The sequence below is a fragment of the Triturus cristatus genome, chromosome 1_2 (assembly GCF_964204655.1).
Source record: "Triturus cristatus chromosome 1_2, aTriCri1.1, whole genome shotgun sequence".
In the NCBI taxonomy this organism is placed as follows: domain Eukaryota; kingdom Metazoa; phylum Chordata; class Amphibia; order Caudata; family Salamandridae; genus Triturus; species Triturus cristatus.
In genome coordinates, this window is record NC_140580.1 from 339194764 (window position 1) to 340348196 (window position 1153433).

Here is a 1153433-nt window from a genome sequence, read left to right on the forward strand (position 1 = left end):
TTAGGCTGTGCCAATGAGTGTTTTGTTTTGTCTTTTCCAATTTTTTTTGCAAAACTTAGTTTTTGAGGAAGCTGCTGGGTCCTCGTTAAACAAGAAAAAAAGGAAAAAAAACATTTGCTAAAAGCAAATATATTTTTGGCATCAAATAGCACTCTTTACATACCTGCCAACTTGCAGAACAATCTCACTGAGTGAGGAGGGGGCGGGGCCTTGAAAAGGGCGTGGCCTCCTGCTGAGACGTACCTAAGATGCACTTTTGAACCCCACCCCACCCCAACCTCCCTCCTCTCCCAAAAAACAAAAACAAAAGCTTGCTGAGGCTGGTGCCAATGTCTTGGGGTGTTTTCAGACCGCTTCATGGACGTTGGCTGTTCAAAGCCTCGGAAAATGAGCTGGAAAAGGGTTTTCAGCTCTGTGTCCCAGCCACCGTGTGATATCGGTTCCTCACCCGGAGACCGTGTGATGGGAGCCGATATCGGGTGTCACACGGTGGCACCATGTGAGTTGGCAGGGATGTCTTTTCCGTTCTAGTCCCTGGCACTGAAGGGGTCTCCTTTGTGTGTGGATGCGCTCCTCTAGAACAAGGCAGAATGCTATTACTCACAGCGAAGTTAGCCAATGAGTAAGTGGGAAGAACCATTGCCCCGTGCTATACGCTATAGTGGGCAGAAGAAAAATGTGAATGACACAATAATAGACCAATTTATGAAGACGGCTGGCTGTCAGACCCTATAAGTATATCATACACTTCATTTTAGTAAAATCAAAGGTCTTGGTTAACGCCAGACCTAAAACAAATAAGTAAAACAGAGAACTGTTAGCCCTATGCATATCAAATTTCAATCTTCATTCGGTGGCCTCTAAGTCTGCAAACAAGGGGAAAACAGAGTGTGGACTAATCGCAGTAAAGATGTCTTTGCAGAAGATATTCCAGTTTAACAGTTAAAATTATTTTTGTGGATTCATTTGAGGCATATGGCCTTGTGGACGTTGGACTGTTTTAGTCCATTTGAGAAACACAAAGAAACTTCTAGTGATTCGCAAAAAATGATACTGTTCGTTATCCACAATGGTTTATGATGCCGCTGACGTTCTCCAAAGCAGTTCAGTAAATGTCCCCAATTCCATTTTGGACCCACTTGAGAATGTTTGTGACTGGTCAATTAGGATATATTTAGCAGGGCCGCTTCACATATTTGATATGGGGCTGCATCTTTATCCCTTCATGTTCAGGTGTATTTAAGATGAACATCACCCAGGGCCATATTTAGAGTGGACAGACTGAGAGGGCTCGGCCACTGGCATAGCTAATGTGCCATGGGACTTGTGCAAGTAAAGGTGAAGGGCCCCTGTCACTCACATGATAGTAAAATAAAGCAATAATCAATGTCCAGGGGGGCCCTCGGGCCACTGGGCCAGTGTCACTGTGTCTGCTGCACCTCTGATAGTGACACCCTAGGTTCACCCAGTCAGTGTTTAGACGTCACTCTTAAAGGACCCTGGAATTAGGACAGCGAAGACTGCACTTTTATTGCACGGGGTAGCACATGGTGATACAGCATTTGACTCTGAATTAGGACAATGTGGTGGCTAAGGTGCATTGCATATGAAACAATTCCAGAACAGCCAAGAAGTAGTAAAATGTTCTCTGCATTGTTACCTGCAAGCTGTATTTATGGGTTTATTCAGGGAGGGAAAAAATTAAGTGGTTGGTAGACAGATCCTGCTTGTGTATCTCGGATAATTCTGCCTCTCAAATCCTTCCATAGATTCCAGCTGGCAACGTTATCCTTTGAAGGTAGATCAAGGAAGAGGGCATCCTATATACACATCGTTCTGCTTAAAAACAGAACTGCAATTCCCAGAATCCACAGTGTTGTTTGTTTGTAAGCTACTACCGGCTGAAGGGGACCTTCATGACAAGGGGTCCACATGGCACTCATGTCCATCTTCTGTCTGAGTCTCGGCGAGAAGGCCATCTCTCCTACACACTTTTTACTTACAACTGCAGGCATAATATTCTATATTTGCATTGAGGGAGATATATCTCTAGCAATGAAATGTATCACTAGACTGATTATGTACATTCAGAGGTTGCTTTATGTTGTAAGGGAACTTAATTCAAACCCATCTGTTCTCTGAGACTTCAAGGGTTAGATCAGTGGCATAACAAAATGTGAGTGGGTCCCCTGCAAGATATGCTGAAGGGGCCCCTCACAATCACATCAGTAGGGGCTTTGGTGCCCCCCTCCAGTATGGGTAAGCCTGCCCCCACACCATTGGGATTGCGGGTGCCTTAATTACGCTCATGGGTTAAATGTGTATATGACTTTCAGGTCACTGTGAGGTGTTTCTTTGAAATCCAAGGTCACACAGAGAATAAAGCTTCCTCGCCCGAAACTCAAAGGTAGTGAGTTCCTCCTGATATTAAACTGTATAACTGGGTATCTATTTGTGTATATATTCAAGCTTGGTGTGCACATGAAAATGCGGTTCCTTGGACTATGATCCTATAAGGTCTTTTTCATTCCGTTCTAGAATTGACAGGCATATGTCCAAATTGTGTGTACCTAAATTCTTTAACAGGGTGTACTTCAAAACTGTATTGGGTTTTTAAAGGATGGCATGCTATCCAAAGATAAATTGATATTCCAGTAGTACACTCACTTACTAATGTATGAGTTAATAAAAGGGGGAAGTTCCCTGGTGTCAAGGAGCAAACAATTCAGGATCTTTTGTTTAATGTTGCAATAGCATCAATATGTCTTAATTCCCTTGAAGACCTTATGTATTCATTTCCAGAGTGTTTCCCGTGTTGGGAATGAAACTGAAGGTTTAGACGAGAAATACTTAATAGCCTTCATGGCCACCGAAAAGGCCTTTGAATCTGTCAGACATCGGCGCTAACTGAAGCGCTTGCCGGGATTCCGCCGCTCCAAGCGTCGCTCGGGAGGTTATGGGTATGAAAACTACAATACACATAACCCCTAGCGCACGCGCGGAGGCACTTCCTGAGGCGGTTACATAAGCCTCGTTCACGGAAGGCCAGGGGCTTGTCAATCAAGTCCTGCCTGGCGTTCGGCGAGGTAACGGACCTCGCGCTGACCGCATCCCGGCATTGTCCAGTCCAGAGAGCAGTTTGGAGACTCGGCGACGATCGAGCCCGCGACGACGTGACCTGCGCTCGAAGGCGCGTCTTCGGGGACCTAGTGACCTTACACGCATCACCTGGACGGAGGAAAGCGCCTGGAGACTCACCCAGCGCCTCCTTCCGGTTACCAGAATCCAAGCACCGAATCACCGCGTAGGTGATCATTGTAACGCGGATACCACGCGCAGCGTTACCACAAGCGCCCTCCTTGCAACTCCCCTGGAGGGACTGGTGGTTCCTCACACCCCACAGCTGCCGGACACCCTTCCCTGCGCTTGGAGCCGCTTGAAAGGCTCTTAGAGCGACACCGTAGACGACGGCTCGACTACCTCTGCGGTCAAAGGACTCCGGCACCATCACCCATGCCAGATAAGTGCCCGCGTAGGAGGTGTCGTGAGTACCTGCCTTCCAGTGCTAACTAATTGTTTGAGGCTGTACTAAGAGAGATGGATGCTGCATTATAGTGAGTGTTCTGAGCATTAACCCTATGTGCCTGTCTTTGCTTCTACGTCACGTGTCTCTCTAAAGGGAAAACTACAGCACAGCATGTTCTTTCTCTTTCTACAGTGACCCAGGAGTAGGCTTCCTGAGTAAAGGTGCCACCCGTGGGGGGAGTCGTGCAGTCGCCTCTTCCCTTTCCTTCTCCCTGTTTTCTATTTCCCCTGGTTTTTTCCCCGGTGGTGGTGATGCTTGTGGAGTGGTACATAAATACTCTTAAGTAATACCGTCGCGGCGGAGAGAGCAACTGGCTCCAAGGATCGCTCCTGCTGTATCCAGCTTCTCAGGTTAGTGAGCAACCTGTCTGCATCCTGACAGATTGACAAGCCCACGGATAATTACAGCCTGAGCGATGGATACCGATACAGTCCTTGCCACTGTGTTAGAAACTTTAACTGCATTAAGAGCCGAGGTGGATGCCTTCAGGGGGGAGAACCTGGAGCTTAAGAATGAGATGGGCACCTTGAGAAGAGAGGTGGCTTGCCTGTCCCGTCAGACCCCGGCAGGGACAAAGGGGGGCTCCTATATTAAAGAATGGACCCTACCTCCTCCCTTGAAATCACAGACACCCGTAGTAGGGTGGGGAACCCAGGCTTCTAGAGGGAGTCCACCAAGCACCGGGGTCTTCCCGCATTCCTCTTCCTCTACGCCCTGCCACTCCAGCCCTACACCGATTCAGGTCATCCAGCCCATGCAGTTACCCCTTGCCCCTCCTGAATGGTTCGTCGGGGATCCATAGAAGTATGGCATCTTTATGGGACAATGTAGACTCCATTTCCTGTGCAAACCAACTGTGTTCCCTAACGATCAAGCCAAAACGGCCTTTGTGATGTCGTACTTGGGAGGTATGCTGCTTGCTGGTCCTTCCCCTTGATCGAACGAGACGACCCTGTTCTGTATAACTTCCCAGCCTTCTGTGTTGAAATGAGCAGGCTGTTCGATCGCAAGGCGCATCAGTTGTCCCTGGATAAGGAACTTCTTTCTCTAAAACAAGAGTCACAGGACCTGCTTACCTACATTACCTCTTTTAACAGGCTCCTGGTGGAAACTGACTGGCTGATGGAGAAAAGAACATCACTGTTCTACCAGGGGTTGAGAAACGAACTCAAGGATGTGCTAGCCCAGGTGGTACAAATGCCGGCTACTTGTGATGAGTTGATCGACCTAACAGTGCAGTTGGACCGTCGGCTTCAAAAGCGAAAAGGGGACATGAACCGAAGCGACACTAGGTTCCTTCCTCTGTGTTCACGACTGGCACAAGATGAGCGGCCATCCCCCAACGATGGGACCGAGCCCATGCAAATTGGCGGAATCAGAGGGCCCCTTAGTCAAGCCGAAAGGGAAAAAAGGAGAAGTCAGAAACTCTGTTTGTATTGTGGGAAACCGGGCCACTTTATCAAAGAATGCAGAAGCAGACCGAAGAATGCGAATTCTGGAAGCCCTGGGTTCAAGACTCTGTCCGTGGTAGATCATACGACCGAGGGCCAGGGAAACTGACGAGCCCAAATAAGACGGAGACCGCTTGTTTGAGGCCTAGAGGTAACGAGGTCTTCCCGGCTGCGGCCAACACAATACAGCCCTCAGTAGCCCACATGAATGTGTGCGTCTTGTTGGACTTACCTAACGTTATATCCGTGGTGGTCCACGCCCTACTGGATTCCGGAGCCACAGGTAACTTTATAGATCAGCAGTATGCTAAGGAGCTTGGCATCCCTTGTGATCAAAAGGAGACCCCAGAGACGGTGAAGGCAGTAGACGGCACGGCTCTGATATCGGGCCTGGTGCGTTACCACACAAGGCCCATATTGATGCAAGTTGGGATCAACCACTTCGAATACATACGATTTGATCTGATCGACGCCCCCCACTTCAAGCTCATACTAGGAATGTCTTGGCTAATGCTCCACGACCCCTTGGTGCGGTGGGCAGCATGCACCGTGTCGATGAACTCGTCCTTCTGCCAAGAGCACTGCATCGCTGAGAAGGTCAGAACTTCACCCCCTAGGGATAGTTCGACTGGCCAACTCGCTAGCGCCTGCAGTATGCAGTTCGTGTGTTCTGCTTCGGAGTTACCGATCGTTTATGAACAATTCAGGGCTGTTGTCGATACACAAGAAGCGAGAAGACTACCCCCACATAGGGACTATGACTGCATAATCGCCCTGGAAGCAGGAGCCAGCATACCCTGCAGCAGGATATATGCCCTCACGGAGTCCGAAACTACCTACCTCCAGCGGCCCTTGAAGAAATGCTTTCCTCCGGGTTCATACGCACCTTCCTCTTCCCCTGCCTCCTCTCCGATCTTCTTCATACCGAAGAAAGAGGGCGGCTTAAGGGCCTGCATAGACTACAGGGCGATCAATAAAGTCACAATAAAGAACAGATATCCCCTGCCTTTGATCCCTGTTCTTTTGGACCAATTGAAAACAGCTAAAGTGTTCACCAAATTGGACCTTTGGGCGCCTATCACTTGGTGCGGGTACGATGAGGAGACGAGTGGAAGACCGCCTTCAGGACCAAGTTCGGGTTGTTCGAATATAGGGTTATGCCCTTTGGCCTTTGCAACGCCCCCACCGCGTTCCAATTCTTCATGGATGAAGTACTGAGGGGTCTCTTGGATGTATCATGCATTGTGTACATCGACGATATATTGGTGTACTCCACATCCATGGAAGAACATGTGAAACACATTTCTGCGGTGCTGGAGCGCCTACAGAAGTATGCACTCTACGCCAAACTAGAGAAGTGCCTGTTCCACGTCTCGGAGGTGGAGTTTTTTGGATACGTTATAGGTCCAGACGGGTTGTGTATGGATGACAAGAAAACACGAGCTATTACCCAGTGGGAATCGCCTACCAGTGTAAAGACTCTGCAAAGCTTCCTGGGCTTTGCGAACTTTTATCGCCGCTTCATAAAGAACTTTTCCGGCATCATACAACCTTTAACGCTCCTCCTTCGGAAGGGAGCACCTTTTCACTGGACCGCCTCAGCGGAAAAGGCCTTCCAAACTTTAAAATCCTGCTTCACAACGGCCCCCGTGCTAAGACACCCCCGACGCCACTCATCCGTTTGTGGTAGAAACTGACGCATCTCATTACGCAATAGGGGGGAATTTTATCACAGCGACATCCGGAGACAGGGCAACTGCATCCCATTGCCTTCTTTTCCAAAAAACTGTCTCCCTGTGAGGTGAACTACAGCATAATGGATAAGGAGCTTCTAGCCATACAAAGAGGGTGTGAAGAGTGGAGACATCACCTACTAGGAGCAAGACATACCGTGGAGATTTACACAGACCATCGGAACCTATTGTTCTTGAAGACCGCCAGAGCCCTAACCCTCAGACAGCTACGCTGGTCGTTGTTCTTCTCTGATTACGACTTCGTAATCAAGTATCGCCCCGGGCCACAAAACGGAAAGGCCGATGCTCTGTCCCGGCCGCAGCTCACCCTCGATACGTGCCCCGCGCCCGTCGCAGACAGCCCTCTCATTCTGGAGTCCACCTCGTTCCCGGATGGGCATACGGCGGCCGCAACAACGCACGACTTCTTGGAAGACGTGAGAAACCAAACCTCGGTAACAGAGGAGCTAGCCTGGGTAGCTGAAGACCCGCAGCGCCGGTCATCCATGCAGCGTCTTTTGTATCAGGACAAATGTTTGTATCTGCCGACCACTTCCCTACAACACCAAGCCTTGCGGTGGATACACGACTCCACATTGGGAGGTCATCTGGGAGTGCACAAAACCACCCTGGCGATGAATCGCCATTTTTGGTGGGCCACGTTACCTGCAGACACCGTGGCCTATGTAGCGGAGTGCGCCATGTGCACTCAAGGAAAGGCTCAGCAAAAACGACCAAGCGGACTGCTCCAACTTATTCCAATCCCTCCGGCTCTGTGGCATACCCTGTCTATGGATTTTATAGTAGACATGCCCCCCAGCTTGGGAATGAATACCATTTTGGTTGTTATAGACCACCTGACGAAGATGGGCCACTTCATTGCCATGGAGAAACTCCCTTCTGCTGCAGGCCTGGCCCAAACGTTCCTACCACATGTGGTACGTAGTCATGGAATCCCAGCGGTCATCATCACTGATAGGGGGACGCAATTTACATCGCGTTTCTGGAGAGCTCTGTTTAACGTGATGAGGGTGGAAGCCCGTCTCTCCACTAGCTACCACCCACAAACGGACGGCAAGACGGAAAGGTTGAACCAGACGTTGGAGCAATACCTCAGGTGTTTCACATTGCTCCATGCGGAGGAGTGGAGTACGCTTCTATGGATGGCAGAATTTGCCTACAATAATGCCGAACACTCCTCGCTGGGATGTTCCCCCTTCTTTTGTTTAACAGGATACCATCCAAACATGTTACCTTTTGAGTGGCCTGTGCAAACCAAACACCCTACTATCCAAGAACACCATTCGCACTTGAGGAGGGTATTACAGGCAGCAAAAAGACAACTGAAAATAGCACAAGAAAGAGACAAACACTACGTGGACAAAAGACGATCCCCTGAGCATTCCTACAGTGTAGGAGATAGAGTTTGGTTGGATACAAAACACCTAAGAATAAAGGGAAACATGCGCCTGAAGCCAAAATACGTGGGTCCCTATCCCATTGTGAAAGTGGTGAACCCAGTAGCCATGAAACTATCACTCCCTTCCTCATGGCACATACACCCTGTGTTCCACGTCTTTAAGTCTCTCTGTTACGACCATGCCTCCCTTTTACTAGATTCCCCCCAAAACCTCAGCCCCTGGTTATGGATGGCGGACGACCATGTCTCCCTTTTACTAGACTCCCCCCAAAACCTCAACCCCTGGTTATGGATGGCGGGGAGGAGTATGAAGTCAGAGGGGTGCTCGATTCTAAATGTATTAAGGGTAGGCTACACTATCTGATCGACTGGAAAGGGTATGGTCCCGAAGAGAGGTCATGGGAGCCCGTGGCCAATCTGCATTGTCCTCTTTTGCTCCGCCGCTTCCACGCGGCTCATCCGAAGAAACCCGGAGGCCCGTCGAGGCGCCGGCCCTTACCGGGGGGTTCTGTCAGACATCGGCGCTAACTGAAGCGCTTGCCGGGATTCCGCCGCTCCAAGCGTCGCTCGGGTGGTTATGGGTATGAAAACTACAATACCCATAACCCCTAGCGCACGCGCGGAGGCACTTCCTGAGGCGGTTACAAAAGCCTCGTTCACGGAAGGCCAGGGGCTTGTCAATCAAGTCCTGCCTGGCGTTCGCCGAGGTAACGGACCTCGCGCTGACCGCATCCCGGCATTATCCAGTCCAGAGAGCAGTTTGGAGACTCGGCGACGATCGAGCCCGCGACGACGTGACCTGCGCTCGAAGGCGCGTCTTCGGGGACCTAGTGACCTTACATGCATCACCTGGACGGAGGAAAGCGCCTGGAGACTCACCCACCGCCTCCTTCCGGTTACCAGGATCCAAGCACCGAATCACCGCGTAGGTGATCATTGTAACGCGGATACCACGCGCAGCGCTACCACAAGCGCCCTCCTTGCAACTCCCCTGGAGGGACTGGTGGTTCCTCACACCCCCCTGCTGCCAGACACCCTTCCCTGCGCTTGGAGACGCTTGAAAGGCTCGGAGAGCGCCCCCGTGAAGGAGAAACAGTACTGTCCACTCTCTCGTCCAGTACCTGCACTTGGAGCCGCTTGAAAGGCTCGGAGAGCGACACCCTAGACGACGGCTCGACTACCTCTGTGGTCAAAGGACTCCGGCACCATCACCCACGCCAGATAAGTGCCCGCGTAGGAGGTGTCGTGAGTACCTGCCTTCCAGTGCTAACTAATTGTTTGAGGCTGTACTAAGAGAGATGGATGCTGCATTATAGTGAGTGTTCTGAGCATTAACCCTATGTGCCTGTCTTTGCTTCTACGTCACTTGTCTCTCTAAAGGGAAAACTACAGCACAGCATGTTCTTTCTCTTTCTACAGTGACCCAGGAGTAGGCTTCCTGAGTGAAGGTGGCACCCGTGGGGGGAGTCGTGCAGGCGCCTCTTCCCTTTCCTTCTCCCTGTTTTCTTTTTCCCCTTGTTTTTCCCCGGTGGTGGTGTTGCTTGTGGAGTGGTACATAAATACTCTTAAGTAATACCGTCGCGGGGGAGAGGGCAACTGGCTCCAAGGATTGCTCCTGCTGTATCCGGCTTCTCAGGTTAGTGAGCAACCTGTCTGCATCCTGACAGAATCCCTGGCCTGGAAGTCCAACCTCCAGGAGCTGCAGTGGAGGAACATTGAACTCAAACTGGTTGATTGAATTAGGCTGCTATACAGCTAGCTGACTGGAAGAACAATAGTTTGAAGAATGGGGGTAGCTGTGCAGTGAGCAACCAGACATGCTTGTGATCAAACTCCTTGTTTAGGAAAAAAAGAAGTACTTATAGGCAAGAAGGCATCTTTCATGGTAACAACACTGAGATGGTCCCTAATATGGCATCCCATTCATTATATGTGTCAGAACCTACTGAGTCACTGCTTCTTGTATTTGAGGAGATTGAACATTTAGGACTCATCTCTAGTGTATGAATTCACTGGGCAAAATCTTGACTATTTAATAGAGGTGGACTGAACAGAAGGGACTGAAGAGATTCCCTGAGCTTTCGGCCATCATAAGACATAAGTACATTTTGATATCTTGGTTTACATATATGCTATGCTGACTTCTGGGGAAACCACTTTGGGAGAGTCGCCCAAGGACACTGATAGTTCTGCCAAGATTCCTTGAAACTAAAGCAACCGAGACAGTAGATTACAATCTGATCACCAATGAGCTGTGGAAATGGCAGAATACCCATTCTTAACTCATACCAATCATCACCAGAAAGCTAATGGGCTATACTGAGAGGGTAATGGGAAGTGGATATAGGAGAAAATATCAGAAACAAATTGTAGGGTAAAAAAGATAAACCATCAGGGTCGCTAGAAATGTCTGTTTAATTGGCCACATTTTATGTACTAACCAAGTATTAAATAAGGTGAACCCGAACCAATGCAAGTGTTTTCCACTACAATGCTGAATTCATACAGGTAGTATGAAAATGTGCTGTAATGTATGGGCTCTGGCACCATGTGTTAGATAAATTATAGGAAATTACAGGACCAACTGGAATGGGTATAAAATGTGCATAACTACCAGCCCTATGCCACAAGAGAAAGAAAGTAAAACAGCAACACAAAATTACAGACTCAACAAAGATATTGAGCCAAATAGCTACATGAGTGGCCTTGAAATTTCCAGCTGACCACAATCCCAGAAGTGATTGTTTGCAAAGACAAATGGACAGTGGCAGAAATTAAATATTTGGAAGTGACCAGACAAGATCAGAGTGGCATCTGACTGTGGTGGACGCCTTCCGGCATCCCCTTGATGCAATTTAAGAAAGTTGTAAAATGTTGTTAGGCGGTGCTGCACTAAAGTAATCTATAAAACTAATATAATGACATGATTTTAAAACACAGCAGATTACAACTAACACTTAAGTTTTTGAACAGAATGATAACCAGTTCAATTCATAGTACTTATTTCAAAAATGAAAATAATGTTCCTTGATTTTTATTCTGTTAATTGTACCTGAATATAGTGTTTGCCTTTAATTTAATAAAATAATTAAAATGCAAATTCTGGAGCAAGGGGATGTGTAGCCATGGATTTTCTGTTTATTGGAGATTAACAAATGCACTGGACAGTTAGCAGTGCCTTGGAATACCTGACCTTATTTAATTGACCACTTTATGGAAAGTTTTAATTACACACAGCAGTCAAAAGTGACTCTGAAGTTATGCATAAGTTGCTCATTACATGGAAATTGTCTCTTTTGGTTTGCTTATAACGTTGGCACTATTTGACAAATCTGCTTGAAATTTTGCAAAGAATTACCAAGTGCAGCATAATTCACTATGCAAAATGTTGTTCAGATCTGTCATTGGAAGGTAAAATAAACGGGGGGAAAGAAGAAGGGAATTTCATTCTAACTTTCAAAGAAACTGTTGACTTGAATTACACCAAACTTGGGGTAATGATTAAACTTTACTGAAAATGGCCATTTTGTGTGTGGATTTGCTCAATAAGGCTTGAAATATTTACGTTTTGAAAAGAAGTTAGTCAAGATTCAAAGGGTTAATTGTTAAGGATGTATTAATGTTTTATCATTGAATTATCATCAGTTAGGAAGATAATTTTAGGATAAAGAAGGTAAAAAGGAATTAAGCCCGATTCGATGATGGAGCTTTTTCTCCTGTCACCTATTGCAGAATCTGCAGACCTTCATTATTACCACCGAAACATTTCTGATTTGCAGATTCAACTGACCTCATAGGCTGTCACCGGAGGAACACTTTGTATCGGAAGTTATTTTAATCATGCAAGGGCTCACAATTTTATCCAGGAGCCATCTTTGTCAGGATAAAAATAGCCTCCTGGGGGCTTAGGTGCGCAACCTCACCCTTAGGGCTGGTCAGCCAACACCACAAAAAGGTGGAAAATATCCATGAAAAATAGCAAATAAACATTTTCATTGCAAGAACCTCAGAACACTTAGGACCTCATTACGAGGTGACTCGGCGGTCGGAGACTTTCTGAATCACATCGTATTTTTCACTTCTGACCACCGCATTAACAATGCAGGTGGTCAAAAGTGAAGCAAGCCGGTCATTTCGGCTGGATTCTGACGGGCTCAAGGAGCCCGTCAGCCAGTCATAGGCCTCACCATAATCCCTATGGATGGCATTTCCGCCATCCGGATTAAGATGTTGGTTTCCGACAGGCTTTCCATGTCTGGCTTTCCGACATGGAAAGCCTGTCCGAAAGTGAGTTTGGGGGCTCCTAGCAGGGCTCCCTTCTCCATGCGGCATCCGGTCCGGGTCCGATGGGGCACCTATGTTACCCTACTGTTAATAAATATCACAAAATAGAAGAGACAAGGGGTTGAGTCTTCTCTGACTCCCTTACCAATATTTGAAACTCACACAACAGAGAAAAACTACCAAAAAGGGGTTGTTCTGTTCCCCAAACTGGGGAGCAGGAAGAAACACAAATCTCTACCTACCCTCAATGGGGTAGTGTGTCTCACATACAACCCTACAATACACTAGAACTGGGAAGACAAAAATTGTCTGAGTACTGCCCTCACACACTTAACAGTGTCATGCTTCATCATTGGGCCGCATCATACATCCAGGTGCAGACCAACACACTGGATGGGGCGCATATTTTTTGTAAATATATGAAGAATAGTGGTGAGGGTAAAGTAAAATAAAAAAAAGACACAACGAAACACAAAAGTGTAACACAAATCAAAGGGAAAACAAATCTTCCCCTTAGAGAATGGACCAAGAGAGGTACAGATACTGTTAATCCCTGCACCGTGTGGCAGGCACCATGAGGTGCCTGCCACACGGTGCAGGGATTAACAGAAACTCCCATTTCTCTATAGGAGCTTGTGCTACGGCCGGTTTAAGACGGCAGCACAAGCTCCCATAGAGAAATGGATGTATGCGACCTCACCATGTGTGGTCGCATTGTAATAGCGGGGTCTGGCCGGCGGTCCTGAGACCGCAAACCGACATCGTAATAATTTAATAAAATTCTTCTGATTATATCCTGAAAATAAAATAGAATAAAATGTTACGTTTATCCGGCCATTTAACATAGGGGGATGGGCATCTGCATTCGCTCATAAGTCAACGACCAAAAGGCCAAGAAAATAAAAAAATACCCGGGGATTTTAAAAAGATGAGTGACAGCAGCCTGGGCAAAGTGGCTGTATTCCCGTAACAACCAAGTCACAATATAGTGACCCGGGAATTTTCCTCCCAAAAAGGATACTGCCATCCTTACCCAAGTCTTCCATGGAACAGGGGTAGGGTTGGGGGTTAGAAAATGCTATTAGACTTCTACAAGAGCCAGAGCTCATTTTCAGATGCTTGTTGCCACACCCACTGGTGGATAATTTTCCATGGCCAAATTCTGTGTCCATGGAAGAAAGCATGGAGGATATGTGTTCCTTTTGCAGCCCTCAGACTGCCTTGTAGACAAACGGCCCTGCTGGAAACATCCCTCAGCAATTTTTTTAGGGCTATCATGTAGCATATAGATCACCTACCTTACCGAAATCTTTTTGAATTACAGGGTTGTAGTTCAAGGTTTGTGATAAGGTGGTATGGTAAAGTGGGCAACCCTTAATTGTACCCTAATTCTTAAAAGCTGTGGGGCAGCACAATGTACTTGGCCATATGAACTACGACGGTCGATCTCAAATCTGAGGAACCGGGTTCGAGTCTAGGCAATGACGCTCAACATTCTGTAATTCTGGGCAAATCACTAATTCTCCCATTGCCTAACATAAAGGAAAGTGTCCTTGTGTAACGCAACTGGTGCTCATGTAAAGCGCTCTGATACCTTCGGGTCAAGTTCACGCTATATAAAACTCCGAAAGAAGAAAAAACCCTCTCAAAGAGTTTGCCAATGACTGTATTGGCCACAAATATTGTCTGCCTTCAGCCAGTGAAAGAATATGAAAGGTAGTAAGTAAGAAGAATCTGAGGCAAATGTATATCGTCGCTTAAACAAAGCAGTATACCTCATGCAATAACTGTGTCAAAGGAAACTATTGACCATATTGGAATATGAATACATAATCTGAGAATTTAATTGTTAACATGTACATAGTACACTCCTCACACAAACCCTCCGTTCTCAGAGCCCAAGTTAAGTGTTGCTGAAGACGTTCGCAAGCTTTAAAATGACGTGACAGATTGAATTTTGGGTCTCTTTACTGTAAGACAAACAGGAACTACTACAAAAGTAGGTATGTCAAGGACTGGAAACTCTTACCCCATTCGTTAGCGAGGGGCCAGGATTCACCCCCACACAATAGCTGGTGCTAGGCATTAATGTGACACCGCCAGCCACCCACTTCAGAACACTCTGGACCTGCAGAAAATCAGAAGAGCACTGGACGTACTGCCTGTGACCTCAGAGGATCCCTGAAGGACTGGACCTGCTCCCTCTTGCACTCAGGGCACGGAAGTGGACTCCAAATGTTCTGTTGGCTGACCTCCTTTGTAGCTATAGGGAGACAACAAGCTCCAAGAGGCCTTTTCTTGGAAGTAACCAGCTGACCAGTAGCAAATTAACCTGGACTGGACCTGTTGTCCTCAGCCTAACACCCTTGGAGTCTCTATGTGCCTCCCACGAGGTCCAGGGGGCTTTAGAAGTGTACTCCTGTGGTGCATTGGGAATTAAAATACCTAGGGTGTTATTTAATTGTGGGTGGACGGCCCATTGTTCCGCCAGGGGGACGGAGTAAATTACTCCATCCCCCTGGAGGAGGGACTGCCCACCACATTTATAAATTACCACCAAGCAGGCTGTCATTTTAATGCAATGGCAGGAACCGCCATTACAGCGGTTCCTGTCAATGCATTCTGCTGTTTAGTGCAGGGCTGCGTCATGCTCACGCAACCCTGCATTAAGCAATTTTCTTTTTTTTTTATTAAAAAAGAAAAGGCATCACAAACAGGATTTTCTTGATGAAAATTTAAAAAGTGATAGTTCTCCTCAACATGGGAGCATTATTACCATTTTACTGTCCCTCACTGCTGAAGTTTGCCTAGCAGTGATTAACAGTAAAAAAATGGCTATATGTATGTCGATCTTAAATGGGTGGGCAGACCGACAGCCATTTCTCTGACGGCCCTTACGCTGTTGGGCAGTTGGAGAGGTTTTGCTCTGGTGGTGGCAGAGGAGTCATAGCCATAGCTAAACGTATGGGCACCCACATTTAAAACGATAGAGCGGACCATTATGTTGACGGTATGTATACTCAGTCACAGTTGCGATGGAGTATACACACTGCTAGCATATAAATTAGGTCCCGAGTTAGAAGGTAAAACCTTTAACCAAGATGAAACTGATTGGTGTATCTGACCACTGCTCCATCACTGTCAGCTTTAAATTGCTTCTAATTCCAGGTCTACTATTACCGTAGACTAATATTGGTGCTTTCTGCTATTTGACTCAATATCCCCTTAAATTTGTAGAACTCATATCTCTGGGTTGCCAGATTGCTTTTTTGTCATTTTGGTGTTGTTTTGTTTACTAAATTGTATTGTATTTTTCTTACTCTTTTTCCGATTTTCATTTGTTCGCATTTTGACTTTATTACTGTTTTGGTAGCTCATAAATACTCTATACATTGCCCTAAGCTAAACCTGTCTACTCCATGCCACAACTACCTGGAGGTTAAGCTCAGGTCAATTTAGGGACATTGAGGACTTTGACAAGGGTTGTAATTATTCCTTGAGGTGTGTAATCACCCACTGCAAACAACCCAATTTCTTACAGTTTGCTTTTTATGATTAGAAACACCTGCACCCCGTTTCTTCTCCTTTCGTTTCTCGTCTTGTCAGTGGGTGGAACCCCAAGCCTCTCTCCTCTTTACTCTTCTCCTACCTTCATCCTTATTCCCATACCTGAGTCAGTCTCCCGTAGCTGTTTATTTTATTGCCCCACCCTCTCCACCTATTTACTTCTAGTATTTCTCTCTACCTATACACTAGTAACGCAACCATTGCCAATATCCCTATGACCTCTGCCAATGGTAATACCTCTGCCGTCCATAACTTTACCCAGTGCTTAATTTGTAATTAAATAAGTGCCATGACCCTTGCCAGGAGGCCACTGCTGCTTGTGCCACCCATTGCCCTAACCAGTGCTGCCTTTGTCAGTACCAACACAACAACTAACCATCATACATCTACAAGTGCGACATTTTAGACTATTCCAGGCCCCCAAAGCTATAAGAGTGGCTTGGGCTGCACGTATAAGTCCTTTTTAATGTATATTGAACTAGTAAACAACTGATATTGTGCTGGTCTTTAAATTAGACAAATAGTGCCACTATGTGGCAGCCTGTCATAAGTGCCAGTATCGACAATTAAGTTCCGGTGCCGAGCACCAGAAACCACCTGCTCAAATTAAACACTGACCCCAACCTGTAGCACCTCAAACATTAACACTGCCCGCTTGTATCTACTCCTATCTATACCCTACTTCCTCTACAGAGAAAAAGGTCTCAGTGCTACATTTTGGAGTCACAATGAACCCAATAAACACTGGCATGGTGAAATCTGTGTTCGGCAATGGGGTTGTAGAATGGTAACCCAAGCACAGACATTACTGGTGAGTTGGAGCAGGAGCAATTTTAAGCAACTAAGTAAAGAGGGAGTGGAGGAAGACACAAAGGGGCTAGACCAACATACGCTAATGGGGTAAATGTAGTACTACATTAGGGTCTTTCAACTCTGAGGTCCTGATTATGAGTGGGTCGCTGTTTTCTGGCCCTGAGCAAACCCCATTTTGCGTAACCATCAAAATTATGAGCTAGGTGTATTTTAACAGACCCAGTAATCACTGGGTGCTTTAAATACTTCACCCTTTGTTAAATTTCGACTTGTCAAGCCTGTTGAAATTCAACAAGGGAAAGGTGTGCAGTATTTACTGTGCCGTGTGGATTTTGTTGTGTTAAGCACCAAAAATCAGCGTATTATTTCCCAAAAATTCAGAACAGGCACTATGTATTGCATCTTATAAATAACTTACCCTGGGGTATCTTTATTTATGAGGTGCAATAAATAGCAGCTTAATTCAGAGGAACTAGGAATCAGGGCCTTATTATATAGTGTTGGCAGGGCTTTAAGTGGGCCGGGTCCTGCCGGTGCAGTTTTTAGGTCGAGCCTAGCCGTGTGAGGCTTCTTGTAACTGCTCTGTGTGGGTCTGACTCCTCCCACGCATTGGGTTGGCTTTTGAGTGTGTCTTTCAATAATGAAAGCACGCAAATGGCTAAAGGCAGGTGGGAAACAACCTTTACAATGCAACCATTACATCACACTACATTTACAACGCAGTCATTACATCGCAACATCCTTTACAACGCATGTCACTGCAACGCATCCATTACATTGCATGTCACTACAACGCATGACACTATATCACATGTCACTACAATGCAGGCATTACATCGCATGTCATTACAACACATACCATTACAACGCATAATACCCCTACACTATCCAACACTTACCCTACTGTTGCACTCCCTGGAGTTAGAATAGTAATTTTTACCCCTACACTATCCAACACTTACCCTACTGTTACACCCCCTGGAGTTAGAATAGTAATTTTTACCCCTACACTATCCAACACCTACCCTACTGTTGCACCCCCTGGAGTTAGAATAGTAATTTTTACCCCTACACTATCCAACATTTACCTTGAATGCAAAGCAATGGTATGCGTTGTAAATGTATAATGCAATGTATTGGAATGCGTTGTAAGTGTAGTTTTAAAAAATGTGTCGTAATGGTATGCAATGTAAATGTATGCGTTGTAAAGGATTTTGCGATGTAAAAACTGTGTTGTTAAGGCATGTGTTGTAAATGTATGCGTTGTAACGTCATAAATTCAAGGCAGGTGCATGTCCCACCTCTTTTGTAATGTTCACTCCCACTGCGTTTTGCCTGTGGGAGCGAGCAGCGGCTGGCAGAGTGGCAACTGCATTCCTCGTGGGTCAGGTTACTATCTACTTGGTTTTTTTTTAGGGATGGGAGAAAACAATTGCTCATAAGCAAACGCAATTTTCCCCATGCCATCCCCTCCGCCGTCGCCCCGCCCCACTTCTGATCCAATTACTCACTTTCAGTGCAGCACGGCATCCGCTTCCTGCTTCCATTTGTATTCCCCTATATACCTCCGACTGGTACAAAGTTTTGAAGGGGTCAGTGAATAAGGATATCACAAAATCTGCACATCTTCATAAGGCTATGCTGAGAATGAATTCATTTTGCCTTTCTGCATGGCGGGCATATGGTATGTGCCGTTTGTGAGGCATTAGCTAAACTGTGCCACACAGCAGAATATGTGTGAACTTTTAAAGTATTGTTCATTGTAAAAACAAGCATTGGCAACCCCAATAGGTCTTGCCTGTATAATTTGGGTGCCTTTTTTATTGGTTTGACCAATTCTTGTTTGCTAAGCATGAATACTGTAGGAAAACAAGCATTTTTAGGTATCACAGAATTGCATATTGAATTTAATATTTACAACTTTTATAAAAGGCATAGTTTATTTTTCAAATATTTTTCTCCCAGAAAATGGTGGAGCTTTTTGTTACTGCTGAGATTCATTTGAAGAAATAAAAACCTTTTAAGGGGTTCACTGATACACCTGGTCCTTTAAACCAACAAAGAAGAGATTGGCACGGAAGCTGTAATATCAAAGGAACATATTTAATAACCTCACATGAGGGAGACTGCATCATACAGTACCCTCAGGCCACTGTAGGAGACAGTCTAAGGAGTACAGAGAACAGGGGCCTTTTATACCCACACAGGGGCTCAAAAGGAGGCGGTACAAGTACACATCAGAAGGGTTACACACATAGATGGTCATACAGAAAATGCACAGTCAACAAGTAGGAGTAGTAATGAGTTGCTGACATCAGTTAGAACAGCCTGACAGTCACACACTAGGAGCAGGTGCATTCTGGCAGCTACAGGTCTTTCTGAGCATGTGCAAGACTCTGGATGAAGGAGAAAGCACATGGTGAGCACATGGCTAACTAAAATGGCTGCCAGGAACAAAATGGCTTTTAGTTCATGCTAACAGCAAATCCTGCAATCTTTAACAGACGGTCCTTTTAGCATGAGCTAAAGACATCCCTGTAATCTAGAAGGAACATAGAAAATATTTTGCACATTTATTCTCATAAATTCATCAATATTCTAATCCATTGCTAGGTGGGCATTAAATATTAAGTGAGCCTATATAAAGTATAAGCAGGAGAACAAAGGGAACAGAGCATTGGGTCATAATTAACACACAGGTATCAGGAGAACACATATCTAAAAATCATTTTCAATAGACTTTTCCAATGTTCTTTTTATGAGGGCTAGAGTATCAATTAATTTACTCAAGGAAAGGGCAAAGTAACATTTGTCAACTGTTCAGAAGAACGTTTCTCTTGCAGAATAAACATTATTCCTAATGCAAATATTAAAGCAGTCAGACATATTATTACAAAAACAATCCTGGCTGCAGGGGACCAGGAGGACCACACAGGGCCATAGGAATTAGGACGAGGAGCCGCAAAGGGCTGCTCCTCCTCAAAAATGGGACGACCAAAAGGGTACATTGCTAACAAAAAGAAGTCCTTGGGAAATTGAAGCCGCTGTACAACCAGCCAGAGGGGAGTCTTCTCCCTGTGTCCGTTTGAGCCTCACAGGCAGGCTCCTATTGGTCATCCAACGGTGGATCTGCACAACTCGCAACTCAGGAAATATGATCACGGCCCAGTTTCAAGGGAAAAGTTTCTTCTTTCAGGATAGGGCAATCACCCCCCCCCCCCTCCCCAGGGCAAAGGCCCTCAGCGATCCTGTCCAGTGTCTCAGGCAGTGCACCAGTTTTCTTCACTTTAATCTAACAGGCACCAAAGGCACAGCACCTGTACCCGAAACTCAAGTCCTTCCCTAACTCCTGTATTGCTCCGCTGGCGCACTGCTCTTTTGTTGGGGCCACAGATTATTTTTTGTATTCAGTGTGCCCAGGTATCTCTTGATCAACAAACAAAGGTGCAAACTTTACGGCCTGGATTCAGGGGCGTGATACTGAAGTACCTGAAGCAACCCTTATTTCAAAGGGGGTCACCTCAAGCAAAAGCCTCCTTGCCGTTCTGGTCGGTCTGTGACTCTCAGCTGGGCATCAAAAACTGGATCCACAACTTCTCCTTTCTGATTTGTGACCCCGTCTTTCGCCCAAGACAGTGGCAGGTGTACACACTTCCCATACCAGTGCTTCCGGCCTTCTACCTTCACTGGGGTCCTAGTTGCCAGCAACCTTCACCTTGGCTTCAAACTGGACTGGTGCTGACTCCTCAGGCTGGATCTGATGTCCGGGCCCCTCTGGCAATGGCGGTAAGGCAGCAAATATCTATTGGTGGACAGAACAAAAGGTCTTTAGACAAGGCATACAAATAATCTATTAACAGAGAGGATAGTCTCAGAATACCTGATGGAATGCACTCCCCTCCTTTTGCCGGTTCTCCATTTGAAACAGGCGCTTTTATCTATTTGTTTTTAGGGATATTATGCCCTCCAACCCATGACCTGCGGCAATTCCGATTTTCAGGTCGTTTAACTTCCCCTTTTCTCTTTTCCTTCTTTTTCTTTTATGTTGAAAATATCACTAGCCATCACCCCCCAATTGCAGCGATACCGAGCCAGAAGCGTCCTTAGTTACCCACGCGCTCCCTGCACTCGGGCGCTTTTTCAGCAACCGCATTGGTTCATTCCAGGACCCGCCCCCAGCTTCCCTTCCATGACCATCACGCCTCTCCTGAGGCGAGCGTCATAGTTTCCCCTGGTTACTCCAATCCGAGATTCTCGCGTTTACGCGGCCACGCCCCCTCACATCACCAACCCGGATACACTTAGGATTTATCTTTACACCGGCAATGCCTCTATGTTAAACGGGACTCCGATGCGGGTCATGGTTTAGGCACAACAGCCGAGTCTGTTTCACACGCAGTAAGTTTACAGACTCGATGTGGGTGGGCACCGCGAAGTCTGTCCGTTTTCCCAACACACCCCTTTTAACTCCCCGACCCTACTGCTTTCTCCCGTAGATCATGGTAGGAACAAGCTCCCTGACCCCGGCACCCTTGAGGCACGCGAATTTAGCGCCGCTAGTAAGGCTCGTACTTACAGCTTTGTCTTTTCATCTTTCTGTCCATTTCTCGCTTGTGTACCACACTATACCATCGAGCATGCCCTTTTATGTTGATTTTATAGACTCACGAAGTTGAGTGAGTACGCAGACACCCACGTAAAAGTGAATTATTAACAGTCAGTGTGTATTTGTTGAATGACGAGTGTGACTCGTGCTAGACACTAGACCACTCGCCACCTAAAGTGTGCACCCCAGTATTTCCTGTGAGAGTGCACAAAAACACACATCTGTTTGAGTGGGTTGTATTTATGGATCACGGGTGAATTTCAGCCCTGCTGATTATACAAGTTTGGACTTATAATCGAGCACCCTTGTACCACTGATTTTAGGTGGCACTATTAGCATGACTGAAATATTAGTCACTGGCAACGTCTTACAAACATTGGATCTTGAATGAGAGGAGCCTGATACTAATGTTGTATACAGAACTGATTATGTTTTGCGTACATTGTCCTTGTTTTGTCTTCACAGGCACTTTCCCTTTCTAGAAATTCAAGGAAGGATGTTTCCCCACTGTGAGTACATGAGGGGATTTTAATTTAACCAAGGGTAGGGTACACCTTAGCGTGTGTAGACCGCCCTGGTTATCAACACCGGTCCTGACGAAAACCTGGAGATTCTTCCACTAGGTTGAAACATGTAGACCACTTTTATTTTTTCACTTTACTTCACTTTTAAGATACCTTAGGTCAATCTAACCCCACACGGTATCTCCTGATTTTTTAACATTGTCCAGTTGCTCCAGAATAAAAGATTCTTTATCCATAGAGAGTTAAACCTGGCCAATTTTTAAATCACTTTTTCACTGGCACACACCAAAAGAAAATACCAGCTCCACTGTAATCAGGTGTCGCAGCACACCCGGATGGCATTCGGCTATCCGGGTGGGACCCCGATGATGAAGCATGTCACCAACTAGGTTGGTGAGTGAGGGGTCTTCTAAATAAGGACGATTCTGTCCTTTCGGTGCACCTCTCCCCAGTTCGGAGGCACTTAGGTACCTCCTAGGGTGTACTCCTTATAGTGTTTATGTATGCTTCATTCCCCACCTGCACCCTTCATGTTGCTTCTCCCCACGTGAGTCTTCTGTGTTACTTCCACCTAAAAAAATGCTTTTATGAGACATTTTTTAATTTTCCAATCCAACTCGGATCGGTAAATAATAATAATTTTGAATAAAATCAAAGCAATTGAGAGACCTATTGGCTTTGCCAATGCTTGTTTAAAGGGGCCTCGAAACGGGTCTCTATCGGGCTCTGTTTTGTGCCCTGGCACAGGCGGTCCGTTTTTTTCTGGACTGCAGTGACAGCAGGCACATCCATGTGCGTATGCTCACACTGCTCAATTCTCACTAGTGGAGAAGTTACGGCATGATGTCATACCAGGTGAGCGTCATAGGGGAAGGGAAATCCTTAAGAGAGTCATTTTCTCTCTGGATTTCCCTTCTCTTTGTGAAAAGCAGGAGCAGCAACATCATCGGTGGTGTCACCAGGGCTTTAAGTAGAAGCTTTTTCAATATTATATACGACAAGCCATAATTGCTGCTTATTTATCTAATGCAACTAACAACCATTGACAAAGCCAATAGTTCTGACTTGTAGGTATGATGTCACTTGTATCATATATCTGGATGCAATGACAGAAACAGCAAAATACAAGTCGGGAGTCACACTTTGCTAAGCGCAGATTTTTAGCTTACATGTTTTAAGCCACGCCCCCTAATTACATCGGCCCCGCCCCTTTGAGAGACCACCCCCAGTTTTATCACCCCTCTTAAAGCCCTGAGTATTGGTTATTTATATAACGTGTTCCATATCCCTTGCTAGTCCTACAGCTTTTATAGTGTACAGACTGTTGGCAGATAATGTCCAGATGTATGCAAAATAACTTGGAGTGGCAATAATGATCTTACCAAATGGTTCTGGAAGTAAGAAACTTTTGACTAAAAGTCAACTCCTACAGACCTTGAGAAAGGAAAAATGTGGGGTAATAGTTTAGATGGTTAACTGTATTTCGAATACAAAATATTTTCACATTTGTTTCTTTTTATAAACAAAGAAGTATCTAATGCTGATATCTGACATGTCTAAAAGACAACTCTTACAAACCCTGAGAAAGGAAAAATGTGGGGTAATAGCTTTGATGGTTAACTGTATTTCGAATACAAAATATTTTCACATTTGTTTCTTTTTATAAACAAAGAAGTATCTAATGCTGATATCTGACATGTCTAAAAGTCAACTCCTACAGACCTTGAGAAAGGAACAATGTGGGGTAATAGCTTTGATGGTTAACTGTATTTCGAATACAAAATATTTTCACATTTGTTTTTTTTTATAAACAAAGTGTCTAATGATGATATCTGACATGTCAGCGTGAAATTAAGACCGTGAGACCACAAAAGAGACAAAATGGGATTTTGGGGAGTGTCTGCATCACCTGTGTCTGTAACTGTAATATTCAGCCTCTCATGTGGAGCGCGAATCCAGATTTTACATAATTTTCATAATTCATATAATTAATATTGCCAATAATACAGTCTAATGTTTGCACTAACACGCTCTGATATTTGCACAAAGGTAACATTCCAAGCACCATTTACAGTCCTGCAGGGAATCTGACTAATAGTAGACCCAGATGCTATTTTTCTCATTAAATTTGCAGCCGAACATTACCATATAATTATGCAGCCATTATTTCTGCCTGTTGTTTAGAAATATGTTATCCCGTAGATGTAATCCACGAGAAGTCAATATTAAATCATCCCCGGCATGCACAGCTTCGAAGGCGATTTTTCCACGTAGGTTGGCTGTGAGGGATCCCTGCTGCACACGCAATATTAATATTTGTTTGAATGGACAATTGCACCGTGCGATGCAATAATCCAGTTTACTATTAAATGTCCCTTCCCTTAAGTAAATTGGACGTCGGCGCTTCTCCTCTCGTATTATTCTAGGGGACATCAGGAAGTGAATTGCTTAATATGAAAGAGGAGCCTTTCTCCCCACCCCCTCCTAATCCCCCTGCGTTGCTATGGGAAATGGTAGAGGCCCATAGCACCACTGACCTGCCAAGACTGTTTCACTACAGAAAGGGGGAGGCGTGTCCGAGCCCACCCAGCCAAGGCTCGGATTGGTGGCTGCTGCCATGTGATCCACACTGGAATGCAAATGAATTATGGCATTTTCTTCCCCTCTCGCGCTCTGTTCCCCTCCCCCTCCCCGGCTCTCCCCCCTGGTATGCTGTCTGAGGGACGGTGGCCAGATACAGTATGCTGCAGGAGGACAGCGGGGAGCCCGGAAGGAGGACGCGGAAGGCAGCAGAGGTGTGAGAAGCTAAAGGTACAGCATGGCACGAGCCGCCGTGAGTCTCGCGCCGTCTCAGTGCAGTGGGGTGTCGTTAGGTGCGCGCACTTGTAGGAGGTGTTTTGCGTGATTCTAGCTAGCTACTCAGACAGGCACCTCTGGTTTAACCCTTGCAGTGGGGCGCTGCTTCTGTCTCTGAAAGGGGCATAGACCTACTTCTGTATTTGAATTCAGCAGAGACTAGTGGGCTTACCTGTTCCACGTGTGTGTGCATGTACGCATGATCATTTTTTAAATATATTAATCCTTTTTAATTGCGCGTGCAACTTTTAGATCTTGTTGCAGTTTACGGATTAGACAAAGGGGGGCAGGGTTTGGCAGTTGACAGGAGTCTTTGAGGAGCTCCTCAGCTGGAGTGAGGTGAGAATTGCTGCTGAAGCCGTCAGCACTGTCCTGAATTCTGCAGCAATGCTCTCCAAATTGTAAAACGTCAGGTGTGGGACAGGCCATCCGTTATGCGTCATTAGCCCCTGGTTTTCAAAAGGGGACGCTCATAAGCAACCATAACCAACGGGATGTAATGGAATCAAACATTTAGGTGCACTGCTTTCTGAGGAAACTTATTTCGTGTCCCGAATAGTTTCTACACCTGCGAAATAGTTTAGCTTTTTTGTTGTTGGTTGTGTGGTATTTTTGTAATTTTCTTAAATTTGAAATATTGGTAATGGGTCTTTCAAATAGGTGTATATGTCCTGAATCGAATCTTCAACTATAGGGTCACAGCAAAATATGTTGTCGCATGTCAGGTATGAGTGGTAAATCGAACTCTTTTTTTGCATTCTGGCAGTGTGTAGTGTTCCTTTTTCCATTTTGGATGCTAATTCCAGAAGGGATTCTAAAAACTGCAGATCTGCATTACACATGGAAACGTCTAATGTAAATACATTTTGAGACATTTAAAATGTAATTCAGTTCTGATCTCAGCATGCTTGGCAAAGTACCGGCCAGGGACGGCCTGTCCTTGGTATTTATTGTCCCATGAGAAAGGTTAAGGTACTCCCTGTAGTCTAGATACTTTGGAACAGTAGCATTTTAGCTTGTTTATACCCATTGCCTTACCGATGCGTTGCACAGTAAATAATGCTCTCTACTTCTTCCCAACTACATTCTTAAACCCCGGAAGGATGAAAGGCAGAGCTGACCCATTTGACAATGGAACATATGAATAGCGGACTGGACGGAGATTATCGCCATAACCCCAGTTTAGCCATTTTCAAACGAATCGTTCTAGAACAATGAAACCAGCAGAACCTATGGTTGTGTAACTGTATTTTCATTGACCGAAGTTGACCCTTTTCTTTCAGTTATTTCAGCTCGAAATAAAAGGTAATATTAATTTAAAAGCGGTATATAGTGGTCTTGCGCCAACCGTATTTGGGCGCTATACATTGAGCTGCTCAAGATATCACAGTCTGATAAAGGAGAGCATGAAACAAAGCAGACCATACCCAATAGCTTTAAACAAAGAGAGGGGAGTGCGGCATAGAATACAACTTAATGTAAAGTCATACATTAATAGCAGTTTTTTTGAAGGTGGCTTTGTCCATTATGTCCGCGTCGAGCTCATTGGTAACGGCTTGTCACCCCCACGTCCTCAGAGGTGGTCTCCACCGATGAGAGACGCTAGACTTGTGCTGCCGCTGCCGGAATGGCGTCCGGTGTACTTGACATTAAAGGCGCCATCTAGTGAAAGATGCTACAGTCGGTCATAAAGCTCACAGTTTTATTATCTGGCAAATTCTGGAAGGGGTGGGTGGTGCTGCTGTTGCGAGACTGCACAAAATCACAACTTTAAAGTACTCTCCGAAGAAATTTAGTTTTTTTCAATTGCATTTATTGTCCATACCACAAAATTAAAGTATTTCTATGCCTAACTATATATTACCATGAGAAAGGGCTGGAGGTACTCGTTTTACAGTGACCACCTCATTCCAAGTCATTACTGCCACTGCCCCCACTGCTAAGCTTTTCACCAACAAATCATTGTTTTCAGGTGTCAGTCAGTCAGTCAATTTAACTTTATTTAGTTTGTTACAACCATAAAAGTATATACATTGCATCTATTCCATCCGTTAAAATACACATATAAAACCTGATGCATATTCAACAATCCTATATTAATCCATATCCTTTAAAAAAAAATTATTTAAAAAAAAAATCTAAAATTAATAAGACCGGGTGATTTATACGTTTTTAACTTTACATCCAATGTTTCTGATAGATCAAATACAGTACTGATTCTCTTAGTTGCGCTATCTCTTAACGACGTTGCCATACACATACTAAAGTTACTCTGTGCCCTTAAGAATCACTTTAACCTTACACATACATTTCCCCATGGCGCAAGCTATATCTAAGTTCTTCATTTCCATTAAAAGTTCAACAGCTTGCATCCTACTCATTATTCTGTATTTTATAAATATTGGGCGTAGAATCGCCTTTCGTATATCTAAAAATTTCATATAATCAAATAAAATATGTACAAATCGCAGGGGGTCCCCAAAAGTGCAAGTGCATTTCCCGCTATGATCTATCATGAGATTTTTCACCCCATTATTCATATAGCAGCAACTTTAAAGTACACTCCGAAGAAATTTAGTTTTTTTTCAATTGCATTTATTGTCCATACCACACAATTAAAGTATTTCTATGCCTAACTATATATTACCATGAGAAAGGGCTGGAGGTACTCGTTTTACAGTGACCACCTCATTCCAAGTCATTACTGCCACTGCCCCCACTGCTAAGCTTTTCACCAACAAATCATTGTTTTAAGGTGTGTTGGTCTAATTAGTGGAGGGGTCTCCAACCTTTTCTAAGGTGAGGCACTTTTGTTCAGTGAAAAGTATCATGAACTACTATTATAAGTGTTGTAATAGTTACCACATCCAACAAGATTACCTTAGTGGCCACCCTATGCAAGATTACCAGCAGTGCTCATCACAGTGCATCAGGAGGGTTGCCAACAGTAATGTAAAAAAATTAAAAGATTTGCCAAGTTGTAATGCCTTTACATGGGTAATAAGTTACCGCTATTGCTGCAATGACCCGAGCATCAAGGTAATACTGATAGTAGTAAGCCTCCCCATAACCACATGGTTTATCACTCAAAAATCATCTTTAAATATTTGGTGTTAATGCAACCATTTATTTGCCAAACATCTTATGAGCTCTGAATATAGACTAATATTCCCAATACACAGTTTTTAATTTTTGGTGCACATATATTAATTTAACCAAACAAAAGCTTCAAATTTAGTACGCAGGCTGCACGCAGGAGAGCTACTTGCACATAGCTGTAGAGCTACCAGTAGCTCGTGAGCAACTCGGAGGAGCCTGAATTAGTGCAATGAAAGAAAAACAAGCCTACAACACCCAGAATGCATAAGGCTGCTATACAAAAGTCAAGGGTTGGAAACTGTGCGAAAGGGAGACATCAGAGATGAATAAAAGAGCCTGCAAGAGGGAGGCAAAGAGCCAGGAAGTTGGCTTAGAAGAAAAGCTCCGGGTCCCTGGACTTATTTTGCTTTAGAACCTAAGAACTGCTTTTGCAGAAGGTAATTCAACCAGTTATTCACTAGATTGTTGTAGGATTTACTACTGTTCCTGTTCATGTATAGTGGAAAGAGTGATTATAAATGCTGTGATCATTCATGCCTATTTCAGGTGTTTTGTGAAGCTCTGCATTATTGTTGCCGTCACTTCAGAGCGCTAGCCCAGTAAATATACAATGCACAGGTATGGTTCTAATGGAGATGCAAAGTGTTCTCAAATTGGTCGTGGTGCTGTTTAAAAGCTCCAATCTATGCCAAATAAGAGCACTTAAAAGAAGTCTTAGCTGTCACTACGAAGCATTTCTATACTTTCTTGAGGCACAAATAATCAGTGTAGGGCCTATTACATCCGCGTTCTTTCTCTTTCAGAGAGTTCTGCTAGGCCCAGCAGTCAAAACAGCTAAAAGTTCGTCACCCAAACTTCCAGTAAATGTAAATGTAAATTGATACTTGTATAGCGCACTACTCACCCGCAAGGGTCTCAAGGCGCTTGTACGAATACCGCTGTGGAACCCATCCTGGCTTTCCCTGTGTGGCGTCCACTCCTGGGCACCCCCAAGGTGGAGGCCAGGCATCCTTAGCGTTGTGGGGGCTGTTGTGGAGATTAAGCAAGCTATTGCCCAGAGTTGCAGAGTGGGACTCCATGATTGGAATGGCACCGAGGCGAGAATTATCAGGTCCGTGGAATTTTTTTAGCCCAAGACCCGCCAAGGCGGGGAATTGAACCCTGGTCCCGGGCTGCCGCTCTAATCATTGAGCCACACTTCTCCAAGTGAAAACGAGTTGGGCTGGGGCACCGGCTGTGTCCAGAAAGCTAACCCCTAATAAATTGTCGGTTTCAGAAGCCCATAACCGCCTAGCTTCTTTTGGAGGACAGATCCAGAGGGTCCTTGGAAGTGGGCGTGATCCATGCCAGACTTCAGCTTAATAACTTTATATCTAAATATGTTCAATTTACAGTTATTGTATGCTAATTTATATTATATGGATAGCCTGAAAGTCTGGCATGTAATCAGACCTCCTGGACATGTGTTGGACACTTTTGACTTATCTGCACGGGCCTGCAGGGCTGTCTCAAGTGATGGCTGTCTCATATGAATGTGAGGCCTTGAGTCTGATTGCTATAGATTCTTGCGGGAAGATTATGAGAATCCCTAAAGGCCAATTGGCGCCAAAGACTCTCATAAGTTGATTCCCAGCTTCTTTTGGGATTGGTTTGTTGACCATCCCTTCACTACGCAGAGGCTACCATCTTGGGCTCAAATGTGGCGCATAGTGTTCATGATTACCCTCTTTCTAAACAGCTCCAATCAGAGCAGAAAATGAAAAATCACGCACTGGCTCATAAAGGAATATTTCCTGAATCACACACATTTTTCACTCTGGGATTCAAACTCTGGTCCTATGGTTGATTGGTTGATAGTTTGTCCAGTGTGCCACATTTTGTCCTCCTACAGTACAAGGATGCATAGACAGCCGCTTAATCTGTGCGAATGGAAAATGGAATATCTTTGTTAAATGTAACTTTTAAAATATATTTTAGGTAGTAATAATTATTCCATCTGACAAATTCCGAATACTTCAATGCTTGATTTTATTGAGTACAGTAATTATTTCATCCAACAGGGACCACACATAGTCAGACCCTTTGTGTGACAAATGCTTATGTATTGTGTAGATTTACAACTGACACACAGATTTACAATGCAATCATTTGAGGGAAGTAAGTGTATTTAGTTCAAAATAATACCTGGCTTGTGCCTTTATTAAAAAAAATCCTATGCAGCAGTGCTTAATTTGTAACCGGGTAAGGGCCTAATCCCAATACGTTTTGCTTACAAGCCCGCAGCTAGCACTATAGGATGTCGAGTGTGCCAAATACCAAAACTGTTTAGTCTTGATTTCACCTCATTTCTCGTTCGTCCTCAACAGAGCCATTTGTAGGTTGTTTTTCGTCCCTACTTTCACCATTTGTCACAGTTTTTCTGTTTTTTTCTTACTCGTTCTTTCCCCTTTTGTGTTTTCGTCTCTGTTGCTCTGGGTCAGTCTTATGGTGAAAATAAGTTCTGGTTCCCAAAAATGAGTGCTGGTGGCCCACCCTGCAACCACTAGCTCAAATTAAGCACTGCTGCACAGTTCTTCTGAGGTTTTGCATGCATATTATTGGGAAGTTATAAAAATACAAATTATTTAGAATTTTTTGTCCTTTCTTAGCAATTATTTTTCATTAAGTTTTTCCTTCTTTTTTTTTAAAGATGTTTTTATTGATTTTCACATTAATAGAAATCACATACATATTCAAATTCTTTCCTTCTTAATCCCTTTGTGAAATTGTGGAACATTGGTGCACCTTGCCCAACCTTACATACCATTCCCCATTCCAATTTATGCTTGAAAGGGCATAGAAATGCAAAAAAGGCACTACACGCATTTGTGAATAGTTATGACTGTGTGCGCCTGATTGGTATTGCATTTCACTGACCACTCCTCTCGCGTTCCCCTAGGAAGGCCCAATTCTCAGTATTAGGTGTCACTTGCGATTGAGAAAATTATCCCTACATTATGTATATCCTGCATACTTAGGCACCTCAGCGTGTGCAGAATAGATATGTCTGGCTTTGTGAAACACATTTGAGTGAGTCATGTGTGGCTTACAGGTTTTTACAGGAACAAATCACTCATACGCAGCCCTTGAAATGGAACAAGTAAGTGAAAGCACGCACTACCTTAGAACAGCTGTTTGCGGCTGCTGCAGGTGCCTTGCACAGACATTCATGTTTGGGGACTGATAGTAATTTTCATCATCAGACATGACTAAGAGAAGGAGACAGAAAGGCAGAAAAATGAGAAAAAAGGAGGGGAAAATAGGAAAAGTGTGGCTAAGAGTGAAGTCAGCAATGAACAAGCAATGGCACAGCAATTAGGTTCTGTCTTTCCAAGCCTGAGATTTTTTTTCAAATTCTTTTTTTGCACACATTTGCAATAAGCATTGACAGTGTAAATGTAAAGAGCGACTGTCTAAAGGTTTAGTGTATATGCTTGTAAGAAAATATAAAAATATCTATCAGAAGAACATACAATAAAAATAAAAAAACTAAATCTGAGATAAGGCTACTAACCCTCGCACTGAACTGGGCTAAGTTTTAGGCGTATGTTCACAAGTAAAATGCAGTCACTCACAGTAAAGAGAGCCAATGGCTGAAGTGGTCTGACCCTTTGCTCCATTCTGTGTGTATTGGACAGACACATAATGTGAATGAGGTGAACAGACCAGCAGATGAAGAGAGTAAACTATAGCCCTTATATGTATATATGTATGTATATATGTTGTATTTGTATTATCATTTTTTTTGTAACCGTGATGCCAGTGTGAGAACTAGAGCTACCACTAGGCCAGACCTACAAAGAAGAGTGCGATAAAGATGCATTAAGAGTAGGGTGTGAAGGAAGGAGGCATGAGGTGGAGTCTAGGCTACGCAGCCTTGGCATTTACAACCGTGCAATTTAGCAGCAGTCGCAGGGGCTACGAAGAAAAACATTGGGACTAAGCATTTTTGTATTTTTTCAAATGGATTATTGATATGAAGCTGCAGCCCATGATAAAATAAAAAGGTCCAGTAGTTATCGCCGCATAACTATCCAAATCCCTATCAAACAGATGTCTCCTCTACACATTTAGTAGGAGACAGGAGCTTCCCCCTTTCATGCTCATTGAACATATAATTTAATGATTTGTTTGATGCATGGACTGACGAATGAGCTGAACTATAACATTCGTCCAGCCTGTGATATATTGGTGTGCAGAAGAAAGATTTAGTGTTGAATACAGAACATCTTCTTTTGTCGGTGGAAAAGAGAGATGTTCCTTGATCATCTGTATGCCACGTCCATCCTTTCCCTCGGCCCTTTATTGTGGCAGTTAAAACCAGAATCATTACACACAAAAGCTGTGGGGATGCAGGTTTCCTTTGAAGGGATCATCAGCCAAACACTGACATCTAGCAAGGATGTTCTACAATCATGGGCAGCAGCCACAGGTAAAGCACAATAATAAGCTTCCCCTTCTGACACTTTGCACCACTTTGCCATGCTGAGCCACATAAGAGCTGCAGTGTGGGCTCACATTCAGTAGATGTGATTAAACATATTCTTAATGCTCATCATGCTGTTCATTAAATTAGTGCCAACTACATTTCCAGCTTTTATGGAAGTTGTTAGGCAAACCATTCCAGAAAGGAACTGTCTTTATATAAATTAGGCGTAGCCGTGCCCTAGTCATCACACAGATTTCTAGACAATGCAGGCTCTTCAGTTGGTCACAAGCAACCCTCAGGCAATTCCTACTTTATTGGGACTGTGATGCAGTTGAGACTGTGTCCCTAGACACACAGATCTTGTGATCTACCTCTGGCTTAACCCTGCTACTGGAAAAAATAAATGAGTGACGGACAGAAGTAGGCACATGCTCTGTGGTCCTTATGACAGGGACTTTACACACTCACTCACTCACTCACTCACTCACTCACTCACTCACTCACTCTTTCTCCCCCTCCTCCTCTCCCCTTCTCTCAGACCTTAAGTTATTTTGTATAAATCGATGCCCCCTTCATATGATGGAGGAGACCATACCTGGGCTACAAGATCCCAGCCAACATTTTTCTGAGTGAAAATTTTCACGGTAAAAAGATAATTCCCAGGTACTGATTATGTATGATACATGGAGTGAGATTTAGACCCCTGAGTGCATGTGGAAACTTCCAGTATCGAGTGCAGGCTTTAAATACATAAGTGGTTCTGATAAAACGTAAGAGTACTGCTAAATTCCTTAAAATATCAATCCCCGCCCCTCAAGAAACACAAGTGACCGAAGGACAAGGTGAATGTTTAAACCAGAACTGCGATGATTTCTGTGACTGTGGGTGGAGCACACTACACACCTTATTTTTACTCATTTTATTCCATTATTTACTTTTGTGTACTATAAACCTTTCTGATGGCTCTAACAACAAGCTCATAACACACTTAATCATTCAATAAACGCAGCCAATTCTATAAAACTGAAACAAAATTAAAACAGAAGCTGTTCAAACAGAAAGGCCTTCACTTAATTTCTAAAAGTTAGAAAGGTGGGTGTGAGTCTGAATGTTGGTGGAAGAGAGTTCCAATGCCCGGGGGCATCTCTATAGAAAGCCAGATTGAAGGTGCATACCCTACCTAAATAAGGCGATGCTAAGATAAATGATGCATTCATTGCGAGACCTGCAAAGATGCCCCAGACGTCTATAATTTGGAAGCACGGTTTGTTGGTGAATGTAAATCTTGTACCGAAGCCAAGCCAGCTTGTACTGGATACATGCATCCATATGCAGTCAGATCTGACGGCAGGCAGGATACGATTAGATTTCCTAATTCTAGTGATAAGTCTAGTGACTGAGTGCAGGATAGCTCTCAGCAGGAGAGCGCATCTTGGAAGTCCGGTCACCTGTGCATTTCCACTATCAACATTGGATGGTGCAGGTGCAGGAAGGTGAGGGTTTAATCACCCGAGGAAGGAGAGCTGAAATTGGGCAGTCTAGGCCTTTTTGGCAATGTATGTCAGCATAGTTAATTTAGAGTCTAGAAAGAACCCCCAAAGATGGAGTAGAATCGACTTGTAAATGATGATGATGCCAATCCAAGTAATGTACAGAAAGCAAAGATTGAACGTGGAATTTACCCTGACCTGTAGAGAAGAGAAACTCAGACTTATTGGTATTGAAATCCAGACAGGCTTTAACCAACCATGCCCCAATAGTGGACAGGCAGTGCTGCTTAAGGATGACATCAACTAGTGATGACACAGTATGGTGGAGCTGAGAGTAGTCCATCTTGTATGTTGACCTCACTAAGTGACTCTTGGCAAATCCAGTTTCATCAGTTGACAACATATTTCCCTCAGTGCTGAGGTGTATCTAATGTCAGTTTGCACCAGTTTTTAGGGTGCTATTCGCCCTTCAAGCTCACTGAGGGCCATGGTCACAAAGATCCAAGGTGTCTTTGTGTCTCTTCAGTGTGTGATGTCCACCGCCCTCAGTTGATCACTGATATACTAGGCTTGTGGGAAACTCTTCCCCAGCAGGCCTCTTTGTTCAATGTTTAGTTATTATCAGTACACAATCTTAAGTTATTAGTGTTTTCACTGCCTCCCCGCCTTTTTACGAGGGGGTAGTCGTTGAATGTCCAAATTATAATTAGCTTGTTATGTAATCATGAACATTGTTCACTATAACAGTAAGTTCCTGCCTTTGTAGTAAATTTACATTTGCTTTTGTCATTCTCAGCCCCAAAATTGGAGCTAAAATCCAACCATCTTCCTATGCTCCCCTAGACCTTTCCATGTGCCGGAGAGCAACTAGCTCTAGTCGCACCTCGATATCTGCTTTAGTCCAATGTGATTCTAAGAAGCTGGCCAAGTACCTGGTTTCCGTTATTGGTGTTTGCCTTTCGGTTAATTCCTTGAACACTTTAAATCAAAAGCACTTCATACAAATTCTCCCAAAGCCCCTTTCTACTGTTTTGGCCCAACTAAGAGCCATAGAAACTTGGATGCATGTTTTATATGTTAACCTTCGGTAGAATCTGTGGGTGTCTTGTTGCATTAGAAAAGAGCAAAGGGTAGGTTTTCTCTTCCGTTGGGTTCTCCAGGTAAAGAGGACCATTCACAAGAAGATATCAATCTCCTAATTTGTGCTTTTGCCTAGAAAGTTTAACAGTGGATCAGGTCTTCAACGTTCTCAGATTCTGGAAAGCTAATGTGGAAGGGAGTGTGTGAATGAGGATTCATGGAAACAAAGGTACATTCCTCAAACCATTTATGTTTTTTCATTTTGGGAAGCCGGCTTTGGAGGTCTGGTTGATCAGGAACATTCAGATGAGGTTAGATCCAGGGGTCCATTTAAGGCTTAGCATGTTAGATAGAGTATCTTGGTATCAGCGTCAAATATCAGCGTCAGCGGATTCTGTTGGTGGAGGTAGAGAGTTTGTATTTTTCCCAACCATGTAGGAGGCGTGCTCGTATCCTGCTTCGACATGTAGGAATTGCCCTGTGGCAACCCAGTTGGCTCGCAAGTTAAAAAGGAGGAAGAGAATCGGAGTACACTTTTGCTGTGTTTGTATAATTGGATGTTTGCTTTCCGGAGACATTCGAGTTTATTGCCAATTATTCTTCCTCTGTGAGTATGGTCCACTGCTACGTTTATTTTGAAATTACGAAATAGAAGAGAATCAGACATTGTTATGAAACGTTGTCGCCCACCCTTCCGTGCCGACCTACTACTTCCTTTTTAATTATCATAAGATGTTGTGCCCTCTGGACACCATAACAGGACACAGCAGGTAAGTCTTAGACTTTTATTCGTGGGAACAACGAGCTACCGCTCCTCTCTTAACAGGCGAGAGGCACCAACTGACATTAATAGAATACATTAGACCAGAGTGCTATGGCAACACATGAAGGTTCTAGGTAGAACCTGAAACTAGCCCATCTAAGCACAATATACACTGTATTTGAAATGCCCACATTTTCTACTGTGGTCAGAGCAGCAGTATGGTGAAAAAAACAAATAGATAGACATACCACAAAACAACAGAAACTACCATCCAGTTGTTCCTCCATTGTGATTGATGTCCTTCCCAGATACACATGAAAGAGCATGAAGATAGTGAATGAGTTACAATGCCATAACAGTGGTGGTTCCTACCAGTGCAGGAAATGAAGGGGGTCCAGACAGATTGCAGATCTGGCAGTTAGTTTTGAGCCAGACCCGGGACCCAGACTGGCACCAGTGAATTATGCTGAACCTTTCCATGTATTATTGCAAACAAGGGCACACTCTCAGAAGCAGCCACATTTTGTCTGCTTTCTGTTTGGATCAGCATCTTGCAGGTGGTGGTTGGGCTTTCCTATTTTCAATTCCAGCTAGACCCAAAACAAAGGCCTCATTTAAAGGGCTGCCAGCCCTTCTTTTGTTTTAGTATCATAGGGGCTGGGAGCTATTTGGAGCCTACCACCTAGATTCCAATGCATTATAGGGAAACAAAGAGACACGACTTCACAATACTTAAAAGAAACTATGATTTGGAGTCAGTTTATAGACTTTGTTCAACCCCTGTATGTACAATATATGCATAGACTGTAAGACTGTCAAATGCACAATGATTAATTGTACAAATGCTGACTTGAATAGCACTTAGTAATTTATTTTAATATTAATCTTTTATAGTGTCACTAGCCAACATAGGGTGTCCTATTACTTTACAACACACACACACACACACCCACCACACACCCACCACCCACCACCCACCACCCACCACCCACCACCACCACCACCACCACCACCATACAGAGACAATAAATCATACAAGTAAATCAATGTACAAGAAAGGCAACATAAGACAAAATAGGTTACAAGATGTAGGAGTCACATATTCTCCATGTCGAGAGAAACACAAAGTCAGGGTTTTAAAGGTAACGCAGTGGTTAGGGTTGTCTGTATTAATAAGATGCTATTACTACCCAAAGGAACCCTTTATAGCTACCTTAGAATAGCAACAGGCTGAGAAAATAACATTAAGGTTCTAAACCTGTACCTTGCTGTTTACATGATGTCTATACTTAGCATGATGTACTATTTTTAGAGGATTGCAACTGCAAGTAATAAAAGGATCTCTGTGTCCAAATAAGTTACCCATTGCCTATCTACATAAAATACATATAGGTGATTTGCATATTATACGATGTGCTCTGCAGCTGGCCCATTAGCCCTCCATTCAGCTTTAGGAATCAAAATTGTGTCCAAATAAAAAACAGATCTTTCCAGGAAGTGCATTAACCACTAGAGTTATCTTACCTTTAATATCATCCCCTGAAAATTGCTGGACACGCAAAGGTATCTGAGCAAGTACCTTAAGCTTGTAGAATGCTGCCTCTTTGTGACAAATTAAGTAAGCCAGAACAGATTTACAGTCACATTTGTCCTTAGTGTCATTATCTTTGCAGCAGAGTTAAAAAGAATGTAAAGGTATAAGTGGACTGCCAGGCTCCACACATAATATAGATGAGTTATAAATGCTGGTACATATATTTCACATTGTTACACACACACACACGCATGCACGCACACACACATCCCCCTGTTGAATTTTTTGTATTCTTTTAAACCGTTTTTATTAATTTTTTTTAACACAAAGAACAGTACTGCATTGCACTCAGGAGAGTCTGTTAACATAATGCCATGCATACAAGAAGTTTTGGTACAGTTCCTCCAGGACAATTGATTTTTCCAATTAGTAACCAGCAACCCACCACCAACCTATTGCATGGCTGCATTTTATTCTGTAATTCCCTCTGGGGTCCAGTGTGGAGGTCCACTACGTGTTGATCCTATCTCTTCTCCCCCAAGTCCATAACGGTTTCTTTTTTGGCCCCAGAATTTCCCGGGACAGCCCCATCCCGCTTATGTTACCCGCTGTGCCTCCGTACGGAATTATTTTATTCTTAGCCATGCAGTTCAGAGGTCTGCAGCCAACACATGTTTTGCAGCTATGGGGCTAAGGGGGGAGGTCGCTATGTATTACCAGTTGTCGTTGTATTTGAATAACTCACTCAAATTATGGATGTGGTTGTTTTAATGTTCTAGAGCAGAACATTTCCCTTTTGATACATGCGTTCCCGTTAAATTTGATTGCCAAGTCTCAATGCAGTCTTGAGACTCCACTCCTTTCCGCTGCCTCACTTTGACCCCCAATTTATGTTTTTTTCCCCCCATTTCCATTGCTGGCAGCAATTGGAAGTGCCTAGCCGGTAGGCAATTTGGCGAGAGAACCTGTGTTGTAGGTTCCCTATATGTCGCTCCCTTTGCCATGCATCTTGGCGATGGCATATTGTAAGGAGAGAGGTCAAGGTGTATGGCACACTGAAACAAGTGCAGGCTGTGGGCCACTTGTTGAGAGAACTTGAGGTCTTATTTGCCCCAGTGCTTCTACCCTAGTTGGATAGCTATGCCATCTGTTGAGTCAAGACCATTCATGCATGTCAATTTCTACAGTTTTGTGCATGACTCCCATTCCTGTTTTAAGCTGGATCAAGGTAATCGGTAGCTTGAAGAAACCTTTTCAACTATCTCCTGCAATTGACCAATAGTTGTTTCACAACAGCTTGAGGGTGAACCCTGCCAAGGAGCTATACGCTTACTATTGTTTGGACCTCAGGATCCTATATGCTTGCTGTGATCTCACTCTGGCACCTAAGGTTCCTGTTGTGATTAAGCCTGGTTCATGTCATCTAAAAAAATATATCAAGAGACTATTTTAGCTAGACAGTTTCCTTCTTAAACCTCCATTTGGAATGTATCTGGTGTTCAAGCAAATTGAATTATGCAGATTGAGAATAAGGTGATCCCTAAAATATCTTTTTAATAATCTGCAAGTAGCTATGAAAACGGAAAAATATTGATTATGCATCTCCATCACAGAAGCCATGTGTCCCCAGTCTTTCAGGCACTACACTGGCTGCTAATGCTCAGAAGAATTGAATTTAAAGAACTCAACATATTACACCGGACAGCATGGAGAAGCGGAGCGGAACTTCAACTGGATCCAACCCTGTATAACCAGTCACAAATTAGTGGTAAAGCTGTTCAAGAAGACCTTAACAGATGTCAGAGTTTGGACAGATGGCCACATCCTGTAACCTACTCCGCAAAGAAATAGGACAAATCATTTATAAGCATCTCACCTTAAATGCTCTCTTGAAACCAGCTGTGAACTGTATAAACCAGAGACGCCTCTGCTGTTGTAGCATCTTCAATGTTGCTTTTCGGTAAGGAGATTGCAACGCTAGTGCGTACTTTTCACTATATAAAATAATTTAAAACAAAAGTGTTCATCATTGGTCAGGAGGGTTGGTGCCATGCTAGATCAGTGCTACGTAAATTTGCATATTATGTCGATATCCTCAAAATTTGATCTTGATCCTGCCCTTGTCAAAGATGGGTACTCCAAATTATAAAATAGAATAGCCTGTGCCTTTACACAACAGTTATTAATGAATGCTTCCGGGCTACCAAACTTTAGCAAAAAACTTAAACTGGTGTTGCAGAAAAATATAGACAGAAAGATGAAGAATAATGAGTCAAACTTAAGCTATTTTTTAGTGACGTGGCACAGGATTGCACTGGGCATTGCCTGCATACCCAATGGAGTGAAGGGTGGTACAAATCTCGTCAGGAATCACACTGTTGATGAATGTTGAAGCTAAGGAAGTCCTTCATACAGTGGACCGGGTATATGGGACATTACATGACTGCGGGACATTAGTTCAGTCTTTGATATGGTGGACCACAAGGCCGTCACTCATTCCATTTACATTTGGGTTATGGAATTTATTGCCAACAAATCTCAGAGATTTAAACTAGAACATTTTTGTTCCATTGTGTAGTACTGTCTTGCATCGACGCTCTTGGTTCTCCTAGCCTTATGTCTTGCTCATCCTCTGGGCAAGCCATCTTTACTGCCTAGCAGTGCAGTTAAATGAGGGCGTTGAGTCCTGTGCTATGACGCCACATTCCTGTTGCGATTATTAATAATTCTTGTTTCCTCATCCTCCTAAAACAGTACTTTTTTATCTGCTATTTAATGCACAGCAACATTCATCACCTAAAGAACACATAGATTGAGGTAAATATCTTACACTGCAATGGTAAACGGTCTCCACAGGAAACTTGTCCTCCTCTGCTCTTTAACTTACAGTTTCCAACAAAGGCAAAAACCGTAGGGTGGTCTTAGATACCAGCATGGGTACTCAGAAACATTTGCCCCGGGGCCACAAAGTAGGGTCTGAGGTGTGGCTGACGGCCGCACCGATGCCAGCAGGGTGGCCGTAGGGGGTCCGGGTGGGACAGGGATTGTGTAGGGTGGTTGCAGGGGAGGCGAAGCATGTACATCTAGTGGTTGAATTGCACAATGTGAAACCAAAAAAACCTGGAATCAATCCCGGCTTTCCACTTGACCAAATTGCGTGAGCCTAGGCAATTTGTTTTTGCACTTTGCCTCCATTTTCTTCATGATGAAATATAAGAGGGGGCGGCAAGGGCGTGGGTGGCTTTAGTAGACTTACTGAAACAACCGACTGACGACAACGATGTACAACCTGACGATGCTGTCCCTGCTGTAGAGGACTGAGCACTTGATTCACGGGGCGACACTGACTGCTGGCCACAGACTCAAGCTGCCCAGTGGAGGACCTGATCAGCATAACCCCACTATGGAGGTGCGTTACCTGGAATTGAATGTACAGTGCAATATCGGACTGGCCAACATTAACATAGAGGGACTCTGATGCGTTAGCGACATGCCTGGGGGGTGGGAAGGGTGGACGTTTGGAGGGGGAGGGGGAGATTTTTGTTGGGTGTTACTTGTGGAGCAGAACCCTGCGGGGGTACATACATAAAAGTGTGCTTTACCAAGTACTACAGGACCAAAGTGCTGAGGGCTGTCTTAGAAGAAGGATGAACCATCATTTCCCTGCGCAGGAGCAAGACTAGGGACTATTTGCGGTGAGACAGCCTGAGACTATTATGTGTAACTATATTAAGATGTGCATTGGAACTAGACTGTAGTCACAGTCTGATATATGGGATGCCCTTACTTGTTTCATTACAAATTAATAAAAATCCGTTTACAAAAAAATGAAATATAAGAGGGCCTCGGAATACATGAGTTCAGAATGTGAGCTGTGCAAAACCTTCTCTTGTGTTTGATTATAATGCTGTCCATGTATATTAGCAACTTAAGCCATCCAGAGGGTGCACATGACAACTGACTTGCCTCTTAGTTCACTATTGGCATTGTTGTCAGGGTGGGATGGGGAAGCATGAATATTTCTAAATTAATGTTGAAAACAATCACTTAAAAAAATACCTCTCAATGCAGTGGTATGGTAAAACGCTTCTGCATGTTAATGAAATACAATTTTTTTAATTTTGGAGGAACATAATCCTATTTTTGCACATTTGTTGCAAGATGTCTTTAAAAGTAAAGATGTTCCTAAAGTTAAATGGTGCATGACACCACCTTAGTTACTTTGTAATGTCAGTTAATCTGCAAATAAATATTTGCTGTTTATTTAACATTTCTTTCAGAATACTTGTGGTGAGTAAGTAAACAGCAACCCGTGCTGCTGTTCATCAGGGTGCTGCATGTAAAGATCAAGAGGGCCACAATCACTGCTATGATGTCACTGGCTCCACAGTTGAGCGCTCTACTAAATATTTGCTTTTTCAACTAAGAAACCTGAGAAAGGTTTTGCAAATCTACTGCCGTTTAAGGTTCTTTGCTAAAATTCCTTTACTTTTTTAAACCCCATGCCTATCAACCTTCACAGCTATTGGCCTGGCAGTCATGATTGACAGTATTTTGAATCACTCAAAAACAACCACATTTTCATTTTCATCCAAATTTAAAAATAAATATAGACAGGAAAATTAATGGGTTTCTGTTTCTATTTATATGTAAAAATCAGGAAAAACAGGGAGCCTTAATTATAGGTAAGCCGCGGCCATTTCATAGGTCAGCTGCCATTGGGCAATTGGACTTTACAAATGGGAACACATTTCTGCGGCACGTCAAGCCTTACATTGGCTACCTGGCAAAAAACTGATCCGGTTCAAAGTTGCCTGCTTACTCTACAGGTGTTAGCATAGACCATCACTTTTCTATGTTTCCAATAGTCTTTTTCCTTATATCCCAACCTATGCTCTAAGAAACATCCATCAGTTGCTTCTAGCTGGGCCACAGGTGATGCTGAAATACCGTGATAATAGGCATTCTTCAGCCCGGTCTACTGAGGCATTGGATTCTCCGACGTAATCCTCCACGATCCCTCATCTTTGATCTGCTCTAAAAAATCTTTGGAATTTCTCAGAAAAAAATATTTTTATCTCAGACCACTCCAGATTTGAGACTGTTTAATATGTTTTGGAATGTAAATAATGTAGACACAAATTCAACTGTTATACACACAAGCGCTACACACCTTGGGGATCATTATGATGGCGGGCGGATCGCCATTAAAAGGTGATTTACCCCCCGCCATATTATTATGGCGGGGGGTATCGCAGCGGACGGAAAGTCCGTCCGCCGCTTTTGCGCCGGTCGGCAATCGTTACGATTGCCGGCCGGGCGGAGTTGGGGCATGATATGGAGGCGGTGCCTAGAAGGCACCGCCATCCATATAATGATTGTGGGTTTCACAGGCCTTTCCATGCGGATTCGCAGCCATGGAAAGGCTGGCAGGGAATTGCTTTGGGCAAGCACTGTGCGGTGCCTGCCACGTTGTGCATGGCAATGCACAACATGCCTCTTTGGCATTACGGCGGGTGCTGCTTACAGCAGCACCCGCTGCAATGTCAAAGATGCGGAATGCGACCACCAGGGTGGCAGTCGCATCCTAATTGGTGGTGCGGGACTGCTGGCGGCCGGTCCCAGAACCGCTAGGGTGGTGGGCGGACTTAAGTCCGTCCGCCATCCTAATGGGCCCCCTTGTAGGGTGAATTTAAAAGCCACCCTAGCCAAGTTAATTCAGAGGTGGGGTATATCTTCTGAGACTTTTTACCACTAACATTAAAACAAATTACCATTAAAAGTAGTTAGAAACATGGGACTTTCAGAGTTATGGCATGAAAAGGTGGGCATTAGGAGCACAAGTGCGTTAACCTTTTTTTTTTATCTTCTTGACAACTTTTGCATTACTCTATATTTATAGAAAGTCATCTTTCGAGCTATATATTTGTATATTTGTAATGTGCACAGTGTATTTAGAATGTTCCTATGTGCAAAATCATACATACATTTACACATTCTAATACATTTTAATGAAACGAGAATTCTAATTTGGAAATTCAGTGCAATTCCTCATTAGCATTATTACAAATAACTTTTGTGCACTTGCTTTAACACATGCACAAAATTGTTTACTTGTGAGCACCTTTCAGTAATATTGTAAAAGGTTTTTATGGTTTGTAAACTTTGCCCTAGAAATGGCCTAGATGCAATCTTTATTGTCAGCTCTACAGTGGATAGAGGGGCTAAGGTTGAGCATATTTTAGCTTGGGCATCGATTCACCAGAATGCCAGGGGTAGCGGAAGTGATATCACATACCCTTTGACCTTAGTGACATCACAGGAAGTGACTTCATATGACCCTTGACCCTGAGTTTTTCCAGGAAGGAATGTCACAAACCCTAACATCACAGTTACTCATTCTTATTGATTCTCAATCGTTCCCATGCGCTCACTCTTAATCTCTCTCATACTCACTCATGCCTACTGACACTCAGGCCTAGGTTTACTAACGCTTTGCAATGTGCTTGCATCACCTTTGTGACGCAAATCCGGCGCAAAGTGCTAGGGTGTGATTTAATATCCAATGTAAATCCTGATTTGCATTGGATAGTTTCCCAAAGTAAGGCAAAATTGACCTATGAGCTGCTTTGCATTATTTTGACTCGTGGGGCGTTCCATGGGAGGTGCTTGGGCGTTTCCATGAAACCTCCCATGGGTTTTGATGCAACTCTCTCTATACAAACATTGGTAGTCAGGAATTAGTGCCAAAATCTTAAGGCTCCTCGAGCTAGGCGTAACTAGGATAAATGTTTTAATTTCTCCTTGTTTTTCTAACTTTACAGGTGTTTTGCGTTGTACAGCGCACAAGAAGTGTGCAAAACCTTAAAGCATAGTTTTTATACGGGAAGGGACCTTTTAAACGTAACACTGGTGCAGAGAATTTCTGCTAATGTAACACTTACAGTCTTTGCAACAGGAAACATTGGCTCAACCATAATTCCCTTGGGATTTATTGGGATGCTGAAATAATAGGTAGGTTTTGTTGATGTGGTTGTGATTTGGGCAAGAAATGAAAGTTTCTGGAATAAACGTTTTTTGATGTTTTCATTACCATTAGGTCTTTCAATATATATGAAGTCTTCCTTGGCTGCAGCTGGGGTGTTCTTGTGCGCATCTTGCCATCAGGGTTTGGGGACACCATAGGGGACTCTGGGCCCTTATTTTAAAATCCACTGAACATGGTCACGATTTGCTGTTTTCCTGCATATGGTTTGTCTCTCACTCACCTCGTGGGGAGGCAATGTGTAAAGGCATGTTTCTTAGCTTTAGCTGTTATATAATTTGTTTATTGGGCTAGAAGCTACCCTATGTATCCATGGCTACTCTGCTAGGGTCAGGAGACTGCAGGTTGCAAGGGATCTCGAATTTCAGCTGGGGTCAGCCAAAAGTGGTAGATTTCCTCCCTAGCACTCACAAACCTGGTGGGTACTGACAGACCATTGTTCAACGCTAGTCCCGGCGGAGATATGTATGGCTGGAAGAGGAATTGAGACCAACTGCGATGCAGGGTTATTGGTACAGGGTGCGTAGTACCACCAGGCAGTCACGGTCTCAGTCTGCTCACCTGCACATTTCTTCTATTCACTGGGCGCTGTATATCCCATTTCATCAAACAGCTCTTTAGTCCCATGAGGGTTCACAGGCTGATCCTGGAATGAGGCTAAATCTCTACTTTCACTGAATTTGCTTTTGTCCACTTACACACACTTCAGGCATACAGACACTTTGTTTCTGGCCCAACAGCGGAACTTCATTGGAGTCTGGCTCTAGCTGGAGGTAGCAGGCATCCCTCATCCAAGAAGTCCTCCTTAGTTCCATCAGGACGTTCCGAGAGTCTCTCTTCAAAACTGTAGCCACAGAGTCATGACTTATTCAGTGCGGGAAGGTGGGGGTGGGGGGGTTTGGACCACAAACTGAAAGTAGCTTTGTTTTATTTTAGTGTGAAAGCTGCAGTGGAAAGGGGGCATTTCAGCTGGCACATATTGGGAAGACTGGTTTATATTGAGTTGCCAAAAATGTATATATACTTTGGACTTATTGTCTGTTTGGCCTTGCATGGCATGGCTTTGCCATAAGGCCTTGCTTATGGCCAGGCCATGCTTCTAGCCCCCCGCTTGCAGCCAACCCCTCGCTGAGAGGTGACCAACCCACCCGAAAGCAGCCAACGCCATCGCAGATTGCCAATCCCACGCCATGCACAGCATTTGGTGATGCGGCATAGAGTTAACCATTGGCCCTCAGAGTCCCCATCACCTGGTGCCAAATTCAACAACAAAGGGGAGGGGCGCACAGCCCCCCCACCCGAGCCTTATCAGGCCCCGGAGACCCCATCCCCTGGGGCCGAATTGCAGAAAAAAGGGGAGGGGGGACGTGCACTCCCCCAGCTTTATCAGGCCGTAGGGAACCATCCACGGGGCTGTATTTTAAGAAAAATCAGAGGGTGACAATAGATTCATACTTGCATGATAAGGGAGAGTGCCTGCACTTTTTTCGTGAATCCAGGAGAAGTAAAGGCTGTAAGAGAGAGAGAGAGAGAGAGCGAGAGAGAGAGGTTGTGTGTGTGTGTGTGTGTGTGCGTGTGTGTGTGTGTGTGTGTGTGTGTGTGTGTGTGTGTGTGTGTCACCGGAAAACAAACATTACAATGCAGTCATTACAAAGCACTACCTTTTCAACGTGGGTGTTACAACGCAACTGCATTTACATCGCATGCCATTACAACGCAGGCATTACAACGCATGTCACTACAATGCATACCAAAATAATGTATACCATTACAATGCATTACATTACAACACATTATAAGGTAAGTAATGGCTTTATTTTAGTTTTAGGGTGGGTATGGGTTTGGGAGTACATGGGAATAGTAATTTTACCCCTACACCATCCAACACTTACCCTACTGTTGCACTCACTGGAGTGGGAATAGTCATTTTTACCCCTACACTATCCAACACGTACCCTACTGTTGCACTCACTGGAGTGGGAATAGTAATTTTACCCCTACACTATCCAAAACTTAGCCCACTGTTACCCTAAAAGTATTTTGCATTGTAATGGTATGCGTTGTAATGGTATGCGTTGTAATGGAATGCGTAGTAAATGTAGTTTCTAAAAATGCGTTGTGATGGCATGCGTTGTATAATTATGCGTTGTAATGGATGTTGCAATGTAAAAATCGCATTATAAAAGCATGCGTTGTAAATGTTTGCGTTGTAACGTCATATATTCGTATCACCTATGTTGATTGATTGATTTTTTTGGTTTGCTAATAACTGGCGCCGTTTGACAAAATCTCAAGAAACTTTCCAAAAAAAAGAGATCATCCTCCTCAGCTCCTTCCTGGAAAGTATTGAGGTGATCCATCAAATAGGGGTCAAGAATAAGTGGGTGTTCCAAAACACTTTTCTGCCATGCAGATTCCCATAGGAACTTTAGACACTGCTACAACTAAAACAGCTGAACTAAATTACACCAAGTTTGTCAGAAAGCTCAATCTTTACCCAAAATAGGTGTTTTTTTGTAGTTTGGTGTAAATCTGTTCAGTATTTTTTGCCAAACTAAGGTTCAAAATGTATAGATATCTAGAGATGCAGGAGTACCTAGGGCCAGCAGATCAAAAGATGAGATCCGATTTGCTGCTGCCTCACATCAGCAAAGAATTTTGACACCCATTGTGTCACGGCAGGTCCGAGTGTCAGAGGGAGTATGTACACAACCCACTAACCTGAGCCAGCCAGCAGGAACGAGGATATATCGTTGCGAGTCCCTTCCTTCCCTCTTCAGCTCCCGCCCACTGCGACGATTAGGCCCACGCAGTGCACGGGAACCAACGGGGGAAAACAGGGGGAAAAGGAAGAGGAAGTGGAGACGGAGGGAGGATTGACAGGGAGGGCACTCACAGTCCTACACGGGTGTCCCAGGAAGAGCCCTAGGAAGGAGAAAGGGAAAGGTGTTAAGAGGTGAGAGTCTCAGCCTAACCTCCTCCTGCCCCAACCCTCTGCCCATGGACTCACTGTGATTCCTCAAAGATCGTGCGGCTTCCGTTTCTGCCAATTTCGGGTTCCCCAGGGCGTGGAAGTTGCGCGGCTCCAGTGCCCTTTGATGGGGTATGGCTCTGAGGTGTAGATGAGGAGCGAGAACAAGGGAGGGTTCTTTAACCCCCTACAATCCAGCGTCTTGTCTCGCACCTCTGAGAAGTAGAATAAGTGAGTCCAGAGGAGCGGAATGAAACACAGTTAAGCAAGCTGTTTCCGTCACAGCTCTACCGGGGTTGTAAAAGGGTGAACTCCGGTAAAACAAAAGGTAGCATCACGCCTCACACGGGAGGCGCGTTTCGCATCTCGACTGATGCGTATCGCTCGCCCGTTGTTTCTTCACAACGGGAACGGTAAAAGGAGCAAGGCTCTGCTCCGAGGTTATGCGCCTCTGCGCTGGTTGATACCTGGAGACAGGGGGAGGGAGAAGTCCGACGACTAGTCCGTTGCCTCTGCCTGCTTCTTTTCGTCGGGAAAGTATCCAAGAGGAAGGACGTCTTCCTGAAGAGTTCTCCTGGTGATTCTACACGGGAATACTACGGCGTCCGGGAAACGAGCTTCTTGGACGAAGCTCAGCAACACAAGGAAAAGATTGTCAAGCGCCTCCTAGTGGGCGAGGCGGCCTTTTCTACTTCCTGGTAGGACGCGGGTTCCTCCTTCTTGCCCCCGAGTGTTCTGGGTGTTGTAGTTTCTAGGCCCTCGTCGAGTAATCGCGACACATTGTACAACTTGGGACCCCCTATCCTGAAAAAACATAAACACATTGGAGGACAGGGATACCCTGACTAAGTAGGCCTTGTGGGGCAGAGAGCCCCCTTCCACTGGGCCAGGATAAAAAATAAAATTCATAACAGTTGTACTGTATTGCGGTAATACCGAGGGCCCTGTGGTAGATTTGAAAAAATAGCGGCCCGTGACTGTTTCTACTTGATTCTCCCAACCCCCAGGGTCGGCCATGACCTGTGTGTTTGGCTCATCCATATTTTGAGGGGAGGAAGACGTGAGCCCCCCCTACTTTCCAGAGCCATTTGATGGCGTGAAGACCCCATCCCTCAGGGCCTGAGGCATTTATTTTTTGTAAGGGGAGGGGGCATAACCCCCCCCCCCCCAACATTTTAAAAAGTGTAAGATTCCTGGGTCATTGAATGCATGACCCCCCCCCCCCCCCCCGAAAAGCTTATCTTCATTTTAAAAGCACTTTGAGCTGGAGCTCTAAGCTCTTCAGCTGGAGTGCAGGTGACACTTTATGGTTGATTATATGGCTGCATTTTTTGGCCTGAAGAGTGTTAAAAAAAAGGCTGAAACACACACATCTTTGTTTGGAATATAAATGCTTTCTTTTTGTGACAATTATTTTTATGCATTACTATGTGTGTATTCGTAAGAAATATTTTGCCTTATGGCTGGTGATACATTTTTGTGATGGCTTTTTGAGTAAGTCAAGGTCTTCTTTATATAGGTTGATGTGCTGACCCGTTGTTAAAGCCAATAGACCAGCCTTTTAAATTTGTATATCTTGATCTTTTGACAAAGATAGTAGGTCTTCCTTACTTAAAAATATACCTTTAAATAGCGTCACTATACATTAAAAACAAAACCCCTAGAAATTCCCTGAAAAAAAAAAACAAAGGTGAAAGTGACGTTATAGTTAGGTCCAGTAACTTGTGCCCTTGCCATGCACTGCTTATGACTACACTCACGAGGTGCTATGATATCATTGACAACATTACTGATGACAACTGAAATTATATCATTGATGATATCACAGTGCATGGTGAGGGTGCAAGTTATAGTTACTTGTTTTTTTCAAACGTTTTCATCTTTTTGTACAACTAATCTGACTTCTTCCCCTTTTTTTTTTGCATTAGTGTAAATTCCTTCCTGTACTTCTATAATTGCCATGGTTCAGGAGCAAAATTGCAATTTACCTTTTTTCGTTGCAGACTGTGGGTTTATGGGCACTCTTAGAAATATTGATGTGTTGTTTGTTGCCAAAGTGTTCACATCATCCCTGTTATTCAAGCACAGAGTTACGCGGGTACGGTTTACAATGGAGCAAAGTATGGCAGAGACCAACCATTTATCTCATGTAGCACATACATACATTCTGTTCTGCCTTCTATTTATCTACCTGGCCATACTCTTTCTGGTAGGTTTTTAATGTATTTACTACTGCAGATTAGTAATGCTCCTGGGTGCTGTGACAGCCTTTAAAGTATCTGATTATTGTTTCCAGAATGCTGTCTTAAATCTCTGCTTTTCTAATAAATATATATGGAAATTATGCTTAAAAGTGCAACGTTTGGTATGAAATTTTACAAAATGTCATGGCTCACTTAGTGACCTCTGTGATTTATGTGAAACTGAGCCACTGTCAGTCTGGTAGAAAAATTATGTTCACACTTATTGTTACCTCTAAAGGTCAGGAATTGTGTAAGTAAGCTTGACACTCACAGACAAAAATAAATTATATCTCTCAAGCATTAATCCAATAAGGTAAATAAACATCTTCTCAGGCCTTTTACTTGTTGTGTAGAGCTGCTCGGAGGTGGCACCTTAAGGTAATTGCTTACTCATGCTTATGGAAATTCTAGAAACTCTAACCCTTTTAAAGGTAGTGTTACCATCTTATAAGACACCTAAAACAGCAATTGATGCATATTACCAAATGGTTTTACATGCAACACAACATCCGCCTGGATGATGACAGATGCATATATTTCAATAGAAGGTTGACATCTCCCTTACAATGATGCTCTAGTGGTTCTTCATATATATGTGACATAATAAGCACGTAGATCCCTTTTTTTAAGCGCAAACATGAACCGAAGGTATTAGACGGCTATACATGAGCACCAGGTACATTACACAACATCACATTAATCTTTAGGCACGGGGAGATTAAGTGATTTCCCCATAATCCAAGGATATTGAGCTGACGCTGAGTCTCGAACCTGGTTTTCTACCATTGGTGGAGTCAAAGTCAGCTGTCGAAGTGAAAGTTGTTGAGTAAGGGCTTAGTGAACCCTACTCTGAATGGCTGGTTTCTGTTTTTCCTTTTGGTGGTTGTTGATTGTGCTGGTGATGAAGTTGTTGTAGTACTAACTGCTTATAAAAACCACTGTATATTTGCTCTTCCTCTACGCCTAGCTCGGCTACTCCTGAACTCACATCTGTTCCTGAATTGCATATGTCTTCCATTGCTGGCCAATCAGTACTGTCTGGGTGACATTGTCGACCATTGTCCAATGAGCACTGTCTGGGAGATATTGTCCAATGAGTACTGGCTGGGCGACTCAGATAGTTGGTACATCATAAATCGCTCAAAGCTGAGCTGCTTCCTAGGAAAAGAGCACAAGGCAAGGCAATGACGCTCCATCCAGTTGCACATACATAAGTCATACCGCCACCAGACTAGCCTTAGTTCTCCATACCTTAATAAATATTGAGCCGAGGAAAATCAGCAGCCGGGACTAACTTTCTGCGCTTTGATGCTGGAAACCATTGGCCTAGAGAGCTGCTGATGCTCCTTGCCTCTCATCTCAGATATGAGAGATTCAGGGAGGCTGGAAGCCGAATAACTGACAGGAAAACATTTGAGTACAGCGGTCAGGAACTTTGGGTCTGGATCCATTGCCCCAAAAAGGGCAAACAGAAGCACACAAACACACACTTGTCTGACTCACAATCCCCTGGCACTCTGCTCATTCATGTGCATTTGCGACTTGCACTTTTTCATCATCTGGTTTTAGTTGCACTGAACTGATGGGATAATGAGTGCAGATGAAGAGGTGAATTGCAGGTGGATGGACTCCGTCTGTAGGAACAAAACAAGGAGAAAGACCGGTGTGGCGAAAAAGTTCAGGCAGGCAAAGACGGTGTAGGGAGTGCCGCAGGAAGAAGATGGTGTAGTCGCCTTCAAGGTTAGATCAATTTCTCTCAGATTAGCAGCTGGGCAGTAGTGTATCATTGTACTTTCATGTAGGTGGTGGAGCGTCACTTGATGCATTTTCTAAAGTTTGGGTTGGGGAAGTGTGTGTTTAGCGGGTGGTGTGGCAGAGTGGCAGGATACAAGGTTTGAGGTTTTTATTTAATACTGGGATGGGTTGGGAGGGTGTATTGTATGTGATGGTGAAGGGTGACAAGATCAGGTAGAGTTAGTGCATTTAGGAGGAGGAGGGACTGAAGATGGAGGGGAGGACACCAGCTTCATATTATTTTTAAAGTATAGTTAGGGAAAGTGGTGAAGGTTGGACGTCATTTAGTGCAATGTGTACCCTTGACTTTTCTTCCCCTGCACATGTCATCCGAGGCATCCGCTGCTAAGGAGAAGTCTATACTGGGGGCAGAATCCCAACAGGCACAAGACAATAGCTGATTTCACTAGGGATGTATATTTTTAGTTTAAAAATAATTCTTAACCAATAATTTAAAAAAAAATACCCACCCTAACATTTTTTAAATGTATTTAATATTGAGTGCTTGGATAAACAATGTGTTTAATTGTTTTAAATAATTAACATTTTTAGAACAAACGTTTAATTTCTTTCTTTTTTTCTTACATCCATTATTCGCCCCCGTTAAACAAACGCAAATTCCGATTAGGTTTTAATCACCACAAAGCTGTAAATAAGAACACTGGAGAGGAATAAAGACTGCGCATCTGTTTTATTATCCGGCTTTTACGACAAGCAAAATGATGTGGCAAAAAGTGAAATGTTTTGTCAATAAAGATTCGGGAAGTTAGGATTTTCTCAAGGTTTTGTGCAGTTCTGCTACTTTCCCATGCAGTGACCTCAGCCGCATCCCACGGGTACAGATCCCATTGCCATAGGAGCCGAATCAGGACCGCGGAGAGCAGAGCAGCGACGGTCGTTTGGGACCGTGGGTTGTGGCCATGAACTCTTGAACCCTCTGATGCGGCCATTGCCCTGCACTTCACCCTTCACCGCCATTTGCACTTAACTGTTATCCATCGAATCGCCCTTTGTGTACCTGATAGAGAGGACAGGCTGAGTCAGCCATGCCAAAGATTTGAGCTTGTACTGCTCACTTGTAAGGATGTTCATCACACTCAGCCTTAGCCCCACCTCCGCTCGAAGCGTCCAATGAGCAATCGCTGGCTCTCTTTACATCACTAGCAGCATACTTGCTGGGAGACTTCAACCTTTTGTTTCATGCTACCACTTCGGTTCAGTGACATGGACTTGACGTTACATTTCAACCCCGAAAACTCCCATGCACACTGAACCTTCAAAGCACCCTTGTGCATTTCCCTTCACGGTGCAATATTAGTAATATGATTAGAAAAATGTATATTTATTTGTGTAGTTTTCTATAGTGCCAAAAGCTAGCCTCATGGCACATTCAGACCACCGGTGTTCAGTGCTTGTAATTGATAAAGAAAACTGTAGGAACTCACTATCTGATGGTATTTGCTTCAAAGTGAGAAGTGCTGGTACTCGCCCGATGATGCCAATTAATTCCTAACATGGAGTGCAGGTTCAATCTATCAAATAAAGTAAGTGCAGGAGCACAGAGTGGTTGATTGTCAACATCAGCTCAGCTTTACATGAAGTGTATGGTACAGGGCCAATGCTGCACATAAAAGATGCTTGCTTCTCCTACGGGGGCGGGGAGGGTTCTATGTGTGATAGCATAAATGATGCTTCTTATTATTCTGAGCTATTTTGTACTTACTTTTAGACATGTAATTCCATACTTCTAATGTGTCGAAAGAAGCTTGGATGATGCCATCGGTGATGTCATATGAGATGTCAACAGGGATGTCATAAATGATGTCATAAAACATGTCATGAATGATGTAATATATGTGGTCATAAGCAACGCATGGCGGGGGCACAAGTTATAGATTGCTCTACTAACTGGAACTGTTGAATTTCTGCTTTTTTGTTTGTTCAAAATATTATGTTGGGGCTGCATATGGATAACCTTCGGCCTGCAGGAACCATATTCCCTGCGGCATTATGTTGTTAAAGGGGGAGGGGGCACACCCTCAGCCTTATTAGGCCCTGGGTACCCCATGCTCAAGGACCAAAGTCCATAATTTAGGGGGCATGTGGCTCCCCCACCGAGACTTCTTGGGCCCCAGGGACCTCATCCCCAAGGGTCGAATTGGATAAAAAAGGGGATGGGAACCACACTGCACTCCCTTCCCCAGCCTTATTAGGCCTTGAGACCCCATACACCGGGGCCAAATATAATCAAGGGAGAGGGGCATGCAGCCATACCCAATCCCTCAGGCCTAAATCCAATGAAAAGGAGAGGGGCCACGTGGCCCCACTCCCCAAGCCTTTTGAGGCCCCATGGACTCTATCCCCCAGGGTCGAATTGGATAAAAAGGGGAGGGACTACGCTGCCTTATTAGGCCCTGGAACACCATTGTCCGGGACAGATTTCATAAAAAAATAGGAGGGGGACCACGCAGCCCCCCTCTGAAAGCCTTAATAGGCCCCGGAAACACCAACACCTGGGGCCAGATGCAATTAAACAGTGGAGAGGGCATGCAGCCCCCCTCCCCAAATTTTCTTCGGCCCTGGGGACCCTGTCCCCGGGGTCACATGTAATTAAAAAGGGGACTGGGGCCGTGCAGCCCACCTCCCTGAGCCTTATTGGGCCCTGGGGACCCCATCCCCGAGGGCCAAATCCAGTTAAACAGGGAAGGGAGGCATGCAGCCCCCTTCCAGGAGACTTCTTTGACCCCAGAGACCCCAGCCCCTCCCTGAGCCTTAGGGCCCCTGTGATTTATGTGTGTTCAGTGCAGAATGAGAAATGTGTGAGTATATAGGGTGAAAGATGTTACCCTGTACAAGGTAAGAGGTGTGCAAGTATAGGGTGGGTGTTTTGGGTTCAGGGTGAGAGGTGTGGGTGGAGGGTGAGAGAAATATGAGTGCTGGGTGAGAGGTATGTCAGTGGTGTGTGAGTGCAGAGTCAGCACTGTGTTAGTGGTGGATGGGCAGTATCTGAATGCCGGCGCAATGTCAGGGTGATTGTGCAGAGTAAATGGTGGGTGAGTGTGGAGGGTGAGCGGTGTCTGAGAGTAGGGGAAATGTATGTATGTGTTGTGCAAAGTTACAAAATGAGGCAAAGCTGTGCTCTGTCCTAATATGCCGGAAACAGCTGCCTGGACACCGCTCACCTCACCTCATGCAGCTCCTGGCGAGGTATGGCTTGTCTGTTCTACCACACATGACATCTGAGCAGTGACCGTCCGGTGAAGCTGACAACAAGTCTTGATCGCAAACAAGTTGGTATTATTTACTGCACATATCCGGGCTGCTGCAAAAACGGATGGCGCATGAGCACACAATATGCACAGCCTGTGGCTCAGGTACCAAAGGACTACGCATGCGCACACTTGTAGAAAAAGACTACGCATGTGCACATGAGACAAACTATGCGTGGCACAGGTCCCATTGGACTGTAGCTGCTGTGTCCGGTACTACGCATGTGCACACGGATGATACTACTCGTTGCAACGCAGCCCTCCACCCAGAAGCCAGTTTACAAACGCTACGAACCCTGTGCACTCAAGCACAGCCAATAATCACTCCTAGAGCAGTGTAGTCTCCCGATTTCTAACTGGCGCGACTGCTGCCTGACTCCAAGATGGCGGCAGTCTCACAAGGGTCGAGACGGGGATGTGTCAAGATGCTTGTCATTAAATTTAAGTGGTGCATGGGAGGAGGGAAAAGGGGAGAGAGCAACATGAGGGACGGAGAGAGCCATGCACTCTGCAAAAAGTAATAAACAAGCACAAAGCAGATAAAAATAGTACTTGGGACTCGGGACACTGATAAGAGAAAAACATGAGAGGAACAATAGGAAATAGTATGCTACAGCTGATAGAACAGAGGAAAAGTGGCAAGCACAGGAACCAATGAAAAGGAAGGGGGCGGGATATAAGCCCCTTTTAAGATTTATATTGAATACAATAGCTTTCACAAGCACAGCGCAAGAGCTGTGCAGGCTAAACCTAATACAGCGGTAAAAGAACAACAAGCATTGACGTAGCCAATAGGTCTCGCTTTTGGGACCTTATAAGTATTTAGTTATGCAGCACAATATCCTTGGTGCAACAACATTAACTGTTGCATGGTTAAACACTTATAAGGTCCCAAAGGCGAGACCTATTGGCTATGCCAATGCTGTGGTGCTTTTGTGCAAAAAAAATTATTTACCGATCCAAGTGGCATCTCCCATCTTGGATAGGTAATTAAATTGAAAGTAAAAGGTGCCCATGTCATTTTGCTGGAGTGAGCATGCATTCTGACACGTGCGCATCAGTGTGCAATAATGCAAAGGCCATTGCTTCTTTAAAAAAAAAAAAAAAGTTTTGAGTGTTGCACAGTGTCTTGACTTTACAGGACCATCAAAAGAAATTGGCAAAGCTAATGAGTCCCAAAGGTGAGACCTATTTGCTTTGCCATTGCTTGTATTAACCTTGATGTTTCTATTCTTTTGAGCTTTTTCTTTATGTGCAGGCTTGATGCCCATTGTCGCACCCCAAACTTTGATATTTTGTTGACACTATTCACTATCAGACCACCTGCCTTACGTTGAATGAATAGCGATGTTATATCTATGTTGTGTACGTTTTGCCACATTGACTTGTTACATTTTCTTTCATTACACCTGTTCTTAGGAAAGTCCATCCGCGAGTAGATTAACCCAGCAGTTTTAAAAATATTATTTTTATTGAACCTATAGTTAATAATTTTTTCCTGTGTCTCATTTTGCTGTTGGTTTGAAATCATTAAAATATGTTTGTGACATTAGCTCACACCAATCTAGCATGATTTGAATGCTTTTCTATAATAACGTTAACATTAAATTTGGAAACCACATTAATGCGCTCTGTAGAGTAATGCACAAAAATGAACGCTACTTGATACAAGAAAGGCAGTAACAGTGTCACTGAGTATTTTGTTTAACAAATCTACTTGTTCTCGTACATTTCCGTGTTTCCAGGATAAAATGTTTGCCTGTAGTGCTACTCAGAGTTAGTTTTTGAGCCAAAGTTGATTTTTTTAACAGATCTTATTCCAGACTAGATATCATTACAGTGCCTTAACTGCATCAATTGTCGGACTCATCCATGATGTGGTGGATTGTATTTCAACGATTTTTCTGTCTTGAGCTTATATCTGCCGAGACCCCTAAAACCCCTGTACTGAGCTCTCAGCTGTTGTCAGGGATCGCGCTGGGGGCGGGAGGGAGAGAGAGAAAAAGGGAAAGAGTGAGAAAGAGAGAGAGGGGGAGAGAGAGTGAGGGAGAGACAGAGAGAAAGAGAGAGAGAAAGAGAAAGCGAGAGAGCCCGGGAGTGCTGCGTGTGTGCGCAAGCGCAGTCTGCTCATTTTCAAGCACACACTCGTGCTTGTGGCGCACCCCTGCTCACTTCCGCAAGGTGGATGCCGCCACAAGCACGAGTGTGTGCCTGAAAATGATCAGAGCGACGGCTAAAGGTCCTCCTAAGCAGCGCATGTGCGCTGCGTAGGCGAGACCTAAAAAGGAACAAGAAAAATATAGACCTTGGAGAAAAAGTAGCGGAAGGGGAAAGACATAAGGGGAAGAGGGCAGCAATCATGTATCTTATTATAAAATGATGTGAAGGGGAGGACAGAGAAGAGATTAATTAAATGCTTGTCTCCTCTCCCTGCCCATAGCCCTGCCCCTGGCCCCACCTCCAGTCCACAGCCCAGGAAGGTGAGGACAGACACTTTTTTCTCCATTTAAAGCACAGGGTGTGGTGCAGTCGGCTGTTGATAAGCAGAGGTCCCTATTCATGACAAGCACAAGGGCTTCAGATCACAGATTCTGAACCAGGACGATTACATTGACAAGGTGATACAAAGGCAGTTAAACTATTTCAAAGTGTCCAGCGGCAGCACTAAGGCGGTCTTGCTATGTATTCTACAGTTCGAAGTTTGCAATCATTCAAGTGTCTGAAGCTGGTCATTGCCAGGTGTCTACGTGTTAGCTCGCACTTGAATCACAAAACTGTTCCGAGGGGGTCACCTGGAGTGACATTTCCAGAAGGTGCATTTCAGAAGCTATGCTCATAAATATTGCAGTCTAGCTTTGTTAAAAACCATAAAGGTCAATCAAGCGTTGCTTTCATAAAACTAAATAACAGGTGTCGCACCCAATGTACTAGTACTTTTTATGGATCATAGAAGAATGAAAGGCTACGTCGGCCAAGTCGATATTCACGCTTTTGTCTGCAGGCTACACAAATCTAAGCAGCTAATGCTTACTTAGTCGAGCAGTATTTCACTCTTTGATGATGTAGGCCTGTGTCTTAAAATAGACCATGCTCTTCGCGTGCTGTCCAATAAAACATGTTACCCATTCTTCATACGCATGCACGGAGCACTAGTAGCTTTTTAGGGCATTATCCACTTGCCCAACTAATGTCAGATGATACAATGGTGATGAGCATGAAGATTGCTACCCCCATCACGGCCTCATTGGTACATCCCATGGCGCTAGACTACAGCTCCTGAGAAGCTTGCGTTTACCACTCGTATGTGTATGAATCGTTGTGTATTGTGGTGGTATTTGTAGCATCTTCAGTTGCAGTGCATTATAATATAATAAGCACTACGGAATATGAGGAGAGTACAGAGAGGATGTCACACAGCGTGGGTAAGAATTATGATACATGATACGTATGATTTTGTGCAAACCTCATAATTGAGCAGCGAACAGAACCTTATTTTCACCTAGTGTTTAGTTACTAATAGGTAAGCCCAATTTGTTGTAAATCCTTCGGTCTGTATGTCTTCTGGACAAGGGGCCATATCCCGCCCTTAACCCCTTTCCTGCGGGGGTAATTCCCCCACAGTGCTGGGGTGGAGGGGTCCGCGGCGCCGCTGTGCTCGTTACGAGCTCAGCTCATCATGACTCGCAGTGGAGCTGTGCTCATGATGAGCTGAGTTCGTCACGACCCCGCCCACTGATTCATTCTCCCGCACAGGTGGGTAATTTATCGCGCGTGGCCGGGCCGCGGCCGTTATGACGAGCTCAGCTCGTCATGAGCACAGCCCCACTATGACTCATGACGAGCTGAGCTCTTCATGAGCATGGAAGGAGTTAAAGGTTCCCGAAGAAAGGTGCTGGCTGGATCGGTCCAACAGTGGTTCCATCATTTGAATTTTCACAGGTTTCCCCCGAGCGGTAAAAATTGGTTGCCTGAGAGGCAGCTAGGTCATCTGGGCAGTCAACAGGAGCAGCAGTACAGGTTAATAAGGACTAATTATGTTTAAATATACCTCGGGATACCACTCTGAGAAAGTAGCAGCCCTATTTAACATGCTAGGCTTCTCCATGCTAAACAGAAAAGGGGTTATGTTTCCACACCAGACAAGACAGAGCAGTTTCCATTCATCAACTGAGCATTGTCTTTACCTGTAACCAACACAATTGTGTTTTTATCTACAAAAGAGCCTTCCTTTAACGAGAAACTGTTGTTTTCTCCAGAGATAGTGGTGTAAAGAAAACAGGAAGGCAGGGAGGGGTGTCAAGTCTGTATTGGCATTTGTAGCACAACACAGCATTGATGAGGGAAATAAAAGTTATTTGCCTGAATTCTAAAGGAAGAAGGCTGAGAGAACTGCCCAGAGCCGTGCAGGCACTCTTATGTGCGTTCACACTGATATCACTGAACGAACCCACACTAAACCGTAACCTGCACGCTGTGTAGCAGAAGACTGAAAGACACTGCAAAGCCTCATTTTCAGTAGTGCCTGTATTTTACTCGGGCCGCTGCATGACAAACAAACAGCAATGCTGGGACTTCAAAGGAAGAAACAGGCCAAAAGCTGCACTAAAGACTCTGTGATAGAGTGGAGGCTTTGTGGAAGTATTGGGGGTCTCCCAGATCTTTATCGGGATTACCGGCTTCTATAGCCCTGGAAGTTGCTGAGACCTGCATTGAAGTTAGTTTAATAAAAAAGCGATGAGGTCACTAATGAAAGGCTAATGTTTATTGGAAACTGAAGTGGAAAAAAACCCTGAAAGTAATTGGGTTGTGTGAGATGCTTGGTTGAACAAATACCTTTGATATAGCTGCTGCAAGGTCTCTGCAAGCGCTGGCTTTAGCAGCAAAAGCGAGCACTAGCGTGGGTACCTGCTTCGGCCCCAGGGGGACTGGTGAGTGCACGTTGCCCTGCAGGAACTGGTGAGTGCCGTGCCAGAACTGGGATCTCGAGGTCTCTACTGAGACCAGCACATAGCACTGGACCCACAGCACTCGGGCAGCACTGTAACTTCAAAGCAAGGTGTAGATCTTATAGTGACAGCAGGGGTGCTGACACGCTTAAAAGAAGTTCCAGCAAAGTGGATTGAAACAGTACTTGAGCCTTGGGAGACTGATCAGAGCGAACACATGCGGAACAGGAAATAGTATGTGACAGCCAATAGAAATGGAGGAAAAGTTGGAGAAATGCCATTGACATGTACATGATAGCCAAGAAATCTACCTATGCCAGTAGGGGCTGCCCCTGGAAATTCCATAAACTCTGGATTCGTTTGATATCATATTAAGCCCTGGAAACCTTGGTGAATGATGGGGAGGGGGAACAAGAGGGCATTGGGTGAAAGACGTCATGTATCTTGCTAAATCTGTGAAAGCTCATTAGGTGATGAATTTTTATTTCTGTGTGACTCTGATGGCTGTGATCGTTTTTTAGGTCTCGCTGAGACAGCGAAAGCTGTCTCTTTGAGACATTTTGTAAGTGGGCTTTCAAAAGTGCTACCCACATGGTTTTGCTGGCCTAGGGCTTGAGTGCACGATGGCGTGCACGTGCACAGCTGCTCCTCTGCTCCTTGCATTCCCCCCTCCCTTCTCACCCAGCCCTTTGATGCTCTGCTCGATTACTTTCACTTTAGCCGCTTTGACCCTTGCATTCCCCTCTCCCTTCTCACCCAGCCCTTTGATGCTCTGCTCGATTACTTTCACTTTCGCCGCTTTGATGTTTGATCGCAAACGCGATCACTTCCGCTTGGAATAGCCTGTACTTGTTCTCTTTGTCCTCACATATGCTCTTACCTCTGTTTTTCTCTCTGGTCTCACATGTGCTATATCCTCTGTATTTTCACTCTGCCCTCACATGTGCTTTTCCCTCTCCATTTTTCTCTCTTTCCTCACACATGCTATTCCCTCTGTATTTGTCTCTCTTCCCTCACATGTACTCTTCCCTCTGCATTTTTTTCTCTATGCTCTCACATGTGCTCTTCGCTCTGTATTTTTTTCTCTGCCCTCGCATGTGTTCTTCTCTCTATATTTTTCTCTCTGCTCTCACATGCTCTCTTCCCTCTATGTTTTTATCTCCGGTCTAACATGCGCCCTACCCTCTGTATTTTTCGCTTTGCTCTCACATGAGCTCTTCCCTCTCTATTTTTCTCTCCTCCCTCACATGGACTCTTCCCTCTGTATTTTTCTCTCTGCCCTCGCGTGCTTTTCCCTCTGTATTTTTCTCTCTGCCCTCACATACTCTTCCCTGTATGTTTTCCTCTTTGCCCTCAAGTGCACTCTTCCCTCTGATCACATGCATACACAACTGTGCACACATACAAACACACACATGCATTTACACACACATATGAACATATACAAACACACACAGACATGCATAAACATATGCATATACATGCACACCAACACACCAACCCCACATACACATATAAACAAGCACGCACACCAACATACTCAAACACATATACATACACACAGACATGCATACACAGACATAGGTATACACACAAACATATGTGTACACATCCATGAAGACAAATGAACACAATGACACACCCATACTTGCACACCAACACACATATGCATACACAAACATATACACATACAAACACACACACATGCATACACACACAGATATATACATATAGACACACACACTATGCACACACACGCATCTCCCGTACTGTCTCAGGGGAAGAGTCGGTGTCAGCTGTCTCCTAGAGGGAGATCTCGCATGAGACAGTAAGACTCAGAGACATGTGGCGGTGGGGAGAGACAGACATGCCTCCCTTTAATTGTGTTGTTGCAAGATAGTGACTATCTTCTGCCACTGGTGCATTCAGATAAGCGGCAGGAAGTTCGTCGGACACATGCACTGGTTTCAATTTCGAGAAAGTGGGGTGAACGTTTCACAGATCGGGAGTGTGTGTCAACACGTGTTTCTCCTTCACGGCAAGGCCAATCAGTACGTTTTGTTTAACCGTGTGGTCATGAATCCTTTAATTGCATAAGTGAGCGGGTATGGATGTAAACAAAAATGTAACACTAATACCACATTTTCTGTCACTCTTGTGAACAGGTTTGCTGTGAATGTATGAATGAGAATGGCGTTTTAGAATACGTTGCATGGAAAAGGGTCAACATGGTGTATACGTGTTTTTTGGTGTTTTTTTAATTTATTTTTTATTGCATGGTTAACGTCATGATATACCGGACTCGGATGCTTCATTGCAAATCAGTTGTTTGGCCCGTGGTTATTTACGAGTTTGGAAAATACTTTTGTATTGTTTCGATTCTTTTTGTCTCTGCCCTATCTCTTGGCTGCGTCCTTACTCTCTCCCATCTTCTCTCTCCACCTCTTTGCTACATGTTCTCTCGTAATGTTTTCATTTTCCCCAACTCTCCTCTTTACTCTCTCTAATTCTTTTTTTGCTCCTTTTCTGTCTCTGTCCCTTCTCTCCTCTTTCTCTCCCCACCTGTCCCTTCTCTAACCCCACTCCTCTTCCTCTGCCCGCCCCCCATCCCTCTCTCTCGCAGTACTGCAGCATAGGCAGCACCAGGTCTCTGATGCCTTCTCAGTGTTGGCCCTGGGGGTGGAGGAGGTAAGTCAGCCCCCCAAGTGAATCCCATTATCAAACGATAGTGAACCTCTATTTACCAACCAGTACGGAGCGGTCTCGGGTGACGGCTGATGCGAACAGTGATCTGCTCTTGGCCCCGGCAGGGCCTGTGGGGTGGGGGCGTTACCTTACACTAGGAGAGGAAGTAAAAGTGATATCCTCCCCTCCCCCCCACTCCACCACTGTCTCTCCTCACCCTCCACCTCTCTCTCTCCTCCACTTCTGATTCCCTTCCAACTCGGTCTCTCCTTACCCTCCACCTCGGTCTCTCCTTACCCTTCACCTCGGTCTCTCCTTACCCTCCACTTCGGTCTCTCCTCACCCTCCACCTCGGTCTCTCCTCACTCTCCACCTCGGTCTCTCCTCATCCTCCACCTCCGTCTCTCCTCATCCTCCACCTTCGTCTCTCCTCATCCTCCACCTCGGTCTCTCCTCACCCTCCACCTCCGTCTCTCCTCACCCTCCACCTTCGTCTCTCCTCATCCTCCACCTCGGTCTCTCCTCACCCTCCACCTCGGTCTCTCCTCACTCTCCACCTCGGTCTCTCCTCACCCTCCACCTCCATCTCTCCTCAGCCTCACCCTCCACCTCCGTCTCTCCTCACCCTCCAACTCTGTTTCTCCTCACCCTCCACCTCACCCTCCACGTGTCTCTCCTCACCCTCCACCTCACCCTCCTCACTCTCCACGTGTCTCTCCTCACCCTCCACCTCACCCTCCTCACTCTCCACGTGTCTCCTCACCCTCCACACGTGTCTCTCCTCACCCTCCACGTGTCTCTCCTCACCCTCCTCACGTCTCTCCTCACCCTCCACACATCTCTCCTCACCCTCCACACGTGTCTCTCCTCACCCTCCACACGTGTCTCTGCTCACCCTCCACACGTGTCTCTGCTCACCCTCCACACGTCTCTCCTCACCCTCCACACGTCTCTCCTCACCCTCCACACGTCTCTCCTCACCCTCCACACGTCTCTCTCCTCACCCTCCACCTCACCCTCCACACGTGTCTCTCCTCACCCTCTGTGTCTCTCCTCACCCTCCACGTGTCTCTCCTCACCCTCCACGTGTCTCTCCTCACCCTCCACGTGTCTCTCCTCACCCTCCACGAGTCTCTCCTCACCCTCCACGAGTCTCTCCTCGCCCTCCACGAGTCTCTCCTCGCCCTCCACGAGTCTCTCCTCGCCCTCCACGTGTCTCTCCTCGCCCTCCACACGTGTCTCTCCTCACCCTCCACACGTGTCTCTCCTCACCCTCCACACGTGTCTCTCCTCACCCTCCACACGTGTCTCTCCTCACCCTCCACACGTGTCTCTCCTCACCCTTCACACGTGTCTCTCCTCACCCTCCACACGTGTCTCCTCACCCTCCGCCTCACCCTCCACAGGTGTCTCCTCCTCACCCTCCACAGGTGTCTCCTCCTCACCCTCCACAGGTGTCTCTCCTCACCCTCCACAGGTGTCTCTCCTCACCCTCCACAGGTGTCTCTCCTCACCCTCCACACGTGTCTCTCCTCACCCTACACGTGTCTCTCCTCACCCTCCACGTGTCTCTCCTCACCCTCACACTGCTGCACGCCTCACACTGCTGCATGCCTCACACTGCTGCATGCCTCACACTGCTGCACGCCTCACACTGCTGCACATCACACACTGCTGCATGCCGCTGCACACCACACACTGCTGCACGCCTCACACTGCTGCACGCCACACACTGCCGCACACTGTTGCACGCCGCACACTGTTGCACGCCGCACACTGCTGCACGCCGCACACTGCTGCACGCCACACACTGCTGCACGCCACACACTGCGGCACGCCACACACTGCTACACGAAACATTGCTGCACGCCACACACTGCTGCACGGCACACACTGCTGCAACCGGCACACTGCTGCACGCCACACACTGCTGCACACTGCTGCATTACTCACTGCTGCATGCTGCACAACACTGCTGCACGCCACTGCTGCACGCAGCACACTGCTGCACGCCGCACACTGCTGCACGCCGCTGCACGCCACAGTGCTGCATGCCTCACACTGCTACACGAAACACTGCTGTACGCAGCACGCTGCAGCACGCCCCACACTGCTGCACGCCGCTGCACGTCACAGTGCTGCATGCCTCACACTGCTACACGAAACACTGCTGCACGCCGCACACTGCTGCACGCCGCACACTGCTGCACGCCACACACTGCTGTGCGTTGCACACTGCTGCATGCCGCACACTGCTGCACGCCGCACACTGCTGCACTCCACACACTGCTTTTATGCGAGTTTATGCTACTGACATTGTAAATGACAATGCCTTTTATTTGTTCTAAAACCAAAACATAAATAAAAGGCATTGTAATTTTACAATGCCAATAGCTCAAACTCTTATAAATGTGAGACCTATTGCATTGCAAATGCTTGTTTGTGATGGAAGGAGGATAGTGATGGGGTTAGACAAGATGTTGCGTACTTTATACATACATATGTAATATCCTGTATAATTGGACATGCCTTTTGATATGTCATGTTTGAATTCTTTACAATAAAATAAAAATATAATTTAAAAAAAAAAGAAATGGAGGAAAAGAAAGTGGCAAGCACACAAATCAATGGAAAGTTAGGGTGAGATGTAATCCCCTTTTCAGATGTATATTAAACACAATAGATTTCACAAGCACTGTGCAGGAGAAAACTAAAAATGCTCCCACCAGGCAGGAGCAAACATATGTTTCCCTGTGCGCACTGATGCGGGCAGGGAAACTACTATGTCCCAGGGGTGAGCTCCCGGCACACAGTCAGTGAGCCGGCCCCAGGAAATGGGGTCTCTAGGGCCTTTAAAGGCTCAAGGAGGGGGCCACAGTTTTTTTAACCAATTGGCCCCAATGGATGGGATCCTATGGCCTTTAAAGGCTGGGAGGAGGGTCGCGCGGCCCCTCTCCCTTTTACAAAAAAATATTCAGTCAAGGGGTTAGGGTCCCTGGAGGCTTTAAGCAAAATTTTATTGTCAAAAGCCGTAACAGCCCTGGTATTTCCAGGGTTTTTAGAAATACAATATACATATTAGCAGTGCTGATGTTGATATTTGCAATATCAAAGTTGAACAGTTTAAGATCTGAGAATATCTGAACAATAACCCAAACAATAAACAGTAGTGCAATGTACCTGTTACATATTGTGATACATGCAGTTCCCGGCCCACCCAATCGAATGACTTTACAGTTATATCTCAATATAGCTCTCACCATCTTGTCGTCACAACAATTCCATACTTGTTGGTGTACGGGGAGTGGGCTCTAGATACAGTCCATGGTAGTCCGCCCACCTCTTCCAAATCCTGAGCTTCTTCTGGGGGTACCCCCTCACCTTGAATACTGGTATTTTTAGCCCCATACAAAAATCAAGTCCCCTCTTCCACACCTTAATTAATGGTGGAGGCGTAACTTTCCATGCCCTGGCGATATCACGTTTCGCCAGTGTGAGGCCCAGGAGTAGTAGATGGCGCTTGTACCTGTTAGCTTCTATCCCCTCAGTGATGTGTAATATGGCCATCGTAGTGAATATGGAATATCCCATCCCAGCACCTCCGAGAGACATGCAAACACCCCCACCAGAGATCGAGAGCACTGTACATTGCCACACTGTATGTATGAGAGTGCCTTCTGCACTTCTGCAGCGCAGACAAATAGGAGAGTCGACTAGTCCGGCCCTCCAAAGCCTGTGCCTAGTGTAGTAGACCCAGTGAAGGTATTTGAATTGTAGGAGTCGTCGACATTCCGCGATGGCAGCACCTTGCGGGTACTCCAGCCCCTCGGCCCAATCATCATCGTCTAGTGGGCCTAAGTCATTTTTCCAGGCGTCACGTGCTATGTCCAGTGTAGTGGGGCTATGAGCCACAAGTGTCCGTTATATCTTGGTGATTTTGTGGTCACTCAGCTCCCCCATAAAGAATTTAGCCTCTATAGGGTTGAATTTGAGTATGTCCTCTTGCTGTGCAATGTAAGGGGAGAATGCATGACAAAATTGGAGATATTTATAAAACATGTCATATTCTTTGTGGAGCTCCTGGAAGGACTTAAGCCTCTGACCGTGCATGACCTCCCCCACTGTAGATATGCCGATGGCTTCCCAACCCACAAAACCGGACAACATCGATAGCTGTCGTCGAAGACCATTATGCCACAGTGGGGTCTCTTTCGCCAGTCTACCCCACCACCCCATTCGACGTAGCGACTGCCTCCAAGTCACAAATACCGTCCTTGTTGCTGGCGGTAACATTTTAAGCGTTGGACCTGAGTATAAGATACTATGTGGTGCCATATTGCCCATTAACCAGCGTTCGTCTGTGTATGCTGGATCTCGTCTAGCTCCATACCACCAGTCATTAAGAATGAGGAGGTGTGAAGCTGCATGATATGCCTGGATTTCGAGGGTCGCCATACCGCTGCAGTATGTGGGCTGAATACAGGTTGTCAGGGCCACCCGTGCTGAACTTCCGCCCCAAAGGAAGCGGCCCAGAATTGCAATCATTTGTCTAAACCAGGTGGGTGGTGTTGCATGGGGGTGGTTTTGGAGTTGATAGAGAAAGCGAGGCAGGGAAACCATCTTAAATAGAGCAGATCTGCCAAAACAGGGATAATGGTGGGTGCGCATAGGAGCACACCTGCTCCTTGACTTTTACCCACAACGGGGCAAGATTTTTATCCCATGAGCTGGACTGGGAAGCTGACAAGAACACCCCAAGGTATTTGAATCCGTCCGGGACCACTGTCACTTCCCTTGACCATTCACCCATCTGGCATCCACCTCGTATTGGCCATAGGAATGACTTACGGACATTCATATAGAGACCAGAGGTCTTGCCAAAGACCTGCATGATCTGAAGCAACCTCTGGCCCGATAGATTGGGGTGTGAAAGAAAAAATAGTACATCATCTGCATATAGTGCCATGCGGTCCGAGACCTCCCGTGACCAGTCAAAGCCTCGGACCTGGGCGTCCATCCTAACCCAAGCTGCGAGCAGTTCCATAGCCAGTGCGAAGAGGTAAGGGGAAAGGGGGCATCCGTGACAGGTGCCCTGCCTGGTGGAAAAAGGTCTGTGAGGCAGAATCCGCCACTTGAACAGAGGAGGTATGGTTGGTGTATAGAAGTTGAATATAAGTGAGACCCCTCCCTTTTTTACAACAAAAAAAAAGCGTAGGGTTTCCGGGGCCTAGTAAGGCTCAGGGAGTGGGGCTGCACATTTTCTTTCAATGCAATTTAATCTTCCCAGAGCATGAATGTTTTGTTCACTTTACGCCCTCTTATCTGTCATATTCAGTGACCTTCTCAGCCTTACCAACAGTCACTTCCCATGATTCATGGAATGCACCCAAGTCAAGCCCTGCACACTCCTCACATATTTATTACTGACCTTCTCGTCTGGGCTTGAGTATTCGATAATATTTCTTGTCAATCATCCTGCACCCTAATACCTGGAGTCCCCCCACTTTCATTCCTCAGGAGGGTGAGCTAGATGCATCCCTCTAGTTCCCACTGCCTCCCAAGGCTGCCACTATGCTGCTTTACCCTTGCCATCTGCTTCATCTGTTGCTGAATTTCCACCCACACACCCCCTTTGGCAACTGGTTACAATCCGCCCCTATATCTTCCTTTCTCACATATATATATCAGCCCCATCATCCATGGTGCTCCTACCTTTGGAATGCCCTACACTGCCTACCTTTCCAGAACCTTTGTCACCATATTCAAACTATTTCTCAAGATGTGCCTGTTGTACACAGCATTAAAAGTCTTATGTACTCCAGTCCTTTTCTGTATTGGGTCAGCCTTTGGGCCACTTCAAACACACTAATACACAACAACTTGTACTGGACTGAAGAAGTAGATATTACGAGACATGGTGGAGGGATAAGTTCTGCTTAAAACATGAGGATAGTCTTGGCTCATTATACTGGAGAATGGTGGATAGGATGGGCGAGGCAGTAATGGAAGAAAGAAAGGCGCCTACTTAAGAGGATACTGGCTTACAGAGTCCATTCGATAGTTGTGATAGGCTATCCTTAGGCCTTACCTGGTCTCTGAGTTCCGTTTGGAAGGGGACCAATTTGCAAGAGTAAACCTTTGGTAAACGGGGTGAGGAGTGGCTTATGGATCACAAACAATTGTCTTCTTATTAGGCCAGGCTACCATAGTAATAGTTGTTTGCCAAAAAGCTGCAAAAATAGCTAGCATGTCTACTTTTCCCCTTGCACGTCTATTGGTCGGATGACTGTCTGACTTACTTTGTCTTAAAGAGTTTCCTAAATTTAAGGAGCTTGGGCTCGCCTCTTCGGGATGGTTGGAAGGCATTCCTGATTCAATCCAATTGTATTGGATTCCGTCCATGTCTCCAAATGACTGTTCTGAGTACTTCTGAAATTTGAATTTAGGTTGGGTTAATGTTTATCTGTAATTTTTCTACCTACTTTTGGACTTGGAAACTGTATGAGTCAGTCATCTGACTAATAGTCACAACCAGGCATTGATTAGTAGGGAAGCAATGATTGATCCCTGTGGGACACTGTTAGGGATCTTCGCACGGACAGACTCAGCTGAACCAATCTGGACTTGCTGCTTGCAGTTTTGAAGGAATCACTGAAACCTCTCCAGAGCCAACATTCCCATGCACTCTTTCATCCTGTTAAGCTATCAGGGTCTACTGTATGTGGCAAATTGATCTAGTAGCATCTGTGCTGCTTTGTGGACTGTGGTGTTTTTTTTTGTTGCTAAAATGTCTTTTATTTTATTCATTCATTCATATTATCTTTATTTCGACAATACATATGTCATAAAAGAGATGCATACAATTTAAAACAAATCATTATCAAATTCCAATATGAAAAATACATCTTTGAATAACAATATTTTATTAGCAAGTACTGTTTCAACTGATTGCACCTTGATCGGCCTATCTGTAATGGCGTAAACAGTTAGATTCAATGTACGCTTGAAGTTGTCAGGTGACCTTACTTGCCATGATTTTTCTTTGGAAAAGGCTTCAGCAAATTTGATGTACTCACCCATATAAAGGGCGTGCTTGCCATAAAGTTGACCACGTTTCCTCTCCTAATACTGGCAAGCAATGTTAAAAACTAGACAGGGATCCATGTTACAATCCACTGTTTTGCTTTTGCTCCAGGATTTGGAATTTTAAAAAATACGATAGCGAATAGCTTGGAACTTTAAATTATAAAGCTTTCTTTCCTTTGCATTCTGATACTTTTTTTTTAATGCATATTTATATAGCGCGAACTCGACCCGAAGGTATTGGAGCGCATTACATATTCAGGCACGGGGAAATTAAAGTGATTTGCCCAGAATCACAGGATGTGGACGCGACCTCGAGGCTCGAACGCTGGTTTTCTGCCCCAGAGGCGGCAGCGCAGCCGACGGACCACATCCTCTCCCCTTGTAGTCACTATTGGTTGTTGTCATAGTTGCAGGACTACAAGTTCCAGGATGCAAAGGTTAATTAAAAAAACGGAACTCGGTGACTAACAAACTACCTAATGTTGGACCACGCGAAAGTGTTACCGAAATAAAGAGGAGGTCTGGAGCAGGAAGTCGGGGGGCGGAGGGGGTGCAATACAAAGGGCGAAAGCATGAAAATAGAGTCAGACTGCACGAGGGAGTGCAGCAACGTCGGGTTTATTGAGGGGGCGGAGCCCGGGAGATAATATCCCATAATTGCTTCTGCCCTCGTTCCCGGCAGATTCTGCTCCGCGGGCCCCAGGGGGCTGACAGGAGTGACCCCCACCCCGCCGCCTGTGGGTAGCCGGTGCACGCAGTGCCTCTATGAAGCCCGCAGTATCAGCTGTGCCTCGCGCCGCCCTCTAATGGCTCATTTATATGCTAATTACCGAGCAGGGAATCGATGGGAGCCGGTAATCAATATGATATCAGAGCAGCAAGGGACTCGAGCTCCGCCGGTCTGGGGGGGACAATGCAAGGCTAGCAATTATGTGCACACTGGAGGGGCTGGGACGGGACCCGACTGCACGAGCCCAGCTGCTCTCTCTCTCTCTGAGGCACGCATTTCCGGGAGCCATCAATGTATACATAGTCTGCTAGGCTAGACTGTAAGAGGAGAGGCCATTATCACCAACTGTGCAGACGGCCATTGCTCCAACGTCTGCTCACCGCTTTTATGGCTTTGGAAAGGCTGCTTTTATTTACATCCAGGCTTGCTGACAATCCTGTATATGGTGGCCACTAATGTCATAGTTTCCTATGATTTTTATTGAACATAAGTAGCCATTATTGCACAAAAGGTTGGAGACCCATGGTTTATTTAATGCATAGTTACTTGGGGCGTGACTGTGCAAAGTTACAGCTACTTCTCAATACATGGAAACCTCTGTAGCATGATTTTCCAGATGCTGTCGTGGAATATCATGTAATAAGAAAGGTGTAAAAACTTGTTTGGTTACTCGTTTATTCATCTATACGTTACTCCCAGTGTTTTAAGGACCCACGCCAGATATTTCTGTAACCTATACAATACTCATGCCTTAACTGCGCAAATTCTGTAAGCGCTTGAAGCTTGCCCCGCTAAATGTGTTCTGTGCTGAATGGAATATTGCACTTGCTGCCTTCTGTGAGAGAGAGAAGCTTGCATCGCAGTTCCATGCTGCACCTGTTGTATGAGGAAGCAAAGCTTGCAGAGCTGCCGCCTGGTTTGTACATGTCCGGTGACGGTGAAAGTTTGTGCTGCCGCTGTCCTAGGTGTCCTGTCCTCTGAAGCAGGGAAGTTTGCACTCTGTCTGCCCAAGTTGTACCTGTTTTATGAAGATGGGGCCTTTCCACTGCTGTTGCCCCAGTTGATGAAAAAAACAAAGGATATATTAAATGAACGTGTACAATATACCCTATGAACCAGGTCTTGTTTCACAATATTTGATGTGTTAAACCAAGACCCATATTCCTGAGGAAGGCTCCTGACCCCATGGAGCAAATTTCGAGCGCCAAAACATTTAAATGGAAAAGAGAACCAGGGTCCAGTGCTCTAACTGCCTGTTTTTAATCTTGTGGTAGGGAAGCAGCAGTAACAATCGTTTTTAGTTCACCCACCCACAATTTTAATATAGGTCTGGCAGTTTAACCTAAATGTCAACATAAGTGACATTGCCTCACCAATATAGGGATCCACTTTTAGTCAAGGGAATAAGAGAGTGCCTCTGCAACAAGGCCCCGCCCCATTGAATGCCGAAGGCCTCTGGGGTCGCTGAAGTTAGAAGCGAGACCAGCAAAGGCGCAGAGGATCTTTGTGCAGTGGAAGCCTTTGAGGCGGCAGCCTTTTTAATTGTGGCTGCAGAAATGTAATTTCCGGAGAATGCTATCCGTCTCTCTCCCTTGTGGCAGCTATGGGTGCCCTGCCCACCTTTATAAGGTTTTTACCCTTGACTTTCCCAAGATAGTGATAGCAAGCATAAAAGGCTTACCCCAACCGTGCGGTAGAGGGATTGCGCCTCAGATGCAGCATAACAACAAAAGGCCCACGTCCACCGCGCTGGCATCAATACGGCCCTCGGGCACACCACACACCTTACTTTGTGGCCCCTGGGAAAATGTTTGTGAGTACCCATGTGTTAGAGTGAGCTGCACAGGCCGAAAAGCTCTTGTTATGCTGTTTTTTTTTGCCAGTGCCTGTTGCTGCACGACCTGATCTTCTAGAAGAAGGTAAACAGGGCTGTGTTGGGACACGTGATACTAGCTTGTTTTACTGGATGGTCATTAGGGAAGAGAGAGCTTGTAAAGGGGGACGCTGGCAAACCATGCATCCAGGTCTGTTTAAAATTAAAGGGAGCAATAATTCACAGGGCTGGGAGCAATTTTAACTGGGCCTTCTGGGTTCTTCTTCAAGAGATCCTGAGCATTTTTTTGTGCCAGCAGTGGTGTGTGTTTGCTCATCGGCAGTGGAGCTGGACAAGAGTGTTATTTTTGCGGCATTTCTTGCATTATACAGTGAAGGTTGTCTTTATTCAGCAGTATTGCTATTCTTTATTGCCTCATTTGCCTCTATTCTTGAATTTTTCTTCTTTGCTTGTCAGTTACTTATACCAATATATATCCTTGCTTGTAGCCTCTATTGATATTGTTCTAAAAGACCATGCCGCATAAAGCTGTGAGGAGGGCAGCAGGGAAGTCTAGCAGGGATGATGATATAGCGTGGGTAATGGGGATGCTGGACTCCATCGAGGAGTTGCTGTCTTTACTGCGCTCATCTATTAGAGGTGCTGCGCGGTGGGGGGGCTGCACCAGCTACTATGAAGGAGTGCGCTTTAAGATTAAGAGTCCCACGTAAGACCCCTTTGCTCCCTCTTCCCAAGAGGCATAAAAAGGCTGCGTCCAGTAGAGGGATCGGAGCAACCCAGTTTCCTGATAGTGGCAATGTACTGATTGTACAAGCAGCATTTCAACTCCCAGGTTTGTCTAATGCCCCCGCTCAATGAGGTGGACCCGCCACCCGTAGGTGGTGCTGTGGCCGTTGCGTCCTCTATTGCAATCAGAGGAACATTTCCTTTCTGAGACCGAGCGCCCTGCAGCCCATCAACGCCCCAGTGACTCCCAGTCGACGGGCTGTCGGGGGCTCCAGCGGCTGGACTGACAGCGGCTGCCCTTACAGTTGGTGCTCAGGCAGGTCCGCCACTACCTAAAGAGTATCCCTCTTGAACTCACTACATTTACTGTGATGATAAGTGATTGCCACACCTAGACACCACCCCAATAGGGATGGGAAAGGAAAAAAATACTTTTTTGCATGCAACTCTCACACACTCTAGTAGTGTCATGCTTTATCATCGGGGTCACCGTGACCCCTAAAGATCAGGTTGGGCTTTACTGTGATCCAGGGACCTCTTAGATGACAACTGAAGGATAAAAATCCCTCACCCGCTCCAAGGTATCCATATATTCGTGAAGCGGATGGGAACGATAAAATAAACATTTTGGAAAGGGATTGCAGGAAATCCTACCTGCCTGCAACCTAATTGAGCTGCTATTGCTGCAAAGTTTTATCAAAGTCATGGCCAGAGGTATTCTTCTGCTTTCTCTCTGTCTGAAATGCAATGAGTGCTGGTAATATGGCTGGGCCTGATTACAAGTGAACCAAATATGGCCCGGTGTCCCACCCCTGATCCCCACATGAATACTTGTAAGGTAAAAAAACAGAGAAGGTGGCGAAGGGTTTTTCATAGGAGGTCGCTGTTGTTACCCAATATGGGGTTTGCCGTATTCCAACGCTGCCTAGTCTTGATTCCAGCTCATGCCTCTTTCTTCAAGCGCCCTCTTGTTCCTGTCGCTTGTCTCACTCTTTCTGGATCTTTTTCAGCCTTACTTTCTCCCTTTGTTGCTGTTTTCCTTTCTTTCTCTTACCCCTTTGATCTCCCTTTTCTGTCTTTATACTGCTCTGGGTCAAACTCTGCTGACGAAAATATGTCCTGGGCCCAGTGCTTGAAATGGAAAAATATAAGTGCAGGTACTCTGTAGCAGAGTACCTGCTCGTTTCTGTGAAGTGCCGGTACTCTCCAGTTAAAAGTATTACGTCGCTCTTGAGAAGTGCCAGTACTCTCCCTCTCAAAATAAAAAAGTGCCGGTACTCCGTACCGGGCAGTACCGGTACTCCGTACCGGGCAGTACCGGTCCATTTAAAGCACTGCCTGGGTCGAAAAAAATAAGTTTCTTCGTACACCACCTACCACCACTGGCACACGTTTAAGCACTGGACATTGGTAATTTTGGGATTTGTGGGAACTACTGTGGAATTGTGAGTTTACGTTGAGTGTACCCTGAGAAATGAATGATTACTGGGGAAATGGGGGAAAACGCATGTGTAATCCCTCATTTTCAATTGGAGTTTAACCTGAACATATTTTCTGGTTTGTGGCAAAAGTGCAATCCTGACCCGCCTGGTAATTCCTGTTACTGGACCTATCGAGATTAGCAGCGAACTCTTAATCGACCCACATAACCGCTGAAATCCGCAGCGATCTGCAGGTCATGTTTACAAGACAGATTCTGCCTTCACCATAGGTAGTACTAACCTATTTACTAACAGCTACCAGAAAAGCATAACGGTGGTATGAAGCGCTCTATATAAATATGTCATTTTTAAATATGAAGGGAAGGTTGAAAATTTGCCTCTGACAATCATTATTCAGTGTTCCTTCCAGACAGATCAGCAGAATTTCCCAGAGGTGAGCTGCCATTAATGTAAAGCTGGTCTGGTGTCTAACCACTGCATTACTGTATCATTGACAGGCCTCACAAACCAGGGCTACTGGAATTATGAGGCATGGGCGGGCCAAAGGGGAAATGGGACAAGTCAACCTTTGCAAAGGACCTTCCAGTGTGCGGCAACACGTGCCACTTCACTGTTAGTAACTTTTGAGCCGTTTGAGCTAAACACAAATATTTTTGTTAAAATCCGCAGATTATGCAGCAGAAGATGGATTATGTGGCAAATGTGGCAAATCTATAACCGTGCGAAAATAACCGCTGCAGCACATTCGCATAATTCCAGTGCTGTCACAGACTTTCCATAAGGTCCCATTCTGCTTGAGCCAGTCTGTAATGAGGTTGAATGTGGGTTAGGGGGGGTCGGTGGAGACAGGCATAGCCCATGCTGTCCCCTTCATATTGTGTTTTTTTTGTCTCCGTTAATGTGTCCCAGGAGGGATGGGTGAATTGTTCGGGACTACCCTGCAATTTCTAGCAAGTATCTGCTTGAAATACTGCAAGTGAAAAAAAAAAGCGGCGCCCCCCCTGATTGGTCGTTGCCCGGTAACATCATAATCATCAGGAAATTAGGTTGTTCCTTTTTTTCTACTCAGGGCATGCGAATGATTGCAGCACGGAAGAGAAGGGAGAAGGGAAGCCGGTTCTCACGGAACAAAGAGATACACGGGGTGGTGCAACGCCCATGGATCCACACAGGCAGCCTCAGCCCACGGTAGGCCGCAATTTCCATGTCTGCCTTTGTCAGTGATTGATGGTAGCCCAACACAGTGCCCAGTCATTGTTCTTTTCTAGGTTATGGAGAACAGAACCCTAATGAAATTTAATGAAATTAGCCCAGGGTTCAGTTTGGGTTGTTTTTGTTGAAGTGCATACATTTGGCAGGGTTTTCTGCTCTATGACATAAACGTTAATGGTGGTTTTGTGTCTGTGTTCCTGTTTATTTTTTGCCAACTTATATGCATCTTTTTTATTAGGCTGAATGGCTTTGTTGATGTTTGTGTTTTTCCAGAGTGGGGTGTGCAAATCTGTGCTCATCTTCCGTGTGGATCTGTGTGGGCTCATCTCTTGGCACAAATGTGTGTGTCTGCTTTTGTGGGTGTGTGTGATTATGCACTTAAATGTTAAGATGTTGGTCAGTGTATATATGTATGAGTGGTTCTCCCTGTGATCTTATGTTAGCATACTGTCAGTATGTTTCATATCTGTACACATTGTTTGTATGGCTTCATTAAAGCCTGCTTGGTTCTTGGCCTTGTAAGTCCATCTCTTAGTGTTGGCTTGTTTGTATGTATGGTTATCCGTTTACCGCGGTTGGTTTGTTTTTGAGTGACTAGTGTTTCCCTAGACCCAACTTTGTGTCCAGGTCCTTGTGCAGAACTCAGCCTCTCTGTGTGCATTCCGTTGAGAGCATGTGTTTATTGTAATGCGTAGTTCTTGGTTTATTTGTGGTAGTTTAATTTACTCTGAGTGTATGTGCGTGATTTCAATCTGGGTTAGTGATCATGTACTTTTTTGTGGGGGGAGATGGAAGCTTTGGCTAATATCTTATCTCCATGCTTGGAAGACGCTTGCTTGCCTCTTTGTGTGGATTTATTTATTGTTTTATGCGTGTAAGGCCAATACAAGAGGATGGGTTTAGGGACAGATGGCTATTACGTTTCTGGTCAAACAACACAAGAAAGAACAATACCAAAATAATTTATAGGTATGACAAATCTGACAAGTATTGCCAAAGTAAGTACAAAGGGTACATTAATTGACAGATGAATAACAATTTGTATATTGCCTTTCCCTGCTGTGAAATATTCATGTTTTATCTCTTCAGGGGGCACACAGGGACTTCCTTTGCTCTTCTCTCTGCTGTTGTCATTATTTTCTGTGTTAATAAGGCAGAGTTTTTCTACTCGGTTGCCCTAACAGAGTTTTTATTGTCCAAGCAAATGTGGGAACATTTGAGTGCTGAATGTCTTTGTATGCAGGGTGGTGAAGGGGGAAGTTTACTTTTCCCAGGTTCTTGGTGGGTGTTTAGTTTGAGTGGCGCAGCCAGTGTCTATTAGTTCACCTTAGGTCAGTCAGCCTCTGCTTGATGCACATTTGCCTGTGGATTAATATTCGGAGCACACACCAATGCTGGGCTGGAAGTGTTATATTTTGAATGCTGAGCTTGAATACTTTCAGTAAGGCGCTTTGGAGGATGAAATATATGTCAGCGTCCCATTCCAAATAAAATGTGGGTCCTAGATTTTGTTTACTTTTTTTGTGGTCTTTTTAATTCCTCCATTGATTTGTTTATTGGTCTTTGCGGATCATAAATGATGTGTTTTTTTTTGTTTTGTTTATTTTACTGAACATGTGTGAGTTTCAGCAGGGCCTTGGTGATACAGGTTTTAGACGTGGTCAGACCAGACTTTTCTACAGCAAGTGACTCAATTGGTTTAGATTTTCTCATCGATGTTGCAAAATGATTTCTGCCAATCGCAGCTCCCATTCGTGTCAAATTTGTAATAATATATTTCTGTGTTTTTTTCTTCTTGATGTATGATTTTGTTTCAAATGATTCCTTTCAGAGATTTGGCGCTTAATCTCTAATTTGCTAGTTTTTTGGGTTTCAGCTTTGCTAAATGTCTAAATTCGCCTGTTAGTTTCTTAGCATTCTCTTCAGATAGCTGTTTGTGGAGAGTACATGCACCAGTGCTGCTGTGAATCTTATTTACAACCATGCCAGTTATGTAGTCGTTGTCAGCATTATAACCAAACAGCCATATACCATCATGAGCCTGAGGCTTTAATTGTGCTTCTGTAAACATCATAAATCAGTAACCAATGGGGAAGTAGTTTTGACAGTGCTTCCTCACATCACATGATGTGCCACTCGCTTGCTGCTTTGATTTGCCCTAGGGAACAAAAACTGTTTAAAGAACAAAAAAAAAAAAGGTTTTCTTATGTATGCTTTCCAACGCGTCACAAAGCTAATATTTCTTACACAATCCACTCATTTTGAGTGGCGCACACTTCGGTATGCTTCCCTCTTACAGCTATTTATTTACCCCAAATGAAGCGTAGTCGCCTGGCTTGGCTTTAAGGAAATTGGCAGATTTTACAACCGAGCTATGCCTCTGATAGGCCAGGAGGACTGGGGCAGGGTCAGTCACATTTTAGTCACATCACAGATTCCAAATATATTCTCATTTATTCTATTGCATTTTTTATGCTTTTACATCCATCATCTTTGGGGTGTAGGCCCATGCTTTCTTTTCTTGCCCTAAGGGAAGCATAATCTGTGAAACAGAAGAACACTTCTTTCCTGCCCATCACCAGCCTAGTGCAGATGCAGAAGGGCCACGCCTCCTGGAGGTAGAGGAACGTGCTCATTCTGTAGGGTCCACCTTTGGGTAAGATGGAGACTCAGGGGGGACAGCAGCAATTTCCATTGAGAGTGCGGTGCCTGCACCTACACTCCTTATGATTCGGCGGCTTCGCCCTGGAAAACCGCGCTTTCAGTCCCCGCTATGCTGACGAGAATGTTGTTGAATCGGCTGCAGGTGCTTATCCTGTCCCAGGGTGCCATGTAAACCATAGGCAGCAAAAGTGTACAAAGCAATCCACATGGCAGCAAAAGTCAATAGATGGCACCCATGTGTATGAGGAAACTCCCACCATGAGGAGCTTGGTGATGGTGCATTCCTTTTTATTCCTGAAGACAGACCCCTACTTTGGCTGTTTGTCGTTAGAAAACTAATAAATACTGACATGTCTGCTTGACAGTGCGTTCCTGCCCTTGCTGGTTTTAGGCCTTGCTTTTGCCTAGTGGACAGCACAAGCTGCCTGTTTGCGAAATAGCTATTATGACCTTAGAAAGGGCTTACAGCCCAACCATTGCTGACTGGTGATTGGCTTTATTGTCACTCTCATTTTTAGGTCTCGCCTGACCCAGCGCATGCGCTGGTCTGGCGAGAATTATTGAGAGGGCTCCAAAAAGTGCTACCAGGCCAGCCTAGAGCTACAGTGCATGTGTGCGGCGCGCGCGCCGCGCTTTACCCGATTACTTTCACTTTCGCGGCCGCTTTGATGTTTGATCGCGATCACTTTCCCTTTCGCGGCCGCTTTGCATGGCCAATAGGTCTCGCTTTTGGGACCTTATAAGTATTTAGTTATGCAACTGTTGCATGGCTAAACACTTATAAGGTCCCAAAGGCGAGACCTATTGGCTATGCCAATGCTTGTTATTCGATGGCTTCCCTTCCTCGTCTTGTGTTTGCTTCTCACCTGAAGTACAATTCTTTTGATAAGCTGACTCGTATCCTCTCACTGCTCAAATTTAGGGAACAATTGTTTTTATTTTAGTTTTGCTAGCTCTCTCCCATCGCTGTTGTTTCCTCCTTTTAAATACACAGCCACTGGCACAGTGTTGCTCCCCTATCCTCCCAGCTTGTCTGTAAAACAGAGCACCAGGGATATTTTTGGTGGGTTATATATGGCTAAAAAATATACTTCATGGGTTGTTTTTTCACCCCCTGAATTCCACATTTTCCACAAACGCACACGTTTTTGCATCGAAATACTTTTATAGTGCAGGGAAGGGCCACCTGCAGCACTCCGCTGGCATCTGAGGCAGAATGTGTACTTAGCATGACGCTTCTCCTTGAGGTGCAAAAATCTGCTCCCAGTGCTATGGCAGATTACCAATGGCTGAATCTTGTGGAACGTGATTTGGGCATTGCCAAGCCTTTCCATTCTGACAGTTCCTTCTTTTAAAATCCTGTTCACAGTTTTCTGAATGAAAAGTTTATGGAAAATAAATGATGCCAATTAGAAAGATTGATAACATTGATTTCTATGCACAGTTTTAGATACCATAATATACGTTTGCTTTTCCTCCAGCATTTTGAAACATTTTTTTCTTTTTCTTTTTCTTTTTTTAAACAATACTTCAACCACAAACATTGGCAAAGCCAACGGTTCGGCACTCAGATTATAAAAGCAAGACCTACAGCCTTTGCCAATGCGTTGTTTTTCTTTAAAATGGCTCTGGGCACAGTCAGGAGCTGTATCAGGGTAAACAAGACACTGCCATGGTAAATGGGCCAGCCATGAGTAGGATGACTGATTCATCACTGCCAGTCCACTTGGGACTAAAGGAGGCCATCGATTCCTACACATGCTTCTTTGTGCCACCTATGTGTCTCCATCTCTTCCAATAAGATTTCACTTGAAACAAATTGGAGGCCACTCGTCAAATTGCCAAAAAATGAGTGGATGAACACAACTGCAAAGAAATCCTGCATTGTCCTTCTCCACTCTTGCCATTTAGGCTGCTCTTTCAGGATCTCAGGCCCGCCTGAGTGTCAGATAGGGTTTGCTCTGTGCAAACTCTTCGAGAGCTGACATCATACTTACAGGACAGGACATCTCTGCTTGTGTAACCAATGGAACATCATAATAAAATGTAATATAATAATTCAACCTTCATTCCTGAAAGGGATTTACAGACTTGACACTATAAATGAGGAAATGGTATGAATCCCTTTCAAAGTGGAAGGATCCCAGACAGTGACCTATTTGTAGATGTTTGCGGAAGTGGAATTTGACTGCCATAGATCACCTGAAGTGATTTAACATGGCATTTATTGCTCCGTCCCAATAATGATACATTGTACTTTAAAAAACTTCATTGAAAACCTGAGGCTGCCGAAAGGGAAAACGAAGGCATCAATTAGAGGGGTGCACATACAACAACAGTGGCGGTCGGCATGGATCTGGGGGGATGCGGCGGGGGGAGGGTAGAAGGGGGTAAAAAAAGATGGGCAAAAAAAAGTACCTCCTCGCCGCGTCTCTCCTCTATCGTCGCCGCGTCTCTCGTCTGTCTTCTTGCCACATCTTTCCCAACCAGGAACAGGAAGCACATCCAGGCTCCCCAATGCAGTGTTGTGATTGGTCTGAGCGACGTGGTTTGGCACTCAGCCAGGGAATGGGAGCCTGGGCATGTTCTCCACCCAGACTATAGTGCAACCTGGGTGGAGAACATGCAAAGTACACAACTGTTTGACCAGCCCAAGAGTCTCCTGCTGTGTCTCCATTTTGTGTGTTATTCTTCTTCTAGCTCTCCTAATTCTTACCCCCTCACTTTCCCCCTACTGCTCTCATTTTTTCAACACACCAACAATTAAAGATGGAAAGTGGGCTTGGGTGCTACATTTGGTTCTTCCCAGGGTGCTATCTGCACGAATGCCAACCCTGAAGTCATGTTAATAGATGAGAGAACTAGACAATGAGTCATTAGAAATGGAGAAACATAAATCCTCCTGGTGTTCAAGCGAGTGAGAGAAACCTGAGCAAATAGGTAGCAAATGGTGAAGCTGGCATTGCATCCAGACTTCTATGTCCAAGTCAAGTCCCATAATCCAAGATATTCTCCAGAAAGGGTGCCCACAAACACAGAGGTCAAATGCATATGACGATGCTGCTAGCGAGCCTGTATTCGTAGCTTCTCAACCAGAGAAGCCCTGCGCTAGATGTGTTCACTGATCTCCTTGGCAAAGCAGCAAACCCTCTTGTCCCAGAAAGTGAGGCTCAACAACATGTCCATTATAGCAAAATCACCAAACACAGGACTGTGCAACTCCAACTCACCTAAAAGCAAATTGCTTCGTTCCCAATTGATGTGTACTCATCAGTTTTGGACCATACTGAAATGATTATCAGACACCTGCTGGAAGACAACAGAAAAGAAAGTGCACAGGGAAGAGCTTCATTGAATGAACTCGGGGAAGGCATAGGATTGTCTCCTCAGACAAAACCAAACTCTGCTACATTACCTGACATCGGGAGAAGCTAAGCGGTGGATATCAAGCCATACATTTTTACAACTTGCAATGAGAAACTTAGAAGAAAGCTACTGAATCATAGGTGCATCCGTAACCCCTGCCCAAAAATAGAAAAACAATTGTGGCCTCTGAGAGATATGAACCTAAAGGGGGAGTGAACAGAGGAAGCTGAGCTCGTTTGATGGAGAAAAAGGAAAACGGAACATTATTTTTATGAAGTGCCATTTAAAAAAGTTTGTCATATTTACTAACCCAACTAAAGTACCAAAAGTGTGAGCATCAAATTCCAAATTACCTCTTTGAGCCAACCTAGAGGTACGATGAAGAACAACTTGTACCTTGGCTAAAGCACAAGTTGTGATTAAGGCTCCCTGTTTTCAGTTTTTACTGATTCTTACAGATAAATACAGACAGAAAAACATTTATTTTCTTGTCTGTATTTATTTTTAAATGTGGATAAAAACAGAAATTGGGTGCTTTTTGAGTGATTCTAAATACACATTGTCATGACTGTCAGGCCAATAACTGTGTGGACTGATAGGTAAGGGTGTTAAAAATGAAAGTGCAAAAAAAGCTTAAACAGCAGGAGGTATGCACAAGGCTGATACTGAAATGTGCATATTTTCATATAAGTGCATTGATTTATCTTCTGCGGGTCTTCATATCACTAAAACCTGGCAGGCATTCAAGCATGACAGCATATTAATTGGGTAAATAAATGTGGAAATATACCAGTTTCAGCATTATTTGTTTCACAATACCCATAATAAATATGGATACATACAGATAAAGTTGGCAAAAAATAAATGTGGATAAATACAGATGGAATTGACAAAAAAAAAAATACCATAAAACCGAGAGACCTAGTTGTGATCAGCCACGGTTCGTGACTAATAATCTGAAATTCTTAAAAAATAATCTCCCAATCCTAGAATGATCACTGCAGAAGGATTGCATAATGGACTGAAAGGCAGAATTTGACCCTGCCTCTTCAGTCTACTAAATACTGTGAGATGCAAATTCTCACATCTTAAAATGTTCCTAGAACACATGCCTTACCAATTACAAGCCACAAAGCAACATAACTTTGTAGAGATAAGAAAATTCATCTGAGCTGAAGGTCAAATAGATATAAGGAAATAGCAAAATATTTGGCAAAATGTTAAGCAAACAGGACAAAAAAAGGAGGATAAAATGTACCTATACCACCAAGAAACTCCCAGCTATAGACATGGGTATAAGACGCAGTTGACCGATGTACTGTGGGCGGAACAGTACAATTCAAGGGGCTCTAAGAGACATCCTACCCAGAGCCTTTATGTAAGTTCGGATTGGCACTCCATGACCGCACAGAGCAGGCATATCCTCCTTTTTAGGTCTCGGCTAGCGAAGGCTGCGCTTGCGCAGTCTCGCTCGCGAGATTTAATGATTTCAGTACGGGGCTTGAACCCGCCCCTCTTCTCCATTGGCTGGCTTCCTAAACGGAGGCCAGCCATTGGAGGAGAGGGGCGTCTGTCCGTTTAAGCCCCGTCTTTTTCGGATTCGGGGGCGTGTTTTTTACTTTCTTTCTCTCCTCTGGAATGTAAACATTCCAGCCAATGGCAAGAGGAGAGAAAGAAAAACACGCCCCCGAATCCGAAAATGCCGCTGCGTTTCTCCGTCACTGGAGCCAGGCAGTGCATGAAATACAAATATCCTGCTTTTCTCTATCCCACAATTCCCGACTCTCATTGAGAAGTGTTGTGTAAAGGGTTTGCACCCCTTCTAAAACTGCTGTTGCTTTCTGTTTCGAGTTGAAGAACTGCTTGTACTCGGTGACGGGACTCCCAGGCGCTGTATGCAGTGCCAGTGCAGTATCCCAGGTCCCGCGAGCCCCGGGACCGGCAGTGATGCGTGCCTCTGGATCCCGAGACTGGGCCAGTCACATTGTGTGCCCCAGGGTCCTTCCGCGGTATCCGCTTCCCTGGCGATGAGGTCACCCTCCGCCAGCCCCTCCTGTGAGACTCCGTCCGGATGTGCATGCCTTGGTGACGTCACGGTGTTTACCTGCCAGGACCGCCCCTCTCGGGGTGGAGCCAGGGCTCCGAGAGTCCCGGTTTCAGGTGAGCGCTCACTTGGCTGCTGTGAAGTCCGGAGCCGGTGCTGTGCCTGGAGCTCCGGGGCCTCAGCAGGCATGTTCCAGCATGCACTGGGAGAAGCTGCTGCGGCGCCATAAGTGCACGGTAGGGTAATTCATTCATGAATGCATTCTCTTTGGGGATTCAGTTGTGCGTCTGCGCCGGCTCTTGTGGCTGCCCGTGCCTTTGGGGTTACTTTACTGTCGGTGTTTTCCGCCGCTAGCATCTGAGGTGTGGGGCCCGAGCAGCGACACAACCCTAGCTCGGCTCATGCCGAGGCTCGCTGCTCATTCTTTAAAATAAGCCCACTCCAGACTACTGGCTAGGGTGGCAAGGCGTCCCGGACTTCCCAGCAACGGGTTTCCAGCAACCGTCCCGGCAGCTTCATGCAAATTTGGCTCGTGTTCCAGTTTTCAGAGAGGGTGTACTGAAAACTGAGGGAGGCATGTTTTTGTGTTCCAATTCAGGAGGAGTTTGCAGCTTTTCTCAGAAAGCAATATAATTAACAGGTGTGATAGTGGGTTTAAAAATTGCACTTTATTTCCGTAGTGCCTCATCTGTGTTTCTAGGTCTATGTGCTTTGTCATTCTGCGCCCCTTCGCTAATGAAAACATTCTAGTCCTTCTTTTATTTTTTTAAATTAACCGTTTTTTGTTGTTGTCTTTTTTGTTTTTTTTAATCTGGTCACCCTACTGCTGGCTCCATTTAGCATTTAGGCCGGCTGACGGTAAGGAAAGGGACTACCCCCCCACCCCCCACCCCGCCCTCATAGAGCACACACTGACATCTTGAGGATTTTTGAGGGGTCTAGGCAACACACATTTTTGGGGGCCGGTTTGGAACAATTGTTTTTACCTATTCCGTGATCATTAAAGCCCCCACGGTGTCAAACATTTCTAAATAATATTTTAAACTTTAACAGGGTCTCACAGATCAGTTGAAATATGTCTTGCCCGGGACCACAAAAATTATTGAACTCACGCTTGGATTAGACGATTGAGGTGCTAGAAAGGGAGAGACTTTTAAATAGATCAGTAGAATAGATCGGGGTGGAATAGAGAGGAAATCCATTTTCACTGGTGATTTGCCCACGCCTTGAAGTGTATCTGCACACACTGCCACATAGTTGTCGATAGCACTTGCAGATACCCCTGCACTGTAAGGGCCATTTTAAGCTGTGTGTGTGTGTGTGGGTGGGTGGCTCTGTGTGTGTGTGGGTGGGTGGCTCTGTGTGGGTGCAAATGCAATAGGTCTCGCATTTGAGTGATTAAGCTATTGACATTGTAAATAACAATGCTGTTTCTTTAAATGTTTTAAATACAAAAACATAAACAAAAATAATGTCATGAGCAATGCCAATAGCTCTAACTTTAACAATGCCGAGACCATTGCATTGTAAATGCTTGTTATTTGTGTTTTTGTGTGTACCACGAAGTTGGTAAATTATTCACTTTCCTGTGTTATACTTGCCATTGCATTATTTATAAAAGAAAATTGTACTGCCTCAAGAGGCCTTTTTCCTGAAAGTATTTAGAGAAACATTTGAAAAACGTAAACCAGGAGGATTCCACCTGGCACCGTGCCCAGCTATTAACTATCGTTTATTTTGCCAAGGAATTCATTAATTCATTAATTTCCTCAGCTTTGTGCACAGAAATATTTGGACTTTCAAAAAAAAATTTATGACAGGAACTCCAAAACAGTTAACTGGAGAAGGATTTGCAAATTAATACATAGATGTTGGAAGCAGCAACAAGCTCTCTTCGGTCTCACAATTATAGTCCTTAATTAGCAATTGCCTAAGCAAGTCAGAAATATGTTACCAAACAAGCATTCAGTTTCTAACTACACAAGCACGGTACGATTTAGGAAAAGTTCATATTAATATATCCTGACGAGTGCTGCGTGGAAGCTGCATGAATGTGAGAACAAACGTGGTTCTTCGTGTTTTACTTGGGAACAACAAATAACCAAATACTTTTGTGTTTATTGTTTACTTATGTGGCAAAACAATTTCCCTTTCCTTAAGTGTATGGGGGAGAAAACAGAAACAAGCATTTGCAAAGGCAGTAGATTTGAAGTTTGCACTCAAGCTCAGAGAAAAGCAATACAAAACTGCTTTCTTCAGTGCAAAATTTGAGGGGAGAGTACATGAGGGAGACTGCTGGAAAACACATGCACTCTAGCCAAGTGCTTAAACAAAATAAAAAAAGAGTTGTTGAAGGTCACAAGTAATGCGTCCATGCACCAGGGAAGGAACAAACACTGGTGTAAAGCCTGCACGCAGAAATGAATGCGACGAGGAAGACAACTAATGGTAAGTAACAGGCAGGCTGTAATCTAAGAAAATATCTTGTAAGTGACTGTTCTGTCTCAGACGTGACCTAAAAACTCTGCCTTAGAAGTTTAATTTGAAAACTCTGTAGCTTTCTCCCAGCTTGGCAGCCTCCATAGGAAGGAAGTGTTTGGCTGATAGCCACTGGGAGTGCTACCTGTATCACTGCAGCCTCGTATAATATGGCTGGGTGTCAGAGACAATAGAAACAATGGCAGCTCAAGGTAGATGAGCCACTAAAAGCTTGAGCCAGATGCTCAGTTTTAGGGCCGGTTGGAACCTCGAGCTCAAAACAAGCAGAGCTTTGATGTGGATTGTACCTGTGTCTCATGTGCCAAGAATTAAAGACAAGCAATGACGTTTTGATGTAGAAAAAGGGCTAGAGAAAGAGACATCCATATATTGGCCGAACTTGCACAATGTGAATCCTGAAAATCTGGGGCCAATCCTGGCTTCCCCACTTGACCAAGCTGTGTGATCCTAGGGAAATACTTTATTTCACTGAGCTTCCTTTTTCTTCATTATCACATATGAAAGCACCTTCAAATATGTGAGTTCATGGTGTGCGATGTGCAAAAAGCTTTTGTGTTTGATTTAATAGGCTGTAATGTTGCTTAACCTAGAATAATAAACTAGGAAACATGTAGGGTACACATGACAACTCACTTGTATCTTAGTAGACTGCTGGAATTGTACTCAGGGCAGGGCCTGAACGTTTCTAAGTTTGAGTTTAAAAAGTGTCACTGTTAGTAAATACCCCCCTCCTGCATTGATATAAAGTGATGGGTAAAGGTAAAACGCTTCCATGTGTTAAACCAATAAACTTTGTTTAATTTTAAGGAGATTTTTTTTATATTTTTACCTGTTTTTTTGTTGCATGATGCTCTTAAAGCCAAGTTAGACCAATGGCTCAGCTGTGGTGGGCGGCTCTCCCAGTTATTTGCTGGCTCACCAGCCTCTAGTGGCGGCCCTCAACATATTGCACAGGTCCTCCAACACTGAGGCTGGGACTGCACTGCGTCTGTTGAGTACGCATTCGAAACGTTTTTAAAGAGTTTGGCACCTGTATGCCTGTCTAGTGCATAGTTACTCGACAGTGACTGAAGTGCTCCAAATAACAATGACCTGCTAGGTTACGGCTACTTCTCCATATGTTGAGAACCAAAGAATCAACTCAAACAGCATTTCCCTGGATTCACTCACTCATCGACCTTTATATGCTTTCAGTAAGTTAGGCACTAACTCCAGAAAGCTGTCTGTAGCCCTTTGTCCTCATAAACTAACCTCTCATGTTCTGTGAGGGATGGAACTTTGTACTACCCTGTCCTGCTGATTCTCTTCTGTGGAGAATCGAAGATCACATTTTCTGCCTTCTGTTAGAGAGAGAAGCTTGATTTTCTGTTGCTGTGCTGTTGCTGTTCTGTGAGGGAGCAAAGCTTCCACTACTGCAACCCACTTTGCATTTGTCTTTTGCGAAGCTTGCACTGTTCAACTCTAACTGTACCTGTCCTCTGGAGGAGAGAAGATTGCACTGTTTCTGCCCAAGGTGTACCTGTTCTACGGAGTAGGTGTGTTTCCACGGCTGTTGCCGCATCGGATATTAGATGCCTTTGAACCAGTATTCGCCAGTACCAGTTTCACAATATTTGAGATGAGATACGGAGACCTGTAGTGCTGAGAATTGCACTTTACTCGGACGGGACAATATAGGAGCGCCAAAATATGTTGACAAAAAAGAGAAGTAGGGTTTGTTGCTCGAACCTCCTGGTTTTCTAATCTTGTCGCAGGGTGAAACTAGTACAAAATATTTAGCTCGCTCTTGGGCAATTTTAACACACATTTGAAAGGTTAACAAAGGGAGAATATAAATGTCGACATAAGGGACATAACCTCAACCCAAACTAGGGACTCCTTAAGTAGGAGACCGTACAACCAGTGAACGGATGCGCTTGTATGCTTCCCAGTGCGAACTCTTGAAACCACTGATGAAAAATGGTACACTAGGTAGGAAAGGGGTTCAGTATCTTTGCGAGTTCATGAATGTATGGTAATTCCTTAAGCTGTTTGTCCGTTTCGTTCAGAAATGTTGTACTGTTTGTATGTATGTTTGTTTACTGGAAGTGTACAACAGTTCTTTAACTCCTCTAACTCTTTAGTGTGTTCTGTGTGTGCGAGAGAATCGTGTTATGTTCCTCCTGCTACTACCACATATCTTTTATGTATTCTTTTTGTGTTAGAAAAGGTTGTACTGCTGCTGCCCATGTTATACTATACTACCTCTATACCTAAATCACAAGGCAAAATATGTAAAGCATAACGAGTGTCACAAACTATTACGCTGCAAAAATCTCAATATTTCACCCTACTATATCCATTTTTGTCCCACAAAATGTGCTAGTCCATGCCGTAATATCCTTCTGGATGTTTGTGAAATCTTAGAGTTGGGGTACCCATCAGTCAATGCATACTTGCTCTCTGGCTATTTGTAAACTGTTTCACTTATGGGCTTTGGAGAACAATTGACATATCTTTTTCTTCCTTCAAAACCAGACAAACGTTTCTACTTGCAAGTTAGGAAACAGGCATCAAGATATCACAATTAGATGTAAAGCGTCTGTCACTGCAATACAATACATATTTTAATCTCTTCTTTACTGAGGTTTGTTCTGTTCATAAAAACCATCAGCCAACGCGTTTCATCCTTTTTAACATGGGACTTCTTCAGGGCAGTATGATTGTAAAACGTCAGACTCAATCACAAAAGTGCACCTTAGCTTAGGGCACTTTCCAATGCATATGCCAACTGCTGGCATCTGTTTAGCGCTTGAAAAAATGATCCATGCAGGAAAATAAGTCACGTGGACAATAGATAGATGTTGATAAAACACGTGGTGTAATACCCATGTATCAGCATCAAACGTGCAAGTCCAAATCAGACTGGCACTCCGTAGTGGGGATTATCCCAGTCTGATTTGGATTTTTCAAGTGACTTATTTTCCTGTGTACAGTCGTTTTACTCGTTATAAGGCTCATAGTCATTCTCAGAGTACCAAGCATTTATTTGTCAGCCTTTTCGAAAAGACATGTCTTTATGTACTTTAGTTTTTTTTTTTAAGATCCTAACCAATATCAAAAATGTTAATCTTTTTGCTTCCTTCCTTTGAAATGGGAAGCTCTGACGAGATATGAACTCTTTTCGTATAGCGAAGATTATCTCAACGTAAATTAAATTATCTTTCTGACCTCTATACTATTCCAGGGCTCTTATGTAGGGTTAGTAGACGATGCTGTCAGATGTAGAACTCTTTTTCAAGGATGTAGGAAAGCTGATGCCATTGGCATGATTCACTCTGACTGACAGATGTTTAGCTCTCTTGATGGGACAGGACAGAGTCCTTATCTTTGGTAGGCTTGCTGGAGCCAGTTAGAAGTTTGCCAGAGTATCAGGCTGATAGCAAGTCACCGAGGTGCCTTCAGTTGTCATAGGCACTTAGGCTTTTCATCAGTCGGTGTGAGGCAGCAGGGAAGCTTCTGGTATGTATTATAGTAAGTATAGCTCTTTAAGCCTGTTGAAATTTTCTGTGCGTGGGCCTGGGAAATTTGTTGTATTTGCCATATATGAGACTAGAAATGTGTCTCTCTTTGAGTTTGCATAGATATAAAATAATAATAATGATAAAAGTGGCCCTCTGGACTTGTCTAGTGTTATCAAAGGTTTAGTGGCCTGTATGCAAATTGAGAGAATTGTCAGAAAGTGGATACCTCACAACAAGCAGAGAGCAGCTCAAAGGATTTACTCTAGTATGTTGCCCTCACAAGCTTGGAGTTGAATTCCAACCTATGTGTTCCTTTTTAACCTTGAGGTCTACCTTCCTGCTTCTAGAGCATAGAAACTCACTGATTAAATATTAACTTGAGGATTATTTATTTTACTTCATAAATTGATTTTGCATGTACTTCAGTGAAGTGTAATTTATTTTGATGATGACAGAGATTTGGACAACAGTAAAGAAAACCTCAACCCCACAGAACCTATTGAAAACCTAAGCTCTGTAGAACCAATTGAAAACTTCGATCCTACAGATTCTATTGAAAGCCTCAAATACACGCATGCATAAATAAATAGAATAAACAGGATGTGGTCTTTGACTTCAGTCTTTCCATTTGTTTTAAGGTCGGGCTGCTATACATATGGTTATGCCCGTTCTTTAGGCTACAGCCAAGTGCAAAAAATGATTGATTATTCAAGTGGGTCACTAAATGATATCTTCAGGTATCCATTTAAGCCTCGTGGTGATGCTCACGTTTTCCATGTGGTGTGCTCAGATATGGCTTCCATATATAATATACCCCCTTGTGTAGTGAAATGATGGCAGTGGTGCACCTCATAGTGCCCCACATTCTACTCAGATATACCATGTGGCTCATCTCAATCCAATCACTTGTTCAAGCACTGATGCTGCTCAGTCATGACTAAGTGTACCTGATTTGCTGGGACAGTTCTTTTTATTCACCATTTGCCCCAGCAAATGTCAGTAAATTTACCATATGTCATGGGATTTAGAGAAGATCAACCAAAGACGACTTTTTGTGTAGAAGTGGGGTTCAAATATCCTTTAGTGCCTCGTTGTCCGTTTTTGCTTAATTGGTGAGTGTTAGAAATTGGGTTACTGGTTGAGTGGGGTGTGGGGTGTGGACCCTTGTCAAGCAGAAACCACAATCCTTTTCAGGGTGAGGCACAAGGAAACTCCAAATTAACCTGTTTTGGACGCCTTGGTAGTTTGGTACAGAGCAGTCAGGCTTAACTTGGAGGCAATGTATAATTTATTTGTGCAACACTTCAAACAGTAAAACAGTGGAAACACCACAGAAAAAGATCTCAGACCAATTTAGGAAAATAGAGCATAATTTAATAACTAAAATGAGGCCAAACAACAAAACTCCAATCAGTAGAACCAGAGTTATGAAATTTTAAAGAATTAAGTGCATATAGCACCAAAAAGCACAAAGCGCCAACTCTGGAGATCTGGTCGCACTGGACTGGGTCAGATTCAAAAGTGAAGGAGCGCAGGTCGTATACAGTCCCAGGTTAATCCCGCTGAAGGTTTACCTTCTGAAGTTTATGGCAAGAGTCCTGTTTGCATTGCAAAGGGCCGCAAGGATCAAGGAGAGCGTCACGGAATGCTGTTGGAGTAGCGCATAGAGCTGGCCAGTGTTGCAGGCGGGTATTGCTGGAGCTTCACTGTGGCAGACCCTGCGAGCGGTTAATGCTGCAGTACGAAGAGTTTGACTGATGGAGCTTGCACTGATTTGCGGTGCGAGCGGTGAGGTCTCAGTGGGAACGGAAAAGCTTGATTTCAGTGCCCATGAACCACACAGGGTCCAGGACTGAAGAGGCACCACTTGGGGGTCAAGAACTCGCTGCAGCTGGGTCCAGGGGCTGGTGCAGGATGTAGGGGCACCTTTTAGGGACGTGACCATACACCCGGTGGCGGTTTGAGGAAGGAGCGCGGACGGTTGCAGGCTCGAGAATTTATTGCTGTGCCCTTATCAAGGAGGCATTCACATTTACCCCAGACATGCCATATATTATGAAATTACATGGAAATACCACGTCAACGTTATAGGCTCCTTTTAGAGACGGACTCCCAACAATACAGATAGTGGACTCCCTGTGGGATTAAGAATTACTCTCAAGTTTGCCCTGACGAAGTTCAATTCTTTGAACGAAACGCGTTGGCTGAGACGTTCTTCATATTTTGGTTGGATAACTACAATAAAGACTATTTCTATGGAAAGAAAATTGACCACTTGGTGTGACTTCAATTGAACATTTGGTAGTGCACTGCTCCAATCATTTCACACCTTTTATATCCATGAGGATCAGATCAGGGGCCAGCAGACTAGCCTTGAAGTCACTCTGGGGTCCTGGATTCAAGATGAATTTGCAGGTCCAGTTCTCCTTCCACATGCAAGAGGGCAGCAGGCCAGCAGTTCCTTCTGAGTAGCAGTCCATCAGAGTGGTATTCCTTTCAGGAGCACAGCAGTCCTTCTTCCTGGCACTGTATCCACAGCTCAGGAAGTGGACTGAAGAGTTGGTGTCTGAGGTCCAATATTTATACACAGTTGTGCCTCTGAAGTTACGAGAAACGTCTAGAGGCATGCCTTCCAAGTGCACAGATGCCCTGCCTTCCTGACTCTGGCTCCAGACTAACTACAGGGGGTATGCAGCCCTTTGTGTGGAGACAGGTCACAGCCTATTCAAGTGTAAATGGGGCTGGGTCCAGTTCCTTCCACTAATCCTGCAGTGATGGCCCATCCAGTCACACCTAAGCTCCCCATTCTCTTTGACTGTCTAGGGGAAATACACAAAGCCCAACTGTCAGCTACACCCAGTCATGTGCCCCAGATTAGGTTACAGGCACTAAATGGCTAAGTCAGAAAAAAAATGCCAAAGTGGCATTTTCAGAATTTCATTTTAAAACTCGAATTCACCATAAGGTAGGATTTTAAATTGCGATTCCAGATACATCAAACATGAACTGGGCACCTATTCCCATTTGGAAATTATACTTATAAAATGTAATATGGTAACTCCAATGTTATCCACAGGAGAGATAGGCCTTGCCGTAGTGAAAAACCAGTTTAAGAGTGTTTCACTACCTAGACATGTAACACATAAAAGTACATGTCCTACATTTGAAATACATTGCACTGTGCCCTGTGGGCTGGCCAGGGCCCATCCTAGGGCTGACTTATATATATATTAAAAAAAGGAAGGTTTGGGCATGGCAAAAGGTTTATTTTGCCAGGTTGAAAGGGCAGCTTAAAACTGCATACACACAGGCCTGAGGCATGTTTAAAGGATTGAGGATCAGTGCTGCAGACCCACTATTGGCATTTAATTTACAGGCCCTGGGCACATAAAGTACCACATTGCTAGGGACATGTAAGTAAATTACATATGCCCCAATTAAGTAAAAGCCAATGTAACCATGTTTTAGGGAGAGAGCACAAGCAAGTCAGCACTGGTTGACAGTGGTTAAGTGCACATAGTCATAAGGCTAACACAGATGGATACAGCAAAAACAGTAGGAGGAAGGCAAAAAGTTTGGGGATGAACCAGCAAAAAAGGGCCAAGTCCAACTGTGAGCATTGTCAGGAACGCCATGCTGTGTTCCTTGGTCAACGCAGAATACTTCTGTGTTTGTGCAACGTCCTGGTATTTTGTTTATCAAAATATTGGTCACACTAGTCATTACCCTTGTTGCTACTCATATGTGCCATGTGATGCCTGTCAGTCACAGATGCTGCCAAGCTGTGCAGATTCTGCAGTTCAGTTATGGCCCTGGGGCTGCTAACTATGCTTCTGGTGCTGCTCAGGCGTACTTTTAATGCACCTTAATTATGACCACGGTGCTCTTCACTTACACTCCTGCTGCTTAATTATATGAAAATCACTCAGGTCTATGATGCTGCTTAATTATAGTCCAAGATGATTCTCAAATTAAGTTTATGATGTTGCTCAATTATGCACTCCATGTGCAATTCAGCCACCAGAGCAGCCCATTCCCTTCAACCATCTAGGCCTTCCAGGCCCACCTTTGCCCAGGTTCACTTCCAGCATTGGTGTGGCCCCTACAGTTTCAACTCTTACCTTGCCCTAGATCATAAAGTAATTTAGCAACGACTGTTGAAGGAGGCAGGGTATAGTGTGGCACAGACTAGTTGGGTACAAACTTAAATGTTTGTGAGCACTCAACTGAAGGCTGAAGGCTTGTGGGGCTGGGCCAGCAGCTCTTGCCCAAGGTTAGCACAATTGTAATTGTATTTATATAGCGCTTACTACCCCTGACGAGGCATTAAAGCGCTTTTCGGCGAGTAGAATGCTACTCTGAAACTCAATAAGGATTAGTGTTGAATTAGTATTGGGAAATATGAGTTACTTTGAGCTGTGGACATGCAAGTCTCTTAGTTGGATTGATAGGAAAATGGAGGGTTAGAAGAGGGAAGAGTCTAGTAAGTGTTAGTTGAGAAATCATAGTAGCAGGATGAGGTTTGGGATGAGTAAAAAGAGGCAAGTGGAGGAGGGAAGTGTCTCTAGAAGGGGATTAGGAAAATTATAGTATTAAAATGAGTTTTTGGATGAGTCAAAGGAGGGATACATGAGTATAAGAGGGAAGAATCTAGATATGGTTGTTTGGGAAATCGTAGTAAAATGAGGTTTGGGGTGAGCCAAGGAGGGATAGAGGAGAGAAGAGCCTAGAAAGGGTTATTTTGAAGATCACAGTAGTAGAATGAGGTTTGGGATGAGTCTGAGAGTGAAGGTAGAGGATATATTGAGAGAAGTATAGGGTAAGACAGAGTAGTGCATTGGAGAGAGTCAAAGGTATTTTTTCCTTCTTCTACTGTAGGAGTAAAGTAATAAAAATAAATAAATACATAATCAAATAGCGTATGAAAACTATGTAGTGATCTACAAACCATAGTGATACTTATTACAAAAAAATACACATACCTAGATACGTACATATACTCAAATTATAAGTGATTACAAACACAGGGATAAGCTGCACATTAGTGTTCGAGTATGGTGGTTATATAGGAAAGAGACAACTCTTGAGTAGGGTTCTGAAGATAAGATAGTTATCTGTGGATCTTATGTTTGCGGGTAAAGAATTCCATAGTTCGGCTGCTTGAACAGAGAAAGATGTACTGCCTATGTTGGTGCCAATCTTGAACAGAGGTTCCTTTGTTGAATTATATTTGGTGATTTTATTCCTGATGAAATGCGGTCCCGTAACATGTATTTCTTTGTGGGTGATACAAAGCAGCTTGAAGGTGGATCGATCCGTTGTGACCCTATCTAGCCATCTGTAATACAAGTAAATAATTACTCAGTTTAAAAATAGTTAAGGCTTGTAGCTACCCAGCCTCGGGGGACCCGTGGTCTACCAGGGACTCCCCAGTGAAATTGTGAACCAGTCCACCCTGCTCCTTTCGAATGTGAATAGTCACAGTGGCTGTGTTGATGTGCAAGACTCCTCAATAGAGACATGATGTTCACGCCTGCTCCTATTCTGTATTTGCATTCTGGACAAATGTGGGCCACAGGTTCACACAGTCCTTAGCTGCAGAATTAATCTGACTACAGAATGGTACACTGGTGGCTTTGCTAGAAGTGTCCATGTGGTGCTGTGCTAGTTATGTGAAGGGACACATCAATGCATGTGCCTCACACAAAGTTCATAATATAAAATTTTCAGGGACTAGTCTTTGTCTATCTCTCTACGATTCTATCAGATGTGGAATTTTGTCAGAGATTTAAGCCCTACGCCATGGGTAGCTATCAATAGCACAACAGGTACAGTGGCACCGGATCTCCGTAGTGTGTGGGGTTCACTGCTCTGTAATTATGATTGTATTTTATTCTTGTTGCTTCCAACGCAGTGGATGGAGTAGGGTTGTTATTTTTGTTTCCTCTGTAAGGACCCACAGCAAATTTGCTACGCCACAGACCTACACCCTAGTAAGATGTTTTGGCAGAGATCAGATGAATTTGCCCTCATGTCCCTAGCACTTACTCCCCCCGATGAGGCATTGAAGTTCTTAACCCCAGGCAGCACCCTGCTCTGGAACCCAAGCTTAGTGGTTAGTCCAGTGTTATGGGATTAGTCTTGGGTGCTCAAGCAAAAACCATTCCATGCGTTCACTCCCGTTTGTGGTAAAGTACATTAATAGGAGTTAGATGTGATCACTAGTGAGATATGGGATTTCATGCAGATGGTCATAAAAGTGGTGCAAGAGAAAACTGGGTATTGTTAGGTGGTGACTTTCAAAGAAGGGGAGATTGTGATTTTTAAGTCTTGCATGCCAGACAGCACAAGCTAATTGCAAAAGTGGGCTTAGAGCCCACCCATTGCTTACCATTGGTTGGCGTTATTGTCACACTGATTTGCTCATTTTTTATATGTAAGCTTGGGCTGGCTTTTCTTTATCTTCTTGTGTTTGTACCTCCCCTGGAGCATGACTTCGTTTTTTTTGTTCTTGCACTGCTTACTTTCCAGGCACTATTTATTTTTCTATTTTGGCTAAACACTCCATGAGAGTGCATGTTTTATTCAGCTGTCTCCCTTGTGTAGTTCTCCCCCTTCTCCTCCATGCTCTGTATTGCTCTGTCATCTGTTTTCAACCCCCCCCCCTGTGTTGCAGTCATCCTAGTGTGCTTCTCCCCCTACATTGTTTTCTCACCCGTGTGTTATTTCCTTATTCCATTGTTGCTCTCTCTCGTCGGTGTGCTTCTCAACCCTCCAGTGCTCATATTGCTCTCACCTGTATCTATTACTTTTCCTCACCCTCTTTGTCACTTTCCCACCCGCATTCTCTGTGTTGCTTCTGCCGTCCCGTCCTCTTTGTTGCTTAACCCTATCCGCATTTGAAAAAATAAATGCCTTTGTAACCAATCCAACTCAGATCTGTAAATAAAAATTAAAAAAATCCTCCATTATTTTATCGGCAGTGACCACAGTTTTTTCAGGTCTCGGCTAGACAGCACATGCGCTGTCTCGCACAGGCATTTTGTATATACTTTGTGAGCTTCAGCCAACCCATAGGCTTCCCATTTGTTGGCTCCATCGTCGCTCTCCTATTCTTTCTTCCCATTTGTCCATTGCATGCATTTGTCATGGCTCTTCCTAAGTTTACCCCTCCCCAAGAGCATGGACCAATTACAATATCCCTCCACTGCTCTCACTTTAGGATCTATTTCAGGAGCAACTTTTTTCTTTGTTGAAAAGCAATTCACACAATAGTTCCTGTTTTCACTCACTCTGAGCTGCTCCATTTCTGTAAACAGGCCTGTAAATCTTTTTCTTATCTCGTCAGATTTGCCGAGCAGTCAAAGACCAAGATCGAATGCCTGACACTGTTTTTAGAGGCTGCCTGTTCTGTGCCCCATCCCCTCCCTCATCCTTTGTTACTGCTGCTTGTTTTTTGTTTTTGTTTTTTTGCTCTACTCTTGTACGGCACTCTGATTAAGCCACACCCTTGTTTCAGGTCTGGCTCCGCACTACCTGTTAATTTGCTGGCTCGCCCCTCTAACAATTCATTCTAAATTCTCACGTAGTCTGATTCATCATCATATGACCGCCCCGCAGTCTTGCAGCAATTCTGAAGATGCTGGCCGCGGAATGGGTGGATGACTGTATCCGTCTTCATGAAAAACAGAATTGTGAGATTGATAATCACGTACCGTTGCGTGCTGTAAAAGAATATGGATTCAAGCTTGGGCCAACACTCCTTGAAGGTAGTTCGCTGGAGCTCGTCCCGGCCGCTTGAATTGAAAGATCTGCGTTTTATTCCTAATTACAGTCGTAAAGATTCTGGCAATCGTGACATTGTCAAGTGGCAAAGTTGGTGCCAGAATAAAGGCTACAGAAGCTCTTCTTCCAGGTCCTGTTCTTTAATTAATTCAGTATCAGGTCCATATCTGATTGTGTCAATTAATGAATCTAAGTTTTTTTATTGACCTGAATACAGTACTGTTTGGCAAACTTTCTCCCTGGGTTTGAGTTTCATCTTATATATATTATTGTTTTACTGGTGTATTTCTCTAACCTCTCCCTTGGATTTTTCTTCTGTTTTTCTTCTTTTCTTTTTTTGTTTGTTGGAATTTGAGCTTGCTCATATGTCTTAAATGGTGTAAATATGAATTGTAATGTAGTGTCACATTTGTGATTGTTTTATTTGTATTAGATTGTTGTATTGTTTTGTGGTCCAGAAAAATAATTTAGAATGTTCATGAAAATAATAATATGAACCCTTTATAAACTAGCCAAAAAAAGAAAATAAACATTTATTTGTTTTACAATCACTGTGAGTGCCACGTGTGATTGTGCCGAATAAAGTAAAAAGATAGAGGAAATGGGCGGGATGTTTTAATTATTAAAACATAATAATTTAATAAACCATTTACTTACTATGTTTTAAAAGACTCCCATATTTATTTTGTTAATGATTAAAATTTGCTTCTTTAAAAAACAACTTGAGTTTACTACTGATTGGATCAGAAGACTTTGTGTTTATGACGAGGTGTATCGCCCAAAAAGAAAGGCTCCAAGGTGGCTTGCAGATTCACAAGAAGCAGGCTCTATGGCACAGGATGCAATCACTGTTTCTTAAAGTAGTTTGCGCCTTGAGAGTACGTGGAAAGCAGAGGGAGGTACCTGTGAGCTCAGAGGAAACTGTAAAATGAGGTTTCTCGGCAGGAGGAATCAGTTTGAGACTGCAGATGACGGTGGAGAACCCCCAGACGGTGGTAGTTTAGGCCCAGTTGTACAGTTCGTAAGCATTGAACGATTGGTAGACAGGTTACTACTCTCTGTGGATAGGTAATCGCTGGTGTAATCCGACTCAGGAGGTGCTGTCTTGGTTATGATGTTGGTATTTTCATCAAGGGGTTGCAGTACGTCGTTGTACTATGACTGTCCAGTCTGAGAAAGCCCACGTAGTTGAGAAAATCGCATGCGCTGTACGCTATGCAGTCAGTAGTTGTATATTTGTGATGTGTTTCAATAAAGGGGATTAACAAAAAAACTGTTGGCGCCCTTGTTTCCTGGTGTGGATTCGGATGTCTTGGGGCAAATGAAGGTTCCGCAGCTGTTTGTATCTTCTGGAAGGTGCAGTCTTAGCATCGCCAGAAGGGCAGGGTCTAAAAGGGAGTTTTTCCTTCATGGATATGAGGTAATGGTTGCCAGTTTCTACACTGACAGGAAAGGGTTCTTACATTTTTTACTTCATTATCGCGCATGAAAGCGCTTCTAAATATGTAGGTTCAGAATAAAGCGCATTTGCTCTTGCCAAAATATTTTATTTCACGAAAATGTTATCTTCATTATCGCGCATTACTTTTTTCTTCATTATCGCACATGAAAGCGCTTTCAAATATGTGAGTTCAGAATACAGTGCAGGCTTGGTCATAGCGCTTTTATATATGACATTCAGCCATGCTGCTATTCAACATGGCTAAAAGACACTGACATTGGCAACACTAATAGCTCTTAGATTGCCAGATGCCATATAAATCCACTCCAAGCCATGCCACAGAATTCCACACAATTAATTGCCACACAATTCCACAACATAATTATACTCCATTTAATACCACTCAACACCACATAATGCAACTCCACATATTTACACTCTACTCAATACCACATAAATAAACCTCACGTAAATCCACTCTGTCACATAGCAACAATCCATATGAACACACTCCACATCATCCCACATAATCCAGGTCAACATTATTTCATTCAACCCCGCACAGTTCCTCACCAAACAATTCAACTCCACATATTTCCATTCCACACCACATATTTCCACACCAAACCACATAATCCCAAGCCACAACCAGATTCCACTACACATCATATACATCCAATACACACCACATAATTCAACATCATTAAACAAAATTCAACACCACATCACATAATTCTACTGCACTACATGCCACTCCACACCACACAATACCACTCTAAATAATTCAAGTACACTCGATACCACATAATTCCATGCCACAGAATTCCACAACAAACATGTCAAATCCACCCCACATAATTACACTGCACACCACATACATCCACTCCACTCGAGAACACATGGCTAAAAGACAATGGCATTGACAATGTCAATATCTATCAGATTGTCGAGACCAATCGACTTTGCCAATGCTTGTTTTGTTTTGTTTCCTTTTTACACTTAATATGCAGCACTGGTGATACTGTACAACTTTGCTAAAAATCATTGGCAAAACCAATAGGTCTGATAGCCAATGTATATTGGTTTTGCCAATGCTTGTCGAAACGACATACAGGCTGTTTGCAGAAATACATAAATAGAGATTCAGGCAAACATGCATGTGACTTAAAGAAGGTTGTTGTCAGAGGGAGAAGGCATGCAAAGGATGTAAGGAGGATCACTTGAGAGAAAAAAAGGAGAGACACCAGTCCAAAGGTTCAAGTGTAAAGGGAAATTTTCATCCCAGATTTTAGCAATATAAAGGATGCTTTTTGTGAAGGGTGCAATTTAAGGATGCAAGACTGGAAAGAAACATTATATGTATGTGACGACATTGGTATATTCGGTACTTTTGATAGGCACTAGAATCATGCAAACAGTCTGGACACTGATAGGCTACCCCTATACCACTGCTTAAGTAAATACAACTGATCAGCTCAGGGGCTACAAGTCTAAAGTGGAGCAAAGGCCCGTCCATGCAGGGGGTTTCAGGGGCTGTCAGGGGCTGTAGGGATAACATGGCCGATGGCCCAGCTACCCAGAGGATGCACACAGAGGTGTGCATCAAAGGCAAAATGGTGTTAGGAGCCACAACAACAAAAGGTGGATTGCCTGACTGGAAGTGGAAGTAGGAGGTGCCACGAAGCCCCTAAGTAAGGGTGCAAAGTTCAATCTTACCATGCAAATCTCAAACAATTATGATCGACCAATGGCTCATAACTAATCATGGTCATTGCACAGGGTAATTAAGGGAAGCTCACAGAGGAAGCAAACACATCAGTGGTGGGAGACTTTGATTCACCCACCAACGTCTGAGGGAAAGAAAGGAACCAAAAAAATAAAACATTGCAGAGAAGTGAGCGGTAATTCCACGACCAGGTGCATGATAATGTTGCCTACCCCACTGTTCGAAAAGGGCTGGATGTGAAGGGATGGTCAGCAACAGTGGTCCTTGGGATGCCAAACTGAAGGGCTGGCTAAAACTGGACAGAGATGGGTAACCCCAAAGCAGACACAGCACTCGCAACCCAAGCCCATCTGGTGCTGGCTACCAAGAACTAACAAAGGCAGCAAGTCAGGGCAATCACTGGGGTAATGTGGGTGCCCCAAAGAGAGATCTACTCAAAGAGAATGACTTCAGCTTCGCCTGATTATTAATGATCAGGCCATAAATGGACAGAAGGGGGATGGGAACACACTGCTTCAACTCTCAGCACAGTTCACCCCTTAGCATTATGGTAGATGCAGTTCACTTTAAATGCTTACTTGTAATTTTGCTGAAGTGTTTCACCAACGTTGGTGCATGTTAGTGCTGTGAATCTCTAGACACATGTTTCTGGATATTACCCTTCATCAGTGGAGATAAAAAACGAAATTCATCTTGGGTTGCTGAGAAAGCTGCCACAATCCTTCCAGGTTTCAGTACCTCTCACTGGCGCACAGGTGCATCTCCAAAAGCTCGTCAACTCAATGGCTCAAAGAAGCCTTTTTAAACAGAATAAATATTGAACTTGCTTTGTGTTTCTTAAATGTAAATAAACTGTGGCGATTTGACCTCAAACAGACAGTTTTCATGATTTCTCAGAGTGCAGGTTTGGGGTTTCTGTCTGAGTGGCCAGAGTATTTGGGCTAATGGATGGACATATATGTCAGAAAATATCAATAGCATTAGACTGTGCTCAAAAAAGCAGTAACGTCAAGATCATAGCAATGTGAGGAAATATGTGGGTAAATAATTCAAACACTGAAAAGAAGTTTCTGCAGATGCTGGAGTAGATCTCTTCTGATATTCATCCTCAAGTTTAGCTCCCAGTATTAAAAACAGAGCAAAGTGGGATCAATGTTGAATGTCTGTAGTTTGGCCTTGCAATGATGGCAAGGACAGCTTCCCCAGACAGTGGAAGTGTGTTGCCTGCGGTCCTTTGGCTGGAGGTGGAGATCCAGATACTGAAGCGAGGGGGATGATGACAGTACTCTGCTTAGATATTTAATTAATACATTTACTCCCATGCTGTGAGGAGAGCCACTACACAAAAACTGTGTCTGAAGAGCAGCCTGGAAAGAACATTTAAAATATGCTTTGTTTATTTTATGTCTCATTAAAGAAATGTTGGTTGTCCACTTTTAAATCCTATCAGGTCCAGCGGCGGCTGCTGCCAATCTGAACTGGGAGGGCAGTGCGGGGTAAAAATTAATAAACAAATACATTTACCTTTTGCTGCTGGCCGCAGTAATGTTGTGCTCTCGTGCCTCGCTGCTCCTCTGCCCCCGGCACTCCAATACCGAGGAGCACAGGCTCCCATACTCCTCACGCAATCCCAACGCTGCTCTCATGCTATTACTCCCAGCATAAGAGCAGCGTTGGGATTGGGCGGAACAGGCCAGTCTCACGCTCCAGCAGGGAGTGGGAGCCTAAGCCCTGGGGATATCTCCAAGGAACAGCCTGGAGATATCCAAGTGCGCATGTCGGTTTGGCCGGCGGTGGATGGGGGACTAAACTGACATGCGCAATTTAAGTGCCTAACCCCACTCCCCCCCCATGCTGCTGATGCAACAAGGCCTTGCCCCGCCCTAGACCTTCAGATTGGATGTCAAAAACAAAATGACAATCAAATCGTTTTGTGGTCATTTTATTTTTCTTCTGCCTGCTGCGTTTCAGCAGGGGGCCAATGCTCCTCCACCATAGCGGAGGAGCCGCCCCATATCCGCTCTTAGTATTAGTTCATGTATTATTTAAGTTGAAAGCCACTCACTAAAGTATTTTACATTGCCACCAGGTCTACCTTACAGCAGAAGTATGCTACACAGATCCTGATAAAGCCGCACATAATAAAATAACATACGGGCTACTATACTCTGCTTTTGTTTCACTCATCCTCCTCATTTTAGAAGAGGGATAAACTCTGAGTCAATCCACAGGAGAAATATAAAAATGGAAATACTGGAAAACCGTAATCAAAATATTTCAACTTTTGGGAATTCCATATAAGACAGTCTATGTATTAAGAAAACTTTGACTTTCTTTTTCTGGCTGACTTGGGCAGTCTCATCCTTGAAAAGACACATTGGACTCAGCCCATTCTGACACCACAAGCACCAGGCAGAGCCAGAACTCTTCAGTGAACATGATCCTGTGCCGAGGTCACAGCCGGTGGAATTCCCATAGGCTCTTGCGCGCTTTGCGCCTGCGGTGCCTTTTCGCAGCGCCCTGCCTGCTGAGCTCCTTCTTGCCACTAATAATTGGTACACTCTGCTTCTTCACTCTGTGTACTTTGCAGAAGAAGGAAAACAGTCATCAGTAGCGGCCCCGGAGGGAGTTTGGTGGGGCAGAGAGGCGGGGTGGGGGAGGGGAAGGTGGGGAAATGTAAACACCGGAATATGGATGAACGGAGGTAAGTACACATTTAAATAAATAAAACTAATTCCTTTGCGCGTGCTGCATGGCAAAATGCGATGCAGCGCGCGCAACGAAATTCATTTTATTTCATTTTATTTATTTGTATTTATTAATTTATTTAAATGTGTACTTACCTTCGTTCATCCATATTCCGGTGTTTACATTTCCCCACCCTTCCCCTACCCCGCCTCTCTGCCTCACTGAACTCCCTCCACGGACCGCTACTGACAGTCATGTTCTGCAGTGTCCAACTGTGTAATTATTACATTGCCACACGTGTTGCACTCGGTACAAAAATAAAGTTTAATCAAGGACTACAATTACAAGAATGTTAAAGAGCTGGAGTGGGAGAAATTGGGGATTTACATGACGACTCATGTCAATTAGTATTAAAATCCTATGTTTTCTATGCTTTGAAACTGCAAGTGCTAGTAAATGTCATCTTATTGCAGGAGGGATCTATGTGCTCACTATAAAAGTCAACCAGTGATATGTTCCACACATGACCAAAATGTGTTTTTCTGAGAAGATCAGTGTGTCCCCCACTGCCACCTCAGACCTCCTAGTCAACCTGAACCGCAGTATGGGGGTGTTGCATAAAGATGTGACATTCTCATTTGCATAGTCTGCAGTGGCACAAGAGATCTTTGCTCACACTAGTGCTCTGTAAATAACAGTGGGGGCTCCTCCACTAAGGCGGAGAAGCGTCTGCCCACTGCCAGAAGTAGAAAAGAAAGGAAAAATGTAAATGATAATAACGGAATTGTTATTATTATTCTATTTTTCCCTCCTGCTGCAACAGTGCGTGAGGGGGCGGAGCAGAGCTGCAGGGGAGCAGTGGTAGACCCTCCTGTGTGCATGCAAGGACTGTTTCATCGGCTTTCTCTGGCCACCCAAAACGGTCATGCGCACTTCCCTGTTCTCCATGCAGGCTGCATTACATCCTGCATGGAGAACAGGGGAGTGCATGGAGCCTGCATGGAGAACATACCTACCCCTACAGCCCTTGACTGAGCGCTGTGTCACGGTGCTCAGACCAATCACAATGCTCCATTGGAGTGTTGTGATTGGCTTAGGGGTGGGAGCCTGGCTACCTGCTTCCTGTTTCGACCTGGAGTCGGACACAGGCAAGCAGGAGAGAAGACGCTGGACCTGGCGGCGGCAAGGTACTGTTTGTTTTTTTAATTTATTTATTTATTTAAAGCAGCCTGCGAGCCCCCACCACCTGCAAGCTGTGCCGGCTGCTCCTGGTAAATAATACATTAAAGTTCCTGGGATGTGCTTTTCTGAGGTAATGCATAAAACGTCTCTCAAGCCTCTGCACACCAAAGCCGCCTCCTCAGACATGGGCCTTCACCTAATCTTCACCCAGGCTCGATCCACGACACTGTTGCTTTTCAGCATCAGGATACTGTTAGCGCTTTTCTTCTTGAAAATTTGAGGCTCACAAAGCGCTATTTGATTAATTGAAATCTACAACTGAGGCCAGGAGATGAATCAATACATTTGAATAATGTGAAGCAGATTAGGCTTCATAAGGAAGACAGTGTTTTTGAGGTTCAAACCAAAAAGATTTATTTACAGTTAAAAGGTTTACAGATAAAAAATCAAATTGGTCTCAATTATTACTACATGAATGCATTAGGAAAGGTGAAGTTCAAATCAATCAAAGTCATATAAGCCAGAGGATGAATTATCATAAAGACACCTCAAATAAAACGGTTAACTAATCCCCACTCTGGTCTAAGTTATGTCAAAAGTGGACAAAGCATGTCTGCAAAAAGTTTCTGAGCCATCTTGTACATTGCACTCGCTTAAATCAACAATTCTAACAATTGCTACACCTAATCGTGGTTCCCATGAAACACTGGAATCAGGTTAAAGCATAGACACAAAGGGGCAGATTTACAAGCCCCTTGCGACACTTTTACGCCACTGTTGCGTCACTTCTGTGACGCAGCAGCGGCGTAAACCATGCGCCACATTGTGCCTTATTTACAACGTGACGCATCTAGGGAGATGCGTCACGTTGTAAAGCCCTGCGCCACATGAAACCTGCATTAGGTTTCATGTGGGCGTTCCTGCGCAGGGTGGGCGTTCAGTCGCAGGAACGCCTCGTAAAAGTGACGCAGTTCACCGAGTCACTTTTGCGTCCATGCTGCCTCAAAACCCTGCACCTGCTTGAAGCAGGCGTAAGGAGTGACGCAGCATGTTAGGCATAGGGCGCCCCTGAGCATTGCTGGAGTTGCGTCGCGCTTGCGACACGACGCCAGTAATGTGCCGCCCTTGCGCCATCGGATGCGACACGCATCACTCTATCCTTGCGCCACTGTGCGCCGCACTGTAACTGCGACGCATTTGTGGTGGCGCAGGGAGGGGATTGCATGTCACATCTTTTCTGGCGCATCCTTGCTGATTTGCAGAGATGCGCCAGAACTCATAAATCTGCCCCAAAATTTTGATCTCCATAACCTCCAAGATACAACTTCTCTAAGCGTCCTTCAAACTTAGTTATCTGCAACAAAACAAGATTCATTATACCAGCCTGTACTCTGCAGGTGTACTGGTGCTACCAATTAGGTCATTCTACAGTTATCACATAAAAGAAAACAATTCACCGTGGAATGAAAACAATACACGTTGTGCTTGATAATTCGTACTTCAGCTTCTCCCAGAAATAAAATGCACACATTTATGTAACAAAATGGCAACTAGATGTTAGCCATTTTAAAATGCAGGTTGTATTAGCCATGGTGAATTTAAATATGAATAATACACAGTCAATACATTTGTGTGTTTACATATTAATGACGATAAAATCCAAAACTTTTAATATGAACAACAACAAAAAAACGTCCAATACCCTCCTGATTGAGTTGTGCGCGCTACAAATTCCCACAACATAATGTTGCCAACTTCCGCTCATTTCAGTTCCCCCCCTCTTTTAACTCAGATTTTCCACATTCTGGTTGTCCACTTCCAAATCCTGTCAGGTCTTTTCAGAAAAAGGATTAATTCTGCTTTCGTATATGGACACACATGTTGGGAACGATGAACCCATTCTGGAATTAGTAAATTATGGACATATGACGTTTACCCTTTTTATCGTGGACGCGGTCTATCCGATCTAGCGCCCTGGGGCTGTCTGTGTACACGAGGTGCTGTGCACACAGCAGGTCGGCTCCACAGAGTGCATTCAGCGCTGCGGCGGTGAGGTGAGCCAGGTGGCGCTCCAGAGAGTGCTAATTAGGTGCAATGTAGCACGAGGCGCAGCGCTGTCCTCGTGTTGGTATAATCAAGTGCTTGCACGAGCCCTCCCGCTCCCCTCCCCCATGCCTCTCCTCTCTTCCTATTTCTTCACCCCTCCAGGAAACCGCTTGTTTGAAGGGGCGGTCTTTGATGTGTGTTTTAGGGAGGCAGAAGGCCTCGTGCCCCCTTTGTCAGTGGGAGGGGCTTCGACAACTGCTCAACATGAAGGGGTTTGTTAGGGAGGTGTGAGGCTAGACCTGCTAGGGTTCTGGGGGAAGGAGGGGGGCGTACAGGCGCAGGAACTAGGAAGGTGGGAGATAGGCACAACACACTCAAGAGATCGGGGCAGCACAACACCCGTGGCCAGCTCCATTTAGCCGGTAAGTGAACGCGAAAAGTGGGTCTGGGGAGATGGATATATGAGTTATACACCCTGTTGCCAAAGTTGGAGGGTAAAGTGAGCCGTTGGGGAGGAGAAGGAAGACGTTTGTATTTTTTCCAGCTACAGAATGCAATACAATGGACGTTTATTGGTTTAACGCGCAGACGTATAGGATTTAATGCATTTAAAAGTGTTGCTAGTATACATGGTGCTGATGTGAAAGAAGGGGTCTTGCAGATTTTGATCGTTGTTCTTCTGTGTCCTAAATATAACACACAGTACTGTTGTGCACTTGATTCTTTAAGGTGCTCCTTTTGGGCAGCTGGCGAGATAGTTTATTGGGTTTGAGTGCCTGCCACAAAGACAGTATGTGTCCCTCGTGCCAGACTAGTTGATTCCCAGCCCGCTGCATATGTTATATCCTGGCTTAGAAACCGTGATGTCCAGACAAAAACAGAAAATCCACAAGCAGTTTACTAGGAAAGCTCTTACGCAACCCTCTATTTAGTTAGAATTTTAATAGAGTGCTGTGAGTCTCCTTTTTGTATTATTTTTTGCCCCACTGATTGCAAATGAAGGAAAAAGGGCCATTTCTAGGGTTCTCTTCAGTATGTCCACTATTAAAACCAAGTATCAGCAGGAATATCAGAAGGCACTTTAAAAATACAAGTTATATGGCCAGTAGGACTTGTGCCAAGCGAGTGTTCTTTTTTCCCTTCTTAAATTGTAGTACCTTCAAAATATCTTCCACCTTAAACCAATGGTTTCTATTCAGACTTCAGGGAAGACACTTCACTGGTTCCCATTAGGCATCCTAATTAAATTCAAGGTCCCGCCTTCCCAGTTCATACCCACTACCTCCTGTTAACCCTCTATTCGTTCAAGAAACAGTTACAGTGGTAAACTTGTCTCCCAATGAGGGCTCTTCTTATGAAAATTAATCTAATTCCCCGGTCAACGCCAATCTCCCCAGACAGAAAAATGTCAACACTGTAGAGGCTACAAGCGAATCTTTAATATATGATTTCTGATTGATACAGCTCTATGGCTCCCCATAATATATACTCTGTAAATTGCTATCATATGAATTTTAAAATGTTTTATTTAGTCGTAATAATATTGATAGTAAGTGAGTTAAAGACATGGATTGACCAAATGTTAATTATGTATCTGTGCTGAATGCACCGGCATTAATCCATTGAGAGTTTAAAGGGGAGTCAAGAATGCTCAAAACAAATTGTCTTCCAAGAATTTTTGACGGTAACCAAGCCATTGCTCAACAGATGTCTGTCTGTTTTAAGATGTTCTGTTGGGGGATAGTGTATGGTGTGTTTTAATGGACAGTGCTGTTGAAGGCACTTCAGTACCCATCTATAGGGCATGCTTGTGCTGTTTTGGATGTATATGTCATGTTCTGTGTACTGTTGGCAATTAAGCATTTGATCCATTATATGTAATTAGTGATGTGTGCTGTTTTAATAATCAACTACATGGTGTATCTGAGCTGTGTTGAATATGTGTGGTATGTTCTGTCTAAGGTGTCCTGCTGAGCTAAGTACAGACATTAAACCTTGCATTGCCATAGTGAGAGAGTTTAATATTTAGTTATAACTGAATTGAGGTTGAACCAGATAGTCGATTACAGGCCCTTACATATGAGGAAAGGGCAGTGAACGAGATCAGATTGTGCTGGTGTCCACCCATACCCCACTGTTACAGCTGCATTCCTGTTGCATCTACTGTTTGTACTTATGCTGGTCCGGGATTCACTGGCATGGTATCCCAATAATAGTTGGGCTTAAGGTGCAGTTACAGTATAAAGTGAGGTCAGTGTGATGGAAGGAATTCCTAGGGTAGTAATTGAAGGTAGTTGTAAGAGGTATACTTCTTGTGGGTTGTTGTAAATTAAAGCACTTAAGCTTATATCACTGGTTTAAAACAATTGTATGATTTAAGTAGTTCTCACCAGTTGGTTTTAGGTTGCACCTTAATAGTTTTTATAAAATCTCTAAAATAGTGCAGTCAAAATGTTTTTCTTAACCTCCATTCCCCTCCATCCTCCCACCTGACATCACAGATGTTAACAATAGCTTGTTTTTTTACATATTGCCTCTTGCAATTTTTCTACGATTTCTAAGCCGCACCGAAAAAGAACAAATGTTGAATGGAACGGTTCTCCATTTGTTGACCTTCCAGACGATGAAGAGTTGAATCATCCTTGCCAAGTTCCGAACTTGACCACCGACTTGTTAAAAAAACACTTTCAACTCGAGGTATTCCTCTGACTTTCAGATACAGACCCAGAAACTCAAAAAATAGTACACTTTCAAGAATGCCCTGTGGCATGCCAAGCGACTATGTCCACCTGGTTTTCATGGAACTTTGATTTTAAGTCCTTAAGCCAGAAGGATTGCTTGGCAGCTCTCCAGTTAACAAGTGAGTGGAACTACATCGATTCTTGCTGTATGAAGTGAGAAAAATCCTGTGTTTCGCCACCTTCTCACGAGGGAGAATCCATCCTCGCGTGGATGTCCAAAATCAAGGACAAAAGAAGTCCAAGATGAATCAGGTTTGTTCCTGTTCGGTCCCGGAACGTGCAACACAGCCACCACTTGGTGAGGCCTCAGTCTTCGCTTAAAGCATATTGAGATGAACAGCTTGACATTGGGCATGCTACAAATTACATTTAAATTCTGTTTGCCACGCTTCAGTCTTGTACTATTTGCTGCTGGCCAAGAATATGGGCTTGACTCCTGTGTGTTTCTGGCTACTTCTAGATTGACGTATACTTGCTGTCTCGTTTCCTGGTTTCGCAGGATCTATGACCTTCAAGGCTGTTGTGTCCTGTCTGAGAAGGTGTTGTAAAAGCTGAAAAATCTGAATAGAATCCCAGTTGTATACCACTAATGTGTTAAAATGAGCTGATGTGTAGATTAGGACAGGTCGGGCCTCACCGGAATTCACAACTGCAAATATAGTGAATCCATTGCACGTTATTAGTTATACCAGCACTGCTCAGGCAAGAGACACACTAGATAAAGTGAGGGACTCCAGTGGTGACATGCAAAGTTTTTAAAGGGATCGGGATATCTCTTACTTTATAATGTGCTTGATATAATGTCTTTGCCAATCTAAAATAATGTCAATGTCAAACGTACCTGGTAAACTAGTTCCCCAATCTGAAACTCCTGAATGCAAAACAAGCTGCATTTCCTACCCTTCCCCATTTTCAAGGTAGTCTACTTCCCTTCTCACACAAAAATATATGTAAAGTCAGATCTTAACCCCTTCAGTTCCCCGCCCTTTCCCCCTCCTGTGCCGGGCATTGTATTAGCGGGCGGGGTCCATGACGAGATAGTCTCGTCATGGGCACAGCGCAACCGCGCTCCATGACGAGACTATCTCGTCATGGGCATAGAAGAGGTTAAACTCCAAATCTCACAAGTTTGAACCTGCCTGTTGCCAACCATAAGTGTGTCAGCACCCCTGTCTGCTTTATCAGACTGGTCCATGGAAAAGGAACTGGAGCATTGGACGCCTGAAATCATGTTAAGAAAGAGGGAGGTGGTAAGGAAACAAGAACTGACTGGGATTAGACCCCTTCGCAGCGTGCTTAGACTGTATTCCTCCTTTCCCTCAGCCCCACCTATATGCAATTGGGCTTCGGGTTTCCCCCCCTCCTTCACTGCCCTGGGAAGATTGGTTGGCTGATCCACCCTACTGATGTTCCTATTTCTTCTTCCATCGCCGAGCATACAGATCTGATATCTAGGCAAAGGGGTTGAGAATTTAAATGTGCCTCCTGTTGTAGCTCCCCTGTTTGGTTCCACGCACTTGTATCCTTCTATGAAGGACAACTTGTAGATCCCCCATATCTTATTCAGTAACAAGACATGCATTCTTTCTACAGAAATCGAGTGCCACCCCATCTCTTCAGGTCCATAATGTCACACACTCAATGATTACACTATCACTCCACTTGAGTGATCCCCATGAACCTGTGTACTTGTGGTGCTGATCTGTCCTTGGGCATCCCCTCCACAACTTCTTAGTATCGTGTCTGATCAGATTTTTGGGTTGTTCCTCAGCCACTGAAGTCTGTACCTTTCAGAGCATAGCTTGCTATTATACTGACCATTTTTATGGGTTGCTCTAATCTGCTCATTGACAAAGTCCTCAGAGCATATATTACGGCTGGCAATAGAGTGACCATTCTTATAGGCTGCTCCCAGTGGTTAGTTTGTAAAAGAATGCGTTCCAGTGCCCAAAGATCTGCTCAGAAGCGAGTGTCGGGTGCAATTAACTGTTGATGCACCCAATACTTAGGCCATATAGTCTCTAATTGACCTTATGCCTCTTTATTCCACTGTCAGATACTCCTTAGCGCTTTATCTCACTCTTGCAGGATTCTGCTTTCTCCCATCATGACAGTTTTTCTGTCTTTTCCTCCGACTTTCCGCTTTGTTTGTTTTTCCGTCTCTTGCTCTTGGCAAATGTTTGGTGCAGAAAAAAAGTGCCAAAAATGTGCGGCGAACCCCACCGTAAACCACAGACCTCAGTTAGTCACTGGTTGCTCCATGCCACACCTGGGTGGATGCCTCAGGTATATACCATAGCAGGTTGTGGCATGTCCTTTCCTGTGGGTTATTACCTGCCGCACACGTGGGGTTGCCTCAGATGTGTCCTGTGGCTCGCTATGTTCCTTGCTACAACTGGGTAGAGTCCTCAAAGCGTTCAGCATGGGTTGGATTGAACTACTTTCTTGGGTCCGTGATCCTTGCTCAACTCATTGCAACACAGGCTAGGCCGCCCTAGGTTTTTCAGGGTGGGTGTCCTGTAAGACCCCAGTTTGTTAATGAAGTGTCAGATAAAGACAGACATGTATGATGCTTTTTTCAAGCTAAGGCAACAGTGGAGACCATTCCGTTTTTCCTCACGGTCCATCAAAAGGTCATGTCATGTTTGGTCCTTTAATAAATTCCAGAATGGACTAGTCAGATGACTGGTTTTCTCAGATAGAGCAGATGCTGGTGGTTAACACAGTGGCAAGTCTTGGATTGGAAATAAAAGAAAGACTTCTGTACGCAAGCAGAAGGCCTTGCACCGCCTCTCATTTGGAAGCAGATAGATTGTAAGATCAGGCTCTTGTCGGGCAAGTGCCTTAATTCTATGGCTCCCAAGTATTCGAAGAAGTAGATTGCCCCCTCTGCACTTTTACCTAATTCACACATTCCTGAGCTCAAAACATATTAGTGGAAGGACCCGAATTGCTAATTTCGGAGACCCAAATGATTGCCTATGTTTCAGTTTGACATAGGTGGCTTCCTGGTTTACACTACTTCAGTTCTGTGAGACTTTGCAGACATTATTGTTCAACTCGGTGGTTCTTTTGACCCCATGCAGTACCGTGACAAGCATCTCGGTGTTTGAGAAAATAGATGAAATAAAAATAAACTTCGAAAGATGTATGCTGTATTATTTATATAACTTGACACGCGCATCCTGCTTATTGAATGTTATCTTGTTACTTGCCATCAGCGATTTCTTAACTGACTCCCACATTACCCCCCCCCCCTTCATTCACATCCTCTGCACCCCAAAGTTTTCCTAGTTATTTTCAGATTCGAGAACTGTAGCTGATATTTTAAAGGTTCCATTGACTCGCTCTTCAATGTATAACAGCGCAAGATATAGATTACGTTTTTTACGGAATCATTTAGGAATGAAAACAACAGTGGACACTCAGTCCATCAAAAAGCCCAGCCACCCACTGTCGGCTCATAAGCCAACTCTTTGAAGTTTAAGTGACTGCCATGAGGCACATTTTTCCCGGGGGTCTTCGGTTTTGTTTTGACTGGGGCTAATTGGTGTGGGGCAGCTGCAGTGAGGGGGGCTGGCGGAAGCAGGCAGAGGGGGCACAGTTACAAGCGGATTTAAGTTCGCATTAAACATCGGTGCTGGAGACATGCTGGGGTCGGTCGTAGAAATCATGCGAGCTGTGACCAAACGATGCACTTTGAACTGAGCTTACCTGGACCCCCCTCCATGCCATTGGACCGTCCAAGCCTCTCTTAACATTGCACGCGCTGAAAAGATGAACCAGCAACGATTATTCTTTTGGGATTTGTATATAGTAATATTTTCTCAAGTTTGAGTATGACTCAGAAGTATACCACGTGCGTATACGCAATAGAAGCGTCTGCGTCACTCATGCACCGCATGAAACTGAAACACAAATGTTGAAGAAATAACACTTTTTTAAATGTTTAAATGCTCTAATAATATGCCTGTGGCAATTGCTGCGTGATTTACATGCCAAATCTTGTGATCTGGCTCGGTTCTCCCTCTCCATGGATTTGTAAGTCACTTTGGCAACAGCAGTTCACACACACCTTCACCAGTTAAAACATCCTCACAAGACAGATACAGGAAATGTCCCTGACAAATACAGCTACCCATTGTCTTTTTTTTCACACTTCCACCATGATATTTTTCACTTAATGTATAAGTGGGTTTTATTACATTCTTTGTACACACCTAGAGAGAAGGCTTCAATTCCCAGTGGCTTGCTTTGTGCTTGGGGTTTTTGGTGGTTGAAAAGAGCGGAAATTGGGGGGCGTGGCTTGGACGGCACGGGGAATGGCTGCCTGAGTACGCTGCTCTGTCGGATTGGGGGAGATGAGCACTGAACCCAAGTGATACACCAAACATATAAGGTGCTAAAGGCATCTTTGTGCATTGGAACGCTAGCTGCAGCTGTTGACACCAGCGCAGAGACACCCGCGCAGAGAAAAAGGTAGAAAAACCGCGAAGAGCCCAGCACTATGAGCACAGAGACAAGGGAGATGGCAGCCAAAACGAAAGTGAAATCTGGAATTCAGTAAGCACCACGGCCACCCCCAGCCACCCCGACAGTGCCGAGACGCCAGGGACTGGACCGGTACAGATTAGCTGTGAAGGTGCGGGAGAGAGGCCAGACTGCACAATGGAGGACCATGCATGAGGAGTCATAAAATACAAAAAAAGCGAGGGGCGAAAGCGGCCTCGACCATACGGTGAAGCACACCACCACCGGAGAACCCAGTGTGGTGGGAAGCAACGTGGGGAGTAGTGGCGGTTGCAATAAGTGTACCCCTGGGAGAGTCGCCAGAGGCAAGACAAAGAAAGCAGGAAAAGGAGGCGCCTACACGAGGTCCACAAAGACGCAAAGGAAAATGGCGGATTAAGGGGGAGCGGTAAGCTGAGCATCAGAGGACGTTAAACCCCAACCAGTCAGCGCCGTTAAGCATTGGTGCATCCGCTATCGCCGTTGCAGAGACACCCGGGTAAATCGGGAAGAGCCAACACGACGACCACAAGTCCCAAGAAAATGGTGGCCGAAAACCGAAACCGAGCTTTAGAGGATCTTCAGATGAAGTAAACATCGCCGCCACTATCCTCAGTAGGCCAAGAACAGAAGTCAAGGCGAGAGTGGAGGCGTATGTCACACCAAGGATCGAGTGCGAGGAGTCCATAAATAACACAGGTGAGGGCCGAAGCACGAGGAAAACAAGGAGCCACCACTTGCAGCCCAGCCAAATCGCAGTGCAGTGTACACAAAACGAAAGCATATGCCGATGGGTAAACCAAGTGCGACCTGCAGCAGTCACATTAGTGGGGGAAAAGGATACGGGAGTGGCCCGAGGCGGAACACCGGATCCCACACGCTGGGCCGGGCCTCTATGACCCCACAAGCTGGTCAATAGGATCTGGCACACCCGCTAAGAGAGGGGGGGGAGAAGCGGCGGACAGCAAAAAGGGCAAACCTGCGGCCTCACAGCAGTCTCACAGCAGCCCCTTGTAGAGAGTGATCTCCCCCCCCCAAAAAACGGGAGCACGGCCGTAATCGGTACCGCGGTGACAGCGCTACAAGCGGTCAACCCTCCTGGGGAAGGAGCAGCGGAATGTGAAGGGCACACATTCAACATCACCGTCCACCTCTGCTCGACCCGTAGCATAACGGACCTCCTGAATCCTGGGAGACCTCTCCGCCAAGTAAGAGAAGAGCGCCCATGATCACTGCACGATCACCATAACCACTGCTAGGGTACCTCCAGCAAACACACAGTAGGAGCATACAAAGTACTGATCCAGGCGGCGTCTTGGCGCTGGAAAGAACACTGCCAAAGCGAGTCACTCATAAATCCCCATAAGTGAAACCAGCACCTTCAGCACCATCAGCACCTTTCAGCACTACAAAAAAAAAGACCGGGATACAACATTCGCTCAAACATCTTCGGCAGGCCGACGAGGAGACTAGCAGGTAGCAGATGGATAAACGATAAAAGGAGTAAAAAGAATAAAGATAAGAGACCACCAAAGGGGCCAACACCGCACCATCCCAAAGAACATACAGTGGAGGAACGCAGCTGAGTAGGCTGCCAAAAAGGTAGGGACCCAAGCGCACCACAGGCAACACAAGCCACAACAGCCCAGGAACAGTGCAATTTGGGCAATACCAAGAAAACCAGTGACTCACAAACATGGCGGAGAGGGAATCAAGACTCCAGCAACAGTTTAAGAAGAACAAAGGAGAACCTGCGATAGCCGACTCACCGATCAAACAGAAACAAGACATCAACGGCACCCTAGAGATGATCCTAAAAAAGCTGACAGATGTCCATGACCTGGCAAAGACCACAAAGCAAACCATGGACGCGATACAGCTACAGATAGCAGCGGTCAGGGTCGACATGCACACAGTTAATAACAGACTCACTGCAGCAGAACAAAGAATCAGTGATATTGAAGACGCAGGTCTAGACTCAAATAAAGAGCTGAGGACTTTGACAAAAACAGCAGAACTGGAAGACCGAAACCGGCAGGGGAACATCCGAATACTAGGAGTCCCGGAGGGCGCTGAAGACACGGCGGGCTCATGCTTGGTCTTTCTTGAAGATATAGAGTCCCCACCTTCAAATCCACAACAAGGAGTGCGACCCGGCCAATAATCTGCAAACCTCTGAGATCGCAGCCCACGGAAGCCATCTTCAACTTTGCACGTAAAAACCATCAGATCTCATGGAATGGGCAGAAGATCATATTTACGCAGGACTACTCTAAAGGGGTTCCTTGCCTTATGAGATAAGCTGTGGAAGAAAAACATACAATTCTCTTTTATTGGCCCCGCCAGATTCAGGATAAGGCGACAGAGGTCGTTCCCACATTTTCGATGACCCTAAGGAACTGACCAAATACCTGGATGGCCTGACAGCCCAAGAAATGGAGACATCACAAGCCGGATCCAGCAAAATGAGAGCCTCGCCTGAGCTGGTGAGTGAGTGACTCAAAAGCCTGCACAAGAGACTCGCAGCCAGCAGCTACCTCAACAACATTATCTACCTCATTAGCTACCTCAATAAGATACCTCAATGCACACATGAAGTCTTGGCCATGGACCCGCGGATCAACGAACAATTGTCGTCGGCGATGGCGGCACCTTTACACTTTACACTCGATGCCAGCTCTCATCCTAAGAGACAATCCTGTACAGAAGCTGGGACAATCTTCATATCCTTTATCCTATATAGTTGCAGGGGCAAGTTTTAAGGGCGGGGGATCACAAACACTGAATTAATACAACAAAAAAATAATACGCAGCAAGATAATTCTAGGCTGTCTTGGGTACATAGAGACACAAAACTACAAGTCAGTTATCCCTTGAGAGACGGGACGGCGACCCTGTTGCCGCACGTCCAACATACGATGTTTTGGGGGAGGAGGGGCGGGAGAGGGGAGGGGGGGGTTGCTAAGCTCTTGGCTTTCTTTTTTCTCTATCTTCCTTTCCACTTTCACCTCTTTTTTTTCTCAACAAAATTGTTCTGGCAAGTACTGATAAGCTATATAAGTGAGAGACCTAGCATATCTGTCCACACAAAACCGGCACCCAGTCCACATGCAGTTCACAAGAGGCCTGTAGCCATACCGCACGGGGTGAGTTAGGGGGGGGCGAAAAGCACCACCCTCCAGCCCAGAGCACGGAGATAGCACAATCGCGAATTGGGTATGTAGAGTAGACTCACCAGACATGCCTCACTCTAGATAATGGCCCACAGTAATACTCTCAGCCTGGCTTCTGACCTAAATATAGTATCCCTCAATGTCAAAGGGCTCAACCACCCCATTAAACGCAGGAAGATCTTAGACTACTTAGCTAAGACTAAAGGAGATGTAATCCTATTACAAGAGACCAAACTATCCATAGAGGATGCCAGGCTAGTGAAAGGCAACTGGATCTCACAGATGGCTTGCTCACCTGCCGAAAGGAAGAAGCGAGGGGTCATTACAGTGTTATCCAAAAGATCCAACCTAACACTAGAATCGCAGTACCACGATGAAGAGGGTAGACTTTTGGTCACACATCTGAGAAGGGGAGAGGAGCTAATCCACATAGCCAATATATATACGGCCCAAACACGGACGACCTAACCTTTTGGGAGGGGGTTTCACACACGCTAAATAGTTTCCCCCAGAACGACCTCGTGGTGGTGGCGGGGGATTTTAATATTCCACAGGACCATATAATGGATAGACAGTCATCCTGCCAATACCAGCCGACAAACGCACACATCACACTCAAAAATGTCTGCTCTAAATTCAACCTTAAGGACCCATGGCGCTTCCAGCACCCGGACACTAGGGATTTTACATTCTACTCCAAACCACACAATTCGTACAGCAGGATAGACTACATACTAATTTCAGGGCCCCACACACATCTAATAGAACACTCTGAGATAGCGCCTAGATTAGTGTCAGACCATTCATGTATCCGTCTAAAGCTGAGCGGCTGTCACAATGAAGCCGTCCCCCACAGATGGCGGTTTAACAGCGATGTCCTAGCAGACCCCGCAAACAAAAAAAAGATTGAGGAGGCCATAACGGACTACCTCAAACACAATGACTTCCTAGAGCAGCTGAAACCTACCATGAAACAGGTCTTTAACCACTGTGCAGATAGGGGGACTGTGTCCCAATCCATGTCGGAAGCCAACATAATAGTCATTCCAAAGGAGGGTAAGGACCATTTGGCACCCAAAAACTACAGACCCATATTCCTTATTAATATGGACTGCAAAATGTACACAAAAACCTTAGCAACCAGACTCAACTCTGTCCTACCAAACCTAATAAGCAACTCCCAGGTTTTTTTCCTACGTACTCGGATGTCTAACGACAATACTCAACTTCTCTGCCACATACTGGAGCATACGGCCACAAAAGCAGAGCCAGCAGTAGCTATTACCCTTGATGCCGAGAAGGCCTTTTATAGAGTTTCCTGGACCTTCCTGGAGCGCTGCATGCAATCCTTCAACTTGGGGGAAGGGTATATACGGATGAAGATGGCCCTGTATGGGGACCCAAAAGCCTTTATTGTCATTAACGGGTCACTCTCTGAACTATTTACTACAACAAGGCACAAGACAGGGCTGCCCACTGTCCCCCGCGCTATTTTTGCTGGCACTGGAACCCCTGATCTGTGACATCAAGATAAACACGAAAATAAAAGGGGGTGATATTAATGGGGTTGAAATAAAACTTGCTGCAAATGCGGATGACATACTAATCGTAACGGAGCAACCGAAGACCTCAATTGAGGCCCTGATAGACACCATAGGAGAATACGCCGGGCACTCAGGATACAAGCTCAACAGGGATAAATCAGAATGCAAACCGCTAAACATCTACTGCACTAGGGATATTCTAGGAGGAGCAGGTCTAGTCTGGCAAACAGGATTTATCAAATATCTAGGGATAAACTTTGGGAGTGACCTAATGAGCACACTAGGCTACAACGAGAAACTATTGCAAGATAGGATAAAGAAACTCCTGGAGGCCTGGTCCCCAAAATTCATAACGTGGTGGGGCAGAATTGAAACGATCAAAATGATGATCAACCCAGTGATTAACTACCTGATCAGCATGCTCCCACTCCTACTCACAGATGACTTTCACCGTAAGGTAGACTTTCTGATCTCTAAATTCCTATTGCGAGGGAAGAAAGCATGGATAAGCATAAAAAAACTAAGATTAGAGAAAAAACCTGGGGGTAAACCTAGCAGACTTCAGAATATTCCAAATAGCATTTCTGGCAAAACAGGGGTCTTACTGGATATCACCCCCTAATGGATACACACCGGCCTGGCTAAAAGTAGAGAGGGCCATCCTGAACAACCTAACCTCCTGGTGCTGTTAACAGCAAATAGGCATAATCATGCCTCTAGGTCAATTTTTTAAAACACAAAAATTGCCTTACTAAAGATAGATAAGAAAATGGAGTGCAGCATCAAGGGCTCTAAGTTGGAGTCACTCTGGGCCAATAGTAAGATTCTATACAAGGGGAAATGCCTGGCCTTCGACACATGGACAGAGAAAGGTATTTACCACCTATACCAACTTGAGGATGTGGCATACCCCGCCAGGTTCGCAGAACTGAAGTCTAGACATAACCTAACAGACATTGATTTCTACAACTTTTTGAAAATCAAAACGGCCCTGTCCAAAATCAAACTATCGCCCACACAACCGTCAATCTCCCAGTACATGGCAAACATCAATAAACTAGGACACCAGGTCTCACACCTCTACAAACTCCTACGCCAAAAAAACACCAAACTTAACGATAAGACAATTAACTATTGGGTAAAACAAACCAAAAACACACTTAAGGAACAAGAACTGGCAACACTATGGGCCTCTGCCTCACGCAATAAAATCTCCCCGGTGCTCTCACAAACAAAATTCTGGTTACTCCATAAGGCTTTCTGGACCCCTGCACACATATGCTCACTAGGACTCAGGGACAATGCACAATGCTGGAACTGTAGCAAGGGAAAGGGGGACCTAGCACACCTTATCTACCAATGCCCAACACTCAAAACATTCTGGGAGAAAATCTTTGGTTTTATAAATAGGGTACTGGGCTGTACGCTAACAAATGAATTCTCCTCACTCGCCACCGCATTTATGACCGCAGAACTTAGATCGGAGCACGATAAAGACCTACTAGACCTGATGCTGACCGCGGCGGTGAAAATGGTCCTTGCCAATTGGAAAGACACATGTAAGACCTCATAAAAAGGCTGGTTCAAATGGGTTACGCACCTCAGAGGTGCGGACAGCATTTCACTACAGAACTCACCCTGGAGACCAGCAACCAGGGGGATGTGGAAATCACTCGACACGTACCTAGACTTTTACGAACCCCCATGAAACCAATTTGTCCTGGCGACACACCCCCTGACCCCCTCTATGTGCGGTAAAGTGTACGTAACTGAGCGCAACTAATATGGCCCTATGGGTCGGTAGGTGGACTAGCTTGTCTCCCAATCTCGCATCAAGCAAGCCAGTGGCGTAGCGGCTTTGTCAGGCGTTTATAAGTCTCATAACCACAGAGCCTTTCATGTGTCCTTCTTTCACCTGTTTCTCTCCTGCTTTTTTCTATCACCATTTTTAGGTCTCGCCTGACCCAGCGCATGCGCTGGTCTGGCGAGACTTATTGAGAGGGCTCCAAAAAGTGCTACCAGGCCAGCCTAGAGCTACAGTGAATGTGCGCGGGCGCCGCGCTTGACCGCGATTACTTTCACTTTCGGGGCCACACGGCCGCTTTGATTTTTGATCGCGATCACTTTCGCGGCCGCACGGCCGCTTGGCATAGCCAATAGGTCTCGCTTTTGGGACCTTATAAGTATTTAATTATGCAACTGTTGCATGGCTAAACACTTATAACGTCCCAAAGGCGAGACCTATTGGCTATGCCAATGCTTGTTCTTGTTCTCAGCAATTCACGTCATTCGGGGTTAGCTAAGCATATGTTTCGAAGTGCCTGTAAACACTGCTGTACAAACTACGAATTGGCTAAGCCTGTAACAGAAATGCTAATGCCTTTGCTTATAAAAATTATTAATGAAATACTTAGTGGATTGGGTGGCAGAAAGAGGTGTCTGACCACGTCTTCCTCTCCTCCACCTGAAGGCCCTTCATACACTTGCAGCGACATCTTCCTTCTTTTACAACTGAGTACAAGTACCAGTGTCAATAATTCTAGACCACTTGCTAATCCAGAAGGAGAGAGACCTACAGCTGGGGTGATGTGAACTGAGGCCAGCATCGTAGTTGCCAACTCTGCCGAGAGAGTTTTACTTTAGTAGCGATTAAAAAGGATGAACATGTTTCAGCTTTGGAAACCAACCCTTTGAAGATTGTGCTTCTGGATATTTTAAAAATGCAGACAGAGGTTTTACAGTCTTGCATTGCTCAGTGTTAGGAGGATTATGCTGACCTCCATAATCAAAGCTGTCTCACTTATGGCACAAAATTTATGTTTCATTATGTCATCTGGGCAGAATCCAATTGTTTTTTTCTCTCTGAGCTAGATCTGATTTCATGTCTGTTGGACCCGGCCTCGTAGAAAGGCCCTCCGTGCCCCCGCACCACCGAAACCTGGTGCCTGCAACCCAAGCACGCGGCCCAGCCGACCTTTCCCACCAGGACACCTGCACCAACCCCGGACATCCCCGTCCATGGCCTCCCTCCTTTCGGCCACCCCGGGCCCGCGTGCCCACTCCCTGCAACAAGATGGCCGCCCGGCCCCAGCGCGACCCGGGCCTCGAGGCGCCACTCCGGCTGGAGGACATCACGCTTCCAGGGGATGAGAGAGGGGAGCAGTTTCTATCGCACCTCTGAACTCCCCTGGGACGATGGGTTTCGATCGGCCCTCCGGCCTCCCTGAGGGCTGGCTCCGTGCCTGCTGGGTGTCTGGGACTCCTCCCGACCCGGCCCTGAAAGGATCAAAAGACAATAGCAGGAAACCCCGACAAGCGGCCCCCAGGTGACCAGACCCCTGCCTGCGCAGACTCCGGACATCAAAGCGGGGTCGACCTATAACAAGGGGTGCTCTGAGACTGTCCGGCAGATTCGACGCTGGAACAACGAGAGCCTGCTGACGTGGTCGCGGCTCCTGGAACTGGAACCTACCTGAGCCCTGCTGAGTGACTCGCGGCTCCCTGAAGATCGTAAGACCTCCGAACTTGTACCTGAGCCCTGCTGAGTGACTCGCGGCTCCCTGAAGGTCGTAAGGCCTCCGAACTTGTACCTGAGCCCTGCTGAGTGACTCGCGGCTCCCTGAAGATCGTAAGACCTCCGAACTTGTACCTGAGCCCTGCTGAGTGACTCGCGGCTCCCTGAAGATCGTAAGACCTCCGACCTTGTACCTGAGCCCTGCCGAGTGACTCGCGGCTCCCCCAGACTCTCACGGTCCCGCCGGACCCCGACTCCGACCACGTATCCCCCAGCTCGAGGATTGTGAGCTGTGCGCCGGATACGTCCCTGCTTTGAACCGTTACCAGAGACTGTCCCGCTACCCCCTACCTTTCCGAGACTCTTGAGCCCGTGCTCACCTTGTACATATTTGCAGTGATACCTACTTGATAAAGCTTGTTTCTGAGAATACCCAGTGTGGTCTCTCTGTGTCGTGTGGTGCCAGAAGTACGATCCTAGTTGCGAGATTCCTCCCCCTGGGGAATCTCTCGCCAGTGCCCGGCTACGATACAACACGGGTGAGACTCAGGGAAGTCAGGACCCCTTTCCGGGCTCCTCTGAGGTCACCGTCTAACATTGGTGGCAAGCGACGGGATTCGGGCCCATCACCTAGAGATCGTACAGTGAACAACGGACGCACGACCAACAGAGATGGCAGAAGGAAGCGCCATGAGCTCCGCAGAAACCAACGCCAACAGAGTGTTCCAGGTGGAGCATCTGGAAGAATACACACACAAAGAGCTAAAACAATTTTGCAAAGAACTTAAAATAGCTACCACTGGCCTCAACTCTAAGGAAGACTTGCAGAAAGCACTGAAAACTTGGGTGGAGACCGGGGCATCCCGCCCGGAAGGCACGGGGGAGCGCCCCGACGAAGCCGAACTCCCTCCAAGTGAAAGCAGCGACAATCAGGTGCAAGGCATTGTACCAGACGGGGGCCTATCCCCGGGAGAACTCGCGGACAGAGAGAGACGCCGCAGTCATGAACTCGAGTTAGCTAAACTCAAAATCGAGGGCGAATTGAAGTTAGCGGAGAAAAAGCTAGCGGTAGAGCAAATGCGCGTACAAGGCGAACTGGAAGAAAAGAAGCTCCAACGGGAGCACGAAGGAAGAAAGCTCCAACTAGAGCACGAACGCAGCTTAAAAGAACTCGAGCTCAAGGCCCGAAATGAGGACGGGAGGCCCTCGGGGAACCGAGAGACGGCCCCCCCAGCGGAACAGAAGGTCCACATCCCCAAGAATGTGGTCAAAGAATATTATAAAAACGATGACATTCAGCAATGGTTTCGGGCCTACGAGGTCGCCATGACCTCCCATCGGATTCCACAGAAGGACTGGGGGGCGGGGTTGTGGGGGCGGTTTCTGAGCGAAGGAAGGGACACCCTGCTCGACCTACCCCTCTCCCTGCAGACCTCTTACAGCCACATGAAAGAGGCTCTCCTCACAAGATACGGCCTCACCCCAGAAATGTACCGCCAACGGTTCCGGGACTGCCGGAAGATCCCGGGCACCACCTGGGTGGAGTATGTAAACTTTTTTAGTCGGGCCTTCGATGGGTGGGTCAAGGGCAGCAAGGTCACCACCCTTGCCGAACTCACTGACCTCATGTTATGGGAACATCTGGCTGCGAACTGCTTCATAGAGCTTCGTCAACATCTGCTGGATAGCAAGCTCACAGATCCCCGGAAGCTGGCTGTGGAGGCCGACCGCTGGACCAACACCCGGGTCTCCCGGGGCATGGTAGGAGAGTACCCCCGAACCAGTCAGGGACCACCCCGCCAGAGAGGGGGAGGGAACCAGGGAGGGCCGAGAGAGTCCCAGCCTAGCCCCCCGAAGACACCACCTCCACCTTTCCCGGCGCCCCCCCCACCAGTAACAGGGCCCCCTGGGAGACGAGGACACCGGGTGACCGTTACATGTTTTCGTTGCCAGAAACCCGGGCACTACGCCAATGACCCAGAGTGCCCCATGGCCACCCAAGTCACCCCTGCGAGACAGATAGCCAACGTAGCCCTGGGGGAGGAGGTTGAGGAAGCCGAGGAGTGGGAACCCGCCGCTATGGCCCTAGTATCCCTGGGAGATAGGGAAATGATCCCTGGTAGCCTCCTACCATCCAACACACAGAAATATGGGCAGCTCGTCAAGATCAATGGCCACCAGGTAGAGGCCCTGCGGGACACCGGGGCCAGTATCACCGGTGTCCTCAGGCACCTAGTCCCCGAGGAGCAGATCCTCCCCAATGTCTTTTGCCCCGTAATCTCTGCAGACAATAGGGAAAGTATGTGTCAGGTAGCCCTGGTGCCATTTGAGTGGGGAGGGGTGATAGGTAAACTCAAGGTGGCCGTAAGAACCTCCCAGCCGGTCGACTGCCTCTTAGGGAACGACCTGGAGAGTTCTCCCTGGAAGCACGTAGAGCGCAAGGCCCACCCAGGAATGATGGGACTCCCCGAGTGGGTGTGTGCCACCACCCGATCTATGACCGCCCGACTCACTCCCCGGAGAGAAGTCGAGAGCACCCCGGTCGAAGAAGCCCGTACCGTCCCCGCCGAGGGTCCTCCCGTTCCCCCATCAGAAGGGTCCGTCACCAGCGACGAACCCGCACCATCCGACCCCGCCCCGGTCCCCGAGTTGGGGGATCTACCCGAGTTGGCCCATTGGCGCCACGAGGGCGGGCCCACCCGGGAAGAATTTTGCCGGGAGCAAGCCACCTGTCCTTCCCTGGTCGGGCTGCGGCGCCAGGCCGAGGGCCAAGCCGCAGGTGACCAGACCGGAACGCACCGAATCTATTGGGAAAATAACATCCTGTATAGTGAGCAGAAATCAGTGAAGCTGGGATCCGGACGGGTACTGGTGGTACCCCTCCACTTCCGGGATTTCCTCCTGGGCTTAGCCCACGATGTCCCCCTCGCCGGTCACCTGGGTCAGGACAAGACCTACAGCCGTCTCGTGACCCATTTTTATTGGCCTAAGATGAAAGCAGCGGTAGAAGCCCACTGTAAGTCCTGCCCCACGTGCCAAGCCAGTGGGAAGAGTGGGGGGAAGCGCAAGGCTCCCCTCCAACCCTTCCCGGTCGTCAGTACCCCCTTCGAACGAGTCGGAATCGACATCGTGGGGCCACTGGACCCCCCCACCTCCCAAGGTCACCGTTTCATCTTGGTCCTAGTAGACCACGCCACCCGCTATCCAGAGGCTATTCCCCTGCGCACCATTACGGCCCCCGTGGTGGGCCGGGCCCTGATGGGGATCTTTTCCAGGGTGGGTTTCCCCCGCGAGGTCGTGAGCGATCGCGGCACTAATTTTATATCAAGGTATATGACGTCCCTGTGGCAACAATGTGGGGTGTCCTATAAGTTCACCACCCCGTACCATCCCCAAGGGAACGGCCTAGTAGAGAGGTTTAATAGGACTTTGAAAGGGATGATCGCTGGCCTAGAAGAGCCCCTCCGGCGTAAGTGGGACGTCCTGCTCCCCTGCCTCTTGTTCGCTTACCGGGAGGTCCCCCAGAAGTCCTTAGGGTTCAGCCCGTTTGAATTACTCTATGGGCACCCCGTCCGAGGTCCCCTCAGTTTGGTTAAGGAAGGGTGGGAGGCAGCACCCCAGACCACCCCCCGAGATGTGTTCCAATATGTCCTGGCCCTCCGGAACCAGACCAGGAGGTTCCGAGAACTGGCCGAAGCCAACCTGGAGGCGAGTCAAGAAGAAATGAAGCGCTGGTACGACCAGAATGCTACTCTGGTCGAGTTCCAGCCGGGCCAGCAGGTGTGGGTCATGGCCCCCGTGAAGCCTGGCGCCCTCCAGGACCGATGGACTGGGCCCTACAAAGTGGTTGAGAGGAAGAGCCAAGTCACCTACTTGGTGGACGTCCAGTCGCCTCGGGATCCCCTCCGGGTCCTGCACGTGAACCGCCTCAAGCCTCACTTCGTGCGGACAGAACTGAGCCTCCTGCTGGCCACCGATGACGGGGCCGAAGAGGAGTCGGATCCCCTCCCGGACCTCCTGTGTGTCAAGGAGCAGGATGGCTCCGTGGAGGGAGTGAACCTCTCCCCAGCCCTCACTGCCCAGCAACAAGCGGACTGCCGCCAACTCCTCAGACAATTTTCTGACCTCTTCTCCCTGACCCCCCGGGTCACCAACTGGTGTGTTCACGATGTGGACACCGGGGACAGCCCGCCGGTGAGACACCGAGCCTACCGGGTTCCTGACCGGGTCCGGTCCTGTATTCAAGCCGAAGTCTCGAAGATGTTGACCCTGGGGGTGATCGAGCCCTCTGACAGTCCCTGGGCCAGCCCCGTGGTCCTGGTTCCGAAGGCAGCAGCCCCCGGTGTCGCCCCCGAGCTCCGGTTCTGCGTGGATTACCGGGGGCTCAATGACGTTACCCGAGCCGATGCCCACCCCATTCCACGAGCCGACGAGCTCATTGACCGACTAGGGGCCGCCCGGTTCCTCAGCACTTTCGACCTCACCTGCGGCTACTGGCAGATTGCGCTCACCGAAGGGGCCATGGAGAGGTCTGCTTTCTCCACCCCCGATGGGCACTACCGCTTCCGCGTGATGCCCTTCGGGATGAAAAATGCCCCGGCCACTTTCCAGAGACTGGTAAATAGGGTCCTGGCCGGGCTAGAACAGTTCAGCGCGGCCTATCTGGACGACATCGCTGTCTTCAGTTCAGAGTGGAGTGAGCACCTCCAGCACCTCCGGAGAGTGCTAACCGCCCTGCGCCAGGCATGCCTCACCATAAAAGCCAGCAAGTGCCAGATCGGGCAAGGATCCGTAGTCTACCTGGGGCACCAAGTCGGGAGTGGCCAGGTCGCTCCTCTACAGCCGAAGATCGACGCCATCCTGGCCTGGGACCCACCCATCACCCAAACGGAAGTCCGAGCCTTTCTGGGACTCACGGGCTACTACCGCCGATTCATTCAGGGGTATGGCAGCCTGGTCGGCCCTCTCACGGAACTCACGTCTAAAAAACAGCCAAAGAAGGTGCAATGGACGGCTGCCTGCCAGGAAGCTTTCGATGCTCTAAAAAAGGCCATGTGCACGGCCCCCGTCCTCCAGGCCCCCGACTACACCAAGGAGTTCATAGTCCAGACCGATGCCTCCGAGCATGGCATTGGGGCCGTCCTGTCCCAAGTGAATGATCAAGGCCTAGACCAGCCCGTCGCCTTCCTCAGTCGGCGGCTGCTACCCCGAGAACAGAAGTGGAGCACCATAGAGCGCGAAGCCTTTGCCGTGGTCTGGGCACTCAAAAAACTACGACCCTACCTGTTCGGCACTCATTTCAGGGTCCAAACTGACCATCGGCCCTTGCGATGGCTCATGCAGATGCGAGGAGAAAACCCCAAGCTACTGCGGTGGTCAATCTCCCTCCAGGGAATGGACTTCACCGTAGAACACCGCCCTGGTACGGACCACGCCAACGCTGACGGCCTCTCCCGGTTCTTCCGCCTCAGCGAAGAGAACCCCCCAAGGTGATGGGCAGTTCTCTCCGGCTTTCAGCTGGGGGGGACGCGTGTTGGACCCGGCCTCGTAGAAAGGCCCTCCGTGCCCCCGCACCACCGAAACCTGGTGCCTGCAACCCAGGCACGCGGCCCAGCCGACCTTTCCCACCAGGACACCTGCACCAACCCCGGACATCCCCGTCCATGGCCTCCCTCCTTTCGGCCACCCCGGGCCCGCGTGCCCACTCCCTGCAACAAGATGGCCGCCCGGCCCCAGCGCGACCCGGGCCTCGAGGCGCCACTCCGGCTGGAGGACATCACGCTTCCAGGGGATGAGAGAGGGAGGAGCAGTTTCTATCGCACCTCTGAACTCCCCTGGGACGATGGGTTTCGATCGGCCCTCCGGCCTCCCTGAGGGCTGGCTCCGTGCCTGCTGGGTGTCTGGGACTCCTCCCGACCCGGCCCTGAAAGGATCAAAAGACAATAGCAGGAAACCCCGACAAGCGGCCCCCAGGTGACAAGACCCCTGCCTGCGCAGACTCCGGACATCAAAGCGGGGTCGACCTATAACAAGGGGTGCTCTGAGACTGTCCGGCAGATTCGACGCTGGAACAACGAGAGCCTGCTGACGTGGTCGCGGCTCCTGGAACTGGAACCTACCTGAGCCCTGCTGAGTGACTCGCGGCTCCCTGAAGATCGTAAGACCTCCGAACTTGTACCTGAGCCCTGCTGAGTGACTCGCGGCTCCCTGAAGATCGTAAGACCTCCGAACTTGTACCTGAGCCCTGCTGAGTGACTCGCGGCTCCCTGAAGATCGTAAGACCTCCGAACTTGTACCTGAGCCCTGCTGAGTGACTCGCGGCTCCCCCAGACTCTCACGGTCCCGCCGGACCCCGACTCCGACCACGTATCCCCCAGCTCGAGGATTGTGAGCTGTGCGCCGGATACGTCCCTGCTTTGAACCGTTACCAGAGACTGTCCCGCTACCCCCTACCTTTCCGAGACTCTTGAGCCCGTGCTCACCTTGTACATATTTGCAGTGATACCTACTTGATAAAGCTTGTTTCTGAGAATACCCAGTGTGGTCTCTCTGTGTCGTGTGGTGCCAGAAGTACGATCCTAGTTGCGAGATTCCTCCCCCTGGGGAATCTCTCGCCAGTGCCCGGCTACGATACAACACGGGTGAGACTCAGGGAAGTCAGGACCCCTTTCCGGGCTCCTCTGAGGTCACCGTCTAACAATGTCATGTGCTTTCCTCTGATATTGCTTGCACAATGGCCTTTTAACGTAATTTCTGGTGAATGCTAATTAGCCATTCTCATGTCTGAAAATTCTAGCATATTTTGGTCATTGAATGTTGGCAAGTATGCAGCTTTTTGGCTCCTGCTTCACGATCTCCTGTATAAAGAACCTGATGCATGAATAACGTTTGCTCTCAGGGCATACATGTTTCGGAGGGATACTTCTAACTGCAGATTCCTCACCTTTTGAATAGTTCCTAGGCACCATACTGAATCCAGATGTTTTAAACAGCAGTGCCTCCACACACCAGTAGGTGGTGTCAAGTCGCTCTGCATTGGCTTTGTTCTGTCTTGAAAGTGACCGAGTCGTACCAATATGCTCGCTGGCGTCTATTGCTTTCTTTCTGCACCTTCACTTGGTTCTCTAGCTTTGCTTTTAGTTTTCTTCATTGTTTTGACAAGCTTGTTGCCAAAGGTTTTCATTATTAAATAAATACTTCGGACCAGTGTGCAAGGAAAGTATCTCCCTTTTGACAACTACGGGATTTAACCTATGCAGGGACAGTTATGAACACAATACATGTGTCTTGTGTTTTACCTTGGGACATGGTTGCAAATAATTTGAGGAATGCGCTCTCATGAACCCGAAGACAATCCGGGAATGTGAAGCGAAGCTGCAAGTTACTGAGCATCTCAGTAAACCGCCCAAGTCCCGATTCTGTTTGGAGTCGAGAGCGCAGACCAGCTCCTGCTCCCTTTCCCGAGGTCCTTCCCCCAGCAGGTCCTCGTCATGGTCCAAGTCTTTGAAAAAACTGTTTTTTTTAAAGCAGGCTCACCATAGTGAGTCGTAGACCACCTCCAGATGACTGTGAACCTCCTGACTTCTTTAGGGTTCACTATCAACGTGCAAAAGTCACACCTCACACCTTCCCAGAGGCTACTTTTCAATGAAGCCATCTGGATACGGAGCAGTTTTGAGCCATCCCTCTGTCCCAATGAGTCCAGAGCACCCGTGCTATGATCCAGTGTTTGAGCCGTGGTTCTGGGTCTCAGTAATACTACTTGGCCTGTTGGCCTCCTGCATCCTGCACGTTGATGATGTTCGAGGATGCGGGCTCTACAGATGGATCTGAAGTCTCAGTTGGCCCAGCACCAAGAGAACCTGTCCGATTCAATCCAGGTTTCAGAGGAGACTGCAAAATAGCAGTGATGGCTCGTCGACTACATTTCCGTGGCAGACCCCTCCTCCTTCCCAACCTAGAGATGTCAGCAGTGACGGATGCATTACTGCTTGACTGGGGATGGGGAATCAGACGACTCGGGTCTTTGGCAGAAACTCTACTCCACATCAATCTGTTGGAGTTGTGGCCAACCACTTGGCATTGAAGGCCTTCCTATTGCTCATCAAATGGAGGCTGGTGCAGGTTCTCACTGACAGCACCACCAGAATGTGGTACGGCAACAAGTAGGTCAAAGTTGAGTCCCGAGTCTTGTGCCAAGATGCTTTCCCCTGTGGAGCTCACTGGACCATTGGGGCATTTCCCTGTTTTGTAACCCCCAGGCAGGATCTTTGAACGCAAAGGTAGACAAATAAAGCTGACAGCACATGGCGTATCATGAATGATAACTGCATCCTCAAGTGACACAGAGAATCTTCCAACAATGGGGAGAAACCCTATTCGATAATTTCCCCACTTTTGAGAACTGGAAGTGTCAACACTTTTGCGTGCTCAAGAAGGAGATGCATTTAGGCTAGAATGGAGCCCGGAACTCCTATATGCCTTTCCGCCACTTCCTCTCCTGCCTCGATGTTTGAAGAACAGGAACAACCTAGCCCAAGTCGCCCTAGTGGCTCTGGACTGGGCCAGGAGAGTGTGGTACCCGTAACTTCTAGGAATGAGCATCCTCCCCGATCAGGCTACCCCCTCAGGAGGACCTTTTGCTGCAGCAGCAGTGTAGGGTTCTGCACCCAGGCCAGTGCAGTCTACACATCCAGGCATGGAGATTGAGCATTGGCAGTTGCTTGCATCTAGTCCTCCTCCTGAGGTTGTGAAGATCATCCTTGCTGCGTAGCACACCTCTATAAAATCCGTTTTTGCAGGGCACTGGGACAACTCTGTAGCACGGACCCATTGCAGGTTAAACTTTCTGATGTTTTACTGTTTGTTTAATATTTGGCACAGTAAGGACGTGCAGTGGTTACAATTAAATGTTATCTGTCGGCACATTCAGTCATTTTGTATTTGCCAATCCATCTGTCCTTGTTTAGTCACCTGTTGTAATGAGATTTTTTAAAGGTTTGACACATGTTTCCTCTAAAACCCTTCGTGATGCCTCAGTGGGATTTTAATTTGGTCCTGACGTTCCTTATTCGCTCCCTTTTTTTCAAAAGTTACAGTGCCTTTTCCCCATTGGGTAATCCGGCACCCTCCCAACTTCCTTTGTTCCGCCTCACCTCAATTGACCATACCACTAAAGAGAATTACGCTTTTACATTGATCGCACCACAGACCATTGGGTGAACGATCATCTTTGTGGGAGTTCTCTGAGGAAAAGGAAGGTAACGTGGTGCAGGAAAGGACTTTATCCAAGGGGATAGTCCTCTGCGTTAAGATCCTCTGCATGTTGACCAAAGAAGCAGCCCCTAGATGGATTGAGAGCTCATTCCACTAGGGCTAAGGCTACTACCACTGCATTGGCACAAGGAGTACTTATTATGAACATTTGTCTGTCTGTGATGGGGGCATCGGTACACACGTTCATAAAGCACTACTGCCCATTACACAGACCCTCCACCTTTGAGAGGTGCTACTTTGGAATTTATTCTAAACGTGAGAAATCTGATGTGAGCAGTATCCATCAGAAGAACAAATTACTTACCTTCTGTAATGCTCTTTCTGGTGCATATACTGTTTAACCACTGATTCCTCACTGACCTCCCTGTTTTGGGGAATGGTCTCTTTACCCATCGAAAAAGGTACCAATCTACAGATCTTCAAATTGCTACCTCTAATTTGTGGGCTATGTGTACGAGTGCACAGACAGAGTCAAGAAAGAAACTGATGTCCATATGCAGGGGCGGTGCCCGTATTGGCTCTGGTCTGTCACGTCTGGGGTGCAACGAAGACAGTGCAGAGCCGCGTTACGCCACCTACTGGTGTGTGGGTGCGCTGCTATGGAAGGCATACGGCTCCAGTCTGGTGCCTGGGGAATTATTCTAAAGGTGAGGAATCTGCAGTTAGCAGACTATCCACAGGGAACACTGTTCCCAAAGGTAAGGAACCTACTGTTTGTAAGCAAAAATAAAATAAATTGCAAAGGAAAATGATGTGACTCATAAACCATTTGAGGGCCACAGGTACTTTGTGAGCATGACAAGCCCTGCAGGAATGTAGCTGGTGAATTTTAGGTCACGCAGCTTTGTGTGGGGGCATGTCGAGCAGCAGAAATGCTGTGCTACATTGTGGCATTTTGGATGGGCTGTGAGAAATCACAATGGCTTCTGGTGTCACCTGGGGAGATTCTCCCTTATTATGGATGATTGCCTGACAGGTAGGGTGACCAGACGTCCCCGTTTACCCAGGACGGTCCCCGTTTTTGGGAAAGTGTCCCCGTGTCCCGACACTTTTCTCCAAGTGACTCAAATGTCCCTGTTTTCAAACAGTGTCCCCGTTAAACACAGAAATGTCCCTGTTTTTCATTGTTCCGGTTGAGCATGCGTGCGCATGCTCTCTTTGCACTGTTTACAGCATGTGTCGTCACTGAGGTGAGCTCTGTAGCAAGAAGGGAAATCCTTTGAAGAGAGACATTTTACACGCAGCGCCACCTACGTCATCGTGCCAGCCAAAGTTTCCACTTTGGATAAAACAATATTTCTTCATCCTGTAGCTTGTATTCATAGTCATACAAACTTTTCAGTAGCCCTTATGCATACCGTGCAAGGATGAATGCATTGCTCATTGCATGTTTTATTCATAACCAATTGATGCATGTTTGTGTTCTCCATATCAAAGCTATGACTTGACCTTTTGACTGACCTTTCAGATCACGGCAAACTGTTTAGCTGGAAAGGACTTAAAGGAGCAGGGTTAATGCCTGTGGGAGAGGCGAGCGGCGCTGCTCGAGCTTTTTACTCAGGTCTTCACACTATTGTACTATGACATGATACCAATGGCTAGAGTGCACTATACATACCCCAGTAAGGTAACATGACATCCCAGCAGTGACCACGCAAATGTGGGAGGACTGTGGTCGGCCAGCCTTTGCCATCCTTAAGACCCTAAGGCAGTAATACCTGGAGAGAAGTTTTTTTTTTTTGTACATTGGTCCATGGCTGCCATTTGGCAATTTAGCATTCCGCAGTTTACCTCCCATGCTTTTCTGTCATGAGCAACTAAGCAACATTGGTGAGTTGTACTTTATGTGGTGCTGACGCGCAGCTATAGAAACGAGCATTGATAAAGCTAGTAAATCTGGCGTTTGCTAGCCTGTGATGTTTTATTGATTTTTGGCAAATATATGCTATAGTCCTTAAAAGTGTAAATGTAATAAAAAGTACTAATGCTGCTGTGTGAAGGAGAGGGTTGCCAATAAAAGACCGCGGATTTGTTCTCTGTAATGCTTCATCTCGGTCTGTGGAGGGAGCTGTATTTGTAGCCCTTTTTCTATGTCTATGACAGCTGTCAAATAGCCCTACTTTTAAGTCGATGGTTACTGCAAACCGTAGTCTTACTTCTATGTCTATGACCTTTCCCCGTTTTTTGTTTTGAGAATCTGGTCACCCTACTGACAGGTGGAGCATAACTTCTTCAGCCAAACAGGGATTTTGGACAACAACATTTTACAGTATGGGGTGGGGCGATGCACAGATGATTCACACAAGGGGTGTTCACCACAAAGGCTCATGGTGTGGACTGGTCCAGTCAGGCAGGAAATTGTGATGTTTAGGAGCAGAGGAGAGCTGAAAGAGGTGGCACCTGCCATGTTGGTACAGTCAGGATTATTCTCTGCAGTGAATTGCACCACAAATGTCACTGTGGTTGGGCATCCCATCGGCGGAGAGCTAGGTGTCTGTGGCCCTATGTTGGGGACTGTGTCTGGGCCTTCATGTGGGTGGTAAAGATCGGGCACAGCCTAGTTATACAAATGCCCTTGTTGGGGAGATTCTACCATGTGTCACCTTCACCATGATCTCACTGCCTCCGTTAATTATTCTGAGTGGCATATGTTATTCACGCAAACGTTTGCACACATAATTGGTTTCTCCCATTGGAAGGTACGAGACTTCATATCTTCCATTTGGTGCAGCCCAGGACATACTCGCTAAGATGGCGCCCGTCCTTTTGCTGGCGCTATTTCTTCAACAATGCCACGGTGAAGTGACCTGTCCGAAGGCGGCGTGCGTGACGCACTCAGCGGAGCACTATCTGTGGGATACCACCACACCTGAAGGGAGTATCCATGATGACTGTCCCCTGGGGCCTTCTCACGACTTAGTTTAAAGATGTATCAGAAGAGGCCCGTAGTTAAAGGGTTAATGACATTTTCCGAACCCTGTGTGGAAGGTAGAGACATGGGGGGGAGAGAAAGAGTGAACTTGTAAGTTGATTATGATAAAACAAAAATCAGCTTATGTTCCTTGAAGTACTACCCACCAGATCTTCACGTCCAAGCATTCTTTGAGTGAACTGAGCCCGGTGCAACGATTCACTAGTTCCTCCTGGGAAATGTTATAGAAGCCATCCCGACCCTTCGGTGGGGAGGGCTCGGTGGGGCCGGATGGGACAGCTGGAGTGGATTGAAGAAAGGAGAGGAAAGGGCCCCGGCCTGTGTGAATCTCTCCCTGTCCTTTGATCGTATTGTAACCTAAACTACTACCACTAACCGGACCTGTCAATGAAAGGGTCAGAGGTCATGTGCAAAGCCAATGATATGTCCTTATCCCATTCCACTCTCCTTTCCCCTTAGGGACAGCCCTCCATCCTGAATCCATGTTTCTTTTGTTGGTCGTTTGCTGACAGGCTCTTTTCCTCCGGCTGCGGGTCCGTGGTAGTTGTGTCTGGCGCCATGCACGCGCTTTGTTGTGAACCCTGCATCTCCCCAACGACTGATAGCGGCTTTGGCCAGGGTAAATGTGACGTCGAGGTTTAAGATTATAATGCAGTGGCTACCCCTATTCTCTGGACTGTCCTGTCTGTGAAGAGGTGATGTGCAATACCATCTGCTCTGCTGCGGCTGTGTTTATTTCCACAAATGCGGCATTAGCGGGTTGATCAGAAATGTACCTAAGGCCAAGAGAGGTACATGTAATGAAGGCAGATTGGATGATTAACACCATAAACCAAAGGAAGCGACTGAGGTATTTTGCAAAGGTGATGCTGTGTGTCAGATAAACAGTGAATACAAAACAATAAGGAAGCGACATAGTTTCATTTTATAATCCATGTCCTTAAGGTTTAAATCAAGTAACCCCCTCTTCTCAAATTCTCTCCAAGTGGTGTCTCGTACGCCCAGTTTTACCCAGGCTATGAGAAAGTGCCTTGATCTCAGTCCTTCCTGGCTGTCCCCACAGTCTCAGCAGTCCTATGCGCCGTGTCTATAGAGTCTTTAAAACAGTTATAACTGTGTGATACCAGAGCTGGGAGCCGTGCTGTGAAGCAGCTTTAGCATTGAAGTCCACGGAGAAGAACGAACTTGTCTTGTTGAAATATATTCTTGTCATAATCCTATTTCACCGTGCTGGAACTGCACAATCACTGTGTACAAATAGATACCATGTAGAATGCAGGATTTAATCAGGAAGTCCACATACTCTCTGGTTTTATCTTTTCTGACAACTTATAAGATATGTGCATCTCCAGCAGCAGTCAGAATGGCACCTCCTGAGGCTTGGCAGACACAACATGGACCCAGGCCCCCCTTCTCTTACTTGTCGAATATCAGAATGTCACAAGTCACACTACTGAAGGCAAATATCATTTTAAACGTAGTGTACGGACAAGGTACTCTGAAACTTGGCGGCAAAAAAGCACTAAGTGAAAGTCAATACGCGAGAATAGATCAAGTCTGAGAAATCATTTCAAGAAGGCCTTCAAGCGATGAGTACATTTCCACAGCGGATGTTTCATTCCCCCAATAAGGTATGTTATGTCCAATGTTCAACGCTATGTTTAAGGGAGAATATGTTCATTTGTCTCATTTCAAGTCATGGACCATGGTAGAGTAGTTTTGTTCCTTTTTCGGAACGACTTAACATTCCGAAAGTCACTTTAAGGCAATAGGAGAGGATCCAGGTAGGATAATGGCAAAATAATGCATTATTTACACACTTCTTTAGTCCAAAGCACTTTACACCAAATGCTTGTATGCCTATAGCAGCGTACTGTGTAATCAGAAATATTGCACATAACATCTGTGGTGGTACAGAGGTCAAGAAGTTTGAATTAATCACACGTATCTTAAATTTAACAGATTGGTCGTAATAAAAATAATGCGTGCCAATATCCAGATGTGAGTTGCAATGACAGCATGTAGTGCACGACACAAAAAAGTGCAAGGATGCAACTAGGTATTACTTTGCTGTATTTTATATATTCTATGGCGTTGTAACGGTTTAATAAAAACATTATGCACTGGAATCCGTACTCGTTCTTCCTGAACCGAGGGGAATGAAGGTCAAAGGAATATATATATATATATATATATATATATATATATATATATATTCAATCGATCAATCCTTTACTCAAAAAAGATTGCGCCGAGCCCCAATTTTGTTCATAACAGCGTTTTTTTATTCCATCAGGTTTGTGGCAAACAACTCCGGACGCGTTTCGAAACCCTCCGGTTTCTTGGTCACGGGTCGATACGATGTTGACACTCGTCACATGATATAGTACACAAAGTATAAATAAACAAAGGACTACATTGCTGCCAGGTTCACATAGCTAGCATGAGCGCCATCTTTAAATGATAAGATGATACTGAATTTCAGCACTTGGTCCACAGCATATCATTTTAAACACATTCCATTGGACATTTGATTGATTAGTATAATAAAATTTCCAAATAATAGTTACAAGTGTACATTCAGTCCAATGATTATATAACCTGTGTAATTTGCGATTACATCATCATAATTAAACTGGTCATGTCGTATAACCCTAGTGGGTGTACTGTGGTTTCTGTTGCATTTAACCGCCCCAGTGGGCAAACACTTATCAATTGAAATCCAATTCAAGAGTTCAGTTCATTTTTCAAAATTTCAACAGATGGCTAACGCTGCATATTTCACAACCTCTGGCAAAAGCTCCGTCTCCTATAAAAATAAATCCTAAATGTACATCAATAAAAACTTTTTAAAAGACCTTATAAACATCATATCACAGGAGGCAACGTGACTTCATCATAATTCTATTTACATAACAATTCATAATGTTCAGAAAAGCCAGAAAAAACTATTTCAACCAAGGTGGACTGACAGTTCCTCATCTTTATTAATGCCCACCGGATGCACAGTATCATATTTAATAATTAATCTGGATTCTAACCTGCGCAAATCCTGGATTCTATTCCCTCCCCGTTCGGAGAAAGGAATTCTATCAATGGCACAGTATTTCAATAAACTAGTGTCTTTGTTATGGCATTCCTTAAAATGCAGCGCAATTGGATACTGTTTGTCCTCATTTGTTATTGCTCGCATATGCTCTAAAATGCGTAATTTAACCTGGTTGATAGTGCTGCCAATATAAACCCGTTCACATGGACATATTAAGGCATAGACACAAAAATCAGACTTGCAACTAAGATGTTTAGAAATGACAAATGGTTTTAAAGATTTTGATAAAACTATCTGTTTGCAGTTCAAACTGTTCCTGCAAGCTTTGCAGGAAGCACATTTATAGAATCCCTGAATTTTAAAATAGGGATCTTTCTCATCAGTCAGCATACTTTTACATAAAAGATCTTTCAATGCTGGACATCGTCGGAATGTAATACTGGGATAGTTTTCCTAACTTTTTTCAAAAGTACTATCAACACTCAGTACATTCCAAAATTTCTTCAAACACTTTCTGACGTCATTCGCTTGGTTACTAAAGGTAGTGATAAACCTTATTGGTTCTGTGTCAGTTTCAGTTACTTCTTTTCTGACTAATAGATCTTCTCTTTTGATTTTTCTTACCTTTTCACATGCTTTTCTAATGACTTTCTGTGAGTAGCCTCTCTCCTCAAACCTAACCTTCATGACATTCATTTCTTCTGCAAAAGTCATCTCTGAGCTACAGTTTCGTCTGGCCCTTAATAGTTCTCCGTAAGGGATCCTATTAATCAGATTTGGCGGATGACAACTTGAAGCATGTAAAATGCTATTTCCCGCTGTAGCTTTACGGAATAGTTTGCTCTCCAAATGGTTCTCATTCACTTCAACTAGTATATCCAAAAATTCTATAGATTTTTCATCTATTGTGTAAGTGAATTTCAAATTCAGATTATTATCGTTCAGTGAATTCACAAACTCCATTGCCTCTGTTTCATCTCCTCTCCAAATGCAAAAGATGTCATCGATATATCGGGCCCAGAGGACGACCTGGTCATTAAAGGCACTGATGTTTTCCGCCACCTGCTCCTCCCACCACCCCAGGTACAAACCCGCATAACTGGGGGCGAAGCAGGTCCCCATTGCCGTCCCCTGGGCCTGACAATATATCACATGATCAAATATGAAAAAGTTGTTCTTAAGACATACTGACATCATATTTAGCAACATTTCGGTATGCATCAAAAAACAGACAGATCTATCTTTTAAGTAATGCCTGCAGGCCTCAAGGCCCAACTCATGCGGTATGCAGGTATACAAGCTGTTGACATCCAGTGTGAGTAACATCATGTCCTGTTCCCAACAGACATTTTCAATTAATTTCAAAAAATGTCCGCTATCTTTTACATAAGATGGTAATGCTTGCACATACGGTCTCAAAAAATGGTCAATATATTTCGAAGAATTTTCAAACATACTACACATTGAAGAAACAATGGGGCGACCAGGTGGGACTTCCTTATTTTTATGTATCTTGGGTAATAGATACATGGCTGCCAATTTGGGATATTTACAATACAGATATTTATATTCGTCATCTGTGATTAAATTTTCATTTCTCCACCCATCCAATTTTTCTTTGTACATATCATTACTTTTCTCATAGAGTTGTCTATTACTCTTAGTATAGTTTTCAACATCATTCAGTTGTCTCATGCCCTCCTCAATGTACATGTTCCGTGGCCATACCACCACGTTATCTCCTTTATCTGATTTTTTAATTACAATAGATTTGTTATCTTGTAATTCTTTAAATGCATTTTCTTGCTTTTTAGTTAAATTACTCTTAAACTGTGTTTTATGCTTTGCCAACTTTTTAAACTCATTTAAAACTCCTTTCTCGAAAATTGGGGCAGAAAAATAGATTTGGGTTTAAACCCACTATCACATGAGTTGGTAACCCTAATTTCCTCCTGTACTAGGGTAATTAGTGGATCATCTACCCAATCATCTGCTCCCAACTCTCTTAGTGTATGTAATGTCTCTATATCCCCAATCGATAATATTGGTTCTTTGGATACCGGAGTATATATCTCCTGTTGTATTTTGTTGGCATACCATTTTTTTAGTTTGAGTTTACGCGTGAAAAAGAATAAATCAATTCTACTTTCAGTATAATTAAAACTCCTAGTCGGGCAAAAAGTCAAACCTAAAGATAGTACATCAATTTGTTCATTAGTCAGAGGAAAACCAGAGAGGTTCAATACCGTATGTGTGTCCCTCATTTTGGTGCCGTTTTGCCCCTTGTAGTCATTCCCATGAAGCTTTGAATGTTTCCTTGCTGCTTTGCGCCCCGCTTGGCGCCTCTGCCTCCTCGACCTCGTGTTCCTTGGGGACTCAAAACTTCTTGCCTTCCTTTCGCAATGATGTCGTACTCCTTTAAAATGCTGGATTTTACTCCTTCAGGTGTTTTGTTCTGTTCATTTCCCCTGGATTCACTATCACATATTTGCGAGGTTGTTGCAGTCTCATTTGTAGTTTCACTCATGATCTCACATTCTGCAGCATTATCCGATGTAGTTTCTACCTCGACAGTGGGTTTTTCTCTTAAGTGGTCAAATTTCTTCCCAAAAGTGAGAATCTGCCCTTGCTTATAATCTAGCTCATCGCGGTGAAATTAACGTTGTTTTTCTTAGCTTGATTTCTTCCTCTGCTTTTTCCAGTTGGAAAACTATCCCAGTATTACATTCCGACGATGTCCAGCATTGAAAGATCTTTTATGTAAAAGTATGCTGACTGATGAGAAAGATCCCTATTTTAAAATTCAGGGATTCTATAAATGTGCTTCCTGCAAAGCTTGCAGGAACAGTTTGAACTGCAAACAGATAGTTTTATCAAAATCTTTAAAACCATTTGTCATTTCTAAACATCTTAGTTGCAAGTCTGATTTTTGTGTCTATGCCTTAATATGTCCATGTGAACGGGTTTATATTGGCAGCACTATCAACCAGGTTAAATTACGCATTTTAGAGCATATGCGAGCAATAACAAATGAGGACAAACAGTATCCAATTGCGCTGCATTTTAAGGAATGCCATAACAAAGACACTAGTTTATTGAAATACTGTGCCATTGATAGAATTCCTTTCTCCGAACGGGGAGGGAATAGAATCCAGGATTTGCGCAGGTTAGAATCCAGATTAATTATTAAATATGATACTGTGCATCCGGTGGGCATTAATAAAGATGAGGAACTGTCAGTCCACCTTGGTTGAAATAGTTTTTTCTGGCTTTTCTGAACATTATGAATTGTTATGTAAATAGAATTATGATGAAGTCACGTTGCCTCCTGTGAAATGATGTTTATAAGGTCTTTTAAAAAGTTTTTATTGATGTACATTTAGGATTTATTTTTATAGGAGACGGAGCTTTTGCCAGAGGTTGTGAAATATGCAGCGTTAGCCATCTGTTGAAATTTTGAAAAATGAACTGAACTCTTGAATTGGATTTCAATTGATAAGTGTTTGCCCACTGGGGCGGTTAAATGCAACAGAAACCACAGTACACCCACTAGGGTTATACGACATGACCAGTTTAATTATGATGATGTAATCGCAAATTACACAGGTTATATAATCATTGGACTGAATGTACACTTGTAACTATTATTTGGAAATTTTATTATACTAATCAATCAAATGTCCAATGGAATGTGTTTAAAATGATATGCTGTGGACCAAGTGCTGAAATTCAGTATCATCTTATCATTTAAAGATGGCGCTCATGCTAGCTATGTGAACCTGGCAGCAATGTAGTCCTTTGTTTATTTATACTTTGTGTACTATATCATGTGACGAGTGTCAACATCGTATCGACCCGTGACCAAGAAACCGGAGGGTTTCGAAACGCGTCCGGAGTTGTTTGCCACAAACCTGATGGAATAAAAAAACGCTGTTATGAACAAAATTGGGGCTCGGCGCAATCTTTTTTGAGTAAAGGATTGATCGATTGAATAATAAGGGTCGCGTCCTTGCCGGCAGCCCGCCATCCCGTTGAGGCAGAGGATATCGCGAAACATGTTTTGAATATATATATATATATATATATTCACAGAAAAAACCATAGGTTTCAGGGGTGTTATAGGCCATTTCACTCGTACAGAACCATAGAAATTCCTCCGTTATAGTTAGTTCTGCTAACTATAACTCGCTTGCCCGCAATGCACTGCTGATGATGTCACATATTTCATCCTTCATGACATGGTTAGTGACATCACTGATGCCATCTCAAATGACATCACTGATGACGTCATCCACGTGACAATCTGATACACCTCATCATACACTAGTATAACCTTTCATCACTCACTGTAAAATACATTGTACCATATTTGAAACCATTGACACACCAATACCAGTTACTATATACCGACTCACTGATTCCTAAGTCTACACACACAACTACCCATTCAACAACAGAATCATTTATACATGCAGTCACTAATTAATAGAACACTATCAAATGCACTTATACACATATATAGACATTGACACATCAGCAGCTATCTTAGTCGGTTATGCAGTCATCCTACTCACTCATGAAAAAAAATAATCACACTTACATTTACTCACTTACACATTTATCCAACAACACCTCATTTATTCAAACACATAGTAACTCATAGTTAATATGTTAAAAAATCACCATTACAATTATACACTCATTCCTATAGTTACTCTCACAATCACTGACTCTTACACATACTTATTTATATACACCAACTCTCATAAACAATGCCTTTTATTTTTTTTACTTTGTTGACGATGTACAACTAAAACATATATTCGCTCACCAACACACAAATAAATACACTCATTCACCCAAACAACTGTTTCCACATGCACTCTTAAACCTATACACCTAGTCAATCAACCATTCACACATCTATGCATAGAGTTACACACACACCATCCAACCACACACAAACTCAGTGTCCCATACAAATACTCACCCAACTAATCAATAACTAATATACACACTCATGTAGTTAGTGACCAACTGATGCAGCATGTTACAACAACAGAGACAGTGATGCACACATTCACATAGTTTAGTTACTAATCCATGTATTAAGTGAAACACTTTTAATTGCTCACTTAAACAGACAGTCAGACAGCTACTAAATCCTCCATCCATACAGTTATATATCCACTCAATCTTCAATACAGATTGGTATATATATAATACATATTTGAATTTCAAACTAAACCACATTCACAGGATGATGTCATCAGTGATGTCATCAGTGATGTCACTGACCATGTCATGAATGATGCAATATGTGACATCATCAGCAGTGCATTGCGGGTGCGCGAGTTATAGTTAGCAGAACTAACTATAACGGAGGAATTTCTAGGGTTGTGTACAAGTGAAATGGCCAGCTAACTATAACACCCCTGAAACCTATGTTTTTTTCTGTGAATTTCTAAGGTTTTTTAAATGCTAATTTCTAACTATAGCGTCTTTGAAACCTATGTTTTTTCAGTGAATATATATATATATATATACATACATATATATAATCTGCATATCTATATAAATGCATGCATATGCATGTTATGTACATGAAAGTTTGAAAAACACTAATAAAAGCAAAGCTAAAAAGCCACCTACTTACAAACAGAATTGCTTTAACTTAAACGAGTGCAAGACCTATTGCCTTTTCAATGCTTGTTTACTTTGGTTTCATCAAGAAGGCATTCAGATGTGTCACACATTTGCCATAAATTCTGAATGGTAGCACTCTAGTTGCTCATTAGATCACTGTAGTAAAGTTACTACTCACCAGGGAAGTCTGCTGCTGGTAATTAAAGTGCATGTTTCAGTCTGCATGTCCAGAATTTTTTTATGAAATAAAAGAGGATTTGAGAAGTCACTCAAAATGTGCCCTAATTTTTCTTTCTGCAGCACTAATCGTACTTTCTATGGCAAAATGAACCCCCTCATTTTGTTCCTTTTTAAATTAAATGTTTTAAGAGTTACCACTTAATTCCAATCAAGATGGCTTCAGGTGTGCTATACGTTTATCATAAGTAGGACTGTTAGCGCTCTAGTTGTTCTTTGGAACACTCTGGGAAGCTGCACTAGAACACAAAGGAATCAACTGACAGTCTCTGCCCTTGTTGGATGTACATGTTTTACTGAGAATGTCAGACTTCATTCTCACTGAGAAAGATAATGTGAATTTACAGAAAATATGCTCTCAGTTTAGCTTATAGATCACCTTCCAAACCTCTGTGGGAAAAGCATGAGAAAATAAGTTTTCTCTCAAACATGATTCATGATATCCCAGCAGAAGGCTTTTTCACATGGTAAAATCACCTTAGAACATACCACAGTTCCTAAAATGAGTATGGTACCATCAACAAATGATTTATATTGTAACTAAAGTCTTAAAACCTTCTATTAACTGCAATGCTTTTTAATGAGGTGCTATCATGTATGTTGGTCCCAAGATGGCTGCCAACACTTCTTGGATGAAGTGCTGACAGCCAATCAGATCTCACGATGAGATGTGTGGTTAGGCTCCGCCCAGATATATATGTGATTTTACTTTTGATTTTCTCAGGAACTACTGAACGGATTTACACCATTTAAGCAAAAGGCACGAGTCTGAACTGAGGACTACCTTTCTGCCAAATTTGGTGTAATTCTGTTCAGTAGTTCGGGCTGTAGCTGCGGCTAAAGGTCCTGTAGGAAATTGCATGGGGAAAACACGTTTTGGGACCCCCCTTTTTTCTCGCCCCCCCGGTACACGAATCATCCCGAGACTTTCAACATAGGAACAGACCAGAGCTGGCCAAAAGTTTTGAAAATTTCGCGAAGATTCGTCAATCGGCGCCAAAGTTATTGGGAATAGAATGTTGCGGATTTCCTATGGAAAATAGGTCCTAACTATAACTGCCTACTGGCGACTGCCAGGAGGTAATATATATATATATATATATATATATATATATATATATATATATCCAACGTCGATGGTCGCTTCAACTCGAGCCACTTAACGATGGCGGGCCGTGAAGGGATAGCGAAACCCAAATATTCCAAATCTGCATTGCTTAAGACATCCAACAGGAAAAACAACGCTTCACGGCACCCAGTGCTTTTAAGGCAGAGTTTATTTTAGCCACACAAACTCTACGCGTTTCGGGAACCTCGGTCCCTTGATCACGAGTAAACGGACATCATCAAACAACCACTAAGTAACAATGTATCACGTGACATGATTAGCGATTCAAAAACAGTGAAAACAGACTGCACCGCGGAGTAACGGCATCACCAGAGACTTTTAGTTTCAAAAATATAAACATTCCTCATTGCTAACACAAAAGTGCTAAAATTCAGCAATTTTTGAACGAGTGTATAGTGTGAACATAATGTGACCACATGAAATATTGCAATTAATTCTGCCGATCTGATTCCACAACTCAATTTTTTATATTGAGAACAACAAAGCTTTATCAACAGTCTATTAACACACTGTGGTTTGTACACCTACACGTGCTAAAGAAATACAGTTCAGTTAAGATTAATAACAAAATCTTCTGTTATTTAGACTGAATGTTTAGAGATTCACGACCCCATTGGGTTTAAAACATAATCAAAAAATCGCCCAAGTGGGCATTAGAAAAACCAGATCATCCTTGCTTCTAATGTTTTAAACGGAGACAAAAGATAAGAGACGAAAAGAACCGATACAAATAGCCACACAATCAGATCGGCAGAATTAATTGCAATATTTCATGTGGTCACATTATGTTCACACTATACACTCGTTCAAAAATTGCTGAATTTTAGCACTTTTGTGTTAGCAATGAGGAATGTTTATATTTTTGAAACTAAAAGTCTCTGGTGATGCCGTTACTCCGCGGTGCAGTCTGTTTTCACTGTTTTTGAATCGCTAATCATGTCACGTGATACATTGTTACTTAGTGGTTGTTTGATGATGTCCGTTTACTCGTGATCAAGGGACCGAGGTTCCCGAAACGCGTAGAGTTTGTGTGGCTAAAATAAACTCTGCCTTAAAAGCACTGGGTGCCGTGAAGCGTTGTTTTTCCTGTTGGATGTCTTAAGCAATGCAGATTTGGAATATTTGGGTTTCGCTATCCCTTCACGGCCCGCCATCGTTAAGTGGCTCGAGTTGAAGCGACCATCGACGTTGGATTGTTTTTTGAATCAACTCTTGCCCGCCCTGCTGTGTACGTGTTCCCGCACCCCGGAAGAAGTAGGCGTCTTGGAGTCATTCGGAAAGTCCGAAATTAATTGCTCCGCAGTACGACTCATTGAACCGGGTAAGCGCGAACATATATTTTCTTGGTTACATTGTTACAAGATTGACATTACAGCTAAGGGGCAGATGGAGTCTTTATGTTTGTCGTACAGTGACTCTCAGTAGAAGACCGTCTTTTTCGGCAGATACGCTTAAGGGCGTTTAAACTAACATCAAAACATGGCCACACTGAGGAATTCTAAGCGCAGCGAGGCTGCAGTTTTAATGTTTGAAACTGACAACATCACTGAAGACGGAGGAAGTGCCGAGGTTGAACCCCAAAGAATTGAAACACAAAGTAAGAAACAACTGTGGGACAGCTTATGGAAAGCTCTAAAATCAGAGCAAACCAAATGGTGGGAGGCAACCACTTTGCAAAAATACATTGACGTGGGCAGAGTCCCACGAGGTTTGAGGATCTTCATCACACCAACGTTCAGTAACCCTGACCCAGGACTAGTAGAGGAATGGTCTGACAACAGCCACAATTGCTCTACGATCATGCTTCGGCTATTGGTAAAATATGCCCGCAAAGATTGCGAAAGACTGGCCGTTGAAACCGACGAAATAATGAGTAAGTTAAAGAGTATGTGTACAGCAGATGAATTCCAATCCGACATGACGAAAATGCAAACCAAGTTGGACAAAATTGAGGAAGACATAAAAGCCAAAAAACAACGAAAATACCATAGAGACCAGGTCGATTACGAAAAAGGACAAATACTAACGTTTGCTCGAAAATATGACCACCTCCGCGCACAGACACCAGTCTCGATCTTGAAATCCAAGAAAAAAGTCCGGATTGCAACAACAAGTTCAGAAGAACTTGACAAAACCGGGGAACCTAGTGAAACGGGCGAAAGCGATAATTACGAGAGTGACACTTCGGCCATCTCGGAACCACAAACAGTAAAAAACAAAATTTTAAACGAATTTACGCTGATGGCCCAAGGAAGAAACAAAGTGTACTCCAAACAAAGTGCAAGCGGCTTCAGAGGACGTGGGCGCGGCGCGAGAGGAGGAGGAAACAACTCAAGAGCCCCAACAAGAGAAACCGACAGCCCAGTGGGAAAAAGAACGAGGGGCCAACAAAAATCAAAATGATTAATAGAAAAACAGTGGTCAATCTCTCAGGTCGGAACCTTACTCAAGCGGAAATAGATGTCCTTTCCCTTGGTCTCTCTTTCTGTCCTAGTACCAACTTTAACTTCACACAGAGTCGAATTGACCTTTTTCATTTTACCCGCAAATTGAAGTTGAAAAAATGGTATGCTACCAAAATAACCAATCACAATGAAAAACCCGTGCACATACCGAGCATTCTGAATTTGAACGACATTGAGACACTACATGATTTACATTTGTTACATAATGACCCAAATGTAATTGATGATCCCTATATTAACCTTATCAATGATGATATTGAGTTAGATATGGGTGGGGCCAGTGGTTTTAAACCCAAGTCCATCTTTCTCCCTCAATTAACAAATGAGGCGATCGATGTTTTTGAGAAAGGGGTGTTACGGGAATTTGAAAAAGTTCGCAAAAAAGAAAGGTACAAAAATAATTTCACAAGCTTTAACCTCAGTCAAGAACAATTTAACGCTATCAAAACACTTCAAAATGATGACAACATAGTGATTAAAAACTCTGACAAAGGGGGGAATGTGGTTATCTTATCCAAAGAGATGTATCTACAAGAGGGATCTCGCCAACTTAGTGATGTGAAAAATTATGAGGTAACCACCAAAGCAAAATACACACAAGCGAACAAAGAATACAAGGAATTGTTGGGGGAATGGAAAGAGAGGGGTCTACTTGAGCAGGAGGAATTTGATTTCCTCAACTGTAAATTTCCCAAACTCCCCGCTCTCTACCTCCTCCCGAAGCTGCACAAGAATCCACTCAACCCTCCTGGAAGACCTATAGTGTCCTCCAGGGGAAGTTGCCTGGAGAATACTTCACGCTATGTGGACTTTTATTTGCAGCCCCTGGTCCAAAAACTCCCATCTTTTATCAAGGACTCAAGTGACTTTTTGAGACTCATTGATCAAATAGTTTGGGATGATACATTCTTGCTGTTAACCTTGGATGTCACAAGTTTATATACTTGCATCCCACATGAGGCAGGGATCAAGGCTTGCCGCCATTTTCTCAAACATAGATCTGTCTCTCATCTTTTCCACACGGAGATGATTTTAGACATGATCCTCAAGTGTCTCACACAAAACTTTTTTGTTTTCGACAAAACCATTTATCGCCAAATACTCGGGACTGCGATGGGGACCTGCTTCGCTCCCAGCTTTGCAGGCCTATACCTCGGCTGGTGGGAGGAGCAGGTCGTCACCTCATTACCCCTTTACAGTGAGTGTGTCGTAGTATGGGCAAGGTACATCGACGACATTTTTGTGGTGTGGAAGGGGAGCAGTGAACAGGCTAATCTTTTTGTCGACACCATCAATCAGAATGACTGCAACCTTCAATTCACTAAAAGAATTGAAAAGGAGAGTATTGAATTTTTAGACCTCAAGATAACAGTCTCAGGACAACGCCTTGAAAGTCAACTCTACCGAAAAGAAACGGCTGGCAACAGCCTTTTGCACGCCGAGAGTTGCCATCCCAACAGTCTTATACGCAGTATCCCGTTGGGAGAACTACTGCGAGCCAAAAGGAATTGCAGTAATGAAGCAGGCTTTGCGGTTGAAAAGGAAATCATGATTAAACGCTTTGAGGAAAGGGGCTATAAACTGAAAGATATTACAAAAGCTTGTGATGAAGTCAATAAAAGAACCCGTGAAACTCTTCTCCGACCCAGATTAGAAACTTCGGGCACTGATCTTGAAGCAAATAAAATAAGGTTTGTCACGACCTACTCCAACCAAGCTTTTGAGGTTAGAGAATGCCTTCAAAAGTTTTGGGATGTCCTCAAAACTGACAAGGATCTGGAAACATCAGTCGAGTGTTACCCTCAGGTAACATTCCGCAAAGCTAGATCCTTAAAAGATACACTTTGTCAGAGCATTGTAAAATCGCCAAAAAACAGCAATCCTATCCAGGGCTTCTTTACCTGCCGTAAATGCAAAGCCTGCAAGTTTAGTAACAACTGTAAGGTGGTAACTCTGTCAGAAAATACCAAACCCTTTCGCATTACCAAGCACGTTTCATGCAATACCGATCATGCGGTGTATGCACTTAAATGCCCGTGCAACAAATATTACATAGGCAGTACCATTCACCCTGCCAAAAAGAGAGTACTTGAACACCTCAGAGCGATAACTAAAAATGACAAGCAATACCCCGTGGCGAGACATTTTAAAGCCGAACATAATCAAAACACTAGTTTACTCTCCTTTGTTGTTCTTGACACGGTGCCTTTACGTGAGAGGGGTGGAAACAGAGTCCTTGAGCTTAGACGACTGGAGTCCCGTATGATCATTCAATACCAAACAGTCAAACCTCGAGGCCATAACATTGACGAGGAATTAGCAGTCCACTTAGGCTAAAACTGAACCAAGGTAGTCAGAGGCCCGTTAGAACCAACATTAATGAAATGAATAAGAGTGAAACCTAACAGCCCCCCACCGTCCCTGTCGGGGTTCTTCCATGTTGCCTCTTTTCCCATCCCGTCCTTACCCCTATGTCCCCACCCTTTCCCCACCGCCTCCTTTCTCTTTTCACCCCCCCCCCTTGTTCCCTTCTTTTTTTCCTCCGGATATACTACTGGGTATGCCTAGTTGTGATGTTTTTTATGTTTCTTTAACCAGAATTTGTAACTGAAGTCGTGACACTGTTTTTATCTGGTGTGCATTTTTTTCAGATTGTTGCCCATTCATGATACAGAGAGATGTGAACTAATAACCCTGAAGAAAAGGAGCAGTTCTAACATTCATGCTTGTGACGAGAAGAATAGACTATAGTTTAGAATTATCTACTATGCAACCAATTGAAAGTTGGTAACAATCTGCCCACTTGGGCTATAGATTTGAAATGTGTGGCTATTTGTATCGGTTCTTTTCGTCTCTTATCTTTTGTCTCCGTTTAAAACATTAGAAGCAAGGATGATCTGGTTTTTCTAATGCCCACTTGGGCGATTTTTTGATTATGTTTTAAACCCAATGGGGTCGTGAATCTCTAAACATTCAGTCTAAATAACAGAAGATTTTGTTATTAATCTTAACTGAACTGTATTTCTTTAGCACGTGTAGGTGTACAAACCACAGTGTGTTAATAGACTGTTGATAAAGCTTTGTTGTTCTCAATATAAAAAATTGAGTTGTGGAATCAGATCGGCAGAATTAATTGCAATATTTCATGTGGTCACATTATGTTCACACTATACACTCGTTCAAAAATTGCTGAATTTTAGCACTTTTATGTTAGCAATGAGGAATGTTTATATTTTTGAAACTAAAAGTCTCTGGTGATGCCGTTACTCCGCGGTGCAGTCTGTTTTCACTGTTTTTGAATCGCTAATCATGTCACGTGATACATTGTTACTTAGTGGTTGTTTGATGATGTCCGTTTACTCGTGATCAAGGGACCGAGGTTCCCGAAACGCGTAGAGTTTGTGTGGCTAAAATAAACTCTGCCTTAAAAGCACTGGGTGCCGTGAAGCGTTGTTTTTCCTGTTGGATGTCTTAAGCAATGCAGATTTGGAATATATATATATATATATATATAGATATATCGATATATGCACTTCATCAAATTCCCACAGCTGCTGGCTGACAAGCGGGACACGGACACCAGTTAAGTGCAAAATGTTCTTCTTTATTTGCTGGCGCTTAGCATGGCTGCTAATATATATATATATATATATATATATATATACACACACACACACACACACACACACACACACACACACACACACACACACACACACACACACACACACACACACACACACACACACACACACACACACACACACACACACACACACACACACACACACACACACACACACACACACACACACACACACACACACACACACACACACACACACACACACACACACACACACACACACACACACACACACACACACACACACACACACACACACACACACACACACACACACACACACACACACACACACACACACACACACACACACACACACACACACACACACACACACACACACACACACACACACACACACACACACACACACACCAAGAAATAGTCCATAGAGTAGTTAGTTATCCAGTTTTTATTTGCTATTGTAATAGATGACCCACTCACCGTCATTTTGAAGTCTTGGAGTGCGTTAAGGCCTACCAACAGCTTGCTCGGCATCCCTAGCAGATAAAAGGCACGAAAATTGGAAGCGACGCATCGTGGTTTGGGTGTAGTCAAAAATGTTGTGATCATTGGATCGAAGGTTTCATAATTGAGAGAAGTACATAGGTATATCAGTTAGATTGCAGGGGCAAGGTTGTTTATTGGTTTGTATACCAGTATTAATAATTTATATAACATTCTGTTTCTGGTAGTTAGTGATAATACTGGGTGGTAGTAGGTGGAGGTGTGGGCGTTCCTGGGAAGATTAAATAAAGTTTGGGTTGCAATGCTGGGGACCTTGTCCAGGGGAGAATGGAAGTAATTGGGGAGGTGAACCCGAAGACTATTGCAGTAATCTAGACTTGCTAAAAATTAGTTAGAAGATGAGTGATTTGGCACTGTTGAACAGAATCAATGAGCGGATTTTATTTTCGTAAGCTTATTCAGGAAGTGCATTACAGTAAATGTGTTGGAAGGAAATAAGATTAAGAAAAAGACACACAATTGATGAGCGGAATGCAGAACAAATCAAAACATTCACCCCCAATCAATAGATCTGGGTTAAATCCATCATTCTTTTGCTCACCATGCCACCCCAGGTTAGACCTGGGTATATGCAAATCAGTCTTGACCCTGTGCCTCATGGGAACAGTCCAGCGCGAACTGCCAAGCCAGGTCCTCCCTGGACCGGAAACAAGCATCCTAGGACCGGTTTCGGGGTTTCACCCCTCTTCAGCCAGGATAGCTTGATTCCAGTGGCACAGTGAGCCCAGGACTCACGTCTGAGCATACCTGGCGCACTTAGGGCGATAAAGCAAAAGACACACAATTGATGGACGGAATGCAGAACAAATCAAAACATTCACCCCCAGTCATGAGATCTGGGTTAAATCCATCATTCTTTTGCTCACCATGCCACCCCAGTTTAGACCTGGCTATATGCAAATCAGTCTTGACCCTGTGCCTCATGGGAACAGTCCAGCCCGAACTGCCAAGGAAATAAGATTTAAGTCATTGCTTCTTGGAACTGAACTTGGAACATGCAGATCTCGAGCTGGCCACTGACAGATCAGAATGGTTGCGACTCGGGAGAGATTTGGCTGCTAGGATTACGTAGGTGGTAGAGACATTCGGACACTGGTCTAACTAAAGTTGGATCAGTAACTGAAAGGAAAATTAATCACGCGAAAACATTTTGTTTTAAGCAAATGTTGAGGTGAAGAGGTGTGGCGCACGGTTCGATCCCCGGTGCCGGCGGCAGATTAGCTCAGCACCATTTGACTCAGGACAATAGTTCGCTTAATCTTCCCGAGGGCCCCCAGCGCCATGACCCCTTCGGGTAATTGTTCGCGCTTTACAAATACTGGACATTTACATTTAAGAATAGAAAATAACGGGGCAGTGTGGATGCAATGCGGAAGCAGCGAAGGTAGGGGGACGCCAAAGCAACATGGGGGAGATGTGAAAGGACGGGAAGATGTGAAAGGACGGGAAAGCAACACAATTGGATGGCAGGAGGGACAGTGAGGCAGCACGGCTTGGGAGGAAGACACATATGGGGAGAGGGAAGATGCAAGTACTGAACACTATTGGCAATAGCTCCTTACATGTCCTAAACATAATGATTTGCTTATATAATATTTGCTCCAGGATTGATAGAAAAGTGCTATTAGAACTTTTAATTTAGCCTTTGGTTATTTGATTTATTATTCCTTCAGTTGATAATGTGGTACAATGCTTTTACAAATTATTATGGAACTCAAAAGTTAGTTTTTAAAATGTAGTTTTGCTATTTTCATTGTGACATTGAATTTAAGATTGGATTTGTTTATTTGGACCATGGCTAGTCTTAAATTGATTTTGAATGAATGAATCGTATTATATTGTAATTGCACTTATATGGCCCTTACTACCCCTGACGAGGCGTCAAAGGGCTTTTTCAATGAGTAGCATGCTTCTCCGGAACCAATAAAGGATTAGTGGTGAATTAGTATAGTGAAAATAGGAAAGTAATTTGAGTGGTGGATATGTTAGTCAGTTATTTGGATTCAGAAGGATAGTGGAGGGATAGAGAAGGGGAAAAGGGTTTGGATTTATATAGCGCCTGCTACCCCTGATGGGGGTTGAAGTGTTTTTTTTTTTTTTCGGTGAGTAGCACGCTACTCAGGAACCAGTACAGTGTTAGTGGTAAATTAGTAAAATGTAAATGTCCAGTATTTGTAAAGCGCGAACAATTACCCGAAGGTGTCAAGGTGCTGGGGGGCGTCGGGAAGATTAAGTGAGCTATTGCCCAGAGTCACATGGTGCTGGGCTGATCTGCTGCCGGCACCGGGGATCGAACCGTGAGCCCCCGGGTTTCGGAGTCAGTTGCCCTGGCTGCTGCTCCACACCTCTTCCACTATTTAATGAAATATGAAAGTAATTTGAGTGGTGGATATGTTAGTCAGTTATTTGGATTGATAAGGATAGCGAAAGGGTAGAAGAGGTAAAAAGGTTTGCATTTGTATAGCGCTTGCTATCCCTGATGAGGTGTTGAAGTGTTTTTCCGGAGAGTAGCACGCTACTCGAGAACCCATAAAGGATTAGTGGTGAATTAGTGTAGTGAAATATGAAATTAATTTATGTGGTGGACATGTTAGTCTGTTGTTTGGATTGAAAAGGATAGTGGAGGGATGGAAGGGAAGGATTTAGATTTTTTATTTTGGAGCTCATAGCAGTAGGAGGAGGCTTGGGATGAGTAAAAGAGAGGTGGAGGGGGATGAGTAAAAGGGAGGTGGAGGGGGATGAGTAAAATGAATGAGTCTGTCGATCTTGTTAGTCATATCTGTGAATACCGTCCACCTCCAAGGTATTTAAATTTTAACGCTCATAGAGGGTAGGAAACTGACCTCATCTTGTGTTAGTTTGAATATGTAATCTGATGGTGGCTACACCCAGATATTTGCAGAAACGACTGAACCCAGCCAACTATGTTAAAAAGAATCACAGTAATTGTGATAATTTCTGCAATTTTCCTTTTTCAAAACTGGAGAAATGTAGAAGCGGTAAAGGCAAATCTGTGTCCATTCAGGTAATAGGTCTAGAATCCCTTCCTGGGGTTTCAGATTGCTTAGTGACATGAAATACAACACTTGTTATTCAATGGTATTTACAGCACAACATTCACTAAGTCCTTGGCTTCTTGACTCGGCGGGGTCTGGTAGAGCAGATTACGATCTACAGATGTTGTTCTTCCCTATGTAGAGTGCCATCAAAGTAGTGTTGGGGTCGTACAACCTCCTGTTGGCTCTGAAAGTGTACTGTAAGGGTTTTCCCTTTGAAATGTTTTTTGGTTTATGGTGGAAGATCGTGCAACCTTCAACATAACCTAGGAGAATGTGACATATGTATAGTGGGTTTAAAACCAGTCGAAGCCCCTGGCAAAATGACTTTTTGCGTTTAAAACAGACCCTTTCCACTAGCGTTTAAAACAGACCCTTTCCACTAGCAACAAACCCATTTATAAGGCCATTGTCTCAATCTGGGGTCCTTATGCACCCATTTGTATTGGCAGTGTGAGGTAGCTGCCTGCAACGGGTTTAATGTAACATGGGTCTGTTTACCCTATGAGGGTCATGAAAGCAGATTCTGGTTGCACGACCCTCGACTAACCCATTTGAGTTATAGCTGTGTTATGTGCCTTTGTGGGTGACAAAGTACTATACCTCTGGTATAGTAACAACACTCCTGGTTAAGACACCCTTTATCATGGTACTGATTTCAGATACCTTCTTTGCCTTCTGTTTTAAGCATCCCCTCAAAATGATCAACTTAGAACTGGTACAATGTGAAAGTTGAAAAACTATCCTTGTTCAACAATTATGTAAAAGCTATTAGAAAGCAAGATTCCTTGCAGGTTTCTTGGTACTTTTGATGAAAATAACGTGATATGTATGTACATTTCAACGCAAGCCAGTTGCATCACACTCACCAGCTCCAAATATAACAAGCATTGGCATAGCCAATAGGTCTCGCCTTTGGGACCTTATAAGTGTTTAGTTATCCAGCACAAAATCCTTGGTGCAACAACATCAGCTGTTGCATGGCTAAACACTTATAAGGTCCCAAAGGCGAGACCTATTGGCTATGCCAATGCTTGTTTTAAGTTGACGTTTATAACCAATTATTGTTACAGAGTTAATAATAAAAACTCTATGATGTTTCAAAACAATATCAAGGATAGTGTATAGTTACACCACTAAAGAGGAGAGTACCAATATGTGTGATGTGAATATCGGAGTGAACATGATTATATGCTAGACTAGCCCATTACAGCGTGTGTAAACAGCACTCTGACGTAAGTGAACTAACAGGTTGTCTCATCTCACTGAGCTGACCACATCTCCACAGGACGCTGCGTTAACTTGTGAGCTATACGAAACTGAAAGGCTTCTCAGCCTTTCATCATTTTAAGGTCGGGCTCTGCGTATAACTTGTCAGTTTTACGGTGAGACTGAAGGGCTTCTCAGCCTTTCATCCTTTTTAGGTCGACGAAATGTGCACCCTACAGATGGGTGATAATATCTGCGCCCGTTATTTCCAGCGCCAAGAGACAGTTCATCTGGAGTGTGCGCTCTGTAAATGTGTGTGCAATAATATCATGCGTCGATGAGATCACACGTGTGCGGGAGACATGGTACATGACAATATGAGACAATTAAATTATCCCTCTATTGCTCCACCTTAAAGATAAACATAATTTGCATCACATTCTCTGGGTCATAACAGATTAGGATACACTGGTTTGCGACACAAATTCCCCAAAAACACACAGTGGAAACTACAGCTTGGCAGCTTCTGGCCGCTATAATGCAGCAGTGCACACTTCAGTTGTACAGCTCTAGGCAACCCCAGTTTGTGGCAAGAAGGAGACTGAAGGTAAAGTCGTTTGTCCAGGATCACACAATTAGTGGAAAACGAGATAAGGGCTCGTTTTTAGGTCTCACCTGACCCAGCGCATGCGCTGGTCTGGCGAGACTTGTTGAGAGGGCTCCAAAAAGTGCTACCAGGCCAGCCTAGAGCTACAGTGCATGTGTGCGGGCGCGCGCGCCGCGCTTTACCGCGATTACTTTCACTTTCGCGGCCACACGGCCGCTTGGCATAGCCAATAGGTCTCGCTTTTGGGACCTTATAAGTATTTAGTTATGCAACTGTTGCATGGCTAAACACTTATAAGGTCCCAAAGGCGAGACCTATTGGCTATGCCAATGCTTGTCTAATTCAGCAGCAGATTACGAAACCGCGAGATCCTCTTAACCATCTCTTCTCCACCTCTCCTCTTAACTCATCTGTCCTCATTGCAGGAGCATGTCTTCAATTCAATCTCATCAAATCCCAGTTACAACCAGCCTTGAGAGTGACGTAAAAAGACCCAACCCTCACTTCGTACAAATGGAAGTATTTTTATTTAAAAAGTCAATAGCACTTTGAAATATTTGCTTGTTTTCCATATTAGATTCTTTGCTAAATGAATCGCATAGAACGGATTACAGCCTCCACAGAATCAACTATATTATATCTATTTTATTTTACATATTGTGGTTGTTTCCGCCTTAAAAAGTAGGCTTGTACAACTAGCCATAAAACAAAACAGCACGTTGGAAAATAGCGCCTCTAAACTGTATTGCACAACAAAAAATAGAGCATTGAAAAGTAGCGCAAGTAAACTGCAATATACGCCAACATAGAGCACAGAAAAACTAGCTATAATTAAGAAAACTTTCATATCCCCATAGCACATAAAAAATAGCGCCAATGTACAGACTTGCATATTAAAATTGTACATTGAAAAATAGTCTTGTAAACTACTTCACCCGTCAATCTAGTGCCTTGAAAAAAAACTTTGTAAATTACAATGCACCTCAAAATAGCGAATTGAATGATAGCGTGAAGTCAGAGTACACACCAAAACAGCGCATTGAAAGCAGCGATAAATAAAAACATTATTTATCAAGATATTACATTGTAAAATAGATAAAATTAAGGCACACTTCTCACAATAGAAGACTGAAAACATTACTATGAAAACAGCATACGCAGAAAGATCTCGTGAGATTAGTACGTGCGGTGTTCCCAAATACATTTAGGACTAGAGTAGAGGGCAGTAAATAATCTTATTTTGAAAATGAAACGGGGATGGCCGCCATTACCTTTAAAGGCTACAGGCTGCACGCTCTATTTCTCAATGAACACTTTTTCAATGCACAATTTTAATATGCATTTATTTTGCACGCGCAATGTTGAATGCGCTATTTTGTTGTACGCCATCATCCGATATATGCACATTTTCAGCTTCCTGAAAAAATTAGTTTTGTCTTTTTCCATGTTCATTTTTTTCTTCTGTCCTACATAGTTCGCACCTCTAAAAACATGCAAGAATGCGTGCCCCCGAGCCTGGAAAGTTTCCTGCTACACGCGCGCAATTGCGCACAAGAGCGCGATCCCTTACCTGTCTCGGATACGTGCATGTCGGAGCCCGAAATTGCCTCCCTTGCTGTCTTCACCCTGTCGAGCACCTCTCTCAAAGTGCCCCTGTTGCTAAAGTGCTGTCCAGTCCTGAGCGCTGTCACCGCTAGGGGTCCTCTGCTGCAGATGTTTACAGATGTGCAGCGCTGCTGTCTGGTTCTGGGAACTGGCTGGAGTGGCTCTGTCATGCAGATGAGCGGGGGTTTCGGCAGGCATAGGGTGGAGCTCTGAGTGGGGGATCCGCCCCGCCTGCTCCACCCAGGCACACTCTATCCTTTGATATTTCTGGGATGACTGGCAGTGACATTCCCTGGAAACTTCAGGGTACTTTGAGCACTTTGTTAGGAATGCGCGGCACCCTTTAAAGGGAGGAGAACCCCCTGGGGCCCAGGAAAGTTGGTGCAAGTGGTCTCAGGTTGACAAGCTCTTTGTCAGCAGAGGAAAGGGGTGAGGAACAAGCAAACGGAGAATGCGCGACTCGGTCCTGCAACCAGCAGCAACCTCAGAGCAGAAACCGTACCTGGAAGGGCCTTGTATGGAGAGTACCGCCCTCCAAGAAGATAGAACTACCCAGAGAGAAACTACGAGTTTTCATCATGTCAACGTCATTTAGCTTGAAAATTGCAAGTTGTCGATATCCTATATTGCAGGGGAGCGTCCCACTCAATTTAGAATGTAAATTCATTTTCTTTTTGCAATTGTCAAAGTTTTCATAATAACTATAGCGGTATTTTACACTGATCAATTTTGTTATTACGAGGCATAATGTGTTTTTTTTTGTCACAAAGTAATTAATTTTGTCATAAACCGAATGGAGTTTTTTCACCAACCCCTTAGTTTTCTCCACATGTCGGCCAGTCCATATTTACCCATCTTGAGGGGGGAATCTCAAATGCGATGCTTTTGATGTACCCAACAACAAGCACGCGAGTTGTGTGCGAAAGTGAAAGTGATCGCGATGCACTTAATGATCCGTGACGGGAGGAAAGACAGATGGCAGCTGCGCACGCGCACATGCACGCAAGCTTGAGGCCACCAAAAGCCTGTGGTAGCACTGTGAAAACCCTCTTACAAAATGTTTCTCCGACAGCACATGCGCTGGCTCAGGTGAGACCTAAAAATGTGTCTCTGTGAGCCAGTAAAGTATATATAAAGGTCAATCTTTTAGTCACAAAGTAAATTTAGCAGCAGGGCTCTTCATTTATCAAAGCAGAATTCACTCAATATGTCTGGTCTAAAAATCTGCTCATCAACAAGTCATGCATCCTTCTCTTTAGACTGGAAAGAAATGTCTCTGTTTCTCATATATCCTTGCAGCAAGATGCAGAACTCCCCTTTTCCATGTATTTTCACTCCATGCTGTCTCTTCTAGAGCTTTCGTTTTCTATCAGTGGGTTTGGAGACCGTTGCTTGCTTACCATTGGTAGGCTTTATTGTCACTCTCATTTGCTTGCTTCCTATTGGTCAGTTGTCATATGCTTCCTTCTTCTTTGTGTGTTTGTCCCTCCCCTGGAGCATGGATGCATTACCTTGTGTGCTTCCATTGCTTATTTTTGTAGGTGCTATTTTTGTCTTTGTTTTTAATCACTCTACGAGAGTGCGTCTTTCTCAGCTGGCTTCCATGTAGTTCACTCCCTCTACTGTTTATCTTCTGGCCGCATCAAAGCAGTTTTTTAAGGTTGCACCAAGGCAGTGCACATGCGCTGTGCTGTATTCACTCTGTAGGATTACAGACCGCCCACAGCTTTTGATTGGCTTATGTTCATGTCTTTTAAAAAACTTTGCTTCTAATTAGGTAATGTTTCATGTTTGTCCTACCTTTTTCACAATTGTTAACTCCCACGGACAATCACCGCAAGACTTGTCCTCTTCCACTTGTGCTATTGTATTTTGTGTCTAGGGAACTTTTTTGTATATTTGAACAAACACTTCTTATAAGTGTTCGTGTTTTGTTTCCCTGGCTCCCTGGCTCAGTGCGACACCCACTTCTCATCTGCTGTGCTTTATCTTTTTTTTTTTTGTGTTCCTCATCCTTTAAGTTATAACGTTACTTGACAGCATAGTGCTGCACTGCAGACAAGTGTATGGTTCAGGAGTTGGAGGGTTTTTCTGTAGTACTCCCCATGCCGCCGACCACTGAGCACTGCATTTCTCCACGCCCTTGGGAGCTGGCTGGACATCTGCATGCAGCCAGTTCTTTGTGGGTCAGTGCACCCCTAGGAAGTAACCAGAGTAGAGTCCCTCCCCTTGATGGATCAGAGTCAAGGCAGCCTGCTCTCTTTGTGGCTGAGGCTGAAGCTGTGTGGGATGGCAGCAATGCTTACGAGAGGTTAGTGAGTAACATGCGCTGACCTGGTACCCTCTCCTCTGAATCACTTCAGTTATCACACTTTTAGATTCATTCTTTCTTGGGTTAACTTTAAATTGGAAACTTACTGGGTTTGTTTTTATGTTATTTTTAAGACCTGCCAAGTTACTCATAGAATGCAGATGTTGCCTGTTGGAAATGGCCCTTTTTGCAGTTTTATCCCCAAACCTTTTGCTTCTTTCTCCTATTTTTTCCTGACCTACTGTTGTTGGTTTTAGGACTCTGGGCACTTTACCACTGCTGATCAGTGCTAAAGTGCATATGCTCTCTGGGTAAATTGTGTTATGGATTGGTGTTTCCATGATTGGATATTTGATTTACTTGTTAGTCCCTAGCAAAGTGCACTGAGTGTGCCAGGGCCTGTAACTCAAATGCTACTAGTGGGCATGCAGCACGGATTGTGCCACCCACATGAGTAGCCTGGAAAAGTTACCTCAGACCTGCCATTGCAGAGTCTGCGCGCGGTTTGTAACTGTCATGTCGACTGAGCCCGTGCACACACTGGCCAGTCAGTAACCTTCCCTTTTCTTACATGTCAGGCACCCCTAAGGTAGGCCCAAAGTATCCCTGTGGGCAGGGTGCAGTGTATGTGAAAGGTAGGACATGCCCTGGTGTGTGTGACATGTCCTGATAGTGAATTACAGCACATTTCGTTTTTCACTATTGCAAGGCTACCTGTTCCCCATAGGACAGAATGGGGAGTTTGTTTATAACATCTTATAAACATAACTGGCCCTGGGAACTAGGTGGGAAAATACAATTTAGTATGCCTGAACTCAGAATCTAAAGATGCTTCTTTGAGTAAAGGTGATTTTTACATTCTGTGTTTGAAAATACCACTTTTAGGAAGTAGGTATTTTCTTGCAGTCATCCTGTGTGCCTCTGCTGGAATGTGGATTGCCTGTCTGGGTTTTGGGCGACAGATGGCTAGGAAGCAAGGATGGATCCCGAGTCTAGGTAGGTCAGGAAAGGGCTGGATAGACCTGGGATGCGATGGGGGAAGAGGGAGGAGATTTCCTTGCACCTCAGAGGCCCTGGTCTGCCTCTGACAATGCCGTCTCCACTCCCTGCCGGGAAATCACACCAGAGAAGGCAGAACTGGTTCTGGCTGGGCACAGACACCCTCTGCCTAGAGGATCTTTGGATACAAATACTGGGAAAAGACCCCTGAACTTTAGAACTCTTTTGGATCAAGAAGACTGACAAGAAGAAGAGCTGAAGAAGCTGTGAGGAGAACCTACCACTTGGCTGTGTGCTTTGCTGTGTTGACCTGCAATGGCTGCTTCTGTCTTGGGCAGTGAAAGGACTGGACTGGACTTTCTGCAATCTGCTTTGTGAGTTTCTCCAAGGGCTTGAGGTAGAGCTTGCTCCCTGTTTAAGAAGTCTCAGGAACAACAAAGACTTCAAGCTCTTCAACCCGCAGCACTGGGGACTGTGTGTTTTGTGCTGTAACAGCGGAAAAGCAACTCGACGACGTCTACGATGCCGCTGTCGACTCCGTGTCCTGACGGCACCGCAGAGGGCACTGCCGCAATGCCGCACCGCAACCCAGGTCTCACCGACGCCGCTTGCTGATGCTGCCACCGAGCCGCTGCTCGCACCGCGACCTGTGGGCACCGCACTCCGCACCGCCTCGCTTCACGACGCCGCCTTGGTATCCCCGACGACGCCACTCCCCGCTGGAATCGACCCCGCTGCTTGCACAGTGGTTCGAGGGCACCGTTCGTAAAGTTACATGACGCCCGCGCTCATCCCACACCGTAGCCTTGGCAACGACAGCACTTCAGCAACGACGACGCCGCTGCTTGCACCGTGACCTGCTAGCACCGTGACGAGCACGCCTTCATCTCGCACCGCGACCCTGGTCTCACCGACGACACCATCTGACGCCGCCACCGAGCCGCAGCTCGCACCGCGACCTGAGAGCACCGCACCACTGCACTTCGCACCGCAGCACCTGATGCCGCCCGACGCCAGCACTCCGGACTCCAACAGAGAGGAGATCGACCTGCAACGCATGTGACTTCGAGGGCCACGACGAATCCTGCATCGACCTCTGGAACTGATGCCTGCGGATGCTGTGTTTTTGGAAGCTCGACGAGAGGTCGCCGACGCCCTACATTTCTAAAAGGTACTGTTTGTGGGTCTTCCCGACACCGTAGCTGGCCTGCGATGCCACGGTCAGCCAGAACTGTTTAGATTTGTTTGCTCACGACGCCGTGATAGCCCCGGACGGAGCTATCGACTTCAAGGAACTGTTTTTAAAGCGTATTTTGATAACTGTGGATTTTTAAGTACTGTATTGTGGATCTTTATCGTTTTTGGTCTTGTCTTAAGTATATAAAAATATTGGATATTTTTCTAAACTGGTGTGGTGTCCTTTTGTAGTGCTTACACTGTTACTGTTGGTTATGTGCAAATGCTTTACACACTGCCTCTAAGATAAGCCTGACTGCTCATGCCAAGCTACCAAGGGGGTGAGCAGGGGTTATTTTAGGAGTGTAACTCCCTTATCCTGACTAGAGTGGTGGTTTCTGCCTGGCTTTGACACATGCCCTAGCCTGCCAAAAATCTCATTTCTAACCTTGCCCGACAAAGTGCAGTCCCGGAGTTACTGTAGCAGTGACAACCCTGCCACCTCTTATGTAGTAACATTGTACTAGTTTTGTTGCTAAACATGGGCCCCATCTCCCATGTTTACATGCAAACCCTTCTGGAGGAGATCCCAGGGCACGCGCTTGTCAAAATGTTATTGTTTGCCTGTCTCTAATGAACTTCTCAAGATTCACAGCCCTTGACCACTACAGAGGCCCAGTTCCATGAACTAAAGAGCTGGTGATCTCCCCTCTCCTCTATCACTGTGTTCACTTCTGGACTGCTTATGCATAACCGTAGGCTATTTAAGCCACTGCCACTTGGAAATCTGTGTTAACAATAAAACATTTTGGTTTTCAGAAGAAATAGTCCACCAAGCAACCAGTACAAGCACGCTTTACAGCTTGCCACTTACATAGTGGGTGTTTGTTAAACCACACTGTTCAGCAACACATTTGGGGAGCACAGAATACTGTAACTGCAACATGCACAGCTCACACACGCATACAATGCTTCTAGCACATGTTACTAGGCAAGTACACCTACATCTCACCTGATCCCACTTTAAACCACAACACGCTATTAGTTTGTCGAGTAGCCACAATTGTATATGAATTTCCCCAGTCTTCAAACTTCATTGATCATGCCTCCTGAAATCGCGCATGTAGAATGTATTTAGCATATTTCAAATTTGTTGAATATTTTACACATGCACAATGCTCTTCCAGTTCACCACAAAGTCAGTGGACATCGCTGCACAATACTTCCGTTGTTCACCCTGGTTTAGTCCATGGAGCTCAAACCCCACACCATTGAAAGTAAAGGCAGATCATATGTCCTTCCCCACCGCTTTAGGGTTAAAGATAGGTAACTAGGCTTAGGGCGAGCCAATGGAAATATCACGTAACTAAAAACATAGCGAAAAGTCACTGTGCCCATTCTGAGTGCCAATGTGTGGGTAATGGCTGTCTCTTATGACTACTAGTAGTGGGAACTGTGGCAGCTGGATGCTGGGCAAAGTGCACCTAAAGGCTCAACTTAAATAGAAAACGATCGGAGCATGCAGTATCTAAAAGCATAGCAGCATTCTGTTAATTCATACATTTGCTTTATGTAAATAAAGGCCCTTCGCACCGTGTGTACAAATGGATTTACTTTATTAGGGAGCGATGGTACCAGTGGTACCCACAGCAAACACCATTGCAGTAGACCAATTAGAACTTTGTGTATTGTAATGCACTCTTAAATTGTACAGGCAATGAATTCGTTTTTCTTGTTAACACGTGTATTAACATTTGCAGGCTCAAGAGAAACCTGACCTTTATACACTGTTTTGTCTACATTAATGAAATGAACAACATCAGCAGTATGGTCACAGTAGATGTTAGACCTGGCATCCTTGGCGTGGTAGTCCCTGACTTTTTGCCTCTACCCCCTATGTTTTTGATGTTATGCTGGATTTCGTTTTTGCTGGTTTAGATGCTTTGGGCACTTTGCCACTGCTGATCAGTGTCAAAGTGCAAGTGCTCCCTGGGTAAATTGTTATTGTGATTGATTATCCATGATTGGCATATTTGTCTTACCAGTAGGTCCCTAGTAAAGTTCACTGAGTGTGCCAGGGCTGGTAACTCAAATGCTAATTGTCTGATTGGGCTACCCACATGAGTAGCCCTAAAAGAAGTCTCAGGCCTGCCACCGTAGTGTCTGTGCGCAGTTGATAACTGCCATTTTGACCTGGCCAGTATACCCACTTGCCAGGCCTTACCCTTCCCTTTTCTTACACATAGGACACCCCTATGGTAGGCCCAAGGTACCCCTCTGGACAGGGTGCAGTTTAGGTGAAAGGTAGGACATGTACCGGTGTGTGTAACATGTCCTGATAGTGAAATACTTCCCATTTCGTTTTTCACTATTGAAAGGTTATCTTGCCCATAGGACAGAATGGGGAATGCTGTGTGACAGTTTTATAAGCATATCTTCCCATAGGCGTTAGATGAGAAATTAGAGTCTGGTATCCCTGAACTCAGAATTTAACAACGCATCTTTTAGGAAGGATGGTTTTTAAATTCTGTGTTTGAAAATAGCACTTTTAAAAAGTGGCTATTTTCTTTTCAACCTTTCTGTGTGCCTCTGCCTGTTTGTGGATTGACTGTCTGGCTTGAGAGTGACAGGGGCTGGGGTGGCTTCAGGAGTCTGGGTGAGTCAGCACTAGGCTGAATAGGCCGATCTGCATTTGGAGTGGTGGGAGGAGTAGCACCTGGGCCTGAATAGGGCTGTGCCTGCCTTCCACAATGCTGGCTCCACCCCCTGTGGTGTGTCTGATGGCCCTGGCCCACATTAACAAAGGAAGAAGTTGTGCACTGGCAGAGTGCACCCACAACTGGTTTGGACTGGGTCCAGGACCCCTTACACCTAGCAGAAGAAAGACTTTTGGGGCATAAATATGAGAGCTGAAACCCCTGAACTTTAGTTCATTCTGGAATTGGCTAGTTTTCAATCACTTTCAACTTGCCTCTCACCTTCCTGCCAAAGAAATACTTCCTGCACAAATCACCCCGTCAGTCAAAGTACAAGTTTTTACATGTGTTAAGGCTTTCGCTGTCTAGAAAGGGGCGCGAAGTCTCAAGCAATCAAGGGAAACAAATCTTGTAGGCTTGTTGGTGGGAGTGCACCTCTCAAGATGCAAATGGTGCTCCATATAAAGACATTTTGAATAATTGTCAAATAATGCATTTCTCGCAAAAAAGCCACCTGTTTTACACACATTTCGGGCGTGTAGTGCCTCAGATGAGTCAATCTTTCAAGACCGGCCACATTTCTCAATAGCATTATTCTTAAGCAGCCGGAAATTTGTATCCGTCAGGAAAGTACGTGTCTTGTAATAGGGCTGATGGAGGGCCAGTGTCCAGCGAGAGAACGTTGTAGGTTTTGCAGCACTTAACACCACACCTCTCCAATGTTAGCGCTATAAATAACACGTGTTAGTGTCTTCCATTTCGGTGGTACTTGGTTTAACGATCTGTGTAGGATGGTTGGCTGTGTCACCGTTCGAACTCACAGCAGAAGTAAGTGATGAGGGTTTAGCTTACCTAGCAGTCTGCTTCCTGTAGGGAAATATGACCATGACCATTGTACCAGGTAAAAAAACATCAGATTGCTTTGTAATATTTGTTTCAGGATGTAATGCACAATTACATACCTTTGCCAGTGCATGTCTGTCCAGAATCTGATAATTCTTGTGCCAGCAAATAACATGCTTTCCCAATTGCTACAAAAATATCCCACTGTGCTGGCATTAGATGTGAAGTTACTGCTGTGGTATGCCAGACAGTGTATTTCTGATGCTGCTCAGAGGCTCCAGGCAGCTGTGGTGCTGCTCAGTTATGCCACCGAAAGCTGCTGCTGCTCAGATATCCTGTGGTTTCATTCAATTATGCCCTCTAATGCAGCTCTGTTCAGTTGCTGTGCAAATCAATTTCCCCATGTGGTGCAGCTCAGCTACAGCTCTTTGACTGTTAAAATGTCGCAATTATACCATATGTTAATGGTCATTTATGCCCCTTTGGTGGCTCACTAACTCCTGTGCCACTGCTCCGTTATGCCGAATGCATTTACACCTGTTTGACTTCATTGTGCAGTTCAACTGTGAGCTTCAGCACAGGTCCTGTAGGCCTCTGTTCAGACTATGCCCTGTGGTATGGCAACGTATAACCTGGATGTATTTGCACTGGGAAAAGAGATGGATATTTGGAAAAGCGTGTACATTTCGGTAAAACTGCATCCGCGTGTTATTCTCCATTTGCAAACTCAAGTCATGCTCCATGATCAAGTCTCGTGTGTGGGCCTGTGTGACATTAGGCCTTTGGCTTTCAAGGGCTTTTTGGAGGGTTGTTGGAGATCATTGGTGCAGGATATTAAATTGGTGTCACAGGGCATATTTCAAAAATGTACCTGGAGTGGAAGAAGGAAATCTTCACTTCTCAATGAAATTCCAGACGGTCAGCTTAAAACTTGGTGCCAGATGTACGAATTAATTTTCTGGTCGCAAAATCTGTGATTCGAACAGTTGTTTTTTTGACTGCACTAAACCCATTTAGCGATTCAGTAAGAAGTTATCGAATCGCCAAATGGGTTCAGGAAACTGTTAAGAATCACTATTTGAACAGGTGTATATAGGGCTTCATTTACAAATAGCAATTTATTATGGTATGTATTAATGTTTGGGACTGTAATCCGGAAACAAAACATTAATATTTTACTGACTACTGAAAGGTAGTGATAACCCGTTCTCAAAATGGACGAGGTCCATTAAGAAATTGTATTATTAATTGGCATAGGTGACTACCTACTTCAAGGAATATTCACAACTCTTATAAGGTTAAACCTTCAAAGTAAGTTAATTAACCTAAGTTCAACCAACTGGTAGCATTGGCACAGAGCAGACAGGCTTAAATTAGGGCAATGTGTAAGGTATTTATGCATTATCACAACAGTAATAAAGTCAAAATGCAACACAATAAAAATCCCAAACCAAATTCGAGGAACAGAGTAAAATTTAATTAAACAACATAGAGATGACAAAAATACAATACGGGGAACTGTGCACATGAATTTTAAATGTTTTAATTAAGAATAGCGCAAAGAAGCATAAAGTGCCAATGAAAGTCAATGGCTGAAATATTCTGGACCTAGGTGCAATATGAGGCGGAACATGGAGTGTGGTCAGAAACACCAACCAGGTTTGTCCTGGTCAAAGATTTTACTTTCTGACTTTAGTCCTTTAAGTCTAAATCCACCACAAAATTATACTTCTAAAGTCCCGAGTACCTTAGGGAGGCACTTCAAGACTCGCAGGGTGTCAGACAGAGGCCAAACAGGCAGGGTCTAGTACAGTTCTAGTAGCAGTGGACAGCTGAGCAGTTGCAGGAAAAGGCCTCTTGTAGCTTGTTGTATCCCTTTAAATTTAACAGAAGGTCAGCCTTAAGCGCTTAGAGTCCACTTCTTTGTCCTGACAAAAAGAGGGGGGTTCAATTCCAGTCTTCTTGACTTTTCTTATTCTCAGAGAGCAACATACCCAAGTTCAGTACTCTTCTGATTTTGCACATGTCAAAGAGTGTTCTGAAGTGGGTGCCTGGAGGTGCCACAGTTATGTCTGACACGAGCTAGTGGGTGAGGATTACCCATTGGCATACCCTAACCAATCCAGTGAAAGATTTTGTGGCCAACCCTACTCAATCTAAGCATTTCCAAGATGATGAAAGTCTTCGGCTACACTAAACTTGGGCTGTGACGGCTGAGGGTGTGTGTAGAAAGTGTACTATGGTAATCACTTTCACATTTAACACTAAAATCCAGTTTTGGGCAGCCTCTGTACCCCCAATAAACCCGGACACAGAAGTCTGGTAGAATGAAGCGTGGATTTCCAGCAACCATACAGTGGATACACAAGAATTCCTTTGACATCCTATTCTTGACCTTTGTAGCGCACCCCCAGTGTTATATGTAAACCCCAGCAGACCTGTTAAGCAGGATTTGACACTGTAATATAAAAAAAGGCCCACTGTGATTGGAGCCTTCTTGGTTGGGGGGACAATGGACGGGCTCAGCCCAGGTGTCGGCTGACATTTGCCTGTGACAGGGGTGGCCTCTTTGAAGTGTTCCCTAAGTGTATATGTAAAACTCCAGCATACCTGTCAAGCAGGATTTGACATTCAAACACACTTTGATGCTGTAATGTCAAAAAGGATGCTTACAGCTCCACCCTGCATATTCTGTCAAGTTCTGAGCGGTCATCTCTTTCCATTCAGGTCAGCCTATTAATTGCTCAAGGGAGACATTTCACACTCATTTACACCTATTCAGATGCTAACTACTGACTGGCAAAAGTGGGAGAGCAAATGGAGATGAGTGTTCAGAGGCTTCTGACTGAGAAAAGGTACCTTTCTAAAGGCTACTTTTCCTTAATATTTATTAAAAATCTGACTTGAAAATAGTTCTTTAATTATTTTGTAGCTAGTCCCATTATTAAAGATACAGTTTTAGGATTTTAATCTGTACTCTGTTTTAGGATTTTAATCTGTTTCTATGTTGGACAGCTATGAATACCACAGTGATAAAAAGCTTTTGGGTGATAATACATCTAAGAACATGTTATCATTAAATTTCTACATGTCCTGCTTTTAAATAGCATGCACCCAACCTTTTGGGTGACCAGGCCCGCATAGGCATGTCTTATTCATATGTAAAAAGGGAGATTTTAAACTGTAAAAAGCAATTATTTAGACATTTCAAATTTGAGGTTTTACACTGCTGCAATCAGGCTACGCTGGTATGCCTGACGCCAAGTTTTACACTGTCACTGTAGCAGATGGCACAATAGGTGCTGCTGTCCACTAATGACATTTAACTTATAGGCCCTGGGTACACTGTGTACCATATACTAGGGACTTTTAGGTAAGTTGAATATACCAATTTGGTATGTGACAATTCAACCATGTTTAGAGGAGGAGTACTGACTCTTTCTCCTGGTTAAGGGGATTACGGTGTACAGAGTTCTAGAGCCAGCAAAAATATAGGGTCCAGCAAAAGATGATAAATACCAGGTCACCATGTAGAAAAGGTGAATTTCCTACAGGTCCCCAACATGCCTCGTCCCTTTACAAAATACTATAGGATTTGCCAATAGTCATTGCACAAATTGCGTCCACTTTTGTGAATCCTGTCTTATTACATCTGGCCCTTAGTTCTTTGGTTAATGTAAATAAGCTGTTATCCTAGGGGCCTATTGGGACTTGGGCCCACTGGAAATATCCTGAAAGGTCAATGGTCTAATCCAGGCTTTATAGCAACAATCTGTTACAGCTACAGAGGAAAATAATTGTGTGCAGTGCAGAGTAGACAGCTCAGAGATATGATAGAATCAAATTTGGATTGGTCCCAAGAGGCAAAGCAGGAGCTGGTGATTGCTTTGGACTTAACAAAGGCTTTTAAAAAAAATGCATACAAGGATCTGGACGGGTCACACACAACACAAGCAGAAGAAAAACAAGCATTGGCAATGCTGATTGGTATCTTCTTTGCGACTTCCTGGTTTTGCCAATAGTTTTAGCAATATGATACTGTATATTCACTGTGTATTTTACATAAGGAAAGACTTTGATTTTGATAACATTTGTTAACTCTCTTTACTTTAGTGTCATTTTGCATTGTAATTATAATTTACTAAATATGGGCAAAACAAAGGTGTCTGGTCCAAGCTAGGTTGAGCAACTGTGTTTTCCAATGCTTGTGTGGTACATGTGAGAGGAGTCGTATGTAGGTGTCCAGGTGAGTTCTGGTTGTGAGAGGGTGTTCATATTGGGGCATCCCTGGAGCTCTGGAGCTGAGGCTGAAGGAAGTGTGAGTCAGTGGGCTGTAACATTGTTCATATTACATGATCCCCCAATCCTTAGCCGCTCTATATTGCGCACATAGTGATGTTCACGTATGTCCCATTTATAATTACCATTTATAATTATTTACAACACAATCATGGTTGTTGCATCTTTATATCTAACAGTTAACAAGCACTCACTGAGCAAATAGGTTGGCCTTGTTTTAGGTGTATGTTTGTTGTTATGTGATATGTCTGTATTCAATAGCAGAAAATCATCAAGAGGCGCCTAAATACTGGTCAGGCAGCATGACGAGTAAAGAAAGCACAGGATTATAGTAACCATTCTTTAAGCCATGCTCTTAAATACTTGGACCACACCCCATTTAGAGACCCCTTCCCATCCCACCTTTTTCACATTACTTAAAGGATTGTGGGCCATAATAGGCTGCAGCCTAGGGACTGCTAAAAGTTAGGCGAGATCAAACAATTGTGATGTTGTAAAACTGTTGGATCCTTGAAGTCACATCTAAAACTTGTGGGGCAGAATGGAGCGACCATTTTGCAGTGTCTCTGAGAGGGCAGGAGCACAGCTGGGGCGAGTAGTTCACTTCAGTAAAAGAAAGGGGCCTGACCTCCTCCACTGCGACACCCCTGGCCCTGATTGTAGGTCGTAGGGGCCTCCCTGAGTGTCACTGTGCCCCTTTAGAAATGGTGCTGCTGTATTTTTAGGTCTCGTCTGAGCCAGCGCTTTAGCGCTGCTCTGGCGAGAGCTATAGAAAACGGGAATTTGGAAGTGCAAACAAGTGCTTTTCAGGCCCCCAACTACAGTATATGTGGGCCGGGCGCGCGCACCATTTGGCAGCCTGCATGTACATTTCGCGGGTGCTTTGATGTCCTCAGTGAGCCGTGCGGCCACTGCGAACATCAAAGCGCCCACGAAATGATTACTTTCACTTTAACGTTCGCACCTACTTGTTTGCTGCGAAGCCGATCCGCACCTTTTGCCTCGATCTCCGTGTTACCTTACTCTCCACTCTGTCCAGAGGTCTCTCTTGTTCTCTGCTACGCTTTCTTTTCCTTCATATAAAGCCCGATTTTCTTCCTTCATATGTTTCTTTATCTTTCTACATCCTGGCATTTATTTTTCTGCCTTCCATCATTTTACCTCTCTCTCCCTCTGTCCGTCTCACACACACCTTTCTCACTATAACCCTCCCTCCGCTGCTTTTCTAGTTCTCTTCTCCCCTTTGTCTCCGAATCCTGTCCCAGTCTATGAATTGTTCTCACTTCACCATTTCTCCTCGCTGCCTGTTTTTCACTCGCCTCTGCCCCTCCCCCATCTCTCTCTCTCGTTATTTCCCTCTCTTTCTCTTCCTTATTCCCATCCCTGTTATTTTTCTCCTCGCTTTCCAGTCTTGCATTTAATAGTTCGCAAATCTCGTTTGATGCTGTATATCTATAAGAATCGATCCTTGACTGCAGCCATCTCATTACGCGACACATTCTCAAACATTCCGCATTCGAAATGCTCGCTTTCAAAACGGTTCGAAATTCTGGGCAATCCCTGCTCCAGACATTAAGTTGGAATTAATTATTTGCTTGTAAAATAAAAAAAAACGGTTGGTCGAAATCGCCACCTAACCTTATTTTATAAACACACTCCTAAATTGTTTCCTTGCTGTTTCTGTCAGAAAGCCACCGCCACTGGAAAGGACGCAATGTGTGAAACCCAGGGCTGATTGCACGTGGACTGTTTGAAACGTGCATTCATCCTGGTGTTTCGTGCAGCGCCTTGACACGTGAATTAATCCTGGTGTTTCGTGCAGAGCCTTGACACATGCATTCATCATGGTGTTTCGTACAGCGCCTTGAAATGTGCATTCATCCTGGTGTTTCGTGCAGCGCCTTGACACATGCATTCATCATGGTGTATCGTGCACCGCCTTGACACGTGCATTCATCCTGGTGTTTCGTGCAGCGCCTTGAAACGTGCACTCATCCTGGTGTTTCGGGCAGCGCCTTGACACGTGCATTCATCCTGGTGTTTTGGGCAGCGCCAGCGTTTGCATAAGTACCCAGTGCAAAGCCATGGTTATGTTAACTAGAGGGTGATATGTGTTTGTGTTTACTAACCCGTCAGAGGCCGGCTATGCCAATATGTTAAACATCACAACACGTCAACACCGGAAACATTATTTTCGCTAGTATTGGCCTCAGTCATTTTCCGAATTTCTGCGCTGGCAGTTCGCCCTAAATGCCAGATTCACGGACATCGGAAAGGAGCGAGAAGCAAAAAAATATATACGTTACTGTGCCACTACTTTATATATATATATATATATTGCAGCTGGCTTCCGTCACCACAGAAACACGTTTAAGACGGTAAAAAAAGTCTTCGATACAACTCCACAAATTATGTCACCAAACATGTAAATGAACTTTGGTTCTCTTTACTGCCTCTTGGCACTGTGAAGGTCGGGCAGTCTCTTGGCGCTGTGGGAGGTCGGGCAGTCACGACCGCACGGCGCCCTCAGGCCAGCGCAGGCACCGAGGTGTACACCTGACTAGTAGTGAGGTCAGAATCTTCTTATATAGCGCCTACTACCTATTTACACTTGTTTCACAACACTACGCAGAAACAGCACAGTGAGTAGGAACATCTGCTTGCATGACATAGGATGTCAGGACGATGCGAGTCCTAAAGTCACAACCGGTTGGGTAATTAAAAAAAAAAGCATTTGCAATGCAATAGGTCTCACATTTGCGAGAGTTTAAAATATTGGCATTGTAAATGACAATGCCTTTTATTTGTTTTAAAAACCAACACATGAATAAAAGGCATTGCCATTTACAGTGCCAATAGCTCAAACTCTAACAACTGCGAGACCTATTGCATTGCAAATGCTTGTTTCCCCATTGTTGTTGATCCAAAAGTCGTGAAGTTTATTTACCCTCTGACAAAGCTGAACCAAATGTCCTCAGCTTCTTTGGGGTTCAAGCGTAAAGGGAGAAACACAGGTGAGCGATAGCAACGTGGAGCGTCGGGGGTACTGGGCAGAATACGACGAGCGGGCAGTTTAATCAAGGAGGAGAAGGGGTTTAGGAAGCGGCACTTTTACAACGGACAGCGTTATGTGCTGTCAAGTAGGCGAGAACTAATGAGATACATATGTGATTCGATCACTTTATTTAGACCAATTTAATTGTTCATTCGAATGATATCTGGCCAGGGTCTAACCTTTCCTAGAAAAGAGACAGAGACTTAACCATATATATTCTTCAAACCAGGTTTTTGCCTTCACTTGTATAACAGAAGTTGGGTACATTGTTAGTAACATTAGGGCTGAAAAGGAGAGTCGGGGATTTATTGTACAGTGCAACCCTATCGCAGCTACAACAGAATGTGGACTTCATGGTACTTGAAAGCTTGTCAGACGTACAGCAGCAAGGAGAATTTTATAGACCATAGTCCCTTTCAAGAGTTCAGAGAAAATGTATGGACAGCAGAAACACATGAAGACAGACTTCATTGAGGTCAAAACCTCTTCTCGCCTGTAACAAGTTGGAGTGTATGGTTTTTGATAATCTATTACGGCTTCTCCATCAGTGTATTTCATAGACCATAGCTACTCGTGAACAATCTAAAGGAGAGGTCTAATAACTCATAGACACCGGCACAGCAGCAAGCAGAGAATGGGCTGGGAAGTTTGTGGAGGGTGACCTATAAAATATCTATAATAGATTGGTGTGTGGACAGCAGTGAAATGTGAAGAATGGCTGGGCTGTGGAATGTATAGTTTATGACGCCCTGTCAATGCTACAGTCAAGGTGAAATGTGTGACTGGAGCATCTTGTCAAGGTTGAATTAGGAGGATGCTGTTTACAGACAAGGACCATTCTGAAGGCTATGAGGGCATGCTGGAAGTGAAAGAGAGCGACACCCCGCCAACGCTAGAGAAGTTCATGGATAGTGAGACATCTCACCAAACCTACTCTTGCTTGAAGCTAGCTCTGGTAAAGGAAGCGATCCAGCCAACAATGGGCGATGCTAGCTAGCGAGCTCGACTCCCTCTCTTCGCTCTCACTTGCTTAATTGAAAAGCACAAAACTTCAAGCCGCTTGCTGCTGATTGAGCGAACGTTGCTGTGACACCAACATAAATAAAATTGGAAATCCGTGTTTTCTGCTGCCTCTGATATTGCACTTTAAAAGAAAGGAAGAGAGAGAAAAGTAATAATATATGTAGGAAGAAGATGGCACAAGTTTCTCAAGCGGAAACGTTTAATAGCTCAACAACAGCAACACACTGGTCAGCCCTGAAGGAGGCTCCATGCCAAGGCGTAGAATGTATCTATGTAAAGCTACCCAGCATGCCACATTTCGTTTTTGTTTTCAAATATTTTTGTTGGAGAAAAATCATCAGCATACGCTAAAGTAATATTGGCACATATGGCGAGTTAGCTTCATCCAATCAGATATAGCAATTGGATATAAGTATATGAAGATATCAGTATATGTTAGGTCCCCTACAGCAGAGTAAGGAAGAGAGGGAGAAGCATGAAAGAGAAAGATAGAGAGTAGCAGCCACCACAGCAGGAACATGAACTCGGGAAAAGCATAAGCAGTACACGAACATTAAGACTCAACATTACTCACTATTTCATTTCTACACGGTGGTAGGGTGCACTCTCAAATAGATTTGTTTGTAAAGTCCAGGAAGGCCAGTGACCTCAACATTAGCTGCCATAGCTGCCAAGTTTCAGTTTGCTCAAGTGTATGTACTCAGTTGGCCTGTGTGTGACACTTCATTGCTTTATGCGTGACACTTTATCACAGGTATACCAACATACCTTCCAACCTGAAGAACAATCTCACCGTGTGAGGAGGGGGCGGAACCTTGAAAGGGGCGGGACCTCGTGACAAGCAGTACCTATTAGGCACTTTTGAACCCCACCCCGCCATCAAGCACCCTCCCCCCAACAAAAAAGCTTGCTGAAGCTGGTGCCTGTGTCCTGGGGTGTTTTCACCCCCTTAATGGACGTCTGCAGTTCCAAGCCTCAGAAATCGACCTGGAAAACCACTATTTACAGTGGTTTTCAGCTAATTTTTCCTGTCACCGTGTGATATCGGCTCCTCGGGAGACCGTGTGATGGGAGCCAATATCATGTGGCACCGTGTGATTTGGCAGATATGTATATCAAGGTAGTACGTCAACGTAACAAGGTAAATTTCACAAAATAACCCATCCTGTGCAATTTAATGTGGTAGAATAAGTCTTCAAACGTTGTGGTGCTTTTGAAGTATTCATGCTCAATCGGACTGGGAGGATGATCAGGTCTATTCTGTGGGAGGCACAGAAGTGTGACAGCCTGCTTCAGATCACAGAACAGCATGGTGGGAAGGATTCACCAGAGAGGACACACAGCACGGGCCGCCTCACAAAAGCATGTCCAGGATCTGATCTTCATCCACAGTCCCAGTATTTACCAAACAAACACAACCTTCTGTTGACTTTACCAGTATATCTACAGAGGGGACTAAGTCAACCACTCAGGAGCCAGCATTTCGCGTTTCCCTGTCTCGTTACCCCATCACACTGGTATGTGCACTGCATTTATTCCAAAAGGTTTATGTGCAAAATGGTGCGAAAATTATGTTATACTTTTTTGTTTGGTACGGAGTGCGGAGTCTGGAGGAAAGAATGTGTACTACATCTATTTTTAAGGACAAACTCATTGAGTTTTTGTTTAAAGTAAAATGTAATGTTGATGCTTGGGTGCAGCAAAAAATAAGCTTTAATGAAAAGCACATAAGCCATTTGCACTATCCATTGGCAGCAGGAACATCTCCGGGTCAACAGCGGAGGCCTGGCGAACAGCTGTTGTAAACCTATAGACGACCCGTCTGTATCCTTGATCTGTTCCTAAAATCATCCAGCCCCGTAAGAGACATTCTGTATGGTCCTGCTGCAAACAGTTCACAAATTTCCAATATAAGACAGTTTCATTCAGTACCACCTTTCTGGTCCGAGAGTAAACGATCTGTGTATCTGGAAGGATAGCTCCGAGGGTTTCATGCATCACCTTGAAAACCTGTGGGCATCTTGCACGTCACCAGCTGAAATCCCACCAGAGCCAGCTCAGACTCTCATCCTTTAATGGGTGATAAAGTTAATGTCAGTGAACTGAGTCACGGTAACTCCTGGTGATTCCAATGTAGGGGTGCAGCAAGAAGAGTTTAGCAAGTACCATATAAAATAAGCTCTGTCGGATGAGATGAAGGGAATCATTTTTTGGGTAAATCCATAAAGTGCTATGGAACAAATGACCCAGGTCACCACCTCATAGATTGCAATTTGAGTGATAATAATGCTTTTCTGTGTTCCTGGTACATAGTGCCATCAGAGGCCTGAGGGCCTCACCACTGCCTCTGTTCATAGTTTGTCAGCATTTCTGATGGATTCTGCTTGGGCCTTCCGCCTTCCCATGTCATAGCCTATCGATCACTGAGTAATCAGGGACTGGCTCTGCTTACTTCAAATTACTGTCTTTTTTCAAAAGACTCCTTGGCGGCCTGTGTGCCACTTAATTTGGGCAAATCTAGAAATAAAGATCCTGTTTGCGCTGCCCTTTGGGTCAAATTGGAAGTTGCAATTTGCGAGTCGCAAAGTGCTGTGGCCGTACATCTGGCCATACACATGAAGGGAGCTGTCCCATGAATGTCTTGAAATTTATATAAAACTATACAACTTATATACCTTATTACTTAACTAGGTGTGCAGTGGGTTCCTTGTTGTATGTTCATGCTCATAATGTAGTGTAAGTGTCCGGGGTATGGGGTCAGCGGGGGTAGGGTTAATAGGCCATTCTCTACAAGGTGCGCATGCTAGCCTTACTGTTGAAAAGCCGCTGCTGGTGTCTGATGATGCCAGGCGTCCATCTTGAATATTCAGGTGTGCTGTACCTGTGCGCGTGCGGTGTGGGAGTTGCAGCCTGGTTCCTGTGAGAGTCGCTCCTACTCTCTGGCTGCCACAGTCTCAAAGCTCCCACCATCTTGAACTCTGAACTCTTCGCTTGGCACGATGGGGCCCTCTAAAAACCTTTTACGTATGATATGTCTCCACCTTTTTGCCAACACCTAAGGAGGATGCCCAGTGGCTGAGCCAGGGTCAGAAAGCTTTAGTCCATTGTGGTCTACTCAAAATCGAAGTGCTCACTCAGAAAGCAGTGGCATTAATAAAAAAAAAAAATGTTAAACACACCCATTATTGGTATATGTACCAGGTCAGCCTGGCAAAGGGGCTTTGACTTTCTGCACGGAGCAATGAAAACTGTGCAGCACTTGCATCCAGTTAATCAGTGTCCGCTCGCTTGCGCAAGTATTCTTAAATCCTGCGGTGATGCACAGAATTTGAGAAAATGCGTTATTTTTACCTGTAATGTGTTACATTTGCAAGGTCTGCACTGCTCTGCTTTCTTTAGGTTTACATTGTTCTCAAGGGAACAATATGGATACAGTTTTGTAATACGCATAGTTTGCTGGAATAAAACCACTCTATTTAGAGTCCATGTCTTGTGTGATTCAGTCATACTCTTAACAAGGTCCAGTGTTCGCCTTTCAATATGATATATAGAAGCCATTTTCTTTCCTCACAAAACTAGATGCAGGAGGTGATAACACCTCAGAATGTGTAACCGGGACACCGCAAATTCCGGTTCCCCATTAGGCCAAATTTTGTGATCCAGGTTGAGCCACTTTACCTTATTGTGGCTCATTTCCTCAGACTACAAAAGTTTGGCTCCACTAAAGGCCTGATTTAGAATTTGGTAGGCAAGCACTCCATCACAAATGTAATGGATATCCAGTTTGCCTTATTACAAGTGACATATACTGCACTTGCAGTAAGGCGTATCTCATGTCCGTCACGTTTGAGATACTGTAACCCGTCAGCCACACTCTAAATCTGGCACTAAATCACTCAGCTCAGAATGAGTGCTAAAAAAGAAAAACACCTTCAGCTATGGTTTAATGTAATATAATACTGCGTCATTTATAAGTGCAATGGGCAGAAGTTGGCCTAACGGTTAGGGCGCTCGACCTCGGACCCGGGGTAACTGGGTTCGAGTCTCGGTAATGAGGCTAAACATCCTGTGATTCTGGGCAAATCACTTAATCTCCCCTTACCTAACAAAGAATGAATGTGTGTCCTCATGTAACGTAACTGGTGCTATGTAAAGTGCTCAGATACCTGATTGGATTTGGGTCAAGTTCGCACTATATAAAACTCTGCAAAAAAAATAAAATCATTAACTGAATCTTTAGGTCTGGCTACAGAAAGCTTTAATGTAGCTTTATTTAATATTTGTAGTTCTTGTTGTACTTTTTAAAGAACTACTAAGAGAGAGGGCATCAGATCACCTCCCTTCACCCATTATGTTTCTTATGATTTGCAATTGCTTCAGTAAGCTGTCCATCAAAGCCATGGCATTTGTAGGATGGTCACATTGTCCCAATTGTGTTTAAATAAGGTTTTGGTGATGATGCATCCAGTAGTTCTGCTGGGTTACAGATGCCACATGACCTTTCGTTTCTAACCTATGTTTGTTCTTCAATGTATTTATTTATGGATCTTTGGTTTATCAGAAAGTGGTGCTTTTTGGATGATTGAACCTTTTATAATTGTACAGAGCTATTCACCCGTGCGAATCAATTTGTATTATTTTACTGTAATGGTAACATGTTGGAATTGTAGCTTTTTTGTTTACACAGTAAAGACGTGTACACATATTGGGTTTCATACAATTGAAACAAAAATACTAGCCCTATACTTTGCTGTGTCTGCCTTTTAAGGTCAACATTCACAATGCAACGGTAATGTTTAACTAGTTTTGGCAATACTCTTCTGAGGTGCGGTTCAACTTTGCTAATGCAGTTTGTTCAGCAGCGGGATCCTATTTCCATATTGTTGGTGCATAAGATTTTACTTCATTATGGGATTATCTTTCTAGGACAGTTGGGGGCAACACATAAAATTGCCCAACTATTACCAAATGTTTCCCCTAACAAAACACCAGACCTATTGCCTTTGTTAATACTTATATTTTAAAACAGCTCAAAATTCACAAACACCTAGCTGTCTTTTTGTGGGTTTTTTTGTTGCTTTTTAGGTCGAACCTGGCAGCACATGCGCTGCTCTGCGAGGCATGCTGTATTCAGGTAGGGACATAAAGCTCCGCCCCCTCTCTGCCCATGCTTTTCATTACCTTGTGTCATTGTCCACTGTAAACTGTGGCTGTTCATCGGTCGATTGGCTTAGCAGTCCCTCCTCAGTACCGCCTTGTCTCATTTTGTAATTTCCCAAGGCAACAATCCCTGTTACGTGTGTTGTTGCTCTGTAGGCTTTAATTACAGACTCAGAGCACTATTTTCTCAAATAGTTTTCTCCTGCCTGCACGCTCTCTCCAAACGCTTTTTAAAAATTGTTATAGCACAAACGCATTTGCAATGCAATAGCTCTCGTATTTACAAGAGTTTAAGCTATTGGTATTGTAAATGACAATGACTTTTATCTGTTTTAAAAACAACGCATAAATAAAAGGCATTGTCATTTACAACGCCAATAGGTCAAACTATCTTGAATGCAAGACCTATTGCATTGTAAATGCTTGTTTTAGATCTACCTAAGTTCATGTTAAGAAAGTGTGGATTTCAACATGACATTAAGCAAATCAGTGTAGCCTAATGGATTAACTGAAATTTACATTAAAAAAAATAAATGAACATTTGTTAGAATTTTAAAAAGTCTTGCCAGATTCTGACATGGTTGCATGATTTATATGGTGGGTCTTTGATTGTCTTGGCTCCTTTTCCCCTTGAGTCCAAGCCAGACACAAGCTTGAGGCTTCCCTACAGGCACTTTGTGTTTTCCCCACCTCTTATTAAACTACCTTGGGAATTCCCACCTCGGCTCTTACCCATTGGATGCATTGTAAGAGCTCGCTCTTTTACTGATATCAGAATTGGAATGAGTGTTGCCCTTTGGGAAGCAAGTGTCCCTACAAACACTCAAGACGAAATTACCGTAACATTAAACCACCCTAATACAAATCCATCAGATATACCAAAAAACAACGTATTATCGAACGTCTCTGATTTCCATCCTAAATGCGTCTATTGAATTATGTAGGCTAAATTCTCACGCCTGTCCTCTATTTCTCTTTTAGGGCTTACACGCTTATCAAGAAGAGATGTAAATTATTTGTGATTTTAAACAAACTGAACATTGAGCCTTGTTGTTTGACTTGCTACTGTTCACTGTGTGGCAAGCTCTTCTGTGTCCACTGGAGGAGCACTTTTTGGAGGCAAATGAGTAGAACTTTGATCATGCTTCCTGGGTGTTAATGTCCTGTGGTAGGGAGAGACTTCCAGGAGGAATTATTGAAAAAGAAAATGTGCAAACCACGGCCGCTTTTACTGTGATGAATGATTACTATCATTGAACAGTATTTACAAGATTATTTACTGATCTCGCTAGATGAACTGTTTTGGTCTTGAATACCACTTACAGCCTAATACTTTGGGTAAGTGAGGGAGAGACACTCTCTCTTCAGGCCGTTCTTGAAGAAAATTGGTATTACTCTGTGTTGAGGCAGATTTTTAAAATGGAAAGAAACTTTCAAGGTCAGAAGATAGCGTGGAAATACCCATTGGCAAAGAGGAAAGGTTATGACACTGGAAATCCCAAATTCATGAAGAAACAAGGGTTGGCAAAGCCAATAGGTTTGATCTTGGCAGGCGATTGAGAGGATTATCATATTTATATTTTTATAGCAAGAACGCACTGCAAAGTAAAAAGAAACCTTCTGTCTAATTGTAGTGGCCGTATACTCCCATTTCATATAATTTTTAACACTATGAGTGCTTCCTACTAGGCAGATATACCTACAACAGGTATAGAAACTCTTTTCCGATTTAATGAAGTGCAAAGAAAATGGACAATAGGCTGCAAATTACTGTAACATGAATACATACTTTAAACGCACAAGAATGACTAAAAATAAACAAAGAATGAAAAGAAAAACCAGGCCTGGCACTAAAGCAAGCTTCTTTTTAGGATTATGTGCACATGTGATCGGGCAAAATGATCTCACTCGTAGTGAAAGAGCTAGTGGTTTAAGTGGGCGGGAAAATGTATTGCTCCATGCTGGGTTGGGTAAAAATCTGTATTTTTCTGGTTATATTGTCTTTAAACTTGTGCATCCGTGTTCTCTTTGGTTCAGAGGACTACTAGTAGAAGATTTGCATTTTCTCAAACATGCATTGGTAAAGTCAATTAGTCTTACTTTAAAGTGCTAAAGCCTGCAAACATAGCCCTTTATCAAATGCAGTTTACATGTCCTGCATACACAAATGCAGCTTAGCATGTTAAAGCCAAAAATAGATTGCTTTATTTAAAGAATGCATATAGAAGATAAAGAATTAAATGTGGCAAACTGATGCTTCAATCTACTATTTAGATGTAAAACTGTCCCTCATAAAGTCCATTTGAAGCTCTTCCTAGAGGAAAGAATGACACACCAGCCAATGGCATGAGGTGAGAGAGAAATACGTCTGTGAATGGAGCCAAAGCCCACTCTATGTATATTTTAAAGGTTGGTAAAGAAATGCATTGCACAGAGTTGTGCTTTCTAGTAGACCTTAAAATTGGCTACTTGCCTATTTTTATTGAAAAAAGTACCAAGGTTGGCACTTGTAGTCAGTGCTTTGCTTGATGAGGCAGATTGACCTACACGCACTTCAGTAGTGAGAAATCCCCTTTCTTTTGCCTCTGTATCCTTTTTTAATTTAGTGCGTGGGGCCTCATTTATTTGCTACAACTGTACGTTGTAAGTAATAAAAGTTTGAATTTATTCAAGTGTTCTAAAAAAAATATCTCAACTGTAGATGTATGTGTGTGTGTGAGAGAGAGTCAAAAAGAATTTTTTTTTTACTCTTTTTATTGAAAAAATAGCGTATTAAAAATCAGAGACACCGTATTTCACATGTAGACATTAGCACACAGTGTTATAGCATAGCAATGGCCCTTGCTCCTCTCTGCAGCATAGATGATATCAGGAAAAACACGTTAGTCTACATTAAAAGCCTCTTCCCCCGACCCTCTGGTGGTTCACATATCTACCCCCCGAATGTGTTCCAAGGCCCCCAAATTTGCGACCACTTTTTCGGGCAGCCCCTGGAGACATAAATAGGTATCTCAGTCACCAGGCACCAGTCCATGTCTTTGGCCCAGTCCACAATGTTCGGTGAGGTAGGAGCCCTCCACTTACGAGCAATATTCCGCTTTGCTACCATGAAGCCCAATGTGACCCATGTCCTCTCTTTGGCTGTAAGATCATTGGTTTCCTATATGTTCAACAAAATCAGTTTTATATTGCACTGTATCTGCCGCCCTATCACCTCCTCCATCATAAATACCACCTCCTCCCAGAATTTCTGAATTATATCGCATTCCCAAAGTGTATGAATGAAGGTGCCCTCTTGGCCGCACCGCCGTGCACACCCACTGTCTGGGGCGTATCCCATATGGACTAGTGAGGGTCCAGACAGATACATCCTGTGGAGGATTTTTAGTTGAAATAGTCGGAGTCTGGAGGAGATGGCCACTTCACGGGGGAAAGCCACCGCGTCTCGCCATTCCTCATCCTCCAAGCCGGCAACATCGTGATCCCATTTGACTCTGAGCCGTGTTAAGGGATCAATCATGTTGTTGATAACTTTCTTGTAAATTAGGGATATGGCCTTTTCCGGCAGATCCCCATCCAAAATCCTGTCTTTCAAAGGGGAGGAAGCAGTGTGGGCCGTACCCTTGGGGAGAGCCGATAGTAGTGCGTGCTGAATTTGAAAATACCAAAACTGCTCACAGCTGGCCATTTCGTACTCACGACTGAATTGTGAAAACGGTATAACGTTCCCGGACCTCCAGAGGTCTCCGATCCTGGAGATACTGATGGTATCCCATTTGTCAAACCCCAAGTAGCGCAACAGCTGACCCAGCTGGTCACAGTGCCAGAGTTGCGTGGCCTGGGTAAGCTTACCCTCCCAACCCAGGCTTTTTGTGGCTTCCTTCCAGATGTACACAGTGTGTTTTGTGGGTCCGGTCAAGATGTTTTCCCAAGATTTTGTATAGAGTGCACCCGCAAACTCACCCATCCGAAATGCCGGGTCGTCATGTCGCCTGTAGGTGCATTGGTTGATGGCAGCAAGGTGCGAGGCCCAGTAGTATCTTTCCATGTCTGGGAGTCCGATGCCGCCATCGAACCATCCCAGTGTGAGCTTGTGCGTGGCTGTGTGGGTTGGCTTACCCTCCCACAGCAAGTCTCGCACAGCGCCCTCCAATTCTTTAAAGTAGGAAGCCTCAACAGGAAGGGGTGTGTTTTGTAACGCGTACAAGAGATGGGGGAGGGACATCATCTTGAATAGGGCTGCTCGTCCGAGGAGGGTCAGAGGGAGCGATTTCCAGTGCAAAACGTTGGATTTGAGGCGCTCCAACGGTGGCCGGAGGTTAGTGTCATAAAATCGCGTCAGGTCCTTAGATACCCAGATCCCCAGATATTTGAAGCCATCAACGGCCTCCGTCAGCTGGCACCCCCGGGGAAGACGAGGTCTCTGCCCACTAGGAACATAGAGGACCGATTTCGACCAGTTAATCCTATAGCCGGAGAACCTGCCAAAGCTATGAAAGATATCCATCACCACGTTAAGGGACCTCGCCGGGGAAGCGAGATAGAGCAGAATATCATCTGCGTACAGTGATATACGGTTCTCCCATCCACTTGCCCAGTTGAGGCCTCGAATGGCGGTGTCCTGGCGGTTCCAGGTTGTGAGGGGCTCCAAGGCCAAAGCAACGAGGAGCGGGGACAGGGGGCAACCTTGCCTGGTGCCCTGACCGAGAGAGAAGACAGGGGACTTCCGATTATTTACAATCACTTGCGCCAACGGTTGACAATACAATAATCGCACCCAGTTAATAAATTCCGGACCAAATCCTAGCTTGCGCAGCACAGCGAACATGTATGGCCATTCTATGGTGTCAAAGGCCGAGGCAGCGTCTAAGGATGCCACAGCTGTATCTTCTCTGAACGTATCTACTCTACATAGCACTGCGTGCAGTCTGCGGAGATTGAGAGACGTATTCCTCGCGGGCATGAACCCGGATTGGTCCGGGTGAATCAAATTGGGGAGAACGGATAGCATGCGCGTGGCGAGGACTTTTGCAAGAATCTTAGCCTCGCAGTTAAGGAGCGAAATGGGTCTATATGAGGAACACTGGTCGGCGCGTTTACCCCCTTTATGGATAACGATATTGGCAAGTCTTTGATCTTCAGGACGAACTCCTAGCTCTTTACTTTCCTTGAACATGGCCGTGATCAAAGGGGCAGTCATGCCCGCCGTTATTTAAACAATTCCATAGAAATCCCGTTGGGGCCCGACGCCTCCCCTCCCCCCCCCCCCCCACAGATCGTGGATGGCCCTCTCCACTTCGCTCGCTGTAATGTCTTGATCTAAGTCTAATCTCTCCTTCTCTGTAACCACCGGCATGCGAATATCACGCAAGAGGGAAGCAGCCTCTTCCTCCGAATGGGTTGTAGTGGAAGAGTACAGGGTGTGGTAATAATTACCAAATGTATCCGCTATGTCCTGCGGAGCCGTAGTGCGGGAATGTGAATCGATGGCAATTTCAGCCACTACACGCCGTGCCCCGTCTCTCCGATCTAGCCAGGCCAGCAGTGTGCCTGCCTTGTCGCCTACATCGTAAATCCTGCTAAGGGTAGCCCGATACTGTGCCTTAGCCGCATCCGTGCTTAGGTCCAAGAGTCAAAAAGATTTTTTAAGGAATAAATAGGACCATCCTCGCTCCTAGGTTTGATAATATCTATTTGCAGCTTCTTACATTGATGTTTGCTGACTTGAATCACATTTCCTTATGGGCAGTCTTTGGAGAGAATGGGGGTGATGCCTCTCCTTCCAATCTGAGAGGATTGCCTCCATCCCTCCTTTTTGGCACAGGCCAATTTATGGCATCCTCCTCTCCTTTTGCATCCAACTAATACTTATAAAATTGCTAAAGAAATATCTTGAGTGTGGTCTGAATTATTTATAGATTTTTCTAACAGGGCGAGAATAGACAACAAAATTCTTTCCAGGCACTTGCAAGATTCTGAATGTTGTACCCCGGAAGATTACAAGATTACCTCACAAGTAATTCTAATGCAGGGGTGGCTGAGATTGCTGGATCAGTTGACAATATCCCCATTAGGGTGCTGCTGAAGAGCTTTACCGTTGCTTTTTGTATGTTAACCAACAGGGAGGCAGGAAGGGCTAACTTTTGTGCCGCTTTATTTATCAATTCAATATCAACAGCTGGTAATGTAAAGTCTCTGTTAAGAGGAATGGTTTCCTCACCATCCACTGGCAGCGCCGATCTTTCTTGCATCTGCGCAGGAGGGTGAGTCGAAGCAGACTTTGTGGGGCTCTTTACAATGAGCCAGCCCAGGTAAGACTCCTGCTTAATGAGCTGTGAGTTGTTACCACCAATTCCAGTATCCTACCTTTGAAAGAAAGCAAAGCTAGGGATAAGACCCATCACCGTGTATCAATGGTGGACTGTTCCTTAGAGAATTAGATTTGGTCTTTTTTTACAGGGCCTTATAGGGATAATTTCCCCAGAAACGGGGCTTCTTATTGTCATATCTCTCTCTCTCCTATGACTTCCTCGCACCAGAGTGTTGGAGTTAATCAAATGAGTGCAATGCCCATATATTATAAGGGATTAGTTGTCCAAAATCTTCTAAAGCAGTGGTAGAGCCCCTGTCCGTAGAGCTAGCTGCACAGGAACCTTGTATGTCCATTTCTGCACTGAACTCCTGCGGGCTCGACCCTCTGTCACCAGGTCTAATACTGGGACTCACTGCTACCTGGAAGCAGTCTTCAGGGTTCAACAGCACCACAAGGGCAAGGGCACAAATATGCATAGACACAAGGAGGGTTTGGGGGGCAGCCGACTATAGGAAGGTCTGCCCCTGGGTAACTTGGGGAAGTGGAGCAATCAGACGACTGCTCAGGGTTTTACTTAGTAGCACAAACGATACATATAGATATGGCCATTTAACGTACCAGTCAACATTTTGTATGGTGACATCGTGGCTGGTACCTAGTAGTTATCTTTGTTATCCCTTCCAGCCGACCCTGTCCTTAGAGTTTGGGTTTAGGTCTTCCTCTTGTTTCCCTTTAATTTTCAGGCAGGTGCGCTTTGTCTGAATACAGGTGTGGAGAGGGGCATGCTGTTAAGTTGTCGCTTGAAGCAGGTGCATATGCGGTTGGAAAAGTTGCCATGGTTTACCGAAGTTTATTGTTTTTGTCAGCGGAAGTTCAAGCTGAATGGGAACGGGTAGTCAAGTAGATGCCTGGATGTGCCAGGTAGTTTAAGGTTATGTAGGAAGTTCAATGGGTTAAGAGATGTAGGAAAGAGGAAAGGGATTTTAGAGGTCTCAGCTGCAAATGACCAGCCTTGGAGCATATACAATATTGATGTGCTAAGTTGTTATGGAGGGGGTGGGATATCTTGGGAGGGGGAGGGGGTAGCTTAACATAGGTGAGTAACTTTGTAGAGTGAGGTTGTAGTTTTGTAAGGCGAAGGCTAAGGTTGTTTTCTGTGATGTGCACCTGTTTCAATAAGCGGCATTTTTCACACACATCTGTCAGTGGTATGTGCTGGTCCCCTCTTTTCCAATGGACAAATTCGAAAATTAAAGAGACCGCACAACCTCCCTACTTCTATGGTCCTTATGCTCTTCACCCCAAATCTGGCAAAAATGCTGGTGCCTTTCTCCAGAGACGGACAAACTCCCACACAATAAGAAAGGAAGGCAGGGGCGAAGACCGTGAAAAACTGGAGATCCGTGGAGTCCTAGCTCACGCTGGCTCCCACCTCAAACTGCCGAAGACAGTTTGTAGCCTGTGACCTCAGGGCAGTTGAGAGCCAGAGGGCTAGTGCCTAATGGCCTGCTATGGCCTCGTGAGACCGCCTCGATCATCGCAATGTTCTCTGCGCTCCACTGCTCACTGCTCGGTGTCCTCGGCATCCACGGTGCTCCTCCATGCCAAAGGCCAAAAGATGGTGGAGAGTCTGAGTGCAAATGGCCTGGTGTGGAGCCCCATGGACTGCAACTTTCTTGGCGTCCTTGGTGCGCCTCTCTTGCAATGCTTGAGCCGCTCTGGGCTCGACTATCTTGGCCTGGCACCTGGACCAAGCACTTCTCTGAGCGGAGCTTTGTTAGGTCCCTCTCTTGATCGTGATTCACCAATTGCTTACTCTACATCTTTTTACATGGCTATAAGAACAAACTAGTCTGTAACTATGTTGTTGGCTCAAATATATTATGCACGCACCCCAAGTTAAAATTAAATTCAACCTAAACTCATCTGGTGCAAATACATTCTTCTGGTAGGAAAGTTCAGTTGGTTAATGCGATCATGTCGGATGTCTGAGTGTCTAACCGTAGGGCCACTGATTTGAATCTTGTGTGGTGCTCTGTGGAATAATGACATGGGTATTTATACTGCTACGATGTCCCAGCCTGTGATAGAAAGCACTGTGAATATGTAAGTCATTAGTTTGAAATCCAAATTACGCACTGTATAAGATAGACAGCTGAAGTTTAAAATAATATATTACACACGGCATAAGATAGGCTGCTGCAAAATGTACAGAAAGTTCCAGTATTTAAGTGCTTTTTAAAAGTGATATTTTTAGTACTAGCAATTCAACTGTATCTATTGCAAACCGTTTTTGTAGGTTTCCATTAAAAGGAGGCTTTCTGGGGGGCGGAGCTGGCTCGAGACGAAAAAGGGTGCCTGAGCCTCGAGCTCCTCCACTCCGACCAACAATCCTGAAATTATCCGAGCACCCTTCACCTAAAAACGAATTTTGGAATGACATTTGTAAGTCGGAATGCCGCCGCATCCTGGTGATGAGACTCTGATCTCCCTGGACCCCCCCTGTCTGAAGTTAGGGGGCTGGCGTGCGGGCGGGGCACTGGGCCGCGGCTCCCCGAGCTGGAGTGTGCGCTAGGTGGAGCTGCCTCGCCGTACGTGTAGGAGTGAGCAGTGAAGACGAGCCGGTCCCCTGCGCTTTGGGGACCAGACTCGCTCGGCCCTTTACGTGTCCCTGCGGGGGCACCGGCGAAGCTGCGGCCCGATCAGGGAGGGGTCTGAGACTGCCCCCACGGCACGAGCGAGAGAGCTGAAACATCGGGAGAAGAACACAGAGGGGAGCCTACATACCCCTCCCTCCCCCCGGCGTGAGTGAGGCGACTGGGACCACGATCAGTACCATGAGGCTGCCTGCAGCAGGGGAGAGGAGTTACGGAGGTGCCTACGAGTGAGAGGTTAGTGAGGGGAGAAGACGCCAACTCCCAACCCAGACTGCACAGGCAAAACCTGGAGGGCACTCAGCGCAGCCATTTTGCGGCCTACCAGGGGGAATGCGAGCGCCTGCCGCCGCGAGGGTACACACTGAAAGGGCCCCCTGTGGCACTACTGTGCGAAGTGAAGGCCGGCGCTAGGAGCGGTGAAATAAAGGACATTGCCCTGCGGGATGTAGTGTCGGTGACAGCCGGACTGCTGCAATAAGCGGATGAGCGGCGGAACTCTCAACGCAGCACAGCTGAGGCTGCATTTCCCCCGAGGAGGCTGACATTCAAGCGGCACGAGCAGAGAACAGCGGCCAAGAGGGGTTGCAGTGCTACGTCTAGATAGTAGAAACACGTGCTTCATCCAATACAAGGGCTTCTGCAAGAAACGGGCACTGCGGCCTTATGGAGAGTGGTGGGATTGACGCTGACTGCGATCACTGGTCAGACGCCCTGCTGGGAGTTGCGGCCCCTGGTGCAGCTGGCCATCCGTCACGGGGTCTGTCGGTGCAGGTCTGACCGGGATATGGTTGCTGCGGTGAGTGGATCTCTTGTGCAGGTGGCAATATAAATACCATCAACAGCACACCTAGGAGGCAGAACAGTGTAACCCCCTGACACCCAGGCAGAGTGGACTGGACTTTGCATGGTGCAGCCCAAGGGGAAAACCGTGATGCAGTTCTGGCTGCACTAGGAGGTACTCAGATGTGGCATTGCTTTGCTGGCTGGCCCCTGACGAAGTGAGATATGACTGGGAAAGAATTGATACCGGCAGCAACGGGTGTTGCCCCGCGTAACTGGAATACTGGATCACACGACTGATAGACACCGCGAGCCGGCTATTGGACTGAGACGATGCAATAGCTCCATGGGAGGGGATTGGCGGCATGGTCTTCGCTTGCTCGCTCCCAGAGCAGAAATTTGCAGCAGTCCTTGACCTACTCCCCTACACTAGGGAAGACAATGGGTAGAACAGACAAGACCCAACCCAAGCTATCCTTCGAACAAAAACGCTCCACGTTGCAGGACTCGACCTCACAAGCGACTAATCGGCCCCCAACACCTACGGATGAAGAGCCGGATCTCCGTAGCCTGCTGTTATCTATGGAAAAGGGACTGCAGAACGGCATCTCATTTCTGGGCATCGACGCCCTCTTCTATCGGATGGACAGAATGGGGGAAAGGCTGGATAAGCATGCGGAGAGACTAGATTTGTCTGAACGGCGACTAACTGAAGTTGAGGAGGCACAGACGACACTGGATGCAGACCACAAACAGCTCGAGAGGATTACATGGGTGCTGCAGGACAAAGCGGAAGACTTGGAGGCCCGCTCGAGACGCTGTAATTTGCAGATAACTGGCTTGCCGGAGATGACACAAACAGGCAACATGAAACGCTTCATGGAGAAGCTGCTGGCTGAACTTCTGGGTGTAGAGGTGTTTTCGAATATGTTTGTAGTGTAACGGGCACACAGCTCCTTGGGGCCCAGACCCCCACCGGGTGCCCCGCCCCGCCCAATCATAGCAAAATTGCTAAATTACCGGGACAGAGATGCGGCTCTGCGAACGGCGAGGGACAAACCGACACTGAATTAGGAAGGGTCAAATGTTTCGTTGTACCCGGACTTCACTGCTCGAGTGCAAGAGGCTCGCCGACAATTTGTCCCCATGAAGAAACAGTTACGGGAACTGGGTCTGGACTATGCAATGCTGTACCCAGCTAAGCTACGGGTGAACAGACCGGGGCGTTCACACATTTTCATGGAACCGAAAGCGATTAAAGACTGGAACAAGGAACAACGACAGAGTCCAGAACAGCAGCTCCTGAATGAAGCGGCTGGGGGATCGCTTGAGGAACAGGACTGAGTCCTGACTGCTTGTGAACTCTAAGTATCCTGAGGGGAGGGGGGCGTGGAGGGAGGAAGGGGAAAGTGACAGGATTGAACATATTGTGCTGAGACAGATGCCTATTGATTCATCAATGTACACCTGTGTAGAGGTTGCTCACTCCGGCTGGGCAAATAGACAGGCGTAGGGAATCTAGAGACTTTATGGCAGCCACAGCATCGGGCATGGGAGCTGTCCTGGGCAATGCACGTTTCTGGTTCGGTCGAGTGAGAGGGATGCGTTGTGGTACCAATGCCATGGCAAGTAAAGATACGACAAGCGGTTTGGTGAAGGGTGTATTGCTAGCTGTCGGCGGGGGGGGGGGGGGGTCGGGACAGATGTAAGCTGTCACCAGTGTTTTTTCATTAGTTGTACACGGAGCGACCTCTGCCCGCAAGTGACAAACACCACTACTGCTAACTCAGTTGGGGGAGGGAGGGGGGTGGTGTGGGAGGTCCCTACTAGGGATGATGCTCGACCGAGTTGTGGGTGGTCTGCTGTGGGTAGGGGATGGGGAGGGTAGGATTGGGACTCTGTTTTTGTTTTCAAAGTTGGGGAGGTCAGATATGTTGTTTCATGAGGTACATTACAAATATCAGCCACAGGTCTCAGGACGCTATGAGAAGCATGACAGACGGAATGATTACGTTTGGAGGGGCTACTGACCAGAGACCAATAGACTCCCTCAGAATGCTATTGTGAAATGTGAGGGGTCTGAATGACCACTGCAAGCTGCGCAAAGTGCTAAACTATCTAAACAGACATAATATAGATGTGGCCCTGCTACAGGAGACACATCTTTCCCGGCAGAGCCCAATGATGCGCTCCATGGGCCTTGAGGGTAATATCAACGCTGCAGGTTTCACATCTCACGCTAGAGGAGTAATGACATGGGTGAACACCAGATCTGAATACACATTGCGACTACAGAAGGCAGACGCAGGTGGCAGGTTCGTGATCTCCAGATGTCAGGGAAGAGGACTAGATCTCCTACTGGTTAACGTATACGGCCCTAACTACGACTGCCCGGAGTTCTTTGCTACATTGGCTAACACAGTGAACGGGTGTGGGGTGACACACATGCTCTGGGGTGGGGACTTCAACATTGTCAGGAACCCAAGCTTAGATAGATCAGGGGCCCAGCTAGGAGGCCGACGTTAGCAGGTGGAGCTATAGAAAGAGTACTGATCAGCGAGGACCTCACCGATGTATGGAGGGAACTCCACCCGCTGGATGGAGGTATCACACACTACTCTGCCTATTATAATCTTTACACTAGAATAGACTATTGGCTCGCATCAACATCACTTATCCCACAGATCCGTGCATGTCGGGTCCTACCACGCACCCTTTCGGACCACTCTCCACTCCTCCTGGTCCTGTCCACCCCCAAGAAGACAATCCCTCCATTTACATGGCGATTTCCCCCTAACTCACTGCTAGACCCTCTCTTCAGAGAAACGATAGCTAAAGCTATAGAAACATTTTTTGCTACTAATATTGGGTCAGTAAATAGTTTTCAGACGGTATGGGAGGCTTTCAAACGATATATTAGGGGGGGTGGCCATGGCTAAACTATCAGGGGTACTTCGCGACATTCGCCAGAGACTGTCGACCTTGGAGCACAAACTGGGTGAGTTGGAGACCCGTCAGGCGTCCGGGGAACGTGGAGAGTCCGCAGATGTAATGAAGCAATTATTGGAGGAGTATCAGGAGGCAGCGGACAGTGAAGTGAAACATCTGGGGAAATATGCTACAGCACACGTGTACGGAGAGGGGGATAGGCCGGGATCTGTCCTGGCTAACTTGCTGAAAGCCAAACGTGACAAGACCTTAATCACAGTAATCGGAAGAGGGCGACCTAATCACTGATGAAGTAGATATTGCTAATAGATTCAAACAATACTATTTGGGCCTATACGCCTCACGCCTATCGGATATGGATGGGGAAATATTAGATTACTTGGAACATATCAAGTTGCCCTTTCTATCTAACTCGGGCAGAGAGTTCCTTTCACTCCCCATTGAAAAAGATGAGATATTAGAAGCACTGTCGGGAATGAAGGCGAATAGCGCCCCAGGGACGGATGGTCTTACAGTGAACTTTTATAAGACCTTCATAGATTTATTACTCCCCCACCTTTCGGAATTATTTGATGACATGTGTGTTACGGGACAGATGCCGCAAATGATGAGGGAAGCTATTTTAGTCTCAATCCCCAAACCAGGTAAACCATGGGATGAATGTGGATCGTATAGACCGCTTTCTTTGTTGAATGTGGACGCTAAATTGTTCGCGAACATTTTAGCGACTCGACTGGCACTCCTAACTCCGGAACTTATTGCCACGGTACAGGCAGGATTTGTGCCTGATAGAAGCCTCACTTATAATCTACGTACGATCTTTGGCAAAGTACAACATATGCGACACGAAGGCTATCGCGGTCTTCTTAGATATGGAGAAGGCTTTCGACTCAGTCGAGTGGCCTTTTATGTGGCAAGTGCTGGCCAGAATGGGACTCGGCCCTGTTTTTTTACAACTAATACGGGTGTTATATAATGCCCCCATTGCGCGCATTAGGCTGGGGAACCTAGTCACTGACCCCATCGCCAGAGGTACCCAACAGGGTTGCCCCTTGTCACGTTGCTATACATACTGGTTGCTGAGCCCCTGGCATGCGCGTTTATGGAATACCAAAGCCATAGAGGGGTGAGTTTTCCTACCTACGAAATAGTGCTGTCAACGTACGCGGATGATACCCTTCTTTATGGGAGAGATCCCAAAAACAATCTCGCCCCGGTCTTGCGTGAGGTGGTGCACTATGGTGCACTCTCTGGGTTGAAGGTCAATTGGACCAAATCCATTGCCTTTCCGCTTACTCCGTCCACTTTGCAGTTTGAGATGGAGTACCCGCTGCGGTGGTCCGACGACTCGGTCATGTATCTTGGCATCAGATTGCACACCGATTCGGATATTGTTTTTCGAGAGAATTATGGGACTGCGGTGGCCAAGTTAGAGGACGACGTCGAAACATGGATTGGACTACCGCTCTCGTTGATCGGCAGGGTCTCCATCATTAAGATGGTAGTGCTCCCTAGATTCCTCTTTCTATTTACAAACATACAAATAGTACTACCGCGCTCCTCCTTTACCCAGCTAAACAAATCATTAGTGAGGCTTGCTTGGGCGGGCAAACCAGCACATGTCCAATGGCGGATACTCACTTTACCATACCACCTGGGGGACTGGGTACACCTGACCTAGAGCTGTATTACAGAGCGACACAGGGTGCGCAAGCACATAGCTGGATCCATGGCGCGGATAACATCCCATACCTTAGGCTTGAGAGGTTGTTTGCTGACCCACTCCCCCTCCCTGCCGTCATATTTGAACCGGCGGATCACAGAACGGGATTCTTGGACTCACTAAACTCGACCCGGCATGCCTGGCACAGCTTACTACAACAACAAGCAGGGGCACTGCTATATTCCCCGGAGATGTCAATAAACTGGGCGGTCTGGCTGTCCCCCTGCAGGGACGGGGGGGGGGGGGGTCATTAGAGCGCTGCAAGCGCTGGGTATTCACAAAGTGGGAGACATGTTTGTAGAAGGGGTTGCCAAAACATGGGGCGAAGTTATGAACTCTGCAGAAGCACCCACGTTACTCCAACGCTTTCAGTTTCACAGAGTGCACTGTGCACTCCGCCAACAATTGGGTGACGACTTAAATGAACCCCCTGAGGTGCAAGAACTATTGTACCTCATCAAAACTAAATCCCCCCACAAACCTGTCTCCAATATCTATAAATTGACAATGTCCCAGAGAGCTAACCAGTATACCAAGGCTAGACTGGCCTGGCAACGTGACTTGGACATAGCCATTGACAACGCCATGTGGGCCTACTGTTGCACTAACACGAAACGTTTATCTTTGCACGGAAAACACAGACTGATACATTTCAAATATATCAATAGAGTGTACTACACACCAGAGAGATTACACAGGTATGGCCTGAGAGAGGATGCAACCTGCGACAGATGCCGCTCCACTACAGCGGATTTCATACATGTAGCGTGGGGCTGCCCTGGCGTATTCCGATTCTGGGAAAACCTATTCCGTGAGATCAGTGCTATAGCTGAGTTGGAGATCCCCCCTGACCCGGCGCTGGCCCTGCTGGGCTATTCTAAAAAACTCCAGAAGGCAGCTCGTAGACTGGTGGATTTAGGCCTGCTGATGTCAAAACGCAGAGTAGCAATGTGCTGGTTAAGGGGACCCTTACCCACAGTGGTCACACGATGTCCTCTACTGCTGCACGCAGTCTGAGCGCTTCAGCGAACTGCTCCCACGAGGAGCAGGCCGAATAACTTCTGGGGACTATATACCACATACCTCAAAGGCAAGGGAGAGGGAGCAGCAGTAGCGGGAGTAGAAGTTGGACTCAATACCCCAGCTCCATAGAGGACAGGGCTAGGTTTTGGACTAGGTACACTCCACGTGCAAGGGAAAGCACTGATTTTAGATAGAGAGACTGGGTTGGAACAGTGGGCGGGAACTAGAGGGCAGACATGATGATGGTGGTGGGAGGGAGTCAGGTTGGACGAGTGACAAGTACAGAATTCCACCGTCGGGTAGTTGCGCAACAAATAAGAGTCCTGACAGCGATTGGCTGAACTGATACCTCTTTGTTTGGTTGTTATTTTTAAAAAATTGTATTATTTTTAATATACATCTAAGACGCTGAAGCACGGCAGTCTCGCCTAGTATTCCATCCAGTATTTTGACCCTTAAGAATTACGCTGCCCGGTCTCCGGGATGTGGGAAAAATAGCTGTGTGATGTGCCTTATATATAAATGCTGCCGGCCCCAGGGTTGTAGGCGATTGGCTGTGTATGTCAGTGACATTTCTCATAATAAAAAAAAATATAAAGGAGGCTTTCTAGAACCGGTAACACACTTACAGTGCCTCTCAAAGAATATCTTTGCCACCATAAATCTTAAAATGACACTGGCAGTTAGTCTATAATGGCTCCCAAGCAGACTTTGGATATTCTGATTAACCAGTTGCGCACATGTATATCTATCTCAAGTAGCAGGAACCCTGGAGGGATGGATTTTTTCTGCTTTAGCTGTCTGTCCCTTCTCTTCCTTCAAACTTCAGAAGTCCCCCTCCTAACTTTTCAACTAGAGACTCCTCAATGTTTCAATAACTATTCTAGAATGTCATTTTCAACAAAAAGTATGGCTTCAGTTTGGGAAAAATGAATAAAGCTTGGTAACGTAGTATCCAATAGATCCCACCGACTTCGACTTCTGATAATACATAGGCACTTAATATCAAGCCCTTGGCTTCAGATCACAAGTATACAGGATTACTCCAATCTGTCAGTGCAGTCCAAGGGGTCCATTCTCTATCTGTGGAACTACCCAGCGTTGACCTCCTCCATAGAAACGACAACATGCATTTTTATCATGTGAAGGTGCATATGTGCCCCCTGGTGGTGGTGTACTCTTAAGACCTGTTAAAAGGAGGTGCAGTGAGGACACCACAAAGAGCGCTGTTTCTGAGACTAATGGCAGCCGTTGATGCAGGCCATTTAGCACCTCTTCTAAATAACATCTTAAACGCCATTTTTTTCTCCAAATATCTTGAAAAAATCCCTAGTACGGTCCATTCTGAAAAGACCTTCCCAAGACCCCACTGCGATCAAAAATTACCGGCCAATTTCCTGTTTGCTGTTTCCTTCTAAAATCTTGGAAAAAGAGCTCAATGAAGATCTGTTGTACTTCCTGGAGTCAAATGACAAAATGGACCCTGAACAACATGGATTTGGACTTCTACACAGCACGGAGTCAGCCCTGATTGCAGCCACCGAGGAGATCCGCATCCAGCTAGATGGAGGAGGGAAGACAATACTTATCTTGCTACACCTCTCGGCCGCATTCGACATGGTAAACCATCAATTGCTCATTCGGTGATTATCTGAAATGGGGCTCACAGGTGCAGCCTCCAAGATACTAAGATCATTCCTAACAAACAGGGCATAAACCACATCCTTACGCCCTGTCATGTGGCGTGCCCCAGGGATCTTCTTTATCCCCAACCCTGTTCAATGTCTATGTTGCCCCACTGGCCAAACTAATCCGCTCCCGTGATTTCACTGCTATTTGTTATGCGGACGACACACAAATAGTGGAGACTCTATCATCAAGCCCTGATGACGTGGCAATACAATTCAACAACTGTATGGTCCACATTATCAGTTGGATGCGTGACAACTGTTTAAAGTTGAACACCAATGAAACCGGGGTACTACTTTTCGGGAAAAACCCTGCCCATTGGGACTTAGCTTGGTGGCCTGAAGGGGCAGGATCCTGCCCATCCCTCGTAAGGAAGGTAAAAAGTCTAGGTGCCCTTCTTAATGATCAATTATCCTTATCTGACCAGGTCAATTTTATTATATCTTTCTGTTATTACACCCTGAAGACCATAAGAAAAATCCTACCTTTCATCCCGATGGATCTAAGGAAAACAGTAATTGTGACCTTAGTGTTATCAAGGATTGACTACCGTAATGCCCTTTAATTAGGTGCAAATAAAGGGACCATACGCAAGCTTCAATCACTTCAAAATGCGGCAGCGCGGTTGCTACTTGAAATACCCAATTTAGGTCAGCGTCCAAAGGGATCCGAGAGCTGCACTGGTTGCCGGTCTAGGCGAGGGTTCAATTTAAGTCCTTGTGCATTGTCCACAAGATCCTTTATGGGACAGGACCTGCGTATTTCAATAACCGAATTAGATGGCACATCCCACAACGCAACCTCAGATCATCGACTGCCTCCATGTTGGTCATTCCCAGGGTGAAGGCTGTAAAATGGGGTGGAAGAAGTTTCTTTCATATGGCCCCTAAACTTTTGAATACTCTGCCTTTTACCTTGAGATGCCAAACGAACAGACAATTGTTCAGAAAGGTGCTGAAAACATGGCTGGGCGCGCCCAATTCTTAATCTCAGTTCACTTCCTCTGCTCAGGTTATTACAGCTCCAGCACTAAAACACCTCGGCATACACGCGCTTTATAAAACCTTTATTTAATTTCATTTCATGCACATAGTAATGTCATGGCAGCAGAAATACAGTGGCGTAGCAAAGGGGGGGGGGTGCGGAGTGGCATCTGCCCGGGGCAGTACAAGTTAGGAGGGCGGCAGCCACCCCCTGCTCTTACATGCGCCCGTTCTCGGGGCGGCAAACGCAGGGATCGGCAGAACCCTTCGCCTGCTTATACCTGTGGCCGTCGCGGGGCGACAAACCGAGGGACCACCACAGGTGACAAAAGGTGTAGCTATGCCACTGTAGAAATAGTACCTCTGCCTGAGCATTTTCAGACTTATCAGTTGTCTCCAATCGGTGAGCCTTGTACCGCTGACCAGATGTGAGAACATTTGACCACCACGTCCAGCGCATGGCAAGCCAAAAAGTTCTGACTTCCTTCCAGCCGCTTACCAGTGCACATGATTTGGTAGACATCACACATGCAGAGTATGTTGGGAAACAGTGATGAGTGGGAGACCGTGATATACTGTATGTCGGCACAATTAATTAGAACCATAGTATATAGAAGCCTTCCAATCCCTATATAAGGCCTGGCTGTACATTTCTTTTTATGGTCTAGTTGTGTCCTGACTAGTCCAATGGAATAAGAAAGTTACATAGCTGCTCAACTGTAATAGCTTACTATAGTTGAGATGTGATGTTACAATGCCAGCTGCCCGAGCCAGCAGAGGGTGTGAAAGGCAGGGCATTGGAGCAGAGTTACAACTGCTGTTTAAACAATGACAACGAAAACTAGCTTTTCAACTCGCCTGAACTATTTTCCATAAATGGTGAGTTATTAGTAATTTTAGAGGGAATTTTATTGAACTGCGTATAATATATCAAATACTTTTTACAACATATTTCTAGCTATATACTGGTGTGGTTAATTTCACACTGCAGACTCCAAATTTATTCTACCTATTTGCAACCATTCTAATTCATATAAAGGAGCAAGAGAACAAGGATTCAAACTTTCTGGCAGAACTATAATGCTGTGACAATGAACTATAGGAATACAATACCTCTGCCTGATTTTAAAAAGCTATTGCAAGTCGCCTTGGAGTCCCTGCCTTCTTTTTCATTCACAGTCGCGGCTGCTACCTGGAAGCAGCAGTGGGGCGGGGTGGGGTGGAAGGGGCGGGATCGGTTTAAAAAAAATAAAAAAATTACTTAACTCCCGCCCGGCTGGCTGGTCGCTGCCGCCTCTCCTGCGTCCTCCTCCTTGGGGGAAACAGGAAGCACCAGGGCTTCCACACTCCCTTCATCCAATCACAACACTGCAATGCAGCATTGTGATAGGTCTGAGCACCGTGACATGGCACTCAGCCAAGGACTGGAGGGGTGGGCATGTTCTCCACGCAGGCTGTAGTGCAGCCTGCATGGAGAACATGCTATATATGCGCATGACAGTTTTGGGCAGCCTGAGAGGGCCGGCCAATCACTCATGCTCCCATAGGGAGTGCAAACCACTCCTCCGCCTGCTTTGAGAGCTGCTCTGCCCCACAAAGAAGCCGCAACGGGAAAAAATAAAATGATAATAACCTCGAGTTATCATCATTTTAATATTTTTTACACTGCCTAAAGCAGAGCGGTGATGTTCCTCTGCCTTAGCGGAGGAGTCGCCACTGTTCGTTCCCTTATATGGTCATGGAAATCCTCGGTTGCGGTATACTTATAAAAGCAAACGGTACTTTATCCCTTGTATCATTTGTGGCACAGGGAAATATAAATTTGCTGTCATAACCTAGGATCTGGGGCACATTTTTATCCGTCTCCACCAAGCTGCAACTTGTTTGAAAATGCATCTTTTACTCCAGGATCTTTTCATAGGGTAACCAAATGGCTGCCATACCACCCTTGAGTGGTACCCACTGACTTTACTGCCCCAACTGTGTAAACTTCACCACAGCATATTGCTCCGCTCTGCTTTAAACCTCCACCATGATGCAGTGTTCATGTGTCTCCTTCCCTGTTTGTTTGCTGTCTATCTATATCTTTATATATAAAGTTGTGCTGTGGACAAACCTAGTATAACTAAAGGCCTAATTATGAGTTTGGCGGTCCTCCTGTAGAGCGCCACGCCAATGCGCTCCGCGGGAGGACCGCCAAACCTATAGTGAGACTGCCTGGCGGATTCCGACTGGAATCCAGGTTGGGCAGACAGCGCTGCAGCTGTCCCATGGTGGTGCTTTCTAAGGCTCAAAGGAGAGCCTTAGAAAGGCATCGCCGTGGGACCGCCGCAGAACGTTCCTGCACGGGAAGAAATGCACCATGTCTTGTGTTTCTTCCTGTGCAGGAACTTCGGATGCATCACCATGTACCCCCCGGGGTGCCGCAGTGTGGCGGTGGCGGTACCAACACCACAGGGCGGCCAAACTGAAAATCAGCTCCTAAGTTTAGTTTTTGATAAATAGAATTACTCAGTTTTCAGTCTCTACGATTGAATACTAAATTCTCTTTGAGGTACTATTTTTGTTTAACAAAATGTCTTTAAAAAATGTCAGTCAGTCACACAGCTTTATTCGATCTCTTTAAAACGGATCAAAAAAGCACAATTTATCTAAAAATTCCAACACAATATATACACATATATACACATTTAAAATAAGAATTAAACAGTTGCAGTGATCAGGGGTAAATTCATATAAAAAACGTCTATGAAAAAAGCTTTTCAGAATTTAAAATTAATTAATTAGTTGTTGCTACTTTAAACAAGCATTGGCATAGCCAATAGGTCTCGCCTTTGGGACCTTATAAGTGTTTAGCGATGCAGCAGTTGCATAACTAAATACTTATAAGGTCCCAAAAGCGAGACCTATTGGCTATGCAAAGCGGCCGTGCGGCCGCGAAAGTGATTGCGATCAAACATCAAAGCGGCAAAAATGAAAGTAATCGCGGTAAAGCGCGGCGCGCGCACCCGCACACATGCACTGTAGCTCTTGGCTGGCCTGGTAGAACTTTTTGGAGCCCTTTCAATAAGTCTCGCCAGACCAGCGCATGCGCTGGGTCAGGCGAGACCTAAAAATGTAATGGGCCTGTAGGTTGTGTGGGACCTTAAAAGGAGCAATTCGATTTATGCCGAAGTCGGTTAGGTATTTTGTGGTTTACATTAACCCCTTCGACGCTTATGACGGAACGGTTCCGTCATGCACGTCGGTTGGGCTGTGCTTATGACGGAACCGTTCCGTCATGGCCCCGCCCGCGCTCGGAACCTTCAGCACCGCGCGGAAATCCGCGCAGCGCTGAAGGGGTTAAACTGGGCTCAAAAACAAGGTGCAAATAACATTTGTGAGTTATTCTCTCTAGTTTTTGTGCAGAGTTGAGATACGAGCTATAAAAATAGGGGTACATCGGGCAAAAATCATGATGTGCCTATCTTATTTCGCACCCAGATATACTACTAGCTACTCACTGGTGATATAACGTGAATTGTTCTGTGTCGGTGAAATTTGCACCCGCCTTACAAGTAGCTCTGCATTGATACTGCATGTGTAAGGTTTTGTGCTTTATGTTCCCACTGCTTTATGGCTCACATGGCTTCCGAACTCTATAATGTAATTACATTTAGATTAAAATGGGCTAGTTGGTTTTAATCAAATAAAGCCCAAGGGGGGCTTATTTGCGGTCTGCCAATGAAGTGTTCCTGAACCTTTAACTGTACAATCCTAAAAATGACTTTTGCAGGGCTGCTTCTAGAGTTGGATTCTGGAAGTCTGACAGTTAATGACTTAACTATGTTCACGCTGCAGTGACATGGACGTGCTGTAGGTGAACTGGAGCATAGAGGGAGACAGTCTGCAGTGCAGGATCAAAGCTGTGTACAAGACACAATGTCTTGCAGTGAGAAATGCATGCTCTAGTCTGACAGATGCAGACAATGTCATATTGTCAGGGCCACGGGGGGGGGGGGGGGGGGGGAGAGTTATGTGGCAGGGTTGCTTCAAGCAAAGGCAAATTGTGGCCTAACGTGGCACATTTTGTTGCAGTGTAGCTTCACTATTTTTTCACTTTCACCCGTTTGGCAAAGGTCTCACCTCATTAGTAGCAATTTAAAAACTAAATACAGAAATCAGCAAGTGTATGTTGACTAACCATTGCTCAGCCGACAGCCTGCCACTGCATGGCATCAGATGTAGCAGTTGTTTTGTAACTTGATCCGTTCGATCTAGAATCAATATATTTTCTTAATTTGTATTGTATGCAGAAGATGAGGGATTATGTGGCAAGAATGGTAGATCTATAATTATTTGGAAAACGCAGCAGCAGCAGCAAAAATGCGTAATCCCAGTTTCCCAGGATATTGTATTTCAACGTAGACAATGTACCTTCTCACATATTGATCTGCATTACAGTCAAAATATTGATAGTATGGAGATCTTTAAATAATTATGATGAATGTGGTTTACAATGTAATGATTGATGCATTTGCACAACTAGGTCACGTGTGCAGGATAGAACTCTATCAAAGGGATCTTCTCACACACTATAAGAGCTAACCAGCATTGAAAATGCAATAGGTCTCACCTTTGATTAAGCTAAAGACATTTGCCTTGCTAATGACATTGTATAGCAAAGCAAATGGCTTGAACTTAATAAAAGGCAAGACCTATTGCATTTATAATGCTTGTTTTAATCTGCGAATAATAAAAAGTTTACAAGCTTGACACAAGAAAACAACAGACGTGGCTCTATATACCATTTCCACAATTTCGCCAAGTTTTATAAGTACACTCTGAGACATTAACTCCCATGTAGAAAAAATAAACATCAGAAAAACATTTATTCAATGTCACTTTGTGTTTCTGCTGCGCTAGTTGCTCATAGAGTGTTATTAGATGAATGGTTGTTTTCACCTAAACTGTGATTTTTGCGTTCAGCTGGCTTATGGCTGGTATGTTAGAGAGTTGTTTTCAGGTTTTTTGCTCATTGCTGCATTTTTAGAGGAATTCTCTAGTCATACCTTTAAGAAAGAAAATCTGTTGCTAAACGCTACAAATACACTAGATCGTGTACCGTTTTGTCATCTGTGCTGACTGAACTTACCTATTTCCACAGTTTAAACAAGCCATTGTTTTTAAGTAGTGTTTGTTGTTAAAATAGAGGTGAAGATACTTGCCCTACACAAGAGTCTTGCAACATTTTCAGATTGAGTGCCTTGGGAAAATAGGAATGGGTTTGGGGAAACAACGGAGACTTTCTATCGAGTGGCTGGATTAAAGTCTACATTGCAGATGGCTTGAAGACTTCTGGAGATAAGGATACCACAAGGGGAGAGTTACCTGATTGACTGCTATGCTCGGGTGCGGCATCTGCCGGAGAGTACTAACGGCTCAGTATTGTTTTCACTTAGTAGGGAAGCAGTGCAGAAGACTGTTTTGAGCTCTCGCTGTGTCGTGGCACCTAAGTCTGGCCCGGAGCACGGCATTCTGAAAGATTATACAGCCGTAAAACGGAGCAGTGTGGTGCTCTGGGTGAGGGGGATGGAAGAGTGCTGCGAGCTCTCACCATGCTGTGCCAGAAGTGTAGCGCAAAAGAGAAAGCATGCGTGAAGACACAAAAGCGAAGATGGGGGTGGAGGCATGCAAATGAAAATGTAAAATAAATACTGTCATTTGTAACAGGTGAACAGTAGTAACATCTGAGCGACAGAAGATAAAGCACTGCACTCGTGAATTGGGTGCCGCGCTGAGAGTTAAAGTATAGTTAGTCTTTTAATAAAATGGAGGCCGGTGAGTTGCCCAGTGCAGAACAAACTGCTCGGCCGCCACAATAAAAGATACACCATGTGAAATGTAAGCGGTTAAACAACATGGTCTTTTAATAAAATGGAGGCATGTGAGTTGCGCCGTGCAGAACAAACTGCTCGGCCGCCACGATAAAAGATACACCATGTAAAATGTAAGCAGGAACAACATGGTAACCTTAAAACGTTTACACTTAATATTTATAAATGACATGAGCATGAAGGGAGGGGGGACCGGAGAGTGACAACAGCTGAGCGTTTCTTTTCACTTAGCTGGGAGCAGTGTGGTGCGCCGGGTGAGGGGGCGGAAGACTGCTCTGAGCTCTCAACGTGCTGTGCCACGGAAGTCTTGCCAGAGCATGGCATGCTGAAAGATTAGACGACCGTAAAGCTTGCGCCATACGGTTGGAGTCTCTGCGTCATGATAAAGACTAAAAATGCCACTTCAATAACAAGCTGATTATAGTTGGTCAAGCAGTGTGGTGCAGAATAAAAGAAAGGCGCCACCATACTAAAAGATAAAGCGCGCCTTTGTTCATGCTGGAGCCGGCTGTTTTTTAATTAAGACAGCGCCCGCCATGCAGGCGTTTGTGCAGTGGGGGAGGGAATGGGGGAACGGAGCGTATGTGAAATGTAAGCCGGAACAACATGGTAACCTTAACACGTTTACACTTCTTATTTATAAATGACATGAGCATAAAGGGAGGGGGACCGGAGAGTGCCAATGGCCGACCGTTTCTTTTCACTTAGCTGGGGGCAGTGTGGTACGCCGAGTGAGGGGGCGAAATACTGCTCTGAGCTCTCAACGTGCTGTGCCACCGAAGTCTGGCCGGAGCATGGCATGCTGAAAGATCAGACGACCGTAAAGCTTGCACCATACGGTTGGAGTCTCTGCGTCATGATAAAAACTAACAAGCTGTCGCCATTGCCCTGACTGGAGCCGGGAGGAATAAAGCGGTAGAAGCGAAACATTAGCGAGAGGCGTCCCTGTGCAGTAGAAGCATGTGAACTTAAACAAGCTGGCGCCATTGGCCTAATGAGTGAAAAAAAGTGCGCACAGTCATTAAAACAATTTGTGTAACGCCGCTAGTAAAACATCCAGTCCTGGGGGGCGGGGCCAAAAGTGGACTGGATGGTAACCAGGAGGGGCTAAAAAGCCTCCCTTACAATCATCACACTCCGTTTACCATAACTTATGACGCAAACCAACCAAAATCACGGGCGGAGCCGAAAGCCCACTTCTGAATCTTCATTGATTCCAAGAGGCCCTCACAATGCGAGTGCAACGCATGCGCGCTGCTAACGCCAGGCGAGACCTACAAAGGGTTTGTTGAAAAAAGAACAATTGATCTATGTGAATCACATTTGGTCAGGGTGTCCCCTTAAAATGATTAGATAAGGTAGGATCCTTAGTAAGAGGCAAGACCCCAATTTATATGTTCTTTAGCATGAGTTTGTGGAAATGGCCCCATGAGCTTCACATATGGAATACAAGAAGGTGCTTGGCTGAGCTCAGGATGATGTGAGAAAAAGCAGTAGAAAAAAAAAGTGAAAACTTTTTGGCTGAGCGAGTTATTCAGTTATTTCCCACCCTGAGAGCCAAAATGCAAGTGGCTTAATACCCAGTGATGAATTATGTACCTCGCTGTAGGAGAATGCATGCCCAATTGGGCGTTGTGATACTGGCATGGAAAGTGTACTTAACTGGGACATTATGAACCTGGCATGGAGGGTGCACTTACCTAGGGCAATGTGGCGTGGCACTGTGTACCCAGCTGCTTTGTTTTATGACTCTCAGATGGCTACTTTAAAGTAAAACAAGCGCCCATGTCCTTGCATACCAATAGACTACCACGGGAATGTTACAGTAGCACACAGTAAACACCATTTCTGAATATCGCACAATGCCACACATCCTTCACACTATCACCACAATACGCAAAACCCCACCCCATCATGCAGTCACATCACACACCTTAACACACTCCGCGCACCATCATCCAAACATGAGTACAAAAACTGAATCGGTGAAGCTTGTCGCTTCTGCACGTACTGTATCTAATATACACCTGTGAGGACAGGCCTACTGCTGCTACTCTTAGGGTAACTGGTCTGTGTGTACTTTGAAAGTTTGAACTGCGGCTGCACATACAGTACCTGTTCCTTGTGTCCACTGGCATGTCTAGACGGGGGCTAGACCTGGCTCATGCCCCAGCTCTGTTTGTCCTGGACCCCCACGCCCCACCCAGTAGGCCCTTTCACCGTTGCGGTTGAATTTGCTGGGAGGTGACGAAGCGAAAAAAGAACAGTCAATACACTTTGCCACACACTATTTGTCCAACTAATGTTCACTGCAAAGCAGCGATTCTTGTTGGCAATATATGAACCCCCGTTTCCTTCAAATGTTTAAATTTGACATTTAATGTACAGGTGTATATCTATATATAAATACACACATGCATACACATATGCTAGTCAGATGTAAACATTTTGACCTAATCTGTATGTATAATACATATAGATACCTGTGTTTTTATATGTATGGAAATCTAAGGGATAAAATACCCCCTGCCCTACATTTTAAGGATATTGCAAGTCTCTGAGGAATTCCATAACCATATAGAGGAAGATCAAGTTACTTTGTAAGGTTTTAGAACGCCGAGGTGACTTGCAATATCCTTATCATGTACAGCAGGGTGTACTTTATCCCATATAATACCTGGTCACACCATCACCTTTCCCACAAGCCACTTAAAACCTTGGTGCACAGCTCTTTCATATGAAAGAGAGAGCATGTTTGCAAACATGAAGAATAAAAATAGAACCTCTAGTGCAAAATTAAACACATCAAAAACATGTTAGATATTTGTTGCAAAAAGATATTAAAAACAGTTCACTTAGAAGTCAGTATTAAAAAAAAAACTACATTAGTTCAGAATGTGTAGAAACATGCAAAGATTCAAACTTTTCTATCATTTTTTTAGAGAATGCCAAAAATAATCGTGTTCTTTCTGCTAGTCACTGTATGCTAGAAAAAAGAGCAGAAGAAAGAAAACCAACTTTTATTTTCGTCGCTTTATACAGCTGCTCCGTGACCTGACATTTTTTCACCTCAGGTGCTGGCAGCAGGCATTGTCACATCAGGTCTCACCTTATCAATACCTTATTACACTTGAGTTCTGATGTAATTTTTATGTAATCATGACTGAGTGCGATACTAGTCGCATAAGGTTTTGCAGAATCCCATGTTTTATGTATGTATATATGCGTATGTGAGTGTGTGTTTAGTGACTCGTGAAAATGACACTTCTCGTGTCGAAAAGCTTAGTGCGTGCTGCTCAATAAACCACTATCTGCAACTTACCTGCTGGGAGTGCACGCACCGTCTTTCCTACTCGGAAAACTTTGCTATATGTATGTATGTATATGTGTGTGTATATATATATATATATATATATATATATACTAGGCCACTGAAATTATGCGAAGGGGAGGACCAAATTACGTGCCAGGCATGACTAAATCATGCGGCAAATTACACAGCGTAATGCTGCACATTTTTGTGACCGTATTTATTATTTCAACCTAGCTAGTACCAATTAAACATTCAAATGCAGCAGTAAGCAACTGAAAGATGGCCAATTAACTTTTGTGACGGACTTTCCACTGTCTGGGAGCATGTCATGATGTTTTTAGTAGCTTTTGATCCTTGTGGACTAGAAACAATTTTTTGGTTAAAATCTATAGATAATGTAGCAGGTTATGTGGCAAATGTGGTGAATCCATAATGGTGCGGAAAACACTGCGGCTGCAGAATCACTTAATTACAGTGGTCAATTAAATATGTACACTCTCTGTTGTAAGTGGCCCTACTGGTTATCTGCTGTGCCCCAATTTGTACCCCCGTAAAATTCACTCCCAGAGAAACCATTGTGTGTGGGTACCTTCACTGCTGCCTCGTGTGCCTTATCTGTGGTGTGTTAGCGATGACTGGTAAAATCATTTTCACTATGTTAAATCCAAACTTTATGAAGAGGGGTAAGGGAAGGTATTTCTCTGTAGAGAAAATGTTTTCCACAAGGTGAGAAAAGAAACCCAAGAAAAAAAGGTGGATTCAGAGGTGGCTGCAACTTAGCGGGGGTGGGTACAGGTGGGGGGGTAAGCAATTTATAAAAGCACTTACCTGCAGGCAGGCTGCCGCTTCTCGGTCTGCTTCCAGGGGCAGGAATCAGGAACAGGAAACACCCAGTATTCCAGACTTCCTTAGCCAATCACGATGCTGCTTATAGCAGCGTTGTGATAGGTCTGCTCAGAGAGGGACTGGGGGCCTGGTAATGTTCTTCACCCAGCCTGGGTGAGGAACATGCAAAGTGCGCCTGACGGTTTGGCCGGCCTGAGAGGGAAGAACAAAAAGGCTTGCACACATGAGAGAGTGCCTACCACTCCTTCCCTGTTCCTGTTAGAGCCAGCCACACCCCACCCATAAGCAGCTGAGCCACAGAAAAATAAAATTTTATTTTTCATATTTCAACTGCTTACAGAGCAGTGGGGGGACGATCCTCCGCCTAAGCGGAGGAGCAGCCCATGGGTGCATTGTAGTGCTCGGTTCCCCACTGCTAACTTCGACTGTATGTGCAATTCTGCACTATGTGAATACACCAAATTCCCCAAAAATTCACACCGCACGGATATGCAGTTGCATGACATTTCCAGCAACATGCCAGCTGTGACAGGCACAGATATTTTGCGCACTACAATGTGTGTGAATGGCAAAATATAGTACATCTGCATCTGTTTGTCGAGTATTTGTTTCTACGATTACAGATTTGCGACTTTTGTGATTCAGGCCCTCAGAAATTACTGGAGACAAGCAAAGAGTGAAGGTTATACGCTAATACTGGTTGCTGAAACCTGGATTTATTACAGAAAGTTTCTGGTGCATGAGCAGCAAGTAGACCCAACAAATTCGGAGGGATACAGTAAACTCGAAATTCTTAAACTGTCAAGACCGCGCGGCCTTAGCATCTACCTCAGCCTGCTGGAATGCCGGCTGGCTGCCGGTCGTGGCACGTGGTGCGCCTAACACCTCAGCAGAGACGTTTCAAGGCATAGCCAGAGTGGTCTCTGGCACAGGGCCGCACATTTTATGCCCCCCACCGTTAAGTGACTGTGAAAGGCTTGCATTTCATTTAAATAATTTTTAACTTCGTGCTTATGTCATGTTTTGCTTGCCATGCAGCTCATCATCTCATGCCTCGCGTATCCCTGCAAACTGGTACAGCCTGGGTTACGATGACGTTGTGACAGTACCAGTTGTTTTGTGGTTAGGCATAGTGGTGCACTACTGTGGCAATGCCAAGTAGAGTCTCGTAACTGCCTTTGGGGACCGTGAAATGTCTGGCTCTTGTAGAAAACTGATCATTTAATTGACATCCTTTCGGTGTCTAGCATTTCTGGCATGATCCCATTAAAAAGTGAGCATTTCACAGGCTATTCTAGTAGTATGGCTCTACCGCCATTTGCAGAAACGGCTTGATTTCTCAGCATGCCAATACTTCTGAAAGGCCATAGGGCTGGGGCAGTCATTCCCATCAGTCTAATGTCATGTGAATGACCTTGCCCCAGACCTTGGCACTCTTTCAGCTGCACCAGTCTATTGAGAAAGTACCCAGTTTCTTCATGGGCAAGTCCAATATTGGTCGACGAGGCGAGAGACCCATCCTAGTTTTTTTCCGAATTACTAGCCATGTAAACGATTCACCTTTAGAATGAATGGGTATGCATCTGCTACATGAAGAGGTAGGGACATTTGGCTCCCGGCCCCATACCTCAAATTAGAGACCCCTGCAAGAAATACCAACATGTAAGACCCATAATACGTAATACAAAAACAATACTTTTTATTTCTTACCCTATAACACCACACATTTCACAACACACATCGAAATTTCTATAAAAGTGTACCTCCATAATTTATGATTAATTATCAAATAAACAATTGTTATTAATTAAAAATAAATTTAAAACATAAAAATATTAATTTACTCACCAAGCATTACCCCTATACATTCAAAATCCCCACACAAAATAAAAGTAAACATTTACCATAAACATTTATCAATTAATAAATCAATAATAATTAGGAGAATATTTATTAATTAATAAAACTTTAAATATTTTCCAACCTCTACCCCAACAAACACCACAACACACACATCAAAATAATTGCACAATTTCCATAACTAATTTAACATTATTAAATTATCAATTAACAACTTATTAATTAATTGAAATCAATTTACTTCCCACCTTTTACCACTATAAACCCCACAACTCACATCTCTAATTAATTACACAATTTCCATATTTGATTTTTAATTAATTACCATTAATCAACAATTCATTAATTAATTTTAAATAAATTACCTCACACCCTATTCCCCTATAAACACATAAACCTCTCCTACATAATCGCCACAATTAACATAATTACCAATTAATTAATAATCATCAAACAATAATTAATAATAAATGAATTACCACAAACACTATAAAATAGAAATAAAATAAATACAAATAAATAAAAAGAATTAATTACTTTATTAAAATTAAATTACTTCCCACCCTTTTCCGCTATAAACCCACTACCCGCTCCTAAAAAAAGAACACAATTTATATAATTATCAATTAATTAATAAAAATTCATAACCAATTAATAATTAATTAATAGAAAAATATGTATAAATAACAATTATTAATTACCTTATCATAATTAAATTACTTCCCACCCTATCCCCTTATAATCCCACAACCCACCCTTAACAAAATAACACAATTCACATCTTTATCAATTAGTTAACCCCTTCGATGCGAGTGACGGAGCGGTTCCGTCATGCACGTCGGTTGCGCTGTGCGCATGACGGAACCGCTCCGTCATGGTCCCGCCCGCGCATGGAACCTTCAGCACAGCGCGGTAATCCGCGCCGCGCTGAAGGGGTTAATAACCAGTTAATAATTAATTCTTAAAAAAATATTTATAAATACTAATACAAATTATTAATTACCTTATTATAATTAAATTACTTCATCACCCTATTCCCCGATAAACCCACAACCCACTACAGAACTAAAAAATGCAAAATGTAATTACTATAAAATTAATCACTTCTAAAAATGTAACACATACATTAAAAAACAGAGCAATAATTATACAAAGAAATAAGATCATATACTTCTAAAATACATACTAAAATACATCACCCTAATATAAAAATCGATATTATAAACAACGATATTTTTATAAACGAGATTACCACCTTCGATATAAAAAAAAAGATATTTCGTACCTTAATGTCGATATTCTGGACCACGATATTCTTGCAGTCGATATTCTTGTATCGCGATATTTCAACTTGATATTATGGTATTTCGATAATTACAACTCGATATTCTGTCTGTGCACCCTTTATGGGTCATGTTGACAGTGTGTGGGAACATTCAATGGGCAATCCCACCTGGGCCACTCTAGGAACCAAAGTCCATTTCAGACGGGCCTAGTTTCCAAGCCCTGCTTGTAAAAGACCGTAAATCTTCTACTTTCCCCGAACATTTAGATTAGATTTCCAACAATGTACTTCTACTTCCCATAATTACGTCTTGCCAATTCTCAATTAGAAGCTAATACTTGCTTAAGTAAATCTTGCAGGAATGTTCATTTGAATAGTTGACTTTTAAAATTTGTTTTTAGCCATGTGGAGAATATATTTCCTTTGGCAATGCCCCTACTGAATTAAATATGGTGAAGTTCTCTTCACATTCCTATCCTGGACAAACTTGCTGTTACCTTTAGAAAGAGTACATTTTATATGTTTTCCCACGGGAACAATCTAAATGTGAGTGAATTTCCACAAACCAGTGAGTTAGCACTTTCACCAGATGCCTCCCCTTCATTGAATGAATGCCCCTTTTCACAATTCTCTCTTCAACTCAATACAGTCTGAATATAGTTGCCAGTCAGTGAGCGGTCTGAGGCTTTTAATAAGTTGCTTGGCTTTCTTACCCTTTGCTCCCAACATTTGAGACCTTTATGCTGGAAGTTGTAGTTTGAATAATTGAAGATTCATACCTTTATCTATTTACACACACTGGCAATGTTATTCTTGATCAGGAAGTAGGTTGAAACATCATTATACTTTAAAGAAAGCATGCAAAAGTAGAAAATGCATTTGAGTGTGTCTAGTTGAATATATTTGTCTAAAGCAGAAGATGATTTTTTTTAATACTGAATGACTTGCAAGGGGAATGAGTTTTCATGAGAATCTGTAAACTTGTTCTAATGGTGTTCTGTTCTCCTGTTTCTCCGTAGCTTTAGTTTGGATACTCCGCATTCTTAAACCAGTGGTCCAGACGGATTTGTTCCATCCAACATCTTAACCGGTGCTGCCGTCATGGAGAATGAGCAGCAGGCCCCACCCCCATCCAGCAGTGCCGCCACCACCACAGCCAGTCGCCAGACAGCCCCTCAGATATCCGTGTATAGCGGAATGCCAGATCGGCAGACAGTCCAGGTAACACCTGACAAATCTGAAATATGAATGTCTATACACTGCTTGTATGAATATCACTTATTAAATGCCTACTTGTGAAGAAGTTATATTTTCTTTGTTGAGATGACATTCTCTCTTGACCAGTGTTACCTTGCACTCTGCCATTAGAGTGAAGTACGTGTAAACATGATCCAACGTAGAACTCCACTACCATCATACTCCCTATAATGTCATGTCTGTGATTACTTATACAAAGATGTACATTGGTTTTATTAACACATGTATGCCTCAAGAGCCACAGTATGTGATTCCTTTCTTGTTATATTGTACATAGGGATGTGAATTATCTATTACAAAACAAATTGGTCTGCATAGTAAAATTGTTCATAATTCATGCATGATGCAAAGGAGTAATTTAGGTACATTGTTATACTGTGCTAAGTAACATTTAACCATTATGTAGTATGTTGTCCTTACTGTGGAATGTGAACCTAGAGGTGTTTTTTTAAAAACAGGCATAGAAAATAAAAATCATAAAAAATATTGAACGTGACAAAGCACTTTAGGTGAGCTACTTTAGTCAGGCCAACCGCAATTTTTAGTTCCATTGAGAATGTGATCTGCTTGAACTGGCCGAGATGTTTACGTTTGGTGCGACAGTTGGAGACACGCTCAGGAGTGAGGGTCTGGGAAAGTCCCACAGAAGATAAACTATGTGAGTGATTCATCAGTGTCCAGAAACCTGTTAAAATAAAGATATGACGAGAAAGGCATTCACAGGGTGTCTATAGGGCACACTAATGCATCACACAAAGTAGTGACATTCTTCACTTAAGCCTCTTAAAATAAAGGCACAACAAATCCGCGGGTTCAGAAGCTCTTTGGGTCTCTGGTCTTAATACAAACACTACTGAGTTGCCTTAAAGTCAGTGTTTAAAAAAAAAAAACAGTAGCAACATTATTAAAAGTTGCTTTTGTCACTGACATTTTATATAGGGTCCTGTTGAACACGTGTATAGAATGTGATCTCTGACACCCCCCCCCCCCCTATTGTTGGTTAGGAATGATCTCTTCCAGCACTGTTGCAGTATCATATAGTTAATATGTCCCATACTGGAAAAATGTTGAGCCAGTGTGACTTTGTCTTGCACCGGATCTGATTTTCTGTATCTGTTGTGTGATTTCACTTATGGTACATTGTGTAAGTAAGAAATGACGTACATTACACTGCAATTCAATTCATATGTCTGGAATGTTTTCAAGATTGTTCGTCAAAGGTGAACTCCTACAAAAACGTGGTTTGCCAACAACACAATTTCCAAGTCTGACCCTTGATAAGGTTTAACGCCCAGCCCTCATTGAAAATATTTCTGGAGTGAGACTGAACTGGGAGCACCTTAGGACTTTGAATAATTAACAGTGGGGCTCATCACGATGGTGGGCGGACATGAGTCCGCCCGCCATCGTTGTGGTGGTTGGGACCACCCACCAGTAATGCGGCGGTCTCACCACACATATTCCGATGCGCCCGCTAGTATGGCGGGCGCATCCAGGGCCTTTAAAATTGCGGACGGTGCTGCTGGCTGCAGCACAGTTCGCAAAGTTAAAATGGCATGCACTGCATTTCCCTGCACTGCGTGGCAGGCACCACGCAGTGCCTGCCACGCAGTGCAGGGCAATGCAGGGTGGTACCATGGGTGCCCCCCCAGTGCAGCAACACCTCCCCCCAGAACAAGGTGGGCCCGCAACGGGCCCCCAAACCCCATTCCTGCCAGCCTTTCCGAAAGGCTTTTTCTCCACAACATCCTAATTTGGTGGACGGCCCCATTTTAGGCACCCTGCACCGTCCGCCAGGCAATCGGTACGATTGCCTTTGGCGGTGTAGTGGCGGACTGACTTGGCATCTGCCGCGGTACCCACCGCCATCTTAATTGGGCGGTGGGTAAATCGCTTAGTGATGGCGGGCCTTCCGCCATCCTAATCGGCCCCAGTGTTTTTCAAATCAGAATATTTCAATTGGAAATTTAATCAGTGTTGAAAGATCAGCTTTCTCAGTTCAGAGATCTTTGGTGCAAAGGTTGTTATGCACACCCTATGGTCATCTTCATTTTTTCATTTTGTCAAAAAACATTGTTGTATGATAATGCCCAAATCATTGCTATGCCTTGAAACGCCGCCCAAATGTTCTTTAAAGATTTGAAGTGCTGGCTACTGTACAGTAAGGGCAAGCTTTTCTTTCTGGGTTTGGAATGCAAGTTATTGAAGAATTTGCCATTCGTCTTTGAACATTTTCAAGTGAAGAAATGTATTTCAATATGTAGCAAATGGTAAATATTGTTAGGATAAGATTTAAATGGTATAAATTTTGCACTCTGCCATGAACACTTTTCGAGGCTGGAGGCTGGCTTCCCTGCATGACAAACTTTTGTATTTGAAGGTAATGCAACCTATGGAAAATAAGGACATTGTAGGAACTGCTACTTTTGAACAATTCAAGATACGTTTGGCACTATACAGGATGCTGGGGCTGGGCAAGCTATTGTGCTGTCACTGCGAAAGTCCCGTCTTGAGTAATGCTTCTGTGGGAGCCAAGTATGCATCCTAGATCCTCTTCTCTTTATTCTCTATAAAAATCGCCTGGAGTCAGTTTTATCTGAACACTGGCTGGATGTTCCGATGGTGGGTGGAAGATATCTGCCCGCCCTCTTATATGCAGATGATGCCATCCTGGTTGCACGCACGGCCAGGGGCCTTCAACGTTTATTAAATCTTATTACTGACTTAATGGACTGTCCCAATCTCTCAATCAATTTTAAGAAATCTCACATTATGGTGGTGGACCCGAAGAACACCAAAACATAAACATTTATGGTGAAAGGGCAACACGTAATCAGGATTGAAAATTATTCTTATCTTGGCATCTGACTTGACTCGAGTCTCAGTTGGTACCCACTGATAAAGAAAAATACAGCGATTTTTAAGAGGGCCATATTTAGTTTAGAGATTATGGCGACGGCTGGGATGCCTCATCAAAGGTGATGTTAGACATTTAGAAAGCTAAATGCATCCCCCTAGCAAGTGTTTGATGCGAAATCTGGGTCTATGTTTCCATTGCGTCTATACAGGTGGTGGGAAATATGTTCATGAGAGGTCTTTTAAGTGTACCACAAAAGCATCCCCTCTGAAATTATACTTGAAGAGTTGGGCTCAGGGTATATTTCAGATTTTATACGTCTTTGTCCCCTTTTACTTTGGTTCTCAGTCTGGTTGAAGGATGAGTTAAACTTAAATAAACCAATTCTCCGGGACTTTTTGGGCCTAGATTGTCCATTGCTACATATACCATTACCACATTATATCCTGTCCAATTTGAAAGAACTGGGGAGACCATTGCTCGTTTTTTAGGTCTCCCCTGAGCCAGGCATGCGCTGCTCTGCGAGACACTTAGTTAGTGGGTTTTGAAAGTGCTACCACAGGCTTTTGCTGGCCTCAAGCTTGCGGTTAAGAGCGTGTTCATGTGCGCAGCCGCCATCTGTCTTTCCTCTGTTACGGGTCATTAAGTGCATCGCGATCACTTTCGCGACCTCGTTACTTTCACGGCCGTACGGCCAATGCTTGTTTTGTGCTGTCATCTGATAAAGCACGATCCAGCTTGGCTTATTTCCATAAACCCTGCTTTTTAACCAAGATAAACAAGTCATCTACCCACACCAACCCAAAAGTTAAATGCAGTCTAATATTTTCCCAATAAAGCAAGCATTGCGTACTGTTGCGTATTGCAAGAAGCAAATCGCTTGCCACTTCCTGCAGGTACTTACTGGCAATTAAGCTACAAGGATCTTTCCCTTTCCTCAAACCAGCCGCTAATTTCAGTTCAAACTTGCATCCCTTTTGTCACTAACATCCACCGGAAGTGAATATCTTGCGAGATTTAACAGCGGAAACATACTGCTTTCCTACACAGTTGCCATCTTATGATCAGGCGCACGTCATTTTGCTTATCCTGCCTTATTTTCATCCTTTCAAAGTTTGTTTGAGGCGATGATGTCGCCGTTAAAGACCGGACGCTTTGCGAGAAACGTACATTTCATCGTTTTTATGATTTTATTGGCAAAGTACAGCTTCTGCCCGCGAGCCTCTTTCTTCTAGAGCCGACAACCTTTCCAGAAAACCCTAGGAGGAAACGAAGGGGAGAGGCAACAGAAAAGAGAATTTTAGAGATGAGTGTAACTTCATGTGGCTTTAACTTGAGAGGACTGATGATGGAATACAATTTCTGAGGTTAGGCCCCAGAAATAGGAAAAGCTTCCTACTCCCCACTGTCGGCCCATTTAAAGTGGGGGACCTTCAGTCGACCCACGGATGTCACAATGCTTGGCATCTCAGAATGTCTTCTCTTTAACAGAAACCCCTTCTTAAAATGGCTGCACATGTGCTCCCATATGTGTGCATGAGTCATCATGCATGCATGTAGGCTCATGGGTCATGACGCACTGGTGACCATGTAAGGAATTGCTTGTGCCAATGCAAATAAACATTGAAAAGACAATAGCTCAGCCATTTATGGGAAAAACCTACAGGCTTTTCCAATGTTTCTTTGTAGACTTTTATATATGGAGACACAGCAGCCTGTGACACAGTTTACCGAACAACATATGAGGGCTACAAACAGTTAAAACTACAGCAAGCGCCACTGAAAGTATGAGCAGGGAACAATTATCCCAAACATGAACATACCAACACCAGCTTAATGACAAGTGATGGATGCATGTTTTCATTACACAGCGGCAGGAATGAAGCACATAGTGTATTGTAGCCTTCTAGCTCACAATCTAAACAGCAATATCTCCTTTGACAATGAGACCAGAATAAAACAAGCATTGGCATAGCCAATAGGTCTCGCATTTGGGACCTTATAGTATTTAGTTATGCAGCACAATATCCTTGGTGCAACAACATCAACTGTTGCATGGCTAAACACTTATAAGGTCCCAAAGGCGAGACCTATTGGCTATGCCAATGCTTGTTTATTATGCCCCCCGGTATGGTAAATCTCTTTGCACATGTATTTGACACACCATTTTTTTATGGCATGTATCATGCTTTTTTAATAATATATCCCTATGAGAATGCACCTGTTATGCTGTATTCTTTTATGTGTTTTTTAATGATATGTTTTTAGATTCTGTTACAGGAGATGACTCTTTACACATGTATACAATGTATTCCACTCTTGAAGGATGTTTTCTTATGTCACGCTTTTATGTTCATGTGCTGATATGATTGTTTTTTTTTGCATGTTTATTTAAAAATTGCATAAAGTTTATTACTATTAATGCTTTTGTAAAGAGCTTCCACATCTAAACTAACTCAACGTTTCACAGAACGGGAACCACTCAGAAGTTTAATTATTGTAGGTGTGTTCATTCTAGAAGCCCGTGTGGTAACCATGAAAATGATTTGTCTATAGAGTGTGTTCTGAGAGACAAATGTAAGCAGGGTGCAAAGTAAAAATGAAATAGAAATATTTTTGATGAGCGAAATTACTCCAAAGCAAGACTTACTTAATGTCTTTCTAATTTTTGTCTCTATTATATGTCAGTTTTTCCAACCCTATGTAGAACACCTGGGCTGTGGTGGGCAGCCGACCGCAGGGAGGTGTGCACCCTGGATTTTTGGGATAATGGATCAGTCCAGGCTCCTTATGGACTATATTTGGACTACATGTAGTATATTTACAGCACAATATAAATACGGCCATTTAAAGTAATTGACACCATTTCGGGAAAGTGACACGGTGGCTGGATTGTAGAGGAATTATTTTCTCCTCCTCCCCTTCTCTGTTTCTTTTGGGTTTCTGGGGCTTGTTGTTGGTTTTTTACCTGTCATAGGCTGGCTTTTGTTGATCACAGCAGGGTTGGGGTTTCTATTATATAGTTGTTGTTTGTAGCAAGTGTGCAAGGCAATTGGTATTTAAATTAAGATTACGGTTATTTTGTGAACATTGGTGAATCAGGACAATGGGGGTACCAATAAAGTTACAACTAGATGAAACAAGAAATTGAAGTTAAGATTTAGGATACTTAGATAGTTAGATGTTAAAAGGTTAACGGGGTTAAAGGTCAGTAGTTCAGTAATAGAGTAGGAGTTACACATTTGCAACATAAAGATGTAAGGGGGGGCAGGAATCTTAAGGGAGAGGGTAAGTGACCGTAGGTGACTAATTGTGCTGTAAGGTTTAGTTTTGTAAGGCTAAGGGCCCAGGTTTATGCTGTTATTTGCACCAGTTTTCAATAAAGCAGCCCTTTTTCACACAATAAAGTGAGTATGTGGTCTGTGATGCTCACCTTTCGCCCAAAGAGAAATGACATGACTTATTAATACACATTTATGAAATACTGACATGAACATACTATATTTAATGGTACAAGATCCTGCATTCCTCTGAGTAAGCAGTTAAAATATTGAGCATGACAGTTTAACACAGCATAATAAATAATAAATAATAGTGAACTACAAGTTAGGGCCTTTTTAAGAGCTGGCAGATGGATACTCCATCACAAACATTAAGGATATCCTGTCAGCCTTATTCCAAGTGCCATAGAATATACTGCATTTGAAATAAGAGGGATTGGATATTTGTCACGTCTGTGATGGAGTATCCCATCTGCTAAACTCTAAATCAGGCTCTTTGTATCTAAAATTATTTCATGAAATATTATGCAAACAATTTGGTCTTGTGTCTCCGTTTTAGATCAAGCCTAGGCAGCGGGTGTGCTGCTCTGAGAGGTATGCTGTGTTTGGTATGTGGGCTTTAATTACGCCCCTCGCTGGAGATTTGTTCAAATATGGCGTTCGTAAAAGCTTGCTTTTGTTTGGTTTATGGCCTTTATTTGTCCCACATTTTCAGGTCTCGCTCCCCCCCCTGGAATATTGCCCTATTACGTGTATCCCTTCGTTAAAGATGTTTCACCTTTGAGTTTGCGCACTATTTTATTTTTGTGTACACCGCAAAATTTTGTCAAGAACGTTCCCTTTAGGTCTCTTTAGTTTTATAACACTATACTCAATGTGCGCAATGTATTGTACACTACGCCACTGTTTTGACTAACATAAAGCACTTTTTGAAGATAAAGTCCTTTTACCCACTTTATTTAAAACAACTTTCATGCACTACTTCAAAGCCTATTAGCCGATGACCAACATTATTTGCTAACTCTTCACATTTTGTAAAAGTGGCCACTGTTTGCGTAGTTTTTTTTTATTGCAGACTCCATTTTTGTTCTTGTAATATTCCTTTATTTTTGGGTTTGTTCAACACGTTTGCAATACCTTTATTCCAGACGCCAGATTTAACTAAGCTTAATTGGGAGTAGGGTAAATTTATATTTTTTACTTTGCGTTTGTGCACCCTTATTTATGTGCAGGCTTGGTGAATTTTGCACAGAACTCAGAATTAGCTCTGTTCTATATTCCTTCTGTATAATACTGTCACAAAAACATTGGTATTTGCGTCTATTGTGGTAGGGAATGGTCCCCTACATGGATCGGGACATTCTTAGTCCTGACCAAATCTTTTCTTTTTTTGCTTGGCATCCTCTACTCTGGTAAACTGTGTTTCCTGCTTGTTGACACAAAGTCTTGTTCATTCCTTCAGTCTTTGATTCTTGGAGGAACTGCACTTCCCCAGTGTCGAGCAATATTTATTTTAGTTACTCCTGCCGCCAGCATTAGCCATGTCTTGGTATGTATGGCCATTTGATTCCCCCATTCAATCCCAGTAGGTGCCACCATGCGTCCATTGGGACCTGTTGCCCCACCACCTCTGCCATAATCCAAGTCACCCCGCTCCAGTACCGCTCTATTGCAGGACAGTATGTGACAGAAGGATCCTATTTCTTTACATCCCCAGATGCAGTGATCCGAGTCGCTCTGGCCCAGCCGATACTGGAGTGTTCTAGGGGCATATGACCTATGCAGGATACAAAGCTGCACCAGCCGGAACCTTGTACTTATGGTGATCTCCTAGGACGTTAAATGGCGTCCCTCCAGTCCTTACCCTCCAGGAGTCTGAGATCTGACTCCAGCGCCTCCCTCAGAGGGACTAAGGGGTCCAGGGAGTTATTTATGATATTCCAGTAAGTGAGGGACACTGCTTCATCTACCATCGGGTCGAGCAATAACCTGTCCTCCAATGGGGAGTATTCCAGCAACATTTCCCCTTCTGCTATGTGTCTTCTCAGGACATGTCTGACCCGGACATAATGAAATCTCTCTGAATCCGCTAGCTGGTACTCCATCTGTAACTCTTCAAACTTAAGCATTGTTCCCATCTTCCATATGTCTCCCAGTCGCTCCACTCCTGTCAGGCTCCATTTTGGAAACCGCGCGACTGTCCCACTTCTCTTAGCATGTCACTTTCCCACAATGGGGTCTGTTCGGTCAATGTTGCTTCTCACCCTAGTCTTCTTGTGGCCTCCCACCAGGCTCCTCTCACCATCTGTGTGTGTGTGTGCGGTGGGTATAATTTCTGGGCTTTTTTACGATATAAGGCAGTTAGATTGACCCCGTTCCCCATAACCTGTCTATTTACACGGTACGCCAGCTCTTTCACAGGTGAGAAAGCCCAGTCATTGACGTTAACCAATTGAGACGCCAAATAGTAACTCCTAATGTTGGGTATTGCTAGCCCACCCTCATGAAATCCCTGTTGTAGTTTTTTTTAATGCAATGCATGGAATCCCCCTTTCCCACAGCAGGCTTCGGAGCTCTCCATCAATTGTCTTAAAAAGAGAATTGGGGATCTGGTACGGCACGTTTTGCAGCACATAATGTAGGTGGGGGAGAGCCATCATTTTAAATAGCACCGCCCGGCCCATTAATGAGACTGGGCAACATCCTCTCGTAGTCTCGCCAGCTGCGGGTGTAGATTCAGGGCCAGGAAGTCGTTTTCAGATTTGGTAATGTATATTCCCAGGTGTTTGAATTCTTCCCTCTGCTCCAATGCTGCACATGCAGACGTGAGGGGTGGCAGTGCCAGCGTCAGCAGGAACACCAGCGATTTATCCCAGTTTTTCTGGTATCCCGAGTAGCTGCCGAAAAGTTGGAATATATAGATAAGTCTGTGTATTGTCTGCCGCGGTTTGTGAGCGTAAAATAGCATATCATCTGCTTATAGAGATATGCATTCCTCCCTTCCACCTCCAGTGTCAATATCATATACCAAAGGGTTGTTACTTACCCACGCTGCTAGTGGCTCTACTGCCATTGCTCAGATCAGAGGGGAGGGTGGACACCCTTGGCGTGTTCCTCTGTGCATCTTAAAAGGTCTGGATACCACTCCTTTTACCCTCACTCGTGCTATTGGGTCATTGTACAGGAGAGCTATACATTTCTGAAATTGCGGCCGAAAACCCAGTCTGTTCAGTACCTCGAATAAATATGGCCATTCAATACAGTCGAATGCCATCCGCGCATCTAATGCCAGTACAGCCGCTGCCTCTCCCGGCGTTGACGCTGTTTCGTGCATAACTCTGAACAGTCTTCTGAGATTTAGCCTATGTGGTATAAATCCAGACTGGTCTGGGTACATTATTGCTGAGATTACTGGTTGTATCCGATTTGCCAGGGCCTCAAAACTGATCAGCAATATGGGTATGTATGAGCTACACTGCTCTGGCAGTTTCCCCTCCTTAGGTATTACTGCTATTGTAGCCAACCGGATATCTCCAGGCAATTTTCCGCCTTCCAGTGCTGAGTGAAACATATTTAACATTGGCTGCGCCACCCTATCTACGAGACGTTTGTACAGTTCTGCAGGTAGCCCATTTGGGCCAACCGCTTTCCTGGACTGCAAGTCTCATATAGCTCCTGTTATTTCTTCTACTGTCAGATCTCTGTCTGATCGTCCTTTTCCTCTGCTGTGAGTTCCGTCAGGCGGAGGTCTCTCATGAGCTCTGCACAGGCGCGCAACACCCATTGGACTCAAAGGGCTTCAGCACCCCCCCGTCGTGTGTGGCAGCCCGGGATGAGACAGCTTCCCGGGCACACACACAGCCGCACCCGAGCACTTCACAGGTCTTTAAAAGACCATTTGCATGTTAATGAGGCCTTGCTGTTGTTTCACCCCTTCTAAGAGCCCCTGCAGCTCCACTCTGCCTATTGCTTTAAGATTCAGCCCCCTCCCCGAAATGTTTTCTTCCCCCGCCCCCCCCCCAAAATTTGGCTCTAGTTGCGCCTCTGCACTCTGTCCTGCCCTTTGTCGTGACTATAGCGCCTCATAGTGAGTTGCGAAAACCTCAGCTATTTCACCATTTGACCTACTTGTTGAATCGTCTGGATTTTGTATTTCTAGGACCCAATTACGGTTTCTATCTCTCCTCTCTAACATTGCTATCAGTTTGCTTGTTTTGTCCCCTGCATCATATATATGCCTTTGTGTGGCTATTGTATGGGCTCTAGCTGCGCATTTTTCCTGGTCTTTGAGTTCTGAATGCCGTAACCGCAGTTTGTCCCCTAAGTGCCCTCTCGTCCAGTTTGTTCCTCTTGATCTGTTATCTCCTGTTCCAACTCCACACATCTGGCCCATCTTTTTTTCCTTTTGCCTCCAGCTAGTGTCTGTGCATGTCCCCTCACCACTGTCTTAATAGCTTCCCATAAAGTACCATAAGAGCTGACCGTCCCAGTGTTCTCTTCAAAATATTGGTCCGTTCCTTTCCTAAAGATGGCCGCAAACTCTTCATCCCTGAATAGCCAGGGTTGTATTATTGGGGGGAGGGTGCAGTCCCTCATCGGACCCTGGAGCACTGCTTATAGCGGTGAGTGGTCCGATATGCCTCTGGCTTTATGTCGCACTTCCTTAAATAAGCCCGCGTGTATACTTTGTGTATATATGAAATGTGTGTGTACTGCCTAGTGTTGGGGTTGTGATCTCTCCATAAATCTGTTAGCCCCATTGCTGCCACGAATGGACGTAACGGTCCCAGACCAGTGGCTCTTTCAGGTCTTGTGCTTCTATCCATCTTCGGTGACATTACTGCGTTCATGTCTCCTCCCAGTATGAAATCCATTGGGGCATATCAAGCAGTACTTTATTAAGTTCTGGGAAGGGTAATTCCTCATTCTTAGCCCTAAAGACAGTGCTGCAGCTGCTCCTCTGGTCCCAGTGGTAATTCTCATTCTAAGTCCTCTACACAGTGCTGCAGCTACTTCCCTGGCCCCAGTGGTAATTCCTCATTCTCAATCCTTTATGCAGTGCTGCTAGCTTCTTCTTTGGTGCGATCGGTAATTCCTCATTCTAAGTCCTCTAGACAGTGCTGCTAGCTGCTTCTCTGGTCCCGTCAGTAATTCTTCATTCCAAGTCCTCTCGGCAGTGCTGCTAGCAGCTTCTCTGGTCGCACCAGTAACTCCCCCTTTCTAAATCCTCTATGCAGTGCTGCACCTGTGTTTCTAATCACAGTGGTAATTCCTCATTCTTAGTTCTTTAGGCAGTGCTGCGGCTGCTTCTGCTGTCCAGTCAGTAGCTCCTCATTCTAAGTCCTATAGACAGTGATGCTACCTGTTTCTCTGGTCTCATATGTAATTCCTCATTCTAAGTCTTCTAAACAGTGCTGCAGCTGCTTCTGCAGTCCCAGTGGTAATTCCTCATTCTAAGTCCTCTAGGTAGTGCCGTGGTGGTGTCCCTTCCCAGTAGTAATTCCTCATTCTTAGTCCTCCCGACTCCTCTAGTAAAAAACAAAATCATTTACAACGAACTCGAGCAGCTCTAACTTTCACAAATGCGAGACGGATTGCATTGCAAATACTTGTTTTGTATTGCGGTCTGAAAAAGGTATTTTTAAATAATCATGGAACTCCTAAATATGATCATAATTAGATTGATTTAAAAGGCCTGGCTAGTCCGCTCCACTCGGTACGTTTTATTTCAGTTCTCTCACAATTAAAACAAGTCAGGAGGCCCTGATTATAGTGTGATTTAGAAATAAATTATTGCAATATTGGTAACATTTTATAGGGTGCACATCTGGGCAGTATCTGGGGGAAGAGCCTTTAAGGTTAAGGTACAGAATACATATAGAATAGCTTATTTGTTTTGTTTTCTCTAGTAAAACGTGCAGCGTCAAGTGGTTTCACTTCTGTTACCCTCTTAATATTTGTACAGTAGTGCTGACACCGTACAAACTCGGGGTACAATTAACCAAGCCGCCCACTCGCTAGTCTCTCGCTTTAATCAAAGACAGCCGGAGACATTTTGTTTATTTTACACCATTCCAACCCGTTCTTTTTACTTTTAATAACTCAAGCGCATTCATTTGTCGGTACAGAACGCTTTTACTTTTTTTTAAAATAAAAATTATCAGATTTTACTCAAATAAAAACGTTTTTTCATCCATAGACTGTAAAGTTGCATCACCAGAGACCTGAATGAGTCTGATGATAAATTGTACACTAAGGCCACCACGGCAGCAACAGAAATGTTCAGGTTATTATTTTTTTTAAATGCTCTCATACAAAAAATGACACACATAGTGCGTAAACTCCACGGTATACACCACTGCCTGTAATAACAAATGTTTCTGACGCCTCTGGCCCGCCATGCGCCCTCGGGCAGAGGCAGAGCATAGTTTTCTGTTTTAGTGGATTGAACCTCACCCAGCCTTGGTAGATCCCCTCAGAGCCCTTGTTCTACCATTTCTTAGATGTAAATACTCGCCCGTCCAAGCGTTACTGAGTAGAGACCCCTCCCCCTTCACGTCACTCCTGTCTGTGGCCCTCCCTATCAATCACCATCAAACCTCGGTTTGTCTTCCGGAAGAAGTGACCAGCCCAAGGGGTATTTGGGGGGGAGACTCTGTCCATCCTGTTTAGCAGGGCCCTCCTGGGCTGCAGGCCACGTGGTATAAATTAAACCTTAATTGAGACGCTAAAGAAGGAGCCGGTGCGTTACAGACGTGTCTGGCTTTTGTCCCTGTGAGTTGGGTTGCTGCCTTATTGTGCCTCGGGTCTGCGCAGTGGACAGAAGCTAAAATGACCTCCAGACACATCACGCTCCTGGCGAGACTCACTGACCCTTTGAAGAAGCCTCCCACACGAGAGCCGCCATTTGTCGAGCTGTAGTTTTATTTAAGAGCCTCAGAAGGCAGCCCTGATGAGCTGCGAGGAATTTGGTGCAGTGTAGCGTCCACTGCCACGAGATATACAAGACAGAAAGATGCCAGAGAAAATTATTTCACCCCAATACCTGTAATCAGAAACCACTAGAATTATGCAATTCTGTGGCTTATCCTTTATATTATGGAGTTGCCTCCTTTGCCATATAATCCTTCATGTTCTGCATAATTTGCAGATTTTAACAAAAAAAATGGTTTCTAGTTCAAACGGATCAACAGTTACTAAAAACACTACAACACAAATTGCTGTGCTTTCGGCATGCAAAGGCAGGTGATGTTTCAGTTGCCCATTGCTATATTTAGAAGTTACGCTGATATTAACGAGGTGAAACCAGTGGTCGAAGTGGGGGAAAAAAAGTAGGGGAACTGTGGGCGGAGAATCAGAGAGCGGGAATAACCTGCGGATTGGATCAGTGGGCCGAGTTAGAGGTGTGGCCAGGATGCGCAAAACATCCCAATCTTTAGTATTTGTTTGTCATTTCACTGACCAGTTACAGCTTATTTTGTTATTTAATTCAACCACTGGATACACATGATTATTTACCAATTAATATGAGTTATTGACATTAAAATAAATTCACAAAGTGGGATATGTTTCTAAACACAGAATGTCCCAAATATGCTTAAAAGTGGAAGCACAAGCCAGTTGTTTCTGAGCCACGGAGTTTCCGTCAGCAATATACACAGAGACAATCAATTTTATGTGTGTAAATCACTATATAGGAAATGTTACCTAAGACAAAGGACTACAAGGTGTATGAGTCACATGACAACCATATTAGTAGGCAGTATAGTTTAATAGTGATTGATCTGGAGAAACACAAACTCAGAATTTAAAACTTAATACCATGATTGGGGGTTCTCTTTAATAATCATAATCGATTTCTATCCAAATGAACACTTTTTGCAACATTAGGATGAACAAAGGTTTAGGGAAAAAAACATAACGCTCTAGTTTATACTTTTCAGTTTGTATGCAGCTCTTAGATGACAGTCAATAGCTCACTGTTCTTTGTTAGGATTTTAACTTATAAACTACAAGTAACAAAAGGATCTCACTGACAAAAGCAGTAACCCTCTGACTTATTATATTATGTGCACTTTGTGATGGGCATGGTACATGTTCTTAGCAGCAGGCACATTAACCCTCTGCGCTATCTTTCCATGAGTCAAAACTTCCACTAGACAAAACTCCGATCTCGCTCTAGGAAGAAGTTTATTCACCGGAGTTATCATGACATTTATATTATTGCCGAAAATTGCTGGAGGCCAGGAACACTGCAGCAGGTGCTTTTCAAACCATAAAATACGACGCCCCCACTCAAAGTCCGCGCCCACTGCAGTCACACCGGCCGCACTGCCCTAGAGCCAGCTCTTCCTAGGGGTCCTGTGACCTCAGTGTCAGAGTCACTGTTGCTCTAGGGTCTGCTACTTCGTAGGCCTGCCTGCAAGACTGGAGGTGAACTTCAGTATGGATTGTGGTGGGCAAGCCTTCAAGGTGAACCCACATTTGCCACTGCTAGGGTCCACCTGCTAGGGCTAAGACACCAGGGCTTCTCTGGTTTTGCGGGGCCTTCTAAGGTCTAGCATGGGAATGTGCTCCCTCAGGAGAATGGTCTTGGGGACTGGTCATGAAGGCTGAACCTGGTTCCCCCAGTTCTAAATTCGGCAGCTCTGACCACAGTGCTACATCCGCTCCCTCACTGAACACCATACTGCCCCACTGAGAGAAATTCACACTGCCTTCAACTACAATACAATTTGACCTGCTATAAACAACTGAATGCAACTCAATTCAAATTACGTACTAGGCAAGAGCAATATGCTGCCAAAAATAAAAAGTAACAACATCCTGGAAATAGAAAACACTCACAGGGTATGAAAGATTAAATAAAGCATGCGAAATGTAAGCAGGAACAACATGGTGAACTTAACGCTTTTACAGTCATTATTCAGAAATCAACGAGTATTTTTGCCTGAAAAGTTAAGGACATAACTACAGGGCCCAGAAAGAACCCATTTCAATGTCCACTGCTCATATGCTTACAAAACGTTAGCAGTATGGTTTAAAAAGACCAAGGGGCATATCAGCAATGAACGGCGATGAATAACGCAAAGCGCGCTTAGTGCTTTGTTATTCATCGCCATCTATCTCTGGAATTTATCGCCCTGGTAGCGTGTTATCAACAACGCGTTGCTCCGGGGCGATACAAATTCCAGAGATAGCGCGGGAAATCACCGTTTTGCAGGGAACATCGCTGGTGGCGATAACCTTGCTGATACGACCCTGTAGTCGTAGCAGCATAATCCACCCCCTATGTTACGGCTGGATAAATCAGGATTTTAGCAGACGTTAGATTTTGGAGAAAACTGCGTTTTCTCCCAAAACTAACGTCTGCTAAAATGCTAGGGCAGCTTTGTAAATATCGCGATGTGCACATTCAGCAATATTTGCAAGGCTGTACTGCCCATTGACGCCCACTTTGAATCTCATTAGAGATGCAAAGGGAGGCGTCGGGAAAAAGGGTGCTAACATGCAATTATGCATGTTAGCACCCTCTTGTAAATGGGGCGATAGATTTATCTCCTCTTTTTTGGCTTTTAAAGCCAAAACAGCGGGGATAAAGCCCTTGTTAATATGCCCCCAAATTAGTGAACACAAAGCCGCCGTATACATTTTGTTTTCCAATCCTCCCATCAACCAGGTATTGCAGTACCTTCAGGAATGGTGCACTTCCCCCACCCAGGGAAAACAATGCTGTTCAAAGAAAGACAAGAAAACAAAAGTAGCGCTTAACTGTCATACTCCTTTAAAGTGACGCTAATGTGTTTGGGTTTGAATACAACCAATCTGGCCACTTTAAGAACACTCTGTCTTTCTTTTAGTTATTTATTTTCATATTTTGAACCGTTTATTTCCGAGGCTGCACTTTGGAATAGAAAAATGTCAAAAACGGCATTTCCAGCAAAAGGGGAACAAATGAACGACAGGAAGAAAAAGAGGGTGAGAACCATATCTTGAGTCACGGTTTTCGTTAAGTGAGGAGAAGCTAGACGGAGAGAGAGGGAATAAGAGTAAGAGAGAGGGGGGTGGGGGCAGCTGCCAGAGGCAGAGCAGAAGAGGACACTGTCCTTGTCTTGTCTGGGCAGGAAGCAAGAGACCGAGCCCTTTTTCTTCTCTGCTCCCTGCCCGTCCCCGATCAGCCACTAATGTGAGCCCTCTCTGCAGGCCTTGGATATTTCTGACGTCCAGGGATGCATGTTCAAAAGAAAAAAGTAGGGGAAAGGCATGTATAGAATTAAAGAAGTAGGGGCACGTCGTGCCCTGCCGATCCTGCCCACTTAGACCACTGGGTGAAACCTGTGCTTATACACTGTGTATAAAAGTGTCAAAATGTCAAAATAGTGAAGTAATTCACCTTCAAAATGTGCTACATTATGGCGCATAATTTGGCTTTTCTTGCTGCATAATTTAGCCAACCTTGCCACACAATGTGGTACTCCCCTGTCGGATAATTCCATTGGGATTACCAATAATTCCTTATGAGAATGAGTATCCCTCTTTGGCATGCCTCATAATAACAGTTAAAGGCACGTAGCATGAATGAACTCGATCCCTGGTGGAGGCAGTTTGTCACCCAGTGAGATGAAACCAACATACACTGATGGTGCACTGTCGACGCTGGAGATGTTGCAAATTGCAACTACTGGTACTAATTCTATGATCGTGCTAAGCCGGGCATTTACACCAGAAGTGCACTCACCACAGATGAAGACACAATCCAGGTAGATCCTGCTAGATTTGTTATAGTCAAGCAAAAAGGTATTAACTACCAACCATTTCCAGGGCCTCTTATCTCCATCTGTCAAACCTTAGATTCCCAAACCCAGATACACTCAATGACTTCCTTAATATTCCTGTACATTAGATGGCATACCAATGTAAATGAACTAAGAGAAACGAGTATCAAAGTATACATCCAAGAAATAAGCTCTACCCATAAGGTACCACACAACGCTACCTCTGTGTTTCATCATGTATAGAATGTGTAATTTGCACTATGTCACTCTGTGTTTGGTGTTTCCAAGTCTGATGGCACTTCAGTGGCATACTCATCTAACGGTGTAGTGATACAAACACTCCCAGCTCATGCCGTAAACACAAATCTGTGGGCATCATATCCACCAACCTGTATGTCACAGTGGTTGTTTGTAGAGGCCTACATCGACTTCGTAAATCTCAGCACGAGGTTCATTATGTGTGCTACGCTTCCTAGATCATTTTTACATGGTTGAGAGAGTGCAAAAGGGAGTGTGCGAGGCTATTAAAAACCTTTAAAGAAGTGACTGGACACTTGGGGTAAAAAATTCACTATAGAGTCGACAGAGGGCCTGATGATGTGCCTGACTTTCTTAGGCATAGAACTGAACCCAATAGCCGTGGAGTTATGCCTCCCTGCAGATAAAATAGAGACTTTGCGGGGGTTGCTTCAGTTTGCATCGAGTAAGAATACATTTGAGTTGCAACTAATTCAACAGATATTGGGACATCTACATATACCTTGCAAAGTGGTGGCCCCGGGCAGTGCTTTTATCAGACACTTTGAGTTCACGATGAGAAGTGCCCCTAAGTCCCATCATTGTGTATAAATAACTGAACGAATTAGAGACAATTTTCGGATGTGGCCACAATTTCTGGTGTCATAAAATGGGGTGACAGTGTGCCAACACGATGACCAGTGCTCCAGCGGAAAGGGCACATTTACATATCCTCCCTGCGTCACAGACCTGTCATCGCACTAACTCATTCGCACACGCATCCATTGGTGGGGCCCATAACACCAACACTCCTACGTCTCACTCCAGATCTGCGCACAGGAGGAAAGAAGTGCTGGACATGAGGAGGTACCTTATTACCTATAGGAGGAAATTCTTTACATTATTTACACCATGTACATTTGCACTTATAGAATCCTATCTTTAAACATCCAGGCACTCCACCACTTGGTCGATGAACCAATTAGTTGGACTGGTTGATGGTGATTTAGAACCAGCTAAAACACATTTGAAGCTTCGGAACCTTTGATTAATCAATTACCTTACTAAAAGAATCACAAACTCATTCTTTTGTTAATCACTGTTTAGTTTATCTAATTAATTCTCTTTCGTTGGCATAATCAGCATTTAATCAAATCAGAGTTCGATTAATATTTGTCACAAATTTGCATAACAATTATATTTACCTAAATTTAAATACTGGTGACTATTTTCCGAAACCTGTCAGCCCTGCATAAATCTATCCCTTCTGGTGAAATCGTCCAATCGCAATGCAGGCAAAGACCCAATAAGTCCAGGAAAAGTTATTTCGCTCGGCACGACACAGTCCCAAAGGTATCACAGGACCAGGCAATCGTGCAAGCAAATCGATTCTCCGCACCAGCAATCACCAACGGCAACTCGGAACGCACTTCTGGAATGCACTAGTCTTTCGAACGCCCACATACACTATATTATACTCTTACTAAACATCTCCTTTTATACCCTTTTTCCCCTACTTCTAGACTCAATATGTAACAAGTTAAAAGCAGCAGTAACCTGATTGGCTAAATCCCCTCGAATTTGCAATATTGGACTCGGTTCCCAGGTTTTCTTGGTTCTTAGGGAATTGAATATGTCATCCTTTAGTTTGTACAGTTCTCATGCAAAAAGTTCTGAAGTATCAACATGTAGACCTCTGGATACAGGTCACTTATTGCCTTTTCTGTCATTTACAATCCTCCACGTTCCTATCCTTGACAAGGAACACAGTGGTCGCTTCGGAGGTCACCTGGAGATCTTCAGAGCCATCCGAGTCTGCGCAGTAGACATCGCGCTCAAATGATGGTGGCCACTTCCGAACTCCATTTTGAATATTGCTGCCTAGTAGGCCCGAATGCCAACTTAAGCAAAACAAACATAAGAAATAATTAATCTACGGAAATGAAGATTCTAATGTTTAAACCCACACTAATCCCAATGTATATTAGTATTTTCCTAGTTTATAGCAACATTTAAAGCAATAATACTCACCATTCCACTATACCAGGAGCACAAGCCATCACAAAAACATAAATCATGCAATTTTCTATACCAACACACTCTGCAGTTAATATGCGTACCGCAGTTAATCATTAACATTTTTAGCCATGCAATTAGCATTTAGTCCCGTGTATCTTGTGTTTATAGATTAGTAGTAACACTCCAAACAATTAAGACAAGTTAGTGATTAGAATGATTATGTAATTAGTATTTTCATGCAAAATAGAGAAGGTATACAAAATGTTGTTTTACCTGCTCCACCACCAGGTTGACTGGACAATGGAAATACCTTCTGGTGCATCTGGCAAGGGATGTGTTGGGTTGTATTGGAAAGGGAAATGGTGTGCTGAAGGATGGCTGAGGAGATGGAGGACACAGCACCACCTTTCGGGTATTTATTCTAGTATTGGTTGCAGTCAGACTAGGGGGCAAAGCTTCGTCAGATACAGAGATGCTTTTCTGGATAGAAAATGAGGCAATAGTAAAGGTCACTAACAGACAAATTATAAAGGACTGGCGGGTACCTTATTTGTTGAAAGAATTTGCCCCAATGAGCTTACTCTGTAGCATGCATTTTAGAGCAAAGCATATTCCATGGTTGGAAAAGCAGATAGCTGATGCTCCTTTTCGTTTACAGTGAGAGAGGTTGAGTGGTTCGGCCCTGGTAGTGGGTGCCAAGGCAGCAGCAGTGCTAGCTGAGATGTTGGAACTTGGGACGTCTGTTGGACTTATCTTTAGTGGAGTCAACCAGGAATTCATTTAGGGCGGCATGAAGTGAGTTTGTGCAATCAGGGATACAACGCAGAGATCAGATGAGCTTGAGACTTAGACAGTAGGATGCTATCCGTTATGTCATGGCATCGATAAAGAATTAGTGCTCCCTGTTCTCCATCGCTGAAAAGATGGCGGGAATAGTATTTTATGGAAAGTGCTTTTTGGGGATAGGTACCTGGGAAAGGCAAATTGGTAATGAGAATATTGGATGGTTGGGCTAGAGAGCATGGAAGAGAGAAAAATAAGAAATGGCCAGTCGCAAAAGATATTCTGGGGATACTGGTGGTTCAGGCGAGACATCCACTTAGGAATGATTCCGCTTTTGATCAGGTTTTATAATTATATTTTTTGGGCCATTCAGGGTCTCGGAGGTGGTGGGATCATTGACCTTCGGCGGAATTAGAATGTAGGACGTATGGCTACAAGAGCATGAGGTGTGAATGCTCATTTGGAGGAGGAAAACTGATCAGAGGGAAAGGCACATGGGTGTAGATCAGTGAAAGAAGAGGAGTTGTTGCATGTGGTTTGCGGGCATTTAAAAATGGCTGAAGGGGAGAGGACTATGAGATGGCCCATTATTAAAGCATGTGGACAGATGTTTGGTAATGACTTTTTCTGGGAGATTTACGACTTGGTTTACATTGTGGGGGTTTTAAGGAAAGGACTTTGAGACGCATTATTTTCTGATAAGGGTTGCTGTCGAAGGTTTTCAGAAAGATATGGACAAGATTGGGAAGGTGAGAGTAGTGATTTCATGTGGTGATATGTAAGATTGTATTACAAGTAGGGCTCCCGGTTTTATAGTATGTTTTATTAACATTTCCATCTGTATTTATCTATATTTACGTTTTGGCCATCTTATTGGTATTTATCCATATTTATTTTCTTTTTTGAGAAACAATGGAGCCGTAAAATGGTATATTTCCAAATGTATTTAACTCTTAAACGTGCACTCATACATGGATGCCTGTCACAATTTAGCAAATTAAGCAGCTACGTTTAACAAAACATTACACTCACAAGTACATATTAGCGTTATACTACAAATATATGTTCACATATGCCTATTTAAGGAAGTCTCATCCTGTGTTTAGGTCTCGCCTAGGCAGTGCTTGCGCTACCCTAGGAGATGAGCTTGTCAGCTCATTTTCAGCGCTCGTGCTTGTGCTGGCATCCACCTTGTGGGAGCGAGCAGCGGCGCGCGCACTAATTGAAAAGATGGCCCGCGCGTCTCTGCTTGCTCCCCCAAAGGGGCATGCTAGCACATGCTTTCCCACTCTGAACTGCTTGTTTTGCTTTTCGCTTTCTCTTTGTAACGTGTTGCAATTATACTTTTTTGGGCATGAGTGCTTAAAAACAGCGGTTTCAATTATTTTTCCCCACTCTGGACTGCTTGTTTTGCCGTAGCTTTCTTTTTGTAACGTGTTTAAATTAAACTTTTCTGAGACTTTTTGAATTTGTCAGCTTTTATTTTTTCCGTCGTTTTTTGTGTGCTCTATTTTTTGGTTTCCCTTCCTGCAGGTCCTGCATAAGCACACATTTGTGCGGGAAGCTCCATGCGCAAATCTTATTTATTTATTGCCCTGTCTCAGCTTCTCCATTCAACCCTGCTTGAATGTAAACGTGTAGGTCCTGCATATACATACATATGCGTGGAGAGATCCATGCGAAAATCTTATTTATCACCCTGTCTCAGCTTCTGCCACGGCGTCGGCTCACATTGTCCTTCCTGCAAACTACAATAAGCGTGGCCGTGCGCGCTTGATTACATTACTATAGTGTCTCTCCCCTGCCTAGGTCACCCTCGCTCTGCCTTTTCAAACCTCTCCTTATTAACAACTTTCTCTATTTTGCACTTTCGTTTCCTCCTATAAAACTTTCTCCTTTAACTGTGCTTTAATTTAAACGTGTCACTCCTGCTTACGCACACATTTGTGCAGAAAGCTCCATGCGTAAATATTATTTATCACCCTGTCTTACCTCCTGGCACGGTGTTTGCTCATATTCTTCTTACAGCCAAGTACAATACACGTTTCCATCGCGCTTGCTTACATTTTTTTTAATGTTTATCCCCGGCCCAGGTCACCCTCGCCCTGCCTTCTCAAACGTCTCCTCCTATACAAGGTAATCCATTTTGCACTCCCGTTTCCCCCTATGCAACTTTTCCCATTTTGCACAAAAATTTAATGGTGCGCAAAACCCGATTTATCGCTCTATCTCAGCTTTTTATTAACTTTACAAAACGACGAACTACTAAATGGTACTGATTTATAGTAAAACTCGACTTTTTCAAATTTTTTTTGTCAGAGATCGGGATAGTTCTGCCAAATGATGGGGTGTCTTATAATTTATAGGCGGTATCTTGCGTACAGTGTTCAGCCTGCCGCAGACTTCCCTCATTCCAGATGAACACATGATGCACTGCATACAGCATTAGGGGCACAGAATCCCTCTCTGCAACAGAACCGTATAAAAATAGAGCATATGCACACAACATGACTATAGGCAATATTCCTAGAGCGCAAGGATGTGGCGTAATGAGCATAGCTTGCGATCGGGAAGCTGGAGAACTAGGTTCCCCTTACACAACTTTCTCCATTTTGCACTCCCGTTTCTTCCTATCCAGCTTTGTCCATTTGTTCACTATTCCTTTCTTCCATGGCCCTACTCCAAAATGCTACATGGACGTGTTCTTTCTAGCAAATATAACATTTGCAGTCAGCCCTGCTTCAATTTAAAACTGTAGCTGCTACATACGCACACATTTCTGCGTAAAGCTCCATGCGCAAACTCCATTGATCACCCTGTCTCGCCTCCTGTCATGGCGTAGGCTCATATTGTCATTCAAGCCAAGTACAATACGCGTATCCGTGCACGCTTGATTATATTTTTGTTATGTTTCTCTCCAGCCTCGGTCACCCTCTCCTGCTTCTCAACCGTTCTCAACTATTTCACAACCTTCACCCTCCTGTTATTTAAGCCTTCCATAACCAAAAAAACAATAACAAGCAACCATTCAGACAGGCATATAAAAGTTGCACGCATTAAAAGGCCCCCCAAAAAATACACATTATTTATTGTGAATACTTTTTAAATATGGACGGTCAGTTGTTCATAATGCTTTCTTGATCTTATATATGGTAACAAAAATGCTTCTAACACTTCTTTATTATAACTTTTCAGCATGCTGCAAACTTCTATATAGCACAGAATAAACACATAGGCAAAGTCAATATCTCTAGCTAAACACTTATAAGGTCCCAAAGGCGAGACCTATTGGCTATGCCAATGCTTGTTTAACTCTCCATGCTGTCTATCTACTCAGCTGTTGCCTAGAATTCCTGAAAGGCGGCAGGAAAGGCTGTCACAATTTTCAGCATTTTTCCGCTTTTAAAAATAAATACAGTCAGGAAACACATTGTTTTCTGTCTGTATTTATCTGTAAAAATCAGTAAAAATGGAAAACCGGAAGCCTTAATTACAAGTAATAGATAAAGAAAATGTTCTCATAACATGACAAGGGAGCATCAGGTATGAAGTTGGGAGTAAGAAATATGGCTATTGGGACACTCCATGATAAAATAGCTGGAATGCAAGTGGAACATTTGCGGGAAAGAGTACAACGGGGAGCAGGCTGGGAAAAGGGAATAGTAAAATAGTTTGCAAAAAAGGGGATGAGGTTGGGTCGATGTCAGAGCTATTGAATATCAAATGGATTTGGAATCAGCCAGAAACTTTAATAATAAGTGCAGGGAAAATGATCTTATGCAGATCACAGGTTTGGAACTCTTAAAAATAATAACGAGATTTGGAGGCAGTGAGGGAGTGTGGGCCAGAAGCTCAGATATGGTATACCCAGTAATTGACAAAATTGTATGGCAACGGGTGATCAACCCAAGTGGTCTCAATAGAGCCAGGTGGGAGGTTAACAGGAAGGCTTCGGGGTTCTGCAAGGCAAATGGCGTTGAAGATTTGAAACACTAGAGAATAGTTTGACAGCCCAGAACTGTTTAGGGGTACACCTATTCCCTTTGGGTAACTCTTAGGAATGATGGGGTCTCTAGTTGGCAGAGGATTGCACACTGTCCAAGTAGGGACTACCACGCAACTCAGAGTAAGTCATATACACACTAAAAGATAAAAAAAACGGACGAATCACGTGTTGGCATGAAGCTGTTATATCTTGTTAAGAATTCTGCGCAAAGGAACTGCCCGATAGAATATGAAACATAATGTCTTAATAAAAGACATTGGAAATTTACTTACATTACGGACTTGAATTTGATTTTGGAGTGCTTGGAGTTTAAATGTACACACTAAAAGATAACCTCTGCTCACCATCTGGTAGCTTGGCACAGAACAATCTGGCTTATCTGAAGAGGCAATGTGCAACACACTCACACAGTAACACAATTAAAACACCACAAAGAGACTCCACAATGCTTTAGAAAAATAGACAGTAATTGTATAAATAAATCAAGACCAAAAGGAGAAAAATTAAATAAGTAGAAGTTGAGTTATGAATATTTAAAGGAAAAAAAAGAGTTCTTGTGCTTAAAAGCAATAAGCGCCTACGGGGATCATCAGGTTGCACTGGAGCGCAGGCCAGGACAAGAGCCACGCAGGCCAGTTGAACAGGGTACTTTGATCCTTGCTGCAACAGTGAGATGCAGGATGCAGATGAGCAATGCATCGATTTTGAGCCCTCAGTCAAGGTGATGCGACTTTCTTCACATAGTGGCGGCGATGCGTTGGGTCCTTTGAGCGAAGCGCTGTTTCCAAGTGTGGCGGTTCAGAAGATGATGTGCCGGGTTAAGCCGAACCGGAGGGGCTATGCCTTGGTCTTCTCAACGCAGTGGTGGCAATGCATTGGTTCCGAATTGGAGGTTCAGGATGCGATGTGGCAGTTCTGAGTGCGATGCGCAGATTATACTGTCGCAACAGAGTTGATGCACTAGCTCTGCTAAACGTAGACTGGAGATGCGTCAAATTCTCTGGTGCAAGTATCTGGGTTCACTTCCATTGAACCAGGCACAGGAGCAGAGGTAGAGACTTTTGATAGCCCTGAGTCTCAAGCAACAGAAGGCAAGCCAACAAGCCCTTGGAGATCACTTTGGTACAATGCAGAGTCCAACTCTCCTCAGCAAGCTCGGAGAGCAGCAGTCAGCAGGGCAGCTCAAGGGAAAAGCAGGCCTTCCAGGTCAACAGTGAATCAGAGTGTCAGTCAGTCCTTGATGCAGCACAGCAGTTATTTCGACAGAGTCCAGTTGTAGGTCCAGAAGTGTCTGATTAGGTTGGGTCAAAACCCCAGCACTTATACCCTGTTGTGCCTTTGAAGTGGGGCTGCTTTCAAAGAAGGGTCTTTGAAGTGCACAGAAGCACTTTCTTCCCAGCCCTGGCTCCAGACTATTCGGGTAATCAACCCTTTGTGTGGGGACAGGACACTACCTATTCAGTTGAAAGTGTCACCTCCTCCCTCCCAGGGGTGTAGAATTCCCATAGCCTGATGCCCAGGACATATTGTTTAGGGTCAAGGACAACAAGTTTTCATGTGTATTTTGTCCTTGGGACAAGTAGGCCCAACCCCCTGCAGCACAAACCCTTTGGCTGCCAGTTTACAGTACCACATTATGGATCAGGGAAGGGCATTTTCTGCAGTTAAGGTAATTTGTGTGTTCATATGTTAATTCTGTTCAAACTTGTATATATGGTTCATTAATGCAAAGCCTTTGTTATTAGGTTGAGAGTTCTAAGCAAATGATGTTAGCTCGGACTGCACTACTGACAGCGGTTCCAGTATAAAAATGTGTGCACACGTTTTCAAACTTTAGTTATATGAGGCAATGTATAATGCTCCCAGAATCATCTCTGATTAGATGTAAATATTTGCAGAGCCTTTAAGGCAAGATGGACGATTCTTTGCTTTGAAAATTAAATGTTCGCAAAAAAATGCAACCATACAAATTTCTTTTTGCTAAACTACTGTAAAATTGTAGGTAACATTTCTTTGCAGCAGCATTTATAAAATATGTTGATGCATGCTAGCATTTCCTCAAAATATTCCTAATGGAAAATCGGTGTAGGCAGTTTCAACAAAATTTTGGGAAACATAGAAATAAACAATCACTGGCAAAGTCAGTAGGTTTGAAATTGATGGTCAGCCTTTTGTTTTTGTCAATGCGTGTCTTGTTTTGGCATGGTTTTTGGAAAACCTTATTGACGTTAGAGCTGCCCTGGCCCTAGCCATTCTAACAAGCATTGGCAAATAGCGAAAAAAGCTTTTGTCTCGGAAAAGCACACATTGCCACATCAGTTCCTGACACTGAGCAAAACTACTTTGTGTTCCAATACACTCCTTTTGAAAAAGCAGAATGCGGTCACTCATAGTGAAGTCACGCGATCGAGAAAGGGAGAGAATTTGAATAAACACAAAAGTCCTTGGTTAAGGCTAGACCTAATTAGGGGCCCGATTAGTAAACAAATCTCAAAAGTACACCCATGGTATATGTCCTTGCATTAGGGCAGATTTAAAGCTTTCATGAATTCACAAAAGAATATACGAAGGTGGTCAAGAAATCGTAGTCCTAGAAAATATTTGTGAGCTGCATTTTAGCACGAGCAAGCATGCATGCGTAGATTAGCTCATGCGAAAATCTTTTGAGAGTTTGCAAGTTCACTTTCCTTCCAGCTATTTCTTCCCCAACCCTGGAAGAAGTTTTACGCCTGCCATTGTCAGGAGTAAATTTCCAACATTTCTCAGAATGGGAAAAGATTAGAGAAGAACTGGCAAAATCCCTTCAACCCTTAAAACACGCAAGTTAGTAGATTCAACCTGGACACCAACCTCGCCCTAAAGGTACACAATGCCATCAGTACAAAGAAGGCATTGCACCAATTCTCTTTTCTGAATGAATTGAAGCTGCTTCTTCCAGATAGCGACTTCAGAAGTGCTGTTCAAGCCCTCATACTCTAGATGGGGGTCATAGACTCCACAATGGCATCTTTTAGGGCCATCCTACTTGTCACAAAACATGCCATTCAGGGCATGGAGAAATATGATCTCATCACCCCCATCCTGATGGATTTCTATTTTTCCCCTTGCTGGCTTTCACCATCTTCCGAATCAGCTGCATCATTTACATTTACATCACTACCAGCAACTCCCCATAGCCAGCCTACAAGCTCACCATCTTTCAAGATTGTCGGCTCATCTGCAGCCTGGACATTGTCAAACTGCAGACTAAGAAGTATAGAAAAGGAAAAACAAGGCAGCAGGCCTTTTCCATTTATTCATCCATCATCTGGAGCAACATCCCTGTATCCATCAGGAACCCCCCAAATCTGCTCCAGCTTAGGAAATAGTTAAAGACACAACTCTTTAAAGAACACTACATCATAATGCATTCACTGTCCACAACCCAGCCACTTCTCCCATCACTCGTTGACTTCTTGCTTGTCTTTATGCTTTTCTCCTCTACCTTTTGGCTAGATTTGTGCTGTAGAAATACGATCTACATAGATACTGATCTCTCTCTGCGCGTAATTTTTGCCTGACAGCAAAATGGCTTTTACAATTTGTGGGTGTTGCGGTGCCACAAGGCCCAATTATTCATTCATCCCATTATCTCTATGCATTACCTTGGGTTGTTTTACTTGGTCCTTTGATGGATCTTGAATCGCGCAGAGAGGGGTCGGACATAGGGGATCTGTTGGAAACAGCCCACTCCCACTCCGCAGGGTGGTGGTGGACTCCCCGAACACACTGTGGTAGCTTGGCTCGAGTGGTCAGGAAACAGGCACAGTGCTAAGCATACAATATACCCATACAATAACCATGCGTGCATCCGTTCCAAAAACGAGTCTACACCGTAAAAATTATGAAAATATTCTTTCTTTATCTTTTTCTCTTAGTTGCTGATTGGAAAAATAAATAGGTCAATCACAATATACAAGTTTCAATTAGTGCAGGTCAAATAAATATTGGCTGATTGATGAAATAAATAGGGGTGATCATAAATAACAGGGCATAAATACAAGTGCAATATATACAGACAATTAAATACTTTGAGGCAATAAATACTGTATCAATAAATATTGTACACCAACAAGTCCTGTGGACCTATAAATATAGTGCAGCAATAAATAGGTAAAAACTCAATAAATACAGTATCCCCAATAAATAATTAAAAGTATACAGCACCCCTCATATAATCAGATGACACTTCACTTCTTAAGGGCTGATTTGGCCCAGGCACAGCTTGTAGGGTTGTGGAAGGCTTGAGGGGGGAGGCTACTCCCTGGCTGGGACAAGGCTGAGGCCTAAACTGAGGTAGATCAAAGGGGGGAATACCAATGCCCTGGCTTTCCTTCTCCACACAACCTCTCTAGGTTAGTCCCAGTTCACCCCAGGCACAGTCAGGTGGGTTTCAGCACCTCCCTAGCCCCTTAGAGCAGTCTCTCAGGTCTCCACAGGGCCTTAGGCGCCCTCTACTCCACTTACTGCCCTTTTTCTGTTGTTCCGACGCCGCTGGAGTCGTGTCGACGCCGTGAGGCGGTTCCGGTTCGGTCTCGGCGGCCTCGGCACAATGTCAGTTCTTTGTCGACGCCGGAAGGCGGTTCCGGTCCGATGTCGGCGGCCTCGGTTCGATCTCTACCTCCGATTTGACGGCGTCGGGCAGTCTCTTCACGATGTCGACTTCGGGCGGCTCCGGTCCGATGGCGCTCTCGACTCCGATGACGTCGGCCGGCCTGGCCTCGATGTCGACTTCCGGCGACTCCGGGGTGCGATCCTCACCCCCGACCTCCGGTGCTCCTCCTCACAGGTTCCGGGCGACTCCGGAGTGCGATCCTCACTCCCGACCTCCGGTGCTCCTCTACCTCGGTCTCCGACGACTCCGGAGGGCGGACTTCACTCCTCCGATGACGCCGCTCGCTCGACCTCGGTTCACTTCCTCCTCGACCTCTGGTATTCCTCTCGACCCCCGTCGGCGCCCTCTCACGACCTCAGGCGGCTCCGGGTACGACGTCTGCTACTTCAGTCAGCGCCGCTTCTCCACCTCGGGCTCCAGGTCTTCAGGCTACTCGACGCCGGACTCCAGGGAAACCAGTTCTCAGGTCAGAATCTTGCTGTTTTCTTGGTTCTAAGGCCTATTCCTGCTGTCCAGGTCCTTAGGATGGTTTTCTTCTGTCTTCTTCCCACACAGGGCTATAGGCTGGGATCCATCAGTAGGGACAAGTATCAAGGGTGGGTTTATGGACCCCACTCCAGGCACAAGTTTCCACCCCTGCTGCTTCACTCCTTCCTCCTTCACTGTTGTGCTCCTCTCTCTTCACCAGTCAGGTGCCAACTGCCAGCTCCAACTGCCAACTGCCTCTCTTATCCTCCCAACATTCTAAACCGCCTCCAACGGTCACAGGGTTCTGGAATCTCCTGGAATGTTCTGGAAGGTGCTGGTAGGTTCCAGTGGATGCTGGTGATGTCACAGGTGGCCACCATTTTGTGCTTCAGGCCCTCAGACAGAAGTTTCAGTGGTAGCTAAAATGGTTCCCTGAATCTGTAGCAACACGAAAAAGTCTGGTGGTTCCCAAAAAGGAAAAATTTCAAACAGGGTTTGAGGCAAAAGTGGGACAAAATAAATAATGATGAGGAGGGACCACCCAAAGGGCTGACAGGTCTAACACGCGTCCCCCCCAGCTGAAAGTGGGGAGAGCTACCCAACCCCTTGGGAGTTCTCATCACTAAGGCGGAAATACCTTGAGAGACCGTCTGCATTGGCGTGGTCCACTCCAGGCCGATGTTCCACCTGAAAGTCCATCCCCTGTAGGGAAATAGACCACCTCAACAACTTGGGATTCTCCCCCTTCATTTGCATCAGCCAACGAAGGGGTCTGTGGTCGGTCTGAACTAGGAAGTGCGATCCAAACAGGTATGGCCGCAACTTCTTCAGAGCCCATACCACTGCAAAGGCTTCACGCTCTATTGCACTCCACTTCTGTTCCCTGGGAAGTAGTCTCCGGGATAGGAAGACCACGGGTTGATCCAGACCCTCTTCGTTGAGTTGCGATAACACTGCCCCAATGCCATGTTCTGATGCATCTGTCTGGACAATGAACTCCTTGGAAAAGTCTGGGGCCCTTAAGACCGGGGCCTCGCACATGGCTTTCTTCAATCTCTCAAAGGCTTGCTGACAAGCCTCCGTCCAGACTACCCGTCGAGGTTGTTTCTTGGACGTGAGCTCCGTGAGAGGGGCTACGATGGTACCGTACCCCTTCACGAAGCGGCGATAGTATCCCGTGAGGCCCAAAAATGCTCGGACCTCAGTCTGTGTCTTGGGGGGTTCCCAGGCCATGATGGCCTCGATCTTCGCCTGGAGGGGTTGCACCGTTCCCCTACCCACCAAGTGTCCAAGGTACACTACCGACCCCTGCCCGATCTGGCACTTGCTGGCCTTGATCGTCAATCCAGCTTGTCTCAGGGCCTGGAGAACAGCTTGCAGGTGACGCAAGTGATCCTCCCAGCTGTTACTGAAGACGGCTATGTCATCCAGATAAGCAGCAGAGAAACTCTCCATTCCGGTGAGGATCTGGTTTACCAGGCGCTGAAACGTGGCAGGTGCGTTCTTGAGCCCAAAGGGCATCACACAGAACTGGTAGTGGCCATTGGGCGTGGAGAAGGCTGACCTTTCCCTTGCTCCATCAGTCAAAGAGATCTGCCAGTACCCTGAAGTAAGGTCAAAGGTACTTAGATATTGGGCAGCTCCCAGCCGGTCAATTAATTCATCCGCCCTAGGGATCGGATGTGCATCAGTCTTTGTCACTGAATTCAGTCCCCGGTAGTCCACACAGAACCTCAGTTCTGGTTGGGCACCCGGTGGTGCAGCTTTCGGTACTAACACCACCGGACTAGACCAGGGGCTGCTAGAAGGTTCAATCACTCCTAGCTCCAGCATCTTAGTGACTTCACTATGAATGCTGGCCTTCACCTTGTCTGACATCCGGTAGATCTTGGACTTCACAGGTGGGCTGTCCCCTGTGTCCACGTCATGGACGCACAGGTGAGTCCTACCCGGGACAAGGGAGAACAACGAAGAGTACTGCCCCTGGACCGGGCGACAATCCTCCTGCTGTTCAGGAGTTAGAGATGGGGAGAGAATCACTCCCTCCACCGACCCATCCTTTTCTTGAGACGCAAACAGATCAGGGAGAGGCTCGCTTTCCACGTCCTCTCCTCCGTCAGTCACCATCATCAAGATGACTTCGGGCCTCTCATGGTGGGGTTTGAGGCGGTTAGCATGCAGCACCCGCAGGGGCTGACGAGGGGTCTTCAGGTCCACCAAGTAGGTAGCCTTACCCTTCTTCTCCAACACCTCAAAGGGTCCTGACCAGCGATCCTGGAGGGCACTAAGCTCTCCCGGTTCGATCACCCACACCTTCTGGCCAGGCTCCAACTCCACCGGGTGAGCGTTGTGGTCATACCACGCCTTCATCACTGCTTGGCTGGCTTCCAAGTTGTCAGAAGCTTGCTTCCACAACTTAGCCATTTGGCTCCGGAAGGCCAGCATGTAGCTCACCACATCCTGGGGGAGCTTTCTGGGAGTTCTTTCCCATCCGTCTCTCACCAGGTTAAGAGGTCCGCGTACAGGGTGCCCATACAGAAGCTCGAAGGGGCTGAAGCCCACTCCCTTCTGTGGCACTTCCCTGTATGAAAAAAGTAAACAGGGTAGGAGGACGTCCCATTTCCTCCGCAGGCTTTCAGGCAGACTTCTGATCATGCCTTTCAAGGTTTTATTAAACCTCTCCACCAGACCATTGGTCTGGGGGTGGTAAGGAGTGGTGAACCGGTAGGTCACTCCACACTCCTTCCACATTGCCCGCATATATGCTGACATGAAGTTGGTCCCCCTGTCGGACACAACTTCCTTGGGAAAACCCACTCGGGTAAAGATTCCCATCAGGGCCCTAGCCACAACAGGTGCTGTTATGGTCCTCAGAGGTATTGCCTCTGGGTACCGTGTGGCATGATCCACCAGGACTAGGATAAACCTGTGACCAGCTGATGTTGGTGGATCTAACGGACCCACAATGTCGATGCCCACCCTTTCAAAGGGGGTGCTAACGACAGGAAGTGGTTCCAGGGGAGCTTTCAGCTTCACCCCTGTTTTCCCACTGGCTTGGCAAAACACACATGTCCGGCAGTAGGTATCGGACGACACTTTCATCTGAGGCCAATAAAAGTGTGGGACAAGACGGGCGAAGGTCTTGTCTTGCCCCAGGTGTCCTGCCAATGGTATCTCGTGAGCCAACTCCAGAAGGAAGGCTCGATAACGTTGAGGAACTACCAAGGCTCGTGACGATCCATGTAGGGGTGCCTTGGGTTCACTGTAGAGGAGGCCATCCTCCCAGTAAACACTGTAGTTCCCTTCAACGTTCCCTGCTGCCTGGGCTTCGGCCTGTCGCCTCAGCCCCTCAAGGGTAGGGCACTCCCTCTGGCCCTGGCAGAATTCCTCCCTGGACGGCCCTCCCTCCACGTGCCACTCGGCCGGGATGGGTAAGTCCTCCAGGTTGGTAACGTCCCCCTCCGCAGACTCCTGGCCCACCACCTCCGGTGGCCTATCCGTCCTACGGGGTGGAGACGCCGAGGCAGGCTCCTCCTGTCCTCGGTTCTTCCCTTGACTGGCAGCTGGCTGGGCCTTTGTTCCAGGCTCCAGCCGAAATGAACTCCCTCTTCGGGTAGTCGCGGACCTTGTGCTAACACAGGCCCAGTCAGGTGTACCCAGCATCTCGGTATGAGTCCGGTATTCCACCTCCTTCCAAGCGTTGTGCTCCATGTCATTGCCCAGCAGACAATCGACTGGCACGGCAGGGCTTACGGCAACTCGAAGTGAACCTGCAACCCCCCCCCATTCAAAGGGAACCTCGGCCACTGGATAGTGACCTGTTCTGCCGTCAGCCATCGCGGCTGGGTGGAGTACATCGGGAATTACCTGTTCTGGAGACACCAGCTGGCTACGCACCATAGTCATACTGGCTCCTGTGTCTCTCAGAGCCTCCCCTCTTTGGCCGTTGATGGTGATCCACTGCCCATACTTCGCGGTATTTGCGGGCACCTGGATCTTAGGAACCATCTCCCGTTCTCCCAGGGACACTAAAGTGACACCCGCCCACTCCCTTCCCTTAGTTAAGGGCATCTCCTCCCCGAGCACTACACTAGCTACTCCGGGGGGCTTTCCTCCAGTGGGAGGGGGTGATCGTTTCTGACACTTCGGATCTCCTTTATAGTGTCCAACGCCACCGCACTCGTAGCAATGGACAACCCTTGGCTGCTGACTCTGGCCAGGATTAGGGTTTCTGGGTGGGTTAGCCTTAGAGGTGAATCCTGTTCCCTTCCCTTGGAAGTTATTTTGGGGGCCTTTGGAGAACTCCTTTTTCTTTTCCCCTCCCTCTTTCTTCTGGGGGTCGCCCTGTCCGGCCTTTTGAGTATCCCCTCCAGTCCCCCTTGTGGACACCCGGGTACTGGCCCAAATGTCCGCCTCCTCAGCAAGCTTCCGGGGGCTGGTCAGCTTGCTATCCACCAGGTGTTGCCGCAGTTCAGGGAAACATTTCTCGAGTAGGTGTTCCTTCAGTACTAGGTCAAACAGCTCCTCGTAGTTCCTTACTTCACTGCCCTGAATCCAACCTTCCAGTGCCTTCTTTGCATAGTCCAGGAAGTCCACCCAATTCTGTGTGCCCAGTTTGTGACTACCCCTGAACTTCTGTCTGTACTTTTCAGGTGTTAGTCCAAACTTTCTGATGAGCGCCAGTTTCATGGTGGGGTAGTGGGTCTGCTCCTCCTCTTCGAGGGCCAATAAAGCATCCCTACCAGCTGGAGGCATGTACCTATACAATCCTCCTCCCCAATACTTCACTGGAACCCCATGGGCCCTCAACGAGACCTCATAGGCTGCTAGCCACTTGGCGATGTCGTCACCCGCCCCATAGCTAGCTACTATGTCCTTTGGCAGGTAAGGTTTGGATTCCCTGGTGGTTTCTTGGTCTTTGCTGCCACCATTAGGAACAGTTGGTGCCCCAATTCTTAGAATCTGAAGCTCTATCTCTTTCAGTCTTATCTCATGAGCCATCCTCTTCTTCTCCGTCTCATGAGCCAACCTCTGTTCCTCCTTCTCCTTCTCCAGCTTTGCTAAATCCCATGTGAGCTGTCTTTTCTCTCTCCGATCTGCTAACTCCACGCTGGATAAGCCCCCGCTAGAGACAGTGCTGCCCTTCCTAGAAAGTGTCCTGGGCCCTGCTGACAGGTTCCCCACCTCAGGTTGGTACATCTCAGCCCCCTCGGGGTCAGGCTCTCCATCCCTGTCTTCCTCCTCAGCCTTGCTTTCTCGGCGTGCCTCCCCCCAAGCCCTTAAGCTGGTTTGGAGTGCACCCTTCTTTGCTCCTGGGGGACAGTACACCCCCTCCCGCTGGCAAAACTCCCTGAGTTGGGCCACAGTGTACGTTTCTAGATTCTCTAGTACAAACTCCATCTTGCCCACTCAGGTTAGAGGACAGGTTTTGTGCAGTAACAATGCAGGGTGGTACCTTTAGTAATACCTCCTCCCACCACCAGAGTAAATTTGGAAAAAACAAAAACCCACAATTAGGAAGGCCGCTTTGAGAAAACTCCCGGTGTAGGCCTATGGACTACCCACAGTTATTGTTGAGTATATGTAGGCACAGCTCTATCCCACCACTGAACACCAATTTATGTTGGAAACAGCCCACTCCCACTCCGCAGGGTGGTGGTGGACTCCCCGAACACACTGTGGTAGCTTGGCTCGAGTGGTCAGGAAACAGGCACAGTGCTAAGCATACAATATACCCATACAATAACCATGCGTGCATCCGTTCCAAAAACGAGTCTACACCGTAAAAATTATGAAAATATTCTTTCTTTATCTTTTTCTCTTAGTTGCTGATTGGAAAAATAAATAGGTCAATCACAATATACAAGTTTCAATTAGTGCAGGTCAAATAAATATTGGCTGATTGATGAAATAAATAGGGGTGATCATAAATAACAGGGCATAAATACAAGTGCAATATATACAGACAATTAAATACTTTGAGGCAATAAATACTGTATCAATAAATATTGTACACCAACAAGTCCTGTGGACCTATAAATATAGTGCAGCAATAAATAGGTAAAAACTCAATAAATACAGTATCCCCAATAAATAATTAAAAGTATACAGCACCCCTCATATAATCAGATGACACTTCACTTCTTAAGGGCTGATTTGGCCCAGGCACAGCTTGTAGGGTTGTGGAAGGCTTGAGGGGGGAGGCTACTCCCTGGCTGGGACAAGGCTGAGGCCTAAACTGAGGTAGATCAAAGGGGGGAATACCAATGCCCTGGCTTTCCTTCTCCACACAACCTCTCTAGGTTAGTCCCAGTTCACCCCAGGCACAGTCAGGTGGGTTTCAGCACCTCCCTAGCCCCTTAGAGCAGTCTCTCAGGTCTCCACAGGGCCTTAGGCGCCCTCTACTCCACTTACTGCCCTTTTTCTGTTGTTCCGACGCCGCTGGAGTCGTGTCGACGCCGTGAGGCGGTTCCGGTTCGGTCTCGGCGGCCTCGGCACAATGTCAGTTCTTTGTCGACGCCGGAAGGCGGTTCCGGTCCGATGTCGGCGGCCTCGGTTCGATCTCTACCTCCGATTTGACGGCGTCGGGCAGTCTCTTCACGATGTCGACTTCGGGCGGCTCCGGTCCGATGGCGCTCTCGACTCCGATGACGTCGGCCGGCCTGGCCTCGATGTCGACTTCCGGCGACTCCGGGGTGCGATCCTCACCCCCGACCTCCGGTGCTCCTCCTCACAGGTTCCGGGCGACTCCGGAGTGCGATCCTCACTCCCGACCTCCGGTGCTCCTCTACCTCGGTCTCCGACGACTCCGGAGGGCGGACTTCACTCCTCCGATGACGCCGCTCGCTCGACCTCGGTTCACTTCCTCCTCGACCTCTGGTATTCCTCTCGACCCCCGTCGGCGCCCTCTCACGACCTCAGGCGGCTCCGGGTACGACGTCTGCTACTTCAGTCAGCGCCGCTTCTCCACCTCGGGCTCCAGGTCTTCAGGCTACTCGACGCCGGACTCCAGGGAAACCAATTCTCAGGTCAGAATCTTGCTGTTTTCTTGGTTCTAAGGCCTATTCCTGCTGTCCAGGTCCTTAGGATGGTTTTCTTCTGTCTTCTTCCCACACAGGGCTATAGGCTGGGATCCATCAGTAGGGACAAGTATCAAGGGTGGGTTTATGGACCCCACTCCAGGCACAAGTTTCCACCCCTGCTGCTTCACTCCTTCCTCCTTCACTGTTGTGCTCCTCTCTCTTCACCAGTCAGGTGCCAACTGCCAGCTCCAACTGCCAACTGCCTCTCTTATCCTCCCAACATTCTAAACCGCCTCCAACGGTCACAGGGTTCTGGAATCTCCTGGAATGTTCTGGAAGGTGCTGGTAGGTTCCAGTGGATGCTGGTGATGTCACAGGTGGCCACCATTTTGTGCTTCAGGCCCTCAGACAGAAGTTTCAGTGGTAGCTAAAATGGTTCCCTGAATCTGTAGCAACACGAAAAAGTCTGGTGGTTCCCAAAAAGGAAAAATTTCAAACAGGGTTTGAGGCAAAAGTGGGACAAAATAAATAATGATGAGGAGGGACCACCCAAAGGGCTGACAGGTCTAACAGGATCTAACTCCAGTAATCTAATGAGGACCAGGAATTGGGTAACTGACCTTCAAACACGTAATTAGATTGATATATTTAACTCTCAGAACTAAGCTATACAAGTAAAGTATTATCACTGCTAGACCAAATCTCCTGAAGAAATTAAAACTAAAATCAAGCAAAACAATAATTCAGTTCAAATTAAACAGAATAATATTAGTATCTGCAGTCCAGAGCTCTCTCTATTAGAATTTCCATCCTTCATTAATACCCAAATTGGAATGTACAATTATTTGAGACAAATTATGGAGAGACGGAAATAGGGTTTAGCTAAGGTTAGATTTCTATCAGAAATTATGAGTAGTAAATACATCAATATCAGGCATTTATTTTTAAGACTGCTGAATAATTGAATGAATCTCTTGATTGCCATTAATTACCAAAGCTCTGGAAAAGTTCAGTAAGGAACATGAACCATATCAGCTCAAAGTGCTCTCCCATGAGGAAAAGAAGACCGGGAATAGGGCACACCACATATGCGTCAGCCAAAGGAAAACCAATAGAGTCCGCAAAGAAGAAGCGAATTATGTGTCTCTCAATCCGTGAAAAAGAGCAGATGAAGAATGTGGAATGTCCTTCCGTCTCATCATTGTATAACATCTTCAGGTTCCGGGCTGATACTTCCTGGGTCACCTCATCTGGTCAGACTACTCAGTCCATTGGTAAGTTGGTATAGGGTGATTGTCATGCAGCATGGAAAAGACATATAGCAAAAAGGTGGTGATCATCACGTAAGCTATCGAACCATCCTGTGTATATAATTCCCAAACAGTAGCCTTTTTGCCACAACTCATGAGTAATTTCGAGAGGACAGTTTCTCACAGCAGATGTTCCCAAAGTAACACAATTGTTGTGAACAGGCTTAGTATGCGAATCGGAACTTTTCCAATGAGACATAGTTTCACTTCACATTGTAAGTTTGCGGAGTCTTTCATTGAGAAGAGTCAAGCAAAGTAAGGAAAATGCAGGCCTAATTTGAATTTGGTTAATAAAATACAGAATACTAAAACAATGGAAATATACATTTCATTCAAAATCTTCTAAGGCCTTCTATGTTTCTTTCAACATATTTGCACTCACAAAGCATTTTAGTTTTGTTGTGACGGTCCCACGCAACTATGACATAATACGGCATATTCAAAGTATTCACTTGTAAAATTATTTCAAAACTTAAATTATGAAAAAATGTTCTAGTAATTTACATTAGTACATGTATGGAGATTATAAGTCAAATGTTTCAGAGCATGTGGTTTCAGTATAAAAGTGCGGCACCCTTTTCTCCTTTCTCACTTGGTGCACAATCTCACATATACAAAAGATGGAGTTTCAGAATGAAACCTTTCAATATCACATGTAAATAGCTCTAAAATATGTTAGATTGTATTAATTCTTCATACACATCATTATTATGAACAAAATGGTTATAAATCTTATAACACCGAAATACATCATATTAGCAACTGAAACAGGTTAAACTATGAACCTATATTACTTAATGTATACGTTTCCATCTACCCTACAATGTATCTGCATGCTTTTACGATGCAGTAATTAAGTCTTTTCATAATTTGTTTCTCATGATTCTCCAACCTATAATTAGCCCAGTTTGGTGCACGTTTGTCATTTTTCTCTCAGATGTGTCATAATCAGTTTTGTGTGTCAGCCAAGGGATTAAGCCATGTAGGTGCTTCATCATGGATCTCTTGGTCTTGTTATTAGCTTCCATAGTCAGTATCTTTCTTGCAAAGTAGAATGTCTTTCCCCACATGTTACATGTACCTTTGTGCATGAAAAGATTACAAGATGTTCTAATAATATAAAACGAATAGAAAATGTGACCTGAATTGCACCTGAAATGATCATGGCTGTAGTGTTGCACTGCCCCTCCCCCTCATGGGTAATGAAAACAGCCTGCGATTCCCAAGATACAATAAGCAGGTCTTCCCTTCGAGCACTGGGGGTTTACAAAAACGTCTCGTCTAACCACTCATTGCTGGACTGCCAGCCTCCATGTCAGAGGTCATTCCTCGAGTTTCTCAGGAAGAAGGGAAGGGTCGACAGGGGGTGATTGAGTCAGAGGCATCTCTTGTCCGCACTGAAAGAAGCTTGGCCCACTGCGGCCTCAGTTCTCGGCAGCCACAGGCTCCCTGGCAGCCGATGGATGTGCGAAGCTGCCAAGGCCGTTGTGTGAGGGTGCTTGCATGAGGTAAGCTCGAAAGCTGGAAAGGGCCCCTTCGCTGGCTGAGCGGCCCCGGCTCCATACGCAAAGCCACACTGGACCAGGCTGGGTGACCCAGCACAGCTGCTCCGCATCTGGACACTGGGTCTATCCCCCGCCCCGAGTGCCTCGGTCCGTCAGCTGTTCCCGCCGTTTTTATGAAGGTAAGAACACAACACTTGCAGTTGGCGCTCACTGATGCTGCGTTCGCTTGGGATGTGGGGTGGAGGTAGAGGGGGTGGAATACTATAGCGCAGGGTACCAACAGCACTGCTTTGGGAACAGACAGAGGGGAATTTCTCCCGCGGAGGACGCGGAGGCTGCACTTCCAAATGAAACCCGACTGCTTACGGTCTTCTTTTTTGATATTCTAAAAAAGGCGGGACTTGGGACCTGAGTAAGAATTGGTACCCGTTCCTTTCAGTCCATGTTGTGCACACCTTCCACCTCTCTCTTTGCTGTAGTAGATTAAAGTCAGTTGTTTTCACAGCTCGAAATTACTCTACGGCGTTCCTCTTCACTGTCCTGAAGAAGGTTGTTTTTATTGAGCAAAACTTTGGCCAGTTTTTACAAAAAAAAAAAAAGTTTTGTCAGCAAATTATCATCCAGGCGGCAACAATGTGGGACTGGTTCTCCCAACCGTCGGGTTGTTCGTTCTGTGGGAGCCATTCAAAGCATACAGCAAAGAGGCCACACAATGAATGTTCTTTCACTGTATTTCTTAGGCTATTGGTTTCTGGTTTTAGCAAATGTCTTAGAGAGGCATTATTTTTTGTTTACCAGCCACACAGTACTGTGCTGAACAACATTCACACAGATAGATATTTACCCATATTGCAGGGAGACGTGTGGACGCTTACTAAGAGAGCAAGGCCAGCGGTTAAGAGCAAGGCCAGCGGTCAGGAGCAAGGCCAGCGGTTAGGAGCAAGGCCAGCGGTTAGGAGCAAGGCCAGCGGTCAGGAGCAAGGTACATTTGATCATTGTGGAAGAGTGACTGGGATAGGCTGATAATAACTAATCACGCAGTTGAGGTCACAGAGCGAGGTTGAGTTCCCACACATACCAGAAAAAAGAACCGGGGCACTTGTCACAAAGAGAGACAGTTGGCACACTTATCAAAGAGAAAACAAACAAGCACTGACAAAGCCAAAAGGCATTTGGTGCCATCCTGTTGGGGATGTCAACGCTTATTTTGTTATTTTAAAAAAAAATATTTTTGCTGGAGGAGCTTTTGAGCCCTCACCAAAATAAAAACAAATTGGCTGAAAGGAAAAACATTTTTGCACTCAAAAAGCTCACAGAGTCCCTGGCACTGAAGAGAAATGTTTAATGTTCAGATGTGGTCCTTGTGAAAGGGCAGAAATGCAGTCACTCACAGTGACGTCAGCCAATGGATAAAGTGGGCTGACCCAGTGCCCATGCTGGATGCTTTAGTAGTTGGAAGAAACGCGTGAATGACACAACAATTAATACAGAGGGTGGGATATAGGGCTCGAGTGGAAATAAGCACTTCTGCTTTGTAAATCCAGTTGTACATTGTATCTCAGTTTTCTTACTCGCACTTATAAAACGTGTAAAACATGAAGTACAGTAGAGGAAAGTTCTTTTAAACCAAACACCCAACAAATACCACATTTCTGAAAATCGCAACCTGTTCATATGTGAGTTTATAGTTGCAGAACCTTTCAGCAGAGATTTAGAGGGTGGACATTCTTCCATTCGCAGGGCCTTGCAGCGAGTCATTGTTCACTCATTGTTCATTCCTTTCTTGCCAGACCTCAATGATTAGATTGCAGGCCAGAGTCTCCTTGTGAGCTGTAGCTGACAGCGTGTAAATACAGTAGCATAGCCAGTGTGTCATGGGCCCTGTGCAAGGAAGGAAAGGGTCCCCCAGCTGCTGTCTGAATCATACAATGCACCTATAATCAGGGTTCAGTGGACCCATCAGGCCTCTGGGCGCCGGTGCCACTGCACCCTTTGCACCAGTGGAAGCAGGGCAGCCATCACATTCGGAAGGAAATGTGTTAAAATACTTCGAAAACTCTACCTGAATCAAGAGTTTCAAAGATTGTTATACACTGAAAATAATGCCACAATTTAAAGGTTTATGAAAATATTGTATTGTTTTAACGGGCCAGATATTAACAAGGCATAGGTTGAAGGTATGGTGTTGTACGCTTGAATATATAGTGGCCAGCTGCCCTCATTGGTATAAGCAGGACGGGATTCATCTGTCCTTTACTGTAATGAAGATCTATTCTCTGAAAATGGGAGGGGCCAGGGTGTCTGCCCCCCTGAACTGGAGAAGAATTCATGAAACATCAATTAATATCATCATCTGCCAGTATTGTGACAGCTTGTCTGTTATTTTAATGCGAAAGCTATTTAAACAATTGGAAAAAACAGCAAGTCGCGTATTTTTAGGTTTTCATGCACAGCGCTTGCGCTGTGCTTGTGAAATCTCTTGTATTTAATATATCTTAAAAGGGGGTTCTTATCAGTTCCCCTACCGAATTACTGTGTTCATTCATTTTTGTGTGAACTTTGTTTTTGTTAACATCCCCTGACTGCATGCATTTACATTACTTCTACTAAAGTTGTTGGAGCTGTTTAAGCTCCATTCACTGTCAAGATAAGATCTCTTACCACAAAAAAGGCAGACAACTTATAACAGTATGCTGGAATGCTTGCTTTTTATTACTTTGTTCTGTAAAGCAGATGTTTTTTGCCTTAAACCATTTGTGGCATTTCCTATTCACGCCTCAGTACTTTCTTTGCACTTTGTAGGCATTATTGGATTGATTTTTTCAACTTAATCTATCTGGTCAATATGATAAAATTCTAAATGTTGTAATACACATTGCATGTTAAAAATTGAGTTAATATACAAGAGCTATGCTATATTTTCTACTAAACAGGCAGCCACAAGTGCAGTTACCTTGCAGACAACAGGGTCATGATATGAATGGTGCAGCAGCACCGGGCCCAAAATTTGTTAGAACTCCTCCAAAAACATTGTATTGCTATATTTGACTACTAAACAGCAGTCACAATTGCATTTATCTTGCAGTTAAAAGGGACTTGGTTTGAATGGTGCAGCAGGTGCAATGACACCAGGACCAAAAGCTCTAGGGACCCCACTAAACACATATTATTGCAAAAATGTAAAACTAAACAGGCAGTCACAAGTGCAGTTACCTTTAAGACAACAGTGTTATGATTTCAATGGTATAGCAGGTGCAGTGAGCCCTGGACCAAAAGCTCTAGACACTCCACTAAACACCTACAATTGCTATATTTTACTACTAAACAGCCAGTCACAAGTGCAGTTACCTTGCAGACAAACAGGGTCATGATTTGAATGGTGCAACAGGTACAGTGGCACCAGGCCCTGAAGTTGTCAGAACTCCTCAAAACAACTAATATTGCTATATTTTGCTACTATACAGGCAGTCACAATTGCAGTTACCTGCCAGTTAAAAGGGGCTTGATTTAAATGGTGCAGCAGTTGCAGTGGCACCGGGGCCAAAATTTCATAAGTCCACTAAACACCAAATATTGCTATATTTTACTACTAAACAGGAAGTCACAAGTGCAGTTGTCTTGCAGGCACTAGGGTCATTATTTGAATGGTGCAGCAGGTGCAGTGGAACCGGGACCAAAAGCTCCAGGCACCCCACTAAACACCTAATATTGCTAGATTTTATTCCTAAACAGGCAACCACAAGTGCCGTTACCTTGCAGACAACAGGGTCATGATTTGAATGGTACAGCAGGTGCAGTGACACTAGGGCCCAAAGCTCTAGGAACCCCTCTAAACACCAAATATTGCAATAGTTTACTACTAAACAGGCAGCCACAAATGAAGTTATTTTGCAGGCACTAGGGGCATGATTTGAATGGTGCAGCAGGTGTAGTGGCATCGGGCACAAAAGTTGTCAGAACTCATCTAAACACATAATATGGCTATCACATCAATTAATTCCATTATTTCCCTCTTTCATTTCATTTTTCAAAAATTCGCTATTACTTACCCGCACTATACCACTAGTAACAGCACAATATATTGACTTTTTGGACGTAAACAAGTCATAACACGTTAACAGACTGTTTGTAACTTATATTGTACAACTACTCAGCAAGCTACAACTTACAGCAATGCGTATTATTTCTCACATAGGTGAAACCTAATGCATTTACCAATGTTTGTTTCACTTTGAAATGTGAACGGAAAATTACCAAAGGTAGATAGAACATTTGAAAAGTATTTTAGGGCAATCTAAACTATTTAAATTAATACCAAAGCAATTTGAGTCAGTTAAGGAATAGTAAAGAGAACTGTACACACAATCTGGAAACTGCAAGGCTTTATTTGGAGCTCTTCATGGAAAGAGGAGGTGCACTGGCTGCTGGCTCTGGATTGGCCCCTGCAATTAGCTAGTCTGATGACATCACAGAATTCTGTTGTAGTTGTGGAATGCGTTGTTTCCTTGGCAAGTGTATTATGATGTCGTGGGATTCCATGAGATCAGCTGCTGGGTCAGTTTCAGTGATTGCTGTGCTGGGAAGCAGCTTACCAGGGTTGTCTTTAGTTGCACTACAGGTTTACAGTCCTGCTCCCCCTGTTTGCTTCAGATTCTTCCAGGACAGAGAAAAAACAACTTGAGTCAGGGGGCCTTGCCTTTCTCAATATCATTTTCTCAGAAGGAAGGTGCTCAGGTAAGGTGCTCAAACATTCATTGGACTGTAAAGCCTGAATTTACTGGGATGGCCTGTCCCTGATGAGAATCATCCCTGGGGAGATGATGGTTTATGAAGACCCCCCCTGCCAAGGGTTCTGTCTTCTGCTGGTGCACTTGAAGTAATGACCCAAAGAAAGGTCCAGTTACTGTGTCTGTAGGGCCTGCCTAGGTCGCTTCATATTTGACATGTTGCCTGTGTGCCCCCAGGAAGATGGACATCTTGGGTAGGCACAATTGCACTGATGCTCCCGCAGTGCCTGAATACGAAGACCAGTTACTTCTCAATCTATATTGGGCCACCCGCACCCGATCCATCCCCGCTAGGCAGATTCCTGCTGCTATGACCTACTGGACAATTAAGGGAGGTCTTTTGTTCCTTTTAGGGGGACCCAGTGGGGATCTTCTTGCCCGCGGGAATTGGTTACACACCTGGTTCAGGCTGTGCCTCAATCCCCGAAATGTTGGCATTTCGTCATCTGGTGACCATTTCTGGAGATCTGTGATTCCAACATATACCGTGCTTTCACAGCCTGCCTGTTTATGCCCGTGATCTGCCTTGAACCTAGTTTTTCATCTACATCAACTCACTCCACTTTTGCTCCCCCACCCCCAAGCTTACTCCTCTTTCACATTCTTTGCTGGACTGGGGATCAGACTGCTCACTTTTCCCTCATACTCTTCTGTGGACCCAGACGCTGCTGTTTGCCCCAAACTTAACAAGCTACCACCAGTGCACCTTGTGACTTCTTTTTCTCAAGACACAACTTTTCACACCTCACATCTGAGGGACATCATATTCTTCTACAGTTTTCCCATTTTTGACCACCAATGTGCTTGAACCCTTGTGTTTCCACAGTGGTGAAGTAAGTTGGTTCCATAAATGCCCTCTACATTTTTTTTTCTGTATGCTATATTTTTTGTTCCGTGTGTGTCTGTTGATCCATCTGGCCCAGCTAGCCATTTCACTGCAGGAACAAAATCGTTGGTAGTGAGAGGTACTCTCCTTATATATCTAACACCAGACTGGTAACCCTGCAAAATCGAACTCTGGATGCACTATTATTTCAGTTAATGTTTTCATGACTCATTTATTTATTTAACTTTTACATGGCTCTAGTTTGTCAACAAAAGGCTACTTCGAAGCACTCAGAATCCATATCCATTCCAGGGCCCTTACAATCCCTTTCTGGGCCCTACTGTCTCCAGCAGGACTTCCAATTGCTCCTATATGCCCATAAACCTTCAAATCGTTGCTTTACACTCACGTGCAAACACATTCTGTGTCTATGAAATCTTGAAGCTCTGAGGTCTGTTACTTTCCACAGATGTTGGGATCTAGGTCTGCCCCACGGTAAATGTGATGTTTATTTTATGTGGCTGTTGTATTTTGCATTTACCTTTAAGGTTATTTAATATGTCATTATGGTCTTTTGTGTCTTGGGAGTCCACTGTTGTCCAGGGAGCCATTTGTTGTAAATGGAAGATACACAGGCCGGGTGTATAAACAGGCCTGTCTACCCTCAGCTGTTTTCTGAAGCCCTCAATTGCTCTTCCTTGCGCTACGAATAATTGCATCAATTTAGCTTGCTCACCCGTTATATGTCCTGATGATGATCTCGAACAGTTGAGATCGAAACGCCGTTGACCCTTTCCAACAAAACTCTTCCTATTCTATAAAGTTGCTTGAGGAGTTTTACACTATTGTTGTCAATGCGATGCCGTTATTTTAAACTTCACCATCACTCTGCACGTCACGCCTCTTTCACTTATTGTGTGAGCACCTGAATTCTATTGTTGTGGAAATAAATGTTTCACATGAACTGACTTATGTCCCTATGTACATTATACATTTTTTTGCTCCTTTAAAATAATTAATCTTCAACTCTCTAACCATAAGTGCTCTCCTTAGGATCACTGTATTATTGGACCTTTTGGCCACACCCGAACCATTGTTTTTTTACCGCATATTTCACCCCAGGTTCACGTATTGGGGTACTCTAGTTTTTCTTAAAATTCAGAAATAACATAAGCATGAAAAGAAACACTTCAAAGTGCCTATAACAATAGGTGTAATATATCATGAAAAATAGAAGAATAATTACTAGGAAGAATAACTAGGCATGCCCCATCCCCCTCCCTTGGGGAAGAACAAAATTGCGAGGGCATGACCTTGAGATACGCACTGTCCCCACAACCTTCCCGTGAAAGGGTACACTCTCATGCTAGAGAGAATGGCAGGGCGCTAACTGTCCCTATAACCTAAAGAAAAGGAACATTAACCTCCCCATTAAAGGGTACACTGTAGAGAATGCGTCACTCTAGAAAACTCAAATGGAGCATTAACTGACTCCACAAGTTCCCCAATGAAGGGTACACTGTAGGGTAAAACATCACCCCAGAAACCAAAATTGAAGCATCGACTGGCTCCGACAACCACCCCATGGATGGGTACATTCTATATTACAGAATATGACTGGGACGCTAACTGCCCCCATAACCTACATTTAACATAAAATAGGAGCACTAACCGCTCCTACAACCTCCCCAAAAACGGGTACACTCTTTGCTTGAAAATTAAACTGTAACTGGTATAGGTGTACATGGCAGGGTACACCATACTCAACCTCCCCATATAAGGGTACACCATAGGGTATTTATCACCCTAGGAAACTAAATTGGAGCATTGACTGGCCCTGCAACCTCCCCAAAATAGGCACACTCTACACTAAAAAAAAACTAGACTTGGGCACTTAGTGGTCTCACAACCTCCCCATACATGGGTACACTCTAAACATACAACCTTTCCATGACAGGGTACACAGCAGGGTAAGTGTCACCCTAAAAACAGAATTAAGCTACTGACTGCACCCACAACCTCACCATGACAAGGTACGCCACATCCATAACCGGTGTAAAAGTTGGTAAAAAGGGCACCATAGTCTGAATGGGAGGCAGCGACCACCCACTAAACCTCCTCAGGACAGGGTACACCACCTCCATGACCTCCCCAAAGATGGGTACACAGTGCAGTATAAACTGGAAGAGGGGCTGCCCTACAACTGATATGGACCCTATGCACAAACTACGACCTTAAGTGCACACACTAAACGAGACATGCATTATAATGGCCACCAATATAATGAAAAGAAAGTCTCGAGCTCCGGTGAGCGGTCTCTCACCCAAAAACCTCACCCATACCGAGTCATTGTCAAAGAGCTGCATGTTGCTGTCGCCACCCAAAATGCTGATGCAGAAAGTTTAAAGTCGAACGTTTCTCCAAAAGGGCACAGCGACGTCACCGGATACCTCCATACGCTTGATTAACGTTGCTGATGTACTTGCGATAAGACACACAAGCTATTCGCCTTGTACATTCTCGCGCCGGGCTTGCCGCATTGTACATAACTGGGAAAACATGTTTGGCAATGTACAGATTAAACACCAGCTTGGCAATAGCAGCTGCAGCCAAACACAAGATGGCTGCATGTAATGTACGCCGCGCTGGATGGCTCGCGGCATGTTTATGCTGCAGAGCGTCTCTCAGCAAGCCAGGGTGTAGTGAAGCTAGGACTGCCTTGTAGTGATCCACAAGTTCTTTATTTTAGTAAAATACACAGAAATAGGTGAGCGCCAGGATATACCTCCACTCCAATCCCAAGACTAACTGCTACTGCTAGAATCCGAATGTCACTCACCTAGCGACATTCCATGCACGCACACTCTCACCTTAAAGGTACATCCAACAAATGACACATCGACATTAAAGTAGGACACAACACATCCCCCCCCTTAAATAACAAAACAACAAAAACCAAAATACAAAAAAACCAAAACGAAATAAAAGCTTCCCCTCACATATGTGATAAAACAAAAACACAAAACAACAAAACTACACAATATACTCCTTGAGCCAACTCGGCAAAATCGTTTTCCTTTTCCCTATGCAACCTTCACCTGAAATGACACTTTCCTGTGGAGGTACCACGACACTTCCCTGTGGGGGTACCATGACTGACCGACGCATCACAGACCCTTCCCCCTCTTTAACTGAAGAAGTAACCTTGGCACCCCCATGAGGTAATGCATCCTGCTGAACCACCTCACAGTCCTCCGCAGCTAACTGCGACTGAAGATTACTATTCTCAAAATAATCCTCCACCCAGCCAAAATCTTCCCTTTGATCCTTCACAAGATCACCTCCATCCTGACTGCCAATCACAGCTATGTCTTTCAAATTCCACACCTTTCCATCATCTAGTCTTACAGAATTCCTCAAAACATCCATTACTTGCTTGGGTGCCTGAAAGGAAGAGGACAGGTACGTGTGGCAGAGCTTCTTTATTTCAGACCAGTCGTGCAGATCCCCCGGCAGCAAACTTGCTCTCTCCTTTAACAACTTTGAACGGTTTCCTGACTCGTACCCAATCACCAACTTCAATATCCACCTCCTTAGCACCATGCACCCTGTCATAATAAGCCTTTGCCTTTGAATGTACTTCTTCCAATCTTCCCCGTACATCGCTAGGAGACCAATGATGCACTTCGCTTTGTACTAACCAATTTGGGTTGTACTTACTTCTTGGCGTTCTACCCCTCATCATGACAAAAGGAGACAACCCAGCTTGAACTTGAGAAGTAATTCTGTATGACCACACAGCTTTTTGTACTTGTATCCTCCAATCCAGATTTTTGTTCATTGATGCCTGTATGACTCCTTTAATCACCCTATTAAAACGTTCCACCGTACCATTCCCACTTGGGTTGTACAGTGCAGTAGTTTTGTGTTTAATCCCACACCTTTTAAAATACTCCTTAGCCATATTTAAAAGAAACTGCACCCCATTGTCCGTAAGAATACAACCCGGTAAACCTTCCATCACAAAGATGTTATCTAAAAATCTTAAAACGGACTGAGTATCTGCCTTCTCTACAATTTCCACCACTGGCCACTTGGTAAACAAATCTATAGCCACCAACCCATACTCTTTCAATTCACCTACTGGTCCAAAAATGTCCACCGCAATGGTATCCCATGGCAAACTGGGAATCAATCATTCACTCATTGTAGGTCTTAACGTTTTTAGAGATTTGTCCGCCGAGCAACAAACTGGACAACTCTTCACAAAATTTTCAATCTCCTTGTCGACTTCAGGCCACCAGAACATCCCCTTCACAATCAACTTCGTCCTGACAATTCCAAAATGCCCCTCATGACACAATTGTAAAATCCTTCCACGCAACGTTGTTGGGGGAATTATTCTATCACCTCTCAACAATAAATCCCTGTCAAGAACCAATTCCATCCGTACCTCCCAATAAGATTGTAAACCTCCCGTGATACCCGCCTTCCTTGGCCATCCATTACAAACATACTCCAAAACTCTTCCCAACTCCTCATCCTTTAACTGCTCCTCCAACCATTCACCTTTACTAATAGCTGATGCACCAGAATCATGTACCAAAGCCACACTACAATTCCCCCACGGATCATCCACACATTCCTCCAACGGAGTGGGCAATCTTGATAGGCAATCCGCCACCCCATTTTCCTTGCCCGGAACATGAACCATCTTATATATGAACTCTTTCATCCTCATTGAAATTCTGGCTAATCTAGCCGAAGCAACTGCTGTGCCGTCACTAGATAAAATGCGAACCAAAGGTCGATGATCCGTACGAATCAACACCGGTTTCCCCCACACAAAAGCACGAAAATGTTCAAGTGCCCATGCACATGCCAATGCCTCTCTTTCTATGATCGGATATTTACTTTCCACTGGTGACAACGCTCTAGAAGCAAATAAGATTATTTCCTCTTTTCCATCTTTACCCCTTTGTGACAACACAGCACCAAGCCCCTTGTCACTAGCATCCGTGGTCAACAAACTCTCCAGATTCGGATCAAAACTGGCAAGAGCATTCACTGCTTGAAGGTCCACCTTGACTTCCATAAATTCTCTTTCACACTCCTTACTACAATCAAATTTGACATTTTTCTTTAAAAGCGATCGAATATTGTAAACCTTCGATGCAAAGTTCTTTATGAACTTTGCACAATACTCTGCCATACCCAGAAATGACCTTATTTCTTCCTTGGACACAGGAGCTGGTTACTTAATAATGTTCTCGACCAATGCAGGTTTTGGTCTCACCCCTTCCTCACTTATAATGTGCCCCAAATATGAGACACTTCTTTGTGCAAACTTGCATTTAGTCAACTCAACTGTTAATCCCACTAACTGTAAAGTTTCCAAAACCTGAATCAATTTGTTATCATGTTCCACTTTACCTTTTTCCGCTACCAAAATATCATCCTGAAAAAAACACACCCCCATCCACATCACCAAACAACCTGTGCATTAGTTTCTGAAAGACCGCTGCAGCGGATGCAAGCCCGAAAGGCATTCGTGTAAATTGATAGCACCCAAATGGGGTAATAAAAGCTGTAAGGCCCCTTGAATGTGGTTCCAATACTACCTGATGGTAGGCCGCGGATAAGTCGATGGTAGAGAACCACGTAGCCCCTCTTATTGACGCTACCATCTCATTGATTTTAGGTAAAGGAAACTTTTCAATCACAATATTATTGTTTAAATGGCGCAAGTCTATGCATAAACGGATTTTCCCGTTAGACTTGCGGGCAACCACAACCGGAGAAATCCACTCCGATGTCTCCACTTCTTCAATCACCCCCCTGCTTAGCAAATTCTGTATTTCATTTTTCACCTCATCCCTAATTAATATCGGAATGGGTCTTACTTTGTGAATTTTTGGTAGTGCATCCTTTTTCAGTACTATCTTGTGCTCAAACCCTCTGAGTTCCCCTAAGTCTTTCCCAAACACCTTAGGGAATCTATTGCTCAACACTTCACCCATTTTACTGCACTCATCCATTATCAACACTTTTTCCACACTATTAGGGTCTAGGATTATATGCAAATCCTTTTGATCGAACCACCCCAAAACTGACGGTCCCCTCTTAGCTATATACAATTTCCCTATTGTGGATCTTCCTTTAAATGGGAATGTTAACCATCTGAACCCTAACATGTCAATTTTTTCTCCTGTATAGCTCACGGGATTCACATCAGATTTGTTTAAATGATTTCCGATCTTCCCTACAAATTTTTCTTTCCAAATCCCTTCATTAATAATTGTGTACGGTGATCCTGAGTCCGCATACACCATTACCTTGACTCCACCTAAAGATAACTCACAAATAGGTTTCCCATCCATAGAGTTATCCTCTATGTTTAACATGAAGTTCCCTCTCACACTCTTCACACATTCTTCCTCACAATCGTCATCCTCCTCATCACCGTCCCATATATACTTTACGTTGCTGCGCCTACGACACATTTTGCTAAAATGTCCCAACAACCCACAAATACCACACTTTTTCTTCAAAGCAGGGCACATTTTGCTAAATGCTAAATGCTCTTTGCTATCGCAACGATAGCATCTTCTCTCCTCAGTCTTGAAGTCTCTCCCTTGGTTCCTCATGGGTTGGTTTGTCCATCTCCCTTGCGGACGTTGAAAGTTGGGTCTGGCTTTACTCTGTACTTTAAATACCCCCTCTGTCATTTTTTCCGGATCCTGCTCTGCTGCCTTAACCACCGTTGCACACCTTCCTGACATTTCCGATTTTCTCATTATGGCCAACACGTCCTCCAGTGGTGCATCACCATTAACCCATAAACGGTCCTGTAGAGGCGAGTTGTTGTTGTGCATGACCAAATGATCTCTAATCAAGTCATCGTGTAGGTCACCAAACTTGCAATCTATCGCCAATTTCTTCAAGTCATCCAACCAATCATCCACATTTTCATTTTTAGCTTGCTTCCTTTGAAAAAACCTGTGCCTAATTACTCCTATGCAAACCTTCGGGGCAAAATATTTGTCCATGTCCTTAATCGCATTCTCAAAAGTAATTAAATTTGCATCTAACACTTTGGACATCCTTAAATAAGTTTTCAGCCCCATAGGTCCTAAAGAATGTAAAAGTATTCTCTTTTTCTGTTCAGGTTTCATTTTTCCCGCTTCATCAACCGCTGAGATGTAATTAATAAAGTACTCCTTCCATTCTAACCATTTAAAACTTGGCTCCGCTCCTGTCGCCCAAAAGGTGTGTGGATTACTAATAGAATAATTTTGATGTGCTATCTCCACACTTGTGGGATCTCCTTCGTTATCCCCATCACCCATATTTCGACCTTTAAGCAACTTCTGGCTTAACTTCCTTGCTTTAGGTATTTCCCCCGGCAGTCTCACCTGTTTCCGCTGCTCAGAACCACTTCCTACGGCACCTCTCCTCAGCGCCCGTACCTTCCTGTTGCTATGATACTGACGCTGAAAATGAATCAAAGAAAAAAAACAAAAACAAAAATGGCCGCCACGCAGGGTCACGCAGCGTGACCTTGCGCGGTTACGTTGCATTCACCACTGCGCATGCTCCTGACGTGTCCGGACGCACCTCCTACGTCAGGAACTCCACACGCGAATGGCTTCTGGAATCTCCACTGCAATTCGTATCGCGCTACCAGCGCGGGCCTTCCAACTGTTCAAAATCCTTTCTGAGAGCACGTATGTAGCAAAACACTTCTTTCTTCTTTTCCCAGTTGGTCTACTGTCGCCGTCAGATAATCCAATCCAAGTAGGCTAATTTTTCCTTTTGAACGAGGATCCACAAAAAAAAAAAAAACAAATCCGCCTTCCACTGCTTTTTTTTGAAGTCCTTTGCACGCTGCCTCTCCGAATCCCGATCGTCGCCAATTGTAGTGAAGCTAGGACTGCCTTGTTGTGATCCACAAGTTCTTTATTTTAGTAAGATACACAGAAACAGGTGAGCGCCAGGATATACCTCCACTCCAATCCCAAGACTAACTGCTACTGCTAGAATCCGAATGTCACTCACCTAGCGACATTCCATGCACGCACACTCTCACCTTAAAGGTACATCCAACAAATGACACATCGACATTAAAGTAGGACACAACACAGGGCTTCCCAGAAACCACGTCACAGAGTCTCCTATGTAAGAACCGCAGGACTCCATCACGCAGGTAAGTGTGTACGTGACGTGGGCAACACACGCCTGAATTTCAAATTTCAAAGTTGCGAACAAACTGCCAATTGTCTAGGGGGCAGCCAAGGACAGTAATAATCCGGGCAAAAGTACTCACATTTACCAAATATTGCACCGCAAGCAGTCTCTTACTGGAGTGTATATGCGGTGCCGATTTTCCCTCAACATGTTGCTCCATTCCTCAGGGGTGCGGAGGAGTAAACAATTCAGTATCCACCGCAAGATGTAATTCCCCACACAAGTTGGTCGTGCCAAGTAATCCGGTATCCTCCACATCAGGTTGATTAGCTTCATACAACTCGCCAATCTGCCTACCAGCCTCTGCCCACTTTTTTTCAAGTGTAACGCCTCACAGGGGCGCCGGTTATCCCCAGCACACATCGCTGGTGCCAATTCCCAAGCACCAGTTGCTACTGCCAATCCAAATCAGTACCGTGTCTCAAATCAAAATCAAATCAGGTGTTTGTTAAGTGCGACTACTCACCCGTAAGGGTCTCAAGGCGCTTGGGGTGTGGGGGGGGGTTGCAGGGTCCAGTCCATTAAGGAGGGGGGGTCTGTCTCACAACTGTAGTAAGGCCCGCAGGGCAGGAGTAACACTTTCAAGGCAGCAGGATGGCAGTAATCACCACAGTAACTGTTTCCAGACCGGTGGTAGAAGGTGAAAGACACAGGCTCTAGGCTTTCCAGATGGTGAAGGACACTGGTGGGGCTGACCAGGGCGTTTCGTCAAGGTTTCAATGTCTTGGTTACCGTAACGTTTCCTTTTCCTTAAAGTTTCAGTCTCTTGGTTCCTTAGTTTCTTTGTACAGGGCCTTCCTTACTCAACGCGTAGGTTCTTCAAGAGCGTCGCCAAAATGTTGTAAATGGAAGATACACTGGCCGGGTGTATAAACAGGATATCTTTATTGTAGCTTAGTTCCAGGATAGATGAGCAGAAGGTAAAGAATAGATGAAGTATAGCCCCACCACTAGCAGCCTCCCTGCTGCTCAGCCTGCATTCACCAACTGATGCTCCACACACACACACAGTCACCCCAACATTCTATGAGGTCATCACACATTCCAGCTGAGCAGTAGGGAAGAGACAAGAACTAGTTTGACACAAGTCTTGCTTGGAATTCTCAATGAACACCAGTTGCTCATTGGGGCTCCTCATTTTACTCTCTTCATGGGCTAATTTACATCTTTGCCTGGATAGTTCAATACATATCTCTTTACAATTTTATTTTTGTCATTTGGCTTTTGTGGGTTACGTCATATTTTGGCAACGAAGACTAAAAGGATTGAGAATTTAAGCCAACAGAAGGATTTTAACACTCACCGTTGCCACATCGTGGATAAAACTGTCTCAGGAAACCTTGTTAGTGGTATGTTTTCAATGTACATCCATACTACGTTTCTGTAGAGACGAGGCGTAGAGCTTCTGAAGTTTGTATGTTCTTTATTCAATTATTACAGGCCCCAACCGCAAAGTAGTAAAGGAGCAACCTACTCCCTTCAGTCTCTTCTCCTCCAATTGTCCGCCCCACTTACCACATTCTAAACTACATCACAGTGCTTGCCTATCACTATGAATGCCTATAAGGGACAGTCCTGACTTGACATTACATCACTCCTGACTTGACATTACATCACAACAGTTTCGTTAGTTGAATTTGCCTCAACTCGCAATCAGTACATTGTTACCTGTTGAATGGGCTGCCATTCTGGAATATCCGGCTCTTGTTTCCCGTAATTCTCACTTCCGCCTCATTCAGTATTATATATATTACATGGAGCTTATTTCTCTCCGGACAAGATACACCGATAATACTCTCATACTGATACTGTTTGTCCTCGATGTACCCTGCCAGATCCTACTCTTATCCACTTTCTCTGGGCCTGCCAATCACTTCATTGGCTAGGCCTGACCACACACTTGTCGACTTGCACGGGGTTAACCCACACTACATACATGGGCGATGTGCCTCCTAGATCTGCATTACAAGATCAAAAACACATTCTTACAGATGCTGGGCACTCTCCAGTCACTCGCCCTCCAGCAAATGTATCAGACACTAGGCCCTGAACACCTCTCCACATATTACACCTCTCATTTTATTGGTCATTGCGCTGTAATTCTGCCTCTTTTTCTTTTTTTCTTTTCATGCTATGCAATGGCGCGTACTTGTTTTCATTATTACAGTTTGTTTTATTTTCAGCAATTGTTGAATCACGATTTAATTTTCCTGTAACTGTCTGACACCAACATCAAACGATTATATGAGTTATGTGCATGTTGATTCCAGGAAGCAGGACGGTAAGTAAACGAAGATTTATTTCAATTAACAAAGCATCCACAACAGGGCGCTCCCGCTGCGCACCAGGATCTCCGCCAACTATTTAACGTTGGTAGAATCCTGGCACGCATCGTTCAGCATCTGATTGTGGAACACTCTTCAAACAATATCATGCAACGCGAGAGACATCCTCGCGCCAGTGACAACGAGAGAATATCACCAATGCATACAACATACTACAACTTCTCTCTTCCCACAAAACAAAGGATAAGTAACAACAATGCAAAGCAAGAAAAACCTGTGACAAATTACAAGTTAATGCTATTAACAAAAATACACTAATGAGAAGAAAGGACATCTGGTCATTGTGAGAAGTTGGCCTGGCATATGCTGTCCACTAGTTATAGTGGGCACCTTGCACCAGTCCAAACAACCCTTATTGATGATAGGTTTAAAGACAACCTTTATTGAAAGCTATCCTAGTGGTAGCTATGGAGAGCAGCCTTCAGGCTAAGTCTTGAAGGAGTGTAAAGCAGCTTGGTTTACCCGATTATAACCTCCTAAATGAAAGGAGAACCACACAAGGTATATATAAAATATATGTATTTATTTCTAAACACTCACTACTAATCTCTTTACGAGATTAGAAACCAAGATACACAATAATACAGTTCTAAAACGACAGTAAATAGCACAATATACAATGGGCCCTAGGGGCGTACCAAACCATATATTAAGAGAGTGGTATAAGAACCACGACTTGACTAGACACAGTGCCTAGAGCACGTAGAATCGCTGGGACCCAAAGGAACCACCCAAGGTAGTGACACAGGAGACCCACGGGGGACGTGTGCAGTGTGAGAACACAGCCGCAAGCCCCTTACTATTCTATGGGAAAGTTGCGGTTGGAATTTTAGAAGTTAAGGACACTTAGGAGAGGACTTTGAGCAAACCCCTTTAGACTTAGGGAGTTCTAGGGCCAGCACCCATGGGAGCATCGGAGTACTCGTGTTACCTCACCCTGGGAAGCTGGGTGCATAGGTATCAAATGGTTTTTGCAGGGCCTCCAAAACATTCCTCAGGTGGACCAGGTGGAGCTAAAGACAGCAATATCTTCTAGATATGCTGCACTATAGGCTTCCAGGCCTGTAAGGACTTTATTCACCAACCTTTGGAAAGTGGCAGGTGCATTTTTCAAACCAAAGGGCATCACCACGAATTGGTAATGCCCACTAGGGGTAGAAAATGCTGTCTTTGGCTTTGCATCATCAGCTAGTCTGATCTGCCAGTAGCCAAATGTCAAGTCAAATGTGCTCAGAAACGTGGCTGAGGCCAAGGTATCTATATGGTCATCTGCCCTTGGAATTGGATGGGCATCAGTTCTAGTGACTGCATTGAGGCCCCTGTAGTCTACACAAAACCTAATCTCTCTCTTGCCATCTTTGGTGTGAGGTTTGGGCACTAAGACCACTGGACTAGCCCAAGGGCTATCTGAGGGTTCAATGACTCCCAATTCCAACATCTTCTGGACTTCAGCCCCGATACAGTCCCTGACATGATCAGGTTGCCTGTAAATCTTATTTTTAACAGGCAGACTGTCCCCAGTGTCCACTGCATGAGTTCACCAGGTAGTCTGACTTAGAGTCAGTGAGAACAAATGTCTAAACTGGCTGAGAACTTCTCTGCAGTGAGTTTGTTGCTGGACAGTGAGGCTGCCTGCCAAGGCTACACCATCTACTGATCCATCATCAGGGTTCTGAGAGAGCAGGTCAGGGAGTGGGTCACTCTCTTCCTCCTGTCCCTCATCAGTTGCCATGAGCAAGCCCATGTCAGCCCTGTCGACATATGGCTTGAGCCTGTTGACATGGAGCACCCTATGGGGGCTCCTGGGAGTTCCTAGGTCCACCAGGTAGGTAACCTCTCCCTTCTGCTCAAGTATTGTATGGGGGCCACTCCACTTGTCTTGGAGGGCTGCTGGGGCCACAGGCTCCAACACCAATACTTTCTGCCCTTGCTGGTAAACAGTCAGCACAGCCTTTTGGTCATGCCAGGCCTTTTGTAATTCCTGGCTAGCCTCAAGGTTTTTGGTTGCCTTCTTCATCTACTCAGCCACCCTGGAGCGGAGACCAAGTACATAGTCCACAATATCCTGATTAGGGGGTTTGAGAGATAACTCTCATCCCTCCTTCACCAGACCCAATTGACCCATAACTGGATGTCCAAACAGAAGCTCAAATGGGCTGTAACCAACCCCCTTCTGTGGAACTTCTCTGTAGGCAAATAGAAGGCAGGGCAAAAGTATGTCCCATCTAGGCCTAAGCTTTTCTGGGAGACCTTTAATCATGCCTTTTAGGGTTTTGTTGAACCTTTCAACTAACCCATTGCATTGTGGGTGATATGGGGTGGTACATTTGTAATTCACTCCACACCCCTTCCTTCCACATTGCTGTTAAGTAACTAGATATGAAGTTTGCATCCCTGTCTGATACTACCTCCTTAGGGAAACCCATTCTGGAAAAGATTCCAAGTAGGGCCCTTGCCACCACAGGAACTGTAGTTGTCCTAAGGGGAATGGCTTCTGGGTACCTAGTGGCATGATCCTCCACCACCAGTATAAATCTGTGCCCAGATGCTGTCTGAGGATCCATGGGACCAACTATGTCAATCCCTCTCAAAGGGAACCCCCACCACAGGTAGTGGTATCAGGGGGGCTTTTGTTGTACCACCTGCCTTACCACTGGCTTGACAGGTCACACAGGAGCGACAAAACTACTTGGTGTCTTCAGACATGTGGGGCCAAAGAAAGTGAGGGACAATTCTGTCCCGAAGTCTTGTTTTGGCCCAGGTGTTCTGCTAAGGGAATATCATGGGCTAGTGTCAATAGGAAGCCCCTGAACTTCAGAGGTATAACCAGCCTCCTGGAGGCACCAGGCTTGGGGTCTCTACTCTCTGAGTACAGGAGTCCATCATCCCAATATATCTAATGGGTTCCACTATCATTTCCAGCAGCCTCATCAGCAGCTTGCTTTCTGAGGGGTTCGAGAGAAGGGCCCCTCAGCTGCTCCTGGCTCCGATCTGCCCTGGAAGGGCCCCATGTCCCCAAGAACTCGACCTGGTCAGGTTCAAGCTCATCTGGGACTGTTCCTTCTTCAGGCTTGAGATCATCTCCCTCAAGAGACTGATCTGCTTCCTGAGCCAGGGGGAAGACACTGCCTTACCCCTGCTGCTCCTTTTCTTGGGAGGCACCTGGTCCATTCTTCCAGGATCCAGGGCCTGTTCAGCTTTTGACATTTGTGACTATGACCTGGTCACAGCAAACACATGTGCAGGTATTCCCAACATTTCTGCATGAGTCCTGAGCTCCACTTCAGCCCAAGCTGAAGTTTCCATATCATTGCCAAGCAAGCATTCAACAGGGAGGTCTGCACTTACCACAACTTTCTTAAGGCCAGTTACCCTCCCCAGGAGAAATTAACAACTGCCAAGGAATGCTCTGTCCTGGCATTGCTAGCATTGGTACATTTCACCAAGTATGATCTTCTCAGGAGCCACAAGATCTTTTGTCACCATTGTGACCCTTGCTCCTGTGTCCCTGAATGCCAAAGCCTCTTTTCCATTGATTAAAGGCTGCTGTCTGTATTTACCCAGATTACTGGGACTCACAAAGGAGTCCATATCCATGCCTCCATCACAGATCAGTACAGCCTGAGTTGGAACTCTGACTAGGCCAGAGTCCACCTCAGAACCCAGGGTTAACCCTACTACAGCCTTATTCTGAGTACCATCACTTGGAGCTGAACTAGGGGAACAGTTTGCTTAGGGGCAATCGTGGCGGGAGTTGAGTCTTTGGACTGTGTGAAATCACTTGTCCACTGGGATTTATGTTTACAGATTTTACACCATGGTTTCTTTTGGCCTTTTCCTTTATTAGATTGGGACTCCCCACCAGATGCAGATTTTTGGGGCCCTTGAGAAGACGTCTGGTCTTTACCATTGACCCCACCCTTTTCCAAGTTTTTGGAATCCTGCTTCTTGGAGTCACCACCTTTGTTCTAAACCTTCTGCCTCACCCTGGTTCTGACCCATTTGTCTGCCTTCTGACCCAATTCTTGGGGAGAGGTTAGATCAGAGTCCACCAGGTACTGATGCAACAGCTGATTTTGACAATTATTAAGGATCTGCTCCCTCATAATCAAATTGTATAATCCTTTAAAATCACACACTTTACTGCCAAGTAACCAGCCCTCCAGAGCCTTAGTAGCACAATAGACAAAGTCAACTCAGTCTGGAGTCTGTACCTCTTGGGTATCTCTGAACTTCAACCTGTACTGTTCAGTGGTTAGGCCAAACCCATCTATCAGTGCACTCTTCAAAACTGTGTAATTGTCAGCATCCTCTTCTCTAACAGTGAGGAGCTTGTCTCTACCTTTGTCTGCAAAGGAGAGCCACAAGATTGCTGCTCACTGCTCCTAAGGAACCCTCTGTACTTTACAGGCCCTTTCCAGTGCAGTTATCCATTTGTGGATGTCATCCCCACTCTGGTAGGGAGGGACAATCTTGTTCATGTTCCTATGGTCATGAGTATTATCTCTGCCTCTAGGGACACTGTTGCTGCCACCATGGGGCTCTAGCCCCCATCTATGTGAAGCTCTCTGGAGCTCCAGGGATTCCCTATCCAATGCTAACTGTTCTCTCTTGATCCTATGCTTAGCTTCCTCAAACTGGATCAGTCTGCATTTTCTCTCATAAGAGGACTTCCTCTGCTGAGGAAAAATGGTCCTATGAGAGACGGAGGTCCCTCCAGATGCACCAGAGTGATTAGACTCCTGTGAAGGAGATCTTGATCTTCTGGGCACACCACCAATCCTTCCAGGTGGGGTATAGAGGGGGCCACTGAGGCCTTCCTCGCCACCTTCAGGATGGATTGGACTTTCCAGGTTAGAATCATCTTAATCCTCCTGGTCAGCTTCAGATTCTAGGTCATAGGTGTTGTCACCTCTTGGTCTGTCAAGCAACAACTTTATGATATGTTGTGTGGTTGGGCTTTTGCCTGTCTTCAATTTCCTTGAGGCACACATAGTTCTCAATTCTTGGTATGTAACATTGTCATATTTAGTTGGGAGAGGCCCACTGGCTTCTGCCCTTGAAGACATAACTAGTTTGGTGTGGTGTATGCACCTACCTACTCTAGTGGGGCCTACTAAACTCTCTTGAGTTGTAGAAAGGGTGTGCTAAGCCCTTGACACACAACTCTAAGTTTAGTAGAACTTACTGTATTCTAAACTTGATTTATATGTACCTATAGTACCTATAGTGGTTTTCAGTTAGTCACTCAAAGAGATTATCTGGTAAAGCAATAGCTGAACACCAATGTGTGAAGTTGGCCTGGCATATGCTGTCCACTAGTTATGGTGGGCACCTTGCACCAGTCCAAACAACCCTTATTGATGATAGGTTTAAAGACAACCTTTATTGAAAACTATCCTAGTGGTAGCTATGGAGAGCAGCCTCCAGGCTAAGTCTTGAAGGAGTGTAAAGCAGCTTGGTTTACCAGATTATAACCTCCTGAATTACTAAATGAAAGGAGAACCACACAAGGTATATATAAAATATATGTATTTATTTCTAAACACTCACTACTAATCTCTTTGAGATTAGAATCCAAGATACACAATAATACAGTTCTAAAACAACAGTAAATACCACAATATACAATGGGCCCTAGGGGCCGACCAAACCATATATTAAGAAAGTGGTATAAGAACCACGACTTGACTAGACACAGTACCTAGAGCACGTAGAATCGCTGGGACCCCAAGGAACCACCCAAGGTAGTGACACAGGAGACCCACGGGGGACATGTGCAGTATGAGAACACAGCCGCAAGCCCCGTACTATTCTATGGGAAAGTCGCGGTTGGAATTTTAGAAGTTAAGGACACTTAGGAGAGGACTTTGAGCAACCCCCTTTAGACTTGGGGTGGTTCTAGGGCCAGCACCCACGGGAGCACCGGAGTACTCGTGTTACCTCACCCAGGGAACCCGGGTGCATACGTGTCAAATGGTGTCGGGAAACGTTGTTGATTTCAATGACTATCTGCTGCAAAGTGCTGCTGCCGGGAAGGAGAAAAGTGTCCGGTGTGTTCCAAGCCTGGATCAAAGATCAGAAGAACCTGAAAGCAGAGGGGATAGAGTCTGGGTCACTTGCCAGTGACCAGGGACACGATAGACGAATGCCCACCGATGTCTGGTGTTTCAGGTGCGAAGAGGTGAAGCTTCACTCTGCAGCCACGAGGACCAGGAGGAGTCGACGATGACCAGGAGCTGGATTTGAGCTGACCCACGAAGTATGTCGAGTGCTGCAGTGTCCGTGCCCGGATTGGACCCAACAATCCTTGGCAACAGCAACCCCCGCAGGAAGAGAAAAGATGCTTCCGTGCGAACCAGCAAGGTCCTGGGGACTCACCAAGCGATGGAGAGTCGTGGCACGTCTGGAGCAACCAGGTAAGCCCAATTAGAGTTAAAGTCGCCTTCACAGGGACCCACCAGTCGACGGACTAGGGATCGCAAAGGGACCTTCAGAGAAAATACAAAGGGCCAGCTTACGGAACACTCGTGGAGTGTAGGCGGGCAATCTTCGGTGCAAATGCTGCTCGGGGTCAGGGCTCCGAGTAACCCAAAGCTCAGCTGCAGGAGTCGCTGGAAAGCTGATGCTTCTGCAAATGGTCGCAGTGTCCAGGGGTTCGGGTTGCACGGTCTTCATACAGGCCTCAGAATTGCTGAGTGCATAGATCTACTTCAGAGACCATGGAAACCCGCCTCCTGTGTTGCAAAATTCTTCGCAGTCCGACAGGAGCTTTGGAGATGCAAACCGGACAGATGCGTCTTTGGTGCCTGCCTTGCAGGGGAGTAACTCCTATACTCCAAGGGAGATTCTTCAGTCATCTAATTCAATGTAGATCGTCGAAGTTCCAGGATTCAGTATCAGAGTTTCGTCCAGGTGTAATCTAAAGTCCTGTAGCCAGGGGTTCCTTTCTTATACCCAAGGAAGGGGTGGGACAAACTCTAGGGACCCACCTATGGGAGGGTCAGGAAAGAGGGGTGGCTACACCCATTTCCTTTGTCCAGTTTCGCGCCAGAGCAGGGGCTGGTAGCCCCTGCAACCGGTTTGAGCTGGACTATGCACAGGGACAGCAAATGTGCCCCCAGTGCTGACTTCAAAGCACTCTTGGAGTGCACCCACCCAGCCCCAGTACACTAAAGCCTGTCTGGGAGGTGGTGACACCTCCCTGTGACAGGAAACCTATTGTCCAGGTCTCCCGTGCTGGAGTTTTGTCCAGCAGCAGGAGGGCAGACTCGTGTCTGTGGCTGACAGCATCCATTTTGTGATGCCAGGGCTCTGTTAGCTGGTACCGGGTATACCGGTGCTGTCATGTCTCTCCCTCTAGAAGGGTGGGATCATACTCCCACACCAGTTACTGGTGTGGGGGTATGACACCAAACATGATATGTTTCCGTGCAGCCATCCCAAAGTTAGCATTTACCATATGGTTGTAATGCACTTAAGAGTATATCGTTTGGCTGCATCACAAACAACCCAGGAATAAAGGTTCCGAAGGCTGCAGAGGGGCTCTGCTCATGCATGGGCACCCTCTCACATAAAACCCAGCACCCTGCCTTCAGGATTAGTAAGGCCTGCCATAGGGGTGACTAATAGGTTTATATGTGCAGTGATATGGAGAGATATAGTGAACCTATATCTCAGTAAGGGGTGCATGCACCACCTTACCAAGGCTGCAGTAGCAGTCCTGTGGTGTCATTTAGGAAGGCTTCCCAGGGGTGGCATAATACATGCTGCAGCCCTGGTAGGCCTCTGGAGTACCTATGCCCTGGGTACATAGTATACCATATACTAGGGACTTATAAGCGTACCCCAGAATCCAATCTGGAGTGTACCTAAAGTACTGGTAATCAATTTAGAGAGGAAGCAACTAGGCTGGGGTCCTGGTTAGCAGGGCCCCAGCCAGACTAAAGTCGAAAAACAGTGAAACATCTGCAAAAAGTGGGGGTAACTATAAAAAGGAGATCCTACTCGCCTACAGTCATATTCTCTAGACAAAACATTATCATTTAACTTGGCAGGCAATCTCCTTTGACGGGTACCCAAATCGGCTGGTGAGGGAGGGGTAACACCAGTCATATCAAGAGGCCCAGTAGTTTGACCACGATGCAAACCAGTATGTGTGTTGGAACACTGAGCAACAGTGGCTTTCCCAGAATCCTCCTGAGACACAAACGGAGAAGTAACAGATGGAGGATCACGCAACCAGCTGGTCCAGTCAAAATGCTCCAACTCATGTTTGGATAACTTGAGTAAAGAACCAACTTGTGAGTCAGAAAGCCGCACAAGCGATCTTTTGTTCCACCATCCCCTACTGCCAAGTAGTGCTGAACCTTTTCTAACATCAGTGACCTGCACAGGAGATGAAAATTGAGGGAAGCCCTTTGACACCTTTTTGGGAATATTAATGAGAACCCAATCATTGAGTTTCAATTCAGTATTATTAAAACTTTTCCCTTTATCATGCACGGATTTCATGTAATCTTGCTTTTGCAAACTCGAGATGCAAGATCTTTATCAACAATTGTATCCTTCACATGTTTATTTTGTAACCAATTGGGACACAAACTGGTGTGAACATTCCTGCCTCTCAAAAGGGAAAAAGGAGGAAGACATGTAGTGCAATGGGGTGATATGTTATTGGACCATAATTTGGCCTCAACGCTATCTTGAACATCTTTGCCAGAGGCAAGAGCTGCTTGAATGGCATCCTTTACTAACCTGTTTGCCCTTTCGACCAAGCCATTTGATCAGAGCTTTCCAAACTGTGTGTCCCGACACAGTACTGTGTCACCTGCAAATGGTGGGTGTGTCGTGGGCACTTAGCACATAACTGCTGCTAATTAAGAGGCATTCCTAGACACTCTGCTCTATAGGGGTCGGGCGATTCACAACAAAGCCTCATTAACAAGTAAATGGTTGCTTAAAGACCTGTAAAATGCTCTGGGGGCGGCTGTGTGTGTGCCAGGGAAGCTGGGGTGAGGTGACAGAGGGTGACAGAGGGTGACAGAGGGAGACAGAGGGAGGGAGGGAGACAGAAGGAGGGAGACAGAGAGAGAGAGACAGAGGGAGGGAGACCGAGGGCGACAGACAGAAGGAGGAGGGCGAAAGAGGGAGGGAGACAGACAGAGGGAGGAGGGCGACAGAGGGAGGAGGGCGACAGAGGGAGACAGAGGGAGACAGAGGGAGGGAGAGAGGGAGGGAGGCAGACAGAGGGAGGCAGACAGAGGGAGGCAGACAGAGGGAGGCAGACAGAGGGAGGCAGATAGAGGGAGACAGATAGAGGGAGACAGATAGAGGGAGACAGATAGAGGGAGACAGATAGAGACAGACAAGCGGGAGACAGATGGAGACCGACAGAGGGAGAGAGACAGAGGGAGACAGAAAGAGAGGGAGACAGACGGAGTGAGTGAGACAGAGGGAGACAGAGAGAGAGAGAGGGAGACAGACAGAGTGAGTGAGACAGAGAGAGTCAGAGAGAGGGAGAGACAGAGAGAGGTAGAGACAGAGAGAGGGAGGGAGACAGAGAGAGGGAGGGAGACCGAGAGAGGGAGGGAGACAAAAACAGACCGAGATAGAGACAAAGACAGGGACAGATAGGGACAGGGGCAGACAGATGGAGGCAGAGACTTAGACAGAGGGAGACGGAGGGAGACAGAGGGAGACGGAGGGAGGGAGTCCGGGGAAGACAGAGGGAAGGAGAGGGAGGGAGACAGAGAGAGAGGGAGACAGAGAGAGAGGGAGACAGAGAGAGAGGGAAACAGAGGGAGGGCTACAGACAGAGGGCTACAGACAGAGGGCGACAGACAGAGGGCGACAGACAGAGGGCGACAGACAGGAGAGCGACAGACAGAGGGCGACAGACAGAGGGAGACAGACAGGAGGGGGACAGACAGGAGGGGGACAGACAGGAGGGGGACAGACAGGAGGGGGACAGAGAGGAGGGAGACAGATGGAGACAGACAGAGGGAGGGAGACAGTGGGAGGGAGACAGAGAGAGAGGGAAACAGAGGGAGGGAGACAGAGAGGGAGACAGACAGAGTGAATGAGACAGAGGGAGAGAGAGACAGATAGAGGGAGGGAGACAGAGAGAGACCGAGAGAGACCGGGAGGGAGACAGAGAGGGAGGGAGACAGAGACAGACAGAAATAGAGACAGACCGGGATAGGGGCAGACAGATAGAGGCAGAGACAGAGGGAGGGAGACAGGGACAGAAAGAGACAGGGACAGACAGACCGATAGAGGCAGATACAGGGACAGGGACCGACAGATAGAGGCAGAGACTGAGACAGACAGAGACCGAGAGGCAGAGAGGGAGAGGGAGAGGGAGACGGAGGGAGACAGAGGGAGGGAGAGAGAGAGAGAGAGAGAGAGAGGGAGGGAGACAGACAGAGGGAGGGAAGGAGAGGGAGACAGACCGAGGGAGGGTGACAGAGGGAGAGGGAGACAGAGAGGGGGAGACAGAGGGGAGACAGAGAGGGAGACAGGGAGAGAGACAGAGGGAGAGAGACAGAGGGAGAGAGACAGAGGGAGAGAGACAGAGAAGAGAGACAGAGGGAGACAGGCAGAGGGAGACAGGCAGAGGGAGACAGGCAGAGGGAGACAGGCAGAGGGAGACAGGCAGAGGGAGACAGGCAGAGGGAGACAGGCAGAGGGAGACAGGCAGAGGGAGACAGGCAGAGGGAGACAGGCAGAGGGAGGCAGACAGAGGGAGGCAGACAGAGGGAGGCAGACAGAGGGAGGCAGACAGAGGGATGCAGACAGAGGGAGGCAGACAGAGGGAGGCAGACAGAGGGAGGCAGACAGAGGGAGGCAGACAGAGGGAGGCAGACAGAGGGAGGCAGACAGAGGGAGGCAGACAGAGGGAGGCAGACAGACAGAGGAGGGCGACAGACAGAGGAGGGCGACAGACAGAGGAGGGCGACAGACAGAGGAGGGCGACAGAGGGAGGGCGACAGACAGAGGGGGAGGGTGACAGAGGGAGGGAGACAGACAGAGGGGGGAGGGTGACAGACAGGAGGGAGACAGACAGGAGGGAGACAGACAGGAGGGAGACAGACAGGAGGGAGACAGACAGGAGGGAGACAGACAGAGGGAGACAGACAGAGGGAGGCAGACAGAGGGAGGCAGACAGAGGGAGGCAGACAGAGGGAGGCAGACAGAGGGAGGCAGACAGAGGGAGGCAGACAGAGGGAGGCAGACAGAGGGAGGCAGACGGAGTGAGTGAGACAGAGAGAGGGAGGCAGACGGAGTGAGTGAGACAGAGAGAGGGAGGCAGACAGAGGGAGGCAGACAGAGGGAGGCAGACGGAGTGAGTGAGGCAGAGAGAGGGAGGCAGACGGAGTGAGTGAGGCAGAGAGACGGAGGCAGACAGAGGGAGGCAGACAGAGGGAGGCAGACAGAGGGAGGCAGACAGAGGGAGGCAGACAGAGGGAGGCAGACAGAGGGAGGCAGACAGAGGGAGACAGATAGAGGGAGACAGATAGAGGGAGACAGACGGAGTGAGTGAGACAGAGAGAGGGAGGGAGACAGAGAGAGGGAGGGAGACAGAGAGAGGGAGGGAGACAGAGAGAGGGAGGGAGACAGAGAGAGGGAGGGAGACAGAAACAGACAGAGATAGAGACCGAGACAGGGACAGATAGGGACAGGGGCAGACAGATGGAGGCAGAGACAGAGGGAGGGAGACAGGGACAGACAGACCGACAGACAGGGACAGACAGATAGAGGCAGAGACTGAGACAGAGGGAGGGAGACAGAGGGAGACAGATGGAGGGAGTCAGGGGGAGACAGAGGGAGACAGATGGAGGGAGTCAGGGGGAGACAGAGGGAAGGAGAGGGAGACAGACTGAGGGAGGGAGACCGAGAGAGAGGGAAACAGAGGGAGGGAGACAGAGGGAAGGAAACAGAGGGAACAAAACAGAGGGAGGGCGACAGACAGAGGGCGACAGACAGAGGGCGACAGACAGAGGGCGACAGACAGAGGAGGGCGACAAACAGAGGAGGGCGACAGACAGAGGGAGGAGGGTGACAGAGGGAGGGAGACAGACAGGAGGGGGACAGACAGGAGGGGGACAGAGGGAGGCAGATAGAGGGAGGCAGATAGAGGGAGGCAGATAGAGGGAGGCAGATAGAGGGAGGCAGATAGAGGGAGACAGATAGAGGGAGGCAGATAGAGGGAGACAGATAGAGGGAGACAGATAGAGGGAGACAGATAGAGGGAGACAGATAGAGGGAAACGGAGGGAGACCGACAGAGGGAGGGAGACAGAGGGAGAGAGACAGAGGGAGACAGAGAGAGAGGGAGACAGACGGAGTGAGTGAGACAGAGGGAGACAGAGAGAGAGGGAGACAGACGGAGTGAGTGAGACAGAGGGAGACAGAGCGAGAGGGAGACAGACGGAGTGAGTGAGACAGAGGGAGACAGAGAGAGAGGGAGACAGACGGAGTGAGTGAGACAGAGAGAGAGAGGGAGAGACAGACGGAGTGAGTGAGACAGAGAGAGACAGAGAGAGGGAGAGACAGAGAGAGGGAGGGAGACAGAGCGAGGGAGGGAGACAGAGAGAGGGAGGGAGACAGGGACAGATAGGGACAGGGGCAGACAGATGGAGTCAGAGACAGACAGAGACAGAGGGAGGGAGACAGGGACAGACAGGGACAGACAGATAGAGGCAGAGACTGAGACAGAGGGAGACGGAGGGAGACAGAGGGAGGGAGGGAGGCAGAGGGAGACGGAGAGAGTCAGGGGGAGACAGAGGGAAGGAGAGGGAGACAGACAGAGAGAGGGAGGCAGAGGGAGACAGAGGGAGACAGAGGGAGGGAGTCCGAGGGAGACAGAGGGAAGGAGAGGGAGACAGACAGAGGGAGGGAGACAGAGAGAGAGGGAGACAGAGGGAGGGAGACAGAGGGAAGGAAACAGAGGGAAGGAAACAGAGGGAAGGAAACAGAGGGAAGGAATCAGAGGGAGGACGACAGAGGGCGACAGACAGAGGGCGACAGACAGAGGGCGACAGACAGAGGGGGACAGACAGACAGAGGGAGGGGGACAGACAGACAGAGGGAGGGGGACAGACAGACAGAGGGAGGGGACAGACAGACAGACAGAGGGAGGGGGACAGACAGAGGCAGGGGGACAGACAGGAGGGGGACAGACAGGAGGGGGACAGACAGGAGGGAGACAGACTGAGACAGACAGAGGGAGGGAGATAGTGGGAGGGAGACAGAGAGAGAGGGAGGGAGACAGAGAGAGGGAGGGAGACAGAGAGAGACCGAGAGAGACAGGGAGGGAGACAGAGAGGGAGGGAGACCGAGACAGACAGAAATAGAGACAGAGACAGACTGGGACAGGGGCAGACAGATAGAGGCAGAGACTGAGACAGACAGAGACCGAGAGGCAGAGAGACAGAGAGGGAGAGGGAGACGAAGGGAGACAGAGGGAGAGAGAGAGACAGAGGGTGACAGAGGGAGGGAGACAGAGGGAGGGAAGGAGAGGGAGACAGACAGAGGGAGACAGACAGAGGGAGACAGACAGAGGGAGACAGAGAGAGAGGGAGACAGAGAGAGAGGGAGACAGAGAGAGAGGGAGACAGAGAGAGAGGGAGACAGAGGGAGGGAGAGGGAGACAGAGGGAGGGAGACGGAGAGAGAGGGAGACAGAGAGAGAGGGAGACGGAGAGAGAGAGGGAGACGGAGAGAGAGAGGGAGACGGAGAGAGGGAGACAGAGGGAGAGAGACAGAGGGAGACAGGCAGAGGGAGACAGGCAGAGGGAGGCAGGCAGAGGGAGGCAGGCAGAGGGAGGCAGGCAGAGGGAGGCAGGCAGAGGGAGGCAGGCAGAGGGAGGCAGACAGAGGGAGGCACACAGACAGAGGGAGGCAGACAGAGGGAGACGGAGGGAGACAGACAAGCGGGAGACAGATGGAGACCGACAGAGGGAGGGAGGGAGACAGATGGAGACCGACAGAGGGAGGGAGACAGAGGGAGAGAGAGAGAGAGAGGGCGAGACAGACGGAGTGAGTGAGACAGAGAGAGGGCGAGACAGACGGAGTGAGTGAGACAGAGAGAGGGCGAGACAGACGGAGTGAGTGAGACAGAGGGAGACAGAGAGAGAGGGAGAACGACGGAGTGAGTGAGACAGAGAGAGGGAGAGAGAGAGGGAGAACGACGGAGTTAGTGAGACAGAGAGAGGGAGAGACAGAGAGAGGGAGGGAGACAGAAACAGACAGAGATAGAGACCGAGACAGGGACAGATGGGGACAGGGGCAGACAGATGGAGGCAGAGACAGACAGAGACAGAGGGAGGGAGACAGGGACAGACAGACAGACAGATAGAGGCAGAGACTGAGACAGAGAGGGAGACGGAGGGAGACCGACAGAGGGAGGGAGACAGAGGGAGACAGATGGAGGGAGTCAGGGGGAGACAGAGGGAAGGCGAGGGAGACAGAGGGAGGGAGACAGAGAGAGAGGGAAACAGAGGGAGGGAGACAGAGGGAAGGAAACAGAGGGAACAAAACAGAGGGAGGGCGACAGAGGGCGACAGACCGAGGAGGGCGACAGACCGAGGAGGGCGACAGACCGAGGAGGGCGACAGACAGAGGGCGACAGACAGAGGGAGGAGGGTGACAGAGGGAGGGAGACAGACAGAGGGCGACAGACAGAGGGCGACAGACAGAGGAGGGCGACAGACAGAGGAGGGCGACAGACAGAGGAGGGCGACAGACAGAGGAGAGACAGAGGGCAACAGACAGAGGGAGGAGGGAGACAGAGGGACGGAGACAGAGAGAGAGGGAAACAGAGGGAGGGAGACAGAGGGAAGGAAACAGAGGGAACAAAACAGAGGGCTACAGACAGGGCTACAGACAGAGGGCGACAGACAGAGGAGGGCGACAGACAGAGGAGGGCGACAGACAGAGGAGGGCGACAGACAGACAGAGGGCGACAGACAGAGGGCGACAGACAGAGGGCGACAGACAGAGGGGGGAGGGTGACGGAGGGAGGGCGACAGAGGGAGGGCGACAGACAGGGGGGAGGGTGACAGAGGGAGGGAGACAGACAGAGGGGGGAGGGTGACAGGAGGAGGGAGACAGACAGGAGGGAGACAGACAGGAGGGAGACAGAGGGAGGGAGACAGAGGGAGGCAGACAGAGGGAGGCAGACAGAGGGAGGCAGACAGAGGGAGGCAGACAGAGGGAGGCAGACAGAGGGAGGCAGACAGAGGGAGGCAGACAGAGGGAGGCAGACAGAGGGAGGCAGACAGAGGGAGACGGACAGAGGGAGACGGACAGAGGGAGACGGAGGGAGACAGACAAGCGGGAGACGGAGGGAGACAGACAAGCGGGAGACAGATGGAGACCGACAGAGGGAGGGAGACAGATGGAGACCGACAGAGGGAGGGAGACAGAGGGAGAGAGAGAGAGGGAGAGAGAGAGAGAGAGGGCGAGACAGACGGAGTGAGTGAGACAGAGAGAGGGCGAGACAGACGGAGTGAGTGAGACAGAGGGAGACAGAGAGAGAGGGAGAACGACGGAGTGAGTGAGACAGAGAGAGGGAGAGACAGAGAGAGGGAGGGAGACAGAAACAGACAGAGATAGAGACCGAGACAGGGACAGATAGGGACAGGGGCAGACAGATGGAGGCAGAGACAGACAGCGACAGAGGGAGGGAGACCGGGACAGACAGACAGACAGGGACAGACAGATAGAGGCAGAGACTGAGACAGAGAGGGAGACGGAGGGAGACAGAGGGAGGGAGTCAGGGGGAGACAGAGGGAAGGAGAGGGAGACAGAGGGAGGGAGACAGAGGGAAGGAAACAGAGGGAACAAAACAGAGGGAGGGCGACAGAGGGCGACAGACAGGGGAGGGCGACAGACCGAGGAGGGCGACAGACCGAGGAGGGCCACAGACCGAGGAGGGCGACAGACCGAGGAGGGCGACAGACCGAGGAGGGCGACAGACCGAGGAGGGCGACAGACCGAGGAGGGCGACAGACAGAGGGAGGAGGGAGACAGAGGGACGGAGACAGAGAGAGAGGGAAACAGAGGGAGGCAGACCGAGGGAGGCAAACCGAGGGAGGCAGACCGAGGGAGGCAGACAGAGGGAGAGAGACAGAGGGAGAGAGACAGAGGGAGAGAGACAGAGGGAGAGAGACAGAGGGAGAGAGACAGAGGGAGAGAGACAGAGGGAGAGAGACAGAGGGAGAGAAACAGAGGGAGGGAGACAGATGGTGACAGAGGGAGGGAGACAGATGGTGACAGACAGAGGGAGACAGGCAGAGGGAGACAGAGAGAGAGGGAGACAGAGGGAGGGAGACAGACAGAGGGAGGAGGGCGACAGAGGGAGGGAGACAGAGGGAGCGAGACAGAGGGAGCGAGACAGATAGAGGGAGACAGAGGGAGCGAGACAGATAGAGGAAGGTAGACAGACAGGGAGACCGAGAGAGAGAGAGAGGGAGGGAGAGGGGGAGAGAGGGAGGGAGACAGAGAGGGAGACAGACAGAGTGAGTGAGACAGAGGGAGAGAGAGAGAGAGAGGGCACAGTTTTTTTTTTGCTCTAGCCCTGCCCCTTCCCCCACAAATGTGTGGCCTTTTTTGTAACTTTCGACGTATTGGTGCTTTTAGAAGGAATAATGTGAGAAGTTGGCCTGGCATATGCTGGTCACTAGTAAAAGTGGTCACCTTCACCAGTCCAATTCGACTTTTATGGTAGATAGGTTTAAGACAACCTTTTAAAGAAAGCTATCCTAGTGGTAGCTGTGGAGAGCAGCCTTCAGGCTAAGTCTCAGAGGAATGTAAAGCATCTTATTTTACTTTATAATCTCTTGAATTACCAAATGAAAGGACACCACAGAGGTATATATATAAAATATACATGTATTTATTTCTAGACACACTCTACTAATCTCTTTGAGATTAGAAGTCAGGAACATATGCAGAAATCAATGTTTCACAACAAATTAAGCACTTATATGGCTGGGGCCCTAGGGGCGTACCAAACCATATACTTAAAAAGAGGTTTAGGAATGTCGACTTGCAAGGGGACAAGGCCTAGGGCCTTCAGAATCGCTGGGACCTCACTAATCCACCCACGGCAGGTAAGCAAAGGACCCACGGGAGACGCGTGCAGTGTGATAACACAGCCGCGGGTTCCCTATTGATTTCAATGGAGCAAGTCGCGGTTGGATTTTTAAAGTTTTAGGGTACTTCGGGAGAGTCTACAAGCAAGCCACTTACAAGGTAAGTACTTCGAGGGCCAACACCCACAGGAGCACCTGAGTGCACGAGTTACCTCACCCAGGGAAGCCAGGTGCATAGGTGTCTTTTGGTGTTGGGTCGCGGCGTCGTTTTCAATGGAAGCCGAAGAAGATTTGCTGCTTGTGAAGACTGAAGAAGTGTCCGGTGGAATCCAAGGCTGGATTCAGAAGAAGGAAGACCTGAAAGCAGAAGGGACAGTGTTCACAGTCACTTGCCAGTGACCGGGGGCCAGGAAGATGGATGCCCACCGTAGTCGGGTGATTTCAGTTGATTCACGGGTGTCTTGACTCTTCAGCCACGAGGTCCAGGAGGCATCGACGACGACCAGGAGTGTCCCACGAAGTCTGCAGCTTACTGAGGTGTCGGCAACCGGATTGGAGCCAACAAGCCGTGGCAACAGCAAGTCTCGTGGAATGTGAAGAAAGTCAGCGGTGCAGACCAGCAAGGTCTGAGGGACTCACCCAGTAGGGTAAGTCAGGGCAGGCCTGGAGCAACCAGGGGAGCCCTTTGGTTCGATGAGAAAGTCTTCAGGGGACCCACAAGCCAGCCGGCAATGGATCGCGAAGATGCCTCATGAGGATTCGCTTCACAGGAGCCCACGGTCACTTGGGACGAGGTAGGCCTCTGATTTTCGAGTTAAACCCTGCTGGAGGCTTGGACCACACGTGGTCCAATGCACAAGTTCGTAGAACGTCGTGAAGGGGTTGCACTCGACAATAGTGCACGGTACCCGGGTATTGCTGTTCCTCGTCACTCGTGGGGTCCACTCGCCTCAGGTTTGCTGGGGACTTACAATGGGCGTCGAGAAGTCAGGAAATCCACTTCCGGGGCTGCAGGGACTTCGGACTCCGGCGGGAGCGGGAAAGTTTGCGACTGTTGATTCAAAGTTTTGGTGCCTGCCAAGCAGGGGAGTCACTCCTTGACTCCAAGGGAGATTCTTCAGTCTTTCAAAGGTAGTGGAACGTCGAAGTTCCAGGATTCTTCTTGTAGAGCGTCGTCCAGGGATATCTAGTTTGCAATGGCAAGGGTTCCCTAACTTATACTAAAGGAAAGGGAGGGACTAGCTCTACGACCACTCCTCTGGGAGGGTCAGGGGAGTGGATGGTAACACCCACTTCCCTTTGTCCAGTTTCGCGCCAGAGCAGGGGCAGGTAGCCCCTGAACCGGTTTGAGCTGGCATATGCACAGAGGAGCCTACTGCTCTCCCAGTGCAGGACTTCAAAGCACTCCGCACCCACCCACCGCAATACACTAAATTCTGTCTGGAAGGTGGTGACACATCCCTGTGACAGGATGCCTATTGTTGGGCCTCCTCCAGTGTGAGGTACATGTCTTCCCCTCTAGAAGGGTGGGATCATACTCCCACACCAGTTACTGGTGTGGGGGTATGATTCCAAGGCGTTTGACACCAAACACGACATGTTTTGATGCAGCCATCCCAAAGTTAGCATTTACCGCTAGGTTATAATGCACTTAAGAGTATATGGTTTAACCGCATCCACAAACAGCCACAGAGAATAGACTCTGAGAGCTGCAGAGGGGCCCTGCTCAGGCAGAGGCACCCCCTCACATGGAAAACGAAGCACCTTGCCCTCAGGATTGATAGGGCCTGCCTTAGGGGTGACTGATAGGTTTATATGTGTGTGTAAGGTGAGATATAGGGAACCTATACCTCAGTGAGGATTGCTAACACTGCCTCACCCAGGCTGCAGTAGCAGGCCTGTGGTGTCAGATTTAGTCTGCTTCCCAGGGGTGGCATAATACATGCTTCAGCCCCTGGTAGGCCTGTGAAGTACCTATGCCCTTGGTACCTAAGGTACCATATACTAGGGGCTCATAAGGTACCACAGTATCCAATCACTAGTGCATCTAATATGCACTCCAAGTTGTTTAGAGAGAACAGAGAGACTGGGGCCCTGATTAGCAGGAACCCAGCCAGACTATAGCCAGAAACCAGTGTAAACATCAGAAAAAAGTGGGGGTAACATAAGTGCAGATCCTCCTCTCCTACAAATAATGCTTAACATCTTGGGTTCAAAGAGTACTTTGCTTCTCCTGTAAGTGCATTACTAGCGTATGTTCATATTCTGAATGTTAATATCGTGGAAAGAGAGTAAGCACCAGGCTGAGTGCTATAATGGCTTAACAAAAAGCTGGGAAACTCCAGAAACACAAAAATGAATGGATACAAATATATAGAAAAAGTATAGATTTTTTTATATTCTTTTTGTTTTTTCTTTGGGAAATATATTGATTTTGTATACATAACAATTAATATTCATAAAGAATTAATTCTACTGTGAAAAACACATACACGTAATAATTTTTGACCAATCAAATTGAAACCATCTGATAATGAAGAATGACCATATAACCTGAAAAATTATTTTTATCAGAAATGCTGAAAAGACAATGAAGAAATGTCTGTAATGTTCTCAATTTCATAATCATGTATACTGTCCTTGTGGAGTGAAATGGGTGATCAAAAACCATATGAACTACTGATAATATGCGAAAATTGCAAATTGCACGTATGATCAAAACAAATTCAGATGACACTGGACATATTTACAAAATATCTACTGATAATATGCAAAAGTTGTAAATTGCACACATGATCAAAACAAATTCCGATGACACTGGATATATTCACGAAATATCAACGCGTTTCGGCAAAGCCTTCTTCAGGATATTCGTGTCAGTGGTTACTAAATATGTGGCAAGTATATCATGAATTATTCTAAACTAGGAATAGCTTAGGGATAACATGTGTTGATCCATTTATCTGATTGCTTGATCCCAAGGGATCTCCAGATGTAGGCCCTTAACTGCTGTTCCCAGAATAAAAATCCAGTAAATTTCTCTGAATTTTCTAATCTGTTCAGTGCTCGTACCTGTTTGCTGTATATACTCCCTTACTTGTTATATATGATCCATGATTTAGTTCTTTTTCTTTTTAGTAGCATATGTTTAAAATTGGGGCTTTCACGATGGGGCTCAAGGCAAGTTACCTCAGACATATTCAGTGCATGTTTCTTTTTAAATACAAATTGATTTTTGCCCGTTTGGGCTTTTCTAGACACTTTATTTGTTAAGAAAGCATTGAAACTCTAGATCACAATGATGTTTATATATAAAAAATCTTTTTCCATTTTTTAGTAACCACTGACACGAATATCCTGAAGAAGGCGTTGCCGAAACGCGTTGATATTTCGTGAATATATCCAGATATTTCGTGAATATATCCAGTGTCATCTGAATTTGTTTTGATCATGTGTGCAATTTACAACTTTTACATATTATCCGTAGATATTTTGTAAATATGTCCAGTGTCATCTGAATTTGTTTTGATCATACGTGCAATTTGCAATTTTCGCATATTATCAGTAGTTCATATGGTTTTTGATCACCCATTTCACTCCACAAGGACAGTATACATGATTATGAAATTGAGAACATTACAGACATTTTGTCATTGTCTTTTCAGCATTTCTGATAAAAATAATATTTCAGGGTATATTGTCATTCTTCATTATCAGATGCTTTCAATTTGATTGGTCAAAAATTATTATGTGTATGTGTTTTTCACAGTAGAATTAATTATTTATGAATATTTATTGTTATGTATACAAAATCAATATATTTTCCATAGAAAAAACAAAAAGAATATCAACAAAAATAAAAAAATCTATACTTTTTCTATATATTTGTATCCATTCATTTTTGTGTTTCTGGAGTTTCCCAGCTTTTTGTTAAGCCATTATAGCACTCAGCCTGGTGCTTACTCTCTTTCCAAAATATTGATATCCTTGCTAGGGCTTATCCTTTTTGCAGGGGGCCCCTTCTTTTCCATACATGTTCTGAATGTTGCCATCCGTTTTATTGCTTTCGCCCATAATATTTTTCAGAATGCATTTTATGCTATTTGCCTGCTTGGGTGATGTCAATCCTTTGGTGTTAAGCTGTGTAGCTGTGTAGCAAAGAAGCATTTTTAGGTCTCGCCTGACCGAGCGCTTGCGCTGGTCTGGTGAGACTTTAAGTAAGGGCTTCAAAAAATGCTACTGATGGCCACAGCTTGCAGTGCATGTGCGCGGGCGCGCGCTTGAGCAGAGGCACCATATGGCGTGATTACTGCTGCGCGTGCACCACTCGCGCACATGCACTGCAAGCTGTGGCCGGCGGTAGCATTTTTCCCCCACGATCACTTTCACTTTGGCCCCGCGGTTAACTGCCTTGTTTTTTTTCCAATTTAGAATGTGGACGTGAATCCTGCCTCGAATGTTGATTTGAAAGGAATGCTGACCTTCCGTCTTTCCAGTGAATATTCTCTGTTTAAGAAAAATAATGGCAATTCTTCAGTGTCCCCTCCCCCGCGCCACCCCTCTAATGAGGATTTAAGAAACATCTGCTTACAGTTTATGGGAGAACCCTTTTACCCCATGATGCTAACCTTAATCAAAGAGGTTAAGGAAAGACATCTCGTAGCCTATGCTTATTTTGCATTTTTCCATCTATATTAAACCGGTCGACAGTTCCCATTCGACATCCTGTAACATTTAGAGCGATTCGGCGTTCCCGCCTTTGCCTTCATGGTCAGTAAGTAGCCCCTCGACTCACTCTGTAGATTCTCTGTCGCTTTTCCGGAATTCAGGGCCACTGCTTGGGCGAAAGAGATCATGGACATCGTCACTGACAAAGCCAATAGGTAGAGTGTCATCGCTGCATGTTGTTCTTATCAGCACAACTGCTAGCATGTGCTTAGAGCAGTCAGACACAAAGGTAAGCATTGTGCTTTGGGTATCGTGTGCATTGTGTTATGTGAAGAACATGCATTGTGCTGCACGTGTAATGTGCATCGTCACTGTGCAGTGGGCACTGTTACGTGAAGAATGTGCATTGTCACAGTGCTGTGTGTGCATTGTGTATTGTGATTTGTGAAGAAAGTGCATTGTGCTGCGTGTGTAACGTGCATCGTAACTGCTGTGTGCGCAGTGTGCATTGCGATATGTGAAGAACGTGCATTGTGCTGCACGAGTAACGTGCATCGTCACTGTGCTGTGTGCATTGCGATATGTGAAGAACATGCATTGTGCAGCACGTGTAACGTGCATCGTCACTGTGCAGTGTGCACTGTTATGTGAAGAACGTGCATCGAAACAGTGCTGTGTGCGCAGTGTGCAGTGTGATAGGTGAAGAACGTGCATTGTGCTGCACATGTAATGTGCATCGTCACTGTACTGTGTGCATTGCGATAAGGGAAGAACATGCATTGTGCTGCATGTGTAACGTGCATCGTCACTGTGCATTGTGCACTGCTATGTGAAGAATGTGCATTGTAACAGTGCTGTGTGCGCAGTGTGCATTGTGATATGTGAAGAAAGTGCATTGTGTTATGTGTATAACCTGCTTCATGATATATGTAGAATAGTCATTATGCGCTGTGCATAGTCTGCATTGTGCTACGTGTGTAACATGCATCATCATTGCGCTCTGCGTATAATGTGCTATGTATGTACTGTACATTGCCTCTGTGCTAAGTGTATGTGCTATATGTATAACCTGATAGTACTATGTGCATAACTTGCATGTACTATGCGTAATGTGCGTTTTGTGCTAACACACAAAGAGACTGTAAACACCACACTGCTTACATCACTTCCTGGGTGAAGGCAGCTGAATACACAGACAGTAAGCATGCTTGTAGTGTGACCTAGGCCCTACCTGTGAGGTCCCTTCATATGATCATACTCTTAAGCAAGGCACCTTCTGGCCAGACTCCATTCTTTCACAACATAGGACTTCCTAAAGTGCGAGTCCGTTTAAGAGCAAGCCCAGGAACAACAAAACATTGGCAAAGCCAAAAGGTCTCACCTTTAAAAGACTCAGCTTTCGACTTTGCCAATGCTTGTTTCCCTTGACAGTACGAAAAAGAATAATTACAAAATGGCTTCCAGTGCATCACAAAGCATGCGTGTGCGCCATTTTGGCTGTTCTAAAAAAAATATATAATTTACCATCCAAGATGGCAAGCAGCCATTTTCGAATAGTAAATTTTAAAAAACAAGCATTGGCATAGCCAATAGGTCTTGCCTTTGGGACCTTATAAGTGTTTAGCCATGTAACAGTTGATGTTGTTGCACCAAGGAAATTGTGCTGGATAACTAAACACTTATAAGGTCCCAAAGGCGTGACCTATTGGCTATGCCAATGCTTGTTCCTCTTGGATTTGGATGAGGATGTCAGGGGTAGAGCTTGTGGGGCTGTCTTGTAATACCCCTCTGTTTGGTATCTATGTTTTCTGGAGTATTCTTAAGTGAAGGCTTCGGTTGACAGCCAGGTCACTAGGGTGAGTTTTTTTTGTTTGCGAGCATCGCCAGGGGATGGAATTCAGTTTTTATGATTTCAGATGTAATAGTTCATTGTGAGCCATTAATAGTTTAACATTGTTACTCCCATTTTAAAATAAGAAAACTTGAACAGACCTTTATGCAGGTTCAAGATGGTTGGAGCCTTTTCTGTCCCTGATAGTCTCAGCTTCTTCAGTGCCCAGACCACATCAAAGGCTTCCCTCTCAATAGCACGTCACATATGTTCCCTGGGAAGTAACCTTCTACTAATGACGGCTAAAGTTAGGTATAGGTCCAACTCGTTTAACTGTGTTAATACAGCCCACTGTGCCATACTCTGAAGCATCAGTCCATACTAAAAATTTGTAGGAGAAGTCAGGGGCCCTGAGTACAGGTGCTATACACATGGCCCCTTGAGTTTGTCAAAGGCTTTCTGGCAGGCCTCTATCCAGATCACATTCTTGGGCTGCTGCTTAGAAGTTAGTTCAGTTAAGGGGGACATCAGTGGTGCCATAGCCCCTAACAGACGTCCTGCAATATCCAATGAGGCCCAGGAAGACCCTCACTTCTGTTTAGAGCATGGTGACATTAGAAATCTCATAACAGGATCTGAGACTATTGACATGGAGAACCCTTAAGTGTTTTTTGGGGGTCTGGAGGTCCAACAAGTAGGTGATCTCACCTCCCTTTCCTTCAACTCAAAGACCAATGGTCTTGAAGGGCCCTGGGCTTCACAGACTTCATTACCCACACTTTCTGGTCAGGTTGAAATTTTACCAGAGTGGCCTTCTGGTCATACCAGAGCTTCATGACTTCCTGGCTTGCTTATAGATTTTCTGAAGCCTTTTCCCAGAGTTTGTGTCTGATTTCTGAGGGCCGGCATGTAGCTGAATATATCCTGGAGGGGTTTCATGGGAGCTTGCTCCCACCCCTTATTTTCCAGACTTAGAGGTCTCCTAATAGGCTGACCTTAGAGAAGCTTGAAGAGGTTAATCCCAACGCCTTTCTGTCTCACCTCCCTGTAGGCAAAGAGCCTGTATGGCAATAGGACATCCCACATCTGCCTCATGGGCTTAGGCAGGCCCATAATCATGCCCTTGAAGGTTTTGTTGAATCTTTCCACAAGCCCATTTGTTTGAGGGTGTTAGGATGTGGAGAAATTGTAGGTTACTCCACACTCATCCCACATGGACTTCATGTAGGCAGACATGAAGTTGGTGCCCCTGTCAGACACCACTTCCTCTGGGAACCCCACTCGGGTGAAAATCCCCATCAGGGCTCTAGGCACTCCAGGTGCAGTTACAGATCGCAGAGGTATGGCCACTGGGTATCTCATGGCATGGTCCACCAAAGTCAGCATGACCTGGTGGGCCAAAGTTATGACTGACTGCAATAGAGTGCCGTTTGGATACTCTACAGTGAATTAGGCCTGGTCTCCACTGACTGCGGCGGTGTCTGAGCAGGAGTCGTCATCGTCGGGGAGCTGCTGGACAAAGTCACTGTGACGATTTCCATGTTTGGACGAAGTCTTTTATGGAAGTCGAAGGTTTCTAGTGAGTCGAAGCTGCAGGATGTAGCCAACGCAAGGCCAGATACCCCTTATGCGAATTTCCTGCCTCTCTGCCCTGATCCCAGTCTGTGTGGTAGCACAGTAGACGAGTGTGAAGTTCTTTGTATGTGAGCTGAGGCAGGGTTTTTGAAGTGCAAGTAGGGCTGGGCACTGCTTCCCCCCTACATCCTGCTTAGGTGGCCCATCCTGCTGATACCCAGTCCCTCTGTTGTGTTGCTGTCTGTGAGGAATACACAAAGGCCAACTGCCAACTACACCTAGTACCAATACTATCATGTGAATTAGAGGGCATTTTTCAAAATGTCTTTTTTTCTACAAACTGTCTTACATATGGCAGGCAGAAATGCAGTGAAATTCAATTGGTAATAACCATTTTTCTACTATTCTATGCCCCCACATGTCTTCTGATAAATATGGTACCTCACTTGTGTGGGTAGACCTAGTTTCCGCGATCACAACATGGTTGCATCACATTTTGTCCTCTCAAACCTGAACCGTTTTTTGCAAAGTGGATAGCCGTGGATTTTGGGCCCTGGCTCAACCGGCACCTCGGGAAACCAAGCAGATTTGCACATTTTTGAAAAACAGTCACCTGGAGGAATCCAGGGTGGGGTGACTTTCGTGGCTCTCGCAGGTTTTTTACCCAGAATCCCTTGCAAACCTCAAGCTTTGGCTAAAAAAACATTTTCCTCACAATTCTGTGATGGAAAGTTCTGGAATCCGGGGGCAACCAAAAACTTCCTTCCAACCAGCATTCCCCTAAGTCTCCCGATAAAAATTAGTACCTCACTTGTATGGGTAAGCATAGTGTCTGCAACAGGAAGCATCCCAAAATGCCCCAAAGCGTCCCAAACATGTATACATCACATTCTCCCAATCATAACTGACCCATTTTTTTGCAAAGTGTGCAGATGGGAATTTTGGGCCCTAGCTCAGCTGGTACTTAAGGCAACTTAGCAAACCTGCACATCTTTGAAAACTAGACACCTGGGAGAATCCAGGGTAGGGTGACTTGTGTAACTCTCACCAGTTGTGTTGTACCCAGAATCCCATACAAACCTCAAACAGTGACTAAAAACAAATATTTTCCTCACATTTCTGTGATGGAAAGTTCTAGAATCTGCAGGGAACCACACACTTCTTTTTACCCAGCATTCCCCCAAGTCTTGAGATAAGAATGGTATCTCTCTTGTGTAGGTAGGCCTATTACCCACAACATGAAACAGCCAAGAGTACAACATGTATATATCACATTTTCCCACTCAAAACTGACCCTTTGTTTTTTGCAAAGTGGGTAGCCATGTATTTTGGACCTCAGCCCAGCTGGCCCCTAGGCAAACATGAACCTTTTAGAAAACTAGACGAGCAGAGGAATATCTACTGTGTCAGTTTCTGATCATGCCTCAGAGCTGTCCTCCATAATCCGAGTTGGGGCCTGGGCAGCAGTATTCCACTGAGACGCCATCCCTGCTACTGGCTAAAACTGTCCTTCTAAAACACCATTGTATGTAGAAGGCAGAAGTATTGTTCTAAATCAGTCGGTGGTTGTGTGCGTGTGAGATGTGTGCAACAGTAAATATACTTATCTTATCTAGTTTCCTTAATCTGCAGGTTCGCCAAAGACATTCCTGAAGGCAAAAGTCTACCTTTGTTGTCAAAAAGCGCACATTCACAGAGTAGCCTCTGCAACTTTGTGCGCAGGCGAGCTCCTTGTAAAAACTCACTGTACTATCACCAGGGTCACTGGAATTATATGGCCAGAAGAGCACAAAATTATGACAGTATTACTTATTTAGCGATTGGAAAACATAATACTACCTAGGCAAAGATTATGTGGCATTTTAAAAAAAATGTTTTTCCCCTTTGGAAAAAGAAAAATGCAACATAATCTATAATTTCTGCATAGTTTGCAGATTTCTATATAAAAAAATGTTAGCATATCAAATGGGCCAAAATTATTCCCTGTATTTTTTTTTGAGGTAATTTGTGGATTCCCATGTGGGCCACAATTGCCCCCTTCCTCCGGAGAAAACACTGAGAAAAATTAGGGCCCACAGGCAGTCGTCCATTTGACAGTAGGGCCGAACCACTAACAATTTCATTTTTTTTTTTTCCTTACCTCCGGGCACTCAATCGCATCCCCAAGAGAAAATTACTCTTTTTTTCTTTTTTAAATACGTGCCCCCAAAAAGGGAGAGGACTACGACTTCCCCCCCCCCTCCCCCCAAATATGATCCCTAGTGTCCTAGTGGTTTTCCACTGTGTGGACAACGGTCGCGTGAGATGGCCGTGCTAAGGGGGTCCATTAGGATGTAGGGCGAATCGCCACTGCCTGCATGGCAGTGGTGATCCGCCCTACATACTTCCCCACCCGCCACCCATTTCCCCCCGCCATATTAGTATGGCGGATGGGACGGCGTACGGGAAGACCGTCCGCCGGTTTTCCACCCGGTCGATGAGTTGACCGGGCGGAAAAGGGTTTAATATGGTGGCGGTGTCTTCTAGACATCGCCATCCATATCAGGACGCAGGCGGGGGGCAGCCTTTCCGTGGCGGTGTTGCCGCCACGGAAAGGCATGCGGATCTTGAAGTTGGGGGCCTGTTGCGGGCCCCCAGGATGTTGGGGGTGTGGGGGCACATGGGGGTACCTATGGTACCCCCCCTGCATGTGCATGCACAACATGGCAGGCACCGCAAGGTGCCTGCCACGTTGTGCATGCAAATGCACGACATGCATTTTTGGCAATGGGCCGGGTGATGCTGAAAGCACCGCCCGCTGCAATGTTAAAAATGCAGGATTTGCCTGCCAGTGTGGTGGGCGCATCCTAATCACCCCCACGGGACCGCCACACTTATGGCTGGCGGTCCCTTTTTACGTCAGGATGGCGGGCGGACAATGTCCACCTGCCATCCTAATGATGCCGTAAGTTTCAACTCTGTAACCTGCTTCAAATTCTGGCACATATTCTTGGAAGCAGGCACATTTACCAACCGAGATGTACTGTTTTCAGAATTCCGGTCATACCCAACGTTAGGCGTCAACCTGTAGCATGTGGTTTAGGAATATTATGTTCGGATGAAAGCAAACACCTAATTTGCTGGAAATAGAAATTATGACGAATTTGTGAGCTTCAAGAAGCCTGGCTACGTTTGTCGCAATATGGTATCCGATTGTTAATCTGTGTGGCCCGCTAATGGCCCGTGATTGCGTCAGCAACCCATTTCTTGGACGTCGACAGCTTCAATATTTATTTTGTTATTCCACGTTTGTTTCTAAACTGCTCAGCCCATGTGTTTGTGTGAATGCTGCGCATGCTGAAATCCTGGAAGGCCAATGTTTAGGGACGCGGCGGACTTTTGTGTCAGGACGTGATGGATTGCCCCGGCAGAGGAAGAGAACTGCCCGGCACTTTGATCGATGGCGGGTTGGGCTTCTTTTGACAGTGCCCAAACAGGGGTGGAGTGGGAGGTTTGAAGTCGTCTCAAAACAGGGAAGCATTAACTTTGTGGTACAAAGGCTGGGGGAGAAGGAGTCACAGCTCCGTGTCTCTTTTGACCCTTTTTAACCTTTTGTCATTTACTTTAATAAGTACAAGTTAATCTGTTCCAGCTGGGGTAAAGTGGCGCACCTGAAAGGAACAGACGTTCACGAGTGATTGCTGACGAGTGGCTAACAAATGAACGAGTCCACATGGCTCCCCCAGCTAGTTCTATTCCCAGAAAATGCTGAGATTTCTAAATGAGTATTCCTTGCCTATTCAAAGGTGAGCCGGTGATCTATGTGGTGGGAAGGTTTGCAAGCGTATTGTTTGTTTCCTTTCTTTCCACCCATGAATTCTAAAGATTTATCTCACGTCAGAAAACTAGAGCAGGGGGGAGAGCGCTGTCATGCTTAGGACCACCACTTTGGAATAAGCTTCCGTTGGAGTTTAAATCTATTTGCCCTTATATGTCTTTTCGGGGTCTCATAGGTTATTTGTCGTCTTAACTCCAAGATGCCTTTTGGGGTGAACGTTTGCGCTATATAAATGTTGAGTGAGGTCCCTTTCTGCTTGTTGGGGATATACCGCATTGGTATAACTAGACCTGAATGTAATTTAAATTAATCCTGCAAAAAATGATGCGGTTCTCCTAGGAACTGGGAATTTGTAATTTATTTGGTTCCAACGGGAAGGGAGTCCATATGCCAGAAGATGTGAAATATTAAAATAATAAAGTCGATTTATACATCAAAGTGGAATTCAAATGCAACTGATCAGGTTGTGTCCTCCGAACACACATTTATGGACCCAGGTATTAAGATGATGCTAAGTACTAAGCAAGATTGACTAAATGCACATTTCTGAGCCGGAACCTAGGGACAGTGGCTACCTGTATTGTAGTTTGTCTGAGGGCCTCTGGCATGTTTATTCTCTGTAATTAACTTAAGGTAAAGGGCATAAACATGGCTGGATAATGATTCTAGCCCCTTCACTTGAGATTCCTATTCTGGACCACAAATCCTTATTGAGAAGTGGGGGGTGGGTGAATGGTGGTGGAGGACTGGCTGTGATTGGAAGAGTGATCTAAGTATTCATCAGTAGGTCTCACCTTTTATGGGTCATTTACGAATATGGTTCTTAAAGGGCAACCAATCCAATGGAATCTATTATTTCTGTTGCAATTTATGGGCAATTTGGGGGGACCCCCATCAATTGAAACAGCTGTCTTGACCTATTCCTAATACTTACTTCTTTCAATTGGAATGTTTGTGGCACAGGACTGTTCAGGGAAAGGCCACAGAACACTGAGAAAATGGGAAATGTATGGAAGCTGTGAAGCATTTGCAGTCCGAACAATTAATTTTAGATGGACGCACCCTAGATTGGATTGTCACTCGGAAATATTAGTCCACATAATATAAAGTTTGTTCATTCCATTAGCAAGAACACACACCACTATATTTTCACTTGCCTTGGTGTTTCTATGAAATCAGATATCATATCTACACCGAAGCAGAGCATAGATTTTAAGCTCTGTCTTGACTAAGAATCCATGGGATTTAATTGAAGGGTCTAATAATATGCTTCTCTCTATTGTGAATGAAATAGTCCACATTATACTTTTCAAATTGTGAAAAATACTAATGCAAATCATAAACCCTTCTCTCCCAAGTTCAAGAGCTAACAAAGCTACTTAAGGAAGAGCCAGACAAGTGGTATGAATCACCAACTGACAAACATTTAGTGGAAGTAAAGCAAGATTGTATGAATGATAATGCTGTTCATGAGGTAAAAAAAAAAAAACTTTACAAACATAAGTAGAAGTGTAGAGCTTAGAAGAGGTATGGTTATGTACTCTGTTCTGAGAACTGCTTGGCAGGCGTGGAAGGTCTTACTGTGGTGCAGTGTTGTGAGTGGTGCGCACAGCAATAACACAATTGCAGGTGAACCATCAGGATCTACATTTAAGCAGCATTATCCAATTATATTTCTCCTGCGGTTGACTGACATAGCCCTCAGGTAAAATTGAGTAAGAAGCCAAGGTGGGTGGGTGTTTCTTCAGAGTCATTTGTATGTAGTACTTGAGAACAGGTAACAGTTCAGGCTGCACAGTACGCAACAATATTCAGATAAGTCCACACCCTCAGCAAGGGAACTCTTAAATCTGAGAATTAGAAACCACTGCAAAAGTCAAGACAAACTTACATGGCCGGGGCGAGAAGAGAAAACCAGGGCTATTCACAAAGGTAACTTACACTTGTGAGTAAGTTACACATGTGAGTTTACTCTTACACTTTTGAGTAAGTTTACTACTGTTGGCTTTTCACCATTTATGAGTGTAAAGTTAATCAACAGTGTAGACTTACATGACTCCACCCCCTGAAACAGGGGGTGGGGTCACATTAACAAGTGTAAGTTACTACTACCAAAAAAAGGCACAGTAGTAAATCTAGCACCACACATGACCAACCACTGATACTGCAACACCCTTCCATAGAAAATAATGAAGGCAGGGAATTAAAACAGAACCCCATGGGAAATAATGTTAAATTAAATTAATTTATTTAGACTTTTTAAATACACTTATATACAATGTTAATTTTAATCTTAAATATAATTAAAAATAATATTATGTTATGATAAAATATGTTAATAAACATGTTTTAAATTTAAAAACAAATGTAACTTTAGTTTCAAACTTACATTATTTTAAATTAATTCTACACATAGCATTTTGCAATTTTTAATACACAAATATAAACATTTTACTTTAGGTGAAATGTTTTTAATACATCTTTAAGAAATAGTGGTAATTTAATATATTTAAATTAAATATTTAATTCAAAGTGCGTTAATAGTGTTGTAGTGTTTTGTTGTACATTGAAAATCAAATCTACAAATAATTTACATTATTATTTAACCAAAACATATTATCACCATTTTTTTAGAATTTAATAAATGCTTTTCTTTTCCGGTTGACAAAATAAATCCAAATAAATACTGATTAAAAATCACATAATGAATATCGTTATGTCAGAGGTGTAGATCAATAGAAAATAAATACCATAACACTGGGAAGCTTAAATGTGGTAGAGACAAGATGATTCATTGATAGTGATTTACCACAACTGAATAATAGTGTTCCAGATGGTACCAGTATATCGCTTGTTGCTTTCAGCTACTCGATGTGAGGTGAATAGTAATGTCACTTGCTCTTGATAGGAACAAGAGTACCTCTGTCAAAAAATCTATTACATGTTTACATTAAAAAATCTTTCATGTGGACCTGTGTCGGGATCAGCAGCGCTCTGGGCTGAGCAGTCACAGCAGTCACCCGATTAAATACTTAATTTATAGATCCGCCCCCAGTGGGCCTCGTGTGAGTTTTAGGCATTATGGTCAAGGTAGTCCTGCTCCAATATTACCCAAGTGGGTTTGCTGCAAAAGTTCAGCTGATATTAAAAGTTCATTGCCCAGTCGGCTGACATATTGCAGAGTCCGCCGCAATTTAACTCGTCACACATTGAGGACCTCCTGTTCTGGTAGTGGCTAAATGTGGTAGAGAAAAGATGGTTCAATTGACAGTGATTTACCACAACTGAGTAAAGTCAGACAAAAGTATGTAGTGTGTATATGTATATATATATATATATATATATATATATATATATATATATATATATATATATATATATATATATATATATATATATATATATATATATATATATATATATATATATATATATTACCTACTGGCGGTCGCCAGTAGGTAGTTATAGTTAGGAACGTGTTTCCATAGGAAATCTCAAAATTCTATTTTGAATAACTTTGGCGTCGGTTGACGAATCCTCGCGAAATTTTCAAAACTAATGGGGCGCTCCGCTCAGCTCCTACCCTGAAGGTTTCGGGGGGATTCGTCAAGCGGGGGCTGAGAAAAAGGGGGGGTCCCAAAACGCGTTTTCCCCATGCATTTTTCCATAGGGACTTTAGTCGCAGCTACAGCCCGAACGGCTGAACAGAATTATGTGAAATTTGGCAGAGAGGTAGCCATAAGGTCCACGAAGTGCCTTTTGCAGGTTTGGTGTAAATCTGTTCAGTAATTCCTGAGAAATTAGCATTTAAATCAATATATATATCTGTACGCGCGTACCGTGCGCGCACTGAGCAAGTCCTGTGCGCGCACCTTGCCGTGCTCGAGCGCACTTCTGATTGGTTGTTAGATGTCAGTAAACATTCGAATCGGTGAAAATCAGGAAGCGGCGGCCGCCATTTTGTCTCTCGCATAAAGAGGGGGTGATAAACAAAGGGGGAGAACTTGAAAAGGGGGCAGAGTGGGGAGATATTGACCCACTAGGCATTGTAAGGGGGGTCACAGTAGGACCTTGTAGGGCAAAAAAAAAGATTTATATTTTGAAAAAAGAATATCGCCAAGTGCGCGCACCCAGCGCGCACCCGAAAAAAGTGTACACCATCTCCTCTATAAATGTCTTGCATGTTGTAACGCAAGTTGTTGTGGTATATAGAACCCATACCATAGTCTCTGAGGAAAGCAGAAATAGATTTGTTGACGTGCTTCCTTGCTTTGTCAATCTGCGGACAAAATTGGTTGGACCAGTTCCACTTTTGCCTTTGGCATATGTTAGAATATATATATATACAAACAAAGCATTTAGTTTGGAGTTAGAACAACACACTTGGGAGTTTGGAGGTGGAACAGTCGTACGCCAGCATACTGGGGCATCACCTGATGTTTGGAGTTTCTCATTACTGAATGAGGCACCACGATGGACTACAGTAACCACCATGCAGTTCACCCAACTCTCACAAGCAGAAGCAACACACCTGCATCAAGGAGGAGGAGTCGAGAGACCACTAAATAGGAAGCGGTCTCCGAGTCACACCCAAGACATTCTTTTGTGATCGGCACTGATGACGGCCAATGAGGCCAGAAACGCGTCTGCCTGAATGCTCATGCCATGCAAGGACTGTGCTGTGATTTCTGTGAATGCGCTCAATTAAAGTCTTTGTTTGTGCCCGGAGCTGTGTCCCGCTTGCTTGAAATCCTAAAGGTGAGCATTGGAGTGGATTTATAGTCGAGTATGCTGAAACCGACGGGGACACGCCCTCTCGGTCTGGAGCTCCGCGTTTATCAGCAACTGTTTGGTGTGGTACGAGAAGTACAAACGCGGCGCCCCCCCGAGCGAAGTCATCACCATATGGTGTTCATTTGCAGCGAGGGGAGAGAGGAGGCAGCACAAGCTGCCTGACAAGGACACAAACAAAGCATTTAGTTTGGAGTTAGAACAACACACTTGGGAGTTTGGAGGTGGAACAGTCGTACGCCAGCATACTGGGGCATCACCTGATGTTTGGAGTTTCTCATTACTGAATGAGGCACCACGATGGACTACAGTAACCACCATGCAGTTCACCCAACTCTCACAAGCAGAAGCAACACACCTGCATCAAGGAGGAGGAGTCGAGAGACCACTAAATAGGAAGCGGTCTCCGAGTCACACCCAAGACATTCTTTTGTGATCGGCACTGATGACGGCCAATGAGGCCAGAAACGCGTCTGCCTGAATGCTCATGCCATGCAAGGACTGTGCTGTGATTTCTGTGAATGCGCTCAATTAAAGTCTTTGTTTGTGCCCGGAGCTGTGTCCCGCTTGCTTGAAATCCTAAAGGTGAGCATTGGAGTGGATTTATAGTCGAGTATGCTGAAACCGACGGGGACACGCCCTCTCGGTCTGGAGCTCCGCGTTTATCAGCAACTGTTTGGTGTGGTACGAGAAGTACAAACGCGGCGCCCCCCCGAGCGAAGTCATCACCATATGGTGTTCATTTGCAGCGAGGGGAGAGAGGAGGCAGCACAAGCTGCCTGACAAGGACACAAACAAAGCATTTAGTTTGGAGTTAGAACAACACACTTGGGAGTTTGGAGGTGGAACAGTCGTACGCCAGCATACTGGGGCATCACCTGATGTTTGGAGTTTCTCATTACTGAATGAGGCACCACGATGGACTACAGTAACCACCATGCAGTTCACCCAACTCTCACAAGCAGAAGCAACACACCTGCATCAAGGAGGAGGAGTTGAGAGACCACTAAATAGGAAGCGGTCTCCGAGTCACACCCAAGACATTCTTTTGTGATCGGCACTGATGACGGCCAATGAGGCCAGAAACGCGTCTGCCTGAATGCTCATGCCATGCAAGGACTGTGCTGTGATTTCTGTGAATGCGCTCAATTAAAGTCTTTGTTTGTGCCCGGAGCTGTGTCCCGCTTGCTTGAAATCCTAAAGGTGAGCATTGGAGTGGATTTATAGTCGAGTATGCTGAAACCGACGGGGACACGCCCTCTCGGTCTGGAGCTCCGCGTTTATCAGCAACTGTTTGGTGTGGTACGAGAAGTACAAACGCGGCGCCCCCCCGAGCGAAGTCATCACCATATGGTGTTCATTTGCAGCGAGGGGAGAGAGGAGGCAGCACAAGCTGCCTGACAAGGACACAAACAAAGCATTTAGTTTGGAGTTAGAACAACACACTTGGGAGTTTGGAGGTGGAACAGTCGTACGCCAGCATACTGGGGCATCACCTGATGTTTGGAGTTTCTCATTACTGAATGAGGCACCACGATGGACTACAGTAACCACCATGCAGTTCACCCAACTCTCACAAGCAGAAGCAACACACCTGCATCAAGGAGGAGGAGTCGAGAGACCACTAAATAGGAAGCGGTCTCCGAGTCACACCCAAGACATTCTTTTGTGATCGGCACTGATGACGGCCAATGAGGCCAGAAACGCGTCTGCCTGAATGCTCATGCCATGCAAGGACTGTGCTGTGATTTCTGTGAATGCGCTCAATTAAAGTCTTTGTTTGTGCCCGGAGCTGTGTCCCGCTTGCTTGAAATCCTAAAGGTGAGCATTGGAGTGGATTTATAGTCGAGTATGCTGAAACCGACGGGGACACGCCCTCTCGGTCTGGAGCTCCGCGTTTATCAGCAACTGTTTGGTGTGGTACGAGAAGTACAAACGCGGCGCCCCCCCGAGCGAAGTCATCACCATATGGTGTTCATTTGCAGCGAGGGGAGAGAGGAGGCAGCACAAGCTGCCTGACAAGGACACAAACAAAGCATTTAGTTTGGAGTTAGAACAACACACTTGGGAGTTTGGAGGTGGAACAGTCGTACGCCAGCATACTGGGGCATCACCTGATGTTTGGAGTTTCTCATTACTGAATGAGGCACCACGATGGACTACAGTAACCACCATGCAGTTCACCCAACTCTCACAAGCAGAAGCAACACACCTGCATCAAGGAGGAGGAGTCGAGAGACCACTAAATAGGAAGCGGTCTCCGAGTCACACCCAAGACATTCTTTTGTGATCGGCACTGATGACGGCCAATGAGGCCAGAAACGCGTCTGCCTGAATGCTCATGCCATGCAAGGACTGTGCTGTGATTTCTGTGAATGCGCTCAATTAAAGTCTTTGTTTGTGCCCGGAGCTGTGTCCCGCTTGCTTGAAATCCTAAAGGTGAGCATTGGAGTGGATATATATATATATATATATATATATATATATATATATATATATATATATATATATATATATATATATATGGATATATATATATATATATATATATATATATATATATATATATATATATATATATCTACTGGCGGTCGCCAGTAGATAGTTATATTTACAACCGTGTTTCCATAGGAAATCTCAAAATTCTATTTTGAATAACTTTGGCGCCGGTTGACCAATCCTGGCAAAATTTTCAAAATAGTTGGGGCGCTCCGTTCAGCTCCTACCCTAAAAGTCTCGGGATAATTCGTCAAGCGGGGGCCGAGAAAAAGGGGGGTCCCAAAACGCGTTTTCCCCATGCATTTTTTCATAGGACCTTTAGTCGAAGGTACAGCCCGAACGGCTGAACAGAATTACTTGAAATTTGGCAGAGAGGTAGTCCTTAGTTCAAGGAAGTGCCTTTTGCAGGTCTCGTGTAAATCTGTTCAGTATTTCCTGAGAAAATAGCATTTAAATCAATATAAATATCTCTAAGCGCGCACCGTGCACGCACAGTGCAAGCAGAGTGCGTGTACCCTTGCGTGCGCGAGCGCAATTCTGATTGGTTCTTAGATGTCGGTAAACATTCGAATCGGTCGAAATCAGGAAGTGTCGTCTGCCATTTTGACTCTCGCAGTCTGAGGCAGGGAAAAACAAAGGTGGAGAACTTGAAAAGGGGGCAGGGTGGACAGTTCCTGACCCCCTAGCCTTTGTCAGGGGGTCCCCCAAGGGCCAAAAAATGATTTTTTTTTTTTTTCGAAAAATCGCGCAGTGCGCGCGCACGGTGTAACGGAAAAAGTTTGCGAAAAAATTTCGCGAAGTTCGCGAAATGTGCTTGCACCGTGCGCGCACTCTGAAAATCCCACCCAAAAAAAAAAAAATTTAGCATTTAAAAAACCTTTGAAATTCACTGAAAAAAACATAGGTTTCACACACGTTATAGTTACGAATTAGCATTTAAAAAACCTTGCAAATTCACTTAAAAACCCATAGGTTTCACACATGTTATAGTTAGCTGGACATTTCACTCGCAAAAAACCAATGAAATTCCCCCGTTATAGTTAGTGCAGGCAACTATAACTCACGCGACCGCAATCCTCTGCTGATGACGTCAGATATTACATCACTGATGACATATGTGTCTTTCTGTAAAATAAATATTTGTAATATATGTATAGATAAAGATTAATGGAAGAATACATGGGTAAATAAGTGTCTAAATACAGTGATGTAATATCTGACGTCATCAGCAGAGGATTGCGGTCGCGTGAGTTATAGTTGCCTGCACTAACTATAACGGGGGAATTTCATTGTTTTTTTGCGAGTGAAATGTCCAGCTAACTATAACATGTGTGAAACCTATGGTTTTTTAAGTGAATATATATATATCCATGAATGTTTGCCCTCTCGAAGGGAAACGCACTCACAGGTAGGTTTCAAAATCTTTAATGTGGACCTGTGGCGGGATCAGCAGCGTTCTGGGATCTTGTACAAACATTTACCGATAAGTGACTCTTAATTTTAAAGGAACATATATATATATACCTGGTGTTGGCTCTTCCACAAGAGGGAACTCTGTTGGTTTGGTGTTTAGCGGCCTCCTCGGTCGCGGAAGAGCCCAGCTGAGAACAAAGCGCTCCCAAGGTGATGTTCACTTGACATTTCCGCTGAGGCTGGTAGCTTTCGAGCATGAAGGAGTAAGAATGCCACATGATGATTTTAAGGTGATCGTCAATCCACTGTGATGTTTATGACTTGTAAACAAATATCGCAACACGGACTCACTTGAGAAAACCCAGTGCAACTACATTGACCAGAGAGCCTGCAGGCCACGCCCACTGTGGCGTATGGAGCATATAGGCTGCACAGGAATCAGTGCTTCGATATTTTGATGCCGACAACCATTGAAGAAGGGTCTTTTGACTTGAAACGCGTCTGGCTTGGGCATATGAATTTTGCATGATACCTTTTGTCCCGTGTGCGCAGCCTTCGTGCACAATAAAGATTGAAAGTAACCTACCTGGTGTTGGCTCTTCCACAAGAGGGAACTCTGTTGGTTTGGTGTTTAGCGGCCTCCTCGGTCGCGGAAGAGCCCAGCTGAGAACAAAGCGCTCCCAAGGTGATGTTCACTTGACATTTCCGCTGAGGCTGGTAGCTTTCGAGCATGAAGGAGTAAGAATGCCACATGATGATTTTAAGGTGATCGTCAATCCACTGTGATGTTTATGACTTTGAAACAAATATCGCAACACGGACTCACTTGAGAAAACCCAGTGCAACTACATTGACCAGAGAGCCTGCAGGCCACGCCCACTGTGGCGTATGGAGCATATAGGCTGCACAGGAATCAGTGCTTCGATATTTTGATGCCGACAACCATTGAAGAAGGGTCTTTTGACTTGAAACGCGTCTGGCTTGGGCATATGAATTTTGCATGATACCTTTTGTCCCGTGTGCGCAGCCTTCGTGCACAATAAAGATTGAAAGTAACCTACCTGGTGTTGGCTCTTCCACAAGAGGGAACTCTGTTGGTTTGGTGTTTAGCGGCCTCCTCGGTCGCGGAAGAGCCCAGCTGAGAACAAAGCGCTCCCAAGGTGATGTTCACTTGACATTTCCGCTGAGGCTGGTAGCTTTCGAGCATGAAGGAGTAAGAATGCCACATGATGATTTTAAGGTGATCGTCAATCCACTGTGATGTTTATGACTTTGAAACAAATATCGCAACACGGACTCACTTGAGAAAACCCAGTGCAACTACATTGACCAGAGAGCCTGCAGGCCACGCCCACTGTGGCGTATGGAGCATATAGGCTGCACAGGAATCAGTGCTTCGATATTTTGATGCTGACAACCATTGAAGAAGGGTCTTTTGACTTGAAACGCGTCTGGCTTGGGCATATGAATTTTGCATGATACCTTTTGTCCCGTGTGCGCAGCCTTCGTGCACAATAAAGATTGAAAGTAACCTACCTGGTGTTGGCTCTTCCACAAGAGGGAACTCTGTTGGTTTGGTGTTTAGCGGCCTCCTCGGTCGCGGAAGAGCCCAGCTGAGAACAAAGCGCTCCCAAGGTGATGTTCACTTGACATTTCCGCTGAGGCTGGTAGCTTTCGAGCATGAAGGAGTAAGAATGCCACATGATGATTTTAAGGTGATCGTCAATCCACTGTGATGTTTATGACTTTGAAACAAATATCGCAACACGGACTCACTTGAGAAAACCCAGTGCAACTACATTGACCAGAGAGCCTGCAGGCCACTCCCACTGTAGCGTATGGAGCATATAGGCTGCACAGGAATCAGTGCTTCGATATTTTGATGCCGACAACCATTGAAGAAGGGTCTTTTGACTTGAAACGCGTCTGGCTTGGGCATATGAATTTTGCATGATACCTTTTGTCCCGTGTGCGCAGCCTTCGTGCACAATAAAGATTGAAAGTAACCTACCTGGTGTTGGCTCTTCCACAAGAGGGAACTCTGTTGGTTTGGTGTTTAGCGGCCTCCTCGGTCGCGGAAGAGCCCAGCTGAGAACAAAGCGCTCCCAAGGTGATGTTCACTTGACATTTCCGCTGAGGCTGGTAGCTTTCGAGCATGAAGGAGTAAGAATGCCACATGATGATTTTAAGGTGATCGTCAATCCACTGTGATGTTTATGACTTTGAAACAAATATCGCAACACGGACTCACTTGAGAAAACCCAGTGCAACTACATTGACCAGAGAGCCTGCAGGCCACGCCCACTGTGGCGTATGGAGCATATAGGCTGCACAGGAATCAGTGCTTCGATATTTTGATGCCGACAACCATTGAAGAAGGGTCTTTTGACTTGAAACGCGTCTGGCTTGGGCATATGAATTTTGCATGATACCTTTTGTCCCGTGTGCGCAGCCTTCGTGCACAATAAAGATTGAAAGTAACCTACCTGGTGTTGGCTCTTCCACAAGAGGGAACTCTGTTGGTTTGGTGTTTAGCGGCCTCCTCGGTCGCGGAAGAGCCCAGCTGAGAACAAAGCGCTCCCAAGGTGATGTTCACTTGACATTTCCGCTGAGGCTGGTAGCTTTCGAGCATGAAGGAGTAAGAATGCCACATGATGATTTTAAGGTGATCGTCAATCCACTGTGATGTTTATGACTTTGAAACAAATATCGCAACACGGACTCACTTGAGAAAACCCAGTGCAACTACATTGACCAGAGAGCCTGCAGGCCACGCCCACTGTGGCGTATGGAGCATATAGGCTGCACAGGAATCAGTGCTTCGATATTTTGATGCCGACAACCATTGAAGAAGGGTCTTTTGACTTGAAACGCGTCTGGCTTGGGCATATGAATTTTGGAAGATACCTTTTGTCCCGTGTGCGCAGCCTTCGTGCACAATAAAGATTGAAAGTAACCTACCTGGTGTTGGCTCTTCCACAAGAGGGAACTCTGTTGGTTTGGTGTTTAGCGGCCTCCTCGGTCGCGGAAGAGCCCAGCTGAGAACAAAGCGCTCCCAAGGTGATGTTCACTTGACATTTCCGCTGAGGCTGGTAGCTTTCGAGCATGAAGGAGTAAGAATGCCACATGATGATTTTAAGGTGATCGTCAATCCACTGTGATGTTTATGACTTTGAAACAAATATCGCAACACGGACTCACTTGAGAAAACCCAGTGCAACTACATTGACCAGAGAGCCTGCAGGCCACGCCCACTGTGGCGTATGGAGCATATAGGCTGCACAGGAATCAGTGCTTCGATATTTTGATGCCGACAACCATTGAAGAAGGGTCTTTTGACTTGAAACGCGTCTGGCTTGGGCATATGAATTTTGCATGATACCTTTTGTCCCGTGTGCGCAGCCTTCGTGCACAATAAAGATTGAAAGTAACCTACCTGGTGTTGGCTCTTTCACAAGAGGGAACTCTGTTGGTTTGGTGTTTAGCGGCCTCCTCGGTCGCGGAAGAGCCCAGCTGAGAACAAAGCGCTCCCAAGGTGATGTTCACTTGACATTTCCGCTGAGGCTGGTAGCTTTCGAGCATGAAGGAGTAAGAATGCCACATGATGATTTTAAGGTGATCGTCAATCCACTGTGATGTTTATGACTTTGAAACAAATATCGCAACACGGACTCACTTGAGAAAACCCAGTGCAACTACATTGACCAGAGAGCCTGCAGGCCACGCCCACTGTGGCGTATGGAGCATATAGGCTGCACAGGAATCAGTGCTTCGATACTTTGATGCCGACAACCATTGAAGAAGGGTCTTTTGACTTGAAACGCGTCTGGCTTGGGCATATGAATTTTGCATGATACCTTTTGTCCCGTGTGCGCAGCCTTCGTGCACAATAAAGATTGAAAGTAACCTACCTGGTGTTGGCTCTTCCACAAGAGGGAACTCTGTTGGTTTGGTGTTTAGCGGCCTCCTCGGTCGCGGAAGAGCCCAGCTGAGAACAAAGCGCTCCCAAGGTGATGTTCACTTGACATTTCCGCTGAGGCTGGTAGCTTTCGAGCATGAAGGAGTAAGAATGCCACATGATGATTTTAAGGTGATCGTCAATCCACTGTGATGTTTATGACTTTGAAACAAATATCGCAACACGGACTCACTTGAGAAAACCCAGTGCAACTACATTGACCAGAGAGCCTGCAGGCCACGCCCACTGTGGCGTATGGAGCATATAGGCTGCACAGGAATCAGTGCTTCGATATTTTGATGCCGACAACCATTGAAGAAGGGTCTTTTGACTTGAAACGCGTCTGGCTTGGGCATATGAATTTTGCATGATACCTTTTGTCCCGTGTGCGCAGCCTTCGTGCACAATAAAGATTGAAAGTAACCTACCTGGTGTTGGCTCTTCCACAAGAGGGAACTCTGTTGGTTTGGTGTTTAGCGGCCTCCTCGGTCGCGGAAGAGCCCAGCTGAGAACAAAGCGCTCCCAAGGTGATGTTCACTTGACATTTCCGCTGAGGCTGGTAGCTTTCGAGCATGAAGGAGTAAGAATGCCACATGATGATTTTAAGGTGATCGTCAATCCACTGTGATGTTTATGACTTTGAAACAAATATCGCAACACGGACTCACTTGAGAAAACCCAGTGCAACTACATTGACCAGAGAGCCTGCAGGCCACGCCCACTGTGGCGTATGGAGCATATAGGCTGCACAGGAATCAGTGCTTCGATATTTTGATGCCGACAACCACTGAAGAAGGGTCTTTTGACTTGAAACGCGTCTGGCTTGGGCATATGAATTTTGCATGATACCTTTTGTCCCGTGTGCGCAGCCTTCGTGCACAATAAAGATTGAAAGTAACCTACCTGGTGTTGGCTCTTCCACAAGAGGGAACTCTGTTGGTTTGGTGTTTAGCGGCCTCCTCGGTCGCGGAAGAGCCCAGCTGAGAACAAAGCGCTCCCAAGGTGATGTTCACTTGACATTTCCGCTGAGGCTGGTAGCTTTCGAGCATGAAGGAGTAAGAATGCCACATGATGATTTTAAGGTGATCGTCAATCCACTGTGATGTTTATGACTTTGAAACAAATATCGCAACACGGACTCACTTGAGAAAACCCAGTGCAACTACATTGACCAGAGAGCCTGCAGGCCACGCCCACTGTGGCGTATGGAGCATATAGGCTGCACAGGAATCAGTGCTTCGATATTTTGATGCCGACAACCATTGAAGAAGGGTCTTTTGACTTGAAACGCGTCTGGCTTGGGCATATGAATTTTGCATGATACCTTTTGTCCCGTGTGCGCAGCCTTCGTGCAGAATAAAGATTGAAAGTAACCTACCTGGTGTTGGCTCTTCCACAAGAGGGAACTCTGTTGGTTTGGTGTTTAGCGGCCTCCTCGGTCGCGGAAGAGCCCAGCTGAGAACAAAGCGCTCCCAAGGTGATGTTCACTTGACATTTCCGCTGAGGCTGGTAGCTTTCGAGCATGAAGGAGTAAGAATGCCACATGATGATTTTAAGGTGATCGTCAATCCACTGTGATGTTTATGACTTTGAAACAAATATCGCAACACGGACTCACTTGAGAAAACCCAGTGCAACTACATTGACCAGAGAGCCTGCAGGCCACGCCCACTGTGGCGTATGGAGCATATAGGCTGCACAGGAATCAGTGCTTCGATATTTTGATGCCGACAACCATTGAAGAAGGGTCTTTTGACTTGAAACGCGTCTGGCTTGGGCATATGAATTTTGCATGATACCTTTTGTCCCGTGTGCGCAGCCTTCGTGCACAATAAAGATTGAAAGTAACCTACCTGGTGTTGGCTCTTCCACAAGAGGGAACTCTGTTGGTTTGGTGTTTAGCGGCCTCCTCGGTCGCGGAAGAGCCCAGCTGAGAACAAAGCGCTCCCAAGGTGATGTTCACTTGACATTTCCGCTGAGGCTGGTAGCTTTCGAGCATGAAGGAGTAAGAATGCCACATGATGATTTTAAGGTGATCGTCAATCCACTGTGATGTTTATGACTTTGAAACAAATATCGCAACACGGACTCACTTGAGAAAACCCAGTGCAACTACATTGACCAGAGAGCCTGCAGGCCACGCCCACTGTGGCGTATGGAGCATATAGGCTGCACAGGAATCAGTGCTTCGATATTTTGATGCCGACAACCATTGAAGAAGGGTCTTTTGACTTGAAACGCGTCTGGCTTGGGCATATGAATTTTGCATGATACCTTTTGTCCCGTGTGCGCAGCCTTCGTGCACAATAAAGATTGAAAGTAACCTACCTGGTGTTGGCTCTTCCACAAGAGGGAACTCTGTTGGTTTGATATATATATATATATATATATATATATATATATATATACTCCACCAATCCCGCTTTGCTTAAAAACGGGCTGACACATGCTCAGGTATGATTCTGGGAGGCTTTATTTTCATCATCTTGGCACATCATGCTTGATTAAAAAGTTCGCCACTGCTGTGACACCTGGCAGACGCGTTTCGGCTTGGTTGCCTTCCTCAATGCCAGCTATGTGTGACAGGGAAACGCCAACAGGGATTTTAAATATATATATGTGCATATTTTAGCTTGCAATAAGTAGTGTCCCCTTTTAAACAATTGAAAATGATGCCTCTGCCCACACTTATGCTGATAACTAAAAAGTGCTTAGAATGCAGAGTAGCCCAAATAGAATTCACAGCACTTTCCCACTTGTCATAAGTGTGCTTACAAAGCTGTTATGAACGTTAAAAGCTTGCAAAGAGGAAGGATACAAATATAAAAACATAAATTAAACCGTATGCAAATATTTGCCCAACTGTTTGTGTAATGTTAATTTTTTTTTCTGCACAACTTAGCTCATGGGTAAATGTTGTATTTACATTTGCCCTTGTTTCATTTATTGGACGTGGATGAGCTTTCTGTCCCAAAAATCCTTATTATGAATTTCTGGGTTTATACCTGAATGGTTGCAGGCCACAACTAAGTTAGCAAAATGACTGTACATTTAGGATGGGACCCAGGTGTATTAGAACACTGGTATATAAATATTAAGCCACTTGTGATGGTAATTTTTTGGGATCCTTTTTCTCACCTTTTCTTCTGTGATCATGGCAATGCTATTTGGCAGTATGGTCTCTGATAGGACGGGTGTACATTTGTGTTGAAAAGCAAATAGGGCCAAATCCACTTTCTCGCTCTCTTTTTTTTCTATTTATTTTTTAGTTTGTCTTTGAAGCCAAGTACAGAAAAGAAAAGAAACCACCAAAAGCTGCTCTTAGGGAGAACTAGGGAAAGGGGCAGATTACATGCCTCGACACACGAGAATCACTTATGTTCTGCCTGCTGGTGTGTCCCCAGCATACTAGTTAAACTGACCCACGACTATTCTGAATGGCTTTTAGCAGCCAACTGGAATGGGCAAACCACACACTAGCTTTAATTGCTTGTCAATCAGAAGTGGTCTATGGGATTGGGGCATTCCCTTTGGCAGCTTGAAGCTGTTCAGATTGGCTCTGTCCTGGTGTTCCAGTCCCACGGCAAACAGTCATTGACAGGATCAGTGCCGTCTTAACGCACGGGTACACTGGGCAGTTGCCCGGGGGCCCCACGAGCATAGTGGCCCCATGCAGATCAGAATTTAACACTAATTTTCCATTTAACATTTTTATTCCTGTGAGTGGTTGTGTAGTCAGGACCCAGTGCACTGCTTTACCCAGGGGTAGATATTGCTGTTAGGACGGCCCTCGGGAAGATGTGAGGGCCACCAGTCTCACAGCGGTTTGTGGGTCATTGCGAGATAAGTCTATGATTTTTTAGGTCTCGCTGAGCCCCAGCGCTTGCGGTGGCTCGGAGAAACATTTTGTATTTGGGGTTTTTAAAGTGCTGCCTGTGGCCTAAAGCTTGAGTGCACGCGAGCGTGTACGCGCGCAGCCGCCAATCACTGCTGCGCGCGCACCACTCGCGTGCACAGCGCGTCCCGTCCTAGCGATCGCGATCACTTTCGCTTTGATCGCGATCGCTATTACTTTCGCTTTCACGGCCGCGCAGCCGTTACTTTCACGGCCGCGCGGCCAATGCTTGTCTCTTTTCGTGTGTGTTAAGCAAATCCTGAAAGCAGTGCATTCGCTTGATGATTTGAGACTGTATAGCACAGACAGAAAAACAAAAAAGTGCCTTTCTCTTTCAACAATTTGTTCAGTGTAAAGGTGCCATTCTTTTGTTGTGTAATCCTTATTGTTGGCGATTCTTAGTGATGTAGGACTGATCAAAGAGAATTCGATTGGTTTACAGTATTACCCCTTTAGGTATAATTCTAGCTGAAGTAGCAAATTTGTATTTGTTACTTGTGGAAGTTGGGATTTCCCTTTCTCCTTCTTTCTCTACTTTTATCCAACTTCCTGTAGTTCCTGCCCTAAAACCATGACGGTGATGGCTTCTATTTTTTAATCATTGCAGGTTTTAAGTTTCTTATGCAGCAACGGCTTCAAGGGACAAAGTCACTAACAATATTGTAATCTAGCACAGCGTCCCTTCCGGGTTCCAACAAGGAATACCCGCTTTCAAGTTTCAGTCACTGTAAGCGAAAGTGTGTCAAGTGCATAAGATTTATGAGCGCTGGCTAAACCATGCCTGTGATTAATAAATATCTTTGAGAGTAATGTTATTGAGCAAAATTGACAATGACACTGATTTTAAGTCATGGCATCACTGAGATTTTCTTGGAATTTATTAAGCAAAAGACTTGGTGGTCCATGTTGGAAACTTGCCTATCTACGTTTACTGCATGTGCCTCGATTCAGGGGCAAGAGTATAGCTGCCAAGGTTTCAGGTTGCTTATGTGTGATATTTTTATGTGTGTGTGTTTTTATGTGTGACTTTCAGTGCCATATGTGCGACATTTTATTGCGAGCAGCTTACAGCAGTTTTGTCCATGTAATTAGATGTATCTGCAAATGATTCCTTTCTTTGCTATAGAATAGGTTTGGAAACAGCTGTATTGCATTCTAACAGCTCCTAGGAGCTACTTTTGCTGTTCTGTTTCTCACTCAGAATATCAACGGTGAAGTGTGTATCTGTGGGTAGGCCCAGGAAATACAAATCAGAATCGCATACTACACTAACACCAACAAATAGCATATGGTCCCCAATAGGGCTACTTTACATGGGGGAGCAAAATATAAACACAGTTCACCACACTGATATTCGATACCTCATTAGGAAAAATGCACACTTGGTTGGAGAAGCATCCCGGTGGCCAACCAGTCCTTAAACTGGGATATCTGTGTGACATGTCTCTGCAAAACTGACTTTTTAAGCCAACAGCGCGTGAAAATGCATTCTGGGACTTGCAGTTTTGCTTTTCTTGTGGGTTGTTGGGTAAAAAACTGCAAGTCACTGAATTTGGTCACTTGGTCCATTCTCTTTTAAAAAAAAAAAAAAAAAACCCAGAACTCCAATCTAAAGTAAGTAAGAAGCTTGGTGAGTCTGGGTTTGGTAGTTGTGGGGGGGGGGGGGGGGGGGGATTGGGGGATCTGGAGAATGTAGCAGAGTCAAAAATTAGCTAGCATTCGCGCCAAGAATTTTCAATTCTATTAAGGACACGGAGGCGAGGATTATGCTTCTCTTTCTATTTATTGCTACCCACAGCAGCCAATGAAAACTTTTGTTACATGAAAAAACAACACTTTTCTCATGATGCATATGTCACATCAGTTCCTGCAGGGCCCCATAAGAGCCAGCCATACCGGAACTAGTCCTCTTTCTTTGCTCCGAACAGAAGTCCAATAAGTATTAAAGTTCAAAAGTATTAAAGTTCAACAACAACAGCTTCCAACGTGGAAGAACACCAGACCAGCTGGGAAACAGGCCACTCCGTACAGCGGATCAATCCATCTTCTTGTCAGATCCTGAAAGAATAGAAATGAACAACCCGTAACTTCTGTCAAAACAGAGTATATACAACACGGGTGGGCAAAAATTACATTACAGTAATTTAACCGGGTGGGATAATCCTCGCCTCCGTGTCCTTAATAGAATTGAAAATTCTTGGCGCGAATGCTAGCTAATTTTTGATTCTATTACAGGACCGGAGGCTTCGTATTATGCTAGTTTAACGCTGATTAAAAACAACAGAGGATATATCACCCACCGGTTTATAATAAAATTGTTTAAACGTGGATTCAGACGACCAGTCTGCAGAACGCATGATATCTTGCACCGTAGAACCCAGCATGAAAGTCTTGGAGGCCATGGCGCCTCGAACAGAATGTGCACCAAACACTTGGGTATCTACCCCTGCCTCTTGCATAACACCTTTCAGCCATCTGGCTATGGTAGCCGCAGTAACAGGTTTATACGGTTTTTGCAGAGCAATTAACAGTTGTACCACACCATCAGGCCTGAGAGACCTGGTACATTCCTCGTAAGCCTTGAGACATTGAACCACACAAAGTTTAGCATTATCAGGAAAAGCATGATAATCCACACTACGTGACAAGGTTTTTGTTCTAGATGTAATATTAAACGAAACGCCCTCTGGAGTAAATACTCTACCTGTAATATCGAGCGCTTTGACATCCGAGGAGCGTCTGCAAGCCGCTAGGCAAAGTAACATGGCCAGTTTGGCCGACAACTGCTTCCTGGACAACCTATTGTTGTCCGGCCAACTATTGAAGAGGGACAGAACCAGCGAGACATCCCACAAAGAGGAATACTTTGGCTTGGGAGGATTGGCTACTCTAATGCCCTTTAGGAGTTTACATATGAGAGGATGCATCCCGACAGGCTTGCCCTCGATCTGAGAGTGGCCTGCCGAGATGGCGGAGCGGAAGTTATTAACCGAGCGGTAGGCTAAACCCTGCGACGCCTTCTCCGAAAGAAAATTTACAACATAGGGTAATCCTGCCCCCACGGGATCCACATGTTGTCCCACGCACCAACGAACCCAGCCTCCCCAGGCTGAAGAATATCGTTTCTTGGTAGAGGGGGCCCATGCCTGATTGATAAAGCTTGCAGCCTGGTCCGAAAATCCTGGCATTTGCCAACGCTGCCTGAAAGTCTCCAGGCCATCAGGGTCAGGTGCCCCGATAGCACCATCGGGTGTGTCTCCCCCTGAGGGCCCTGGAGCATGGCCGAGAACCAAGGGATCCGCCTGGGGAAGTCGCAACTCGCCTCCATCAGCAACGGGAACCAAGGCTGCGACTTCCACAGGGGAGTCACCAGTATCACCTCCGCTCTCTGACGCATCACTTGAGTGAACACTCGGGGAATCAGGATGAACGGTGGAAACGCGTAGTTCAACTGCTCAGTCCACTCCTGTGCCAAGGCATCTGTCGCCAGCGCCAGAGGGTCCGGCCTCCAGCTGAAAAACTGTGTCATTTGACGGTTCAGCCTGGAAGCAAATAGGTCGATCTCGCAGCGTCCCCAAATCACCTGTAACCAGTGAACCACTCGTGGGCAAAGTTGCCAGTCGCTGTAGTCCCTGAGGTGGCGAGAGTTCCAATCCGCCACCACGTTGGACTGACCCGGAATGTACTCCGCTACCACCGATATCTGGTTGGTTAGGCAGTAATGCCAAAAGGCTTTCGCTATCTCCACCAGCATCGAAGACCTCGTGCCCCCCAATTTGTTGATGTATCGGACTGCCGACACGTTGTCCATCCGAAGAAGGATGCAACATGAGATCTGCCGAGGGGCCAACGTCCGGATCGCAAAGGATCCTGCGAGGAGCTCCAGACAATTTATGTAAAGATTTAACTCGTCTAGGGACCACCGTCCCCCTGTGGAAATATTTCCGCAGCGCGCTCCCCAACCCCAACGGCTGGCGTCGGACTCTATGACCACCTCTGGCAACAAGCCGAAGATTGCTCTGCCGTTCCACGCCTCGACGTGGGCCAACCACCATTGCATCTCCTCCCTCACCTCCTGGGTGAGGGGGACTACGTCTGTGTAAGAAAGGCCCTTCTGTTAGTGCTGGATCTTTAGGCGTTGAAGGGCCCTGTAGTGCAGGGGGCCCGGGAATATAGCTTGAATGGATGACGCAAGGAGGCCCACTATGCGGGCAATCCCCCTGAGCGAGACCATTTGCTTGGATAGGAACGAGCGTAGCTCCTTCTTGATATCTCGTAACTTGGAGCTCGGGAGACAGAGCTGGGCCGTCTGAGAATTTATGACGAACCCCAGAAAGTCTATCGTCTGCGTGGGAGAGAGGACTGATTTTGGTTCGTTGATCACGAACCCCAGGTTCTGCAAAATATGAATGGTCATGCGCAGATGCCGAGCCACTAGCTCTGGAGATTGCGCCATAATGAGCATGTCGTCCAAATAGACAATCATGCGAACCCCTTGTTCTCTGAGGTAGGCCACGACCGGCTTCAGCACCTTGGTGAAGCACCACGGTGCTGAGGAAAGTCCAAAAGGAAGGACCAAATACTCGTACCACCGGTTCCGCCATTGAAACTGAAGAAACCTGCGGTGGGGACGATATATGGGAACGGACAGATAAGCGTCCTTCAGGTCCAGACGGACCAACCAATCCCCTTGTTTCAGTAAATCCGCCAACAGATAGATGCCCTCCATCTTGAAATGTTTGTAAGTCAAAGTGCTTGAAATCCTTCAAATTGAGTACCAACCTGTAACCGCCTCCTTTCTTCTGTACCAGAAAAATATTGCTGCAGAAACCGCGAGGGCCCTCTTTGCAAGGAGCTATCGCGTGTTTCTGCAGCAATGTGTCTATTTCGGAATCTATAAAATCGCACTCGAGTAGGGAAAAAGTAAGCTGCCTGAGGCGCTGTACCTGACGGGGCGTCTGAAAAAACTCTAGTTGGAACCCTTGAACAGTCTGTAGTACCCAAGCGTCTTGTGATATCTGAGCCCAATTGTGAAAGAAATACCGAGTACGCCCCCCCAAGGGAAGAGGAAGTAAATCTGGAGCGCTCACCTGAGGAATCGGCGGCTTGGAATCCTCCACGGTAGGAGCCTTTGTTGAAGCGCCGCTTGTTGAAGCGCTGTCTGGTGGGGTAGAAAGTGCCACCACGGGTGGAATCCCAGTCACCCCTGCCGCGTCCAAAATCTCCTCACTGGGGACCTTGAGAGTGCTGACGGCCAAACGAGCGTCCCCGCCCTCGTCCGGCCCTATTGAAAACACCGGCGTGAAACACGCGCTTGATTCCTGCTTGAGCCTTGTCCAAGGTAGTGAACGTGCCCACATACTTCGCAACATCTTTAACAAACCGGTCCCCAAAGAGGTTCCCGTCAGCCAACGGCCCAGGTTCCGACGCGGCCAGCTCAGTAAGGTTGGCGTCCATCAGCATTAATATCGATTTCCTGCGTTCTGTAGATATCGCGCAGTTGGCATTCCCTAACAAGCAGATAGCTCGTTGGGTCCAGCCTGCTAGCACGTGGGGGTCGATCGCACTCCCTGATTCCTGCGCCTCCAGGGCCATTTCCAAAATTTTTGCCAGGGGCCCGACCACGTCTAGGAGCTTGTCTTGGCAACCCCGCCAAGCGCGATCAATCCCTTTCTTGGGATCCTTGGCGAACTTTTTTAGAAACGTTAGCATGCTGGGGTCAATGTCCGGAGTCTCCGCCACTTTGTCCGAGAGGTCCGGTCTTGGGCATTCTGATTTTAGCCTACTGCGCACCTCCTTGTCAAATCCCTTTCGCAAGTTCTCGTGCAGGTACGCAGCCACCTCCGGAGCCGGTAACCAGTCCGATGATCGGGGATGCACAATATCTGCGGGATTGAAAGTAAAGGGTGTAGGAACCTCTGGAGGTTCCGCATACTTAGTCTTCCTGGACTTCTTTTTAGGAGGGGAGTCATCCGGGGTGTCCGAGGAAGTGGACGTAGACTCTGTGTCAGTGTCCTGAACCTTCTCACGCTCTCGATTTGGGCGCGGAAGCGCCTCGTAGGACTCTGAATGCGGCCAAGGCTGACCCCGGGAGTCCCCTGACGCCCCCTCTGTTTGTTTAGGGAAGCCATGCTTCTTTGCAAACCTCTCCAGTTGCTTAGTGATGGGCTTTAAGGCCGTCGCCAGAGCTTGTTGCACAGTTCCAGGAACTGCTTTTTCTAGGGCCTTGCTGACCGACTCCTGGACAGAAGCATCCAGGGCCTCAACAATATTGTCCTCAATAGCAGGTCCTCCTACCTCCTCTTCATACAGGGTATCGTCCTCCTCATAGTGCACCCACGTATCCATAGTGGAACCACACTTGTAACGGTAATTACTCATAAGGTAATATCAAGGAGGAAATCCAAGGGGGGAGCCAACCCACAGCACAGCAGCACCGGTACCTAGCTCCTCAGCTACAGCTGTAGAACAATTATTCCAGCCCACAGGGCGTAGTGGAGCCAAGAGCAAATATCAAATACAAGGAGGTGTGCTCCCTCCAGGCCCAGGTCATTATTACAGCCAGCCAGGCGTCAGCAGTGCTCTTCGAGTAAAACTACAGCTAAAATGCCTAAAAAACGAAACTAATCGGGTCGTTTCGATGTGCGTAGCCCAAATCCTACTAAACCTACCAGATTGGGCTACGCACGTGGAAACACAAACGAAACTACAACTATCCGGCTCCTGGCGTCAGCGGCGTACAAGGGAAGCCCAGCGCCCATAAATCAATGTTAAACCCACCGAAGGCGGTGCGGTACCTGGTGCTGACAACGGTAAAGCGCAACGCACTAACAGGGACATGCGAAGCGGCCGCGCGTAAGGCAGTTAAAATTGAAAGTATGCGCTTTCGCGCCTCGGCCCGCTCACCGGCAAACTATGCCGCCGATCCAACCGCGCTCCACCGCGGTGTCCACAAAGCGCCGCAGCGCGATTTAGACCCCCGGCAAACCAAAGGTTGCACACAAATCAGGGCGCGCGCGCCGGAACATAGACAGTATCATAGCATAAGCACTTAGTATCAACAATAGCTATCGCTAGCAAAAACCACATGTACATTAAAACAATCCCAATCGTAGCTCTCAACTTAACTGTCTGCGTGAGCAGCAAAGAAAGAGGACTAGTTCCGGTATGGCTGGCTCTTATGGGGCCCTGCAGGAAGTGATGTGACATATGCATCATGAGAAAAGTGTTGTTTTTTCATGTAACAAAAGTTTTCATTGGCTGCTGTGGGTAGCAATAAATAGAAAGAGAAGCATAATACGAAGCCTCCGGTCCTGTAATAGAATCCTAGGTTTCATGGGTGTAAGCTGCTGTGTTCTTATCACCCACAATCCCACAATTATCTAAAATGCCAAATGCTAGTCTTCTACAGGCACCAAAAAGTCCTCTATAAACTGCTGTGTGAGAAGCATAGGGGTTTAGCACTGCAGTGAGCATGTGTTTTTATTCTTCTTGACATCTTGCATATCTGACACTTCGTACTGAATCTAGTCCCATGTTACACTACCTACATGTTCTGTTTTTTGCTCCTGTCGCCAGGTTATCCAGCAAGCCCTGCACCGCCAGCCGAGCACCGCAGCGCAGTACCTCCAGCAGATGTACGCAGCACAGCAGCAGCACCTCATGCTGCAGACAGCAGCCCTGCAGCAGCAGCAACAGCAGCAACAGCAACACCTGAGCAGCGCCCAGCTGCAGAGTCTAGCAGCCGTGCAACAGGTACCTTGCTGATTCGGCAGTGCTGCGTGAATGGCCAGTGATGTGGCGATCCTGCTGCAAGAAACGGGCAGTGTGAACGTGCAATTGGATGGGAGGTTTAGAGGTGGGCAGTGACAGGTTCAAATGTTTATACTGGGACTGCGTTGACTCCTTCTGGGACAGTGGACAGACTTCAGTGATCCACACAGTTCACACTTGACAAACGTTGGAATCATAAACAACCTTCTTCCAGGGGTCAGCATAGGCTTTAGTGTCGCCAGACATTGTCTCATTGACTGGCCAGAGGATTAGTAGAGAGTGCCCCTTCACGCTGACCAGGCTGCTGACCAGGCTCTGGTCTGCTTCTTCCAAGCCCCCCCCCCCCCTTTCATGTACTATTGCTTTGTTTGGAAAAATTGTTCATTATCCTTTCTTCTTTAGGTCGGCATTGTTCGTAGAGAGATCTCACAGTTTTTTTAAAAAAAGAAAAAAAAAAGCTGTCACGCCAACTTCATCGAGTTACTAGTAGAAAATGCCCCCTACACCTGTCACACACCTCGGATACTAGCATCCCCTTCTCTGCCAAGACTTGCTTCCCCTTTCTTCCCCTTACCCCTACCCATGCCCATTAAAATAACTGTGTGTGCAGTGCAGTGCTGGCAATAGATGGCAGACGAGGGGACGCCATTGAACTAGGGGTTCAATTTCTGCCCAGGGCATGTGTGGGGCTCCCTGCTTACCCGCATGGAGAGGTTGCAAGGCGCATGCCTGACCCTGAAGAGAGCGGGGTGACACTGCTGCTGTCGGCGGGGAGCAGTGCTTCGTGTCTCATTGTGCGCTGTTGGCTCACTGGCAGCCCGAACAGGGCTATGGGTTATTCATACATTGATGCCAGAGCAGGACCTGTTCACTTCTCTCTACTGTTTTTCAGGCCAGCTTGGCTGCCAACAGGCAGGGGGCCTCGCCCAACAGCAATGCCTCACCACAGACCTCAACCCAGTCCTCAGCGGCGGTAAGTGGTCAAACAGTCTGAGGGGGGAATGCATAATGAAGCATTTCTTCCATATTATTTATTGATTTAAAGTATTGTATCAAACCCAGCAGAGTAAAATAGAGTGACAGGTGTGTGTTTTGTTTGTTGCAGAAATGTGATATCCCTGATATGGACAGCTTACAACATGGAGAAAATCATTCACTGGGTCTATAAAATGCAGTAGAAAACACACTCCTCTGTGTTACTTTGCACAGCACACAGCCTTCTGTGTCACCACGTCATTGACGTATGCAGGTGTTAAGCGGTGTGAATTGCCGACCTGCAGTTATGGCGCACGCTGAAAGAAAGTGGGTGTAAGGTCCCCATGGGCTTGGTGTAGGAACCCCTTTCTGGGGATGTGCAAGTCGCACAATAAGGGGTTTGTGAAATAAAATACTATTTGTGATGCGTCCTGTATTAATAGCATCATAAATTGTAATTCTGCCAAATTACCTACCTAATGAATATTAATTAGTAACATTGCAATTGTCAACCCCCTGTGATTGGCTGTGATCGCAGGGATGGAAGCAGGGTCGGCTCTAGGGCGGTGCGACTGGTGCCACCGCACCGGGGGCTGATTTCACGGTATAAATTAGAGCGTGTGGATTTTTTCCCCAGACTTTGATTATTGTAATGTTGCAAAAAGGTTTCATTTGGGTACAAATCAGTTCTTGTTATTAAAGAGAGCCCCAATCCATTGTGTTATATTTTAAATTCAGAGTTTGTGCTTCTCCAGACCAAGTTCTCTTCAACTATACTGCCTACCTGTATGGATGACATGTGAAGCCACCCCTTGTTGTCCTCTATCTTATGTAACATTTACTGTACACTGATTTACACACCTATGATTGATTGTCTCTGTGTAATACGTGTGTTATCTAAAGAGCTCTGACACCCTTCACTTTTATGAGTGACGCTATAATTAAATGCATCTGAGAGAGAGGTTATGGAGAGTGTTAAAGGGTGGTAGTGAGGGTATCATTCATTCTGAAACTTTATTCGATTGTTTAAAAACAGTCATAAAAGCACATGGCATCAATAATACAATACAATACATAAAATGATAAAATAGCAATACATTCAGTTAACAGTAAGAAAATGGGGCAGAAAGGGGGGGGTGAGCCAAATGGACAACATCTGCAAGTATCATTTCACATGTCATTTCAGTAGATCATACTTTTCCTGACGGACACAGATTGCAAAATAAAGGTCGCTGTAAAAAAGCATACATCCGGTTCGTCAAGTGCAAAAAGAAGGCTCATCGCAGATCTGACATTAAACACTGAATATTTTTTAACGAGGGGTTTAAGATAGGCAATTCGGAGATATAAATACAGGGGGCAAAGAAGCAGAAAGTGCTCAGTGCTCTGCTTCGATGTCCCATCACAAGGACAGGGCATTACCGTGTAATTATTAATCAACGGAAAGGCCACTAAAATGTGGGCAATACCTAGACGTAGTCTGGTAAGGACAAACTGATGAGATTGTTTGGTGACCACTTTTAGGTACTTGGCGAAACCTAAACTTGCCTTGTTAAGGGAATAATAAAATTGGTGAGTAGCCAACGTGCAAGTTATGTCTCTACGCACTTTGGATTTAATCCCCAAGTAAATAAGTTTTAGCTCCTTTTTTGAGGAATCTACAGCCCTGGCAGGGTCCACCAAAACATTCATATCGAATATATCTCTATAGGATAAGATCACGTAATTAAGCCATGGGATCTGGTTATATTTATCCAAACGGAGGCAATCTTGGATAATTTTCCTAGTGAAACCAGTTTCCTCCTTAGCCCAAATCGATCTCCAGGTCATTAGTGGGCCTAACCCCGTAAGGTCAGTCAGATATTCCAGCCCAACCTCAAGGTGGGACAGTCCAGTAGAGGCTGACGTTGGGAGACAAAGAAGCCTCTTTAAAAAGCTATTTTCCTCCACCTGGAGGTCTCCATGGCGACAATGACCCCAAACCCCTGATCCATAGAGGGCCACAGAAACACATCTAAGGCGGTAAATGTGCAACATATCACAAGGACGCCGGCTTCCTAATTTAGAGGCAAATTTAAAAACACCAGAAATGGCTTTGCCCATCTTGGCCTTAACGTTACGAATCTCCTGTGCCCACATGCCATTACTACTAAAAGTGATGCCTAAATAGCAAAATGTATCCACCACTTGTATCTTTTGGTCCACAAACTGGAAAGATCTCAGGTTTTTTATTTTCTTGCCACAAGCCATAATAAACGTCTTGGAGTTGTTGATTTTTAATTTCCTCCCCTGGATAAAACTGAAAAAACTATCCATTAGTCTCTGCAGACCCACTGGAGTTCTAGATAATAAAACAGTATCGTCTGCGTAGAGCAATACAGGAATGGCTTGGCCCTCGGCTTGAGGTGCATCAGCGGAGACCAATCTCAATTCTGAGTCCATGTCATTAATAAAAAGAGAAAAGAGCAGTGGGGCAAAGACGCAGCCTTGTCTGATACCAGATTTGACCTCGATATCATCAGTGCATTCACCCGCTTGGCCATAACGAATCCTGGCCGATAGTTTACTATATAATCTGGCCAGAAAATAAATAATTGCGGGTGGGGCGCTCATGTTTAATAACGTGGTCCACAGAAGGGCATGGTTCACCAAATCAAAAGCGCTGGACAAATCAGCAAAGCAGAGGAATAAGGAGCCCTGTTTGGCTCGGGTGCATTTACCAATAATAAGATCCAAATTAACACACTGCTCAACGGTACCAAGGCCCCTACGGAACCCAAATTGGCAGTCAGCCAGGATACCATTGACCTCTGCCCATTCCTCCAGACGCTGTAAAAGCACCCTACTCATTATTTTTAGGGAGGAGTCCAGAAGGGAGATAGGGCGGTAGTTCTTTGCCTCGCTCCTAACGCCCTTCTTGTAGATTGGTATAATGATTGATTCACCCCATGTAAGAGGGGTGCTTACCATAACTGCCGCGTTAAAAACTTTGGTCAAAAGGGGGCCCCACAAAAAAGTGTCAGCCTTGTAGAGGTCTATCGGCACCCCATCAGGCCCTGGGGCCTTTCCTCCCTTGCTGGTTTGGATGGCAGTAACTACCTCCTCAGTTGTAATATTTAGGGGAAGGTTTGGACCAAGGGCTGCTGCTCTATGACACAAACTAAATTCCCCCCCTGGATTAAAAATGCTATTGTAAAACACAACCCAGTTTTCTTCACTAACCTTGGCTGACAATACTGGGTAAGCCTCCTTCTGATGCAGAAAAGGACTATTCACAGTGCTCCAGAAGAGTTTGCTGTCCCGCAATTCTGCTGCTTTGGAGAAATTATTCCAGGCTTCCTCCCGTAATTCGTGCTTCCTACGGGACAACTGGTCCTTGTAGTTTGCTCTGAGGGATTTAACAACACACTTGTCCCTGGGGTGATTGCATAGGGCTTTCTTTAGTTCCTGCAAGGACTTTGTACAGGCCCTGTCAAACCATCCCACGTTAGCCCTGGGCCTGTTGGGGGCAGTAAGTATTTTTTTAGTTATGGCATTGATTTCCTCGAAGTCAACAATAATGTTTGCCGCACTTGTATTATCATCTAAACAGCGCTGCAGCTCAGGGAGACTTACAGCCACAATTTTTTACATCAATTTCTCAGAGTTGTCACTGCGCCATTTTATTCTACATCCATTAGGCCTATGAGGGATTAATTCAGCAACTGTCCTACGGGCAACTTGGACCTTCCTCCCCAAATCAAGGTGGTAAAAGTAATTCCGTTATGATCACTAAGGGATAGGTCTACAATTTGCAGGACAGAACAGAGAGAGCTGATGTTCTCCGAAACCAACAGGTGGTCAATAACAGAGGCTGAGTTCCTCCCTACGAAAGTTGGAATCGGGTTGCCCTCCCTATCATTAGCGGGCACATGGACGAGTAGGTCCAACCTTAACAATAAGGCGTTTAGTGACTCTCCGTAAGGTGTATGTACGAAATGTGCCCGGACGGCCCCTTGGTCCCCATCAAACCCGCAGGCATTAGAGAAAGGGAAAGTACATGTGGGAATATTAAAATCACCCCCCCAGATAATAACAAATGGAACCGGGTTAGCCCTACATAGATTATCAACTTCAGTTGCAAGTTCATTGACTACAAATGAGCTCGAGGAATCAAACATGTTGTTATAATAGTTAATCAGCAGGACATCACGGCCCCCACTTTGCTGCAACCAAAGGACCTGTGAATGGGATCCTACAATGGTGTGAGATTAAACTTGGACCGGGAAGCTTACAGACAAAAGGATCACAAGACCGCCTTTGGCCCTACCCATGGTTGATGCCTGCGCCGGGCAGTTAAAAGAGACAAAACCATCAAAGAAAATCTCTTCTATGGACCAGGTCTCTTGGAGGCAGAGTATATCCTGGCCATTAACAATCTCCCTCCACCCTAAGGCCTCCTCCTTTTTACGCCAGCCTGCAATATTCCAACTCAAGATTTTAAACCCTGCACCATAAACCACCGCATCAGATCCAAGGATATCCCCCACGGGACTACTGAGGGGTGTCAAATCCTTAGTGGCCGCCAAGCTACTAAGTTGGCTGGCGCACACAGAGGGAAATTGGGGCTGATTGTTTGGCCATAGCCGAGCACCAGCCGTTGGCAGATACTCCGCACGTGCCATTTCTGACTGATCGATACTTCCTATTAAAGCTTTTACACTCAGGGGAGTACTCCCCTCCCCAGGAGATGGCTGTGTTACCTGGGGTAGTCAGTCAACTGCATCAAGGCAGCTAAAACTGTTATAATCACAAAACGTGGCTCTGGGTGGCATAGGGCCTGAAACGCCATATCATCTCCTATTTCTGCCCCTATAGTTGACCCTAATCCACTCATTACTGCCACTCCCATAGGGCATCGGGATGGGGGGTAAAAGAAAGAAAGCGGCAGGGTCTGAATAGTGGAGTCAAAAGACCTATTAAAACCGGCATAAATACGGTGAACTGTTCTGGGGTCCCTAAAATTAATTGTTATACAGTCCCCGTTTATAGTTTTTGCCAGCTTTCCCACCCAATGTACCCTTCTTAGCATTATGATCTCGCTAGACAGCTGGGGTGGCAGGGGTCTGTTCCAATTAAGCCATTTGACAACCTTGCTTTTAAGTGAGGTAAATGATTCATCTTCCCCTTCTTCTAGGGCTGGGACACCCGCCAAGACCACCATAAAGCGGTTAGCTTCAGGGGGAAAGTCCGGGGATCGGGGTTTAACAGCCCTGGTATCTTTCACTGACGTTGGAGGTACACTATTACCCCTGTCTGTAACTGTAACCCCCGGGTTAACATTACCTCTGTCACCTGCCAGGGAACAGGCCGGCGACTGCCTAGGAGGTACCAAGGGAAGAGGGTTAGAGCCCGGTAGTCCAGGCAATCTACAGCTGGGGATAGGCAAACTACTAGCTGAGGGGGGGAGAGCACCCTCAGAAATAATTGTACTGGGAATATTGGCAGGAATAGGTCTTGCTACTAAAGTGGACGTTGCTCTCTCAATGTTAGACAATCTAGTTTCAATCTGTTCCAATTTGACCTCTAGGGGGTATAATCTAGATTTAAATAGCGCTCCCAGGTTTTCAAGGGTCAATGCAGTACCATGCTGGCCTGGGATATGGGTACCAGGAGGGGGCAAAGTCAGGTCTACCAATCCACTACCCAAGTCTTGTAGCCCTGCAGCAGGCCCGCCTGGTTTGATAGTACTACTATTATACCTGGCAACCTTCGCTAGACTTCCTCCTTTCTTGTTATAGACTATTTTCCTTTTTGGGATAGTCCCTTCTCTAGGCCCTAGATGCATAATATTATTGGGGGCAACCCCTGGGGTAATGGGTGAGTTCACATCGTTGTCGAGGATTAAATCAATTTCTGGCATTATTTCGTTAACCAAAAGGTCCAGATCCTGAGAGTTATTCTCTTTCCCTCCAGGGGTGCTATTTTGCTCGATTATACAAGGTACATTATCCGTCGTAGGCAAGTGTCTATCCGGCGTTATAGCATTAGCGATTGGTCCCAGTGAAGATCTTTTAGTTGCAGTAAGTTCTTGCGACATGCGTTTTTCCAGTACTAAGATTTCTTTGGACACTATTGAATTTGCTCTAATCAGGAATTTTTCCATGCCATCCACAATGGAGCCCCCAACAATCGAGGACTTACTTCTAAGTTCCCGGCTGGACATAGTTCAGATGAAATGAGAGGCCTGGAGTCCAGAGGCAAGGAGGGATAGCCCGGTCCGGTCTTGACCGGTCAGGGACGGGCCTGCCCTTGGCCCGGGCTTCACGCTTCTCCCGCGTGGGGTAATGGCTTGTTAAAGTAGGAAGGAAAATGGACGGGTGGGTGGGGCAAGCAGGGAGAGCGGCCCAGGTGGAACAGATTGGGCTCACAGGGACTCCTGGGAGATGTAGTCCCTGCTTCCACGCTCGCAGCCCAGCTTCCACACGACACACCCCAGGTCCTCCTACAGATCACAACCCCTGTATTCCGGCTCCCGCTGAAGGTAGTGTGCTTGGGGCCCTCGTGAGAAATGGGTCAGGAAGGCAGCAACAACAATCCAGTTCGGAGACTCTCCAGTTCAGAGAGTTTAAATATCAAAGGAGAGAAAGACTTAAGCCGATACTCCAAAGTAGCTTCTGGTTTTCTGCTGTTTTTTTTTTTTTTTTTTTTTTTCCATCAACCTCTCCACAGCCTTAAGAGTTAGTTAAAAAATACAAAAATACAAAATTGCCCTCCGGCCCGGTACCTGGCTGTGCACAATATCTGTCTGCCACTAATCCACTCCTGCAGCTCCGCTCTGCACTGCCGATCAACACGTTGTTTCCTTACGCAGGCAGCAATTATGGCCCTCCGCCGTCCGTCCGTACGCCGTAATTAATTGCAAAACTCAGGAGAGGCTGGGCGGGAGTCATGCAAAGCTGCAGCCAGGTTGAATCTCCGCCTGGCATCAGGGGCCTTGGTGTTCAGGGCGGTGTTCTACTCACAGCTGTTGCGGGGGCTGCCTGTCTCGGTGTTGGTCTGCAAGTCTCCAACCCGCTCCCGCTGGCCGGCCGCCACACTCTGTGTCCCGCTCTCGCCCCACCTGGGCTGTTTGTAAGCGGACGGCAGAGGGGGGAGATGCGCCGGTTAGCGGGACTTACCGCTGCTGGTGTACGCCCGCAGTAGCTTCTGTCGCCCTTCACAACGCTGCCTATCTCCCTGGATTAGAGTAGCCAAAATGCGGGGTAGGAGCAGTTCTCCAATGTTCCCTTCGCCTTCTTTTTGGATTTCACGAGCTCTGTCTTCAGCTCGCGCAGCGCCCTGCAGCCTCCACGTTGCCGAGAGCCAGTGAGGGTATCATTGACTGAGGTGGTCGTTGGGGGCGCCAAAAAACATTGTCGCACTGGGCGCCACCAGTGCTAAAGCCGGCCCTGTATGGCGGCCTGCCAGGGACAGCAGACCTCCACCCATGCGTTTGCATTCCCAAACGGAAACGTGTGTTTAACATCAGCCCTTGTCTAACAAAGAAACAGGCGCCCCTTTTCATAAAATGTTTCTGATTTAATAAGACAATGGGTGGCGGGCGAGCAAGTTGTGGTCATGTGCCCCACGCCCACTTCTGACTTCCTCTAAGTCCAACCACAGGGACCTCCACCTTCTACTTTGCAAACCTAACTACCCCCCCCCCCCCCCAGTTTCTGGGTCGCTATCGGATCAGTGATTTGCAACTGCAGTTGGGACACAAACATTTGATGCATACGTTTCCAAATCGCACATAAGAGGAGGATGCTAATTTTACACCCCCTCCTATTTACAATTAGGAAAGGATCACGGTGAGTGACCCCTTTTACAAGCCTGAAATACTTATCTGACTTGAAAAAAGGGCTTCAGCACATCGTGGAAAGACCTTTCGGTTCGCAGACATTGTGATTTTGCGAATCACAAGATTTGCAACCGCAAAAGGGCTTTCTACATCAGGCTGTCTAACTCTGATGCTAGCTAAAACTTCAGGTACGTTGTTTTCATTTTCTTTTGTTTTCAATAAAATAACTGAAACTGCAGCCAAAGGGTATTTTGAGGAGTAGCCAGATATTCTGTTATGTCACCACTGTCAAGATCACTTACTGTCCATTTACACGCAGCATCGATTTCACTTTAGTATAAGTTCTACTTCTTGAAATTAGATCAGAGTGATTTTCTTGGAGAGAAACACTAGGACTGGTGCAGCTCTGTCACCTAGTGGTTAGTTAGGGTAATGAGTGATCTCGATGGGGCATGAAGTCTGCCTCGTTTCTCTAGGAAGGGTGTTTGTTAGCAGACGCTGTTGTGAATTGTGTACAGCGATTTGTGTACAGTCCCCTTTTTAGCACCGACATTCTGCCTCATAATTGCGTTATAACCATTTGGAAGTAACTTAATCACCATCAAAATGGGTTTGAAGTGTTTTTGTCCTGTATTTGTTGCTTTAAGTTGATATTTCAAACAGGAAAAATACGGGATTTTAATGACTTGCCTGATTTGTAGGTCCTGCTTGACAGTGCAGCAGTCTGCCTGCATGACCAAGTGTTCCAAATTCTATAAAGTATGCACACAGTGGGCTTTGGCTTCTCACAGAGTATTTCCCCTCACCTCTTGCTGTTGGCTGTTTGGTGTATCATTCCACCTTTTCTAAATTACTGGCTGCATCAAGGACTATTGTACTTTCTAAAGTGCTTAATCTTATAGATGCTTTGTACACAGAAAGCTATTTTTGTTTTAATTTCCTCTGCAATAGTGTTTTTTTATGTTTTTAGTTGGGACTAAAACAGAAGGAAGACCTGTTGGCTTTGTCAATGCTTGTTTTACCTCTCTGGGCATGAAAATACCGGTGAGGCTGGTACAAGACCGGTCAGGTAGCACCCCTAGTTATAATGCCTTTTTTGTGCTTTATAGCAGATCAATCTATCAACTTCCCCAGCGGCTGCCCAGCTAATGAACCGGGCGCAGAACGTGAACTCCTCTTCCACCTCAGGTATTACCCAGCATGCAGTGCTGCTCGGAAACGCCAGCAGCCCTGCACTGACGGCCAGCCAAGCCCAGATGTACCTGCGTGCCCAGATGGTAAGCATGCCCACAGGGCTTTCCTCCTAAGAGCAACTGTGGCACAATAGCTGCATTTAAAGAGAGGCAGATCAGTGGTCAAGTGGATTATATATATACATATATACACACATATATATAATTTTGTTATAGAAGGCTGCAGAAATGGGGATCAATATATCAGAAAAAATATTTTTGCGAGATGTCCCCATGGCCGTGGTTTAAATGGCCATTTACAGTCAGGCTCAGAGTACCTACACTTTTTGATTTTAAGATTAGCAGCACTTCTTAGCAGGGGATGTGTTGCTATCAGTGGGAGAGTACCAGCACTCAATATAAAGCATGTCATCAAGGACACTGTGTGCCTGCACTTCTCGTCATCCATTACAAGCACTGATTACACATGTTTGTAGGAAAAAACAGTCACTGCCACCTTGTAGTATGTACCTATCACAACAATTCCATATTTTGTATGCTCACGGTGGTCATTGTGCCGCGTTGATGGCCTAGTGAGTGTGAGATTGGTGGAATAAAGCAGTATGTGCATTTCCTCTGTTCAATTTTCTGAAGACAATGTGGATTTTCTGTCTGGTCTGGAAGCTTTCGTATTACAGCAAATTAATGTTTCAAATACTCTGGGTCCCTCCTTGAGATTACTCGACGAGGTTAAGTATTCAGTTTCTACCCCTGTGATTTTTAAAGGGGCCATCCAGTGTAGAAAACATACAAGGAGCCATCCAGTTAGTCATACATACATAAATACTTACACAGATGCGCCCATAAATGCATGCATCAAGGAAAAACCAGTTCTCTTCAATCAGTCCTGCATCTCTTAAAAGTTACCATCACTAGGCATTCTACAGTGTTGCCTAGTTTGATGATGTCAGCTGGGGGAGGGGGAGGAGGGCTGAGATCTATTGTGAAATCATTCACTGAGTGGCTCCCTTAAGGTAACTTTTGAAAGTTTATTGGGGTGTGCCGTGTGAGCTCATTCAAACTTTAAAACGATGACACCTTCTGCCCGCGTCCTGAATACCAACTCAGCTCATTAGTGATCGGTGCATCAGTGTGGTGGCTTGCTTAAGAGCTTGAGGTAGTCATTCTTGAAGCGTCCTGGCAGGCATAATGTCCTCACCAAAGCCCTTTCATGGTGCATTTTTAAACCTCCCATGAATTAAATCGATGAAATAAGTATCTCTGGTAAACTATAAACTTTCCATGTGCCACCCCGTCACCAAGGACACAGAGATCTTGTACTCAATGTTATTTTATAATAGTACTTAAGTATAGTTGGCTTAAGTAATTGGAACTGATTTTAAAAATGCTACAACTTTCAGAATGCATTTGTTGAATAGAGTTGTCTATATCTGCGTAGTCTCTGATTTGAACCCTAGGTCGTTAACTGAGCCTGGCATTCTTCTGTTGACACTATAATGTGCACGAGCGAGTTTGATAACCGCTAGGCCACTCCATTTATGTGATTCTGCACAACCTCATTTTTTGTGCCTGAATCTTGAATTGCTGTACTTGCTATATAATCTACCATCTGTTACATAATTTATAGTTAAGACAAAAATATTATTTTAGATGAGATGGATCAACAGTTACCAAAAAGCTGCAGCTCTGATACACCATCCCGCTTTGCAAAGGGAAATTTATCACTTTTCAGCTGCAGATTGCTGTATTCAGAGATTAAACTCCTACACCTCTTTCAAGTGTTTGATCCCTTGAATCTTTAAGTGTCTTCCCCTAGACACAGAAATAATAAATAAGTAGCCTAAAATACCGCAAGAAAGGTCTGTTTCGTAATATAAAAAGGTGCTTCATGATGTAAAATAACATAAAGAGGTACTCTTTAAAGCAGACATAGGAGAAACACGAAATCTGTTGTAAAGTTAACTGGAATGCACTGAATAAACATAGCACACATTTTATTACAAGGAGTGTATACATTTAGGTGTGTCTTCTGCTGAGAGAAACTTTGTGCTTGTGGCAGGATGCTTATGGTCTCCTCATGGTGGGAGTCTTACATATTCTCTCCTCCTGGTGGAGGCAAGCTATTAGGCATTACCACAACAGAGGAACTTTTAGTTTAACTTGTCTGCGAAGGAGAGTGATGTCGGCTTAGGAGAGGATGTTGCTGTCATAAGAGTGGATGATGCTGGTTAGAGGGATCAGATGTGTCGAAGAGGTTCTTCCTCCAGGAGGATGCTTGAGGAACTCCGCAGATGAGGTTGCAGGTGTCTAAGGTGTACAGTGCCAGGCTGACTGGGTCCTTCCAATTAGAAGCAGCCGATGCACCGGACTGCGTGCCCTTGAATTCCAAGGTCATATAGGCGTTGGATGAGGATGGGGTGGGAGACTGTGTCAAATGCTACAGCAAAGTCTCAGTTTACCAGAGCCACTGACAGACTTGCAAGGGTTACACAGGGCCGGACTGGGAACAGCAACCAGCCCTGGCAGATTGCTGCTCGACCGGCGGGGGGTGGGAGGTGTGTGTTGGCATGGGCGGTTGGAGGGGTGCTAGCAAGAACCACCGCTCCCACTTTTGTTTTAGGGGCTGATATTACAGCACTGCTGCAAAACCGGCCCATGGACACAAAACCGGCCCACTGGGGAAATGCCCGGTGCCTGTACGGATAGTCTGGCTCCGGGGGGTAAGCATATGAGGAAGACAGCAACATGACAGTGATGGAGAAGCATACAAGGGGCACAGCAACACAGAGCACAGTGAGGAAGATGGAGAGCGAGCAGCCACAAGGAAGAGAGTAAACAGAGCACGCGGGGTGGATATTTGACATGGGGGGGGGGGTAGAGAAACAGAAGAGGAATAGAGCTGGAAAACACTTGCAATTTGATGGAGTTCTTAATCAAGAAGAAAAAAGTTGGTCCCTAAAGGTGAGCAGTGTCAGCCAGTCAAGAGGATGGTAGAAAGGCTAATATAAATGGGGAGGGACAAACACAAGATGGACAAGGAAATTAATTGAATAAGAAGCAAGCAAATGAGTGACAATAAAGCCAACCAGTAGTAAGCAGTGGGTTGGAATTAAGCTCCAAGTAAGTTCATGATAAGCCCACAATAGGTGTTTTGCAACCAGACAGTTAGTGATGTCTGGTCGGCTTGACCTAAAAAGTGTTGGAAAACGAAGACGATGGAGCCCTAATGTCAATAGGCATGAGCCGCCAATGCTTACCTCTGAAGACAAGTATGAGTGGAGTTAAAAACAGCGAATATAAAGTTATCATACAATGTAGTTGTCAGTTGATGTAGTGGATGCAATTTTAGTGTAGGTCGATATTGACCTCAATATAGTGCCTTACACCTCCAAGGAAGTGCTCCTAAAAGCAGTGTTAAAACGAGTTCTCAGTCATTGAATGCTTGGCTGCATTCTGCTTCCAAACGAGTAAGCATTAGACAATCACCTCCACTATTATGCTTTTCAAAACTCTAATTAAATGAACATTTGTCCTCCATTGCAAAATAGCTAGCAACTCTGGAATGGCATAAGCCGAAGCATTCAGCAGGCCCTTCTCCTGGAAAGCGTTTTACTAAAATGATGGTATTGCCGAAGAATTGTTGTCAAAGTGCACAGTGTTTATTATTATACAAAAACTATGCACTGAAGATGAACTTCATAAGCTGCCAGTACGAGAATTGTTGAGCAGGCTTCCGTCTAGAAAGAGGGGTATTCAGTTGATTGGCAGAGCTGGCGTTCCTTGGGTTGGGCCGGCAAGGCTGCGAGGAACAGACATCCTGTCTTCTGGGACACAGATAGGGTGACCAGAATTTTAAAGCCAAAAACCTGGACATTTCACTAAAATACAAGAAGGACTACAATTTTACTTCAAACGAGCACACAGAATGACAGTGTTCCTCAGCGGAGAATTGCAGAACAGGCAGTTAGAATATACATAAAATGCAATTTTCAAACCCAGTAGCTTGCCTGTTAATTAAATTGCTGTCTTGAAACAATTGCTAACTATCCCTGCTTTGTAAAACATTAAAAAGCACCTCCCGCCGTTTTCAGTCGACCCTCTCTAAAAACTGGGACATGAGCTAAATTTCCTGAAATCTGCTGGGACAGCTGGTCAAAAACCAGGACCGTCCTGGCAAATCCGGGACACCTGGTCACCCTAGACACAGACCCCCGTGGTCACAGCCTCTCAAGACTGCACGATGCCATGCCCTCCTTCTAGGCCTGCAGACTAAGCGCTCTGATGTACAGGCCGTGTGAAATGCTGCAGGAAGATTGATGAAACAGACCAAGAGAATGCAACCACATCAATACCCAAAGCAAGAATGGCCACTAGAACGTACAGCCATCCTCAAGCCCCATATCTAGGCCCATTCAAAGCAAACGTTTGGCCCAATGCACGACCAGAATGCATATCCTTAAGCATATCCGTAACCAAAGATCAGCTAAACTGTCTTATAGGAGATCCCAAGTGGAACTTCACCAGAGGGAAGAGCAGTTCTCGTGTGTGGAGCAAGCAAGGCCATGTAACCCATTCCTGCTCAATCACAAACCATTTGACGCTTGCCTAAGCTAACGCTTTAGAAAATGTAGAAGGCTTGGCTTTTCTAGCACGCTTTCTAACAGTCATAAATCGTCGCGTAAAAAGCTGCCCTGTAATTAATGGGCAGAGCAGTCACTCAGTGGCCTGAAAACAGCCAGTCTTCGCTATCCAGATGGGAGTGTTTTTAAATCGAGAAAATGTGCAATCCTTGTCATCTCGCCCCCTCTAGTGGTTGCTTTTGTGCACTGCGGTTTGGTAAAACGTTACCATAGACGCTCGGCCTGCTTGCTACCTGCAAAGTAAAGGAGTCTCGCAAAGAAATTATAAAAACTTTTTTTCAAGAGAGGTAATATTACAAGAAAGACTGAAAGATGGGTGGAAAAAATGCCTCGTACATTTTTTCACGAATTACAAGAACTACCTTTGTTAATTAGATGTTTACTGTCAGTGTTTTGGTTTGTTCTTACTGTAAATAGTGACTGTAAGCATTTACCCAACTAAGTGGTACTGCTATCATGATTTTACGTTTTGTACAGAAAGCTGTTTACAGCTATTTAACATTCCAACATTTATAATTAAAATATTCATTCTGGAATACGCAGTTAAAGGTGTACAATTCAGTGAAATGTCCGAGACAAACACGGAAACTTTTGCAGCCCTCCAGTTTGTTGAAACGCTTCCACTGGTCTCGTTTATTTTTCTGCATTTTCTAAATCACATTTAGATAGATTTATAACAACTTCAGTAAAATCGAACATGCCAACGTATTGGGCAATTGTGAGTGCTTAGTCAATCAGAATAGTGCTATCTTGGTTCCATTCTTCGTGGAAATGCAGCTATTTGGATTTGTGAGTCATCTGTGAATAATATAGCTGGTGTTATTTGGCAGAATGATGATGCATACGTTTTTGTGATCGGATGTTATTCTTGGGATAATTGTTGACCTCAAACATAAATAAAGCCCCAGCACACTGGTAGTCTGGGAAGTGTCAGACATAAGATCAGAGTTGAATTTGAAAGTTTCGTTAAATTCAAGTTATTGCAAATTCTTATCTAGGGGCCTGGCCAGTAGACTGGTAGGGGACTTTCCAAACAGGTGAAAGCCTCTGAAAGGTTGTTATAAAGATTTATACCGCGCATGGCTTCCTTCCACAGGGCTTCCCAGCGCCTGTAAAGAGATGGCAGAAGAAAGCAACACTTACAATGAGAACAGTCAGGTGTTAAGTTACATCCTGAAACTAAAATGACTAGACACTGTCCCTAAATGACTTGAGAGTTTATTCCAATGGGAAGGCACCAATATGCGGCAAGAACTTCTTCCCTGCCTTACGCTCTTAAAGCGTGGGATCATCACTAGGTTAAGTTCTGCCGAGAATTCTCAGGCAGTGATCAGATTTCCAAATTCGCCATTTCCTTCCAGGTTGGTCTGCCTCTGACTGGAACAACATCACAAGATAACGTGATTGACCAGTCTCTCTTTTGTAAGGTAAAGTGCATTTAGAAAGGAGCCTTTTCAAGCATTTTTCTTTTTTTGATGGGCTATCGTATGGTCTACACCACAAGGCCTGTTGTGTGATGTAATCAAGCATGGTTTTTGCTGTAAAGCCTTTGGTTAAAGGTGCGACAAATATGCAAACGAAAGAAGGGAATGCAACTCCTCTGAACCTCCAGCATTATTGTATATTTAATGTGAGGTGGTAGTAGTAGGAGATTGGGCTACTGATGAAAGAATAGAGCAAAATGTGTCGGCATGTTCCGGGTGCAAGTAATCCTGTAGAACGTAATCAACAGCCCACCAATCAGTCTCTCTTTAACAGCAGCTGTTTGCATGTATGTTCATTTGTGGCATTATCTGTTGAACTGTTTATCCCCGGGAGATGCAGTGTCCCTTTTATGTTCATGAGTAAGAGAAGGAGGTGTCACCGTGTGTACATACATAGGCTTTGCTTATACGTGCCTTTGAGAGACCGCAGTACCCGGCAGTCACATATAATGATTCATTTATTGTATGATTAATAAAAATCATCACAAAATAACACTTCACAGTACATTAAAAACGCATATAAAAAGAGGTATGCGGCTGTCACATATACTTCCATCTCCAAGCCAAAAGTGTTGTCTGTTTGCCTGGTCCTCCTCTCCCTGCTGGGTGTTTCATTCTGCACTAGTGTTGGCCCTCTTGGACCATTCAGGCAGGACATCCTTGCAGTCGCGTGGTAGCCATAACTCAGGCCCAGCGCGCCTTGTGGCGTGCCAGCTGCTGATAGTCTTATGAGAGATAGTCTTATGAGAGAACATGTCCAGTGCTATGTAAAGCAAGCCCTCTGTTCCCTACAAAGAGCAGAAAGCTGGAACGCGGGAAGTGGTCTGTGTCCGCAGAGCCATAATTAGCTTTTTACAAGCACTCGCCTCATAAACAAACCTGCCCACTTCTGCCATTTTGCATCCTTTAGAAAATCTGTACGGAATTGCCAGTTGTTACATAAATGTACAGGTATGAAAAAGGCACTGAATATCTACGTATATGGAATGGGTTTGCCACTCAATGGGGAAATGAAAACCCCTGTAGAGATGAGGTATCAATTCCAGTAGCCCTGCTGATGAACTCTTGTTGGAGTTGCAGGCGATTTTATGCAGACTGTGACAAAACATATCTTTTCTTTAAAACAAATGTAATGCCTCTATAAATTTCGGGCTTTTCTGAGTCCTCAGAGATGAACACAACCCAGCCTCTGCATTCAAGCAGATCGTAAGAAGGTTTGTCACCAAAAACCTGTGCTTTTTATGGCTCCAGCTCTTACTGTTGCTGGTAATTCAGTCTGCTGTGGAGTCTTTCAAATTTCCCTCACATGGCAGATAGGTTTATAGCATGCACTCTCCGACCTGCAGAAGACATAATGTCTGAGTCTGTGCAGTTGCATGCGCAGCCGCTTTCCCTGTGTCTCTGCCATTGTGAATAGGACTACACTTATTTTGTGTGGTAGAGCCAGTGTACTGATTTGCATATGGCCATGTCTGAACTGGGATGGCAGAGTGGGCTAAAGAACGGTGATGGACTAAACCCAGATCAGTTGACTGGGGGTGAGTGCTTGCAATGTTCAACACTCCCGTCTATCATTTCCTTTGGTTTTTCTTTGTTCGCCATAAGTTGGCAGGGTATGCTCAGACGTGAGTCCCTTGCTCACTTTGCCACTGGATTCAAGCAAGCCTGGCTGAAGACGGCTGAAATGCCAGAAACCAGTCCTAGGAAGCTTGTTTCCGGTCCAGGGAAGACATGGCTTGGCAGTTCGGGCTGGACTTTTCCCATGAGGCACATGGTCAGACTGATTTGCATATGGCCATGTCTGAACTGGGGTGGCAGAGTGGGCTAAAGAACGGTGATGGATTAAACCCAGATCAGTTGACTGGGGGTGAGTGCTTGCAATGTTCAACACTCCGTCCATCATTTCCTTTGGTTTTTGCGTAGACCCAATGTAGACATGGCTCTTGTTGGCCCAGTCTCTCACTTTAATAATGAGCCCCCTGGCCAGAAACATTAATCTCTTGGACTGCATATATCTGGTCTACTTGAAAATAACAATCAATTTAATAGTGCCACATCTTCATTTGGACTATAATAACCCTCAGAATGAAATTGTGTGGTTGAATTATTTAATTCTGGGCCTTTACCTGTTCACATTTCTGTTATCTAGTTGTTTGAGAGGTGATTGGTCGTATCCTCTTAATGTTGCTCTTGGTATGAAATCTGTTCATTTCAATCTCACTATGTCTAATGGCATGCTCTTTTGAGTGCACCAAGGCTCACATCTCAGGAATGCATCTTCTCACTTTATCTTGCTTTAAATTTGGCAACCTTCACATTTGCACGTATTTGTTCGTATTGCATTATATTTGCTTGCACTGTGCTGTATTTGTGTATATACTGTTTGCTTTGCCACGTTGCTGATCATGCCTGCTGACCATGTTGTTGTGTTCCGTGTTGCTGTGCCTTCACTGGTTGTGCAATGTTTTGTATATTTTGGGCCTTTGTTCAAACATGGCCTCCTTCAGTCAAATGCAGTCAAAAGTCTAAGGTGACATCTAGATTGACCACACCGTGGAAGCAAATTCTGTGCAGCAGAAAGGACAAACTAGGATTTCCCCTGATGTCAAACTGTGGTTTTGGGGGAAAAAGATGTAGAATGGCCACAAAACCAAATTAAATACCTGTTTATTACAATGGTTGGTCCCCACAGAGTCGCAGTGTATTCCGTTTCCTGGTCTGACCCGCTACGTTATCACTACAGACCCTTTTTGTTCCTATGTAACCTTTTTTGAACATTTATTTTCCTAACAGTCGTCTTGTTTGTCATTACGTATACCTGCGCATCCAAGGAACATGCAGTGTGGGGGAACAGGCGGACCGAGACCATCCCAAAGACTATTTGAGAGAGAACCCCTTCAAAGCATTGTTTTAGCTAAAGGAATTCACATAAATCCTTGTAATCCTGTTTTGTCAGTGCTAGATTTGAAATATATCCATGCTCCGCACACACCCTGTGGTCCCAACTCTCAAGAAGATTCTGAAAATGAAACAAACTTTTGTGCAAGTCCTTCCTAGATGGCCAGCTCTGCTCTTTGGTTAACTATCCAAGAGAAGTCCTGCTTCGGCCTCCTTGCGGAAGTCCAACTAGGTATGCAGGAGCGGGGAGGCCAGCTTGGACTGCAAACCTGTTGACAATCCCTCTGTCGCTGGAGTGGGCTTGACGCTGAGGGAAGGGGTGGCGGGACAGCCCCCCAATCCCTGCAGGGCTGTAGAAAAGTTGGTGAGGTGTAATAACACGTAGGGAAAGCGCACATTTTGGGAGGACTTACTAAGTCGGTGCACACTGGCATCATGACACTGCGCATGCTGACAGAAAAGTAAGGCAGTGTCTACCACATTACTTTTTCCACAAGAAAATGTACTAGAGGTTGGTGACTACAAATGTATTGTAGTCACCACACCAACCTCTAGTACACATCTGACAGTAAGTGCTGCATGGAGCCTAGAAAATACCTTGGCAGCTCATCAGAGTAAGATGTCATAATATTGTGTCCTGTTTTATTATATTGAAAAATAAGGTGGGTGGAGTCACAAACAAGTCGGCACCCAGACCATTCCCCATGACCACATATTAGCAGTTGACATATTCGCCATTGGCTTTTGTCATAGCTAAGAAACAAAGGAGCCAAGAAACCAAAGGTCTCAGGAATCAATTGGCCTCACCCCCCTGTGATAGGATGGTGCTGGGACAAAGAAAAGAGCCCTAAGAAGATGTTTGCTACATTTTGAAATAAATCTATAACATGCTTGCGAGAATCTGGATTTAATGTCTGGATCGACAGAATTAGGCAGTGTTTTTTAAAAATAACTCTTATATGCTCTAAGAAGTAGGGATGCTAGGGGTGTGGCCTGGATGGAGGGGTGGCGCTGGCCAGCCTGCGCAGAGTGCAGCTGCCGTGGAGCGGCCCTGTGTGATTTTGGACCTGCGACCTGTGTGGGCGGGGACACTCGTACCCCATGAGTAGCATCGCTGTCCGGGCCAGAGCTTCACGGCCCTCGGCAACTGCAGACGCCGGATCTCATAGAGGCGCAAGCTGCCCTGGATGATTGACATTATACTGCCAGGCTTGGCCGTCCTTGTGAGTAATACTGATACAGCATACTGTGAAATGCACCAAGCACAGGCCTACTGTGGAGTCCACACAAACTACGATTGCTGCCACTAGGGAACCGGCACTCGCTGGGAACCTAGAAAAGTGCGGTGGTGACTATAGGCCACTTGTTCTCAAGATTGATGCAAGTTCTGTGATGTAGAACAAACATTGGGATGGGTAAAGAAGACACCCGCCAGGGCTAGGTAGCATTTAAGCCTAAAATAATGCTCTTGCACCATGGATGCAGACACTGAGGTGGGTTATCATGGTCTCTGGTAGGTAGAAGGAGGGGTGAAGGCACTCCAAGAGACTATGAATAAAATCTTAGCTAAAATAGATTGATGTGCTGACCCGGAGACTAGATGCCATGTAGGAGAAGGTGGAAGAGCATGGGCAGCACTTAGATATGGTGGAACAGTGGATGGTGCCTTGATGGACGTGAACAAAACAAAAAAGGACATCTGGCTAAACTTGCGGAGGTGAAGAGGAAGAACACAACTTCGAAGTCAGATCCCGCAGAAGCAATATACGCATCATGGGGGTGCCAGAATTCACAGCAGTGGGTAGAATGGAAACATATGTGGAGAGGGTGATCATGGAACTCTTTGATGCGGCACAGCTGTTCTCTGTGTTTGTGGTGGAGAGAGTACACCACATGCTGGCCCCCCAACCTGTGCCAGGTGCCCCGCTGTGACCCATTTTGGGCAAACTACTGAACTATCAAGACCATGATGCTACCCTTGAAATGGCAAGAAAGCGAAAGGATATCTCCTATAAGGCATCTCGTAGCGTTCTATCCTGACTTCACACTGGGCGTGCCGAATGCCCGGCGGAAATTTGCACCGCTCAACAAATTATTGTGAGACATGGACATTGGCTATGCAATGCTGTAACCGACTAGGCTTCAACTCACCCTTGATTGCAAAGCCCATTTATTACGGATCACCAGGTGGCTGTGACATTCCTGAGAGAGCCCTGGTAAACCCCGATAATCTCAATACGGTAATACTAAAAGACCCTGAGAGACCCAGGAATGAAATTCATAACGTGAACTGTACAGTGTGGGCATGGCACAGACTAGCGGCTATGTGTGAGATCGAAAATATATATACCCCGCACGTTCCTCTTGTCAGGAACCCTCAGTTTGATATTATGTTTGAACCACTGTCCATTAAACGCATGGCGGCAAAGGTAATCCGTAAAATGGGAGACCTTTATAAGAAGAATACCTTCCTCCCTGGGGCCGAAAATTAGCATCTGACATAACTGATGAGCATTGGTCATTTTGCTCCATGCATACCAAAGAAGTATCCGTGATCCAGTTTAATTCACTAAAAGTTTTTACACAGGATATACTATATGCCTGTATCGCAGGAACAGTTCACTAGGAGCCAAGATGCCCAATGCTTATGGTACAGGGCCCCGAATGCGGATTTCCTGCATCTGGCATGGGTTCGACCCTGATAAGGGATTATTGGAATTAGGTGTTTTGGACACTAAAAGCAGTGACAGACCTGTCACTGGCCACGGACCCACTAATGATGCTGCTGGGCTATTGTTAGAAATGGGGTTTCTGGTTAGCTAGGGTATGTACCTAAGCCAACTGAACTCACCACTCTAGTTAGGGCATGTTAGTTACACACCAAAGATAACCCATGCCCACCCTCATCGTAGCTCAGCAAGAGCAGTCAGGCTTATCGCAGCGGCAATGTGTAAAGCATTTGGGCAACACACGCACACCAGTGATACAATAAATGCACAACAAAAGAGACTCCACACTATATTGCATGAAAATATAAGACAAATTATACATAAATCATAGACTAAAATAACATGAGGCAATAATTACTTTGCCAACTAGGCAATTGTCTAACATCACATTGAGTGCAATAAGAGAAAGGTTTCTATGTTGCGTATGTAACCAAAACACCATTACTTTGAAGTAATACTTGTTATCCTGACAGTGCAGGGCAAATTAATACATATCATACATTTAGGGAAGGTAATGCAGCATGTAACGGCTAGAACACATAAATCACCCATTATCACCCTACACACGTAGGTCACAGAGCAAATGCGCTTCTTTTATGTGTCCTGCAGCGACCAGAACCAGATGATGGGGCACAGAGGTGCCTGTGCGACTATTGCAATCAATACAGTAATAATTGCTGTTTCCCCGATGGCGGCACGATCCAGGTTCAATCTGGACCTCCTTGCAGCCTTGGCAACACTACACAGGTGTGTGAGCCGTGCTGGATTCTCTAGCGCCGGTCTTCCTGCAGGACCATGGCTTCACCGGGTCACAGTGCTCAACACTGGCTGACATAAGGGGTACCAGATGAGACAGAAGCAAAATGAAGATCTCACTCTGCAATTTTTCCCAGGGCAGATCCAAAGCCCAAATTGAATTCTCTATGAAGCACTGTCTATGGCTGGAGAGACAGGTTTAGGTGGCCAGGCTCCTCGTCCCACAGCCAGTTCGGGGCTACCACTGAAATCCTTTCAGACCACCCCAAGTGCAGGGAGGGGCAGCCACTAGTCCCTTGAGAACACTGGGTAGCACGAGACACAGGCAGGCAAATGACCAGCACACCAAGTTTCTTAGCAAAGTGGCAGAGTCCATAGCAGGCAAGCAGGTCAGCACAATAGAGAAAAAAAAATAGTTAAAGTGGTGATCTTTCTTGCAGCACAGCTATCCTTTGGTGCAGCATGTAGAGCCAGCAGCGTCTGGTTACAAGTCCCATGCAGTGTCTAAAAACATGGGGTCAGAGCCCCTATACTTATACTCAAAATGTATTTGATCTGGGGGAACTTCAAAGGAAACCTTAGAAGTGCACAACACCCTCTTTCAATCTTCTGCAGCACCAGCAAAGATGTTGCCCATCTGGAAAGAGCTGGAGGCCATCAGGTCATCTCTAGGTTTCCAAGCCGACCTGAAAGGTTCTACTCTGTAAGTTCACACCAGCAGTGTGGCACATAGGCATATGTCAGCGCATAGGGTGCCCCAAATTTTCTAGTTCTGGTGAAATTGGTTTCTTTCTGTTGCAGTAGGCAAAGAGTAACATGTGCTGTCATGCTCAATATTTTATGTCAGAGGAGTCCACCCTCATGATGTAGACTCTATTTCCCCCCATTAAGGAACCCTTGTTTTTCACAGATGTTCAAGGAAGTCTGAAAGCGGTTCCGCTGACTTGTGATGGATCTCTTTACAGCCAGATGCAACAGAGTATTTCTAAGGATGTGTCCCCACTCCCTGGATATAGTAGCATGGAAAACTGACTAGGTTTCATTTTACTAATTTGTTAGTCCCCCTTCCTTGTAACTTAAATGTGGTTACAAGTCTCATGAAGGATTTGAGAATAGTGCTAAAAGTCGCCTTTCCACTCGCAAGCACGCTTATGTTGCTGAATTTGATTTTCATGTAAGATTTCATAAGGAGCTGGGTGACTTGGAGCCTTACTTACTTACTCATATCCACAATTGCCACCAGTCCTTGGTTTCCCCTGAACTTATTGTTGTCCTTTCATTAAGCTCGGGAGTAGTGTTGCTGGCATTAAAGTCAGCTAGCCCACTTAGAATGGTAAATACTTGCATGGTCTGAATGTATGATTTGATTGTGGTGTTTGGGTGATGACTGCACTGTTTCACCACTAAGACGATCTATTTGTGGAGTTTGATGTACAGTGTAGGGTTTAAAATCTTGTAGCTGTGACATTAAGCAACAAGATATATCACATTACCACAAAGGCTTGTCAGTTGTCGGGCATCCTATTGCTAGCCATTACTGGGGCTGGACCACTTATTGAGTAGAGGCATTCTTAGACAGGGGCTTGAAGTATTCCAGTTTAGGACATTTGCTGAGGAGTCACATGATTTTCTCATGGAATTTCATTACACGTAGTCGCCTCTCCCTTGTCGTGTTCCTTATGCCCTGCCTTGGTAAAAGGCTGGCATAGAAGCCCTAAGTAAACTTATATAAGCTGGGGAGGGAGAGAAGGGACTGGTCAAAGGAATATCCATTAAATAAGAAGAAGCTAATTTTTCCTGGCAAATGGGAATATATATGGTCTGTTTGATGTGTGGACAACCAATATTTGTAAATAAGGTGAAAAGGGAGACGACTGTTTAATAATGAGTATTGTTTGTAATCTGATCATTCGGTCAACACAGTTGGATTGAAAGCTGACCTCAGGACGATTGGGTATTTTATTGTTGTTTGCGTCAAGGAATAATGCTCTCCCATATGTGATGCTGACGGGAGACATTTTTGTGGTGGTACTAAGGTTGGCTTCGTCTAGACGATATAACCAAATTCAGTGAGAGCTGTTGATGGATTATTTTAGATGCTTGATCCTGTGGATGGTGGCCTGCCGTGTTTTTCTTTAGGAAATGCTGGTGTTGGTGCTCCAGCTGTGGATATTATCATATGGCACTGAGTGTTTTGTCAGCTGCATGGGCTGTTTTTTTTCCCTCTTGGCTTGTGTTCCAACTTTAGCAAGACATCCATAGTGGACATGGGAATCGACACGTGGGTAGGCTTGGCCGTGAGTTTATAGCTGCACAAACATACCCAGTTTTTTTTTTAGATTTCTCATAGTATCCAGGCTAAAAGCTTGGTAGCACTCGGTCAGTCTCAAGCGTGGCATAGCCAGGCCGCCTGTAGACTTGGAGCACGGACTGTGGTCCGGTGATTTATGTGGAATTCGCAACTTGTTCGCTAGGTGGCGCTGTTTTTATTAAGTGCCCTGCAAAGGGTGCAGACTTTCACGTTTCTTGCAATGACTACACATTCCACTTGTTGTTTTAACAATGCACCCTCAAACCCCATACTCTTTGAGTTCTTTTCTTCCTCCTCCATTCACAGCCTTTTCCCTGCACTCCCCAGTCTCTCTCAATCACATCCCCAGCAGTCCTGCACAAGCTAACTCCCCTAGTGTTGTTCTGACGCCCCAGAACTTTCTCCCTCTCCCCCCACACCCCCGCACCAGACTCTCCAAAGCACAACAGCTACAGCCATGGCAAACCATTGCCTTTTGCAGCGCAATTCCTTCTATTAAAAACAAGCATTTACAATGCAATAGGTCTTACAATGACATTATTTTGAGCTATTGGCATTGTAAATGTCATTGTATTTTTCTTCCCCTTCGTGAAGCATTAATCAAATGGTGTAATGCAAAATGGCAATAGCTCACTTTGTTGTACCTGCAAAATCTATTGCATTGCATTTGTACTAGTGTGAGTTTTGTATTGTAAATGGTACTGGCTTTTATTAATGTGATGTTTAAAAAAAATCACATTAATCAAATGCATAAAAAATGTTAATACCCACTCATTTTGGAATAAGAACTCTGAGTGGATATTACATATACCCATGTATGGTTACTATGACTGCAGTTACACTGCAAAGCACCAGAAAAACTCACTTTCAAATAATGACCCTGACCCTTGAACCCATACATCCTGTCTAAAGACAAATGAAACACAAAAATCGTGTTAAATTAGAGGCCTGAAATTAGATTTTGGACGGAGCTGGAAAAGAAATCACACTAGATGTTAGTGCATTACTGAACACTCTTTTCCGATGTTGACAACATATTCCAGAGATGTTCGGAATCATTAAGCTATGCCTGGGATTGAAACGTTTGTGATTTAATCAGGTGTGTCGTTTTACAGCCATTAGCTCAGAGATAGGCTGCGAGATTCGATTGCTTATGTTACCGGCTGCAGCAGGAATTAAAATGCCTGGCGGTGAAGCAAACTCTGATGGTACAAAAATGCCTCATACAAATGCCTCGTAACCGGGCATTCCGACTTTTATCCTTTTATATTTATAAAGTGCCTGGTTACTCCAGGAAGTGTCCCTGCCCTAGAGAAATAGCACCATATCCATAGTCAGGTAGAGTCAGGGCCGTCACTGGGGCCTGACAGTTCTACTTTCTTTGCACGAAAAGCCATGTCTTGAGAGTTTAGCGAATTTCGCTTCTGAAGGCTCAAGTCTCAGGTCCCACGGCATTGAGTTCCAGTTTGGCTGCCAGAGGGGCTCATCAGGGAAGCTGCTTACATTCCTTCTCTTAAGCATCTGATCGTCTTTTTTGCCTTCCTGATCTCCACTTTTACTTCAATCCTTCTCCGCCCCATTTCCTACATGGAGTAGAATGCAGTCATGGGTTTTAAAAGAGCTCGCACACCAGCATTGCCGACTGTGTCAATTTGGCTGACCCATAAAGTAATGTACTTACCGAAGTGTCCTTGCCCTTGTTCTTAAAGCGGTTCAGGCGCACAGCGCTGGAGTTCTCGTTGGTAGACATGTTGGTAGGAGAGGGTGTCAAACCGAAACGGACATGGAATACAGAAGGCGAGTTAACAGTGGACATACACCCATGCCAGGTACTGCTAGTCTGATAGGAAACCTCAAACAACCGGCACTGGAGGACAACTTTTTAGTAACGATGGAATAATTTTTCATGATAATCCACAGAAAAGGGAGGTAATATGCAGTCAGTAATTAGCGATCCAAAACCATAGCCCATGAAAGCTTATTCCACAGCACACGTTGTTTCAGATAAGGACTTTGGTTTTAGAAATATGTACTCATTAAGTGAGGGGGTCACTGGAGCAGCTTCTCACAGCAAGAAGCACGGGCTCTCGTTGCTCCCCGCAGCGATTCGTCTGAAGTGCTGCTACTCACACGGGCTGAGCTACACTTTAAATTTTTTAATGGTCAAGACACGGCCAGCATATGACATATTCTGTCGTATCCAACTCCAGTACTTCAGTGTAATCGACAGTCACAAGAACAGACGAACTCTCACATACCCGCTTACACACAGTTACAGTCAGGAATAGGAGGCTGCTCTAAAACAAACTCCAAATCTCCCCCTCCGAACCCTTGCGCTATAGAGTGCGGCTTCAGTATGGAATTCAAGAGATACTATGAGCTAATACAACCGGCTTTACTATACACTTGGCAAGCATAAAAGAACCTCACAGAAACAAAATAGAACAAGCGCTCGCCATATCGGGAAGGCAGATGCTTGTTAATATTTGCATCGCGCTTTCACTTTCACTCTAAGTGAAAGCGCGTAGCAAAAATAAACACGGGGCTCAGTAAAAACAGATGGCCCCTATAAAGATAAGGAATTGCTTCGTCACAGCCGCAAAGCAGACGATCCTGTCTGGATGGGCCGGAGGAAAAGGGGAAAGGACGGCAACAAAAAAAACTCATTTTCAATCGCAGGCCGTGGTTTAGCATAAACGGTGACGCCAGCCAATGAAAGAGGGACGGGGCTTCAAGTCCCCTTCAGAAATCTCCTCCTCACTATAGGTTTCACCCAGTGAGCAGTGCATGCGCTGCAACGCTAGGCGAGACCTAATAAAGCACTACTAACCATCCAAACCCTTATTAGACAATGGGAGAGTGGGTGGGCCTAGCGAATGTTCCCAACTCGCTGCAGCCGCTCCCTAGATGTGCCTAATTACATCAAGCTGCTGCGTGATAGCTCGAGCCTGTTAGCCCCACCCCTCCCTACCCTCGACCTAACATCACCTGGCTCAGCCTGCCGGAAGTCACCCGGGGATAACAGCTGGCGCTTTGCTCACTCGGGTACCAACATTCGGATTCCCTCACTTGCTCCGTACACGAAACTGGACAAAAAAAAAAAGTATTTTGTCCCCTTGATAGCGCTTAATTCAGTGTCTTTGGTAGGTTGCAGCGAGTTCTAGGAGTTGTTTCCATTTCGTCAGCAGTGAAGTACTCAGCTGGTGTTGTGGGCAGTCCTAGATGGCGCTATGGACAGTATTACGCCGGCTATTTTACCAGGCTGCTCTGGCTAGGTTTGTTTTTTGTGAAAGGCAGGTTGATGATATGAAACCAGTAAATGGGGGTATCTTAGCAGAGAACATAATGTCACAAGCGTGCTTTGTGGTAAGGAAGAGCGACTCACTATTGACTTATACTCACTGTAAATATCACTTTCCTAATGATTTGGGGATTGTGGAAATACTTTGGAAAGACTTCGGGCCAGCTCGTTCCTGCTCTCACTGCACAGCACTATCACTCATAGCCCTGCAGCCTCTAAGCAGCACCACCACATGTTTGCTTTCATTGTTCTTTCAGCCGGAGAATCTGACAAGGATGAGACCAATACCGCTCATAAAGTCAACAGACCCAAAACAGGAAACCATATCTATATTTGTGCTTGAAGGCAGCCCGAGAAACGGGTAGACTGTCCCCCGCATCCCGTTTGCATCTATGAGACCAATGTTTCACAGGTAAATCCTGTGAGCAGAATTAGGAAGGCCAAAAAAAGCAGGTCAGGTGAGTAAATATATTAAAGAAGTGCAGTAAACCACCTCTAGAGTAACCCCTAAGACTTTTGACTGCAATCTGAAGGAGGCATGGATGAAAGGGGCTTCAGGGACCTACATCATCTCCTCAATCTGCATCGAGAAACGTTGTGACTGGGACCAATCACAAATAATGTGCTATGAAAGTTTATTGCTCTCACATCTTCACATGGCTGTCAACTGCTACCTGGTCACGGCGGTGATTTTCACCTAGTCCTGCTTTTTCAGCAAAAAGAAGTAAGCATGCTCGGACTCGTGAGAAAGGTGAAACTACAAGTCCCATCCTGCCTAGTGCTTTCGGCTGAAACCCAGGTTTTCTGTAAGTCCTCACACAGGAGCTACAGCCCTTGACAGCTTGGATCCCAGTTCCCCTGTTATGACGTTGTGTGCCACAGCTTTGCTGATTGTTTGGCATCATGGCACCTGAACATTGTGTTTTGGTTCAAACTAGTGCTCTCTGTGAGTTGTAGTTTTGGCGGGTCACTTCTCTTAAATCAGTGGACCACAGGAGCAGATTCTGCAGTTCTTAAAAGGAATACCCAGTACTGTAAACATTATATACGAGTGGCATCAGGCTCAGATTATCAGGGGGTCTTCTTACTTAGCAAACCGGAACGGGTCAAAATGGGTCTGATGTTATGCAGTTTTTGTCCTCCAGTAAAAATCATTCTGAACATGAAAAATGGTGCTTCAGAACTGTGCACACATTACAGAAAGTACACTTTGTTTCCGCATAAAAAGGATTAAAGTTTCCTATGTTTTAAAATGCATTTATTTTAGAAGATTTAAGTTGAGTGGACCAAACCATAACATACTCATGCAGCCTACAGGTTACAAACAGTTGATTGAGTTATACTACATTACCTCCTCGTAAGTCTTTCTCTGCACATGACTAACGTAGTGAGCTTCTGCTCCCAACAGAACCCTCCAAGCAATTTAGCGCTTTAGTTATGGCCGACCTCCTTCACCCTATACCTAGTACAAGAGGAGGCACGACCCACCCCACTTCCCGTTTTTATGGTTCTGCTCTGCAAACTCTCCGAGAGCAAGTTTCAGGTAAATGGGGACCTCTATTGGGTGGTCCAACAAATGGGGGTTTTGCTGAAGCTGTTCTTCACACTGGTTCTACCTGCAATTGATTACCGACCGCCTGTTGGGCGTTTGTTTGTTTTTCCTCTGTTTGGTGTTTGGATTAAACTTTGTTTTGCCTCGCACTTTGGTCTGTGGTTTTGTTTATGTTGACCATGAAGCTGCGTTGGCTCTGGTATATGCTTGCTACGTTAGTCATGTGGCGAGAAGGTAATGCCCCAGTTACTTACTGGTAATCTTCATTACTCCGTGTGTAGTCTTCCTCACCACATTAATTGCCATCCCTCCCTCCCTTCCTTGTTTAGCTATCGGCTTCATGTTGTTGGATGCTGAGGCTTGGTACTTGAACAGGAAGTGGGGTGGGTCGTGCCTTCTCTAGTACTAGGTCAGGGTTGAAGGAGGTTGGCCGTCTTAGGGAGGGATGGGACTAGAGCGCTAAATTGCTTGGAGGGTACTGTTGGGGGGCTGAAGCTCACTACGTTAGTCATGTGGCGAGGAAGACTAAAGTTGGAGTAATGAAGATTACCAGTAAGTGACTAGGGCAACACTGCTTATCCCCAACACAGTGAGGCTCGCATATACATAGCCCTTACTTTGTGGGGGGCATAGACATAACGGTGCATATGGGGCATGTATATACACAAGTGGGTTTCTCCTGAAGTTCTTATCAGCAAGGAGTTTCCGGCATTCACCCAGACCAACAAAGGCTCTCCAAATTACAGTGGCCTCTCCAGCACCTTCTCTTTGGGTAGTTAATGAATACAATTATTTTTACATTGAAGAGATTTGGTGACATTTCTTAGCGAGAAACAGAAATCTTTTGAGAGAAGTAAGCGGGTGTTCTTTTGATAAACCAGCTTAATTGCCCATGATCTGATTCGAAGAGAGACTCAACCTACTGTATAATTGGTAGATTTCCTGAAAGACCGGTGCAACTGAAAGGCCAGTAGGATTGGAATTGAGCAAGCCACCTGTCTGCCTGACTTCGCAGGTGACTGAGCGTGCGATTTCCTCTGCCCTAGAGATTTTTCAGAGGTGATGCTTTACGGTTCTATAACAATGTCGCGTAGACCTGCCTTCCTCTTTTAAGGATTCAATCAGAATCCCAGTACTTTAATCTCAGCCCTACTTTTCTCGATGCAGACAAGGTGATGTGGTCATGCCCTCTGGCATGGGCTGATTTTTAAGAGCAGGTTCAGACCATTAGCTTCCTAAAGATGACTGGAACCAGCTGGACCTCTTTTCATAAGCTGACTACAGGGACACTTTTATTGGCGCACATGCACAGGCCTAATAGTGTCCGTTCCAGGTTATATCATCTGTTTTTGGGCTTCTGTGCTTAAGGTAATTGGAACAACACCCAAACCATGCCCTTGTAGCTTCATAGACAAATCAGAACTCGCTATGCATGCAACAGTGCATTATGGGAAGGATTCAAATAGGCAGGTTGGGCTAATTTCACTCAATGGACTGGGGTTGAGTTCACCCCTGTGTACTCACTCCCTTCCTCATGCCTCCTCCCCTAGTATCCAGACCACCACAAACTCTCAGATGCATGACTGCCGCCGAAAAGATTAAAAGGGAAAAGTCAGCCGGATTGCCCAGAGTTTAAGTACAGTGGTAGTCAGGAGTTGACTGACCTCCACAGAAACCAGGAGATGTTATGCCAGGCCTAAACTGGTGGCAGGCCTTTAGTACTTGTTAAACCCCGACGCTGACTGCGTGCCTCCATCCTCCTGGCGTTCCAAAAGCACAGGGGCATCTCCGAGTATCCCTTTGTAGCAGACTGCACCATGACTGGTATCGTGTTTACCTTTCTTTGTTGTTTACTATAAACTGATTTCAGAAGCTCCAGCTGCTAACTAGATTGAATCCCTGAGAGAAAAATGTCTTTACTAAATCTCAGCAAGATGTAAGTACATGCTGGTGTACCACTTGGAGTATTTTAGGCAACTTTGGTCATATTTTTAATGCTAAGTAACTCTAAAAATGCAGAGCTTTCATAAGCCCTGCTTATGATCCCGCAAGAGCAGTCAGATTAAAAAGTCCAAAATCCCAACATCCTCAGCCTTGGAAACTTTACATGACATCTACAAGTTAAAAGGAACTGAGGTTCTGCTGCCTACAATGCAGAACATATTTATAACAGGCCCAAACTGTGAACTAAGGGTCACATACAAACAAATACTCAACTTGTAGATGCCAAATATAGAAGTATTGAGATAAATACTCACAGGTGCCAGTTTTAAACTTTGTTCCAACTACCTTAAAGCACAGCCTCCGAAGATCTAATGCTATGAATCTGCCAGAACAATTCAGCCCTAGCCTTTTCTTTCTACTCTTCTTTGCCTGTCCAGTGCTTGGAAGAGGCAAAACCGGCAACATGCATCTCATGTGATTTACAGGCCCAGCAAAGTAACCTTGTGCAAGTAGCTAGGAGCCTAGGACGTGCTGTTCCTTTATCCCCGCAGCTCATCTTCACGCCCACAGCCGCTGTCACCACCATGCAGTCCGACGTCAGCACTGCACCCACATCCCAGTCACCGTCCACCACGACATCTCAGGTAAGAGCATAAATGGGCTTCTGCTTCTGCTGCTTGTGTCAATCTGTTTGTCTGCCAGTCTGTCCATCTTTAATTCTACTGCTATTTTCAGTTTTCCAGATGAGGGAGCGCATGTTGGGATGCTGATGGGTTGACAGACACAAAGGTGGCTCTTGTACAGGCACAGGCCACTGTTTCATTCTTTTGTTGAGCAAGACCAACTAATGAGTGTGAAAAATCCCATCTGAGGGAGAAGTGGATGCAGGAGACTACTCTTTAACTCCTATATATACTACTATCTTGCGGTTAAATCTGAGGGTCTATTAAAAAAAATTAAAGGAACGCACTCATTTTAACTGGATGTTTTGTTTTTCGGCCTGGTTCTGCTGCAAGTTAATTAATTTTTGATCTAGATACTGTAATACTAAGCGAAAGGTGGTCCGAGGTCACACTGGACATAGCTACCTCACGGGTGCGTTAAGATTTTCCAAGGGCTAGTTTGTAAATGTTGTTTTTCTGTCCGACCGCAGTATCGACATTTGTTCAACGCCCCATAGCAGTCAGAGAGTTAGCTCTGCAATGCAATGTAAAATATAACAAATAGGCACAATGTCGTACATGTAATATTGTAATGTAAGGATGGTCGTCCTGCTTAAAATGTGAGTGACTGCTCCATCCCTACTGGACTTTGAACCCAGGACACCAGTTCTCGAGCACCTCCAAGGCCTTTTGATCTGACATAGAATCAACCTCATGATCCCTTACCTGACACACAAATGCTTGCCTGGTGTAGGCTCACTCTACTGTCAAAACTGGTTATGACTCCCCCAAACTCCTGATCCTAGCATCCCAGCAAGTAGGGAATTGATTCAGACCCATCGTCATCCAAGCCCTTAAGTTCTGGTAAACCTCACTGCATGCATACAGACTTGTCTGCACTTCTGTCCTTGGGGCTTTCCTTTTCATTCTTCAAAAGGCTTTTGCAGAGACCAGTGAAAAATGGCATAGAACATACCTTGAGAAGATTATGTTCATAATGCGTACGCTACAAGACACTTAAAAATGTAGTTGTGTGCATCTACCACCTCTACTGGAAAGCTATTCCCCCATCCACCATGTTTGTTGTTAGTTTACCATGCTCCCACTAGCTCTACTGAAAGGCTAATCTTCTGCGAGGCTGCTTTATTAATGCAGTCTGTGTTGAAATGTTGTTGCATGCTACCGCAACCTCTGTCTAGGCACTGTTCCAGATATCAACTAGAAAGGCATTGTTGGCATTTACCACTTCTTCAGGTAAGTCCATCAGCAGGTCCTTAATAAATTGCAGTCTGTTCAGAATGCTGCTGCTCGGGGGCGCTGTAAAAATTCCAAGACATCAGTCTGTTTTCCTACCATATGTCTAAACTCCATTGGCTCCCGGTCAAGCAGTGGATTACATTTAAGGCTTTGTGTGGTGTGTTTTAAGGCACTGCACAGGACAGGTCCTGACTTTCTAAGGAGGAGTTTCATTGGTTACTCTCCCAGTCGGTCCTAGCGCTCTGCTTCGGGCAATTCCCAGATTCCGATATGCAAATTGAGGGGGCTGTAAATTTGTGCTCGGTGCACCAAGGGCATGGAATGCTCTTCCATTACACATTAAAACCCTGACCAATCTTTTGGCCTTCAGGAAGGCGTTAAAACATTGTGCTTCTCATCCTGGTACACTGTCAATTTGTTTTTTTGTCTTTTCTCCAGCTTCCGTTTCCTTAGTTAGTGCTAAGACTCCCTTTTTGGGTATATGAGCGCTTTGCAAGGTTTATTCATTTGTTCACAGGCATGTGGTCACACATCACCTGTCCTTCTTGATTTTGGTTTTTACATCAGTGAGTGAATAATACTTGACAATGCACCAGTGTGAGACAATATTAGGCATCTCCTTTTGTGGGTAATGCTATTTGTCAGGTATTATGTAAGACCACAGCACTAGTGCACCTAAAATGGGATAGACAGGGGCTCTTTTGTGGCATTTCACTCTTATCAGGGTCGGGAGGATGAGCAATCAAGACTAATGCTTGAAGGTTGAGGGGGTTAAAAACTCAGAAAGCTGTGTAAAACTGTAGATACCACTCAATAAGTCCAGCGTCTAGTCAGTACTTAAACTTAAGAAAATAGGACTATACTAGCAGGAACGTTAATTTATCACACTCAGAAATTTGATACAAAAATTAAACCAGAAAAAGCAAGTGCCTTCAGGGCTAGGGGTCGAACACTAAATGTTTTATAGCTCCTTCCTGTTGGGCGCTAGAAATCTCCTTAACATTGAGCCTGTGGCAGTAGTAATCAATAAGGAATGTTCCACATGGAATCTGTAATGCTCGGAAGTGCTCTGGCCACCCTCTAAAAACTGTTTTTTGAATGAGTGGATACAGATAGGACTACTGCGTCCTAGGCACAACTTTGATCTAGCCACCTGTGGTACTCACAGATATTCCAGGATGTGTCCCTAAAAAGACTTCACACCTACAGCCTTTGAATAGGACCATCACATAAAACACCACTCAAACAACAGTATTTCCACCCTCTGGGATCCTTATCAACTTCCTTGAGGGAGCAGATGAGTAGATGGCTGCCAATGACCACGAGGGGTCACAGTCCAAGTCACCAAAGCCCTGGGAGTAGTCCACTGTTCAGGGACAGATTACAGAATAGTGGACTAGCTCCCAATAATTGTCCCATGGATTCCAATTCGCTGCAGGGGCCTCTCTCTCTAAATCTAACAGTTGCAGTAGAGTTTTTCCAGTGGTGCTGGCCCCACCAGTCCTGGGGCACTGAATTTATTGCAATTTACAGCAGTGCCAGTAGTCACTGGACTGGTAGAGGAAATCTTTCGAACCGTAGGTGTTAGAATGTATGTTTCAATTTTTTCTGGAGCCTCTGGTGGGGTCTCATTAAGGGGGTGAAGACATTCTGTCTCCAGGCCATACTGAAGTAATAGAGTAAACAGCTACAACTATCTCACGTGCACGGAGATGGTAAGAAACAATGCAGGCTCATTTGTCTTATCTTATGAAGGTGCTGGAACACCCCGCCAACTTAGAAGAATCTCTTACTTAGGGGCATCTGGACTCAGAGGACTTTGTAGGACCTGAGTGCCCCTTGTTTCTTGGGCTGTGCTTGTAATAAGACTGGACCTTGGGCTCCCTTCCTTTGGATCAAGTCACTCCTAGCAGCAATCCAGCTCCTCATGCAGACGGATATGTCTTTCTTTGCACCTAAGGTTATAGAGCTATGCATTTCTGCAGGCAGCAGCATGGAGGAATTATTGATTCCACACAGAGGTTCCACTCCTGGTTCTTGCAATCTTCTCTATACTGGTGCACAGCCCTCCTTGGTCTTACTATGTTGAATGAAGTAATGGCTAAGTGGGCCAGTCCTTTCACTCCTCTTATGGCTAAAAGTGGACTGCCTGGCTAATTGAATGGCTACAATATTTAAAAGTCTCAAAGTGCCTTAATTCTGGCGAAGCTTTTTCCATGTTGTTGCAAACCATATTTACAGGTTTCCTACCTCACTGTCCTGACTGACTCTAGTTAGAGTCTGGCCTAGGTGGGGATGTTTAGTGGCCTTTTCTGCTGATTCTTTGCTCGTGAAAATGGACACAACACCAGAAACAGGAGAGGGGTGGTTTCACCTGCACTAAACAGAGTTTCTGGGCTGCCACTCTTCTCCACGCCCCAGGTACATCAGCGATGTAGAGGGGATAGAGTTGTACTTGCAGGCTGAAATGTCTGAATTGGATATGGACACTTCAGAACACATTTGCCTTTACTATTCCTAGTGAATGATCCAGACACTAGTCTAGGTCTTTGCCCGTACAAAAACTAAAGCAATAAAATTAGGAAAAATGCCCGGGCAGTCCGCGTCTCGTTGCCCAGCACCAACCTAAAACACTGCAGATGTAACATTGCAAGTTATTCTAACGGGTTTCTAAGCTACTCTTGAATAAGTTTAGCCACGTGAGCCTTGAGTCAGCAGGCCTGAAAGCAGGGGTGAATGCTAATGGGAAGAATTATGATAGACCCAACATGGTCCTTCACCAAATCGGGGTTGAAATTATCATTGAGAAGGGAGACTAAGGTCACCCCAGCTTTACAAGTGAATGGTCACCCATGAATGTTTGCTCATCATAAGCATTGCCGTTATAATATGAACTCTCAGTTGTCTTTGGAAAAGAGAGTTTGGAAAAAAACTTACCCAATGTTCAGGTTGTCTTCCATTAAAGCTTCCAGGCGTGGGGGTCGCTTTGTGCCAATTTCAGACAGCTTTCATAGTAAGGGGTCACTTCTCTTTTCATAAGACCCAGTTTTGAGATTTGCCACATTTCTTGTGCAATTGATTTGACTTTAAAGGAGGTTTGACACCCATCATATTCATCTCCCTTCTTTTAAGCTCCAGTGAGGAGGTCTCACCATCAGTCAGTGAGGTACCTGCACTACTCATTATAAGGCTCATCTAGAGAAGGGTGGGCCGTATGCTCTAAGTGAGGGGGTATGTGAGAGGACAAGGTGTGCTTTAAAACCGCCTTCTCTTGTCAGAGGCCACAGTTTGCGGTCTTTAAAATTCGTTTGTGACCCCTCATCAAAATCAGAATTAGTCTGCATAGACAATCAGTAGCTGATGCCATTGTGGTCCACATTTGGTTACTATTCAGTCACATTCTCTAATTTCACTGTCCACGGTTTTCTTTTTTCTCTCAAAGAATGTTTTATAGTAGTATTATTATTTTATTGTTTAATGAAAAATTCAAATATATTTATCAGAAATATTCACTAATTTAGAAGGTCTCAAACATGGATGTCTCTAGCAGTAGTTTAGCAAGCACAGTACTACTCCAGGACAAAAGGGGCCCATTGCCTTTGCTTGCATTAGGACCTATGGCGTTTATACTACACCAAAGGCATCAAACCAGACCATGTTGTAAATTTGAAAGCCACGGACCTTGCTAGCGGTCATTAAGAAAACGTGTGAAAAAACGTGTTATCAGTTTGTGCTGTGCTTGTAAAAGGAGTGCTATCCTCTTAGAGTTTGCAATATATGTACCCAACCAAATATTACTCTCCATCCTCTCACATGAAGAGGCAGCCCTAATTGGAAGGTGTGACACTTCTCTCTGACCTCAAAATAGCCAGAGTCCTTGCAAGATTATCTAGGTACACGTGAAAAGTGCTGCGGATTGTATGCACGGGTCCTGCCATCTAAACATTCCCTGTCTTTTTGGCAATTCGAAAGAAAAGTGGTGGCGTGGGTACAAGGAAGATTCCCTTCCACACTTCTGCTGTGGCCTCTATTTTCAAAATGAAATTGATGCATTTGCAGTTGTGATGGAGGTTATGACTCCTCCAAAGTAATAAGAGACAAAAACATCAACTTACAGCATACAAGTCAACATAAACCAACTCCATCCCTAAAAAAGTTCCTCAATGACACTGGCCAGAACTAGTTGGCTAATAAATAAAATCCCACTATTACACAAAAGACTAACTTGCAACTTGCTTCCCTTCTTTGCCCTGCATATCTTCCCATCACCAATATCTTTGGATTAACACTTGCTCAGTTCTACACAACCACCCCATGGATCATGTCAACTTGTGAGATCAGGTACGGTTTAGGAGTGACAGGGTGTCTGAGTCCGAAGTTGTACATGGTAGGTGTGCATTTGGGTGTGCTTTTTCTACTTTAATGCCAATTCCCCTCTCTCCTGCAGACGCTTTGATGCTATGGTGGTAATTGTAATAACACTGGGGGGTTGCCTTATCCTCATTGGATTGCGGTGTATGCCAGTAGTTGGAGAATAGGATAATCCCCTGCCTTCGCCAAGACATGGGGTATTGACAAAGCTTTGTATTTTCTAGTTAGATCCCTCTTATATCAAGCATGCCCTTGAAATGTCCAGTATAAAATTCTAGGTTCCATTTCGTCTGACTTTACTTCTCTAATCAGATTTCAAAATGGCCTGAAGGGTGATCTAAGATTGAAAGCTATTAGCACTGGCACCAATCCAGCCTATCGCAGCAGAAAAAGCCCAGAGTGTCTGGCTGGTGGCTCTGCATAACGTTTGCAACCCTCGCTTTTGACTTTATTTGTACAATAGCCCTGTTTTTTTAATCTACATTGTGAAAGAAGGGGGAGCATTATTCTTACACAGCATTTGTCTTCCTTTCCTTACACTTGTCTTTCAAATTAATCTCCTAAATATTATCTAGCAAATATTAAAGGAGTATGGAACAAGAGCACTCCCATATTATAAGGAGCACATTAGCACATAGAGTAAATCTAGACTAATGCACACTGGCCTGATCATGTGGGGTTCACATTATAAAAAAAAATTATAGTTAGTTACATGAACCAAAACAGAACGAGATGCATTGAGATGAACAAATGCATAAAACTGTGTATTGTGTAACTTGTGCCCACACTAATTCAAGGGCTACTTCTATTTGCTAGGAAGGCAACATGAACATCTAATTGGAACCCAGCACCGAACCACCAATGCAGGGTCTCAGGCATTCGACTCTTCACCATCTCAAATCTTGGTTTCAGGTACAGAATTTGGCCCTCAGGTGCCAGCCGACCGCTTGTGTCAACTCTTCCCAGTCACAGCTCCCCAGTCTGGCTATGAAACCAGCTCAACCGGGTCCCAACTCTGCTCAGGGCAAGATGGCAGGCAACAGCCCAACACAGGGATCTAAAGGGGGCCAAGCTGATGGGCCCGACAACCTCAAAAAAGGAGATCCACAACACCATCCCAGCAACGGCAGCCTCAGCAGTGTAGAAAGCAGAGGGAATTCCACAAGCCGAACGCCAGTCCCTGTGACCACACACTCACTCATTGCACCCGGTAAGGAAACTCATGCCTATACGATGAGCATAAAATGCCACCTTTGAGTAACTGTGTTGATTTATGTGAGCTTTGTTTTTCTACTATGGGGAAAGAGTGGCCTCGCTATTTGTTGAATGTTTTGTTGTCTATTGTCACAATCTGTTTTCCACATTCAGGGCATCCTATTCCCACTCTCCACCTCCAATGGGTTTACTCTTTGTTGTCCTGCCTTTTGCTTTATACCTCCAACTACCTCTCTCCTTCCATACCCGATGCCTCTCTGCCCTAACTTGGCCCTCACACCAAGTATTGTATCCTACTTTCACTCATTCATTTCCATATTTCATTATCACTCTACCTCCTCCCACTCTGTCTCTCACTTTAATCCACCCTCTCCAGGTCTCTGTATTCTCTCTTTCTCAATTGTCTCACTTTACACCTGATTCACACTCCACATGCTCCAGTCTTTCTATTTTTCTACTTCCTCTTGCAGTCTATCATTTTCCTTTCCACATCCCATATATTAATCTTTTTTTTTTTTTACATCTTACCACTTGACTCTTACCTTCTCTGTCTCTCCTTTCATGTTAGCTCAACTTGTCTCTCACTTTGCTGACAGTCCTCATGACTACAATTTCACTTGTGTGTTTTGCTCAGATTCCTAGCTGAGAGACCCTCCAGAGAGAGGCCTACAGGTTATAGTTTTGTAAACTGGCATGGTTGCCTCAGTCTTCCATGGTTTCAACATTGCCTAATTGCTACTTGTTTGTCATGCTTCCCTAGTTATCACCTTGTCGTTCTCTGATCTGTCTGGATGATACTTAAGAAAATAGATATAGGATTTCTGGCAAACAGGAGTCTAATTAATGAAAATGTTGGCGCTCTTGTACACTGACTCTTGCGATTCTAGCATAACTGTCTCCCAGTTTTAAGCTTTTGTGTCCTAATGCCCCTAGTGTCTATCTGCAACTTGTGTCTCTACCTGTCTGTGGCTGTGTCTTCCTCAGTTCCTGTTTGTGTCTTATGTCACATTATACTCTTTGGTTAAGCATCTCATAGTACCTGTGTCTCCCAGGCCCTGTGTTTCCCTCACCGAGCCACAGTGCCCTCAACCCCCTAGTTTTGTTAGAGACTTCTAAACACAAATTCCTCAACTTAACATCCACCCCAGTTGTCAGAGTGAATATGGAAAACAGCTAACCAGGACCCCTACACGCCAGGAGTGGGATCCTGCGACTCTGTATTGCTGCAGTCCTCACCAGATGTGATGTGCTCAGGCCTATATAGGCACCAATCATGCACTTTGACATCAGTTCCTTTCTTTCTGTGCCTGCAGACGCAGATCCCGCGCTACCTCTGGTCTCTCAGGACCATTTTTAAAAATGTTTTTCCAATGTGCTCCGCTGATCGAAGTCTCTCCTCCTATTGATTTCGAAGCATCGTCTTCTCGATGTCAATCGGTGTCAGGTGTGGAGTCGGTAGAGCAAATTGGGGAGAATGTGGCATTTCCACTTCCTTCTCAGGGAGAGACTTCGGAGGGCCACCTTGTAACAGGTGATACAATGGGGTCTGGGCCCTTTCAGCCCATTTCTGAGATTATTCCATCTCGGGTGGAGGAGGTTGAATATCGGCTCTTGGTGAGGCTAGTGTGCTTTAGTTCTCCGCAGCCTCAGGGCTTCTTTTCCCTCCTAGTCTTGCTACTGATGCAAGTTCCTCCTTTGCAGATATGTTGAGGAGAGTGGCAGCAGTGTTGGAGTTGTCACTACCTACGGTGGAGGAGTCCAACAACCCTCTAATAGATCTCCTTTACCAAGGTCAGTCGGGGGAAGTACCTGTTCTCCCATACAGTGAAGCCCTGTTCGACATATTGTTAGGAACTTGGGACAAGCATGAGTCAGGGTATCTCAGTGGACCACCCTATATCTCGCAGGCATCTACCTGCTCCAGGAGATCCAGTTTGTTTCCTCAGACATCCTACCTCTTGTAGCCTGATAGTTCAGGCGGCTACAGCCTCTAAAGATATGGATTCTTCGCCTCAGACTCCATTAAACAGGGACTTTAGGAATCAAGATGTATGTGGTTTACACATCTTTGCTTCTGCTAGTTCTGTGTTACGGTCTACCAACCCGTCTTGTGTTCTGGGACATTTTTCCCATACTCTATGGGATACCTTGCAGACTATGTTGCCATCGCTTCCGTGTAGCCTTCTTCCTGATGTTGAAAACTTGTATAGAGGTGGCTAACGGGCAGCTACGCTAATAATCAGATGTGGCATGGATACTACTGATTAAGGAGGGCGAGCTGTGGCATCTTCGGTGGCGCTCCAGCATCGTGCATGGTTAATACCTTCAGGCTTTTCAGAGGCTGTGCAGGCGACTTTAGTCGATATGCCCTTTGACTGCGCCCATCTCTTTGGGGCTCAAGCCGATTCAACAATGAGATGCTTCTGTGATGGGAGAAGTGATACAGAGCCTTGTTAGGGCATTGACATGTCCGCCTTTTGGTTACACCAGATAGATATCCCTGCGTGGAGCAGATGTTATTGTTTCAAAACGGTCTTTAACAGTTTATGTGATACAAGTGTACCTGAGGTATGGTTTTTCCCTTTTTTCCTCTGAAAATGGGCTGCATGCTCAAGTGGTCATTTGCAGGTGTTGTCTTGTGGTTAGGAAGTTTACCTTTTAACATGCTTCTTCAGAGCAGTTTGGTATACTGGTAAGCATTGCTGTTGACTTGCAGTATTTTTTTTATAGAGACATGTACTTATGCCAATTATGAGACCTTGTATACAGAGTGTATACATGTTTTTTGTGAATACTCTAAATTTCCACTTCAGGGTATTTTTGGTTTCTGGTTTGTCCAACGCGGTGCTTTTCGCTACTCTAGTGGAGTGCACTTTTCATTGAATTCAAGTGGTATATGGATAGCTTTTGTGTTGGATAATTTTTAGGTTATGCTTCCTGGCAAGGGGGTCAGGTCAGCTTTATTATGTAGTGGGTTCCTTATCTGCACATAGCAATTTATTCCATGGAAGTGTGCTCCATTTGTCTGGAGACATTGTTTGGCAATTCAAGGTGTCTAATTGGTATTCTTCTGAATACTTGGAGTCTTGGTTTCCTCCATTTTTGGAGGTGATATTTATTCTAATGTTCAATTTTGGAACATAGTTGACCCGTGACCACTGCTTCCTAAGTTATCTGAGATGCAGTATCTGGATATTTACCCTGGGGTTGTACATGTTTGAAAATATTTCTGTTTTATCAGAAGAGAATGATCCTTCTTCACTTTAAGGACATACTGGATATTTCCATACTCTTCGGCACTATTGACAGTCCTACATTTCCAATCGGGAGTTTGGATGTTCTCTGTCTCCTTGGGGACATTTCTCTTTCTTTTGTAAGCATTTGTTATTTTCTGTACCTTACAGCTTTTTAAGGGATCATAGTGTGAACGTATGATCTGAGGCTTCGTGTGTTCTTACAGAACTAAATATGTATACTTGAGCCCTTTTCTTCCTCACGGTCAGATTGGATTTTGGCTCATTTTTATGTGGGTTTGCTTTAGGTAGTAACAGCTTGTTAAGATACTTTTGTCAGGCAGCATTATCTGAATGCTATGTCACCCAAGGTGTTTCACTGAGGGTGCGATATCACTCTTGATTTTATATTGTATGATATTTTGGGACAGGTTTTTCAGTTCCTTTTTCATCCATGTGTGTATACAGACTTCGCGTAGGTGTGTTGCATATTTGTTTACACATTCTGAGATATAGTTCTGTTATATGTGATAAAATGGATATTACATTGCATTGATAAAATGTTTTAAAGTTTTTATTTTGAGATGCGGTTGCTCCTCTCTTAGCTGTAAGCTTTGGTTCGGATCTATATGCAAGCGTGGAACACGGCTATATAGAGATGGGTATAATCAATATTTATAGCAGATTCCTATCTGTTTAATTGCCATCTTTCTGTCTCTACAGGCTCTATTCATTGTGAACCTTGGGGTGGTCATTTTAAAAAAAAATGTTTTTAAAGAAGATGTGTTCTTTACTTTAGGGACGGACTATGGCGTTCATCTGTCTAGATAATTGGATTGATCTTCCTGACCTTGGAAGGATTGGGTTATTCATCTTGATTTTAATGGAAAAAGGTTTTGGGAGCCCTTCTATTCTGGAGTTATCAGGACAGATTTCCTTAACATATTCCTTTACTGAAATGAGGATGCGGGTTAAGTGGTAATCGCTTGGGCGCTAATTCTTCTTGTCCAAGGGCTCACTTACACTTTGGGGGTTAAATACTATTGTCTGACTGTTTTCAGATGTTTTCTGACAGGGTATTATCCTGTTCCCCTTGAGGCTTTGGTTTTTTTGTGCCTTTGGGGTTGCTTCTTATTTACATTGTCTGTGGTCATTGCCACGGGTATTATGGAGAGCCATGCTCTTTTACGTTTAATTCCTAGGTACGTATGGTCTGTAGTCAATTTCGACCAGCTGGTTCTCTTTGAGAGCTTTGGTAGGATTATTTCCCAGACCCTCTCCCGGGTGAGTATAGCTACGGTATTTAATTCAAAAGTTAAGGAATCTGCAGCTAGATCTCTCTGTCAGATGAACAAGTTACTTACCTTCGGTAATGTATTATCTGGTAGAGACACAGTCTAGCCACAGATTCCTTAACGCCCTGCCCATCCTCCCTGCTCTGCAAACGTTATGTACTATAAGGGTTATACCCTTTTCAGTACTGGTTGTATGCACCAGAGATCGCTGTTTCACATCATTGTGTAACTCAACGGACCATTTGGTCGTACTTCTTAAATCTTGACTTGATATTGCCATACCTTTTATTTTCAATTGCTTCATCACAACATTGAGTCTTTCCTTATGGGCCTATTCTGGGTATTATCATACCTTTTATTTACATTTTCTAAATATGTTATAGAGATTCATTGATCTTTTTTGGCAAACTGTTTCCACAGCCAGTTTTTATGGTGGTTCCACATTTTGGCGAGGAAAGTTTCACAGAAGAAACTGACGTCCAGGCGCCAGAGTGGACTTATATGACTCCACTGACGTCACAACAGAAGTCGACGTCATCAGAGTCGTAAGGCGCCAACCCCAGGCGCACAGAGGGACTGCTGAAAAATTTCCGGTTCCAGTCTGACACCTAGGGAGAATTCAAAAGATAAAAGGAATCTGCGGCTAGACTGTGTCTCTACCAGATGATACTTTACCGATGTTAAGCAACTTGTTAATTAGTGAACTAAAAGGCAAATCAGGGGTCACTTGTACCCTATATGTCGGCTAGATTCTTATTATGCTAGGAGCAAACATTTAGTTTATTAAACCAAACCAAATTGGGTTTTTTTTGTACAGCAGGAATGCTGAACTCACATACTGGAATGTGTTCTCATATGTGATAACGAAGAAAAAGGGGGCACTGCAAAATAAAATATTTGCCTAGGATGACATTATGAGACCACTTTATGGGTCAAGTACATTACAGTTTAATTGAGTACATTTTTCAAATTACTAGACTGCAGGTCTAGTGACATTTTTATGATTTTTCGAGGCCTATGCAGCCACAGCAGTCTCAGCACCAGGTATCTCTCTGAGATTTTGGAGGAGACAGCGAAAAATCTACAGTTATGGCTACTGAACTGCTATTCGGTCAGTGGTATACCCCTCTCGCTTCCCCACCCAGAGTTGACAATAGTGCATCGCTTAGGGAGAGGGACAGACCAGAGGCATCTGGTAACTGGCGGAGGCCCGGCTCCACATTGGTCGCAGCTCCAACAGACCAATCAGTTTGGCATTGAAACCTTCCTGCCATAAATCAAAGGGAAACTGGTCCAGGTGTTCATGGACAACTATACTGTCATGTGGTATTGCAGCAAGCAGGGTCGGTTGGAGGCCATCTCCCAAACCTATTGCAAAATAATAAACAATCAACCAGACCCCACAGCAACCCTAAGGGAACGATGGCAAGCGGACGTTGGAGAGCTGGATGATACAGACTGGCAGGAGGCACTGGCATCTCTGCGAGAAGTTGCGATCTCCGAACTCAAATTAGTATAACTAAAAGTCCTCCATCGCATATATTACACCCGTATCACAATGCACTGACTAGGTCGAACACCGACACCCTTATGCTTGCTGCAATGTGGCTTGCCGGGTACGTTCTATCACATTCTGTGGGAATGTCCACGGATAGCACTCTACTGGGCGACGGTCATTAGCACGATCTCACGAGTAGGTGGAGCCACCGTCCCGCCAGAACCAAAAAGATGTCTCCTCAATATTTGGGAGCCTACAGATCTGAACTTGACGACACAGGACTGGGCTGCACTAGGGATGATAATTGCAAAACGTAACATAGCCCAGCACTGGGGTACGGGGCTGATTCCCACATACCGACAATGGAGCTGTGATATGGATAGCGCAATGGTGGCAGAAAGAGCAGTTTACATGCATAGAAGGTGCCCCAAGAAATGGTCGAGGGTGTGGGGTAAATGGAATGCATTTCGGGGCAATATATGCGAACCCCCGCGGGAAGAATCGATCTCTGATGTCAGCGATTAATGGGTGTGTAGCGAGACTGTGTACCTCATTGTAATTCTCTCTAATGTGCTGCAAATGACAAAAAGTTTTTATTAACGAATCAACTACAAAGGTTAACATTTCACCATGTAATGAGAGATGCTTACCCTTTAACGTGTACTATAATCATAAGTCATGTTGACTGCGAATTTTCAGTTTGTAAAAGATCAATAAAATATATATTTTTTTAAATTAAAAAAATGCAGGGTCGGCTGGGATCATAGACTCTGTGCCAAGAGACCCTGCATCTCTGGACTTTGCTGAAATGCCAGGAGAGTTTGCGGGGTGCAGCACCTGGCAGGATCTTTAAACATGAGGGCAGACGGACTCTGCTAACAACACCTTGCAAATCATGAATGGTGATTGCATCTGTAGGTGGTGCAAGGTCTCTTCCACAAATGGGAAGAACCTTGACTTTCCCTTTTCGCCACTGCCAAGATTTTGCAATGTCAGCTCTTCTGCATGTTGGCGTTTCCAAAGCGGCTCTTGCTCGGACACACTTTTTCTTAAAATTCGTTTTCTTAAAATGGAACTCAGAACTCCTGTACACCTTTGCACCAATACCTCTCTTGCTCTGAGTACTGAGGAAGTTCAGACCTGATGAGGCTGATGGCTCTAGATTGGGCACAGAGAGTGTGGTATCCAAAACTCTTGGGCTCGAGCATCTGTCCTCTGGTCAGGCTGCCGCCTCAGGTAGGACCTCCTGTCGCAGCAGCAGGGAAACATCCTCCACCCTAACCTGCTCATGATCAACCACCATGATTGGAGATTGAGCAGTGGCAGGTGAAATCCTTTGACCTCCCTCCTGAGGTCGTAGATGTCCTTCTTGCAGCCAGATATCCCTCAAACAAGTCCGTATACGCCTGCAGTTGGGACACGTTTGTGGCCTGGTGCCGCTACCAAGCAAGTGGAACCACTCCATATCTTGGTGTCCGAAGTTTTGTGTTGGCAGTGTCCCCAGCCCAACAAGGCCATGCTTTGGGCTGTGTTAAAGGGTAGCTTTCTGTTATTTCGGCCTTTTTACGTTTGAAGGACCAGACCTCTTTGTTCAAGCCATTTGTAATGAGGTTTCTTAAAGGGTTACTACATTTGTTTCCGCCTTCTACTTTTATCACACCCCAGCGGGACTTGAATTTAGCTTTGGCTTTTCTTTGTTGTTCTACATTTTAAACCTATGCACAGCTGCCCTCTGAGGTAACTGGCCCTTAAGACAGACTTACTGGTAGCTGTGATGTCGGCATGGAGGGCGAGTGAGCTGTCTCAGATAACTCCTGCCCCCTTACACTACTTTCTACCAAAACAGACTGGTTCTTCTGACTCGTGCCTCCTTTTTGCTGAACATGGTGACTCATCCTTACATTGGACAATCTATCACCTTTCAGATGTTTTTTACTTTGTTTCACCCCTATAAGGAGGAGGAGGAGAGACTACACCCATTGGATCCAAAAAAGGCTCACATCTTCTAAATCGATCATACCAGAGAACCAGGAGTGGGGATCAGCTGTTTGTTGGAAGATCTAAGAAAGGCACGGCAGTGCAGAAATGAACCAGCTGCTGCCACTGCATTGACTAAAGGAGTGCCTGTCCTAGGCATTTGTCAGGCGGCTGTGTGGGCACCTTTCCGTATGTTCACAAAGTACTATTGTCAGGACAACCAGGTCTGTCAAGATTGGCCTTTTGCCCGCTCTGTTCTGCAAAACTTCATTGAACCACTACCTAGGAGGCATTGTTTGGGTATCTATTTTAAGGTGAGAAATCTGTGGTTAAAAGTCTCTATCAAAAGGCCAGGTTACTTTCCTTTGGTGATGACATTTCTAGTAGAGACTCAATCTAACCGCAGATTCTTCCCGTCCTCCCCATTCTGTGAACTGGCTTCTTTCACCTAAAAAGATCCCAGTCTAGGAATCTGCACACTAGTCATGACCAATTAGATTTTTAGCTCCTCATCTGTGAGCAATCCAAAAAATGAACTGTCAATGTGCCTGGATAGGCCGTTCAAGTGACAACTGGCGCGGATGGTGTCAACACTAAGTCGCTGGTGCCACATCCCGGCACACAGGGGTACTGCTTCAAAGTTTTCTGGATCCATCATAACATCGGGGGGAGTATTCGAAAATGAGAAATCTGCAGTTAGATAGTCTCTACCAGAAAAGGTGTTACCGAAGGAAATTAACTTGATTCTACTGTGTGTTTAAGCCCTCTTCCATTGACTCCATCACCCATTATAATTGTCTTCCTATGTTAATGTTTGTCTCTCACTGTCCCATTTTCAGTGCTTCACTGTCCGTCTCATCATCCTGCTGTGTTCCGCTGGGTCTGTATTGCCTTGGCCCAATGTCTTTACCCCATTGCCCAATAGCCTGTGTTTCCATGCCCTGGTGTCTGTTTCCATTGCAAGGCACCTTTGGGCATATATTTTCCCTGCCCAAAAATACGTGTTTCTCTGCACCATTGTCCATGTTTACCTGTCATATGATCTGAATTGGAGGTACATTTGTACAAAAATTCCTCAGAGCCTGGCGCAGGAACTTTAAAGCTTCAGTATTTTTACTGAGATACCCCTTCTTAGAGCACACTGATGAATTAGTAGAATAGAACCAAGGAGAGAGAGAGACGGTAAAAGGGCAGAGAACAGAGAGAGAAGAGGCACTTTTTGCATATGGGCTTAGGGGGCTATTAAGAGTTTGGTGAATCGGGAACCTCACTCAAGTCTGCAGGGCATCTGGCCCACAACAAACTTATGACTACCCCAACTCATTCAGAGTCATGAAAACTGCCAGGTGAGGCTCGGTGCCTACAGGATCTAGCTGCAGGGGGTCTAGAGACTATTAATATTGCCCCCACACATATTGCTGGGCATACCCTGGACCTCATTCTCTCCAACTCCTTGGATATTAAATGTGGTGAAACGATACCGCTTACTTGGTCCGATCACTCTATGATATATTTTCAAGTGTTGGGGCCTATGGACCCTGTCCCGATGTCAAACAACTCTAATACACGCCATTACCGATCCTGGCATAAATTAACTGCCAACCATTTTTCCCTACTATTCTCAGAGTGGGACAGCACGTTAGAGGATGTGGATCAACAGCTCGATCTTTTTAATCTGAGAGTTAGTAATTTATTGAATAAAGTAATTCCTTTCAAACGCCTCAGATTTTCACCTAAAAGCTCTGCCTCTGGCTGGTATACGTCGGATTTGCGTGCTGAGAAAAGCGCCTGTAAAAAACTGGAGCGGTCATGGCGCCGCTCACACGACGAACATGCTAAAATCTTGTATAAAGCAGCTATGACAATTTACCATAAAAATGTTAAATTAGCCCGTAAATCCCATATTGCAGCAACTTTGGAGCAGGCGGGTAATAATGTAAGGCTACTTTTCCAAATTGTACATGATTTTATAAACCCCAAATCTTGCCAGACTAAGGACAGCTTCTCCCAGTCACTATGTGACAACATCTCCTCCTTTTTTGTGCAAAAGATTGAGAAGATTTATCATAATATTACCCCATCCAATACTTTTGCTTCTAGCGCTGCAGAAATTATGCCACAACTTACTACTGAGGGACCTCGTTTGACTACTTTCCCCCCTATCTCTGTCACCGAAGTGCAAATTCTTTTGGAATGCACTAGATCTGGATCCCCCACTGGATATTTTACCTGCTAAAATCTCTTCCCGTTTTGCGGCCCTGCTGGCACCCCCAGTTTGCTCGATAGTCAACGCTTCTTTAAAATCTGCGACTCTCCCTCTAAAATGGAAACATGCTCAGATCATTCCTATTCGCAAGAACTCTAACATCTCCCCGGAGGAAGTATCAAACTATCGTCCTATTTCGTTGCTCCCTCTACAGAGCAAGATAGCGGAGAAATACGTCAATAAACATCTATCTGCTTTTCTCGAGTCTTGCAAGGCTCTGGACGTCTCTCAGTCAGGCTAAACATAGCACTGAAACGGCTCTGGTGGAGGTTGTGGATAATATCAGAATGGCTCTGGACCAAGGTCAAGCGGCACTTCTGGTGCTGCTTGACCTATCAGCAGCTTTTGACACCATTTCCCATCAAATCCTCCTACAAAGACTCCAGGAGATTGGTGTGGAGGGATCTGCACTTAGTTGGCTGACTAATTTTCTGTCTAACCGTACTCAGGCAGTGGCAATGGAGCCCTTTACATCGACTCCCACACAGGTTACCAGAGGCGTCCCGCAGGGCTCATGTTTGAGCCCCACCTTATTTAACATCTATGTGACGCCTCTGGCCAAACTGATGAGAGACCTGGGGTTTAACCCCATTTCCTATGCAGACGATACCCAGCTCCTCCTCACCTTCGATAAAACGAGATCCGACACACATACCATCTTCTCTCAGGGCATGATGGCTATTGCCGCCTGGATGAAAACCAACTATCTCCAGTTAAACTCTGAGAAGTCTGAGATCCTATTATTCGGAGGTGCAGACATCTGTTGGACACCTAGATGGTGGCCTGAGGAGCTGGGTAAACCACCTGCTCCTAAAGAGGTAGTCAAAAACTTAGGCATTAAGCTTGATAAAAAACTCACGATGCAAACCCACGTTAACACCATTGTAGGGTCTTGCTATCACATCCTAAGTTTACTTAGAAGAGTTTTTCCATTGCTTCCTATTTCCACCAGGAAGACTTTAATTCAAGCATTACTCATGAGCAAGATAGATTATTGCAATGCTCTTCTTTTCTCTGCTCATGCCGCCTCTTTGGACAAACTGCAGGTTGTTCAGAACACGGCTGCTCGCCTAGTTACTGACTCACCAGCCAGGACTCCTTCACAGCCCCTTCTGCGGGAATTACATTGGCTATCAATTAGGAAAAGAGTGCATTTCAAAATTGGTTGCATGATTTTTAAGGCTATAAATGAACTTAGCCCTCACTATCTTGCTAAGAAATTGGTAATGTATCACCCTATATCCTCCCTCAGATCGGGTTCGCAGAAAGTGCTCTCTGTTCCTAGAGTTAAGAAAGCTCGTTCAGGTGGCAAGGCTTTCTCATATCTGGCTCCTATTTTCTGGAACAGTCTTCCCCTCTTCCTTCGTATGGAAATGCGTCTCTCCCGCTTTAGGAAACTTATGAAGACTCATCTTGTCTAGCTTCCTGACTAGTTCGCTGTTGCTAGCGCAGAGATACCCCCAGGGGTGATTCAGCGCGATATAAAATTATAAATCAAATCAAATCAAATCATTGGAAACCTGGCGGTGTACGTCTGAAAGCTCTGGTCAACCATGCAAGGCATACATAATTAAAAGCCTCAGCTACAGGGAACATACTGCCTACAAGCTAGGGCCAATGATTTTTTGTGTCTTAGAATCAATCCTTCCCCACAATTTGGGGGTTTGTTTCTGCGAAACATCAATTAAGCTGAAATGACACGATAGTGCATCAGACATCATATGTTCGAGGCATATGAACTGCAGATCACACACTTAGGATAATAGATCGCCATCTGGTGTTGGGCTTGGATGCTTGCAGGTTGTTGTTGTCTTCGAAAGAAGTCTTTGGTCACGAGATAGGTGACTCCTCCCTTGGACGACAGTGTGCATGGGCATCAACTCCTCTGTTAGATTGTTTTTTTTCCGCCATTGGGTTTGGATGCAACTTTTCCGTTCCGGTTGGAAATATCAATTCCAAGCTTTTCGAAGCGCAAAACTTCACACAAAACATCGAAGCACCTTCATTCTCGACATCGATTTCATCGGCTCGATTCCAGACGTCGGCGAGGGCCGCTGGGCCTATCCATGCCGTGAGGCCTACGGCTCATGGGAAGTACGCCTTTCAAAAAATGCCCCCAGTGTGGAGCAAAATGTCCGCACAGTGACCACCACAAAGTCTGCAACCTGTGCCTATCACCGGAACACGACGAGTCCAGCTGTCCAGCCTGCGCATCTTTTTGATCCAAAAAGACCATTCGAGATCGAAGGGCCCGACGACACATCATGGCACAGAGAACAGCTCCGGAACCAGAGTACATCTTTGATGAAGGCCCCGATGTCTCGGAAGAAGATTCCGAAGATCTACAAATTTCCGAAGCATACGACTCCGATGACCCCATCACTCCTGGGCAACGTGTGAGTACTACTGCCCCTGCCCCAACCCCACCAAAACCAAAGGCATTGGTCAAGACTTCGCCTGCTGGCCCCAGTCGAGACCGAAAACACCCTTCAGAAGCCCCGCCTCCCGGCTTGGCTCCGAAGAAACTTAAGCCTTCTGGTAGCTCGGGACCGAGTAAACTGCATATCATTGTCCTACCGGCACCCTCGGCACCGAAGACAAAATACCACTCAGCACCGAAATCGGCTCCAACACCTTCGGCCCCGAAAACACCAAGGCCAATAGACAAACCGGCACCAAAGGTTCCCAAGACTACAGATACACCTGCGGTTCCGAAACCGACATAGGCACCAAAAACATCATCGGTACCGAAACCACCGGCTAAGGACTCTCATACGCCTCCTAAAGCCAAACAATCCACCGATCAATCAAAACCTCGATCGGAACCGAAAAAAACGGTACCAAAGACTGTTCCTGAAGAACAAGAACTTTTTCATCCAGATCCCAGGCAGAAAAAGATTTATATAAACCCCAAGACTTGACATGTCACCGCAGTGCCATGTAAAAAACGGAAACTTGACACACCACCTGCCCCAGTTCCTGTAAACAGGAAGGACTCTGCAACATCCCCTATCCCTCCTTCCTCTCCTATACTGCCTTCTATCCCACCCCCTCTGCCTACACCACCCTTACCTACACCCTCTCCATCACATACACCACCTCCTCAGGATGATGATGACCTAGGGGGTGGGGATGACCCTCATAATCCATTCACGGATCCAGACACCTCACCATTGGATGATTGGGCATTCCCTTTACCAGACATGCCTGACCCTCAGCCATATCCCTCAAAACCATCGCCCCCTGACGATCACCTGGGGTTTGGCCAATTATTAAATAGAGTGGCACAATACCACGGCATCACAATGCACTCAGACACACCAGAGGAAGACTTCCTATTAGACACTTTCGAACAGTCTCAAAAGTCTGTCCAAATTCTGGCCATGATTAAAGGAGTCATAAAACACGCCCCCGAAGTCTTTAAAGACCCGTTCGTGCCAGGGTTCTCAACCCACGGATCGAAAAGAAATATAGGCCTGCCCCTGAATATCCTAATTACATCAAAGGGCAACTCTCTTTGGATTCTTTGGTCGTTTCCACTGCCCGGAAACGCGCCAACTCCCAAACCACAGGTGATACACCACCCCCAGACAAAGAATCCAAACTGTTAGAAGCCTCTGGCAAAAGAGTAGCAGCACAAGCCGCTAATCATTGGCGTATTGCCAACACCCAAGCCCTCCTAGCACGCTATGACAGGGCCCACTACGATCAATTAGAGACTCTCTTACAACATCTGCCAGACCAATATAAAACCCAGGCAAATGACCTTATTCAGGAGGGAAAACTTATTTCAAATGCAGCAATTAAATGTGCGATTGACGCCGCAGACACCGCCTCTAGAGCAATCAACACAAGTGTGCTCCTTCGACGACATGCCTGGCTACGCATTTCAGGCTTAAAGCCAGAGGTACAAACTACCATACTTAGTCAGCCGTTCAATCAGGAACAGCTCTGTGGGCAAGCAGTAGACACTGCCCTTGAAAAAATGAAGAAGGACACAGAGACGGCTAAGTCCATGTGAGCATTACAGTCTCCCCAACCACGTGGCTCCTTTCGGCGCTCCTTCTATAGAGGAGCCTCCAAAAATATGGGGACGGACACCTCCTCTACATTCAAAACCACTACACAAACATCCCCCAGTAGAGGATATTTTAGAGGCGGATACAGAGGAAACAACAACAAGGGGAGAGGTCGAGGTAATAACAACCCTCGCACCTCCCCTGCTACAAAACAGTGAGTTTCCTCCACTCCCCCCAGACCATTCCACTCCGGTCGGGGGAAGACTAAAACAGTTCCTACCTGTCTGGAACTCCATCACAACAGACAAGTGGGTACAACAAATTATCCAGTATGGTTACTGCCTGGAACTCACAACTACCCCACCCCACATACCGCCCAAACAGCGTTCCATGTCACCAGACCATTTTACACTTCTCAAACAAGAGGTTCTTTCATTGCTTCAATAACATGCAATAGAACCAGTTCCCTTAGAACATCAGGGTACAGGGGTATACTCACTCTACTTCCTAATCCCCAAAAAGGATGGGACTCTAAGACCAATACTCGACCTCAGACCCCTAAATCTGTATATCAACTCAGATCATTTCCACATGATCACTCTTCAACAAGTGCTCCCACTACTGCAACAAGGCGATTTCCTTGCCACACTAGATCTCAAGGATGCCTACTTCCACATTCCCATACATCCTGCCCACAGGAAGTATTTAAGGTTTGTGGTGGACGGACAACACTACCAGTTTAGAGTCCTTTCATGCGGAGTAACAACTGCACCCAGAGTATTCACAAAATGCCTACCAGTAGTAGCAGCACATCTCAGAAGGCAACAAATTCATGTATTCCCGTATCTAGATGACTGGCTAATAAAAGCCAAGTCATTCAACAAATGTGTTCTACACACTCACCAAACCATCCAAATCTTACACAACTTGGGATTCACAATAAACTACCCTCTCACATACATCACTATCTAGGGTCCACCATAAACACCTCCACAGCCCTAGCATATCCCAGCCCAGCCAGGATAGGCAATATTCAAGCTCTTATTGCAAAATTCCAAATCCAACACTCTCTTCCAACAAGAGTGTTCATGCAACTCATAGGCATGATGGTGTCATGCAAGACTTCAAATGCGTCCCTTGCAAGAATGTCTAGCACGTCAGTGGAACCAGGCTCACGGACAACTCGCGGATCTGGTGTTGGTGGACAGCCGCACACATCGCTCTCTCAAATGTTGGAATATAACAAACCTCTCCAAAGGGCGGCCATTCCTAGAGCCTCTTCCACAGATAGTGCTGACAACGGACGCATCGCTCATAGGATGGGGAGCCCATCTTCTCGGCCACACCACTCAAGGTAAATGGACCACTCAACAGAAAATGCTCCATATCAATTATCTGGAACTGCTAGCAGTGTTCCTAGCACTAAAATCATTCCAACTACATCTCCAGAACAAAACTGTCCTCATCCGGGCAGACAACATGACAGCCATGTATTACATACAGAAACAAGGAGGCACACATTCTCCCAGCTGTCCCAGCTCGCACAGAACATTTGGAGATGGGCCATTCCCCAGAAAATATATCTACTTGCAGAACACCTTCCAGGGGTTCACAATCAGATTGCTGATCTGTTAAGTCGACAAACTCAACAGATCTACGAATGGGAACTACATCCTCAAGTCCTACTGCCCTTTTTCCAACAATGGGGCCAACCAGACATAGATCTGTTCGCCACACACGAAAACGCAAAATGCCCAACCTTCGCCGCCAGGTTTCCCCACCCGGAGTCAAAGGGCAATGCGATATGGATGAACAGGTCAGGCAGATTTGCATACGCTTTTCCGCCTCTCCCACTCATTCCATTAGTGGTACGCAAGCTCAGGCAACAGTCTCAAACTGATCCTAGTAGCTCCCACATGGGCACGCCAGCTCTGGTTCCCAACACTACTGGAACTCTCGCTAGTTCCACACCAAGAACTGCATCTCTCCCCGTCCTTATTAACCCAGAACCATGGAGAAATCAGACACCCAGATCCAGGTCAACTAAATCTGGCGATCTGGCTCCTGGAGTCCTAGAGTTCGGTTACCTCAACCTACCACCAGACTGCATGAATGTTATAAGAGAGGCCAGAAGACTTACCACTAGAGCCTGCTATGCTGCAAAATGGAAAAGATTTGCCATTTACTGCACTAATAATCATATAAACCCACTGGATGCATCCATCCAGGACATCATTTGCTACTTACTACACTTGCACAGATGTAATTTGGCATACTCCTCCATATGTCTCCACCTAGCAGCATTAGCAGCCTACTTACAAAATAGACAACACTTGTCACTCTTCAGAGTGCGGGCGATCAAAGCCTTCATGGAAGGACTAAAAAGGATTATTCCTCCCAGATTACCACCCTCTCCAGTATGGAATCTAAACATTGTTCTTACAAGGGTCATGGGACCCCCATTTGAACCTCTGCATAAATGCGAACTGTAGTTCCTCACATGGAAAGTGGCTTTCCTTATCGCTATCCCATCCCTCAGAAGGGTAAGTGAGATCCAGGCTTTAACCATACAAGAACCATTCTTACAATTACACCGTAACAAAGTGGTTCTTAGAACAAATCCGAAATTCCTTCCAAAAGTCATAACTCCGTTCCGTCTTAACCAATCAGTAGAGTTACCGGTGTTCTTCCCAAATCCAGACTCGGTAGCTGAAAGAGCTCTTCATACCTTAGACGTTAAAAGAGCCCTTCTTTACTAAATTGACAGAACAAAATCATTCCGCAAAACAAAACAATTGTTTGTTGCTTTCTCTCCACCACATAAAGGCAACCCCATTTCCAAATCTGGGATAGCTAGGTGGATAGTTAAATGTATCCAAATATGCTACCAAAAGGCTAAACGCACACTAACGGTTCCCCCTAGAGCGCATTCCACATGCAAAATAGAGGCTTCCATAGCATTCTTAGGAAACATTCCCTTAGAAGATATTTGTAAGGCAGCCACATGGTCTACAACACACACCTTCACTAAACACTATTGTGTTGATGTACAAGCAAAGCAACAAGCTTCTGTGGGTCAGGCTGTCCTTAAAACTTTATTTCAAACTGACACAACCGATACAGGTGACCACGGCTAGGGGAGATACTGCTATATAGTCAATCCTAAGTGTGTGATCTGCAGCTCATATGCCTCGAACGGAATATGCTACTTACCAGTATGCATCTGTTCTTGGCATGTAGAGCTGCAGAGCCACACACGCCCACCCACCTCCCCGGGACCTGTATCTGTTCCAGCACTTGTCTTACTTAGACATCACACATGGACATCTCTCTCTTTTCTACAAACTCCATCATTTCCCATCATGGCGAAAAACAATCTAACGATGGAGTTGATGCCCATGCGCACTGTCGTCCAAGGGAGGAGTCACCTATCTCGTGACCAAAGACTTCTTCCGAAGACAACAACAACCTGCAAGCATCCAAGCCCAACACCAGATGGCTATCTACTATCCTAAGTGTGTGGCTCTGCAGCTCTACATGCCAAGAACAGATGCATACTGGTAAGTAGCATATTCCTTCTAATAAAAGTGTTCCCAGCTCCGTCAGTAGGAGCGCTGCCAGTTAAAAAATGTCTCAACCGATCAGCCTGGATCTTAAAATACGGTATTCTGCCACCTGTGAGGCAGGCAACGCAGTGGCTCTGTTGCTCTAGCAGAACACAATATCTAAAATGACCCAGTGCAAGTATAGCAGATGCTGCATAATTGAAGATAGTACTAAATTAAAATAACCAAAGTGAACTCCGAATACTGAAAAGCCGTGGTGCACTATCCCGGGTAATGAGGGGTGGAGAGTGGACATGCAACGTAGGGACTGCGCTTCAAACAATGAGATCCCAGTTGCATAATGACACTCTTTGTGATCTTAGAAATCCCTCTGGATTGATGCAAGTCATGTTAAAGGATCAGTATAACCCCCGAATTAGCTCTTTTGTCTGCGGCCTGACCCTAAAAGTTATGTCTGAGGACTGAGCTTCGAACGTTATAGAGTTGCTATCTCAGACCTGAACCTGTTCAATACAACCTAAGGGCTTGCTTTGCCACCTAAGACAAACATAACAAAGGTCTGTGTAACTTGTGTCAGGTCTGCTATATAAAGTCAAATCATATAAACCTTTGGCACATCTTTCCTACGCAAACCCTAAATCTGTAAGATCTTTGTTGCTTGAAGGATAACTCTGCTTTACGACACCTGCACCTGTATATTTTCATCTTCACAATGATAGCTCTGCTGTTTAAAGCCTGAGGAAATATTGCTGATGTTTAGTGCTTCTACGTTCTGTTGTCAAAGTTAATTGACAGATGTAAAATATTTTCATCGTCAAAAAAGATACAAACTTTAAAATCAATGTCTCATAAAACAACAGTTAGTTCATTGATTAATAATAGATCAAATCTATTGCTTAAATAATTAAAACGGTATATTGCACCTCGTGATCTTGCCCATATCTGTTTGCTGCACTTGTGCTAATAGGTTTTGCCTGAGAGACCATGCCACATGGAGGAATTTTGAGACTGCCACCACAACCACAGGGGAGGAGTCGCTGTTGCAGATCCTAAGGGCATTTATTTGATCTGTGAGAGATAAACTCCGGCATAGGGGAACAAGCCACCTGCACCTGGCGATACTATACTTGGGGCTAAAGAACATGAAATGTTCCTCAGTTTCATCAGTGGAGGGACAAAAGCTGGAACTTGGCAAACCTGTCTTAGAGGAATCCCATAGTGTGGTAAAAAAGCAGTTCTTGGCAGACTCCCATATAAACTGCAGAAACAAAATATGAGCATGCACTGGATGAATATAATCAAGAAATGTGTCTGCGGGGGGGCGTGGCCAACCGCTGACGGGAATGGCCGCGCAGTAGCCGAGCTCCGCTGCGCCACTCCTGAAAACTCCGTCAAATTTAATTTACGCCGGCCAATTCCTCTTCCTGAGGAGGCTAACGAAGCTAACAATTGATATCTGAGCGGTGGCTTAAGTTTGAACGAGATCGGAAGAGGCTGGACGTGGCTGTTAACGTTGCACGCTCTGCCCGCTGTGACCGCGCCCAAGGAGAGTGCAGCTCCACGGCAGGCGGCCTCTACGCAACGCCGCGGCTGCGGCCAGGGCCGTGGCCGGACCTAAAAGTGAAAGTTGGCGGAATTGGCGACGTACGCAGAGATCATCCAGCTGAGTGTCCCAGTCCACGGGAAGACGTCGGGTGGTGAGTGGATCCCCGGCGCTGATTGAGACCGACCCCCCTGCTCTGACACCATAGCCTACATCGCGACGGGGGCTCCTGAATCGTGGCTCACCTCGCCATGGCCATTTATTCAGTAGTGGTCCCTCCTCTGCCTGCCCCTCTGGTGTAACTGGCGGTCCTGAGGGCCGCTGTGATGACGGCTCCTCTACCTGCAGACGCGTGCTGCTCTCGGGGAGGTGAGTGGCGCCAACTGGTACGTGCTAGAGACGCCGCGGGGAACTGAGGCACCGAGGAAGCCACGGTGATCAGAGTGCGGCCCGGGCTGCTCTACCCGCCTCTGTGCATGCTGGTCCGTGGGACCCGGAGAAACTCTGGTCCTTTTTCACCTGTCGGGTGGGGTTGGCAGACGGCCCTGCTTGGCCTGCATGGTGTTCGGCCTGGGATCAGGCCTCAATAAAGACTTGCTTGGCCGCTGGGCCTCCTGCTGCTACCCCTCGATTTGCCGCCCCAGCTGATGACCGATCCGGGGACCGTACCATGCAGAGGCTCCCCCCGGATCTGACTAGGGGCGAGTCCATCTGGCTCTGGGCACAAAGCTCCACACAAAATCCCTGGCGACTGCGTGGAGGTGAGTGTTTTGGGCCCCTGAGGCCCCTGAAGAGCGCCTACGGGGACAGTGCGGACATGGGAGGTAGGGTGCCACCTGCCAAAACTGACAGGCCGGGTGGAGGATTTCACTGCAGGTGGCGGTGAGTAACGGGTGCATCCGGAGCCCTTCCTTGCTACCCCCTGCTGGCGAAGACATGGCGACGGGCCGCAGTGGACGAACAACAACGCAGGCCAAATTAGATACATTTGCATGGCAGAAACAGCATGAAGATGACCGGGGAGCGGCCGCGGTCCAAAGCGAGACAGCCGAACCAACGAACAAAGACCTCCTGGCAGCGATCACCTCAGTACGTACCTCACTCGAAACCCGAATCGATACAGTTGCCACAGAGGTGGCTCTAATTAGAGAGGACATGAGGAGGATAGCTGATCGTTTGAGTACGGTCGAGAACACTACCACAGGACTTGTAACTGACACCGCACTCCTTAAGAAACAAGTTACCGAACTGCGCACTTCCCGCGAAGCAATGGCTCAACAACTGGACGACTACAAAGGCAGGATGAGATGGAACAACGTTCAAATTCTTGGCGTTCCGGAGCAGGCGGAGGGGCAGGCGGCTGACCTGTTTGTTGAGGAGCTAATATTAAAACACCTCCAGCCGTGAGGCCTCTCTTAAGTGTTTTTCCATTGAACGTGCACATCGTGTACCCGGGCGGGGGGGGCGGCCGAAGCTGGGTGCTCCTCCCTGACCGCTCCTGGCCCGAGTATTTAACTTTCGTGATCGCGATGTGATCCTCCAGACTGCGCGAGCGGCTCCCCCGTTAATATTTGAAAACTGCCGGGTCACGTTCTTTCCAGATTTCACCTTAAATGTCCAGAAACAACGTCGTAGTTTCCTGTAAGTGAAGTGGGCCCTCAGAGACCAGGAGATCAAATACGCCATGTTGTTCCCAGCAAAACATAGGGTATAATCAGACGGCAAACTGTGGTTCTTCACAAGGCCGGAGGACGCCTTGGACTGGCTTGACGGCTGGCAAGAAACTGCTCAAATCTCCATCTGTGGCGGATGGCCACGGCGACTGGCGCCAACTGAAACGCTCCCCTCCACACTCTGATTCAGACTCAGAGGGTCCCACAGGGTGACTATGGAAACTGCTCTAAGAGACTCGGCATATTGGTAACTCTTTGATTTCTCATGTTCACCTGGGTATGACTGTGATTTCAGCTGCAGTATGTTTCACTTGTGCTTTGCTTCAAGGCTCTTGATGTTCTCGCGATTTTGATCTGTATGTATTGAAGTATACTTATGATTCCTGCTTTATATTTGATACGGGTGCCCCTACAACGTTGAATTATTATGCTGTGTCCTTTAAGCCTATTGGCTTTTTAGCCACTTATCCTTTGAATGTTGAATTTTGCTGATGTACTTTTCACCCTCAGGATCTTTGGGCAGGGACTAGCGAATTGACCTATTATTTACTGCCTTAGGGAGTGGGGTTGTACTGGTTCCTGAAGTTGTTGAGGGAGGGAGACAGGCACTCTGCAAGTTGGGGGTGGCGGGTGGTTCCATGCCCGTTCTGCAGGGAAGCAGGGTTGGGGGGGCGTCTTGTTGGGATGAGTGGGGGGGTTGTTTATTATGTTCTCTGTGTTTGGTACTGGTACACTTCAAAGTTGAACTCTCCAATTTCTTGATTGGTTTTGCAGTTAATAACACATGTGACATCCACCTAAGCCGCCTTCGGCCATGTGGGATCAACAGGCATTATTTGAGTCCCACTGATTTGACGTGATGACCCTAGGTTTAACACTCAAATTGTCAACGTGGAATGTTAATGGATTGGGGGACAAGATTAAGAGGGGCATCGTGTTACAATACATTAAGCTAAATGAGCTCGATTTGGTGTTGCTGCAGGAGACGCATTTGGTTGGGAATTCCTGTTGGGCCCTGAATAGGAAAGGCTATAGAATGGTGGTTCACTCCGGATTCACCTTGGGCTCCAGGGGGGGTGGGGATTCTGCTCTGGAAGGGTTGTCCCTATATCGTCCATAACACCTGGACCGACGCTCAGGGCAGATACTCCACAGTCACGGGCTCCTGGGAGGGACGTTTCATTAATTTGGTTTCTGTGTACGCCCCCCCCCCCCCCCTGGACTACAGCGACTGACACTACCTGACTTGGTTACCCAACTGTTGGAACTGCCATTGGGGGTGTTGGTGTTGGCAGGTGATTTTAACCTTACAATGGATGGTTCTCTGGACCGTATCCCACCCCAAGAGGACCCGCCGAGAGGCTCATATTTGTTTGAATTCACAAACGCCCTGGGGGTGGTGGACATCTGGAAGTGGTTTAATCCGCTGCACACACGCTTCACATTTCAATCAGGGGCCCATGGTAGCCAATCCAGGATAGATTACATGTTCACGCATGCCCAGGATGTTCATGCTTTCACGGAGTCCCGTTGCCTGGCCCGTGGGATCTCCGACCACTCCCCCGTCCTTGCGTCCTTGGGTTTTCAGCAGCCAGGAAGACCTGGCTCTATTACCATACAACCGTGGGCGTTAAAAATACCGCGTATTAAAAAGGCTTTCCGTAAGGAAACAGAATATTATTTTGCGGAAAATGTGGGCTCCGTTGACTCAGCAGTGACACTATGGGGTGCTTTTGGGGCAGTCATAAAGGGCAGGGCATTGTCATTAATGGTGGGACACAGGGCGGAACAATCTAAGAGGGTAGTCGAACTGGAGGCGGAGATATCGGATCTGGAGGAGTCAATGGCGCGGGACCCCAACCACATAACTCAGCATAGCCTCGCGATCAAGAGACAGGATTATAGACAGCTTCTCTTAGAGGACGCCATGGCGTGCTCTCTGTCTTCCCGACATAGGATCTATGAGCAGGGTGAGCGAACTGGCAAGCTTTTGGCATGGTTGGAACGAAGGGAACAGGCTGCTAGGTGGGTACATGCGATAGCCAACCCTGAGGGTGCACTCCTCACCGAACCTCAACGAGTAGCCGACACCTTTGCGACCCATTACAAGGAGGTTTACACTAGTTCGCCGACATCTCAAGCCGCGCTGTCGGCTGACCTCCTAGCTACTATCGCTGTGACTACCATTTCCCCACAAGACAGAGGCCCTGGAGGTAGACATTACTGTGACAGAGATTCAGAAGGCTATACATGATGTCCGATCCGGTAAGGTGATTGGGCCCAACGGGCTTCCCGTTGAGCTTTTTAAACCCATGACAACACTGCTGGCTCCTCATTTGTTGAATTTATATAATGAATGTTTCGAAGTCAGGTCTTCTCCCAGCAGATATCCGTACCGCAGCCATCATGGTCATTCATAAACCGCATAAGCCTGTTGAAGATTGTAAATCGTACAGCCCCATTTCCCTCTTGACGGTTGAGGCCAAGATCCTGGACAAACTTCTGGCTAATCGCCTCCTCCCTTATGTCATGGACTTGGTCCATCCTGATCAGTCAGGCTTTATGCCAGGGAGAAATACGGCCCGGAATTTGCGACGGGTACATGGGGTTCTTGGTGGGATTAATACTATCGAAGAGGGCGCGATCCTATTACCATTAGATGCCTCTATGGCGTTTGATACAATAGAGTGAGATTTTCTCTTCGCCGTTTTGGCCCGCATGGGGTTCGGACCCAAATTGCGACGCTGGATTAGACTACTTTATACTCAACCCACAGCACATGTTGTTGTCAATAATCGTCGTTCTGCCACTTTCGCACTTCGCTGGGGCACGAGACAGGGTTGTCCCTTGTCTCCATGACTCTTTGCCCTAGTTTTGGAGCCGCTTGCTGTATGGGTCCGGGGAGATCCGGGGATATGGGGGCTTAAATGGACGGCATCCCACGAGGACCGCATCTCGCTTTACGCGGATTATATCCTCTTATATCTGGCTTCCCCAGCGCGATCGCTGCCACGCATGCTCCATAAATTCCACATCTTCGGTGCCCACTCTGGATACCGTATAAACTGGTCCAAATTCCAGATGTACGCGCTGTGGGGTGCTCCCCCAGCTAGTCCTCGTGGCTACGAGATTTCGGTGGCTCGGTTTTAGTTATTTGCACATTTTTGTCACTCCAGACGTTGATCTATTCTTTGAACAAAACTAAACTTACACGGGCCTCTCCTGTGCTTCAAATCTGATCTCCTACATTGGCGTTCTCTCCCTCTCACTCTCCTGGGGCGCGCGTCCTTGTTCAAAATGCTCGCACTTCCGTGTTTTCTCTACGCACTACAGAATACCCCCAACCCAATCCCAGATTCTTACTTCTCCCAAATCGACAGTGTATTACGGGGCTTATTGTGGGAAGATCGACCCCTGCGGATAGCAATGAACAAGCTCACCATGGGATGGTATGACGGGGGCATTGGTTTACCCGATTTAAGACTTTATTATCAAGCGACCCAGTTGATCGCAGTCAACAGATGGGTGTTTGGCCCCCACGATGAGCCCAATTTCAGAACAGATCACTGGCTTCTGGGACGGGGTGGCTATAATAGAGCACCAATCCCCGCAAACTCAATTTAACCGGCCCTACGGCGCGTACGGTCGAGACCTGGCACGGTGTCCCCAGAAGGTTGGGCTGGCATAAGCGGCTGACAAAGGTGACTCTGTTATGGGAACCTGATATTCTGGACCAGCTCAGTAAATGCCCTGGGTTTGACAAATGGGACACAATCGGGATATCCACTGTTGGAGACATGTGGGTGAAGGGGAAGCTGGCCACATTCGCAGAACTTCAGGCAAAATGCCAACTTGCACAGTCCGAGGTTTTCAGGTATATGCAGATCAGTCATGCCATATCCTCTGCCCTGCCAAAGGGTGTCCTCCTCCCTGACTCTTCCCCCCCCTGGAGGACCGGTTGTTATTGGATCCCATGGACCGCAAGGCTATTTCACTCACGTACAAGAAACTGTTTAATAACTGTGCAGGTCTGATGCAAAAGTTGAGGGTGGGCTGGGAGACGGACCTGGGACTGACAGAGGACGACGAGTGGCTTGACACACTGGCTTCCCCCCGAGAAGTGGCAATTCACATGCACATGCGGCTCCTCCAGCTCAAGATCCTCCATCGAGTTTATTTTGATGCTAAACTCCTGTTCAAGTTAGGTAGATGCCCTGATCCGCTTTGTCTCCAACACTGTAACCAAGTAGGTACCTTCATTCACATATTATGAGAATGCCCACAAATCCAGGGTTATTGGGAAAAGATTGCCCGCCAACTCGAGAGGGCATGCGACAAGTTCCTAAAGTTGTCTCCTCACTTACGCCTGCTCAATATCTGGGGGGTGACTGACCTCTCTCAGGCTGAACAGGCTTGGGCCTCAATGGGCTTCAACATTGCTAAACGAAACATTGCACAAAAATGGGGGGTGGAGGCTATCCCGCTCTTGAGTGATTGGGCAAAGGATATGGACACCGCAATGATTGCCGAGAAGTCAGTGTTCAAGGGACGGGGGTGCCCTAAGAAATGGGATCAGAAATGGGGGAAATGAAATAAGTACAGAGGGGATATTTGCATCTCCCCGACGGTGGAGCTGCAGAAAGAAAGGCGTAAATTGATGGCCCAAATGACAGCAGAGGTGATGGCTTCTCCTCCTTAGGAGTAGTATCTCCGTGACCTCCAGGCCCCTGTCACCTGTTGAACTGATCTACTGCCCTTCGGATGGCACTGTATCTTATGGGTGATTAGACACTGTATGACCGTAGTGCTATGTAATAACCCTTGCTTCATTTATATGTGGATGTTAAAATGAAGATGTATGTATTGGAGGGAAAGCAAAAACAAAAAGAAAATTGTTTATGGTGAATTCACAATGTATGTGCATGTACCCGGTTGTTGTTGAAAATAAAATACAAATGTTTTTAAAAAAGAGAGTTCACTAGTGGTCCAGATGCGCACCCAATATAACAATGGTCTCTTGGCTACCAGTTCTGCAACAGAATCAATGCTAGGGGCAACAGAGTGTTCCCTTCCCTAACCCAGTGATAGTTCTAAAGAAGTTGTTCTCCTTGGTACCCAAGGTGCTCAGAGTACAGTAACCCCATAATTCCACCCTGTATAGTACCGCTCCTCGCGTCTGCATCTTATACATTTCTGTAGCGGGGACAGTAGGTAACCACTGTGCCTTTTTGGCCATCCTAATGATGGCCCCTACCCTATAGTTTACAGCATGAGTGCTTTTTGTGATCTGCGGTGACCAAGATTTCTAATTCGCCAATCTGACCCCTGAGTAGTCAAATTAATTTACCTCTCCAATAATTTGTTGAACATTTTAACTGTACCGTTCACCTGCTTCCCCTTCATATAAACCATCTACTTAGTTTTGACAGCATTAACCTCAAGACCACAGTCCTTGCAGAATGTACAAAAATTGTCAACAGAATTTGTAGGCCTCCTCTCATTTTTGCAAATAAGTGTATCATCAGTGTAAAAAAGGCTCAGTATTTTCAGCCCAGCATAAGTAGGAGAGTTGTTGGCACAGTTATTTAGATATTTTACGCAGTTGTTAACGTACAGAAGGAAAAGGGTAGGGGCCAAAATGTACCCCTGGAAAAGGCCCTTATTAACACAAAGTGGATTAGTCAGTTCCCTCTTGGCGAATCCTAGCATAGTTCCCCTCGTGGAGGCATTCAATAATCTTTAACAGGTCACACGCGACCCCCATACCCCGCAGGGTCACCCATTGGGACCAAATCAAATGCTGCATGAAGGTCGACAAACGCCACAAAGAAGTTACCGCCCCATATATCAACTGCTTTCCCCTTGACCTATAGAAAACTAAACACCTGATCAATAGAGCTGTGTTGTCATTGATTTTTTTTTCTTTTTTCTCGTGTTATTTTTGTTGTGTGGGTAGTGTAGGTAGGTTGGCAAGACCCCTGTAAAATGCAGACTCTCTGCAGTACTTTCAGAAATCTCAATTTAAGAGTGTGTTTTGCCTGAAGTGTGCCCATTAGTACAACTTGGGACATTCTTCTAGTGCCTTCAGGACGCCTCTTTTTCTCTCTTAAGAGTGACAACGTCTTCGTGGCCTATTCACAAAGGTAAATATGCATGCGTAGATTTACTCATGAGTAAACCTACTACTGCATGTGGTAGTAACCTGTTTTCCTGTTCACCTTTTGCGAGTGTAAATTTACCTATAGGGGCAGACTTGCGTGTCTCTAACCCCCCCCCCAACCCATTTATGTCCGTTTTGGCTGTAATAACTTTAGAAGTTCCGTTTGTGAATAGCAGTCGATTTATGTTTAGGATAGGTGGATGTTTGTATATGCATGTCTCGCTAAACCCTTTCTCACCACTCCCTAATACCCCTCCTTACTCCTTCATCTAGGAGTATTTCTCATTTTCCAGCTTCTATCCCTGAGTTCTTCCCATATTTCCTACTAAAACGAGGTCTCCATAGGTGTGAAATAGCATTTAGTTCTACTATTGTAGCACTACTAAATGTACTATAAAGTACAGTGTGTAAATAGGCCACATTGTCTCTCACACAGTGCATCACCAGTTTTACTACTGCAAGCCTGCCGTCTCTCCCAGTGTGGGTGGGAGACCCCTGTTTTTGAATCAAAACTTTGTTTTCTATAAAGATTACAAGATTTTTCACTTTTAGTCTGCTAAAAAAACACAGAATGTAATCGAGGTCAATGAGTGAAGTGAATTCTTTCACACGAGTCCAAGTGTTTGGAAATAATAAATGTTTTTTGGTCTACTCGTAAATTTATATGACCTGGAAACATCAGGGGCATAGCTTCAGTGGGGGTGTTTGGGGTGTTACCCCCTCCCGCTAATAAATATATTTAGTGATAAATAATTGGGTGCAGGTGCTTTCAGTCGGGTATGGTGAGGTGTATGTCGGATTTCCCTAGGAATTTTTACACACAGACAAAAACGCATTTACACCCTCTAGCTCTCTGTTTGGAAAGACTTCAAAAATGTTGGTTTTGCAGCGTGAATCTTTCTGGATTCACTATGCTGTGCATTATTCCGCGGTCTAGTGGTTGGGTCCGGAAAAGTAGTGTTTTTCTCTTTTTTTTTTTTCGTGGCCCAGGTGGGCGTCGACGTCCCACCATTTGGTGTCCTCCCGTGACGTCGGCGTGCTTCCTCTGGAAGCTCCCACCTTTGGGTGCCATCTTCAGATTCTTTTTTCCGCCGTTGGGTCTGGATCGTCTCCGAGGAGTTCCAGAGTTTTTGGGGAAAAAGGAGAAGAAATCAAGCAGAAAAACACCGAGAAGTTGGAGTTTCCATCTCAAAACCAGGAACACAGAGCCGGGACGACGAAGAAGGAGAGGAAGATAAAGAACTTCGACGTCCAACGGAGAATGTGCACACAGGGGGCTCCCTGAGCGCAGGAATGGACAAAACCCCGTTCAAATTTTGCTGTAACTGCCACCACAAATACGCGCAAAAGGACCAGCACCCGGTCTGCAACCTCTGCCTGCCAATCGACCACGAAAGCAAGGATTTAAACGCCTGCTCGGCATTTATCCCCAAGACCCTAAGAATAAGGGAAAGACAGAGGAGAGCAAACTACGCCATGCAAGGCCAAGGAGAACCTCCGTTGCTCCGGGACTTGGGCCTCTTCAGCGGGGAAGAGGACGACATCGCCGAGGGACCAGAGGACTGCACGGTCGTAGAGACCTATAAGAAGTCGACAAAGGAGGTAAGAGACATGTCGACCCCTAAAACCCCGACAGACTCTCGAAAAACCAGAGCCAAAGTCCTCGAAAGGAGCACTGGCGTCGAAGCAGTCGACAGCCACAGCTGCGTCCATGGACAAACAAAAATGTTGGTTAGTTCACAAACTCATGAGCTCACTTAGTACCCCTACCAATCCACATTATTCTCCCTTTCCGCTGCCCCTGTAGCCCCTCTAGTGCACCCTGCTTGTCCTATAATAAATTATAACAATATATGTCAGCGTGAATGTTGGGAAAATCTGAAGCTCCCCTCCGCCCCCCCTAAGTCTTACTGACCAAGCTACGCCCCTACGAAACATCCAGATGCAAAGTTGGCGCGCTGAAATTTCACATATGATCACTTCAGGTGCCAACTCTAAGTGAGGAACCTATTGGAACGGTATTTCATGTCCAGCCCACTTGAAGGCAAAATGCAGACTTGAAAAGTCAAAACAGGATTTGGAGGTTACATTTCTTGTTATCCCACGCCCAGTGTTTCTAATCTACATTCTCGTTGTCTTCTCTCCCTGAACCTCTGTGTGGTGTGAATGGCTAATGGCCAAAGGTGTTTTCCCTTCTGAATGTGCAAAGTTCAATTAGCCAGTTATGTGGCCAACAGGCATTGGCTGCATTATTACCCTCGTTAAAATTAAGGCGGGAAACACCCTTATTTGAAATATGGTGCAGTCTATAGACATGATTTAAAGTGAGCCAGCGTTTGCGCATGAGCCCTCAGCATTCATGTTGTTGTTTGTGTGTTCGCGAGCGCACTCACTTTTTTGAAAATGTGGCAGATGTTTAATTCAGATCTACCGTCGCCAATAATGGAGATACGTGTTTTACTTTTATCGTTCTCCTGCTTGTGCCAAAAATACTACCCAGTGTGCTTACTATGTCGGGTTTTTAAGCCATTTTTCACGAAGGTATAATTAGTTCTTTGAGTGAGGGAGATCATGGTGCAGGCACCTGAAATCTCACTCACTGTGGCTGTGACTCCTTAGAACTCAGTCGAATCTTGGCCACTCTCGGCAGCGCGTTGGATTTTATAGATTCTTCGGCCTAAAGCCGTAAAGTCGCACATCTGTTGATTGGTAGAGCTTGTTAAAACTTAAGATCCCCGTCACACAATTTCATAATTCATGTTTAAATTTAGAATGTCAATTTCTTAATTTTAAATTCAAAAGATTGTTCTAGTCCTTAACCCTGCGGAGTAAAACATGTTACTGCAAAAAGCATTTATTACCACTAGAGGGCAAACTTATAGTCTTGAATACTTATTTTCTCTGGAAAGCATTTTCGTGCTAGGCTCATGCACACCCAAGCCACATCGATATAATATAGGAGAAATTAAAACGCCTTAATCTGGTCTGGGCTTAATATCCAGTTATGTGGCATCTTGTACTATCTTTTAGATGTTTGCAACTGGAACCATGTGCCAGAATTCACTTTAACTCCAAAAATAATCCGTAAATAAATACAGTCGATGCTGTTACTGGTATAGTGATGTTTGATGTGCAACATCTGTCTGAGAAATGCAAGAAATTCCAAGAAGGCGGGCAACCTTGGAACTTGCTTTTGCGCACTATAAACGCAGACTCCATCCTGGCACTTAACGCCTAAGTTCTAATGTATTTATGCAAGAGAATCATAGCAAACTTTAGGCGCTTATACCATTGGCTGTTAGTTAATCAATGTAGTTTCCAGTTTCAGAAAAATCATATATGCCATATTCAGTCATGATAAAAGTTTTAAAACGCTCTTGACATTGTGAATTTGTAAAAAATTGAACATGTGGTGCCTTCGAAATATTGCGTTTACTCACAGTGGACACGAGAATGAAGTATAGTATGCAGCCTACAAGGTCTGCTGAGGCAAAGGACCCTGATTTCCTCCAAAAAAGTACATTGCAATATACCCCAATCGAAAGTCTGCACTACTCGACATCAAGCCTCATCACCTAGAGGGAGATTGCTCGGAGTCTTAGTCTGTGGAATGCCCTGAAGCTGAATGACGGTAGAACCCAACCACTTGCCTTTCTAGAAAGTCCTGAAAACTGAACTAGTCGGGAACACCCCTGATCTTGTCAAAATTGGAGGGAGGCAATTGAAGAACATTGGATCATGGCCCGCGTGTCGATAGGGCGCCACCCATCCCTCTCATTAACTCCAAAACTCTTGCTCACTTCTACCACTCTGAAGTATCGAAAGGGGACAGGCAGAACTTGATAACATTTTTCCCTGTAATTTACACCTGGCAGGTTGAAATGCATCTACTAATGCATATTACTTAAACATAAAAGCAGATAAATCTACAGTAGTAAACCTCGCTCAAGGGTGCGAAGTGAGTGAAACAAGGCATGCATTAGCCTCGTAATCTTGTAACGTGTAAGTTTGTGGGAATTCACAAACTAAAATCCAACCCAGATCCACTGCGGAAATTGTCTGAAACTCCCGGTCTAGGAGGGGAATGGATCACCCCGAGATGTGCTGGGTAAGAGCTTTCTGTCCGGGGAAAAACATTTTCCCTGCAGCGCAAAAGAAAAGGGAAAAAGCATGCATTTGCACAAGCGACTCCATTCCTCATGTGCAGAATTTAACACTATGTAGAAATCAGCAAAGCAGTAATAGGAGCCCATGGGAAAAGATGTAATACGTTCATAGTTTTAAGCAGAGAATCCTGCACGAGTGCACTTTTTGAGACTACAACTGGGAATGTTGGTGAATTGCAAAATAAATGTAAAAGTATGTTCAGGCGCAGACATACATCTCCACCTGTACTTCTGTGTTTTTTTATTTCAATAGTGCCAATTGAGTCATATTTACTGATCAATACTGTTAATGAGTTTCTAACCCTGTCATGCCCTAATATAATGCTTCACTGCTCAGAGGGTGCTTCCTAAGGCTGCATTTTGGGGCTCAATGGGCCTATGCACTTGCTTTTTGTACCCTCTGGGGATCTTTGGTATTTTAGAAGGGTCCGCAGGCACTTATGTGGCTCATTTGTAATTCACATTGCGCCATTGCAAAATTTGCAAATTAGTAAATTGAGGGCCTTGCTTGTGTACAGATGTAGGTGCAGAGACAAAAAACCGTCATGAAGGGCAATGACGGTTGGTCGCACATAGTTGGGGCTAAGTTAGTGCACCTATTCCCCCTCCAAAACTGCCCCTTTGGGAGAAGGGCACAAAGTCCCAGAGAATTACTCACTGCACCTGCTTGCAGGGGGATCTCTGCCTACTTTGAAATGCGGGCCAAGCTGCCACCTGCAGTGAATGGTGGGATGGGTACTTCAAATAACTGATCTGTCTTTCTCTGATGGGATGCTCCAAGGGGTGGTGTGAGAACAGTGCATTTGTTATGTTATGCTCTCTTGGTATAGTGCAAAAAATCATCCCTAAAGGAATATCTCAGTGATTCGCTGAAGACTATTACCAGCGAAAAAGTGACTAAAACAGATGGGTTTTTATGAGTTTTTTAAACTTACCCAGCTCTCTGCATCAGCAAATTGTTAGGGGAAGTTTATTCCAATACAAGGTGCCAAGTAGGAAAAAGGCCTCCCTCCAAATCTGGAGGTACGAATTTGTGGAATTTGAAGAAGGGCTTTGTCTGTAGATCTCAGCACTCTAGTCGAGTGATAACTGATTCTATTTTGTAGGTAGGTTGGAGCCTTACAGTTCAGGGTTTTATGGGTAAGACAGCACATCTTAAAGATGAGTCTTTTCCTTGTAGGAAGCCAGTGTAGAAAGTGGGTATTGTTTTACTTAACCATTCTGTGCCTCTGCCTGTTCCTAAAATACACATCTGGGTTGGATGACAGGCTTTGGGAATTCACTTTAGACAGTCACACACAAAGGGAGCTGAGATGTTCCCTGCAGGCTGATGGGTCTTCCTGAGTTAGTGTAGTGGAAGTCGTTGACACTTTCATCTGATTAGGGCTGTGCATGTCCCTTCACAAAGCAGTCTCTACCCCCCTGCTGTAGTGTGTTTGGAGCCAGGGCCAGGAAGGGCAGGGTGTGGTGCACTACAAAGATCTTTCTTTGAAGTTTGCCTACTTCAAAGGCTGAAATGAGTACAAGTACTGGACACCTGACACTATATTCTAGGAACATGTCTGGATTGTGGACATTCTGCCAGGAAGAAGAACTGTGTTGCTGTCAGGAGGGACTGCCACTTTGCGGTTTGCTTTGCTGTGCTGGCCTGCTGCTTCTGTCCTGGTAGTGAAAGGACTGGACTTTTCTTTCTACATCCTGCTTTCAAATTTTCTCCAAGGGCTTGGGTTGAGCTTTCCTCCTGTTGGAAGTCTCAGGGCTATCATAGACTTTACCTGCAGCATCTGGGCTTTTCTGTTGAGAGCCCTACTCTTCTTAGTGGTGTTAAAACCAGTGCCTTGGCCCTTGGAAGTAAGTGTGCTGTGTTCACAACAAGAAGAAACCAGCACATCGACTTCGAGTGTGACTTTGGAGCTGGTACCGTGCTTCGACACCCCACCGCTGCCTGCACCGGAGCTCAACACAATGACCGTGACTTGCAACGCAGACCCTGATGCCGCAGCAGTGCCTCCGAAGAACCGCCACAGAGGGAGTCCCAAGTATCGCATCGCCGAAGTCCCTGGCTCTCGACTCCACTGCCACACCGTTGGCCCCCTGGTGTGACATCAACACTGCGAAATCGTCGCCCCGTGGCTTTATTCTCGAGACTTAATCAACCCCCGCAAAACCAGCGGAACCGACACCTCTCCGCCAACACCGCACCGCCTCCCTGTGCCTTACAATGTCCCGAGCACTGACATGCCAACGACCTGTACCAACAATAAGCAAATGACGCCTAAACGGCCCCAGCGACATCTCACCTCCCCGGTGCCTTGCAATGTCTTTGTTTTGTCATTGTTTCCAAGGTACTGAACCGGGGTCTGTACGACTCAGTTGCCGACCTGCAATCCATAGCGTTCGACCATGAACTTTGAGATTCAACTCAGTCAAGCACGTTGCTATTGCCATAGTTGGCACTTGAGTGTTTCTAAGCACTGTAAGTGCATTTAATCTTTGAGAATTTGTATTTTGATTTGTGTATGTTGGATTTGTGTCGTTTTGGTCTTGTTTTATTCAGAAAAATATTTGCTATTTTTCTAAACTGGTTTGGAGTACTTTACTGGTGTTTTCCCTTTTACTGTTTGTGTGTGTACAAAGGCTCTACACATTTCCTCTGAAAATAAGTCTGACTGCTCTTGCCAAGCTATCACGAGGTAAGTACGGGTTATTCTGAGGGTGTAACTTACTTACTCTGACTAGGGTGAGGGTTCCTGCTTGGACAGTGTGGAAACCACTGTCAACCACAGACCCCATTTCTAACACTACGCCATTCCTCCATGTAAGAGTGGAGAGTAGAGTCTGTGATGAATGAGATCTGGTTATTTGCAGTTTCACTGTGACAATGTTTTAGCTGCTGTTGACCTAAAAATTGGGAGGCAACCTGGTTGAATTCTTCGCACAGAGCCTTGAAAGACTTCAAGACTGTGCATGTCCCTTCACAAAGCAGTCTCTACCCCCCTGCTGTAGAGAGGACATGACATACTACTACTATCTATTTTTGAATCCACAATGGCCAGCACAACGATTGGGTGCTCAGACAAGGCTGTGTTGTTCCATAGCGGAACTTGCATGTTTGTGAAGCTATTCTGTTTGAGAGACCTGTGAGCTACTTTCCAAACCTATCTGGATCCAGTGGAGTCAGTCTTTCCATCCATGAAGAGGTGATGTGGATGTAGCACTTGTGGTCTATGCGTACTATTTTCTAGTTGATTTTTGATAATCACCCAGTCATGCCATCGGCAAAATGATATGCCAGTTGTGATAATTTTGTGCCATATGTTAGTTTTCTATTTTCGGAAGTCTCAGTCTGCGTGAGGCAGTAGCAGTATATAGCTTGGGTCTGACCAATCTCTGTGTCTCATCGGGCCAAATGTATCATTTGATAGCCGCATTTATTGGCCAGAACTGCGATATGGGTACTGGCAAAGGTAGCATAATAAAGAGGTAATTGTATTTCAGAGTCACCGACATCTTTATAGTTGGGATACGACCCCATGATTATAACTGCAGGTTGCTCAATTTCGTAAACTCTGTACAACTTCTCGGTCACCATCAACATATTGTCCTTGATCATCACTTGTAAGTTGCCTCTAATTGATATTCCCAAATAGTTCATCTTGTGAGCCTCTAACAAAATGGATGCATATTGAAAGCGCTTATGTTGGTGTGAGCCATCATGGGTGAGGCTTTGTTCATAGTCCAGTTAATTTTGTAGCCAGAGGCCCCTGAGAAGGCAGAGGCATCGATTTCTGTGATGAGGCTATTGTAAGAAGTATGTAATTTGAATAAAAAATTATCTTGAGGTTGCCAGCTGAAATTTAAATGCCTTGTATGTTGTTAGAGCAACGTATTGCAATCTCGAGAGGTTCCAGGGCCAATATAAAGAGTAGTGGTGACAGTGGGCATCCTAGTCTCGTCCTGCGGCCGATGGCGATATTGTGTGACAAAAAACTATTGCAATTAACCACGGCTGCATCCCAAGTGCCCTGTATTGGCGCTTCAGGATCTTGAAACAGAGAAGATGTGTGTCGCAACTCAAACAAATTCCTGCTGCTGGATGTCCCATCCACGTTATAAGGGACATCTGTGAGTAGAAATGGTTGAATATTAACTACACCACTTGAGGCCAATGCAGTATGCTTCGTACTTTTGCATGATTTCCAAACAACCCTGACTTCACACAGCTATGGCCCTCATCTCAGAGGAGTGAGCAACAACCTGCAGCAAGCAAGTGTAGAGGTGAAGGCTAAGAACTGTGGTGCACCGGCAACACCAGCACTCGCCCTGAAATTATAAATGCCGCTTTGACAAAGTCAGAAGAACAATTGATGGACAGAATGCAGAACAATGTCATACATTCACCCCAGTACAGAGATCTGGGCCTAAATCCATCGTTTTTTTGCCCACAATGCCATTCCAGTTTGGACCTAGCCATATGCAAATCATTCTTGACCCTGCACCCAATGGGAACAGTCCAGGCCGAACTGCAAGGCCAGGTTTTCCCTGGACTGGAAACAAGCATCCTAGGACCGGTTTCTTGGTTTCACCCCTCATCAGCCAGTATAGCTTGATTCCAGTGGCATGGAGAGCACGGACCCTTGCCTGCGCATACCCGTCCCACTTGGGGTGACAAATGCTAAAACAACAATTGATGGACATAATGCAGAACAATGTCATACATTCATCCCGGTACAGAGATCTAGGCCTAAATCCATCGTTTTTTTGCTCACCATGCGATTCCAGTTTGACCCTGGCTTGGCAGTTCGGGCTGGACTATTCCCACAAGGAACAGGGTCAAGACTGATTTACATATGGCTGGGTCCAAACTGGGGTGGTGTGGTGTGCAAAAAGAATGATGGATTAAACCCAGATCCTTGTGACTGGGGGTGAATGCTTCCATCGTCCAGCATTCTGTCCATCAATTGTTTCTTTTGCTTTGACAAGGTAACATGAGAATTGAGCTTGCCACAACCAACATAGTTTTTTTCACTATTGCCTTCTCCACTTTAGAGTGATGTTAGCAGTCTGAGAGTCACAACAACATGCTTACCTGGCTCTTCGAGGCAATCCGAGCTGGACCTCCCTGCACGAAGCTGCCTGCATCTTTAAGAATGTGTATGGGCTGCATAATATGTGGTGATCAACTTATGAGCTCCCCAGTCACTCGTGGTGGTGCATTCTATGTCTACCTTTACATTTCACAGGCGTTTGCCTTCAGTAAGGCCTCATCGCATTATGGTAAATGTAGACCTTGCACCTTCCATTTCAATCTTGATTTAACTGTGAAACACTGACCAGTTTTCCATGATGTAATCTCCTTTCATTTGTACAGTTTAATTTCCACTAAAGCACTTTTTCTGGCATTTTGATGGTTCCTTTCTATTGAAGCTCTCCATGTGACCTTATTGTGTGGCGCTGACCTTGAATGCTGCAGAACAATTCAAATACCCGCATACAGCCCAGTGGCCGCATTTTTCAAAACCAAATTTAAGAGATTCTTAATACAGCGCTTGCTCGCTGAGGTCTCGCAGTGCTGCAACGAGAGTTCATCCGCTGTGGTCCCGATTACACATTTCTTGGTGCAGAGGTACCTAATTTACAGGGTCTGCAGTCACCAATTCCTGTTGGTAATTACGAGGCGATCTGCTCCCATTTTACACCCTCTCCGAGGAGACAAAGCAAAACCTGGGCTGGATGAGCCCTACCCACAGGAGCCTAAGGAACTAGAGAGTTCCGGCTGGGGGAGGGGAGGGGACTCTACATTCGAGGGGTCTTTGGGAGAGACCCAGCAGTTTGTCATGGTCAAGCATTGGTGTTTTTTAAGCAACAAACGCGGGATAACAGTAGCGGTTTATGGAAAGATGCGCTGCGTTGTTTCTGTGAGGTGCCGTCAAGGAGAGAGATATGTAATTACTTTTGAAGGCGAGAACTCGCACAATATTGTAGTCACTATTTCGCACCCTTCCGAGAACCGTGAAAAAACGAGACTAAGTGACATAACGATAGGTGCAAATGTCATCGCAGAGCACGAGCTATTTTCCACTTTGTAAATAAAAAGATCCTCTTGTTTATGCTTGAATTTTCTAAATCAGCTTTCCTTAATTGGAAGCTAATTACTTGTGTGGGGAAGCAGTTAGTGCCAATGATCTGCTCACAGCGCTGTTTAAAAATAATAAACAGGCCATGGAATTAAAAACACGTGGACGCGCATCCTTCCTTTAGGTGCCAGAGAAGCCGGCAGACCTTTGTGGGTAGAAGTTTCACTTGTGGGAGTTGGCAAAGAGGCGCACATCTGTCAGCCTTGGACGAGAAACCCCGAATTATAATGGCGGGTTCACCCTTTTCACTACATCTCGTGATCTTGATCAATGTGTATAGTTTATGTGTACCTTATTTCTGTTGTCTGCTCTGACGAGGAGTATCTACAACTTCAAGCATACTGAACCCTCCGTGTACCGAACTGAACATTTACACTGAAATCCTACTCCATTCTGAATTACACGTTGAACTAAAGAAGTTTGGCAGGCACGGCAGGAAATGGGTCTTTTAATTAAAAAATGTGTTAACAGGAAGGCCTGTCCACCTAGATCTAGATTCCTGTTTTTTAAAGATGCTAGACACCATGTCACTGGATGGCTGTTAAGATCCAGGGTGCCAACTTCAACATAACCAGGTATCCCCTTCTCATTTCAGGAGCGATGGTACAGCTCCCCGAATCCCCTCTGGAGGAGAGCGCAGGACAGGGCCATACCAGTTTGCTTCCTTGCTGGCATGTGGTTTTCTGCAGCCTGTGTTTGCCGGAGGCCGCAGAACCAGCACAGAGGGAAGCTTTGTGTTGTTTTATGCAAATACAATAAGCTTGTAACGCCAGCAGCCCCAGGAGGCAGCAGCATGCTTGAGTGGCAGAGGTGAAAGAGCAGGAGGAAGGGCCTCCCCTGCCCCCTTCGGTCCCGGGGGTTTTCTCTTAGTTGCCGTGAGATCAGGGGCAGGAATGCTCATTTGTCTCCGCTGTTCACCAGACAGCAGCAAGGAGAGCTGGAATGGGGGGACGAGAGCACGGATTCAAGAAGGGGTGAACTGTGCCAGGCCCGTGCTGGCCCTTTAAATGTCCCAGGAGCCGACAAGATATGTCTGCTGCAGGATGTGAGGTAATTCTGTCGGTTCTTGTTTTAAACTGCAAATGTGTATAGCAATGTTTTAATTAATTAGGAAAGGGATTACATGTGGGCTACTGGAACATGCAGGGAAATGCATACCTAGATCATGTGACTAATGTGGAGGAAAGTTCACAGGAAGAAGTGGGCTGGTCTGTGGAGAGATGTTCTGGCATGCTGGTGCGTGTGAACAGCCCGTGTGCCCAGTCACATAAGCGACTCTGCTCGTAACGCACTCATCCCCAGACCCACCTGCCGTTTAGAGGCGATGACCTTAAGAGAAAAAGTCCAGTTTCACTAAGCCACGCCGGCGTCTTCCCAGTGTCATGCTTTTAACATTAAACGACAAGACGGAAAAGTGACTCTACTTATCGACTGCTTTGAAAAGCTGCGATGTTTCGGAGGATCAAAACATTCCCCTGCTTGCTCACGTAGCACTCGCAAATTATTTCATTTTATGTAGAACAAGAATTCCCGTGGCTGCAGCTTGCCACGCTGTGCTTCGGCTTGTGTTACGCCACCCACCCATGGCTTACAGCATCTCCTGTGTGTCCGGCAGTGGCCGTGGGAGTCAGGATGTGTGTAGGCGGGCTGGTCTCTTGTGGACTCCACGCCCTCTCGATGCTGCCAGCCCCGGTCACGCGGGAGTACGCGGAGGCGCGTCACGCCGGGGTAGCTGTGGAGAGTCCAGTCATCTGTTTTCAAGTAAAGTCTGGTTTCAAGAAAACCATGGCCGGAAGCTCGGGCCTCTCTAAAAGCTAACTTGATTGGCCTTTGGTAGGGTTGTGATCTGAAACTTTACTATTCAATCCCCGGCCTCCAGTTCTCCCTCGCTCGTTACTTTTGAGATTTTTTGTGACCCCATCTCTTCATTCTGCGCATTTATTTTTATTTTTTGTGGCGAAACGAATGTTTACAATAACTAGAATGCAGAGGTAGCAGAGGGATGTTGCCTGACACACTGCGAGAAGCAGGAATTTTCACAAAAATTCGTAATAGGGGCCTAGCTATCATTGGTGCAACAGGCGCAGTTGCACCGGGCGTTGTTGTGTTACCGTGTGAGGCCCACTGTACCTCAATTATGTTATTTTTACTAACCTGGAATGGAATAACTTGCTTTGTTTGTATTACGGGCCATGGTAGTGGCACCCATTCTAAGCGTCTGAGGGGGGGGGGAGGGGGGACATTGCAGGATGTTAAGAAAATTGGGGACTTGTAAGGGTGCTGCATCACCGATCTATCTGTGATGGGTTGCATATGGAGAATTAACATCGAAGAGACCCTTTTTTTCATCAGTCCTGGAGTATTTACAGTGCCTGTAAAGTACAAACTGCCTCGTGGCAGTTATCTTCGTGTGAAAAACTTTGTATAATCCTTCTAAGGCGGAGAGCTGCGTCTATCTCAGGTTGCATGTTTCACGCGTTTGTAATTTGGACTAGTAACACTCATCGCTTGGGAACAGGTGGAGGAGAGGGCTGCAGTATACCAGAGGGTTTCCAATGCATGCATAAAGAGAGCTTGTTTTACAAAGTAAAGCACGGATATCACAAAATACATATCAGCAGCATGGGAAGTAGAATTGAAGGTACTCAAGTTGGGTATTGTCGATGACCCCCCCCCCTTGCCAAAAAATTGTTCCAGCAGCAGTTGGGTGTCCAGAAATCCAAACTGATACCGACTTAAGTACCTTCAGTTGTACGTCCCGTGTTGGTGCTGTCTATATACAAATGGTGGACACAAAGCGCGCTTGCAAGACTCCACTTTTGTGTATATAGCAGATTCATTTTGTAAACAAAAAACACTCAAATCCCCTCTAAAGCCTCTCTCGGGAGTTCAACACAATTGTGACTGATTGGGACGTCCACCCAGCCTTGAAGCGACTTTCAGACTTTATGAATGTTCCTCAGTGGGGCGTGATCGCGCCGGAGCCCTTTGCCCTCCTCCAGTATCTGTTGTTCCTTTCTCGTGCGAGTGTCTGTCTGATTCCCATTGTCGCTGAAGATGGTCGCGGGGTCTGCATTTTGCATAAAATAAGCAGTCCTTTGGCCCCGGCTGCCGCCCCCGTTCTCCAGGGATCTTTTGTGGGTTGTGAGAAGGACTGCAGTTGTTAGGGACGGGGGCGCCTTCACAAATAGCTTTGCTCATTTATACCCGCCAGGCGGCTCACACGTGTAGCCTATCGCAGGGCGATGGCCGCAGATAAGCGTTAGCGGGTGAGGCCTCTGTTCGGAAGAGGTTTTCGGCTTGGTCACGGATATAGCCGTGTTTGTTGTGAAGTCGCCGATACTTGTGCGCTTCGGCCAGTAGGATGCCATAGAAAATGACAGTGATAATTTAAAATGAACAACCTTCTGGCAGGGCTGATACATTATTCTGTCTACTGCATCCACGCCGCGAGACCTAATCGGGAATTACAAGCTCGCAGGAGGTAGACTTGGAACGTTCTAAATGATTTGCAATAGAGGGGTGTGTAGGGTGTAGTCTGCTCTTTTGGTGGGTGACCACATAGCAAACCTTTTTATTGAGAGGTGCTTGATTTCAGTTTTGTGACTGTCAGGAAAACCATCAGAAAAGAAGATGGAGGGGTTTCTTTAAGAGCAGTGACCACTGCCATCTATGCACCAAAGTCTGAAAGGGCACAGTGCCGACCCTTACTCCTACCACACACAGTTATTCAGGATATCTGTCATTGGTGTTGGTAGAAAAATCCCTAGCCTAGCCTGTTGTGCCTTTATTTTTAGATACTAATATGAGGTGGTAGGTACTTTCTTGCATGGCCACCCGCAAGAATACAACATGACCTTGTATCTTATCTTTAAGCATCATATCTCTCACCCCCTTGTTACCTTAGATTTACGCATAGGTAAAAACAAGATGAGAAGCACGCCGGTTCTCTTGTACGACATCAACACCACCCTTGCAGGCCACATGACAAGCTCACTCTCCCATCCTGCGCTCTTGCACGGAGCAGTCTGCTGCGCATCCGCAAAGCACGTCAACTCCTCATCAGGAGTTAAAACTGCTGTATAAATGTAGTTAAAATACAATGCAGTGTCTATTTGCTAACAGGCCCAGAAGCTATCCGGAATGAACCATCTGAGAAGAACATTGGAAAATAGGCCTACTTTTATTTCTATGTTTTAAATACAAAATGTGTTCTTGCAATCGCTTGGGACATTATTTGTATGTGTATTCTTTCGATGATGTAGTATGGAGCAGAACAAGTAGCCTTTGAGATATATGGAGGCGTGGAACTAAAGTTGCCTTAAAGGAGTGCCTCGTCATGTGTTCTTTGAGGAAATGGTTAGAGGGTACAAGTTTCGATTCTGGAAGAGGGTATTAGTGGAGGGAGGACAGTTCTTGCGTGGGTAGGAACCAAGGCTGATTTCACAAGCGGTCGTAATATGACAAAATGTTTGGTGATTCCCTGCGCTGGGTCCACAGAGCCTTATCACAGAAGGTCTTGTGCTGAATGCAAAGAAATATGAAATCGATACTGGATTTCACCAGATTGATCGGAAACTTTTTTAAGGCACATTTCTTGTGTGCCTATTTTTCCTGGCTAAGGCTGAGCCTTCCGGTCAGATTTAGCAGTTGTTTTGAGCAGCCGTGGGTTTTTCGGTGAAGCCTGTACTGTGGTACTTCAGGTCCAACAGAACCAGGCACCACAAACAGATCATTTATTATCTCTCATCGGTAACTAGTTAGTAGCACTCTCTTAACCTTAGGAATCGTTTACATTTGGAACTCTGAACCCTCAATCACCAAACGTATTTTGGGGTGAAGTGGCAATGTGAAGCTGGTAGCCTTGCACATTTTTAAATCCAGTTTTCTTATGTTTCCTTTTCCAATCGTAAAGGCTAACAACGGTAATGAGAAACATTCATATTCAGAAGTGTTGCTGTAACTTGCGTGTTGAGAATAATGTGCAGTAAAACAATAATATCTGTAAAAGATTGCAAAAGCATTAACAAAGCAAATCATTTTGGCTTTCTGTATACCAAAACGTAAATATCAACCTTTATCAAAACACACAGCATTCTTACAGCCTTGGCAACAGCAGTACAAGCAACCCAGCAGTACAAGCAACCCATGCGCCAAGTACAGCACAGGAAGTGCCAGCTTTTATCATACACAGTGAGCAAGTACGCTCAAGTAGGACAGTGAAAATGTCCTTTACACTTACACAGATAACCTTATTGGGTTCAACACAGACAGGTGAAATGCATGCTTCATTTCAGAAGCACAGGACAAGAACAGCACTGACGGAAGCAGTGCAATCTACTCTGAAACAGGCTGAAAGGGTACGGTAAATGTGCAGTAGACCCTTATTTGACACACACAAAACTGAAACTTGAATGTTCATAACATAATAAACCTATTGATGGATAGAAAATGTTTTTTTGGGTGGGTCGTCCATAGATCTACAACCGGTAGTACCACACACACAATATTTTCACCTACGTTTACGACCTTTTCCATATGCAATCAAAAAATTAATTTTTTTAGGTCTCACACAGTCTCTTTGAGACATATTGTTTACATTATATTGGGTTACAGCCCGCCCATAGTTCACCATTGGTTAGCTTTAGTGTGGCTCTCATTAGTTTCTTTTCTATTTGCCAGGGAATGCATGTGTCATGTTATCTCTTGAGTTTGGCCGTCCACTGGAGGAAGGACCAATTATTTGTTTCCATCCTCTGCTCTCCTTTTTGGAACAACATTTTTCTTTGTTTTCAAGCACTCCATTTGAGTGCTTAAGTTATCAGGCAGGCTCCCATATCCTGGTCCATGTGCTTCTCCCCCCCCCCCCCCCAAACCTATTACCCCCATCTGTTACTTCATCCCCTCACCCCTATTACAAGCCCCCCACCCATGCCTGTCCCTATTTTATCCCCCTTCATCTGACCTCATCTATGTTTCTTCTTCCCCATCTGCTTGTTCCCATTTGTTGTTTAGTCCTGCCTCTCTCCCCCCTCACACACACACATCCAGCATCTAACAGGCAGCAGCCGTATTGGAATAGCAGTGATCCTTCGCAGCGTAATGTAGATATGCAATATCGCATAAGTTTTGAAGCACATTAACCAGTGTATTCTAATTTGGCTACCACATTGTTAGTGAAATAAGTGTTTTCTGTGTATCAACCCTCTTTTTCACTTTGGTATCATTAAATTGACATTTATGTAGCTGCTGGGTTGTCCTAGCCACCAGACACCCAGTGGGGAAAAGGCAGCCTCTTTAGCGCCCACTGAACACAACATTTATGGCATACTGTGCCTAGAAGTGCCAGCCACTTGTGACGCTGTTATTACTGAAAGCCTCACAAAGCAGTTTCTACATAAACAGCAGTTGTATTTATATAGAGAGAATATTATCTCTGTTTCACTTGATGTGTGTTGTTTAACAAGAAGCACATTTCTCTATTTGCATTAACTCTTCGATTTCAGTGCCTTTCAAAACATACCATTTGGACAGTGGCTGCTTCACTTTGTTGTGAGGGGCAAGGGGGTGTGATGGCAGCAGTGAAAAGGTCCTGGTAAAAAGGTTTAATTTTTAACCCGTCCAAGTCCATTGCCATTTTCCAGTACTGTAAATTGTATCTCCGAATGATGTAAGAAAAATCATGCCTAGCAGTCCAAAATGTATCTTTCTGAGCAATTTACTTAAGTAATATGAGTAGGGTAAGAGAAGGGTGAGACCAACTAAAAGGGAAATAAAAGCGGAGGAAGAAAGCTGCAAACTGATGGTGCTTTCATTTTAGCTTTAATTCGTTTTCTTACTTCATATGGGGAAGCGGGAGATGACCCACCTAGTTGCATTCTTCCGAATTTATATCTACACATACCAAGATAACTATGTGTTTTGAACAGAAAGCAAAAGAAAAGAGACAAGGGAAACACTTAAAGACCCTACTGGGAAATCCAAAGATTTTGGTTTAGACACCTCACCCACTAAATAGTGGCATGCTTCATCGGTGCCTATCCACCAGTAATACCTTCAGGGCGGACTCAACCATGAATGGTAGTTCTTATATAAATATCTATGTGGAAAAATCAGAGATCCAGTTGAAGAAGAGAAAAAAAGAGTTTAAAATAACCTCAAGGTATACCCTTTCAGAACTACCTTTATTGGTAGGGTACCGTGGGTTAATTAAAAAACCAGTACAGGGTTTTGATTGAGAATTAATCTCTCAATCGCCCTATATTTATTGCTGACATGTTTCGGCCCTCACAAAGATCCAAATTGGGTCTGGGGCCTTCCCCAGGGCTAAGTATATATGTCCCTGCCTGTTTTATCATGCTTTCCATGCAATTTTAATGAGGCACAAGGCTTTCAACTGACAAGCAAGGGTCCTTCTGTATTTCTAGTTTATGTACAAAATGTGATTTGTCCATAAAAAGCCAGGCAGTAGGACAGTGTCCAACATAAATCTCTTGTGGGGCCTCGTGTATATAACTACTGTGACCCAGAATCCGCCAATAATTTTTCAGTTCTTTATCTAGTGGACAATGGCATCCCCCAGGGGCGTAACAAAGGCCCCGCGGTGCGGAGTGTGCCCCAGGCTTACCCATATTAGGGGGCCCACCTCAGCCCCTACTGAAGTGAGTTTGAGGGGCTCCTTCAACATAACTTGCAGGGGTGGCCCCTCACGTTTTGTTACGCCACAGGCATCTCCCTGGTTCCTTATAAACTTTGACGCTTCGTCGGGGGTAGTAAGCACTATATAAATGCAATTACAATAGAATCAAACATCTCTATTTTATAATTTACTGAATTACCACCATAATCTGTTCCAAATTCTCTATGTGAAGTATACTTTAAACACGTGTGATAGTCACCAAAATAAATGCATGCATGAGAAACATAAAAATCATTGTGACTTTTCACACTTATCTCTCTTACCCTGTCTTGTCCTATTTCAGGGGTCATGCTTGTCTGGCAGCGGGGGCCATCCTATTGTCACACAATCAAGAGAAAAAGAAAGAGAACATATATCTGTATTTTATTGTAAAGATTATGGCTCGATTCTTGGATGGTTAAACCTTCTATTTCAGAAGTGACTGCTATATTTTTGATATTCGGGGCCAGTGATACCCTCTCCTAATCAGTTGGCGATAAAAGTGCTTTTGATGGTCAAGCTAACCGGTAAGTTCTCTAAGCGGGTAAGCACCCATAGCCCTCCATAATCATTCAGGCAAGTGTCTCGCAATAGATGTCAGCCCGGTCTCTCGAAGTTCGATGTCATTCTGTAGAATGTGCTTTACTAACATTGTGTAATGAAAATCATTGTGGTCTAAGACCTAGGCAAATGCACTTTCTTGAACTAAGAGAGTGTCTCCCTCATGCACTCAGGAAATGAGTTTAATACAATAGTTAATCTTGTAATGAAAAGTTCTTCAAAGTCACTTTGATGCTACACTTTTTGTGTTTTTATTTGATACTGAGGTAAATCATCTCATAGTAACATGAATTGTATATACTTCAAATTTGTATTCATTCAAAGTAACAAGTTGCCCAATGCATTTCGGGCATGAAAGCCCTTCGTCAGGGGCTAATCTTCTGTAAATGCAAGGAAACAGGGTGTCAGCACAAACAAAATATAGTAGTGTGTGTATAACAATATTATGACTATACACAAAATCTGATAATGTTGCTCATGCGTTAGTAAAGGTGAATAGATGTAGATGTTGTGTTTATCAGAAATAAACCAATATCCTATGGTATACAACGAGGGTGCCAATCAGAAAATGAACGTGTGATCGTAAACAGAGAGGTGAGCGGTTGAGTGACAAACGGTTAATGGAGAGGTCAGCGTCGAAGTGACAAACGGTTAGCATGCGCCATCTTGTGTAGATGGCCAGTAAAGTACTTCAGTGACAAAGTGTTGATGAACCACGTATTACATGAATCCCTTATGATTAGGGTTGATGAAAGTGACATGCAACCGCACGAAATAAACATATTCTTAGAGATGGAGATACAGTGATAGACTGTACGACCCAAGTATTTAAAAAAAAAAGTGATGAAGTTAACACGCCACATACTTGCTGAAGTTCGCTAAGCAAATACGCGTACATATAACCGAATGCGCACGTGGTAAAAAATCTGTGAATCTAAGACCAAGGCACCCATAATGAAAGCTCCCGCCAAGGGTGCCTGTTGTGGTCTGTCTCTGTGAGTGTATCTCATACTTAGTAAACCATTGCATGTTTGTTTAAGCAATGGGTTTAGCATTCATCTTTTCCCATCAGCCTGCAAGCTCTTAGGCAGTTGTAGTGCATAGGAGTTAAGGCTCTATAAAGCTGCAGCTCCCATCTTGAGGTTCTGACTCCTGTTTGTCGAAGTGTATCCGGACCTTAATTACAAATAGCTTTGTGTGAGTTCTTTTAAATCGTTTTCTACTAACGTTAATTCATCCCAAAATGAACCTGGGTTTATAGCATCGGGTAGACGTTGTGGGATTTTTCTTGGATGATTTTTGAGGTTGTCAGACTCTGGGAGGCGGCTGGAGTGGCTCGCAGCACCGATGCAATCACATCTCAGATTTTCGTTAGGCAAAGAGATAAATAGCAGAACAGTCGTGCTACTATTTATTAGGCTACCATGGAAACCTCCGCAGGTACATGCAGTTTATCAGGTTATTGACAAATAGTGGAGATCCTTCACTAATTTATCAGGATGCCAGGACAATAAAACATTTTATTTTATTTTATCCAATGGATCGAGAGGTCTCCAGGTGGGACATAATGAGTTTCCAAACTGAAAACAAGCATTGGAAAAGCCAATTGGTCTTGCCTATGTGAGATCTATTAGCTTTGCCAATGTCTTTTTAGCCATGTTGTAAAGCAGCATGGCTAAGTTATAACAAGAAAAAAAGGTATGCACCTTTTTTTTTTTTAGCTTCTCTCATCATAGCAAGTTTTTATTTATAGAGACACACTGCTCTATAACATGGCTAAAAGACCATGGCAAAAGCCTATAGCTCGCACATAGGCGAAACTTGTTAGCTTTACCAGTGCTTGTTTTTAATTTCCTGCAGCATGACTTCCAGATAAAGGCCCATTCTGTGAGAGAGGTCAGCACTCAAGCCTTTATTACATCTAAAGCTTAAAGGTTTTTTTCCACTTATATCAGAGAACTATACATTTTGTGATGCATGAGGCCAAGGTAGTCTGTCGCAGTCAAAGAGTGCTATCTGTTTAAGTCTGGATTAGACTCACCTCGTTAGCCTGATGTAAGGTAAAAATTAAAACATCAAAAATTTAGATTTAGACATCTGGAGAGGAGCTTTGAGTAAACTATATTCCTTTCTTTGGTCTGTTCAGTTGGGGTTCGAAATTCGCTTCCACACACCGCAGCATAGAGTAGAAAGTCAATCCACTTCAGCCATTGGCTCTCTTGCACTGTGGGTGATGGTTATTTGCCTGCTCGTATGTACATATTCGTCTGGATAGAACTGCGCTGCAGGGCTGGTGGACCAATGCTTTCCAGGGCTTTTTTTATTTCCACGCTTCGCCTTTATTTTTTTAGTCATTCTTCAGTTTTTAAATTAAGTTTTCAGGTGACATTAATTCAAAGCCAATGGTACCTTTCGTTTGCACCAATAAGAATCTTATCTTCCTACAATGCACATTAAAAGTAAAAAGGGTTTCTATACCTGTTCCAAATATACCGGCCTTCTATGAAGGGCCCATATGTTCCAATAAAATTATATGCCATTTTTAACTTTTCTTTTATTAAATTTGAAACTTTTATTGAAAACACATGCCCACCATATTTAACAAGCATCCTTTTTCCTTTCTAATACAGATAAATACAACAAATGTGTAAGTTTGGCTGCAGGGAGCAAAAACACAATAGGTAATCTGTTATGCTAGATAGCAGACCCTTCATGCCCAAGACAGGTTTCCAGTTTTCATTGATGTCTCATGGCTTCTGTGAAGGACTGTGGTGAGTGGATGATGTGCTCACTCTGTCACCCCTCTCTGCTGTCAGGATGGAACATCTCTGAAAAGACCGCCTCCTGTTCCCCCAGAGCACCCCCTGTCTTCTTCTGGGACTTCCTAGCATTATACCTTTACCCGCTCTTTCAGACTCCGCCCTGTCCCCACTATAACTAGGGACAATACCATTTCCAATTGTTCCTCTCAATCCAAATCCCATATTTGTACTTTCATACAGTGAATTAAAGTCCAGCAAAAACGGGAAAGTCTGTTGATTAAAACCGACGGAAACTAATAGACATAATTAAACACAAATAAACATTTCAGCGATTCAACTGTAATTTTCATTACAGCAGTTTGTTATATGTTCAGAATGTCACTATACCATATGAGGCTGGTCAATTGGAATGCCTCAGCTGGAAAACACCTGCCTGTCTGGCCCCTGGTGACAACGCTGCTCAGATCCAACATTTTCACAAAAACTGTTCTTTAAAAGAGTAGAAGTAGGTGGATGAGTTGTTGTCTTGTCTGGGTACCAAAAGAGTAGTTGCCATTAAAAAATAAATTGTGATCCCTGCCTTCCAAATCCACAAGGCTCCATGGGTAGACAGGCCACTTATTCCACAGCCTGTAGTCCAGGGAGGATGGGGTTTGGGATGAAAACCACATCCTGTTCAGAGAGCCCAGGATACACACCAGAGAATATGGACACAGAGTTGACACATTAACAGACATGCGATACAGCGCAGACCCTGTGAGGAGCCAAATTCTGGATATTGCGAAAGCAATTATAAAGTTCAAGCCTGCACCCAGACAGAAAGACTACCACTAATGTTCACTAGACTGTGCTGCACCCTAGCTCTGCCACACAGTTTTTAGGTCTCGCCTGAGCAAGCACATACGCTGCTCTGAGAGACATTTAGTTAGTGGATTTTCAAAGTGCTACCAGAGGCTTTTCCTGGCCTCAAGCTTGCGTTCACGAGCGCGTGCTCGCGCGCAGCCGCCATCTGTCTTTCCTCCATCACGAGTGATCACTTTCGCTTCTTTCCTCCGTCACGGGTGATCACTTTCGCGAATGCTGTCCGAGTGCATAGCAATGATGGCCGCTTTTATATCCAGCCCGACGACGCACTGCCTCTTTAAAGCAGCGCTTTAGTGTGGCATCCACCCCTTCCTTTGGATTTTAAATATTAATTTTTTTACGCAGCCCAGCATCCGCGCTCCAGCATTGGTGGCCGCGTATGTTATATACAGCGCCAGGGACGTTGCGCTTGTTTTTATTTTCAGCGTGCCATGCACACATTTACAGTGGCGGGAATGCAGCTTTCTTTCTGCGTGGCTCGCTTTTTTCCGGTCCAGCCACAAGGAGCAGAGGGAGCGTCGGCTCCTTCATATGTGAGGAGGTACGCGGGGCGTAACGCAGCTCTTTTCGCTCCCTCATTTGCAATGCAAAAGGTTTTGTTTCCAAGATGGCGTCTTCCCAGCTCATCAGCACTGTTGCAGATAGCTTTCCTCGAGGTATCCAGTTGTCCTGGTAAGTGTGGGAATCTCCCGTCTGCTCAAGTGAATGGTGTCACTGCCTTCTGTTAAACTGGGTGTGCGAACCATGTCACCTCGATGTTAACTTTTTTCTTTTATGCCGTTCTCTCGTCATGTTCATTCAGACAGTCTCCTCATTTCCTCTTACCCAATATTTTTACTTGCTTGTACCAAGCTTCTGCCGATCCGAATTTTTGTAGATCATTTTACATTGATTTTTGCAAAAAGTTCAATCATAAAATCCAACAAACAAAAAAATAAATGACGTGGGTTTATGCCGGCCACGTTCCCGGGGAGGGTAACACGGATTACTTTCATTCTTTACGGCTTCCCCCAAGGGCACTATATAAAACCTTCCAACAGACTACAAATATATTTCGCATTCCTGCTCGCAAGAAGCTCCTCGCAGCCCAGGTATAAAGCACTAGCAAATGCCCCTGATAATTAACCCCTTCCCTCCTACCTCTCCAAACAAATGAAACAGGCATTGGCATAGCCAATAGGTCTCACCTTTGGGACCTTGTAAGTAAAAAAAAAACTGAAGTGTAAGACTTCACGTTTACATTTACTGCATCCTAAATACGAAGTAAATGTTAACGTAAAGTCTTATACTTACTTACAAGGTCCCAAAAGCAAGACCTATTGGCTATGCCAATGCTTGTTTTCTTTCAAAACCCAGGTTTGAATTGTGGTTCAGGCTTACTTTTCCTATCTTAACCCGAGTTGGGGAAATTGTCTGGTAGGGAAACGAAAGACAGTTGTACACAGAAAAGATAAACCGGAGAAGAGAGAGGTAATCTTTTATTCCCTCTGTGTTTTTTATTGACACAAATGTACAGTATTTTAAATGAATAAAAACTTTTGGGGAAGAGTAAAACTAAGTAAGCTGAAAGTTGCCTACACAGACCTGTGTAGGGAGGGATGATCAGCAAGGGGTTCTTCATACAATCCACTACAATACTGAAGTGAAAGAATGGGCGCATGGAACAATTTCTGGCTGCCTCCTCCTTTAAGTAACAGTTTGAATACAATGTTAAACCTGTCCTCCAACTCCTGGTCAGTTGCTGCATCACATGGGATCATGAGAAACAACCTACCAAAAACCGAGACAAAGAGGGATTACGAGCGTGGAGAATAGTTCGTCCCAAAAGCGCTAGACCAGGTGTTTACACACACAAAGGAATTTCCAGATTTTCGCCAGGTTTATACTTGTACAGTTTAATCTCAAACTACTGTTACTCAAAAGTAGAATACCAATCCATTGGCTGTGTCCGGAGGGCCGGGATGTAGATATTGGTTGTATAATGGTTGACCAATGAGAAGGCACACCTCAAACTGGTAAGAGGAGATGAAAATCTTTGGGAAGATCTAGTAGACTGCCACAGTGGTGTCCAAGGCCTCTTATACCACCCAGACCAACGTCTGCCCTGAATACAACAGTAGAATTATTCTATCATTTTTCTGGCCAAATTTCAAAACAGTGAGGACCAACACTGTGCCATACTGCCTCCTCACAATTGCAGTAGCCTCGTGGGGGGGTGTTGATGGGATATTGAGGGGTGCAGTATCACCAGAACAATGACACATCCTCCCATCAAGTGCTTTTTGCAAGTCTGGAAGTTCACTTTTGTAGTACCGGTGATAGCCAGTTGCACCTGTTGTATGTAGTTGCTTTGTTTATTTTTACTTTGTTCTTGGGTTCGGTGTTCAGCCATGTGTGGAAACAGTTCTGCGTATGGTGTAAACCCAATAGCCTTCAAAAGAAGAAAAAAGCATTCGCATAGCCAATAGGTCTCGCCTTTGGGACCTTATAAGTGTTTAGCCATGCAACAGTTGCGTAACTAAATACTTATAAGGTCCCAAAAGCGAGACCTATTGGCTATGCCAAGCATCACGATCAAACATCAGTGCGGCCGAAAGTGAAAGTAATCGCGGTAAAACGCGGCGCGCGTGCCCGTGCACATGCACTGTAGCTCTAGGCTGGCCTGGTAGCACTTTTTGGAGCCCTCTCAATAAGTCTCGCCAGACCAGCGCATGCGCTGGGTCAGGCGAGACCTAAAAACATTGGAAGGGAGAAGCCAGAAGAAAAAGATGTGAAATCATACGTCATGGTTTCACGCGTGGACGCAGGCAGAGCTTACTGGTGCCTCTGGATAGCTGGCTCAGATTAAGGAAGAGGGCACTTGACTTTAACAGGGATTTTTACGTGGTTGGTTCTCTTTAAGTTTGTGCCCTCAGTACAGTGTAAGTAGATGATAAAAAACGTGTTGATCCGTAGGAATTGTAAGTTCATGTTTGAAGAGAAACATGCAACTGTACTTGTTGAACAGAAACGATATAATATTTGAATATTTGTTCAGTGGAGAAAGATGTGCCACTGTTAAGATTATTCCTCTGACATTGTCTGAATGTCCTCTGTTCTTTTTATGTTTCTCTGCAGCCTACACCAACCTTCAGTCTCACCACCTCCTGCAGCAGCAGAAGCAAATCCAACACCAGTTTGTGATACAACAACAGATTCAGCCACGGCCGGCCACTCAGCTCCTGCAGAACAGCGCCCCACCGCAGCAGCCTTCACAGGCCCAGAGTCTGGTCATGCCATCAGTTACCCTGGCTACGTCCATCCAGTCCCATCATGCCCCTCTCTCCTCTACAGCCACGCTTCAGCATCCACCACCTCAGTTCCACCTCTGTAGTGCCCAGAAGCAGGGTACTAACCACCAAGTGCCACCTTCTCCTCATCCTGCAACAGGCCTTCAACCAATGGTACTGGCAGCGCCACAGGGGCACGAGACAGGGACTCTGAATGGGCATGCAGCATGCCTGAACCATGCTGCACAGCGAAAGTTTCCTCCGGCCTCAGCTGTTATCCTGCAAATCCAGCCCGCGCCTGCAGCGGTGAGTTCCTAACTCTGCATTTACGGTGCTGCAACCGTTACTTGCTTTATTGTAGCCACTATATTGGGATCCACCAGTGACATCCAAGTCCAATTGGCTACGCTTTGCATAGAACGGGTGGGTGAAAAAATGTGTGCAAGCCTTCATCTGCAAGCTGATCAAACGTGCCAGGATAAAATCTACTGCTGGCATATTCAGATTTACTCAGATAACCATTATTCTGCTAAGCAATTACTTAGCACATTCGTGAGTAACACATAGCTAATTGTCATTTCCTAGCATAAGTTGCCTGTTCATTCTTGGCATCAAACACATAAGGTATTTAATTACAATCTAACTTGTTTGATTTTGTTGTCGGTTGCATTTAACTAATGCGTACAAATGTATCCATGTTGGTTTTATCTGTACTGCTTCGATTTTGCTTTTTCAAAACATTTGGCTCTTCACGTGAAGAAGTTGGTTTAATGTGATCCAGAAGTGCATATAAATGACAATATCAGCCATCTCTAAGTGTAGACCTAGCCATTACCTACAACGAATTCTGATTTTAGCCTAACACTAACCCAATGCCAGCCTTGAAATGTGGTGCTGATCTGAAAACTAACCTTTCCTCTTTTAACAGATGCTAAACTGAACACTAACTCAGAGACATAAACCTAAATCAAATGTAAAACTTGTGCCTAGCCATAGACCATAGTTATGCCCCTAAACCAACTGTGGCTTTTCAAACCACAAGAAATAACCTTGCAAGTTACATATAGTAGTTCAAATACAGTTTGCAAAAGACCTGGATAATAGTGTCAGCATAAACATTCTATTTGCAAATGTTTTCAATTTCTGTGGAAAAGACCTGTCGTGTTTTAAACACAAATAAATCATGACAGTATACTGGTGGGAACGCCGTACAAGGGTGCTCCTTTGGTAGCTGCTATGAGTTACCCAGATTACTTAGAACCACAAATAAATCTGTTGGGATCCTGCATGACCAGTACCTCTGCGAGGTTTGTTGCATTTTTCCTTCAGGAGGTTTTAGATTTAATTATTGGATACAGCAAAATAACTTTTACCTGTAATGGACCCTAAATGACATGTTATTCTACATGTACAACCTGCTGATTGCCAGAGCAGCATGGACTAGTCAAAACACAAACTAACAAATGTATGAAAAGCTATGGACTAGGTAAGGCCTTTGTGAAATCATAAACAACCAGGAAGCCATGAAGGAACCGCCACACATGTAGAATCATAAACTAGCCCAGCAGCCATGCTCAGCAATGGGTCTTAATGCACACTGTAAGCCATGAGGTAGGACTTTGCCATGGTAAACATGCACAGTCAGAAACAGATAGCCAGTGCACAAAGTAGTGGAGCAGTCCAGACAAGGAACAGCAGAGCTGGAACTCCACTCGTGAGCAAGCTGTTGAGCAGTCAAGGTGCACTGGAAGCCACCGTGCAAATGGTGAACATGGCCATTTAGAGAGCACCTACCACTAGGTTTGTCAGAAGCTTTTTTTGGGCCTGGGTCACAAATGACTTGCAGAGAACCTATCTGGTTAATGGTAGCATAATTTTGGCAACAGTTCTGGCCTGCAGGAAAGGTCAAAAGATACTGGGGAACACTGCATCGTGCACAAGGGGACACCCATTTGGGGCAAACTGAACCTTCTCTTAGCAGGAGATGAACTCTTGAGCAAATTCACTTCCAGGGTATCAGAACAATTGACCATGTGCTAGAAGACGATCGACTAAAGACCTTTGCCGAGATGCAGGAGACTTAAAACCACCCCTTATCGCTGATCGGGGACTATTAGACTCTGCGACATTCCTTGGCAAGTTTCCATCTTCCCAATATATCGGTTTCTACAATCTTACAGTGCTTCTGCAAATAGGGATCGCTCAAAGGAGTAGTATCGGGTATTTTTGCAGCGTGAATCTTTCTGGATTCACTATGCTGTGCATTATTCCGCGGTCTGGTGGTTGGGTCCGGATTCGTAGTCTTTCTTTTGTCTTTTCTTTTTTTTGTAGCCCAGGTGGGCGTCGACGTCCCACCATTTGGTGCACCTCTCGTGACGTCGTCCTGCTTCCTGTGGAAGTCCCACCTCGGGGGCGCCATCTTCAGATTCTTTTTTCCGCCGTTGGGTCTGGATCGTCACCGTGAAGCTCCAGAATTTTTTGGCGAAGAAAGAAGAAAAAGCACGAGTTTCACCGAAGAAGAAGTTGAGGAAGACTACAGCAAGGAAGAGCAACAAGCCGGAACGACGAAGAAGGAGGAGAACCTCGAGATCTTTGACGTCCAACGGAGAATGCACACTCAGGGACACTGAGCGCAGGAATGGGCAAAACACCTTTTAAATTCTGCCGTAACTGCCACCACAAATACACGCAGAAGGACCAACATCCGGTCTGCAACCTTTGCCTGCCAGTTGACCACGAGAGCAAGGATTGCAACGCCTGTTCGGCCTTCACAACGAAGACGCTCCGGGTGAGAGAGAGACAGAGGAGAGCCAACTACAACATGGAGGGCAAGGGGAAGGCCCCAACACTGTACGAACTGGGCCTCTCCACCGACGACGAAGACAACGTCGCCGAAGGACCTGATGACTTCACGGTCGCAGAGACCGATAAGAAAACGCCTGACAAGGTAGGAGATCGTCTAGCATTAAATCCTCAACAGGGCCCCGAAAAACAGAGTCAGACTCTCGAAAAACAGGGTCAAAGTCCTCGAAAGGAACACCAGCGCCGAAAATTTCGACGACCGCGAGTGGATCCAAGGACGAAAGGACCGGCGGATCCTTCGAGAAGGACTCCCAGGTGCCGAAGACCGCCGAAAGGCAAAGGACGTCGAAGCAAGGCCAAGAAAGTGGGCGTTCGACTTCGAAAGATAAAGTCGCGTCGACACAAGCTCCGTCGAAAAGACCGGCGCTCGACGTCGAGCACGCCTCCGAAATGGAGAAGAAAAAGAGGAGGCTCGAAGCAGAGATGGAGAGCATCCTTCAAAGGAAAAGGGAGTTCGACGAGAAGATGAAAAAATTCACTATCCTAACGAAACCTCCGTCGATCATCGTCAAGGTCGAGGAACAGGAGGAGTTTGACGCAGAAGAACTGTTGAAGACTCCCGGAGAGGAAGAAGAAGACCTTTACTATGAGGGTGAAGAATTTGAGGAACAACAATCTAACTACGGCTCGGCGCCGTCGACGACGCAGGACCTGGAGTGGCAGGACCTCGACGCCGAAAATCCAGAAGAGCCTGTGGAGACTTACCCTTCGAGGCCTTCGCCGCCAGATGACATAGGGGCTTACAACACGGTAGTCAAAAGCGCGGCTGCAGCTTTTGGTGTTAAATTGGAGGAAGAAAAGCCTAAAGCAGACTTTTTACTGGAGACACTGCTCCCTATCCAAACTAGGAGCCAGTTCCTCCCCATGCTCCAGAGTGTCATGAACCAGGGTAACGAGGCGTTCAAGGACCCAGGAACATGCAGGTCCATCACACCTAGGACGGAGAAAAAATATAAACACTCCTCCCAGGACCCTCCATACATAAAAGGATCCGTCACAGCAGATTCAATCATTGTATCTACTGCCAGGAAGAGGGCAAATGTCCCAGCAACCTCTGGACCACCACCAGACAAGGAAAGCAGGAGGATGGACCTGACGGGGAGAAAAATAGAGAGAAACGCGGCAATGCACTGGCGCATGGCGAACTCCAATGCCCTACTGAATAGGCACCAGTACCAACACTGGGAAGAAATGGGGGAACTTATGAAGCACCTCCCCGAGTAATACCAACAAAGAGCTGCGCACCTAGTGGAGGAAGGAAAGAATATAGCAAATTCTTGCCCTAAAACAGCGTTGGATGGAGCAGAAACATCAAGCAGGCTGATGGCCATTGGAATAACAGAAAGAAGGCAAGCCTGGCTCAGGATTTCAGGCTTCAAACAAGAAGTTCAGAACAATATCCTGAACACACCTTTCAACGGAGAGACGCTGTTCAGGGCACCGGTGGATGGGAACTCACCCAGCTCAAAAAGGAGAACGAAACAGCAAGGTCCATGGGAGCCCTGCAATTCAGAGGAATGAGGAGAGGTACCCCGACACGGAGACCTTACGGAAGAGGAGGAAACCAGCCGGGAACGTCGCACCAAACATTCCAGCAGGCCCATCAGGGTGACAATCACGGGCAGCAGGCCCAGCAGAAACAACACTGGCAATAGCAGCCTTGGGGCCAGAACTTTCGGAGCAGGGGGAACGGACGATGCTAGAGATGCAGAGGGGGAGACCAACCCACCTCAAAGTGACTTCACACGGGAAAGAGTGCTCACCCACAAAAACCCTCCGAGGGTGGAGCACAAAAGATCAAAGACGAGAGGGTTACACAGACCAAACGCCAACGAACATGCAACACCAGTAGGCGGCACACTGAGACATTTCCTTCAAGAATGGAAAAAGATAACAACAGACAAATGGATACTGAACATCATACAGTTCGGATACAGTATAGAGTTGGAAAGGAAACCACCAAACAGAAAAGCAAAGAGGAGGGAGCACTCAGGACAGGAGCTAGTGCAACTCGTAGAAGAAGCACAAGAACTACTCCTAAAGGAGGCCATAGAGCCAGTACCTTTCAAAGAAAGGAACAAGGGAGTGTACTCAAACTACTTCCTCGTACCAAAGGTGGACGGAACACTAAGGCCCATCCTAGATCTACGGTTCCTAAACAAATACGTAATGACGCAAAAGTTCAAAATGACGTCCCTTCTAGAGGTACTCCCGCAAATGAGAGACGGAGACTTCATGTCCACCGTGGATCTCAAAGATGCCTACCTGCACATCCCAATGAAAAGGTAGCTCAAGGGTCTGTTAAGGTTCGCCATTGGCAAGGAACACTACCAGTTCACAACCTTAGCATTCGAGCTAAAGTCCGCACCAAGGGTTTTCACAAAATGCCTGGCGGCAGTGGCAGTGGCAGTGGCAGCGTACCTGCGGAGGGAAGGGATTCATGTATACCCTTACCTCGACGACTGGCTAATAAAAGCACGTTCACGCGAAAAGTGCGAGGAACACGCACAGCGGGTCACGAACACACTAACGAAGTTGGGATTCTCAATACACTGGGGGAAATCCTCTATGGAACCAGAACAGGTGAAGATCTTCCTAGGGGCAAAGATCAACACCTTACAGAGAACAGTGATGCCCAGCGACAAGAGAACACTGGCCCTGCTGAAGGAGACGCGCCTCTACCAGAGGGGTCAAGCTCTGACAGTGAGAACAGCGAGCAAGATCATGGGGATGATGGCGTCATGCATTCACCTAGTTCCCAATGTACGCCTACACATGAGGCCTTTGCAGGAATGGCTGCAACAGCAATGGTCACAGGCAAGCGGAAGTTGGGGAGATCTAGTGGTTGTAACGCACGCAGTGCAAGAAGAGATAGCATGGTGGAACAGGGAGAACATAACTATAGGGAAGCCCTTGACACCACCAAACCCAACGGTGACCATCACCACAGACGCATCCCAGATAGGATGGGGAGCACATATGGACAAGCTCAGAGTGAGGGGTCTGTGGACTCCAGCGGATGCGGTCAGACACATCAACTACCTGGAGTTGAAGACCGTATTCCTAGTCCTGAAAGCCTTCCAGAAAAAACTGTACAGACAGAAGGTGTTGATACAAACAGACAATACAACAACAATGTTCTACATCAACAAGCAGGGAGGAACACAGTCATTTCCCCTATCCAACCTGGCGCAGGAGATTTGGAGATGGGCCATCCCACTCAAAATAGACCTGCTGGCCATTCACCTACCGGGGAAGGACAATGTGGAAGCAGACTGGCTCAGCAGGCAGACTTCTGCGTCCCACGAGTGGGAACTCAATGGACATGAAATGCAAAGGCTATTCAGAAGGTGGGGTACACCGACAATAGACCTGTTTGCAACACACCAGAATGCAAAATGCCAAAGCTTCGCATCCAGACAACCAGAAAACCAATCCAAGGGGAATGCCCTATGTATAAGCTGGTCAAAAACATTTGCCTACGCTTTTCCACCAATACCACTGATACACCGGGCACTCAACAAGTGCAGGACCAGCAACATGACACTGATCCTAGTGGCACCACAGTGGGCAAGACAGTCCTGGTACTCGCAAATAGTGGAGATGGCACAGGGACCACCACACAAGTTAAACAAAAGAAAGGACTTACTCTCCATGCAGAACGGAGAGGTTCTACACCCAGAGCCAGAGAGCCTCGGCCTAGCGGCATGGCTCCTGAAGACATAGAGTTTGCACATCTTAGGCTACCTCAAAGCACTATGCGAGTGCTCCGGGAAGCAAGGAGACCAACGACACGGAAATGCTATGGGGAAAAATGGAAGAGGTACACACATTGGTGCAGGAGACATAAACTGCAAAATAAGATGAGAAGGGAATCAACGGTGCTAAGATACCTCACGCACCTACTAAAGGCTAAACTATGTTCATCCTCGCTAAGGGTACACCTCGCAGCGATTGTTGCCTACACACGAGGTGAGACTGGTGAAAGTTTCTTTACATCAAAGGTTGTAAAGAGGTTCCTGGAGGGGGCAAAAAGGATAGCACCACCAAAAAGGATGCCGCAGCTGGCGTGGAACCTCAACTTAGTCCTAACGGAACTTATGAAGGCGCCCTTTGAAACCATTCACAAGGCCTCCCTTCAAATGCTAACAATGAAGACAGCCTTTCTGGTGGCAATAACCTCGCTGCGAGTAAGCGAGCTGCAAGCGCTAACGCTGCAAGAGCCCTACATCCAGATACACAAGGACAGAGTCGTAATGAGAATGGACCCACACTTCATGCCGAAGGTGGTGTCGGCATTTCATATGAACCAGACAATACAAATACCAAGCTTCTTTCAGAACCCTACCACAGGCGCAGAAAGGGCACTGCACACTCTGGACGCTAGAAGGGCGGTGATGCACTACATTGAGAGAACCAAGGAGCACAGGAAAACTAAGCAGTTTTTTGTGTCCTTCGCAACCAGCTTCCTGGGTAGGCCAGTAACAAAGGGCAACTTCGCGCGATGGATCGCACTCACTATACAGTTCTGCCACAAACAGGCAGGGCAAGAACTACCAGAAAGGGCACGGGCCCACTCCACAAGAAAGAAAGGAGCAACAATTGCTTTTCTGGCAAACACACCCATTCAAGACATATGCCTGGCGGCAACATGGGCTTCAGTGCACACGTTCAATCGATGCACAGCATAGTAAATCCAGAAAGATTCACGCTAAAAAAACCGAATAGTTTCTTACCTGTCGGTGTAGTTTTGCAGCTTGAAGATCTTTCTGGATTCACTAGCGAACCCTCCCACCTCCGCCAGAAAGATGAGGATGGAGAAGAGGGGGGAAAGACAGAGAATGGAGAACAAACAAGTTTAGAGAAGAAATGTGAGAAAGAATAAAATTGAGAAGAAATACGGTAAATGGCCTAGGGTTCATAAAACAAAAAAATAACGCACAAAAAAGAATCTGAAGATGGCGCCCCCGAGGTGGGACTTCCGCAGGAAGCAGGACGACGTCACGAGAGGTGCACCAAATGGTGGGACGTCGACGCCCACCTGGGCTACAAAATAAAAAAAAAAAGACAAAAGAGAGACTACGAATCCGGACCCAACCACCAGACCGCGGAATAATGCACAGCATAGTGAATCCAAAAAGATCTTCAAGCTGCAATACTACACCGACAGGTAAGAAACTATTAGTTACAAACTGCTCAATGATCACTCTCACTCGACCCCACCTCCACAGCACTACGGTCCTGGTGGTCAACTCACTTGCGCTTAGACTACGAGGAAGACGATTGGTCCGACCTCTTGAGAGATCACCTTAAGACCCTTAGGGAGGTAGGCCTTAAACTGAGCTATTACAAGATCCTCTACAGATGGCACTGTACACCCCCCTTCCACCCACCCAAGATTAGCCGCAACCAGGATGCTGCTTGGTGCCTCATGCTTGAGGTGCAACAACCCGAGTAGTGATGTTGTCCATACCTTTGCGCACTACTGGAGATCTGCCTGGGACAAGACGGTCCTAGACATCACAGATCAATTAGGCAGCCAAGTGGGACTACTACATGAGCCTGGCATGTACCCCACCTCACACACCAGAAACTCTGATGGTTTTCCACAGTATTAGTGGTGGCCAAGATATGTATACTGCAACAATGGAGAACTGACCTTCGCCCCATGATACAGACAGGGACCCAAGAAATGTACAACACAGCAGAGTATGAATGGGGGATTTATATTTTAAATGATCAAACAAATGGAGAAATGTGATGCGAAGTGAGTCAGGTTTCCTGCAGAAACCACAAACTGAATGCTCATCCCTGTACGCCCCTAAGCCGATTCATGCACAGCCACTGACACTGGTCCGGTCCAACTGGGAGGTACGCGATTCTCTGGCAAGAGCGATACAATGGACTTGCTCGGGAGGGGCTGGAGAACCAATGGTACCTCCCAAGAACCACTATACGCTACAAACCGGCAGTACCGGCCTGGGATATGTACATCTTGCTTTTTGGGCATAAACCCATTCAGGGTACATAATTCAGGTTTAATACTTTCTAATGGTGGGACAACGAGAAACCTGCCTACACATTCTTGCACTACGGGCGGTGCTGCCCACAGTGGAGAGACACGTTAGTGAGTGCGGGGACCTATGGTGCACTTTACACCTACATTCTAGGGTACAACATAGTAGATATTAAAAACCACTATATATCGAAGGTTCATCATGTTTACATGTGCTATGTATTAAATGTTATGCAAAGGATAGTGTTAACGGCTCGGATGAACTCCAGAAATATTGAAATATGATCTGTATCTGTCACAGTTATTGGTTTGTATGTACAAGGATAAATCTTGAATAAAGAATTATTAACATTTTAAAAAAGGAACAAGGAAAAAAAACGAGAATGCATAGGAACCCTACTGTGGAATCCCAGGAAGGCTTCAATTTTGGGTCGCAGCCAGCCACCATACATCCTACCAGTGTTACCAACCATTGTTCCCTGAAGGAGCACTTCAATAACAGGAAGGTTAGAAGGATGGCACAAAAATAGAATATAAAGATAAGGAAGTAGGTTGAGGCTAGGTATTCTTGTAAAAACGTGATTAGGTTGAGATTTCACTGCTTGGAACTCACCAGCAACAGGGAGGTCCTAGAAATGAAAACTTCTGGAACTAAGCCAACGCAGATAGGGAATGCTAGAGCAGTCAATAGCCGGGGGAAATCATATAAAAGCTTGCAAATGAATTTGTGGATTAGTAACACACTGGGGATCATAGTCTTGCCACAAATCCTAAACACCGCAGAGAAGTGGACAAACATGTGAAAACAAGAACAACATTCACCTCACAGAAAGTTATGTTATATGAACACAAGTATGGGAAGATGGACAGATTTTTCACCAGATAAATCAAGAGTTGAAACCGAAATTCCATTGATGGATGTCAGGAGTCAATTGTAAATAAGGGAGGAGTTGTCATAAATTATATTAATTGAATACAATTATGCCCGACTTCGGTAAGGGCAATTTCTACCTCATTTGTTTCTCTTCTACGCAGCCACAATCCCACCTACAAGAGAACACAAGGAAGGATCCTACTTTGGGAGAAAAGAATCTAACTGAAAACCTATCTGCACAAAGTCTCTCATTGCATCCCCAGCAATCCACAGTACCAGCATCCTTACCCCCTGCAGAGTCTGAATTCACAGACTGCAACAGGCCTTCCATGCATGGTAAGGCAAATCAACATAATTATCTGTTCATTGAACTATTAGTTTGTGCTTCTCTGGCTTTTGTTAGAAAGGAATGGTCTACACAGAGTCCATGACAAGAGGGAGACCTCTGCCAGTTCTTATTTGTCCACAAGTGTGTGGTTAATGCGTAGATGTGCGTGCTTTGCAGAGCGGCTGAAATGTTCAGTGAGATATAAGTTCATGAAGTGGAATTTTAATTTATCTCAACTTTTTAAAGGCTTTTAGACCAGTAAAAATGCACTTGGAGAGGCACAGGATTAATGCTGCTTCGCTGCCGAAGATCATGCCTACACAGCTTTGACAAGAACCTGGTGGTCCAACATTATATATACATAATATTTCTCTGTGTCGTAATGTCATGACTTGAATGATTAAGTAACTCTGTTATAGAGCTCTTCACTTGAAAGGCAAGGATGGGCGGTGAGTTGTAGTCACAGGTCACTTGAGCTAACGACTGATCACTTCTTTGATCATTCTTTCCCCTAATATAAAGTCTCTCCAATTGTCTGGTGAGAGTAAGAATACTTGTAGCAAGCATCTAGAAGCACGTTTTGTGAGTTGGTGAATTTAACACCATCCTTGACATGGTCTTCAATGGTGATAGTACGCATACATTATTGATGAAGTCACAAAAACCATTTGCCAAGTGACGTTCAACCAAGATGTATTGTTGGCGACTGTTCAAGGATGGCAACAAGGCTTAATTATGTGCCAGTTCATAGGGGACATTCTGATACTTGGTCTTTTGTGACGCATAATGTTGATATAAATGGTTTTAGCACCGGCTTCTTTCCATATGCTGCCGCGATAGTTCAAACATGATTTCTTGATGGGTGGTGGCCTCAAGAATCAGATCCATGTACATGTGAATAATAACACAACTGTATATCCAAAGATCATGGGATGTTTCAGGCACTGCAGAAGACTCTGGGTAAATCCCCTACTCTTTTTCATACCATTTACTCCTCGGCTCACCTTGATCAATAAATCCCTGTTCTCCATCTAGGATGATGCTGGATTCAAAATTCCTCTATTGCCCTTTCACTTGCATCCTCAATTATTCCCTTATCTATCCAGATCACCTTTCCTAAACGGACGCCATTAATCTTGGCTGATTGCTTCTCTGCAGCTTCTAAGACGCTTCCCTAGTGACTTGCTCCTTATTTCCTTCAGTCTCCTGGGCCACACTGCTCTAGGGTACATTCTGATCTAACCTCCCTCACTGACATTTGTTGCTCTCCTGTATGCCTGGTCCACGGGCCCTTCTCATCCAGGTTTGTACCAAGTTTCTCGCCCTGACCCTGGCCCCTGTCTCCTTGCCTTTTAATCCAGACACTTCTGCTTCCTCCCCTCCCCATTGACCGCCCCCTGTGCTTGAATCAACATCTTAACCTTGGGGTACCCTGTACTCCTTTGCCATACATGTCAAGCCACTTTCCGGCCAGGTTCTAGTTAGCAGATGTTTTTCCCAGCTCGTCTACTTGTTGACCCTATACCTTACATGTACTAGCCAGGCTTACCATGGCTTTTGCGGTTTGGTTCCACTAACAACTCCTTGCAAACTGTTCCCTTTGTTGTGAACCGGGCCAGGGCTATCTCACTACCTTGCACGCTGTGACTTTGAAACCAAGATTGTCTGGTGTTGCCAATTTGCCCAATTTCATCTGCTCTCGCGGAGGATCCTTCTCCATGTGCCGCACGGATTGAAGTGGGCGAGGTCCTGTCGATGCCCAACAGCGGCAGTTCTAAAAAGCAGGTGCTGAGAAGGGTCCCTATCGGGCTCTCCATTTGGGCCCTTACCCTCATGGTGGGAAAAAAAGATCTTAATTCTGCAGCAGTTCACTGCTTTTGATGCAACTTTTATGTTTTTGCAGTTTTATATAGCGCCAACACGACCCAAAGGTATTGGAGTGCTTTACATGAGAACCATCTACATTACACAATGACATATATATATTTTTTTAATTGGTGTGTGAGATTAAGGGATTTGCCCGGAATCACATGATGTTGAGCTGACCCGAGACTCGAACCTGCTTCCCAATCTCCAAAGTCGGCAGCTCTAGCGTTACGTGCCTCCATCAAATGTATTCCCAATCTCGCCCCTTTTTCACCATCCTGCCTGCCGGAGACCTCCTTTAAGAAAGACAGCCTGTCATCACTTCCCTACGGCTGCGAGCAATTCTGCTTCTTCTGTCCCACTGTAGTGCTATTCAAGATAACAGCCATGTGCACCTATCTCGAATTTCTGTTTTTACTATGACGATTGAGTCAATCGATTGTTGGAAGGTTGAGTCTATCTTATCGTCGCCATGGCCTTCCTCTTCTCTGTGGCTGGTGAGCTACCAGGGCTATGATGTTTTTCCTGTGTTCAGTGTTCCTTAAAACCACCTGCAGTCTACTCGATGACTGCTTCTGTTTTTAAAAAATTTTTTATGGTGCTTACTCCTCATCCCTATTTTTAGGTCTCGCAGACCTAGCGCTGGAGCGCACATGCGCTCCTCACTCTGCGAGGCTTATTGTAATCAAAAGATTTCAGAAGGGAACTTGAAGCCCCGCCCAGCATTCCCATTGGCTGGCGTCATCATTTATGCTAAACCCTGGCCTCCGATTGAAAACAAGGCTTTTTTGTTACCGCCCTGTCTCCTTCTCGGACGGCCTATCCGGACGCACTATTTTTGTTCATTTGCTTAATGGTTGTTTTAAACTGTCCTTTGTTTTGTTATATTAGACTTCGCTGGGACTGCATTGGGTCTCTTGGAGGTGAAAGATGATGGTGCATAACGAAAGTTTGTTCTCACTAGAGCACTTTGAGTATTTTAAAGGAAGTCGCCTCGCTTTTTCCTGTATGGATCACGTTTCTGTGACGTTTTCGGTTTATGCTATTGCTCTTGTCTTGTGACCCTACTTTTGATTGGGACTGCTCGCTGTTCTTCGGAGCACTGGACCAGGCGCCTTTTTCTATCCACTTGTCAAGGTTGGGGTCCCACCTCAGCCGAGTATATTATTGGGGTCCTCACTCAGCCAAAATACTATCTGCGGTCCTCTGAGCGGGCATTTTAGGGGCTCTTGCCGTTGCTTGGGGGTGGGGTGTAATATCACATAGATCAGTGACCAGTATTACATTGAGTCTCAACCTCCAAGGATGTACGTTAGGTCCTGGGGGGTCGAAATAAGAACACCCTCAGTGCTCTCCTGCAGACGTGCTGGAGGTGGTAGCTACCCATCTGCGAGGTAGGCTGTGTCGTGTTTTAAGATGGCGCGGCGTGGGTGCAGGAGCGCAGCGTAGCTCCTTGAAGCAGCAAGGTGAACTAAGTAGAACATTATGAGGTCACTACTATAGGCCTCCGGGACCCTACTTAATTTTAACCGGGTGATCCCCTAAACGAAGAATAAACGTTTGTGGAGTTTTAATGTTGTGGTCAAGATATGCTGATATCTAGCGCTACAAGGCCATAACAGGGGTGAGCTATAAATAGAAAATAGTATCTAACAGGTTGGGCAGTACTGGGGTTGGGCAGCAGACTGCACGATTTGAGGGAGGGAGGGGGGGATTGGAGATCTAACGTAGTTTTGTCACTCTTTGGGGCACACACACACCAGAATCGTCTCTGTTTTAGGTGTGACATGGAGATGCACTTTTCTGAGGGTGGAGAGCGACTTTATACTAAATCCACGCACTTGTTCTGTGTACGGCGTGGTAGCAAGGCTGGGATTGATGCTGTCCCTGGTCCCCCTTTTGTTATTTAGGAGCCCGGAGAGCATAGGTTCGGGGTTAGGTGGACGGGAGAGGCATAATTATGAATGAACGTAAGGGGCGGTGAAGTATTAAATCCCGGGTTTGTATGCTGAGGGTGTGCCCCCTTCCAGCTGTAGGTTCTCATTTTTTGGGGTCCCTGACCAGGGTGCCCCCTGAACGCTGTTTTGCTGCTGCTCACGCAAGAGGTGATTTATGGCGCCGAGTGGTTCTACGTGACTGACCCGGCGCAGGCATCTGGTCGCACTGGTACTGCAGGTCTGGGGGAGCAGCATTCCTGCCCTGTGCTACAGTGGGGACTTATCTGGGGACCAGCTGCGGGTCTCCGTGGTGTGGGGGTCACATAACAAGGGAGGGGCGCAGGCCATGGGCCGGACTGGGAGCCCAAAGCAGCCGTGGCCCGTGGCACATTGTCAGGCCAGTCCCATACGGTGCACAGCGAGTGACCACTACAGGCCGGGTTCGGGGCGCTGTGCCCCCCCCAAATGGAGGGGAGGTGGTGGTGGCACAAAATTGTGCATTCCACAACACATACATTTAGTCTATTATACTGACTTTTACAGCATAGTAAATGATAACTTTACAGTGCACCAGGATACTGCATTCTTTATTAGGGCCCTGCAATGGTTCCTCGCAAACCAGTGGAGGGTGTAGGAGCATTTTACATCAAAACACTATAAAATGTATGTGAAATGGTGTATATGTTGCAAAAACACAGGGGACACTACAAGGTGTAGAATTCACATGTCATCCACTCACCCGTTAGGGTTGAGTTTAATAATAACAAGCATTTGCAATGCAATACGTCTCGCATTTACTCAAGTTTAAGCTATTGACATTGTAAATGACAATGCCTTTTATGTATGAAGAACCAAAACATAAATAAAAGACATTGTCATTTACAATACCAATAGGTCAAACTCGCATAAATGCGAGACCTATTGCATTTCAAATGCTTGTTTTCTTTCCTGTGCACTTATTCCGTTCGCCGTCCTTCTGTTTCCCTGTCTTACCAAAATTGTCATGTTTTTTGCTTTTCTGTGGCTGCTCCTGCTTGACACCTTCTCGCTCGCCTTCCGACGCATGAAGTAGTGGTGCACCATAATTTTCTCTTTACGTTTCACTTCTGTCTCCGTCCGCTCCTATCCAGGACAGAGGATTCCCCTCGTGCCCCAGGAGTGCGTCTCTTCTGAATAAATAATTGCAACGCCATAGATCATTGGCCAAATCAAAAGCGAAAACCCAGTTCTGTGAAATGATTGTAGTAGGCACGAGTAACCCTCTTTGATAAAATTGCAATAATGGTTTGGAAAATGTATAACCATGGAAATTTTTGTCGTTAAATTGGATGTACAGACGCACGGTGTATTCTCTGGGAAGTGCTTTCTGTGTACGTCCCTTTTCAAGTCCTGCCTAATAGACAGCGCAGGCCGTCTCATTGCAAAATACCTGTTAAGGCCTTACCGAGAATTTAAGTGGGCTTAGAGCCCCAATTGTGTACCTTTAGTTCGCTTTACTGTCACCGTCTCTCTCTCTTTCTTTCTTTTTTAGATTGATGATGGTACAGCAACTTTCCCAACAAAAAAAACGTTGTGCAAAAATTATGCCAAAACAAACTGACAAATCCAAAAGGCGGCCAACGCCAGACCAGCTGGCTTTGTCAACTCGTGTATCTTGTAGTAAACACTCGATGCAGATGGTACATGAGTTCCAGCTCTCTGCCTAGCCTGCCTCACCCCCCCCCCCCCCCCTCTCTGTGTTGTTCACTCCCTCGTGGACACCCCTCCGTGTTGCTTTCTCTCATCTGCTTTTTCTCTCCTAGCCTCATTTGACTTTTTTTTATTGCATGCCCCGACACCCACCCCCGATTTCTCGTTTGCGCTCTCTCCCACCGCCCACTACAGGGGCATGCTGCACAGCATGGTCAAAGGGCATTGACAAAGCCAATAGGCCAGAAAAGTGAGCCCCATTGGTTTTGCCAATACTTGTTTATTCCTGCATTGTTTCCCATTTTCTTGCTCAATTATTAGTACGATTTTGCCCCACTGTTATGTTTGTAATACATCCATGTAATGGTTTTCTAGACATCTTCAAGAACTCTGACCCCATTACTAATATTGACAGATAGCTCCGATGTACCACCTAACCTAGCCATTGCGTCATCCTATATGATGCTACCCAAGTAGCGCACATCATTTCTGCCCGATACCTCGCGTCCCTTGCTGTTGTGTGTGTAATTTGTGTGGTGTAAGAGGATTTCCTGGCTGTCAAAAGGATCACTGCTACAGAAGGAGGTGTGCTTTATTTATTAGGGATAGGTGAGTTGTGTAGGAGATGTGTAACCTGATCAATGCAGTGGCATGCTGCCACAGCTGTACACCTGTAAAGTGTGCAAGGGAAGCTCTTCGGGCTGCGGCGTAATCCTGTGAGACTTTTACTACCTATGCCTATGGCATAGCTTTGCTGCCTGAAATGTAAGGTTTTCTATAATCTGTTCCCACATGGGTAGCTTTATTGTTCTACTGTTGATTATTGTATTTTGAGGGATAGCACTGCTAGCAGAGAGCGACTGGCTTCTGTAACCAGAGACATAGATCTGTTATCCGACTGGTCGTCTTGGAAGAGTTGGGTAGCCAACGGGGTAGTACTACATTCACAGCCCGTGGGATGTGAATATCCTTAGAAATGGACTCCCTAGTGTGAAACAATAGAGTATTGTTACAGATGGCGGCTTTAGTTTTTCCTATTAATGCCAATTCTTTTCCCTAATGTGTAATTTCAGCCTTCTCTGTTTATTTTCAATCAGCCCCTGGTCACTCATCCGGTGTGTGTTTATTTTAAATATGAATGGCCCCTCTTTGGAACTCGTGGGGGGTGGGTTTAGATACTTCCCATGTGATGCTGCGTGTTTATCTGTCCTAGTCATCGGATCTGTTCTCAAGCTCTGAAGTCCATCTATATATGACCCTGCCAAGGTCCTTCCAGCCTCCACATCGATAGGAGCATTGATTGAGCCTGTCGTCACCGCTGCCCGCCCACCCTGCCCAGACCGCCTCCTCCTGATGTATATATACAGTGGGAGTCCACTGTGCAGGATGAGGGAAAGGTTCCAGCTGTGTGAATTGAGATTTAGCACACCGGTGTGCCTCTATCCGTATGAAAGAGTAGATGCTCCCAGTAGGAGAAGCGTGATTATTTCCTTGCCATTGCAAACTTGCATTTGTATCACTCAACCTTTTGGATGGAGGTTAGAGCCGGGGGTTAGGCCAGTGTCAGTCCTTGCCCAGTCCACATATTCATTTTTACATTATAGGTTGGTTGTTCTTCCATTAGTAAAATATGACTTGTTCCATAATTTGACAGCTGTTCGAATAATCTACATCATATACATATTTGTAAAATATTTATATGCTCTATATGTCTGTCTTCCTATGTCTCTTAAACCGTGCTTGCTTCTGGTGAGGAAACATCAAACTGTGAGCGCCAAAGACAAGTCTTTTTGACAAATTTGTTTATATAGATAAATGTATATCTCTCCCATGACAGTAGCGCTCTAGGACGTAATCAACTTGAATCGTGAAATCCTTAGGAAGGTTGCAAAATGCACATTTGAACGGAGACTTTTCCATAGTGCAATTGTTTTAGCGATGAAAGTTTGCTCTGATGCCAATGATTAAGCATCTGTGCATCGATAGTTTAAAAAAATATTTTTGTATTATGGTTTTTTTTCTACACATCACAGCAAACTAATGCATTCAATACTATGAACGCTGGCAGGCTTAACTGAGTGACAGGACAGCAGTAGTCTGTTAACATAATATAGGTGAGTGACATCAACATGCCCAACAAAAGAAATGCATCCCCAAAGAAAGGGCCTGAGAGCCTTCAGGAGTGAAATGTACATAATACAGAAGCTGTCAATCTATACTGCCCCCTCTGAGCACACCCATCATGCACAGTTCCCAGATCTCCCACCCACAACCGGGGGAACATTCAGAGCAATGAGGTAGAAAGAACTGTATGCCACTAAGGGGTGCCACTCGGGCATGGACTCAGTGCTCCAGTGTCAAAGGCGGCACAGAGCAGTCAGAAGGGGAACTAGCCACAAGCACTCGGCCCCTTCGATCCATGCGCTGGCAAGCTAACAAGATGGTATACCATGCGGGTAGCATCGAAACCTTCCTAGCCCCCACCACCTCCAGCCTCTTCCCTTAATATTGCCTCGCTTTCACAGTCTACCTATTTCATCAAATCCAACTACCATCGATATATATCAGGACCATGGACGGACTTCCAACTCTTAGTCAGTTGCCTGCGGGCAAGGATCAAGGCCAGATCTAAGAACCTATCTGTAGCTTTCCTAGCTGCTGATGGTTCATGGAGGCCTGGCAAGCATGGTTGAGGACCCAGAAGAAATTCTCTATCCATGGCCCCTCTAAAAACTTGGAGGGCCATTGTCTAGTATGGCACTAATAGCAGGCAAGACCAGACCATATGGAAAAAATCGGCTTCCTTGGTGGTGCTCTGAGTGCACTTCGAGGCTGCGAACATAGGATGTATGCATCTGGGAGTCTTGAGTTTAAAGCTGGCATTTCTGGATACCTTAGAACTGGATTCTAATACCTTCCTCATAGAGGAGTCGTAGATAAGAATCCCCAGGTCCTCCTCCCAACGTAACCGGAGGTTGTGAGAGCCGGTCACGCCCCCTCCAACAAAGCACTATAAAGTAACATGACCACTTTCGTCCGACCCTTAAGAAGGAAGAGAAATGATGCAGGCATTCGGGCTGCAGAGGTTCTGCAACGCTGGCACCCCACCATTACCTTATCTTGCGTGTGAGGGCTTCGTGAAGTAGGAAATGGCCCACTGGGATATTATAGGTCTCCTGGAGATCCGAAAACTGACACAATTCTTCCCCCCTCAAAAAGATCACCAGGACATCAGTTCCCGCCGCCGGCCACTCGCGGAGACCTGACCACCCCCCACATCGACTCCAACGCCAAATCACCAAAAGAGGAAGTTCTCAGGTATACGGTATCAGTGTCCAAGTCCACCAAAGGCTCGAGCCCACATATAACAACACATTCCTAAATCTTTGCATCCATACTTTACGGAAAGACTCTATTCTTTCTATTGTAATCTGGTTGATATGGCCAATGTACTGTTAACAAGTGACCCAGTGGTTTCCTCACCTTAATTTCTCTTTATTACAATAACCTCACTGACTAAACCTTTGGTCTTGTTTATGTTATTGATTCAGCTTGCCGCTTCAGATCTGTTGCAACAGATGAACTTCATGGAACTCTATTGGTTTCTTGGTGCTGTAAAGTGACCTGACTGTTCTTAATAACACAGCCTTCCTACTTGGCACACAGTTACACTGTGTCCCAAGGAAGTCAGGTTCTTAGGGGGACTGAAAGATAGTAGTTCAGTGTTACAGATCTGAATAATGTAACATACAATCATGTAGACCAGGCAATTACTAAGAGGCAGATCCAGTGTCAATAGATAGGAGGTCAAGTCTAAAAAAGACGTTGTTTGTAGGAAGCTGGCTCTGTATATACTATACTAAAGTAAGGTATAGTTTGCACACAGTCCAGAGGATCCCCAGAGGTATCTCAGAGACTAAAGTAGATAACACCTTACTTTCTTTTGTGGTAGTCTGGTTGAGCAGTCAGGCTTATCAGAGGGTAGTGTTAAGAATTTGTTGTACACACACAAGAAATGGTGTCACACACTAAAAGGCTGAATCCAGACTAATTGTTTGTATAAAAAGTTGTTACTTACTAATTTTTATTACTAGAACTAAGATTTACTCAGCAGCAGGTATGTGATACTCTTCATCCAATGTTACTTTTCATAATATAGTGTGCACTGGTTTTGTAGGAACATACAAATTACTTTTGCAGTCGAGAAAATGGGTTGTAAGCTCCACAGAACACTTGGAATTACTTTCAGATTACTTTTAGTTACTTTGTAGTTACTTTTCTAGTTTGGTATGAAACATACTACTAACACAGTTTAAGCAACACAGGACATCAGTAAACAGGTAAACTCTTTTAAAGGCACTAAGCTACTTTTGTTGCAGTACAAGAAAAGTCAACACTAAGAAGATTTTTCTGAGAAAACCCAACACACAATGCTATGGAGATACACAAAGTGCTAGATTTAGAGGTAAATAAACGTTTGAAGGAATAGATTTTTTGGGGGTAGAACCAAGGTTCAGATTGGCACTCAAGGGGTACCCCCGGGTGCAAAGTGCCAATGTTAGCCAGTAGGATTAGTGGGGTACCTTGGTTGGGGGCTGCTCACTGGCAGGCAACTTGATTTTGGGAGGTAAGCTCCTGGGGTTAAGGTGAGGGCAAAGGGGGTTCCAGGTTAGCACCAAGTCCACACCAGCTGCGACGCAGGGATTGCCGGGTGCAGGGTGCTGAGGAGGTGTCGGAGAGCAATGCTTTCCTATGGGGAGTGCCGGTAAGAGAAAAGGCAAGAAGACTGAACGAAGGGAGCCAATGGCTGGAGGATGAAATTGAAGAGTTGCTGGACCCCAGGATACCGTTGGTCAGGCACCTCATGACTCCGGGGCTGTGAGTGCTTGGGTGTCCTTTCGTGTCTGGTTCTCACCAGTTCTGGTCGGGGACCCTTCAGGATGCCGCTGCAGGCATCGAGGAGAAGGTCGGAGGAGGTTGTCCAGCGCTTGATCACAGGTCAGGATCGCCGGGGGGACCTTGCTGAGGTGTTGGGTCACTTGGACTTGGCTGTGGGCATTGGGTGCAGAGTGGTGAGAACTCGCAGTTCCCACTGGATCTGGAGTCCTGGCTTAGGTTGCTGTTGGACAAAGGTGTCCACTGGAGATCAGAGTCTTTTGGGAAGGCCGGGCATATCCCAGAGGTTCTTGGAGGCTGCTGGCTGCAGGACATGCCAGTTTCAGCTTGCAGGGGTTCCGAAGCAGGAGACAGGCCGGGAGGGCTGGGCCCAATGTAGTTGTCGTCGTCCTCTTCTGCAGCACGGCTCTTCGGTCCCTCTTTTTCTTGTCACTTCAAATCTGGTTTCTGGGTTCCGGGCTGCCCCCTAAATACGGTATTTAGAGAGCGTTTTAGGGGTCTGGAAGTAGTAGCCAATGGACTACACACGTAGGGCGCTCACCTCACTTGGGGGATGGGGTGGCCACCATCCCTATCCCTGATTGGAGAGTGGGCTTCACCTTGCCTCCCCCACCTGAGGGATGGGGTTGGCAGAGATGGGCACACCTTCTGGGCTGTTCCACTTTTACCTGCCTGACTTCCTGCCAAAAAAGGGGTGAAGCAGGAAAAAGGCCTGCACCTGATAGCAGGAGAGGCTGGGGGTCACTTTGTAAAGGCGGAAAGGGCTTTGAAGCTTCCCTGCCACAAATCGCTCTTCCTGACCCTTGGGGAGGTGTGAACACCTCCGCCCAGGAAAGGCGTTGTTTCTGTGCCCAGGGAGGGAAGGCTTCTATCCCAGGGGTCCAGAAAGTTTTCTTGTGGAGGCCGACTGGTGGTCACCAATCAAAAACCCACCAGAGGGTGGTTTGGTTCAGCTGTCTTCTCTAGAAGGGACCCTTGAATACAGGGAATAATAAATCAGACACTGGGATCAGTGCAGGTTTATTATTCTGAGATTATTTGATGCCAAACATCCCAGGATTCAGTAAAGCCATCATGGTGCTAGGAAACTAGTAATGACCAGTTTCCAGACCATATGCTCAGGATGGCTTTACTGAGCACTTACAAGTTCTAGGAATGGCCTTAGATATTATAGGGGCCTGTCTACTCATGCAGGTAGGCCCTCACATGAGACATAGTGCATGCTACCTTAAGGGTGACTTACCTAGGCCTCATGCAAAGCTGGGCAGGGATGGCACACAGGGATGTTTGCCATCTCGACTCTTCACTTTTAGCTGCACCCAAACACGCAGGCGGCAGTGGCAGTGGTACATGTTTGTGGTAAGAGGTCTCTGAGGGTGGCATTATACATGCTAGAGCCCTCAGAGGCCTGGCCATGACTAGCCTTCCCTTGGTTCCATAGGTAGCCCTTACAATGGACTTATAGGTAGGCCAGTGTTGTGCCAGTTGTGGAAAGAATGGTACCGTTTATGGAATGAACACAGGCCCTGGGAACCTGATTGGCAGGGACCCGGACCACACTTAGTCAAAATTGCATCAGGTATCTGGCAAAAAAGTTAGGGGCAACCATGCAGAAAAGGCACTTTCCTACATAGTTGCAGAGCAATTCCTGTTAATATGTCATTTTCTTAGTCTTAATCATAGTTGGGCATCAGTTCTAGAGCGATGTGGTGCTGCGGCAATTAGAATTTGTGGACGAATGAGAGAGGATTAACGATCTCAGGATGTGATGTCATTTCCGGAGCTCCAGCTGCTTTACCAATAGGTAAAGAGGAGATTAAAATAGATAACATATAGACCAGTAGCCACTGGTAACCCTATATGAGCTGATCATACTTACTTCGGATTCAGGATCATTAATTGGTTGCAGAAAATCACCCCCAGGAAGCCTGCTCCCATTACTCCGTTAGAGAGCAGAATTAGACATTTTCATCGAATTGTGGCAGTGTGTGAGTTTACTGTGTGATATACACTGACGATTTGACATTTACTTCTGATGTCCCATTGTCGAAAATTAGGTAACCAGGTTACTCTGTGTAAGCACTTGGCTCTCCAGGGCTAGTGAAGTCGCGCTACCATGCCTTACACTAGGAGGTAGGTAGTCAGGGTTAGAAACTTGGATACAACATGGCACAGTGAATGACGTTCAGTAAACTCAATGTCAAGCCCGTTCTATACTGTCAGAAAATAGACCATTTAATTAATTGTAAGAGAAGGGTGAGTTAACATCTGATACAAATCTAAAACGAAAATCTGTTATCAACTTCTGGGTCTGAAATACAACCCAAATATTTTCAGTGCATTTATGCATCAGACACTAGATTTTCTACAATGGTGAACCAATGTAAATGTCAGCCTATGGGGCTTTGCTCTGTTCAACTCTGGGAACGTTTATCAAAGTTAGTGGGGACCAGGGTGCCAGATAAAAATGATTCAGTGCAGCAACTTTCTGTTCTGTGTCCTTTACCTGGGTTCAACACTGGACAACTCACTAGGCTGAAGACCCAGCTGATGAGTTTCCAGTTTTAAAAATAGTACAGTTCCTGGCTCTCAAAAGGCCACCATCCAAAAGTCAAGGGTCTCACATAAGTATTGTATTGTATTGTAATTGCATTTATATAGCGCTAACTACCCCTCATGAGGCGTCAAAGAGCTTTTTCGGCGAGTAGCAAGCTACTCCCGGAACCCATAAAGGATTAGAGGTGAATTAGTATAGTGAAATATCAAAGTAATTTGAGTGGCGGATATATTAGTCAGCTATTTGGATTGAGAAGGATAGTGGAGGGATAGAAGAGGGAAAAAGGTTTGCATTTAAATATCGCATTGTACCCCCTGATGGCATGTTTAAGCGATTTTTCGGCAAGTAGCAAGTTACTCGGGAACCCATAAAGGATAAGTGGTCAATTAGTATAGTGAAATATGAAATTAATTTGAGTGGTGGACATGTTAGTCTGTTATTTCAATTGAAGAGGATAGTGGAGGGATAGAAGATGGAAGAATTTAGAAATCTTTTTTTTGTTTGTTTGTTTGTTTTGGAGCTCACATCAGTAGGAGAAGGCTTGGTTGAGTAAAAGGGAGGTGGAGGCGGAAGAGTCTGAGGCAAGGGTTTGGAAAGTCTAATTTTGGGGGATCGGAATATTAAAAGAGGAATGGGATGATGCAAGGAGGGGTAGAGTAGGGAAAAGTCTAGAAAGGGTTGTTTTGGGTCATAGTAGTGGTATGGGGTTTGGGATGAATGAGAGAGTGAAGGTAGATGATATATTAATAGAGGTATAGGGCGAGAAATAGGATAGTGTATTGGAAAGAGTAGTAGAAAGGTTTGAGATGAGTTAGAGAGTTAAGGTAGAGGCTATATTGAGAGAGGTATAGGGTGAGAAATAGGGTAGTGCATTGGATATGCTGAATTAGAAGAAAAATAATAAATATATAGATCCTTAAGTACATGGAAGGTATATAGATGCATAGAGGAAGGTAGTGTATGTAGATTAAAGATGCATTAAATAAACTCTGGGTTTCAAGTGTTGTTGTATTTAATACAGTTGCTTCACCATTGAATTACAAATATCTATCTATATATAGATATAGATATATATTATAGATATAGATATTTGTAATTCGATAGTGAAGCAATTGTATTTAAATAGTTATGATAAAAGATGTATTTGTTTATGCAGTAACTTATATACATGTTAATGTAACTATCATCAATATGTACATTTGTTAAGCAGAACTAATGAATAGCTATATTTTTTTTAAAAACATAATTATTCTACACGTTTATACAAAGCTAATGCACATATAGGGACATATCTATAGTACAAATATAACGCTTATTTACAGAGGGGTATGTTGTATATTGCTGTTTGCGTATGGTGGTTATGTGGGGAAGAGCCAATTCTTGAGTAGTTTTCTGAAGATAGTGATTATCCGAAGATCATATGTTAGGGGGAGGTAAAGAGTTCCATAGTTTGGCTGCTTGAACAGAGAAGGGTGCGCCACCCATGTTTTCTTTGCTGTATCTTGGGATTTGGAGGTGAGGTGCCACTCTGGAGCAGAGGTTTCTTTGTTGAATGTGTTTGGTGATTTTATTCCTGGTGAAGAGCAGTCCTGTTCCATGTATCGCTTTGTGGTGATACAAAGCAGCTTGAACGTGGAACTTTTGGCAACCGGTAACCAATGCAGGGCTTTCAAGGCAGGGGAGATGTGGTTTTGCTGTTTTAAATGTAAGAGTAGCCTGGCAGCTTAGTTCTGAATCTGTTGTAGTCTTTTCATGGTCATTAAATGTGATCCAAGGTAGAGGCTATTGGCGTAATCGAGTTTGGACAGAACAAGGGAGATGGTAGGTTGGACCTTGTATGGAAATCCCAAATGGGGATGATTCATTCCAGAGCTTTTATAGTAACAACGCTTGATCTTGCTAGTTTGTCCACTTGGGCAGTCATCGATAGCTTTGAGTCCATGGTCATTCTGTGGTTTGCACTTCCTTCGATACTTTAGGCAGTGTTCCCAGATCAGGCCAGGCAGCGAGTCATAATGTTTCCAATCACCACTCATGAGTATTTCTGTTTTGGATGCACTCAATTTGAGATGGATCCACGTCATCCATTGATCCCTGGCTCTGAGACAACTGAAAATTGGCGAGTTTCCAATGTCTTTGGGGCATTCCAGTTGAAGGAGTATTTGTGTGTCATCTGCATAGTTATAGCAAATGAGGTGAAATTGATTGATCAGTGCCGGTAATTACTTCATGTAGATGTTGAAAAGCATAGGCGTGATGATAGAGCCTTGAGGGACCCCTGCTTTTGTGAAGTACGGTTGGACGAGAAAGGTGGGGTATGGATGACATTAGTTCTGTTGCGAAGGTAGGATGCGATCCAGTCTAGAGTAGTCCTCTCTATATCTGCTTTGTGAAGTCTTTTTATCAGAGTGTCATGGTCAACCTTGTCAAAGGCAGCCGAGAGGTCCAAGGTAAGTAGCGCAACTGTGTTCTTCAGGTCATCCCAGATGGCAAGGAGGGCAGATTCTGTGCCTCTTCCCGGACGGAAACCTGTTTGGAATTCTGAAAGTATGGCATTATCTTCAATGAATTGTGACATCTGAGCGAATGCTGCTCTTTCTCTGTTTGCCCAGGAAAGATCCATTTGTAATCGGTATGTAGTTGTCAGGGTTCAGCATGTCCACGTTTGTTTTCTTCAGTAATGGGCATATGTATGACTGTGTGAGTTCTTCTGGAAATATTCCGTTAGTTAAGGCATTGTTTATGATTCTTCTTACTGGAGTGCCAGCAGAGTGTCTGCTTTAGCCGTGTAAATATTTACCAGTTTGTCTGTGAAATCTTGAGTAACGGGATGAGCTCCTTCTAGGCAATTTGGTTTACGAAATTAATTGAGAATTTGATAGAATTCTTTATTTGCACATTTAGCATTTTGAATTCTGTGTGAACAGTATCTTTTCTTCGCTTTTTTGATAGCTGACTTGTATAATCTGTTAATTGTAGGCAAAGTTTGTCTTGATTGGCGTTTGTTTTGAGCCAGGCATGTTACAGCTTTCTAATTTGTTGTTTTATCTCTTTCATCTCTGTATTTCTCCAAGGTGCTTGTTTTCTTTTGTTCTGTTGTGTGGTTTTTAGTGGTATCAGGATATCAAAAGCTTCCTGTGGTTTTTTAACATAATTCATTGTTTCTAGATCTGTACTGGATGTTAGTTGCGTTTCTAAGTGTTCCAAATTGAGTGTGTCCCACGGTCAATAGGAGGATGCATGTAAGGTGGTTTTAGGTGCGTTGATTTCTGTTTTTTATGTTGGAAAGAAAGCAAATGGTGGAGTCATTGTTTGAAAGGTCATTAGTTCTGTGTTTTCAAAAATTGCATCTAGGATGTGTCTAGCGATGTGTGTGTGTGTTTGTGGATTATTTGATGTCGGTTCAGTGGGTGTAGGACAGTGATGATTGCTTTTGAATGGGGCATATTGGGTTTGTCAAACCAAATTTTAAGGCCACCAAGAATGCATAGGTTGGAGTGTAGTGTTATCAGGCTTGAAACCGTGTCTGGGAATGTCGCATTGCTATGTGGAGGTCTGTAAAGGAACGGGAAGTCACAGGAGGAAGACTGTGGAGGATTGCATCTGGTGAAAAGGGCCTCACAGTCTTTTATGGAGACGTTGTCAACTTTAGTGATATGTAATGTTTCCCTGAACACAACAACTAGGCAACCTCCTTTTTTGCCTATACGATTTTGGGTGATCATTTGATAGCTTAGAGGAACGGCGTCATGCAACACTGGAGCCATATTATCACCCAACCATGATTCAGTTATGAAGTGTATGTCTGATTTTGCGTCAGTGAGGTGGTCGTAGATGTGATGTTTGTTTTTAGAGAGCAATGAAGCATTTATGATGCCTTTGGGTGACAGAATGGCAGAAGTTGTCTGTATGGATGTTGTAGACTTGCAACAGGTTGATGAATTTAATATGCCAGGAGGGCTGGAGCAGCCAGGTATGTCAGACTAAATAGCCCAATTGAAAAAACATTGATAGCAACACTAGCAGAGCACAAGTGCTTCCTGGTCTTAGCATGGCTCGCTAAGCAAGAAATCTGAGTGGAAATTGGGAGCATGCCACCAAAATGCGGTCTGCACAGTACCCTTACTGCAGAAGCAGTTAAGCAAATATCTGAAACAGATCTCAGATGCAGATCAAGACAGGCTGAATCGTCAGATTTTTAAGAAATTGACAAACGTACTTGCATACTATGAACCTCGATTAAACGTATTCATATACTAAGGGGTTTTCTGAAAATCTGGCATTGACCCGGCAACTCCTGGTAATACATAGGACAGCCTCCCTTAGAGGAATGCATGAATGAATAATTAACTGATAATGTTGTCTGTTCCCCTCTAGGGCGTCTTGTCTCTTACAGTGTGAATGGCCACACTGCTATTTGAGAAAATATGGTAGTCACTCTTTTCCGTTTTTGTTTAACATGATGCTTTTTAACACAATTTTGCAATGCCGCCCCGCTCAATACTCAAAAAGAGCCTTACTGACCTGTTCGTTGTAACCATTAATTTTTGCATTTGACTACGTAAAACGCAGCAAACATGTTAAAGTCTCACGTGCAAGGAACAGGGCTTCCCAATAAATCACGAGGACCCACACCCACCCCTCACCGAGTGTGCTTGGTTATGCAGCCGGTCCTACCATGACAAATATTCACTATCGACCATCTGACATGTGGCTGGGCCGCTTCACACAGCCACCCGCCCCTATTCGCGCACTTGGGGGATGGTTTAATGTTCGAAGAAATGCTGTGACCAGTTGGCTGTACAGCCCTGACCCGAGTGCGCTGGGGTGATGTGCGCTTCTCAAAGGAGCCATTCTCTGCAGCGCCTTAGGCGCATGTCAAATATTTCTCAAAGTAAACTTCAAGCTAATCTTTCACAGTCCCAAAAGTCTATGTGCCAAAGCTGGTGGCGACGAATGGTTGGGAAACTGGTGTCCAGGTGAGACCAGCTTCCTGTTATAGGACCCAGTTAAGGTCCCAGTTGGTCTCACAGTTTCTCAGCAGCCATAAAGATGTAGGAATGTGAGAGTGCACTAGTGGGATATTGGCATAGCAACCATTATAACGTCCCACAGAGGTACCTTCGGCTCTAAAACAGTCACATATAGATAATTTGGTGCCAGGGCACCAACAAGACTGGAGCTCTCAGAGGTTCCTGAGACTTCAGTGGATCCCACTGGGAACTGGACTTTAGGATTATGGAGCAATGCATTTTAAACTTATAATTTATGTGACGATGTTTCTGAGCTTTTCTGTATCGGAATAGCACCTAAGCAGATGCATAGAATGTAATATGCTATTTATTACCATTGGCGAGTGTGTGAAGGCACTGTGACTAAGGAGAGGTGACTCCATGAGTGGGTGATGATTGCCCTCCCATCCTGTAAACATGGTAATAACTACTCTATTACTCTGTGTGGATCTACATATATCGTTGATGCTGTGCTTTTTAATGTGCAAAAGTTATAAGCAAAATAGCACATGAGAAGACTCTTTGCAGGGACATAAAATCCCTTATATAGGCCTTATTACCATTGTCACAGGCGTACTATTCTGCACTATCTGGAAAATTATTCTTATGTTAGCTAGTACTGTGGGTAAGCACATCTAAACTGACATTTAGTCATAGGTACTGGAAGTAGTGTTGCTGGGTGGGTGAGGGAAATGGAGGGGCAGGTGCTGCTGAAGCACCCCCAAGATAATCATGCTGGAGTTCAGAATGTGAAAGAGCAACAAAGAGGCCATTACATTTTCTCTTGTCTTAGCGGTCAAATGTCAGGCTCTGTCTTTTCACAAATTGCTGCTTCTTTTAACATGGAGACTGGTTTTTACTTTTCTTGCTCTGACTTCAATGTGAGAGTATTTTTTAATGTGAAATATGTAACAGTCTAGGTAAGTGTGAAAGCAAAGACTGTAGGATGTTAATTTTTTCCTACCGCATATCAAAACTTGAACTGTATTAATATTTGAAAATATATTATCAGTTAAGTAAGTACAATTGAAGTACTTTATTTTGTAATTCTGTAGTGTGAAAAAACACACATTTTGATAGGATCAGAACAAATAAAGACACCGGTTGATGTGTAAATGATAAATATTTACTGAAACCTGATTTCCACATATGATCATTTGTGGGCTGCAGTGTCAGTAGTAAAACTACGTGTCTGTGCAACTGTAGTGGCCATTTTAATGGAAATGTGTTGTTTGTCAATAACAGTGTCCACCATGCTTCAGTAATATATTTACACAATAATGATAATGAGACTTGCTCAAAATAACATTCAATCGAACTCTATTTATTTTTCACTTACGTGGGAATGTGTTGTTTGTAAATGACGATTTGCACCACATCATGCTTTAGTAATATATTTACACAATAATGAAAATGAAACTTGCTCCAAATAACGTTCCATTGAACTATATTTATTTTTCACTGACGTGGGAGTTGTACACCTGCGCATGCAGCACTCTTCGCAGTTGCTCATTATCGGATGGCCCCACCAGGGTTTTCTTTGCTGTCTCTGTGCCCTGCACCTTAATGATAATTTCCAGAGATGAACACAAGTGCAGTGTAATTCATAAATTCAAACATGTTATGCACCACGCTCTTTTCTTAGAAACATTTAACATTTAAGAGTTTCTTAAAAAAAGAATATAGTGAGATATAAACTTTTTGCCCTAACTTATATATCTGTCTGTAAAACCAAAGATTAAAGTAATGCTATAATTATGTGACCTATTCAGTAACAACGTAATGTTTTAAACTCTAAAAACCACTGAAATTCACCAGTTATAGTTATCTCAAGTAACTATAACTCGTGCCCTAAGTTAACTATAACTCGCAACCCTGCCATGCACAGTCTTTTCATAAATACTTTCACTGCAAATGTTGCAGTGATATTATCAATTATGTCATAAAATATGTCATGAGTGATTAATATGTGGGGAAATTAGCAGTGCATGGCAAGGGTTTGAGTTATAGTTACCTTAGGGCATGAGTTATAGTTACTTGAGATAACTATAAATGTTGAATTTCAGTGTTTTTTGTTTAGAGTTTAAAACATTACGTTGTTACTGAACATTTCATCTAACTAAAATGGTTCTTTACTTTAGGTTTTTTTCTAATGAATTTCTAAGGTTTTTCAATAACATTTCTGTTAGAGATATAGTAATATTTAATTGCCATACGTAAACCCGCCGCGCAAGGCCTTCGGCCTGTGTCCAGTCCCCTGCATGCAGCCAACCCTACGTTGTGGGGGAGTTGGCCACAAGGCCAGGCCCTGTGGCCAACCCCCCATTAAGGCAGCCAACCCCACAATGGTGTACACAAAGGTATCCCCCGATTACTTTAAGACCTAAGAGGAGGGGGAAAAAAGTCAATACAAAGAGAACCTCTTAACTGGCCTATCTAATTTTCACATTGGTAATCACTCTGACTAGACATTACCCCTTAACATAAAATCTCGCTGCACATATTATTTTTCTTTTTTCTTTTATTTATTTATCAAAAATATTTTTTTCTTTTCTATATTGTCATATACTTTTTTGATATATAATTTATATAAGATTCACAAAAACATTTACAGATACGACAGAGTCATAATGTCATTTCAGTTTGCAAAAAGGCCATTAATGGCTTCTATTGATTTAGAGGCAAATTGTAGTATTCCCCCCCCCCAAAAAAAATAAAACAATTATAGAACACCATCAACCTTCCAATCTCACCTTTCATTCTACTCATGCATACCATCAATCATACCAGCACAAATAAAGGGTCACAATAAAAACACTTCTAAAAATGGAGTCCTGCTCGTAAGTCCTGTTTGGCACACTTGTCAAAGAGCACAATTTTGACATTTCACAAGTCTGTCAAATGTATTCTTAGTTAAGTATTCTTTTCACTTAGTTCTTGGGTAGGACTCCCAGAAGTGTGATGAATGGTCTACGCACGTTTCAGTGACAACCAATACATTTATATCACCTTCTTCAGGACCAAAAGAGAAGTAAGCTTTTCATCTGTATAGTGGTCTGGGGGTCTATCTGTAATAATACAATAATTTATATGAAAAAAGGGGAAATGTCTTATACTGCTAATTTGTAAAAAAAACAATTATTTTACCTAAAAGAAAAACTTGAGTATATTGATATTAACAGCACCTCATTACTCCTGAACCACCTTATTCCAAATGTGAATAGAAGAAATATGATCAGATTTAGTTTATAAAATTTAGAAATCACCAAAGTGTGATGCAAGGTTAACATACATCCTTTTAGTGAAAGTTGTGTGGCGTGACAAATAGAAATACCTACACCAAGATAAATAGATGAAGAGGTTTAAGAAGAAAAAAACCTACATGTATTTAAGAACATGGAAGTATCTCTGATTGGAACGTCTGGATCATAGTCAGCAGACATATATTACCTTGCAGAAACAAGTTCTACAAAAGGGGTCAAATGTGATGATGGTTAGTACTCAAAATTTTGTATCTTTGTTTCTAAGACAAAATAGGTGAGGCAGAGAGAGAACGGCTTACCCCTAATGTAATTTTGCTCTCAACCAGGGAGACAGGGTTAGTTACAATCCGATCTGTTATATTGCAGTCAGGGTATGTTCTCCATGTTATATTGGGTGTGATGGCTCCATCTATAACACAAGATATCAAAGTTACCTACAATTTAGCTAATGGATTTTGCATTATATGGCTCACTAGGGACAGATTCCTACAAGGCTTCTTACCTAATTTTAAAGGTGTCTGTCGATGTCTTAGGGTGATATTATATTTCTGGTCTCTCGTTCTAGCAGGGTTATATTTCCTAGATAGGTTGTTCCCAAGAATTCAGACTACAAAGGTAGAAATATATACTGATGGGTGATGTCTTGTACAGTTGGCACAGAGTATGAGCACAAATCAGTAAGTAATATAATGTTATCTAATAGTTCATAACAGAAAGGAAAAACTTTTGTTCCTATAAGTCATGAGTTATATGCGGCCTGAAGCAATAATTGTTTTCCTCTATACTTTATCTGTTGCTCATAGAATTGAAGCACAGAATGATAATATGCTCTTTTTATTAAAAGCATAAGAACCGTTTAGCTGTGTGGTATATTAACAATCATCTAGAATATTGACAATCCAAGATGGGGGGGTTGTGCTTTATTAGTTACTCCTAGAGTTCAGGTACCTGAGTTATATGCGGCCTGAAGCAATAATTTTTTTCCTCTATACTTTATCTGTTGCTCATAGAATTAAAGCACAGAATGATAATATGGTCTTTTTTTTAAAAGCATAAGAACCGTTTAGCTGTGTGGTATATTAACAATCATCTAGAATATTGACAATCAAAGATGGGGGGGTTGTGCTTTATTAGTTACTCCTAGAGTTCAGGTACCAAATTATAATCTCTCTTTAGAGTAAAGAGTTTATATGTAACACGACTCAGCCACCAGTAGGCTATGTGGGATGTTAACGGTAACCTAACAAGAGAAATTTCCAGATGTGTATGCCCTGGGTTATTCTCGCGTTTCTAGGCTCAAAATGAAAATAACATTTTAGATGGTGTCAAGTTTTCACTAGTTATCTGTGCCTCCTAGATGGTATAGCGGTACAAAAGGGGGTGGTGATGGATGGAGCATCAGAACCAATCAAACACTCACACCCAGTCAACAGATCTGGGTTTGATCCATCACCGTTCTTTAGCCCACTCTGCCACCCCAATTCAGACATGGCCATATGCAAATCAGTCTGACCCTGTGCCTCATGGGAACAGTCCAGCCCGAACTGCCAAGCCATGCCTTCTCTGGACCGGAAACAAGCTTCCTAGGACCGGTTTCTGGCATTTCAGCCGTCTTCAGCCAGGCTTGCTTGAATCCAGTGGCAAAGTGAACAAGGGACTCACGTCTGAGCATACCCTGCCAACTTATGGCGAACAAAGCGGTACAAAAGGGGGTGGTGATGGATGGAGCATCAGAACCAATCAAACACTCACACCCAGTCAACAGATCTGGGTTTGATCCATCACCGTTCTTTAGCCCACTCTGCCACCCCAGTTCAGACATGGCAATATGCAAATCAGTCTGACCCTGTGCCTCATGGGAACAGTCCAGCCCGAACTGCCAAGCCATGCCTTCTCTGGACCGGAAACAAGCTTCCTGGGACCGGTTTCTGGCATTTCAGCCGTCTTCACCGAGGCTTGCTTGAATCCAGTGGCAAAGTGAACAAGGGACTCACGTCTGAGCATACCCTGCCAACTTATGGCGAACAAAGCGGTACAAAAGGGGGTGGTGATGGATGGAGCATCAGAACCAATCAAACACTCACACCCAGTCAACAGATCTGGGTTTGATCCATCACCGTTCTTTAGCCCACTCTGCCACCCCAGTTCAGACATGGCCATATGCAAATCAGTCTGACCCTGTGCCTCATGGGAACAGTCCAGCCCGAACTGCCAAGCCATGGCTTCTCTGGACCGGAAACAAGCTTCCTAGGACCGGTTTCTGGCATTTCAGCCGTCTTCAGCCAGGCTTGCTTGAATCCAGTGGCAAAGTGAACAAGGGACTCACGTCTGAGCATACCCTGCCAACTTATGGCGAACAAAGCGGTACAAAAGGGGGTGGTGATGGATGGAGCATCAGAACCAATCAAACACTCACACCCAGTCAACAGATCTGGGTTTGATCCACCACCGTTCTTTACCCCACTCTGCCACCCCAGTTCAGACATGGCCATATGCAAATCAGTCTGACCCTTTGCCTCATGGGAACAGTCCAGCCCGAACTGCCAAGCCATGCCTTCTCTGGACCGGAAACAAGCTTCCTAGGACCGGTTTCTGGCATTTCAGCCGTCTTCAGCCAGGCTTGCTTGAATCCAGTGGCAAAGTGAACAAGGGACTCACGTCTGAGCATACCCTGCCAACTTATGGCGAACAAAGCGGTACAAAAGGGGGTGGTGATGAATGGAGCATCAGAACCAATCAAACACTCACACCCAGTCAACAGATCTGGGTTTGATCCATCACCGTTCTTTAGCCCACTCTGCCACCCCAGTTCAGACATGGCCATATGCAAATCAGCACAAAAATGGCATTAACTATTACTCGCTTGCCTAATCTGCTGGTTGGTGCAGAGCATGATGGTTAATATAGTTACACATAAAAGTGTTCAGCTTCATTGATGGCTACATGATGCAAAGCATGATGGTTTATGTAGTACACATATAAGTCAACGGTTTCAATGTTGATTACATTGTAAAATATGTCAGCAGAAAACCTGTTTTATATGCCAACCCAACAGGGATTTTGTAAGCATATAAATGCTGAGTATAAAGCTGGATTTTTACAGTCAAAAAATTCTTAAAAGGATGACAGTTTAAGAGCTGCATTGGAGAGTATTTTTTTGTAATATACTGTGGAAAGGACATCTAGCTAGCATGTGAGAAAAGTATATAAGCCACCTACAGCGTCTAACAATCTACATCTGGCATGGGCACAGGGGCGTGGTCAAAAACGTGAGGTATATGCATACTCCCCGTTAATGCTAAACAAAAGGTCTAGTGAGAGTTGAGACCGTCTGCGTGCACATGCCTTCGGTCGAGGATTTGGCCGCCTGCAGCCCACCCCACACTGTGCACGGTGGAGAGTTCGCAAAAAGCTTGGTCTGTGGCCAGGCTGTGGGGCCAGCCCACCGCCCTTTTTTTGAAGGGGTGGTTGGCTGCATGCCCTCCTCCCTAAATCTATTATGGCCCTGTGGATCCCATCCCCCAAGGCCTTATATATTTTAAAGGGGTGGAGACCACGTTCCCCCCCCCTCCCTGAGCCTTATTAGGTCCTCGGGACCTTATCCCCAAGGGCCATTTTTTTAAATGAAATGCCTCATTAGGCCCTTAGTGTCCCATCCCCAGAGCAGTTTATTTTAATAAAAGGGTAGGGGGCCGCATGCCCCTTCCCTGTGCCTTGTTAGACCTGGGGACCTCATCACCCAAGGCCATTACTAAAAATTAAGGGGAGTGGGGCTGCGTGGCCCCCTTCCCTGATCTGTTATTGGCCTCGAGGACCCTATCCCCAGGGCCCGCACTTCTTAAAGGTGGGTGCTTGAGTCCCCAGCCACTCATGGCACCCACCATGTACTCGTGGGGGGGAACCCTGCGATCCTAGCCGGCTCCTCGCATGCAGAAGGAGCTGGTATTCCTCCCACCTGGAGGGAGCAGCTACTAATGCTGCTCCCTCCGGGCGGGAGCAATATTTTGATTTGTTTCCCTGCCCGCTTCAGTGTAGGCAGGGAAACTGATCAAAAGTCTGCTACCAGTCGCCTGGAACATTTTCAAAGCTCCTGCTGCCTGGGAGCTGTTGCTCCTGTGTGACTAGAGTTTTGAAAATGCTTGCGCCCAGTGAGAGAGAGCACAGGTTTCCCCGCCCGCACCGGTGTAAGCAGGGAAACCCGTATGTACTATGGGTGGGCTCCCACCGGCCAGAGGGTGGAGTCCCCAGGAACATTACGGGCTCGGGGGGGGGCTCACAGCTCCCTGACGATACTTCCTCGACCCTGAGGGAGGCCGCCCCTGCCCTTAAAAAATACACTTGGGGATATGGATCCCCAGGACTGAAAACAGCCTGGGGGGGGCCGTGCGCCCCCCCCATCCCCCCTGAAATGGACATTGGACCCTGGTGGACGGGATTGGCTCGGGGAGGGGAGCTATGTGTCCCCCACTCCCTTAATAAGATGCTGGGCCCCAAAAGATGGGGTCACTGGGGCTGAAATTGGCCTGCGGAGGGGGGGCACATGCACCCCTCTCCCCCAAATATAAATCCCTCTTGCCCCTACAGGCCCTGGCCGCCCGGGGGGAGGTGTAAAAAGACAAGCACAGGAGCCCGCACAGTTTTTTTTTATGTTGCTGCGGATTCGCAGATCCTCCGCAATTTTGCAGCATTATAAAACAAATAGTTTTTGCCCCAGGAAAGGTCCCTTTTTTGGTTTTACGACTGAGTCTGAGTCCTAAGATGGCTGCAACCATTTCCTGGTTGAGGTGATGGCAGCCAATCAGAGCTCAGCTTGAGATCTGTCGAGATCAACAGAGGCTTTGCGTCCTTAGATATACAACGTTTTTGCACATTAATTGCTCAAAAATTAATGAACGGATTTACCCAAAAAGAAGCGCTCTTTCTGGACCAAAATCTAGATTTATGACAAATTTGGTGTAAATCCATTCAGCATTTTAGGCTGTAGCTGTGTCTAAAGTTCCTATGGTAAAATGAATGGGGAAAATGCTTTTTTTGACCACCCTTTTGTCCCCCATGGCGGATCTCCCGAAACTTTCCGTACGCAAACTAGTTAAAAAGTAGCACTTTTTGGGAAATGTTTGCAGAAATTCTTCAAACGGCTCCAAAATTATTAGCAACACAAAAAATGTATTACCTATGCAAATACCATCCTAACTATAACTACCTAGTGGCAACTGCCACTGAGTAATATTAATTCATTTTGCTATTCTGAAATCCACGAAAACAAGAGGGGCACAGCCAGCCATGTGCGTTAAGGCCACACTACAAACTGAGGATTAGACCCCCATGTGCTGTGTAAAAGCCTTGCAGCGAGCAGAACAAACAGACGCTTTTGTTTTTAAAGCATAACCATGAGCGCATGGCAGCTACACACTCCTCCACCCGCAGCTCCTTTATTCATCAGCCCGCTGAATTAAGCTGCAGGCTGCTTGCCTTTTAATCCAACTTTGTGTACACAAAGGCCCAGCTAAATCTCCTTTTAACTCCCTCATCCTCTCTTGCCAACACTGAGCCACCCCGTCACCTCACACCTGCTGCATGGTAGCTCTCAGCTGCAGAATTCTGAAAGCCTTTCTGCCACCGCCCTCAGCAAAACTTCTTTTCTTTAAGAGAGGTTGATGCAAAGGAAGTTAGCATTTGCAAATCCTAATCAAACTCATGACTCCAGCATCTCTGCTGTATTCCGCAGAGACGTGCATGAAAATTTAGGGCACACTGGTCAGGCAGCTCCTTTGCTTGAGCACCTGTTACCAAGATCTGTTAACAAACTGAAAGCCCAGTGTTCAAATGAAGCAGATGCAATTATCCTTTAGCCCTCTCGAGGTTAATAAATATGTCCTCGACTTAGTTGATGCAAACAGTGTTTTGTATAGAAAACGATGAAGCTGCAAACCCTTGCGTTAAGCATTTTTGTAAGTATTGAAACTCAGACTGCATTGTTCTGTAGTGATATAAAGTTTGTTGATAATCTTGGGAGGCGTGGCCAAGCCAGCCAAGATGCCGGACACATTTCCTTAGCGCTCTGTTCGGCAGCCCGCGACATCGATTATTATGTACGCCCTACCCTACTAAAAATCACTAAAAATGCCAACACAGCAACAACGTCCCTGAGGAGCGCCTAATGAGTCCTGGAGGGCGACTGAGGAGGCGCCCCCGACGCCACCAGGAGCTCCGGTGGGGTCCCAGCCGCGAACTCAAAATGGCGGCGCACCGCGAGCCCTGAGCGCTCCAGGCAGCAGAGGAGGGGGATCGGAGGCTGAACCAGAGATTCGCTGATCCCTGGACACGGACCTGATCCGAAATGACAGCCACGTAGCCTCCAGTCAGTTAAGTGTGGCCAGAAGGGACAGGTGAGAGCGCTGATGCGGTCGCTTACAAGCCCCGTGTAACAAGACTCCTGTGCGCGGGGGCCCGGCGGAGGGGACACCACACCAACGCCCAGCCACCACACATAACTCCCGCAAGGCGCCCAAGCAAGGCACCCTCCCCCGGCACGGCACCGGGCCTTGAGGTGCGCGGGGGGAGGCACAATCGGGAATAGAGCCTTGCGAGCGGACAGACACTGGGAGGCCCCTGTAGACCACTCCCTGGTGGGGGGAGCCAGAGCGACATCCAGGCTGCGCGGGACTGGACCCTCACGGATCGGACCCCCAATCCCACTAAATGCTGAGACCTGTGTCCCACAAGACACAGTGGAACGCAGGGGCGCATCGGTGACCCGGGCGGCTGGGGCGGGCACCCTACAAGCTCGTCGCTGAGGTCGACTGAAACCGACATAGGACGCACTGAGGCTGTCCCCAAGGAGCTCACTGTGGCTATCACTGAGGAGGGCTCACCGAGGGTGCCACTGGAGGAGCGCTTATTAGGCCTGTCAATGCTGTCATAGGAGAGACGCCCAAGGAGTCGGCTGCTGACTGTGGTCCCTGGAGGGGCATCCTGTGTGTCTGTCTCTACTGTTGCCGGAGGAGCGCTCACTGGGGCTGCCACTGGAGGAGCACCCATTGGATCTTGCGCTATTGACATAGGAGAGGCATCCAGGGAATCGGTCGCTGACTACGACCACCGGAGGGGCGTTCCCGGGTCCATCTCGGCTACTACTGGAGGGGCGCTCACCGGGGCTGTCATTGGAGAAGAACCCACTAAGTCCGTCACTGGAGGAGCATTCTCTGTCACTAGAGGTGCGCTCATTGGGACTGTGACCGCTATAATTGTAGAGACACCCAGGGAGTCGGTCACGGCTGTCACCAGAGGACCGGTTTTCTAGGTCTATCTATGCTGCCGCCGGAGGAGCGCTCCCCGAGGATGTCACAGTGGAAGAGGACACGCTGGCTGTCGCGGCTGTTCCCAGCGTAGCGCTATCGCTGCGTTCATCAGAGAGCTTATTCTGGGTCGGTCCAAGCTGTCACTGAAGGAGCACGTTCTGGGGTCGTCACCAGGGAAGAGCTCACTGGGGGCCGGCGCTGCTCTTCCCAGCGGAGCGGGCTCCCTGCGTTCACCAGAGGGGCACCCGGAGAATCGATCACTGGTGGCTGTCATTGGAGGAGCACTCTCTGAGTTGGCTGTCCCGGAGGAGCGTTCACTGAGACTGTCGGTGCTATCATGGAGGGACAATCCCTGAAACTGACACTGTTATCCCCAGAGACGCGAGGTCACTGTTCTCACCGGAAAAGCACCCAGGGAGTCCGGCACAGACCGCTGTCACTGGAGAAGCATTCTCTCTGTCACCGGAGGAGCGCTACCACCAGACCTCTATAAGGGGAACGCGACGCAGGAGTCCACCGGCAAACATAGGCGGAAGACACAACCAACATGGGGCGACTGCACGCAATTGGCACATCACAGGCCCCAGGACCCCTAAGAACAACCTCCCCGGTCCCCACCACCACACAATCGGAAGAGAAGCCCTCACACTCAAAGTCCATGTCGAACAAACTGGACAAAGTCCTTGCGGCAATTGAACACTCGAGAGTTACCATGGAAACCAAGTTCGTGGAGCTTGCCACAGACCTCAATCTGCTCTGAGATGACCACAGGAAGCTGGCAGACAAAGTTAAGCAAGGCGAGAAAACGTTGCACACCCTGGAACCGCAAATACAGCAACAACAAGACACCCTGAAAGACCTGCAATCATGGGTGAAGATCCTGGAGAATAAAACTGATGATTTAGAAGGACGAACCTGCAGGAGCAACATCCGCATTATTAATCTGCCAGAAGGAGTGGATGAGTCTAACCCTCTCAGATATATCAAAGAGTGGATCGCGACGTTCACACCGGCGGGGGATCTGACCCCCTTCTTTTCCATAGAAAGGGCACACCAGATACCGATCCGTAAACCACCACCAGGATCACTGCCCCGTCCATTTCTCTTAAAGCTGCTTCACTATCAGGACAGAGACACCATCCTATGAGCCGCAAGGCAACAGGGAACGCTCCGAGCAGAGGACAAACAAGTCATGTTATTCCCTGACTACTCACGAGCTGTACAACAGTAAAGGGCCACCTTCCTACCATCCAAACGCATCCTGCGCCAAAAGAACATCCAATATGCCCTGCTGTTCCCAGCCCATCTCAAAATCATCCATGACGGAAACACCCACTTTTTCTCAGACGCCGCGGAAGCTAGCAACTGGGTAGAGCAACTGGGTAGAACAACTGCTCTCACACATGGACAATCCCAGGAAGGCACAGACCTATTGGCGGTCAGGCCGCCAGAGAAGACAACAGAAAAAAGTCACTCTTACACAACTGAACCCGCGGTCAGACTCATCCAACAAGACCTCTCCAGATCTCGAACAAATCATAGCTGATTGCCGAAGGGCACTACAAGCTGCCACAGAGTTGGAACTAACAGGAGACAGTTCGGATGGAGAGAGAGGCCCACATATATTTACTTCGGAGGAAGAGGGCAGCGACACAAATACTCCCCACGATGGCTCGATAACACCACCAATAGTGACCCCCCAAATGGCACACACTGATCTGATACCTCCGACACAGAATGACGGAAATTGGTGAGGATGTCCTCCGTGACCGCATCACCCCCCTCAACCAAGAGATATTGCTCGACACCGGGGGGGGTTTGGGGGGTGACCCAGTGCCAGTCCCAATCTAGTCACGCTTGCAGATTGAATATAGAACTGATCTATGACGGATAGCGGAGGAAGGGACAGACACCCCTGGGCACCACAAAAACCTAGTCAACAGGTGGGCAGCCTCAATGGCAGCGGCTGGCGGAGATGGACGACCACTTCCCCCAAGCAACGAACTAAAGTTAGCACATGAAGTGCAGTTTGGACGCGTCGCCTCGAGCGATAGGTCCTCCGAGTTGGGACTGTTTCCCGTTGGTTCACCTTACTTTCCCCCCCACTTCACATCCCCCCCAGTGCCCCCAGGGGAGCATATACACGGATTGGAGAAATGTAGTACATGTACAAGTGGCAGTTATTCGGACAGGGGGGAGGCACGAGGGGATACTAAGCCAGGAGATGCACTGCCTAGACACCAGAGGACATGACAGGCAAGATCCCTAACACAGATTTAAAAGTCATTACATTAAATGTCAGGGGCATGCACACAGCAATCAAACGATATGCGATCTATGCCTACGTTAAATGATAACAAGCGCATATAGCTCACCTACAGGAGACGCACCTGACGGCGGCAGAGGTGGATCGCCTACGCAAAAAATGGAGGGGTTTTATATGTGCCACAACATATTCTGCATTCGCCAGGGGTACTCTGATTTGGATTAGACCTGGGATCCCATTCAGAGAGCAATCAAGAGTAGTAGACAAAGAAGGTCGATACTCCCTGATAACGGTACTACTAGAGGGTAGACCGATACTGATCGGAAGCATATATGCCCCCAATGTAGAACAGGAGCAATATTGGAACCACCTCACTGGAGTGCTAGCGCCATACACAACAATACCGTGGCTGTTGGGAGGAGATTATAACTGTACCCTGGACTTCAGCCTGGATAGATCTCATCCCCCTTCGGCGCAATCCCCCGCTCCGAAACAGACAGAGCAATTTCGGAATTGGGTGAACCACTGGACACTAGCAGACGCCTGGCGAGAAAAGAACCCAAACATTAAAATATATGTTATGTTAATAGGATTTATAGAGCGCAGCGGTTACCCTAAGCTGTCCTGGCGCTATGAGTTGCCTAGCCGGAGGAGGTGGAAAATCATTGAGTAAAAAGCCAAGTCTTCAAACCCTTCCTAAACAAGAGAAGACTAGGAGCATTTCTCAAGAAGAAAGGCAAATTATTCCAAGCCAAGGATGCACCAGCCGTAAAGCTCCTGCCACCCTCAAAAACAAAAAGACAAAAAGTCTTTAACGAAAGGCTTCAAGACTTTTTTCGCGCTAGAGGACCGAAGGGTTCTAGTAGGACATACCATCTAAATTTGTCCTGCAAATATTGTGGGCCAGACCCATTAAGGGCCTTAAACTGTACAGAGGGCCTTGAAGCATACTCTCTGCTTCACACTAAGCCAGTGTAGCCTAACTAGCTCTTTTTTTACCGATACAAATTTTGGGGTACCTGATAAAAGCCTCGCAGCAGCATTTTGAGCCATCTGCAGCCTGTTGACCAGATGTAGACGGCCATTCAAGAGAATGCAATTACAATAGTCCAGTCTTGACATGACAAGCACCGTGACCACCGTCCTGAAGTTCCCTTCCGAAAGGTAAGGTTTGATTTTCCTTAGAATTCGTAACCACATAAAACAGGCGGAAACCACGGTGCTTATGTGATCACTGAAGGTCAATTTACAGTCTACAGTTACGCCCAAGTTTTTTGCTTTCAACGAGGGGAGGGGGCAACTACCCAATTCTGCCGGCCAACAGTCAGGAGTCCAAACGTTGGGATTGTTTCCAAAAACAAAAATCTCAGTTTTGGACGAGTTAAGGTTTAGACAGTTTGAGGCCATCCATCCAGCTATCTCCTTCATACAATCATGAAAGCGCACTCCCGTTTCTTTTTCCTTGCCATCCTTAAATGATAACACTATTTGAGTAGTAAAATATACTCCTTTCACTCCGCGCCACATAATCTATGGGTGAGGCTAGATAGATTCCTCTGCTCCAAAGCACTACTCCCCCAAATACAACACACTGACTACCTGGGTAGAGTCCTGTCAGACCATGACGCACATACAGTAACCCTCAGGTGGCGACTACCCCACCCCCCCGTACCCACATGGACGTTTCCTTGGGAATGCCTTACTGATCAGGCGTTCTGTCACACGCATGGCGACCACACCCGAGAATACTTCGCATTAAATACAGGCACAGCCACATCTAGATTGATAGAATGGGAAGCGTTTAAGGTCGAAGCCAGGGGACACTGCATCCAACAGATAGTGGGAGTGCGAAAAACACTAGAGCAATCACTCCAAACTGCGGAAACAAGATTGGCGGGCCTAACAAAAAGCATGGATAAAGGGGAAGCTACCCCGGAGAAAGTAGTGGTGGCCAGAACAGTTTACGCGGAGACAATGAGAGACCTTCGCATATATAACTTCCGGGTCTATGCCGCACGGGTGCATAGGGAGGGAAATAGGGCAGGAACACTCCTAGCCTGGCTTGCGAAACAAGACACAGATATGAAACCGATCACCGAACTGGTGGACGCGGCGGGCACACCTAAACAGTCATAAGTGGATATGCTATGCATCTTTCATGACTATTACACGGGAGTCTATCAGGCTACGCCACCGTCGACACAGCAAGTGTTGTCCCAGTTCTTCCACTCACTGCCTCTACCCACCATTCCATCAGCGGATGGGAAGGCGTTAGAGACACAGATTAGACCGCCGGAAGTAGCCCACGCAATCCAAGCACTGGCACGACACACATGGATGGCTTTCTCCTCGAACACTATACCACCTTCTCAGTCCAGCTGACCCCACGGCTCTTTTCCATGTATGAGGATGCACTACAAAGAGGCGAACTCCCGAGCTCACTTAGGGAATCTACCCTGGTGACCTTCCTCAAACCACATAGAGACCCTACACTCCCGTCCTCATATCGACCAATAACCCTGCTCAATGCAGACTGTAAAATTTTAGGCAAAATGTTGGCAGATCGATATGTCCAAGTCATCCCTCAGTTGATCGACCCAAACCAAAGCGGGATTCTCCCCAGACGTAACGTTTCACAGAATATACGCAGACTATTCTATATACAGGATAGAGTGACAGATCGATTCCCCCGTGCTGCATGCCTAATTTTGGAACGTGAAAAGGCCTTTGATGCATTACTATGGCCATACCTATTCGCCGTCCTCCAGAAAATAAGTGTCGGACCGACCCTGATGGCATACACGCACCTCCTTTATAGGGGCCTCACAGCTAGGGTGAGAATCGGAAAATACATTTCAACCCCATTGCCGGTGGAGGCCCTGTCTCCCCTCCTATTTGCCCTGGCAGTGGAGCCCCTGGCTATCCGCTTACGTCAGGCAGGCGAGGCATGGGGCATTCCAATAGCAGACACAACACATTGCGTATCACTATACGGAGACGACCTTTTGATCTATGTGCGGGACATCACGAGCGACTTAACGCCAATATGGACGATATTACAAAGCTTTGCAGAGGCCTGTCGATTGGGACAAATCCAGGATTTGTCCACTCAGTCCCCACCTAGCTCCCTCGGAAGTATTGATAGGACCCCAGACACTCGGCTGGAATGCTGCGGCACCCAGGTATTTAGGAGTGAGACTGTATCATTCACCCGAGAACCTTTATGAGGGGAATCAGTGCAAGACTTTGGCAGGGCTACGTGCGGCGGTCACCTTCTGGAAGACCTTACCCTTGACCCCCATAGGGCGTGTAGCCCTAGCAAAGATGATTATGGTACCCAGACTGCTTTACTCCTTAACTAATCTCCCTGTAATACCACCTCGCTCCTTTTTCAAGAGCTGGACACATTACTCACAACATTAATATGGGGGGGGGGGGGGGGTGGCAGACACAGGGTGGCCTTACATACACTTTACTTACCCACAACGCAAGGGGGTCTGGGAGCTCCTTCCTTCGAGGCTTATTTCTTAGCAACTCAACTTCAGTGGTTATCTCATTGGACAGCCGAACACCACATGGAGGAGACGATCTCCAACGATGGCCGTGTACCTCTCCCTGCCCTCCTGAGAATTCTGATGCCGGGTATCAAACCTATACGTACCCACCCCCTACAGGTCTCAATAGCCCTCAAATGCATGATGCGTATCCACCGTCTGTCAAGAGATCAGCCCCTCTACTCCCCATTACTCCCATTGGTAGGATTCCCCCAACGGGAGAAATATTACACTTCCAGGGCCCTCCAGATATGGACCGATCACGAAGTGACAGAGGTCGAGTCCCTGTTCGAGGCCGGGCAGCTGAGAACATATGCCCAAATGAGGGAATGCTATGTCCTCCCACCAGGACAATTCCTGATACACAGAGAATTAGCAGATAGCGCCCGACACTGCTGGGATCTCAATGAGGGGGAACCACCGACGCACCCGGTACTACACACTATTCTACGCATGAGTACAGGGAGACATTTAGTCACCTGGCACTACAAAGCGATCCGGGAATTGATCACAGCCCCCTTGCATGATTTACGACAGAAATGGGAGGATGAGATGGGACGGGTGTTCCATGACAAAGAATGGGAAAAAGCATTGTAGTACCCTAAAAAGTTTCTAGGAATGCACGATTCAAGAATATTCAATTCAACATTTTACATTGTGCATACTTAACACCCCACCGACTCCACTGTTTTTACCCTGACACACATTTCGCATGCCCTAGATGCCAGACTCCTGAGGCGAACTTTAAACATATGTTCTGAGACTGTCCCACGATTCAACCGTATTGGGATAGGGTGCACCAAAAATTCCGGGCGACAGTCAATCTCATGCCCATATCTACATTGGAGGCATGTGCCCTGGGAATCTTACGCAGGCGTAAGACAGAAAAGGTACAATGTCGGTTTGCATCCCTAGCCATTCTCTTAGCGAAGCGTGGAATAGCCATGCATTGGAGGACCCAAACAGGACCCCCAGAAGCAGCCCGGATAGGTGCCATGATAAAATGGGGTGCGGCAGAGGAAGAAACACTAAGAGACGAGGAGGTGAATGGGATACGTAAGCATCCCATCTCTATAGAATGGGCACAACTACTATTTCAATTTATACAGGAAACTACACCAGAGGAATCACCCCCAGCCACACGATCTCAATCCCAAACTCCACCCGTGTCCCCCATGGCACAAACGCTGACCAACACGTGACAGCCGTGGGATGCCTAAACCAGACTGTACACTAGGGCGCCGCTAGCAAAATAACCCTGTCCTGAACAGACGACACGACCCCCTGACTCCTCTCCCCCACCCCGCTACAGACACCACGCCGTACTAACAGCGAACCAGAATCAGCCACATAATAGACCATTACCACGATACAATCCGACAGCATCAACATGTGTTAATAATGAAGAGTAACTATGTATCATGTAATGTAAAACTCCCAATAAAGAAATTTAAACAAAAAAACAAACAGTTTGTTGATAATCTTTTGCTTTGTATTTATGTTGGCTATGCCTCTGTGATACCCTCAGTGTCCCCCTGCTAACCTTCCATGCCAGTTTACCCAACTTATGTGGCAAATTCACAATATGTGCCCTGGCTGTACACTACTGGCTGGGACTAGTGAAGTAGTCTACTTTCCCTGTCTTTGGGGCTCCCCCATGGCTGCCTCACAGTGAAGTGGACTTCCTTGCCTTTGCCTGAATCGTGGATTGTCATTTGGTCCTTTTTAGGTCAAAGCCTACCAGACAACGCAGTTGTCTGGTTTGCTTACGACTTCTTGTGGGCATTCTGAAAGCATCCCTGAGAATGCATTTCACCCACGGCTTAGTGGTTTGTAACTCATTTGCTTGCTTTCTATTTTCTGGCTATTTGCTTTAGGCTGTCAATCTTGAGGTCGTCCCTCCCGTGGGCATCCCTTGTTTACCATATCCTTTCATGTACTCCATTTCTGTAAACAGCTCTTTAAATCTTTTTCTTGTCACATTTTCTGTGCATTCAATGACTGAAGTCAAATTTCAGGCTCAGTTTTCAGAGGGAGCTTGGTGTTTACTTTTCTTTCTCTAACTTCAAAGTTAGAGAATTATTGTGACAATGCTGCTGGGTACTCATGTGAAAAAAAAGGCGTAGGATGTTATTTTTTGTAGCACACAACAAAAATGAACTGTGATGAAGTTTCTGAATTTATTAGAAGTACAAATAAGGCTAATTTTTTGAGTAATTCTGAAGTGCAGTAGAAACAAATAAGTCAATATGATCAAAACACATCAATTCAATAGGTGATGACATTTCCACACATTTTTCGTTTGTGCGCAGTAGAACTGTAAGTCGTTGCAAATGTATTGCTCATTTCAATTGAAAGTGTGTTGTCTGTAATGGCAGTGCGTTACCACACCATGCATACTCCACTTTATTCCACTCCACTCTACAACACTCTATTCTACAACACTATATTCCACTCTATGCACTTCCACTCGCAGCCACTCCATTCTACCACATTCCACTCCACTCTATGCCCCTCCACTCTAAGACATCCTATTACACGCCACTCAACTCCACGACACTCACTCCATGACACAACACACCATTCCACTCTATGCCGCTCTACTCACCCCACTCCACTTCAGTCTACCCGAATATGCCCCACTACACTCCAGTCTCCCCCAATCCACTCCTCTCCAATCTACCCCACTAGTCTACTCCATCCCAATCTACCCTACTGACTCTAACCCACTCCAATTTACCCCAATCTACTTTACTCCAATCTACCCCATCCCATGCCAATCTATTCTATTCCAATCTACCCCACTCCACTCTTCTTAAATGTATCTCACTACACTCCAGTCTACCCCAATCCACTCCTCTCCAATAACCCATTCCAATTCACTACAGTCTACCCCAATCTACTCCACTCTATCCCACTCTAATCTAACCTAATCTACCTAAATCCACCCCAGTATAATCTACCCCACCCCATCCCACTATAATATACCCCACTCCAATCTATTCTACTCCAATCTACCCCACTTCAATCTGCCCCAATATACCCTACACGAATCCACCCCACTCCAATCTACCTCACTCCACTCTACCCAAATCCACCCCACTCTTCCCTCATCTACCCGACTCCACTTCAATCTACCCCACTCCATTTCACCCTGTCTACCCCAATCTACCCCACCCTACTCCAATTTACCCCACTCCAGTCTACCCAAATCCACCTCAATCTACCCCAATGTCGTACGCCAATCTACTATAACCCAGTCTACCACAATCCAATATACCCCACTCAACTCCAATCTACCCCACAACAATCTACCCCATTCAACCCCACTTTCCACTCCACCCACTCTATCCCAATCTACGCCTCTCAACCCAACTCCAATCTAGGCCACCCCACCTCGCCACTAACTTTTAGCCATGCTAAACAGCAGCCATACTGGTGTGCAACCTGGCTAAAACACATTGCCAAAGCCAATAGCTCCCGAATAGGCCCGACCTATTGGCTTTGCCAGTGCTTGTTAAATAGAACTACAGAGATACCTCTGAGCTGAATATGCCATGACCAGGCGTAAGCTAACAAGGGAATGTGCAGCTTATGGTAGTGTATTTTTTTAATGGAATAAATATTTATCTAAGAAAACAATGACCACTATAACCACATTTTATTAGGGGTGGTGGAGAGTGACACAAAGGCAGCTTCTGAACGACCCTTAAAAAGAAGGAAGCACTGAGACACAAAAAGAAAATGTGGTTGTAGTTTCTTGATAAGGGGGTAGTGGTAATGGCGTTTTTGGTGACAACATTCAAGAATATCACATCAATTCAGGGGCAGCGCCTTGTACTGGAATATGGAGCCCTTCATTATGTATCATTATGTATTACTGTAAAAACTGATGGGCCCAGGAATGGGCAGCTGTTTAGGGTAAAAAAAAATGTTATTTCTGGACAAATTGTGTTCTTTGATTAAAGTGGGAAGCTACTGATAGTGATTTTTTTTTTCTTCTTTTGAATTCTTCCTAGGCATTAGACTGAATCCAGACATGGAGTTGCGCCCTCGCCAAGCACTGCTAAATAACCCAGATATTACATCCGTACTAACATCTTCAATGATATCATTGATAATAACACTACAGCATTCAGAATAAAATTATTGATGAGAAACCTGTGCATAGTGGGGGCGCAAGTTATAGTTACCTTAGGGAACAAGTTATAGTTTATTGAGACAAGCATAACTATAACTGAAGAATTTCTATGGTTCTGTGCATGTAAAATCTAAACCGAACGATAAAGTCCCTGTAACCTTTGTTTTCTTTTTAGTGAATGTATATACATTTAGGCTAGGGACTTATCCCAACTAGAGTGTATTGCTCAAAATGGGATACACAATTCTGTACTTGCATGTTAGAGGCAAAGACTCAGTATTGCACTTTATGCTCCATTGTACTTAACAGTGGGTCCAAGACTGGATTGGCTCCTCACTCTATTCAAAATCAATGGAGTAAGACATTCTGATGCTCATTATCCAGCTACAAGGCTGATGATATTTTTATGGTTTGGTCAGTCGCTTATATGTGGTCTGCTTGGCTCATCTTGGGTAAAAAAAACTGAAATAAATTCCTTTTCTATGTTTCTAAGATCGGATGACAATGTATTTTACTTTTAATTTATTATACCGCTGGTCGAAATAGTACATTTATTTATGTGTACTTTCTAACAGAATTTCTTCATGGCTGCAAATTACAGAGTCTTTTATTTTTACCTAAATTTACATTTATACACGGGTATAATATAAGCATAATCTATCTCTTTACTTGGGATTGACTTGGGAGTGCTGTTCTTTATGCCGTAGCTGCTGCGTAAATTGATTGATACATATACACACACACAATATATTTTGAGTAAGCGCAATTAAAACGTACCTCGTAATAAAAAGAATGGTATGCAGGTAAAAGTACAAAATCCATCAAAAAATATTTTAATTTTACATCCATGAAGAGAACCATGACGTCTTCATGCACCTTGCAAGATGTATTCTTGCCCTAGTTAAGGGTGTAGTACATATATATAATCTGCTGACTTTTGTGTCTGGCATTCCCACCTAGGTAGCAAAACAAAAACTTTTAAGAGTAGACAGTCTTTGGGGACATTAAGGATCGTGGAACTTTATGCTTTTTTGACCATCAAACCATCGTTGTTTTTAACATAAGCATACAATTGAAAAGGAATACTGTTATGACTTTAAGTTATCCCTTTCATGTATGTTCTAATGTTGTGTCATTCAGAAGATTGCGTTGCATATATTCCAACTGTGCCAGTTGGTTTGTAGCTGGCAGGAGAGAAGGCACGTACCTGGCAGTCTGTCATTAAATGCAGTTTTTTTTTACCCTTTTGAATGTCTCCAGCCTCATTCACCACAATTTGGTGACATAGAACCCTTTGCACACCTCAGTCTTTCATCTGTTGAATTGAAAAGCATTAGTCTTTAAGGTTTAAAAGTAAGTACAGCTGTTGGCATCTGTGTACTTTAGAAAAGCATCGTTTTTCCAATATCCATTCTCATGGCAACCAGCTCCATATTAATGCAGGTGGTCTTCTTGGCTCATCAAGGGTCACCTCCTATACCATGGGAAGATTGGGTGGATATATTTGAAAACTATCTACTAGCCCTAGATGGCCACAGTTTTGGTGCAGGGAGAAAAGAAAAAGTGTTATTGTTAAGTGTGTTGGGGAGTGAGGGTCAACACATATTTAAGTACCTACCAGAAATTTTAGATGCCGTAAATCAGCCCGTTGAAGATGAGTGTAAGGAAACAAAGTCACGCCTGGAGCGTAGGTAAAGGAGACTAAGATAGCAATGTTGAAATATAAATTCTATACACACCCTCAGAAACCGGAAGAGTGCATAGATGACTTTGTTTCAAGATTACATGAATTATTCGTATAGTGCCAGTTTGGTCAAAGGAATGATGAATGAACTAATAAGGGACCAACCTATAATACTGTGTGGATGTAAAAGAAATTCCGGAAAGATTGCAGGCAGCGACGAATCCCTCGTTGACAGATGCTATATAGATTGCTGAAATAGTGCAAGAGTCAGATTTTTGTATGTGGGAAATGGGCAAAAGAGAAGTGGCTGAAGTAGCAGGTGTGTCACCATACATAAGGAAGAATGGCAACAGGAATGTGTTGGTGTGTTAAATTAGTATTGGAAAATTATCAAAGAAATTCAGTAGAAAGTTGTTGCCCAAAACAAGGTCAAAAGACCTCCTTTAGGTGTGGAAGCAATTCACACTTAGGTGATTCTAAATCCTGTTTTGCCACAAATAGTGTCTAATGTGTGGACGTTGCAGGCATTATACTTGTGTGAAAGGGAAGCGCTAAAGTGAGTGTAGCCGTAACCGAAATTGGAGAAGTTCTCATAGACAGTTGTGAAAATCCCATTTAAATAGTGGAGCACGTTGGTGATTGTGAGGGCAGAAGAGCCCGTCCTGTTTGCTTCTTGGTAAAGGGAAGGGAACTGGATTTGATGGTGGATTCGGGGTTCATGTTTACCATCATTCCCAGAACATTGTTTTTGGAAAAATGGTCAGATGTTGCCCAGTCCCCCAAAGATACCAATCCTGTGGAGGTATCCGGGATAGTTCATAGATATTTTAGGTTACTTTTCTATGCCTATCAAATTTGAGTCGTGTGAGGTAATGGGCAAGGTGTATATGGCAGAGAGTGGACCTCTAATATTGGGTTGGGAACACCAATTCAATATGCATACTATCCAAAATCTCACGGCACCTAACCAAGTGATGGTGGAGGGGGGAAACTAATCTTGAAAGTATATTTGAAGAAGTCAAGGATGTGTTCAGAGAAGAATTGGGCCAGTTGAAGGGTTATGTCCATGAGATTAAGCTCAGGAAAGGAGCCATACCAATGAAACATAAAGTGAGATGGGTGCTTGTTGTGATTAGGGGTGAGGTGAAACAATGTTGGATGACATGCTTGGGAGGGTGTAATTGTGCCAGTAGAAGCGTCTAGGTGTCTCAGGTGGTCATCACAAAAAAAAACAGATGGTTGGTTACGTTTCTGTGGGGACCTGATAAGTGTGAATCATGAGATAGTAACAGACAACTTCCCGTTGCCTAATATAAATGAGATGTTTTTATTGCTGAATGTGGGAAATGTTTTCTCTAACTTAGATCTTAAAAATGCATTCAATCAGATTTGCTTACATGAAAAATCGAAAAATTTAACAGCTTTTATTAACGATGCAGGGGACATCAGAATTGTAATGCCGTTTGGCCTTTCTTCTGCGGCCAGTGTTTGGAGCTTGCCTGCACATTGTAGTACCAGGGGCATCAGTGGGTATATGATGATGGAAGACAGTGACTTGATTGGTAACAGGAGGGAGATATGGGGTAATGTTAGTAATGGTCAGGGCCACTGGAAATATGCAATTGTTCAGCCGTGGTGATTTTTGCATAATTATAGATTTGCTGCTTGGGCCACATAATAAATCTGCCACATAATCTGCAGAGTTTTATAAAAATATTTTTTGTTGCAAGCTCAAATGTTTCAAACGTTACTAAAAATGCAGCGGCACGTGTGGCCGTGCAATGGAAGGCCCTTTCCAAAGCTGGACTGCTCACCTTTTTGTTGCTTATTGCTATATTTTGGTGGTAATCTGGCGTAGGGAAGTGCCCCTTTTTACATGGTTACCCCCCACTTTTTGCCTGATACATGATGCACTAGGGGTGCCCGGGGTCCCTGCCAATGAGGTTCCCAGGGCCTGTGTTCTTTACCAAAGCTGTACCTTTTTACCCACAATTGCCACATCTCCGGCCACAGGTAAGCCCTTGTAAAAGGTACCATGGGCACTGTGACCAGGGAAGGCCTCTAAGGACTACTTCACCTATTGTGCCACCCTTAGAGGCCCTGTGCCTTAACACTCATATACTGCTATTGCAGGCTGTGTGTTTTGGTGCAGAGAAAAGTGAAGTCGACATGACACACTTGCCTGCAACCCACTTCCTGGGGCCTAGGTAAGTCACCCCTCCAGCAGGGTGCACTAGCCCTCAGGTGAGGGTACAGTGGCATGAACCTGTACCCCTATAGTGTCTAAGTCCATACTTAGATGTTGTAAGTGTACTAAAGCCCTAAAGAGTATATGGTCTGGGGGTTGGTCATTATGAACTCCACAGCTCCATCATGACTTTACCAAAACCTGGGAAGTTTGGTAGCAAACATCTCAGCACATTAAACTCACACTGACGCCATTGTGGGAAATAATGTAAAATGCACTCAGAGGGCATCTTAGTGATGCCCCCTGGAAAACGACCAGCCTTGGTGTATTTCCTGAATGGCTGCCCGCCATTTAACACCACCACATAGGTCTCTGGACCCCTGTGTAGAGGTCCTCCGCTCTCTGGGTCCAGAAAGAAAACCCATCCTGGGCGTAGGTATCATGCCTCCTCCCCCAGGATGGCCTGGGTCCACAAACAGGAAGCTTCAAAGGCCTGCAGCCTTTGCAAGCTGTCCCTGCCTTTTGCTACCACCAGCAACTGTCTCCACCTGTTCTGACCCCCACTTTGAGTGGGAGAATCAGCAGGAAAACTAAGTTAGGAGGAGAGGTGTGCCCATGTGGGGGAGGAGAGGTGAAGCACACATCTCTGTCCCCTCCATCTTGAAGATAAGGGGACCCAGCCAATTAGGAAGAGGCTCATACCCCCCTCCAACTAAAGGGTGGTATAATAGGGGGTGTATCCACCCCAAGGAAGGGACCCATTTGCCCCGATCTGCACACCCCTTTAATGCCCCTAAATGTAGTATTATGGGGCAACCCTGAACCTTGTCTCCTCAGATTAGAGGAAGAAAGAAGAAGGACCAAAGAGTTGTGCTATCCCAGGAAGAAGAGGACACCTACCGGCCTGTCCCGACTCCGAACTGACTACAGCAGAAACCCCGGCGTGTCCAGCAGCCCCCCAGAGCCTGGAGGACAAGCCCTGCACTCAACTCAAAGACTCTGTCTCCCTTGAGCCGCGGATTTGCTCAACAAAGACTCCAAGACCAGAACGCAGATCCAGGCAGCTCCGCGGTTCTGCACCACTATGCACCCGACGCCACAGCCCGAGTGGCCCAACACCACGAGGAGGTCTCCCCAGCGATCCTGACCTGGGATCTGGTGATCCCTGACCTTCCTCAAGCTTGAAGTTGACACCTGCAGCCTCAACCTAAAGGGTCCCCCCGACCACGACCAGAGCTGATAAGATGAACCCGACGCCAAAAGACACCCCTGCACCTGACATCCTACGGCCTTGGGTGTCCCAACCGAGGGTGTCCATGCATCCCCCAAGAACCCAACTTACTTCTCCTGACTGTGATCGCCTTCAGGAAACCTCCCTGCCCAAGCCTGCAGCATTTTTTCTAAACTGGAGATCTCCATTGAAATCCACAGGGCCCCCTATGTCGCTTTGACACTCTGCACCTAGCCGTCTCTGTACCGCTGGTGGTGCAGCTCCTGTGCTGATTGGTGGCCCCTGTAGTGCTGATTCTAAACACATGAGCTTTTGCTCCCCCAGCCAAGTCGTCTGCTCATAAGCAGTCCTTGACCGAAGGCCCCCTTAGCCCAATTGGATAACCTTGGGCCCCTGCACTCTGCCTGCACCCAGCCGCCCCAGTGCCGCTGGTGGTGCAACATGAGTGCCCAACTGGACCGTGGGGAACTTTGGTCCTAACCCTCAAAACTCCAACTTGTAAGTTGTTTACTTACCTGAGAACCGTTAATCCTATTTGTCCCATATGAACCAATGTTACGAGTCTTGTTCCTAAAAATGTTGTCGAGCTGAACCTTTGTATGAAAGAAAAGTAATTATATTGCAAACCTGAAAAAGTCTTATTTACCTTGTATTGCAGGATTCACAGTATCTAGGTATACCACCCAAGTAGTCTATGCAATCCAAAAGTAATGCAAAAGTAATTTCTAATCTGTTTTTAAAGTATATACAAACCTGTAACGATTGCAAATCCATTTCCAATTCCATTACCTTGTAAAGTCTTACAATTGTAAGTACATTTTACCTACCTGTACCAAGTCCTGCTTAGTACCAGATATAAAACATATGTATACCTTTTTTATACTTACCCAATTGGTCTTGAGTCGGTCTTTGAGAGTGTGAAATCGGTCCTTGATTGAGTGAATACAATAAATGCTTAAAACACTCTCCTGATAAGTCGAATTGCTCGCCCACGCTACCACAAAGAGAGCTCTTACTACGTGTCTAGTTTAGCCTCTGCTATACCACTGGGGACTCCCTGCACACTCTACCTTACTTTGGTATCATATATGCAGAACCAGCTTCCTACAACTAGTACTATTGTGGGGCAGCCAATGCCCAGAAATAGTTACCAAGTTCAAAAATGATGAAACAATTGATTAATACTATTACGATATGTGCTGCATAATTTGGCCTTCTCCTGCCGCATAATTTGGTGCAGCTAATGCCCAGAAAGTGTTACCAAGTTCAAAAATGATGAAACATTGGAGTAATACTATTACGATATGTGCCGCATAATTTGGCCTTCTCCTGCCGCATTAATTCCAGTGGCCCTGGTAATGGTATTAGAGAGGAAGTTGGGGGCTTGTTGAGTAGGAGTCCGAGAGTTCGCAGACCACCTCTTTATTTGAAAGATTATGTTGAGAAATTATACCCATTTTATACTGGGGTGCAAAACGTGAATTGTATAACTGTTTAGAAACTTACATTGGTATTTGTGGTTAGATGATTTCTTTACAGCATCTTGTTAAGTTTCCTTTGCATTTTAATGCATTATATATTTTTTGTTTTTTCCGTAGCATCATTTTTATTATTATAAGGGAGGGGGATATGTTATGACTTTAAGTTATCCCTTTCATGTATATTCCACTGTAATGTCATTAATACGGTTGGGATGCGTGGATTCCATCTGTGCCAGTTGGTTTGCAGCTGGCAGGAGGGAAGCCACGTACCTGGAAGGCTCTTCTTAAATGCAGTTTATTTACACTATTGCGTGTCTCCGCCTCATTCACCACAAATACCTAATACTATTGTTTAAAAGCGCTGCTTCTGCAGAACGAGTAAATGCTCAGTGAATATTACTAACTAAAGCTTCCTTGTAAAACTCTAAATAATGTATTGTACTCTACAGTTTTATCTTGGTATTTTCAACGAACTCCTTCCTCCGTTAGATTTTTTTGTTGACTCTATTGATCATACTGTGAGAGGATTAGGGTCTGTTTTAGTGGAAATGTCTCCACTATGTGTTCTCAGAGAGGTGTGGATCTTGCTATTTCCTAGCGCAGTAAATAACCGGTGTTATTACCTGGATCCGTGGCACTCAGACATTCTCAAAGGAATGAAATGTTGAGGTAAACAGGACACATGGCCTGCAGGTTACACAAAGATCTCAGCGCTTTACTGCGGGTAGTCTGGAAGTGCCATTCCCCTGAGAGCTGAAAAACAGAGCACTGCTAAATCCAAAATGATTACTGATGCTTTAATACTGTCTACAAAAAGCAGTCCTGCGTCTTTCTTCTTCTTTGCCCGAGGATACTTGTACAAGGATTGATGGATGGCCCCAGGCGTGCCCAGGGCACCTCGCATGCTGGAAAGACAGCCTTCCTTTTAGGGAGTTGTTCATATATTTGGGGAGTGGCAAACGTGAGGGGAATTTCAGTTTGGAGAACTTCGCCGGAAGTTCTGTTGCCCATTTCTATGTGGCGCTAAGAGCCTTCAAGCCTGTTTTGTGCCGCAGGGATCTCTGTCAAGTGCAGTTAAGGCGGTATGCGCTTCCTCCCGTGCTGGCCAACATGGCAACAGGACAGCTGGGCCCTTCCCATGTGCAGCTGCCGGCTCTCCTCTGCCCTTCTGCTTCCCTCTCCCTACCTCCGCCTCTCTGTGAGCATCCCTGTCCGCATTTTCATTTCTTAAACTGGCGTTCATTGGCTTAGAGGGCAGACGGGGGAGCCAATGGGCAGCCGCGGCGCTTTCTCAATAGAGCCCGTACAAAGAGTCCAGTGCCCACGCCCTCCCTCCCTGGCTCTTACGCGTCCTCCTGAGAAGGCTGGGCAGAAGGCGCTGTAGGCTGCATTGTTTGTGCTGGACCTGCGCTGAGCCAGGCGCAAAATACAGGCAAACAAAAGCTGCCTGCTATTAGATGCCTGCTCACTCATTTTTGTATCTGCATGTTTGAGCTCGGTCTGGAAATTCAACTTTCAACTCCTGCGATTGAATGCAGCCTGCCCTTTTCATCCTGGCTGTCGAGCGAAGGCAGAACTCGAAGGGGTCGCCGGACGGGTACTGTGCTGCAGGTTTTTGGAGGGCAGCCTTTTGCGTTTTTCTTTATTCCCATCACAGAGTTCTGTCGTTGGACTGAGAAGTCAAACTTAAATGGGACGTTTGGCGGCCAAACTGGAAGTTTCAGGCGAAGAATCGGCTGCAGGAGTTGGCTTGGATGTTCGGAAGGAACAGGTGTTTTGGTCTGGCGGTTTTCTGCTTTGTGTTCATTCGTTACTGGGTTGTTGACTCAGACTTATTGTTTACCGAACCGTGGGCTTGTCAGCGGGCCATTGCCTCTTCCTTAATGAGTGGTAGACCATATGTACTAACTTGTGGTCCCATTCCAGTTATTCACAGTGGTCCTGTACGATTCCGTTATAATTGGGATTTCTCCGACAGGCTGTAATCTGCTAAACTCTTTCGCACCGCCGTGTTTTACTTTTCCCAGCGCCCCTTGGAGTTGGCGGCAGTATTTGTAATGTTGAGCCCTCTTAACCTGGCTGCGGTGTCAGGAGTAGGGGCGAGTTACTGCAAGTACTCTTTCTTCTGACTCTTATGGCATGGGATGCATTGAAGAACCTTTGGTCTAAAGGATCGTGGGCTGGTGACGAGGATCTGCTGCTCATCAGAGGCTGCCCTTAGCTGCCAGGTGAGTAAATGTAAAATGATCTGGCTTTTCCGTAGTGCAATGTCTGCCCTTAGCTCTGATGGTTGTCTTAGTTGGCACAGCCCTTTGGGTCGAACGTCACAGTGAGTGTCAGGTCTCACCACTTGCCTGCAATCTAGTGCGCTAAAGGCTGCTTTAATGAAAACATCCTGCACATTGTAAACACATTGCAGCACTTATCTCCACCCTCCTATTGACTAAATCCAATTAAAATACTAATATAATTAACTCTTGTCCCACATCCCTCAAAGTGGTCATCAAGGTTGGCTCCTATCCTGGACCCCCTAATATTTCCATTAATAATGTGTGCAAGAGACGGTACCCCAGGAGTTCTGTACGCCCCTCTACTTGTACCAACTAGTTCTTCATTATTTTTAATATCTATCGACCCATCATTTCTAAAGACGTCCCTTTAAACTACTTTGACTTCCCGATCACTCCTTTTGGACCCGCTGGCTAGCATGCTCTTAAACTCCACCACCCTTTAGCTGGGCTGTCCACAGAGTGCCCCCCAGACAATCCCTCATGCCCCCCACAACTCTGTCAACCATTTAATTGTCACGCCTGTGACAACCTAATCAATTCTAGATGCACCCTGAATTGTCCATGGCCCAATAGCTGCCCAATGGCACCAATACATCCTGGATCTTCGACAGAAAATGCCCAAAGGGAGACACTCTCATCATTGCTGCTTCATCAAGTGGTGCAGAATCCTGACTGTCTGTGAAACCTAAATGTGCGCGGACAGTCCTTGTCACCCTACTCCAGCTGTTGAATCTCTATAACTGTCCCAGTCCTACTTCCACTGTTAATGCATCAGTGTTTCCCCATCCCATAGTCAGTATTAATTTAGATTTAAATCTTAATCCCTAGTGCAACCAGTTTAAGCTTCATGATGTACGATGAGGAGAGAGGGCATGAGAGGCGACAACTGGAGGACCTGGAAGTCACTCAAGTCCAAAAGCGAGGCGACCCTTCTTTCATATGATTACAGAATATGGTGGTGTCTTCCCCCTGTCGGAGTGGCTACTGAGGAGATTTCCAGAGGAAGGAGATGTGTTTGTACAGAGACCTACACCCAGCTGCTTCTCCAGGCATAATGTTGTCACTAGGTGTGGAGGTGCCTGCAGTGGCTTTTTTTTTTAAATCTGTGTGGAGTTGTCAGAAGCCCATAAAGTTCCCACAGAGCTCTCACTCATAGCCCACAATATACCAAGTAGCTTGCTATCCTTCCACCGAATTCATAATGGGAGTTGGCAACTGGTCAGGGTTATATGATGCTCTATATTAATGTAGTTGAAAATCAGTGCTTTATGAGTTGGTGTTGGGCTACTGACTTTTGTATAGTATCGAAAGACTATATCAGTTAATCTACTGTACATGTCCAGTTTTTATATAGCACTTAATAAGAGCATTATCAGTAGTAATGAATTAGAACTTTGGAACAACCGCTAGTAGATTGCTAGGCAGTGAGTCTTTTAAAATATTGTTTATGGGAAGTTAGCATACAGAGTAGGGATGTGCGAAGTTGTCGGTAGTTTCTCCATAAAGTCATGACTTTTTTTTTATCGCACATTAAAGAAGTTTTCAAAATTTATATTACAATGTAAATATTAATCAGTTTATATAGATAGACGGCAAGAGAAAAGTTATGCTGTGGTTGTGTTTGTAGAAAGAAACCTAGAAAAAGCTGCCTTCTGCTGAAAAAAACCTCAATGGGTTTGTGACAAATTTCTCTTGCAAAACCTTTTTTTTATTTTTAAGGTAATCTCCTGAAAGTGAAGTTGGGTAAATCCCAAACGTTGTGGAATTTACTACCTTTTCACAACTTTGGGGGCGAAGTGTGAAACTGTGCCCACACCTAACGCAAATATCTTATAATACTTTTTGCTCTCCCATACAAAATTCATTGGATGATTCATGCATGTTTTATAGGCTTTGGCAAGACGACATACTGACTCTCCATTTTAGAGGGATTTAAACGTGTGACCTATAGATAGATCCCTATGTCAGGTGCTCGGTCCACTGAGCTAGCTTGATGCATCGACCCATTTATTTTTCAGCTTTATTCAAACCCATACCACTGATGAGAAATCCTAACCTGTCCCATGTTGTTATGCTTCCCCTTCTTAGTTTCTACCCCCACTTGCTTCTGTTGTTTCTCTCTTACCAAGGGGTTGACATTCTCTACAATGGCTAAAAGGTGGCACATAGAACGCCACATAAACAAATATGTAAACTTTGTCTAATTATGCAAGCTCATGGGGCACAGAGGTATCCAAGATGAAATTTGGACTTGAAATCCATGGAGTCTAGTCCCAGCTCATTCACTGAATCCTTGTGTAACCTGGTTGAAAATGATGAAAAAAATAAGCAAAGATTCAATGTCACATAAGTAACTTGTAACTTGCCACACTGTGTCGCACAAGAAACTTGCCATTGCACAAACAATGCATGCTAATTGTGTAGCACACGTCACAAAATGCGTAGTCCCTTGCTTATATGAGACATTTTTCACGAACATCTGAGAGGTAGTGCATTTGTAATCACCCGGCCTTTGACCGCTTTTGGATGGCTTTGCATGGAGTGCCTTCGCATGACCTTTAGCTGCATTGGATGGACAATGTTTGTACTTTAAAAAAAAAAAAACAACTTGGAATGTCAAGGATTAAGACGTTTATTTTAAAGATACTACTTAAAAAAACATAGAATTGAACAGTAAAGAAACGAACAAATACCATGTGTGATTATTCAGCTTAAAATAAAAAGGGAACATGTTAATGTGAGAACATCGCTGTTGGCCCGAATGTACAACCATTCAAACTAACCAAAGCTACAGGAATATTTCATGTTTAAAAATCAAGGATCAGATTGATTGCTGTTAACTAACACTCGTATAGCATACAATATGTCTTTAGTATCGCATCCTATTTTGGTTGTCTGGACGATGACTTTCCTTAACTTCTTCATCGCAGACCAGAGATTCTGTTTTGGGACAGAGCGTGGTGTGTAGGATGCGGATGTTGATGAGTTGTCCGTGACGTTTTTGGGTGGGTGAGGACACACGGCCCTACCAAAGTGCTTACGTATTTCCTCTGTGGGTGCTGGTGCCCTTTGCCCGGAAAATTTAATTGTGGCAAGTAGCTGATGCTAGCATCAATCACAGGTGTTGCAAGCATGCCTTACCCCCCAAATGACTCATATCCTTCGGTGCTTGTGTAACGAAAGTTATTACAAAACTCGGTGGGACTTAATCGTATTCACCACACCATATGCTGAGTAAATCGTACTTGAATTCCGACTTGAAGTTCACACAGATCTCTTCAGTTTGCTCTTACTAGCCAGCCATCTCAATAGCCTGTATTGATGGACCAGAACCCAGCCCCTCGATTATTAAAAGTAAACATTTCTGTAGGCCCAGTACTTGTACATTTTATTGCGCGCTATTAATCTGCATAATGGAGGCAGGTCGGCCTTCAGGGAAACGGAGAGGATTGATGGCCAGTGGGCAACTCCAAAAGGCGGGGCAGTTTAATTCTTCTATCTAGCATCCTGCCTTGCAGCTGACTCCGCAATAGCCCTACTTGCCTTCCAGAATCACTGCCAAGATTGTGGTCTGATTTCCACGTAGGGCAATCTGAATACCAACCCCTCCCGTGTTAATTTATTTATGGTGCAGAACAGCCGTTCTCCTGTGCCTCCCCGTCCTTTGTTTGCATTCGGTCGCTGGGAGTATACTCTTTCGCTTTGCTCTGTACGGCAGCACAATATGATATGTGTGCCTGCGCGCGTGGTACGTCCCTAGTGGGCAGCAGGATGCTGAGGTAATTGTGGTCCAGAGCAGCCACTATTCAGCCCAGGACAAGCACGTTGTTTTCACTTTGCTGTCTGCTTTGGAGGACTCGTTTCTTACTGCTGTTGTTGGGAAGTTGATGTAAAAGTGTGCTATGGGCGTGGATTTGTCAAAATGCCAGTGGTGGTATCACATGACCTTTGATCCCCAATTACATCACTGGGCTGACCATTTAAGCCTGTCAGCAGCCTCTTTTGTGGTGCTGAGGGGATAGAGGAAGAGCAAGGCGTAAGTAAGCAGGGTTCTTGGCCTTGTTTACTTTGTGTTCCTGCTACTGCCCCAGTGGCCCCTGAGGGGACTGGGGGTAGCAGTAGCACCAAAGTGCAAATCGGAGGTAACCGGCGCCCCCAAAGGACATCAGTGTGTGTCTATCATTTTCTGCAGGGGTGGCGGGGAGGGGGGGGTGGGGTATATTGATAGCATTTTGTAGCCACTAGCCACATTGTGCCATTGTACTGCACCTCTGAGTAACCGTAAGGTCAAAACCGGCCTGTTTTTGCTTGTTCCCTTTTAGAGGGAACAAGAGCTGGCAGTTCGGGGTGGACCATTCTTTTGGAGCAGGGTCAAGATTGATGGGTTCCTCTTAAGCAATATCACAAATGATTTAAAAAAAATTCTGTATACTGAGGTCACAATAGTTACGCTGGTACTCAACTTGGAAGCATGGTGCCCATGAGTTGTAACGCTATTGCTTTGTGTCATCCATGCTCTATACATGCAATTACTTTTGTTGTTATATAGTTAAGCGAGTTTTCTGTGTACAGCATTTAGGACTGTGGGGTTGGGAACAATGTGATAGCCACTGTTGATGGAGGGATGTAAATTAAAATCCAAAATGCTTCCCTACGTTCTTAGTTGCTGTACTTCAGAGTACTGAAGAAAGTAGTTTGTTAGATTGTCTTCATGCCGAAAAAGATGACGGGCATTAATGTGCGTATTCGTTGGGTAAGCTCTTAAGAAGGGCTTCTCAGCAATTCTGTTATCTCCTATGTCTGTCTTTGAGACTACTGTACGGTCTTTTAGAAAGCTTAAAAGGGTCCTTGAATTTAATTTCCCAAAAGCACTGAGTTTGAAACCTGAGGCATTGCTTTAAGTACTTTACGGGGTGTGGTCTGTCAATTCTTTTGATTGGTACCCCAGTGGGCCATCACTAGGCTTTGATGCTCTACCTAGATTACGATATCACGAGTCGTGACCCATTTGGTGATGCTGAAAATAATTGTGATGGTCCCAGGATAGTAAACTTAGGTAACAAAAGAAAAATGCAACTTTCTAGTAAAGCTCCACTAGTATTACAAATAGTCACTGGCAATGTAACCCACCATTCACGGCTGGGTCACACCTTTGGGGGGGGGGGAGGGGCAGGAATATTTATGTGACTGGGCACATCACCTACAATGTAGCCTAACGGCTGTTACTAACATCCTTTCTGAACCCCACTGACCGTGCCCACTTGTGTGCTCCATTGCTGCCCCCCTTTTGAACCTAGTAGTAGTGGTTCTCTGGACCTACCACATCCTAAAGCACTAATGCCAATAATTGGAAACATGGAAGGGAGGACATTTAGATACAAAATAGTAGGATACTATTAGTTTCCATTTACTTGCTTTGAATAGGAATATGTTTTTGGCTAAAAAAAAAAGAAACTTGGGAGACTTCTACAGAAATCTTCTGTACTCCTGTTCTACCAACTCCTCACTTTCCGATTCAACCCCTTCCTCTAACACCTGATCGGCCTGCCACGACCAGCTCTTTGCCATACGTGAATCTGAGCGAACAAACACATTTTGGTTTCGTTCCTTAGGCGCACACATTACACATGTTTAAGCAAGTACATTTAGTATAACTCAAGCCACTTGTCTTCAGATCTAATGGTGCTTCCTCGATAAGCACCACCCCTACTTCCCTTCAGCACACGTGTTACACATGTCTGGCTGTTCATGTAACCCACTGTTAGGACGCTGTAGTTCCAGACATACTGCTACAGTTTGGGTATTTTTATTCGTTTTTATGTAAATAAAATTCCTGGCGGCAAGGGCACAGAGGTAAAAATTATTGTAGTTGGCTTATTGTCCATGTTTTTTACGCCTCACCATTCCAAACACAACTTCAGTATTACCGGGCGACGCAATTTCTGCTTGGATTTGTTCTGGTAATACCAAACATGCCCTGTAATCCTCAGAGGCCTGTAAGAGCGTTTTGGTACCATAGAACAGCCGTGAGATTCCTGCAGCAACAGCGTTTTCCGCTTGTTATTTCTCGCATCTAAATATGACTGAAAGAACTTCAAGTAACTGTATTACCGGTTATGTCTTTTCCACTGTTTCCCACAAAGTTCATAATCTGTTCATATACCCGGAAGTCACGAGTTAAAGGCCAACTCCGCCGCGGGGAGAACGTGTCGGTCAGATAGATCGCTTTATTGTTCTTCCCTTAAGTATTGACATTTATATAGCTTTTTGTCCCCACTTTGTTGATTGTTGAGTAAGGACCTACTTCGTAGATCGAATTCATACAAGACATTGGTGCCTTCATGGGGGCACGGTGGTGCTCTGGTTTTTCATCAGCTTCCTAGTGCCGCTCGGTGCATGATTAAAAGCGTGTTGCTGAATGCGGGATGAAACTGCACTAACAAATGTGCTGTTCCGCTATGTGCATTAATACTTGATGCACTGAAATTGAAATGGTCTGTATGATGTGTTTTGTTTGCAAAAACAATAACATAGTGTTATCAGAAAAAAGTGCGTTGCTGTGGTGCGTCCAATTGGGCCATTGACTTAATCCACTGGGATATTTGATAGACATGATTCATTGGGGCAGCAAGGGTTCTTTTTGGCCATTACGCATGGAAGGCAAATGGGTGACATCCTCTTGGTGAGTGTTAAAGATACTACACTAATTGGGATGCGATTGGTCCCTCACAACTCTTTCTCCAGGCACCACCGCACCTGTTGCGCCTGTACTTGAAAAACCAAATAGCTTTTTGATGATTAATGGTATATTAAAATGAGAATAACAGTAATTAATATTCATCCAGTATTATTTTTCGAACTTGTGAAGTTAGTAGACGCTGCCTTGATTTCTTAGTACGTAGAAACTCTTTAGGTCTAGGTAAAATGTACTTTTAATTCCTTTTTTTGAACTTCATAGCGATTGCCCCATGCTCCACAATAGGCAGTTCTACATGCAGCAGCTAATTTAGTCTCTGGGTCCAAAAGGAATGACCATATCTCATTGGTACTTTTAACGCTTTGTTGGCTTCCCTTTGTGGCCAGAACTATATTCAACATGGCCTGCATCACTCAAAAGGCCTTAACATCTCCATTGCACTACACCTGGCTCCGGAACTAAAGAACTCTAGAGGGTGTAGACTTTATGTAATGCTGAAGCACTGCTTCTAGGACCCGTAACCTTTCAAAAGGAACAGTATATTAGTTTATCATTTTCAGAGTGCGGCCAGAGCCTGGAACTCTTACCTTCTGGGGCTTACACACTTCTACCTCACTGAAAATCTGTATATGCAAAACTGAAAGCTCCTGTGTTTGAAAGGCATTTAATGTAATAGATTTTTTTCCCTACCACCACTCAGACTTAAATTCTCAACTATCTCCCGAACCCCCACCCCCTGCCCATGCTGCAGAGGTCGACCTCGCCATAAGTCCTTTTGGGGCTGACAGCTGCAAGCAGTTAATGGTTAACACCCCACACTCTCATTCCTACAAGAAACAATAACCTGGTGTGAGCAAAGAAATCTGGGCTTTTGACTGGATTCTTTAGAACCACGCTTTAGCCGCTGCCCAAGTGAAGTTCGATTGGGCAGCAGAAGTTAGGGAATTGGTGGGTGTGATAAGTGAATACAGAGCCCTCATCAGCCCAACTAAAAAATGTGATATTTGAAGAAAGCATTGGCATTGTATAACAACAATTCACAATGATCACAGTAGACTTTGCTCTGAACAGGGCAAAGTCCGATTGCGCAGGGAAGTGAGATCTGCAACAGTTGCAGCCATTTGCAAGTGATTACAATTATTTAGCGCTGCATGCATACATTTCTCATGCATAGAACTGAATCCTGTCTTGCACAGACCCTGGATGTTGGGGTATGGTAAGCTCATAATATTTCATTCAATTTGACCTGACCCTTTTCTGTGCCTCAGTATGGCACATTCTTTCATCCCTTTCCTTTATAGAATTCAAACTCTTCTCATGGAATATTGTAAACTTTCTCTCCTTGTTGATCACAATCGGGCTCTCTAAGAACTCTGAGTATCTTTACTCTTAATCAAATGTGCATTACAAATGGCTGTTGCTACCCCAGTTACACATGTTTATGATAGAATATTTGATTCTTATCAACGATTTCCAATGATGTTGAATAAGAAGCAGCCTGTGAAACACTTGTGGGCCAATTCGTTATGATTCAAACACATGGAGATGATGGACGGAGCGCTGAAACTTTTCAGACACTCACCCCCAGTGACAGATCTGGGTTGAATCCATCATCGTTCTGTAGCTCACTTCGCCACCTCAGTTCAGACCCAGCTATATGCAAATCAGTCTCGACCCTGTGCCTCATGGGAACAGTCCAGCCCAAACTGCCAAGCCAGGTCTTCCCTGAACCGGAAACGAACATCCTGGGACTTGTTTCGATGTAACACCCCTCATCAGCCAGGCTAGCTTGAATCCAGTGGCAAAGTGAGCAAGGGACCCACGTCTGGGCATACCCTGCCAACTAAGGGCAAACACAAGGAGATGATGGACGGATCGCTGAAACTTTTCAGACACTCACCCCCAGTCACAGATCTGGGTTGAATCCATCATCGTTTTTTAGCTCACTTCGCCACCTCAGTTCAGACCCAGCTATATGCAAATCAGTCTTGACACTGTGCCTCATGGGAACAGTCCAGCCTAAATTGCCAAGCCAGGTCTTCCCTCAACCATAAACAAGCATCCTGGGACCGGTTTCGGGGTAGCACCCCTTTTCAGCCGTTCTGATGGCTGGCTTGTTACCCTAAAAAAGAATTTTGTCTGTGGTACACTACCCATTACTACCTTCATTTGGAAGATATTACCTCCTATATTTGTATTTGTTGTTTAGTGGAATGATTTTACTAGTCCTTAACTTGGAAGTACACAAAGGGAACTGCTCAAATTGATTTAAATATTGTGAACTTCGCATCTCTGGAATATTTAAAATGGGGCTTTATATGTTTCCTATTTATAAATGAGATTGTGTATGTAGAACTGTGACAATTGGGATTGATTCTAATCTTTTGATAAACTTCTCATAAAATTACATGTTGAAAATATGTTCTTAATCCGGATATCTCAGCATATATAGCTAGCCTCCAATTGCTGTGATAATCTTCTTTGCTTTCTTGCATCACCTTATATTATGGTTTTTTGAACTAACTGCTAAATTTGGGTACTGTTAGGAGTGGCATTAAGACTAAAAAGAGGGCCACTTTTGGGCTCTCTTTCTAACAGATTTCCCTGTAAATATTTTTGAATATTAATAAAGTCTTCTCTTCACTTAGGGATATACTTTTCAATATTGAGTACATAATTATAATAATGTAACATGTATTGCTACCAAGTAAATTGCAGTATACAATTCGTAGTTAACATATTTCTTGATAAATTTGAATTCGTTTTTAGGTCAGATTATGTGTCAGTTTGAATACACTTCTATATTGCCTGTGCTGCTAGTTTATTATTTAGTTCCTGCTAGTCCCAAGTGGCATGAGTTCTCCAGGCTCTGGCACAGTTTGTTATGCCTTTAGTGAAAACCACATCTGGTACAACCTGTAATGGTGAACAACTGAGGCTCTCTCTTGTTTGAAGAGTGGATTACAGTGTGCATTGTGTTATGTGATGGTACCTGGATCAGTCCATAGGGTAGAGCTTCCACATGGATTTTACACAGTTTGTGAACTGACTTCCCTGCGCCCATAGGAGGCACGGGATCTAGCTCATGTGTGCCAAGTTACTTTAATGAGAATTGTTAGAAATGGGGTCTCTAGTTGGCAGTGGTTTGTACCCTGCCCAAGTAGGGACCCTCACTCTAGTCAGGGTAAGGGAGTCACGCAGCTAAGATATCCCCTGCTCACCCCCTTGGTAGCTTGGCACGAGCAGCCAGGCGTATCTCAGTGGCGATTCGTCAAGCATTTGTACATGCACACAGTAACACAGTGAAAACACTGCAAAATAAATCCACACCTGGTTAGAAAAATAGCCAATGTTTATCTGAATAAAATATGACCAAAACGACAAAAATCCAACATGCACAAGTCGATATATCACTTTTAAAAGATTACTGTAAAAATATATAGCTCCTAGAAAACAGTAGCTCCAACCGGGGCTATCTCGATGTCATGACGAGTATTGATCCAGAAGTTCGGCGTCGACTGCGAGAAGCGTGGGCCGCCTACGGAGTCACATGTACCCCAAGTAACTGTACCTTGAAAACAATGAAAACAAATAACTTTGCCCTGCGTCGGAAGGTGATGCGTCGCTGGTTCCTTACTGCTGCCCTGTTTGGGTGATGCAGCTTTGGCAGCACAGTGTTGTATAGTTGCAACAGTTAGGTGTTGAATTTGGGAGGTCACCCCGTCAGTTATCTAGTCTTCGATGATGCGGTTGAGACGTTGGCGTCGACAGGCGTCAGGGCTGCAGTGTAAGTTGGGGCGGTGTGTCGTGCTCTCCATGAGCAGTGCTCTCGGCTCCAGTGCAGGCAGCGGTGTGCCCTCAGTGGGAAGCACTGTTGTCTGAAAGGTCGGGGCGGTGCGTCAGGCACTTAACGAGTGGTGCCCTAGCTGCGGTACAGGCAGCGGCATTGTTGACTGCCTCGATGTTGCTTTTTTTGGGTTGCAGCACCAACCATTTGATTCCAAGGGTCCAGAAACTGGATTTGGCCTCACTTGGCAATCGGGACACCCAGCATAGAGGTCCAGGTGCTGTTAGCAAGATGCAGGTGAAGTCTTTGATGGCCCTGAGACTTCCTAACAGGAGGTATGCACGCACAAGCCTCGGAAGCAGGATTCAGAAAGCAAAATCCAGTCCTTTCGCTCCCAGGACATAAGCAGCAGGACAGCACAGCATTGCACCCAGCAAAGTGGCTGTATCTCATGAAAGCAATCAAGCTCTTCTTCCTGGCAGAATCTCCTCAGTCCAGAAGTGTTCCGATTTGAGATTGTCAGAGGTCCAATACTTGTAGTCCTTTCTGCCTGTGAAGTAGGCAAACTTCAATGGAAAGTCTTTGTTGTGCACAAGACCCTGCCTTTCACTGACCTGGTTCCAGACACACTACAGGGAAATGGAGACAGCTCTGTGTGAGGACAGGCACAACCCTATTCAGGTGTCAGCGACAACTTGTCCCACCACTCTAGCTAAGGAAGGCCAATCTGCCTGGTGATGGCCCATCAGGATATGCAAGGCACACCTCCGTTCCCTTTGTGTGACTGTCTAGAGGGACCACACAAGAGCCAAACTGTCACCCTAACCCAGACATGGATTCTACAGACAGGCAGAGGCATAGAATGGTTAAACAAGAAAATACTCACAAGTGGCATTTTCAAACACTCAATTTAAAAATTAACTTCACCAAAATATATACTTTTATATTATGAGTTCAGAGACTCCAAACTTCACTGCTCTATCTGCTCCCAATGGGAAATTAAACTTAAAATATATTTCAAGTCAATCCCCATGTCACCCTATGGGAAGAATAGTCGTTGCAACAGTGAAAAACGAAATTAGAAGTATTTCACTATTAGGATATGTAGAACACACCAGTACATGTTCTACCTTTAATATACACTGCCCCTGCCCTTAGGGCTGCCTTTTGCCATCCTTAGGGATGACTTGCATGTAATAAAAGGGAAGGGTTGGGCCTGGCAAGTGGTTGCATTTGCCAGGTAGAATTGGCAGTTAAAAACTGCACACACAGACACTGCAGTGGCAGGTCTGAGACATGTTTACAGGGCTATTAGTTGGCAGTGGTAAAGTGCCCAGAGTCCTAAAACCAGCAAAAATAAAAAGCAGCTCAGTCAAAAACAGGAGGTCAGAAGCACAAAGACCGGGGAAATCATGCCAAAGGATTCCAGGTCTAACACGAATGTACAAGTATGGAGGCAGGTATGCATCCCAGTGTGGGTACAATCTACATACATTTAAGAGGATTAAGTTCATGCACGCCCTCCGGAAAAGTATGACACGCTCACGTGTATCACGCATGAAGATCAGTCAGTGAAGCCATAATGACCATTCACCGGGTGCTGTTTGACTGAGGTCTAACCGGCTAGGCTATTGGCTTTGTGTTATCCTGGGATGCCCAGGCTGTTCTATCATTGGTTGCAGTATCTTTTCTAGAGGGTTACCTTTCTCTGCCTTGTAAGGATCCAGATCCTGGGGAAACTTTGTGGGAGCCTGTGAGTCAACTACAAAAAGATTGCTTTCTCTCTCATCCTTAAATGGGGAGGCATCCTCAAGAGTTTGGGCTTCCAGCCCATGAAGGTGCTAAACTAGCCGACAACTGTTTCACATTGTGTCCATCCCTTCCCAGGTGCCCTGAGCCAACAATGGGGTTAGAAGCGCTATTACGCCACCATCAGATTTTGCTCGCTTACTCTTCTCTTCTGGCAACCGCTCAGCTCAGTTGGTCACGCATCAGCGCTTTGTGAAACCAATCACGCTGCAGCAACTCAACCAAATGTCTCTATCTTGAACTCTCATACTACACTTGACTGCTTTCCTGACAGCAGGGCTGCCCTTCATAGGTAGAATGCTCTAGGGGGAAAAGCACCCTTGGGGATGGCGATCGGCTGATTTTTTTAATTTTATTTTTATATATATTTTTTTGCAACCCCCCGCCAGACTAGCTTCCTGAAGCACTGGCACCCAAACATATTTTCTCACTAGCCAGACTCCGTTAAGACACAAAGCTGGCCGATCACACGCTCACCTTATTTGTAGTGGCTTTCAGGCCATTTTATGGAGTCTTTATCCGGTCACCCACGGGTGCAAGGGGAAATAACTTATCCCACCATCTCTACACTGGTCTGATTAAGATGGATATCTGTGATGTGCCCACAGCATGCACTCAGCTGTTCATTGCAATTTATTTACAGAATAATTCAAATTTTTCTGTAACATAAAAACTAAAAGTAAAATCAATATGTGAAAAACGGCACTAGCCTATATATGTCCTTCCATCCTCGCCAGAGGGTACTAGTCCAAGACAGTTAAGAACAAGGATGTAGAGGTTTAGTATCTTCCCAGACGATGCACACCCAAATGGGGACATCATTTATGAACACAGATGAAAAGAAAGAAATTGGGAATTTATGCAGGTGTCAACGTGGGTCTAAATGTTGCACTTCGTTCGGACTGGGGAGAGCCAAATGTATTATCCATTGTACTTCATCAGGGACTCCCGCCTTTGGTATACTAGCATTCTGTTTGCTTCAAGTCGTGCTTTATTTTTCCATTGCCAGGAGCTGCCGTAGTTGATGGAACCATCAAACAGTTCTAGGTAGTTCATTTTTACTCCGCAGTAAGGCAGTTAACATTTTAGTGATGGTCAGTAAATGTAGACACAACTTGGTCCTCATGACCCAATTTTTCAAAATGCCTGGATTTAAGCCCCAGTATGATGAGTATTGGCCCTTCTGGAATGGGAAACCCCAATATTCCCTTAACTGTTCTTGTATTTCCTTCCAGAACATTTGGGTAACTGAACATAACCACTACATGTGTATCATTGTACCCTCTCCTTGAGACACCCCTGAAAGATTTTGAAAACTGTAGAGAAGATATGATGTTTGTGCACCGGTCTTATGTACCATTGAGGTAAGTAAAGCCTTTTAAGATGTCTCATCATGAGGAATTCTTCTGTATAATTTAGGGCCAAAGCTCTGACCAGTCCTCCTCTGTTATATGTAGAAACAAAAGAAGAGGGGGCCCGAGGAGATTTAAAGACCAGCGAGGGCGAACTCCCAACTAACAATCACAAAATACACACATGCCCTCGGGTCTGTCAAGAGAAAGAGAAAAGGCAAAAAAGGCTGACTAAGAAGAGGGCGTCCCTTTAAAGGAATGTTTCCCTCACCGATCAGAGGTGGCATGCTTCATCATAGGGAATTCTCCTAGCACAATGAAGCCTAGTCATGGTGCGGGCAACATCCCCCTTGCTTCGAGGGCTGAGCTCAGGGATGTTTTGTTGCGTTAAAGGAGTGGGAGACCTAGTTAAAGCTCCTTTTCTAAAGCCTGGTAGCATAACTCAGCACTGTCTTCACTGCACTAAGTAAGTACGGGTTACATGAGTGATCTGACTTCTTGAACCAAGTTAGGTCCCATATGGGGTACCCCTCCACAGTTCAGTCCATGAACAACCACTCTCTGTTTTCCTGGCCATCCATTCCAAGGTGTATGAGCCGGGCAGCTTTATTGCATTTCAATATGTATGGACAGAAAATCCTCCTGTCCCTTGGTACCACTGGTATTTTCTTAGAAATTAGTGCCCTGTCTTGTATCATGCTAATTTTACCTCATTTATGCGACACAGCCAGGAATTATACGGATGTCTCCTGCCTGACCTGTTTGTTCTGTAGGCTCTTTCAGTTTCTACATTACAAGTTGAGTTCAAAACCAGTAGCTGATCGATTTTGAAGCCAATTTGAATTGTTTAATCAGCAGCAGTCTTTGTTGCAGTCTCTTGTGGGCAGTCAGTCTCAGAATTACTGATTCCAGGGCCACATATACAAAATGTAGGAATTGGGTTTCCAACCCATCTGACACTACAGTGGTTACACAAGACAGGAGCCTATTGCACCAAAATATGAATGCGTCCTGTATCCTTAAGCAAAAATTGGCAGCATGAACAAACTCTGATAACGACCTAATCTTATATTTTATTAACTAAAAGCAACATATGCATCTCACTCGGGAGTACCTCCCTTTATACTCCGGACAAGTATGTCCCACAGTAGGGCACCCTCAGCACTTACGTGGGAGAAGAGAGAGCACTTCTCCATAGAGGGGTTATTAATCTTGTTTTGTTTATAATGATATTGTAATATAATTTCCCTTAGCATCTAAAACCACCTCCCTTGTACCACTTATTTGTGCCTTAAAAGCCGCCCTCTCAGTCTCTACCATCTTTTTATTTCCACTAGCCATCTTTATAATTTTGGGCTCATCCCTCGCTTTCCACTTCGTGGCTGTTTTTCACTTCGATAATTGAAATGCAAACGCTTCAAATCTAATTCTAGCCTTTGACGAGATAGATATGAGATATATATATATATATATATATATATATATACACACATACATACATACATACATACATACATACCAGGAAGTCCCATTTTAAACGTTAGAAGCCAGTCACACCTCTGGCTAGAGTCAGTCGCTCCCTGTTATATTTTAGCCAGACTCCTCTTGGAAGGGTATGGTTAATGTGAGTAAGTGAATTGTGTAACTTTCAAACAGGCATTTCTGCAGACACTGTATTCTGTTGTCCTGGTCTATTCTATATCAGACAAATCTTTATTACATTTTTCTTCCCATTGTGCTTTTGCTTCACTCTTGTTAGGGGGGAAATGCTGTTAGCATGGCATTGTTAAGTACAGTTATTGCATGTCTTCCCTCTCCATGTGCTAGCAGTGCATGGAGTTCTTCCGAGCTTAAATGTTCATCTGGCTCTACCTGAGGTGTTACTCTTACCAGCCTTACCCATTCTTCATATGTCACAAACTGGCCCAGACCCATGCAATATATCTCTTGCATCGGGTCAGATGTACACCGGATATTACTATCAAAGAGTTGTGGTCATGTCCAACTCTGTCCATGTTTTTATCCGTTTTGCGACTTTATGGAACAACAGTGGGATGACTGGGTACTACACAGCAGTCTAGTGCAATCTCATTATTAGCCCTGCAAGCAGTATCTGGTTGTTGTGATCCTTTGGGCAGTGAGACTGTTATTTTAGTTAGTCCTAACAAGATTTCCAGTAATTTATATTTGGGGGGGGGGGGATGATTTAGCCTGCAGCTCTTCTGCCACAGGCTCCACATTCTCATGTACCCATCTAGTTGGCCATAGTAACTGCCGTGTATGATTATAAGGCTCAACGTTCTGTGTTCCCAGTTCTCCTTTGTCTAATGGTTTTTAGGGGCACTCTTGCTGACTTTTGCCTGTTAATCTGGAAAGCCGATACTCTTTCACACTTGTCAATCTCATCAAGTACAGCTTAGAGTGAGATTTCTCGATCCATCGAGGATAGAATTAAATTGTCTGCAAACATGCAGAGCTTATGATCTTTCCCCAGGAAAAGATTGATATCTGGTTTTTCTCTGATCTATAATGTAAGGGGCCTCTACTATCAGCACAAATAAAAGGATTGAGAGTGGAAAGAGAGAGCGAAGGACTTCCGGCCATTCACAATGATAACTGCTCTCGGGTTCTCATGTAACCCTTTATTTTTTCGCCCAAACCTATTTTGTTCAGAATTGCTTCTAGGAACTCCTGATCGGAGGCTTTCTCCGTAACAAGGGAAAACAGTAGAACTGATAGTTTCCTTCTAGCCACCTACTCTACCTGGTGGGCTATACGTCTCCCGCAACGGTGCTCTGTGCCCGATATTAATTAACAACACTTGATAGGGGTTAGCTCAGATTCTGTCCTGTTGGACAGGATTTCCCTAAAATCTTGGCATCCATATTTAGCAGGGCAATCAGCGTATATGTGCAGGGGTGTGGAATTTAATAAAATATCTACTTGTCCATGGGACTGGTAGCTTCATAAATCTACTTGCCCTGTAACAAAATCTACTTGCCCCTTTGGTGCCATGTAGTGCAGTGACAAATAATGGCAGCAATCTCATTTTATCAGATCTCTGATAATAGCCTCTCTGATTATACCAGGGTTGATACTATAAAAGGGTTTGAATACTAGCAATTTCCTTATATTGCCACCTTTCTGCAGATCTACATACTGGGGCTAGAGGTAGTGGTAAGCAATGATTCCAAGGTTAAAATGCCTTTTTGAGTCTGTGCAAACCTACTAACATGCATGTGTTAGTGGTTTTCACCAGCTCTTCTCTTCTCTAATCTTTTCCCACACTGACAAAGGTTAGAAATTTACTACTGACAATGGCAGAAGGAACATCTCTTCCTGGGCTGGGAAAAATGTGGCTGGAGGAGAAGTGAACTAGTAAACGCTCAACAGATTTTTGCAGGAGAAAAACTGTGCATTCATATTTGGTAGTGCTAAAATGCAGTTCACAAAGTAAGATTTCATGGCCTTCATGTGAATACATGAAAGCCATAAATCTGCACTAATGCAAGAAAATATACCATGGGTGCACTTTCATGACTTTCTTTAAGAATTGGGTCCTAATTAGGTCTGGTGTTAAGCAAGACCTTTTGCTTTTATGAAAATTCTATCCATCGACTGGCTTCACCGTGAGTGACGGCCTTCTGCTCTTTTATAAGCAGCATATCGGAAACACATAGTAGTTTTGTTCAGTGCTAGGAAATACTGTGGCAATGTGTGCTTTTAGACCAAAAACTGCTTTTCCAATAGTTGTTGTAATGGTTAGGACCCAGTAGCTCCAGCAACAAAAAAGTTTTACATAAACCATGTCAAAACAAGACACGCATTGACTAAACCAAAATGTTGACCACCAAGTCAGACCTATTGGCGTTGCCAGTGCTTGCTTATTTTCATGTTTCCCATAATCTTGTTGAAACTGGTTACACTGATTTTCTATTATGAATATTTTTGGGAAAAACTAGCATGCATCCACGCATTTTAATAAATTATGCTTCACATAAATGATACCTAAAATTTCACAGTAGCAAAACGTAGGGAAGGGTTTTAGAGGTGGCTTGAGCTGGTTACTGTCTTAATTAAGAAGGAGTGTTTCTACAGTGGGTACGTTTGTGAATTCTGCCGTAAAGAACATAGCATCAGTGCACTTTCACATTGTTTTACTATCTCTCCTGAGAAGTTTGCACTGTTAGCTGTTCCTGGCTTTAGTAGCTTCCAGCGGTACCTTCTCCATGTATTCACTTGCTCTGCATGTGATTTCTTTCCAGTAGAAAAAAACCTGTCTTACTGACTGACTTGTGGCAAAAGTCTCAGCAATGTGCTTTGATGTAACTAACGTTCAACCCAATTGCAAGGTGGTGTAGCTGTTGTAGAGAATTCGATGCTCCGGATGAGAAAACGAATATAACACAAAGGACAGACACATGGGGATCTGCAAACATTTGGACCCTGAAAACAATACATCCTATTGAAGTCAAGGAGCGGGAAGCTCCATCAATCTATCCATCCGAAACAGTAGGAGGAGGATTTCTTTAGACCAGTTTATCCTACGGTCTCAACATCTTTCGCTGTCCCGTGTCAATTGTTAAGGTGCCTATTTGTATACATTGCATGTACACACACGCACTGTCTACCCATAGTAGCTCCTCTAACTAGTCACCTCTGCCAGGACATTGTAGGTAACCATTCCATATTTTGCCTAGTACCAGCACACAATTCACCTAGCTCTTGAGGAAATGTGGCTCAAATATAATCGGCCAAACGAGGGCACTGAACCTCCAACCTTGACTCACTTTCAGTTACCTCATTGTGTGACCCGGAGCAAGTGTTTTATTTACTTGGTCCTACGTTTCTTAATCTACTAAAGTTGGTGGTACTTGGGTTAAGGTTAACCCATTACTAAACACTACCTAAAACAAGTGTATATTGCTAAACCGCACAGGAGCCCTGGGTTTAACCAAAACTTTAATAGTTTTTTCAGCGGTGATGAAGAGTTTTCAATGCTTAATTATTGCTGTTAATTAGATAAAGGTGCAGCATATTGGGAAACTCATGGTTGCTTAGTGGGTGAGTTTGACGTACGTTCTTATTCAATGAGAACTGAGCTGACCCTGCAATAGCCCCTTTGTAGGCCTCCAGTCACCTATCTTATTGCAGATATAGTCTTGTGCCCTGGCACTTGAAGAGATCACCCTCCATTTAGCTCTCCATGTTTCCTTAAAGTCATGCTTGGCAGTGCACAGAAAAGCATATAAATTCCCTCAGGTCAAAGACAAGGCTTTGGTAACATCAGGTGATTGAAGTTAAGATTTACATTGAGTGTCTTTCGTACACACATCACAGCACAAGTCGCGGTGGAAAAGGGTGGACTGAGTCCCCTCACTAATCAGAGGAGACACCGTTGTCTTTTGCCCAAGGCAGAAGGAAGCTCAAGTATGTCTCTTTTACAACTGTATGAACTCCCATGCACTTACCTAGCATTTTCATGACTGTTTCCACTGGCAATATGCCCTTGTGTTTACATAGAATGTGGCTCACTGTATTTTTGTGTCACTAGACAACATCTTCCTTCTCCTCTAGAGGAGCCCATGATGTCCACCACTGAGACATTCATTTCTTAACAATGTTGGGACTGTGGTGTTTTGCAGTTTTATGGTGTTACGAATTACAGCATGATCGAAACAGAGCACCTAACCATTTGCTCTGTACAAAATATACATGAAACACCTTCTATGTACTCACTAAAAACTGCACTTTTTGACTGTAACTTAGAAGGGTTTTTTAAAAATGTCACTTTGCGTACCCCTTTGTGGTTGGGAAGACAAATGATTTAAAAGAAGTAAAACGAATATAAAACCTAGTTCAGCATTTCACTGCATAATTATATTTGTTGTTTATGTAAAGCACTTATACAATCAGGGTACCATATCGGAGAGCTGACAGCCTAACAATATAAACATTTTTTGTGCAAAATTATACATTTTTAAAGCATCGCACAAGATTGTAACATTACTTGCTGTGACCTCACTTCATTTGATGTCTCTGTGCATCGCTTATGTTAATTAGTCCACCAGCGATTTTCTCTAGGATTTGTGCCCTGCATACCATCACAAACCTGTCTACAAAAGCACACTGGGGGGGGGGGGGGGCTTCTTTTCCCCTCTTCTCATTTCTAGTGCCTGTGAAGATACAAATGCAGAGCACCTGGCTGTCTAGGAAGAACGAGCTGGTAAGCAGCACCGCGCCCACCAAATAAACCTGAGGCATGAGGGGCCCAGTGAAAGGACAGAAGTGGGGGTAGGCCAGAGGCCTATATGAAAGCGAAAGTCCCATGGGTAAAGTAAGGAGCTTTAATGTAAGCCCTTGATAAGATAAGACATGAGAAGCCAAGGGAAGCGGGCCAGGGCTGTCTGAGAGGCCGTAAAAAGGGCAGGTACAGGCACCGGGTGAGACATAGGGTGCATGAATGAAGGGAGGGGCTCGAGCTGCATGGGAAGGGAAACCAGGGCACTTTACTGTAGGCCCAGGAGGCGAGGGTGACTAGGGATCTTGGGGCCATATGAGGCCCAAGGGTGGAACAAAGAATAAAAGACAGGAATGAAAGGGTTCAAGTCCGAGCAGGGGCCTAGAAGCAGATAAACCAGCCTCTTGCACATCAGTGCTGTAGGTGTTCTGGAGCTGCAGAAGCGCGATCTTCGCCTCATGCTCGAACTGAATGAAAGTAAGAAGGGAGGGCCCGAAAGCCGCACAAGAGCCTCGAGGAGAAAGTAAAATGCCTGTTACCTGGCAATGTTTTGGGTGTACCACACGGAGCTGCAACTACGAGCTCCATTCCAACATGTTGGTCTTCTGCTTCATGGAAATGAAAGCGCAGGCCCCAGCTTTTGCACAGGCCCTTTCACTGCTAATAACTTTCACTGCCAATAAACTGCTCAAAGCCCAGCCCTGACTAGGAGCCACTGACAGAAAGAAAAGGTGTACCAGTGGGTCGAGCTAAGCCCCCCTCTCATCCAAAGCCAGTCGTGGCTGTACTTCATGCCATCAGTGCAATCACAGGCCACTACACTTCAGCACGTAGTGGCATGTGCTTCATTCAGACTTATTGACTGGCCTTGACCAGCACTGTTTCTCCGCTGTGTATCGGATTAAAGTAAGTCTTTGTCTACTTGTCCTTGGGACAAAATAGACATTGCAACTTCTTGCCCTTGTGAGAAATCTAGATGTCTTGGGCGTCGGGAGATACAAATTCCCCACCCCTGATGTGGGACACTTCTCTGCTTTCTTCTCGCACTTCAGTATCAAGGATATATGTGCCTCCTCCATTGTAGTGGTCAAGCCCAATGAATTCGTAAAGGAGTTAAATATTGTTGTCAATGGTTTCTTAAGTTATGGGCAGAAGATCTCATAGAAAGAGCATCTATTTTAATGCTGCCTTTATTTCAGTTACAATGTTAGTTTTTCAAGATACAAAATAGATGTATACAATGGGCTTTGTGTCAGCCCCTTCTTGGATGGCTTTCTTGTCTGTCTTTTTCTCATTCAGTGGCTTTCCTCCCTATTCTTTGTTTGTGCGATCCCTGGAGCATTTCTTCTTTATCATGTTTTGGTTGGGTGGCAATAGTATGTCCACTGCTTATGTTCCCAGAACAACCTTTTTTTTCTTGTCTGTGAGCCCTCGACTCTTGCTCTCCTCTGTGTACTGCTTCCCCCTTCAGGACATCACCCTTCTCGTGCTCTGTGTTGGTGACCCACATCAGCTCCCGTTTCTAATAACACAATTTTGTGCATCGTTATCATTTTTTATAATTTAAACTGCCCAGAGCATCCACAGTCTTTGAATTGTAACTTTGGAGGGAAAAAATGGTTGCTCGATCATGATGTGTACTTGTGCACGTTTGGATGCATTTATGCTCATAGAACATGGTGACTGACGAGGAATGACTGCTGCAATTGAGTGTTTCAATGAAGTCATTGCCGCTTGCTTTCAGGTTGTCTACCCTCTCACCCATCAGGTTGCAGCCATCTTAAGAGCTCTGTGCTTGGAGGTTACCATCTTCATCACTCCTCTCAACAGTCCTCACTCAGTGGCTCTATCAATATATGCCACAGTGGCACCTCCAGCGGAGGTACACCGTCCTCCAGAGCATTGCATCTGTTCTCAGCAAATATTACTGTTCTTGGTATTCTCCAGCAATTTTGTTACACTAGCCATTTGTTTGGCAGCTTTATATCAGTGGGGTTGCCGGGGTTGTGTACTTGTTTTGTTACCATTTTGGTGATGAGCAAGCATTGTACTTGACTACATATAGCTGACGAGTTAGGGTGCTAGGTTACTGAGATTGTGTCTGTCATAGTCCTTTTAATATCTGATCTAGGTCTGCTCTTGATACCTAGTTGTTGCCACAATTTGTCAGACTCTCTGTCCCTGAATGTTTGGTCTGCTGTTTAGATGTGGAGCTATGGCTTCCAATGCTGTTGCCATGTCTTTTCAAACATTATTTACGAACTCTCATGGCCTTCTTAATAGACTATTTGTCATGTGATTGGTCATGACCAGTGAAGGTTCACCAGTATTGGGGTTCGGTTTGTTTTTTTGTGGTATCCGAATTCTTGTTATCTTCACCCAAGGGGAATGAGCAGTAGAACTCTAATTTTCAGGAAGATAACTTTGAACTGGCAATGTGAGAGAGTGTGCGTTTGTTAAATTCATTTAGAAACCAAAAATGTATTATCACAACCGCTTTTGCTATTACTATATGAACATAAAAGGACATATTTACACAAAACTCGAATAGTTAACCGATAGTGTTCCAATACGTGTATTGCAAAATTAACAAAATTGTGGACCGTTGTGTACAGCAACATAGTCCCGTATTTGGTGTAGAGCTCAGTGGTAATAAGTAACATTGGACACCACAGCTTGAACGTTATTAAAAATGTTTCTCCACTGCTCTGAAGCTTTGAGGGGCCTATTCACAAACCTTTTTTTGTGTGAGTAGGTGCAATTTGCTCCTAGAAAAATCTTTGTGAATCATTCCTATAGTCTGCTTTCTATTTGTGGCTCACATTTACTCGCTGTTTTTAAGCTCATCTTCTTTCAATCTAGGACATTATGTTTTTAGCTGGTACTCAGTCACTTGCTCTTTTTCTCACTAGCTGCTAAAGTAAAGTAGCTTGCAGGTAATGGGGAGCTCTCAACAGACCAGTGCCTCTGGAAGGCCCGCAGAGCTCTACCGGCCTTCCAGGAAATGTTGGTTTACCATTGAATGTTTAGGTCTCCTTTCGTGCTATCAAACTCTTACTACTCTGCTACATCTTGTACTCTTTCACTCTACTACTCTATTATCTTTCTGGCTATTGTAATACTTGTACTCTGTCATTCTTTTTTTTCTAGTTTGTACAGTAGTGCTACTCTCATGTGCTTTCCTGCTTACTTTGTTTTGTTTTTCCCTTGCAGTCATTTCCTTCCCAGTACTATGGTCCATCTTCTGCTTTCTCTTCATCAATGGAATGGCATTGTCTTTAGATTGCTTCTAATGTGGTTTGTCTTGTTTTGCACCTGACTCCTGTCTTATAGTCATTGCTCATGTCTTACATTTATTCTTCCTTACTACAGAGGTGGCCAGAGAAGTTGTTCATGCACATAACCTCAACAGCACCGGAATGACATCAGGAAACGGAAATTCCTCCTCGACCGTTGCTGGCACTACCCCCCAGAACGGTGAGAACAAACCACCCCAGGCCATTGTGAAACCCCAAATCCTGACGCATGTCATCGAAGGTTTTGTGATCCAAGAGGGTGCAGAGCCCTTTCCGGTAGGAAGTTTTTCATTTCTTATTTTCCATTTGTGTTTCATAAACCTATTTGTAACCCGTAAGAATATTTTTAGCTGTAAGTGAAAAAAGCAAGGTAGGCTGACTAAATTCTAAATAACTTTAACAGCACAGACAGTCTTTTTTTGTGAATGGCCCAAATAGGAAAGGTTTCATGAGCATCCAAACTTGTTTTTTGTGAACAGGATAGAAAACTCCTCTTAGTACTATCTATTTTTTGGCATACTGCGACTAATAGCTTTATCCAATCATACATGCTGTTATTTCAAGCTGTTCTCCTTTTCACTGCCATTGTGATGTGTTTCACACTTTCTTTATGCTATGGTTGATTTGTCCTCCTACTCCTATCATGCACAGAAAAGCATTGGTACAACTCTCAATTGCAATTAAAGAGAGCCATGCAGTTTTCTTTGCTAAATTGTAATTCTTTCTGCTCATCTAAGTTCTGTATTTTTTAGTAGGACGACGGTATCTTGTTGTGTTCAAATTTACTCAGTAGCCAAACTCTCTAGTTTTGTTCCGTTTGTATTGTAAGTATCTTATGTTCACACTTTCTTTTACATTGCTGTTGAATAAGTAAATCCAAAAATTGTGCCTTTAACAGTATATTTCTAGGCAAATGTGAAGACATAGCTCCTCATTTAGTCTGTGCAATGGACTGTTAAATCTGGATACATTAATGTCAATACCCCCCCCCCCCCTCCCCTTCGTAACCCCCACAGTTAAGCAACCAGTAGATTTATATAGAATTCTACAAAGCTAGCTTCAGGGTGCAACATGAGAAGTTTTATAAATGCTTTTTGCTAGTCTTGGACATATAGATGGTCTCAGGAGTGTGGTCTTGAATTGTAAGCTTTGCAAAAACATTTTAAACTGAGTACACAATTCTGACTTCTCTGCATGCATGCATGCATGCAGGCAGAATTGCTCATTTACATCTAGGGGAAAATAGCAGAGGATAGACTGTCACCTACTGCCTGACTTGCCCCTACTTCTTCTCACAGCTGTACATGGAGCACCTTAAGTAACCAGACTGCTCACTGCTGCCCACACTGTATACATTCCAGCATACCTCCCAGGGTCCTCTTGTTTCAGCTCTTCCCTTGCAGGCCTCCCCTCAAACTGTTTCCTTTGATACTTGTCTTCCTTTTCCAAATTGCTGCCGGCTCCGGATACTGATTTCTAACTACACATAGCTGCTGCAGTTTCCCCCCATCCTGTATCTGGTCTGTGTGACGACCTCGAGACAATGCACTAGATACTCCGCTTAGTCTCTACTGGGTCCTCTCCTTTCTACTTTAACAGCACGTCAGTTTTGCTTTGTTGTCCTGCTTTTTCTATGACTTTCCTGACCCATCTCAGTGAATCAACATTTTGATCACTGCGTGTGGCTGAGGGGAGTTTATCTATTTATTTTGCTTTCCTTCCTCTCCCTTTGGAAAGTTGACACCCCCCACACTACAAACATCGGTGGTATGAGCAATTAAAGCTTTAAACATAAGTGCTTGGTTACACATCGCGAGTCAATACAAAAAAGATAGTGTTAAATGTTGGAGGACCCTGACAAAGATCACAGCCATCCTCCAAAATGGAGATTAGGCCAAAATGGTGCTTACTGCCACATTCTTGTCCCAGAATATCTGCCTATATCTCCAGTTTGCAGCAGAGCGAGCCTTATTGCTGCCCTAAATACACCCCAGTGTTTTCACTCTACTGCTAGTTGTCATTAATTTAGGTTGCCAATAGGTGCATCTTTACTGCTGCTCAGGCAACTGACTGATTAAGTTATACACTCTCACCTCATCCCTTTACAGGCTGCACCTGCACGGCGGACTACGCTCACCATCGTTCTCTGAGATAATTCACAAACTGTGGTTTCAGTAATTAAAATGGACATAGGTCGTAGACATCATCCCACTCCTAGGAAACCTTTTACCCTCCAGGATGTTCAGCTAAATTTACATATCAGCCAGTCGAATGCTATGCGTCGTTTTGCGAGCAAGAGAGCTAACTGGAGCAATTTGTATTCCATCTGTTTCTGTTTGGGGTCTACGATGATGCCCAACAGGCAAGACTGAGGTAAGAAAGGCACTGTGATTGCCAGTGCTCTGCTCAGGCGCTCAGTGACTACATTCAAGTATTCTTTTCTAATCGGCGTCAGGTAGGTTTGATATAAAAAGTGTGAAGTGGGGCATCTTGAAACGAGCGTTCCCCAAGACTGTTCCAACTAGCTTGTAGTACATTGCACATTCTCTCTCCATCTATATAATTTTCCCATGCCTGTCTGGCTTTCAGTGTGGTCCTTCCTTATCCATCTTTAATGCTGTCTAGATTAGAGTGATCAGTATCCTACCGGAGCCAAATGAATGTCTCCCCCCGGTCCCCCCCCTCCTCCAGGGTGCAAGACATCAGAGGATCATTGTGGGAAACGTCAGATCTCCCTGGCTGTTGCAGAAAGTTTGGCATCCTAGAGAAACTGGCCAAGGCTGACCCCAAAGGACTCTGCCACGTCCTAGAACATTATAAAGGACTATAGAGGTCCCCCAGCAGCAAGCACCCCCCTCCTGCCAGTGCAACAGGGACATGTCAGGAATACATTGGAATGGCCTCAGATTCCAAATTGGGAAGTTTCTTACATAGGTTTCTTGGGGACCCAGGTAGCTATCCTCTCCTATACCCTTGCCGGCTGCCGGACTATATAGGAGACCCCGCTGTCCAGCCCGGCATCTCACATGAGCAACGGCTTAAAAGTGGCCGGACCCGAAGGACAAAGAGAGTATATAGGCAGCGCGGGAGGAGTACCATCTTAACGATAACAACCCAACCCTTGGCAAAGAGTGAAAGTGTGGTCCAGAAGGTTATGGATTTGCACAACTTGTTGAGGACTCTGCCTGTTTTGTATGTATATTGTTTCTCCTTTGTCAGGGCGACCATAACCCGGGTTAACTACCACCCACTAAATGCCCAAATCTGTCAGCCGGTGCACCAACAACCCCAGTGGGAAGAGCTTTGTCGTGCTTTTGTGTAGGTTTAGTCTTGCAACTTCCCCAAATAGATTAAGCCAATCTAGCAGGAGCAGCTTCGAGACGCGGGGAGACCGTTTTTTAAAGTTATAACGGCATCCAAGTTCACCTGCATACAGAGAAAGACCAGGCTAATGCACATAAAAGAGAGATGAACACATGTAAGAGGCATTACCAGACTGACTCTCAAAGAGAATTTCACCTCATGTTTTTGATAACTTTTGCACAAGAAGTCATTCTTGTGATTGTGTGAGGCAACTTTAAGACCAACTATAATGTGAAGGGCACACCTACTTACACATATTGATGTGCAAAGTACAAATACATGAAATAAGCTACAATTCACCGTAGGCTCACAAAGTGAGTGTTATGGCCATTCATTACAAAAGAGCATGACATACATGTCTCCTTAAATAGACGGCTGGCAGTCAGTAATAATAAGCATAGGCTGTATGGTGCAATTATTGCATAATCTCGTATTTACAGTTAATCTTGGTTATTGTATTGTATTGTATTGCATTTATATAGCACTTACTACCCCTGACGGGGCGCAGAATGCTTTTTTGGGAAGTAGCACGCTACTCCGGAACCCATAAAGGATTAGTGTTGAATTAGTATAGTGAAATATGAAAGTAATTTGAGTGGTGGATATGTTAGTCAGTTATTTGGATTGAAAAGGATAGCGGAGGGATAGAAGGGAAGGATTTCGAATTTTTCTTCTAAAGAAAAAAAGGCAATTCTGGGATTATTATAGACACTTAAAAGGTAGAGGTGTTTTCAAAACAGAAGAGGGTGACTTCCTTCCTCAAGAAAAATTTGCTGTATGAGCCATCAGCCTCTGACAATAGGAAACCACCTAGTTCCCAATGGCACATAACACACTATATATACCACTACAGGAAGACCTACTCTAGGAAAAAGACAGCTGTCTGTGGTGATCTACAAACACATGGCCATTTGTAACATCACAGCAAGGCATCCACTGAAACGTTGGGCAGTGCACATGTTAAGGCTAACAGCCATGCCAGATGGCTGAAACAGAAGTGCTGTTATATTTAAATGTGCTGTAACTGAGTCCAAGGAAGTATACAGCACTGGAATCCTTTCAGTCTGTCATACAGAAAAGGGTGTCAAAGACAATACCACAAAAATAACCAGTGCTTTTGAAAGAAGCACAAGCAACTTCGTCTTCAGCATCACAGTGAATGATCTATGTATCACAAGAATAGAAAACAAATGTCGAACTCATTTAGTTTGTAAGTCAACAAAATGAGGAAATAAAGAAAAATAATGTATCAGAAAAAGTTATATTATTGTGGAACACCAGACAGCATTGTTTGCAACAAGAGGACAAAAAGTGCCAAAACCTATGCACCCGGTAAACCAGAAAGTAGAACATTGAGGATTGGTGAACTACAGGAAATTTGCACACCCATTTAAATTGAAAGTGAAATTGATTCTGACCCCACCCTCAGTGCCCAACAGACAGGGTTTGCATTGTGAAACTTTTCTGAATTCACTTGCTGTTCATTATTTTGCCATCTAGTGGTTGGATCCGTAATTCTCCTAGAGCCACATGTACAAAGACTTTTTCTTGTCGCAAACTGGCCGATTCGGAGAATTGTCCCGTTTTGCGAACACAAAAAGGTTTTTTAACATGTACAAAGCCATATTTGCGATTCGATAACCTATTACTGAATCACAAATTGGGTTTGCCATTCGGTATTAGGAAGGGGCGTGTTTAGGGTGTCCCTTCGTAATACTGAATTGCAGTGGTATGTGTGAATGTTTTGCGAATTAAATGCGGTCGCCAAACATTCATATTTTACTGCCTACCTCAAAAAGGTAGTACTCCATTCACAAATGGGAAGGGCTCCCCAAAGGACCCTTTCCCCTTTGTGAATGTTTGTAAAAACATTTTTTCAGAGCGGGCAGTGGTCCCACGGACCATACCCTACTCTTAAAAAAAAATAAATGAAAAGAAAACTCATTTATTTATTGTTTTGAAATGTGGAAATAGTTTGCATTTCAATTTTTTTTTTATTTAATTTTTTTGATAAACAAATGTTATTGAATTTAATACTAAGAAACTGAAGAACGTTGTGACACACATTTGGATTATCAGAGAAAATTACATATTGCGATTGCAAGGCACTGGCATTCATTCGATACAACACATCATTACAAAGCAGCAGTGACAGTGGCATTCCCGCCCTTAAGCAGTACCATGGATTTATTGGCCCAACCACTTCCCCCCCCATTCTCTGCCGTGTTTAAGGGTGCAGCCCCTGGCCTCATAGACCGTTTTCTTCTGCTGCGCACACCAATCCACCGCCCGGCGTCATTGTGAGAGAGTGGGAGGGGAAGCGGAACTCCATCTGGCAGCAATCTCTCATTTAGCTACTATAACTGCCGTCCCTAGGAATGAACAGTCAGCCCTCGTCAACCCTGAGCCCTCAGGGACACCTAGTAAGAGAATTAGGGGAGAGAGGGGGACCTCCCAACACAGGACCTCGGTAAAGCCTCCCACCACTGCAGAACAGAACCTTTGAATTATAGGGCACAGCCAAACTACATGATAAAAATTGGCTGGAGCATCACCACACTGAAAGCAGGAGGGTTCGTGAAGTAGTCCAGCCCGGTGAATCCGAGCTGGAGAGAGATGGGCACCATATAAGTAGTATGTTTGAACCAGTAGTAGCTTGTGATCATTTTCTGTGCCATTAGTGCGTTGCGCCAATCTTCATCCTCAAGGGGCCCCAGCCAATTCTCCCATTGCCCCCGAAGGTGGTCTACAGTGTCTGGTGCATTAATTATCAAGGCTCGGTAAATTTTAGAGACTCCCCCTTTGCCCAAATTACCCATCAAAAGCTTATCCTCCAGTGGACTGAACTGTGGAAGTGAATCCGCTTGAGAGAGGTGTGGCTGAAGTGCATGCCTCAGTTTAAGGTATTTATACAACTGTGTATGGGTCAAGGCATATGTGGTTTGAAGTAGAGGTGGGCGGATCTCGCAGAGTTGGACTAAGTGGAATTCAGCGGAGTTCGCGAGCGGGCGGATTTGCTCCACTTGCCCACCCTAGAAGATAAATATCTGTCTGGTTAAACGTGGATTTTACCTCCTTTTTGTCGGTGAGTCGGCGTGTCATGAGAAAACAGCGCTGCATTCAGCTAGAGCCTTCAACGAGGCATGAGTCAGCAAGCAGCTTCTTAACTGGAACTCTTTGTGCGGTTCAAGCCTTGTTTTCAGTCTGCAAGAGAAATTGGCAAATTGCAGATCAGCTTCTGCTCCTGGACTAAAAACTAGGCTTGAACCGCACAATGTGTTCCAGTTAAGATGTGTTTTTTACCCTGCCCCTGCAGCTGCCGGACAGTAATGGAAGCTGGCCTGCGGGTCCTCCTGAGGAGAATCCATCTGTACTGGCCGACCGGGGGGGGGGCTGCGGGGTTACCATGGGTCTGCGCAGCCGCTCGGCCGGTTCAGTTGCAGCTGTCACTCTGGGCGTGAAATCTGCTGGGCCCTTCGAACTGTACGGCGGGCGGGTGACCGGGGAGCGGTCTGGACTCCTGGAGGACCTAGTGGGGGCTCGGGACGGGCTGCTTCATGCCCCGATGGTTTGGCACCCATAACGGTAAGTGCTCTTCTGCCTATTAGAACTGAGTAACCCGAGGGATAGTTCTTCTGTCTGAGCCTGAGAACTTAGATTGTTAGCAATGGGTAACCCCAGGGAGAGTTTTTCTAGCTGCACACAGACACCATCATAACAGGCATGCCTAGGCCCAGTAAGCGCTCTCATGCCTAGACCCTACAACCTGTCTAGTGTGGGTTCGGGGTCATGGTGTGTGGGTGTCCTATCCTGGACCAGGCTAGAGGTCTTCGTGGGTGTGTGTTGCCTGCACGGGGCCATGGTATGTTTGGGCTCCTCCGCCAGGCTGGGGAGTTGTAGGGCTGGTATATGACACGACCCCTATATCAGGGTGGGGATCTATGATTGTAGGTTTCTCCTCCACAGCAGAAGGGGGTCTGGTGACATTCAGACAAGCCAGGCGGTGGTTTAGAGCCTGCCACATATACAGGCCCAGGGCCACAGAGAGCCCTAACATGAGCAGGTGCAGTTCTCCGGGACAGGCCTTTATTATTGCATGTGCACTGTCTTCCACGCATACATTTAACTCGGACATGAGAGGCCACCCCTGCTCACCGTTTTCAAGCGGTGCAGTCTGCCGATGCTGCACTAACGGTGGGCGGTGGCCTGGGGGAAAACTCCGCTACGCGCGTAATCTGAGTTTTTTGATGTACTCCGCATTCTGAGCAGAGTGCGGAGTCACAAAAAATCTGCGAACTCTGTACGCGAAGCAGAGTTAACCGCCCACCGATAGTTTGAAGTTCCTGATATGAGTGCATATGTGTCCCCAACCAGACGTCTCCTAGCTGCGAGATGCCAATAAGGTCCCATCACCCAAAACCCTGCAAAGACGCTACCTCCCTCAACCAAGTACCATTCCAGAGAGGTGTTTCCTGTATGAGTTTGGTGTCCCAGTGGGTGTGCCTTAAAGCTGCCCTCCATGCTTGTAGGGCCAATTTGGTCACTAAGGGTGTGGAATTAGAGATGGGAGAACTGTACAGCATGGATAGAAGTTGGGGAACCCCATAAGGGTTAGCTCCAAACAATAGGTATGATCTAACCATTCCCCATTAAACCAATCATGGCTAGTCAGGGGGTGCGAAGCTAAGTGATACAGGTTAGGGTTGGCCAATCCCAAACCGCCTGTCATAGAGGCACCTGCTGGCAGTGGGTGAATTCAAAGTGAGCCCTAGAACCATGCCATGGAAAAGAGATCGCAATCCTATCCAGGGTCCAGAACTATTTCCGTGGTATGGGGGGTGGCAAGCTTTGAAATATGTAAAGAAAACATGGTTGAATCATCATTTTATATAGGGCGCAAAGTCCAATTGCCATTTAACTAAGTCGACTTTGGCTTTGTGGGAGAGGGGCTCTATCGTGAGAGACTTAGCTGATTCTGGGTGCAGTGCAACCCAGACGCCCAGGTATTTGAAGCTCAGACAGCAGATGGGTATTGCATCCTGCTAGTCAAAGTAAAAGTTGGAGACAGCGCCCCACTCCGTGAGGGGTTCACCATGTAAAGCAGGACTAGGTCCTTGTACAAGGCTTTGCGATCTTCATGATCATCGCTCCATTTCCATCTGTAGGTCTGCGCATCTACTCGGATGAGTTGTGACAGAGGTTCAATCGCGAGCTCGAAAAGGAGTGGGGAAAGGGGACATCCCTGCCTGGCTCTCCTGCCTATGGGGAACGCGTGGGATAGGATTCCGTTAATTTGAACCATCGCCATTGGATTAAAGTATAGTACTTGGACCATGCCACTAAAGCCGGGCCCAAACCCGGCTCATGCCAACACCAGCCTGAGGTAGTCCCAGTCCACTGTGTCAAACATCTTTTCAAAATCAATAAAAAGCAAACCCAAATTTGGGATAAGAGATGACTGTGGGCCAGGGCCATGTGCAGCTGCCTAAGGCAATGCAGCAGGTGGTATGAAACCAAACTGGTCGGGTTGTATCAGTGTGGGAAGGACCTGCTTGAGTCGGGCAGCCAGTAGGGTCGCAAAGATCTTAACTTCTCCATTGCATCTGCTTCTTCAACCTAGAAGGGTTAGTCTAGGGCCCTAGAGAGGCAAGGGAGGGCAACATTGGTGTGGATGAGCGGAGAAGGCTGTCTCTCTTCTGGATGGGGCATTGTATAAGTGATAGTAGTAATGGGCAAACACCTTGTAATCACAGGGAGAGATTGGAAGGAAATAGTGTTCATCGATTATCTCCCGCACAATCCTATTCAAGGGATGAGAGGCCAGCTAGTATAGCAGCTTCCTGTTTTATGCCCCCCCCCCCCCCCCCACCCACCTGTATATCCTGGCCATTGTGGCATGCCATAGATGTTTGGGTATTACTGTCAAACTCTGAGAAGGCTTTAGATCTCTTTGGCTTTAGCTGCAGGAGGGGTGTAAACACTGACCAGGTTGATTGTTTGGCCTTCAAGCGCCCCTGTGAGTGTGAGGAAGAGGCCCTGCGGATCACAGATATCCTGGGAGACCGTGAGAGGAAAGGAACGCAGAAGCAGGAGGCCACCTGTCGGGAACCACCGGAATATCCTACATTGAGTGTCAAAAACCTCAGTAATTTGTATACACTTGCATAAAGTATTTTATTATCTCATTATGTTTATCACATTTTTCGTGTTCGGTAATCATACTTTTTAAAACGTATATCACGTTTTTCATAGATTGACTCAATCCCAATGCATTTCGGGACACAGCCCTTCGTCAGGGTGCATTTTCCTATAAGTAAATGGAAAAGCATGTATTCAAAGATCCAAGATTGAAGTTTCAGAATAAAATGAAAAGTGAAGATCACACTGCCCAGAGTTCAAAAACTCAGAACGTGTGCATGTTGGATAATGGTAAATAACCGAGAACGACTGCGGAGTCTCTTACCATTCCATTACGATCCTACTGGATCAATGAGTCCCCGCAGTGGTATGCATGTCGATTGATTTCACAGCCGTATTAAGGACGTGATGGGAGAATGAAAAAGGAAGTGGAAGAGAAAATAGGACTAAAGGGGAAGCTCTAGTCTGATGTAGACAACCGTGCCTGTCATCTTAAAAGGTCAAAAAATAAAAGTACTAGATGTCATGTAGTCGCTTTTCATTTGTAATGCAACATGCTTGGACTATTAAAGTGTGATTAAATAAAATACTCTGTGGTGAAGTGGTATATACCTGGTGAAGAAATACAGAATGTAAATCATGCTCACATGTAAACGCCCATGTCAACCATCTTAAGAAGGCAAACTATGTTCTAAAAAATTAACTAATCAAATTAGTTTCTGGCTTCTTTCCGGTTCCGGGTTGTCGTGCGGAGAGAGGAGAGACTGCGGCAATGGCGGTGCATCGAGCAGTTTTCAGTTTGAGCCTTCAAAGGACGTCGGTAAAGGGGCGTTGGAGCGGAGCGAAGTCCCGGTCCCCCTTTTGCCGGTTCTCATTTGGTCCTCATTTGGTTAACGGTCAGCGGGCGCCACGGTCCATAGCGGCGGCGGCACTGGCGGTGTGGGAGGCAGTAGAAGGTAGCTCCTTGACCGCACCTGACACGGGCTGGAAATCTGCTCAGAAACTGCAAACGCGGTAAGTGCGGCCGCCTTCAACGGGGATCTACAGTGAGACCGCAGTGAGCCAAAACGGTTCTAGAGCACCGTTTCCACCTCTGCCGAACAGCAGCTAATTTGCCAAATTGACTGATACCTGATACTTGTTCTACAAAGGCAAGCATGGCCGCCATTGGAGGGCGGCTGTAGTGAATGATTGCCATTGGTTGGATCAGATCGGGCGCAGCCTGCATCCATGCCAAGTGTGCCCACTTGCCCCGCTCCCCTAACTTGTTAATTTCATCTGCTTTTACCTCCTGTCATCTGCCAATTGCCTCTTGCTATCCGTAACTACTATTGGGGGTGTGCCTCATACTACTCTGCATCATCTTACTACCACTCCTTAGCCTCCTTCGCCCCTAAATCTGCCACTAAAGTGACATATGAGGACCAGGCGTTGGCACTGCGTATTGGCGTTGGAAATCTGGTTAAAAGGCAAAATCCTTTGTCAACTGGGAGCCAGCCTTGGGCTCTCTGGAGGATCTCATTTCTGGTAGCAGCAGCAGCAAAGGGATTGTCCTATTACATTTCTGCTTAATTTATGATTCAATATTATTATTGGGACACGTCAAACCACGTTTTATTTTGTAAATTGTGCCTTAGGTGTGCCCCACAAGCTTGTTTTGTTAAGGAGGACGGGAAAGGAGCGGCCACCTTTGCCTCCCACTAATAGGAAGAAAAAAATACAACAATCAACAGACCTGAACAAACTAAAACTCAAACAAATAGGTGAAATCCAGTCCCCCAAATCATCTACGGTCAATATATTTAGGAAACCGGGCAAGTCTTCAACAAAATTTGATTTCATGAAAGATCCAACTGGAGCCATGCTAACGTTATTAAATAACTCATGCCAACTCCAAACCCCAATTAAGCCAATGGGTGTGTCAAGTATAACATCCCTTAACCAAGGAGTAAAGGAACTCGGTCAGAATGAGCTAGAGGTGGAGGAGGAGGCAGAGCTAAGGTCAAATTCAACAGAAGAATTAGGCAACCATTGGGGCCACATAATGTACCTAGAGCTGCTAACTATTCCCCTAACTGCACATACACAACAGGAAGTCCCAAACTACACGGGCAGTGGACTGGAGATATTCAATAACTACTAACAACAGGGCTGCTGATGCCAATTGAAGTGCAAGTAAACGTAAGAAAAGCTAATGGTGTAGAGGACCCAATTAATTTGGCTTAAACAAACCAAACAAATCAACTCCAGCAAGAATCTACAAAAGAAGGGGTTGACTGGGCTAAAAATACAAGCGATGATAAAATCCTCCCCAATTATCTGCAATCAGATCTTAATCTGACTACAACAAATATTGCTCAAAAGTTGGAACATGAGAATTCTAAACAAAATAATGGGTCTCAAAATAATATGAAACAAAAAAATATGGAGGAATATAATAGTAAACCAGAAATCTTGCAGCGTTGGAGTACCCCCTATCAAAAGGATGAACGGAGTAACAGGCTACAATTCACTAGCCTACGAGAAAAGGGGCACGATGAGCAAAGCGCCATAAATGAAGCCTATAAAGAACAGTCATTTCTAATTGAGAAAAACCAAAGCCAGGGGACACGAGACACAGGAAAATGGAGTTTGGGGTCAATTTGGGATCTATTTTTTAGAACCTCACAACTAACTCTGGAAGCTATGGCATCCTCTGTAGCGGGTATTGACCAGAAGATAGCAACACTAAACAATCTAATAATAAGGGCACAAACTCAACCAATATCTTCGTATACTGAGTGTACTTGTGCCCCATTAATTAACAAACTAGCCACTGTTCCTGATGTTTTAAAATCAATAATTGATTATGTGAAAGGAAAATTAGTGAACGTTGGAAATCAAGCCAGCAAGAGTGATTGCTTACCCAAAGATATGATTAACAATAATGATAAAATTGAAGTCAAAGAAAATTCAAAAGATTCAACAGCTGACAAAACGAATGATCAAGCAGTGGAAATTCCATGTTCACCACAATTAACAGCTTTAGAGGGATCACCAGAAGTTCAGTTATCCAAAAGACAGAGGAAAAAACAACGGAAAGCCAGAAAAAAATCTCTAAAGTAATAAAAAATGTAATTACCTTGGAAGTAGAGAGAACAAGTTACGGAAATAATCATGTACAAACATTAAACCAGGATCAAGATGTCAAAGAAACATTACCAGCAAAACTCTTCTATCCCTTATTCAATAAAAAACTGTTAGAAGTACATGCAGTCACAATAAACAAAGTCATTAATGAGCCAATAGATAACATAAAACAGGTAGATAAGGAACAAAATCAGCTTTTACTTACCTGTTTACAAGAAATGTCCCAGAGTAGTATCCAGGTATACTACTCTAAGGAAGAAAAGTAATCTCAAAAGTAACTTACCTGTAATTTTACTGAAAAGCCCATTCAAGTCTATTTACTGTATTTACAAAGTATTGCATTTGTCTGAAACCATACTGTATATCACCACAAAGTGCATATACTATTACAAATCCAAACTGTATTACAACTGTATATTTACTGCAAAGTACTTATCACTTACCTGTGCCAGGCTTGCTTGGTTCAAGAAAAGAAAATAACTAAAATAATATTTTTATACAAAAACAATTGGTCTGAAGTTTAGTCTGAGTGTGTGAATTCATTTGCTGACTGTGTGTACAACACATGCTTAACACTGTCCTCTGATACTGCCTTACTGCTCGACCACACTACCAAATGGAGAGTGAGGTGCTATCTAACTTTACCTCTGCCTACCTTTGGGGTTCCACTGGACTCTGTGCACACTATACCTCACTTTGGTATAGTATATACAGAGCCAGCTTCCTACAACTCCCTCCTCACTTCCACAACAGGAGCTGTCTGGGGGGCACCTCCGCAGGGCTCCTCATGCGGAGCGGCCTCCTCTCTGTTGCGTCGGTCTGTGGTCCGCGGCCAAGAGGGTGGCACTGCGAGGCGCCATGTCGTCTCGGGACACCTCAGCAGTTGTGTCCCTCCACAAGAGACACCTGAACTACAGGAGAGGTTTCAATGACAATTATTTATACATATTGAAAGGGGTCGATGCGAAGCTCAGTTAGTGAGCGTCCGCCATGTTGACTGTCCAAACCACGCCCCACAGATTGCTTTATTTAAAAGCAACCACAGTCAGGGTGGTTTGCTGACCTTATCCCTGTGATTTTAGAGATTCCCAATGGGTCGCAAACCAAGACCTACTTCATGAATATTCATGAAGTGGATCTATTTGCGGCCGTCTGGGAATTGCAAAATGTGTAAAACACACATTTGTACATTGCTTTCTCCTGCTGTGCAATAACCAATCTAAGATGAGTCTGTGCCGATGCGCATGCTCCACTAATGCGGGTGTTTTGTAATTACTAGGAGGAACTTGGTGTCTTATAATTTCGTTTTATCTCATCTGCGGCTTCCTTCCACTAGTCCATCGTTAACATCAACACATTTCACATTAAGTGGAATCTGTAGAAGTTGCAGAGTAGAGTGTGGCGCAGGTGTAGTTGTGAGTTGTCGGTAGGATCATTTGCACAGGCACACTTTTCATTTGAAGGATGGCAAAGTGCGACAATAACAAGTGTTTTGCAGCGTTAATGTTTTCTGAATTCACATACTGTGCCTTATTCTGCCATCTAGTGGTTAGGTCCAGTATTCTTTAATTGGATTTTTTTTATTATTAATGGGCAGCATCACCCATTTGATGTACTAGATCTTTCTTCTGCCATGTTGCACGCCTTCCCCAGAAGCCCGGTTGTTTCATCACTATCTTCAAAATCCGATTTCCACTATTAGGTCTGGCAACAATGCCGCCTACTGGCACGCAGGGGTACTGCTCACTAAACAATTTCCGGATCCAGTCTGACACCTCAGGATAATTCTTAGGTGAGGAATATGTTAGATAGTCTCTACCAGATAAGGCGCTACCTAAGGTAAGTAACTTGTTGTTCAGCATCAGTTTATTCTGTCTCTTCTCATGAGGCTATTACTTTTGAGGAAACTGATCCTTTGCCAGCTCCAAGATATATAATTCCAGCTGAGGATCTTGCTCCAGATTCACTAGACCCACTGTACCATCTTCCAAGGCCTACCATGTTTCCAGCCCCTCTGACGCCACTGTGTCCTGTACCACAAGTCCCTATTAAGGTACCAAAAGCTACATCCATATCACCTGAACCTTCTTGACCTGGTTATCACACCAGCTCCACAGGAATCACCTAGACATACTCTTGACAGGTGGATCTCTATCTTTCTCTCCTACAATTACTTGGTTTCATTCTACAGACTCCTTTACCTCTTACACACTGATGTCTCCTGCTGCAACACCAGTCAGAACATCTCCGGTGGATGGTATATTAACCTACCAGGACATTATAATAAGAGTGGCTACAAAACTCAACACACAAATGGGAGTTTTATCATGAAGATATTATAACCCAGAACCTCACCAAGACCATTTCTTGCTTCGGCCGAAAGCTTTGCAGAATTAGCTAGAGAAAGACATCTAGCAACAGCTATGGGGCATTCAACTATGACTAAACTTTTCAAAAAATATACACCATCGGATCATGACCCAATCTACCTCAAATAGGAACCCGAACTGGATTTGGTCATTGTATAAACCGTCAGAAAAACACATCAGTTCCAGCAGAAACCGAAAGTAAGAAGTTAGATATGATGGGCAGGAAGACCTGTAGTTCGGCAGCAGTAGCTTTCAAAACATCTTGTATCTCAGCGCTGCTAGGCAGGTACGATAGAGCTTCATGGAAGCATTACTTGCCTTCGTAAATGATCTTCCCAAGGAGAGAAAATTGGATTTTTAGGAAATTGTCCAGGAGGGTCAAACAGTTTCCAACCAGTCTTAGTGCCACCATAAATTCCTGCAGATTTAGCAGTAACTTCATGCTGCCATAGAATATTGCTTCGTCTAGCCTATTGGTTTAGGCTAACCACTTTAAAGCCAGAAGAACAATTGAAAATGATGAACTTATACTCCATAGGGTCTATGTTACGGGGCCGAGGCTGATGCGTATGGGCTATGCTGTGGACGGGTTGTGTAAGCGTGGGTGTGGTTCTTTGGGGACCTTTCTCCATATTCTGTGGGAATGCCCGGAGGTGGTGCGATTCTGGCGTGGTGTGCATGAGGTTTTGCAGGTAGTTACGCATGTGCCGCTGTTGCCTGAGGCGAGGAGATGTCTTTTGAATGTATGGGAGCCAACCGACTACTCAGTGCCGCAGACGTGGTGGGCGACTCTGGGATATATGGTGGCCAAACATGACATTGCGCAACTGTGGGGTTCCCAGAGGTCGCCGACTGTCTCGGCGTGGAAGGACAACATGGATTGGTGTATGTTTTCGGGAAAAGGTGGTGTATGTTGCGAGAGGTAAGCCTGGGACATGGGTGAAAGTATGGGGCCCCTGGAACGCTTACCGTGGGGGAATCTGTACCCCGCCGCTACTGCCTGATCCGTCACCGGCCCCGTCTCCTTAGCCTGTTTGTCTTCCCGGTTCTGGGCAATGAGTTTACTTAGTCCCCGTCCTGACCTATTCCCCCCCTCGATATTCCTATGAATCGGTGGGGTCCCCCCCCTAGGGGAGCACATGCTGTTGTTTCCGACTGTGGGTTGCCTTGTGGACTTGTTTTTTGTTGTTATTTATATAAAAATGAAACCGTCGTGTGGGGTCCGGATGGTGTGGCGCCAACGCCTCTTTCAACTCCTGTGAATTCCCTTTTGCCGCAGCGTGCGTTCTATTGTCTGTATTACATGCTCCTTCTGTTTGCTAGCGGCCGGCCTGAAGGTTGTAGGCCCATCTTTGTAAATTTTTGGATTCTGTAATAAACGGTTTAAAAAAAAAAAAAAAAGAAAATGATGAACTTACTGTTAACCAGTGCATTCCTATTTGGTCTTCACAAAGATGAGGAAATTAAACATATAAAGAAAGAATCATAAACCTTAAAAGTTGTTAGTTTGGGAAAAAGAGATATTTTTGATCTCAATTAAAAAAAAACCCGGAATACCAGATACCAACTGAGAGGTCAAGTCCCTCAGTGGTCCACTAACACTCAATCTTAGCCATCAATAACAATGGGTTCTTGGTGCTGGTGGAGATGGCACAAGGTAGAGTAATAAAACTGCGTCTTCAACAGGACCTGTTAACTATGAAAGGAGCTCAAATATAACCAGCATTGGCATAGCCAATAGGTCTCGCCTTTGGGACCTTGTAAGTGTTTAGCCATGCAACAGTTGTTGTTGCACCAAAGAAATTGTGCTGCATAAATAAATACTTATAAGGTCCCAAAAGCGAGACCTATTGGCTATGGCAATGCTTGTTCTTTGTAAAGAAATAGATGCTCGTTTCTATTTCTTTACTTTTGCTATAATCGCGGCACCGGCGCTTTATTTTTAACATTAAAAGTAAAGCGCCGGAGCCGCGATTATACCAAAGGTAAAGAAATAGAAACAAGCATCTATTTCTTTACTTTTGCTATAATCGCGGCACTGGGGCTTTATTTTTAACAGTAAAAGTAAAGCGCCGGAGCCGCGATTATACCAAAGGTAAAGAAATAGAAACAAGCATCTATTTCTTTACTTTCGCTATATTCGCGGCACCGGCGCTTTATTTTTAACACTAAAAGTAAAGCGGCGGTGCCCGATTATAGCAAAAACGCCTTCATGAAGTACAGTACCCGTGACGGAGACATATGGCGGTTGCGCGCAGACTTTAGGCCAGCGGCTGCAGCACTTTGAAAATCCCCTTACAAAAATTCAAGAAACAGCGCATGCGCTGTTCTAGGCTCGACCTAAAAACCAGCAACCCTGAACTTAGCAGCATGGTTCCTGAAGACTAGAGTATGGCCACCTACACCTACCACACTGGATTGTGGAGGTTCTCAATGAGGACAAAAGAGGAAGCACAAGAAGATTCTATACCACAAAACAAAACAGATTTACACTTTTGGGAAAGAAACATGGGGTCCAGAGGAGATCACAGTAGTCAATACCTCAAACGTCTCCTAGACAAAGGCCTATCATTCAACTCTCCAAAACAGCAACTCAAAGCCGTAGTCATCTACACTAGAGGAATCACAGGCACCAGTTTCTTAAAAGTACCAGTCCTCAAAGAGTCCCTGGAAGGGGCAAAGAGAATAGCCCTCCGAGAACAGTACCTGCACCGCTATGGAACCTAAACCTGAGTCTAACCCAACTCATGACTAGCTCATTCGAGTCCATGTCAATACTCAAAGAAGATGTCAAGCACTTAACCCTCAAGACAGCCTTCTTAATCGCTCTCATTATTGTTGCAAAGAGTTACTGAGTTGCAAGCACTAACAACATAGGAACCCTGCTTGCAAGTGCACAACAACAGGGTGGTTATGAGGACAAACACACTCTGTCAACCAAACATAGCAGTTGCCAGCCTTCTTCCAAGTCCCAAAGACACAAGCCGAAAAGGTCTTACTCACACTACTTACAAAAAACAAGGGACATCAGGAAAACAAGCCAGTTATTTATCTCATCTGCACCAACCAACAAGGGCGCACCAGTCACCAAGGGAACCTTCGCAGGGTGGATAGTAAAAACTATCCAGGCATGTTACAAGCCGGCTGGCGTACCATTATCACAGAGATCAAGAGCCCACTCCACGAGGGAAAGAAAAAAGGGCCACACTGGCATTTATATCCAGCGAATCCATTAAAGATAGATGGTGGGCACATAGTCTTCCATATATACAAAACATTACTGCATGGACATCCAAGCAAACAAGGAGGCACAGGTGTGACAGAAAGTACTAAAACAGATGTTCGCATCTTCACTCATTTCAGCCCAGCTTACTGAGAGAGGACAATACTGCTACGTAATCAATGCACAGCATGTAAATCCAAAAAAGATTAGCACTGCAAATTGAAATGGTTACATACCTGAAGTAGTAGTTTTGCAGCTTGAAGTATTTTCTGGATTCACATGCGACTCACCCACCTTCCCGGAAATGAGGAGGAATTGAAAACAAGAAGAGACAGGACAGGAGTAATGGAAAATACAGGGAAGCCACAAGGAAAGTGTTGGCGAGAAGCAAGAGAAAAAAGAATCTGAAGAGGGCAACCAAACAAACGGGTTTCAGGAGTAGGTGTCTGATATCACAAAAGAAAGGACTAGTACAGCAAAAGGTCAACACCACCCAGCAAAAAAATAGACTAACAAGAATTCCGGACCCAACTACTAGATGGCTGGATAATGCACAGCATGTGAATCCAGAAAAATTCTTCAAGCTGCAAAATTAATCCTACAGGTAAGGAAGCATTTTGTTTCAAGGCCAGATATATGCATTTGTATAATGTGGTGCTTCTAAAGTGTAAACATAACTGGGAAGCAGTGAGGACTCTGTTATACTGGGAGAGGCTCCACGGTTGTATAGAAGTGGGTAGAAGGCTTTTCACATAAATGCTATAGGACAAGTGAAGCTAGAAGGTTTGTGTGGACAGCGAGTGATCTTTTTTGTGAAGTTTCATAACCGAAGCATAACCAGTATGCATGTAAGTATTGTGTTTTTCTCCATCTCAGTGCCTCAAGCAGATGCATCACAAATGAAGGTACTTCCAGCTGATGCTGCTTCCTATGGGTGCATTTATGTTACAGTGATACTTTGTGATGTTCAAGGCTTTATAGCCCTCTCCTATTAATGTGTTTGTATGAGGCCCTCTAACTCCTAAAATAGTTTGTTTACATAATGATTTTTTGCATGTCTGTCACACTAGTGATTTGAGCTTTTGTGACTTGAAAATCCCTCTGTTCTGATGAAGTAACATCATACTACTCTTTCTTCAATAGACGCACAAGACATCAAAATCAGCTGTTGGGTCCGAAAAAAGGCACAAAAAAGGTGGTGACTCCTTAGTTGATGGGGTAAGCATTATGAAATATACTGAACCAAGCTAAATTGGAAATGAAACACATTTTAAACAATTCAAGTGATTTTAAAACTGACTCATGCTCTATGCTGTCTGCGAAAGCAGGTTCTAAATACTGGAATATGCGTGCCTCAGTTTAACAGAACTCAAACTCACTGCAGGTGTGCTGCCTGCAACAGCATCTTCAAGGTCATATATCTTATGTTTAATCTAGGAGGCGCTGCACTACACAAGGCATATAATAGAACACATGCAGAATAATTTTAGATCGGTCTCTGAAGAGAATCGGTTTTACAAACTGCCTCCGTGTATGTTCGAAATTTTTCATTGTATCAATTAACAAAAATTGTCACAAAAAGTTTCCTATAAAATATCCTCAATACTTGCTTACTACAGTTACCATTATTTACTGCTTTACAAATTTGATGTACTGCATCCGCTAAAACAAATCCTGGAATGCAGGTCATAAATAATAAAGACACTAAAACCCATAGATCAATTGTGAAAAGAGAAGAAAAGAGAAAGAAAAGAAAAGGTACGCACATTAAAAAAACCACAAAAAAAAAACCAGGGACTTTCCCCTGTGTGCAAACTTCACAAATCAGGCAAAGTCATTTAAAATTTCCAGATAAAAAGGCATTCAAGGCAGACCGATTTTGGAACAGAAGTTTCAATAAAAATGCAGAATACATAAATCAAGTGATAACATGCAAATCAGAGTGTAGACATACCCAATGAGCAGCACTGAAGTTCTAAAGTGCAATGTGCATTACTTAAACGTTGTTTAACTTTGTGTGCAAATTTGGCGAACCTAGCCAGTTCCATCGGAATCTCCAGGCTAAACAAAAGTTTCATAGCATTATTGCAAGTACTCGTCCCATATTTTAAAAGCAATGGTCTCAGTAAAGTGCGACGTGAATGTATCCAGCAATGGCATATGCAGACCAAGTGAACCATGGATTCCTCATGCTGATGACATAATCTGCAAGTGGTGATCGCCTCTAAGGATTTCCAGCGCATGTTAATATCTATTATCGGCAAGGCCATAAGCCTCACTGTTAACATTTGCTTTAAAATGATCTTATTTAACGCAGCATCGAGATATGGCTGCCTTAGCCGAACTTCATAAGAGCTTGCAAGTATCCCAATGTTGTCCTCTGTGTATTTTTTCTACAGTTTCAGAATGGCTGGGCAGTGCTAATTTCATCAAATATATTTATAACTACAGTTATATGTTTAACCGTTTATTTACGGATTCATATATATCAAGAACTACACCCAGAACATGAGTGTCGAGCTTCTCACACCTTGCTTAAAATTCAATGGACCAATGACCAGCTATATTGATAGTATTTTCTGGGCTGGTTATTCTGCTAGCACGTTGCTGTTGCTTGAGGCACGATTCTTCATTATGCTGGCTTGCTGCTGTGTGTCAGGTAGAGGCCAGTTTTGCTCTGGTAGTGAAAACTGCAGTTCTTTCTCGAGGCAGGATGGTTTTATTCCTTTGTAGAAATATCACGATAAGCAATGCATTGAGACTTTTCAGAAATCTAGGTATATCTGATTTCAGTCAGAATTGTTAAAATGGCATTGCTCAATATTGTTTGCACAAACTATTAATCCTTCATCTTGCCTTCATCATAAGGATAAGCTGTAGAGTCATGGTGGTGACTGTAGTTCTGTACTCCCGCCTTGCTTTCTTAAGTTTCTGGAGAAAGCAGGCAAGGGCACATTTGGAAATGGACTTTGTGGCTGATGAAGGGACTTTAAAGGATTAGTTGCCATCTAGTGTGATCCAATCTGGGATTTTTTGGAAGAGATTTGGATCGTAGAGTTTGTGTTCGGATGACTAACCTAATGGCAGCGTGTAGGATCTTTTAAAGGAGTTTAGTGTTGATTTTGCCAGCACTGCTAGAAGGGGTTTGCTGTAGTCAACAGCTGTCAATTCTGGAGCTTGGATAGTTAGTCAGTGTAGGTGGATGTTATAGATTTGAATGTGTAAATCTTCAAAAGGAGAACAAACATACAGTTTGAAGCTTTCACTGCTTCAGTTCATGATTAAAGCAGTGAATTATAGTTGTTTAGGTGAACCAGAAGGATGTGTCTTTGCCAAAAATGGCGACGTGGCTCCAGATATTAGACATTGGTGTTGCCAGTTATCACCCACTAAATTCCCAGTGTAATAGTCCGTGATTAATTATTCACTCTTTGATGGTTATTAGTTTAACAGACTTCTCAGTCATCCAGCTGATGGTGTAACTGAGGCACTTGTTAAATTAGTGGCCGGAGATGCTGTGACTCACCTAGCGCTCCCCCAATAGCTGCCTGAAGGTTGAAGGATGTCAGGGAGCTTTAATGGGCCAACTGAGTCATTCCCAAGTCGAGCCTGAGATTTCCATTCCTAGCGGCTGGCAATTGATGAGGAATGGGAGAAATTCATCATTCCGATCCTGGAGGTCAGGATCCTGTCTGTACCTCCCCGGAGTATAGCATCTTTACCATCCTTTAATTGGCTTATTTGCATAATTTTTTATTAAGTGTATCTGTTTTCCAGCTCTCTCCCTCATGTGATTTTTCCTATGTGGCTCCCTCCCTCATATGCTTCCCCCACTGGAAACACCGCCCCTCTTGTACTACCCCCATACAAATATACCAGCCCTCCACGTTGCTCTCATTTGTTTTTACCCATCAACGCCCATTGTGCTCCATACTTTTTTCTTTTTATTGTGCTTCACCGCCAAACGTCCCAGCTACTGTGCTTTGTTGCTCTCTTCCTCATGTGTTTTCCCCGCCAAACACCCCTGCTCTTGCACTATGCTCTGTGTTCTTTCTCTTGTGTACTTACCCCCGCAAAACGCTTGTCACCCGTGCTCTGTCGAGTGCTTCTCCCCACCCTCTTGCACCGTGTTGCTTTCGCTCCCCCATATCCTCGTATTACTTTCTCCCTCGTTTGCTTCTCCTCTACCCAAGCCCCCATGACCCTGCATGTGTTGCTCTCTCCCTCATGTGCTTCCTCCCTGCCAAACAGCCAAACATGCTCCCGCCCCTACTCCATCTTGGTAGCTTCCTCCTGTGCTTCCCCCTGCGAAGCACCCATGACCTCAATCTTGCTCTCTTGCTTGTGTTGCCCCTCACCCCCACAGCACCTCCTTCCCCCACACCTCAAAACATCTCCCTCGCCCTTTTGCGGATACATTACATTATTGGCAAGTGGCATCGGCAAAGCCAAAAAGGTGAGCTACCCTGTTTCAAAGGCAAGCCATATTGGCTTTTCCCATTGTGTTGACTAAGTTGCGCTCATATACGCCCAGCATATGAATCTAGAGGAGTGAGACTTCAACGCATAAAAATGTCAAGTTTATCGATGAATGATTTCTTTCAGATGTTTTAATGTTCTCAAAGTACTTTTTAGAGGAACCTTATTTGAAGCACATTACATTGTGGTGATTTTCTGCAAGCGCTTTTTCATGGTACAACGAATATTTCTGGTTGTTCAGTCTCTGGTTTCAGTTGAGTTGATAGCTCCACACTGTCTTAAGTATGATTGAGACACGTTTGTGAATTCATTGAGGCTTCTAATTGTGGTATTTATTGGCTAGAATATGTATGTTTCCAACTTCTTATTGGTGGTAGTCTGGTGCCTTCGAAACCCTGATTAGTTGTTTGAGCAACTGTCACTCCTATGGTTGAGTGGTCACTAGGTGAATTATTAGGAGAGGTTGATGTATGATTAACTAGAATGTTGTTGGACAAGGGCTGCTTTGGTGAGACGTGGATATGTTGCAATAATTACTTTGCATAGAGGATGTGCAGGGATTGCTTTAGCGCTGGTGGCGTTCGGTTCGACAATCTTTGTTGGCACCCATGATTGACCTATTTCTCCACGGATTCCCTCCTCTACCACCCTCCAATTGCCCCACTTGTCTCTCGATATCCCTTCTCGCATGCATTTAATTTTGTTTATTGAGCTACTCTCACCAATGTAGGGTGTCGGAGCACTTTACATCACACAGGAAGATTATACAGAGACAGTTACTCAAACAAGTACTGGAATTGTTACATAAAACAAGGAGGACTACACTTTGTAGGAGTCATGTCCTACTTGTAGGGGGTGTATTTTAACAGGGCTAGGTCTGGAGAAGCAAAATCTCTACATTTAAAACAAAACACAATGGTTAGAGTTGGCTTTACGAATAAGAATATATTTCTTACTAAAGTAACCCCTTTTAGCAACATTTAGATAATGAAAGGATGGGGTAAAAAGGTAACCTTTTTATGTATACTTTGCAATTGCATGCAGCTTTTTGATGACCGTTCATAGCTCAGTGTGCTATATTAGGATTATAGCTTACGAAATGTAGGTAACAAAAGGATCTCTGTGACAAAAGCGTAACCCACTGAACTATGTACATAAAAAACAATTATGTGATCTGCTGGCTACACGTTTTTTGCAATAGGCACATTAACTCTGCGCTGCTTTGTTATGATTCAAAACTGACCCTAGACAAAACTTGATCTCTATTCAGAAGGTACATTAATCACCAGAGTTATCTTGACATTTTGAATGGTGCCTTAAAATTGCTGGAGACACAAGGAACTCTAGAGTAAGTGCTTCAAAACCCATAAAAGATTTCAAAATGCAGTGCCCCTGAGCTCGGCGCCCAGTACAGTGGCACTGGTTGCACCGTCCTAGAGCCGGCCCTGATCATGTATTTAATGTAATGTGTACCATAGCAATGAAGTGTCGGAGCACGTTACAGAGTCAGATGTTTCATTTTCTGATAGACTTCGAACTGCAGATTCCTCACCTTTTGTATATTACCCAGGCGTCATACTGGACCTGCAACATTTTCAGCTGTAGCTCTGCGCACCGGTAGGTGGCGCCACGTTGCTCTGTACCGAAGCTGATCTAGTTGCATCTCCTGCTCTGTCAGTTCCTTTCTCTTAGGACACCAGATGTGTATCTGGAGCTTCCTCTCGCCTTTTCCAGAGGCATTTTTATCTCAAAATAAAATGTCATTCAGTGTACAAGGAACAGGTCATCCACCAAGACTACAGGGTTTAAACTTTGTAGGGACTTTCACAGGCAAATGTCTGTGACTGATCTCCATCAGGTTTGCCTATGGTACCTGGGGTCAAGCCACAGCTCTAAAGCCTGCGGTGACTGCATCGATGAACCTGAAGGCCATATAGGACTGCAAGGTAAAAATTGCACGTCACCAAGCATCATCAAGATCAGTCCTGGTCCAAAAATCGTTTTTAGTCCCATCCCACCACCACAAGGAATATCCCCTACATTACATTCCTTGTTTAGTGCTGATTATGACGCAGGTGATGAAAATCGGCCAACCTTACCATGAGGAGAATTGGTATGATATGATGACCTCTGAGAGGCCAGTGGCCTAGACACCTCCCTTAATTCTGGTTTTTTTATACCCCTAGGTCTTGCCACTCAAGAGTGCTTCCTTTGCAGTGGTCATGCGGAGGGTGTCTAAAGTTCTCGCATTTCACCTTAGAGGTCAAAGCTACTGTCCTGACCGAAAATTCTCCAACCGAGGCAAACCACCACTGAGCCCCTGCTCCCTTTTAATGAGGCACTCCCAGATACTCTGCAAGGGGCCTGGCCCAAACCTTGCTGTTGCCTCCCAATATATAGCCAAATTGCAAGACACCCACGTTTCCGAACACTCCCCCAGATTAGATAGGGAGTCTAAAAGAGTGGGGACCCTTAGGAAGAGGGTATTTTCTTCCACCAGTTTGGTCTTCAGTTACGTTAATGCCAGTTGCCTGCTGGGCTGCTATTCCCACGCTCTTTGCGATCTGGTGGCTCATTCCTTTCAGGTGTCCCAGAAGACCTCCAGCATGTCCTAACCCAATCTATAGAGGACGGCTGTTATGCAGCCAAGTTCACAATTTGTAGTGGCTTGGATATGGCAGGTTCCATCAGGCAAGTCATTGGCACCAGTGTCTCCATTCGCCACCATGCATGGCTGCAGTCAAAAGATTTTTCAGGTGATGTCTAGTTGTCTCTTATGGGTATGTCCTTTGACTGTACTCACCTCTATGGGCACAAGGATGATTCTACTCTGGAGAGGTTGAAGGAGAGCAGGGCCACAACACGCTCCCTAGGCTTATTTGCCCTGCCTCACCAGCCACATCAGCCCTACCATTCTTTCGCAGTTTCGCCAGAGGTACCCCGTACCTGCAGCTAATTCAGCCTCAGCAAGGTCTCTAGGGCAACGGATGGAGGACCATCTGTCCATCTTATGGCAGGAAGTGCAAGCCCTTGTGGCAAAAGGGGCTACAGAGAAGGTCCTTGGGTCAGAAATAGGTTGTGGTTGTTGCTCCTGTTGCCAAAGAAGAACAAAGGTCTTCATCCAAGTTTAGATCTGTGCCCACTGAACGCCTTCCTCCAGAAGGGCAAATTTGAAATGCTTACACTGGCCCAGGGCTTGTCTGCCTTCACCCCTGAAGACTGGATGGTGATGTTGGATCTGCAGGACACCTTTTTAAATATACCTGTCCTGCAGACCCATCGGAACTAACTGCAGTTTGCGGTGGGTTTTTTCAGTTCACTGTGCTCCCCTTTGGTCTCCAGTGTTCACGAAAGTGATGGCGGTTATAACAGCATACATTTGAAGTTCGGGTGTCCCAGTCCTCACCCGACTGGCTGTTGAAGGAGAGCTCATTCCAGGCAGTCATCAACCATCTTCAGACAACGACAAACTCTCTGTCATCTTTGAGGTTCACTGTCAACGTGCAGATTTTGTGCCTTTCGTCTGGAAAGTAGAGTAAAGGACATTCAGTCTATTATCTCGATGTATTGGCCTTAGTCCTAGATCTCACTGAGGTTGACTCTGAGGCTGCTGGGACCTATGGCCTCCTGCTTATACAGCACACCAGGTGGCATATGCGGATACTGCAGTGGGATCTTAAGTCTGTGTGGGCTCAGCAACAAGGGGACATCTTTAACCATGTCCAGATTTTGGAGTAGACTGCAAGAGATCTGCGGTGGTGGTGGTTACAGGACTACGATTGGGTCAACGGCAGACCTCTCTTCCTACATCTCCCAGAGCTGACAGTGGTGACCGATGCGTCCCTTCTGGGTTTGGGTAGCCACCTAGGAGAGGTGGAGCTCAGAGGCCTTAGGTCTCCAGCAGAGTTCTGGCTCCATATCAACCTTCTGAAACTGAGAGCAACCGCTTGGGGCTGGAAACCTTCCTGTATTCATCAAGGGCAGGCTGTTACAGGTGCTTACGGTCACCACCGTCACATTTTTTTCTGATGGTGAACCACCTGGGAGGTTCTTTGAATAGCAGGGCAGGTGGGCTGAGCTGTTACACTCGGAGGTGGAGCAAGGGCTCTTCTGCGATTGGGGAGAACCCTGGCTCGATCTATTCACCACTGCTGAGAAGCACAATGTCAGCAGTTCTGCTCATTGGAATTTCCAAGGCATCTCTCGTTAGAAGACGTCTGCCACCTAGAATGGAACTTGGGACTATTGTATGCCTTCCCGCGGATACCTCTCCTGCTGCAAGTTCTAAAGATCAAGAAAGACGGGGCCCAAATCATCCTAGTGACCCCGATTGGGCACAAAGAGTATGGTATCCAGAGCTCCTGCCCATGAGCATCTGTTCTCCGATCAAGCTGCCCCACTGGGAGGATCTGCTGTCGCAGCAACAGGGCAGGGTTCTGTACCCGGGACTTTACAATTTCCATCTTCATATTTGGAAATAAAGCAATGACGTCTCAACATTTCGACCTTCCTCCAGAGGTGTTTGATGTCAAATTGGCAGCCAGGCATTCAACGTCAAAGACCGTATACACCTGCCATTGGGACAAATTTGTGGCATGGTGCGACACAAATTGACCCCCTCCCTCCTGGGCAAAGTTATCTGATGTTTAGTTGTTTTTTTTGTTCCTCAATCAGTACGGCTTTTCTCTGAACATAGTTAAAGGCTAACTTTCAGCCTTTTTACAGTTGTGGGCTAGCCCTTTTTTAGGTCTCGCCTAGCTATTGCGTAGCAATCGCTATGCGAGACTATAGTAAGGGGCTCCCAAAAGTGCTCTCAAAAGCGGATTGCATGGCGAGCACGCGCACAATCACGTGCATCGTGCCGCCATGCAATCCACTTTTGGGGAAGCGCTTCAGCCCACTGGCGCGTGCACTGGCAACGGGCGTGCGGTTACGCGCACAATGACGAGCAGAGGCGCCATATGGCTTTCCTCTCTCGTCATGGTGCGCGCACATCGCACACCACTCGCCAGCCAGCCTGCTTTCACTTTTGCACCTCAGTCTTGTTCTAAGTGGTCAGCATGTTCTTTCACAAGAGTGTCCTTCCCTGCGTATTTTTGTCCCTGGGGCTACAGAATGCCAAACATCGGAGGTTTATAGCCCTTACTAGTCTCTCTTAACTCCTTCCCATACACTTCAGCCCTTCGTTCTGCCTAAGCCGCTCACAATTTTACCCTGACTCCCCCTCCGCCCATCACAACATACTTGCACGTCTGCCCCTTTCACCACTGTCAGCCATGCCCTACCGCTCCACCCTGGCTCTGTCTACTCACCCACACATCCTTCGACCATTGACCTGTTCCACTCCTTCCCCCACCCCTTAACACTTTCCAACCGCTCATTCCACCCCAAGTAGTCACTCGTACGCATTTCATCCCTCAGTTCGTGTACTCACCCATCGGCCCTCCGCTCCCTCCCGCGGTCCCCCATCCACCTATCGCTCTCACCTGCACCCGCCTCTCTCACTATTCTTACCTGCTTCTCCCAATCCGCTCGCCTCCTCTCTCTCCATTCTAGCCGTCAGTCCCCCCGACCGGGACTCTCGTCGGTCTATCCGTCAATCCCTCACCGATCCACCAATCCCTCACCCATCTACCCTTACAGTGCCTATTACTACCCCAACCATCTCTTCTCCACCGGCTTGTTTCTTTCTCACCCCATCCACCTCCGCACTGTCCCAATCTGCACTCCTAGCCCACTGCTCTTTATTTCTCTCACATCTCCAAACAGTTCCCATCTCTCACTCATCCGTCCGGTTCCTTTCCCTCTCACGGCACCTCACACTATTGTTACTTTCCTACCTCTGCACCCTCAATATAGCTGGTAATGTACATACGTTGCCTACTGTCTCTATTTCAGGCTTTTATGTGCTATCTGCAGGACAAAAGTTCAAATGCTGGCGGACTGTCTTGGCATTTCATCTTCCCAGTGTCGATAATATCTAGTCCTGACAGATTAGCAATCTCCGTTTACAACAAAACATAACAGCAGCATCACGGCATCAAGTTTCATTGACAAATAGTTGCACCTCAAATAAACATTGACTACAGTACTGCCGCGGTGCAAGGCTTCTATAAAACGATGTTATTATTTCCGCTTCCTGTCCACTGCATTTCATGGCGGTAAAACCGCATAAATCAGACATGCTGTCAATTCAACAAAGTAACACTTCTGTTTCTTGTTTATTCGAGGTGGCCATCCTTACCACAGCACGCATAATTTGTTAATGAAGCTAAAGCATTAAAACCCGCTATCAGAAGACGGGAGATAAATACACGGACAGTGCTTGTAGCTGCATGGTCTGTTTGCCTGCTCTCAGTGTCCTGTTAAGCAGTTCAGATCTCCTTATACAGTTACATGTAGATGAAACAGTAACCCTTGTCCCGCTCATAGCCAATAGGTCTCGCTTTTGGAACCTTATAAGTATTTAGTTATGCAACTGTTGCATGGCTAAACACTTATAAGGTTCCAAAAGCGAGACCTATTGGCTATGCCAATGCTTGTATTGACACTGTTGTAATGCAATTTTTAAAAGTTTCACAACACCTGTTTCCTCCCTTTCCCTTTGCCATGCTGCTGTGGGACCTTAACTTGGTCCTCACATATCTGATGTGCACTCCCTTTGAACCTCTTCACAGCTGTCCCTTGCGGTTTCTCACTCTCACAACAGTATTCCTCATCACCATAACATTGGCAAATAAGTGAGCTTCAAGCTCTCTGTGTCAACTCACCATACACCACTTTCTTTCCAGACAGACTGGTCTTGCAGACTTGAGCATCCTTCTTGCTGAAAATTGCGATGCCATTCCATGTCAGTCAGCATATCACCTTTCTGGCATTCTTTGCTCCACCTCCCTCCTCTTCTGAGTAGGAGAGACTCCACCGTTTCGACCCCAAAAGAACATTGGTCTTTTACATCGTTTTTTTTTGTGGTTTTTTTTAAAGCTTTATTTAGATTTGCAAAATCAAATGGTACACAAATGATAGCTGTGCGTTCACCAATGACAAAGTATGGAGGTACATCACAACACTTCCAGCTCCCTGTCAAGATGTGTAACTTATGGATGGCATCCGACATCAGAACCCCCTTGTTCAATCCCCCATCAATACCTGTCTAAATTGAAACAGATGAAACTGACATCAACAATCCACGCCCAGGGCCCATAGCCACCCCATCCCTCCACGCATACCCCGCTACCCATGTGAAGTCCATGCCATCTACCCCCCATCTTTTACATCGTTCATAGTAGAGAGTACTGGATGGACGATAAGCTCTTTGTGAGGTTCACTAGAGTAAAAAAAGGCCATGCAAAGAGGATCATCTCCCACTGGAGTGTGCTCTACATTAAGATCTGCCACGCATTGGCAAAAAAGCACGTCCAGATGGACCGCAAGCTCATTCTAGCAGGACCTAAGCTGCTACCTCTGTGTTGGTACCTTGAGTTATTGTCCTGGGCATCTGCCGGGTGGCTTCGTGGGCAACACTCCATACATTAATGAAGCACTTCTCTCTGACAGCCAGGTTCGCCGAAAGGAGCATTTTTCCTAATTCTCCTACAGGACTTTCTAGTTTGGGTCCAAGCACAGACCTGCCTCCCAATATATACTGTTTTGGTATTTCTTAAAGAGGTAAGAAATCAGCAGTTAGTAGTCTGTATCAGAAGAACACGTTACTTACCTAAAGTAACACTTTTTCTGGTAGAGAACCTTCAGTAACACCTTTTCTGGTAGAGACTTTAACCACAGATTCCTTTCCCATCCTCCACGCTCTGAATTATAGTCCATTAATAAGTTGCCAAGTTTATGAATCTGCAGATGGTCAAATTTGCTATTAGGACTTTGCGTCTGGAGGTGCAGACAGCCTAGAAAGCAACTGACGTCCGTGCACAGGAATTACTCCTATATAGGCTCTGCACGTCTTTTCCAGAGCGGAACGGTGTCAGTGCAGAGCCGTACAGCTCCACCTCCCAGCGTGCAGAGCAACTGCTGAAAACGTTTTCAGATCCAGTCTGACACCTGGGGCATATTCAGAAGGTAGAGAGTCTTTGGTTAGATAATCTCTACCAGAAAAGGCATTACTGAAGGTAGGTAACTTGTTTTTCACAGTGGTAGGTATTAAGCAGCATATGGCCTCGATAGCTTTAGACACGAAGTAAGAACATATAAACCAAATGGGACAAACCATAACAATGGTGAAGCATATGTGAACTTTCAGATTTATTAGTCAATTATATGGTCATCTGAGCGAGAGTTTTTTGTTTCACCAAGGGTGACATAGCTGGAATATGAGGCTCTTCAGCTCCCTTTTCAACAATTTAAGTTTTACTGGTGTAGACATAAACACTTCTCAGTATATTTTCACAAAAGTACAGATTGCATGGTATAGCATTAATCAATTATTTCTTGAATAGGTGTCCATCTGTGTTTGACTGGCTCTCGATAGATATGGGATTCAGGATCATTGCAGCACTCTCACTGTGAAGGATTGGGAGACAGTTTGTTGTTTTCATATAAGAGGTCTGGGAAGGGGAAGATGTCGCCATGAGGTTAAGTCCCAGCAAAGACATTGTGGTATTCATAGCATGAGCTCTATTGTTTTAAGAAGCTGTCGTAATACGGTTGCCTGTATATGTGTACAGTTTGGGTACAGTATTTACTTTGAAAGAAGTAATAGAAGATAATATGTAGGTTAGATTTTCAGATAACTAGTTGGTGTCTGGTCAAGTGTGTCCGGCATGGTAATGACAGAATTCCAGACGGTTCAAAACGTTGAGTAGGTTGATGGGACACTGTGGTGTGACACTTCTCTCATTGAGGGATACCACATGAGTTAAAAGCACTCACCCTCCTGCCTGGATTAGCTTGCTCTTATATATCTGGATATTCTGGTTTGGGGAGAAAACTGCATTGGTGAGATGTAAGCCTTTGGTCTGACCCAGACTCCAAATATCACTCAGTGGACATTGCATTTTGATACTGTTTCTACAGACACATAGGTTACTGCCATTGAAGCTTGGTTAACTATTGGTCCTCCAACTAGCTCCAGCAACACATACCTTTGTCTGTTTAGTGTGAAAATGCTACAGATAAGGACAGTTTTGCAGCATAAATCTTTTATGGATTCACATGCTATGCCATATTCTGCCATCTAGTGTTTGGGTACAGAACTCTCCAATATTATAGTAGTCCCTTTTCTATTCTTTATTTGGGAGGGGGGGCGTTGATTCCACCATTTGGTGTCCTATCCTGTCAAACGCCCTCCCCGGAAGTTCCCACTCGTGGTCGCCATCTTCAGATTCTTTTTTCCACCGTTGGGTCTGGATTCTTAGCTGAGGGCTCTCCAATTCAGGAAAAGGAAGAAAGTCAGATGAAGTTTGTCAAAGAAGTCGAAAAATACAGATCCCTGAATAAAGGTACCGGGGAAGATTTCTGTCGTCAGAGGAGTTTTTCCAAGTCATTTAAAGAATGCCAAGACAGGCAGTTCCTTGTTCTGTGATGGAGAAGACTCCATTTCAATTCTGCTCGAAATGCCATCATAAATGTGAGTAGAATGACCAACATCAGATGTGTAACCTCTGTCTACCACTCAACCATAGAGGCAACAGCTGTGAACCTTGTGTGGGGTTCAAGCAGAAGAAGTTGAAGGCAAGAGAGAAGCAAGGACAGAGGTGAACATCATCTTTAAAAGACCTGGGTCTATCGAGCGACAACCTCACAGAAGAGGCAGAGGGTGAAGCTTCAGATGCTGACCGAAGAATCATCTAAGTCTAAGTAGAATTTCTCAAAAGAAAAGAGATAGGTAACACATTCATTATCAGAGTCTCAAAGACCAGACTAAAGAAATGAAAAAGGGAGCCTCGACGTAAAAAAAAAAAACACTGAGCGAAGGCACACCAAAAGACAGAGTGTCCCTCGTATCTTTCCACAGAGACCCAACAAGAGGCGAGTCTCCAGAAAAGACTACTGCATCAAAAGATGTTAGAAATCGAGATTTTTTTGGCATCGAAAAAGAGTTTGGGAGGATTCGAAAACCTCAACAATTGACACATCGGCGAAAGATTCCTCGACGTTGAAAAGAAAGTAGAAGCTGACGCTCGACCCCGAAGAGCGATTGGCGGAAATTGGGAGGATAAAAATGCAACTCGAGGCAGAGATGGCAGCTTTAATTCAGAAGAAAGGGGATTTTGAAGCTACACTTAGGGAATTCCACAAAAAACGTTGACACCAAAAGAACAAGTCAATAAGGAGCTCGACGAATCTGATCCTCCCATGACACCAGAGCCTCTAGAAGAAGAGGAGGAATCCTTCTATGAGGAGGAGGGTCAAGAAGGTTTGGGAGTGTTTGAGGGATAAAAATCTGAACAAAAGTGTAAACATTCATCAAAAGATCCTCCATACATAAAGCAAACGATGCCTGCAGACTCAATAATTACGTCCACGGCAAGGAAGAAAGAAAGCCGATAGCCCAACAATGTCAGACAAGGAATCGATCTAATGGCCAGGAAGTTTGAGAGGAGCGCAGTCACTCAATGACAAATAGTAAACTCCAACAGCCTCCTTAACAGGTATGCGCACCAACATTGGGAGGAAATGGCGGAACTCATGAGGACCTACCTGACCAATAAGAGAAAAGAGCGGAAAGCCTGGCTGAAGAAGGTAAACAGATGGCTAATACATTACTCAAATCGGCATCAGACGTGACAGACATCGCAGGTCGCCAAATGATTACAGGAACAACCTTAAGATGCCACTCATAGCTGTGAATCTCAGGATTCAACCCTGAGGTACAGGCAAATATTATAAATACACCATTCAATGGCAAACAACTTTTTGGCAGCAAAGTGGATGAAACTCTGCAACACCTCAAGAAAGATAATGAGATGGTAAAATCAAGGCAACCAAAGATAAAGGTTCAATCAAACGAGGAAACGTCACATCTACTCAAGAAAGTAGAGATATTGCAAGAAAAGAGGGCAATAGAAAGTGTGCTCAGAGAAGAGATCAAGATTACTCAACATATTTTCTAATCCAAAAAGTACAGATCTCTGCCTTTTTCTAGACCCAATTTATAAACAAGTTTTATAAAGAGACAAAGTTTCAAAATTACAACATTACAGGAGGTCATACTACAGTTACAAAAAAGGGATTCCATAACAACTATAGAGCTAAACGACGCTTACTTGCACATCCCAATGAATCCAAAACACAAAAAATATTTGTGATTCCTAGTGAACGTGACTGTTCACGGTGCTGGCTATCAGGATAAAATCAGCTCCAAGAGTGTTTACAAAGTGGCTCACAGCAGTAGCGGCACACTTGAGAAGACAGGAGATACAGGTCTATCCCTACCTAGACAATTGGTTAGAGAGAACAAACTCCTTCAGTAAATGTAAGCCACACATACAAGACTTGATGTCGACTCTCGTCACACTGAAATTCTCTATAAATATAGAAATAATTGCCAAATCCAGAACAAGAATAACAGTTCCTAGGAGCATAAATCGATTCCTTAGTAGGGAAGGTATAATCCAGCAAAAAGAGGATAGTGTCACTACTTTAAGAAACTTGCCTTTACTAGATGGGGCAAGCTGTGATAGTGAGGACTGTGGGGAAAACGTTGGGGAAGATGGCCTAATGCATCCCTTTGACTACCTATGCGAGATTACATATGAGACCAATTCAGGAATGGCTTCAGAATCAATGGTCATAAGCTACAGGGAGTTGGGAAGATCTAGTGGTTGTCACACAGAAACTACAAGAGGAAATGGCGTGGTGGAACAGATGACAAATAATAGAAGTAAGGTAATTTGCACAGCCAACTCCCAACAGTAATCATAACTTCATATACCTCCCATATGGGTTGGGGAGATCATATGGACTCGCATCAAGGTGAGAGGTGTTTGGAAGGAACAAGGTGCGATCCAGCATATTAATGTCCTGGAACGAAAGACGGTGTTCCTAGCCTTAAAAGCCTTTCAGAAAGTGCTGTGGGGAAGAATAACCTTAGTTCAAACAGACAGTACCACTACAATGTTCTACATAAACATACAGGGAGGAGCTCAATCCTTTGCCCTATCAAAGGTATCCCAAGAAATTTGGAAGTGTGCTATTCAGACACAAATAGATCTAACAGGAGTTCATCTACCAGGGAAAAACAATGTATAAGCAGAAAAATTGAGCCGACAAGCATCAAGCTCCCACGAATGGGAACTCAATCAAGCAGTACTCAAACAGATATTCAGGAGATGGGGGAACTCCAAAAGTAGATCTATACGCAACTCCAAGTATGGCAAATTGTCAATACTTTGTGTCCAGACAGCCAGACCGTCAATCCCTGGGGAATGCTCTGTCGATAAACTGGACAAGGATATTTGTCATACGCTTTTTCTCCCAATACCACTGTTACAAAGTGATCAACAAATGCAAAAAGGCCAAAATCACACTAACACTGATAGCCCCTCTGGGCGCAGGGCAACATTCTGAGATTACCAAAACAACAAGACTTGCTGCCAATGGAAGGGAGGAGAGTTCTACAACCAGAGACTTTCAGTTTGGCAGCATGGCTCCTGAAGAGGTAAAATTCAGACATCCAAGTCTACCAGAAAACACAATGGCTAGTCTCGGAGAAGTAAGAAGGCAACATCAAGAAAGTGTTACATAGCCAAATGAAAGAGATACTCATTTTGTCGCAAGATTAAAAATCACTACAAACTCAATGCACAGCATGTGAATCCAGAAAAGATTCACGAAAATCTGAAGATGCCGATGATCGGGAACTTCCGCAGAGGGCATATAACATCAGTAGAGGCAGGATAGGAGACCAAATGGTGGAACCGTCGACACTCGAAAACAAGAAAGAAAATTGACAAAGGACTACTACTATATTGTTGAATTCTGGACCCAAACCACTAGCTGGCAAAATAATGCACATCATGTGAATCCAGAAAATTCTTCAAGCTGCAAAACTACTCCTACAGGTAAGAACCCGTTTTGTTTTCCCTGCCTTTCCCAAATTTACCAGTACCACTAGATATTATTTTGTCTTAAGTCCCAAAGGCACTGCTACAGCCCCCTTAAACTGCTGTGACACCGCTAAAACCATGTCTCCAGTCGAACATCTTCACAGTGGCATCCAACCTTGTGCTCTCCCCTTTTGTCTAGTGTTTCTAGATCAATGTGTCTGTGGCAGACATACTGTCTAAATGGTCCAAACACAGTATCTAGTTTGATACTGTTCTAAAGTGCTGTGAATGCATCTCCAAAACATTACAAAAACTTAAGTGACTCTCCTTCGACACCCATGTTAAATCATATATATATATTCAAGGACCTCTGCATCATCCTTGAAGACGTACATTTGAAAACTATTTACCTGCTACTCAAACATCCCGTTCTTCAAAGTCCACACCATGAGGGCCACTTTTATGACACTATCATTGTTGGCCTTTCTTTCGAAGTAATCTCTCCGGTCTCTGGAACTCGCATCTGGCTAATTTCGGGGCCAAAGCTGTTCCGGTAGCTGTGTTGCGCACTTCTGTTTACATAAACATTCCATTAGGTGATCACCAGTCACATAAATCTGACCTATCTAAAAAGTCACCCCAAAACCCTTTCAAGAACAACCGACGCATATTTTTCTGTATGGGAACTATTTCTTTGTGAAACACAATAACAATATCAATGTAGTCTGTAGTGTTCTGTGCAGTGCATTGTATTAAAATACAAATAAAAAGGACTTGGTAGATGAGACGAGATTGCCTTTCAAAGGATAGTGGTGCCTCCTGTGATAAGAACTGCATAGGAATAACTCTGCCTGTCATGCACCATTTAAACCAAGGAAACAAAACCTGTTTTCTCTCTCTTTCGCAGGTAGGACGTTCATCTCTGCCAGTCGAGAGCCTGAAGAAGAAATACCAGCAGGCCCTCTTGGTTGAGAAAAGCCCCCAACAGGACACTACAACTACCACCACCACTACCACCACAACAACGGACTCCGAGATGGAGGAACCTTTCCCTCAAGGTAAACTTAGTTGGCACCATATTCCTATTTAGCTAGGGTTTATATTTTTTCTTTTATTGTGTCCAATAAAGATTGCAAAAATAAGAAAAAGATTTGCATCTGTCCTGTCTATCAAAATATTACATTTACATTTTTTGTTTGACCTTTCAAAATCTCAGTGCATGTTTCCTTATGTTATGGACACGTGACTAGAAATTTGGATACAATTCTAACTTGCAAACTTTGGTATCAGAACTTGTGAAATTCTGCTACACTTTTGAAAATGCAGAGGTTAGCTGTATCATGTGTCTAGTAGTGTTAAATGGGTTATACATTGAGGTTTACTTATTTCTTCACCAGGTTTTACAGGCCACCCTTAACTGTGACTTACACTTTACCAAGCCCACTTTTGTGTACACTGCTGACAGTTTATTTTCAGTTTAAAAGATGTGCAGAGTTGTCACTGTTGATCAGCCCTTCTCATCAGGGTGGTAGCCATCTTAAATTGAGCCAATGCCCTGCTTGGGTATTTCAGTTGACTCCTTTTGGAATCATGGATCAGTACAGTCCTGCTCCTATGCTCTTACGATCTTGATCTGCTAAGACCTTTTTAGGTTGTTTCAATCTTTCAAACTGGGCCACCAGTGCGTTTTTCTCATCCTCAAAATTGGACCATGGAGCACTTTGCAAAGCCATCCTCCAGCTCTGACTAGTAAAAATGTGTCCAATCTGCTTTTACAGCTGTGCAAACATTACCACATTTGAACCATGCCTTGAATCTTATACTAACTTCCTTTCCCGAAAGGGTTCTCTTCAGATAATTTCTCTCAGCTATCAACCCAGACTGCTTCTTGTTTGGATACATTTCCAGTTTAAAACATCATGATCCAGGTTTCAAACTAGCTAGAGTCAGAGCATTTAGTTTTCCGGCAGCAAGACCCTGGAAAGCTCCGCTTCTCACGTTACTGAGAGAGATCGCATTGTCTTGAAGTACAGAAACATATAAAAAACGTTAGCTTTTATAGAACTCTTGACTGTTCTGTGAGACCCTACAATATACTTCAGTAGCACTCGGATGTTAATGAGCTTAACAGTTACTTATGGTAGCAAGTGTAGATGAGTACACTTTTATTAGATTTTAATCTGACGTTTTGTCGCTAGACAGAGTCGTAGATGGCAAGGGATATAGTATATATGAAAAAGGCAGAAGGAAGACGATAAGGCTGTACTAATAGTGAATGCACCAACTGACAAGGTTAAAAACAAGGTGGAAAACATTCTTCAGATGGGTTTGCAAAAGATGATCATGAAAAGTTGCAGAGAACCAGGAAGATTTCCGAGGTTCAAAAACAACTTTCCATATTTTGCCTTTACAACAAATGGGGATAGTGAAAGACCACGAATAATGTTCATATTAGCAATTTTGACAATGCAGACTCCAAACTAAATTATCTCTGTTCAAATGACAGGTTTTTGCTACTCAGATCAGGATTATGCTTAACGTAGGTGAAAGTGATTAGAATAAAGAGAAGGGTAAGAAGTCCAGTCATGGAAGAGAGGCCCTCTATGGAACTAGTAAGGTAGCAAGAGGAGTAAGAAAAGAAGCATACGTCCTCTAAAACTAATGGGGCTTAGAACAGTCCTGGCAGCACCATTGGTAAACAGGCCAATCTCTTGCTGGAGACAAATGGGTTCTAAAGGCAGTATAATGGCAGGTAAGGTGGTCCCTTTACAGAGTACTGTGCCGGAGAGGTAACTCTTGTACCTGTTTGGATGTTAGGCATTTATTAGAACAGGTGACTCAGAGGCGATATGTCGTCACAATGGCTAGGTTGTCGACTATAAATCCATAGAAAAGCATAACAATAGAAAACCACTTCCGAGGGAAAAAAAAAAAAGTCAAAATCTATTTAGTAGAAAAACAAATGAACAGAAATACAGTTTGATTAATAAAAAACAAGTAATGGAAATCAACTGAAGCACATTTAAAATTAATATTAACTTTACTAAAAACATGAAATGTAAAAAAAAATTAAAAAAGGAAACAAACATGTGCTGCATATCATTTCCTAGTGAGCGCTCAAATTGCTGGAGGGCTGGGGTTTCAAGTAGCCACGGGGAGGGGGATTTTAATAAATAGCTAAATGCTCCAGAGCATTAAAACAAGAATATTGAGACCAGTAATCAAATCAGTACCAGGAAACTAACATAGAAAATAATCCATCCAATCATGAGTAAAGACTGCACCAGAGGCCAGTGCTGTCTGTAAGTGAGACCTAAAAATGAGCCCAACCATTATAACATTTCAGAGGGACAATGTGTAGTTAAACAATGAACAGTAAAGAGTGACTTAGCAGAGTTCACTGATACGAAGAGGGGTCACAAAAATCAGTGCTGCTAATTGTTATGCTCATTGACTTAGCATATGGCTTTTGTGGGCAGACTTCTAGATTAGACCTCTTTGTTCTTTGATTATACTGTGTACAGTAACCAGGCTTGTGCGGTGTGAATCCAGAGAAGGGCTCTCAAAGTACCCTTTAAAAATGATCGGAAAATTAAAGGGAAACTTTGATAGGTATCTTCTTGGGGGTGTGCTCATATTTAGACCCCTTTTGATGCTGACCAGTACACACGAATTTCTGTTTAACGTATTCCTGTCACCATAGGAATTTTTCAGTTTTGAGAACATCTAGTTTGCTGTGGCTTCTGAGGGCTCTGAAGATAGTTTGAATGGGAGAAGTAGTAGTTGAGAAACACAGTTGATGAAAATGGGTTCTTGATAATATTTTGAACCTCAGGAGATCGTTCTCAAACGCAGTCTAAACATTTCTGGCATTTCAAAATCTTTTCAGTTCGAAATCATCATCAATGCAGATAACTCCTTATTAGTTATTCCCACAGTGCCATTGTAGATAAAGTAAACAGGCACAATGTGTGCAAACCCTTGGTTGCTTACAATATGATAAGGTAAACTTTGCTGAAGTAAAAAGGCTAGCCAGAAAAATTCCAGTGCCATAGAGACATCTGCCGAAGAGCCGCGGTGGCCCTAAGATTCCAAATGACTGATCTTCAGGGCGATGGGTGTGGTGAATTAAAGTTCATCATAGAGCATTGAGCAGATTTTCAACCTGCTGAAAACACGATTCTTTGAATTGACCCTAGAATATACAGAGTTGCCATACCTCCAAGGCTAAGACCAAGCCCATGTTTTAGATAGTTATCGTTGAAAAGGTTGCATCACAGAATGTGAAAAAAAAAGTACAACCTGGGACCTTAAGCTCAACACCAAGGTGTGACACCATCATTCTGTACATCGGTAAACTCTTTCACCTGTTGTTCAAACATGAACAGTCGTAGAGTCCTGGAAAATGGCACTTAAAGTCTTCAGATTCGTGTCGCTTGTAAAATGTACGTGGTTCCATATGCACCAGCAGCCACCCTGAGATACGCCTGATGACCGCTTTAAGGACAACACAGCCTTCATGTATTCCTACATTCAAAAATAAGATAATAAAGCAGTAAGGAAGGAAAGTACACAGTGCAGCCTCAGTTTTCATAGAGCTCCCAGAAGCAAGGCTGCCAGCAATGCAGATTAGGTAAAATTGCTTCTCTTTGAACAGCACTCGCTGCTGCCCTATGAACACCTTCATTCCCAGAAAAATAACTACAGTTGTTTCCACTAAGATAAAAAGATTTATGTTGTGACAAAAGTCCTCTGCAAGGCTTTGGGAGGAGGTGGCTCCCTGCCCCTGAACAAATTCGAGACACCTATTAACTCCAGAGTGCTAGACAGTCTGTCAGGTCACTGCACGCTCTCCCTTTATGTTTGGGTGGAGAGCTGGAGCCTGATGTCAAAGATCACCCATAGTTGAGAGAGCGGATACTGCTATCTCAACCTAGGCTATGTGAGACAGATCAGAACTTCACGATGAGCATAGAATTGCAGGTCTAAGGGTAGTTCCACTCATTCTCAAAGAACAAAGTAGGCCTTCCAAACAGATCGATCTGTCCGAAAGAGGAATTGGTGTAACTAGTATGGGGACAATTTAAAAAGGCATTCAGGAGTATTTGAAGAAGTACAACAGGAGTACTGTAGGAAGCTGGCTCTTTATATATCAAAATAAGATATATGGTGGAAAGAGTCCAGGGGTTCCCTTATAAGTGGACAGGGGGCTTGCTATGACAATTCCAAGGTGCTCTGTTAGGGGGCGGTGAGATCAAGCAGCCTTAGGCTTAACACAGAGGAAGACATCTGAAAATACACACAATGGTCAATAAATGAGACTCACTACTCAAAAAGGCGATCCACACCAATTTATAAAAATAGCAAGTATCTTTATATATGTTTAGGCATTAGAAGAAAATCGTTCAGGTGAGTACATTTTTAGATAAGAATATTTTTAAGTTCAACATTTTCAGTTCTGCAATGTTAACCTATGGGAGGAAAATTATATGCGGTTTATCGGTTTTTGTCAGCGACTTACAGGACCCTTCTCCAGGAGTTAAGGTGAGTGGTGGGCAAGGTCCAAGGCAGCACCAGCGGAACACCACCAGCGTCACAAGGGCGGACGGGTGCAGAGGTGCCAGTGTCAGGTGCCCAATGTTATCTTGTGGAGAACAGTCGTGGTAGAAAGCGGCTGCAGGAGGGGACTGTATGACTAGTCTGGTGAAACCAATTAGTGACTTCGATTCTTGCGATGTTTGGGGATGTGGGCACACCTTTGGTCCTCTTCTCCAGACGGGACGTCCAGGTGCAGAGGGTCATTGAGGTGTCAGGTTTCTCTGTCTGGCAACACTTGCTTTTGAGGAGGCCTGCAAACAGAGGCTGCAGGTGACGTTGGGGCGGCCATGAGGAGTCACTCCACAGTGGACTTGGTATCTTGAGGGCCACAGTGACACCGATGGCCCACTTTGACATGGGCTGGGGGGCTCAGTGCAGTTGTGCTTGGCTGCCTTTGGTTTTGGCAGGGCTGGAGTCCTCTTGGTCTTTCTTTGGCTGTCTGCAGGATGCAGGGGACAGTTCCACTGTCCCTCTGGAGGTCTTGGTTCCGGGGTGAAGGCTGTCGGGTCTACTGGGCTTTGGGGATCTCAGCAGCTGCAGTACTAGTCGACATCTGGTGCCAGGAGCTCCCCTAAATACTCAATTTAGGGGAGTACAGGGTGATAGTCAATGGGCTACTTACCCTTGGGATCACTACGCCCCTATATGACCACCTACTGTTGGAAGTGGGCATAACCCTGTCCCAGAATTCCTAAGTATGCGATCACAAAGATAGCTACTTGTGAAAAATTGTGTCCACCTCAGTTTAGCCCAGCTTAGGGGTGGTACTAGCCTGAGGGTGGAATGCCTACCTAACTAGCTAATTTTTGCTTCTGTCCTGGTGCCAAAGGGGGCTGTGGACAAGGGGGTTGGCTTCCTCTCCTGTGAGGGGGAGCCAGATTCGCATTTCAAGGGCAGAAGCTCTTTGGAGCTTGTCCGCCTAGGAAGGCTAATAAGCAGGTCATCCTTTGAGAGGGGGTGTAACACCCTCTTCCCGGACAGGCTTTTGTTCTGGGTCTCCTGAGAGCAAACACTCTCTCCCTAGGAGGTCAGAACAGAGTCTCGGGTAGCAGGCTAGCAGAAACCAGTCAGGGAGCACACCAGAGACTGGTAGGTTTTCAGGGGGCACCTTTAAGGTGCCCTCTGCGTGCATGTATTAAGTCCATCACTGGAATCAGTGTCGGCTTACCAATACGAGATGTTTTACACCAAACATCCATATCTTTAGTGAAGCCATTATGTAGCTGGGGGAAATGTGTTCTCCAGTGTCCAACACGTGGTCACATGTGCAGGCAGTAATCAGAATGAGCAGCACAGGGGCATATCTGCTTATGCAAGTATGCCCTCACATGTAATATTCAGCACCCTGACTTAGGGCTGTCGGGCCTGTTGTAGGGGTGACTTAAAAATATTACATGAAGTGTAGGGGACGTGGCACACAGGGATGTGTGACGTGATGTTTTCACTTTTGTCTGCACCACCACATGTAGCCTACTATGGCAGCCTTGCCTGTGCTTGGTGAGGGGTCCCTTAGGGTGGCATAATTCTTGCTGCTACCCTTAGGGATCCTCTTTAGTACCTTGGACCCTAGCTACCAGGGGTACCATTTACTAGGGACTCACAGAGGGTGCTAAAGGTTTTGCCAATTGGGGAAACAATTGTACAATTCTGGGAAAGAGCCCTGGCACTGGGGACCTGGTTAGTAGGAACCCAGTGCACTTCCAGTCGAAATCACTTCAGTTACCAGGCAAAAAGTTGGGGTGACCATGTCAAAAAGGGCTACTTTCCTACAATAACTACTTCACGTACTCCTAAATGCAAATTAATATTTTGGTTTTGATGGGTTTCTGTCATTAATGCTGAATTTTTAAGTCATAAAGGCTTCTATGAGATATGTATGTATATAAATATATGTGTGTATATACACACACACACACACTCTCCTTGGATTGTCGATTTTGCAGCAGGAATTCGTTCACATATTTTACATATACCAACTACCATCTAGCAAGTAGTCAGCCAAAGGCATCAGGTTAAAATAAAAGGAATTTTGTTGCGGGTGTGCACGCCAGGGAGTCTGTAAGAGGCATTTCTCTTGGGTTTCTGCATTGCTACCATCACAGAAAGCGAGGGTGGATTACCTTCACTTCAAGTTGGATATGAATGTCATGAATCAGATTTGTTTTAATCAGAAGTCCTTAATTGATACATTTGTATGATCTTTTTTTTTATTCTGGATATCATTGAAACTTATAATGGATGGATAAATGCCAAGCGTGTAACTGGTGCCTACTTCAGGGCAATTGTGAGGACGTGTGCAAAGGCTTTTGAAAATGTTGAAAAAAACCACGAACTTTGAAATAAGTGTTTAGCCCTTCCTGCAATGACCGCTGGTAAATTCTAGAATTCGGGCACTGCTGAAGAGATGGTTAAAGCTGAAATCTCTGAAGTGGTGAAGATAGCAGTTGAAGATAATGCACTTTCTGATCCAAAATAGCTTTAGGTTTAGAAAAAGAGGAAGGTCTTTCCAGTGCTGAAGCTAAAAAGCACTCCTGTTGCTTAAGATCATCATCCTTACACCAGCAATCACCTCAGATCTAAACAAAAGAGAAGGCATGGAATGCTCGAAACGCCAAACCAACAGATTTCAGGATGGCAAAGAATCTTACTCAAACTTGACCAGCAAATCCTAGACCTTGAAATAGGAAAAGAAGCAGTCTAGTGCAGAAATGCTTTTTGTATACACTGCAGGTACAAAGGGGAAATGCTAACGCAAAAAACGGAGTAAAAATAACTTTGCCTCTCCAATTCTAAGATTTAAAAAGATAGACATTTTGGCAACTAGAAAGAAAATCCATTCGGAAAGCATGACAAAGCAGAGACTGCATGGCTCATACATTTTGCAAGCCTGTAATTTGAGCATTTTACCCCACAGTAAGCACAATAGGAAGACACCAAAGACCTCTCCACTCTTGCAAAAATTGTTAGGCGCCAAAAATATTTCAGAGGGCAAAATAAATTTCGGAGGGCACACTTGAGATTTCAATACTAGGGCAGTGTCAACTATTTAAATGGCAGAAGAACTTAAAATGACTTTTGAGTACTCACTCAAATCTCCTTCCCAGGAGAGTGAGTGAGAAAATCCAGTGTCTGGGACCTCTAATGCAGGTCATAATCCCTCCAATATCTCAAATGGGTGTACCCACGGTAAAGGAGGATCCTGCTTCTATTAAAAAAAACTCAACCATATAATATGGAGTATATATGTAAAGACCTTATTGTAAAATCCCCAACAGAAATTAAGCAGGATAAAGATTGAGACACTGCACCAATAACAGATATCAGGCCATTGCTTACTGATTCTGAAAACAGTTGTAATAGAGTGGAGCTCTCGTTTCATGGTCGGGTGTAGTGAAATCAGTCACACCAAGAATTAAAAGGAAGTCAAAGTTTGTGTTTTAGGATCTGTTTTACAGATTTTGCTCACCTGAGGTTTTCTGTGTAATTGTCACAATATCTAGACAGCACGTACTCAGTCATGGAGCAATGGAAGGCCCTTCTAATGGGTAAAGTAAATAAGCATTAGTAGTGTCATTTTATTTGTCTTTTGTACTGCATGGACTCATCCATTACAAGCTTTACTAACAAAGAGGAGGAACCGGGACAGTGGCACCAAAGCGGTTCCCTAATGCAGGACAGGTAAAGCAGCGGCAGTGCAGGCTTTCCTCACATGTGAAGAGGAATAGCAGTAGAGGCTGGACTAAGATACCACTTACTCCATAGTGTTGTGGGCTTGGCCAGGCCCTGTGCTTGCAAAGAGTGACATGAACGAGACACCTGCAAGGGGCAGTGGAGAGGGACGCAGGCATTTAGCACCAACGGGGCAGAAGAGGACAGAATTGAGCAGGGCACAGATGGGGACCGAGGAGTGTATAAATCAACACATGCAAGCACCATTGATCGAAACATGACACAGATGATGAGAAAGGACACGTTGCTGAGCATTTCCTAGTTGTCCTTATGTGTAGGTGGTGAAACAAGGACCTTCACTTAAAACTAGTGTGCAGTAGATACCTACATTGAGAGCAAAACTCACATAGCTTGTGATAGGCCATAGATCTTCTGCTGATATGAAAACAGTTTGTGCAAGCACAATTTTGGCAACCAAGAACCAGGTAGGCACTTTAGTGTGGAGAACAAACTGCTGAAGTCTGCCTTAACGCCAGAAAGCCTAGGAAATTAGAAATGAATGGCAGCATATAGCTCATGGCTGCATCAAAGACTCCGGCGCTTACTGCGGCTTACTGTAATAGTATGAAAATGATTGTTTCTAAGCGTATCTGGGTATTGACGTAATGCACAATTAAATGTGCACAAAATGCTTTTTTTTTATGGCTCGTCCCTACTTGGGAAGCAAGCAGGTGAACCTTTAAAGAAAAGAAAAAAAACTGAAAAGTACTCTGTTCTGTGGCATTGAGAGAACTTCAAAGCATAGACAACCGTTACTTTTCAAGACCCCATTTACGTAAAGGGAAATTTTAAGGCCAAGGGTAAACTTAATAATGGCAGGCTACATCACAAAACGCAGATACCTCCTTAAAGTGGAGGCACATTGCAGGTATGTCCAGAGGGTGTAACAGAATAAGCACTGCCATACAAAAGTAATGATTCGCAAAAAGACACGGCATGCTTTGATAACATGTCCCCAGTCGTGGAGAGGCTGAAATATTTTCTACACAAATAAGTTGCCTAAGATAGATGGTTATGTGACAGTGTGCTGTAAGTATCGTATAGATTTTGCTGACAAAAACACCACTAAAACACACCCCAGTAAAAAAGGCATACTTCTAGAAGAAATATAAGTATGTTGACATGGAAGTTATAGACTACAGACCTACAGAGATAGCCAAATTAAAGGATTCCAGATCATGTTTTGGATCGCTTGCAAGGATGTTTCCTTTCATAGGCCTATAATCCCAAAACACAGTGCATAGGTACAGTTCAGGGTTTGTAAAATTACCTCTAGCATAAAATTCAGTATGTGCATGTATATAGTTGTTTAGGCTGTTGGCACGTCAGAGGAAAGTGTGTTCAGAAATGCTATAATTCCATATATGGCATTATGAAGTTATTGCAATGAGCCTAAAGAAATAACATTTAACACCAATAGAGTTAAATATCTTCCTGGAAGCCTGTGCATACATCCAAATGCCATTGCATTTCCTACGTGATAGCTTCCTTCCGGCAGAATACTGCCATCTAACAGATATCAGTCTAGGACAGCAAGGTAGGGGATATAATTACTGATGAAGATACCGTAATGTATCAACCTAGCCCCCCATGCCAGATTACTTATGAGACCAACACAAATTGTGTTACCAAAAGGGCACAGATAAAGGTGACATGGCAGATCTATGGTTGTTTCCCAGAAAGTGGTTAGTTCCCTAAAACTGCAGAACATAAGGTAATTTCTTGCAATAGAGCCATTCAGAAATTCTCAGCCACCATCGCAATAAATGAGTCCCTGATGGTTGAGGAGCACACATGTAGCGACTAAAGGCACAAGGGAAATGTACTGTGCATTATTACAGTTGCACAGTAAATGTTGTGGAACTGAAGACTAGCAGTGAAATTATTTCTGGCATTCATACAGAACAACATGATACCTGTCCGAATGTACAATACAACCAGGATGCACTACATTGGGAAATCAGTGGGAACACATGCATCCCGCTAATCACAGAGAGCACTGATATAACGGGATTGAACATTACAAAGAGGGATCAATATAATGGCACAGCATATCCTAGGTGTAGAAAACCATATGACAAAAACAATAAGGCACAACGTTAAAAAGAGCCACGAAAGGAAAATAAATCAGGGCACTTTAAAGAAGCTGTTTTTTTATTCAGGATTCTTGCACACTGACCTAATTGAAATAAAAGACACAAAATTCCCTACCAACAAAAGGGCGTTGTGGAACGTGAGATGATGAGCATGCCCAAAGTGTCTCCATGCCCCTTTAGCCTTAGCAGACTAGAAACTAGAACATGGAGCCAACGTACCATATCTAGTCCTATATGTTGCTTGAATACATTTGATCTTTAGGCACATTGAGAACCTACAGACCAATCAGTCTCTTGTAATTGTGATGTTAGTATACTCTCTTGTGTTATGAATTAAATGAATCTGGATCAGTATTCCTTCAAATGTCAAAGTCTTTGCAATAAAGGATGACTTTGAACCCAGAAGTGAATTTCTATCTTGCCTTCATGCAACATGAAAATACAGAAAAAGGGCCCATGGGGTGATATACTGGAGTGCACTGGTAGTGATACCAACCAGGATATTGGAAATATTCCTTGTTGTTACATTCACTTCACCCATTGCTGGCAACTGTTCCGTTCCTTTGCTTGTGAGTAATTGTTTTCATGACTGTTTTTTTCTCAGAATCCAAAGATGATGCAGACACCCCTAAACTGAAATGTGAACTGTGTGGTCGTGTGGATTTTGAGTACAAGTTCAAGCGGTCCAAACGTTTCTGCTCCATGGCTTGTGCAAAGAGGTAAGAAAGCACTGTCCCCACACCCCTCTCAGAAATAAACAGGTTGAATAAAACCAGCAGAATGTAGACTTCCACCATTTCATTATATCTACTTTTTTAATGTACTCTAGACATCCAATGGTGTTGGGGATTACTCTTGCGCTATTGTACTGTTTAGAGAATCTTTTAATGAACATTCAACTGTACAATCTACAGGGACATACTGCAAGGACTCTCCATAAATGATTACTCTCAAGTAGACACTGTAAAGACATTGGAAGTATGAATTCTGGTTCGAAGCCAGGTTTATCACTTGACTACATTGTGTATTTTTAAGTAAATTGCATCATGTTGAGGGTCTTTTAATTGAAAGTGCATAGTAATGGGCTAAATGGCCAAATTGTGCCCTGTGTAAATTACTGACCGTATACATACTGTAAAGGTTATGCAATAAATACCAGCTAAGAACATTTTTCAATTACATGCTACATGCACTTGCCATGTTGACAAGCTATTTCTTAAGGGCATTCTATAATATTGTCCCTTTTGATAAGGATGTACTCTAATCGCTTACTCCCCTTACATAACATTATGGTATACAGCTTCAGGAGGGCATGTGATATGTGCATGGTACTGTATAAGAAAATGCTTTAAGATGATGGTATACTAAAGGAGCTACTTTAAGACATGCTCTATCAAGTACTGGATTAGAAAAATTCCAAAATGTATTGAGTTGATTAATTAAAAAATAAACTTCATATATCAAGATTGCTATTTATGGATATCAACACCATCTGGTTAATACTTCTTCCTCTTTAAAGGCCAGATTATAGCAATCACCAGCTCAGAGGTGCTCCTAATAAAGGTCCTATATGTTCGAGGCATATGAGCTGCAGATTGTACACTTAGCATAGGTCGCCATCTGGTGTTGGGCCCGGATGTTTGCAGTTTGTTTTTCTTCTTGGACCGTCTTTGGAAGTCACGAGTTTGGTGACTCCTCCTTCGGTCCGTACTGCGCATGGGCTTCGGCTCCATCCTCAGATTGTTTTTTTCCGCCATCGGGCTCGGATGTGATACTTCGTGCTCCGGCTTCGAACTTCTACGGTTCCAGCCTCGACGGAAAATCCTCGATTCTTCGAGTTCCTTCATCATCTTCATCTCTCGAAGCGGCACTTTTTCCATCCCGTACATCGACACCGGCCTTCGGGCCCTCCGCGACTCCGGTCCCGGCCGATGGAAAGGACTCCGTTTAAAAAGTGCCCAGAATGTGGGTCTAAATTTCCCCACACCGACCTCCATCAGGTGTGTAACCTTTGCCTCTCTCCGGAACACGAGGCTCGAGACTGCCCCGCCTGCAAGTCTTTTCGATCGAAGAAAACGATCCGAGATCGAAGGGCTCGACGCACCATGGCGCACTCATCCTCGACAGCTCCACCGGACATCTTCGGAGACGACGCCGAAGCTTCGGGGCAGACACACACCGAACTGGCAGAAGACATCGTCAGCGCTTCCGAGGCCGACGACTCCGACCTGGAGGACGTAACACCAGGACAGCGGGCCGTGAGTACAATGCCCCCTCCCAGCCCCGCACCAAAAACCAAAGAGACTCCGGTTACTCCCTCGCCTGCCGGCCTGGGCAAAACCAAAACCAAAGCCTCGATCACCCCACCTTCGGGCCCGGTGTCGAAGCACTCAAAGTCTCACGGCAGCTCGGGATCGAGCCAGCCGACGCCCGGTGCCGATAAACACCACTCGGCACCGAAGCCTGCAAAATCCAGCTCGACTCCGAAACCACCGGTGCCGAAGCCTGGACACTCGGCGCCGACCAAACACAAACAGAAATCGGTCGGCACCGACGCTCCGGCGCCGAAACAGCATTCGACGCCGAAACACACGGAGACCTCCAAAAAGCAAGGCGTACACAGAACATCGAAACCTCCGGTTCCGAAATCGCCGGTGCCGACAGACGACTCGGCGCCATTGGCTCTGTTTACACCAGACCCTTTACAAAAGACTTTGTCCAGAGATCCAAAGACTGGCCTTTTGACTGTGATTACTAAGAAGCGTCGCCTTGAGGCTCCGGCTCCTCCTCCTCCACCCAAAAAGAGGGACTCAGCTACTTCTCCCCTTAGAGTACCCTCCCCACTGCCACCCCCCCTCCCACCACCACCCCCTCCACCTTTACCTCACTACGATCCGGCCCCATCCCCAGATCCGGATGACGGGGACCCGGACAATGACCCAGGGGACGCCCCAATGGATCCCACTCCACCAGGGACCCCAGATCCATGGGAGGATTATAATAACCCTGATGTACCCAATGTACCTCAAGACGACCTATACCCATCAAGGCCGTCTCCTCCAGAGGACTCTTTAGGGTTTCACCATTTAGTGCAGAGAGCAGCACACTACCATGGGGTGGACATGCACACGGAACCAGTGGAAGAAGACTTCCTACTGGATACATTTGATTTACAAGATCGTTCCACTGCTATTTTACCCATGCTTAAGGGTGTCACCAAGCACGCTACAGAGGTATTCAAAGACCCTGTCAGAGCCAGAGTACTAAACCCTAGAATAGAGAAGAAGTACAAGGCGGCACCCACAGACCCTGCATACATCAAGGGCCCTGCTCCTCTAGATTCCCTAGTTGTCTCCACAGCTAGAAAGCGGGCTAACTCCCAATCCTCAGGAGATGCCCCACCACCAGACAAGGAATCTAAACTTCTGGACGCGTCTGGTAAACGCACCGCCTACCAGGCTGCAAACATGTGGCGCATTGCAAATACACAAGCACTGCTTGCGCGATATGATAGAGCACACTATGATGAATTAGAGGCTCTTATGCAGCACCTTCCAGAGAAATACAAACGCCAAGCTCATGACCTGATACAGGAGGGCAAACTAATCACAAACACCTCCATTAAGTGTGCCCTCGATGCAGCAGACACTGCTTCTAGAGCCATAAACACCAGTGTCCTGCTTCGCCGCCATGCCTGGCTCAGGATATCAGGGTTCAAGCCTGAGGTCCAGACATCAATACTTAATCACACCTTTGACCAGCAAACACTCTTTGGCCCAAAGGTAGACGAAGCGCTCGAAAAAATGAAGAAAGATACAGACACAGCGAAGTCTATGGGAGCGCTCCAGACCCAAGCCTCTAAGCGTTCCTTTCGACGCTCGTCCTTTCGTGGCACAGGTAGAGGCTCCTCCACCGATAATGCCTCTACCTCCTACAAATCCCCTCCTCAAAATACCTTTTCAAAGGGCAACCAAAGAGGTGGTTACAGAGGCAACAACAATAAGGGCAGGGGCAAAACCAACAATACCCGTTCTGCCACCCCACCCGCACAATGACTCCCCTTCGCTCCCCCCAGACCATTACACTCCGGTCGGGGGCAGACTACAAGATTTTATCCACGTATGGGAGTCCATAACATCGGACAAATGGGTGACCCAAATCATTCGGTCAGGGTACTGCCTCGAGCTAACATCTACCCCACCCAATATCCCACCAAGGCACCGTCCAATGTCCCAAGAGCATTCCACACTGCTCAAACAAGAGGTACTCTCGCTCCTCCAGAAACACGCCATAGAGCAGGTACCCGACAATCAACGAAATCTAGGGGTCTACTCCCTATATTTCTTAATCCCAAAGAAAGACGAGACCCTCAGACCCATTCTGGATCTCCGGCCTCTAAATGCCTACATACATTCAGACCACTTTCACATGGTCACCTTACAACAAGTCCTCCCACTCCTCTGCCAGGGAGACTTTCTCACAACACTGGATCTGAAAGACGCGTACTTTCACATTCCAATACACCCCTCTCACAGAAAATACCTCAGGTTCGTGGTGGACGGGCAACATTACCAATTCAAGGTTCTCCCCTTCGGGGTCACCACTGCACCACGGGTGTTTACCAAATGCCTAGCAGTAGTAGCAGCACACCTCAGACGTCAACATGTTCACGTCTTCCCTTACTTAGACGACTGGCTCATAAAAGCCGCGTCCTACCACCAATGCGTGCAACATACAAACAGCACCATCCAACTGCTTCATCAGCTAGGCTTCACGGTGAACTACCAAAAGTCCCACCTCATACCATCTCACACAAAGCAATATCTCGGGGCCACCATAGACACCTCAAAAGGTATTGCCTATCCAAACTCAGCCAGAATCACAAGCATTCTAGCCTTACGCAAAATATTCCTTCCTCAACACTCTCTACCAGCAAGAGTGTTTATGAAGCTCATAGGGATGATGGCGTCTTGCATCTTCATAGTGCCCCATGCAAGACTCCACATGCGTCCACTTCAGGAGTGCCTAGCACAACAGTGGAACCAGGCCCAGGGTCAGCTGACGGATCTGGTGTTGGTGGACGGCCGCACACATCACTCTCTGCAGTGGTGGAACACCACAAACCTTTCCAAGGGACGGCCGTTCCTGGACCCGGTTCCCCAAGTGACTCTAACAGCGGACGCATCGCTCTCCGGCTGGGGAGCGCACCTCTTACACCTCACAATGCAAGGTCTATGGACGCCACAGCAAAAAACGCTCCACATCAACCATCTGGAGCTTTTGGCGATCTTTCTAGCCCTAAAATCTTTCCAAAAGCAGATTTCAGGCAAAGCAGTCCTCATTCGCACAGACAACATGACTGCGATGTATTATATACAGAAACAGGGGGGGACACACTCTCCCCAGCTCTCCCGCTTAGCCCAGAGCATATGGAGATGGGCAATTCCCCAAAACATTTTTCTCCTGGCACAACATGTTCCAGGCGTACAAAACACCATAGCAGATCTGCTCAGCAGACAGACTCAACAACTACACGAATGGGAACTGCATCCACAAGTTCTTCACCCATTCTTCCAACAGTGGGGGCATCCTCAAATAGACCTCTTCGCCACCCACGAAAACAAAAAATGCCCAAGCTTCGCCGCCAGATACCCACACCCATTGTCCAAGGGCAATGCGATATGGATGAACTGGTCAGGCAGATTTGCATACGCCTTTCCACCTCTCCCACTAATTCCATTAGTGGTCAGGAAACTACAACAGCACTCCCTCACACTCATTCTGGTAGCTCCGACGTGGGCCAGACAGCCGTGGTACACCACGCTACTACAACTATCAGTGGTACCACATCAAAAACTGCACCTTTCCCCATGCCTCCTAACCCAGAACCATGGAGAAATCAGGCACCCGGACCCAGCTCAGCTCAACCTGGCGATCTGGCTCCTGAAATCTTAGAATTCGGGTACCTTAACCTTCCCCCTGATTGCATGAACATCATCATGGAAGCCAGACGTCCTACCACTAGAGCATGCTATGCCGCAAAGTGGAAAAGATTTGTAATGTACTGCCGTAACAATACAATCAACCCTCTAGATGCATCCATACAACACATCATATGCTATCTGCTCCATCTTCACAGGTGTAACCTGGCGTATTCATCCATACGCCTACACCTAGCAGCGATCGCTGCCTATCTACAAAACAGACAGCATTTGTCACTCTTCAGAGTGCCCGCTATTAAAGCCTTCATGGAAGGCCTTAAACGAGTAATTCCTCCCAGGGCACCACCCTCCCCTGTATGGAATCTAAATTTGGTCCTTACACGACTAATGGGTCCGCCCTTCGAACCAATGCACAAATGTGAGCTACAATTTCTCACCTGGAAAACAGCTTTCCTTGTAGCTATCACTTCCCTTAGAAGGGTTGGTGAAATACAAGCGTTCACCATACAGGAACCTTACATACAAATGCATCACAGCAAGGTCATACTTCGAACTAATCCGAAGTTCCTGCCCAAAGTCATTACCCCCTTCCACCTCAATCAATCAGTGGAATTACCTGTCTTCTTTTCGCAACCCCAATCTGTTGCGGAAAGGGCCTTACACACACTAGATGTGAAAAGAGCGTTGCTATATTACATACAAAGAACGCAACCCTTCAGGAAGACCAAACAGTTGTTCGTTTCCTTTTCTCCACCACATAAAGGCAACCCCATCTCAAAATCAGGGATAGCTAGGTGGATTGTAAAATGCATACAAATTTGCTATCAGAAGGCAAAGAGAACATTATCTGTTCCCCCTAAAGCCCACTCTACAAGAAAGTTAGGGGCTTCTATGGCTTTTCTAGGGAATATACCCTTAGATGACATATGCAAGGCAGCCACATGGTCTACACCGCACACATTCACAAAACACTACTGTGTAGATGTGCATTCCCAGCAGCAAGCTAGGGTGGGCCAGGCTGTACTAAAAACACTCTTTCAAACAGCTGCAACGGATACCGGTGGTCGCCGCTAAGGTTGGGTACTGCTATATAATCTATGCTAAGTGTACAATCTGCAGCTCATATGCCTCGAACGGAATATGCTACTTACCAGTATGCATCTGTTCTTGGCATGTAGAGCTGCAGAGTTGTACACGCCCACCCGCCTCCCCGGCTACCTGTATCCGTTCCAGTCCATCTTATTTAGATACAACACACATGGGTTTCTCACTGTAATTACTACGCTCCATCATTTCCCTGTTGGCGAAAAACAATCTGAGGATGGAGCCGAAGCCCATGCGCAGTACGGACCGAAGGAGGAGTCACCAAACTCGTGACTTCCAAAGACGGTCCAAGAAGAAAAACAAACTGCAAACATCCGGGCCCAACACCAGATGGCGACCTATGCTAAGTGTACAACTCTGCAGCTCTACATGCCAAGAACAGATGCATACTGGTAAGTAGCATATTCCTTCTGGCACTGCATTGGTCTGTGTGTGGAACATTTTAGTGCCTTTTGATATGAGAGAACATGGAGGAAGTAATATGTTTTTGTTAAAATCTGGCAATCGTGCAGCAGTTGGAGGATTATATTGGAAAATGCAGCAAATATTTAATGAAGCCAAAAATGCTACAGCACAGTAATTGTGGGAATTCCAGTGGCCCTGACTTTAGTGTGATTTCCCATCGGTAATCCCGAATAGACCAAGGGAGGATCAATATAATATCAGGCATGTGCGAAGCACACTCCTCCAAACTGCTGCAGTGTACCCCTCACTGTGACTCTAAAACCGTTACCATGTAAATAAGAGGTATAATGCTTGCCCAGAATAATTGTAATACGTTAATCCACCTTGAAAAGGCAAAATGACCAGTGTATCCTGCCAGAATTTAAAGAAGGCTAGATACAGATCTTAGGAGGAGGAGGTTGAGCCACTGAGATATACAGTTGGTAAGTGTGACTTTAGCCAAACACACCTGATGACCACCAAACTGCAGTTTAAGAAACCTTGAGTGCTAAATCTTTGCTTTTCTCCTAAATGAAGCTGAGACATACTGGATGTCTTATTGACAGTGTCTTCTGTTTGCTTAAAAAAAGGTGGGTGGGGATGATATTTCACAAACCCATGGGAATTAAGGCACTTCATTTTCTTTCTGGCTTTTTATCTTCCAGGACATAATGCCCTCAAGGTTGGTAGGTTTTCTGACCATTTGTGCAGGAGACTTCCTTGTGATTTTAACTCATGTCCATTTCAACAGCTATTTGTGGAAATATGGCCCCAATTGCAAGTTCCAGACCAGCTCCTTACTTCATAAAAAAATGTGAAGTTATTAATTGTACAGCTTTCTAGATACTAGATGAGAAATGGGCCAGAGAGAAAGAGACTTAAGCGAAAGGAATTAAAAAAGGTTTCATAAGATTTGTCAGTAGTTTCTCCATAAATATTCCTGGTAGGCTGTTATAACCTTTTACATCCGACAATCACATAACATCAGACACACTGAAGTTCGTATTTTGAGAGTTTGGTTGCCACAAATCTTACAGTGCCTTATCCCTTTCTGCTTCTTATTTGACCTTAGCACAGCTGCTTGGCTTACTCCTCTAGCTGCCCTAGAGATTTCCTTCTAGCTGGCCACCTCGGCCAATAACTGGATAACTTGTTTAGCCTCAAAGCACATTTAAAGATTGTGTCATGGAACACACAATGTCACCTAAGAATTCTTCGTAACGTCAAACCGTACAGTTTTGTTTTGGAAACCAATGATCACATGCTACTCTCAAACTCTCTATACACATACTTGTGATTCTTGTTTTGATTATGATAATGCCTCACTTACCATTCCTCTCCAAAATTCGAGTCACCCTATTATAAACACCTTTCATGTGTCCGCTTAGCTCCTCTCAGGCTCCCACAAATCTAATAAGACTTTCTCTCGCAGTAGGGGAAACTCCCCATTGGAGTCACACACAGGGTTAAGCCACCATATGTAAAGTAAGAGACCTGGGTCTGGCATGTAGGTGTTCTGTGAGAATGGTGCGAGACCCAGTGCTAAGGATTCTCAACTCGCGGGACACTACTGATGGAGTATTACACCCCTGCCCAATGACCGTGCTGCTGTCCTAGCTTTCTGAGTTTTCTGTTTGACAGTGATCACCACTGCCAGAGTTGTTCCTGTTCATGCATCTGTAATTGCTTAGCTTAATGCACAGTTAATATATAAACCATCTTACAGCTAAACTAAATAGAAAGTGCAATGTGAGATGCTACCAGTCTCCATATTACCCAATCTAGGTTTCTGTATTCCAAATTATTAGATGTTAGCCTTATTGGTTCTTGGAAAAAACTGTTTCTATAATTGCCAGGACAAATGAAGGTCTCAGGGGAAAGCCCTTGGCTGTAGATCTAGACTCCTAATAACATGGAATGAGATCAGTACCATAAGAAAGATAGTGCTCCTCTTAAATTACTTTGTAAGTGCAATTTAATAGTTAGTCAATAGTTTGTGTGTATTCCATTATACAGCACCGTTCTGCATGCACATCAATGAACATGTGACTCAAGTCATAAATAGCTATCCTAACCAAAAAGTTTCTAGAAACTTTGTTTCGCTGTTTTGTATTTCAGAGATCACTTCTAGAAATGTAGCCAGCAAAAAAACTATGATTTGTAAACCTTTGGTGGAATAGGTCTTTCAAGGCTGCACTTTAACTGCAGATTCCCCACCTGATGAATAACCTCAGGTGTCAGACTGGATTCGGAAACTCAAAAAGCAGCGCTCCTACGGTGCCAGTAGGTGCCATTGTGTGGCTCTCCGCCAACTTCGTTCCGCGCAGAAAGTAACCGGAGACGGATGTAAGTGCCATCCAGTTGCAGTGACATCAGTTCCTCTCTTTGCACGCCTTCATTTGCAGATGTGGAGTACCGCTTCTTGTTCATCTCTTGAAGATATTTTTTTTCTCAGATCCAGCAAAGTGCAAGGGACCATGTTACTTCCTTAGACCACAGGGGTAAACCGTGTACGGACTGCCACAAACAGACGAGATGTGCATCTGTTGTTCGGGTTCAGCACACCACTCCAAAGCCTGCAACAGCTGCACCCAAATGAACCCGAAAAACATCGGGAAAGCTCTACATGACAACACTGTGAGACGCCACCTGGGTCCTGCTGCTGTTCAAGTGGGACTTGGCTCCTTCCTACTACTCTCAATCACTATAAAAGGCTCGAGGGTGTCTGCCCCCTCTCTAGCTTGCTCCCATTCCACTGAGGAGCCCATTTCAATCCTGTTCCCAATACATCCCTACTTTCTGGGTCTGTTGGCGACGTTGCAGAAGATCAAAGTATTTAGGGAGGCCAGGTTGCACTTCCTCTTCATTCTTCCTGCTCCCTCTGGCATGCCTTCGGATCCCAAGGGCCTCCAGTCGGGTTACCCCTAGCAGAGCTGTCCACTGCGCAGTCTGTGCCCCTCTAACCTACTTTGGGTTCTGCACCGGCATTGCTATAAAATCTGTGCCGATCCTTTGGACATCGCCACTGAATGATCCATAACCTATTGTGCCATATGACTGAGCTGATTCTAACGTGGTACAGTCAATATTCATTCCTTCTGACTCAGGCACAATACCATTACCACGCAGTTGCGCACAGATACCATACCAACTGTGACTCTGACCTCGACCAGAGTCCGCCATATGCAGACGAGAATGGTGCTGATGTGGACAAGTTTACCCCACCCTATGATGAGAGAAATATGATATGTGGGTCTGCAATATGCTGGAGGACTGGGTACCTCACCCAATACTGGGTTAGCTAACACCCTGCACCAGCAGCTTAGGAAAGCACATCTTTTGCCATGGTTATCTGGAGAGCTGCAGAATCTCTAAACCACTATGGAGGTACAAACTAAGGTCCTCACTGAGGTCCTTCAGCCTGGCCAAGCACCAACCAAACCTCCTTTGCCCTTCAGTGAGTCTCTTGGGCACTCTGGCTAAGCCATATTTTCTCCCTCTGGTCAATTGCCAATGTGCATGTCACCATAGACCAGCTCCATACGACAATGACTTTTTAAAAACTTAGAATTCAGTTTGGTGGTGTGGTTGCGCACTAGCAAAGTGAATCTGACGCTGGTGGTGCAGTTTTGGTACACCCTTGACCCTTGCTGACCTTTGGTCCCGAAGACTGGAACTGTAAGTTGAATACTTACCTGTATAACCCCATTATTATTTTCCTCCTTAGGATAACATTGAACTCTTTAAAATTGCACACAAGTGTTGACATTTGAAAGTGAAAAGTATTTTTCCTGAAAAACATACTTACCCTATTTTGAAGATCTTGGTCTTAAAATAAAACTCAAACAAAGCTTATTTTTATAAAATTGGCATGGATCTCCTTTTTGAGGCGTGTGTCCCTACTGGTCAATGTTATGCAGTAAATATCTTGTACTCCTACATTACGCCTGAGGCTGCTCGCCAACACTACCACTAATCGAGCACTTTGGGTTTTACATTGAGCCCTGTACACTTCTGGGAAATCCCTGGACTCTGTGCACCTAGTGGCATACCATATACAGAGCCAGCTTCCTACAAACGCCATCTGCCTCCTGGGGTGCTACACCCATGGACATGGTTTGTGAGATCTTACTAACAGTCCCAGAAAATGTACAGGCTTCCTTTGCACAAACCATTCAGGATGGCCGAGATACAGCCAATTTTGTTATCCAGTCAAAGCTGGACACCACTGATTGTGTAGGTGTCTGGGGGTGGGCAATTGGGACAATTGTGCTGCTTCAGAGCCGTACTTGGATGAGTTCCACAGGCTTCTCTGGGGATGTCCAGGCCTAATGTAGATGCCTCTTGACCGATCCTGCGTGTTCAGTGAAAAATCGGACTCTGTCCTGGAGAGTTTTACGGAGTACCAAGCCACAATGCGCTCCTTGGGACTCTTGGCACCTGTCCAGAGGCTTGGCATACCGGCAGCACCAGGATCTACTGCCAACACAACAGACCTCCCAGACGTTTTGAGTTCGGAGCCTTGGCCCCAGCAGACACCGTCCAGGCCATCAGGGACAACTTGCATCTCAGTTATATGCCCCTGTAAAAACAGCCTCAAAACCACTTTAATATGCCCTTAGTGGCACATCGTCACCCTGTGGGAGGCAGGATCCTCCACTTCCTTCTGTTGTGGCACAGCATCACACCCAACAAATTGGTCTTTCAAATCATTCAATGGGGTTACGTCGTGCCATTCGTTTTCAATCCTCTACACCTGCCACCTACATCAGAACATCTTTCAGAGGCCCACCTGTCTGTTTTAGAGCAAGAGGTGCAGGCTTTTTTGGCAGAAGGAACCATAGAGAGAGTACTGGACTCCGAAATAGAGGCTAAATGTTATTCCCGCTACTTCCTTGTGACTTAGAAGGACGGAGGCCTTCATCCTATTTTAGATTTTCACTCTCTCATTGCCTTCTTGCAGAAGGACAAAATCAAGATGCTCATGCTTGCATAGACATCTGCCCTGGATCAAGGATACTGGATGGTGGCTTTTGAACTGCATCTATTTCCATACCCCCATCCTGCAGGAACACATATGCTACCTGCATTTCAAGGTGGGCCAGGAGCATTTTCCATTTGATGTGCTCCCTATCGGCCTCACCAGTGCCCCATGTAATGGTAGTGCTCGCTGCCCTTGTTTGGAGGTCAGGGGTACCAGTCTCCCACTCCATCGATGACTGGCTGTTGAAGGCGGGCTTGCCACAATCAGACATGGACCACCTCCAGATGACTGTGAACCTCCTCACATCGCTGAGGTCCACAATCAACTTGTCCAAGTCGCACCTGGCTCCTGCGCAGAGGCTTGCTTTAATCAGAGCCATCTGGATATTGTGCGATTTTCAGGCCTTTCCTCTGGATCACCAAGCCTGGGAAATTCATTCTCTGATCCTGATATTTCAACCTGGCTCCTGGGTTTAAGGAATGATGGCTATGAGGTTTCTTGGTCTGCTGGTCTACTTGGTCGACTGGCCTCCTGCTTGTTGACCCTGCCAAATGGCATATGTGAGCTCTGCAGTCGGATCTGAATTCTAAGTGAGCCCAGCACCAATGGAATCCATTGTATTCCTTCCAGGTTTCAGAGAAGACTGTTAGAGATCTGCAGTTTTGACTGATCGACCACAGTTGGACCAGCAACCCCACCAGGTCTTCCTACCACATCCAGGTCTAATTGTAGTGACAGACGTGTCACTGCTGGGCTGAGGAGGTCATATGGGCATGTATGGTGGAGATCGGAGGACTCAGTCTCCGGCGGAGGCATGTTCTCACAGGCAACACCCCTGCCATGTGCTACTGCAACAAGTACGGCTGGTTTGAGTCCAGAGTTCCGTGCCAGGAGCGTCTGCAACTCAAGAACTGGCAGGGTCATTAGGGGCATCTCCCTGGTCGTGAACCACCTTATGGGATCTTTGAACACCAGGGCAGAATAAGTCAATCAGTGAGACCCAGCGGATCAAGAATGGCAGCTATATCCACAGGTGGGGCAAGGCATCTTCCAACAATGCAGAGAGCTGTGGCTCAATCTCTTCCTCATCTCAGAGAAAGAGCAATGCCAACACTTTCACGCATTCCCAAGAAGGATCTCCCTCGGAAACCCATTCCCTCTTGAGTGGAGCCCAGGACTCCTGTGTACCTTCCTGCCCAGAGTTCTGAAGATCAGGAATGACTGGTCCCAAGTCCTCTTGATAGCTCCAGATTGTGCTAGGAAAGTATGATGGTACCCAGAACTTCTGGGCTTGACCATCTGTCCTGCGACCAGGCTGATTCTTCTGGTGGATCTTTTGTTGCAGTAGCAGGGCTGGGTCTTGCACCCGGGTCAGCCCAATCTGCACCTCCATGCATGGAGCTTAAGCTTCTTCAGTTAATTCCCTTTAATGTTCCGTCTGAAGTTGAATATTTGATCTTGGCAGTCAGGCACCCTTCCACGAAATTGGCGTACCGCAAGCGCTGGGATAACTTTTGGCTTCTTGCGGCATTTGCCAGATGAACTCATTGCAGGCCAAACTGTCTTGTTTGTTCTAACTTTGGCCCAGCAAAAAACTGCAGTGAGTACTGTTAAAGGTTGCTTGTCGGCCCTTTCGGCCTTTTTCCGTTTGTCGGACCAGCTGCCCTTGGTCAAATCACTTGCTGTGTTCAGATCTCGTAAAGGTTTGCAATATTTGTTTCTCCCAAGACTCTTTGTGATACCACAGTGGGAATTACACTTGATTCTCACTTAATTAAAGTCGTCCATTACACCTCTTGACCTTGAAAACAGTTTATCTAGTCATGATAACATTAGCGTGTCGTATCAGTGAGATTCAGGTCCTCTCGGTCCAGCCACCTTATAGCAACTTTTGTCTGTAGAAACTGGTGTTGAGACCCCAGATGCATTCCTGCTGAAGGTAGTAATGCCTTTCCTTGTTAGACAAGCCATCACTCTCCTGACATTCTTTGCTCTGCCTCATCCCTCCGAGGAAGAAGAGAGGGTCCATCACTTCGAACCCAAAAGTGCTTTGAGCTTTTACATCAAACGTTTCAAGGACGATTGGGTGGGCGATGAGCTCCTGGAGTTCTCTGGAGCAATAAAAGTCAGAGTGGTGCGGAAACCATATCTCAGTGGATGGTCCTTTGTATTAAGATCTGCTACACATGGCTAAAAATCCTCCTTAAGTTCTGAGGGCTCATTCCTCCAGAGCCAGGGCTGCTAGCACTGCGTTTGCATGTGGAGTTTCTGTCCTGCATATCCTTGAGGTTGGTCTGTGAGCAACAGTGCAAACGTTCACATGGCACTATTGCCTCAACAGTCTGGTCCTTCAGACTGGGCATTTTGCCCAATCATTTGTGCAGGACTTTTTGATCTGAGCCATTCACCAGCCGCACCACATTGGGGGGTACTGCTTTTGAAATCTATTCACAAAGTGAGGAATCTGGGGTTACAAGTATCCATCAGAAGAACAAGTTACTTGAGTTCGGTAATGCTCTATCTGGTGGATGCTGCAGATTTCTCAATGCCATCCCACCTCTTTGTTCTGTAGAATGGTCTCTTTTACCATCTAAAAAAGGTCCAAATATAGAAATCTGCACACTGGTCCTTCCAGTTTACTGATCGCTCTTCAACTGAGGACGTGAACAGACCTGCGAATGGGTGGTGTGTACATTCGTCTCCAGTTGTCACTTCCAGAGTGGAGCAAAGTCCGCACAGAGCCCCACAATATCACCTGTCGGTCCGCCTGAGCTCTTCTTTTGTTACGTCTCTATGTCCAGTCTAGCACCTGGGGATTTTCACAAGGTGAAAAATCTGCTGTAAGGTAGAGTATCCATGAGAAAGAGCATTACCAAAGTTTTTAAGTAACTTGTTTTGGTGCCAATTGCTCTTATCCATTCATAGATTCTGGAAGAAGTGAATCTTACTAAGAAGCACCCTGCAGACAAAGAAAAAACAAATATTTGACTATTTTAGGGGGACTTGTTCGAAAAGGTTAATTAATATTGAAAGGATTACTCTTTCCCCAGGTGTCCTTCAGAGCTAAGAAACAAATCCTATTTATGTGGAATTGTGTACCGGTTGGTAGAGATGACAAGTATTGTTTGTGCATTTAATAAAACTTGGTAATCACATACCTAGCAAGATTATATTTCCTGCACTAAACGGTTAGTGGCATCCAATGAAAGAACATAATTGGTATTAGGATTGTTTCTCTGTGCTGGCGTGTTGATCACCTCACCTCCTGCTGTTCCTACTGTACACATCCCAAGCATGTTTAAAATTCATCCTTTACAAGTTTCAGAAAAATCTCAAAAGACTGACTTCAGAGTTATTCTAAATCGATCCTGGATGCTGGTTTATAAAGTTTCCTGTCTTTTGGACAAAGAGCTTGTTGATGTTAATCTATCCCCACTGCTTTATCTGCATGCAGGTACAATGTAGGGTGCACAAAGAGAGTTGGTCTCTTTCACCCCGACCGGAGTAAACTGCAGAAGACTGCAGGCACCAAGCATGACCGCAGGCGATCGCGGAAAGGCAGTGTACAGAACATCAACAAAGACACAAAGAAACAGGTAAGTAGAAGATATGAGAATATACAGACTCAGTTTCTTAAGCAGATTGTTTTAATTAGTATACATGTGCACTGCGAGTACGAGTAGGAACCTTGAGAAGGAGTTGCCACTGAGTACCTCACTTTACATTTACTTCATGTGTCTATAACTAAGCAATGTACTGAGGAAGTCTCGAGAATTATATAAATCTAGGGAAAAACAAATATTTTCCCTTACTCAACTGTAATATTTAATTCAGAGAAAAAGTGAAATTCTGCATTTCCTTACCCATATTAAACAAGCGTTTGTAAGTAACTCAAAATATTTTATATTGCTGGGTCTGAAATGCCAAAGTGTTACTCATTTAGATTTTGGCTTCCCATACACAACCACTTTTACAGGTATCACCAAGAGTTTTCCTAAGCAGTGTATAGTATAGGAAATGTTTGTTGGGTACTCTCAGTCCCTCATAAATATATGTCTAAAGCGGAGTGTGCTTTTCAATTCATGGTTATGTCTATATGAGGTAAAGGTTTACTAGGCCAGCCTACTTTCCTTAAAATTAAATCTTTTATCTGCGAGAAGTTGGCCTGGTATATGCTGTCCACTAGTTAAAGTGGGCACCTTGTACCAGTCCAAACAACCCTTATGGTGATTAGGTCAAAGATAACCTTTATTGACAGCTATCCTAGTGGTAGCTATGGAGAGCAATACACAAAAAAACTGACGGTCTAATGTTGTATATGACTCTAACACAACAAAAAAGTAGAACTAGAGATGTGATGGAGTCTAAACAGAAAAGTCTAAGTTCTCATCACCCACCAAGTTGGCTTGCTTCATCATCTGGGAACTATGGGAACTACCAGTAAACCACACACCTATATAGAAATGAAGGTAGTGGACAGTTGTCCCAGAAGTGAGTACCAGTATACTTCTTATTTTCAGAAGTGAGTACCAGTATACTTCTTATTTTATAAGAAGCATGGTGACTATTTGTAGGGTGAAGGTTGCAGTGCTAGTGATAATGTGTGAAAAAAGTGCTGTTAAAATTGACTACCAAGACACAAAAGTATTTATTTAGGCGCTGTCTTGGTGTTAATATAAAAACAGTGTATGTACAGCTTTAACAAATCACTGTAAGATGTCCAGGTCTACATGTTTCAGCTGGTGGATATTAGAATCCAAGCTTTCGTCAGGACCTTGAATTGTAGCTACTGCAAAGAAAACTGGTGCTGATGTGCAAGAACAATAAACAAAATAGAGGTTGGTAACGATACAACCTGAGTACTTCTGTGAATCCAAAGAGGACAATTACAGACAATGGTACTAACTGACGGATAGAGCGGTGCCTCATGTCCTGAGCGGATGCCAGGTGAGGCGAGGTGCGCACCCGCAGAAAGCCGGGTATCTCTTCGGTACCATTGTCTGTAATTGTCCTCTTTGGATTCACAGAAGTACTCGGGTTACCAACCTCTATTTTGTTTATTGTTCTTGCACATCAGCACCAGTTTTCTTTGCAGTAGCTACAATTCAAGGTCCTGACGAAAGCTTGGATTCTAATATCCACCAGCTGAAACATGTAGACCTGGACATCTTACAGTTATTTGTTAAAGCTGTACATACACTGTTTTTATATTGACACCAAGACAGCGCCTAAATAAATACTTTTGTGTCTTGGTAGTCAATTTTAACAGCACTTTTTTCACACATTAGCACTGCAACCATCACCCTACAAATTGTCACCATGCTTCTTATAAAATAAGAAGTCTACTGGTACTCACTTCTGGGACAACTGTGTAACCACTACCTTCATTTCTATAGAGGTGTGTGGTTTACTGGTAGTTCCCATAGTTCCCAGATGATGAAGCAAGCCACCTTGGTGGGTGATGGGAACTTAGACTTTTCTGTTTAGACTCCATCACATCTCTAGTTCTACTTTTTTGTTGTGTTCGGGTCATATACAACATTAGACCGACAGTTTTTTTGTGTATTGTATGTTGGTTTTGGAATTATAAACTGTCTAGGTCTTTAAATGTATCCCTAGGACCCCCCCTTTGTTTAAAGAGATTTAGTTAGCTATGGAGAGCAGCCTTCAGGCTAAGTCTTGAAGGAATGTTCAGCACCTCGTTTTACCAGAATGTAACCTTATAGTATTGGTTAAATGAAAGGGAAACCACACAGTAGTTATAAAAATATGTATTTATTATATATAACACTCTCAAGTATCCTCTGCACGAGGATAGAACACAAATCAAATAATACAGTTGCAAAGAATCAAACGTAAGTAGCACAATACACGGTGGGCTCCAGGGGGAGACCAAACCATATACTAAATAAGTGGTATAAGTACCACAACTCAGGACTAGACTTAGTCTAGGAGATGTAGAATTGCTGGGACCCCAAAGAACCCCCCAAGGTGAGTGAATCGGGACCCCACAGAGGACGGGTGCAGAGTGAGAACAGGACTCCGTGCTCTGTACAATTCAATGGGAAAGTTGTGGTTGGAAAATTAGAGATTAAGGACCCTTCCCAGCAAATTACGAAGACCACCTTTGGAACTTAAGAGTTTGAAGAGCCAACCCACCCGTGGATACCTTTATACCAGAGTTACCTATCCCAGAGGAGCCGGGTGCATAGGTACGAAGTGGCGTCGGAAACCCTTGTCGTTTTCTATGGAGGTCGACAAAGTAATGCTGCTGCTGGAAGTATGAAAAGTGTCCGGTGGAATCCAAACGTGGGTTCTAGGTGAGAAGAACCTGAAAGCAGAGGGGACAGAGTCTGGGTCACTTTGGAGTGACCAGGGGCTCGGTAGACGAATGCCCACCGAAGTCGAGTGCTTCAGGTGTGTGGACGGTAATCTTGACTCTTGAGCTGCGAGGACCCAGAGACTAGGACAACAAGGAGCCGGAGGCGAGCTGTCCCACGAAGGATGTCGAGTGCTGACGGGTCAGTGTCCGGCGGGAGCACCAACAAGCCTTGGCAGCGGCAAACCACATTGATGGTCAGATTCGGTGTCGATATGGCCCAGGAAGGACCAGGAGACTCACCACAGCAAGGGGAGTCGTGGCAGGCCTAGAGCAACCAGGGGAGCCCAAATAAAGCAAAGTTGACCCTCAAGTGAACCCACAGCCCGAAGGCACAGGAGTCGTGAGGGGACCTCAGGCGGTTTCACAGGATACCAGCTAGCAGGGCACAGAGTGCGAGGATGGCGGAGTCCTTTTCAGAAAAGATGCGCAGGGGTCAGGGCTACAAATGGCCCAATGCATGGAATTGTTGCACGACAACAAGCATGTCCAGCTGCAAATGAACCCGGTCCACAGGAGTACGGGTGTACAGTCCCCACAAGGGATATCCGCCTCACTCTCAGTGAGAGGGCAGCTCAACCTCGGAGACCATCAGAAACCCACCTCCTGTGTTGCTGGAGACTTCGGAGTCCGCAGGAGCTCTGGAGCAGCAAACCGGTCAGATGCTTTACGGTGCCTGCGTTTGCAGGGGAGTGATTCCTTCACCCCAAGGGAGATTCTTCTGTTGTCTTGGAGGTCCACAGAGTCCAGCACGGAGTCTCTATGGATCAGGGACAGAGATGAGACTGGGGACGGTAAGGGAAGACAAAGTCGAGCCCGAGGGAGGTACAGCAAAGTCCAGCGTGTGCAGACGGTCGAAGTGTAGTGGTATCTTCTTGCAGAATCTTGTCCACGTAAAATCTAATGTCCTGTAGCCAGGTAACCTATTTTATACCCACGGGAAAAGGTTGGACAGATTCTAGGGACCCTCCTAGGGAAAGGACAAGACAGGGGGGTGGCTACAACCATGTCCTTTGTCCAGTTTCGCGCCAGAGCAGGTGCAAATGGCTCCCAGAACTGGTTTGAGCTGGAATATGCACAGGGACAACAAATGTGCCCCTCGTGCAGACTGTCTGGCACGGAGACCGTGCACCCACCCAGCCCCAATACACTAAATCCTGTCTGGGAGGTGGTCACACTTCCCTGTGACAGGATACCTATTGTCTGACATTCCACTGCGCGAGCTTGGCTCAGCAGCAGGAGGGCAGACTCGTGTCTGTGGCTGGCAGTATCCATTTTGTGCTGTAAGGCTCGAGAAAGTTGGTACCGGTAGACTTGGGTACCCCCAGAACCTCGGTTCTGAGGGGAGGAATCATACCTTCCACACCAGTTACTGGTGTGAAGGTACGATTCCAAAGTGTTTGACAACAAACATGACATACTTCGTTGCAGTCGTTTTCGAGATAGCATTTACCGCGAGGTTATAATGCACCTCTATCTATATGTCTGGCAGTATCACGTACAGTCCGGGAGAATGGTCTCTGAAGACTGCAGAGGGGCCCTGCTCATGCAGGAGCACCCTCTCACGTAAAACCCAGCACCCTGCTATCAGGATTGTTAAGGCCTGCTATAGGGGTGACTTTATAAGGTTTTAAGTGTAGTGATATATATAGATATAGTGAACCTATATCTCTCGTAAGTGGTGCAAGCACCAGCTTACACAAGCTGCAGTAGTAGACCTGAGGTTCCATTTTGTATGGCCTCTCATGAGTGGCATAATTCATGCTTCAGCCCATGGGAGGCCTCAGGGATACCTATGCCCTGGGTACATGGGAACCATATACTCGGGACTGATACGGGCACCCCAGTATCCAATCTGGAGTTGTACCAAAGTACATACATATCAATTTAGAGGAGAAAGCAGATAGGCTGGGGTCCTGAATAGCAGGATCCCAGCCAGACACGTCAAAACAGTGGGAGCAAAAAGTGGGGGTAACCATAAGAAGCATATCCTACTTTCCTACAGTAACTTATCTTTTCAGCTCTAACACCAGGCCGTTGGTAGTTTGCAAATCCAATAAAAGCTCTACCGAGCTTGTCAGTCTGGCCATCAGTTAGCAATCTCATGTGCCCATATGTCTTGTCTGTCAATAAATCTCCTTATTACCATCAGGAGGTGACTTTTTTAATACTTCTGATAATGTTAAAAGTGTGTTTCAGGAGTTGTATCCACTCAATGTGCAAAGGTGCTACACAGAACATTACTAGTTCAAGAGCTTGATCATAAATTGGTGCTGAAAGAAATCCCACTTGGTGCATGAAGAAACCGAGCCTCATTGTTTTTCGAGGACAAACAACGAGTTTAATCTCTATGCTTCAGCACCAAGAACGACCTGATGATAATAGCTTGCATTTTATATAGCACAACATTCAGCACTGTTGCTGTTTGAGGCCTGTAAATAATAGATGTTACTGTTATCCTATTTTTTGGTACTTAATACACTGACTACAGAAGGATGGAAGTCTGTGTCAGCTTACTGGGATGTGAACACATATTGTAGCAGTGGCCAGTAGATTATTGTGTATTGCAGCAGTGAGCATTAAACTCACTGACAAAACAGGTCTTCGTCTAAATACATCCAAAAATAGCATTTGCTCTGCTGCAGACCTTCTCATGGTGCTACTTCCTAGACATATCTATAGTTTTTGTGAGCGAAATGGAGTCTATTGAAGTAACATTTTAAGTATGTAAGATCCATTAATATGCTATACCAGAATCCACTAAGAGTGATTTTCTTGTCAGTCTTCTATGCGTGTTTCTTATTTGAAGGCCTCCCTTCGCTTTGCTAGGTTTCACTTTCCTGAAGCATAGCTTTTTCACAATCCTTTCAATCGGGTAGCTTGTATCCTCTCACAGCTCACATTCAGGGAACTGTTGTTTTTTTTCTTTTCCTTCGGGTACTCCCCTGAAAGGGTGTTTTGTTTTCTATATTCCCAATCCCTTTTCCTACCACGCACCCTCAGTGCTGCTCCCCATCCTTCCCCGTTTGTTCATAAAAGCCCAGCAACATGCATGTTTTTCCTGGGTTTTGACTAAAAACAGACTTTATCAAGTTGTTATTTTAGCTCTCGCTTTTATCATGTTGCTTGAAATCCCAGACCTTGGCCCACAACAACAGCGTTAATGGTTCTGGGGTAAGGATGGGCTGCTGTAATCTGCTCTGGAGACTGCTGCAGAGCACCAAATGGCAGGATCATTTGTTTCAGTTCCAAGTCTTGTGGAAATTAAATTAAGCCTTGGCAAGATGTGAGAAAATGGGGTTCTGTTGCTGCCCCCCCCCCCCCCCCCACACACACACACACACACACACACACACACATACTGTTAGCCATGTATCTGGTGGAACCTCAACTGAAAGTGTGCTGGGTCCCTGCTACTCATGTCCCCAGCACCAGTGTTCTTTCCCTAAAACTGTTCCTTGTTTGGAACTGCTTCCGCTACCCCTGTAAGTCCCTAGTAAATGGTGCTCCTGGTACCTGGGCCTGAAGAGGGTACCATAGGGCTGCAGAACCAGTTGTGCCACCCTAGGGACCCTTCACCCAGGCCATGCAAACTGCCACAGCAGTCTGCATGCCTGGGTGAAGAGAAAAACTACAAAATTGACATGGCACACTGCCCTGTGTGCCATGCCAACAAGCACTGCCTAAAGTATAGGTAAGTCACCCCTCTAGCAGGCTTTACAGCTCTAAGGCAAGGTGCACTATATCACAGGTGTGGGCATATCTGCATGAGCAGATATGCCCCTACAATATTTAAGTCTATTCTTAGATTTTGTAAGTGCCAGGTAAGCCGTAGAGAGTACATGGGCTGGAAATTCGACAGCTTGAGTTCCCCAGCACCACGATGGCTTCTCTGAACCAGGAATGTTTGGTACCAAACAACACTTCTTAATAAACCAACACTGATGCCAGTGTTGGATTTATTAAACATTGTACTAAGAGGGCACCTCAGAGGTGCCCCCTGAAAACCTGCTAACCTTGGTGTGGTCTCAGACTGGCTTTACTCACCTCCACCGCCAGACATGTTTCTGGACCCCTGGGTGGGAAGCCTCTGCTCACTGTGGCCAGAAACAAAGCACATCCTGGGCGAAGGTGTCACACATCCTCCCCCGGGATGGGCACAGTGCTTTGTAATGAGACCCCCAGCCTCTGCTGCAGATGGCAGCCCCCAGTTGAAACCCCCACTTTTGGCGAGAGAACTAGTGGGAAAACTTAGTAAGAATAGGAGGTGTGCCCTCCGTCCCTAACTCCACCCCTCAGGTGGATGAGGGGAAGTAAAGCACACTTTTCAGTGCCCACAATCTTGAAGATGGTGGGATCTATCCAATCAGCGCCAGGGCTTTGCCCCTCCCACAGGAGGGTGGCGCCACCCCAGGTAAGGAACCCATTGGTCCCTACCTGCTACTGTGGCGCGCCTAAATCTAGTATTTTTATATGGCTCCCCCTGAACCTGAAACAAGTTCCTAGTATTTTCATGTGGCTCACCAGAAACCTGAAACAAGTTCCTGTCAACCTAAGAAGAAAGAGAACAAAGACGCCGTGCAAAGAAGACTGGAGACGCCCACTGACATGGCCCTAGCACTACCAGCCTGTCTGAGACCTCAAAAACCCCTGGGAGAACTACCTTCCTTTGAAATCGACCAGAACTCCTGAGGACAGCGGATCTGTCCCCAAGAAACCAAGACAAAGGACCTCCGAAACCACGATTCCTGACCACTCTGCACCCTATGCCTCCGCCCTGTGTCCAGGTGGCTCACCGATCCAGAGAAGGTTTCCCAGCTATTCTGTCCAAGTCCAGCGTTGGCTGACCCCTTCTGGATTCCACGACAACATCTGCAGTGTGAATCCAAAGACCGCCCACTGCGACCAGCTCCAGAAAGAAAAACCAGACGTCAAAGGACACTTTTGCACCCGAAGCCCCTGGACGTTGAGGAGCTCGACCAATGGTGTCCGTGCAACCCACAGCCTCCCGGTGGTGCAGAGTTGTGCTTACCTGAACCTTTCCCTCTGCTGACCCTACACCCTGAAGACTGGAACTGTAAGTTGTGTACTTGCATGCAAAACCACATTATTGTTTTCCTCCCATAGGTTAACATTGCAAAGACTGGAAATTGCACTAAGTGTTCATTTTTTAAACTGAAAAGTATTTTTATTTTGAAAAAATATTTGCTTCTATGAAAGTTTTGAGGTCTTAGTAAATACATTTACTAAAGTACTATTTTTATAAATTGGTCTTGGATTTATTCATTGAGTGTGTGTCTCGTTTATTGCCACTGTGTGTACAACAAATGTATTAACACAACCCTTTAACTGCTTGCTCACACTACCACAAAAAGGAGCACTAGTGTTCTCCTCTTAGCCTCTGTACAACCTCTGGAGAACCACTGGAATCACTAAACACTATACCCTTTTGTGGTATAGTATATGGTGAGCCCGCCTCTCACACAAGAGTTTTCCTTCAAATTCTGACACTTCTTTATTCTTTGTAAATTCTATTCACAGTCTCTAAAAAAAAATACAAATCCATTTATCAAGATTTAGAATATTGAAATCAGTGTACAGTTTTGTGATACCTTAAGATAGGTTTGCTTTTCCTACAGTGTTTCTTTCTTTTTGGTTTTTATACTGTTTTTTAAGAACATTTCCTTATGTGGATTACTGACCTTCAATGCTTAAAAAACATAACATAGATTACTGTGTCCTGACCGACCAATAAGGATACCACTGCTTTCCTCATTTGAGTGAATTGCTAATGGAATGACAATGAATGTAACATGCTTTCTTTCTGTGTACTTCTAGCCGCCTAGTAACCTTCCATCTATGAACTCTGTGGCAGTCGCCATGAAATTAAACCACAGTCAGGAAGACTCCAGCCGTGGATCTGACAACTCCAGCTACGAGGAGCCACTGTCCCCAATTTCAGCTAGCTCATCTGCTTCACACCATCGCCAGGAGGACCGTTGCCTGGAGCTGCCGGACATCCACATGAGAGACCTAATTGAAATGAGAGACAACTTCCTACCCAGCGATCCCATCAAGTGGAACGTGGAAGATGTGTATGAGTTCATACGCTCTTTACCAGGTGCGACAACATAAGTTAGCGGAGTACCTTATTGTGAAAAGCTAGTGAGCAAGCTATGTGCAAAGTAACAATAACCTGTAGAACCATGATCTTATTGGTTCACCAAGTCCAGGCTGGGAATGATGTCAACTTGTGGTATGTTGATCAGTTTTTGCAGCCTGGGTGAGTTTGGATAGACTTTTAATTGTGCATATTTGTAAACCATTTAGTCACATTGGAAAGGGCACATTCTCAATGGTAGATTCTGCAGGTAAGCTGATGTTTTGGTGCCAGCCCGTCAAAATATGTTAACTGGGCCAAATTGTGTTTTCATAATGTTGACATGGCTGTATTCATACTGTAACCTTGTTGTAACAAGTGAAACCTGCAGGCCTCTGTATTTGTTAAACAGAGTAGCACATGCTCCTAATTGGAGTTGTATTTTCCTAGCGGCATTGAACATTGGTCTTGCTGTCCTGGGGCTGAGCTCTTCTATTGTGTCTGAGCCCCTTCTGTTTCTAGTATTTAACACTTGCTATTTAAAATATGCATGCCCAGTTTTTACGTCCGTACATTGATGAAGTACTTCTAAAACTAAAGTTGCATCTTTGTATGACCTCTAAAAAGTTCTTCTCTCAAAATGCACAAAAGGAAGGAGTAATCCTCTTCTTTGAGAAGATAATCCTATTCATAGGACAGTTCGGAGTCTCAACACCATTCCTCAATGCCAGATTCTTCCTCTGAGAATATCCCGACTTTGAAGAAAATGAAGCTAGAGTTCTGACTCCATCGCTGACCCTGAGTAGGATCAGGGATAACCGCTAGCTTTTCTGAATTTGTTCAGGACGACTTCTGAACCCTCTAGGCCAGCCGTTCTTAACCTTTTGACTTCTGTGGACATCAACTTAATCAATACTGGAACCCAGGGACCCCCACTGAATCATTATTGGAATATGATTCCCCCCCCCCCCCCCCCCCCCTCTCCCACCTAATCATTAGTGGAAGCTGGGTACCCTGTCCTAAGCATTTTCGATCATTTGCTCCACAAAACAGCAACACAAAAAATACAGAAACAAGCATTCATCAAATAAATACACAAAGTATGAAATATTTTATTTAATTCACAAACAAATATAAAACAAATCTTAGTTTTATTTTAGTGGGAAGATTGGAGCTTTTCTAAATTCAATTGAGGCCACTCATCTATACTATAACTTGTTTAATGCACTTGCACTGCACACACGAATCAATCTGAGGATACTAACTTAATTTTTAACCTCCAGTCTTACATTTTGCTTCTTTATTTACAAAACTTTATAAATGTGTTAATATTTAATTTTCTAAGTAGGCGCAATCCCCCTGAGTAGGCTTCTCGCACCCACAGGGGTCCCTGTACCCCAGGTTAAAAACCACTGTTCTAGGCCAATTACAGAGGATGCATCCAATTCTACATGCTTGAGACTGCACCAGCTTCAACCCAAACAGATCCCAACTCTGCACCTCCATTGTCCACGAAAAAGACACAGCCTACCACTGTAACATCACCTTTTCGGTCAGCTCCATCTTTGAAGCCCAGAAGTTGGTTGAAATTATCCGAGTGGGGAAGGAAAACATTTATGCATGTTTAGATGATGAACCCATGGGAAAAAGCCTCTTTGTAGGACCCAGAGATTTTCCCAGATTGAAGAACTGTGTGGGTGACTTGGAGGCCCCGCCGTTCTTGATGAAAATAATGATCACACTGAAGATAGTGACTCCAAGGCTGATAAACTCGATACTGGCTTATATCCTAGTTTACAAAATGCAAGCGACTGGGCTACTTTGACTGAAGGGGGATATCCTCTTCCGCTCTGGCCCCCTTTAGAACAAGTATCTTCATTTGTTATACAGGTATGAAAAGGAGCTAAGCTTAGGAGCCGAAAAGTACAAAAGTTTACATTTTGACATAAATCTTTCAACCAACCTAGTCCATTGCAAAGCCTGCCTTTTCCTATAATGAGGCTCTTCCAGAACCAGTTCTGGCTGTTTGAGAGAAACCTTTTTCAGACCCCACAGTCCAAAGACAAATAGCCAGACACCATAGACCTCTTCTGAGTAACCCAAATATTTTGTCTGTATCCTTTGCCAGAAAAGCTAGTAGTACAAGCTTGCTCCTCAACAAGAAGTGACAAACCAGTAGGTCTCACTTATGAGTGCCTGGATACCCCTCCTTGGTGATTAGCTGCACTTTACAATTCCACTTATTGACTGATTGATGAAACCTATTGGCAATGATTTTTAGCTATGTCAAACAGCAGCACAGGTGAAAATAATGTATAAAAAAAAGAGCTCTATGATGCAGCCGTTGCATCATTTTGTTGGCACGCGCCATCACAGAGTCTCATGCCTACATAACTAGGCGAAAGACACACAGATGATGGACGGAATGCAGAGCAAATCAAACATTCACCCCCAGTCAGAGAACAACAAGGGCCTGACGGTGGAACCTTCTCTGACAAGCACCTAACCTAATGAAGTCTTCCTCTTAGTAGTAACCCATCTATTACCTATGGGGTTAGTGTGCACTCTGAAACGTACCCACCATCACAGTACTTATTCCCAAAAGGACCTTTAGAACAATTGAAACAAAGCACAGATGCACCACTCAATAAGAAATATTTAAATCCGTAAAAATGACGGGCAAATGTATATACATTCAAATTCTTTGAAGAACATTCCGACATTAGTATTTAGTGTTTCTTTATCTCTTTTATTATTTCATTTTTCTTTTTTCAATGAAGACATGCGATGTTTGGCACGTGAGACAGCCGACGCGTTTCGTCCCCTTATGGGACTTCTTCAGGGCAAATAGGGAGGATGTAGTTCAAAAAGTCTAAAGAAACGATCATTTGTAAAGAAATCACGATTTTCCAGTAAAAGATACTCCCCCATCCATTGGGATATATTGTCACGTCAAGTGCGTCTTACAGATTGCGACGACCACACACGGTATGGTAAATAGATGGTCCAATTCCAGTGAAATCACGATTATTGTATATATAAAAGTATCAAGTGTAATCTTGTCCCTCCACGGTCCTCAGGGACAAATGGTAAATCAAATGAACTCTTCTTTGAGAAAAACACGTAGACGTCCACTTATAATTCTAGTGGGCAAACCACCCCATTAAGGCGGGATAACAAACAACCCCGATAAGGCTGCGCAAGAGAACGTATGTAGGAATCTTCGTATGAAACGGCAATAGATCTGGGTTAAATCCATTGTTCTTTTGCTCACCATGCCACCTCAGTTTAGACCCAGCCATATGCAAATCAGTGCCTCATGGGAACAGTCCAGCCTGAACTGCCATGCCAGGTCCTCCCTGGACCGGAATCAAGCATCTTGGGACCGGTTTCAGGGCATCACCCCTTATCAGCCAGGCTAGCTTGAATCCAGTGACAGAGTAAGCCCGAGACCCAGGTCTTATGTTTCATGATCTCACTTAGAGCTTTACTTACAGCTTGCCAGTATGCATGGATTCACTGACTGTTGACACACATATGCCTGTCGTCAGCCCCTGACTCCTCTTACACCTCGGATCAACTTGTGTGAACTTGGCAGGTCTCTGGGGCGTCCAGCATATGGAATGGAAAGTGAAGAGTAAATTCCTCTTTAAGGCAGTAGGCTTCATTGTTGAATAAAGTAAGCTTAAAAATACTTGTCATAGTTTTTCCACTGTTAGCACTAGCAAGCCTGGACATCACTCTTGTTATGACTCGATCAGATGCTTGTCCTCAGCGTTGACGATCTCCCAGTACCAGAAAGTGACTTCTTTTTATAGCCTGGCTTTATTTATTAAGATATCATCATGTTCCCAACTGGCCTTATCTGTCCACTTTAAAGCTGACCACCATGAGTTGAGCTGGAGGTATTCAAATCTTGAAAAGTTTCCTTTTGTTGTTCTAAAAATGTCCTCGCAATCTACCAGCCTCGTTCCCTTTATGAGGCTGCCCCATCCTTTTGGAGTCGTTTTGCTGCTTCAAGAATTTTCTGGGTCTGCATGTGCCCCTCCTGCCTCCCCAGAGAGGTGTGAGTTGGAACTTAGGAGAAAGGAGTATATAGATTAGAAAAGGGAAGCCCAAAAATGGTACTCATCACCAAAACGGGAGAAAAAAAGAATCTGAGGATGGTAACCATGCATGTGGGCTTCTTGGGTGTACGTATGACGTCACAAAGGGATGGTCATATATACCACATGGAGGACGTTCTGAACCCCACCATTAGATGGTAGGATAATGCACAGCATGTGAATCTTAAAATTCTTCAAGATTCAAAACTACTCTTACTACAGGTAAGTAACCATTTATTTTCATCTCATAATCTTGTTCAGTAAAAATGAATAAACAATTTCTTTACAACATTAGGCCTATTTGGAATTAATATTACACCAAGATTGAGTGACCACATTGGGAGGGCCATGAGCTATGCCATCATTCTGTTAGACAGTAGCAGTGGATGTACGGCGCCACTTGAGTGCTTGAACTGAATTTCACTTCCAAAATAAACTCAGTCTTAATCTTTGCAGAACCAAAAGTATCCAGTTCTGTATCTGTAAATTAAACATAAATGGTTTATGAAGGCCAAAGAAACGATCTCTCAAACATCTTATCAATACATATTGGGTTAGGTTTTCTGCCACTTAGCAACTAATGATTACTTAGTTAAACTAAAAGCAAAGTCTGTTGTTTCTGCAAATGCCATGGCTAAACCTTTTAAAATTTGCCATGCTCCTCAACAACTCTAGTTTTAAAAGTAAGTAAAGCCAAATTTTAGTCTGAAATTCTTTATGGTCTGGCAACGTTTTGTGAGAGGCTCCATCGTTTTTGGGTTAATCCCTGGTTGGCGCTGTATCATGTTTAAACTGCTTAAGTCTATACCACAAATACACATCAGGTTTGAATGTGGCATAGAGAAGGTCTCTTTGCTAGCTGAAGTAGCTTATGCTACTGGCCACCCAAGGCCAGTTCTCCTGCCGACAATACTTCACCATCAACAGCCCTACCACGACCGCTGAACCCACACCGGACACCTGTACCACCGAAGCCCTGACGTGCATCCTGCTCAACGTGCACTTCCTACACAGACACACCATGGAGATCTGGGACCTGCTCGACACCCTCTCGCCAGATGTCGCCTTCTTCGTGGAAACATGGACCAACGCCACCTCCGCCCTGACATCGCCACCGCCATCCCCGACGGATACAAGATTCAGAGAAAGGACCGCCCAGGAGGAGGACTCTCCATCGCACACAAGAGCTCCCTCCGACTCTTCACCTCCAGCACAAGCGCCCCCCTCTCCAATACAGAGCACCTCCAGATCCAGACCAGAACCACGCTGCACGGGACCCTCACCTAAAGACCACCCCCCAGGCCTCGCGCCTCTTCCGCCACCACCATTGCCGACCTTGTTGCACCCCACGCCATCGCCTCCATGGACTACATTCTCATCGGAGAACTGAACTCCCACCTTGACAACCGCTGCAACCACCACCCTCCTGGACAACCTCGCCAACCTCGGACTAAAGTAGCTGGTCACCACCCCCACCCACATAGCCGGACACATATTCGACCCCACCTTCACAGGAGGAACAACATCCACTTCAGCCACACCCCGCAGCCGCTCTGGACAGACCACCACTGTGTACACTTCACCTTCAACACCACCACCACTCCCAAACCCGCCACGAAGGAACTGGAGTAAGATCACAGAGGAACACCTCAACACCACCCTCCTCCATGACCCCCCCCCCCACCACGACCGACGCCAACTCTGCAGCCAAAGAACTACACCGCTGGATAACCAGCTGCGCAGACAAGCTCGCACCCCTCCACCACCCTTTCAGACAACGCACCCCTGAAGGCCGCCTGGTTCACCACTAACCTCCAAGAAGCCAGGCGCTCCTGCAGACGCCTCGAGAAACTCTGAAGGACAGGAAAACCGCCGAAGACCAGAACACCTACAGGAACGCCATGACGGCATACCACCAGCGCATAAGAGCCACCAAGCGAACCTGTATCAAGAATAAAATCCACACTGGTAACGCAAAAGAACTCTCCAACATGATACAGCAGTTCACCAAACCCCCCAGCGAAGCCACGGATGTCACACCATTCAAGAATCTCTGCAACAAGCTCAGCTCCTACTTCCACCTGAAAATCAAGGCCCTCTACGACAACGTCTGCGAACAGACTCCAGACACCACCCCCCTCTCCACCACCAACAACCATCCCACCTGGAAACCGGCTACCACTGAAGACACCGCCACGACCATGAAGAACACCCACTCAGGAGCCCTCCACAGACCCATGCCCACCACACATCTCCACAGAGCCACCGCCGCCATAGCACCCGAACTAGGCCGGACCGTCAACGCCTCCTTCGAATCCCGCATCTTCCCCGACGACTGCAGAGCGGGCAGAGGTCAAGCCCCTCCTCAAGAAACCCTCGGCTGACCCGACGGACCTGAAAAACTACCGGCCCATCTCTCTCCTTCCCTTCACAGCCAAAGTCACCGAGAGGTTCGTCAACGCCCATCGAAGAGAACGCCATCCTCGATTCCTCCCAGTCCGGATTCAACCGCAACCTCAGCACCGAGGACGCACTCCTCGCCGCCACCCTACTAGGGCCACATTGCGGCCCTCATCCTCCTAGACTTCTCCGCAGCTTTCAAAACAGTCTCCCACCGCACTCTAGCAGCCAGTCTCTACGACGCCAGCATACGTGGAACCACCCTCAACTGGTTCCGCTCCTTTCTCACCGGTAGAACCCAAAGGATCAGACTCCCACCCTTCCTCTCTGAACCCACAGAGATCAACTGCGGAGTACCCCAAGGATCCTCGGTCAGCCCCACGCTCTTCAACATCTACATGGCCCCCCTCGCCGCCATCGTTAGACAGCATGGGCTCACCATAGTATCCTACGCCGACTACACCTAGCTCATCCTCTCCCTCACGAAGATCCCCGAATACACGAGACTCCGCTTCCAGGAAGGAATGAAAGACGTCGTTGCCTGGATGAACAACAGTTACCTTAAGCTCAACAAAGAGAAGACAGAGGTCCTCGTCCTTGGACCCTCCTCCACCGCCTGGGACAAAACCTGGTGGCCTTCCACCCTCGGAAACCCACCCACTCCATCAGACCATGCCTGAAAACTCGACATCATCCTAAACTCTTCCCTGACCATGACCCGCCAGATCAACTCCGTCGTCTCCACCTGCTTCAACTCCCTCTGCAAGACCTTCAAGTGGACCACCCCCGAATGCGTAATCGGCCGACTGGACTACGGTAACGCCCTCTACGCCTAAATTAACAAAACCCTGCTACACAAGCTCCAAACCATCCAGAACACCGCAGCCAGACTCTTCTTTGGAACCCCACAACACGAGCACATGACCCAGCACCTACGAGACCTCCACTGGCTCCCCATCGAAAAGAGTAACCCTCAAGCTACTCACCCACACCTACAAATCCCTCCACAACATCGAAACCAAATACTTCAACGAAAGAGTCTCCTTCCACATACCCAAAACGAACCTCTTCTCTGCCAACCTCGCCCTGGCAGAGACCCCACGCATCCGCAGAACCAGAGCAGGCGGAAGAATCTTCTACGTCTCAGCAAAGGCCTGGAACGAGCTCCCAGTCAACATCAGATGCTCCCCTACTCTGCACACCTTCAGGGAGAGCCTCCAGAGCTGGCTTTTAGACTGAACATTCCGTAAACACATTGAGGTCAGGCTAGTAAGACCACAGATAGAGAAGTAAAAAACCCTCCCCTATTGGCCCAGTGTACATCAAAGGTCATGTCCTGCCTGACGTCCTGGTTGTGCACGATGCCTGTAAGTTGGGTTCTGCTAAAGCGGCAAGTGACACCCGGCCATCTGATAAGGAAGTTGCACCTGGCAAAAGAGTGGCAGTGGAGGCGGTCAGCCTCTGGCAGATGGCCAACTCCACAGGACTCCTTTCCTGTTACAATAGGGCTCAGTGGGAAGAAATGCTGGAGTTGGTCAAAGACCTCCCAAAGAGTTTAAGAAGAGGGAGGAGGAGCTAGTATTGTAGGGCAAGACCATCTCCACCATCTGTTGCACCATCAGAGTCATCGACCTCACCTTGAACAACTTACTTGACCATTCTCCTCACCCTAATCACATATCACCTGTTTAGCGAGGGGGGGGGGCGACTAACTTCAGAAGCAGGGCAGCACCCACACTCCCCCCCTCCTCTCAGCAATAGTGCAAGAGATCTAGTGCTGGTCTGTAAACCACAGCATTCATCTTTTTGCGTAGTGCCTTCCAGGAGTGGACAGCGACTTGGCACACCTGCTCAGCAGGACTTGTTTACCACTCCTGAAAATGCAAAATGGCCGGTTACCACATTCCATGGTCAATGCACAGTTGATGAACTCGTCCAGGATCTTTGCCTATGCTTTTCTGCCTCTTCCAGTCCTTTCATACATGGTTCTGAAGATGCAGAAAACCTCTGTAAAACTTATTCTGGTCGCCCAGACAGTCCTGGTAGATGGCACTCCTCCAGATGTCCTTCAGACCACATAAGAAGCTCCCCAACAAGCTGGGCCTTCTCACTTGCAACCAATGCCAGATCAGAAATCCAAACATTAGACCTGCACAATCCTGCGATCTAGCAACACAGATCTACCTACGCTTTCAACAGGAATGGATAGACATTCTGTAGGAATTGTGTTGAACTACCATGTGGGCCTGCCATGGTGCAAAGTGGAAGAGGCTTGTCCACTATTGGCATTGCCAAACGCCTGGACCCTCTTAAATCCCATGTCCAGGACATCATATGCTGTCTTCTTCATCTGAAAAACTAAGGCTTTGCTTACACTTCTATATGACTGCATTTAGCTACTATGGCTGCCAGCATGCATAACGGGGAACATTCCTCCCTCTTTCGCATTCCAGTAATCAAGGCCTTCTTCATGGAGGACCTCAAGAGGGTCATCTATCACTAAGTCCCTGCTGCACTGATATGGAACCGTGTGGTCCTTACCAGACTCGTACTCTCATTCTGCCTCCTGCTCCCCCATCTCTTCTTTGAGCCCTTGGATTCTTGCCTTACGCAGTTTGTCTCCTGGAAAGTAGCTTTCCTTTCAGCCGTAACATCTCGCAGAAGCAGCAGTAAGTTGCAGGCTCTCACACTCCAAGAACCTTGCATTCATGTCCACAAGGGCAGGAGAGTTTTCTTAACCAATCCAATGTTCTTCCTCAAATTTCCCCTTTCCACCTTACCTAAACCATAACGCTGCAAGTTTGTTTTTCCTGGAACAGTCTTGGTAGCAGAAAGAGCCCTTCACACCCTAGATCTTAAGCATGCTTTAATGTATTACATTGACAGCACCAATCCTTTCTGCTGACCTGATCAGCTATTTGTACCCTTTGCGAAACCTCACAAGGCCAGCATGTTTCCAAGTCCGGCATTACCAGATGGATAGTCAAGTGCATCCAAACCTACCATAAAGCTTAAAGAGCTCTCCCTGCTTCCCCCACGGCACACTCTACATGCAAGGAGGCAGTATCCTTGGTCTACCTTAGTAAAACCTAGATAGCCGACATGTAATCCAGCCACTTGGTCAACCCCACACACTTTCATTAGGCACTATTGCGTGGGGATCATAGCCCACCCGCAGGCTTTGGTTAGCCTGACATTCTTTAATACTTTATTTCAGACATCTGCATCATCTACACGCTAGCCACCGCTTGTAGGGAGTACTACTTTACAATCTATGGAGTGTGTGTATCGACAGCAACATGTGCTACGAATGGAAAATATTTTCCTGTAAGCATTTGTTCGTAACATGTACTGCTGGAGAATCACATGCGCCCACCCTTCTCCCTGGAAGCGCAAGCAAATTTCCAAATCTTTTATTTTTGTAATTTTTTTTAATTCAACTTCTACAATACAAATGGTACACCATATTGCGTTCAGTCGCCACTCCATGCCTACTCTTACCCGCTGAATGGAATACACTCTAACATGGATTCAGTGCCCATGTGCATGCCTACTAAGGATGAAGTTACAGTGCATCCTGTAACTCAAAGGCCTTTCCTAAAGGAAAAAAAGTTGTAAACATTCAAACCCAAAACCAGATGGCAGGAGTACGCAGGGCATATGAATCTACAGCACTACATGCTACGAACAGATGCTTGCAGGGTAAGTAACATTTTTCTAAATTCTCTCTTTACTTGTCTTAGTTTTTTCAAGTTTTATAATGGTCTCCATTAACTGTTACAATAAAACTTGTTATAATGATTCTTAATTCATTTCATACAACCGCCCTTCTGTGTACCAGAAATCATTCATGAATTCATATGATATATTAGCCTGTTCCTTTTATACATAATGGATGACCCTAATCCTCCACAGAAAATGAAGAACAGCATTTTAACAACACTACAATGGGAATTGAACATTATGCATTGAGTTATATGGAAAACCATAATTGTAGAAGTTTTGGCATGTTAGTAATGTAGCGAAACGCAGCCAAGAGTATTTGTTCTATGAATATGTTCTACATTGAAAAGCTTTGTACAACCATGACATCAAATATCGGGCTGATCTGAATCTGGAATGGGTAATGAGAAGGGTAATGAGATGCACCACTACAGTAGAGGTAAGTAAGTTATTTTTGTCTTGTTGCTCTCTAGTTGCATTATGTCGTCACAAGGCTTTTGTTGTGCTGTGTCTTTATCTCAATATTTTCTTTGCGTTCCTACTCACACATCTATTTTATTCTGTTACCCAGGGTGCCAAGAGATCTCAGAAGAGTTTCGGGCTCAAGAGATCGATGGGCAGGCACTTTTGCTGCTGAAGGAGGATCACCTGATGAGTGCCATGAATATCAAGCTAGGGCCAGCACTGAAGATATATGCCAGGATAAGCTCGCTGAAGGACTCCTAACAAGCTGAGGAACTGCACTCGTGCAATGAAACCCTGTATTGCGCTGAGAGTAAAGTCGGCTCGCGTTGGCCACGCCTTGCATTGGTATGGCTGATCAGAGCCCGACTGCAGCTCTGCAAAGGAACTCCAGGGCTTCGCAGCTACAGATTATAAAAGCTAACTTTGTCAGAACCGACAGTGGGTACTGGTACATGTAGCCCTGGTCACCTGTGGACTGAGTGGTTTATGAGGAAGTGGAACCATCAGTCTTAAACCGCACTAATTTTGGGGGTATCTGCAGCTGTATGTACGTGTGGTCTGTCCACACAACTTACCTCAGTTGGTACTTTTCCCTCACCTAGCCTCAATTCTCTCAGATTTTAAGTTGTAGCAGTGGCCAACGGGTAACCCATGAGTATATTCCAGTGATTTAAATTATCTGAGTATTTTCAGTAAAAAGGTAGCAATGCACACAGCACTAGAAATGCTGCAATGCTGTCAGTGCCCGACTATTTTCAAAGGTAATTTGACCGGACTTGTGTACACAACTCAGGACTTGTAATAAAACAGTAGGAGCACTTCTCTGCAGGACTTATATTTAATAATACAGGGCTGACACATCTGTGCAACATCCAAAGTTGCAAAGTGCAAAGACTGCAGTGTCGCCATTCTCATGATGTGAAAATCACTCCAGGAATTGGACTGTTGACATAGAGTTGGAGGCCTTGATCACTACCCTGTGGCGCACATTGATATTGGGGTAAATTTTCTAAATGTTACACTTCTATAACTGGATAACAGAACATGACTTTCACTGTCATCAAATTATTTATTTTTCCTGAAGCTTTGCCACATAAAAAAGGAATTTGCTGTTGCACCACAGATTTTGTAAAAGTTGACATTTGGGATCTAAGAGCTAGACTATGAATTATCATTATAATGCGCTCAATGGTCAGAGATGTTTCTTTTTCTGGAGGATGTGGACACCCGAGCATATTCCTTCTCAATGATGAAACTAGCATTACACAAAGAGTAAATATGACATATATTTATTCAGAAGAATACCTTTCTTTTCCAAGATCTGGACACTGGTGGCTTTTTCCAAGAAAAGCAAATCTGAAAATAATATATGCTACCCCAAACCAAATACATACTTTCCTAGTTTTTGTCAATTCACGTCCAATTTTACTCTATTTCCTTTCTTGTGCAGATTTGCCTACTATTTAACGTACACTAGGATCTCCAGTCTTCCCCTTGCAATAGTTCCTTGATAAACGAACCCTACATGGTCCCGCACATAGCCATTTCTTGCTGTGCATTCTCATTCACGCGTGGCTCTCAACGTCTCAGGATATCTATGTTTGCATCTATTATTTCACTTCCACTCTCATCTATATTTGAACTCCGAGTGGCGTCATCCACCAAAATATTCGATTCAAGCGCTAAAATCTGGAGACTCCCAGCAGATGATTTATATAGCGGGATATGTTGATTTATGGTCTAAAGAACACTTTCTTTTTTAGAACAGCAGACATAGTAAAAAAACAGCATGTCGGATATCGAACACAAGACCTTTAAGCTCCAAAATAATGTGGAGACTTGTAAATGTCAAGCAATTTCCTCCATAACAAGCACTGTATTTGGCAGGCCAGATTATGTAAATAATTCAGTTTGGGAAAAAAATAATGTTTATAAGACTACAGGGTTAAAACAATAGACATTGAAAGCATGTTGGGAAGGTCTCATGGACTCGTTGCAGAGATTATAACCTTTGATGATGGGTCCTTACAGCACAGATCAGCAGCGTGTAAAAATATGACAGTAACGGCATATAGGCTTTAGGATGATTTGTTGTTCAAGTGCTCAGGTTGTTGAACGTTTACAACCACTTTGTAATTCGTTTTATGTAAATTGTGTGGGTCTAAGTTTCTTGACCTCCAGGACATTGGTGCTGCCTTATTCTTGTAGACGGTGCTAGCAATGCAAAATCCTCTCCCCCTGGCCTTGCCTCACACCTGGAATGAGTGGCATGAAAGATAGGTTAGTTTGCCAAACTTTAGTTTGCCAAACTCCTGACAAAGGAACCTGCCTTTCTTCCTAATCTCCTTTCTCTTATTTGCGGTGGCAGACAAAAGTAGTTTCTCACTAGAAAACTTAAGGGTGGAAATAATGCAACAGGTTCAAGGAATGCAGAACGATTCTAGTCAGGCCAGGAAACTACAGTTCAATGGAATTTTGAGTCCGCTAGTGCAGTGCAAGGTTATTTGGTGCTCCAGGCAAAATAAAAAGTTGCTGCAGGAGCACACCACCCCTTAATAACTAAGAAATGTTTGGGCTTTTTATTATCCGGTGCCAACGTAGAGTGATGACCTTAATCTATCGCCTTGCTTCACCTTCTGGAAGTGCCTGCTGTGTGTGCAAGGAACAAAAGGCCACAAAAATCACAGGCCTCGTGGTTTGTTGCTCAGTTTCAATAGGCCTGCTGGTCCTATTACATTGTCGCAAACAACAAAGGCATTGTTAATTCCTAAGAAGTATTATGGTCGCCCTTTGTTTGACACACAGATTTTAGGTTTTTATTTCAACATCCTTCATTTTTCTCTCTGGTTATTATTTGGAACAAGAACCTTATCTGCCAGTGACTCCACTCGTTGGTAGATCAGAGACTTCTCAGAAGTCTCAATTCTGCAGGACAGTCTTATATATGCGGAATTTGTTAGGAATGCCATAGGAAGAACCATATGAAATTAGGACTCATTCAAAGTATAGCCGAAGTAGAGCAAGAGTCGAAATGCGTGTTCTATTATATTAAATCAATTATGATAAAAAATGGGGGCATTTGGCATTTCAGCTTCAGGAGATTGTTTAATGTGCTCCACCAGGCATGCCAGACAATCAAGAGCCCAATATCTATTGTTCGGTACTTTTTTTATCCTCTTCTCTTTAAAGGTTGACTTGTTCCTGCATTTAGAAATGCAAAAGCAAAATGCTTGTTTTCTCCCAAAAACACAACAGCCAGTGCATGTTTAGATTCCGTGGTTTTATGTCCATTGGCAGCTGGTTCTGTCCTTTGGTACTTAGACACTTTTTGATCCCACAGAAAATATCTTTACCTATAACTTAGAAAGGGCTCCTGTGATTAGAATAGAAATAAATATTGGCAGCAAAGCTTGTAATACATTGGACCGCACCAGCAATGTATTGGGCATAACGCTGTGGGCATTTTTTTACTCTTGAAGATGACGCGTCATCTTTATTGGAAATATTTAAGTATGTGTATGTAAAGAATAAGAAAGGAGCCCTATGTTTATAGGGGCCCGATTTTCTTGCTCTTCGAGATAATTTAACTATGTCTGTGTAAGAAGGGACACCCAGCGGTTGGCTTTACATGCACAAGGGTTGCTTCCAGAGACTGACTCCATCTTCTTTTGAGTCTACATCTCTGTTTTGTTGTGATTTTTTTGTTTGTTTGAATGGCTGAATGTTAGTTAAATTCAAGTTTTGGTGGGCCACTACAAGTCAAAGCACCGGTTACCCATTCTGTTTTAGTGGAGGCTACAACTGAATGGCTCCTTGTTAGAAAGGGTTTGCAGGTGAAGGCAGAGGCCAGCAAGTCATCTGCACTTGTAATTCTTAATTTGTTAAGAGAGCTGATCATTGAAATGTACTGTTCCATCTGCAGGTGGGAACAGAGACATCATATTCCCTCTGAAAATGTTTAATAGAAGTTTTGTAATCTCGTAAAGGAAGTCAATTATAAGAGGTATGGGTGTTTGCCATGCTATCTAGTATTCTTGCATTTAATTTAAACGTGGGATATGTTAAAAATATTAAATGGACCATCATATGTGGCATACTTGGAAAGAATGTGCACACACCTCGTATCGCGTGCTGTTGCTGTCGTTCCATCTACTGAGGGGCTGGGTGCAATGTTTTACCATGACTGGTTTTACTAACTGTATTATAACATGGATTGTTACAGTTTATATGATGAGATTTTCATTTAGACACTTAATCTGAGGATTCTTATGAATTTTGCACTAAAATCCATTTGAAGATATATTTTTGGGTCTGAGGTGTAAAGGTGCTTGTGTCACTCTTGGTCAACATAACATACACTTAATCCAAGGGGTTCAGTCTTCCTGGCTTCTTTGGCTCTGGAACCTTCAGCCATTAGCCTGAGACCTTGTCAGTAACATCTGGGTTCAGCCCACAAGATTATTTTGTATGTACCCTTCAATTTATATTGAAATGCCTGAGGGATAGGGGAAGGCAAAAAGCAGTTTTTTTAAAAATCCACTGCATAAAAGTTTTGCATCCGCTTACAATTTCACAGTTTTGCCTCCTTCTGCCCAAAATTAAAAATGGTGAAATGCTGGCAGAATGCACAGCTGCACGAGAAATCATTGCTCTGCGCAGCGAGGAATCCATGAAACGAGGATTTCTTTTGGTGTTCCGCATTGTCAGGGACCAGACAACTAATTACCATAATTGTAAAGGCATTTAGGTTACTACATTGTCCCCTAACGTATCCGAGCATGTTCCCCAGGAGGACTGTGCAGTCAGGCACTGCGAACCGGCTTTCCTCTTGGGAGCATTACTTTCAAGAGTGCTATCAGGGCCCCGAGAATGTACATACCATAATGCAATTATCATTGAGGCAAATGCATCTATTAAACGCTTTACTTTGCCAATGCTGGCTGTGGCTTGCCACAATATTTGGGCCTGATATGTATGGCCAAATTTAAGGGCGGAGTTCAGTGGTATAGAAAGGGGAAATAAGTGATCACTACTGCAAGGGACTGGAAGGGCTATGTGAGGCATATCTTTTCTGCACTGCATCCTGTATTTATCATGTAGGTCAGGCCCGGCAAAAGAAAATTCAATTTCTCATATGAACATGCCTATATCTGTAGTAAAGCAGAAAAGAAAGTATTGATGGTGGATTTATTGTATAGACTGAGCCCAGTGCTGTTACTCGTATATTGTTACTTGTACATCATCTCAATATGGCTGTTGGTCCGAACAGAGAGTCTAGGAATTGGATTGGCATGGAAAAAAATGTCTCTCACGCATCTTGTAGATGTTTCACCTTAACATTAATGAGAAATATGCCTGGGGTAGAGTGCCACCCTCCACATAGCCCAACAAACCTAGTGGTTTCACATGGCTGGCATGCTCGACCTGGCACATTTCTATTTGTTCCCTGCTACCGGACATACATAAATGATGGATTATTTTTAAAGACTCTATCTTATTTAAGATGGGACTTTGAAAAAAAATAAAGTCAATCTGTTTATAAAGGAAACATTCCCTTTTATTGGTGGGCAAGTTAACATATCTTGAAACATGTTTTCTTTGCGAGAAAGCTTTCTGTATCTTTTAAAGCAACAATAATTTCTTCAATGTTGAGAGTCTGTTGTAGGTCCTGTTCACTACCTGGAAATGTCCTGGTATCAATAGTTTTGTCTTCTTACCAACATCAGTATTCTCCTTCAGTTGGTAATGCAATCACTGGACTGATTAGGTGTCCAGCGTCTGATCCTATGAACGTTTTTTTTTACCTATAAAGAGCTGGTAACTCCACTGGTGCTATCCTTTCTGGACTCATGTCAGGGTTCACATGAAAGTTCTTTATACATTTTTTCTAAATAAACAAGTAAAAAACCCTTGTTTGGTTGTTGTGCTTTTGGTCTTTTGTCGTGATGTGCGGCTGTGGTGACTGATGTTAATTTCACTGCAGGCAGTTTCTTTCGGACAATGACAAAGGAACATGCAAAAATCGTATACAAGCTGCAACATAACCTGTACCGCTTCTTAAGGGATAAACAATTATGTTCGAGGCATATGAGCTGCAGATTACACACTTTTGCATAGATCGCCATCTGGTGTTGGGCCCGGATGTTTGCAGATTGTTTTTCCTCTTAGAAAGTCTTTGGAAGTCACGAGGTCGGTGACTCCTCCTTTGGATCGTATTGCGCATGGGCTTCGGCTCCATCCTCCGATTGTTTTTTTCCGCCATTGGGCTCGGATGTAATCTTCGCGCTCCGGTTCCGAACAGCTTCCAGTTCGACGATCCAGGCGCAATCCTCACCCCAATCACTGTATTGTTTCGATCGCGATCTCTTCAATCAACGCGCCTTCTCATCGACACAAACCTTCCGTTCAAGTTGTCGACGGCGGCCTTCGGGCCTACCCAGGCTCCGGTCCCGGCTCATGGAAAGAACTCCATTTAAAAAGTGCCCTCGATGTGGGTCCAAATTTCCCCACACCGATCTTCATGAGGTATGCAACCTCTGCCTCTCCCCTGAACACGAGGCTCGAGACTGTCCGGCCTGTAAGTCTTTCCGATCCAAAAAGACTATTCGGGACCGAAGAGCCAGAAGGAACATGGCACACTCCTCGACGTCCATTCCAGTTGACATCTTCGGAGACGACATCGACGATCCGGAATATCATCGCACCGAAGAGTACCTCGTCAGCCCTTCTGAGGCCGACGAGTCAGATGTGGAGGACATCACTCAGGCGCAGAGGGTCGTGAGTACCAATCTTACACACCCCCCCCACCCCCCCCCCCCCCACAACCGCGCCGATACCCAAAAAGGCTTCGGTCACACCTTCGCCTCCGGGCCTTGGCAAGACCAGGGACACTGCTTCACACACCCCACCTTCGGGCCCGGTGAAGAAGCCAAGTAAGCCTTCCGGCGACTCGGGCTCGAGCCAGCCTACCAGCGGTGCCGAGAAACACACTTTGGCACCGAAAAAGAAACCTGCCTCCACCTCGACACCGAGCTCCGCACCAAAGCCCTCGGTGTCGAAACCCAGCTCTTTGGCACCGACGCCATCTTCGGTACCGACCAAACCACACAGGGCTACCGGCACCGACACTTCCAAGCCGAAGCACATCTCGGCGCCGACCAAGAGACCGGAGGGTCCCAAGCCGGGTTCTAAACATCAAACCGGCACGGAAAAACCTAAAAAGTCATTGGCCCCGACGCCTTCAGCGCCGACGGAACTAATTACCTCACCAGAGCTATTTACACCAGATCCCTTGCAAAAAACTCTCACCAAGGATCCAAAAACTGGACATTTGACACTCTCTACCAAAAAGAGACATTTGGAGAAGCCTGCTCCACCTCCAAAGAGGAAGGACTCTGCTACCTCTCCGTTCAGAATACCTTCCCCTCCCCCTCCACCTCCACCCTCTCCGCCCTCTCCACCCCCACCTCATCGTTCTCCTACCCCGTCTCCAGACGATGATGATCAGGGGGACCCATATGATGATACAGGGGATGTGCCACAGGACCCCACCCCTACAGGATCCCCAGATCCATGGGACGATTACAATATACCAGATATCCCCAACGTCCCACAAGATGATATTTACCCTTCTAGACCATCTCCACCAGAAGATTCATTAGGGTTCAACCATCTTCTGCAAAGTGCTGCACATTATCACTGGGTGGACTTGCATACTGACCCCGTGGAGGAAGATTTCCTCCTAGACACATTTGATACTTCACATAGGTCCACCTCCATACTGCCCATGCTCAAAGGGGTGGTAAAGCATGCGGCAGAAGTTTTTAAAGACCCAATTAGAGCCAGGGTCCTTAACCCACGTATTGAGAAGAAATACAAACCTGCTCCCTCAGATCCCTCTTACATCAGAGGACCAGCGCCGCTAGATTCCTTAGTAGTATCTACGGCACGTAAAAGGGCAAATTCACAAGTGTCAGGTGATGCACCACCACCTGACAAGGAATCAAAACTGCTAGATGCATCAGGCAAACGCACAGCATCCCAGGCCGCCAACATATGGCGTATAGCAAACACTCAGGCACTGCTGGCCAGATATGACAGGGCTCATTATGACGAATTGGAAAGCATAATGCACCATCTCCCTGAAAAATATAAAGGTAGGGCCAACGAGTTAATTCAAGAGGGTAAAACAATCACAAACACCTCCATACGTTGTGCCCTAGATGCAGCAGACACAGCCTCCAGGGCCATCAACACCAGCGTCCTTCTCCGTCGCCATGCTTGGGTAAGGGTATCTGGGTTTAAACCAGAAGTACAAGCCTCCATCCCTTTGACCAGGAACATCTATGCGGGCCAAAGGTGGATGAGGCCTTAGAAAAGATGAAAAAGGACACGGATACCGCAAAATCCATGGGGGCCTTACAGTCTCACCCGCCCAGACGCTCCTTTCGCCGCTCCTCCTTTCGGAGTACATCCAGAGGCTACTCCTCCGACACAGCGTCCACATCATACAAATCCCCTACTCAGACCACCTTTACAAAAGGTTACCAAAGAGGCGGCTACAGGGGTAACAACAACAAGGACAGAGGCAAAACAAACAACGCCCGTTCTGCCACACCTCCTACCCAATGACTTCCACCCGCTCCCCCCAGACCATTCCACTCCGGTCGGGGGCAGACTCCAAAATTTACTTCATGTCTGGGAGACCATCACCTCGGACAAATGGGTGACCCAAATAATTCGGTCAGGCTACTGCCTAGAACTAACATCTACCCCCCAAACATTCCACCCAGGCAACGCCCAATGTCACAAGAACATTCAACATTACTAAAGCAGGAGGTAATCTCCCTCCTACAAAAACAGGCAATAGAACGCGTTCCTGTCAATCAACAAAATATGGGGGTCTACTCCCTATATTTTCTAATACCAAAAAGGGACGAGACTCTACAACCTATTCTAGATCTTCAGCCCCTAAACACATACATACACTCAGACCATTTTCACATGGTAACGCTTCAGCAGGTACTTCCGCTCCTCTCCCAGAACGACTTCCTCACCACACTGGACTTGAAAGATGCATACTTCCACATTCCAGTACACCATGCTCACAGAAAGTACCTCAGATTTGTAGTGGACGGATAACACTACCAATTCAAAGTGCTCCCGTTCGGAGTCACAACAGCACCACGGGTATTCACCAAGTGCCTAGCGGTGGTGGCGGCACACCTGAGAAGACAGCACATTCACGTCCTCCCATACTTAGACGATTGGCTGATAAAAGCCACTTCATACAATCAGTGTGTACGCCACACCGCCACCACAATCGAACTACTTCACCAACTAGGCTTCACGGTGAACCACCAAAAGTCCCAGCTACAGCCATCCTACATAAAACAATACCTCGGTGCCACCATAGACACCTCAAAAGCAATAGCCTGCCCCAATCCGGCCAGGATTGCAAGCATTCAGGCTTTGCGACAAAAATTCATACCTCAACACTCCCTTCCAGCACGAGTGTTCATGCAACTAATAGGGATTTTGGCCTCTTGCATTTTCATAGTGCCCCACGCAAGACTCCAGATGCGTCCTCTCCAAGAGTGCTTAGCGCGCCAATGGAACCAGGCCCAAGGTCAACTGACAGATCTGATGTTGGTAGACGGTCGCACCCATCGCTCTCTGCATTGGTGGAACACCACAAACCTTTCCAAAGGTCGACCGTTCCTGGACCCGGTTCCCCAGATAATACTAACAACGGACGCATCGCTCTCCGGCTGGGGAGCTCACCTATTACATCTCACCGTGCAGGGCATATGGACACCTCAACAAAAGTTACTCCATATCAACCATCTGGAGTTACTAGCAATCTTTTTAGCCCTAAAATCTTTTCAAACACAGATTTCAGGCAAGGCAGTCCTCATTCGCACAGACAACATGACGGCCATGTATTATATACAAAAACAAGGCGGCACACACTCTCCACAGCTCTCTCAATTAGCACAGAGCATATGGAGATGGGCAATTCCCCACAAAATCTTTCTCCTAGCTCAACATGTCCCAGGAGTCCAGAACACCGTGGCAGCTCTGCTCAGCAGACAGACACAACAAATCCACGAGTGGGAACTTCACCCACAGGTTCTTCATCCGTTCTTTCAAATGTGGGGGCATCCGCAGATAGACCTCTTTGCCACCCACGAAAACACAAAATGCCCAAGCTTCGCCGCCAGATACCCACACCCATTGTCCAAAGGAAATGCGATATTGATGAACTCGTCAGGCAAATTTGCGTACGCTTTTCCGCCTCTCCCACTCATTCCATTAGTGGTGCGCAAACTACAACAGCACTCCCTCACACTAATCCTAGTAGCTCCAACGTGGGCCAGACAACCGTGGTACACCACGCTGCTGGAACTCTGTAGTACCACACCAAAAACTACACCTCTCACCATGCCGCCTAACCCTGAACCATGGAGAGATCAGACACCCGGACCCAGCTCAGCTCAACCTTGCAATCTGGCTCCTGAAATCCTAGAATTTGGGTACCTAAATCTTCCCCCTGACTGTATGAACGTCATCAGAGAAGCTAGACGACCTACCACTAGAGCGTGCTACGCTGCCAAGTGTAAACGATTTATTGTTTATTGCCATAACAACACCATCAATCCTCTGGACGTGTCCATCCAACACATCATAGGCTACTTACTCCACCTACAAAGGTGTAATCCAGCCTATACGTCCATTCGACTACACCTCGCAGCAATTGCAGCTTACTTACAAAACAGGCAACATCTATCACTCTTCAGAGTACCCGCCATTAAAGCCTTCATGGAAGGCCTGAAAAGAATAATTCCCCCCAGAGTACCACCCTCACCTGTGTGGAACTTAAATATCGTTCTCACAAGGCTAATGGGGCCTCCATTTGAACCTTTGCATAAATGCGAACTACAATTCCTAACATGGAAAACAGCTTTCCTTGTAGCCATCACTTCCCTTAGAAGGGTCAGTGAGATACAAGCACTTACCATACAAGAACCTTTTCTTCAAATGCACCATAACAAGGTTGTTCTCCGTACCAACCCAAAATTCCTACCTAAAGTCATTTCCCCTTTTACATAAACCCATCTGTAGAACTACCAGTATTTTTCTCGCTACCACAGACCGTTGCAGAAAGGGCTCTGCACATGCTAGATGTCAAACGAGCCTTACTCTACTACATCGAGAGAACACAACCTTTCCACAAGACCAAACAACTGTTTGTCTCTTTCTCTCCACCACACAAGGGCAACCCCATCTCAAAATCGGGGATAGCTAGGTGGATTGTAAAATGCATCCAGATTTGCTACCACAAAGCAAAACGAACGCTATCCGTTTCCCCTAAAGCCCATTCAACACGAAAGTTAGGGGCTTCCATGGCATTTCTAGGGAACATCCCATTAGATGATATCTGCAAAGCAGCTACATAGTCAACACCGCACACTTTCACCAAACACTATTGTGTAGATGTGCAAACTAAGCAACAAGCTAGTGTGGGCCAGGCTGTACTTATACACTATTTCAAACCACTGCAACAGATACCGGTGGTCGCCGCTAAGGTTGGGAACTGCTATATAGTCTATGCAAAAGTGTGTAATCTGCAGCTCATATGCCTCGAACGGAATATGCTACTTACCAGTATGCATCTGTTCTTGGCATGTAGAGCTGCAGATCTACACACGCCCATTCGCCTCCCCGGCTACCTGTATCTGTTCCAGTTTATCTTATTTAGATACACACATGGGTTTCTTCACTGTTATTACTACGCTCCATCTTTCCCTGCTGGCGAAAAACAATCTGAGGATGGAGCCGAAGCCCATGCGCCATACGATCCAAAGGAGGAGTCACCGACCTCGTGACTTCCAAAGACTTTCCAAGAGGAAAAACAAACTGCAAACACCCGGGCCCAACACCAGATGGCGATCTATGCAAAAGTGTGTAGATCTGCAGCTCTACATGCCAAGAACAGATGCATACTGGTAAGTAGCATATTCCTTTTCCCTGTGCCACTTGTCAGTCTTTTGAAATTACAGGTACCGATATGTTCAACTTTGGTACCATGTGCAGGTCACTTGAAGCTGAGATGGTTCAGATGATGGAAGAAGTGGAAATGTGTCAACTTTACTAGAATCATCAAGTTTATATCAATTAGTATTGCACAAGTTCAAATAATCATGGCACAAATACTAAAAATCACATTATTCATTAAAGGAACATCCTCTTCTGCTAACCTTCATAGTGGCTTTTGCATTAATGGGGTGGTTCTTATAACGTAGGGCTACGCAGACAACAGGGCTCGCAGTGTTCTGGCTAGATTGACAACAAATAAGATTTATTTTATAGAAAAAACTTGCACTCCACTAAAGGCATATATGGTACTGGTTCTGGATTTCTCTAATGACCAGCATAAAGGGTGGGTAAAGATAGGTTTGAGGCATATGAGCTGCAGATTGTACACTTTGCATAAATCGCCATCTGGTGTTGGGCTCGGATGTCTGTATGTTGTTTTTGTCGTAGAAGTCTTTGTAGTCACAAGGTTGGTGACTCCTCCTACAGACGACAGTGCGCATGGGCATCGACTCCATCCTTAGATGGTTTTTTCCGCCATCGGGTTTGGATGTGACATGCTGCGCTCCGGGTCGGTGTCATTATTGAACCCCCTTTCAACGCCCAATCACAGCTAACTGACAGTGTTGTCTCGATCGCATATCCTTCAACGCACCCTCGTCGAAAACCTTCGACATCTGCGAGCTTCGACGTGGGCCTTTGGGCCTACCCGCGCCGGTAGCGACGGACGTCGATGGAACGGACTCCATTTAAGAAATGTCCCTAGTGTGGTGCTAAATTCCCCACACTCGGACCTCCATTCCGTTTGTAATCTGGGCCTCTCTCCAGAACATAGAGAGGACGACTGTGAGGCTTGTCTTTCATTCAAATCCAAGAAGACTATCCGGGATCGTCTAGCTCGACGCCACGATATGTACCAAGGCACAGGTTCCATTCCGGACATCTTCCATCCAGGTCCCGACAGCCTTCCGGAACCAGAGGAAGAACAGGTCTCGGTCTCCGAAGCAGACTACTCTGACGCCGAAGATAACATCACTCCGGAGCAACGGGACGTGAGTACCGAGACCCCTGCCCCACCCAAGCCTATACCAAAGGCTCCGGTGACACCTTCGCCTCCAGGCTCAGGTCCACACCGAACAAAGACTTTGAGCGCCCCGCCTCCGGGCCCAGTTCCGAAGGACAGAGAAAAGCCTTCCGGCTCGAGCCAGCCACCCGGTTCCGAGAAACCATCTTCGGCACCGAAAGTTGTCACCCGAGAGGCCGTGCCCCCCTCCGCCGGCACCGGAAAAACATTCGGCCCCGAAACCGGCAAAAGACCCCTCGGCACCGAAGCAGCCTGATAAGACCTCGGCACCGAAACACACAGATAAGCCTTCGACATCTAAGACGAAAATATTAAAGGAGAAGCCTCCCATAACTAAGCCTCCCAAACAAACACCTCCAGAGGCGAAACAACTCACACCGAAGGTCTCGGAACCAGGGAAGGCTTCTATACCCGACACTGCCACTAAACACCCAAGACCAGTTTCCAAGGAGAAATCTTCCACAACGAAGAAAACTATCAATTCCAAAGAACTTTTTCTCCCCGATCCGAAGCAAACCACCATCTTAATTCATCCAAAAACTGGTCATATAGTTACCAAGCTACCTACAAAGAGGACACCAGAACATTTACCACATGCACCAGTTCCTCTCAAGAAGATACGCATAGCTACTAATACTACACCACCACCTTCACCCCCCACCAGTTAACCCTAATTTACTCATTTCTCCAGCACATTCTCCACAGCCAGAAGATAGTGATGATGCACGTGGGGATGGGCAAGAAGATGAAGATATAGTACCACTAGACACTGAAGATCCTGATGATCCACCACAGGATCCAGACCCATGGCATGATTATAATACTGATCCTGATCTTAATAATGATCAGGACTTCTACCCCTCAAAACCATCTCCACCAGACGACAATGTGGGTTTTGCCCAGTTAATTAATAGGGCCGCAACATACCATGGAGTCGAACTATACTCAGAACCTGTAGAAGAGGATTTTCTTTTAGAGACCTTTGACCAGCCACAAAAATCTGCTCATGTCTTACCAATGCTTAAAGGTCTTCTTAGACACGCTCCTGAGGTGTTCAAAGACCCAGTTAGAGCTAGGTTTCTTAACCCCAGAATAGATAAAAAATACAAGGCAGCTCCCACTGATCCCATCTATATCAAGGGTCAACTCCATTTAGATTCCCTAGTTGTAGCCAATACGCGCAAAAGAGCAAACTCTCAGGGGTCAGGTGACACACCACCTCCTGACAAGGAATCTAAGTTATTAGACGCATCAGGTAAACTTATGGCGTCTCAAGCTGCCAACTCCTGGAAAATAGCAAACACACATGCCCTTCTGGCAAGGTACGACAGGGCTCACTATGATGAGCTGGAAAAGCTCATTCAACACCTCCCTTAACAATATAAATACAAAGCCAATGACCTTATACAGGAAGGCAAACTAATCACTAATACATCCATAAAATGCACGCTCGACGCAGCAAACACTGCGTCCCGCTTTAACCCTGCAGTGGACACATCTTTAGAAAAGATAAAGAAGGACACGGAGACTGCCAAGACTATGGGAGCACCACAGTCACCCTCTACCAGAGGCTCCTTTCGGCGTTCCTTCTATAGAGCAGGCTCCAAAACAAATACACCAGAGCACCCATCCTCATCCTACAAAAGTCCCAACAAGGGCTCCTTTTCCAGAGGATACTCTAGAGGAGGTTACAGGGGAAACAACAACAGAGGCAGGGGCAATAACAACCGCAGCTCACCTAGTACCAAACAGTGACTTCCCTGCGCTTCCCCCCCGATCATCCAACTCCTGTCAGGGGAAGCCTCTCACAGTTCCTGCCTCTCTGGGATTCCATCACAACAGACAAGTGGGTAAGACAAATCATCCAGTATGGTTATTGCCTGGAACTCACTTCTACCCCTCCCAACATTCCTCCCAAACAGCGTCCAATGTCATCAGAACACCTGATGCTTCTCAAACAGGAGGTTCTTGCACTATTACAAAAACATGCAATAGAACCGGTTCCCCTGCCCCATCAGGGCACAGGGGTTTATTCCCTCTATTTTCTAATTCCAAAAAAGGACGGCTCTCTCAGGCCAATACTGGACCTCAGACCGCTAAACTTTTACATCCAATCAGACCACTTCCACATGGTCACTTTACAACAAGTGCTTCCACTACTCCAGCAAGGCGACTTTCCCTCCACCCTGGTTCTAAAGGACACCTACTTCCACATTCCCGTTCATCCTGCTCACAAGAAATATCTCAGGTTTGTGGTAGATGGCCATCACTACCAGTTCAAGGTTCTACCATTCGAAGTCACCACGGCACCCAGAGTTTTCACCAAGTGCCTCGCAGTAGTTGCAGCCCACTTGAGAAGACAGCACATTCATGTCTTCCCTTATCTGGACGACTGGCTCATAAAAGCCAAATCCCACAACAGCTGTGTTCAACACACACTCCGTACGATACAACTGCTTCACAGTCTGGGATTCACACTAAATCAAGGCAAATCCCATCTCCATCCGTCCAGAAGACAACATTATCTATGAGCTACAGTAAATACTTCCACAGCCCTAGCATATCCCAACCCAGTCAGGATAAGTGCTATACAGGCACTAATTCAAAGATTCAGCCACAACACTCACTACCAGCACGAGTGTTCATGCAACTAATAGGGATGATGGCTTCTAGCATTTTTCTCGTTCCTCATGCAAGACTACAAATGCGTCCATTACAAGAGTGCCTAGCACGTCAGTGGAACCAGGCTCAAGGTCAACTAACAGATCTGGTGTTGGTGGACGACCGCACCCATCTCTCGCTGCAATGGTGGAACACACAGAACCTTTCCAAAGGGTGGTCGTTCCTCGAGCCAGTCCCACAGATAGTGCTAACAGACACATCACTTACCAGCTGGGGAGCTCATCTTCAAACCCATACCATTCAAGGTATCTGGACCCCCCAACAAAAACTATTTCACATCAACTATGTGGAATTGTTAGCTATATTCCTAGCGTTGAAATCTTTTCGACAGCACCTTCCAGGGAAAGCTGTCCTAAGCCGCACAGACAACATGACAGCAATGTACTACATACAGAAGCAAGGGGGGACACTCCCTACAGCTATAACACTTAAAGCAAAGCATATGGAGATGGGCCATTCCGCAAAAGATATACCTCCTGGCAGAACATCTACCAAGGTTACACAATCAGATTGCGGATCTGCTCAGCCGTCGGGCACAACAGATCCCCGAATGGGAACTTCATTCTCAAGATCTTCGTCCATTCTTTCGAATGTGGGGACACCTAGAAATAGATCTGTTTTCCACACACCAAAACGCAAAATGCCCAAACTTCGCATCCAGGTATCCACACCCATTGCCCAAAGGCAATGCGCTATGGATGAATTGGTCGGGCAAATTTGCTTACGCTTTTCCACCTCTCCCACTCATTCCGTTAGTGGTGAGGAAACTCCAAACAACATTTCCTCATAATGATCCTAGTTGCTCCAACAGAGGCAAGACAACCATGGTTCACAACTCTACTGGAACTATCAGTAGTTCCACATCAAAAGCTACACCTCTCACCCAAACGTCTTACTCAGAACCATGGAGACATAAGACACCCAGATCCCAATAAACTCAACCTTGCGATCTGGCTCCTGAAGTCTTAGAGTTTACCTACCTTAATCTCTCGCCAGACTGTATGTACATTATCAAAGAGGCCAGACGCCCTACAACAAGGGCATGCTATGAGGCAAAATGGAAACGATTTGTAATTTATTGCACGCACAACATCATCAACCCACTAGATGCTTCCATTCAGAACATCATCTGTTACCTCTTGCATCTACAACATTGTAACCTAGTGTATACATCTTTTGGGCTACATATAGCCGCTATAGCGGCCTACCTACAAAACAGACAACATTTGTCTTTGTTTAAAGTTCTTGCTATCAAAGCTTTCATGGAAGGACTTAAAAGAGTAATTCCACCAAGAGCTCCACCCTCTCCGGTGTGGAACCTTAATGTGGTCCTTATCAGGCTAATGGGCCCTCCTTTTGAACCTCTCCACAAATGTGAACTACAGTTCCTCACTTGGAAAGTAGCCTTTTTGGTTGCTATCACATCTCTCAGAAGAGTGAGTGAACTCAAGGCATTAACCATAGAAGAACCATTTTTGCAAATCCATCATAACAAAGTGGTTCTTAGAACTAACCCAAAAACTTTACCCAAAGTAGTATCTGCCGTCCATCTAAACCAGTCTGTTGAACTCCCAGTATTTTTTCCTCCACCAGACTCGGTGGCAGAAAGAGCTCTACACACCCTAGATGTTAAAAGAGCAATACTAAACTACATTGAAATAACAAAATCCTTTAGGAGAACCAAACAACTCTTTGTGGCTTCCTCCTCACCTCATAAAGGTTATCCTATATCCAAAACAGGAATTGCAAGGTGGATTGTACAATGCATACAAATATGCTACATCAAAGCCAAACGCACATTAACCATTCCCCCTAGAGCTCACTCTACACGCAAGCTAGGCGCTTCTATGGCATTCTTAGGGAACATTCCCCTAGCTGACATATGCAAAGCAGCAACTTGGGCTACACCACACACCTTCACAAAACACTATTGTGTAGATGTGCAGGCAAAACAACAGGCTAGTGTGGGCCAGGCTGTATTAAAAAGACTATTTCAAACTGCTGCAACAGAGGTAGCCACCGCTAAGGAGGTAATTGCTGTATAGTCTGCAAAGTGTACAATCTGCAGCTCATATGCCTCAAACGGAAAATGCTACTTATCAGTATGCATCTGTTCTTGGCATGTAGAGCTGCAGAGTTGTACACGCCCACCCGCCTCCCAGGGTACCTCTATCTATTCCAGTATTATCTTAGATACATTATGCATGAACATCTTTCTACTTCACTCTACTCCATCTAACCCTGCGTGGCACAAATAATCTAAGGATGGAGTCAATGCCCATGCGCACTGTCGACCGAAGGAGGAGTCACTAACCTCGTGACTACAAAGACTTCTACGACAAAAACAACATGCAAACATCCGAGCCCAACACCAGATGGCGATCTATGCAAAGTGTACAACTCTGCAGCTCTACATGCCAAGAACAGATGCATACTGGTAAGTAGCATTTTCCTTACAACTTGTCTCATGTCCACACTCGGCTGCAGTGAAACTTGATAAACACGCAGCCAAGGCTTACTGTTAGAGATAGTAGGAGCTAGAAAGCCGGATAGAGTATGACACGTAAATAACACTCAATAAAAGCAGCCAAGGGTGTGGCCTGTATAGAAGGCCAGGTGGACGTAATCCACTGTGGCTCCTCTGCATACAACAGCAATGCTAGGGTAATGAACGCAGCAACACCCTCTACCCAGGCCCACCTGAGACAACTGCCTGAGGGCTGATCCTGGCATGCCACAGAGCAATTTTTGAGCCCAAGCTGTGACTGGTGGTGGCAGTTCTGACCAACACCGATGCAGCCTTGAGGACGGTGGGCCCAGTCCCAGTGGCAGCACGCTGTGTCGATCACCTCTGCGGACCTGTCGAGATCCATTAAGGCACCCGGTCTGAAATCGGTAGGGGCGACGATTCCCCATAACCGAAGAGAGCACCTATGAGTATGACAGTGCAAGTGCTGAGAACCTATATTCAGCTCCGCAATATGGCCTGAACCGTTAATGGCCAACCTGGGTTGAGGGAGGGTGCGACACTACCGGCAACGGAAACTTCAAAGATGGTGCTGGACTGACATCCGGCACAGGCATCTGCTGCTGAATTGGCTTAGTGATTCTGTGACACTGCCACCAGTGCTTGGAGACATGTGTCCACCGCTGGTGGGGGTGCAAGTTAATTAAGTTACTGGTGCACCCTTAGATCCGGTGATGAAGTCAATGATGAACAGAGGAGCAGTCACAATTGTCTAATAAGAATATGGTAGAAACCAGCGGCGACTGGTGGCTTTAGAAAGTGATGGGGTGTAAAGGTTGCTATACAAACCACATCAGCCCTAGAGTTATATGAGCTACTGAAGTCTGCAGCAAGATGCCGACTTTAGCTCAGCTTGAAACCCAAATGAGACAAATTTGCTGGTGGCTTCTGCCACGCACCTTGCCACACAACCTCATGTGCCAATCATTGAAGACCATACCACCAATTGTAACATCTGGCGTTGCCTATGTACTGCTGACGCATGGGTGACGGGGCCCTGTCAGCATCCTTGGCCAACCCATTTAATCTCCCCCACTGTGAACGAGACAAAGCATCCACAATGTCATTGTCAATCAATCTAACATTTGTAGAGCGCATTACTCACCCACGAGGGTTTCAAGGTGCTAGGAGGGGGTGGGAGCTGCTACTGCTCAAACAGCCAGGTCTTGAGAAGTCTCCTAAAGGTCAGCAGGTCCTGGGTCTGTCGCAGGTGGATGGGGAGGGTGTTCCATGTCTTGGCGGCGAGGTGGGAGAAGGATCTGCTGCCAGTGGTCGCTTGGTGTATGGGTGGAATGGTGGCAAGGGAGAAGTCAGCGGAGCGAAGCTGGTGGTTGGGAGTGTAGAAGGTGAGTCGTTTGTTGAGGTATGTAGGTCCGGCATCATGGAGTGCTTTGTGAGCGTGGGTGAGGAGCTTGAAGGTGATCCTCTTGTTGAGGGGGAGCCAGTGCAGGTCTCAGATGGGCAGTGATGTGGCTGTGGCGGGGGATGTCGAGGACAAAGCGTGCGGAAGCGTTCTGTATGCGTTGAAGTCTTTTTCAGAGTTTGGCTGTGGTTCCCGCGTAGAGGGTGTTGCCGTAGCCTAGCCTGCTGGTGACTAGGGCTTGGGTGACCGCCCTTCTGGTACCTGTGGGGATCTCGAAGCATGCAGAGGGTGTTGAAGCAGGAGGAGGAGACGGTGTTGACTTGCTGGGTCCTAGACTGTAATTAGTCCAGGATGAACCCCAGGTTGCGTGCGTGGTCGGTGGGTGTAGGCGCAGCTCCCAGCAAGGCCGCCCACCAGGAGTCGTCCCAGGCGGAGGGGGTGGGGCCGAGGATGAGGACCTCCGTCTTGTCCGAGTTCAGTTTCAGGCGACTGTTCTTCATCCATTCGGCAACGGCCTTCATTCCTTCGTGGAAGTTGGTTTTAGTGGTGGCGGGGTCCTTGGTGAGGGAGAGGATCAACTGGGTGTCATCGGCGTATGAGACGATGTTGAGGTCGTGCGATCAGACGATGTTGGCGAGCGGTGTCATGTAGACGTTGAGAGGGTCGGGTTGAGGGATGATCCTTGGGGTGCGCCGCAGGTGATTTTGGTGGCTTCGGAATGGAGGGAGGCGGACTCTCTGGGTTCTGTCAGCGAGAAAGGAGGTTATCCAGTCCAGGGCTTTGTCGCAGATCCCTGTGTTGTGGAGGGCGTGTGCATAGGGTGTGGTGGCAGACGGTGTCGAAGGCGGCCGAGAGGTCTAGGAGGATGAGGGCCGCGGTTTCGCCGTTGTCCAGCAGGGTCCTGATGTCAGTCGTCGGTGGCGGCGATGAGGGCGGTTTCAGTGCTGTGGTTGCTGCAGAATCCGGATTGGGACGAGTCCAGGGTGTTGTTCTCTTCGAGGAAGCGGGTCTGTTGACAATCTTCTCGATGACTTTCACCAGGAACAGGAGCAGGGAGATGGGACGGAAGTTCTTGAGGTCCTTTGAGTCTGCCTTGGGTTTCTTGAGTAGGGCGTTGATCTCGGCGTGTTTCCAGCTATCCGGGAAGTTGGCGGTCTCGAAGGAGCTGTTGAAGATCTTACGGAGTTGGGGTGCGATGATGGAGCTCGCTTTATTGAAGATGTGGTGAGGGCAGGGGGTCTGGCGTGAGCCGGAGTGGATGGTGTTCATGGTTTTGATGGTGTCTTCGTCGTTGACGTGGTTCCAGGTGAGTAGGAGGTCGGTGTGGCTGGGGGGCAGAGGGTCTGAGGTGTCAGCGCCGGTCGGGGGGATCTGAGTGTTGAAGCTGTTGTGGATGTCGCTGATCTTGCGGTGGAAGAAGGTGGCAAGAGAGTCGCGTAGGTCCTGCAACGGCGGGATGCCGTTAGAGCTAGAGCTGGGGTTGGCGAGTTCTTTCACAATGTTGAAGAGCTCTTTGCTGTTGTGTGCGTTGTTGTCCACTTCCAACACATGCAATGTCATAACGCAAGTATCCCAGCACAAATACTCATCCGTTTTAGGACCTGCACATCCCTGGCAGACTGACGATTAACTATCTACACTACAGCCATGTTATCCACCAGAAATATCACTCTGTTGTGGACCAACTCGTCTCCCCAAAGCGTCACTGCCACCACCAGGGGAAAAAGCCCCAGAAATGCTATGCTCCTGCTGCCGTTGAGCGATTGTTCCGGCTATGGTTCCGCGCACCACCTCCCTTGCCAATAGAATCCAAAACCTAGGCTACCCGCAGCATCTGAAAAGATGTGGACGTCCCCTCCGGATCACTTTGCTGCTTCAGCAGAACCCCACTGAAAGAGTGTAGAAACAAACCCCACATCTGCAAGTCTGCCGTGACCCCAGCTGATAGCAGGACGTAATGATGAGGCAAGTGTTTACTCAACAAAGCCCGGCCCAACCTCCTGCAGAAAGTCCTCTCTGCCCTGACTACCCTACAGGTGAAACAGAGGTACCCTAAAAGAAACTGTACCTCTTTGACCATGACTTTCTCTTGTGGCAGCATGTCCCCCAACAAGGCCAACATCTTGTCCCGAGGCAGCCGCACTTCCATTTTTACAGAACCAATTTTAATTCTCAGAAATGACAGCTCTGTGCTAGGGCCTATCGTTTTCTCTGGTGCCAATGGAACCCAGAGATCTCCCATTAGCTCTTGGAAACTTGCCAGCGCAACCTGGCAGCCCGCAGAGCCGGGTAGACCCACAAAAAAGAAATCATCCAAGTAATGTGTGACCAGCCGATGCCCTCAGCACCATGAAAATAGCCACTGCAAAAAAGGAGCTGAAACATACAAACAACGCGCAAGATATAGAGCAAGCCTTCAGCAGTGCTTTGTCCATATACCACTTTCTTTCGAAGTGGATGCCCAAGAGTTGAAAATCCTCTGTGTGGAGTGGAAGCAGCCTAAAAGCTGATTTCACATCTCACTTTGCTATCAGTGCCACTGTGCCCGTCGTCACTACCAGTGACATGGCTACATCAACCGAGGAGTATGACACCGTGGCCACTTCCTCTGTAATAAAATCATTCACTGATCCACCTCCCGTCCACAACAAGTGCTGGGTCAGTCTACATTGTTCCTCCTATTTCTTGGGAACCGCCCCAATCAGAGACACAATTAAATTCTCCATGGGAAAATCTGAAAAGGGGCCCGCCATCCTACCTTCCCTCACCTCCTTGTCCAGTTTGTCCTGCACTGCCTGCTTCTGTTCTTTTGGTGAGCGCAGATTATCCGCCCACCTCTAGACCTGAGGCCCCATGTAACCCAACCGAAACCCTTCCAATAATATTGTCTTACCACCCTTTGCTGCCCCATCGTGTATTGCCACAGGCCACGGTCTAGTTACCCCCATTTTGCCTCAGGGTTCCAAGCCAATCGTGCCCTGAATTCTTCATCGTACTGGGCCCACGCATATCCTCACCTGCTATTTGTGCCTTCTGGATGACGTGCATGAATTTAAACGTAGCGACGTAACGCTCTAGGTAATTTTTGCAATATACGCGTGCGTAAATTAGGAAGGCCGCTGTCCAATTTTCAATCGTCACAGGAACCTTCGGCCTCTTGGCCAGCTCATACTCTTCCTCCTTGGACCCTTCTTTGGACCTCACCTTGGGAATGCAACAATTTGAGCATCTTTACATATTCCCCTTTCCATATGCGCTCCTTTGTGGACAGCATAGGGTGCGCCTCTAAAGGTTTGGTCACCCCATATAAGGTAACTTCTTAAACTTTAACTCCATGCTCTCAGGGACCTCCTTCTTATACCCCTTATTAGCCTCCTCTCCTTTGTCCTTCTCTGTAACTGAACTACCTTCTTTTTTCTTATCTTCAGGCCCTCCACCTCGCTGGTGTCTACTCCCACGTACAACACTTATTTCCCCTTCTGTAAATCATCCCCCCCCACCATGCAGCTCCCTGGCATCTGCACCGATGGAAACCATGTCATGCTTCCCCGTCACGCACCTGGCCTTACCTGGCTCCAAGGAAGGTGCCCGTAGAGAGGCAGTCCACCTTGCCAGTTGCACTTGCCGGCCTCACCGCACACCCCTACAACACATTAGGAACAACATTTGAGCTCCCCATGTCCCCTTTGTCGTCATCCTCCCTTAGCTCGCCTTCTTCAAGCCTATCCTCATCAAAATCCAGCACCTCAGTTCTATGCACTGGGATACTTTTTGGTGACTACGCGCTCTATAAAAACCTAAAATAAATAAATAAATAATAAATGCAACTCCTCCGCCTGCGGCCAGCCCAGGCCTGTGTGTACACCTGGCGGCGGTGCCCCTTTGATCGCTACGCCCTTAACCCTACTCTTGAGAGGCTGACTGAATCCTTCTGTGCCGCTTCGGCACCGCTAACCACCGACAGTCCATCAATCTCTCTCTGGAGGTCGTGCAGGACCCGTCAGATGCTGGGGCCAGCCAGGACGTTCTGAGGATACTTGTGTTGGCCATGACAAGGCTCCTCGGCCGATATCGGGCGTGGCATTGAGGGTCCAGCACAAGTGAGACGCTCCCAGCTCTGACGAGTCAGCGTCCCTGCGCCGTTCGTCGCCCTGCAATAAAAATGGCTGAACTGGTGTGCTGGTTCCTGGCTTCATACCTGATCGATCTGCCATACTCTTCCTACCTCTCCCCATCTCCTCGCCTACCTACACCCACCTCAACTCCATCACCTGCTCTCCTACCTCCTCCACACTCCATACCAAAACAGCTGTGTTGACCGCAGACACAGGCCCCTGAACAATTGCTGCCGGCCCACTTACCTGCTTGCCCTGGCTTTGACCCAGGAAACCCCCTGCCTCCCCTCCGTCACTGGGCCCCCCTTGTCCCACTGAAGGGATCCCCCTTTTGCCAAATGGGCGTCCAGCTGGGTCACCCTTCCCCCCCCTAACCTCCTCCCCTCCTGACTTAAAGATATCAAGACCCTTTCACGCCCCGGGGTCCCAACCCAGATCCTGTTGCTCAGGTGCCTCATCCTCGTCCCCCCACTCTTGTCCTTCTACCTCGCCGTAGACCCCCCCCCTCATGCATCCTATACAACTCAGGGTCCACGTCCTCCTCAACCTCCTGTTCCAGCCCCCTGTCCTCCCCTTCTAGTACATTCTCATCCACGGTGCCGTCTGCCTCCCCAGGCAGCCCAAACACCACTCTCCCACTCAAGTCCTCCTCGACTCCCCCTCCCACCTTGTATTCCTCGAATCATAGCAGGTCAGCGTTCTAGCTGACGCCGCTCTGGACGAGCCCCGGCTCTCTCTGTGGGCCTGTAGACATGAACACCATGTGCTGTAGTAGCACTCATCTCCCTGCTGAGAAGCTGTGTGCAGCCTCACCCGCTGGAAGCAGGGCTTGACCACGGCCCCGCCTCGACACTCTGAGCCGGAGCTGCAGAACGCAAACCGACCCCCGCTCGCCTCATGCCCCGTGGGGCCGCTCTCCGTGCATATGAGCGGTGTCATACACTTACCCCAGCATCGTGGGCACCAGCCGCAACCCTCCTTTTTCTCGACAGGGAGCACGCTGCTATCGCCACGGCCACCCCCACCGACGCCTGATGCTCTTGGCGCGCCGACCCCGTGGCCTCCACCACCATGAGGGCCATGCAGCCATCTTCTTTCAAGTTGCGCATCACTTCAAGAACCCTGGCATCCTCCATCGTAACGGTAAGCCTCACTAATGCCTGCCTGAATTCCAAGAAATTGGAACTCGCTCCACTAATGCTAACCAACTACAAAATTCGAAACAACTAGTCCCTGCCGCCAGGTCACCAAACCTAAAATGGTGGTAGGGAGCTCAAACCAACAACATTAAATAGCCTCTGCTCCATATTGGGATATACAGATGCAGCCCAATCTAAACTCAAGATGGCAGTCCTCTGGACTGCACCACTCCCCCAATGTGCCCGAGGGGCATACCTGCGGCTGGCCGAGGCCCCCGCAGGGGGCCACTAGAGAGGTCAGCACTCTAGTGTCGCCTGGGCACCCCACACCCTCCGCCCCCTTCAGGGCCAGGGACTCTGGGTGGAGTTCCCCTAGCCTGGTTGCGGCGCGCGAGGGCCGTCACTTCCTGGGCGCCAGGACTTGGGGAGGGTATATATCCCTCCCCCACCATTTTGGTGCCCTCTTTTGCACGCCTGACACGCCGTCTGGTGAGGTCGTGCGAGTCCGTTCTGCGGTTGGGTCATCGTCCTGGCCTGCGACACGAAGGAGGTTAGTGGTAGTCACCCCCGCCCAATCACAAGGCCATGGCCAGGGGGTTGATCATCGATGCCCCTACCCCCACTGCGTGAGGTGTGTCGTGGCGGCTTCTGGGGGTGGAGGCACTCCACGGCCCGTTAGCCTGACCGCCGAACGATGGCACTGCGAGTTTATCCGGGCTATGTTGGCGCAAGAGTTACATTTGGCTGGTGGTTGCATCCGGGTTCAGTGGGACATAATGTGTCCCCGGCCACTGCCCCCTCCCCCCGGATAAATGCCCCGAACCGCGATCGTACAGCGTGTCCTGTCGGGACTGCTAGCTGCCTTGGGTCCGTGCGGTGCGTGCCCTGCTTCCCTCTGGTACCGCTGTGTAGCTGGCCAGCACGGGACTCCTGCTGGGCCTGGCTGTTGGTTTGGGTCGGGGTTGCGGGAGGGGCTGACACGCTGTCGCGACCTGTCGTCGTGCGCGTTTTGACCCCTGGGACTGGGTTGCTGGAGCACCGAAAGAGATTGCCGGTGAGTCACTGCCACCCCACCCCCCTTTCCGGGTGACACCAGGTATCACTGGCGCCCCAGGCGGCCTTGGAGGGGTGCGGGCTCTGGAACAGCTGGCAAGCTGCGGCCTGGCACTCCGGTTGGGGGTCGCGGGTTTTTACCATTAGGAGCCCTCGTCACGGCACTCCCCAGTCCCCTCGCTAGGTTTTGGGTTGCACGACTGACCTGGTGCTGTCTCTCGGTCCGTCCCAGAGCGACCCGGACGGATGTCCACTCGGGCAAGGAGGGCCTACTTTGCTTGGTCAACCGCAAGGGAACATGGAATGGCCCGGGTGAGTAGTGCCGTGGGAGGAGGCGCGGTCGTCGGGGCGTAGCGGGACCCAGAGGGGTATGTGCGGGGTGAGGTCCGCCGGTCAATCTGGTCACCATGTCCCCGGGGAGAGGGCGTAGGCATTGAGGAACCTGGCCAAGCCTCGGCGATCGCTACATGCTCTGTTGCTGGTTATCACTTTAATGATGGGTGTATTGGCCTTTGAGTTGCAGTTCAATAGGTGAAAGAGTAACTGTCCAATGAAAGTCCAGGTAATGCTCAGTGCGTGATTCTAGAACTCGACTGAGCTCCATTTCCACAATGCTCAAACCCTCCCCCCCCCCCCCCCCCTCCCCGTTTCACCACGCGGGTAATGTCCCATGTGGGACCCCGTCCCAGTGATTAATTCCCCGTACAAGGTTTTTTCAAGAAATCTGCTGTTGCGGTGCCTGGTGGGAATCGGGCAGATAAACTGGTACGGGGCAGGCAAAAGGGGGGTTTTCACCTTCCCGCTCTTCCGCCACACAGATTGGTCGTTAAGCGGCGAGCCAGGAGGTTGTTGGCCAGCTAGGCTGATGCATTCCCTGGATCTCCCATGCCGGTATTCTCCCCGGCAGGCCTTCTCTGTTCATCTGACTCTTGTTTTCAGACACTTCCCGGTGACAAGTCTTCCTGTATGCGGGCAGCTTGTGTCCTGCGCCCCTCTGACTATTGTTTTAAGGCGAGCGTGGGCTTTGCAGGGGCGAGGCTGTGGCTTCACGGTTTGGGGTGACAACTTGGGAGCAGGGGAACTGGGTTTTGGTAGTGGTGTGGGCGGAGTAACCTGTGATTCTGAGCAAAACACTTGATTTATGGCTGTGTTGTATGTAGCTGGTTCTGTAGTAGGGGATCTCTGTGTATAGTCATAATCTATGAATAGTCCCGCCCATGTGCGGGGACCCCGGAGCAATCAAAATATCTCTTAAGCTGTCCTGCATTTGCAAACCTGCAAAGACACTTAAGAGACAGACAAAATAATACAGCCTAATAACAATATGGCTGCACTGGCCAGCACTTCATCTGAAGTGAACACAAAAGCCAAAATAAAGTTTAAATCTCATTTTTATTCACATCTGACATGTTCCTTTATTGTATCACACTCCCTTCACCAAAATCCCTTTAAATAATAGAGAGGAAGGGGTGGACAGACAAGCCCTATAGGCTGTCATTATGTGTCTGCTAAAAAGATACCGTGCCTTTAAGGAACTCTCCAGAGACCCCCGGTATCCCAGGATGTACAGCCAAAGCAAGTTACTTTCAGTTCTTTTTTCCGGCTCCTGCTAGCAGGACCCGGGAGCATTGAGCTCTACCCTTTTGGGTGGATGTTTTGGACTAAAAATTGGTTTTTTGAAGATAAAAGTTTGTTCATTCGACGTCTAGAGCCTTTCTCTGCTGCATCCTGTAGTTTGGTGCAGTTTGACCCACTCTACTTTAATTAACATGGCTTTATTTGATAAATGCCCTGAGTGTGGGAGGAAAATGGCCAAGACGGGCCCACATGATGTCTGTATTCTCTGCTTATCATCTTCACATGTCCCTGCTACATGTGACATCTGCAAGACCTTCTCCAAGAGGACCCTGAGGGACAGAGAGAAGATTCGCCTTCAGGGACAGGAGAAGCAGAGAACAGATGGGACTTCTGGGCATGGAGGATCTCCTTCCCCATCCTCTGCCCATGCTTCAGCCACTGGAGGGACCTCCGGGCAGAAAAAGGAGCAGAAACGACACCTACCGGCCGGAAGATCCCGTTCGACGTCGAGGACGACGACGTCGACGGCGAGAGGTACAGCACCGGTGTGTTCGCCGTCGATCCAGGGCTCTGGATCTCGGCGTCCTCGACGTTCGACGTCGAGAGAGGGGCCGGCGAGACCTAGGACTAGGTCGCCGTCGAAGACTTCACAGTCGATGTCGACACACCATCGACGTCGTACTGCGCCCCGCAGACAGCGCCGCTCGCCGTCAAGGCGAGCCCGCTCGTCTCCTTCGCCGTCGACTCATAGATCGACGTCGACGACATCGACGCAGAGACACCGGCGAAGGCCGTCGAGACGAAGGAGATCGCCGTCGAGGCGAAGGAGATCGCCGTCGAGGCGACATCGCTCACCGTCGACGTCGAGAGGCTCGCCGTCGAGACGAAGGCGCTCGACGTCAAGGAAAGACAGGGGACGCCGTTCGACGTCGAGGGGACGCCGTTTGCGTTCGGCGAGGAGAAGCCGTACAAGGTCGACGCACAGTTCGGCATCGGGGACGAGATCTCCTGGTAACACTTCTTCAGTGATTACGATATCCAGTCGTGGATCTAGGAGAGGAGGACGCTCTCCCTCGTTCACTTCAGCCTCTTCACGGGGTAGACCCGCAAAGAAGAGAAGGGTGGACGGAAGTCCGGACAGAGCTAGTCCGGGTTCTTGCAAGGGGTGATGGACGGAGAGTGTCTCCAATGGACCCCCTGCCACTGCCTGACCCTCAGCCGCGGCCTCAGAAGCCTCCTCCTCCTCCTCCTCCTCCTCCTCCTCCTCCTGACCCCGGCCCCCAGTGGCGCCTCCTAAGCAACCTACGCCACCTCCGCTACCACCGCCTCCGGTGCCACAGCTCCCGCCTTCTCCTCGGCTACCAGTGGCTCCTAAGACCCCACGCAGACTGAGATCGCGCTCTAGATCTCGCCGGAGGTCACGGAGCAGACACAGATCGTCCACTCACACAAGGCATGGACGGCGGAGGTATAGATCTCGATCCAGAGGCACGAGGTATACGGACTCTTCTGGCACTGGACGGCTTTCCCCCACGTTATCGGAAACGCCGCCTACTAGAATCTCGCCAGTGGATGATATTGCCACTTTCCAAGATGTACTGATGAGAGGGGCGGCAAAATTGGGAATCTCAGTGACAGTACCAGTTCCCCCTACCTCTGTGATATTCGAGACATTACACAAGGCGCATCTATCACGCCCCCTCCTCCCTTTGGTTCCAGGTCTGGAGGAACCAGCCATGGAGGTCTTCTTGACACCAGCCGTGGTGAAGTCTGCTCCCTCAAGGTTGCAGAAGAAGTACAGGGCCCCTGATTCGGACCCGGCGTTCCTCAGGGTGGACCCTCCCCCGGACTCTGTCATTGTGGTTGCGGCTAGGAAACAACATTCCACGTCGCCATCTTCAACAGCTCCTAAGGAGAGTCGCAAGATGGACTCCTTGGGGAGGAGGATGTGCTCTACGTCGGCCACGACTATGAAGGCTGCTAGCGCCTCCGCTCTGCTGGGTCGCTATGACCGCTCATTATGGGACTCCCTGCAACAGTTTGCTGACTCCCTGCCTAGGGATAAACGGGAAGACTTCCAGGAGGTGTTGAATGAGGGCATGATGGTCTCCAACCAGATCATCAGTGCAGCAGGGGATGTGTCATTGCTGGCGGCCCATGGGTACTGTCATGGGGTACACATGAGGAGACATTCCTGGCTGAGACTGACCTCTCTAAAGCCTGAAGCGCAGCAAAAGATTGCTAACTTACCTTTCTCTGGCATGACGTTGTTCGGGTCTCATGCGGATGACGAAATGGCCCGCATGAAGGCCGAAGCAGAAACCCTGAAGGCCGTGGGGTTGGAAAAACCCAAGGATCAGAAGAGATCATTCCGTTCCTATGGCAGGCGTTATTCTAAACAACGCGGCCAAGGGCGTCAGTCTGGTCAACAACAACAGTTCCCGAGGCAGTCCTTTCAAAAGCGCCAGAGGGGCAGAGGACAGCATCAATCCTCGTCGGGGACCAAAGTCCCGGCCGGGTCGAAGCCCTGAAAGGTCACTTCCCCCTCATCCGTTACCCGCTCCGGTGGGGGGGAAGTATTCAATACTACCTGGCAGAGTGGAGAACAATAACTCAGGACAAGAGGGTGCTGAATATTGTTTGCAATGGGTACAGTCTTCATTTCACCAGCCCGCCTCCACAGATCCAACCAGTGCGCTCTCCCTACATGGTGCGAGAGCTCCAGTGGGAGGCGGACATTCTGTTAAAGAAGAAGGCGATAGAGACTGTTTGTAGGAGAGTAGGGTCTGCTATCCTATGGTCACCCCAAATTTTTGCTTTTTGCTTCACTGGTTTTTGACATATTGAGGCTGTGGGCCTGCTAATCAGACACCCAGCCTGCTGTTCTCTCTACTAAACTGACACTGTGCACCCTAGGTGCATAACCAATTGGAATTGGATCACCCTGTGAGCCCCTGTACCAGTGTACACTAGGTACCCAGGGCATTGGTGTATCTAAGGCCTACCAGGGGCTGAAGCATGTATTGTGCCACCCCTGGCCTGGCCTAGCAATTTGACACAACTGGCCGATCACTCAGCTGGGGTAAGTTGGTGTAACCACCTCTTACTTAGGTGTAGTATACCTATACCTAACCTTAAATGGGACACATGTTAACCTAAAGGTCACTCCTATGGCAGGCCTTGACAATCCTGAAGGCAGAGTGCTTGGTTCCGTGTGAGATGGTGCTCTGGCATGAGCTGAGCCTGTCTGCAGTGGTCGGAACCACTTCCTTCTACCGTTTCCAGATATCGTCATACCATATACTCTTAAGTGCATTATGAACCTCGCGGTTAAATGCTATCTTTGGTTTGGCTTTATCAAAACATGTCGAGTAAGGTGTCATACGAATTTGAATACTAACCCCTCGCCAATTCTGGCGACGGGGTTAGCATTCCACCCTTCTAGAGGGACACGACATGTACAGTACCTGAAACCCGGAATGGAATCAGACATGCCTGAGGCTCACAAGGAGTCTCGGTGCATATGCCAGTTCAAACCGGTCCTGGGGCACACCAGCCCCGGACCTGGGGCGAGCTGGACAAAGGATTGGGATTGTAACCACCCCCCTTCCTGGTCCCACCCTTAGGGAGGGACCTAGCAGGTAGTCCGGCCCCTAGAATCCGTTTAAAGGTAGGAGCTGTGTCCTAAGACTTCAGACATCCTGGAATCAACTTAACCACAAGAAGAAGACGGGAACTTCGATGCTCTGCTGCACAGAGGACAGAAGGAAATCTCCCCTATGGTCAGGGAGTGACCATCTTGCTAACGCAAGCACCAACCAGCTATTCGACGTCTGCTTTGCCACCGCCTCCCGCCGGAGCCCGAGCCCAGAGCCCGACAAGACCTGGACCTCCAGACCTCTCACAGCCCGATCCACAGTCCCTGCAAAGAAGGAACCCGTGGAGGCACCGAGGCACGTGGAGCCAGCCATCTTGAAAGACCCACGACAAGCTGCAAGCGCGACAACAGAGGCTCCCTCCAAGTTGTGCTTTGGGTCCTGAGAAGCCCAACACCCGAGCAGCATCTGCACCAAAGGTGAGCCCTCCAGCATCTCCACGATTTGCGTGGGGCCCCTCTGCACTTTGCATCTCGACGCGCCTGCCCGGTCCCTGGCCCGTTGGCTAGTGGCCATTTTGGCGACCTAACTTGAAATCAACGACGCTGGTCTGGTTGCTCCAGACTGGCCCCTGCTGCCCTCCAAAGGAGCAGCCCCTCTGACCTTGCTGGTCAGAGTAATCAGCTTTCTTCACTCTTCCCGACTTCTGCTTTTGCCAAGGCTTGTTTGCTTCCTTCGAGTCGCCGACACCGCCGACAGCGAGAGCCTGCGTGGGACAGCTCGTGAACTGACTCCTGGACGTCGTCGACCTTCAGGGACCACGTGGCTGCGGAGACAAGCTATCCCTCATCACCTGTTTGCACCCGACATCGCCTGGTACCTACCTGGTGCCACGCTGGTCACTGGCTAGTGACTGTGAACACTGTCCCCTCTGCTTTCAGGTCTTCTACAACTCCGATCCACTCTTGGATCCACCGCATCTCTTCTGGACCGACCGCCTGCAGCATCTTTGTCATCAGGCTCCATTGAACAGATAGACGAAACCCGACGCACTTCGAGACCTATGCACCCGCTTCCTGTGGGTGAGGTAAAGCTGGCACTCCGGTGCCCAAGTGTAGAGAAACATCTCTAGTGTCTGTGTTTTAAGTCTTAAGTTCGTAGTCCATCCACAAGACCCTTTCTGCAGTAACTTTCAAGCTTTTACGCACCCATTGAAAACCTATGGGAGCCCGCGTGTAACTTTCCTCACTGCACACGCGACCCGTGGACCTCCTGGTCACTAACTGAAGTTAGCTCCTTGTAGGCCCAGCGATTCTAGAGGCCCTAGGCCTTTTCCCTTTCCTGTTCGTGGTACTTATACCACTATTTTAGTATATGGTTTGAGTGGCCACCAGGGCCCATCCATATAAAGTGCAACTTCTGTATATTGTAATACTTTCTTGTTTAACGATTTGTGCTCCTGTGCTCATAAAGAGTCTAGGGGATACTTTGAGTAATAAATACATATATATTTTGAATATATATCTGTGTGGTGTCCTTTTATTGGTATAAAGGGGGGTTACATGTGGTAAAACAGCCTGCTTAACACGCTTTAACGAGTTTAGCCTCAAAGACTGCTTAGCCTACGCTACCACTAGGGCAGCTAGTCCGAAAAGGTTGACTTACAACCACACCATAAGGGTTGCTTGGCATGGTACAAGGTGGTCACTTTAACTAGTGAACATCACATACCAAGCCAACTTCTCACACTGTTCCTTTGAGGCAAAAAGGAAAAGGTCTTTACTCAAGGTTCTTTCTCGTCAGAAAAAAGGACAAGAACGAGTTCAGGCCTATTCTAGATCTGCGTCAAGCAAACAAGTGGATCCGCAGAGAAAAGTTCTGTATGTTGTCCCTGCATCAGATTTACCCTCAGTTGCATCGAGGAGACTGGCTGTGCGCCATAGATCTGCAGGAAGCTTACTTTCATGTGCCAATCGCACAAAAGCATCGCAAGTTCCTGAGGTTTCTGGTAGGCAACAACCATTACCAGTATACAGTACTCCCGTTTGGTCTGAAGTCTGCACCAAGGACGTTCTCCAAGTGCATGGCAGTGGTGGCAGCACACTTGCGGAAGAACAAAGTGTTTGTGTATCCATACCTGGACGATTGGCTGATCAAAGCTTCCACGTCCCAGGAAGCCCAGTGTCATTTCAACAGGACAGCTGCATTGCTTCATCGCCTGGGACTGCACATCAACATGACGAAGTCAGTGCCGATCCCGGTGCAGTGTCTCCAGTACTTGGGGGCCTCAGTCAATACTTTGAACGCAAGCGTGTGTCCTTCGGAGGAGAGACGCTTATCTATCCGTTGGGAGGCCCTGCACCTCCTCTCAGCCCACTCTCCTGCAGTGAGGACGGTGTCCTCTTTACTGTGGTCGATGGCTTCTTGCATCTTTCTCACCCCCAATGCACGTCTGCATATGAGGCCTCTGCAGGAATGTCTGGAGGATCAATGGGACCAGAGGCGGGGGCGTTGGGAGGACAAGATTCATCTGTCCCAACACGCACTACAGTCTCTGAAATGGTGGTGCTCCTCAGAGAATGTCTGCAAGGGGACTCCCTTTCACAAGGATATTCCGGTCCAGACCATAGTGATCGATGCGGACAATACTACTACCATGTATCACCTCAACAAGCAGGGGGGCTCCCGTTCACGCACGCTGTCTCGGGAGGCACAGACTGTCTGGAATTGGCTGGTGGCCAGGAACCTAACGATCACGGCAACCCATCTGCCGGGAGTGCAGAATGCCCAAGCAGATGCGCTCAGCAGGCTCGTTCAAGAAAATCACGAGTGGGTGCTAAACGACGACGTGCTAAGAGACGTCTTCGCAGAGTGGGGCACTCCGGATATCGATCTGTTCGCTACGGCAGAAACCAGCAAATGCCGCGACTTCGCGTCCAGGTACTACCAACCAGGGACGCTGGGGAATGCACTATGGATCAGCTGGTCGAACAGCTTTCTCTATGCCTTTCCACCCATTCCCCTGATTCCGGCGGTGCTGATCAAGCTGTCGCAGTCCAGAGCCAGGATGATCCTGATTGCTCCGGAGTGGCCGAGACAATGGTGGTTCACCGACCTTCTTCACCGGTCTGTTCTACCACACCGGCGCCTGCCGTGTCGGCCGGACCTTCTCACGAAATTCGGAGGACAGATGGTTCACCCCAATCTCTCGTCCTTGAGTTTGGCAGCATGGCTCCTGAGCTAGTACAGTATGAACACTTGAACCTACCTCAGGACTGTATGGAGATCTTGAAAGAGGCGAAGAGACCGTCTACGAGGACTTCTTACGCCTATAAGTGGAAGAGATTCTGCTTATGGTGCACGGCAAAGGACATTGACCCTACATCCTGTAAAGAAGATGTTATTCTGCCTTATCTGCCTTATCTGCTGCAGTTAGCTCAATCTGGGCTTAACTTTCAGTCTATTAAAGTTCATCTCGCAGCTTTGACTGCGTATAGAAAGGGCCCTTCCCAAACCTCATTTTTTCAAATCCCTGTGATTAAAGATTTTTTGGAGGGTTTGCGTAAGGTGTTTCCCCCTGTTAGACGACCTTCTCCACCATGGGAATTGAACGTGGTGTTGTCCAGATTAATGAGGGAGCCTTTTGAGCCTATTCATAAGGCTTCTTTGCAGCATTTGTCCTGGAAGGCTGCCTTCCTTGTGGCCATTACATCGGCCAGGAGAGTAAGTGAGATTCAGGCTCTGTGTTGTCAAGAGCCGTATACTGTATTCCATGCTTCTAAAGTGGTGATGCGTACTCATACTAAGTTTTTACCTAAAGTGATATCTGATTTCCATGTAAATCAAATGATAACTTTGCCTACATTTTTACAGCATCCTTCCTCTCCTGCGGAGAGGTCTCTGCATTCACTAGATGTGCGTAGAGTGTTGAAAATCTACCTAGATAAGACAAAAGACATCCGCAGGTCGGATCAACTGTTTGTAAATTATGGTTCGGTAAGAACTGGTCTAGCTACCTCGAAACAGTCCATCTCCAGATGGATTGTGTCCTGTATTCAGCTCTGTTATCAGAAAGCTAATAAGACGTTAGGGGGTAAGCCTACAGCGCATTCGACTAGGGGCAAAGCAGCGACTACAGCTTTGCTTAGGAATGTTCCAATCGCTGACATTTGTAAGGCTGCCACCTGGAAGTCGGTCCATACGTTTACAAAGCATTACTGCCTGGATTCTGATGCTAGGGCAGATGCGCAGGTTGGACAGGCTTCGCTGAGGAATTTGTTTGCACAGTAATTTGTTGGTGTTCGGTTTTTACTCCACCGCTGTTTGTTGGTTGGGATGGGCTTGCCATTCTATTCATAGATTATGACTATACACAGAGATCCCCTACTACAGAAGGAATAGTTTCTTACCTGTAACTCCAGTTCTGTAGTAGGGGTATCTCTGTTATAGTCATAAGCGACCCTCCCTCCTCCCCGGTGGAGTAAACTGACAGTATCAGGCCTGTTGTTATACACCTTCAAAAAGAACTGAAAGTAACTTGCTTTGGCTGTGCATCCTGGGATACCGGGGGTCTCTGGAGAGTTCCTTAAAGGCACGGTATCTTTTTAGCAGACACATAATGACAGCCTATAGGGCTTGTCTGTCCACCCCTTCCTCTCTATTGTTTAAAGGGATTTTGGTGAAGGGAGTGTGATACAATAAAGGAACATGTCAGATGTGAATAAAAATGACATTTAAACTTTATTTTGGCTTTTGTGTTCACTTCAGATGAAGTGCTGGCCAGTGCAGCCATATTGTTATTAGGCTGTATTATTTTGTCTGTCTCTTAAGTGTCTTTGCAGGTTTGCAAATGCAGGACAGCTTAAGAGATATTTTGATTGCTCCGGGGTCCCTGCACATGGGAGGGACTATTCATAGATTATGACTATAACAGAGATACCCCTACTACAGAACTGGAGTTACAGGTAAGAAACTACTCCTTCTCTGGGGGGACACTTTCCGTAGTGCCATTTCTTCAATGGGAGTTCCATCGGTTTCAGGGCATGTCTAAATGCATTTCCTGTGTTCCCCCCGCCCTGCCCATTGTTGCGCGTGTGGGGGAGTGCCGACCTGCTGGCGAGCCGCTCGTCGATGCCTCAGCGCAGTGTTTGGGACTCGATTCTGGGCCTGCGTGGGCCTGTTGCTGTTTAAATCGGCAGCGCGATCCCGCAGCAGACATGGCAGCGCCAGCTGGGGCAATGGTTGGTCGCCACGGACCCCGAGCGGGGATTGAGGGTTGTGGTGTCCAGGTATACCGCTGGCTCTGCGAGTCGCGGATGGTGGCGGTTGTTAAATGGTCTCTTTGTGTTGCAGGCACATGTCATGCAGCTCTTGATGCGGCGATCACTCTATCCTTCTGCGTTGGTCACGTCGGGGCACCGCCTCAGCAGCCCGGTAAGACGGCAGCAGCGTAAATGATCAATTGCTACATTATGTCACACCCGACACGGGTTGCACGCAGGGGCCGCAAGCGGGTTCTTATGAAGTGTAATTGGGATCTGTGCCACTGTGCAAGGGTGGTTTGGTATGCGATCCTGGTAGGTGTGAGATGATGGGTGCAGACATTTTATACAGGGTGCCTGAGCTAAACATCTCGGGCACAATTTGTTCTGCTACTTGCATCAGGGGTTGATATGATTGTTAGAGCAGTGCTTTGCCTCAACCTGCTTAGTAATATAAGAAAATACGATTTTAATTGCTCGTATTTTCCATGTGATTTACTTTGGCAAATTGTTGATGTTCACATGGTGGCTCTATGGTCACAGCAGCAGTTAGGCATCGGCAAACCATGAAGGGCGTGGTGATGTAGCTCAGTGGTAGGGCACATCCTTTGCATGTGTTGGGCCCTGTGTTGGCGGCTGTTCGCATGCTTCTGGTCACACCGCCTCTTGCCGCGGCGCATTCTTGTACCTGCTGGCAGCGTTGGTGTTCATACGGTGGAACAATTTCCCTGCCACTAGCTCTGCTCAGAAGCAGGTTTCCTTAGGCCAGTCACAGCAAAGGTTGGAACTGGCTAGCTAAAAAAATGCCAGGCATAGGATGGATGTCACTCACAGATGCACAGAAACTGTACAAATATCAGGTACAGCAATCTGAAACACTGGCAGTTATGGTTAGGGCTGGCTATCTTGGGTAAAGTGCGGCTGGTGCCCGGGCCCTTTCGGACAAACACGCCACCAGGCCGGGAGCCCGGAGGGCAGGGTGCTTGCTTCGGGTCCACCCCCCAGAAGCTGGCGGCGCATCCGGCTGCCATTAAGACTATGGGACCCTGGTGTTACCCGCCGGACACACGGTCGCCGGGTGCCGTTATGTTTTGGTGAGTTGGCGCTGTAGAACACATCTTTTCCCCTGTTGCAGGTTGCATCATTGCCACTAAGGGACTTTTGATGTCTAGTTATGATGTTGACTGGGCGCACATTGATTGATTAATACCTCCTCTCTGTTGGCAATGCACAGCCTTCTTCAGGATGCGTTGGGGGCTCTGGAGAGTTTAACACAGCATTTTGAAGGTTGAGGTGCAAGAGTGCATACTCGTGCACAACAACACATGCGGTAGTATTATCGGTTGCCCTTGGTAGAAACTTATTTAGGGGCCCCTGTTAGGAGCAGCTTTGAATTTGATGCAGTCCAGCTCTTTCATGCTCACTTTGGGAAGAGTTACTGACAGTGTACGGACATACTCTTCCCATTTCTGATTGTGTTTCCATACAATATGCTGGTATGGTGACGTGTTTGCAATACGGTAACACAGCAGCAGCTCACTAATAGTACTGAAAATAACAGGTGACTCTACCACCTAGAATATTGGAGGTTCTGTTTTGATCTAAAAAAAAAAAAAACCTTTTAGTGATGTGAGTGTGGAACACATGGCCCAAGCGGCGCATGGTGAAATTTTGCAGGGAGGCATACCGGGTTCGGTAAGCTGTGCGCTGTGGGTCGGTAGTGCTCTCACAGGTTGAGAAGAATAAAAAGAAACTTGTACTTGGTTGGCGCCAATTTGATAAGGGTCGGTGTTCTTCGCAAGCCCATGGAGTTGGCTAACCTGTGGGTGGCTAACAAAAAATCAAGGGACCATTAATAAATGTGGGCAATTCCAAAGGTGGTCAAAGCATCCTTATGCATCATAGGTTTTAAGCATTCAAGAAGGCTATTAAGGGATCCTTTTCAACATGTCCTGGCCCCCTAAAGGTGTGGATTGTTTGTGGACTGTCTCATGACTTCAGCTTTGCGAGGATAAACTCCTGTGGAGTTGCCTCGGTTCAGTGGTCTTCATTTAATTAGCCTTCATGGCTGCAGTTGCAGAGTTTTCATTTTCCGTTGTGTTCAGATATAGCGCGTCACCAATGTCACATGACTGCAGATTATGCGATTGGCAGGTAAAGAAAGCACCTTACTTGAGGTTCCCTCTTATAGCAAGCACCTTTGCACTGCGTGGAGCTGTCACAGTTGTTATGCCTCTTTTAAGTAATTTGGCATTCTGTTAATGATTATCGAGTTTCAGATAGAAGGGACAGGTTGTCTAGCATCTGATACGTCTCTACAATGCCTCAGATAAACTGCTTCTAATGGTTTCGTCCGGCTATGGCTGGTTTTACACACCTTTTACCTGTTTTGCAGGGGGGTATGGTTGATTTCAGTGAGTGGTGGTGTTGCTTAGTGTAATGGTCCCATCTGCGGGTGAGCTTGCTAGTCATTGAAGGGAGACATTTAAACAATGTTCAACACATAAAGGTGACAGCCCACCATTTCAGAATGGAAGCATTTTCAATACGCTACGCAGCGAAGCCAGAATTGTGGCTTCAGTTATCGTATACAACTAACAAGCATTGTTGAAGCCAATGGTACTGGCGTGTTGTAGGTGTAGTGTGGTTTTGTAGTGTATATCCGGAGGTGATGACAGAAGCCGCAAAATAACAGCCGGCGGCACGCCAAGCTTAGCACTAAATGCCAGCAGTCTGTACCCTCGTATTGGGGCTAATTCAGGGAAAGGGGCACATTAGGGCTTAGCCACCCTAGAATGACATGCACAGACTGGCACACGGTGCATCAGGGTTTGTGTCACCCAGAAGTGGGGGGTGTCTCATGGGGCACACTCACTGCCTGTGATAATGGTGCAGGATAATTATTGTTTTACTCTAGGGAACTGTGATCTTATGCCCAGGTTCTGTCTGCCGTTGCCACCAGTTACCAGCCCAATGGTGGGGACGTATAATTTACACGTACTCTGGAAACTACAATGCAAAGAGAGGCGTTGCGAAATGCTGAGACTGCATTGTGCAATTGGCTACGAGGGCCTTTATGAGGAACACCTGCTGGCACCATATAGAAACACGTTCCAGGTACACTGGGTGGGCATTCCTCTGCAACCAAGGGCAGGTTTCAGGTCGCTTCAGTTAAGACATATTCACCCGCGCTTTAGCCAGGGCAGCAGGCGAGGGGTGGTTGTCGTCATCTAACAAGTGTGCTGCAGTGCAAAAAAGTTTGGTAAACACTGCGTTAGAGCCAAATGGCAACAGAGTATCAGACCATGTGGCATTCCCCATATTCAGGAAAGGGCAGGTATTTGCACAGAATGTTCACCTCTGGTTCCCACAGACTTGTCTGCCCCCTGGGTTATCCTTCTATGGGCTAGAACCTGAGACTGGAAGGGGCATCTTCTGCGACCGGTGTCCCAATTACGTTGATAGTCGACGCTGGGGTAGATGTACCACGAAGGGCAGGATTACCACTTGGGTTGTCCCTAAGTTTTGGGGTCAAACTAGGTTGGGGCATTAGGTCTACAGTCCTTAGGAAGCATCCAGCATTCCTTCAATCCAAGTAAGGGCAGTTAGCGATAGATAAGTATCAGTGAGTGGGGAACATACACCGGCTATTCAGCGACATCGTTCCCCGGCGGCACGTGCACTTCACAAAAACAGAGCTGCAACCAGAAGGGTGCTAAGTCGCAAAAACCAGTAAATATGTTTAAGATGTGTGTCTCTGGCCTTACAGCTGTGTGAAGCCAGTCTCGTTTAGAGGCACGCCCAGGTGAAAATTGGGTTCCTGTTAAGGTTCTCAGGACCAATGCGGTTTGTGGTATCTCCCAACGGATCCACTGAAAGTGTACTGCAGCTAACATGAATCTGGGATTCCAACACTTTTGCGAGTTTAAGCATCCAGGGTCAGAGATGGTTACCAGGTACTGGCAGCTGTGATCCAACGGCAGTTAAGCAGGCGGGGTGCGCTGCGTAAGTTGCAATTGCACGAAAGGGGGAGGTGTCTCCAGTAGTGGATGCAAGACATATATTGTTTCAAACGAGCTTGGATACCATTAAGGTGTTCACCAGGGTAGCAAGCAAAGGGGTTTGTGCATCCGTCTGAGCATCGGGGCGAAATAAGTGCACCCCAGAACCAAGGGCAGGTGATATGATCCTGCAGTTAGGATGCAGGGCAAGTGCTGGAGGGTAGCCTTGCTCATGGTCTCATACGCCTAGTGATGGACATTCCTGTGCGCATTAATTTAGCAAGTAAAGGGACTGTGCCAAGGTTAAGTATAATCCTTCTCGCCCTAATAGCCTAAGTAGGCAAGCAGGGGTAGGAGCAGTCTCGTACAAGTGAGCTGCTGTCCCAGAGATGGGAGACACATGTGTCCAGACACACACGGGGCTAGAAGGGCGGCAGCTTGTGTGATCCACAAATAGGTGGGGCATTGTGAGCCAGGGTGTCTGAAACTGTCCCGCCCAGAGTTGGGGTGGGGCTGAGTCATGTGACGCAGTGGAACTTTCCCGCGTGGGGTGAATAGTGCTTGGCACAACTTCACAGGCCAAAAGGGCTTTTTGTTTCATCAGACACTAGCTGATCCAAGCTTACGTCAAGGGAGCACTGCTTAAATCAGACAGATTTTCTAAGCTGGTATGCCTAAGGAGTTCCACCACAGAGGGAACTGAACGGGCAAAATTCCCATAAAGAATAAGGGATACATGGCAAGGGCAGGAGGGCCCCTTGCCCATTTTCACACACTTCTAGTGATGAACACTCCTGTGCGTCATGATTTAGCAAGCAAAGGGACTGTTCAAAGGTTAAGTATAATCCTTCTCGCCATAATAGTCAAAGTAGGCAGGTGGGTAGGGAGTGGCCACCTAGCAAGTGGGCGGCTGTCCCATAGATGGGGCACGCAGGTGTTCAGGCGCACACGGTGCTAGAAGGACGGCAGCTAGGTGAGATCAGCAAATAGATGGGGCAATGTGAGCCATGGTGTCTGCATTCGTCCCGCCCAGAGTTCGCACGGGGCTGAGGCATGTGATGCAGTGGAACTTTCCCGCATTAGGGTGAATAGTTCTTGGCACAACTTCACAGGCCAAAAGGGCCTTTTGTTTCATCAGACACTAGCTGACCCAGGCTAACGTCAAGGGCTATTGGGATATAGATGGGGTCATCTATAACCAGTAGCGATGGTTCTCTTTCATCTAGATTTGCAGGAGGTTCTAGACAGGAGAGGTTGCGGGTAAGACTATAGCTGTTTTGGTGGGGGGCTCTGGCGGCAACAGTGGCCGCCTCCAGAGCTGTGGCGGAGTTACAGGGCGATCTGGAAGCAAATGGGTACAGAAGGATACCTCTGCGCGGCACCATAGGTGGTGCCAGAGCCAAGGCCCAGGAGCCTCAGGGGAGGTTCCTGGAGAACTGTGTCGGCGTCCCGTTAGTCCTTTGGGCGGTTGTGGGACTGAACAACCGGGGGTTTGCTATTCTATGCTCCGCCCTGAAAGGGGCGTGAGTAAGAAGGAACGGTACGTGATCCGGGAAGAGGATCACCACAAGTGGCAGCACAGATGGGGTTCGCCTCAGTGCTGCTTGGCTCATCAGGCGGGCAGGCGGCCCAATTGGTTGCCTGCCCTTGGATCGCCCGTGAGATAACCTACCATATTACATAACGGTGTATGTAATAAACCTGCAGCAACTTTACCCAAACAAAAAATTGCGTTGTGTGCTTATTTATTGGCATGTATGTTATGTTGGAGGGGTGGGAAAGGATGCAAATGACGATACTGTACCTCAAGTCGGCTGCCCCCCCCAAGCCCTGTTCGCTCACTCTCACCCTTAGCAGACACAAACAAACACGCACTCCTTCCTACAAGCACTCTGTCTCATGATACAGATACACACACATGGAGACTCGGACATACAGTTTTACACAAATACACACACAAACACGAAACAAACGTACACAGACATATCAGCGCTGCTTGTTCTCCCGTTACTCTGGTACAACCAGGATCTCAGATCCCAAAAGACTGCAGCACAGAGAGTGATATTAGGGATGACTGCTCTGCGACCACGGCAGCTCAGAGCAGAGCCATCTCTTGTACCGCACTCCATGCCGTAGTCATTTAGAAGCAAAGAGCCTGGTTCAGCACAGTAATGGATGGTTGACTGGCGCATACAAATGCCAAATGTAAACCGCACTGGAGTAGAAAAGACAGCAAGAATGAACACTCACCACCGTATATGAGTGACTCCAGCCTGGAACCAATAGTTCCAATCTGTACTGCCACAAATGTGAACCTTATCAGGTCGGAACCCTAGTCAGGCAGCAGCTCCTCACTACTTCGTTTACTTTAAAGCAAATGGAGGGAAACGGGAGGAGGGATGAAACACACCGCACATGCCCAGCCTGCAAGAGCCAACCTCTCCCACCTTGAGACTGCCAGCTCGCCATGCCCAAAGCTCTTCAAAGTAGATTGAGCTCTTGTGACCCAGCCTAGGGCCACAAAAAGAACGCTGGGAGGCACACAATAATAAAATGCCTAGAACGAGGCCGTGCCCCACACATGACAAAACTACAATGGTTTGCACCTGAAGGGCAAGAGAGACTGCTGCCGCCTGGCACACGCATAGTTAGAATCACACAAAAAGAGCCTATTTTAAAATGGAGCAGCCAGCCCTTATTTTGCAGTGGTGCTTGTATATGCACACCTCATTTCTCTTCCTGTGAATGCTGGTGCTCCGCCCCTCTCGCACATATACACCAGCCATGACTGGTACAAACATCACTCAACCAGTTTAGGACCCAACTGGTTGTGCTTTGAATTCCATGGGCCAGAAGTCGTAGTGTATGAGGCCAGAATACCTCCAATTTTAGAGGAATGTGTCTCTGGATCTATTTGTTGAGTACATGTTTTTCTGGTTGAGGAGGCACCAACTAGGACTGGATTTACCCAATTCCCACTGGTAACATGATTTTGTGGATAGGATTTGACTACATGTGTAAAAGTTCAAATCTGCTGAAGTAAACAAGCTAGAAGGATGGTTCAAATGGTTCCAGAATCATGACTGCCTCCTATAGTTCACAACTCAAGGATGATGTGATGGACTGACTAAAATTCCGCCTGGTATTCAGTGTGGGGAACCGGTACCCAAAAAGGTATGTCAGGAAGAAATAAAGAAACTTTTGAGAATGTACCCTTTTCCCTAAAGACAGCCTAAACAATTTCTGGGAACATATGACTGATGCCCAAATTATCAGCGGCTTTATGACTGAAAAACGAAAGTAGGAGAGTTTAACCGGGAGAATATTTGCTTGTTTTGCTACCATCAATGGAGTAAAAACGGTCACCTATTAAATAGTATTTTGCTATCATAGTAATGTGCAGTCTTACTTAACAAATTGGATGTACGCAATGATTTCTTACTAGACCTGGATCAGTTAATGGGATTACCAGTTATACTCTCCTTGAGGTGGAATTTCAAACTTAAAAAAATAAGGATCAAACTTCGGTATGTCTTGGAGACTTCAAACCCGAATCCCAGAGAAAAGACATTCAAAATGTATTACAAACCTATCCCTCCTTATTTTCTGACAAGCTCTGAGCTAAGGGGCACATGCATCATGCAAATCCTTAATAACAATTATTAAGGAATCACTATTAGGGAGTCGCAATTACTTATGCATGTAGGTTTCGCAATTGTGATCCCTACAGATTCCTTAATAGTGAATCGCTATTAAGGAAAGGCTTTCCATTCATTCCTATGGGCCTAGAGGCCCATAGGAATGAACAGGAAGGCATTTGCAATTTGTGAGTACCAAATATGTACTCGCAAATTGCGAATGCAATTTCAAAGGTGATAGGGGGCCAAAAGGCCACCCTGATGCGCCCCCAAAACAGGTAAGTGTGCACATGTGGCACACCTAAGGGCATGTGTGTGCACCACATGGCACTTAGAAAAATGCAAAAAAGTGGATTTTTCCAATGATTTGCAATTTACCACCAACTTGAAGTTGGTGGTAAATTGCGATTCCTTAATGCAGGGTTGAAATTTTTTCATGCTTCCTGCATTGCATTTAGGGAATCACAAATTGCGGTTCCCTATTTTGCGATTTGCTTTGGGCTTGATGCATCCCAAATGGCAAAATACCGGTCGTAAAGGAGCCGATTCTGTGAATCGGCCTGTTTGCGACTAGTATTTTACTTGATGTATGTGCCCCTAAACCCCTTAAGTGCCATCACATAGTTAGTTAACCAACCAAAATTATCCTACAGCCATATCGTATTCTTGAAGCATAGAGAAGGTGGAGCACTTGCCATGTTTCAACAACTAATGGACGGCTTGTTATAACACCAAGTGCACACCTGCATATTTGCACTATATCATATATAGCCCTAATTAAGAAATCCAGTGACCACATCTAATTCTGGTACTTAAATCTTTATTAACTTTTTCGGTGCTAAAATCAATCAAAACGCCATCCCAGAGGGCATGGAGCTCTCCAGAACGTGGCAATTTCGAAATCTGATCGAAACCCACATGTTTGCAGTGTTGATCTCTTCTTGAGTCACGTGCTGTACATTATTCCTCGATCTAATGGTTGGGTGCAGAAACTGTAAAGACATATGTTTTCCTTTGCAGGTATCAGCCACAGTCTAAAGTGATCCCAAGGGCTAAGATGTTTCTTGTAAGGCTACAATTTTCCAGCAAGTAGTCGCCATCTTCGGAGTCTTTTTTTCTTCTGATATTGGATTTGTGAATGAACAACACAATATTAGGCACCACCTTTGAGAAAGAGGAGGATCATCCAGAAAGGAATCTGGCAGGAGTTGATCTAAAATTCGAGGAAACCTGTACTTGATAATGAAGGACAAAAACGATGTTCAAACACTAGACATGGATGTGACCTTAAGATGTACCTTGTGGATGGCCACGTTCCGGACAGCACGGTCTCCCTTATTTACAAAAAATTGATTAATGACCGCTCGGGCCTGCTGACTGGCCTCCGCGAGGCTTGGGTTGCCGACGGGCTGGAGTTGGACGACGAAGACTGGATTTCCGCGGTGGCCTCTCCGAAGGAGGTAGCCATACCGGCTCGCCTTCGCTTCGTCCAGCTTAAGATACTCCACCGGGTTTACATGACGGGGCCAAGGCTTCTGCGTATGGGCTATGCTGAGGATGGGTTGTGTAAGCGTGGGTGTGGTGCTTTGGCGACTTTTTTGCATATTTTGTGGGAATGCCCGAAGGTGGAGCGATTCTGGCGTGGTGTGCATGAGGTCCTGCGAGTGGTTACGCATGTCGCGCTGCTGCCTGAAGTGAGGAGATGCCTGCTGAATGTGTGGGAACCAACTGACTACTCGGTTCCGCAGACGCGATGGGTGACTCTGGGATATATGATAGCTAAGCGTGACATTGCTCAACTGTGGGGATCCCAGAGGCCCCCGGCGGTGTCGGCCTGGAAAGAACACATGGATTGGTGCATGTTCCGAGAAAAGGTGGTGTATGTGGCGAGGGGTAAGCCTGGGGCATGGGTGAAGGTATGGGGCCCCTGGAACGCCTACTGCGGGGGTATCTGCGCGCCACCATTGCTGCCTGCGGCCTCACCAGCCCCGTCCCCTTAGTTGACTCCTTTCCTAGCCCCGAGCACGGAATTCCCCCAGTCCTCGATCTGTTCCCCTTCCCCTCTTTAGACTCCTGTGGATGGCTGGGGTCCCCCATTCGGGGAGCACGTGCTGTTACTGTCGATTGCAGGTTGCCTTGCGGGTGTGGTTTTTGTGTTGTTTGTGTAAAATGAAACCGTATTGTGGGGTCAGAGTGATGTGGCCCACGACGCTGATACCTCCTGATTTTGCTCCTCTGCAACGCCAAGTGTTTTTGTATGTATGTCATATGCTCCTGTCATTCTAGCGGCCGGCCGGAAGGTTGTAGGCCCATACCTGTATATTCTTGAGATTGCAATAAACGGTTTCAAAAAAAAAAAAAGATGTACCTTGAAAAATCCCTCATGACATCGAGGAAGACCCGAAGGAAACATGCTTTTCTTGGGTAACTGAGACCTAGGGTGTTGAGAATGTTTGTTAGAGGACAGTCTCATATCTCTGGGTCTCTTGCAAAATTTAACAGAGGAAATGATGAAACATTCACCGTTTACGTTTTGTCCTAGAAGCCACCACGAGTAACCAGAAAAGATTCACACGGGGGGGGGGGCAGATTTATGTTTCCTGGTGCATCCCTGCAAATCAGCAAGGATGCGCCAGGAAAGATGCGTCTCGCAAGTTTACCCTTGAGCCACCACAGATGCGCCGCATTTACAATGCAGCGCATCGTGGTGCAAGGATAAACAAATGCGTGACACATCTGATGGCGTAAGGGCGGCGCATTGCTGGAATCGTGTCGCAAGCACGACACAACTCCAGCAATGTTTAGGGGCTGCCCATACCTAACATGCTGCGTCATGCCTTACGCCTGCTTCAAGCAGGCGCAAGGTTTTGACGCAGCAGCGTCGGAAAAGTGCCTGAGTGAAATCTTGTAGATTTCACTGCGTCACTTTTCCGAGGAACGCCCACCCTGCATACATTAAACCTGATGCAGGTTTAATGTGGCGCAGGGCTTTACACCGTGACGCATCTCCATAGATGCGTCACGATGTAAATAGGGCGCAACGTGGCGCAGGGTTTACGCCGCTGCTGCGTCACAAAAGTGACGCAACGGCGGCGTAAAAGTGGCGCAAGTCTAACATAAATCTGCCCATTGGTGTGTAAATTACACGTATTTAAAGACCATACATTTGAAGGGTGTCTGGCTTGGGCAGCCTTTCACCTGAGACTTTAACAACTAGGAAAACAAAGGTGGGTGCTCTACACCATGGCAAAGGCTGTTTCCCTTTCAGGGTTTGGGCCTATTTTTCTGGGAGGAGACAATGATTTAGATGACAGAAGAAGCGCAGGGACATTGATTAGTCAGACCTCAAAATTTCAGTACTGAAGTAGATTGAGAACACCGAAACAGTACTGAAAGACTTTCATCGCTGAAATATCAAAGGCCTATAATGCCTTTCTGGGAAAGCCACTTTTAGAGTTGGCGTGATGGTCAGACTTTGGGGGGTTTGAAAGTACCATCGATGCTGAAAGAAAATCACTCAGCAGTCGAAAGAGCCGGAAAAAAAAGAATGGAAGCCTTTGGATCCAAAGACAGATTTCAGTGCAGACAGGCCTGCAGACTCTAAATTGTTGATCATGATAAGAGGAAAAGGAAGGAGAAAGATACTACTCCCCTATAGAAAAAAAAGTTTCTCCACTTATGACATCGAAGCAAAAGCAAGTGTGCTTGATAAGTGAAACGAAAGCAATGCCTCAAAGCAGAGGTATCAGCTTTAATACAGAAAAAGAAAGTTTGATGATATACTTAGCACTTAAAAGATGTCATAATTCAGGACAGAAAAAGGACTAGATGAAGAGTTTGAAGAATATGCATACCCTGAGTGACCAGAACAGGAAGTGGATTACATGTACTTTAAAGAAGACATTCAGGTATTGTATCAGGGTGGCACTGACATCGAAAAGAGTATATGGCAGAACATTCAGGCAGATTGCCTGCTAGAGGAAATTGACAACTATGCTTCAAAACCATCTCTGAAGGATCGCCCATCCACATATTATGCACTGATAAGGGGAGCAGAAGGAACATCTGAAGTCAAGTTAAGAGGAACATGCAGAGACGCCTTCTTTTAGTGACACTAAACCCAATACAAATAAAACAAACTCTACTTTCTAATGGTACTAGGGCAGATTTACAAGGACTTTCGCATCTCTGCATATTAGCAGGGATGCGCCAGTAAAGATGTGACATGCAAAAATACCCTTGTGCCACCACGGATGTGTCGCATTTACAATACAGCGCACCGTGGCGCAAGGATAGACAGATGTGTGTCGCATCTTTTGTCGTAAGGGCAGCGCATTGCTGGAGTCGTGTCCCAAGCGCGATGCAACTCTAGCAATGCTCCTGGGCGGCCTATACTTATTGTGCTGCATCACTGCATGAAGCATGCTTAAGGTTTTGCCGCAACGGCGTCATAAAAGTGACTCCGTGAAATCTTGTATATTTCACTGCATCACTTTTACGAGGCTTTTTTGTGACGGAACGCCCACCTTGCATGCATTATACCTGATGCAGGTATAATGTAGCGCAGTGCTTCACAACATGACACATCTCCCTAGATGCATCACGTTGTAAATATGTCGCAACATGGAGCATTGTTTATGACATCGCTAAGTCACAAAAGTGATGCAAAGGCGGCACAAATGTTTCACAACAGGCTTGTAAATCTTACCCTCAGTATTACCCAACAGGAGAGAGACGCATTCTAAGAACCAGTATCTCTAAAGCAGTAACGCCTAATGTAGAAAAAAACCACAAACCTTCTCTACGAAACCAACTGTATTTTAAAAAACAGTGTGCCTGCTGATTTTCTAGTAGTCGCCATGGCAAGAAAATCATCACAGGGCCCTTTACCAATAAAGACAATAAAAAGTTAGATGGGGCAGGGAGACAACTGAAAGATCAGCAGCCACACATTGGAGAACTGTGAACTCTTCGCACCCCTCAGAAAGTACGGCGCCCAATGTTGGAGCAAATAGGAGTTAATACAGTATCTCTCAGAGGAATGTATGAAAAGGACAAAAGTTGCAATTCAGGAGAGGAAAGCAGTATCTAGCAAATCTCCTTTGGATGCTGCTGACATGGCCAGCAGACAAATATGCATAGGTGCTATACTAAAGAAGCACGTGTGGTCAAGGAGCTCGGGATTCACACCAGACGTTCAAGCCAACATTATCAGTACATCTTTTATAGGGGACAGCCTGTTTATTGCTATTGGTGGTGAGTGCTGAAAAAATGAATGAAGACCATGATGGCGGCTAAGGCAAGCCTTGACAACGAAGGTACCCTTTATAATGGTAACTGCTTTAAGCAGGAGCGGGTCAGAGAAGATCCCCCTCTAGTCCACAACCATTTTCAAGAACTCAGTCTTCAATGATACAGCTAAGGCAGCAGAAGGCTTGACAATGAAGACACCCTTTAAAATGCCAACGGCTGTAAGCAGTAAAGGGTCAGAGAAGATCCCCTTTTCACCTACGACAGTTTACAAGAAAATTGGGGCTCATTTATGAGATTGTGATGCAGTGCAGCAAGTCACCTTGCTGCGCGACAGGGAAAATGCAGGAATGTGCCGTATTTAAGGCAATACTGCACCTTCCTGTCCTTTCCCTTGCGCTGGCATCCATTTGGCAGTCTTGTGCCAACGCAAGCTCCCTTTCACCATAGTGCAAGGGTGCCTGTGTTGCATACAGGATTGTGTTTGTGCACTGTTCTGCACGAAAACAATCCTGGGAGGCAGAATGCAGCACACATAGAAACAGGAAGAAACAAGGAGAAATAGAGATATTTCTCCTCGTTATGCCTCCCCTGGTAAGGTGTATGATTTTGGCACATTCCCAAGTTTACAAGTTCTTATAAATATGGGACTTCGAAAAAATCCATGGGAGTTGCATGGGAACACCCACATAACGCCCATGGAATGCATTCCCAAGGCAAAGTAATGCAACGCAGCAATTTTTGAAGCCGCTCAGAGCCAAGCAAAGTGACACTGTGTGGCTTCAAAAATCTGACTTAAAGGTTTGTGTCATGCATGTACCATGTTGCGTGGTGCAAACGTGACGCAAGCCTCATAAATATGCCCCCCAATCTTTAGGGTGCCAACAATTTACCTTTCCATAGCAACAGGTCTGGCCAGGGGAAAATCCCTTTCGAGGTTTGAAACTCAAACTATTATCTTAGCGTAACTGTACTACAGTAGCTATGTTTTCTTGTCTATGCTACCTGTACCAAAAGGAAGTATCTGTCTTGTATTTAAAGCCATATCTTGGCTGCTGAACAGATCTAACCCTTTTCTTTGTCACATTTGCATGCCCAAAGTTGTTACAAAGAAAAGATACAATTGCAAATTTTCAAACGTTTATAGAAATAATCAAATCCTTGTAAATAAGACATGAACTGTGATTATTAGACAGATGAAACCCATATATATATACAATTCAACCATGTTAATTGTTCCTAATATGGCTCCTATCTAATATTTTCGTCCTATATTAATGAGAGCGATTTGGAGGTACCCTTCTCTACCAGACCCTGTTGGATTGATCTAACCCCATACCTTAGTGTAGTGTCCCAGGAAGCCAGTCTTCGTGCATTAAGGAATGCACACCATTTAAGTGTGCAAACCTGCACACATTTCTGCTTGGGCAGCTATCTTCCTTCCTAGGATGAATGTCAGGAGCTGCGAAACTGAGTCTCATTCACAGCTCTCTGCAGCATTTATGATAACTCTGTTGTGAAGTGCTGATCACCAACTTCACCATGGAGACTGTTTAAAAAATAAAACACTGGCCTTATCGCATTCTGCTGGAGACGCCGAATAACAATCTTACTTAATCTGAAGGGATAGAGTTGTAGCCTATGAACACATAATAAGGCACGGACATTGTGTTCTGGTATGTGTCTCCCTGGAACTAACAGTGCAGACTAATAAACAACAACGTCTACAAATAATAAATGCGTACATGACATAAACAGTAATGTCTGCTAGAAATAAATGCATACCTGACATTTTCATGTGTTAATGATAAACGTGCAAATCATCATGTCAAAAAGATGCTAAGAAGAAATGGAGACCACATATAATCCCAGCACATTGGGAGTGCTACAATATAGACCCCCTCCCCTCGCACATACCCAGACTTAAAACACATTCCAGTCAGGGCCTCACCCTCCGATGAAACTATGGCATACCATAGTGTCATTCAGTGTGCCACTGCCTACCAGAAGGTAGATTTATAGACCACCCCAGAGGAAGAATATTTCTCCTTAGAGACCCTCTCTAAGGGGGGAGCGCTCCATTCAGTATTTCCCCATGCTTAAAGGAATGTTTAAATTGTCTCCTGATATTTTTAAAGATAAAGAGCATGTAAAATCTTGCGGAGTTGCACCATGTATTGGGAAGAAATATAACCCAGCACCTTCTGACCCACTCTACATCAGAGGCTATGTACCTCTGGATTCCCTAGTGGTCCCCACTGCTATGAACAAGTAGCAGACACAGGCTACTGGTGATGCTCCACCTCCTGATAAGGAGAGTAAGCACATAGATGGTGCAGGAAAACGAGAAGAGGTAGGTGCAGCTACACACTGATGCATCACAAAATTGGTAGGTCTCCTATCTAGTTATGACAGGGCCCGTTGGGAGGAAATGGAGAGGCTCTTGCAAACACCTCCATCATTTTGTGGACCCATTCCTGGCTCCAAGTATCCAGCTTCAAGCCTGGGGTGCAAAAGCACCTTGTAAACCTGCTGCTTGGTGAGGAGCACCTCTGTTGATCTTAGATGGACACAATGCTTGAGGAAATGAAAAGAACACAGAGACTGCTAAAGCAGTGGGTGCCTTGCATACCTCTTCAGGTAGAGGGTCCTTTTGATAGCTGCACTACAGAGGAGGTTCCAAAACCACCTCCAGAACCATCTCACTCATATCAAAGCCAGCAGTAGAGCTATCAATGGCAAGTCCAGTAGAGGGGTTTCAAAAGGCTTCTTAAGGGGTAATACCTCAAAGAGCTGAGGCAGAGGCACCCCCACAAAGGAGCCGTTGCTCCAGAATCTGACTTACCCAGCATGTCCCCAGATCATACAACACATGTCCTGGGAAGACTTCAATGATTCTTCCACGCTGGGAAGAGATCACCAAGGATAAGTGGGTACTCTGTTATAGAGCATGGCTACTGTATGTAGCTCATAGCCACTCCATCAAACATCTCCCTTCGCACCCACACCCTCAGCCCCAAACATATCATATCTCTACAGAAAGAAGTTGAGGCGCTTTTCTCCAAAGATGCTATGGAGCCCGTACCCCTGCAACACCAGGGCAAGGGCATTTATTCCTGTACTTACTGATCCCCAAGAAGGATGGCTCCCTCAGACAAATCCTTTGCCTCTATCCTCTCAACAGGTACATCCTTTTTGAGCACTTTCCCATGGTTACTCTACAGGATGTCATGGTCACACTCAAACTGAAAGATGCCTACTTTCACATCCTGATCCATCCAGCCCATTGCAGCTGCATTCTTTTGGTGGTAAGTGGTCAACACAATCTGTTCATGGTGCTACGCTTCAGAGTCAGTATGGCTCCAAAGGTCTTTACAAAGTGTCTAGGGTGATAGATGCTCAGCTAAGGAGGACAGGAATACATGTGTTTCCTTATCTCAACGACAGACTGATCAACAGTGCTAGCAAACATTAATGCCTGGACCACACCTAGGCCACAGTTTCCCTCCATCACACTCAGGAGTTCACAGTAAATGCCACAAAATTGATTGCACTTGGAGCCATTTCAGGTCCAGCCATTTCTAGGGTCAGTCCTCAACTCTGTAGAGGGAAAAGACTTCCTAGCCATCGAAGGGGACAGGCTTTCATACAGCGGCTGCCTCCTTTTCAGCCACTCAATCTCTTTCCTGTTCACACTGGTATACGCTTGCTAGGCATGATGGTATCTTGCATCGCTATAGAGCCCCACGCACTGCTTCTTATGTGTGCGCTTCAAAGTGTCTCTCCAATCAATGTCAACACAGCTTCCATATGAATCCGAAAGTAATCAAGTAGAAAGGTTAAAGAAAAAACTAGTTTGGACAGAGTTACATGCGAAATTCCTAACCGATTGTCTCAATGCTAACTAACATAATCCCTACGGGGTTAGGCATCAGAAATATTCCAATAATTTTCACTGAGGATGAGGATTTTAAAGTTGGGTTTAGTTATTCGGCGAATAAATGTTCACGTACGTGGATGGTGTTAAGCATTGAGACTGCATTGAAACACATTAAAATACTTACAAAAGAAATAGAGACTCTAGAGAAAAAGATCAATAAAGATTCAAGCATCACAAATAGTACATTTCTCCTTGATAAAGTTTCACAAATGATCAAGGAATTTGAAGAGTTCAATGCTCATAAAAAAACAGATAACCTACAAAAGGATATCAAAAGGTGTAGTAACGAAAGGACATATCCATATCTTAATAAATATTTTTATGTTCCTCCGGGACCTAACCAACCATCTCGTAAGAGTGCCACATTTTCAGACACTAACTCGGATACAGGCAGTGACCAGACTTCAGATATTCCATACCGCCTGCAATCCGAGCAACAGCTATCAACATCTTGTCAGGCTTTTTTAGGGCAGGAACAGAGGGGTTCGGGCCCCCCAAGAGACAAAGAGCAACAAAATGGGGATGGTAGTGCAACTAGTATACACCGGGGTTCAGACAGACGAGGAACCAATATTACGAATGGTAGCTCCAACCCAAACCATGCCCATTATTAATTTGTCGAAGCACACATTATCAAAGTCAGAAATCACTGTATTATCTGCTGGCCTTTCCTTTGTACCAACATGTAAAAATGACTTATTGACGGGGCGTGATCGGCATCTTAGCCTCCACATGCTGTGCGCTGCCAAACAGACGGTGGCACTATATTGGAAAAAAGCTGAGACGCCTTCCATAAACGTATGGTTTACTCGCTTGTGGCATGTGGTGGCGATGGAGTTGCTCACGGCCCGTCTTCAATTCCGAGATACTCAATTTAGGAGACTCTGGACGCCTCTGGTGGATCATCTAGGGCGGCTGGAGCATGTTCGAATGCAGCCGCCACGGCTTCGGGCCTTGAGGTTCTTTGATGATGTTGTATGCCCTGCAGATCCAGGAGGTCTCTGGGGGTTGACGGACGGTGGGCAGGGTGTGCCGGCTACTGCCCCCCACCTCAATGGAGAGGGGACCCCGACTCTGCAAAGCCGGAACCTGCGGCCCTCATCGTTTAGTGGTAGTGTAGCTGATGCTTCCCCCTCCCCCCCCCCCCCGCCTAGCTTGCCCCCCCCCCGGTACCCTTCCGATTCCCACACTTTTGTCTTGTTTTTCCCCTCAGTTGGTTGACTGCCTTGTGGACACTCTTGGTTTCAGGGACTGCTCCGGGGGGTTCGCGCACCACCCTATTACTGTCAAAATTGAAATGCCAAGTTGCCGGTTTTCATTTAGACACGACTAGCCCAATAGCGGTTACGCCACTCCATGTTTTATAGGTCCCTGGTGAATGATGCTGTATTTTCATGGACCAACGCCCCTGCCATTGCGTGCTGGCTGTGTGAACATGGGCTGCAGGACGCGATGTGGGCATGGTGGGGCACTCATCCGGGGACTGTCCACGAGGGTGGGCGCCGGTTGGGAGGATACGATGCCTGGTCTGCCTGGGCGCTGCTTCACTTAAGGTGGCATGGGCTTCGGCGCAACTAAAGTAACTGTACGCAAGGCTTAGAAGCCACGAGGGTGTTCCAGATCTAAGCATCCTACAGGGAACATGTCACTCATCGGGTGCGGTTGCCGTCCTTTGCGCCTGTTGTTGACCTGCGGCATCCCTGCGATTGTCCGTTCCCGCTGTTATGCTCTGTGGCTACCGCTGGGTATGGAGCTTCGGGGGCGGGGGACTTTGTACATGTTGGAACTGCATCTGAACCTGTACATGGGACATGGCATGACCCCTTGATCTTTTGGGCCTTCGCCCTTTGCTATTTGAATGTGGTGGCTGCCGGCCCCTGAGGTTGTAGGCGAATAAGCTGTGTACTGCTACAGGAGTGATCCCTCAAACTTAATAAAAAGTGGTTTATAAAAAAATTTTAAAAATGACTTATTCCAAACCAAACTTGAACTATACAGATTCTTTCGTTCAATCAGATTGAAAAACTTTTTCGCAGCCAATGTATCTATACTATCTAATGACACCACGGGCCTACGCAATCCATCTACTTTTTTTCCAACAAATGCGATGGTTGTGAAGGAAATAGTTACTTTTGAAAATGCGATGATGACTGAAATAGACAATCTATTCAAGTAGAAAGTACATAGCAATTCTAATTTCTCTAGGGATGTACAAAAAGCACTACAAGACTTACAAACTCTCCCTGAAACTATAATAAAACTGGCAGATAAAGGCGGAGGTATAGTGCTACGGGCAAAGAAGCATATAGACTAGAAGTGTTGAAACAACTTTCCGTCCAGGAGCATTACAAAAAACTAAATAGCAACCCGACTAACAGGCTGGCAAATATAATTTCTACCTTGAGTCGTGAATGGTTTGACGGTGGCTGGCTAAGTGAGAAGGAGGCTTCCTTTCTTATTAATATATCACCCACTGTACCAGCAATTTATATTCTGCCAAAAGTGCATAAATACGCATCAACACCGTCTAGACGACCCATAGTTTCGGGCTGTAATTAAATTCTAAAGCCCCTGGCACAATATGCTGACTTTTTTTTATACGACCCTTTGCTGTGTAACAACCTTCCTATATCAGGGACACCATGGCTGTTATTAATATTGTGGAGAACCATCCATTTGATCCTGTCCATGAATTATTGGTCTCTATGGACATAGAAGAACATTCTAATGATTCTAGATGGACTACTAGAAACTAGACCAAGGCCACATAATGTACCCACGGCCTTTATCACTGAATGTGTAATCATCTCACTGTGTGAACATTTTTTTCTTTTTGAAAACACCTTTTAACAACAATTGGAAGGTGTAGCCATGGGCGCAGTCTATGCCCCAGATATAGCAAACATCTATGTCTCAACCTTTGAAAATCAATGCATTTATGATATATCAAATTCTTTTTCATCTAACATCATTTGTTGGCTGAGATATATTGATGATGTGTTTCTTATTTGGCGAGGCAATAAAAATCAACTTGCCACCTTTCATGAATGGCTTAATTCCAGAAATCCACATCTGAGATTTACGATAGAGTCTGACTCTAATAGTATGAATTTTCTTGATATAACGATCAAAGTGGACACTAACAATTGTCTTTACACTACGCTATATACAAAAGCCTACAGCCAGAAACACTCTATTACAGTATAAGAGTCACCATCCTCAAGCCTTGAAAGACAGATTGACTTTTGGGCAGTTTCTGCCTCTCTACAGAAACTGCAAATGTAAAGAAGATTATATTACAGAGGCGGACAAACTGAAAGAGAAACTGAAAGCACGTGGCTATCCAGCTAAATTACTGAAAAGATCACTTAAACATTCTTGGTACAATAATTGTGAGGCACTATTAGAGGTCAGAGAACGACCAAACCAACCTCAATTGGTGTGTGTCTTAACGTTTGGCCCTCATTCTAATAACATCAAGAAAATAGTAAACAAACACTGGTCGCTCTTCAAAAGCTTATCAGAGTTGAAAAACAAAACTATGTTTTTTTTCAAAAGGGGATCAAATTTATAGGATCGCCTAGTACATGCTTATGAAAACACTAATACCAACACAGTTGATAACATGAGACAACTGGTACCGCTGGTAGGACTTATAAATGTAACATGTGCGCAGCCTGTGGACTACAAAACCAACTAAGACATGTGAGATCAATGACATTAAGATTCTGCTTAAACAATTCTCTAACTGCAACACGAACAATGTAGTGTATTGCATTAAATGTCCTTGTGGCTTACACTACATTGGCAAAACAACGCAGGTCGTTAAAAAACAAATTTTGCAACATCAATCGCGTATCTGGTGCAGAGTAGAGAATTCCCGTCTAGTGGAACATTATATAAAATCTAGCCACTCAGAAAAAGACATGTTATGGTGGGTGATTGAAGTTGTCAAACCATCTAAAAGAGAGACAAATGTTGATCAGGAGCTCACTTTGAAGGAAAATAGATGGATTTGTCTCACCGATAACAGTAGTAAAGGCTTGAACTCTGCAACAGAATGGCATACATTGTCATGGGTTCTTTAATCATGTGTAAATCCATCAATGATTCACAGGGATTACTGCAGAATCTATTTCTAGAAATGTACATAAGTTGTCTTTTAAGCTAACTTATATGTGCTTGAGTATCCAAAGACCCGCGTTAGTCATTGTAAAACTCTTAGCAATAATTTACATAAGCTGTTATCTGTGTCTGTATCATTTTATGAACTTTCTTCCATGATGTACAACGATCACTGCAAAAACGTTATTGATATAATGAATTTCTGTGGAGACAAGACTTAGGATTGTATTGACACAAGTAATGATACAAAACCATTCATATGAAATGATGTTAAAATGGCATAAGATTCTTTAAAAAAAACCTTATTTTTCAGTATTTTTCTCAATATTGATTGAAGAGACAGTTTATACTGATTTTTGTTCGCTATATTGACTAATGGAAGATATGTCAATTCTTGCTCATTCACATACATACATGCTGTATATTAATATACTGTGAAAAATTCTAACTCTTTACCCTTTTTCTAAGGAAGTGGGAATTCTCATTTCTCTATCTTCTTTAATAACATACACTTGAGGTGATAGATAGCGATAAAACTTTGCAATACAATGTCTTACGATTGTCGAGTGAAGCTTCAGTTCCAATTTGAGATTCTCTAGATAGATTTAAGATCTTTTACATATAATGAGATATGCTGAATATTTTTCTAGACAATTATCATCCAGAACCATTTTGTGAGCCATTGTATGTATTTGCTTTTTGCTATTTTATTATGTGGTAGTTATTTAGCTCTACACACAAATATCGGGTTGTCTTCTTTCTTTTTTGAGAAACGCGGCCCCCGGAAGCTGAACCATTTAAATAAATGCGAGTGCGTATGGGCCCTGAAGACGCTGACTGCAGAGTCAGCGGTACATCTTCTACATAGAGCCCCGTCAGGATTCAGGTAATTTCTGTTTGGCAATGCTGTTACTCGTTTACGAGCGTTTGTCTTGTGTAGCAAGATCTTGATCTTCATCATTTGGTGTTTCAGATTGATGCGTGTTTTGCACAGGAGGGCTGTTTAATGACCACACTAAGGGTCGTTACTCCAGGATTGCCTGGTAAGGATTAAATATCTGCCACAGAATTGATATTTAGTGAAATTGTATTGTATTTTTAAATTGTGACACCTGGTCCCGACTTAAATAGGTAATGATTTTTCCAAAATATGTAAAAATATTGCAGTTCAAAGGATTCCAACCTCAATATTGTGATTACGCATGTATCCGCAACACACAAGATGTCAAGAATAAGTCTGATGATCAAAAATATTAGCTTTAGGTACCATGAATAGCCCGAAGTACTGTCAATATTTTATAAATGTGATTGGAACCTATTATTAAAGGGTTTGCTTCTCTTTATATTTAGGACTTTTCTACCCCGCTTAGTAAATAGGTTTGCGATAGACCATACCGCACTTCACTGTGGGCCATTATAAAATTAAGTTAATACAATATTTCCAGCTACTGTGAATAGCCTGAAGTACGGTTTACATTTTTAGCATTACGTATTACTAAATTGGTTGACTTTCATTAAAACTAGTTGTTTCCGTCAACCTCGTTCAGCAAATAGTTTTGCGGAAGACCATATCACTTTTCAATGTGAGCCACTATAAAGTTTTATTAATCTTCCACTTTTCAGCATTCATTGCTGGTACAAGTGGGAGGCCATACTGCCATCACGTCTTTTTGATCGTAGATGACAGAACCACATTACTTCCTAAGTAAGTGCCAAAACCAGCACGTTTTGAAGATGATCTACGCTTCATTTCCTTCAAATTCAGGTCTTGAGTGAAAACATCTCCTTTAGAGATAGGATGAGCTTTTCTTCTTGTCTACCCACATTGATGTATCCTAAGTTTGAGATGCTAAGTTTACACATTTTCTCTCTCTTTATCTACGCGGGTGATATTCTTTATTCTCCAATTTAAAAATGTATTGATCATACGGTAATTGTTGGTTCATTCCGTTATTGTACAGGGGTCATTCATCATTATAATAAATGTTCTGAAGATGGTCTAGTGGATGCTTACAAAAGATAGACCGAAACGTCGACAACCACACCTATTTTTTGTATTATTTGATTTCAGGATATATTGTCTCTTTAAACCGGTCACATTCTCCTGTGAATGTTTGGAAAAGGTGTTCGCAACTGCAATAATGAGGTGTTTGTAACATCAAAATAGTGTAACTTCTGGTTGCATTGTGTTCTTTATATGGAAATTCTCTTATCCTTTTTTGTACCCTTTGCAATATTTTGCCAATATAAATGTATCTTTTTTTAATATATATACTCGTGTTAGATATTTTTATGTAGATTTGTTCACATTGAAATAAGCTAAATTGAATTTCAAAAGATTGAAGTGTGAGCTACTGCATAGAGCTTGCCAACATTAAATGCAAAAATTAATGTGAATATGCTGTTCAACAAATCCCTTGTAGGCACACTTACCTGCTGATTCTCCAATCAATGGTCACAAGTGCCAGGTCATATGGAGGATCTAGTGTAGGATTCGTTTGTGTTTCAAATCATTGTTTGCTCTACTGATAAGCAATAGTATAATATATCCAAACTAATTGAAATGGTCAGAAGAAGGAACCAGAGAGGAACGGGCAGCAAACTCAATGCGGTGGGCAAGAAAGTGGGAGGTCTGGACTGGATCGGTTGTGGCGAAAGGGAGATTCTGCCATGCCTAGTGGTTCTTCATGTTTCAATCGTAGGCAGTTCAGGCACTGGAGAAGCATTGTTCTAATTTGCTCAAGTGTTAACGCAATCAGCCTGAATAACCCTTGTTTACCCACCCAGATTTTAAAACACTGCTTGCCTAGGTGCCATCGTCAATTGTTCAAGCACTTGTTCAGATCTGACTCTGACCAGAGTTACCCAGGTTTTGGAGATGATGGTGGGAACACGTTTGCCCCACAATATGACGATGACACATTTTATATGGCCCTGCAGGAGGCCAGTGGGCTAGACACATCTGCTGACAAGGGGCTACTCTCTCCTCCTGACCTTTCCATAGAAGAGACTGCCTCATTTACCATGGTTGTGTTTTTTAGAGACAAGCGAAACCCAAGGAATATTAAGGGACCATGGGTATGAATATTTCAAAGGAACAAAGGCCCCTTGCTTTGAAATATCATAGACCGTATTTGCATAGAAATATGATGAATTCTATATGACATATCCAAATAATAAGGTATCAAATGTATTTATTGAATATTAGAAAACATGAATGAAGTGGGAAACGCAATCAAAAAGGGAAAGTAACAAACTTTTAGGTTCAGACAATTTTCTTGTGACTACAGTGAAAGCAATCATGTGACATATGTCATACAGTACCAATACTCATGTATATAACAATGGTAGAAATCATGGTACTATTGTCGACAACATTTCGATCCCACCATATGACATAGGAACCATCATCAGAACATAATGGGTTATGCCTGAGACCAAAAAGCCTGCAGAAGGAGGCAATCTGCATGCAAGGATAAGTTTCAAGATTGGGCAAGAGCCCTAGCTAGTCCGTCATAGTATCATACCATCTGCATGAATCAGAGCAGCGGAACCAAGTTGTACGTACATCACACTCACTGGTAGGTGAAGATATCTCCTTTTACTGCCTTATTGCTCATGAGCCTCATTGTCTGGCTGCCCGTACAGGTTCGTTCTGCCGCTCTGATTCATGCAGATGGTATTATAAAGTCCTTTGTTTGTTACCATTGTCATCAGACGAGCAGCCGAGATCTCCAATCTATAGTCGCCTTCTATTAAGGTAAAGACAAACATACTCACAGAGGTTTTACATTGGAGACAATCTTCCTCTGAAACACTACTGCCATTCAATGAGTCCCTGATATCCTCCTAGGCATTTGAGCAAAGCCCTGCTCCTGCCAACCCATAAACAGACAGGTGGCACATCATCCCAAACCAGCTCCTGTTGACCCTGCCTTTCTCACACAACATGTAACCCCTGAGAACCAGGTAGTACTAGCCTCTGCTATCAAGGATAACACTAACTGTTTTCCCACTACTCCCCCGTCAGATTCAAAAAGAATGGAGGCATTTAGGAAGAGGATGTTTTTTCAGCTTGCCTCGCCCTCAGATCAGTCAGTGCCAGCTGTTTGCTGGGTAGATACTCTCATGCTTCGTGGGTCTAGGTCTCAAATCTTACCAACATTCCCATAGGACTTCCACACTAATTTGGGGCAGACCATTCAAGATGACCAAGACATGGCCAAATACGTAATTTGGTCAGGTCTGGAAGTGACAGGTTGTTTAGGCAGAGCATACAGGACTAGTGTGGTGTGATGCAGCGCTGCTATTTTTCAAAACTTTCCTTATGACACCAACCCAGGAAAACCCTTACACCACTCGTTCATCGGTGGGGCCCATAAAACCGAAACACATATCCACTCAGTTTTCTGGATCAGTAGTAAGTAAACAAGCTGCAAGACATACGGGGTACTTTGTTAATATTTTTACCTAAATAATAACTATATACATTATATACATTTGATTCTAGAATGGTCGGTTCTAAACATCAAGGTACTCCGCTATTTAGGTCGATGGACCAACTAGTAGGAATCAGTTGATGGCGATTAAGTCCAGCTCAATCACAATTAAAAACCTTTTAACAATTATTGATCATAACTTTAATTCTAATAACCACAGACTCAGTTTTGAGTTAGATTGAAATTTTATCTAGATTCATTGAATAATTTGAATAAGTAAAGTTTTATTAGACAAATATTCTAGACATTATTTTCATAGGCATTTAAGTAAAGATTGAAACAGAAACGGAAAATACTCATTACCCTTGGCCTTAGGGTGATGACGAGAATGGTTCACCAGAACATGAACCGGAGATCACAGGATAGGTTCCCAATACTGACTGACTGTCCCTCTAACCTCCTCGGACTTATTCCCTTCCAGGATAGAATCCCGCGACGGTCTCGTTCCTTTTCCCCATCAATGTTCAAAGTTCAAAATTGTCAAAGTCTTTTCAGCATCAGAAGAAAAATCGTCTCAACAGACAACGTGTCGTGTTGAATAGATCAATGTAGAATAACGAGTGACACAACTCTTTTATACCCTTTCATTAACTTGCTATACCCAAAATTGAAACCTTTTTAGGGGCTACATTCATTCTGATTGGTCCATTGGAGGGGTGGTGATGGTCACCTCATTGTCCTCCTAGCCTGAACCGATTCTGCAAATAATCAATTCATACAAAATTCTCATGATTCATCAAGTCAAAATGTTCTTTAACTTTGTTAATATATTTGCAACATTATTTGATAGTTATGAATTGGTTCATCTTCTGGAGTTCAAGTCTCCCATCCGTTCCCAGGCATTCATGCAGATGTTTTGGCACAACTCTTGTCTTGGTCAGACTGGCCTTGACATCTCTCACTCCGGTCATAGGCCACACACTCATGACTGGAACTTCCACTCTGCTCATGCGCGGGGCCATCTTTATTCTGCGCGCGCAATCACGTCTCTCGACAGCGGCCATTTTACCAGCGAGGCCTAGCAGGCCCGAACGGAACTAATATGAAAACAACATAGCAGAAATGAGGCATAGAAAATAAGCCCTTCTGTTTACCACCCACTGATGCAGCGTGGAATTTTAAATCCTCCCTCCGTCAACAGATCAAATATCACACTAGCTCATTCACTCAATACATTCATTGGTGGGGCCCATAACACCAACACTCACACTTTATTGATCCGTTATCACGGGAGAGATAAATTGTCCAAATGCTGACATGAAAGGAATAACTAAAGAACCTAATTTACCTGAACATACATTAAGTACCTTTACTAAACTCAGAACCTTGAGATATTCCCTCCATTTAGTCGATGGATCAGTTAGTTGATATTGGATATTTGGTGACTCAATTCTTTAATCTATATTTAAATCTTATTCTAATTTCTCCAAATAAATCACCCGACACATTTGTTTGTTAGAATAATAATTTCGTTTATCTAATCAATTTCAATTTCAATAAGTCATAAACCAAATCACCGAACATCATATTGACCTAATCTGGCTATTAGACGTCCTCTAAGTCAATCAAGTCGCGGAAAAGTCTTTAATTCATCAAAATCAGGCAGCAATTCAGTCTTTCAAAGATTCAGGATAACAGCTGTCCAGCAGTGTCACCGTCCTCTCCGTCAGCATAACGTCAGGAAAAAGGAAAAGTTTGCTCAAAGAGTAAGAAGATCCTAATTTGCTTTGTCTACCAACTTTTATAATAAAACTAACGTCAAAATGTAACAAAAATCAGTTTTAGGCAGTCCTGATTGGCTGGTTTGGGGTCATTCGGTAAAGTTCTCACATAGTCTGTTAGGTTAAGTCATCACACTTGCTGGTTCCGGTTTTAAAGACAGTCCTTTGTTTCGTGAACTTGGCGATTCTCCCAGTGTGACCTTGATGGGTACATCTTGCCTGGGTCAGGACGAGGCCACTTGTTGCTGGCGGTGGCGCAGGCGCACTTCACCCAAAACCTCGTGAAACGGTAGTAGTCGCGTCGTGTGTCTTGGTCAGCCATCTTTTCTTAGTCCCAAATGGTCAACTTAAGCAAAACATACACAAAACGTAATTAAAACATTGAAATGTTAAACTCTCACTAATTCCCCTATGTGTAAGTAATTATCTAGCATGATAGCAACATTTAAAGCGTTTATATTCACCCAACGATGTCATCTGGTGCAACTTACAATTGCGTCACAAAAGCAACATATATCATGAAATATTCACATTTTCTACCATTAGTATGCGTACATATATTAGTATACAGTTAGTTTAGCCATGCAAATGCAAATCCCACATGTAATTCTCTCATTAATATAATTGGTGAGTTATCACTTCAAACAGATTAATTATATTACAATTAATAGATTATTCAGAGCAGGCCCGAACGGAACTAATATGAAAACAACATAGCAGAAATGAGGCATAGAAAATAAGCCCTTCTGTTTACCACCCACCATTCTAAGAACCCGTGTTAGGTGTTACCTAGCATAAGCAACATTTAAAGCCATTTTACTTACCATCTACATCCTTTGCCACAATATAATTTTACTACAAACGAAATACATGCAATTTACTTCTACTTTCTACACAAATCACAAACCTATGTTAATTTAATTCCACATTTGTAAATAAATTAGATTTTTGCAATGCCAGTTAGTTTCCCGCGTGTATTGTCTAATTAAAGGTGCATTTATTGATTAATTCATGCATTCAAACAGTCAGTGTTTTTAAAGTTATGAGGTCATTAACTTGGAAGGGGGTACAAACATTTTTGTATTTTCCCCTGCTCCATCAGGTGCCATACATGTACGTGCTTCTTGAGTGATGTTCATGCATCACTCAAGGCATGCCTTTCGAAGGATGTCGACAGGCTGAAAGCACCCTTTAGCTGTTCAAAAAAGTAGAGCTACTGCAGGCTTGATCAGTCTTTCCACACCCGCAAGGCATTTGCCTCAACAATGTTGTCCCCTTTGAGGCATCGCTTTCAGGCAACGTCAAGGTCCATCACCCCACCAACAGGCATCTAAATCCTTTTGGGGTCAGGGTAGGGGATCTGGCTGACAGCATCTATGCCTGCAGATCCAACAAGCTTCTCAACTGCTCTGGCAGCAGCTTCCAAACCGCTTTAGTTTGTCCTTTGCGGCAGATGACCACCCTGTAGTTAAGGAGCACTCCTTTTTTACAGGGGTGTCAAGCCATAACATCTGACTTGAATGTCCTGCAAGTAGACCACTGGGGCTGCTTCTTCCCAATTAATTCTTCCCTGTACTATTTCATCTCAATCAGAACAGCTTTCAGAAGGCCAATTGTCAATTTTGCAGAAGGAAGATTAGGCTTTTGGAGAAATAAGCCATAGAGAAGGTCGCGGCCTCGTAAATCAGAAATGCTTGTTATTACCACTATTTCCTAGTGCCTAATAAGGGTGTAGGCCTTCACCCCATTTTAGATCTTTAATCCCTCAACTCCTCCCTGTGGAAGGATGCTAATGCCGGTCTGGGTTCTATCTGCCTTAGATGCAGGAGGCTGGATAGTGGTATTGGACCTGCAGGACACCTATTTCAATATCCCCATCCTGTAGGTCCACAGGTGCTACCTGTGGTTCATGGTGTGCCACAAGCATTTTCAATTTGCTATGCTACCTTTCCGCCTCACCAGTACCTCTCGAGTGTTGACAAAAGTGATGGCGGTGGTCGCAGCATACCTTCGGAAGTACCTGCCTCCCCCTACCTCGATAACTAGAATTGAAGGCGGGCTTATCTCAATCAGATGTAGATCACCTCCAGTCAGAATCAACTTTTCTTACATTTCTGGGGTTCACACCCAACTCCTTCACAGAGACTGCCTTATATAGGAGCAGTCCTGGATACACTGCTGTTCAGGGCCTTCCCTCCATTGCAAAGAGTCCAGAGCATTCAGGCATTCCGGCTATGATCTTGATGTTTCAGTCTTTTTCCAGGATTTCTGTGGGAGTTGCACTGAGGCTTCTTGGCCTTTTGGCCTCCAGCATCCTGCTCGTCCTCTGTGGCAGGTGGCACATGCAGGCTCCGCAGTGGGATCTAAAGTCTCAGTGAGTACAGTACCACGTAAACCTATTGGACTCCATCTAGGTATCGGAAGAGATTGCAAAAAAACTGCAGTGGTATCTGCTCTACTGGAATTAGACCAAGAGCAGACCCATCTAACTATCCCACTGAGAGCTGACAGTGGTGACAGCTGCATCAGTACTGGGTTAAGGAGGTCATCTGGAAATGATGGAAATCATACAATTCTGGTTCTCGGTGGAAACCTGCCTTCATATCAACCTGCTGGAGTTGCAGGCTGTTGGCTTGTCGTTGAAGGCCTTGCTGCCAACCATCAAGTGGAGGCAGGTTCTCAAGGACAATACCACGTGGTACTGTAAAAACGCAAGGAGGTATGGGGTCCTAAGTACTGTGCCAAGAGGTACCTCACTTCTGTAACTGGCTGAATCATCAGGGCATTTTCCTTGCTCGTGAACTATCTGGTGGGATCTTTCAATATCTAGTGAGGGCTTTAAATACCAGAGCAGACAAATTTAGCCAGCAATGCCTAATGGATCACAAATGGCAATTACACTCAGGTGGCACAGGGCATCTTCCAGCAGTGAGAGCCCTTTTGCGCTCTGGAGTTCCCAAGACAGTTCACTCTTGAAGCCATAGAGTGGAGCATGGGACTCCTGTATGCCCTCCCTCCACTACCTCTCCTGTCTGAGCTCTGTAGAAGATGAGGAACGATCCAGCCCAAATCATCCAAGTGGCTACGGATTAAGTCAGGTGAGTGTGGTACCCAGAAAGTCTAGTCTCGAGCATCTGATTCTCCAATCTGGCTGCCACTTTGGTAGATCTTCTGTTGCAGAAGCAGGGCAGAGTCTTCCAACCGGTCCTGCACAAGTGACACTTCCATGGATAGAGATTCATCTGTGGCAGTTGACTGCATTTGATCTGTCTCCTGAAGTAGTGGATGTCATCCTGGCGGCCAGTTGTACAACAAAATCTGTCTAAGCAGAACGCTGGGACACATTTGTTCCTTGGTGTGGCCCTCGTAACACAGAGCCAATACAAGCTAAATTGTTGGATGTGTTGCAATTTGTGGTCTTTGGCCAAGCAAGGACTTGCAGTGGGAATTGTTAAAGGTCATCTGTCAGCCCTTTTTTGGGGACTTTAATTTTGTCCTTACCTTACTTGTGTGTACCACTTTTGAGCTGTTGCACATCTATTGACCCTTTTTGGCCGTTCAATCTGCAGTTAGCAGTATCCATCAGAAGAGCAAGTTACTAATGTTCCGTAATTATCTTTCTGGCAGATACTCTATCTAACTTTAGATTCCTCACTGACCTCTTGCCTACCCGTTCTGTGGAATAATTACTTTTTTCATCTGGAAAGATCCCAAATAAAAGATCTACACAATGGCATAAACAATAATTTTTGGGGCTCTGCATCAGAGTTGTCCAGAAAGAAACTGATGTCAGTGTGCTTGGGTGATGCCAATATGGGGCTCCAGTCGTCACTTCCAGGGCAGAGTAGACTTGACGCGGAGCTGCATGACGCCACCTACTGGCCCGCAGCTATGCTGAAAATTTTCCAGATCTAATCTGGTGCCAGAGGATATTCTAAAGCTAAAGAATCTGCAGCTAGGGTATCCACCTGAAAGAGCTTTACCGAAGGTAAGTAATTTGTTCATCAGGGTAAAAGTGAACCCTATGAGATAGTTACCCAGAATACCTTAGGAGCTCACTGTGCCCTGAGACAGAAGGAGGAATACCGTAAATCTTCTCTGTTTTAATAAAACAAGGTGTTTTAGTTCCTACAGTATCTGTGTGCCTCCTCTCCTTCCCCAATGTCATAAATACCAGGCTCAGCATCAGAAGAAAAACATTGCAGGCTCCGGGAAATGCATAAGCTGAATATCCCCTCTGTGAGAAATGCCTGGCTTTGGACCAGGCATCACAGGCAACTGGAACCAGAAGGATGGTTCTAATGTGGAGTGGACACTAAATCTCAAAATTACCAGATCCCACTATCCCAGTCCCAAATCCCCGGTGACCTCCCACAAGATCACTAGGCGAACCGAGAGCTCAGATTCCCACCAAAGCCCCGGCAGAAAGAATCCCATCGCACCCAAGAATAATAGCCTGGAGTGCACCAAGTGAAACCGTAGCAACAAACAACCACTGAGGCAGAAAGGAGGAATCTCCTAGGCACCCCGATCACGTCCATCTGTATGCATCAAGTAGTCAACAGAAATTGATCGGCCCACTAGTTGCTATAAAGGACAAGAAAGCACAAAGTCTTATCCTCTGCGAGATATAGATTGCAGGGCATCTGGGATGTCCTTGACAGGGGCAACATAGTAAAGATATGCAACTCACTCCGAAGGTTAGAACACGTAAAGAGCAAAGACCTGGAATACGTAGCCCTCTCAGCAACTAAAAATGGCGCACTGAGGTGCGTTTTACTAACCAAGAAATCGTGCAGTCACTAGTGTCTAAAACAAAGGTGCTTGAAAACTGGGGGATTGAGCTAACGAAAATATAAATTGAAAAATATCTGAATTTTCTATTAACACAAAGAGGCATTGAAAAGGGCGAAAGGGGCTCCCCAACAGTCAACTGGTCCGAACACAAGAGGTCAGTGCTGCACCACGCCAAGCGCAACATTGGACTCCGCCAAGCCCCCAAGGAAGTTTACCATCACCATAGCCCCTGGCCATCCAGGTAAACAGCACTGCAGGATCCTGAATTCACAACACAAGTGGGTCAGCTGGGTAGAAGACCTCCAACAACAGTCCTGGCATGCTGAAAGAACAGGGGCAGATCTCCAATCAGTACATTTAGGGAAAACTCAGAAAGTCGAAAGTTCCATTGTCTCTAAGCCCTGAAGCCACCAAGTTAATTTCGTGAAACATAGCAGGGACTACCAAACTGGCTCAGGACCAGAGTTTGGAACTGTTCTTGTGATTATTATCTGCCTGGTCTGGTGTGAAACTGAGAAACCATTAGCAGGATATGTGGAATTTTCAAGCACAGCAGAGAAGGCAAAGTCTAAGTGACACCCGAAAGGCAGCTTATCAACCTACATTACAACTAGCAAACTCTTTAACGGGAGCAAATGACCTGATGAGCTCTGACATGCTAGCAATCATCATCAAAAACTGGAATTCAGGATCACAAACAACCTCAATCATAATAATAAACATCTACATCAACCCTAACACTGCACAAAAACAAATTTTAATGAGTACCACAGAAAACAGATTATTAAAACTACGAGCTACGCACGGTGAAATACCATGGATCATCACAGGAGACTTCATCCTACTCATGGCAAATTACTACAAGAGAAGCACTTGAGAAAGGGTCCAAGATCTGAGGTTGGAAATCCCACCGCAGATACCGCAATTTACGAACATCGACAAAAGCGATCACATCCTCCAACGAGTTATGGAGACCCTGGGGCTGACAGCCCTCAACGGTAGATCCCCAGCTGACACAGAAGTCAAGGAATTCAGAGTCGACCTTGGATTACACCTTCACATCTTCCTCTCTATTTCACGACATTCTGAGCTTTCACATGGAGGTTAAATGCAAGAATGGCCACCACCCTCAATCCCGAAGATATCAAACAACCAGCATGCGGACCACTTGAAAAATCTCAGAGTACAAGATCCAGGAAGTCACTGGTTGCGAATAAGATGGACTAACTTATCCATTAAAAATTACGAGAAATAGAAAATAGGTTTACCATCAGAACAAGGGTGGAAAACTGGACGTGATCTCTAAATGACTATGCAGGTTTCACTGAAAAAACTGCTGGGCCCCCAACAACAGCAGTCCCTCGTGCAGGGGACATACACAAAGAAATGGTTCACCCAGGCTTTAAGGCAACAGAGGCAGCAATTTAACAAAGCAGCCAGACTTCTTAAGACCCAACATACGGAGGGTGCCTACCCCAAAACATTTCATGAAGTAAGAAAAGAGTACAAAAAGGCAGTATGGGAAGCCAAGGAAGCCCACATGGACCAAGAGCGGTTGAGAAGGGCCTGCAGGAGCTCTAGGAAACTCAGTGACCAAGGAAAAGTGGGTAGAGCACACCTCTAAATTGTATCAGAACCCAAATACAGACAAACCATTATCAAGCACACGCAGTGGAGCATCACCCTTAAATTTCACAGAACTAACGATCAAAGCAAGATTATGGGCCTGCAGAAGCAGTAGCACTCCTGACCCAAACGGCCAGCCCGCAGCATTATTCAAAAACTATCAAGTATTTTGGAGAAGCCAGCTAGGTACAATATGTAACACCTGCTTGAAGGGAACAGGGTCCTAGACTCATCCCATCTACAAGAAAAGAACCCCGACAGCTACAGCTTGATCGCACACCTCAACATCAACACAAAGATATTTGCAGGTATATTACTTAAGGATCTGGAATCCTGGGCAATAAAATCCAATTTAATACCTCATAACCAAACAGGATTTCATCCAACATTGAGCACTATTGACAATCTGGCAGCCTTGGCCATACTAACGGAATAATAAACAAGGTAAAAACTACGCTTATAAACCTGCTTTGTAGATCTAACCGAAGCGTTTGCTTCGGTCAACAGAAACTGCTTGTGGAGAAAGTTAGCAGAATGGAAAATCCCTCAAAACCTGCTAAAAGGAATTTGGCTTCTATACTTGGATAACTGAGCCAGGGTCACTCTTGTGTGTAATGACAGTCTAACATCTAGAATCCAAGTTGACAGAGGTATAAAACAAGTGTGCGTGTTGGCCCCAACCTTATTTAACTTATACGTGGCAGACTTGTGCCATCAACTCTATTCCATCAGCTCCCATCCTCTAAAGCTAGTTCAACAACTAATAACTTCACCATTACATACATACAATATTGTTTTCAATAGGCTTGCAAAATCTGTTTACCTCCTTTCACCAAAACTGCTCAACCAATGAGCTGTCTATCAACCTTGAGAAAACAAAGGTAGGCATATTTGGCAAAAGGATAATCAAGAAAAAGACATGGCTTTGTGGGGGAAGCCTAGTGGGCAAAAGTGGTAAATACAAGCACCAAAGTCTATGGCTCCAGGACTGCTGGTCCCATCAACTGCATTTAAATTTACTGATAGCAAGGGCGGCGTCAAGAATCTCAGCCCTCCAGTTCCTGGCAACCAAATTACAAAGTCCAACCTGGCAGCCACTTCTTACAGCAAAAAAGGCAAAGTTCCTACCAACATTAACATATGGCCAGGAAATTGTCCCCAGAAAATTTGGAAGCTTTTTGAACCTTTCATAGAGCAAAATCTTCCGCCTAATGTTCCTACTGCCACAAAGCAACTCTCAGACTCAAATCAGACTAGAATTTGACCTCCAGGATCAAGAACTGGTACAAGAGAGTTATTTTCTCAAATACGCATTGTCGTGTAGCTCCTAATAATACATAGGACCTGCACATTTAGACAACATAAACTAAGGCATTTGTGTCCGGACTGATTCCAGACACCCCCAAAGGATATGTTAGCCTTTAGACAAACTAGCTCACAGTGCCACCATGAACCACCTAACTTTACAAAGGAAGAAATAGTTTCTGGCAACTATCGAACATGACAACCCTTGATCCTTCAGGGATCTTGGAAACAGTGTAGTACTTTTTGTTCAGTTAATCGTGCTCAGTCGCTCTCAGAGAGATAAACAGAATAAACAATGGGGACGTTTTCAATAAGCATTTGTTGAATCTGTGTTTATAAGATTTATAAGATTACAAGCTCCAACAGAGTAAATAAAAGGTAGAATTTCAACATGGTGCTAAAACAGTAAATATATGCAGGCATTTCGATACATGGCAGTAATCGAGCGTACTGCTATGATGCACCGCCAGCATCTTGCCTCTCAGGGACTACATCCCCCGCTACACAGCACGCCAGGAAGCGCCAATGTCATTCTTCTCGTGTCGGAGGCGCATAAAGGCAGACTTGTGCTCCCTCACCGCGAGACGCGCGCGGGCGTGCCCGGATTGCACCAGGGTGAACGCCCGGGCCAAGGGCCGGCCTGTCAGCGCCCAGAGGAGTCTGGGTTGGGCTACCTTCTGACAATTGCAGCACGAGGATTGCGAAGCATTATTTAAGGTAATGTGTGTCACGATTGTGCCAATTTTAAATCCTGTCCTGGTTGTCTGGGCTCAATAATGGGAAAGCGTAAGGCAGGTGACGTTGCGAATAATGATCACTATATAAAGAAAACAAAGAAGTCAAGTCCAGCTAGGCATGGGGTCAGAACAGGGGCTGCTGCTCTTGATCAAACCACATTAGCTGATATTGATACATTAATTGGTGAGGTTGAGCAGCTGCTTACATCGAGTAATTCTAGAAGTAAGGTCAAAACGGCAAAAATTCCAGCTATTTTCAAGGCATCAAGTGCTCCTAGGGCTCCTATTTTGGATTCGACCTTGATTGAGAGCCCTTGTTCATCGCGTGCACCACGGACAATGGAATTGGGAAGCAAAGCTACTGGGTCTGCTCCTGTTTTAGACGAGGCCCCTGTATTGCCTCAGCCCGCTGATACTAACACTGCTGAACATTCTAATAAGACGCCATGCTCTCTATATCCGACCATTACAGTGATCCCGAATGTGCCCTGCTTTAACCGATTTGATCCTATTCAACCTATGGATGAACTGGTGGGAGTGGAATTATCGGAAGCTCCATTACAGGACATTCCCCCCACTGCTTCCTCGTCAGGATCGCAAAGTGCCCACACAGTTATGAGGAACAATCCAGTGGATAATTAATTGTTGTATAGTAAAATGAACGAGCTTTGCATTCAACTTGGGTTACTATCAGCAAATGTATTGACTTTTAAAACTAAACTTTCATGTAGTTGTTGCTGTAGTTGTAGGAACTCTGGGAAGTCACACATTGAGAAGACTCCTCCATCTGGGGTGGCCAGAATACAGAGTTGTTAGTACCGTTCCCATTATAAGGGGTACTAAGAAATGTTATACTGAGGGTCCTACTGGTTCCAGTACCCTAAATAACAACACATATTCAATGTCTGTAAAACAGAACTGGTATAGGGAACTGCCTCCCTTAGGTGCTATTCCTGAATATGTTCTTGCGAATCCCCCTACATTATTGCCCCAGTGGGTTACCAACCAGAAGACAGAGAGTAAGTCTCCCACTAGAAGGCCACTGCATCATTCTGACTCCTCCTTCTACACTATGTCTACTGGTCATGCTTCCTATCCATCCACAGGGAGCTTTCCCCTGAAGTTTGAGCTCCAACTATCTAGGGAAAAACAGAAATCTAATAGGTCTATATACATGGTACGGGTTCCGAAACTGAACACAGGTATCTGGGAGGATACTGAGGCACTGACTAACCAGGTGATCTATTGGCTAATACATTAGCGGAACTGTCTTTCTATAATTGGACCTGATATTTTATTTGCAAAAAGGCACTCAACTCCATCGTCACATTATGATCACATTCATGTTGTCCTATGTTCCAATTTTTTGGTTGAAAATGTAATACATCTCGAACTACATACGTGCAATTGTGCTGGGGGAAAACAAACAGGAATACAACTAAAAGCACTCTTCCCCACTATCGAGGGATCGAATGGGCCAACAAAATGAGGCTTTTTCCCATGCAACTGATGTCTCTAATGTTTCTATTCCTCGTTCTCCTTCTCTGTTATCTCCCATGAATGCACCAGACTGACTACATAAAAGGCATATGTATCCAAGTAACAGTACAGGTGGTATGAGATCCGGGGCAACAGGGATCTAATAATTAATTGTGGTATAATCTATTTAGATGAACAAGTGTCCCTTTCAGGTATTAGTAATAATAAGGATGCTCTACAAGATGAGGCCCTAAGTTTACTTGCAATATATGATAAAGATGATTGTAATATTTTACGACCCCCGAGGAAATTACAAGACCACAAAGCCTCTCAGGGCTTTATTCTAACACTTATACAGTTGATGGCTCTGATATTCTCCTGTGTTTAATTTACTGTGCTGGAATTTAGCAGGTATATATCTGAAATTATGTGACCAGGACTGGTTAAGGTATATTACGAGCTTTGATGTGTGACTGCTACAGGAGACATGGGCAACTGAGAGAGTCTACATAGATGGGTATACATCCCTTAGTGTAGACGCTATACCTGCATTGTACTTCGGCAGAGCTAGTGGAGGGCTTTTAATTTTGGTAAAGAATTCGCGCTTTAGCACTTTAACTCCCCTGAAAATAGATTGCCCAGACCTAATTCAATGGAAAAATGTGCTTTTACATCAGAGTACGCTCTATGTCGCGTTTATAGATCTTAGAGCTGCCTTTGACCTCATTCCCCTTCCAATTTATGGCAGGTCCTCTCAACCTAGGTGTCCCCTGTGACCTTGTATATTTACTGAGTAAATTACATCAGAATAATTATGCTCATGTTCGAGTGGCGGACCGAGTGGCGAACTAACAGAACACATTCCAATTGAACGGGGAGTTAGGCAAGGCTGTGTGCTTGCCCCTACTTTGTTTTCTCTCTACTTAAGTGATGTAGTTAAGGTTTTGGAAAATTGTATAAATGACTCCCCAATGCTGAATAATAGGAAGGTACTGATTTTATTATTTGCTGATGACTCGTCACTCATTTAAAAGTCTCCCATGGGTCTGCAGACCATGGTAAACAAATGTTAGGCTTTTGCAATGAAAGGGGTCTTGAGCTAAATGTTAATAAAACTAAATTTGTGATACTGGGTAAGGGGGTCAGGAAAGGTAAAACAACTATTCGGGTCGGCAATGAAATCCTCGAGAGCGTTGACAATTTTGCCTTCTTAGAAGTACGATTCATGGACAGTTTTCAGTGGCTAGACCAGATTATGAAAAATAGACTCCCTATCAAGCATAGGTCAAATGCCATTCTGAGGACGCAAAAGAGAACGGTGTCCACGTACTATCCCTGGTGATTTATCATGCCAAGGCACAAGGGGCTGCTCTCTACGGGGCTGAAGTCTGGGGCTATGTTGATGCCCAACCCTTGGCACTGGTAGAAAATAGCTTTGCTAGGAAAGCATTATGTCTCCCTTATAGTACACCCCTTATCCTATTGTATTTAGAACTGGGACTAAAAAGAGTAACTGATTTGGTTGCCTTGAAAATACTGGTTTATTGGGTCCGTCTTTGATGTACACCAGAGCTTGTTGATTATAGGGATTCTTTGAATGGTGTTCTTAATCTATCAGGTGCTAGATCACTTCCATGGATTAAACATGTCTCTTAGTGGATGGGAAAGCTAGGTCTCCAAAGATCCTGGGCTGATCGTACCAAATTAAAGAAAACTGATATACACCTACTTAAAACCACATATTGTGATTTTATCTATGAAGGTATACTAAGAGGAAATTCTGTAGGATCTTTGACCAATAAAGTTTTTGATTTTAAATCTCTCCCATTTCTTGTGGAATACCTAGATTTTATACCTCTCCATTTCCTAAAAGCCTTTTTATACAGTTTCCTCTGGGGACACTACCTGTAAGATCGTTCACTCGTAAAGGGAATATAGCGCAATCAACATTGACCTGTCCGATGTGCAATCAGGGTGATGAAAATAAATCACATCTACTCTTTTTCTGCCCACAGTACTCCTCTCCTCGAAGAAGGTGGATCATTCCCATTTGTCGTGAAACTGGGGGTTACACGTTATCAAGTAGCTCTAAGGATCCTAAAGACCGGTCTCTCTTTCAGAACTGTTTTAGCTGTTAGTACATTTCTAGAGGCAGTTTGGCATAAACGCACTGCAGTTTTTAAAATCAAACCAGTGTGATGATTATAAGCTCTATTTTATCTTATACTTGTAATAATGAACAGTTTTTTAATGTTTTGATCTTATGGCATTTTTATCGCAGCTTACTTATATATATATATATCTATTGTTGTTTTCTATCTTATATTGATGCCATTCATGGTGCTATCTTTTTGATTTTTGTAAAAATAATGTGGTACTCTGTGTTATATTAATTCCGAAGTATTTGGTACTTTATACCCGGGTATGTCCCTGATGAGGGCAGATACCACATTTTGCTGCAACCATTGTATATGGATACTTGTTTGACCTATGTTTTATCTTTTTACTGCTTAGCTTTTAATATTATTGCACATTTTGTATTGGAAGTGGCACTTGAAATGAGTTATATTCCATTTGCGCAGGGGGAGCTAATAGATTTTAGCCCTGACCGATAATGGTGTATTTGGCAATAATATGATTTATGTCCTGTGTACTGTTATTGATAATTTAATGTTTTGTTTGTTTTGTTGCAAACTTTGATGGTTGTAATAACCAAATAAAGTAAATTACTACTACAGAAGACAGTAATCCTGCTGTGTATGTCCTGGGCAGGGGATTAAGATATGATACTAGGAATCCTCATGCATAATAAATGAGGATAGTTTCGGAGAAAATTGCTCGATATTTATTCAGCACATAACTAGGTAAAAGGTCAGTGCCAGAACTGTTATGTAGAGTAAGGTAGGAAAGAAGTAGGTAAAAGTTTGTGTAGCTACCTAGACCTATATTGGGCTACATTGGGGCTCATTACAGCTTTGCTGCTGAGGCAGGCACCCCCAAACTTCCTAAGATCTTTTTATGGCACAAAATTGCATTAAACACACCCCCAAATCGAAATTCCCAATCAGAGAAAATAGCGGTGTCAGTTAAACAACTGAAGGCAGAAGAACTGTGGCAAAAAAGACTGCCTCGCCAGGCTTTCAAGCTAGCACTAAACAAACAAATCTGGCAGCTCTCCTGATGTGAAGACAAAGCAAAATTCAGACTGCGCAGCGATACATTGATGACCATCAATACATTCAGGTGCAAAAAGAATAACTGATGGAGAGAATGCTGAACAATGTCAAACATTCACCCCAGTACAGAGATCTGGGCCTAAATTCATCATTTTTTTTGCTTTTTGCTCCTCAGACCATTCCAGGTTAAACTCAGCCATATGCAAATCAGTCTTGACCCTGCTGCCCATGGGAACAGTCCAGCCCAGACTGCCAGGCCAGGTACTCCCTGGAGCAGAAACAAGCATCCTGGGACCAGTTTTGGCGTATCACTCCTCATCAGCCAGGCTAATTTGACTCTAGTGGTATGGAGATCATGGGACCCACGCTTGGGCATACCTGTCTCACTCGGGGTGACAAATGCTAAAAGAACAATTGATGGACTGAATGCTGAACAATGTCAAACATTCATCCAATACACAGATCTGGGCCTAAATATATAGTTATTTTGTTCCCAATGCCATTCCATTTAAACCCAACCATATGCAAATCAACCGTGACCCTGCTTCCCATGGGAACAGTCCAGCCCAAACTACCAGGCCAGGTCCTCCCTGGACTAGTAACAAGCATCCTTGGACCAGTTTCGGGTGATCCAGCGAAAGGCCAGGATAAACTTTTCACAAATCAACATATCACTCACAATGGGCCCATATACACACTCAGATTTCCTGACTGTATCTCTGGGGGTCAAGTTTTATTTCTCTTTGATCTGAATTAGTCAATGCCTAACTAATCTTCACAGATCAACACTCTTCCTTTGGTCAATGGACCATTAGTCAAGTAGTTTATGGTGATATTAACCAATTCATTAATCTATCATATAGCTTTCAATGAAATGATCACAGACTCCAAGTAAGATTCAATAGATTTTATCTAAATAATTCAATCAAAATTAACGCTTATTTGTACAGATTCACAGTGCAAACTCCATCAACTTTCATGGGAGAGAAAAAATTAATTGATCAAATAACATACACATATGCATTCAACAATCTCAAAGCATTAGGAGTGATAGATGAAGAAACAAAAGGACATAGTATCTCATAATTTGTAATGAAACATTTAATTCACAACAAAATTCTATTTACCTAATAGTGGAATGGGAAACCCAACCCCTGGCCAGAAGGGGTAGTGGAGTCACCTGATAAAGTCAGGAGACAAAGACTGTAAGACAGGATAGGTTTATACTTACTACACTTCTCTAGAACCCGACGCACAGGTGCACATCCCTCTCTTACACTCGCTCCCTCCTCGATATTCTTACGCAATTCTTCAATCTAATCAGGCTGTCTTTCAGTGTTGAATCTTCCTAGTCTGTTCTTCTCCAGCAGCAGTTCTCGCCTACTCCTCACTCAGCATCAACGACGCTTCGTAGCAGCTCTCTCAGCAAAGCCCAACATAACATTACTTAATCTCATGTCACTCTCAAGTTATACCCTTTAATTTTGCATGTCCCACCCTCAAAGGTTGCAAATGTCTGCGAATCAAGAACTATTATTGGACCGGGGTATGGGAGTTGTCATCACCTCATGTGGTTATCCCAAAATTCTTAACTAATTCTTTGTTTAGTAAACCCTTCCCACTTAATTTACTCAATTTTTCAGATCACTTTCTTTCACATGCATTCATGAAATAGATAGATACACATTTTATATAATTTCTTCAGTTGAGGAACCTTTCCCAAGCACACATCCTTGGGTCTTAGCAGTCGATCAATGTCCCGGTCAGCAGGTCATTCCGGGACTCTAATGCGCAGACTCAACTTGCGTTACATCTAACCCACCATCTTTTCTTTCGGCTTAGCATATCAGGCCCAAATACACACTATTGATAAAAGAATCATAAACAGAGGTTAATTTCTCAAATATGTTATTATCACTGTTCACCACCCACTTCTACTCTATCCAGTGTTATTCTTTTCTTTGTTAAGCGAAAGCGTTATCAGCAGCAGCTCTGTCACGTTCAGGCATGCATATGAAAAGCACGCGGTACTTCATGACCTGTAGTTAGCAACTCTTTGCGCATGTGTGAGAGTTTTCTCACATGGGTTAATCACGTGGTTACTTACGTAGGAAGGGTTTGCACATGTGCAAAGCAATTTGCGGTTTCAAGCGGGATTTCAGTTACGTAGCAAATTAATAGGCATTTTTCCCGCAAACATAATAAATTCCTGGAAATACAAGATCAGTTCCTCCTTTTAGTCCCCATCCCCCCATTATTAGGAAGGTATGTTCACATTCACTAGTACCAATGAATATATTATTATACTCAGTTTTTAATCTATGAAGACAGAATTTCCACATTTGTCCAGGGACATGCAGCATGAGCCTTGCGTTTCTTATATTCTCCTTCTAAAGCAGGCCATGGAGGTATATGGGACTTTTGCTCAACTGCTTTCTTTTGAAAATCCCGCCTTCTTTCTTCCAATAAATTCAGAAAATCTTTTTCATCATCTTGCAAAAGGCACGTTAAATTATTTCTATGTGTGTATGTTATGTCTATGGGGTTCGTTGTAAGAAAGAATTCCCCCATAACCTCTGCATTTCTAGCACTAAGTACTGGATTCATATTTCTTCTAATGGGAATTTCAGAAAAGACCAAATCCATGTTACTATAAAAATTTTGCAACTTATCAGTAACATAAAACAAACTTGTTACGACACTAAAAGACACACCATAAGTTAATGGAAGGTGATGATATGTTACACCTTCCGAGACAGAAGTAGGAAGTTTCATACAAACATAACAATCACTCACGTCCATTGTTTCTACATAGTGATAGAGGAGTTTAATAAATACATTTATTGACTAATCACTATTTGATTTATCATGATAATACATGCTTTTATCCGCTTGCTTTAATTCTGTAATAGTAGCTTTCTTAATAACAACATTTACTTTCTCACTTACATTTGTGTTATTCTTATATTTAGTTATCATAAGAACAGGTATTACAAGTGTTAATAACAACCACATCAATAATAATATTGTAATACTACATAGACAACATTTAACACATCGTTGTTTTAGATTAGATTTCGGATGTTCAGTCACTTTTACTTTTGCCATTTTAAATTTCTAAAATTAATTCTACATTTATTTTCTTTATAATAAGCACGTAAAGCCTTTGTGTGATCCCACACTTTAAAAGCTTTCCGCCTTTGCCTTTCTTTCAGGGTCCTTGTTTAATGTCTTTAATGGAATTCACCTTTTGTGAGAGAAAAAAGTCTTTAAGGTGGTCTCAATTCCCTTTCACCAGACCCTTAAAAATTTCCACTTTTTTTTCTTCATTTAGATCTAGATTTTCAAAATTTTCAAGGATGATGTATGTCCACTCATGAACCTTATATTTTCTATTTGGAACTTTCACTTTTTTTGATGACCTTAATGTTCTTGCTCAGACTGACTTGACACGTCATCTACTTGTTCTAGTTCTTTCCCTGACTTTCTTCTTAAGATGTATCTCAGTCTTTTCACTCCACTTGGCCAGCAATCTTCCTTTCTAACTCTCTGTCTGTACTGCCTTTTCACCTTCTTTGCCTATTTCAAGTGTCCTTTTATTTTCTCTTTTATTTTGTTGGTTTTGCTCTGAATTCTCTACTTTTTCTTCTTCTGTTGTTTGTTCTTTTTCTTGACTTTCTACTCTACTTTTCCTAACTTGTCTGGATTTGACTTTTCAGTAATAGTCTTCCCTTCTTTTTCTTCTTGTAACTGAGCCTGATCGAAGTCTCCTGCAATGTGTTCTTTTTCTATTTCTGGCTGGGCTGAATCTGTAATTTCTGCAAAGGATTCTTCTGGATTTTGCTCACTTCGTTCTGGTCTTTCAAGTTCAAGCTCTCTTTACAGCAGTCTCTTCAGTCCCAGTAACTGGTGCCCACTCTACTTGACTCGTACTTGGTTTTTCATCATCAATGCGTTCTTCAGAGTCTGATTCTCTGATCTCTCCTCGACTTCACAACTCTCAGCTTCTGGTTCTTTTCTTTGTTCTACCACTTGCTGCTTTGGTCGATCAGGTGGACTTGGGACTCTTTAAGTATGACTTGCATGGATCCAATTCGGAATCCCAGCACACTTTACTGCTGTTGTCGTGACCAATATGACTTGATGTGGTCCCTTCCACCTGGGTTCCAAGCACGATTATGTCATATGCTTCTTTATCACAACCCAGTCTCAAGGACACAAATCATGAGCTTGATTTGGCTGTACAGCATTTGGATCTTCTCCAACCTGGTGAGACACAGAACGTACCAGATCAGCCAGCCCTTTGCAATAGTCCAATAATAAATCATCAGTTATATTCATCAATTTGTTTCCAGGTATAAATGCTTGTCTCATTACTCTTCCTTTAAGGATTTTGTGAGGACTCAATCCTGTCCTTCGACCAGGAATGCTTCTAAGGTACATCAATACAATAGGCAAAGCATCAGGCCATTTCAGTGAAGTGGATGCACACACTTTTCCTAACCGGGATTTTATTGTGCCATTGAGCCGTTTGACCACTCCAGAGGCTTCTGGTCGGTAGGCACAATGTAACTTCTGCTCAATTTTGAAAGCTTCACAAATTAGTTTAATTATCTCATTATTAAAATTAGGTCCTCTATCTAATTCTAAAGTGACTGGAAATCCAAATCTTGGTATAAGTTCTCTTAACAGTAGTTTAGCAACTGTTAGGCTGTTGTTCCTTCTCGTGGGGTAGACTTCTACCCATCGAGAAAACAGACAAACAATGACAAGAACATACTTCAACACATTACAAGGTAGCAACTCGATGTAGTCTAGTTGCAATCTTGTGAACGGTCCTTCTGCTTTTCCAATTTTACCCCAACTAACCACGATTTTCCTTCCTGCGTTTTGCGTTTGGCAAGTCAAGCACCTTTGGCAGAGGCTCTCTGCAACTATCCTGAATATGGCATTAAACCAATTTGTCTGAACTGTCAGCTCATGGTATCCTTCCCAACGTGTGCAACTCCATAATACACCCTAGCCATTTGTGGCAGCAAACTATCTGGCATTATTGGTCTACCATCAGGACACACCCATACTTCATCAACAGCCCTTCTTGTGCAGCCTGTTTTGATCCAACATTCCTTCTCTTTCATGTCTGCATCATCCTGTAATTGTCTAACTTCATCCCATGTTTCAAAGGCAGAGACAAATGTGTTGGCAATTGGTAACTTCCTTTTCCATCCCTCAGTTCAAAGACATTGTATTTCTTGCACAAAATTGTGCCACTTGGTCTGTGTACCGATTACCCAATGTCACATAATCATTTCCTGACTTATGTGCAGCACATTTGACTACTGCGATTTCTTTTGGCAATTGTAGTCCTTCCAATAGTTCTTTAACATCTTTGCCATTCCATATAGGAGATCCTGAAGAAGTCAGAAATCCCCTTTGTAGCCACAATTGGCCAAAATCATGTACCACCCCGAAACCATATTGACTGTCCGTAAATATGGTTACTCTCAATTTTTTCCCAACTTTGCATGCTCTCGTCAATGCAAAGAACTCAGCAATTTGGGCGGACTTGACTCCTCTTAGACATGAAGCTTCCATAATACCTGACACAGTACATACAGCATAACCCGACATCAGTTCTCCATTTTCTCTTCTCAAACCAGACCCATCAACAAACAACACAAAATCTGATTCTTCTAGTGGAACGTTAAGGAGGTCAAGCCTGGGCTTGGTACACATCTCTGTCACATCCAGACAATCCTGATCCACTTCTTCTTTCACTTCTTCACAATAAAAATCAAGCAACAAGGTTGCTGGATTCACCATGGTACATCTTATCACACTTACATTCTCAGCACCCAAGATTACTCTTTCATACTTAGTCAGTCGACTAGGAGTCAAATGTTGAGTACGTGTCCTTGTTAAAAGGATCTCAACTGAATGTGGGACATACACTTTGATGGGTTGTCCCATCACAATCGATTCACTTTGTCCCAAGCTCACACAAGTAGCAGCTACTGCTTTCAAACATCCAGTATGCTACGGAACGCCGAGACAATCCATGTCTCTGGGTTAACACTGAAAGTGCACTCCCTTTCTCTTTCACAGCAAAATAATGCAAATTCTTTTGTGTAGTCTGGCATTCCTAAGGCTGGGGCCTGACACAAACAACTTTTCAGTTTTATGAACGCCTCTTCACTTTCATCATCTCACTCAATTGGATCTGTCATCTCCTTTCGTGTCAACCTTATTAAAGGTTTCGCAAGTAATGAAAAATCCACTTATTCTTTCTGGTGTCACCTTTCTGACTCCCTTCTCTATCTTATGTCTAAGATATTGAACTTCTTGTTTACAAAATTGTAATTTATCTGGGGACACCTTGTGTCCTCCTTCTGCCAAACGGTTCAGTAAGGCTATTGTGCCAGTGACACAAGCTTATCTCGTCTTTGATGCCAACAATAAGTCATCAATGTACTGAACTAAAACTGAATTTCCTGGCATTACCAATGTCTCAAACCACTTTTTCAAAATCTGATTGAATATCAACGGACTTTCTGTGTACCCTTGCGGAACTCGGCACCATGCCAAAACCAGAAAGCAAAAAGATATTGGCTATCCGGGTGCAATGGAATTGAGAAGAATGCGTGGCACAAATCAATCACAGTATACCAATAAGCAACCCATGGTATCTGATAAAGAATCACTGCTGGATTTGGTACTACGGAACAGCAAGGTATCACTATTTTATAAATGTTCCTCAAATCTTGTACTATTCTATATTTTCGACTAGTCTTCTTGAGTCCCATGATTGGCGAATTACAAGGACTGCCTAATATTTCTTTTAAGATTCCTTGTTCGATCCTTTGATCAATTACTTGGGCTACTCCTGCTTTCACTTCAGGGATCATTTTATATTGTGGGGTGTTTAGATATATTGCACCTTCTTGTACCATAACTTTGACAGGGTCTACCTCAGCCATTAGACCAATGTCTTTTCCTGTAAAATCCCACACATATGACCTCACTGTATCTCTTAGCTCATCAGGCAAGTCTCTTTCAGTAAGAAGTGAAAACATCTCATCCACTTCTGTTCCCTGTTTAGCTAGCATCATTTTAAAAGCTACATCCTCGTCCGGTGTTTGAAAAGCTACACCATCAAGCGTACAAAAGATGGTACAATTCATTTTGCACAATAAGTCCCTACCTAATAGGTTTAATGGACTCGAATCACATACCACAAATCGATGCATGTCTCTGAAATTTCCAATATTCACTTCTATTGATTTCGTGATCGGGGTCCTAATCTGCTAATTTGAAACTCCTACAACTTGGATAGTTTCTCCCGAGAGGGGTAGGTTTGGGATTTCTGCTGTTCTCACAGTAGAACGGGTAGCACCAGTGTCCACTAGGAAAGTGAAATCATTGCCCTCGACCTTCACATTAATAAATGGACCTGACTGATCTACCGCCAAGGATGCTCCAAGTACGCACTCCCCCTCCCCCCTCAGGCACCGTCATTGCAACATTCCTGATTCATCCGCATCACTCTGCATCCAAAACTGTTGAATGGTCTGTGTATTCTTACCACTTTCTCCTCTGAATCCGGTGTTCACACTGTATCTCTGCACCTGAGCATTCACATTGTTGGGCAAAGGGGCTTGAGGCACCTGTAACTGAGGAGTAACTATCTTCTACTGTTGCTGTTGACTCACAACCACCCCATTCTGCATCTGTGGATTTAAAATGTGATTTTCCCCATTATTCTGGTGAATGTTTCTACACTCATTCTTCCAATGTCCAAGCTTTCCACACCCATGACAAGGATATTTCTTTCTCCCTTCTTCTCTACTCATTCTTTGTTTTCCTTTACTTTCATTCAAATTTTGACTACTCTGACTCTGTCCGTTCATCTGATTATCAATCTGGGAATTTGAATTTGCTTCTTGGCATTCTGCTGTCTTCACTTGTGCCCACATCATTTTCTCCTTTAACTTTTTATGCTTTGCATCAATGTCATCACTACAGTATTTTGCATACTTTGGAATGTCATCGATCGGCTTGTTTTACCAACAAAGCATATGCTGCTGAATCATCTGACTTATTTCTGATCTTAATCCATAGACAAATCTATATACAAAATGTCCCATATCTTTATCACCAATGTTCTCAAATCCACTATACTGTTTAAACACCTGCAGTAACCTTTCGTAATATGCATGCACTGACTCTTTAGGTTCTTGAGTTGTACTTTTTCATTACTTCCTCTGAAGGCGCTCCTGTTCTCGCATCTCTAGGATATTCTTTAGTGGGCCAATCAACTGTAATCGTACATTCCGTCCACGAATCTGTTGGCACCACTATATCAAACAACCCATCCAAATCTTTCAACAAAACCCTTGATACCTTAACAAATCTCTGCTTATACCATTCAACAGGTTTCTCTCTCAACCTCAGAAAGTCACTTGTAAAAGACAAAATATCCTGTCTGCTCCATGGAACATGAACATATCCACCACCTGGAACTTCTCTCATCAGATACATCTTTTCAACCTGTTCCACTTCTCTCATTGGAAATGCAGATAACTCTTTAGCAATCGCCTCCTCTCTTTTCTTAGTCCATCTACTTCTCCAGCGATCTACATCTCCCCATTTCTTTAAAAGGTGTATCAATTCCTTTATTTGCAATCTCCTTCCTGACGCATTCAAGCTCTCTAAATCCTTTTTGCTAAATTCTACTCTAAAGTGCTTCTGCAGTACCTTGGATTTTTCTATATCTATTCCAAATTCTAAGGCCACTTCCGCTATCTTTTCATGCAAATTCTTTGCCCGCCAGGTTATAGTCTTACATAGGAATAACAACCCTTCATCTTCATATGAACCCAATCTATCAAGAACTATTGTACCAATGATCATTTCTTCTAAATCCACCCTTAACTTACTTACATCTATAGTTTTGGGTTTCTTCTTTTCTAATCCTTTTGCCCATTCCCCTAGATCTTCAGGAGAAAATCCAGCGGAACTCCCTGCCACTGGAGTGACAGTTGGTACTTTTCCTCTCACAATCGTGGGCGTTATTCTTTTTGGGGTTTCCGTCACAGCTTCAATATTTGGGAAATCCATTAATGAAACATTTGACTCACACTCACTAACATGATCGTCTATAACAACTATCTCTTTTCTAGCTCTATTCTGAGAAGGTGCCACAGTTTGGGATTTTAGTGTACCTCGTTTGTCACCATACAATGGAATCACAGGGCCAATCGTTACTGGTACTGTCAGTGCTTCCGCATTTAAGCCTAATTGATTTATCTTCTGAATTCTCCCTTCTTTGGTTTTGTTCAATGCATCCCTTTCTTTTTCTTGCGATGCTCGATTAACTGTTGGATCATATAGGACTTGTGGAACCAATGGAGTTCCCATCATCGGGGCACTTGGAGTGGTATCTCTAGCACTTTCCTGATAAGGCAGAGGTCTCTTTATCAAATTGTCCACTAATAACTCATCATCCGATTCATTACACCCTATCCCTGTCGTACCCATATGTTTAGCTTTCTCCTTACATTTACTCCCTTCTTGATCATCAGCCACTAATACTGGATATAAACCCTCGGTTACTACAGCCCTTCTCCATCTTTTCATCTGATTCCTAGAGTGTCAAATGGGTATCTAGGTAAAAATCCTTTATTGATTCTCATACCTCATCTATATTTCTCGCGCTCAAATGCCTCAACTTCCCATTCTTCCAAAGCCTCACACTGTGTTAACCTAGGATTTGGTTCCAATGAATTCATCCTGTTTCTCAAATTCTGAAGAACTCTTTCATTAAATATACCATGTTCGGGAAAGCTAAAACACCATCATCTTTCATATACTCCACCCAATTTTCCAGCCATACACACGTATGATAACCACTTTCCATCATCATATAGGAAGCCGGAGTATTAGGAGGTGGCATTAGGATTCCCTCCCTAGTTATTATACGCTTGTCTTTCTTGAAGAAATTCTTGATTCTATTTATCAACTTCATTCTTCTTGTTCTCATATTTAACTCACTCGACAAATTCAAAACTCTTCCGTATTTTCACTAAACTTATTATTCAACTCTCGTCCAATGCCTGCGCGACTCAGACCAACAACCCAATCAGAGCTTACTACGTATTTTCTTCTTCGCCTAATACCAGCACGCTACCTGTCTATTTACCAATCAGAGCTTACAACACGCCCTCTAGTCTGACCAATGCCAGCGCGGCTCTTGTGACGTCAGTATTACTCCTTCTACTGACCCTTCCTTTGCAATCTGCAGTTTTCTCACGCCCGCTGCTTCAACCAATACCAGCGCGGCTCTCTGTAAACATCAGTACAGCTCCTGCGACTGACCCTCCCTTCACAAGATAATTCAACAAAGTCTGTTTTCATCTTTTTGTTATAAAAATCTTATTAGTAACAACGTAAACACAGCGCTACTCTGTCTGCTCCAATAAACCAAAGATAGTTTCTTCACCCGCCACCAAAGAAAATACCTTCCTGTCACTGCGAGTAAAAAACACTATTTACTCTTCACTTAAGCTCAGGGAGGACCTGTTACTCCTCTAGGTATAATCCTCCTTTGGGTAAGGTCAAAGTTTCACAGGCGGGCCCTCTGCTTTCACTCACACTCTACTCTTATACAATATAGTCCCTAATGTAATACTGCCAGCCCTCCGTAGCTTCTCAGTATTACGACAACAGATGAGTAAGCTACTGCAGTGTGATTTCCATTTACAAACACTCTTCTAAATTCCATTCCCGGTTATCTCTGTACCTGTGCTTACAGACGACATAAAACGCAACACTAATACTTTATGTTAAAACATATAATATTAGTCAGATCAATAATCACTAAACTAATCGATAATAACCATCATTCTGCTACCAGAAAAACTGATCGAGCGAAAGGCCAGGATAAACTTTTCACGTATCACTCACAATGGGCCCATATATACACTCAGATTTCCTGACTGTTTCGCTGGGGGTCAAGTTTTATTTCTCTTTGATCTGAATTAGTCAATACCTAACTAATCTTCACAAATCAACACTCTTCCTTTGGTGGACCATAAGTCAAATAGTTGATGGTGAGATTAACAAATTCATTCATCTATCATGTAGCTTTCAATGAAATGATCACAGACTCCAAGTAAGATTCAATAGATTTTATCTAAATAATTCAATCAAAATGAACGCTCAGTTGTACAGTTTCACAATGCAAACTCCATCAACTTTCATGGGAGAGAAAAAATGTATTTATCAAAAAACATACACAAATGCATTCAACAATCCCAACGCATTAGGAGTGATAGATGAAGAGACAAAAGGACATAGTATCTCATAATTTGCAATAAAAAATTTCATTCACGACAAAATTCTATTTACCGAATAGTGGAATGGGAAACCCAACACCTGACCAGAAGGGTTAGTGAAGGTCACCTGATAAAGTCAGGAGACAAAGACTGTGAGACAGGTGCAGGATAGGTTTATACTTACTACACTTCTCTGGAACCTGACGCACCGGAGCATATCCCGCTCTTACACTCTCTCCCTCCTCAAAATTCTTCCGCAATTCTTCAATCTAATCAGGCTGTCTTTCAGTAGCAGTTCTCGCCTACTCCTCACTCAGCTTCAACGACTCTTCGTAGCAGCTCTCTCAGCAAAGCCCAACCTAACATTACTTAATCTCATGTCACTCTCAAGCTATATCCTTTAATTTTGCATGTCCCACCCTCAAAGGTTGCAAATGTCTGCGAATCAAGAACTATGATTGGACCGGGGTAGGGGAGTTGTCATCACCTCATTTGGTCATCCCAAAATGTTAACTAATTCTTTGTTTAATAAACCCTTCCTACTTAATTTATTCAATTTTTCAGAACACTTTCTTTCACATGCATTCATGAAATAGATAGATACAAATTTTATATAATTTCTTCAGTTGAGGAACTTTTCCCAAGCACCTTTCCTTGGTCTTGGCAGTCGATCAATGTCCCGGTCACCAGGTCATTCCGGGACTCTAATGCGCAGACTCAACTTGAGTTACGTCTCACCCACCATCTTTTCTTTCGGCTTAGCATATCAGGCCCAAATACACACTATTGCTAAAAGAATCATAAACAGAGGTTAATTTCTCAAATATGTTATTATCACTGTTCACCACCCACTTCTACTCTATCCCGTTTTATTCTTTTCTTTGTTAAAGAAGCAGCTCCGCACATTCAGGCAAGCATATGCCAAGCACGCGGTAGTTCATAACCTGTAGTTAGCAACTCTTTGCGCATGTGTGAGAGTTTTCCTCTCACATGGGTTAATCACGTGGTTACTTACATAGGAGGGGTTTGCACATGCGCAAATCAATTTTCGGTTTCAAGCGGGATTTCAGATACATAGCAAATTATTCTGTTATTTAAGCAAGCAGAAAGCATTTTACCCGTGTATGAATGTCGTGTGTATGTTAATTTTCTTTCAAGTTTCTATTATTTACTTAGTACTTGTTAACGAGGGGTTGATTCGAGCAAGTTTCTTTTCTTAGAATCCTTGCTCCATCAGGGGTATCACCCCTCAACCGCCAGGCTAGCTTGACTCCAGTGGGGGGGGTGAGTGTAGGAAGCTGGCTCTGTATATACTATACCAAAATGAGGTATAGTGTGCACAGAGACCAGTGGAACCCCAAAGGTAGGCAGTGGTAAAAATAGATAATACCTTACTCTCTATTTGTGGTAGTGTGGGCGAGCAGTAAGGCTTTATCAGAGGGTAGTGTTAAGCATTGGTTGTACAAACTCAGGGAAGAAATGATGTCACACACTCAAAGACTGAACTCAGACCAATTTGTTTGTATAACAATATTACTTAGTTATTTTATTGCTAGCACCAAGCCAGGCCTGGTGCAGGTAAGTGAAATAATACTTTGCAAAACATATGCAATAAAATACGGTTGAATGCAGTTTCAAATGCAATTGGTTGATTTACAGGTAAGTCAATAATCATAATTACTTTTCAGTCACTTTGTAGATTACAATACTCGTTACTTCTTGGGTTACTTTTTTAAAGTTACTTTTTCTAATCAGTGTTATATGCCTAGATATCCCACTGAGACATTCCCTGGACAAAAGGTAAGTAATTCATTTTTGGTACATTGCAGTTTTTTTTAGTTTTCATACAAACCAACTCCACACAACAATTTTCAAAGAAAAGCAGTCAGTGCAATCCTATGGGAGGAAATGAAGTTATCGGTTTACAGCTAAGTACTTGTCTGTGGGAGCTGGTATTCTGGGTTTAGAACCAGGGTTACCCCAAGGTTGAGGATGCACTCTCAGAACACCCTCGGCGGCACTAGGGCGGCCGGGTGCAGAGTGCTGAGGACAAATGTTATCCAATGGGGGATAGGGGGACTTCGGTTGGTGGCTGCTCACGAGCAGGCACCAACTCAGAGTAAAGGGAGGTCAAGTTTAGCACACAAGGTGCACCCGCAGCCGCGGCCGGGTGCAGGGTGCTGGTTTGGTATTGGGCATCCTGTTGTTTTCAATGGGAGTTACCGGTTTTGGATTTTGGCGGCAGGCACAGTCCAGGAAGACTTCCGGGAGGAACCAACAGCTGGGCAGGTAAGCTAGAGGCCTCGGGGCATAGGTGCACGTCGGGTTCTCTTCTGCAGGGTGGCTTGATGTAGGGTTGTCTTTTGAGGTCCGATTTCACCTTACTGGGCCACTCACGATTGGGGGGCTGGTGGGGTCTCCGTGCAGAGGCTGCAGGCGACATCGCAGAGTCCTGGAGGGGTCATCCCACGGTTGACTCGAACTCTGGTGCACCGGGAGACCTCGCTGGGACCGGTGGACAACTCGGATTTAGGCCATAGGCTTCGGGTGCTGTGGTGGTTCCAGGCATCATGTTTCTTTGTCCTCAGCAGGCTCAGAGTGTCTTGTGAGTTTCTTTTGAACAAAGCTGCTGTTCACAGGAGATCCGGTCTTTGTTGAAGGCAATCAGTCCTCCCAGGGTTCTGGAGGTCGCTGGCTGCAGGACAAGGCGACTTTTGGCGCAGTATCTCTGGAAACTGCAGAGGGGCCAGTAGGGCTGGGGCCAAGTCAGTTGTTCTCTGCAGTCTCCTCTGCCGGGCGTCTTCTTTCGTCCTTCTTCTTCATAGGTTGCGGGAATCTGTCTTCTTGGTTCAGGGCTGCCCCCTAAATACTGTATTTAGGGGGCATTTTAGGGGTCTCGCGGTCAGTAGCCAATGTACTACTTACCTTAGGGTAACTACACCGTTGGTGTGCTCACCCCACTTGAGGGAGTGGGCACAATGCTTAATCCTGATTGGACAGTGCCTGCCATCTGCAAGATGGCAGGCACTGAAGAGTGGACTTCACTTTGTCTCCCGCATTTGAGGGGTGGAGTTGGCAGAGGTGGGCACACCTTCAGAGCTGTGATACTTTTTCTCGCTTGTCTTCCTGCCAAAAAAAAGGGGAGACAGGAAGGGGGCCTGCTCCTGATCGCAGGAGAAGCTGGGGGTCACGTTACTAAAGCGGCAAGGCCTCTGAAGATCCCCTGCGGAAGATGGCTCATCCTAGCCTGGGGAGGTGTGACCGCCTCCGCCCAGGTAAGGCTTTGTTTCTGGGCTCAGGGAGCCAAGCCTCACACCCCATGGGTCTAGGAACATGTCTCGTGGTGGCTGGCTGGTGTGTACCAGTCAGGGAACCCACCAGAGGCTGTTCGTTTTTCAGTGGGCATCTTTAAGATGCCATCTGAGTGCATTGTATAATAACTGGCATCTGTGTAGGTTTAATATGCTGAGAAGTTTGCTACCAAACTTCCCAGATTTGAGTAAAGCAATCATGGTATGTGGAGTTCGTAATGACAAACTCCCAGACCATATACTCTTCATGGCTTTACTGCACTTACATTGTCTAAGAATTGATTTAGACACTGTAGTGGCACAGTGCTCATTCAAGTGTACCCTCACCAGTGGTATAGTGCACCCACCTAGAGGGGTGTCGTACCTATACCATAGGCAGTGGGTTGCAGGCATGGCACACAGGTTATGTGTGCCATGTCGACTCTTCACTTTTCTCTGTACCAAACCATGCAGCCTGCAATGGCAGTGTGTGTCTGTTAAGGTACAGGACCTCTAAGGGTGGCACAATATGTGCTGCAGTCCTTAGAGGCCTTCCCTGGTGATGGAGCAAGGACTCGTTTCTAAGAGACTTGCTTGAACTCAATCCACTTGTTTAATTTATTAATATGAATTACTAACTATGTTTTGTGAATAATTCTCGCACCTTTCATCAACATTGGGAATAAAAGAAGCTTGCCTATGTGTTTACTAACTGTTAATACAAGTAGCGGACTAAAAGCGCGGCTCTAACAGGGAAAACTGTACCGTTTAACAGCTTGGAGGGAATTTCTTGCACATGAGCTGAACACACTAAAATGGCGTCTTTAAAACCCACATGCATTGCAACTGCTTTGCTGCTTAGAAAGTGCTTTATTACTAAAAGCTAATGCGGGGAAAGTACTAATAAATAAAGGGTAATAGAGTAGAGGTGGGTGGTATACAGTGAAAACATTTATTTTTTAAATTAATATTTTCTCTCTTTGACCTTTTTATTAGTTCGTATTTGGGCCTCCTTACCATGACTTGAGTGATTGAGCGAAAGCCTACTGCGCATGACTGAAAGCTACGTGCCTTGAAAGGATGATCCCATGATTGGACTGCATCCAAGGCCACCAATTGCTAAACCCTGGGAACCCAGCAGTCAAGAGGGCAATGAAGGAAGTCATATGGACATGATTGAAATATTGTTGCCGATTGAATGAGATCCGTATGGGAACAAGGAAAGATGAATAAATAATAAGGGGATGTGTTTATGAACAAAGAAAGTGCTATGCCATCATGGTGTGATGACCTAACGCCCCTTGTCTGTCCAATTAGAATTTGCATCTTTACGATATTGCAACTTTAGGGGGTGGTACATGAATCCCAAAAGGTATAATTGAGGTAGTTTAGTTAGCTGGGTGCGAGATATCCTGAGAGAATGCTGTAAAGGAAGTTGCTGTCGGAGGAGCTGGTGACTCTGATTACTATGAGATGCTGAAGAAGATTTGAATAGAAAACTACTTATCTTAAGTAATTGATTAGAAGAAGTTCGCGGAAGAATCTCGAGGAGGAAGACAATGTCAGAGAGAGGTGCGACGTGTTCGTCGGATCTAGAGAGGTTCACTATACTGTCCTGAAACCTTTGTCGCCTGTTCTCTCACAGGGGACCCTTACCAGCCCTTTGGGCAGGGGGTTGGTCTTCACACCATCTCTTGGTAAGTATAAAATTTGTATATTTCCATATGTATTGCTGTCTCTATCCTCTCTTTTCTGAGCAACGTCAATGCATCGTATATATATATATGAATGAAATTTGATTTGAATTTGAATTCTTCCCTCCCGTGATTGATGGTGTCTGTAGTGTGCATTTGAATGATTCACTCACATTTAATTTAGATAAAGGTATTTTAAAACTCTTGAGTTTGTGTTTATTTTTGCATATAAAAGTCATTTAAATTAAGTAAGGATATGTGCATCATCACTATCAACTAGTTCCAACTAATTTGGTCCACTGACCACATGGAAAGAACTTATTGATCAGTGAAACAAATAAGATTTTAGGTATTGATCAACCTCTAAAACGTATCAAACCCCAGCGGTTTACCAGGTATTGAGTGTATTATGTTTTGCTGGGCCCAGGTGAATATATTGTGTTGGAGTATCTGTTGTTGGTGCACCGCTGGATCAGTTTTCTGGTAGCAGAGCTATGGTTATTGTTGACTAGTTTGGTGATGAGTATTGATTATCGATTTATGTTTTAACAAGAAATCGTTTGTTGTGTTTTTATGTTGTCTGGAATCACAGGTACAGTGCTACCTGGAACTCCCAGGAAGGAATAGCGGGTGGTAAATGGAAGCCATCCTGCATTGAGGTTACTCGTCTTTTGTAATAGCACTGAGAAGCTATGCAGGGCTGGCAGTGTTAAAGTAGGGACTATTACGTATAAAAGTGAGAGTGATTGATAGCAGAGAGTTCGCTGGTGAAACTTTGGTCTTATATCACCTAGAAAGGCTAACACCAAAGGAGTAGCAGGTTCTTCCGTGCTTGAGTGAAGAGTAAACGGAAGACTTTACTCAGTGAAGAGTGAGCAAAAACGTTTACTTGCAGTGTATGAAGAGTAAACGGAAGACTTTAATCAATGAAGAGTGAGCGGAATGTTTTACTCGCAATGAAAAGAAATCTATCCTTTGTTTAGTGGAACAGGCAGAGTAGCAAATGTTTCTATGTTGTTACTAACAAAGAATTTAATGAAAATAGTGAGAAATAAGTTTCGCATTGCCTTGTGAAGGGAGGGTCAGTCACCGGAGTTGTACTGACGTCACAGTGTGCCGCGCTGGGATTGGAGAAAACAGCGGGTGTGTGATTGAAAGTAATTTTGTAAAGGAAGGGTCAGTAGAAAGGAGTTATACTGACGTCACAAAGTGCAGCGCTGGGATTGGTTGAAACTGTGGGCAAGAGATAGAAGAAGCTGTGTAAAGGAGGGGTCAGTAGTAAGGAGAAGAACTGACGTTATCAAAAATCCGCGCTGGTATTGGTCAAACCACAAGCGTGAGCAGGAATCTGATTGGGTAACTGAGTAAAAAACTAATTTAGGATTGGTTAATAAAACTTGTATGTTGGATTCTCAGTTGCCTTTTGAAATTAGTCGACCTGACAGAAAAGCTTGATAATTTGCAGATTTTTGTTTGCTACATCGAGTATCTAGAATGTATAGTGAAAAGAGAAACATTTTGTTTCTAAAGAAAATTAAGAATTTCTTTAAGAAAGACAAGCTAGTGTTAACTAGAGAGGGAAATTTATGATGATGGAGAAAGGTTATCATACCTGTGTGTGGTTGGAGAACTGGATAGAGTATACGAAAGGGGATGGTGTGCTAGCTTTCCCAGAATATGGTACTTTTAATGGAAGAATTCTTCAGAATCTAAAGGATGAGGATGAATGATTTGGAACCTAGACCTAGATTAACTCAGTATGAAGCTTTAGAAGAATGGGAGACTGAGTCATATGAACGAGAGAAAAACAGGAGAGGAAGAATTAAGGGATTTTTCCCCAGATATATGAATGGATCACGTGAAGATCAGATGAAACGATGGAGAAGAGCTATGGTATCAGAAGGGTTATATCCAGTGTTAGAGGCTGGGGTTGAGGAACCGTCAGGAAGTAAATGTAAGGAGATGAACTGTTAGAGGATATGTTGACTAAAAATATCCACTGTACCAAGAGGGACCTAGTAGTAGAGTAGGCACCCCAAGTGCACCAGTAATGGGAGCACCCTTGGTCCCACAGGTCTTACACAATATATCAGTTATCAGGGTACTTCATGACCAAGAAAGAGAGGCCTTAAGAGGGCAAGATGGCCGCTGCTGGATCGTAGCCCTCAGTCGCAATCTCTCCTTCTCCCTCCCTGGACCTAGGATGGAGCTTTGAGTAGGATGCTGTGGACCCCTGGAGGCTTGGAACTTTTGGCGGTAAAGAGTCAAAGGGATCCCGGGACCGCAAGGTGGCCAGCATACCCAACAGCCTCACTTTTCTCAATCATCAAGATTGACTTTATAAGGATTGCCCCATTTCTTTCCAGAACGAGAGCAACAATGCCCCTGCGCGTCCCCAAGCAGGCAAAGGAACAAAAGGCACCGGAGAACCACAACGAAAGAATGACAATTAAAGACACGCCAGCCCCGGGCGCGGCTCAGCGCTCTTCAGGCACAGTTCGGAGGGCTCCGACTACAATCTCAAAGAAGAACGGGGAACAGCGCGGAAATGTCAGCTAGGCCGCGACTACGGATAATGCCCGAAACACCTCGCTACAGAAGCTCCCAAAAGACACCTCGCTACAGAAGTTCCCAAAAGACAGTAGCAAACCCAAGGATGCCTCAAAGCGACAGGCTACCATGGTTGAAGTCTTCACCGCCAAGGTGCTGGAGCTGTCAGACACTGATGTGGGGAAAGGGAAAAGCGAAAGCGGCGCCGTCCAAGAGGACGCTGAAAGCACGGTTGCCAAGCAATGCCCGGGCTCAGCAGCGCGAGCTCTGCCTGGTGAGCAGAGGAGCGGCAAGGCAGGCACTGGAAAGGACGGAGGAGCCCAGAAGGTGATCCCTGATAACAATGGAACCCTGGCCATATCTCTGGTGGGCAATAAGGATGAACTGAGTGCGCATACCATGGTGGGAGCCGCATGCAACACACCATACCAAACTGTGAGTACGTGGGGAAGCGACCTCCTCCTGGCAAGTCAGGCAAGTCAGATTGATGCGAAAACTCTGCAACAGCAAGGGTTACTGGAGAGAGGGGGGGTTGCACACCTGAGGGGGACTGTTTTTTTTCTCTGAATGAGGACTCGGAGTCTATGCTATCTAGTGAAGCAAGCTCAGTAGTGGACTCAGACTCAGGGACCAATGCTTCTAATAGAAAGACTACGCAGAGGAAGTGAAGGTCTAAAATAAGAGTCAACCCGCCTGGGAGCCCCTCGGATACCGCTAAGAAATTAGTCTGGGACTACTCTGCTACCTCACAAATGTACCAGGATGGTACTAATCCACTTAGCCTAGACGGGAGCCGGCATCCAAAATCCCCCCCAGCCTCAGCCCGCCTCACTGGAGCTACTGTTTAGCACTCTAAAGCAGATGCAGGGGGAAGCGAGGATGGAGAGCCGCAGGGCTAGGCAGGCAACAAAAAAGATACAGAGTTCACTGAGGAAAATGAACAAATTGTATGAAGAAGAGGCGGATAGAGTGGCACATGTCGAGGAAAGAACGGGAAGGTTAGAGGACGATGTTAGCAGCTGGCAGACCTTTAAACAAACACAAGAAAAGATGGGGAGGACGTTCAGTGGAAGCTGGAGGATTTTGAGAATCAGCAGCGGTGGAACAATATAAGACTACTGTGTGTGGCCGAGGGGGTGGAGGGGCAAGATGTTAGGTTATTTGTTGTTAATTTACTGAAGGGCGCTTTCCCGGAATCACCATCCTGGCAGTGGGAGAATGAAATTCAGAGAGCGCATCGGTTTCCATTGGCACTGAGGAAAGGGCATGGGGGTCACAGGAGGGTAGGCCCAGGGCAATCTTGGTCTACGTGGGTAACTACCTGCTTAGACAAGAAATTATGGACAAGGCAAAGCCGGAGTCTAAGCGCTCATTTAAAGACATCACTTTTTTCGCCAGACCCGACTTCTGCCACGCTACTGTTGAGAGAAGATGGAGGCTAAGGCAGTTAATAGCTCCCTTCCAGGCCCAAGGGTCGCAGGCTTACCTATTATATCCCGCCAGGCTTAAGGTGATTACAAAGGGGCAGATTAAAATTTTCTTTTCAGAAGTTAAGGCGCAACAGTACATGGAGGAATTAAAGGGACAGAAAGGTGGTTGAACTGCTTAAAGTTAAGGCATGGGGCAAGGGACTCTGGGCTATACAGGGGGCTTTCTAGGCCCGGCTATAAGCCGGCCGTGCTGGTTGTTTCAGGGGGTTAGGGGGTATCCACAATAAGGCTTGATTGGCATTTGGGAGGGAGAAGTATGCGATGGATGCAATCCAAAAGCGGTCATGCTTGACCTATTTGCCTGTAAGGGGGGGGCCTGGGGGGAGGGGTGCTGGGAGGGGGGTGGGGGAGCTTAAGGGGGAGAACACACAGCACATACAGCACAGCGCACGTTTCTAGTTCTTACAAGGTACGGCTGGGAAAGGCAGGACAGCAATATGATGTATTTTAATGAGTATCCGAATTGCATCAATAAACGTCTGCGGTCTTAATGATGGCACTAAAAGGCAGCAGGTGGCAGCACTCCTTAGGTCAATGCATTTAGACATTGCTTGCCTACAGGAGACACACACAGAAGGGACAAAAGGTTACCTCCTGGAGCAGCTGGGACTCTCGGTGCTGGCGAATACTAAGCAAGGATCAAAAACTCGGGGAGTGGCTGTACTTTCTAAAAGGGGGGAAACAATAGTCAAGAGAAAGAAGGAGGATCAATGGGGGAGATGGGTCATATTCACATGTACTACTAAGGGGGAGACATTCACCTTAGTATCAATCTACGGGTCTACTGAAGATGACCCAGATATTTTTGAGTTTCTAGATTCGGAATGACCCCTTTGGCCGGAACCTATCATTTGTTGTGGGGATCTCAATATTAATGGGCTGACTGGTTGGGCACAGAGGTGGGGCAGATATATACCGGCCGTAAGAAAAAGACATGTGCCGCAATAGTTAATTTGGCATATCATAACTCATTAACAGACCTTTGGGCACGGTTTAATCCGGTAGGCACTGGCAGTACATTTTATTCAGCACCACACAGGATCTCCGTGAGATTAGATTATTTTTTAGTATCTAACTCTCTTACTGCAAGAACCCGGATAGAAAAACAGCCACGGATAATTTCTGGTCATAATCCTCTAATAATCACTCTTAAGCTAGGGAGGGTCGCTAACAGGGAAAATAACTGGACTTTTGAGAGGGCATTATTAAAGGATGAGGAATATGTTAAAGTGAGCATGAGAAGGAGGGAGATGCACACCTGTGTAATCCAAAGTTTTAACAATACTCGTCTCTTCAGCACTAAGAAGGCGTGCATGCTTGAAGTGCGCTCCGCCAAATGCGCGACCATTAAACAGAACACTTAGGGACCCACTTTGGTGCCAATACAAGCAGCACAGCCACATGGCTAAATGAATCCAATCAATTAAATGTTTGTAATCTTGAACTTCTATTTCACTATGTTTCACTACCATTTCTTTACTCCAATGTTCGATTCCTTCAATTCATTTGAGAACGGAGATGTTTACACAAGCACAGGAGGCGTAATAGTTTCCAAGTGTCACGTCTTTATTGTAAAAAAAAAACAATGCATTTCGGGAAGACATCCCTTCGTCAGGGGCATCTACAAGACAAGAATTTATGCACATGAATGACAATATCAAAATGACTGAACAGCTTACCTATAATCGTTAAAATTAAAAAAAAAATGTTTTATATAATTTCTCGACTGTTACTTGCTTGCTCAATAAATCAACACCTATCCTGGTATCAATCATTAAAAAGGATAATTAATCCTATTTTAAACCGTTGAATTTTATTGCAGACATCCCTGTAAAACACAGCCAGTTTTTTGGTTAAGAAAGAAATGTGCTATGAATTAAGTGAGAGAGTAGGGCATATTCTGGCAATACGCACAAGGCAGAAAATGGTGGCAGGGGAAATAAAGGAGATTTTAGATGATAGAGGAGATGTAGTTACAGACTCCGGGGCAATACGGGAGGTCTTTAGACTTTTTTATGCGGAACTGTATAATCAAAATCAAATAAGCGATGTAGCGTCCACTCAGGAATACTTAAAGGACATCCCACACCTGGTCCTCCCTGAGGAGGAGAAGGCAGCTCTTGATCTCCTTATAACTCTAGAGGAGATGGTTACTGCACTAAAAAACCTCCCCTCGGGTAAGGCGAGCAGGTCCGGATCAGATACCGGCTGAATTCTACAAGGTTTTTCAAGGTGTGTTAAGTAGGGATACAATAGCACATGCACAACAAGGACTCTCCATACCAAGCTCCTGGGGGGGCCGATATAGTAGTAATCCTGAAAAAGGACAAACCACCATCAGAACCAGGATCTTATAGGCCCATAACACTTATGAACGCTGATGCGAAGACTTTTTCCAAAATACTCGCTATGAGGTTAGGCAGGGTGATCGAGGGCAGGATTAGTCCCACGCATACCGGGAAAGGGCACCACGCAACATATTAGACAAATGTTTAACCTCTTTTATGCAGCTGAGGTCTCAGGGGATCCTATGGCCGTCTTGTTACTTGACGCAGAGAAGGCATTCAATAGGGTCTCCTGGGACTACCTCTGGATGGCCATGAGGTGGAGCGGTATAGGGGAAGGATATATAAAAGCTATACAGGCTCTTTATAGGGATCCCTCAGCTCGACTGAGAATCAACAAAGGATACACCGCCTCGTTGCAGATCAAGTGAGGGACTAGACAAGGGTGCCCATCCTCACCTCTTCTATTTGCTCTGTATATGGACCCATTGCTACGCAGACTGGAATATAACAATAGGATTTTCCCTTTAGCTATGCATGGGCAGGAGTTTAAAACCTTCGCCTACGCAGATGACGTCGCAATCGTCACATCAGCACCAGTCACTGCTATTGAAGAGGTAGAGGCAGAAGCCTGGGTATTCGGACAGGTTTCAGGGTATGCGCTCAATAGGGCTAAAACCCAGATAATTAAAAATTATATCACAGTCTGCGAGGATAATAGGGTGGTTAGGTCGGCTGTCTATCTAGGGATTAGTATCTCACCAGATTTGAGCAGCTCAGTAGACCAGAATATTGAGCCATTGATTTATAAAGTGTAACGGGATCTTAGCAGGATACATAATCTTCATTTGTCATTAGTGGGCCGTACAAATTTGATGAAGATTATCATCTTGCCTGAATTCCTTTACTTGTTCTGGGCGATTCCACTTTTTTTTTAGGCCAAATGGTTTCGGGCACTAGAGCATATTCTGAACAGATTCATATGGGCTCACGGCAAAACAAGGAAGGCATATCGATACATTACCCTTCCCAGGGAAAGAGGGGGATGGGGGCCCCCTGATTTTAGAATGTATTACTGGGCGGCGGCACTTCAGTACATGCAGGGGCTACTGGGTGGAGCAGAAAGGGATTCTGAGGATAGATCTAGCTTCACCAATGTATACGCGACGGTGCTGGGGGCAGAAGCGGGGGATTGTTTTCTTAATTGGACAGATTCTAGATATTATAAAAGAACAAGGTTCAAGACATTGCAGGCGGCGTATAAGATATGGGCAGTCTTTTCAAAAAAGTTTGGCCTTGGAAGATTAAACAGATATACTCGTATGCTGAAGAATGTAACCTCCCAGGGGAGATATTTATGGATCTAGTGATGGTGGATTGGGGGAACATGGAATCCAGAAATTAGGCGACCTGGTGGGCCCCAGTGGGGTACTTCAGTTCTCTGAACTGCAGGCCATTTATGGTATTGATAGGAGGAGTTTTTTTAAATACTTGCAGGTACGGAGTTTTATCTCCAATAAACGCGGAGGACCATCAGGGTTCAGTAATAATAAAATCTTGGATATTATTGAAAGCGGGGGAAATTGTACTATCCGTAGATTTTATTCAGAACTTGCCGCAGCTAAGTCCGATGATCTAGGGAAATTTGGCATAAAATGGGCAGAGAAATCATGTACTGATCAAGACTGTTTTCAGGATTCACTCGACCTGGGACGGACAATACTTTGCTCAGCAGCACTGCATGCCCAGCAATATAAGACAATATATTCCCTATATCATACACCTGCAAGGATAGCTCAGTAGGGGGGTACCTCAGGCACTACTTGCCCTCGCTGTGATTCCACGGAGGCTGACATAATTCATATATTCGCTACTTGCCTGCAGTTGTATACACTTCATAGAGCAATTGAATTGTTTCTTCATAGGTCTTTGGGGATAGAAATTAGCCTCTCTTAAATTTTGATCATATTTGGGGTCAATGCAGGCTCTGAGGGGCCCCATGAGGATTTTTTAGCTATGTCTGTCCTGCGAATGTACATTGCTAAGGCATGGCTAGACAAAGTGCCCCCTACGCAACAGCAGTGGTTAGCTAGGCTGCTTGCTGTCTATAATTTAGAGAATGGAATTTATGCAAGGAAAGGGGAAAAGGGCAAACTATGTGGGAGGAGAATTTGGAGACCCATTGAGCAGTGGAAAGAGGGCCTTAAAAATACACCTTAGGTGTGATGTTTTTTCTTCTCATATATAATTTTGTTTTATATACTTTCTTTTTCTTCTTCATTTTCTATATGGTGCCCTTCCTATTTGAGTATTTATCAATAGTGTACTTTGGAATGTCTAATTGTGCGAAAGTAATGTATATAATGTATGGTAATTTGATTTTTGCTGTGCTGTAATACAAAATCTTAATACAAATATTTTTTTTTAAAGAAAGAGAGGCCTTAAATAGAAACACAGAAGAATTAATACAGAAAATAAATCAGTTAAATCTAAATCCAGAAGCTTTGACAGTACCAGTGACTATAGGTAATCCCAGAACAGAGGTGGTTATAACGGAGGATCAAGCCAGTGAGTGCAGCTCAGTCATTTCATTAATGGACCTCCCCATAATGGAGCCTGTGATCGAAACCCCAGGAAGAGTCACACCTGAAATCTTAAAAGGAAAAGAGTCAGTAATAACTATGAAAACTAGAAGTGGCACTGCAGTTACTCCAGAAGATTTGGAATGGTGGGCACAAGGAGTAGAGAGACAAAGTTCAGTCCCAAAGATTTTAGACATTTACAAATTAAAATAGAATTGGAGGAAATAATTGCTGGCAATGTAGAAATAGGGAGATTGAATGATTACAATGTAGAAAAATGATTGTTCATATGTAGAAGTATTACACAAAATGTAAAGGTATATCATGAGAAATTGACTGAGATGGCAGCAGATATTGGAGTGGAGATAGGGAGATCGAAAGCATTACAGAAACCCTATAGAGCAGAATTTACTGATAAAGACCTGGAGAATATGAATGTGTCTGCAAGAAAATTACAGATAAAAGAATTACTAAATATTTTACAAAAATGGCGAGACCTAGACAGGTGGAGAACTAGGTGGACAAGGAAAAGAGAGGAAGCCCAAGCGAGTCGAACGCCTTCTGAGTATTTACTAAAAGAAACAGGTTAAGGAGAGAGGTTATGTCCCATGAGAGAAGTGCCAGGTGGTGGATATGTTCATGCAGACAGGATATTTTGTCATTAACAAATGATTTCCCCAAATTGAGAGAAAAACCAGTGGAATGGTATAAACAAGTTGAGAGGTTTGTGAAGGTTTCGAAGGTTCTGTTGAAAGACCTGGATTGTTTGTTCGACATTGTGGTGCCTGCAGATGTGTGGACAGAGTGCAAGATCACAGTTGATTGGCCAACTGAGGAGTATACTAGAGATGCTAAGACAGGAGCTCCTTCAGATCATGTGATGAAGCAATATCATAAAGTGATTACTTTCCTGAAAGAAAAGATTCCTCCAAAAGAGACAGACTGGGTAAAGATAGACAGAACAACTCAAGAATCAAATACACCTGTACATGCCTACTATGAGCGGTTATTGCAGGTGTTCAAGCAGTACAGCGGGTTTGTAAATATAGGTGATAAAGATATGGGACATTTCGTGTATCGGTTTGTGTATGGTTTGAAACCAGAGATTAGTCAGATGATTCAGCAACATATGCTTTGCTGGCCGCCAAATACTGTGGCCATGACATTGAGGCCAGGCATAAGAAGTTAAAAGAGAAAGTGATGTGGGCACAAGTGAAATTGGCAGAACAGCAGGAATTGAAGTTAAATACACAGACTGACAAGGAGTTGAACCAGAGTGAACAGGGAATGAATGGTGGTAAATTTAAGGGACGAATGAATAGAGAGGATGCGCAAAAGAAATTTCCATGTCATGAATGCGGAAAGCTTGGACATTGGAGAAATTAGTGTAAGAATATTCAGAATAATAATGGGACAAATCAAAATTTAAACCCGCAGACTGAAGGGGTTAACAATCAGCCACAGCAGGTAGTTAATCCACAGTATCAGGTGCCTCCAGCTCCTATGCCAGATTTTGTGAACCACCCAAAGCATAATACGAACACCAGATTTCCGGGAGGAAGTGGTAAGAAAAATTCTGTGATTTCACAATATATTTTGAAAAGTAATGAGAGTGATTTGGATGATTGACAGTGCCTGAGAGGGGAGGAAGAGGAGTGCGTACTTGGTGCATCCTTGCCGGTAGATCAGTCAAGTCCATTTATTGATGGGAAAGTGGAAAGTAATGATATCAGTTTTTTTTGTTTTTTTTTGTTTGTTTATTAAACGTTTTGATAATCGTACATAGTAGCAGTCACAGCTGTAACAATCCAGTCAGGCATAATCCCCCCAAAAAAAGTGGATTCACATACATCATATTCCCCAACAGTATACAGATTTGCATTTGTACAACATAGCTGTGTTCATAATGAAAATACAAGTATTGAAATTAATGACTGTTCTGGAACAAGTCAGGATTTTCTTATAAATAATCAGTAAGTAGCACCCAAATATCCAACGGTTTGGAAGCAGTTGGTAGTTCTTCTGCATATATTAAAAATGTGTCTCTACAATAGACAGCATCTAGTATCCAGCGAACAATCGTAGGGGTTTGCCTGCTATCCCAGTGCATTGCTACCCTGCCTTTGGCCAAAAGCAGCATCACAGCAACCAGTTTTTTCTTAGTTGACTTTACAGGTATATGAAGGACTAATAAGCATAATTGTGTTGTGCATGATAGTTTGCATGATATGAGAGTACTCAGATGGTGAATCACCGCCTCCCAAAATTGTCGTATCTTGTCACAGGACCATGCAAGGTGTGCAAAATCTGCTTGATTAGACCTACATCTCTTACAGTTCGCAGTTTCACGCAGACCATATTTATGTAATTTAGCTGGTGTATGATAGGCTTGATGGATTCATTTGTAATAAATAATACGGAGATTTCCATTGGGTGTAAGCAGTGTAGTAAGTGTACAACATGATTCCCAGTTGTCGTCCGTCAGAGGAGTGTCCAATAGTTTATTCTATTTGTCACGGGCCTTTAGGGTCTGTGCGCCAATATCTGTTTGTATCAATTTATATAGTCGTGAAATTATGTTAGTGTGGTTGGACGTGGCTATTAAAGACTGCAATGACTGCAATGCAGGAGGTTCAGCAGGATATGAAGGATATAGTTCCCTGATAGCAGCCTTCAATCTATGATAGATTAATCGAAATAAGAGTGATTGGTTGCTGATATAGGACAGGTCATCGGGGTTATGAAAGTTCCATTCAAATATAGGTTGCCCATCCGTGCTATACCCACTTGTTCTAAGATCAACACCCTGTTTTGTTCTTGTGTGACCGACAGATCCGGATGTTAAGTCAATGGCATATTTGGGGCGTATATGGGGGTTTTGTTCGCTAACTGACAGATGCGTTGCCATGCTTGTGACGTCGTCCGTATCGTATTTATTTATCGCATGTATAAGTGTGGCCTTGTATGTGTCGGTTTGCTGGATAGCGGCACTGGGTCAGCATCGCCATGCTCTATAGCAAGGTGTGGCAGGTATTGTACCGGGTGAAACCAAAAGTATGCGTATTGTGCTTGGGCGCAGAGATAATATAAATAAACATCAGGGACCGTGAACCCGCCTGATGCATATGGAAGCGACATAGTGTTGAGACTGATGCGAGCTTGCTTGCCGGCCCATATCAGTCTGATGAGGTTCGTACGCAGCCTCTTGAAAATGGAAGCGGGAGGTGGTATTGGTATATTAATAAAGAGTTATAGTAGCTTAGGTAACAGTACCATCTTTATGAGTGATATTCTATCGGCCAGAGATAGAGGCAGAGTTATCCATCTGGTTATTTGTGTTTCTATGCGGTCTATTGCGGTACCATAGTTGTATCTGAGGACTAACTCAGGGTGTCTACGTATCCAAATTCCAAGATATTTAATGGGGTCTTCCTGCCACACGAGGGTGAACTCCATTTCCGGTGCCTTTGTAATCACTGTCAACGGGACCACTGCTGATTTGCTCCAGTTAATTTGCAGGCCCAAGTAGCGCCCACATTTTATGTATTCTCTCAATAGTGGTGAGAGGTTCACTTCGGGATCTCTTAGGTATAATACCATATCGTCCGCATATAGCGATATGCTAACGGGTCTTAGATTAAATCGTAGCGCTGTGTGCACATATTTTTGACGTATTTTTCAAGCTAGTGGTTCTAATGCAACAGAGAACAATAGAGGGGATAACGGGCACCCCTGTTGGGTCCCACGTTGTATTGGGATTGCCGCTGATATGTGTCTATTAACCTTAATGCGGGCCGTGGGTTTATTGTATAGGAGGGCTATCCAGTTGATAAACATGGGTGGCAAGCCAATTTTCTGCAAGATCGTGAACATGTAAGTCCATTCAACAGAGTCAAAGGCCTTTGCCGCATCTAATAACACCGCTACAGCCTGCAACTCTGGTCTAAGTTGATGTAAAAGGGCGAATATAGTGCGTAAATTATGCGCAGTTGAACGAGCTGGAATAAATCCAGATTGGTCGGGCAGAACTATAGTGGACATGAGTGGTTGTAGCCTAGTGGCGATGATCTTTGCCAATATTTTAAAGTCTGTATTTAATAATGATAGGGGTCTGTATCTGTAGGATTCCGCTTTATCTGGGTTTTTATCAGGCTTCAGCAGTGTCACTATAAGGGCTTCACGCAGTGTTGGGGGGAGAATTTTATTATGATAGCTTCGTCATACATCTCAAGCAGATATGGAATTAGTAATTCCTAATATGCTTTATAAAATTCTCCAGTGTATCCATCAGGACCAGGCGACTTACCGTTGGGCAATGATTTTATAGCCAGTTGAACTTCTTCCTCCGTTATGGGTTGGGCCAGGTATTCGCGGTGTGTGTCAGACAACCATACCAGCGCTATATCGTCAATATAATGCATAATTTCAGGATCCAATATGTATGTTGTGTCCTATAAAAGTCACTGTATGCCTCCATGAATGCATTCAGTATACCTTGGGTATCATAATGCATTATCCCATTATCATCCTCTATCTGCATAACAGTGTGCTGTTTGTGTTCTGTGCGTACTTTTTGTGCTAGTATTCGGCCTGGCCTGCCTCCCTCACCTATCTTGTGTGCTGTGTGACGTCGAGAAGTGTATTTTATGTCATCATATGCCAGGGTGTTGTACTTATTTATCTCTTCCCTCAAATTACTAAGAGTGACTGCACTATGATTGACATCATATTCCGCTTCTAGGAGTTTTATGCAATCTTCGGATTTCTTCAATTGTGTCCGAATATCTCGTAAGATACCAGCATTTGTGCTTATACAGATACCCCTAATAGTTGCTTTAAATGCCTCCCAGAGCACTACCGCACTGGTGACTGAGTGTTTATTTTCCGCAAAGTAGTCTACTATTGCTGTGTGAATTGCTTCCTTATAGAGGGGATCTAAGAGCGCAGTGGTATTGAAACGCAACACAAATGGTGGGGGAATGTATGTTGGGATCTGTAAGGTTAACATTACGGGTTTATGGTCTCAAAGCGTTTTAGGGAGATGAGCTATGCCAGCGGTCCATGTGCAGGCTTGGTCTGTGAGAAGCCAATAGTCAAGCCGGCACCAACTGTTGTGTACTGTCGATGAATGAGTGCTCTCTAGTGTAGTTGGATTCCGTAGTCGCCATACATCATGCATACGGAAATCTGTCATACCATTTAAAATAATGGAGACCGCATGTTGATGATGTTCAGTTGTGTTGTGTGATCTGTCTTGCTCAGAGTCCAGTGCAACATTGAGGTCACCTCCGCATAGCAGCTCTAGATCTGGCAGATTTCGTATTTGTGCCCAGAGGTTCATAAAGAAGTCAGGATCATCCGTATTCGGACCATACACGTTAATGATGCCAACTTTAGTGCCTCTTAATACGCCTGTGAGTATGACATAGCGTTCCTGCGGATCAATGAGTGTCTGATCTAAGAGAAAGCGAGTGCCCTTACGTATAATAGTTGTCACTCCCCTTACATATGATGAGTAGGGGGCATATGTATCAAACTCCCCTTTAGCGAATCTCAAATTGCGAGAATTTGCGATTCGCAAAATCAGATTCGCTAAACGGGATGTATAAAATAAATCGCTAATCATTTGCGATTCCTTAAATATCGCAAATAATTCGCAGAATCCCGTATTGCGATTACTTAATAGCGAAATTCGCTAAATAAGAAATCGCAAAAACGGGAATCTGCAAGCCTGGTGCAGGCTGATGACATCACAAACAGGAAACTGTAGTGATTGCCTGCACCTGCTCACCTGAGCCACACCCAGAGGCTGCTTGTGGAGTGTGAGGAGGCTTTCCTGGAGACAGCAACCAGCAATGGATCCCAAACAAAACCAGCAGGGCAAAGATGCAGAAAAAAGAAAGAGAAAACACAAGTTTTCAGAAAAGGAGCAGGAGGTCCTCATTGAGGAGATGGTCTGCAGCCATGAGCTCCTGTTTGGGAAGAAGGCACTCAAAGTCCCAGAGGCCAGGAAGAGGAAAATCTGGCTGGAAATACAGAGCAAGGTGAATGCTGTTGGAGTCACCACACGCACCATCGAGGAGCTGCGCAAGCGGTGGTATGATATGCGCCAGAGGTCCAAGGAGAGGGTGGCAGCCAGACTCAAGGATGCCAGTCAGACTGGAGGAGGACCATCCACTGCAGAGCAGCCAACCCCCCATGAGGAGCTTGTGGAGTCAACCCTCCTGCCTGAGAGCGTTGGTGGTGTGGCTGCAATCGACAGCTCCGACCCCTCATCCAGCAGACAAGGTAAGATGCATGCCAAATCACCCTGCACTCCTCCCCATCCCTTGCACACTCCCCCAAATGCGCATAGTTAACTCCCAACATGCCAATCCAGCCCAGGTCTTACAGCACACCCAGCAATGCATCATGGTACTCGTAGTACTGTGTCTGACTGTGTGTCCATGACACCATCACAAGTAAATGCAACATATGTGTTTTGGGGATCATTGAATAGAAATGTGTCAGAGATTAGCCGTCAAAGATTTGTAACTTTATTGAGTGCCACATGCAGACAGTAACACAAACTCATATAGTCCCCTTTACATCCACAGCACACGCCATGCCACAAGAAGACAGCGCTGAGGGAGAGGAGCCTGCAGACCCTGCGGACTCCAGCGATGAGACAGAGCAGCAGCCAATTCAGCGCAGGAAGCGCGCACATGTGCCCCCACTGCCTCCATTTGAGGATGAAGTCCCAGCAACAGGCGATGACACCGACAGGAGAGAGGGGAGTCAGGGTGTGACAGACATGCCCCGTCATGACGCACCAACACCAAGGCAAAGGGAACAGGCCATTTCCAGGTCAAGGCCCAGGAGCAGCACTGCAACAGAAGGAGAAGGCACCGTGTTCTCCGGCTTGGAACAGTGCATGTTGCAGGAACAGCGCCTGCAAAGCAAGGCAATGCGGTCAATGAATCGCCAGCTAGGCCGCCTACATCAGGACAATCGCAACATGGTAGCGGCAATACGAGAGCTCTGTGCCACTTTGAGGGACACCCAAGCTGCCAATGACAGGGCTGGACGACGTGCCAATGCACGGCTACACAATTATACCAAGGCAGTCAACCGCCTCTGCACTACCACCAGCGCACTCACACGCAGAAGCGTAACCATGCAGGTGGACATGGCACATTGCTGCCAGGACATAGCGCGAGGGCTGGCGCAGGTGACCACTGCTGTGGAACAGCTGCAGACAGCCAATGCAGGTGGCAGCGCACTAATGGCCTCTGCTGAGAGTGAGGACACATCGAGTCGCAGCAGCATCACTCCAACCTTGCCAGGTGAAAGACGCCGCAGTGGCAGACAGGTAGCAGGCCAAGGGCGCACCATGGGGGTCAACCACCCTGGACGTCACCGACGGAGGTGATCATCTGCGGGGACACTGACTGCAACACGGGTGCATTAACCCGCAAAAGGCTGTTTGCCCTATTTCTTGTGCCTTCTCTGCACTGTGTGTACAACATGTGCTGGGGACAATTACTATTTCTTGCATGTGAAGTGTGATTAAACACTTGACACATCATCAGGCTTTGTCGTCTCATTTCCTCCATACTCACCTAAAAGTAGTTTTGTGTGATCTCAGTCCGTCTCTGGCGTCCAGCAGCTGCCCCAACTCCTGGTGCTGGTCTGGCAGGGGGAGCAGGGCGCTCGTCATCCGAAGTGTCTGTATCGGTCACATCAATTGTGGTGCCTTTCCTCATTGCCATGTTATGTAGCATTGCACAGCTTGACACGATTTTACAGCAGGTCTCAGGGCTGTATTGCAGTGCGCCTCCACTCTTATGCAGGCACCGGAAGCGGCTCTTCAGGATTCCGAAGGTTCGCTCAATTACACAGCGTGTAGATCTGTGTGCCCTGTTGTAGCTCCTCTCACTTGCATTTGCAGGATCCAGGTATGGGGTCAGGATGAAGTCGCGCACTGCATAGGCACTGTCACCTGCATGGTAAAAAACACAATAGGTGAGTCAATGTCCCCCCCCTCAACTGATGTAGTGGATGTATTGATGTGTGCAATGTATTTACCGAGCAGGTACCCCTCCCCAAACTCTCCAGCACTCAGACGTCTGTGTATTCCGCTGTGTCGGAAGATGAAGGAGTCATGTGTACTGCCGGGGTATTTGGCTACGATGTCGGTGATGTGATACTTAGCGTTGCACACAATCTGTATGTTGAGGGAATGGTAGCATTTCCGATTCCTGTAGACATATTCAGTTTCTGCTGGGGGTGTGATGGCCACATGGGTCCCGTCAATGCAGCCGATGACGTGGGGGAAACGTGCAATCTGGTAGAAGTCCAGTATCGTTTGTTGTAATGCCTGTTGGGTGGTGGGGAAGTAAATGTGATGTGGGAGCCTCAGTAGCATTGCATCTAGGAAGGCATGGAAGAAGCGCGAAAGTGCACTCTGTGACACACCACCAACCTCCGCTATGACCCGTTGAAAACTCCCTGACGCGAGGAGGTGCAGGGAGCACAGGACCTGCACATGTGTGGGAATTGTTTGTGTCCTGCGAGTAGGGTGCTCCAAGTGGGGTTTCAGCTCCTCAATCAGGTCCATTATGGTCTGTGGGTGCAGTCTGTACTTGTCATAGATCTCCTCGTCAGTGTTCTGTAACAGGGTGATGCGCAGCCTGAAGATACGTTCCTGTCTCATTCTCCTGTGTGCAAGGGCCCGAATACGCAGCCTCCTGGCTATCACGTACATTGCAGCCATTGTGGGTGTGTTTGTTGCATTGTGGGCTGGTTTTTGTACCTTGCACCAGTTTACCACCTGCAAGCAATTGGTGTTAATAGCGATTTCTTAATTAGCGAATTTCGTGAAATCGCAATTTGCGATTTTTTCATACATGTGTTTGCGATTTCTTAGCTATCGATTTCTTGTTAGCGATATTCGCAACGCTAAGGAATCGCAAATTAGGTATTCGCTAGGAAATTCGCAGTTTTCTTGTTTCGCAGCCTAAGAAATCGCTAATTTAGCGATTTCTTATTTTTCAGTTTGGAAGTGTGTCATACATATGAAATAGCGAAAAATCAGTCGCAAACGCTGTTTTTTGCGATTCGCAGCGTTTGCGACTAATTTTTGCTTTCATACATATGCCCCCAGGTTACCAAAACCACTAGTTGGGCCCATCTATTGCCCAAGACATTTCCTTTGTGTTTAAGTAGATGTGTTTCCTGAAGTAAAGCTACATTTATGTGATGTCTATCAAGATATGCGAAGACTTGTCGGATCTTTCTGGGATTATTCAAGCCTCTAACATTCCAGGTTATAAATCTCAGAGGTGTGTCTCTAGCCATATTGTATAATTTCTGTAACATCGAATGTATGGAGTAGGATATGTGTTATACTCTTATTCATCTGCCTACTGTCGGACATATTTGCTGTGCTTAACGGTGAAATTTGAACGTAAACATGGACAATGAATTCCAGCATGCATGTGACTACCAATGTACTGTAAATCTGCCCCATCCCACCCCCCACCCACTTCACCATCCCAATTATGGCAAAGACAATACCCTTTAACGACAGACAAGTTTTCCCACCCAACAAAAAGATAAAGGCTGTGGTATACACAGGGGGACGGCAGGCGGCAGCCGGCAGCCGGCAGCCGGCAGCCTCCAGCCCCAACGACAAAGCAATTGGGGGACCAAGTAACGAACCCATAACGTTGTGGATATATAATCTAAGTGTGTCATAACCTAGGGACGACATTCAAATTACCTACACTTTAGAAGTCCCAATATTGCATCGTCTCGAGATAGTTATCTCCAACAAATATTCATACAACATTACTTACAAGACTAACGTGGCTATTGGTTGCGCAATGCTGTACATAGAATGCAGAAAAGGTTTGCAAGATCGTACCAACTGATTATAAACAGCTGTGAGCAAAGTTGAAAGAAGTGCAGCTGTCAGTCTACATCAGATGTATGGTCTTGGTCGGCATGTGCTCCTCTCGGGGATTTGCGCCAGAGTGTATTCGGGTGTTTTTGTTGTAGGAACTTAAGGACATCTTTAGGGTCATTGCAGATTATACTTTTCCCGCAATCTGTGATCTTTTTCGAGCGAGCAGGGTATATCATCGCATATGAAATGTTGTTGCCCCTCAGTTTCTTTTTCAGGACACTTCTTTCATGCTTCTTGCACTTGCGATGTAAAGTCCAGGTAGATGGATATAGACATTCCGTCATGATTTAATGTTACTAGTTCCCGGGCTTTGCGAAGCGCTGCATCTCTATCCCTGGTTGCGGTGCAAGGGATCTGTGCGCCCTCTCGACAATGAATACATCAGAGAATGTTTCTCTGCCAAGAGAGTTTCGATGTAGCGCTCCATGTTTCCTGTTCGCGTCGTCTCCGCCACCCCCATAAGGCGTAGATTGCAGCAAAGAGATCTGGCTTCGAGATCTTCGGTTTTGGCCATTAGGGATTGTACGGTCTTGTCAGCTTTGGTTTGTTTCAGTTCAAATTGTTGCTGAGTGTCCTCTGCTTCCGATATTCGTCGTTCTGCCATGTCGATGCGTTCTGTATGTTTGTCCAATCTCTCCGACATGCGGTCAACACGATATGTCAGAGAGTTTATTTTACCATCTATATTGGATAGAGTCGATTGTATGGTAGCAAACATGGTGTGAAAGTCCACCGCCGTGTCAGATCCCGGTGTAGTTGTTTGTGCCTGGCTGTGCTCGGGAGTCTCAGTGCCTGATTCTATCACCTTCCGCTGTTTTTCGAAATGCAGTTTAGGTTGATTTTTATCTGCTTTCCCCGTCTTGCACTTAGGTTATGGGGGTCTTTGTGGATATCAGTAGTGTTTCGTGGGCTCTGCCCGTCAACTCTGTGGCCAAGTGACTGCCCAGGCCGCAATCGTCAACGTCCGGAGTATCCCCACAGTAACCCAATTTTAAATACGTAGCTAGTGCTGTCTCAGTGGTGATTCCAGGAGGGTCTGGAGGGGAAGAGGGGCCTTAACGGTGCAGATGCAGCTGTGCAGCTACAGTAATGAATTTCTGGGCACTACGCTAAGGGGGTGCACAACTCCACAGTTTGGCCCCAGCTGAGGTTGATAAGCCGCGTGGCGGGAGCCGGCAAGATGGCGCCGTAGCCGGAGGCACACTCACAAGCCCACGTGTGTCGCAGATCCGTAATAGTATTTACAAACAACAATGGTCCCTAGAAAGTTGACAATAGTTAACAATAGTGCTAATTTAAGAGACTTGTCCAGCCGGACAGTGGTCATGAGTTTTACTGGTACATTAAATAAACAAAATAACACAAAGATTCACAAAGTGGGACACAAGCCTGTGTCCTGTACGAAGAACGAAGATTGTGCAAAACAAAAAAGAACATAGGTTCAGGCAAGGAACTTGGTTTGCTGCGAGGAGCGCAGATGGGAAATGAAACAACAAACAATTCACAGAACAACCTTATGCGTTACAGTAATTATTTTGAGCATATAAGGTGTTTTAAAGTGTCGAAGGCGTTTCGATCCATTGGGGGAATACAAAGATCATCATCAGGACAACAATTAGTATGCCTGTAGGATGTAACCTGAATAACCTTAGAAGAAAAGGGAGGAAAAGGGGGGAAAATTACAATTAGGGCAATAGAGAGAATTTATTAATTAAAGAGAAAGATTAGAATTGAATGACAACTCACGCAAAATTGGGACGACCAAAAGTGATTGGAAGGCGCAATGATGGTGATAAATGTAGGAGAGTAGGGTCTGCTTCCTATGGTCACCCCCACTTTTTGCTTTTGCTTTACTGGTTTACGACTTAGATGTGGCTGTGGGCCTGCTAATCAGACCCACAGCCCAGCTGTTCTCTCTCTAAATTCCTACTATGTACTTTAGGTACATAACCCAATTGGTAAGGATCACCTTATTGGACCCTGTACAGTGTACCTTAGGTACCCAGGGCATAGGTGTACCCTAGGCCTACCAGGGGCTGCAGCATGTATTATGCCACCCCTGGCTGGCCTCCCATCATGACACAACTGGCTGATCACTCAGCTGGGGCAAGGTCATGTAATCACCCCTTACTTAGGTGTAGTATCCCTATACCTACCTCATTTATAGACACATGGGTAACCTGTCAGCCACTCCTATAGCAGGCCTTAACAATCCTGGAGGCAGAGTGCTTGGTAACATGTGAGATGGTGCTCTAGCATGAGCTGAGCCTGTCTGCAGCTTTCGGAACCATGTCCTTATAGCTGTTCTATGATATCGCCTACCATATACTCTTAAAGTGCCTTATAATCCTCGCGGTTATGGTAACTATGGTTTGGCTTTATCAAAACATGTCGTGTAAGGTGTCTAACACTTTGGAATACTACCCCTACACCATTTCTGGCGGTGAGGATAGTATTCCCCCCTTCTAGAGGGGGAAGACATGTTGAAATCCTACTTACCCGGTTAAAGTTAACCAGAGCCCCAGCGTCACAAAATGGACGCTGCTGCCACAGATACAAGTCTGACCTCCTGCTGCTGGGAGTCCTTCCAGCGAGGGAGGCTTGGACAATAGGTTTTCTGCCTTGGGAGGTGCTAGCACCACCCCAGACAGGACTTAGTGTATTGGGGCAGGGAGGGATGAAAGAAACGAGACACTGCCTGGGGCACACAAGGTGTCCCATGCATAGCCCGGTTCAAACCAGTGCTGGGGCACTCCAGCCCCAGTCCTGGTGCGAAACTGGACAAAGGGAAGGGGGTGTAACCACCCCCCTCCCTGGTCCCACCCATAGGAGGGACCTAGCAGGTAACCCAGCCCCCCAGATTAGTATAAGAGTGGGAGCTGAGTCCCTAGGACTTTGGATTATCCTGAACTGAAACAAGACACGAAACTCTGGACCTTCGACATTCGACGACAAGAAGACGACTGAAGAATCTCCCTTGTGGCCAAGGAGTGGCCACCCTGTGCAAACAGTCACCATCAAGCAACCTGCCATTTGCTTTGCCCAAAGTTCTACGAGGAACCGACTGCAGAGCCCGACCAGCGCCTTGACTTCCAGACTTCTCCGACCCTGATCCACATCCACAGCCGAGCTGAGATCCGTGGAGGCGACCAGAGACGTGGGACTGGCTATCTGGGAAAATTGGCTAGTAGCTTCCAGCGCAGCTTCTGAGGCATCCTTGAAGTTGTACTCTGGGGACTGAGAAGCCCCAACCCCGAGCACCAATTGCACCGAAGATCAGCCCTCCACACTCCACGAGTTCTGCGTGGGGCCCTTCTGCATTTTCCTGCTCGACGCATCTGTCCGGTTGCTGGCCCGTTGGCTAGTAGCCTCTGTGACGACGAACCTTTAACTTTCCACTGCTGGTTTGGTTCCCCCAGACTGGCCCTTGCTTCCCTGTGAAAGAGAAGCACCCCAGACCTTCCTGGTCTGCACCTGAAGCGAATTTACCTTTCCGCGTGGGTTACCTTTGCCAAGGCTTGTTGACTCCAATTGGGACGTCGACTCCGCCATCAGCAAGATCCTTTGGGGGACAACTCGTATCCTGGTTCTGGTCGTCCTCGACGCCTCCTGGTCCACGCAGCTGCAGAGACAAGCTTCACGACGCCACCTGTGTTCTGCACGACATCGCCTGGTTCCTTCCTGGTTCCACACGGTCACTGGCTAGTGACCCAGACTTTGTCCCCTCTGCTTGCAGGTGTTCTTCCTTCAAGATCCATCCTTGGATCCACCGGACATCTTCCTCCTGGCCCCCTGCCAGCATCTGTTCTTCAGGCATCCATAGGATCCAGCGACGACACCCGACACATCTTCACACCTATGCACCCGTCTCCTGTGGGTGAGGTAACGCGAGTACTCCAGTGCTCCAGCGGATATTGACTATCCAAGTGTCTAAGTCTTGAGTTGCTTCCTCCCAGCTCCTTCGGAAGTGTCCTTATTCTCCCTATTTCTAACTGTTACATTCCCATTGACTTTAATGTAACCCTTGTGTGTGTTTCCACACTGCACACACTTCCCGTGGGCCTCCCCCTTCCTAACTCTTGGTAGGTGTAGCCCCAGCGATTCCCTAGGCCCTAGGCCTTCTCCCTGTTTGTGACGTGGTACTTATACCACTTTCTTAGTATATGGTATGCGTGGCCCCTGGGCCTAACTGTATTTTCCTGTGTAACTTAACGTATGCTACTTAAGAAATTGTTTGTACTTAGACCTCTGACCTCATAAAGAGTGCAGAGGGTATATGCTAGAATAAATATATTCTAACTTTATATATACTTGGTGTGGTGTCCTTTCATTTGGTATTCAAGGGACTATAATGGTATAACAGCTGGCTTCACATGCCATACAGAGTTTAGCCTAAGACTGCTCTTGTCCATGCTACCACTAGGATAGCTGGTCTATAAGGTTGACTTTACAACCAATCACCATAAGGGTTGTTTGGACTGATACAAGGTGTACACTAGAACTAGTGACATCATATATCAGGCCAACTTCTCACAATAAATACATGGGATGCAGTGAAATTGAGTAGTGCCGGAGTACAGTCATTTAGGAGTCAACAATAATTTATGTACAACAAGCGTATTGCTGGTGAGACAGAGATTATAAAATTATAATACGCGTAAACAGCAGTATAGAAAAAAACTGTGTAGGGCAGCCTAAGCTTTGCAAAGAGAGTCATACCATAATGAACGATTCAAACCAGTTATTAGCAAGAAGGAAAAGGGGTGAATTAGGTAGTGTGCCCAAGGACAGAATCGTGGCCCAAGGTGCAAGCGAGTGAGATCGAGTGGGGAGGGTACGTGAAGATAAGCCGAAGAAACCTCAGCGCGATTGCGGTGGATTCGGCGGAACAGAATCGTGAACAGAGGAGGGGTTATTTACGTGAATCAGTAAGAATATGCCGAGAAAAACTCACTGCGGTTGCGGTAGATTCGGCGGAGGTGCCTGGAGGGGGGGGGGGGGGGGGGAAAGGTATATTAGGTGTATTGCAACACAAATTCACAGTGTAAGAGCCGGAGTGGAGGGGGCAGAGTGGAGACTCACCGTTGCTCGAGGGATCGTATTCTCCGTAGTACATAAGCAGTTGGTGGGTGGCGTGGCAAGAACGCCAGAAACCGTTACGGGAATGAAGTTTGAGCCGTATGACCGTGCTCATGGAGTGATCTGGGGGTAAAAACAACCAAAGGATTGGCTAAGTGTGCCGCCAAGTCGGGAATCACTATGTTGTAGGGCAACATAGGGTAGGGTGGACTCACCGTGGTGTTGATAAATCCTTAGGAATCCGTCGATGTGGAGAGCCGTATACCGTCAGTGCGGGTGCTAACAGAGAGGGAGGGTGGGGGTGTATTGAAGGCGGGAAGTAATCGTGATTGGTTGAACGTGAGCAAGTAAGAAACTAGAAAAAGGACCAACAGTACACAGAGATAGAGGCGTCCATCTTGGAGAGGTGAAAGGGGGACAAGGGAGAGAGTGACAGGGAATATAAATAATTACAGTCGCAGTACAATAAACAAAAAGGTACAATAAAAGGTTCAATAAAACGGGTTCAATAAAAAGGTGACATTGTGGTACAAGGGAGGTCAGATAGTGGTAGTCCAATCCTCAACACGTTTCAATCCAGTATTGAGGCTGTCAGTTTTCAAGATCCATTTCAGCTCTTCTTTGGTCAATAGTTTTGTGATATCACCACCCCTGGGTGGGAGGTTAACAACAGAGATCACAGTCCAGCGTATTTCATCCTCGGAATGTTTCTTCTCTAAAAAATGTTCAACCAGCGGGGCAGTGAGGATTTTGCATCCGATGTTGGGAGGTTCGTAGACGGATCTTTTGGGTGGTTTGGCCAATGTAAATCTTGTCACATGGGCAGAAGATCGCATATACGACATTGTTAGAGTTACAATTAGTAAACATTTTTAATTTATTCCTGATGTTGCCAAAGACAAAGACTTTACATTCAATTGTTAGCGCACAAACAATACAGTTACCACATTTTTAATGACCTTTAAGTGGTGGAAGTGCCCAGATGTCATTCAGAGTATTAGTGATTTTCTTAGTGGTGGTATTGGGTAGGGCTGCCTGTACCAAATGGTCCTTTATATTTTTGTCTTTCTTAAATGCAAACAGGGGACGCTCTAGGGAAAGCTCGCCTGCATTCAAGACTGGCCAATTATTTATAATGCTATTTCGTATGGCGTTCGACACTGTAGAGAATGTGGTAACGCACACCAAGCGGGTGGTATCAGACTTGGGTTTAGGTTCTAGAAGGTCCTCACGGGGGCAGTACCAGGCTCGTTTCATAGAATTGCGTACTAGTCTGCGTGGATAACCTCTTTTAGACAATTTTAAGCAGAGTATTTTGGCTTCACGAAAATAGTCTTCCTTTAAGGAACAATTTATACAAATGCGCAGAAAGTGTGAGAAAGGAAGGGAGTCTCTTAAGGCACGTGGGTGACTGCTATTGTAGCTAAGCAGAGTGTTATGCTCAGTAGGTTTGCGGAATAGGCTTGTTATAAGGTAACCGTCCCTGTGTTTAATCATGAGATCAAGAAAGGGAATTGCCTCTTTGTCATATGTCAAGGTGAATTTAAGACCACCACAGTTATTGTTTAACCAGTGGAGAAATGGGTCAAGTAGATTCTCATTGGCCTGCCATATCATGAATACATCGTCAATATATCTCTTCCATTTACAAATACATGACGAGAAGGGGTTGTTAGTAGTTAAGATACATCCCATCTCTAATGCGTCCATGAAGAGGATGGCCAGATTTGGTGCAAAAATTGCACCCATGGACGTGCCTTTGACTTGTTGGTAAAACTGATCTTCAAACAGAAAAAAAATTCTGGTAAGGCACACCTCTAGTAGTTGGAGTATGAAGTTGGTCGGGAATGTGTGTGGACGAGGTCTCTGATTAAGGATGGTTTCGATCACAAGTAAGGAATCCCTTTGGGGTATGTTAGTATAAAGGGACTCCACATCCAATGTACACAAAATGTTAGTGTTAGGGTCAAAGGGATGGTTCTCAATCAAATTTATCATGGACATACTATCACAGACATAGCAGTCGGTGATAGGAACAAAATCCTTAATGAAGTGGTTGACATAATGACCAAGAGGTTCTAAAATAGAACCACAACCAGAAACAATGGGGTGTCCAGGGGGTTTCTCAAGGTTTTTGTGAATCTTGGGGAGTGTGTAAATTACTGGCGTCCTGGGACTTTTAGTATTGAGGAATTGATATTCACATTTATTCAGAAAACCGTGTTGCAAGCCTTCGTCAGTAATCTGTCTGATAAGGGTCTGGAGTTCCTTAGTGGGATTGGTTAGTAATTTACAGTAGTGGTCTGTATTCGCTAATTGGCGATTGACTTCATCTCTGTAGTCATTTATCCCTTGTAATACTATCCCGCCACCCTTGTCAGCAGGTTTGCATATTAGATTGGGATTTTCGCGAAGTGACGATATGGCGGCCTTTTCTTCTCTAGTAATGTTGTAGGGAATGTAGTGATGTGCAGCAGAAATGTTTGCTACTTCTTTAAGTACTAACTTCTCAAATGTAATGATCTCACTAGGGATCATGTTTGAATATGGTGAAAATGTGGATGGAGGTCTTAATGGGGTGTTGGACACCTTAGGTGTAGTAGGGTTCTGTAGAAAGTAACTATGGAGTCTTATTTTACGAAAGAACCGTAAAAGTTCCGTCTGGAGGGCCAAAAAATTAGGATATGTTGTGGGAACAAAGGAAAGCCCCTTACTTAATAGTGAAATCTCATGACTGGAGAGTACGTGTGTAGATAGATTAAAGGGAGGGATGGTAAGACTTACATCAGTCATATTGGTATCCGATGTGGAGTTTACCAACAGTAGAATTTCTGTCGTGTTTGTCGTTCCCCAGGGGGGTTGTACCACCGAGGGCGTTGTCTGCCCCTTCCTCTCCTTGGTGGGTCTTGTTGATCCCGGCCTAAAAAAAGGGGATTGGGGGTTCGTGTGGTGTTACTTGTGCCCTCACCAGCGTCTGAACTATCGGAGGACTCGGCAGAGGTGTCTGAAAAACCTACTAAATTGTGGCGTTTATTGAAGCGTCCCCAGGGTCTCGAATTCTGGGGGTTATTGTAAAATCGGTTTGTGTAAAAGTCTTTGTTCAAGTAGGGATAGGTCCGTTCTGGAGCGAATGATTTTATATCCCTCTTGACTTTGTTGGATTTTTTGTTTTGTTCTATCCGATGAAACTCCTCAGCTGTTTTCTCAACTTTTCCCAGAAGTTTTTTAGCTTCAAGAACTGTGTTGTTATCTCTGATATGTTTTTCAATATCATTAATGATTTTGGTTAATTCCTGGAGTTCCTCAGAGGCAATATCTATGCCAAGTACCATCCAATGCCTAGAGCATGTGGTGCCAATATAGCTGAAGTTATTTATGTATTTAGGGTTGTCTGTAAAAACACCTGGGATATTTCTCACTATTAGAACTTGTGGAATCGTGTTGGATTTAAGATTTAAGATATTCAGTTAACATGCGTATCATTAATTCAATGCAGATACATTTCTTTTTTTGCCTTTCTAATTCTTCAGAGTGGTTAGTGGTGTTACTAGTAGTGCCAGGGATTTCGTCTGTATTGGAAAAGAGCGAAGGACCTTCCAGAATCTTTTTGATGCAATCATCCGAATATAGTGGTGTGTTGTCAGACATAGCAATAGAAAATTCTTTAAAGTAAAGGGGGGTGAGACACAGCGTGGAGAGCGAAGAGGACAGGAGGAAGAATTTTTGAAAGAAAAAATAGAGAAAAGGGACAGGGGGAGGACCCACTTTAGAAAAGGGGTAAATAGAGCTAGCCCTTGCAATCAAGCGATTGCGCTAAACATATTTAGTAACAACAAGGGCACCCAGAAAAGGTCGGCCAGGGACCCTGGGAAATATGTATTTACAAACAACAATGGTCCCTAGAAAGTTGAGAATAGTGTAGAAGGATAAATAAGGACTCAATCAGTGCTTATTTAAAAGACTTGTCCAGCCGGACAGTGGTCATGAGTTTTACTGGTACATTAAATAAACAAAATAACACAAAGATTCACAAAGTGGGACACAAGCCTGTGTCCTGTACGAACAACGAAGATTGTGCAAAATAAAAAAGAACATAGGTTCAGGCAAGGAACTTGGTTTGCTGCGAGGAGCGCAGATGGGAAATGAAACAACAAACAATTCACAGAACAACCTTATGCGTTACAGTAATTATTTTGAGCATATAGGGTGTTTTAAAGTGTCGACGGTGTTTCGATCCATTGGGGGAATACAAGGATCACCATCAGGACTACAATTATTATGTCTGTAGGATGTAACCTGAATAACCTTAGAAGAAAAGGGAGGAAAAGGGGGGACAATTACAATTAGGGCAATAGAGAGAATTTATTAATTAAAGAGAAAGATTAGAATTGAATGACAACTCACGCAAAATTGTGACGACCAAAAGTGATTGGACGGCGCAATGATGGTGATAAATACATGGGATGCAGTGAAATTGAGTAGTGCCGGAGTACAGTCATTTAGGAGTCAACAATAATTTATGTACAACGAGCGTATTGCTGGTGAGACAGAGATTATAAAACTATAATACGCGTAAACAGCAGTATAGAAAAGAACTGTGTAGGGCAGCCTAAGCTTTGCAAAGAGAGTCATACCATAATGAACGATTCAAACCAGTGATTAGCAAGAAGGAAAAGGGGTGAATTAGGTAGTGTGCTCAAGGACAGAATCGTGGCCCAAGGTGCAAGCGAGCGAGATCGAGTGGGGAGGGTACGTGAAGATAAGCCGAAGAAACCTCAGCGCGTTTGCGGTAGATACGGCGGACGTGCCTGGAGGAGGGAACAGAGTCGTGACTAGAGGTGTAAGCGAGCGGGATCGAGTGGGGAGGGTACGTGAAGATATGCCGAAGAGAACTCAGCGCGATTGCGGTGGATTCGGCGGAACAGAATCGTGAACAGAGGAGGGGTTATTTACGTGAACCAGTAAGAATATGCCGAGAAAAACTCACCACGGTTGCGGTAGATTCGGCGGAGGTGCCTGGAGGGGGGGAAAAAAACGGGTATATTAGGTGTATTGCGACACGAATTCAGAGTGTAAGATTATTCAGGCCTCTGACATTCCAGGTTATAAATCTCAGAGGTGTGTCTCTAGCCATATTGTATAATTTCTGTAACATCGAATGTATGGAGTAGGATATGTGTTATACTTTTATTCATATGCCTACTGTCGGACAAATTTGCTGTGCTTAACGGTGAAATTTGAACGTAAACATGGACAATGAATTCCAGCATGCATGTGACTACCAATGTACTGTAAATCTGCCCCATCCCACCCCCCACCCACTTCACCATCCCAATTATGGCAGAGACAATACCCTTTAACGACAGACAAGTTTTCCCACCCAACATAAAGATAAAGGCTGTGGTATACACAGGGGGGCGGCAGCCTCCAGCCCCAACGACAAAGCAATTGGGGGACCAAGTCAAGGACCCATAACGTTGTGGATATATAATCTAAGTGTGTCATAACCTAGGGACGACATTCAAATTACCTACACTTTAGAAGTCCCAATATTGCATCGTCTCAAGATAGTTATCTCCAACAAATATTCATATAACATTACTTACAAGACTAACGTGGCTATTGGTTGCGCAATGCTGTACATAGAATGCAGAAAGGTCTTGCAAGATCGTACCAACTGATTATAAACAGCTGTGAGCAAAGTTGAAAGAAGTGCAGCTGTCAGTCTACATCAGATGTATGGTCTTGGTCGGCATGTGCTCCTCTCGGGGATTTGCGCCAGAGTGCATTCGGGTGTTTTAGTTGTAGGAATTTAAGGACATCTTAGGGTCATTGCAGATTATACTTTTCCCGTCATCTGTGATCTTTTTCAAGCGAGCAGGGTATATCATCGCATATGAAATGTTGTTGCACCTCAGTTTCTTTTTCAGGGCACTTCTTTCATGCTTCTTGCACTTGCGATGTAAAGTCCAGGTAGATGGATATAGACATTCCGTCATGATTTAATGTTACTAGTTCCCGGGCTTTGCGAAGCGCTGCATCTCTATCCCTATAGTTCAGTATTTTGGCTATTATGGGGCGTGGCCGCGCTCCTGACGCTGGTTGCGGCGCAAGGGGTCTGTGCGCCCTCTCGACAATGAATACATCAGAGAATGTTTCTTTGCCAAGAGAGTTTCGATGTAGTGCTCCATGTTTCTTGTTAGCGTTGTCTCCGCCACCCACATAAGGCGTAGATTGCAGCGAAGAGATCTGGCTTCGAGATCTTCGGTTTTGGCCATTAGGGATTGTACGGTCTTGTCAGCTTTGGTTTGTTTCAGTTCAAATTGTTGCTGACTGTCCTCTGCTTCCAATATTTGACGTTCTGCCACGTCGATGCGTTCTGTATGTTTGTCCAATCTCTCCGACATGCGGTCAACACGATATGTCAGAGAGTCTATTTTACCATCTATAATGGATAGAGTCGATTGTATGGTAGCAAACATGGTGTGAAAGTCCACCGCCGTGTCAGATCCCGGTGTAGTTGTTTGTGCCTGGCTGTGCTCGGGAGTCTCAGTGCCTGATTCTATCACCTTCCGCTGTTTTTCGAAATGCAGTTTAGGTTGATTTTTATCTGGTTTCCCCATCTTGCACTCAGGTTATGGGGGTCTTTGTGGATATCAGTAGTGTTTCGTGGGCTCTGCCCGTCAACTCTGTGGCCAAGTGACTGCCCAGGCCGCAATCGTCAACGTCCGGAGTATCCCACAGTAACCCAATTTTAAATACGTAGCTAGTGCTGTCTCAGTGGTGACTCCAGGAGGGTCTGGAGGGGAAGAGCGGCCTTAACTGTGCAGATGCAGCTGTGCAGCTAGAGTAATGAATTTCTGGGCACTACGCTAGGTGGGTTCACAACTCCACAGTTCGGCCCCAGCTGAGGTTGATAAGCTGCGTGGCGGGAGCCGGCAAGATGGCGCCGTAGCCGGAGGCACACTCACAAGCCCACGTGTGTCGCAGATCCGTAATAGGCCCAGAGTTTTGTGTAGGGGGTACAGACACACAGGGCTTCTCACTACATATTCCCCAAGTACAGTTACACAAGGTAGGCTGCATATGAGAGTATATCGCAGGGGTGGGGCGGGGGAATCCTACACTACTCCGTGGTAGCCAAAACATTGCTCTCGCACACTGGAATAGCCACAATATTCCCTGCTAGGGGCCACAGTCCAGGTACGCGTTGTTTCTGGCAGATCACAAAGGCCCTGGGGAGCGGGTGTCACCGCGGGTCCCCTACGCCCCTCAGAGCATTCAGCAGTCGGGCGTCCACCCACTTCGTCGCCTATCTGCACCCCCGCCTTTTACCTCAGTGGGGGACGATAAAAGGATCCATGCATCAAGCGCTGTCACCACGGTTGCGATCCCGCTTTTCACCCATGCAGCTGCAGAAGACGGCACCCGCGGCGCAGTCGAATGATATCACTTTTCTATTGGATACTGGTGCTACCCATTCTACTGTGAGAACAGCAGACATCCAAACCTATCCCTCTCGGGAGATTGCATCCAAGTAGTTGGTGTCTCTAATCAGCAAATTAAAACCCCACTTACAAAACCGATGGAGGTGCACATTGGAAACTTTAAAGATATGCACAGATTTATAGTGTGTGATTCCAGTCCTGTAAATCTATTAGGTAGGGACTTGTTGTGCAAAATGAATTGCACAATCTATTGCACACCGGATGGTGTTGCTTTCCAAACTCCTGATCAAGATATTATATAAAGTAATGTTGGCAAAACAAGGTACTGAAGAAAATTACATGTTTTCTCTGATGACTTCGAATGAATTACTGGAAGAGTTGAAATCAACAGTGAACCCAGAAGTGTGGGATTTTACAGGGAAAGAAATTGGATTAATGGCAAACATAGACCCAATGAAAGTGACAGTAAAAGAAGGTGCAGTCTATCCCAACACACGACAATACAAGATGAATCCAGAAGTCAAAGCAGGAGTTTCTATAGAAATTGATCGGCTGATTGAACAAGGAATTTTAAAAGAAATAATGAGTAGTCCTTGTAACTCACCCATAATAGGACTTAAAAAGCCTATGGGAAAAATAGAGTAGTACAAGATTTGAGGAAAATAAATAAAATTGTAGTACCTTCTTCTCCAGTAGTACCAAATCCTGCAGTGATTTTATACCAAATACCTTGGAATGCAGGCTGGTTTACTGTAATTGATTTCTGTCACGCCTTCTTCTCCATTCCTTTGCATCTATATAGTCAATATTTGTTTTCTTTTAAATTTGATGATCTTGGCATGGTGCCGAGTTCCTCAAGGGTATACAGAAAGGCCCTCGATCTTTATTCAGATCTTGAAAAAGTGTTTAGAAACACTAGTCATGCCCCGAAAATCAGTCCTGGTGCAGTTATTGACGACCTATTGGTGTCATCAAAGTCACAAGAAAACTGTGTCACTGACTCAATTACATTGCTGAACCATTTGGCAGAAGGTGGACACAAAGTGTCTCCTGAGAAATTACGGTTCTGTAAACAAGGAGTGAAATATTTAGGCCACAAATTAGAAAGAGTGGTCAGAAAACTAACTCCAGAAAGAATAAACATAATAAAGCAAATGTCACTACCTCATACCCAAAGAAAAATGAGAATGTTTTTGGGAGTAATTGGGTATTGTAGACAGTGGATTATGGGGTTTTCTCTGTTAGCAAAACCATGAATTCAGATGACCCGAAGATGTGCAAAGGACCCAATTGTTTGGATTGAATGCGTAGAAGCATTTATGAGATTAAGAGTCTGCCTGTGTGAGACCCCTGCTTTAGGCATGCCTGATTACACAAAATAATTTGCATTATTCTGCTGTGAGACAGACGGTTGTGCACTTTCAGTTTTGACTCAAAGACATGGTTTGAGCAGACGTCCTGTAGCCTATTTCTCTGCTAATTTGGACCCTGTCGCTTCAGCTCTACCTGGCTGCTTAAAGGCAGTTGCTGCTACTTGTTTGAGCTTGTAGCAAAGCAAACCCATTGTTATGGGACATTCGGTTAAAGTTTTCGTCCCACATTCCGTCAAGACTTTTTTAACAAGAACTCAAATTCAGCACCTTATTCCCAGTCAGATGAATAAATATAAAAGAGTGATTTTGGGAGCAGAAAATGTGACTGTAGTGAGATGTACAATATTAAACTCATCGATTGAGAAACAAGGAAACCCTACCCACAAGGAGCCTGGGTATTATGTGTTGTAAGGAAACAATGGCTCGTGTGGATTAATATTTACCAATACAGTATATAATACATAATAATAATCCAAAAAAGGAAGGGTTAAGAGTGTTGTCAGAAGAAAAGGCACAGCCATACACATTAGATCTTTTGTAAAGAATGTTTATCTTTCATATAGCAAAAAAAGTTTTATAAGAAGTGGACATAAATTCACAATACAGATTGACAATATTCATACGATTTACAAATAGTGTCCCAGTGAAAAAAATAAACCTAAACAGACAAATGACATAAAGTGCAACATACAAAAAAGGTTTCCATTTTTCTTTACAAAGACAATCATAAACAATTAATAAATCCAATTAACAACACTCAAGCATTCTGAGTGTCGATAGAATGATTTGCCTTTCACGTCAACAGCGTTTCGACCCTATTCCAATTAAAGGGTCTCGTCAGGACAGTCTAATATAGGGACACCTAAAAAAGGGATAAGGAAAATATTTGTCAAAAAAAGGGGGTCCTTAGTCTCAGAAGAGGGGATTTCTTAAAGGAGCATTGGTATTAAGTCTATCTACCTGGTCGTCTAGGAAGAAATCTAACGTTTCAGTGTTCAGTGACACCGTGCTCAATGTGAAAATAAAATACTCACAGGTACCCAGCCGGGTGCTGCGTGAGAACAAGGAGAAACCATTAATGTCAAACCCATTATCCAATAATAATTTTCAAGATAGTCATGTTTTTTACTTACCCCTGTGAGAAAAGACTCACGAAGAGGCAGTAGCCCACTATTTGTATGTCTATTGTTGAATGTGCTCAGCGTGAGGGTCTAATAGCATCTATCACCCACGAAGGCTGCAAACGCGAACTGCTGAATAGCTGTCGCTTCGTATCCAAGAGTTCAATCAACTCTAACAAAGATAAAAAAGATAAAAAAGATGCAGTCAACTTCTGGGGTTGGAAAATAACCTATTATTTGCAGAGGTAACCTATACTGAAAACGACAACGCTCTTCCTACCTCTCTTCCTTGCTTCCGGGTATATGAATATCCCGTGAAGTGCTGCAGCAGGCGAACAGAGTTCTCTCTGCTAGGTACGATCACATCGATTGGTAGGGATAGAGTGATATTTAAACGTGATTCGCTGGCGAATGGCCAATCCGAAGTCTCCAACGATAATAAGCCTGCGAGGGAAGGCGCGTCACGTTGCTTAGTAACCTGCGTCTGCTATCGGTCCGAGTAAAAGACGTCTTTTCAAAGGTTGTCAATAAAGTTGTAAACGAATCGTGTTTAGAACCATTAAATGAGGTAAGAACAGCACTTCGCCCTACATTACTGGGTGACCAGATGTATTATGTCGTGGGACTTGTGGGGCTTAGGTCAACAAGCATGATTTCCTGTCTAATAAATTTAGAACACAGGAAAATACAATTGTTAACAATATCAGGTTTTTTTGACAAATATTTTCCTTATCCCTTTTTTAGGTGTCCCTATATTAGACTGTCCTGACGAGACCCTTTAATTGGAATAGGGTCGAAACGCCGTTGACGTGAAAGGCAAATCATTCTATCGACACTCAGAATGCTTGAGTGTTGTTAATTGGATTTATTAATTGTTTATGATTGCCTTTGTAAAGAAAAATGGAAACCTTTTTTGTATGTTGCACTTTATGTCATTTGTCTGTTTAGGTTTATGTTTTTTCACTGGGACACTATTTGTAAATCGTATGAATATTGTCAATCTGTATTGTGAATTTATGTCCACTTCTTATAAAACTTTTTTTGCTATATGAAAGATAAACATTCTTTACAAAAGATCTAATGTGTATGGCTGTGCCTTTTCTTCTGACAACACTCTTAACCCTTCCTTTTTTGGATTATTATTATGTATTATATACTGTATTGGTAAATATTAATCCACACGAGCCATTGTTTCCTTACAACACATAATACCCAGGCTCCTTGTGGGTAGGGTTTCCTTGTTTCTCAATCGATTAGTTAGAGCGGTGGTGGCACCGCAAGGACATTATCCTTACACAGGATTTTTCCTACACCCTATGATTCATAGGGTTTATATTTTTGTTTTGGGTTAAGATGTCAGAGGGAGAAGCACCCCTATACACTGAAGAATACATTGCTAAATTGACAAGTGGACCTTCCTTATTTTCTAACCAAGTCTCTTCTACCTTAAGTCCCCGCCAACTTCTATGTGAAAAGATAGAGAAAGCTAAGAAAAAGCATGTGAGAACAGAATTACATGCACGTATGCTGACTGAATACTTGAAGGCTGGGATAATTCCCCAAGGATTGGTGGTTAGAAACATTCCTGGTATTTTTCGTGACGATCCTAAATTTAAAGGTGGTTTCAGTGGCATTTCCACAACCTGCTCCCGCCATTGGATGGTGCTGGGGGTGGAAACGGCACTTGATCACGCTAAGACTGAGTTAAAAGAAATTGAGGAATTGGAGAAAGAACTATTGGGTGATAATCTGGAAGAAACTAAGAATATTTTAGATAAGATCAATAAATCAATAGACGAATTCAATTCATTCGAAATAAAGAAAAAAGCTGATAAAGTGTCTAAAGACATTAAAAGCTTTTCAAAAGAAAGGATTTATCCTTATTTGAAAGAGGATTACTACAATACGACTGGCACCCTTAATAGGCAGAACACTTGGGGTAGGTTTAGAAGGAATCAACCAATCAACTTCTCGGAATCCTCTGGAGGATCTAGTGATTCTGACGTACAACCTGGCCCTAGTCGTATTGATAATCACCCAGGTCAGCCTTTTTTAGATCGAGGAAACAAGAGGAGAGGAAGAGGGAGAACATGGCATCAATATGCAGGAGAACGTCAGACCCGCAACAAACACTACCAATGGGGACCTCAACCTTATTAGGGTCAGTGGATACAGGGGCAGAAAGTATTCCCATCTTTAACCTGTCTCATCACCTCCTATCTTCTTCAGAAATCTCACTATTGAGTAAGGGATTATCTTTTGTAATTACAGAACGTACTAACTTTTTTAACTTGAAAACAGAGTTCTACCAGTTCTTCAGAAAGATTCGTCTAAAATTATTTTTTGCGGGGAAGGATATCCCCATGAAAGATTCTAGTACAAGCCTCAAACCACCATCAACCTTCTATCCTAGTAATGGGATGATGCCACCTGAGTTGTTAACTTTCGAAAAGGTAATTCTAACAGGGATTGATAAATTGAAAGAGAGTACACGATTCATTCCATACAATATCAGCTTAGATGAGCGTAAAGCCTTATTGGCACTAAAAAATGATAAATCAATCGTATTGAAACCTGCTGATAAGGGCGGCGGGATTGTTGTACAAAACAGAGACGACTATGACATTGAAATCAGGAAACAAATAGGAGAAGAAAAACACTATAAAAGATTGGATATGAATCCCCTTGCGGATATCAAAAAAGAGATATTAAGAATAACGACAGAGGGCCTTGAAGAAGGTTTTTTAAGTAAGAAAGAATTTGAATATCTCAACATTGACTGTCCTAGAACTCCTGTTCTGTACACTCTCCCGAAAATACACAAAAATATCACTCATCCTCCGGGCCGTCCTATATTGTCAGGATGTGGTTCAGTTCTTGAACCCATCGGTCAATTCATAGACTTTTTTATCAAAGATTATGTTCCTCTTCAAGAGACCTTTGTCAGAGACTCCATGCATATGATCAATCTCTTAGAAGACCGACCGTATGACATCGCTAAAGATCGACTAGCGACTCTGGATATCACTTCACTATACACGAACATACCACAGCAGGAATGTATACAGGTGATCCAGGATTTACTTGAGACCAGATCAAAACCTCATCGGGTTCCCACTTCCTTTATTATTACACTCTTACAAATTGCACTGACACATAACTATTTTATGTCAGAGGGCAAATATTACCAACAATGCTCCGGGACCAGTATGGGTGCAATTTTTGCACCGAATCTGGCAAATATTTTTATGGACAACCTAGAGCACAAATTTGTCCTTAATGACGACAATGTATACCACTCCAAAATTACCTGTTGGAAAAGGTATATTGACGACATTTTTTTGATTTGGTCTGACACTATTCCTGAGTTTAATAATTTTGTTCTTTATTTAAATTCAGTTCAACCACACTTGAAGTTCACATCCACCATACATGATTCGTGCATTGCTTTTTTAGATCTAAACATCTCACATGATGATGGGAAACTGTATACTTCATTGCACAGGAAACCAACCGAGCGTAATACGTTACTTGCTTATAACAGTCATCATTCTCGTGCCCTTAGAGATGGATTACCTCATGGACAATTTTTGCGAATACGTCGCAATTGTACCAAAAAAGATGACTATATGAGAGAGGCATACATTCTGAGAGACAAATTGTTATCTAGGGGTTACCCCAAAAAATTAGTGAAGAACTCTCTGAAAAGAGCTTGGTTTTGCCCAAGAGAGACACTACTCATTCCCAAAGTGAAAACTAAGGTAGACAAACTAATCTGTGTTACCACGTTTGGCATACATACAAATGCAATTCGGAAATTGGTCACAAAAAATTGGCACATTATTCAAAACATAGACTCTAGTATTGATGCACCGATGTTTGCCTTCAAAAGAGGCAAAAATATTAAGGATCATCTCGTCAGATCATCAATGGAGAGTCCATCCCAAAGTACGAGATCATTGGAATCCACCTGGGGTCTACCAGATGTAAAAGGCCACTATAAGTGTGGCAACTTTGTTGCCTGTGAATTTACAGCTAATACCAAAAAATTCTCTCATGGAAAAGTCGATCAGCAACTAGATTTTTTTGCCAATTGCAATACTAAAAATGTGGTATACTGTATATTGTGTCCTTGTGGGCTACCGTATATTGGACAAACCCAACAAATTGTTAAAGCACGCATAGGGCAACATCGCAGTAGGATTAGGAATTCTGTCCTTAATGCCCCGCTTGTTAATCACTTTTTAGAGAAGGGCCATACGGCAAATGACAAAGTAATAGACAAAGTGATCGCTCCTAAAAGAGGTGGAGACCTATCGCAGATATTACAACGACTAGAGTGTCGATGGATTGAACGTACTAACTCCATAATGCAAGGATTGAATTCAGCTGAGGAATGGCGTGGGTTCATTACCACCCTCACCTAATAAGTGTTGCTTGTGCATTTAGTGCGTCTCTCAGTATACCTTTTTCAGCACAGTTTTAACTAAAATTTCAAAGATGATTTTTCGTGTTCCTACATGATTGTCCAAATCAGTAAATGTGTAATACTAGGTTTTGCATAACCTGTAGGGTAAGAGATCTATTGACACAGGGGTTCTATAGATATGCAAAAAGCGACTATTTTGTAAAAAGGTACAATAATATAATCGTTGTATATCGAAGAGTTAACCATTGTTGGAGGCACACATCTTCTTCGATGGGAAATTTGAAATAAGCCTTCTTGTATTAAATGTCATGGGTTATTTTATTTTTATTTTTTTTAATTCAAAATGCTTAAAATGGCTAGTAACATATTCTCACAACATTCAATGGAGTTTTGGTGTTGGGCTTTTCAAAAGATTTGTAGTTGTTCACTGTAAATTGTCCACAGGAACGATTTAATAGATACCGATATGTGTTATAATTGGTGAACGAACGAGAAACCTGATATTGTTAACAATTGTATTTTCCTGTGTTCTAAATTTATTAGACAGGAAATCATGCTTGTTGACCTAAGCCCCACAAGTCCCACGACATAATACATCTGGTCACCCAGTAATGTAGCGCGAAGTGCTGTTCTTACCTCATTTAATGGTTCTAAACACGATTCGTTTACAACTTTATTGACAACCTTTGAAAAGACGTCTTTTACTCGGACCGATAGCAGACGCAGGTTACTAAGCAACGTGACGCGCCTTCCCTCGCAGGCTTATTATCGTTGGAGACTTCGGATTGGCCATTCGCCAGCGAATCACGTTTAAATATCACTCTATCCCTACCAATCGATGTGATCGTACCTAGCAGAGAGAACTCTGTTCGCCTGCTGCAGCACTTCACGGGGTATTCATATACCCGGAAGCAAGGAAGAGAGGTAGGAAGAGCGTTGTCGTTTTCAGTATAGGTTACCTCTGCAAATAATAGGTTATTTTCCAACCCCAGAAGTCGACTGCATCTTTTTTATCTTTTTTATCTTTGTTAGAGTTGATTGAACTCTTGGATACGAAGCGACAGCTATTCAGCAGTTCGCGTTTGCAGCCTTCGTGGGTGATAGATGCTATTAGACCCTCACGCTGAGCACATTCAACAATAGACATACAAATAGTGGGCTACTGCCTCTTCGTGAGTCTTTTCTCACAGGGGTAAGTAAAAAACATGACTATCTTGAAAATTATTATTGGATAATGGGTTTGACATTAATGGTTTCTCCTTGTTCTCACGCAGCACCCGGCTGGGTACCTGTGAGTATTTTATTTTCACATTGAGCACGGTGTCACTGAACACTGAAACGTTAGATTTCTTCCTAGACGACCAGGTAGATAGACTTAATACCAATGCTCCTTTAAGAAATCCCCTCTTCTGAGACTAAGGACCCCCTTTTTTTGACAAATATTTTCCTTATCCCTTTTTTAGGTGTCCCTATATTAGACTGTCCTGACAAGACCCTTTAATTGGAATAGGGTCGAAACGCCGTTGACGTGAAAGGCAAATCATTCTATCGACACTCAGAATGCTTGAGTGTTGTTAATTGGATTTATTAATTGTTTATGATTGCCTTTGTAAAGAAAAATGGAAACCTTTTTTGTATGTTGCACTTTATGTCATTTGTCTGTTTAGGTTTATTTTTTTCACTGGGACACTATTTGTAAATCGTATGAATATTGTCAATCTGTATTGTGAATTTATGTCCACTTCTTATAAAACTTTTTTTGCTATATGAAAGATAAACATTCTTTACAAAAGATCTAATGTGTATGGCTGTGCCTTTTCTTCTGACAACACTCTTAACCCTTCCTTTTTTGGATTATTATTATGTATTATATACTGTATTGGTAAATATTAATCCACACGAGCCATTGTTTCCTTACAACACAATATTAAACTCAGCCACACTATTGCCAGATCTCACTTGTGAAGAAGTGACAGATGAAGTGGATCATGATTGCTTGGATGTGACAAAATTAAGTACAAAGCCCCGATCCGATATCAAGGACGAGCCCCTGAAAGATCCAGATCATGAGCTATTTGTAGATGGCTCCTGTTTAAGAAGCGAGGGAGAGGACTTAATGCTGCTTATGCAGTTTGCAAACTTTCAGGTGTAATTGAAGCATCCCATTTACCAGGAGTAAAGTCTGCACAAGAAGCTGAATTTATGGCTTTAATTAAAGCGTGAAAATGTGGGAACAATTTGGGGATAACCATTTTTACTGACAGTCAATATGGTTTCGGGATTGTGCATGACTATGGCCAGATTTGGCTGCAGAGGGGATTTCTGACTTCTTCAGGGTCTCCAATAAGAAATGGGAAAATTGTGAAAGAATTATTGGAAGCCATTCAGTTGCCAAAAGAAGTAGCAGTGGTCAAGTGTGCTGCTCACCAGTCAGGAAATGACTATGTGGCGGCTGGTAACCGATATGCTGACCAGATTGCTAAATATTGTGCAAAGACTAACATGGCACTGAATCGAAAAAATTTAAACAAGTGAAAACAAAAGCCAACTTATGTTTTTCTGAGCTCCAGAAACATGGGATGAGGTGAGACAGTTACAGGATGAGGTTGAGGTGAGCGAAAAGGAAATATGGTTAAGAGCAGAAGAACAGAAGATGATGTATGGATCTATCCTGATGGCAGACCAGTCATGCCAGATTGTTTACTTTCCCCAATGGCCCGATTGTATCATGGTGATACTCATGTAGGCAGAGATGCCATGATTAGACTATTCAGACAAAATTGGTACAACCCAAAGTTCAGGGTAGTCACAGAGAGTCTTTGCCAGCGATGCCTAATTTGTCAGCAGTAAAACCCAGGTAGGAAAACAGTAGTCAGTTGGTGAGAAATTGGAAAAACAGAAGGTCCATTTGTGAGATTACAATTAGACTTCATAGAACTACCTCCATGTAGAGGAATGAAATATGTCCTTGTTATAGTATGTTTGTTTTCACGATGGGTGGAAGCGTATCCCCAACAGAAGAAATTATGGTCTTACAGTTGCTAAACTACTGTTGAGGGAACTGATACCACGCTTCGCTTTCCCAGTGACTTTGGAATCAGATAGAGGATCTCACTTTAATAGTGAAGTAATTCGATTAATATGTGAGGCATTCAAAATTGATCAGAAACTGCACTGTGCATTCCGCCCAGAGGCTTCTGGAGTGGTTGAGCAAATGAATGGCACAATCAAGTCAAGGCTGGACGTGTGAGGTTTACGTTTACCAATAAAACCATTGCTATACAAATTTCAGTTCAACAAAGTATTCATGGAAAAGTGGCAGGCTGTGCTCAACAAATGTTCATTAGATCTGATATTATTATTGATTGAAGAGTTATCTAGAACCATCAGAGAATTAGAGGAGGAAGTAGATGCGATTAAATCAGATTTATCAATCAGATGTGACGCAGACTATTAGAAATTAACTTTGGATGACTTAAATAATAAATTGGACGCGTACGGAAAGGACATACAGGAGAGAAAACTCAGAAAAGTCCGCCGTGACACCATTGATGATAAGCTCAACGAGGTGTACACCTGGGCAGAAGTGTATGCCCGTAGGCGACCTTACCAAAAACCCAATACTTCCTCACAAGAATCGGTTGTCTCAGATCAAGAGCTTGAACCATTAAGAGCACCACTGGTACTGCAAGATGAGATAGCCGGACCAAGTGCACCATCAAGTGCAGCAGAAGCTTCTACTCAGTCAAAGTCTTTTTTGGGGAGCGGCCAGACAACTGGGCGACCACCAGATTCAAAAAGACAAGGAGGAGCAAAAGAAAAAGACAAGGAAGTGGAAGCACGCAGCTTGCGGAGCAAGGGCAAAGCTTTCTCATAAATATATACCCGGTGGAACTGACATTGACACAACAACAGGTACTTAATAAAGGCACATCTTTTGTTCCTGTATATCACACAAACGCTCTGGAACTTGAAGTTTCCACTTTCAAATTCATCAGAAAGCTACGTTTGAAGCATTTTTTCACAGATGTAGTCCCCATTGGGAATGTCCAGAAACTCTCAACAGTGTTCAAGAATCTGAGTTGCGGACATTTAAGCCAAAAGTACGTACATGGCACCAGTGTCCCAAAAACTTCTAGATTCCTTCAAAACATTGATTAGTAATGATTTTGCAAAGCTCAACTTACGACCACGGGTTCAAGCAAATTTCAAGAAACATGAAGTTAGCATCGTCAAACAATTAGCGAAGGATCACAGACTGACATTTCAGATGGCAGACAAAGGTGGTGCCCTTGTCATAATGGACAGAGAATTTTATGAGCAAAAAGTATTTCAACATCTACAAGACACTACAACTTACATCAAGTTAGATCAAGATCCCTCATCTATGATCATGAATACTCTTGCTCAAATTTTAGATCTTGCTGAGCAAATGTCATGGATTACAACGAACATACGCAGTTGCCTCAGTGTGACTCATCCACGGAGACCCAAGTTATACATGCTACCAAAAGTGCACAAACACCTACGGGATCCCCCATTCCGCCCGATTGTTTCGAGCTGCGATCCAATTTTTTCGCCAGCGGGTCAATTTGTGGATCATTTTCTACAGAAATTTGTGCAGACATGGAGAAGTTATGTAAAAGACACTACACATTTTCTGAATCTGCTAAAAGCAGTGAGTGATCAATGTTCCCCTTCATGGATTCTATGTACCATCGATGTGACATCATTGTACACTTCAATACCTTTGAAGGAAGGAATAGAAGCATGTGAGTGGGCATTATTACAATTACCAGACATCGGAGTGAACAAAGTTTTCTTTCTAGAATTGCTAACATTTTGCTTACAGCATAGCTATCTCCAATGGAAAGATGACTTCTATTTACAGACCAGTAGAACCTCCATGGGTTTTCCAGGGGCTCCATCTTATGCGAACACTTTCATGTCCAAGTTTGAGTTTGACCAAATCTTTTCAGAAGAAACATGGAGTACAAATCTGGCGTTTTACGTCAGATTTATAGACAACATATTTCTCATTTGGAAAAGTTTAAAAGAACTATTGGAATCACAAATCAATGAGTTAAATTAAAAAAATGCACGGATTCAATTCACCCATAACATTAGTGAAGACAGTCTATCATTCCTGGATGTCTTAATAACTAAACAGAATAATGAATTTCAAACATCAGTATATACGAAACCAACGGACAGGAATAATCTACTATTATTTTCTAGTTTCCATTCTCCTTTTTTGTTACAAAATTTACCATACTCACAGATGCTCAGGATAAAGAGGATAGTATCTGAAGAAGTGATGCTGGAATCTACTTTAGCTGATCAATGCATAAAGTTCAAGCAGTGTGGATATCCTCAAACTACATTGGATAAAACAGAGGCAAAGACACAATCACAGGAACGCAACAAATTGCTTGCCCCAAGATTGAAAACTAGTCAAAGCCGGCACGTTTTCGTGTCCAAATATTCAACTAAATCACATGACATCAGAAGAATCATCGGATCAAGATGGGAATTATTGAAACATGATCCAGATTTAAATGGTCTATTCTCAGAAGAACCTTTGTGTGCATACACACGCAGTAAAAATATCAAGGAAATGTCACAATCCATCGTTGCAGAAAATATAAAGTTCACAGGGATGCGTCAATGTTATAACTGCGTTAACTGTAACAGTTATAACAGGAAATATCATCAATCATCCACACTCAGGGAAACCTATCACATTGAGGTACAATGGTGACTGTAACTTCAGTAATTTTATATACACCATCAAATGTCCTTGCGGACTTCTTTACGTTGGTAAAACTACACGTAAAATTAAGGTACGAATTACTGAACATAAAAGCACCATACGCACGAAAAGCATCAAATCGCACTTCACGATACATTGGACAGAACATCAACATACAAATCCACAGTTAAGATTCACTATTCTAGAAATACTTTCATGTAAACCAGGTTTGGACCTCTTTGTGAATAGTTCGAGAGCAGGGGGACCAGCAACAATAACCCATAACTCTGAAGGGCTAAAAGGCAAATTCCAAAAACTAGAGAGACTCAAGAAGGCCGAAATGGCACGTTGGTGGGATGGTACCACTCTTGAGAAATATATGGAAAATGATAAAATCCCTAGGGGGTTAAGAATTCTCATTTTCCCCACCTTTGAAAATTTGGAAAATGATGATCTTAAGGATTGGGAAAAGAATCTACATGATGCATCGTTTGTAATGATGCGAATTCTTATCAAAAATGCGGAAGGAAAAGCGAAAAAGTTGCAACAAGAGGTCAGTGAATTGGAGGCTGAAATAGCATCTATGGATTTGAAGGAGGTAATCAAGAAAAATTATGAGATCCTTGATAAGATTCTCGATGATTACCAAATTTATCTTAATGAGAAAAAGGTAAAGAAAATACGTAGGGATGACAAAGATTATAGGGATGGAAGAGTATATACGTTCGCCCGCCGGTTGTTAATACTCAATCTTCTTCTTCTTTTTTATTGGAAATGGAAAAGGTCAGAGTAGGTGGAAGAACCACAACGAAGGACCAAAGACAAGAAAGGGTGGCAGGAGATGGCAGGAACAGCGAAAAAAACAAAAACACGATAAACGAGATCTCAGACACAACAACCAGATCGAGGAAGGGAGTGAACAGGAACTAGGAGGGATTGATGTGAATACAACGGAAAAATTGAAAATTGTTAACTTGTCTAACAAAGAGCTTTCTGATTGTGAAATATCTGTCCTTAGCAAGGGCCTAGGTTTTTGTCCAACCCAACCAGGTAATGATGTTGATATTTTCGTTGATTTGTTCAAATTTGTGCGGCAATTGAAATTAAAGGATCATTTTTCAAATGCCTTGCCTCCATGTATTGATAAACAACCTGATCGCGCTTGTGTACAACAAACTGTTTCAGAATTTAATGCCCTGAAATCAATGTTATCAATACAGTTTGAGACTGAAATAGACACAGATTCTCTACGTATGGAATTGGACATAGTGGAGGATCTGGGTATAAATAGTGGCCTCAAAGCAAAATCTAAATTTATACCAACAGGGACGCACCCAAATATCGACATCTTCTATGAGAAGGTCAGCCGAGACCTATACAAACTACAGGCATCACACACTAGAACGGGTAACATGACATTTAACCTGTCCATGGCCGAAAATCGGGCACTCAATGAGTTAAGATCCAATTACACACTAGTTATCCGTGAGGTGGACAAAGGGGGTAATGTTGTTGTTATGGAAAAGGTGGATTACATGGGGAAAATTGAGAGGCAATTAGCGGATACCACCTGCTATAGGAAACTAACCCTTAATCCCATTAGACCGCTATGTAACTATATCAATACTAAACTGTTTGAGTGGCGGGAAATTGGTCTTTTGGATGAAAAGGAATATGGGTACTTGACTGTTATGAAACCTACTTTCCCATGTATCTACATTTTACCCAAAGTCCATAAGGGAGGCCCTTTTCCACCTGGCCGACCGATCATTTCCGGTATCAACTCTCCAACAGAAAGACTATCAGAATATGTGGATGGTTTTCTCCAGCCATTGGTACAGAATTTTCCTGCATACGTGAGAGACAGTAAGGATATCTTATCAAAATTTGAGGGATTGGAATGGTCAGATTCTATGGTGTTTGTAACCCTTGATGTAACCAGCCTCTATACTAGCATCAAGAAGGAGTTTGGTGTTAGAGCTATGGAATTCTATCTGGGACAAAGGTCGGCTGACCATTTGTCTCATAATGAAATGCTAATGGAAATGATAGACATAAAATTGTCTAAAAACTATTTTCTCCACGACAATGAGTGGTTCCAACAGATACAGGGTTCGGCTATGGGCTCCAGGTTTGCGCCCGCTTACGCCGGTCTCTTTCTGGGCTGGTTTGAGCGGTTGCATGCCTGGGGCCGACATGCCACTACATGGATGGAATATGCACTATTCTGGGGCAGGTACATCGATGATGTCATCATTATCTGGAATGGACCTGTCCCCGAACTGTTGAGTTACCATCATTATCTTAATGACAACCCATACAACTTGAGATTCACTATAAATTGGAATAGGGAGAGGATTGACTTTCTAGATATCCAATTTTTTGTTCATAACAATACAATACAGAGTACAGTTTATCGAAAGAATACTGCCTGTAACAGCGTATTGCATTATGACAGTGCCCACCCCCGACATGTAGTAAATAACATCCCCTTTGGGGAAATGATAAGAATGAGAAGAATTTGTAGCACTCAGGAAGGATTCACTCAAAATGTAACAAACTAAAAAGAGATTTTTGGCAAGGGGTTATCCCCTGTCCCTTATGAATAAAACTGAGAGTAGGGCTCTAAATGTCAAACGAGAAAGTACACTAGAGGAAAGAATGCCACGGAGTAAGAAAGGGAAAAGTTCCTTTACTGCCCTTGTAACTGGTTACAATAGGGATAGTAGTAAGATCTTTAATATCCTACGAAAACATTGGAGATTGCTTGAGGAAGTACCAGGCCTAAAGGATGAAATAACTAGAAATCCTAGGGTCACCTACAGACGTGGTCAAAACTTAAGAAATATGCTTTGTCCTAGCCTCGTGACATCCCCTAAAATTTCTAATTGGATGACAGAGGGACAAGGGGGTTTCTTCACATGCATGAAGTGCTGTGTTTGTAAAATGGGAAAAAACAGGACTCGCACGTTTCAATTTAATACTGAAAAAGTTCACAGGATCAAACACATTATCACGTGCAAAACCAAGTTTGTCACATACATCTTGGGCTGCCCATGTAATATGATATATGTGGGTAGTACCAAAAGGGGATTAAGGGTTAGGATACAGGAACACCTGAGAGCAGTAAATAATGGGGATCTGAGATATCCCCTTACAACTCATATCCAAATTAAACAACACAAACTTAATGAATTATGGTTTTTTGGAATAGACCATATACCGATATCCCCTAGGGGAGGAAATAAGGAGCAGGAATTAAGAAGAAATGAAGCTGGCTGGATATGCAGACTTCGATGTGTGGAAATGTGGCACAATAGTGAATCTGAAATGCACTATTTTCTTTAAACGATGCCCTGTTAATCCTACGGGACATTGGGTAATTACAAACTACCCTATGAATCCTTTTGCACATAATGATGTCTGCTGTTAAATTTTACTGTATTTGTGCTATAATCATCACTGAAAAGTAACTGTATCTCCCACTAGCTTATAAACGCTTATAGCATTAGGTATGATCTACCCTCCTCTCGTTTGCCTGTAAAGACCAAGTAGTTTACTGCTCCCCCAAGATGTACCTTTTTGTAGATGATTACATGTTCATCTAACCCTTAATGTAATAAGATTGTTGTAGTATCTGTAATGCATATCCATTCACCTTATATTATGTACACACCCTACTGGGGAATTGGATCACAAATTTCTTTTTCGCTTGCCCTGTCCATTTTCCCCTTATGGTTGATCATAATGCCTTTAGGTAGGTGATTGTTCAACTCGCTTACTAATTTACTAGTCTCCCTTCCATGTTATAGTGTGTGACATTAGGAAGAGGGATTTATGTGTGCTTGGCGGTCCCTCTAAGATTCGAACCGTTTATAACATGGCGACCACTGGTTTTACTTGGTTCTGACAGTTGATAACTATTCAATGACGATCATCTATATCATCTTTCTTTGTACTGTTCCTTTCCTGTAATAATTCCATGTGAGTTAAAATTAGCAAACTATTTTGTACCTTGTTGGCCTTTTAAATGCTTTTGCCCTCTTAAGATGGCGCTTACTTATGCCATTTGACCCACACTGACCTTACTTCCGATGGAGGTTAGGGGCATGTTAGCTTAACCACTGTATCTATCTTCCTTAAAAATCAAAATAAAAATATATCTTTGGTAAAATTCAATGACCCTCCCTACACTCATGTTGTGGCGTAAAAGTTTTATGAGAATCCTAATAAACGTATACGCACTAAACATAATCTTTCTCCACTGTGATGAAGGGTTACTTAATGGCGGCAAAGATGGCGGCTTCGTTTATAAATGATTCTATGGCAGTTCTTTTTCAGTTGTTCCCGTTTTGCATTAACGCCCTTACCTCTCTTAAATGGCGTTTGTTTACATTGCCGTTTTGCATTAACGCCCTTACCTCTCTTAAATGGCGTTTGTTTACATTGCCAAACTCACTTTGACCTCTCAGCGACGACATTCCCCGGATTATGGACCAATATATATAGCTGCTTTTTAATCTTTTGCCTTAAACATAAACAATCACAAGATGATCTTATATTATAAGTGATTGACAAATACTTTTTATCTCTATTGTTACGAAGGGTCAGATTACCCTTCAAAGATGGCGGCCGTTCTTTCCAATCCCGCTCCTATCTCTGTCTTACATTTGGAACTCCCATGCTACAAGAGGGGAAAACCCAGGTGTTGTAAATTGGAAGTAATTTCTTGCACTCTATAAACAGGAAGTATGAACCACTTGCCCTGTTGCAACCTGACAGGGGTGGCGTTTCTTCTTACGAAAGATGCGGAATCAGGTAGGTTTATGTACTGGATCCTTTTACCTGCCTTGCTAGGCGTACTTTAACCAAATTCCTGCCTGTTTGGATGACGCCAAGGGGACTGCACGGGGTTATCTTAACATCACAATACAAACTCTCCCGTTCACCTATACGCTAGGTTGTAGCGTTTCTCCTTGTAGGCTTTAACGGGTCTTCTTGCCTGCTTCCCTAGGTGTATTTTAACCAAACTCTTGCGTGTTTGGGTGATGCAAAGCGGGCTGTACGGGGTTAGTTTAATATTATAAGGTAAACTTTCCCGTTTATCTATACGCGTTTGTCTCTGCAGGCTTTACATTCGGACCAATATCTCCTTCTCAATTGTCCCTGACACAACAATATCTTGATAATTGGTTATCACCTTACCTGATAATTGTATATTACTCAATTATAGGCATCTTAGAGAATGATACTGCTGCTCGTACCGTTGGACGTAATTGGAATATGACTGATGTTGGAAGGACACGACTCGCTTGAGCTACTTAGCAGATAACCTTTTCTATTGAATTGAAATCGAGGCACATACCTCTTTAAGTGAGTACATACACCACCTCTTCACAATATGATTATATGTCATTAGTGCAGTTAATTTATGTACTTAGTTCGTTTTTACATTTGCTCGTTTCTTGTCTTTTTCCCTAGTGACACTGATTTGTGTTTCCTGTAATATTACAACTGAAATAGAGAAAGAGAAAAAATACAAACACTAATACATCAATCTTTTCGGTGGGTATACATTCCATTTCCTTAGCCCTTGACTTTTGTTGGTTCCTTATCTCTTGCACTTGATTGTGATAGGGGAATTCGTGTTTTTATGATTTGATTATGAATGTTACTCGCCTGTCCGAGATTTAATCCTAAGGAATGATATTAGTCACGCCCCACTTGTGGTACAACCATGTCCCTAGACAGAACTTAGGTTTGCTACCAACTGTTAACACTATAACTAAATATATTACATTTTCTCTTATGAAGTTCTTATATGATATTTTAAATGAAACAAAGTGTTCAGGCGATGATGTTTTAAGTATGCCAACGAAATGTTATACTTTCCATTACATATTCCCGAATGCCACTTGATTGAATCAACTTGTATGACAAACTTATTTGTTACTGTAATCAGCTGTAAATTTGCTGTTGGGATCAACGTGTAGTAAAATTATGAAATGTTGATTACTCCAATTATTTTATGTTGGTTTATACTTGTCAATGGCCGTCTTATGTAATTTTGATGGAAATTGAGTCCAATTGAATTTGGTCATTTTTATGTATGTAGATGTTGTTCATTGTATTGTTATAATTGTCTGTGCCTAGTCCTCATGTGTGTTATTTATACTGTATATTTTTTATAAAAATCTGTTGCAGCCCTGAAGAAGTCCCGAGGTGGACGAAACGCGTCGGCTGCTTTGGCTGTCTTGGATGTTTTAATGTGTATATGACAAATAAAAATAAAGAAGATTGCTTTGAAAAGAAACATCAAGGATATGGACTGATTTAAATTATATTGGACATTTTGAGTGGTGCATCTTGTGCTGTTTTTTCAGGTTTGGATAATGCTAAAGTACTTGTTCAAAGAGAAGTGTGGTGGACGAAATTTTTACAGACTTTATTGCTAGGTGGTCTCAATGACAAGTTGGAAATGCAATGTTTCTTATGATAAAATTCATTTAGATTGTGAATATGTTTTACCCATGCCAATTTCTTATTCTGTTTTGGTGGAGGTCACATTGTCCAAAGATATTAGGAACGAACATTCACTCACTTCATTTATCACCACTCAGTTAGAAATATTAAGCACACAAGTTTTGATACTAAGAATGGGATTCTTGAGCATTTTTTCATTATATTTTTTACTTTCACTTGACTGCACTTTATTTACAAACTGGCTGATCACAAGGATTTACACAGGGACAGGCGCTTTGTGTACCATCGCCATAGCACTTTGTCTACAGTATCAGGGTTGGTCAAGTGGTAACAAGCAGTAAGCAGCGTTAGATTGTTCATCATATTGAATTGCAAGTACATTCTAAGATGGAGTTCAAAGTGGCAACTAGCAGCAGATGTAATTGCAGATTGATGCAGTGTTTAAGTGTTAATCGCAGTAAATTGAAAGTACACTCCAAGATGGCGCTCTGAGTAGGAATCAAGCTAGTCCTTCGTTGTTTAGTTGGCTACAGCAATCTCGCGGTATTTCGAGAGTTTAACCGGCAAACAACAAGCGTTTGGAATAAGGAAATGCGGTTACCGAGCAGTTGGCACGAACTTTGAGATTGCACATTGACACTGTAACAGAGGTGAGTTTACCTTACAAAAGAGGCTTAGAAATGCCAGACGCATACCATAACATGGTCTGCATTCACAGATTTCATTTCTATGTTGACAGGGAGAAAGTGGCGCAACAAACGAGTGTTGCTAGAACAGGAAATTTAAAGGAACCTCATTTACAGAGGACGGGCGAGGCTTTCGATATATTCACTACCCCCTAATGTGCAAAGGAGATCAAGATTAGACTGCGTAGACGATTGTCATTGGGACGAGGTAATTTATCCTGATGTTCATGAATTGATAGTAGACAGTTAACATTAGATTCAAAACCAATGGCAGCGCGGTTCTGTTTTACAGTGCACGTTTCTTTTTCCTGAGTGTGGATCCTCAAAGCAGTGGTTCACGGTTGATACAGGTTTTCAGTAAGTAAAATTGAGCAGTTGTTGAACAGTGATTTATCTTTGAGGGATCTGAGGTCGGTTCACAAATCACGTGTCGATGTGCACATGTAAACTTAGATGACAGTTTTTGAGTTTACAGAGAGTCAAAGCATGCTCACAACTTTCACAACTAAAGGATTTTCTCACATCTCTACTCACTCTATATTCTCGGGATTGCTTTGGGTAAAATGTATATATGAACTATGCGGCCATTTCTGGACATTTTTTAATGTTGCATCTATGAATGGTGTATATCAGAGGCAATATACATATTGGCATTTATTTTTGTGTTTTTTCCACAGCGGCCCCTGAAGAAGGGATTAGGTCAATTCCGAAATGCATTGGGCATGCTGGGCAATTCTGTAACAATGCTTATTGTGTAAACAATTTTTCATGCAGATAAACATGTACAATTTTTATGTTTGTTATTAACAATTGATATAATGAGCCATACATAGACAGTATTGGTGTAAACGAAGGTAAAACATTTGATTCTTGAATACTATATGACTGATAAAAGTATTGTTTGAACTTCAAGAAATAATTGTGATCTTTTTTAGTTAAACAATGTGAAGCTTATATACAGTATCTCCAAGCTGTAAATCCAGTATACTGGTGGTTTTCCACCAGAAGAATTGTTTGGTTATTAGGTTGGCTACCTTAACACTGGGTTGCATGCATTCTTTCAGTGAAATTGAATTACCTAAGATTAATTTGTAAAAAATTGGTGTGCGCAGACTTTCAAAATTTCGTGCATCCACATCATTGTCATGGCCAGATGCGTTGCCTCTTGTGTTGATGGGGCTTCGAAGTATTCCTGATAGAAAAACAGGACTGAGTCCCCATGAAATCATCATGGGAAGGGCAATGAGACAAGCATTTATTCCCGGCAATAAATTAATGAGTATAAATGATGATTTGGTATTGGATTATTGCAAAGCATTGGCTGACCTAGTGCGTTCTGTCTCTCACCAGGTTGGAGAAGACACAGTTTCAAGGCAGCCAACGCAATCCCATGATTTGAATCCTGGAGACTGGGTTGTAGTGAAGAAACACGCCAGAAAGACGTGCCTAGAACCCAGGTGGGATGATCCTCACCAAGTCATACTGGTCACTGCTACAGCAGTGAAGTGTGAAGGGCAACCCAATTGGATCCATGCCAGTCATACCAAATGGGTTCCAGCCCCTTCTGAGGAAGAACTGACTAAAATAGTTGAAGTAGCTGAAGGTTGTGAAGTTGAAGATTCTAGAGAAATAGATTCACAAGTAATAGACTTCGTACAACCAAGCACAAGTCAGGAGGGATGGATACCAGAAATTGATATACCGGAGGTAATTGTTCAAACAAGAAGTAGAACAAGATTAGACAGACAGGACAATATAGAGGAACAGATAGGTATAGAAGAACATGCTTAGGAGGAAGAAGAAGAAAAGTGAGCAACCATCGAACCTGAGCAGGAACAGATAGGGAAAGAAGAAAACGCTCAGGAAAAGGTGACTGAAACTGTTCACAATTCTGAGGAGGGACAGTTAGGGGAAGAAGAACACGATTGGGCAGCAGCCAAGCAAATTGCAATAAGACCTGATCAGGACCAGTTAGGACAAGAAGAACAAGTTTGGGCGGAAGAAGAAAGACAAGCTGAAAACAGACCCAAACAGGGCCAGTTAGAAAAAGAAGAACACATTCAGGCGGATGAAATAACAATAATAAAAAGACCTGATCAGGAACAGATAGAGAGTGTTTCAACCAAAAAGGAACAGATTGTGCCAAACCCTCTAAAAATAAAAGAACATTGAGGGAAAACGAAGAGGGTGAAAGTGCAGTGAAAATAAAAAGAGCCAGAAAAGGAGATACCTGGCTAGGAGGAGTGAAAAGACTGAGATATTTTCTGAAAAGAATAATAGAAAGACCAGAGCAAGTGAATGAAATCTCAAGTCAAACTTGAACTACACATAAGAAGGAGAAACATTTACGAAGGAGTCCAAGATTGAAAATTCTGAACAATAAATACCAAGGTCCTGAGTGGATTTAGGTTATATTGGAAGAATTTGAGAATCTGGACATAAGAGAGGAATCTGAAAATCAGAATCCCGTACAGGTTAAAGAAAAAGAGTAAGATTCCTTTAAACTTAAAATTCTGAAAATTCCTACTGCTAAAATAAGAGGAGAAAGTATCCTCTTAGATCAAAATGGCAAGAAATAGAATCACTGAGCAACCAAAACGTTGTATACAAAGATGTTGTAAGGTTTTCATGTGTAGTGTTATATTAGTTATATTAACATGGTTATTTTTAACAGTAGTAGTTACTTTACTTATGATAACAAATAAGAAAAATGACACTGACACAAATGAGAATACAGCTACACTTGAAGGAGATAGAGTAGAATTACAAGCAGCAGATGAGATAGATTTCCAACACACAGTGACAGATAATGATACATCATTAAATGTCTTCACAAAATTATTGTTCCAATACACTGACACAATGTAGATTAGGGATTGTTATGTTTGTATGAAATTACCAGCATCAGTAGCAGAGAGTGTCACATACCACCACTTACCATTAACTTATGATATATCATGTAGTGTATTAGCAAGTTTGTTTTATGCAACTGGGAAATTACAGTATTACTATTCAAATCTAGATGTAGTATTTTCCGAACTTCCTATTCGAAGAACATGAATCCAGTACTTAGTGTGCAAAATGCACAGTTCATGGGTGAATTCTTCCTGACAATGAAGACAATAGATTTAGTTAAAGCACATCACAATAACCTAACATGTACATTACGTGAGGAAGAGAAAGTGTTTTTTAATTTAGTTGAGGAAAGAAGGCAGGACTTCCAAAAGAAAGTTGCTGAACAGAAAACTCATGTTCCAACAAGGGAGGGAATTTATACCGCTGGCAGGACTCATGCTGCGATGTCCCTGGACTTTGTAAAGAAAGGGAAGACCTGCATTCATAGATTAAAAACAGATTACCATAATACATTTATTGGTTCTCATGAATGTGAACATAACTTCCTAATTTTGGGAGGTTGGGGACTAAAATGGGGAACTGATCCAGTATTTCCTGGAGTTTACTATCAGTGTGGGAGTAACGCTTACTTTAGGTTACCTGCACAGTGGTACGGAAGCTGCTATTTTGCGATTGCATTATCTAAAATTGATCATGTTAAAAGAATCACTGGAAGCAATAAGAATACTCACAAACTAGCATGAAGAAAGAGGGCTAGTTTTTCAGATATAGTTGGTGATATATTTGGTGCACTAATACCTTCAGTGGGAGTCATACTAAATTCCAAAAGAATCTGTCAGTTATCAACAGTAGTTGATCGTCTATCGACTGATACTGCTTGAGGTTTCTTGATGATCAATACAGAAATGGTTGCCATTAGATCAATGGTTTTACAAAATTGTCTTGCATTGGACATATTATTAGCAAAAGAGGGCGGAGTCTGTGGAATGCTTAAAGTTCAACATTGTTGCACTTACGTTCCTTATAAAAGTAAAGAAATTAAAGAATACATAAAGAATATTACAAAATTTCATGAAATCTTGAAACCACTGGCAGTTGACAGTGTATGGGAAAGACTAACAAAGGGTATAACTTCCATAGGGACTTGGTTTACTAACATAGGAAAAGGTCTTTTAGGTCAAATAATCTTACCAGTGGTTGGAGTAGCAATAATAGTCTTAACAATAATGGTTTGGTGTAGATGTTATAGAAGGAAAGGGAAAAAATGAATTATATGCAAAGGGAAGAAGGAGAAAGAGAGAGAATGAAGAAATAGAATTTGAAGAAATGAAAGGCAGACTTTATAAAGAAACGAAGAATTATGAAAACAAAGAGAAAGAAGGGAAAGACAAAAAGGAATTAGAACTTGGGAAGTACTGAAAGTTGGCATCTCTTTTGGGATGTGTAGTTTTTAATGGCATATAATGCCATTCAGAGAGGGGATTGATGGAGCAAGGACTCGTTTCTAAGAGACTTGCTTGAACTCAATCCACTTGTTTAATTTATTAATATGAATTACTAACTATGTTTTGTGAATAATTCTCGCACCTTTCATCAACATTGGGAATAAAAGAAGCTTGCCTATGTGTTTACTAGTCAAGTCAAGAATAACTTTATTCGGTTTAAGTAAACCATAAAAGTATACCATACATACAAAGTGCTTAAAATTTACCTGTCGAATTCGTACAATAAATTGTCACTTGACTCAAATACTCCACAGTTTATAAAAGAAATTTAAAATACAAGATTCTAAAACGGAGACCCCAATTTCGTTTACATTTCGTACCGTTTCCTTATTAAAAGTGCAATCCTAATAAAATTTAGTACTGCTGTGCAGATCGCTTCAGTGGACAAGGAGCATAGGAGATTAACACCCTCCTGGTGATTTCGTGGGCGAGTTTCTCTTAAAAGTGGAATAAGGAACTGGGCCCTTGGTTCCTTATAAAATGTACAGAAAATAGTAAAGTGCAAGGTGCTTTGTTCTGATAAGTTATTACAAGGGCAAGGAGTAAGGTTATTGCACCATCCAGCCTGTTTAGGAAAGGCCACTAAAAAGTGCAATGTGCAAAGCCGAAGTCTAGTCAAAAGAAATCTGAACTGCGCGTTCGTAGTAAAAGACAAATAAAATTGTTGATGTAAGAGGGGCTGATCAATATGGGGTTGCATCTCTGCTAGCCGCCGGCGATTGTCAAGCTCACCACAGTATGCCTTTTTTATGATCGATTTCATATTTGTATCGATGCTGTCAGGATTATCGTAATACTGCCCTAGGCCTATTTCATTAAATTTTCCTTTCACATAGCAAAGCCATGGGATAGCCTCAGTATTATCCAGCATCATGCAATCCTTGATAATTTCTCTTGTAAGCTTTAAGTCGTCCGACAGTCAAACTTTGGCCCAAAGGATCAGGGGGGCAATATTAATCCGATCAGCAATAAAATCCACCCCTACCTCAGAGCGACAGAATGCTGTGGGGACGCTTTTTGGGGTCGTCAACAATCTCTTTAAAAACGTATTTTCTAGCGTTTGAAGTTGTGTACTTTTATAGTGTCCCCATACTCCCACCCCATATGTAGCAGTAGACACACATTTTGCTTTATGTAGGATTATCAATTCCGCTACTGGCTTGTGGCCCAATTTACACGCAAAGCGGAAAAGACCTTCCACAGCACGGCTAGTGTTCAGCAGCCTAGATATAATAAGATGTTCCCAGTTAAATTTATTATTAAAAACATTCCCCAGGTAGTTAAAATTTGAGACCTTGTCGATTGTCTTACTATAAACTTTCTAGATTTAGTGTGACTAGGACCGCAGACCATAATGTAGGATTTGGTAAAATTAACTTTTAGGTCCAGGGCCAACTATTAGCAGTTAAAGCCCTTAAAACTGTGTCATCCGCATATGACAACAACAGAATCAGCTTGCCCCCAATTCTGGGGAAGTCTAACTCCTGATCTAATAGGGCTGATTCTAGTCCGTTTGTATACAATAGGAAGAGAAAGGGGGCCAATATGCATCCCAGACGAACTCCCGCTGTAGAAACAATGGGCCCGTCCTCTCTCCCCTGGGGCCGAATCATATGGCTACCGAGGTGGACGCGTGCAACCTACGCAATAGGGTGATGAGAGGCTCCTCGAAACCCATTTCCCCCATCATGGACCACAATTTACCCCGGTTAACCTTGTCAAAAGCACTGGACAAGTCCATGAAGGCAAGGTGTATTGACCCCTTCCTTGCCTTCATGTACTTGCCGATGATCAGCGCCAAGTTGAAGCACTGTTCATTTGTCCCCATACCTCTTCTAAAGCCATACTGAGTTTGGGACATTAGCCCTTTGGAATCTGCCCAGGTCTCAAGGCGCGCTAAGATCACCCTCCCCAGCACCTTAACCGTAGCGTCAATTAAGGAAATGGGCCTATAAGCGGGCCAGATCTTTCTTCTTTCCCTTTTTGTACACAGGGACCACTATGTCCTCTTTCCATGATGTTGGAATAGGGCCAATTATTGCTGCTCTAAAGACGTTCGTCAGGACAGTTGACCAGAGTTGGAGATTACTTTTGAATAAATCAAGAGGTACCCCATCCGGCCCTGTTGCTTTTAGGTGTATCCCTTTCTTGAGGGCATCCTCGACCTCACTCACTGAAAGGGAGGCGCTCAACTGGTGTGCAGTTGTTGGATTTAGTGGGACCTCCTGACTTATTTCCTGGCTACTAATACCATTCGGGTTGAATATCTTGGTGTAGTGCGATCCCCACAAATTCCCTGGTATTAGTGAGTCCATACCCCTTGAGTCCTTTGAAAATAATGGGCAGTCTATTACCTACCAAAAGCTCTGAGAATCTTTAAGTGCACTTGCTCTCACTAGGTCCTCCCAGGCCAACTTTCTCAGGTCTTGCTTCCTCTGTGCAACTATGGTCTTATAGGACTGCCTTGCGCTCTTGATTAAGGCTTTATCACGCGGACTTGTATGTAGTGCCTTCTTTAGGTCCTTTTGGGCCCTTGTACACTCAGCATCGAACCATTTAGTTCCCCTAGAGTCCCTTAATATTAATAGGTTTGTCAGGTTTCTTGATACATCCCTGCAAATTCCCTGAAATCCCTGTATAACCATTTCAGGGGGGGGAATCATTATCAAGGCATTTCAGAATATGGCCTAAGTTTGCTTTAACAGTGCTCTCCTCAAATTGGGGAGGATTTATCTTGTTCCATTTCATTTTCACACCTTGGTTTAGATTATACTGGAGGAGGCAACCATCACCTTCCTTCTCCTGGGCAGCTACAAGCAAGGAGGCAGTGAGGGGGTTGTGATTGCTGGCATTGTTTGGCTCCACCTTAAAACTGTCTACCAGGAAGGCGGATTTTCTGGATATTAACATAAAGTCTATAACGCTTTCCCTACCTCTGCCCATATAGGTGGGATATTGGATTTCTGTGTTACTGACCAGGGTGTCAACGAAAAGCAAGTCATTCACAATAATAATATCATTTAAGGCGTCTCCTTATTGAGTGTGTATAAAATGTGTCAGTGGTTGACCCTCAGTGTCTGTAAACCCACAGACCGTGTCTGAGCGATGTCTACATAGAGGGCAATTAAAATCACCAACCCAATAGATACACAAGAGCTGCCACTTCCCCGCCATCTTGTCAATTTCCTCCTTAAGGTTTACAATAATATCACATCTCTTTGGGTGAAAAACATTGTAGTACCAGTTAATTAAAAGAGTCTTGACCTGAAACAAGTTAAAAATCAAAATCAATTGATACCATAGTGAATTAATAACTGACTTAACTTTAACAGCCCCATATTTGAGAGGGATCAAGGTCGCCAGTCCTCCTTTCGCGCTCCCTGCAGGTGAAGCGATTGCATGAAAATTAAGGGAACGGTAACCATCGAATTCGATATTCTTCTTTGACCATGTTTCCTGGGTACAGATAATGTCGAAGGCATTTACATACTTTAACCACATTTTGTCGTCAAGTTTCGAGCGGATGCCTACTATGTTCCAGGAGACGATTCTAAATGATCTGGTTTTGTACGGCCTTATAACTGGGTCCTCCCTGTTACTAACAATCGCGAGGTCCAAACCGGTCCCCACCCTGCCTGAGTCAAATAAGGTAGAACGCCTGGAAGGGTCGTCCCCAGTCGACAGCTCCTCATTTCTAATGAAAGTGTTGGGTGGTATATATACGTTGTGATCCAAATAATATAATCCCAGCCTATTCCCTTCTGTTTTGTTCACTGAGCGCCGGGTTTCCCTGGATAACCCTCCTGTATTAACCGCTTACTTGGGCTATATGGGTCCGAAGGTAGTCTGTCAATGTCTGTTAAACCAGACAATGCTTCAAAGCGGTTAGGGTGGTGCCATGTGGGGGGCTGAGGAAGGGGGATTCTACTCTGAGAACGCGGGCAGGTCGTAATACCCCATTGGTGGGGAGGGTAAAAGAAACCCAGTGGGCGAGCCTGTATGTGCTCCAAAGGGGAGTCTCTGAGGTGACATAGGGCAAGTTCCGCCCATCTCCTATCATTAAAGTTCAGGACCACACAATCACCTTCTCTATCTTTTTTTGTTTTCCCCAGCCAGCTCACTCGTCTTGCAATTATGATGTGCTTGCGCCAGTTTACCTGGGACTGTAGTTTACTAGAGCACCAATAGGCAGATTTATTAATAAGGCTCTGACAGCTTTCATGGTGACCTGATTGAGGGTGTGGAACCCCTGTCAGGATCAACGTGTAGGGGGGGGCACTCTGGCGGGAGGTATAATACGATATTATCATCCCGCCGGGTTTGCTCGAGGCCCATATTGGGCCCTTTCTTGATCCCTTGGCTCCCACTACGGTCCCTTTCAGTGCTCAGGGAATTAAATTCCCTTTGTTCTCTGTTGGCCCTCCTATCTTGACCACTTGCATGTGTTTGCGGCACTATTTCAGAGTCTGTACAGTTAACCCTATCCTGATGGGGATCTGATATATTAGCCTCTACACGTGTAGCTATTATAGCTATTGGTCTATCTGTAACTGACCTCTCACTCTCGGGAGCGCTAAGGGTGACATTTTCTCCCCTCTCTATCGGGCCTTTACCCTAAGAACCCCTTGCCTTAAGCCCGATTTCCTTCCCCAAGCACCCTGGTAGTGACAGTAATTGGCCAAGCTGCTCCTCTACACTGGCCAGTCGCGATAAAATAGGCTCCAGTGAATCTGTCACTATTTTCCCAAATCGAGCTGACACCATGTCCACTTCAGACAGAGTTTTTGTCTTTGCAAGCCCGCCTCCCCCTCGGAATTTCCCCGCAGAGACAGGGGGGTTTTGCTTTGTCCTCTTAATCCTGAGCAGTTGACCCAAAGTCCACTGTTCAGTTCCAGTTGGGTCAATGTGCTTCCTTTTTCCCACGGCTGTGTTTTGGTCCCTCCGTGATTGTTGATGTTGCAGTGTCCATGCCTTTTGGCTCTCCACCCGGGATATCCTGTCTCAGGATAATGACGGTGGGTGAGAGTGCAATTAGGGGTTCCTCTTGCCGAAAGGGAGAGTTCACAGATGTTGTTCGCTTGGGGTACTCTGTGGTTACTAGGGGGACAGACTGGGTAGAATGTGTGTTCATTTCTACAGCTAGGGGTAATTGGGCCAACGATAGCCTGCGTTCCGCCAATTCAATCTCTCTGTTAAGTGCCCCCACGGCCTTTTGTAGGAAGCCATCTAATGTGGTGTTCTTTCTCCCTATCTCAGTGATGAGCTTGGCTTTTCAATGTACAAAATACAAAGTTTCAGCGTTGAGATAAGGGTTATTTCCCAGGCCTTCCAACCCCACTCCTTACTTCTGTTTCTCCGTGGGTGGATCCAAGAGATGTGGCCAAGCCCGGCCTCTTCAGGCCAAGGACGTGTACAGATGGACCCGCCCTTGGCCCGGGCGCGTTCCGGGCCCGCCCGCGCGCACCCGCGCTGCGGGTACCCGCGCTTCAATTTATGTGTTTACTAACTGTTAATACAGGTAGCGGACTAAAAGCACGGCTCTAACAGGGAAAACTGTACTGTGCGTTCGTCAATTGCATCTAACCAATGTGACGTTTAACAGCTTGGAGGGAATTTCTTGCGCATGAGCAGAACGCACTAAAATAGCGTCTTTAAGACCCACATGCATGGCACCTGCTTTACTGCTTAGAAAGTGCTTTATTACTAAAAGTTAATGCTGGGAAGGTACTAATAAATAAAGGGTAATAGAGTAGAGGTGGGTGGTATACAGTGAAACCATTTATTTTTTAAATTAATATCTTCTCTCTTTGACCTTTTTATTAGTTCGTATTTGGGCCTCCTTACCATGACTCGAGTGATTGAGAAAAAGCCTACTGCGCATGACTGAACGCTATTTGCCCTGAAAGGATGATCCATGATTGGACTGCATCCAAGGCCACCAATTGCTAAACCCTGGGAATCCAGAAGCCAAGAGGGCAATGAAGGAAGTCATATGGAGATGATTGAAATATTGTTGACGATTGAATGAGATCCGTATGGGAACTAATAAAGATGAATAAATAATAAGGGGATGTGTTGTTGAACAAAGAAAGTGCTATGTCATCATAGTGTGATGACCTAACGCCCCTTGCCTGTCCAATTAGAATTCGTATCTTTACGATATTGCAACTTTAGGGGGTGGTACATGAATCCCAAAAGGTATAATTGTGGTAGTTAGGTGCGAGATATCCTGTGAGAATGCTGAGAGGGAAGAAAGATGTTGTCGTAGTAACTGGTGACACTGATTGCGATGAGATGCTGAAGAAGATTCGAATAGAAAATTACGTATCTTAAGTAATTGATTAGAAGATCGCAGAAGAATCTCGAGGAGGAAGAAAGTGTCAGAGAGGGGTGCGACGTGTTCGTCGAGTTTAGAGAGGTTCACTATCCTGTCCTGATTCCTGTTCTGAAACCTTTGTTGCCTGTTCTCTCCCAGGGGACCCTTACCAGCCCTTTGGCCAGGGCGTTGGTCTTCACACCATCTCTTGGAAACTATAAAATGTGTATATTTCCATATGTACTGCTGTCTCTATCCTCTCTTATCTGAGCAAATTCAATGCATTGTATATATACATGAATGAAATCTGATTTTAATTTGAATTCTTTCCTCCCATGATTGATGGTGTCTGTAGTGTGCATTTAAATGGTTCACATTTAATTTAGATAAAAGTATTTTAAAACTTTTGAGTCTGTGTTTATTTTTGCATATAAAAGTCATTTAAATTAAGTAAGGATATGTGCATCATCACTATCAGCTAGTTCCAACTAATTTGGTCCACCGACCAAATGGAAAGAACTTATTGATCAGTGAAACAAATAAGAGTTTAGGTATTGATCAACTTATAAAATGTATCAAACCCCAGCGGTTTACCAGGTATTGAGTGTATTATGTTTTGATGGGCCCAGGTGAATATATTGTGTTGGAGTATCTGTTGTTGGTGCACCGCTGGATCACTGTTCACAGTGCCCTACTTGTGGCAATAGAGGTGCCACTTTGGGGGGTACAAAGGTAGTTTTGGGAAACAAGGCTTGGGAACCTGATTGGCAGGGACCTAGGGCGCATCAAGTCAAAGTGCATCAGTAGTCTGGCAAAAAGTGGGGGGGTTACTACAACAGAAACCCAGCTTCCTACAGTGAGCTTCAGATTTTCCCAACATTCACACTTGCATATAATGTTATAATACATTATAGGACAAGCAGGGAGGACAGGAGGGGCTTAAGGGGCAGCGGAAAGGGAGAGGAATGAGGATTGGTAGGGATACTAAGTGAGAGAAAGCACATTATTTTTTTAAATAACTAACATTTTTGAAGTCTTTCCAAACAGAGAGATAGAGTGTGTGTATTTTTGTCTGTGTGTAAAAATTCCTGGTAAAATCCGACAGACACCTCACCATACCGAACTGAAAGCACCTGCACCCAGCTATGTATCACAAAATACATTTATTATCACAAAATACATTTATTAGGGGGGAGTAACACCCCAAACACCCCCCTGAAGCTATGCTCCTGGTCACAGTAAATAAATGAGCTGTGCAGGGATTTGCATCCCCTGGGGAAAATGCAGTGATGATAACAGTACATCTTTGAAGCTAGTATTTGTTGCTGAAAAGAAAGTAATTGTGTCATGTAAGAAATTGGGTTATTAGTTGTGCACAATGTGAGTCCTGCACAAGTAATAGGTACACAATTGTCTCTTTACTGGAAACCAAGTACCCCATTGTAAAACTTGACTCTCTCAGAGTAGCAAAGCACAGTAGTCCAAGGCCTGATCACAGAAAGTGCAGTGGGCTAATAGTTTCCATTTTCCTAGCAACAAAAGTTAGCCCAGTCAGTGTGTTTTCTTTGAAAAAAGCAAAAGTATATTTGTGACATGCACACTACTAAACACTATGCAATAAATTATAAATATGTACATCATGTAGACTGGAAGTACCTCAATGACATTTCCAAATCACATTTGACCCTATTGGGTCATGACCCAAAAATAATCACGATGCCCCCACCCATACCAGATGCGTCATCACAATATAAGGGGGTGTCAGCGGCTTGCAGCAGCAAGATAGCGGACGCAACTTGCGCTGCTCTGCCAGGGGAACCCACGATCCTGACCTATCCGGGCAGCACCGGACAGGCGGTGCTCCAACCTTCTGCGGTGGAGGGTCGCGGGAGCAAGAGACGGCTCTCCGGAGGCAGAGGACACATGGGGCATCGCTGGGCTTCTCTCCTCCCAGGTGAGGAGTGGACTTGCAGAGGGACCCAGTTGTGGCACGGCCCACCTTTGTTCCCTGAGGAGCAGGCGGGGAGTGATGCCAGGGGTCTGTGACTGATCATGAACACAGGAGATGGTGCCAGAGCAGGGCTGCGCCAAGGGTGTAGGTCCCACCAGACTCCCCCCGCTGAAAGGCAGGTCAAGGAACTCACTCTCAGAGTCCACACTCTGAAAGACAGAGCAGAGGATGGTGAGGGATGGTCATGCTGCAACAACAGATGCATTCTCAGCTTCCCGGGAGATGCAGACAGGTGGGGTTTGAATCTTGGTTGACCACTGCTGTGGCGCCCACCGGGTTTCGGGCGAGATGTAAAATAACCAGGCCTATTGAGGGTAAAAGGTCGTTTTATCTGGACAGGCATGCAGATTTACATTTACAAAATATAAACAAAGCCACACTAATACAATATCATATCCTAACACCGCCCACCCTGAAGCCTTCCCAACAATAAAAAATTCCTAAAACATTCTTCAAACATACCATCCTCACCATCCCCTTCCTTTCATCCACTGCCTTCATCCTGCCTCAGTCATCGCTCCCCGTGTTCCCTCTGCCTGAACCTACTCTGCAACATCCACAACCCTTAGTACTTGTCTCGAGCTCCTCAATTTCTGCCCCCAGGAAAAATCCTGCGAGGCATGTTTCCTGTCCCCACAAAAAATTATAATGTTGACCCTATTGCCAAACCCTCCCCCCCCCCCTTTTTTTGATAGCCCGTTGAGGAGGGGGGCGGGGACGGTGCAAAATGAAGGTTAAAAAAGAAAAAACTATCTATTTTAGATCTGTTGCCAAAACAGCTAGTTCCACAATTAGCTTGAGCTAGAGAGCGAAAAAAAACAGACTGTCGCCATAACAGCCTAGATTTAACACCATGTTTTTATAGCTAATGTAACTGCTAACTTTTCTTTAATGTTCAGTAAATATAGTTCATTGCCTATGAAGGAAAGGCGAACACCATCATGTCTAGAAAACTGAAAATCTTCTTTGTTTAAGTCATTATGTTCTAACCAACTTATACTGACTGAACTAAATAATTTTCTCCTAAATGCAAAAGTAATACATATGGACATTTCCTAACTGATAATAAATCATTAAACCATGGTAACAGTTGCCCCCATTTCATACCGCCACTCCCCTACTAATCAATTTTTATTTTGTCACAGCAAAATCCTAAATTTCTCCCATTGTATAAAAGAGTGTCCAATTATCCAAATTGTAACATAATCCATTGCAGGACCAGATATGTGACCTGAAAAAGAAACAAGAAATTAACACACATATAAAAGCTAAGTATCCTGAATGTTTCTAATGTAACGTAAACAACAATCAGATGAACATTGTCTTAATGTTTTAACTTCCGTGATAGAAAAACCCAACCTCGATGCTTTAGATGCAGCATCAATCCTGAAACAATGCGTGCCAAAGCGAAAAGTATCTTCTCCAATATGACAAAGAGCTTTTCTCATCACTACCAGCACTTGTGAAGCTATAAGCCGCAAGCCATTTTGATGTCCGAAAACAAAATCAAAATTTGCTCTACCTGCAGCTTTGAAATCTTGCCAAGCATTTATTGGACATAAGGTACCTCTAATTTTCCTAAGTATTACTTTCTTTCCTTTGCCTGTCTGATCAGTTTTAGAACGGATCCAAAAATATTTGGATTGATTCCTTAGAAGCAGATACATTTTTAACTTTTAGTCTGCCATCTTGACCTCTGCCTAATAATTCTGATATTCGAAATGCACCAAAAAATAACTTAAATAATAATTGCTCAAAAAGAGAAAAACATATTACCGGAAGGCTCTTTATTATGCGAGGTAAAATTTTAAAGGATACTGGGTCCCTAATAAGCTGACCTCTTTTCTTTTGCCTACCCTTACAATAAACGCCTTCCCATCTCACCTGCAGATGGCTCGTAACCCCAGAAAAACTTTCCATAAAAACTCAGACCAGCCAATTTACCAGCAATTTTAGTAGCTTAAATGTTCTTTTCAAAGGTAACTATAATGAAACGTAGTGCATTATCTCTGTGCATCCCTAAACCTTCTAAACTTTGGGACCTATCTGATGCACCCATATCTAAAAATTCAACCCATGCTCTTCTATAGGCTACCTTGGTACTTAATGTTAGAAATTTTTCAACTAGCTGAAGCATCTCATTCTTCTAGATCCCATACCTCTTGTGGCATATGTGTTTTTCGCAGATCTGCTCCGGGCACCAAACCACGGAATTTCTGCCACTGCGAACGAGATAATGCGTCTGCAAAATTATTATTTGCAATGGGATATGTTTGGCTTTGAAAATAATACTATACATCAAACAACCTAGCATAAATCTTTGTAAAAGCTTTAGTAGATGTTTATCTTTTGCTTTCTGACCATTGACCGAATCCACAACAGTCTTGTCGTCGAGGTTAAAAATGACTGTCTTGTTCACAAATTTCGGACCCCGCCCAGCAGTGCTACTAAAAGTGGGAAGAATTTAAAAAATGGCTATACTTCTCCGTTAAGTGATCCATTTCTTTGGCCATTGATCCGCGCACCATACCCCTTTCCAAAATAGGCCAAAACCATTAGATCCTGCAGCATCTGGAAAAAAATGGTATCATCCATACAAAATCCAAATCAAGAAACCCCATTGTAACTCCATTGAATGCTCTGAGAAACATTAACCATACTTCAAATCCGCCCTCATTGCTGCCAAAATTCGTATCCTATGATGTGGCAAAGTGGCTCCAGACATAGCGAAACCTAGCCACCTACAAAAAGTTCTTCCAGCTTTTACCACACGACAAGCAAAATTCAAATGCCCCAACAAGCATTGAATTTGTTTCAAGCATAATTTAGGAGACAATTTGGCTTGCTCAAGTAGTTTAACAATTTCTTGTACTTTCCAATTGGCAGTCTTGCTTTCATCTTGGCAGTATCTAGTTCAATGTACAGAAAAATTATACATGTTTTAGTACCTTCTATTCTTTTCAGGAGCCAGAGGTACTCCTACATTCTGTGCCATAATCTCAAATTGATTAACTGCTCTCTTACATTCTTGGGCAACAGCTGCATCTATAAACAGAAAATCATCTAAATAATGTGTGACATATTCGTGACCTGATCTGTATCAAAAACACCACTGCAAAAATGTACTAAAAGTGTCAAAATCTTGCATGGCATGGCATATCCCATCGGTAGCACTTTATCTACATAAAAATTATTGTCAAAATGAATACCCAGCAATGGAAAATTTAAAGGATGAACTGCCAATTATCTAAAAGCTGATTTAATATCACATTTTGCCAATTACGCTTTTGGGCCTACTTTTCTGATCAAATCAATAGCTACATCCGAATTGCACTGCAGTATCATCCTTTGCTATGAAGTCGTTTACCGACCAACCCAGATGTTGAATCATTCGAAATTCACCCACTGCTTTTTTAGGTATTTCTTCCAGTGTGGATATTACCAGATCAGGTAAAGGCCACTGAGCAAAAGGACCCCGCTATTCTTCCTTCTGAAACTTTCTTGTTCAATTTTTGTTTAACCAATTGAGGATGTTCTTTTGTTGACTTTAAATTTTCTGCAAACCTACCAACTCTTGGATCTTAGGAACCTAGTCTAAAACCTTCTTTAAATCCCCACTCCAGCCTGGACGCTTCCTCCCTGTTAGGGTAAGATTTTAGCCAAAAGCATATCTTATCTATGTCAATTGGAGAAAAAGCCCTTGTAAACAGGCTGAAAGGATCCCCCTCTCCCTCTGCCTTGGCCACTACTTCTCCAATTTAACTGGTCTCCAAAATACTGCAGTATGGTATGTTTTCCCCCACATTTTGAACATTCATGCTTATACCTGGTGTGCTGACTGACTGGTTTTCGTCAGCCTGCCACCATAGACAAGTTTCTGACCCCTAAGGGAGAGGGCCTTTGCTCTCAAAAGGCCAGAAACAAGCCTGCTCAGGAAGACAATGTTTACACCCCCTCCCACAGGATGACCTGCAGATTAGCATTCCAAGGCAGGGGAGCTCCAAAGAACCCACCGCCTTTGCACAGGAGAGAAAGCCGACCCCCTTTGTCTAGAGCCCTTTGGCACCTGGACAGGTGGGAAAATTAGCTAGTCAGATAGATGTATCCACCCTCAGACTAGTACCACCCCTAAGGTGAGCTACGTGAAGTGGAGGTGTCCTTTCCAAGTTAGCCATCTTGTTGATACATACTTAGGAACTCTGGAACACGGTTATGCCTACTTTCAACAGGAAGTGGTCATATAGGGGACATAGTGACACCAGGGGTTGGCAGCCCATTGGCTACTACACTACACTCTCCTGATGCCACTAAATTTCATTTTTAGGGGAGACCCTGGCACATGAAAATCAGAACCTGCCAACTTGAAGAAGAAGATAGACGTGAAGAGTTGCAAAAAGCAAGAACAGAAGACCCAGCAACTGACTAGACTCCAACCCTGCCAGCATGCCTGCTGATTTGGCCAATTGCATCAAAAGACAACTTGTCCTGCAGCTGCTTGGTCTCCCAAGACTGGGAGACCTGCCAGCACTTCATCCAGCAACCAAGATCTCCTGTGGAACAGCAGAACTGCTACCCTACATCCTGCAGGTACCAAAGACACAGCTGTGAGGCTCCAAGACTGCAAAAACCCGATGCCGGAAAGCACCACTACATATGAGTCACCCAGCCTGAGCTGAAGTGGAACAACTGTGTCAACATGGTCCCCAGACCCTCCAGACTCGAAGCCTACCTTGGGATTCCCTGCTGTGGACTTCTCGATGATGCCTGCAACCTCTGTTTGAAGGCCCCCTCTAGTGTGACTGCTCCCGGTAACAAAGACCCGACACCTAAGGACACTTCTGCACCCGTCGCCCCTGGCCCGTGTAGAAGAGGACCAAAGGAGTAGCTACGTTCCTGAACATTGTGAGCTCTGAACCCCCTGTTGGTTCAGCCCAACAGGCCTCCCAGTCAAAACCTGTTGCCTCTTTTTACGTAGACCGATCTCCATAGATTAACATTGAGCACCCAACGCTGTATTTCACCCCTGCACCCGGCCAACCTACTGTAGCTGGAGGTAACCTACTGGTGCTGCCTTGGACCTTGCCCAATAATCACCTTAAGTCCCGGAGATTGGTCTCTTAAGTCGCTGTAATCTACCTGAATGCTGTACTTGTTTTTCCTCCCATGGGATAACATTGCACTAAGTGTTGACTTTTTAAATGTAAAAGTATTTCTCTTGCAAAACGTACTTACCTGATCGCAATTGATTCTGGTGCCTAAACATATATAAAAATAAATGTTATTTTTATAAATTGGTGTGGATCTCCTTATTGAGTCATGTGCATCATTTAATGTTTATTGTGTGTATTTGCAGATGTCTAGCACTCCTTTCCGATAAACCTAAGGCTGCTCGAAAACCTGTAGCCTCTTTTCACGCAGACCGATCCCCATAGATTAACATTGGGCACCCACCGCTGTATTTCACCCCTGCACCCGGCCAACCTAGTGTAGCTGGAGGTGACCTACTGGTACTGCCTTGGACCTTGCCCAATAATCACCTTAAATCCCAGAGATTGGTTTCATAAATCGCTGTAATCTACCTGAATGCTGTACTTGTTTTTCCTCCCATGGGATAACATTGAACGAAGCGTCGACTTTTTAAATATAAAAGTATTTCTCTTGCAAAATGTACTTACCTGATCGTATTGATTCTATTGCCTAAACATATATAAAAATAAATGTTATTTTCATAAATTGGTGTGGATCTCCTTATTGGGTCATGGGCATTATTTATTGTCTATAGTGTGTATTTGCAGATGTCTAGCACTCCTTTCTGATAAGCCTAAGGCTGCTCGACCACACTACCCACTAGGATTGCTAGAGCAAGCCCCTGCCCACTTATAAGGAAATACCTGAACTCTTTGCATGATATACCTCTTTTCGGTATATCATATAAAGAGCCAGCTTCCTACACAAAGCTTTGGGCCTCAACGGACTACCCATTGCATTCTATAAAACCTACAAGGCAAAGCAAGTGCCTAAATTACTGGATGTATAGAAAACTGCCCTTGAGACTGGCCGCCGGCAACTAACTCTCTGAGAGGCACTCCTGGTCTCTTTCCTGAAGCTAGGACGCGACCCCTTTGAGATTGCATCCTACAGATCGCAGTCCCTGCTGGGCAGTTACTAAAAGATCTTAAGCAAGGTTATAGCGGCACTATTGCTAGAGCACATGCCAACGCTGGTTCACCCAGACCAAAACAAGTTCATACCGACTCGATTTAAGACTCTCTAAATTTGATGGCTACATAGCCTACTGGAGGCGACCTGCGGAGCTGCATCCATGCTGCTTGTTTAGTCTTGGACCTTGAAAAAGCGTTTGACACCCTAGACTGGGACTATATGCTCATGGACATGGACGCAGGTGGCACCAACGGCAGACTACACAGGATGGGCAGATTCCTCTACACAGAACAAATATCGAGAGTAAAAATAGAGCGCAGAATCTCTGCCCCCTTCCCTGTAGGTAGAGGCACAAGATAGGTCTGCACTGGTGATTGAACCACTCGCACACCAACAACGCCAAGCAGGCTATGCATGAGGAATACCCCTAGAAGATGCGGTCAATGCTATATGCTTGGACGTCCTGGTCTATGTAAAAGATATCAGCGAGGGTATAGATGAAATATCGCACATATTGGATACTTTTTAGACTGCCTCTGGCTTGGGTTTTAACTGGTGTGTAAAGACACGAGAGTGACCCCACAAGGCCAAGAGCCAGGGTACAATATTCAGTAATTCAATTCAATTCAAATAGACTTTATTCGGATTTCAAAAACCATCCATAAAAGCACAAAGTTAATTTTTAAAAATACACATATAATACCACAATTTTGGGCCACAACTTATTATTTACAAATATAATTTATAAAAACAGCAATGAAAACTCAAATGGCCTTTATACTATGCAATGCATAGAACCACCTTAGATACAATATATAGCAGTGTATAGCAAAGGATAAATATAGTTATCATGAAAACAAGACAAAATGCGTTATAACAGATTAGGTTAGTGCAAATCACGTTTTAAAGTGCAAAGTGCATATCTTGGTGTAGAATTAATCGATTCTCAAGGACCTGCGTGAGCATACAATAGCATTAAGAAAATTGCTAACTCTAAAGATTAATTCATCAGATCCCAACATTAAAAAATGTCTATAAGCGTGATTGAGGTCGGTCAAATCATGTTTTCTACAATAGGGGATTAAATAATGCCTTGTAAACTTCATGTAAAAACCACAGCCAAAAATAAAGTGTAACATACTCTGGGTTCCACCATGGTCACATGGGCAATTTAATTTTTCCAGATTTTTAATGTACCCCAATGGGAAACAAATTAGGTTAATAATACTCCGGTCCCTGAATCTGAAGAGTAGGGTCCTCTTCCATCTGCCCAATTTTTTGCATAAATAGGGCTGAGGTGACATCAGAAGTTCAGGGGATAATTCCTGGATTTGTAGATAATTGATAGTAGATGGTTTCACAGAATCTACTCTATCCCTCTCTATGTGATAATACTGATAGAGTGCCCTTCTCACTAAATTTTTGTGGCAGCCATCAATCTGGTCAGGGTTTGTAAAGAGATGACCATATTTAACACTCGTGAGGCTCTTTTCTACTGCATTAATCCAGGGAATTAAGTTGACATTCTCGCAATTTAGACAGTCCATAATGATCTCACGGGACAGGGAAGCTGCCGGGTTTTTCCAGACCCTTAGCCAGAACAGTGCGGGTCTGGCTCTTATAAAATCCTCAACATAATGTAGTTTTAATTCATTATGGCATACAGTGGTTGGTGCACAAATGACTCCCCCCAAAATTTTCCGGCAAAATCTGTTCTCTTCTCTCTGTAGTTCGGAACAGTTCGAAAACCCCCAAATTTCAGCCCCGTATGTGCCAGTTGGGAGACATTGGCTCCGATAAATTTGTAATAGGCTGGGAACCACGTCCGCCTGGCGTGGTTGGCGGAGAGAGATAACAGAGTTAATCGATTTTGAGAGTTTATTTCTCCCCGTTGCAACGTGGGGTTGCCACGAGCCACTATTAGAAAATAGAAGGACCAAATATGGGAAAGTGCAAGTGCTTTTTAAAGAGTTTTGACCTATCACGATCTTTGGGATTTTATAGTTTTTAGGACCACAGGTCATTATAAAAGATTTGCTGAAATTAGTGCACAAACCTAAGTCAAACATATAGTCAACGAATCCCGAAATTAAAATGCGTAAGGCGTTCGGGGTGCGGCCTATGAGTACCGCATCATCCGCGTAAAGTAACGCCGGGATTGGTTTCTTATTAATCATAGGAACGTCTTTTGTCAGGTTGCATAAAGAATGGGTTAATTCATTGATGTATAATATAAAAAGCAAGGGGGCCAGAACGCAGCCCTGCCTGACCCCCTTGCCTATTAAAATTTCGTTTGAGACCTCGCCTTCATTATTTATTTGGACGCGGGCCTTCAGGTTGCAGTGGAGGTTGGCCAAAAAATGGACTAGTGGTTCATCTAAGCCGTATTTTAAGAGAATGGACCACAAGCGGGAGCGGTTTACAAAATCAAATGCTGAGCTTAGGTCCATAAACCCAAAATACAGAGGGGATTGTTTAGCTCTTGTGTATTTGGCCATTATAAGATTGAGGTTCAGGCATTGTTCCACCGTGCCAAGTTTGCTCCTAAAGCCTAACTGGCAGCGGTGGATGATGGAGTTGTCATCTGCCCATGTGCTAATTCTATCAAATAAGACCCTGCCAAGGACCTTCAGGGTATTATCGATCAACGATATTGGTCGATAACACCCCGGGTCCAGCCTATTTCCCTTTTTGAAAATAGGTACAATAGTACTACTGGACCAAGTCGGGGGGATAGATTTCTTACTCAAGTTGTTAAAAAGATTACAGAGTAAGGGGGCCCAGAAGCTTATATTGGATTTAATTTGGTCAATAGACAGGCCATCCGGGCCTGGTGCCTTATTACCGGCACTATTTCCAATAGCTTCCTCTACCTCCTCTAGTGTTATAACAATGGTGCTATCTGGGAAATTATCCTCGGTATGATCTCCGTCTTTCGCATATAATTTCGAAAAGTGAGTGACCCATGAGTCTCCTGTGATATTGCAGTTGATTGGGGTGATGTTACTTCCCAGGGCTCTCAGGCTCTTTACGTTTCTCCAAAACCCGGTTGAGTCTTTTAGGGCAGCAGATTTCGTTAGATTATCCCAGTGACTTGTTAAAAGCTCCTCAGTTCTGACTTTTAGTGCGTGTTTATATTTAACACGCAGTGAACTGACAAGGGGCACATCACGGGGTTTAACTGCCAAGGCCTTTCTGAGTTCTCTATTGGCCCTCGAGCAATTGGTGTCAAACCATCTTTGATCAGTTACATTATGTTCTTTTGATGGTCTAGATATTGCCCTTTTTATAGCTATGCATAAATCACAAAAAGACTTAATTATGTCGGGGCCATCGAATGCTAAACATTTGGAGATCAGCAGAGGATTATTCCTGATCACAGTAGATAGGATCTCATGGTTGTCGACCCCTCTCCAGACAATCCTAAGCCTGTCTGTAGAGACAGTGATATTTTGGGCTCCTGTCTCACAAGGGCCTGTAGGTTTATTGATAGATTTAAGTTGGATTACTATAGGCAGATGATCGCTATATGGGCTATTAACAACCTCAGAGCTAAATAACACTTCACTAAGGAGGGAAGAGGTAAACATGTAATCAATCGTAGTTGAACTACCACGGCCAATGTAAGTAGGGGCCGGCTCAATTCCCTCGGGGGATCCACATAGGCTCATTACATCATCTAAATCCCTGCTATATAGCAAATCCAATAATTCAATACCTCGTCTACAGGGCAATGATGTTTGGTGAATGTGGGCATTAAAGTCTCCACCAACACAAATGCCATCAAATTGGCCAAACTTTTCCCCATTTGCAACTTCATCAATAAAATTAAACAGTTCCAAAAAAGTAGGATTTGGATGGTTAATAAAATCATTATTATAAAAGTTTATAAGACAAATTCTTAACCTTGCAACATATTTCACAGCTATCAGATGTTTACTGACCACATGTAAAGGCTCAATTTTCACGTCTTTAGAAACTTTTGCCCAGATGGATAAACCACCACTTGGTCGCCCCAAAACAGAGGGCAAAGCAGTAAGGTTATGAGCAAAAAAAACCTCTAGTAATTGGGGACATGTGCACCATGTTTCCTGCAACATTACCACGTCAAAATGACTTATCCATGTAACCCATTCTTTAATTTTCATCTTGCTTGGGAGGCCAGCAATATTCCAACTAATGATACTGAGAGTATCAATTGGTGGATTAGTAATGCGAGAGGGCTGGGCAATGGGAAGATAGGGGCGTGCTACAAGGGGTGAAATTAATCCATCTGGACAGGACTCAGAAGTGTTTAAAAATTTTGCTCTTTCCAAAGGCATTGTACTAGTAGCCTTATCCGGTATAGTGGGGAAAGTTAATAGTGGTCAATCTAGGCTACCTAATTCAGATAGGGCGGAAAATCTGTTGGATAAAGGAATTGTGTTAGGGGCCGTTTGGAATATTCTGTGTGGAGGCCTATAAAAATGGCCCAGTGGGTGAAGAGTTATTGCAGTCGATGTATTTGCATAGGTATTATGTGTGTCTAAAAAGAATCTTACTGAACTCGGGTGTCGGAAGTTAATCACTATGCAGTCCCCACTGATATTTTTGTGTTGTGGGCCCACCCAGCTTACCCGACGGGTTGATATAATCTCATTAGATATGTTCCATCTTGCCCCTTTATGTTTAGTCAGCCAATCAGTGCATTTATTGTGCAATTGTTGCCATGACTCACTTTGGTTTTCTTTAAGGGCTGGTACACCAGCTAGCACAAGAACATATGGGCAGGCTTCTGGGGGTAAGTGAAGTGGTGGTCCTAAATTATTAGTGGTGCTATTTCTTACTGTCGCACCTCTACTTGCGCTTACACTCTCCGGTTTATTGCCTGTACTATCGTTTCGGGTTACTGATGAAATGATAGTAGGATTAGCGTCCGAGCTCACAGTATTAGTAATAGCTCTTCCTGCTGCTCCAAAAGAATCATAATTTGGGCCCTTAGTCAGTGCGGATTGGATATTGGTTGAAATACTGCTAGAAGGAACGGCTTTGGCCATTGTTAAGCTTTTAGTGTTACTATGGCCGTTAGTAATGGTCAATCCTCCCTCCCTCAGATCATTGCATAATGATTCTAATTTGTTCATAATTTTTTCGCCCCGGGCGACATCCACACTCATAGTGCCTTTCCTTTTAATTTCCTCTTTTTTTACAAGGGTTTCAATTTTGTCCAGTCTTTTAAAAACGAGATTAAATTGCTTAGCTATTTGAATTTCAACTTGCTTAAAAATGGTATCAACGATAGTTTCAACCAGGTTACCATTGACTTTGGGTTGGATATTACGCTCAGTATGCTCAGTCTGGGTACTGACCGAATTGTCAATCTCATCGCATAGTCTGACGACCTCACATGTACCCTTATCCCGGGCAGGGGACTCTGGACTGCAGGCAGGAACGGTAGATCTTCCCGTTCCTTCATCCGATGGTAAAAGTTGCGAAGATAAATCCTCAATGGAGCCTGATAACACTATTTCACAGTCATTTCCTTTATTTTTGTTCCATAAACTTTGTGGGGTGGGTTGGTTTCTACTGTGACTTGGTTGTTTCCTTTTGTTTATGGTACATTTCACTGGGCCTCTCTTACGTTTCTCCCTTGTTGTTGTGACGGGACGTGTTGTTTTGTCTGGTGCGGATTCCGCTAGTTGAACAGTTACAGGTGCAGTCACCAAGCTGGTTGTATCAGTAATGGGAGTTACGATATCAGATTGTGCTGGTGTTTTGATGATTGTTACTGTAGGGGAGAGGGGGAGACCCAAAGTAGGAGATTCGTTGAGGGACTGGGAGTTTAACAAGGTAGTAGTAGGAAGTCCAAAGGACATCCTACGTTCAGTGTCCGCAATCTCGTTGGTAACCATGGTGAGGGCGTTAGCCAGTAATACATCAATCGATGTGGGCAGTTCGATAGGGGTAGCTGTATTAGCAGGTATAGATTTCGTGCGTTTCACCATAATTTATGTAAATACCTATACGGCTTTGGCGAAGCAAGGGGGGGCCCAGCCCAGCCTCGTCCTGCCCCGGACGGCCACAGACGGCCCGCCCTCTGCCCGGGCTCAGCCCGGCGACGCCCGCGCGCGTCCCGCGACGCGGAGGGAGCCTTGCTCTAAATAGCGCCTCCGTGCGCGATGTCCGGCGGATGTGGGCGTGGCTGGGAGGGATGCCGGATCCTGTAGTTGTCGCCCTGCTCCCAACTGCGGCCTCGGGTGTTAGAAGGAGGCGGCGGGAGTGCTGGCGTCCGAGAGAGTATGCGGGCTGCTCACATGAGCCCAGGTAGGAGCTGCGCTGTCTTTCCGTGTGGTTGGTTTGCTCCGCGTTGACCCCCCGCTCCACCGAGGGAGCCTTGCTCTAAATAGCGCCTCCGTGCGCGATGTCCGGCGGATGTGGGCGTGGCTGGGAGGGATGCCGGATCCTGTAGTTGTCGCCCTGCTCCCAACTGCGGCCTCGGGTGTTAGAAGGAGGCGGCGGGAGTGCTGGCGTCCGAGAGAGTATGCGGGCTGCTCACATGAGCCCAGGTAGGAGCTGCGCTGTCTTTCCGTGTGGTTGGTTTGCTCCGCGTTGACCCCCCGCTCCACCGAGGGAGCCTTGCTCTAAATAGCGCCTCCGTGCGCGATGTCCGGCGGATGTGGGCGTGGCTGGGAGGGATGCCGGATCCTGTAGTTGTCGCCCTGCTCCCAACTGCGGCCTCGGGTGTTAGAAGGAGGCGGCGGGAGTGCTGGCGTCCGAGAGAGTATGCGGGCTGCTCACATGAGCCCAGGTAGGAGCTGCGCTGTCTTTCCGTGTGGTTGGTTTGCTCCGCGTTGACCCCCCGCTCCACCGAGGGAGCCTTGCTCTAAATAGCGCCTCCGTGCGCGATGTCCGGCGGATGTGGGCGTGGCTGGGAGGGATGCCGGATCCTGTAGTTGTCGCCCTGCTCCCAACTGCGGCCTCGGGTGTTAGAAGGAGGCGGCGGGAGTGCTGGCGTCCGAGAGAGTATGCGGGCTGCTCACATGAGCCCAGGTAGGAGCTGCGCTGTCTTTCCGTGTGGTTGGTTTGCTCCGCGTTGACCCCAGTATTCAGTAATTCAAAAACAACTACTCTTGGCAAGGTAATAATCAATTAATATAGTCAAGCAATCACACCATCCAGCTTCACCAGTTTAGGAAAGGAAAAAACAAAGGATATGTATGTATACAATACATTTAATTGGATTTAAAACATCATCAGAATTGATTGTACATTCTGATGATGTTTTAAATCCACTTAAATGTATTGTGTACATACATATCCTTTGGTTTTCCTTTCCTAGACTGGTGAAGTTGGATGGTGTGATTGCTCGACTATATTAATTGATTATTTCCTTGCCAAGAGTAGTTGTTTTTAATTATTGGGTTTTAACAGGGGCCAAGACCTGTAGTTCCTGCTCCACATAGAATGCCTCTCCCGCAAAAAAATAAAAAAAATAAACACATCCATAAGGGGTACCCACGATATTTGTTGGAAGCAGTAAACCTTCCGTTACTTGGGCATTAACATGTTCCACTCGCCCAAAGATTTGATCTACGGAAGTCTCCCGAAAGCAATTTCCTTTTTACGGCCCCAAATCACCTTTTGGTGCACCCTTCCCTCACAGGATAGGGTCGCGTATCACTCTCCAAAATGGTAATGTTCCTGAGACTCCTGTACTATTTTACTAATCAGCTAGTGGATATTCCCCAAAGCACATTTCTGTCGCTGAACACAATGCCTAGCTGCCTCGTTTGGAGAGTGGGAAGGCAAATGGTAGCCCTAGCCAAACTGAAGCTCCCGATAGACCAAGGAGGACTGGGTGCCAGAGACTAGTGTCCTCTGATCTCCACCTCTCCCAGATAGCCGCACCGTCCCAGGAGTGACACATCTGTCACTAATGTGAGAACTGGTTGGGAAAGGGGTTCGTTAGTCACCACTTCAGATCTTTTGCAGTTCCCTTTGAGATCTGGACCATGTCAGAAAGGTTACCCCGATGCTGGGCCCATTAAAACTTCAGGTCCCTTTGCAGAGCCCGTATACGCCATCGGGCATGAGTTATCAGCAGGATGCAGGAGGCCATGAGTCCCAACAGCCTCAGGATCCTCATCATCGAAATCAAGGATAGAGGCTGAAACATCGGTATCCTAGCCTGAATATCGTGGACTCGCCGCTAGGGAGGATACGCCTGGAAATGCACCATGTCCAGAACAGCTCAAATAAAAGGGAGCATCTGAGAAGGAGTTGGATGTGACTTTGGCATGTTGATAGTGAACCCCAGTGAGTGCAGGAGGTTTCCAGTAGTCTGGAGGTGGGAAACAGCAGCCTGGGACGAGCACTCGTTAAATAGCCAGTCATCGAGATAAGGGAAGACTGGCATCCTTGAACTCCACAAATAAGCTGCAACCACTGCCATTACCTTGGTAAACACCTGTGGGGCACTGGTAGGGCCAAAAGGAAGCACACTGAACTGAAAGTGCTCGTGGTCCACCGTGAACTGCAGGTAATGCTGGTGGGCAGGCAGCATGAGAATGTGGAAATAGGCGTCTTGTACGTCCAACACCACCATCCAGCCTACTGCGTCCAGGGCAGACATTACTGGAGCTAATATGAGCATTTTGAATTTCTGCTTCTTGGGGAAGAAGTTGAGGGCCCACAGGTCTAGAATAGGATGAAGGACGCTGTCCTTTTTTGGGAACCAAAAAGTAGAGTGAATAGCAACCACAGCACACTTCTGGCATCAGCACAACTCCAGACCCTTCCCCCATGGCGCCAATGCGGAAAAGGGATAAACGATCCTCTGTCAGCCTGTCATTAGATAGTGGCATGTAGGGTTGGGGTGTCAAAAAGGGTAAGGAGTAGCCTCTTCAGACGATTTTCAAAACCCACTTGTCTGATGTTAGGGGCTGCCAGTAGGGCAGGCGATGGCTAATCCTGCTGCCAACTGGATGCCCATGCTGGTAATGGGACTAATTAGGAGGGTTTAGAGGTTGAAGCTGCTGCCTGGGTGGTGGACGGAGCAAACAGCTGGCGGCCTGACCCATAAGGCATGTGGGTACCAGACCCTCGGCCACACAGAGGCTGGGGAGCATGTGCGGCTCAGTGGCTGGGAGGGAATTGGCATGGCTGGAAGCCCCTTCTGTAGCCGAGAAAGACAGATTGAGGGTGACATGGGACCATAGAAAGGTCCAAGGACCTGGCAGTATCCTGAATGTCCCTAAAGTGTTCCAGCGCCAAATCCACCTTGTCCATGAAGAGACGGGTGCCATCAAGCATGGGAATAAAGTCCCAAAAGGCACGCAGTGTTCAAGGACCGCAATGCCAGGCTGGCGGAAGCAAACATCTTCTTCCCCAAAGAGTCCAGCCTCTTGGATTCCCTTTCTGGGGGAGAGGTAGGGAATGCGCCAGGATTTACATGAGAGGTCGAAGTTAGGACTACCAATTTCTCTGGGTTAGTGTGTTGGGTGTAGAAGTTTGGGTCCCCTGGGGCAGAACGGTGTGCGAACATCCTATTCTCAGGAGCCCCTGTGTTGGGTTTGGACCAAGTCCCCAAAAGGAAATCCGTGAGGGCATCATTGAACAGAAGTAGCGGTTCTGAGGGGGGCATTCCCTGTTGCAAAACCTCTGTCAAGATGTTAGTCTTGACTGCCACAGAGGACCTCAGCTGCCCTCTGAACCACCACTGCATAAGAAGTTCCCTCCACCGGAGCCACGGTAGGGGGGAGAAATCATACCAGTATTTGGAGAAGTATCCAGTCCACTGGCTTCATCCAGTTCCTCACACCAGTCCATGTTAGGGTTTAGTCCAAATGGCTGGAATTCCTCGGGGTCCAGCGACTCCTCCCGTTTCTCCCTGAGTCCTAACCCTAGGGAAAAGGGCTCAGGCTCCGATCTAAGAGGCAAGGCTCCTGTTGCCGTCGGATACGGCATCGGCCCTCCGGCTCCACATCGGAGTTGGGGATCAGAATGTGGATGGTGCCACTGGTGAGCGCTGGGAACGTCAACAACGGAACCGGCATCAGGAAAGGTCGAGATAGTACGACCGGCGCCGGTCCAGACTCAGGAAAGGATTCTCGAGGCCTGACTTGGAACGGAGCTGGAGCTACCGGTGTTGAACCAGATGGGGCCTATTTCGAACCCCACGTGGCCCAAAGGCACACCGGAGGGGTCAGTTTACCCAAATATGAGACGCATGGCCTCATAAAACTCCTTCAGGTGGAAAGGCATTGCTCCGACTCCTAGAAAGTTGGGGAGGCACAGAGTGGCTCTGTGCAGCTCTACAACGGAGCCATTCCTTGAATGTTGATGCTCCCTTGTCGGCCAAGGAAAAATCAAAGACCTCTTTGACTTCTTCTTGTGTCGAAAGTTACCCGAATGTCCCAAAGATTTGTGGCCATATGTAGGAAGCCTAATACCGGTCGGTAACGGCCGATTTTCGGTAAATATACCGTTACCGACCGGTATTTAGGCTTTTGCTATGTAGGGAGATCATTTCAGGATTCGGTAATTTACCGAATCGGTAAAATTACCGAATCGGTAATTTTACCGATTCGGTAAATACCGAATCCTGAAATGAGATGTAGGGGGAGTGTGTCGTGGGTGTGGGGATTCGTTATTTACCACCAACTAAAAGTTGGTGGTAAATGACGAATAGGTGTGAAAAAGCTTTTTTGTGCACTTTGAAGTGTGCAATGTGGCAGACATACATGCCCTTAGGGCATGTATGTGCGCCACATGTGCACACATGGACGAATCAGGGGTGCAACAGGGTGTCAATGTGACACCCTGCCACCCATGATGATGCCTCCCCCATTACCGAATCGGTATTTACCGATTCGGTAATGGCAACTGGCTTCCCATTCATTCCAAAGGGCCTCCATAAAATACCGACACTTACCGATTCGGTATTTTTTTACCTACATTACATTTACCGATTCATAAATACCGAATCGGTAAAATTCGGTATTTAAGAATCGGTAAATGTAATTTACTTACATATGGCCCTTGGAGTGGGAGGAGGTTCTCTGACTCCGCTACTGAGACTTTTCCCTCGACTGGGACCTCGAGTGTTGCGGCGTCACATGCCGAGCCGCCATGAGTTTGAGGGACCACTTATGCAAGTCTTAGGTTCATGGCGCAGCAGTCAGAGCACAACAGGCTCCGCAGGGCTTGAAGCTGGCTTTCTTGGATAACATCCCTGCCACGCAAGGAGGAAAAAACCTCAAAAGAGTCAACTAAAAGTAATAACAAAACTACAGTCAAACAATGACTGAAGGGGTAGCAATGGCTGGCATGGAAAGAAAAAAAATGACCTCACTGTGCCTAGGTGTTGCCTATAAAGTTGCCTCAGACGTCACTTCCAGTGCAAATGACGCTGACAACACACACAGAGCTGAAAAATGCAAACTACCGGTGTGCAGGGGTACTACTCACAGAAAATCTTCCGGATTTAGTTTGACGCCTGGGAAATTGTAAGGTAAGGAATCTGAGGCTAGTAGTCTCCATCAGATATATTTATTAAAGTATTTTGAGAATGTACAGAAAGGACCGTCACTGGAGTCTGTTTCAGCTCACTTATGTTTCAGTGTTAACACCTCTTCAATTCTTTTTGCCACTTTTGTAATTTGCCATGCTATTGTATTATTTATAATAGATTTGTTTGAGCTATACACATATGTTATGTTATGTTACCTTCGGTTTATATAGCGCCAACTCACCTACAGGTCTCTAGGCGCTTTGAACCTCTAGCCAACAACTATAATTCATGCATAAGAAGCGAGAAAGATACCCTGCAAGAAACTATTTTAGTAGGCCAAAAGCCTCTTTAAAGAGGAGCGTTTTCAGCTGCTTCCTAAAAAGTAGAAGGTTTCCTTCTCTCCGGAGTGATTCCGGTAGTCTGTTCCATAATTGTGGGACCAGCACCGAGAAGGATCTGCCTCCTTTAGTTGACAGCCTATATCGAGGACAAACCAACAACTGAGCATTCCCAGATCTGAGAGCTCATGTAGGCCTGTAGAGCTCCAAGCGTTCCTTGATATATACAGGAGCCTGCCCATAAATCGCCTTGTGAGCCGTACAGAGGCTCTTAAACTCCACTCTCTGCACGATGGGTAGCCAATGTAATTTGTGCAATAAGGGTGAGGCTTGAGTTCTTCTAGGGAGTCTAAAGATCAATCGTGCAGCATCGTTCAACACAACCTGCAGTCTGTTGGTTAAAGACTTTGGTAGGCCTAAATAAAGGGTGTTCCCATAGTCCAGCCTTGATATTATTGTAGCAGAGACAACTGTACAAAGCATAGAAAAGGAAAAGAAAGGGACAAGCTTGCGCAGCTGTCTAATCATGCCAGTACAAGTCCCTACAACAGCGGAGATCTGACTGGCCATTGACAGCTCATTGTCAATCTTAATCCCAAGACTTTTTACTTTGTTGCTTGGTGTCGGCGTAGGACCCAAATCCTGGGGCCAATATAGATCACACCAAGGTGAGGCTGTGGTCGAAACCACCAGTATCTCTGTCTTATCTGGATTTATTTTCAACAGATTTGCCGTCATCCAACTGACCTTGTATCTGAGAATATTTTGGGCATTGGATTGTGCTGTCGCCGTATTATCAATACTTAATAGTAACTGGGTGTCATCGGCGTAGTTAAACACATGACAACCCATGTTGACTAAAGAGTTGATCAGAGGTTGCAAGTAAAGATTAAATGGTAATGGAGAGAGGGCAGAGCCCTGCGGAACGCCGCACTCCAACACTCCAACCTCCGAAACACAATCCCCCAATTGGATCCTCTGTGTCCTTCCTTTCTAAAAAGACTGTAACCATTTATAGGCCAAGTCTTTTATCCCAAAACAGGCCAGTCTGTCCAGTAGCAGGGAGTGGCTGACAGTATCAAACGCCGCTGATAGATCTAAAAGTATCAGGGCGCTTGGTTTCTTACTGTCAGCCATACCTCTGAGCTCATCCAGCACCGCAAGCATCACCAACTCGGTGCTGTGATGTGCACGAAAGCCTGCCTGACGCTCCTGGAGTATATGATGTGACTCCAGGAATAAGGAAAGAGACTTCAATACATGTTGCTCCAGAACCTTGGACAGAAAAGGTAGTTGAGAGATCGGTCTGTAGTTTTTCAGTATGGTCGCATCGGCTCCAGGCTTCTTTAAGAGTGGTCTAACTCGGGCTTCCTTAAAACTTGATGGTAGAAGGCCGGTCTCCAACGAGCTATTGAGAAGAGGGATAATGTGATCTCCTAAAATGGGGCATGCCAAACAGAAGACCCTAGGGGGACATGGGTCCGCCGGGGAACCAGACTTAATTCTATTCATAAGCTGTTCAAGGCTATGATAATCTATTTCTGGAAACCTTGAAAGAAAAACTTCCAGGGGAGTTTGAGCTTCCTGTGGTGGTGGGCCATTCAAAGTGCCGTTTTTAATCTCTAAGAGAATGGTCTCCACCTTCTCCAGGAAGAAGCATTGAAACGTGTCCACATTTATTGTAGTTTCCAACGTTTCTGATTTTTTGCTCAGCTCTGTCAGAATGTTAAATGTTTCCTTCTGGATATTTTCAGCCTGGTTGATACGAGTTTCATAAAAGGCTACTTTTGTAGCCATGATCAACTTTTTGTATCTATTAAGAGAGATTTTATATCGTTCCCTGTCCGTGCCATCCTTTGTTCTCCTCCAATTCCTTTCCAGAGAACGGAGCTTTTTTTTATGGTCCCTCAAGGCCAAGGTAAACCATGGGCCCCCTTTTCTGCTCTTTTTACTTTATGTAATTTCTCAGGTGTTATTTGATCTATTGCCAGACTCAAATTCCGCATTATGTTCTTATAGTCTTGGTCTAGATCTCCGCTAGATACCAGTGGTTGAGTGTATCCAGGAAGGGTATTGGTCAGTGATTGTAAATCAACTCTTTTCCACTGACGAACTACTTTTGTTTTTAGAGGTTTGTGAACTGGGTATCCTATAATGGGGATCTCACAGTTCACCATATGGTGGTCTGACCAAATACATGGAGAAATATCCACAACAAGTACCTCGGGGTCTGAACTCCAAATAAGATCAAGGATATTCCCCTTAATATGCGTGGGGGCATTTACAAGCTGTCTAATACCAAAGGATGACATGATGTTCTCCAAGTGACGAGGTGCCGAGTCGTTATGACTTTTATCCCAGTGCATATTAAAGCCCCCGGTTATCACAATTTTTTGGTACCGTGTACAAAGGTCAGATATCAAGGAGGCAAATAAGTCATTAAACACCGACGTCGAATTTGGAGGGCGATAAACAGTAAAAATCGCAAGACATGAATTATCTAAGATGATCTTCACTCCCAGGACGTCAGATATGTCCAATGTTTCCGCCGCTATTTTGACAACCTTTAGATGTTTTTTGTACAGGATTGCTACCCCCCCCCCCCCCAGCATTATGGGCACGATTATGCCAAACCGCATCGTATCCAAGGGGGAGGGCGGCTATGATATCAGGTAAGGAGTCGTCACCCAACCATGTCTCCGTGAGGGTTAGGACATCGATGTCCTCATCCTGCAGGAGTGTAAAGATTTCTAAGTGGTGTTTATGGAGCGACCTAGTATTCAAACACGTTAGCTTTAACGTAGGTGAATTGGCCCCAGACCTCCCGCTAGGGACTCGAAGTAAATTCATGTCCCTAAGCCTAGCCATGGTGGTAGAATCTAGCCTCTGCATACCGCTGTCTAAGTGACGTAAATCACTGACGGAATATACATGGCGAAAAATAGTAGTCTCCTGACCTGAGCCCGGTCGAGCGCGGACGGGCGCAGACGGGCTGAACTCAGGCGTAACTCCGGCGGAAGTCCGGCGAACCCGCTGCGCGTGCCCGCTCCGCGTCAGCATGACCGCCTTAAGTACAGTTCTAGCGTCCTTGTGACGACTAGAGCGTAAACAAAGATGGCGCCGCCCGGCGTCCTACTCACCCACCCAATATGTCGCCCAAGTAGTGGAGTGTGTTCAAGGACCCGCTAAAAGAGCGGTGAATATTACCGATTGGAGTGAGAGTATGAGGCCTGCCGATTTAAAACCAGGGGGAAAACAAAACTAAAACAAATTAAATAACAAACTGGGAATTTTGTTTAAAAAAGATTCTTACAGGCGCACTGACGCCGCTTCCAGCAAGATGCGCAATGCGCTGCTAGTGTCCGTTCAGGGTCCAGAGCTCCGGCAGGATTTTCCCGCCTTAAGTACAGTTCTAGCGTCCTTGTGACGACTAGAGCGTAAACAAAGATGGCGCCGCCCGGCGTCCTACTCACCCACCCAATATGTCCCCCGAGTAGTGGAGTGTGTTCAAGGACCCGCTAAAAGAGCGGTGAATATTACCGATTAGAGTGCGAGTATGAGGCCTGCCGATTTAAAACCAGGGGGAAACCAAACTAAAACAAATTAAATAACAAACCGGGAATTTTGTTTAAAAAAGATTCTTACAGGCGCACTGACGCCGCTTCCAGCAAGATGCGCAATGCGCTGCTAGTGTCCGTTCAGGGTCCAGAGCCCCGGCAGGATTTTCCCACCTTAAGTACAGTTCTAGCGTCCTTGTGACGACTAGAGCGTAAACAAAGATGGCGCCGCCGGCGTCCTACTCACCCACCCAATATGTCCCCCAAGTAGTGGAGTGTGTTCAAGGACCCGCTAAAAGAGCGGTGAATATTACCGATTAGAGTGCGAGTATGAGGCCTGCCGATTTAAAGCCAGGGGGAAAACAAAACTAAAACAAATTAAATAACAAACCGGGAATTTTGTTTAAAAAAGATTCTTACAGGCGCACTGACGCCGCTTCCAGCAAGATGCGCAATGCGCTGCTAGTGTCCGTACAGGGTCCAGAGCCCCGGCAGGATTTTCCCGCCTTAAGTACAGTTCTAGCGTCCTTGTGACGACTAGAGCGTAAACAAAGATGGCGCCGCCCGGCGTCCTACTCACCCACCCAATATGTCCCCCAAGTAGTGGAGTGTGTTCAAGGACCCGCTAAAAGTGCGGTGAATATTACCGATTAGAGTGCGAGTATGAGGCCTGCCGATTTAAAACCAGGGGGAAAACAAAACTAAAACAAATTAAATAACAAACCGGGAATTTTGTTTATAAAAGATTCTTACAGGCGCACTGACGCCGCTTCCAGCAAGATTCGCAATGCGCTGCTAGTGTCCGTTCAGGGTCCAGAGCCCCAGCAGGATTTTCCCGCCTTAAGTACAGTTCTAGCGTCCTTGTGACGACTAGAGCATAAACAAAGATGGCGCCGCCCGGCGTCCTACTCACCCACCCAATATGTCCCCCAAGTAGTGGAGTGTGTTCAAGGACCCGCTAAAAGAGCGGTGAATATTACCGATTAGAGTGCGAGTATGAGGCCTGCCGATTTAAAACCAGGGGGAAAACAAAACTAAAACAAATTAAATAACAAACCGGGAATTTTGTTTAAAAAAGATTCTTACAGGCGCACTGACGCCGCTTCCAGCAAGATGCGTAATGCGCTGCTAGTGTCCGTTCAGGGTACATAACCCCTTCCAAAATTGTCTGCCTGACAATGACTGATTTGCAGTGTCATGATTTCAATTTGTTGTTGACACCTTTATTTCTCTATCTTTATTTTCATTAGCAGCATATTAATTTGGAACTCTCAATTAAATGTGTTCCCATTCTTTGTACTTCAATATAATCTTCATTGATGGAAATGTAATAATATGCAAGAAGCAAGGTGCTCAGCCAACATTTACATAAGTCTCCCAAGTCACGGCCGGAGCTTGCCTGGTCTCAAGGTGGCTGCTAGCTAGGTATACTCCGTTAGCCATAAAAACTATCCGACAAGAATCCTGCTTCAACCGAGCATTAAACTACATGCTCGCTACCAGCCTATAGAGCACCTGAGAAGAGCTACCCTCTGGTATGCCCATCGTGTTTGCACGGCCTGCTGATGGACGGTGAAGGGGTGCGGCCGCGAGGGGCCTAGAGCAGACCATTAGTGCGGCCTACCATCAGTGGCAGCACAGACTGCTACAGCCTTGGGTCCAGAGGCCTGGTTTGACCTCCACCGGCGAGAGAAGTGTGAGGATGGTCCTATCGGAAGGCTGCGGACTGAGCGGTGCCTGATTCCTCAGAGACCAGGAAGGGCAAGGGCGAGGAGATGCAGCCTTACCTAGATCGTGGGTGGCGCCCCTGAGGCCTGGAGCCGGAACCGTGCGCCCATGTGAGAGGGGAGAAAGTTCCTTGCCCAACAAGTAGGCAGCAGCAAGTTCGGAGCCCAGACCAGTGGTAGCTGGGCGCGATACAGGAGACTGGCCTAGAGGGAGTGGCGCGTCCTTGTCCCGATCGAGAGCGCTGATGCGAGCAACCAGGGAGACGACTGTGGGACATCACCTGCCGCTGCCCAGCTTCGTCATCTACTGTATTTGAAGGGGCAGCAGCGAGAGCCCTGTAGCACTGGTTCCCCCGGCTTGGCAGCGGGTCGTGAAGTGAGGCTCTGCACGCTGGTCGGGTACCGATGAGTGCGTGTATTGACTACTTATGGGAGGATAAGGGGTACCCTTGGACCGCGCTGCTGGATAAGGGGAATTTCTTAATGTCCAGATACCAGAGGATAGCTTGGGGAGTGCCCATACCCACTATTTGGCCTGTCATAGGCTGCTGCATACTCCTTGCGACCTGTGAGTTGGCCTCTTCTTCCCTCCATTTTTCCTGCTTGATCTCCTACTGGGCCGCCACCGGCTGCCCCTGACTATATAGAGGAAACCCGCCTGCCCTGAGATTTGAGCTGGTGTGCAGGGTGGATTGACCTTGGGCCCCTTGCCTTTGTGTGCTGTGAGATGTGCGGCTGGGAGCCTTGCGGCAGCTGCGGTGCAACCTGGTCTTTTAGATATCATGGGCAAGGTGGACAAATCACAGCCTATGCTGCAGTTTGAGCAGGGCAAATCGAGACATAAGGAGGTAGGCACTGACAAGACCCTCAAAAGGCAGAATGACACTGTTATGGAGTCTGAAGGGGACATTCGCCAAACTTTGACGGCAATGCAGAAAAGCTTGTCTACCATTGAAGGCAAAATTGACTCTGGCCTATCGGATGGACTGCATGTCTGAACGAATTGATAAGCATGCCGAGCGCCTGGTTTTGGCGGAGAGATGGGTGTCTGAAGTAGAGGATGCCCAGATGGAGACAGACAACACCCAGAAACAGATGGGGAAGCTCCTATGCGCCCTGCAGGATAAGGCAGAGGAGTTAGAGGCTAGATCGAGGAGATGTAATATCTGCATAACTGGCCTTCTTGAATCTACCGCCATGGGCAATATGGAAGCATTTGTCGAGCAGCTTTTGGTGACACTCCTGGATCGTGACACATTTTCTGCCATTTTTGTCATCAAGCGTGCCCATTGCTCCCTCGGTCCCAGGCCCCCACCTGGCGCTCCCCAGCGTCCTGTGATTGCTAAATTAATAAACTATAGGGACAGACACGCTGCATTGAGGCAAGCTAGAGAGATACGTGACCTTCAGTTTGAAGGCTCTTTGATCTCGCTTTTCCCTGACTTTAGCATGAAGGTACAGGAGGCAAGGCGACAGTTTGCTCCTTTGAAATGTCAACTGCAGGAGCACAGCTTGGAGTATGCAATGTTGTAGCCGGCCAGAGTGAGGGTTATCATGAATGGCAAATCAAAGATATTCACTGACCACAAGTCTCTACAGAAGGCCCTCAAGGAGTACATCAAAACTAATGAGCGGAGAAGAGATTTGAAGGAGCTGGCCGGGGCGACTGGGGGCGACCTGGAGGAGCAAGACTGACATTGTTGTACTTACTTTGGTTCTCTTTCGTTTCTCTGAATAGGTATGTTGTAAATGGCTTGTTGTTAGAGGTGCGCTGGAGGTGGACCACAGATGCCTGTTGTCTGAAGTTTGAGTGGTTGACTCTACATGTTTGTTCAATAGTGAGGTCAATACTGATTGGGACAGATATTGTGACATTATGCACACCACTACTCTCGAATGGTTCTCTTCGGCCTAGCTGGGAGGCCTTTAATAAGGCAGGAAAGGGACTAACTCAGATTCTTTTGGGTCCAATTATTTCCTACTCTCTGGATGTATAAACTGTGTTCAGATGGCTATGTCTTATTTCTGACTTGGGATTCTAAGCGGTGAGCTGGTAACATCCGCCCTTGTGTGTTACCCACTGTATGGCTTCATGCCAGAATTGTTCTCTTTTTGATGCTGTAATCATTACTGGCGTATTTTTGAATATGGGGTGGAAGGTGAAATTTCATCTATGCCAAGTTGGGGATTGCATAGCGTGGGGGGGGAATATTGAGTTTTGTTTTGAGATTGCTGTGTGTGTATATGGTACCTACATATTTTTCTAACAATGCATCGTTACCTGAGAGAGGGTTGGAGAAGCATGGTTGATTTAGATAGCGCTGGCCTAGTTAATGTAGCTCGAAATGGCGCAGGGCCAGGGTAGTAGATTTCGCCTTCGAACATGGAACATCAGGGGCCTTAATGACTTTAGAAAGCTGTGAAAAGTGATTGCTTATCTTACTAGGCACGAGATTGATATTGCTCTACTGCAAGAGACCCATGTGTCGATAGACAGTAAAATGTTCACACACGTGTTTACACAGTCCCTTTCATGTGGCAGGGTTCACTACATATGCCAGGGGGATGCTCACCTGGGTTAATCCTAGATCAGGGATTAAGTTGGAGGCGCTTGGGGCTGACCTAGGGGGTAGGTACGTCATTTCTAGATGCCGAGGGCAGGGAGTGGACCTGCTTATAGTACATATTTACGGGCCTAACTACGATAATCCGCAATCTTACCATGATTTGCTTGGATGTCTGAGAGGGGAGACCACTCTGTCGCAAATATGGGGTGGGGATCTTAACTGCGTGCTGGATCCGACATTGGACTGTTCGGGGCCCTCCTGGCGGCCTTCGGCTGCGGCCAGAGCTAATTGTGATGCTGCAACCCAATTAGACTTGTTGTCTGGGGGACATGCTGTCCAGTGGTGGGGGGTTTTACCCATTACTCAGCCCCACATGACCTCCACACCAGAATTGATTATTGGCTTGTCTCTAGATCTTTGTATCCTCAGATTCATGCTTGCTCGATCCTCCCCCGCTCTTTTTCCGACCATTCTCCAATAATGCTAGACTTCAGGAGCCCACAGAAGAAGCCTGCTTCCTTCACATGGCGGTTCCCTCCATACTCGCTGCTAGACAGTGTTTTAAAGTCAGAGATGGCTGAGGCCATAGAGAGGCTTTTTAAAAAAGAATATTGGCTCTGTTTGTCTGTTTTCCACTGTATGGGAGGCTTTTAGTGTCTATTTCAGGGTGATAGCCATATCCAAGCTTTCTGGGGTCCTCCATTCTATTAGGAGATTGGCTAGCCTTGAGGATCACTTGGTTGATCTGGAGCGAGATGTCTTGGCAGGTGGAGATGCCTGGGCCGTGGAAGAATTGAAAACTACATTCGAGGAATATCACGAAACCGCTGATAGCGAGGTAAAACTCATGTGAAAATATGCGGTGGCCAAAACATATGGGGAAGGAGAGAGGCCGGGTTCAGTTTTGCGGCATTGCTTAAAGATAAGCGGGAATCGCGCTGTGACTGAGTTGCGAGCAGCGGGTGGTGAACTTCTGAGGGAACCAACTGGAATAGCTGAAAGGTTTAGCCACTACTACTCGGATCTGTATCACTCCAGAGTGACAGCTGACGAGGCAGCAATTCAAGAATATTTAGAAAACATTCAGATGCTGAGGTTGACTGACGAACACAGGGAACACCTAATGAGGCCATTGGATGCTAGTGAAGTACTTGCTGCGCTGAATGCAATGCGTGCTGGAAGCGCCCCTGGGCAGAACGGCATTACTGTCACTTTCTACAAGGAGTTTATGGAGTTTGCTTAGTCCACACCTAATTACACTTTTTGAGGAGATGGGGGAGGATGGGAGGATGCCCCCTCACTGAGAAAAGCCTTAATAGTTACATTATTGAAGCCAGGTAAACCCCCTAATAAATGTTCGTCTTTCAGGCCTCTGTCACTTCCTAATGTAGACACCAAACTTTTCACTAAAATCTTAGCTAACGGGCTGGCCCTGTTGTTTCAATCTTGGTTGGGCCGGAGTAGTCGGGGTTTGTGCCAGAGCATAACTTTACATACAATCCCAGGACGGTCTTTGGAGCCATACAACATATCTAGCCGGAGACCAAAGCTGTGTGGTCTTTCTCGATGCAGAAAAGGCCTTTGATTCTGTTGAGTGGGCCTTCATGCAGGCAGTGTTGAGACGGATGGGTGTAGGTGAGGTTTTCCTACAGTTAGTGGCGGTTCTATACAATTCCCCTACAGCCAGGGTAAGAGTTGGGGATATAGTCACTGCCCCTATCAAATTTCGCGAGGCACGTCAGGGCTGCCCTTTATCACCTTTGCTATACGCACTGGTGGCGGAGCCCCTGGCATATGCATTAAGGGAATATAATGGCCACAGGGGGATCTGCTTCCCTAAATACAATCTTATTGTGTTGTTCTATGCTGATGATATGCTTCTGTATATTAGGGACCCAGAGTCCAATCTCTCCTCGGTGCTGGATGATGTGGTAAGATGCGGGGAGCTCTCAGGCCTTAAAATCAACTGGACTAAGTCAACTATTTTCTCATTGTCCCCGGTTATGGAGCCTATTGAATTAGATTACCCCCTATTGTGGACTACTGAGCCGGTGCGCTACTTGGACGTGAAAGTTCATACAAATTCTGAGTTGGCCCTCAGAGAGAACTATGGTAAAGCGATTGCTAAGTTAGAGGAGGATGTGGAGCACTGGATCCGCTTGCCTTTGTCTCATTTGGGTCGCATATCTCTCATGAAAATGGTGGTGCTCCCAACATTTTTATTCCTTTTATTAAATGTGCAGATGGTGCCCCCTGCGCACATTTTCAAGGTCATTCGTTCTTTAATAGTGAAGTTAGCCTGGGCTGGGAAACACTCGTGCCAAATGGGACACTCTCACACTACCTTATTGTAAGAATCCACTTCAAAGACAAGGTAGATTTAGTAGATTATAGGTTTAATCCAAGATAAAAGACCCCATCCACAAGCTGCTTGTCTTCCAGTCAGACTCTGGTATCAACTGACTTTTTCATCACCACCACCTAACATTCTAATCACCTAGCAACATCTCATGGAAGCATGAGATGTGCAGGATGTTGCACATCTCCCTTCTTTACAGACAATAAACAGTAATCCTTATTATACAAGCAAAAGTTACACTAAACATTGAACCAAACAGAAGTAATTAATTAAGTTCGGCAAACATAGTCTTTTAAGTGCCTTGGTGCAGAAATCAGCCTTGAAGATCTTCGTGTATATGACAAGGACTCATCCTGAAGAATTTTTTTATTATTTTTCCTCTCTGATGGAGAATCTGAATTTCTTGGAACTTCTTTGAGCCCCGTAACAAAGTCCTTTCTCACCACAACCACCCTATTCAAGTTCCAAACCCGATGATCAGCAGTTTTGATCGCATTGTTGAATAACTTAACAACCTGAATAGGTTTCCGAAAAGCCCCTTTACTTTTACCCTTACAGGGATTCCTTATTAGCACCCAATCCCCTACTTTCACCACTGTTTTTTTTACTGAATTCTTTACATCATGCAAAATCTTCCTTTCTTCAATTTTTTTAGATTCAAACGACCTCCAGTTGTCTTTCTCATTTTCAATAAAACGATTAAGCTGTAGGTCATTAACCCAGGAAGGTGTAACTAAAGAGTTGGCACACCTACCCCTAAACAACTCAAAAGGTGTTCTTTTTGTGACTGCATGAGGTGATAGCCTATACACTCTAACTTTTTTAAAGACTTCTGCTCGCCAGTCTAGACCCACTGATTTTGCCATTTCAATCGTTTCCTTGAGAACCCGGTTGAAACGTTCTACGAGTCCATTTGTCTCTGGGTGATATAGAGAAGACCTTTTGTGTTTGACCCCATGAATACACAAAAACTCTTCCATCTCTCTTGAGACCAATTGTACCCCATTATCAGTGAGTATTACATTAGGTATGCCTTCTCTATCAAAACATTTGTTTTTTAAATCTTTAACATGTTTAGATTCAATTCCTCGCGTTATAGCTATTTCTGGCCAACGTGAAAAGAAATCAACTAAAACCAGAATGTACCACTCAACACCAGATACAGAAATCGGACCTAGAATGTCAAGTCCAACTTCCTTCCAAGGAGCATCAGGTCGGTCCCTTATTATCATGGGCTGGGTTCTAGGTTTACTCACTCTCTCACTGAGTGCACACTGCATGCAGTCTCTTATTTTCCGTTCAATTAATAAATCCATTCCTGGCCACCAGTAAGAAGACCGCAAGTACTCTTTAGTTTTAGAAATACCTAGATGCCCATCATGGGCCAAAGAGATTAATTCGTCTCTAAGTGAGGTAGGGGGAACTAATCTTGCCCCTCTGACAAGAATGCCATCTTGATCCGCAAGTTGATCTCTAACATGCCAAAATGTATCTACTTACTCATTCTTACTCTTCACATTCCAACCCTCTTTTAAACAAACTTTGACTTTCGCTAGTACATCATCTTCAAGAACAGACCTCAACCACCTTTCTTTCTCTATTATTCCCCCTTCAATAAAGCAAACCATTTCTCCTTCCTCCTCATCCTCTTCTTCCAGACCTGAATTATCACACACAACCAATCTTGACAAAGCATCAGCTACTTTGTTTTGTATGCCTGGAATATACCTGATGTCAAAATCATAGTCCTGCAATGCCACTACCCACTTTGTGATTCTGCTGGATATTGCATCTATACCCCTATTTTTGAATACCTCGCATAAGGGCTTGTGGTCCGTCCTGACCTCAAAAGTACCTCCCCAAAGCAAATTTCGTAGTTTCTTTATAGACCAGTGCACTGCTGGAGCTTCCCTCTCTATAACTGAATACCGTACCTCAGCACCTCTTAAACTCCTAGACAAAAACAAGATCACATCATCATCACCATTATTCCTTTGCATCAGAACCGCACCTAGACCTTTTACACTTGCGTCGGTCACCAATACTGATTTCTTTTCAGGGTCAAAACTGCTGAGTTTAGGAGCTAAATCCAGTTTCTTTTTAAGAAAACAAAATTCCTTTTCACATTTATCATCCCACACAACTCACATCCTTTATGCAACAACGTCCTCATAGAGACACAGAGGGAGGCAAAATTTTGCACAAATTTACTATAAAATTCGGCCATGCCTAGAAAACTTAACTCCTCTTTATTGCTTGGAGAAGGCATCTTCCGAATGGCAGTTACTAAACTTGCCTTAGGTAACACACCCCCATCTCCAATTGTGTGACCCAGATAATCTATTGATCTCCTTTTGAACTTGCATTTTTCAACTTTAACTGTTAACCCCGACTCATCCAATCTCTTCAGTACTTGTAAGACTCTCTCATCGTGCTCATTATCATCTACACCAAAAACTAGAATATCATCTTGGTATACCCTGACGCCAGGTTGTCCCTTCAAAACTGTTTCTAATGCCCTCTGAAACACTGAAGCCGCCGAGACCATCCCAAATGGTAGCCTCAAGAAACGAAAAGTCCCAAAGGGCGTGATAAACGCCGTTAAGTCCTTAGAACCCTCATCCAGTTTGATTTGGTGATACGCAGACCTGAGATCTATCGTACTAAACACTTTTGCCCCTTTTAGCAGCATCAGCATGTCTGCGATTTTTGGTAACGGGTATTTATCAATCACCACACACTTGTTCAACTCTCTAAGGTCCACACATAACCGAAGAGAGCCATCAGCCTTCTTTGCGGCTACAACCGGAGCAAGCCATCGCGTTGCTTCGACTTCTTCAATAATGCCCTCTCTTCTCAATTTTTCTAACTCCGTTTGAACAATTTCCTTGACAGCTACAGGAATACTCCTCACCTTACAACAAACTGGGTTGGCCCCTTCAATCAGGCGAATGTGATGAGTGTACCCTTTAAGACAACCTAGGCTACTGCCAAAAACTTTGGGGAAGCGTTCTGTCAGCATGCACGTAAAGTGGTTCTCGATACTCGTCTCTACACTGGTCACAGAGGTAGGTATAAAATCTTCCTTTAACAAAATAGGTGGAGAAGAATTTGGATCTAAGATTACACCAAGGTCTCTCTGGTGAAACCAGCTCAGAATGCTGTCACCTTTTTGTGATACGTACATTTTCCCACTTGTGAGTCTGTTTTTGTATTCAATCAAACCATAGAAAAACCCAAATAATTTGATAGGTTCACCTCCATAGGCAAAGGATCTAATGTCAGGGGAATACATTTTGATGTTATTTTTGATTTCTTTTAAATAAAAATCTTTCGGAATTATGGTGATCTTAGCACCCGAGTCAAAAAGTACTCTTGTAGCCTTGCCCTCAACACATATCTCATCAGTCGGGCAGCTTTTATTTTCCTCACTCTGGACTACCTGGATGTGAATCTGACCACAGTCAACCTCACTAAGGGATTCACAAGTGTACTCCACATCATAGTATATTTCATTATCTTTGCCCTTATAATTTTTCCCTTTACATGCAATCGTAAAATGACCTTTTCTTTTACATTTACTACACGTGGCTCTCCAACCAGGGCATTGCTTATCATTTGCCAAATGACCTAGTTTACCACAACGAAAAGTCTCGATAGGAGAACCTTTCTTAAAATAATCCTTTTTGTCACTGTTCACTTTAGAATTTTCTTTGATTACTTGAACAGAATTTTTCTCCTTCTTTTCGCCATACTTCTTGATAACCTCTACACACTTCAAGGAATGTTCAATTCTTTTTGCAATGACCAATACATCTTCTAAGCTTGGTTCATCCTTCTGCCAAAGTTCTTCTCTAACACCTTCAATGTTACAGCCTAACATAAACTGATCTCTAATACGCTCATCCAGTGTAGAACCAAATTTGCATGATGAAGCTAACTTCCTAAGGACATATAATTTTCTATGTTTTCATCTTCCATTTGTGATCTCCTGCCAAAATGGTACCTTTCAAGTATTGTACTCACCTTAGGCAGGTAGTGTTAATCAAGCATGGCTATGCATATTTCATACTCATTCAAATTGCGATCAATTAACTCCGGAAGGTGGTCAAATAACTCTTGACCTTCCGACCCCAAGCAGTCAAGTAGTAATGCAGTCTTTCTTTCGGCACTCAAGGAGGCTCCGCAAACCCTGGCATATCTCTCAAACACTTTTCGACATTTCTGCCATTTAATTGGTGGGTCTCCAGGAGTAGACAAAAAGAAAGGGGGTGCAGTTACGTTTTGCATATTGAAAATCAACCCTCAAATATGTTAATACTTTAAATTATTATTTGAACTTTGTAAGACAAGCTAGAACTCTTGTTTTAAGTTTTGACCATATACAAGCGTTAAATCCTTCTATTCTTCACCCCTTCTATTTCTACCAAGACAAGTTTAAATCAAATATTAGTGTACAAGCAAAATGACTCATCAATGCAGCGCATACATCGTTAAAATTACACACAGTTGAAATTTCAATGCTTACATTTTTTTTCTGAGAAGTGTTATTTATTCTTCAAAGTGTGCGTATCACTGAAGTGAAACGCAAGCAAATATTTTCCTTGAGAAGTCTTATTTACTCTTCAAAGTGTGCGTATCACTGAAGTGAAACGCAAGCAAATACTAAAGCATGTCATGCTTCCTTCCGTTTTTCCCTCTCTTTATTTCTTTAAATTGAATCGTTGTCCCCGCCTGTGTTGACAGAAACGTGCAGTGTGTAACGCAGGACAGTCACCGTTCAAAATGAAGCGCCCCACAACGCAGATACATAGATATAGTAGCGCGCTGTTACTTGCACATACCTTCCAACATTTCAGTAGTGTGCGGATCACTGAGAGAAAAGAATGTGATCCGCGATGCGTAAACTGCCAAAAACGAAGGCTGTTGTACGCTGTGACTCGCACTTCTGCCAAGTGTATGGATCACTGCCAAAGCATGGAGGAAACCTTGCGTTCCACGAACTTCAAGCCACTTCACACAGCAGTGTGCGAAAGGTAGTGTGCGATTGATGTGAGTGCGTTCCAATTTTGCGCTCCAAGTAGACACAAGATGGCTTCCTGCGCAGTGCGTTAATGCGTAGTCACGCTGTAGCACATGCGCAGAAGATTTTCTTACTGCAGGCGGAGGAAGAATGCTGCTGACGCCGGCTAATGAGTGGTAACCATGACAGCGCGAGACAAATCATGCGGTAAAGGTCTCCGTTTCTGTTATTTAAAAAACGCTACAGACGGAGTGTCTCTTCCCAAAACAGGAATCCCTCAGACCAGCAAAACACTTGAATCTTGGCAAAATTAAATCCTTAACGGGCAAACATTGAAAATGGTGCGAGATACTCACAGAAAAAAACAATCCATTAGGAGACAATTACCGTTCAAAGCCACAGTGCAGCACACGGGAAATCTGTGCATAAAAGCCAGAGACTCGATATCTTGTTTCAAGTAAGGTGAAGAAGGATTTTCTCACCAGAGATTAAAGTAGTGTTGAGGTCCTTTTTTTTTTTTTTACTTCTTTTCTTGAATTAGCGAAGCCATCCCATCTTCTGTCGCCAAATGTAAGAATCCACTTCAAAGACAATGTAGATTTAGTAGATTATAGGTATAATCCAAGATAAAAGACCCCATCCACAAGCTGCTTGTCTTCCAGTCAGACTCTGGTATCAACTGACTTTTTCATCACAACCTAACTTTTTAATCACCTAGCAACATCTCATGGAAGCATGGGACACTCTCACACTACCTTATTTCATGGGGGGACTCGGGTCCCGGATTTAGAATTATACTACAGTGTGGCGCAAAGTTTATACGCTTACTACTGGGTCCACAAGCAGGTTGACCTCCCACATTTGCAGATTGAAAGGGATGAGGCGACGCCCTCTCCTCTCCTGTCGCTGTTTCATGCTCCATCTAGGCAGGCTGGTATTTTGGACTCTGTTAATTCTACAACTCATGCATGGCAGAACCTGTTAAAGAGACAGGTGGGCACTGTCCTATACTCCCCCCCTTGACTCCGGTTGAGTGGTGCCACTGGTTGCCGGTATGCAGAGAAAGGGAAGTGTCTATGCCCTGGCGACAATTAACATTACCGAAATTGGGGATCTGTTCTCTGAAGGCAAGGCTCGCAGGTGGGCTGAGGTTGAGATTGAAGGGCACGCCTGCGCACGTGGTGAGGCATGCTCTTCGTGAGATACTCGTGGAGGACATGTTGGAACCGTCTGAGTTGGCTTCCTTTTCTTTCCTGCTGCGTGCAGATTCTCCTAGTAAGATTGTTTCCAGCATTTATACCATGTCACAGGACTACCGTAGGAATTATTTCACCAAGGCTAGGTTGGAATGGCAGAATGAACTTGGGGAGTCTCTTGATGACACCACTTGGCGATATTGTTGTGAGGCCACGCAGCATGTCTCCTTGAAAGAGAGACATCGTCTCATACATTTTAAATTCCTCAATAGAGTCTATTATATGCTGGAGAGGTTACATCGATATGGCCTCCGAGATACCGCAGAATGTGAGCGCTGTGGTGTCAACCCGGCTGGCTTCTTTCATATTGCCTGGTTGTGCCCAGCGATCGCAAAATACTGAAAATTAATTTTTCGATTGCCGATTGAAATTACTGGCCTTCTGTTGCTATTGGACAAGCTGTTGGCATTGCAGGGTTACAAAAGGCGATTGCAGAAATATACACGCCACTTAATAGGCATGGGATTATTGCTTGCAAAGCGCAGAATTGCAATGCGATGGGCCTGGCATCCAGCGCCTTCTGTTGAAGACTGGTCAAAAGATATGTTTTTTTGTAATATGCAATCAGAATTGTATAGTGAATTACTACCACCACAGAATTGTGCTAAAAGCTTTTAGGGTCTGTATCAGCGCTACTTAGTTGGAAAGGAAACGGGGAAAACTGAAGGTGAAGGCCCTGCTTGATGGGGTGGATTTGGTTGGGCTCTTACTCTGCTGATCGAGCTCCTGACCATCCGGTTATCCACTGCGTGTTTAGAAATTCTCTATGTACTAGGCTCTGCTAGTAGTGGAAGGGGAAACTAAACAAACAATGATGTTGGAGGGGGTGTTCTGTAGTTGAACAAAACACCCTAAAGAGTCTGCACCTTGCTGATTCAGTAATATCCTTGAGTTGTGAGATGAGAACGGAGGGAGACCCTTTTGTTATAACAGCCCTCACTCACTCTAATAGTGACATGTTTCATCATCGGGCTCACCCTGGCTCCTAAAGGTCAGGCTGGCTCTACCGTATTCCAGGGAGCAGTTATGGAGATATTGGGTATGGGGGCGTAACGTTTAAGATAAAATTCCTCTCCCACTATTAAAGTATCCTTTATTAGTGGAGTGGGGGGGGGGGGGGGGGGGGGGAAGGTTAAAAAGACTATGGTAGGGTGGGAGGATATGCTGGTCCTATGACCCTAACTGAACACCAACATGTTTCAGCCCTATGGCTGAGTAGTGTAGTTCCTAAAGTACCCTCATGCAGGACCTGCTCTTTTGGACAACATACACTGTGGGTCGGGTGGTAGACTGACTCTGCACCCCCACTGCATACGTTAGCCGTGTTTTGTATTAGCTAGCTCACAGAGCCACTAGAATCTCCTTTTATCAGAGAGATTAGTTTTTACAACCTCAGAACACAACAAACCCTGATTCTTCAGACTCGTGGAAACAATATACTACTTTTCACCCAGTCACTCGTGCTTGCTCATTTTGTCTCAGAGAGATACACAGAAGAAACAGTTGAGCGTGTTTACAATAACAATTTATTGTACCGTTCTTCTTCTAGTGTAAAATATATGCGCTGCTACATCTGTTACACAGTAGCAATATATAGGGTCAGCAGTACAGTGAATAAAAAGGAACAGAACAGTTCTACCATTTTGCAATAGTCATGAACATATACATGAATATAAAATGCATTTATAAAATAAAGCGCTTAGTCCTAAAATGCCTGTCTCGGTGTACCTAAGTGTACCTAGCATGTGAGTAGGTGTGAAAGAGCTAATAAGCCTAAGAGCCAAGAATCCCGCTAGGATTTAATCGAACCCCAATTTCCTGAATAATTAGTGTGGGACCTCATCCTGGTTTCGAGTTGGACACCCCGCAAGGGATGTTCAGACCACTGTCAGCTGGAGTGACTGCATGCAGGAGTCTCAGCGTGTCTGGTCAGTGTGTCGGCCTTGAAGTCTCGGTTCCCTCCTGCCTACTGGTAGCAAGAGGTGCTGTATTTATACAGTCCTTGTGCGTGTGTTAGCCATTGTTCAGTATGAGGATGATGTTGGGGATTAAACCTTGAGCGTAGATAGGAGAGGTGAAGTATACCCACCCGGGTAGTGTCCTCATAAATTATTCATATGTGCTAAGGATGACGTCTTAGCAATATCGATTGGGAAAAACCCTCCCTCTGCATGGAACTAGGTGAAAGATTTAGTCCATAAAAGGCGTCCGTCCTTATAAGGCGTTATTTCCCTATAAGGCATTCTGTCCTTATTAGGAGTTATGTCCTTATAAGGCTCGTTCATCTGAAATGAAGGGGAGATGATGTAGGGAAAGTGTACGATGTTCCCTAGACCTATATTAGGGTACCGATATGAATTATAACACCCATTCCTCCTAATACTCAACAATAATACACAATTTGAGATACACATTTATAACGGTGTCAGTGCATAAGATTATCAAGGAGTCATTTAAAATGTTTCTAAAAACGTTAAAAATTCATTTAAAAACTATAAAAACAAGGAGAGAAACAAATGTTCTCTTGAAATATGAATTTTTGTTGTAAAGTTCCGTAAATCACAGTTCTAAATGAGTTTGATCGCACAAGTTGAACTACTGCAAGCGTACTTGGAAGGCAATGCTTTGTTATGGAAAGTGTCAATTTGAAAAAGTTCTTTGAAGAAAAGGGAAAGAAAAAATCTGAATTCATTCCCAGCACACGGTGAGCCAGATTTAGATTAAATGTCCTGGCTGGGAGCACAACATTATCGCTGCCTACTGCCGTAGGGGACAAACATTGTAGTACCTTGCATAGCACGTCAAGAGTGCACAGATGAAATTCAGCGCTGCCAACAGTTATTGGAGAGGCAGCCGGTGCTGTAGTCGATACCTCAGTGCCAATTGTGGAGCTGAAATTCAACTCAGTTGAAAAGGGTACCTGCGGATCCGCGAGGAATGCATTTGTCAAGATGGGAATATGCTGAGTCGAGCATGGGACCGCAGTGGTTCCAGCCTGGTGTCTAAGTCTGCCGGCGTCTCCATTAGAGGTGTCAGACAGATGACCAACTCGCATTCTCCTCTGCAAAACAGGCATCGGAAAACAGGTATGATGCAGTCTTCAAACACTGGTCTGAACGATAAGAACCAAGACGCACTTAGTTCTCGAAGGCGAGGTTCACCCAGATGTTGCACCATGCGCTCACCGTAATATCTCTCCAGGAGAGCTTTTGCAATCTCGCTGGCGGTTGGTCCATCCATTGCATAGCAGGTAAACGACAATCAGGATTCCAGTGATTGCGAGCAGGATCAGAGGTAGACCCCTGAAAATGCTTCCAAATACAGAGTGTATAAAGTTAGGAATAACTCCAAAGATTGTCTGGAAGGTGAGAAGGAATCCTGACCCTATGGTTTTAAATAGGTGTACAATACCACTCGTATCTGACATATTAAAGATACGACCCACCATTTATACGAAATGTAGGGGGCAGTTGGTACGTATAAGCGCCTGTTTCTCTGTTGAGGTCCGTGCGACTTGAAGTTCAAAGGTTTCTTGAGCGGAGGTTAAGGGTACGGTCTGCTGTAAAAGCATGGCTTTCATTCTGCTCAAAGCATCAAACTGTATAAAAGTAACATTCAGTGAAGGCCATAGCGGCGCCTCCCTGACTGTATTTGTCGGTAGAAACAATACTTGCATACAGCAAGTAACCCTGGTGTTCACGGTGACCAGATAGGCGATGCCCAGAAGCATTCCACAGCCACCCTGATCATTCAGCTTCAAGTAACTCCCATTCAACAGTGACTCAAATGCTGGCGTGATCACGGCAGCTGGAGTTCCTTTCATGTGGCAAGACAGATTCGCTATTGAACCATTACAGGTTCTTTGCAAAATGATATCTTGGCACATGAGAGAACCGCTTAAAGCGTTCTTACAGTTTGTACCACTAAGAAACACTTCTTGATCCACACTCCGGCATCGAAATCTATATGGTAAATCCCAGGATTTCTTAATGTATTCTTTTCCCAATTTTTCTTATCTGCCTGCCTGCCTTTGCTCAAGTCAATAGTGAAACTGAAAGGTCGTGACCGGGAGTGAATTGGCCGTGGATTAGCCATTCTGTTCATGGTGATTCCGCCACTGTGAATAGTAGCCTGCCCAGTTTTTCAATTTGCAGCATTGTATAATTAGCTCCTCTTTGTGCCATTTCTCTCTGTATATCTGTTAAAAATGTATTCTGAAAACAGAGACGTACTGTTTATAAAACGCAAAGGCACAAATCCTGCACACAAAGATTACAGCGTCCAGCTTAATAACATAATAGAACGTAACTGATTGGCCGTATTGTAATATGGCTAAATCCTGTTACAGTATGTCAATAGCAGAAGATACAATGTTGCCCAATGAATATATTCTGGAGGTCAAAGTTAACCCATTATCTACCACAGCTAAAGCTTTTTCTAAGTTTATACGGTCTATTTCCCGTATTCTCTCCGCGGTTTCTTGTTGGGAAATCTCCCAGATTTCATTATAGGCAGCATAAAAGCCTGCATATATGAAACGTTTTTGACGTCGTTTCCTAGGTCCTGATAAGACGACCCTAAGATCCATGTCTTGTGAGAGTAAAGATAAGTGTTGTTTCACTTCTACAAGTGTTGAGGTTTCTAGCCAATCTAGGCACAACTTCCCAACACTATAGGATGTCACTACCCCTGCATGTTCTCTCCGTACATAATGTGGGTCTGGCCTATGGATACTGAGTCCCTCGGTGATGTTCGGAAATCTCTTATGACATGTGTTTGTGTCTGAGGGCCAAACCACCCACTCCTTCCAATTTGGGTCTGTTCTATTGTACTTTAGTTTGTCATCTACAGTTGTCCCTTCATTTGTAGTCAAATTCTGCCACCCCTGTATTGGTGTTGGAAACCTTGGAGTGTTCAGGACCTTGATCTTGGCTAGTCCAAGGCAGAATGTCTATTGCACAGTGTCATTTAAAAAAATCATCTGCTGTGGAATGAGGCATGCTCCAAATAGTGCCTCTGTACCCTGGACATGCCAGTCCCTCGAACCCCAAATTGATTTTGAGTCAATTTCGTCTTTCCATAGGTTGAAACCCTGTTCAGACAATTGGGTCAAAAAGGAAGCAGAGTAAATTTGTTTGTCAACATAATTTTCAGTGCTGATGTTGGTGCAACCTTATAGTAATATGAGGCTGGATCTGTTGTGTTAAACCCTGAAAAGTATTAAAGTTTCTGTGCAAATGCTTGCAAACCACTTTTTGGTGGTGTTGGGCAATGTTCCCACTGATGGTACTCAAAAACATTCCTAGGTGAAACGGATTTGTGCAGGAAATGATGACCATAATGTTGGTAACAGTACAATTTGTCATAGTCTGAAGAACCCTCTAATATTTCATTATTAGAAAATGCAGCAGTTTTCTTTAAATCAGACATGTTATTTACTGATTCAGTGTCCCAATCATCAGAAAATGTACTGGAGGTAATAATATCACTTAGTGATATTTTAAATACATGATTAATTTTTAAAAGTTCGGTCGGGCCGAATATGTTAAAATCAACCTTGTCCCATCCGGTATAGGAACTGCTGTAATGTTCACTGATGAAAAGTCTCTTTGTTCACGATGTGATGTTGTCAGTAGGATGTTGACCTTTTGGGCTGTGGAACTTTGTTGAAGATAGTGTCCACTAATAAGCATATTAAAAGATAGTACTAAGCCTAGCCAGAAAAAAAACAAAACAATATCCCAGAAATTACCCAGAGTTCAATCCAAGTTGATACCAGGTATGTCTTTTAAAGAAAGAGAAGAAAAGTTCTTTAATTGTTGCTTGAATGGTGTTTTGGCTGGCGTCGTTTCCGGCTCGCTTGGATCCAGAGAAAACGTATCAAAGTTAATGAAACAGCCAGCAGCAGTTTGATCAATTGTAGTAATTGCATCAGGATTAGTTGAAATGTATTTCCCTCTCGACGAGGCATGTTGATGTAGACTTCTGTATTTGATCTAATTGCAACTTGTGAATTGTTCTGATGTTCATTTTGAATATGATGTCTGGTTCAAGTGGAACAAGTTCCATAGCATTGTTGCTTAGTCCTTCATTCCTTACAGGTGGCTCTTCAAACGTGATGAGTCTTTCTGTTTGAACTTTTTGGATTGTAGCTAGAGGAGGGTGTCTGCTACAGCGGAGTGCACAAGGCCTACTGTTTAGTATCGGCCACATAGTGTGGTTTCATTAAGTCTATTGAGAAAAATATTTTCTCCTTTTTTCCGGCAAGAGGCGGGAGCAGCACTGTTCTTGTTCCGTGTACTGCAAGGACTGGTACAGGTTTTCTGTATGAAGGTCCAAATTCCTTTTTGTCTGCAATATTCTCCCTGGCCAGATCCCGGATTTTTGGGATCCAGACAGGTCTTGCCGTGACTACCTTGACTTCCTCAGTGGCGGTCTGCTTGAGATGGACATTGCTTTGTTTTGTCCTGGATTCATTTAGATCCTGTAAAAAAGCCAAACGATCATGGATATCAAATGGTTTTTCATCCGCCAGTGCACCTTCACAATCACGATCAGGTACCCATATTTGTGTCCCAAAGAGGACTTCATATGGAGTGACACCCCCTAGAGAGTTTCTTGGCTGGTTGTTTAACGCCCACTGTACCCCATAAAGGTGTTTGACCCAACTACCGCCCTTGCCTAATACCCTAGCTGTTAAAGATTGCTTTAAGTCACGTTTTTCCCCCCTCTACTACCGCACTTCCCTCAGGATGGTACGGAGATGAGAACCGCAATGCTACGCCCATTCCTTCCATGGCCTCTTTGTAAGCCCGAGAGCTAAACGCAGGGCGGCAGTCAGAATGTAACATGCTAACTGCGTATGTGCAGATAAAGACTCGCAAATCTTTGATAACAGTTCGAGCATCAGCCGAGCGCTGAGGCCACACCCATAGGAATCTCGAGCAGGAATCCACTGCAACCATAATATATTTGTAAGCTCCGTCCGTTTGTAAGGGGCCGCAGTGCTCCAAGTACACACATGCGAGAGGTTTGTCTGATTTTAATAATGGCATCTGTGCCGGGCGTGCAATGGTGGCGCCCTTCATCTGCTGGCAGATGTCGCATTTCAAGACATAGTCTTCAGTTTGCTTAGTTAACCCTGGCCACCAATAGTGCTGTTTCAGTAAATAAATAGTCGCTGTAACACTTGTATCCGCAGAGCCCAAACCCTTGTGTGCAACTAGTATTAATCCTTGCCTACGATCCGTATTTGGTATTTCTCTATCCCTCACTCCAGGAATTTGAGCATATGGAATGCTTTGTGCATCTAACTTGTAGGAGTATTTGAGTGGACATTTTTTAGGTACTGCTAATCTGCCTTTGCGTGATGCGATGACAGCTACCATAATATCTTCACCTATTCTCGCTTTTGAACGAGAGTGCAGCTACGGAAGCCTTGCGAACAGCCCCCTTCGCGGCTTCATCAGCCAATGAATTCCCCACAACGTGAACGCCATCACGTTGATGACTCAGTGTGTGAATCAAGTGAGTCCTCGGTAGCTCATCTTTCAACTCTGCTACCTGTTCCCATAGCATTTTATGCTTAATTGTGCCACCTTTTGCATCTTTGAACCCGTTTTGTTCCCAATGTTGTAAGTACTCATTGTACGACTGTACACAGTAAAAAGAATCACACACGATTAGTGTGGGGAATTCGTGATCTGTATTAACAAGTGCCAGTATCAGTGCTTTTAATTCTGCAAACTGTGCCGTGCAGTATCCCAGAGTTTGTGTTTTTGTGCAACTAGGATGGTACTTGCCATCCCGCATGCAACCTTTAACGATAGAATACGCTGAAAAATATTGCTGCTTACTTCCTATGGCCGGTTGCACAGATCCGTCAATATAAATAATATATTCATACTGATCGAGAGACAAGATTTCATTTGGTAGAAGATATTCTTGTTCGTATTGCAGGAATGCTTGTGTTTTTAAACTTAGATCAAACCTGTATTCAACATCTGTTGCAGTAAGAGAATTAGCCCATTATATCCATCTTGGATGTAATGCTTTCGCATTTGGGATGCTGGCCTTTGTAACAGCTTCTAAATCCGGTACCGGAGTTATGACAATAATGCGTTTCCCCTGAGCCAGTGCTCTTTCTCTTGCTACAACAGTCTTAACGGCTGTCTATATTTTTTCTGTTGAAGTGAAACGCATTTCTGCATTTGTGTACAGGTGTGATTTGTATGCGAGTTGGTACTATTTTGCCTTCATTGAAGGTCAAATAAGTGTACCCACATTGACCCGCAATTATACAGATCACCAAGTGGCGTACATTTAGGTGTGTTTGGAAGTGTTTGGAAGCTATCCTGTCTTCCTGGAGTGAACAAAGAATATTAGTATGCTCTGGTGTCCAATTTCTGGCTGAAAAGTCAAGTTTTATTAAGTCGTAGAAAGGTTTTACCCTTTGTGCGCAATCTAAGATGTATGTTCTGCCGAAATTTAGACTCCTAGTATTGATTGTAATTTTTTTTTAGGATTTTGGAGTTTGGAGCAGCACACTTTTCTAAAAAGTTTGCTGCCAGACTTTTCCATTCACTTGACAGTTTGTATCCCAAAAATAGGACATCGAGGTGGGCTATTTTTGATTTTTTAAAGTTACATTTGTAGCCCTCAGTGGCAAATCCCATAATAATGGTGCTTACCCTGCTGAAGTGCCTCTCAAAGTCGTCGTCTGTCAGATAAATATCATCCACATAGGACAACGCTTCATCATCAAATTTTTGAAGTAATTCTGTTAACCTTGCTGAAAATACCCCGGGGCTATTCTTATACCTTTGGGCTAGTCCACAAAATTGTCGCTGGGACCCTATCGCACTGAATGCGGTCAGATACCTGCTTTCAGGCACTATATTTTGCCAGAAAAATCCATTTGAGATATCAAGTGCTGTTTTGTATTTTTTGTGCACAATGTTATTCATTAATGCGGCACTATGTGCATTTTGGACAGCAAATGTCTTTGTGCATGAATTTAAATTTCTGTAATCTAAAACTAGACAATATGTATTGTCTGGTTTAGAGACGGAAAACAAAGGATTGTTCATTGGAGAGGTACATTTTTCAATGACCCCCTGGTATTCAAGTTGATCTAAGATCTCCCTGACCTGTTTTTTTTAGCTTCTTGCTTTATTGGATATTGCCTCTGAGCAATAGGTGAAAGTTTTTACGGGATCACGTGGTAGGTTGAGTTCTCATCCCACCCAGCGTGATTTTTGTACAATGCTGTAGCTTGGGCTACTGCCCACTCCTGTGCATATGCATGTTTAAGGTGACCGGTACCAGGATCAGAAAACGCAAAACAAATTATACTTTCTCCCCTTGGGCACTCAATTACGAAAGCTGGCGGCCAATCTTGTTCTGCTAACAGGATGTCATAACCAGATGATAAGTTCTTTCAAAAAAGACCTCTTACTTTCCTGGGCTTGTCCCCCTCCATCCGGAGTGTTATTTCATATAACTTATGTGGGAAGCTCACCCTGGTGTTTCCACCATGATGTAATCATTCAACTCCGCTGTCACCAGAAATTCATTCAGGTTCTGGCGATCTATTGTTACTTCTGCCGCACTGTCTAGCATCGTCAGAGCCCATTCCCCATTCAGAAGTTGTGTCCTCAGAATTCTGGGCATGTCTGATTTTCAGTCCAGCAACTTTCTTTTGCTTAAATTGATGTGTTACATTTTGCTTATCTTCTTTTTTTAGAAGTAAAGTCTTGAGCGCGCTGCTTGTCTCTGGACTGTGTGCGCTGGCTGCATGTTCAGGCATATATTATGCCCCTGGATGCATTGATGTATCTCCATAGAACAGACTGGGTAAAAGCTTTGTATCCATTTTATGTTTGTATACACTGTTCAATAGTGATGTACCAGTGTAATTGTTTTTTTTTTAAACTGTTCACAATTAAGAATAAATTCAAAAGTCTCCCAAGTCACAATCACTATTTCATTTCGATTAGCCTTCTCCAGAGCTTATGATATTTGTTTCAACAGAACTCATGGTTATGATAACTGGTGCCTAACTGCTTCCCCAGATATTCGAAGTAGCATCATTTCTAACCCCACAGGGTCTTAGAAATGTACCCCCATTTTTTGGAACAAAATCAGTAAAGGATGAAGCACCTGTATTATGGTGAAAAGTAACTTACCTACTTTTCTCTTTTATAAACCTAGCAAACCTAGCAGGTTACCAATGAATTGTAGAAATACATTGTTCAAGCCAATTAAAAGCACCTGCAGTCTTTTGGTGGCTAACATGGCACAAGAGGGCCATTTATCTACCTTGCCAGAAACCCATATATTTCAGGATAAGGTGATGAGGATCCCATGCTGAAATTATAACTTCAGATAGAACATTATATAAAGCCAGACTGAGAAGCATATGCACATTAAAGTACAGAAGGGTTTCCACTAGACGGATTGAAGTCACTGGGATGCAAGTACATGATTGGAAATAATCATAAACAGCCTATTACCATGGTCCCCATTACCTACCTACGCCTCCCATCGCCACCACCACCCCCGGCCAACCCCACCGCAATCGGATCACCATCATGAAACTCTGAGCAAAGAGACACGACAAGATTTTCAGAAGTTGGCATTTGCAAGTTTATTTTCACGACAGAGAAATACAAAGAGCGACTTTATATATTTTTTTCTTGTTTTTCCTTTTTTCAAAAGTCACTTTTTTGTTTTTATTTGAACACATACTCTTAGAGAGTTTGCGCTCAGACGGCAATTGCCGTCTGTCTTTTAGAGACCAGTATGCAAGACGGGGTGGAATGAGAGGGGAACAAAAAAAATCTGTCTTTCAATTTTTTGTCTTGCTATCACCTAAGTCCAAATACTTTTGGCTTAAATCATTATAAAAAAAGAGACCAATAAATGTGTTAATATGTATAGGAGAATAATATTTACACTGTATTAACATGCCGATGGGCTAGAGGAGTAGGAACTTGTTTAGAAATACTGCATACCATACAACACCAAGTCAGTAACGCTGTGGGAGGGATTGAGGGGGAGAATAACCAAATCAATTTAAACATAGTAGCATAACAAAACATACAATTGTTAAAATAAGGGCGATGATATAGTTAAGGCTTTAAATGTGTATAAAAATAACAGTTAATATGCAAAATTGGAAAGAAAAAATACGTAATATAAATGAATTCTATTTTTTTCTTATTTTTCATTTAATGTGAAATAGTTGGGTGTTTATGTGTGTGTGTATATGCTATATATTTGTATATTATATACATATACACACACATATGTACACACACAAACAAACATACAGACATTTATATATATCTTTATACACACAAACATTGGGACAGGCGCGGTCTGAAATGTAATGTTGATTAGCACAATACGTACAATTCCGGCCATTTCTGTCATTTGCCACGCACCACAGTGCTACCAGCTAATTGGCTGGATTGATCAACTGCTCTCCTGGCCGTTTAAACAGTGCACCACTTGACCTAGTGAAAAGGACGGGGCAGGTAAACAACCAACAAGATCTCTGTAAAAGAGGTGGGTTCTGAAAGCACCTGGACATGTAAGAGTTGTGTAAGTGCGAAAGGTGCAACATTTCCACTTTTGCAGCAACGCCTCATCTAAGCCAAGACCATTTAAGTTAGGTGAGTTCTCTAAAATCATTTATTTTTATTTTTCAAACACACAAACAGTTTGCCCTGCTCTGAAATAGGATACCCATTCTTCAGGAAAGCCTACAAAAGGTCGCTGAATCCCCACACATATTTTGCCCACACCACACCATGCTGAAGAATTTCTTATATAGAGGTACTCTTTTTTTAGGTAATGAGAGCCACTGAGGAACAAGTATGTTTGTTAGAAATAATGCAAGCAAGATTGGGCACACAAATTGATTCAGGATCTGTGTTAGAAGGTCGCCTAAATTAGTGCTATAAACAATATTCATACAATGGGGAAAAACACAATCCAGAATCCTCAATCTTTCCCTCTATCCTAATTTCCTTGCGCACAGTAAATGTTTGTACTTTATTAGAAGCAGTAATTCTCTATAATTAGAGAGCCTAAAAAGAAGACTATCTGTCTGAAATGACCCCTCAAAATTGGATTATATTCCCAAAAACAGAACATCTTTGTCTCTTGCACTATTCTATCCAATATTCATAGTAGGGGTCTGCAATAACAGTGCACCAAAGGAGATGTTATGCAGATTTTCCTGATCAAAATATGTTCCTGTAAATAGTTGCTATTACAAAATTTCTGGTTTAAAAAATAAAATATATGCTTACTCGCCTACAGTTCCACTTGTAAAATACTGCCTCTTCAAACTTTTATCCTTAGACCTTCTTGACCTATTAAGACTGTTAGGAACTGAAAACACAGAGAGTGTTATTAAAGAGAGAAAAACTATTTTGAGAATGTAATATCACATGGTGTAACTTTTTGTTGCACCTGTTCTACTCCAACTTGAAAATGTGCCCTGTGAGTTCTTAGACTGTAACATTATAACCGTTCCCAACAGATGCCTTTTACAGTATCTTGTTTTAATCTTAGTAAGAAAGGGTGATAAAGTGCAGAGATGCCCGCGTCAATAGAGTGATCTACAGTAATAATATTAAACAACTAGGTAAACAAAAGAAGTAATGTGTTAGAATTATGTTTCTTTCTGCAGGTCATTCTACGTAAAATGCAACACTTAAATTACACTTCTCAACGCTGTCAGATTTCCGTATAAAAAAAATTATGTTAGTAGCCTCTATATGATCTATATTGTGGCCCAAGTCTGTCAGAGCTTGAATGGAGCCTAGAAGATAATTTGCTTCCACAGGTTCTGTCCAAAGATCGGTGTTTAGCCGCTTCTCGAAGCCCAGTGCGATGATAATGCCTCTGCAGGACATGAGGATTTCTTTTAGGGATACTGAACATTAAAACGGTAGCTATCCAAAACCAAGAGCACGACCACAGGAATATATAATATCAGCGATGAGAGAAAACATTTTAGATTTCTCTGTAATGAACATGATATAGAGGACTTTCCAGAGTCTTATTTAACCAAATAAAGATTGAAAATCAAGCAGTATACAATACAGCTATATACCTTTACCGTATAAGTTTAGCAGTCGGAGTCCTCTTAAAGTATCTTTCACACTCATTTCGACTTGAGAGCACATTTCACAAAGCTTGATTTCCCAGTACGAATACAAATATACTCAAGGTACAAAAGTATGTGAGCTGGGTGAGAAAGATTCTCTCCAATGATCTAGTGTTCATGTCACACTGCCTCCATTGTACCACTAGAAACAACCGCCACATATCATCAAGACTACTTGGGATCTAAGGGAGCAGGCAAATATGAGGTGGGAACTGCAGCAATGTATGCTTTCGAGCTTCCAACTGCAGTAGTCGCTAAAATTAGTTAAAAGGTCAGCACTGAATAATACTTCAGAAAACTATTGCCAAACAAACGTTTTTCTTCAGTCGAGAGGCGAGCCCACTGAAAAGGCCTCTAATCTTGTGCACAAGACATCTCAATTTCCACTTGCATTTCAGGAAAGAGATTAAACTTACTGTGTAGCCCCAAAAATCTCCAATTTCTGCTTGTCGTTCAGGAGCAATATCGAACACAATGGAAGACCTTCTCCTTTGGAGAAGCACAAAATCTTGAACATAGTGTGAGCTAATGTTATACACCATACATGCCATGTTCCCCTTTTCCACATATTTTTCTGGATTGTCACGTTATTCATTGTGCAAAATTTACTTGTGCAGAAAATACAATAAGGTCTTCTGTACTCTTGCATGTTGGGCTGCCTCAAAAAGGCGAAGAGAGGGGGGATTGATTTCTGCCTCCTAGAGACCACCAAGAGCTTTTAGGGAACTTCGCTTTATCAATGAGAATTATTGGACATTAAGATGGCTCGGGCATCAGGTCATGAAACAAGTTTGCTGAAGAAAGATGATCCTCTGTAACTAACAAACACTCCCTCTGCCTAGCACCCCTGCCCTAAGGCTTCAACCAATCAATCCAAACTCTTTACACTGTTCACTTCCGCCCTAGGTTTCTATAAATATCTTACGTTTCTGACAGAAAGTGACTGATTCTTTGAGTATGGAGGGTGTGTAAATTAATATTTTTTTTAAGTAAATATTAATAAGGTGAGTAATGACTGGTAAAGTTAAGCATGAAGCGCAATGAGGAACCTATGCGGGCTGAGTGGATGCAGGTTTTGGCTTAGCATGAATGAAAAGGAAGGACATGGGGCTGGACATAGGCTAGGCCTGGACGATGTACGTTTTGATAGGCACAAACATTTGTGGCTAATGATGAAGGGTCTTGATTGGATTTTAAAGTTATATATGAATGATAAGCATAACAAAAGTGTGTTTAGTATGTGATAAAAATGTGTGCCACCACATGGGCTGATTGATGTGGGTGTCTGTCCTTGTAAGTGCGTCCTCTAATTTAACCAGACTAGGTTTTGAGCAGATGACCAGCTGTGGAAAGAGACACCCACTTACTTGTGAAACAATGAGAAAGGAACCAAATCTTCACCAGGAGAGAATAAATGGCACTTTGCAAATGGCGTGTTAGTGAAATGTGCGAGGACCAGATTTCTGCTTTGCGTTAGAATATTGTCAAGATGTACACGTTTGAGGGACGTTGTGAGAATGATGTGAGAGATTTGACCCCACAAGATCTAGCGGTATTCTAGATATTAAATCCTGATGAGGTCCACACTTCACCCAAAAGTTAAAGTTTAATATCTGGTCAACCTGTCTGCAATTTGTCATGTTAGGCACTATCTCACAAACAAACCATTAATTTTCTAAACCGAGGTAAGCAGTCAAAATCGGGAGTGCTGGGCACAGAAGACATAGCTTTACACCAAAACAAGAGATTGTGCCTTTTCTTGATGCAACACATTCTGTACTTCGTGTCTGCCAGCCATGATGTGTCCACCAAGGATAGACTAGTCTCCCAGGAGGTAAGTGGTCAAAACAGTCCAGGAGGTTCAGGATCTGGTTCATTTTGCGGATTGAAGCATTCTGTACAGCGGAAGATGCTCCTTAATGCCCTGTGGGCTGCTTGTAAAAATACATTTATTTCAACGACTGTTCAGCAGCAGTGACATATACGATCTTTTATTTGTTTCCCAAAAACCAGGAGGATATATTGAAAACAAATATTTATGGACTCGTGGTGGTAGGGATTAGGGGTTTAATAAAATGAAAAAATTCAAAGTGCTCTGATATAGTCTTTGGATTTCACCAAACCTGTCAGCACAAATTACAAACCCCAATATTGAGTCTCCAAAGGGAAACTCCCAATATTGTGTTTCCAAAGGGTAGCCATTAAGTCATTGTGTTGCAAAACGGATTGGCAGTAAAGAGTCTCCTTGTTTCCAAAGGGAATCCAGTCAAATGCTGTGTTGTCTCCAATGAGCAGCCAATCACAAACATCAAGTCTCTAGAAAGTAGACTTCGCAAGTAGGGTTTATGCCAAGGTTAGACAATCACAAGCCAGGTCTCATGAAAGGGAGGCAATTCGTTAATCAGTGTCCCCAAATCGCAGCCAATTACAAAGCTTGCATCTCTATAGAGTCAGCGAGAATTGAATTGCGATGCAGTCTTTCCTGTTATTTTAAAAATACATTTCTTATAGCTTAAGATTGGTTGTCACAAGTGGTTTCCTGCTGGCTGCTGACTGTAGGGGTGGTGGCAGTTTTTGTTCTTTTGCTCTTCTTTCTTCTGCCGCTCTGGAATGATGACTATGCAGAAGGGGAGATGCCGCCTTGGAATCTAGATGAGAGAAATCCGTACAGGTATGCCAGGGGATTCCGTCCTCTGCGGAGAGTGATGGTTCACCAGGTGCTCCACAACTGTGTGTTTGGACATGTGCTTCATGAGATATGTCTCCTGAGAGAATGAGAAAGAGACAGACATGTTAGAGAGGCCTACCAGAGGTAAATTCTTTAACACACAACCTACCGGGTGTGGTGTACTTGTGATGAAATCATCCATGCAGGCACCACTAGTGGGCATAGAGTGAGAATGGACAACTGCACTACAAGACGAGTTTTGTCAAGGCCAATAGGTCGTGGCTATGCCTGAGCTATTGGCCTTGTCAACGTAAATGTCTTTTAGCCATGTTGTCTAGCAGCACATTTTCTGTTCAGCGTGGCTGAAAGTTACTAAAAGCCCAGAGTCAAAGGATGCTGAGTCAAAATCGAATTCCTACGCCCCCTCCCTCCACATTGAGGTATTGCCCGGCTCCTCCTAACACAAAAGTGCTAAGATGTGACCTGCACTGGCCGCATCATAGCACTTTTTTTAGTTACTCTCAGCCAATCTGAAATGAAGATGTGCTGCTAGAAAACATGGGTGAAAGAAATTCATATAGTCATAGTGATATCTGATCAATGGCTTAAGATATCAATGGGAGGGAGGTAATAATGAGAAAGACTATAAACGAAGAATAACAGAGTGACCATGAGGATAACTTGATCCTGCTCTTCAATCCTGGCTCTTGCCTATTCTCAATTTGAGGGCAGATTACACACAAACTGACAATGAGAAGCGGAGGTGAAGAAAAATGCAGCATGGACAGCTTAGGCCTGGGCAAAGAGGTTCTGCAGAATTTAGCGCTGATTAGACGCAGCATATATCTCAGACAGGCACATGCCTGAAGAAAGCCACAGACACTGCCTTAGGACTGGTGGATTATACCCATACAACTGACAGAAGCTTGGTTCTATGCAGAGCACTGCAGTGGGTTATGCATCAAGTTATCCCTCTAGAAATTATGTTCTTAGAAGTAGTTACAGAAAAACTATGCAAGATGTTGTGGAATTCTGCCAATGAGCAGAACATATGCAGCTTGTGCTGTAATTTAGCACCTTTAGTGCGAGGAGCGCTGAAAATCAGTGTAAACTGCACCATGCGTTGTGCATGAGTGCACGGCCATTCGAGAGGATTTTGCTGACGTTCAAATAGAAAATCTACTTTAGCAGCAGTAAATCTACTCCAACGGCAGCCCTCAGACCGGAGCATCTGGGGTACGCCGGTGACCGCCTGCATTAGAAAATCATGCTGGGGCGCATATTCTGGAGCCTCTTGGGAGAAAAATTGCACCACTCAGAAAGAGTAATGCAGAGTGATCGAAATGCCACCAATTACTCAGAAGCAATTCAGCAACATAACTGGTCCTATAGTTGGTTTAACAAACAGACCCAGAGTCCGATCAAGAAAAAATGTGCAATCCATGCTTCACTTCCAATTTGTGCAAGACCTCCTTGGGCATGAAGGTATAAAATGGAGGGGGGACGTGAACAGGAGTTGAAGGAACAATCCTTTTATTCAAATGGAACTCTGCTGCATTTTCTGGATGAAGGGTTATTTCCTACGAAACATTGTGAAGGGTAAAAATGTGCCAAGGGCCTCAAGCACCATTAGGTGTCTGATTGATGTTTTGGCCATGAAGAAAGCCGCCTTACAAGAAATAAGTTTAAGGTTGCAGTATACCTACCACTGGCTCAAAAGGTGTGTGCATCAGCCTGTTACAAAGACATTGAGGCCCCAGAGGGGCATAGGGATGCCATAATGGATCAATGTAAAGACCTCTGATGTGGCTTAAAGATTGTACTGAACTCCCATTTCCCCAAGCAGAAGATGCATGTCAGCTGCTGCAAAAGGGCTGATTGCATGACATGCACAGCTTAAACCGAAAGCACTGCTTCTTAAGCTACCCTATCTGAAGGAAGACGCAGAAGGAGGAAAGGGGTAGCATTAAATAAAACAGAAAGGGGACCTGCTATAGGAACTAAGACTTACGAAAAGAGTTTTGGAGTACCAGGAAAGCAGATTTCAATCCACAAAAAGGGCAAAGAGCAAGGATGCGCAGACATTAGACACAATGTAGCAGGGACGTGCCATGTATGAGGTACCCATGTGTTTTAAGTACAGGCTCACAACAGAGCTGAATTTATCAGTTATAGAAGCAGTTTCGGATTCTGCCACGAGGTAAGGCAAATATAAAGAATGATGATGGGAAAAGGCCACGATGAGGATAACACATATCTTAAATATTCGAGAACATGCACACCATAAGACTAAATTTATCAAGGGCACAAGAAAATCTGGTGAGCATTTTACCAGATTTGCCTCCATCTACGATTTCAAAACACCAAATATTTTCTGTAAACCATAAATAACCTAAGAGATTTCTTCTCTCTAAACCAATGTGATCATACATGATATGTTTAAGAAGAAGGGCAGCCCTGCAGACTAGGTATTAGTCTAGTCTAGATCTGTATAAATCGAGGGGAATGTCACTAGCCACAATAAGAGATTTTATGATCTGCATAATCTGTGGCATACTTCTGTTCTCTAGATGATCGGTGTAATCTATGGGGTAGATCCACCCTCCAAGGTTATCCAGGACATTGTAGAAAGATAATACCCCAAAGTGTGGCTCAGGATCTGCATATCCTAAGATGAAGCTCGACTGTCTATGATAAAGGCCTAAAGGTAATGTAAAACCTGAGGGAGAGCTGCTAAATTATGACACTTAATGATATGAAAGTTGAGGGACTTCGCTGTTGATTCAGATATGAAACCATGTGATATGGACAATCTGAATGGTAGCTCTTCACTTGAGAAAATTGATCTGTAGTTACTATACCACCTGAGGGGAAAACACATGTTACAACAGTTTATTTTTTTAAGGTGTGACAAATGCTGTGGGAATAGTAATTCCTAGCAGTAGACTTAACAGTGGAGGTAAAAAAGGGATTGGTGCTGTAGCAAGGCTTTATTTATCTCTTAAATCTTCAGGTGGACTTGAATTCCCCAGATAACCCCACGGGTGAAGGCCATCAAGTAAGCTCCACCCGAACAGCTTTTCAGGCCTTAATGAAAGACATCAAGGAATTACTCGTAAGTTGCTGCCTCCCGAGAGGAGACTGGGTTGATCTGTAATATGGTCATAAAAGGGGACAGGTAGATTGAGTATCTAAGGTATGGACTTCTATCATCTGCACAGAAAGAGATAGTCTAAAAGCATGATTGTGCATCTTCAGAGCAGCCTGATGGATCTTTCTTATGAGTGGGCCTGCAGGACACCCAACACAAGGACAGAGGGTCTATTTTAATGTCCCTGCAGTTACAGTAGCTTACTTATATTATATAACCTTTAGTATTTAACCCATTGTGCTCAGTTTTGGCTCCTTTGTGACCATTGTGCCACACAGTCTCAAGTGTATGAGTTGTATTCTGCGTAGCACATTATCTAAACAAAGTTGTCACTAGGAAAGGATCAGGCCAAGTGGTACTAGACCGTAAAGTGTTAGAAAGAGATTTGAGCTTTTAAAGGCCTGTTTTGCTTCCTCATTAAAAAGAAAGGCATAGAAGCTAATCATAAACATTTCAGCAGAAATCACAGACACACACAGCACCTCTTACCGAAGTGTACGCCCGACCACACATGCTACAGCAATAGGCCTTGGCGTGCTTGACAGCGTGGGCTGAGAGGTGGATCTGCAGGGAGGCCGAATCAGAGTACGCTCGGTAACAGTTTGGACACTTGTACGGCTTATCCTTGTTGTGCTGCCGCTGGTGAGACTGAAAAAGCAAAAAGGCACACGTGCGCGATCAGCAACTTTGGAGTTTATTGGTGTAAACTTCTCCATAAGTTTAGCCATCATTAATCCCACCAAAACATCTCCACAAAGTCAGTGCAAGTTAGTGTGAGCCACTAAGACCGCACTACAATTGTAGTTAGAAATTGTAATTATATCTCATTTAAAATTAAGGAAACAAAACATAGAAATTCACTCAAAAACAGAACGGTTAAAGAGATGTTATAGTTAGGTAAAAATGTCAGTTAAAACATACTGTTTTAAACTAACAAAACCATTGAAATACACCAGTTATAGTTATCTCAAATAGCGTTAACTCTTACCTAATGAAACTATAACTCATGGCTTCGCTGTGTACAGTATTGTCATCAATGATGTAATTTCAGATGTTGCAGTGAAGTAATGATGTCATACAACATGTCATGAGTGATGTAATATATGAGGGGGAAGCATGTGCTGTTGATGTGACCCTGACCGGGACTACAAGTCCCAAAAACCATCGCGCCAAGGAGGAGGAGGGCCCTGGGACCATCGATGTAAGGAAGCGCTTAAAAGCGCACTCCACCCCACAGGTGGGAGCATGTGCTTTTGTTTTGACCCTGACTACCAGTCACAAAAACCATTGGGCCAAGGAGGTGGAGGGCCCTAGGACGACCGCTTCTAGGAAGCACTTAAAATTGCACTCTTCATCTCGCAGCGCGAGCTAAGGGCAGGGCCATCAGAGCCCGTCAGAGACTGGGCTGAGCCACCCCCCCGTTGGCTTAATGTACTGCCAAGTTTTTTCAGAACTTATTTTATGTCTGGATTTGTCAAAGGACCGCCATAACCATATGTATTACAACTAATTCTGTAAGTACCTTTCTTTTATTTCATTTGTACTCTGTTGGCGAATAGCAGACTTGTGGTGCCATGGGGAAACGGAAAGCTACTGAACCTGCCCAAGGAGCTGCTAAGCTCAGCAAGGTGACAGTGAAAACCAATAATTGTACTCTTGATAAAATACATCTGTTGATGGAAGTGGACTCAATTATAGGTAATAAAAGTCCACAAAATAATATCCAGGGTACATCAGCCAGGAAAGCGAAGCATGCTTCACACACACTACCCAGTTTATTTAAAAAGAAAGCAGCTAGTACGTCAGGATCCACCACAAGAACCCCCTCTAGAGCCATCCATAGTTTGTAATAACCCCTTTTTGCCATTTCAAACGCCAACAGGGTCCCAAATTATTCTGGAAGCTTGTGAATAAACTGCCTGAACATCATACTGACTATTCCAGAGAGTCAATTCAAGAGTTGAGTGATAAGATAGTGGGCCTTAAGATTATGGTATCGCAATTAACCTATTAATCAACATGGTGAAACAATTGATGGCGGCAGTAGCAGAAACTAATAATAGCAGGGGCAATCACAAGAACAATGCAACTGGGAACCTTGCAAGGCCCCACACTCTATGTGGTAGCTCGAAGGGAGCTTGACGAAACACTGGGGAAATGAGCAAGGGGCCCTGCACAGAGCACGACCAGGCCCGGGGCAAGCAGGGAAAGTGGATACTAAAAAAAGCTAGAGAATGGCCACTTTCTACCTCTAGCTACAGTGCTCCGGGGATCACATTGATAGGGACAAGTAGAAGACGCGATTTACCGACTAATAGTGGGAATGTAGATCTACATGCCAACAAAGGGATTTGATATCACTATCTCAAATTTATATGGTTAATGTGCCCAAACTTCATTCCCTTTCAAGATACAACGGTGAGGACTCTTTAAAAAACCAAGGTCATACACTGGACACGACATGTTAGGGACTCTAAGTCGATCATTAGAGACGATATTAGCAGTGATAAAAGGAAATTTGTACACGGCTCTAGGTTAGATTGTATTGAAATAATTGTAACGAACAGAAGACTAGCAGACAGTTTTGTGGCCCTTGATGCAAGGACCAGTCCCCCAAATAAGTCAATTATCCAATTTAAATATCAACGGGCAGGAGAGCCTGTAGCGAACGCCAACCGAACTTTACATTCTTGTTTGGATAGTTGTTCTACTTTGGGGCGAACTTGATTTTCTGTGTAGAGCGAGTATCCCTTGTTTACCGGTACAATACAGGTCATCAGAGTCTGTACACAGAGACAAAGGGAATAACAAGAGAACTGAAATATCAGCCTTTAAGCAGACTAACATACGAGGCGCACTGGACTTGAACAGGAGGCCCACAAATCTTGTGAACAGCACTTAGCAAAATGCCCAGGAAAATGCTGTTTCCATCACTGATAGACCTTCACCTGCACAGCCCTGCATGCCCATAGAAAAACCAAATGGCCATAAGTCTGGCAAGGTCTCTGTCATTTCGTGGAATGTGGCAGGCTTAAAATCTAAACTTCATCTACCCAATTGGAACGACTTAGTCAAGAAGTTTGATATCTGCTCATTTCAGGAAACTTGGAGCACCAAGCCTGTATTTAGGGCAGGTTATATAAGTTTTTATATTCAGGCAAAAACAAATCCTAGTGGACGGCCATTTGGGGGCTGTTAATATATGTCTGAGTTGCACTCAACTGTACAATTGTGAGATGAGAAATTGACTCCCCTGATATTCTGGGATTACAACTCAGAACACATAAGAATCCCAATGTGGAAATCTATAGTATCTATGCTAGCAGGGTCAAGGGAGGTATACTGTCAGAAATCTTGCAAACAATTGAGAAGTAATGGGAAAAGAGGAAACACCCACAAGATATTATTCTAGCAGGGGACTTCAACATCACCTTTGAACTCCTGGATAGGGATGATATTAATTTAACCAGTGAAGAAGACAAGAAATGGGCTATCCCTCAACTTGATTTAGCCCCTATTAAAAAGTGGATTCAAGTAGCCCTACAATTAAAGACCCTTACATTAGAACATGAGCTTAGGGCAATGAACGGCAGAACAAAGTTGGATAGTAAGGGGGGCAACTACATATAATAAGGCTAATTGCGAAAATCTAATTGACCTTATATTGATTGACCTCAGATTATGGCAAAGTGTGGTGGACATGGTAGTTAAGAAAATAATTGAGAGCGACCATAAGCCCTTATGTCTGTCTGTGAGGTCTCTCTGGTGAAAATTGCTGCATGACTACCTCCTGTGCTGTATGACAACGGATGCTTAACTAGCTAATAACAAACACCACATTAAATGGCACCAACTAGCTGTATGCCACCGTACTTTGAATTCCATTGGCTTCGATCTGGTAAGTACAACATCGAAGTTAGATGCTAGAATGGTTAAAAATTACAACATACTGGAAGCAACAAGTATACATTCACACTGTTTTGAACATATAGCTTTAAACTTTTTAGCGCCTACCACACACAGTAAAAGGAACTCTTGTAATAACAGCACCTAGTTCAACAAGGAATGCAGGCAGCCCAGAAGGCAGTTAACACCAGCTAATTGAAACAAGCATTGGCCTAGCCAATAGGTCTCGCCTTTGGGACCTTATAAGTGTTTAGTTATGCAGCACAATATCCTTGGTGCAACAACATCAAGCTGTTTCCACCGCAATTGCACACCCTGGCCCTCTCCAGAAGGCTCCCAGCGACTAAGGCAGTCAACCCAATCACCACATGGGACACCATTAGTACAGAGGAAACCACATCCATCATTAAGACCATTCACTATGGGCCCTGTCTCCACCACGCCTTTGACAAAGGAGCAATGTAGCAGTGAGACATTCATCCCTATCCTCAACACCTCCATCGGTACAGCCACCTTCCTGAAAATGAAAACATGCATCTGTCAACGCCCTCCTTAAAAAACCCTTTGCTGACCCTACCAAGCTCATAAATTACAGACCAAGAGCCCCCAGTTCCCTACTCAGCCAAAATCCCGGAATAAACCATCAACAAGCATCTCACCGACCACCTAACGAAACACCAGGTTCTTCACAGCACAGAAATTCCCCTTCTTGCAGCAACGGATGACAGTTGGAAGATGCTCGACTGGGAAGGGGAGGTCACCTCATCTCTATCAGACAACACAATGAAAACACCATGGACACAGGGATTGCAAACCATCTCACAAGACTGCAGACCTTCGAAAAACGCAACAGCCAGGCTAGTCCTTAACCTCCCACGCCGAGCCCACATCACAGCACACATAAGGAAAATCCACTGTCTCCCAATAAACAAATGTGCACACTTTAAACTCTGTACCCACACCTAACCAAACGTTGGAAAGCCCTACTCCTCAACTTAAAGACCAGCTCTTCCATGTAAATTTTTAGGAGGAATCTTAAAACCTGACATTATAATCTACAGCCTCTGCTTTAGTTGCCTTAACCATCCCTCTGCTGTGCTACCAGCGCCATGACACCCTTGGGCATTCAAGCACTTTATAAATGCATTTTGTTTTATTTCATTTACAAAGCACTATACAACATTGGACCACTTCCACCAACCTTCAGACACCTCTGCAGCTGTCTCACTACCACACACCCCAAACATACATAAAACCTGGGTAGAGGACAGGGCAATCTAATACCTGGCGCCTAAAGCCTGGAACGACCCACCAAAACACATCAGAGATGCCTCCTCCTCTCTTTACTATCGCAAGAAGCTGGAGACCTTGCTTTTCCAGTAACCCCCAGGGCTGGCCTCCTACACCTGCTACAAATCGACTCAATACCAACTGCAAATCACAAACCCTTTTGTTCCATGTCTGCTGCTATTTAATGGCTTCTAAGACATTCGAAAGGGACCGAGCACAAAACCGGTCTCCATGTTGTCATTGAGGATGAGACGCTACCTCTGAAGTAGTTGAAGTGCTAAGAATCAACAAAGGGTTTAGATACCAAATGTTTACCATATTTAAGAGTTGCACAAAACATGTATTACACAGACAATTGAATAATTCAATTTGTCGACCCTTGAATTGTGAAAATTTCGGTTACACATGGCATGACTGAAACTGGCCTCGCCAGGTCACAAACACGTCGAATTCAGACACTGAACTCGCTCGCCCGCGTTGCCAGTATTGTCGGAGGCGGGGGGAATGGGGGGGCGAGACTCTGGTGCTCCGTGCTGTCACTGAGGAAAGCATGTGAGGAAAGCATGCTGCCTCTATTGTGTTGGTGACGTAGTGAGGTAAGTAGGGGCTTTCAGGGACTATGGTATATTCTTCCTTTTCAATGGGTATGAGGTGGTCTAGAGGGGTTATACCGAGAACGGGAACACTCACAAGACCCTTGGACGGATGATCTATTTGGACTCTGTAACGAAGCCTTGAGCGACGGGCACAGTAAACAGGATGGGAAGTGGATGAAGATCGTGTACTCAGAAACTGATCGAAGGCATGAAATGTTTGAGGTGGTAGCGCCAGGGGGCAATATCGTGACAGGCACACTGAAATGTCACAAGGGTTAATGGAAAATGATCAGTGGTAGGCCCGCCAGCCACTTCCTGAGAACCCACTAGGCCGTTGATGTGGCGACTGCAAGGAGGAAGAGGATGCACACAACGGAAGCCCGCTACCGCCCCACACATGTTTATTTCAAAACCCACTCTCAACCCAGTTAAATTAAGCTGGGGAGCAGAAAGTACCCGCTAGCGAAGGTCTAGAGTATAAACAGCCCAAAGCCCTCTGTACCATTGCTAAGCAATCTAGCTGTGCGCGTATACAGGACATCGAACCCCAGTCTCAGCAAAAACCCCATTCTATGTACTCACGGGTCATTGCTGGCTGTGCTCCAAGGTTCGCAGACACCAAAACTCCACTCTCTCATACTCTTCTGACGTCACTGACTGGCTGCCGGACCGACCGAGCACCGTTTACTGAAAAACGGTTTCACTCCGCCCTCGAGACCCGACACCCTATTGGTTAACTAGACACCACGTGATTCGTGCTTGGCGACATTCCTTATAGGCTTCCGAATGCTAAGAGCAAAGAGCAGACTGCCAATGAGCTACCGTTGTAGTCTAGCCAAAGGATTGCCCCTTTTAAATTAGTAAAACATCAGGGGAAGTACATCGAATGTCAACTTGAAAAGAAAAAATATATTTGGAAAGTTATTTAGTGTACTTTCTCGTTCATAGTTATTGGTGTTGATCATATTATTTTGAACAATTAATCTACGGCAGAAAGTGTAAATTGCAAGAAGTGAAAAGCTTATTAAAACTTCTTGCGCATTACAAGTTAAAACAATATCACGCCATTTTTATTAGAAAATAGGCTACTTTTCCCCCCAAACAGCATCTTACTCTTTTCCCTTTTTCTGCCGTCCCAGGCCTTGCCTGCTAAAAGGTTTCTTATCTTTATGGGGCCATGTGTTTGGCCCCATAAAGATAAGAAACCTTTTACGCCAGCAGGAAGTCAGACGAGCCAGTCCAACTGGGACGGCTCTAAAAGAGAAAAGTGTACGTCACTGGAAGCTCTTTTCCAATGGCTGGCCACCGTTTAGCATAAACGGTGAAGCCAGCCAACGGAAAAGAGGAGCGGGGCTTAAGCCCCGCTAGTCAAAGCTACCCTAAATCATTAAATCTCGCCAGCGAGTCTGTGCATGTCTGCGCAGCCTACGCCAGGCGAGACCTAAAAAAGGATGTAGGGCAAATAAACATCCTAAGGAAACTTTACAAGCTGGCCCAACATAAAGATAACAGGGACTAGGGTTAGAAGAGGTGGCAAGATCTCCTAAGAATGCTCAGAGAAAGATTTGTGCAAATTTTGGTCCCGGGTGACATTGGGGGCGGGGGGGTTAATGTGGCTGCAGCTCAACCTATAAAATACATCTCGCATCCTGACCAGGTTAACCATTTTACGGCATTATGCACTGAGGAAATACAAGCCTAAAATAATGCCGACCAGTATGCCCTCGAAGCCCTGACCCAAGAGGATATGGTGTTCGACTTAAGTGATGTAAAAATTGCTATAAGTGCCATTGTTCAGGGGAAAGCTCTGCTGGGGTATGTTCACCCATGATAAAGAAAACTTGTTTAAACATATTCTAGTGTTGAAAAATTCTATTGCTAAGGGAGCTGAGGTTGTGCCCCTTTATAAAAAGGGAGATAGAAAGTTGCCTATAAATTACAGACCAATAAGTCTAGTCGATTCTATTCAGGTCTTATGTCGAGTGGTACTGGAAGCAATGAATGGCTGGATTGATGATGAAAAACATACTTACCCCATTGACTGACGCAGTTTTTTTATCCATGGTTAGCAACACACAGACTCATTATTTTGAGGAGAACTGAGGCAGCGTGGGTAGTAGAGCAATAGAGTGGAAGACACAAAGTAGTACTCCATGGGATCAAAAAACTGTTGGAGGGCAGTCTCAACATACATGAGCGAGCATTAAGCACACACGAGAAGGCGCTGCGATGATGTCCGGACAGACCTGAGTGGCAACAACAGAAAAGGGAACTCCTGGAGGACTGGAACAGATTGGATACATTTGTATTTAGGGCCTACAGACAAAGGCTACATGTGGGGGACAAAGCAGGAGCATTGCTGACCCAGCTGATTAAACAGGAGCACCGTCATGCCCCACTGCTGGCAGTCCAGGACCAGGGAGGATAGCTTGTTTACACGCAAATAGCCATCAATGCAACTTTTCCAGCCCACCTCTGCAAAATCTATTAGTCACAGCCGGGAATAGTGGAGGGAGGGGGGGTACAATATCTGATGGAAGCACAAACAAATAGGCCGGCTTCAGAAGATAGAGAATGTCTAGAGGAACCTTTCACTAAAGAAGAGTTAATAGCGGCAACACAGTCTCAAAACTGCAAAGGCATCGGGTGGGGATGGGCTGCCGGCAGAATTTTATCAGAGGTACGCGGGAGCGCTAGCAGACAAACTGTTGGAAGTCTTAGAGGAAGCGGTCTCAAAGGGGCAATTGCCAGACTCGATGCAGGAGGCCTTGGTGGTGATGTTACCGAAACCGGTCAAAGACCCGCCTGAGACAGCGTTGTATCGCCCATTATCAATGCTGAATATTGATGTAAAAATACTTAACAGTGCTGGCGTCACGAATGTTGCACACAGTCTGGAAGAAAACAAACCCACTGCGGAGCCCTCTATTATGTGAAATTTTTGACTAATTTCCCTTCTGCCCTTTTCAGTAAACATCCTGGTAAAACATGTGAATTGCATACTTTCAGGTTAACTGGGACAAAACCAGTTGTTGGATCCAGTTCAGTCCGGCTTTCCACTTCAACATGGCACAAAAGTGGGTTTGGTCTCTGCCTTGGACAACCTCTGACTGGCGGCTGATAAGGATAACTTTGTCGCCCCGGTTCTATTAGACCTTTCAGCTGCCTTTTCAGCTGCCTTCAAGACTGTAATCATGAGAACGTGACAAAAAGGCCGGATGAGGTAGGAGTCAGTGGTGCAGTACTGAAATGGTGCTGATCAGATCTTACTAATAGGCACCAGGATTTTTGTTTACCTCCTATCCACACAGAATTTAGGAAAATTGGTCAAGCAGTGCCATAGGGCTCATCACTGAGTCCAACTCTATCATATATCTCAGATCGCTGGCCTAATTTATCTGCAAGCATGGTGTCTAGTTTATGAATTATGCAGATTACACTAAACTTACCATCTCAGTGGATCAATCTGTATGTGCTTCCGTCTAAATGTTTCATACTTGTATGAAGAATATCTCAACGTGGCTTAAAAAGAATTCTGTTAAATGTAATTGAGATAAGACAGAGGTTCTCTGCTACGCTACAGCAAAGGTACCACGGCCTCCACCTGCCAATTTATGGCCATGGCCAGAGGAGGTTCCCCATACCTCCTCTTCAGCCGTAAGAAATCTGGGGTTCCAATTTGATACAGATCTCTCTTTGATATCTCAGGTCAACATACTCACCTCCACGTAATTTGGATTTTTATAAACACTTCTGAAGATTCTACCCCAACTCCTGATCCATTGTTAACCTCCGATAGCCCAGGTGATGATCCTAAGCAGATTGGTTTATGCCCACTTCTTATTTCTAGGCTCTCCTGGCCATCTGCTCAGGAAGCTTTACCGTATCCAGACTGCAGCAGCCCAATTAGCTTTAGTTCCTTCCCTGACTATTGTCAGCCTCTGTGGCTTCTTGTGCCAAAAAGGATTCTTTTTAAATCTCTGTGTATGGTACACAAGGCTATTTATGGACCAGGATCTGCCTATCTTTGTAAGGAATTTGTCCGGTGTCATCCTGCTCACAGACTGTGCTCTTCAGACACTAATCTTCTGGTGGTGCCAACTCAACCGCTCACTGGGAACAGAGCTTTTCTACTTCAGGTAGCTCGCCTATGTAATAATCTCCCTTCCTTCTTCCGTTCCACCTCCGAATGGTTGGAGTTTAGAAAATTAGCGAAAACCTGGCTCTACACACTTTAGACATGTGCAGTACCATATTAGTAGACTCCGGTAGTTATCTGCACCAGGACACCTTCCTAGTTAGCAGATGTGTTCTACAAATCGAAAGATAAAGAATTATCTATATTATATCTATATCTAGCTATAGATATTTATTAGGATAACCAGCAGCACTCTCGGATGATGTATTCATTTCCAAATTTATTAAGGGAAAACAGCAAATTAAAAACACTAACGCGTTTCGACCTTTACCGGAATGTAGTGATGCCGACTCAGACACAAAGACACTCAGCTGCACTCAGTGTTTGCATTGATCTGCACCACAACAAAGATTTGATGCACCTTAACCAACAATGTTGATAATTAAACAGCCAAAAAGTTACTCAAACTATTTACATGGACCTACTTTTGAGTATATAACATACAAAAAAGCAAGCTTAGCTGGTCATTATCCAAAGGAAAATAGCAGAAACTCTATTTTCAGAGTACAGAGGTGCTAATAAATCAGTGAAACCAACTAAAGGCTGAATCCTTGGGGCAAGACGAGCGACAATTAACCTGAGCTAATCTCATCTCGGGTAAGAAAACTAAACTGGCTGAGAAGATGCTTGGTACTGGAAACTTTAAAAGCATGTAAAGGGATGGACCTAATACTAGAATTAATCTCAGTCACTTGCAGTTTCTCTGGGCCACAATCCAGGCCATTTTATTTATCTTGCCTGTGTCATTACAGATGCCAACCATAGGCAAATCAGTCTTGGTACCCACCAGATGGGTCGTTCTCCACTGAGCTGCCAAAGACAGGTCCCAGAAGGATGAAAATGGACTGTGGTTGCTTATGTTTCCATTCAGAGGGTGCACGGTTTGTCATTTTAGGTTGGACTGCACCTTCTGGAGCAGAGCCACGACTGATCTGCCTAAAGTTTGTCACTCTCTGCGGAGGCACAGTGAACAAAAACTTAGATGCACTGGAATGGGGTCCAGAGTAATTATCAGTGACCGAGATCAATTCAAGCATTACACCCCACACTGTTTCCCCTGGTAATGGAAACATCATTAAAAAACAAGTCCTGGAAACGTTCAAGTGCAAGAACTTGGAGACCAGCAGGACTTGTACTCACCTTGAAGGAGACTGTAGTTTCAGTTTACTTAGTAGCATTCTATTTGTTAAGGCTGAAAAGCCTTTGAGGAGACCGCTTTTCAAATATGATTTAGAAAACATCTCCACAACTCCTGGATTAATAAAAATCTTTAAAATTTATTTTTTGTAATAAGAGTGATTCTCACAAGGATCTTCAAGATAGTTGCATCAAACATTGTCTGAACCCAGTGCACAAAAGTTCCTTCAACCTTTCCACAGGCTTCCACACGTACACCGATGACACCTTACCGCTTTTAAAAGCCAATGATCATGCAAGATCTGACTGCCTCTTTTTAAATGTCCTTTTCCCAAAAACTGAGCTAAGAGTCTAGGTCTATCAAAGCTCAGACATGAAAACAGAGCATCTTCAACTTTACAAAATGTTAACCCGCAAGTTAAGAGAATCAAAAATGTAAAACAACAACCACATAACAATGATGGGTCCTACTGCATCCCAGTCTCTGTACAAAACTAAACAGGTCTACGCTAACACCTCCAATCGTAATCACCTAAAATAACAGAGATGAAACAGATAGGATCAACTAAAGCCTTTTCTTTTGAATGCTTGAAAATGTAATCTCAAGGATAAATAGGGGCTTACAATGTAGCAGCACTCTTAAGTTGTAGACAGGGCACTGAGGAAATACATGCAGTTTCATGTTAATAACTAATTTACTTTAAAACCTGTGTGTGAACCCCAAAAGCATCCTTGGCAAAGCCCCTCAATGCGAGTGGAAAAAGAATTTCACTGGCCACCCCTCTAGTTGGAAAAGCTTCCAGTTTTTCACGTTTCTCAATGTACACTACAAACAGGGGTATATTAAAAAGCTAGTTGTTTTTCATCACTGGTTTTACAGAGGCCAGATTTCAACAAATGGAATGGAAAAACTCTGTGCTAGGACGAAGGGAGAACCAGAATGGCAAATAAAATATGCCTGTGGCTATAAAAATTATTACACTGCAGTGGGATACAGGTACAGAGAACATACTCTTTTAGTTTTAGATGTATATATTTTTTTTCATTTTTAATTAGCTATTTAAACAATATTTTGGGAAATGCTCCGCTAAGAATCTTTTCAACAACAATACAACAAACAGTAGTGGATAGAGCAGATGTGTGAAAGCCAGGGGACGAGTGACACTGAGCATAGTGAACAGCGAGCCGAAGCGGGCACTCAGTCAATGACTAACCTGGAGATTGGAGAGCTGAGTAAAAGCTTTTTCGCAGGCCGGTTGTGGACACTTGTAAGGTCTATCGCCGGTGTGGATTCTACACAAAAAGAAAAAAAAAACATGTCAAAACCTTAATGTGGAATGGCAACAACTAACAAGACAAGATACTAGACAAAGTAAAAAGAGATGGCGTGATTTTCAAATCCAAATTTCTGGAACAGACACATCCTTCAAATTACACAATATTAAAATAGACAATTAAAAAAAAAGGGGACACAAACGTGTTCTAAGACACAAAGAAAATCGTTATTAGCACCAGAAAAGTGTATAAGGTGCCACAAGCAGGGAATAAGATGAGGTTCAGCATTAACAAAATGCACAGGGAAAAGTATACAGACGTCCCAACTTACACAGTGACATTTTAGGGTCGCAATGTTCCTCTAGGAAAAATACTGGCACACCAAATTTTAGACCGTGAAATGCACAGTCTATTGCAGGAAACAAAGTTACAGAAATAAAGCAGAACCCCAAGACAAGGCGGAGACAAGGAACTGGACTCAAATTCAACATGTTAAGATGCTAGTGGTAGCATGAGATATGATGGAAAAGGTGAAAAAGAGGATGCCTCCTTTAAAAAAAACACACGCAATGCTTGCTTCCTGCTTTGCACCCTGGTAGGTCTGAACAGTCATCACACTAAGAATTCTGAATGGAGATCCACAGATCTACGTCATCTCTTGGACGCCTTGCTCTTAATCATGAACTGGAGCTCTGCCAGACAAGAGGCACAAACTAAAGCAGCACTTGCATCCTGGAAAATCAAATGGAGGGGAAATAGATCCAAAGGGGAGGAAATAGTATGCACTAGAAATGTTGCGTTTCACAATCTTAGCGCTGATCCAGAACTCTATTCTTGGAAGGGATCCACAAATGGTTTAGCCTAGCAAATTTACACAGGGATTCTGTGACCTAATAATATTACATTACATGAAATCAGCTAATATCAGTGAACACAGAGGTACGTTGAATTAAGGGTTAATGGACTTAACACACACTGTATTTTAATTCACTGCTTCAACTGTCAACTAATAATTTTATAATTAAAGTTTTATAGACATGTGGTTCCATGGAATGGAAAGATCTTCTGCTTCTCACTGGCAATGCGTGACATCTAGTAATTCCTTTCAGACACAATAAAGAAAATGGGGTAACATGTAAAGCATTTTATCCCACATGAACTTCAGAAGAACCAATTTGAGACAGTCTTCTTTGACAAACGTATTAACGTAAAACAGAGATCTACTTCAATGTTCTTATTTTCGAACACTTCCCTTTAAGCTTCATTTCATGCCCAGTCACAATTAAAAAAAGTATAATGGGTTAGAATCAACTTGGGTCATATTTCAAAATGTCTTCCCCCTTCATTTTAGGTCTGGCGTGCCAGCACATTTGTCTGCAGGAGCTATTATTACCAAATCCTACAGATATTCAAAAAAATGGCTTTGGCTGCTCCTAGAGGAGCGTTTCTCTCTCAGCTCATGTTATTGCCTCCTGGTTGTATTATCAGGCTTTCAATTGAGTGTTTTCACTGCATTTCAAGGGGGGACTATTTTGTCTTTCAAAAGTCACTGAAAGAATAAATTATTCGGCTCATGCAAGTGTTAAACACATAATACAATCTTTTTTTTAAATGCAACCAGCCTTTTAGATTAAATTATTTATCTCATACATGTATCGTTGCCAGAAAACAATTGTCTTTTTAAAAAAGCCGCCTTTTTAAATGTGTTAATCAGGAATTGTGTGCGAGTCACACACACACGTACATATTTTTTTTTACATATACATACACTTAAAAGAACACCATCCAACTGCTTAAACAAAACAAAGACTGCCAAAGCCAATAGATCTGGCTTTTATTTTGCAATGATTCGACTCAAAGGTATGCATATATGCAGATTGCATGGATTTGTACATTAAAGTCAGATATCTTGGCTTTGCCAATGCTTGTTTGCAATAAAAAAAAGAAGAGACACTAAATCATAAGCACAAATGGGTCGCCAAGGAGAGGGTGTCAAAGTCACAGTACTTGCAGATTATCATCCTTAGTACCTGGTATGCTGCTGCAGGTGAGAGAGCTGGCGGAAGGATTTCTCGCAGTAGGAGCAGTGATAGGGTTTTACACCCAAGTGAATGCGCAGGTGCTGTGCCAGGTACGAGGCATTGGCAAAGGATTTTGAGCAGTGAGGGCACTTGTGAGGTTTGGCTTCCGTGTGAGACTTGGAGTGAATCTGCATCTCCGACTTCGTGAAAAAGGTTAAAGGGCAAATCTTACACCTGGTTAAAAGAAAACAAAGCAAGAATAAAGAAGTCATATCATTTTGGGAAGTTACATCAGTTGGATTAATTAAGATTTTAAATATGAAGAAGCCGGAGACTGCCAAAACTGCATACCTATGTATTCGCTTCATGCAATCAAGGGGGTTTGGACAACATATACGAATGACAGCAGACAACAACAGTGTTAAAGGAACACAACTCTAAACCCGGACATGGTTAGCCTTTTTATGGTCAGGCTTGACAGCACAGCTATCGCCAGACAATTATGTGAGCATCACAAGAGGGGCTTTGGCTCCCCTCACGTGTTGAGAGCCAAGAGTATAGGTTTTGATTGAGCAGAAGTTGTGAGCTTCCACAGAAAAGTGTTTGCCCTCCATGCAGCTGTGTTTTGTTTATTTATCCAGCTGACTATGCTTGAACTTTCAGGGTCCTACACATGACATTGGAAGACTATGAATAACTAGATATTTTATGTTGTCTTCTCTGGCAGCAGCACAGACCGAATGAGTGCAGGCCTTAACCAACATGATTTTTAGGTCTGGCTTGACAGTGCAACCATGTTTTGACCTTTAAACATAGTCTTTCGCTTCCACACAAATGCATACATATTCCCATGCTATTATAGCCTTATAGCCCGCCGTAGCGGGCTATACCGGCTATTAAAGGCCCGCTGCAGCGTTAAAGACCCGAGCCGAAGGCGAGGGACTTTAACAAAAGCAGCGGGACTTTAATAGCGGTATAGCCCTGCTACGAAGGGCTATAAGGCTATTAGAACATTCTGCCACTAGAGGGCAGAATGTTCTAATAAATTAAACAAAGGCCTCTCGAAGCTCGAGAGGATTTAAATCCCCTCGAGCTTCGAGAGGCTTTTGTAAAACATTGGAATGTTGCTCTGCGGGCCTTTACCGGCCCGTAGAAGCACGGAGCACTCCATTGTCTACAATGGAGTGCTCCACATTCCAATGTTCTAATTACTCGTAATGCTTCACATTACCATCCATCATTCCTTTGAAGCCAGACCTACTAGCATTGCCAATGCTTGTTTGTTTTGATAATAAGATCGTTTCTCGAACTTCTATAAAATCAGTGCACTGCAATCCGAGATGCAGCATTCTCCCTCTCTCTCTTTTCTGAAGATCAAAATGTTGATAGATGTGCTCTGGGACCCTTGCCCCAGAAAACGTGAAGACGGCTGACCTCCCCAATTCTCTGGCACACGTGTACACATACTTATAGCCCTCCTCTCAGGCCGAACACAAATCACTTCTAGCATCAGAGAATCACAGGGTGCACCACTTGCACTCTCCTGCCACTTTGTGGGCTGGTTTTGATCAGCTTACAGCTTTGTTCAGTATCCAATCAAGACAGTGAGCACCAGTGGCAGGACTAGAAGCCCAGAGTATAAATTGATGGGCATAGCGTAGCCTTGAAACCATCAAGACCCCTAGATGACTCCCCTTTGCAAAAGCATTCACCATCAGAGATCAACAAAACTTGCCAAGGTCTTCCCTGGTACAATGCAGTCTGTCATTTAGAGCAAGGCCCTTTTATTACTCATCTTAGCTCTACATCAAGTGAAGTGTGAATCGATCTCATATAAATATATAGACTGAACACCCCATCTTGGCTTAACTCTTTAGCCCTGCACTGGTACAAGGCACCACTCTGCTGCCTTTTGGAGAGGTTCGCGCTATAGAACTAGCGCACACATAAGTACAGATATGACTGATGCTCCACAATGTAACAATCCTCCTCTTATGTATCCGGTCTCGATATCAGCAGCATCCCATTTCTGTATCTTACTGAGGCAATTCTATACTGTGCGTGCTTCACTCTGCCTGGGTAGGATATTCACGCCATTGGATCCTAAGTAAGGTTGCCATTGGGTGTCCAGAAGTGTAAGAGTGTGTGATTTGGCACCTGAGGAAGGTGCTCTGGAGGTGAGGCTCTTCCATGGAGAATGCACCTCTTTGTCCTTCCACTACCATGAATTTGAAATAGTTGTGCATTCTTTGTTCTGCTAAACGGCAGTACCTAGCTGGTTAGTCTACTTTGATTTCCGGTTAGAGAGAGGAGGAAGCATGTTGAAGATCAACCTTGAAAAGGGTGACCAGGGATTAGTTGTACATGTGACTACATAAAGCGAGCATTCACAGAAGATGAAGTGGGGTTTCTGTTGCTCAGAATCATCTTTGCAATTCCTGGCTGGATCATTTTGTCTGACTGAAGATACCCTCTTCAAGTGTTTAGCATCTTTGTGTGGAGAATGCTAGTACTGACACACCACTGTTATCTGACCCACTTCTGACAATTATAACCAAAGACCAACTAATAAAGGATGTATTCTGCACAGAATTTGATGCTCCAAGGCGTTTCATATTGCTCCACCCTTGCACTGGTGAGTGGAAACACAGGGGTGGGGGTGTTTGTTAGAGATTCTCAGTGGTTTCTTGCTTTACTGGGAAGGTCAGCTTAAGGTGAAGAGTAAAATCCACAAAAAGGTCCTTGGCCACTATTTCCATTTACCCTACGTTAAATTAAAGGCCTCATTTGGTCATGTATTCACCTACTTGAGAAGTTTGAGACACACAAGTACATCTCGATGCCTTCAGCACACTGATGAACTTCTTCCCACATAGAGCAGTATGTACTGGATAAATAGCATAGGTGATGGGGCCAAGCCTTACAGGATACCATACAATTCACTGACACAATATTGAGGTAAACACTATCATTTGACAAATATCATTTACCAAAATATCGTCTCTCTAACTTATAATGGTAAGTACAAAAATATCAGGATAAAAATATTGTTGACACTAATATCATCCAAAAATATAGATTTTTAAAATACACAGAGTTTAAAGTAGAAAATGTTAAATATTTTAATACAATAAGTTAATATAATGTAAATTAAATAAATTCCACTAATATTCAATACTATACATAAATGTATAATTATATAAAAACACGTATTTGTGTTTTATTAATATATAGATATATATATGTAACAATTAAATAGTATTTTACATTATATATATATTTTTGAAATATTGAATATGTATTACTATGAAAATAAAACACACACATATATATTACATACACAATCAATCCACAAAAAATATGAGCAATTCAATAACAAAAAAATATATTAGTTTAGACAATAAATTAAATATTAGAAATGTATCCCCCCAATTTTTTTCTTTTACTAAATATACAATAAACAGTAGGGAAAGTGTTGGACTTCAAAGGGGTTACATTTACTTTTCCACCTCTTGTCTGTAAACAGTAGGGAAACCGTTGGATTTCGGAGGGGTTAAATTTAATATTCCCACTCCAGTCTGAACATTAGTAGGGGAAGCATTGGACTTTGAAGGGGTTATATTTACTATAGTCTGTTCTACAGTAGGGAAAGTGTTGGACTTCGGAGGGGTTATATTTACTATAGTCTGTTCTACAGTAGGGAAAGTGTTGGACTTCGGAAGGGTTATATTTACTATTGCCACTCATGTCTGCACAACAATATACCTCGGATGACCTTTCCTGTAAAGCAGCAAAGCTACATATGAACAGGCATCCCTGAAAGTGGCACCTGTAAAGGTTTTCATGGTGGTCAAATCACAATTAAGCTTTGGACGCCTCTAGTTTAAGCAGTAGCTCGCTTAAACAGCATGAACCTGAATATCCAAGAGCCAAAATATGAGCACTTTAAAGGGGGGAAGATTTACTATTCTCACTCCAGTCTGTGCAACAGTAGGGAAAGAGTTGGACTTCGGAGGGGTAAGATTTACTGTACCCACTCCAGTCTGTGCTAAAGTAGGGAAAGTGTTGGATTACAGCTTGAAATAAATTAGTATTGCATAATGTACACAATCAATCACATACTTACTTAAAAAGGATTAGTTAATAAATAATTATTACTTCACTTCCCTCCCTATCCCCCTACAAACCTAACAACCCCCTACAACACTACAAATTATTATTAGTAACTAATTAAAATCATCTAAATCTCTAAAAAGTAAAAACTATATTATAATAAAATGAACAAAATTATACAACCAATAATGATACATAAAATTAATATATAAACTAAACACATTAAAATAATAAAAAAACAATAGTTTTGACAACTACATCATTGAAAACTATATTCTTAACGATATTACTTACCTAAAAAAACGATCTTTTTGACAAAGATATTTCAAAATCACAGTATTTTTGTATCACAATATATTTCCCCCGGATATGTCCCTCTACCAATATAAAAAAAACCTCTATATGTTGTCGGAACACCTGCCATATTTAAGAGCAATCTACGGCATTCCACAGCTGATCAAAAAGGTGAACAGTAGACATTTCTGGTGAGAGTTTCACTTTCATTTTAACAATGCTAGTCTCATATTTCCTCTTTTCCAAGGAGGTACAAAACGTTATGAAAACTGCCCTCAAGTGTTTTATGGAGCGGTCAATTAAAGGTCTTGCCTGGGAGCGCCTAGCATTATATCAGTGGCGCCCGCTGTGCATCACTTCGTCCTCAAAATAAATACAATAAACTGACTTGCCCAGGACAGTTCATACCTGTACTTATCTGCAAACTAGGAAAAAGCACAAGCAATTAAATAGGAGCTGGAGCTCCAGAACAAAAAAAAATACATTGGATGGTCTTCTCTTTAAAGCAGCAAAGCTATATATGAAAAGGCATCCTTAACAGTGATACTTCTAAAGGTTTTCATAGTGGTCATATCACAATTAAAGCTTTGGGTGCCTCCAGCAAAAGAGGCACAGCAGTATCTAGCTTGACCTGCATAAACCTTAATATTCAAGAGTCAAAATATGGGCACTGAACAAGTTGTGCAGTGGGGAGGATAACAGATAAAGAAAATCCTAAGCAGTCACTGTAAATGTAAAATTTGTTGAGCAAAGCGGTTCTGGTTACTTACAAAATTGTTAGCAATGTTACCGAAGGTGGATGAGATTGACACATCACTTTTTAGGTCGAGGGACCATCCGGTCTGCCAAAGGCAGAACCGGAAGTCCGGAGATTTAATGTTTCTTAGAGTGGCTATTTAGCCCGCCTCTCTTTTTGGCTCTCCTCCATTGGCTGGCTTCCTAAACGGAGGCCAGCCATTGGAGGAGAGAGCCGTCCCTCCAAATAGGCTCCGTCTTTTTCAGATTCGGGGGCGTGTTCCGTGCTGTTCTTTCCACTTTTTAGCCACGCCCTTTTTCGAACAGCAGGAACAAGCCCTCGAATCCGAAAAAGTTTGGAAGCTTCCATCCGCCATTTTTTAGCAATCACGCGAAGCTCCGAGGGCGTTGCGGGCGGCGCCTGGCTCGGGAATCCTGTGCACAGCTCCCAGGTGCAGCCTGCTCCATGCCTGGCTGCCCTGTGCGCATCACAGACCGACAGCCTCCTCCCGAGGATCCCGGTGGCTGCGCTCCACCCTCAGCCCGGCCACTGAGTATTTGGTATTACAAACACACCACAAGTAAGCGAAAGCAAACGTGCACCAGGATGCCACGAGCATATAGATACTCTGACGGAGCAGATTACAGTATTTATTGTGTCGTGTCTTCTATGCTTTACTCGATATTGTAGGACAATGTCGCATGTATTCTCCGTCCGTGCAAAACTGGGCTTTTTTTCTATCGGTGGTAATGGGCTGGGTCTCAGGCTGCTATTTGTTTTTATTTTTTCAACTCTAAAAACGAGAACGCCTGCTCCCCGCTTGAAACGGAGTATCGAACGCAATAACTAAAATGTCAGCTCGGCTTAGCGAAATGTCTCGGCCGAAAAAAACAAGCAAGCACCGTCTTCAGAGGTCATTTGGAGCCGCAACGGTAACAGCTGTACAACAAGCGTCCTAGGTTGTTTTTAATTGTCTCCCCTTTCTCCAACAGCAGTAATTCTTGTTTATATTATGAGGACGCTTTCCGCGCAGCAGAAGCGCGCCATACTTTGGGGTCACGTGCTTAACCCCGGTGCATGGTTACAATGCAGGAGTCCCTCTTTGTTTTCATTAATGTGTAGCGAAGTGCTCGAAAGGGAGGGCGCTAGACAGCGGCGCTCACAAGGCTTAAATAACTTTTTGTAGGGGGTGTCACAAGGACACCATATTTTTTTTTTTCTCCCTACCACAATTGTTTAGCATTCGCCCGGCGCAGCCGACCGCAAACAAGTGTGTTCATTTGTCCGCGAAGCGCATTTGTTTGTACCTTTTTAGGTCGAGGGACCATCCGGTCTGCCGAAGGCCAATGCCAATAGAAATGACAATGCCATTTATTTAGGGATACAAAAATGATAAAAAAATAATGAGCAATACCAATAGCTCTACCTATAATATTGCCGAGACCATTGCATTGTAAATGCTTGTTTATTTTTAGTATAGGGAAGTTGAATATCAGTGGGTGCCAAGACTATGCAATACGGTTGTTGGTGAGGTTAGGAAATATATTGTGGCTCACTGGCATATAAGGTAAGTGGAAATGAATTCCCTCCCCCATCTTCCTCCAGAAAGACACACATATGTTCAGGAAAACCAATTTAAAGAGAATGTATGTAAATGTATGAGTTTTTTGTAAAGCGCACTGCTGCCGAGGCGTCGTGGCGCTGTAGACCGCTGGGGAACCCGTCCTGGCTATCCCTGTGAGATGGTCCCTCCTGGGTATCTCCAAGGTGAAACCAGGCATCCCCGGCGAATGTGGGGGGCCGTTTGTGGAGATGAGGCAAGCTAATGCCCAGAGTTGCCGAGTGTGATCTCTGGTTAGAGTGGGCACCGAGGCGAGAATTATCGAGTCCGCTGGCCCTGGTCCACGACCCTGCCTCGTCGGGAATTGAACCCTGGTCCCGGGCCGTCCTCTGCTTCCGGGTCTGCTGCCTCTAACCAGTGAGCCACACTACTCCACTCGAATGAAACAAGTTCTGTCTAAGCCCTGGGGAAACATGAGGCTGTCATGTCTTTTTGTATTACTTTTTTTTCTGTTCGAGAGTGAGGCTTTAGAAATGCTACGCCCCCATAAGCCCTTGGTGCCAATACAATGAACAATGACATAAAAGGGCGGAGGGGGTTGGGGGGTAGCAAATGGGCGTCAACATGTGCATTTATTGAACAACCAATATTTTATTATCCTGTGAAGCAGGAAAACCGCATCAAGAAATGCCTCGGCAGAGAAAACCCGGTAAGTGAAACGTAGAGCAGACCCTAAGTGAAACAAATTGTGGGGTTTGTGTGCGTAAAAGAAGGGGAATGGGCACTAAAGCAAAACAGGATATGGAAAACATCAAGTTTCAATTCCGAGGAGGGAACCCCCTCTATGGCTCCTTTGCCCAAAAGAGCCTGCAACTCCTGGTGTAAAACAGACAGGTGTTCTTCCGAAAGCTGCTCTGATGTAGGTGGCAGGTGCAGAGGGTCAAAATGGAATGGCAGGGCTTAGCCCTTTTGGATGATTTGAAGGACCTATTCGTCTGATGTAATGCTCCGCCAGCCACCCTTGAGGAAGTGGCAGGTCCAGACGCCTACAGGATGGCTGTGTGCCACTAACGGCACACTAAAGAGAATTTGAGGTTGCGGTTGAAGGGGTGGGCTATAGATGCGCGGGGGTCCCTATGGCTTGGGCCTCGTCTATTGGGGTAATGGCCCGACCTCAAAAGGGCTGATAGGGCTGTTGCGCAGGCGGTTGGGACTAGCGTTGCCTATACACCAAGCCTCTGCCATATCCCCCCCAAAAAAGGCAAAACTGTTGGGGAGACTGCCGAACTTGTGCAAAAGAACACAAGGAGTGACCCAGCTCTTTCGGTCATTAGTTTTTACGTCCAGAGTGGGGAAGTGGACGTAAAGAACCTCAGCAGCTCGCCACATGACTAACTTCAGCAGCTATCCACATGACTGTGGCATAAGCTGCACTTTCCTCAGTTGCTGGCCTGGTACGGCGATCGGTTGTGGGGGAAACCAACCCAGTATCGGGTGGGGTATCTAGCCAACTGGCACAATACCGGTTTCCCTCATCATAGGGTAGGGCAAACCCGTCTCAATTACTCCCATTATCATCCACACTGGTTGGAGTATGAGCTAAAACGTTGGTGCACAACTGCTCAGTAATGGTATTATGTCGGAAGGATTGAATATTGGTTGTGCCACATTGGGTTCGAAGCACAGCCTCAGTTGAGGTTGAGACGAATGCAGATCGGATTCAGACATGTCCGCAGGTTGTGGTTCCTCCTCCAGCCGGGACGTCCATTGCATTGGTGCAGATTTTGGTGCCACAACCAAAGTTGGCACCGACGCCGGTGCGGAACTCGAAGCAGGTTTTAGAGGCACATATAGTGCCGAGGATGTCTCCAACAGTGGTAACCCCGATGGATGCCCCTGTGGATCCTTGGAGCCCCAAGGCACTAGAGGGACCTCGAAGTATGCTGAAAATGTGCAGCATGGCCTACCTAAAAGTTTGGATCTGTTGCTACATTGCCGAAATAGCCGAAAAGCAAGGTGCAACAAGATCAAAGTAAGACATAGAGCCAAGATGATGCCCTTGAATCTTCTCTAGCGATCGAGAGTGGTGGGAAGAGTCAGAGGCCCGCTTTGACTTCTTATACTTCTTCTTGGACTTACCAGAGGACTTCAGCTGCTATGAAGGTCTGTAGTGGGAAAGAGTCTGCACTGTGTTAACCGGTAGCCTGATCTGCATGAAGTCTTGCGATGGTGTGACACACGGTGCTTCACCCAACGTTCTTGGATGGCTTTCGGGTTCATCTGGCCAAAGTCATTCCATGCATTGGAGCCTTGCACTGATCCCAAACACCAGAGGTACACTTTGTGGGGATCTGTCACAGCCATTAGTCTGCAGCAAAACCTACAAGGTTTAAACCCTGTAGTCTTAAGAAGTAACATGTTCCCTTGCACAATGGTAGACTTAAGAAAAAATATAATCAAGGAAAAAAATCAACTCAAGTGAAGAAAAAGAGCAGGGCTCCGGATTTGTTTCTGAAGGCACCAAAATAAAAGAACTGACATCAGCCAAATGGATGGCGTTCTATGCGGCTCCCTTTGTCACTTCCACAAAGCCACACAACGCCACCTACTAGTGCGCAGGAGCACTCCTTTTTGAGTTTTTGGATCCAGTCTGAGCCCTCGGGATATTCACAAGGTGAGAAACCGTTGGTTGGAAGTATCCATCAGCAAACTATAAACTAAATGAGGCAATTTCAGGATATACAATGCTTTTTGCACCAAGCTCTTTCATGGCTCTTTCTGTTATGTCCATAGCACAAATTTAGCACTCGCACAGTGTCAAAGGGGCATGCTCTGATTTGTATAAGGGCGTTTCCCCATGAAAATGAAGGGATGTCTTTGCCTTTACCATCGCAAGCACATGGAGAAATAAATTGTCAAGAGACTAAGTGCCGCCTAGGAAGTGGTGTACAATTGGTATGCCTTTTAGGATCAGGGACACGTAAACCCAACCGAATACACCTACAGGCAGGTGTAGTTGCATACGACAACCTCCTGGCAAGGATATCCATATCCCTCAAATTGATGCTGGTTCACTGGCAGTAAAAGACAGACCAGTAATTTAAAACCGTTGTTTGTTTTCATGGTTTTGCTCTCCTTAGAGAAGGTTCAGAGTCAGGATCTTTTTGTACTCCGGTGCACAGTCCTCATTTATATTGGACCGTGTAGCAGACTACTGTGATCTGGCATGTGGTATTAAATTTAGACAAAGCCAGACAGGCAGCAGCACACCCCAAATATCAATGAGCAGCAGTGGGAGGTATTACACCAGGAGTATTATTAACAGACAGCACTGGTAGGTAGAACACACAGTATTTGTATCCACAGGCAGCACTGACAGGTAGTACACAAGACTTATTAACAGACAAGCACTGCTTTAGAAATGTAAATACCAACAGGAAGCAACAGTAGGTAGCACACTAGAAGTATTAAAATCAGTAAGCAGCAATGGTTGGCTTACACTGGTATTATTAGAAGGCAGTCTTGGAAGTAAGAACACTAGGGGTATTATTAACAAGCAGTACTGGAACGCAGTAACTAGCTGCACTAGCATCACCAGGCAGCATATTTATGTAATACACTAGGAATATTTTTTTTATATTATTATTACTATTAAGGGGGGTGCTGGTGTATTGTATAATAGGAGACTACTGTTAGAGCTGCTGCTAAGACAGTGTGAAAATCAGCAGCTAGCAGATAAATGGGTAGACTAGACATTAATGTTACCACAGGTAGCGGTGTAATGAAGCACACCAAAAAGAACAGCATCACCAAGCAGTACAGGGAAATTAATACGAAAAGGCATTATTGGGGGACTGCTACACTCACTATCTCAAGAAGGCAGCTCCAGCAGAGGATAAACAAGAAATATTGTTATAAGTAGTAAAAGGCAGCACTGGTAGGTGGTACACTACCGCTCATTTTCCAACCTGTAGGTTTTTCCCTCTTTGCCAATATCCCCCGATGCCAGGATTGGATAGGGCACCACAAGCACAGGGTGCCCAGTTGGGGTTTCTGCTTTGATTTTCTTCCGCCCTCGTTCCGGCTTGGGTGCTCCAAGCAGGCTGTGGCCTTGGATGGTCTTGATAGAGTCCAGCGAAGGGGGGCTTCCGACTCCGGAGATGAGCGACGGGGAGGAGGCAAGAAGTCTGCTCTGGCTGCTGGAAGTTGGAGTGGAAGGAGTGCCTGTACTGGTGCCCGTGCTGGATTCTGAGGTGCTTACATTGGAGGAGCGGGAGGACATGCCAAGCCCTGAAAAGCAAGAAGAGAAGCCAGCTAAGAATCCAAAACAAAAAAAAAGAAAAGGAGGATAATGTCAAAAGGGGTATACAGTCATTTGCATGAAAGATGGGCAGCATCAACTGGTTCACACCCGCATCAAATAAACAATCTGTTCCTTTGCTAGAATACTCAAAAGGCGCAATGCTATTTTCAAACCATGAACTGCTACTACCATACAAATTCATGCCTGCATTTTGGTTTTACATTACAACATCTAGTGACATAAAATTGTAAATACAACCCCTGTACTTCCAAATATATGTGACTCCACACTGCTAACTGAATCTGTCATTACTGTTTAGAAAGCACCCATTGTGTTGTCTGTCCATAGATTATAAAGAGATCTAGCCATGTACTGTTGATTGGTTTTTGTGAGCTGTAACTCTTGAATAGGGGAACACTATTCTTAAAATTCTCCTGTATAACAAATATGAAATGAAATGGTTCAAATGAAGGCACTATGGTCCTACGGTCCCATCAGGATCTTTTAGGCATAGGTTCGCTAATTCACCAAAAAGCGAGTAGTTGTAGAAATGGTGTCATATGCTCTGTGTGAAATTCGTCTTTCCGGCATGGTCTCCCCGGAATTTTTGCCCTTTGCTGGCTTTAGAACTCTCTGCACGTAAACCATACTAATAAGTGCTGAAGTGCTGTGCTTCCCTTTTTAACATGGTTTACTTGGTACACCCCTAACCATTCACTACAGTGGCTGTGCACCCATGGCTTCAGGCCTACCATTGTCTGACTGTAGCACTGAAAAAACTGCAATTCTAACTGCCAAAATAAACCCCTTTGGAAGGTAAAATCCTGTATTTAAATATTAGTAAGTCATCTCTATTAGGCATTGTAGTCCAAAAGGCAGAGTGCAAGGTATTTAAAAGAAGGACATGAAGACATTTAATGTTAACATGTCCTTACAGTGACTAACACCCAAAAGCAATTTTTCACTGTGGCAGCCCTAGCTGTCCTATGTAGAAAAACAGGGTAAATATTAAATTCTAATACTGCATTTTGGGAATTGGACTAACTAGAAAAAATAAATAACAATTTTTAATAAAGTATTAAGGGGGTTGCCCTTAAATATAAAATCCATTAGAAAGCGTAGAAGTATGACTCGGGGGATCACCTTCCTGAGGGAAGAAATATAGTAACATGAAAGATGCCATTGACAGATAATGATGATAACTTGTAGGACATACAGGATTAGCAGGATATCCATGATTTAGATATTTATCTTTTTAACACAGAAGATAAGATTGCTAAGATGTTATTAAAGACACCCCCAAAGTGAAGTAATGTTTGAGCCTGTTGGAATCCTGTAGCAAACGACTGGTGGCTTTGAAGCAGGTCGCAAGATATTTACATTCAAAATTAAGGAAGCCTCTGGGGGAAGAGGAAAGGAAAATCCAGTGTTCTGAATGTTCTAAACCTGTTGAGGCTGACAAGGTCTGCCAAATTCCTGAAATAGACGTGGAAATGGCCAGATACATGATGGAATTATGAAAAGATCCCAAGAAGTGACGGACTTGAAAAGTCTCCTAAATTTTGCCCGGATTAAATATTTACTATATTTGGTCCTGCAGCCCATATTTTGAATATGGCAGAAGTATCAATAGCTACAAGGAAACCTACTGATATTGTCTATGGGGATGTATTCAGAGAACAGTTTGTCTAAGAGGCAACTCTAACTCATCTACTGCAGCTGAAAGGAGGAAAACTATTCTCATGAGAATGGATCCAAAGCTTATCGATTTGACTGTTGTTGAAGATTGTCCTACTTCACAAGGTTTGCTATTTGAAGGCAATTTTCTCACATAATTAGCAAAATAAGCAGGTAAATTTATACATCTGGATAAGGTTTAGAGCTTCATGATAAAAGATTTTTGTGGGAGCAACTTTTAGTTGGACGTGGAGATGGAGAGGTTGTTTCACAGGTCGCAGTCAGTTTAAACCTCAATTTCTTACATCTTCAGTAATCTTATTACAGAAGAAGGGATTTCTTAGGAGGATATCACGCAAACACAGGATTCTACCCTCGGAGAGGAAGAGGCACTAAGTCGAACGATAATCACGCAAGGGGACAAATGTTAGCTAAATCAAAAGAGTATAATTTCCACTTCCGATTCTTTACTTCCAAAGGAAGGAGGAAGGTTAAGATTTCATTTGAGTGTCTGGCAAAAGAGAACTATATCCCTGGGTGTTTATTGACATCTTGATGCTTTTCAAAATGTTTGAGACTGGTTATAGGTTATTTATGGCAAAAGCATCAGATTGATTGTTTATCTGGATGATGTTCTGCTAATGGCAGAGGATCAGATCTTGTTAGCTTGACTGCAAATTAAGGTGTTCCTTTTGGAAGATTTAGGACAGGGTCTTTTCTGTCATAAGAGCTACTAATAGTCAACAAAAATCATCCAGAGCTATAAACTGGTTAGTGTTGCAATAGTCACCACATTTCACAAGATTATATTAGTGACCACCCTATGCAAGATTACCACCCGTAATCTGTGTAAAAGGCAAGGTTGCCAGCAGTCACATAAAAAAGGCTGCCATAATTTGGAATTCCTTTCTATGGGTAATGCGTAAATAACCATAGCTGTTATACCCCTGGCACCAAGGTTATCATATTGATAATAGTTCTCTACAGTGCCACATAAATTATCAATTACATATCAGCTTTAAATATTGTTTGACATTTTAACCATTTCTCTCCAAACATCAGCTTTTGAGGTCAGAAAACACTTACATTTTCGTCTCAAATGTAAACTTTTCAATTTCTGTATACATATATTAATTCAGCCAAGCAAAAGCTTCTAATTTAGTAGGCTGGACTGCTCACAGGAGAGCTATTTATAGGTTGGTGGAGAAATACCAGTAGCTCATTAGCTACTCATTGGAGAAGCCTTTACTATATTATGAACAGGGAGCAATCAGTACTACATCCTAAGACGAAGGTAGTATATTCAGAAGCCGTTGCCATGTTAGGAAGCAGTTGAGAATGATGTAGAGCAAAGGGAAGTTCACTTCAAAGGATATAGCCAGTTTCATGGGTGTGTTGTCCTGAACAATTACAGCTATTTTTACGTAACTATTGCATTAATGGTCATTACAAGTCTGCAGGGGTAGGATGCCTTGGATGGCACAATGTCAACTTGTATAAGATAGATCTTGAAGGAACAAGCTTTACATATAAATTGTCTGAAACTTTTCACATCACCCATAGGGATGCGGGGCATGACAGACGTTTCCCATTTACCCAGGGGCATCTCGGACCATTCTCCGGTAGTAATCACATTTACACTTTCTACCCCACGTAACCGCAGGATATTCCCAATTCATCCGGGGTACCTCAAAATCCCCAAAATTCGCAAAGCCCTTCAGGCGACAACCAAACACTATTTCGCTGAAAACAAGGACCCGGAGATAGGCCCGACGACTTTGTGGGAGGCATACAAAACAGTCCTTCGTGGACAAGCAATCTCAATGGTTACAGACTACAAGAGGACCCAGCAGCTTGAGGTGCTTAGGCTCGAGCAAGGGGTGAAAGAGGCAGAGGCCAACCATGCCACACATATCGATGATGACACCACGCATAGTGCCCATATGGCGCGGCAGGAATACAACTCCTATCTTTGGGAAGCCGCACGAACCAAACAGGTGGCAGCACGGCATACTATTTACGAGCTGGGAGACAAGGCGGGCAAACTGCTGGCCTGGCTTGAGAGGCAGGAATGGGCGGCGCGTTGGGTGGCGCGGATCAGGCTAGATTCCGGAGACTTCACGTCGGAACCGCGGCAAATCGTAGAGGCCCTGGCGGCTCACTACAAGAAGGTCTATACACCGGAGGCCTCGTCCACTGTGGAGGAAAACGAGGCCTTCCTCCAGGACATCGCGATGCCACGGCTGGCCCCGTCGGGGGTGGATGCCCTAGAGGCGGACCTGAAGGCGGAAGAGCTCACGTTAGCAATACTCGCTCTCCGTGCGGGGAAGGCGATGGGGCCAAATGGAATTCCGGTGGAATTCTATAAATCGAACGCTACCCACGTAGTCCCACATCTACTGGCTATGTATAACGACAGCCTGTCGACAGGGGTACTGCCCCTGGACCAGAGAGTGGCTACCATAGTGGCGATTCCGAAGCCTAACAAACCAGCGCATGAATGCGCTTCCTATCGCCCAATCTCATTGCTGAATGCTGAGGCGAAGGTTCTGGCAAAGGTGCTGGCGACAAGGCTGCAGCCCTACCTCACAACCCTGATACACCCGGACCAATCGGGTTTATGCCACGCCGGAATACAGCCTTAAATCTACGGCGGCTTGACGGGATTCTCGCGCGCCGCTCCTCGATAGAGGAGGACGCGGCCATCCTCTCGCTGGACGCGCGGATGGCGTTCGACCGGGTGGAATGGCCATTCCTCTTTGCGGTCCTTCGCCACGTAGGACTCGGCCCCAAGATGTGCGCATGGATTCAGCTTTTGTATACCGAGCCACTGGCACAGGCAACGGCCATATCGCAGACCCCTTCCCGTTGGGGAGGGGGACGCGACAGGGCTGCCCTCTTTCCCCGCTCCTTTTTGCTCTGGCTCTGGAGCCACTTGCGGCCTGGCTGCGGCAAGACCCGGTGAGCCGGGGACTAAGGTGGACAATGGGGTGGGAGGATCGCATTTCCCTCTATGCTGACGACATCCTCTTATACTTAGCCTCCCCTGCGCACTCGATCGCTTGTCTCCTGGATATCTGTGCATCGTACGGGAGGGTATCTGGCTATGAGAGAAACTGGGAAAAGTCCATTGTCTATATGCTCCGAGGCTCCCCGGCTCGTCCCCCCCGGGGTTGTGAGATTCGGGTGGTGACGGACGGGTTTAAATATCTAGGAATCTATGTGACCACTGACAGGGAACGATTTGTAGCTGAAAATCTAACAAAGCCCCTGCAGCGGTTTCGTAGCGACGTCAAGCACTGGCGCTCCTTACCCTTAACGCTGCTGGGGAGGGCCGCCCTCTTCAAAATGATGTCTCTCCCTAGATTTTTGTATATACTTCAAAATACCCCCTTCCCGGTGCCGCCAACGTATTTCGCTGCCGTCAACGCGGAGGTCTCCAGCCTACTGTGGGAAGATAAGACGCTGCGGATAGCACTCCATAAGCTCACCAGGGGGTGGTACGACGGTGGTATAGCCCTCCCAGACATACGACTGTACTATTGGGCATCGCAACTTACGGTGATAAATCAGTGGTTGCATGTGCCAGGGGAGGACCCGGCATATCGTATGGATCGGCAATTGCTGAGGGCTGGAGGGGTCATGGGAGCGCTCTACAACCACAAGAGGGGCCACTGCCTCCCAGGCCCCACGTCGCACACCCTCCAGCTATGGTTTGCGGCGCAGCGAGCTCTGGGCTGGGCCGGGAAAATAACCCAGGCTACTCCTTTGTGGGAGGCGAAACAGTTGGGGGTACTGCGCACTACCAAGGGGTTCCATCAATGGGATCCAATTGGCATCTCCAGGGTGGGTGACCTTTGGAAGAAGGGAGAAATGGTCACATTTGCCCAATTACAAGCAGACTTCGACCTGGCTGACACCGAAGGGTTCAGGTACATGCAAATCCGTCACGCACTCCAGGCGGCAGTCCCGCCCGGGACCCGGCTTCCAGAGTCATCGCCACTGGAAGACCGGCTCCTCACGGAACACCCGACACAGAGGGCGACCTCCCTAACATACCGAAAACTGATAAACAATCGGCCAGATCCATTCGCAGCTCTTAAAAGTAGATGGGAGGCCGAGCTGGGTGAATTTGACGAAGCAGAATGGCAGGCGGCGCTTTCCTCCCCTAGGGAGGTGGGCATCTCATCCAAACTGCGTCTGGTCCAACTCAAAATTCTGCACCGCACATACTACACCCGTACACTCCTATTTAAACTTAATCGAGCGGACTCCCCACTATGTCTTAGGCAGTGTGGGATGGAGGGAACCCTTATACATACCCTGTGGGAATGCCCGGCCATAACTCTGTACTGGAAGGGAATTCTGCGCACACTCTCCCAAGTGACCAAAGTCCCGACACTCCCGGAGCCGCGGAGGTGTCTCCTCAACGTCTGGGAACCGACAGATCTCAATAGGGTCACACAACTCTGGGTAACACTGGGACTTATGTTGGCGAAACGCAATATAGCCCAAGGATGGGGCTCTAGACAAACTCCAACCCTCGCCCAGTGGTCCCGGGATATGGACTCCATAATGGTGGTCGAAAAAACTGTCTATCTTCATAGAGGCTGCCCCAAAAAATGGACTCGGGTGTGGGGTGGGTGGAATGCCTATAGAGGAAATATATGTGAACCCCCGAGCGATGCCTCAGACTCAGACTTAAGTGACCACGATTAGACAATATATAAATGGTCTGCAGAATGTGATGGAAACTGTCTTGCGAAGCCGAAAGGAGCTCACTGCTTTTCAAAAATGTCATGAATGTTTCGTTGCACTCTCACTGGGTTGGTATTCTATGGAACTTGATGCCAATGTGTATTGTTTTATGTTCAAAATTTCAATAAAAATATTTACAAAAAAAAAAAATTGTCTGAAACTTTATGCAGGTTCGTTTGAAATAAGGAGTCTGGAAGAGAGTTTTCTTAGTTAAGGGAGGAACATGTACCAGGAAGAACGAATTCCAAACCAGACTGGAATTCAAGGTTTGATGGATTGTGTGAATGGAAGTTTGATAAAGAAATGTTTCTGAGTTTGAAGGTGAGAAGAAGGCCTTTGATCTTAGATATTTTCACATCAAGGTTAACTAGGCAGCTTTGAAAGTTTTTCCAGCTAGAGGCCAGACCCAGAAGCCATCAATTAACTTTTTCAGACGTGGCCAATAATGGGACGTTATGCTTTTTCTCCTTTTGCAGTAATTCCTGTTTTGTGGCAGACAGCCGGAAACTAAGTATGTCTGGTTTTCAAACCAAGCATATGGTGACAACCAAGTTTGGTAGCCAGCACAAGCTTAGTTTCCATTGTGATGCAGACGTGTTCAGAAACCCCACTGATACTTCTCTTTTTACCGATCATGTCGAGTAACTTTTAGAGACAGATACACAAGTTGGTTCAGACAGGCCAGCTTCAATTGGTTATTTGGACGATTTCAGGGAATCTTTCTAGAGAAACATCGTATTTGGTCAAAGAAGCATGGGAATTGGAACTAGAAGGGGGTACATTACAGCAAGGAAATCTTGGAGTACTTGGATTTTCAAAGTGGTTTTGGTCCTTTAATCCCCGTAGTTAATGTTGTGCATTTTGTTTTGAATTAACTTTTTGGTAGTGATTTGAGCTAATACATACAGATCAGCACAGGACATATTTTGGTGGATCCTTTTTTCTAGTAGGAATTACATTATTTTTGCTTGTAAGATTATGTGAAATATTTGTTTTAACAGACATACAAAACCAAAATGCACTATTTTGTGGGATGTCAATTTAGTGTTGCCTTTTTAAAAATATTAGCCTGCTATTGCGGATTTACCATTTAAACAATGGTCTTGGAAATTGGCAATCCTGATTAATTTAGGTTAATTTCTGATGCCAAGGCACTGGAGTTATCTAACAGATTCGACACACCTAATTAATATAACTAAGAATTGTTGAATATCTGTTACAGGAATGTACCTAGGCTATGTTTCACTAACTGTATAAAAGAACATGAGAGAAGAACTAAAGAAGTGAGACCGATAAGTGCAAATCAGATACTGTTTTCTCAAGTAAAGCCTTTAAAGCCCTTACAGTGGCAACAACTGCTAGATGGGTCAGACGTTTGATGAAGGAAACTGGTGTCAATGTTGGTGCTAATTCACCAAGAAATTCAGTGGCATGTAAGCCCTTTGTAATAGGTGGACGCTTGGAAAATACTTTACAATCTGCAGATTGGTTGAATGTGTCTACATTTTCAAACTTTCAATTAAAACCAATTAAGCAAGTTTCTGAAGGTATGGAGCAAAGCTACTGAACTTTCATATATATATTCAGAGCCTCCAGTCTTGACCTAAACTTGTGATTTTCAGAGCTTTATGTGTATGAAAATCAAGATTTTATTATGCATAGAAGGCTCGTATTATCCCATGCCCATTTCTCACCCTCGAGGAATGCAAGTGGACTGTGTACTATTATGATTATGATACATGATTAAATTATCCTTCTGTATTGACTTGCTAGTGTTTTTCTTGTAAGGAGAAAGTTAATTTGGAAGAGTTTAAATAGGTTTTATTATATTTTCAGGAAGAGGGAGGAATCTGGAAGTCTGTGGCTTCACAAATGTCCAAGGTGGCAAAGGTTTATTTGAAGGGAGGGATGTTTAGAATAGTTGTTCATTTCTTCATTTATGAAGAAGAATGCAACATTACTATTTTGAGAGATCGCATTAAAGAGGCTACGTTCCAGGAAGATTAGAATGTTACTAAGTTCTACATTGTGTTGGTATGGTACTATTGCTGCTTGTATTGAGGAGTCATTAAAAAGCATTGCACATAATTAAAGCCTCCGAGACTTTATCAAATCTCATTTCCATTTACATTTTAAGCTTGGAAAATCACAATTCTTACTCAAATTTCCTTGTATTGCACTCATAGCTCAGGGATGGTAACCTGAATTTCAAGGACAGATAGCTACCAATATGTGAACCATGGATACCATAGTGTAAAGTATCCCTGCAATAGGCCAATGATAGCCACAGTAATGCCAGTGGTGGCCATGACTCGGACAAGGATGTCCACTATTTTGCAAGTGTTTGTCACCAGAATGCCAAAGATTTTCACACATTGTTAAGGATAGACACCATTATGCTATGAGTGGCCACCATCACTAGGGGAGGCAACTATTATGGTATGGGGAGGACACAGGTAATACAAAAGTGTTCACAATATGTCTAAAATGGTCAACCTTATGCCAGGAACAACAAAACGCAAGGGGCTGCCAACATTATGGACAGAGATGACCCTTCTATGCCAGAGGAGCATTAAATGCCACTGGTAGTCTAAGGTGGCAAGGCTGCCAGCAGGAACGACCACTGTGTGCAAGGAAGAGCCTCACATCAGACACTCACAAATGTTTAGGCATGCACACATGTGCACTCTTATCCCACAACCACCTGCCCTAAAGTTAGTTGAACCTTACATATCTCCATTCTCACTCTAGCCAATGTACTCTAAGGCTTGTGAACTGTTTACAAATACTACTCAAGGCTGAACTCAAAGTGTTACTGGTAACACGAGCACATGCAACACAACCATTCACCGTACTGCTTTGTCACATTGTGAGAAATTGTGTTACATGCCCGGTAAAGTCACTCCTGTGTGTTTTATCATGGGGCACTGTGTCAGTGGTTTGTCTAGCTGCCACTCTAAGGGTCTGCAACTAAGAAGCACTGATTCCCTCATCTTGTGTCCTACACATTCTTGATTTAAATACTGATCCTAGCTACATGTCCATGAGCTTCTTTGTAGCATCTGATGAGCTACCAATAGCTCTTGAGCTACTCTTTGGACGTCCTCGATATACATCATAGACTACCTTGTGTCTTGACACTTGTAAAGCATTTGTTGAGAATGTGGACAACAACAGTTGGAATGTTATTATATTTGGTATATCAGAAAAACAACTTAACAGGCTATCAAATAACCACCAAACTAAATTACTAGTAATATAAGAAGATTAGAATTAGGTAACCAAAGAATGTCTGCGTCTTACGAGACCAACTGAAGGCATGAATCGAACCATATGGCACTTCTCAAACTAAACAGATGAATAAGATTTGTATACACACCGAAAGCAGAAAAAAAAACCTAAGAAATAGGCCCAAATGGAAATCAGTCAGACAAACGTACTTTTTAGATCATTTTCCAATCACTTTGTTAACATTTTTACCACTTTACAAATGATCATTTTATGGGTACAATATTGGCTCTTTTGCATAAAGGTTAGGAAGCCATAACTACTGGTGCTTAGTAGAAGGATGAATCCCATGTATTCTGCTTTGTTAGAATTATTTGCAAAGAGCACCTTGTGGAATTATGTGAGGCCTTATAGAGCTTCTGGTACTCTGAGTTTTCCATTGTAGATCTATGTGACTCAGATTGTACTGATGAGTTATGGATATTAACTTCTAGTCCATTTCTCCATTTAAAGGCTGTGTCTTACTCGCTGAGTTGCTGTTGTCTGAGAGTTGAGGGTTTTACCAGTTGCTTATGCTTGTTCTAGACCAGTACATGGAAAAGTGTGTGACAATTCTAGATGGCAAATAAGGACTGCTCCTATGTGCAGTTTTTTAGTGTTCGGTCTATTGGGAGTTGTGCAGTGGTAGAGTTTAGGCATATCTGTGCGGTGCTGGATGTATGTCATATTTGTTCAATTACGTTTTGTTGTATGTTTAGGGTGTCCTTTGGGGGCTCTTCATACACACTTTGTATTACTAAAATGGGATCGCTATCACTGAACCACAAGAGGTATTTGAGAAATCAAAGTCACATAATCAAAGATATACTATTGCACTGACCAGTAACAACATGAGGTTTCTCTTTGATCCCAATGAGGGTACGTACAAATGAGAGTTTGCACCTCAATTGGGATACCAGGAAGTGCCCTAAATCAGCATATTTGCCCTGCACAGGCAAAACCTGGCAGTACTTCTACAGGGAAAATACCACACAGTGAGTTTTGCAGCTTGGAATAAGGAAACGTGTGGTATGGCTGCATTACCTCCGATTCTAAGTAGCCAAACTCTGTATAGGAAGTGAATATCAAACCTGGCAAATACTGTATTCCCTGGAATCAGTGCATTATTAACACCCAAACTATCAGAGCACTCAGGAGAAGCTCCTGAGTGGTGAGAATACATTTTTAATACAGTTTACATGGGGCAAATGACTACCAACGAACTGATATAATTATCTTTTATATAACCTGGAGCTCAAATGAATACTAATCTATGCAACTGAAGGGGATGGCTAGTAGTACTACCAGCTCGTCTTGGTCTAATTACAAACCCTACCCGATGAGTTAGAAAACGATAGAAAGGCTCCTGCCGTGTTGCACCATGCTCTCTCAAAAACAGGGAGGACCTGGCTAGGCAGTTTGGGCTTGACTGTTCCCATGAGGCACAGGGCCAAGACTGATTTGCATTTAGCCAGGTCTAAACTGGGGTGGCATGGTAAGCAAAAGAACGATGGATTTAACCCAGATCTATTGACTGGGGGTGAATGTTTTGATTGGTTCTGCATTCCGTCCATCAATTGTGTGTCTTTTGCTTTCTCGCCCTAAGTTCGCCGGGTGTGCCCAGACGTAAGTCCTGGGCTCACTGTGCGACTGGAATCAAGCTATCCTGGCTGAAGAGGGGTGAAACCCCGAAACCGGTCCTAGGATGCTTGTTTCTGGTCCAGGGAGGACCTGGCTTGGCAGTTCGGGCTGGACTGTTCCCATGAGGCACAGGGCCAAGACTGATTTGCATATGGCCAGGTCTAAACTGGGGTGGCCTGGTGAGCAAAAGAATGATGGATTTAACCCAGATCCTTTGACTGGCGGTGAATGTTTGTTCTGCATTCCGTCCATCAATTGTTTGTCTTTTGCTCTCAAAAACAGAAGCAAAAAGGAAGGATGAGGACTAAAAAAAAATTGTCATGTCCTGACATACTGACTGACACTTTTCTTGTATCCATCTAGTTTCAAGGTTTGCTTTGTTGCGGAGGTCTGGTCAGTTCTAAGTTTCCAGTGATTATGGGTCTAATGTACAAACCCTTCTTGCTGCAGTACAACCTGCGTTTTGTGAAATGGCAGGCTTTGTCACCATAAAAAAAGGTAAGTTGCAATGCAGATAGAGTACTCTGTGACTTAGAAAGGACTATCCAACTTGCAAAATACACTTTGAAATTCCTTGTTAAGCAGAAGATGCGAGGGTACGCATGAAAAATCTCATTCTCCAACGAGGGGCAGTATAAACTTTGTGAATGTGGGCTGCAGGCAGTGGGGAGAGGGAGACAGACCCCAATGCCGTTCACAACATCCCATTCATTTTTTTATGTAGCTACTGTTGATTTAAGCGACAGTGGTTGTATTAAAGAAAAACGGTTTAATTCTGTTAACAAAGCATGGAAGAGGTCTGCTGTTCTTCTTGGGAATGAAACCCCTACTCATTAATATTAAAGTAATAGGATTCTGCAAATACTACTGAATGGTCCCATTGCACTACGATGGATGTGTATATCTATGCAGCGTATAACTGAGTATGTGTCACAAAGCAGTCTCTGTGAAAAATTATAACAACTGCTTTGCGACCCAACCTTTGTACATTAGGCCTTGTGTGTGTTGTAAGCAATTTACAGTCTGCTTTTCACTTTGTTTTGAAGACCTAGAATTGCAGGTTTTCCAAAATGCTGTGTAGGAGGAGACAACCGGTCTGCAGGGTGAACCTCATCAGCTTTTTAGGTTGCTCTATAGTCTGAGATTATACATTTTACTGGCCAAAGTGTGGAAAATATCCCTCAGTTGCTTCCCTTGCTAGAGTAATGACCAACTGCTACACTAACTGGCAGTAAGAAGACACTTCCATTTCTTATGTTTTGATGATGATGGCATGAGCAATTCAATGACTGAAGTCTAGAAAGTTTTCATTGAACGTTTGAAAAATAGTTTTTGTCAATATGGTCAGAGTCTAATAACACCATTTAAAATTTTTCTTTTGAGTTTTACCGCTTTAGAGGTGGTCAAAACCAGCATTTAAAATACCAGATCTTTTTAATAAAATCTGTATGCACATATTAATGATGTGCACACACATGTTCATATTCCAAAGACTTTTTGAGAGAACGAGTGTGGCACTGCACACACACACCGCACTGCAAATTCGTCTTTGCCCTATATATTGAGGGATCCTGAAGAATTGTGGTCAGTTTGGTCCTACTATCTAATACGCCTGTAGCTGTGAAGTCCACACAATCAGAACTGACCAGAGACCACCTTATTGATTTCAAAGTTAACTGAAAAATCCTAATATTGTAATGTCTGTATTGTCACTTGCCAGAGCTGTTCTCAAGCCTCTAACATTGAAGCTAACACTCCAATCAAACCTTTTAAGCGCTAAACATTTGGGATCTTCATTTTGTCAGCTTCTATGTGGACGATTTGACGTTTTTGTCACCTTGGCTCATTACAATTATTCTTTTGGGTCTATTACCCCAAGTGTGGTCACCTTTCCAATCAATGCTGCCTGCCGAGGTCAGGTTGATTCTGAGAAGTGCAATACAAGCTCATTTTCAAATATTATGAAAACTATTTTGAAGCAACCAATGGAAACACTGTCAACATAGTGTGCTACCTGTTCAGAAGAGAGGGCATTGTGGTTGTAAATATCTTAAAATGGCCCGACCTTTTAACCTGAAATTAATTAGCACATGGGCTCCGTGGACACCAGATTCATGGAGGAAAAAAGCACTGGGACTTTGCATCTTTAGACTATAAACAAAAAATTGCCAAGGAAAATGATTAACTTTCCTCTGCAGTCTGTTTCTAATATCGCAACTCGAGCAGTACTGAACCAATTCTGCTGCTAAACAGATCTGGCCTGAAGAAAAAAGAAAGGCTGGGATTTTTTGCTACAAAGGTCGTGACGTAGAAGAAATACCAAAGATGCCATAGGGGAGAATGCCGAACAAGCCGTTCATACCTTCCCTTGGGCAGAACTACCGGAGAGTACATGCACCTGTCAAACCACTCAATGTTACCAACTAGGACATATGCATCAAATACGTCTTATCCTGTGTGTTAGCACAGGACTCACCCAGAGTTAATGGAATTTTTTTTTAAAACTGGCAAAACTGATCATTCTTGGGAGACAATGGCCGTGCCCCCAAGGCAGACCCCAAACTGACATCCGCCAAATGAAAATCAGTCTTGGCCCTGCTCCAACAGAAACAGTCCAGGCTGTACTGGCAGGTCGGGTCCCCTCCAGACAAGAACACGCGCAACCCTGCATGGGTGTTGGCCTTTTGAGGCCTCATCAGAGGTACAGCTTGAGTCAGTGTAAAGTGACCGTGGGCAATGTATGGGTATACCAGTCGGACAAAGTGTACCTACTGCACAAACAAAGTGATGGAAGGGATGCTTGAATGGATTAGCTCCTGGCAATCACTCCGAACTCATTAGTTCATGCTTTTAAGCTCACTCACTATTCCAGTAAAGACAGAGTCCGCCTTTGCATTAAATGTTGTTCCTCCTCCAACACGCACAGTCCTGCCTGCACTGCCAGGATAAGTCCCCTCCACAGAGGAATTCAAGCAACCACAGCCTGGCATCGTCCTCTTTACTGAGGCACAGCTTGGGCCCTGTGGCACAATGAGCACAGGACCCACATCTGGCCATGCCCAGTTGACTTGGGGCATCTGCTGCAACAAATAACGAAGTGATGGAAGGACAGAAGAAAGAATAGCGTGAACAGGGGAGAGGAGAGGGGAGGAAGAAAATTATCACAGTGGGCAGGTAAAGACTGGGGCAGGGTGAGTCAGAGGATTACAGAGCACGAGAGATGAGGCATTCTGCATGAGAGTTGATTTTATCTGTAGCACCAAGATCAGGATTTCTCTTCACTTCAACCTCACTGTTAGCATGAAGCTCTGACGTCATCCACAAATTCATAAGAAAATATTGTCCCACAATCGCTCCCAGGCCAAATACAGTTTTGGGGACAGTGGCCAAGCGTCAGTGCAAATTATTGGTTCAAGAGACAGAATGGCACAGGCAGCAGGTCTTAATGTCATAAATGTGTCGTTTCGTGGCACCTTTACATACATTTCTAATTCTGTATTATTAATTACACGCTGCTACATGTGGTTTAAAGGTGCTTCAAAGCACTTTCGGAGGCAACAGGGTAACAAAGACAGATGAGCCCAGGAAGCCCCCTAGTTGGCGAGGACGGGGTGAAGCTTTGGAAAGTCTTCAGTTTCCATGGGTGCAGGGTGTATTGGAAGGGTATTCTGGGCATACATTGGGTGAGGCGAGTGTGTGCCACTCATTTCGGTGTATAAGCACTATTTAAAACACTGTGAAGACAAATCCAAATGAGTGATTTAACATAACAAACTGTACTTTACACCCATCTTCTGTATTTTCAGGAGTGTTGCGACCCATTGATTGTTCAGGGACCCATGGAACAATACTTACTTGACTCTCACTGACAAAGTAAATCCCTCATATGGCTAATTGCCTCTTATAACATATTTATGCATCCTCAGTGGAGAGCAGGAGCCGAGCACATGGGGCAGAGAGTAGTTCTTGTTTTTCTCCACCATCTTCCGCCATCAAGGGCCTAGTACTTGCTCTGTGCTTCCATGACCCTCCTTGTGCATACTGTTACTTCCACTGTTTGGTTTTTAGCCCAGCCAATATCCTTGTAAAAGCAACCTAATATACCATTTGTTGTAAAGGAAGTAACATTAAAATTATGAAAGAAACGCACACCCTAAGTCCTCCTCTGAATGATTCTATTAATAATATCATTCAGGTGGGATGTCTTATCTGTATGTATGTTGGGAGGGGGGTATTTCACATGAAATCCTGTGCGAGTTGTGGGACACACTGTCCAGTACATTAATATTTCAAGGAGTACCCTCTTGGAATATCCTTTTAAACCTATAGCTTTTAAACCAAGTTCTTCTGTGAAATGCTTTTTTTTGCCATCTATTTTTCGAACTTCTCCAGGCAAGAACGCCCCTTGTTCCCTCTTGAGATAGTTGGACTAGCTCACTTTGTTTGCTCACTCCATGCATTCACTTCCCACCGCTTTTAAATTTCACTAGCTGCCACTAAATAGCCAGCGGCTATAATAAGATAGTCCAAAATATGGAGTAGGCAACATTTAGCAATGGGGCACAGAGAGCAATAGACCCAGTGGCAATGACTGACTACTGAATCAAGAGACATCAGATCTTATGCAGACTTCCCTGCTATACTCTTGTTGTGCTTTACTTTCGATAAAGGCCTCAGTTAGTAGCTATTAGGAAATGGCTAAATGGTACCATGGAGTGCTTCATAGTAGGTGATTCTGGTTGATATTGAAAACCCACACAAACGCTTGACCTATTCTAAACATAGGAAGCGCACCCCACCAAGACATCGTGCCCTATATTGTTACCTGAAACTGTGCTAGTAGCTGGCCGTGCATGCAACGCCACATCTGGTTGTGGTACAGACTGCGAGTGGAGTCCTGGAACCTGCTGCAGCTTCTGTAGAGTCATGACGGATTGGCTCGTCTCAGAAGGTGGCACTAGCAGCGGCTGCTGGGAAGGTACGGACGTAGGGGGGAGGTGAGGTGGCCGGATCTTCTCTGCCATCAGTTGCTCCTTAATCTTATTAATCAGCACCAGGTTGTCGAGCTGCAAAACAAGAGGAACCGTGAAAAGCAAATTAAAAATAAAATAAACTGATAATAAGACCATTCTTTTAGAAGAGGTATGCTTACTGGAGGAGTTAAATGACAGATCACTTGCTTTTATTGGCGAATTTGTCCCTTTGAATAAGTCTGCCAGTTTCTTCTCTTGGCCCTTGACCATTTTTATTTGGTGTAAACATGAGGACTCTACCACTTCTCACTATCTAGGCAAGGCTGTGTATGAAGAAGGCTCTCCCAACTAACTTGCCCTTTTTTTGTGGAGAGCAACCTCTCTCATCCATAGAAATACTTACGTTCTGATCATGGAGCAACTCAACACCATGTTCCTGCTGTCAGAAATTTCTACAGGGGCAAAACGGTGAAAAGCCTAAAAAAGGCTAAATATCCCTTTCCACCCATCAGAGCACTCTCGTTAATGGACTATTTCATAAGGCGCTCATCAGTAGACTTAGATTGGCTTCTGTTGTGTTTTTACAACAATTCTTATTATCAGAACAAAAGAGCATGGGATTAGCAGAGCGACAGGGCGAAAGCAATATGGAGAGCGCCTTGAAGGAAAGAACAGGCAAGTCAATGCAAAGGGACATCAAGTCTTGAATGAATGGAAGATCGAGTGGAAACAAGAGGATGAACAGACCCTGCGAAGAGTGAAGGGACACAACAAAAAATGGAGGAAAGAATGCCAGAAGAAGAGAAGGGGAGCAGAGGTAACAAGACAGACATTGTGGTCGGACGACCACAAATCACTGTACCAAGTATTTGGGGACTGTTATTTTAAGGTTTGATTGTGTCACCTATTATAATGTGGAGGGAGGGGGTACTGTTATTTGGTGTGCTACATACTATATTGTATGCACACACACACGCACATGGCGTCGGTGATTAAACAATATAACTTAATTACCTGGATTGTTCGGGGATATGTTCCAGGAAAAGAAGACACAGAATACTAGCCCAACTCCATAGGCACCAGACACATATCACTATTTTTCACGAGACACATCTGGTTGACACAGAGACAGAGGCCACCAAATTGCACAATCTCTTCACACCTCCTATTTGGCCTACTCCAGGAGAAGTGGGGGGTTGGGGGGGGGGGGGGCAGAGATCTGGCTCCAAGCTGGGGTGCCATTTGGGGTGCAGGACTCAAGGGTGGACACACAGTGGCGTTATGTGTTAGTGCAAGGCGACCTGGATGAGCAGATGGGGTGTATTTATGAACCTAATACTAAGCAAAACTCCTTTTACACACACCTGTCTGCCATGTTATCTGACTGGGCTCCTTACCCTTGGGTGCTAGCGGGACATTTCAATGGTGTAGTGGATGTCACACATAATAGATCGCACAGCCCGCTGCCAGGGACCGCACCGGCCTGCCAAGCCCGAATGCTTAAGCAGTGGGTAGATGGCTGGGAATTGTTTGATGTATAGTGGGGTAGGAATGAGGGAATATTCCTTTCATTCACACACCCACATGCACTGCACTCACGCTTAGATCGGTTCCTTTGTCCAGTACATCTCCAACAGAATTTCACCAATGCCACCTACCTGGGTAAGACCGTATCAGTTCATAACCCCTTGGAAATTTCACTGGCATGGGGCTGGGTACCTGCTCCGATTCCCACTTTGAGGCTCCAACCTAGCCTGTTGGAGGACATTGTATTTTGGGATACCCTAGGGACTATCATAGATACATACTTCATCACCAACGCTGGTACTGCTTTCTCTCCCATTGCAGAATGGGAGGCGTTCAAGGTGGTGATTCAGGGCACTGCCATTAACTTCGTGGTGGGGGCTCGGAAAGTGATACATCAAGATTTTAAAAAAGTAGAGGCTCCCTGGGACACCTTGAAAAAGCAGCGTCTGATACTGCAGCTGTGGCGCCCCAGTTACAGGAAGCTGGAACGCCTCAGAATAGTAGATTATCAACTCTACACACAGAGGGTACACGCGAGGCGGATAGAGTGGGGGCTTGATATGTCCAAACCTTTCCCCTACACCGATTTTAGCTGTTGACACGCCGACCAAGGACGCAGTGACAACGCAGCTTGAGATCAACACAGCTTTCCGATATTACTACACAGGGTTATAATCTGGGCAACACCCTCCTGACCCGAATGAGTTGAAGAGGTTCCTTCAAGGGACGTGACTTCCTAGAGTGCAGGTGGCTGCTAGGGAGGACCTCTCTGCTCCTGTTACAGATCTGTGAGAAAGTGGCTCTGTATATACTGTTCCCAAATAGGTACAGGGTGTACAGAGTCCACAGTCCCCAGAGGTTTGGCAGAGGCTAAAGTTAGATATAACCTTACTCTCTAAAGTGGTAGCTTGGTCGAGCAGTAAGGCAGTATCAGAGGACAGTGTAAAGCATTTGTTGCACACACTCAGCCAGCAAATGGTCTCACACACTCAATAACTGAACTCTAGGCCAATGATTTATATATAAAAAATATATGCTTGTTTTAGTTTAGAACCAACAATAGGTATTAAAATATACTTTCTCAGAATGAGACGCATTATATAAATACTTTTACAATATGCAATTGACTTTTGTAGAAAGTTACAATTGGTTGCAATAGGCAACACAATTTTAAACACAATAATGCATTGAGTTCAATGGAAGTTTCAAGTTATTTGCAACAGATTACTTTTAGGATTACTTTTGGAATTCCAGGACTGGATCCTAGATTCAGTCCTAGGTCAGTACTTAGAATCAAGTGATAAAAGTCGACTTAATTACTGTGATGATTTTTAGACAATATTTTGCTATTTTAAAAGTTGACATTTAGAAAATATTTCATAGAAAACAGTCAATGATTCCCTATGGAAGAAAATTCAAGTTGCAGGTATAGTATGTTCTTGTTAATTTTGTAATCCAGTACTGGGAACCTAGACTCAGTACTGGGACCTTTATCCAAAACAGGTAAGCAATTACGTTTTCAGAAGTTATACAATTTTTAAAGAACATGTCATGTTTGCAGAAATTGACACTTGGAAGAAATTTCAAAGAAAAACAGTCAATGGTTTCCTATGGAAGAAAATTGGGTTACTGGTAAGTACAGTTGTAAGTATTTTTCAGAGTCAGTGCTGGGCACCAAGATCCAGCACTAGGAGCTCACCTAATAGCAGGTGAGTATTTTCGTTTTCTATACTCAGCTGATTTTTGATGAATATTTTAAGATTTGAAAAGTCCACACTTAGAAGAAATTTCAGGAAAAAGTCAGTCAATGTTACCCTATGAAGAAAATTGAGATATCGGTTTAAAGGTAAGTACTCGACTGGCAGAGTTAAGGTTCTGGGCATAGACTCAGGGGTCTCCCAGGGTCAGGTAGGTACAGTTGGTTCACCCTCAGCGGCACAAGGGCGGCCGGGTGCAGAGAGAGTTAGGGCCAATGTTATCCTATGAGAGGTAGGGGGCCTTGGGTGGTGGCTGCTGACTAGCAGGCCACGTGGCTGTGGGAGCTAGGCTCCTGGTCACTTACTCCGGGCAAGTGGGGAAGTAGGTAGGTGTAGAGATTGCACTGCCAGGGCCACTCGGGCGGCTGGGTGCAGGGTGCTTTAGAGCCTTCGGGCGCTCAATTGATTTCAATGGGAAATCTCCGGTTGATTTCAATGGGAAATCTCCGGTTTGGAAAAAGAAAAGGACCAATGGGTCCCTGTCCTGGAGTGGGTATACCCCCTATCCTGCCTCTCTCCTGTGGGAGGGGGGCAGTAGCCTAATCCTGATTGGGCAGGGCTCCCCATCTTCAAGATGGCGAGAGCCCGGGGATGTGCTTCACCTCGCCTCCCCCACCTGAGGGGTGGGGTGGGCAGGCTGGCACATCCCCTGTCCTTATTTGGGGTTTCCGGCCAAGCTTCCTGCCAGAGTGGGGGGTTGCAGTGGCCTGGGGAAGCTCACAGAGGTGGCATGCCTTTGAAGCTTCCCCCTGCCCATCCTGGGGGAGGAGATTTAGCACCTCGCCCAGGATGTGCATTGTTGCAGACCCAGGAGAGCAGGGGCTCTCCTACCCAGGGGTCCAGCAACATGTCTGCTGTGTGGCAGCCTAAGAACAGACTTGGATTGTAGGTTAGGTTTCAGGGGGCCTCTCTAAGATGCCCTCTGTGGTGCTTGGTACATTAAATCCCACACTGGCATCAGTGTGAATTTAATGTGCTGAGCAGTTTGATACCAAACTTCTCAGTGTTCTGTGCTGCCATTATGGTGCGGTGGAGTTCGTGTTTGACAAGCTCCCAGCACCATGTACTCTTAAATGGCAGCACTGCACTTACAGGGCCCAGGAATGGACCTGGGTACTGTAGGGGCACAGGGCTCCTGCCTCTGTGCCCACACCACGGGCATAGGGCACCCAGCTAGAGGGGTGGCTGATGTATGCCAGGGCAGTGTAGGTTGTGGGCATGGCACACAGGGATGGGTGCCATGTCGTCTCTCTGTTTTGTCTTGTACCCAGACACTCAGCCTGCCAGGGCAGTGTGTGTGTGTTAGGGCACAGGGCCTCTAAGGGTGACACAATGAGTGCTGCAGCCCATAGAGGCCTTCCCTGGTCACAAGGCCCTGGGTACCTAGGGTACCACTTACCAGGGGCTGACATGTGGCCAGGGTTTGCCAATTTGGTTTTGAGGTTTCTGTTTAGGGAAGGAACATAGGCCCTGGGCACCTGATTGGCAGGAGTCCAGGGCACACTCAGTCAAAGTACATTCAGCAATTCAGCAAAAAGTGGGGGCATACCATGCAAGAAAGATGGCACTTTCTCACAGGCCCTGAAGGACCTGACACACAATAAAACACCAGGGTCTGATGGACTCCCAGTGGAATGATACTCTACATACTCCGCCCAACTGATTCCACAGCTGGAAAAATTATGCAATTCCTCCCTAGACCCAGGCCTTTTCCCCTCCTTCACCAGAGAAGCAGTAGTTACATCCCTACTGAAACCCGGGAACCCCGCGCCTGAGTTGTCATCCTATCGCCTGTTATCGATACTAAACACAGAGTATAAAATACTTAGCAAGATTGATTGACTGATGGTAAATCTTTATTCGGTTTATGTAAAACCGTAATAGAGCAAAGCATAAACATTCCAATTGATAAAAAGAGGTGTCTGGTCACATAAAACCTACGAAAACAACAGTTAAAATAAGTATAAAATGGAAAAAAGCAATCAGATAAAAAGAGAATCACAATAATACATCAGCTAAAATATAAAATATTTCCCCACCAAGTTCCTCAATCCAATAGCAGTCAGTAAAAACTTGTGCACCATCCAACAGATATACTCAGACTGTAGTAGCTGAAGATAAAATAAAGCTGATCTACATTTCCTTATATAAGAGACTTAAGCAACGGTAGAAGAAAAGTCTTCCTAGGCAGATCGTATAAAGGAAAGAAAAATAACAGGAAATGTAACATTGATTGATTAGTTTTCAAATCACAAGCACATAAGTCCAAATCTGAGTCACTTTAGGTGCACCTGGGATAGGAGACTAAGAGATGAGCAATGCCAACTCTGAATCTAATCAAATAAAAACACTGTAGGTGGTGCGGAAGGGCATATAAATAAGGCTCCATACCAACAGTTTGTTAAATGATAATGAGTCACCACCCTCTTTCTCCTGAGTTCTTGATCTTCTCTTTTCTTTGCCAACAAAGAAAGGAATACTTAGCAAGATACTGGCCGGCAGGCTGCTTACATTGACCTATGACCGCTGACACCCGGGGATAGTGTGCCTTTGGGGCGATGTTCTATTTAGCAGTTTGTTCACTGCAAAGGGTAAATTGCTTATAACTACGCTGCAGGTTTACCCTTTACTTTTAAAAATTTAGTATCACCTTGAACGCACTTTCCTTACCCTCAGTAGACCCTCCCTTTACACACTCTCATGCACCATCCGGCAGTCCTGAAAAGATCTCCGAGAAAGTGACCCCTCGGGGGACCCGTGGGGAATTGCAGCGCCGGCCCTACGAGGAGCAACTGCCCGATGATGAAACATGACATCCCTTGGGGTGTGTGAGGGCATTAAAGGACAAAGAATGGTCTTTTTTCCCCCTTACCTATGGGTCCTATATTCCTAAGATTCTTTTTCTCTTTTTTCTTTGATTACGTGGGTGACTTTTGCACCCTCATGCATGGGTGACTTTTTGCACCCTGCTATAGGAACAGTGTCCTCTTGTTGCACACAGACTAATGCGGGCTTGAGCTTCGCTGAAATACCTTGCTAAATATCCGGTAGTTATTTCAGATAATCGATGCATCCAAGGATATATACCCCCCATGCTGGGTGTCTATTGAACAGCTGACAGGCATTTGATTAATTAAATTGGGACTTTATGCTGACAGTTTTGACTCGATTCGGGATACCTCAAGCCTACCTAAGAAGGGTCAGGCTGCTTTATACTGCCCCCATGCCTCGGGTTCGTACAGGTCCCTATATATCACATTCATACCCGGTATGGCGAGGTACCGGGCAAGATTGTCCCTCTCCCCTCTTCTCTTTTTACTGGCGGTCAAACCCATAGCACAACAAATTAGACAGGAGGCAGGACATAAAGGAATTCCCTTGGGCAACGTAGTCCACAAATTATCGCTCTATGAGGAGGACATAATTTTGTATTTTAAAGATATTCGGTAGACGCAGACAAAGATGGCCCAGTTGTTATCCACTTTCAGAACCCTATCAGGCTACCACATAAATGCAGACAAATCATGTGCATACTTTTTTTTCAGCACGTATGCACAGCCTATCCTGTACTTTGGTGATTACACAATCTCAGTGGTTCCTTGCACCTTCCGGTACCTTGGGGTTCAGATATATACAGCTGGCCCTGGTGTTGTTACAGTACCTCCTATACCACTTTGTGAATCTACCAATTATAATACCTGCCGGATGTTTCCGACAACTGAACACTATCTTAAATGATCTGATATGGGGCATGGGCACCGCAGAATCAGTTTAGCAAAGCTGCAACTACCAACTGATAGTGGTGGGATGGTGGGCTACAACTATAATGCATATTGCATAGCTGGACAACTACAATGGTTGGCATATTGGCTCGCAGGTCACAACCTGTCTGAAATAAATCTTACTGTGGCCCAGCAGGAGTGGGGCCAGCTGAGCCGCCTGCTATGCCCTGACGCCCCGTCACTGTCCACAAATAAGCTACTATTGCGCATTGCTCTGACCTACTGTAAGCTAGCTTTTAAATATACCTTGGTTTGGGTGCTTACGCACCCAATATACCCTTGCGAGGCCTACCCACCGCCTCAGGCACCTTGATGAGGAGAAGAATTGAACCATGGGAAAGGGAAGGGATTACTACGGTGGGAGACCTGTTTGCGAATAGCTTCCTTAAGCCACACAGAGATTTCATACAAACACAAAACCTTCCAGGTTTCTCACACATGCCAGTATTCTTATATATGTGCGTAAACATTGGGCAGCGGACGACCATGAGCCATTGACATTGACTCATGATTAGAGAGTGCAGGAGAACACATAACCAAGCAAGAAGAGTGCGCAGTAAGGAGCTAAAAGAGATTGCGTGGGTTACACTCCACGAAGCTTCTATGAGTAAAGAAATCTCCTCTTTTTGGCGGCAAGTGAATGCACCGTTTTTCAGTAGGACTAATGACCCGTCAATTGAGGTGGCAATAGACGAGAAGACATGGGTTGACGTCTTCTCAAACGTCTATAAGCTACAGGAGGATAGTGAAAGCTTAAAAACTTGTGTGAATCAACAGGGGAGTGGTCCGTCTTTCTTTCCACTCAATGATTTCCAACTCACGCACGAGGAGGTCATCGGGGCTATAAACGCAAGCAAGAGTGGAAAGGCCCCAGGCCCAGACAGGGTGCCAATTGATATGTTTAAATCAAATCCTCCATTATGGACCCTGTTAATAACACGGGTCATTCAGGCTTGCTGTGCGAAAGGTTAAATTAAAACTTGGTCGGAATCAATAATTGGGACATCAAGTCTTGAATGAATGGAAGATCGAGTGGAAACAAGAGGATGAACAGACCCTGCGAAGAGTGAAGGGACACAACAAAAAATGGAGGAAAGAATGCCAGAAGAAGAGAAGGGGAGCAGAGGTAACAAGACAGACATTGTGGTCGGACGACCACAAATCACTGTACCAAGTATTTGGGGACTGTTATTTTAAGGTTTGATTGTGTCACCTATTATAATGTGGAGGGAGGGGGTACTGTTATTTGGTGTGCTACATACTATATTGTATGCACACACACACGCACATGGCGTCGGTGATTAAACAATATAACTTAATTACCTGGATTGTTCGGGGATATGTTCCAGGAAAAGAAGACACAGAATACTAGCCCAACTCCATAGGCACCAGACACATATCACTATTTTTCACGAGACACATCTGGTTGACACAGAGACAGAGGCCACCAAATTGCACAATCTCTTCACACCTCCTATTTGGCCTACTCCAGGAGAAGTGGGGGGTTGGGGGGGGGGGGCAGAGATCTGGCTCCAAGCTGGGGTGCCATTTGGGGTGCAGGACTCAAGGGTGGACACACAGTGGCGTTATGTGTTAGTGCAAGGCGACCTGGATGAGCAGATGGGGTGTATTTATGAACCTAATACTAAGCAAAACTCCTTTTACACACACCTGTCTGCCATGTTATCTGACTGGGCTCCTTACCCTTGGGTGCTAGCGGGACATTTCAATGGTGTAGTGGATGTCACACATAATAGATCGCACAGCCCGCTGCCAGGGACCGCACCGGCCTGCCAAGCCCGAATGCTTAAGCAGTGGGTAGATGGCTGGGAATTGTTTGATGTATAGTGGGGTAGGAATGAGGGAATATTCCTTTCATTCACACACCCACATGCACTGCACTCACGCTTAGATCGGTTCCTTTGTCCAGTACATCTCCAACAGAATTTCACCAATGCCACCTACCTGGGTAAGACCGTATCAGTTCATAACCCCTTGGAAATTTCACTGGCATGGGGCTGGGTACCTGCTCCGATTCCCACTTTGAGGCTCCAACCTAGCCTGTTGGAGGACATTGTATTTTGGGATACCCTAGGGACTATCATAGATACATACTTCATCACCAACGCTGGTACTGCTTTCTCTCCCATTGCAGAATGGGAGGCGTTCAAGGTGGTGATTCAGGGCACTGCCATTAACTTCGTGGTGGGGGCTCGGAAAGTGATACATCAAGATTTTAAAAAAGTAGAGGCTCCCTGGGACACCTTGAAAAAGCAGCGTCTGATACTGCAGCTGTGGCGCCCCAGTTACAGGAAGCTGGAACGCCTCAGAATAGTAGATTATCAACTCTACACACAGAGGGTACACGCGAGGCGGATAGAGTGGGGGCTTGATATGTCCAAACCTTTCCCCTACACCGATTTTAGCTGTTGACACGCCGACCAAGGACGCAGTGACAACGCAGCTTGAGATCAACACAGCTTTCCGATATTACTACACAGGGTTATAATCTGGGCAACACCCTCCTGACCCGAATGAGTTGAAGAGGTTCCTTCAAGGGACGTGACTTCCTAGAGTGCAGGTGGCTGCTAGGGAGGACCTCTCTGCTCCTGTTACAGATCTGTGAGAAAGTGGCTCTGTATATACTGTTCCCAAATAGGTACAGGGTGTACAGAGTCCACAGTCCCCAGAGGTTTGGCAGAGGCTAAAGTTAGATATAACCTTACTCTCTAAAGTGGTAGCTTGGTCGAGCAGTAAGGCAGTATCAGAGGACAGTGTAAAGCATTTGTTGCACACACTCAGCCAGCAAATGGTCTCACACACTCAATAACTGAACTCTAGGCCAATGATTTATATATAAAAAATATATGCTTGTTTTAGTTTAGAACCAACAATAGGTATTAAAATATACTTTCTCAGAATGAGACGCATTATATAAATACTTTTACAATATGCAATTGACTTTTGTAGAAAGTTACAATTGGTTGCAATAGGCAACACAATTTTAAACACAATAATGCATTGAGTTCAATGGAAGTTTCAAGTTATTTGCAACAGATTACTTTTAGGATTACTTTTGGAATTCCAGGACTGGATCCTAGATTCAGTCCTAGGTCAGTACTTAGAATCAAGTGATAAAAGTCGACTTAATTACTGTGATGATTTTTAGACAATATTTTGCTATTTTAAAAGTTGACATTTAGAAAATATTTCATAGAAAACAGTCAATGATTCCCTATGGAAGAAAATTCAAGTTGCAGGTATAGTATGTTCTTGTTAATTTTGTAATCCAGTACTGGGAACCTAGACTCAGTACTGGGACCTTTATCCAAAACAGGTAAGCAATTACGTTTTCAGAAGTTATACAATTTTTAAAGAACATGTCATGTTTGCAGAAATTGACACTTGGAAGAAATTTCAAAGAAAAACAGTCAATGGTTTCCTATGGAAGAAAATTGGGTTACTGGTAAGTACAGTTGTAAGTATTTTTCAGAGTCAGTGCTGGGCACCAAGATCCAGCACTAGGAGCTCACCTAATAGCAGGTGAGTATTTTCGTTTTCTATACTCAGCTGATTTTTGATGAATATTTTAAGATTTGAAAAGTCCACACTTAGAAGAAATTTCAGGAAAAAGTCAGTCAATGTTACCCTATGAAGAAAATTGAGATATCGGTTTAAAGGTAAGTACTCGACTGGCAGAGTTAAGGTTCTGGGCATAGACTCAGGGGTCTCCCAGGGTCAGGTAGGTACAGTTGGTTCACCCTCAGCGGCACAAGGGCGGCCGGGTGCAGAGAGAGTTAGGGCCAATGTTATCCTATGAGAGGTAGGGGGCCTTGGGTGGTGGCTGCTGACTAGCAGGCCACGTGGCTGTGGGAGCTAGGCTCCTGGTCACTTACTCCGGGCAAGTGGGGAAGTAGGTAGGTGTAGAGATTGCACTGCCAGGGCCACTCGGGCGGCTGGGTGCAGGGTGCTTTAGAGCCTTCGGGCGCTCAATTGATTTCAATGGGAAATCTCCGGTTGATTTCAATGGGAAATCTCCGGTTTGGAAAAAGAAAAGGACCAATGGGTCCCTGTCCTGGAGTGGGTATACCCCCTATCCTGCCTCTCTCCTGTGGGAGGGGGGCAGTAGCCTAATCCTGATTGGGCAGGGCTCCCCATCTTCAAGATGGCGAGAGCCCGGGGATGTGCTTCACCTCGCATCCCCCACCTGAGGGGTGGGGTGGGCAGGCTGGCACATCCCCTGTCCTTATTTGGGGTTTCCGGCCAAGCTTCCTGCCAGAGTGGGGGGTTGCAGTGGCCTGGGGAAGCTCACAGAGGTGGCATGCCTTTGAAGCTTCCCCCTGCCCATCCTGGGGGAGGAGATTTAGCACCTCGCCCAGGATGTGCATTGTTGCAGACCCAGGAGAGCAGGGGCTCTCCTACCCAGGGGTCCAGCAACATGTCTGCTGTGTGGCAGCCTAAGAACAGACTTGGATTGTAGGTTAGGTTTCAGGGGGCCTCTCTAAGATGCCCTCTGTGGTGCTTGGTACATTAAATCCCACACTGGCATCAGTGTGAATTTAATGTGCTGAGCAGTTTGATACCAAACTTCTCAGTGTTCTGTGCTGCCATTATGGTGCGGTGGAGTTCGTGTTTGACAAGCTCCCAGCACCATGTACTCTTAAATGGCAGCACTGCACTTACAGGGCCCAGGAATGGACCTGGGTACTGTAGGGGCACAGGGCTCCTGCCTCTGTGCCCACACCACGGGCATAGGGCACCCAGCTAGAGGGGTGGCTGATGTATGCCAGGGCAGTGTAGGTTGTGGGCATGGCACACAGGGATGTGTGCCATGTCGTCTCTCTGTTTTGTCTTGTACCCAGACACTCAGCCTGCCAGGGCAGTGTGTGTGTGTTAGGGCACAGGGCCTCTAAGGGTGACACAATGAGTGCTGCAGCCCATAGAGGCCTTCCCTGGTCACAAGGCCCTGGGTACCTAGGGTACCACTTACCAGGGGCTGACATGTGGCCAGGGTTTGCCAATTTGGTTTTGAGGTTTCTGTTTAGGGAAGGAACATAGGCCCTGGGCACCTGATTGGCAGGAGTCCAGGGCACACTCAGTCAAAGTACATTCAGCAATTCAGCAAAAAGTGGGGGCATACCATGCAAGAAAGATGGCACTTTCTCACAGGCCCTGAAGGACCTGACACACAATAAAACACCAGGGTCTGATGGACTCCCAGTGGAATGATACTCTACATACTCCGCCCAACTGATTCCACAGCTGGAAAAATTATGCAATTCCTCCCTAGACCCAGGCCTTTTCCCCTCCTTCACCAGAGAAGCAGTAGTTACATCCCTACTGAAACCCGGGAACCCCGCGCCTGAGTTGTCATCCTATCGCCTGTTATCGATACTAAACACAGAGTATAAAATACTTAGCAAGATTGATTGACTGATGGTAAATCTTTATTCGGTTTATGTAAAACCGTAATAGAGCAAAGCATAAACATTCCAATTGATAAAAAGAGGTGTCTGGTCACATAAAACCTACGAAAACAACAGTTAAAATAAGTATAAAATGGAAAAAAGCAATCAGATAAAAAGAGAATCACAATAATACATCAGCTAAAATATAAAATAATTTCCCCACCAAGTTCCTCAATCCAATAGCAGTCAGTAAAAACTTGTGCACCATCCAACAGATATACTCAGACTGTAGTAGCTGAAGATAAAATAAAGCTGATCTACATTTCCTTATATAAGAGACTTAAGCAACGGTAGAAGAAAAGTCTTCCTAGGCAGATCGTATAAAGGAAAGAAAAATAACAGGAAATGTAACATTGATTGATTAGTTTTCAAATCACAAGCACATAAGTCCAAATCTGAGTCACTTTAGGTGCACCTGGGATAGGAGACTAAGAGATGAGCAATGCCAACTCTGAATCTAATCAAATAAAAACACTGTAGGTGGTGCGGAAGGGCATATAAATAAGGCTCCATACCAACAGTTTGTTAAATGATAATGAGTCACCACCCTCTTTCTCCTGAGTTCTTGATCTTCTCTTTTCTTTGCCAACAAAGAAAGGAATACTTAGCAAGATACTGGCCGGCAGGCTGCTTACATTGACCTATGACCGCTGACACCCGGGGATAGTGTGCCTTTGGGGCGATGTTCTATTTAGCAGTTTGTTCACTGCAAAGGGTAAATTGCTTATAACTACGCTGCAGGTTTACCCTTTACTTTTAAAAATTTAGTATCACCTTGAACGCACTTTCCTTACCCTCAGTAGACCCTCCCTTTACACACTCTCATGCACCATCCGGCAGTCCTGAAAAGATCTCCGAGAAAGTGACCCCTCGGGGGACCCGTGGGGAATTGCAGCGCCGGCCCAACGAGGAGCAACTGCCCGATGATGAAACATGACATCCCTTGGGGTGTGTGAGGGCATTAAAGGACAAAGAATGGTCTTTTTTCCCCCTTACCTATGGGTCCTATATTCCTAAGATTCTTTTTCTCTTTTTTCTTTGATTACGTGGGTGACTTTTGCACCCTCATGCATGGGTGACTTTTTGCACCCTGCTATAGGAACAGTGTCCTCTTGTTGCACACAGACTAATGCGGGCTTGAGCTTCGCTGAAATACCTTGCTAAATATCCGGTAGTTATTTCAGATAATCGATGCATCCAAGGATATATACCCCCCATGCTGGGTGTCTATTGAACAGCTGACAGGCATTTGATTAATTAAATTGGGACTTTATGCTGACAGTTTTGACTCGATTCGGGATACCTCAAGCCTACCTAAGAAGGGTCAGGCTGCTTTATACTGCCCCCATGCCTCGGGTTCGTACAGGTCCCTATATATCACATTCATACCCGGTATGGCGAGGTACCGGGCAAGATTGTCCCTCTCCCCTCTTCTCTTTTTACTGGCGGTCAAACCCATAGCACAACAAATTAGACAGGAGACAGGACATAAAGGAATTCCCTTGGGCAACGTAGTCCACAAATTATCGCTCTATGAGGAGGACATAATTTTGTATTTTAAAGATATTCGGTAGACGCAGACAAAGATGGCCCAGTTGTTATCCACTTTCAGAACCCTATCAGGCTACCACATAAATGCAGACAAATCATGTGCATACTTTTTTTTCAGCACGTATGCACAGCCTATCCTGTACTTTGGTGATTACACAATCTCAGTGGTTCCTTGCACCTTCCGGTACCTTGGGGTTCAGATATATACAGCTGGCCCTGGTGTTGTTACAGTACCTCCTATACCACTTTGTGAATCTACCAATTATAATACCTGCCGGATGTTTCCGACAACTGAACACTATCTTAAATGATCTGATATGGGGCATGGGCACCGCAGAATCAGTTTAGCAAAGCTGCAACTACCAACTGATAGTGGTGGGATGGTGGGCTACAACTATAATGCATATTGCATAGCTGGACAACTACAATGGTTGGCATATTGGCTCGCAGGTCACAACCTGTCTGAAATAAATCTTACTGTGGCCCAGCAGGAGTGGGGCCAGCTGAGCCGCCTGCTATGCCCTGACGCCCCGTCACTGTCCACAAATAAGCTACTATTGCGCATTGCTCTGACCTACTGTAAGCTAGCTTTTAAATATACCTTGGTTTGGGTGCTTACGCACCCAATATACCCTTGCGAGGCCTACCCACCGCCTCAGGCACCTTGATGAGGAGAAGAATTGAACCATGGGAAAGGGAAGGGATTACTACGGTGGGAGACCTGTTTGCGAATAGCTTCCTTAAGCCACACAGAGATTTCATACAAACACAAAACCTTCCAGGTTTCTCACACATGCCAGTATTCTTATATATGTGCGTAAACATTGGGCAGCGGACGACCATGAGCCATTGACATTGACTCATGATTAGAGAGTGCAGGAGAACACATAACCAAGCAAGAAGAGTGCGCAGTAAGGAGCTAAAAGAGATTGCGTGGGTTACACTCCACGAAGCTTCTATGAGTAAAGAAATCTCCTCTTTTTGGCGGCAAGTGAATGCACCGTTTTTCAGTAGGACTAATGACCCGTCAATTGAGGTGGCAATAGACGAGAAGACATGGGTTGACGTCTTCTCAAACGTCTATAAGCTACAGGAGGATAGTGAAAGCTTAAAAACTTGTGTGAATCAACAGGGGAGTGGTCCGTCTTTCTTTCCACTCAATGATTTCCAACTCACGCACGAGGAGGTCATCGGGGCTATAAACGCAAGCAAGAGTGGAAAGGCCCCAGGCCCAGACAGGGTGCCAATTGATATGTTTAAATCAAATCCTCCATTATGGACCCTGTTAATAACACGGGTCATTCAGGCTTGCTGTGCGAAAGGTTAAATTAAAACTTGGTCGGAATCAATAATTGTACCGATTTGTAAAAAAGGGGAATGGGAAAACCCTGCTTGCTACCGACCGATATCTCTATTGGATTCCATGATGAAGGTAGCATGAAGGATTGTTCTGGAACGGTTGCAAATATGGGCAGAGGAAAACAATATCTTAAGCGATGTCCAATACGGCTTCAGGCAGGGGCTAGGAACTAATGAACAGGTACTTAGTATCCTAATTGGGAAATATACCCAGGCAAAAGCAGGAAAACTTTTATTTGGCCTTGCAGCTGTTTTTGACTGTGTTATACACAGTAAATTGTGGAATATCCTGAATGATTTAAAGGTTGATCCAGTTCTGGTACAGTTTTTGCGACAACTTTAAACTGAGGCAACCGCCAAGGTTCGATATGGAACCAAAGGAGAATGAACTGCGTCATTTGAAGGAGAGAGGGGTGTTAGGCATGGCTGCGTCCTGGCGCCATTCCTGTTCACTCTCTATACTAACACCCTGAACAGAAATTGGTGGGAAAGGCGAGGGACCCACCGTATATTAATAAGCGCAGATAGTCTCCCTTCTCTACGCAGAAAAGGCGAGGGACCCACCGTATATTAATAAGCGCCGATAGTCTCCCTTCTCTACGCAGACGACGCAGTGCTTATGGCCCGTACACAGCTAGGTCTACAAAAAGCACTTGCCTCTTACACCAGTTTTATGGACAATCTGGGATTAAAATTGAATGCCAAAAAAACTTTAGTCATAACCTGCGGGAGGGGAAAACAGAAACTGAGGACTCTGCCACTTGGAGAAAGTAGGGTGGAATCCACAAATACGTTTACATATCTGGGTGTTCCATTTGATCGCACTGGTTCTTGGAGTCAAGTGGTCAAGAGTCAAAGCCTTTTGTTTATGAAGTCAACCGCGGCCCTGGTCAATTTAAAAAAAAAAAAATGGGCAAAAGGCTCCCAGGTATTCTCCTCAAGATTTATCAGGCAAAATGTGTAAGCATTGCTATCTATGGGGCAGGAGTTTGGGGCTTTTATGATCCCGCCCCTATTCAATATGTTGAAAATGCCTTCTTAAGGTTTATTTTAGCAGTACCTGCCAGTTCCCCTGTGTTTAATTGTCATAGTGAGCTGGGTATATCGTACATCACAGATGTTATTAAAGTACAACCAGTACAACTTTGGCAAAGGATCTGGACCGCCAGTAGCACAGGTATCAATCAAGAAATAATTAAAGACTCAATGAAGTTGGACTATGTTACCAAGATTTCTCGGTTGAATTATGTAAAGAATTTTATGAACGATCTTGGTCACTTAGCTTATTATACCTGCCCAGAGACAATGAACTCTATCTCCCGGAAAGAATTAAAAGCTATGTGTATGTCCCATGTAGAGACAACCAGACTTGCACTGGAGATGAAAAAACCCACAGTAATTCAGCATCAATTGATTTTATCGACCTGTGACATGCAATCATACCTTTCAAGATGTCTAGGGGGTATGATAGGTACGTTTTAACTCGTTTTAGATTTGGGACTTTTTACCGATTAATTGGCTACCCAGAGATTAACAACTGGTCCAGAGAATTATGCTGTTGTCCCTGTGATGATACGTCCCCACAATCCAATATTCATGTAATTTTATTTTGTAAATTTCATGCTACTGAAAGATCAAGATAGATTCTGCCTCTGCTAAGGAGGGGGGATAGACACAATGTCTACCGGCTCTGTTATACGTGCAATTACTGGAAAGTGATTACTGCATTGGAGTTACGGTTGGTTATCTAAAGAGTGTATTGAGAGTGAGGAAAAGTATTAATGTTCAACCCTCCTAGAAAGTAGACCAGCTTTTATTATATAGGATTGTTCTGTACGTATGAAGTGTATATTTCTGGGTTTTTTTCTCTTTTAAATGATGAATTCACCTATCAGCCTAGATTAAGTGCACTTACAAATGAACAAGATATAGCAGTACAGTGCAATTGTATTTTTAGCAAAGAATATTTTAACATGTTTTTATCTGTTCTGTCGCTTTTGTGATTTTATATTTCTAAATCGAATAACGCTTATTTTGATTTGATGGACTCATAAATTACTCCGAGCATTACATACTATGGGACATGGTTGGCACTAGCGATGGCTATTTAAAGGCCTCCAGGACCACCTCATGACGTCATTCACACCCTTGCAGGAGAGGTGGGAGGTGGACTTAACCAGGGCACTTTCAGACAAAGAATGGGCGAGTATGTTGGCATACCCCAAAACAGTCTCTCATAATTTGAGATCTCAATTTATTCAGCTTGCCATACTACACTGGGCATACTAAACACCGCGAAAAATCAATGTGATGTACCCCACTGCTCTCAATATGCCCCCGTTGCCAGGTGGAGGGCACAGATTTGCTCCAAATCCTGTGGGCCTGTTCCCAATTCTCAGATTATTGGGCGGGAGAGGCAAGAGCACTGGGTAAGGTCACAATCTGGACCCGCTGGGATAACATGGACCACTGTATACTGGGACTGCCCATGAGACCTAGAGGTTCCAAAGTGGGAATTCGATTCACAAACCTAGCATTGTTGCTGGCAAAGCGCCTTGTCACCAGACACTAGAAGTCCCCTTTTGCCCCAATGATTGAAGATTGACAGGAGGAGGTTGATCGTTGAGGTCTAGCAGAGAGTTTGACCCTTAGACGGGAAAAATACAGGGTGCTTCACAATCACCCATCTTCATGGTTTGGGACACGCTAGTGGAAACCTTTAAGGCACATAAACCCACACCGGGAGGGGTCGCAGACTCACAGTGCAGTGTGCAAGTTGGTCCAACACTGACTGCTCCCTGGAGGGTCAGTCTTAACAAGGATCTGTTGCCGCTGGTTCCCGCTCAATCCATGTCTATACTGCACTACATTTGCACAGACACTTTACCCCTTCCTGTTCGGAGTCATAGCACCTGAGTGTCAAATCGAAGGTTTACGTAATGTTTTGGGAACCGGGTGGGGGGCTACTTACGTTGTACAATCCTGGTATTTTCTTACTGTATTAACGCCATCGCAAATGGACTTAGAGGCTATACCCACTCTGCACTATACATGTTATTGATTTTACTATACTGTACTCCTTCGCTTGATGAAAAACATGCGTCTCAAATGCATATTTGAAACAACTAAATATACAATTAAGTTTATGTAAAAAAAAAAAGAACTCGGACATTGCAGGAAATGGAGGCAGAACCTGTGATGAACTGTTGGACACTGGAAGCAAAAGAAGAAAAGAGAGAGCCTGTGATGAATTGTGTGACTGCTTACGGACAGCCAGAACCTCTGATAAATGAAGGGGTTAGGGTGAGAAAGGAGGATACAGGACTTGAGAAGAAGGGAGGGGTGGAAATGCAACATCTTTGAGAGACCAACTCAGCAAGGCCTTGGTTTACACTGCCATGCATTTCTATATTACCACATAACTCCCATATGCGGTTTCCTGACACAGACAAATCAAAACTGCAAAGGGAAGCTTGTGGCTGCTCTGGGAGACTTTTCTTTCACAAGAAAAAAATTGAGCTCATTTGAAAATCTTTGTGCCCAGAGGCACAACGGATATTTTAAGGCATTTTTGTACTGCAGAACTGACTGGAATTTGTATCTAGTAAACATGAATTTTTAAATGTTGCATTTTGCCATGTGTATTCATGTATATGTGATCTATGCACACTGTCTCTCTTTTAAACTGTGATTTTATTGATTGAAAGTAATGGTTTTTTTAAAACCGTAAACATATTACATAAAGGAAGAGATTTCAGAATAGATGGTGTGATGGACAGTAGGTATGCACTGCTCCTGTCAATCTAATTTTTTTCTCGGTGCTGGCTGCCTAGGAGAAAGAAGACGGAGACATGAAACAGATCTAGGAACACTAATTGCACTGGCTAGTGGGCCATTATGCTCCATTCAACAGAACCCCATTCTAAAACATCTCCACACCAGAGGATCAAAGTCTAACGCTCGAAGTGGTCACGACTAGGTGAGCATAAGTTAATCAAATGGAGTTGTCAAAAGTCCTTAGATTAGGGTGCAATGCTCGGGGTACCATAGATGCTGCATGTTGAACCAATCCGGAACACAGTTGCACGGGCTCATGAGATGGCTGCAGGGTCAGAAATCCATTAGCAATCACCACATGAGCAGATTTAAGGCTCCTCTTAAATCTGTGCTTAGAAAAAGGGGCAGCTCATGAACTGTTTATTGATCAACTGTACAGTTTTTGGACTGTTTATATACCAGTTCTATAAACACAACTTTATTAAATTGGAAATGTTTGAACACAATATATTTATAGAGCTGTATGCTTAATTTTGGCATAGTTGTAGTATATGCTGTTCCCAGGGAGTCACACTCTGGCTTCAGGTTTGCAACCCTCAATATATTTCCTGACAATCTGCCTACTTGCTTCTACAGCATAGGAATCTGTAGTTCACAAGCCTATGCTGTAGTACGGTTTGTTGAGGTTTTCAGTCTTTTTTAATTTTATGCCTGCACTCGTTCATACTCTGACATGGGACTGAACCTACCCTTGTGCTACTGGACTTTTGAGGTACCAATCTTTTGGGATATGTCCCATTGGCCTTACAGTACACACAGTCAATAATGCAGAAGCACATGCTTGTACAGAATATGGTTACAGTGGCTAACGAGTCTTGCTCTCTAACGCCCTTACTTGAAAAGGTTTTGCTTGCTTAGATTTCTGACATAGATTTCTTTAGTCTACTGCCGGACAGAGTGCTGATCACCTAGTAGAATATTTGCTAGTCGTTAAAATGTTTTAAAGAAAGCGTTTCATTGTCCTCAGTTTCCTAGATGGTATCTCAAGCATATTTGTGAGCTGATTGCAGTGGCTGGAGTGCACCAAGTTGATATGTACAGCAAGTCTAGTACAATATCTCCTCTTTGCGCATTAGCAGGACATCACAACTGAGTCATTTCTGTATCAGTTAGTAGCTGAGATCCGCAAGAGAGGTGGTCAAAACATAGTTAAGAATGCTGGGATCAGATTACAGCTCGTAGTATCAATGCAAGGAGTCTAATGAGATTATGCAATCCCAAAATAGGAACCGTTTTCTCATTTAAATGCAAAGGTTTCCAAGTGAATCACATCAACTGCCCTCTACACAATGTTAGCAATCAAACAACTATATTGTGACAAATTCTTTAGGCACTGCCGTAACAGACTCATATTCGTTGACTGTACACAAGTTTAGGGGGAGAAGGAATACACCTTACTTAGCCCTCCTCCAAGTCAATACCATACACAAAAGAAAGTAAGGTAAGTATAGGTCGCAGTTATTTTCATATACGGTTGAAATAAATGGAACCATGTATCTGGAGCACAGCCACTTTGTAAAAACTGCCCTCTCTCACAAGAAGTTGTGGCATGCTTCATCATAGGGCTGCTGCAAAACACCTCAGTGCAGACCAATGCTAGAGGCGGAGCAATAGGCAGGGGTTGACAATACAAACAAATTAGGAAGGAAAAGAAAAGGATCTTAAATAGGTGCAGACAATATATGTTAGAACTAACGAACGGATACCCTCATAACAATTGTATTTCTGGATTCCCTTGTCCGGATTAAAAAAAGGGTAAGAGGTACATTCGGATGGTGGTGGTGCGAGTGAATTATGCACTCTCCACCCCTCCGTTCTGCATAGAGGTCAAAATGTTTCTGCCAGATCCCGTCTCTCTACCGGCATTCATCAGGACAAACGGATCCCTATAATGAATTTCCTTGTTGTCACATATACGCCTAGTATTCCCACTATGCTAAGTGTTACTACACCTGTTAATGTAGTGTAGTCCAGTACACTTCCTCATGTATGAGATCGAGTTTATTGAGTTGAGCGCTAGAAATGGCACAGGAGTAGAGGGCGACCACCTACTGTCACACATTTGTCAAGGGTGGCTCGCCGCATCCAACTTGGTCGATACAAACATTTGAAAAACTGAACTAATTTGTCAGGCAGATCAATGCATTTTACTTTTAACAATATTCACCTAAATGAGACTTACCCATAGTTCCCAAACCCGTTATGCATAAATTGGGTGGCACTCTAAATTTGCAAGCTGCTTAATTTTATCTTATAGGATAACTATGGAATGTTACCGTACTTATTTACTATTGTAACCAAGTTGAAAGTTAAAGTGGTACCCAAAGAAACAAATAAAGCTAACATGTAATTATCAATTAAAGAAAATAACTGAAGGAGTTCCCCAATCACTCAGTTTGAGAAATACATATCAATGAAACAATGAATATGTGAAACAATGTTAGAGGTGGGTCACTATCAAATCTGCATAATTTAATCAGCCTGCAATGCATTTGTTAATATCGTAAATCAAATAGAAAACAAAAACAAACTCATTCAGTACTGCATTTCATGAGGGTCTGTAGTAACTACACAGATTGTAGAGGCTTGGAGTAAAGCCAATGTTCCGGAGATTAAACTTGCTACCCAATCGGAGACTCCCACACAAATCAAGAAGGAACTGGGTTACAATTTTTAAGTCTGACGGAGTCATTTGACTATATCCCAATGCTTTCATCATGGATAGTTAAAAATCCTCAAGTTGACTGGGTTTGAAATTATTGTGGAGCTCACAACACAGTCCATAACCCAGCACCTTCTGATATATTCACGCAGGGTATGTATTCCACTAGTAGAAAATGCGTGTTTGTTTGGGGTTTTAGTTTTACTCAATTTATCATCATGCCAATGGAGAAGCGATTAGCTGAGCGATGATGGTCTGCCTACTTAGACAAAGATGCCTGTTTTGTGTAATAAGTAAAAGATGAGTACAAAGCCAACAGATGAAATACAGAGAATGTGATAATAAACAACACTGCCCTACAGGTGAGCACAGACGCCTCACTAAAACACCCAACAAGGGGGTGTTTTGAATCATGAAGCCAAACTATATCTACATGTCCTGCCGGCTAGTGACACTTATCACAAGCCTTCTCTGGTGGACAGGTGTTCTCAGCAAGAGTGGTAACAGGACACATTCCTCTAAAGCATCAAAAACAGCAGCACAGATTTCAGTCCCATAACAAGAGGGAAGCATTTCAAGCAAGTGTTTGCTGCATTTACAGAAAGAGGTAAGCAAAGCGGGTACAAGTAGACTACGACTGAGATTAACACCAGCAGCTTTTGAGGTTTGGCAACGGATAGGTATAACTAGGATGTTGACGCCTTCTATGCATTATTCAGATCATAAAACTTGTCAGACTTATTTATATGGCAGTATTTATCAGACATAAAAATAGTGTATTATTTAACATGCAGCCATTAAAAGTGAAAATATTAATGAAAATCAGTGGAATGCAGACAGCAGCTATGGGGCAGAGTGTGTCTACATCATTTTCAAATTGTTAAAACACAAACAGCTTATTTGTCGAACAGTTTGCACATATGTTTGCAAAAAAGCAGTCTTGTGATACATAGTTGGCAGTGTGGTGGCAGATGCATAAAGGGTCTACTGAGCATGACATCTGTGACCGTCTCTAAAACCCATTCTCACTGTTGCAACTCAATTTATAGTCACTGCTTCTCAGCAAACTAATTTGAATTGGATCGATGCAAGTAATTTATCATATAAGACATGATAGAACAGTTTATGATAGAATAATAGATTTGATTGGGCACAGCATTATTTGCACTACGGTATTATTTATTTAATATATTAATGGCTTAACAGCCCGTGTATCTTCATCTCACTCAGATATCCCAAGAATAGCTGGTATCCCAATTCCTGCACTACTGTATGCGGATGACGCTGTATTGTTAGCCCTCACCCCAAATGCACTGAGACATCAGGTGGACTGTTTTGCTTCTTTTAAGCATAATCTGAATTTAAAAACGAACTATACAAAGGTCACACATTATGTGTTGTGGCCCGGGCAAATTAAGGATAAATAAAATCAGTATTAATGGGCAAGATTTAACAAGCGTCGATAACTTTTGGTATCTAGGGTTAACCTTTAGCTCCTCAGGGTTGTGGAATCCCCATCTTGCTCAAGCTAGCCTTAAGCTTTGTAAATCGGCTAGCACATTTTGTAATCTTACTAGACCTGACCTTAGGGGGACCGTCCTAGCACCATTGAAGGTTTATAACTTACAGTGTATCAGCGCAGCTACGTATGGTGCAGGAGTTTGTGGTTTTAGCAAAAGGCTGAGGAAATTCTTTTTTTGCGGCGATTGCTTAGTTTACCACCGTCCATTTCTAGTCTTATTACCCATTTTGAGTTAAATTAGGGATTTATAGCGGAGAGGGTACATATAACTGGTTGCACTTTTATTATGGGTCAGTATTTGGAAGCACCCAGCAGCTAAGCTATGTAAAGACATTATACTAGACTGTCTATATTGGACAAGGTGTATTCCATACCTTAGCTAAGTTACATTCTGGATACTTTAGGAACCCTGGGCCTATCTTCTTGGTTCATTGAACCTAGTTGTATTCCCAAAAACTCGAAGGTGAAGGTAAATACATTATTTAAGGAGTTTTGCGCAGACTCAAGAATAGAAAATGAGTTATCCAAATCTCCTGTCTTGAACTACTGTAGTCTCTTATTTACAGGCGACCCTTATGTATCTATCTCTAGAATTGACAAGATGGGAAAGTTCACTTCTTTTCCGATTTAGAGCAGGTTCAATTTATTGGTCCTTTTGTTTAAAAAATATTTTAGATGCAGAAGGAAATACAATATCTACCTGTCCCTGTGATAGACATTCTGCACAATCACTTTTGCACTTTATGTTTTTTTGTAAATTGTATAGCTTAGCACGTATGCACTTTCTGATCCCTTTGTTACGCAAGTTAGGATTCTGGCACTGTACAATTGCCCTCCTCCGCCTACAATTTCTAAGTTCCCCTGAAATCGTTTGTGTCTGCGCTTTTTTGAAAGCAGCCATTAGGACCAGGATAACTATGATAGATTAATTCTTTGAAATTTATGTGTGATGTGGATTAGTAGTTGGAATCTGCTACAAGTATTCTGGTCGAATTTTTTAGGGGGGGGGGGGGGGGGGTGATAATAAGAGCGCATAGCGGTCCCTTTTTAGAGGTTTTTGCTCTCCACTTTTCTCCCTAATTTTTGTAAAGTATTGTTGCTTTAAAATTGGATTGTTATTTGTACTTTTTGTTCTTTTATAAGTACGGCTATTTCATGTACTGTAGAAATCTTAAAGCTTTTTATGTACATATATTTTTAACTGTTCTTAATCTAATGTAAGATTATTCTTCATTGTTTTATGATATTATGGATATGTGTAACACTTTTTATGTACTTTTATGGTCTATTTTTAATTAGACCGAATAAAGATACTGAATTAAATTGATCGGGCACGTTTCTTCCTCAAGTGTAGATGTTAAAGGAAATATGCTATGATCTGTCACAATCTATCTTTACACAAACCTTGCAATACACTTACGATTAGTAACATATTGTCAGAAGACGGAAGAACAACAGTTGACTATAGTACCTTACTCCCCTATCGATAACATGATTGACGTACTGTCACTCCGTATACAGATGGTGGAGGAGCCCTTTAAGAATCACCCCAGCAGCCACCAGGAGGAGTCCTGAGGGGCATGGCTGATGACGCTGGCTTCGACGGCCCTATAAGTGGAGGACCGCAACAGGCAGGGGTCGAGCAGTACCGTGACAAATCGGGAAGTGGACAAAAAGGCAGGAGAAGAGAAGCGGGAGACGCCGAAGCTACCGGGTGGAACAAGCCTCCAGAAGGAGAGGATAACCGTAGCTGAACACGCCGTCCCAGAAGAGAACGACACGCCAGGAGGCCAACGAGACCGCGCACCGCCCCGCCACTCTCCTGGAGGAGGGTGGCTAGACAAGGTATTGGCAAGGCTGCGGAGCTTTTCAGGGCATGGAGAGGGGTCGGGTACGAGATAGAGGGAGGTCACGTTCATTTTCAAAACGCCGTTTCACAAGGTGCTGGAGCAGAGTGATGCTTCCCTCACAATCCCTACAATGTACAAGGAAGGTTTTGTTTTCCTTCCCCTGACCTTGGTTTTGTTTTTCTTCGGTTTCATACGACAGGAGAACGCTGGAAGCAAGTGCACCTGCCCTACCCCCATGGATCCTTTGTGACTACGGAAGCGCCCTAACCAAGAGACAAAGGATAAATCAACCGACTGTTGTGCCATCGTGTAACCCCTATAAAGAAACAGTTCATAGCATCTAAAAAGAACTGCTCTCCATTGCCTTATTACAGCGACGGTTAAGCTGTTTAAGGAGGTCCTGTGACACATATATTAGCAAGTTGTTCCAAAACCACCTTGATTAGGAATGATTTTTCTTCAAGATTCATACTAACACTGTTTATGTATTATTACAATGTAGATTAATCTTGCTATTATTTTAACATGTTACTTGTAAAACCAATATAGATTGCTAATAGTACATGGTTATTATTGTTCTTTAATTTTGAACACCTATTTTCTTTATTAAAAATATCTTTAGAATGATTTTACAATATCCTATTAACCAATATAGTAACACAAGTTGTGGTTAATTTGATTTTCTATGCATTTTGCACTTCAGAGTATTTAGTAGACTGTTAATACAAGTGGCTTTCAAAGACTACATTCATATATTGTTATTTACATTTATATATTTATTTTTCATATAATACATGATGGTAACATGTAACTCAAAAATGTATCTTACCTATTACAGACATGGTGTTATTCCTTCTGTTATATACAAACAGCCTCGCTAATAACACTGTTCTATGTAATTTCAGTTTTATACATTCATAGTCGGACACAAACAGAATGCATCTTATGCAAAACGCAAGCATGTTCTTAATAACACATCACACCTACTAGCTTCTAATATGTGGCTTCATATAGAATACTTATAACCGGACATCTACCATAGCTTGCAGGTTTTTTTATCTATTCCCTTGCCCAGTAGTGAGTGGTCGCTGGGAGCATTAGTCAAACTGCATACACAACCCCTCCCTCAACACTGTACCAATCTGTCTGCATCAACTGCCATTCATACGTGTGTGATGCCAAAAATCTTACTTTGAGCAGGACACTATAGTGGAAGGTTTCTTAAACCTTGGACTGGCTATCCTTATTGCTGACTTCCCACCCCAAATCTCATAATCTTAGCTGACCTCCTCAGAAGAACTCCTGTAGCTTTGATTACTGGGCTCTTGCAGTTTCTAAGCCAGAGTGATTTGCTGTGTCCACATATGGAGCAAATCTGCTTCAAAGTCCACACTGATCTTAGTGCAGAGAGTACAACAATTTACCTGGTGGTTCTGTCACCAAATCGGATGCTGTCCCACAACTGATATCAGCAGCTTTTTTGGTCTGAACAGTTACACGTGTGTTCACACTATGGTATTCAGCGACAGATATTTCAGAGCTCAATGATATTCTCTGTATGATCCACCATTTTATCAGATGGTAAACCTCATGGACGTGCGAAAGCTGTATATCTCACATACAGACTTTAATTAATTCCTTTAGCGCTGATATCTCAATCCATTATGTCTTCTTGACTGGATACCATTATCTTCTACCAACTGGAGTTTCCTTAATCAAGGACTGGTTAGGAGTTCTCAAACACATCTTCCAAAGAAAACATGGACGTTTGTATAAGGAGAAACGTGCCTGTCTCAGAGAATAAGTAAGGTGAAGTCGTCTGAATTGGCAGCCTTGAAGACATTGAAGAAGACTGTAGGGACTGATCAAGTGATTCCTTCTTTGGCAGGAAGTTATGTCGCTATACTAGGACATTTGAGGACTGAGGAACTTACGCAGCAGTGGGAAATGGAAATGCACTGTATTAATTTAAGGTAGGTTCCACCAAATGAGGATATGGCATAAACTCTTGTTAAAAGAGGCTCATGAGCTTCAATGTATGCCATTTGCCATTTCTGGGCAAGAGGTTGTGTATGACTGGACCTCAATTTTAAAATTATGAAATCATATTGCCATTCCAATGAGTACTGTTATCTCAGAGTTGTGGCCAGGTACTTCCCTATAAACACCCCTTCATCAGTTGACATCATCATGGAAGCTCCCAGTTCTTAGACAACTCCCATAGGAAAATCAAACTTTCATACTTGAGAGGTTGGAGAAAAAACACTATCCAACCACAGTTCTTTTGATAGTCACTAGTGACTAACAGACATTGTATACATCAAATGTGTTTCCTATTAGAACGTGGAAGACGCACTGTGGGTAGTATAGCTAGAATGGAACGTCCTAGTCACAGCATCTTTTATTTCTTCACTGTGTTATTATCAACTGATAATTGCATCAAGAAACGTGTTTTAAATAATTCTCAAAGCCATCTTCCAAAAGAAGGTGAGGATGAAAACAAATTTCAAGATGGAGTCAAACCAAGGGCACTCGCTGGTGAGTTTGTGGTTCCAATTGACAATGGAAGTCTGATAACGAATATGCCCACATGAAGACACCCACTTGGTGCCTCTTCGAAAAGGCCAACTAAACTATTTTTTGGGCTCAACATGATTATGCGAAGTATTTAAAAATGTGGACACATGTAAAATCCAAATACCAATGGCAACTATTTTACAAACTGCAGCACACTGAAATTTATGGAAAACACAAAATTGAAAACACACTATACCAAAGATACCCAGGACAATTTACATACTTAAGTTGAGCTCAAGAAAGGACTGCACAATTCTTGAATATGAAAGGCAGAAATCCACTCAGATGGAGGCCAGATTAAAGAGGCCTTTTCTGCAGGTGATAAGCAAATGAGGTACAGCAGTGCTATTTGTCTGATGAAAGAGTTTAGTATTGGAGTGTTTCTGAACCAGGCAGCTCCACCTTTCCATTTCAAGTACCTTTTCCAAAGTTGCTAAAGTTTTTGTCGTGGATGGGTACAGAGTTAAGAACAAGGATTCATGAAGAACATAGGAGAGAAAATGTTATTTAGTGATGTAAAAAAGAATATAGCTACAGGGACCTCAAGCCGCATGGAAATTTATTTAGCAATTGATGCCAAAGGTGTTAGTCCTACCCTGATTGTGAAAGCACAGGTACTACGAAGGACAGAGAGAACTGGCAGGACAAATGCCTCATAATACACACATGAAATTAACCCCCAAACTCACCACGTGTAGAAAATTATAGATTGCACACAAAGATGATTTGGACGTTGGGTGCAGTAGCAGCATAAAACGAAGATACCAATGTGCAGAATAAGACTGCTTTACCACAGCTGAAACCCATGCAATCGTATTCCCCAACATCAGGGAAAGGTAGAAAATTATAGATTGCACACAAAGATGATTTGGACGTTGGGTGCAGTAGCAGCATAAAACGAAGATACCAATGTGCAGAATAAGACTGCTTTACCACAGCTGAAACCCATGCAATCGTATTCCCCAACATCAGGGAAAGGTAGACGAGGAAAGATAAATGGTAATCTTTCTCTGAGTTGGAATGTAAAAGAAGGTGGGATTTGTTTGATGAAGCAAACAAGCCACTGCCTTCATTTGTGGCCATACTTCATCATACTGTAAACAGAATTACACATATCTCTATTAATGGGCTCAGTCAGTTGATATGCCCATATGTTGAGGAAGTGACCAAATGCATGAGATACACCAGGGCTGGACCACCTTTGGTACCATACCCACTGCTGACCTCCTCTGTCTCACCTGCAGCACAGTGATATGTACCACTGTCGTGCGTCTGGATTTGTTGTCAATAATCACATTTTTTTTGTGCAACTCAGCACCGTGTCCCAAATCTTCCACCATTCTTGCAAACGACCAGCGGCCCATGTTAGCCGCACGTCGCTTCATACCTATCCGCTGGTTCTGAAATGAGAGGAGACAGTTTCTTACCGAAAACTGGAGATTGGAATCCTGCAGCTCCAACTTTTCCCCTAAAAGATTGTTGTCTGTGGGGAACCTGTTCCTCATTCCCTGGCAAATGGTTGCGGTGTTGTAACTTAGCTGGGGGTTCAAAAGAAACAAAGGAAAAAAGGGGATTTTAGAGGGAACGGAGTACGAAAGCAGAGAGGGGACTGCCAAGTCCTTCCCTCTACCAACAGGATTAAGTAAACGACTTGACATACTCCCTAAACCTGCTTGTTCTAGCTTTACTATCAAATTTGGAACATGCTCCCAAAAATCATAACATTCAGAATAATCAATTGTAACTTGTAAAAAAGAACCCCGTCACCTGCTTTTTAGACATGATTATACAAATAAATGTCTTCTGCCGTCTGGTGTTCTTGCTCATGGAGTGCCTACTATGGTCTACTCTCTGGAAGGCAGCTACTTATGTTGCCCGCCATATAAAAAGGGACCTGCCATGAAGCCAGCTATTAGGAGAAGGGTAGACACTACCTATAAATCAAAGCCAAATTTGTGCACCCTAACTTTGCAAGACCAGCACATATCCAAGCCAGTGGATACTAAGGGTGCAGATAGAAAAGCTCCAGGCATCCCCAAGGTTCATGGTTCTGACTCAGTAAACTATCTAACTACAGCCCTTCTGATGTCTTTCCTTGGCATTCCCAATTCAGATGACCGCATACTGAGGCAAACCATACATTCTTTCCCCAAATCCTTTGTTTTGTACGCTTTGTTTCTTATATTTTTAGTGACTCAAAGACTGAAAATGTTCAGCCTAATTCACACATCTATATGCAAGACTATACCAGGATACCATCACATTCGGAGTAACAGTGCTCTATAAGAACGGCTGCGTCCTATCCAAAATGCGTGTAAACAATGTCAAAGGCTGGTCTTCAGTAGAAGACAGGTCAAGAAGATGCATTGATATTGGTAATCAAGGATGTAAGCACAACTGGGCCACCGTCTCAATGAATAGTGAAAGTTCAGACGCAGTTAGTACTAAGATAGGGTAAGTAGAGGTCTGCAATTCTCAGGTTCCAGACTTTTGTTGTGCTTGATGTCTCATATATAAAAAAAATGAAAAAAAGGACAAAACACTCACTAACATAATAAGTAAGGCTCCTCGTCTTAAGATGTTATAATGTTAAATTGAAACTTTCATCCTTATTTATCAAATTCTTTTAACTTTAGGGTAAATATCCCTAATTAGTTTTCGATGGGTGAAAAAACAAGTCGCAACAGGTATATCTCCACGTTTATTTAATTGCTAATTGTAATCACACATTGATATAGCTAATATTTTAGTACACTTAGTAATCATATAAATTAAAACCATGTAAATTCCCTGTAAACATTACTGTTGCAATGGTAGAACATGTGCAGTTCTGCAGCTGTATAGGCTACAATAGGAAATATAATACATGGTTTTAAGCTCTCTATGCTCTCTGTATGTATAACTACTGATCTGGCACTCACCTAAGAACAAAAAGAGATACCTAAATTAAAACTTAATTTCTGAATTTTTCATTTTTATTTTTTTATAACAAAAGCCAACAGGGAAACAGATTGATATCCGTCTTGATTTCTATGTTAAAAATCAGTAGTAATGGAAACCAGAAGCCTCAATTATAAGAGAACAAGAGATGTCTGTGGGGAAGGAGATGGAGAAAGAGCAGGGAAACACCTGGCTTACCTGGCTTGGCATGGTAGGAGGCGGTGGCCAAAAGTATGGATTGTTAAAGCGAGGTTCTGCCATCCTGAAAAAAAAGGCAGCAGTAAAGTTAAACCAAATTCAAAATCAAATCAAAATCCATTTTCAAAGCATCAACATATAAATCCTTAGAACAACCTGGACACAGGGTAAATAATGTGGGGTTTAGCTTTATGCCACCACCAGACGCGTTTTCTCTGACAAGGATTGGCCAATCTGGCACACCACTAATGTAGTGGGGACCAAGCTGCGGAATGCCCCTATACAAAAATTCAGAAAATACCTCAAAATCCATGTCTTTGTTTTCTTTATCTCAGATAACCATAAGGACCCACTTGTAGACAAAAGTGCTTTGGATGTACCCAATACAAATAACTTGCCTATATTCTCTGCACCATATCACTTCTAAATGTATGTTTCTCACGTACTGAACTCATTTGAGTAAAGGTGCCATTCTTTTCAATCCTAAGGCTCTCCATTAAAAATCTGCCTAAAATCTTAAAATTCAAAGAATTCTGAATTACATGCACATGGTCCTCTTAGCTCAACTACGCTATTGTAAGTTTTACACAGTAAAAGTTGTTAGTGTGATTTTAACCGATCATGTTGTACTCTCTGCCCTGCTTATTCCTGCTCTCCATTATAGCCACACATTCTTCAAAGCACAGCATTATAGCCGGATCCAGTGGGTGTCATGATTTCAGCCTTGTCACAGTCTACCAGTGAGACCTTCCCTTTAATTAACAAGTTTTCCAGTACACTAAACCGTATGATGCACACAAAGAGAATAGACAGACATAAAAGACTGACCATGAATGTACACAATAATGAAGGGAGATACTTATAGCTCGCAAACTGCGAGCGAGTAGCTCACAGACAAGGCACCCAGGCTAGCACGACTCAGAAGCTTTGGAGTATGGAAGCTGCCTTCTGCATAGTGCAGGAGGCAGCACCATTGAGCTATAGTCCCCTTAAGTGGCATTCAGCCAAACCAATGACAAAGATCCATGCTTGTTCACAAATTGTGACTGACACCACATCGTCTCCAGCATGACCAATCACCATACAGCAAAGCCACCTGCTTTTTCAGGTTGTCAATTTGGAAACTGACATTGAAACACACAACAGAGCACAGTAGCTACAGAGTGAGACTCTGAGTCAAGTTGGGAGTGAACAAAATTTAAAAATGAAAATTTGATAAATGTATATGATAATGTAAATACTGAAGTTATTTTATTCATTAATATCTTGGGGTCATGGTCATAAGCAGCTTTCACCAGAACATGGGTTGGAGATTCTTGCAATAGAGAGACCATTTGCCTTGACCAGTTGTCCATTGCCACTCTCCTCAGCAAGATCAGGAGTTCTTAAGTGCACCACTTGAGTCAGTTGGTCCCTCAGATACAGGAGTATACCTTGCCCACAAAAGAACCCTCGGAAAATGACTGATGCACCAAATATCTCAGCACATATGTCCTCCCGGGCGCCATTCCACAGTCCCAATACTCTGACAGCGCCAGAAAAATATTTGACTCGATTGACAAAAAATTAACACGCTCACTCTTCTGCTGCTTACAACACTAACCCCTATGATGAGCGGCACAGACGGGAAGAGAGGACCAGGGGCCAGAGGTACAAAGCATTTTTGTGGTTGCAAATGCTCAGATTCAAAGGGTGTGGGTGTGGTGGGGGGAGATTTGTACTGAATCAAGATTCTGTGTTTTGTGGAACTTAAAATGCCCTGCCAGTTTTTCTACTGCATGATTTTTGCCTGTGAAAACGTGGAGGAATTCGAGTGGGGAAAATATGGCACATTTTCACTTCTGCAAGTCAGAACAGGAGAAAACATGCAGTATTACGTTATCCACCAGTCTGAGATGCAGACCACAGAATGATACTCAATAATACAGTATCCCATAGTATAGGCACTTCCTGGGTACAGTTATCATACCAAATAACTTGGATCGTCTAATGAAGTCCTTAGATTTTACCCCAAAATCATGGCACGAGAAGACCATTCACTTTGAAAACAAGGAACAGTCAGATAACGTACTATAGTAATAAAAAGTCATGCAAGAAAAAAAGGGGCTCAATTTGCAGCTTTGCTAGGATTTCCTCGGCCCTCCATTCATTAGTCTCAGGCTCTGTGACTGCACAATTCAGTGGGCTGAAGACACAGCCGTTGAATTTCTAGTTAAAAAAAAAACCCTCATTCACTCGAAAAACCAGAAGCCAGCCAACAAGGACCACACCTGGTAGACTCAATGGTGATGTTCTAAGGTGCCAAGAGTTTGAGTACCCAGCTGAGCTGCTGTCGGAGATCTAGTAACCAGAGATCAGTTGAAACACAGTGTCACTTTCAAACTACGTTAAAAGCCAAACTGGTCGTAATGGGGATTGGGGGTTATGTGGTACAGTGTCCGCATCCACTATACTGTTCCCAGAGGTACAAAACTTTAGGTGCCAAAATCTGAAAAATGGCTACCTTTCCTCAACATTTTCCAGCAGTGATATAGGGAACACCCACTGGACCCAAGAATTCAAAAGTACCACCATGGAATTAGACCTCAGGTTTAAGTATAAACACAACTTTAAATGACAGTATCTCGAGCACCATAAGGGTTAGGATTGTTCAAATGGTTTTTACATTGGGATGGCAGATTCAAGATAGCGTTCCAGACATGAGTCAAGGCATGAAGTTTCAATAACTTCTGGTTCCTTTATGACAGGGAAAGGGCAGATATGTGAACTGTAAGAATGCTGATTCAGGAAATGATCTCTGCACCTCCACATATCTGGGCTACAGGGATCTTGAGGCTTCTCAGCAATCTCTGAGTTTTGTTGTTATCCATGCAGATCTTCAGTCAGATGGGCCTTGGGCATGTCTTCCAGTGGTCAAGTCAGCTCCCCTTCTCACCTGGTAGTCCAATAGCCACCACTCCCTGCAATAAAGAGTGTTCAGGAATACAGGGTTGTCTCCAGCCGAGGCGAGAGCAACCACATGCAAAGTTTCCACTCTACCAATGCATCTGCCCAGCACTTACATTACAGGCCTCTACGCTATCCATATGATACAAGTTACTGGCTTGAAAGGACTAGCATCAGTTGAACTTTGCAGGCCCAGCTTGGAAGCCAGACAACACATGTTCTACTTTGCTTGACATTGAAGTACTTCTCCCCACCACAGAGTAAAATATTTAGCTTCTTTGACTATTATTTATACCCTGTTCTACTGCATCTAGTTCAAGTTCATGCCAGTTTGGACTGCTTAAGGCATCAAAGTGAATTACTCCCATTGAGAGTCAAAGAGAAAACCACTTTACTTAAGTGCTCTATATAAAGGGGTGAGTGGCCTTCTTTTTAAAGACCAAATGGGTTAGGACAACGATACAAAATAGAAAGCCCATGAAACCCATTTGTTGTTGAGTAACCTCTGATCCATTCCCCTGCATCATAAGCGCATGTGTATTCATAACCAAGTATCAAAATTCCAAAAATAATTTACAGAATTGACAGGAGCCCTAAAAGTTAAGTTTTTAATGTCCCATATATTTATATCTTAGATTCTTCCAAGATTATACAGAATCTTTTTATAAACCAAGTTCCGTATTCCTATTAAACCCAAATTATAATGTAAACCATGTATTGTGACTTTGTTCCCTGTGGTGAACAGTAACACACCCAAAAAATAATTTTCGTTCTCAGTCCATTTTAAAACGTTAAGGGAAAGATAAAACAATGTGCTTTAATGAAGTTTCCTACTACAACCATGGTTTGGGGCTTATGCTGAACAAACAGAGTAGCTGCTGTGTTGCATCTAGCCCATGAAGTGACTATTCCATCATGCTATTCTGTATGATCACTGACATAAGAAGTCCATGTCTTTTGACATTTTGATTATCGGGGTCTCATCAGGACAGGGTCTGATGCAGTTAACTGTTTGTCTACACAGTTACCAAGGTTGACTCTCTTGTAAATAAATTAGCGGCAACTATGAGTGGAGTACTATGCCCAATAGTGGGGATTCTGGTTGTTTCTTTCTCCATAATGTCTTGATGCCTTTTTTTCTCTTACACTTGGTTAAGTGATTTCGTCATTCAGTGGCGACAAGATGTGTGGGGCAGGGAGCAAGTTGATCACGTTGCTTCTGTTTTCGCCACCAAATGTAGCAATCAAGGCAATAATGCATTACAGTGAGAGAAATTAAGTAACTAAATACAGAAGAGCAAATCACTGAGAAGGTCATTAATGAAAAATGCAAAAAAGATACATTTTAAACAAATTCTCCAAGATGGGGTTGACTGCAGCAAATGTTTTCCTCCATGTTTTAAAATGTCCCCCAGACCTGCAGTGCGACTGGAACAATTGTTGCCATTCAACTATTAATACCCCGAAACAGTTCCCAGGAGGCTTGTTTCCGGTCCAGGGAAGACCTGGCTTGGCAGTTCGGGCTGAACTGTTCCCATGAGGAACAGGGTCAAGGCTGATTTGCATATTGCTGGGTTTGAACTGGGGTGGCGAAGTGAACTAAAGAACGATGATGGATTCAACCCAGATCAAATGGTGACTTGGGGCGAGGGTCTGAAAAGTTTCAGCACTCCGTCCATCATCTCCTTGAGCTTGCTTCAACTATCAATAGCCAGAATGAAAGCATATGGCAGTTTCAGTGATTGGGGTTCATGAGTGTGCGAGTCATGTTTGTGCGTCTGGCTTTGCGAGTGATGCATCAGTTCTTGGCTTAGCTTCTGTTACAACTGTACGTAATGTAATGTAATGTAGGTCACATGGTAACAGACTGTGAGGTCATGGGAAAGTCCAATTCGGCTAATGAATATTGCTTTTTGTGTCAATGGAAATCTGTGCAACCCCAGAAGCAAAAACCCTCAGACAAATGATTGTAGGCACTTGTTTATGAACGACTCTTAGTAAGTTTCCAAGCTTAAGATGTACTCTGTGCCCACGACCCGAGGTGCAGCACATATATATGCTCCTACTAGGACTCCAAGTGGTAACGACAGAGGTATTAGAGAGCAGCAGAGACAGGTAAAGCAAAGTGTCTTTTCAGTACTGTCCAGTTGTAAGGAGGACGTGCTGACTCCAAGTCAAAGGGACATCATGCTTCCAGTTGTAGGCTTTCACAAAAAAAAACAATGCATATAGGAAGCGTGTGTCTTGGCTTACTTTAATTGTGCTAAAGTTAAGCGGCAGTACATTTGAATGAACCTGGTAATAAGAAACCATCTCATCACCATAGATGTGGGAAAATATATATATATATGTTTTTACTTGGATAGTGCAATTGTAATCTGCTTCAGCCATGCTTTCTTACTGGTGTTAACACTGCCCACGGGAAATGCCCATTTTTTAAGTTGAGCCGTTTTTACATCTGGGCTTCTAAGGCATCAAAAAACTGTGAATATGTTTACGTGCATACTTTCTTATTCCCATTATCTCACAATAGGCACTTCTTAATGTTTACTGTAAAAAACACAGATGTAAATGTACTTGAAACCTGAGTATCTTAAGGTATAAACTTGTGTCTTGCCTCCTGTTCACAAGCTTGCTCCACTAACTATCCCACTGCAAAATGAAGTCAGTTGAATTAGGACCATTCATTTGTCTTTGGTTAATAAACAAAAGCGAGATAACAGGGTCAGGGCCAGAAGGTGCAAGGCCCTTCACTGAAAAGCAATTCTACCGCTCAACTGGGGTGCTAATTGTGGTTCTGATGCATTGTAAGACAAATCCTTGCTGGAGGAGTTTCCTTTAGTAAGGGCAGGGCAGGGCCAGAAGGTGCAAGTCCCTTCACTGAAAAGCAATTCTACCGCTCAACTGGGGTGCTAATTGTGGTTCTGATGCATTGTAAGACAAATCCTTGCTGGAGAAGTTTCCTTTAGTAAGGGCAGGGTTTGATGAAGACTTCCTCTCCTTTGAGCAGCACCAAAACAGTTCCAAGACGCCCTGAAAGGAAGAGCCTCCAGAACTGTAATAGTGCAACTCTTGCACTAGTTCATGGCTGTTCGTGACTACAAGTGGAAGGTGTAGAAGATTACAATAGTCAGATTTGCCACATACATTAGGAGTTCAGCTCACTGTGAAAGCAAAAACTAGACAAAGAACTTGTATTCTTTTGCATCGTCCTATTGTAGGTGCCTGTGGCAAAAGCATGTTTGTCTAAGTGTGCCACTGTACTAGTGAATAACGGAGCGTGTGTGTGTGCTGTTATTTTTGCATGCCCACTCAATAAGCATGTCTGCACATCATACTATTTTAAAACATGCAGTTACTGAATGTTTGTCTGCAATGTATAATTATTTATGCATGCTGTTTCAGAGGAATGATTAAGTGTCCACATGCTATACACCATTGTTGACTCTGCTTTAGTACTCAATGCAGCGCCTTTCTTGAGATTTTAAAACGCGGGCATTTTCTCAACAATGAAGCTACCCTTCTGCAAAATTATTTCAGGAATATAGGAGTCATAAGTGAAGAAGGGCACAGAACCTTGACTGAAATCATTTTAACATTACCTCAGACGACGAAATCTCTCTAAAGCACACCCCAATTCTCAATGAAGTTATAGAATGCAGGCCATGTTGGCACTTGAAACACTCGTGCAACATTTATGCTAATTAGATGGTGCCAGAAATCTCTGCTGGTTCCAGTTGAAGGTTTATGTCTTTGTAATAAAGAAAATGGCTGACCCATTATTGCATCATGCGGCATGCAGAAATCCTAAACGGATGCATTTTTAGTTAAATCCTTAAGACATTTGGGTTTTGTGCATGCTCGACCAAGGCTCGTAGATTGAATACACATGATACAGGAAGGGAGCGGCGATGCCTGTGGCCACTTCCGGTATGTAGCCTAGGCCGTCTGAAACCTAAACCTAGTACTACTTCAAGTGAGAGAGTCACCAAACAGCTTTTGTCTGCACATCTACGCTTCTAAATTTTAAAATGCAAACCCCTCACTTCAGTTTAAAAATCACACGACTGAATATCCATGTTAACAAACGTAAAACAATGTAAAAACCATGTACTTTTTAAACTGGTAAAATGCGAAAATCAAACCAAGTGTTACAGACTTCCCATGTAAGCTTTTTTCTTACAGATGACCTGCTCTGTTGAATATCCGAAAACCAATCAACAGTATGCAAAGTATTATTAATACAGATCTTTTATATAAAATGTACCAGAAAGGAATTTTTCTATTTCTCTTTTACTATAGGGGTTCTCACCAAAGGCACCTCCTTGACACAGGCCATTATTTTCTGGTATCCCAGATCTCTACAGCAAGTGCATAACTGCTCAAAGCTGTCTCGCCTTGTAACACTGGTTCCAAATAGGGCTTAGGGGACAGCCGACCAAAGGGAGGTCTGCCCCCCCCCCCCCGGGGTATTGGGGAATCGGGCACAGTCTAGACGATTGGGCTACATCCAGTAAAGGATGTTGCCCAAGGGTATATAGTGCACCATTTTGGGCTGCCATCCACCATTTTGTTGGCGGGTGTACACGGTGGCAGCCCTGGTCACTGTAGGGACATTTTCCGATTCTTTTGTTTGGGTGGAGAGTAGGGTTAGTGGTAGTATGGGAGCATTTTTGGGACGTACATCTTTTCCATGGCCATCCTGCTTAGCCCGGAGTATTATGCATGACGGACGGGTGCAGGAAGCACTCTGGCTGCTGAGATAGGCCAGGCATTTGGATTTACTGGGGGTCGCAAACTTGGCCGAACAGTTGGCGAGGCCAGTCAAGGGTGCCTCCAGTGGGGTGGCGGCCGCTGTTTTGGCGTACTCACCACCCAGAGACCCTGTGCGACCCAATTGAGTATTCGGGCTGCACACTGAGCAGCCCCGGCATTGAGAGCAGCGGGGGCGGGGCGAGGGAGGGGCCGTGGGATATAAGCGGCACGTTTGAAGAGTTCCTCGGGCGGTGAGAGGCTACACAGAGCCCTAATTAAAGCTCTGGTGAAGGCCCCATGGGCCGTGGTGGCAGGAAGAAGTCTGCCAATATTGATCAGTTCGGAGGGAAGAAAGAGGGCAAGCTCCAGGCAGCATGTATGAGGTTGCAGGCAAGTCATATGGTGGGAGAGAGGCAGGAAAGGCGGAGGGCATTGACTTACCACAGAAGCATGATGTTAGAGGGGGAGAGAACAGGGAGCTACTTTTCAGTAGGCATTCGCAGTCGGGCTATGGAGAAGAAGGGGCTTGCGGCTCAATAAGGCATGTCGAAGAATGGAGGGGATTTGGCCACGTATTATTTGGAGACGTGGTCTGCGAGGAGAACAGCAAGGGTGGCTCCCCTAGGCAGGGGATACAGGTGGGGTGGGACTGGGTAGCACATGCCACACATCAGGAGATAGTGGCCCATGATGCAATAAAGAAGTTTCCCATTGGATGGGTTCGACTCAAAGTTTTTAACCGTCATATAGGACACAGAAATGCATACAACAATCCAGCTTATCGAGCAGATTCAGATATCCAATGGATAGTAAACAAGCTATTATTACCCTTTCGAAACAAGTAAAATGCTTCAAACAAGCTGCCTCTCTCAATCAGGGCCTTCTTTAGGGGAGTGTGGCAAGTGGCACTGCACCTGGCGCCAACCTAGAAGTGGGAGTGATGTATTTTGAAATGTTTTACAGGACTAAAAGCACCTGCTGCAGAGTTTGTTGGGTGCCCAGCAATATTCATGCAATAATAAAAACATCAGAATAATTCTGATGATAATGTACTTGCTGGAGAGAGAGCTTTGTCTATTTGGAGATTTTATGCACCATAAAAATAGCACAGAGGGCAGCCTGCTGCAAAGGATGGGTGCCATGCAGATCACAGCATTATATTTCATGTAGATAGATCAGTGAGGTATGGGTTTTGTCACAGAGATCCTTTTGTTACTAGCGGTTCATAAGTTAACATACTAATGTAGCACAGCGAGCTATGAACTGACAACAAAGAGCTGCATGTAAACTTGCTAAAAAGGGTGCGTTTTGGTGGAAATAATTTCTTATTAGTGAAGCCAACCCCAACCACTGTATTATAATTTAAAATCTTGAGTATGTACTTCTCTCGAGCAATCACTTAAAATATAATGCCTACCAGAATGGATGACATCTGACTCCTACACCTTGGAGTCCTTATTGTCTTACGCAACATTTTCGAAAAGTTGATTTACACATGCATGATTCATTGTCTCTGTATAATTTGTGTGTGATGTAAAGGAGGGAGAAACATGTAGGGGGCAAGACACACAAGAGAGCCAGCTGAAAAAGACACTTTCTGATAAAGAGCAGGAAAGAAATAGCCCCTTAAAAAAAAGGGCAGTGGATGGACATGAGTAATGTGTTCTTGCTCCAGGGAAGCTGCAAACACGCAAAGATGAAGAAAGCTGGTCATTTCGCAGCTTATCAGTAAAGGCTCAAAAGAGTAAACACAAGAAGAAACAGTGGTGTAGCTAGTGTGCAAGGGGACATAGTGCAGGGAAGGAAATAACCCCCCCGCCGCTGTTTAACCTGAGAAACACAGCAATAGTTAGTATTCCAATCAGGGTTTAGTGGGTCCCTCAGGCCTATGGGACCTGGTGCCACTAAACCTGCTCAACCGACGGAAGCTACACCCTTGAGAAAGCATTTGATATGTGTTCTAGAGCAGCCGTAAGGGTCCCTGACAGATATGCAAAGTAAACAAAGTCATAAATGCTTTGTTAAAATTAAATGCAGACAATTTTATGCATAGTTGTATTTAAATAAGTCCAGGTTTTTGCAGATTGCGCAATGTTACATGTCATTATCATATGTGCAAGAAGTGCTGAGAGGCTATGAAACGACGTTCAAGCAATTCTCATTTATTTATATTTCTCAGGATACCTGATGTGTGACCTACAGCATATCAAATGGGCAGCTTGTACAATCTATAACTGTGCATGCTCCGCACGTGAGCAGATGGACGAGCATATACATACATAAGCTTGTAATCCTTTTGTGACAAAGAGAAGCTTAAACAACACTTTGCATAAAAATAGTAACTGGGAGTGGAGTTGTTTAGTCGTGAAAAAAGTAGGATTCACAGGTGTCTCCCCCAAACCAAGATCGAGGAGCTATGGTTATTAGACAGAATGAGTAGTGGTTGGAGTAGGCAACATGGTGGTTAAAAAACAGAAGTTAGTATGGCGGCGAAAAGAAAATGTGAAGCACAGATCAGCCCTGGCTGACTAGTAAAGAAATGTAATGATCATAACCCCATAGGAAAAGTTTATTACACAGAAACAGTTCTGTGAAAAATACGAGCAATTCAAAATCTTAATCTATATCCAAGAGTGGCTTTCTACAGTACAACTGAAATTCCTGGCATTGTTCATGATGCATTTTTGTGAAGCTGTTTTTCCCAATTCGACTCAGTATAAAATGTACAATCTGGGTTGTTGATTTACCACACATGCTGCTACAACAACGAAAACACCACTTAAGTTTCACCACATTGCAATATATTGCCCCAACCCCCCAGCATGGCTCAGTTCTTTAAGTGAATAATCGATCAGGTAACCAACTAAGAATGACTGTGAGTATTTGTGTGTTCATTTATGATAGTCTGTGTGTGTGCCTGCGAGGTGAAAAGCCAGGGGCATGGGGGATGAGGCGTGGGAAGAGGTAAAGAGAAAGCTTACCTTCTAGTTCTGGAAAGCTTCTGTTGCCTTGGAAACCAGGAAGGGAAACACTGAGGAGCGCCAAGTGCAAAGGCAGCCACGAGGATGAAGCAGACACTAATAAAAAATCAGGAGCAGCAATGCTGACCCAAGAACAGAAACAGCACGGATCGAAAGGCAGCAGCGACGAAGAAGAATTCTATGTCAGTCCACAGAGGCTCCGATTATGCTTCTCTATCTTTACTGACATTTACAGCAGCCAATAAACAAACTTTAAACTGGCATGAACCCGGAAGGTCAACCCCTTCCTGTATGTGCACCAATCATAACACAGTCCATAACATAAGAACGTCTGACCAAGCCATAACTTCCTCTTTCTTTGCTGCTGCAGCAGCAGATAAGTGCCTTTCCTTTATTTTTATCGTACCTGGTAAAGATTGTGGGGAGGTAGTATTAACGGTTGTATTACGGATATTTCAATGTTCTGGCATTCTTGAGTTGATTACCGCGATGTTTCGCTCCCTCAGGGACTTGCGTGTAGTGTCAGCGCGCGCGTATTGCGGACGGTGCGCGGGTATCGCTAGGGGGCGGTGGAGCAGGAGGAGGCAGACGCGAGACTCTCGTGCACAGAGAGTGGTCGCGTCGTTGCCCCAGACGCTGCGCGTGTGCGCGAGGAGCCGTTTTCTCGCATTACGAGTGAACGGCTCTTCGCGCGTGACGCTCAGAACAGACTGCATCAATCTCTGGCCTCAATTTAACGCTTACCGGAGCGTGTTTCCGGATTAGAGCTTGTCTCTAGGGGAGTTTTATAAGGGGTTTCTTCTTCCACCTTGACATTACAGTTTTTTCAGAAATTTAAAGTGGGTTTCTGTCTGTGTGAACACTTTTGTGATCAGTTCTGAGTCACCCCTGGGCTGCTCCCCCCCTTGAAAACCTCCTCCAGACCTCTCTGCTTAGAAGCTATGGCGTACTAAGCCGAAGAGGAAAATCAGTGGGTAGATTGTGATCAATATGAAGAATATGAGGAGCCAGAACACGAACAATTGGAGGAGAATCTGGTAGAAGTCCTGGATACCCACGTCCAGGGTTCAGTTAATAAAGCTTTGATTAAGGCATTGAAGCCTTTTACAAAACCCCTTCACAGATATGGTAAGAGGAAGATGAAATCTCCTCATCCTGGCGCGGAGAGCACGCAGTCTTCTGCCCAGGTTTTGGCGCGCATGGCTAGAAATGTCATGAAGGACCATGGCTCCATGGCTACATATACTACTGACGAGTCTTTCCCGTCCACACCAGCTACCTCAGACTCAGAGGTGGAGTCGGTGATGCCAAAAAAGAAGGCAAAAAAGTCCAAGCATACTGCATATAAGGCAGATGACAGTCAGTCAGGCGCCCAAGAATCTTTTATTTGATCCCCAGAGCTTGATTCACCCTAGGTCCACTGAGTGTGTGCCTTGCCCAGAGGTGGCGCATTACGTGGGTCTCAATCTGCGGCAAGGTTTTGAGAAAGAGGTGCGAGCCACCTTACGAACGGAATGTCCGAGACCCTCCTTGACTGGCAAAGTGGCAGATACGCCGGAATTAGACCCGAACATGGCCACTTTTATGCGAAAGTTCGCGAAGGACCCTAAAAAGGGTTTGGATAGGGCCTGGCGGGGGTGTCAGGACAAACTGTTAGATGTTTCTGGTCCCCTTACGAAAATACTGGATGCGGCGGTCAACGCCAAGAACCAAAATGTTCCGTTGGACACATCGGATGTTATGGAGTGGGCCCAGAAGCCCTTGTGTTTTTTGGGCAATGCCATTGTGGCGCTTTCGACGGAAAGGAGACGATCCTTCTTAATGCGCATCGACTCCCAGTTGGCGGAGATGGCCACTACCGAACCAGGTTCCCTTGCCAACGGCATGTTGTTCGGCGACAAATTTGTAAAAGAAATGGGGAAATACGTGGCCACGTTTTCGGCGTTGGATAAGGCGCAGGCAAACATCAAATTTTTTCCACACGGGTGTTTTTGACAGGGCCGGCCGCTCACGAGGTCGAGGGTTCGGCCGAGGATTTAACCAGACCTCGCGAGGAGCAGAGCAACGAGGCAGAGGTGGCCAGAAGCCACAGTGTTATCCCTCCCGCAATCGGGGAGGAAGAGGTAGAGGCCACAGAGGAGTCTACAGAGGGCAGCACAATTCAGCAGGAGATGGCTCCTATTCAGGTAAAGATCTTGAGTACCACAGACTGTATGGTGGGAGGTCGTATTCAATTGTTCCTTCCCAGGTGGCAGGAGCTCACGTCCGATCCCTGGGTTTTACAGAGAGTGCAGGGTTTTCAAATAGAGTTCTATGCCTCTCCGAAACGTTTTTCCCTACTAGAGCAGAATTTCATCGACAAGGAAGTGGAGGCGTTGCTCCACAAAGGAGCGATTGTGCGGTCTGCCCCCATCAGCGGGGTTTTGTAAGCACTATTTTCTTGGTTCCGAAGAAGGACAAGGGGTTTCGTTTGGTGTTGAATCTCAGAGAATTCAACGCATGGGTGGTGTATCGCCACTTCAAAATGGAGGGCATACACCTACTGCGGAACATCCTTCTAGAACGCGATTGGCTGGTTCGCTTGGACCTGAAAGACGCCTATCTGGCGGTTCCCATATTCCCGCCACACAGGCGGTTTCTCCAGTTTCAGTGGCACGACCAGTGGTTCGAATTTTCCGCAATGCCCTTTGGTCTGTCATCCGCCCCTTGGTGTTTCACCAAACTCATGAGACCGGTCGTACAATGGTTGAGAGAAAGGGGGGTACGTCTGATCATTTATCTAGACGATATTTTGATTATGGCGCAGTCGAAAGAGCTCTTGGTAGTACATCTTTCATGGACGATTCAACTACTGCAGGAATTAGGTTTTCTGCTGAATCTAGAGAAATCAGTGTTGACCCCATCGCAAACAATGGATTTTTTGGGATTTCAAATCAATTCGATCACAAGTCAGTTACTTCTTCCTCTGAAAAAGAGGGTGTCGATCAGGAAGGAGTTGAGGAGAGCGCTTGCCTCTCCGACAATCTCATTGAGGACGCTGGCTTGCCTGGTAGGCCTTTTGGCAGCTTCCATTCAAGCGATCTTTCCGGGGCCACTACATTACAGGGCCCTTCAGAGATTGAAAATCTTGCATTTGCGCAAGGGTCTCTCGTATGCGCAACAGAGATTGCGGACTGGAACGCACGACATTTGCGGGACAGCAGCGATTGGAGGCTGCATTCCAACAGTTTCAAGACGTTGGACCTCAAGTGGGGACCTTGTGTATTGGACCTGTTTGCGTCCAGACTAAACAGACAACTTCCACGGTTCTACAGTTGGCGACCAGACCCTCTAGCGGTCGGCTCGGATGCCTTTCTTCACTCATGGACGACGGGCATTCTATATGCCTTCCCACCATTTGCCATGATCCCGAGGGTGTTGGCTCAGGTGCGCAGACAGAAGGCGGAGCTTGTTCTAGTTTCACCATGTTGGAAAGCACAAGCATGGTTTCCGACCGCCTTGACATTGGCTTGCGCGCCTCCGGTTCGACTTCGATCGTTTCCTGATATTCTCACGGATCCGCAGGGGCTTCGGCACCCGTTAGTGTTACAGGACCAGTTGGTTCTCATGGCCTGGAGACTTTCAGGCGTCGCTGGCAAGTGCCGGGAGTTTCGCAAGACACTCTCTTTTTCTTATCACAAGCTTGGGCACCCTCCACACACAAACGATGCGAATCCGCTTGGAAGCGATGGGCTAGTTGGTGTGGTGAACGACAGAGTGATCCCGTGGGATCCGACATTCATCTGATCGTAAATTTCTTGTCAGAACTAGCCAAATCTGGCTTGGCATACCGAACGGTGAATAACTTCAGATCTGCAATTTCAGCGGGTCACGCGCATGTGGAAGGCAGACCGGTGGGGGAACATCCTCTGGTTTGCAAGGTGGTGCGAGGTATTCGTTTGGTGAACCCTCCTCAGCCTAGGTACACCGCACTTTGGGATGTGTCGGTGGTGCTGCGTTTTTTGGTAGGCTGGCCGAATAATGAAGCTTTGTCCAGGAAGCAATTATCAGCAAAATTGACAATCTTGCTTTGCCTAATCTCATGTAGGAGAGTGTCAGATGTACGGGCCTTGGATTTGGCAGGTAGAGTATTTACTCCTTCTGGAGTTACCTTTACGATTTCAAGGCGTACCAAAACGCATTCACATTGCATTTCGTATCCTGCTTTTCCTCATCACAGTAAATTGTGTGTTGTCAAATGTTTGAAGGTGCATGAAGATTGTACTAGGGAATTTAGAACTGATGTGTTAGGACAGTTATTAATTGCACTTCAGAGACCTTTTCGCCCGGTCACTTCTGCAACCCTGGCCAGGTGGGTCACTTGGTTACTGGGTCTTGCGGGGGTGGATACTTCCATTTTTGGAGCTCATTCCGTTAGAGGAGCTATGGCTTCCAAGTCATTGGGGGCGGGCTCCCGGTTGCAAGATATCATGACTGTGGCGGACTGGTCTGCTGATTCCACATTTAAAACGTTTTACCATAAACCTATTGTGGATGTGGCTTCGGTGGTGGTGGATCAACTTTAAACTAGGATAATCGGAGCCTCCGTGGACTGACATAGAATGAAAAATTGTCTAGCAAGCGCGACAAAGAATTTTCAATTCTATTAAGGACACGGAGGCGAGGATTATCCCACCCAAGCTACAATACCGATAACAATATTGTATAACTGATATGTGTTGTACCCACCCTGGAATTCTGTAAGTTTAATGCGCGTTAATTTTTTTCGAATGGAAGTTACGATGTCGGTTTCCATTCCAGGTGACCAGGAAAAGCAAACTTGAGCTTTTGGAGTTTCAGCATCTGCAGGGTGCAGCTCGGCGACAGAAAGGATGAGGTCGCTTCGGACTAGGAGCTACATCATGTGGAGTTTTCCCGTTTGGTTGGACTGTCGGAGATTATGGCAAAGAAAGAGGAAGCTATGGCTTGGTCAGACGTTCTTATGTTATGGACTGTGTTATGATTGGTGCACATACAGGAAGGGGTTGACCTTCCGGGTTCATGCCAGTTTAAAGTTTGTTTATTGACTGCTGTAAATGTCAGTAAAGATAGAGAAGCATAATCCTCGCCTCCGTGTCCTTAATAGAAATGAAAATTCTTTGTCGCGCTTGCTAGACAATTTTTCACTCCCACTAAGTGCAGCCAGCATTCCAAAGAGGCATCTTTACAGACACACTTTGCAGACATTTCCTGCTATCCATCAGTCTCTCTGATTGGAGGACAGTCGTTCAGGACGATGCCACACTATGATTGGCTTCTTTTCCGATATTCTCCATTCAGAGAGGCCCCTGAGCTGCACACCATTTGAAACCAGAACGAAGAGCAAACGTCCTGTACAACAAGCGGAAGTAAGGCTGGGGAATGTGCACCCCCTTTTCCATGACCCCACAGCCCCCCTGGGGGTCGCCTCCCACATATTGAAGACCTCTGCTCTAATCCCACATCTAGTACTGTTTTTTAGGTTCCGATCTGGGAGCAAGGGTGGGCAACGACTGTTCAAGGGGCAAGTTAACAACGCACACTAGCAAGGCAGTTGGATTCAGTACACGCACCGATCTTACAGCCAGTTAAGATGGCAAATGTGGGTCCGGTCATGGTGTCAACGGGGTAGATGAAGGGTCCGAGTGGGAGAAGGAAGCGTGACTACGTACGGTAGGTACGTCAGGGACACTGGGGTAGGTACAGAGGGCACAAAGCAAGAAGGGGCAGAGACTTCAAGGAAGATAGGTGTTGCTGGGGAAGGAGGACAGAAGGATAAGGAGATGCCCAGAAGTGCAGCAAAGGAGAAGGATATGACTACAGGCATTGGGGAGGAAGACAGACAATATGAGGAAGGCAGAAGATGCAGGAGGGAAAGAGAGTAAGGAGCTCAAGATCCGGAAACTCCCATACATGGGGGTTACTAAGCCACTGGGGGCTCATTTGATGTTGTCGACTAAAGAGAGAATTTGGAAATGTATGTAGAGATGTTCAAACTCCTGCATAGAGAACTTAGGGCAAAAGAAGGCTCAAAAGAGTAGTATGAGTTGGCGAAGTGTCTAGAATACCCATGACCATTGAGAACTGGACGGCAGCGTTCCTTATATATGCCAGTGTCTACTGTGAGAAGTACCCAGAGGAGTGTAGCTTTAGTTAAGTATATGGACATGATACATAAGGCACAAATCTCTTTTGGGGGTAATGCCGCCCGTTTTGTGCGCTGGTATTTTGTTCCCGCCCCCCCGCTTTCCTTCCTGCCGCTGCGTACCCAGCGTCCCCGCCCCCCCCGCTCGCCCATTCGTTCCGCTCCCGCCTCCCAGCTGCTCCTCCCTCCCACCTCCCCTTCTTATAGCGGTCGCTGTGCGGTGAGGAGCGACCCATGACCCTATCCCAGGCAGGTCACTCCCTACGCCGCACAGCGCCACCTGTGTGCCCTTGTCCCTACTGCTGAATCACTGCTGCCGCCACGAGTTGAGGCCCTCCTCCACCCGTAGGCTGCCACCTGCGCCTCATCCCTGGTGGCCCAGTGGTGGGCCGTGAGTATCTCTGCTCGCTCTGTCCCTTTACCATCTGTCTTTTTACTTTTGTCAGCCGTTTTATTTCTTGTGTACCATTTTACTTCTGTACCGTACTCTTTTTGCTTTCTGTATTCCCGCCCATTTTGTGCCCGTGTGCCCTGGTATTTTGTTCCCGCCGTCCCGCTGCTGCGTCCCCTGTGGCCCCACCCCCCGCTTGCCCATTCGTTCCGCTCCCGCCTCCCAGCTGCTCCTCCATCCCACCTCCTCTTCTTATGGCGGCCGCTATACGGCCGCGCCACTGGCGCGCCAAAGGCAAGCCCGTCTGCCCCCGTCCGCACCTGGACCACGCCCAGCGCCAGACCCCCTTGCTCCCGCAAACACCATGATGCCCGACACCGCTACGACGCCAGCACCCTCCACGCTCTAAAAGCCGGCCGACTACACACCTGCTTCCGGGCCACCCTGAAGCGCACACAAGGACCCTTCTCCTGCCGGAACTGCTGATAAACAAGCCTCCAAACCACCACCACGTCCACCGGAGCTGGACGCAACAACCTCTGATGCATTCTCCTCAACACCCGCTCTGCCCGCAGACACGCCATCGAATTCTGGGACCTACTCGACTCCACCACCCCAGACGTTGCCTTCCTGACGGAGACCTGGATGAACCCCTCCTCTGCACCCGACATCGCCATAGCCATCCCTGACGGCTACAAGATCACCTGCAGGGACCGCACCAACGGCACAGGAGGAGGAATCGCCATCATCCACAGAAACATCCTCAGAATCTCGACCAGCACCGACGATACGCCCATCACCGCCAAACACCTGCACTTCCAGATCCACATCGACCCCAACACACCGGACACTCTCTGAATAAGACACTAGAGCACAGGAATATGTTCTGTAATTCGGATGGAGACAGCAAATGAAGATGCACGACGCTGAGGCCCCAACACATACGGGGAGGGGGCTACTAGCCCCTCCACTGACCTGATGAGACAGGAACCTATCAAGGGTCGATCGATTAGCGGTCCTCTGAGAGACTCTGTGTAGGCAAGGGGTTCCAGCCATCTCACTACAATCATCTAAGTAAAGCTGGGAGGGTATCCCTGTCATCAAGAAGGCCCATGAGGGGACAATACGAGAGCTCTCTCTCCCCCCACAAAGGTACCTGGTAATGGGAATTAGGGACTCTGCAAAGTTGGGGTGGCGGGAAGTTTTAAAATCATCTTGCAGGGAGGCAGGGGGGGTTGGTATGTTTTTTTGTGTGGAAGTTCTGATTTATTGAATTCGTTCGTTTGTGTATGTTATCTGGCACAATTCAAGATAAGCTTAAAAGAGTATTAGTTGTACAATACTTAACCCCTTCTGTGCCCATGACGAGATAGTCTCATCATGGAGCGCGGTTGCGCTGTGCCCATGACGAGACTATCTCGTCATGGACCCCGCCCACTAATACAATGCCCGGCACAGGAGGGGGAAAGGGCGGGGCACTCAAGGGGTTAAAGTATAAGGTGCCAGCAGTGACTCTATTGCAAGAGTCCCACTTAACGGGGACAGTTTGTAAAGCCCTAGATAGGTGGGGTTTTAAGCTCGCAGTACACTCGGAGTTTACATCTGATTCGCGGGGAGTGGGAATCTTCCTTAAGAAACAGTACCCGATTGTCTTCAAACACACATACACAGACGACCAGGGCCGTTTCACGGCGCTGTCTGGTCAGTAGGAAGGGCGCATGGTTAACATAGTGTCTGTCTACATCCCGCCCGCGCTCCACTCTTCAGCATTTCAGGCGCTCAGTGAATTCCTTCTCCGGCTCCCACAAAGCTATTTAATAATGGGAGCCGATTTTAACGCCACACTGGATGACGCTCTGGATCGCACACTCCCTCGACAGCAACACCGAACACACTCTGCCCTTACGGACTTCCTAGACGCCATAGGCATGGTAGACATTTGGCACTCCCCCTTTCCACGGACGCAACAATATACATATCACTCGGGTGCACACAATAGCCTCTCCAGAATAGACTACATACTGGTGCCAGCAGCCGAACTTGGAAATTTTTTAAGTAGCACATTTACCTAGGAGTATTTCTGATCACTCCCCAGTCAACACTATATACACTTGGTATCCCACAGCGCAGAGTCGCATATTCCCCATATACCCCGGATACCTCAGGGCCCCTGTGATTGGGAAGGAACTGACTGACACTACCTAATACTACTTTAGCGAAAATGCACCTTCCGTCTATTCTCCACTTGTCCTCTGGGAGGCGTACAAGACAGTGCTTCGTGGGCAGGCGGTTTTACTCATAACGCATCACAACAGAGAGAAAGTTAGAACTGTGGAGACACTTGAACAGGAGGTGGAAGTACTGGAGAGAGCCCACAGTCAGGACCCCTCTGACACAAACGCTCATTTATTGCATCTTAAGAAGCAGGAGTATAAAGAGCATTTGTGGAAGGCAGCGAAAACGCGACTCTCCAACACCCAACATACTATATATGAAAGTAGAGACAAAGCCGGCAAGCTATTGGCCTACCTCGATAAAAGGGAAAAGGCAGATAGATGGATCGCAGAACTCCAACTTCCCACGGGTGACACCACTCGGAATCCACAATGCATAGTAGACCTATTTGCACATCACTATGAACAGATCTTTGCTTCCACACTCACAATTACACAGACCAACGCAGAGGAGTTCCTTCGCGATATTAAACTTCCTAGACTAGCGGAGACAGACTCAATAGTTAGAGGCAGAGCTCTCCGCGTAAGAAATTGCGATGGCAATCGGTATACTACAGTCAGAAAAAGCACTGGGCCCAAACGGTATCCCCATAGAGTGGTAAAAACGTAACGCAACAACACTCACAGCATTATCTGGTAGCTATGTATGAGGCCAGCTTGGACAGAGGGGGGAACTACCACGAGACCAGAGAACAACAACAATAGTGGCCATTCACAAACCCGGCAAACCCGCACAGGAGTGCTCCTCCTACAGGCCCATATCTCTGATCAACGCTGAGGCCCAGATATTGGCCAAGACCCTAGCCAACCGACTCACGCCAAACCTAGCAACACGGATACATCCGGATCAATCCGGGTTTATGCCGGGGAGAAATACAGCCTTAAATATTAGGCGCCTCCACAACGTGTTGGGCCGTAGACATACCATTCAGGAAGAAGCCGTTGTGCTGTCCCTAGACGCGTGCATGGCCATCGACGCGGTCGAGTGGCCCTTTCGTTTCGTGGTTCTCCGAAAATTGGGGTTCGGACCGAAATTCTGCTCCTGGGTTAGGCTACTATACACTGCTCCCCTGGCCCACATAGTGGCCAATGGGCATAGATGGGGTGAGTTTCCATGGCACGAGACAGGGCTGTCCGCTGTCGCCACTTCTCTTCGCCCTGGTGCTGGAGCCTCTGGCGGCCTGGGTACGACAGGACCCGGTCATCCGGGGGCTTTGATGGACTGAGGGGTATGAGGATCGAATATCCCTATATGCGGACGATATCCTTCTATATATGGCTTCTCCCAGACGCTCCCTGTCCTGTCTATTAGTTATCTGTAGCTCCTATAGACGTTATTCAGGATATACGATCAACTGGGCAAAGTCGGTGCTTTACGTCTACAGGGGTCCCCCACCACTCCTCCCGGCTGGCTGTGCTGTAACAATAGTAGAGGGCACTTTCAAATATTTAGAGATTCACATCACCCATGACCCGGAAGTATTTATGACACTAAATTTTCAAGCCCCTTTGAAACGGTTTCAAAGGGATACCAAGTACTGGCAGTCGCTGCCTTGGTCACTCCTAGGAAAAACTGCGCTTTTCAAAATGATGGCGCTCCCCAGGTTTCTTAACGCCCTCCAAAACGAACCCATCTAAGTCCCCCAGTCCTACTTCCGTGAGGCAGAAGTCACTAAACTCCTCTGGGACAATAAGCCGGCCTGCATAGCTATGGTGAAACTGTACGACACCTGGTACGATGGGGGCATCGCACTCCAGAACATACAGACATATTACTGGCCTCTCAGCCGATAGTGATTAGCCACTGGAATAATATCCCCCACACGGACCCAGCCTATACCCTTGACAGGTTACAGTTGGGTCAGACGGGGCCTTACCGGGCGCTCTATAACAAGACCCGGACCCTAATGGGACCCACAAACTACACACTCTAGGTCTGGAATATAGTGCAAAAAAAGTTAGGGTGGCATAATATACTTACGCAAGCAACACCCCTCTGGGTCACGGACAGGCAGGGAAGATTGGAAAAAAGTAAAGGTTTAAACCACTGGGACCTTATTGGAATATCCAAGGAGGGCGACCTCTGGGTACGGGGAAAAATTATCACATTTACACAGCTCCAAACGCAGCACAAAATGGAATCAACGGAGTACTTCCTTTACCGACAGATCAAGCACGCCCTTGAAGCGGTAATTCCCCCTGACACCACCCTGCCTTAGGCCCCCCCACTAGAAGATAGGCTACTGACGGACCACATGGACAAAAAAGCAATTTCTATGACCTATTGGAAAATTATTAATAACATGCCAGATCCGGTGCAGAAGCTTAGAGACAAATGGCAGGCAGACCTGGGAGAGTTAGATGATACAGATTGACAGGAGGCGCTGGCGTCCCCTAGAGAGGTGGCGATCGCATCTAAATTACGTCTTGTACAACTCAACATCTTCCATAGAATCTACTACACCAGAACTACTCTGTAAGATCGGGAAAGTGGACACCCTGTACTGCCTGCGACAATGTGGGGAGGTTGGTACATTTTTTTCATACTATTTGGACATGCCCCATAGTGGCGTCATACTGGGAATCAGTTATGTCCCTTATCATGAGGATAAGTGGAAACCTAGTCCCTACAGAGCTCAAATGTTGTTTACTCAATATCAGGGATGCGACAGACCTGAATTCAACATTACGGATCTGGACTACTCTGGGTATTATGCTAGCCAAGAGGAATATTGCCAGACACTGGGGTGGGGCAACCGCCCCCACACTCACAGAATGGTGCATGGATATGGACATAGCCATGGTGGCGGAACAGACTGTATATATTCACAGGGGATGTCCCCAAAAAATTGATTAAAAAATGGGGAGGCTGGAACACATATAGAGGAGATATCTGCAAACTGGCCCTTATAACTCAGGAATTGGAATAACCAAATGCAAATGATACTGAATGTTGTAACGCTATATATGCAATTCATCCAGTATACATATTCTCGTAATATACATAGAAGGTCACAAAGAGTATATACTGTATGGACTGTATTTGTTATATTGATACATGTAAAGAATATAACTACTGTGACTTTTATTCCTACATATATAAAAGTTTTTTTTTTTTAAAGTCTTGTAAAATACCATTAGGATTGCGATTCGAGTAGAAAATGTCCCTCTGCAAAACTACTTAAACCAGTATCCCTCTGGTATTTCGCGAGACTTTACCATGAGATACACACTTGGGTTAGAAAAAATGTTATATACGCAAAACCGTGCAATGTGTAAATCTGAGAAATTTCACACATTTTGCCTAACGTGAAATTTGGGAATTTCACTAATTTTGCCAATGTAAATACAAATTTCCCTTGGCCTCAAAGGGTTGGGGTGCTGCTCTACACAAGACACAGTGTGACGATGGGAGCTAGACACCGATCATTTCCATTATATGATCATTCACATTTATATCCTTCTAAGGGTTAATCATGTATATGATGGTAGGAGACAATACAGGTTGATCAGATAAGCAAGGAAAGATGTTATGATAATACTGTACTCCTTTCAATTTTCTGACGAGGCTTTGTTTGCCTTGCGTAAAGGAATCTGGTTTTCAGCAAGGGAGATACCATTACTCTGCCATTTGGTGTTGCCTATCCCATCACAAACCTAGCTGAGCAACATCTACCCTTCAATGGTTGTCTTAATATTATTCCTCTTTGCTCCTCAGGCACCACCATCCTAGCTTAGGAGTTTGATAGGCGCAATGTGTCTCCAGTAATTTACTGGGTACAGTATAAGATGCCCTTTTACAAGCTCAAAAAGTATATTTATGCATCAAAGTATCATTTGGAAAGCACCCTGTATGGATGGGTAAAAGAGCAGGAGTGGCGTCCACTTCAAGACTAATGCCACATACAGTAAGTACAAATAAAGTGCAAGATGGTAAGGGATGTACCACAGTTAATCCTGGATGTATCATCTGTACGCTGTGCTGTTTTCAGGGTGTATTTTTGGGGGAAATCCAGTAGTGTTTCATCAATGTTTTCTAAATCTTTTGAAATCAGTGCTTATCAGTTTTTATTCAGCTGCATAATCCCAAAATAGAAAAAAAATTGTGTTTTTCCAGTGTTTACAAAACATGTTTTTTTGCAGTGATTGCTTTGAGGCACATAGTTATTTCAAATGGAAGTAATGCAGGGTATGCAGTGTCTCCCCATTGGCAGTGTGTACAATGGACTTACGTTAGACTGTTTAAGCATAGAAAGTCTGTTTATTGCATCTTCTCACTCATATCTGATTACACTCTCTCACATCACATTACCTCTTACACTCACTCTGTCTGGTATACAGGACTATTATTGGATTTAAAAAGCAAGAATGCCATATTTAAATGTTTTAATAAACAAATTCAGGAACATAGTAGCGAGAGTCTTCGCCTTCTCCTTACTGATTATTAAGATATTCGAGGAGTGGTCAACCCTGCCAACAGCACAGTACCTTGTGAAATCTTTACAATTTTCATTTACACCAAATTAATTTGTAGTCCCCCATTCTAAAGGACCTGAAACTCAATGCTTTAAGCATGCTTTTCTGCTCTCTTTGCCCGATTACATTAGGGTGGTGCTGCTCCTGTGTGGGCATTAACAGCTGCCAGTGTCCCCACAGTAAATGTGTCACTTTAAGTCAGTGCTGACCTTTTAACAGACATCACATTGTATTCTAGATCTTGAAATTGTACTTTTAATATTGCAATAACTATAGGCTCAAAAATCTAGCAGTAAAGTGCAGTTGCGTAAAAAGACAGGAATTCGCTGAATGTATCAAACTTAACAATGGGACACCCTGCAGTTATGAATTTTGTTGGTAAGTGTAAAGTCTTGCATCATATTTTCACCACCATCCCATGTGCATGGTGAAAGCACTCTTTTCACAGCTACCAATCACTACACCTGGATTTGAATGTTTAAAGCCTGGGGTGCTTGCCCATTGACCTGATATCAATATTGAGTTGTTAAAAAAAGGACACTGATGTGTCAAAAGAATGTACCCATTCTGTGACATATCGGCCAGTCATTTCATCAATCAGTAAAAGAATTAACCCCTGCCATAAGATCAAATATTAATTTAAAATTTCCAGTCTCTACAGTGTATAAAATAAGAAGAAAGACTATTTTAGTGACATCCTATACAAAAAAACTCCAGCAGAAAAATCTTGGAACAGTCTTTCTTGCTGCTACCTTGTATAATAAATGACATTGTACTGGCCTCTTCAGGAAATAATAACAAGCATTTGCAATGCAATAGGTCTCGCATTTACGAGAGTTTAAGCTATTGGCATGATAGATGAAAATGCCTTTTATTTAGGTTTTAAAAACAAAAAATAAATAAAAGGCAGTGTCATTTACAATGTCAATAGCTCAAACTGGCGTAAATGCGAGATCTATTGCACTGCAAATGCTTGTATATAGAGGTGTTCTGTGCACTTCCTCATTTCGGGACTTTCAGCTGTATGCTAAGAAGTGTAGAACTACAAAACCATCATACTTATAATCTGATTTCATTACATAACCTAATTCTGGTTATGATATTTGCCTTTCACATGTGTGAAGATGTTAAATGCACTGATTTCATATATGTTACATTTATATTTGCATGTTAGTGTATGAAATATTTTGTGCAATTTTTATTGTCCCTTTCCCCCAGATAACCCCTTCTTTCTATTATTTATTTTAATTTAGATTTGGTCAATAGATAAGATAACACAATCTTGAATACCACCCTACAACTGAAGCAATAAGTATTGACTTGTTGGCACCCTATTGTACGCTTACTATATGTCTTGTGTATAAGTTTGCCATTCACGTGCACACTCACATAACGTACGTAATGGACATTAAACAAAGCTATTTTATGTTTACATGAGGTATTTCGATTGCGTAACATACAGGACAGTCCATAACAGCAATGGTCAAATCCCGCCGCAGTCACCAAAAAAAATAAAAAACACACAGGTAAAAGACGTCCTAGGTACGGTGTAGCGGTTACCGTGCTGCTTTCTTTCTGTTAAAAATTGCACATTTTTATCTGTCTCCTGCACCTTTTTGTTCTGCAAGGACAGAGAAAGGGAGAGCGGGAGCATGTCTTGGATCAAGGAGCGGTCAGCAAGGAGAAAAACAAGAAGCAGGTGTGCTCAATCAGGATTCGGGAGGGGCTGGGCACAGAAGAGAAGCTGTAACTTACCTTTAACATCAACGAATCGGGTCATAATTACACCATGTGATTTACCTTTTCTTGGCACATGATTTAGTCAACTCTGCTGCATAATTTGAGCCATCCCTGCCGCATATTTCCAGTGGACCTGCTTATATTTTTTCATTATTGACACTGGCCCTTTCACAAGTAAAGCTTTGAAAGTCCACCAGTAAAGCTTCGAAAGTCCACCACCACCAAGCGATGAGGAAATTTCGGGTGCAGAGAAGTACAGTAGATAGTCACCACTCCTCAAAGCAAACAGTTTCTCTCTTATCTAGCAGCGCCAAAAAAAGAGTGGTTTGGCAATGTGATCATTCGTTGACGGAAAGGAAAGCCTTATCTGCAGAGTTACGTCCCTGCGAGTCCCAGACCAGGGCATGCTTGGGATGTGCTTGCATAGACAGCTAGTGGAACAGTACAGTGGGTTGAGCGCTTGCTGTAGGGACATGCATGCAACTTGCAGACTACGGGCTGGAATGTCAGCAGGTGTGTCTCAGATGCTCATTCCGCTACGACAGATCAAATTTAACACTGGAGTTGATATATCACCAATTATTAAAAATAAAACTAAATTTAAGGTGTGAAGGACATAAACGACTCTCGCAAGCAATACTTCACCTTCCCCAGTAAAATAATTAAGACTGTAGAGGCTCAAGAAATGTATGTTTCATACCATCGGCCCCAGCAGCACTTTACAGCAAGAGCGTCAGTCACGTGACACAATACTAAAGCACAATACCACACTGAAATCACTCAAAGGAAACCAATAAGAGCACCCTTCACCAGCCGATAGTAACGTTTCATATAGCGCTTACTATCGCAGTCTTGCATGTTTATAGGACTGTAAAACTCAGGTGCCAATGAACGCAAGAAAACTCATTTATCACATCAGAAAGTTGAAAGGCTAGGTCGGTCTCACTAATCAAACCGGTGACTTGCACGGCGAGCACAGAGCTCAGCCGCAGCAGGCACATTAACTCGCCAAACTACTTTTCCGACAGAATACACGGGGCGCTCTTACTAATAGGAGCCCTCCAGAGGCCCAGGCCTGCTGCTCCGTGGTGAGTGATGTGCAGAGCCATGGGTAGTGGGACCGCTCCGGAGCGCATGGGGCCTTCTCGTAATCTTCACTGGCATCTTCCAGAGGAGGCTCAAGAACAAACTTTTCCCTGCAGATATAGTTATGAGATGTTGCTAATCATAAACTTGTGCTGAATCCTACAGTGCTGGTGTCCTCGCGTGCCACTCTGAGGTAACACTGAGTGCCTGAGGTAAGGGGACGCCCAGGACAGAGGCCCAATGTTAACAAGCGAAGCAAAATAAATCCGGCTTGTACAACAAGCATGCATGCATATCTCCTGTCCCTACGACTGAGTGTTCTGCTGAAACGCTGTAATGAAAAGACACGGCCGGGGGACTCGGCAGAATGCAATCGAAAACAAGCGCGCGTGCATATCTCCTGTCCCTACGAGTGCGTGTTCTGCTGAAAGGCTGTAATGAAAAGACACGGCCGGGGGACTCGGCAGAATGCAATGGAAAACAAGCGCGCGTGCATATCTCCTGTCCGTACGCGTGCGTGTTCTGCTGAAACGCTGTAATGAAATGACACGCAGAATGCAATGGAAAACAAGCGCGCGTGCACATCTCCTGCCCCCCTTCGCCCACCAAACCGCCAACAATAGATCTCGCCAAGGCGAGCAGCGCATGCGCTGTGTCGCTAGGCGAGACCTAAAAATTACCCATTCTGCCTCATTTTCCTTTCTTTGAGTGGCACTTTAGTTTGTGGTTGTACATTCGTGTTTATATGTTTACACTTACGAGAGCTGTTTCCTTTTGGTGGGGTTTTATCAGTTATTATAGGTTTAAACATACAACAGGATAGCTTAGCCATCTGACATATGATAAGAAGAGGAAACACAAGGCTAAATGCCCAAGAATTCTCAGAACAATTCTCACCGACCCAGGATTGAGTCTGAAACATCAGGATCACATTCTGAATGTCTTGGCCTTGCTGCAGTAGGGAAAAGATTTTGAACATGACCGTATCCAATGTAGCCCCTATAAAGTGAATGCTATGCACAGGAGTTAAGTGGGACTTTGGTTCACTGACAGAAAAGCCCAGGGATGACAGAAGGGTGATAGTCATTTGAAAGTGGTCAGTGACTGACTGCGGTGCTTTGGCTTTGAGCAGCCAGTCGGGGTACAGGAAACTGTGTATCCCTGACTTGCAAAGATGAACTGCAATCACTGCCACTCCCTTTGTAAAGACCTGGAAAGCTGAAGTGTAAAATGGCAAACCAGAAATGTTCAGACCTCACCATGAGTCTCTGGTAGCATCTGAGGGACTACGAGACATGTAAAGGAATGCATACGTCCCGCAAGTTCAACAATATACAGGCCTCTTGGACCACAGCAAAAAGAACCCGAGCCAGGGTGAGCATCTTGAATTTGTACTTCTGTAAAAAGGCTTCAGTAGGTAGAGATCCAGAATTGGCAAGAGCCCTTCATACTTCTTGGGTACCAGGAAACTGAGGTACCTCTTCTCTTACTATTCTCCGACTCTGGTTCCTTCTCTAAGGCCCCTTAGGCCAGGAGCATCTCGAACTCCTGATAAAGGATGGCTATGTGATCTGCTGAAATTTCAAACAACACTGGTGGTATAGAGGAAGGGGAGGAAATACATTAAAATGAATGGCAGGCAGCACACATCAATCGGAGGTGATGGATTCCCAGTCAGGTCGGAAAAAACGGATCTTGCCACCTACTGGGTGGACATGATCCGTCAAGGGAAAATCAGAGCGGCTTGGCGGTGCAGCAGATAAGAGGTGGAAGTTTGCAGACCCTGGTGAAACACATGGCCACTGGCACAACCACATCCTCCAGAGCCGACAAAGTCGGGAATGGTTGCTGTATTTCTGTGAGGGCTGCCACTGTAGATATGCCATGCCCCCACAAACAGGCCCAATCTTCCAGTATTGTAGGAGGGACTGGCAGGGTGGTGTGAGCCATTCGAGGGAGAGGGCTAAAGCATGGTTATCCTTTTATCTTAGGAGTCCCGATTCAGCCTTCTCCCTAGTCGCCCATATTTGTTAAGGAGCATGTCCATTAGGGACACTTAGACAACCCCCAAAATCCTAGTCACACCCAGGTGCAACGTCTAGTGACTACACTGGCACCCATGGTGCAGTCCACACAATCAGTGAAGGCAAGCCCTCAAAACATATTTATCAGTGTCTAGTGCATCATGAATTCTCTGGGCTAAAGTTGAAAGAGGTCCTTAGGAATGGTTGGCAAGATTTTACTGGTCATTTCCCAAAGTGTGTGCATGTAGCGGCCAAGAAGTAGACTGTGTATAAAGACCATAGGTCTTGACTGACAAAAAAAGAACATTTTAACCAAATGCATCAATATGCTAGGACTCTCTATTTGGTGGAGCAGATAAGAATGAATTTGGATTCAATTTACTTGTCCATGCTTCACCAGAAGACGTTTCAGAGTCAGGTGTTAAGCCAAGAAGGCTGGGCCAATAGCAGTAGCCTGTGTCACCTTACCACAGGTCAACTCACTTGGGGATTGGAGAACAGCTTGGCCCACACGGCTATCAAAGTATCTATATGAAACTCAATGAAGGGCAGTAGGGTCTCTGAAGAGGCTGCCCATGGTTGTAAAATTTCAGTAAGCAAGTTTGATTCTTATCTCTACGATAGGTAGTTGTAAGTCGAGAACTACGAACCGTCATTGCAAAAGAAGCAGTCTCTTCAGTGGGTGACCCTGATGGAGACTCCAGATTAATTTCTGGAGCGGTATCCAACCCACTTACACTTTGTAGGTTGAGATACAGTCCAGTATCCGTGTAATGAGGTGAGTAAATGATCAACCACGCCGTAACAAACGTTTTGAAGCCCTTGAACTATATCCAAATTGAAGTCAAACAGGGTCTCCAGCAATATAAGGTTGTTGGATGAGCCTTGGCACTCAAGTAGCGCAACAAAGGTCTGGCACCGGTCCACATTGGCTCTGGGCCAGAGACCAGCATCGGAACTAGATCCAACAAAGGCGTTTTTGGAGTCAGTATCAGCATTGGTCAGGACCAGCGTGGACCCTGTGGCCAGGAGCAGATGTAGGCCCACATCAGAAGAAAGCCAAGTGGGGTCAGCCAACTCTGCGTAGCAACACACAGGTAGAATGGACTGGTGGCCCCTGCAGCTCCATTGGGCCTGAAGGCACTCCAGAGGGAGCCGGCATTTTTGCACCATGGTCTCCTTAAAGGCCTCAATCTGCTTCAGGGTCGACTGCAGCCTAGGCAAATTGGGGTGTGCCAGGGCTAGCCTCGGCATGGGTTTAGGGCTGGAAGACACTGGCAGAGTTAGGCCCTTGGACTGCTGACTGCACAGCTTCTTGCCCAATTTCGAATGGTGAGAGGGGGATGATTCCCATTAGTCCTTCTTTGCACTTATGCCACACCTCGTACATCGAATTATCCAAGGACAATGATCAGTATTTGGCACAGGAGTGGCACTATGATCTAGAGCTGGAACAGTCCTGCGACTTGGAGCGACCCAGATGTTTCGAATATGACCACTTCCTTTGTTCTGTGATGTATACCTTTGCTTCCCACTCTGTAATTGCCTTCTGTTTCATCAGTGCACATTTGTTGCATGTTTCAAGTTGTGGCTGAATCAGTTCAACAGAGATATATGCCGTACATATCAGTGGCCAACATTTGATTCCAGCAGAAGCAGCACAGCTTAAAACCTTTTGTCTTGGGTGAGACATTCATAAGAATGTGTGTTTGTGGATGACTGGCTGCTTGATAAAGTGGATTGCTAGGGCATTGGCAAGTTTCTGAGTGTGGTTGGTGTACGTGGGCATGCGGTTAGGATTTAGGAAATCACTAATTATTTTGAAAATGTCTTTTGTTGGGCATGTTGCCTCTGTGATGAGGAGAGAGAGAGTTGTTGGGGGAGGGGGGGGGGGGCAGGGGGATGTTTGTTTTTGCTTTGGTTTTCATAATAAATGCCCAGTTGAATCTGTTTTGGTTTTGGAGCTGGTTCCACTCATTGTAGTTGTCTATTTTCCTCTGCTGTATATCATGGTTCTGGTTTCCAGTTCCTGTACTTTTACATCACAGTTAAACAGTCAGCATTCTGACAATGGTGCGGGTCAAGCAAGGCTTTGAGAAGGACAAATATCCCAAAGGCGCCAAACAGCCACAGGAGGACAAGGTGGACCGAATTGGTTTGTTTTTTTGAGAATCATATCACAAAGCTAGGATTGTAAGGAGTGTAGGTCAAAATTCTTCACAAGACTATCATTGTTCTTGTCCCAGGGGCACATGGTGTATGGGGTGATTGTTAGCTACCACAATTAAGGAGGGGAAGACAAATCACCCTGAAGGTGGTCGCTATCGGGCCCAGGATTGATGGGAGTGTAAGATGATGCCACAGTGCTTTGGGCACCACCCAACTTGTATACAGTGAGAACACCTCTAAAGGAATTGAAAGGCTGGTAGCCATTAGGATATGCATAACATGATGTAAACTGAGAGAGAAAATGTGGTAGCTCCCTTTTCACTGAGACTTTTGGAGAAATGAATGAGAAAAAAAAGCTGACTTTGAAGAGTTGGGCGAAAAAGGCTAGTTAGAAGGAGGTTTAATGAACACTTTCTTTGGAAGACAGAAGTTTAAGATAATACAAATTTAAGATCTCCACATGGGGTCTATCTCTAGGCTGCAAGGAATGGGCAGAAAGGCAGATGCATGGCAGCTGTGCCTTGTATCACCTAGTGTTGGGTTGCCCACATACAATAAAACAATAATATTGAACAAATATCCCAGGAACCATCTTCAATGTGGCAGTGAAGGTCAATCTAGATCCAAGAAAGCTTCTCATTGGGATAAGGGGACAGATCTTGAAATTTGACACGCTAATTTTAGCCCCGGCTTTCATAATGGAAAAGAGCTGCTGAATGAGCAAGTCAGTTGTAAGCTGGCTAAATCATGAAAGGGATTGTTAACTGGAATACCTGTGAAACGTCTGCATATGACAACAGGAAATTCCAGAGAATATGTATGAAGGTCTAGGATAAATTCTAGAGCAGTCTGTCAGTACTTGATAGGGATCACAAGAGAGGAACGATGGAGTTTAAAGGCACAGCCATTGATCTGAAAGCATAAATGGGACACTGGTAAGAAAGTCTAGACAGTCATGAAAAAGTAACTGATGTGTAGACGAGCTCACAGCAAAATGGCAACACAAAATATAAACGTTAATATAACGCACATTAAACAGGACCAATCTCTCACTAATAATCAAAGCCTGTCAATGATATGTATACTTTACCTGAACATAGTTAGCTAATCAACTCCTTAGCGCCTGAATAGGCAGTGAATGGTCCTAGCATGGAATAATACAACAAAGTAAAGTAGGGGCAGCATTGTCAGACTCTTCAAAGTCTAGTAATAGTTATACCAAATAAATATGAACTATAGATAAAGAGACCCAGGCATACACCAGGGGTCACAAGATGGCCTTGAAATGACAAAATTAACATACTTCAAAATCACTATCGACAAATTGAGTAGCGTGAGGATTGCAATTAAACAAGGTAAATTTATGGCCTCCTCCCTGTCAAAACTGAAAAAGATTTCCGCAAATGGCGACATATACCATCCTCTATCATGGGTCACATCAATATAGTTAAAGTGAAATCTTACCCCAATAACTATTTATATATTTAAATTTTCCACTGCGATTTGGAAGATTTTTGGGGGGATAAAGTTAATCACCTTATTTTTATTTCTATTTTGGTTGGTATGGCCTCAAGGGAGGCAAGAAAGAAATTATGTGCACCATTGCTGAAATGGGTCTTGTTCTGCCCTAATTTTGAGTTATATTATTTCTCCAACAGTGATTTATTTATCCGTCCCTTGGAGATTCCCCTTTGTAGGAGCCCTTTTTTCAGCAAATTCGATTGAAACCTACACAGAATTATGGTATGGCAGGCTCAGGGAACAGATTTTAAAAAAAATAGATCGAGACTCTGCTGGCTTTAGGTTGGTCATTTATAATGGGGGAAACAAATCAATATAGAGGGAGAGTACAGGTGCTTACCTTCATCTGGGAATGAAAGGCTGCCAGACGATATGACAGAATTGCAGGAAGAGGCCCTTTGAGAACTAGGCCCGATGTTGGATCACTGATGGGTTTGTTTTAGCTGTGATACTGCAACATTGACATGGAAATGACTAGAGGAGTAAGTTACTTAAATATCTCAAAGTACAAAGTAATTTTGCTGCCCGTTAAAAAAAATAACAAATATTTAATGCCGTATTATACCACGTTACGCACAAGGGATAAGCTATCACTTAAGTTATAAGGGCAGAGAGAGTACAGACCTCAGCGGTAATAATATCGTGAAAGTGAACGACTCAGGCTAACCTAGCACTATGTGTAGGTCTTGCAACATCATTCTTTAGAGTGCGTTGGGCAAGAGAAGCTCTAGAAATGGGCCAAGAACCGCAATCGTAATCTCACAGGCATCTGGCTGCTTTCACCAATGTCAGCACTACATCCCTTACTATAGGCAACCCTTTCACCAAGGGACATTGGTGGCCATTTGACCACACAAATATTGTTCAAATAAGAGTTTTCCTTAATGGCAGAGAGACAGTTAGCTTTTCTTTGTGCTATATTGTTCATACTCACGAGTTGGATTCCGATGTAAGAGGGCTACAGCTGCCTGGCAAGAAGTGTGGATGGTGCTCCGTGATACCATTGAGCAGCAGAGGCGACTGCTTTCCTCCAAGCTCAAACATGGGAGCAGAGTCCAGATAGAGGAGTTTTTCACTTGGGTTGAGTACTCTCTATGTAAGATATCTGGATTTTGTAAACTAATTTGGTCTACAATCAACAGCTTTATTTCACAATATGTTTTGTTTTGGAAGGGAGTAGAAGATGAGAGTTCGTCTTGGCTGTAATAAAAAGAAAAAAAAACATGTACTATTTCATGCAAACCAAAATATTAGCAAAGACGACTGCATTTCTTTGTGGTTTTTTTTATGTACCAGAGGGCGAGTTCATTTTACATTGTACTCTGAGCTCCTGCAGCTTAGTGCTTAAGGTCGTTTGAAAACAACAAGGAGGATAAAATGTTGGTGTAAGGACCGTTGTGTAAAGGCAGATTAAACGATCTAGTTCTTAAAAAAACAATTCATGAAATTAAAATAAAATTCAGCCTACTGCCTTGTGTCACAACTCGCGCAGATGAATACAATACTCCAAAAAATGGATAATAAAATGTCTTGCTATGAGGATCTACAGCGGATTCATGGAAGGTATGCTGGAAGACCACTGGGATTGAGACTAAATGGAACCGGATGCCAAGGTAGTATAAGCAGGCTTTTCCATTGCAGAAGCATTCCACAACTTCTACAGTTAAGTGGTCATTTCATATATTCCACCTGCAGAGTGAATCAGTAGGAAATGTCTACTTCTAATTAATGTAACCAATGTAGGCTCCAGCAGCACAGAAGAAGAAGGATGTGAAGGCACAACCTAAATTAGATAGACATCTCTGCACTACAGTGAACATGTAAAACTGAAGGCAACAACTACAGGTTTCAGGATTCGTAGTGCAACTGCACGTCTACAATATACAATACAACATAGCACGTCATCAGTCCAATCTAAAACACTTGAAATGGACACTGCAAAAGAGTGCAGAAACATCATTCTGTTCGAACAAACGTGATGTAATAATGATTAGTGAAGAACTGCATTTTATAGAGCAGCATCGAGAGACTCTTGAACAGTCATGCTAAGGTCTTCATATTGTGTGTATTTTATTCACCATCGTTACGATTACCTTTTAGAGCCGGCTAGTAAATGTGGAACTATCTGGAAGGGCATTGAAAGACTGACACTTCAACACTGATTCCATATTAAAGTGCCTAGTCAAATGACCCTTGGATATGGGGCAAAAGAACCAAAAGGTGCCGGCAACACAACAAACAATAACTCACCCACATCAGCATTCTGCTTATTTATTATGCAGATGCATTGGGTAACCTGAGGTGCCTAAATCTGGAAAAGCTATCTGCTCAATTAGCCAATATTTGGCGTAGGACTGTGAAGGGCGATTGTTGGAATTTTTTCGATACATTGATGCATTCGTTCAGAAATCACATTTCCTTAAAAGTGTGCATATCAGATGTATTATACACCCGCTGCGGCAACATCTGTATAGGCCTCCAGTTTACCTACTCAACAGCCTGTGTAATCAAACTAAAGATGCAGCTAGGTGATTGCCAACTAAGGTGACACGGGCAAGCGATTTACAACCACAACCTAAGTTTCGTTTGATGAAAAAAATAAACTCATATGTGGTATGATCCACTGGCAATCACATAAGATAATAACTGAATTATGTAGACTTCTACAACCCTCTGGTATTCAACACATAAAAAGGATCTAAAATGTGTTGATAGGTTACTCTTGTTCATTGTCTGAGAATCCTCAAACAGGCTTATAGAAAGATAACACAGAAGCTACATTAAGAGTTTTCAAAAGAGCCCCTTGCGCTGTTTATTGAACCACAGAGGCTAAACGTTTAAGCTGTACTGGTAAAATCTAAACCTTTACTTCAGTAGTGTGTGTGCCCATGCTTAGAACTGCTGTGTAACCAGAACTGTCCAATGAATATTGTACTCCCTTAGAACCTGAGAACTATTAAGGGGAAAATCAACAATGGAAGGAGTGTTGGGTGAGCAGAAGGGCTGTGCATGCCTTGCTTGGACAAGTTTTCCTGTTATTAAGTGGATTTTGAATGAAGTTTATATACACCCCTGCTGGAATCCTCCATTTGCCACTGGGCACTCAAATTACTGGACGTCTGAGGGACGTACTTTGCTGATTCCAGGAAATATAACATATAGCAGTAACAGACATCCTCAATAATTGAGACAACCTCAATAATATATGTAGTGATGGTACTTACTACAGTCCTTATAAGGCTTCCTGTCATTATCTTGGGACCCTAGCTTGATCTATTACAATGTATTTTAATCATTTACCAACAACAACTGAATAACATTCACACATAATAGGAATCATTGTTATGAAGGATAAAATAACCCTCACTATCACATTAAGGTATAAATAAGCATTACAACCTTTTAAGTAATGAGATAGCTCAAGACTTGGATGAATATGCAACAAGTTAGCCGTTCGAGCATGGGAGATAGAAGCAGTGGGTTGCTAGGAGTACACACGGTACATCTTTAGTGAAGGAAGCCTTTCGTACCTAGTAAGGTAATATTACAGATAAACTTTCAACTCATCTGATTGACTGAAGAGCAAAGTTAACAAACTGGGCCAAGTATTCCAAACCAACAAGTTTAGATAAGGAACACCTTGAACACAGGCCAGATGGGTGGGATTCTCTGGAGATTCCGGTGACATGAACATAATGAATAGTTACTTACCTTTGAAATCGCTCTTTCGGGTGGATACTCTAACCACTGATTATTCACCTGTAGAATATCCCCAGGTGCCAGACAGAACCCAGAAGACTTTATAGCATGGCACCTGTGTGCTGGTAGGTTGTGTTGTGCAGCTCTGAGTCGACTCCACCCTGGTCCAGAAATGACAAATAGAGCCACATATTGGCACCAACCAAGTGCGCTGCCGGCAGTTTCTTTCTGTACATTGTCCATGCCCTCTGATACGGAGCCCAAAAACGGATTGTTCGTGCCAGTGGGCAGATCCCTAATTTGAGACCTTTTTAAATGGAAAAAAGTTTATTCCACAGAACAAGGCTGCGGGGGGCAGTGAGGAATGTGCGGTTAGATAAGAGTTTCCACCAGAAACAACGTTTCCAAAAGGTAAGCAACTTGTTCTTCGGATGAACACCTCAAATTGTAGATTCCTCACCTTGAGAATAAGGACCGAACTAACAAAATGCCCTTCCTGTCAAACCTTGGGGTCAAGCCAGTAGTGTTTCACACACAAGTGTACTGATGCCCATGTTGCAGCCAAAGAAATATCCAGGCCAGGCACTCCGGGTGCCAACACAATGGTAGTAACCTTAGATTCTCGTGGGATGGGCTCTCAACCCTTCTGGTGGCTGCTTTTTTGCAATCACGTAGCAGGTCTTAATGTAGAAGGTTATCCATCTGGATAAACATTGTTTTTGCAAAGCTTTGTCTTTCTTTGCCCCAGAGAACTCCACAAATAGCCAATCGTCCACTTCATTGTATGATCAATATAAAAACTGAGTAGTCTCATAGGGTCCAAACGATGGAACGTCTCCTCTTTCAAATGGTGATGTGGGGGAAAAAGGTTGGAAGAGTGATACATAGCCTGATGTACAAAGAAGTCACAACTTTCAGGAGTAGGGCTTCTCTAGTACTTAGCACTAGTTTTCCCGAAAGAAGGTGGTGTGTAGCAGCTGGACTGAAAGAACCTGAAGTTCACTTAGGCGAAGAGCGGAGGTTTTTGCATTACGAAAGACCATGTTCATGGTCAAGAGACATAGGGAACAGTGGAGCAACAGCTCAAAAGGACTACACTAAAGAAAGGTGAGGACCAAATATATAAAAGTCCCACTGTGGCATAACAAAAGGTTTTGGAGGAAAAGTGGAGCAAGCCTTTGAGAAACTACATTACAACACGTGCATTAAACAGGGATGGTTGGTCCTGTTAAAGCAGAAATGTCAAAAGAACTGATAGATAATATTTAACAGTGATCATTGCAGGTCCTTGCCAGGCCAAAGGCAGAACAAACAGTAACACATCTAACAGTTTAGCTTGCAATGGGCTCATGTTAAGGGTGCCTCCTGCAGGGAGATATTGAGGGGGTTGAAGATCTAAAAAAAGGGTGAGGATCCCACCCTTTTTTCATCAATAGCAAAAACCAGGAATAACATCCAATTCCGATCTCTGAGGTGGGACTTTCTGTATGGCCCTTTTCTCCAAAAGAGCCTGAACTTCTAGCCGTAAAATGGACAAATGGTCCACTGTAACAGGCTCTGGGAAGGGTGACATAGGTGGCGGGGCTGAAAGGAATGGCAGGGTATAGACCTGTTGGATTATCCATCAAACCCAACTGTCAGATGTTCTGGCATGCCACTATGGAGAAAATGATTGATGCTGCCACCCACAGAGTGGTTGTGTAATGCTAAGAAAAATCTAAAGTACATTGATGGGTGCTGCTGGTTGGGGTTGGGGACTGAGAAGTTTGTTGCCCCTGCTGGCCTGGAAAGTTTGTTGCCCCTGCTGGCAAGTATGCTGTCTGTCATTGGAGTGGTGGGCCTTAATGTTGTCCGAAGGCGAAGCCCCTAGCGATGCCTTGAAAGAGGCAACGTTGTTGAGCATGCGGTCTTGCAGGGGAGGAGGGACTGAGGAAGAGTGCAATAACTCTGCTTTCTTGAAAGTGCTCAAGGACGGCGTCTGCCTTCTCGGCAAAGAGGCAAGACCCATCAAAAAGAACATCCATAAGCGACACCTGGACGTCACCTGAGAAGCTTGTGAATCCCATCCACACGTTACGGCAAAGCACCACACTAGTGTTGACTGCTCTGCCGAAGTCGTGTATCGTGTCCAGGCCTATCTGGATGACTTACTTGGCTTCATCCTAGCCATCCTGTATGGTCTGTGCTGCCAACTGGCACAAGGTCCCATTATACATGGGACTACCTTCCCAGCAAACAGCTGGCTTTAACTGACCAGAGGGTGAGACCAGCAGAAGAAAGCATCCTTTTCCCAAACACCTCAATTCTTTTCAACTCTTTGCCCAGGTGTGTAGTGGGAAAATAACTTGGGTTACCCTAGAAGTGGAGGCCTGTACTACCAGGCTCATAGAAGTAGGGTGCTGTGTAAGAAGTCAGGGTCACCCGGAACAGGTCTTTCGACATGTGCCATCTTTCTGTTTACAGGTGGGTAAGATCAGGGTTTGATCCAAGTGCCCATGAGTGTCGGTCAAGGCCTCATTGAATGACAGTAGGGCATAAGGACGTTAGTTTTTACCTGAACAGAAGGCAACTGACAGATCCACAACTTGGGCACCCCTTCCAATGACAATGTGAAGACTCTACCACGGAAGGACCAGATGAAGGGAAACCAGTTGGTCATATAAAAAGTTTCATAACTATATTGTAGGGTGAAATTATTCCCCCCCTCCCCCATCATCCCCAATAACTGATTGGCTCGAGCCAGAGCCTGAACTGAATAGTTGTTGGGGCACTGGAGGATGGCTCCTACGCAGAGTCAGAATGGTGAAGATGAGACAAATTCACCTTGGAGTCAGACATGGGCTCCACATCCACCTTCGGAATCAGCGCCAGCGTTGACATGACAGGAACTGTCATGAAACATGAAGCTGGTGTGGAGTCGGCTCCAGAGTTGCAGCTGAACCTCAAGCAGGTTCAGGAGACAGACATAGATAGTGTCCGATGGGTGTAGCCCAACTGGAGGCCTTGTTGTTAGGTTATGTGAATTTGGCGAGCGTGGCTAATCACCCATAAGGGTTTCCAGGCGCTGTGTAGGGCAGGCCTGGAGGAGACAGGGGGGGGGGGTTGTTTGTATGCTGGTCCGGTGTTGTGGAGAGATTTGTAGTAACGGGTGAGTAGCTTAAACTTACATCTTCAATGGCCTAGGTGCCAGTGGAGATTTTTGAGGTGTGGAGAGATGTGGTCATTTCACAGGATGTTCAGGATGAGTCCGGCGGCTGCGTTCCGGGTGGTTTGGAATCAGCGTAGGACATAGGCTGAGATTCCGATATAGAGGACAATTCCGTAATCAAGTCTAGTTGTGATAAGAGCCTGGTTGACCGTTCAGTCTTTTGTTTAGTGGGATCCACTTGAAAATCTTGCGTAGCATTCACAGGATGTGGAAGCATGATGATGAGACAGCGCTGATTTGTATGGAGAGGTTGGGATCCAGGATGATCCCGAGGTTCTTGGCAAGAGTGGCCTGCATGGGCCTTCAAGAACCCATGGTACTGAAAGACTGCTTGAAGGAGCCAAGATGTGCAGCATGGTCTCCTTAAATGCTTAATCTGTTGAGGTGTCGCTGACGGACCCGTAAATTTGGAGTGCATCAGAACTAGCTAAGGAATCAGCTCTTCGGTGGAGGACCAGGTGTGAATTCACAGGGCACCTGGACGTCTTTGCAACTTCTGAGAAAGCGAGTGGTGAGGCTGGGATGAGGCTTACTTGGACTTCTTGTGATTCTTTCTGACTTGGACTTACCCGAAGACTTGGAATGTGACAATGACCTGTTGCAGGGCCGGCTCCGTGAGCTGGAACGGGTCCATGTCCTAGACTTCGATTGAGAGTGGCTTTCATGTGACTTTCTTTATTGGATGGCGACAAATAGCTTGGCTGTACGGTCCATTATTGCATTCAGGTGCATCAGGGCACATTCCTTGCACAACTTGGGAGTTGTGACCAACTCCAAAACACCATAGAAACTCTTCATGGGGATAGGTCACAAACATTTGTTTCCGACAGTCCCTACTTATACTCTGAAGTTTGTGGAGCGGACATAGAGAAAAAGGCTCAGCAACGGTCGAGAAAAAAGGGGAAACTAGCAGAAGATCCTCGTATGAAGGCACAGAAAGAATGAAAAGTAGGACATCAGCTGCATGGGTGGCACCTCTATGTTGTTCCAATCGACACCTCCATGGCGTAGCGTAGTTGACTTGGAGCTGCACAACACTACCTATTGGGGCACAGGTGCTATGCTAAAAAATCTTTAGGGTCCAGCCTGGTGCTTGGGGATATTCTAAAGATGAAGATTCTGAAAGTATAAGTATCCATCAGAACAAAAACTTTGTACAAGAAAGCTAAATAAGCAAATCATAGCCACAAGTTGTATGGTACCACCAAAGGGTCATTCTTTTTATACCTCCCCCTAGAACCTTCTTTAGAGTAGATGCTTTGCACATCTTGACAATCAAACTGTCCAAACAGCACTGAAGCATATTGTGTGCAAGGTAAAATGGTAAAAAAATGTGCTTGTAATAACAAGTATATTTATAACATTATGCATATTCACCTAAGTAAACCAACTTGGTAATAAACCCATGAATTTACCCATTGACAATTTTAAAGAACCCACAAAAGCCAAACAAGCTGATTCAACCCACAGAGTAAGTGCATTTCACGCTACAAGGGGATCTCAACAGCAGGTTCTCTCTCTATCAAATGCTTAAAATGGTTTGGCCAAAATAAGTCAAATAAAAAAAGGAGCACAGATTCACATTAACAAGTAAACAACCATGTTTCACAGCAATTTCAACATTTGAGGCATTGGAAGGATCAAGACAGAGCAGATGCTGTGAAAACAGGCTTAAAAAAAATCATAAAAATGTTGATTTAAATAATCTACTCAACCTATTTGTAATGCTCTTGATCCATAAACTGGTTTCAAATGATGTGAACGTGGGCAACTATTTTAATTCATTGAGCGGCCATTTTCTTCATTATCCCACATGAGAGCACCTTCAAATGTGCAAGTTCAGCATGTCTGCTGTACAAAAAACTTGTTTGATTTAATAAACTAAACTTTTTTTCCATATACAATACAAATCTAGCCACAGGACACATAGGAACCCTGACTTGCCTCTTAGTTCATTAACAGCATTGTCGGCAGGGCAGGGGCAGGAATGTTTCTCAAATCATGTTCAAAATCTATCACTTTTAGTAAATACATAATTAAAGCATGAAGTCGTAGCACACTGTCATTTGTAATCAGCAGATTTTACATGGAAAAGGTCACAAACTTTCCCACTGATATGCGGTTTTACTGATAAAACTATATAGTGTAAGAACAATAATGTTTGGACATAGAGTTTCTGCAAATATGTGTCATTTGCATATCACCAAGTAAAGTTTTCTGGTTTATTTAGCTCCTATTTAACTCTTTGTTTGCATAAGACTTCTTAATTACAAAAAAAGGGCTTTCATAATTCCTGATATATTCTGAAATATTTGTAATATTAATTAACAGGCTATTTATTTAAACATTATGCGTTGGAGAAAAATAACTGACCTCTTCAGATGGCTCACTCAACAAAAACCTCTAACTCTAGTAAAAGAGAGAAAAATAAACTCCATTTTCCATGCAGCAGTTAATAAAAAGACAAACTGACATTTGACCTCTTTCCTTGAAGAGACAGCAAATGTGTGAAGAAAAAACAAGTTTTAATGGCATCTTTATTGTTCATTCAATTTCTGAAAGAACAGACACCTGCTCCTTTCCAGCCTCAATTCACTCACCTGATGGGACTAGTAGATGCTAAAAATAGCTCGACCTGATAAATTGCAAGCGGCGAGTAGATTTTTCGAGGCCCGAATTGGATGTATTTCTTCCAAAGATCACAGCAAGATTAAAACTAATATAGTCTGAGCAGAAGCACCATACATACTAAAATGTCCTGCTAAACTTTCCAGTACATAAAACATACCTTTCCCCATCCATAAAAATCTCAAATCACCCACTAACCTCTTGGTGCTTTACCATTTATAGATCGCGCCACCAGCAAACCCTGTACCCCACTGCCACATTTGGCTACAGTGCCGGCCGTCATGGCCACATTTCCCTTACTTGACCCCATGGTCATAACCTGCTCAAACCTCAAAAACGCTATTCCTGCCAAGTGGCAGGGATGCCACGTTCTCTCCAGTTCTTTATCTTTTTCCTTGGCCTCTTGCCCACAACCAACCTCTTCTGAGGTGCTATGTCCAGGGCCCCTGCCTCCAAAATGAAATAAAGTTTCCAACAAGCCAATAAATGCAATAAAGTTTCCAAATGGTGCTTTCATTTGGGACTAAGTATCTTCAACTTTAAACAACTTCATTCCACCTGGTCATGTGTATTTCTTCTTTACAAACCAAAACTACCCAAGTGTGCAAGAAATCCCAGATCGCCAAAATATTCGGATGGTAGTAGATTTGCATGTATCAGGCGGAGAGGGGAGAACTTTGGCCTAGTGCGCCATCATCGATATAGCGCACCTGGCCCTCACATCACCTAATGGTACTCACAGGCATTAGAGCCTGGCCCAGTTGGTCTACTCCAAGCAATGACTTCTAATTGGGTAGTACTGTGTCTCTGAAGCAAATACCTACTGAAAAGGCAAACTATTCCGACTAAAATATTAAAAACTATAAATTGACCGAAAGAAAACAAACATCATACTCTCCCACACCTGAAACACAGCAAAGGGGGCCAGGAAAGTCATGGTGAGACCTGCATTATTTCTCAGACTAGACCCAAGGGATGATACAAAGATAGATTTTGCTTCAAATTGGCAGCCTATCACCTTTGATAACATGCCCACAGGCACTTGGTGCCGTGAGAATGTACCTTTCTACACAGATTAAATCCCTTCTGCTTGGGACTTTGTACAACATACTCATAAGCAGCACAGTCTATGGCATCAGTGATCAGTTAACACTTTCTCCTAATCAGTCTGCTACTGAAGCCAATGCGGAGATAGTCCTGATATTGCAATGTGCAGCCAGCACCATCACAGCCATATTGAACAATGATGGCTCATGGAGGTCCATCGCTGCCAGATTTTCAGGCCATCTACATGTGATAAACATGCAATGTATCTAAACTGGGAATATTAGCCTAAAATTCTGTCATGGATTGGACCCCATTTAGCCAATGTTGTATAGCCCAGCATTATATAATCGCCATTACCTTTCCACAGTCCATAAATACTTGTATGTTGCAAGCTTGTGCTCCACAGAAGATCACACAATTCTGATAGGCTCTTATTGATTTACTGTAATTAAACAAAGGATAAACAACAACTATTTCAGCGCTGCTCACCATCCAACTTTCAAACCCTGGATCCTCCATCCCACAGGAGAAGCCCTTACTATGGTTGGTTCGCATTTACCAAATGCAGTAAGACAGGTTTTCCATCCTTTCCACAATTGTGACTGCTGTACTAACGGTGGGATTTTCAGCTAAACGCGTTTCTTGTACTCTATGACTGTTGGTATATCTCACCAATTGATCCCTGATTAAGGAGTACGGTATGATCATCTCAGGTCTGTGCCAATGTCTTCAAACATGCCACAACTCTTCCCACTGTTCTAGTTTCCCCTTGAGTTGTGGCTCTCAAGGAATATATTGCTAAGAGTTCCAAAATGTCTAACATCAAAATAGACTTCTGAAATGCATCATGTGGTTCTCTTTCAGCGTTCCCTGAGGGAATTTCATCCAGAGTGTCATAAATGTCCCTCCATTGCACTCCCAAATTGTGAAGGAGTACAAATGTTTCATCACAGAAGAAAACTTTTCACCTCCGATCGCGATAAGATAAGAATCAAATAACTTCTTACATTGCCTAAATGGCAACAGAGGATCAACTTTCTCAGAAAGAAATTTTTGGGTTCTGACACTGGTAATCCCAATGGTATCTTCATGCGATTGAAAATAGGAATTGAAATCAAAGTGTGTATATGATGAGGTATTTAGATAAGCATATTCCATGTAAATTACAGTTTGATGACAGTTTACAATACCTTTAATAAAAAAAATGTAAAAAATTGCTGCTCACAAGAATAACAGTGTCGCCACTGCAAATTCCATTCTTTGCACAGCCTTGATCCAAGATGACCGCCAGGCAACATCCTACGTCAAGACACTGCGTGTGATATAAGCATCCAACTGTGACACACTAAGACGCGCAGTCTTTCTTCGGTGTTGTTTGATGCTTCCTCAGCTCAGCCATCTGCATCAAAAGCTGTGTGCACATGTGACCGTATTTAAAACGTGACACACACGCTCCTACGGCAGTTACAAATATGACTTGAAAATCAAGAAGAAAAAGATCTTCCAGGCTGTTATTTTACTATCAAAGTAGAAGTAGTGCTTAGGTGATATTGTTTTTCAGGGTTTATAATTTGTACAGTAATTATATAATTAATATAAATTTACACATTTGATTTTCTATATATAAGCTGAATTAAAAAAAATTGCAGTTGAAATAAGTTTTATAAGATGCATTGGAGTGTGTTTATTGATGTTTAATTATTCACATTTTCCAATTAGACACCATCTTAGACAAAATGGATGTCAACACAGTCACTTACTCATGCTTCCCCTTCCCGCGTACATTCTCTCCTCACAGGCTCTGCAGAGCACAACTAAGTTGATGTTAATGGTTTATTTCCACTGTTATGATTAAGTTGCTTTCAATTAACTTCCTCCTGTTATATATGATCAAGGTCCCTTCTGCTGCCTTCCATTGTGCATCCTAGTATATTAATTTGCTGAAAATTCTATTGTTTAAATGTTTCATATTTGTTAGAACATCTCCGGATGGTATTAGCATACATGGTGCTGAATACGTTTTTTTAAATGGGAAAGTGCTTATGTGTTAAGGTAATGACGTATAATTTTTCTGATATTCTGATTTGCTAAAGAAACAATACTTTTGCTCAGATCATGATGATTTTGCAGTTTTACTAATTTCTTATGAGAGAACTGTGTATAAGAAACCTTTTATTTTGGGGGTAAGCCAGAAGACTTTCCAGTTCTACTAGAGATGCTGCCAGACTTCTTTTTTGATGTTGCTGCTTAATAGGACTTAGAATAATTCTGATTTTACATACTCTGTTTAACTTTTGCACTTGAAAGCCTTCATGGCATTATCCTGTATTGCTTATTTTTGAATTATGTAATTAAACCCTTCAATTTATAATTGAGCTAGACCTCAGTAATTGAGTGGGCCCTTTTAGTTATTTGATTTGTTTTACTTACATAATTGTTGTTTTGGGGGTGCCTTGATGAGCAATTCAACTTGAGGGAGAACCGGATGAGGTAAAACATGGGGATGTAAACTTTTGGGGTGTCTAAATTTTGAGGATCGGTTTTGCCGTCATACCTATTCACCAACCAGTCTTGAGTCCAGCTAACAAATACACAGCAGTGGGAACCGTGCACCACCAAAGGAGAGTCGGCGGTCTGTCGCATGTCCGCTTTACAGCCAGAGCTCATTGCCTGCGTTACAAGCTTTCACTCCAAAAAAGTGCACCTGATTCCGGCAGTCACTGATAAATTTACCATAGTTAAACAGAGAAGTTTAAATCATGCCCATTTTCAAATCAACTTGCTATCTGACTGTCACACCCTGGAATCCCCACCCTAAGCAGACTGTGATGCCCCTAACATTCCAATAACAACAGGATGACATACAAGGTCTGTGATGAACTGAGTGACAAGACTTCCAGGATGTACAACCACATGAACACATGCAAGTGTCAAACACAATAGAGAGCTAATGAAAGATCAGCATTATCTACAAAGCAAAACACAATCTTACTTGGTTATAATTTTATGAATGACGGAAAAATCACTGTGCCCTTAATAAAAATACAACAAAGATACCTCGTAAAAACACTTAAATATAAGGCAAACATCGAGTCTAATGGCTTCCATTAGAGGAGTGCCACAGACGCTATACAGTAGGACGTGTGATAGCTCACCACTCCGTATGACTCCAAGACATTTTAAAACTATCTGAAAATGCAAAGTAAAGGATCGCATACTTCTTCAAATCAAACAGCACACATTTATTGGTACTGAAAGAAACTCACCCTTAGTAATCTTACAACCTCCTCGACTCCAGAGGCTTTAAAATAACCCTCTTTATTGGACAAATTGTGACCTTTATCAACTCAAGAGCATGCAAAGAAATTATAAGAACATGGACTAAAAGAACTGTATGGGCAGCTCTTTTGGACAAAATAAAAATTGCATACAAACCTTACACAAATCTATGGTCAAAATACTCACACGATCATACCCTATGATGTAAAAAGAACTGATAGCAATATACAATGGTAAAGTCCTTGAGGGAGGGAGGGTATTTTGCGTGCTCTCCCATGGGAGTTGGGCGAGTGGCAAAGACAGCCGGAACAATTTGTTCCTACTGTGCCACAACTGACTCTGGAACTGGGAATGTTCACTTGAGGAGATAAAGTGCTTATCCTTGAAATTGTACAGCCATCTCCGGAATCACGATGTAATGGGTAGAGAGACGGCACACAGGGAAAAGTAGATTGGGGACAAAGGCTTCTCTCAGATCTTGAGGGAGGCAGCAAACTCCACGCAGTTTGTAGGTGACATGGGGGTTATGGTAGTAACTGCCGGGGTGACTAGGCATTTCTGCTGCATTTGAGGGCCAGGACGGTTTTTACATCTGAAGGGAGTGAATGAAAGAACTTCAGATAGGATGTAAGCCCATTTCTTCATCAGTGGGGCACGAGGCAGTGGGCAAAGACCAAGTTCTACTACTAGGCATTTAAGGGGGGCAAGGAAGGTGATGTTGAGTAGCAGGTTAATAAATCCTGCAAAAATACAAAGATGTTGCCCAGGTATCTTAACAAAATGCCCGTCACTGACTATGTAGGAATACTATATTCAAGCAGAGAAAAGACATTCAATTCACTAGTTGAACAAGCACTGGCAAGGCCAATAGGTCAGGCAAGCTTCTTCTGTCATTTATGGTTTTAGGCACTCAATAAGTCATTATACACTCACACTCTGTCACTCCTATTTGCACTCATTCATACAACCACTATGTCTTGTATTCGCTAACTTACACAACCACAATGAAACCCACACAATCTCCACAACATATGCAATTTAATTTAAAAATATAAAAATAGCTGTCACCTAAACATGGAAGGCACATGCCTGCAATAACAAATCACATAGCATTGGGAGACCGTCTGTCACTTGTGTTATAAATAGTGTGCCATTGTTTTAAAGTTCCAGTATGCCCTCCAAGTTTCAGAATAGTAATATAATGATGCACTACAGACAATACCATTCTACGATGGCCACCTGGTTTATAAGCAGCGGCTGTGCAGGGTGTGGCGGCTGCATAAGAAATGAGTGCCAATGAAAACAGGCCTTTAGCACAGTCTGAGGAGCTGAGGTAAGCTCTAAAAAAATGTAACTAAAAAGCGAAGGAAAGAAATGTGAGGAGTCAAAGGGGGTAATCAACACTAACCTCCTTATCTACAAAGGTAATATGTGAGACTTCATGTAGCAAACACCATCTGCGGGTTTTAACATGGTACAATAACAATCCACAATAAAGACCACTGTGTTTCATAATAAATAATTCAGGGCTTCTACTTTCTCGGAAATTTTCAAAATAAACAGATCAGACCTTTGGTATCAGAAATAACTGTTCCCAGTGAAACAATCAGGCCTACACCATTTATTTTTGCCGCATCACCCTAACCAATTGAAACCTAGTGAATTAAGCGTCGGAGGCTTTCCCACAAGGCCACAATCTGGTGTGCGGTAATAACATTATTTTTTTATGTACCAAATTATAGTGGTCAAAACATAACATCTCTCCTAAGAGGGCCTAATAAACAATATACCTGGCCACAGGCTTTATCAAAGTGGATTATTACTCCACCATAAAAAGTCTATTGCCTTAAACATAGCTTTTCACAATAAGTCAGACCTTCTGACTTTGTCATAACTTTTCATGATGAACAGATCACACCTATGGAATCTTACATCTTTCCGAAAGAGCCAATAAGGCCTATATCCTGGCTTGACTTTATAACCATAACAGTGCACATATGCTGGCTACCATCATGTATAAAGTAACAAATTTGCACAAAATTAGAGTTAGCCAAACAATATACAATCCATCTCAAAGGAGCCTAACAAGAATCATCACAGTATAAGCCTTCTAACTCCAACGTTTGTCAAAGTGGGTGACCGGCTTCAAAAAGCTTGCCTACTACAGTTGCCTGCAAGATTTCAATTAAAAAACATACCCGTTCACAGCCTGTAACTCAGTTACTATAACTTAGTGTGGCCCACTGTTTAAGGCTTATTGACTTTAAGAAATGGCTATTTACAATAAATTAACTAGACCTACTACCAATTGTCATAACTTTTATGATAAACAGGTCAGACCTATAGGATAAGATATAACTTGACCCAATCAGGCCTCTAGCCCATAGTATGCCAACTTAGGCCTACTGTATTCAGTGTAAGCTTTCCCACAAGGCAACCGATCAGGCATATGGTGCTAAACTTACAAATGTATACAAAATTAAAGTTGACTAAGAAAAAATTCTCTGTCTCTCCTAAAATGGCCACAGTGCACATCTTCTATCCCGGCATTGGGCTAAAGACATCAAAACCCTTGCAGGCAAATCTGTGATTCCATGTAACAAAATACTTCTGCAGGCTTTTATACTGAGTAACATCCCCCCTTTAATGCCTAATTGACTTAGCAACTTACTTACCTTCGGTTACGCTTTCTGATGGATACTCTAACCACAGATTCCTCACCTTTTGAATACCACCAGGTACCAGCCTGGATCCGCAGACTTTTTCCAGCACTTCCTTCGCGTGCCAGAAATTGACATCATATGGCACCACATCGACTCCGTGCTGCACCCGAAAGGGACACCAGAGCCCCATTTAATCGCCTCCCCTGTGCGCTTATGTCAGTTTCTTTCTGAACTATGTCAGTACCATTAGACATTAAGCCATCGGTTGATCAGTGTGCAGATCTCGAAAATGGGAACTTTTTAAGATAGAGAAGAGAGGCCATTCCACAGAACTGGGAGGTGGGATGGTCCGTGATGAATCTGCGGTTGGATAGAGTATCCGCCAGAAAAAGCATTACCAAAGAAAAATAGTTTGTTCTTCTGATGGATACTTCCAACTACAGGTTCCTCACCTTGTGAACAGATACTAGAGCAATAACTCCCAAAAGGTGGGTCTGTGGAATGGCTTAGACCAAAATGTCCTGCAGGAACTAATGGGTAAAATATCCTTGCAGATGACACTGGACATTAAGGCATTACTGATTTGTGAAAGTGTGCCCTGACACCCTGGTTGCAGTCTGAAAGATGTCAAAGACAGGCACTCTGCATGCCAATGCAGTGGTAGCAGCTTTGGCACTGTTGGAATGAACCTTGAAGCCCTATGGGTGCTGCTCCTCGAGCAATGTGTAGCTGAGTTTGAAGAATAGGAAAATCCACCTTTAAATGGTTACTTTTTGCAAGACTTACCATTTTTTGCTCCTGTGAACCCCACAAAGAGTTAATCGTTCATCAGAATGTCCTTGATGATATCAATGTAAAAGCCCAAAGCTCTTTTGGGATCCAAATGATAGTTTACTTCCTCTTTCGAGGGATAGGGTGGAGCACAGAATGTCGGAAGGGTGATGGATTGTCCGACATAGAAAAGTGTCACAACCATGGGCAGGGACGACGCTATAGTCCGTAGCACCAATTTGTCTGGGAAAAAAAAGGTATATGGTTGCTGGCTAGACAGCGCTTGCACCTCACTCACAGACCGAGCCGATGGTATTGGTATAAGAAAGGCTGTTTTCAATAACAAAAGACGCAGAGGACAGCTGTGCACTGGCTCAAATGGGGTACGCATCAAGTATGTGAGCAACAAATTACGGTGTCACTGTGGGATCAACAAATGTTTGGGAGGAAACGTGCAAAGTAAACCTTTCAGAAAACACATCACAACACAAATAGCAACACGTCTGACAATTTGGCTTACAGTAGTTCCATTCACCAAGAGGTGCATCAATCCACAAACTTCTCTCAACGTCCAGCTTAAACGTGTTTTTGTGGATTGACGTCTAGCCGCCAAGATGACATCCACTACCTTGTAAGGGACAGAGGTCGAAACCAGTCAGCTGTCACCACTAAATCTCCATACTCCTGCCATGCTTAAGCGACAAAAGATCCTCCAGAAGGGGTAGCCTCTTCTGGAGATGGATGCTCAAGCCAGTATGTTCAGGGTACCACACTTGTGGGGCCTAATCCAAAGCCACTAAGATGACTTGGGCTCCAAAGAAACCTAAATGCACTAAGTAGCTATGCAGATAACAACTTCTTAACCCCAAATATCTCAAAAACGAATATTTAACCCTTTAGGGGAAAAAAGCGACCACGACCTTTTAATTGGACATTGGGGGGAAAATCGTTAGAATCTGTCAAAGAATATACTTTTCTGGGTCGCATTTTCTCCCAAAGTTTACAGAATTATTCCCACTTACATCATATAGGTCATAAGGCAGAAGCCCATGTAGGAGCAATGCTGAAGTTATATTCCTCTACTGGGAATAGACATTTCCAACGTCTGTTGGAGGGCTATCGTATGAACCCCCCCCCCCCCCCCCTCCCCATCTTAACGTATGGTCTGGAGTGTATCCACATAAAAACCTGGAAATTTGTAAGAACAAGAGAAGGAAATTCCTTTACGGAATTTGACAAGAGGAAATCAAGCTGTCCCTGCTCAAGCATTACGCCTTGAACTCTCCCTATCCAGCATACACGCAAGGGCTATCTCAAATATATTAAGATAGGCTTATTATCTTCTGCACGCTAACTCTGTATCCTTAAGGCACTTCTTAAAATCGGAATCTTTGAGAAGTCGTCGTCACGATACACTTTTAATAAGAATCTCAATATAGCTTTTAATCAGTCTCATTGCACAGTAGCACTTTTACAATCCGGGACACCGGCACTCTTGAAGCTCTTTCTAAAAAACATGGTTCTAAGATTAAGCTTTGATCTGGACGTAGAGCATTGTATACAATTAAAACACTATAAAGAATACGCAAAAACTATAATATATAAATCCCCAGAGAAATATACAAATTTCTCATTAGATCATAGGGTCCGGCGTTGTATTCTTCTACTAAGGCTGGAAATCCTCCCTTTGAAAGTGTATATAGTAAAGTGGAACAAATCTGAAAATACAACTGGGCTCTGTGATTTGTGTGAGGGAGGAATACAAGATTTAACTCATGTTCTATCTGACTGTCCTAACCAAACCCTAGTTGAGGCCAGGAGGAGGTATTTAAGGCCTATGAGTATTAGATGCAATGCTGCATCTATACAAAACCTAATTAAGCTTTGTAAATCACCACCGGCTGAACCCGCTTGTTACCAATTGTATACATTTTTAAAGAGCTTTCTAAAGTTGTTTTAAAATTCATGAAGATAAGGTTTTAAAAATTATAAATATTTAAAGTTGATATTATGAACTAATACTTTTAAGTACAACCTGTCTTTTCAACTGATCTATTTAAGCTTTGGGAAACCTACCGGAGGAATTCCTCTGTTATTAACCTTAAAAATATCTAATGAATCTTATTTTAAATACGTCGCAAACATTTTGGTGAAACGTTTTAACCTTTGAAATGCTTAACGTTGATGTTATGGCTGTCACTATAAATGTTTTACATTTATGTTTGTGTATTTGTTGACCTAAGTGGAGGTGTATATCAAATTTAAAATAAACTTCAACTTCGGCCTGATCTTCTTCAGAGCTTTGGGCAGGAGAGGTAGAGACAGGAAGGCATAAGGGAGTCCCAAGTTCTACTCTAGGTAGAAAGCATCTCTGAGGCAAATCACCGTGGAAAAGCCAACGTGCAAAAGCTTAGACACTGAGCGCTCACAACAGTGGCAAAAAGATCGAGCCAGGATTCTCCCCATTGCTAAAAATGCCAGGCACTACCACTATAAAAAATCTAGTATTCCCAACCTCCGAAGATGTGCTGCGACCACAGCCATCTGCGTGAACACCAGAGGGGTGCTGGTATGGCCGAAGGGGAAATAAGCGTCCTGCAAGCCCAACGTGACCACCCTGTTGCCTGGATCCAGGGCAGACAGAACTCGGGGCAGCATGAGCATCCTTAACTTGTCCTTCTTGAGAAAGAAGTTGAGAGGGTGAAGGTTTAAAATAGAACGAAGGCCTTAATCCTTCTTCGGCACCAGGAAATAACGGCAGTAATATCCAGTCCCTATTTCTCATACCGGGACCCTTTTGATAGCTCCTTTATTAAAAAGAGCCAGGCTTCCTTCTGTAAGCTAGACAAGTCACCTATGACAGCCGACATGGTACAGTATAAGCAGCAGATTGAAAAGGAATGGTAGTGCACATTATTGCTGAACACTTGAAGCACACATCTGTCGGATGTGATGCTCTGCCACAAGAGGAGGCAATACTTTCTCTTGTCTCCACCAAGATGGCCATAAGCCGCCAAAGGCAAGCCAAAGTGGTCTGGTGGCAGCAGAGGCGGGGGGACTGAACAGTACATTGCCCATGACGGCCTGAACATTGTCTGATTAATTCCCTGGCCTCGGAAGGTTTGGGCAGGGGGATCTTCTATTGCAGAGGTGGACCTTGGTGTTGTCATTGCACCAAGCCTCTTCTCAAGCCTCGAAAAGGGCAATATTACTGCGGATACTGTTGCACGGGCATGGAAAGGCAGAGGGAGCGTGCGGTGGCTCTACGCTCTTTGAAGCACTCCAGAGCCGAGTCAACCTTGTCTCTGAAGAGATGGGTGCAATCAAATGTCATGTGCATTAATGATACTTGTACATCACTTGAAAAACTCCTAGCTCTCATCCACACATCACGTCAAAGCACCACGCTGGTAGCAACTGCCCTGCCCCATTAGTCAGTGGTGTCAAGCCCACAACAGTTGACATACTTCACTGCATCTTGCGATCTTGTATAATCTGCCCTAGACTGGTGCAGAGTTCTTCATGGACTGTGGGATGATTGCACCGGCGTTGTCCCATAATGCATGCGAATAGCATCTCAGGAGGCAACGCACATTCAAGGAGCGAAGGGAAAAAGTGGCTGTAGAAAACATTCTCTTTCTGAATAACTCTATGTGTTTGGATTCCACATCAGGAGGCACCATAGAGAAGCATTGTGGACAGAGACTATCATGGATATTTGTTTGTGACAGTCCTTGCAGGGCTTAAATTCTGCAGTCTTTGGAGGGGACATTTTCCTTGCACACGGACAAAACGTTTTTGACTAAAAAAACAGAAAAGTTAAAAGAGCGAGCTCCAGATACCCGCCTGCGGAAAAAAGGAATGGACATCAGCATGGACTGGTGGCGATTATAAGGCGCTACAGCATCACTTCCAGCGCGGAAAAGAGTTGAGCAGAGTCGCATGACACCACCTACCAGCCCATGGCAATTGCTGGATAAAATTCTCTGGATGTAGTCGGATGCCTGAGGGTATTCACAAGGTGAAGAATCTGCAGTTAGACGTATCCATCAGAAATGTTTTTCATAAGAAATACATCAGACCTTCTGCCCTTATCGTAACTATTTATAATAAGCGTACCAGGCCAATAGCCTTGACCGTTAGCTTTCCACCATAACCAACAGTCACGATGTATTGAGCATAAGCTTTCCCACAAGCCAAAAAAAGTGCAATACAAGCATTTTTCAGTAGATGCACACAAATTCGGCCCAATTAAGTGCAGTAATATAGGAAACCACATGCGGGAGAAGCCTAGGTCCCTCTTCTCAGCAGTACGTTTGAAAACACTTTTTATGTTGATCACATAAGGTATGGCACAGCATTGCTGTCAAGTCATACCCAAAACCTTTTCTTGTGCTTCTTATAATAGTTTTTCCAATGCAGCTGTGAACAACAATGTTGTAGGTAGTCTTAAACACAATAATACCTTGGATAGATTCAGCATTAACAGAAAAATACTGTTAATGTTTAGAACACTTGGCAACCATGTACAGACCTACTCCAATACCCGAAATATTAGTATAGTTGCCAAGCTCAGCACCATTATTTTACAATATGTCCACCAACAACTTAAGAATTACTTCCAAAAGAGAGAAAGATTCACATTTAATGCAATGGTCTCTTCGATATCAGCTCTAAATGGAATTCTATTTTCTTAGCTGATTGGTCATACAAATAGTATTTTACAAATACTTCACAATCACCCAAATACCCGTGTTGATACCGGTTAACTTCAGAATTTTTAACAAAATTGTAAATTTTGCCCACAATTCAGCCAACACATGTTTCGGAAGAGGATAATCTCTTCCAGGTAAGATATTAACTTACTTACTCCTGTAAAAAATAAAAAACCTGCATAATCAAATTTGGACTACTTCGACGGCATCCATTATAAAACACATAGAACACAAATCCATTTATCACGTCAAATAACTTTTTTTCACAAAAGTGGCATGTGCTGTGAAAACTAGCTTAAGTGCAAAAAAAGGAAAACGTCATAAAAAAATGCATACATTGTACAAGTTAAGAATTGTACGAACGCAAATCAAGAACCCATAGGTAAATACAAAATGTGGCACAGCAGGCAAAAAAGCAGAAATGTAAAACAAACACTCTCTTACATGACAATGCTCCTTCATGGTCCCAATGTTTGCCTTCTGCATACTACCATTTTTAAACGGTATGACAGCAAAACAAACAGGTAAAATATTCACCATCTACATATTTTATAAATCTGGCCTCTACACTATGCGTCAAGTAAATTAACCATGATTGTACAAATACATTCCTCAACTCCCTACAAAACAAGCGAAAGAAGAAAAATAAATATTGCAAGTCTGTACAGAAGCTTCATTACACGAACAAAATGTAAGTCGCAACTATGGAATCTTTGCATTTGGAAAAAGTAGGAGGCCAGCTAGAAGGCGTGTTCAAAATCTCACCAAAAGTTACCTGTCACAAGATGTTTTAAGGGGAGAGAAGCTCCTAACCACAGCCTTTTTGGTTGGCCTGCTTTTCGGACTATAAAATATCGACAAACACAATCCAGCTGGGTGGTCATCAAACACTGCTTCGCAGCTCAATCTACTGTTCGCATTACAAACAAAATTAAGAAAATATTGAATATATTCTTCCTCCTAACAGTAGGAGAGGGGTTGGTCCAGATAGATGTATGACGTTACAACACGTGCTGTTACAACGCATGCTGTTACAACGAAACTGTTACAACGCAAGTGGATTTACAACGCATGCCATTACAACGCAAGTCTTTACATCGACTTGTGCTAGATGGCGTGCTAACATTAGAAAAGTGTAATTTACTATTCCAACTCCAGTCCACTTAACAGTAGGGAAGGTGTTGGGATAGTAAACTACACTATTTGTAATGTTAGCACGCCATCTAGCGCAAGTCGATGTAAAGACTTGCGTTGTAATGGCATGCATTGTAAATCCACTTGCGTTGTAACAGTTTCGTTGTAATGGTAGTGCGTTGTAAAGGTTGTTCCCCGTCCAGATGCATAGATCAAACACAGAGCGTGCTACAAAGACCATTTGATCATATTCTACAGACCTTGCAGGCACAAAGCTCGAAATAAGTGGCTACCTAGAATTCTCTCCATAATCTTATTTTTTCCCTAAAACCGCAGTGTTATAATACAGACTTTACCTTACAGACCCACCCTATAACATACATTACCGCCCATCATTTCTTAATTGACACCCTTAGTCTCCATTCACTTCAACTGAACCAACACTGTCATTAACACCGATGTGTAAGATCTCAGGATATGTTGCAGAGTGTACATGGCGAGGTCTGGCAAACCTAACTGGATCACATGCTAGTACTAGACAGATGGATGTGCTAATCTGCATTGCTAGGTACTAACTTTACAGAAAAGGGGCGATCATTCCAAAGAGAGCAAAAATTGGATAAGCATGGAAGTTCTTCTCCAAGTTTTGAACAGATGCCCACCTTTCAACTTTTTCCTCATTTCAATCTGATTTCATTCGCGAAGGAGCAGAACAGTTAATGGACATGAAAGCATGTGTCACCTTCACGCCAATTATGCATCCTTTGGTCCATCCAACTTTTCGTCCCACCATGTCTTCTGTGTGCGCACATATTTCAACGAAGGTCTGCCTTTGTATGGATAACAATTTCTGTTGGTATATCTGCAAGGATGACTGCAGCCAGCTGGCCTCTGTCCATTGTGTCTTTATCTCCGTCCATCCATGTACATCTGTTTATTTCTGTATTTTGTACTGTGTGCATGGGGGCCTGTCTGTTTGTTAATCAGTGTGCAAAGGTGTACTGTATGTAAATGGATGCCTAAGAACATATCTCTAGAATTCGTTCCGTCCACCCAGAATCATCCATGTGTACCTCTGTGTTGTCTGACAACTTCGATGTAGATAGATGTCCTTTTTTGTCTTTGTGTGTTTCATCTTAGCATACATAAGTGCCTAAGTGTTTGTTAGTCTGAGTACATAGGAGTTTGTATGACTGTTGACCTTTGAATGAAGGTGTCTGGCTGTCTGTTGGAACCCAATAGAAGTTATTTCTTCATACAGAAAGACAGAGACTGAACAGACTTAGATAATATCTCCACATGAAATGCCATTTCCTCTAAGACTAAGCCTGCATCTCATCTCACTAATCGGTTATCCATAAACTCTTCAGAGCACCTGTAAGTGTGTATGTGACTTATGTGTGTTACAATATGAGAGAATATATATGGGGTGGCAGTATGTGTGGTTTACCTGTTAGTCTGTCAGTGGGCACTTAGGTGCCTGTATGCCAACTAACTTATGTGTGCATGAGCATACATATATGCATTTGCACGATTGTCTGGAAGTACACCATCTTGTTTACATGGACGTGTGTATGTCTGTTGGTCTCCCTTTGTGCGTCATTTAGTATGTGTGTATGAATACCTTCACAACTGTTAGTCTATATGTAAAGGCACCGATAGTTCTGTTGCTTTGCGTGAGTGAGGCATGCAAGGTTTTCATCTCCATGTGCATGCACAATAAAAATAAGCACTGGTAAATCAATGTTTTTTAGTGATGCTCTACAACATCATGCTTTTTCTGCTGACGAATGCAGCATTGTGTAAAATAAGAATTAAAAAGCCTACAAAGGTGTGACTTATACTGGCAATTGTGTCATTCCGTTGGTGCATCCACGCATGATGTGTATGCATGTGCATGCAACAGAAAGCATGTGTGCACCAGCGTAATAACGCAGTCGCCATTTGCTTTTATTTACTGATGCTAGATGACAAATGCCATTTAGATCAGTAAATATATATATATATTTTTATTTAAACGTGAAAGTGCAAAGAAAAAAGTACCGGACCGCTGGGTTATTTAGGGACTAAGGGGCATATTGGGGGAACCAGGTGGGGCAGGAAGGGGAAAAGCACTATATGGGGAGAGAGCCGGACAGGTGAAGAACACCAAGTGCCGGTTGGGGCGTGGAGAAGCACATAAGAGGACGATCACAGCACAAAATTAACAACACAGGGAGCGTGCAGAAGCACATGGGCAAGAACGAAATGGTGTGCAAGTAGGAATGGGGGGAGCGGAGTACATGATTAAGAAACAGATTGTGGGGGTCAGCATTTAAGGGGAGCACATAAGGAGAGAAGGAGAGAACTGGAAAACACCTACCCGTTCATGGATTGCTTAGCCAAAAGAACAAAAAGTTCCCTAAAAGTGAACAGTGGAAGGACAGAAGCCCAGCCACAGAGATGGTAAAGAGGCTATGCTCCAGTGGAGCGACAAACACAAGATGGCCAAATTGGGACAAGGAAAGTTAATGAATAAGAAGCAAGCAATGTAAGGAAGCAAAAAGCCAACCAATGGGCACACTGTATGTTCCTGGTTAGCCCACGACAGGTCTTTTGCAGCCAGATAGCTTAAGCTGTCTGATACGCTCAGCCTAAAAAAAAGCTAACATATTGTTTTTCAATGCTTGTTTTATTTCTTGAACTGAAAGCAGCTGAGAAGAAAAAAAGGACAGAGCTTCCCAGGGATGCTGAACTTTCTCTATCAGCAAATGTGGTCCTCTATCATGGTAGGCCAGATTTATACGCAAGGATTTAAATTTTTTGTCTTCGGGAACGGACAACCAAGCGCTCCAAGCAATGGATGTGGGCCCAACTGATTAGTAGGAGAAGATGCAAAGCAGTAGGATTATGCACCGTCTGTAGACGTGGTATTCGACAATTTGAGACAACTGCAATGTATTAGAATAGTACATGCAATGTATAGTGTCATTGTTGCCTCCAGAATGCATTAGTAAGTTAGGAGAGGAAATATAGGCTTCAGCATCTCTAAAAACACTTCTGAGGCACCATGGCCATGTTAGAATGTTATAGTGGAGGTTATAGGCTTAACAAAGGAAGGAGACCAGGCTTATAAGGTGGCCTCAAACTTTAGCTTGCATCAGAGTAAATTTAAATCTTTTCTGTGCATCTACATATCGCTCCTAAATGGAGAGTTGGGTTGAAGAAGAGGACAAAAAATATAAAGATCGTCTTAGCGTTAACATCATAGCTACAAAACCATGATGCTCAGTCCATAATTCACTTAGGTCATCAGTTACTTATGGCCATAAAAAACAAAGGTACCCAAGCCTAGCCCTGTAACAAAATCCACTGGAGGGTTTATTTCACTTGGACTGATAAGGAGGTAGCGAGAGAATGCCCTTCAAATTGATAACAAGGATTCTATCCACGTCAAAGCCAATTCTGGAATCCCTATGTTTTGAAGGCAGAAAACAGGATTGTATGACTGAATCAAAATAGCTGAAAAATCAAGATCTAATAAAGCCAGCAACTTAAAACCACCATTCCATGCTGTCCTTTGAAGGTCGAAATCACAGGAGGAAATCAGTTACCTCCTAAAAAATGCTGCAAACATGCTCTACTTAAAAAGGTAATTAGGTAGCATGAAGAGCTGTAGATGATGTACCACAACACTTACCTATGTGGTGGGTAAGGTGTGGCTGATTAGACAGTGGCATCAGCCTCATTAGGTGAAAGGGAGTTCACCTGGAGCTTCTTGCACAGCAATGCTGAGAAGTTCAATAACTATTTAAGAATAATTGTACTTTAAGAATGGTATTCTTTCAAATGTAGTCACACAAGTGTTTTGTGCTATACAAATAAAAATCTTATATTGGCTAATGATCCTGATCCAGTTCATTTCGTTTTCTAGGAAATATTGTTTCACCATTTCCTTTTCAAGTCATTTTGGGCTGACTTTCCAACCGAGGAAAACTACATTGGCCTAACTTACTTGTGAGGAATTATGTAATTTGTGGCCAGAATCAGACTTTCTAGTAGCTAAAGTTAGTCTCAGACAGCTGGTATCCTTCACATGTGGTGGGGAGGATGCCAAATGCACAACAGAATTTCAATGAGGATTAAATCTAACAGTATTTTCCAGTAACGCTTTTTGGGATAGGCACATTACTTCCATTTATGCGTTGGATTTTTAAAGCAAATTGCTCTAATCTGAATAAATGGGCAATACAGGCAGGACTATCAATAAAAAGTTGAAGTGAAATTTTATCCAACATGTTGTGCTTTTTGGGAGGGACAAGGCCGAGTTAAATGCAGATCTTCAATGGAGGTTAGCAGGTTACGCATAATCCTTTGGTCTGATATGTCAACCCCAGACACCAATCTCTCCAATGACTGATATATTTTGCGTTGTAATAAATATCGATGAGCTGAATGGCTTTTAGACCTGGCATTAAGTTTGGTAAGTCATCCTTTAGTTATCTGACAATGTTCAACATGAAATGTGGAAAAAAGTACAATCCTGGATGTATTAGAATGTAATGCTTTAATTATAAATTGTGCATCCCTCTCTGATACAGCTGCAGAATGTACCTAAATGCTAGTGTCCAAGAGCTTGTTACCTTGCTCTTCTGCATGTAAGAAGGCTGGTACTAGAAAGGTTTAACTAATCAAAGGTATCTCCTCTGGGTAATGTAATCTAACATAAGCATTGCCCCACAGCATATACTAACACCCATAAGAATACATTAGGCAGAATATCTCATATGCACCCAACACAGCAAAAATAATCCAGACCACCCTTAAGATTGCAACCACACACCTGCAACCTAGCAAGGACAGAGGAAAATCTCCCTGATTTGCCAAACTGTAACACAACAACTAATTTAAAGCAGAATGCATTTACACTCTGACACAGTACCGCGCATCCCCTTTATGGAATAGTCGCTTTATAGTGCTAAGGCTGTCACACATTGCTCTCAGCATACTGTAACATATTGTATTGTAAAGCAATAACTACATTTTATCTTTCCTATGCAACATAGTGTACAATTATAAGCATATTGTGCCTAAAACATTTAGCTACTAGCTATACATTTAATAGAGATTATGTATAATAGTTGAGTGCTAATAAAGCCAGCCACTTTATTGCACAAAGTGAATCAAAGGTTTGATAATAAGATACAGACGAACATATAATGAGAAACCTACTAAACCTTTGCTTTGGAAAAGCACAGGATGTACCTCAGACTTTGATTACCCAGAACTAATTGAAAAGCAAAAGCAACATCTGAAAAACATGACTGAAGATATATATACACACACACACACACACACACACACACACACACACGTGTAGTAAAAAAACAAATTGAGCTAATATTTAGAACGAAAAATTCATCTACCTGAAAGTTTTTGGGAAAGAGAATATCTAATGCCCTCTGAACAAAAAAGTGGCGATTATTATTAAATTGGCTGCAGAAACATGGATTGAGAACTTGTAGATTGTCTCACAAACTCATTGTGATCCCTGATTTTATCCAAGTGGCTAAAACAATCTAATACCAATGGTCTAGTATATCATAAAAAGAAACCCTCAATGGTGGTCCATGGTGCTGACCAAACTATATAATGCGATTCACTTAGGCTTTCCAGTAACTGGGAGTTGGAAAGGTGCATCTTCCGTTGCGCTCTTTATGAAAGGAGATCACTCCAATCCTATGAATTATTACCGTTGGTTGATCCTGTACCTCCTGGTAAATTGTTCTACAATGTTATTTTACTGGCCGTACCAAACTGGATTAATCTAAAGTATACATGGCTTATAATAACCCAAAATGGTTTTTGACAGGGATCATCTACTATTCACGGTCGTATGTTGCTATATCTCTTTGACAGTCATACTATTATTGATGACTGCAGTCCACGTTATGGTACTTTTGTTGACGATTCAAAAGCTGTTGATTACACGGAGCCTAATTTAGCATGGAAAAAGCTACACTTGTTAGGGTTCTGAGTAAGGATTATTTCTGGGCAACACCTAAATACTAGGGTTTTACTCCTAAACATGCTACAATAACCACTTCCGCAAACATGTCTTGCAGCAGTGGCATGAGACATGGTGGATTTCCTTGCTTTGACACTATTTAAAATTTACTCAAGTGATCTGGGTGCTTTATTTTCAGGCTGTTCCACCAGCGCTTGGAAATCAACTCTCTCTGCAGAAGATTACGGTTACTCGACTATGTGGCCACTGGTCTGCAACATATAGTAGTCCGTCTCTGGCTATTTTCTGAATAATTTATAAATTATCATTGAGAGCAAAAATCAGACAAAGTTGCTAGGTTAGAATATTTTTTGAGGCAGCTGGTTTTCTGGTGGAAGCCCCCTTCAACAAGTTCAAATTCTATGTAATCATATTTGATGATCAGCTACTAATTGAAAATAGGAGAAACGTAGCTGAGATTTCTGAAACTACTCTTCTATGATAATTGTTTGAAGATTTGGCAGACACATACCCCAACCAAAGAATGAGGTGCGCCATTCCAAAATAAGTCCAACTGTGGCCTACGGCACCCCGATTTGGATAATATTTTTGATAAAGGATTAGTTACTGCAATGCATGTACTTTAATTTCCAAGTTGACTTACACGACTTGTAAACCACTATGAATATGTTTAAATACAAAGTTAAATGGTGCTATAAGAAAGCTTTATATTAGCTCTCAATCTTAAATGGGAGCTCAGATCAAAAACTACACACACATACTCTGAATATTATACAGATGGTTCAAATATTAAGCACTGTGAAACTTGTGGATGGCCTAGCATAAGTTACAAATAGCTGTGTGTAGGATTGAACTAATCTTGCAGTTTAACCTGCAACAGGGGCTTGGTTGGCTTCTCCGTACAGCAACTAATTATGACGACTTTGTAATGATTGCATCATAACCTCTGATGATTTTCTGAGATTGTGTAAATTTTTAGAGGTATTAAATTGTAATTGATTTTTTTAAAACACTTATGGTATGATTACATAGGTATGAATAATTATGAGGCATTGGATGTGATAAATTTATTAACATCGATGCCGTCTCTCCCGCTTTATTGTCCTCTCCTCCTCTTTTGGGCTCTGATTGGGCTGTTGGAGGCTTGTGTCCGCCTCTCCTTGGGCCGATTGGTTCCTTGGTTGTCGTCCCGTCCTGTGCGGAGGAATGAAAGTCCATTTTTCATTTCTGGGTCCACTTCCTGCTCTTGTTGTCGTTATTCGGACCCCGGAAGGAAGGAACCCAAGGCGGAGGTATCGGCATCGGATCAAGACAACAGGTAGGAGTTTGGGCCGCTTCCTCACAAAGAGTCACATCAAAACTGAATGAAATATGTGCCCTTCATGATGTCACTTCACCCACCTCTCACCAATACAATGGGAATATCCCTGACCTAATTATGTGTCAGCTAAACCCTCATCAAGATTTAAAACCTTATTAAACATGATTGGTCAGACCACCACGTACTGTCATTGTTACACTAATCCCAAAGACTTAAAGAAAACACACTGAACAAAACTAGGAACTAGATGTTGGAATTAGCTATAATAGCACCATACGGACATTCACAAGAAGTAGAGTAAATCATACAATTTAATTTTGAATACTGGCTAATGTGAGAAAATATTCAGGGGTGTGGAATATCAGAAAATGAATGTCAGTCGTTACATCTGAGACATTAGATCACGGCTTGTATATTGGGAGCACAATTACATCACATCTCATTACCTCAGGAGATTTAAATAATAATAATAAAATAGTTTATAAAGCACCTAGTTACACCAGCAGGTGTGTCCCCACGCTAAGGTATTACATGAGAAGGATAAAGAAAGAGCAATAGCCATGCAGCAGGGGCAGATGAGGACATACGAAACTCACAACTGGAAGAGCCAGGTTTTCAATCCTTTCCGGAAAAAATTTCCCCGATGGCTCAGCTCGAAGAAGTGGAGGTAATGTATTCCAGTTTTTGGCTGCCAGGGAACCAAATGAGCGCGTACTCATACTCACTCTTTGGATTTTAGGAACTTTATGCAAGTGGGCCCCTGTTGATCTAAGTTGACGTGTCGGGTTATATGGGGTAAGAAGATCATGCAGGTAACTGGGTCCCATGCCCTGCCATATCCGGTGGCAAAAGCACAAAGCTTTTAATAGAATTCTTTTGTTAACAGGCAGCCAGTGCAGGGCGTCAAGGGCTTCCTCTGAGGAAGCGCACTTCAGTAGATTGAGAACTAGGCATGCTGCCGCATTCTGAAAGCGTTGCAGCCTATGGAGACTTGTTTTTGTTGCTCCAAGGTAGAGGACATTTCCATAGTCCCTCTGGGACTTAACAAGAGTGTGAACCAGGGTTTTCCTGGCTGAAATGGGAAGTATGTCCAAAGTATTCTTTCAAATTTTGAGGATTCCAAAACATTTTCTTGTAACCTTCTTAGTGTGGGTCGCGAAGGAGAGTTTGGGGTCAAGCCAGACTCCCAGATTTTTTACTTTCTCTTTAGGGATTGGCGTGGGACCCAGCATACGGGCCACCATGCTGAGCACCAGATGGAATGGGACTTCCTTACGATCATGATCTCCGTTTTACTACTGTTCAACTTGAGACAAGTGCTTGACATCCAGGAAGCAAGGTCCTTCAGAAAAAAGAAAACTGGGTAGCTGCATCTTCTGAGTTATGGGATAAAGTGACAACATGCTGTGTGTCTTTCCACAATCTCCGCCAGGGATCCTATATATAGATTTTAAAAAGTTGGGCTCAGAATTGAGCCCTGTGGGACCCCTTGTGAGAGTGGCATGATTTTGGACATATGAGGGCGCTGTGTAACTTGAAAGCCACGATCCTGTAGGAAGGAGGTCATCCACTTTAGAGCTACTCCTTCCAACCCACCTGACCAGAGTTGCTACAGGAGCAGTTTGTGGGATACCGTGTCAAAGGCTGCGCTGAGGTCCAGCAGTACCAAAGCTACAGTCCGACCAACATCCACACAGCTGTAGTGTCTCTGTGGCAAAGAGGAACGCTGAGGTTCTGAAGCCAGATTGCGTGGGGTGGAATAAGTTGTACCGGTTAATATGGGCAACAAATTGCATGTTCACTACCTTCTCTGCTATTTTAGAGAAGTAAGGCAGGAGTGAAATAAGACGCAGGTTATCCAACAAACCCGGATCTACGGATGTTTTTTTTTTTAAGGGGGGAGAGCAATTCCTTGCTTTCACTTACACGGAACCTCACCCCAATGGAAGGATAGCTCTAAAAGTTTCAGGGTAATATTGTGTCCAGCCCTTCCCTAATTATTTTAGGTGAAGCTGGGTCCATTGGCGAACCAGATGTAATGCTCAGGGCCACACCCCTCAACTCTTCTGGGGATGCAGGCAAGAATTCCGAGAGTAGGTTTGTCCCAGGTCTAGAGGTCTTCTCAAAATCTGCCCACTCTATTCTGTCATTATAATAGGCGGCGCACGATTTTTTAATTAGAGAATGGTAATTTTTTTGTGCTAACTTATATGCAGCCTTATTATCATTGGAGAAGTCTTTCCTCCATTGGCGCTCTTAAGCGTTTGCAGGATTTTTTTTTACTGTCCTTAGCTCTTCATTAAACCATGGTGCTGATTTAGATCGTCTCTGGGGGTATTGGTGGTCCATGGAGCTACTACATCCAGTGTTTTTTGTCCACTGTTAAATTGGCGGCATTAATGTCTTCTCCCAATTGGGGGCGATTCTGCTGTAGGTCTTGAGTGAAGCTCTCAGCATTGATTCTGGTCCATTTTCTACGTGGAATAGTGAAAAGGTGTACGGGGATGTTTGGCTAATGAAATAGAAAAAGCCACAAGATGGTGATCAGACCAGGGAACTGCGATCGGGGTTTCAGTTAAGAACGCTCGGCAGTTGGAGATAATGGGGTCTAATACACGACCCACTTGATTAATTTTATTTAAAAATGTATAATTACATTTAAAAATTATTTAATTTTAACATTTTAAAATATTGAATTTTTTGTGCTGAATTAAAATACCAATACCCATATACATACTAATTCTCTCACTATTCCTATACACTACCCATCCCTTTACCCCCATACACAACCCATTCTTGCACCATAAAAACTCCTTTACCCTATGCTCTACCCATCCCTAAACCCAAACAATTCCATACTACGCCATACCCAACCTACCACTGAACCCTAAAAACTTTTACTATTACAGTGCAACAATATCCAGGTCTGTGTGCTAAAACGCCTTACTCCCACACACACATAACCCATCCCTGAGACCCCTATACACTAACCATCCCATAAACCTTAAACCACTTAGCAACACCCCTAAACTCTACCTAGAAAAAAAATGAATAATTTATAATTAAGGCTCTCAATTTTCTGTTTTACTAGGTTTAACAGATAAATACAGACAAAATAATGTGTTTCCTGTTTGTATTTATTATTAAAAGCGAACAAATACTGAACATTGTGTTTCTGTTGATTGACTCGACATGCTATCTTGAATTCCAGGCCAACAGCTAAGCAGGCAGACAGTATGGGCAGTTAGTAAACAGGATGAGATTTGCTTAAATATAAGCATATGTTCACATATATATGAAGTATAATAATAATATTTACCTATGGGTGTAATGTTTTGTTAAATTTGGCTGTTTAATTTGCTAAAATGCGACAGGCAAAGTATGAGTGCATGTTCATCAGTTAAAAAAAATTGGGAAATGTACCATTTTGCGACTCAATTCATTCTCAAAACACGAAATAAATATGGGTAAATACCAATAAGTTGGCCAAAAAATAAATATGAATAAATACAGACAGTTCTGTTAATAAAATAAAAACCATAAAACCGGGAGCGCTACTTATAATTTATTGAATACCTTAAAATTCAAACAACATTCAGGGGCTGGAAATAGGCATGAAGTGAGTCTGGAATGCCCTCTCAGAAAGTGGAAACTCACAAACTATCATTATTCACCATCTCCTTTCCAAATTTCTACATCAGTGGAAAATTTTGAAAAGGAGTGCCTGACAATTGCAAGAGTTAAACTTTTTCCAGGGCGCGAACAAAATTGGGTGGGGGAACTTGAACTTCCAATCATTCTGCAGATTTTCATCTAAGCAAAACTGCATGAGTAGATTTACTTATGTAAAAATTGAGTTTGCTAACAGTATGTTTTCCAGGCCTACTTCTTTAAACTCTAGTGAATTTCTGAAAGCCGTAAATCTGCACCAATAGAAGGACATTTAGCTGAGGGTTCACTCTTAGAACTTTCTTTAACAATTAACCCAATTTATTTTTCTGTTACCCACGACGGTATTACACGGATTGTTCATTATTAATCATTTTCGTCACATGCATTTATTAAATGATGCTATGGAGAAAATTGTATTTAAAGTTCCTCAATAGACTAGCTAAATGTGTTTTTCAAGTTGCAAATACTTTTGTGTACATTTCATTTTTAAAGCAAAGAATCACCAATCTTTATTTCATGTATATGCTTGGATTTGCATTAAAGGAACATTGTGGGAGCATTATATATAGCCTCAAACTGTTAAATTGTGCAAACGTATAGACGTGTTTCTATTGGAACCATTGTCAATAATGCAAACTGAGCTCTAACTCACTGAAGATCCTTGGAGCACTCAATCTAATAGTATAGGCTTTGCATCACTGAATCATGCATACAGGTTTGAAAAGCATTCTCATTATAGCACAACTATGATAAAAGTGTCAAATTATTTTAGAGCCCAGATTAGGTCAGGGTTTAGATTAGAGCAATGTTCTGTTTATACACATTGCTTCAAATATACTGGATTCTGACCTCGTTAAACTAAGATCTTTGTTTAACTAGGATCTTTGAATAGTCATAGGTTTCGTTTATCAAGATAGATTTTGTTGCACAATTAATTAAAATCATTGCAAACATAGTGAGTTAAAATCAAGTATACAGTGCATGGTTTCCAATATTATAAAAATATATTTTTTGTTTATCAAGGGACTCTGCTTGTGCAGATACTCTGCATGTTTGGCTTTCAATGCGCCAGCACATTCATTATACCAGAGGTCTGATATTTGCTGAAGTCTGGGTGTATTACTGTCCAATTTCTTACCTTAGTTTTTGAGGACACATCTTGTAAATGTCTCAACCTTTTTAAGCATTCACTTAAGTTCACACAATATTATTGTAAACAAACTCAGAGTCTATTTGTGATCCATAGCTTTGATTGCCAAAGGAGGATCAAGGAGATTGACCGGTTTCATGTTTCTCCATTTGCTCACATTGAGAAATACATTCTTGGGCAGAGAACTGTCCCTCACCTTGCCACGTGTCCATTGTTTCTACTGAGTGTGAGCACAGGTGCTACATCAATGGCTGGACATTTACAAACTTAAGGATTTGCCAGAGTCAAAATGTTATGCGATATCTATGCCTGTAAATTTGGCTTCAACTCCCAAAAGTTGGTTTTTCAAATATTAAATATTTTCAAGTGTACAAATCCAATTATAGGGGCTGGAAGTAGACAGGAAGTGGTTGTTTCACTGCAGAAATGCCAGTGAGTTAGTATACCCCAGAAACATACCAGGTTAGGAGTATTCACAAATTTCTTTTCAACAGTGGAAAAAAGTTTAAATGTACTTCTGGCAAAGATAGGAGCAAAAGATTTTCCAGGATGGAAAGTGAGTTTCTCCATGGGGTAAAATATTTCCAGCTGGACAAAAAAGAAGTAGTAGAAGTCTTAACAAGTTAATTTGCACACGTTTAGCATATTTTAATATTTTGCTTGCGCGAAAACAGACAACTGTATGCCATGAGTATCTTTGGAACCTTGCAACAATCGAAGACTAGCCAACCTATTTCAGTAAACTCTTTTGAATTCCTAAATGTAATAAATTTACTCAAATCCAAGGTCACCAATCCAGTGGTGCACTTTCGTGACCTTAAAAATGGGGCAAATTGGTTTACACGAATTCTCCATAATGTTTTATTGATTGATGCTTTAGAGAAATAGTATTTAAAGTTATTTTGAATCACTGACAATTTTATCGTGTGGACAGAATATCGTGTCAGAAATATCGAGGAACAAAATATCAAGATGGTAAGTGCAAATACATAAGTATAGACAGCATATTCTCAACTCCACATTTACGTGCCTTGAAGATATATATATTGTGATGGTACACCTATATGGAACTATACACAGTAAACATTAGTTACCTATAGAAACTTCACTCACAATATTTTTGTCCTCGAAATTCTTGACACAATATTTGTACCACAATAATTCAGTTTTCAATATTTTTGTCTAAACACTTTTTTTTTTTTAAATACACTATATTTTAGTATAAATGTTGGTAAGCTTTGCCTATTTTTTTTTATGTTGCAAATATTTTTGAGTTTACTGTTAGCTTTCAAAATAAAATCACCAAACTTCCATCCATTGTTCTGCATTTATTTGCATATAGTAAAACAACATTCTGGGAGGATGTAAATAGCCACAATTTAGTAATTTTAGCAAACATATGTATATTTGAAGCAATGTCATTAATTCATAGCTCACTGTATTGGTCTAAAGCACTCGTCCTAACAGTAAAGGCTTTCCATTAATAAACCATGAACACCGTTTTGGACAACTTATACGTATGGATGAACTTGGGGAGGAAATGTTCCCACCATGGTAAATCGGCGTGTACGCTTGCCCTGAGTGACCAGAATGCAAAGTATACTGGAACCCCAACATACTACTGGCCAAGCAAACATGCTAATCTAGCATTTGCACGGAGTCCTAGTCCTATCCATGGGAATGGCAAGGTCTAAAACCTAATCTGTAACCTGGCGGGGCGCAAAAGGCGTGGTTGTTTTTGTCGACACCGACTACTCTCCATGTCCTGGGTTGTTAACATGCAACGGTGGTGGTGGCATAACAAATATGTTAATAATAGACCGTTTTTCTGTGCCACTGATGTTTGGCCTTCAAGCCACACTTGCGTTATTTTCCGCTTTCCATGCAACACTGGACCCTTGCGTTGACTTTCCATGTGTGTGTGTGTCACACGAGTGTACGCTTAGTGAATAAGCGTCACACTTATTGTAGCTAGATTCCATGTAAAATGTGAGAATCATTGCTGGGACCAGTGGGATCCATTTGGACTGCTTCTGCTTCAGCATGGTACAAGATTAGGGTGGATACAGCTGTCCCAGACAGAGGCAGTGTAGTACCTGCATTCTGGTGGCAGAAGGGTTGGGACCTAAACATTAAAGCAATGAAGGATGGGGACATGGCTATCATTAGAAAGTCTATGGGGATCTTTTATACGGGAATGCGGACTAGATTTTCCGGAGCACAGACACTTAATGGAAGGTACTGCAGGAGTAGGGGAAATGAGTCGGCAGATTATGCTGCTGCCCACTCCCCAAGAGCCATTGTCACTGACAAAGCAGAAGACCTGCACAATGGCCTGTAGGCTGCAACAGCCAAAGACGAGCATTCATCAGTCACACCTACCATGCTAACCACCTCTACAGCACATGTGAGTAGCGAACCGGCCGCCCACACTCCAAGAGCAGTCATCGCCAGTGAAGCTCAAAACATTCTGAGACTGTGTCTTGGCTGACAAAGATAATTCAGCCATTAGGAAGTTAACCTTTTTCCAATGTGTACTTCGTGGCTCAAGAACTATTCGAAATGACCCATGAACTGCTGATGTGGTAACTGCATAGTGGATTCCCACCTCTGCCTAATATTTTGCTATACCCATTTCTGAGGTTTTTCCCCAGATATGTAGGGGAAGGGGGAACCCAGGAGTATCAGAGGGCACCACAGGTGTACTGCTTGACAAAGGGTCTGTATATCCTTCAATATTTTGTTTTGAGGTGATTAAAGTAGTTTACTTTTAGTTGCTTGACTGTGTGAATGTTGACTCTGCTCTTCATGCCACCTTCCTGACTCTTTCACTGTTCTACCCAGAGAGTCAAGTACAGAAGGGGTGCACTTGGTCCAGATTGAAAAGTCACAGTAGGACAGACCCCAAGACATCATTGGGAAACAAGTCTTCCCACATTGGTTGTGGCCCAGTAGCCCCTGTCTACCCTGCGACTATGCAGGGAGCCTGGCAAACGCATACCTTTCCTCAGCAGCAACCCTCCTTCCCTCCTCCAAACTGCTACAGTCGTAAGAAGCAGCCAAAGAGCTTTTCTGCAGGGGGTTTAGCCTACTCGTCTTGAGCACTTTAAAAACAACCTGCCTTGTTGTCCTTTAACCCATGCATTACGTTCTGAGCATCAGGTGATAGCAATTCAGTTTGTAGTAGCTTATATAGTGTCTTATGTTTCACTTTGCTGTTTTGTTTATTTTATTTGTTGCTTGTTCTTCCCCCGCGAAGTAAGCGCTGTGCTAGTTAGCTCCAGTTCGTAGAATGTTTTCATGAGAATTACCATGGAAATTCTGTGGAAGGCATCTACAGTCCTATGCGGAGGTGCACATTAAAAACCGTATCTCTACTTGTCTGCGTGTTGATCGAGTAAAGAGGAGTTTCTTACTTCTTCACACGGGGCTCATATTATATCATGGTTTGGATTCAGGCAGTGCTTCTATTTCACCAACTTTCAGCCAATCTGAAAACAGAGGCTGGAAGTTGATGATAATAGATAGTTCCTAAGTTGGAACGCCCTCGGAGTCTGTGTAAATCCATAAATAGCCATCTTTAAGGCATTCCCCAACTCCTCTCTAATCTGCCCTTTTGGACATTTACTACTGGCAAAAGCAGGAGCGAATAAAATCCCTTGGGGGATGTAGGTAGACTGATTTGCCAAACAATTTTTTGCATAATCAATGTGTAGGAGTATATTTATTCACACAAAAGAGTAATTCACAGACGTTTGCTAGCAGCACAGTACTAAGTTTACATCTACAAATGCTTCTTAATTTCTGAAACTCTTAAATCCACACCAATGCAAAGAAAGACATATACATGCAGCTGCACTTGTGTGAATTGGGACTCTAGTTTGTCTTTTGCTAAACCCAATATTTTTGCTGGCTTTAGAACTATGAACTTTACCCCAGCTAACTAGCAGTACAGTCTATGTGCTCCCCTTTAGCCATAGTTAAATTGGCTTAATCCTGATTGGCACATTTAACATGTCTACATGTCCGTAGTATATGGTGTAAAAATTGCACCCAGGGCCTGAACGTTAAATGCCACTAATGGACTGCAGCACCTATTGTGCCATCCACTATAGTTGCAGTGGACACATGGCTTCCTGTATACCTTGAGTAGCCAGTCAGTTGCACAGTAAACATGCACTGTAAAACGCCAATATAAGCCCTTTGACAGGTAAAACATCTCTTTTAAATATTAGCAAGTCACACCTATTTAGGTCTTGCAACCCACAAGGTAGGGTGCATGATATCTAAAAGAGGAACACGTAGAAAATTAATATTATCATGTCCCTACAGTGACAAGTGCATAAAAGCTATTTTCACTGAGGCAGGCCTAGCTGTCATATGTAAAAAACCAAGGTACAGGTTAAAATACTAATACCGAATCTCGGGAATGGCTCCAGCTAGAAAAATAATTAAACAACTACTTGTAATAGAAATTATAATTCAATGGTGAAGTCAGATTTGTAATGCGTGTTTAAGAAAAAATAACTTTTAGAAAGTTACCCTTTATTTGCCTGACCTAACAGAAGGCTAATCAGCTTATGCATCTCTTTGCTCAGCCTTAAATAGGTGTGAAATGCCTCCCAGGAACAAACAAAGGGCTGACATGACTGGGAAAAGATGCCTCCTCTGAAAACCACAGAATATGGAGAATGGGGCTGTGGGCATCCTTTTTGACACTATACTGTCAAATTCTGTAGGAGTTTTAAATCATGCTTGACAGGTATGCTGGGTTTACATATAACCCTTGGGGAACACACGGAAGAGAGCAAAGGATGCCAAGACATTTCTTCTGGATCCATTGTCTGGTTCCGAAGGACCATGCGTTTGCCCTCCAGTCTATTTGTTTATTCTGGGTACAGTGGGTGCTTAATACTGGATTTAAGTATTAGATATAGGAGGACACTAATATTACCATAGTGCACTCAGCCCTCAGAGCCCAAGTTTATTGTGGCCAAAGACTTCGGCCATCTTGAAATTGCCCTGACTCATGGCATTTTGAGTCAGTTTGCTGTGCATACATGAACTTCTGTAAAACTGAGTAGGTTGAGGCCCTGGGAACTTTTACCCCATAGGTTAGTTAAAAGCCCGGAATCACACCCGCCCACTAGCTACTGTCAGGCATACATGTGGCACTCTAAGCACCCACTTGACAACACTACCCGGACCTGAAGAACATCGTAAGAGGACTGAACCAGCTATCTGTGACCTGAGAGTGGCCCTACAGCACTGGACCTGCTCACTCTTGAACTCGGACAGAGAAGTAGACTCCAAGGGTCAGTTGGCTTACCTCCTGTGTGGCTACAGGGAGAAAAGCTGCAACAGGCCAATTCATGGAAGTACCCAGCTGACCAGTGGCAACTGGGCCTAGATTGGAGACTTCTGTTGGTCTCTACCCAACACACTGCGAGTCTCTAAGCATCTCCCCCGAGACCCTGGTGGCCTTTAGAAGTGCACCTCAATGGCGGAATCAAGCTTAAAAGACTAAGTCAGAAGGGAAAATCTTTTACCAGGACAAAACTGGCCAGGGCATTCAACTCGCACTCCAACAAGATCAGCCTCAAGTTGCGTCTGGATACCGTGTCTACCACAAATACTGGCCATCGTTGGCGCTTTGAGCTTTTTGGTGCTATTTCTACTTAAAACATGTATGTCTCTCTGGTTCATTCCTCTTATTGGATTTTTGCCATTTTGCTTATATAATGATAGTATACTTTTCTAATTCTGTTTGGAACTCTTATTGTTTTACATTTTGACTTTATTACTGTTTTGGTACTACATAAATACTTGACATGTTGCCCTCTACTGAGCCCGTTTCCTCTATGCCATTGCTGTCAGGGGGCTGAGCTCAGATTAATTTAGTGACCTTGAGAATTCACCCAGACAATGGTTGTGATTATTCTTTGAGGTGGATAAGTCACACACCTCAATTAGTTCCATTTCTTACATTGTCCAGAATGGTTTCACACAGATTACCTATAACTAAATACCAGGATTCATCAAACTCCTTTTACAAATGAAGCATCAAAGAAATGGTAAAGTTGCACAATAGCTTAGCAAAGCATATTTTCAAGTTGAAAATATTTTGTGTACATTTTATTTTTAAACCAAATACCAATCTTACGTTCAAGCTTCTGTTAGTATTTGCATATGATCAGGGAGCAATCTGGAAGGTTGTACATAGTCTCAAATATTAAATTTCGAAAACATGTTTATATTGAAACCACTCTCAGTAATAAAAACTGGGCTCACTGCTTTTCCTCAGAGCCCTCACCTCATCAGTGAGGGCTTTGCATTACTGCATTCAAGTTTGAACTTATAAATTCGGGCACAAGTCTTGCCTTAGTTACAGACAACCCTCTTTCATATCTTAATATTATAAAAGGACAGTGAGGGGGTCTGGGCTGCATGGATTTGGGCCTACGTATACAGTAGACCAAATAAACTTGAAATCTAGCTGTCCTTGACTCCAAATAATATTTTCGGGTGGGGGGCGGTATCACGTGATAGGTATTTCACACCCCTGAAGCTGGCAACCACTGTTTGCACAGAAACTCAGAATGTGCAATATGCAGTTGGAATGTCTCTTTGCCAAAAAACTGCAAGTAATGCATGAAATATCAATCCACTGATCATCCTCTCATAGGCATTTCATCCCACAATGTGCTATACATAGATCAGAACAACAAAATACATTGTCACAGATCTTCTATGGAAGCTTTATAATACGCAGTACAATATCCCAGATTGCCAGCAGTGCTAAAAAGCCTTAGTAAAGTAATGGCACACAGTTTGCCATACAAATGACACAGACAGAATAATAATGCAGCCACTCGGTTGAAGATCATGCATACAAAACAACAGAAAAGATGCTAAATACAACTGCACCAGACGACTGTAGATCTCAAGAAGCCTTCAGGTCTTCTCAAAAATTGTCACATGGATATGAAAAGACATTGGGAGAATAGAACCCGTCCTTCTCGAACAGATCATTGAATTAGAGAGGAACTTGCAAGTTAAGGAGGGTTAAGGACACCATGAAAGACTAACACTGCAACTAAACAAAGGCGTTGTTACGAGCTGCAATACATGCTCAGCTTCCCTTTGCATTGAGTCAATGTGACCAATCTCCGGGCAGGAATTCCTCGTGGACTGCACTCTTTGCTCTGAATGCATCATCTAGGGCTCATTTAAGGCATGCACGTTCAAATCCAAACTTATTAGTTTGATAACACTGAAACAATGTGGACAACAAACAATTATACACATTCAGTAAGTATCCGAAGGATAAAATATCTATGCACATCAGTTACAGTTTGGGGATTCAAAACACACTAGAGAGCTTGATTAGTGTTCCATACCGGGCTGAACACAAACCTTCTTTTAAATAGCACAAACTCAAGATGACTCAACAGCCAAGAAGAGTAGTATGTGTTTTAAATCTTGATGCCGGCTGTGCAAAATTGCCACTTGGGTCTGAAAGTCTCCTTCTTATACCACCAAGATAGTTTAACCTGTAAAGGTAAGCCATTTGTTCTCTGGTTAAACATGAATTTACATAAATCATGGTTAACCACAAAAGATAGATAAGGTTACAACATTTTACTTTGGGTGTATCCTCTATAAATTCAAGAAGATTGGTTTGTTTATAAATCTCCATGTCTAATGTGTAGCTCTTACTCAAAATTCCTTTTTTAATAAGTAAAGCAAAGGACTTCTTGGAAATACATCTTTTTTCAAAATCAGGTGGGGGCAGGGGAGAAGCCGATTTAAAAAAGTCATATGCTTTTGCACTGAGTACTTTTGTAGATTATCCAAATCCAGTTCATTGTTAAAAAGTGCACCGAGTGTGAAAGGGGCATATTTCTTATTTTATGCCACGATCTTGCAATAGCTACTCAAGACTTAAACTTACTCCCAAATGAGTTCCAATTCCAGATCATCTGCACTGCGAATACTTTGGAGGGTACATAGGGTTTTACCATCTTCTTTATTAAGAAAATGTTTTTCAGAGGGGATAGATCTTATCTCGTATAATACAACTGGTGTAATCGTCACACTGTAAACAGTTATGGAATGGCAAACAGTTGTTGTTTTGTTTTTTTGCCTTGCACATTGTGCACAGTTCTTACACCTACAAAATGAGAAGAACTTTTGCTATCAACTGCCTAATATGTAGATTCAAATTTACATCCTGGCTAATTACATTTCCAAGATATTTATAGGAAGGAGCCCTCTCAAGGTTTTCAGTCCCCAAATACTAATTCAAATTGGGATTAAACAATTTACGCCCAAGGCGCACACTCAACGTGGAGACCAGATCTAAGAATATGGAAAGACATGATTTGGATGGTAATTACTTCACCCTAATGTTTCATTTAAGAAATAAGTAAGAATATGCAATGGTATCACTCCATCAATTTCAGTGTGGGTTACTTCTAACTGTAGGACCTTTAAACCAGAGAATTGTTAATTCTCAGTTGTTGGAGACATGGTCAATCCTGATATTTCAAATGAACCCTGATGAATTTTGGACCAGAGGTTTGCTGCTAAACATTTCAAGCTAAATACAACGCTGTGAGATTTGCGTTTTAGCTAAATAGAGGCCATGTGCAATGCATGTGTTGTGTTTCATTTCATAGCAGATAGTGAGAACTCCAGGTAATACTTCCAAACCCCGGTTTTTTGTCCCTGCACTATTCATTTAACTAGACCATGAGATCACAATTGCATATTTTTAGGTCTCGCCTGACCCAGCGCATGCGCTGGTCTGGCGAGACTTATTGAGAGGGCTCCAAAAAGTGCTACCAGGCCAGGCTAGAGCTACAGTGCATGTGCATGTGCGCGGGTGCCGCACTTTACCGCAATTGCTTTCACTTTCGCGGCCGCTTGGCATAGCCAATAGGTTTCGCTTTTGGGACCTTATAAGTATTTAGTTATGCAACTGTTGCATGGCTAAACACTTAAAAGGTCCCAAAGGCGAGACCTATTGGCTATGCCAATGCTTGTTAATTTTTCATGCAAGTTTACCTAACATATGGATGTTGACCCCTGAAAAACGACCCCAGGGTCCAAAATGCACAAGTGTTCAACTGAAATGTCATGAGTGAAGAGAGCACCAACAGTATGTGTGCACGCTTTATCAAGATCTTGGAAAGAGGATGTTTTTATAGTCATTATGTTTTGGATGTGAAAAATAAAAACATGATAATGATAAGTAGAGAAATTAGATTAACGATTAAAACGTAGAACTATTTCAGCAATAAGGGCAGACTTTTGCAATCACCTGGTTGTGCACGAAGGAACTATACTACACTTTTCCGGGGACGACATGGACCCAGTAAATACACTGTGCCCGAAAGTGCTTGTGGATATATTTTAGAATTGACAAGTAAGATGTGATATTCCGGGTGTGGTGACCGTTACCTGAAGAAAGAGATCCTACTGAAAAAAATGTTTTGGGACGTTACATTGTAGCATGGTCCCTGTCCACATCTACAGTGTGCCTGTTATCACAGAAGACATTTAGGGCAAGATGAATCAATGGCTTTTACCCATTCTAGGTCTTTAGGAAAAGGCTTTAGTACATAAGGTCCTTAGAGTTCTGGATTCCATTTCAAGACTGGAGGCTACCATTATGCATAACATCTTTTAATGCCACTCTCAGCAGCAGTTTTAAAGAACATTTAACAATGAACAGTCTAGAGTTAGAACACTGCAGTCCTCAAATAAATCCCATCTTAGAGCTTTCTTCCTCTTTTAAATGCTGCTCTACGAAAGTACCTTTAATGTGTACTGAGGTTTGTTTAAAAGAAGAAAATTAAGTTGAACATGTTTTCTGGGGCATTAGTTTTGGATTCTGCTGCACTCAGCTGCTTAAGTAAACAGCACATAGAATTCTTGTGTGTGCAAGGCTCACTTCCAAACCCCTCTTCCCCGCTCCCACTAGCTGGAGGCACCTAGCCTCATTCAGGCACAAGCCTGTACTGTGCCGAACAAGTCACAGCACACCTTACCCTTAGGGCTTCACTTCACCCATGCATTTAAAGAGTCACACCTTAAAATAAAAAAACGGGGCCGTTCCTTGTGAGTTCAGAAGTGCTCCACGTCAACAAAAAGCAATATCTCTGATCCTGTCCCCAGGAAAGAAAAATAACTCTCCAACATAGTACAAAATAAAAAAATTAAAGATGCCAATAACGACCACAAATGCATGATAAATCCTAAAATAATCTGATCCCAATCTTTGGAGTTCACACTACCAAATCTTCGGGATGTGACCTCAGCGTGCAGTATACAATATTCACTAATCTCAAGATTAATTATCACTAAATCTGGAGAAGATGGGCCTAAATTTGATAGACCTATAGAAATCTGAAGGTAAGGGAGCCCAGTCTGTAGTACTCACAAGTAAATTTATGGGAGACCACCTTGGATTGTAGTCCAAAATCAGAAGGAGTCGCCGTCTGCAAGAGACATAACCAGTAGGAAAGCCTCAACAAGAAGAGATGTGGTACCGTGGCCAGGGCGACTGACGCTAGAATCTGGGGCTCACGGTTCGATCCCCGGCACCAGGTCAGCCCAGCACCATGTGACTCTGGTCAATAGCTTGCTTAATCTTCCCGACAGCCCCCAGCGCCGGGATGCCTTCGGGTAGCTGTTCACGCTTTACAAATACTGGATTTACATGCAACTAACTCTGTGAGGGGACCCAAGACGGCATTACACCACCTAATCAGGCAGAGGTGACCCAAACATATAGGACACAACTGAATCAAGGGGCCTATGACCTTGCCTATTTGAAAAATCTACAGCTGCTCAGACACTTAAGTCTATGTTTCAAATGGGAAAGTGAAACTACAAGTTCCAGCATACAAAGTGATGTTGGTTAAAAAGCCAGACTTTTGGGATAGTGCCACACTTAACACACTGCCAATTGCCAACTATGACATGCGACTCAAAACTTTGAGACTAACATGATTTGGGTTTGATTTGCCCTGGCTCAGTCAGACACAAATCTAATCTGCTTACAGATCCATGCACTTTGGACTGAACTCTCCTGGAAGTTCTGAAACAGACTGACCACCAAAATGCAGCCAGAAAGTTCCCTTAAACAATACCACGCCAGGGCCCTAAAGGTTCCTGGTATTTTCCTTTGGATTCTGGGACTTGTAGTCCTGGTGTTATAATAGAACAAACTAAATGCAAAGCAAAAATGTTATTCTGGACAAGTTACTAACACATGGACCTCGGAAACGGTGGTGGGGGGGGTGGGCATCATTGGAATAAACCCACTAACAAGTAAGAACTACTACCATCCCAAACATATTACCCACATTCACCCACTACAATCAGCGCAAAGATGGTTAGCATGAATAAACGTCCCCTAAAAATCAAACACGTAACATGTATACGTAACGTTACGCTTTTTGGGTTAAAAACTGTTTAACCGCCATGTTTTACAGAACAACTACCATGATAGGATCTGTACAAAACGGCCGTCGTTCTCAGAATTCCAAACAAAGATGCCTCGTCTTAAACAACACAAATATTTAAGGTTACATTTTTACACAAAAGCTCGGAGTACAAGGGCTCTCGTGGTTCTGCCGTAGGACAGGCATGATTCTGAATTCTTAGGCACTCAAATATAAATCGAACCTATATAAAATTAAAAATAAGCACAGGTTGTTGCTCTTTGATTTGTAACTAGTTATCCTCCCCCGTTACAAGATTTCAAAGTAGTCCCCAGGCAACGTGCTCCATTTACAGTAACAACAACGCAAACTTTCATTTCTCATAGCGAAAATAAAAATGCAGATAGAAGAATAAAATAGTAGAAAACAAAATACTTTAAATGTTTTAATGGTCAAAAGGCGCTTTAAATCGTAAGCGCTTTCAGCAATCACGTAAGTCAGTCTACACAGCACATGAAATGTCTCCGCCCCTTTCTCCCTCCCTTCTCAAAATTCCTTTAAAAAAAAAAAAAAAAAGTTTGCCAAAAAATTAATCCTCTTCCCCGTGAGGTGGCCCCTTCTCTTCCCTTCCAATGTGCCTCTCCCACATTCTCAGACAGTTTTTTATTAAAATTTGCAGACAAAAGAAAAACAAAAATGGCAGCCTGAGCTTATTTTTGAAACGGGGCACAGCGACGAGACGCCATATTCTGCAGATCTGCACAAAAAGGACGAGCGAAATCCAAAAAGCGGGAGGGGAGGCTACAGAGCACATCTGCAACTCGGGGAAATGTATACAATTGTACAAAACAAAATACGAAAAATAACACAGATGACACTACGCGGCGCGATTCATTTGCAAAAAAAAATATATAGAAAAAAAGATTTTGCAGAAGTTCCGTAGAAAGAGATCGACGCCGGTTCAATAATACCACAGCTCTGGGCTAACAAAAATGCGGAAAAATAAGCATTCACATCGTTGGCTTATTCTACGAAAATGGAGCAGCTCTGCTTGCAAATCCTCCCTCCGTCGCCCAGGCTGCTAGACTGGAATTGCAGCAGCTAGAAGTGAGGAAGAAAAAAAAGCGAGGGCGAAAGGGAAAAAAAAGGCCATTTTTTTTTCTTCTCAGCATCGAAACCCGAAGCGTGCGATCTGCAGTTTTAGGACAGGAGGTGGCTGGAAGGGACAGTGAGCCATAAAAGCAATAATACAGAAATAAATGCACTGCAGACATTGATAAAAATGCACCGCACTGCATCTGAAGGTTGCGCGCGGAAAACAAATTAAAACGAACAGAGAGAAAGTAAACGCAACTTTAGCAATCGGCTGAGAGGGAGGGATGAAGGAGCGAAAAAAAGAGCTTTTTTTTCTGATTCTAAAAAAAACCCTAATCCCTCTTTCCCATGCACGCTTTTTTACTCCCTCCCCCCCCGTTTTATTATTTTTTTTTCATTCAGCCCCAAAGGAGTTTCGAAGAGCAAAGGAAGACAAAAAAAAAGATTTTGCATATACAGACCTTGTTTGTGCAATTGCAGCGTTTTGGGGGAATGTGCATATACAACTCCAGCTAAAAAAAAAAAGAGATTGGGGATGTTCTCTTTCTCTCTCTCTCCCTCTCTCTCTCTCCCCTGGCTTTGCTCTGAAGACTTGAGTTCAAACCTTCCGGGTCGCCTGCTGTTCACTTCTGGGTCCTGCAAGCAGGCAGGAGGTTTGATTTCCAAAGAGCTTTTCACCAAAAGCAGCCCCTTCTCTCTGCCCAATGCACAAACCCAAGAGAGGAACTGAAAACCTCATTTACAATGATATTTCCTCAAAGCATTTTCCCTCTTCCCCCCACCCCCTTCTCTCCCTCTCTCTCCCATGGGCCTCCTCCCCTTTCTTAGTATTCTGGGAGTCTCCCTTATGCATTTATTTAAAAACATGCTTATATTTTTTTTAGCAATATTGACGTTTTAAGACAAACTACGATTGCATACTGGGGGTTGGCCTTAATGAAATGAGCGCACTACAAGTGTTTATTTTTATGGGGGTGCATTTTGCCAGAATGTGCAGAAATAATTACGAGGCTAGCACGGTAGGTGTGCAGAGGGGAGGAGTCTTGAACTTCACATGGGTTGAACAAATTACATTTACTTTTCTTTTCATTTTTTAAAGACAGACTGCTTCCCTGAGGAAGCAAAAAAACGAAATTAACGTTTTTTTAAGGGACTCTACAAGCGAACTTTTCAGACAGATTTGTATGGGTTACTAAAAAATGATAATATAGAAGATGTGGTATTTCAAAGCATAAATATTTGTTGTAGTTAAACGCGTTTTTTGTTTTTAAGGGGGAGATGATGGGAGCGACACTGGACAGTATTCACAAATTACTTCTGCAATCCTAGTAAATTGTTAGTGCGTTTACAGCTGCTTTTTGTGCTGTCCGTGGTTGAATTCCTTTGAAAGTAGATCGCTAAGTGAACCATTTGATTAAAGGGATAGGGACCCTGTAGGTGCCTAAATTCTACTTCAGCACTTGAGAAAGGGTTTCTCGTCATTCTGGTTAGGGGCGTAGCTTCCATTAGTGCAGCAGGTGCAGTGACACCGAGGCCTGTGGGACTCATTGAAAGCTGGTTATTGATGGATTTCATCATTCAAACAGAAGGGGGGGGGGACAACCCCCCCCCCTGCACTAGGGACTAAGATGCTACTGTTGCAGGTGACACGTGTGATTGCCATGGAAGACTGAAATAATTAAAGAAGCACATCTTTTATTCCCAGATCTCCTTTTTTAGGTCTTGCTTGATATTCCAGACCTCAAGTGATCACCCTAAAAAAGAGCTTTGATAAGTACTAAGAGATGGGCTTTGGCTCGGCCTGCATGTTGGTGGTAAGGTAACATGTTTTGAAGTTGTGGGCTTCCACAGGGAAAAAAGTGCTTATCCTCAAAGTCAAAAGCAGTAATCATTTGTTTATCAGGCTTCTGGAGACGCTCTTTATCAAGTCTAATTAATGTGTTAACAGAGCTCTATCTTTAGGTGAAACATATGCCACTGCTATGCAATAAGTCTCCTAGATAATTATGGTGGTTGTTCATCTCTGGCAGCAGGACAGATGGGAGAAGGACAGCCAGGATGTATGCATTGCTGTATTGTAGTCCAGCCCCCCTGTTCCCTTTCCTTCGTCAACTTCGGAGAAACCATACCATGGCACTTCTTGAGAGAGTAGTGTTTTTTAGATCACAGCCTACTAGACAGCACAGCTGTCTTGATTTGCTAAAGACATCTTGGGGACTTTCAGAAAGTTGAACTAGTAATGCATTCCGCCCGTTGATTACCATTGGCTTTGTGGTTTCTAATCCACATTTTCTGTCTTTCTTTTTGCTGGCTTTATTTGCTTTAGACTCTCCAGATTCAGTTTGTACCACCGATCTGCTAAACAGTGTTTATTGTGTTCTTCCACAAACTCCCTTTCTGTAAATAGGCCATTAAATCTTCTTCTTATCTTGTCACATTTTCTGTGCATTCAAAGACCAAGGTCAAATGTCAGACACTGTGGAGAAGTGTGGCTCAATGATTAGAGCGGCAGACCCTGATGCAGAGGTCTAGCCCGGGACCAGGGTTCAATTCCCCGCCTCGGCGGGTCTTGGGCTCAAAAATTCCATGGACCTGATAATTCTCGCCTCGGTGCCTATTCCAATCATGGAGTCCCACTCTGCAATTCTGGGCAATAGCTTGCTTAATCTCCACAACGGCCCCCACAACGCTAAGGATGCCTGGCCTCCACCTTGGGGGTGCCCAGGAGTGGACGCCTCACAGGGAAAGCCAGGATGGGTTCCACAGCGGTATTCGTACAAGCGCCTTGAGACCCTTGCGGGTGAGTAGTGCGCTATACAAATATCAAATTTACAAATTTACATGACACTGTCTTCCAAGGGCACTTGTTTGCTTTTCATTCTCTGGCTTCAAAGTGAGAGGATATATGTGACAATCTCGCTGGGGGAAAGAAAGAGTTGTTTTTCTAGCAAACAACAACATTTAAATGAACTGTGTACGTTTTTTCGGAATATATCAGAATTAGGAACACAAATGAAGCACATTATCTGTTAGTTCTGAAGTGTGTTGGAAATAAATATTTTAATATGATCAAAAAATAATTTCACTAGGTGATGCAATTTCTTCACATTTAAGTTGGTGCACTTTTAGTCGTGACATCCTTGGAGTGTTTTTCCCTGACTGTTTGCCTTCTGACCTTCTATTTTGCTGGCTTCCTTTTTGCTGGCTTTAGGATTCTGCAAAAAGAACAATTGATGGACAGAGTGCAGAACAATGTCATACATTCACCCCAGTACAGAGATCTGGGCCTAAATCCATCGTTTTTTTGCTCACCATGCCATTCCAGTTTGGACCCAGCCATATGCAAATCAGTCTTGACCCTGCACCCAATGGGAACAGTCTAGCCCAAACTGCCAGGCCAGGTCCTCCCTGGACTGGAAACAAGCAACCTAGGACTGGTTTTGGGCTTTCTGCCCTCATCAGCCAGGATAGCTTGACTCCAGTGGCATGGTGAGCACGGGACCCACGTCTAGGCATACCCATCCCGCTCGGGGTGAGAAATGCAAAAAGAACACTTGATGGACAGAATGCAGAACAATGTCATACATGCACCCCAGTACAGAGATCTTGGCCTAAATCCATAGTTTTTTTGTTCACCATGCGATTCCAGTTTGGACCCAGCCATTTGCAAATCAGTTGTGACCCTGCACCCATTGGGAACAGTCCAACCCGAACTGCCAGGCCAGGTCCTCCCTAGACTGAAAACAAGCATCCTAGGACCGGTCTAAACTGGGGTGGCATGGTGAGCAAAAGAATGTTGGATTTAACCCAGATCTCTTGACTGGGGGTTAATGTTTTGATTTGTTCTGCATTCCGTCCATCAATTGTGTGTCTTTTGCTTTCTCGCCCTAAGTGCGCCAGGTATGACCAGACGTGGGTCCTGGGCTCACTGTGCCACTGAAATCAAGCTATTCCAGCTGAATAGGGGTGAAACCCCAAAAACCGGTCCTAGGATGCTTGTTTCCGGTCCAGGGAGGACCTGGCTTGGCAGTTCGGGCTGGACTGTGTCCATGAGGCACAGGGTCAAAACTGATTTGCATATGGCCAGGTCTAAACTGGGGTGGCATAGTGAGCAAAAGAATGATGGATTTAACCCAGATCTCTTGACTGGGGTGAATGTTTTGATTTGTTCTGCATTCCGTCCATCAATGGTGTGTTCTTTGGCTTTAGGATTCTGGGCACTTAACCACTGCTAGCCAGTGCTAACATGCTTATGCTCTGTACTCTAAGCTTGGTAACATTGGTTTATCCACAATTGGCATATTTAATTTGCATATAAATCCTAGTAGAGTGCACTATATGTGCCCAGGGTCTGAAAATTAAATGCTACTAATGGGCCTACGCAAAAAGAACAATTGATGGACAGTATGCAGAACAATGTCATACATTCACCCCAGTACAGAGATCTGGGCCTAAATCCACAGTTTTTTTGCTCACCAATGCGATTCCAGTTTGGACCCAGCTATTTGCAAATCAGTCTTGACCCTGCACCCAATGTGAACAGTCCAGCCCGAACTGCCAGGCCAGGTCCTCCCTGGACTGAAAACAAGCATCCTAGGACCGGTTTCGGGCTTTCAGCGCTCCCTGGACTGGAAACAAGCATCCTAGGACCGGTCTAAACTGGGGCGGCATGGTGAGCAGAAGAATGATGGATTTAACCCAGATCTCTTGACTGGGGGTGAATGTTTTGATTTGTTTTGCATTCAGTCCATCAATTGTGTGTCTTTTGCTTTCTTGCTCCAAGTGCGCCAGGTATGCCCAGACGTAGGTCCTGGGCTCACTGTGCGACTGGAATCAAGCTATCCTGTCTGAATAGGGGTGAAACCCCGAAACCGGTCCTAGGATACTTGTTTCCGGTCCAGGGAGGACCTGGCTTGGCAGTTCGGGCTGGACTGTGTTCATGAGGCACAGGGTCAAGACTGATTTGCATATGGCCAGGTCTAAACTGGGGTGGTATGGTGAGCAAAAGAATGATGAATTTAACCCAGATCTCTTGACTGGGGGTGAATGTTTTGATTTGTTCTGCATTCCGTCCATCAATGGTGTGTTCTTTGGCTTTAGGATTCTGGGCACTTAACCACTGCTAGCCAGTGCTAACGGGCATATGCTCTGTACTCTAAGCTTGGTAACATTGGCTTATCCACAATTGGCAAATTTAATTTGCTTATAAATCCCTAGTACAGTGCACTATATGTGCCCAGGGCCTGCAAATTAAATTCTACTAATGGGTCTACGCAAAAAGAACAATTGATGGACAGAATGCAAAACAATGTCATACATTCACCCCAGTACAGAGATCTGGGCCTAAATTCATCGTTTCTTTGCTCACAATGCATTCCAGTTTGATCCCAGCCATATGCAAATCAGTCTTGGCCCTGCTCCCAATGGGAACAGTCCAGCCTGAACTGCCAGGCCAGGTCCTCCCTGGACTCGAAACAAGCATTCTAGGACCGGTTTTGGGGAGTCACCCCTCATCAGCCAGGATAGCTTGACTCCAGTGGCATGGAGAACAAAAGAACAATGGATTTAACCCAGATCTCTTGACTGGGGGCGAATGTTTTGAGTTTTTCTGCATTCTGTTCATCATTTATGTGTCTTTTACTAATGGGCCAACAAGACTGATTTTACCACCCACTAAGTACCCCTTTAAACAAGAGTCAGGCCTGCCACTGCTGAGTCTGTGTGTGCCGTTTTAAACTGCAATTTCGACCTGGCAAGTTAAACTACTTGCCAGGCCCAAATCTTCCTTTTTATTACATGTAAGTCACCCCTAATGTAGGCCCTAGGTAGCCCCATGTGCAGGGTGCAGTGTATTTTAAAAGCATGACATGTAATTTGCGTTTTACATATCCTGGTAGTGAAATACTCTTACATTAGTTTTTCACTACTGCAAGGCCTATCTTTCCCATAGGTTAACACAGGGATTGCCTTAAACACCCTTTAAGTGTAATTTCCAATTGGGAGTAGATAGAAATTTGGAGTTTGGTGTCTCTGGACTCGCAATTTAAAATCACAATTTATGGTAAAGTCAGATTTTAAATTGTAAATCTGAAAATGATACTTTTAGAAAGTTTACTTTTTCCTACTGCAACCATTCTGTCTCTGAGTGCACATCTGGGTTGGGTGACAGCTGGGCTTTGTGCAATCCCTCTAGACTGTCACACAAATATAGAAGGGCTGTGACATTTGCATCCTGATGGCCCATCACCAGGCTGATAGGCCTCTTAAGGTAGATTCGGAGGGAGGAGCTGACACTTGCACCTGAATAGGGCTGTGCCCGTCCCCACACAAAGAGCTGCATACACCCCTGTAGTGTGTCGGGATCCAGGGCAGGAAATGCGGGGACCTTGTGATCTTCAAAGGCCTCTTTGATGTCTCACCCACTTCAAAGGCACATTTGTGTATAGGTATTGGACTCCTGACACCACCAAATCAGAACTCTACTGGAACCAAGGACATTCTGACTGTAAGATAAGCTGCTGTGCTGTAGGAGGGACTGCCACTTTGCTACCTGCATTGCTGTGTTGGCCTGCTGATTGCTGTGCTACAAGAGGGACTGCCACTTTGCAACTTGCTGTGCTGTGTTGGACTGCTGCCTGCTGCTTCCTGCATAGGAGTTAGAGGGACTGGACCTGCTCTCTAAATCCTTGAGCCCAAGATTCTCCATGGGTATGCTAGCTTGCCTCCTGTTTTACAAGTATCAAGGACACAAAAGACTTCTTCCAACTCTGCTAGTGCTGCTGGACTCTGCCATCGGTGAGTCTTATCCTTGCCTGAGGTGCCCCTACCAGTCCTGATCCTCAGAAGTTGGTTCTGTAGCTGTTTTTCTGCAAACACCGGCACATCGAACCGACGCATCGCCCTTGATGCAGACGCAGTGCCAAATCGATGATGGTGCAGGTCTTGACTGCGAGGCTCGACAACGATGCAGTGGTGATTCTTCAACACATCTGCAAAGCTCAATGACCACGCAGAGCCAAATCGTTCACACAGTCTGTAAGGCTTGTCTCCGATGCAGTGACCCGACTGCAGGGAAAATTCCGACGCATAATGTGCTCAACGTCAATGCTTTGGTCTATATAAGGTACTTTTTCCGCTGGCCCAGCATGGGTTCTGTAGCCGGCCTGGCCCCCATCACGATCGGCCTGAATTTTGGATTTGTACCGCTCCCTCTCGACCTCAAGTAACATTTTGACCGCTAGTGACTTTAAGCACTGTTTTCACATTTAATCTTTAACAATTTATATTTCCAGTTCTACTTATTGCATTGTCATCATTTTGGTCTTGGTTTACACAGATAAATATGTTCTATTTTTCTAAACCTATGTGGAGTCTTTTTGTGGTGTTTTCACTGTGTTACTGTAACTTCAGTGTTGCACAAATACTTTACACATTGCCTTTTAAGTTAAGCCTGACTGCTTTGTGCCAAGCTACTACTCTACCCTGCGCCACTCCACTCTACACCACTGCACTCTACACTGAAACAATCTACTCTACGCCACTTCACTCTGCACTACTCCAGTCTATGCCACTGCACTCTACGCCACTTTGCTCCAGTCTATACCACTGCACTCTATGCCACTCTACTCGTAACCACTGCACCCTATGCCAATACACTCTACACTGCATCACTGTACTCTACGTCACAGCTTTCTGCGCCACTCTAAACCACTGCACTCTGACACTCTACTCTGCAATGCTACACTCTATGCCACTCTACTTTTCACTTCCCCACTCTACGCTACGCCACTGCACTCTATGGCACTATACTCTACCCTGCACCACCCTCTGCTACTCTACTCTGCACCATTCTACGCCACTGCACTCTATTACACTTGATTCTACTGTGCACTCGACACCACTGCACTCTATGCGCTCAACTCTACTCTGCACCATTCTACTTTGTGCCTCTTTACTCTGCTTCACTCCATGTTGCACTCTACTATGCACCACTTTAATCTATGACATTGCATTCTACAACGCTGCATTGGATGCTGCTGAATTTAATGCCCTTATACACTACTATACTCTGCAACATTCTACGCCAATGCACTCTACACAAGTCCACTCTACTCTATGCCACTCCAGTGTATGCCACTCTACGCGACTATACACTATGCCACTCCAATACGCAACACTCTCTGCCACTCCACTCTACAATACTCGACTCCACTCTCCGCCATTCCTGTTTACGACATTCCATGCAACTCTCCTCTATGCCAATAACCTTTAGCCATGCTGAACAGCAGCCATGCTGGTGTACAACATGGCTAAAACACATTGGCAAAGCCAATAGCACCTACATATGGGAGTCCATTTGGCTTTGCCAATGCTTGTTATTTCTAACCCCTAGTTTTAAGAATTATGGGCTGGAGAAACTTTTTTTTAAGCTCATCGTCTATCAAAAGTTAATTTAGTTATTATTTTTTATTTATTATTTAACTAAAAAAAAAGAATTACTAATGTAATATAATTCAACTTTTAATATTTTTATATATTAAATTCATTTACTTAATATACTGTCATTTAAAATTATTCTTTCCTGAATCCTAAAAACTCCTTAACGCTATAATTCTCTGAACACTACAAACATCTTGCTACTCCTTATTGCTGCTGAACCTTGAACCGTAAAAACACCATACCACACCATAACACTTCAAATCTTTGTGCCTTAAAAAAAAAAACTTTTAACTCCTTAATGCTGTCCTTCCCGAAACTTTAAAAACCTGTTACTACCCCTTACTGCTAACCACATTGAACTCTATTAAACCCTACTACACTTTACAGCTACCCTTTACTGAACCCTAAAAGCAATAATACCCCATAACACTAGCCTTCTCTAAACAGAAAACCAAGCTATCCATTAAAACTACTCATGCCTGAACCGTAAACCCCTTACTACTCCTTACTAAAATTCCTGGAACCCTAAAAAATTCTTACTACCCTTTAATGCAACCAATCCTTGAACCCTGAAAACCCTAGTTTTCAGGGTTGCGTAATCCCAAAAATCCCCTTACTACCACTTAACACTTCTCTTTCATAAACCCCAAAAGCTCTTACAACCCCGTGCTACACCTTAATGCTACCCTTGCCTGAACCTTAAGTAGCCCTTACAACCCATTGACCATACATTATCCTGAACCCACACACCTCTTAATGTTACCCTTCCCTGAACCCCAAGTCCCTTTCTATTCCTTACTACTACCCATCATTGAACCCTAAAAATCCTGACTACTCCTTAACACTAACTTCCTCAAACCCTTTTACTCTCCCTTACCACTATGCATTCCTGAATCCTAAAAAAACCCTTACTATCACTTAACACTACACTTCCCTGAACACTACAAACTATTACTATCTTTTACAGCTGCCCATCTATGAACGTTAAAGATCCTTACTACCCCTAAATATTACCCATCTCTGAATCTTAAAAAAAATGGTACTACTCCTCAACACTACCCTTCCTTGAACCCTGAAAACTCATTGCTACCCCTTAAGGCTGATAATCTCAAACTCCTAAAAATCCCTCACTGCCCCTTAATGCTACCCTTCCCTGATCCCTAAAAACATAGCTGCCAAGGTTTCAGATTGCTATGTGTGACATTTTCATTAATTCCCTGTAATTATGAGTGATATTTTAACAACTATGAGTGACACTTTCTCGTGAGCAAAATCAAGCAATGAAGAGGAGGGAAACATAGAAATATCTGAAATTACACCATACACAATTAATCCTGCCAACTTTGACCAGCCTGGTATGCCGACTGACTGGGCCTCCGGTTGCACCCTGGCAACCAATCAAATAAATGCAGCAGAGCTGCACCAGGACTGCAGGCCGCTCTCCCTTTGTCCTACATGGAGACCTGGCTGAGTCTGTAACAGGACTGAGAGGCCACAATACCAATTTCAGCTGCCTCAGCCAATATCATAATAATTATTGAGTTAGTTGACTCGCGGACTCCAGTCACTGCAGTCCGGATGGCATGATTGGGCAAGCCTTGGTAGAGGCTGTGGCACACATAGCATAGCGGTCACAGCCAGACAGGCTGTATTACTTCAAAAAGAGACAGAGGCACACCTCACTATAAAAACAAATGTTTTAAGTGAGAGGCCGGTGCGCCGCCCTCTGCCTGCGAGTTGCATTAGTGTCTTGAAATTTCAAAAATACTGAGGTCATGGAGTTACTTAGAAAAATGATAATTAAGTCTTCACCTGAGGAGCGACCGCCCTGGTGTCTCTCTGGCACGCCGCTGTGCCTCTATCTGCGCAACACTGAAGTTCAGGCCTTTACTTTTCTGCGAGCTGGCACCGCTCATGGCCACATTCAGGCAGGCTAGCCACAGAGACAGTGCTGTGGCACAGCAACACCACCACCGATGTTTCTGCTGGCACACAACTGCCTCACTGTGGACTCACGAGTGAGACAGAACCACTCCAGCCGCCCAGCTGCTGGTGCCGGAGGTTCTGAGTAGGTTGGCCAGCAGTCTGCAGAATCATACTGCTGCGGTGTTGGAAAGTAGACTATTGGTAGGGGCAAATGTAGGTCTGCCACTGGTAATAAGGCCGCTAACACATGATAGGACTCAGCATAAGTCTTAGAAAATTATTCCCATGCTCAACCCTTGGTAGCTTGGCTGCGAGGAGGCAGGCTTAACTTCAAAGACAGGTATGTAAAGCATTTTAAAACACCAATTCAGTAAATAATTAAGACACAACACATAATAAAAATCCAAAAATTTATAAAAATAGGAAATATTTTGTATCTTTAAAATGACACCAAAATGATAAAAATCCAATGTAGGGAACCAGAGATATGAATTTTCAAAGATTTAGCAAAATATAGCACTTCGAAGACTATAGCGCCATATTGGGATACCTGCTCGCGATAGACCGGGTCAAAGTCAAAGTTTCAGGCCGACCGCGATGGAGCCCTGGGCGGCTACAGCTCGCGGCAGGTCCTGGCCTCAGTTTCTACCTTCGGACTTAGAAACTTTGCTGGAGCTTTTCTCCCCGAGGTCCCTCGATGCTCTTCATGTAGCCGGATCCGGTGAGGGTTCGCCGGCTTCAGATTTCTCCTAGTCCCGGTCAAACTCTAAAAGTAGGACCAATTGAGTTTTTAGCGGGACGAACCTGGATGGCTTGTCCGCTCGCGGTTGAAGGCAGGCGGCCTGGCTGGCCAGGTTGACGCGGTCCCTCTATGGAGCTTTTTTCAAAGTTGCTCCAAAGTTCTCCAAACTTCTTGAACTTCTTCCTGAAGTTCCTCATGGGGTCCCAAAGTGTCTCAAGCTCACTCCAAGGGTCAGGAAGCTCCAAGATGGTCCTTGAAAGTTGAGGACTTCAGTTCCCACAATCCACTGGTACAAAACCCTTACAAATCCACTGGTGGTTCTCCAAGGTGCGGATTTAGGTGGTGATGTTCCAGATGAGCTCTTTTAACCTGTAGCTTTCAGGGAGTCCACTCTTTAGTTCTTTTTCAGCAAGATAATCCACAGGGCTGTAGTTTCAGATGGTGCAGTCTCCAGAGGTCAGGCCTTAGAAATCTTTGCACAGCAATCTTCTCAGCTTGGTAATGTCTTGCTTCAGTAAGTTTCAAGCAGCAGGTCTGAGAGGCTCTGCCCCTCTCAAATACTTATTCCAAGTTTTCTGGGTCAAGCAGGAGGTCACTGCTGACCAATGGGAGCAGGCCAACTCCCCAAAAATATGACCACATAGAGTGTGGCATTATTTTGTCCCAGAGTGCACCAAATCCTCCAAATTCATAATAGTTGTAAAGGACACTAAGGCCTCCTCTTCCCTTTGAAGAACATGGTTTTCGACACCTCCCCCTGCTCTGGCATTCCTGTGTAGCAGCACACTGCCCTCCCAGCAGAGCTGGTTAACCCCAGAGGCTCTTTATCACCTCTTCAAGGCAGCCTGGCTAATCCACTTAACTCTGACCAATCAGGACAGACTACTGGAAGGCTGAATTTGGTCTTACAAACAAGAAAGTCGTATATCTTCTTGTAAGTACACTTTAGCCCCTTTGCTGCTAGGTCTTTCCCACCCTGTGCTAAGCCTTTTTTTGGCTATTTGGGGTAGTTTGTGCTTAGGCCCCTGTAACGTTTTGACCACATAATGTATCCATGCCAAATTTGCGCCCTTTTTTTCCCAACATCATGGGGATTCAAAAGGCACCCAAGGTTTGTGGATTCTTCTGGAGGGGACCCAGAAATTAGCCAAAATACAGCTAAATTTGGTTTTTTTTTGGGAATAATTGGAAAAAAGTGCACCAGATGAAAGCGTCTGTTTTTTTCCCTGCAAATGGTATCAAAAAAGGGGTTGTAATGCTGAAATCACCATCTTCCCAGCTTTCAGGGACAAGCAGACTTTTGTCGGAAAACGAAAGGTTTTACACAGTTATGTCATTTTTCTGGGACATAGCCTATTCTTGCTATTTTTAATTAAGCAAGGGGTCATTTATGTAGATCTTTCAAGATTTCTTCATAGAAACTAACAGTTAAATATAGGAAAAAAATGAAAATTAGTTGAAAAAAACAGCCATTTGTGCCAACGTTTTCACCTGTAACATCTTCTAATTATGACAGCTGTATGAAAGCAATATACCGTTACATTTGCTGGACCTTTCTGGTTGTTGGGATATATAGGACTTGTAGGTTCACCAAGAACCCGACGAACCCAGAGCGAATAACGGAGCAGCGTCTTGCAATGTTTTTTTTATTATGTACCTGGTATATAGCAATTATTTTGGGAAAATGTACATATGAAAAAATTGGTATGGACGACACCTATGTATTTCTGAAATGGGAACAAAATATAGAGTTTAGAAACCGTAGATATTTGCACATTTCCAAAATCGGGAGTACCCATACTAGCATGAGAATTATAGGTCATTTTTCAAGATGATTTCTTTTTTACACATTGCCTTTCATTTGGAAGGCAGAAATGCATCGAAAGTCAATAGGTAATAACAGTTGCTCTACAATTCTCAGTTCCCATAAGTCTCCCGATAAAAATGGTACCTTACTTGTGTAGATAGGCCTAGTGCCCGCGACAGGAAACGGCCCAAAACGTAACGTGGATACACCACATTATCACAGTTAAAAATTACCCTTTTTTTGCAAAGTGCCTAGCTGTAGTTTTTTAACCCTAGCTCTGCCGGCACCTAGGGAAACCTGGCAAACCTATACATTTTTTAAAACTAGACACCCAGAAGAATCTAGGATGGGGTGACCTGACTGGCTCTCGCCAGGTTCTGTTACCCAGAATCCCTTGCAAACCTAAAAAATTGTGAAAAAAACCCCACATTTTCCTCACATTTCTGTGGTGGAAAGTTCTGGAATCTGCGTGGATCCACAAAATTCCACCCACCCTGCATTCCCCAAAGTCTTCCAAGAAAAATGGAACTTAACTTGTGTGGGTAGGCCTAGTGCCCGCGACAGGAAACGGCCCAAAACGCAAGGTGGACACACCACATTTTCAGAGTGAAAAATTACCCTTTTTTTGCAAAGTGCCTAGCTGTAGTTTTTTAACCCTAGCTCTGCCGGCACCTAAGGAAACCTAGCAAACCTATACAGTTTTCAAAACTAGAGACCCGGGGGATTCTAGGGAGGTATGGTTTGCGTGGATCCCCCAACGTTTTCTTACCCAGAATCCCCTGCAAACCTCAAATTTAGCAGAAAAAATCACCTTTTCCATACATTTTTGTGTGGGAAAGTTATGACACAAATTCTCTACCACCCAGCGTTCCCCCAGGTCTCCGGATAAAAATGGTGCCTCACTCGTGTGGGAGGCCCAAGTACAAGCAACAGGCAAGGGCCCAAAACGTATTGAGGCAACATTAAAATTGCCTATCACAAAACGACCTGGTTTTGCAAGGGGGGTCACCTGGGATTTTGGCCCCGTGCTTGGCGGCCATCTAGGGAAACCTACCAAACCTATACATTTTTGAAAACTAGATATCCGGGGGACGCCAGGGAGGTATGATTTGCGTGGCTCCCCCAATGTTTTCTTACCCAGAATCCTCTGCAAAGCTCAAATTTAGCTGAAAAAAATCACTTTTTTCACACATTATGTGTGGGAAAGTTGTGGCATCACCGGGCTGACACAAATTTCCTACCACCCAGCGTTTCACCGGGTCTCCCGATAAAAATGACGCCTCACTCGTGTAGGAGGCCCAAGTACCCGCGACAGGCAAGGGCCCAAAACGTATTGAGGCAACATCACAATTGCCTATCATAAAACGACCTGGTTTTGCAAGGGGGGTCACCTGGGATTTTGGCCCCGTGCTTGGCGGCCATCTAGGGAAACCTACCAAACCTACACATGTCTGAAAACTAGATATCCGGGGGATTCCAGGGAGGTATGACTTGCGTGGATCCCCCAATGTTTTCTTACCCAGAATCCCCTGCAAACCTCAAATTTAGCTGAAAAAATCACCTTTTTCACTCATTTTTGTGTGGGAAAGTTGTGGCATCACCGGGCTGACACAAATTTCCTACCACCCAGCACTCCCCTTGGTCTCCCGATAAAAATGGTGCCTCACTCGTGTAGGATGCCCAAGTACCCACGACAGGCATTCGCGCGATCGGCATTGCAAAGAAAATGTAAATGGGCCTCGGGAAGGGAAGCTCATCCCCAGCCTCCCGAGGCCGATAAAAAAAAGGGAAACCCCTCTGCTGTTTACAGCAGAGGGATTTCCTGCCCCTGTCCTCATGACGGAATGGTTCCGTCATGAGCACAGGAGCATCGATGCTCATGACGGAACCATTCCATCATGAGCATCGAAGGGGTTAGGAGAAATTCAACAATACCATATTCTTGAGTTTACCAATACCATTCTGGGAAGTCTTTGAATGGGACTTCTAGCCCTCTCCTATCAAGAGTTATTAATCAATAACTTCCTAACATGTTAACCTATGTAGCAGGGAATTTGCAATGGGGAAAATTACTTGGGCCATTTTTCCAGCATCAGGACTTACAAAATATATTTTATAAGTACTTGTCTTACATCTACAGACCCCCCACTCCTTGGGGCAACTAGGGGAGACTGTAGGGGTTCTCAATCTGTAGAAATATTGCAGATCCTCCCTCCAAAGGGCTCCTAGCATCAAAGTCGAATTTGTGCAGCACTTAATTAGAATGGGGGGAGTGAAATGTGAAATTTCACTTAACCCAGGGCATATAAAACTCATTTTATAAGGGTCTTACTTATAACTACCTGACCCCCCACCCCTGAGACATCTAGGGGAGATCCTGGGGGTTCCAAATATGCCAAAACATCGTAGGTTATCAATTATTAAGAGCCCCAAACCCCAAAGTCGAGTTTGAGCACAATTTACTTTTTAAAAGCAGTCCTGCCACCCAGGGCCACTTTTAAAAGTGACCTCAGGCTTCAGCAATGCACACATGCAAGTGCAAAAGATCTGCTGGCCTCTAAACTGCCATGCCCTATTTATACTAGGGGCTGATAGGTAGTTTCAATCCCCCTGCCCCAATATGCACTAGGGCCCTAGGGGGTAGGTCATGCCAATCACAGGGGTACCCCATACCATAGTGTACCCTAGTGTATGTAGGTGTTTTCACTGTATTCTAAATGTGTGTCGTTCAGCATTGCACTGGCCCTTGGCCTGGTTAGGCAGAGCCCAGGGTCAGTCAGAGTCAGTTACCACCAGTACCATTCATCAAAAAGTTGGGGGGTGTTCCGGGCACAGGATGACTTTGCAACATGCGGTAAAAGCGGCAACCTCCTCACAGATTGTCAGCAAGCTCACAATGGCATTTAGCTGTGGGGTGAGGTCGGCTGAACCTGAGGATCGTCGTCCTTCAAACAATTAACATAAAATGCCCGCCTGCTCATGCCCCAGTGGGAAGTAGGATGGACCCAACACCCGGTGCCTATTAAAGTGAGTCTGACAAACTCAGAATCACACTGCTGTCTCCATAGTACCCAGCCATTGGGCAGTGGCACAGACTCCTCCTGACGTCACTAGCTGCATGGTGTGTTGTGTGTGTTACATTGTAACGCACTAGTAGAAGCTAGCGAGCAGATGAGCCCGCAGCCTTTTGGTGCATTATAGCAGTGCTTGGCTTAACAGCCAAGAGGCGCTATAATGCATGAGTTTGCCTTTCAGTGCGGTGATGCAGATCAGCACACTGAATTGCGTTAAACTAACACCTGATGCGTGGTACTTAGCAGGGTTGTAAAAAATGTATTTCTCCAGAGTGCTACCCTTCCCTGATACCTATAAACCTCTTACTGCTACTTAACACTACTCTTCCCCAGACCCTACAAACCTTGCTTCCAATTAACGCTGTTTTGAAAAACTGGGTTGTTGGTTGAGAATGGTATGAGCCCTTCCCAAGCAACACAAGAGCAGCTACAATCTGTTCAAGGTGAACCACAAAAAAATCACAAAATTAACCTGTGCTCAACCCTCTGGGAATGGGACAGAAGCAGTCAGGTTTAGCTTAGAGGCAATGAGTAAATTATTTATGCAGCACTCAAACAGTAATAAAGTGAAAACACAACACAAGAAAAATCCCACACTAATTTAGAACATTTGAGAAGAAATCGTCTGACACCAAAACGACCAAAGTCCAATCAGTAGAACAGGAGGTGTGCAATTTCAAAGATTTAAGGTAAGTATAGGGCCTAAAAGAACAAATCGCCACTCATGGTTATCTGGTTCTGCGAGACCAGGTAAAAGTCACAAGTTCAGGTCCACCACGATGGAGCATGGGCCGGATCCAGGGAACAAGTTAGTCCCGCTGAAAAAGTTGCCTTCTAAAGTCCAGCACAACAAGTTCCATTTGCGGTGGAGGTGGCTGCGAGGAGCAGAGAGAGCATAGCAGATGGTCGTCGCTGTAGCGCGAAGTGCAGATCTCACATTGCCGGTCGTCACTGGTGTTTGCTGTAGCGCAAAGAATCAGAGCTTTGAGTTGGCGGGCAGCAAAATCTTGGTGAGAACTGACCATTGTGAAAGAAATGGACAACATTTTTTTTTCTATTTCTTTACTTTTGAAGCAAGTGCCTGTAAATTAAATGCTACCAGTGAGCCTGCAGCAATGATTGTGCCATCCACTCAGTAGCCCTTTAAACGTAGCTCATGCCTGCCGTTGAAGAGCTTGTGTGTGCAGTGTTTAACTGCCAATTCAACCTGGCAAATTAACATACTTGCCAGGCCCAAACCGTCCTTTTTAGGTCAAGGCTTGCGCAGCGTGCACGCGCTGTTCTATGGGAGGCTTCTTGTGAGCACTCCAAACTTCTCTGTGTGGGTCTGACTCCTCCCACACATTGAATTGGCCTTTGCGTGTCTTTCAATAATGAAAGCCCGCAAATGGCCAAAGGCGGGTGTATGTCGCACCTCCTTTCCAGTGTGTCACTCCCACGGCGTTTGGCTCTCGGATCGAGCAGCGGCTCGCAGTGTTGCAGCTGCATTCCTTCCCGAAGAGATCGGCACCGCTCTTCTCACCCACGCACACCGCCTCCCCAGCAGCTCACCTCTTTGGCACTTTGTTTTAATCCCCCAAATCAGTGATCTTTCAAGGTATTCCGCTCCAGAGTCTCTGCGCCAATTTGCAGAGGTCCTTGTTTGCAAACCATGAACAATTTCGTGAAAATGGTGGGTGCTCCATGGCCCTGTTCAGCTTGCCAAGAACATTGTTTTCATTCGCCCATTGCAGGCTGCCTGCAGAGCGGTGGTTACATAAATACCCCCCCGCCCCTTCCCCTGCCGTTAGCAGCCAGGCAGAAAAGTAAATATGTGCTCTCATAAACCAGGGCTGCTTATGTTTGTTGGTACATGTTAAATTATGGTGCAGATTATTATTACAACAGTTCTCGCTCCTTCGCGAGCGCTCTCTCACTCTCTTTCTCTCTGTCTGATCTGGCTGTGGAGCGAGGCAGGGTGCACATTGCTTTTCCTCAATTTGTATCTGCGTAAATCACTGTCAATTCTAGCGTAAAGTGAGGTGAGTTGCTTGAAAACACATGTATTATAACCCTGCTATTCTTAGGCCGTGCCAGTACAGATTTGCCTAACGGCAGGGGTGAACCCGCTCCGCAGCACGCTTGCCGTCCACCTTGCAATTGTATCCAATGCTTTCTATATTTTTACACCATCTGACCACGGGAAAGCTCAGGCTCCCCCTGCATGTTTCCTCCCCTCTCCCAGTACTCCCCAGCCCGCACAGTGTGCTCCAAAGCCTCTCCCCCGCACCTCGTGCCCAGTTAGCAGGGGGTTGACAGATTGGGCTACATCGCCCACAATTCGGCAATATTTTCCTTAACTTAATTATGCAAAAGAAAATGAAGTTGGGCCGGCAGCAAGATTTTGAGCTACAATGACAATCCACGCAGTGTACACCCGAGTCATAGAATTATGCCTTGCAGCCCTATTGCAGCCCGGGGGATGCTTTGCCATGCCCCTCTTCCAGTGTTTGCCTCCCCACAGTAACACCGCTGTCATACATGCTTTGATCCGCGGCCTATGAGGTTGTTGCTGTTCTTGGATTGACCTTTAGCCTTCCCCCATAAACCTGCAGACCTGCCCCTTCGTTCCTTTGACCCGACTGTGCTCAGATGCATACCTCACTGCTTGGGTGTGCCAGCACATGTAAAGCCCCGCCCTAAACCTTTTTGCCCTTTATTGTTTCAAGCTCACCCCCTTACTTCCACCTTTTTACCTGCCTGCAAATTCTGCAACCACCACTGACCACTAATTAACAAAGGAGGCCTACCACTGCCTGATGCCATATGTGCTCTTGGTGCTCAGATCTTCCCCCCAGTAGACAGCTGTTAGTCACTTACCCAGCCCTTTCGCATTCACAGACATTTGTTTGCCTCAGGGCCCCGGAGCTCTGCGCCACCCCCAGCTAATTCAAAGGTAATTAAGTTAAAGGGAGAGTGCCTGTCTGATGTTCAACTTTCAGCACCACGGCAGCAGAAGCGTATGTAACGGGCGCTGCAAAAAGGTGCGAGAAAGCTACAACTTCGCCTAGTAATGCTCAATAAGGTTTCTGCTAAGAAATATTTACAAAGCCTATGTTACTTAGTAATACAATGCTGCTAATTACAATAAATACATGCAGTGCTCAGATGTGGTGTGAGGCCATTCCACCCATGTTTTAGGAATGGCGAACGAGAGGGCTCCAGCTCTGTTTCTGTAATTTTCTGGAATGTGTGGGTAGGAGTTGGGCTGAGCGGTGGGACACATTCAGTAAAGGCCGGGGACACTGTACTTAAAAGCAGCACTGTGTCCTTGAGTAAATGTGTAACTGCTGCTCATACATAGCGCTCCAATACCCTCCGGTCAACTTCCCACTATATACATATGTAAACATACTCTCTCGTGCAGGCTGAACCAAACACACAACCAAAACATTCACCAGTATACCAAAAACAATGTCCTTGGAATCCCCAACAATTGCCCCCATCTACCAAGCAACTCCACCGCCTCTACAAACAGCGCTACACAAATCCACTTCACACAACATAATTCAACACCACACAATTCCTTAACTAACAATACCAATCCAACTCACATAATTCCACTACATACCACTCCATAACATATATGTAAAACACAATATCATTTAATATGCCAATAGCTCTAACTCAAGCAAATGCAAGAGCTATTGCATTCCCTTTTGGATCACAAAAGTAAAAAGGCTCATGCGCCATTCCACATGGTAATGCATGCACATGCTTACAAAATAATGTGGCCAGTCTTCTTTATTATATTTTTTTTAACATGCTACACAGCAGCTCCACTGCTCCACAACATAGCTTAAAAACAAAGGCAAAGCCAAAACCTCTGGCTAACCACTAATAAGGTCCCAAAGGTGAGACCTATTGGCTATGCCAATGCTTATTAGTACATGTAAGTCACTCCTAAGGTAGGCCCTAGGTAGCCCCATGGGCAGGGTAACAGTGTATTTAAAAAGTAGGACAAGTACTTTTAAGTTTTACATGTCCTGGTAGTGAAATGCTCTTAAATTCATTTTTCACTACTGCAAGGCCTATCTCTCCCATAGGTTAACATTGGGATTGCCTTAAACAACTTTTAAGTGTAATTTCCAATTGGGAGCAGATAGAAATGTGGAGTTTGTTGTCTCTAGACTTATAATTTTAAATCACAACTTATGGTAAAGTCAGATTTTCCATTGTAAGTCTGAAAATTGACTTTTAGAAAGTTTCATTTTCATACTTAACCATTATATGTCTCTGCCTGTCTCTGAATTCTCGTCTAGGTTAGGATGATAGCTGAGCTTGTGCATTCCCTCTAGACAGTCACACAAAGAGCTGGGGTGTGACATTTACATCCTGATGGCCCATCTCCAGGCTGATGTGCCTTCCTAAGGTAGATTGGAGGGAGGAGTTGACACTTGCAGATGAATAGGGCAGTGCTTGTCCCCACAAAAAAGAGCTGCATATTCCGCTGTAGTACGTCTGGAGCCAGGGAAGGAAGTGCAGGGACCTTGTGAGGTACAATGGCCTCTTTGGTGTCTCCCCCACTACAAAGGCACATTCGGCCATAAGTACCGGACCCCTGACAATCCCAATGCAGTTCACTTTTGGGTCCTGAGGAGACTCTGCAACGAAGAAGAGCTGTGCTGCCAGGAGGGACTGCCTCTTTGCTACTTGATTTGCTGTGTTGACCTGCTGATTGCTGTGCTGCCAGGAGGGACTCCCACTTTGCTAATTGATCTGCTGTGTTGGCCTGCTGCCCCTTGCAGTGAGAAGGACTGAACCCACTCAGTCCTTCTCATTGTGGCACAGAAACACCACTGCCTCAGTTTCTGCTGGCACACAACTGCCTCACTGTGGACTCACTGGTGAGACAGAACCACTTCCTCACACTCCAGCAGCCCTGCTGCTGGTGCTAGTGTGTTTGAGAAGGTTGGCCAGCAGTCTGTTGAATTAAGCTTCTACGGTAAAAGCGGCAACCTCATTACAGGTTGTCAGTGAGCTCACGATGATGGTCGGCTATGGGGGGGAGGTTGGCTGAGCCTGAGAATCGTCGTCCATTTAAAAATGTACTTAAAATGCCCGCCCTCTCTCGCCGCAGTGAGAATTAGGATGGACCCAAGACCCAGCGCCTATTAAAGTGAGTCTGACAAACTCAGACTCACACTGCTGTCTCCATAGTACCCAGCCATTAGGCAGTAGCAGAGACTCCTCCTGACGTCACTAGCCGCGTGGTGTGTTTTGTGTGTTACATTGTAACGCACTAGTAGAAGCTAGCGAGCAGATGAGCCCCAGCCTTTTGGTGCATTATAGCAGCGGTTATCTTAACAGCCAAGAGGCGCTACAATGTGTGAGTTTGCCTTTCAGTGCAGTGATTCGGACAACACTACACTGAAATGCTTTAAACTAACACCTGATGCGTGGTAATTGGCAGGGCTGTAAAAAATGTAGTACTCCAGAATGCTACCCTTCCCTGACTTCCATAAACCTCTTACTACTACTTAACACTACTCTTCCCCGGACCCTAAAAATCTGCGCCGAATCCTGATGTAACCCTTGTACAATTACACCTCCAAATAACTCCCCCCGAGGGGCTGATCGCCTTTGGAGGTCAGTGGAAGCCCAGCAAGCGCCTACAACGGCGAGGTGTCCCTAACCCTGAGGCCGATTGGCGGCGGAAGACCCAAGATGGCAGCTCGTCGTGCTGGAGACGCTCCAGAGGCCCATCGATGCTGCTGAAGAAGACCAGTGGGTCCCCCTGGGTAGGACCATCCACAGCTGGCCCCTGGGGGAATGTCGGACAGCCGAGGTGAGGAGACCCCCCTCCCCCAAGCGGCGCGGTGCACAGGTGCTGGAATCGGAAGGGAGGCCTGAGCTGAGTGGCAGCAGCCCATGGCTTGGATGTGTTCCCGGCTGCGTTGGTAGAGTTCAGCAGCTCACGAGAGATCAAGAGCGGTGGGGGGTGCGAGGGACCCCGCCAGACCCTACGCCCACCCTGAGCAGAGGAGAGTGAGGAGTTGCGGACTGCGACTTGTGAGTGTCGAGAGCATCTGCGAATGCTGCGACAGAGGAATTCTGGGCCCCCCTTGAAGATGCCGCAAGGACAGTGCAGGACCGCGGGGCCTGGCCGTGTTCGGCCCCTGGAGGAAGGCCAGGTAGAAGAAGGTGAGGTGGCCCCCTTCCCCCGAGCGGTGCATAGCAGTGCCGGAACCGGAGGGGTGGCCTGCGCTGCGTGATAGCGGCCAGCGGCCTGGATGGTGCTCCTGTCTGCGACCACGGCCTTTGAGAAGTTGAGACAGGCTGGGGGGTGACAGGGACCGCCACCCTGAGCGGAGGAGTTTAAGGAGCCGCGGAATGTGGCCTGCGTGTGTCATGAGCGCGCAAGAGTGCCGTGACAGAAGACCCGGGGCCCCCTGAGAAGAAACCGTGAGGCCAGAGAGAGAACCGAGGTAGGCTGGTCACGCCCGTCCCCAGGTGGGTGGCACTACAGATGGGGCATGAGAGATATATCTCCTGCGAGGGACAGGGCACATCGGAGGCTCTGCGCCGGAAGAAAGGCCCAGACATCGGGGTCATGGCCGGTGGCCTGGAGGGTGGCCAGCGACGCGCTGGGACTGGGGGTGAGCGGCCGACCATGAACAGCCAGGGGGAGAGAGAGGGGCCCCTCTCCACACCTTGGGAGAGACGAAGGAGGCCCAATCACGTGTCGGCTGTGAGCGCCAGCAGTGTCACCACACATGCCCTGACTCGGGGGAGACCTGGAAGAGGGCACCCGGCTGCATGGAGTCAGGCAGTCGAGACACAGAACCACAACAGAGTGAGGTATAGTGGATCCTGCAACTGGGGAGCCAGTGGCTGGGGTCGAGACTCGAACCGTCCCAATCGAACTGAGAGCTAGACCCTTCAGGCCAGAGAAATGTGGAAAGCACCGCAGGTCATACCCGGCAGGGCATCCTACCCCCAGTTTTAAGTTTGAAAACAGCAGACCATCCCACTATCTCCATACAACGCCTCACACCCTAAGGAAGACAGGGAAGTAGTCCCCTGGACCTGACACGTGGGATCACACGAAACGGAGCCAGTACATCGGGGCAAGTAGGACATGAGTCAGCGCCATGGCCAAAGATAAAGATTCGAAGCTTCTGAGACAGGGAAAAATGGACCATTACACCAAGGTGCTCTCCACGCAAGACGAGGCGGCGGAAGCCGCGCAACCGCCAACAGACACGGCACTGCTCCTCCAAGCCATACAAAGCTCCATAAAAGCTTTGGAAGGAAAGATTGGAGAGGTCTGCTCAGAGGTGTCGTTGCTCCGACAAGACCTCTGTAAGGTATCCGAGAGAGTAACGGAGGCCGAGACCCGAATATCAGAGGTGGAGGACACCATCAACGACCTCCAAAAGGGAATGAGAGACATGCATAGTGCTGCAGCAGACATGCAATGGAGAATCGATGATGCGGAAAATCAAGCCCGAACGAATAACCTCTGCTTCGTGGGATTCCTGGAAGGAGCGATGGTACCAACGCAGTGGCATTCCTGACAACTTGGCTGACTGTGACAGGGTGGTCCCGACACGCACTCCCTCTACGGGCACGAATGACTGGTGGTCTGCCTCTTCCCCTTCAACCCCTCTGTTTCCTCCACATCAGGAAGAGTGGAGAGAAAGCACGGACACCTGGGAGTCGGCGTTTCCAAACGAGTTTAACCCGGGCCCCTTTAAGCAGAACACGAGTCCACACGAAGACCCGCCTTACAGCAACGTCATGGCCCGCTCACTGGACAAATATCCGGAAGTTCCGAAGGAGGTGTGTCTTTCGACCAGAGCGAGGATCACGGCGAAGAGCACAACGGAGGAGGTGGCGTGTCAGCGGTCTGCAGAACATTCGATATCGGAGAGGACGGAAACGGGGAGCAGCTCAGAGGAGGCAGCAGCGGAAGGCGAGCCAGGAAGCCAACGACCCGGCGAATCCCCGAGCCACGTACCAAGGGGTGCGTGGCTGCTACAGGTACGGGAGCGGCTGTCAAGGGCACTTGGGAGGCAGGAGAGGGCGCAGGTGTAGACGCGGCACTTAGAATCCAACAGAGCCGCGCGGCTTCAAGTCGGTCGAATAGGCGTTGTTCCCTCTCTCTCCCTCTCTTTTCTACGCGCCCATCACAAACTGTTCACTCAAGTGCACGTTTAGGAAAGCACGTTTTGGTGTACTCCCTCACTCCCGGTCCCTGGGAATCCTCCACTACGTTCGCAACCAAAAACTTACCCCGTCCCTGTCTGTCCTTTTCTCCCACACGCGAGGGAAGCGCCCGAGGAAGAGCCCAGCCCGAGCACGGCAGAAGCAGACCGGCAGAAGTGGGAAAGGGACTCCGAACTACACATGAGGAGAGAAGACATCCCCCCAGAAAGAAAAGGACTGTTACACCCAGCGGGAAGACAGGGAAAACGGACGCCCTCAAAGAACTGCCTAACAGACGGCCCTTATATGTAAAACGAAACTACAGGGGAATAAAACCTTATAGCAGCAGACCTGGTCTCCGGCTCCTCACTGTCCCATCTTCACACTGACAAATCTCATACCGGCGGAGCAGTTCTCTCAATGCTTTGTCATAGAACACACACATGGTGCAATAAGCGCCAAACCCCCTCCGGGGGCCCCACCTAGGCCCATCATTGCAAGAATTCTGAAATTTATGGACAGAGGCATGACACTCCATGAAATGCGTTGCAAGGGGGAAGTCCGTTATGAAAATAGATGGGGCAGTCTGGAGCTGGAGGGAGAGGTTGTCCCATGTCTTCGCTGTGAGATAGGAGAAGAAGTATCCTCCGCTCATGCGTCTGCTGATGCGGGGGTGTGGATCTTCCAATCAGGGTCTTTTTGGTGCCCTTGTGTGGGCCTATGGGCTCAGGATCTTGCAGTGACGACCGGCCTCTTCAGCCAATCCTGGTCTGATGTAAGCATCACTGTGTGGGCGTGCCAACACCTCCAGTCCCTCCCTCATAACTTTTATCCTTTATTTGGGGGCTCACCTGCGTATTTATCCTGTTTGCCTGCACACCGGACCACTGTTTGCCTGCACTACGGACCACCAGTCGCCTTCCTGTTGCCACCATCAGCATTTGCTCTGCGCCAGCCCACCGCCATTCCTACTCGCCAGGTAAGTGTATAGCGACGACGATGGCAGAATTGTTTTTTTGTGGGTAATGACGTTTTTTAGACGAAGTGAGGACAGTGAGTTGTGGCATTCTGTGCTGTGCTCTCCCTGTTGTAATCTGTTACAGTGCTGGGGTGAAAGGACGTTTTTTAGACTGGTGATTACACTTGGTAATGTTTGCTTGGCGATTGATTTTAGCTGTGGCCCCGTGCGCACTCGCCCCCTGCCCTCTGTCCACTCTGACGGGGTTTGTGTGTGTGCTGGGGGGGGGGGGTAAGGTGGGCATAGAGGAGGCAAAGTGAGTTCAGTGAGTTGTGGCGTTCTCAGCTGTGCTCTCCACGGACCACCAGTCGCCTTTCTGTTGCCATCATCGGCATTTGCTCTGTGCCAGTCCGCCGCCATTCCTACTCGCCAGGTAAGTGTATAGCGACGACGATGGCAGAATTGTTTTTTTGTGGGTAATGACGTTTTTTAGACGAAGTGAGGACAGTGAGTTGTGGCATTCTTTGCTGTGCTCTCCCTGTTGTAATCTGTTACAGTGCTGGAGTGCAATGACGTTTTTTAGACTGGTGATTACACTCGGTAATCTCTGCGTGGCTACTTCGGTCACTTAATGGAGGCGCATCTCTGGCAAACTGGTGGCTAAAGTGTACAACTGAGGAGCATAATATTACTTTGCAAAGACACCCTAAAGTAGACAATATGAAAATATGAACGTTATTGCAAGTGATAGTTTTTAAACATGAACCATTATTGTGAGCTAAGAGGCTAGACATTTGTCGTGTACCCTGCACATGGTCCAGATTATTATAGAGCACTATTCCTGATGGTAAGGCTTTGTTTTTCTTTTTGTGCACCTTTCAGTAGGTTTTATATAGCGCAAGCTCAACCGAAGGTATTGAAGCACTTTGCATAAGCATCCGTTACATTACACCAGGACATCATTCATTGTTTTTAGGGATGGGGAAATGAAGGTATTTGCCCAGAATTACAGAACATTGAGCCGTTGCCGAGACTCCAACCTTCTTGTTCACCACCTCCAAAGTCTACAGCTCTGGCCCAAACGCCAAACCCAGGGTATGGGGGGGGGGTCAGGCAGAAAACACATGAAAGCTCAGGTTGATGTTGGCTCGAGGTTCCAACAGGATGGTAGTGCTATGTCATTGTGTTGAAAAGTTTACATTTAGCAAAGTAGTGTGTGTGGAGGACAGAGCACTATGCTGCAACTTATACTGGTGTAACATGTGACGTCTGGTATTTGTAGGAGGTAATTCTGCACTATATGTGAGGGGTCTGTGTTCACTTTGTGTTTCTTGCTTTCAGTGTGTTGCACTCTCCTGACTCGCCTGCTGCTGCAAGGTCCTGACGTCACTTCCTGTTTGACACTTATTAAGGTAAGCCTGTTAAGTTTAGGGTTCATTACTTCCTTGAGGTGCCCAATTTACCTCTGCACTTCCATGTACTTAGTAGCACACCATTTAAAAGAGGTTGTCATTTGAAATTGGTGGGCCAACTCGGCCTTTCATCCTTATCAGGTGGATAAAACACAGAGTTTTACGTCAGTATGGTGTATGCCTACGGTGAGGGTAACTGTTCAGAGAAAAGGCACTTCATAAAACAACAAAAAAAATACCATCTGTCTACCTCTGTCTCCCCACTGGAAAAACGAATGTGAAACCTTAAATAAAGCTTTTTTTACCTTTGAGGAAATCCAGAACAATAAGGCAACCACTGCTGTGGGTCTTTGTGCCCTAAGGGGCCCCTTTCAAAAGTTATTGTTTTTCATAGTTTGTCCATGATGTCCTTTTGCATCATTTACTTTTGTGATATGACAGATAGATTACCAATAGCAAATAAGAATGCAGAGGTCAGAATACACGTCACCATTGCCCCCACACCGCTCGCCCACACCCCCGCATCAGCAGACGCATGAGCGGAGGATACTTCTTCTCCTATCTCACAGCGAAGACATGGAACAACCTCTCCCTCCAGCTCCAGACTGCCCCATCTATTCTGGGATTTCAAAATGATCTCAAGACCTGCCTAATCAAATGAGTCTCTCGGACCCTGCAAGTGCCTGGACACCCTCTTGGGTGATTCGATGAGCTCTATTAAATCACCTAATTAAGTGAGTGTGTGAATATATCAATGAAGAAACAATTGTTATATGTGAACACATTTGGATAAAGAAGAAACTAATTGCAACTAAAAATGTACAAGCTAAGATCAACGAGAAACATTGGTGGATTTGTATGTCTTTGGGGTAAAATTCCTATGTACCCAATTCCGCAGTGCAGATAATGGCGGAGTGTTTTGTCATGGTCACATACAGTATTTCAAACATCAACCAATGGCTGCTTAATTGCTGAATCCTTACATTTATAGAGATGGGCCGCAAACGCAAGGACATTGACGATTACGTACAGGAGTATACTGAATTTGAAGCCGTATCCCTTAAAGGGATGAAAATGTTCGCCTGCAAGTCATGCCGAACAACTGTAGACATTGAAAACAGGGCAGCGGATAATATCAAAGCCCACCTGAGCAGCAAATCCCACGAGAGACTTTCTTCTACGGTCATAAAGAAGGCCCGCATGGAGCAAATGACCATGGAGAAATGCACAACTCGTGCACGCCAAAATATTGAAGAGGCTGCGGATATCCTGCACAAGTTTGTTAAAGCTCTGTGTGAAGGTGGTGTTCCACTTCACCAGACTGATGGTCCAATTGGAGAGCTGATTGGGCAGCTGTGCCCTGCAGCAAGGACAATGTGCAAATCCAGCCAAATGTACGAAAAATATCTCCCCGAAGTGTTTGAAGCACAGCTTGGAAACATACGTCAAGCTGTAGCAAATGTCCCTATCTCTTTAACAATTGATGAAACCACAGAGGTGCATGGTGACCTAGCCATTGGAACATTGGTCACATATTACTGTGATGATGAAGAAAAGGGTCGCCGCTCAGCCTTAGTTGAGAGCACTGTATCTGATGAGTGTAATTCTGCTAAAATTGCCTTAATTGTATGCAGTGTGCTTCAAAAGTTGGGCAAATCATGGCATGATCTTGTTGCAATATGTTCTGATTCTGCATCCTATATGACAAAGGCAGTAACTGATTTGCGCGCTGCTCAGAGGATTAATACCATCCATGTAAAAGATCCATGTCACCTTATACATGCTGCTGTTTCCTATGCTCTGTCTCAGCCTGAGAACCGGGACATGTATGATTTTGTTATAAAGGCTGGAGCAGTATTTAAGTATGCGCAAAACTTAAAACGCATTTATTCTCAAGGAAATGTAGATGGGAGAATGAGATATCCAAGGTCTGTTGTTGTGATCCGATGGTTCAGCTAGTATGAGGGAGCAGTAAGACTTTTGGAAATATGGCACTACTTCCTAGCTTTTGTAAACAATGAAGAAGCCACAGGATCCAAAATTGATCACCTACGTAAACTACTCGGCCCCAACAGTGCAAACCACCAACCTTTCTATGTGAAGATGCATTTCATTGTTAAAACTCTCCCTGGTATCATCAACATTCAGAAGAAGCTCGAGTCAGAAGAAACACATGCCCATCAAATATATTCAGCCATAGAGCTTGACATGGCTGTGGCATTGGAGCAAGACTATACACAAGACCCAATGATAGCCAGTCTATTGCAAATGTTACCACCCAAAAAAGCAAATGGCCTAACAAAAGAGATGATTACTTTTAAAGATGGACTGAAAAACAAGTGGGATGCTGTACTAGCTCGTAACATAACTGGGCAAATGAGTTACAGCTCTTTTTGGAAACGGGTTACAATCCTGGACCCATTCAAGAAAGTTCAGTTTAGTCAGGATTTCAAGGATTATAAAGATTTATTCATGTTGGTTGGAGCTTCTGATGATGTAATGAATGTTGTAGAAGAAGAGTTCAAGAAATATGTAATGCACCCTATCCCACAAAAAGACATCAGTGCAATGACATACTGGCGTTCTCAGAAGCAAGAATGGCCAACACTGTGTAATCTTTCTTTGAATCTTTTGGCCATTCCGGTATCATCAGCAAATATTGAACAGGTTTTCAGTGGTCTTCACTTCATTAACAAACCAGAAAGAGCCTCAATGTCCTCAAAGTCTCTTGAAATGCACATGTGCTTGTACAACAATGGCAAAGTTTTCAGCTGAATGTATTGTGTTGCCCAATAACAACCGGGCGCAGGTGTGCCTTGTCAATGTAAATAAATGTGGAAAAATACTAGCTGTAGCGTCACCTTTTGCTTGTGGCAAAAATAAATATGGATAAATACAGAAAAAAAGCCCAAAAAATAAATATGGATAAATACAGACGGAAATGGCAAAAAAATAAATACCATAAAACCGGGAGCCCTAATTATAAGTATTTTTAGGTGATTTCGAGTGATAGTATGCCTCACTGCTGACATAAAACTGTTCACTCTTCCTTGGGACGACTTATGGTGCACTGAGTTAGTAGTACCTTTGGCGCTCAGAGTGTACGTACCCTGCGATGATGCGTGGTCCGGGAGGGCCACACTCGGACCAATGTCTTTTGTCTATTGAATTCTGCCTCAATAAGGCCATGTGGCGATGACTTATGGTGCACTGAGTTAGTAGTACCTTTGGCGCTCAGCATGTACGAACCTTGCGATGATGCGTGGTCCGGGGGGCCGCACTCGGACCAATGTCTTTTGTCTATTGAATTCTGCCTCAATTCGATTTTCGAGTGATAGTATGCCTCACTGCCGACATAAAACTATTCACTCTTCCTTGCGATGACTTATGGTGCACTGAATTAGTAGAACCTTTGGCGCTCAGTGTGTGCGCAGCCTGCAATGATGCATGGTCCGGGTGAGCCCCACTGGGAGCAATGTGTCTTGCCTACTGGACTGAGTCATCTGCAATCGCCATTCCATCTGAATTGTGAGCCCTGCTGTCCGCAGTGTAGATCGAAGGCAGTAGTCTGTACCGAAATAAGTCTGCGGTGCTGTGCCGCTGGGTTCGCAGGGGGCCTGTGTCGAGGAGGCCCACGGTCATGGCGGCAGCCACGTGGCAAGGTGAGGGCCACCGCTCTGGCAGACGCTTTGGCCTTCCCACAAGTGAACCACGCCCAGAGACCCAGCCTATTTATTCATACACCTACGCTGGAGTGCCGTACGTTAGACCAGCCCACTCCGCTTACGCTTCCAGGGGGGACAACACAGCTACATGACCGAGATCTTCCCCATTGCCTGAGGTAACATGGTTGCGTCCACTGTGCACAACTCTACAAGTATCATTAATATATGTCCACCTGGAGAGGTTTGTGCATTGCATAGTGAGGTCTGTCCAGCACATCACCACTACACTTGGTATTGTGTACATTATTATTGATGGGTGACTTGCCTTCTTCACACATACTTGGTTCCCACATCTCCCAACATTCAGCTATTGTGCGGCTGAGGGGCCATGGCGTTTTGGGAAGGTCCGTTGTCCTGTTTTGCGTTGCCTCGTGGTAGTAGGGGGGGTGGTCCGGGGGGGAGATCCTGGTGGTGGTGGGTGTTGTGGCCTTGTTGGGTGTCGGAGCTGCATGATCAGTAGCGGTATCACGTGTTGGTCTTTAGATGTGGCTGTGAGTTGGGTCCAATTCATGCTGGAGATAGTCGACCTCCTTACACCAGTTAAAGGCTGATGTTAATTTCTTACTGCTAACTCGGCTTATTGCCTGCATTTTGGATCGCATTGCAGATTTGGCTGGTCGTTGAAAATATGGGGAAGTGGTGTTTTAGGTTTTTTTTCCACGGGAACGCCTACTTTGCATATCATTAGCGTTAGTTGTGGCTCTCATTTGTGGCGATTTATTGGGCGGAAGGTATCGATGGAAAAGTGGTGAGATTTGCAATTTTGACCAGGTTTAAAATGGGATGATAATTTAAAAACACAGAAAAAAAAGATAGGTTTAATGAACATTATCATTAGAAATTAGCATTTAAAAAACCTTTGAAATTCACTGGTTTCAGGCACGTTATAGTTAGAAATTAGCATTTAAAAAACCATTGAAATTCACTGAAAAAAACATAAGTTTCAGGCACGTTATAGTTAGAAATTAGCATTTAAAAAACCTTAGAAATTCACTGAAAAAAACATAGATTTCAGGGACGTTATACTTAGTTGGACATTTCACTCATACAAAACCATAGAAATTCCCCCGTTATAGTTAGTTGAGCTAACTATAACTCGTGCCCCCGCAATGCACTGCTGATGAAGTCACATATTACATCATTCATGACATTGTCATTGACATCACTGATGACATCACTAATGACATCACTGATGACATCACTTATGACATCATCCACATGAAAATCTGATGCACGTCATCACACCCTAATATAACCCTTGATACACTCACTCTAAAATACAGAGTATCATTTTCGAAACCATCAACACACCAATACCAGTTAGTACATATCCACTTACTAATTCCTAGCTCTACACACACATCCACTCATTCACCCATACAGTCACTCATACATACAGTCAGCCATCAATACAGCATTATCATATGCACTCACATATCTATATAGACACTCACACACTGCCTCTCATTCATAGAGTTACTCACACACCTAGTCAGACATGAAAATAATCAATCACACTTTCATTTACTCACCTGTACAGTTATACACACACCACCTCACTTATTTAAACATATACTAACACATACTTATACTCTAATACAATAACTAATACAAGCACACCCTGATCCATACAGCCACTCTCACAATCGCTCATTCTCACATATAGTCATTTATACACTCCAACACTCACATATACTGCCTTTCACATATGCAGTTACTCACACATGTACCACTGAGGCATCCATTTACTCACCAACACACCCATACACACACTCACCCATCCATACAGCTCTTCACAGATGCACTCTTGAACCTATACACCCAGTGAATCATCTACTCACACAATTATGGACAGTTACACCCAACCCAACCTACCCACACAGACACTCAGGCACCCATAGAGATATTCAAACAACTAATCAATAAACCATATAGATCCTAATTTAGGTACTCACCAACCCATGGAACCGCTTACACATCAACTGACAAACTAAACTGTGTGAATGTCTGTATTAGTCACTAACACATGCATTCAGTAAGGCACAATTAATCACTCACTTATACAGTCAGTCACACACCTACTAAACCATCCATCCTGACTCTTATTCACCCATTCATTCTTCAATACACCTTGGCATATATATAAAACATATTAAAATTTTATAGAAACACATAGTCACTGGATGATGCCATCAGTGATGTTACTGACCATGTCATGAATGATGTAATATGTGACGTCATCAGCAGTGAAATGTCCAACTAACTATAACGTCCCTGAAACCTATGTTTTTTTCAGTGAATTTCTAAGGTTTTTTAAATGCTAATTTCTAACTATAACATGCCTGAAAACTATGTTTTTTTCAGTGAATATATGTATATATATATATGGGATTTTAAAGTTAGTTTTAAACCATCAGATTTTATCTATTTTAGACATCATGTTAGTTGTGCAATCATATGTGATTTCTTGCTGCAACGCTTTGAAGTTGATGAACTTATATGTTCCTATAGCGCCAATTGGCAGTTTTTTTTATATCTTATTTTTGTATTTAATTCTAATGTGAAAATATTTTGATTTCCTTACCTCATTAGAGATTATCAATATGATCAATTCTGAAGAAGACAAGGCGTGTATCTGTATGAACATTGCATTCCAGATCTCTTGAAAAATGGATAAATGACAGAAGAATGTTTCATAAGCTGCTGTGTACTTTATATTCATTTATTAAGTTTTTGTTATCATGCACTTTAAAAATAGCACGTTATTTTGCACGATTTTGCACCATTGCTCATAACTACCGCCAAATTGCCTATTATATTTATTTGGACGTGTGTGGGTTTGTTTTGAAAAATACATTATGTATATAGTATTATAAAATAATTTTGCTGATTAGCAATAACGCCAGTCAATGTATGTTAAAGGGAATGTATTAGACATTTTAGATAGAATCAGCACTAACGGATAAATTATTTTCCTTTTCAATGAAGTCGGACATTTGTGAATTGTGATTTATGAACATTTTTTCGTAATAGTTAATCAGATTGTTCACAAATAGATAAAACTTCATAAAGCATTGTATGTTCAATATTAGAACAGCAACGTTAGATTAGGAAATGAGCATACAGGAACACTATGTTCTAATTCGACAAATGTTTTCTCATACCGACCGTGGTGATAAATTGTATTTATTTCCTTGTATGTAACGTTGATTGACGTAATGTGCTAGCGTTTGGAAGTATATAAGCATTTACCTGTATACATGGCAGAACACGCAGTCCTATGTTTATGTTAACTCGTAAACTGTGTAGGCAATTATCTAAGCGGCAAAATTATTGGTTACCTTATATAAAGTCAATCATTGCGCGTCATGTGATCAAGACTGCCGTGGGCAGTCGAAACGCGTCAGGCTGAGCACTTGCGTGAGACTTTTATGCACTTTGCACTTTAATCTGCTGAAATAAAAGGAATTACTCTCCACATCGTGGTCCGTACCTGCTTGTTGGATCTTATTATGGATTGTTCCAGGATTTTGGCTTTCATATATATATATATATATATATATATCACCTACTGGCGGTCGCCAGTAGGTAGATATAGTTAGGACCTATTTTCCATAGGAGATCCGCAACATTCTATTTGGAATAACGTTGGCGCCGATTGATGAATCTTCGCGAAATTTTCCAAACTTTTGGCCAGCTCCGGTCCGCTCCTGTCCTGAAAATTTTAAGGTGATTCGTCAAGTGGGGGCCGAGAAAAAAGGGGGGTCCCAAAACATGTCTTCCCCATTCATTTTCTCATAGGACCTTTTGACGCAGCTACAGCTCGAACTGCTGAGCAGAATTACACCAAATTTGGCAAAGAGGTAGTCCTCAGTTCAGACTCGTGCCTTTTGCTTAAATGGTGTAAATCCGTTCAGTAGTTCCTGAGAAAATTAGAGGTAAAAGTACATATATATCTATGGCCTCGGAGCATCCGCGCACCCTCCCCGCACCCTCCCGAGCAGGAGCTGTATGCTAATTGGCTGCCAACACTCTGAATCAGGAAGTGTTGGCAGCCATCTTGTGCCTCGGTAGAACCGAGGCACAAGAAAAACAAAAAAAAAGGCGCAAAACGCGACAAGGGGGCAGGGTAGAAACACCCTGACCCCCTAGGCCTGCTCAGGGGGTCCCGCAAGGACCCCCAGGGCCCCAAAAAGCATTTTTTTAAAAACAAATCTGCGAGATTCGCGCACCTAGCGCGAATTTCGGCCGGAAAAAAAAAAAAATTCAGCGCGGGCTCCCGCGCTGAATATGCTAATTTGCCCCCGGGGGGGCCAAATCCCAGGGGCAGAATAAAAAAAAGTGTGGGGGGTCCCAATCCCACCCACACTGCCCCGGGGACTGCCACCCCCCGGGGCTTTAACATTGTATATGCGGGGGGCTCATGACCCCCCTCCAGCCTCAGGGACCGCCACCGCCCGGGGCTTCTTTAACATGGGTGGGCTCAGCCCCCCCAGCCCCGGGGACCGCACCCCGGGGCTTGAAATAATTTGGGGGGCTCTCACGTGGACCCCCTCCTGGAGCCTTGTATAGGCCCTGGGGACCGCCACCCCCCAGGGCCGGCTCCTGCAGTGTCCCGGGGTACCCACCCTCGGGACACTGTAGTTTGCAAAGACAGGGCAGGAGCCTCGCGGCTCCTGCCCTGTCATTGCAAACTGCTTTGCTTCATTGAAGCAAAGCTGATTGCTTTACCACATGGGGAGCAGCATGTTAGCTGCTCCCCATGTGGAAAAGCAATGCCAGCAACCGCAGGACGCGGCAAGCCGGCTGGGACTGTTGGGGGATTGGGGACCCCCCCCACAGCCCCCAACAGAGGCCAGGCCCCGGGGGATGGGGTCCCCGGGGTCATAAGTAGCCTGGGAGGGGGCCACATGGCCCCCCTCCACCATCAAAAAATAAAAAACAAATGCCGGCCCCGGGGGATGGGGTCCCCGGGGCCTTAAAGGGGCCATTTGAGGGGGGCTCCGCAGCCCCCCTCCATAAATTTTTTTTAAAAAGGGCCATGCCCTGGGGGTTGGGGTCCCTGGGGCAAAAATTATGGCCTCGGGAGGGGGGCCACGCGGCCTCCTTCCCGATTTTGGGGTTTTTTTATAAATCAAAATTGGGGCCAGGCCCTGGGGGATGGGGTCCCCAGGGCCAAAAAAAATAGAAAAAGAAGAGGGGCTACACAGCCCCCCCTTCTAAAAAACAGAAGAAAAAAGAAAGACGGGATCGGGCCAGAGGCCACGCCCCCTCCTTACACCACTCTGCAAACGCGCCCCCTGGCGCGTTTGCAGAGGGGGAACTAATTCTCCTTGAATACTGGGGGTCCCTGGGGGCCAACTAGCCCACCAGGAACCTCCAGTATGCGCCAGGGGGCTGCGTTGCAGAGAGGTGTAATGAGGCCACACCCCTTTTTACACCTCTCTGCAATGCAGCTCCATGGCGCTTACTGGAGGTACCTGGTGGACTAGTTGGCCGCCAGGGGACCTCAGGATTCAAGGGGACTTAATCCCCCAACTTAAAACGCGCCACGGGGCATGTTTGCACAGTGGTGAAGGTAGGGGGCGGGGCCTGAGGTGATATTGTGCAAACACGCCCTGTGGCGCATTTTAAGTTGGGGAATTCATCCCTCTTCAATCCAGAGGTCAACTAGCCCACCAGGTACCTCCAGTAAGTGCCACGGAGCTGCGTTGCAGAGTGTTGTAAAAAGGGGCGTGGCCTCTGAACACCTCTCTGCAACGCAGATCCCTGGCGCATACTGGAGGTACCTGGTGGGCTAGTTGGCCGCCAGGGTACCTCAGGATTCAAGGGGACTCAATCCCCCAACTTAAAACATGCCACGGGGTGTGTTTGCACAGTGGTGAAGGTAGGGGGCGGGGCCTGAGGTGATATGTGTACAAACACGCCCTGTGGCACGTTTTAAGTTGGGGAATTAATTCCTCTTCATTCCAGAGGTCCCCTAGGGGCCAACTAGCCCACCAGGTACCTCCAGTAAGTGCCACGGAGCTGCGTTGCTGAGTGTTGTAAAAAGGGGCATGGCCTCTGAACACCTCTCTACAACGCAGCTCCCTGGCGCATAATGGAGGTACCTGGTGGGCTAGTTGGCCCCCAGGGGACCGCAGGATTGAAGAGGAATTAATTTCCCAACTTAAAACGCGCCACAGGGCGTGTTTGCGCGCGTCACCTCAGGCCCCGCCCCCTTCCTTCACCATTGTACAAATATTCCTCTAAAATCAGCCAAACTACGAATTTCGATTTACTCACCTGTTATCAGGAGAGAACCCAGGGCTGCATCTTTTAGACCAGCACTGACCCTGAAAAGTAATTCTAAGCGTACTTACCAGTAACTTGTATTTCCTTCCATAGGAATCCATTGTGTGGTTTTCAGCAGAAAAGTTTCCAAGTGTCCATTTTTGAAACGTACAAATATTCCTCTAAAATCAGCCGAACTACGAATTCCGATTTACTCACCTGTTATCAGAACAGAACCCAGTGCTGCATCTTTTAGCCCAGCACTGACCCTGAAAAGTAATTCTAAGCGTACTTACAAGTAACTTGTATTTCCTTCCATAGGAATCCATTGTGTGGTTTTCAGCAGAAAAGTTTCTAAGTGTCAATTTTTTATACGTACAAATATTCCTCTAAAATCAGCCGAACTACGAATTCCGATTTACTCACCTGTTATCTTGAGAGAACCCAGTGCTGCATCTTTTAGACCAGAACTGACCCTGAAAAGTAATTCTAAGCGTAATTACCAGTAACTTGTATTTCCTTCCATAGGAATCCATTGTGTGGTTTTCACCAGAAAAGTTTCTAAGTGTCTATTTTCACAAACTAAAAATATTCCTAAAAAATCGTCTGTATGACTTAAACACATTCTTTCAATTGTTTACAGGACATTGGCCAGTGCTGGATCCAGGATCCACCACTGAGTAAGAAAAAGTAACGATAACACTACTTACCTGCTAAGTGAATTTTCTGCCATAGTTCAGTTTATTTTATTTGTTTGATTAATTTTAAAAAATTCTGCCATAGGATAACAATGGTGATTCTATGTGAAAAATGTTCGGTGTCAACTTTTAAAATACAATAATAATCCTTAAAAATCACTACTGTAACCAAAACGCTTTTACTCAACTGTTTACAGAAGATGTCCAAGGACTGAATCTAGGATCCAGTCCTGTGGTTAGAAAAGTAATCCATAAAGTAACTAATTGCATTTGACTAGAAATTCACATTGAGCTCAATGTTGCTTTGTGTTTGAAATTGTGTTGCCCATTGCAACAACTGTAACTACTGTACTTAAAAGTCTATTGCCTATTTGCAAAGTATTTAAACTAAAGTAATTCATTCTGAGAAAGTATATTTTTTATTGTAATGTATAATGTAATTAAAAAAATAAAATATCTAAAAATAAACAGTTTAAAAAATGTAGTAAATCAGTATCAAAAAAATCAGTATAACAATTAATACATTAAAAATTGTCATTTACAAAACCTTTGAAATTCACTGAAAAAAACATAGGTTTCAGGCCTGATATAGTTTGGAATTAGCATTTAAAAAACCTTTGAAATTCACTGAAAAAACCATAGGTTTCAGGCCTGATATAGTTAGGAATTAGCATTTAAAAAACCTTAGAAATTCACTGAAAAAACAATAGGTTTTAGGGGTGTTATAGTTAGCTGGACATTTCACTCGAACAAAACCATTGAAATTCCTCCGATATAGTTAGTTGTACTAACTACATCTCGCGTGCCCGCAATCCACTGCTGATGATGTCACATATTACATCATTCATGACATGGTCAGTGACATCATTGATGACATCTCAAATGACATCACTGATGACATCATCCATGTGACAATAAGATACACCTCATCATACACTAGTATAACCTTTCGTCACTCACTGTAAAGTACAGAGTGCCAGATGTAAAACCATTGACACACCAATACAAGTTTCTAAACACCCACTTAGTGATTCCTAGATCTATACACACATCTAATCACTTACCCATAGATTCACTCATACATGCTGTCAATGATCAATAGAACACTATCAAATATACTTATACACCTATATCGACATTACACAGCAGCACACATCCTAATCACTTATGAAGTCATCCTACTCACTTATGCAAACAATGGATCATACTTACTTTTACTTAGCTATACACTTATAAAAACACCACTTCATCTATTCATATATATAATAGCTCATACTTAGTGTGTTATAAAATCACTATTACAATTATACAGTTATCCATACAGTCAATCATACAATCACTGAGTCTTATGTATACTTATTTATATACAACAACTGACACATACACTGGCTTTTATTTTTCTAGTTTGTTGGACATGTACCATTGACACATATATTTGCTCATCACCACACCCATAAAGATATTCACTCACCCAAACAACTGTTATAACATGTAGTTTTAACTTCATATACCTACTGAATCAACTATTCACACATCTTTGGGCAGTCACACACCCCCCACCGAACCACACACACATTCACTCTCCCATACAAATACTCAGTTAACTAATCAATAAATAATATAGACTTTCACGTAGCTAGTAACCAACTAGTGCAGCAGTTTACACAACAACTGACAAAGTGATACAGATATTCACACAGTTTAGTCACTATCCGATATATTTAGTGAGACACTATAAATTAGTCAAGTAAACAGTCAATCACACTGCTACTAAATCCTCCATCCAGATATTTATATTTATATATCCACTCATTCTTCAATGCAAATTGCTTTATATATAATACATATTTAAATAACGAACCAAACCACATTCACTGGATGATGTCATCAGTGATGTCATTTGAGATGTCATCAGTGATGTCACTGACCATGTCATGAATGATGTAATATGTGACATCATCAGCAGTGGATTGCGGGTGCGCGAGATGTAGTTAGTACAACTAACTATATCGGAGGAATTTCAATGGTTTTGTTCGAGTGAAATGTCCAGCTAACTATAACACCCCTAAAACCTATTGTTTTTTCAGTGAATTTCTAAGGTTTTTTAAATGCTAATTCCTAACTATATCAGGCCTGAAATCTATGGTTTTTTCAGTGAATTTCAAAGGTTTTTTAAATGCTAATTCCTAACTATATCAGGCCTGAAACAACGTCGGGCTGAGGGATGAGCCCTGGGGTACGCCGCAGATGATCTCGTTGGCTTCGGAGCGGAAAGGGGGGAGGCGGACGCTCTGGGTTCTGCCAGAGAGGAAGGAGGTGGTCCAGTCCAGAGCCTAGTCTCAGATCCCAACGTCGTGGAGGCGTGTGCGTAGGGTGCGGTGGCAGACGGTGTCAAAGGCAGCTGACAGGTCCAGGAGGATGAGGGCCATGGTTTCTCCATTGTCCAGCAGGGCCCTAATGTCATCGGTGGCGGCGATGAGGGCAGTTTCGGTGCTGTGGTTGCTGCGGAACCCGGACTGGGATGGGTCCAGGATGCTGTTCTCCTCAAAGTAGCGGGTCAGTTGTCTGTTGACGGTCTTCTCAATGACCTTCGCCGGGAACGGGAGCAGGGAGATGGGACGGAAGTTCTGGAGGTCTTTGGGGTCAGCCTTGGCTTTTTTGAGTAGGGCATTGATCTCGGCATGCTTCCAGCTCTCCGGGAAGGTAGCTGTCTCAAAGGAGATGTTGATGGCTTTCCAGAGATGGGGTGCGATGGTGGTGCTGGCTTTGTTGAAGATGTGGTGTGGGCATGGGTCTGACGGAGATCCGGAGTGGATGGTGTTCATGATTTTGATGGTTTCGTCATCGTTTATGTTGGTCCAGGAGCTCGGGTCGGTGCGGATGGTAGCCGTGGGGGCGGAGGTCTCAGTGGTTGTTGGGTCAGTCGTGACGTTGAAGCTGTCGTGGATGTCTGTGATCTTGCGATGGAAGAAGGTGGCAAGGGAGTCGCACATGTCTTGCGAAGGTGGGATTTCGTTGGTGTTGGAGCTGTTGTTGGAGAGTTCCTTCACGATGTTGAAGAGCTCTTTGCTGTTGTGTGCGTTGTTGTCTAGGTGGTCTTTGAAGGATGTTCTTTTGGCGAGATTTGATGAGTTGATGGTGTCTACGGGTGGCGTTCTTGTGGGCTCTGTGGCTGTCCGGTGTCTGTTCGCGCTGCCATTTCTTCTCTAGCGTACGGCAGGTTTGCTTGGAGGCCTGGAGGTCTTCCATGAATCAGTTGGCTTTCTTGCTGGTGTGTCTGTTGGAGGGTTTCTTGATCGGGGCGAGGATGTTGGCGCAGTCGTCGATCCATTGTCTGAGGTTGCGGGTGGCGGTGTGGGGTCAGGGGTGTTGGCGGGTGGGTTCTGGGTGAGGGTGGTGGTTAGCTGGTCTTCCGTGACTTTGCTCCAGCAGTGGTGGGGGATCTGTTGGGTGCGGTGGTGCATGGTGGGTTTCTAGTGAAGTGGATGCAGCGATGGTCAGTCCAGTGAAGTTCGGTGGTGTGGTTGAAGGCGACGTGGGAGCTTGCGCAGCTTGGGAGCTATGCCCCACAGTTCACCGCCGTATGTGAAAGAGGGCCCACCACGCGCTGGCAGAAGCTCCTGGGCCAAGGCCTGCGAGCTGAGAAGGCTCCTGAGATCAACGCTGGCTACCGCGACACAGGCACACAGCACCCAGCCTGAGGCCCAGCACTGTGGAGTGCTCTGTATATTACTAACAAAGTCGTCCAGCAGGTACCAACAGTGGAACGGTGTCTTGATCCCACAATGGACGATGTTAGAACTGCATCTGAGAGTGGAGATGAAGGTACTACCTTCGACCAGATGCAACCAACTCTAGGTCCCAACAGTGGAACAGTGTCTTGATCCCACAATGGACGATGTTAGAACTGCATCTGAGAGTGGAGATGAAGGTACTCCCTTTGACCAGGTGCAACCAACTCTAGGTCGCAACAGTGGAACAGTGTCTTGATCCCACAATGGACGATGTCCGATATTACCTGCTGCTTGGTTTTCACAGAACTCCCTCCGTTGAGTTGCATCACACTCTGTGCCTCCGTAGCTAACTGCTGTACATGATTATTGGGCTTGGTTGACTGTAGTCGCTGGACTACACCGTGGTACAGCAGGTCCGAACAGTGAAACGGGGTCTTGATTCTATGATTGAGGATGTCAGAAGTTAAAGTCTGTGATGATTTCTGTGTACCCACTCCGTTCAGGTGCAACCAACTCCGTGCTGCCGAATCCAATGGCACTTGGCTGTGAGGCATTAATGACCACTGCCTCTGGCCTACACTGCGGTCAGCAGGGCTCACAATTCAGATCAAGTGGTGATTGTTAAATTACAAAATCCAGTAGGCAAATAACTACAACGTCTATTGAAATATACACAATATCCTTTTAGTATACTTGCTTGAAGAACTTTTTTTTAGATGAGTTAAAGGTTTAGTACAATGACCAAATTCTTCTTGGTAGTGGAAAAGAACACTGAATAACAGTCTACACTGTGTACACCAGAGATCGCAATTCAAATTGTTTTGATTTATTTATTGCAGAATTTTTGGTGTTATGTTGTTGTATTTTGTGAAGAGGAAGTGAGAAAAAGTATTCATGGATGTCTGTGCTGACTACTGCCTTCAATTTACACTTCAGACAGCAGTGTTCACAATTCAGATCGAGTCGCTATTGTAGATGACGCAGTCCTGTAGGCAAAAGACATTGCTCCAGTGCGCTCTGTCCGCACTACGCATGCACATCATCGCAGGCTCCGCATACGCTTTTTGTTGCTTCGTGTATTACAAACTGGGCAGCTCAAGTCAATGCCACGTGGCTGTGGGCCCTTGCTGACTACTCTCTCTGGCCTACACTGTAGACAGCAGTGTTCACAATTCAGATCGAGTCACTATTGCAGATGATGCAGTCCTGTAGGCAACAGACATTGCTCCTCGTACGGCCCGCCCGCAGCACGCATCATCCCTGGCTGTGCACATGCTGAATACTTTTGATGTGGCTATCTGAGTGCACTAGAACTGATGGACCCTTTATGATACAATCTTTTTGTGTATTATTTCAGATCTACTGCCTGTATCTCAGTATACCACAAGTTATGGTTCTTTTACAATAGAATCTTTTGTGTATTATTTCACATCTACTGTCCCTACCTTACTGCAGCACAAACTATTGACCCTTTTATTATTGAATCTCTGTGTGTGATCCAATGATTACTGTTGTAGTTGATGCTAGCAGCAACCATTCCCTGAGGGCTGGTTTACACTCACCCCACATGCATCCAGCACAGACGTCACTGGATATGTGACCCAGGTAATAAAGAGGAGTCGAGCGCACGTGCCCGTACCCACTTCCACTATCTATCTGTGTCCGTGTGTTCCTTATCTATGCATGATACTGCCCCTGGGTCGTACCACATTACACTGTGCTGTGGACAGCGTATGCAACCATGTTACCTCTGGCAGAGGAGAAAACTTTGGTTATTTAACTTTTAGGTGCATGGCTATCACAGGTGGAAGGCTACTTTACAGACCATGAATATTGATGAAGATGATGGTTGCATGTTGTGTGTAGTGTAAGATATGTGTACATATCAAAAAGTTTTGAAAAATGCTCTCTAAGCAGAAAAGGTGTGTCTCATCAAATGCTGTAGAGAGAATGACTAAAATGGGTGGCGTTCTCCAACTGCTACAATGGGAAATGTTATGAACTAATCTAAGGCTTTTTTTTAAGATCACATGGCAATCGCGCACCCAGCGGGCAAGGAGACCGCACCCGACGCGATTTTGTGAAAATATATTTACCATAATATAAGTTTATTACAGTTAGAAAAATATAAATGTTTAAAATATTTTAGATTATCGCTTGCTCTCGTATACACTTCAAAGTTATTTAGATATAGTTTTGAGACATAAAGAAACTAGCACACTGTCAGCGTTTAGGATGTATTTCTTAAAAGAAAGGCAAAACTGATTTCAACTGCATTAGGAGCGTGTTTACAGCAATCAATAAATGGTTGACCGGCCGTTTTTAAGAGTGCGTCGTACTGCGCTCTGAAGCCCCGCTGGGTGGAGTCGATGCTACATAAGATATTACATAAATAAATATAAGGGGGCTGTTAACTTTGTTATTCTGTTCAGAGGTGGGGGTCTGTCCTTTAACTGAAGACCCAATAAGAGATGGCAGCTAACACTTGTTTGTAGAGGCGACCCCTTTCACTGAACCTATTTACCTCTCTTATCACAAGATCCGGGCCCCGATATCCCCAAACAAACCCCTCCAGCCACCTTTTCAGATCTCTTATCCGTCACCAGCGGCCTCCGCCCATGCGAGAGACATTAAACCTCTGTTTGCACTGTCGGGCCAAGTGTCTGGTGTCAAAGGACGGCTGGTTATACAGGGGCTCATTCACAGGGCCTCAGCACCCACTTTAAAGAGAAGTGAGACAAACACGCCTGCATTGTGCAGCCAGCCAGCCGAGCATGGTTCGAGTCACTGCGTGCCAAGCCGGAGGCAGCCGCTGCACTACAGAGTAACACTTTTGGCGCACATGCGCACGATGTAAAGCATTGCGCGCATGCGAGAGTCTGGACAGGTCAGGCAAAACAAATTGCGAATGCAGGCAGCCAGTTATATGAAAAAAAGCATTTACAAATGCAATAGGACTCGTATTTACGCGAGTCCTATTGCATTGTAACCAAAAAATGCGGGTGCCGAAGAAGGCAGGAACGGGAGTGGGTGGGGGGGTGGTGGTGGTCAGAGAAGTCACGGACTTTGGGAGGGAACAGGGGGAGGCAGGGGAACAAAAGAGTTGCTGAAGTAAAGGGACTGATAGCCATGGAAGGATAAAAATAACGTCATGGCAGTAAGGAGGCGGGACAAATACGCCGGCAACCAATGATAATGCAGCATTTCAGATTTGAGCCAATCAAAAGCTTGGGCAGAAAGTGGGCTGAGCTTCCCCCACAATACTGTATACAGCATCTCTCGCCGAGACAGCGCATGCGCTGCCTAGGCGAAACCTAAAAATGAGGAAATGGTATACCCGGCGCGACGACACACGTCCATGACGTAACACAGGGCCTGGCAGCGTGCACTCGTCACATACGGAACACGCAGCCGGTGCTACCCCATACGTATATGACGTAATGCGCGGTTTGGTACCGCGCACCAGTCGCATACCAAACTAGCAGCTGGCGCGGCCTCATACGTATATGATTTTAGGCGGGACGCGGTGCCACGAACCCGTCAGATACGAAATGCATGTCCTTTACGAGTTTAGCAATATGTCAGATAGGATTTGCATGCTGATGGAGCTTGGTACACTACCAGTACGGGACTCCAGTTTTCTTTAAAAAAAATATATATATACATACTTTTTTTTGAAGATATAAAACATGACATCATTTTTAAAATTCAAAAAACGGATAATAGAGTTCCAAAATATTACCAATTTTTTGAAAAAAATATAGGTTTTATAAATATTAAAATATGAAATTAACATTTAAAAAACCTTCGAAATTCACTGAAAAAAACATAGGTTTTACAGACGTTATAGTTAGGAATTGGCATTTAAAAAACTTTGAAATTCACTAAAAAAACATAGGTTTCAGGGACGTTACAGTTAGTTGGACATTTGACTCATATAAAACCAGAGAAATTTGCCTTTTATAATTAGTTGAGCTAACTATAACTCGCATGCCCGCAATGCACTGGTGATGACGTCACATATTACATCACTCATGACATGGTAATTGACATCACTGATGACGTCTCAAATGATATCACTGATGACATCATCCACGTGATAATCTGATGCACATACTGATGCCCAAATATAAACTTTGATACACGCACTCTAAAATACAGACTACTATTTTTGAAACCATACACACAACAATGCCAGATACTACATGCCACCCACTATTTCCTAGGTCTACAGACACATCCAGTCACTTATACATGCAGTTACTCATCAATACAGTACTATAATATGCACTCATACACCTATACATACAGTCAGACTCCGCCACTAATCCATAGAGTTACTCACACACGTAGTCAGTCATGCAAAGAATCAATCACATACCCATTTACTCATGTATATAGTTATACGCACCAACTCTGTTATTTATACACACATCACATCACTTATTTATGCAGATGCTAACACATACTTACAGTTTTATACAATCACTAATACAAGCAGACACTCATTTAGACACCCACTCTTCAAATAACTTACTCTCACGTATAGTCATTCATATACTCCAACACTCACATATACTGCCTTAAAACATATGTAGTTACTCACACATATACCACTGAGACATTCATTCACTCACCAACACACCAATACACAGATTAACTCACCCATACAGCCCTTCCCAGATGCACTTTTGAATCCATACAACCAGTGAATCACCCACTCAGACATCTATGCACAGAGTCACACCCCCACCCACCCACACACTCAGGCACCCATACAGATACTCAGAAAACAAATCAATAACCCATATAGACACTCATGTAGCTACTTACCAACCTATGCAGCCGCTTACACACCAACTGAGAGACTAATACAGACTTTCACACAGTTTAGTCACTAACCCATGCATTCAGTAAGACACGTTCAATCACTCACTTATACAGTCAGTCATGTACCTACTAAATAAAACATTCAGGCACTTGTAAATCTACTGATTCTTCAATACACCTTGGCATAGATATATATGAAAAACTATTAAGACTTTACAGAAACACACATTCACTGGATGATGTCATCAGTGATGTCATTTGAGATGTCATCAGTGATGTCACTGACCATGTCATGAGTGGTGTAATATGTGACATCATCACCAGAGCATTGCGTGCACGCGAGTTATAGTTAGCTCAACTAACTATAACGGGCACATATCTCTGGTTTTATATGAGTCAAATGTCCAACTAACTATAACGTCTGTAAAACCTATGGTTTTTTCAGTGTATATAAATGAATATATATATATCTGTGTGTATATATATATATATATATATATATATTCTGTAATGAATTTCGCCTTTCCTGGAAGCTCCGCCCGTTGATCGGTGGCGCGTGAAGCCAGTAAGGCACAGCTGGCGAAATGTACTCTGATCCAAAATGCAATAATACGCGCTCTCAGAAGTTCAAGGAGGATATTTAATTGAGGTACAGGCTACGCGTTTCGGAAGTCAAACTTCCTTGATCACACGAAGAGCCGAATACAAAACACCCATTACATAGTGGAAGGTACTAGACATAAACATAGGACAGCATTACAGCAAGTGTACTTCCGTGCTAGAAGTTTGTCGGCCATCTTGTAATGTCCACAGGTACATTCATGTATACAATAGTTGAGACTGGCATAATTGCATATAGGTGCATAGTGCACAAGAAAACATAGGAAAGATCCTAGTTTACAATAGCTGTGTACAATCTATTGCTATTTCCTCATAGTGAAAGGAAAAAAGTAAAAAGAAAGATAAAGGGATAAAAATAACAGCCAAGTGGCTTAGCGCATCTCAACTGAAAGCCCTAAATCTATGCCACCAATGTACCAGCAAGTGGAATAAACAAGATAGAAATCAGAATCAAAGCTGATAGCTTATACTGGCGCCAAGTGGCCTAATGCTACAGCAGTGATAAAAAACTGTCCCAACAGGTTATAACACTCTTACTGCTCTGAAAAGCAAGTGATCTAAAGCAGAATCACAGACGCAAACCCATGTCTAGCACTGTTCTCAGTACTGGCAACAACAAAAACAAAAAGACAGAAAAGCACTATCCAAAATACAGTAAAAAAGTGAGTAGAAAATCTTATCTATACATGGTGATATTTTCTTCTGGGGATAGTGAAGAAAAGGGTAGGTGACCCGTGACGTGTAGAGAATACCCAAAGGGCCCCTTCCTTTCCTCCTGTGAAGAAAAGGAAAAAGAACAAAGTTTAGAAAAGATAATAAAATAGAAAAATGACAATTACAGTTGTATCATACAGTATTTACAGATTCATGAACATCAAAAACATCAAGCCATACATCTTGAAACCTAGCAGAAAAAGCGAAGAAAGAAACATGTCAATGCTCCATTAGATGTGTCGCTAACTCCTCATCTATATTGTGTCCTAGCGGGTACTTTGTCTCAAGATTTAAGATCCCTTTGGATTCTCTTTTTCTGAGTACCAGCTCCCTGTTACCACCTCTTCCACTGCCCACTACTTGTTCAATTACAAAGTACTTGAGTAATGAACTGTTTGATAAATGATACTCAGCAAAGTGTCTAGCCACTGGGTAATGGCTATCTTTGTTATTAATGGCCCTAAGGTGTTCTAGGACCCTTTTCTTGGCCATATGAGTAGTGCTCCCCACATACCATTTCTGGCATGGGCAAACTAGCACATATATGGCATAGGTGGAACTACACGTGAGGAATTGTGATATGGTATTTTTCTTAGGAGTATGTGGTACACTGAATTCATTGACCATATGACTTGTTTTACAGGCCTTACAGTGACCACAAGGATAAAAACCCTTGAGGTTGTGCATGGATGTAAGGTGTGGTTCAGTGATATCACTGTGCATCAGGATGTTTCTTAGACTCCGTCCTTTCCTATATGTGATTTTCGGTCTATTGCTAATGGCAGGACCTACTATATTGTCACTTTTAAGGATATTCCAGTTGTCATTGAGAATTTTCTTTATTCTGCTCGAGCTACTGTTGTATGTAAGAATAACTCGTGTCTCTGATGATTCTACAGTCTTCTCTTTTGTTTGCAGGGTACTTTTTCTGTCTATATCTTTGAGTTTAGAGACAGCTCTGTCTAATACCCATTTAGGGTAACCACGCTCTCTAAACCGATCCAGCATGATCATTTCTTCAATTTTATAGTTGGTATCAGTACTGCAGTTTCTTCTTGCTCTCAGTAACTCCCCATACGGTATACTCCACTTGAGTGTTTCTGGGTGGTGACTGTGAGCGTGTAGAATACTGTTACCTGCAGTTTCTTTCCGAAACAGTTTAGTCTCAAGTGTATTGTTGACAGCTCTAACTTTGACATCAAGGAAATCTATTTCCTCCTTGTTGATGTTATATGTCAATACAATGTTAAGTGTGTTGTTATTGAGTTGCTGGATAAACTCGACTGCTTCTTCTTCGCTCCCCTCCCATATTACAAAAAGATCGTCTATGTAACGCAGCCATGTGTTAACTTTTTTGAGGTGCTGAGAGAGGTCAACATCTTTTCTCACCTCCTCTTCCCATAGGCCTAAAAAGAGGTTAGCAAAGCTAGGGGCAAAGCAAGTACCCATGGCAGTCCCTAGGGTCTGTCTGAACAGTTCACCATTGAACATAAAAATGTTATTCTGTAGACATAGTAACATCATATCAATGAGCATCTTTGTATGTTCAGAATACATGATATTTCTTTCATTCAGAAAATGGGTACACGCACGAATCCCCTGATCATGATCAATGATGGTATATAAGCTGGAAACATCCATAGTGATAAAAATATAGTTGGTTTGCCATTGTATGTTCTCAAGTTTACATAAAAAGTCTTTAGTATCTCTAACGTATGAGGGGAGTTTGGTGACATAGTTTTGCAAGAAATAATCTACATACTTAGAGATATTTTCGAAAACACTCCCCACAGATGAAACAATAGGTCTCCCTGGGGGAACAGTAGGATTTTTGTGTACTTTGGGGAGGAAATATATAATCGGAAGTTTTGGATAATCTTTCTTCAGATATAAATATTCCTCCCACGTGATTATTCCTTCTCCTTGCCAGGCTGATAGTTTTTCCCAGGTAACCAGTATACTGTCATTATAAGTCTTGGTGTTAGTTTTTTCATAAAATCTGTTGTTTTTCAACTGTCTGTGTGCTTCCGTTATGTACATGGATTTGCTAAGTAGAACAATATTACCTCCCTTATCCGCCGGGCGGATAACGATATCCTTGTCATTCGCTAATGATGAAATAATAGATCTTTGTTTAAATGTGAGATTACCACACACAAAATTATGGTTGGATTTCTCATGTTTATGTTCAATGAGAGCTTTAGTAACAACCTCATGAAAAGTATCCACACTATCGTGTGGGAGATTCGGATAAAAGATAGAACGGGGTTTGAAAGGTGTAACAGCTGCTCTATCTATAACAATATCTTGGATTTCATGATTGCCGTTCATATTGTCACCTTCAGTGTTCTGTTCAAGTTCTTGCATGGTGAGCAGCATATTGGTATCAGCTATCGTAAGGGCAATTTGTTCAGTGGTAGTCATAACCCTGGCATTGTCCTGCATATTCCCTTTGAGTTCATGCCATTTTTTTAGTTTTAACTTCCTTATGAACTTAAAAATGTCTATTCTCGTATCGGAATAGTCGAAGATGGCAGTAGGGCAAAAGGTAAGACCTAGACATAGCGTTTTCTTTTCCAAATTGGACAGGGTACGGCTCGTGAGATTTACAATAGTTTTATTTACCATAGTGTCGTCCCACATATTTACATCTTCTTTTGTGAGCCCCCACGTCTGGTTCCCATTGGCTTTATTTCGTTTCTGTATCCTGTGTTTTCGTCTGTCCCTTCGTTGTTTGCTCCGCCCCTGCCTCTTCCTCTTCCTCTTCCTCTTCCTCTTCCTCTTCCTCTTCCCCGATATCCTCTCCCTCTTGGTGTTGGTTGGGAGGCAATGGTTTTCGTCGTCTCTTTGTTCCTCCTCAGGGTCCGGTACTCGTCTAAAAAAGTCGCAGGACGAGTGATTATTTCTACCTCTGAGGCTGTACTTGAGGTATGAACTGATGCATCAGTGTCAGAATCACTGGTTGTGGCAATATTTACAGATGTATCGTTTCTTCCTTCTACAGAGACAGTACTTGATTCTTTTGGCTGGAAATTGTAGAGGTGGTCGTACTTTCTACTGTATGTCAAAATTCGGCCACTTTCATAATCTGCGCAGTCGCGGTGAAGTTTACATTGTTTTCTCAATTTGATATCTTCTTCGTACTGACTCATTCTTTTTTTTTTCATTTCTTCCATAAATTTGGTGATGGTTGTTTGATCAGAGTACTTCTTGAAGTCTTCTTCTAATTCCAGGATATCTTTAATGGTGGCTTCCCTGTCTTCCCACGCATATTTTACGAGGATACATAGCATATTTTTAGAGCTGACTGCTGAATTTTCAGCCCATTCCTCTAACATCCGCGGATTGGGCGATTCATAGGAGGGTGTCGTATAAATGCGTAATCCTCGTGGGACCATTTTTTTGTCTACATAATCCTGGAGGGAAACAGCCTCCCACCACTTCGAAATTTCCAATTTCTTAAGTTTTTCGTACTTTCTTAGTTGTATATATATATATATATGTATTACCTACTGGCGGTCGCCAGTAGGTAGTTATAGTTAGGACCACGTTTCCATAGGAAAACCTCAACATTCTATTTTGAATAACTTTGGCGCCGGTCGACGAATCCTCGCGAATTTCTCAAAATAGGTGGGGCGCTACGGTCCGCTCCTACCCTGAAAGTCTCGGGGGGATCCGTCAAGCGGGGGCTGAGATAAAAGGGGGGTCCCAAAACGCGTTTTTCCCATGCATTTTTCCATAGGACCTTTAGAACGACCTACAGCCCGAACGGCTGAACAGAATTACTAGAAATTTGGCAGAGAGGTAGTCCGTAGGTCAAGGAAGTGCCTTTTGTAGGTTTGGTGTAAATCAGTTCAGTAGATTTTGAGAAAATAGCCTTTAAATCAATATATATATCTGAGCCAGCTTACGGTACGCTTACCGTACGCTTACGGTAAGCGTACGGTGGCGTGCGCGAGCGCGATTCTGATTGGCTCTTAGATCTTAGTAAACATTCGAATCGGCCGAAACCAGGAAGCGGCGGCCGCCATTTTGTGTATTTCACTCTGAAAAAAAAGAGTGAAAACAAGGAAAGGGGGCAATGAGGAGAGTTACAGACCCCCTAACAATTGTAAGGGGGTCAAAGAAGGACAGAAAAGTACAAAAAAAACATTTATTGATTTTAAAAAAAATCACGGGGTACGCGTACGGTAAGCTCACGGTAAGCGTACGGTAAAAAAAATAAAACAAGGAAAGGGGGCAATGAGGAGAGTTACAGACCCCCTAACAATTGTAAGGGGGTCAAAGAAGGACAGAAAAGTACAAAAAAAACATTTATTGATTTTAAAAAAAATCACGGGGTACGCGTACGGTAAGCTCACGGTAAGCGTACGGTAAAAAAAATAAAAATAAATAAATGAAAATCAGATTTAAGAGTTTAGAAATTAGGGAGCTCTAAAAAGAGCTGTTGTGTTTATGGAGTCATTTTTTTAGTGGTACCTACAAGTAAGTACCGATGCAGAGTCTAAGGTTCAAGAGGAAGACTCTGTTCCCTTCATCATTGAAGTGCACACCATCTCCTCTATAAATGTCTTGCATGTCGTAACGCAAGTTGTTGTGGTAAATGGCACCCATACCATAGTCACGGAGGAAAGCAGAAACAGATTTGTTGACGTGCTTTCTTGCTTTGTCAATCTGTGGACAGAAATGATTGGACCAGTTCCATTTTTGCCTTTGGCATATGTTGGAAAACACAAAGGCAGTTTTAGGGAAAAGTGTAAACAGTTGTGCAAAGGTGTCCTTCATAAGCATTTCCAGACCTACCCCAGTCAAAGTGCCTAGGTCATTGCCACCACAGTGCACTATTATGAGGTCAGGGTGTTGGATTTGAATGAAGGATTTCACCAATGGCATCAATTGGTGCCACTTTAACCCTCTCTGACCAATCCATTTAATGTCTACATTTGGCAAAGCAAGGTCTCTCACCATATCTGTTTTCTCTGCAAACTTTTCACTCCAGAAGACATAGCTGTGCCCTACAATCCACACTGTGAACATCTTCAAAGGAGAACTGGATGCACTCAGGAGGTGTCTTTCAGTAGAATGGCAATATGAAAAGAAAGACAGTTTGGAAATGGAGGCATACATATTTTTTACAAAACAAAAAGAACTGATTGGCTGTTTCATACCATTCTAGAAAAAAAACTAGGCTGTATGTGAAAATTAATAGAAGCATGTTTTGTATTGGTACAAAAAAATGTGTAACCAAAGAACAGTACTATGGATTTGCAGTTAGGATTGAAAAGTCAAGCACTCTTGCTCTGTGGAATTGAAACATTGTGTGTCGAACTTCTGACCTAACTGCACACAGCAGTGTTCCATGAGCTGTTGCTATGGTAGCAGGCAGAAGTCAAGTTGGGGGAAGGGTACTAGGCAGAAGTCAAGTTGGGGGCAGGGTACTTTTGGAAAAGGGTTGGTTTTCAACCAATAGAAATGTGTCATTACATTTGAAAAAAAGGGGGAAGCACTGAGATTTGAAACTTACATGTATATGTGTGGAAAAATAGAGGGAAAGTTTGCCATTATCTGGTTCTGCTGAGAGGAGAGAGGTGTACAGAACAGAGATCCTGGCTCTGATAATCTGCTGTTTGAGTGACACATTTCTTTCACAACTAACTAATTTTAAAGGTGAGTTTACAGTTTGAGAGGGGATGTATGTGGTAACTTAAGAAATGAATAATAGAAATGGGAATTGTTTTTGTTGTAGTTACACATGGTGGATTCATAATGTGTCAGTCTGTAAAAGAGATTTTCACTTGGCCCGAAAAAAAAAGAGCAGTAAGTGTGCTTTCAAATTGGCAAAGAAATTTCGTTTTGGCACTAATGTGAAAACATGACTCTGTGTCCATAGAAGAATTATAGGCAGAAATTTATTGCGTCTTGCTCTGGTGATTTCACAGTTGCAGTAGATGGAAAAGAGGAGCGAATTTTTGGGGGAAGAAGCAGAGGCTTAGCACACACCCATGTGCTTGCCATGTATAGTCATGCACAGTAATTAGAAGCGAGTGGGGTTTTCAGGTTTAAGTCTGTAATGCAAATACATTCAGCATCACTAAGGCTGGTTGCCCCTGCTGGAGTGTAGGCAGTCACAGAGAATACACACGGTGGTGGTCTGAAAAAAAAACAGCTTGGACATGTGCATTTAAATAAATTTAAAAAAAAGGTTTCAGAATGTGTCAGTCTGTAAAAGTGATTTCAAAGTGTAAAAAGAGATTTTGGAAAAGTAACCAATTCTATTGTGGACTAAATAAATTATTCAAAAAATTTTTGTGAACCAAAATGTTACAGAGAATCGGTGAGATCTGGACAGATTAAACTTTAGAATTTTAATGGTTTTCCCTTGGAAATTTATTCCAGGGAAAAAAAAAAAATACAATTTGGCCTAAAGGAAATAAAATCAGATGTATTTTGGAGTTATTTGAGATATAATATTGTGATTATACTCCTGAAACAAAAATATCAGACGGTATTTTAAAGAAAAAAGTATTGTTTTTAGATGATATTTTTTTAGAATAATATGCATTTCTGTAATGATAAGTTTAAGTGAGAAGAGATTCTGGGCTTTTTTAATACAATCTTTGAGATTGTTATTTTTTTTTGCCCGCTGTTAAATGATGAATGCAATTGCTTTCACAATTTATAGTGAAATGCAATATATTCTGAAAACAGCAAAAATAAGGCAAAAATATTTTTTGGTAAAAAATGTAAATATGTGTACTGTATTATAAAATGGTTTAAAAATATTAATACTTTTTTCTTTTTTTTCAGATCGATATAGAAAATTTTCGTAAACTACAACCATTTAAAAAACTATTTTTTAAAAAAACAAATGAATAAATATTTTTTTCAGTGAGTATGGTAAGTCAATAGTAATAATTGTAGTCTCTCAAGGACCTTGTAATGTGAAAAATGATTTTTAGTGTTTTTTTTAAAAAATAAAAAAAAGGTACGCTTACCGTACGCGTACGGTAAAAAAAAAAAAAAAGTTTTTTAAAAAAAATGTAAAAAAAAGATGAAAGATAAGGTTGGCTCTTAAAAGAACCGTTGTGTTCATGCAGGGACAGAGGAAAGGAACCATGGGAAAATCATTCAAAGCTACAAATGTGCTGATCTATTTTGTTATTCACTAGGGAAACACTGGTCTCCCTATAACAAATTAGAGCTTTACAAAATGTGCAATGAATATCAACCTTCCGAAATCGAGGGTTCATTTCCAGAGGGCCAGCAAAAGGAGATTCTCCCCCCACAGATGAAGGGCTCACCTGAGCTGCAGAAGAAGGAGTAAGCTCTGCAGGTGATGGTCCAGGCTGAGCTGCTGTGGATGTACTGGCTCGTCTTTCTGAAGAGTTACCTCCAAAAAGTTGAGCATGTGTCCTTTTGTGTACATCCTTGAGGTGCCTCATCATGGTGTGATTCCCAAAGGAATACTTCCTGTCAGGATTACCTCTAGAAAGTACACGCTTACACAGCTTGCAAGTAACTAAGGGTGCATTCACCTTTTGCTGGCCTTCTGGAAAAGTAAAATAATCCCAAACATAAGAAGGCTTTACTTTCCTCGCTCTCTGCCTCAAGACAGTGCTGCTGGTGCTAGCCTCACTCTCAGAAGAGCTCTGCTGTTCTGCCATCGTATCCCAAAGACAAACCAGCTCCTTCTCCCAAGGGATCACAAGCAGAAATGAGGGGAATGGGTGTGGTGTAGGAGAGTTCTAGAACTGAAAGTAGTTTCAACCAATCAAAAGTTGTGTTTCATGATCACATGACCTACCGTACGCTTACGGTACGCTTACGGTGCGCTTACGGCAAAAAGTACGCGTGCGCGTAAAAAAGACACGCGCTTGCGCGCATGCGCATAACAGTCATTTCCCGGCACTTCCGCGTAACGTGCGCGTGTTGCGTAAGCGCGCACGCGTCCCACGCGCAGTACGCGCGCTACGCAAAGTACGTAACTATACGCAAGCAGCGTAGATAGATTACGGACGTTGCGTAAACCGTACGCTTACTGTGAGCTTACGGTACGCGTACTATAAAAAAAAAAAAAAAAAAAAAAAATCTAGAAATAAATTTTACTTGTTTATTTAAAAAAATTTATATAAAATAAATATTTAATGATTTTAAAAAATGAAGCATAGTCTTTATAAAAGGTAAAAAATTAAATTAAAAATATGTTTGAAAAAAATGAAGAAAAAAAAAAAAAATTAGCATTTAAAAAACCTTGCAAATTCACTGAAAAAACCATAGGTTTCACACACGTTATAGTTAGGAATTAGCATTTAAAAAACCTTAGAAATTCACTGAAAAAACCATAGGTTTCACACACGTTATAGTTAGGAATTAGCATTTAAAAAACCTTAGAAATTCAGTGAAAAAACCATAGGTTTCACACATGTTATAGTTAGCTGGACATTTTACTCGTAAAAAACCAATGAAATTGCCCCGTTATAGTTAGTTCAGCTAACTATAACTCGCGCGCCCGCAATGCACTGCTGATGACGTCACATATTACATCACTCATGGCATGGTCAGTGACATCACTCATGACATCACTGATGACATCTCAAATGACATCACTGATGACATCACTGATGACATCATCCAGTGAATGTGGGTTTTTCTGAAAATTAAATATGTTTTATATATGTATATCTCAAGGTCGATGGAAGAATAAATGGGTATATAAGTGTCTAAATGGATGATTTGTTTTTGAAAAATTGATTGTGTAACTGACTGATTAAGTGTATCTCTCACTTTGTGTATAAGTGGCTGCATGGGTTGGTGAGTAGCTACATGGGTGTCTATATAGGTTATTAGTTGTTTTTTTGAGTATCAGTCTGAGTGTCTGCATGGTACGGTGGGGGGTATTACGTAGTGCATAGATGCATGAATGAGTGACTCACTGTTTGTATGTGTTGAAGACAGCATGTGTGCAGGACTGTATGGGTGGATGAGTGTGTGTATGGGTGTGTTAGTGAGTGAATGACTGTCTCAATAGTGTCTTCAGGAGTAACTACATATGTTTTAAACTAGTATATGTGAGTATTGGTGTATATATGTGAGTATATATGAGAGGGAGAGATTGAAAGAGTTCCTGTATGAATAAGTATGTGTTTCTATAAGTGATTGTTTAAAAGACTAAGTATGTGTAAGTTTCCGTAGAAGTAAGTATGGTGGTGTGTGTATTACTGTATATGCAAGTAAATGTATGTTTTATTCTTTTTTAGCATGAGTGACTATGTGTGTGAGTAACTCCATGGATGAGTGGCATTGTGTAACAGGATGTATAGATGTATGAGTACATATGATGAGTGAGTATATGTATGAGTGACTGTGTAGGACTGTTGGTGAATGAGTGGATGTGTATGTGGATCTTTAAATTACTGATGAGGTTGTTGTAACTGGTATTGGTATGTCCATTGTTTTGAAATTTTTAGTCTCTATTTTTGAATGTGTGTATCAAAGATTATATTAAGGTGAGAGGAGGTCTGCCACTCTATCACAAGGATGATGTCATCAGTGATGTCATCAGTGATGTCATTTGAGATGTCATCAGTGATGTCATGAGTGATGTCACTGACCATGCCATGAGTGATGTAATATGTGACGTCATCAGCAGTGCATTGCGGGCGCGCGAGTTATAGTTAGCTGAACTAACTATAACGGGGCAATTTCATTGGTTTTTTACGAGTAAAATGTCCAGCTAACTATAACATGTGTGAAACCTATGGTTTTTTCACTGAATTTCTAAGGTTTTTTAAATGCTAATTCCTAACTATAACGTGTGTGAAACCTATGGTTTTTTCAGTGAATTTCTAAGGTTTTTTAAATGCTAATTCCTAACTATAACGTGTGTGAAACCTATGGTTTTTTCAGTGAATATATATATGTCTAGTACCCTCCACTATGTAATGGGTGTTTTGTATTCGGCTCTTCGTGTGATCAAGGAAGTTTGACTTCCGAAACGCGTAGCCTGTACCTCAATTAAATATCCTCCTTGAACTTCTGAGAGCGCGTATTATTGCATTTTGGATCAGAATATATATATATATATATATATATATATATATATATATATATATATATATTACCTACTGGCGGTCGCCAGTAGGTAGTTATAGTTAGGACCCCTTTTCCATAGGAAATCCGCAACATTCTATTTTGAATAACTTTGGCACCGGTCGATGAATCCTCGCGAATTTCTCAAAATAGGTGGGGCGCTACGCTCCGCTCCTACCCTGAAAGTCTCGGGGGGATTCGTCAAGCGGGGGCTGAGATAAAAGGGGGGTCCCAAAACGCGTTTTTCCCATGCATTTTTCCATAGGACCTTTAGAACGAGCTACAGCCCGAACGGCTGAACAGAATTACTAGAAATTTGGCAGAGAGGTAGTCCCTAGGTCAAGGAAGTGCCTTTTGTAGGTTTGGTGTAAATCTGTTCAGTAGATTCTGAGAAAATAGCCTTTAAATCAATATATATATCTGAGCCCGCTTACGGTACGCTTACCGTACGCTTACCGTACGCGTACGGTGGCGTGCGCGAGCGCGATTCTGATTGGCTCTTAGATCTTAGTAAACATTCGAATCGGCCGAAACCAGGAAGCGGCGTCCGCCATTTTGTCTCTCGCACTGAGTGTTTTTTATCAAACATGATGCCCAAAAACATGTTACGGGGCTGTTTTGACAACTCCCTCCCACATAGTCATGTTGAGGGTGTCCCCAAACATCCCCCAAGAGCAAAAACGGTTTTATTTTTTTTTCGGCAATTTCGCCGTGTACGCTTACCGTACGCTTACCGTACGCGTACGGTAAAAAAATATAAATAAAAAAAACACTATCCACACTTACCCCACCCCCTGTGCTTTTGGTGGCCGCAGGCCCCCAAATGTGCAGGGCTTATTACTTTTGAAAAAAAACGAGATTTTGGCAACATGAAATTATAAAATAGAAATAAAAAAACACTATCCACATTGACCCCACCCCCTGTGCTTTTGGTGGCCGAAGGCCACCAAATGTACAGGGCTTATTAAAGTTGATAAAAACCGTGCACGGAACGAACTGCGTTAAGTGGGCGCGCACGCCTCGAATGGCGTAAAGTAACTTAGCATTTAAAAAACCGTACAAATTCACTGAAAAAACCATAGGTTTCACACACGTTATAGTTAGGAATTAGCATTTAAAAAACCTTGCAAATTCACTGAAAAAACCATAGGTTTCACACATGTTATAGTTAGCGGAAATTTTACTGATAAAAAACCAATGAAATTGCCCCGTTATAGTTAGTGCAGGCAACTATAACTCACGCGACCGCAATCCTCTGCTGATGACATATGTGTCTTTATGAAAAAAAAATATTTGTAATATATGTATAGCTAAAATGTAATGGAAGAAGACATGGGCAAATAAGTGTCTAAATACAGTATTAGCATCAGCAGAAGATTGCGGTCGCGTGAGTTATAGTTGCCTGCACTAACTATAACGGGGCAATTTCATTGGTTTTTTATCAGTAAAATTTCCGCTAACTATAACATGTGTGAAACCTATGGTTTTTTCAGTGAATATATATATATATATATATATATTATCTACTGGCGGTCGCCAGTAGATAGTTATAGTTAGGACCGTGTTTCCATAGGAAATCTGAAAATTCTATTTTGAATAACTTTGGTGCCGGTTGACGAATCCTCGCGAATGTTTCAACATAGGTGGGGCGCTTCGCTCTGCTCCTACCCTGAAAGTCTCTGGGTGATTAGTCAAGCGGGGGCCAAGAAAAAAGGGGGGTCCCAAAACGCGTTTTCCCCATGCATTTTTCCATAGGACCTTTAGTCGAAGGTACAGCCCGAACGGCTGAACAGAATTACGTAAAATTTGGCAGAGAGGTAGCCATAAGGTCAAGGAAGTGCCTTTTGAAGGTCTCGTGTAAATCTGTTCAGTATTTCCTGAGAAAATAGCATTTAAAACCATATCAATATCTATACGCGCGCACCGTGCGCGCACGGTGCGCGCACCCTGCCGTGCGCGAGCGCAATTCTGATTGGTTGTTAGATGTCAGTAAACATACGAATCTGTCGAAATCAGGAAGTGGCGGCCGCCATTTTGTCTCTCGCAGTCTGAGGCAGTGAAAAACAAAGGTGGAGAACGTGAAAAGGGGGCATGGTGGACAGTTCCTGACCCCCTAGCCTTTGTCAGGGGGTCACTGAAGGACACCCAAGGGTGAAAAAAACATTAATTTTTTTGTCAAAAATGCGCGGGGTGCGCGCACGGAGCGCGCACGGTGCGCGCACGGCACGCACAACGCTTCGTGGGCGCTCGGTGCACGAAGTGCACCTGGTGCCCACAGCGAGCGCACGGTGCGCGCACGGTGCACGCATGGTGAAAAACCTGAAAAAAAATATTAATAAATACATAAGTTAGCATTTAAAAAAACGTACAAATTCACTTAAAAAACCATAGGTTTCACACACGTTATAGTTAGGAGTTAGCATTTAAAAAACCTTGCAAATTCACTTAAAAAACCATAGGTTTCAGGGGCGTTATAGTTAGCTGGACATTTCACTCGTACAAAACCATTGAAATTCCCCAGTTATAATTAGTTCAGCTAACTATAACTCACGCGCCGGCAATGCACTGCTGATGACGTCGGATATTACATCACTCATGACATGGTCAGTGACATCACTGATGACATCACTGATGACATCTCAAATTACATCACTGATGACATCACTGATGACATCATACAGTGAATGTGTGTCTTTCTGAAAATTAAATATTTTTTATATATGTAGATCTCAAGGTCGATGGAAGAATAAATGGGTATATAAGTGTCTAAATGGATGATGTTTTTTGTGTAAAATTGATTGCATAACGGACTGATTAAGTGTATCTTAGTGAATACATGGGTTACTGAGTAATGTTTAAATATGTAAATATCTGTATCAGTCTCTCACTTTGTGTATAAGTGACTGCATGGGTTGGTGAGTAGCTACATGAGTGTCTATATGGGTTATTACTTGGTTTTTCGAGTATCAGTATGAGTGTCTGAGTGTCTGTATGGTTCAGTGGAGGGTATTACTTAGTGCATAGATGCATGAATGAGTACGTCACTGTTTGTATGTTTTGAAGACAGTATGTGTGCAGAACTGTATGGGTGGATGAGTGTGTGTATGGGTGTGTTAGTGAGTGAATGACTGTCTCAATAGTGTCTTTATAAGTAACTACATATTTTTTAAACTAGTATATGTGAGTATTGCTGTATATAAGTGAGTATATGTGAGAGTGAGAAATTGGAAGAGTTCCTGTATGAATAAGTATGTGTTTCTTTAAGTGATTTTTTTTAAAAGAGTAAGTATGTGTAACTTTCTGTAGGAGTAAGTGTGCTGTATAACTGTATATGCAAGTAAATGGAAGTTTGATTCTTTATTAGCTTGAGTGACTATGTGTGTGACTATGGATGTGTGGCGGTGTGTAACAGGATGTATAGGTGTTTGAGTACATATGATGAGTGAGTACATGTATGAGTGACTATATAAGACTGTTGGTGTATGAGTGGATGTGGATGTGTATGTGGATCTTAAAGAATTACTGAATAGGTTGTTGTAACTGGTATTGGTAGGACCATTGTTTAGAAAATGTTAGTGTCTATTTTTGAGTGTGTGTATCAAAGGTTGTATTAGGGTGAGAGGAGGTCTGCCACTCTACCACAAGGATGATGTCATCAGTGATGTCATCAGTAATGTCACTTGAGATGTCATCAGTGATGTCATGAGTGATGTCACTGACCATGTCATGAGTGATGTAATATGTGACGTCATCAGCAGTGCATTGCGGGCGCGCGAGTTATAGTTAGCTGAACTAACTATAACGGGCGAATTTCAATGGTTTTGTACGAGTGAAATGTCCAGCTAACTATAACGCCCCTGAAACCTATGGTTTTTTCCGTGAATATATATATATATATATATACAGCTAGAGAAATAAATACATAAAGATAAATGAAAAGCAACATTTCTTTGTACATATAAATATGAATACAATATTACAAGCTAACTATCATCAAGGACATGAAAGATTTACTCCCAATTCCAGAGGGAAACAATGTCCACCAAAAAGCACCTTTGCAATTATACATCACTATTCCAACAATGCCATAGCAAATGCTGAGAGTGGCAATCCTAAATCCGATGTAGGCTTTAGGAGCTGCAAACACTGTGCCAATAGCAGTGATTGTAAGATACTTAAATTTCCCAATACCAAAAAAGAATTTGTTATTAAGGGAAATTTCACATGCAAAACAGATTATTGTATTTATTGCCTAATCTGCCCTTGTTGTAAATTTTATATAGGTAGTACAGTCCATCGAGCCAAAAAACGAGTTATGGAACATTTACGTGCAATCAAACGTACTGATGTCCAGTATCCAGTGGCTCATCACTTTCTCAAAGTGCATAATCAAAATGAAAAATTGTTATAGTTTGTAGTAATATATGCAGTAGCACATCAGGAGAGGGGAGGTGATATAGAACGCCAATTGAGACGCATGGAGTCTAGGTTCATCATTGACTTCGACACTTTGATACTGAATGGTCTCAATTCAAGTGAACAGATGGCTGTACACTTGTAATTGAATTGGTTATGTTTTATTCTATGTTGGAAGTTTCTGAGATATATGTGATGATTGGATTCTGGTGAATAGGCCTGTTGAGGACCATTGTGTATATGGTGTTGAATTGAATATTGATATGAGAAGCATATAGTGAATAAGATATTTATTTTTCTCTTTTTTTTGTCACCCTTTTCTTTAATTGTTACACAGATTACGAAAGGCGAATGCCAGAACTTCAAGTAGAAGGCGTCTAGTGACTCAAAGTGTGGAGCTGGAAATGTATATTTATCAAGTTGATATTTTCATGCTGGTTCTTTGATTTGTTGGTGGAACAGGTGTAAGTAAAGCCCACTTGGGCAAGATTTGTCATATACATGTTTGATTGACTCCAACAAATGTTGAATTTTTATGTATTTAACATGAAAGGGTATGTCTTTCCCCAAGATATAGAAATACTGGCCAAGACACATTTTATTTGCCCACTTGGGCTAAATTGAGCCGGCAACATAATGTATCAACATGTGTAAACATTACTATAAGAATTTAATTTGAGTACTCTATCCACATACAACTTTACTAAATCTATTTGCTGATAAAACCATTTGATATCTCACTTTGATAGCCACTCAAAAAATGGCGCCTAGGTTAGACATTGCATGTACTAGTCTGACTTAGTCCTAATTTTGTGTTACTTACAAAACATATGTTCGCCATACCGTTAAAAAGCAACTAGCGAAACGCGTTGGTGAGGCATCACCTTGCCTTAATAAACTTCAAAGAAGCACTCCTGTGAGTCCTGGATTTCTTTCCTTATAAAACGGAGAGTTGGCGTTATCACAACGCCAACTCTCCGTCTATCACAGACAGGGCATCCGGAGCCTTTTCAGGACCGCTGTGAAGAAAGCTCCGGGGTCTGATTGTTTAATTAATATATATATATATATATATATATATCCTGATGATTTACCTAATTACATCCAACACAATAGCAATGTTTATTCTATTAAGCTCTCTAATCCTTTTTTTGGAAACATATTACAACCTATTGATCCATTATATCCAGATATTGAAACAGCCCTAAGATATTCACTAAGTTTACATTTTGGCATTTTACTCTGCAAGGATAGTTATGTATTTTCTATTATGCGCAATACTAATGCACACTTTGTATTTGATTCACATAGTCGTGATGACAAAGGAATGCCTCACCCAAATGGAACATGCATAACTATTCAAATAAATACATTTAATAAATTTATGGAATATATATTAAATTTAGCAAATAATTTAAAGCCATATAATGCAGGTTATGTGGCATTTGAATTAACCCCAATTGATATAAATACAATTAAAAAAGATTCACTGCAAAAAGCACTGCAAAGAAACCAACAAAAATCAGCAACTATAACAGTCAAAAACATTTATGTGCATACCACTAAAGCATATACAAATGCTTATCAAAAAACAAATATAGATACTATACAAACACCCAAAACATTTCTACAAAATACTAATAGCATAGTACATATAGAACAACCATCAACATCATCATATAATACACATATTCCTAAAACATGTTCCAAAACAGTCAGCAATACACTAAAACCTACTACAAAAACCCCCAGAAAGTAACAGCAATAATCTAATAAACAACATAAAACCATCTACATCAATATGTAATGCTAATACTCATAATACATTTGCGAATATAGCTAGCAAAACACTTGTATCAGCTATAGAAATAGACAAAACAATACCACAGGATAGTAACAGCAACAGCAAAATTAATTTACAACAAACATCTACAACAATATATAATAGAGATAAAAGTAACACATCTGCATTTATAGTCAACATAACACACATACCTACTACTACAACAGATACAATCATAACACAAACTAATTATAGTAATGTAATATTAACTTTGTAAGAACATACAACAAAGTCTCTTATTAAAAACCATCAACAAATAAACCAATTCACCAGTTTACACCAACAAAATGTATTGGATTCTGAACAAGAAACAGTTGTAATAATACAAGCAAATTATCATCAAGGACATGATAAGTTTTGAAGCAATTCTAAAGGCAAACAATGTCTATCGAATAGTACACTTGCAATTATACATAATTACTATAAACCTGTGCATACATGAACTACACAAGACTTACATTATATTATGGATCTAGGAGATGCTTTATATATATATATATATATATATATATATAAATGCAGTCTCTTAATAACAAAATATTAATGCATCCATAAGATTTACCTAAATACATACAACACAATAGCATTGTATATTCTAATAAGCTCGGGAAACACTTCTTTTACAGCCTAGTATCACCATTTGATCCTTTACATGCAGACATTACAACCGCATTAACTATTGCACTACCTTAACATTCAGGCATATTAGCATGCATAGACATATGTAATTGCAATTGTAAAAATGATGACTACATACTTTATATTTGATACACATAGTCAAGATAACAAAGGAATGCCTCACCCTAATGGAACATGCATTACTATGCAAATAAATACCTTCACTAAACTAATAGAATACATTTTTAAGTTGACTAATAGTATAAAGCTCCCTACTGCAGATTATGTGGCATTTGAAATAACTTCAATTGATATCAATACAATTAAACAAAATCACTTAAAAAAGCACAAAAAAGGAACCATGCTAAAAACCCACTAGCAATTATCAAATATATATATGTCCATACCACAAAAACACCTAAAAATACATTAGCAAATATTATTGCACCTACTTTACAAACAGAAAACAATCTTTGGAAAAATCCGAACAGCAACAGCAGAGTATATATAGACCAACCATCTACATCAGTAAATAAATCACATACTAATAAAACATATACACATATAGTTAGCAATACACTTACACCTAGTACAGCTACACCAAATTCACAACCTAAAAATAGTCACAACGAACACATAAAGAGTCCACTACAACCATCTACTCCTTTAAATATTGCAGATACTATTAACACATGTACAGATGTATTTAGCAATGCATTTGATTTTACTGCAGAAAAAGACAGATATATAACAAAAAATACTGACTGCAATACCATTGTTACTATGGAAAATGCAGCTACATCAATATATAATTCGACAACACATACACACCTAAACAAATTTATTAATTCACAACAAAATATATCAAATACTCAAAAAGTAACAGTTAATAGTCAATTATTGTTACCAGTCAATAGCAGAAAAAGAAACCGTACAGAAGATAACATAGAAAATACAAATAGCAGTAACTCAAACACAAACATAGAAACAAAAAATGCTATAAGTGATTTTTATAGAGAAATATTATATTGCCCAGAGTGCATTTGTACTATTTGCAATCAATTATGGCATAAGCAATCACTACAACAAACACACAGTCTAAGCAAACATCCAAAATGTATACAATGTAACATTAGCAAATACAAAAAAACTCTATATGTAATGCATGCTATACATATATTTGCAAAGATAAAATACCACTTTGTTCTCTTTTTAATGGAATGTTATTGCCTAATATACCATCTGAATTACACCTGCATAATTTAGAAGAAAGATTAGTATCACCAAGAATTCCCTTTCTACAAATTAAAACATTACCACGTGGATCCCAGAAATCATTATCAGGTGCTGTTGTTAATGTACCTGCAGATGTAATGACAAAAGTTACAATATTACCCAGACAAAGTAATGATAACATGACAATTCCCATAAAATTAAAAAGAAAATTGTTATAAATCGTATACACATTTTGAAAATGTTAGACCAAATAAAGTAAAACAAGCAGCACAAAATAGCACTAAGTATAACAAATATGGAGTTACTGTTAATCCAGACTGTGAGTATAGACCCCAAGAAATAAACCTTTGCAGTGAAACTTCTGAAACAAACAATACATCTGATTCCTCAGACAACATTTCAGCAGGAAATTTGGATACTATGTTAACTAATGAAACTATTACCACTGAAAACATTAATATCTTAAGTTTAGCACCTGCTGAATATAACACACCAAAAGGCATATACGAAGATAAAGATTCTGAATATTTAGCTTTTCCAACAATATTTGCTGCAGAACGAAAGCCTACTAATAAAGATAGGCAACTACCTGTACATTACAGCACAATATGTAAAGTAGCTAAATCTATAACTAATATTTTATTTACATTAAAAAAGTTACACATAAAACAAATACAAGGCAAAATATACATTTCACTTAGAAAACATTTTAATAATGCAAAAGTTATAACTGCAAATGACATAAAAAAACAATTTGGAAACCATTTTACAGTACAATGTAGGATATAAAACACTTAAAACTATCCGTAGTTCCCCACCATATTGGGAGCATTGCAAAAAAGACCTTTTTGCAATGATAAGACAATTAGGAATACCAATTTTTTTTTAACATTATCAGCCGCAGAAACAAAATGGTATCATTCAATAAACATATTATTACGTATCGAAAATAGGAATGAATGCAACAAAAGAAGAATTTGAAAATATGTCTTGGGAAAGTAAATGCACATTAATACAACAAAATCCTATTACATGTGCACAGCATTTTGACTATCAAGTTAGAAAATTATTTAATTGTATTTTATTAATTGGAAGTAACCCAATTGGCAAAATTATAGATTACTTTTATAGAGTTAAATTTCAACAACGGGGATCACCACATATACATGCTTTAATATGGACTGAAAATGCTCCACAATATGACAACTCAGAACTTAATAAATGTATTACTTTCATCGATAAGTATGTCACATGTGCTAAAACACAGGATCCATGCATAGAACCTTCATTACCACTACAAAGACATGGGCATACAAAAAAATGCCACATAAAACAAAAAAGAACATGCAAATATCAGTACCCTAAATATCCAATGCCACAAACTATGATACTAGAACCATTAACACTAGACAAAACTGATAAAGAGCTACTACAGCATATAGAACTAATACATGCTACTATGAATATACAAGAATTTCATAGCTATACTTTTATACATTTTTTAGAATATATGCAAATAAATGTAGAACAATATATTACATATATAAAATCTATAATTGAAAAAACTACTATTTTTTAAGGAGGACACCAGCTGAATGCTTTATTAATAACTACAATTTTACAAGCATGACAAGCAAACATAGATATACAATACATTCTAGACGCTTATGCTTGTGCAGTATGTATTGTTTCATATATTAGCAAATCACAACGCGGAATGAGCTAAATAATTGCACAAGCAGCAAAAGAAGTATACCACAATCGAAATATTAAAGATCAACTTAAGCACATAGGTGAAGTTCCTAAACTGTACAGAAATAAGTGCACAAGAAGCAGCTTATCTTATACTTCAAATTCCTTTACGGAAAAGTTCTAGATCTTTCATATTCATTAATACTGACCCACCAGATTAGAGAACTAGAAACTATAAATTCATTACCAGATACATCCAGTAGCATACAATATGATAATCTTATTGTCAAATACCAGCAAACGCCCTAAAACATTAGAACAATGTGCATTAGCTGACTATGCATCCATATACAATACAAACAATAAAAAGAAAAAAAAAAGAATATAAAATGATCATGACAATTTACTTCCAAAAAACAACTTTTACAGCTCAGATGAGGACAAACTTGAAATACATAACTTACATTATGAACCAATATCCATAGACTATACAAGACGCAAAAAAACTAAAATCATCCGGTATTGCAGATTTAACAAAACCAATGACTCAGAAAGTTATTACCGAGAATTGCTAATGCTTTATTACCCATGGAGAGAAGAAACTAACATTATTGGTAATAAGCATACATATTATGAAAGATATATGCAAATTAAGGAGACTGTCGGCATACATCATAACAACTATAATAAACATAATGAAACAGTTACAAATACTAATAGCAACACCAACAATGATACAATGCACACACTGCCAGTTTCATCAATAGCTACAGTACCAACTGATAACATATGCAATTAAGTCCAATTCAATGACCAACAACTACTATATGACTTGTCATTAGATATAGGCATTAGAAGCACTACTGAAGAAGAAACATTAAGTAATAATATACTTCCAAATGACCAATACAATAATATAATGCATAATCTAACTACAGAACAACTCAACTTTATATACCATCATTTACATTGAATAAAAACCAAAGAAACACCCTGCTATACATTTTGTACTGGTTGTGCAGGAGTTGGGAAGAGCTTCCTTATTACTGCACTTTATCAAACATTATTATGTTACTACAATACCAAAGCAGGAGAAAATCCAGATAACGTCTATATATTGCTTACAGCTCCAACAGGCAAAGCAGCACATAACATAAATGGCAAAACACTACATAGTACATTTAAAATACCTGTATCACAAATGTTAACTTATAAACCACTAACTTATGAACACAGAAGTGCACTACAAAATCAGCAAATGCATCTTAGACTACTAATAATAGATGAAATATCAATGGTAGGCACAAATATGTTAAATTTCATACATAACAGTTTACAAGAAATAAAAACATCTAACCAACCCTTTGGAGGAATCTCGATATTAGCAATTGGAGATTTCTATCATTTAAAGCCCGTTTTTGACATATACATATTTGACAGTTCTAAACATTCATATGGGCCACTAAGTACTCACTTATGGCAAACACATTTCAGATTATTTGAACTCACAAAAATTATGAGACAACTAAATGACCTACCATTTGCAGAACTACTGAACAGATTAAGAGAAGGAAAACAAACACTGATATTTTACAAATTCAATTACAAGAAATAGAACCACCTACCAGCATTAGCAAAACTATACCCTATAATATGTCAACTAACGAAGAGGTTAATAACATTAATAATAAAGTTTTAATGTAACATATACAACACTATCCCCTTTACACAGCAATAGCAATTGATACAGTTGCTTCAGATCTTACAGAACAAGTAAAGCAAACAATACTCAAACAATTACCAACTGATCTAACAAAAACTAGGGGCCTTTCATACATATTACACATTGCATTAAAATTACGCTAGGATTTAACTTGCAAAATTAATGTTAATGATGGCCTAACAAATGGTGCAATATGAATAGTAGAATTTGTTAAAGCTATAAATAACACAACAATTGTAATTTGGATTAGTTTTGATAATGAAAATGTCGAAACAAATACAAGACTACAAAACAGACACTTATATCACATTAACATTTCATATAATTGGACACCAATCCATCCTATATCAAGAAACTTTCAATTCACAAAAAATGTATTACAATTATACGCAAACAATTTCCATTACGCCAATCATCTGCTCGTACTATATATAGAACACAAGGCGAAACAATTGAACCACTTTATATACACTTAAACAATAGCAAAATACATCAGTTACATTATGTAGCTTTAAGCAGAGCAAAATCATTATCAAACATATACATTAAAAACTTTGATGAAAACAAAATAGTAGTACATCCAAAAGTACATGAGGAAATGCTGTGATTGAAAACAAATATGCCATTGCAAATATCAGTACCACAAATAGGCCAATCTAACAAACATTTTAAATACACATTGTACATAATATATGGTCACTACAAAACAAAATTCAAAGCAATAATAGCTGACAATATTTTCACGAACATCCTATGTCTAACAGAAATAAACACAACCAAAAAAGGAGATAACACTAGCTTTTTGATTAACCAATATCATCTGATTATATTTGACAAATTCCACAATCATCAGCAAACAAATCATGGAATTGTAATTTATTTTAAAAAAAACATTTCTTACTCCCAATATATGAAACACAACAAGAAATTGACATTTTACATTTTACTCAACATATTAATAAAAACAACTACTTATTTGTAATATTATACGAACCGCCACATGTATGAATCCAAACACTATTGCAGTTATTAACAAACATATTAAACTTCTACCCTAATTTATCATCATGAGCTACTTCAACATAGATTTGAAAAAACAATCACAAAACACTACTCTACTGTTACAATATAGCCACACACAATTTAACCGCAACCGAAAAACTACAAAACTACACAATAGACTACAATTCAGTACTAGATATATACTAATGAAGATTTACAATACTATGGAACATTAGAATCATATTATAGTGATCACAAAGCCTTATGGATAGCAATTTAATGTAAAAAAGGTATCATTTAACATATACTTTTCTCATTTCAGATGATTTCTATTCAAGAACTTAAACAAACTACACATGAAGAAACAAAACCATATCAGAAGGCAATACACGCCAACATTATTAAATGTTCAAGCAAAACGTATTATAGAAATGCAAAACAGGAGAACAAAATATTATATCATCTTGCTCTGGCAGACGAAACAGGATCAATAAAAGCTACATGTTACAATGATGATTATTACAATCAAACTAAAGAACGAAATAGAATTCTCATCGTAATTTTATTAACAATAACAATATTGTGATCCTGACAAAGCAAAAAAAAATATCAAGAAAGCCGGCAATTACAATACCACAATGTATAATTCAAGAAGCTGAATATATCCTGCAGCCACCAGCTCCACCACTTTCTCCAATAAAAACCGTCAGAGAAGCAAATATAAAATCACTAATGAGCATTTCTGGGACAATATCAGAGGTAGGTTGCAAACAAAAGTTAACATTTATTTAAAAATCTATTAACATATTGGGTTTCATTTTAGGCAACAGAAAACAACAATAATAATATCTGAAGATCCTTATCAATAACACATACGTAAATACTACTAAATATATGTATATATATATTTATATATGTCGACATCAGTACAATACAAATATGTGTGTAAATATAGAAAAAGAAATTAATATATATATATTTGCAAATATATATATTTACATATAATCTGTACTACTTCTGCCCACCAGCCGTATCACCCAAATTTACAAATGCTACAAACAGGCTGAAGCCCTTTACGCCCTTAAAACAACACAAATGTGAAGTTACACATATCTATTTCAATATATATATATATATATATCTATATGAATAAACATATATATATATATACACACATATATATTTGCATAGAAATACATATATACCCATATATGAACATATATGTACGCATTATCTACTGGCGGTTGGCAGTAGATAGTTATAGTTCGGACCGTGTTTCCATAGGAAATCTGAAAATTCTATTTTGAATAACTTTGGCGCCGGTTGACGAATCCTTGTGAATTTTTCAAAATAGGTGGGGCGCTCCGCTCCTACCCTGAAAGTCTCGGGGTGATTAGTCAAGCGGGGGCCGAGAAAAAAGGGGGTCCCAAAACGCGTTTTCCCCATGTATTTTTCCATAGGGACCTTTAGTCCAAGGTACAGCCCGAACAGCTGAACAGAATTACTTGAAATTTGGCAGAGAGGTAGTCCTCAGGTCAGGGATGTGCCTTTTGAATATCTGGAGTCAATCTGTTCAGTAGTTCCTGAGAAAATTTCAGTTAAAAGTACATATATATCTATAAGCGCGCACGGTGACGTACGCGAGCGCAATTCTGATTGGTTGTTGGATGTCAGTAAACATTCGAATCGGTCGAAATCAGGAAGTATCGGCCGCCATTTTGTCTCTCGCAGTCTGAGGCAGTGAAAAACAAAGGTGGAGAACGTGAAAAGGGGGCTGGGTGGACAGTTCCTGACACCCTAGCCTTTGTCAGGGGGTCACTGAAGGAACCCCAAGGGCGAAAAAAACATTTATTTATTTGACGAAAAAGCATGGGGTGCACGCACCGTGCGCGCACGGCACGCACAACGCATCGTGGGCGCTCGGTGCGCGAAGCGCACCGTGTGTCCACAGAGCGCGCACGGTGCGCGCACGGTGAAAAACCTGAAAAAAAAAATATTAATAAATACATAACTTAGCATTTTAAAAAACGTACAAATTCACTTGAAAAACCATAGGTTTCACACACGTTATAGTTAGGAATTAGCATTTAAAAAACCTTGCAAATTCACTTAAAAAACCATAGGTTTCACACATGTTATAGTTAGCTGGACATTTCCCTCGTAAAAAACCAATGAAATTCCCCCGTTATAGTTAGTGCAGGCAACTATAACTCACGTGACCGCAATCCTCTGCTGATGACGTCAGATATTACATCACTGATTACATATGTGTCTTTCTGAAAAATAAATATTTGTAATATATGTATAGCTAAAGATTAATGGAAGAAGACATGGGTAAATAGGTGTCTAAATACAGTGATGTAATATCTGACGTCATCAGCAAAGGATTGCGGTCGCGTGAGTTATAGTTGCCTGCACTAACTATAAAGGGGGAATTTCATTGTTTTTTTACGAGGGAAATGTCCAGCTAACTATAACATGTGTGAAACCTATGGTTTTTTAAGTGAATATAAATATATATATATACACATAAATATATATCCATATATATATAAACATATATATATATATATATATATATATATATATATATATATATATATATATATATATATATATATATATATATATATATATATATCAAGGCTCAGTGGGGTATCCAATACAAGCAGCACTCGAAAACGGCTTAGCTTTCCCCCAAATGAAGCTTTATTTGGTATGCAGACAGCTTTCCTCAGTCATTCTCCCAAGGCACACGACCACAGCTTTACGCGTTTCGTTTTCACTTCCTCAGAGGCATCGGTCGAAAGAGGCATGTCGGGCCACGCCTCCCATTTTAAGCCAAATCATACGCTGCCATTCAGCTGCTCCAATGAGACTGTATGTCAAGGTTTGCTGGGAAACGTAGTCCGCTAATAAAGTCCACTAATGGATGCCTCTTAAATTAATGCCAATTAAAAGCTCCACATGAGCCCCAAGGAAAGATGCGCCGCTAATCCACAAGACGCTTTTCATTTAGAGTCACATGTTGAGACTCCATGACCCCCTTAGTCCATGGGGTGGTGCTGCTTAGCGGCTGGACGGCCGCTTATAAATCAAGGCTCAGTGGGCTATCCAATGCAAGCAGCACTCGAAAACGGCTTAGCTTTCCCCCAAATGAAGCTTTATTTGGTATGCAGACAGCTTTCCTCAGTCATTCTCCCAAGGCACACGACCACAGCCTTACGCGTTTCGTTTTCACTTCCTCAGAGGCATCGGTCGAAAGAGGCATGTCGGGCCACGCCTCCCATTTTAAGCCAAATCATACGCTGCCATTCAGCTGCTCCAATGAGACTGTATGTCAAGGTTTGCTGGGAAACGTAGTCCGCTAATAAAGTCCACTAATGGATGCCTCTTAAATTAATGCCAATTAAAAGCTCCACATGAGCCCCAAGGAAAGATGCGCCGCTAATCCACAAGACGCTTTTCATTTAGAGTCACATGTTGAGACTCCATGACCCCCTTAGTCCATGGGGTGGTGCTGCTTAGCAGCTGGACGGCCGCTTATAAATCAAGGCTCAGTGGGGTATCCAATGCAAGCAGCACTCGAAAACGGCTTAGCTTTCCCCCAAATGGAGCTTTATTTGGTATGCAGAGAGCTTTCCTCAGTCATTCTCCCAAGGCACACGACCACAGCCTTACGCGTTTCGTTTTCACTTCCTCAGAGGCATCGGTCGAAAGAGGCATGTCGGGCCACGCCTCCCATTTTAAGCCAAATCATACGCTGCCATTCAGCTGCTCCAATGAGACTGTATGTCAAGGTTTGCTGGGAAACGTAGTCCGCTAATAAAGTCCACTAATGGATGCCTCTTAAATTAATGCCAATTAAAAGCTCCACATGAGCCCCAAGGAAAGATGCGCCGCTAATCCACAAGACGCTTTTCATTTAGAGTCACATGTTGAGCCTCCATGACCCCCTTAGTCCATGGGGTGGTGCTACTTAGCGGCTGGACGGCCGCTTATAAATCAAGGCTCAGTGGGGTATCCAATGCAAGTAAAATGGGAGGCGTGGCCCGACATGCCTCTTTCGACTGATGCCTCTGAGGAAGTGAAAACGAAATGCGTAAGGCTGTGGTCGTGTGCCTTGGGAGAATGACTGAGGAAAGCTGTCTGCATACCAAATAAAGCTTCATTTGGGGGAAAGCTAAGCCGTTTTCGAGTGCTGCTTGCATTGGATACCCCACTGAGCCTTGATATATATATATATATATGCATTTATAGGCATATATTACCTACTGGCAGTCGCCCGTGGGTAGTTATAATTAGGACCTAGTTACTATAGGAAAATGGCAACATTCTATTCGCAATTCCTTTGGCGCCGATTGATGAATCTTCGTGAAATTTTCAAAACTAATTCTTTGTTGAGATCAGCTCCTATGTTGAAAGTGTGGGAGTGATTCGTGAAGGGGGGACCGAGAAAAAAGGGGGGTCCCAAAACGTGTTTTCTCAATGTTCATTTTCATAGGAAACTTTAGACAAGGCTACAGGTCGAACGGGTGAATGGAATTACCCCAAATTTGGAAGGGAGAAGGGTCTTGGTCTAGAAAGCACGCTTTTGTTTATTTGGTGTAAATCCGTTCAGTAGTTTTTGAGAAATATCGAAATTTACAGATATCGATATTTAGGAATTCTGCCATCTGATTGGCTAAGGCATTACGAGCACAAGCTTGCTGGTGATTGGCTGCGAGCGGTTGCAACTAGGAAGTGTTGGCCGCCATTTTGTGATTCCGTTGAAGCGAGTAAGGGGAAAAAAGGGAGAAAAAAGTGGGAAGAGGAGGGTAGGAGTGCTGTGAGGTTTGTAGGGTGGGTAGGGTGTGCTATAGAGGGAGTGTGAAGCAAATTATTTATCACTACTGGTGTGAAAGTGCTGTTTTGCCCACTGTGGGATGGTGCTGAGGTGAGGTGCCGGTACACTCTGGGATGAAACCGTGCATCTAAACTGTGAGCTGAGTGCTGTAAAGTGATGTGCTCTGGGCGCTGTAGCATAGTGGGTGCTGTAACATATACGTGCAGGTGGTGTTAGTATGCGTTTAGAGTATAGCAGGAGTGGAAAGCAAAGTACTTAGTGGTATCGGTATGAAGACTCTGGGATGAAACTGTGAGTGTAAGTCGTGAGTTTATTGCTGTGAAGTGATGTGCTGTGGGCGCTGTAGGATACTGGCCGCTGTAGCATACCTGTGTAAGTAGTGTTAGGGTGCGTTTATTCTATACAGAGAGTGTTAAACGAACTACTCATCCCTATTGGTCTGAAGAGTCGAATGTAGTGTTTTCGGAAGCAGGAATAAAGGAATAATCGTGAAGAATATAATGCAGAAGGTTGCAATGCCAGAGAAGGAAAATGGTAAAATGAGTTGTGTCTAAGAAAGTGGTTGTGTGTAATAAAGGGATAGAGTTTGAAAATTATATAGAAAGTCTCTTTATTTAAGTGCCATAATTGGACCCACTGGTGCAAGAGCTAGGGTATCCAGCTGATGCAAAGTTGAACCACTTCTGCTATATTCAAAGGTAAGCTCCGGCATCGGTGAATTGTATATTACATGTTACAGTTGCATGTGAAATAAACAATAGCTATTACACTTGAATGACTCTACATTCTATAAAGAAAATAAAGGTAGGATACGATTACCACATGTATCGTTTAAGAAAAGAAAGAAAGACAGAAAAAAGAAATTGCAAAATGTAGTCATCAAACTTTTTATGTACCTTGGCAGTGCTTTTTTGTAACAGAAAATTAACAACAGTAGAATAGTTAGCAATCTATTGTACAGTAGATTCAATGTGGTGCGTGTCAGAATTGGTACTAGTTCTACCCACATTGGAACTTTGAGGATGAATACAAACATTTCGCTTCTGAGAAGCACATTCGGTACCTTAGTAGTCAAACCGTACATTATTGTCTTCAGCTGTTTCTTATTTTTTTATTTTTTATTTTTATTCCTCATATACCAAAGCGGGCATTCTAGATGGGGAGACCCGCCCACTCTCCTCTTCCCGAATTGTTCCGATCCTAATATTTAGGGTCTGAGGAGAGATGGGAAGGAAATACCCCTCTAGTAGCAACTGTTTTCTTATTCCACTCCATTCCGTTCAATCTATTTGACCCTTAGATGTTTTGGAGACGAAGAACCAACAGTGCCCAGGTGAAAATCATTGGAATACACTCATCTGTTCCGCCATGCCACAAGGGCCGCCCAGATCAGCTGCTTCAAAAAAACATTCTTGTGTAGAGAGCTAAGGCATCGATCTTAGACAAACTCCAATTGCTTCTGCTGTAGTCAAATCAAAGCTCCTGCCTCAGTGAATTGCACATTATATGTTACAGTTCTATGTGACCTACAGAATAGCTATTAGACATGAATAAATACATTGTATAATGAAAATAAAGGTAGTTTACGATTACCACACTGTGCCAACCAGTTCCTAAACAAAGTCGTCTTTTTACATTTTTATCGTGAGGTTCTGAGCAGAGGCTGACTTTGAGTAAAATTGTGTGAAAGGGCTTTGTGAATAACAGGCAGGCAGAGAGGTGTGTGCACAAAGAATAGACATGGTTTCTAAATGGGTGTCGGGTTTAGGTTAATTTTGGAAGTAAATAGCGTATTTGCATAGGCCATACATCACCGATTCCTGGTTAGACTGGAGACTTAAGGGGGAATAATGAGGATAGAGTTCAAATGTCTGAGTATACTTAGAAAGTTATTATATCAAAGTAGTACGATTAAAGTGTATTATAAAAAAATTTAAGGAAAAAGTCAAAAAAGATGGAAATAAATCCATTCAAGAATAGTGTGAGTTTCTTACAAGTCTTGGAGATTCCAGTCCAGAAGTTCAGCTGCTTGAGATGCGTAATGTTCCAAGAGGCTATTGTTGCCATCGTGTGAGAAAAGCGAAGCGATCCAATTCATATCCTCGAAGGGACAGTAATGTTCCTCGAATGTTAGAGCGGTAATTTGAATGGGCAGGCAATCTGCGATGTTGTGAAAGGTCGCACGTTGCAGGAGATCATTTGCGGCTGCGCAGAAATCCCATTGCGCTGCGATTCCTTTTTGCATTGCATTTGCCATTGCTCCGCTGCCAGAACAATCACGTTCATGGTTTTCAAGATACTCCATTACCTGCTGGATATCTGGAGCGATTGTTGAGATGTTGGCAAGGCATACATCCATTTGCCAGTCGAATGGGCAAGTTTTGCAAACAAAGGATGGTTGTACACATATTGTATAAATGCAGATAAATGTTATGTTGTAGCTAGCTCAGATAATAGATAGCGGCAGGCAGGCAAAAAGTTTTTCCATTTTTTTACAGTATTGATGTAGCTTGGTGTAGAGGCGTATTCTGTCGGACATAGTTGTTACCATGGAGAGCGTAGCCATTTCTAGAAGTAGAATTAGTAGTAGGATGGCCGCAAAGAGGGTGAGAATTATGTGCACTGTTCCTGTTATTCTAGAGATGATCGAAAGAATGTCTGAATGTAGTCTGGTATTAAAAGAAGAGCAGTTTGAAAGCGTGTTAGAAGGCTGTAGGAGACCGTGTTAAAAAAGTGTGCCAGACCTTGAGTGTGACATGTGTAATGGGAGGTTCGTATTTAAAAGGGAGTGTATTTTACTTGAAGTTCGTGGTATCTGCAGTCGATAAAAATCTGTTTTCAAATTAGGGATTGAAGGCCAAGTTGAAGTTTGAGAGTTAGTTTGTGTGGGTGGGAATAGACATTGCCACAGGAAGTTACTCGGTTTGAAACAGTAAGGACTCACGGTATGCCATTAGAAAGCTGTGTGAATGTTGGTCTGATTGTGGGAGTTGGCGTCCTTTTAAGAAAGGACGCAAGATTGGGGGCTGTAAGCTTAGAAGCACCGTTTAGTTGGACATTCTTGTATAGTAATGAATGACTGCCATTGTGGTCGCACTTTTCTCCTGTGAGAAAAACTTCTGTATGCTCTTTAAAACAGCGATATGTAAATGGGAGAAACCACTGCTCGTGAATAGCGCGAAACTTCATACAATCACATACAACATGACAAACAACATGTACACCTAGCAGACACAACGACACTACGTACTGTGGGAACCGTGGCTAGCCATGTACACAAACCAAACATGGCATGGCACCTCTGCCACACAATGCAGAATGCGGGGAGAGATGGGAGCAAAGTATGTGCGAAGGTGGCAAGTAATTCTCGATTATAAAAGTTTACAATGCAAAGTTTTGAGGGGATGTGCCGGACAGACTTGAGTATGCAGAACACAGACATGTACATGTTAACATACACTGATGGTCTATTGAGTGAAGTGGACAGTGGACGCAACCATGATAGTACTGTCAGTAGGGAAGATTACGGAATGGTAGGGTGTACGTGCCTCCACCCAAAAGATTTTTAGGGAAGTGGACTGGCTCGCCGTACGCAAGGCTAGCGTAGGGGTATGAATAAAAGGCATGTTTCTTTGGGTGTGGTTCTCTTCCGGATTGGCGAACGTGTCTGCCAGGTCTGCGCAGCTTACACCGCCATGAAGCTGACGCTCTGAGCGAAGTTGGGTGCGTGAATGATGCTCTCAGCCTGCTGGTACTCAGAAACCGTCATGGCCACTGTGATGCATATATGCCCCACAGTTCACCTTTCGACACCGCTGTATGTGAAAGAGGGCCGACCACGTGCCGGTGGAAGGTCCTGGGCCGAGGTCTGTGAGCTCGGAAAGCTCCTGAGATTAACGCTGGCTACTGCGACACAGGCACACAGAGCCCAGCCTGAGGCCCAGGAGCGTGGAGTGCTCTGTATAGTAGTAACACAGTAGTCCCACAGGTACCGACAGTAGAGCGGTGTTTTGATACCATAGTGGAGGATGTTAGAACTGTATCTGAGAGTGGAGATGAAGGTACTCCCTTCGACCAGCTGCAACCAACTCTGGGTCCCAACAGTGGAACGGTGTCTTGATCCCAGAATGGACGATGTCAGATATTACCTGCTACAGAGTTTTCAGGGAACTCCCTCCGTTGAGGTGCATAAGACTCTGTGCTTCCGTAGCTAACTGCTGCACATGATTATAGGGGTTGGCTGACTGCAGTCGGTGGAGTACACCACGGTACAGCAGGTCCGAACAGTGGACTGGTGTCTTGATATCACAATGGACGATGTTAGAACTGCATCTGAGAGTGGAGATGAAGGTACCCCCTCCGATCAGGTGCAACCAACTCTAGGTCCGAACAGTGGAACGGTGTCTTGATCCCACAATGGACGATGTTAGAACTGCATCTGCGAGTGGAGATGGAGGTACTCCCTTTGACCAGCTGCAACCAACTCTGGGTACCAACAGTGGAACGGTGTCTTGATGCCATAATGGATTATGTTAGAACTGCATCTGAGAATGGAGATGAAGGTACTCCCTTTGACCAGGTGGAACCAACTCTAGGTTGCAACAGTGGAACATTGTCTTGATTCCACAATGGAAGATGTCCGATATTACATTCTGCTTAATTTTTACTGAACTCCTTCCGTTGAGGTGGATTAGACTCTGTGCTTCTGTAGTTAACTGCTGCACATGATTATTAGGCATGGTTTATTGCAGTTGCTGGAGTACACAGCGGTACAGCATGTTCGAACAGTGAAACGAGGTATTAATTCTATGATTGAGGATGTCAGAAGTTAAAGTGTGTGATGATTTTTGTGTATAGCTTCTGGCACAACCAACTCTAGGTACCAACAGTGGAATGGTGTCTTGATCACACAATGGACGATGTCCGATATTACCTGTTGCTGGTTTTACACACAACTCCGTCTGTTGAGGTGCATCAGATTCTGTGCTTCTGTAGTTAAGTGCTGCACATGGTTATTGGGCTTAGTTGACTGGAATTGCGGGAATACACCGCGGTCGAGCAGGTCCAAACAGTGAAATGGGGTCTTAATTATATGATTGAGGATGATAAAAGTTACAGTGTGTGATGATTTCTGTGTCCCCCCTCTGATGAGGTGCAAGCAACTCTAGGTCCCAACAGTGGAATGGTGTGTTGATCCCACAATGGATGATGTTAGAACTGTATCTGAGAGTGGAGATAGAGGTATTCCCTTCTACCAGCTGCAACCAACTCTAGGTTCCAAAAGTAGAACGGTGTGTTGACTCCACAATGGATGATATTAGAACTGCATTTGAGAGTGGAGATGAAGGTACTCTCTTCGATCAGGTTCATTCAACTTTAGGTCCCAACTGTGGAACGGTGTCTTGATCCCACAATGGATTATGTCTGATATTACCTGCTGCTTGCTTTTTTCAGAAGTTCATGTGTTGAGGTGCATCACAGTCTGTGATTCCATTGCTAACTGCTGCACATGATTATTGGGCTTGGTTGACAGTAGTCGGTGGAGTATACTGTGGTACAGCAGGTGCAAACAGTGAAATGGGGTCTTGATTATATGATTGAGGATGTCATAAGTTAAAGTCTGTGATGATTTTTGTGTACCCCCTCTGATCAGGTGCAACCAACTCCGTGCTTCCGAATCCAACGGCATGTGGCTGTGAGTTGTGAATGACCACTGGATTTGGTGTAGACTGCAGTTTGCAGGGTTCACAATTTAGATTGCGTGGTGATTGTTTAATTACAGAATCCAGTAGTTAAGTAATTAGAACGTCTATTGAAACATACACAATATTGTTTTAGTATACTTGCTTCAAGAAGTTTTTTCACATCAGTTATAGGTTTAGTGAAATGACCAAATTTATCTTGGAAGTCCAAAGGAACAGTGAATAGTGTAGACTGTGGAGAGATGAAATCCCAATTCGAATTGTTTTGATTTATTCATTGTGGAGTTCTTTGTAATTTATGTTGTTTTATTTTGTAAAGAGGGAGTGAGAAAAAGTATTGATGGTTGTGTGTGTGAGTACTGCTTTTAATTAACAATGAAGACAGTAGTGTTCACAATTCAGATCGAGTTGCTATTGTAGTTGATGCAGTCCTGTAAGAGAAGAGATTGCTGTAGTGTGCTTTGTCTGCACCACTCATACGCATCATTGCAGGTTCCGCACACATTTTCTTTGCTTCATGTATTGCAAACTGTAGAGCTCAAGTCAATGCTACGTGACTGTGGGCCCTTGCTGAACGCTCTCTCTCGCCTATACTGCAGACTTCAGTGCCCACATTTGACATTGAGTCGGTATTATAGTTGATGCAGTCCTGTAGGAAAAGACATTGCTCCAGTGCGCTCTGTCTGCACCACTGATATGCATTATTGCCGGATCTGCACACGTTTTTTGTTTTCTTCGTGGATTGCAAACTGTAGAGCTCAAGTGAATGCCAGGTGGCTATGGGCTCTTGCTGACTGCTCTCTCCAGCCTACACTGCAGACAGCAGTGTTCAAAATTCAGATGGAGTCACTATTGTAGATTAGGTAGTTCTGTAGGAAAAGACATTACTCCAGTGTGCTCTGTCGGCAGCACTCATATGCATCATTGTAGGCTCTGATTCTATTGGTTAGGGGTATACCCATCAATAACCCTCCTATTACCTGGGTATCTGAAACACAATTTGAGGAAGATTGGTAAGGAGGAAAAGATAGAGAAATATTTTTAAACAAGGACACCTTTAATTATCCTGTCATATGTGTATATATTCACATTTTCTTTTTTTGCTATTTTATCGCTGAGCATATAAAAAGAACATATATTTACAAATAACACCTCTAAAACAAAAACAGACTAACGCTACTGTCCACCATGAAATATTTCCTATTGTGGAGCCACCTTTAAATAGTGTGGACTACCCAGAAGGCTCATACATTGCGTATAGGAAAGTCACTCTCCAAGAATTCAAAGAAGCAATGTGAGACTGTTACATCCACAAAAAGTTCAATTGATTTGCGGTCCTTCTGTACAAAAAAACTGTCGACGCGGTCGCGTTTCAGCCGATCTATTTCTTATGGCCTCTTCAGGACAAAAACAACAGCAGCACTCTTAGTTATAGCCCCTCGCTCAGAGCATTCTGCATGGGACCAACTTGCTTGTTAGCAGTGGGGTATGGGAGGGGGGGGTTGGAGTCTACCCCTGGCCCAACTTGCTTTGGCGTTTTATCGCTAACCTAACTCCAGGTCCACTGTAGTGAGTTCCATCCGCCGTGGTGTGCACGCTTATGACTCTTCTCTTTTCTGTACGGTCTAATTACCGGCTGTCCAAGTTCGCTGTCCTACTTCGAATCGAATCATTGTAGGCTCTGTACATGTTTTTTTTGCTTTGTGTATTGCAAACTGTAGAGGTCAAGTCAATGCCACGTGGCTGTGGGCCCTTGCTGAACGCTCTCTCTGGCCTATACTGCAGACTTCTGTGTCCACATTTGACATTGAGTCGGTATTGTAGATGATACAGTCCTGTAGGAAAAGATATTGCTCCAGTGCGCTCTGTGTGCACCACTCATATGCATCATTGCAGGCTCTGCACATGTTTTTTTTTAGTTTGTGTATTGCAAACTGTAGAGCTCAAGTGAATGCCATGTGGCTATGGGCCCTTGTGACCGCTCACTCTGGCTTACACTTCAGACAGCAGTGTTCACAATTGAGATTGAGTCGCTATTGTAGATGAGGTAGTCCTGTAGGAAAAGACATTGCTCCAGTGTGTACTGTCTGCACCATGCATATGTATCATTGCAGGCTTTGCACACTCTTTTTTGTTGCTTCGCTGATGACAAACTGGGTAGGTGAAGTCACTTTACGTATCTGTGGGTCCTTTGTGACCGCTCTCTATGGCCTACACTGCAGACAGCAATCTTCATAATTCAGATTGAGTCGGTATTGCAGAAGATGCAGTGTTGATGGCAACAGATATTGCTCCAAGTACGACCTGTCTACAGCACGCATTATCGGTGGCTGTGCACATGCTGAATGCTTTTGATGTGGTTATGTGAGTGCACTAGAACTGATGGAACGTTTATGATATAATCTTTTTGTGTATCATTTCAGATCTATTGATTGTGTGTCAGTATACCACAGGTTGTTTTTCTTTTACGATGGAATTATTTCTGTATTATTTCACATCTACTGTCCCTACTTTACTGCAGCATAAATTATTGATTCTTTTATTATTGAATCTCTGTGTGTGATCCAATGATTACTGTTGTAGTTGATGCTAGCAGCAACCATTGTCTGAAGGCTGGTTTAGACTTACCGCACACACATCCAGCACAGACGTCACTGGATATGTCACCATGATAATAAAAAGGAGTCGAGCGTACGTGCCCGTATCCACTTCCTCTATCTATCTGTGTCCGTGTGTTCATTATCTATGCATGATACTGTCTCTGGGTCGTACTATATTACGTTGTGTTGTGGACAGCGTATTGAACCATGTTACCTGTGGTATTGGAGTAAATTTCGGTAATGTAACTTTTAAGTGTATGGGTATCATAGGTGGAAGGCTACTTTACAGAGCATGAATATTGATGAAAATGATAGTTGCATGTTGTGTGTAGTGTAAGATATGTGTATATTGCAAAAAGTTTTGAACAAAGCTCTCTAAGCAGAAGAGGTGTGTCTCATGATATGCAGTACAGATATTGTCTAAAATGGGTGGCGTTTTTGAACTGTTACAATGGGAAATGTAACTAATGAAATGCTTTTTTTTAATGGTTACATGGCAATCTCGCAGCCAGTGCGCAATGAGACCGCACCCGATGTGATTTTGAGAAAATATATTTATTATAATATAAGTCTATTAGAGTTAAAAAAATATAATTGTTTAAAATATTTTTAATAATTATCGCTTGCTCCCATATACACTTTAAAGTTTTTTAGATATAGTTTTGAGACAAAAAAAATGAGGGAATGGCATATGCGGCGTGACATCGTACGTCTATGACGTAACACAGGGCGTGGCAGCAAGCACTCGTCGCATACGGAACATGCAGCGGGCGCGACCCTATACGTACATGACGTAACGTGCGGCTTGGTAGTGTGTACCCGTCGCATACCAAAGTAGCAGCTGGTGCATGTGTACATGTTGTTACGCGGGACGCGGTGCCACAAACCCGTCGGATTCAAAATGCGCATCATTTAAATGTGGTGGATAGGATTCGCGTGTTGATCGAGCTTGGTAGACTACCGGTACGGGACTGTAGTATTCTCCCCCAAAAATATATATATTTTGTGGGGAAGATATAAATGATTATATAATTTGTAAACTTTAAAAAAAGGATGATAGAGTTGCAAAATATTAAAAAACAATTTGAAAGAATATAGGTTTTATAAATACTAAAATATGAAATTAACATTTAAAAAACCTTCGAAATTCACTGAAAAAACCATAGGTTTTACAGACGTTATAGTTAGGAATTAGCATTTAAAAAACATTAGAAATTCACTGAAAAAATCCATAGGTTTCAGGGACATTATAGTCAGTTGGACATTTAACTCATATAAAACCAGAGAAATTCACCTGTTATAGTTAGTTGAGCTAACTATAACTTGTGCGCCTGCAATGCACTGCTGATGACGTCACATATTACATCACTCATGACATGGTCAGTGACATCACTCATGACATCACTGATGACATCTCAAATGACATCACTGATGACATCACTGATTACATCATCCACGTGATAGTCTGACACACATCTTCACACAGTAATGTAACCTTTGAAAGACGCACTCTAAAATACAGATTACCGTTTTGAAAAGCATAGACACACCAATACCAGATTCTAGATATACATCAAGGATTCCTATCTATATATTGTGAGCAGATATACACTGATACAGTCACTTATACATGTGTCACTCAACATGACATCAGTATAAAATCCACTCATACACGTATACATTTACACACTGCTACTGATCCATAGAGTTACTCACACATCTATTCAGTCATACCAAAAATCAATCATACAGCCATGTACTCACCTATGCAGATATATAAACAACACCTGCCTTATTTATACACACATCACTTTCCTTATTTATATAGATACTATCACATACTTACTCTCTTATACAATCACTAATACATGTACACATTAGTGTATATAGACACTCTTGCAATCACTGTCTTTCATGTAGTCAATTATACACCCCAACACTCACATATAGGGGCCGATTCCGATCCTGGGGAAACTGGGTACGAACCGTCGGACGGAGCATTTTCTCCGTCCGACTCGTACCCGGTGAAAGAACATTACAAAAATGCAAGTACGATTCGCATGGAAACACCATTTCCGTACGAATCGTACAAAACACCGACCGACGAAAACATACATACAAATGTGATCCGGGAATGCTCCGACGTGACGTCGGGACGCCTTCAGGCTGCGTTTCACGAACCAGGAAGTACGATCCGCACCGACTAAATTCTCCGGCTGCCAAAAACTGTCGGGAAATCAGGACGACGCGCACAAGGAGCACCTGTACGCGACGGACAGCCATGGACCCGAACCTACGTGTCATCCCAGCACTCATAGCAGTCCACCTGCTCTACAGGAACCGACGCAGACGCCGCAGAAGGTCAGAACAACACCCAGGGGCAAAGGGGGGGGCAGGGGCAGGACACATAACCCCCACCCAAGTCACAAATCACACATGCCCTGGACATACCTGACCTGCAGGACCTGGTCACCTCGAAAGGGTGGGGGCGTGTCCAGCAACGCAAGCGTCCGCCACAACGGAAGTGGATGTTGATGCGAACCGGCAACACAACAATACCGGCACGTACCGTACCCACACCTTAAGAGCATGGGTACGGGTCATACCACGCCCACCCCTACGTCACCCCAACAATGGCGATATGGCCCGTACCCGCGTTCTAAAGGCCTGGGTACGGGCCGTACCAGCATTGTTGGGGTGATGTAGGGGTACGCGTGGTACGACCTGTACCCACGCTCTGAAGGCCTGGGTACGGTGCAGACCCCCAATGGGGTGCCGTAGGGGTACGCACCGTACCCAGCCCTTCAGAGCGTGGGTACGGGTCGTACCACGCGTACCCCTACATCACCCCAACAATGCTGGTACGGCCTGTACCCAGGCCTTTAGAACATGGGTATGGGCCGTACCGCCATTGTTGGGGGGACGTAGGGGTGGGCGTGGTACGACCCGTACCCACGCTCCTAAGGCGTGGGTACGGTACGTACCCAGGCCTGCAGATCGTGGGTACGGGAATGTACGGAGCGTAGCCCCACCCGTGTATGAATGGAGCTTACCCACACCCCACCAGTGTATGTACGGAGCGTACCCCCACCCATGTATGAATGGAGCGTACCCACACCCCACCAGTGTATGTACGGAGCATACCCCCACCCGTGTATGAATGGACCGTACCCCCACCCGTGTATGAATGGAGCGTACCCACACCCCACCAGTGTATGTCCGGAGCGTACCCCCACCTGTGTATGAATGGAGCGTACCCACACCCCACCAGTGTATGTACGGAGCGTACCCCCACCCGTGTATGAATGGAGCGTACCCACACCCGTGTATGAATGGAGCGTACCCACACCCCACCAGTGTATGTACGGAGCGTACCCCCACCCGTGTATGAATGGAGCATACCCACACCCCACCAGTGTATGTACGGAGCGTACCCCCACCCGTGTATGAATGGAGCGTACCCACACCCGTGTATGAATGGAGTGTACCCACACCCCACCAGTGTATGTACCGAGCGTACCCCCACCTGTGTATGAATGGAGCGTACCCACACCTGTGTATGTCCCGAGCGTACATGCCCAGACACCGGAGGGGTGGGTGCCTATCACTCCCAGCAGTGCCCAGACATAGGAGGGGTGGGTGCAGAGTCCGCCCAGCAGTGCCCAGACATAGGAGGGGTGGGTGCAGAGTCCTCTCAGCAGTGCCCAGACACAGGAGGGGTGGGGGCAGAGTCCTCCCAGCAGTGCCCAGACACAGGAGGGGTGGGTGCAAAGTCCTCCCAGCAGTGCCCAGACATAGGAGGGGTGGGTGCCTATCACTCCCAGCAGTGCCCAGACATAGGAGGGGTGGGTGCCTATCACTCCCAGCAGTGCCCAGACACAGAAGGGGTGGGTGCAGAGTCCTCCCAGCAGTTCCCAGACACAGGAGGGGTGGGTGCAGAGTCCTCCCAGCAGTGCCCAGACACAGGAGGGGTGGGTGCAGAGTCCTCCCAGCAGTGCCCAGACATAGGAGGGGTGGGTGCCTATCACTCCCAGCAGTGCCCAGACACAGGAGGGGTGGGTGCCTATCACTCCCAGCAGTGCCCAGACACAGGAGGGGTGGGTGCAGAGTCCTCCCAGCAGTGCCCAGACATAGGAGGGGTGGGTGCCTATCACTCCCAGCAGTCCCCAGACACAGGAGGGGTGGGTGCAGAGTCCTCCCAGCAGTGCCCAGACATAGGAGGGGTGGGTGCCTATCACTCCCAGCAGTGCCCAGACACAGGAGGGGTGGGTGCCTATCACTCCCAGCAGTGCCCAGACACAGGAGGGGTGGGTGCAGAGTCCTCCCAGCAGTGCTTAGACATAGGAGGGGTGGGTGCCTATCACTCCCAGCAGTGCCCAGACACAGGAGGGGTGGGTGCAGAGTCCTCCCAGCAGTGCTCAGACATAGGAGGGGTGGGTGCAGAGTCCGCCCAGCAGTGCCCAGACATAGAAGGGGTGGGTGCAGAGTCCTCCCAGCAGTGCCCAGACACAGGAGGGGTGGGTGTAGAGTCCTCCCAGCATTGCCCAGACACAGGAGGGGTGGGTGCAGAGTCCTCCCAGCAGTGCCCAGACATAGGAGGGGTGGGTGCCTATCACTCCCAGCAGTGCCCAGACACAGGAGGGGTGGGTGCAGAGTCCTCCCAGCAGTGCCCAGACACAGGAGGGGTGGGTGCCTATCACTCCCAGCAGTGCCCAGACACAGGAGGGGTGGGTGCAGAGTCCTCCCAGCAGTGCCCATGGAAAGAAAAGGGTGCAGTACCCACAGATACAATGCCAACAATTGTCAGTCAGGTGCTCAAAGACCCTGCAGAACACGTAACATGTGTGCGAGGCTGGGAGTACACACATGCATAGTGTGTAAAAGGGAACATGTCCACATGAAGTAACTTCAATATACTCCACACACAAGTACAGTGACCACCAAGGATGCCACAAATGATGCAGGTGGAGACATTGCCCAGCATGCATGGCCAAAGTTGAATGGATCCGTCACACACCAAGGATATGTAGACACAGCTCAGCACAACATTTAGGAAACACCCTGCAGGGAAGATGTCAGGGTCCACAGAGGAAAGAACACACCTTGGGACAATGTCACCATGCAGTAAGAGCATACATGAACAAAGTTATTTCGCAAATACCTTGTGATGGCACACAGATACCAGGGTCCACCCCATGAGCAGCACACTACTACATTTCCCAGACACCTAACACATTATCCCCACCCCAAATTATGGAGCAGCACCACCAACAGCAATACCAGAAAAGCAGTAGTGTGCAAAGGGAAAAAAACATAGCTTTATTCAGCATTAAAAAAAGATTTGTTATTAAAAGTTGAATATGTACAAGGCCCATAGCGCAGTCCATAGTCCAATTCCTGGTGGGGGACACATAGGGACGCGTGTCCCCTAGCTTGCCTGCACAGTTCATACCTCCTATGCTTCCACAGGGGGGGGGCATCATGTTGGGGGGAAGGACCAGGCACCGCAGGGACAGGAGGGGCAAGGGTAGGTGTTGTGGGTGCAGGGACGGAGGACTCAACTACAGGGGGTGGGGCAGCGCCAAAGGTGGAGGTGAGAATGGCGCTGCACACGGTTGCAAGGTCCTCCAGCATCTCCCCTGCACCCGAAGGAACCACCGGCCCCAAGGAGGGGGGGGTCGGAGGGATGGGTCGCCGCGCTACTGGGAGAGGGTGTGGACAGGGGGGGGGGACTCAACTACCCTGACCGGGGACTCCTTCGACCGCTTGCGGGGTGGTGTCACACTGGGGCTCAGGGACAGAGCGGCCATGAAGGATTCTTTGGTGGAATCCTGGCCAGGAGAGCTGAGGGGAGTGGATTTGGAGGTAGTGGGTTGTGATGAATGTGGACTCCCACTGTGGCTGCGTGTCTTCCGTTTGCCCCCCGACCCAGTGGGTGTGCCTACTTCACCCTGTGTGTGCGTGGCAGGAGGTGTGCGCTTGGCCTTCCCTGGTGGTGTGGTGCCTGTGTCTGGTGGGGTGCGTGCATGGGTACGTCTGGGTGTGCTTTGGACAGGCATGGGAGTGGGAAGTGTGGATGGTGCAGGGGTAGGGGGGGACATAGCGCTGCAGGAGACCCACTGCTGCAGTCAGTGTCGAGTCAATGGACCTCAGCAACTGGCGTTGGTCAGACTGCGCAGCTAAGATGCCCTCCATGTATGCCTCCATCTGGGTGAGCACTCGTGTGTGACCATGGAGGACATTAAGCATCGCAGTCTGACCAACCTGCAACTGGCGCAGGATGTCCACAGACTCGGCATTCGCGGCAGCAGTGGAGACAGGGGCAGGGGGTGCGGTGCCTGGCAAGAAGGAGACACGTGGTGACCTAGCACGGCGGGAAGGGACCAGAGCAAGTGGGAGGCCGGTGATGGGAATCGAGGGGGCGGGTAGAGATCGAGTGCTGCTGTCAGCTGTGGGAGCAGCCTTCGCCCCCTCTGGGAGATCAGCCTCGGACCCGTCAGCGTCATAGTCAGTGGTGGTACTGGACAGGTCCTCCGCCTCACTCCCCTCGGCCTCCGTGCCACTCGATGCGCCAGACAAGACAGCACTGCTGCCACTGGTGCCTGCTCCCTCCTCACGGTCCGTGCCAGTGTCTCCCTCGGAGTCCCCCGACGATGCTGTGGGCAAGGTGAAGAAACAGGAAATAATCAGACACCTGTATACATATGTCACATGAGTCAAATCTACATAGGTCACAGTGCATAGCCTGAAAAGCAACATGAGTAACATCTACAACACAAGGTACATATGTAGGCCCTGCAACACACAGCTGGTTGACCGACCATGCCACTGAGAAACAATGGAGAGCATGACCCAACAGCAAATTACTTGATATCAAATAGGACAGAGGAGCCAGGCTCTGGGGACAATCGTGCACAGCATCTGTACCACACAGTGTTGACAAAAAAGGGATGAGCAGGAACCATGTCTATTAACTTTTTGCACATGCTGCAAAGCTAATACATTGAAACATGCCCAACATGACTGGGTCACTGCACCTTGAGTGTATTTCCAGACAAACATCACACACAGGCCAGACCTAGCAGGGAGACTTCAGATTTGGACATGTAGGCTTTGCCCGCACAAACCACCCCCTACCTGAGACAATGTGATTGAGACAGAGGAAGTACTTACACCTCTTACTCTGGGATAAAAACACATGGCCTGCACTAAATCCTGATTGTACACAAACTACCCCTTGTGCGCCTGTCCACATATATCATTGACAATCAACCATCATCAGATTGTCGTTCCAAGACACACAGGCACTGCCCACTGTGAGTATGCACAAGCAAAATTGTGCCACACTGTACAGTGGACACATGTAGCACAGTTTACGTCAATACAGATGAGGCCAGGGTACAATGCCATAGAGCCCAACCTATGCCGAAGACACAGAGAATGTCCACATTGTTGGATGACACACATGATACCTAGGAAAAGGTGCCCCAGGGCACGGTAGTGGCCACACACCTCCATGGTCCTGGATAGATATGACTGCAACTGAAGCAACCGTCCCTGCACTATGCATTACTCCCACTCATGGACATCATGTCAGAGGGCACAACATTGGACATGCATGCTGGAAGGCAGTACACTTTAAAGACACACTCCTATGTTGGGACTCAGCATCAGTGCCAACTGACATGGACCCCAAAATGACTGAACTGGCCAGGGCACAGCCAAGGTCCCAAAACCTGTTACACTCCACCCCCACACATGATGCTGCAAGCATTGGGCACTTGGATTAACTGACAGCCTAGATTACCTTGTGCAAGAGTGACTACACACAGACCAGGGAACACATGGCAAGGAGGGGAAGGGAGGAAGAACAGCACCGGTTTACTTTGGGGAACTGGTTATGCACTGCACATGTAAACCCTGGCAGTGTATCCATGCAACTGCGCACTTCCAAAAGCTGGTGACACACAAAAAACACACATGTACCTACCCCCTTCCTGCTGCTGCTTCTCCTGTAAGCGCCTATCCAAGTCGGGGAAGACCACCGCCAGCACACGCTTATGGATGTGGGTCAGACGCCAGCGCCCACGGTTCTTCCGGCTCTCAGGTGAGTTCCCCAGCAGGACCCGTGCAATCCTCCTCGTCCAGCACCGGATATCCTGCCAGCGTTTCCTGACCTGGGCTAGGCGCCGCTTCCGACTCTCCATCATCCTCACGGCACTGACGGCTTGCTTCCATATCTCCCCCTTGGCATGGACGCCTACCTGTGAGGATGCAAAAGTGAGAATACTTTAATTCACCTGAGCAATGACACAGAGACACACATATTAACAATTTGTCTTGTTTGAACAGGCCATGGTATGCAGGCAACTCATTGCACATTTGTCATAGGGACATAATCCACTGTGGAAGGCAAAATGCACTACGTGGCATTGAAAGTACACAGGTGGCATGAGGGGTGCCACACACTCAATGATCCTGGATCACACTGTGCATCACAAGCTACACAAGGATTATGTACAGCACCTCAAAGCAGTCACATGCCCCAGCCCACTGACGCTACCTCAGCAGAGTACACAGACACACACAGGCACAGGACAATCACCTGCCATTGCCAACTGCGGGTACAAACCTCACTCTGCCCATGTGCCACTAGACTGGGGGGTGTCACAGGTGTGGGGCTGGCTCAGCACGGCAGTCACACAGCACTGCTCCCTGCTCACATCACATGGGCAGGGTATATCCATCCCTCATGCAGCTGGTGTGCAACACTCCCCATATGCACTCACCCACATGACAGGGGACTTACACACACACACCAATGTCCAGGGGAAGAATACATCATTTGAACACTCACAGCACAGGTACACTAAACAAACACACATCTATGGGTACTGTCACCCACCTGTCACACTGGGGGGACCACAGAATCACATCAGGACTGTAGCAACAACATTCCCAGGAGGAGTAGCCAGGCAGAATGTGGCATGCACCATGCATTGATTGTCACAGTAAGCACAATGCAAGTGAGGAGTGCACACAGGAACCACAGCATGCTCTGCATGGGAGACATGAGGCCTTCCCCACCCTGGGACCCACTCTAAACAACATTGCATGTCTGTCACACAGGGACACAATGCCAGAAGTCACAGTCACAAAAAATGGGCACAGTCGAAGCTAGTGGAGTCTGCACTCACCTGCTCCCCTGGTCGACCATACAGCATGGTGTACTGTGGGAGGATCACATCCACCAACGCCATATTGTCCTCCATGGTGAATGGCTGGGCCCTCTCCACAGACCTGGACATGGTGCCAGAGGAATCACGAGCAGCAGCAGTGTTGTGGAATGAAAGGATGTGCAGGCAAGTGCTCTCTCATGGGACCTGGCTGCCTTATATCTGCCTTGCTGACCTGTTTCATTTACAGGAGTACAGAGTGATTGGTCAGTCACATTAGCATCCTACGTTTCCTCCAATCCCTTTAAACCTACCCCAGTGAGTGGCTTTCCATGGTTTAAAAATTGAGCATGATGTCAAGTCAACAACCACTTTGCAACAAAGTATATTGTTTCCAACCGACTTCTGCTGTCCACCTGATGCAATAATTCAAACTTTAAACTCGGTCTCCATGACAACCAGCATGCATTTAGGCCCTTATACTTGTCCCTCATGTGTCCCCTATGTTATTTCAATATTTACACACAGGTACGGTCCGTTCCATAGCCCTAGGGCACCCCAATTGCAGTGATACGGACCGTACACGGGTGTGTAGGGTCCCTATCACTATGGGAGTGCTGGCGTATGCGTACGCCACAGTGATACGGACCGTACACGCGTGTGTAGGGTCCCTATCACTATGGGAGTGCTGGCGTATGCGTACGCCATAGTACTACGGACCGTACACGCGTGTGTAGGGTCGGTCCGTATCACTGTGGCGTACGCATACGCCAGCACTCCCATAGTGATAGGGACCCTACACACGCGTGTACGGTCCGTATCACTGTGGCGTACGCATACGCCAGCACTCCCACACACGCGTGTACGGTCCTTATCACTGTGCCGTACGCATACGCCAGCACTCCCATAGTGATAGGGACCCTACTCACACGTGACCGGTCCGTATCACTATGGCGTACGCATACGCCAGCACTCCCATAGTGATAGGGACCCTACACATGCATGTACGGTCCGTATCACTATGGCGTACACATACGCCAGCACTCCCATAGTGATAGGGACCCTACACACGGCCTCAGAGCATATGTACGGTGCGTTTCACACCTGACAGTGGTGACAGGCGGCACACAGACAGGAATAGAGCTGTCATACTTGGCCAAGGCTGGACATCAAGGCATAGTCTGTGCAGTACTACATGTGTCGGGCACAGGTGGGTCAGGCTGTGATGTGGCACTATACTCCTGAGGTGTGAAGCTAATAAAAGTATGATGAGCTGTGTACACATGTCATGTGTGATGGTGCCCTATGTGCCACACATCCCCTTCACTCCTTTGACATGTGTGCATGTAGTACAGACTTGTTGACATGGCACAGTCACCGACACCCCCAACTGTCCCCTGATGCCAGGTACACGGAATATTACCCCTGACATGTGAATGCCCGCGTTGCACGCTGTAACTATGTCATGTGTGTGTCATGTGTTCCCATAGGTTTGCTGTAGGTGTTTGGTCAAATGCATCTGCAGTTGCTGCAACCAACATGTGTCTGTGTGTAGACGGCCATGTCACACTGTTACGCACACCAGCCCACATGTGTAATCCGACGTAAGGTGTGTATGTATGCATTGACACGGAGTTTCAAAACAAGGACATATCTGCATACTCTCAATGTATGTGTGATCAGTCTTGACATGTACTCCTTCATGGCAAGGTGTGTGGTCTGTCCTTTTTCTATGACATGTGACCTGTGCCTCTAGTGTTCTGCAACCTGTCTGTATGATTAACATACTTATTCTGCACATATGTGGATGTCTGTAACTCCTGTAATGCGTCTGCCTGTTCACTTACACTGGCCCACAGCTAGTTTCATGGCATGGCATATTGAGGTTGAGAATTAACGTTTGTAGCTGGCTCTTGGTAGGAGTGTCACCTGCCTGGCATTCGTGTCCAGGGCATATTGCACAGACCTGACTCTGTATGTAGCATATGTGTATTGCCTGTTGAACATGTGCTCAGTACATTGACATTGGTGGTGTACTGTACTCACTCTTCGTTGTCCCTTCAAATTCACTGCAGGGCTCCGCCTCTCCCTCGACCAATTCCGGACTTGGCTGACCTGAGGGAACATGACTGTATACGCTGCTACTGCTTCCCCCAACATTTGATTGAGGACTTGACGACACGGCTGGCACCACACCTCCAACCGCTACACAGGTATCCTACTGCACTGACACCCAAGATGATGGCAGCCCTACATTTCTTTGCCACGGGTACCTTTCAACATACCATTGCTCATGTTGGTGGCATGTCCAAAACCATGTTCAGCCGTGTTCTGCATGATTTTTTAGAGGCCATGTTGGATCACCTGGATGAGTTCATGAAATTCCCAACTCCTGAGCAGTTGACAGGTGTCAAGAGTGAGTTCTATGCCCTGGGAGGGATGCCCCATGTCATTGGGTCCATAGATGGAACACATGTGGCTTTGGTACCACCACAGGCACAGGAGGTAGCGTATAGGAACCGCAAGCATTACCACTCCATTAATGCCCTTGTGGTGTGTCTTGCCAACATGGTGATTTCACATGTCTGTGCTCGTTTTCCAGGATCAGCACACGATGCCTACATCATGAGGCATAGCAGGGTGCCTGAAATGATGCTGCAGCTGTGCAACGAACGAACATGTATTGTTGGTGGGTATACTCTGGCAGTCCTGTATTTAACGTCATCTTCCTGTCTTACTGCTTCTCCTGACCCACTGTTGTCCATGATGTTTCCATGTAGGGGACGCTGGCTATCCCAACATGCCATGGCTGATCACACCTCTCCGCAACCCCAGCACGGCTGCCGATCACCGCTACAACAACGCCCATGGGCGGACCAGGAGAGTGATAGAGAGGACGTTTGGCCTACTGAAGAGCTGATTCCGTTGCCTCCACAAGACCGGTGGCGCACTCCCATATGCACCGGTGAAGGTCTGCAAGATCTTCCTCGTGTGCTGCATGCTGCACAACATGGCAGTGGAGAAAGCTGTGCCACTCATCCTGGATCCAGATGAGCAGGACCATCCACCCGTGGAGGATGAAGGGCTTGGTCACAAGGCAAGTGATGTGGAGGAGGAGGAGGCGGTAGAGGACATCCGGAATCGGCTCATACGCAACTTCTTTGCTTAGTGGTGAGTTCCAGTGTCTGAGTGTGTCCATCTGCATGTCTGCCAAGTGAGTCAGAGGTGTGTATGGATGTGTCACTCGAGTGATGGTGCAATGGAAGAATGTTTTTCCAGAGTCATCATTGTCACCTAGCATGTTGACAACCTTATACGTGTCGAGTACATGCACATGCATGCGGATGTGCTTCTTTTGGCTGACTTCTGGTGTGTCTCTCATCCACAGGTACTTGCGCATGCTGTCTGCTGGTGGCATTGTTGTGCTCCTGCTGTTCCTCATGAACACAGCAACATGTGCTGAATCAGCGTTACATGCACGGACAAGTTTGAAAATCTCCTTAGGGTAAGGGATGCAGCACGGCTTTTTGGGAGTGGTATTTGTTTTGAATGTGTGTGCACTGCTCCTGTTCATGTTTGGATACTTTACATACATGTAGAATCACCATGGGGCACATGACATGGAGCTGAATTCACCTGAATTGATGGTCAAACTTGGTGAAAGTCATCTGTAATGGGATTGTGGATTTTGATGAAGCCATCAATGTGTGTAACACTGCCCTCGGAAACATACGGGTTGCACCGGGTTGACATGGTGTGTGAATTCCCCATTAGGGGCTCAATGGTGTATAGCAGCCTCTCCGTGAGCAGCAGGGGGTGTTTAGCTGTAACCCGTCACTTGTGTGCCAGTTCTATGGATTTCCAGCATCTGTGGTGCAAAGGGGGGTGCCAGTGTTGGTCCCACGTGTTCATCCACATGACCTGTGTATGTGTTGACAGAGTTGCATTAGCATTCCGACACACATGACTAATAAAGGTGTCCCTCTGCCTCCAAGGTGCCTCATCTCTGTCAATGGTGGTCTGTTGCCACTGTGCATGCGGCATGTCTGGCATTGTTCTCAGAGATGGTGCATATGAGTCTATGTGTAGAGTAGCAAGATGCAAGCTGTTTGTCAGGGATTAGAATCTGTATTGTGCATGATGTCCATGGCTGTGTAGGTATTGTGGCATGTCAGTATCCACGACGGCCACTGTGCTGCATGTGCATCCATTGTGTGTGTGTGTGCCATGTTGAACCAGACATTCCTTCCTTGACATACACCTTTTGCATAGTTCCTTCCTGAGATCCTTGTCTTTGTGTGCTACTTGTGGCATTGTTTTCTTGACATGGCGCATGCTGCTGCAGACCCTGCAGCAAGGGCACCCAGTGTCCACGCAAACGAGCTGGTGTTCATCATGGATTGCTTGCTGACATGTGCTATGCTGATCAGCAGCATCTGTGCCTCATGATGCAGCACACTCTGCATTATGCACAAGATCCCCAGTTCCATCCACCTCAAGGCAAGAGAGAGACCATCCCCCAGGTCAACTACGACATCCGTGTCTAATCCTACCCTGCACTCTACGGACATGTGCGTTACAACTCCCATGATACTTGTCCACATCCAGGGTCCATATGCACAGCTCTGCTTCTACATCCGGCGACCAGGCCACATCAACGTCCAACAGAGATGGGGGGAATGGATCACTGCCAGCTGCAGGATGACCTTTTCAATCCACGCACACACTCAGGATGCAGCCCACAACCACAACACAACCTTGTGGCACTGTGATCCAACACCCCATTGTGCCATCTCCATGCATCCAACCTTGGCTGGCCCACCATTCTCCACATCCACCTGACTCAAGCATGCAGGACATGGTTCTGCCACGTGTCTACACATACCTGGGAGTAGCACCCCAGGACACTCCACATGATCCCTGACCTCTGCGCATGACTGTTGCTCTTCTAAATAGGTCTGTAGGCACAGTTGTGCGGGCACCCCCTCAGCTGGTTGGGCCCATCACGGGTGAGTATGGTGCTCCATGTCTGTATTGGATGATACATTGTGACCCATGTGTGTCCTGTGCCAGACTCAGACCCCAGGGTATGGATGGTTGGAGTTACTTCTGAAATCAGGCATGGTTTGACTTTACAACACACACATGTAGTGGAATAATGCAAAATGACGGCATCATCTCGTGATTGTGATGATTTTTATTTGTGGTGGGGCATGTGTTTGGGGGGATGACAAGAGGTGCTTGGCGGGAGTGTAGAATCCAAAGTTCACAGGGGGAGTTGGTATACTTGCCATTGAAAGTCATCAGAGTCTATGTCACAGTCTTTGTCAACATTGGTCAGACAGTGACCAGCAAGGCCATGTGGCAGAGAATGTCAATTGCTGATGTGCTGCTGTTGGGCCAGAGGGCCAGGTGCCAGGCCAGGTGACCTGGGAGATGGTGATGTTCCGCTGACTCTCACGGTCTTTTGCGTGGACGACCCACCCTCCTGCGGGGATCCTCAGAAGCAGGCCGTGACGATGCTTGTGATGCTCCGTCGGATGAATCCTCCTCCTCCTGATCCCTCCCTGTGGGTGGTGATGTTCTTCGCCTGGTGGCACAGGGAGGGTTGCCCATGTTTTCGGCAATCCGACGGAGTACACGGGTCATGTCCGTTTGCACCGCCACGAGCTCAGCCAGTCTTGCCTCCATCCGTCCTTGGTGTCGCTGTTGACTGGCATGTTGCTCGGCCTGCAGGGTCTTCATCTCCTCGAGGGTGGACACAACCTGGCTGATGCCCCTGGTGTCACGCCGGTATGAGTCGAGGATGTTGCTGACGTGTGACATTACCGGTTCCTGAGCCAACTGGTCAGGTTCGCGCCTCCGCCGTCCTCCACTCCCACCACCCCTGCCCACTTGCGCCTGGCCTGCCGTTGTGGACACATCGGGTCTCCGGGACCCCTGAGGGATGGCATTTGCGGTGTCGCCTGCCTCCTCCTGGGTGCCCGGAGAACCTTGTCCCTCCTGGACAGACTGGCGGTGTTGTTGTGTGCGGGCAGGGCTCCTGGGTGTCTTCTGGGATGTGGCAGGAATGGGGGTGGTGGTTGGCACAGTTGTACCTGACGCAGGTGCTGCAGGTGGTTGGACACCAGAGGGGCCAGGTTGGTCTGGGTCATCCACAGAATGGTGAGAGTCGTCGCTGCCGGTGGGGTCCTCTTCTCGCCGAGCCTGGTCCTGTGAGTCTTCCCCCCCAGTGTTGGGGGGAGATCGACAACGTTGACCTGTGTGTGAGAGAGACAGTGTTAATTGTGTTACATGCGACATCCATGTTTCATTCATTTTTGAGTTGGCACAGTTCCTCTGGGTGGTTGGATTTGGCTAGCATTCCTCTCACAATGCACTTGTGCATGGGTATGTCCCTTGGCCACAGCTTTCGACACTTTACCTATGTGTGACACAATCTTAGTTGATGCATCTTTTGGGAACGCAGTCAGCAGTGTAGTGAGCGGGCGTAGCAAGCCATGCAGAGCCGCCTTACGTGTTGCACTGTACGTGGCCAAATGGTGTTTTTTCCATGCTATTTGAGAATGCAGGTAGGTAAATTAACCATTTGTGACAGGGTTCTGACAAACTCAGTGGGTGGGTATACTGGGTGTAAGGTTAGGTTTGTGTCTGCAGCACGGATGTACTCGTGCACAGATTGACACATGGCCCAGTGTTTATCAAAAGTTGAAGGGGGGGGTTCACACACTGCCAAACCTTGTCTACATGCACACAGTCCACCTGCTGACGAGCGGACATGGCCACACCACCCAAGGGGGATTTGGTCTCCCTCTGTCTCCCTTTCTCCCTCCCTCTGTCACCCTCCTCCCACTGTCCGTCTCCCTCTGTCTCCCTTCCTCCCTCCCTCTGTCAGCCTCCTCCCACTGTCCGTCTCCCTCTGTCTCCCTTTCTCCCTCCCTCTGTCACCCTCCTCCCACTGTCCGTCTCCCTCTCTCTCCCTTTCTCCCTCCCTCTGTCAGCCTTCTCCCTCCCTCTGTCTGTCTTCCTGTGTCCACCTCTGTTTCCGTCCCTCTCTCTCCACCTCTCCCTCCCTCTGTGTGTCACCCTCTGTCACCTCAGCCCAGCTTCCTGGGCACACACAGTTTGCAGGTCTTTCAAAGGCCATTGGCTTGTTCATGTGGGTTTGTTTCTTATCTCCGGGCACCCATTGGGCGGAGTGTCTGAGTCTGCGCTGCTGCTGTGGCAGGTTGTGCTGACACTCTTTCAGAGTGATGCGTCTTCATTAGCTGCTGTTATGTGCAAATTGTGCCTTCATACCCATGTCATCCTGCAACGCGGCCACCATTAGCAGGCAACACAGTACTGTGTGGGGACACACTGTTTGTATGGCTGTGCCCTAGGCCATATGGGCTGAGGGGATTGTTGTGTGCTTTAGAGTTGCTCTATGTTAGTTTTGAGGCCCACCCTCCCGGCATCGGGGACATCCTGTCTTGTGCTGGGGTTTTGTGTGGCCAGTGATTTGGCATGGCCTTGCTTGGGGCATGGAGGCGCTAGTGGCATGTGTGTGTTTTTGGAGTGTGGTTGTGTACGGTGCTGGCTTTGGGGGGGTTGCGTGCATGATTGGTATTTTGGTTGTGTATGGCATTCCCCCCATGTGAGGTGAGTTGTTTGTGTACTCACCAGGCTCTCGGACTCCTTCTACTCCGTCTACTCCCACCGGCGGCAGCGTGGCCATCACCTTCTCCTCCCAGGGAGGGTAGTGTACCGGCCTGCGGGGCGCCCTCCTCCAGTGATGTTCCCCTGGTTGTGATCGTCCATCATTTTGCGGCGGACCGTCCTCTGCAGATCGTACCACCTGGCTTGGCACTCATGCCTGGTCCTTCTGGTGGACCCAACAGCATTCACAGAATTGACAATCCTCTCCCACATGGCTGATTTTTCGGATATGCTGGTCCGTCTGACCAATGTTCCAAAGAGCTGTGGCTCGACTCTGACGATTTAATCGACAAGGACCTCCAGCTCCTCCTTTGTGAACTTTGGATTCTTGTTAGTGGGCATGGTGTGGGGTGTGGGTGTGGATGGTTGTGGGGGTGTGGGTGTGGATGGTTGTGGGGGTGTGAGTGTGGTTGTGCAGGTGTGTGTGAATGTGATGAGGGTGTGTTTGTGATGGTGGTTGTGTGAAGGAGTGCAAGTGTAAGGTGTATTGATGTATGTAGTATGGTGCAGTGCGTTGTCTCTGTGGTCTGGCAGTAGTGGATCTGTTGCAAAGGATCATGGTTCGTGTGTGCTGGGCCTTTTTATTGGTCCATTTGTGGGTGTGGCTGTGTTTGAACTTTGGGTGGGTGTGTTATAAGGAGTGGTTGTGTTTTGGGCCTCTGTTTAGCTGTTTGTCAGTTGCAGGTCAGTGTATAGGATGTATTTGGGCTTGTTGGACATGTTTTGTGGTGTTGTGTGCATCGAATTGACTCTCCTTGTGTTTTTTTGGTTTGTCCTGGTTCAGTACGAGTGTTTTTTGCGTCTGTACGGTGCGTACATGGGCCATGTTGTTGTACAGTGCTGTCCTTTGCTATGGCTTAGTACGACTCGTACATGCGCGATGTTGGGTGAGGGTGCTGGTGTAGGGGCCTGGGGTAGGGTGCGTACAGACACGGGCAGGGTGTTGGTCCGCACCGTCCATCGGTGGTGGTGCTTCGCACCGTACATACAGGGGGGGCTGGGTGTACGCTCCATACATACACTGGTGGGGTGCTGGTATGCTCCATTCATACACGGGTGGGGGTACGGTCCGTACATACACTGGTGGGGGTACGCTCCGTACATACACAGGTGGGGGTACGCTCCGTACATACACTGGTGGGGTGTGGGTACACTCCATTCATACACGGGTGGGGGTACGGTCCGTACATACACGGGTGGGGGTACGCTCCGTACATACACTGGTGGGGTGTGGGTACGCTCCATACATACACGGGTGGGGGTACGCTCCATACATACACGGGTGGGGAGTTGGTACGCTCCATGCATACACGGGTGGGGGTACGGTCCGTACATACACGGGTGGGGGTACGCTCCGTACATACACGGGTGGGGGTACGCTCCGTACATACACTGGTGGTGTGTTGGTACGCTCCATTCATACATGAGTGGGGTACGGTCCGTACATACACTGGTGGGGTGTTGGTACGCTCCATTCATACACGGGTGGGGGTACGGTCCGTACATACACTGGTGGGGGTATGCTCCGTACATACACGGGTGGGGGTACGCTCCGTACATACACTGGTGGGGTGTGGGTACGCTCCATTCATACACGGGTGGGGGTATGGTCCGTACATACACTGGTGGGGGTACGCTCCGTACATACACGGGTGGGGGTACACTCCGTACATACACTGGTGGGGTGTGGGTACGCTCCATTCATACACAGGTGGGGGTACGGTCCGTACATACACGGGTGGGGGTACGCTCCGTACATACACTGGTGGGGGTACGCTCCATACATACACTGGTGGGGGTTCGGCGCGTACATCCGCGGCCGGGGGGCGTTTGGCGCGTACATGCGGGGGCTGGGGGGGTACGGCGCGTACATACGAGGGCTGGGGGGGTGTTCTGCGTGTACATACGGGGTCTGGGGTGGGGTGTTCGGCGCGTATGCGGGCACATGTCTCCATGGTTGCTATAGGAGTTCGGTCCGTACGGTGTTTTTTCCATACGGTTGTAAAATCGAAAGGACGGGAGTGATCGTACTTGCGCGGTCGGACTTCATTTTTCTGATTCCTACGGTAAATCGTCCGGGGATGTGTCGGACACATTTTCCGACCCGAGGACGTGTGGGGAAATGTTCCCGATGTGATTCGTATGGAGTTTTTCCCATGCAACTCGTACTTGGCAGTTTGTACGCTACTTGTACGATTCGTACGGAAAAAAATCCGGATACGATTCGTACGGGGGAAATTTTTCCAGGATCGGAATCGGCACCATAGTGTGTAAAAACATATATAGTTACTCACATATATACAACTGAGACATCAATTCACTAATGAACACACCTGTTCAGACAGTCAGCTATCTATACAGCCCTTCTGAGATGCACTTTTGAATCTATAGAACCAGTGAATCAGCCATTCAGACATGTATGCACAGAGTCAGACAGCACCCACACACCCATATACAGTCAGACCCCATACAGATACTCAGACAATCAATGAAAAACACATATAAACACTGATGTACCTACTCACCAAGCCATGCACCTGCTTACACACCAAGTGAAAGACTAAGAGAGACATTAACACAGTCTAGTCACTAATCCATGAATTCAGTAACATACATTCAATCAGTGACTTATAGAGTCAGTCATGCATCTACTAAATAATGTATTCAGGCACTTTTACATCGACTTATTCTTGAATAGACCTTGGCATAGATATATATGAAAAATATTTAAACTTTACAGAAACACACATTCACTGGATGATCTCATCAGTGATATCATATGCGTATATATATATGCATATAAATATGCATATTTATATGCATACATATATATGCATATATATTTACATATATATACACATATATATTGACATATATATGTGCATATATCTACACATGTATATATATGCATATATATGTGTGCATACATATATATATATATATATGCATAGATATATGCATATATATTCACTGAAAAAACCATAGGTTTTAGGGAAAGTTATAGTTAGTTGGACATTTCACTCATACAAAACCATACAAATCCCCCCGTTATAGTTAGTTCAGCTAACTACAACTCGCGCCCCGCAATGCACTGCTGATGACGTCACATATTACATCACTCATGACATGGTCTGTGACATCACTGATGACATCACTGATGTCATCTCAAATGACATCACTGATGACATCATCCAGTGACTGTGTTTCTGTAAAGTTTAAAAATGTTTAATATATATAGGGAGAGGCGTATTGAAGAATGAGTGGGTGTATGACTGTGTGAATGGATGATTTAGTAGGTGCGTGGCTGACTATAAGTGAGTGATTAAACATATCTTACTGAATGCATGGGTTAGTGACTAAACTGTGTGAATGTCTGTATGCATCTGTCTGTTGGTGTGTAAGCGGCTGCATGGGTTTGCGAATAGCTACATGAGTGTCAATATGGGTTATTGATTGGTTGTCTGAGTATCTGTATGGGTGCCTGAGTGTTTGTGTGGGTGGGGTGTGTGTGACTCTGTGCATAGATGTGTGAGTGGGTGATTCACTGGGTGCATGGTTTCAAGAGTGCATCTGTGATGGACTGTATGGGTGGGTGAGTGTGTGTATAGGTGTGTTGGTGAGTGAATGTATATCTCAGTGGTACATGTGTGAGTAACTACATATGTGAAAGGCAGTATATATGTGTGTTGGAGTACATAAATGGCTATAAGTGAGAGTGTGTGATTGTGAGAGTGGCTGTATGGATGAGTGTGTGCTTGTATCAGTGATCGTATAAGAGCGTAAGCATGTGCTAGTATTTGTATGAGTAATTGAGCTGGTGTGTGTATAACTGTATAGGTGAGTAAATGGCAGTGTGATTAATTATTTGAATGACTCACTAGGTATGTGAGTACCTCTATGGATGAGTGGTGGTGTGTGAGTGTCTATATAAGTGTATGAGTGCATATGATAGTCCTGTACTGAGTGACCATAAGTATGAGTGACTATACAGGTGAGTGAGTAGATGTGTGTGTAAACCTAAGAATCAGTGAGTGGGTATGTAGTTATTGGTGTTGGAGTGTCTATGGTTTTGAGAATGGCAGTTTGTAATTTAGAGTGGGTGTATCAAAGGTTATATTAGGGTGTGAGAAGATGCATCAAATTATCACATGGATGATGTCATCAGTGATGTCATTTGAGATGTCATCAGTGATGTCACTGACCATGTCATGAGTGATGTAATATGTGACGTCATCAGCAGTGCATTGCGGGGGCGCGAGTTATAGTTAACGGAACTAACTATAACTTGAGAATTTGTATGGTTTTGTATGAGTGAAATGTCCAACTAACTATAACTTTCCCTAAAACCTATGTTTTTTTCAGTGAATTTCTAAGATTTTTTAAATGCTAATTGCTAACTATAACGTGCCTGAAACCTATGGTTTTTTAAGTGAATTTCAAAGGTTTTTAAATGCTAATTTCTAACTATAACGTGCCTGAAACCTATGGTTTTATAAATGCTAATTTCCAACTATACCTTGGACATGTGAAGAAAGAAGAAAAAACGCACAGAAAGAAGCAAAAGAAGTGCAGAAAGAAGCAACAGAAGTCCACAAAGACGAAGAAAACTGCACAAAGAAACAAGACGTGCAGAAAGAACCAACAGAAGAGCAGAAAGAGACCGTGTTGCAAAATCATCCTGTGCCCACAACTTTTTCAGACGGGTACTGGTGGTAACTGACTCTACTAACCAGGCCTAGAGCCAGTGCAATGTTAAAAGACACTTAAAATACAGTGAAAACACCTACATACACTAGGGAATACTATGCGTTGGGGTACCCATGTGATTAGCATGAACTCCTCTGTAAGGCCCTAGTACATAATAGGGCAGGGGGATTAAAACTACCTCTAAGTCAGAGGTGCAGAAATATGCTACTTTAACTAGTAGTCGTGTTTGCAGAGTGGTGGAGAGAGGGTGCTGGGCATCCAACCAACGCTCAGGAATTCCGCTGCGTAGGACTTACAGGAGGTACCAGGAGGGATTCTTGGCCCCCAAACTCCGTCAGGACTAAATTGGACTTCATCCCCCATCCCGTAGTCTGCCACGAGGCACGTTTGCAGAGTGGTAGAGAAAGGGGGCTATGGCCTCCGAAGACGTCTTAGCAATCCCACTGTGTGGGACTTAATGGATGAAACAAGAGGGGTGGTTGGCCCCCAAGGACATCCTTGGGGGCCAACTTCCCAAACTGTTACCTCCAGTCAGTCCCACACAGCAGCACTGGTAAGTACTCGTACCAGGCCATGCCCACTTTGCCCACCACTCTACAAACGTGCTCCCTGGCATGCTCTTGGATGGGGATTGAAGTCCCCATCCAAGCAGCCCCGGGAGTACAGGGCTGATACGGTACACACCCTGGGCTGCTTTAAAATGTGACGCTGCATCGTGTCATAGCTAGGAGGTCCCTGAGGACCCTAAGTACTACAGACCTGGGCTGGCAGCATGTCAGCCGAAAGACTGCTTACGTTACAATGCTGCAACGCCCGCCATAATACTGGCACAAGCGCACTAGCGCATGTGCAATGAAAACCTGCCTGTCATCCGTTTTGGGGAACGAAGTGCAGACTAGGCTGGTTAAGTAAGGCACTGAGTGAGTGCCTTTATTATAAGGCAAAACAAGTTGGCCATATATATATTACTCTGTTTTATTTATTTTATACATACATTATGTGGTCTGCTCCACAATCTTCGCTATTTCATCCACTATATTTAAATCGGGATTTCCTGTCAATACTTTTTCCTGTATCTTTGGGTTGCTGGGTACAGCGGACCATTATCCCTAACTAAATGGCATTGTCATTTCTATTGGCATTAGCTTTTTTTTTGCATATGTGAGGACTAACCATGTTATGCAAGGGCAGGGCAGCCAACACACGCCATAAATGCCATTCTGCATAATAAACGTGGACAGTACCCAGATGGGGTCGTATGTACAGAGCGGTGCCTGATTTCCAACGACCAATCACACGATCACTGGGCTACATTTTATAGGGTTAAAGGGATATTCCTAAAGGGGAGAACAGTTACTCTTAAGTGTGCACCATCCCAAAACAGCAAGCAGTTTAATCACTTTTTTCATACTTTGTGCTAATAGCTCAAGGCAAGCAGAAATGGAGGCTTCGGAACTCGGGCCACCAGATGCATCGAACAGACAGACTCTGTATCCCCTAAAGAACCAGAACCAGACATTGCGGCATTAAGAAAGCCATTTCTGCTCATCAAATGGGGTTGTTAAGCCTGGGTGAATCCCACTAACACTATAGTACGTTAAGGAGAACAGACACTGGAAAATGAAGAATACGAGGCTATTAAAAAAGCACTGGTAAAGGTAACAGGTCTTGTTTTTATGTGCTGCCTAACCCATACGGCAGTAGCGCATTAAAGCGAGACGGACAGGAGAGAGTCAGCAGGAGTGGACAAACGGGGCTTTAGCTGTAGTTTAGTTGTAAGGTAGGAGCGGAGGCAGAGGGCTGCCACTAAATATCTTTAGGAGAGAGGTGACTAACGAGGCCGAGGAAAGACGTGATGAAGTCACAAACTAGCGGCGGAATTAAGCCGATGGATGCAAGGGGCGGACCTAACAAAAAATTAAAATACGAAATGCCGAGTCGGTGCTCTGTCTCTCTGTCTCTGAGTCCTTGTCTTTTTTTTGCAGTTTTATATAAAGCGAACTTGACGCGATGGTATAGGAGCGCTTTACACGAGCAAAAGTTACATTACACGAGAACACATTTTTGTTAGGCTCGGGGAGAATAAGTGATTTGCCCAGAATCACGGGATGTTGAGCCGATGCCAAAACTCGAACCCGGTTTCCCAGATCCAAAGTCGGCAGCTTTGGCCTTAACGCCACATTCTGACTCAAGACTAATAGGGAATGACGACAAACTCGAACATTATGGACCAAAATATTCTCTTTGAACAGATGAGTTCTGTTATTTAAGCTCTGCGCTATATCCGGCTTTAAGATAGAAAAAGAACACGGGAGCTGGTAGAAAATTGTCTCTGGTTCAGACCAACGCCCGTAAGCATCTTGGTTCATGGAGGGGGCTCGAGCTGAGCGGCGGCAGACTGAAGTGCGAGGAGGATGATGGCGGCATCTGAAGAGAGGAGGAGCGCCCTAACGCCCGTAAGCATCTTGGTTCATGGAGGGGGCTCGAGCTGAGCGGCGGCAGACTGAAGTGCGAGGAGGATGATGGCGGCATCTGAAGAGAGGAGGAGCACCCTATGGGTCGGCCAGAGAGGACGAATGAGCTAACAAGCACACCACTGCCTTTCTCCGAGGCGAAGCAGAAATGCCTCGAAGAAACGCAGTGGCGTTTTCGGATTCGGGGGTGTGTTTTGCTTTTCTCTCCTCTTGCCATTGGCTTGAGGAGATAATTAGAAAAGTAACGAAAAAACACGCCCCCGAATCCGAAAAGGACGGGGCCTGTTCGGAGTGACAAAGCCTCTTCTCCAATGGCTGGCCAGCATTCAAGAGGCCAGCCAATGGAGAACATGGGAGAAGAGGGGCGGGTTCAAGCCCCTCTTCTCCAAGTCATTAAATCTCGCGAGCGAGACTGCGCAAGCGCAGCCTTCGCTAGCCGAGACCTAAAAAAGGATGCTTTCTGAAGCAAGCACTACCTTTTTGCCAAATTTGGTGTAATTCCATTCAGCAGTTCCAGCTGTAGCCGTGTCTAAAGTTTCCTATGGGAAATGCATTTTTTTACCTCTATGTTTTGATTTTCTCAGCAACTACTGAATGGATTTACACCATTTTAAAAAAAGGGCGCCTTCTGAACCAAGCACTACATTTTTGCCAAATTTGGTGGAATTCCGTTCAGCAGTTCGGGCTGTAGTTGTGTCTAAAGTTTCCTATGGGAAATAACATGGAGAAAACACGTTTTGGGACCCCCCTTTTTTCTCGGCCCCCGAAACTTACATGATAGGAGATGACCGGAGCAGGCCATAAGTTTTGAAAATTTCGCGAAGATTCATCAACCGGCGCCAAAGGTATTGGGAAAACAAAAAACGAGTTTCCTATGGAAACTAGGTCCTAACTATAACTACCTACTGGCGACTGCCAGTAGGTAATATATGAATATACCTATATGCATATATATAGATATATAATGAAGATATCTCAAAAAAGAGTGGGGGTCCTAGGGATAAAGTTTAAAGACTCAAATAGTTGTAATCCCCAGATCCACGAATTATAACAACATAAGCAACTATGAGTCTCGCCTGTATGAAAACCTTGACACAATCGTAAGGGAAATGCTAGTGCTGTGGGCTCATGTGTACATGTGTGAGTGTACGCATGGGTGTAAGATTCCCATCATCCACCTGAAGTGGTTAGCTTCATCATCTGGGAATTGAGGACTAATTTAGAGAACCATCTTCTACTTGACAAGTCGTAGATATTGGTCTCTTATATGTCCCAACTTGGTGAAAGGTAGTTTTGTTAGATGATGATTGGGTGTGATGGTCGCAGTGCTGGTGTGTGGTGATGGTGCATAAGTGCTGGTTAAAATATGTCTAGCAAGGTACTAAAACAACTTTATTAGTAGCTACCTTGTTGACAGACTCTAAAAACAGTGCTCTAACAGTTTCAAAATATAATAACTGTGTTAAAGAACGGTCTACATGTTTCTGCTAACGGATGTGAATCATCCTAGCTTTCGTCAGGACCTAGAAGCTACTGCGAAAAAACTGTGCAAATTAATGAAGTGGTTTATACAACCTGCACCCTGATAGGTGTCCAAGAAACTCCGTGGGCGGTAGTTTATATTCACTGACCTGCATAAATGGAGAAAAAAATAAAAAGAACACAACATAGCAAAACACCCTTCGCATAGTGTAATTATCAAGGTTTTACAGATAGAATCCAGCACAATGTCCGATAAACCAAATACTCTTGGATGTATTAAGACTGTGATAAGTCTAAGAACTAAAATCGAAATTAGACGACTTTGAAAGCACTTACCCTATCTGTGATGGGTGTGCGCCTCACCTCACCTGGCTACTGCTCAGGTTTAAGGAGGCCCCGCTCTGTAGAGAAAATCAGAGGGTTCAACAATGTTAAAACCTAGTGGTAGGTTAAAATTTAAACGCTAAAGCCCAGCCGCGTAATGTCAAGAAACGCCTAATCTCACTGAGAATCATTCGATAGCTGCGATGCGCTCGATCTTGGTGATGTTTGTAAAGACTACGGTTAGGGCCTAAGTAGGGGGCCGACTTGTTTCATTAGTATGGTGCGTGTCACGTAGCATCAACTCATAGGAGAATGACAGCTCACCTGTCCGTCGGTACCTCTTGTCAGTACTGAGCTCGTAGGGGAGGCAACCTGCGAGGTGTCCGAACTCGGCAGAAATAGAGAATGCCGATCATAGTTGTCATAGCAACCAAGGGGAACCGAGGCTGACGTACGGACGCTGATGTGACGTCATAGCGTTCCGTATATGAGCCTGGGAAATGTAGTATTAGACCCGATAGTTATAACGGGCTGCAGTAGTTAGAATCATAGCTCCAACCAACCTCTCGTATAGGATTCGGAGAGAATGGATGTTTGCAGGTGGTGTTTGCATAAAGCACCAGGTCGGTATAACGCCCGTTTCTCATTCTGAACCAGAGTAACTGTTAAAAAATGCGAAACAACTGGTATCATGATGTGACAAAAAGGCCATTCATGTGCGGAGCGGAAATTGCCTATAGAATTCTGCGCATCCTTGTGTAACATTACCGTTCATTTGAAGGGTACCAATAGAAGTCTGCTCTTATAGTGAGGCCCAAGGAATATCATCATTCAACCCATTGCGATCACTCTGGAGTCTGAAGACCCATTTCTGTTCCTTGTGGAATAGAAAGTTAGTGATGTCTGTTATGTGTGGTGGGATGAATGGTTGTTCAAGGACTAACCACCTAATGTCTTCTGGTTTATGATTTAGTGTAAGGAAATGGTTAGACATTTTTGTCGCTTGTTTTTTACGTCTGATAGTACTCTTATGTTCGCTTATTCTCACTTTAATTTTTCGGGTGGTCATCCCTACATATTTCAGTGAGCAGGGACATGTAATCAGATAGATGACTTTCTCTGAATTACAGTTAGTATGTTTGTTGAGAATCCAAGGTTTTGAGGTACCAATGTCAACTGATTTAGTGGGTTCGGTTTGAGGACAAACTGAACAAGAACCACAGGGATAGTGGCCTTGAACAGGTGGGAGGTGCCAGAGTGTAGATGTGGCAGGATTCCTCTTTGCTTTGGGTCGTGTGTGTACCAAATTGTCCCTGAGGTTAGTTCCTCTCTTTGAGGAAATATGAATTTTGTGATCAGTTATGTCCCCTATCGTAGACCCCAACGGCTCCATGTACATGCTATACGTACATGTATGTTCCCTCCTGCTCCAGTTCTGAAGACGCAAATATATGTGCGTCCACCGCCAACATGTCCTCTTTCAGATCCACCATGAATGGGTCAGATATTCCTTTCCTAAGTATGAAAGGCCACCGACTTTATGTGGTTCACTTTCCACATTTTACAGATTCAGGCGAGTAGGCCCGAATTCTGTCATCAAGCCTTTTCCTGCCTTCTGCCTCTGAAAGCTCCAGTTTGAGCCTGCATCTGTGACCATGAACTTTGTCTTACTCCCTGCGCGGCTAACGGTGCCTGATCCAGCCCGTCGCCTGCCAAAAACTGTATTTCACCTTCAAGATTATCTCCTTCGTTCCTCATCCGATGCATTCCTGTCTAGTAGTTTAGGTAAACATTCCTCCAGCTACCGTGCACAGGGCCAGGCCTCGCTGCCCTCATGCAAGTAATTCATAGCCCCGTCACCATGGAATATTCCTACCCCCTCGCATCTAGTGTAGACACTTAGACGCTTGTACACGCACTAACAGTCAGTATAGTCAGTATAGAATAAGATTCTATCCTAAGAGACCTCTCTTTTTGGATAACACAGTTCTTTAAACATAGGATATTAGATATGATTTGGGATTAGGTTGACATAACCCCAGACTTTTGTCTCCACATGTAGAACTAAATGTCAAGTCCCTTTCTCCCTCTAGTTGCACGTCAATCACACGTCATGCGGCTGCGCACGCATCTCTGCCAAATATTTCTGCTGCCATTGCAGGATTCTCTTATGGATCCACCCACTTATGACATCATATATGATGACGTTGTCTAGTTACGCCTATTCTAGTTACGCATGCATAGTTTATTTTCTTATCAGTTGTTACGCCTCCTGCATCTGTTTCATTGTAATGTATTTTCTATAAAACTGCTTACCTGTCAATAATATATGTTCCTTCCTTCCTGAACTTTCGTGGTGATGGAATAGAAGGCCCACAATTCGAATTGTGTTCCTTTGTATAGGAATAAAGCCTTTTTAAACCTCTAATACCACGGATTCTGCCTCTCATTTTACTGAGTTATTTTTAATAGACTTTACCGCATAAAAAATAGTACCGGTAACGAAATATTTACCATATAAATTGGCGCCCGAACAGGGACACTTTCTCATCTCACGTGCCGGCGGTGCGTTGCAGGCCCGGTCTCTTGCCACAGCTGAACGGACAAAAACGCGTATCTGCAGGATTTCCTGTATCTCCCTCCGGCCAAGCGGGGACGACTGAGGCTGCGATCAACACCCAGACGAGGCGGTGAGAAGTGCGAAGTATCCCGACCAGAGCCTAGCTGAGAGAGCAAGATCCGAGGTATACAGAGACCCGCCAGGTTCCGAAGTTCCGAGTCCAGTCCGGTCCAGTCCAGTTTCAGTTCCGTTCCGAGGCCTTCCGTTCCGAGCTACCCGGTGAGTACCATTACCGGGGAGGCATTTAACGTGCACATAGTCTGTGCCGGTCAAGACGGGTTTGGGTACACAAATCCGGTCTGCACTGTTTTAGCAGTGTATCTGTACTGTTTAGCAGTATATATAGTATGTTTTGCATATAAATTAATATAAATAAGTACTATCTAGTGTCAGTATTATGTCAGTAACTAGTTTTCTATTAGTTATCATTGTTCGTAAAACTGTTAAGTGTTAAATGTTTTAAATACGTTCTATATACTGTGGTGTGAATGACTGTTCATTATTTGTGTTTTTATAAAGTGTGTCCCAGTAATAAGGTCTAAAAATGCCGCTCTTTTCGAAACTAAGACAGATCAAAACTAGAAAAGGGGTACTCGAAGAAGCTGTTCCCATCCCACCGAGGGACACTCCAGGGTATTTTATGTATCATAAGCATGGCCTAGATGCCGTATTATTTCTTGATTTATGGGTGGACTACACCAAAGAATTACCAGAGAGTCAGAGATGGCCCGCAGCGAGGACCTGGGATGCAGATTGCATCATGAGAGTAGAAGAAGAATTATGGAAAAAGAAAGCCAGACAGTCGCAGAAAGATGCCATTGAATTATGGCGTAAAGAATCATATAGACGCACGGAAAAAGCACTCAGACAGGAAGATAAGAGTAAGGAGAATTCAAATAAAGTCCGAGAAAATCTGTTAATTGAGGAAGGTACCCGAGTAAAATCAGAACTAATAGATAGACAAAGAAACGCCCTTATGAATGGTATGTATCCACTTTTGGCCGAAGGGTTACCTAAGGCTACTCCGGAAATACCAAAAGACTCGCCACCTCCATTGTTTCCGATAAAAGCACACCCCAAGGGGCATCCCAGAACTGCAGAAGATGTTTTCCTTTCCCGCTATTTAGATGACGCAGCTCCCGAGTATGCTAATACCGCACCACATAGACCGCTTGCCGATGAGGTGCATCGCCAAGATTCTTCGTCTGTACCTCCACAACAACCAGCTTCGACACACGTTCCGACAAACACATCTGTTTCTACAGCTTTTCCCGCAACGACGGTTGCTGTCTCACCTTCAACAAATCCTTTCACGTCCAGCACCCCAGATGGTGCTACAGGAGGTACAACGGACATTTTCTCTACGCCACCCAGAGGAGATAAATTTTCCCTTAGAGAATTAGCACACCAACGTACGCCCAAACTAGCAACCCCCGACATGCTCAAGGAACTTTTAGTAGATTGTAGATATGATCCTGTACCCGGTAAACGGGACGAAATGCTGCTGTCATCATTACGTATCAGACGAGCTGCAATATATTTAACGAAGCTACCAGGAATGGCTACACATTTAGAAAATATATATCACTTTGTCCAGTCAGGACGAGGTCCTGAAAGTATTAGCAGAGCCATGGAGTACCAGAAAGCGGAGGTACAGGGACAACTGTTACGTTTCCTCATAAACTGTGTAATCAGAAATCAAGACCGACCAGGGGTAAATCCGGAAGAAATGCAAAAACTTGTCACTTGGGGTAAGAATATATCAGAAGGGAGACATGATAAACTGTTATGTATAGTAGCTATGTACCGAAAGATCCGCAAAGAAGTAGAACGAATACACGAAGAAAGATTAGAGGTAGACGCCGCAGACCTAAACAGAGAGGAGGAGGAGCAAGAATCAGACCAAGTAGATACAATAGCTTATGTAAGTAGAGGAAGATCCCATAATAATACCAGAGGTTTTAACGACCCAATACGTCCAATACGTCCAGAATGTAATAGACATCTTCCAAACCCTATGCTAAATACGAAATCCCCTGAACACTTATTCCAAGCCGCTGATAAATTACTCCGAGATCGAAGGGGGTACCACGTGCTCGATTCCATGGACGAACAAGAATTAGCCAGGTCAGCAGTACAATGGGCAGACAGTCCCGGCGAATACAATGATGATGTACTTGCACACACGTTTCTGAATCTAGACCCCTATGAACAGCGTTTAGCTAGTATATACATGATTCAACACCTCCTTATATTATATAAAAACCAACACTCCGATCCAGGACCCTTACCTGACATATTGACAGAACTACTCACGAATATATGGAGAGGGTCCGGTACTGATTTGATTAAGGAAATTCTAGAATCTCGAAATCAATATTTAAATTTCGTATGCCCAGAACACGTTCCAGTTCCCATCATGGGGAGAAAAATGTATCACATAGATAGACAGAACCCGTTACGCGAAGTACACCCAATCAGAGGTGACGGTAATAACTTTACACGCGTGTTTGTATATACGCCTATAACTAAACTAGAATTATTAGAAATGAAGAAAGTAGTACCCAGCCATGACAAGGACCCAGCAGGTTTCCACCGTGAGATAAAAGACATGTTACTCATGGGAGAGTATACCTACCCCGACATTATGAAAATATTAAAGGTCCTGTTACCCGCCGGTGTTTATGAGAAACTCAAAGAAAAGGAATGGGAGGTGGGAGACCAAAAGATAGATTGGACAGCATTAGAAAACGAAGAAAAGGCCCGAGCTGCAGGAGCAGGGCTTGGGGATAAGACTACAGCATTAGCAGGATTACTAATACAGGTACTGCCACGTTTATTGACTACGAAAAAGGAAGACTGGGGTGCAATCTCAGCCTGTAAACAAAAACCAGATGAAGACACTAGTGATTTCTATTCCCGATTTGAAAAATGTTTTAGTATAAATAGTGGTATAAAAGCCAGTAGTGAGTCATATCCACATCTGTTTGTGACAAAATTAGTTGAACATTCTCTGCTACAAGTCAAGAATAGAGTATTGAAATTCGAAAGTACCTGGCCAGGTAATACCCTATCACAGATGCTACAGATGTTACAATATCACCACAATAGAATTAGAGAAGAACAAGAACATGAACAAAGACGTATGAAAGATACAAAAATGAAAATGCTTGTTGCACAATCAGTTCCAGCCGATAATCATCAAAAGGGTGATTCCGCAGGTCCTGCGAAAGGGACATGCAACTATTGTAAACAACCAGGTCATTATATACACGATTGTCCAGTCCTGAAACATAATATTGCCACAGGTAGAACACATGAGAGACCACGTCCACCTAGACAGGACCCTCCTAATCAGAATCAACAACTAATGCCTCAGCAGGCACAACATAGGTTAGCTCCGCAACAATTAGCTCCGCAACAGGCAGCTCCACAACAGATCGTAGCACCACCACAAGCGCAGCCTGTCGCTGCAACCCAAGCAACAACACAACAGATGTATCAGTACGCACAAACAGATTATCCCGATTATCAACGATACTCATGAGATAGCCTAGAGAGGGAAGTTGGCTTACCCCTTATAGAGGTTCCAGTAGACCAAGAGGGACCTTATGTACATAGTGAACTATTAGGGGAAGACAGAAAGTTTTTACTTGATACAGGGGCAAGCAGAACAACTATAAGAAGCAGTGAAGTTCCAGGGGCGCCCCTCTCAGGCTCACAAAATATTTCCCTTGGATTCTCAGGAAAACCTATAATTAATGACGTAACACAACCTCTTCCACTTACAGTAGGTCCATTGACACGTACTACAGATTTATTGCTTACTAAATCATGTCCAGAAAACTTGTTAGGTATAAAAACATTGAAAGCTCTAGGAGCCATAATATGTTGTTCTCCAGAAGGAGTACGACTATTTTTACGTGACTTTAAAGGTCACTACGTATCCAGAGACATGGATCACCGACTGCAGAATTTACCTACACATTTATGGGCACAAGGCCCCACTGATGTTGGTTGCATGAACATTACACCATATCGAGTTACACTGAAATCAGGAGTGGTACTACCACGAATGCGACAATACAAGTTACCACCAGATGCTGTAGTGGCTTTACTGCAAATCATTGACGAGCTTATTGCCCAAGGAGTGGTTGTCGAAACTGACTCCAATGTATGTAATTCCCCGATAATTCCGATTCTTAAAAGAACGGATCCAAAAGCACCACCAGTATATCGATTGGTTATTGATCTGCGCGAATTAAATAAATGCATTGTACCACAATACCCTGTGGTCCCAGATATCTCCTCATTACTCACAGCTATTGACTCAGAAGCAACGTTTTTCACTGTAATTGATCTCAAGAATGCTTTCTTTAGTGTCCCAATTGATCCAGAAAGTCAATACTTATTCGGTTTTAGTTTATATGGACGAAGTTTTAAATTCACACGCGCACCTCAAGGATTTACAGAAAGCCCCAGCATCTATAGCCAAGCACTGAAACGAGAACTTGACAGTATCCACATGCCAGTTAACACTGCCTTGCTTCAATATGTCGATGATCTGCTAATCACCGCCCGAAGCGAACATGAATGTGAAAAAGCGTCACTGACGGTTTTAAAATTTCTGGCTGACAAGGGGCACAAGGTGTCCCCTTCCAAGCTGCAATTCTGTGTCCAGCGAGTTGTTTACCTTGGGCACTCGCTGTCCAAGGAGGGAAGGCAGCTTACACCCGATCGCATCCAGTTAATTGCTAACATGCCACCACCCAAGACACAAAAGGAGGTGCGGGCTTTTATAGGCCTCACTTCATACTGTAGACAGTGGATCCCTCAATATGCATTTCTAGCAAAACCACTCATCCAGTTGACAACACAGGAGGCAGCCACATCGACTGTCCTCCCTTGGACTCCAGAACATACACATGCCTTTGAAAGCTTAAAGAAAGCTTTATGTCAAGCACCTGTCCTAGCAACACCATGTTACAGTAAACAGTTTACACTCTTTGTTACAGAACGCGAAGGTACTGCTCTGTCAGTACTCACTCAGGAACAAGCAGGATCACACAAACCATGTGCTTATTTCTCTAGTACATTAGATCCAGTAGCTCAGGCACTTCCAGCGTGCCTAAAATCGGTGGCAGCAACAGCTTTAGCAATCCGACAAAGCGATGCCATAGTGTTAGGACATCAATTGACAGTACAAGTACCACATGCAGTAGAGGTTCTCTTGAACCGCACACAAACACAACACTTGACTATAGCGAGACTCACCGGTTACGAATTAACATTGTTTCAGCCACACATAGAAATCAGACGTTGTAATACGTTAAATCCTGCCACACTGTTACCAGTAGGCGGAACAGATCCATTGGCACATGATTGTGTCGAAGTCATTACTATCACGACAAAACCCAGACAAGACTTGACAGATATCCCTTTGACAGATCCAGACTTGACATTATATGTAGATGGGTCATGTATGAGAACAAGTACAGGAGAGTTAGTGGCCGCTTACGCAGTCACAACAGACACTGAAGTCATTGAAACAAATTGTATTAACACTTTGTCAGCTCAAGCAGCAGAGCTCACCGCTCTGACACAAGCCTGTATTCAAGCCACAAATAAAAAAGTCAACATATACACAGATTCACGTTATGCATTCGGAGTCGTCCATGACTTCGGCGTACTGTGGCGAGAGAGAGGTTATTTAACTTCTCACGGTGCCCACATCCAACACGGACCCCTCATTCAAGCCCTATTAGACGCAATTCATTTACCTACTGCAATATCGATTATGAAATGCAAAGCCCACACAAAAATTACCGATATCATTTCCCAGGGTAATGACCTAGCTGACAGAACAGCTAAACAGACTGCTCAGAATCAGACTCTCACAACTGACGTGACAAAGACAATAGTCCTGACACCAACACATTGCATGACAGTTAAGGATCCCGCTCTTGATGTAATTGACATACAGACACATGCTACACCAGAAGAAATAAAGAAATGGACTGAATTAGGAGGGATCCAAACAGATCAAGGATGGATGACGAAGGAAAAATCTATATGGTTTCTTCCCGACTCAATGGTCCAAGTCATCATTAACACAATACATAGTCCAGCGCACCTAGGAGAAAAAGCTATGCTAGACAGCATTCAACACATTTGGTTCAACAAACATTTGCGAGCCGCAGCGAAACAAAAAGTTCGTACCTGTATGATATGTTGTCAGTTTAACCCAGGTAAAAGCATTCCCGTAGAACAGGGTGGATTTCAGCCTCCTGATCACCCTTTTGAAGTCCTCCAGATGGATTATATCCAGATGGAACGATGTCGAGGATTCAAATATGTTCTCGTAGTTGTCTGTGCTCTTTCCCGTTGGACAGAAGCATACCCGGTTTCAGATTACACTGCCCCGACTACTGCCAAACAGTTAGTTCGAGAATTCTTCCCACGGTACGGTTTACCACGTGTTGTCTACTCAGATAACGGCCAGCCGTTCTCGTCCGAACTAATGAAACACGTTTCCCTTCTATTAGGCTATCAATGGAAGTTTCACTGTGTCCGACATCCCGAGGCGGCATGTCTCGTGGAACGCCATAATCAAACTCTGAAAATTAGATTGTCCAAAATATGTAGAGAAAAAGGAGTCGATTGGATAGTAGCCTTACCAGTTGCGCTCTTTTACATGAGAATGGTAGCACATTCTCGAACAGGGCTATCCCCGTATGAGGTGATCTTCGGTAGACCACCAAATATGTGGGGGACGCCTATACCTCGTAAAATAACTGACGTTGACTGTAATATGCTGACAGATTACCTGGCTTCCTTGATGTCTGCACTACAATCTTGTCGTTCACAGGTATCCGCAGCTTTTCCCGACAATACTGAGGTGAAACCCCATGACGTGGTTCCTGGGGACTTGGTGTTGGTCAGGAACTTTGACCGGAAGACCCAACTGGATCCTAGGTGGAAGTCACCGAAGTTAGTTTTACTCACCACAAGGACAGCCGTGAAAATCGAAGGAAGAAAAGGGTGGTTGCACTCGAGTCATATCAAGAAATTTTATGGACTACCATCCAGCGTAGAGACTCAACCCTGTATTCCCTCACAGACAGACACAAAGCTCCCCTTGGTTGAGCAATCGAACTCAGAACTGTATAAACTAAAATTGAGGTCCAGTAAGTCAGACAATTTGATTGTTTAAGTCCTCTCCAAGGTGAATCGGTTGAATTTGTCTCTGACATGTACCCTCTGGACCGGAATAGAGAAAGAAATAATCAAATGCTGCTCAAGAAGCATGCGTATTATAAATCATTTCGTAGTCATTGTACAGTAACATTATTAATTTTGTTTTTTCTAAGTCTTCTGATCATCATTGTCAGCATCCTATTGCACATGTATTACCCTATTCCTAAGCATGCTTATAATATAACTGCAGAACATTCTTTTAGTGAATTACCTCCACATGAATTGTCTTATAGATTTGCGCTGCGCAATAACACTTTCATTAGTATGCTACATCATTCCCATCAAACCAGCAATGCCACAAATTGTTGGATATGTGGCCGACTCCCTCCCTATCAGAACTATAAGGGAGTTTTGCCCCTCTTTCCCTATCCGTTCACACACAATGGCTCCTGTGGAGCATGGTTTAGTTTGATTAATTCCCTAGATTCGAATTCCGCAGTTTATCAAGACAACTGGGTATGGGGAAACCTGAACTTAGTTTTGCTTAAAGTCTGCTACCCTAACAAGGAGGGACTTCCCAAAAGAACAGGAACTGATCTAGAAAATGAAGTATATGGACTAGGTAATTTTACACTTAACCTCATGATCCTGAACGTTGAATCTGAAGCTACACCAATCTTGCCCGCCATGTCCGTATTCCCAGTAAAAGGGGAACTATGTATAAGAAAGAATGGCTCCATACACATGGGCCATAGTAAATGCACCACTGTAATAAAATTCAGTGATCAAGGCAAGTCTACATTTAGAGCTTCTCGTCATTCCTACTTTATATGTGGCCAGACCGCATATATACGCCTACCTTTAGATTGGGATGGTACCTGTTACATAGCATTCCTCCTACCACCTGTTTTCCTAGCTCCTCCTGATTATCACAGAAATACCCATTTAGTACACAATAGACAGCAGAGAGATCTCCCAATTGTCGATTACACTGAAACAGCATGGGAAAAATATACAGATTTCAATAAAGGTTTCTTCCCTTATATAGGTACAGTCACTAATAGTAAGCTGATACGTAGATTAACCAGAACCCTTGAAGCAGTAGTGAACGAAACTATTTCCGCCTTAGGCAATTTAACAGAAGAGCAGTCTGCTATGCGGATTGTTGTGCTTCAAAATCGTCTTGTCCTTGACGTCATCCTGGCCGATAGGGGCGGAGCTTGTAGGGGCATCGGATCAAGTTGTTGCATTTTCATACCAGAAAATTCGCCGTCAGTATATAAAGCCATAACTCGCCTTCATAAGATTGTAAGCCAGATACACCAGAGTCCAGGCACCTGGACTTGGTCCGGTTGGTTCTGGGGCGTGTTGTCAGCCTGGGGATGGAGAATGCTCTCCTTCCTAGGTATTGGCTTTCTCATACTATTCAGTTGCTGCTTATGTCTACAATGTGGGCCAGCGATTTGTGGTCTGTGTGCCACCTCGTGTATCCCACATCCAAGTTCTCGTTCAAGATCCCGGAAGAAGAAAGAAGAACAAATGATGTTATATGAACAGATCGATGGATTGATGAAGATCGATATCTCCTAAGGGTCCGAAGGGGACAAGGAGGGAATGAGGAAATATGAATTTTGTGATCAGTTATGTCCCCTATCGTGTACCCCAACGGCTCCATGTACATGCTATACGTACATGTATGTTCCCTCCTGCTCCAGTTCTGAAGACGCAAATATATGTGCGTCCACCGCCAACATGTCCTCTTTCAGATCCACCATGAATGGGTCAGATATTCCTTTCCTAAGTATGAAAGGCCACCGACTTTATGTGGTTCACTTTCCACATTTTACAGATTCAGGCGAGTAGGCCCGAATTCTGTCATCAAGCCTTTTCCTGCCTTCTGCCTCTGAAAGCTCCAGTTTGAGCCTGCATCTGTGACCATGAACTTTGTCTTACTCCCTGCGCGGCTAACGGTGCCTGATCCAGCCCGTCGCCTGCCAAAAACTGTATTTCACCTTCAAGATTATCTCCTTCGTTCCTCATCCGATGCATTCCTGTCTAGTAGTTTAGGTAAACATTCCTCCAGCTACCGTGCACAGGGCCAGGCCTCGCTGCCCTCATGCAAGTAATTCATAGCCCCGTCACCATGGAATATTCCTACCCCCTCGCATCTAGTGTAGACACTTAGACGCTTGTACACGCACTAACAGTCAGTATAGTCAGTATAGAATAAGATTCTATCCTAAGAGACCTCTCTTTTTGGATAACACAGTTCTTTAAACATAGGATATTAGATATGATTTGGGATTAGGTTGACATAACCCCAGACTTTTGTCTCCACATGTAGAACTAAATGTCAAGTCCCTTTCTCCCTCTAGTTGCACGTCAATCACATGTCATGCGGCTGCGCACGCATCTCTGCCAAATATTTCTGCTGACATTGCAGGATTCTCTTATGGATCCACCCACTTATGACATCATATATGATGACGTTGTCTAGTTACGCCTATTCTAGTTACGCATGCATAGTTTATTTTCTTATCAGTTGTTACGCCTCCTGCATCTGTTTCATTGTAATGTATTTTCTATAAAACTGCTTACCTGTCAATAATATATGTTCCTTCCTTCCTGAACTTTCGTGGTGATGGAATAGAAGGCCCACAATTCGAATTGTGTTCCTTTGTATAGGAATAAAGCCTTTTTAAACCTCTAATACCACGGATTCTGCCTCTCATTTTACTGAGTTATTTTTAATAGACTTTACCGCATAAAAAATAGTACCGGTAACGAAATATTTACCACATCTTGAACGAGAAAAGTGGAGGAGGGATTTCTTCTTTATTCAGATTGAGAATCCGCCAATGCTTGCGTACCACTTTTTGCACGTCATTTGACAGTGTGCTGAAGGTGTTTACAAATGTTAGTCTCTTAAGTGGTGGTTTTGGTATAGCTGGCGCGATGAGAGCGTCCCTATTATTGTTAGCTGCTCTTTTTTTGGCTTGTCTGACCAAGTGTCTGGGGTATTTCTTGACTTGCAATTGCTGTGACAGATCGGCTGCATGTTTGTCAAAAGTCTCTTTCGTGGAACAGTTTCTGCGTATACGCAGGAACTGACCGATAGGCAGGTTGTTCCTTAGGGACTTAGGATGGTGGCTCTGGAAATTCAACAGAGAATTCTTCGCTTGGGGTTTCTTGTATAGTTCACTCCCCAAAGTCCCTTGTGAGGGGTAAATGACGATGTCTAAGAAGGGCAATCTACATTTGTCGTGTGTCACAGTGAATCTCAAGAAGTTATTTTGTGTGTTTAACCAAGCATGGAAATCGAGTAAGGTAGTCACACTGCCACGCCACACCACCAAAATATCATCGATATACCTCTTCCATATGACAATTTTGTCACGGAAGGAATTCGTATTGGTCAACACATTGTTCTGTTCAAACAAATGAACGTAGAGATTCGCCAGGCTGGGAGCAAAAATGCTCCCCATCGATGTGCCTGAGGTTTGGAGGTAGATGGTCTCCTCGTACCTGAAGAAATTTTCTTTCATTGCCAGCCTGGCACATTCCATGATGAAATTGATTGGGGTAATCGTGACCAAATCTTTGGTGTCAAGTAGACCCCTGATGGCCTCTAATGTTTCATCCTGGGGAATGCAGGTATACAGTGACTCGACATCGAAACTAACCAGTAGGTCTGTTTCGATGTCAAAGGTGGTTTCAGGTAACAGTCTGAGGACATCTTTAGTGTCCTGAAGAAATGTTGGCATTTCCTTGACCAGAGGCCGGAGGAAAAAGTCTACAAAAGTGGACAATGGTTCCAGGAGAGACCCGATCCCTGAGATAATGGGACGTCCTGGTGGTGGTCTAGTGGCTTTATGTATCTTGGGAAGAACATAAAAGTAGGGCATGACAGGATGTGTCGTGATTAAGAAATCAGACTCTTGTTGAGTGATCCAACCTGATTCTTTGGCTTCATATACCATGTCTTTAATCTCCTTTGATAATCTAGTGGTAGGATCCTCGGGCAAAACCCGGTAGGAATTAGTATCGTTTAGATGTCTTAGGCATTCCATTCGATAGATGGATGAGTCTAGAATGACAATAGCTCCCCCCTTGTCAGCGGGCTTGATGGTAATGGTGTCATCATTAGATAGTGTTGTCATAGCTTGTTTCTCCACAAGAGGAAGGTTACAGTAGCCACTTCTACTTCTAGAGCAGAGAGAGGAAACATCATTGGTCACAGCTTGTTCAAAGACTTTGACATTGTCCGGCACTAAATGTGCAGGTGGTGAGAAATTTGAAGGTGGTCTAAGACCTGTGTTGGTTTCTACTGATAGGTCATCTTGATCTATCCTGTCGCCTCCTTTGTCTTTATTCTTGAAAAAGAAATGTAGACGTACTTTGCGAAAGAATTTGCCCATTTCACATCTCAATTGGAAGGGGTCACCTATGGAGGTTGGAACAAAACCTAAACCTTTGTTAAGGACCTCTAGTTCTGTTGGAGAGAGTTGACGCTGGCTTAGATTCACCACTAGTTCGTCACGTTCACATGTGTATCCCATATGTTCTAACTGTTCTGTGGTGGCTGGTCTGTTTGCCAGTGTACCTGTTGTGTTGAGCCTCCTCTTCTCCTGCCTCTGCTGCGTCCACGGCCTTGCCCTAAAAAAGGTTGCTGTCCATAATGGGTAGGTGGTGGTGGCTGGCAAGGGAAGGGTGGCATGGGTGGACCATATGGTGAGGGTTGAAAACCCCACGGTGCGGGGGGCCACCAGGGTCTGGGTTGGTCATAATAGTTTTGTGTACCTCGTCTCCTATTGGCCCGTGAGCGCTGATAGTTTTGTCTTAGCGACGGTGTCTCTGTGGTGGAGCCCTCTGAGTCTGATGAGGGGGTGTCTGTCCCTGATGAAGGTGTCTTGCCCTTTTTGTTATATTCTGGAGGGATGTAGGTGTCGCTAGTATATGGGTAGACTTTTTCGAAGGAGAACTTAGCCAAATCTTTTTTAAATTTCTCTATCTTCGTCAATAAGATAGTATCTTTGTGCTCTTTGTTGGCTTTGTTGGTATCCTCAAGATTTCTTTTAAATAAAGCACTAGTGATGGTGGCTTTGATTTGGCCCTCTAAAGTTTGTATTTCTACCAGGATAAGGTCAGCTGCCTTTTTGGCTGTAGCGATGATTAAGATCAGCCAGTCGCGGGTGCATCGCCACGCGATGAGCGACCAGTCCTTGAGAAAAGTTTTGTCTGTCAAAAACAGTCGTGGTGAGTAAGGTTTGCCATTCATCTATAGTGTTGTTAGAAACCGATGGCAGACTATCTATGAGCACAAAGATACTATCTTATTGACGAAGTCTGATGAGGGGGTGTCTGTCCCTGATGAAGAATAGTTTGAGCCATACCTCTTGCCCTTTTTGTTATATTCTGGAGGGATGTAGGTGTCGCTAGTATATGGGTAGACTTTTTCGAAGGAGAACTTAGCCAAATCTTTTTTAAATTTCTCTATCTTCGTCAATAAGATAGTATCACTAGTGCTTTATTTAAAAGAAATCTTGAGGATACCAACAAAGCCAACAAAGAGCACAAAGATACTATCTTATTGACGAAGATAGAGAAATTTAAAAAAGATTTGGCTAAGTTCTCCTTCGAAAAAGTCTACCCATATACTAGCGACACCTACATCCCTCCAGAATATAACAAAAAGGGCAAGACACCTTCATCAGGGACAGACACCCCCTCATCAGACTCAGAGGGCTCCACCACAGAGACACCGTCGCTAAGACAAAACTATCAGCGCTCACGGGCCAATAGGAGACGAGGTACACAAAACTATTATGACCAACCCAGACCCTGGTGGCCCCCCGCACCGTGGGGTTTTCAACCCTCACCATATGGTCCACCCATGCCACCCTTCCCTTGCCAGCCACCACCACCTACCCATTATGGACAGCAACCTTTTTTAGGGCAAGGCCGTGGACGCAGCAGAGGCAGGAGAAGAGGAGGCTCAACACAACAGGTACACTGGCAAACAGACCAGCCACCACAGAACAGTTAGAACATATGGGATACACATGTGAACGTGACGAACTAGTGGTGAATCTAAGCCAGCGTCAACTCTCTCCAACAGAACTAGAGGTCCTTAACAAAGGTTTAGGTTTTGTTCCAACCTCCATAGGTGACCCCTTCCAATTGAGATGTGAAATGGGCAAATTCTTTCGCAAAGTACGTCTACATTTCTTTTTCAAGAATAAAGACAAAGGAGGCGACAGGATAGATCAAGATGACCTATCAGTAGAAACCAACACAGGTCTTAGACCACCTTCAAATTTCTCACCACCTGCACATTTAGTGCCGGACAATGTCAAAGTCTTTGAACAAGCTGTGACCAATGATGTTTCCTCTCTCTGCTCTAGAAGTAGAAGTGGCTACTGTAACCTTCCTCTTGTGGAGAAACAAGCTATGACAACACTATCTAATGATGACACCATTACCATCAAGCCCGCTGACAAGGGGGGAGCTATTGTCATTCTAGACTCATCCATCTATCGAATGGAATGCCTAAGACATCTAAACGATACTAATTCCTACCGGGTTTTGCCCGAGGATCCTACCACTAGATTATCAAAGGAGATTAAAGACATGGTATATGAAGCCAAAGAATCAGGTTGGATCACTCAACAAGAGTCTGATTTCTTAATCACGACACATCCTGTCATGCCCTACTTTTATGTTCTTCCCAAGATACATAAAGCCACTAGACCACCACCAGGACGTCCCATTATCTCAGGGATCGGGTCTCTCCTGGAACCATTGTCCACTTTTGTAGACTTTTTCCTCCGGCCTCTGGTCAAGGAAATGCCAACATTTCTTCAGGACACTAAAGATGTCCTCAGACTGTTACCTGAAACCACCTTTGACATCGAAACAGACCTACTGGTTAGTTTCGATGTCGAGTCACTGTATACCTGCATTCCCCAGGATGAAACATTAGAGGCCATCAGGGGTCTACTTGACACCAAAGATTTGGTCACGATTACCCCAATCAATTTCATCATGGAATGTGCCAGGCTGGCAATGAAAGAAAATTTCTTCAGGTACGAGGAGACCATCTACCTCCAAACCTCAGGCACATCGATGGGGAGCATTTTTGCTCCCAGCCTGGCGAATCTCTACGTTCATTTGTTTGAACAGAACAATGTGTTGACCAATACGAATCCCTTCCGTGACAAAATTGTCATATGGAAGAGGTATATCGATGATATTTTGGTGGTGTGGCGTGGCAGTGTGACTACCTTACTCGATTTCCATGCTTGGTTAAACACACAAAATAACTTCTTGAGATTTACTGTGACACACGACAAATGTAGATTGCCCTTCTTAGACATCGTCATTTACCCCTCACAAGGGACTTTGGGGAGTGAACTATACAAGAAACCCCAAGCGAAGAATTCTCTGTTGAATTTCCAGAGCCACCATCCTAAGTCCCTAAGGAACAACCTGCCTATCGGTCAGTTCCTGCGTATACGCAGAAACTGTTCCACGAAAGAGACTTTTGACAAACATGCAGCCGATCTGTCACAGCAATTGCAAGTCAAGAAATACCCCAGACACTTGGTCAGACAAGCCAAAAAAAGAGCAGCTAACAATAATAGGGACGCTCTCATCGCGCCAGCTATACCAAAACCACCACTTAAGAGACTAACATTTGTAAACACCTTCAGCACACTGTCAAATGACGTGCAAAAAGTGGTACGCAAGCATTGGCGGATTCTCAATCTGAATAAAGAAGAAATCCCTCCTCCACTTTTCTCGTTCAAGAGAGGAACTAACCTCAGGGACAATTTGGTACACACACGACCCAAAGCAAAGAGGAATCCTGCCACATCTACACTCTGGCACCTCCCACCTGTTCAAGGCCACTATCCCTGTGGTTCTTGTTCAGTTTGTCCTCAAACCGAACCCACTAAATCAGTTGACATTGGTACCTCAAAACCTTGGATTCTCAACAAACATACTAACTGTAATTCAGAGAAAGTCATCTATCTGATTACATGTCCCTGCTCACTGAAATATGTAGGGATGACCACCCGAAAAATTAAAGTGAGAATAAGCGAACATAAGAGTACTATTAGACGTAAAAAACAAGCGACAAAAATGTCTAACCATTTCCTTACACTAAATCATAAACCAGAAGACATTAGGTGGTTAGTCCTTGAACAACCATTCATCCCACCACACATAACAGACATCACTAACTTTCTATTCCACAAGGAACAGAAATGGGTCTTCAGACTCCAGAGTGATCGCAATGGGTTGAATGATGATATTCCTTGGGCCTCACTATAAGAGCAGACTTCTATTGGTACCCTTCAAATGAACGGTAATGTTACACAAGGATGCGCAGAATTCTATAGGCAATTTCCGCTCCGCACATGAATGGCCTTTTTGTCACATCATGATACCAGTTGTTTCGCATTTTTTAACAGTTACTCTGGTTCAGAATGAGAAACGGGCGTTATACCGACCTGGTGCTTTATGCAAACACCACCTGCAAACATCCATTCTCTCCGAATCCTATACGAGAGGTTGGTTGGAGCTATGATTCTAACTACTGCAGCCCGTTATAACTATCGGGTCTAATACTACATTTCCCAGGCCCATATACGGAACGCTATGACGTCACATCAGCGTCCGTACGTCAGCCTCGGTTCCCCTTGGTTGCTATGACAACTATGATCGGCATTCTCTATTTCTGCCGAGTTCGGACACCTCGCAGGTTGCCTCCCCTACGAGCTCAGTACTGACAAGAGGTACCGACGGACAGGTGAGCTGTCATTCTCCTATGAGTTGATGCTACGTGACACGCACCATACTAATGAAACAAGTCGGCCCCCTACTTAGGCCCTAACCGTAGTCTTTACAAACATCACCAAGATCGAGCGCATCGCAGCTATCGAATGATTCTCAGTGAGATTAGGCGTTTCTTGACATTACGCGGCTGGGCTTTAGCGTTTAAATTTTAACCTACCACTAGGTTTTAACATTGTTGAACCCTCTGATTTTCTCTACAGAGCGGGGCCTCCTTAAACCTGAGCAGTAGCCAGGTGAGGTGAGGCGCACACCCATCACAGATAGGGTAAGTGCTTTCAAAGTCGTCTAATTTCGATTTTAGTTCTTAGACTTATCACAGTCTTAATACATCCAAGAGTATTTGGTTTATCGGACATTGTGCTGGATTCTATCTGTAAAACCATGATAATTACACTATGCGAAGGGTGTTTTGCTATGTTGTGTTCTTTTTATTTTTTTCTCCATTTATGCAGGTCAGTGAATATAAACTACCGCCCACGGAGTTTCTTGGACACCTATCAGGGTGCAGGTTGTATAAACCACTTCATTAATTTGCACAGTTTTTTCGCAGTAGCTTCTAGGTCCTGACGAAAGCTAGGATGATTCACATCCGTTAGCAGAAACATGTAGACCGTTCTTTAACACAGTTATTATATTTTGAAACTGTTAGAGCACTGTTTTTAGAGTCTGTCAACAAGGTAGCTACTAATAAAGTTGTTTTAGTACCTTGCTAGACATATTTTAACCAGCACTTATGCACCATCACCACACACCAGCACTGCGACCATCACACCCAATCATCATCTAACAAAACTACCTTTCACCAAGTTGGGACATATAAGAGACCAATATCTACGACTTGTCAAGTAGAAGATGGTTCTCTAAATTAGTCCTCAATTCCCAGATGATGAAGCTAACCACTTCAGGTGGATGATGGGAATCTTACACCCATGCGTACACTCACACATGTACACATGAACCCACAGCACTAGCATTTCCCTTACGATTGTGTCAAGGTTTTCATACAGGCGACACTCATAGTTGCTTATGTTGTTATAATATATATAGATATATGCATATATCTATATGCATTTTATATATATATGCATCATATATGCATATATATGCATATATATATATATATAAGCATTACCTACTGGCGGTCGCCAGTAGGTAGTTATAGTTAGGACCGTGTTTCCATAGGAAATCTCAAAATTCTATTTTGAATAACTTTGGCGCCGGTTGACGAATCCTCGTGAAATTTTCAAACCTAATGGGGCGCTCCGCTCATCTCCTACCCTGAAAGTTTCGGGGTGATTCGTCAAGCGGGGGCCGAGAAAAAAGGAGGGTCCCTAAACGCGTTTTCCCCATGCATTTTTCCATAGGGACTTTAGTCGCAGCTACAGCCCGAACAGCTGAACAGAATTATGTGAAATTTGGAAGAGAGGTAGCCATAAGGTCCATGAAGTGCCTTTTGCAGGTTTGGTGTAAATCTGTTCAGTATTTCCTGAGAAATTAGCATTTAAATCAATATATATATCTGTACGCGCGCAGCGTGCGCGCACTGAGCAAGTCCTGTGCGCACACCCTGCCGTGCGCGAGCACACTTCTGATTGGTTGTTAGATGTCAGTAAACATTCGAATCGGTGGAAATTAGGAAGCGGCGGCCGCCATTTTGTCTCTCGCATAAAGAGGGGGTGATAAACAAAGGGGGAGAACGTGAAAAGGGGGCAGAGTGGGGAGATATTGACCCACTAGGCATTGTAAGGGGGTCACAGTAGGACCTTGTAGGGCAAAAAAAAAGATTTATATTTTGAAAAAAAATATCGCCGAGTGCGCGCACCCGAAAAAATTTTAAAAACAAAAAAATAATTAAAATTCGCAATTAAGTGAAAAGATATAAGGTGGCTCTAAAAAGAGCCCTTGTGTTTATTGTGTGTTTTTTGGTACCTACAAGTAAGTACCGATGCAGAGTCTAAAGTTCAAGAGGAAGACTCTGTTGCCTTCATCAGTGAAGTGTACACCATCTCCTCTATAAATGTCTTGCATGTTGTAACGCAAGTTGTTGTGGTATATAGAACCCATACCATAGTCTCTGAGGAAAGCAGAAATAGATTTGTTGACGTGCTTCCTTGCTTTGTCAATCTGCGGACAAAATTGGTTGGACCAGTTCCACTTTTGCCTTTGGCATATGTTAGAATATACAAAGGCAGTTTGTGGAAAAAGCGACATCAATTGCACAAAGGTGTCCTTAATAAGCATTTCCAGACCTACCCCAGTTAAAGTGCCTAGGTCATTACCACCACAGTGCACAATAATAAGGTTAGGCTGTGGGAGATGTAGAAAGGTTTTCACCAAAGGCATTAATTGGTGCCACTTTAACCCTCTCTGACCAATCCATTTAATGTCTACATTTGGCAAAGCAAGGTCTCTCACCATACCTCTTTTTTTCTGCAAATTTTTCACTCCAGAAGACATAGCTGTGACCTACAATCCACACTGTGAACATCTTCCAAGGAGATCTGGATGCACTCAGGAGGTGTCTTTCAGTAGAAAGGCAATATGAAATGAAAGACAGTTGAAAAATGGAGGCACACATATTTTTTTTTATAAAAAGAACTCATTGGCTGTTTCAAACCATTCTACACTAAAAACTAGGCTGTATGTTAAAATTTTAAAAAGCATGTTTTGTATTGGTTCAGAAAAATGTGTTACCAAAGAACATTACTATGGATTTGCTGTTAGGTTTGAAAATTCAAGCACTCTTGCTCTTTGGATATGAAACATTGTCTGCTGAACTTCTGACCTCTCTCCTCACAGCAGTGTTCCATGACCTGTTGCTATGGTAGCAGGCAGGAGACAAGTTGGGGGAAGGGTACATTTGGAAAGGGGTTGAAGTTTTCAACCGATAGAAATGTGTGATTTCATTTGAAAAAAAGTGGGAAGCACTGAGATTTGAAATTAACATGTATATGTGTGAAAAAAGAGAGGGAAACATTGCCATTTACTGGTTCTGGAGAGAGGAGAGAGGTGTGGAGGTCTGATATTCTGTCTCTGATAGTCTGCTGTTTGAGTGGCACATTTCTTTCACAACTAACTATTTTAAAAGGTGAGTTATGAGTTTGAGAGGGGATGTATGTGGTGATTTTTGAGATAAATATTAGAATTGTGAATCTTCTTCAAAAGTTATGTTTTACATTTTGAGGTTTGCGAGATATTTAACTGTTTTGAACTTGTAAGATATTATGGAGTATGTTTTCACAATAAGTTTATGTGTACTGGTAAGAATGAGGAATACTGTTTTGTGCCTACCATCAAACCATGAGTCTGTGTGCAGAGAAGAATTGTTGACTGAGATTTAATTTGCGTTGCTGTTGAAAAGTAAGACTTGCAGTTGAAAGGAAAGGACAGCTTGTTTTTAATTGTGATGGTTAGGATTTAGCAGAAATCACTTTGAAAGAAAAGAGAGGAAAATGGCAGCACATTTGAAATTAGCATTAGTTCTGTAAGAATTGCTGACCCAGGAAAGGGGCAGCCTGTGTTTTGTGCCTACCAACACAGCATGAGTCTGTGTGCATATAGGAATTGTTGTCTGAGATTTAATTTGTGAAGTTGTTGTTCTGTAAGGATTGCAGACCCAGGAAAGGGGCAGCCTGTGTTTTGTGCCTACCAACACAGCATGAGTCTGTGTGAATATAGGAATTGTGGCCAGAGATGTATTTTGTGTTGCAGTTGTTTTGTAAAACATGCACTTGTAGGAAAGGGACAGCTTGTTTTCTTCAAATGTGGTGGTTAGCAGTCAGCAGAAATCACTTAATCGCAAATGAGATGCAAAAGCTAAAACATTTGAAACCAACAGGGTAGATTTCCCTTTCAAAATAGCAAAGGCACAGGTAGTTGCCATATGTTCAAAACTGAAAATAACCCTTTGCACACATGCACTGTTACATACATCCCAGCAGTCTTCATGCAGTTTTCGAAGTCTCTTTGCTCATCTGTCTTGCACCAGACAATACACAGTCTCCAGAAACACACTCTTGGCACACACGCAGCAGCTTCTCCCACACTCCCATGTGTAGTACTCAGGTCTGTGTGGTGTTTCAGATAGCACTGTGTAACGCAAACACATTCAACGCCATCAAGGCACATTTCCTTTGCTCTAGTGTAGTCACTCACCCAGATTGCACATGCTCATGGTTTGATGTAGCTGTTAGGACATGTGGTCTTTTCTGCCTCTGTGATCTAGAAGGAAAATGTGTCAGGCTGTAACAGTAATTATCACTTGCTCTACCACAGTAGTAAATGTGCTTTGAAATTGCAAATCAAATTCTGTTTTCTGCTTAGAAGCACACTATGAGGCTGTGTGCGCACAGGAATTGTGGCCAGAGATGTAATTTGTGTTGCAGTTGTTCTGTAAAACATGCACTTGCAGGAAAGGGACAGCTTGTTTTCTTCAAATGTGGTGGTTAGCACTCAGCAGAAATCACTTAATCGCAAATGAGAGGCAAAAGCTAAAACATTTGAAACCAACAGGGTAGATTTCCCTTTCAAAATAGCAAAGGCACAGGTAGTTGCCATATGTTAAAAACTGAAAATAACCCTTAGCACGCATGCACTGTTACATACATCCCAGCAGTCTTCATGCAGTTTTGGAAGTCTCTTTGCTCATCTGTCTTGCACCAGACAATACACAGTCTCCAGAAACACACTCTTGGCACACACGCAGCAGCTTCTCCCACACTCCCATGTGTAGTACTCAGGTCTGTGTGGTGTTTCAGATAGCACTGTGTAACGCAAACACATTCAACGTCAACAAGGCTCATTTCCTTTGCTCTAGTGTAGTCACTCACCCAGAATGCACATGCTCATGGTCTCAAGGAGCTGTTAGGACATGTGCTCTTTTCTGCCTCTGTGATCTACAAGGAAAATGTGTCAGGCTGTAACACTAATTATCACTTGCTCTACCATAGTAGTAAATGTGCTTTGAAATTGCAAATCAAATTCTGTTTTCTGCTTAGAAGCACACTATGAGGCTGTGTGCATATAGGAATTGTGGCCAGAGATGTAATTTGTGTTGCAGTTGTTCTGTAAAACATGCACTTGCAGGAAAGGGACAGCTTGTTTTCTTCAAATGTGGTGGTTAGCACTCAGCAGAAATCACTTAATCGCAAATGAGAGGCAAAAGCTAAAACATTTGAAACCAAAAGGGTAGATTTCTCTTTCTAAATAGCAAAGGCACAGGTAGTTGCCATATGTTCAAAACTGAAACTAACCTTTTGCACACATGCACTGTTACATACATCCCAGCAGTCTTCATGCAGTTTTGAAGTCTCTTTGCTCATCTGTCTTGCACCAGACAATACACAGTCTCCAGAAACACACTCTTGGCACACACGCAGCAGCTTCTCCAACACTCTCATGTGTAGTACTCAGCTCTGTGTGATGTTTCAGATAGCATTGTGTAATGCAAACACATTCAACGTCACCAAGGCCTCATTTTCATTGATCTAGTCTAATCACTCACCCTGTAACACATGGTCATGGTCTCAAGGAGCTGTTAGGACATGTGCTGTTTTCTGCCTCTGTAAATGATAAGGAAAATGTGTCAGGCTGTAACAGTAATTTGGTACTATTCAGGAACACTGTTTTGTTCCAAAAAACATAGCATGAGTCTGTGTGTATACAGGAATTGTGGGCAGGGATTTAATTTGTGAAGTTGTTGTTCTGAAAGAAATGCAGTCCCAGGAAAAGGGCAGCCTGTGTTATGTGCCTAAAATGACGATATGAGTCTGTGTGCACACAGGAATTGTGGGCAGAGATTTAATTTATGAAGTTGTTGTTCAGTAAGAATTGCAGTCCCAGGAAAGGGGCAGCCTGTGTTATGTTCCTAAAATGATGGCATGAGTCTGTGTGCGCACAGGAATTGTGGGCAGAGATTTAATTTGTGAAGTTGTTGTTCAGTAAGAATTGCAGTCCCAGGAAAGGGGCAGCCTGTGTTATGTTCCTAAAATGATGGCATGAGTCTGTGTGCGCACAGGAATTGTGGGCAGAGATTACATTTGTGAAGTTGTTGTTCAGTAAGAATTGCAGTCCCAGGAAAGGGGCAGCCTGTTGTCTTTACACAAATTATCCCTTAGCACACATGCACTGTTACATACATCCCTGCAGTCTTCATGCAGTTCTGGAAGTCTCCTTGCTCATCTCTCTTGCAGCTGACAATACATAGTCTCCAGAAACACACTCTTGGCACACATGCAGCAGCTTCTCCAACACTCCCATGCGTAGTACTTAGCTCTGTGTGATGTTTCAGAAAGCAGTGTATAACGCAAACACATAAAAACATCATCAAGGCCTCATTTTCTATGCTCTACTCTAATCACTCACCCAGGTTGCAGATGCTTATGGTATGAAGTAGCTGTTAGGAAATGTGCTCTTTTCTGTCTCTGTAAACTATAAGGAAAATGTGTCAGGCTGTAACAGCAATTATCAGTTGCTCTACCACAGTAGTAAATGTGCATTTAAATTGCCAATCAAATATTGTTTTCTGCCTAAAATCACACCTCGAGGCTGTGTGCACACAGGAATTGTGGGCAGAGATTTAAAGTCTGTTGCAGTTGTTCTGAAAGACTTGCAGTTGCAGGAAAGGGGCAGCTTGTTTTTTTTTCAACTGTGGTGGTTAGCACTCTGCACAAATTAGTAAATTACAAATGAGAGGCAAATGGTAAAACATTTGAAATTAATGAAAAGCTTAAAAAATATTTTAATGAATTATAATTACAAAAAAGATTTTTTTTTAAGTTTCTTGCAGGTTTTGCTGAGCAACAGTGTAAAAATAAAAAATGCCTTTAAGGACAAGAAAGAGGAAAGAAAAGCAACAACAAGTATATCTGGACAAAACTGGGAAAAAAAAATAGGAGGAGAAGCATGTGATGGAAAAAAGAAAAACTCCACTGGTAAGAAAACTAAAGTTTTCTTTAAAAATATCTTTAAAAAAAAAGAAAATGGCAAAAATAAATGTAAAACAAACAGTGTTTTATGTACAAAGCAACAACAGAGTCAACAGCAAAAAACAAAAGCTAATGTACAATCAGAAGTATGTAAAACTGATTTAACACGAAAATTAGATTTTAAAAACATTCGTCGAAAAATGTTTCAGAGAAGAGTGATGTTAAATTTGCTAAAGGATGTGAAAAAATATAAGAAAAAATCAAAATTTATTAAGAAAATTAAGGCTTTGGAAATAAAAAGAAAACTTTTTATTCTAATTTTGAATAGGATGCGTAGATTAGATAAATTAGTCAATGCAATGAAGTCACAAAGCAAAAGGAAAAGAGAAGTGAAAAAAAGTAACTTTTGTAAAGTGTTCTTGGGAGAATGGAAACACAGTTCAAGTACTGAACCATTAATGAAGAGAGTTATCTTCAAAGTAATAGTTTGTTGCATGCAGTTGACACCAATGGTAGAGCATATGAAGTTAAGGATGGTTGTGTGATGGAAAAAGAGAAAATGGTCCCAAGAAATGAGGAAGAAGTAATGGCTGCTGAGGCTATGGGGAGACGTCCAAAAGCCCCAGTGTACACTTGGAACTGTAGTAGTATTTGTACTGTGCGTCAGGAATCTATTGATAAATTACGTGACTTTCTAAGAGAATATAGTAAAAAGAGTGTAAAACAGAAGATGAAGGTGCTTCAAACACTAGATCCTTGCAGAGTGAGAGAGAATACTGGTTTGCAAGGACATTCTCTGGCTTGTCTATCTAGAAAAGTGTGTAAAAGTGTTTTTCATCATTTTAGGATGCTGGCTGTTCATCATACTGAAATGAGAAAGTTTGTGAGAACATTGTATTTTGCTAAAAGTCCAGCAGTAAAGTTGAATGAGTTGAATAATGCTCTGTTCCGTGGATCTGTATCAGATGTAGTGAAGGTTACTGATGAGATTCAGTTTTGTTACTTTGGTCCAGAACAAGAAAGTGCAGAAAAGAACACAGTTAATGAGGAAAATGAGGAACAGAATGTAGAACTCATTATTACTAAAAATTTTGAGGATGAAATGACAAAATTTACTATCATCTCTAATGAAAGACCAAATATTACTTGTATTTGTTGCCGCAGAAGCCATTATAAAATTCAAACAAGGAATGTTGATCTGTATAAAAAAAGTGAAAATGAAGATAATTATAAGTGGAAGGATTTTGCAACATAAATATTTCTGGAAAATTGTTTTGAATTGGGTGAAGATCAGCGTATTTGTAAATACTGTTATAAAAAGTTAGAAGAAAATAGAATGCCGACCAGAGCTGTACATAATAATTTAGAATTGGATGCTATTCCTGCCGAACTTTCTGATTTAAATACATATGAGTCTATACTCATTCAATGTGTTCATCCGTTCCAGACCATAGTACGTATGGAGCCCAAAACTGGTAAATTACCTCCTTCAGATTTACTGAGAGGTTTAAAAGGAAGAGTGGTGTATTTGCCCTTGGATTTGAAAAAAAATATGGAAACTATTGATGCAGATACTTTGGAAACTGAACCATTAGTTATTCTGGTTAATGGTGTACCTACAAAGAATAAGAAGATTTGTCAGGAGCTGGTAGATGTACGGAAAGTACAAAGAGCAAATTTATATTTGAAAAGGAATAATAAATGGTATGAATCAATTTATATAGATGAAGAAGAAGAAGATTTACAAGAAGACACAGAAACACCAACTGGACAAATTGAAAAAGTGGACAAGTCAAAGGAAGAAGAAATTTATGAACATTTTAGCATACATCCTCTTCATTCAAAAGAAGTTATGGGAGACACTATTGATCTGTTTCAGATGAAGAAAGCAAAAGGAACTCCCGTGAGTGTATGGGAGAAGAGCTTGGAAGCTCAATGTTTTCCTCAGCTGTTTCCTACAGGAAAAGGTGGACGATACGATGAACGCCCAGAACAGATTCCAGCTTCTGAGTATCGGACTACAAGATTATATGCTGAAGATTCAAGATTTCGTCAAAGTATTCCTTATTTGTTTCATCTTTTATTTGAAAGCGACTTGTCTGCATTATCTTATGCAGTAAATCACATTTTAAAAAGTGGAGTACATCTACATAATGTGTCTGCTAAGGATTTTATGGAGAAAGTGCAGCACCGAGATGATCATTTGGAAACACAACTGATCAATCTGATGGCTTGTCAGCGTGGGACAAATGAATATTGGTACCGACGCCATGGTGAATTAAAATGCATGTTACGGAATTTAGGAACTCCTACATGGTTTGTAACCCTAAGCTGTGCCGAGTACGCTTGGGATGATTTATTGGATTTTCTACAAGAGGCAAATTCAAACATTAAAAACATTGAATACAAGACAGCAGGAGAACTGTGCTCATTGGATCCGGTTAATGTTTGCAGATATTTCAATCATAGATTTGAGGCTATGATGTCCTTCATCTGCAATAAAAAAAATCCACCTCTTGGAGAAGTAGTGGATTTCTTTTGGAGAAAAGAGTACCAGGCAAGAGGTGCTCCTCATATTCATATGCTGTTGTGGATCAAGGATGCCCCAAAATTTGGAACAGATGCTGATGAAGCAGTGTTATCTTTCATTGAAGAATATGCAACATGTGCTATACCTAATAGCACAGAAGAGAAAAAGTTAAAAGAACAAGTTTTACGTTTCCAAAGTCATCGGTGTGGAAAATACTGTCGACGGAAGTACAAGACCAAAGATAAATTCTACACAAAGTGTCGATTTGGATTTCCTAGACCTGTTCTTTCAAAAGGAAGAGTCAACAGTTTTATGTCAGCTGTGCGACATACTATAACCAGAAAATCTCCCAAAAATACATACAACCTAAGAAGAAAAGAAGAGTCAAAATTTATAAATGACTTCAACCCAGTCATTTTATCCATGTGGAATGCTAACATGGATATTCAGTATGTGGCAGACAATTCTATTGCTGTTGCTCGGTATGTCACATCTTACATCACTAAATCTGAGAAAACAGAATTGAAGGAAATGTGGGAAGAGATTTCTCACGAGAAGACTGTCAGTAAGAAGCTGTACAGTTTCAGTTTAAAGATGTTATCGCATCGAGAAATTGGATCCTACGAATGCTCAGATAGGTTATCATCTGCAAGTCTTTACTCGAAATCCAGAAGAATAATTTGGGTAAGCTTAGGCCTTGCAGGAATGAGAAATCGGGTACTGAAATCTGTTGGAGAAATTGAATATTTGGCCGAGAATGACCCAGAAAGTACAGATATTTTGAAAACAAACATGTTGGACACATATTACCCAAAAAGAAGTCATCATCTTGAGAACATGTGTCTCTATGAAGTGCTGCAGAACTACATTTTTTCACGGAAAGCCACAGAAGACATCAACAATGGAAAATATAAAGTCATTGGTGAGGAAGGATGTTTGGTGAAGCAAACAAAAGGTAGTTTGATAAATCATAGGAAGCTGAGTTGCGACACTACTGACAAAAAGGAATTTTACTACTTGGCTCTTTTACAGCTGTTTAAACCATGGCGTTCAGAGGACGAACTACTGGGAGAATTTCAAAGCTATGAAGATTCTTTTAATGCTAGCAAAGATAGCATAGAATGCAGTACTTTCACAACTTATGTCCAACTGTTAAATGAAGAAAATGAACAGGAAGCAAAAATTGCAGCTGAAGTAGCTTGAGAAAGAAATGTGGCTACAATTGCAGCTGAAGTAGCTAGAGATAGTTCTCAAGACAGCCAAAGTTCTGGAACGCTCAGTCAAGATCCCCTAGGACAACCAATCGTAGAAAACGAAGCTGCAATAGCCATGACTGAAGTGGAAGCGGCTATGAATCAAGCAAAGGAAGATTTAATAGAATTACCAGATTTGGAACAACAACTGAATGAAGAACAACGACAAATTTATGAAGAAGTCAGAAAAAAAATTGATCACGGATTACTACATGAAAATAAAGAGTGCACATGCACAGCATTTGAACCAATTAGGTTGTATGTGAGTGGACAAGCTGGAACTGGGAAAAGTTTCTTAATTAAAGTCATCAGAAGCTACCTACAGCAAAAAACTGATTCAACTTTATCTTGTGTTGTTACTGCTCCAACTGGGTTAGCAGCATATAATATAAAAGGAATTACTCTCCATCGCTTGCTAATGTTACCAGTGGAGCATGAGAACAAAATAGAATATCACAAGCTAACTGGCGAAGCATGTTTCGAAGTTTCAAGAGTGTTGAAGAAGATGCAAGTTCTCATTATTGATGAGGTAAGCATGGTATCAAACTTAATGCTTGCCTTTGTGCATTTAAGAATGCAGCAAATTCTAAAAAGAGACTATGACGTGCTATTTGGTGGAAAACATGTTATAGTTTTTGGGAATCTACTGCAGCTCACTCCAGTTAAAGGCCAACCAGTGTTTAATACTGTGACACATGAGGACACGAAGAAGTCATTAGGAAGCATTGGTAATGCGAATATTTGGTCATTCTTTGAGTACAAAGAACTCACTACCAATATGAGACAAGCAAATGATGAAGAATATGGAAGTATTCTGAAATATATCAGAATTGGACTACTCACAGAAGTAGGCAGAAAAGCAATACAGAGTCGGTTGCTACATAATTTATTTCCAAATGAGGAAATAGTTGCAGAGAAAATATACAAGAACATTGCAGAAAAAAATACTGTAATCTGCTTAATGCCAACACTACGTGAATGCTCGATATTCAATGAGGAACTTTTGAAATTGGAAAAGGAAGAGATTAAGAAAATGGAAGCAGTGGACAAAATCCAACATGAAAGAATTACTATTACATTAACAGGCAAACTGAAAAATAAATTGGATTCTCTAGAGAAGAACATTTCGAAAACAGCTGGATTAGAAAAAAATCTATATCTTTGCATGAACTGTCGAGTATTTCTAAGGAGAAATTTGGATGTTGAAAAAGGTTTAGTGAATGGAGCTATGGGTAAAGTTGTGGGTTTTGTTAACTACCAGAAAAAAGAAGGAATTGAGTTTTTAAAAATAAAATTTGATCAGATTGAAGAGGTAAAAGACATTTGTCGTTGTTCAGTCCGTTTTGTGCTTGTGAAAGACTTATATGTACGTAGGAAGCAGTTTCCATTTTCTCTAGCATATGCTGTAACTATTCACAAGTGTCAAGGATTAACTGTTGATAATGCATTTGTAAACATTGGATCTACTGTGTTCAAAGAAGGTATGGCATATGTTGCTTTGTCACGAGTGAAAACATTATCTGGTTTATTCATGATAGACTTTGATGACTCAAAAGTTAGTGCTGATGCAAATTGTGTTAAGGAGTACAATAGATTAAGAAGAACCTATGCTCCTCATTTAGGTCAGTATCCTGTGTTGGAGAAACGTGTTGTTTGTCGGAAAAGGAGATTTGAGAATATCTGTAATGAGGATGTAGAGAAGAGAAAACAAAAAGAGAGTCATGTGATTGCAAGCAAAAAGAAAAAGGACAATGTTGAACAGGTTGTTGGTTTTCATTTTGAAAATAGCTCTGGTGTCAACTGTTATGCAAATGTAGTGCTGAATGTTGTATTTTATCTTGAAAGTTTGCAAGAGCAGATAATAGAAAATCAAGAAAAAAGATTCTGTTCTGTGCTAAGTCTTCTTTATGAGAAACTGAGTGTTGATAAAGCAAAAATAGAAAGTGCAAATGAAATTAGAAATCTATTAGATGTTTGTTCAGGACGAACACAGTTTTCACAAAATGTCCAGCAAGATGCACAGGAATTCTTGATGTACATTCTTTTGGTACTTGAAGATGAAGGGGTAGAAATAGAAAATATGTTTGGTCTCTCTTATAAATGGGAACATAGTTGTGAAAACTGTTTCTACACATGCAGCTCTAATGTTGATTCAGAAAGGTTTATCTATTTAACATTGCCAGAGACTAAATCAGTGACTTTTAGTAAATTAGTTAAAGATGCCAATCACAACATGGAATGTTCGAAATGTAAATCAGACATGTTTTCATCGTTATTTGTAAAGAAATATGGACAGTATGTAATTTTAATGATGCAACGTTGTAGAGCTGATGGAACAAAATTGGACACTTTAATAAAGAAATTTACAGGACAGCAATTATCAATTTCTGGCAAAACTTTTGTAACAGTTGCAATAATTTTCCATGATGGGCCTTTTGTAACTTCTGGTCATTACACAGTTTTTCTTAAATGTGAAAAAGGCTGGACACTGTGTAATGATTCTGAATTGGTTTTCAAGCAACGCTTGCCTTTTGATTTAGCAAATTCCTATTTAATTTTTCTGAAACCAAAATTTTAGAAAGAAATTGCAACATCTGGAGAAAACATTATTACAATTTAATTGGATTACCATCGGAAATGTCATAAAAAATTATTATAAAAATTACCATTTGGCCTTACGGAAAGGTAATAATTTGCATTGTGGACTTCTTTGACACAAATTATTTTGGTGATTATGCTTATGCAACAGAATTTTCGGACGATATTTACTGAAATTAGTGATTGTTCTTACGCGAGATTTATATTGCAAATGTTTCATTTCCATTACGGTATGTTTTAGTGAGAAGAGATTCTGGGCTTTTTTTAAACAATCTTTCTGATTGGTTTTTTTTTTGCCCGCTGTTAAGTGATGAATGCAATTGCTTTTACAATTTACAGTAAAATGCAATATATTCTGAAAACAGCAAAAAAAGGGCAAAAATATGTTTGATGAAAAATGAAAATATGTGCACTGTATTCTAAAAAGTATTGTTAAATATTAATACCTTTTTCTTTTTTTACAGATTGAGAAAGGAAAAATATAAAAATAAACTTCTTTACAGCAAGTAAAATAAATCACTTATTTTTCTTTTAGTTATTTTCTTTGTCAGGTAAGTGTGAAATTTCTGGAATTATCACACATTTACATTAATGCTCACTTTTTTTCACTACTCTTCTCTATGCTTTTTTCATTTCTGTAGTAGTCCCTCATGGACCTTGTAGGTTGATTAAATTTTTGGGTGTTTAAAAAAAAAAAATGCGCGTACCGTACGCGCACGGTAAAAAAAATAAAAAATAAAAAAGTCATTTAAAAATTTTTAAAAAAAGTTAAGAAGTAAGGTTGGCTCTTAAAAGAACCGTTGTGTTCATAAAGGGAAAGAGGAAAGAAAGAATGGGAATACTAACAAGGACCACAGATGTGCTGGTCTATCCTATTGTTTATGAGGGAAACACTGGTCTCCGCATGAACAATTAGGCCATGACATCTTGTGCACCTCATTGCAACCCTCCCAAAACGAGGGTTTATATCCAGAGGACCAGAAAAGGGTGATGCTCCCACCGCAGAGGAAGTGCTCGGCTGAGCTGCCGAAGATGTACTCGGCTGAGCATCTGCAGGTGTGCTTGGGTGACTTACTGGAGATGTTTCTCCAGTATGTCTAGCATAAGTCCTGGGATGTTTATCCTTAATGTGTCTAACCATAGAGTGATTACCAAAGGAATACTTCTTCCTTGGATTCCCTCTAGATAAGACACGCTCACAAAGTGAACAGGTGATTAAAGGAGCATTTACCTTTTTCTGCCCCTCTGGATAGGTGAAATATTCCCATACAAAAGAAGTCTTTTGTTTCCTCCTTCTCTCTCTGATGATGCTGCTACTTGGCTCACTCTCAGAAGAGGACTGCTGTTCTGCCATCGTATCACAAAGACAACTCAGCTCCTTCTCCTAAGGGATCACAAGCAGAAATGAGGGGAATGGGTGTGGTGTAGGAGAGTTCTAGAACTGAAAGTAGTTTAAACCAATCAAAAGTGCTGTTTCTTGATCACATGACCAACCGTGCGCGTACGTTACGCTTACGGAGCGCTTACGGAGCGCTTACGGTAAAAGTACGCATGCGCGTTTAAAAGACACGCACATGCGCGCATGCGCATAACAGGCACGCTCCAACACTTCCGCGTAACGTGCGCGCGTAACGTATGCGCTTACGCGTCGCGTACGTAGTACTGACGTCTACGTAAATTGCGTAACCATACGCAAACACAGTAGAAATTTTACGTAAAAAAAACAAAACGGGCGCTTACGGTAAGCTTACCGTACGCGCACATAAAAAAAAAATACAAAAAAAAAAAAATGGAAAAAAAGATTCACTATGTTATACTACTATATCTTACCTGTTTGGTTAAAAAAAAGGTGAAAAATTATATATTGCAGAAATTTTAAAATTTTACCATAGTGTTTAAAGAGAATATAAAGTAAAAAACCGTGCAAAAAGAAAAAGAAAAAAAAATTTCACACACATTAAATATAAGATTTAGCATTTAAAAAACCATACAAATTCACTGAAAAACCATGGGTTTCACACACGTTATAGTTAGGAATTAGCATTTTAAAAACCTTGCAAATTCACTGAAAAAAACCATAGGTTTCACACATGTTATAGTTAGCTGGACATTTCACTTGTAAAAATCCAATGAAAGTACCCCGTTATAGTTAGTTAAGCTAACTATAACTCGCGCACCCGCAATCCACTGCTGATGACGTCACATATAACATCACTCATGACATGGTCACTGACATCACTCATGACATCACTGATGACATCTCAAATGACATCACTGATGACATCACTGATGACATCATCCTTGTGATAGAGTGGCAGACCTCCTCTCACCCTAATATAACCTTGCATACACACATTCAAAAATAGAGAGTAAAAAAAAAAAATATTGGAAATTCCAATAACAGTTTCAACAATGTCTTCTGAAATTCTAAGATCCACATACACATCTACTCATTCACCAACAGTCCTATACTATCACTCATACATGTACTCACTCGTATGTACACAAAAACCTGTACATCCTGTTACACAATGCCACTCATCCATAGAGTTACTCCCACACATAGTCACTCATGCTAATAAAGAATCAAACATCCATTTACCTTCATATACAGTTATACACACACCACCACACTTCTACGGAAACTTACACATACTTAGTCTTTTAAACAATCACTAATAGAAACACATACTTATTGATACAGGAACTCTCCCAATCTCTCACTATCACATATACTCACTTATATACACCAATAGTCACATATACTAGTTTAAAACATAAGTAGTTACTCATGGAGACACTATTGAGACAGTCATTCACTCACTAACACACCCATACACACACTCATCCACCCATACAGTCCTGCACACATGCTGTCTTCAAAACATACAGTGAGTGAAACAATCATGCACCTATGCACTACGTAATACCCCCCACCAAACCATGCAGACAGTCAGACTAATACTCAAAAAACCAACTAATAACCTATATAGACACCCATGTAGCTACTCACCAACCCATGCAGCCACTTATACACAAAGTGAGAGACTGATACAGATATTTACATATTAAAACATTACTCACTAAGCCATGTATTCACTTTGATACTCTTTATCAGTCATTTTCTTAAATTATTTTTCCAAAAAAACCATCCATTTAGACACTTAAACACCCATTTAATTTTCCATCGACCTTGAGATATACATATATAAAACATATTTAATTTTCAGAAAAACACACATTCACTGGATGATGTCATCAGTGATGTCATGAGTGATGCCACTGACCATGTCATGAGTGATGTAATATGTGACGTCATGAGCAGTGGATTGCGGGCGCGCGAGTTATAGTTATCTCAACTAACTATAACGGGGGAATTTCATTGTTTTTTACGAGTGAAATGTCCACCTAACTATAACGTGTGTGAAACCTATGGTTTTTTAAGTGAATATATATATATATATATATATATATATATATATATATATATATATATATATATATATATATATAGCGAAGATTGACCTTTTTAAATATACAAGAAAATTGAAACTTTAGCAGTTCTTTAAAACTCAAGTTTCAAGAAATCAGGTAAAGCACCACAAATAGGAGACGTGGGCTTGGACTTGTTAACTGGCCATGACCTAAGTGACTTTAGCGATTTTGGAGGATTTACAGGAGGAAGGTACCTAGAATGATGGTGATGACACAGTGAGACTTGACATGAGGGGAGATTTTTGCGAGCCACAAGAAAGTATGAGGAGTCCTTTCAAACCAATCTCCAAGTTCATCCCCCAATTACCGAATGATGCAGTGGACATATTCACGGACCTGATGATCAATGGTCTGAATGATTTGAGACTTAATAGAAATGGACGAAAAGTGAAAAGTAATTTAACAAAACCACAAAGAATAGCATTGCAAAATTTACAGAAAGATCATACAATTATATGTAAACCTTCTGATAAAGGTGGTAACGTTGTTTTGTTGACAGTGGAGTACTACTGTGGGGAAGCATTAAAACAACTTTAGGATACATCCAATTACATACCTATTGCAATGAAAGAGCATACAAACAGCATATGTGAATATCGAGAACTGATCAATAAACAAAAATATAAAGGAATGCTGAGTGTTGAGGAATATAACTTTTTGTACTGCAAGCACCCGCGCATCCCAACATTTTACCATCTCCCAAAAATACATAAGAACACCGTGAACCCACCAGGTCATCCTATTGTTTCTTCAAAGTGGAGTTTGACAGAGAACATGTCCATTTTTATTGATCATTTTTTGTTTAACTTTGTGGTTCAGTTGGTCTCTTATACCCAAGATACAAGACATTTTTTAAAAAGATTGAGGGTATATCTTGGAAAGTCAATTCTGTGATGATCACCTTGGACATCTCCAGTCTCTATACAAGTATAAACCATGTAAATGGCCTAGAAGCCATAAGATATTTTCTGAATGGTCGCTCCTTAAAGTACACGGAGCACAACATGATGTTGTTGGAATTTGTGAATTATTGTCTAAATAACAATATATTTCTTTTCCAGGAACAGTTGTATAGACAAATCTGTGGCATGGCCGTGGGCACCTGCATTGCCCCCAGCTATGCGAAACTTCTTGTGGGCTGGTGGGAGAAGCAGGTGGCCTGGTCAGATGCCAACGCGGAGTGGACCAACAGTTTGGTTAGTTGGAACTGCTATATTGATGATTTATAGTGGAACAGAAAGATCAGCTCAGGATTTTATAAATCAACTTAACATCAATTTGAAATTTCAGGAGAAATAAGTAGAACATCTGTGAATTTTTTAGACCTAAATGTCTTTGTATCCAATGGGAAACTTTGCACTACCTTACACCGCAAGCCCACGGTGGGAAATTCCATACTTCATGCCAGCAGCTGTCACCTGAACAAATTAAAGAACAGTTTCCCCTATGGGGAACTGTTAAAAATAAAAAGAAACTGCACACGTGACTGTCATTTCCAGGTGGCAGCTGCTGAAAGCATGGCTAGGTTTCGTGTCCGAGGGTACACAGAAGCAATTCTACTGAATGCAAAGAAGAAGGTAGACACCAAATTGAGAGCAGAACTGATTAATGGTGCATTCAGTGTAAGGAAGAAAAGGTCTGTTAATTACAACAATTCCCTGAGTCAATGTAGAATGATCACTGATTTCTCTAGTGGTGCCAATAATATCAAGAATATAATGAGAAAAAATTGGTACATTCTCAAAGCTGATCCAATTTTAGGGGAGAATCTTTCCAAAGCTCCCTTACTTACCTTCAGGAGAAACCGGTCAGTTAAGGACCATTTGGTACAGAGCCATTTTGTACAAGAAAAGAGACAATCATGCTTCTATTCAGTGAAAGGCTTTTTTCCATGCAGGAGATGTAAGGCCTGCATATTTAGTTGAAAGGTATCAACATACAACGTACCGACAAAAATACGGATTCTTGAGCATCTCCGAGCTATTGCCTCTAAGGATATAAATTATCCAGTGGCCAGACATTTTTAGATTAACAATGCGAGTGTCAGGGACCTGTTACGTTATTTTTGTCTGGACCACGTTTCCAATGACATAAGAGGGGGGGACAGAGAGTTGAGGCTCAGGAGACTAGAGTCAAGATATATTCTAGACCTGCAATCCAAAATTCCCCAGGGTCTAAACAGCGGAGAGGAGCTGGCAGTACATCTATGACTTTATTTGATGATGAGGGTACCAGATTTTGATAAACTGAAGTAGGTTTGCACTTCTGTAAATATGTATATAGGAATCCATATAATGAAATTCAGGTCACCTTTTGCTTTAGTTCATTTGTGTATTAATTAGTAAGGTGGAAGGGGTAGTCATATAATTTAGTGCCATTTTGACCAGGATGAATTTAGGACAGGCCGATTACAGGCTGAATAAAGAATGTGTCCTTGATATGCAAATGTAATAAATGTCGCAGATATATGTACAGTCATATGCCCATCCAGGGCGATATTGTGTTTATGTTTTAATTGTTCACAATTATCATAATTTGCATTTTTGCCTTTTTTAGTTGACAATGTAAATAGACTTGTACATTGGCAGAAGTCCATCCAGGGTGAAAGTATTTTTGAATCAATTAATTTGCACTAAGTAGACTGCAATAATGAATGTCATATTGCATGTTCTAAGATGGCCGAAATGGTTGTAACAGAGAGGTTAGTCCTTTGTTGATTGCGTTACCTCACAAGCACCAATGAATTTGTATTTAATGGCATAGTCTCCGGCTGCCGCTTTGTATTGAGGAAGACAGTCGCCGAAGCGCATCTTGTTTGCGTCCTGTGCCAATAAATTTGGTCCAGAAGTCTCCCGTGAGTGCCTGACTCTTTGTACAAACGTAGCCGGTATATATATATAAATATATATATATATATTCACTGAAAAAACCATGGGTTTCACACACGTTATAGTTAGGAATTAGCATTTAAAAAACCTTAGAAATTCAATGAAAAAACCAAAGGTTTCACACATGTTATAGTTAGCTGGACATTTCACTCGTAAAAAACCAATGAAATTCCCCCGTTATAGTTAGTTCAGCTAACTATAACTCGCGCGCCCGCAATGCACTGCTGATGACGTCACATATTACATCACTCATGACATGGTCAGTGACATCACTCATGACATCACTTTGGTTTTTTCATTGAATTTCTAAGGTTTTTTAAATGCTAATTCCTAACTATAACGTGTGTGAAACCCATGGTTTTTTCAGTGAATTTGCAAGGTTTTTTAAATGCTAATTCTTTTTTTTTTTTCCAATGTTTTTTACATATTTTTATTTTAAATTTATATCCTCTTTAAAGACTATGTTTAAATTGTAAAAATTCTACAATTTATTTTTTATTTTTTCCTTTTTTTTAAACTAAACAGGTAAGATTTAGTAGTATAACATAGTGAATCTTTTTTTTTTTTTTAGTATTTTTTTTTAACGTGCGCTTACCGTACGCGCACGTCTTGCTTTTATTACGTTAGATTTCTACGCTGTTTGTGTACAGTTATGCAATTTGCGTCGACGTGCGTCACGAGCGCGCGGCGCGTAACGCGTACGCTGCACGCGCATGTTACGCGGAAGTGAAGGGGCGTGCCTGTTTTGCGCATGCGCGCGTGCGCGTGTCTTTTTTACGCGCATGCGTACTTTTACCGTAAGCGCTCCGTAAGCGCACAGTAAGCGTAACGTACGCGCACGTTGGGTCATGTGATCAAGAAACACTTTTGATTGGTTTAAACTACTTTCAGTTCTAGAACTCTCCTACACCACACCCATTCCCCTCATTTCTGCTTGTGATCCCTTTGGAGAAGGAGCTGAGTTGTCTTTGTGATACGATGGCAGAACAGTAGACCTCTTCAGAGAGTGAGGCTAGCAGCACTACCTTGAGGCAGAGAAGGAGGAAACAAAAGAGCTCTTTCATATGGGAGTATTTTTCTTTTCCAGAGGGCAAGAAAAAGGTAAATGCACCTTTAGTGACTTGTAAGCTTTGTGACCGTGTACTTTCAAGAGGGAATCCTAACAAGAAGTATTCCTTCGGGAATCACACTATGTTGAGACACCTTCATGATGTACACGGTCGGACATATGCTCGACATACTGGAGGGAACCCTTCAGTAAGTCAACCAAGCACATCCACAGCAGCTCAGCCTGGTCCATCATCTGCAGGGCCGAGTCCATCTTCGGCAGGTCAGCTGAGCCCTTCATCTGTGGGGGGAGCATCTCCTTTTTCTGGTCCTCTGGAAACCAACCATCGGTTTGCGAGGGTTCCAATGCGGTGCGCCACTTGTCATGGTCTAATTTGTCATAGGGAGACCAGTGTTGCCCTAGTTAACAATAAAATAGACCAGCACATTTGTCCTACCGACTAATATTCCCATTCTTTCTTTCCTCTGTCCCTGTACGAACACAACGGCTCTTTTAAGAGCCAACCTTACCTTTCAACTTTTTTTTATATATTTTTTAAAACTTTTTTTTTTTTTTTTTTTTTACCGTACGCGTACGGTGCGCGTAATTTTTTTTATTTTTTTTTAAAAAAACACTAAAAATCAATTATCACATTACAAGGTCCTTGAGAGACTACAATGAAAATCTGAAAATGTGATTGTGGAGAAGTGGAAAAAAGGGACCATGAAATTTCTGACTTACCATACCCACTCAAAAAATTATTTTTTAATTAAATTATAATTTTAATTGCTAGAAAAATGGTTCAAGTTTTCGAAAATGTTCTTTCTCAATCTGAAAAAAAAGAAAAAAGTATTAATATTTAATAAAACATTTTATAATACAGTACACATATTTACATATTTTCAACTGTAAAATTACCAGAGCAATACCAAACAGCTTTCTGAGACCAGCAACATGCTGAATGTATTTGCATTACTGACTGCAACCTCAAACCCCACTCGGTTGTGAATACTGTGCATGATTCGACAGGATAAGCAGCTGGCTGTGTGCTAAGAGTCTGCTTCTGCATAAAAAAAATAGCTCCCCCTTTCCATCTAATGCAACTGTAAAATTACCAGAGCAATACCAAACAGCTTTCTGAGACCATCAACATGTGTAACCTGGGTGACTGACTACACTCCAGCAAGGGCAACCAGCCTTACTGATGCTGAATGTATTTGCATTACTGACTGCAACCTCAAACCCCACTCGGTTGTGAATACTGTGCATGATTCCACAGGATAAGCAGCTGGCTGTGTGCTAAGAGTCTGCTTCTGCACACAAAAAATAGCTCCCCCTTTCCATCTAATGCAACTGTAAAATTACCAGAGCAATACCAAACAGCTTTCTGAGACCATCAACATGTGTAACCTGGGTGACTGACTACACTCCAGCAAGGGCAACCAGCCTTACTAATGCTGAATGTATTTGCATTACTGACTGCAACCTCAAACCCCACTCGGTTGTGAATACTGTGCATGATTCCACAGGATAAGCAGCTGGGTGTGTGCTAAGAGTCTGCTTCTGCATAAAAAAATAGCTCCCCCTTTCCATCTAATGCAACTGTAAAATTACCAGAGCAATACGCAATAAATCTCTGCCTGTAATTCCTCTTTGCACACAGAGTCATGTTTTCATATTAGTCAGAAAACGAAATTTCTTTGCCAATTTGAAAGCACACTTACTACTCTTTTTTTGGCAAGTGATAAGTACTTTTACAATCTGACACATTTCTAATCCACTTTTCAGATTCTCAAAAAAGCACATGTCCAAACAGCTTTTTCAGACCAGCAACATGTGTAACCTAGGTGACTGACTACACTCCAGCAAGGGCAACCAGCCTTAGTGATGCTGAATGTATTTGCATTACTGACTGCAACCTCAAACCCCACTCGGTTGTGAATACTGTGCATGATTCCACAGGATAAGCAGCTGGCTGTGTGCTAAGAGTCTGCTTCTGCATAAAAAAATAGCTCCCCCTTTCCATCTAATGCAAATGTAAAATCACCAGAGCAATACCAAACAGCTTTCTGAGACCAGCAACATGTGTAACCTGGGTGACTGACTACACTCCAGCAAGGGCAACCAGCCTTAGTGATGCTGAATGTATTTGCATTACTGACTGGAACCTCAAACCCTAAAAGTATTCCTTATTTATACCAGTACACCTTAATTTATGGTGAAAACATAGTCCATATTATTTTACATGTTCCTCACATTTAAATTTCTCCCAAAACACAAAATGATAAACACAACTTCAACAAAAGGAATTCCAATGCTATTATTCATTTCTTAATTTACCATATACATCCCCTCTCAAACTCTTAACTCACCTTTAAAATTAGTTAGTTGTCAAATAAATGTGGCACTCAAACAGCAGATTATCAGAGCCAGGATCTCTGTTCTGTACACCTCTCTCCTCTCAGCAGAACCAGATAATGGCAATGTTTCCCTCTCTTTTTCCACACATATACATGTTAGTTTCAAATCTCAGTGCTTCCCCCTTTTTTTCAAATGTAATCACACATTTCTATTGGTTGAAAACCAACCCTTTTCAAAAAGTACCCTTCCCCCAACTTGACTTCTGCCTAGTACCCTTCCCCCAACTTGACTTCTGCCTGCTACCATAGCAACAGCTCATGGAACACTGCTGTGTGGTGTCAGGTCAGAAGTTCAGCAGACAATGTTTCATTTTCAAAGTGCAAGAGTGCTTGACTTTTCAAACCTAACAGCAAATCCATAGTACTGTTCTTTGGTAACACATTTATCTTTACCAATACAAATCATGCTTCTATAAATTGACACACACAGCCTAGTTTTTAGTGTAGAATGGTATGAAACAGCCAATCAGTTCTTTTTATTTAAAAAAAATATGTATGCCTCCATTTCCAAACTGTCTTTCATTTCTTTTTACCATTCTACTGAATTACACCTCCTGAGTGCATCCAGATCTCCTTGGAAGATGTTCACAGTGTGGATTGTAGGGCACAGCTATGTCTTCTGGAGTGAAAAGTATGCAGAGAAAACAGGTATGGTGAGAGACCTTGCTTTGCCAAATGTAGACATTAAATGGATTGGTCAGAGAGGGTTAAAGTGGCACCAATTGATGCCATTGGTGAAATCCTTCATGCAAATCCAACACCCTGACCTCATAATAGTGCACTGTGGTGGCAATGACCTAGGCACTTTGACTGGGGTAGGTCTGGAAATGCTTATGAAGGAGACCTTTGCACAACTGTTTTCACTTTTCCCTAAAACTGCCTTTGTGTTTTCTAACATATGCCAAAGGCAAAAATGGAACTGGTCCAATCATTTTTGTCCACAGATTGACAAAGCAAGAAAGCACGTCAACAAATCTGTTTCTGCTTTCCTCCGGGACTATGGTATGGGTTCCATTTACCACAACAACTTGCGTTACGACATGCAAGACATTTATAGAGGAGATGGTGTACACTTCACTGATGAAGGGAACAGAGTCTTCCTCTTGAACCTTAGACTCTGCATCGGTACTTACTTGTAGGTACCACTAAAAAATCACTTAATAAACACAACAGATCTTTTTAGAGCCCCCTAATATCTAAACACTTAAATCTGCATTTAATTTCATTTTTTTTTTTTTTTACCGTACGCGTACGGTGAGCTTACCGTACGCGTACCCCGCGATTTTTTTAAAAATTAATAAATGTTTTTTTTATACTTTTCTGTCCTTCTTAGACCCCCTTTCAAATGTTAGGGGGTCTGTAACTCTCTTCCTTGCCCCCTTTTCAAGTTATCACCCTTTATTTTCTCAGTGAAACACACAAAATGGCGGCCGCCGCTTCCTGGTTTCGACCGATTCGAATGTTTACTAAGATCTAACAGCCAATCAGAATCGCGCTCGCGCACGTCACCGTACACGTACGGTAAGCGCACCGTAAGCTGGCTCAGATATATATTGATTTAAAGGCTATTTTCTCAGAATCTACTGAACAGATTTACACCAAACCTACAAAAGGCACTTCCTTGACCTGTAGACTACCTCTCTGCCAAATTTCAAGGAACTCTGTTCAGCCGTTCGGGCTGTAGCTGTGTCTAAAGGTCCTATGGAAAAATGCATGGGAAAAACGCATTTAGGGACCCCCCTTTTATCTCAGCCCCCGCTTGACGAATCTCCCCGAGACTTTCAGGGTAGGAGCGGAGCGTAGCGCCCCACCTATTTTGAGAATTTCGCGAGGATTCGTCGACCGGCGCCAAAGTTATTCCAAATAGAATGTTGCAGATTTCCTATGGAAACAGGGTCCTAACTATAACTACCTACTGGCGACCGCCAGTAGGTAATATATATATATAGATATATGTATGTATTTATATATATATATCATGTTTTTATAATATATATATCATGTGTGTGTGTCTATATATATATCCCAGAGAAGTGTCTGCTGAACGCCATGACAAAGGCCGATTTTGCCTGAAACGGGTTGCTGTTGGTGACCGATTAAAAACACTCGTATCACAAGGATAATGTGCCGTCTCATATATATGTATATATGTATATATATTATATATATATTCACTGAAAAAACCATAGGTTTCAGGCACGTTATAGTTAGGAAATAGCATTCAAAAAACCTTAGAAATTCACTGAAAAAAACATAGGTTTCAGGGGCGTTATAGTTAGCTGGACTTTTCACTTGTACAAAACCATTGAAATTCCCCCGTTATAGTTAGTTCAGCTAACTATAACTTGCGCGCCCGCAATGCACTTCTGATGACGTCACATATTACATCACTCATGACATGGTCAGTGACATCACTCATGACATCACTCATGACATCTCAAATGACATAACTGATGACATCACTGATTACATCATCCATTGAATGTGTGTTTTTCTGAAAATTACATATGTTTTATATATGTATATCTCAAGGTCGATGGAAGAATAAATGGGTATATAAGTGTCTAAATGGATGATTTGTTTTTGAAAAATTGATTGTATAACTGACTGATTAAGTGTATCTTAGTGAATACATGGCTTAGTGAGTAATGTTTAAACATGTAAATATCTGTATCAGTCTCTCACTTTGTGTAAAAGTGGCTGCATGGGTTAGTGAGTAGCTACATGAGTGTCTATACAGGTTATTAGTTGTTTTTTTGAGTATCAGTATGAGTGTCTGAGTGTCTGTATGGTTCGGTGGGGGGTATTACGTAGTGCATAGGTGCATGAATGAGTGAATCACTGTTTGTATGTGTTAAAGACAGCATGTGTGCAGGTCTGTATGGGTGGATGAGTGTGTGCATGAGTGTGTTAGTGAGTGAATGACTGTCTCAATAGTGTATTTATGAGTAACTACATATGTTTTAAACTAGTATATGTGACTATTGGTGTATATAAGTGAGTATATGTGAGAGTGAGAGATTGAAAGAGTTCCTGTTTGAATAAGTATGTGTTTCTATAAGTGATTGTTTAAAAGACTAAGTATGTGTAAGTTTCTGTAGAAGTAAGTCTGGTGGTGTGTGTATAACTGTATATGCAAGTAAATGGATGTTTGATTCTTTATTAGCATGAGTGACTATGTGTGTGAGTAACTCTATGGATGAGTGGCGTTGTGTAACAGGATGTATAGGTGTATGAGTACAGTGAGTACATGTATGAGTGACTGTACAGGACTGTTGCTGAATGAGTGGATGTGTATGTGGATCTTAGAATTACTGAATAGGTTGTTGTAACTGATATTGGTATCTCCATTGTTTTGAAAATTTTAGTTTCTATTTTTGAATGTGTGTATCAAAGGTTATATTAGGGAAGAGGATGTCTGCCACTCTATCACAAGGATGATGTCATCAGTGATGTCATTTGAGATGTCATCAGTGATGTCATGAGTGATATCACTGACCATGTCATGAGTGATGTAATATGTGACGTCATCAGCAGTGCATTGTGGGCGTTTGCTAATTCCTAACTATAACGTGCCTGAAACCTATGGTTTTTTCAGTGAATTTCAAAGGTGTTTTAAATGCTAATTTCTAACTATGCCTACAGAGATAGGACATCTGAAGAAAGAAGAAAAAACGCACAGAAATAAAAAAATGAAATGCAGAAAGAAGAAGCAGAAGTCCTCAAAGACGAAGAAAAGTGCAGGAAGAAGGATAATGTGCAGAAAGAACAAACAGAAGAGCAGAAAGAAGCCTTGTTGCAAAATCATCCTGTACCCTCAACTTTTTCAGACGGATACTGGTGGTAACTGAGTCTGACTAACCAGTCCCAGAGCCAGTGCTATGTTAAAAGACACTCTGAATACAGTGAAAACACCTACATATACTAGGGAACACTATGCGTTGGGGTCCCCCTGTGATCAGCATGACCTCCTCTGTAAGCCACTAGTATATAATAGGGCAGGGGATTAAAACTACCTCTTAAAACGCGCCACAGGGCGTGTTTGCACACGTCACCTCAGGCCCCGTCCCCTCACTTCCCCACTGTGTAAACACGCCCTGTGGCCGTTTTAAGTTGGGAGATTAAGTTCCCTTGAATCCTGAGGGTCCCTAGGGTCCAACTAGACCACTAGGTACCTCCAGTAGGCGCCACAGAGCTGCGTTGCAGAGAGATGTAAAAAGGGGCACGGCCTAGACCACCTCTCTGCAACGCAGCGCAGTGGCGCTTACTGGTAGCACCTGGTGGGCTAGTTAGCCCCCAGGGACTCTCAGGATTGAAGGGGAATTATTTCCCCAACTTAAAACGCGCCGTAGGGCGTGTTTGCACACGTCACCTCAGGCCCCGTCCCCTCCCTTCCCCACTGTGTAAACACGCCCTGTGGCCGTTTTTTAAGTTGGGAGATTAAGTCCCCTTGAATAGCCCACTAGGTATGTCCAGTAAGCGCCATTGCAGAGAGGTGTAAAAAGGGGCATGGTCTGCACCACCTCTCTGCAACGCAGAGCAGTGGTGCTTACTGGAAGCACCTGTTGGGCTAGTTGGCCCCCAGGGTCCCTCAGGATTGAAAGGGAATTATTTCCCCAACTTACAACTGGCCAGGGGGCGCGTTTGCAGAGTGCTGCAAGGAGGGGGTGTGGCCTCCGGTGCGATGCCGGTCTTTTATTTATTTTATTTTTTTAAGAAGGAGGGCTGTGTGGCCTCCCTTCTTTTTCAAATTTACTGGCCCTAGGGACCCCATCCCCCAGGGCCTGCACCCTATTTTTTTTTGTTTTTGTTGAAAAATATATATTTGGCCCTCCCAAGGCCTTAATCGGCCCCAGGGACCCCAACCCCCGGGTCATGGCCTTTTTTAAAAAAACATTCTTTAGGACGGGACTGCATTGGCCCCCTCCTCAGTCCACTTATGGCCCCGGGGAACCCATCCCCCGGGGCCGGCCTTTGTTTTTTATTATTTTAAAAAATATATATTTATAGAAAAACCTAGGACATGCTGGTCAAACCGTATGTACCTATCACCATGACGATTTGCGTGATATTCATTAAAAGGTGATTATGCATAGAATGAATCCACATGGAATGTATTTACACCGCTAGTGAAGCTCTGACGTGTCTGAGGCCCTACCGTGCCTAATCCCGGCGCCCCTGCCGGTGGGTACCCTCCAAGTAGACACCCTTGTCGTTTATTTATACAAACATGGGTAGCTATTGATGGGCACATTTAATATACACGCACACCAAGCCATTCAAAGGGGATTCGACAAAAATTCGACCAAACTATGCAAGAAACCCGCCTCACGGTTAATAAAACACACATCCACCGCCGGATGTGTAATACTTTTTATTTGAATCTCTGGAAAGGAGACAAACCTCACTTGAGAGTCACAGCGTGCTCCTGGCTGAGCGGAATGCTGTGTTACACCCACCAGTCCCCGCCGAGTGCCTCACACCTCTGTGTTGTATTACACCAGCTAGTGCGTATGCTATGACACTCTCTAGCCCATGTGCACTGTAACACCACCCCGTGAATATGTCATACCACACTTGCCTTCGCACGGGTTATATTGTCCCATCTAACGTGCCTTCCTCGATGCCTATGGTATAACGCACAGCGCTATGCCATACATATTACAATCTGGGATCCATATCTTTGTCACAGTGCATATGCAACGTTACACTGCCCAGCACATATTTTATATTACAACTTTAGAGACTAGTTAGGTTACTCAACACTGCCCTGTGCATATTACACTCCAAGGCGCATATCGCATAGCACGCGCTAGTGCCTGTGCTATCTCACGCTCTCCAATGAATCTGTCATTGAGCACAATGTATTGCATATTATATTTCACGCCCGGTTCATCTTATATCACACTTTTTGGTGCATAGTTTATACCATATACTATATCTAGTTTTCATTTTCAATCGTGCTCTCAGGACTATGTTCTATATAACACTGCGCCCACCTACCCTTTTCACGGGCATTACATTTTGCGATGGGGGTGGAGGGTCAGGGGGTGTTTCTGCCAAGTGAGTCACAGTTACAAACGTCCTCTTCTTTCTGAATAAATGTGAGATTACGCTGCATACTTGTTCATATTTTAAGTAGTTCGCACAGACACACATTTTAAAAACAATAAAGTTCCTAATACCCACCTTCTCTGAACAGTTAGCTTGCTGCCCCATCCACCTCCTCCCTATCCTCTGTTGTCTGAATCCATGGACTAGCCTCCTCCCTCCTGCCATGCATGGTCTGTTGTGCTGTCACTGCCCTCCATTTAGCATGATGTACCAGTCCACTCCTCCTGCCCTCCATTGCCCAATTCTATGGCCCATCATTGACCTCCTTCTTAGCCTCTGTGCTTAGCTTGCTGCCCCTATTCTCCTTCCCCTGCCCTCCGATGTCTTTGTGCATGCCCCTGCTCCATCCTTTTTGCCCACCATGTTCCATGGACCTGCCACTCCTATCTACTCCGAGTGTTCTGTTGAGCTGCCACTCCCCTCCCACCTGCCTAGCATTGTCAGATGACTGTAACCTGTCCCTGCCACCTCCACCCTGCCTGTCCACTTGCCATGCCCCTATCCCCTTCCTCCTGTCCTCCATGGTCCATTTTACTGCCACACCCTTCTGTCCTCCCTGGTCTGTTGTGCTGCAACTGCTCCTCCTGCCTGCCCCACATGGTCTGTTGTGAGGCTCCTTCCCCTGAACTCTCTTGTCTGTGCCCAGGTCCTGACCCTCCCTTCTATCCTCCATGGTCCTTTGTGCATGCCCTTGCACCCTCGTTCTTGCCCATCATAGCCATTGTGCTGCCACTAACCCTCCCGCTTGCCATGCATGGTCTTCTGTGCTGCCATGGCCCCTCCAACCTTCCCTGTGTGGTCAGCTAGCTGCTCCTGACCCCCTCCCACCTTCGCTCCATGGTCTGTGTGTATGCCATCATAGTCTCATCGTTGCTCTCCATGGTGTGTCTTGTTTCTAGTGCCCATTCTGCCTGACCTCCATGGTCATCTTGCTGCTCCTGCCCTGCCCCCCCTGCCCCCAGCCCTCTGTTTCCATGTGCAGACCCCTATTCCCTCCCTCCTGGCTTGTCTGTTCCATTGTAATGCCCCTGATCCATCCCTCCTGCCCTTTATGGTCTGTTATGCTGCAGCTTTCTCGTCTGTCTGTCCATTATGGTCAGCTAGCTACCATTGCCTTTACCCCCTCTGTTCTCTGTTGTCCATGTGCATGGTCCTGTCCCCTCACTATTGCTTTCTATGGATTGTTGTGCTGCACTCCCTTCCCGCATGCGCTGTGTGGTGTATTGTGCTACTTCAAACCCTGATGCCTGCCCTGTAGGGTCAGTTTGGTGCACCTCTCCATGTCCCTCCTGTCCTCTGTTATCCGAGTCCATCTCCCTACCCCAATTCCTCCTGCCTACCATGATCCAATGTACCATACTTGCGAACATTTTGAACTTGGTAAGAGCGAGATTTGGAAAAAAAACTGGGGTATTGATTTTCCCCTTTGATTTACATTGAAAAAGAAGAGATTGTAGATAGGAGACAGATCAGATAAAGCCCATTTGAGCTTAAAAACATTGGATGTTTCCTGGCTGAAACGGGTCTGTTGGCATGTATGGTTGTACTACCACTGCCTCTTCCTTCTGCCCACAATGGTCTATTATATTGCCACAGCCTCTCTTGCCAGTCCTGTATTGTTGGTTTGTTGACCCTGCCCCCCTTTCCACTGCCCTCCATAGTCTGTTGTGCTGCCACTGCCCTTCCTGCCTGCCCAGTGTGGTCAAATTGTTGCATCTGCATTCTCCTACCTGCCTTCAATTTTCAGAGTCCGTGCCCCTGGCCTCTGCCTCTCAACAGTATCCCAATGAACAACTAGATTGCTAACATTCTATATTTATTACAAAAGTGTGGAACGCCTGACGTCATCTTGATGTAATCAAATCTGTAATACCTAGAGTATTTCCTTTAGAAATTACATATATGAGAGGGTCTTATTTGCATCAAAATTATGGTTAGTGCTCTAAAAAATTAAAATGAGGACATATTTTCTGAGTTTTCAAATAGCGACAAAGAACTTTTAAATTATTTGTAATCTTTAAGTTTTTTTATCCAGTTGACCACTTGATTAAATGTTGCACCTAGGGGAGAGGATGTGGTGTTACTTCCAGAGCTGCAGACTTTGCAACTGGGGAACCAGGTTGGAGTTTCTGCTTCAGCTCAACATTCTGTGATTCTGGTCAAATCACTTAATCTCCCCATGTCTACAACCAAAATGAATTTGATCTTGTCTGATGTAACCAATGCTCATGTAAAGCACTCCAATACCTGACAATTCTGCACTATATAAAACTGCAAATACACTTGCACACTTCTGTAATTGGGCTACATGTGGGCTACATTTGGGTGATATTTGTGCTGCATTTGGGCTCTTTTGTCTCTGGTGGCCATCTTGGGAGATTTATTTGTTATGAAGTTTCCTAATTTCCTCATTTACTGCAGTCTCCTCAGTAGGAAATGCTTTCAGTTTTTTACTTTGATTCCATCAAGAAGGTATTCAGATATGTCACACATTTGCCATAAATTCTGAATGTTAGCACTCTAGTTGCTCATTAGATCACTGTAGTAAAGCTACTGCTCTCCACGAAAGTCTGCTGCTGGTATTAAAAGTGCATGTTTCAGTCTGCATATCAGAATTGTTTAATGAAATAGAAGAGGATTTGAGAAGTCACTCAAAATGTGCCTAATTTTTCTTTCTTCAGCACTAATCATAATTTCTATGGCAAAATGCACCCCCTCATTGTGTTCCTTTTTAAATTAAATGTTTTAAGTGTTACCAGTTTATTCCAATCAAGATGGCTTCAGGTGTGCCATCTTGGGAGATTTATTTGTTATGAAGTTTCCTAATTTCCTCATTTACTGCAGTCTCATCAGTGGGAATACTTTCAGTTTTTTTATTTTGGTTCCATTAAGAAGGCATTCAGATGTGTCACCCATTTGCCATAAATTCTGAATGTTAGCACTCTAGTTGCTCATTAGATCACTGTAGTAAAACTACTGTTCACCAGGGAAGTCTGCTGCTGGTATTCAAAGTGCATGTTTCAGTCTGCATGTCAGAATTTTTTTATGAAATAGAAGAGGATTTGAGAAGTCAAAATGTGCCCTAATTTTTCTTTCTGCAGAACTAATCATAATGTCTATGGCAAAATGAACCCTCTAATTTTGTTCCTTTGTAAATTAAATGTTTTAAGTGTTACCACTTTATTCCACTCAAGATGGCTACAGGTGTGCCATACTTTTGTCATAAGTAAGACTGTAAGCGCTCTAGTTGTTCGTTAGAACACTCTAGGACATTCTGTCATTGGGCTATACTTGGGCTACATCTGGGTGATATTTGGGCTACATTTGGGCTCTTTTGTCTCTGGTGGCCATCTTGGGAGATTTATTTGTTATGAAGTTTCCTAATTTCCTCATTTACTGCAGTCTCCTCAGTAGGAAATACTTTCAGTTTTTTGCTTTGGTTCCATCAAGAAGGCATTCAGATGTGTCACACATTTGCCATACATTCTGAATGTTAGCACTCTAGTTGCTCATTAGATCACTGTAGTAAAGCTACTGCTCACCAGGGAGGTCTGCTGCTGGTATTCAAAGTGCATGTTTCATTCTACATGTCAGAATTTTTTTATGAAATAGAAGATGATTGGAGAAGTCAAAATGTGCCCTAATTTTTCTTTCTGCAGCACTAATTATAATTTCTATGGCAAAATGAACCTCATCATTTTGTTCCTTTGTAAATTAAATGTTTTAAGTGTTACCACTTTATTCCAATCAAGATGGCTTCAGGTGTGCCATACTTTTGTCATAAGTAAGACTGTTAGTGCTTTAGTTGTTCGTTAGAACACTCTGGGACATTCTGTCATTGGGCTATACTTGGGCTATATCTGGGTGATATTTGGGCTACATTTGGGCTCTTTTGTCTCTGGTGGCCATTGTGGGAGACTTATTTGTTAGGATGTTTCATAATTTCCTCATTTACTACAGTCTCCTCAGTAGGAAATACTTTCAGTTTTTAACTTTGATTCCATCAAGAAGGCATTCAGATGTGTCACACATTTGCCATAAATTCAGAATGTTAGCACTCTAGTTGCTTATTAGATCACTGTAGTAAAGCTACTGCTCACCAGGGAAGTCTGCTGCTGGTATTGAAAGTGCATGTTTCAGTCTGCATGTCAGAATTTTTAACTAAATAGAAGAGTATTTGAGAAGTCACTCAAAATGTGCCCTAATTTTTCTTTCTGTAGCACTAATCATACTTTCTATGGCAAAATGAACCACCTCATTGTGTTCCTTTTTAAATTAAATGTTTTAAGAGTTACCACTTTATTCCAACCAAGATGGCTTCAGGTGTGCCATACGTTTGTCATAAGTAGGACTGTTAGCGCTCTAGTTGTTCTTTAGAACACTCCTGGAAGCTGCAGTAGAACACAAAGGAATCAACTGACAGTCTCTGCCCTTGTTGGATGTACATGTTTTACTGAGAATGTCAGACTTCATTCTCACATGACTGAGAAAGATAATGTGAATTTACAGAAAATATACTCTCAGTTTAGCCTATAGATCACCTTCCAAACCTCTGTGGGAAAAGCATGAGAAAATAGTTTTCTCTCAAACATGATTCATGTTATCACAGCAGAAGGTTTTTTCACATGGTAAAATCACCTTAGAACACTCCACAATTCCTAAAATGAGTATGGTACCATCAACAAATGATTTATAATGTAACTAAAGTCTTAAAACCTTCTATTAACTGCAATGCTTTTTAATGAGGTGCTATCATGTATATTGGACCCAAGATGGCTGCCAACACTTCTTGGATGAAGTGCTGACAGCCAATCAGATGTCACAATGAGAATTGTGGTTAGGCTCCGCCCAGATATATATGTGATTTTACTTTTGATTTTCTCAGGAACTACTGAACGGATTTACACCATTTAAGCAAAAGGCACGAGTCTGAACTGAGGACTACCTCTTTGCCAAATTTGGTATAATTCCATTCAGCACTTCGGGCTGTAGTAGCGTCAACAGGTCCTGTGGGAAAATGCATGGGGAAAACGCATTTTGGGACCCCTCTTTTTTCTCGGCTCCCGCTTGACGAATCACCGCGAAACTTTCAGGATAGGAGCGGACCGGAGCTGGCCAAAAGTTTGGAAAATTTTGCGAAGATTCATCAATCGACGCCAACGTTATTCCAAATAGAATGTTGTGGATTTTCTATGGAAAATAGGTCCTAACTATAACTACCTACTGGCGACAGCCAGTAGGTAATATATATATATCTGATTTATGGCCCTGATGAAGGCACCACGCCCGAACATGTTGGCAATAATAAAGCATTCAAGTGCTCTGAATTCTTAATAGTCGTTGTGTAACAGAGGCAAACTCAGATTTCATCTACGGAGGCACCCGCTGTGTCACTGGTGGCCTGGGTGAAGCTGCGGATACAATATATGTATATGTATGTATATATATACATATATATTACCTACTGGCGGTCGCCAGTAGGTAGTTATAGTTAGGACCGTGTTTCCATAGGAAATCTCAAAATTCTATTTTGAATAACTTTGGCGCCGGTTGACGAATCCTCGCAAAATTTTCAAAACTAATGGGGCGCTCCGCTCAGCTCCTACCCTGAAAGTTTCGGGGTGATTCGTCAAGCGGGGGCAGAGAAAAAGGGGGGTCCCAAAACGCGTTTTCCCCATGGATTTTTCCATAGGGACTTTAGTCGCAGCTAGAGCCCGAACGGCTGAACAGAATTATGTGAAATTTGGCAGAGAGGTAGCCATAAGGTCCATGAAGTGCCTTTTGCAGGTTTGGTGTAAATCTGTTCAGTATTTCCTGAGAAATTAGCATTTAAATCAATATATATATCTATACGCGCGCAGCGTGCGCGCACTGAGCAAGTCCTGTGCGCGCACCCTGCCGTGCGCGAGCGCACTTCTGATTGGTTGTTAGATGTCAGTAAACATTCGAATCGGTGGAAATCAGGAAGCGGCGGCCGCCATTTTGTCTCTCGCATAAAGAGGGGGTGATAAACAAAGGGGGAGAACGTGAAAAGGGGGCAGAGTGGGGAGATATTGACCCACTAGGCATTGTAAGGGGGTCACAGTAGGACCTTGTAGGGCAAAAAAAAAGATTTATATTTTGAAAAAAAATATCGTCGAGTGCGCGCACCCAGCGCGCACCCAGCGCGCACCCGAAATTTTTTTTTTTTTTAAAAAGAATAAAAAATCGCATTAAGTGATTAGATATAAGGTGGCTCTAAAAAGAGCCCTTGTGTTTTATTGTGTGTTTTTTGGTACCTACAAGTAAGTACCGATGCAGAGTCTAAAGTTCAAGAGGAAGACTCTGTTGCCTTCATCAGTGAAGTGTACACCATCTCCTCTATAAATGTCTTGCATGTTGTAACGCAAGTTGTTGTGGTATATAGAACCCATACCATAGTCTCTGAGGAAAGCAGAAATAGATTTGTTGACGTGCTTCCTTGCTTTGTCAATCTGTGGACAAAATTGGTTGGACCAGTTCCACTTTTGCCTTTGGCATATATTAGAATATACAAAGGCAGTTTGTGGAAAAAGCGACATCAATTGCACAAAGGTGTCCTTAATAAGCATTTCCAGACCTACCCCAGTTAAAGTGCCTAGGTCATTACCACCACAGTGCACAATAAAAAGGTTAGGCTGTGGGAGATGTAGAAAGGTTTTCACCAAAGGCATTAATTGGTGCCACTTTAACCCTCTCTGACCAATCCATTTAATGTCTACATTTGGTAAAGCAAGGTCTCTCACCATACCTCTTTTTTCTGCAAACTTTTCACTCCAGAAGACATAGCTGTGACCTACAATCCACACTGTGAACATCTTCCAAGGAGAACTGGATGCACCCAGGAGGTGTCTTTCAGTAGAAAGGCAATATGAAATGAAAGACAGTTGAAATATGGAGGCACACATACTTTTTTTATAAAAAGAACTCATTGGCAGATTCAAACCATTTTACAGTTAAAACTAGGCTGTATGTTTAAATTTTTAAAAGCATGTTTTGTATTGGTTCAGAAATATGTGTTACCACAGAACATTACTAGGGATTTGCTGTTAGGTTTGAAAAGTCAAGCACTCTTGCTCTTTGGATATGAAACATTGTCTGCTGAACTTCTGACCTCTCTCCTCACAGCAGTGTTCCATGAGCTGTTGCTATGGAAGCAGGCAGAAGTCAAGTTGGGGGAAGGGTACATTTGGAAAGGGGTTGAAGTTTTCAACCAATAGAAATGTGTGATTTCATTTGAAAAAAGTGGGAAGCACTGAGATTTGAAATTAACATGTATATGTGTGAAAAAAGAGAGGGAAACATTGCCATTTACTGGTTCTGGAGAGAGGAGAGAGGTGTATAGCTCTGATATTCTGACTCTGATAGTCTGCTGTTTGAGTGCCACATTTCTTTCTCAACTAACTAATTTTAAAGGTGAGTTATGAGTTTGAGAGGGGATGTATGTGGTGATTTTTTAGATAAATATTAGAATTGTGAATCTTCTTCAAAAGTTATGTTTTACATTTTGAGGTTTGGGAGATATTTAACTGTTTTGAACTTGTAAGATATTATGGAGTATGTTTTCACCATAAGTTAATGTGTACTGGTAACAATGAGGAATACTGTTTTGTGCCTACCATCAAACCATGAGTCTGTGTGCAGAGAAGAATTGTTGACAGAGATTTAATGTGTGTTGCTGTTGAAAAGTAAGACTTGCAGTTGAAAGGAAAGGACAGCTTCTTTTTAATTGTGATGGTTAGGATTTAGCAGAAATCACTTTGAAAGAAAAGAGAGGAAAATGGCAACACATTTGAAATTAGCATTAGTTCTGTAAGAATTGCAGTCCCAGGAAAGGGGCAGCCTGTGTTCTGTGCCTACCAACACAGCATGAGTCTGTGTGCATATAGGAATTGTTGTCTGAGATTTAATTTGTGAAGTTGTTGTTCTGTAAGGATTGCAGACCCAGGAAAGGGGCAGCCTGTGTTTTGTGCCTACCAACACAGCACGAGTCTGTGTGCATATAGGAATTGTTGTCTGAGATGTAATTTGTGTTGCAGTTGTTCTGTAAAACATGCACTTGCAGGAAAGGGACAGCTTGTTTTCTTCAAATGTGGTGGTTAGCACTCAGCAGAAAAAACACAAAAAGGAAAATGAGAGGTAAAAGCTAAAACATTTGAAACCAACAGGGTAGATTTCCCTTTCAAAATAGCAAAGGCACAGGTAGTTGCCATATGTTCTGGTAACAGTGAGGAATACTGTTTTGTGCCTACCATCAAACCATGAGTCTGTGTGCAGAGAAGAATTGTTGACAGAGATGTTTCAAAGGTGTGCTGAAACTATGCACTGTTACATACATCCCAGCAGTCTTCATGCATTTCTCTTGCACCAGACAAAAAACAGTCTCTGTGTGCTGTTTCAGATAGCACTGTGTAACGCAAACACATTCAACGTCACCAAGGCACATTTCCTTTGCTCTAGTGTAGTCACTCACCCAGATTGCACATGCTCATGGTATGAAGTAGCTGTTAGGACATGTGCTCTTTTCTGCCTCTGTGATCTACAAGGAAAATGTGTCAGGCTGTAACAGTAATTATCACTTGCTCTACCACAGTAGTAAATGTGCTTTGAAATTGCAAATCAAATTCTGTTTTCTGCTGAGAAGCACACCATGAGGCTGTGTGCGCACAGGAATTGTGGCCAGAGATGTAATTTGTGTTGCAGTTGTTCTGTAAAACATGCACTTGCAGGAAAGGGACAGCTTGTTTTCTTCAAATGTGGTGGTTAGCACTCAGCAGAAATCACTTAATCTGAAATGAGAGGCAAAAGCTAAAACATTTGAAACCAACAGGGTAGATTTTCCTTTCAAAATAGCAAAGGCACAGGTAGTTGCCATATGTTCAAAACTGAAAATAACCCTTAGCACACATACAATAATATCATGGTTTGAAATATATTATACAAGTGGCAGTCATGAATAAAGTTTTTGTTCAAAGAAAGTACAACTGGTAATCGTTCAGGTCCCGTAAATATGACGTCCATTGCTTACACACGATAAAAACCAGACCTAGCAAGGTAGTCCGTTATCGATGTTACCCGCGATCGCACAGACGCGGAAGTAGCTGCCCGGGAACGCTGGCCGTTGGACTCATTGAGGTATGTTTAAAATCGGTAGGCAAGCTTGACTATTATGTAGTGAGACCAAACGCGTAGCTTATCGTTTAATTGACAGTTTGTTGGTTGCTTAACTTAAAAGTACATAAAGACCGGAAGGGTGCACTAGTTCGGAGTGAGACCACACTTGTAGTATCCCGATAGCTTGCTGACTGTCTGATTTAAAACTCTCCAACTAAGAGATTGGGCATGGATTTAGCGCTACCAGACACTTGTGAATGTTAATACATCTTAAAGTTGTCAACTATACGGCTTAGAATAATATTGAAATCAAGCGAGCGTGAATAACAATCTAGGGGCATCATAGGACTAGGAGCACTTATCAACAGCTCACAAGCTCCACGATACAACGCAGAACCTCTTCATGAGTTTTATGGCCGTATTACTTCTTTTGTAACAGTAGCATGAAAAGCAGACATAAATGTGAAACAGAACCCTAGAGTTTAAAGAGAAAACGAGATACAAAATAGCGTTAGTGAAAAAACAATTTTAGAATGAAAGAGACCATATACATCTTTTATCTTATCCCTTTTATGAAACAGCCACGAGCAACACTTACCCGGAGCAGTAAAAGGAACTTTGAATGCCAGCAACCCCTTAGTCAAAAGGTGAGCATTGATGTCAAAAAGCTTTAGAGTTTCTGATTAGTAAATAACGAAAAAATACCTTATTAATGACCTTGGGTATGATAAAAATGTTGCACCTTTAAAGTGAGTGAGGTTAAATTTAATCGAGTCTTCTTTTTAATAGGAAGAAACCGAACGGCACGGAATTGCTTTGCGATCTAAAGATAAATAAGTGCGCAAGATAGGACTCTATGTGTCCACTTCTATGAATAACCTGAGAGGTACTACATACACTCATATTGAAAAATTAAAAAAATGAAAATAATAAGTGTTAATTGGAAATCAGTTAACTGATTCCGAATCAGGGAGTTCTATTCCCCTGATAATCAAACAACGGGGTTATTTTAAATAAAAGATTATCATATTTCTCGACAGCTTGGGGAACTGTGAAACACTGAGAAAATCTCTCTCAAGAGTTCAGCCCAATAAACAAGTTACCCTAGTGCGTTTGCACAGGTGAGTTTCTCAGGAATTGTCGAGTGAATGTTATAAAGGCGATTCCTTATAACTGTCAACCATAAGTGTGAGTGCCAAGAATGTGTAGTGTGAATGGATGGAAACACTTACAATGCAAATAACGTTTTTCTAAACAAAGCCTGTGCTTTGAAAAATTCTGTAGCTATGTATGTACATTTAGGACTAAATTGTTGGTTCAGCTAAAATAATGATGTCCACAATGTACCGAAAGAGATGCAAGATTAGGCAGAGCAATATTGCATGTAGAAAATATGATTTATATCATAAGTGAAACAAATGTTTTTATTTCTGTATTAGGCAACTATTTCTGGACAAGGAGATACAAATAGTTATTTTCCTGAAGAAGGAGGCTACAAACAGCGAAAGCATACATAAGTAAACACAAAGCTAGCGGTGGCCCTCTAGGACAGCACCGGATTTGAAAATTACCCAATGTTAATTATGGTGAATTAATCTGATCACCGCAAGTGTGCAAACTTGGTGGACACCTGCTAGCACAATGTCGTTCCAAAAGCTGGAAAATACATGTACGAACACCAAACCAAAATGCACCACTTTTGAACTTTAGATTTAAATCGAATTCAAATTCATAAACAGTTTTTATGTTTTTACAAAAGTTTCACTTTTATTCTTCGATAAAATTTCACACTTTAAAAGACAAAGTTATCCAGAACAGCCGGAACAGCCGACGCGTTTCGTCCACCAAAGGACTTCTTCAGGGCTGTAATAGATACATACAAGAACGTTTTTTTAAAAGCTTAATTTTAACAAAAGGACAGGACACAAGTGGACATTGCAACAAAACACATATTATGCTTATAGTTTCAGCTAAACATTTATTAGACACATCTATCAATGTTTACTTAAAAGGGTTGTACACAACAACACTAACGCCATCATAACATATTAGGTGTTGAACCATTGCATTCGGTTAGTTGTAATAGTACAAAATGACACAGTAAAAGACATTGTGGATAAGTACATAAAAACAGTATACATATGGTCATCTATATGAGTCTTATTGTCAATAGACATTTTTTGTATGGGAGCACTCCTCTCGAGATGTTTCAACACCAGCATGGTTTAGGGGACTCCCAACCCAGGAAGGGATGACAAAGGGACGGAGCAAAAAAAACCCAAAAGTGATCGGGAAAGTCTGAAGGTGGGGAAGGACGGGGAAAAACAAGTGGGGAGGGATTGCCGAAAAGCAAAAAACAAAAAGGGCTCATTTATCAATATCACGTTAAATTGTCTCAAAGCCCAGAAGGGCATAAATGAAATTTAAGTTGTATACACACCAAAAAGATTTGTTCAGTGCGACGTGCAAGGTATTTTCATAAAATATTCTTGATCTTGTAAAAGTCCTCACAATTGCCAACCTTCACAATATTGAAATTCAAGGTTAATATATCTAAGGAGACAAACATAAAATATATGTGTCCACAGTTATGTCAAAGACCTGATAGAAAAATAGAGGGTCAGCGTATAAACACGTAAGTCAAACGAACAGTACTCACTTTATATCAGAAATGTCAATGTCGCAAATGTTAAAGCCAATTAATGTATAGTAGAAATCACGTCCAATTACGAACGGTCAGTGAAGGCCAGTCAGATTCGAATATCATCCAATAAGTTGGGCATATGTAGAAAGGTTAAGGTACCTATAATGGAAAGGTGGACAACATATATGTATCCCAAAGTGACCTTGGTTGTGAGTTTACAAGAATAAAAAGCTGAGAAATCTTTTCAATAGATAAAGGTATGTATAAACCAAACAATTTATTGTGATAAAGGAAATTTGTGCTCATAAATGAGACGGGGGCACAGAGAAAGACAGAGAAAATTAAAAAAGCGATCCCTATTATTGGGATAACCCTATGATATGATCTGTGGGTCAATACAAGAAAAAGTGCGGTCCTAGTGCAAAGAGCCGCCATCTTGGATTAGTCCACAGCGTCTTCTAAGAAAAAAATATATATCCCATATCATGCTTATATCTAGCTACACCTTAACGTCTCTAATATGAAGAGTTTAATGCCAATTTGATGGAGGCCCCATGTGTAAGCTAACGGCACAACCTACACGTTCAAGCGTGATATAACACTACTAACGAATGCAAACCGAGAGGTTGGGATTGTGTCACTACCTATATCCATATGAGACATAAGAAAAAATGAGAAAAACAGTGAAAAAACAGTGAAAAAACCGGGGCGAGTGACTACACGACTATAAAGTTATTAATCTTCTCATTAGAAACATAAAGGTCGACCTGGGCTGACAAGATGTTAATTATAAAGGAAAAAAGAAAAAATAAATAAGAAACGTCTCCTAGCCCATCAAGTATCCAGGAAACAATAATACAGACTTTAAGACCACCCTCTATCCAGTAAGTAAAGAAAACAAGTGTCCACTGGCAGTCCAGCGCTTACCAGGATACGTATCTCCAGGGAGGGTCAGAAATCCACCCATCCCATCAGGCAGCCGTAGGACCTCCAATGGGATAAGCCCATATATATAGTCCCTCTATTTTAACAAAAGAGATTGCACCTGGTTCGGGCAAGTCCCGCCCGAAATAGCGCGACGATGAAAATAGTCACAAGATACCGTAAAACATGGGCGCCATCTTTAAATGAACCGACCGTCACTAGTTTGTGGTTTATATGTGATGGAACTGTTATGAGGATCTAAAATCAACACGAGTCCCCCCTCCGCGGTAGACATTCCTGTAAAGACGACGAATGAAGCATGTACGCAAGCCCCCAGCGTTTATGCCAAACATGTGTTAGGAGCCCCGTCACTTAACCGGCATAACGCGGTGTAATGGCTATATTAGACAGAAAGATGGAGCCAGTAAAACAAACGTTTAGACGCGGATGCCCAGGGAAAGAAAGGGATGGTTAGGGGTAATTGTTTAACCCACCACAGTAAAGGCGACCTGTCAAACCGAAGGGGTGTGTTCCTAATATGAAAGCCGCCATATTGGAATAGTCATCAAGTATTGAAGTGATCATAAATTACTTGAGTTAAACCGTGATTCAATACCAAAAAGGCCCTTGTTGAATGAACAGCATAACGCGGTCTTGGAAATGTGTATCACAGAACGGAAGAACAGGAAAACGAGCGTAAAGACGGAGATAATAATGGGGATAGAATGGGTAGACCCTTGTGTTGGAACCGCCTGATATGACGGCCGCCATATTGGAATGGTCAACCGAGCCATCAGTGTGTATATGTCACCCGTACTTTGTAACCCCTCCTAGGCCCCTCAATAAGGCCATATCCAATTAGAAAGGTATCTTTTCAAACAAATCCTGGTATATCCCTTAGAGAAGCAACCTCTTAACAAGGAGTGAAAAGGCCCTCCATAGGGGGAAAAAGAATGAATTCGTGTTGGAAAAAGCGATCTCGATGGGAACATCCAGATAATCTAGGGCTAAACGTAAGAACGAAAGAAGGAAGGAAAAAAGGAAACCGCATGGGAGTCAGAATTTATGCGCCCAAAAAATGGGAAAGGGAGAAAACATTATTATGATAGGGGGGTGCAAATCGGATTGCAAATAACCACAAAAACAGCCAAATTGTAACCACAATCTGGATCAGAGAGACAACGTGAGGATACCATGGGATCATCATCGTTCACAGGCAGTATGTCATCAATCTCATCTTCTGTTAGCTCCATAACCCCAGAGACGCCAACCCCCAAACCAGCAGAGAATATCCAGACTTCGTCTTTTTTATTAGAAATGGAGAAAGTCAGGGTAGGGGGAAGGGCCATGGGAAAAGACATAAGACAAGAAGTGGTGGTAGGAGATGGCAGGAACAGCGCCTCAAACAAACCCGCAAACGAAATTCCAGAGAGGACAACCAGAACAAGGAAGGGAGGAATCAGGAAATAGGGGAATTCGGGATAAATAGGACTGACGAATTGAAAATTGTTAATCTCTCAAAAAAAGATCTCACTGATAATGAAATGTCGGTTCTCGGGAAGGGACTTGGGTTTTGCCCGACACAAACGGGGAATGATGTTGACATTTTTGTTGATGTGTATAAATTTGTACGTCACCTGAAATTAAAAGATCATTTTGCAAACACTCTGCCTCCACGTGTGGAAACTAATTCCGAACAACCTCATGTTGAACAAACGGTGTCAGAATTTAATGCCCTCAAAGCCATGCTCTCGATTGAATTTGAGACAGAAATAGATACGGAGGATTTACGTATTGAACTAGACTTAACGGAAGATCTAAGTGTAAACAGCAACCTTAAAGAGAAATCTAAGTTCATACCAATGGGGACACATCCCAATATTGATATCTTTCATGGTAGGGTATGCCACGATTTACATAACATGAAGGCTACACACACCAAAAATAATACTACAACATTTAATCTATCTCTGGCCGAGAAACAGGCTCTCAAAGAACTAAAAGCAAATCCCACATTAGTCATTCGAGAGGCTGACAAAGGGGGCAATGTGGTCGTCATGGAAAAAACTGATTATATGAGTGAGATAGAGAGACAACTTTCGGACACCACATGCTACAGGAGATTAACGGTTAACCCCATCAAACAACTGTGTAGTCACATCAACAACAGACTTTTTGAATGGCGGGAGATAGGGCTTCTGGACGAAAAGGAACATAGATATTTGACAGTCATGGAGCCTACATTTCCATGTATCTATGTCCTACCGAAGGTTCACAAAGGTGGCCCTTTTCCACCAGGGCGACCTATAATCGCTGGGATCAACTCCCCCACTGAGAGGCTGTCGCAATATGTGGATGGCTTTCTGCAACCCTTGGTACAGAGACTTCCGGCTTACATCAAGGACAGCAAAGACATTCTGTCCAAATTTGAGGGATTGGAGTGGCAGGACTCCATGATCTTTGTCACATTGGACGTAACCAGCCTCTATACCTGCATAAAGAAAGAGTTTGGTGTCAGGGCCTTGGAATTTTATTTGGGTCAGAGGACGGCTGACCACCTGGCTCACAATGACATGCTCATGGAGATGACAGATATAATTCTGTCCAAAAATTATTTTCTCCATGACAACAGGTGGTATCAGCAGGTACAGGGCACAGCCATGGGGTCCAGGTTTGCGCCCGCTTATGCCGGCCTTTTTATGGGCTGGTATGAGCGGGTGCATGCCTGGGGTAGACACTCGGCCACATGGACTGAACATGTGTTGTTCTGGGGCAGGTACATCGACGATGTTATCATCATCTGGAATGGACCTGTCCCAGACCTTTTGGAATACTACACCTATCTTAATGATAACCCATACAATGTGAAATTCACTTTAAATTGGAATAGGGAGAAAATAGACTTCTTAGATATCCAATTCTTTGTGAAGAATAATGTGATCCACAGCACAGTCCATCGAAAAAATACCGCCTGTAATAGTGTTTTACACTTTGAAAGCGCCCACCCCCGACATGTGGTAAACAATATCCCTTTCGGGGAGATGGTAAGAATGAGAAGGATCTGTAGCACCCAAGACTCGTTCATACACCACATTACAGAAACCAAGAAAAGATTCCTGGCTAGGGGTTATCCTGTAAATCTTATGAACAGAACAGAGAAGAGGGCACTGAACATCAAACGCGAGAGGACACTAGAAGAGACAACTCCACGCACAAAGAGGGGGGAACATTTGCCCGTGGCTCTGGTAACAGGGTATAACAGAGACAGCAGTAGGGTCTATAATATCCTCCGCAAACATTGGAGACTTCTGGAGGATGTCCCAGGCCTCAGGGACTCAATCACACGAAACCCCAGAATCACTTACAGACGTGGTCAAAGCCTAAGAAATATGCTTTGCCCTAGCTTGATTAGATCGTCGAACAACTCGAATTGGATGAGAGAGGACCAAGGGGGTTTCTACACATGCACTAAATGTTGTGTCTGTAAAATAGGAAAAAACAGAATGCGTACTTTCCAATTTAACACAGAAAGGACATACGAGATCAGACACATCATAACGTGTAGAACCACATTTGTTACATACATCTTAGGATGTCCCTGTAACAAAATATATGTGGGCAGCACCAAAAGGGAACTCAGGATCCGAATACAGGAACACCAAAGGGCAATAAACAACGGTGACTCCAGATACCCGCTCACACTCCACTTCCAAGAACAACTACACAAGTCCAATGAACTTTGGTTCTTTGGCATAGATCATATACCTGTGTCACCCCGAGGAGGAAACAGGGAACTTGCCCTAAGAAGGAATGAGGCCGGCTGGATTTGTAAACTCCGCTGTGTCGAGATGGGCCATAATACTGAATCAGAGATGCACTATTTTCTCTAAATGCCCTCAGACCTTTTACATGCACTCTGTAGACACTCCTAACCAAGCATTACAAAACACTATGGAACACACGCTTGGGTATCACCATAATGGGGACATTTCCCTTATATGATCAACGTAAGAGGGATGTATCCGCATACTTTCTTGCAGTGGTATGGTGTATGTTTTTTGGAATACCTGGATCTGTTTTACAGTGTTAAGGAGCACCCCTCTTCATATGTCACTTTCTCTGATCCAGATTGGGGTTATATTTTGGCCCTTTTTTTTTGGTTATTTGCAACCTGATTCACATGCCACATTCTCTGATCCAGATTGTGGTTACAATTTGGCTGTTTTTGTGGTTATTTGCAATCCGATTTGCACCCCCCTATCATAATAATGTTTTCTCCCTTTCCCATTTTTTGGGCGCATAAATTCTGACTCCCATGCGGTTTCCTTTTTTCCTTCCTTCTTTCGTTCTTACGTTTAGCCCTAGATTATCTGGATGTTCCCATCGAGATCGCTTTTTCCAACACAAATTCATTCTTTTTCCCCCTATGGAGGGCCTTTTCACTCCTTGTTAAGAGGTTGCTTCTCTAAGGGATATACCAGGATTTGTTTGAAAAGATACCTTTCTAATTGGATATGGCCTTATTGAGGGGCCTAGGAGGGGTTACAAAGTACGGGTGACATATACACACTGATGGCTCGGTTGACCATTCCAATATGGCGGCCGTCATATCAGGCGGTTCCAACACAAGGGTCTACCCATTCTATTCCCATTATTATCTCCGTCTTTACGCTCGTTTTCCTGTTCTTCCGTTCTGTGATACACATTTCCAAGACCGCGTTATGCTGTTCATTCAACAAGGGCCTTTTTGGTATTGAATCACGGTTTAACTCAAGTAATTTATGATCACTTCAATACTTGATGACTATTCCAATATGGCGGCTTTCATATTAGGAACACACCCCTTCGGTTTGACAGGTCGCCTTTACTGTGGTGGGTTAAACAATTACCCCTAACCATCCCTTTCTTTCCCTGGGCATCCGCGTCTAAACGTTTGTTTTACTGGCTCCATCTTTCTGTCTAATATAGCCATTACACCGCGTTATGCCGGTTAAGTGACGGGGCTCCTAACACATGTTTGGCATAAACGCTGGGGGCTTGCGTACATGCTTCATTCGTCGTCTTTACAGGAATGTCTACCGCGGAGGGGGGACTCGTGTTGATTTTAGATCCTCATAACAGTTCCATCACATATAAACCACAAACTAGTGACGGTCGGTTCATTTAAGGATGGCGCCCATGTTTTACGGTATCTTGTGACTATTTTCATCGTCGCGCTATTTCGGGCGGGACTTGCCCGAACCAGGTGCAATCTCTTTTGTTAAAATAGAGGGACTATATATATGGGCTTATCCCATTGGAGGTCCTACGGCTGCCTGATGGGATGGGTGGATTTCTGACCCTCCCTGGAGATACGTATCCTGGTAAGCGCTGGACTGCCAGTGGACACTTGTTTTCTTTACTTACTGGATAGAGGGTGGTCTTAAAGTCTGTATTATTGTTTCCTGGATACTTGATGGGCTAGGAGACGTTTCTTATTTATTTTTTCTTTTTTCCTTTATAATTAACATCTTGTCAGCCCAGGTCGACCTTTATGTTTCTAATGAGAAGATTAATAACTTTATAGTCGTGTAGTCACTCGCCCCGGTTTTTTCACTGTTTTTTCACAGTTTTTCTCATTTTTTCTTATGTCTCATATGGATATAGGTAGTGACACAATCCCAACCTCTCGGTTTGCATTCGTTAGTAGTGTTATATCACGCTTGAACGTGTAGGTTGTGCCGTTAGCTTACACATGGGGCCTCCATCAAATTGGCATTAAACTCTTCATATTAGAGACGTTAAGGTGTAGCTAGATATAAGCATGATATGGGATATATATTTTTTTCTTAGAAGACGCTGTGGACTAATCCAAGATGGCGGCTCTTTGCACTAGGACCGCACTTTTTCTTGTATTGACCCACAGATCATATCATAGGGTTATCCCAATAATAGGGATCGCTTTTTTAATTTTCTCTGTCTTTCTCTGTGCCCCCGTCTCATTTATGAGCACAAATTTCCTTTATCACAATAAATTGTTTGGTTTATACATACCTTTATCTATTGAAAAGATTTCTCAGCTTTTTATTCTTGTAAACTCACAACCAAGGTCACTTTGGGATACATATATGTTGTCCACCTTTCCATTATAGGTACCTTAACCTTTCTACATATGCCCAACTTATTGGATGATATTCGAATCTGACTGGCCTTCACTGACCGTTCGTAATTGGACGTGATTTCTACTATACATTAATTGGCTTTAACATTTGCGACATTGACATTTCTGATATAAAGTGAGTACTGTTCGTTTGACTTACGTGTTTATACGCTGACCCTCTATCTTTCTATCAGGTCTTTGACATAACTGTGGACACATATATTTTATGTTTGTCTCCTTAGATATATTAACCTTGAATTTCAATATTGTGAAGGTTGGCAATTGTGAGGACTTTTACAAGATCAAGAATATTTTATGAAAATACCTTGCACGTCGCACTGAACAAATCTTTTTGGTGTGTATACAACTTAAATTTCATTTATGCCCTTCTGGGCTTTGAGACAATTTAACGTGATATTGATAAATGACCCCTTTTTGTTTTTTGCTTTTCGGCAATCCCTCCCCACTTGTTTTTCCCCGTCCTTCCCCACCTTCAGACTTTCCCGATCACTTTTGGGTTTTTTTTGCTCCGTCCCTTTGTCATCCCTTCCTGGGTTGGGAGTCCCCTAAACCATGCTGGTGTTGAAACATCTCGAGAGGAGTGCTCCCATACAAAAAATGTCTATTGACAATAAGACTCATATAGATGACCATATGTATACTGTTTTTATGTACTTATCCACAATGTCTTTTACTGTGTCATTTTGTACTATTACAACTAACCGAATGCAATGGTTCAACACCTAATATGTTATGATGGCGTTAGTGTTGTTGTGTACAACCCTTTTAAGTAAACATTGATAGATGTGTCTGATAAATGTTTAGCTGAAACTATAAGCATAATATGTGTTTTGTTGCAATGTCCACTTGTGTCCTGTCCTTTTGTTAAAATTAAGCTTTTAAAAAAACGTTCTTGTATGTATCTATTACAGCCCTGAAGAAGTCCTTTGGTGGACGAAACGCGTCGGCTGTTCCGGCTGTTCTGGATAACTTTGTCTTTTAAAGTGTGAAATTTTATCGAAGAATAAAAGTGAAACCTTTGTAAAAACATAAAAACTGTTTATGAATTTGAATTCGATTTAAATCTAAAGTTCAAAAGTGGTGCATTTTGGTTTGGTGTTCGTACAAACAGCGAAAGCCTTCGAAACGCGTCGACGCAATGTATATGTGTTAAATTCGAAAGGGGCATACAAACTCTTTGAAATAGGGAAGCGAATCCTTATTCGATGTTGCCCATGAAGGGTCTGAATTAACTGTGATATGACAAAGTATATTGTCTTTTATTCTCCTTTTCTCCTAGAGTACTAAATGTCAAAATGTTTTTAATTTTCGTCGTCTTTTATAAAAATGAAATGTATATTTTATACTGATTATATGTTTATGAAAATATTTTTTGATGCAAATAAATAGTTTGCTCTGACACAATTGGCGCTCTTTGTGTGTAAGTGTTCCATCAGAGGTAGTGAGTTGTATAAACCCGACATTGGGATTCTGATTGAATAGAGTGATTGAATGAGTTGATGAGTATCTTATCCAAAAGGGAAAACAATCTTTTTACTTTACACATGCACTGTTACATACATCCCAGCAGTCTTCATGCAGTTTTGGAAGTCTCTTTGCTCATCTGTCTTGCACCAGACAATACACAGTCTCCAGAAACACACTCTTGGCACACACGCAACAGCTTCTCCAACACTCCCATGCGTAGTACTCAGCTCTGTGTGGTGTTTCAGATAGCACTGTGTAACGCAAACACATTCAACGTCACCAAGGCCTCATTTTCTTTGATCTAGTCTAATCACTCACCCTGTAACACATGGTCATGGTCTCAAGGAGCTGTTAGGACATGTGCTGTTTTCTGCCTCTGTAAATGATAAGGAAAATGTGTCAGGCTGTAACAGTAATTTGGTACTATCCAGGAACACTGTTTTGTGCCAAAAAACACAGCATGAGTTTGTGTGCATAAAGGAATTGTGGGCAGAGATTTAATTTGTGAAGTTGTTGTTCTGAAAGAATTGCAGTCCCAGGAAAGGGGCAGCCTGTGTTATGTGCCTAAAATGACGACATGAGTCTGTGTGCGCACAGAAATTGTGGGCAGAGATTTAATTTATGAAGTTGTTGTTCAGTAAGTATTGCAGTCCCAGGAAAGGGGCAGCCTGTGTTATGTGCCTAAAATGATGGCATGAGTCTGTGTGTGCACAGGAATTGTGGGCAGAGATTTAATTTGTGAAGTTGTTGTTCAGTAAGAATTGCAGTCCCAGGAAAGGGGCAGCCTGTTTTCTTTACTCAAATTATCCCTTAGCACACATGCACTGTTACATACATCCCTGCAGTCTTCATGCAGTTCTGGAAGTCTCCTTGCTCATCTCTCTTGCACCAGAGAATACACAGTCTCCAGAAACACACTCTTGGCACACACGCAGCAGCTTCTCCAACACTCCCATGCGTAGTACTCAGTTCTGTGTGATGTTTCAGATAGCAGTGTGTAATGCAAACACATAAAAACATCATCAAGGCCTCATTTTCTTTGCTCAATTAGAATTAAATGCTAAGTTATGTATTTCTTAATATATATTTTTTTTTTTATAAAAAAAAATTCCTATGTATTCATTTATATATTATCTGTATCCTTTTATTTGTTTTTGCTCTTTTTTTTAACTTTCAATTAGGATAAAGTCGAACAGTTTATTTAATTTTTGCAATTAATTTTTCTCCACTTTTTTTTTTTTATATAAATTCTTGGGGTGCGCGCTCAGAGCGCGCACCTAGTACGTTTTCGTAAGTTTTTTATGAATACCGTCGTACGTTATTTATGTACGCATACATACGTTTTAGTGCGTGCTGGGAGCGCGCACCCAGTACGCATGCGTACGTACGTATGCGTACGTACGCATGCGTGCGTGCATCGTATGCGCTCCACGCGGTTCACTTCCGCATACGCTTAAATTACGCGCGTTAACGTTCGCGTATACGCGTGTGCAACGTATGCGCGTTACGTACGCGCATATGACGTATGCACATGCGCTCCTACGCGTTCACGCATGCGTAAACACAAGGTGCGCGCTCGGAGCTTGCTCAGTGCGCGCACCTCGGGTTATATGCATAATAAAACAACACTTCTAATTGGTTAACATTACTTTCAGTTTCTGATTGTTTCAACACCACACCCAATCCCCTCATGGCAAGTCATGTGATCAAGAATCATCACTTTTGATTGATTTGAAGTACTTTCAGTTCCAGATTCTTCCCAAACCACACCTACTCCCCTCATTATTAGTTCTGATTCCTTTGGAGAAGGAGCTATTCTGTTGTTGAGAGACAATGGCTGAACAGCAACCATCTTCAGACACTGAGCAGGACACTCTTGAGAGGCAGAGGAACAGGAAGCAGAAAGACAGATTTATATGGCAGCATGGCTAAACACTTATAAGGTCCCAAATGCGAGACCTATTGGCTATGCCAATGCTTGTTTACTTTCCCAGAGGGACAAAAAAAGGTAAATACACCGAAAGTTACTTGTACATTGTGTCAAAAAGTCTTATCACGTGGGAATGCTAACAATAAATATTCTTTTAGCATACACACAATGACGAGGCATGTTGAGGCAATGCATCCAGTATCTTTTCGTCGAGCTTCTGGAGCAAACCCTCCACCTGCTCAACCGACGACATCTGCAGCAGCTCAGCCGAGCACATCTTCGGCAGCTCAGGCGAGCACTTCTTCTGCAGTGGTGCCTTTGCCTTCTTCCACACCTCTTTTTGGACCACCTTGTTTGGCGAGGTTGTCCACACGCTGCACTGACTGCGGTCGACTTATTTCTGTGGGTGAGACCAGTCTTGATCTCATTCAGAGAAAATTTGATGCGCATGAGTGCAGTAGGCCATAGATGTTTTTTCATTTTTTTCGTTTTTCTCTTCCTGTTTCCTTACATTAACTCAAGGGCTCTTTTAAGAGCCACTTCAAAACTAAACCCCCAAAAATGTTTTGGGGATTTTTTTTTTTTTTTTTTGGGGGGGGGGTGCTAGGATGTTTTTAAATTTTTTTTTTTTTTTTTTAAATTTAATGTACAAAGAGAGGTGAAGAAATGGGAGCATGAAAAGGGAGGATTGAGAAATACAAATATTTTTCACTTATTTTTTAAAAAAAATAACTTATTTGGATTTAATAAATTTTTAGTAATTTGCAAGGGAACAGAATTTCGTTTTTTAATTTTTCTTTCTAGTTCTGCAAAAAAAGAAAAAAAGTATTAATATTCAATCATACATTTCAAAAAGCATTACATGTTTTTACATATTTTACAAAGCAATTTTTTGCCCTTTTATTGCTGTTTTCAGAATTTTTTGATTTTCACTTAAAATAGTGAAAACAATTGTATTCATCATTTAACAGCGGGCAAAAAAAAAAACAATCTGAAAGATTGTTTAAAAAAAGCCCAAAAACTATCCTCACTAAAATATACCTTGTTAGAAATATTACATATATATTACAAATACTTTTCTAGATGAATATAAATTTTCTAGATAAACCGTCTTTAAACCTTGTCGCAAAAGCACACGTGCCAAAATAATTTCTGTCAAAGGAGTCCACAATTGTTTTTATTACTTTTCCTTTAGGCCAAATAGTAATTTCAAAATCCTTTTTAAGTGATATCTTCAATTATAATCCTTTAAAATTACAAAAAATGCTTTCTTCAGATGCAGTTTTTAGTTTTCAAAATTTAGGTTTCAGAAAAATTAAGTAAGAATTGGGTAAATCATAAGGCAAACGTTGCTTGAAAATCAATTGGGAATCATTACACAGTGTCCAGCCTTTTTCACATTTAAGATAAACTGTGTAATGTCCAGAAGTTACAGTAGGTCCTTCATGAAAAATTATTGCAACTGTAACAAAAGTTTTTCCAGAAATTGATAATTGTTGTCCTATAAACTTCTTTATTAAAGTATCCAATTTTGAACCATCAGCTCTACAACGTTGCATCATTAAAATTACATACTGACCATATTTCTGTAAAAATAACGTGGAAAACATGTCAGATTTACATTCAGAACATTCCATGTTGTGATTGGCATCTTTAACTAATTTACTAAAAGTCACTGATTTACTTTGTGGTAATGGAAAAAATATGAACCTTTCTGAATCCACATTACTACTGCATGTGTTCATACAGTTTTCACAACAATGTTCCCATTTGTAAGAGACACCAAATAAGTTTTCTACTTCTACTCCTTCATCTTCAAGTACGCTCAGTATATATATTAAGAATTCCTGTGCATCTTGCTGGACATTTTCTTTAAACTGTGTAGATCCAGAACATACATCTAAAAGATTTCTAACATCAGAAGCACTTTCTATTTTAGTTTTATCATTACTCAGCTTCTCATAAAGGAGACTCAGCAGAGAACACAATCTTTTTCCATGATTTACTATTATCTGTTCTTGCAACTTTTCAAGATAAAATACAACATTCAGCACTACATTTGCATAGCAGTTGACACCAGAGCTATTTTCAAAATGGCAACCAACAACCTCTTCAACACTGTCCTTTTTCTTTTTCCTTGCTATCACATCACTGTCCTTTTTTTTTGTTCTGTTCATCCACATTACAGATATTTTCAAATCTCCTTTTCAGAGAAACAACATGTTTTTCAATCACAGGATACTGACCTAAATGAGGAGCATAGGTTCTTCTTAATCTATTATACTCCCAGCGCGCACTAAAACGTATGTATGCGTACGTAAATAACGTACGACGGTATTCATAAAAAACTTACGAAAACGTACTAGGTGCGCACTCTGAGCGCGCACCCCAAGAATTTATATAAAAAAAAAAAAGTGGAGAAAAATTAATTGCAAAAATTAAATAAACTGTTCAACTTTATCCTAATTGAAAGTTAAAAAAAAAGAGCAAAAACAAATAAAAGGATACAGATAATATATAAATGAATACATAGGAATTTTTTTTTTATTAAAAAAAATATATATATAATTTAATAATTCAAAAATTAGCATTTAAAAAACCATACAAATTCATTGAAAACACCATAGGTTTCACACACGTTATCGTTAGGAATTAGCATTTAAAAAACCTTGCAAGATGTCATCAGTGATGTCATGAGTGATGTCACTGACCATGTCATGAGTGATGTAATATGTGACGTCATCAGCAGTGGATTGCTGTCGCGCAAGTTATAGTTAGCTGTACTAACTATAACGGGGGAATTTCATTGGTTTTTTATGAGAGAAATGTCCAGCTAACTATAACGTGTGTAAAACCTATGGTTTTTTCAGTGAATTTGCAAGGTTTTTTAAATGCTAATTCCTAACTATAACGTGTGTGAAACCTATGGTTTTTTCAGTGAATATATATATACATATAATCTTTCCACATCCTCAGAATTTGGCAGGACACTCCGCAGCGGTGCAATTCAGGGTCCGAGGTTGTCCCTGTTATTCTAAATAAAGTTCCACCGTACCAAAAGTACTCATGGACTCCTTCCGAACATAACAGAACAATCACGGGGCTTTGGAAAAATTCGAAGACTGCGCCAGTTGGAATCCTATTATATTTCAGAGCTTGACAACAAGATCCCGGGTGGACTCAACTCGGAAGAGGAGTTGTCTTGGTTTCTTGGTGAATAGTTACATGGGAATGCTAGAATATCATTGTATGTATATAATTTTTATGAAAAGAACGTCTGACTTGGACTCACAGAGCTTCCAGCAATGCATCTGTATATGTTTTAATGTTTTAATGCACTTTGCTTTTTGTACTATTATGTTTTGCAAATTAGCTATCCTGGTTTTGAACCATGATTGGAGTATTGATTTTGTTTCCCTCATTTTTAGGTGTTGAGAATAGGTGAAGAAAAATATATTTTTAAGATTGAATAGGACCATCTCTCTGAAAAAATATAAAAATAAGAAAAATATTAGCATTGAATTAAATTGCATAATTCTGACAGCATTATGTTATGTTGATTAACCCACCTGGGTAGAGTATTTTGATTGATTGACCATTTGCATAACCCACTTGGGTTTAATTTACATGACTATGGAAAATGTAGTGTTATTTGTGCAGAGTCAGGAGGGACATGCACTTAGCGAATAGATAGCAAAGGGCAGTGTTTCATGCTAATTATTGATTTCTAATTATCCCACTTGGGTAGAATAGCAATGAGTTAATATTTGCCAATTGAAAGAAAATAACGAAAGTAATTGACATATATGAACTACTTATGATGTTACAGTCTTTTTTCTATGTTTAAACAATCATGTGCGGTGGTCTGACAACATCTGACATAAATGTTATTTGATTATAAATGTATTTCACTGCCGACTGATATTCAACGTTACACCATGATATATTAGTATCGCAAAGCTTTATACAGCGCACACAATTATGTGGACATGGAGGTAAACAACAGGTGTTTTTTTGCTAACATTCTGAATTTATGCCAAATGTGTGACACATCTGAATGCCTTCTTGATGGAATCAAAGTAAAAAACTGAAAGTATTTCCTACGGAGGAGACTGCAGTAAATGAGGAAATTAGGAAACTTCATAACAAATAAGTCTCCCAAAATGGCCACCAGAGACAAAGGAGCCAAAATGTAGCACAAATATCACCCAGATGTAGCCCAAGTATAGCCCAATGACAGAATGTCCCAGAGTGTTGTAACGAACAACTAGAGCGCTAACAGTCTTACTTATGACAAAAGTATGGCACACCTGAAGCCATCTTGATTGGAATAAAGTGGTAACACTTAAAACATTTAATTTACAAAGGAACAAAATGAGGGGGTTCATTTTGCCATATAAATTATGATTAGTGCTGCAGAAAGAAAAATTAGGGCACATTTTGACTTCTCAAATCCTCTTCTATTTCATCAAAAAATTCTGACATGCAGACTGAAACATGCACTTTGAATACCAGCAGCAGACTTCCCTGGTGAGCAGTAGCTTTACTACAGTGATCTAATGAGCAACTAGAGTGCTAACATTCAGAATTTATGGCAAATGTGTGACACATCTGAATGCCTTCTTGATGGAACCAAAGTAAAAAACTGAAAGTATTTCCTACTGAGGAGACTGCAGTAAATGAGGAAATTAGGAAACTTCATAACAAATAAATCTCCCAAGATGGTCACCAGAGATAAAAGAGCCCAAATGTAGCCCAAATATCACCCAGATGTAGCCCAAGTATAGCCCAATGACAGAATGTCCCAGAGTGTTCTTAAGAACAACTAGAGCGCTTACTGTCTTACTTATGACAAAAGTATGGCACACCTGAAGCAATCTTGATTGGAATAAACTGGTAACACTTAAAACATTTAATTTAAAAAGGAACACAATGAGGGGGTTCATTTTGCCATAGAAATTATGATTAGTGCTGAAGAAAGAAAAATTAGGGCACATTTTGACTTCTCAAATCCTCTTCTATTTCATCAAAATATTCTGATATGCAGACTGAAACATGCACTTTTAATACCAGCAGCAGACTTCCGTAGTGAGCAGTAGCTTTACTACAGTGATCTAATGAGCAACTAGAGTGCTAACATGCAGAATTTATGGCAAATGTGTGACATATCTGAATACCTTCTTGATGGAATCAAAGTGAAAAACTGAAAGCATTTCCTACTGAGGAGACTGCAGTAAATGAGGAAATTAGGAAACTTTATAACAAATAAATCTCCCAAGATGGCCACCAGAGACAAAAGAGCCCAAATGCAGCACAAATATCACCCAGATGTAGCCCACATGTAGCCCAATGACAGAAGTGTGCAAAACACTTATTTTTTGTGTATTTGCAGTTTTATATAGTGCAGACTTGTCAAGTATTGGAGTGCTTTACATGAGCATTGGTTACATCACACAAGATCAAATTCATTTTGGTTGTAGACATGGGGAGATTAAGTGATTTGACCAGAATCACAGAATGTTGAGCTGAAGCAGAAACTCTAACCTGGTTCCCCAGTTGCAAAGTCTGCAGCTCTGGAAGTAACACCACATCCTCTCCCCTAGGTGCAACATTTAATCAAGTGGTCAATGTTGTATTTTACATAGCTTGCTTTGTAATAGTTACCATGGTTGTCATGATGTCATGATGAATTGGAATACTGCGGTCCCCTAGCAACATCCATCTGTTTGTAAACTGGTGGCAGAGGAGTTGCAGTTGGACGTGTAAGCAGAGGTGTCCCAGGGGTCTGTACTCTTCTACTAATAAACTCCTGTTCCATCAAGAAGCGTGAGTTACCTGCTTCCCAAAACTGGCGACGAGCGTGGAAACAACCCAACAAAGAATGTACTTTGGACAGTCGAGTTAAAATTATTTGGACCGTGAGTGACCCCTGGATTATTATTTTTTTTTGTTTCAAGTGACACTAGGCGCTCTTTTGCGTTGATAGAGCCATCATCTATGACTGTACTTTGTGCTTTCAATCTGCAATGGATATATTCTGCAAGTGGCACATTTTAATAGATAGCGGAGCGATCCTGCGCGCATAGCAACAAACTTTTGCTGACGTTTTTTCATCGCAGTGCCAAGCTGATACCTTGTGGGGAGCTGCGTTTGGTGTTTTTTTTAAACTGAGCAATTTGGGTTCAGCTGTGTCGCTTTGTTCGTGCTGTGCTGACGCTGAAGCTGGTGCGTGCCATCGAGTGATTTGTGGGAGGGTCAGCGAGGGATTTCGTTGAGTTGTGCCCCACGAATCGGCAAACGACTGTTTCTACCACCGAGGGATTTGTGTGGGAGTTGGCGAAAGGATTTTGTTTCAACTTGTGCATTCGAGCAGTAAATCGGCATTTCTGCATTGTTCAAATTATAGCAAGCGTGCACGTACCTGGAGTCTTCGTGCAGCAACATTCTCATGGTTTTCTCCTCGTTCGAAGCCACGGGAGTGTTTCTTCCTTCTTCGTGAGGGATCCTGGGTAAAAACACAGAAAAGGGATTATTGTTACTTCCTTGGTTACCAAGAACACTAACAAAGGACTAAGATTCGAAGCTATGTATCCAGTTTAAAACAGGAGGAAAGGAATCTAAAAGAAATCTTATTCCATATCATTTGGAATTATTATTATTATTTTTACGCAGATGTTATAAATTTTATTTATTTATCTACTATAACAAACAAAGGATTTAAAAAAAATAATAATAATAATAATTATTTTTCTCATCTTACCTGTTTCTAAAAGAAGCATTACAAGGAACGTAGCATCACTCAAATTTGTTTGGAAATCCACCACAATTGTGTGTGAACAATGTCGTCACAAGTGATTCCAGCACCACCTTACTTTCTCCCAAGTCCTGGTGAACCGTGCATGTTATGGGAGCACTGGAAGGAAACTTTTGAAACTTATTTAGAAGCTATTGGGGGTGACGATTACGTTTCAAAAAGAAAATTAGCAATTTTAAAACAATTTTTAGGCTTGGAGGGAAGAAATGTTTTGAAAACATTACCTGCAATGGAAGCCATTGTGACTGAAACCAGCGCCGATAGTGAAGCTTCTGGAGACAGTAACATTGACATTTTTGAAATTGCGTTAAAAGCATTGGAGGAGAACTTTGGAAAAAAAGTCAGTGTAGTGGTGGAGAGACACAAGTTTTTCTCACGGGTACAGGCGGCAGGAGAAACTATTGAACAATATGTCGCAAATTTGAGAATGCTGGCTGTTACGTGTAAATTTAATGATATGAGGGATGACCTAATTAGGGACCAACTTATTAACAGAATGTCTAATTTAAAAATACAGGAAAAATTATTAGGTTTAAAGGATCCCTCTTTAGATAAAACATTGTCGGTAGCCAAACGGATGGAAAACACTTCCAGATATGTAAAAGAGTTAAATACACCTTCCCCAAAAATAGTAAAAGAAGATGATACTATACATAACATAAAAAGGAATACAAAAGTAGAAGTCAAACCTATTTCTGCTAACAGACCAGAAGGTGTGAGATTTAAACCTAAAGTTTGTTATAGGTGTGGAAGCCCGAAACACACAGCAGATGCTACCTATTGTCCGGCAATTAAAACAAGGTGCCATAAATGTAAGAGGTTAGGACATTTTGCAAGATGGTGTAGAAGTGTTAGTTCTTCTGCGACATCTAAGTCTGTAAATGCATTAGTTCAGGATGATATGCCTCATAAGGAGGAGTTATTCTATGATAGTGAGGGTGAGAATGAGGATATTGAAGTTATGGTCATTGAGTCAAGTCAAGTTCTCAAATGTGAAACTAACAAACAGGATAGTTATCGTCCTCCCAAATGCATCATCAAAATTAAGAACAAGGATGTACACGTATGGGCAGATTCTTGTTCCCCATTTACTATCATAGACAAGTTTATTTGGGAAGGTTTAGGTAGTAATTTGAATGAGTTGCAGCCCACTGATGTTATTCCAGAGGGGTATTGTGGTGAAAAGCTTCCTGTGTTAGGTTGTATAGAAACTGAGATGCGTTTCTTAGACAGGAAGGTTACGGCAAAATTGTTTGTAGTAAAACAAGGAAGATCTCTTTTGGGGTGGAAGGAACAGAGAGCACTTAATATAATTTTGAACCCTAACCATCCTCAACAAGTTTTGCTAACCTCACCAAGTACAACTTCCAAATGGGTTAATAAATTTCCAAAATTATTCAGTGAAAAATTAGGATGTTTGAAAAAGTTCAAACACAAAATCATTTTGAAAGCAGATGCTACTCCCAAAGTACATAAGGTAAGAAATGTACCTTTGGTTTTAAGAGAAAAACTTAAAAATGAGTTGGTCAGATTGTGCAATGAAGATATTATTGAACGTATTGAGGCGTCCGAATGGCTAAGTCCAATTGTTTTGGCCCGGAAACCTAATGGCAATATTAGGATGTGTGTTGATTTGAGAGATGTAAATGATAACATATGGATAGATCGGTATCCGCTCCCACGAATTAATGAAATGTTAGCTACTATCAAGGGAGGAACATATTTCACCATTTTAGACCTGTCTAATGCATACCACCAAATACTTTTACACGAAGATTCAAAGCACATCACGTCTTTCATTACTCCGGAAGGAGCTTTTCAGTTTAAGCGCATGCCATTTGGGCTAGCGTCCGCTTCAGCCGTTTTCCAAAGGGTTATGCAATCAATATTATCTGGTCTTAAAAATGTAGTGGTTTTTCAAGATGATGTGTTGGTATGGGGGAGTGATGTAAACAATCATGATTTGATCTTGGAAGAGGTTCTCATCAGACTTTCTGAGGCTGGTCTCACTATTGCGTTAGAAAAATGTAAATTTGGTGTCAAGGAAGTGGAGTATCTTGGTCATACTTTGTCCAGTGAGGGTGTAAAACCAAAACGTAGTTTGATTGAAGCCATTGAAAAGGCTCCCGCCCCAAGAGATAGAGATCAACTCAGGTCATTCTTGGGGTTAGCAGAGTACTACTCAAAATTTGTTCACCATTTCTCTGACAAGGTACAAGAGCTTAGGAACTTGATGAAGAAAGGTGTCAAATTCGAGTGGACTGATGCTTGTCAACAAAACTTTGTTTCTATCAAGAAATGCATCATAAATGCTGTGTCATTAAGGCCATTTGATCCCAATGACCAAACTATCATCACTACCGACGCCAGTAATGATGGGTTAGGTGCGGTACTATTTCAGATGCACAAGGGACAAGAAAGGGTAGTGGCGTTTGCGTCCCGCACACTAAAAGGGGCAGAACACTCTTATTCAACCATTGAGAAAGAAGCTTTAGCATGTTGGTGGGGCATACAGTATTTCAGGACATTTGTGTGGGGAACTAAGTTCCAATTATATACTGACCACAAACCTTTGATTGATCTTTTCTGCACCAGAGGCGCAAGCAAGGCCACTCCCAGAATAGCCAAATGGTTGTACCGATTGCAAGAATATGCTTTTGATGTGAAGTATATTCCGGGTGCAAGGAACGTAAATGCAGATTGCATATCTAGATTACCGTTAGAAAATACAGATGAGGATGAAGATGATGAATGGATGGTTGCTGAAATTAAGGATGTGTGTACAGCCATCAGTGAAGTTGAGTGGAAGAAGGCCATGGAGGAAGATGTTGTACTGGACATGGTTATAAAAGCCTTAAGTGGTGAACAAGGATGGAAGGTGCATAAGGATCTTAATTCTTTCAAATTGATATGGTCGGAGTTGAATGTGATAGAAGGTACACTTAGGAGAGGTAATAGATTAGTGGTCCCTGAGAGATTAAGAAACAGATTACTAAATATCATGCATGAAGGGCATGGGGGTATGTCAGCCATGAAGAGAAGGATTAGAGTAGATTTTTGGTGGCCTGGCATGGATGTGCAAATTGAGCGTTTTGTTCGAGATTGCGTGGCTTGTGCGTGTAGCGACAAGACTCATTCTTCTCAAGAAACTTCTATAAGTGCGTCACCCATGCCTAAAGGTGCATGGGATAGATTAGCCATCGATATATGTGGACCTTTCGATATCTTAAATGCATCAGAGAGATTTGCCATAGTTATGGTAGATTATTTTTCAAAGTGGCCAGAAGTTGCCTTTGTTAAAGAGGTCAAGGCTGCAAGTGTTATTTCATTTTGTGAAGACATTTTTAGAAGGGAAGGTTGCCCCACTGAACTAGTTACAGATAATGGACCTCAATTCATATCGGAAGAATTTGAGAGTTTTCTGAGGAAGTGGGGAATCAGGCACACCACCACGCCAGTCTATCATCCTAGGGGAAACGGGTTGGTGGAGCGTTTCAACAGAGTACTGGTTGAATGTATTCAATTGGCATGCAAAAACAATGAGTTATGGAGGCAGTGTGTAAAGGACATGTTGTGGTCGTACCGCACTACTCCGCATTCTGTGACTAGGGAAACGCCTTTTTCTCTACTTAAGGGAAGGATTCCTTGCTCTGTGGCTGTTCCACCTTGGATGAATAGAGCGGGGGTATACAATGCAAACTTGAAGGAAATGCGGAGTAGAGTGGAAAAATATCAGAAAATTATTGTGATCGTTTTAATGAAAACATTGTGAAGCCAAAACGTTGTTTCATGCAAGGAATGTTTGTGAGAGTATTTGTTGGAGACAAGGCTAAAAAGGGTCGGCCTAAATGGTCTTCTCCCAAAAAGATTATTGTTGTTAAGGGTAACAGTGTTAAGTTGGATGATGGAAATTGGTGGAACACTAGGAAGGTATCACCATGTTCTGACACTGAAATTGTCATGCCTCCAAGTACTCAACAAAATATTGTTGCATGCAGAGTTAATACTGATCTTGTTGGATTGCCTGTTGCTAAGGTCAGAACGAATGTAAGACAACGTACAATGCCTACAAGGTATAAAGATTACGTATGTACATAGTTTTATCAGAACAAATGTAAGACAACGTACAATGCCTACAAGGTATAAAGATTACGTATGTACATAGTTGTTTATTTTTTTATTTTATCATAAAGAGGGGAGATGTGTTGTATTTTACATAGCTTGCTTTGTAATAGTTACCATGGTTGTCATGATGTCATGATGAATTGGAATACTGCGGTCCCCTAGCAACATCCATCTGTTTGTAAACTGGTGGCAGAGGAGTTGCAGTTGGACGTGTAAGCAGAGGTGTCCCAGGGGTCTGTACTCTTCTACTAATAAACTCCTGTTCCATCAAGAAGCGTGAGTTACCTGCTTCCCAAAAGTCAACTTGATAAAAAAACATAAAGATTACAAATAATTTAAAAGTTCTTTGTCTCTATTTGAAAACGCAGAAAATATGTCCTCATTTTAGTTTTTTAGAGCACTAACCATAATTTGATGCAAATAAGACCCTCTCATATATGTAATTTCTAAAGGAAATGCTCTAGGTATTACAGTTTTGATTACATCAAGATGACGTCAGGCGTTCCACACTTTTGTAATAAATATAGAATGTTAGCAATCTAGTTGCTCATTGGGATACTGTTGAGAGGCAGAGGCCAGGGGCACGGACTCTGAAAATTGAAGGCAGGTAGGAGAGTGCAGAGGCAACAATTTGACCACACTGGGCAGGCAGGAAGAGCAGTGTCAACACAACAGACTATGGAGGGCAGTGGAAAGGGGGGCAGGGGCAACAAACCAACAATACAGGACTGGCAAGAGAGGCTGTGGCAAAATAATAGACCATTGTGGACAGACGGAAGAGGCAGTGGTAGTACAACCATACATGCCAACAGACCAGTTTCAGCAGGGAAACGTCCAATGTTTTAAGCTCAAATGGGCTTTATTTGATCTTTCTCCTGTCTACAATCTACTCTTTTTCAATTTAACCCAAAGGGGAAAATCAATACCCCTGTTTTTTATCAAAATCTCCCTCTTACCAAGTTCAAAATGTTCGCAAGTATGGTACATTGGATCATGGTAGGCAGGAGGAATTGGGGTAGGGACATGGACTCGGATAACAGAGGACAGGAGGGACATGGAGAGGTGCACCAAACTGACCCTACAGGGCAGGCATCAGGGTTTGCAGCAGCACAATACACCACACAGGGCATGTGGGACAGGAGTGCAGCACAACAATCCATAGAAAGCAATAGGAAGGGGGCAGGACCATGCACATGGACAACAGAGAACAGAGGGGAAAGAGGCAATGGTAGCTAGCTGACCATAATGGACAGACAGGAGAGAAAGCTGCAGCATAACAGACCATAAAGGGCAGGAGGGACGGATCAGGGGCATTACAATGGAACAGACAAGCCAGGAGGGAGGGAATAGGGGTCTGCACATGGAAACAGAGGGCTGGGGGCAGGGGGGCAGGGCAGGAGCAGCAAGATGACCATGGAGGTCAGGCAGGATGGGCACTAGAAACAAGACACACCATGGAGAGCAACAGTGAGACTATGATGGCATACACACAGTCCATGGAGGGAAGGTCGGAGGGGGCAGGGGCAGCTAGCTGACCACACAGGGAAGGTGGGAGGGGCCATGGCAGCACTGAAGACCATGCATGGCAAGCGGGAGGGTTAGTGGCAGCACAATGGCTATGATGGGCAAGAAGGAGGGTGTAAGGGCATGCACAAAGGACCATGGAGGATAGAAGGGAGGGTCAGGACCTGGGCACAGACAAGAGAGTTCAGGGGAAGGGGTCTCACAACAGACCGCGCGGGGCAGGCAGGAGGAGCAGTTGCAGCACAACAGACCAGGGAGGGCAGAAGGGTGTGGCAGTAAAATGGACCATGGAGGACAGGAAGAAGGGGATAGGGGCATGGCATGTGGACAGGCAGGGTGCAGGTGGCAGGGACAGGTTACAGTCATCTGACAATGCTAGGCAGGTGGGAGGGGAGTGGCAGCTCAACAGAACACTCAGAGTAGATAGGAGTGGCAGGTCCATGGAACATGTGGGCAAAAAGGATGGAGCAGGGGCATGCACAAAGACATCGGAGGGCAGGGGGAAGGAGAATAGGGTCAGCAAGCTATGCACAGAGGCTAAGCAGGAGGTCAATGATGGGTCATAGAATTGGGCAATGGAGGGCAGGAGGAGTGGACTGGTACATCATGCTAAATGGAAGGCAGTGGCAGCACATCAGACCATGCATGGCAGGAGGGAGGAGGCTAGTCCATGGATTCAGACAACAGAGGATAGGGAGGAGGTGGATGGGGCAGCAAGCTAACTGTTCAGAGAAGGTGGGTATTAGGAACTTTATTGTTTTTAAAATGTGTGTCTGTGCGAACTACTTAGAATATGAACAAGTATGCAGCATAATCTCACTTTTATTCAGGAAGAAGAGGACGTTTGTGACTGTGACTCCGGGCTCACTTGGCAGAAACACCCACTTACCCTCCACACCCCATCGCAAAATGTAATGCCCGTGAAAAGGGTAGGTGGACGCAGTGTTATAGAGCACGATTGAAAATGAAAACTAGATATAGTATATGGTATAAACTATGCACCAAAAAGTGTGATATAAGATGAACCGGGGCGTGAAATATAATATGCAATACATTGTGCGCAATGACAGATTCACTGGAGAGCGCGAGATAGCACAGGCACTAGCGCGTGCTATGCGATATGCGCCTTGGAGTGTAATATGCACAGGGCAGTGTTGTGTAACCTAACTAGTCTCTAAAATTATAATATAAAATATGTACTGGGGAGTGTAACGTTGCATATGCACTGTGACAAAGATATGGATCCCAGATTGTAATATGTATGGCATAGCGCTGTGTTCGTTATAACATAAGCATCGAGGAAGGCACGTTAGATGGGGCAATATAACCCTTGCGAAGGCAAGTGTGGCATGACATATTCACGGGGTGGTGTTACAGTGTACATGGGCTAGAGAGTGTCATGGCATACGCACTAGCTGGTGGAATACAACACAGAGGTGTGTGGCACTCGGCGGGCACTGGTGGGTGTAACACAGCATTGGGCTCAGCCAGGAGCACGCTGTGACTCTCAAGTGAGGTTCTTCTCCTTTCCAGAGAGTAAAATAAAAAGTATTACACATCCGGCGGTGGATGTGTGTTTTATTAACCGTGAGGGGGGTTTCTTGCATAGTTTGGTCGAATTTTTGTCGAATACCCTTTGAATGGCTTGGTGTGCGTGTGTATTAAATGTGCCCGTCAATAGCTACCCATGTTTGTATAAATAAACAACAAGGATGTCTACTTGGAGAGTACCCACCGGCAGGGGGCGCCGGGATTAGGCACGGTAGGGCGTCAGACACGTCAGAGCTTCACTAGCGGTGTAAATACATTCCACATGGATTCATTGTATGCATCACCTTTTAATGAATATCACGCAAATCGTCATGGTGATAGGTACATACGGTTTGTCCAGCATGTCCTAGGTGTTTCTATAAATATATTAAAAAAAAACAAACAAAGGCCGGCCCGGGGGATGGGGTCCCCTGGGCCATAAGTGGCCTGAGGAGGGGGGCAACGCAGCCCCCTCCTAAAGAATTAAAAAAAAAAAAAAGGCCATGACACGGGGGTTGGGGTCCCCGGGGCCGATTAAGGCCTTGGGAGGGCCAAATTTATTTTTTCAACAAAAAACATTAGGGTGCAGGCCCTGGGGATGGGGTCCCCAGGGCCAATACATTTGAAAAAGAAGGGGGGCCACACAGCCCTCCTTCTTAAAAAATAAAATAAAAATAAAAGACCGGCATCGCGCCGGAGGCCACGCCCCCTCCTTGCAGCACTCTGCAAACGCGCCCCCTGGCCAGTTGTAAGTTGGGGAATTAATTCCCCTTCAATACTGAGGGTCCCTGAGGGCCAACTATCCCAACAGGTATCTCCAGTATGCGCCAGGGAGCTGCGCTGCAGACAGGTGTTCTGAGGCCACACCCCTTTTTACACCTCTATGCAACGCAGCTCTGTGGCGCTTACTGGAGGTACCTAGTGTGCTAGTTTGACCCTAGGGACCCTTAGGATTCAAGGGGACTTAATCTCTCAACTTAGAACGGCCACAGGGCGCATTTACACAGTGGTGAAGGGAGGGTACGGGGCCTGAGGTGACGTGTGCAAACACGCCCTGTGGCGCGTTTTAAGTTAGGGAAATAATTCCCTTTCAATCCTTAGGGACCCTGGGGACCAACTAGCCCACCAGGTGCTTCCAGTAAGCGCCACTGCTCTGTGTTGCAGAGAGGTGGTGCAGGCCGTGCCCCTTTTTACACCTATCTGCAATGGCGCTTACTGGACGTACCTAGTGGGCTATTTTGCCCCTAGGGATCCTCAGGATTCATGGGGACTTAATCTCCCAACATAAAAAACGGCCACAGGGCGTGTTCACACAGTGGGGAAGCGAGGGGACGGGGTCTGATGTGACGTGTGTAAACACGCCCTATGGCGCATTTTAAGTTGGGAAAATAATTCCCCTTCAATCCTGAGGGCCCCTGGGGCTAACTGGCCCTCCAGGTGCTTCCAGTAAGCGCCACTGAGCTGCGTTGCAGAGAGGTGGTCCAGGCCATGCCACTTTTTACACCTCTCTGCAACGCAGCTCTGTGGCGCTTACTGGAGGTACCTAGTGGGCTAGTTGGACCCTAGGGACCCTCAGGATTCAAATGAACTTAATCTCCCAACTAAAAACAGCCACAGGGCGTGTTTACACAGTGGTGAAGGGAGGGGACGGGGCCTGAGTTAACGTGTGCAAACACGCCCTGTGGCGCGCTTTAAGTTGGGGAAATAATTCCCCTTCAATCCTGAGGGACCCTGGGGGCCAACTAGCCCACCAGGTGCTTCCAGTAAGCGCGACTGCGCTGCGTTGCAGAGAGGTGGTCTACGTCGTGCCCCTTTTTACATCTCTCTGCAACGCTTACTGGAGGTACCTAGTGGTCTAGTTGGACCCTAGGGACCCTCAGGAATCAAGGGGACTTAATCTCCCAACTTAAAACGGCCACAGGGCGTGTTTACACAGTGGGGAAGGGAGGGGACGGGGCCTGAGGTGACATGTGCAAACACACCCTGTGGCGCATTTTAAGAGGTAGTTTTAATCCCCTGCCCTATTATATACTAGGGGCTTACAGAGGAGGTCATGCTAATCACAGGGGGACCCCAATGCATAGTGTTCCCTAGTGTATATAGGTGTTTTCACTGTATTCTGAGTGTCTTTTAACATAGCACTGGCTCTAGGACTGGTTAGTCAGACTCAGTTACCACCAGTATCCGTCTGAAAAAGTTGAGGGTACAGGATGATTTTGCAACAAGGCTTCTTTCTGCTCTTCTTCTTTGTTCTTTCTGCACGTTATCCTTCTTCCTGCACTTTTCTTCGTCTTTGAGGACTTCTGTTGCTTCTTTCTGCATTTAGTTTTTTTTCTTTCTGTGCGTTTTTTCTTCTTTCTTCACATGTCCTATCTCTGTAGGCATAGTTAGAAATTAGCATTTAAAAAACCTTTGAAATTCACTGAAAAACCATAGGTTTCAGGCACGTTATAGTTAGGAATTAGCATTTAAAACACCTTAGAAATTCACTGAAAAACCATAGGTTTCAGGGGCGTTATAGTTAGCTGGACTTTTCACTCGTACAAAACCATTGAAATTCCCCCGTTATAGTTAGTTCAGCTAACTATAACTTGTGCGCCCGCAATGCACTGCTGATGACGTCACATATTACATCACTCATGCCATGGTCAGTGACATCACTCATGACATCACTGATGACTTCTCAAATGACAACACTGATTACATCACTGATGACATAATCCTTGTGATTGAGTGGCAGACCTCCTCTCCCCCTAATATAACCTTTGATGCACACATTAAAAAATGGAAACTAAAATTTTCAAAACAATGGACATACCAATACCAGTTACAACAACCTATTCAGTAATTCTAAGATCCACATACACATCCACTCATTTACCAACAGTCCTGTACAGTCACTCATACATGTACTCACTCATCATATGTACTCATACACCTATACATCCTGTTACACAACGCCACTCATCCATAGAGTTACTCACACACATAGTCACTCATGCTAATAAAGAATCAAACACCCATTTACTTGCATATACAGTTATACACACACCACCACACTTACTTCTACAGAAACTTACACATACTTAGTCTTTTAAACGATCACTTATAGAAACACATACTTATTCATACAGGAACTCTTCCAATCTCTCACTCACACATATACTCACTTATATACACCAATAGTCACATATACTAGTTTAAAACATATGTAGTTACTCATAAAGACACTTTTGAGACAGTCATTCACTCACTAACACACCCATGCACACACTCATCCACCCATACGGTCCTGCACACATGCTGTCTTCAACACATACAAACAGTGAGTCACTCATTCATGCACCTATGCACTACGTAATACCCCCCACCGAACCATACAGACACTCAGACACTCATACTGATACTCAAAAAACCAACTAATAACCTATATAGACACTCATGTAGCTACTCACCAACCCATGCAGCCACTTAGACACAAAGTGAGAGACTGATACAGATATTTACATATTTAAACATTACTCACTAAGCCATGTATTCACTAAGATACACTTAATCAGTCAGTTATAAAATCAATTTTTCAAAAACAAATCATCCATTTAGACACTTATATACCCATTTATTCTTCCATCGACCTTGAGATATACATATATAAAACATATGTAATTTTCAGAAAAACACACATTCACTGGATGATGTCATCAGTGATGTCATCAGTGATGTCATTTGAGATGTCATCAGTGATGTCATGAGTGATGTCACTGACCATGTCATGAGTGATGTAATATGTGACGTCATCAGCAGTGCATTGCGGGCGCATGAGTTATAGTTAGCTGAACTAACTATAACAAGGGAATTTAAATGGTTTTGTACGAGTGAAAAGTCCAGCTAACTATAACGCCCCTGAAACCTATGGTTTTTCAGTGAATATGTATATATATATAAAACTATATATATGTATATAATTTCATATATAGTAGTTATATAATATATATAAAAGCATGCATATAGTATTATACATTTTAAGTAACTCCAAACTACAAATTTCTTATACAGCTTTCAATTTTACTTTTTTTACATCTTTTCATGTTTTGTTATGTACAAACACACGTAATGCTATTATACCCCCAAAAAAGTGCACAGCTATTCATTGTTGCAACTTGTGCTTTTATGAATAAATTAGTATGCAAGAAAAAATTAATTAATTGCAGTAAATGTGTTAGTAAGAAAAATAATTTGCTACTAAATCTACGCCAATCACAATTATTTTATTATTTTGCAGGAAGAGACTAAAACACTGTTTATTTGAGGACAAGAAACAAAATTGAAATCCATCACAGTGAATGATATCACAGACTCAGTTAAAATAACTTTATGGAGAGAAGCAACAGACTTTCCAATACAACCTGGAAACTACGTAAAAATAACTCATTTAACTGTACATGAGTTTAATGGAGAAAAGATATTAAATACAACTCGCCATACACAATTTCAAGTAAGTACAACTAATAAAAATTTAAAAGCTTTACCCAGAAAAAAACTATCTGCTAGATTTCATACTTATCACATTTCTTTGCTTCACAGATAATGGAACCACCACAAGAAAAAATAACGATAACTATATATGGACTAGAAAAGACAAATCAGGAAATAAGTACACAAGTACAAAACACAGAACATTTTCAACCGATGGACATCAATAATTCCATTCTAATGGACTTTTTAAACATAAGTATTGACATTGACGATTTTGGAGATGCTTTAATGCCACATTTACCAATAACATTAAATGTACTGTTTTCTAATGGATGCATAACTGAAATTATTGAGCAACTTTAACCTCTAACGAATGCTATCACACTTGTATACGACAGATATACTGTCTAAAACCCTGTTTATAATACTATTATATAGGCATGCTACACATGTATACTTAATAAACTTGAACTTTCTAAACAAAATTGTATTAAGACTTATTAATATGCACACAACACATACCATTAACACAGATCACAAAACATTTAGTATATTCTACTAGACTATACTGCCAACAACTCTTTTTGCACAACCAACAACATCAAACAACAACCATCGTCCCTAACACAAACACCAATAGCACCATCCCCAAATCCACTACCACCAAGAGTATAACAAACAGTACCACCACTAACACCAACAATACCACCTACCAGCAGTAGTACCACAACAACAAGTACAAACACCACCATTACCAACATTGTCAACACCAGGAGCAGTACCATAACCACCACCACCAACACAAACTACCACCACCAGTCCCACTACCAGCTTTCTTGTGCCTTATGCTGATCTTCTCACACTCCTTTTTTATAACTCACAGTGGTCTTCTCCTTAGTCTACATCCATAAGCCTCATTCTGCTCTCCTCCACACACACCATCCTTCTACCTCACACTGCTCTTCTCCTCCTCACTCTCTGTCCTTGTGCATCACACTGCTCTTCTTCTCCACACTTTCCATACTTCTGCCTCACGCTGCTCTTCTCCTATTCACTCTCCTTCCATCTCCCTCACACTGCTCTACTACACCTCACTCCTTGCTAATGCCTAATGCTGTACTCTTCATTCGCCTTCCTTCTGCCTCACACTACTCTTCTCCTACTCACTCTCCTTGCATATCCCTCATGCAACTCATATCCTCCTATCTCCTTGTGCCTCATATTGCTCTTCTCACTCTCCTTCCTCTCCTTCCTTCATACTGCTCTTTTCACTCTCCTTCCTTCAACCTCACGCTGCTCTCCTCCTCACTCTCTTCCTTCTCCCTCATACTCCTCTCCTCACTCTCCTTTCTTCTGCCTCATGCTACACTCCTCCTCACTTTCCTTCATTATCCCTCATGCTGTTCTTCTCCTCACTCTCCTTCCCAAATCTTCACAGATTCTTCTCCTCCTAACTCTATGCATCATACTGCTACACAGCTAACAATTACAATCAAAACCACATAATTCCACTACACATCACATAGATACACTCACTAACAAATAGCTAAAATACAATACCATTAGCAAAGCCAAACACTCTAACTTAAACAAATGCAAGACCTATTGCATTTCCAATGCTTGTTCTTTTTGTTGGGGTGGCGCAACGGCAATCCCCCTTCTCTGCTGGGACGGCCCAGGGGGGCAAAAGCTGAAATGGGGAGGATGCTCTAAGCATACCCTCTCCCACCAGAGCCTCACATGCTTTGATCCTCGCTGGATGTCAAAGGTCAACAAACCTTTAAAAGCCCATAACTCAGTCCAGTGGGGCACAATGGGGTGATTGTTGGCTCATTGTACTGCTGGTACAAGCGTTAGCAGTTCCAACAGGCCTTCTGGCCTCAAAAGTGATTAATCTGCAGGTAACTGGTTCCACGGGCTCCCTATGCCAGCTTTACTCCTGGTCTTTGTCTCTGGGTGCAGAAGTCCAGACCTTTTCCCCAACTGGTCCTCAGGGGGCCTAAGAGGCCCAGCCTCACTGGTCCTTGGAGAAACTCACTGGTCCTGGGGTCAACTGGGGCAGAGTCTTGGTCCTTTTGGTCATCAGGGGGTTTCTTCTCCCAGGTGTCCTGCAGCCAACAGTCCTACAGACCTTTCTATCGCTTGCGCAAGAGTTTTTAAAAGGACTGGAAGGTTTTGTGTGGGGTGGCCTTTATTCCCTCTGCTGGGGAGAAACATAATTAACTATTTCCCAGCAGGGTTTCAAAAGACTTGGACTCTGATCCTGAGCTGAGCAAGAGAACTATGAAAATTCTGGATGACCCATAAGAGGTACATGTATGGTCTTAGTACCTGCGAATATGAACTGGGCGTGCTTTTTCTACCCCAGTTTCATACCTCACTGGACTTTGTAGGCCTAAGGGAAGCGAAACTGCACTCTAAGGCAGATTTCCCCCATGTATATAATTTAGTGTCACTGCAGACAAAACAGTAAATCACACTGACTTTACCTGTAAGTGGCCACTAATATTATACGGCCTATCCAAGGTCAATATCTAACCCTGCAGAGTCCCCTCCTCTACTCCAGGCTACCTGTGTACAGTTACTAGTCTGCGCACAAGGATAGTCTGGCACACGTGGCCAACACGTGCATACTCGCCTGTTCACGTGTGTTCATATGTAAACAGCCAAGTGCCCCTCATCCTAGCTGCGTCGCACAAGCCTTATCTTAAAAGGGTGACACTGGCGGTAAACACGCGCAGTCCAAGTGCTGTGTGATTACTGTGGGTAAGACACATGTAGTGAGACTCAGCCTTAATAAAAACTCCAAAATCAGGTGATTTAGAAAGAAAAATATCTTGGTGTTTTAAATGGGCAGAACTCATTTTGAAACAGTTAGCTTCAAGTTGAGTGAATGGTCCCTCAGGCTTGCGTCTGTGATTCATCTTCTGGTAAGGAATGCATCTCTGAAATAAAACTTCTGCTACAGCTTTAAAGTGACTAAAGTGCCAGATCTTTTTATTTAGAACATTCCTACCACTGTGTCTCTCCCTACTGTGTCTGTCCATCTATCAATCTTGCCATACTTAACATTGTATCAGAAAGTACATATTGGTGTTCTTGGGTCACGCAAACATTATTGCAATCTTTCTTACAACCAGTTGTTTCCCAGCTTTTCTTTTCATTCTCTGTTACTTCCTCCTGAAGCTTTCTGAGTTCACTGACTGTAGTCTGTACTGAATTCAACAAAAAACTATTCACATTATTAATTTCATCAGTTTCTATTTCATATTTATATTGTTCTTGTTCTTTCTCTTACTCTTTTGACTTGTTATAGTTTCAAGAGCACAATACCTAGCAAGTTGGTTAGCATAGTTATTGCCCCAGGTGACTATGACATCACTCAAATTATGTCCAAAACACTTTACAAGTTATATTTTTTAGGGGGCTCCACAGCATCTAACAAATTTAAAACATATTTTCTATTTCTGATGGGAGTACCACAAGATGTCATGAAATCCCTTTCTGACCACAGTTTCAAAAATCATGTACTTCTTTAAATCCCTACAGGCTATCCGTACAGGCTATCTGTACAGATTGTTACACTCAATTCATTAGACAGACAGCATGCTCGTGTCAAGCTAATTAATTCTACTACTTGTTGTAGGAAGCTCCCTCTTTACATAGTGGAACATAACAAAGTACACTGTGTAAACAGTCCAAGCAAAACCCAAAGGAATTACAGAGGCACAAATAACAGCCCAAATGCTCTCTTTTGTGGTAGTGTGGACGAGCAATTGGGAATATCAGAGGGTAGTGCTAAGCATTTATTGCTCACACAAAGGAAGTAAATGAGACAGACACTCAATAAAGAAATCCGACACCAATTTATAGAAATAACACATTCTTTTATATAAATGTAAATACCAGGATCACCAGAATCAGGTAAGTACTTTTAATGAATTCTCAGTTTTCAAAAGCTAAATCTTTGGATGCGGTAATGTTATCCTATGGCGGGAAAACATGTACTGCATTCGGGCACTTAATAGCGACTTATGAGACAATTCTTCTGGACTTAAGGTGTGCTTGGGGCGAGGTCCAAGGCCACACTAACAGGTCACCTTGGGAGCTCTGGGGCATCCAGGTGCAGAGAGGCAGGGTATCACATTCACTTCAATGGGAGAAAAGTCTGGTGAGAAAGAGGCTGCAAGCTGGGACTTGTGAGGCCAGGTCTGGGAAATCCACAAGGGAGCTCGACCCTTGAGATCCTCGAGCACGTGGGGACACAATTGGTCCACTTCTCCTCGTGCTGTGGGGTTTGGGTGCCAGTGGGGTCTTTTGCTTCAGGTTTCTGTGCTGGGGTGACTTGGGGTTGGGAGGGCCTGCTGAAAGAAGCTGCATGCGGCGACTGTAAGTCCAATGTGGGCAAAAACAAGGATGGGCTTAGCTCTTGTGGGTCTGGGGACCCCATTGACACCGTCACCTCCCTTGGACTTGAATGGCAGCGGTCATATACTCACTCTTTGTCTTTAGTTCTTCTGCAGAGGGGCATACAGGACAGCTGGGCCACTCTCAATGTGGGTCTTGCTGTCCCTGAAGTCCCCCGACGTGCAAGTTGGTCTTCCTTAGCGTTGGTGTCCGGACTGGACACAACAAGCCTTGGCTGCTGCAAGGGCTTCAGTACCCCAGGCGTTGGTGTGGTGCAGCTCCAGTCGGCCCTTGAGTCCCCACACTTGGAGGGAGGAAGGATCTGACCTGTAGGAGCACTGCTACCTCTTCCTGGGGTACAGCAGTGTCAGTAGACTCCGTAGGTGGCAGGTTGGTGTACCGGGTCTTGCTTCTTTGGTGCCTGCGCTGCAGGGTAGTAGCTCCTCTACTACAAGGGAGTTTCTTTAGCAATTGGCAAAGCACTGGTAGCCCTCTGGGTTTCTTTAGGTCTGCATAGCAGCATGACGAGTCAGTTGCTCCATGAGGGTGAGGTGCAGCAGGCAGGCTGGCACCAAGTCAGTCATGCTCCTCGGTTCTCGGGTCAGAAGTCTTCTTCTTTGTCCACTTATTCTTTTGGTCTGTAGAAATCTGAAGTCCTGGTATAATGGGGTCCCCTAAATACTCAATTTAGGGGTGTGAAGGGGATGACCCCCTAGATGACCACTTCCTTTGGGGAGTGGGTTTCACCCTGTCCCAGAATTCCTAATTCCACCACACAAAAGATGTTGGAATTTTTTGTGTTTGCATCAGGCTTGGCTATTCCAGAGGTATGTCCAGCCTGGCAGTGCAACACACCTCTTGCATAGCAAATTTTCCCGCTTGTCCTGGTGCCAAATGGGCCCTGGACAGGGGGTTGGCATCCCCTCACCTGTGAAGGGAAGCCAGATTTGCATACCAAAGACGGTGGGCTCTTCGAAGCTCCCTGCCTTTGAATGCTAATCTACCAGCCTTCCTGAGGGACGAGGTGATAACACCTCTCCCCAGAGCAGGCATTGTTTCTGCCCTTTGTGAGTTGGAGTTCAGAAACTCATCTGTGGTGGCTGAACTGGACCAGTCAGCCAACACACTAGAGGGCTGCTTGGTTTCAGGGGGTACTTCTAAGGTACCCTCTGGGTGCATGAATTAGTAAATCAATCACTGGAATCAGTGTGGGTGAATTATGATTAATGATGATACCAAACATTATATATTTCAGTGAAGCTATTGGGTAGCTGGGGAATTAGTTTTGACCAGTGCCCAGTAAATACCTTAAGATGGCATGCCCAGCTCCCTTGCAGTATCTAGTAATACAACTAGACATAACAAGGACATATCTGATCATACAGATATGCCCTCATATAAAATATAATGCACCCTGCCTTAGGGCCCAAATACCTGCTGTAGGGGCGACTTACATATATTAGATGCAGAAACTTTGGCATGACACACAGGAGTGTTTCATGTCCTGTTTTCCCTCTTGGTTTGCACCATGTGATTCAGTCTGCAATGGCAGTCTGTGTGGAATTTGTATGTGGGTCCCCTAGGGTGGTATAAAATATACTGCAGCCTTTAGGGACCATCTTTAGCACCCATGCCCTAGGTACCTGGGGTACCATTTACTAGGGACTTACAGGGGTGCTAAAGTCCTTAGCCAATTGTAGCACAATTAGAATTCACCTTGTTTTAGGGAAGGAACACTGGCACTGAGGTCTGGTTAGCAGCCATCAGTGCACTGCCAGAGTCGAAAATCAACTTCTAGTAGCTAAAAAGGAGGCAGAAAGTGGGGGGACAACTGTGACAAAAGACCAGTTTCCTACACATGTGCTGAAGTTACATTACACAAGTATGATGTTTCAACAATTTCCGAAATAGGGCTAACTGTGTAAGCTGCTGTCAGTATTCCTTGATAGTCTCTCAGACATGACTCATTCAAAAACAGAGTAATAACACTTATCAAGCTGAGTATCATTTATGTCTGGTCTTACTTTTGTTGCCAAGCCATCAATGCAATCATGGTCTAATTCTTCTTCATTACTGTGTCGAATTGAGAGCAGCGTATCAAGATTCAGCGTATTACATCTTTTTTTGTTTGTTTTTAAATCTTTTTTTTTATTTTAACCATAGCACGCAGTTACAATCTTACATAAATGACATTCTGTGATCGCACCAGAATACTTGTACACATTTTTGAACAATCGCCTCCAGGCACCTTACAGTATTCCCCCTCCTTCCACTCATCTTGGTCAAATGTATTCCAACATTTCTTCCACCCTCCCCCGGGGCTCCGACAGTGTGCACGGGATGCCTCTATAATGATTCCACTTGCTCCAGATCTTCCCTCCCTCTGTTTGTATATACCGCCTTTTCTGCCACCGTGCACCAGTCCATATCCCTCTGCCATTCTCCCATAGATGGAGTCACCTCCGAGCCCCACGCCCGTGCTGTGTTTCTTTTGGCGATCATTAGGGCCAATGTCACCCCAATTTGGTCTCCGCTACTCAAATATGTCGCCACACACACATTCAGGAGACACCAATTTGGTTCGCAACGTAGCTCGTTTCCATACACTCCACTCAGACATTGAATTATTTTATCCCAATATTCCTAAATTTTGGGGCAGATCCATATTATGTGAAAGAATGGGCCCACCAAATTACAGCCCCTCTGACAGGAAGCTTCCGTAATTTTCCCCATCTTTACTAGTGTGGTGCATGCAATATAGGCCCTGTGAAGTATCTTAAGTTGAACCAGGCGAAACCAGGCCCAGGTCGCCACTTCACGGGGAGATGCTATTGCCTCCTGCCACTCCCCGTCGTGCCAGTCCGGGATGTCCGTTTCCCATTTCAATTTTAAATGGGTTAAACATATCAGCTAATATGAAACCAATCATAAAAAATGCTTATTACAAAGAATTAGGAATGCTTGACTCGGTCGACGAGCTTTTAGTTTATAGGCAGCCAAGAGACCAGGAATTTTATTGATCTTTTATCACCCATACACAATCACACTTCCTTCTGACTAGGTTTCATTTCTGCACAGTGCACTTTCTTCTGGCTTTTCCTAACCCAGTGATCTAGTGTGAGAGACTGACTCCCTGTCCATGTAATAATCTAGCCCAACAAAGCACAATGCACTTTATGCTCTTTTGCACACTATATAAGGATATAAGGGCCCGTTTTATTAGGCCAATTTTTAAGGAAATGTGTCCAGTTCGCATCAAGAGGGTTTTAATTATTTATTATCTTTATCTTTGGTTGCCATCTGTAGTGCTGTGCTTAATTTTATTAGAACTGCATTATCAATTAGGAAACGTTATGAATTGTGTTAGGAAATCCGGGTAATGTGATTGAAGGGTTTAAATCCATGTAGTTATTTTCGAATAGTGATAGAATACGCTGAAAGCTTAAGATCATGTTTTAAATTTTGATATTGTGAAATCTAAGTATTTATCCACCCCAAATGTTGTATTGGAAAATTTTAAAGATGTTTTATGTATAATGCTTACTTTTATGATTCAATTAATCGAATAAAGTTTATTTGATTATGGGTTAAACTGTCTGGAGCATGGTTAATTAGTTTTTTATTTGTTAGCGAGATCGCCTTTTTAGTTAGATGTTCCTCCAGTAATCTATTTTCGAGCAGGGACAACTCTGGAAGCGGGTCCCCCCCAGGGAGGGTTGCTTGCAGGGTATGGCGGAGTCGCAGATACCAAAATGCCTCCGAGGTGACCAAGTCATAGTCTTTCTGTAGTTCAGTAAATGGTCTTACCTTCCCTCCCCTCCACACATCTCGGACTATCGACACACCCACCAGATCCCACTTATCAAAGCCCTGTCTCTCCTTAAGTCTCTTCAGGAGCTGCAAGTCCCACAGTGGTGTTACTTGTGTAATCTTATTTTTCCACCCCAACTCTCCCAGCGTCCCATGCCAGATCTGTACCATTAGCCCCGTGGGCGCTCTGAAGTGGAGCTTTTTGGGCGGGGTGTACAGTGCCCTGAGATACCCCGTCGGACCCTGGTTTAATCGATCCATCCGGTATGCCGGTTCCATCATGGGTGTATGTGCCCATTGGTTGAACACCATTAAGTGCACTGCCCGGCGATAGCTTTGAATATCCGTGAGGGCTATCCCGCCACTGTACCACCCCTTAGTGAGTTTAGTGAACGCTGTTCTTGGGGCCCCCCCATCCCATAACAACTTTCTTATCTCTCTCTGAATTGATTTAAAATAACTGTCCGGTATTGAGAAGATCGTATTTTGGAGGACGTACAAGAATCGCAGCAATGCCATCCTCTTGAAAAGGGTAGCTCTACCCAACAGGGAGAGCGGGAGCACTCTCCAGTGCTGAGCATCGACCTTCAGTAGAGTGAATGGGGGATTTTAGTTTTGCGCCGTGAACAATTCAGGGTTGGCTGTAACAAATATTCAGAGATAGCAGAATTCATCTGACACGACCTGCGCATCGTATTCTTTTGGCAAAGCTGGTGCACCCCCCATGTAAAATGAGGATCACTGACTTCGGCCAATTAATCGTATAGCCGGAGAACTGTTAGTAGGGCGCGAAGATGTTTAGGATTCTAGCGATCGAGGATCTGGGCAACGCCACAAACAGGAGGATATCATCGGCGCACAATGATATTCTGTCCTCACTGTCCTCCGACCACCGCAGGCTCCTAATGAGAGGGTCCCCCCAAATCCAAGCCACCAGCGGCTCAAGAGTGAGCGCGAACAGCAAGAGAGGCAGGGGGCAGCCCTGCCTGGTCCCCCGATGTAGCCGGAACACTCGGGATATCCTCCCATTTACGAGTATTACATCTTCTGATTGAGATGTTATCAGTTGCCAAAATCCTTTTTTCATATTATGTAAGGCAGACATTTGTCATGTGCTGAATTTGCGTACTAGTCAGCTAAATTTTAACTGCATGTGGGGGTCACACAATAAGTGTATAACACATCACAATACCTTCGTTCTGCTCTATGGCCAGGTAAATAGCTGCTACGGATTCCAGACAATGTGGGAGTGCTGCGGGGACTGGATCTAATGGAGCATGGAAGTAAGCTACAGGTGCTTTACTCCACCATGCTCTTGCACACCCAAATGTTTCATAACAGAAAAGATAAAAACCCTTGTCATAATATGGCATTCTTAGAGCTGGGGTGCTGCAGGTTTTGTCTCTGAGTTCAAAGAAGGCACTCATGCATTTTTCTTCAGATGTGGTCGGAACTAATATATCGCAGTGAGTAAGCTTTATCAAAGGCTTTGCAATCAGGGAAATGTTTGGAATCTGCTGTCGACAGTATCCAATCATTCCCAAAAACATCATCACTTTCCTCTGTGGAGTTGGAAGATTTATCTCAGGATTTTAGAAACTCGTTATATGGACACTTTTCTGAAAACAAGTGAAATATTGATTCTTGTAAATGTATTTTAAATTTCAAATCTTTGTTGTGAGTTTGAAGTGCGACACCATCTGGTTTACAAGAGATCACACAATTCATCTCACAACAAATCCCTTCAAAGCAAATTAACAGAACTTGAGTCGCACAATATGAATTGATGATCAGTTTCTATGGAACCTATTTTTTGCGGGACATTCGCTGAAACCCAATTTGTAATCTGTTTATTGCTTATTCCTACAACTTGGGCTTCTATTCCCGAGAGTGGTGAATTTGGGATCTCAACAGAACGAACTGTGGAGCATACCACCATTATTAGTCTGGAATGATGTGGGGTGGCACCTCGCTAACTACATATGGGGCGCAATGATCTACCACTAGGACTGCACCAAGTATGCAATTCTCCTCCCCATCAAGCACCGTCACTGTGAATTAATCACATCCTATGCAGCTGAGGAAAGTCACTATTCAGAATTAAAGGATCCTGCTGAAACCCTGAAATTTGGTATTGCAGCATTTTATTTCTTATGTTTTGTTTCAACACTGGAGCTACAGGCATATTAGTATGGCATTGACCACAATGTTGCATATTCGGCATCGGTGTCTGTTGGGTTGGGGCAGTAAACTGTGTTCTGAGACTAAACTGCATTTTGCTGAATTTGAGGTACAAAATTATTTTGAATTCAATCTGGATTCTGACGGGATTTGCGCTTTCAGTGACCAAATTATGCAGAGATGAAAAGCAGTACTTTTCGTAAGCATGTCAATATATACATTTGTTCCAGAATTGTTCACAAGTTCTCTACCTCGGCTTTGCGTAACCACATTCCCACCTTGTGCAGACAACATAATATTTTCTTCCATACTAACGTTTTGCATTCCAAAGCTCACACTAGAACTTACACAATTTGTACCATCAACATAACCAGAATCACAACCCGCATTCATCATCTGATTTTTACCACATTTCTGAAGCTGCTTCATCTGTGCAACCATCAACTTCTCCTTAATCTTTTTCTGCTTTGCTTCAAAACAATCACAGTAATAGTTGGCATAGTTGAGTATCTCATTAATACTCTTGGTTTGGCAACACATTACACTCTGCTGAGTATGAGAACTAAGCTCCAGGTACAAATCCAAAACAAAAACTAATACAAAGGCACCAACGCTTTCGCTAGCTGGATCTTCTACTCCATTGTACAGAAGCGTTTCACAGTATGTTTGTACTGACTCTGTCAGCTCTTGTGTAGCTCTTATAATCTGTGCCCAATTCACCTCTTTCTCTGGCATTTTATTCTTCAACTGTTCAATCACTGCTTTGTGTTTTTCATCAGAAGAGGAGCTGGGCTGTTTTTAGGAACCACTCTTTGAGATTCAACTGTCAGCCAGTTACCAACCGCTTTGCACTCAGAGCACAAATCTTTAACAACAATTTGAAACAATGTGATCAAATACACCCAAAGCACTTTTGAAATGGTCATTAGAATTTCAACTCTGTGTACCAGGTATCTGGTTCCGCTCTCAGTTTTGGAAAATTTATTGTAAACGCATAGAGATCAGACCTTGTCCATGGAACATGCACATATGCTCCTTCAAGAAATTCCTGCAAAAGAAATTAAAGCACAACCATTTTAATTTCAGTGCCACTCGTGACCACATTCACTCACTTTCCAATGTCAACCTTTTTCCTTTTGATATAACTCTTTTTCTTACATTTATCTCAGTACTTTCTTAAATCATTCAATTCTTTATGCAATCAACCCACTCTTTGATATGCGCTTGCAAAGTCAATAAATCCACCTCAATTTCAGCTTCACTGAAATTATTTTTCTGTACATATCTATGTCACTTTCTTCTGCTAAATCTTCAAGTCTGTTGTGTGCTTCACATGCATACCTAGTTGCTTCTTTCATCAAATATTGAAATTCAGCTGAATTGTACACTAGCAATCTCCATCTAATTGTATCCCGTAAAAATTCTTCAAACTCAATTTTCAAATTGCCAATGTTAATTTCTCTTATTACTGGTTCACTTTCAGTTAGATGAACAATAGCCATTAAGCCTGGGACAACTACATCAGTTGTAGCTGAAGCAGTATTTCACTAGCACCAAGTACAGCTGGTAATGATCGCAGGTGGTGCCGAAACTGGAGAGCTCGCAATACCAAATGCTGTTATTTCATGAGTAACCATACCTGCTCTCTTGCACCCATAAAATGGTATGTTGTTGGGTTCTATCTCGTTCCATGATAGAACGATGGTTACCGGGGAAACAAAGTGTTGTCAGTTGAAGGTGGCTGTTCTACGAGCCGGAGGTCCGGCTCGTCCTATCGTTACTTAACTTAATAAAGGGACCTTTCTCCTGCATACTTGTGTCTTTTTAGTGGCTATGAGTTGCTGGAACAGGACCAGCTTCCCACGCGTCATTCTGCCTTGGATTCCTGTATTTGGCGTTCGTGTGGCCCATCAGCTGCTGCTTGCCTTGGCGCTCGTGTTGCTCATCAGCTGTTTTTAACTTGGATCAACGTAGTTCCTCTACGAAGGCTTCTACAACCTCCTGTTCAAGTCGGCTTGCCCCGAGTCTCCAGCTGTAAGTACATTTAAATTTATAGCGCGGCTCGAGCTTCCAGTGCTTCCGCTCGAGCCCTTGCCCCTCTTACTCCGTTTACGTCACCGCCTCAGGCTGCGTCTGCTCCTCCTTCGGCCTCCGGCATGAACCTTCAGTATCCTATCAACCAAGCTTTCACTCCTTCAGCTGTTCCGCCAAGTCACCGCCGTATTCTCCGCATACCTTTAACTGTTGTTGTAGCCTCCAGCGTATCTTCGCACACTGATACGCACAGTTCTTCAATACAATTTTCTGCAACAGATTCAATTTGACTATTGTAATCTCTGCACTTTCCTGCGCCATCCTTGGCTAATTCTCTGCATTACAGTGTATCCCTGCACACTGATACGCACAGTTCTTCAGTACACTTTTTTAAGTGTGTTAATCGCAGCACTTATTTCTACATTGTGTACGCTGATACACACAGCTGTTTCCAAGTGCGATTTTGTTAAATTGTGTATTCATCGCTGATACGCACAGCACTTATCTCCACATACTATCTATTTTATTGTGTATGCCATTTTCGCTCATTGTGTTTACTTTCTATTTTTGAAGCATTGTGTTCACATATGCACTGCCACGCTCCTACGCTGATGCACACAGCTTTCATTGTGTTCTGGTATTATTAAGTTCAAAATGCAAAATTCACTTGTACCTCCACCTGCCTTTTCTCCGAATCCTACCACTCCCGAATCTGATTGGGAACAATGGAAAGAAGCTTTTGAGGCATATCTAGATGATTTATATGGTGACACTTCTACACATAAAAAGAAATTTGCTGTTCTTCGCCATTGTTTGGGTAACGAAGGTCGTAAGAATCTTAAACACATTCCTTCTGATCCTGTTTTAGTTACTCAAGGTGAAAGGGAAGCAGACTTTGTTGTTGATGAATATGCTTCAGCTTTAAAAGCTCTAGATTCAAGATTCAAAGCAAGGAAAAATGTCATCATGGAGAGGCACAAATTCTACAAAAGAGTTCAAATTTCTGGCGAATCAGCTGCCAGTTATGTAGGTGCATTAAGAATTCTTGCTGTTTCATGCGAATATAAGGACGTTGAAGATGAAATGATTCGTGACCAATTGGTGGAGAAGACTAATAATAAGAAGGTGCAAGAAGCCTTATTATCTAAACCCAATCTAACGTTAGAGAAAGCTGTAGAGATTGCTTCTAGGATTGAAAGCACTACGTCATTCATGAGTGAACTGACAGTTTCTGATAATAAAACATCGGAAGTTCTTGCAGTCAAGTCCAAATATTCCAAGTTTAAGTAGAATGACGCTTCTAAGTGCACTTCGGGATTTACTAAAAATTCGGACAATGTAGTTAAGAAACCCAGTTTCAGACAATTGGAGTGTTACCATTGTGGCATGTGCATCATCAGTATAAGGATGAGGTCTTGAGTCTAAAAGACCAGTTAAGAAATAATCTTCCTCGTCAGAAATCTTTTCTTTATCCCTCTTTTGTTTCTAATTTTAAGAATCATCAAAAATGTTCTCAGTTTTCTTTTGCTTGTCTCACTAACTATCTCAGGAAACATGCACACACCCAGCACCGTGTCCTCTCACCATGCTATTTTTTGCATGCTCATCAGCATGGAACTCATTTTTTTAAAACCCAGGGTTTTCTTTGCAGTATTAATCTATGTAGGAATGTCATTTTTTAATTTTTTTTAGAACAGGTGTCTTCAACCAGTCGAGATTAAGAGCTACCAATAGCTCGCAGGAACCTCCAGACTAGCTCCCAGACTTGAGTTCATTTTTTACTAGGAACTGCAGTAAATAAGAGTTGTGTTTTCCTTTTAAAGTTAAGGAAAGGCTATGTTTATCTTACATTATTATCAGGCTGCAGATAGCAGAGCTCCAATTAGATTTATGACCCATAAGGGTCACAGAGGTTCAGAACTGAAGCACTGAAGTATTTAACTCTTATATAAAAGCAGTTCTCAAATCAGTATTGGAGCATGAGAACAAAATTATATTTCCGAATGCTTTTAAATGAGATAAAATTCAAATGAACAGCTAATGATTAAGTTCACTCTGCATTTGACTTTTCTCCCTTTTCAAAGTGTCCCATTTACAAATAGCAGGCATCTTGCTCCCAGTGGCTGGTAATCACACTGCCATATTTATAAAAATACAGTAATTTTTCTTTGAATGGGAGGAATTTGAAGTGAAGTAAAATGTTTCTGTGAAACATTGCTTTAATGTTTTTCTCCACTTTAGATAAGCCAATTAAGTCCTAATGTTTCATGCAGCATGTTTCTTTACTTTCAAATTCCTCACATTTAAACAGATGACTGTATTTTCCTGTTATAAATATGGCACCATGTATACAGGCCACTGGGAGTAATATGCCTGCTGTTTGTAAAGATGCTTTGACAAGGGAGAGAATTACAATTATGAGTTTTATGTAATGCATTTAAACATAAAGTTAACTCTTCAGTTGAATTTTCTCACATTTCAAAATGTTGCATTTACACACAGCAGGTATCTTGCTCAGTGTGGCTGGTAAACATGGTGCCATATTTATAACTGAATAATCCAGCATTTTTTTTTAAAGGGAAGAAATATAAAGTGCAGACAAATGTTCCATCAAGTACAGAAATATTTTCCTTATAATGAACATTTTTGCATAACATTTTTCTGCACTTTACATTTCTCCCATTTAAAAAAGCAATGGTTGTATGCTTGTGTTTTACCTGTAGCGGTGCCACATATGGAGAAGGTATGTTCTGTGCCACAAGTACATACGACACAGGCTCTCAGTCACCCACACACATATTTCCCATTCACTCACACTCATGTCCATACATCCCTACAGACTATGCACTCACTTACGCACAGGACCGCCCTATCGTTCTACCCTTAGTCACAGTATTTTGTTAAAACCATATTGTTCAGCTCCATCGGCATTAGATTTTAGATTCATTGAAGCTGGGAGAGGGTTTGTCTGGTAACAATGTGCGAGTTACTTGGCCTTCAGTAGCTCACTGTGATTTTCACTGATCAGAAGTAGCTCTCATTACCGAAAAGGTTGGAGGCCCCTGTTTAAGACAGACAAGGTTCTGTCTAGATTTAATTTATGTAGACACTAAACTCAAAGAAGCAGCCAGTATCTGATAAGTAAAATTCGATACAGCCAAATCTAAATGTATTTCATAAACTAGGCAACAAAATATCTTGACATTTGCAGGTACATGAGTACTAAAGGATTTTTGAAAGAGAAGAAGAACCCCAAGTGAGAGAACCCAAAACCAAAAACAAAGAACAAGGTGACCAATTGCATGAGAATATACGGTATATTGGTGATTCCATTAGAGAGACAGGCAGTTACTTATAATACAATGAAATACACACAGGGAGTTCTCAGTGTGTCATTCACAAATAGGTCAAGTCTATATTTTTGTTTGTCGGCGGTGTTTCGACCCTTTTCCAAAATATTAGGGTTTCATCAGGACAGTAATGAATCTGGGGACTGAGGAAATGTGTATATTTAAAAATTGGGGCACAGGAATGGCAAAAAATAAAGAAGAAGTTAACAAGGGTACATACTGACTGAAAAGTAGAGGTGGTCTCATCGATTAATGTGAGGGCCACTGGGAGTTGCTGCATACGGGGGTACTGAAGGAGGTAAGATACTGAGGACAGTTTTCCAAGGTTGGGGCTTTAAATGCAGAGAAAGGTTGCCCAGATTTGTGGCTTAATTGGCCAAGTCAGAGAAGGCATGTTATTCACACATGTACATATATATTTAAAAAGAAAACACGTCCTGTACCTTTCGGTAACGTGAAGACAAGCCCACCAGCCAATCCTCCGTAATAGTTCTTTAATCAAGGCAGTGCATACAGCATAACACGTTTTGATTCCACATGAGTCTTAATCATAGGCTAATTTAGGAGTGGCCATTCATTAGATATTTATACGACCATTACATCAACAGTAAGGATGGACATACGGTACAAATGCACTAACTGAATGCTAAAAAAGAGGACTCATGATGGAAGATGTCACCCAAGTGAATTCAGTGAATATGTTAACGATTTAATGCACTGATAAATAAGTTGCAGTTGGACTTATTTGTATGCACTATTTAATGCCACTGATCGTAGTTCGTTTTTCAAAAGTCCACAATGTCCATAATGCTTTGTTATTGTGAAAATAAATGCCTGTACTTTCACATCACTCATTGACATATTGTTATTACTTTGAAAGAACACATATAACTTCATACTTCCATGTCGCCTTTAAAGGGTTCAATTCCATGTGTGGCCAGGTTGCATGTTATCACGGCAGTATCCACAGTCATGTCACTTCATTAATTGAAGTTCCATCATCATGGCGTGCACGCCATGATGATGGAACTTCAATTAACCGCTAAGCAGTAAATAACTAAAAACAATTTCAGTTGTGTTAATGGAGTGGCATGACTTTGGATAATGCTGTGATAACATGTGACCTGGCCACACATGGAATTGAATCCATTCCAGGCGACATGTAAGTGTGAAGTTATATGTATTATTTCAAGGTAATAAATATGTCAACGAGTGAGATGAAAGGACAGGTTTTTATTTTCACAACAGCAAAGCATTATGGACATTGTGGTCTTTTGAAAAACGAAATAAGATCAGTGGCATTAATCTTCCCTACATTTCAACATAGATTAATTCTGCACACAAAAATGTTTGTGTTATCACATTGTTTTTAAAGAATGGGTTCCAAAGACTTCCAACCCACACTCGAACTGTAGTAAAAGTGAGGAGCACAGTGAACAAATACCTGGGATAGGAGGAGAACTCACAAAAATGGCCTCACTCTGGGACTGTAGCTGGTTCCGACATGTGAAAGAGTTGAAGAACTTTGGCAAATGGAAACTATTGGGATTAGAGAAGATGGAGGATGTATGGAGAGACCAGGCATACATTAAATTCGAAACACTACAACAAGAATATGAAACGGGAAAGGGTGAGTGGTTAAAATATCTCAAATTAGACCATGCCCTCTGGAAACATATTAATGAAGGAGAGGACTTGGAAGAAGCTTCCCCCGTGGAGGATCAATTGTTAATGGACCCCTTGACCACCAAAGTGATATCACTAATATGTAAAAAAAAATGATGAATAACTCTGCAGACCTGAT

General features: G+C 44.3%; 2 protein-coding genes across 26 annotated transcripts; one reads left to right on the forward strand and one right to left on the reverse strand.

Moving 5' to 3' along the window:
• The first annotated feature begins 24660 nt into the window (after positions 1–24660).
• On the forward strand, positions 24661–580702 carry PHC2 (polyhomeotic homolog 2). 9 transcript variants are annotated; one of them, XM_085603955.1, is made up of 17 exons: positions 24661–24795; positions 75115–75233; positions 210946–211147; positions 319431–319607; positions 320518–320598; positions 329535–329699; positions 351716–351874; positions 358433–358730; positions 411251–411708; positions 421316–421490; positions 492098–492297; positions 511387–511461; positions 528631–528781; positions 539751–539865; positions 555075–555216; positions 563838–564120; positions 574900–580702. In XM_085603955.1, the coding sequence occupies exons 3-17, from the start codon at positions 211028–211030 to the stop codon at positions 575052–575054; spliced, it is 2754 nt and encodes a 917-aa protein (XP_085460081.1). In that variant the 5' UTR covers positions 24661–24795; positions 75115–75233; positions 210946–211027; the 3' UTR covers positions 575055–580702. The 9 variants fall into 9 exon arrangements, with proteins under 9 accessions (XP_085460081.1, XP_085460085.1, XP_085460078.1 ...); XM_085603951.1 differs by lacking the exon at positions 24661–24795 and adding an exon at positions 70147–70167 and having other exon boundaries at positions 329532–329699; XM_085603956.1 differs by lacking the exon at positions 24661–24795 and adding an exon at positions 70147–70167 and having other exon boundaries at positions 329532–329699; positions 351782–351874.
• Positions 580703–776916: 196214 nt separating this feature from the next.
• Positions 776917–939169, reverse strand: ZNF362 (zinc finger protein 362). Of its 17 annotated transcripts, none has more exons than XM_085603970.1 (10): positions 938861–939169; positions 891492–891757; positions 858072–858135; positions 856361–856471; positions 826894–827134; positions 810391–810736; positions 799728–799952; positions 797637–797715; positions 785785–785943; positions 776917–782241 (listed from the first exon to the last, which is right to left on the reverse strand). In XM_085603970.1, the coding sequence occupies exons 2-10, from the start codon at positions 891599–891601 to the stop codon at positions 782125–782127; spliced, it is 1452 nt and encodes a 483-aa protein (XP_085460096.1). In that variant the 5' UTR covers positions 891602–891757; positions 938861–939169; the 3' UTR covers positions 776917–782124. The 17 variants fall into 17 exon arrangements, with proteins under 17 accessions (XP_085460096.1, XP_085460097.1, XP_085460091.1 ...); XM_085603971.1 differs by having other exon boundaries at positions 810376–810712; positions 856361–856480; positions 938861–939161; XM_085603965.1 differs by having other exon boundaries at positions 810376–810736; positions 856361–856480; positions 938861–939161.
• Positions 939170–1153433: the final 214264 nt, after the last annotated feature.

What these genes read in the sequence shown, in the direction of transcription:
- PHC2 (XM_085603952.1), top strand. Translation starts at nt 211,028, where the DNA reads ATGGAGAATGAGCAGCAGGCCCCACCCCCATCCAGCAGTGCCGCCACC. An exon ending in AGGGTGCAGAGCCCTTTCCG is followed by an intron (nt 492,298 to 511,386) that starts GTAGGAAGTTTT and finishes TTTCTTCAATAG; the next exon opens with ACGCACAAGACATCAAAATC. An exon ending in ACAAAGACACAAAGAAACAG is followed by an intron (nt 555,217 to 563,837) that starts GTAAGTAGAAGA and finishes GTGTACTTCTAG; the next exon opens with CCGCCTAGTAACCTTCCATC.
- ZNF362 (XM_085603965.1), bottom strand. Translation starts at nt 891,601, where the DNA reads ATGTTTGAGCTTGGAGGAAAGCAGTCGCCTCTGCTGCTCAATGGTATC. An exon ending in AGCTACTAGCACAGTTTCAG is followed by an intron (nt 810,737 to 826,893) that starts GTAACAATATAG and finishes TTGGATTCTTAG; the next exon opens with CTGGCTTCTCTTCTTGCTTT. An exon ending in CTCAGCTCTCCAATCTCCAG is followed by an intron (nt 785,944 to 797,636) that starts GTTAGTCATTGA and finishes TTGCTTTTTCAG; the next exon opens with TCTCACCAGCGGCAGCACAA.